The sequence below is a fragment of the Hemicordylus capensis genome, chromosome 3, assembly GCF_027244095.1.
Source record: "Hemicordylus capensis ecotype Gifberg chromosome 3, rHemCap1.1.pri, whole genome shotgun sequence".
NCBI classification, from domain to species: Eukaryota; Metazoa; Chordata; class Lepidosauria; order Squamata; family Cordylidae; genus Hemicordylus; species Hemicordylus capensis.
In genome coordinates, this window is record NC_069659.1 from 39,198,469 (window position 1) to 40,334,424 (window position 1,135,956).

A 1,135,956-nucleotide genomic window follows, 5' to 3' on the forward strand; every position below is an offset into this window, starting at 1 on the left:
TTAAAAAAAAATCTTGTCCTATCTTGGAGAAGCCAGGGAGGGAACTTGAAACCTTCTGCTCTTCCCAGAGTGGCTCCATCCCCTGAGGGGAATCTCTTCCAGTGCTTACACTTCTAGTCTCCCATTCATATGCAACCAGAGCAGACCCTGCTTAGCTAATGGGACAAGTCATGCTTGCTACCACAAGACCAGCTCTCCCTTTGGCCTTTGTGGCTGGGGATGATGGGAGTTGTAGTCTCCCATCATCTCGGGACTAAGGTTTGATGACCCCTGGAATAAGGTGATAATGTTAGCCAGTGTGGTGTAGTGGTTAGAGTGCTAGACTAGGACCAGGGAGACCTGAGTTCAAATCCTCATTCAGCCATGATACTTGCTGGGTGACTCTGGGCCAGTCACTTCCCTCTCAGCCTAACCTACTTCACAGGGTTGTTGTGAGGAGAAACTGAAGGATGTAGTACATCGCTCTGGGCTCCTTGGAGGAAAAGCGGGATATAAAATGTAAAAAATAAATACTATATAAAAATAAATAAAATGCTGAGATTTTAAAATGGACTGCACCACTTCTGACTATAGGCGGAAGATATCATTTTTGAATGTCCCACTACATTAAAAACAGCAGGAGTGGGAGCAGGCTGGAATCTTTCTTCCCAAGAAGCTAGTTTCCTATTTGCAAGGTGTTTGTTACATGGGGAGCATTAACAAATGCATTTCCACACCTGCAGTCTAAAGTGGTACAGGTTATTCTACCGCCACTTCATTCTGCTGCACATCTAGAACCAACCCCAATGGGTACCCAAGCAAAAAGAAGTGTGCGATAGAATTGCTTCTGAAGTCACACCATGTGGACTTTTATGATCAACAATTAAAAACACAAACACACAAAACCTGCGTATCTATAAACACATACACAAGACAAGTCACAACTCGACCCAAAGTTAAGGATGCTTAAATCTATGTATTTCAATGGGCTTAAACAACCCTGTGTTGGATTGCTTCCAAAAGGCATAGCAAGTGTCTGCTTTGCAGGCTGCTACATTTAGCAAAGTGGCCCTCACAGGTCCAAAGCGCGATTGTAAGTGCAGGATTGTACCCCTTTAATGTGTATAACATGTATAATTCCCTTCCACATAATTGGATTTCATTTTTTAAAAAATCATCATTAAAATTACACCCAATATTTTAATAAATTAATTTGTAAACAAAATACACAATTGCAACTGTTTAAGCGTTCCTTAGTTTCTATGTCAAGCAATCATAAGATTGCCATTGAAAAGGAATGGTACATAGCACATACTGCAGAACCTGAAATATATCCTATGTATGTACTTCGCTGTGTAGATAGGTCAATCTGATTGTAATGTCCTAATTGATTCAAGATAAATGGCATCAGTGCTTTTATACAAGGGCTGACATTTTGACTAATGTTTATGTGTAAAAAGAGGCTGTGGGGACACAACAGAGGCCCACATGTAACTTCCACAGTTATACATGGTGTTCTGTAGGGATAGGCACAAAACGGATTTTGCGCTCGAAACGTCAAAATGTTTCGAATCGAAACGTCAAAATGTTTCAAATCGAAACGTCAAAATGTTTCGAATCGAAACGTCAAAGTGTTTTGAATTGAAATGGGGGTTGTTTTGTTCTGAGCTTGAAACAGGACCTTTATTTAAAGGGTGTTTTGTTTCAAGTTTGAAATGGCTCATTTCAAGTCAAAATGTTTCAACGCGGAAAAGCTTTGCACAATCCTACTATTCTGTAACAGGGTGAAACATCTTGGCTCTGCCCATGCTCCAGAAGTGATCTGGTAAAAGAGGTAACAGGTCATTGACCCTCAGTGATGCATTTCTTCTCTTCTAGATCACTTCCAGAACGCAGGCAAAGTGGGGATATTTTGCCTGCTTGCTCAACAGCACGTGCAGAGAGAGACCGGAGGAGGTGTGCGAGGGTTCCATTGCATCCCCACAGTCCTATTCATTGGTCAAGATGTCAGCCAATGATTGTTGAGAATTAATCATATTAATACATTAATTTAAAAAGCACCTGGCCAGGACTGTTTACAGTCTGCCTACCCACCATGCAAAGTAGAATCGGGCATTTGTTGTATATCCTGAAATGTGTATGCTTCACTGAACACAATGGTGAACATTAGAATGTCTGAAGAATATGGTAGATAGTATAAAGTTTGGAAATAAATACAGATGGAAGAACGGGGACATTTCAAAATAAAGATGAATGTCCAAAATAATGAGATTGCAAAAATGTATCCAAGAAATACTTAATACCCAACTTGGTAAGTTTGCATGAAATATTGAAATGGCATTGGGAAGTTGGACTATGGGAGAAAATGCCCATGACAATTGGGTCAACTTCTTAAGCGAGGGTGTGTATGCTTTTTCAAGTATTAGCTCAAAGGCACTTCATTCACACAGGCTGAAATGATATCTTCCAGAGTGACCAGAAAAAGTGCGGACTCCCCTAAAAGAACTTAGGAGAACTCAGAAAAAGGTATTGTATGTGAGTGGCTTTTCTCTCCCCATACTTTTGTGTATTGTCTGAAGCTAGGGAAGTGCATATTCTTTCAGTGTGGGGACAGAGTGTGCATGAGTGCACAGGTGAAATGCATCTCTCCACATCTGGAAGCATGGAAGAAGCTGCTTCTGCTTTCATTGTGCTTCTTTTGAATGTTTAAAGTAGTCACAAGTTTCATCCATGAAATGGAACCTATGTCTCAAAGGAACAGAATTCTCTTAAGCTACAAGGGCAGAACTTTCTTCTTCTTCTCAGACACACTGAGATGATAAATCTCTGAAATACAATTCATGTTAAAATTGTCAAACACATAAACACAAGTGCAAATCAACATCAGGGTCCAAACACAGAGCACAGCCTCACAATTGCATCAACATGGTATTAAATCCGCACAAATTGCCTTTTCCAACTGATATGTGCAGGTTGTGAATGGCTCAACGTGTATCCAGATCACAGGTCTATAGATCCTGCAAAAATAAAACTTCCAAAGAGCAACCTGAAGCAGGATAAGTCAACTCATTGTTTCAGCCTACATCAAGCTGAGTCCAATTCAATGCCACTAGATATACTCAAAATTAAGTTGTGTGGACATCCACATGTAATAAGGATTGCAAGAATTCAGTCATATTCTAAAATGGCAATCCTTTCAAATGAATAAACAAAACTAAAATATTTTTACAAATCTCAATTTTACAAAAAGGCAAAACTTTCCTTTTTTTAAAAAAAGGAATCCATCATGACAACTAACGTGTATTGTTGCCCTACAGGATCCTACTATTCTAGGTTTAAGCAGGAAGACCACAGTTTTATGGAATGGAATCAAAAGGTTTCTCTCCCAATTTCTTCTGTCTTTGTTACTTTTTCTTTGTCCAGGCACTGATTTTTCCAACTGTATGAATATCACCAACCTGCAACATCCTATGTGCTGTGAGGTCTGGCTCAAGATCTTTGAGCATCTGATGTGGGGCAAATGCTGCCCTTTCTTACCAGGAGGCTGCAGACTGATGTGCCTAACCAGCAATGTGCAGAACTGCTCCACTCCTGTGCTGGTTTTGAAGAGGAGGAGGGGGATGCAGCAGAAGATGGAGGGGAAGGGAGGAGAATAGAGTAGAGGAGAGTGGTAGGCTAGACCAGGGATTCTCAGTGTTGGGTCCCCAGATGTTATTGGACTTCAAATCCCATAATTCCCAACCAAAGGACACTGGAGCTGGGGATTATGGGAGCTGAAGTCCAACAACATCTGGAGACCCAAAGTTGAGAATCCCTGGGCTAGAGCATCTCCCCTCCAGCCTCCTCCTCTCCACTTCCACTCTGTTCTCCTCCTTTTAAAATACAATCATCCCTTGCCAACTGTGAGTTTTCCAATCATGGATTTGAGTATCCGTGACCGGGAAATTTTGATTGGTCTCAGCAGCCGCAATCTGAGTATCCGCGGTTTGCTGAGATTTTTTTTAAAAAAAATATTTGAGGGTGGTTTTTTGTTTTGGCAATTTTTTTGGGGGGGGGGTCATTTTCAGGGGTACCCTTCACTCCTCTTACTCACTCCTGGTGATTTGAGTGGAATGGGGGGAGATTTCATTTCTAATTTTTACTGTATTTTGCGGTCCTTTCGTGACCATGATTCCCCTAACCCCCTGTTTGCCATTGGATTTCAATGGCCCGTCAACTGCAAATTCACCAACCGCACGATTTTCCAGGAACAGAACCCACACGGTTGGCGAGGGATGACTGTACAGTGTGGGAAGAGAAGGCCCTTCATGCCTGTGGGCTGGGCACATTAGATCATCACCAGTGTAAGGAGTGGGAGGTAGATGCTCTAGTCCAGGGCTTCCCAACCTTCCTGTGCCTAAGGTAGACCTAGACCAAAATATAAAAAATGGGGCACACATTTTTGCAGCAGCAAAGCCACTATACAATTTTTTTTGTTCATTTATTTGCACTGCAACGACTCCGCTGCAAGAGGCCAGAATTTAAACTCCAAGCTTTTGCAGCTGACTGGCTCCTTTATGGGAAGGGGGCACCTCAGCTCCAAAGTTGGGGGACTTAAACCCGCCACATTTGGCACTAAATCACTCTTTGTGCACCAGGGAGGAGGAGCCTCCTTCCCGATGCACAAAGGAGTGATTCAGCTTTACTGGTGCGGTAAGGAGCAATTCAGCTGCCAACACAGGGATTTAAATTCCCCACATGTGCAGCAGAATCACCCCATAATGCACAGGGAGGGAGGTGCCCCCTTCCCAGTGCAAAAAGAAGCGAGTCAGCTGCAAAAGCTAGGAGTTTGAACTCCAGGCTTTGGCATCTGACTCACTCCTTTAGGCATCAGAAAGGGGGCACTTCCAGCCCCATGCATTATGGGAATGGTCAGTGCGGCATACTGGCCAATGCCCTGTAGCACAGTAGTCTGCCACGGCCCACTGCCTGAGAAATGCTGCTTTAGCCCTGTCCACCACTTTCCTTGGTGGTCACAAGTCCACTAGCAGCAGACAGGGAGAGCAGATGGGGGTTGGGGCAGCCGCTACCATCCCTCTGCACCCCTTGATAATCCACCGCCTATTGTGGCCCCCTCAGTTTGCCTCTTGATGAGGCTGGCTCTGTCTGCTGCTGGCTCTGGGTAAGTGATCCCAACTCTGTCACCACTACTGTTCCGGCACTGATCACTGCCTGGTGTTAGCACAACCAAGACAGCCATATGACTCTCCCGTCTGCTCCTTTGCACACCAACCTATAGGCCTCCTCTACAGCAGACCTACGCTAGTCCATTCTTGTAGTGATCTAGGAACAGAGATCTCAGATCCCACTTTAAACGTAGCAATACAATCAATGGGGTGAGCCACTGCGACTAAAGCAAATCAGAGCGAAAGGGCAGGAGCAGCCATGAGACAGACGCTTCGTTCAGCTGTCAGCACTCTCCCCGGGGGTGTCTTCTTCACTCAGAAGTTGTACAAAGTCCTCTTCACGGGGAGTGGCACACACCAGGCAGCTGGGAGAAAGAGATAAGGGATATTTTTTTTCAGAGAGGGAAAGGAATAATAGCCAGTGCAGTAAGTGATCAGCACCAACTCAAACTCTACAGAAACCAGGAAGTCCCCATGCGCTGTGGTGGGAAAAGGTTTAGTTGACTCAATAAAGAGGCAACACCAGACCTTGTCAGCTTGAAAGGGATAGTCTTGTTACACTGCTCTCAGAAACAAAACTTATCAGGTCAGCTTCCGATTAAGAGCAAAGAGAGGCATTCTTAGAGCAATGGAGACCATCTGGAAACACCTTCACCATATCCAAGGCAAGGTTGGTTTATTTTGGGATTTATATCCCACCTTTCCACTCAGAGAGTGCCCAAGGCAGGTTACAATCAGAACAAAAATACAATTCAGTAATAAAAGCAATGATAAACCAGTGTCGCTCAGGGGTCACACAACTAGTTTACATGCCGGAGACCTTTTTGTGTCCCAGGACACGTTCTGAAAACCCAGTTCTGCAAGTTTTCAGCATGGTTCAGCTTGATCTGGTAGAAATCCAGTTGTCAAGGCTGCCTTCTACTTAAAACCCATGATGTTACCAATGCACTTCCTCCCGCTTGCTAATCTCCAGAGCAGTTTTGCAATAGTTTTTAATGAGATTTGTTACAAGTAAAAGTGTGTGTGCATACACACACTTTTTAAAGCTGCAAGCAGAACTCCATACAAGTACTATCTGGAACCTGGAAGGATGCAGTTATTCAAAAATAATAGTATTTATGTATCATATTTTTATACTGCCTGATATGTACATCTCAAGACTGTGTGCACATTTTATATTAAAAATCACAGCTTAAAATACATAAAACATAATAAAAACAATATAAAACAAATTATTAAAATTATTAAAATTAATTCTAATTAAAAGCTTACGAGAACAGGAGAGTCTTGTGGATCTTCCTGAAATCAAACAGAGAAGGAGATGCTCTAATATCAGCAGGGAGCATAATCCAAAGCCCTGGGGCAGCCACACAGAAAGCCCAGTCCTGAGTCACCACTAGACGAGCTGGTGGCAACCATATCCGGACCTCTCCAGACGACTGTAAAAGGTGGCAGGGTTCACGACAAAGGAGGCACTATCTTAAATAGCCTCAAATTAAATAGTAATAATTTATTGTTGATCAACTTGATATATAATGGGGAAGATGTTTCAGCTTCTGCCTTCTTTAGCTGCTGTGATGTTTTACACACAAACTATTTTATTTTATTTTATTTAAGAACAAAAAGGAAATAGGAGAAGGACAAGACTAACTACTGAACTAGCATTCAACTTGTTAATATGTAAGTGTGAAAGGCGAGTAGCAAAGCTGAGATCACATCACAGTTGGAGGACATGCTGTGACTGTTTCAATGTTTCATCTTTTTTTTAACATTGAATCTGTTCTTCTTTGCTCCATCTTCATGTTTTATCCAGTATACAATCAATTCATTTTCAGGGCTGTATATTCCAGATAAGATATTCATGAAGCAGATGGATTATTTTCAAAATCTCCACTAAGTACAATCCACAACCCACAGATGCAGAGAAATGGGAGCAGAAAGTTGCAATACACCAAAAAAAATATTTAAAAAATGCAGAATGAAGCAACATGGATAGCAATAACCATGTTATTGGTTATTGGATCCAATAGGATTCCAAGAAGGCTCGAGGGTTTAGAGTTGGCTCTGCTAGTGATTATGTTGATGCTCTGGTGCAAGCAACAACTCTTATAGGATTTGCTTGGATCACTTTCAGTTTGTTACTCCTGACAACATGGACAAACTGCCTTGGACTACATGCCTTACAACCTGTTCTCTTGACCCTTGCCCAGCCTGGCTTATTTCATCTGGTAATAGAATTATCAGAGAGAGTCTGGTACATATTATAAATGCTTCCCTGAGGATGGCAGGATGCCTCCTTACCTAAGGAGGTAATCATTAGACCTCTTCTGAAGAAGCCTGCTATGGATCCATATAGTTAAGCAACTATATGGATCCATAAGCCTGCTATGGATCCATATAGTTAAGCAACTATAGGCTTGTCTCCAACCTTCCATAGTTGGGCAAGGTAACTGAGAGGGTGGTGGCTTCCCAGCTCCAGGCACTATTGGATGATACAGATTATCTATTCTAGACCCATTTCAAACTGGCTTTCGAGTGGGCTATGGGGTTGAGGCTGCTTTGGTCAGCCTGATGGATGATCTCCAATTGCCTTTCGACAGAGGGAGTGTGATTCTGCTGATCCTTTTGGCTCTCTCTCTGGCTTTTGATACCATTGACTACGGTATCTGGGTGGTCTGGAGGAGGTGGGATTGGGTGGCACTGTTTTACAGTGGTACTGTTCCTACCTCTCTGGTAGATTCCAAGTGGTGTCACTTGGAGAATGCTGCTCTGCAAAACAAGAACTAAGTATGGAGTTTCACAAGGCTCCATATTGTCTCCAATGCTCTTTTACATGAAACTGCTGGGAGACATCATCATGAGGTTTTGTGCAGAGTGTTATCAATATGCTGATGACACCCAGATCTATTTATCCATATCAAACACATCAGGAAATGGCATAACTTCCCTAAATGCCTGCCTGGATGTGGTAATGGGCTGGATGAGGGATAACTGATAGAAGTTGAATCCAAATAAGACCGAAGTACTGACTGTGCAGGATCAGAACTCAAGAGATGGTTTAGAGCTACCTGTTCCAGAGGGGCTTACACTCCCCTGGAAGATCAGGTACATAGCTTTGGAGTGCTCCTGGATCCAAAAGACTATCTAGTTCCTCAGGTTGAGGCAGTGGCCAGGAGCACTTTTTATCAGCTTTGGCTGATATATCAGCTATGCCAATTTCTGGAGGCAAATGACCTTAAAACAGTGGTGCATATGCTGGTGACCTCCAGGCTTGACTACTGTAATGCACACTACATGGTGCTGCCTTTGCACGTAGTCCAGAAACTACAACTGGTACAGAATATGGCAGCCAGACTTGTCTCTGGGACAACTCAAAGGGACTATATAACACCTATTTTTAAAAGAACTGCAATGGCTGCCAATATGTTTCTGAGCAAAATTTAAAAGTGCTGTTTATTACCTATAGAGCCCTCAATGGCTTGGGTCCAGGGTACTTAAGAGAGTGCCTTCTTTGTCACGAACCCTGTCACCTACTGAGATCATCTGGAGAGGTCCGCTTACAGTTGCCAATGGCTCGTTTGGTGGCGACTTTGAACCAGGCCTTCTCTGTGGCTGCCGCAGAGCTTTGGGCTATGCTCCCAGTCAAATTAAGAGCACCTCCATCTCCATTTGCGTTTAGGAAGATCCAAGACACACCCATTTTCTCAGGCTCTTAACTGAAATTAATTCTGAACTGTTTTATTGTTTTTATCCCATGAAATGGTTATAATTTTTTTATTCTGTTAAATGATTGTATTTGTTTTTACAATTCTATATCTGTTGTTTTAAATTGTGCACACAGCCTAGAGATATACACATCAGGTGGTATATTCATATGCAAAATAAGAACATAACAGCCCTGCTGGATCAGGTCCAAGGTCTCCTGTTTCACACTAGGGGTGTGCACGGAACCAGTTCGGTCAGGCCAGTTTGGTCCAGGCCAGTTTGGTCCAGCTCCCCATCGAACCCGCCCCCCCGGTCCCGTCCAGTCTCGGACCGGTCCGTGAATTTTTTTTTAAATTTAAAGTCAATTAAGTACCTGTAGCCCCTTTGGGGGGCTTGCTGAAGCCTCGGGGGTGGGGGTGGGGGTTTCCGCATGGGTTCCCTCTCCCCCCGCCAGCCTTCATCATCACCACTACGGCCGGGTAAGTAATGCCTTTTCAGCCCTTTTGGGTATCTGTAAGATCAAGCGGCTGCCATTTTTGGCAGCTGCTGCGCATGTGCAAATGCCCTCTGCAAGACTACGGCCTATTTCACATCCCTATTTCACACAGTGACCCACCTGATGCCTCTAAGAAGCCCACAGGCAAGAGGCAAGGGCATGCCCTCTCTCCTACAGTTACTCCCCTGCAACTAGTATTTAGAGGCATCCTGCCTCTGAGGCTGGAGGTGGCCTCAGTCAATAAATAAATAACTCCCTCAGTGACCATGGTAACAATGCTAACACCTATCAGTCACAGAGCAGCATGCTTCCAATCCCACCCCCATGGGTTGGCCAAGGTATTGCGGCACCAGAGGTGAGGTGCCAAATGCTGCCTTGCCCTGTGCTTCTGCTGGGGGCCACTTCTCTTTCACAACTGATGCTTGAAAGCTTTGAAAGTGGGATGGGTGCCAGGGAGGAGGGAAGGTTGCCGGCAGCCTCCTCTTCTTTCCTCGTGCCTCTCGCAGCTTTGGCAAAGAAGCGTGAGAAGAGGCACTCCTCAGAAGCATCGGATCAGTCCCTAAGAGCTGTTCTGGTGGTGATGAAGGGAGCATCTTGCCACCCTGCTAAAGCTGTGCCGTCGAGTTGGTGACAACTCTGGGCGCCCTCAGAGCCCTGTGATTTTCTTTTGGTAGAATACAGGAGAGGTTTATCATTGCCTCCTCCTGCGCAGTGTGAGATGATGCCTTTCAGCACCTTCCTATATCGCTGCCTGATGTAGGAGTTTCCCATAGCCTGGGAAACATACCAGCGGGGATTCAAACCAGCAACCTCTTGCTCCCTTGGCAAGTTACTTCCCTGCTGCGCCATTGGGGGAATGGCACTGCCACCCTGTGAGTGCCCCAATAATCTGCCATCTGAAGAACCACCTTGCCCCTCCCCAAGCATGGAAGGAGCCAAGTTGCATACAGCAGTGCAAGCACCCCCTTGTCATTTCACCCTACTCCAGCAGTCACACAAAGCCTGATTCCCACAGACACCAGCGCTCTCTTGGCAGGAGGCATGCCCAAGGAACATGCAGGTCTGCCTGAAACAAGGTTTCTAGCTCCCAGGGGTAGAACAAAGGAAGCTGCCTTCTACTGAGTCAGACCATTGGTCCATCTAGCTCAGGATTGTCCACACTGACTGGCAGCAGCCTCTCCAAGGTTTCAGGCAGGAGTCTCTCCCAGCCTTACTTGGAGATGCCCAGGATTGAACCTGGGACCTTCTGCATGCAAAGCAGATGCTCTTCCACCGAGCGATGAAATCCATTGCCAGAAAGAGAAAGGTAAGTACAACATGCAACAAAGGATGATACAACTGCACTTTTAAAGGGGCCAACACCGGTCGCACAAAACACCAGGGAACAAGAAATGCAGACTTGAAGCCAGAGGAAAGAGGAGGGTGAAGGCCAACCATACCTCTTGCAAATCTGGCAAGGGCCATTCTTGTCAGATGCAAAAAAAGAAAAAAGAAAGGTGGGGCAGGGCAAGGCGGGGCGGGGGGGGGGGGAGCCGGCAGGGCTCAACCTTTCACACTCTACAGAGGAACTCTAGCCACTCAGCCACAGACAAGCAACAGATGCATCAGGACATTTGCCACCCCCCAGCCATATATGCTAGGACCAAGAGGCTTGCACGAGGAGCCCTAGCCCCATGGAACAGCACAGTCCTGGGAGCTGGTAAAGTCCCATCTGGATGTGATCTCCCACTAAGAAAGGACTGGGAGGAGTCCACAGACATCTTGCCTAGCCACCCCCCCCCCAATGCTGGTTTGCACAGTGCCTGGATCAGGGGCGTAGCAAGGTTGGAGGGGGCCCAGAGACAAGATTTTAAAATGGGCCCCTTGCTGATACACACACACAAACACACTTCACAATATATAGTGCACCCACACTCACATCCCCATTATGAATACGGTGAATATCTAGTTCACATTGAATCTAGTTTCTTTACGCTCTGCTCCTGCCGATCTCCAAGAGACTCAACATAATTCATAGGGGGTGCAACATGGGTGGGTGGGGAATCATATGATGTGCCTCTGGGGGGCCCCTTGAGGCAGTGGGGCCCCAAGACGACTGCCTCCCCTTGCCTAATGGTAGTTACGCCCCTGGCTTGGATCTGCTGGCCATTGCTCCTGCATCCACCCACCGCATGCTGCACTGCTCATTATGCCTACAGTAACTAGGAGGCTCATAAGATGTCAGGCTTCTGACCCCTTTTCTTATTTATTCGGGGTGGACCTATAACTGAGTGTCCGTGTTCCAAGAACACAGGCCGCCTGGGGCCGTATGGGGCAGAGAGGAAGCCACACCAGGCCCCATACGGCCTCACCTCCACAGCACGCACACCCCCACCAGGCCAACCCACCATTTGCCACCCACTCGCTCACCATCTCGGCCATGCTAGCCCCCCCTCCAGTTTCTTGCTGGCTGGCTGGCCAGCCACTTGAGTCTGCAGCCCCAGCTGGTTGTCTCCACGTCCTGCAAATGGCAATAGGTCGGCTGCAGTGCAATATATTGACAACAGGGACTGGTGTTGCGAGGCTGTGACATCACAATACTGTGCCATGGATGGGGCCACAGAGACCAGTGGCGGCAGTGGGTGAGCATAGGGGTGGCAGCCAACCTGGACACAGGCCGCCACCAGTGTCCTACACCACTGAATGTATCCTTTATTGCATTTCTATACTGTACAACCCAAACAGCTCTAGGCAGTTCACATTATCTTGCTGCAGATGAAGCAGCCAGAGAGTGCACAAGTTACAGGCAGTGAGCCCAGGTAGCAGAGAGGTCCCTGGGCCCTCCTGAGACCAGCTGAGATGAGAAAGGGATCCCTTCCTCCCACCTCGATCTATCTGCTAACCCCAGCAACAAAGAAACAGTAGCGGTAATGAAGAGAGAGCCTTTATTGAGGAGCAGCAGCTGTGGATTGGATTTTGGAAGCCGGACATACGATTAAGGGTTGCCAAGCTTCTTGCCATAACTGGGCTCTTGTGCCTTTGTAAGCTGCATGACAGACAGGTATCATTGACCCCACTGGGCCACCTCCACTCTGGAAATGGCTTCAACTGTCCCACAACTGCCTGTCGAGCAGCTTGCAAAGCTAAAAGAGCCTGGCTTGAACAAGAAGATAGGCAACCCCATTCAAACACAGTGGGAATCACACTAGTCGCGGCTGCCCATCTTGCTTGCTTTCTGCAACGGCGCTGGGAGCAGGTGATGTCATTTCCTCTAAACCTGTTGAAGGGCTGTCTGTGGAGAGCCAAGAGAAACACAGGAAAAGTCAAGAGAGTCGTGAGGAGAACAACAATCAGCACCTGCATCTCTGGAATCCAGACCTGGACACACAAGACGTATTGGTGGGCAAGTGATGGAGAGAGACAGTAGTGCCACCTGGGTGTTCTCCCACCTTCCTTGCCTCAGCCTACCTCCCACTGCTAAGGGAAGAGACCAAAGCGATTGACACAATACATACCCTTCCCCTGTAGGGAGTTGCACTGGACCTCTGTGTGCAGTGACTGTTCATTAACCATGTGGGCACCTGTGACCCTACAAAGGAAAAAGGGAGCATGACTGCTTGGCTAGCAATAGCAATGGTGGGAAGGGAGTGCCAGCAGCTGCACCATCCGTGCGTGCATGCGAGCGAGCGAGCGAGGGACAAGACAAGACAAGACACGACACAAGACAAGACAAGACCAGACAGACAGGCTGTGCTCCCCATGACCTTACCCTCATATTACCCACCCACCCATTTTATTAACGCTTGTGTCTCCTGTGCACTCTTACATGCTGCTGAGGAGGAAGGATGTGCTATCCAATGTAGTGTAGCCCAGGGATTGTCAAGCCTGGGTCCCAAGATGATGTTGGATTACAACTCCCATAATCTCCAGCTAGGGGTGATGGGAGTTGTAGTCCAATTGCATCTGGGGACCCAGGCTTGAGACCCTCTGGTGTAGCCAATACTCAAGCCCTATGCAAACATTCGGGCAGTTCACATGACTGTAAACTGGGCAGGAGACAAGTCCAACACAGTTTCGGGAGCTGCACATACCCCCATTTTGTGACTGCGTGAGATAAAAACAAGGCCGAAGTTGGGGAGCTTGATGATCTGCAAAGCCTCAGCTGGCAGAAGTAGTACCAGACGAGTTGTGCCCTACCCAGATTCTGTCCCCCACTTCTGGATGAGGAAGGCAGAAAAATCGTCCTACCCAGCTGAGGCTTGATAAACCATCAAGCTCCTCACTCCCAACCTTGTTTTTATCCAACACCCAATTGCAAAATGGGAGCTTGTGTCCCTTCCAAACCAGGACAGGACTTGTCTCCTACCTAGTTTATGGTCATGGGAACAGACCTGTTTTGGTGTGCCTGCATTCAGCTGTCCGCACACACGTACATGTTTGGGTGTGAACGACCACATCTGCATTCATTTGTGTTAATTGCTGTGTCTGTTTTTGTTGGAGGGACCTGTACCCAGCTCAGATGCATGGTATAGACAGGAATCATTCAATCTAACATGTGACCTGTGCACACAGGTATGAGGCATGCACATAACATGTGAAAAGGGATACAGTTAACCCAATTGCACAGTGGTGAGGGATGAGGCCAAGAGATATTTGCAGCAGTCATACTTGGAAGCTTTTTTAAAAAATAAATTATATCCCGCTCTTCCTCCAAGGAGCCCAGAGCAGTGTATGTGGTTATGTTTGTCCTCACAACAACCCTGTGAGGTAGGTTAGGCTGAGAGATACATGACTGGCCTAGAGTCACCTAGTGAGCTTCATGGCTGATATGAACTCACGGTCTTCCTGGTCCTAGTCCAACACTCTAACCCCTACACTATGCTTGGCACCTCCCCCACCCTTATTCACCTGCACAGGGTGCATTGTCCTTGCATCCCTGACTGAGATCATGGCAAGCAAGTTCCTATTGAGTGTGTGGAATCCTGAGGCAGAGGACCTGGGAAGGTTCTGAGAAGTGAAGTGATAGCAACATGCTCCGTCTGCTGCATTGTTCACTTTGGCTGTTCTTGGCAAGGGCCCTTTCTCCACAGTTTCCATCCCTCAAATCCCCCCTTCTGTGCTCTGTGATCAAAAGTGTCTCATGCCGAATACCCTATTGCTTAAGTTGTAGACTCCCCACCCCTCCTGCTTCAAATCTGGTGGTAAAGGGTCCCCAAATGGGGAGCACTATTGATGTGTCTATCAGCTTTCGGACACGGCTTCCAGCCCGTGCAACATTGTGCCAACAAGACATTTCTGCGGTACAGAAATGAGAAACAAAATACACTTCCCCCAACTGAAGTTGAGACAATGAGACATGTACTTTTACACTGCCCTTTTTACCAGGGCAGGTGTAATAGTTTTATCTTGCCCTTTTAAATGAAATTTCCAGGAAGGTCAATTGGGTATGTGTTTAATTCTTTCCTCCTTTGTGACCAGAATCCAGCCATTTCCTTTGATGTGGCTAAGTTCTGAGCAGCAGCCTGTAGTATCTGTCAACAGCTAATTAAAAAGTAACTAATGCTTTGATTTTTCTGTACAATGTATTTTTTAACTTATGTACTGTATTGTGTTTGATGTATTACTAACAAGCTGGTCACAATAAAGTTCATCCATTCATTCACTTCCCCCATATCACCCCTCACCCCATTCATGTAATGCTGGTTATTACCTATAAAGCCTTCTACGGCTTGGGTCCAAGGTACTTAAGAGAGTGCCTTCCTTGTCATACACCCTGACACCTATTAAGATCATCTGGAGAGGTCCAGGTTATGGTTGCCACTGGCTCATTTGATGCGATTCAGGACCAAGCCTTCTCTGTGGCTGCCCTGGGGCTTGGAATATGCTCCCTGTCAAAATAAAAGCATCTCCTATTGCTTTTAGAAAGACCCTCAAGACACCTGTTTTCTCAAACTAATTTTTAAAACTGTTTGTTTTTCACTCATGAAATTGTTTTAAACTGTTTTTATTCAATGAATTTGTTTTTACTCTGTTTATATTTGTTTTGTTTTAAACTGTGTACACTGCCTAGATACGCACACATCAGGTGGCAGATAAATATGATAAATAAAATAAAAGCCAGGGAGCACAGGAATCAGATTAATGTTGCGCTCAAATGTAGCACGTCCACACCAGTATTTGAGATTGTGAGCCTTTTGGGGATAGGGAACCTTTTTATTTATTCATTATTTTTCTATGTAAACTGTTTTTGGGAACTTTTGTTGAAAAGCAGAATAAAATATTGCTGGTAGTAGTAGAACAGGTAAAGTGTGTTGTCAAGTTGATTTCAACTCTTGGCGCCCACAGAGCCCTGTGGTTTTCTTTGGGATAATACAGGAGGGGTTTACCATTGCCTCCTCCCACGCTGCATGAGATGATGCCTTTCAGCATCTTCCTATATCACTGCTGCCCGATATAGGTGTTTCCCATAGTCTGGGAAACATACCAGCGGGGATTCGAACTGGCAACCTTCTGCTTGTTAGTCAAGCATTTCCCCGATAAATCTCAGGCAGGGAACTCAGAGGATAGGGTGTGTGTCATGGGGCTATAACTCTATCCTACTTAGAGCACACATGGAACACACATGCACCTACTTAGAGCACACATGGAAAAACCCTGCTGACGAAGTGTGTGATGAAACCACTGTTTTAATTGTAAACCGCCCTGAGCCATTTAGGAAGGGTGGTATACAAATCAAACCAAATCAAATCAATAAATAAGAGTTCTTGACACATAAAACAGAGTCAGAAGACATCCAGGAAAAGCAGGTTGCTAACACACCTCTTCTCAGAACTCTGGCAAGTACGTTGCCTTAGAACTCCGGACACAAATAGCTCTAGGAACTCCCATTTCACGGTCAGAACAATAAAAGCCACAGACATGTTTACACAGAAGAGAGAAACACAGGAAGCAGATTTACACCAAGTCAGACCATTGGTCCATTCTACCTCAGTACTGTCTGGCAGCAGCTCTCCAAGGTTTCAAGCTCTTTCTGGAGATGCCAGGCAAGGCATGAGGCCTTCTTCATGCAAAGCAGATGCTCTACAGTCCCTTAAGCAGAGAGGAGTGGATACCATGGCTCAGAGTATGATTGCTGCTAATGTCTTCTGTCTTCCCCTTGAATCCCTTCCGTTTCACAGCTGACGACAGTGTTTTGTCTGAACTGTATTGGTTACACAGTCCTTTCTTCCCCAGCGGGCAGCAGCACTGACCCCCAAGAAGATGACACATGGGTAAGTACATACTGTGCAGAAGTGGGGCTGTGGGGGAGGGGCATGGACCAGCCAAGATTTAGCCTGTCCTGGTAAAGGATATGAGCCCAACCCTCCCTCTAGGGCAGGGCTGCTCAACTATGGCCCTTCTGCAGATGTTGGCCTACAACTCCCATAATCCCTGGCTATTGGCCACTGTGGCTGGGGATTATGGGAGTTGTAGGCCAAAAACAGCTGGGGGGGGCCTAAGCTGAGCAGGCCTGCTCTAGGGTTAGGATTCTAACCCTCTAGGGCAGCCACAGGCCCTCTGCTCCCACCAGTGTCATGGATAGCCCACTGCTTCTTTTCCTTTTGTTCGACAAGATCACAGCTACACACATTGAGTTCAACCAACAGGCCTTGCATATTGTGGACCACCCCAATTCCCTATAGGGGGAAAGGTAAACACTGTCTGAACCATCATGGTTGAGTCAACATCCCCCCGCCCCCAATGGGGGAGAAAGACCAAGGCAAGGGTACTTGCAAAGCACCTAAGTAGCACCACTCTCTCACTCCTGCATTCACTTGCTCACCATTACCTTCTGTGCGCCCAGCTCCAGACGCCAGCTGTTCCAGCTGCTGACCATTGCCAATACTCTCCCTGCATCGCTCTGGGCTCTCCATGGGCAGCCCTCCAATGGGTGGAGAGGACAGGATGCTCCCCACTCCCAGTACCATGAAGACCACAAGGCCTCTAGCAGGCTCAGCAGCAGCAACCAGTGTGATTCCAGCTGTTCCTCTGTAGTGTTGCTAATCAGCTTGATCTAGCTGAGCTCCTGTAGCTTTACCAGCGGCTTGGCAGACAGGAATGTAACAGGGGGCAAACCTGGATTGGCTCAGAGATCAGCCAAGCTATTTTTCCTAGTTTGGGGGAAGCCAGGAGGGCTTCCCCATGTTGACTTACTACACTTACCGGAAGGACGGTGCATGTATGATCTATACTCACCTCAGCAAGCACAACGGGACTATACAGAGACCAGCTGATAAGAGAAAACTGAAGCCCGGGAACCAGGCTACAGTCACTGCATATATACTATCAAAAACAGTAAGTGCAATGGTACCAATCACAACTTCCAAGCAGGCAATGCAAGCAAATACAGCACCTGTCATTAAAAAAAAGAAGAAGAAGTGGATTACAAAGGATAGGAACATAGGGAGCTACCATCTACCAAGTCAGCCCTTTAGTTCATCTAGCTCACTACGGCCTACACTGACTAGCAGCAGCTTTCCAAGGTTTCAGGAATTTTTCTCAGCCCTAGCTGGTTTGGACCTGGGACCTTCTGCTTTGCTAAGCAGATGCTCAGTCACTGAGCTACAGCCCTATCCCCTACTAACACTGACAGATACTTAGACTTCAATCCTAAACATTTTATACCTTTGTATATTCAGTTTCAACTCTAGCCAATCTTAGATACGGTAGGAACATAGGAAGCTGCCTTATACCAAGTCAGACCACTGGTCCATCTAGCTCAATATTATCTACCCAGACTGGCAGTGGCTTCTCCAAGGTTACAGGCAGAATCCTTTCTCACCCCTATCTTGGAGATGCCAGGGAGGGAACACAGAACTTTCTGCATGCAAGCATGAAGATGCTCTTCCCAGAGTAGTCCCATCCCCTGAGGGGAATATCTTGCACTGCTCACACATGTATCTCGCATTCAAGTGAAAACCAGGGCAGACCCTGCTTAGCAAAGGGGACAATTCATGCTTGCTGCCACAGGACCAGGTCTCCTCATATATATCAAAAGATATAAAGATATCTTTTCAGTAGTTCTGTATATCCTATGAAATAATTATTTTTTTAGATTGAGCAACCTTCAGTTCCAAGTGAAAAGTGTTGCCTTGACACTATTCATGGTGAACCTAACGTCTGCACAATAATGTGTGATTGCTGCTTTCCATGGGAAATAAGATTGAAAAATCCACCTAATATCGTCTAGTTCCTTTTGAATTTTTTTCAGTCGGTTTATCACACAATTGATCAATTTTGACTTTAGCAAACTACAACTCACCTTGTTCTTGAGGAAGAACTACTTTGGATAACATAGCTCTGAGAACTGGAATAGGCATAAAACACAGAACAGACGGCACATTTGCTGCAAAAGACATAATTATTCATGAGTTAATGTTTTTTAAAAATGGAAAAGTTGTCATTATGCTATACATAATTAGACTGTAAGCCTTTTGGGGACAGGGAGCCATTATATATGTGTGTGTGTGTGTGTGTGTATGTATATGTATATATATATATATATATATATATATATATGTGTGTGTGTGTGTGTGTGTGTGTAAACTGCTTTGGGATCAGTATATAAATATTTATTGTCATATTTGTATATAGTACAGACCTGTCTATTTCAAAGGTCAAAAGGAGGGAAGGGCACTCCAAGGCAAGATGTTTAGGTAATAAATATACAGGATTACAACAATATGGGGCTGAAAAGGAAGAACAGTGCAATGATTTTACCCAAGTAGAGGTAAGTAGTATTATATTATTATTAATATTATTATTATTATTATTATTATTACTACACAGTCAGACAGGTGTTATTGACTGGTTTGTTTTATCTAGACATCGAGTCCTTCCCAAGGACCTGGGATGCCAGAATTTTATTGTCAATGTTGTTGCTGCTGTTATAGATATTGTCGCAGAATATAGGCTGTTCCCAGTAAAGCTGCTTTTTGTAATTGGCTGATGGTGATTTCTGTGGCCCCTATGGTGTTGAGGTGCTCTTCAAGGTCTTTTGGAACTGCACCCAGGGCGCCAATTACCACTGGGATTATTTTGGTCTTTTTCTGCCACAGCCTTTCAATTTCAATTTGTAGATCTTTGTATTTTGTGATTTTTTTCTATTTCTTTTTCTTCCATTCTGCTATCCCCTGGTATTGCTATGTTGATTATTTTAACTTGTTTTTCTTTCTTCTTGACTACAGTTATATCTGGTGTATTGTGTGGCAGATGTTTGTCTGTTTGTAGTTGGAAGTCCCATAATATTTTTACATCTTCATTTTCTTCAACTTTTTCAATTTTATGGTCCCACCCATTTTTGGCTACAGGTAGCTTGTATTTATTGCAGATGTTCCAGTGTATCATCCCTGCTATTATTATTATTATTATTATTATTATTATTGCATTTATATTTTGTACAATGTAGCAGCTAAAACAGAAATGGTTTAGGCCATCACTGGGAATGATGGGAGTTGTAGTCCAACAACATCTGGGGACTCAGGATTGGGAACCCTTGCTCTGGCGGAAGGAGCGTTATCTGGGGCAAGTCAACATTAGAATACAGTCCACTGTATTTTTTATGCCACCTCTTCCACACATTACAATACGAGTAACCTATAAGCATGTGTATGCAAGGTACTTCTTAATGCCAAGGTACTTAGCACAAAGCAAAATCAAAATACTTGGCAATATAATATTAATATATTTATAATATAAATACTTGGCAATTCCAATCACCAGCTTTGTGCTTGTATCTTATATGCAATATCGATTTCACATGGATTCCTTTCCTCTGTCTGAATTCAATGCTCAAAGCATAACGGCATTACCCCACAGGTAAATGCAGTAGGGGAGGCACTAAGGAAGAAACTTGACCTGGACACAAGTTGCATAAGAGCGTAAAATGGGCAGAGGCCATGTTTCATATTGACAGTTATTAAATTATCTTAAAGTATGTCATGTTCTCTTAGTAAGGAGTTAGTGAGAGAAGCAGGTCAGGCAGAAGATCACCTTCTCATGGGGTAGATCCCCAGGCTCAAACACAAAAGAGCACATTTACAAAGAACTGAACACTGCTGATGGTAAAGGAGAAAACAGGAATCATGTGATATTGGATGGCAGCAGCCAGTAGGGTTCTTATCAAGAGACTAGACAAATTCATAGAGGATATGGTTATCAGTGGCTACTAATAACCCAAATACCTGTACTGCATATTTCCATTGGGATCAGAGGGCCCCTGAACACCAGGTGCCAGAGAGTATCAATGGGAGGGAGTGGTTGCCTCCTTTCTCCGCTTGCGGGCTTCCCTGATGTACCTGGTTGGCCCTTCATGAAGCAGGATGCTGGAAAAGATGGGCCTTTGGCCTGATCCAACAGGGCTTTTCTTATGTTCTTGTCAAGGGTGTCTTTTGTTTGCTCCATTTACTCACAACAGCTTCTGAGCAGTGAGAACTTCTCAATGGTGACATCTAGCCTGTGCAACTCACCCCTAGGGAAGGGCTTGTTTGGCGGCCTTCCTATTGGCGCTCAGATGACAAATGAAACACTATTGTTTCAAGAGGGGATGCTACTAGTTATTTCCCTTGAGGACTCTGGTGCTTTACGGCAGCTTCTTTTGTGGATTAATGCATTTGCTTACATCTTTATTGTTTAAGTTTTAACGTGTTAATTTTATGTTGTTGTTAAACTGTGTTAATGAGTAGAGAGGTGGATGGGGAGAGAGAGAGAGAGAGAGAGAGAGAGAGATTTTTTAACAACACTTGGAATTTCAGCAACCACCCACAAGCATTCTTAACTTTCCCCAGTGCTTGTTCCCAAGCTGGGGTTGCCTAGGAAGAATGTAAGAAATGGGGGTCCTCCCCTAGGCTAAGAAATTACTCGTTAAGGCAGAGGGCACGACTTAAAATCTTCCACATCATCAATATTTTCACCATTATTTCTGAATCTGGTGCCAACTCACCTAAAAACATGAGCAAGGTCGTGGTGGCAAAGGCAGACATGACGCTTCCTCCAATGTAAGATAAAATCCCAATGACAACAAGATAAATATCTTTCAGGCACTGAGAAAGTACAGCTATTCCTAGAAAACTAGTCAAAGAGATTATAGTGGAAGTGGCTGAGCCATATCCTACGTAGATTTCATTCCAGCAGAGGGGGGCATTCAGTTCATAAAGTGTATATAGAGAAATCCCACCAATGATGGTGAAAAAATAAGTTACAAATGTACAGAGCAACAAGATGATTAAAGTCCGCTTCTTACAAGAAGCAGATTTAAAAAGTAAATAGACTCCAGAAAAGGTTTCTTTAAGGCCTTCTTTCAGAGACTGTGGCCGGAATTCAGATTGCTGCACGGTATCATCCAAGAAGCATGTACAATAAAAGATGTTAACCAGGTGAAACAGCGAAATCATTGCAAATGTCCACACGAAGCCTATTTGTTTTAAAATGTAGCCTGAAGACAGTCCCGCGAAACCAGACATGAGCCCAAAGATCATATCAACCACAGCTATTCGGATGGTCTTTTCTCTCTGAGTCTTACAAAGACTGACTATGAAGGAAAAGGCACCTCCAAAGAAGGTTGCAAGACTCCCAAATATCCCACAAATAAAGGTCACAGCAAACAGAAGAGGGAGGGGTAGAGAGTAATTGGCCATAACACTGAGGAAGATGCTGGAGACAAGACTCCCCACCAGAGGAAGGAGCAATGACAGTTTGTGTCCACAGCGATCCCCATTTCCTACAAGAATAATGGCAATCAAAATGCTGAGAACAGACCCGCTTAAGTTCATTTTCATGGCAAAAAGGGAGGCTGTTTCTTGGACTTCCTGAAAAAGGGAAAACAAACAGAATTAACAAAAATAAGAGGGGGAAATTCAATCAGATACATGTAGTTCTATGTAATATTTGCCTTCACCAGTTTATATATTATATATTATAGACAGCGTTTATTTTTAAAAGGTATCAGTTATAAAACGTATTTTGAGAAATATTAGAGGATTAACTAGTATTTATAAATAGAAAAAGTTCTTAATCTAATTAGGATTCAAGAGATTCTTATAAAATGTATTTATAACATAGACCTTGGGTATAATCAGGTCACCCAAGCACAAATAGAGCAGCTATTTATTAGGGCTGTGCGTTGAATAAGAACAATAATTGTTTCCAGTTAGATACAGCCCATATCAGATAGTGTTTATTTTGTATTGTTCCCGATGAACATTTCTTAATGTTCTTATTCGAGACAACATGAGATGGTATTTTCTGTATTGTATTGGGCTGTATCAGAGGATCGGATGGAGATTCAGCTGCCAGCATCTCCAAGTAGGGCTGGGAAAAGACCTATCTGAAACCTAAAGAGCTGCTGCTAATTAATGCCAAGAATATCGACTTAGATGGACCGATGGTCTCACTCTGTAGGAGACAGCCTCATATATTTCGGAAAGTGCAAGCCAAAAAAAAAAGGTAATGAGATTATTTTAAAAAGTGATCGAACAGTAAGGCTTGGAGGCTGGGTACTTTGGGCATATGAATAGAGACCAAAGATTATCAATAGTGTTTGCTGTTTACTGGTAGGAAACACACACACTACACTATGGCCTCTATTTTTTCTGGACAAGACCATAAACATGATCATATTCTATCTATGTTGACATGGAGGGATAGGGTGGGGGAGAAACAAAAGGCCCAACACCAAGAAAATGGACTAAAGAAGCCCAAATGACCTAAGTACTCAACTATGGGTGCAATTCAGAGGAAAACCAAGAGAGATTTTAACACACAGTTAATTATAGAAATAAATGGGACATAGGCATGGCTGACTTTGGATGGATCTCCCCAACCAAGTTTTCACATGCTGTATATGTTGCTCAAAGACAAGGCTTAAAAAGTAAGGGAAATGTGCTGAAACACACACTATATTTATAGTTCATCATAATAATCAATTGCTAATGCAGGCACTTAAGAACATAATGTGAAAAACAATGTAAAAACTGCATGCTGAATTCTTAGAGAGTTTAAAGCTACTTTATTTCACCAAAACCACTGAAGGTTTGCCAGTTTTACATCATCTGAAGATTTAGCTCGAGTTGTCTTAATCTGATAATGAACTGTATAAAAGGAGAAGAGAGCTGGTCTTGTGGTAGCAAGTATGACTTGTCCCCTTAGCTAAGCAGGATCCACCCTGGTTACATGTGAATGGGAGAATCCCCCACTCTCTTTGTTCAAGGCCTCCCCCACACCACTTCACCACAAAGAGCTGGTCTTGTGGTAGCAAGCATGACTTATCCCCTTAGCTAAGCAGGGGCTGCCCTGGTTGCATATGAATGGGAGACTACATGTGTGAGCACTATAAGATATTCCCCTTAGGGGATGGAGCCACTCTGGGAAGAGCAGAAGGTTTCAAGTTCCCTCCCTGGCTTCTCCAAGATTGGGCTGAGAAAGATTCCTGCCTGCAACCTTGGAGAAGCCACTGCCAGTCTGTGAAGACAATACTGAACTAGATAGACCAAAGGTCTGACTCCATATATGGCAGCTTCTTATGTTCCTATGAAATAAAGACTGGAATACAGAATTAAATTGATAGAAATAAAGAAGTTCTAGGATTAGGATTAAGAATTTATCCTAAGGATTAAGTCCTAGCATCTGATAGCAAGACAAGAGGCCAGAAAGAAGGCCAAGATAACAAATCCTATAATTAAAGAATGTAACCAGTTTAGTAGAGCATAAGGGCATACACACTGCACATTAAATAGCATTTCAGTGTAGCATTCCACAGATATTTCTTCAGGCCAGCAATCTAGAAGCACCAGCATTCACTCTAATGCATTCTGAGTTTATTTTTAATTAAACATGAATGATACAGCACAAGAAAGATCTGCATGCAGATGTAGAAAGGGCTGCATCAGATTTTTATGGTCTAACCCACCAAGGAGTTCTCTTGAATACGCCCCATTAAAGTACCTATGTAGACTCCTCCCTGAAAGGAGTAAGCGACCCCAACCACAGTCTGGTTCTAAAGGCCATTGCTGAGTCCAGCGCAGATCTTCAGCATCTGTAATCTTTTTTCCAAGGCTGGCTGTTTATATATTGCAGGCATTTCTGCTACACTGGGAGATTAAATCTCCTCTAACCATCTGCGGTGGTGGAATTCCTTTACGCTCCTTCATAAGCATTTGCATCATGCAACGAATTACCCAGCTAAATGGACACAAACTCCTAAACACATACACGCAGTAAATCAGGTTCCTGCACTGGCAGAACTTGCTGCAGAAAGCTTTGTGTGCATATGGCAATCTAGCAAATCAATATGTTTGATATAGTACAAAGGGAGCAGGGTTAGGAAATTTGTTGGCTCTGCCAGCAAACTCATAAAAGAGTCCTGTATGTATCCAGCTATCCACATACTTCCTTTCTAACAGTGGGCACAACCCAAAGTTAAGCATTTGTAACTCTCCATTTGAAGTCAGTGGGACTAAAGCATATTCTTAATTCTCTCCCAGTGGGATCTAATGTTGCAGGCCTCTACACAGTTACTTGGGAGTAGGCAATCTTGGTTCTCCAGCTGTTGATGAACTATAGCTCTCATCATCTCCAGCCAGTGTTCCCTCTAAGACGTGTGCACGTGCCCACAAGTTTTTTGACGTCCATTCAGTTAATTTTAGATCCCACTTCGGTTGAATCAGGGAGGCCCCACTCTGAATGCACATGTGCACACACAGCCTTGATTCTGCTGCCCAGTGTAAAACTCATTCCGCACGCAGATGAAAAAAAATTAGATGGACCACTGTCCACAGCTGCAGTTTATTGCAGCTAGGGATGATGGAGGTTGTAGTTCTGCCATAGTTGGAGAGACAAGGTTGCCTACCCTTAGAATGGGAACATCATCATCATTATCATTATCATTTTATTACATTTATATCCCGCTCTTCCTCCAAGGAGCCCAGAGCGGTGTACTACATCCTTAAGTTTCTCCTCACAACAACCCTGTGAAGTAGGTTAGGCTGAGAGAGAAGTGACTGGCCCAGAGTCACCCAGCTAGTTTCATGGCTGAATGGGGATTTGAACTCGGGTCTCCCTGGTCCTAGTCCAGCACACTAACCACTACACCACGCTGGCTCATCTTTAATACCGAGTCAGACCATTGGTCCATCTAGCTCAGTGTTGTCTGCCCAGACTGGCAGTGGCTCTCCGGGGTTTCAGGCAGAAGTCTCTCCCAGGCCTACCCAGAAATGCCAGGGAGCGGACCTGGAACCTTCTGAATGCAAAGCAGATGCTCCATCACTGAGCTATGGCTCCATCCCCTATGGGGGATATCTTACAGCAGACAGCACTCACATGTAGCAATAGCAATAGCACTTACATTTATATACCGCTCTATAGCCGGAGCTCTCTAAGCGGTTTACAATGATTTAGCATATTGCCCCCAACATTCTGGGTACTCATTTTACCGACCTCGGAAGGATGGAAGGCTGAGTCAACCTTGAGCCCCTGGTCAGGATCGAACTTGTAACCTTCTGGTTACAGGGCAGCAGTTTTACCACTGCGCCACCAGGGGCTCATTTATAGTCACCCATCCAAATGAAAACCAGGGCAGGCCCTGCTTAGCAAAGAACAATTCATGCCTGCTGCCTCAACACCGACTCTTCTCCCCAATAAGTAAGCAAGCCCCTTTCAACACAGGGGCTGGCATGATGGGGAAATTTACTCAAGGTAGTCCAGTTGAAATTAAAAGGGCAAATGAAGCAATGCATAACTTTATTTTGTTTTATTTATTGATGAATTTATATACCGCCTTTCATTAAAACAATCTCAAGGCAGTTTACAAAAGTTAAAAAACATACAATAAAATGACAATAAAAATATTAAGCTAAAAATATAAAAAACAAACCAAATTTAAAATCTATAAAATACCAGCATAAAAACTATACACAGGTCCTTTTAATGTCAATGGGACTACTTTGAGTAATTTTCCCCATCATGTCAGCCAGTGGCACTTTCTTTTAAGTCAATATGTGCACATAATTGCACTGGTCAAGACTTAAGTGTGCTCACCTTTTTCAGGATTGCACTCTACATGCCGTTTTACCTTACCTTTTGCTTCAAGTAAGTTGGATCACTTTGGTTTAGGGCACAGTGAGAAACATTGTGATTGTCTACGAAGCTGGAGTTGACCAATTCTGCCCAGAGCCTCCTGTACACATACTGCTGCACCAGAGGACTGGACAAGTTGTAGGCAAACATGTAAAGGGCAAGAACAGGCTCCACTACCAGATTTTTCTTACATCTGAAATTCATGCTTGAATTTGAGTTTTCGTTCTGTATTAGAAAAGGGAGAGAAGTGCATTGTTCTGGGTTTTCTTTTTTGGAAGAGAAAAATGATACCTGCATATTTCTGATTCCACAACAGACCAATACAGAAGCAATTAAAAATCATTGGTTGACATCCAGATGACGACTACTACTATTACTACGAATATTTATATACTGCTTTTCAACTTAAATTCTCAAAAGGTGTTTATAGGGAAAATAATAAATAAAATCATTCCCTGTCCCAGATGGGCTCATAATTTAAAAAGAAACATATAACAGCCACTGGAAACAGCCACTGGAGGGGTGCCGTGCTGGGGTTGGATAGGGCACTTGCTCTCCCCATGCTTAACAGAAGAGAATCACCACTTTTAAAAAGGTGCCTCTGCTCAGTTATCAGGGACTAGGTTACTCAATAGTACTACTCAGGAATTACCCAAAAGGATTGCTTAGTATCAATAGGATTACGGTAAAGTGTGCCATCAAGTCGATTTCGACTCTTGGCGCCCACAGAGCCCTGCGGTTTTCTTTGGTAGAATACAGGAGGGGTTTACCATTGCCTCCTCCCATGCAGTATGAAATTATGCCTTTCAGCATCTTCCTATATCGCTGCTACCCGACATAGTACCAGTGGGGATTCGAACCAGCAACCTTCTGCTTGTTAGTCAAGCATTTCCCCACTGTGCCACTTAAGGTGACATCACTAGGATTACTCTGGAGTAATTTAGTCGGGATGTCAGTTATTGCACCAAGGAGGGGCTTACCACCTGGCACTGCTTGCTAAATGATACAGGAGCCAAAGGTTTTGACCCACATTTGCTCTAACCTATATTGCTAACTTTGGATCGGAGGTGCACTCATCTGTGGCTGAGCCAGTGGACAAAGTATCATCCAAAGTGACCCAGTTAGGAATTTAAAATCTGGGAGTTTCACAGCCAGAAATAAACTTGGGGCAATCACTATTATATACCACCCCGCCTCCAATGGCGGGGAGACTATTCCTTATAAGCTGCTCTAATAAAGTGTTTGACCAAAAGCTCCATTTTCACTGTCCAACACGATGCCAACAATTGCTGATGTACCTATAAAGAACTGGGTGTTTGCACCCCCAAACAAGCTTTTGGCCACCCCAGTTCAACAACTCCCACCAACAGAAGACCAGGCACTACAAGATGCCCTAGCACCATATCTGGCCCAGTACTTTGGTTTTGTGCAATGTACTTTTATCATGTAATGCCCCCAGGCTAACAACAAGGAGCTGAGAGCTCCAAACCTGAAAGAAGCTTTGGGATTTATCATGTCAAACATTGTATATGGATAGTTCCTGGAGGTTTGTTTGTTTGTTAGTTAAAAAACTGTAATACAATGAATCAGTCTTAACTTCAAAGATGCCTCAAAGCTGAAAATGCTATTTTCCCCCCCAACAACAACATGGCAGGAAGAACTCAGAACACTAGCAATTATTATAGTTTCTGCTCACATAATTTATCCAGGTCTTCAATGGCTGCTAGCCACACTTGCTGATATTGATGCAACTGGTGGCCACATCTCAGCAGCTACACATTCAGTTTTCTTGAGAAGGAACCAACCTGGGTTCCCACTTGCAAGGAGTACTATAACCCAGAACCTGGAAAATCCCAGGTGCCAGAAAGTTATGGCACGTAGAAATTTAACCATTGCGGTTAAACTAGGATATTTAGACATAAAGTTATTAAATAAAATCCTTATTTGTCCCAGGCAGCCTCACTTCTACTCAAAGTATGTTCCTTGTAAAAGGGATAAAGAGAAGCCTATCTACCACAAACACCCCCAGTGTTCATCTCTAAGTCTTTTAATTTTGTCAAGTGTCCATTGCCTGGCTCCTACAGTTTGGGGCTGATTCTTTGATCCAAGGAAAATTTGACAAGGCCTGCTACAGCCTTTTGTGCAAGAATACAGGAGGCATATTCTGGAACTGCATCCGTCAGGGGGGAAGTGTCCAGTACATGTGTGTGTGTGTGTGGGAGAGGGGGTTGACATGAGAAGAGGGCTTTTTTGTGTTGTCACAATCTTGAATCGGTGGGATTTCTACAGAAGAATTAGGGAACTTCACAAGTGCAAGTGGAACTCCTACAGTGGAATAAGGGAACTACACAGTGTGGCAGCAATATTCAGACAAGGAAGCATGATAAAAATTAATTTAAAACCACAACTGTTTCCGGGTTGTTATATTGTGAACACGGGATGTGATAATGATGCAGTACTTATAGCTGTGCTTTTGAAGTAAGATTATAATCAAACAAGTTCTGGTAAGAACTAATTTGCCTACTTTCCTTTCACTACAATCTTAATTGATAATTACCACTCTCACAAGTTAGCCCACTTCAGCATTAAATACTCTCACATGTCTGCCATCTTGAATTGGGGTGGATGACATCATCACAAACTATACTGTTGAGGTGTCCCTACAACTGTACCCAATTTGGTTCATATTGGTCGAGGCATTGTGAAGTCGATAGGGACACACACAGCCGAGTTATCTCATAAGCTTGCTTTCCGTAAGGAAAGAAGGCTAAAAACAAAAATATATCATCATCACCCTACCTTCACCTACAACATATAATATGCATTATTTTAATTTTATTCTTTATCGGTTTGTTAAACATATGTAAGGAGTTTGGGTGAATTGAGAAGGAGGAGAAGAGTCGGAGTTTGCTTCTTTCAGAATGCACTTTTTATGATTCCCAACAGGATCCCATTCAATAGAGATGATGTAAGAACAGAGTCATGAAGAAGGGTCTTCTCATGTGGATGCACTGAGAACAATCCAATTCTTACTTACTGCTCAGAAGACATGAAGCCTAATTCTATTCATTCAGCAATGTCCCACTATATTCAATGGTACTTGGATTACATAAGGACATAAGAACAGCCCTACTGGATCAGGCCAAAGGGCTATCTATTCCAGCATCCTGTTTCACACCAGGATGCCACCAGATGCCTCTTGGAAGCCCACAAACTAAAGGTGAGGGCACACCCTCTCTCTTGTTGTTGCTCCCCTGCAATTGGTATTAAAGGCATCTTGCCTCTGAGGCTGGAGGTGGCCTACAGCCATCAAGACTAGGAGCCATGGATAGACCTGTCCTCCATGAATTTGTCTAAGCCCCTTTTAAAGCCATCCAAGCTAGTGGAAATCACCACATCCCGTGGCAGAGAATTCCATAGATTAATAATGCTCTGTTTGAAAAAGTACTTTCTTTTGTTGGCCCTACATTTCCTGAGACAGGGAGAAAAAATGTCTCTCTGTCCATGCATAATTTCATTTCCCTCCAGTGGCTGTTGCTGATGTCTCATGTCTCTTTTTTAGATTGTGAGCCCTTAATGGGACAGGAAGCCATTTGATTTATTTATATCTATGTAAACCACTTTGGGAATTTTTGTTGAAAAGCGGTATATAAATATCCATCATATTTGTAGTGTTATAAATACAGCTGTCAGCTTATTCAGGGGCTTTCATCCCATAAAACAGGGAGACAAAGTAAATATCAGCCCTTTCTTACAGACCCACGTCCTCACAAAACCACACCAATCTGCTTTTCAAGCCACAAAACAATCTGCTCGAAAACGAAAATGCAAACGCGTACGAAGTATAACCACCATATTTGGCTCTATAGGCCATAAGATCACCTGTTTTCCTGGGGAAACCTGGCAACCCTCCGTGTGCTACAGACCCAGAAGTGTCAACTCCACGTCCCGAGAGTTCCTATCAAGGAAATGAAGTCCGCTGATCCGAAATCCGCGGCAGGTTGTGTCAAACTAACCTCATGTCAACACCAGCTCAACTTTCCTCTGCAATAGAGCCAGACGGCTAGTAAGCATGGATCCATAATGCCACAAGCGGCTCAGCCCAAGAAGCTAGGATGTTTTGGAAGCAAAAGCGGGGTAAATAGCCCCAACCTGCTGCACTCTCCTGCATACGTTGTGAATTTATACGCATGCTTATCTCCGAGGAGGAGCATCTCCTTGAAACACCCGATGTCGCCTATAGTGAAACTAATGTGCGTGCACTCCTGCGGGTGCCTCCTCTCCTTGTCGCCCCCGCCGCCAGCAGCGGCGTCCTCTTCTTCACCCCTCGCCGCTCACCTCTAACATGCAGCCCCTCTGTCGATTCTCCAGCTCCTACGCCTCCATTTCCTCCCCTGTGGTAGAATGAGGTCTCCTACAGAGTGCAGCACCGGGAAAGAGACAATGTTATTGTCCTCACCTGACTGCACACATTTCTTGCACAGTTTCATCCAAGAGTCTGCTCATTGGGTCCCTGGCGCGGGGACTCTGACGGAGGCAGCGGCGATTGTTCAGCCCCGCTGTCACTCAACGAACGCGATCCTCAGCTCCCGGGGCTTTGTTGCGCAATGGGACAGCTGCTGGGGTTTGCGGGCCTCGTGCGCATGCCCGGCCCAGCCACGCTTTAAGCAGCAAGCGGCAGGAACGTTAGCAAACACCGGGGTGGTGCTTCTTTGGTTTGGCATCGCGACGGTGAAAAGCTGACCTTTTGAGCCAGCTGAAGGTCGCAAGAGATGGCGATTGCTTTGCTCTCATGCCGTTTGCAGCCCGATTATAGCTTGTTTCCGCGGCGAGCAAATCCTGTCGATTTCAGCTGCAATTTCAAGTAGTCAGCAAGATCCTGCTGTTTGCTTAGGATTTCAGGCATGCAGTCACTTGGCAGCATTTAGACTAAGTCATGTTTCCCTTTGACAAAATTTAGACTGTATGGTCTTTGGAACAGAGACCTTCCTTCCTTACTTGAAATTAATGTGGCCTGAGTCATGACTAACTTGCCTCTTGATTTCAGTAGTGGTGTCTAGTCATAACTAACTAGTCTGGATACAGCCCTTTAACCGCAACAGGCCCGGATTAAGCTAGTGCAGGGCCTGTAGCATATGTTATAAAAGGGCCCTAAATTTTTTAAAAAACGCACATACATATTAAAACATAAACCACACACATGCTCCAGATGAGAGCCCCGAGAGGATCCTGGAAAAGGGGGAGCCATCAGGCAAAGATCCTTGGTGCTACGTAGCCGCTTGAGGTGGGGGTGGGGGTGGGGGTATGCTCCATCCCTAGAGTCGCACATCCCTTGTCGCAGGCTCACCATGATGGCGCACCCTCCAGCAGTGTAACAGCACATGCTACAGCGGCTTAGGAACATGGGAGATAGCACAAAGGACACCCCACACCTGCACACAACACAGCAAGGAGCCAACCAACACATGCCTGCACACATGCAGAACCCACAACACGTACCATGCAGCATGCAGCTCCCCCAACATGTAAACAACAGCATTGCCAGATCATGCAAATATGGTGAGATGCTGATTTCACCAGACAGCTTGCAAACATTTAGTGCGGGGCCCTCAAAATGTGGGGCCCATAGCATATGCTACTTCTGCTACTAGGTTAATCCGGCACTGAACCGCAAACATGTTTCCTCAGATTTCTGCCAGGTTCAGTGGTTGCCAAGTAAAGCATGCCTGGGTTTGAAGCACTATTTTGTGCACAAAGAGCAATATTCTGCTCTGGTTCCTCTGGCTCTACTCCAGGCCCTCCTGCAGATATTGCCCTACAACTCCCATAACCCCTGGCTGGGGATTATGGGAGTTGTAGTCCAAAAATACCAGATGGTTAATAAGGATATTTTACTGTTTTAAATTTTTATTATCACTATGTTTTCAATTTTGTCAATTTTTTTTTACTAATTCTAATTTCAGCCTGTTTTAATTATATACAATCAATTTATTGTTATATAACTGTAATCTTTCTCTTCTGTTCTGGCTTGTGGCTGTAACATTAAAGAACTTGAACTTGCAGTCCAAAAATAGCTGTGGGGCGGGGGGAGAGTTGAGCAGGCCAGCTTCCCTTGGTACACTGTACAACCCCTACCAAAACTAGCACTTCCAAACATGCTATTTGTAGCCCCAGTTAGTTGTTGACTCAGTGGTAGAGCATCTGCAGAAGGTACCAGATTCAGTTCTGGACCCTGGCATCACCTGTTAGGGCTGAAGGAACTCCTGCCGGAAACCTTGGGAAGCCACTGCCAGTCAGTGTAGAACTAGATGGATGAATAGTCTGATTCAGAATAAGGCAGCTTCCTATGTTCCACTTGCAATACAGGTGTGTGCAGAACCGGTTCAGTTCAAACCGGTTCAGTTCAAACTGCCTCATTTGGAGGAAGGCGGGGCCGAGGAAGGGAGTCTTTCACCCGCCTTCTCTCCAACTCCATCCCTCCTGCAGTCAGTCAGTCTGGCCACAGCAGTGAGTGCTTGAGTGCCTTTATTTCAGCAGCAGCGCGCCTGTCGCCTGCGCACCCACCCCAGCCAGCCCTGCCCCAGAGAGCAGCCATTCCTTTCCCATAGTTTGGGAGGCGGGAGAGCTCTCGCCGTCGTCCTGCTCTGCCGCTGCTCAGAGGCGGCTTTAAAAGTTTTTATTTTAAAATTAAGGTCAAAAAGCAAGAGAAATTGCATCCCAAATGGGGTGAGCATTTCCCCGCTGAACATCGGGACATCCCGTACAGTGCGGGACAGTTGGCAACCCTACTTGCCGCCCCCATTCTTTTTTTTTAATGCAGGTAGGGTTACCCCCTTTGTTTGTAAAGGGGAATCATCACCAGATCCCCCTTTACAAGGATGCTCCCTCAAGCCTAATTGGACCATTTCCGAAGTGGTTCATCCTGGTTCAACCCTTGGACTGAACCAGGGGGCTGGTTCAATTCGAACCAGCTTCGAACCTGCTCATTCGATTCGAACCAGCTCACGGTCCAGCAGTCCGGTTTGAAATCGGCTCAAATTGGAACTGAACAGCTGGAATCAGTTCCATGCACACCTAACATGCAGAATTGCAGTGCTCTATCCACACACAGTGGCTATGCCATATTTTGGGGACATGTTCATAGACTGACCCCCCCCTTTACCCCTCCTGTTTCTGTTGCGGTCTGTTGTATCTGCACATGCCTCTCAAAAAAGACAGAGCAGCAGCACCAAGCACAGCCTGCACATGTGGGTATTGCACAGCTATAGAATCTCATACTTTTAGCATTGGAAGGGACCTTGGAAATCTTCTTGTCCAACCACAGTGAAGGAATCTGCTACAGCATTTGCGGTGGAGAGCCAGTCTTTTGGCTGAGAGCATGAAATGTCCCTTTGCTAAGTAGGGTTCACCTTGGGTTGTATTTGGATGGGTGACTACATGTGAACTCTATAAGATAGTCTCCTTAGTGAATGGGTCCATAGCTCTGTGGTAGAGCATCTGCCTGCATGCAGAGAGTCCCAGGTTCACTCCCTGGCATTTCCAGGAAGGGCTGGGAGAGACTCCTGTCTGGAGCTCTGAAGAGCTACTGCCAGTCAGTGCAGACAGTATTGAGCTAGATAGGCCAATGGTCTGTCTCAGTATACAGCAGCTTTCTATGTTCCTATGATCCCTGCAGATTTTTTTAAAAAAAAAACATTTTATATCCTGCTCTTCCTCCAAGGAGCCCAGAGCGGTGTACTATATACTTAAGTGTCTCCTCACAACAACCCTGTGAAGTAGGTTAGGCTGAGAGAGAAGTGACTGGCCCAAAGTCACCCAGCTAGTTTCATGGCTGAATGGGGATTTGAACTTGGGTTTCCCTGGCCTAGTCCAGCACTCTAACCACTACACTATGCTGGCGCAGACAGATGGCTGTGCAGCCTCCAAAAGAGGCTACCTCTAGAGAGGGAGAGCCCACGGCCGCACATGAAGACATACTGCTGAACCGAGTTAGGAAATTCTTCCTAATGTCTAGCCTAAATCTGCTGCCTGTTAATTTCAACCCACTGGCTTTAGATCTGCCTCCATGGCCCACAGAGAACAAATCTGTTCCTTCTGTGTGGAAATCCTATGGATATCTGAAAACAACTATCATTTCTCCCCTTAGCCTTCATTTTTCCATGGCGCTTTCCAGATTACACGTTGCAACGGGGTAAAATGCTTCTGCTTGTCAGGATCGTATTGAAAATGACCCCCACAATCTCAAACTCCTACAATGGGAAAATGCAGCAATTTTTCTGCAACAGACAGGCAACACTGTAGCACTATATCGCAAAGATAAAATCCGAAAGAAGGCACTGGAAATGTGAACAGTACCTTGCTGTCAGTGCAGGGACTGCGGTGTCACAACACAGGGAGTATGGAAGCACACTTAGGAGAGCCATAGTGACCCTGTTGTAGGGTTTAATCTGGAAAGCACCCTTTCTAAATTTAAAGATTTAAAGTAAATTTAGCACCCTGGCTAAATTTACCCAGCAACCTCAACAATTCCTCTTTTGCAGAGGCAGAAAAATTGCTATGGTTCTGAGAAAAGTAAGATTTTTTTTTTTTGCATTAATAAATGCAACAATATAAGTATGGGGGAAATACAGGTGGACATGGATAGAAGACAGTGTCATGGAAAACACACACACACACCCTTGAAGAGCAAGCAAACAAAGCAAACAAATCCCCAACTAAACACCCTCCCTGAAATCCAGACCATGAGGTCATTCACACAATCGAAAACTGTGTTCTACCCAGGTTTGGGAGCTGTGTGTACTCCCAATTTTTGATTGTGTGGAAACAAGGTTAGAGGAAAACCTGGGTAGAAGTGATTGTGTGGAAGCTCTAACCTTGCTTCCACACAATCACTTCTACTCAGGTTTTCCTCTAACCTTGCTTCCACACAATCAAAAATTGGGAGTACACACAGCTCCCAAACCTGGGTAGAACACAGTTTTCGATTGTGTGAATGACCTCCATGTTTTACATTTATAGCCTTTTCCTCCTCCAAGGAGAGTAGAGCAGTGTACATGGTTATTTTTATCTTCACAACAAGTCTGTATGGTAGGTTAGGCTGAGAGGTAGGTAAGCATGCCCAGGGCCACCCAGTGAGTCTTATGGCCAGATGAGGATTTGAACTCAGGTCTCCCTGGTCCTAGTTCAACACTTTAACTACTGTACCAAGCTGGCTCCTTGCTAAATTACTCCTGAGTAGACCTACTGAAAATAAGTCATCCTTTACAGTAACTCCTGAGTAGTCCATATTGCGGAACTTAGTCTGGATGTCCATCTCTATCTGGAAGTGTCCTAAACTAGAGGTGGTGGTAGCTAGGAGAAATTTTAATTGGGAAAGTTGTACAGAGGGTGGGGGGATAAGGGTTAAAGATGCTCTTCACCAAGTGCTGCTATCCTGATTTAAATTAACTTCCCCTATGGTTGCTGCTATTGGCTGCTCCCCATGGTTGCTCTCATGGAAAACAGGAGAGGCCCTACTTATGTTCTCTTGTGTCATGCCTAGTGGCTCAACTTGATCTGATTCAAGAGCTCTGTGACTGGAATCTAGTGCGGTGTTTGTTATAACTTCTAAGCAAGCAGTCACATGAAGCTGCTAATTTAACTCAGGAAGCAGCACTGGGGGAGGAATTGGTTATGCCTTTCCTCTTAAGCTCTTTCTCCCTCCTAGATCTGGTTTCTGTAACCTAAATACATGCAATTAACCTGAATGCAAATTCTTCCCCTTGTCTCATCTCCATTGCCTCTCTCTGTTGTCTTTGGCGAAGTTAAAGTTGTACCCTCTTTGGGGCAAGGACTTCTCTTCCTAGGCAGATGCAAAGGAGGACAGTGTTGCTGTAGGTAGTAGGGTTGCCATATTCAAGCTTCCCAAATCCAGGTGGCCTAATTTGCATATCATCCAGATTATGTTGCAGCTAATTTGCATTTTTATTATTTATTTAAAATAACCTTTAATTTGAACCCAATAATGATTGTGGTTTTCAATCTGACAACTTTTTTGTTTCTTTAATTTAGTTAATTTTATTACTTTTATTGTATCTTGTGTCTATCTTATTGTTGTGAGCCGCCCCGAGCAGTAGTGCACTGGAGGGGCGGGGTATTAATATTTTAAATAAATAAATAAATAAATAAATAAATAAATAAATAAATAAATAAATTGACAGATTTGTATACTCTCTCCCCCTTCTCTGCCCTCCCATGTGATCAGATCCAGAGTAAAATCCGGGCAATCCAGGCAGCACATTTGAAATCTGTGTAAATCTGGGTGGAATTTAGCTGCCGGGTGGAGGAGCCAAAATCCGGGGGCTACCCTAAAGTCCATTTGACATGGCAACCCTATGCTGTAGGGGGACAGGTAAAGTAAAGTTGTGCCGTGGAGTCAGTGTCGAGGTGACCGCAGAGCCATGTAGGGTTTTTTTGGTAGAATACAGTTAATGTAACCTAAATACACACCGCTAATCCAGATGCACATGCTTCCCCTCACCTCCATCTTTTCTGCTTCCCTGTGTTGTCTCCCTGTGGCAAAAATTAAATTGCAGGCTCTTTAGGACAGGGACTTATCTTCCACTTACACTACGTTTGGGCATAGCTAGGGTGATGCAAATGAGGGCAGTGTTTCTGTACCTTTAATAAGGGTGTGAAAGAATGAATTCCAAGATGAGCAGCCAAGGCCTATTTAAGACTCTGTGAGGCCCCGGGGGTGGGGTGGGGTGGCAGAATCATCACAACAGTATGTTAAGGTGTTATTATTGAAAGACAAAGATATGCTATGATTTCATTTGCCAAGTATAGGACTCCTGCCAATAAGGTCCTCGCTTTCATATGTAATGAACTAATATAAACAAATCTAAAGTTTAGACATAATGACAATGGATTCTTTACTGGCTTTCCATCACGTTAGCTGAAGTCAATGGCCCAGTAAATGAAGTGTGGTGGGGAATCCCAAAATACTGAAATAACTGTTGTGATCCTGGGGTTATATTTTGCCTGGTTCGTTCTACTGCCTTGAATGAAAAGGTTTGATCTGATCATCTCAAATACTGAACCATACCTTTGGATGGGGGCCTCTATGCGTTGCACCTGGGGCAATGCACCCCCTCCTTTAAAAAAGCCCTAGGTGCAGCTTTTCCCATGCACGTAAGAAGCACTGAACCTACCCAAACCCCTCTTCTATACCACTAGCACATGTGTCTCGCCATTCAGGAGTTAGACAGCAGCCTTCTCTGTACTAACTAAAGCTTGCAAATGATCTTCAAGGGGTAGCCCCATGTAGAGATCATCACAGCAGCCAGCTGGGAAGTCATCAGGTCATGGATGATAGTGGCTGGATGGGTCCCTTCTGTTGTTGAGGAAGTTTGCAGCTGGCTTACCTGATATAACTGGTACAAAGCAAGGCTTACTACCCACTGCATACACAACAGGGCACCTTCAGTGCTTTGCCCAGTGATGGGCCTTTAGCCATTTCTTGAATTACGGACTTGAGATTAAGCACAAATACATCTCACATGCTACCAAAACAAGGGCTACTTTGTGGCTGCTAATGCTAGAAGCAAGCATTATTGATTTAAATGGGGCTTGCTTCTAAGTAGATGAGTTTTGGATTGCAGTCAACATAAGAACAGCCCTGCTGGTTCAGGCCCAAGGCCCATCTAGTCCAGCATCATGTTTCATACAGTGGCCCACCAGATGCCGCTGGAAGCCTGCAGGCAGGAGTTGAGGGCATGCCCACTCTCCTGCTGTTACTCCCCTGCAACTGGTACTCAGAGGAATCCTGCCTTTGTGCCTGGAGGTGGCCAATAGCCCTCCTACTAGTAGCCATTGATAGACCTCTCCTCCATGAAGTTATCGAAACCCCTCTTAAAGCCATCCAGGTTTTTGTCTGTCACCACATCTTGTGGCAGAGAATTCCACAAGTTGATTGTGTGTTGTGTGAAAAAGTACTTCTGTTTGTTGGTCCTAGATTTTCTGGCAATCAGTTTCATGGGATGACCCCTGGTTCTAGCGTTATGTGAGAGGGAGAAGAATTTTTCTCTATCCACTTTCTCCACACCATGCATGATTCAAAGACCTCTATCATGTCTCCCTGCAGTCATCTTTTTTCTAAACTAAAAAGCCCCAAGTGTTGTAGCCTTTCCTCATAAGAAAGGTGCTCTAGGCCCCATATCATCTTGGTTGCCCTCTTCTGCACCTTTCCCAATTCTACAATGTCCTTTTTAAGATGTGGTGACCAGAATTGTACACAGTACTCCAGGTGTGGCCGCACCATCATTTTGTATATTACTCCCCTCCATTGTGAAAACTCTCCATTTATACCTACCCTCTGTTTCCTGTCTTTCAACCAGTTAGCAATCCACACATGTACTTGTCTCCTTATCCCATGACCGCTAAGTCTGTTGAGGAACCTTGTCAAAAGCTTTTTGGAAGTCCAGGTATACTATGTCAACTGGATCATCTTGATCCACACACTAGTTGACACTCTCAAAGAAAAGGGTTGTGAGGCAAGATTTACCTTTGCAGAAGCCATGCTGGTTCACTCACAGCAGGGTCTGTTCTTCTATGTGCTTTACAATTTTATCCTTGAGGATGCTTTCCATCAATTTGCCTGGAACAGACAGTAAGCTAACTGGCCTGTAATTTCCTGGATCACCCCTGGATTCCTTTTTGAAAATCGGTGCTACATTTGCTACTTTCCAGTCCTCTGGTACAGAGCCCAATTGCAGGAATAAGTTATATATTTTAGCAAGGAGGTTGGCAATTTCACATTTGAGTTCTTTGAGGACTCTTGGATGGATGCCATCCGGCCCTGATTTGTTAGTTTTCAGTTTTTCCAGACAGTTTAGAACAGGGTTTCTCAACGTGTGGGTCCCCAGATGTTATTGGACTTCAACTCCCATAATCCCCAGCCCCAGTGGCCTTTGGCTGGGAATTATGGGAGTTGAAGTCCAATTACATCTGGGGACCCACACGTTGAGAATCCCTGGTTTAGAACATCATCTCTTATCACTTATATCTGACTCTTTAGCCTCCATCCCTGAAAAGCCTGGTTCAGGAACAGGTATATGCTCAGTATTCTCTGCTGTGAAGACAGATGCAAAGAACTCATTTAGCTTCTCTGCAAACTCCATATCCTCCTTAATAATTCCTTTCACTCCCTCATTGTCTAATGGTCCAACCACCTCCCTGGCAGGTTTCCTGCATTTGATGTATTTAAAGAAGTTTTTGTTATTCCCCTTGATACTTTTGGCTAAATGTTCCTCAAACTCTCTTTTTGCCTCCCTTATTGTCACCTTGCATTTCTTTTGCCAGAGTTTGTGTTCCTTTCTGTTCTCTTCGTTTGGACAGGCCTTCCAATTTCAGAAGGAAGTCTTCTTCCCTTTTATGGCTTCCTTGACAGTACCCGTTAGCCATGCTGGCATCCTCCTGGAATTAGTGGTACCTTTCCTCCTTTTGAGTATACAATCTAACTGGGCTTCTAGTATTGTGCTTTTGTGTAAACTCCATGCACTCTGGAGCGAAGTGACTCTCCTGATTTCCCCTTTCAGCTTTCTTTTCACCATACTCCTCATTTTAGAGAAGTTTCCTCTTTTGAAATTCAAAACATCTGTGTTAGACTTCCTTGGTGATTCTCTCCCCGCCTGTATGCTGAATTTGATGGCACTATGGCACGGTTCCCTAAAGGGTCGATGACACTGACATCACGCACCAGGTACTGGGTGCCACTCAGAATTAAGTCCAAGGTCGTCTTCTCTCTGGTTGGTTCCAAGACCAGCTGTTCTAGGGCACAGTCATTCAGCGTATCTAGAAATTTGACCTCTTTGTCATTACCTGACTGTGAATTTCCCCAGTCTATGTGTGAGTAATTGAAGTCACCCGTTATTTCTGCCCTGCCTCTCCTTGATGCCTCCCTGATTTCCTCCTGCAACTCCCAGTCACTGTTGGTGTTTTGGTCCAGAGGGTGATAGCACTTCCCCAGTAGCACGTTCCCTTTCATGCCTTGTATTGTCACCCACAGGGTTTCTGTGGAGGACTCCAGTCCACCTCGGTTATCTATCTATCTATCTATCTATCTATCTATCTATCTATCTATCTATCTATCTATCTATCCCTTCTTTAACATACAGTGCTATTCCTCCTCCAAGGCGCCCCTCCCTGTCTTTTCTATAGAGTTTATATCCAGGGATAACAGTGTCCCACTGGTTCTCACTGTCCCACCATGTTTCTGTTATGCCCACTATATCTATTTCTGCATTAGCAACCAAGCACTCCAGCTGACTCATCTTGGCTCAGAGGCTTCTGGCATTGGCGTATAAGCACCTATACTCTGAATCTCTCACCTGATGTATGCTATCTTTCTTTTGACTCTTTGACCAGCTGGCACAGCCTTCTGTCTGCTCTTTATGAAGTTCTGCTCTGATCATGCGGTCAGATTAGATATTAAATAAGGTGATGTCTGGGAAGTTACACATTGGAGTGACATGTGAACCCCTTTGGGTTTTAGAAGAAAAATCCTCAGAAATGAGTAGTCCCACCACCACCTACTGCATGGATTTCTGATTTTGTCCTTTTGCATATCTTTTTAGCATTTTGAGGTTTTTAGATTTCATTATACATCAGGTTTCCATGCTGGTTTTGGTTCATGGAGAGGTTAGCGGGAGGGCGGGGGGACTCTGAACAGCTTTGGGTTTACATATATTTCAACTTTCTGGCTCAGACCACTGAACTTTCCCCATACACACAGGATGCATGATGTCCCTGAGCACCCAGAGCCAATGTAGTGAGTGTACTGGATGGAGTGTCATCGGACTTGGATGGGAGAAGCTTGCATTCAAATCCTTGCTCAGCCATGATGCTCACCTGGCAGCCTTGGACCAAGCCTTGGACCGCTCAGAGGTTATATAAAAAGCTGTCTTATACTGAGTCAGACCATTGGTCCATCTAGCTCAGTATTGTCTATGCTGACTGGCAGCATTTCTCAGGTTTTGGACAGTGACTAATCTCCTTGCATTAAGCTTTCTTTACTGGGCTGCTGTTGTGAGAATAAAACAGGATATCCCCATATACAGTGCCCTGAACCCCTTGGAGGAAAGACAGAATACAATATTTATTTATTTATTTATTTATTTGACTGACTGATTGATTGATTGATTTACCTACCGCCCTTCTAAAAATGGTTCAGGGCAGTTTATTTGGTAGCTGAGAACTTATGAAGATGGCACGGGGGCTGTTCAGACATTGCGTTGTACGAGTGTACAGATGTCCATTCACTTGTACATGTTTTTGTGTTAATGACTGTAGCTGCACTCATTTTACCATGAACCTGGGTACAGATCCCTCAATTGCATAGTACAGATAGGGGAGGAGAGCTGGTCTTTTGCTAAGCAGGGTCCATTCTGATTTGCATTTGGATGGGTGATTACATGTGAGCACAGTCTGTTGTAAGATCTTCCCCTTAGGGAATGGGGCCATTGCTCAGTGGTAGAGCAGCTGCTTGCATGCAGAAGGTCCCAAGTTCACTCCCTGGCATCTCCAGGTGGGACTGCGAGAGACTCCGGCCTGAAAAACCTTGGAGAGCCACTTCCACTCAGTAGATGCTACTGAGCTAGACGGACCAGTGGTCTGACGCTGTATAAGGCAACTTCTTATGCTTCTATTCAATATAACATGTGAATCATTGTACCTGTGTATAGATCTTAATAATAATAATAATAATAATAATAATAATAATAATAATAATATTATGGGACTTCCGACTACAAACAGACAAACATCTGCCACACAATACACCAGATATAACTGGAGTTGAGAAGAAAGAAAAACAAGTTAAAATAATTGACATACCTGTAGCAATACCAGGGGATAGCAGAATAGAAGAAAAAGAAATAGAAAAAAATCACAAAATACAAAGATCTACAAATTGAAATTGAAAGGCTGTGGCAGAAAAAGACCCAAATAATCCCAGTGGTAATTGGCGCCCTGGGTGCAGTTCCAAAAGACCTTGAAGAGCACCTCAACACCATAGGGGCCACAGAAATCACCATCAGCCAATTACAAAAAGCAGCTTTACTGGGAACAGCCTATATTCTGCGACGATATCTATAACAACTGACAATAAAATTCAGCCATCCCAGGTCCTTGGGAAGGACTCGATGTCTGGATAAAACAAACCAGTCGATAACACCTGTCTGACTGTGTAAACAAGAAATAATAATAATAATGATAATAATAACAACAACAACAACAACAATAATTCGATTTCTATACCGCCCTTCCAAAAATGGCTCAGGGCAGTTTACAAAGAGAAATAACAAATAAGATGGCTCCCTGTCCCCAAAGGGCTCACATTCTAAAAAGAAGCATAAGACACACACCAGCAACAGTCACTGGAAGTACCATCTGCGTTGTACAATGAGTGCACACTGTACACTCATTGTATGAGCGCTGAACATAATACTTAGGCTTTCAGACGAACTGACCTGAATTCAGAATGAAATGAAAGTACTACTTCTCTCTGCCCTTCAGATGAGCCAAGGACGAGTTTATTCCCCCTCCCCCTTTCTGGTTCTCATTAAAACATACTTCTCTAGAACCCATGGGTATTGTTTCCTCTTTTATGAGCATGTGTCTTCCTTTCTGGTTGCCTACTCCTACTGCATTTTCTGATCTTGTGACACAGGGCTGGAACCTCATAAAAATCAGCAAAAGCATTTTTCAGTGGCGTGTTTTCGATACCTTTATCTAACATGCCCTGTTTGGGGCAGGGAGGTTATTAGAGGGGAGCTGCATAACCTGATGTGCTCCATTGACTGAGTAAGCATCACATGGACATGACAGTGTTCCTAGGAGGGCAAGCTGGTTCAGGAAACCCTTCCCCCACTCAACCTTTGCTTCTACTGCAGATGTAAGCAAAGAAGCGCTTTTCCTCTTTCAGCTCCTTTCTGCAATAGGCCAGGATTATCCTCCAAGGAATGCCTTTAATCCCCTGCTGAAGAGCGATTTGTCTACAGCTTGAGACTGCAGTCAATTTCTTTTTGTATTAAACTATCCCCTGTACCCAGGAGAACAGGGTTTTCTAACCTTGGGTTCCCAGATGTTGTTGGACTACAATTCCCATTATCCCCAGCCACAAAGGCCATGGCTGAGGATGGTGGGAGTTGTAGTCCAACAACATCTGAGGAACCAAGGTTAAGAAACCCTGCAGTAGAGCATGTTTTTTCAGCTTCCAGTGCCGACCCCTTTGACAGAGGTGTCTCAAGTTGAAGTGCCCAAAGCAAGGGACGGATGCCACCTTGCCCCATACCCTATGCCAGCCCCACTTTCGAAACCAACTCTTGCAAGCATTGGAAGTGAATGTGGGGTAGGATGGAGGGAGGTCTCTAGCAGCAGATCCAAATTAACCTAGTAGCAAATGTAGCATTTGCTATGGGCCCCACATTTTTTAGGGCCCCACACTAAATGTTTGCAAGCTTTTCTCCTATTCCTATAACCTCCTCTCCTGTCTGGAGATCTCTCCTCCTCTCTGCTTCTGCAATCCACCCTAGGCAGGAAAAGAGCAGTTGCAGTCTTAGTGCTCAACGGTCACCCAGCCCTCACAGCTTCACTCATTCCTGTTGAAGGGAAAGTTCGCTTTTCTGCCCAGGCAGTGCTCCAAATGGCGAAAAGCCAGGGCTTGCAGCAGCCCGAAGGAAATAGCCTGTCCATTGGCTCTTGGAAATTTCTTGTCATGCTTCCTTTAGGGACCTTTATAACATATGCTACGGGCCCCGCACTAGCTTAATCCGGCCCTAGCAGCTGCTGCTTCTCCTCTCCTTGTGCTTGCAAATAGTGGGAAGAAAGGGACTCTCCTTGCAAAGTTTGCATTTAATGGTTGCAAAGGGCAGAGTGGTCCCAAAGAGCAGCTCCAATGAGAGCAGTGTTCCCTCTAAGAGGGATTCCCAGATGCTGTTGACTGCAGCTCACGTAATTCCCAAACAAAGGCTATTGCAGCTGGGGATGCTGGGAGTTGTAGCCAACCACATCCGGGAATCCCTGTTCAAGGGAACATTGAATGGTAGTAGGAGCAGTGTTCCTTCAAACAGGGATTCCCTTTGGGAGGGAGATTGATTGGCCCCACTACACTGGCAATGAGACCAGGAGCAGTTCTCCCTACCTTTAAGTCAGGGAGCGTCACTCTGGCTGCACTGCCAATGCAACACAGGCCAGTTTCAGTTCCCAACGGGGCCATGCAACAAACATTGCTACTCCACCTACAAGGCGCCCCTCCCTGTCCTTTCTATAGAGTTTGTATCCAGGGATAAGAGTGTCCCACTTTTCCAGATGGACTTGCAGGGCTGCATTTAGCATAAATCTGAAGATATCAATAAGCAATTAATCCATTCCTCTCTGTGTCAGTTATGCTTAATGTCTGCATAACATTGGCTAGGCTTAAAGTGATTTTGAATGATTATTTTTATAAACACTTTTTTGAAGGGCAACTGTTTATATTGATATATACAATATATACTCTTTTTTTTAAAAAGGACTCTGACATATTACAGGCTTCAGCAAAACTCAGGAATTTTTGACATAGGTATGTTCATCACTGAATGACTGGAACATCAAATGAAAACATGCATATGTAAAGCAGCTGCCACTGTTCAAACTTCACAGGGTTGCTAATCATCAAAATAAAAAGTTCTGTAATGGCCCATGTGTTTGTGGGCAGGGGCAGCCCTTCCATGAGGCGAGGTGAAATGGTTGCCTCAGGCAGCAGGCTACTTGGATTCAAGTGAGATGGCAAGATGCCCTTCTGCCCTTTGCTTTAAAAAAGTGGTGGGGAGAAGGAGAGAAGAATACACACAAGGGGGGGGGATTTGGCATCCTGTCTCAGGCACACAAAGGCTTTAAGCCGCGAGATTCCCAGATGCTGTTGACTACAAATCCCATCATCCCCAGGACCCCAGCCAAAAGGCACTGAGCTGGGGGTGATGGGAATTGTTGTCAACAAGATCTGGAAATCCCAGTTACAGGCAGCACTAGCCACCAATGTCTGTGAGACTGCCTGTCTGCCTCTTCGTATTGAGCCCCTAAGAGGGAGAAGTAATAAACTATGTTTGGATAATATGCAAGCTTTAACCTGAGCGTGGGCAGCAAAACGGCCCTCTTCTTGGAACAACACAGAAGAATATGTCTTTCCCCCCGATTTAAGAAGCCATCCATCTCTTTTTGTCTTAAGCAGCTATTGTATCGATACCCAGCCACTTCTCAGATCTATTTGCATGCCTAAAAACCATCATATCTCACACTAAGAAAAAGGGAGTCATGTCCTACTACAGTACCTGATCCAAACTCATGCTGCCCCTTGTGGCAGCCTGCTGCACTGCAGCAGGGCTTTTTTTTTTATTCTCTAGGATAAGATCCAGGACAGCCCGCCCTGTGGGATCACCCACTGGCTCTGCCTGTAGCAGGAAGTATAAAAGGCTTTGTGGCTGAGGCAGGCCTTGCTTCAGGATCGGCCTTCTTAGATTGGGCCTATTATGACAAGCTGTTTGTTCTGATTCTTGGCTTCTTTCTGGTTCCTGTTCTGACCCTTTGGCTCTTGACTGCTAATTGGCTTGACCTCCAGTGTATTACGGATTCTCAGCTCCTGTCTGGACCCTTCGGCTCCTGAGTGTTGACCTGGCTTGACCCTGGTGTCTTCCTGCCTCTTGGCTGCTCTCTGGATTCTCTGGCTCCTGAGTGTCAACCTGGCTTGACTCTCGTGTTTTCCTGGCTCTTGGCTCCTATCTGGATTCTCTGGCTCCTGATCGCCTACCCGGCTTAACCCCTGGTGTGCTCCTGGCTCTTTTTGTCCTGGCCTTGGACTCATGCTCCCTAGTGATTTCTGCCCATGGCTCAGCTTCTGACTACGGGATCAAGACAGCCATGTGCAAGAAGCCTAAAGAGAAAGGGTTAAGAATGGATGTAAGCATACAGAGGAGACCAACAACTTCATACACATTCTTAGCAGCTGGTGGGCATTCCACTAGTATTTAATATTTTATTTCTAAAGTGCTTAAGTAGGTTCTAAGTGCTGTACAAAATTGAAAAATAAAGAGGTACCAACTCATTAGCTCGCCATGGAACCATCTAGTTGTGATGCCTGTAAGCTTTGTGAATGGCAATCATCTGTGTGCATGAGGCTCAGAAATGTTGACAGAAGACAAAATAGCTGACTGATGCCAAATGAGGTGACTTAACTCACTCTCCCAACCCATTACACATTCCCTTACAGTAGCAGGCATGTCACCACTGTAGGAAAAGCATTTGGCTCCCAGCAGGGAGGCTGGGATGGCGGGAGAGGGAGAAGCTTCTTGTTTTAGCAAGGTGAAGACTAATGGATGCTTTCAAGTCCCCCGGGAGCACATCAAGTACCAATTAGGTAAAGCATGCAACTACAATATTGTCTCCATTTTAGTTTCAATTTACTTGTCAAATGTTCTCTTAACAGCTGGTGTCTGTTAGGGAGTTCCTCCTGTACAGTCAAGGGGGGGGGGGGGAAGCACAGTAACACACTGCTTGGTTAGAGGCTGTCAGCAGATTATTGCCAGTTGTGTCAGCAGCTTCAGTCCCACTCCAAACCATTGAAAACAGAGCAAACACTCAATTCCAGAAGAAACTCCTCATCCAACAAATTCTGATATGTGTATTACACACACACACACACACACACACACACACACACACACACACACACCTCAGCAGCAAAACTGATAACCTGACAATGTTTTTAAATTGCACTTTGCATTTTTCTTTAAAATTAATGTTTGTGTATTTATTACTAATTGCACAACTGTAAAATTCAGTGGACAAAAACATATGCCAGTCATAGTAAACATGCAAACATGGTGCCCCCTGCAATTCAGACTGGGGCTCCCAACCTGTGGTCCTCTAGATGTTGCTGAACTTCAACCCTCACTGTTCCCAGCTGCAGTTTATTGTGGCTGGGGATGATGGAGTTGTAGTTCAACAACATCTGGAGGAACCTCTGGTTTAGATTAACAGTTAACTCATAAGAACAGCCCTGCTGGATCAGGCCCATGGCTCATCTAGTCCAGCATTCTGTTTCACACAGTGGCCCACCAGATGCCGCTGGAAGCCTGCAGGCAGGAGTTGAGGGCATGCCCTCCCTCCTGCTGTTCCTCCCCTGCAACTGGTATTCAGAGTCATCCTGCCTTTGAGGCTGGAGGTGGCCTATAGCCCTCCGACTTGTAGCCATTGATAGACCTCTCCTCCATGAAGTTATCCACACCCCTCTTAAAGCCATCCAGGTTGCTGGCTGTCACCACATCTTGTGGCAGATAATTACACAAGTTGATTATGTATAGTGTGAAAAAGTACCTCAGTTTGCTGGTCCTAAATTTCCAGGCAATCAGTTTCATGAGATGACCCCCGGTTCTAGTCTTATGGGAGAGGGAGAAGAATTTCTCTCTATCCACTTTCTATCCACCATGCATGATTTTATAGACCTTTATCTAGGGGTGTGCACGGAACCGCCACACTGCGGTCCGGCACTGGGGTGGGGGGTCGCTTTAAGAGCGGCGGGAGGGTTTACTTACCCCTCCCGCCACTTTCCCGATCTGACGCCGTAATCTGTAGAGTAATCGGGGCGGCAGGATACCTCCCTGCCGCCCCTTCCCCGCTGCTGCTCTGCAAAAACTCCCAGTAATGCTTTGCGCGTGCGCATGTTGTGCGCGCGCTTCATGTCACTGATGTGCGCACGCGCAAAGCATTACTGGGAGTTTTTGCAGAGCAACAGTGGGGAAGGGGCGGCAGGGAGGTATCCTGCCGCCCCGATTACTCTACAGATTACGGCGCCAGATCGGGAAAGTGGCGGGAGGGGTAAGTAAACCCTCCCGCCGCTCTTAAAGCGACCCCCCCCAATCCGAACCACCCAGGTCCGGACCAGTCCGGACCGGTCCGGAGGCCTTTTCAATGGCCTCCGGACCGGTCCGGGCCCATCCTACCTTTGTCATGTCTCCTCGCACTCGTCTTTTTTTCTAAACTAAATAGCCCCAGGTGTTGTAGCCTTGCCTCATAAGAAAGGTGCTCTAGGCCCCTGATCATCTTGGTTGCCCTCTTCTGCACCTTTTCCAGTTCTACAATGTCCTTTTTTAGATGTGGTGACCAGAATTGTACACAGTACTCCAGGTGTGGCTGCACCATCGTTTTGTATAAGGGCATTATAATATTAGCAGTTTTATTTCCAAACCCCTTCCTAATGATCCCTAGCATGGAATTGGCCTTTTTCACAGCTGCCACACACTGAGTGGACAATTTCAACGAGCTGTCCACCACAACCCCAAGATCCCTCTCCTGGTCAGTCACCGACAGCTCAGATCCCATCAGTGTATACTTGAAGTTGGAGTTTTTCGTCCCAATATGCATCACTGTACACTTGCCAACATTGAACCGCATTTGCCACTTTGTCACCCACTCACCCAGTCTGGAGAGATCCTTTTGGAGCGCCTCCCAATCCGTTTTGGATTTTACTACCCCAAAGAGTTAGGTGTCATCTGCAAATCTGGCCACCTTGCGGCTTACCCCTACTTCTAGATCATGTATGAATAAATTTAAAAAGCACCGGTCCCAGTACAGATCCCTGGGGAACCCCACTTCTTACTTCCCTGCAACTCATCCACTGTGTAATTAAAAAAAGAAGTCTGCCATGTACTTTTAGATCTTGAAAGAGAATCTCTGCCCAGATATGCCATACATTTGCTAATGGCTAGCTTACACTTCTGACTAAACGAGTCAATTATCTTCTTTGACCCATGCCTATTTTTCACTAGCTAGTTATCCATTAATATGCAGCTATTCATTATGCATTTAGAATCCACAGTTTACAAAACCTCTATCTATTGGCCAAGAATACACAGTAGGCCAAAGGTTCTCAAATTTGGGTTCCGAGATGTAGTTGGTAGGGATGTGTATGGAACCAGGCAGGAGTGGCTCGAAGGGGTGGGGTGTGTGTGTCGCTTTAAGGGTGGGGGAGGCTGCACTTACCCCTCTCCCCGATTTCCCTCCGCTGGTGCTTGGTGTCCATAAAAGCCTTTGGGGCGGCAGTGTATATCCCTGCCGCCCCTTCCCCACTTCAGCCAGAAATGGCTGGAAGTACTGGACGCGCGCTTGTGAAGGGGAAGGGGCAGCAGGGAGGTACACTGCTGCCCCAAAGGCTTTTATGGACACCAAGCACCAGCAGGGGGAAAGCGGGGAGAGGGGTAAGTGTACCATCCCCTGCTCTTAAAGTGACACACCCCCAGCTTCGAATTTCGAACCCCCTTTGTTTTCGAACCTGTTTGGAGGCCCATAAAAGGGCCTCCGAACAGGTTCGTGCACTTCCCTAGTAGTTGACTTTGGATGATAGACTACAACACCCATCATACACCCTGGCCTTTGGGAGATGGGCGTTGTAGATTACCAACATCTAGGGACTCAAGGTGGAGAACCTCTGCGGTAGGCCAAGGATTCTGTCCAACTACCAAACTAATTTCTGATAGCTCTCCAAAACAGACAAAGCAATGAACTGCCCCACATCATGTGCACTACCTCCACATTAGAGTCATTGCACCTGCAGAACTTAGAACCTGATTCTATGCGCATTTCTCAGATGCAAGTCCCACCAAGTTCAATGCAATTTACCCTTCAGTAAGGACTGCGCCCTTAGGATCACCTCCTCTTGTTTATTTATTTTGACATTTCTATCCTGCTTTTCCTCCAAGGAGCCCAGAGCAGTGCAGATAGTTATGCTTAACCCCACAACAACCCTGTGAGGTAGGTTAGGCTCATAACCTGTGAGGTAAGTGGGTTATGATTTCCCTTAACGTCTTTAGGCTCTCACCCTTTCGCTCTAAGGAAGAACAGGGATGCACATGTTTCTGATTTGAATGTCATCTGTTTTCCTGCAGTGATCCGAGTATAACTGATGGAGCTGCTAGCATTTGAAGCGTGGCTAAGTGGGTGAATTAAATTTCTATTAAATGCACTCCTTTTTTCCTCGCCCTTCAAGCGTAGTGAGAATGTTGCTGTGTCACATCGCACGGCATGTGGAACTGTCAGTTAGGATGCATCAGTTATCCCTCAAGGCCAGACCAGCTGAGCATATTTGGGTGTGTGTGTGTGTGTGTGTGTGTGTGAAGAGATTGGGAATGCTTTATTTCCTTATCATAATGCCTTGCATCACCTTCTCCTTTCAAGGTTGTTCTAGCTTCCTTCCATAATCTGCAGGCAGCGTGGACAGGGAAAGAAATGAGGAAGTACAGTGCTGCAGAATACCTTGCCTGCTCTTGCTTTGAAGTTTGTGCTGCCGTTATCCCTGCTTTTATCCGAGCTCTCTCCTGGCACAGTTGTCAGCTATCATTTGCGCACTAGAGTTTGACAGGACGGTGGAGAGAGATTCACTGCCCTTCTCTTTTCAGTCAGAATTGTCTCAAAGCCTGCCCTTTTAGCAGTAGGCTCCTATTAGCATGTCATTATCATATCTACTTTTTTGCCTTCTCCTCCTTTCCCTGCTAGGAGAACAATAGCAGGGCTTCCCCACACTGTGGTTAGGTTGCATCTCAGTTCATCTCAACTGCTCTTGCTGTTCTGAAGAATTGAAGGCAGCTGAGAATAGAAGGGGGAGGAGTTACTCTCTTTCTTCCAGGGAGGGGCAAATCCTGTGTTCTGAGGGGCCACCATATTATTCAGACACCCAACTGAGGATTGAAACAAGCTGGCTCTGTCTTACAGCTGGTATCAACTTTCAGTCAGGGTTCACAGCTATGTGTCATGATCCCTAAGCCTGACCCTCTTCCAGCCAAGACAGATTCCAAGCTTGACCCTGAGATGGACTCAAAGGATGTAACAGAAGAAGTGGGATACAAGGGCCTCTGCTCCGGGGCTCTGGGACCCTGTAATCCCAAAACCTCCCCTTTGACCTGAGGATGCCCCCCACTTCCTTCTCCTCTAGTTCGGAGGAGAAAACTAAAGCCCACATCAGCTCCATCAACCATATCTCAGCTATGCTGCAGCCAGAGACTGAGGAATAAGGTGTGGGCACGTTAAGCTTTTGACATTCTAGACTAGGGGGCGTGGCCAGGATTCACTTCCTTTGAAAAGGGCTCAGTCTGCTGCAGGTCTTTGCTGCAGTAACATTATTGTCACTACTCCTGGCAGGGGTTCAAAGAACCCGGGCTGCCAATGGGAAAGGCTGCCGAAGCCTGCAGGGGGGCATGGCATGGGCTCCAGAGAGCCTGAGCGAGCTCTCTCCTGTCCATTTCAGGCAGCACTTGCTACCTGACAGCATTTATTTCTCTCTCTCTCTCTCTCGCTGGAGGGAGAGAAAGCGGGGGAGGGGAGGTTGTCAGGCAGCAAACACTGCCTGAAATGGATGGGGGATAGCTCGCTTGGGGTTCTTGGGAGCCTGGCCGTGGGCAGGGGAGAGCTTGCTTGGGGCTCTCCAGAGCCCAAGCCACTCCCCCTTGCGTGTGACATCACACACACTAGGGGCCGCTGGGTGGGGCTGGACACAGGCCGCCATTCAGCTGGTTCTGCGCCTGGCTCCTGGTTTGGCTTTTGTTACTCCAGTGTAGACTTTTCAAGGTAGACTTGACCTTGCTGTATTACCTGACCTCCCGGTTTAGACATGGGACTGTGACTCAACCGGACCTATGCTTACTCCCTTATACAACTGCCTTCCTAGCTTGTGACCTCCGCTTTGTGGCCCTGACCTGCACTTGGCTCCCTCATGAGCCCTTGCCTGAAGACTGGCATAGCTAGCCCTGTGAGGCATGATACTATGGAGCATGCACCTGCTAATGAGGCAAGATAAGGCAGTCACCTCAAGCAGCAGATTGCTGCTGCTTTTGCCTCTGCCCACCTCATCCCAGCTGGACCCATCACTGTTGGACCCATCACTGCTCCTCCCAAATATTTTTTTTCTTGCAACATGCCAGCCACTTGTTGCTCCATGTAACATGCCAGCCATATCTGGTACTCCTCCTCCCTCCCTTCCATGTCCCATCCTCCACCCATTTAAACACTTCCTGCTGCTCCAGCTTTTTTGACTAGGCAAAGGATGAGACCCAGTGGGCATGTGGAAAAGGAACTGGGGTCTCCTCCTCCTCCCTCCTCCTGAGACTGGCCATCATCAGGAAGACCCCAAGCAGCCAAGTGTGAGCTCCATCTCTGGAGGTAGAGCTTGGTCCAGGCCAGGGTTGGCCCTTCCATGAGGCATGATGAGGAAGTTGCCTCAGGCAGCAGATTATTGAGGCACCAGCGAAGTGACCAGATGCCCTCCTGTCCCTGGCTTTAAAAAGCGGGGGGGGGGGAGGAGAAGGGTGCATACTAGAGAGTCATTTGGCACCTTGCCTTAGGTGCCTCCAGTGGTCTGGGACCAGTGTTGCCTCTGTTCCTGGGGACACAGAGGCTGGAGCCACATCAGGGGCCACATAAACACACACACACATCTAGCATAAGACAATGGCTCTAAGGTGGTTGGTCCGCCTGTATAATGCGCCAGACAGTTACTACGTCATGGACAGTGTGGGAACTTAACATGGCAGCTGCCAGGGGCCCAGAACTAGAGAAGTTGCCTGAGGATGCCAAGTGCTGACACTGGGATTGGGCTCCGCCCCCAGGATGATGTTGCTGTCCCTCCAGGAGTTGGCCTGGAGTGTTCAAGAATCAGCATCACTCTCCAGGTGACAACCGATAACAATCCTAAAGATCGATATTGTGAAAAGTATTGGGGGAGGGGATTTCTCCGGGAATAGCTTGAGAGTTGGTAATTCTACCCACAAACCAATAATAATAATAATAATAATAATAATAATAATAATAATAATACAACTGGGGAAACACCTGGGAAAACTCATCTCATAATGAAAGACCCAGCAAAAGGTGCAGTTCCAAGTAATTGTAGACCAATAACCTGCCGGCCAACCATGTTCAAATTATTAACTGGAATAATAGCAGATGAAGTGATGCAACACTTATTAACTAACAAACAGCTTCCAGTTGAACAGAAAGGAAATTGCTCGAACACCAGAGGCACAAAAGACCAGCTGCTGGTTGACAAAATGATTTTAGAAAATTGCAAAAGAAGGAAAACAAATCTAAGTGTTGCAAGGATTGACTACAAGAAAGCCTTCGACTCATTGCCTCACACATAGATACTAAAATGTTTAGAAACAACTGGTGTCAGCAAAAACATTCAGATATTTATAAAAAAAGCAATGAGCATGTGGAGTACACAGTTAACAATCAATGGCGAGACACTTGGACAGGTTAGCATTAGAAGAGGTATTTTCCAAGGGGACTCACTATCCCCTCTGTTGTTTGTAATCGCCATGACCCCACTTTCACAAATACTAAACAAAACAGGCCTTGGATACCAAACATCTAAAACATCAAGTAAAATCAACCATCTGCTGTACATGGACAATCTGAAGTTGTATAGAAAGTCCCAGTCAGAAATCGAATCACTGCTAAACATTGTCCATATATTCAGTAGCGATATAGCAATGGAGTTTGGACTAGACAAAGCGTGCTGCATTAATAATGAACAGAGGGAAAATAAGAAAAACAGAAGGAACCGAACTGCCCAATGGAAGCAACATCAAGAACCCAGAAGAGAAAGAACATTACAAATACTTGGGCATTCTCCAGGCTGATAACATCACACACACTGAAGTTAAAAGAAAAATTGGAAGTGAATACATCAGGAGAGTTAGAAAAATCCTCAAGTCCAAACTCAGTGGCGGGAACACCATACAAGCCATAAACACCTGGGCTATAACTGTTATCAGATACACTGCAGAAATAATAGACTGGACCCAGGCTGAGCTAGAGACGCTAGATTGTAAGACCGGGGAAAAATGACCATCAATCATGCTTTGCACCTCCGCAGTGATGTAGATAAGCTATACCTCCCTTGTAGCTCAGGTGGAAGAGGAATGCTGCAAGTCCATCAAACAGTAGAGGAGGAGAAAAGAGGCCTTGAAGAATATATAAAGGACAGTGAAGAAGATGCACTCAAAATGGTCAATAACGAGAAACTATTCGACACCAATGAAACAAAGCAGGCCTACAAGAAAGAATAAGTCAAGAACCGAGCCGAAAAATGGAAAAATAAGCCACTGCCTGGTCAATATTTGCACAATATAAGTGGAAAATCAGACATCACCAAGACCTGGCAATGGCTTAAAAATGGCAACTTGAAGTAAGAAACAGAGGGTTTAATCCTGGCTTCACAAGAACAGGCACTAAGAACAAATGCAATAAGTCAACAACAAACAGCAAGTGCCGCCTTTGTAAAGAAGCAGATGAAACAGTGGACCACCTAATCAGCTGTTGTAAAAAGTTTGCACAGACTGACTACAAACAAAGGCATGACAAGGTAGCAGGGATGATACACTGGAACATCTGCAAAAAATACAAGCTACCTGTAGCCAAAAAATGGGTGGGACCATAAAATTGAAAAAGTTGAAGAAAATGAAGATGTAAAAATATTATGGGACTTCCGACTACAAACAGACAAACATCTGCCACACAATACACCAAATATCACTGTAGTCGAGAAGAAAGAAAAACAAGTTAAAATAATCGACATAGCAATACCAGGGGATAGCAGAATAGAAGAAAAAGAAATAGAAAAAAATCACAAAATACAAAGATCTACAAATTGAAATTGAAAGGCTGTGGCAGAAAAAGACCAAAATAATTCCCAGTGGTAATTGGCGCCCTGGGTGCAGTTCCAAAAGACCTTGAAGAGCACCTCAACACCATAGGGGCCACAGAAATCACCATCAGCCAATTACAAAAAGCAACTTTACTGGGAACAGTCTATATTCTGCGACGATATCTATAGCAACAACATTGAGGAAAAAATTCAGCCATCCCAGGTCCTTGGGAAGGACTCGATGTCTGGATAAAGCAAACCTGTTAATAACACCTGTCTGACTGTGTAAATAAATAATAATAATAATAATATTGCTGTTCCCAGTAAAGTTGCTTTTTGTAATTGGCTGATGGTGATTTCCATAGGGGCCACAGAAATCACCACCAGCCAATTACAAAAAGCAACATTACTGGGAACAGCCTATATTCTGCGACGATATCTAAAATAACCAACAGTAATGATGAGAAAATTCAGCCATCCCAGGTCCTTGGGAAGGACTCGATGTCTGGATAAAACAAACCAGTCAATAGCACCTGTCTGACTGTGTAAATAAATAATAACAATATGATTAATTAAATTAATTAGTTAGTTAGTTAGTTACTCAATAAACAAAACAGTAAGTTCCACATTTGGGCCTGCTTTGGCAAGAGGAGAGCTGGTCTTGTGCTACTGAGCATGAATTGTCCCCTTTGCTAAGTGGAGTCTGCCCTGGTTTGCATTTGGATGGATGCTACATGTGAGTGCTGTAAAGTACTCCCCTTAGGGGATGGGGCAGTAGCTCAGTTGAAGAGCATCTGCTTGCATGCAGAAGGTCCCAGGTTAAGTCCCTGCATCTCCAGGTAGAGCTGAGAGAGATTCTTGCCTGAAACCTTGGAGAGCCACTTCCCGTCAGTGTAGACACTACTATGCTAGATGGGCCAATGGTCTGACTTGGTATAGCGGTACAGTTGCAAAGCCAGAAGTGCAAGCATTCTCTCTGGCAGCCCCCATAGGCACACTCACCCCATGCCCTATAGCCATGCCCACCCCAATGGCCACAACCCCACTTAGAAAGATGCAATAATTTAGAGGGTTCTATTACAAGAAGTAAAGGATAGTTTCCTTTAACATCATGTAGCTATTCACCCAGAAGAGCAATCTGGCTAGTCAGCCACAAAGGGTGGAAGATACTCCTTGTAACTAGGGATGTGCACAAACCTGTTCAGAGGCCCTTTTACGGGCCTCCGAAGAGGTTTGGAAGACCGGCAATTCGACCGATTTGAAGGCAGGGGGATACCTTTGGGGAAGGTGCTCTTACACGCCCCCCCCCACATTTGCCCCACTGGCGCTGCAGTTTAAAAGGGTCCAGCGGGGCGGCAGCGTACCTCCCTGTCACCCTGTTTGCCTCCTTGGACCAGAAGTACCCGGCACGTGTGTGCACGTCGGGCACATGCGTGCACACGTCACGCTCGCTCACATGCATGTCAGGCACAAGTGAGCAAGTGCAACATGTGCGCACGTGCCTGATGTACGTGTGTGCTCTGGGTACTTCTGGTCACTTCTGGTCCGAGGAGGCAACGGGGTGGCAGGGAGGTACACTGAAGCCCCGCTGGACCCTCTTAAACTGCAACGCCAGTGGGGGAAATGCGGTGGGGGGAGAGGGTAAGTGCACCCTCCCCAGTCCTTAAAGGTACCCCCCCTCCACCCTCAAGCCACACCCTGCCAGTTCCATCCTACTTGTAACGGAAGGCTGGGGAAATGGTTATAAAATCAATTGTATTCAATTATGTAGCAAGCTGTTGGAATAGCAGCAGCAGCATACCCTCTTTACCTGAATCCAAGACTAGATTTTTTCCAAGTTCTTTAATGTTAGAAACTGGATTCTCACCTTAAATTCAGAGTCCTCTTCCTTTTGGGTAAATACAGGCAACCTGTATTTAACCTGTATTTTTTTAAGGGAGTCGCCTTAAATCCAGAGTCGTCTTCTATATGGGAAAATACAGTACTATTTCTATTTAGAAAGCAAAGGACTTTGCATCCCTGCTGAGACCAGAGAGGGTGGAAAAGGTCTGGACTGTGTCCCTGCCTCTCCCTGCAGCACTACACCACTGCTTATAAGGCAGCTTCCTATGTTCCTAAGAGGACTACAACTCCAGGTCCTGTTCGGATAAAAGAATTTCCTATTTCAAACTGGTAGCCCTGGCCTAGCTATAGAATTAAGTCAGGCTGCACTACTGTTTGCCTCTTGCTCCCTAACTCAATCAACTAGAGACGGAAACACACCACATCACAGTCCTAGAGAGATAACAGACTGCTGAAGTGCGCCCTCAAGTGACACCTCTCGTAATTTGTATGTGACTTGTGGTACACTTGCTCATAAACTTGGCCACCACTGAACCAGAGCATGCCCCAGAGAGCAATTCCCTGTTCTTTGGAAAAACTATGCCGTGCCATTTGTTAACTGTAAGTCATGTGTCTCTAGCCAGGCTGCAATGATTAACTTTCAGTAAGCAATTCAAAATGATTTGCTTACCATTATCTAGTTTGAGATACTGGTATATATTGCTTTTTTTAAAAAGAGAACAACAAACTTGCAGGATCATAAAGAAGAAACAAGATGTTGCCAAATATGGGCAATGATGTCATCATCTTAAAATTTGGGTTTTTTTTAAGAAAAGAAAAAGAAAAGAAAAAGAAAACCTTTAATTGGCCAAGAGCTTCACTCTTGTTAATGAATTATTTCTGTTAGTCCATGAGCCAGGCCCACAAATTTTGGCAATCGATATCAGCTCTGGGGATGAATGCTCATTGTGATTTTTGGCAACATTTACCTCCCTAGAGATGGGAAATAGGTAATAGCATATTGATAGCATTTACAGGTGTCAATTTTATCACTCCTTCTTTATCCCTACATTCAATTTTAGGGTAAAATTGCAGTCATTTCTGCACAATGGAAAGGGTTAGGGTCAGGGTTAGGGTAAGAATGAACAAATTGTACTTTTCCCATGAAGTAATATTTGGAGGACATTCCTGCCAATTTTCATTGTCATTCCTCTATTGATGAAATTTATAGCAGTTTTTGTGTTTTTAAAACTTTTAAAAGCTTTTAAAACACCATTGTACATTTGACTACTTCAGGCCTGATGGTCAGGACAATATACACATAGCAACACACTGAAAGCTGAAAGTATTGCAATGCTATCACCTATTTTCCATCTCTAGGGGTGGAGACCTTGTCAAAAAATCACAATGAGCATAGGGACATAGGAAGCTGCCATATACTGAGTCAGACCATAGGTCCATCTAGCTCTGTACTGTCTACACAGACTGGCAATCCAAGGTTGCAGGCGGGAATCTCTCTCAGCCCTATCTTGGAAAAGCAAGGGAGGGACCTTGAAACATTCTGATCTTCCCAGAGTGGCTCCATCCCCTGAGGGGAATCTTTTACAGTGCTCACACTTCTAGTCTCCCATTCATATGCAACCAGAGTGGACCCTGCTTAGCTAAGGGGACAAGTCATGCTTCCTACCACAAGACCAGCTGTTCATCCCCCCAGATGGTAACAACCACCCTAGCTGGCTCATGTACTATGTGGCTCAGCTGTTCAACTAGTTTGACTGAGCTGCATGGGTTGCCAGTTTCTTTCCAGGGCCCGGGCCCAGTTCAAAGTATTTCTATATGGTCCGGGCCTAAATAATTTTAGAGAACACCCTTCTTCAGCACTGCATTTCCTGTAAGAATATAAAACACGTATATTTATGCAGAGAGACCCTCAAGGCCATGTTGAAGAAAGATCATCCTGGAGAGAATCTATCTTTGTGCTTGCTAATTGTTGACACCGACTTGAAGGCACTCAATCAATCAATCAATCAGTCTTTATGCAAATATGCATTAGCCGGAACATTTCAACGCACAACTTAATATACACCCATTTCCCATATTTCTTTCCCCACTCCCCACTCTGTCTCTAAAGCAGAGGTCATACTGACCAGTGCAGGTCACAGTCATGCTCAGCCGTGCAGCACAGCACGGCAATCACCACCTGAGACAGACTAAAGAGGATTTGGGGGCCCCAGGGGGTAGAGGCCCTGCACTTTGGTCGGAGGTCTCGGGGTAAGAGCGCCTCTGGGATTGATACTTTGCTCTATGTGCCATTATGTTGCAGGCCAATCGTTTCTATGCATTTTTACTGAATTCAGTGGGATTTATTCCCAAGCAAGTTTTCATAGGATGGGCTTAGCAAGATAATACTGAGTACTGCATGGAATAGGGCAGGGGTCCTCAAACTTGGGTACCCAGATGCTGGTGGACTATGACTCCCATCATCCCTTCAGTCACTGCACCTGTGGATGATGGGAGTTGTGATCCAGTGGCATCTAGGGACACAAATCTGAGAACTCCTGGGGCTGGGTATTGTTAGTGGTGGCACCCACACTGTGAAACAACCTCCCTAGGGAGCTCTACCAGTCTCTACCATTCTCCTGCAGTTTCCCAGATTATTAAAACTTTTCTGTTTTAAAAGCACTTCTAGCTTGATAGGATAGATTCTTGTTTTCTTCTGCAGCTTTTATTAAATTGTTCACACACACAAACACCTGAATTGAGAATTTTAATTGCATTATTTTGATGTTTTCTCTTTGTATATCGTCTTGAGCATTTTACAGAAAGGCAAGAGCTAAATTCAGTGAATAAATAAATAATGATTATACAAGCTTTCAAGTTACACAGAATGCTTCATCAGGCAGAATTATTTAGCAGCCTCACTAATAACTTTTGCCCTGGAAAATCTGTGAATTATTCATAGACATTATTCCTCTGCTACTTCATAAACATTTTATAGCGCCACCTCAGGCCTTCGCATTTGCATAGATTCCACTGGAGCAAATTGGAACCCTGGGTCATAAAGCTATTAACAGCTGTATTGTAAAATATGTTCTCGCGGGGGCCTGGCTGGCCTTTCTGTTCTTTCTTGTAAGCTTTTAATATCCATGCTGGGGTGGAGAAAACTGTGCCAGGTGTTCTTGGGATGGAAATGAGCTAACGTATTATATGATGCAACTCCCATTTCTTCCAGAAATCAAGATTCTTGTGAAAAAAGGAACTCCTAGTCACATTTAGAACAGCCTTTTGTAAACATCCCCAGATTTAATGTAGAACACAAAAGGCATGAATCACATTGCAGAAGGCGCTATAGTCAGGGGAAGTGACCCTTAGGAAGATTGCTTCCGTAATTTGGGTTTTGCAATGAACGAGAAGGACTTTCAGAGGATCTGTAGGAAACTGATAGTGGCTTATTTAACTCTGGTCTCACTGAAACTTGCCCCCACCCCAAAAGGGGCTTGATGCAGGGCATTTCCTCAGATAAAAATTACATGATCTTTTTAGGGAGGTGTTTAATATTTTGTTTGCAGCATATATCTGGTGGGTTCTATGTTTTTTAAAAAACTTCTTAACTCGTAATTTTAAATTTGGTTTTATCTGCTGCTTGTTTTTCATTAATTTCTATTGATTTTATTAATTTTATGTTGTTTTATAGTGTATCTGCTTTTACTGATTTTATGAGCTGCCCTGAACAGAACTGTCCTGGAGGGGCAGGGAATAAACATTCTAAATAAATAAATAAATAAATAAATAAATGATTCTGCAGGCCATATTTTGATCCTGTCATTGTAATTGCCTCAAAGGCAAAGCACATCTCCCCAAGAGTGAGGTTTGCTTTAAAACATTGTATTCAGTGCTTGCATAAGAGCTGAAAAAGAACCAACCATGTGAGTGTTTGGGAATTTGGAGCAAACGATAAAGCATTGCAATGGAAGCAAAGTGATGCACTTTAGGGATCATACAGAGGATTTTTTCAGTTCAGAAAGTGCATGGAATTTCAGAAGTCCCACTTCAAATAGTAAACATGATGGCACAAGCTTAGGTAGAACAAGTAACACCTTTATCCGTCTTTCCTCAATTTCACAACACACAGGTGAGCTAGTTATGGTCAGATACATACCAACCTCCCCCTCCTACACAACAGCTGCACCTCAGATTCGAGATTAAGAATGGGAGAGGTTGTCACAGTAAGACAACAACCTGGGAGCAATGGGGGAGGTTGTCACTGCAATTTGTGTGCTGAGTAGGCTTGAGCCCGAAACATTTCGGCGGTGGGGGCGATTGGCGTTTCGGCGCCGGCGGGGGTAGGGCTTTAAGGGCGGGGGAGAGTGTACTCACCCCCCCGCCGCATTTCCCCCGCCGGCGCTCTCGGAATTAGAAGCCCCTCGGGACGGCAGCGTTCCTCCCTGCCGTCCCGTTGCCCCCATCGGCCGGAAGTGGCCGGAAGTCCCGTTTGCGCGCACGACGGGCGCACGCGCGAACGGGACTTCCGGCCACTTCCAGCCGACGGGGGCAATGGGACGGCAGGGAGGAACGCTGCTGTCCCGAGGGGCTTCTAATTCCGAGAGCGCCAGCGGGGGAAATGCGGCGGGGGTGTGTGTGAGTACACTCTCCCCCGCCCTTAAAGCCCTACCCCCGCCGTGCCGAACAACCTTTCGTGCACATCCCTAGTGCTGAGTTAGTTAATGTGTGTGTTCCTTTAAGAGACATGGCTGAGGAGCAATCTCTGTAGGTCTCCAGTTTGTTCAGTTTGTTGAAGCTGCACTAGAAAGTTAAAGTAGTTCTGTTTCCTCCTTTATGAAAAGGAATGCAGTCCCTGCTACACCTCCAGCTCCATTCCTCGCTGGATTCTATCACTTTAGTAGGGGTGTGCAATTTGGATTTTCTGTGTTTCGATTTGTAACCGAATCAAAACAACCCTGATTCGATTTGGATCCGAATCTGACCCATCCAAATCACCCCAAATTCGATTCGGATCTGAATCGCGGCTGATCCGAATTGAATCGATTCGGGTTTTGGATCTGTCCTGTTAATTTCCCTAGATTCCCAGCTTTCATTTTTTAAAAAAGCTAAGCTCTAGCCCTTATAGAAGTGGAGTTATGGAGCAAAATGTGTGGTCACTATTTTTTAAGTGTTCGGATAGATAGATAGATAGATAGATAGATAGATAGATAGATAGATAGATAAATCTTTATTGTCATTGTCCTGTGCAGAACAACGAGATTCAAAAGAATCTACAACCACTACTACAGGACCTAACAAGAATAATCTAAACATATACCCATACGCCCCCCTCCCATCAACCCACTAAAAACCCACTAAAAAACTCTAAAAACTAAATACAAAAAACCCCTCAGAAGCTGTGTTTTGCTGCGTTCAAAGCTGAGACCGCTTTTGGGTAGAAGCTACTTCTCAAGCGGCTGGTCCTAGTCTTTATGACCCTATACCTCCTTCTCGAAGGCAGAAGCTGAAAGAGATCGTTTCCAGGGTGCGTGGGATCCTGCGCTATCTCCACAGCTTTATTATAACATCTAGTGGCATAGATTTGATCTAAGGTAGGAAGAGTACATCCAATTATTTTCTCCGCAGTCTTAACAACCTTGGACAGCAGTGTTCTTTCTCTGGCTGTACAACTCCCAAACCACACACAGATCCCATAAGTCAACACACTCTCTATAGCATAGCGATAAAACACCAACAATAGATTACTTGAGAGATTAGTCCACCGGAGAACTCTCAAGAAGTATAATCTCTGCTGTGCTCTCTTCACCAGATCTTTGGTGTTTGCTCCCCATGTCAGGTCATCTCTCAGCTCCATTCCCAGAAATCTAAACACCGAAACCCGTTCCACACAAATCCCTTCAATAATGAGTGGCTGGAAATCCAATTTGCATTTCCTGAAATCCACAATGATCTCCTTTGTTTTCTTTAAATTGAGGAATAAGTTATTCTCCCTACACCACTCTGTCAGCCTCTCCACCTCCTTCCTATAGGCCGACTCCCCTTCTTCAGCAGTAATCAGACCAACCACAGTTGTGTCGTCTGCAAACTTAATAATCCTATTGCTGAGGTAATTGGGAACACAATCATATGTGTAAAGCGTGTACAAAAGTGGACTCAACACGCACCCCTGCGGCGTCCCTGTATTTATACTGAGATCCGTCGAGACATGAGAGCCCATCCTGACCCGTTGAGAACGATCTGATAGAAAATTCAGTATCCACCTGCATAAGCACGGTGGAAGCCCCAGGTCCAATAATTTTGGCACCAATCTATATGGGAGAATAGTATTAAATGCAGAGCTAAAGTCTACAAAAAGCAGTCTTGCATAATTCCCTTGTTTCTCCAAATGGGTCAGGACAGTGTGTAAGGCCATAGTCACAGCATCCTCCGTGGATCTCTTCTTCTTCTTATATGCAAATTAATAAGAATCAAATCCATCTGGCAAACAAGCCATAATACGATTCCGCACCAATTTCTCAAAGCATTTCATTATGATGGGTGTAAGCGCCACAGGTCGAAAGTCATTCAGGCTATCTATATTAGATTTTTTTGGCAGAGGTACGATAGAAGAGGATTTCAGACAAGATGGAACAGTGGCTTGGGCCAGAGATCGATTGAAAATCTTCGTAAAAATTTCTGCCAGTTGTTCCAAGCAGTCTCTCAACACCCTACCAGCCACTCCATCAGGGCCCATAGCCTTCCTCACATTTATTTCCTTTAGTACCCGCCTCACTTCCCCCTCTTCCACTTTAACAGCATTTTCCACTCTAACAACATTTTCCTCGGGGAGTAAGAACAGTGACTCCGGCAGCACTCCTGGAACCACTGCCGGTGTTGCCTCAAACCAGGCAAAAATGGTATTCAGCTCCCCCACCAGGGAGGCACTACTCTCTACAGTTGATGGATTGTTAGATTTATAGCCAATAAGTTGCTTAACCCCCTGCCACATTTGTCTAGTGTCATGGCTGCTCATATAATTCTCAATTTTCCCTTTATACTCAGCTTTTGCCTTCTTAATACCCCTCTTCAAATTCGCCCTTTCTATGCTATACAATGCTCGATCTCCAGTTCTAAAAGCAAAGTTTCTGGCCTTCAACAGCCTCCGAACTTCCCCCGTCATTCAGGGCTTCCTATTTGGATACATCTTCACATACTTTTCCCTGGTGACGTTGGCTGTACAAAATTTAATATAATCCAGGACCGTTGATGTGTGGATCTCCAGATCATGATGGTCAAACACATTCCAATCAGTCTCCTGAAAACAGTCCTGCAGCTGTTGAGAGGCTCCCTCAGGCCACACTATAACAGTACGTGTTGATATCGGGGCTTGCTTTCTGAGAGGTATGTACGCTGGTGTCAAAAGCAGGGACACATGATCTGACCTGCCAAGGTGAGCCAAGGGCTTAACCTCAAATGCCCGTTTAATGTTCGTATACACCTTGTCAAGCGTATTTCCCTCCCTCGTTGCACACTTGATGTACTGATGAAATTTCGGGAATACTGCCTTCAAGTCTGTGTGGTTGAAATCCCCCGCAATAATATGCACTGCCTCTGGGTATTTGCTCAGTTTACTATTAATGTTCTCATACAAAATACTCATGGCCTCGTGTGCGTTTGCAGTTGGTGCCACATACACCACCGTCAATACTACTGCTGTAAATTCCCGAGGGAGATAAAAAGGTCTACATTTAATCATTAAAAACTCCACATCCGGGGAGCAGTGGCTATCCAGCCTAACAGAGTTTGTGCACCATTCGTGATTTACATAGATACACACACCCCCACCTTGTTTGTTGTTGGAATTCTCTGTTCTATCGCACCGGTATACCGTGTAGCCATGTAATTCAATAGCTGTATTTGGAATATATGAGTGAAGCCATGTCTCTGTGAGCAGCAACAAACAGCAGTCTCGGATATCACCTTCAACTCTAACACGCAGCCTCCATTCGTCCAATTTGTTTACTAAGGACCTCACGTTAGAGTAAAAGATACTTGGGAGTGATAATTTATGTCGTTGTTTCCTTAACTTTGTCCTCACTCTCGTTGGACCCCGTCCTCTGCAGCCTCTTTTCTGCTTTCGCTCTCTCCGTCTCCTCCTCCTCCTCCTCCAACTCCAGTAATTTATGATTTCTGGAATCTTACAAGCCCGCAGACGCTCCCACACAACACAGCTTCCACAGTTCCTCCTTCTACTTCTAAAAAACAACAATTCCTGACGACTGTAAATCAATCTCCGTCTCCAAGTCAAGGAGCTCTCAGCCGCAGCGTCCGAACGCGCCGCCATCTTGATTGAAGAGGATTTTTTGGTGTATAACAACTTTCACTCAATGAATCCTTATGAAGATTCACTACACACTTTCATTTCTTCTATTCATTTTGACTGTCTTTTAGACAGTGCCAATTGTCAGCTGCCATGTGCCAACTACACCCCATTCCCACCCACAAGGCAGTGAGGTACTACTCAGTTTAAGTTAAGTGCCTAATAGGTAGAGGCTACCACCCAAATTGCAGAGGAATTGGACAAAGGGCTGATTTTTGGTGAATTGTTGAAGGTTTAGTGTCTTTGAGGCAGATTTGGGGCATAAAGTGGGATCTGGGGTGAAAGAGTGTGGTGAGATGGTAGTGCCTAATGGGTGGAGTAACCAAAGTACCCAATGGGTACCACCCAAATTAATTATTATTATTATTATTACATTTATATCCCGCTCTTCCTCCAAGGAGCCCAGAGCAGTATACTACATACTTGAGTTTCTCTTTCACAACAACCCTGTGAAGTAGGTTAGGCTGAGAGAGAAGTGACTGGCCCAGAGTCACCCAGCTAGTATCATGGCTGAATGGGGATTTGAACTCGGGTCTCCCCGGTTCTAGTCCAGCACTCTAACCACTACACCACGCTGGTTCTCTAATTGCAGAGGGATTGGGCAAAGGGCTAGTTTTTGGTGAATAGTTGAAGGTTTAGTGTCTTTGAGGAAGATTTGGGGCATAAAGTGGGATCTGGGGTGGAAGAGTGTGGTGAGGTGGTAGTGCCTAATGGGTGGAGGCTACCACCCAAATTGCAGAGGGATTGGGCAAAGGGCTAGTTTTTGGTGAATAGTTGAAGGTTTAGTGTCTTTGAGGAAGATTTGGGGCATAAAGTGGGACCTGGGGTGGAAGAGTGTGGTGAGGTGGTAGTGCCTAATGGGTGGAGGCTACCACCCAAATTGCAGAGGGATTGGGCAAAGGGCTGGTTTTTGGTGAATAGTTGAAGTTTACTCATCTTTAAGGTTTTTCCCTATAAGGTATAATGGAGGTTTCAGCAGTCCCATAAGTGCACTTGGAGGGTGCTGGGGTGACCCAGAGTGAGTGGTAGTGTAGTGCACATAAGGTGCCAGCCACTCCCATGGGGTTGCTAACCCATGGGGTACAGGGTTCTGTTGTTTCTGAGGTGGTCTGAGTGTAGATTCTATGGTAGCAAATGAGAGTGGATTCATGGTTTGTATTGAAAATCTCATTTGCTACCAGAGACTCTACTCTCAGAACAGCTCAGAAACAACAGAACTCTGAACCCCATGGGCTAGAAACCCATGGGGGTGGCTGGCACCCTCTGTTCACTACACCACCACTCACTCTGGGCCACCCCAGCACCCCCCAAGTACAGTTATGAGGCTGCTGAAACCTACATGATTCCCTATGGAAAACTTCAACAATTCACCAAAAACCAGCCCTTTGCCCAATCCCTCTGCAATTTTGGTGGTAGCCTCTACCCATTAGGCACTTAACTTAAACTGAGTAGTACCTCACTGCCTTGCGGGTGGGAGTGGGGTGTAGTTGGCACATGGCAGCTGACAATTGGCACTGTCTAAAAGACAGTCAAAATGAATAGAAGAAATGAAAGTGTGTAATGAATCTTCATAAGGATTCATTGAGTGAAAGTTATTATACACCAAAGAATCCAAACACTTGAAAAATAGTGACCACACATTTTGCTCCATAACTCCACTTCTATAAGGGCTAGAGCTTAGCTTTTTTTTTAAATGAAAGCTGGGAATCTGGGGGAATTAACAGGACAGATCCGAAACCCGAATCAATTTGAATCGAATCAGCCGCAATTCGATTTGTACCCGAATCTAGCCAATGGACCACAGGGGTGATTCGTTTTGTCTCCAAATCACCCGAATCAGCTAGATTCGAGTACAAATCAATTTGTATCCAAATCAATTCGCACATCTCTACACTTTAGCTTCCTCTTCTGGTCTGCTGTGTGGCAAAACTGAACTTCCCTTTCCTTCAGCAAATGGGGGAAACAACAGGAATGAGGTGCAGGGGTGCAGATCCCCCCCCACTAAATATTGGAGGAGTTCCCCCATCATTTTATTGAGCTCCCTACTGCCACACTGAATAACCGCACCCTGCCACACCAAATCACTCACATTTTCAATCTCCAAAACCTATTTTTCTCCCCCTGCCTCAAAGGAGTCTTTCCTCTCCCCACCAAAAGATTTAACTGAGGAATTGCCCCTCAAGCTTTCCCAGGGAACCAGGCCAGTGAATACCTTAAGTGGTTCAGCAGTCAAATTCTTGACTAACAAGCAGAAGGTTGCTGGTTTGAATCCCTGCTGGTACTATATTGGGCAGCAGCGATATAGGAAGATGCTGAAAGGCATCATCTCATACGGCAATGGTAAACCCCTCCTGTATTCTACCAAAGAAAAACCACGGGGCTCTGTTGGCGCCAGGAGTCGAAGTCGACTTAACGGCACACTTTACCTTTAAGAAAGAAGCAAAGCACTGAAAGCCATCTCTTTAACCACTGGAAGGTCTGCTCTCGTTTCTGAGATTGCGCATATCCTCATGTTGCTTGTTCAACAATCATAAGAGCTATGTCTGCAATAACCATTATAACTTTCAGGATGTGAGATTCTGTGAGGAAAACCAAACTCTGCACTTCTGTGTTGCAGTTCAGTGGATGAAAGGAATCTACAAAACAATGATGGCAGAGAAGCAGGGTAGTTGAAGGTGCGGGCTTCTGACTCAGGATAGTTAATAATTGTATTTATGAAACTATTTGCCCTAAGAATAGCAGTAATAAAGTACATGGGAAAGAGGAAGCAGTACTATTAGGGTAGATAAGATTGAGATAGATAAAATGCTTATGTTGGTATATTTGCTTCCAACAGGGTATATATCCACATATTTTGACATTTGATCTATTAATTGTTACTCACATGGCTGCACATAACCAGCAGAAAGCCATGGAGATATCTATCTATCTATCTATCTATCATCTCCATGGCTTTCTGGTGGTTTTGTGCAGCCATGTGAGTAACAATTAACAGATCAAAGGTTAAAATCTATGGACTGTACATTACTTCAATATTTGCGGTACAGGGATTTTGCAGAATACACTTTGCCTGGGCTGTTTGGTGTTCTCAGAGGACATGCACAGTCACACGATTGATGGTGGAGTTCTGAAAACACAGGACAAGTAGGACATCAGAGGTAGAGCTACCTGTGTTACAAGGTGTCCTTGGAACACAAGCTGCCCTGCCCCAGAGGGCTGCCTCACGGGCTTCCGGATCCCCCCTCTGGATAGCTGGCCGTTCCTGCTGCTGCCCACCTCCATTGCTGGCCGCCTCTGCTGCTGCCATTGCCTGCCCACCTCCTCCTCCTCCTCCTCTCCTCCTCTGCTGCCTGCCTGGCTCCTCCTCTGCCTCTGCTGCTCACTCCTCTGCTGCCTGCCTGTCAGCCCTTCTGGCTTCTGGTTCTCAGACTGGGAGCCAGAAGGGCTAGTATGGAGGTGATTGCAGGTGAGTGGGCAGCAAGAGCAACAGTGGCCATGGGAGGTCAGACCAGTGGGAAGGTGCTGCTGCAGGTGAGGAGGGGCCATGTTCACATCACCATAGGAGCCCTGGGAGACACGCTCACCACCACAGGGGGACACAGCCTCTCCCTTTCCCCTAATTCTGCCACTGGCTGTGCAATCCTATGCATATTTTCTTGGGACTAAGTCCTATTGTTTTCAATGGGCCTTACTCCCAGGGTGGAATCTTGTACACCCTTACTTGGGAGTAAACCCTACTGAACTCTGTGAGACTTATTTCTGCATAAACATGCACAGGATTGCATTCGGCATACACTGGCTGATATACTGCACAACCGTACATCAGCTTAGTAATGTTGCATGCATGCATACCCTAGCGGACTGAGGAAAGAGGCTCCTTTTAAAGTGGTGATTCCCTTCTGTGTAGCAGGGGGAGAGCAACTGTCCCAATCCAACCCCAGCACAGCATCCCTCCAGTGGCTGTTGGTGGTATCTACTTTGTGTTTCCCTTTAGATTGTGAGCCCTTTGGGGACAGGGAAGCATCTTTATATTCATTATTTATTTTTTCGATATATTAATTGTCGATGTAAACTGCTCTGAGAACTTTTGTTGAAAAGCGGTATATAGATATTTGCAGTAACAGTAATAGCAAGATATGCAAGGTGTGCAAATGCAAAATTTGTGCAAATGACAATACATGAGACCACTGAAAATAATGGACTTACTGTGGTGCCATTCCCTGAATGCGCGGGTGCCATTTGCGTGGTCAGCATGGTGTTGCTGACTACTGAAATGGTGCCTGTGCATGTGTGGATGCCATGTGTGTGCCAACGTCGTGTGTGCAGGCTGTAGGGAATAGCGCCACAGCCCTGTGGATAAGCAGGGCTAGAAAAGCAGCAGGGCGGCAACGGAGCAGGTAAGGACCTGTTTACTGGCTCCTTAAGAGAACCGTTCCCTGCCCCGCTGAACCGATTCGGCTGCGGCTGTCCAAGCCAGTTCGGTGCTTCCCAAAGGAGGTGCTGAACCAGCTCGTGCACATCCCTACTAGCTGTAAGCATTGTGGAGAGCAACAGTTTAAAAAGCAAGTTTCTTATAAAAGTTGTATATGCCTGAAGAGTATGGAAATATTATGTAATAGTCAAAGCAACAGATTTGTAGCCAAGCAAGCCAGCAACCCTACTTTTCAGTATAGAACCTTTTCAGTAGAGAATTAATAAAGTTCTGTTTTATTCATTTATTCTGTTTTATAGGAACCTAGTCTGTACCCCCAGGACTACAGCATTGCATTACCTCCGCAGAAGACCCTTACATACTCTGCCCCAGGATCTGACCCTTACATACTTAGATCCTGGGCAGAGTTGCCAGAACCTAAGGGGTATACTCATGGGTCAAATGGGCCGTAAGCCAGAATTTGGCTTTTTAAAAGACAAATCTGGCCACCTAGTCCTGGGGTCCTGTAGACAGGATTCATACCAAGGTTTTCAACGGTGGCAGAGAAATAAAGGAATGCTGAGAGGAATGAAAATCATTAAATTAAATTAAACCAGTGCAAGCTGGAAACCTCCCTCATGACAGTCACTCATTAACTTCCTGTAAACACTGAAAACTCTTTCCCTTTAAAATTAGTGGCTGACATGATGCACAGTGTAATGGAGATGCTGTGTGTTGCATCAGGGCTGCTGCAGACTTGTATGCAATCCTGATGTTATAGAGAACAGGCAGTTGCACAAGCAGCGCAGCTGCATTTCCTCCCATTGTTGTGAATGGGAGAAACTGCAGCAGCACTGCTTATGCATCTGCCTGTTCTCTACAGCATTGCGACTGATTTACAGGTCCGCAGCAGCTCCAATGCAGTGTGCAGCCTCTCCATAATGCTGTGCATCATAAGAACATAAGAATAACCCTGCTGGATCAGGCCAAAGGCCTATCTAGCCCAGCATCCTGTTTCACACAGTGGCCCACCAGATGCCTCTTGGAAGCCCACAAGCTAGAGGTGAGGGCACACCCTCTCTCCTGTTGTTGCTCCCCTGCAATTGGTATTTAGAGGCATCGTACCTGTGAGGTTGGAGAGGGCCTGTAGCCACCAGACTAGTAACCATTGATAGGCCTGTCCTTCTGCTGGCCAATGGCTGTAATAAAATTGATGATGATGATGATGATGATAGGCCTGTCCTTCATGAATTTGTCTAAGCCCTCTTTAAAGCCATCCAAACTAGTGGCCATCACCACATCCCATGGCAAAGAACTCCATAGATCAGTTACGCTGTGTGAAAAAGTACTTCCTTTTATCAGTCCTAAATTTTCCAGCCTTCTGTTTCATGGGGTGACCCCTGGTTCTAGTGTTGTGAGAGAGGAAGAAAAATGTATCTCCACTCTCACTATTCCATGCATAATTTTATACACCTCGATCATGTCTCCTCGTAGTCGCCTCTTTTCCAAACTAAAGAGCCCCACATGCTGTAGCCTTGCCTCATAAGGCACATCAGTCGGTATCTTCTGTTGTATACAAGAGTGCAAATGTTACTATGAATTTGGACCTGCACATGTAAGTATCACTTAAGCACTCATTGTATTTGATCTCTATAAACATTGTGGGCATAAGATACCTGGGTGCCCATCTCCCATATGCCAGTTGTTAAGCTGTTTGATCAATATGACATTATTCCTAGCCTGTTGTATAAATTACTTCCCCTGCCTCCTGAGTTCATGCTGCCTGAACAACTCCTTGTTTTCAAGAGTTTGATCTAGCCAGGAAAGCATTTTTTGGGCGGGGCGGGGGAAGTTCCTGTGTTCAGGGCTGCTGCTACTTCTCCTGAACTTCCTCTTTTGTTCAGCTGTGTTCTCTGCAGAACAGTTTCCATATCACGTTCTGCTGTAACACGTGGATGTAATGCTTTCAAACTTGTTTAACCAGGTCTTTTGGTAGTGTTTTATATAAAGGAGACCTACAGTCTGGGACATTGCGAGGTTCTTAAAAGATCCAGGCCCAGCCCATAGGCCACTTTTGATACTTAAACTTAAACATACCCTACACCCAGAAGAAGAATTACATGGGTTTTTTTTTAAATGTCTCTAATAATACAGCACCTATAAAGGGGGAAGCAGCAGAAAGCAAGGTGAGGCTAGGCACTCTCTCCCATGCTCTGCTCTGTGCAGGTGTCTTCACTGCTGCACATCCTTTCTGGAAGAGGTCATCATGGAGGAGGGAGGTGGCTGATGAGATCCAGGATTCTGAGCAATTCATTGGGGGCCTGGGTCCCATGGTCCACCCCCTAATGAAGCCCCTGCCTTCTGCTGCTGAAGTTTGCTGATGAACTTTAAATGTTGCTGTCCCCTTTCCCCATGCTAAACTTTCGCCCAATTAAAGATCACCCTTCCCCTAACAGCTATTTGCCAGGGGAGCAGGGGGATTGGGCAGGTACTATACAAATATCATATTTACCTAATTAGAAGCAGAGGTGCACCTAGGTAATTTTGGAGCCTGGATCTTTCGAGTCCACCCTCCCCGCTGCAAGTTACGGTAAGTATCATCCCCCTACATACACCTACAGAGAGAGAGAGAGAGAGAGAGAGAGAGAGAACATGACACATGAAGTATTTTTGACACATGCGTTTTTGAGGGCACAAACAGCAACTGAACTCACAAGACTGTAAGTATAAAACAGGTATATTTATACAAATATGTAATAAATATCTATATAATTATGCAATATGTATAAATATGTATATTTATGCAAATATTTCAACATGCAACTTAACATATTCCCATATTTCTTTCCCCACTCCCCTCCCATCTCTAAAGCACCTGGTGCAGGTCACAATTGCACTTGGCCACCCAGTGCAGGCCAGTGGTGCAGCAACCACACCACCCAGAACAGACTAACGAGGATTTGGGGGCCCCCATGAGGTGTAGAGGCCCTGAACTCTGGCCCTGAAGTCCAGGGGTAAGAGCACCTCTGATTAGAAGCCAACTCTGGATTTAAGACAACTCCAATTAAAAAGAGGTTAAGTAGAGATTACCTGAAAAGAAGAGGAATCTGAATTTAAGGCAACCCCCCAATTTCTAACAAATAATTTGGAAAAAAGACCTAGTCTTGGATTCATATAAATAGTATGTTTTCCCTCATGGGGCATAGATCAACTTCTGGGGCTACTTTAAATTGGAAAAACAGCAAAAGGGGAAGGAGTTAAGCTTCTCGCCAAATGATCCACCTCATTCTGAGTTATGGCCCCCTGCAACTCCTCTCAGTGGACAACATGATATGCACCATTATGGAGATGGAGAAAATGGGAGATCAGAAATTAGATCATGGATCTAGATTGCCCTAACCACAATGGAACTAGTTGACAGTAGGTTCAGGACAGAAAGCATTTTTTCATGATTGATTGATTGATTCATTGATTAAGTGCCATCAAGTCGCTATTGACTCTTAGCGACCACATAGATAGATTCTCTCCAGGATGATCTGTCTTCAACTTGGCCTTGAAGGTCTCTCAGTGGTGCATTTATTGCTGTTGTGATCGAATCCATTTGCCTTGCTGCTGGTCGTTCTCTTCTTCTCTTTCCTTCAACTTTTCCCAGCATTATGGACTCCTCAAGGGAGCTGGGTTTTCACATAAGGTGTCCAAAATATGATAGTTTGAGCCTAGTTGTTTGTGCTTCAGGTGAAAATTCTGGATTGATTTGTTCTATGATCCATTTGTTTGTTTTCCTGGCTGTCCATGCTATCCTCAAAAGTCTTCTCCAGCACCAAAGTTCAAAAGCGTCAATACTTTTTCTATCTTGCTTCTTCAAAGTCCAGCTTTTGCATCCATAGAGTGTCACGGGGAAAACCATTGTCTGAATGATTCTAATCTTTGTAGGTATAGACATGTCACAGCATCTAAATATCCTTTCCAAGACCTTCATTGCAACCCTACCAAGTGCTAGTCTGTGGCGTATTTCTTGACTGCTGGATCCTTTACCGTTGTTGTTCGATCGTAAAAGGCAGAAACTATCCACCACTTTGATATCTTCATTGTCAATTCTGAGGCTGGTTACTGTACCAATTGTCATTAGTTTAGTCTTCTTTACATTTAGTCGTACTCCCATTTTTTTCACTATGTCTTGTCTTGACTTTCATTACTAGAGCTTGCAGATCATCTGCATTCTCAGCTATCAGAGTAGTGTCATCAGCATAGCACTGATGACACGGAGCATTTCTTCATACAAGGTGCAAGTAATGTATGCAATCTGTTGCCACAGAATGTAGTATACGCCACTAGCTTAGTTGGCTCAAAAAGGGGAATAGATGAGTTGATGGGGGAGCAACCTTTTGATGGCTATTAGCCAGGAGAGCAGAGATCCTCAGGATATTTACTCAGAAGCCCCATTGCTTCCAAGGGGGCTTACCAGGGAGTAAGTATGCATAGGACTGAGTGCAACTTTAATGAGTGTGCAATTTCTTATGTTTGATCTCTCCCACCCCTTTTGCTAATAAGGCAAGATGTGTGTTAAAAGTGTGTGTGTGGGCAGGGTGTGTGTGTTGTGGCAATAGGACATGAACCCACCTCTGTAGTTATACTTCTAGCATTATATCTAGATATGTAGATATTAGCAGGTGAGTATGTTTATCTTCATGCTATGAAAAGCTTCACTTGCCAGGAGTGGCCCACATAGGCAAGAGAGGTGGGGTGGGGGTTAAACAAGCTGCAGGTGGGGCTTGTTTCTGCTCTCATCTCTCCACCCCAGCCACTTTGCTCTGCCTTGTCTTGCCTGCTACCATGTAAACCCATGAACCGCTTATTCCCCCAGTTGAGGAACACCTGTGACTTGTTTAGCACCACCCCCATCCCCCTCATACATGGTGATTCTCTTATATCTAGCAGGGGAGGTTCTCAACTGCTTTGAGAACTTTAGTTGAAGAGCGATATATAAATATCCTTAGTAGTACAGGCTACTCCTGTCACTTGCTGATTTCTATGCCAAAGACAGAAGAATAAGAATAGGGCTGCCTGGGTGTTTTTGGTGAGTTAGCAACCCCAGGCTTCCTGGTTGTCCATTTTGGAGGATGGGGGCTACCTGGACCACTGTCAGGGCGGAGCTGTGTGCTAGAAGCCGGGACCAGGAGAGCCAGGCAACCAGTTGGGGCTCAGGCATCAAAATGTCAGGAGACACCAGAGGTCAAGCCAAGCAGAGAGTCAGGAGTCAGGGGACAAGCTAGTAACGAAGGCATTGCTAGGCACTTAAAAGATCCAGAGCCTAGGCTCAGAGCCCCACTTTCAATAATTAAACCCAATCGTGCCTTCCCCCAGAATAATTACATCTGACTCCTCCCCAAATTGAAACTGGAGGAGACAAATGCAGAGGCACTCTTACCACTGGACTTTGGGGCTGAAGTCCAGGGCCTCTACAGCCCCTGCCCCCCCCCCTCCTCCTTAGTCTGTCCTGGGCAGTGTGGGCACTCGGCGGAGCATGATGATGCTTAATTTGTGGGGGTGGGGGTTTCCAAAGACATTTAGGTCCAGGCTTCAAAATTACCTAGGTGTACCCCAGGACAAGTGCTGTATTGGGGGCTAAAGCATCTGATTTGTCCCCAGTACAGCTACTGTATCCCACCAGTGCTGCTGGTGGTGTGTACTTTGTTTCTTTTTAGATTGGGAGCCCTTTGGGGACAGGGATCCGTCTTATTACTTTATTATTGTTTTCTCTGTGTAAACCGCTTTGGGAACTTTAGTCAAAAAGCAGTATATATATGTATGTATGTATGTTAGGGAGAAGACAGAGAGGAGAAACTATCGTTGCTGCTGGAACAGGAGCAGTGGTGGCGATGAATGCCCACCCCCTAATCGAGAAGGAAGTGGCTGATGAGATTCAGGGATCTGATTCATTAATTGGGGGCCGAAGCCCCATGAGCCACCCCCTAATGACACCATTGCCAGTAACCAAAGGTCGACTCAGGAGAGTCAATAACAGGCCTCACCGGACGATGCCAGCATGTGGCCTGGATTTAAGAGCTGCTGCAGTGCAGCAAGTCACCACAGGGGGCAGCAATAAAGAGGGTCTTGGCCTCGGGGAACTCTGACCCCCACCCTGTTCGGCCCCTCCTCAGAGCTGCCCTCTTGTAAAAGTAGATGCTGACCAAGATTGTACAAGTTTCCGGATCCTGTGCAATCCCCATGTAAAACAACACAGGAGGGAAGATCAAGCTTTACATCAGCATATTTCCTTCCCAGCCTTTGTGCCGGAGCTGTAGGAGTTCAACATTTTACATTGGCGGTCATCTTTGATGAGGTGTCTTCCATTTTCCTCTGAATTTCTGAGTGAACTTCCAGCAGCAGTCAAGCTTTAATCCCTTGTGCCGACACTTCCTTTCAAGATGCTATTTCTTTGATTCAGTGGGATGCATTGTTTTTCCTGGCAGTCAACAATGCAACACCCAGAACTTCATTTTGAAAAGGCTCCAAGTGAGTTTCTGAGAAGTTACTCAACAAACAAACTTTTCAACAAAAGAAAAGATAGGGCGGCTATTCCGCTTCCCTCTCCCAAACCCATCCCAGGAATCCCGACATCTTCCTCCACTCCCAGTGTTCCAGAAACGCCTTATCTCTAGTTTTTATCTATTGCAGAGTTGTTTGGACGATGTCTGTGCATTTTAATGTTGTGTAAGGTATGGTATGTACCAGCAGCTGGAAAGGACTACCTGCCGTTCTGCATGATACGTGCATGCTGTGCGGGAGGAAAGAGAGTATAGGAAGTCCTTCCTCCTGGCTCAGGGCAGCGGCACACTGTGCAGTATTCTTCTTGAGTTAGGCAGGGCTTGACGACTCTTGCCTGCTTGCACATACAGTCACACATCCAAGGTGGTGGACAGCACGTAATTCTCTGGAGTACAGGCACAGGATGCTTTGGCCTAGCCAAGACAATATTTATTTGGTAAACAGGATTTTTATAAAGGAGAAGGAAACAGCAGTGTTGGCTGTCTATATACGACTTCCAAAAGTGTTGACTGTGGGGATCCTTATAGACATATAACTGGAACAGTGCTGGGCAAATGGGAGGTATTGGCAGACTTGGGGTGGCCCATAGATATATTGGGCTTCACAAAATCTGATGGGGGGGGGGACATGAAGAAGGTGGGTTTTTGTTGTTGTTGGTTTTTTTAACCCACCATGTTAGGCATCAGGATGGAATGCTTCTGGGCTCAGACAGTTAAGAGTTAATGGACAAGCCATTGGGTGGAGGTACTGGAACTTTGTAGGAACAAAGGAACATAGGAAGCTGCCATATAATGAGTCAGACCATTGGTCCATCTAGCTCAGTATTGTCTACCACAAGGTTTCTTAACCTTGGGCCCCCAGATGTTGTTGGACTACAACTCCCATGGCCTTTGTGGCTGAGGATGATGGGAGTTGTAGTCCAAAACCACCCAAGGTTAAGAAACCCTGGTCTACCCATACTGGCAGCAGCTTCTCCAAGGTTGCAGGCGGGAATCTTTCTCAGCCCTATCTTGGAGATGCCAGGGAGGGAACCTAGATGCTCTTCCCAGAATGGCTCCATCCCCTAAGGGGAATATCTAACAGTGCTCACACATGTAGTCTCCCATTCATATGCAACCAGAGTAGCCCCTGCTTAGCTAAGGGGATAAGTCATGCTTGCTACCACAAGACCAGCTTTTGTGGTGAAGTGGTGTGGGGGAGGCCTTGAACAAAGAGAGTGGGGGATTTATTAGCATGAAGAATGTTCTCTCAAAATAGTCATAAGCCCTTCTGCTTCTGAGAGGGAAAGGTGTGTGACACGCTTTTGTTTTCTCATCAGCCATTTTACTGCTTTGTTTTTCTGAGGGAGAAAAGGTTTGGAAAAGAAGGAGGTTTTGCTGGAACTGAGTATCCCACCCCCCACAAATACCCAGAAAATTGGGCGGGGGTTGCATATGAAGTAAGACCCAAGTTAGAGTAGGCACTCCTGACCTTTGGCTAGCTTTTGTTTTCTCGCCATGCTCAGCCACAGACTCAATACCCAGCCTGTGCAACTCTAGCTGATGAATGGCCAGCCTGCAGGCAGTGTAGGTCTCATTAACATTGGGGCAGGGTGGGATGGGAGAGAAAGGAGTCAATGGAGCACCGGGAAGAAGAGCAGCTGTGCCTTCTTTGGCACCCACCCATCCCTTCCGGCTGGTTAGTATGAGCCGTTTCTGCTTTACATACATAGACTGCATTAGAACATTGTGCCCCTGTGTAAATATGTAAGGATGTCAGAGGCTGGGCAGATGCAGTGAGTGGGCAAGATTGCAGGCGTGCTCTCACCTATCTCCATATGATGGGCCAGATCAAGGGAGAAGTATTACCTAGTCTGGTCCATTGATGGACACCCTGAATACCACCCTTATTTTACCACTGCATTTGGCATTGATGATTCAGAGGAGAGGAGATGCATACTTGCATTGTTGTCTTTCCTTGAGCCAGCCAGGAGTCTCGGGGTTAATGAGACTGGATGGTCTTTCCATTCCATAGATTCTCTCACCTCAAGGATCTCATTAACAATATTTGCTCCTTAGGACTGAATGTGTGTATTTATTATTTATTTACTTACTTACTTACTTAATTCGATTTCTATACCACCTTTCCAAAAATGGCTCAGGGCGGTTTACACAGAGAAATAATAAATAAATAAGATGGATCCCTGTCCCCAAAGGGCTCACAATCTAAGAAGAAACACAAGATAGACACCAGCAACAGTCACTGGAGGTACTATGCTGGGGATGGACAGGGCCAGTTACTCTCCCCCTGCTCAGTAAAGAGAATCACCACGTTAAAAGGTGCCTCTTTGCCAAGTTAGCAGGGGTTAATAGGGGAAACAATTCAAACACTGTCTCTCCACTCAGTAATTGGCCATGACTTGGTGGAGCATGCAGAATCTAGATGGCAAGATGGTGTTCAGTTAGCATAGCTGTCCCTATGCAGGGCCAGCCCCAAGATTGCTGGCACCCCAGATGAAGCCTGGCTTTGGCGCCCCCTGCTCCCTTTACCGATGCAGGCGGACTAGTAAGCATTTTCAACCCTTAGCTAAGCAGGGTCCGCCCTGGTTGCATACGAATGGGAGACTTGATGTGTGAGCACTGTAAGATATTCCCCTCAGGGGACGGAGCTGCTCTGGAAAGAGCAAAAGGTTCCAAGTTCCTTCCCTGGCATTTCCAAGATAGGGCTGAGAGAGATTCCTGCCTGCAACCTTGGAGAAGCCGCTGCCAGTCTGTGTAGACAATTCTGAGCTAGATGGACCAATGGTTTGACTTGGTATATGGCAGCTTTCTATGTTCCTTTCACCTGGGTAGGTGGGTGGGTGTTCCCCACCGTCTGAGCAGGTGGTTCCCATTGCCCCCACCACCACCCTTGCTGTCCTCACCACTCTGCTGACTTTGCCCACCATTCCTGCCGCTGCTAGCTGCTTCTGGGCAGCCAGCCTGCTGATATGTGCTATAATGATGTTATAATGAGAGTATAAGATGCTGCAGAAGGCCGACTTGCCCAGAAGCAGCCAGCAGTAGAAGGACCGGGGGGCAAAGGTGGTGAGGAGAGCAAGAAGGCAGCTGGCTGGGTGGCAGGGATGGGGAGGGCCCACTTTGTCACCCGCTCACCCAGACAAGGGAGGTGTGTGTATGTACCCATGGGGGTGAAAGGGCGAGGGTACATCAGTGTACCCCACATGTTGCTGCTCCAGGCAGCCACCTAGGTCTGCCTAGTGGGTGGGCCGGCCCTGCTTTTGGCTCGCTGAGTGCCATGTAACCCAGGCCACCAGCACCCCTCCCTGCTTGGTTCCCTAGGCAACTGTCTGGTTCGCCTAACAAACAGGCCGGCCCTATCCCTATGCTAGATGTCGAGATGCTTTCAGGTTGCATGAACATTGCCATATGAATAATCAAGGCTTGTATAACATTTGGGGACCTCAAGGGATTGCCAGGAAGAAAACAAAGCGTCATGATGACTGAAACCTTTCTGAAGGATCAGGTACAAGAAATTTTGCTCAATTCCCTCAGTTTTGAAACAAGTCCTATATGGGGTGTTGTGTCATCATGGGGTTTCATAAGGGCAGATCCTGAACCACTTGCCAGACCATTCTTAGGAACATCATGATCAAAACAAGGTGGGAGGGGAACGAATAATAGTTTGATTAGGAGTTCTGAAATGATTTTGAAAATCAAGTCCAAACGTTACTCAGAAGTATGATCATACCACCAAGCTATTGACTGACTTATTCTATTTCTTAAACCAGAAAGTCAGTCAAAACACGGAATCTGATAAATCATTTCTCCTACATGTCATTTTAGGACAGCCAGTCCCCTTGTTCTTGTTCCGTGCTGAAGTCCAGAGAAGAGTCTGATAACATGGATCCCTGGCCTTTGAGATGCAAAGGTAATGATGGTTTATCTCTGAGATATTTTATCCCTTCTGTAGGCTATTACAACCTCTGAGTAAGGCCAAGTAGAACATCTTCAGATGTAATGCTTTCATGTAACATCACCATCCTAGCAGAGTACTTAGAGATTTAGAGGAGATAAAACACTACATAAGTTGCACAGATGCCCAACCAGTGGCTTATGGCAAGATATGGGCCCCAGAGCAACTACATTTGGCTCTTGATGCCCTTAAAGGTAAAGTGTGCCGTCAAGTCAATTTCTACTCCTGGCTCCCACAGAACCCTGTGGTTTTCTTTGGTAGACTACAGGAGGGGTTTACCGTGGCCTCCTCCCATGCAAAATGAGATGATGCCTTTCAGCATCTTCCTATATCGCTGCTGCCTGTTATAGTACCAGCACGGATTCGAACCGGCAACCTTCTGCTTGCTAGTTAAGCATTTGCCCACTGTGCCACTTAATGCCCTTACTCAGTTTTAATCAAGATGTTTTAAACAATTTTTGCTTGTCATACTTCATATATGTTTATTTATATATCATATTTATTTACATTTTATTTTTTTATTTTTTACATTTTTATATCCCACTCTTCCTCCAAGGAGCCCAGAGTGGTGTACTACATACTTAAGTTTCTCGTCACAACAACCCTGTGAAGTAGGTTAGGCTGAGAGAGAAGTGACTGGCCCAGAGTCACCCAGCAAGTCTCATGGCAGAATGGGGATTTGAACTCGAGTCTCCCTGGTCCTAGTCCAGCACTCTAACCACTACACCAACAAATATAAACAGAGGGGGGGAAATTACAAAAATTTCACAGAATAAAAACAGTTAAAACAATGTCACAAGAGGAAAACAAACAGTTTAAAATTAATTTCAGTTAACAGCCTGAGAAAATAGGTGTGTCTTGAGGGTCTTTTTAAAAGCAATCAGAGATGGAAATGCTCTTATTTAGACAGGGAGCAAATTAAAAAGCCCTGAAGCAGCCACAGAGAAGGTCAGGTCCCGTGTCTCCACCCAACGAGTGGCAGACCATAACCGGACCTCTTCAGATAATCTTAACAGGTGGCAGGGTTCATGAAGCCAGCGTGGTGTAGTGGTTAGAGTGCTGGACTAGGACCGGGGAGACCCGAGCTCAAATCTCCATTCAGCCATGATACTTGCTGGGTGACTCTGGGCCAGTCATTTCTCTCGCAGCCTAACCTACTTCACAAGGTTGTTGTGAGAAAAAACCTAAGCATGTAGTACACTGCTCTGTGCTTCTTGGAGGAAAAGCGGGATATAAAATGTAATAATAATAATGACAAAGAAGGTGCTTTCTTAAGTACCCTGGACCCAAGCTGTTAATTGCATCCCATGTGCATGCTGAACAGGCAAAGGACCACTGCCTGCCTGCATGCCCCTTGATGGGATCTTTCAAGGAGTACATTACTACTTCAAGCCAGCGCGTGGTGTAGGGGAGCTAGCGTGGTGTAGTGGTTAGAGTGCTGGACCAGGACCGGGGAGACCCGAGTTCAAATCCCCGTTCAGCCATGATACTTGCTGGGTAACTCTGGGCCAGTCACTTCTCTCTCAGCCTATCCTACTTCACAGGGTTGTTGTGAGGAGAAACTTAAGTATGTACACCACTCTGGGCTCCTTGGAGGAAGAGCAGGATATAAATGTAAATAAATAAACAACCAACCTTATATCACCCAAGTACATGTGTTCTCTACTGGTCTAGAAGGCCTTATTACTGCTAGGTGGTGCCAACTTTATTATAGTGCCTCAAAGGGTCAGATTGCATGTTACATTTGACTTCTAGTCTCAGAATAGTGGCTGACATCCAGACTAAGTGATTCAATAGTACTACTCAGGAGTTACTTAAGGACTACTTATTTTAAATAAGACTACGGTACTCAGGAGTCACTTAGTCTGGATGTCAGCCAGTGTCCAGAGACACTGGCTGACATCCAGCAAGGCAGGGGTTGGGCATCCTTGCCCTAGGAAAAGTTATGTTGATTATATCAAGTCTTAGGTTTGGAATATAGAATATGCATATGAACACTGTAATCTTTGGTCCAACTGTCTTCTATCTATGATAATTCCTTTTTATAAAAGATTTTTTTAAAAGTTTCATACCAAATAAAGAGGGGGCTATAGCAGTTCTTTTCTGGTAAGGACTATTCATACTCATAATTTGATTGATTTGTGCATTTTCTTGGTCCAGAATTCCTAGAGCTGGTTGTGAATTCCTGCACTTGCTCACACATGTAAATTATAGATTTCAAAAGGGTTATCCGTTACAGCAAAATCAAGAGAGTCCTATGGTACCTTAAAGACTAACAGATGTATTGTGGCATAACCTTCTGTAGACTAGAATCCATTTCATCAGAAGCATGAAGAGTTTCCCTTTGTTGATAAGTTCCCCCTTGGTGGGGAAATCAAAGCAATTGGGACAAAAGGCCATTAAATGCAAATGGTACAATCTGTGATATTTCTGTGTAAAGTCCAAATATGTATACGAGGTAAACACAGAGACCCTTCACTGTGAATGGTTGTCAATGGTCACTGTGCTTATCTTTTGTATATTTGAACTTTGTGTAGAAATATCACAGACTATGTTTGTCATGGCCTTTTGACTTCACAGCATATATGTTTTCTCTCTCCTTGCCCCGTGCCTCTGATAAAATCATCTCGAGTCTACAAGAGATTATGTTGCAAGAACCCTGTCCATCCTTAAGGTACCACAAGACTCTTTCCCCCCTATAGTTTCTTGCTGTTAAGCGCCATCTTTTGAAAACCAAATGTAAGTGCAACTTCATTCTCCAGAAATGCCTCCATGGCCTAATTTTTGTGATTGTATTCTGATGATAAAAAACAAATTCTGGAAACAGAATATTATGTTTTTTGCTTTTTCTTAACTTGCCTTTTTCACCTCAGCTTCTGAAATATTCTTCACATTAGCAAACAGTGCAGTACACTGTCAGGAAATCCCTTCCCAAACACACACACACACATGTTGTCTTGGAAGAAGTTAAGGTCACTAGTTTAAACTCAGCATTGAATACTGTAGTTAGCAAATCAAGGTTTTCATGGTGGTTAGTATTGCTATAGCATTTGTAAAATATTGTTGGCTTTAGAAAAAGGTACCGTCTCTCACCAGCCTGAAGTGGCCCAGGTACCTTGTGTAGGTTCTTGCTGGAGGTACCAGAATCCATGACACCTAACAATACTGTCTTGTTTACAGTAACATAAGAATAATGCTCTTGCATCAGAAAATGACATACTGAGGCAGGATAATCACAGAAGACCTCAGTATAAAACCAGTTAGTACCACTTGAATTGGTGGTTGCTTCCACACTAGGGCCTTTAGCACTGCTGAGGCATTTCTTTTCAGCTATAAGCTGGAAGTGACAGCAAAATAACAGTTCCACACAGCACTTGATACCACATATAACAGTCCCACAATCAGTGTCTGTTTCCAAAGGCAAGAGCCTAAAATGTTTATTCAAATAAGCTCATTAGAGGCTCAGGTGGGAGGGACACCTTAATCCCTGCTGCCTTGATTTCTGCAGGGCAAGAACTCGTGACTAATTGTTAGCGGATGCAGTGTGCTCCATCTCATTTATTATGGGGCAATGCCATATGCCTCCAGTGGCCCACAGTCTTAACAAGGTGCCTATAAACCCAACCTTCAGCAGGAGCTGTTACCCAGGGGGCTGAATAGAAAGAAGTTACACTGGGACTCTCCTGCTGAGCCGTCTCCTCCTTCTCTGAGGGTCTTTAGGGTAGGGACCTGCCTTCTCTCTCTCTGTGAAAAGTGACATGCAAATGGATGACACCCCAGTAGCAGGGGAGTGACAGCAGGAGGGAGGGCATCTGGTGGGCCACTCTGCAAAACAGGATGCTGGACTAGATGGGCCTTGGGCCTGATCCAGCAGGGCTGTTCTTATGTTCTTATGACACTATAATAATAATAATAATACTTGGGCATTCTCCAGGCTGATAACATCGCACACACTGAAGTTAAAAGAAAAATTGGAAGTGAATACATCAGGAGAGTCAGAAAAATCCTCAAGTCCAAACTCAATGGCGGGAACATCATACAAGCCATAAACACCTGGGCTATACCTGTTATTAGATACACTGCAGGAATAATAGACTGGACCCAGGCAGAGCTAGAGACGCTAGATCGTAAGACCAGGAAAATCATGACCATCAATCATGCTCTGCACCCCCGTAGTGATGTAGATAGGCTATAACTCCCTCACAGCTCAGGTGGAAGAGGAATGCTGCAAGTCCATCAAACAGTAGAGGAGGAGAAAAGAGGCCTTGAAGAATATATAAGGGACAGTGAAGAAGATGCACTTCGAATGGTCAAGAACGCGAAACTATTCAACACCAATGAAACAAAACAGGCCTGCAAGAAAGAACAAGTCAAGAACTGAGCAGAAAAATGGAGAAATAAGCCCCTGCATGGTCAATATTTACACAATATAAGTGGAAAATCAGACATCAGCAAGACCTGGCAATGGCTTAAGAATGGCAACTTGAAGAAAGAAACAGAGGGTTTAATACTGGCTACACAAGAACAGGCACTAAGAACAAATGCAATAAGAGCAAAAGTCGAAAAATCCACCACAAACAGCAAGTGCCGCCTTTGTAAAGAAGCAGATGAAACAGTGGACCACCTGATCAGCTGTTGTAAGAAGATCGCACAGACTGACTACAAACAAAGGCATGACAAGGTAGCAGGTATGATACATTGGAACATCTGCAAAAAATACAAGCTACCTGTAGCCAAGAATTGGTGGGACCATAAAATTGAAAAAGTTGAAGAAAATGAAGATGTAAAAATATTATGGGACTTCCGACTACAAACAGACAAACATCTGCCACACAATACACCAGATATCTTTGTAGTCGAGAAGAAAGAAAAACAAGTCAAAATAATCGACATAGCAATACCAGGGGATAGCAGAATAGAAGAAAAAGAAATAGAAAAAAATCACCAAATACAAAGATCTACAAACTGAAATTGAAAGGCTGTGGCAGAAGAAGGCCAAAATAATCCCAGTGGTAATTGGTGCCCTGGGTGCAGTTCCAAAAGACCTTGAAGAGCACCTCAACACCATAGGGGCCACAGAAATCACCATCAGCCAATTACAAAAAGCAGCTTTACTGGGAACAGCCTATATTCTGCGACGATATCTATAACAACAGCAACAACATTGACAATAAAATTCTGGCATCCCAGGTCCTTGGGAAGGACTCTATGTCTGGATAAAACAAACCAGTCAATAACACCTGTCTGACTGTGTAAACAAGAAATAATAATAATAATAATAAATGTCAGATGCAGGGGCATAGTCTCCCTTCCAAACGGGACTGCGCGGCCCCATTTGGAAAGGAGATTGGCTCTTGCTGCTTTGAGCAGAATGGGCCGGAACAACTCTCCTTGCCTTCAAGGATATGCTGGCCAATGCAGCGCAGGGCGGTCTCTCTCCTAAATAGGGCCATGCGGCCCTGTTTGGGAGGGAGATCGATCGGCCCCACTGTGTTAGCAGCGGGACCAGGAGTGGCTTTCCCTGCCTTTAAGGCAGGGAGAGTAGCTCCGGCCACACTGCCAATGCAGCACAGGCCGGTTTTGGCTCCAAAATAACACCCCCACCCCAATGGTGGCTTCACCCCTGGGATGGGCTATAGCTCAGTGATAGACTTCGGGGTAAACGTGCTGAATATGTGAATGCACCCACTCCATCCTAGAAGAGATGTGGGCTAAAACCTGGATGTGGAAAACCTCCAGGTAGGACTGGGAAAGATTCCTGCCTGAAAGCTTGGACAGGTTCCTGCCAGTCAGTAGAAAATACTGGGCTGGATGGACCAATGGTCTGACTCAGTATAAGGAAGTTTATTATGTTCCTAAGGTTTAATGTGGAAAGAATGTTTAGGTGGATGACTGAATGAAATTCTGTAAAGGATTCCTTCCTCTCTACAAAGGCTTTATCTTGTACTAGTTATTTTAGGCCCGTTAAATTAACGGGCGCTAGGAGAGTTGTGCGCTCCGGGCCCCCGGCCGCCATTTCCCCTCCCCCCGCCACCAGCCTCCATGCCGCGGCCGGTCTCCCCCAGCCCGCCGGCCTCCCCTTTCCGGCTTCCCCCGCCGCCTCCTCACCCCGTCCGTCGGCGGCGGCGGCTCTACCGCCGCCTAGCCTGGCTTCTTCCTCTGCCTCTTCCTTTGGTGGGGGGGTCCTCTTCCCCCCGCCTGGCTTCAGCGGCGCCGCCAGGCCTCGGCCGCGGCTTCGCCGCTGCCTCAGCCGGCTTCCCCCGCCGCCTTTTCCCTCTGCCCGGCTTCGGCGGCGCATCCAGGCCTCGGCCACGGCTCGGCCGCCACCTCGGCCAGCTTCCCCCACCGCCTCTTCCCCCTGCCTGGCTTTGTGGCGGTCGCTTCTCCTCGGCCGCCGCTTCTCCTCCTCCAACATGGCCGCCGTGTCTGTGCGGCCGTATCTTTCTGGGACGCTCCGCGCATGCCCAGAACGGCCGAGAAAGACACAGGCGCAGAGACACGGGATCACACCTAAGCCTTTTATTATAGAGGACTAGTATGTGTAAGCCCGTTGTAATAACGGGCTCTAGTGGGGGGGCGGTTCCCGCTGCCGCCTCACCTGCCTCCTTGGGCCGACACCTCCGCCGCCGCCTCGGGCGCTCTCTCCGCCCGCCGTTTCTTGTGGCGGCAGCCGCCGCCATCGGAGCCAGTCGCCCCGCCACGGCCACCGCCTCCTTGGCCCGCACTCCTTTGGCCGAGGCCGCGGCTCTGCCGCCGCCTCGGCCGCACTCTCCGCCCGCCGCTTCTGCTCCTTCTGGTCTCCCGTGGCGGCGGCCGCCGCCATCGGGGCCAGTCGCCCACCGGCGGCCGGGTCCAACATGGCCGCCCATCTCCGCGCATGCCCAGAACGGGCGAAAAAGACACGGGCGGCACGGACGCACGCCCAAGGCTTTTATGGGTAAGGATTCTATGCAGTATCTTTTATGTTTGGTTGTTTAGAAGTTTGTCCTAGTGGTGATCTTGTAGAGAGTGTTGGGGGGCAGGTGTGGAGTCAGAAAGGAAAAGGTAGGGAAAGGAGAAGGAGAAAATGGAGTTGCTTCTGAATAAACTGTTAGTTAAATCTTGATAAGATTACTGTGTGGGGGGGGGGGGGGATAGATATAAAACAGCCTTTCTACACATAGCTAGATGTCAGGGAGAAGAATTCTAGCCTGGTCTCCTTTTTAGGCACTAATGTTCTGTATGTAAAGATCCCCGCTCCCTTAGGTGAAAATTGAACCCTGCAACATCCTCTCCCATCTAAAGTGATTCAGCCTACATATTTTTGTGTAGAGTGGTCCGCCCGCCCGCCCCTCCACTGAATGTTCTGTTTCCAACTGTGGGTGGATGCTATGGAAACACTATAAAGACTCAAATATTTGCAGATTCATGCCCTTAAAATAGCCAGCCCATATCTTTACTGACAGCATCTACAATCAGATTTTATTATATTGCAATCTGCTGTATTAAGGTGAGGTGAGTTCTTAGATTGTGTACTGCATGCAGGGATGAATCATTTTCAGGAACACAAAGCCATTTTCATTTACAATTTCATTAAGAAAACCCAATTAGATATAATGTCTAGATATTCTTCTCCTGACAAAAATTAATATTCAGAATAGAGTAGCTCCTTGCCTGAATAAGACTAATGCTAATTAAATAGATGAAGTGGAGCAATCATATCGTTACATCTACACAACAAAGCCTCGTGGGCTGACGTATTATCCATGATCACTTTCCACGTATGGAGCAGGTGTCACTAATTGTGAACCACATATATAACTAATCTAATGCAGCAGGGGAGACTGTGATTTGCTGTCTGTTATTCAGAGACTTCTGAAAATCTCTTGAGCACATCTGATGTATCACTGTCTCCCAGATGCTTCTGGGACAGCAATCAGAGCTCCAGGCATTTTGGTGGGTGAGGTGGAAAATCCAGACAGTACATAGGAAGCTGCCTTATACTGAGTCAGATCATTGGTCCATCTTGCTCAGTATTGTCTGCACTGACTGGCAGCAGCTCTCCAAGGTTTCAAGTGGGAGTCGCACCCAGACCTACTTGGAGACGTCAGGTATTGAACCTGGGACCTTGTGCATGCAAAGCAGATGCTGCACCACTTAGCCTTACCCCCTAAGTTTGAAATACATACGCGTGTGTGTACCATGAACAAAGTTACTAACTGGGACTAGTTCACCCTTCTCGCACAATGAACAGAGCAGTAGTAAACACAGCTCACCCTTCTCACATTTTGATCAGGATGTCTAGATAAATTCACCAGAACTAATTTTTCCTTGTTCAGTCATAAACAAAATAAGGTTGCCAACTTTTTATCAGCCTTTGTTCCTGTGCCTTTAACAGCCATTGCCAGATATGTTTTTTTCATCCTGTGAAAAGTTTCACCTGGATATCCTTCACATGGGGCTTTTAAAGCCCTTTAACTTGCATCTCCCTCCGGAATGGAGGGGGTATGTTCACATATCAGCTGGATTTACCCCAAAGTCCCTATGAGTTATCGGGGAGCAGCTCACATACAATTTGGGTTTTTCATTGCGCATTAGAGTGTAGCCCGATTTATATCTGGGGTAAAAAAAATTCCACTATTAGTTTTGATTTTTTGGGACAACTTCGAGTTCGTTGTAAAGCCTCCCAGTAAACTCGCAGTAAAGCCTGCTGTGTGGAAAAGGTCCCTGCTGATTTCTGAAGTTCAACCTGCTGTTAAAGCTTTGATAATATACCAAGGGTTTTGCGTGTGTGTGTGTGGGGGGGGGTGTCTTGACAACCATGAAACAAAAATGGTTATTCCCTCAAATTTATACCCTTTTCCAAAAACATGGACATAAAGGGTTTTCCCCTTTACATTTATACAAGATTTTGTTTGTGATCTCTGCTTATAATGAGCTCTACATTTTATCCTTGGAAAAATCATTTGAACCACTCTTTGATAAAGAGTAACAAAACTGTAGTTGGGATTTCCAGGGGAAATGTTACAGAAGTAATCTGCAGGCAAGGTTAGTAATGTGCTTATGAGTGGGTGGGGGGCGGTGATCAGCGTCAGCACAGCAGGGTTCTCAGCTCTACTTCCATCACTAATTTCCCCTGTCTATCCCCAGCTGTTTTGTGTGCATTTGATAAGCTGCCACTCAGTCAGCTTGGCTACCTGCCATTTGAATGCTCCTTCCTTGGATCTCTACTGGCAGTTTGGCTGGTCCTCAGTGGTAATCTTTTGTTGATGTTGGCGTGCTTGTCCATTCCACAACCCCTGATGCCTGATACATTCTTCTGTATACTGCTTTGCTACAGAATCCGGTGATACGGGCAAAAGCTACCTTAAGGATACTCAGACAAATCAGTGGTGCTTGGAATGCTAATAGTACCTTCTGGGGTTGTTGTTTTTAGTATGCATTAGCCATAGATTATGGAGAAACCGGGCCTTTCTCAATAGCTTGTGTCTATAATAAACTTATTGTGGCATGAAGTTTATACCACAACAAATTTGATAGACTTCCAAGTAATTTTGCCAGGATCAATTCATGGGTAGGACCCTAAGTTTTTACAGGGTCCTACTCACAGATTTATTTTCAGCAAGGGTTCCTGGGGCAGGGGGAGGGGAGTGCCCCCTCAGAGAAGTAGTTTGTTCTTCTCACCTGCCTGCATTTCATTTTCAGAAACCTAATATGTAGGACACATCTCACCCACTCATAAATATACTTTGCACCCTCTTAATTTATTCTTGGGGTGGGGGGGGCACTGCCATTGATTTCCAGAAAGGCTAAATTGTATCCAGTCCTGACAAATAATTCCCATGCACATGTGACAAATCATTCCATGCACACAATTCAGCATATATGCAAGGAGATAATCGCCAAGGAAGTCTAACACAGATACTTTGAATTTCAGAAGAGGAAACTTCTCTAAAATGAGAAGCTTGGTGAAAATAAAAGGGAAAATCAAGAGAGACACTTTGCTCCAGAATGCGTGGAGTTTATTTAAAACCACAATAATAGAAGCCCAGTTAGAATGTATACCAAAAAGGAGGAAAGAAAACTACCGAGTTTGGGAGGATGCCAGCATGGTTAACAAAGTCAAGGGAGCTATGGAGATTGCAGAGAAGCTAAATGAGTTACTTGCATATGTCTTCACGGCAGAGAAAACTGAACATATCTCCGAGCCTGAACCAAGCTTCTCAGGGACAAAGAACTGAGTCAGATAGAGGTAATGAGAGATGATGTTCTGGAAAGACAAAAATTAACAAATCACAAGGGCCAGATGGCATCCACCTGAGAGTCTTTAAAGAACTCAAATGTGAAATTGCTGATCTCCTAGTAAAAATATGCTGATCTCCTAGTAAAAATATGTAACTTATCCCTACAATCAGATTCTGAATCAGAGGACTGGAAAGTAGCCAATGTAACACCAATTTTCGAAAAGGATCCAGAGATCCGGGAAATTATAAGCTGGTTAGCTTAATGTCTGTTCTGGGGAAATTGATGGGAAACATTATCAAGAATAAAATTGTTATATAGAACAGGCCCTACTGAAGGAGAACCAGCATGGCTTCTGCAAGAGCAAGTCTTGCCTCATTAAAACTTTGGAGTTGTTTGAGCATGTCAACAGCCATGTGGATAAAGCTTTCAACAAAGTTCCTTATCAAAGACTCTTGAGAAAACATAGAAGTCATGTGATAAGGAAACAGGTTCATGTGTGGATTGGTAACTGGTTGAAGTCAGGAAACAGACATGGACAGTTTTCACAATGGAGGAAAGTAAGAAGTGGGGTCCCCCAGTGATCTATTTTGGGACCAGTTCTCTTTAACATATTCATAATGATCTAGAAGTTGGGGTAAGAAGCAAAGTGGCCAAATTTTCAGATTATACCATACTACTTAGCCACCTAATGGGGCAGCAGGGAAGTAACTTGCTTAGGGAGCAAGAGGTTGCTGGTACTATCCCTGTTGGTGTGTTTCCCAGAATAATGGAAACTCTTATACAAGGCAGCAAAGATATAGGAAGATACTAAAAGGCATCCTCTCATACTGCACAGGAGATGGCAATGGTAAACCCCTCCTGTATTCTACCAAAAGGAAAACCACATGGCTGGCTCTGTGGTCACCAGGAATCGACACTGACTTGACGGCACAACTTTACTTACTTTACCATACTACTAAGGGTAGTGAAATCCAAAACAGATTGATCCATCCAAAAGGATCTCTCCAAACTGGGGAAGTGGGTGATAAAATAGCAAATGCGGTTCAGTGGTAGCAAGTGTAAAGTGATGCATATTGGGGCAAAAACCCCAACTTCACATATAAATTGATGGCTTCTCAGCTGTTGGTGACTGACCCAGGAGAGAGAATTTGGGATGGTGGTGGACAGCTCATTGAAAATGTTGGCTCAGTATATGACAGCTGTGAAAAAGGCCAATTCAATGCTTGGAATGATTAGGAAGGGGCCTAAAAATAAAAATGCTAATATCATAATGCCCTTATACAAAGCTATGGTGCAGCCACATTTGGAGTACTGTGTACAATGGTAACCCCATCTAAAGAAGGGCATTGTAGAACTGGAAAAGGTGCAGAAGAGGGCAACCAAGATAATCAGGGTCCTAGAGCACCTTGCTTATGAGGTAAGGCTACACCTGGGGCTCTATAGTTTAGAAAAAAGATGACTGTGGGGAAACATGACAGAGGTCTATAAAATTATACATAGAGTGGAAAGAGTGGACAGACAGAAATTTCTCCCCTCTCTCATAACACTAGAACCAGTGGTCATTCCATGAAACTGATTGCTAAGCCCGCTCTACCCGCACACAAGCAGGGCAGGAGCCCTGGGCGGCTGGATCGGCCGCCCACACAATTGCCAGCTCCATGATAGAACCAGCGGGGGCTGGGGCATTTGGGGGCTGCGTGCGCCCTGGAAGCTTCAGTATTTATTTATTTATTATTTATTATTAAAACTTTTATACCGCCCTTCCAAAAGGCTCAGGGCAGTTTACATTAAAACACCATTAAAATCAGTTAATAATTAAAACAAAAATTATAAAGCATAAAACAATGATTAACCATTAAAATCATCATAAAACAACAATTAAATAATCAGAACAATTTAAAAACAAGTATTAAAAAGCTGAGAAAGCCTGGTTGAAGAGATGTGTTTTCAGGTGTTTTCTGAAAATTGCCAGAGATGGGGAGGATCGTATCTCAGCAGGGAGCGCATTCCACAATCTCGGGGCAGCAGCCGAGAAGGCCCGTCTCTGTGTAGCCACCAAACGGGTTGGTGGCAACTGGAGACGGACCTCCTCAAGTGACCTCAATGGGTAGTGGGGCTAATAGCGAAGAAGACGCTCTCTTAAATACCCAGGGCCTAAGCCGTTTAGGGCTTTATAAGTTATAACTAGCACTTTGTATTTTACCCAGAAACCTATTGGCAGCCAGTGTAACTCCATCAACAAAGGAGTAATGTGGTCTCTCCGAGATGACCCAGAGACAAACCTGGCTGCCGTGTTCTGAACCAACTGAAGTTTCTGGACTACGTACAAAGGCAGCCCCACGTAGAGCACATTACAGAAGTCGAGTCTGGAGGTTACCAACAAATGTACCACTGTTTGAGGTCATTGATCTCGAAAAACAGACGCAGCTGGCTCCCAGACTGTGAACCTGTTCCTTTGGGGGAAGTGTGACCCCATCTAGAACAGGGAGATCAAAAACGTCTCTAGAGTTCCGACCCCGCACAATAAGTACCTCCATCTTATCTGGATTCAGCTTCAGTTTATTCTCCCTCATCCAGCCCATTACTGCTTCCAGGCAGGCATTTAGGGAGGATATGCCAACTCCTGAAGAAGTTGACATGGAGAAGTAGATCTGGGCGTCATCAGCATACTGGTAACACCCAGCTCCAAATCCCCTGATGATCTCTCCCAGAGGTTTCATGTAGATGTTAAAAAGCATTGGAGAGAGTATGGAGCCTTGAGGAACACCATACTTAAGCTCAGATTTTGAAGAGCAACAATCTCCAATCGACACCATCTGGGATCTGTCCGAGAGGTAGGAGCGGAACCACTGTAAAACAGTGCCTCCCACCCCCAACCCCCTCAGATGTTCCAGAAGGATACTATGGTCGATAGTGTCGAAAGCCGCCGAGAGGTCCAAAAGGACCAACAGAGTCACACTTCCTCTGTCAATTGCCAATTGGAAATCATCCATCTGGCCAACCAAGGCTGTCTCCACCCCATAGCCCGCCCAAAAACCAGTTTGAAATGGGTCTAGATAATCAGTTTCCTCCAAGACCGACTGGAGCTGAGAGGCCACAACCCTCTCAATTACCTTGCCCAGCCATGGGAGATTGGAAACTGGCCTATAATTGCTCAATTTTGAGGGATCTAACGCAAGCTTCTTTAGAAGAGGTCTAATAATTGCCTCCTTAAGACAAGGAGGCATCCTGCCCTCCCTCCGAGAAGCATTTATTATTTCTACCAGGCCGCCTACAACAGCCTCCCTGCTAGATAGAACAAGCCATGTTGGACAAGGATCAAGAGAACAAGTGGTAGGCCTCACCGCTCCAAGCAGCTTGTCCACATCATCAGGAGTCACAAACTGAAACTGATCCAGTCGAATCGTATAAGAGTTGTCGGACACCTCCAGTTCAGACATCAAATTAATTGTGGAGTCTCCATCTAGGTCGGCGCGCAGGGCATACTGGGGAAACCCCCAGAGCCGGGAGGGGGCTTTTCACCTCCCCTCCGGGGGTCTACTCATGAGTAGCCATGCCACAGAGCCACGCCGCAGCTACTCACAATGGGGAAGCCTGGGTTAGCACAGCGCTCGCTCCACTAACCCGGGCTTAGGGGAGGGCTACAAAAGCGGGTGACCCGCTTTGACTCAACCGGGCTCAGCTGCAAGCCCAGTGAGTCTCACAATCGGTGGAAAGCGGGCTAAGCACCGTTAGGCTGCTTTCCATTGATAGTCAGAATAGCTCCAATATCTGGAAAGCATGCACTCACATATATTTGGATGTCCGCTCAGTCAATTTTAGATCCTGCTCAGGTTTCATCAGGAAGGCGCCACTCTGACTGCATATGCACACATACTGTCGTGATACTGCCACCCAGAACAAAATTCATTCCGTACACAGATGAAAGAAATACGGGTGCTGACCTGGCAAAATATTTCCTGTTGCCCCATCGACCAGACTAGAACTTTACAGCAAAGTATCAGACAATATAGTCATAGATAATTATTTTCGAAGGCCTCTGTTGTTTGGAAGCCTCATTCATTCACTCCTCTACTCCAGAAAAAGCAGCAGAAACTAATGCAGCCAAATAGGTAGGAGTCTCCCAGGAGCCAAGCCAACCCATTAGCTTCCTCCCTGTCCAGAGACAGCTGGGCTAGATGAGACCATGTGTACAAGAGGGTGCAGAGTCATCTCTCCTGCGGATTTCAGCTGGCTTGGTACTATCCCCACCCCAGTCTTTCCTGCCGCCACCTGTCCTTGGACAGGAAGAGAAAACTAGGCTGGAAAGCAGAATGGAAGGTTTGGCCTAATCCAAAAAGGCAGCGAGCCCATTCTCAGGACTGGCGAATGAGCTCGAACTGGGTGAGGGGAAGAAGCCGCGAAAACTCCACACACACCCCCGCCCGCCACAGACAATCCCGTCCATGTTGCTGGGTGGCTGCCCAGATTGGCTGCCCAGGCGGTTGCTGGCTTCTGCTGATAGCAGGAAGGCAGTAGGGAGGTTTGGGGGCTGGGAGGCCCCTGGATCTTCCATAATGCACCGTGCAAGTGTGCAGTGCATTATGGGGAGCCTCCTGACACTGATCAGGAGGCTACTTGTGTGAAGCCACACAGCACAACACGTAAGCATTTAGCCCGTTTTTTAGGCACCTTCGCACTACACTAGCTGTTCTGGGTTCACCTCTGGGGTGCAACAAGTGAGACTCCTCTCTGTGTCACAACCAACCTACCTTTGGAAGGATGGGGTACTTGGAGAAAGGCCTTTGATGAAGATCATACTATTCAGACAGGCTCACATGGTGGGGGGAAGGTAATCCTGAGTCCCTGAGGGGAGGTAATACCTGGGTCCCATCCATTTTAAGGCTTTAAAGATGAATATCTTAAAATTGTGCTTGGAAACTGCAACCAATTTATTTGTTTAGGGATGGTTGTATTCTTCTCTGCGGGAGGACAGGATGCCTCTTTTCCTTAAGGAGGCAATTATTAGACCACTTCTGAAGAAAACTGTCTTGGATTCTTCAGAGTTGAGCAACTATAGGCCTGTCTCCAACCTTCCATGGTTGGGCAAGGTAATTGAGAGGGTGGTGGCCTCCCAACTCTAGGCAGTCTTGGATGAAACTGATTATCTGATTTTCTATTTAAGCCTGTTTCAGACCGGCTTTCAGGTCAGCTATGGGCTGGAGACTGCCTTGGTTGGCCTGATGGATGATCTCCAATTAGGAATTGCCAGAGGAAGTGTGACTGTGTTAGTCCTTTTGGACCTCTCAGCAGCTTTCGATACTATCGACCATAGTATCCTTCTGGAGCATCTGAGGGGGTTGGGGGTGGGAGGCACTGCTTTGCAGAGGTTCTACTCTTACCTCTTGGGCCGATTCCAGATGGTGTCTCTTGTGGAATGGTGTTCTTCAAAAACTGAACTTTGGTATGGTGTCCCTCAGGGCTCCGTATTGTCTCAGATGTTGTTTAAAATCTACATGAAACCGCCGGGAAAGATCATCAGGAGATTTGGTGCAGGGTGTTATCAGTATGCTGATGACACCCAAATCTTTTCTCCATGTCAACATCATCAGGAGAAGGCATAACCTCTCTAAATGCCTGCCTGGAGGCAGTGATGGGCTGGATGAGAGGTAACAAGCTGAGGCTGAATTCAGATAAGACAGGTACTTATTGTGCGGGGTCGGAAATTGGGAGATGATTTTGATCTGCCAGTTCTGAATGGGGTCACACTTCCCCAGAAGGAACAGGTACACAGTTTGGGGCTGCTTCTGGACAGAAACCTCTCTCTGGTGTCCCAGGTTGAGGCAGTGGCCAGAGGTGCCATTTATCAGCTCGGCTGATATGCCAGCTGCATCCATTTCTTGAGATAAATGACCTCAGAACAGTAGTACATTTGCTGGTCATCTCCAGACTTGATTACTGCAATGCACTCTATGTGGGGCTGCCTTTGTATGTTGTCCAGAAACTGCAGTTGGTCCAGTATGTGGCAGTCAGGATGGTCTCTGGGTCATCTCGGAGAGACCATATCAGTCCTATCTAAAAAGATCTGCACTGGTTGCTGATAAGTTTCAGGGCAAAATACAAGGTTTTGGTTATAACCTATAAAGCCCTAAACAGCTTGGGCCCTGGGTATTTAAGAGAACGCCTTCTTTACTATGAACCATACCACCCATTGAGATCATCTGGAGAGATTCAGTCTGCAGTTGCCACCGGCTCGCGGTTCATCTGGTGGTACTCAGAGACGGGCCTTCTCTGTTGCTGCCCCGAGGCTTTGGAACACACTTCCCCCTGAAATAAGAGCCTCCCCATCTCTTACAACTTTTAAAAAGGCAGTCAAGAGACATATTTGTTTACCCAGGCTTTTAATTAGATATTGTTTTAATTGTGTTTTAAATAGTTTTAACATTTTAAATTTTAATTGTTGTGACGTTTTAATCTTTTTATCTGTTTTTGTTGTTTTGTTGTGATCCGCCCAGAGACTTGCATTTTGTGTGCTATACAGGTGAAACTTGGAAAATTAGAATATCGTGCAAAAGTCCATTAATTTCAGTAATGCAAATTAAAAGGTGAAACTGATATATGAGACAGACGCATTACATGCAAAGCGAGATAAGTCAAGCCTTAATTTGTTATAATTGTGATGATCATGGCGTACAGCTCATGAAAACCCCAAATCCACAATCTCAGAAAATTAGAATATTACATGGAACCAAGAAGACAAGGATTGAAGAATAGAACAATATCAGACCTCTGAAAAGTATACAGTGTACTGTGTTTGATTGGCCAGCAAACTCGCCTGACCTGACCCCATAGAGAATCTATGGGGCATTGCCAAGAGAAGGATGAGAGACATGAGACCAAACAATGCAGAATTGCTGAAGGCCGCTAATGAAGCATCCTGGTCTTCCATAAAACCTCATCAGTGCCACAGGCTGATAGCATCCATGCCATGCCGCATTGAGGCAGTAATTGCTGCAAAAGGGGCCCAAACCAAGTACTGAATACATATGCATGCTTATACTTTTCAGAGGTCCGATATTGTTCTATTCTTCAATCCTTGTCTTATTGGTTCCATGTAATATTCTAATTTTCTCAGATTGTGGATTTGGGGTTTTCATGAGCTGTACACCATGATCATCACAATTATAACAAATTAAGGCTTGACTTATCTCGCTTTGCATGTAATGCATCTGTCTCATATATCAGTTTCACCTTTTAATTTGCATTACTGAAATTAATGGACTTTTGCACGATATTCTAATTTTCCGAGTTTCACCTGTATAAATGTTTTAAATAAATAAATAAATAAATATTCTGTGTTACACAATTTTTGTGGTGCAGGAGTATGCAATACAACTAACTGGTTTAAATCACCGAATGTCAATGTATTTTCACTTAATCCTGCAAAAAAATAATAATTTAGGTTTAGTTTTCTGATTTGAAAAAAATGCATATTTAGTCATGTTATATTCTCAAAACCCTCATTAACCTGGATCCATTCCTTGCTTAAGAGCATTTTCATTTCTCTCCTGGACTACAAGAATCAATTAATTTTTTAATACCGCATGTTAACTTTATGAGCCCTGCACATTTGCTCAGCGTTCTCAGCAACCTCTCTGTAAGTCTGGCAGCAACGTAGTGAGCTCTGTTTGTTGGTCAGCTGGGATTCATTTTCATGGGGTTCTCAAAGCATGGCCAATATAAATGGAGATGATGGCAAGATTAAATTAAGAAGTCTGTTCTTGCATTTTGCATTTTGACTTTTGCTTTTGGTGAAGATGCTCCTCTGGTAATATATGATGGGGTTTCTAAAGAGAAATCTCAATGCATATTTTAATACCTCCATCAGTGTTGATTTTAATCATTAGTTAACTATTGTAGAAGGAAGTGATTTTGCAATGTCCAGCTCCTAGTACTCACTCCATCTATTTCAGAGCTCAGGGTTTGCTGCACATGTTGAGCCAACATCGACCAAGAGATTTCCCAGACAGCAGGCTTTACTGTGGAGATTTACTGTGAGGCTTTACTTCGAGTTCAAAGTCCCCCCCCCACTCCCCCGCCACAAAATAATAATAATTTTTTTAAAAATCCCAATGCGAAAAGTGGATTTTTAAAACCCGGCTACACGCTAATGAGAATTGTGTGTGAAGTGCTCCCTGATAGCTCACAGGGACTTTGGGATAAATCTGGCCGATATGTGAATGCACACCTCCATTCTGGACCAGATGCAAACTAAAAGCCGGGTGTGAAAAACTTCCTGGAGAATGGTGTCGCTGGTTCCAGGCATCCAAGCGGAACTTGAGTTTGAGTTTTTTTGAACAGTCCCCCCCGCCCCCCGCCGCTGCAAAGACATAGGAACATAGGAAGCTGCCATATACTGAGTCAGACCATTGGTCCATCTTGCTCACTATTGTCTACACAGACTGGCAGCGGCTTCTCCAAGGCTGCAGGCAGGAATCTCTCTCAGCCCTATCTTGGAGATGCCAGGGAGGGAACTTGGAAACTTCTGCACACAAGCATACAGATGCTCTTCCCAGAGTGGCTCCATCCCCTAAAGCAGGCCTGCTCAACTTTGGCCCCCGGCTGTTTTTGGATAACAACTCCCATAAGAGCCCCTGGTGGCACAGTGGTAGAGCCCCTGGTGGCACAGTGGTAAAAAAACCTGCCGCCCTGTAACCAGAAGGTTACAAGTTCGATCCTGACCAGGGGCTCAAGGTTGACTCAGCCTTCCATCCTTCCGAGGTCAGTAAAAGGAGTACCCAGAATGTTGGGGGCAATATGCTAAAATAATTGTAAACCGCTTAGAGAGCTCCGGCTATAGAGCGGTATATAAATGTAAGTGCTATTGCTATTGCTATTGCTATAATCCCCAGACACAGTGGCCAATAGCCAAGGATTGTGAGAGTTGTAGGCCAACATCTGCAGAAGGGCTGAAGTTGAGCAGCCCTGCCCTAAAGGGGAATATCTCATGGTGCTCACGCATGTAGTCTCCCATTCAAATGCAAACCAGGGCAGATCCTGCTTAATGAAGGGGACAATTCATGCTTGCTGCTACAAGGCCAGATCTCCTCCTGATCATCCTGATGCCCTCCCTGCACATCCCTTTATCACATGGGAGAAGGCTGTTCATCCAAATGTCAACTCTACACACAACCAAATACTTGTTTAAGCAAGTTGCCATTTGGATGAACCTCATCCCCTGCCATACACATACATGATGCAGCAGGGCTCCACAACTTTGGCCCTCCAGCTGTTGAACTACAATTCCCAGCTGCAGTGGTCAATGGCCAGGGATGATGACAGCTGTAGTCCGATAACAGCTGGAGAGTTGCAATAAAGGAAGCCATCAGGAGGACTTTGGGATGTCCACTGTTGATGTCATGATGGGCATGCTCCTGGTACATCCTGTTTCGAATTGTATGGGCAGGGACTGCATCATCCGTACCACCCCTCTGCATTCTGCATCCATTTACTGATCTATATAAAAAAGCAAATCTTACCAGCTGCTCAACTTCTATATAAGCAACTTCTATATAAGCAAGTGAAAGGTGTTGTGTAAACTGGCAAGCTATATCCTGAACAGTACCTTAGTGTCCTGCGCATACATTTATCTACATGTACATTAGGGATGAGAGACTTTCCCCCACCCAGATTTAAGATTGAGAGATCCTGAGGAGAAAGCTGGACCCTGAAAAATGACCATTTTAGCAACCAAAAATTGCTACCAAAAATTTACCAAAATTTTTGGTTTAAATTTTTTTCTCTACCAAAAATTTAACAGGGCATCCTCAAAAAGTCCAAAATAAGGACAGCAATTCACCAGGGACCAGAAAATAGGAACAGCTGAATCATATGATCTACTGGCATACCTGCCTGAAATCCTAACATGATATTTCTGTAACATCAGTGTAATGTAATATAATGAGTTAATGACCCTGTGCTGATGTTTCTGTTGGTATACCTCCATTGTAAGCAAGTGCTTGCCAGCTCAGCAAGTCTTCGGGCTGGCTGAGTTTCCATTAAGTTCCCATTTGCAAGACACCCTGTGTTCTCCAGTTCAGTGATCTTCTGCATTCAGAGCAGAGTGATTAAAAGGAACAACAACCCCAAGTCCCCACACGTTCACCCGGAACGGTATCCAGTCCTCTCATTCTAATAGGAGAGAAAGGTATTAGCATTTTATCTTGGTTGCTTATGGGGCCTACTGCTGCATCTCTCACTCATTGCGCGTCGTAATTATTTAATTATCCACATGAATAGTTCTACTTAGGCTTCTGCAAAATTAGCAAGTATAACCAAATGCCAATCTTGTGACATTTGTACGTAACCACTCATGTAGCTATAGCAGCTACTTTATGAAGGTGAGAATGCTCCATTCCCTATGGAATGAGCATCTTTGGTGATGTTGGCACAGAGACATGCCCCAAAGACCTGGTTAGCTGTCAATACAAGCACTGCTTTGAAGAACACCAGCACAACTCCAGAAATACAACTCCAGAAAGCCGCTGCTGTGATCACAGATGATTCTGAATTTGAAGATTTTTTTTTTTAAGTTCCATCCCATCACTTTAACGAACAAAACTGTCTGCTACCACTGCCTACTTACAGCAGAGGTTGTAGCTCAGTGATAGAGCCCATGCTACACTTTGCTTTTCATGCCAAAGGTCCCAGGTTCAGTCCCTGACATCTCCAGATGGGAATAAGAAAGACCCCTGTCTGAAACTCTGGAAAGTTGCTGCCAGTCAGTATGGACGGTACCTTGGCAGATGGACCAATAGTCTGACTCAGTATTCAGCAGCATTATATGTTTGTAAAAGCACCAGATTCAAAGCAGCCAGGCACTTTTTAGGCTGTTCTGCTTAATAAAGTCATATGATTTAATGGGTTTGTCAGTCACAATCCCTTAAGTATATGAGAGATTTCTTATACGTAGCTTCGCTCCAACAGACAACTGCCTGATAGACGAAGCTCGTGTTCTTTAGCAAGTGCCTCCCAAAAGAACCTGCACTGATATGCATTTTACATTTGTTCTGGCTCGATTATTTCTGCTTCTCATTACACTAGCAATCATTGTATGTAGAGAAAAGGAACCAGGTGGCTTACCTGAGAGCTCTGTGGTACATTCTGATGCAAGCAGAGACATCTCAGCAACAAACACTACCTTTTTCTTGGTGTTCTTTTCATCTTCTTAACATTTTATTGAAGGCTTTTTAACATTTTAATATAGGCAGCTATCTAATCTTCCCTCCTCGTTCATCCATTCCCATCTTCCCTTGCTCAATCAAATCCAAAAGTCAGGTCCCCGCACAGATAGAAACAACAAAACACACTGCTCATCACAGGCAGTAACATGCACATCATGATGACATACTCTATTCTCAAGTAACCAAGAAGAATGATGGTGATTCACTATGCCTGAATACAATACATCTCCCCCTTTCCCGTTTACCGAGGAGATGTGTTGATGGGCACAGTGAAGTATCTGTTTATGGTCCCTTTCAGTACAATCAAGTTCTTCCATCCCCTCCTCCCTTGAACTAGAAGAAAGCCTGCTGCAGGCCTGTATTGAGAGCCCTGCTAGGCTCTGTGTACAACCTTGTTAAAAAATGAAGTTTCTGACACTGGAACCTCAATTCAATAGTCAAGGTTCAGACAACACAATTGACTCTCTCTACCAAGGGTGACCTTTTCATAAGGCAAGATGAGGCAGTTGCGTCAGGCAGCAGATTATTTGGGCTTCCGCAGGGCAACAGGATACCCCCTGCTGCTACCGTCAGAGAGTCTCTCTGGGATCAGTTTGCCCTTTTGTGCATTGAAAAGAAGGCCTTTTCTCACACTCCTTGCAAAGCTTGCAAAAAGCACAAGGAGAGGATATCTTGAGTCACCCTGCTCTCCATTATTATTTATTTATTTTATTTATTTATGCCCCAGTCTTTAAAACAGATTTTACCAAAGCAGTTTACAATATGCTAAAAAGAAATAACACAATGAAAAACAGAATATCAAAGCCACCATTAAAATAGTAGCATAAAAATAATACTATCAGTGATTAAAATACACATTTATTTATTTGATTATTTATTTATGTATTTATTTGATTACATTACAGGCCTGAAACTTAAGAGCAAAGGCATCAGATGAGTTCTCCAGGGGAGGGAATTGTGTAAGGTGTCAGACAAGTTTCTCCAGGGAGCAGGGGTGCAGACAGAGAGAAAACCTGAGGGGCAACTCCTCACTTAAATGTTTTTTTGGGGAGAGGAAAGACACTTTTGAGGAGGATAAAAATATGTTTTGGAGGATAGGTCAGTAAAACAAGGGGGGCTCCTTAAATACTTAGCGGGGGAGGATCTGAATTTGTGCTACTCTCTTCCCTTCTGGATTTCAAATGTCCTATGTCCTTTGCATATTTCCAAGCCTTCCTCACCTTTTTATCTCCCTTAAGCTATCCTGCATTGGTCCATTGAGTTCAAAATGAGCAAAAGCTTGGATTGGTGATGACACAAAACCTGTCACCAAAGCACTTTGGAAATCTGATTTCTGTATTGCCAATCTTTTTTCTCCCTGTCATAAGTATCAAGCCGTGTTACTGCCCAAGCATCTTTCTTTAAAGCAGTGTATTCATCAATCTTTACCCCCGCTAGGGAGGGCATTGCAGAAAGATCTTTCTTTTGCAGTTACCACCCACCTCATGATACATGAGAGCTGGTCTTGTGGTAGCAAGCATGACTTGTCCCCTTAGCTAAGCAGGGTCTGCCTTGGTTGCATATGAATGGGAGACTTGATGTATGGGCACTATAAGATACTCCCCTTAGGGGATGGAGCCACTCTGGAAAGAGCAGAAGGTTCTTCCAAGTTCCCTCCCTGGCATCTCCAAGATAGGGCTGAGAGAAATTCCTGCCTGCAACCTTGGAGAAGCCGCTGCCAGTCTGTGTAGACAATATTGAGCTAGATTGGCAAAGGGTCTGACTCAGTATATTATTTATTTATTTATTTATTTACACAGTCAGACAGGTGTTATTGACTGGTTTGTTTTATCCAGACATCGAGTCCTTCCCAAGGACCTGGGATGGCTGAATTTTATTGTCAGTGTTGTTGCTGTTGTTATAGATATCGTCGCAGAATATGGACTGATCCCATTACAGTTGATTTTTGTAATTGGCTGATGATGATTTCTGTGGCCCCTATGGTGTTGAGATGCTCCTCAAGGTCTTTTGGAACTGCACCCAGGGCGCCAATTACCACTGGGAATTATTTTGGTCTTTTTTTGCCACAGCCTTTCAATTTCAATTTGTAGATCTTTGTATTTGGTGATTTTTTCTATTTCTTTTTCTTCTATTCTGCTATATCCTGGTATTGCTATGTTGATTATTTTAACTTGTTTTTCTTTCTTCTCGACTACAGTGATATCTGGTGTATTGTGTGGCAGATGTTTGTCTGTTTGTAGTCGGAAGTTCCATAATATTTTTACATCTTCATTTTCTTCAACTTTTTCAATTTTATGGTCCCACCCATTTTTGGCTACAGGTAGCTTGTATTTTTTGCAGATGTTCCAGTGTATCATCCCTGCTACCTTGTCATGCCTTTGTTTGTAGTCAGTCTGTGCAAACTTTTTACAACAGCTGATTAGGTGGTCCACGGTTTCATCTGCTTCTTTACAAAGGCGGCACTTGCTGTTTGTTGTTGACTTTTCGACTTTTGCTCTTATTGCATTTGTCCTTAGTGCCTGTTCTTGTGCAACCAGTATTAAACCCTCTGTTTCTTTCTTCAGGTTGCCATTCTTAAGCCATTGCCAGGTCTTGCTGATGTCTGATTTTCCACTTATATTGTGCAAATACTGATCATGCAGTCGCTTATTTTTCCATTTTTCTGCTCGGTTCTTGACTTGTTCTTTCTTGTAGGCCTGCTTTGTTTCATTGGTGTTGAATAGTTTCTCGTTATTGACCATTCGAAGTGCATCTTCTTCACTGTCCTTTATATATTCTTCAAGGCCTCTTTTCTCCTCCTTTACTGTTTGATGGACTTGCAGCATTCCTCTTCCACCTGAGCTGCGAGAGAGGTATAGTCTATCTACATCACTGCGGAAGTGCAGAGCATGATTGATGGCCATGATTTTCCTGGTCTTACGATCTAGCGTCTCTAGCTCTGCCTGAGTCCAGTCTATTATTCCTGCAGTGTATCTGATAATAGGTATAGCCCAGATGTTTATGGCTTGTATGGTGTTCCCGCCATTGAGTTTGGACTTGAGGATTTTTCTGACTCTCCTGATGTATTCACTTCCAATTTTACTTTTAACTTCAGTGTGTGCGATGTTATCAGCCTGGAGAATGCCCAAGTATTTGTAATGTTCTTTCTCTTCCAGGTTCTTGATGTTGCTTCCATTGGGCAGTTCTGTTCCTTCTGTTTTTCTTATTTTTCCTCTGTTCATTATTAATGCAGCACACTTGTCTGGTCCAAACTCCATTGCTATATCACTACTGAATATATGGACAGTGTTTAGCAGTGATTTGATTTCTGACTGGGACTTTCCATACCACTTCAGATCGTCCATGTACAGCAGATGGTTGATTTTACTTGATGTTTTAGATGTTTGTTATCCGAGGCCTGTTTTGTTTAGTATTTGTGAAAGTGGGGTCATGGCGATTACAAACAACAGAGGGGATAGTGAGTCCCCTTGGAAAAGACCTCTTCTAATGCTAACCTGTTCAAGTGTCTCGCCATTGATTGTTAACTGTGTACTCCACATGCTCACTGATTTTTAAAATAAATATCTGAATGTTTTTGCTGACACCAGTTGTTTCTAAACATTTTAGTATCCATGTGTGAGGCAATGAGTCGAAGGCTTTCTTGTAGTCAATCCATGCAACACTTAGATTGGTTTGTCTTCTCTTGCAATTTTCTAAAATCATGTCCCTCTGGTGTTCGGGCAATTTCCTTTCTGTTCAACTGGAAGCTGTTTGTTAGTTAATAAGTGCTGCATCACTTCATCTGCTATTATTCCAGTTAATAATTTGAACATGGTTGGCAGGCAGGTTATTGGTCTACAATTACTTGGAACTGCACCTTTTGCTGGGTCTTTCATTATGAGATGAGTTTTCCCAGTTGTTAGCCATTGTTCAATATCACCTCCTTGCAAAATGTGATTGAACTTTCTTGATAGTTGTTTATGAAAGCTTGTTAGATATTTAAGCCAAAAGCCATGCAGTTCATCGTCGCCTGGTGCAGTCCAATTTTTAATTTTCTTTGCTCTTTCACTTAATTATTCTGGTGTTATTAGATCTTGCATTTGTTGGTTACATTTTTCGACCTCTTTCACCCAGCCTGGTTTTTTATTATAATCTATTGGATTGTCCCATAATTTCCCCCAGAATTGCACTGTTTCTTCTTTATTTGGTGTTTCTATGTTTCTTGCAGTTTCTCCTTCTATGCTTTGGTACAAACATCTCTGATTCGACTGAAATTGGAGATTCTGCCTGTGTTGTGTAATTCTGGCTTTGTATCTGCTAATCTTCTTTGACACTGCTGTTATTTGCTGCTTTATTATTTCCAGGACTTCTCTAATTTTCCTTGAATCTAGGTGGTATTTTTGGATCAGATTCTGTTTGGTGTTTTCATTCTTCAGCTTCCTGTCTTTCATATCTTTCAATTTACAAACATCTGATCTAAGCCTGGAGATTTTATTTTCTAATCTAATCTTCCATTTAGGTCCATCCAGAGCCCCTGGTGGCACAGTGGTAAAACTGCCGCCCTGTAACCAGAAGGTTACAAGTTCAATCCTGACCAAGGGCTCAAGGTTGACTCAGCCTTCCATCCTTCCAAGGTCGGTAAAATGAGTACCCAGAATGTTGGGGGGCAATATGCTAAATCATTGTAAACCGCTTAGAGAGCTTCCAGCTATAGAGCGGTATATAAATGTAAGTGCTATTGCTATTGCTATTGCTATTGCTAGGTGATGTACTATTTTCTTTTTTTTACAGGTCCACTGATCTTATATCTGAGCTCTTGCGTTATTATTGTTGCTGTACATAAGTTTGCACTGTACATTAGTTGGTTTGTTTCTTACAAATTATTGGTTGTTATTTCTGCAAGTGCAGCACTGACATCTTTTAATGCCTGAGCAAGTTGTTTTTTGGCAACTGTTTTTAGCGCTGGAAGTCGTACCCTGGTAGTTGTTTGGTTCATGTGCTCAGTTATTTTTTGCTTTAGTTCTTGTTGCTTTTCTGTTAAATGGCATTTGGATTTTTGAGGTGAAGTCAAAGGGGAGGTTGCCTGGTTTTGATTTTGAAACAGTTCAGCAACAGTGGCATCCTCTGGTGGGGAAAAATTATTATTATTATTATTATTATTATTATTATTATTATTATTAATTTGATTTCTATACCGCCCTTCCAAAAATGGCTCAGGGTGGTTTACACAGAGAAATACCAAACAAATAAGATGGCTCCCTGTCCCCAAAGGGCTCACATTCTAAAAAGAAACATAAGATAGACACCAGCAACAGTCAGTGGAAGTACTATGCTGGGGGTGGATAGGGCCAGTTACTCTCCCCCTGCTAAATAAAGAGAATCACCACATTAAAAGGTGCCTCCTTGCCCAGTTAGCAGGGGGCAGCTTCCTCCTGCTATGGCAGCTTCCTGTGTCCCTGTGTTCCATGGCAGAGCACTACATTGGTTATGAGTTTTAGAAAGGCTGTTGGTTTGAATGTGTTGCTTTCCTCATCCTTGCGTTACTCTATTCAGACTAATCTAAAACATTAGCATTTTGTATTTGGATTAAGTGGAGACCTTCTTAAATTCTTTGTGGTTGTGCCTGGACTTAAGAGGACCCTATTTAAGCAGGTTTTTAACCTACACATTTGATGAGAACTATTCTGCGTATATCTGCTGCTGAGCTTGTTTTGATTGCTCTCTTCTCTTTTTATTGTTTTATGTTTTGTTTTACTGTTTTATTGCTCTTTGTTGTTATAATGCTGCCTTAGGCATTATTTTAATAGTGGAAAGTTGTGATAACTTATAATTTCATTATGAATATTAAAATATTGACATAGTGATATTCAACAAGAGGAAAAAAGGTGGTACCTTATCCGATAGGGGCTCGTTGTCTAAACCATACACAAAGGAAACAACAGCAGCCACCACTGGAGGGATACTCTGCTGGGCTGCATAGGGAGAGTTGTTTCCCCTCTGCTAGATATAAGAGAACAATCGCATTAGGCTGTGCCGATGTGCTTCTCTGCCCAGTTAGCAGGATTCTTTGATATTATATTGGAAAATGCTCTTGCTTCTCTGTAGCTCAAGCCATTCAGTTGCCTAAGGTTCAACCAGGGTTTCCCCCTTTGCTAGAGCAGATTTGCTGAGGCAGTGATGGGGCTGAGCAAATGAATAAACGTAAGCCACAGAGCAAGGCATGTAATTTATCTTCTTTCTGCTTGTCTTCAGTAACACAAAGATGCTTCCCACTCTGAACTTGCATGCAATTTCCACAGTGAATATTTTTGACCCCGTTTTCCAGAAGCAGCAGCTTTCCTCTGAATTTTCGGTGCCGGTTATTTTGGGACTGCTGCTGCACACAATGCAGGATGATAAAACCGAGGAACAAAGCCTTCTTTCCTGCATTTACATAGTGTTTGATTAGGTGTGATGAGAGCGCTAATTGCCCTCTGGAGTGCAAAACTGAACTAGGTGATCAAAAGCGTTAATGTTGTAGATGATAATCGGCTGCTAAAGTGCTGTGTTGACAAAAAGGGCTCTCTAGTCAAGACAATATTCATGGCTGTCTTTCAGAGATTTCAGCTTTGGCTGGCTTCTTGGTATACTGGAATCACTTTGAGAGTAACCAGCCTCTCTCTGTTATGATTTGGCTAAGGAAGGGACTCTGACCAGGATCTTTTGTAAGAAGATAGTGATTGCTTTCCCTGTAAGGCTTCATCATTAAAAATTCAGTGATGCTTTTAGGGGTGGTTGGTGCTCCTGCCACCGGGCAAAGATTAATGACTTGCACGCAGGATGGCTTAAACAGATGCTTTTGTTACCTAGGCAATACCCCAGCTGAATGGAACATATCTACAAGACCTGCTAGGATGCATTTTGAGAACCAAGGCTGGCCCCAAGACAATGAATGGACCTTTCCATTCAATGTGAAATTTCAGGATTTCACATTGATGCATTAGCAGAGGCGAGACTGTTCCTGGCAAACTCAAGGCACCGATGGATAACGGTCCTTCCATAGTACGAACCTAGGAAATTATTCCTGTGACCAGTAGACACAAAGGAAGATGATTGAACATCCCCCCCCAAAAAAACCCAATGAAATTGCAAAGATTGGTTTTAGAAAATACTTCTAGAAAATTAAAAAGGTGTAAATCTAGTTATTCTACAAGGTTTCTGAAGACAAAGTGCAGAAAGGAGTAGGAGGTACAGAGTTTAGCTTCTTGCAAATCTCAGCTTTCATTTTAAAAAAACAATAGAGGTTCTAGTCCTTATGGCCTAGTCCTTATAGAAAGCTTGAAAGTGTGTAGTTAAACTACTGAAATCTCAAAAGCCAGAAGGGTAGCTGAATAAATTTCTAGTGGTTGAGGACAGTGGCCTCTGTGCCCTGCATTGCTCCTTGACAAGCCAGTATAAATTATGCATAGTAAGGCAAATTGCAGAATAAATTATGCAAAGATAAATTATGCAAATGTGCCTGTGTTTATACAAGTAACAGAAAAAATCAGGGTTTAAAAAAATTTTTTTTAATATGGATTGCCTTGTCACAAAACCCTTTCCCCCCTTTTTAGTGCAGGGTACACACAATCCAAGATAGAGTATATTTTCCTAGCACTTGGGCCACAGAGATTCGATTTCAAATGTAGTTTAATAAAAAACTGTTAAGAGTGCCCAACCACTGCACATTATGCAGATATGATGTGATACCTGCCCAATGAGCTTACAACTAGGCAAGCGTCCTTGGGAGCCAATTCAACAAAACCAAACATTTGTGCTGTTCTAGTTGTACTGTACAAACAGGGCCATATTTTTGCCCTTGTGCTGCTGAAAGTGTTCTGACTACAAGGTGTGACCAAGGGTTGTAAGGTCTAGCAGGTAGATCCAGGCTGGAGGTACATAATTTGGCTAACTCCAAGAAGATATTTTGGTCTGGTAAGGGCTCAGCTACGGCTGCCGTATAAAACAAGTGGACAGGTCTCCTGCACAGAAGAGGGAATTTCAGGAAGTACAGCTTGACCTGCAGGGTAAGGGAGAGCCACACCTGCTGGAATTCCCTCTTCTGTGCATCTTTCCATTTTTCCATATGTCAGTCCTAGGCTCACCTGAGCTCTAGACATGATGTACCACTGGGGCCACTATGTCCAGGAATGGCCTGGATAGGATGTAAGAAAAGTGTCATTCTGGATACAAAATGTCCAGGAATTGTAGGAAGATTGCTAAGTTCTCAAGTTCCGCTTTGGGAACTTTTTGTTGAAAGCGGTATATACATATCCATTGTGATCGTAATCATAATCATAATGAATTGTATCTATTTTTCAGTTCTTCTCTCCAGGCATTGTAGCTACATGGTATCAATGTTTAGAAGCCACATATTTTTACCCTTCCTCTGGAATCACTACTACTGACAAGGGATGTGCATGGAACCGGTTTGGAGGCCCTTTATGGACCTCTGAACCGGTTCGAACGGAGGGTGGTTCTGCCGGTTCGAAGGTGGGGGTGCTGCATTAAGGGTGGGGGAGGTTAAACTAACCCCTCCCGCAGCTCTTCTCCTGCCGGCGCTCTGGTTTTCCAAAGTCCATGGGGCGGCAGCGGACCTCCCTGACATGCCGTTTGCCCCTGTTGTCTAGAACTAAGCAGAAGTATCTGGCGCATCTGTGTGCGAGGGCATGTGCATGGCGGGGGCAGGCATGTGGCAGGCATGACGTGTGCACACCTGCACAGGCGTGCTAGATACTTTTGCTTAGTTCTGGACAATGGGGGCAAACAGGGTGGCTGCCGCCCCATAGACTTTAGAGAACCAGAGCACCAATGGGGAAGAGTGGCGGGAGGGGTATGTGCACCCTCCCCAACCTTAAAGCGGCACCCTCCCCCGCTTTTGAGCCTCCCCCACCCGGTTCCATGCACCTCTCTACTACTGACTGGCTATGTTGGCTCACTCTATATGGTTCAGTAAAGCCCTTCCCCTTATATCTGGATCATCTCTAGAGTAGTGAGCCTCGGAGTTTAGCTGTGAAGCATATGGACAAAGAGAGAGACCCCTTTTCTCTAGTGGCATTCTAACTCTAACCCTAACCACTGAGCTAAAGCTCCATCCCCTAACATGAATATCTCACAGTAGACAGTAAGAATACAAGAACAGCCCTGCTGGATCAGGCCCAAGCCCTATATAGTCCAGCTTCCTGTTTCACATAGTGGCCCACCAGATGCCTCTGGGAAGCCCACAGGCAAGAGCTGAGGGCATGTTCTCTCTCCTCCTGTTGCTCCCCTACAACTGGTATTTAGAGGCATCTTGCCTCTGAGATCTATAGCCACCAGACTAGTAGACACTGATAGACCTGTCCTCCATGAATTTGTCCAATCCGGTTTTAAAGCCATCCAAGATAGTGGTCATCACCACATCCTGTGGCAGAGAATCCCATAGATTAATTATATGTTGTGTGAAAAAGGTACTTCCTTTTGTTGGTCCTTAGTTTCCTGGGTTTCAGTTCCATGGGATGACCCCTGGTTCTAGTGTTGAGAAAGAGGGAGAAAAATTTCTCTCTGTCCAGTCTTTCTACTCAATGGATAATTTTATAGACTTCTATGATGTGTCCCTGTAGTCACCTCTTTTCCAAACCAAAAAGCCTCAGATGCTGTAGCTTTGCCTCATAAGGAAGGTGCTTCAGGCACCTGATCGGCACCTTTTCCAGTTCTACAATATCCTTCTCAAGATAAGGTGACCAGAACTGTATGCAGTACTCCAGATGTTGTTGCATCATAGATTTGTATAAGGGCATTATAATACTAGCATTCTTATTTTCAATCAGTGCCGAACTACTCTAGCAATAATTAGACTGTTTTCCCCACATCTAACCACTAGAGGGGTTGGCAGACGAGAAGCAAAGGTACACCTTGAATCCATCCAAGTATCTCTTTCAATACATGGAAATTCTGTTGGGATAAAATTTCCAAATTAACTGGACTCCAGTGGCTTTGACTAATACTGGTGCAGAACATCTGTGTAGGAACAACAACTTGGAGCCTTTCACCTGTATCTTTTCTGGCACTCCTTTTACTTGGTAAAAGGGGATTTCTGATGTCAGAAATCCCATCCCCCACCACCAGGAGCCATCAGAACATGAGGCAAGTGCCCCAAATAGTGCCGTGGTGGTGGCGGCCCTTTAACTGCCCACCCAGCACTGGTGTGGGGGCAGCTGGGTGGCGCAGTGAGTCTTGGGAGCAGCGAGTCTCTGGGTAGAGAGTTAAAGGGCCCCCACCATCACTGCACTACCCGGGTGTTAATGGAACTGGCCCAGGGGTGATTGGTTGGCACGCCCAGTGTTCAGGCTGCGTAGGGAATTAGCTGTTAAAGGGGTCAGCTCCACCAGTTTTAATTTGTGCACGTGTTTGGACTCAAGAAATGACTGGATTTGAGACAAAGATATTGCTTCAAAATTAAAAAGAAGAATTGATTTGAGAGAGCGGGGGTAAATTAAATTAAAGTGTGCCATCGAGTCAATGTCGACTCCTGGCGACCACAGAGCCCTGTGGTTGTCTTTGGTAAAATACAGAAGGGGTTTACCATTGCCTCCTCCTGTGCAGTATGAGATGATGCCTTTCAGCATCTTCCTATTTCGCTTCTGCGGGTGTTTCTAACTTAAAGAGAAATAAAGTACATTTCTAAATAAACCAACTGCAATGAGGCATTTTAGCTTAAGGTCTAATTGTGTAAGTCTCCCAGGCAGGCAAGAGAAAGAGACTTGAGAGAGAGATGGGGTTGGATTTAAGAAAGGGGAGCAGAGATAGTTTTGGGGCCCAAGGAGCAGACAAGACTCATATTCACCTGATCTGGACGACAAGATTTCTGGGCTGCAGAATCTTGCTCCTCAGCATGGTGGAAAGCAGGAGGGATGTAGAGATTAGTATAGGGAGGGATGCCCACAAGAATGGCTTTTCCGTGGGTCCAGCTTCCTATAGGTGCAAGGCAAGCTGGTTGGATTGGCACAAGGACTGATCCAGATAGTAATTTCAAGCTCTTTTCAGGGTGCAGGAGGACAGAAGCAGTGCCCAATTGAGTCCCAAGTATTGCATACAAGGGAGCATGAAGATGGTTTTCTGGGATTCTTGGAGTCTCCAGTGTACAGCATGGGAGAACACTTGTTGCAGCATTGGTTGGAGTCCCAAGTGAGAAGCACAGGGGAGGATGAAGATTGTAGAGAGCATCCGATGGAGTCCCAAGTGTAAAGCACAAGGGAGCACAATGGGTCATAGAACTGGGGATATATCCCCAAACGTGCCTTGGGGGCATATTCCTGATGTCATGCTTTGCTGTCTAGAATTTTCTGGGTGGACCTGCGTGGAATGCATTGTTTCTGATCGCTCTTTTCCTAGTGTAACAATGAGGGTGTGCCTTTTGCAGTAAGGCTGTTTGTGATGAAAATCAGAGTATGCAGGTGCATGGAAGAATATCTGTGTCGGGCTGGGCTCTTCAGTAATCCTATCAATAGTTTCAATGGGTATGCCTCTATGTCTACATCACTGACTCATCTCCTTTGTGATGGGGAGAACATTACTTATCCGCTTTCTCCCTGCTTGGCATAATCTGCTCGTTAAAGTGTTGTTATCTCCTGTGAAAGGATATGGGGAATTTAGAGTTCACTTCTGAGTTCAGAGTGACCTCGGGAGTTAACTCGCTATAGTTCTACTTAGCATGGACCCCCACATAGGGAGGGGTTGTAGCTCTGATCCCCATTCCAATTTGCTTTGTTTGTAGCCAAATCTAGGGGCGACTAACCCACTGCCACCTAAGCGAGCTGTCCCCATGTCAGAGCCCAGTTAAGCCCCAGTACCATCTTGGCAGGTGCACACGGAGTGCTCACAAGTGTAGTCCTTCCCAGTAGTTTCCCCATAGCGCTCCACGGGGAAAGTGCTGGGAAGAACCTCACAGTTGAAGCATTCTATGAACACCTTCCAAGATGGCGTCGGGGCTCGAGAGGGCTCCACTTCCCTTAAAGGAGTCCCACTGGCGCTGAGCAAAATGCAACACTGCATGGTGAGAATGGTCACCTCCATGCAGTGTCAGAGAGGCTGTGCGGAGTATTCCCTTTTGGCCAAAGCTTCTCACAGGCCTAATGAACAGTTAGTTAGGGAGCCAAAAGTAGGGTCAATGGGAGCTGCCAATGGCTTCTGGGCCTTGCAATAAAGAACACTGATATAGTGGATCCAGTATCAAAAGTCTGCTCAGGCTGCAGTTTGATTCACACTTATCAGATAGATAGACACCCTGGACACAGTGCGATTTACCATGCACAGGATTGCATTCTGTCACTGACCAAGCACTCTCCTGGAATGAGTATCCTGATTACCTCCTCCTTGTCAATTACAGCGCCATTTCAAATCTATGCAAAAGTCCACATTGTTTCTAAGGGCATTTCTGCCCAAAGACTAAAAATCAAGTTTTGCAATCCATCAGTTAATCAAATCACTCTGCCCCACAATTCACATATTCCTATTCAACATCTGATTTCAAACGACTCTAGGCTATGTGATTAATCAGCTCCTCTTTATCTTAGCACACATCTTCCCCTCTTCAGTATGATGTATGCTGGATCCATTAACAAAGGGTTCTGTACAGTTTTCACTTTCTCAACTTGTACAGCAAATGTATCAGTTGCTGTAATACATTAAAACTGCAACTATCATCCAGTGATAATTGTTCAGATAATGTCCACATATCTTTCATAGAATTTTTTTTTAAATCTTAAGGACATTCTTCTTGGTGAATTAATTCTCAATTTTAGGTGTCATCTGCAAGGTCTTAAATCACTGTTGAGAAACACTCAAGCTAGCTTAGAGTCTTACTATTTCCAAAATAACCAGAAATGTTACAATCTTTATGGATGGCAAACCGGAGTGCCTCCAGTCAAGGCGGTGGTACTGGCAGACATGAGGTGACCCATAGATTTGTTCATATCACAAAAATGTGAAGATTCCACAAAAATCCAAAGGAAAAAGAACTATGGGGGCCAGTAACCACCCAAACTGTCCTCCTGGTAGTCAATGGGATAAAATATTTATGAGCTCAGACAGCCAAGGAGGTGGTAGGGATGTGTAAACATGTCTCAAACCAAACCAGTTCGAAGTTGAACCAGTTCACATTGAAGGCTCAGGGTCAAGCCGAACCACCCCTGGTTCGGCTCCACCCTGAATCGAACCCCTGCCCGCCCATTCAGGGAGTTCAAGAATGAGTTTTTTAAAAACTTTTTTTTAAAATGGGAGGGCTTCAACAAAAAGAGCGGGCAACTTCCCAGCTGGAACAGCCCTTTCTGCTTCTGAGGGGGAAAGCTGTATAATAGTCTCCACAGAAGAAAGAGCTGAAACTCTGCAGCTGCCTCAGCAGTCAGGTAAGGCTGTTCTGTTTCTGAAGGGGAAGGAGTCTGACTCAGTTAATCCTCTTAGCATTGTGAAGTTCTGCTCTCCCAGGTGCTGGTGGGCAAGTTTTGAGGGAGTTTCCTCACAACTCCCCAACTTTATGGGAACACTCTGGAGATTTGTAAAACCACAATAATAGAAGAGAGGCACCTTTGCCCACTCTGTAGCAGTTACCAAAAATAGGGACAGCCCTGCTTCTTAATATTAGCTCTCAAAGCTTTAGGGCTGGATGAAAAGGAGGTGGGACTTAACAGCACTGCCCATGGCACAAAAAGCAAAAACAATAACAACCAAAAAAACAAAAACAAAAAACCCACCAGAAAACAGAAAATATAAAATTAGCATATGAAGTAAGACTCTGGGGTTAGATCAGGGACTCCTGTCTTTGTTGCTAACTTTCGTTGCATCATCACGGTCACACCACAGGCTCAGGTAACACATGCACACAAGGAATAAAATGCAACATTTTGTTGTGGGCCTATATGTATTCCTACTATACAGGACCAGACTGGGGGCACTGAGAGGGCGGTGGAATGTATGTGGGGAGGACGCTGGGTTTTGAGCAGAATGGGTACTTAAGGGTGGGAGTATTCACTGCTGCTGAGTGTGGCGGGGTGCAGGGGCACACCACGGGTGGGGCGCACCGGGAATATGCCCTGTGGGCCAGTCCAAGCCTGCCACTATACTTTGTTTGTTTGTTTGTTTGTTTGATTTCTATACCACCCTTCCAAAAATGGCTCAGGGCAGTTTACACAGAGAAATAATAAATAAAGATGGCTCCCTGTCCCCAAAGGGCTCACAATCTAAGAAGAAACATAAGATAGACACCAGCAACAGTCACTAGAGGTACTGTGTTGGGGGTCGATAGGACCAGATACCAGGGGCTTGGCTAGGGGAGAAGGGGCTTGCGTTCATCCCTCTCTCTGGCGGGCCCCCAGAATGAGGGAGATAATGAAGAAAATAGGCAGGGATGGAGCTGGAGGGCCCTCAGGAGGAGATGACTTGGGGACTGGGGGAAGGGCCCCATAATTGTGACACAAGAATTCTATAACTGCTATTGAGTGTTTAAAAATGAGTCTTCTGCTCAATTAACCCCCTTTGCTTGGAAGCATCAGATATGGGAAGGGTAATTGTTTGGACAGCTGGACTTAAGCTAAAGTGCATAGAACATTTTCTAGGAGAGAATTCCCCTTGTTGCTTTATAATTTATAACGCCTTTTCTAGGATAAGCTCCCTGATCCTAAGCACATTACTTGGGAGTAAGTTCAATTGGTTTTAAGGGAGACTTGATTGTTCAAGACGACAGTATGTATGGAGCTGCAGCTCAGTGACAGAGCATCTGCTTTGCATGCAGAAGGTGGTCACAGGTTCGATTTCTGGGCTGGGAAAGACTCCTGCCAGAAACCTTGGAGAACTGCTGCCAGTCAGTGTAGACTCTTCACTGACTGGCAGCAGCTCTGTAGACCGAACTGGAGAGGGATCAATGATCTGATTTGGTATAAGGCAGCTTCCTATGTATTTGGCTGGGGGTACAGTAAACGCCTGAGACGCACCCGTCCCTTTACCAGGCCAGAAATAGCAGTGCAGCCCCAACGCTTGCTACTATAGCAACAACATGCAGTATAGATCACTCTTGAACCATATTTTGGATCTCATCTGTCCTGCGTTTCTTGGGGCTCCCACTACAGCCCTGCTCTCCTTAGTTTCTGCTTCTCATTGGCTCGCTGGGCTGAGCCTTAAGAAAGCAAAGCGCACAAGGGCTCCTCCTGTACACCGCCAAGTTCGTGGGCACGATCTGCCTCCCAGTTCGAGGGACGGCGGCTGATGGGGCTTGTGCTGCTGCTGCTGCGATTTTCCTTTGGAACGGCAGAGGGCTCCGCGGCTCGCTCCTTGGCAGCCGCAGTGGGAACGTGGAGGCGCTTGGAGGTAGCGGGCGCCGCTGGGTGGCCGCTCCCTGCGCCGCGTATAAAGCTCTCCATCCCTTTGCGCGCAGCTCCCCTTCTCTCTAGTGCTGTCATCAGTCAGGGCGGGATATAAAGCAGTGAGAGAGCCGCGGCTCGGAGTGCCAGGACTGAGGAGGGAGGGGGGAGACCCTCTTTGTCCTGCCGAGAGAGGAACAGGAGGCTGCTCCCTCGCTGAACCAGGTAGGTACCTCCTTCTCAGCATCCTCTCCCCTCGCGCGCTCCTCACTTGGGTACCAACCCGCCAGGGATGTTTGCTGCTGCAGCATCCTCCGGAGGAGCTAATGCTCAGCAGCCGCGCCGGACTTGGAGGGAGGGCGCGGGGCTACTTCGGGGCTCCTGCGCCCACTTTGGAGAGGGATAGGTGAGAGGGGTGTGGTGGACCAGGTCCACTCGGAGCCGCTGGGCTGCCAGCTTTCCTAGGCGCACCCTCCCCGCTACGCCGCTTAAATCATTTCCTCCTGCGCAAGTTTTTAAGCCCGCTGGCGTGTGCTTCTCACCAGTCACCTGCTCCTTACACGAGGAGGTGGTCTAAGGAGCCTTCTTGGGGTATGACCTGGGAAATCTCTCTGCTCTCCCCCGCTCTCGGTGACAGACACTCCCGGGCAGCTAAAGACTAAATTAGCCGATCAGACATAACAACAGAAACAAAACAACCCCACGCCTGGCTTTTGCTGGCAGATTGCCGCTTGCAATAACCAACCTCCCCAGCTCCCACCACCCCACATCTCCCCCCGACAGCTGTTAGGATGGGAATGGGATAGGAAGGATGTGTCTGCTTTCTTTCACACGAGCCTGTTATCTTCTCCCCACTGCTCTCTGGGGGCAAAAGAGACCATACTAGAGCCCAACCCACCCCCCCTTCCAGGCCCCCAGATGTTGCCACATAATTGCCAATAATGACTGGCTATTGATAGGCTGCCTCTTTGGTGCTATCTTTCTGGCACAGAGACAAAAGTGAGGAGTATTGCTGTATCCTCGGGCTGCCGCTGAGTTTCTTTCTTAGGCTGGACTGCCTGTACACAATGGTCTGTCCGGATGTTGAGGAGGCGGAAGATAAATTATTCTAGACAGTGGCATAGTCTTTGTAAATGTATGAAATGTATATCTGTACTGGCTATTGCTTTCATGCTTTACTGCTACTGATTGTTTATGGACCATGTTTCACTCCAACTGGTCAGTAGGGTCGTCACCCACCCAACCAAAGAAATCTTTTTTCATTATATGAGTTCTAGTGGACTTTATTTATTATTAATCTACTGCTTTTTAGTGAAAAGTTTTCAAAGAGGCTTACTTAAAATAATATGTTTCTCTGTCCCCATAGGGCTCTCCCACCCACCCCACCCCCCACGTAACAGCATTGGAGAGACACTCTGCTGGGGTTGAATAGGGACAGTTGTGCTCCCCCTTTGAAACATAAAGATACTCTCCACTTTAAAAGGTGTCTCTTTGCCCAGTTAGCAAGGGTGAATTTGTTGATTGAATCTGCAGTTGGGTAAAAGTAAAAAGCTATTGTAAACCACCCTGGGGCATTGTCAGTTGGACGGTATACACATGACATGAATACAAGTAATATTTTCAAAGAAAGATGCTTACTTACTTTCTTTGTTTTTCACTGATGTGCTCAATGTGCTGCAGAAGGCATCCTCTTAGAAGGGAATGCCTCTTCTATTTGAGAAAGAAGTGGGCATGCCTCTCATCATGGTGCATCTGCACTTTTTATAAATACTTCTACTAAAAAGAATAGTGCTTGATTAATTGGGGGTGGTGGTGTCTTAATTGATCAGAAAGTTATGTAACTGACTAAAAATTTAGAATTGACTACATGTTGCAGTCCCACTGATTTGGTCTTTAATGCAGCCGACTGTTAATAATCAGTCACACTTATTCCCATTTTTACAGATGGAGCACTGATGTTGAAAGCATTAGTGACTTGCCCAAACCACACTACAAAAGCTGCTTCACATGTGGCAGCTTTTGCTATACAAAGACAATCTCTTGTGTTGGCAAATGTATGTCTCCTATCATGATGTAGAAAGGGGGCTAAGAGAGTGAGCTGGAATGTTTCCAGGTGAAATATTGCCTGGGCCTTGAACTCATCAGATTTCCGAGGCAAGCCACTACCTCTCAGTCTCAGCTTCATCTGCCATAGGCTATAATAATACATCCTGATCTACCTTACAGGGTTGTTGTTAAGTATTGCCAAGATGATGTATGTGAAGTATTTGAACACACTCTAAAATGCTATATAAATGATGCATATAAATATAAATATTATCAAAAATGCCTGGAAACTGCCAATAAGTGTTTTCCAGTTGTGAGTGCTACCTTAAGTGGCACAGAGGGGAAATGCTTGACTAGCAAGCAGAAGGCTGCCGGTTCGAATCCCCACTGGTACTCTATTGGGCAGCAGCGATATAGGAAGATGCTGGAAGGCATCATCTCATACTGCGCAGGAGGAGGCAATGGTAAACCTCTCCTGTATTCTATCAAAGACACACACACACACACACACACACACACACACTGTTGTGAGTATATTGACTGGATAGTTGCAGCATGTACCAGCTGTCCCATTCCTATATTGTGGCAAGAAAGATAGTTGTGCTACACTTCAGGCATTACTTGAAATACACACATTTTCTTATATATGGGAATTATCATGCAGGAAAAACCTAAAGAATGAAGCAATCCTCAGATGCTGATACCTCTATTGGTATCATATAAAGGCTGTTTCACACATGCATCAGCATAACATCCCTTTTATTACTACTGCATAATTTTTGAGTGGCAGCTGCACGTGTGAATTAACTCCATGAATATAATTGCGTTTGTGGTATGAAACTTCTGTCTGTAGTATTATGTCTGTGATGGCACATGCACGTCATCGGTGGATGTTGCAATCACTAAGTAATGGATATGCATGTGTGAACCTGCTCCTAAGATGTCAATGAATCCAAATACCCTTAGCATACTATCCATCCATCCATCCATCCATCCATCCATGTACTTCTACCCTACCTTTTGGTCCTAATTAGGGACCCCAAGGTGACTTACGGTAACTTTAAGTACAGCAAGACAAAACTGTATAATTCAAAACAATGACAACTAAACTAAGGAACCAGCTAAGATCCTTTACAATATTTGCACGTGGAATTGCTATAGTACATCAGCTCTGCATACTCTCGCATAAGTGTATAATGTTCCAGTTTTGTTTATATGTAGGAGAAGCTGTGATCCTTTCTAAAAAGCTTTAAAATATTTTCTTTACAAAGAAAATACATGCATGGTTAAAAGCACACTTTGCTGAAGAATAATGGTGGGTACATGTTTTAGCAAATCAACAACTAATCGACCTATTTATTTTCATAATTTATATTCTTGCTCATCTGTCAAAATATTTTAGGCAATGACTGTAGAACAGGAATAGAGCCTTCTTATGTTTATTGCAATTTTTTTATTCTCTTGGAAAGAGAACTAGTTTGGTATAGTGATTGATTATTAGACTTGGACCCGAGAAACTTCAGTTTAAATAGGTGATTAGCTAGAAAAGTTACTGGGCCAGTTGCTAATCCTAACACAATTGTAGTCATGAGCAAATAATGAAGCATAATAGCATCTTGTTCTCATCAAGAGACACAGCAAGACAATTCAGTGCAGCTTAGATAGGCATCATGATACATATGAAGTCCCAGTGTCTGGTCTGGGCATGTGAGTTAGCTGCCAAAGAGAAGCTAAACAAGACTGGATCTGGTCAGTACTTGGATAGGAGACCAGCTGGGAACCCTACATACATGGCCTTAGACTCCAGCATGGAAGAAAAAGTGACAGATAAATGATGATGATGTGAATCCAGACCTGCATCAGCAAGACATGTAGAAGGCTCTTTGACATCAAATGTGTGCTTGCATTTTTTCTGTCTCCACCCCCCCCCCGCTAAATTTGCTCATGCCCTGCTATCTGGATTTACTACTACTACTGTGAATATTTATATACCACTCATCAACCAAAGTTCTCAGAGGTTTAAATAGAAAAATAAATAAAATATAAATAAAATGGTCCCCTGTCCCCAAAGGGCTCACAGTCTAAAGAGAAACATAAGGCAGGCACCAGCAACAGTCACTGGGTTATAGCAGAGGAAGATGGGAGTCTAATCCTCTCCCCCTGCATTGTATTCCTGATGAAAATTACCCCCAAGTGGCCATCTGCAATAGCAGCTTCTCTCTTGGGGCAAATGGCAGCTTTGGGGAGGGATTTTCATTGGGGAAACAGCATGGGGGTGGGGAGGAAGGGTTAAATCCTCCCCTTTCTCCACAGTGGTCCTGATCATAATAGGGGGCACCCACAGCTGCTGTTTATGGGGGGGGGAGAGAAAGGATGCATTTAATGTAATGCACAGATTGACGTTTAACCAACATGGATCCCCTTTGCGAGATTGGAACAACTAACCTACCCCAGAGCCCAGGGATGCACAACCTTACATAGGACATAGGAAGCTGCCATATACTGTCAGACCATTGGTTTATCTAGCTTGGTATTGTCTTCACAGAGTGGCAGCAGCTTCTCCAAGGCTGCAGGCAGGAATTTCCCTCAGCCCTATCTTGGAGAAGCCAGGGAGGGAACTTGGAACCTAGATGGTCTTCTCAGAGCGTCTCCATCTCCTGAAGAGAATATCTTACAGTGCTCACACTTCTAGTCTCCCATTCATATGCAACCAGTTTGGACCCTGCTTAGCTAAGGGGATAAATCATGCTTGCCAACCTAGCCCAGCTCTCTTCTCCTGGCAGTGTTGGACTACAACATCCCATCATCACTGTGGGTTGGGATAATGGGAGTTGCAGCCCAAAAACTGGAGGGCCAAAATTGTGCAAGCCTGCCATAGCCTAACCCAGGGTAGGCAACCTTGGATCTCCAGCTGTGGTTGAAACACAACTCCCATCATCCCAGCCACAATAAAATGAAATTATATGTTGTTCCATTGAAACTTTCTCTCTATTTTATTTTATTTCTTTATTTTTAATTCAATTTATATACCGCCCTTCCTAAAGAGGTTCAGGGTGGTTTACACTAAAATAAAAAATACATAACAATTAAAACCAAAAACCAATTAAAAGCAGGTTAAAAAGACAATTTAAAAAACCAATTAAAAAAAGATTAAAATTAAATTAAAACTAACTATCATTATAAGCCAGACTAAAAAGATGGGTCTTTGCGGATAAAATGAGAAATCTCTGTATGTCCTAGGATCATTGAAGGAAGGATAAGATGCAAATGGCACAAAATGACCTAAGTAAGCAGTTACAAAGAACATTAGCAGCAGGGGCGTAGCTAGCTGAAAGGAGGCCCATGTTCACCCTCTCCCCGATGGCCCCTCGGAGTGAGGGAGATAATGAAGAAAACAGGGAGGGGTGGGGCTAGGGGGGCCCTAAGAAGTTGGGGGCTTGGGCTCTTTGAACCCATCTGCTCAGTTATAGCTACACCCCTGATTAGCAGCATTCAGTCAGGAGACCTGAGAGGTCTTCTCCCTCCTCCTCCCTCCTGTTCTGCAGCAGACAGTTTGCTAAGGATCAGTTTCAAGCTGGCAATCCTTAGATGGGGAAAAGATAGCACGGCTGCAGTGTGGGAGACAGGAGGGCTCTGAAAAACCCCTGGGAGCCCTTCAAGTACCCCTAGGAGTACGGTACCCCCTTGATGGAGACCCCTGTAATAGATCTACCTGAGGAAAAAAACCATGAATGAAATGACTCCTGGACGCTTTCCAGATTAGACCCTGCAACGGGGTCATGTGGTATCTTGGAAGTGTGCTTCCACACTTCCTGCGTTGTGACACCGCATGGACAGCAGGGTGCTGTTGACATTTCCAATGTCTTGTTTTGAATTTAATCACTGCAATATAGAGCTAGGACATCTATATCTGGCGTTAAAAAGTTGCTGGGTTTTTTTTCGGGTTGTTAGTTCCCGCAAGACTGCTCCCCCTGCTGTTTGCGTTTTGAATGCGACTTGTTTGAATGGAGGCATTTTGCTGCTGTCTAGCAGCTAGGCTGGAAAGAGCCCTGCTCTATCATTTCTGAATAGGCGATTCATTTGGAAATTGCGTCATTCCCCCCCCCCCCCACCGCCCCTTCTGGAAGCTGATTCATTTGCTAGAATCTAAAAGGACAAGAGAACTGGGTGGATGGAGAGCAAAAGCAAGCAGTGGAGGGCAAACCCGGGGAACCGAGAGGCTGAAGGCATAGGAGGTCGTGGGAAAGGAGGAGCTGAGATAAAAGGAGATTGAGCAAAAACTAGATGGCAGTAAAAGATGCTTTAAAAAGAGGCTGCAAATAAATACAAACTGAGCCAGAGAATCCAGACCCTCTCCCATAGATTGCTGCTGTCTTTTCTTTTGGAGTCTAATAGGGAGGTCACAATGGGAGAAGGTCCCCCAGAGTGATTTAAGGTGTGCACCCTGCTGGCCATCTTTTGCTTTGAGGTGGGCTACTCCAGTCACTGGCTTACATCCAGACAAAGTTACTCTTAAAGAGTTTTACTCTTTAAGTAATGCAATTTACTCTTGAAATTAATGGGACAAGTTAACTTACCCTATTAATTTCAGTGAGAGTACTCTGTGCTCATTTTCTGAAGCTTGTCAGTCTGAGGGGAAGGGTATGCTGAGCTTCAGCATGTAGCCAGCTGATCAGGAGCAGAGGAGAAGGGACTTCACCCTCCTCTTTTGTAGGGGACACATCGCTAAGGATTAGCCTCAAGCCTGCAACCCTCAGACCCACAGCACAGCGTGGAGAAGCAGGAGAGTTCTTCTGAGTACTGCCTAGGAGCCCTTCAAGTACCCATAGTACCCTCCGTTGGGAACCCCTATAATAGACCTACAAAACTATTCTTCTGGAATTTTTCCTTGAATAAGGTTTAGATTGAGCCTATAGTGCTCCCCTGGGAATTGAGCACTGGACCTATTCACACCTCCATTTCTGAAACATGTGACACAGGCCATCTGTAGGCGTGGGCGAGCTGGGTGGTCAGCCAGGGCGCCTACCTGAAAGGGTTCTGAGCTGAGCTTGGTGGTCCCTGTTTGTTGAGTTTACTTTCTGCAGTGAGCTGGGGACGAAAAACACAGCGGCTGACATCCAGACTAAGTTCCTCAATAGTGCCACTCAGAAATGACTAAAGACCTTTTAATTTCAATAGGACTTCTGTTGAGTAGTTTAGTCAGGATGTCAGCCAGTGGCCTGCAATGATAGGGGAAATTACTCAAAGTAGTCCCATTGAAATTACTTATTTCAATGAAATAGCCTTTAAATTTCAGTGGGACTACTTTGAGCAATTTCCCTCATCCTTCATCTTTATATTGCTCTTCGTCCGAAGACCCCAGCGGGGTTAACAACAAGATTAAAACAATACTGAAATGTCAATTAAAACATCCTAAAAATAAAGCAAAACACAGCTACAATTTAAAATAGAGCAGGCAGCAATTCATTGGCCAAGAGCTTGAATAAAAAGGGCGGCCTTCAATTTCCTCTTAAAGGTTGTGGGAGAGGAAGCCATTTGAATCTCAGCCACAAGTGAGTTCAACAGCCTGGGAGCAAACACTGAGAAGGCCCTGTCCAACATGTTAGACAAACGGACTTCGCCAGGTGCCCTCCTAGCTGTTCTAGTCAGGTGGGTAGATTCATTTGGGAAGAGGTGGTCCCTAAAGTACCCGCAGCCCAAGCTGTTGAAGGTTGGGCCTGTGGTGCCATCATGTCAGTCCAAGTGTCTTTAATCAGTTTGGGGGGTACTCACTTCAACAATTACCATGAGGGTGGGTGCCAAAGGCACTCTTCACCCACGGTACTTTTTATTCCAAGGCCAAGCATCCTGTCCCAGTTATGTGAAGAATGGCTTCCAGGTTGCAGAGTGCCCATGATTTCAAGGGGGTTACACCTCAGCACCTTTCATTCTGGAAACCCAATGCTATCTGACTTTTTCCACCGTTTTCATTATGGAGGCTGTAGCAGACCAATTAAGAAGCTGAAAAGATGTTTTATTTGCGTGTGTGTGTTCAACAAGATTGTTGCACAATATTATTGTAATTTTTTAATCTAACAGAAAATAATTAACAGGGGAAACATTGCAAGCTGAATTTTAGATCTTACACTGCCACTTTGATCAATGCATCAAATTGCAGCAGTACAAGCTCGCAGATTACTAATTACGTGGCAGCAAAGTTGAAGTCCTTGTGCCAGCAGTTCGCTTTGAAGTTGGGAGGGGGAGTGTGATCGTGGAAGCTGGAGGGTTCGCCCTCTGAAGTCTGCCTGAGCTGGATTCTCCGTGCAAAACCCAAAGGAGGACAAAGGTGCTCGATTACCTTCTTTATGAACTTCTAGCAAAGGAGGGTGGCTGAGGGCTGGGCCATCTCCAGTCTGAATTAGAGCTGGCTTAAGTTATGCTTTCCGCCTGGTCAAGTGGGGAGACACACAATCTTGACAAGCCCTGAAACAGCAAAGTCCAAACGCTCGGCTTTCATGCCCCTCTCCCCCATTAGCACTGCGGTGAATGCACATGCTTTTGTCTGGATCTGTTATGCAACCGCCCATCTCTTCAGGATTTTGAGCAAACTACTGTATGAGCCAAAACGTTTATTACATAACAAATCTCAACAGCCTCCTCCGACCCCAGGGGCTGTATTGGCAGCTAGAGACAGCATGATCCTAGAGAGAGTCCAGTCACAGGGCAAGATAGGGAGGGAGGTTCATTATGATTGCTGCATAAGCAGACTCGGCAGACAGTTTTCTCCTTCAAAGACAGACAGTTGGGTGCTGTTTGTACAGGTGGACTGAGGCATAGCAAAAAGCTGCTGGAAGTAGCCTCTCCGGTCTGATTCCTGAAGATTTTTAATACATGAACATTCATAAGCATGTTTCAATCATGGCCTATGGCTAGTAAATAAAATTTGGTCTGATCTGATCATAAGCATGTCCAGACATTATTGGGGCTATTCACAAACCTTATTCAGATATAATGACTGAATACATGCATACAGGTGTCTGTGCACACATACGTGGGTTTTTGTGAATGGTAAAGGTAATGTGTGCCTTCGAGTCGATGTCGACTCCTGGTGCCCACAGAGCCCGGTGGTGGTTGTTGTTATTAATTCGATTTCTATACCACCCTTCCAAAAATGGCTCAGGGTGGTTTACACCGAGAAATAGTAAATGAATAAGATGGATCCCTGTCCCCAAAGGGCTCACAGTCTAAAAGAAACACAAGATAGACACCAGCAACAGTCACTGGAGGTACTGTGCTGAGGGTGGATAGGGCCAGTTATTCTCCCCCTGCTAAATAAAGAGAATCACCACGTTAAAAGGTGCCTCTTTGCCAAGTTAGCAGGGGTTGTCTTTGGTAGAATACAGGAGGGGTTTACCATTGCCTCTTCCCGTGCAGTTGGGATGATGCCTTTCAGCATCTTCCTATATTGCTGCTGCCCAATATAGGTGTTTCCCATAGTCTGGGAAACATATCAGCGGGGATTCGAACCGGCAACCTCTGGCTTGCTAGTCAAATCATTTCCCCACTGCGTCATTAGGTGGCTTTTTTGTGACTGTCTGTATACAAATGACTGTATACAAATTTATTCTAAAAGTGAATCTGGTTACTCAAATCAGTTTACACAGACCCCCTCAAATGCTGGATTCAGATAGAAAGTGTGGTTCTGTGTGTTTAATATCATTTGTGGATAACTGTACAGCCATACATTGTACACAGGATGTATGTGCATTGGACATAAGGTGTGAATAGGGCTATATTCGGTTGTAAACCAGAGCCAGCGTGGTGTAGTGGTTAGAGTGCTGGACTAGGACCGGGGAGACCCGAGTTCAAATCCCCATTCAGCCATTAAAAAAACTAGCTGGGTGACTCTGGGCCAGTCACTTCTCTCTCTCAGCCTAACCTACTTCACAGGGTTGTTGTGAAACAGGAACTCAAGTATGTAGTACACCACTCTGGGCTCCTTGGAGGAAGAGCGGGATATAAATGTAAATAATAATAATTAATAAACATTTTCATGTGGTTTTTCTGGTGTTTATCTTATGTTTCCTTTTTAGATTGTGAGCCCTTTGGGTACAAGGAGTCATGTATTTATTTATGCATATCTATGTCAACCGCTTTGGGAACTTTTGTTGAGAAGCGGTATGTAAATATTTGTTGCAAATTGGATGCACACGCTCATGTTAAAAGTCAACAGGGAGCTCTTCAAAATGCAGAATACAGATTGCATGTACTACTCTCCATACAATGAATACCGGGGCATCCATAGGGTGGAAAGATGCCCCCATCCCCACTACCATTGTAGCAACTCTTCAGAACTGACCTGATCCTTGCACTCTTTGGAAGGAGTGCCTCTCTTCACACTCCTTCTGCAGAAATTGCAAGAAGCACAAGAGAGAAGCGGAGGCTGCTGGCATCCTTCCCATCCCATCCATTTTGAAAGGGGATCCCTCCCCACTCTAAGGCATGTGGCAAGGCAGCATTTGACACCTCAGATGCTGCAACTAGGCCATCCCTGGATAGCCTCCTTGTGAACAGTTGCAGAGGAGTAACAGCAGGAGAGAGGGCATGCCCTCAACTCCTGCCTGTGGCTTCCAGCAGCATCTGGTGGGCCACTGTGCGAAATGGGATGCTGGACTCAGAGGCATAACTAGGGAAAATAGTGCCTAGGGCAAGCACTGAAATTGCGCCCCTGTCCAGACAGGAATGATGGGACTTGTAGTCAACAATATCTGGAAATCCTTGTTAAAAGGAACACTGTACCATGGTTGTTGATCAAAACCTGAAAACATGAGCCATCTCTGTAAAAGACTTAGAACAACAGTCAGGAGTTATGCGAGGATTCCAAGTGTCATTTTCTCTGTCTCATCTCATTCTTTTTAAAAAACATGACTTTGTCCTAGAGGATCACTGCCTAAATAGCCACTAGCAAAATAGGGGAAGAAGAAGGTGGTGGTGGGGGTCTATAAACCAGTGAATGATTCCTGCCAGCCTTTGTCTTATGATGACTGTTGGCACATGATGGGGTATATGTGCATTCACCACATCAGTGCTTACTTTGATACCAAGAGGGAGGAGGATACATTAGTTTGCCACACTAGACAGAGGCATTTGCAACAGGAGCAGACAGCCAAGTTCTGCCAGGGCCAAAACCAGCCCCTGCCAGACTAAGAAATCATTGTAATTTGCCCCTTCCTGTCACAAGCAGTGTGCTGTTCTTTTATTATTGACTCTAACTCTCAAATATCCCAGTCATGGATGGAAAATTCAGGGTCAATTTACAAGAGACACATTTTTTACATGGAAGTTTCTTCTGTGCAGGTGTTGTGCAGAAACCCATGTGTAGTGACCACCAGGGGCATAGCAAGGTTGGAATGGGCCAAGATGAGATTTTAAAATGGGCCCCCAGCCCCTCAAAGTCCAGGGCCTCCACACATCCCAGGCCCCCAAGGATTTAAGTCTGATATTTCAAAATAAGTATGCTGCCTGGAAATACATTTCACTGAATACACACATGCACACTTCACAGTATATAGTGATATACATTGAGAACTATATATTTGTGCTACTTTTAATGCCTATAACACACTAGCAATACTAATTATTAAAATGGCCCCCTCGCTGCAGATTAGCAAAAGAGACTTTCAACCATGCAGGGTGAGCCTATGTTTGTTTTCTCAGAATTCTGAAAAAATTCAGTAAAGTTTGATTCCAGGAGGTTTTTCACAGGAGGCTTTTAAAGCCCTTTAACACACATCTCCTCTGGAATGGAGGTGCTGCATTCACATGTTGGCCAGATTTACCCTGAAGTCCCTGCAAGTTATTGGAGAGCAGTTCACACACAAGAAAAATAAAATAAAAGCACAACACATGCTTCACAGTTCTCACTCAGACCTTCTGGGTTGCAAAAACAACTTGAACATAAGTGCATTTATAAATGAATGAATGAAAGAATGAATAAATAAATATTTGTTCCAGAAGTTTTTGTAATTTTCTGACATGAAACAAGCCACTTATAGGCCTTAGATAGTTTTTGTTTTTAAAGCCAGCACATTTTTCAGTCTGTTTTAAATTAAATATTCAGAGACTTCTCAGTCTCGCCCCACCACCCATATCAAAGCCCTATGGCAAGCAGATCCCTATATATCGGGGGTAAACCACAAAAAGGAATTCACAGCCTACCTTGCAAAAGCTGTGCTGGATGGTCTGGTCTGCTGCAGGGAGCTCTGCCAGCCTCCTTCCTGGCTTGCTGGGGCCTGCCGAGTTCAGGCTTCAGGGAGGCCTACTCGGAGGCCTCTCTGGAAGTCCCACTCACCCACCGATCAGCTGAGAGGCGGGGAGAGAAGAGCTCTGCAGTTTGCAGGCTGCTCCGATCCTAGGCCGGAGCGGGAGGCAAGTGGCTGAGGGGCCCTGGGGCTGGGCAGGTGGGCAATGGGGTGGGGGTGGAAGGGACTGGCGTGGCACCCCCACCTCAGTGGCGCCTAGGGCATATGCCCTGCCTGCCCCCCCCCCCGTTCCGCCTATGGCTGGACTAGATGGGCCTTGGGCCTCATCCAGCAGGGCTGTTCTTATGTTCTTAATGTTTGGCTGGTACTTTTTGAACATCCTTTAGGCATCAGATGAAAATAGTTCTTTTTTTGGCCAAAGCCTTTGGTGATGATTTATCTGCTGTGACACTGCTGCTAGTCTGTTTTGTATTGAATTGATGGATGCATAACTTTGGTCTGTCTATGAGTTCTTTGTGTAAGCCACCTTGGGCATTGGAGTAATGGAAAAGTAGGATATACATTTTTAAATCATTCAGTCAGATATCAAGGCAAGACCTCTGTATTGTTAGTTAATAGGAAATCTGATGCAGTTATGGGTATTTGATCTCTTCTGGGTGGGATAGCACTCTCTCCTGAGTGTCAGTTTTGCAATTTGCGGGGTTCACCTGGACTTGGTTTTGCACCTAGAGTGCTTTTGCATAGGTTCAGCTAGTGCACCAGCTGCAGCACATCCTGGGGAAAGCAAATGTGACCACAGTAACACATGCTTTAATGTAACATGCCCTATGTGGAGCTGCCCTTGAAGAGTGTTTGGAAACAGCAGCTGGTGTAGAATGCTGAGTTTGTGAAACATTTCATTTTGATTTTCACTGATTTCCAATTTCTCTTCCAGGCCCTCTTCAAGGTCTTGGTGTTGACCATTCAAGCCCTAAGTGGCTTGAGGCTAGGGGTATCTGGAAAAGGCTCTGGCCCAGGATATTTGCCTTGCTACCCTGTATGAATCTGTCCATCCTAGACATCTGGAGGGTCTCTGCTCTGGGTTGCTTCATTGGCTGAGGTGAGGTTGGTGAGGATTTGGGACTGGGCCTTCTCTGTGACTGCACCCAGATTATGGAGTGTCTCCCTTATTGGGCCCACTTGGCCTCTCCATTATTGTCTTCCAGAACATTGTAAAAGAATCCCTTTTTCTGCAGACGTATGGTTTGACATAGAGCTCTTTGTGCTAGTCGTTTAGTAGTGTCATATGTTGTGCGGATGGTTGGTGTTTGGCTTTTAGGTACCCATTTTGGATTTTAAATTAATAATTATTTTGATTATTTAATGTTGTTCATCATGCTGAATACCACCACCCTTTTAAAGTGAAAAACATCCTTAAATCAATAAAATAGAAGAAAACCCTTACCAGGTCCTTTCTGTGTTAGAAATATTGATTGGATTACATGTACACCCTGTCTTTCTTCCATCAGGTGGTGTGTACTTGTATAACAATTTACCATTTAATGAGGAGAGGTATTTCTACAATAGCAGTATGATCTTGCCTTATGGTTATCCATTTTCTACAACAGTGATCACAAATGCTGCAACAATTAGACAATGAATATGTGCTTCAAAGTTTAGTTTTCAATTCTAACACATCCAAACAACAGAATCTGACAAACAATTTGAGAGGTTCGTTTACACTTGTATTCCAAACGGAGATGTTTGGGTTTTTTTCCTCACAAGTGTCTGACCAGAATCTGGTATCTCACAGTCCTTTGATTTCTGAGCCTTCCAGGATGGTGTTGAGAAACCATCTTCTGTTGCTCTCCCCTCTTCCTGTATAACTGCAGTCTGAAATGGCACAGACCTTTTACTTCAGGAATGAGTTGATGTAGAATCCTCTTCACTGAAGATTGAGTCTTTCCCTCCCACATCTGGTTCTCCCTACTGTACAAGCCTATAACTTACCATATTTTAACCCTTAAGGAGCAGGCATTACACCTGCATTATAGAGGAGACCTAAACCCCTTAGTTATAGTTCTTAGAAGGAAGTGGTGGAGCCATGATTTGGCTAATATCAAGGGTGCCTCGATATGGCTTGCCCCCCATATCTGCATATGGCTTGCCCCCCATATCTGTTCCAGAAATCTAATATGGTGGATACAACTCGGCCACCCACAAAATACACTTTGCCCCTTCTGTGCCCCCTCAGTTGTTGTTTTTAGGGGTGTTTTTTGTGTGTGCTGCCACTGGCTAATATGTGAGGGGGTTGGGAAAGTGAGCTTTCTGAAAGCCCCCCTGCTCCACCCCTTTCCCAGCACTGGTGGTCATATACATGGGATTTCCAGATGGTGGTCTTACCCAGGCATTGACCAGACCAAGACCTGCTTAGCTTCAGCTGGGTAGTTGCATTTTGTGTCTTCAGACCACGCCCTGGGATTTATAAGATTCAGCCACCGCCCTGTGTGTGAATGTTATGGGTCAATTGTATGGTATATGAAAATATATTTCATTTTATTTGCTTTCAACTTGCTTTGTATCTTAAGTTTATCCACTGCATTTTGGTTTCCAGAGTTATGTGAAAAAGTCTATTATTTATCCTAACCCATTCATAAATGAGCACAGGAAGGTACTTGAAAATAATTTAATCCCGCTTCCTGCACTAAAACATACCTTTTCATGGTCAAACAACAGGTTGGCTCATAAATAGAATACAGTTCATTTTGAAATGTCTTCTTCATATTTTACAATAACAATCTTTTGTTGTTTTTGTTTACCTGGAAAGTCCTACTCTTTTTAGTCTTTCCTCAAATTTCCAGAAAAGTGCCCCTTGTCTTTCATTGCATACCTCCTTATTTCAGCATTTTTGTGAAGCTGAAATGAGATGTGCTTAGTAATTTTACTACAGGAGAACTGCATAAATGAAAGCTGGTTTCCAACATTCTCTCACATTCTATTGTGACAGTATTGTATTGTATGTTCACAATGTGGCAGACATGAATCCCCTGCTAATTGTCAAAGGGGCACTTTTTGAAAGTGGCGATTCTCTTTATTTAGTAGGGGAAGAGCAACTGGCCCCATCCAGCCCCAGCACAGCATCCCTCCAACAGCTGTTGGTGGTGTCTTTCTTATGTTTCTTTTTAGATTGTGAGCCCTTTGGGGACAGGGAGCCATTTAATTTATTTATTAATTTTTTTCTGTATGTAAACTGCTTTGGGAACTTTGGTTGAAAAGCGGCATATAACTATTCCTTGTATTGTATATTGTATTGTATTCTAGTGTGACCAAGAAACAGAATCTGTTATAGGTCCATGCAGCTAGTCAACCTGATAAGGACATGGCCTAAATAAAGCTCGTAAATCCTCCAAGATCAGAATAAAAATATATGCAAAATTATGCTGTATTTACAAAATGTTTAATCAGTTCAATACTTAAACATGCAAATACCATCAAATTAAGACATCCCACACCCCAATCCATAGTAGTGAGTTTAATTTTTAATCAATCTTTATTAGGGTCTTAGACCAGCATAAAGTAAAAAGGAACATGTAACATGAATCATTAAAAACAATTAGAAGCAATTAAAATAATAGTCTATGCCTAAAAGCATAAAGACAGTGAAGTTATGATCAAATTGCTATATGTTTGCTGTAAGACTAAAGTCTATGAGTGGCTGTAGAAAGCGGTAGAAAAAACTGTAAAATTATTAAAACAGTAACATGAGGACTATAGAGTCACAGTTCGGGCTAAAATCTTCAAGATATTGTTAAGTTTTGTACTATAAAATTGCTGTAGTGCTAAAATCAGTAAGACAATGAAGCTCTTCTCACAATCGCGTGAGAAGGCTACCCTCTTTTGTGGGGAGGAAGCCCAAAAGCGCTTACCTCCCCACAGACGATCACAGCCAGGGCTCTGGGCGGGCGGATTGGTGGCACAGATGAGTGGCAACTCTCCTGCTGTCCGTCTGCGCATCGCCCGGCAGCTCCGGGGATCGAGTGAAGGGAAGCACCACCGTGTGCTGCCCCACCGCCTAGAGCCACAGTAATGCACCACATGAGTGCGCGGTGCATTTCTGTGATCCCGCTCCCCACTTCCTCAATGGGTTTGCTGTGGCTGCAAGTAGCCACAGCAGACATACAATCCGTTTACCTGTTTTTTGGGTGCTCTCACACCCAAAACCTGGGTTAAGTGGCGGGCTCCATAAGCGGGCTTGCTGCCGAGCCACCGGCAGAAGCCACACAGCTTTTGTTGGGCACACAAGCAGCAAAAACCGGGCTGGGCTGCCTTGGCCCAGTTTCTGCTGCTCACGAGAATAGCTTCAGTGTCTGTAAAATATTCTGGAAAGTTAAAAGATAAACTGAAACACGAAGAGCAATAGGGCTGAATAGTTAGAAGATTAGTTCTTGCTGGTGGTCAGAGCCCAGCAAATTCTGCACATTGCCACACAGAACTTGGCAATATTGTATGTTATAGAGGGACTTACAGTCTGAGAGTAATAGGGAGACAAAGGATTGGCCTGAGCATCCTGGCAACCTGTTCAGTAGTGGGAGAAAAAGGGCATTTCATATGTCTCTATAGACTAGTCAGTGAAGGAGGACATGCTCAATAGTTTCAACTAGTCACAGGGGCACAGACGTTCCAGGAAGGAGATCTTCCTTCTAGGACAGCCGAGGGAAGGGCATCACAGCGAGCCAGGGTAAAGGCCCTTTATTTTTATTGTTAAATGTGTATACCACCTTTCATTAGAACAATCCCAAGGCGGTTAGGTACTTCTAGCTGTGTAAGGTATCCAGGAGCTGCTGTTATATACCTTGAACCTTCAGGGAGAAGAAAGTTCAGGGATCTGCACCAATTCTTCACTGTTTGATGAGTGTTCTGGCCCACCCGTAACCCAAGGAAGGTAGGTGTGAAGAGTGCAAGTAAGGATAGTTTCGCTGATAGAGATTGCTTCCATCTGGACTGGAAACCATCCACCAATGTTGAGGGGGGTAGACCCATGGGGAGAAGGGATAGTCTCAGCCAATAATTGAGTATGGACAGCCAGGCCTGTCTCCAATCATAGACTGGTGTTAATTTTCAATAGTGGGGGTTCATCAAGGTCAGGGAGCCCCCCGTCTTGTGTTCCCAAGTGCACTCTTTCCCATCCCACAGGAAAATTGAATGGTGGCTATTCAGTCTAATAGCGAAAAATGAATACAAATACCTCAAATATTTATATACCATTTTTCAACCAAAGTGGTTTACATAGATATAAATAAATAAATAGGCTCCCTGTCCCCAAAGGGCTCACAATCTTAAAAAAGAAACATAAGATAGATACCAGCAACACCCACCAGAGGGATGCTGGGCTGGAGATGAATAGGACCCTGCATTTAGAGACACTAGTGGCAGTGAAGGCCACTCCTGACATTGATTAGTCTGGCTCTTGCTGACAAGATTCCTGCATGAGAGTGCACTGTATTTTCACTGCAATAACAAGGGTTATTGTGCTGTACAAGCTTTCCTTCCATGCACAAAATGGAATACAATGCCTTCCATTGTAATAGGCATCTTGCTAGCTCTTCATATAAAGAACAAAACATGTCACTACAGTGTTCTCATGCTTCAAATAGGCTGTTCTGTCCAGCAGTTCCTTCCCTTCACCCTCTATCCAAATATTTTGGGGCCAAAATAGATGTGAGGTTAAACCCATTCTACTGTGGGTTTCCATCTCCTTTAAAAAAAAAAGTAGCTGCAGAATACTAGATCCAAAACAATATTGTGATGCTGGATTAGAGGGTTTTAAATTCTTTAATTCTGCACCCTTTTATTGCTGAAAATTGCTCAGCTACTTGCCCTCAAAGGTGCTATTTGCTGTAAACTTGGGGGCCATTTTCAGTGGGGGGAAATGGCATGGAATCAAAAGGTTAAACACCCTCTACTCTTGTGCTATAGCCTGGTCCAGGTCATCGGCTCCAACATCTGCTATTTTAAAAGGAAACAAACAAACTAGGTAATGATGTGTCAACATTTCATCTACTTTTGGCCCTGGATCACAAAAATAATCTAGTTTTATAGCATCTGTTCTGAGGACTGAGTGAGGTCAAACTAGACAAGTTGTAAACTGCTGTGTTGGGGGATTTCCATCTCTTTTGACAACTTGAAAAATCATAGCCATGAGGACCAGGGACTCAGGGAAGAGGGGCTTTACCCTTTCTCTTTGCCATTTTCTCCTAAAGGTGCTATTTGTTCCAGGAGGAAAAATAATATAGATGGTACAAATTGTGACTTTCCACCTAGGGCATATAGCTTTGGGGAGGCTGGCTTTCATGATGGAAATGGTATGGGTGGGGAAGAGTTAACCCCTTCCCCAGTGTAGACAGAAGCCCTGCAGCAGTGATCTATAAAATGTTTAAAGAGACAAATGCAATGATGCATTTTAATTTGATTATTTATTTATTTTACATTTCTGTCTTGCTCTTCCTCCAAGGAGCCCAGTGCAGTGTACATGGTTATGTGATATAGATTAGGTGATATAGATATAGACCCTGTGATATAGATTAGGCTGAGGGATACGTGACTGGCCCAGAGTCACCCACTTTGTTTCATGGCTGAATGGGGATTTGACCTTTAGGCTGCAATGCTACCATGTGAGCCCTTTCTCATACATAGTGAGAAAGGGCTACCCGGTTCACGGGGAGGAAGCCCCAAAGTGCTTACCTCCCTGCAGATGATCATTCTGCCATCCCTGGATGGGCGAATTGCCCACCCAGACAAGCACTGGCTGTTGCCGGTGGCTCCAAGGGTCGGGGTGGCCCCCTGGAGCTCCAATAATACACAGTGCAAGTGCCTTGCAGTGCATTGTGAATGCATTGCGACTGCTTGCAGCCACAGCTGACACACAAGCAAAAAAAAAAAAAAAAATTTAGGAGAGACTGATTCTCCCTCCATCCAAGGAGACCTATTGGGAGGGAGCCCCTGAGCATCCAGGCATGTGCTCTGCCTTTGGAGCTGGCGTTCCGACTTGGCCCAGCATTGCTTCCACTCCTGGGGACCTGGAAGCGATGGAGGGGGCTCTAGGGAAGGAACCAGAACTCCATCAGGGGGCACCATGTTCTCAGTGCTTCAGGATAGGGATGTACAAATTGATTCGATTCAAATCTGGGTGATTCAAATGATTTGAATTTGAATTGAATCACCCTGAAAAGGGCAATTTGATTTGAATTCAAATCAAAATTTTGAAATTTGATTCAAATTCAATTTAAGAGCCTTCTGGAACCTTAAAAAAAACAATTCTGGCCCCCGATTGGTTAAAAAGGCACCCAAATTTTTTTTGGATAAGATTTGAATTTGGAATGAATTTTTGAAATTCAATTTGAATTCAAAATGAATTGAGAAATTCATTTCATGCACATCTCTACTCCAAGCCCCCTGGGGAAGTGGTTGATTCCAGCTGCTCTGGTTCTGATGGTTCCAGGGAGTTATCATTGGCGGCGGGGGGGGGGGGGGGGGTTGGCAGGCCAGGCCAGGGCGGACTTCCCATCTTCCTCAGAATTAGCCTCCATTGGTCAGTGTTTGGGTGACCCCCAACAAAAAGTGGATCAATAATCAGGCTACCAGTCTTTAACTACATGAGTAATGTTTTATTTTCCTGTGGTTTTACCCTGTTGCATACATTTTTGTTTCTGAAACCTCTTTAAAGTTTGAATATAAACAATTAAAAAATGTCTTTTTTTCTCAATTTAAATAGTTATTCTAGAATACATTTTACAGAGTTACATGGCAAGCCAATGAGTCTGGATCAGTTTCATACAGAATATTATCAAACTGGTCCAAAGTGCATAAACAAACTACAGAACCACTTTTTAAAGTTTTGTGTCTGAAGTGAAGAATCAAAAATGGCTGTTGAACCTGAATTGGAAATGAACCCAAATCTGTAACAATTCACCTCCTTGAGCAGGGCGTTAGGACCAGAGGTGCGACAGTTCTGATATAGTTGGAAAGTTAAATTTTAGAAGATTTAAAGTATATGTAAAGCAACCTCCTTGTGGGCTATTGTTTGGCTACTCCGATAGTGCCAACTGATTTGTGCTGCAGTTAGACAGGTGCTGCTGCCCATAATTAGAACAGAGAAATATGAGAGAATAATAATAGTGTCACTTTTTTCCTGCACTAGGTCACTGTACTCTCTGCATACAAGAATCTGGGTCAAGAGTTTAGTACTACTTCTGTATCTCTGTGTAATTAGCTGATAAAATGACTCAAAGATTAATGGCTTTTTGCAGCTGTTATAACTAAGGACAGATATGACAAAGAGGCATGTGATAACACTGTAACAGTCAATCCAGTTAATTATTGCTGGATTACAGTGGAAATCCTATCGACATGCTGATGACACTTGCATTAGGTCTAGCAAATTAATCATGATGAAAATTATGCAGGAAATGCCAAAATGAGATAATAAAAGTCTGGGTTGTGATTTCAAAGTATTTCTAATATTGGTAGTGGCTCAAAAAATAGGCATTGCTTGCTTCCCTGCTCCCCACATTTTTCTGAACCATGCATGCTTGCTCAGATGGTGGTGGTTGCAGTGCTGAAAACAAGACTGACACAGTTCAATAACATTCTATATCCTGATGGTGCTGGTGGCTGTGCAGAAAGTGTTGGCGTCCGCAGAGCATGTTCTGTATGACTTTTACAAGCATAAATGTAGAGGTGTTGAGTGATTTTCTTGTGGAGATTCTCATGCACACAGTTGCATGCAGCTCCTGGGGGCTTATTTGGTGTGCCACTTTAACACCATGGCATTAGATGAATAGGATGGGAATCCAACCCTCTTCCTCCAAACCACATCTGGGGAATGATTCCTTAGAATAAAGCAACTCTTCTTGAGCTGCTTCCTTCCCAAGTCAGTCTGCAATGATGGGCCCAGGGGTGTAACTATAATAGGGCAAGGGGAGACAGTTGTCTGGGGGCCCACTGCCTGGGGTGGGGGCAGAGGCAAGCCACATGACTGACTCCCCCAGCCACGCACCCACCCAGACTTCCTTCAGTTGTATTCATCCTCCGAAATTGATGTGGGTATTAAGACCTGGAGCTACCAGAACAGCATGTCTTTCTCTAGTACCATTCAATGACTTGCATTGTCCACAATTTACAAAACCTTTAAAAAAATAATTTAGGATGATGTTCTATTGTGGCTTAGGTGATAGGTGATAGACATAGGTGATAGATAGATAGATAGATAGAGAGATAGATTATTATTATTATTATTATTATTATTATTATTATTATTATTATTAATTTGATTTCTATACCGCCCTTCCAAAAATGGCTCAGGGCGGTTTACAAAGAGAAACAACAAAGAATAAGATGGCTCCCTGTCCCCAAAGGGCTCACATTCTAAATAGAAACATAAGATAGACACCAGCAACAGTCACTGGAAGTACTGTGCTGGGGGTGGATCGGGCCAGTTACTCTCCCCCTGCTAAATAAAGAGAATCACCACGGTAAAAGGTGCCTCTTTGCCCACTTAGCAGGGGATTAGATAGATAGGTGTGTGTGTGTGTGTGTGTGTGTGTGTGTGTGTGTGTGTGTGTGCATAAATTTTACTATGCTTTTTGTTACCACTATTCAGCCTCATTTAAGTTTTCTTTACTTCATGAGCTGAACTTCAGTGGGGTGGGAGGCATTTTAAAATCTTGTCTCTGGGCCCACTCCAGCCTTGCTATGCACCTGGATGGGCCATTAAGGTACTGTCATCCCTTCAGGGTGTTCCTCCCTCTGGATCCGGATCCTAATGAGGCCTCCTTGGGGAAGGAGAAGGAGCAAACCCCCGCTGGGCCTCTCTGTACTGAGTATGGCCCATCAGAAACCACAATCCCAATGTCTGGATGGCATAGGTTTTCCTGTCAACTGTATTGGGGATCCTGATGGTGGAGATGTGGGATTGTTTTTGAAGCCATGATAAAAGAGTGGCTTGGCCATCCATTTTTCTGCAAGCTTTTGGAATGGCACATGGAAGATTGAAATGCTAGGGCATCCAGGGCCAATCTTTCTTGTCTCCTACATCCAGTTGGTAAGGTGGTGAAAAAAGAGAGAGCCAATCATCTTAGAGTGAAGTAAACAAGAATGAGGATTGGGCCATAGCTCAGTGGTAGAGCATCTGCTTTGGGTGCAGAAGGTCCCAGGTTCAATCCCTGGCATCTCCAGGTAGGGCTGGGAGAGAGTCCTGCCTGAAACCTTTGAGAGCTGCCTCTAATCAATGTAGACAATACTGAGTTAGATGAACCAATGGCCTCCCTCTGTATAAAGCAGCTTCCTGTGTTTCTAAAAGGATTGCAAAGCACACTGCACTCTTCAAAGTGCCATGGAAGCAATTGGTTGTAAATCTGTGGACCAACTTTAAAAGCTTTATTTTAGGTTCCTGCGCTTCCCTGTAATAAAGCCAACTTTGCAGACTCTGCGTGGGATTTGTATTTGCAGACAAGATTTCAGTGATGTGATGTTGCTAACCAGAACAACTTGTAATACTTCCCTGGATTAGAAAGCAACATTTGACCTTAGCTGGGATTATTATGTATAATGCATGAAAGCATTTTGAGTCTATTTTTCACAATTAATCATGGATAAACCAATTCCATGGTGGAAAACAAAACCGAATACAAGACACTGGGATGCATTTGTTTGCAAATACATTGGCTTGAAGTTGTTAGCAAGATTTGCGGGTCAGCTTCTTGGAGAAAAAAACACGATATTTATCCCCTCTGCATTTTAAAATGAAATGTGTATATAGGAAAGTGAGCGCCTTTTAAAATATATTGATTAGTGTAATCTGTCTTTAACCTGGACTATGTAGATGTAATTTTCCATGCTTTCCCCTCTCTGTCTGATACTATTATTCATGCATCAATCAAGGTCTGTCTTTTTGTCCACATACAGCCTCAATCATACTTTCGTTGCCCTATCATTTTCCTTAATGTTGTTCAGTTATCACTCTCTTCCAGTATTGCAAAGAATCCAAAACATATTTCCAACGATGTTTCTGGTTACATCAACAAATAGTTCAGGAACCCTTTACTTCCTCAATTTCTAGGACAGGGGGAAAGCTGCAATTGACAATCAATTTTTATTCTTAGACCAGCACAAGGTAAAACACGACAACAATGGTGTTAAGAGCAGTCAAAGCCTATGAAGACAGTAACTGTAAAATTAATGCTACAGTCTTATTGTTGCCAGAATATAAAATGAGAACAGATCCAAAATCTATAAGAAGCCATAAAGTTTTGATTTTTTTAAAAAAATAGATGCATAGAGGTTAAAGAGTTAAAGTTAACGCTATAAAAACTACATGATCTGTAAAATCTATAAAATGTCAGTAGGAGCTATAGAATAGTTTAAAAGTGAGGGTTAAACATTAAATTAAAATATGTAAAAATGATTTAATTAAAATATAGTAAGATGAGAACTGTGTGTCTGAAGAGCAGGGCTGGCAGTGCTTCAAGTACGGGCTGTGTCAGGCCTGGTTAGTTCTTGCTAGGAGCCAGTGTGGTGTCGTGGTTAGAGTGCTGGACTAGGACCGGGGAGGCCCAAGTTTAAATCCCCATTCAGCCATTAAACTCACTGGGTGACTCTGGGTCAGTTTCAGCCTAACCTACTTCATAGGGTTGTTATGAGGAGAAACTCAAGTATGTAGTACACCGCTCTGGGCTCCTTGGAGAAAGAGTGGGATATAAATGTTTTTTTTAAAAATGTTGTAAACTGCTACACAGAACTTGGCTACATTATGTGTTATAAAAGGGTTGCTGTTGGAGAGTTGTAGGAAAATGTAGAATTGGCTTGTGTAGCCTGGCAAGCTTGTAAGTAGAGGGAGAATGAGGGAACTGCAGAATAGGCAGGGTAGGAGGATAGTAGAATAGGCAGGGTAGGAGGATGTGCTTGATGGTTTCAGCTTGTCCACTATCACAGGGGCACAGTCATTCCTGGAAGGGGATCTTTTTGTATCTCCCATCTAACACAGCCAATGTAAGGGCACTGCAGCCAGAGGTGCTCTTAACCCTGGACTGCCGGGCCGAAGTCCGGGGCCTCCACACCCTCTGCCCCCCCCGCCACAAATCCTCTCTAGTCTTTCCCGGGTAGTGTGGTTGCCACGCCAGCGGTCTGCACTGTGCCAGGCAGCCGAGAGAGGTTGTGACCTGTGCTGGGTGGCCAAACGTGACCTATGCATTAGAAACAGAGCAGGGAGAAAGGAAAGAAATATGTGAGATGGGAATATGTTAAGTTGCATGTTCAAATGTTTGTGCTAATGCATATTTGCATAAGTATACCTGTTTTATATTCTTACATTCTTGGGAATTCAATTGCTGTTTGTGCCCTCAAGAACCTACCGTATATACTCGAGTATAAGCTGAATTTTTCAGCACCCAAAATGTGCTGAAAAACTCAGCCTCGGCTTATACTCGAGTCATCTATCTGGCCGTGCTAAAATGTCCCCCTGTAATAAAGTACATACTGGTCACAATATACCCCACTGATGTCTCAATTAATGTAATTTTATTGGCATTTATTTTGATTATTGAAACTCACCAGTAGCTGCTGCATTTCCCACCCTAGGCTTATACTCAAGTCAATCAGTTTTTTGGTTTCTTAGGTAAAATTAGGTAACTCGGCTTATATTCAGATTGGCTTATACTTGAGTATATACGATATGTGTTAAAAATATTCCATATGTCACAGTGTGTGTGTGTGGTGGTGGTGGTGGTGGTGGTGGTGGTGGGGCCTCCAAAGGCCTTTAGGTCCATGTTCCAAAACTACCTAGGTGCACCTTTGACTTCAGCGAGCTAAGGTGAAGGCTCTTCTGTGGTTAGAGGCCTCTAGTTGTGTTAGGTATGGAGGGGGTGCCACTATTTACCACAGGCTTTCGGCAATAGGGGCCCTGCTTAGGTCAGTTTGCTGCTCTCTGTCCAATATGTGCTGTTTGAAAAGCATCCTGGCCTGTTAATGGACCAAGGAGAGTAGTTGGGCAGGGAGAGCCTGGGTGATGTTCATTTTGCCTGCATGGTTTGTTTGTTTGCTTATATTCGATTTCTACACTGCTTTTCATTAGAATAAACCCAAAGCAGTTTACAGTATAATTAAAACAATGCACAATTAAAATACAAAAAGTACGGATATTAAATATAAAAATAAAATATCTCTATTTAAAAGTTTAAAAACCTATATAAAACAGTAACACAAAAAAAGCTATGTAGCAACAATTAAAAACTGTATTCTCATATAAAAGTCTGGGTGTTGACTTTAAAACATGAGAGCCATGTTTTAACCTGCTTTCTAAAACTGTGCTGCAAGCCAGCCGGGAGAGCATTCCAAAGCCTGGGGGCAATAACTGAGAAGGCCCTGTCCTGCATGCTTGACAGCTGAGCCTCTCTCATTGTTGGCATGTGGAGCAGAGCCCCTTCTGATTATCTTGTTGAGTGCGTGGACACCCTTGGGAATGGGCACAGGCGGCCCTTCAGATATCCAGGGCCCAAACTGTTAAGGGCTTTAAAGTTCAAAACCAGCACCTTGAATTGGATCCAGAAACAACTGGGTAGCCAGTGCAGCTCTTTCAGAATGGGTGTAATATGATTCCAACAGGTAGGTCTGGATAAAATCCTAGCTGCCATATTCTGCATTAACTGCAGTCAAGAGCTCCTTGCCCGACCATGGAAGATTGGAGACTGGCCTATAACTATCCATCACTGAAGGATCTAGGGAAGGCTTCTTAAGAAGTGGACTGGACTGGACAAGCTCTAGAGGGCTGATGTTGGAGGAGGGGCCCAGTTGGGCTCCATAGAGAAGTTGCGCCAGCAAGTTGACTTCAAATAGTTTGAGAGCTGCAGGGATATAGTGGCCTCCTCCTGACTGGAAGAATTTTAGGATGGTGGCAGTGCTCCTCTGGGCGTTTTGGATGACATTGTCTGGACACATTTCAAATTGGCTGTCGGGCAGGCTATGGGGTTTAGATGGCCTTGGTTGGCCTGTTCGATGATCTCCAATTAGGAATTGACAGGGGGAGTGTGACTTTGTTGATCCTTTTGGATCTCTCAGAAGCTTTCGGTGTCATCGACCATGGTATCCTTCTTGGGTGCCTGAAGGGATTGGGCGTGGGAGGCATGGCTTTGCAGTGGTTCCGCTCCTACCTCTCAGGTAGGTTCCAGATTGCTTGGAGACTGTTGCTCTTCAGAACAAGAGCTCTGGTATGGACTCCTGCAAGGCTCCACACTGTCTCCAATGCTTTTTAACATCTACATGAAACTGCTGGGAGAGATCAAGAGGGGACTTGGTGCAGGGTGTTATCAGTATGCTGATGACACCCAAATCTATTTCCCCATGTCAACTTCATCAGGAAATGGCCTAACTTCCCTAAATGCCTGCCTGGAGGTGGTAATGGTTCTGGATGAGGGAGAACAAACTGAGGCTGAATCCAAGCAAGACAGAGATACTAATTGTGGGAGATTGAGACTTAGGAAGTAGTTTAGATCTGCCTGTTCTGGACAGGGTTGCATTCCCCCGGAAAGAGCAGGTAAGTAGTCTGGGAGTACTTCTGGACCCAAACCTCTCCCTAATTTCTCAGGATGAGGCAGTGGCCAGGAGTGCTTTCTATCAACTTTGGCTGATTTACCAGCTACGTCCATTTCTGGAAATAAACAACCTTAAAACAGTGGTGCATATGCTGGTAACATCCAGGCTTGACTACTGCAATGTGCTCTGTGTTGGGCTGTTTTTGTATGCAGTTCAGAAACTGCAGTTAGTACAGAACACAGCAGCCAGGTTGGTCTCCGGGTTTGCCCAAAGAGATCATATTACACCAATTTTAAAAGAACTACACTGGCTGCTAATAAGTTTCTGGGTGAAATACAAAGTGCTGGTTATTACCTATTAATCCCTAAATGGCTGGGGTCTGAGGTATTTAAGAGAGTACTTTCCTCTTCATCAACCCCACTGCCTGTTAAGATCATCTGGGGCAGTCTGGTTGCGGTTGCCACTGACTTGGTTGGTGGCAACTTGAAACTGGGCCTTTTCTAGAGTTGCTCTAGAACTCTGTTTCTCAGTTAGGTGCTAGAGCACTAAGCACTGGTCAGTGGTGGATCTTCCCTCCCTGAATCCGGCCCGCTCCTCCGAAAAAGCTGTAATTTACTACTTATCTTTAATAATTTTAATAATTTGTTCTTTATTCATTTTTATCGTGTTACCTATGATTTTTAATGTTGGGATTTTTATACCGCCTAGAGATTTACATATCAGGCAGTAAAAAACATGATAGATAAATTATCTGGGTTACCATGCTATTATCCAGTAAACTCAAGAATTATTTTAGAAGTTGTTTCAATATAAGGCTCCTTTAGTCATCGGCAACATGACTGTGCAGCCATAATCAGACCTATATTTTGTCTAAAAGCCAAGTATGCGTCTCATGCTCTGGATGTTAAACATCTCTTTGTTTAAGGAACCTGTGTTTAGGGTTCATGTATTTATTAGCAGCATACAAAAATTACATGACTATGATATATACTGATAATTAACTTCTTTAATGAAGCTAATACTTGGTAAATTAAGCTTCTGCCAGTTCCGTTATCATACATGCTTTTCTTTTAATTGGATTTTCTTTCGTCTGCCAAACTGCACTGAAGAATATTCTGAAAATTCCTTAAGAGCAGACTTTTGCACCTCTCTAGGCGGTCTTAGCCCTTTGAAACCGATATGGATGTATTGTGCTTTTATTCACACATAATCCTCAAAGTTAACCTGAATTTAGCTGTAGAAAAGAATGGGACCTGTATCTTCTGCTATCCCATTGTTCTTTTCTCCTAAGCTGTAAGGAATGTTCCTGAGATGCAAACCCCACTTATAGAATTTTAGTGGCTAGCAGTGAAGTTGCTGGAGTTTTGAACTGAAGATCTTTTAATAGAAACCTAAGAAAAATCTGTGTGTGCAGGGAACACTGTTACCTGGTATGCATTGGTCCGGTGGCCTTCAACCAGGGCTGATATCCTTGGGCAGTTGCCTAGTGGGACCAACTTCTGTTCCCTGACCATCTGTGCCCATAGCCTTCATGCGGTGATGGAATGACTCTCTGTGCTGAGAAAGTCAATATGACTGGGGGGGAAACTTCCATTCCCATGAGAGAGAAGAGAGGTAGCGGTGATGGAGCACAACTCATGCACCCAGTTCAGACATAGTGCGGAACCGCACATCCAATGGAACCTACTGTTCTGTGCCCCTGCTCTCCAGTTTGTGTTTTGATGACCGGGAGAGCTGCCTCTCTGTAGTTAGTGAGACTGCAGAGAGGTGGGGGAGCTGGCTGTGTGGGTTTCCTTCTTGACAAGAGGACAGCCTGCACAGCCAATTGGCCGGAGTGAGGGAGGAGTTTTCTCCCTCAACTCCAGCTCCGTGGGCCCCTAACTGAAGTGCCAGATTTTGTACATAATGCTGACACCACAAAACTCCACTCTGACCAAAGGTTCAGAGTGGAGTTTGGCAAGGGAAACCACAGGTCCCTTTTCGCCCTTAACTCTAGTTTTCTGAGTTCGGACAACCAGCTTGGGAAACCAGAGGTGAAGCAACCTCCTGTTTCCTATGTTGCCATGGAGTGGATGTAGAAGAAAGACAAATGGAGGAGGAGTTCTGCCATAGCTACTGCCTTGCTCCAGAGGCATGTTTCTCCAGCTGGAAACCAGCGAACCATTCAGTATTTATTTGATTGATTGATTGACTTACCGCCCCTCTAAAATGGCTCAGGGCAGATTACAACAGGATAAAAACAATTAAAACCAGTTAACAATTAAAATCAAAACTATAAAAGAAGAATAAAACCAATTTAAACATTCAAACAGCTAAAAACCCTGGAAAACCAGGGCAACCATTTAAAACAATTTAAAACAGTTTACAGTAGTTAAAAAACCCTGGAAGGCCAGGCCAAACAGATAGGTTTTAAGGACTCTCCTGAAAGATAGTAATGAACTCAAATTACAGATTTTTGCCAGGAGTGCATTCCACAACCCAGGAGCAGCTACAGAGAAAGCCTGCCTCTGAGTCACCACCCAACGAACCAATGGTAATTAGGCTCTCATTGGTGATTATTCAATACACACATAAATGGCAGCCTCTCTTACACATACATTTCTTTTAATTGCTGATGGTGGGAGATCTTCACATTCCTTAATGTTTATCTTTTATTTTAGGTTCATTAAACTAGACTGAGGTATTAAGAGATTATAATTACCATTTCTCCTATCTATTCCCAGCTTTTTACCACCTGTAGGATGTTGTTTGATAACAGTTCTACATTATGTGAGCTGGTGTCTGCCCCCAAAGTTGGGTTGGTCAGATTTCCAAATACAATTACAGTTGCAGACCAGCAGTTGGACAGCTGTCCACTCTTACCCCATAAGGGCCATGGCTCAGTGGCAGAGCCCGTGCTTAGCATGTAGAAGGTCCCAGGTTCAATCACTGGCATCTCCAGGTAGAATTTAGGAAGGCTTTCTTGTCTGAAACCCTGGAGAGCTCCAGTAGGTGTAGACAATACTGAGCTAAATTGTACACCACCCAGAGCTTTTTTCAGGGGTGTACCAAGGTTGGAGTGGGCCCAGAGACAAGGTTGGAGTGGGCCCAGAGACAAGATTTTAAAATGGGCCCCTCGCTGCCTTCCTCTCCTCCTGGACCCATGTCTCTGCTGCAGAAGAACATTAAAGACACATGTAATATAGTGCAGCAGATTAACAGACAACCCAAATTGTCATCTGAATCCACTCCAAGATATATGGACCAAATGATGGGGGGTTGTTCTCAAACCCAACAAAACAATTTGCAAAATATGGGAAAGGCAACTTTTAGAAATTACATGCTGCGTTTTAAGTATATGGATTTTCACAGTAGAGATTTTCCATGGTAAAATAACATGTCTTAAAGAGCAATGCAAATTTATTTATCATCCAAACAATCCTGCAAACCAGTGCTTGGATGTGGTTCTTTCAGAGTTTTTCCAATCTAGGGTTGTCACCAAGTGACTCAGTTTGAAAGCCTTGACCCTTATTTCAAAACACAACCACACCACCTAAGACTTTGTGCTGATACATATTTATAATAAAACTGCATTCCTGTGTACACTGACAGGGAAATCAAGCATCTTTCCCCCCTCCACACATATGCGCATGCACACACACAACATGGCACACTGGGTTCTTGAGGGCACAAACAGCAACTGAACTCACAAGAATGTAATAATATAAAACAAGTATATTCATGCAAATATGCATTAGCATAAACATTTCAACACACAACTTAACATATTCCCACATCCTGCATAATTCTTTATCCACTCCCCTCTCTGTCTCTAAAGGATCCAATATTTAAACAACTGAATTTCCAAGAATATAAAGATGTTAAAAAAACAAGGTAATGGGGTATTTTTAGGGAGGATGAGGGAGGCCTTGGAATTATTGTTGTTTTTTAATGCAGCTTTGGGGGCTGGGTAGGAAAGAGACCACCATTCAGAAAAGCAGGAGCTGCTTAGCTGCTCCCTCATGCCTCTCTTTCCTGGTTGCACTCTTTCCCTCATCATAGCTGAATGGAGTGTTTGGAAGTAAGGCATTGAGCCCCGCTCCCAGCTTCCCTCCTGCTCCTGCTGCTTTTGCTTTTGCCAGGACATTTGCAGAGTTCAGGAGTTTTGCAAGTACAGAGAGCAGACACTGATACAAAAAATGAAACATACACAAGACAGACCCGATCTCCACAAGGGTGCTCTATTCTCCACGCCCCCACACACATGAAACTCTTCCCCTTCCCTCTTTGAAGAGAGACAGTTTGCAAACTGAAGTCCAAGCTCCACAACTGGCAAAAAAAAGGGGTGGTGGGGTGGAGGCTTTTTTCCCCTTGACTATCTTGGAGAGGAGAGCTGGTCTTGTGGTAGCAAGCATGACTTGTCCCCAAAGTTAAGCAGGGTCTGCCCTGGTTGCATATGAATGGGAGACTTGATGTGTGAGCACTGCAAGATATTCCCCTCAGGGGATGAAGCCACTCTGGGAAGTGCAGAAGATCTCAAGTTCCCTCCCTGGCTTCTCCAAGATAGGGCTGAGAGAGATTCCTGCCTGCAACCTTGGAGAAGCCTCTGCCAGTTTGTGAAGACAATACTGAGCAAGATAGACCAATGGTCTGACTCAGTATATGGCAGTTTCCTATGTTCCTATGACTTCTTTGTAGTGTCTCCCACCCTCTTCCACCTCCAGGTACAGCCTGGGCAATAGAAGGCAGATATAACAGTCCCCTCCCCTAACAGCAGGACAGAGCTCAGCAGCGATCCAAACAACTATTCTCAGCTACCTCAGCCTGCCGGGGAGGAGGAAGCTTCACTGAGGGAAAGTTTGCTTCTCTCCCTCCCATCGCCTTGGGCTCCCAGAAGCTCCCTCTCGCTCTCACAAGCACGTTGCATGGGTGGGGAAGCAGGGAGAGATTTGGCAGGCAGGCAGCTGCCTTTGCTCTCCCTTGCAGGCATGCTGCATGGCAGAATTGAGAGGGCATGGACTGGCCTGGGCAGGGGGGCTCTCAGAGGCTGTGGGCCAGGAGACATTCGTCTCCCTTTGCCTCATTAACCGTGCACCTCTGGGCGGTTTATAAATGCAATAAATGAATAAATAAATAAATAAATGATGGAGCAATGGTGTGATTCAGTGTAAGGAAGCTTCATGTGTTCAAATAACCCTGTCCCTCATTTGCAAGGGGCGGGGGCAGCACCAATGTTACAGGAAACAGTGGACAGCACCATCTGGGTCTGTATCATGTGTTATGCATCATGTGTCATGATGCATGGGCCATGTTGACCTTGTGAGTGAGAGCTCTAGGACTGCAACCTCTGTTTGGTCCTGGAGCAGTGCTCAGCTACCGATCTGCAGTGCAGGGCTAACTGGTAGCTTACAGGCACTGAGTAAGAATTTTCTCAACATTCCAATTATTCTGCAGACTTTCCTCCCAAACTAGAAACCTTGTGTAGCTATTGTTGGTGTTATGTGCACAAAACCAGTGTGTATGCTTGAGTTTGCCTGTCCAACCCATTCTCAGAAACACTTGCACAAAACCTTGTGTCATTTATTTACCGTATTTATTTGCACTCACGGGCTTGATGTGTATGTGAGAGGGAAGGAAGGAAAACTAATAGGAAAACCAGGGCAACATCCAGACTAATTAGTCATAACTATCACCATTGAAACCAGTGAGACAAGTTAATCATGACTAACTTAAATCCCATTAATTTCAATGAATTTAGTCATGGCTAACTGAGTCTGGATATTGCCCCAGATATGTGCATGGCTTTGATTAATCTACACCATTGATTGATTTTGATTGATTAAGCGCCGTCAAGTCGGTGTCGACTCTTTGTGACCACATAGATAGATTCGCTCCAGGATGATCTGTCTTCAACTTGGCCTTGAAGGTCTCTCAGTGGTGCATTCATTGTTGTCGTAATCGAGTCCATCCACCTTGCTGCTGGTCATCCTCTTCTTCTCTTTCGTTCAACTTTTCCCAGCATTATGGACTTCTCAAGGGATCAGGGTTTTTGCATAATGTGTCTAAAGTATGCCATTAGATTCCTCCGAATCCTGATATCACTTTGGGCTGAAATGTGAGCAATTGGTGTCAATGTGGAAAACTTTCCAGGATGTCAAATGCCTGGAGAATCCAGTGCAGATTATTTGAGTACCACAGCTGGATGCTGTGAGAATGCAGATCTATTGCATGGTACCTACCTATGGCACATTCTCTTCGTGCCATTGTGGAATGTGCCATTTGTGGAATGCTGTGAATGATATTGCAGTGCATTAGGAAAACATACATAAGGTGCATCTCTAGCAAGTGATTGGGGAAACTGCATCTGTTGAATTTTTGTCTGGACACAGCCTTCTGTCGTGTCAAACTAGAAAATAAAGTAAAAGTATGGGTGCATGGAGCTTATTTTGTAAAATAAGCATAACATACAGAGTCAGCACTATTGACATGACGTGAAAGTTATGGTGACTACCTTAACTTGCATTTTCAATATTTTTTAGAACATGAGTGAAAATTATAAGCCCTTTACTCTCATATTTAAACTTTAGGGTTTCTGGGTTTGTTTGTTGTTGAAATTTTAATCTTTAAATGAGACACACAAACAACATGGTCTTTAGTTATTTTATTGTGAAATCTGTACGGGTCTGAAATAGACTTTGTTCAGCTAATTCCTTTGCAAGAACACTGCCAGTGTTTGCAGGGGGGGAGTCACCATTGCATGGATGGGTCCAAAGAGCCCGGGCTGCCCTGCCCCTGGAGCCACCCCTGGTACCCTAGCCACGCCCCCTGTGACTGATGTCAGATGCAGGGGTGTGGCTATGCTTCAGCGCTGGCTGAAGCGTCTTGCAAACGGGGCACACAGCCCTGTTTCTGCATAGGGCCACGCCCCCTGCATCTGATGTCAGGTGCTGGGTGTGTGGCTAGGGTGCCAGGGGCCACTGCGGCAGGTTGCACCCAGGCTGTTGGCAGCTTGCTACACACCTGAGTGTTTGGTGTTTTACATCATTTCATATAATGTGCACAGCAGAAAAGAAAGGTTAAGTCAGTTTGCATTTCACAGTTTTAAGCCCTCTAGCATTTCCAAAGGACTTCTGGCCCCTCCTGCTTGATGGCTTTTTAGAATGTCAACACAACACATCACCTTAGTTTCCCATCACTTGTGAACTTATCGTGGGAGTAAATATGGAGCTGGCCTGCTCTTAGATATGAAAGGCTAGGCTATTGATCATGCCTTTTTATACTTCCACAGAAAGCTCTGATCTTTGGGTAGATTTGTGTGAATAAATATAGAGTAGCGCCTTTTGACCCTCCAGTGGGGTCCATGATTAATGCCTTGACTTTTATTCTGTTCATAGTACCAAAATGGCTAACACCAGACTAATAGTCTCTAAACTGAGAAGTCATGGGAAAGTTGCATCTTTGTCCAGCACTAAATATTTACTTCTGATTGTGATTATTCATAGGATCCCAAATGGAAAATTTGAAAATAAGAGATGGTGTCTGAAATTAACTGCTCCCTTCTGCCAACATGAAAAGCTTTGCAGGCCTTTGGCATAAAATAATGAATGGAACCTGCTTTTGAAACTTAACAAAGCTAAAGTGAAGCTAAAGAATTGCAGAGCAATTTATAGCTCCTGGGGAGAATTGAATTTTTGTATTGGATTCTATTCAACTGTGTACTAGCAAAGTGTCATGATGGTGATAGCTGAATGTGGATGTAGGAGGGGGTATTTTACGCTCTACAGTGCTCATACGCTCCACATACTCTGCTCTCCCCTGAAGTATCCCTGTCAGTAGAGGCTGAGCCACCCAGCAGAGTGAAGGCAAAGCTTTGTCTTCCCCACAACAAGATCCCCAACTGCAGAATGTTGCCTCTGCTCATAGGAGTGAATGGCACTCACTCATTCCTTCTGTGAGAAAGTAAAGGTATTATCATGGATGCCATTGTGGGGAAGTTTAAAACCTACCCCCTGCCCTGGAACCTCCAGTGACTTGCGCTAATAAATGAATCCTGATTCATTCTTTCTGCATGGAACTTTCTTGGGTTTGGTTTCCTAGTCTGATTTGTTCTAAGTGTAGATTCTCTGATTGCAGATGAGAGTGGATTCATGGTATGTCATTGAAAATCTCATTTGCTACCAGAGAATCTACACTCAGAACACTTCAGAAACAACAAAACCCTGTACCCCATGGGTTACCAACCCATGGGGGTGGTTGGCACCCTCTGTGCACTACACCACCACTCTCTCTGGGCCACCCCAGCACCCACTAAGTGCAGTTATGGGGCTGCTGAAACCTCAATTCTTCCTTATGGAGAAAAACCTTAAAGATGCGTAAACTTCAAAAATCACTTAAAAATCAGCCCTTTGCCCAATTCCGTTCAAATAATTCTGGTAGCTTCCTTGACCTTCTTGGGAACTACCACCCACCACACTCTCCACTCTATGCCACCCCTTTCCACCTGACGTGAAAGCAATACATTTGCTGGAATCCTCATTATTCCCTATGTGTCATGCCCTTGAGCTCCGACAGCGAGGAGGAAGGGGAGGCTGGCAGCTTTCCGGCTGAGTCAGGAGTATCTGAGGGGCAGAACCCGGCTGTCAGTGTTCCTGAGACAGCTGTGATAGATCCAGCTGATGGTTTAGAACAGGCACAGCAGCCTGAGTCAGCAGAAAGTGTGAGAGACCAATTGGAGGGAGAACTGGGCATTGAAACACCGTTGACACCACAACAACGCAGGTGTTCTAAACGCAGGACGCAATTAGAAGCTGTTTGGAGGAGCAAACGCCTATCGCTGAGGGCTGACAAGCCGTAAATTCCTACCAGCTGGGAGCTCTCAGCTTGCTCCATAAATTAAAGCACCAGACTCCCACTCATTGCTGAGATTCAATGCACGTCATTCAGTTGACAACGTCCAGCCAAGCCGTGAACTTCCCTGGCCGTGGGCCAGACCTTGACAGTATGAGGAATTAAAAAATACTTTAAAAATTCACCAAAAATTTGAGGAGTGTCTGATTGCCTTGGGGTTTTGTGGATGGTAAGCACCCCTGGGTGCCTACTGCCCACCCCACTTTGGTGCCCCTAGGTGCTCCACAATAGGGGACAATGGGCTGGTTCCTATGAGAAAAATAATTAAAAATATTTCAAATATTCATAAAAAATCATAGGAGTGTCCGATTGCTTTGGGGTTTGGGTGGTAGTTGGCACCCATGGGTGCTCCACAATAGGGAATAATGGGCTGATTCGAGTCCCATTATACCCTATGAGAAAAAAATAAATTTCAAAAATTTATAAAAGATCGTACATGTCCGATTGCTTCAGGGATTGGGTGGTAGGTACCCATGGGTACCAGCTACCACCCCACCCACTTTTGGAGGTTAAAAGCAGTTTGAACCAGTTCAAATCAGTACAAATCAGACCCTCCCCAGTTTGGTACAAATTCGAACCTGCAGCTCGAACCTGATGGCTGGTTCAGTTCGAATTCGAACCATCGAACCAAACCGGTTTGAATTTGAACTGTTTGCACTTCCCTAAGGCCCTGTTCTAGCTCCTAAACATAAAGATACATCTGTCCACCGCATGTCACCCCCAGTCTGATGATCAAACTGAGAGAACCAATGCCACCCTTGAACAATATCTCCTTTTTTATGTCAACTACCAACAGACCAACTGGAGAGAACTCTTGTCCCTGGCCGAGTTCATTTATAATAACTCCATTCATGTGTCAGTCCGACAAACCCCGTTTCCCACGACCTACGGGTACCACCCGTGTCTGTTTCCGGGTTCTTGTGGCTCCTCGTCCCTTGTCCCAGCTGCAGACCAATTCCTTGAGGAACTCCAAGCAGTCCATGCTGTGCTGAGGGACCAGTTGACTCAGGCCAAGCTAGACCAGAAGCGATTTGCAGACCCCCAAAGAATGGCATGGTCTCTGTTGAAGGTGGGAGATCGGGTCTGGTTGTCTACCCAGCACCTTCCACTCTGTAGGCCTTGTCGGAAGTTGGATGACAAACACCTGGGACCCTTCACCATCGAAGCCCAACTTAACCCGGTTAACTTACTGACCTTACCGCTGTCCCTCTGGATCCATCCAGTATTCCACCGTTCGTTGCTAGAACCAGGTAGAACACCCTACCCTTGGCAGGGGCAGGAACCCCCACCGCTGCCGACATTGGTAGAAGGGGAAGAGGAATATGAAGTGGAGGAAATCCTAGACTCCCGAACCTGCCGCGGCCGTATCAAATACCTGATCAACTGGAAGGGATATGGTCCTGAAGATTGATCATGGAAGAACACAGAGGATGTCCATGCCCCTCAGCTAGTGAGCCAGTTCCATCACCCCATCCTAGTAAATCTCACCCCTCCAGTCCAGGGAGGGAGGACCCTGGGGAGGGGAGTAGTGTCATGGGCATGCTGGAAAACTCCGAGGAGGAGCTGGAGGAGGGGACGGAGGTCACAACAGAGGAGGGAGGGCAAAGACCAGAAGTTGCAAAGGAGAGTGAGTCCATCGCACGGGGAATTGAAAATGAGTTAGAGCTGGGTGAGGCAGCTCTTCTGGAGGAGATGCAATCGATCTTAGCTGTGGAGAGGCGTCACTCCAAGAGACAGCAAAAGTTAGGGAACTGCATGCGTAGAACAACAGGCAAAGCTGCTGACTCAGGAACTCTTGATTAACGGCATCGGGGGTCAGCCTATTTAAGACGACTGCACCACAGCTACCCTGCTGATAGCAATGTCAATTTCCTGTGAGCTAATCGGCTGTGTTCGTGTATTGCCTTGACCGTGTTTGGACCCTGGACTGTGTTGCCCTTGTCCGTGGACTTCGATTTGGACTCTGTTGGATTGATTGGATTTGACTCGGACTGAACCTGGTTTGGAGAATTTATTTCTGTACGACTTTTCTATTATACTTCTGCCTCTGCCTGTTTTACGCTCCATCTGGCTAGCCTGACAGATTTATGACAGTACTCTCTAAGAGGAAAGGAAGGATTGTGAGACTCAACAGGAAATGCCTGAAGAGTAATATCAGGGGTCATAGAGTAGAGACAGGTAGAACAGTTAGGGAGGCCCTTGCTATCTCTACTCCCAATGCCCCTAGTGCTCAATAGGATAGTTGGTGCAAAAGGTCTCTGCACTGGAACTTCATCTCCAACAGTAACTACCTTGTTGAAGCTAAGAAGGTTTAGGTCTGGTCAGTTCCTGCATGGGGGAAGGCTCTCTGGAAATCCTGGGTACATCACCTTGAGTTCCATGATTGGAGGAGGGGGGTGGGAGGGGGGATATTAATATAATCTTGTGCTGTAGTGATTATAGTTTTGGACTAGAACCAGGGAGTCCCAAGTTCAAAACCTAGTTCAGCCATGAAACTCACTGGGTGACTGTGGGTCAGTTGCTTATCCCTCAGCCAAACCTACTTCATAGGGTTGTTGTGAGGATAAACATAATCCTGCATATCTCTCTGGGCTCCTTGGAGGAAGAGTGGGATATAAACATGGTAAATAAATACAACAATAATGAGGTAAATATGAAATGGAGCAAACTGACTTTTCCCACAGAGTGAGGCTTTCCCCTGTGTTGCATTTGCTATAGCTCTCAAGCTATCTATGCTGATCAGGATTACTAGAATTCAGGAGGAAGCTGCTTCCTTTACTCCATGGAAATGATTGTCACTATACAGCCAGTATAGAAAAGACCCTCTCCCTAGTAGCCACCCACCAGCCTCACCTCATTTGGCAGGGGCCTCTGAAGGAGATCTTATGGTTGAGTTGAGACATATGGGGAAAGGTGCTCTTTCAGGTAACCTGCTCCCAATGAAATGATCTGTATATAAAAGCTAGTTTCCAACATGAAGTCTCACTAGTGTGACCAAGAAAGAAGTGGGACAGGGCTAAGTAGTTGTGATGACCACGGTTCTTAATGGCTTCCACTGAAAAATGTAAATGGGATGTAAGGTGGGACACCATCTGGAGGCCATGTTTGGTTTGGGAGATCAGAGAGGGGGCCAGATTTGGAAGAACAGGTCTGGCTCCATCCTTTCCTCTGCTGAGAGATGGTCTTTATGCTGGATAGAAGAGTGTGGAATGGGAGAAGAGATGTGCATAGGAACATAGGAAGCTGCCTTATACCAAGTCAAACATTGGCCGATCTAGCTCAGTATTGTCTACAAGGTCTGGCAGCGGCTTCTCCAAGACTGCAGGCAGGAACCTCTTTCAGCCCTTTGTGGAGATGCCAGGGAGGGAACTTGGAACCTTCTGCATGCAAGCTTGCAGATGCTTTTCGTAGAGCGCCCTCATCCCCTGAGGTGGAGGGGCTGGATCTCTTCCCCTACCCACATCACTTTCTTAAAAAGCCTGACAGGCCTTGAGTTTAAAACAAACATTCCAAAACAATTCTACACATGAGTTTTATATTTTAGTATGTAAGAATAATTTCCTGTTATGGTTGCCTACTACACCTTATTGTTATCTAAATTGTGCAAGTCTAGACTGTCTTTATAAAGACTGTTGACTTTGACAGAAGGGACATAAGCTTGGCTAGGAACTTTAAGCAGTGACAAACAAGGTGAAGAGAATATGTGAAACAAACCCATGTGACATGCTGAAGAGTATTTACTGAGTTTGCTTCAAAAAATATATATGTTCCAAGATAATAGCAGGTCCATTTTATATCTTGATTTTCCAATACTGTGCAAGATTACTAACAAAAGACGGAAAGGCTGCTATTTTATCCTTGGGGGGAGGGAGCCTGTATTTTGTAGGCCCTGAATGTTTTCAGGTAATAGTTGTTATTTTGCAAACAAAACACCCCCCTAAAAGTGCAATCATCTGTTAGAAATTGATTTCCAAAATGAAAAAGTCCTGTTATTGTGAAGCAAAACTAAGGAGACCCCCCCTTTAAAGATTAGAAAATAACCTAAATAAATAAATAAGATTAGAAAAGAAGATTTAAGATGTTGCTTTTTTGAGCCCCGCTGTTGAAGCTCCACAGCCTACAGCTGCTGGCTCCTCCAGTCTCAAACTCAGCACCAGCCTGTGCCCGTTGTTCAGAATGGTATCCCTCTTGGGCAAAACTCTATCTTATGCACCAGGGGTGTAGGGAAAATGGAGACAGGGAGTGGGGCTGTAATGGAGCAGCTGCTGCTCTGATACTACCTGGGGGCTGCCGGCTGCATCCCCTGCACTCCCCCTCACTGGGGAATGAGGCTCCACTAACAGTGCTCTAATGCCACCAGGTGTGTGGCGATTCCAGTGAGAACAGGTGGCCCCATAAGGGAGGTCTGTTCTCATTGGCATCTGGCATCATCAGGCCATGCTGGCATGGCTGCAGTGAAGGTGGCTGATCAGGCAGTGATAATCATGAAGGTTGCTGGTTGGATAGCTGGTGGTGAAGCACATAGACAGGCGGCAGTGGGTGGAGGGCATGGTGGTGACAAAGAGGAGGAGAGAAGTTTGTTGGGGGGCTACCACTGCCTCTCCCCTATCCTTAGATCTTGCCCCAGGGCCACTTCGAAACTTCTTACATCCTTGCTATGCACCATCCACTCTATGCCCAAAGTTTTCTGTCTGTTCTTCACCGCTTGGCTCTCTGCAAGGCAAAGTGCTTTCTTGGGGACAAAATATTGCTGCGCAGCCTTAGGGCAGTGCAACTAGGAATGTAGGAAGCTGCCTTCTACCACGTAGGACCATTGGTCTATCTAGCTCAGTATTGTCTTCACAGACTGGCAGCAGCTTCTCCAAGGTTGCAGGCAGGAATCTCTCTCAGCCCTATCTTGGAGATGCTGCCAAGGAGGGAACTTGGAACCCTCTGCATGCAAGCAGGCAGGTGCTCTTCCCAGAGCAGCCCCATCCCCTGAGGGGAATTTCTTACAGTGCTCACGTGTCTCCCATTGATATGCAACCAGGGCCAAAGGTGCATCTAGATAATTTTGGAGCCTGGACCTAAAGGCTTTTGGAGGGGCCCCCATCCACACAAACAGTATTTTAAACATATTTTTAATGTGACCACGCCCCTTGGGACAGACTAAAGAGGATTTGGAGGCCCCCAGGGTGTGTGGAGGCCCTGGACCTCAGCCCCTAAGTCCAGGGGTAAGAGTGCCTTTGGCCAGAGCAGACCCTGCTTAGCAAAGGGGACAGTTCATGCTTGCTATCCCAAGACAAGTTCTCCTCCCTTCAGATCAGCTCTCCACCCGGGATGGGAGCCTCTATGTGGGGCAGTGCATAGTGTGGTTGCCCCATCTGCTGTATCTGGTGCTGCCCTGAGAAGACGATCAAAGGATGTCCTCCTTTCCCTTCACCTGGCTTCTGCATATCCTTTCCAGCCCCTAAAAACTAACCAATGTTTGGAACAGCTTTGGCAACTCACCTGATGCACCTGATGATTGTGAGGCCTTAGCAGCCCCATCCACATAATTCTGGGACATCTGCTTTTGCAGCATCCTTATTTGTCTCCATGCAGCTCATTGGCCCACTTATTGTTCCTTCCTTGGTTTTCTTCCTAGCAGCCAGAGGCACTCTTACCCCAGGACTTTCGGGCTGAAGTCCAGGACCTCCACACACCCTGCCCCCCCCCCCAGTCCTCTTTAATCTGTCCCGGGTGGTATGGTAGCTGCGCCTTGTTGCCGGCCCGCACTGTGCTGAATGGCCAAGCGTGACTGTGACCTGTGCCGGGCGCTGAGCATGACCTCTGCTTTAGAGACAGAGGTGGCAGGAAATGTGGGATGGGAATATGTAAAAGCCTGGGCAAAATGTTTCTGCTAATGCATATTTGCATAAATATACCTGTTTTATATTTTTTACATTCTTGTGAGTTCAGTTGCTGTTTGTTCACTCAAAAACCCACATGTTAAAAATACTGTGTGTGTCATGGTGTGTGTTTGTGTGTGTGTGTGTGTGTATAGAGGGATGATACTTAACTTGTAGTGGGAGGGTGGATGGGCTCCAAAGGCCTTTAAGTCCACTCTCCAAAATTACCTAGGTGCACCTCTGCCAGCAACTTCCAAGAACAAGGCCTTCTGTGGCCAAAATATGTTGCTTACCTCTTACAGCTATAGTTGCCAGCTCTGACTGAAGCTATTCCAGGAGATCCACACACATACACACACCACCACCAATATTCTTTGCCATATCAAGCCACTAAAATCTTCAAGATGGTTTTCCTTAGTCAGGAGAGGAGAGCTGGTCTTGTGGTAGCAAGGATGACTTGTCCCCATAGCTAAGCAGGGTCTGCCCTGGTGTTATGGACGCCAGAAGTATGTGAAATATAGGCCTGTGTCTGATTTCATTTTATGTTAAGAAATGAAATGGTACCTGAACTTAAGGTGAACTGGCATACTAGATCTCCCTGCTCTGTGAAGGGAGGAGGTGATACAGCATTGTGTTGTTAAAATGGATATGCAAGAAACACAAAAGCCAGGCCTGAATGCTGAATGCCACTCATATGCTAAAAATGTGACTCAGACTGCTCTCCTGTTGCAAGAAACCTTTGTGAATCGTTGTCAGTAATGGCTTTGCTATGCCCAAGGGGGATATCTCAATTGCTCTCTATAGCGATTCACGTGAATACAGAGATCTGCCTGTAGACTTTAAATCTTACATCACTGATGCTACAATGTATTGAACGTCTCGCACACCTTTTTCATGTTACTTTAAATATAATCACACACTAGATAAGAGGTACACAAGAAATAATGTAATTGCTGTCTCACAACTAATTCTCTTACTAACTCCTCTGAATTTTAACACCTTGTGGGGGAAGATGCAATTTGCAGATCTGAGATGCAGACCCCCCCCCCCCTTCTCAGCACAGAGTTTACAGAAGATGAGATTCAGAGATCTCTCTGGACTGGCCAATATCCTGAATAATTAAGACTTTGTTCAGAAGGTAGCAGCAAGTTGTCACCTTTTTGGACACCCAGGAAAAGATGAGATCTATGAGAGATCAAGAGAAATACACTATAAGAATGAGGCTTTTAGACAGAGAGTTTAGCAATCTTTTGCCTACAGCAAAAGCTGCTCACGAGGATCCCAGAGTTTGCTGCTAAGCCGCGGGGCAAAGCAGGAATTCTGTCCATGAACAGAAACTACAGCAATGCCTGAGTTTTGCTGCCCAAGCTGCCTGATCTGAGCACTGCAACAACTCCTGTCTCCGCCTAAGACCTCAACTGAAAAGATCTCCGCTCAAGTCTCTGATCTTGGTAAATATGCTGCTCCTTTACAAGCCTTGGGTCCCTCCATCCTTTCCCCCTCCTTCTCCTCCCCCCCTCTTTTCCCCTACTAATTCCAAACCATGCCAGCCCTCAGCCTCTCTCAACCCCCCCCCCTTTTCCGTCTGTATCTGAACTGTATTAGGCTCTAGGAAGATTTAATTGCACACACATATGTTTGTTAGGCACACGGGTGAATATTGGTACTGGTTAGGATGTTCTGTTTAAATACTGTTAGCAGTATTGATAGAGTGCTCTGCTTTCTGGTTACTAGATTATGTTGTTAGTCTTTATACTCAATAAAGCCCATTAAACCTCTTTGAGGACTGGTTTGATCTCTTTCTTCCATGTGTCCAGATCATACATGGTCACTAATATAAAAGAACTTGAGCCAGACCTATTTTGTATACTAACCAATGAGCATATTTAGTATATAAATCAGGCCTGGTCTGTAACACTGGTTGCATCTGAATGGGAGACTTGATGTGTGAGCACTGCAAGATATTCCCCTCAGGGGTTGGAGCCGCTCTGGAAAGAGCAGAAGGTTTCAAGTTCCTTCCCTGGCAGCATCTCCAAGATAGGGCTGAGAGAGAGTCCTGCCTGCAACCTTGGAGACAATACTGAGCTAGATAGACCAATGGTCTGACTCAGTATATGGCAGCTTCCTATGTACCTGGAGATTGATGCAGATTCCTTGCAGCTGTGTTTCACAAACACTTTGGCTCTTGCTGTGTAGCCATCAGTCTGCTCTTCTCTGCACCTTGTATAGTCATTTAAACCTGTACAAAAGGGATGTAAAACACTTAAAAACAATCTCCTGCTTCATGTACTTGTACTGCACAAGTGTTGAGGCCCAGGAGAATCAAGCACGTTCTTTTTAAACTCATGTTGATGTCCCCTTGTTTCCCAGTCAAGACTGCAAAATAACCCAGATTGTAAACATCCAGAAGACATCCCAAAGGGGGAGAACAATTCAGAGATGCTCACAGCATAGTCTACTACAGTGTATGGATTAAGCATCATTCAGTGTAGAGCAGGATGGCCTAAGCTGCCTAAAATTGCCTGGGGGAAAAATCTTTAAATGTCAGGAGAAAGACTTTAATTTGCTGAGATTTCAGCTTCAAACACTTCTGGAGGAAAATCTTATTTCTCCCTCCTCTGAGGCTTCAATCCCATGTACACTCACCTGAGAGTAAGACCCACTGAACAAAGTGGGACGTATTTCACAGTAAACGTGCATAGAATTGCACTGGAAAACCAGGAACACATTGTACAGTTCACATGCACACACCACTGATAACATTTGAATTAGGCCAACCTGAGTCTTGGAATGGAAACCTCGAAGCATGTTCAAAATAAAGAATTTTGATTCCATGTTGCCAGCAATGCTTATTAAAAATGTCATCTCTCTAATCTCGTCTCTCCATTGCCCAGATTACTGTTTTTTTCATCTCCCCACAGTTTTTTTAATTTATTTATTTATTTAATATACCACCTAATATCGAAATCTTTAGGCAGTGGAAATATATTTGCACACATGCAAATATATTGCTGCCACAGATCTCTCCTTATCCCTGGGGGTGCCTGCTGGTGATGGGTAGTTTGGGTTCTCATTCAGGCTATTGTGCACTTGCAGCAAAATGGGGTGACTGCTGATGTGACAGAATTTTGGACTGTACCACTTCAGACTGCAGGGAAGGGATACACTTTTTCTGATTATTATATTTTTAAACCCTCACAAAACAAAAACTAGCATATATCCAAAGAGAGATGCAAACATGTTCTCCCTGATGTGCTAGTGTATTATATACGTGGAACTTTTTACATGGGGAGCATTGGAAAAAAGTGATCCTATTGTCTGAAGTGGTTCAGGCCACCTGCCACCTCAGAACTCTACCCCTTCATGCCCATCATTCTGTCACACAGGTCGGCCAGGCTGAAGTGATCGTGGTGTCCATGGGCCCTTTTGGCTGGATGTCACAGGGGTATGCTAGATCCCTTCCCTGAATGTTCAGCTTCTGTTTAATAAATAAATAAGTCTGTAGCCCTGTACTTGTGGGGATGCAAGGAAAAGTATGCAGGCAGTATTCTACCTGGTTATTCAGAATTAAACCTGACCCTGCCTTCTGAGAGCCACCTAATGGTGTAGCGGGGAAATGACTTGACTAGCAAGCCAGAGGTTGCTGGTTCGAATCCCCACTGGTATGTTTCCCAGACTATGGGAAACATAGATATATTTATTTATTTATATTTATTATTTATTCAATTTTTATACCGCCCTTCCTAAATGGCTCGGGGCGGCAGGCAGCAGCGATATAGGAAGATGCCGAAAGGCCATAATCTCATATTGCACGGGAGATGCCAATGGTAAACCCCTCCTGTATTCTGCCAAAGACAACCACAGGGCTCTGTGGTGGCCAGGAGTCGACAGCGTCTTGACAGCACACTTTACTTTACTGCCTTCTGACCAAATGAATACAAAAACACTGGGATAACTGGGCACATATTTTTACATTTTATAAAAAAGTAAATGTTTTGTTAAAACTCAATATGGTTAAGTAACTTTAAACATATCAGACTCTATGCATATTAGACTCTCTGACTGACATACTGCACAAGACTATGACAGCCTAGTAATAGTTGTGTCACACAAGAGTGAGCCCATTATTTGCAATGGGCTTACCCTTGTGTAACACCTTTTGTGAATGCAATATTATGAGGCTGACATACTCTTTTGAAGTATGTCGGCCCCTGTATCTAAGTTCTGCACCAATTTACCCTTTCTCTCTCATGTCCCTCTGTGCGTGCACTCTCTCTCGGGCTCTCTCACCTCAAAAGTTCTGGTTATAGGCCTGAGTGGAGGGAGTGAACAGTAAGGGGGCAGGACATTACCGTGTCTCTCCGGTTGTATTCCACTTCCCCTGCCTCCGCTGGTGATTTAACTCAAAGCGTACTATGCTGATGCTAGCATTTGCTCAGGAGATGGAGACAAATATGTCTTAAAATCTTCTAGAATTATTTATCCAGCACTTTTTATAAACACTTCTGTCATTTACCAAATGACATCTTGTATAGTCATAAATTTGCATCCTACCATGGACCCTTAAAATCTCATTATAGATAACGGGGTTTTCTTTTTCGCTTTATATCAGTGCATATTTGAAACTCTCATTTCCAAAGGTAAATTATGTATGAGGATGTCAAGCGAAAATGGGGTCTATTGCTGTTCCAGGGATTGCGCTTCAGAAGTTTAGTAATAAAATTACAATAAGTGAGTTGGTATTCTAATTCATTTTGACAGAAAACAGACCTTGCCTGTTTGTCTGGTTGAGAAATGTTCCTTTCCAGAGAAGATCCATGTTGCTTTCGCACCCACTGGGATAAAAACCATTTTCGAAGTTTTAGAGTTTATTTTGGAGACCAGCTGTATACTGTCTGATGATTCTTGCCATGTGACAAAAGCATTTCAAATTTCATTTTGGGCATTGTGTGTATATTTGTTCATTTGCAGATGGTTGGACACACATTGCTCCTGTTGTGTCTGATTGTCAACCCAGCTGTTTTCCCTCTAATGTGTTCCTTTGTGGTGTTTGGTTAAAACTGGTTTTCATACATTTCTCCTGTGTTGTTGCTGGCTCAACTCTTGGGGATTGTTTATATTTGTACTGCAGAAATGTCAGTTTTCCCCCCAAGGGGAAACTTTGTGCTGATTCAGAGTATCTTTGCAAGGTCTGGAATGCACATCAGGACATTTCCCCACCTGCTTCCCTTTGCATCAGTGTTGGGAAGGCAATTGTGTTTTAAAGCTCACAAAGAAATGTCCTAGATTAAGTGGCCAGCAACTGAAGGCCCTAAGCCATATCCAGCCCTCTTTGCTACCTGGACGCTGAGTTGTCAACCCAGAGGCAAAACAGATGTGTCAAAAGGACTTGTGAGTAATTATAAACAAAAATTAAAGTATGGTTTTTATTTACCTCAAAAAGAAACTGGTTTAGAAAACTGGTTTAGTAGTCATGACCCTTACCTGGAGCAGTGACTCTTAAGAGGTCAATCACTCCAAGAGCTCAGTCGAAGTCTGACCTGTTGAATCACCTTGTCCCATGGAGCTGCCTGTAGTGCTAAAACGTGCCTCACTGCCTTCCTGAGCTTGAGGGCTCTTGTTCACAGGACAACAATGTGGTGGCTAAGAGCCTGAGCTAAAAGTCAAAAAGTCTTTGCTTGGATCCTTGCCTCTGCTATGCATTTACCAGGTGGCCTTAGCTAAGCCTCTCAATCTCGTCATTCTGTCTGCAATATGGGGGCAATGGTACTCGCCTAATAGGTTTGTTGTTAGGATTTTAACAAGATCACACACATGATGTGTGTGGAACACTCAAAAGTGCTATACATGTTTATTATCCTAATTATCATGGCTGGTCAGAATAATTATGCATTGGTTAACTAATTAAATGGAACAAAATGTGGTTCAAATAATCATAAATGCCCCTTAAAAACAGATGAAGACAAGCCCTGTTCATGTACCAAAGCAGGTACTTTAACTTATTTATTTTTATTAATTTTTTTAATTTTATGTTATCTATTAATGTTGTGAGCCACCCCGAGCAGTAGTATAATGGAGGAACAGGGTAGAAATATTGTAAATAAATAAATAAACATGTAGACAAGGAAAGCAGAATCACAGCAAGAAGTCCTGTTTCCAATGTCTATGGCAGTGATCTTCACCATTTTTTTTAAAGCAGGGGTCACTTGGGTTAAAAACAAAAACAAAAAAACCCCTTCAGTATGAAATCCATTTTCTACTGGACTGACCTCTGCACTATACTGCACTTAGTGATGGGAAGGTCCTTTAAGCCCTCTCTTAAGAGCTCTAGGAGGAAAGCACTGGGAAAGGCTACACTTCCCAGAACTCTGTGCACATCTCCCAAAATGGTGCCAGAGTTTAAGAGGGCTCTGTTTCCCTTAAAGGAGCCCCCACCACCACCTAGCACTGGACAAAATGCTGCACTGCACAGTGAGAATGATTATCTCGGTATGTGTGGAGGATTCAGGTCTGGCCAAGGTTCACACAGGCCCAATCAACAATTAGTCAGGGAGCTGCACTTGGGGCTGATGAGGGCTGGCACTGATCCCCGGGCTTTACACTGAAGAAGACTGGTCTATGGCTTCACTGGCTGCTCTTACATAGGAAGCTGTCGTATACTGAGTCAGACCATTGGTCTATCTAGCTCAGTATTGTCTTCACAGACTGGTAGCAGCTTCTCCAAAGTTGCAGGCAGGAATCTCTCTCAGCCCTATCTTGGAGAAGTCAGGGAGGTAACTTGGAACCTACTGCTCTTCCCAGAGCTGCTCCATCCCCTGAGAGGAATATCTTACAGTGCTCACACTTCTAGTCTCCCATTCATATGCAAACAGGGTGGACCCTGCTTAGCTATGGGGGACAAGTCATGCTTGCTACCACAAGACCAGCTCTCCTCTCCTTCAGAACCTCCTTCTCCTCTTCAGAACCTACTTGCAGGCAACTTATTTATACACACACGCACGGTTGCTCGCTCTGCAATTGGTGCCTCCACTAAAGGGTTGATTTGGGTGATAGTCTGCCCAACCATCATGCCTCACGTGAGAAAGATGTGTAGGGGTTGGGGCCATAACTCAGTGGTAGGACATATGTTTTGCATGCAGAAGGTCCCAGGTTCAATCCCTGGTATATCCAGGTAGAACTGGAGAAGACTCCTGCCTGAAATCTTGGAGAGCCACTGCCAGTCAGTGCAGACACTATTGAGTTAGTTGGACCAAAGGACCAACTCTGATCGACCAACTTGGTATAAGGCAGCTTCCTATGTCCCTATGAGGAGTCTATGAGTGTGCATATCTGACCACAGTACACCATCCCTTCATCATGTGGGGTGTAGTTCATCATGTAGTGGAGCGGTTTGGACAAATACATGCAAGTAAGGATCAGTGCATGGGGGCAGATGTGTGTACTTACATATCTATCATGTGGGGCAGGCCAGTTAAGCAAAGTATTTAGACTTATCTGTATCCTGCTTTGCTTTGCCCTGTCTTTCTAATAGCCTCTACATAAGGTAGAGACTAATGTCAAGATGGTTAACTGCTGTATCAGCTCCACTTGGAACAATCAGAAAAAGAAAGGACACGTATAATTGGGTTTAAATTATAAGAAAGTGGGTTAAAATTTGCTATTTGGGGAAATAGCAAGAGAGATCTGGCCATGGTTACCCATGCCTTCGTGGGCGAATTACTGCAGTGTGCTTTACATTGGGCTGCCCTTGATGCATATTTGGAAACTTCAGTTGGTGCAGAATGCAACTGCCAGGGTTCTCTCTGGAGCTGCTCACTGAGAGCATATTGCACCTATTTTGAAAGAGCTGTACTGGCTGCCAGTTTGTTTCTGGATCCAATTCAAGGTGCTGGTTATTACCTTTAAAGCACTTAACAGTTTGGGCCCTGGATACCCGAAGGACCACCTGCTCCCAAGGGTTTCTGCCCGCCCAACAAGGTTGTCAGAGGGGCCTTTGCTCTGTGTGCCAACACTGGGAGAGGCTAGATTTGTCATGCACACAGGACAGAGCCTTCTGTGCTGTTGCCCCCAGGCTCTGGAATGCTCTCCCAGTGAATGTCCGCTCCCTGACATCTAAGGCTGCTTTTAAAAAACAACTAAAAACATGTTTATTTGTTCAGGCTTTTACCCCTTAGGGGCTGCTGGGGTCTCTCAGCTTTCTGGTTTCTGTTCGTCTTTTTTATGGTTGGTTGGTTGGTTGATGTTTTGTGGTTTTTACTGTTTAACTGATTTTAAGGTTTTAAATGTTATTTTTATGGAGTTTTATTGTATTTTAACTTTGGAATGTTTAATGAAAGGTGGTATAAATATTGAACATTAAATAAATGTCCAAGCTCAAAGGGCTGTAGTTAGGGGATAGGTCTATCTGTGGTTATTAGTTGTGATGGTTGTGTGTAAAGTCCAGACTCATAGACAGCACACCACTGAATATTATTTACTGGGAAGCAACAGCAATGTGTGTGGGGGGGGTGTTTGAATCCAGTAGTGTTCTTTTGTTTTCTTAGCAGTCTGGGAAGTTTGTGGATATATTTCCTTGAAGGGTTTAGAAGGCATCCTAGGGAGGATTCACAACTTTGTCTTTAAAAATGTTGACACCTGAGGGTGAGTTCCTCTGAGCATATGTGAAGACTATTTTCCCTTCCGAAGGGAAACATTTCTTTTAAAGGTAAGGCCACTGCAGAGTGTTGATCTCTGAAGATGACCATTCTTTTAAAAATGCATTCTTTAGAGCAAATTCAAAGATAACAAATACAGAATGAAACATGCCACTCCTTGTTTGAAGTGGTAGTTCCTTTGCTGATTTGATAGTTCAAACTGTAGTTGTAAATAACCTGAGATTAGGAGATGCCTCACCCACTACCAGTTAATGGTTTGGGCATCACACTTGCAGTGAAAAGTTTATGGGAAATTCAACTAGTTGAATCACAAATCTGAAAAAGTTGTACAATGTTCTCTATAGTGTCTCTTCAGTTCCCATGTGGCTAAAGGCATGCAGGCTTCAGCCTTGTGAATCATTTGCCTAAAATGAGCTGTGAGTTACTTGTGGTGCTGTGAGTTATTGAATCCTGGTATGACATTCTTTCTCACCCATGTACAGTCATAGCGCAAGCTCTGTTATGCTGTTTTAGTCTTGTTTATGTCTTGCCTATGCCAGCAGCCAGTAAAAGCATTAGCTAACTAATCTTATAATAGCTTTTCAGGCAGGGGCTCTCATTATAGCCAGCAGTGGAATTTGATTTTGCATTAACAAAACAGACAAATATCTAGAGACCAGTCCAGCAGAAACATATTCCAGAGTTTTTTATTCTCACTGAATATATTCCAGCAACTAAAGTTATCAAAGTGACTATGAGTGCTATAATGGACTCTGGATGAGAGGGTATTACTGATAAGTTCTTCGCTTTGTACATGCAGTACAATAAATCTTCTAAAACTCGATATATTTTAATATGCAATAATGTGATCCTTTAATCTTAGGAACAACTGCATATTAATTTCTGAACGTCTTCCTGATCACTGTCAATTAACTGAGATTCTTCCATTTGTTTTGTTCTGAACTTAGTAACAAGATGCAGGGATCTGAGCTCAATGCAGAACAAGCAAACTTGGTTCTTTGGCAGTGGGTTCTGGGCTGAAATAAGTAGGTCAATTCTCCAGAACCGAAATACAGAGAAATGTACACAAGCAAAGCCAAATGGACCAAGAAAGAATAGGTAGATGAGAGTAGCAGTTCAGCACTGGGATTTAATGGATAGCATCCAACAAGGGAGCTGGCCAGCAGGATTCATAAAGATTGCTAAACACAGAAACAGAAATATGCATCAATGGCCATGCTTACCACAATATATTCCCACTAATTCAGTGGAGCTCTTCTGGACAATGCAGCCAGTGAATCCCTCCTTACAGCTGCTAACATAAGATTTCTGTGTCTTTAACATGGATGACTGCAAAACCAAGCAATGTTGCTGAGCTTTGCAGTTGACTACATCTGTTTACTTTGGAACAGTGCCTCTGTAGATCTAACCCTTGCACCTTAATTGATGAGCTTTTGTATGTATTCAGAATTGAAAATGTTCATTTGTGAATGGATATGCACTATGTGTGTGTGGTAGAAATGTTTTAAACGTATTTGTGAGGCTTGCTCTAGAGACATTATTTTTCTTCACAACAAATTTCTAAAGTGAGATTCCCAACAAGAAATGTGTACCATGGTGGTGATAATAAAGAACTATAAAGTTCCCTATAAAAGCTGGAGGTGGTGAGGGAGCTACGTATGAACCTTCTAGTATATGACTACTGCAAAGCACTTTTTAAAAAATGTACTCTGCTAACTGTGGAATGAATGGGGGTAGGGAGAGGACCCTTCCAGTGGTGACAAAGATATAAAGAATGATTTTAACTATTAGGAAGTACAAAAAGGCCAATGATGACGATTATTCCTGAGTAACTAAAATCTGGCTCTTAGTAAAATAATTATGCGATCTCTCCAGGAATCTGTATAAATCAAATCACTACAAACCTGTTTGTCACTGAAAGATTTAGAACAAAAAATTAGCTGACAACTACAGGAGTATTTCTGGAATTTGCATTTCCCAGTGCTTCATGTTCTGACAGAACAAATTACTCTAAATGGCTTTGAGCACAAGTGTTGTAACACATGCAGAAGTTGCCATAAAAAGTAGTAAGTAAAAGATAATTAACAATAATCATATATCAAGATGGGGGGTATAAGAAGGGTATCAACCAGAAGTTAATGCTAAACCTGGCTGTAATAGATTTGTGAGGATGAAGAGAAGGTTAATTAAATTTGCAGATGGTACTAAATCAGGAGGCAGTGTGTGAACATAAGTAATTCAAAAACAATATGCTTTTTCAACAAATGTACTTGTGTGGAAGGAAGTGTGCCACACATGTAAATAAATAATTTTCTTTGCTGCTATCCAACAGTACACACTGTTCTGCCATGCAGAGGGAAAACCTAGCAGTGCAGGTGTAACATTATACTTGGCTTCTGCAATTGCTTTTCAATGCAAAAACAAAAAGTAAAAGGTGAAAAAATATCAGAGAGAACAGCTCTTTATTAAAGCTGTGATTTCTAGCACATTTATTTAACTGAGCTGCTCCACTTACAATGCAAGGAGACAATAAGGGAGGCAAAAAGAGAGTTTGAGGAACATTTAGCTATAATGTATCAAGGAATAACAAAAACTTCTTTAAATATATCAGAAACAGGAAACTGCCAGGGAGGTGGTTGGTCCTTTATGAGAGAGTGAAAGGGATCATTCAGTAGGATACGGAGACTGTGGAGAACCTAAACGGGTTCTTTGCATCTGTCTTCACAGCAGAGGATACTGAGCATATCCCTGTGCCTGAACTGAGCTTCTCAGGGACAGAGGCTAAAGAATTGAGTCAGATAGAGGTGATGAGAGATGACATTCTAAACTGTCTGGGGAAAAATAAAAATTAACAAATCACCAGGGCCAGATAGCATCCACCCAAGATTCCTTAAAGAACTCAAATGTGAAATTGCCGACTTCCTTGCAAAAAATATGTATCTTATACCTACAATCTGTACCAGAGGACTGGAAAGTAGCCAATGTAACACCGACTTTCAAAAAGGGATCCAGGGGAGATCCAGGAAATTACAAATCAGTAAGCTTAAAGTCTGCTATTGGAGAATGGAAAGCATTCTCAATGATAAAATTGTTAAGCATATAGAAGAACAGGTCTTGCTGATGGAGAACCAGCATGGCTTCTGCAAAGATAAATCTTGCCTCACCAATCTTCTGGAGTTCTTTGACAGTGTCAACAGCTGTGTGTGGATAAGGGTGATCCTGTTAAAACGATATATTTGGACTTTCAAAAACACTTTTGACAAAGTTCCTCATTACAGATTCTTGAAAAAAAATAGCAGATGTTGGATAAGGGGACAGGTTAATGTGTGGATTTGTAACTGGTTGAAGGACAGGAAACAGAGGTTAGGTATAAATGAGCAGTACTGTATATGGAGGGAAGTAAGAAGTGGGGTCCCCCATGGATCTCTACTGGGACTGGTGCTTTTTAATTTGTTCATAAATGATCTAGAAGTTGAGGTAAGCAGTGGTGGTCAAATTTGCAGATGACACCAAACTATTTAGGGTAGTAAAATCCAAAGCAGATCGCAAGGAGTTCCGAAAGGATCTCTCCAAACTGGAGGAGTGGGCGACAAAATGGCAGATGCAGTTCAATGTTAGCATGTGTAAAGTGATGCATATTGGGGCAAAAAACCCCAACTTCATATATACACTGATGGAGTCTGAGCTGTCAGTGACTGATCAGGAGAGAGAACATTTGGGGTCGTGGTGGACAGCTCATTGAAAGTGTTGACACAATGTGTGACAGCAGAGAAAAAGGCCAATTCCATGCTTGGAATCATTAGGAAGGGGATTGAAAATAAAACTGCTACTATTATAATGACCTTATACAAATCTATTGTGCAGCCACATTTGGAGTATTGCATACAGTTCTAGTCACCATATCTTAAGAAGGGTATTGTAGAACTAGAGAAGGTGAAGAAGAGCCCAACCAAGATGATCGGGGGCCTAGAGCACCTTCCTTATGAGGCAAGTCTACAACACCTGGGGTTTTTTAGTTTAGAAAAAAGATGACTGAGGGGCAACATGATAGAGGTCTATAAAATTATGCATGGTGTGTAGAGAGTGGATAGAGAGAAATGTTTATCCTTACACTAGAACAAGGGGCCATCCCATGAAACTGATTGCCAATAAATTTAGGACCTAAAAAGGAGTACTTCACACAATGCATAATTAACCTATGGAATTCTCTGCCACAAGATGTCGTGACAGCCAATAGCCTGGATGGCTTTAAGAAGGGGTTAGGTGAATTCATGGAGAACAAGTCTAACAATAGCTACTAGTCTACTAACCCCTGCTAACTTGGCAAAGAGGCACCTTTTAATGTGGTGATTCTCTTTATTGAGCAGGGGGAGAGTAACTGGCCCTACCCACCCCCAGCACAGTACCTCCAGTGACTGTTGCTGGTGTTTATCTGATGTTTCTTTTTAGATTGTGAGCCCTTTGGGGACAGGGATCCATCTTATTTATTTATTATTCCTCTGTGTAAACCACCCTGAGCTACTTTTGGAAGGGTGGTATAGAAATTGAATCAACAACAACAGTCTAAGGGTTATAGGCCACCTCCAGCCTCAGGTAAGATGCCTCTTAATACCAGTTGCAGAGGAACAACAGTAGGAGAGAGGGCATGCCCTCAGCTCTTGCCTGTGGGTTTCCCAGAGGCATCTGGTGGGCCACCGTGTGAATCAGGATGCTGGACTAGATAAGCCTTGGGCTTTATCCAGCAGGGCTGTTCTTATGTAGGGATGTGCACGGAACCATGGAGGTGTGGGGGGCATGTAGCTTTAAGGGGTGTGTGTGGTAGTACTCCCCCCCGCCGCTCTTCCCCCTCCGGCGCTGGTGCGTTTTAAAATCTTCCTGGGGCGGCAGAGTTCCCCTCTGCCGCCCCTGCCCCCATCGTTGTCTTTCAAAGCCTTCAAAGGAGTGCAGCGCACGTGCTGTGATGTATGCGGCGCGCGCGCCAGCGGCAAAGCCAAGCGCGCATGCCGCGCAGTGCACATGCGCTCCGCTAGCTGTACTCCTTTGAAGGCTTTGAAAGACAACGACGGGGGCAGGGGCGGAAGAGGGGAACTCTGCCGCCCCAGGAAGATTTTAAAAGGCACCAGCGCCGGAGGGAGAAGAGCGGTGCGGGGGGGGGGGGTAAGTACTACCAACCCCCCCTTAAAGCTACATGCCCCCGCCCTCCCGAACCTCCAGACCGCCGGACTTCCGAACCGGTCCGGAGGTCTTTTATATTGTGCCTGGACCGAACCGTCCACATTCCTATTCTTATGTTTTTATTTATCTAGAATTCTACACTTTCTTATACTCAGTGCCCAGGGGAGATAGCAATGGTTTAAAATGAATATAGAATAGATATATTTGAACCAGGTAAAATATGGTGGCTTAAACCTCCATTTCTGACCAGCTTAGTTCAGCCACCAGGAACAAGTCTGAATTAGTTCAAAGAATCTTACAACACTTCTGACAGAAAATCAGGTATTCTCAATTTTCCCGTGGGTTGGCTGCCTCACAGCTGTGGGTTATAGTTCCCGAGAGGGAGCCCCTTCCCTTCTCCCCCACTTCTGCTCCCTCTTCCCATTCATTTAAAATGTTTTGTTAATCATTGCGGATATTGTCAGCATAAAGAGAACACCTATCACTAAGAGCCTGGATGGTTTCATTTCAGAATTAATCTTGCTGATCAATACTTTACTCTAGGAGTACCTCGTCCAACATCTCTATGCCAATAGAGATTAACTTATATATTTACCTACTCTCTCCGCCTTTATAGGTCAGGAATGTGACTAGGGACACATAACAGTTTGTTTTATGAGTCTGGTGTTTTTAAAATGTATTTTGTGTGTTTCTCATACTTGACTATTGCCTCTTGTAAAAAGAATGTTACCTTGGATAAATGCTGGAGATCTGTACTTGTTCCATGCTTTCTTTAAAGGCACAAGTCCTATTCACACATTGTGTTCAACATTCAAACAATCCGTTTATGCAAGTACAGTTATTCACATGTTACATTGAACTCATGTACAGCAGTACTATTCCTAGCTGGAACCTGCATTTCAAGGGGCCTGTACCCAGCTTCAGTTTTAAAATGAGCACCGGTACAGCTATTCACACAAAAGCATAGACATAGGTACAAAATAATGTCTGGATGTTGTTTGTTCCATCTCTGTTAGAATTAGGGACAACTTGCACAACTTGTCATCCAGCAAGCTGTACAGAGTCCACCATTGACCCCTGTACCTATCTGGGTCTGCAAAAATGGGATTGTTAAATCCTCAGCAGGTCACAATATATTAGCTGTGTTTGCCTTCATGGCAACTGTGTATGTCTTCATCCAGACATAAATTAAAGTATTCCCATTCTCATTGAATCAGTCCTCTCATTACCCCTCAGAGTTCTCCGTCCTTAATGCCTGTCTGGCTCTTTTAAGTTTCCTATTTTGTCTCTTGGTTGATGTGTATATGAGGTTTGCCCCTGTACTAGGAACACCGTTCAGCTCTGTAGGACTTTCAGGTAAACATGTTTAGGATTAGATTGAATTATTCAACTGCTGTGAATTATGGGAGCAATTTCTGTTGCTTTGTTATTCACCTGTGTTAAATTGGAAATTCACAAACAGTATTTCTCATTAAACATTCGTACACATGAGTCACCCGTGACCATGCCAGCCAAACTGAGTTTGCTTTAACCTATGGAAATAGGCAGAGGCCAGGAATGCTTTTCCTGGCAGGTTAAATGAGGAAGCTCTATCTTCTCTCAAAGAAGGGCTTTCGTGATAACAGAATCAAAAAGATAAAACCAAATAGTTTTGCATCTATAAAAATTTGTTTATTTATCATATTTATATACCACCTGATACGTGTTTTTTGGGTAGTCTACACAACAGGGATGTCACAAATTGATTTTTTAAATTTGATCCAAATGTGAAAATTTTGAAAATTCATTTCAAATTCAGTAATTCATTTTGAATTTGAATATTATTTGAATAGATTTCAGCCTGTTTGGGCTCCTTTTTTAACCAATAAGGGGGCCTGAATGGTTTTTTAAAGGTGCCAAACGGCCCTTGAATCAAATCTGAATCATATTTTGAAAGTTTGATTTGAATTTGAATCTAATTGCCCTTTTGAGGGGTGATCTGATTCAAATTCAAATCACTTGAATCACCCAGATTCGCGTCAAATTGAGTCAAATTTGAATTGATTTGCACATCCCTAGTACACAATTTAAAACAACAATATAAAACAGAGAAAAAACAAAGCAATTACAGAGAATAAAAAGTTAAAACAATTTTGTAGGATAAAAACTAATTTGCTAAATTAATTAATTATTAATTATCCATACAATCTGTATACGCGGGTAGTTTTTTAGTTACTGGTAGTTGTTGGTAGTAGTTGTTTGTTTATTAATTGAAGAAAAGGAAAATGAGCATATTAGAGACCTGCGGAAGCACACTGAAAAGTTTTGGCTATCTGCCAGGAGGTGGGATCTAGAGCTGAGCAAAAAATAAATAAAAATGGAGGGGGGGCAATTTCATGAACTTGTTAATGCTCCCTGGGGAAAAAAAACCCCTTTAGTTATTTTTCTCCCAGGGGAATATGAAAGGGCACGACATTGTTCTGGGGGTGGGTGAGAGAAAGCATACATTGGCCCATGCCAAAGCAAGGCTGAACCTTCCTGTGTAGCACAGGAGTTCTCACCCCAACCTTAGGCCCCTAGTAGTGTTTCCTGTTAGTGGTGCATGAACCGGTTCGACATTGAACTGGTTCGGTTCAATGGCTTGATGTCGAGCTGAACTCACCCTGGTCATGCAGAGGCCCATTGGGTGTGTGTGGCAGCCTCCAAAATGGCCACTGCAATGGAGGGCAGGCCCAGAACAGGCTGAGGACTGCACAAATTGGGCAATTTCTGGCAATAATGGAGGCTGGCAGGGGAGAGGGGACCTCCAGGGAACCTCCTGTGACTGCAGCAGCACCCCCTGGAAGGGGTAAATTTATTTTTTTAAAAAAATAACTTTGAACCTCCCCCAAACAAACTGGGGGGGCGGGCGGTTCGAGGGAGTGCAAAACCGAACTGGCCCAGTCCATTTCAAGTCCAGTTTGGACTTGAACCAAACCAGGCCAACTGGTTTTGTGCACATCCCTATTCCCTCTAACAGGTATTCCCAGCATTTCCAGCTGCAATGGCCTTTGGCTGGGGATTATGGAAGTTGTAGTCATCAACATCTGGGAATCCCAGTTACAGAGATCACTCGTCTACAGGTAGTGTTGGACCAACTCCATCACCCCCAGCCACAATGGTCAAGGCCATGGGAGTCCAACAGCATCCCATGTAGGTGATGGGAGTCCAACAGCATCCAGGAACCCCTGGTGTAGCAGAACAGGCACTTGAGTCCAGCTAAGACTGCTTGGAGGGGTAATGATCCAGAGTGCTAGGAGGTCCAAAATTGGCCCCCTGTGCACCCCCTTTGTGCCCCTAAAGAGATGTGCAGTCTGGACTGGCTTGCCCATTGGAGGGGAGTCAAATGATGTTTACCCCTGTGGCTGGAGCAGCATAGGGAGACTAACCCAGAAAGGAGTGCAGCTGCAGCTTCCTGCTTTTAGAGATGAGCCTGGGTGGGGCGGGTCGTAGTTCCCTCAAAAAGTAGGTAAGCAAGTCCTTACCTGCTCCTGCATTGCCCCACTGCTCTTCTTAGTGCAACACTCACTCTACAAAAGGCGGCACACAGCTGTGGCACTGCTCCCTGCAGCCTGCGTGTGGTACCAGCATGCACATGGCTGCCGTGCGTGTGCAGTGGCCATGTGCATGATCAGCATGGTGTTGCTGACCATGCAAATGGTCACCGCATATGTGCAACAGCTATGTGCATGCCAATGCCATGCGCTAGCTGCAGGGAGCAGCACCCCAGCCACATGTGGACTGTTGTAGAGCGAGCACTGCACCTGGAAAAGTGGTGGGGACTACTTGCTTTTAAAGGGAACCGCTCTGGTTCCTGAACTGGTTCAGCTGTGGATGCCTGAGCTGGCTCAGTACTTCCCTAAGGAGGTGCCGAACCATTTTTTGCACACCCCTACCTGCTTTGACAAGCCAAAACCAGGCACTCTAATTCCCTAAAAAGGCCTTTCCCTCATGGAGACTCTAATGCTCCTGAGACCGCACCCCCCCACACCCGGCAAGCCAGCCATGTTTTCCCCTTCAATTATGCACATCATTGCGCTCCTGACCTTGACACTAATGCCACAAAGTCATGCCTTCTGGATCATCCAAATCCCCCAAACCAACAAACCAATATCTCTAGAGAACACTTTGCCTTCACCCAAAGGAAATCCCATCTTTATTGTGTGAGGTAAAGGTAAAGTGTGCCGTCAAGCACCAGGAGTCATCCTCAGTAACCATCAACCCAGAAGGGCATTCATTTAGCCCAAAGCTTTAACCACCCAGAACATCTTCCAACCTATAAAATGTAGCCAGCCAAAGGTCTCCCAAACTGCACAATCTCTGAGATCAATTTTGGAGATTGTGACGCTCTGCTCCCACATCACCTCTTCACCCATGTTGCTGAGGATCCAGACACTCCCTCTTTCCTGTTGCAAGCAGGTAGTGCAGGGAGCTTCCCCTCTTCCTCGGCCCTTGGAATTCCCTCTTCTCTTCCTTCCCCTTTTCCTGAAGTATGTGTGAGTGCTTGGGAGATTTTCTTAGGTCTGTCTTTTGCCACCCAAAGTGGGGAGGTTTGGTCAACTCTGCCTGCTCTATCACCATGCTCTTTCCCAGCTCTTTCACTACTTACCACCTCGAGCAGTGGTGTGCTGGAGGGACAGGGTATAAATATTTTAAATAAATAAAAATAAATACTTACTTCCCTGCTTTCCTGGCTTCTCTCCCTGTCCCCCAACTGGTCACCTTTCCGAACACCCACCACCACTTCCCTTTCCCATCTCTGTCAGCAATAAACATTCATTTACTAGACATAGCAGAAGTGAAGCATTAAGCCCGGACATGTGCACATCTTTCGTGTCTACATCATGTGGGAATCCCCTCACTAACATCATAGTTAAGCCTCTTATTCTGTATTCAAAAGCCATTTATGTTTGCTTTTTAAGCCTGTGGTTGTGACTTCCTTCGGAAACTGCCTGTTTGAGAACTGTGCTTAAAAGGTCCTGCAAGGGGACAAAAGGTTCCACACGTAGCAGGAGCAAATGACCACAAGAAGGAAATGATTTTGGGGATGGTTTTATGAACACCTTGGGGCCCCTGGGTCAGGGCCCTGCAGGGTCGGCCCTGCAAGAGGTTACCTGAAAGGGTCAGAGGCAAATACTAATCCAGGTCAGGCCAAACTCAAGGCTCAGAGCAGTGATCTGAGAGATGAGAGGCAGGTACACGATTGGCATCGGGCAAATGATCATGTTTCAGAAGGTGGTATTCCAAGGAAGGGAAAGGAGATGAGGCACAAGAGTCTGTGTGCTACTCCAACTGCAAGTTGCCCAGACTGAGAAATCAAGCCTGAAACAATAGGGATCAACTGGGCCCCTACTGGATCCTCAAATCACCTGGTCTGGTTGGCTCAATGAGCTGCAGTATTTTATTTATTTATTTAGTATTTTACATTTTTATATCCCGCTCTTCCTCCAAGGAGCCCAGAGTACTACATACTTAGGTTTCTCCTCACAACAACCCTGTGAAGTAGGTTAGGCTGAGAGAGAAGTGACTGGCCCAGAGTCACCCAGCAGGTATCATGGCTGAATGGGGATTTGAACTTGGCTCTCCCCGGTCCTAGTCCAGCACTCTAACCACTACACCACGCTGGCTCATATCAGTATCGGTTTCTGACCCTTATCTGGATGTTAGTCAGTGCAACAAAGATCAAGTCGATGAGACCTGCCTGGTCTCAGGAGAGGAGAGCTGGTCTTGTGGTAGCAAGCATGACTTGTCCCCTTAGCTAAGCAGGCTCTGCCTTGGTTGAATATGAATGGGAGACTAGAAGTGTGAGCACTCTAAGATATTCCCCTCAGGGGATGGAGCCATTCTGGGAAAAGCAGAAGGTTCCAAGTTCCCTCCCTGGCATCTCCAAGATAGGGCTGGGAGAGACTCCTGCCTGCAACCTTGGAGAAACTGCTGCCAGTCTGTGAAGACAATACTGAGCTAGATAGACCAATGGTCTGACTAAGTATATGGCAGTTTCCTATCTTCCTATGTTCCTGGTGGTGCCAGAGTAAAGCATCTAGACAGGCTGCTCTGGCACCTGCACGCCCCTTGTCTGAGCTGAAAGGTAGTTTTAAATGAAAAATAATGAATATTGAGAGTGTAGCTCTACCTGCCTCTAACATTCCACTCTGTTTGCTAAAAACATTTGAGACATGTTTTATCTTTTGCTTCTAAGAGTGGAATCTGTTTGATTTCTGTAGAAAAAATAGGTTTCACAGATGTGAATAAACATGTAGATCAGTTGAATCAGTGCTTTTAAAAAAAAATTAATGCCAATTGACATGATGCCGCACTCAATGCTGCTGTAGAAACCCAAGATAGAATTAAGACCGCACAATCCTCAGGAAGTATTAAGATTTAATAGCAAGATTGAAACCTGACATACCATTTCATGCCCCCTGGAGCTTTAGAGTATTGCATTATGATTCCAGTGGAAGTACATCTGAAAATGAATCTATATATGGTTATGCAAATTAACAGAGCATCAAAGCTTTACCACGTGCTCCAAAATGAAGACTAAGGGAATTAATTTTTTTTTTTTTAATAGTCAGAACCACCATGTAAAACATTATCTGCAGCTGCTGGCTTTTGTGAAGTAATGGCTCATTCGTGTAAAGATCTACATTTTTCTATCATATCATAATTATTATTCTCCCCAGAAATATCCAGCTGATTGAACCACAGTAGAAAGAGCAGTAATGTGGAGAGCAGATATCAGGTTTCCCCCTTTGTGACATTGTGCTGGAGAAGGGGACACTCCAGAGAGGCGGTCTGAAAAGCTCAGCTGCTGAAGGTCTTCATAATTGCTAGTCTCTCGGGGCTGCATTGCCGAATGAACCAAAGTGCTCCCAGTGCAACCAACAGATCAGAGAACAAAACACTTGATTTGCCACCAGTGTAAACCCCTGCTTTAGTAAAGTCACAGGAGCTAAATAGCTTGTTTTCATTGTTCCCTGTATGCAGTTGTTTGGATCTCCTGTCTAATTATATGAAACTGAGCTCAAAGCAGAGAATATTGCTTACTGAAACTGAAGCCATATTTAATTTCTCTATGATCAGTTGAGCTTTGTGCCTTCCCAAGTAGATAGGTGAGATTCTTAATAAGTAAGGAAATGCAATTCTGGCTTCTAATCCATATGGGCAGAGCTCGGACAAGGCATTTGTGCGACCTAGACAAAATTATGCCCCAATGCAAGTATGAAGTACACAGTTTCATGTCTCAAAACCAGTTCCCATGCTGGTTCCTGATTTCTGCCTGAGATTCTCTGCCCAGCTTGTCACCAACACTTGAAGTTCGGTGGCAGGGCTGTCCTTAGGGCTAACCCCCATTAACATTATCTGGAAAGGGACCCCGCACTGGCTGATTTGCCCTAGGCCCTGAACACCCACCACCCCCACCCCAGACAACCCTGTTAGGTGGAGAATCTCAAGAAAAAGTTGGGCAGAACTCAGGAACTGGCGCAGGAACCAGATGGTGGCAGGGTCAGATGGCATGCCCACTGGAAGAGTGCATGCCCTTGGAATATCTGGTCCCATCTTACTTTTGGGTGGTTGTGAGTCACCTTTGTGTATAACTGTGTCCTGCTATCCCTCCCTTCCATAAACGATATATTTATAGCTTTTTTGAGAAGCAGTCAGATCATACATGCACTATGAATAATAGTCTGTAGGATTAGTGATTTATTTGTTTGTTTTTACATTTATATCCCGCTTTTCCTCCGATGAGCTCAGTACATGGTTATTTTTATCCTCACAACAACCCTGTGAGGTGGGTTAAGCTGAGAGAGAAGTGACTGGCCCAGAGTCACCCAGTAAGTTTCATGGCTGAGTGGGGATTTGAATTTGGGTCTTCCTGGTCCTAGTCCAACACTGTAACCACTATGCTATGCTGGCTTGTTGAAGGGAGGGTGGACTTCTCTTTTTCATCATCATGTAGAATCACGCTGAGGTCTATTGGAGGCAGAATGGAATGGCAATTTGCCAGCACCCTGTTGAACTGAGCATTATTACCACAACATAGGCAGAAATGGCAAAGAGGATGTAAAAGGCAGTTCAGTTTTGCTGCATTTTCCATCACCCAAGTTCTCAAAAATCCAAACCAAAAGTTTTCATGGGAGAAACTTCAGCTCAGTTTGACTCCTTTTTATTTATTTTTAATTGAAAATTCAGGGAAGACATGAGGAATGAGTTCCATGATAGTGAATCCATGCAGATGAGTTCTTCATTTTGATAGCTAGATTTAATTTCCAAGTGGATTTATAATTCCTAAACTCCCGTGGATATGAAGACATGTAAGTAAACTGAGATGAATCCATTCACAGTTCTCTTGGGTGGGGGTGGGATTCTGGAGAATAGAATTCTGTAATGGATAACTTGGTGTCTTTGTAGAATATTGATGGTTGTTTTGATGGTCTGGGTCACTGTAATGGGTGAAAAAGAAAATTGGTTTACATACATTCACTCTTTGAATGCATCATTAAGCAAGAATTCTTTCTTGAAGAAGGCTTAATGGCATCTTTGCATGTCACATACTATTATATCTTATTTGGTGGGTATTTATGGTGTTTTGCTGCAACAAAAAAGGCATAGACGTGGAACGTTTTTGACTATCTCCTTGCCAAAAGACTTTTGAGAATAAAAACGTTCATGAACAGAACTAGGTCTCATGAGAAATATTACTTACGCACACACCCGTCTTACCTAGGACTCAGTTCCCCAAGCAACTCAAATAAATGAGCTCTACCAATATTGATATATTTTCCATGCAAGCCCCAGTGAGGCATTTTCACATGATCACTGGAGCTTTGCTCCAACTTCATTTTAGACATTGCATGTTCTTTCTGAGTGTGTAGGTCTCCTTCATTCATTTTCAGTCCTAAACAAGGGGGCTATAACTTGAAGGTACCTGATGCAGCAGCCTTGCTGATGCTAAGCAGGTCTTGGTTTACTCAGTGACTGGAGGGAAGACCACCTAGGCATCCTATGTATACCACCTTGAATTCCAACATGAAAAAAGGTGAGATGTACACTGGTGCTCGAATTATGGGGGAAAGGTTGTGAGCCCCTAGTGAAATCCACAAGCCTTACCACCAGACTCATCCCATTTTGAGCAAGATCATGCCTCCCATTGCTTTCTAAAAATAGCAACTAAGAGGGGACTGTTGCAAAAGCTGGGAGCCATTGGACCCCCCCCCCATTTAGTTGAAACTGGGTTATTCCCAACAAATACCTAAATTGTTCATGAAGAGCCATCCATTTTTCAGTCAAGGTGTGTAAAGGTTTTTTGCCTTGATTTATTCATAAGAAAAAGAAAATTGGGTTTAAAAGTGGTATGTAAGAGAAATTGCCATGGTTAGGGTTTTGCATGTAAGAATCCAGTTGATACATATTCAGACTATATTCCAAAACAAATGCACATCTATTATATATTTGTGTGGAATAAAGTCAAACTTCTTGATTACCCAATACCAAATTTTGCATTCACAATCCTGCCATTTAAATTAACTGAATGCACTACAGGGGGAAAGGTTTACATTTGGGAGGCTGGGGGGTATTTTTAAAGGATATAATCATAATATTTTAGCTCCTATTGTTATCAACAGATTTTTTTAACACTCAATCAGATCAGTAGTTGCAAAATGGTATGATGCCCAATAGAAACACAAGATCCTTCTCTCATTCAAATTTACTGTTATTTAAATTTACCATATGTGATAATTATTCAATAAAATGAATAATATTTGAAGTTGAAATCCTACAAATTTCAAACTGTACTTCCCTTTTGCAAGCACATTAACAAAAAATTCTATGACATATATTTTAATTTCTTGAACTTTCCTAGAAGTGTAATCTATGCAAAATGACTTTGCCCTGTCAACAATTGGCCTTACCTACTAGTTTACAAACCTTACACCAAATATAAATAAATAAATAAATACAAACCTTAAACCAGATTAGTCCCATACAGTGCATTTGTTTCGTAATGAATGAATGAATAAGGAAGAGAATCCCAAATGCAACAAATGGCATGCAATTTGTTTTATTTAGGACCCCCATTCTTTTTCACAACAGTGAGATTTACCTGTGACACAGCAGAATGGTAGGCTTAAAAAAAACACACAACCACCCACTTAAAGAGTGGCAGAACAACTTTTGGGTGACTGTAAATTTCCCTTCACAGTGCCCTAATCATAATGTGGTTGTAGGCCTTGTGGGAGAAAATGGCGCCTGCAGTGGGGACGACCATGTTTTTGTAGCTGCTAGATGTACAAACTGGAAGAGTGTCATGACCCCCACTTGCAGCAGCCACATGGACACAGACACAGGAGACAAAGAGCCAGTGATGCAGCCTGAGGAGATGGGGCTGTAGCTCAGTGGCAGAGCATCTGCTTTGCATGCAGAAGATCCCAGATTCGGTCCCTGGCATCTCCAGGTGGGGCTGGGAAAGACTCCTACCTGAAACTTTTAACTGGCAGTGGCTCTCCATGTAGACAATATTGAGCTAGATGGATCGATGGTCTTACTCTGTATAAGGCAGATTCCTATGTTCCTATGAGACACTGGAACTGAAACCTAGTCCAAGCCTGAAAACCAGGAAACCCCCAAGATCCTGAAGCCCAGACCCCCAGGAACCACAACCCTTGCACCAGATTCCATTGTTAATTGTGCCGATGTATAGTCAAGTTGTATACACCATCTCATAGTTTTGTAATCACCACGTTTCTGCTCTAAATACATCTTAAGACATGTATACTTGTTAACCACTAATCCTTGCTGTTTTAACTTTTGCTCCTATAGTACAGCATTTCTGGGGAATTGATTGGAACATCTACCTTCTCTGGCATTACTGTCATCCCCAGTTCTCCTTGATTGCTGATGCTTATTACTAGCACAAATGTGTACATATCAATATCTGACTGCCTGAAAACCCTTTTAAAGTGCATACATATTTTATAAAGGAGGGAAGGACCTCTCTTTGCAAATATATCCTATTGGGCAATGAGACATTAATAAAGGAAATGTCTATGCTGGTAACCTGCTAATAGACAACATTAAATCTTCTTATGTGCTTCTCAGTATAACATCTGGATTATAGGAGCACCTGAGTATTTGCAAAGTGCATTAAAACAAAATTAGTATTTCCTTGAAGTGCCGACTAAGAACACTCTAGCATCCCAGAGTTTGACTCCAAAGAGGCTGAGCTTTTGCCTGCATTCTAAGCAGCACCTGTAAAAGCTTGAGCCTTTGGTAGCTCTCTCTTAATGTAGTAGGTAATCAATAGGGCCATACAGGATGTCAAAAGATATTGCCAATACCCAGAGCTCTGCTTTCTGAAGGGTTTTTTTGAAAACTAAATGCTATTCAGTGCAAAATCTGCATACAGTCTCCACGCCTCACCCCACTCCACTTTGTGACCTTATTATAGAGTTCACTCAGTTTAATTCCAGTTTGGTCCCTATAACAATAAGGCTATCAATTTCTTACCATTTTCCTACCATGTTTCATTGCTCTCTTAAGCCTGAACAAAGGAACAGAAACCTTCAAAAATCCATTGCAATTTGCTCCTTGGTCAGTCCCAATTGTGAGCTCTATAGAACTGCAGCACTTTGCACATTATCCAATGCATTGGACAGTTAGGTACAGCAGCCTTCAAGTCAGGAGCCCTACATAGCAGGGGAGGGGGGGTCATACCCTAGTGTTGGAGCACATGCAAAAGGACCCAGTTTCAATCTTTGGCATCCTCAGTTAAAAAGAAGTTGGTTAGTAAGACAGGGTCTGCCCTGGTTTGCATTTGAATGGGAGATCACATGTGAGCACTGTAAGATATTCCCCTTAGGGGATGGGGCTGCTCTGGGAACAGCATCTGCATGCTTGCATACAGAAGGTTCCAAGTTCCCCCTCTGGCATCTCCAGATAGGGCTGAGAGATACTTCTACCTGTAACCTTGGGGAGGCTGCTGCCAGTCTGTGTAGACAATACTGAGCTAGATGGACCAATTGTCTGACTCAGTGGGAGGCAGCTTTCTATGTTTCTAAGGAGTTGTGCCTGAGATGTTGGACAGTTCCTGCTAGTCAGAGTATACGACATTGGGCTAGGTCAACCTGTGGTCTGTGTCAGCTGCAATATTCCAACATGAACCTTTGTGAGCAAAACATTTAATCCTGCTGGAAGAACTGTCTGTTTTTAGTCCTAAATCTGATGAAGGTGGTAAAATTCAAATGTTTTTACATCAATCACTTGGAATCTAATTGTCTTTGGCACTACACATTCTGGTTAGTACTGCCTTTAGCAAATAAATAAAAGGAAAGTGTAAGAACTAGCCTGAGGCGATGCTTGAGTTTCCCTTAGAGAATCAGAGGTTGTTCATTTTGCTTAAACCATTCATTTTGCTCAGATGAGTTCATGTGAGTAATCCATCAATTTTATACCAAGCAGATATCTATTGCTAACGGAAGAAACCTAACCACATGGTGTGTTTGTACTCTGAATGTATTTTTCAGACTGCTTACTTCTGAGCTCGCTCTGTATGCATCTCAACACGTGCATCGTAAATGAGCATATATTAAGATGGCAAGTGAGAGAATGGTGTGTAATACACCAAAACAGCTCCAATTATTAGCTCAGAGTTCTTTTTGTACATAATTTTATCATGAACTGGCCTTCAGGTCTGAAATTACCTTGCATGAATTATGAGAAGAATCCATTGGTTTTGGCGGTAGTTGGGGCCAGATTCAAGTTTCAGTAAAACTGCCTTCCATAGGCCCTTTTCTACCTGGGTGGCATGAGAATCACTCCACCACCTCCATACAAAGGCTAAGGGCACAGAAAAGGTCTCGAGGATCAACAGCAGACTCTTCCAAGCACTCTGGGCCCATGGCAGCTGTCCAGCAACACTGACACCAGCTTTGAAATAAAAGCTTTCCAATGTGTCTTCAAAAGAACCTGTGACTGACTCCCTTATGAGGCAAGGTGAGGTGATAGGTGGCAAGTATGCTGTGAGGTGACAAGTGCGTCCACCCCACCCATCCAAATACAAATCATAGCAGACCCTGCTTAACAAAGGGGGACAATTCATGCCCCCCCACCACAAGATCAGCTCTTCTCTCTGCTCCAGCCGCAACACACATGCTCCCCACTCCTCTGTCTCTCTGAGCCCTAATATATATATAACTGTACACCAAGCCACCCTACAGGTGGATACCATATCTGCCTGAATAGGTGACTCTGAATTTAAGACAGTGAAGCTATTCACAGGTGTGCAAAACCGGGCTAAAGGAACCTAGCCCAGTTTTGCACGCATGTGTCGGGGGGGGGAACCCCATAATGCACTTGCGTGGTGCATTATTGGAGCCCCGGGGTGTCAGGACGATGTGGGACAACACATCCTGGCACCCAACCCTTGGAGCTGCTGGCAGCAGCTGGTGCTCGTCTGGGCGGGCACCTTCCCAGGGAAGATAGTATGAGCGTCTGCAGGGAGGTAAGCTCTTTAGGGTTTCCTCCCCACAAACCCTGTCACATGCTCAATGTCTAAAAAGATAGAGGTTAAATACAGGTTATGTGTGTACGTGCCCACAAGAAACAGGACTCTGTATCTAAGATGCCCTCTCACCGATATTTAATAGGAAAGAAATGGGGGGGGGGAAGCCTCATCTTAGATTTGGGTAAATATGGAATATTCTGAAGTTGGTGGCAGTGTGGAAAGTCCTCAGGTGATGGGGGCAGTTCATGTGCAAGCTGGTCTACACATTAGTGCTACCATGTGGGGGGCACCTGCCCTGCGGAGGCTATTTCAAGAAGCTTTCATGTGGTCAATGAAACTTACATGTAGATAATGAGAGGGGAAGAAACCCTTAAAAGTTTTTTTAAAAAATGAAGATGTCTTGAAGAGATACTTGCACCAAGAATTTTATTACTCACTCTGCAGCAATTAAGGTTATTTCCATAGCAACATTATCAGTTCAGCAGCAGACTGTCGTGTGCACAATAGTTGGAGTGCCTTTCTAATTTTAGTACATTTCCTGTGCTCCTGTTCAGCGCAAGCTTAATATCTTCACACACTTGTTAGATGATGAAATAAAACTGTGTTTTGTTATAGGGGTTTCCCCACAAGACTGCAATAGTTAAAAAGCAAAACACTTGCCTTTCCCCAAGTACTTTCAATTATGATGTGGGAGAGATCTCAAGTGGACAAGGAACTTCTCATTTAGGCAGCACAGGAAATGGTACCAAACCTAAACCCTCATAACAGCTCAGACAGATTTTCCAGTGAACCAGAATTGTATCTGAACCTAAAATCTCTTGGTTGCCTTGAACCTGAACTGAACCCCTAAATGCAAAAAATTGTAACCAGTTCAAAGTAAGTGGTGCAATAATCGGGTACACAGCTTCAACTTTTCTCCGCTTTTTATCCTATTATATATTTTGTCTGAAAAATCCTTAAGATCTAATAATAATCCATTCTTTAAAAAAAATATTTTTCAAGTTAAATCGATTGATTGATTGATTAAGTGCCATCAAGTCAGTGTTGACTCTTAGCAACCACATAGATTCTCTCCAGGAAGATCTGTCTTCAACTTGGCTTTTAAGGTCTCTCAGTGGTGCATTCATTGCTGTCGTAATCGAATCTATCCACCTTGCTGCTGGTCGTCCTCTTTTTCTCTTTCCTTCAACTTTTCCCAGCATTATCGACTTCTCGAGGGAGCTGGGTCTTCACATAATGTGTCCTAAGTGTGATAGTTTGAGCCTGGTCATTTGTGCCTTGAGTGAAAATTCAGGATTGATTTGTTCTATAATCCATTTGTTTGTTTTCCTGGCTGTCCACAGTATCCTCAAAAGTCTTCTCCAGCACCAAAGTTCAAAAGTGTCAATGCTTTTTCTCTCTTGCTTCTTCAAAGTCCAGCTTTCACATCCATAGAGTGTCACAGGAAAAACCATTGTCCAAACAATTCAAATCTTTGCAGGTATAGACACGTCACAGCATCTAAATATCCTTTCCAAGGCCTTCATTGCAACCCTACCAAGTGCTAGTCTGTGGCGTATTTCTTGACTGCTGGATCCTTTACTGTTGATGGTTGATCCTAAAAGGCAGAAGCTATCCACCACTTCAATGTCTTCATTATTAAATCTGAGGCTGATCGCTGTACCCATTGTCATCAGTTTAGTCTTCTTGACATTTAGTTGTAGTCCCATTTTTTTCACTGTGCTCCTTGATGTTCATTACTAAAGCTTGCAGATCCCGCATTCTCAGCTATCAGAGTGGTGTCATCAGCGTAGCACAGGTTATTGATGTTTCTTCCTCCAACTTCAAAACCATGCTCATCTTCTTTCAATCCAGCTTCTCTCAATATATGTTCAGCATATAAATTGAATAGAGAAGGAGAAAGTATACAGCCTTGCCTTACTCCTTTGCTGATCTGGAACCAGTCAGTTTCACTATGTTCTGTCTGGACTGTGGCTTCCTGTCCTGTGTATAGGTTTCTCATGAGAACAATGAGATATTCTAGGACACCCATTTTCCTAAGGGTATTCCATAACTTGACATGGTTGACCCAATTGAAGGCTTTTCTGTAGTCAATAAAGCACATATTGACTTCTTTCTGGTATTCTTTGGCTTTCTCAATTATCTAGCGTGCATCAGCAATTATATTCATAAAAAATTATAGAATTACATTCTAAGCAATTTGATATCATTCTGCAGGAAAGGTATCTAAACTGGTTCAAAGTGTCTGAACCATTTACCAAACCACTTTTTAAAATGAGTGTGTGAACCACAGAATTAGTAGTAATTCTTGAAGAGGAAGAAGGATGACAAGGAAGTGGGGAGGAGGGATGATGAAGAGGAAAAGAAGAAAGACTGGCTGCTGTACCCAGGGGTGAGCATGAAAACGGTTTGTCCCAAACCGGTTGGCCTTGAACCAGGGCTGGTTCAGAGGCTCGATCATGGATTGAACTGAGGGCACTTTATGGCATATTACATGTAATATGTGTATTTACTGAACATATACATTTCCCGTTACAATTTTTTTTAAAGGCATAGGTGGCAACATGCTAAGCATTCATCAGTGGGCTTTCCATGGGACTCTGCAAGTGCAAAGTTTGTTCCGAAACTGTTCAATGCCCTTGGTTGCATAATGTGACAAATGGTGACAAAATACGCATCCATTCTCTGTGGGGGCTGACTTCCTCCGGAGCTCATGTACTTAGTGTAATTAACTTGTCTGACTAGTGAAGATTAATATATGTACCTGACAAGTCTCTCGTTCTGCATGGTAGAGAAAACCTGAGGAAGAAGGCTGAGAGCCAAATCAGCCTTTGAAATAAGCAGGTGTCTCTGAATGATTCATTTGGTGGTGTGCCCACTTGTGCTACGAGAGGACACAGACTTGGAGGAATGTTGGCACTCGGAGGCTTGGCTTCTCCTATGCACAGAGTTGCTTACCACATTAGCCAAAATTAATATGTTCTACTTGTTAATTTTTCTGTTGGAATGATCTTCTCAAACCTTTGTACGTGTCTCATATAATAATGGTCACCGTAATGCAGTTATGGTTACCGTAGTGCGAGCTTCCTTATGTAAGAAAGAAACATCAGAGGTAGGTAGGTATTCATTTATTATATTTATGAACTGCTTAATACATAAATCTTGAGGCAGTGTACAACTACTTAAAAACAATAAAATAAAACACAATAAAAAGAATTAAAACAGTTTTTAAATGGTTTTAACAAAAGGTCTGAGAAAACAAGTATCTTAAGTGATTTTTGAAGGCAGCTAGAGATGGAGAAGCTGTTATATTGTCAGGGAGCTAAGAGGCTGGCCTGACTCCTGGGAGGCTGGAGGAGTCTCTTTCCTATCTGACTGCACTGGCTTCTGCTGCTTGTTTATTTTAAATAAACAAAATAAATGCATGTATATCTACGTAAACCGCTTTGGGGATTTTTGTTGAAAAGCGGTATATAAATACTCATTGTCGTTGTTGGTTAGAGGAGTGAGTAAATGAGGTTTCTTTAAATAATGAAGGCCATTTAAAATAAACCAAGCTATAGAACCAAAATATACTATGACTGTCTTGTTTGCTGAAAAGTTCCAGTCTGGTGTATGGAGGAATGAAAGAGGGAGTGGGAAATATTGGTGGGGGGAAGCCACAAGACCTAGGTTGGGGTGCAAGAGTTCCGAGAGAGACTCTAGTTTCTAGTGATGAGTGTTTCTTTAACTTCCGGCTGAGAGTGGTGTGATTTAGACTTTGTATACTTGAACAAGCATTTCTTGTGTAGTCCAATGGCAGCTTTTTGTCGCAGGCTCCATTCCTGCCTTTGAGTGTCCCCATAATATCAAAGCATTAGTCTCCAGTCTAAAGATTCTGCTTTATTCCTAATGTTTTCATGAAAGTGGCAGTAGAACTTGCAGCCTCATTATTTCAGTTTCTATGACTTGATATTCCCAGTCAGGTTGAGAGAATTGGACCTGTTAATGCAAAGAAATATCTTTTGGCTTGTCTCCATGTGGGGATTCTTTTGCCCAGTGCATAAAGATGAAAACTATTGGAGGCATTTAAGGTTCATAGGGTTGTGCAGGATCTATTGCAGATTAAAGAGGACAGGGAAGCCAAATGAGTGCTGTGTTAACTCTTCCTTGATAAAGGGATTTGTATAGCCATCTGCTGGAAAAGATAAGACAAATAGGATAGTACTTGACCAGTTGATTGTGTGTGTGTGTGTGTGTGTGTGTGTGTGTGTGTGTGTAAAAAGTGATATTCATTGCCAAATGTAAGAATGGAAGCTACAGTCTTGCTTCTCTTTCATTCAGCTCTTTATAGTAAATGTAATTTATTTATTATCAATCTGAATAGAACCAGAAAATCATGGCCTGTGGCAAATAATCTCTCTTAAGCAATTTCCCTTGTGATATCACTATACATAAAAAGCTTTCTTAGGTCAACGATATGAGGCAGCTCTTCCATTTTAGACTCTTATTATCCCAATGATTTGTTACTGTAGGTCAGGTGAAAAGGAAATAACTCCAGGGGTGTAGTGGAGGAGGGACACACAGGGACAGAGTGCCGAGACCTCTCGGCTTCTCTGGCTATTGGGGTGGGCATAGCCATGGGGGGTGTCATAGAGAGCGCCTGCACTTCTGAATTTCCAACTACATCACTGAATAACTCCCTCCCAAAATGTAGCAACTTTCATTCCAAGTGATCACCTGGTGCTTCACAAATAAAAAGAGATCTCTTCATTATCCCTGGAGATGCAGCTAGGGTCACTAACTGTTCCTGGGGAATCCCCCCATCCACCCACAATATTTTTCATGATACTAAGCAATCAAAAACCCCAGGATTGCTTTCAGTAGCCACCTGAAGATGGATAACATCATGGAGGAGAGGTCTGTCATCGGCTACTAGTCAGAGGGCTATAGGCCACCTCCAGCCTGAAAGGCAGGATGCCTCTGAATACCAGTTGCAGGGGAGTAACAGCGGGAGAGAGGGATTGCCCTCAACTCCTGCCTGTAGGCTTCCAGCGGCATCTGATGGGCCACTATGTGAAACAGGATGCTGGACTAGATGGGCCTTGGGCCAGATCCAGGAGGGCTGTTCTTATGTTCTTTGTTCTTACAATTCCTAGACATTCAAGGCCAGTCCTGGAAGGTTGTCAGCCCTGGGTGCAACTACTGTTGGTGATGGAAACCTAGCAAATGAAAAGCAATGTGGTACAAAGAAACAGAGCTGTTTAAAGCAGAAAAGTATCAGTTTGATGTGAACTGGTTAGCAACCCTGTAGTTACAGCCTTGGGCTTACTCAGAGATAATTGTTCCTTAATTCTTTTGATTTCTTTGTTCTTTACCATCATGGGGTAAATCTAGAGGCAGCCCTTCCAAGAGGCAAAGTGAGGCAGCCCCCTCAGTCAGCAGATTATTGGGGGTGGAAATATGCCCTTCTGCCCTCCTAGTTTTATTTTAAAAGCTGGTGGGAAAGGGGAGGAAGGTCTCAGAAGGGAGAGGCATTTGACACCCTGCCTCAGGCGCACAGAGGACTTAAGCCACCACAGGGCAAGTTCTGAAATCCAAGACCTGAAATAAATAAGAAAAAGGATTTCCCAAATAAGCATTCTCTTCTTTCCTCTAGATTGCCACTTCCTGAAACAAAACCATTCTCAAAGCTGTTTACATAGAAAAAAGAATAAGTTGGTTTCCTATCCCAAAAGGGATCACAATCTTAAAAAGGACACAAAGGAGACACCAACAACCATTGGAGGGACACTGTGCTGGGGGGTTGGATGAGAACAGTTTCTCTATGCCAGTCCCCATGCTAGATAGTGAGATCCACCCAGGTGTGTACCTAGAGGAGAGTGGGCTCTATCACCCCTCTCCCCAGCAGCCCCACTCACTTGCCAGCCACATTCATACATGTGACGTCACATGCAGGGGCATGGCTAGCACCCAGGACATCGTTGTCCATTGGGTATTTTCTACATTCTCTCCTTCACTCTGAGTGAAGGAGAGAACAAAGACGACACCCAACAGATAATGAATCTAGCTGGGAAATGAGGTTTGGAGGGCCACATGGGTGCCCTTCAGGTGCTGGCCACACCCCCAGCATATAATGTAAAACACAGGGGGGCATGGCCAGCACCCAGAAGGACCAGTGTGGCCCTCTGGACCACATTCCCCAGGCTATTTCATTGTCTGCTATGTGTCATTTTCATTCTCTTGGAGAGAATAAAGAAAATAACCAGTGGACAACAAAGCCGGCTAGGAAATGAAGCCAGCCAGAGCTTGGGGGCGAGGAAAGCGTGAGCCAGGCAGCCCTCAGGAGCTGGGTCAACTTAGGTTCTTTGAACCTATCTGCTCAATTTTAGCTCTGCCCCTGAATCCAGCACTTTAAAAAGTAAGAACATAAGAATAGCCCTGCTGGATCCGGCCCAAGGCCTATCTAGTCCAGCATCCTATTTGACACAGTGGCCCACCAGATGTTTCTGGGAAGCCCACAGCCAAGAGGTGAGGGCATGCCCTCTCTCCTCCTGTTGTTCCCCTGCAACTGGTATTGAGAGGCATTGTGCCTTTGGTGCTGGAGGTGTGACCTCCATGAATTTGCCTAAGCCTCTTTTAAAGCCATCCACGCTAGTAGCCACCACCACATCCCATTGTAATAGAATTAAATAAAAGATACAGGTTCTTGTCACCCAAATTCCTGGTGGAAGGACTGGTTTACATGCTAGTGTAATTATTATGGTCCTTTTCTTCTATTGCCAGTCAGATGATACACTCTGTTGATACATCCTGCCCATGCAAGATCTTTCTCTGTTCTAGAGGGTGGTCTGGGTCAGCAGTTGATATTATAAATGTCACTTACTCTGTTATTGGGCTGCTTCTGATTGACCTTCAGCAAATCTCACAAGATCTGGAAAACCTACAGAGATAAAAAGATATGGGGAAATTTGATCTACTATTTAGTCTCAACTTTTCCAATATAATAGGCCTGCAGCTTAGCCCGGATCTCTAGATTTCTGGGTCAAGCCAAGTATCCCTTGCCCAATTTGGGGGGGGGGGCTGTCACCTCCAGTGGCAGCCAGTACCAATGAACTGGAGGTGGTGGTGGAAAATGAGCCTCACGTGCAACCTGTGATGCTCCCGTTCCGCCACATCCCAGCTACCTCTCTCTCTCTCTCTCATCTGCCCCACCACGAGCTCAGCAGGCTGGTAATTCATGTGGCTGGGGACTGAACTCCCCAACCACCCATCTGGGGCGTTTAATCCCCAACTAGGAGAAATACTAGCCCACTGAGCTCATGATGATGAGGTAGGTAGGGTAGGGCAGAATGGGAACATCACGGGCTGCACTTGAGGATCGCTTTCTAATAGGGGTGTGCATTTCATTTCGGATACAAAACGTTTTGTGCCCAAAACAGGCCATTTCGGCTGTTTTGTAGCTGAAACAAAACACCCAGTGCTCAAAACAGAAAATTTTGTAGCGGAAACAAAACGTCCCTGTTTCAGATACAAAACATTTTGTTGTTTGGGGTGTTTTGGAACTCTATTTTGCAATTGCAAAAAGTCTTTCTCCTTCAGTCTCCATTTTGAGTTTTGACCTCTGTTTGAATTCCCGGCCCTTCCAGCCTGAAGATTGGCCTGTGAAAGCATGGGTTTATCTGCTGGCAATTTCCTCCTTATCCCTTTTAAGGAAATTTGAGGGTAAAATTTACCCTCATTGGCCAGTGGGGCAGTGTGCATTTCATTGTTGTTGTTTCACACTGTTGTGTGTAGATCAATTGCATTTCGGAGGCGGGGGGATGTGCATGTGCATGTGCATGACCTTTGGAAATCTGCCTGGTTCTTTGCAAAGCTCAGCTGTTGGTGTTGATGTGTGATATTGATGTTATTTGGGGTGGATTTGAGGCAGAAAGGGGGCTTTGGGGGCAGAAGAGTGGGTCAGGTGTTAGTGCCACAATGGGTGCCTGCTGCCACCAGATTCCAAAAGAATTGGGAAAGGGGCTGATTTTTAAATAATTTCTGAAGTTTACAAGTGTTTGGGGAAGATTTGGAGCAGAAAGGGGGCCTGAAGGGCAAAGCAGTGGGTTTGGTGGCAGTGCCCCAAGGGGGTGCCTTCCACAACCCAGATTCCAAAGGAATGGGGCAAAGGGCTAATTTCTTAGGAATTGTTGAAGTTTACACTTTAAGGTTTACTCTTTAAGGTTTTTTCCCCTAGGGAATAATGAAGGTTTCAGCAGACCCATAACTCCACCGGGGGGACACTGGTGTGGCCGGGAGCGAGTGGTGGTGTGGTGCACATAGGGTGCCAACTGGGTTCTGTTGTTTCTGAGGTGTTCTGAGTGTAGATTCTCTGGTAGCATATGAGATTTTCAATGATAAACCATGAATCCACTCTCATATGCTTCCAGAGAATCTACATTCAAAACATTTCAGAAACAACAGAACCCAGTACCCCATGAGTTAGCCACCCATGGGGGCGGTTGGTACCCTATGTGCTCTACACCACCACTCTCTCTGGGCCACCCCGGTGCCCCCCAAGTGCAGTTAAGGGGCTGCTGAAACCTTCATCATTCCCCATGAGGAAGAATTTTAAAGATGCGTAAACTCCATTAAATCTTTAAAAATCAGCCCTCAATTCCTTTGAATTAATTCTGGCAGTTTCCTTGCCCCCACTGGGCACTACCACCCACCCTACTCTGCTCTGGGCCACCCCTTTCCCCCTGACATGAAGCTATACTTTTGCTGAAACCTCCATTCTTCCCTATGGGAAAAATCTTAAACTTCAAAAATTCACCAAAAATCAGCCCTTTGCCCAATTCCTCTGAGATTTGGGTGGTAGCTTCCACCCATTGGGCACTACCACCCCCACTCCCTAGTTTTGCCCCGGGGCCATTTTTTAAAATCCAAAATGTTTCAGATTCAGATTTTGCAGTTTTGAACAAAGAACAAAATGGGGGTGTTTTCGGATTGGCTGATTTTGAAGAAAGAACAAAATGGGGGTGTTTGGGATTCGGGCCAAAAACAAAACGGGGGGGGGGGGGGCGCACAACCCTGCTTTCTACAAACGCCCAGCTTGTTTGTATTGGCTGCCCCTGGTTACCTCCCACTACAATAATCTGACTGATTGACTGAAAAGAGTGCTGTGATTGATGCTCTTTCTAGCCAGCTGCTGTACTTCTCTTGATACCTGGCACAAATAGTTCCTGACTACCTGTTTAAAGCAATGGAAGAAGCAGCCCATACAACCATACCGGCAATATGATGGCTCTTTTTTTCAAGCACAAGAAAGACAGCTATGTTAACAATACAGCTCTTTGTTCCTGAAAGTATTTTAGGTTAGTGGGGTTGGTGTAACAAAGTCCTTGCACTCACTGCGTATAGAGTTCTGGTTCCTGTGTATGTTTTGCAGCTCCCTTCAGTTTGTGCCCAGTAAGGAAGTTGCAAACAAAGTTTTGGCTGCCTTGCACAGCTTTGCAATGATGGGTTGAGCCCTGCCTAGGAGTGCCTGCATCCCAGGGAAATCTAGCTGGAAGAAGGAGGAGGAGTCAGTCTGCCTGGAAGAACTCAAAGACTCAAGAAACAGTGATCTTCTGGTACTACAGGACTAGGCCACAAAGAACTTGGAAGTGCAGCATAGCTAGTGTTCTTTTTAACTTTTTGTGGTTGTTGTTTATGTGTGATGGTGTCAATCTCTCTTTTCCCCTCACTCTTCCTAAACCCAGGCCCTTATCCCTTTGTTCAAATAAACCACCCTTTGGTAATTGCTGGTCTGTGTCTAGTTTGCCTTATTCTAAACCTCCCCATGGCCTAGCTGCTCGAGGCATGTGGGTGTAAAGAAGAGGGTAGTTCTAGGGCTAACCTACCCTGTCGGGAGGGCCATTACAGTTGGGTAATTCCACTCATCTTCAGGGGGGGCTATTCTGACAATTAGCAAAATTCGGGCTAGCCTCCGCTAGCCCGATTTTTGCTGATCGTCAGAACCACTGGGCTTGCAGCCGAGCCCGGTGGTTCTGGAGCGGCTACCCCGCTCCTGTAGCCCTCCTCTTAGCCCGGGTTTGCGGAGCGAGCACTCCGCAAACCCGGGCTATCTGCTCGTGAGTAGCTGTGGTGCAGCTCCGTGCCGCAGCTACTGAAGAGTAGACCCCCCACCGGGAGGCGAAAAGCCGCCTCCCGGCTCGGGGGTCTCCCCAGTATGCCCTGCCTGCTCATGCAGGGCATACTGGGGCTTCCGGGGGGCATGCGGCCCCCGAGCTCCCCAGCCCCTGCTGGCTCCATCCTGGAGCCAGCAATCATGTGGGTGGCTGATACGGCTGCCCAGGGCTCCTTCCCCGCTCATGAGTGGGGAGAGCGGGCTTAGCCGGCACTTCTAACTCACAGCCCCAAGATGTTTCTTGGGGCTGTCCAAGATGTTTCTGTATACAAATACAAAGACTTCTGATGTTGGGGAGCATTATTTATGGCCTGCACAACACTGCAATTTATGGTAACCAGTCACCCGAAGCAGATAATCACCCAAGTTTTGCTGCTTGTCTCAGGCTGCAAAAACAGGAGGTTTCTCACTCAGCAGACAGACAGTAAAAGCATTCACACGCACAATCTAACCTAAGCTAGGGCACCCAGCTTGGATTAGGCTGTGCATGTGAAGAGCCAGGATCAATCCCTGACCCCGCTTTTTACCCTGGCTGGTAGCCAAGGTTAAGGATGGGAGTGCACCTTTAGCTCCAATGCCGGGGTTGTGTGTGTGCTCAGGCTGCTTGCAGCCCGCTCGGACACAGAGATGGGCACCTAGCACCTATCACACCAGGGGTATCCTCCACTGCACTGCACTCATTGTGCGGTGCATTGTGGGATACATGGAGGCTGGGACACATTGTCTTGGGGCTGGGACGCATTGTCAGCATGGTCTGTGCTTCCCACCACCGATGCTGAACTATCTGGGAGGAAAGGTAAGTTTTGTGCAAACCTCCCCCTATCTGCCTGTCCTCCACACCTTCCGGTCATGTGAATAGTGGTTTCTGGATTGCATTGAGTTTGGGAGGTCACCTATGAAGCTTTCTTGTATGGAGTCAGACCATTGGCTCATCTAGTTCAGTACTGTCTACTCTAGCCCTCTTCACACATTATGTTCATCACTAATGTGGTCTGTATACAGTGTACCCAGGTACAGTTATTCACATGGTCAGTGCAAGTACAGCAGTTCACTTCCTATCTGTACCATGCATTTAAGGGACATATACCCAGTTTCACTGTAAAAATGAACACAGGTAGTCACATAAAAACATGTACAGACATCTGAATTAAGGTACAACATAATGTCTGAATAGGGCTTCTGACTGGCATTGGCACTCCAGCGTCTCAGGTGGGTTCCCCCCCCCTCTTTTTTTTTTTGCCATTGCTTGTTGATCATTTTAGCAGAGATGCTGGAAACTGAACCTGGGACCTTTTGCATGCAAAGCACACACTCTGTCACTGAGCTGTGATCACAAGTTGTGCAGACCAGTTATGGAGGAACTGAAAATGTCACTCCTAAAAATGTATGCCACCTTTTAATAGATTTTTTACTCAAAAGGAGTTTCAAGGGTCACTCTTTTGTACAAAAACAAATCTACTAAGAATAATCAACCCCCCCCGCCCACCCCCCTGGCCCCAGTTCAAATTCATTTTCCAAACTGTATGCTGGTCAGTTTGAGTTAATATTGTTGTTCTGTCCTGTTTGGAAATCAGTTCTTACAAAAATCAATTAAAATAATTTAGGGAAATTAAAATGCTGACAAGTTAATAATGGCTCTTCCAGTTGTTAAATAGGATTGGCATGGATTAGCATTAGGAGGTAGATGAGAATTTTCCATATAAATGACCAGAATGACAGCTTCATGGATTGAACTACATCCAAGTGCTCGGAGATAGTCTCTTGCAACAACCAGTGAGAAAGTGGTGTTTAATCCCATAAGACATATTTTTGTTGAGAACTGTTACTTTCTTTATCATCATGTGAGCTCAGTCACAGATATTACAGATTGCGTTTTATCACTGCTTGTATGTTTTTGAGCCCTCAGCAGTTACCCAGATTATCCAAGTTTCATTTTTTCTGGTTTAATCCATTTAACTTCATAGATTTTGTACGATTATTATTTTAAGTTAATATCTATCCCAGTGTGAAGAAGAAAAACATGTTTGTAGGTGTATGACAGAGTCTGCTTGTTCAGATTTATTAGATTTCCTTCATAAAGTGATTAATGATATACAGACATTTGCAATTCATGTGGGCTCCTGTGATATGAAGTCGAAACTAATACTGTAAATGTAGGCAAATGCAAAGGTTGGTAGCAGCCTGCAGGAATCCATGACAGGGGAACCTTGGTGGAGGATTTTGCAGGAAAGTGGACAAAATCGGATTGGGCTGGTGTTGTGAGCCAAGCCTGATTCCCACTCTGCAAATGCTCCAGAGCTAGAGAATGAGGCTTGTTCACTCTAGCCAAATATTGGCTCAGTTCTTTGTTAATGCAGCCATGTATGATCTGGATTTGAAGGGAGAAAAAAGACACCATACTCTCTGAACGTTCAATGGGCTTTATTAAGGCAAATTGGTCACAAAGGCACGAATGCTAGTCAAATAAATTAAACAGTTCAATCATGTTTCCATTTGTAGTGTAGTGTACAAATTCCTAACTATCGTATGTGTTGCATGCAGGTGATCTCAGTAATTACGTCTAACTAGCAACAGATAGAGAAACTGTAAAGGAGAAGGGGAAGGGATTTGCTTGGAAGGGGGAATTGCAGAGTGCCAGGGTTTAGTGAGGGGGAGGGACGTTGGAGCCAAATGCTGGTTCTTTGAAGAGGCGTATTACCAGATCTCGTCGTGGCCAAATGGACGTGAGCGAGGCTAGTGTCCGTTGCTGGAGAGCATTGCAAACAAGGCTTCAGATGAAAAGCTGGTGTAGGAGTTCACAGAGACAGCCACCGATTCCTCGCCCAACGGCAAGAATCACCAAGCAGTCTCTTGTCTGCAAACCAAGGACCTCTGTTAGCTCTGGAGCTAGACAGCAGGCACTTGGGATACACACATGAGCAAGTCTTGCTAGATAGGCAAAGGTTGCTGAAGCTATGCCCAGAGAGCTAGGTTCTTATAGCCGTTCATCCTTTGATCTAAAGGTAGAGTTTTCTCAAGATATCAGCATCCTTCCTGAATCTTTAAATGTTAATTGCTCATGACAATGCCTATCTGTCTGTCAGAGGAAGGCTGAGGAGATGAGGTCCATCTCCTGCCTAGTGTCAGTCAGTGTTATCAGGAAACATTGTATACTTGTGTTCTTAAAACAATCTGTATTTCTGAGTTTTGCAGATGGGTGATATGTGTCTTTAGTCCACAGGCTTCTGGTGTCTTTGCCTCAAAGAGTGTTAAAAGTCAAAGGTGTTAAGAAGGAAGAGCCTAATCTATGTGTGTGAGACAGCAATTAAATCACTACTTGTGTAAATCTACCTAGTGTGTAATTCTAAAACATTCCAAAGTAACAACAAGAGGATATATGTGTGAGACTAGTAATCAATGCATCTGATTAAGGCAAAACATTGTAAACATTCTGCCAGAGGAAATGCAGGATTAGCTTCCAGGTTTCACAAAGCCATTACTTGAGAGCAAAGTCCAGACATTTTGGTTTGTTTCTTAGGAGTTAATCATTTCACTCAGAGTTCAGTGATTCCTTGCAACAGGGAATCTCTCAGTGGAGTTGCTGGCAGGGACACAGGCCTCAGCCTGGCCTGCTGGGCTATGAGTTCTGGTCCAATATGAGTGACTTGGGCCACAATACTGGGCCATCTTAAATTGGGAGTGGCTGGAGCTGCAATTAATTTCAGCGTGGAGTCAGACATTGAATTTTAGGTTTTTCCTTTCAGATCCATTTCATGTACACTCAAATAATCCTTATTTGCCGGCAGGGGGAGACAAATACACTCCCCCCCCCGCATTTTCAAGGAATTCATTTGTAATTTTATGCCATGAAGCAAGCCACTTATAGGACTTCTGGGATGGGTTTAAAGGAAAAAAATTAAAAACCAACCATTTGTCCAATCCACTTCAGTTTAAAGATACATATTCCTCCCACCCTGCCATACATCTCTGCTCAATACCAAAGCCCTATGGAAAGCCAATCCCTAAATATTCAAGGGGGGGGGGAATAACCAAATCTTAAAAAGAAGCATAAGAAAGATACCAGCAACAGCCACTGGAGGGATGCTGTGTTGGGGCTGGACAGGGCTAGTTGCTTTCCCACTGCTCAGTAAAGACAATCACCACTTTAAAAAGGCGCCTCTTTGCTCAGTTAGCAGGGAAGTAGTACAACACTGCCGATGAAGTGGTACAACCCAACACTGGATGCATGACATGAAACTATCAACCATGTACATCAGCTCTTTGGGCTTATGATATACATGGGGTTGCTTCTTCACAGACCTTAATCATAGCCTCAAACTGTTTGTAATGGGCTCGTTTGTGTCTTACTTAATGAGACTTACTTCCAAGTAAATGTGCATAGGATTGTAGCCTTGGTTTGTGCACTAAAAATACATATGTGCTCATCTTAACTAGGGCCACTATCTTGTGTTTACTCAAGTTTACAGAGCTGAAGATACCATACTTCAAATCTTTGCCATGAAAGCCTGCACAGTATTTGTAATAACTGCAAATCCTCTTGAAAAAGTAAAGCCATTTAATAAGATAACTTGAATTGAGCTGCCATTCAGGATCAATTTTCAGCATAGTGTTTGAAAAGCTATTATAGACTTCAAGAAAAATGTCTCAAATTATTTTTAGATATTACCCTAATGAATAATAATGTAATAAAAGCTACACGATGCCAGACATCAGAAACATCGCTGTCATGGTATCAAAATACTGCCCAGCGATCCTCACCATAACACCAGCTTGACTTAGAACATTGGTTTGAGATCCTTCTGTGTTAAATTCAAAAGTTTGAACTTTCAGACAAAAACAAAACAGTATCCTTGATCCAAAGAGCCTCATGTGCCAACAGCATGCTGTAAACCTAATGAGGATTTTCACCATTATGAAATGGTGAAAAATTGTATGAGGATTTTCACCATTAAATACAGATGATCAGGATTCTGCTCTGTTAGTACACTACTTACCACCTCATTAGGAGAAGGTCATGGTCAGGTGTCAGCCTCCTCCCAAAAAGGTAATTAGTTTTGTTATTGTTATTAGGATGAATAATACATTCAGCAGTGTGCAAGCAATGTAGGAACAACTCACATGGATCCCTAGGGGCTGGTTTCTATTTTGGCTGCACCCAATGGTAGCACCCTGTTACTTTGTGTGAATAACAGATTCAGAGTTCTTACATGGAAGCCTACTTCCAAATATACAGTAGGTTACCCAGGGCAGTTCTTAGGGTGGGGTGACCAGGGCAATTGCCCTGAGCCCCGTACTGGCACAGGCCCTGCTCTGGGCACACTGCAGTGCAGCCTGCCCTCCTCTCTCCCCCAGTCCCAGCCACTTATCTTTCCCTGCAACCCAGGTGGAGCCGATCGTTTGTGTCTGTATGCAGCTTGAAAAGCTCCCAGGCATGCTGCTAGAGCTCCGCCTCTTCTGCCTCTCAGCTGTTTAGTGGGTGGGGCTTCTAGAGAGGTCTCCATGCAGGCCTCCCTGAAGCTCAGGAAAGAGGCAGGCAGGCAGGCAGGCAGAGAGTGTCCAGCACCAGAGCTCTCTGCAGACCCTCTGCCCAGCCCAGCCCAGCCTTAGTAATGGAGGTATGATGTGATTTCCTTTTTGTGGTTATCTCCCGCCCTTGAATATTTAGGGATTGGCTTGCCATACGGCTTTGGTATTGATCAGAGATGTAGGGCAGAGTGGAGGAATGTGTATATTTATACTGAAGTGGATTGGAGAAATTGTTGGATAAAAAAACCCAAAACACACCCATCCAAAAAGTCTTATAAGTGGCTTGTTCCATGACAGAAAATTACAAAAACTTCTGGAACAAACTATATTTATTTATTTATTTATGCATGCATGCATGCATGCACTATGCTCAAGTTGATTTGCAACTCAGAAGGTCTGAGAACTGTGAAGCATGTGTTGTGCTTTCTATTTTTATTTCTTTAGAAATGCATTATATTTCCAAGCTGGTTGGACATGTCCAAAAACCTGACTCACACTATTTACACATATGTCATCAATCAGTATGATTCTGTAATGATATGAAATGTTAAGGAGGCCGCACCCCCCCGTAAGAATAGCCCTGGTCCCTGAGGGCTTGGACTTCAGAGGCATGTTTTCAGGGGATATTGGGGCAGCAATAGAAAGGGGGGTAGACAAAATTAACTCCCCTCCCTATCCCTTTGCACAATCGCAACATCACTGTGTGAGCCACTGTGATTGGAAGGGAATGGAGATGTTGCTCAGCCAATTCTTTTACAAGTTGCAAGCCAGAAAAACTATTCTCCCACTGGCCAGTTTTAATTCTGTCAATCCAAGAACTCCTCCTTACATCTGTGTTTTCCATATTTAGAAAATAATCCCATTCTCCGATAGCTGGGAAAGTTTTAAACTAAACAAAAATGGAGAAAATGTGATGTTCTCTAATGTGGCAGTTGAATCTGATTATATCAGACAATATTGCTTTGGATTGTCCCTGCTGCCACATCAGATCTCATCCAATGCAAAATTGTCCAATATACCTTTCATTGAATCAGTTTCAATGATCACTGTGATGCATCACATAGCCCTAATGGCCAATAAACAGAAACGTGCTGCAGCACAAGAGGGCATAAAATACCTTTGTAAGGATGTTCCACTTGTTATTTGTAAAACCTGATTCCTGAATGTATTTGTTTAATGGCTGGTCAATCCAGAATTTTCAGTCAAGGCACAAATGACCAGGCTCAAACTATCATACTTCGGACACATTATGCGAAGACCCAGCTCCCTTGAGAAGTCCATAATGCTGGGGAAAGTTAAAGGAAAGAGAAGAAGAGGATGACCAGCAGCAAGGTGGATGGACTCGATTACGACAGCGAGATCTTAAAGGCCAAGTTGAAGACAGATCATCCTGGAAAGAATCTATCTATGTGGTCACTAAGAGTCGACACCAACTTGACGGCACTTAATCAATCAATCAATCAATCAATCACAATGACTGGTATCTAGAATTTGCATTATCATCTTCTGGCTTGGGCAACTGCTAAAAGAAATAGGTTTGCATTTGTGCATGCTGAAAGGAAAAGGAAAGGCCTACATTTTGCAGTTGGCTGGTAAGAAACAGTCTTGGGAAGCTGCAAGAAAATGTTATTGCTTTGGAGGGACTGATCTTGTCTCAAGGACAGTGATGCAGGTTATCTGCCTGCTCTCTCCTCCCAATTTGTATATTTTTAAATAAATCTTACTAATACACCACAAGGATCCAGTAGTAGTTCTTCACAGGAAAAATGACCCTGGACAAGCTTGGACAATACTTTGTCTGCTGATTGTCCACATGCAATAATGATATATGAACATAGATGTCCTCCCCCAGTCCCAGCATTCAGAGACGCCTTTCTTAATGCTAGGAGGGCAGTTCATAGGAAACTGCCCTCTACTATGTCAGACCCTTGGTTCATCAAGGCCAGCATTGTCTACACTGACTGACAGTAGCTTAGTCAGTAGGTTTCAGGCAGGAGCCTTTCCCAGTCCTAACTGAAGATAGCAATAGCAATAGCACTTACGTTTATATACCGCTCTATAGCCGGAGCTCTCTAAGCGGTTTACAGTGATTTAGCATATCTTTAGCATATCATGAAGATGCCAGGGATCGAACCTTTGTATGCAAAACAGATGCTCTACCATAGAGCTATGGCCTCATTTTTCTGAACCACGCCTCTTCTACATAGTTTAAACCAGCAGTTGGACTGCATGTAGAGACACAATTTGGATTAAGGACCCACCCCATCATGAGGGAAAGCCTTGCACCCCTGCATGCCAGGGGTGTGCACATTCAGACAACACAAAGTATTGTCTGAACTGGCTTCCCGTAAAAGGCAGCTCCTGGAACTTCCTATTTCTTAAGAGAGCACTATATGCTGACTTAAACGTCATACGTAGTCCTATCCTGCACATGTTTACTTGGAAGCAATTCATGCTGAATTCAATGAGAATTCCTTCCAAGTAACTGTGCATAGGATTGTAGCCTTCATTTCTCTGAAGCCAATAAAGCTTCACCAATTTCCCACAAGCTGAAGATTTTGCCTCTTCAGTCTTAATGCATCCCATTCTTAAGAGCACATTTGTGCTGCAAAAATAAATCTTGGAATACAAAATGAAATGGATGGAAGTGAAGAAGTGCTTCATTTAAATATGGATTGAATTTAAGGAGCAGAGCATTGCACCTCCAGGCAAAAACAAGAGGTAGGAAAGAAAGCACTGATAGCAAATCCTGTAATTAAAGGATGTAACAGTCTGGCAGAGCATAAAGCATGCATTCCGCATTACACTACATTTCAGTGCAACATCCCCCAGATTAACTATACAGATATTTGTTCATATTTCTACTGCTTAGGGAAGGAAAAAGAATCACACACACATTGCTTTTCTTAACCCTCCACTAAACAGGATTTGCCCTTTCATCAAGGTTGTGCCTTTCCCCCCAGTATAAAGGACATAGTGCATTTATCTTCCTGTCCAAAATTAGGTAAACTGCAGTCACAATAGGAGGGAGCAGCAGAGAGAAATGGTTTGCTCCTTCCAAGACAGAAATGATTAGGTTATTTCCCTACCATTCTGTACTTCCTTGCTGCCAATGATGCTTTTTCTGTGGGACAAGCATCATTGCACCAAATACTATAGCAGAACAATATGTTTTGTGAACCCCGGTGTTACAACTGCAATAAATATTTATATACCACTTTTCAACAAAAAAGTTCTCAAAGCAGTTCACATAACTAAAAATAAAATAAAAAGATGGTTCCAACCTAAAAAGAAACATGAGAGACACTCCAGCAACAGCCACTGGAGACGCTGCGTAGGGGGTGAATAGGGACAATTGCCCTCTCCCCCTGCCCCCAACTGGACAAACTCGATTACTATGGAACTGGAAGGGGTCACAAATCATCTAGTGCAGTCTCTTGTCCAATGTCTGGGCAAAGCACCCACTAGCACCCCACAATTCCATCTCTACTATCCAGATGACAGTGGGCCAGTACAGACGGTACCATCCCAGCACATGTCATTAGGGAAGGGGTCATGGCAAGAGCTAGGGATGTGCGAGCCAGCTCAAAATCAAGCCAGTTCACACTTGAACTGGTTTGGTTTGAAGGCTTGACCTCGGACTGAACCTGGTCTGGTTTGATCCCAGGTAAAGTTGGATTGAGGGGGGCAGGTAGCTTCCCTAAGTGTTATATTAGTTAGTAAAATCGAAGTACTGACTCCCAGTGATGGCTGTGGCAGCTGCAGGTGGTGCTCTGGCAGCTCCCTCTACTCCCACCAGCCTCCCCCAGAATGGTCACGCAGATGGCCTGTGTGTCTGCATGGAGGCCAAAAACATGGCTGCTGTGAACATGCAGTGAGTTGAAATGGGCCCAGGAGACTCGGGGGAGGGGGAGAGCCAACAGAGGGACGGAGGCCTGCAGCTACTGCCGGGTAGAAGTAAGATTCAAGCCAAGTCGGGTCCCAGTTTGGAGGAGGGGAAAACAAACTGGTTCGGTTTGAATCTAGTTGAGATTCAAACCAAACCATAAAAACCAGTTTTGTGCACATCCCGAGCAAGAGCACACCATTGGGGATGATGTTCATTTGAAGTGTCGCTCTACCTGTATACCAAATACCTGTTTAAACAGGTATCTGGAGTGTGGGTAGAGGGGGTGATTTGGGTAAAGAGCCCCCCTCCACATGATAAAGGGATGCACCATGAGCGTTTCGGGACAATCTCTGCTGGCATCACATGCTCTCGGCATGACCCGTTGCCTAATTATGTGGTGAGATGATACATCTGCATCAGCTGAGTGTGTCACATGTCAATTATACTACTTGAACAAATAACTTTAGTTGATTCAAGCAACAGAGCCATGACACGCTACATTTTGAATGAGGCTCTGTTATACAAAGCTCATCACACACAAATAAAGTGACAAAAAGACATTAGGGATGAGTGCAGTATAAAAACTTGTAGACATTTTGAGGACCAATTCACACATTGAGGTCATTCACACAATCAAAAACTGTGTTCTGCCTGGATTTGGGAGCTCTGTTTGCTCCCAGTTTTCAGTTGTGTGGAAGCAAGGTAGGAGGAAAACCTGGGTAGCATTTCCTCCTACTTTGCTTCCCTACAATCACTTCTACCCAGGTTTTCGTCTTACTTTGTTTCTGAACAACCAAAAATTGGGAGAGCACACAGCTGCCAAATCCAGGTAGAACACAGTTTTTGATTGTGTGATTTTCCTCATTTTATTGTTTGTGTATAGGGGCGTAACTATAATAAGGCAAGGGGAGACAGTTGTCTGGGAGCCCACTGCCTTGGGCCCCCCCCCGAGGCAAGTCACATGACTGACTCCCCCAGCCGTGCACCCGCCTGGGATTCCTTCAGTTGTATTCATACTCCGAAACTGATGTGAGTGTTAAGACCTGGAGCTACCAGAACAGCATGTCTTTCTCTAGTACCATGAAATGACTGGCATCGTCCACAATTTACAAAACCTTTAAAAAAATAATTTAGGATGATGTTCTATTGTGGCACATAGGGGTGTGTGTGTGTGTGTGTGTGTGTGTGTGTGTGTGTGTGTATGTATATGATTATATATATATATATATATATATATATATATATATATATATATATATATAAACTATGCTCTTTGTTAACACTATTCAGCCTCATTTAAGATGTCTTTACTTCATGAGCTGAGCTTCAGTGAGTGGGGGCCCATTTTAAAATCTTGTCTCTGGGCCCACTCCAACCTTGCTACACCCCTGTGTATACGTTTTTTAAAAAGGGCTACATCTGAAGAGGCAAATCTGTCTTTGCAAGAACATATTTACTTATACTTTATTATGGTCATAGACGAGAATAACAAAGCAGTGATAAAATCATCAAAATATCAACATAAACAGAAAAATTGATCACAGCAGTAAGATACTAAAATAACAAATACAAAGATGGTAATTCTAAATTCCCATGACCAATTCAGTCAAAATCTTGGAGGTGCTACAAAAATATGGTGAGCCCTTGTAGCTAAGAAACAAAATTTTGCAACTTGATATGTGACATCATAGTCTTTATCAGCTAACAGGTGCTTAACATAAAAATCATTTAGGTGGCCTGAATTTATTTATTTTTTAAAATAAAGGCTGAATCATCCTTAACCGAGAATCAGAATAAAATGTGCATCGTAAAAGAACATGAGCAGTTGACTCACCCTCACCTGAACTGCATGGGCTTAACCACTGAGAGACTGGAATGCTTTGATATCTCCCCTTACCGAGCGGAGGGCATTGACAACAATAACTACCGAGCGGAGGGCATTGACAACAAGAACATATTGTAATAGAGATACACTCAGTAGCGGCTGGTGAGGGCGCTGGTGGAGGGGCGGCGAGAGGCACCTTTAAGAGTAAAAGAATTGGTGCTTACCTCCGCTCTCACTGCACCTGAACACTGCTCGGAGAAGCAGCGTGTCGCCCAGCACATTGCTTCCATCACTCACCTGGCCGCGGGTGGGGGATCGGCTCCGTGGAAGCCAGGTGAGTGGCGGAGGTGATCCCCCACTGCAGGGAGTGCGGGGTGGCACGCTGCTTTTCCAAGTAGCGTTCAGGTGCGGCAAGAGTGGAGTAAGCACCTATTCTTTTACTCTTAAAGGTGCCTTTTGCCACCCCTCCACCGGCGCCCTCACTGGCCGCTACTGGATACACGCATCAGGGAACCATGTTTGGCCATATTCAGTCCTCTCCACAAGTTATGTTCAGCACACATGTACAGTCTCTATGCAGTGTACACATTACAATGCATGTACAGCAGTAAACTTCTTATCTATGCTCAGCGCTGCATTTGATGGGGCCTGTATCCATGTTCACTTTTAAAATGAACACATGTACAGTCATTTACACAAAAATATGTATGTTTGTATGTTAGTACGTATGCAGCATAATGCCTGGATAGACTCTTGTAGAATATACTCATTGACAAATCTGAGTTTCCATTATGCAATATATGAAATTGTTCTCAAAAAAAGCTTCAATAGCTGAAATTTCAACTATTTCTATGGGGCCGAACTTTAATGTTATGAAGGAACAAGTTGCCGGAAGAACACATTCACAGATGTAGTTTCTGGATACCTTTTAGACATCAAAACAAAATGCCTTGTTCTGTCCACTCAGCATTTTTCTGCCTATGTTTGTTTGAAGTTGATTTTTCTCCTATAAGCATCATAGCAATAAATCATAAGTAGCTATTTAAAGGTATATTTAAGGCTAAGCCCAAGGTATAGTCCAGTACGTCTTTTATATGTTAAGAAAAAGAACCCCTTGTGTTTCTGCCTCTTGTAGAGATAAGACGGGAATATATTTATAGGCTAGCACAGAAAGCAGTGTAGTACCAAAGATATTTCTAAAAGAAGGATTTGACCTTTTCATGCGGGACCTTTCAACTGAGCTAGCAGCCCTTATTGCTGATTGTATCAAATCTGATCTGTTAAGATATCTTGGATGCTTAGTAGAATGTATGCTACTTACCTATAAAGAATTAGCATTTGTTCTGTGCTATATTGTAATCCAGGTGCCCTTTCTCATGAGCAGTGATAAAGGGCTACCCTGTCTGTGGGGAGGAAGCCCAAAAGCACTTACCTCATCTTTCCTTGGTTGTCCTTCCTTGGGTGGGTGGATCACTTGCCTAGATGAGCATCGGCTCCTGACAGTAGCTCTGAGGGTCGGGGTGCTGGGATGCGTCACCTCACCCTCCGGAGCTCCAATAATGTACTGCATGAGTGTGCGGTGCATTATGGGGATCCCTCCCCTCCCCAAGTCTGTCAGATGCAGCTGCTTGCAGCCATGGCTGAAACACGATCAAATAAACGGGGTTAGGAAGCACTCGATCTCCCAACCCCGTTTAGAAGGGTGGGTTTGCGGCCGTGGGGCTGCCGGGATCAGATGTGAACCCGGCGGTTCACATGCTCAAGCAAAATTGGGCTGAGCTCCCTTAGCCAGGTTTTGCACACATGTGTGAATAACCACCAGGGCTGGTAGTGCCGGTGGACTGCCTGAAACTGTTCCTGGAGAGGTTTTTTCCCCCATTTCCCTCCCAATATTTTTCACAACATCAAGCCTCTAATATCTCTAGGATTGATTTCAGACATCACCTGGAAATTGATGCCTTTTTCTGGGGACTCCAGGCTGATCCTAGAGGGTTGGCAACCTACCCATGCTCTGAATCTGATAGCAAGTATTGGACAGGAACTTCAAAATCTGTAAATATGCCTAGCAAGTATGATGTATAGTGTCTTAAATTCCTAATGGATCCTTCCATCTCCCAACCAATGTCTATGTGATTCTTACCACCATGCAACTTCTACTGACCCCTGGGGACATTAGGAGTGGAGTTAGAGTGTGTAGGGCTGCCCCACCCCCCACCCCCCACTTTGTTCTCTCTTGTATCTCTTCTGTGATTGGTAGACTGATATTCTTTGGACACCTTCCTCTCTGCTCTCGAGTCTGTTCCTTCTTTTTCTTTCAAGCATGAGGTAGCTAGGATGGGGGTGTAGACTTCCTGTCTAAGTTCGTTACTTTAAGTATATCTTTACATGTTTTGGTCTTTAAACCAAGGTGTCTTAACTTTGGGTCCCCAAATTTTGTTGGACCATGGCTGGGGATAATGGATGTGTAGTCCAACAGCATCTGGGGACCCAAAGTTAAGACACCCTGCTTTAAACATTTGTCTACTGATATCCTTTGTGAGCTCTGTTCTCATCAAACTGGGTTTCTCTAATTTAAATACTATCGATCGATCGATCGATCGATAGATAGGGGGTTGATTCAGATTCTCCCCTACACATCCTCTTGTATCCTTAATATTGTATCCTGAACTTACCAGGTCACTATTATTTGAACTTGCCCATGTTGTGCCATCTTGCCCATGATGTGCCATTTAATTAGTTTTTGTCATGTGAAAGATATGAACTGGGAAACTTATAAATCCTGAAATCCCAGATCACATAGTACATGGCCCTGTCATGCCCCATTCCCAATATCAGTTCAAGAATTTCTAATGTATATTATGGGGAATTCATGATGAGAGGAAAACAAAACCAGTGGCGAAATACAAAGCCGTGTGACCAAAAAGTTTATGGTAGTAATTAATTATTGTCTTTGTCTTGATATCTACATTAATGTAAAAGTAAAGTATGCCATCCAGTTGATTTCGACTCCTGACACCCATGGAGCCCTGTGGTTGTCTTTGGTAGAATACAGGAGGGGTTTGCAATTGCCTCCTCCCGTGCAGTATGAGATTATGCCTTTCAGCATCTTCCTGTATCACTGCTGCCCAATATAGTACCAGCGTGGATTTGAACTGGCCTTCTTCTGCTTGTTAGTCAAGCATTTCCCCAGTATGCCAAGTACTATAACTCAATTACAAGAAGGACAAGTGAGTGTCTTTAATGTAACTACTATTATATTCATTCATTCATTCATTATTCATATCCTGCCTTCCTTCCATGGTGGAGCTCAAGACTATGTAGACGGAATTTCCCCATCCAGACACTGACAAGAGCCAAACCTGCTTAGCTTCAGCAAGGTGGTTTTTATCATATGCCTTCATCATGCAACCAGACAAGGTGGCTAGATCATGAGGCTGTTCTCACGCTTGGCTAAAATTCGGCTAGTGAAGCCCGGCCTGATTCTAGCCGAGCATGAGAACAAACGGGAGTCGCACAGCTCCTGGCGGTGGCTTGGCAGCAAACCCTCTTGGGTAGCTCGCTTCTTAACCTGGGTGTGGGGTATGAGGGTGAAATGAGGGCACCTGAATAGCGGGTTGGATGATAGTGTGCCGGTGCAGCATGGCTTCGTGCTGCACCAACTCATGAGTAGCCCCCCGATGAGGAGCCTGCAACAAGCAGGCGTTGGAAGGCTCCCCAGAAGGCATCGCGCACTTGTGCAGTGCTTTCAGGGATTTCTGGGGGCCAGGAGGCCCCCAAACCCTGTTGCTCGCACCGACTCTATGATGGAGCTGGTAATCATCTGGGCGGCCGGTTCAGCTGCCCAGGGATGACTGAGCAATTGTCTGCGGGGAGAGCGGATCAAACCCGCTCCCTCCACAAACCTCCTTTAGGCTCTTCACACTGTTTGTGTGAAGAACCTCCATATGTCTTTACCCTGGGAACTTTAGATGGCATGCGTGTGTGTGTGTGTGTGTGTGTGTGTGTATGTGTATATATATATATATATATATATATATATATATATATATACACACACACACACACACACACACACATATACATATATATATACACACACACACATATATATATAATTCATATTTATATTTATATATATATGTTTAAAATACATCTATACCACCCAAAATGTGTGTCTCTGGGCGGTTTACAATTAAAATAATTTAAAACATTAAATCAATTAACAATTAAAATCATTTAAAAGATTACAAACATTTAAAACCCAGTATTAAAATTATTTATAACTATAAATCTAATTAAAGGCCTGGTGAATAAATGTGTCTTCAGTGCATTTTTAAAAGTTGCCAGAGATTGGGAGGCTTTTATTGAGGAACGTATTCCAAAGTCCAGGGGCTGCAATGGAGAAGGCCCGTTCCCAATAGAGTTGCCATGCCCCCTGAAATTCTGGGTTTCACCTGGATGTTAAGCATCTCACCCAGCTTGCTTAGCTTACCCAGATTCAACCAGATTACAGCTTTGATTATTTTATTTTTTTTTAAACGCTAAGCTCTAGCCCTTGTAGCAGCGGAGTTATGGAGCAAAACATGGAGTCACTATTCCGCTCAGAAATTATTTTCCAGCCAATTTACATAATATGCAAATTAGGCACCCAGATTTGGAAAGCCAGAATATGGCAATCCCGAGTAGCCGCCAGATGAGTTGGCGGCAGCCGCAGGCAGACCTCTCCAGATGATCTTAACAGGTGGTGGGGCTCATGGCGAAGAAGATGTTCTCTTAAATACCCGGGGCCTAAGCTGTTTAGGGCTTTATAGGTAATAACCAGCACCTTGTATTTTGCCTGGAAATGTATCGTTAGCCAGTGCTATTCCTTCAACACAGGAGTAATATGGTCCCTCCTAGATGACCCAGGGACCAACCTGGCTGCCGCATTCTGAACCAACTGCGGTTTCCAGACTACGTACAAAGGTAGCCCCACATAGAGCACATTGCAGTAATCCAGCCTAGAGGTTACCAGCATAGATGTACCACTGTTTTGAGGTCGTTCATCTCAAGAAACGGGCGCAGCTGGCGTATCAGCCAAAGCTGATAAAAAGTACCTCTGTCCACCGCCTCTACCTGGGACACCAGGGAGAGGTTCAGATCCAGAAGCACCCCCAGATTGTGTACTTGTTCATTCCAGGGGAGCGTAACCCCATCCACAACTGGCAGATCAAAATCATCTCCCAAGTTTTGCGCCCACACAATAAGTACCTCCATCTTATCTGTATTCAGCCTCAGTTTATTATCCCTCATCCAGCCCATTACTGCCTCCAGGTAGGCAGGCATTTAGGGAGCTTATGCCTTCCCCTGATGATGTTGAGATTGAGAAACAGATCTGGGTGTCGTCAGCATACTGATAACACCCTGCACCAAATCCCCTGATGATCTCTCCCAGCGGTTTCATGTGGATGTTAAACAACATCAGAGACAATATGGAGCCCTGAGGGACACCATACAAAAGTTCAGATTTTGAAGAACAACAGTCTCCAAGAGACACCATCTGGAATCTGCCTGTGAGGTAGGAGCAGAACCAGTGCAAAGCAGTGCATCCCACCTCCAATCTCCTCAGAAGTTCCAGAAGGATACTATGGTCAACAGTATTGAAAGCCACCAAGAGATCCAAAAGGACCAACAGAGTCACGTTCCGACTGTCAATTCCCAATTGGAGATCATCCATCAGGCCGACCAAGGCAGTCTCCACCTCATAGCCTGCCCGAAAGCCAGTTTGAAATTGATCCAGATGATCAGTTTCCTCCAAGACTTCCTGGAGCTGGGAGGCCACCACCCTCTCAATTACTTTGCCCAACCACAGAAGGTTGGAGACAGGCCTATAGTTACTCAATTCTGAGGGATCCAAGGTAGGCCTCTTCAGAAGTGGTCTAATGATTTCCTCCTTAAGGCAAGGAGGCATCCTGCCCTCCCTCAGATAAGCATTTATAATATCTACCAAGCCCTCTACAACAGCCTCCCTGCCAGATAGTATAAGCCATGTCGGGCAAGGATAAAGATGGCAGGTGGTAGGCTGCACCATTCCAAGTAACTTGTCCATATATGTATACCACTAGCATTTTTATAATGTTAAATTGTGTGCACACATAACAGTGTTTTGTTTTTTTCATGTGTGTTCAGTTTTTCAGGGTTTCTTGAGAAATTCTGCATTTTAAATAGGAAAATCTTAAACTGAGTCATTAGGAAACTTTGCAAGTCAATTGCTTCAATCTTTGGCTATGATTCAGCCCAAATTAAGCACTTTTTATAATTCATTTAATTTCAGTGGGAACATATGTGGTCTTCCATCCAATTGCAAGGGCATGGCCATTATTCCTTGATTCTGGGCTTCAGTTACAGGGGTAGTTTGCCAATAGTAGGGAGTTTTGTTAGCCATCTTTACCCTCATCTCTCTCTTAAGTCTGCCACTGACTCCTTCCTCTGTGTGCCCACCTTGTGAGTTCAGCTAGCTTTTGGATCTCTGACTCTTTGTTGCTTCCTCTGTCTCATTCTTGGCTCCTACCTTAAATACCTGGTCACAGTCTCCAGAAATCTTGCAAAGGGATGGGTCCCTGCCTAGCTGAATGTTTCCTCTCACAAAAGCACCTGCCCTGTCTGGATCCTCTTCTCCACTTCTCTGTTTGACTCAACTTATCTCATGTCCCAACTTCCCACTTTTGCCAACAAAATCATTTTAGCCTCCTTTCCTGCGGCTTCCCTTTCTGGGTCATGTGAACATGCCCATGCCCAACTGCTGACACACAATGGAGCTGTGAACACTCCACAACATAAATGCTTGTTCAGTGAAAATAATCTACAGAGCTGTTGTTGAATGCAGGAAGTTGTCAGTGCTGAGCCAACCAAGAACCAGGAGCCAGGCATAGTGGACGTCAATGCCATTGCCTGAGCAAAGTCCTAGCTTGACCTGGAAACGTTTATAGTCCCATTGGCACCAATGGCAAATAGCAATTACAGTGCACCTCCCCTTCATATCAGGACTCAGCGGGGGCAAATGTTTAAAATTGCTTCCCACCGCCTGCCATGGTCCTGATCACCCCACACAGCTACTATTTAACAACAAAAGAAAATAAAACCAAAACACAAAAGCATGGCAGAGCCAAACTGAACTGCATGTTTAATATAATAAGGCTATTCACTCGAGCATGCAAGACCGGGCTAAGGAGCCTTACCCGGTCTTGCATGCTTGTGTGAACCGCCAGGATCGGGCCCAATCCTGGAGGCTACAGGGCGGTAAACCCGCCTGTGAAGCCACCCTCTTAAGTGAGGTTAAGGGAGTGAGTGCTCCTGTAACCTCATTTTTGTAATCGTGTGAGAATTGTGGCTGCTTGCAGCCACGGCTGGCACACTTTGGGTTGCAAGTGGAGGATCTCCATAATTCACCGCGCACTTGCACAGTGTATTATCAGAGCTCTTGGGGGGTGGGGCAATTCCCGGCACCCCGGCCCCCGGAACTGCCAGGAGCACAGCTGGTCATCTGGGCAGGTGATTTGCCTGCCCAAGGAAGAGAGCTCGATCATCTGTGGGGAGGGTGAGTCAAACCCACTCTCCCTGCAGACCTCCACAGAGCTCTTCTCACTGATCGTGAGAAGAGCTCCAATGTGTCTTTGGTTCTCAAACCCACTCCGGTCTCTACAGCATGCCCTAGGTTCTGTTCTTTGAACACACTAGAGTGTGATGGAATGTTCTGCACCGATTTCTAAAGAGAGATGTAAGACAGTTAATAGATGGGCATGCCGTATTGGAATAGCTTACTGAGTTTCTACATATGTTAAAGAAGGAATGTTTCTGGCAAGAGTAAAGAACAGCAAAATGCAAGAAGAGTAATGGGGACCGGAATTTGCCAGGTATATTATTTGGCAATGCACAGGAAAGAAGCAGAGAAAAAGAATGGAAACATGCTGGGAGATGAAAACCTGCTGTCTTGATTTGTTTTGGACAGTTATGATTTCCTGCAGGGAGCATCTGTGCTGTGAGAATAGATTACTGCTTGAACTATCTTGTAGGAGAGCCAGAGTATGTCAGGATTGCCTTGTCTTAAGGGAGTAACTTGCATCTGAGCTGATCTGAAATGCCCCTCCTGAGGCCTTTCCAGACAGAGTTTTTACCTCATATCTCTGCCAGAAGGGAGTGTGTGCGTTCGCGCATCAGCCAGATTTACCCCAAAGTCCATGCAAGATCTTCGGGAGCATTTCACACAGAATTCGGGCTTTCCTTTTGAAGTTTCACCTCATCCTGATTTATGTGTGAGTTTTCAAAATCCTGTATTTTAGCGGAGTTTTCTGGATAAATTGGAGGGGCTGCAGCGAGCCGCTGATGGAAAGTCTTCACATAAACATGATCAGAGCGTGTCAAAGGCCGATATGTTGCTGCCTTGCCTTTGACCTAAAGGCAAAGAGTGGAAAAACTAGTTCTCAGGCAGCACAGCTACCTTTTTGCTCTTTGAAAGTTTTTGGAGGGGGCGCAAGATCCAGGGAGGAGAGAAGGTTTGAAGAGGGTTTTCCTTGCAGAAGATTACCATGCATTCCAAGCTGGGAGGGGGGCTGCAAAAGCAGAAGCAATGCTGTAGGAGGGCTGACACATGCTTGGGATGTGTGTGTGGGGTGTGTGTGTGTCATGGGGGTGTGTGTAATAGAAAGCCAAGGCTGATGCCTAACAGGCAGTGTGATCCACAAACCATTTAAGCAGAAGTGCGTGTGTGTATACTTCAACAGAGGGTGTTTCAATTACTAAACCCTGGCAGTGGGGAGGGAGGGAATGGTGTCCCGCCTCCTCTAGGAAGCCATTGGCCACAAGCAAAACATGGAAGCACGCTGTGTGAACTTCCATAAAATAAAACTCAGAGTGTGGGCCTATTTTGTTCCCAAATGGGACCGCGCAGCCCTGTTTGGGAGTGAAAACTAACTGCCCAGAGATGAAAGTTTGGGGCGGTGTACAAATTTGATTAATAAATAATAAATAAAATAAAAATAAAAATAACGCTTCCCCCCCACGTCTGATGTCAGAGGTGTGTGTGTGTGTGTTGGGGCCATGAGGCACGGCCCCTGATTGGCAGCAGCCCGGGTTCTTATAAACCGTTCACCCAATGGTGGCTCTGCCCATTGCAGAGCATCTGATTTGCATGCAGAAGATCCCAGGTTCAATCACTGGCATCTCCTAGTAGGGCTGGGAAAGATACCTGCCTGAAACCTTGGAGACCCACTGGTAGTCAATACTGGACTGGATGGACCAATTGTCTGGCTTGGTATGTGCTTATGCTTGCCCTTGGAATGGCCCTGTGGGTTGGTTCAGACCAATTGTCCAAGCAGCAGTTTATCCCTCAGAGAAGTGAGAGTGTGCTGCTCTGCCCCACTTCCCAGTATACCATGCCTGGCCCTGCATTATCACATGGAACTGGAACATCAAAACCAGCCTTTAATTGCATGGTTTAGACTGCAGTTTAAACTGTCTGAACCGGCCCCCTTTCATGCCTAGTGTTGATCTTAATGAATCCCAGCCTAAAGTGACAAAAATGAGACATGTGGACTATTCAGAGGGCACATATGCAGAATTATTAAGGTTTTGTGGGAAGCAACATCAAGCCTCCCATTCATATGCAACCAGGGCAGACCCTGCTTAACTAAGGGAACAAGTCATGCTTGCTACCACAAGACCACCTAAGGGGACAAGCCATTCTTGTGTGCTACCACAAGCCCAGCTCTCCTCTGGTCTTGTGGGGGGTGGGAACAGGATGAGGAGCATCTGTTAAAGCTTGATCAATAGAAAATAAGCAGGATTTTTAAAATAAAAAAACAGTGGCATCAAACTCTGGACATACATAGCAAGCTGTCTATCTATCTATCTATCTATCTATCTATCTATCTATCTATCTATCTATCTATCTATCTATCTATCTTTTCTACAGAGAATGAGAATATCTTAGATATGTTGTTGTTGTTTATTTACGATCTTAGATCAAATATCAATATACACAGAATATACACAATAAAAAGAGAAAACAATAATGGAAATAAAATCTAAAATGTCATCAAATATATAAAATCAGGAATCTTTGACATGCTTACCTGGGAGTAAGCTCCATTGAGCGCTCTCTAGGACTTCTTTCTGAGTAAACATGCAGAAGATTTAGTTGCAAATTATGTATGAGCTGTTTACAATTACAATAAGATGAAGGCATCCTAAATAATAAAACAAATTAAATTGTGAGGGTTTAAAAAAAAAACAACCACTTGATATTACTGTGAATAAACCTGAGATGAATCATTCAGGAAAAACAGAAAAACCTCCCTCCAGGTCAAATACCCCAAGATTAGTTTCTGCACTCAGACACTTGGGTGTAAATGTGGATCTTTGAAATCAGTTAAATTACTCTTGATATTTACTGTCATAAATGAGATCTCTGTCAGGCCCAACTGTTTCTAATCAAGTTTAATATTTCCCTGGTGAACCTTTATAATTTCTTAAATCCAACTATGCTGTAGGGAATCAATTGAATCCCCCAAATGCTAAAGTTCTTGGAGTGCACCAATACAGTTCTGCCAAATTGTCATTTATACTGACTAAAGAAAATACCATAAGATGGTGACTATTCCATTTAATTTAATGTGCATCCAACTGACATAGGTGGGGTAACATGTACACAAATTCTGATCTAGATATACATGTGCACAGGGGCATAGTGGCTTACCTGTGGTTGGAGGACGAAGTCCTGCCAGTGGCGTGGCTCCCCCATCCCCTTTTATTTGTGTGCGAAGTGCACACACGCCTCCTCAAGACACGGCCCCTGTGTCTGACATCTGATGCAGGGGAATGGCCAATACTGGGGATGGGGCAAATCAGCCCTTGCAGTGTTTCCCCAGTCAGCCATTCAACACAATGCTGACTGGGGAAACTCCACCAGGGCTGACTGGCTATGCCCCCTGAATCTGGCATCAGATGCAGACACTGCTCCCTCTAAAAGGGATCCCCAGACGTTGTTGACTACAACTCCCAGAATCCCCAAGCAAAAGCCATTGCAGCTGGGGATTCTGGGAAGTGTAGTCAACAACATCTGCGAGTCCCTGTTGGAGAGAACACTGGGCGCAGGGTGTGTTGCCACTGCCTGGGAGAGGGACTGTTCAGACACTTTCACATCTTTCACAGTCAGCGTTTCATTGAAATGCTGAGTGGCTGGGCTTTTACCCCCAGCCCAGCCAGCATTTCACTGAAACACTAGGGGTGTGCACGGAACCGGCTAGTCTGGTTTGGTTTGAGTCCAAACTGGACCTGAACCAGACCGGGCCAGTTTGGTCCGGCACCCCCTTGAACCTCCCTCAGTCCAGCGTGTGTGTGTGTTCCACAAATATTTAGAAGAAATTTTTAAAAATTCACACTTACCCCCTCTGGGGGTGTTGTCCAAGGTGGTGGTGTGTGTGTGTGTCTGAAAAGGTTTCCCCTCCCCCGCCGGCCCATTGGGTAGGCCTGGTGGCCTCCAAAATGGCTGCTGCACTGAAGGGGATTTATTAAATAAGGGAGGCTGATTGGGGGAGGGAGAACCTCTGTGGAGGAACCTCCCCCCTGCCACCTTGGACAACTCCCTCAGAGGGGGTAAGTGTAAAAAATAATAATTTAATTTTTTTTTAAAAGAAAACCACTGGGAGGGGCTTCGGTCTGCGTTTGGACCGAACAGGGGGTGGTTCGGTTCGACCCTGAACAGTCAAACCAAATCAGTTCGATGTCAAACATGTTTGAACCGGTTCAACGTCAAACCTGTTTGCACGTCCATATGAAACACTGGTTGGGGAGGAGAGGGGGCAAGGGGGTGCCCTGGCCGAGGGCAAGGAGCAGTGTTCCTTCTAAGGCATGTGCATGTGCTCTCACACACGTTCTATTCATTTATTTTATTTATTTAACACATTTGTATACCTCCCAAAACGCAAGTCTCTAGGCGGTTTACAACAAAACAATAAAAACCACTAATAAAAAGGTTAAAATGTTGCAACAATTTTAAATTTTAAAATTTAAAACTATTAAAAACACAATTAAAACAATGTCTAATTAAAAGCCTGGGTGAACAAATGCGTCTTGACTGCCTTTTAAAAAGTTGTAAGGGATGCGGGGGCTCTTATTTCAGCAGGAAGCGTGTTCCAAAGCTTTGGGGCAGCAATGGAGAAGGCCTGTCTCCAAGTTTTGTGTGTGTCTGCTCAGTAAATTGTAGATCCCACTCAAGAAGGCCCCATTCTGAATGCTTGTGCACACACACGGCCTTGATACTGCTGCCCAGAACAAAACTCATTCTGTGCAAAGATAAAATCAGAGGAAACACTGTCGAGGAGATGCCTTGGCGGGCCCCCCAGACCTTGGTGGCTGAGGGACGGCCGCCCCTCCTTGCCCCATTGTCCCCACACATACATGATTACAGTGAGGATAAAAGTGGAGGACTCGAACGCTGCCTTGAACCTTTTGAAGGAAGGATGGGTTGCTAATGAAATATTGTGGCACTAATATTTTTGGTACTGCTTTATTATTCAGAAACATTTAATGATATTGGTACTAATAAATAAGAAAAAGAATTGCTTTGTGAAATGTGACTCAAAAAGCAAATTCCAGTGTCTCATGTCCTATTGTCTCCTGAGAAAAACCTGAGTCTGGAAAAAACTTGGTATTAGGGCTGCTACTAAAAACCCTTTGAAGTTTCTGCCCCCGCCTCGCCCCTCCTTCATCTGTAAGATGGTATTGGAGATACTGGATTCATTTCCCCCTTGTTTATAGACTTTTTTTATATAGATAACTGAGCCAATTTTCATTGTTACAGAGAGAATGGTTTTCCTTTGGCGTTATAAATCTAAAGCTTCAATTTGGACAGTTCTACAGCAGAGTTTGCCTTTGATCCACATTTAAAAAGTATAAAGACTGAAGGAACGGCAATGGATGTGCTATTCCCTCAGTTGGCTTTTGACATTGCTTCACTGTTTTTACTGCTTCTGATTTACAATATAATCAGAAAACAGCAAAGAGGGGAAGCTTTAAAAGGGTATACATCTGCTGTGAAAATGCTCTGCTAAATTGTTTCAGCGTTTCTTTCCCCTCCCTCACGTAGTGTATCTTCCTGCCTTCAGATCCATGGGCTTCTTCTTTTCAACCTATTGCCTCCTCTTGAAGTCGGAGTGATAATTAGTTTCAGAGAGAAAATTAGACCATTATTTCTGGAGCAAGGAATTTAGTACACTGCACATAAGAAATGCACAAAAGAAAAACCAGATTCAGACATTATGCTGTACAAGTGTACATATGTCTGTACATGTGTTTGTATAATTACTCTATCTGTGTTCATTTTAAAAGTGAACCTGGATACAGGCCCTTCATGGTACAGAAAGTGTGTAGAAAGTGGTACAGAAAGTGTGCTTCTGTACCTGCATTCAACATAACATGTGAATGACTGTACAGATCTGTACCTGTGTACACTGTGTCTGTTATTTCTCTTTGTAAACCGCCCTGAGACATTTTTGGAAGGGCGGTATAGAAATTGAATTATTAATAATAATAATAATAATAATAATAATAATAATAATAAATACACTGTATACTGATTGTATGAGTCTTGAACATAACTTGTGAATGTGCCTAAAATGTCTCTAATATTCACCTTTTTCTTGTGGCTGGTGTGATAAAAGGGAAAAGATCTCCACTGCAATTTGGAGTCATCCCTAATTAAAAGGGTGTGCTACCTTCAAAGGACACAGAATAATTTTGTAGCTTCCTACTTTCCATCCTCAGTCCTGAAGGTCTGATTCGCTCTTAATACTACCACAGAAGAAACACTTACCCATGTGTTCCACATAGCTGGCAATACACTTAAAAAGATCTTATCTTGTGTGCCAGCCCATAGGCAGGCAGTATTTGCATGGCATCAGTCTATGGCTCCAGCACTGAATATACATTGGAGTGGAGATTACAGCCATGTATGGTTTCAGCACCTTAAGTGGCGCAGCGGGGATATGCTTGACTAACAAGCAGAAGGTTGCTGGTTCGAATCCCCGCTGGTACTATATTGGGCAGCAGCGATACAGGAAGATGCTGAAAGGCATCATCTCATACTGCGTGGGAGGAGGCAACGGTAAACACCTCCTGTATTCTACCAAAGACAACCACAGGGCTGTGTGGGCACCAGGAGTCGGAATCGACTTGACATGGCACACTTTACCTTTATGGTTTCAGCACTTTTAAACAGGTTGCCATATACATTCACCTCCATGGACTTGTTTTGTTCTTTGAGTCTGGGCCAGTGCTTTTTGAGTGGTGGCACCCACTTTGTGGAATTTGCAGTTTGCACAGCCTCTCTTGTACTTGTCAAGATTTTTTTTTTTTTAACGTTTCAAAAGGCATTTTCAATCTGCAGCACCCGCTTCCCAAGTGGCATGCCTTTAGCTATGACCTATCTGGACTGCCTCCTCAGCTTCCCCTCCCCTGGTGCCTCAGAACAGAGGGGAAAGGGTTGATATTTGCTCAGGTTTTCCTCTTCCCAGTGTCTACTCCTTCACCCTTGCTCCTCTCCAGGAGCCAAGACTACCACCCTGGCACCATCCTGCTCTGACCGAAATACCTCTGTGCATCCCAATAGTTTCATGAGCAAGCCAGTGGCTCTTGTGAGACTGAGATACATACTTCTCCGATATATCTCCTGGTCCAGCAGCCAGCCAGATGCCACTGTGCATTGCTGTGGCCCTCCTGAAAATACCAGGCACCACGCCATCTCCCAGTAGACACCCAGGCTATTGGGACTCTGCCTCTTGTGGGGTTTCTGTCTTTCATGGGTTATCTGCCTGCTGTTCCCCACAGGACTCCATCACATCAGTGGCGCTCTTATCCCTGGACTTCGGGGCTGAAGTTCAGGGCCTCCACACGCCCCGGGGGTCCCCAAATCCTCTTTAGTCTGTCCTCAGTGGGTCACCGCTGGCCCGCACTGCGCCGGGCAGCTGAGTGTGATTGTGACCTGTGCAGGGTGCGTTAGAGACTGAGGGAAGAGTGGAGAAAGAAATACATGGAATGGGAATATGTTAAAGGCCTTTGCAGTAGGAGGCAGGTGGGCGCCAAAGGCCTTCAGGTTATGATGCTTAACTTGCTGTGGGGAGGGGGGTTCCAGCTGGTGAGGGGGGGCTCCAAAGTCCTTTAGGTCCAGGCTCCAAAATTACCTAAGTGCATCTCTTTCATCACTGCTGCTGGGGGTTGTGGGTAGTTGGATTCAGAAAGCTTGGACCGCCCCCCCCCCACGGCCTAGTAATCATTATACTGGATTTGGTAGCTGCTTGTTTTTGTTACTGATTATGTGCTAGATGTTTGGACTTGTTGTAAGTCTCACATTGGGAAGCATCTACAGCAATGCTCACAGAGATGTTTTAGCAGTGGTGGTGCTCCTCAAAGGCTGCACATACCTCTCCAATATATCTCCAGTAGACAAGCATGTGAAAGAAAAAATGAAATGTGTTGTACAGCATCTTCTTCTAATGCAAGAACTACTCTGGAATAGAGTTTACTTTTAAAAAATATATAACTGCCTTGCCTAATGTCCTTCTGCTCATGCAAAAGCATCCACAGCTAGCAGTAGACACTTCTGGATGTGTCTCCTTAAGTATTTTAAACAAAGGCAGCAAACATGTTTATAGATAAATATACAGCTTAATGTTTTGGTGCAACACATTTAAATTTTAATGTAAACCAATTTTAATGTAAACCGCCCTGAGCCACCTTTGGAAGGGCAAAATAGATAGATAGATAGATAATTTTTTTTAAAAAAATTGAGCTATTATTTAAGCTAGCAGGCAGCATTTTCCAGCCTGATATCCCAAATACTATTTCGGTGTGTAGAATTAAAATGCAGTGCAACTTAAGGGATGCTACCAGCAACCACAAGATTAGGACATAAATAATCAGGGGCTGAAGGTGGGAGCCTCTATCCTACATTAATTCCAGTAAGCCACAGGATACCTATCAATAGAGCCAATTCGGGGAGGGGGCTTCAGAACTGCCCTTCTTGGGTCCACCTACCTGTGAGTAGGACTCAAAAGAGCCACTTTGCTACTGCTACCACACTAAGTGTATGAAAAGTAGCCTTAGGAATCAACAGCGGACACTTCTGAACACCCTTGGTTGCTGACCTCTGGCACTGACCCTGCCTGTAAAGTAGCACTATTTGGAAATTGACCTGCCACAGGCTCTGACTGACTTATCCCTTTGCTTACAGCATCATATAAGCATTTCAGGATCAGGTTGTACCCAGGTGCTGGGTGCTCTGACTTTTACCCAGCTGCTTCTGCAGAGAACACTATTAGAATCCTTTTCTAGAATCCTCCTCTGCTGCACTTGAAAGCATCTGTAGAACCTTCTTTGCTGCATTCCTTTTAATATTGGGTAAAGAGTTGGTGTTGACTCCTGGCGACCTCAGAGCCCTGTGGTTGTCTTTGGTAGAATACAGGAGGGGTTAACCATTGCCACCTCCTGTGCAGTGTGAGATGATGCGTTTCAGCATCTTCCTATATCGCTGCTGCCGTATATAGGTGTTTCCAGTAGTCTGGGAAACATATCAGCAGGGATTCGAACTGGCAACCTCTGACTTGCTAGTCAAGTCATTTCCCCACTACGCCATTATTTGGACTTCACTCTAAATATAAAACCAGCCTAGCTTGTAATTATAAAGAGGAGGCTAACCAGTTTCCTATAAGAGTAAAGAACTGCCCTCCTCTCTTCCCAAATTTATCTCACAATAGCGGATTGTTTATCTTAGCTTTATTCTCTAAATCTTCCATTTTTAACTTTCACTGAATTAATAGTATATCCTACTTAGCTGCTTTATCACCTAATTCTGTTTGTTGTTCTATTAGCTAGTTCCATCTGTTCTGAAAATTAGCAGTTTTATTTTTCAGAATCCAGTTTGTCTGTTCTGTCATCAGTTGCTTATCTGATATCATTTTGTTTTTACCAATATGATATTTCACTCTGCCATTTTCAAATACAGATCTTTTCTTTAATCCCTGCAATGTAATTGTAGCCATAGCAGCTTCACGTATATCTGCCTTTTAAACAAACTGATAATTTATCTGAACAGCCATTATACCAGAACAACAATTAGGGATTAAGCCTTCATTGTGTCATTAATGCTTTGCCTAGTTAAACAAAATCAAACAACCAAGCCTCTTTGAAATGAATAAGAGCGGCACGAGCAGTTTGTCTATTTTTTTCCTGCAAAAAAACAAATTTATCAAACTTTTCCCCCCATTAAAATGGGAAAACTTCAGCAAATGTCATCCAAACCTGGTAGAACAGCACTCAAGCACTGGAAGCTCCTTCAGCTAGCAGAAGGAAAGTTGCAGAAGGGCCCTTTGTGTGAGTGCAACTCTCTGTTGACAAAGAGAACTTCTGATGATGGTATGCCACTGCACCAAAGGTTTGGATGACACCCAGCATTTTAAAAAGAAATCTGCTGCTGCTTAGAAGCCTCTGAGTATTGCAAAGAACAACAGATTGAGATTATTCCCAGTCTATTATTATTTCATTCTATTATGGGTAGAATGAAAGTTCTCTGTGGGCCCTGATCCAGCAGCCATAAATGTGTATAATCAGCTCAATGGCTTCTTGAGAGGGCTACATATGTGGAGCCCCACTGGCTGGATCAGGCTGGGGAAATGTGCTTGCAGCATCTGCTGCTATGCAATTTCCCCATCTGGCTCGGGAGACGTGCTGAAGCCTGCTTCTGTAGGCATATGCCCCTCAGCTGGATTTCGGCACATGCGTCTGGGAGATCAATTCTGATTTTATTATCTACTTGTAGAAGCCATTTGTTTAAAAGTTTATTTCTTATAGCACAAGCCAGAAGGTAACCAAGATATAAACAAGTAAACAAAAAATAGCTGACCCCATTATGATTAGCCACTCCTGTTCATTTTCTGCTAATTATGTTTGCATTAATTTCCTGATAACTACTGATGCTGATATTTGAGTTTAAAAATATCTTTTTGTATTGAAAGAATATGTCTTAAAGAATACAATATCTGCATTGTTTTCATCAACTGAAATAAAAGAAAAGCATATTTTATTTTCAAGCTGTCATTCTCAATTCATATTCCCATTCTGCCAAATAAAAATACCCCTTGAGTTTATTTTGTTTAAAAAATGGTAATGAGAATGAAATGAGGTGCCATATGCATCTCATTCTGATAGTATGTATAATGATTACAATTTCTCTCCCAATAGTGAGAAACTGGATCAAGGAGCATGTCACTTTTCTTTTATTGTCTAGCCATCTTAGCAGAGGCTCTCTAGGACTTTTGGCAGCTCTCTCCTCCTAGAGCATGGTTGAAGGGTGCACAATACAGCTACTGTGCTGAAGCTAAGCAGGTCTTGGTGTGCTCACTGCCTGGATGGGAGACCCATTATGCTACCTTTGGGGATGTGGCTGTAGCACAGTGGTAGAGCATCTACTTTGCAGGCAGAAGGTCCTAGGTTCACTCTCTGGCATCTCCAGGTAGGGCTGGTAGAGACTCCTGCCTGAAGCTTTGGGGAAGCTGCTGCCAGTCAGTGTAGACCGTACTGAGATAGATAGACCGATGGTTTGATTCGGTGTAAGGCAGCTTCCTGTGTTCCACCTCTGCCAGAGATCCTTTGACTAGATCTCCAGCCAGTCAGTATTCATCAGCAATGTCAATTTTGCATGCTGATTGTGCATCTGACCCATAGCATGGTGCAGATCACTGGAGGCTGTGCTGCACATCAGTGCGCCTTAGGTGAGTAATTTGTGCTACTGTGGACTTTGCCTACCGGCAATGTGTAAATAGGTGAAAACTGCAGCCTCTGCAAGTTCATGTGGCCCTGAGACTGGAGCTTGAAATTCTGTGTATAATTACCAGAGAGCCCTTAGGATGAAACATGAGTGCTTCTCTGAGCTATTCATCTGTCTTTGTTTGGTCTTTTTGTTTGGGCTTGAATCCAGCAACAGAGCAATCAGAGTTACAGTCTCCAGTAATTGCAACTCATCCTTACAGGTCAACACAGACAATTGCTTATTGCTCTCAGTGCCTATTTTCAAGACGCAGTGTCCTTACTGCAAAACTGGCAAATGACACCAGCATGTTGGTCCTGCTTCATTGGACTGATTAAATGCTTTAAGTAGGTTGATGCCATTAATACACTCCCCAGGCTTTGTCAGTTGTAAAAAACAATTATTGCTGTAGGGAGTACAGAAATTGTATGGACGGAAATCATAATAACAGGAGGAAGAAAATGGGGTTGCAATTGATGCATTAATGTGTCTCTGTGTTTTTATGTTATACTGAAAGTTATTTTGAGAGAAGAGATATGTTTGCCTTTTAGGGACATGCAGGGAGTCTTTGCATAATACAGCAATACAGAGTACTGAAGGTATAGCACTGTGTTCTGCAGCAGAGCCGGGGCAGTATGTGTATCAGGAGCGACAGAAACCTACCTGGGACCTAAATATATTGTGCAAATTAAATATATTTGCAAAGGCAACAATTTAGGCAGAGTAATGTAAAAGAAAAGAAAGCCCTAATCTTATTGATTTCAATAGGAGAATTAAGAAAGTGTTTAACACTCCTATAGGACTCAATAGGGCTTAAAGCATAGAAATAATATACTTTACCAGTGCTTAACTTTGTCTAGATCCTGCCCAAATTGTTAATTCTGCTTCCAAGTTTGATTTGCACAACTAAATTGGCATGGTGAGGCTGCATGAAGGCATGCAGAGTTAGTATGGACCATGGGATTGCTTTATCACGTGCAAAACTCAAAACCATGTAGGTCTCACTATTACAGAGTTAACAAATATGAGTTGAACAAGTGTTGTGTAGGAAATGCAGATTGTGTTGTGGGCTGGGGTTAAAAAATTGCATAACTCCTTTGTGAGCTCAGCTCATGCTGCTTTATTAATCTGTTTGATAATATCATCCGCCCGGATTCAAGATGGCAGATGCATGAATGGTTGAGGCAGAAGTGGGCTAACTTGTGAACTGCCTAACCGATTGAACTAAATTTGATACAGCTATAGTGAGTGTGTGTCCGTCTGTCCCTATCAACATCACAGTGCCTGGACCAATATGAACCAAATTTGGTACAGTTGTAGGGACACATAGAGACACCTCAACGGTGTAGTTTGATGATGTCATCCACTCCAATTCAGGATGGCGGATGTGTGAATGTTTAAGGCTGAGGTGGGCTGTGACGATGGTAATCATGAATTAAGATTATTGTGAAGGAAAGTGGGCAGATTAGTTCTTACCAGAACAACTTGTTTGTGAAACACATTGGATAATATGGGAGAAACTCAGTATTGAAACTCTGACAAAAAATGTTCTTACAGATGTTTGCCCAGAACATAACTCAGATTTGCCTCAAAATTTTATTCTAGCTGGAATTCCATTAACAACTGAGAGATGTGTGGGTCACCTCTCTTTAAGAATGTTACCAACCTTATGTTAATTGATCTTTGATAAACTGAGCCTTCCAAATGTTCCAACTTTGATAATCTGAGCCTCAAAATTTAAAGAAATGGGTGGCATCCAAAGTTGTGTGATTATTATTTTTAAACATGATTTAGTTGATATTTTCTGAAACAAATACAATTCATAACCATAATAACAGAAAATAAAATTATATGTACACAATACATGGTTATCACACTTGGAGAATTCTCTTCCCTCTTGTTCTGTCAAAAACACACAAAAAAACCCCACCAGTAAATACCAGCTTATCTCTTCTTTACATATTTGTTTCCACTCTTCATATACTTCTTCCTTCTGCCTTTTGCCTTTTGTTTTTGCTTCAGATCCTCCCTTTCCTCTCCCACCCCCCATCAATCTCCTCAGGGATGAGGATTCACGTCCCTTTGTGGTTTATGACCACAGGGACAACCTTCAAATGCTGCACCAATTGTCGGGCAAAATTCCCTTCTCCAGACGGGCACCAACATGGCCTTTTCTGCCTTGGGGAAGCCCATATTGTGCAGTCTTGTGCACATTGCCCAAACCTGACTCAACAAGTGCGCTGAAGTAGACTTTCCAGACTGTGGGCTGTGCTTTGGGAGCACGCCCTACTTCACCCATCTTCTAGGGCCACCACTGAATTTGACAGCTCGCAGGACCACTGAGCCACTAAGGAGCCTACAGGAACCGATAATCGGGCCTTGTAATCTAAGCTAGCCTTGGCTGCTCCCTCTGCCCCTGTGGCTCCATCTTTGGCTCCACTGCCGAGCCCCTATGCCAGGCTTCCTTGGGACCGGCTGGTTCTTAGACTCTACGGGCAGCTGCCACCCTCGTCACAGCTCCTACTATGAATCCTACTCACCCAAGGCTAAAACAAAAAGAACTGTTCCCGGACTGGGATGGTCTGCAAAAGAGGAAAGAAAAAGAAGAAGGCAACTCCTTAACAGTCACCTCGTGCAGCTGTAGCCAGCTCTACAGCTCTGCCTCATCAGGATACTCAGCCTCCTGCACCGAGGAAAAAGATGCACAAATCCAAGCACCTCTCCTCAGTACTGAGCCCTTGTGCACCAGTACAGCTGCCTTCTACCTAGTCTACTGGCACTTGGGACTTTAAAGCTTCACTGAGCACTACTGCCCCACCTCCCAGCAATGATGCCTCAGCCATCTTGAGAGCTCCTTCAGTTGCCTTCTTTCTGTCAGTACCGAGGCCGCACTCTCTGTTGGCAAGGGAAGACCTATCTCCTCTATGCAGAATCATTCTACCCTCTCTCCCTCCAGGGGCCAGTACCATCACTACTCTTGTTCCTATAAGATTCTTATTCTTGGTCACCCTGCTTTCCTGACATATATTACTCCTTCTATCATCTCCATGACCTGCCTGATGTGGATTCCACAAGTTATGACCACCCACATCAGACCACATCTCGCTCTAGACCTTGCTCTTCCCCTTATTGGAAGTCTTTGGGTTCACCTTGTCACCACAGCTCAGTTCTTGGATGATGTTGCTCCCTTCTGCAAAGTAGGAATGGGGACAGATTTCAACCTCCTCCACTTGTCTGCCAGGATCTTGCAACCCCCTCTATTGTGGTACCAAGGGACTCTATTCTGTCTGCGGTTCCAAATCAAGTGGGGCCAATGCCGCCATCCCTGGCAGAGCTTCTCTTCCCCAATCAGTGGTTTGTGGAATTGCTAACTGGGAGCTCCTTTCCTCTGCCAGGGCTGATGGTCCCTACACTTTGCATTGGCCCTGCCCCCAGCTTCTGATGTCAGAAGCTGGGGTGGGGCCAGTGCCCAGGAGAGGGACCGTTTGGAACTTCTCTCATCCCTCCCCAGTCAGCATTTCATTGAAACACTGTCTGGCTGGGCTTCTTCTCCCAGCACAGCCAGTGTTTTAGTGAAACACTGGCTGGAGAAGAGAGGGCCGTGCTTTGCACTTCCAGCCAGCGACCCATGGGTTGCCTGTTTCAATGCAATGAACAGGAGCCCCTACTCCATTCATAAGTAGAACAGTGTGTGACCTTAATTGTTGTGAACTTTGAACTCAGAGTTCACAACAATTAAGGTCACACACTGTTCATTGCATTGAAACAGCCTAAAATTTTAAACAAATATATAAAAAATAAACCATGAACCGCACTGGCTTGGGGCTCCTGTGGCGAGTTATGGCCATACCTGCCTTGCATCCAAACCCACTTTGGTGCCCAGGCACCCCCCAGGGGGGTGGTTGGGGCATCCTCAAATCCCCATTATTCCCTATGGGGAAAATGCAAAAAAATGGAAAAATCTTCTCAAATCGCAGAAGTATCCAATTGCTTTGGGGTTTGGTGGGTGGTAGGCATCCCTGGGTGCCTACCGCCCACCCCGGTTTTGTGCCCATAGGTGCTCTGCATAGGAAATAATGGGCCAGTTCGACTCCCCACTATCCGCTATGTAGAACCTTTTAGAACTGGTTTGAGTTGGGTTCAAATTTGAACCAAACCAAGCAGGGTTTGAGTAAAACCAAAACCGAACCTACCCACCCTGGTTCAAATTGGGTTCGAATTCGAACCAAACAGCCAAACCGGTTTTGTGCACATCCCTATAGACAAGCTGCCCTGCCCCTTAGACTAGAGGCTATGATGATACCCCCTGCCCCCCTTGCTAGCCCCATCCCGTGCCCCTCATTAGTCAAGGTACTTCCCTTTTCTCCTTTGTTGCAAGATGGGCCCCTCTGCGACTTCTCGCATACTGCAAGGCAGCAGCAGTTGGCATGCATTCGAGCACTGTCAGGTTGTACACAGAGGGGCTGATCCAAAAGTAAGCAGGATTTCTCTTGCTCAATATAGGAATCCCTTGGTGCTGTATTGTGGTCTGCAACAATGGTGTTTTTCATTGGAAAGACATCTGCATTTTTCTATAGGGCATGTGGTTTCTCTTTGTAACGGTTGAGTGTCTGTAGCAGAATCATGCATGGTTTTGTACAGTTTTAGCCCTCTTATCCTAACATAATTCTACAATAACTGCAGGGGGGGAAATGGGCCTTGTTAAATGTGCAGTAATATCCAGCTAGTTGAAACCTGCAGTGCCAAATTATGGACCAAACGTAATGTTTGGAAGAAGAGTGTGGATTTGAAACAGAAAGTATGTCACAGCTTGAGGTTCAAACAGGGCTGTTTACCATTCTGTTCCTCTCGCACCAACAGAAGTAGACTCCCTGGTGGATTTACCACGTTGCTGTGCTAATGTTTCAGAATTCCCTGTGCTGCTTTTTACAGGATGGTTTGCCATGACAAACGCCATATGCTCAGCTGTGTTTTTCTTTGACTTTGCTTTGTTAGTTATACTTGCATACCGAATGTAAGAAAAGGGCAGAAGGTTATATTGGAGTGCAGTGATGAACAGTTTGGTGGGTGGGGAATGCTTGACTCTTTCTCAGAAAGCCCAGTTTATTCCATGGATAGAATTTAAAATGCTATCTTCTGTCAGGCCTGTGAGCCTGGGGCAGCAGCCTAAGAACTCAGTCATTTCAGACCCAAGGTGGCCACCTTCCAGCCTGAAAATTGTGCCTGTTTCTTTAAAAGCTATGGAACAGAAAAGCATTCCAGCGCATTGGAGTCTCTCAGACCATACGTGATGTATTCCCCAAAGTGATGTTTTTCAGATGCAAAAAGCACAGTACGAGCTTTAAAACATTATTAAAAACAAAACAAAAAAATGTATGATAAGCGATTTTGCTACCCAAGAGCCATACAGCACATTTAAAGCTCTGTGTTCCCCTGTCTTGCACAGGACAGCACAAATTGCAACTATTTGACATTTCCTTCAGTGCTGAACCAGCATGATTTTAGCTGACTGTCTTTCCCCGGCCATCTGGTAAAAAGGCATGGAAGGACTTTGCAGGGGCTAATTATTTCCTAGATTAATACCTTTGACAGGTTCTCTGTGGCATAGTGTATTTACGGGGTGTTGTGCCATTAGAGAAGCCATTAATTGTGATGCCTGTGATGGTGGTGATGCCATGTCTTGGCATTCTGCCATGACATCACCATCTGTGTGCATCATTTCTAGATCACAGGACACACTCTGTCACTTGATGCAAGTCTCTGAGGGTGTCTCCGCATATCTAGAGCTTAAAATCTATCATACTGTTTACATATTGTTAAAATGGTTGGCTCTTCTTCAGAATTCAGCAGCTTGTATGAATCTCCCCGTTCCCCGAGATCTGTTGACCAGATCAGTGTTGGATAGCATGCAGTTGCCTGCCCTTAGAATTCAGTGGTGGCACCAGGAAAAAACAACAACTGAAGGGAGGTACAGAAGGGGCAAATTGCATTAATGAGTGGGCAAGCTGTGTTCCCTAGAGGTGTGCACGAATCATTATTTGCAATTCGATTCGACCTCAAATCAAATAGCAAAAAAATGAATAAATTCATCGAACTAGCTGGTCAGTTTGACAAATCAAATTGGAAATTCATGAAAAATTCGCTAATTGCCCACAGGGAACAATAGGGAACTCGAATCACCCCACAGTTCCTCATGAGCAGGTCCTAGGGACACCAAAGTGGGTTGGGTGTTAGGGCATGACCCAACTTAGCTACTACCCAACCCACAAAACAATCGGGCAATCAGGTGATTTCAAATAAAGTTTTGAATTATTATCTGGGTCAGTAGGTCAATGACTTACTAACCCAGATAATAATTCAAAAATGTATTTTAAATTGCCTGATTGCCCAATTATTTTGTGGGTTGGGTGGTAGGTAGATTGGGTCATGCCCTAACACCCAACCCACTTTGGTGTCCCTAGGACTTGTCTATGGGGAATAGTGGGGTGATTCAAGTTCCTCATTATTCCCTGCAGGCAAAACAAGCAGAGTGCACACATTTTGCAACTGTGCCTTGCAACCCTCCCCCCACAAAAAACACACTGCAGAACAGAAACACACAAGTCCCTCCCAACATAGAACACTACATTTTTCCAAACACACATTCCAAAGATGGCCAAAAGAGAATCACTGACCCAGAATCTACTGCCTGCCACAGTGTCTGTACTAGGAATGTGTAAAAATGTCAACTGAATGGATTTGAATTTGAATAAATTCGACTCAAATCTGCTTGCACGGAATGGGACTTTTAAAAATCTTTTTGAATTTGCCTGAACTTACATAGAATTTGCTCGAATTCGATGTGAATTCAATTAGAATTCAACTGAATTCGAATTGATTTGAATGAATCTCATTCTGTGCAAGCAGATTTGATTTGATTAGATTCAAATCTATTCAGTAAAATTTTTTGCATATCCCTAGCCTGCACTGCAGTAACTTCATTGGCACAAGTTGCTCCCTCTCACACAATTATGACTCCATCCTCACTTGCAACAGCTGCCACAGCACAGCAGTGACCTTAGCAGCCAGCTACTATAGCCATGAGCTCAACTACAGCAAGGTCTTCAGCCACATTTTGACTGAGTGAGTACACTTTGTAATGCAGATTGCAGAGCAGAGCAGTGAGTGAAGCATAATTTAGGCCAAAGCCAGACATGGAGCTCAACACAGCAATCGCCAAGAAATGTTACAGACACAGACACACATACTGCTGCCACTGTCCATTTCCTGCCACAACCCCATCTCACAAACAGACCAAACAAAAACCACAACTCAAGGGAGGAAGGCAGCCCCCAAGTTCTGCCTTTGTCAATCTGAGGTCCAGCAAAACCAGGTAGTTATAGCAGCAATAGGTAGTACAGCATGATACTCAGTGCTGAGAAAATAAAACCACAGAATCAAACCTTACTTGATTTCTTCCTCCTCCCTGGATGTAAGGGCTCTTTCTGCCTCCCTGTCTCATTGAATATACATTTTGAAATTCCCTCCAAAAGTGTTCCCCACTCCCTCCTCCCAGGCAATGAGGGCACAGTTGCCTATGCCAGCACTTGATTTGTATGATGACAAGCCAACCAAGAAACAATGAGATCTCAAGCCAATTGAAAGCCAGTGCCAGAGAATGAATTAGCAAGGGGGGAAAGCCCACCAAAATGGCTGCTTGAATTGATTCACGCTGAATCAGGGTTGATTTTATTTGATCTCAGATCAGCCCCTTAATTCAAGGGGCAGTTCAATTCACGGTCGAATCCTCAATCACCACTGTTTTGGCACAAATTGATTGGTGTGTGAATTGAATTGCACATCCCTAGTGTCCCAGATATTATATTTTCCCTGAAGCCACTCATATTAGAATCATCTTTTCTATGCCTTGTCTGTTGGAATTTAGTCCTCAGGGCATTCTACCAGTGTTCATTCTTCCCTGTGTTTTGAGGTAAGGTTAAAATGGGGTTCTCAAACTTGGGTCCCCAGATTTTGTTGGATTGCAATTGCCATCATCCCTGGCACAATGGCCAAAGGCTGGGGATGATAGGAGTTGTAGTCCAACAACATCTGGGGACTCAAGTTTTGGAAGCCCTGGCTTAAGGCATTGTTGTTATACAAAAATATACACAATTAATTTAGTGTTGCTGCTTTTCTTAGTGTTATTGCTTTAGTATTAATTTTGTTTGTGGGATATTTTGGTTGTACTAGAGTTTTATTCTGTTCTGTATGAGTCACACAGAGGATTGTTCTTCAACAGAATGATAGCCTATAAAATGCAATAAGATACAAAAAATGTAAAAAGGTGCAGAAATGTTTATTATGTATAGATGTGTACAACATGTTGGTTCCATTACTTGAAAGGCAATAGTTAATCCTTCATACAGAGAAACAAAACTTTCATTAAACCTATAACTGAAATAATGCTGACATTCTGAGAAGATATCTAATGAAACTGCATACTGTGTTTCTTTATTTCTAGTTCAGCTTTTCTCCACCATGCAAACCTGGTAAAATATAGTAATTTCAATTAATTCTCCTGCATATATGTATCTGTGAAGTCTGAATTAAGTGAAAACTGACACAAAGCCTGAATCTAAACATTTGTTCACATAATGCAGTAGGACTTACTAGTAATATTGTTTAGGATTAAAACCTTACTCTTAAAATAGAGGCAATATAAGTTCTTTTGACCCCGGTTGCTTCTATTGCTTCAAGGTCTTTTGATACCTAAGGTGTATAAAAAGTAATTGAGTATAGCAAACCTCCTGCAGGTTCTTCAGTTGTCTAAAACAGATGCCCTGCTTTGTTTAGTATAAAATGGACCATTCACACAGAGGAGCAACACACATGGTCTACATGTAACTGAACTACATTAATTAGACAAAATAAAAATCTCCCCTGGTGACTGCGGAGATGAAATCATTTAGTTCTTTGAGAGAAAAGACACATGAACTGCCCATTGAGTCCCTGGTCTTGCAGCGACGTTCCCTCTAATTTTTATCATCCGTGAGTGGAAACAGTTTTGTTCTGGGTGGCAGTTTCAAGACAGTGTGCACACATAACTAACTAACTAACTAACTAACTAACTAACTAACTAACTCTCTCTCACACACATACGCACACACACACACACACGTTAAAAAGCACAAATAATGAAATGATGTGCAAAATAAATGTGCAAAACGTTATCTCCCCCGTCTCCACCTTTCTTCTTCCACAGCTTATTAATCAACACTGCAACTAGTTATTCATTACTAGGCACCATAAATATGGAAGGAAAAAGAAGAGTATTTTCCAATTCTACTCTATTTTATTACAAAATATAATAAGGCAATACTTCAATAAACAGTTACTGGAAGTGATCATACTTCAATATTCAAATTAGTATGGTGGAAATAGTATTATCACACTACAGACCTTATTACAAAGTATAATAAAAATAAGGCAACAAACATATTACTCCAACAAACAGTGATTGGGAGTGATAATACTTCAATATTCAAATTAGTATGGTAGAAATAGTATTATCACACTGCAGATTTTTGCTGCTCCTGCTGTTCAGAAACTTTCTCTCTTCTGTCTTTATCATTCTTCCAGTGTTTATATATTTTGTCAAGGTCTATTTTTCCACCACTGGAAATGTGACATTTAATCCTCAACAGCATGTCCAGGAGCTTTTCCTTCAGTCTGCTGTGTGAGGTGGTTTGGATGTTGTTCATAAGGCTGAAACCACACTCACAACCAGCACTTGACGCCTGAAAGGTTGCATAGATATCCATCAATTGAGGTATTACATTGTATTGTTCAGAATTTTGCAGAGTAAAAGTCGCCATGTCCTGAAAATTTCTCAACCACTTTGCTTCACATTTCTGTGCAACCAAGAATGTATTTGGATTGTATTGGTTTAGAATGAACTCCTTCTCCGCCATCATCATCATGGTGCTATCAGCAGAGAAATGTGCTTGGCTAAGATCTAAGATGTCTCTGTATCTGTCCACTAGCTTGCCAGTGTTCGCAGTGTCAAATCACAGCTGATTTGCTCTGGTGAAAGAGAGCAGAAGTCAAATGTTGCCCATTCTTTTAGTTCATTTTCAGGAAACCTTTTGAACAGATGGTCCATACAGTAGGGATATGAATTGCAGAATAGGCCAACGACTAAATTGTTATTCTTCTGTCTTTGATGCAATAAGATTTTTAACAGTCTCACTCCAAAACACTGTTTCCCCAAGATATTGAGCTCTCATCTTCTGGATTTTTGCTCTTGCTAGCTGTACTGTTTCCACTGTTGCTAGAGAGCTTTTCTGGAAACATTTAGATAGCTAATTCACCTAAGACATCATTCAGTGCAGCAAGAGAGATACAGTAATTGGGATCAGAGAGCTTTTTCAGGCAGTACTTTGCAAATGAGCCATTATTTTGTGAGACTTCATGTTCAGAGTATGTAAGAGAAGTCTCATAACTGTGCATCAAGGCATTTACAGCAAAATGTCTGGAAAGCAAAGAAACTTCATGCAGAGATTTTAACAATACACTCATTTTCAGCAACTTTGGCCAGTTCTTTAAGCTGTCTTTTTGAAATGAGGATCTGCATAAGAATGAATAAATGCCCCTTAATAGTGTTTCTATTTCCTCCATCATAGGTACTTTCTTCCATGAGTTAACCAATCCAAGATCTTCACAATGAGCCACACAGTGCTGTACTACTAAATGTGGAATGCACTGCATCAGTCTTTTGGCAACACCATTGTTTTCCCCTAGCATAACAGAAACGCCATCTGAAGTAAACATCACCATTTTCATCATGTCCAGCCTATTCAGAGTGTAAAAGTCTTTTACAGCAGCTGTAACAGCTTCCGCATTACAAGCAGTGAGGTCGACAATCCCACCAAATACTATCTGGTACATTGTAGCAGATGTTGCATCTCTGAACTTTAAGTACAGTATAAGCTTTTTAGTAACAGAAATATCTGTCCCAAACTCTCCCTGGTTCTCTGGTTGAGGCTGTGGCAGGAATGCTTTTTATTAGCTTTGGCTGATACAACAGGTTTGTCCATTTCTGGAGACAAATGACCTTAAAACGGTGGCCCATATGCTGGTAACCTCTAGGCTTGACTGCTGTAATGCATTCTACATGGGGCTGCCTTTGTATGTTGTTCAGAAACTACAATTGGTACAGAATGCGGCAGCCAGATTGGTCTCTGGGTTTCCTGAAGGGACCATATAACACCGATTCTAAAAGAACTGCATTGGTTGCCAATTATGTTTCTGAACAAAATAGAAAGTGCTGGTTATTACCTATAAAGCCCTTAACAGCTTAGGTCCAAGGTACTTAAGAGAGCTCCTTCTCTGCCATTAACCTGGTCGCCTATTAAGCTCATCTGGAGAGGTCTGGTTATAGTTGCCCCCAACTAGTTTGGTGGCAACTCGGGACTGGGCCTTCTCTGTGGCTGCCCCAGGGCTTTGGAATGCGCTCCTTGCTGAAACAAGAGCATCTCCTTCTCTGATCGTTTTTAGGAGGACCCTGAAGATGTACCTATTTTCCCAGGCTTTTAACTGTAATCTATTTTTTAAAATATTAATGTGTTTTTATCTATTGTGATTTTTATCTGTTTTATAAATTTTAAATGTTTTATATTTTATATTATGTTTTAATTCTGTACACTGACTAGAGATTTCAATATTAGGCAGTAAATAAATTCAATCAATCAATCAATCAATAATAAGTGTATGATAGGAAGACCCACGAATCTACATGAGCCCCTTGTGGCGCAGTGGTAAAACTGCCGCCCTGTAACCAGAAGGTTACAAGTTCGATCCTGACCAGGGGCTCAGGGTTGACTCAGCCTTCCATCCTTCCGAGGTCGGTAAAATGAGTACCCAGAATGTTGGGGGCAATATGCTAAATCATTGTAAACCACTTAGAGAGCTCTGGCTATAAAACGGTATATAAATGTAAGTGCTATTGCTATTGCTATTGCTACATGTACGACAGCATTGATTAACTCCAACAACTCAAAAGCATAATTTTTGCTGTGCCAGCTCGTTGGTATCTGCACATATTTTCCAGTGTGCTCATTTATAGTTTGCGCAGAGTTCATGGAGTTGTTCATCTGTACTGCAAGCAAGACATTGTCTGTAAGAAGTTTAATTTCTTCTGGTTTTGCATATTGCCTTTCTATCAGTTCCAGTGTCTTTTCTCTGTCAACCTTGGTTTGTGATAGCAGATTTTTCAAGCTAGATGTACCTGAGTTCCTGCTCCTATGGTTATGAACTGCAGATTCATGACTTTTGGTCAATAAGTAGTCCAGTTTCCACCCATCTTCCCATTTTTGCCAGTAGAGAAGTCACTGGATATTTTGGCTTCAGCACATGTCTTGCAAACCAAGCCTGTATCATCGTTGTGCTGGAATATTTCTCTCAGCTTTACATGAATCTTGCCTTTGGATTTGTGGAATTCTGTTTCTACTGTTTCATCCAGTAACAGTAGAGAGAAACAAGATTTCTTTGCTTTTGGCTCTTGATGTTGCCATTGGCTTGTGTTTAGGCATGGCAGGTAAAAAGATAAAGTTGTGTTAAGAATTATCATCTTCAATTCCCCCACAGGAAAAGAAGAGTCAATGTTAATATATTTGATTTTGTATTAGAAGCTGCTGCTGGCCAATTTCCTTTATCTGCCTTCTGTTTTAATAGTAATAGGTGGTTAAAAGGGGCCTATAACAAAATAGTATGTTTGTATTAAGTAATAAAATTAAATTATAATAATTATTAAATTATAATAAATAGATTTAAAGTTTGTTTTGTTAAATAAAATAAAAATAAATAATTAACTCCCTATTGTCTAAGTTTTATTTAAATTTTAATTCATCCTTGCTTTCTTGCTCTTATCCTATAAAGATAGTTGGCTTTGGGGACAAGGAATAAGCCACTTTCAAACTATTTTCGAACATAAGAAGAGCCCTGTTGGATCAGGCCCAAGGCCTGTCTAGTCAGCATCCTGTTTCACACAGTGGCCCACAAGTTGCTGCTGGGAAGCCCTCACAGGCCACTGAAAAGTGGTATACAATGATAATAAATAACAATGATGTCACACAACAAGCACGGAGCAAGAACTAAAAGTGTAAATACACTGACTGAAAACATGAAAATATTTAAAATATTAAATATTTTGCATGTAAGGTACATTAACCAAATATAGCAATTGATATTAACCAAAACAGTTAATATGCACAGGATGGTGCTAAAACCTCTAACACAATATGCAGCAGGATGGTGCTAAAACCAGAAGAAAGCAACACCAAATTCTCCATGATATGTGTATCAATCGAGTGCTATCTCATCAAGCAGTAGAACATTTTGTAACCTGTTCTAGAATCACTGTTGGAGGATCACACATAATTTAAAAAAAATTTAAAAAATTATGTGTAATTTAACTTAAAATATATAAAAAGTTCAAATTAAAATACCCATAAGACTACCAAATAGCTAAAAAGCTTGGCTGAAAAGTTGTCATTAGTTGATTTCTAAAAGCCAACAGGGATGGATACAAAAATATAAAATATAAAAATAAAACAATGTATTGCGGGGGGGGGGGGCTGGAGTGAGAATTAATGTCTGCATGGGTCCCCCCCTTTATGTGTTGTTAACATTTTTTTAAAGCACGTATTTTTAAAAAATGAACTAATTTAGCTAATATTCAACTAATAAGTCAACTTTCAAAAGTATATATTGATTTCTGTCTGGGGGAAAAAGGAAAATTCCTTTTCATTCCAGATTTGGCCTGCAAGCCTGCTCAGAGATTGTGTATCCTTTCCACAGCACCATAGCAGTGATTATTAATTAGCAATTATTAATTATAATATTAATTTATAAATATTATAAGTAATTTATTAGCAGAACTGTCTCCTACCTCAGCCTTTTGGAGTTCTTTGAGAGGGTTGGAAAAGTCAAGCAAGATTCAGAAAGATTCAGTTACAGCCACCACAAAGTCCTTCCTCCATTTGGAGCCCTGACCAGCTGTTTTGGCTTGGCTCACACACAGTCTCGTGAGGTCACTCACCAAGAAATGGCCTGTTTGTGCTTTGTGTGAACAACACAGTGACTCAGCCCCAAACGTGACTTGCAGCACTGAAGCCATGTTCCCGCTTCACACCTCTGTGACTGCAGCAGCAAGCAAGCGCAGACTGGCTGCCCCACCTTTGTTTATTTATTTATTTGCCATTCTCACCGTAAGGGCGTTAAAGGTTGAAGATTATTTTGATTTGTTCTTGTGATTGGGAATGAACTGGGGGGGGGGGTTGCTCTTTCTCTTCCAACTCCAAGGTGTTCTGTATTTCAGTGTTTGTTTCCAGACTTGGTATTCCATCTGATTGTCCGTCTCCCCCCCCCCCCCCGCCCCACCCATTCCCTGGTTGCCTGTGTTGGGAATTCTCTCTGGTAAGAGAATCCCTTTTTCATTATAGCAGAGTGCACAGAGGCACAACACAGCGGAATTGGGTTAGGCATGCGTATATGCTGGGAGTAAAGTAACTTGGAGCCAGTTCATAGTTTCAAATCAATATATATGGCATTTATTAGAGAACTCCATTCTGGATAGGAAAGTGAGGAGTTGGATTCTGCATCTTCTCTGCACACATGGTGCAGGGGAGAGGAGCTTGCATGTTGCAAGGTAGAAGGAACAGCAAGAGAAGAGGGAGAGAGGAAGGAAGTGGCTTGAAGGAAAGAACTCCCTGAGAGTAGCAATCTATATTCCAAAGGGATAGTGTCAGAGCAGTAGAGAAGGGATGACCAATGTCTTGACCCTCTAGCCCTCTGATTCACTAGTCTGTCCTCCACTGTCATTGAGACAAGAGACAGCGCAAAGTCCTTCACTTCCAGCAGCCTGACTCACACTCCAGTTTACATTCCTTTGGCTGTTGCTTCCCCCTCCCCCCACTGCCTCCCCCCATCGCCACCTCAGACTCTCCTTGCCTGGGTTGACTGAGCTCCCAGTTGCATCTTTCCCCACCAACCCCTCCGCCTCTCCCCACTTGATGCTTGGGCTCTTGCAATAGATTCTTTCCAGCCTTCAGCAAATGATAAATGTTCACATAGTTTTGGTAGGCATTTGGATTTGGATGTTTCTTTTTACTGGCTAAACACTTTGCTCCCCACGAAACTGGCCAATATAGCAAAACAGAAGGCTCAGTATAGTTTGTGTGCAAATTCCTACTGAATGTCGTCTATCCTAGCCAGAAATTTAAAAATATTACTGGGCAGGGGCGTAACTATAATAGGGCAAGAGGAGACAGTTGTCTGGGGGCCCACTGCCTTGGGGAGCCCCCCAGAGGCAAGTCACATGACTGACTCCCCCAGTCGCACACCCGCCTGGGCTTCCTTCAGTTGTATTCATCCTCCGAAACTGATGTGAGTGTTAAGACCTGGAGCTACCAGAACAGCATGTCTTTCTCTAGTACCATTAAATGACTGGCATCGTCCACAATTTACAAAACCTTTAAAAAAATAATTTAGGATGATGTGTTTTATATGCAGCCTCATTTAAGATTTCTTTACTTCATGCGCTGAGCTTCAGTGTGTGTGGGGGGGTGGCATTTTAAAATCTTGTCTCTGGGCCCACTCCAACCTTGCTACGCCCCTGAACTGGATTTTGTTGTTGTTTAGAAAGAGGTTCTAGCGGGAATGCTCACAGCCCCAATGAAAAGGTTCTATACATAGTGGTGGATTGCAAGAGCAATCTTCTCAAATCGCAGAAGTATCCAATTGCTTTGGGGTTTGGTGGGTGGTAGGCATCCCTGGGTGCCTACCGCCCACCCCGGTTTTGTGCCCCTAGGTGCTCTGCATAGGAAATAATGGGCCAGTTCGACTCCCCAAATTAAAAAATAATTTAGGATGATGTTTGTGTGTACACACACACACACACACACACACTCTTTTACTATGCTTTTTGTTACCACTATTGAGCCTCGTTTAAGATTTCTTTACTTCATGCGCTGAGCTTCAGTGGGGGGGGGCATTTTAAAATCTTGTCTCTGGGCCCACTCCAACCTTGCTACGCCCCTGTTACTGGGGCTGGGGAGAGGCGGAGCCCCGCTCGGGCTCTTGTGAAGGACGGAATCATCTCCCTCGGCAGCAGTGGACGGGACTCTTGGAGAGAGACGATTCCCTCCTTCACAAGAGCCCAAGCGGCAGGCGGGGAGAGGCGGAGGGCGTGAGACGGCGGTGGGGAAAGGTGGTGGCGGGGAGCAGCGGCAGCCGCAGAGGAAATGAGCGGCAGTTTGGGAAAGCTGCCCTGAGGGCTGGAGTGTGTGTGTGCACACGCAACCGCGCACCTTAAAAGGAACAGTGTCTCATAGGCATGTAGAACCAAGGTCTACATCTGGAACTACATGCTCAGCTTAGACATTCTGGAGAAGAAAGTATTCTCCCCTGGATCTACAAACATTTTCTGAACAATGCCAGGCTTTTAAAATGGTGATTATCTTATATTTAGCAACTACCCCTATCCAGGCCAAGCACAGCATCCCTCCAGTGGCTGTTGCTGGTATCTGCCTTATGTATCTTTTTAGATTATGAGCCCTTTGGGTCCAGGGGACCATCATCTTTATGTATTTTTTATTTTTCTATATAAACCGCTTTGATAACTTTGGTTGAAGAGCAGTATTTAAATATTCGCCATAGTAATAGTAGATGTGCAAGGGAGCCATTTCTGCCGCTATGCATGCATACCATGCTAGAGCAAAACAGCTCCAGGGATGCTTTCCAACAGTATAGAATTTCTGTGTGTTTTGCTGGAAGTGGCTGGAGTTGACTACTTCCTGCATCTGCCTGTATGTGTGGTGGGATGATCATGGCTGACATACTGTGTGATATTATTCATGAAATGGAATGTATTGTCTGTGCCATTATGCAAGAGTGCTGTTGCGCAAGAATAAAAATTATGTAAATAGAGTAGTGTGACAGTGCAATCTTTATATATAATGTCTGCTCTGTTGTAGGGATGTGCAAAAAATTTCGGGCACAGATCGATCTGTGCCTGAAATGAGCAATTTCGGGTGATTCAGGGCCGAACCGAATCACCCTCGATGTCCCCCGATATTTTTCGGGGCTGAGCCGAATCACCCGAATTTCGGGGCCGAAAAATTCGGGTGATTTGGCTCATGACCGATTTTGGGGGATTTTCTGAAGTTTTAGTGACTTTGGGGCAGTTTGGGGGCATAGAATGGGATCTGGGCAAAAAGAGTGGGGTGGGGTGGTAGTGCCTAATGGGTGCAGGCTACCACCCCAATTTCAAGGGGATAGGGCAAAGGGCTGATTTTTGGGAAATTTCTGAAGTTTTCGTGTCATTGGGGCAGATTGGGGCAGAATAGTGGGGTGGGGTGGTAGTGCCTAATGGGTGGAGGCTACCACCCCAATTTCAGGGGGATTGGACAAAGGGCTGATTTTTTGGGAATTTTTGAAGTTTTTGTGTCTTTGGGGCAGTTTGGGGGCAGAAAGTGTATCTGCCCCCAAAAGGGTGGGGTGGGCTGGTAGTGCCTAATGGGTGGAGGCTACCACCCCAATTTCAGGGGGATTGGGCAGAGGGCTGATTTTTCAGGAATTTTTGAAATTTTGGTGTCTTTGGGGCGGATTGGGGGCAGAAAGTGGATCTGCCCCAAAAGAGTGGGGTGGGCTGGTAGATAGTTCCTAATGGGTGGAGGCTACCAACCATACCCAATTTCAGAGTGATTGGGCAGAGGGCTGGATTTTGGTGAATTTCTGAGGTTTTTCTTCATAAGGTGCAGTGTGCTAGATTGATATTCATAGTAAATGAGAGTGTGAAAAAGTGAAAGTGGGGTCATGAGAGTTCTTTAATTGGAAAAAATCTCATTTGGTATCATTGAATGAGAATTCACACCTCAGAAAATAAGGGAATAACATCCCTTCAGAAAAACTTCTGAGGTGTGAATTCTCATTCAATGATACCAAATGAGATTTTTTCAATTAAAGAACTCTCATGACCCCACTTTCACTTTTTCACACTCTTATTTACTATGAATATCAATTCAAGCACACTGCACCCTATGAAGAAAAACCTCAGAAATTCACCAAAATCCAGCCTCTGCCCAATCCCCCTGAAATTGGGGTGGTAGCCTCCACCCATTAGGCACTACCAGCCCACCCCACCCTTTTGGGGCAGATACACTTTCTGCCCCCAAACTGCCCCAAAGACACAAAAACTTCAAAAATTCCCAAAAAATCAGCCCTTTGTCCAATCCCCCTGAAATTGGGGTGGTAGCCTCCACCCATTAGGCACTACCAGCCCACCCCACAATTCTGACCCAGGCCCCAATTTCTGCCCCAATCTGCCCCAAAGACATGAAAACTTCAGAAATTTCCCAAAAATCAGCCCTTTGCCCTATCCCCCTGAAATTTGGGTGGTAGCCTGCACCCATTAGGCACTACCACCCCACCCCACTCTTTTTGCCCAGATCCCATGCTATGCCCCTGAACTGCCCCAAAGTCACTAAAACTTCAAAAATTCCCAAAAAATCAGCCCTTTGCCCAATCCCTCTGAAATTGGGGTGGTAGCTTCCACCCATTGGGCACTACCACCCCACCCCAAAATTTTGCCCCTGGGCCCTTCCCCCCGAATCGATTCAGATTCAGATTCGGATTAAATCTGAATCCGACACGAATCAAGGCTGATTCGGGTGGCCCATATTCGGGCACAAAACAGAACAGGGGTGATTTGGTTCGGGTCCCGAACCGAATCACCGAAAATCTGAATTGCACACCCCTACTCTGTTGCACAACTGCACGAATGTTACACCCCACCATGTGCATAATGTCACATAGTATGTCAGTCATTATATTCTCACCATGCATATGGCAGATGTGGGAAATGGCCATCTTCAGCTACTTCCTGCAAAATACACAGATATCAATTACTGTTGGAAAGCATATCTGGGACTAGTTTGCATTGGCAGTGTATATATGCATATTGGCAGAAATGGCTCCCTAACACCCCAGCATGGTCAGCATATATTTGTAGATTCACTGGAGAACAGCTACTTCTTTGGAATGGCGTGTAGTAACTCAGCCACCATTAGTAATGCAGTCACCATGAGTGTTCCCTCTAACAGAGATTCCCAGATGTCGTTGACTATAACTCCCAGAATCCCCAAGCAAAAGCCATTGCAGCCGGGGATTCTGGGAGCTGTAGTCAACAACATCTAGGAATCCCTGTTAGAGGGAACACTGGTCATCATTAGTAAGGCAGTCACCACCATGCAATAATTCAATGCTCCAGAGCTGCCCTGTAGGCAATCATCAAGTGGGTGCTATGAATCCAGAAAAAGAGATGGGAGGTCAGAACCAGAGATCATGCCAAGAGCCAATAAAGGGTTATCATTGCCCACTGCAAAGATTAGGAGATCCAATGGCTAAAGAGAGCCAATGGCTGGCTTGGGTGGGTGGAATTCTTCTGGTATCTGGGATCTCTTTACTGTCTAGGCCAGGCTTAGGCTATTTTTGAACTACAACTCCCATAATCCCCAGCCACAATGGCCAATAGCCAGGGATTATGGGAATTGTATGCCAACATCTGCAGGAGGGCCGAAGTTGAGTAGCCCTGGTCTAGGCTATGGGGTCTCAAACCTGGATCACCAGATTTTGTTGGACTACAACTCCTATCATCCCCAGCCACAATGGCCAAAGGTATTTGTATGGCGACCCAAGTTTGAGAACCCCAGGCCTAGGAAGATGTTCCCTCTTTAGCTCTGGTGCCATGGAGTGACTGGGCACAGAGCCATGGATTTCCAGGCTAGCCTTAAACAGCTTCCCAACAGTCCCCACAAACAGAAACAGCCTTGTGAGCATCAACATTTTTCACTAATTCCACTGCTGAACTGGCATGATGTTATCTTGGATTTGTGTCCCATCACAAAATCAGATAAAAGGATTTTCAGAGCCATTGCTTGGGGAATGCATGAAATACTACTTTAGACCACAGCCATTCCACACGGACTGCTCTATTCATTTGCATTTGTCGACTTTGTTCTGGGGTGGGGTGGGGGGAGATTACCATATAATAATGAATTCAATTTGTAGAATAGTAAAGTGCCCCCCCCCCGCCGCAGGCAGTAGTTTCCAACATGAAGATAAAGCTGCTGCTTCTAAGAGATAAAACTGGCTGATTAGAGATGGCTTCCTTTGACCTTCCTGATTCATAAATTCCTGCTATGAAGATTTGAATGCTGTAATTGACAAGGCTGTGTTAGAATAGTGGAGACAGTAAGTTAAATGATTACACCATTAAATCTGTAAGAGTTGAACAGAATGTAAGAGTTATACATGTTACGTAAAAAAATATTTTTGGCACAGTAGAATTTGGCCCTTCTAGAAAGTTCTGATGCCAGTGAGGTCAGGTAGAGGACGTGCTGCTCTCGAGGCAGTGGTGCATGCAAACAGACATGTTTACCAGCACAACTTAACAAAAGTAACTTTGTTGGGTGAAGGGTTTAGAGACTGTTGTGACTGCGGTTTGGCTTGGTGGCAAAGCACTGGCAGACAGCAGCAGTTCTGAGTGGAATTAATTAATGAGGGGAAAGGAGGACTCGGAAAACATGGAAACAGTAGCTGGCGTAGAGTTGATGAAGTGTTGTGGCCAAGAGTATGACCTGGGAGGTCCCCAATTCAAATCTCACCTAAGCCCTGAACTCGTTAGGTGGCCTCAAGCAAGACATTCTTCTGTCAGCTTCACCTCCTTGCCCCCATATCTGCAACTGTAGGGAGAATAATTCTGGGGTCCTTTACAAAGGCATTGTAAGGATTGCTGAGCTAGTAGGCCTGTTCACATGATCATTTGTGGGGAGGGATGTTGGAGGGTTAGAATGCTCCTGTCCCAGTAGCAGCAGACGATCAAAACCTTTGTTTGGGTGAGCAAACCCAGAGAACACACAGTTAAGCCAGGTGTTGTGTGCATTGCTGAAATCAGGAGCTGCAAGCATGGAAAGTCCTCCAAAGGCCTAGCAGACGTTCCCAGCATACTTTGCACTGCCAGTAGGCTGGGAAGCCCCATGACATCAGCAGCTGCTTTCTGACTACAAAGGAACAGGAGGCAAACCCAGTCTTGCTGAAGTTGCTCCAGCCATAGGATCATAGATTGTGATTTGCAAAGTGGCACATCCATGGATTGCAGCCCCTGTAGCCATAGCTCTCTATTGTTTCTAGTCCTAATGGTTGGGTAAAGCGAGGTAGGAGAGCTCCACTCTCTTCTTACCTTGTTTCAGAGCTGTTTTGAGTAACCTGGGCTGGAGGGATATGCGTGAGTTCTCACAATCGTGCAAAACAGGATAACCCAGATTTTAATGGTTCTGTGAACAGGCCTAGTGCCTGGGAAGCATATTGAATACTGAAGTTATGCTATAATACTAAGTTTTATCATCTGAGGCTGATATCCTGAATGAGTGCATTGTTGCACTAGTGCAGGGCTGTTGCGCTAGGAAGTTGTGCTAAATTTGGAGTTTGTGCTCCAGAATAGTGTTGCACTTGCATAAACATGTTTGCACTTGTGAAACTGTGGCACGCCTCATATGTTTTAAAGGGAACTTCTGTGCAATTGCACAGTTCCAAAAATCTCCATGATTTTGCACAGCTGTGTAACCTTACATGAGCACAATTCTGTTGTGTAACCTTACGCTAGCACAACTTTTATCTTGCAAATGCACCATTGGGATGTCAGCCAGTGCTATTACCCATATAGAGCAATTTTACACATCCCTGATTGGACCATCATAAGGCTTCTGTTGTATCCTATGAAATTCTAGCTAGCTTGTCAAAAATGCTTGTAGGTGGGATGAGAAGGTAGGAATTTAAAGAACTGTCTCCTGGTGGGAATGCTGAAAATAGCTGCAACTTGGCAATGTTTTATTTTTCAAGTTTGCAGTCTAAATCTTGTTCAGAGCTGTGTTGTCTGAACCTTAGCTACTGAATTCAGGCTCTACATGGGTGCTGATAATTAATCAGGTTTCTATAGAGTTTTCTAGCCAGGCTTTCAATGCAAGCCTGCAGCAGAGTTTTGCCTGCTCTAATGGAGACGGGTAAGAGGGAATTTTGGAGGCTGGATTGTAAGGTGACAGTTCACATTTAGTTCACCTCCTAAATACTGCACAAAGGCATTCAATTTTATATGTAGGGTCTCCATTGTTTTGAATGGACCTGGATAACCCCCAAATTTGTTTGTTCGCTTTATTTATTTGCATTTCTATCCTGCTCTTCCTCCAAGGAACCCACAGTGTTCCTGTTATTGTTATTATCTTCACAACAACCCTGTGAGGTAGGTTAGGCTGAGAGATAAGTGACTGATCCAGAGTCACCCAGTATATATATGGCACTGGTTTCCCACTGGTGCCCCCCTTTCCTCCTCCCCCCTTTCCTCCTTCCCTGGCTTTTAAATCCCTGAACCTTGGATCTTGTGGATGGGGGTAATTTTGTCAGTTGTTCTGCTTCTCTAGGCCAGAATTAAAGTGTGTGGGATTTTTTGAAGTTTCATTTTTGCTTGAGTGAAGGCCAAATTAGATGCTACTTTAATCACATCAATGGCCTTAGTGTGTTTGCTTTTTCTTATGAAAATAGCATGCACCTGGACCAGATCCAGATTGGGACCATGGTAAGGATATAGACTTTAAGCCTACCTGCCCTGTATTTCTAACCTAGCTTGGCCCCACATGCATACTATTTCCCCTGGTGGGGGTGGGGGGAAGCTCTCATAGGAACCAACTAAACCTTTCTTTCCAGGGAAAAGAATATGCATGGGAAGAAAGGATTAGATAGGACTGTGACAGAATAGTAGGCATGAAGCCCTCCTATTCCCCTCCCCCCGCCATGGTCCCAAACTGGATTTCTCCCCTATACAGTGGTCCCTCGACTGACGAAGATAATCCGATCCGAACGCACGTTCGTAGGTCGGAATTTTCGTAAGTCGAAAAGCGCGTCCACGGAGGTCCGGAACACTCGTAAGTCGAGGAAACCGCATCTAAAAATTCGTAGGTTGAGGAAGCCGCATCTAAACCAGCAACGACTTCCGGTAATTTTTGTCGTTCGTATGTCGAAATCTTTGGATGTCGAGTGCTTCGTAAGTCGAGGGACCACTGTATACTGTATTTACATATGAGAAAGTGGGCCAATCAGGGCCAATGCTATGGTTAAAGTTACACCTAGTTAGGCCTTTAGGTAGGAACATTCCCCACCTCATCCTCTAGGTGATTCATCCCTTATAAGTCTCTTCTGTCCTTGTTTGTTGGGAATGATGCCAATGACATGGTTAAGGAAAAACATGCCATAATTGTTGCTGAGCATTCCTTTGTTCACCACAGCACTTAAAGCAATTTCCAACATTGCTGAATGAACTGTTATCAGACTGACAGGGTAACAAAAACACGAGCAAATACACACCATAGCATTCAATTATAAACTCAGATTTTATCAACAAATTAGATTATGTTCAGTTTGGACTTAATCAGAACTATGGGTTTCTTTCCTATTACAGCTAGAATGGCATAGTTCAAAAGCCAGTGTTATGACAGTAATTGCTGTTGTGGATTGCTTTTGCTTATTCTCTGCTTAACTCGTGTATACAAAAATATACTCTTACAGTATTCCCTGTAAGAGGGAATCCCAGACGTTGTTGACTACAGCTCCCAGAATCCCTAGCTGTAGTGGGCTTTGGTGGAGGATGCTGCGAGTTGTAGTCCACACTATCTGGGATTTTCTGCTAGAGGGAACACTGTACCCAGGTATGAGTGTGTGTTGTGTAATATAAATGAACTGCCAACTGAAAGCGAATCATGCATCTGATGAGGTGGGCTGTAGTACACAAAATTTTTGACCATAATTAATATGGTAACCTTTAAGGAACCAAAGAGCTCTGGTGTTTGCTGCAACAGATCGGCATGGCATCATTCTGAAATTTGACTGTGTAATACTGTCTGACTCCCAGAGGACGAGGTGGGCTCCTGGCCCTTCTTGAACTCAAGAATGGCTGAGCAGGAACAGAAAAGGTCAGCCTCAGGAACAGCCAGGGGAGGAGGTTAGTTTGTCATCCGAGTCCTCCTCCTGGCTTGCTGCATTCAGCCGGTTCCCTCTCCTGGGGAACTCCCAGCTCCCATACTCAGAAGCAGCCAATCATTATCGGCTGCCTTGTCTTTAAATGCCTCAGTGTAGAGCTGACAGGGCTTAAAGCCTACTTCCAACCTCATCCCCTTCCTGCCCTTGCTTCCTGTTTCCTGCCCTGCCCAACCTAGCTATCAGCATGGTGCCATTCTGAAATTTGATTGTGTCATACCTTAGTAAATAATCTGTACTGTATGATTTAGGGATCTTTTAAGACTCCTCTTTCTTGAGCTTTTTGGGAAAACTGAAAACTGAATAATGAAAAATGAAACCAAGCAAAACCCGGAGAGTAAAATACCCCGTAGAAATCAACCCCTGCCCTTTTACCCAGCCACTGACAGCTAGATAAAATAATAAGATCTACTGATCTTCCAGAAGATATTCTGACTTTGGCAAGTTTTCAGAGGAAAGGAGTTGGTTGATCTTATCTGTCCAAAGGAATAATAGAATCATAGATTAGATGCTAGAGTTGGAAGGGACCTTGGAGATCTTCTAGTCCAGCCTCCTGCTCTGGGGAGGAAACTGCTACAGCATCTTTGACAGAGATGCTATCTAGCTGAGAGCAAGTCAGAGGCTCTCTATCTCAAGGAGAGGAGAGCTGGTCTTGTGGTAGCAAGCATGACTTGTCCCTTTAGCTAAGCAGGGTTTGCCCTGGGTGCATTTGAATGGGAGACTAGAAGTGTGAGCACTGCAAGATATTCCCCTCAGGGGATGAAGCCGCTCTGGGAAGAGCTGAAGGTTTCAAGTTCCCTCCCTGGCTTCTAAAAGATAGGGCTGAGAGAGATTCCTGCCTGCAACCTTGGAGAAGCCACTGCCAGTCTGTGAAGACAATACTGAGCTAGATGGACCAATGGTCTGACTCAATATATGGCAGCTTCCTATGTTCCTATGCTATCTAGCCTCTGTCTGAAGATCTACAGAGAAAGAGCCCTATGGGAGGTAGATTGTTATACTGTGGAATACCTCTTTCAGTTTGGAAATCCTTTCTGTTGGTTGTATGTCAGGCAATATATCTCAGTGAGGAGGCAAAGAGTCAGTGTAGGGCCCAAGACATGGGTGGGCAAACTTGGCCCTCAAGTTGAATTACAACTTTCTTCTCCCCCAGCCACAATACATTGTGGCTGGGGATGATGGGGGTTGTAGTTCAACAATGGAGGGCCATGTTTGCCCACCCCTGACCCAAGGCCTAGTGGACAGTATGGTTGTCTGAGCAACATCTCTAGGGACCCACCCAGTAGATAGGGACTACAAGATGAGCAGCGTGTGGAAAGGGGCAAATTGGATCCCCTAGAGTGGTTGTAATTCTTTACCACATCTGTGGGGCTGGGATATGAAGGTCTTCTTGAAGCTCAGCAAATCAAAGATAATATAAGAGCAGCCTTGCTGGATGAGGACCAAGGTCTATCTGGTCCAGCATCCTGTTTCCCATAGTGGTCCACCAGATACCTCTGGGAAACCCATTGTCACCCATTGCATGGGTGAGATTCAAAGTCACCAGGACAGAACTTTCAGAAGCTGATGTGTGGGAAGTGGGGAAGAAAAAGGCTTAAGGCAACTAACACGAGCAACTTGAATTCTCTGAGAATGCAACAGTCTGCAATATGCCACATCTATATTATATAAGGAAACAATCATAATTGAGACAAGAAGAGAAATGGAACAGTCAAGGCAGGAGTGTCACTATTTCTATATTTGATTATCTGAAATATACCTTTAGAGTATCACATATCTTTCCTGTAAGCAATGCAACTGTATTGTATAATTCATGTTTATGCTTTCTGAGAAGCCTCTGAAAAATATTCTTTTGAACAAAAAGTGATTTACAAATAATGAAAACTCTTATGACAGAAAGAACTTGGCATTGTGAAAATTTGAATAGAACATGGCTTCCTCCCCCAGAAAGAACTTGAACAATAGAAGTCAATGGGATGTGTTGAAAACATTTCCATAAATTTCTGTACTTGCATTTGAAAGATGTAAGTGCTTTATTGTCCATTTAACACTGGGAACTGGAAAAAGATTAATTGTTAAATATTTAAGTGGTGGATAAAACAGTGTTCTCAGAATACATTCTGAATACAGATTGATCCAAAGAAGAAACTACATTGCACATTTGGCAGTTTCTGACATTCACATGATTCAATTGAGATTTTAAATGATGCTATGGCTCCTGTTTTGATTGATGGCATTTTAGTTGGGATAGTCTTCTGTTGTTTTAAATAGGTTGTAGCCTCAAGCTATGGTAGAGGTGGGGCAAAATGTTTTAAATAGACTATAAATGGATACAATCCAGACAAAATTTGGTAGAGAATTAGTTGTGGATAATATGTAATGGATTACCACAGGGATTGACATTGCCAATTCCTCTCCCCAACCATAAGATGAACAGACAGGGGCTGAGCCATCATTGGGCGAAAGGGTTCAAAGAACCCGGGCCGCCCACCAATCAGGGACCGCGAGTGCGGCCGCACACAGGCTGCTGCCAGTCTTGCTACTGCATGCACAAAGTAGCAGCAGTAGCAGCCACCACTGGCGGGGCTGCAAGCGGTCACCTCCTCACCTTTCACCTGCAGCTGCTGGGAGGCAGGAGGAGGGAGACAGACAGACAGATGGACAGCGGCCTTCGGCTTCTCCTTTCCTGCCTCCTGGGAGAATCCATTACCATTAGTCTACGCTCAGCCTCCCTGCTGTACTAGCAGGACGCAGCTCACCTTTATAAATGGCCAGTCCTGGTTTATTGCTGGTGGAGGGGCCCGCCCGGCCTCTGCAAGTCTCCCCCCCAGCCTGAACCAGCTTTTGCCGAAGCTCAGAAGTGGATTGAAGTAAGGGACCATTTTTGTTGCCTGCTGAAAATCATGGTGAAGCCCTCCCGTTTAAAATGATAACGCCCCCCTCAGCTTTCACCCCATCCCATTTCTGATCCCTGCAATGTCTTGATAGATCTGTAGTAGATTTCCAGTCGGATTGGGAAACCAGGCACAGTTTGCGTGCACAGTCTGTCTCCATGCCACCCCACCCCACCCCACCCCAATCCCTTGCAGTTTTTCCATATGGTGCAGAGTTGCAATTGGCAGCTCAGTGCAAAATTTAACAGGAGCTGTATACGAGATCTGAAATAGCTGCCCATAGCAGCAGGTTAAACTGGTGGCACACATTATTAGACGGCTGGAGCGATGCGTCTCTGCCTCTCTTCTCCAGCTCCGTCCTCTTCTCTTGGTCACCGCCCCCTGCCGTCAGACCCAAGTGCTGCTCATTGCATGTGGCGCATCTCTCTCTGCAGTTATCCCTCCTCCTCCCTCCTCCCCCACTCGGGCCAAGCGAGGCTGTTCCCACCCCCACAGAAGGAAAGCAGCAGACGGGTGGTGCTGGCATTGGAAATAAGCAAGCTTTGCTTTCTCCCCGTCCCTAAGGAAGGCAGGGCAGAGGAAAGGAGCCATGGGAGGGTGGCTTCCCCAGCGGGTCCCACTGCGGTTCTGACAGTGTTTCTGGGAGTGTGTGTGTCTCATGGTAGAGGGGAAGACGGGATGTGTGTCTGGGTTGGGCCGCCAACTCCACTTCTCCTGGCTGCCTGCCTCAGCGGAGGTGCCCCTCTCTCCCCTCTTGCCTGACATGCGCAGAGAACCTGGTGAGGGATTCCGTTGGGCTTGGAAGGGGGCTGGGCCAGGCTGCACCTCTGTGCAGCCTGCCTGTTGCGAAGAGGCGGGCGTGGGGCACTGCTACTGTGCGTGTGGAAGGAATGGCTTGTGCTTGGAAGCTGGTCTGGGTTGAACCAGAGGGCAGCAGGGGCTTAGCTGTGAGGGGGTCAGCCCAGACGTGGGGGTGGGGTCAGGGGCCACGGCGGCCACACACGGGGCCGCCACCAGCCTTGCTACACCACTGTGGACACATGTGTATCATGTTATGCAATATTGCACAGGGATGGGGCTGTAGCTCAGTGACAGAGCTTCTGTTCTGCATGCAGAAGGTCTCGGGTTCAGTCCCTGGTATCTCCCAGCAGGGCTGGGAAAGACTCCTGCCTGAAGCCTTGGAGAGTCTCTCTCTGCCTGTCAATGTAGACAACAGCGAACTAAATGGACTAATGGTCTGACTCGATATAAAGCAGCTTCCTATGCAAGTATCTCCCTTCCCACACAAGCAGAGGCACTCTTACCCCCGGACTTGGGGGCTGAAGTCCATGGCCTCCACACCCTCTAGCCCCCACCCCCCAATCCTCTTTAGTCTGTCCTGAGTGGTGTGGTTTGTGCCCTAAGAAGCTATGTGTTAAAAAATGATGCTTAACTTGCAGTGGTGGGGGTGCCCTCCAAAGACCTTTAAGTCCAGGCTCCAAAATTACCTAGGTGCACCTCTGCACACAAGTCAATGGCAGATGTTGTCAAGAGAGGGGATACTCGCATGTGACTAGCATTTAAAGATATTACAGCTGAGAGGCAGAGAACTTGCCACAGGGATACTAATCCCTACAGTCGCCCAGGGCTGGTTTGGATGATGACATTTGGGCAACAGAAGCTGGTGCATGAGGAGATCTGAAGGCTTTCTGCTCCATCTTCATACCTGTATGTTCAGATGAGGTGGTTATCTGCACACTAGGGGCCCATTCAGATGTTCTGACACCAGGTGATCATGTGGGGACAGCACAACAGCTGGTCGGGGACAGAGCAGTGAGCTCTCACTTCTCCTCATGTGATGAGTCCAAACTGCCCTTCTAACATATAGCTCAGCTACATGTTAGGCATTATGTTCTTTTACAAGAAAACACCTAGAGACAAACCAGATGATAATATGGTAGGTCTGAAATGAAATCTCCTATTGTCTGCTTAAATGTAGCTGGTGGATGGGGTGTGTGGAATTTGGGTCAGAACTGTGTTACAGGGCAAGTTATAAAAAAACAGCAACAACCTTCCCCACCTACATGCCATTTCTCCAATTTAAATGCCTATCTTGAAAATACTATTAGCCAGAGAGCGGGGAAAGGTATGCATTTTTTCTCTTTCTGTGGCTAACAGCAGCTTCAGGGTGTGGAGTGAAACTTCAGTCAGGGAAACAGTTGGGGGGAAATGGTTAAGCCCTCCCTTTCATCCTTTGGGCATTGTGGCTAGGGATGATGGGAGTTGTAGTCCAGCAACATCTGGGGACTCAAGGTTGAGAACCCCTTCCCTAAGGGGTTCATCCTACCACTGAAGAGCCTCTGAACATATGAATGTGTTTTGTACTGAGTCCTTCTATTGGAAGAAATGAACTTTTTGATCCAGTCCACTGGCAATAATCTAGCACAGAGTTCAGCAAGCTTAAACCTGTCAGTGAACTTTAAGATGCCTTCATTTATGCTGTGATTGCCTACTTGCAAAGCACTTGCCACTGAACTACAGCTTCTCAGGTACCCTGTTTGAACAAAGCCAGGACACACTAGTTCCGTAATCAAACAATGAACTTTTGGCTGCTAGCTAAATTTACCATGCTTATATATTAGAGGTGAGAACTAACTTTATGGCAGTGCAAAATGTACAAGGCAGGTTAGCTCTGTGATGTGAAACAATCAACTTCTTATGGTCTCCCTACCACCTTAATTTTTGTCCCACTGTTTGAAATCTAAACCAGGATGGTAGATTCCAATTAATAGAGGGAATACAGGCATGAGATCGATTTTATGTTTCCTCGAGTTAATGCTTTATACTTTCCCCAAGGGTACAATAAAAGACTTCTGCTTTACTTCTGCTGGGAACAGAACACCACCAAGTAAGGTAGGAAAGAGAGAAGATGAAAGCTCAAGCATGATTAGATATACATGTACTACAAAGGAAGCAATTAAAGCCCTAGATAGATTTTACAAGATTTCAGGAAAACATAAAATGCCCTCCACTGCTGCTAACATCCTGGCTATGCAGTTCATCCTGTTGTTGAAATGCATTATTATTTATATGTATTTATCTACAATATGTATATCCCACCTCATCCTATGCTCAAGGCAACTCTCTCTCTCTCTCTCTCTCTCTCTCTCTCTCTCTCTCTCTCTCTCTCTCTCCCTCTCCCTCTCCCTCTCCCTCTCCCCCCACCCTTGGCTTGTTGCATTCGCTAGAGAAGTGTATTGTAAAATAAGATATAGTTCCAAAATTCTCCTTATTCACATTTCATCTTGGCTGATCCTGATTCCATAACAGTTTTAGAAATCCCCCTTGCAAGCTGCATCTCCTGCAACCTCAGGAACCCCATTATGAGCAGTACCACTAATGAAGGATCTCTGTCAATGGACATCATAGGCATTGATGGGAAACATGTTATCTGCAAACTCAGCTCCCATGTAAAGCACAAATCAATCCTGAGTCAATTAGATAGCAGAATAGCAGTTGTGGCATGTCTTACCTAGAGCATACATGTTTGTACAGCAGATAATAGACTCCACATTTTCATAATTCCCTGAATACATATTTACTGGGAGACTTCAAAATTAGATAAAGCAAGATGGCTTGTGGTACCTAGTGCTAAGTAATGTTTAGTATTTGTTAGTAGGGATTAAATAGTTAAGACATCAAGACAAGGCCCTTTTACGACTTTGAGAAGCCCAGAGACAGAAGGTTCATTTTAGGGATGTGCAAGCCGGTTCAAATCTGAACCAGCTCGACATCAAACAGTCCCAATCTGAGGGCTCGACATTAACACAGTCTCTGGAGGTTCCCCCTCCTCCCACCGGCCTCCCCATGTATCATAATGGCCTGGTTCAGGTGGTTTTCGGCTCATTCTGGGCCTCTGTGTAGGTTGGTGACCATTTTGGAGGCCACCATGCATGCGCAATGGACATCTGTGTGACCATGCAGGTGTCCATTGCACATGTGCGGCTGCCCCGAAGGCAGTTTGTTTGTTTGTTTGTTTGTTTTTAAAAAATAACCCCCGAAGTGCCTCAAACTCAAACCTAATTGGGGGTGTTGGGGGGTGCACAAAACAGAACGTGCCTGGTCTGGTTCATGGCTACCTCCTGAAACAGGATGCTGGACTAGATGGACCTTGGGCCTGATCCAGCAGGGCTGTTCTTATGTTCTTATGAGTCCAGTTCAGTCTTGAACCAAACGGAGCAAACCAGTTTTGTGTACACCTCTAGTTTATTTGAGTGACCCTGCCCCCATTTTCTTCTCGGTAGCTGATACACTGCACAATTTTGCACACAGTAACATTGTGCAATGTTACAGGGATATTTCTTTGATTTCATTTTAATTTTTGTCTTCCCCATTGCAGAAGCACACAGTAAGTAAAAGAGAAAGTACTTTGAATGTTTCTGTTTTTGTGGTTAGAAAGAATTTCTTACTTTCCCTTCTAGCCATTAAGGAAGTAAAAGGTGTGAAGTCTTTTAAAAGGTGTTCCTGCAGTGGGGAAGGGAAAAAATTTAATATAAAATCAAAGGAATAGCCCTTTTCCTCCACATGTAGGTGGAATGATGGTCCAAGGAAGGGCTTCAGATCCAGGACATTCTGTAAAGTTCTGGCTTGAAACAAACTAGATTTCACAATTTTTAGTCATTTAAATTTTTTCACAAATTCACTGAAAATCAGAGGAGTGACTCATAGCTTTGAAAACAAATAACTCTGGATCCTGCCAGTGTGGACTTCATGTATGTCGGATTTCATAACTGTTTTCCCATCCTTTCTGGAAATATAAAAAGGGGGGACATGCTGTTGCCCCTTTTCATGAAGGCAAAGGCAGATTCCTTCACATACTGGTGGAATGATGGAAGGTCTTCAGTTTCAGAAGTTTCTGTAAAGCTCTGGCTTGAAACAAGCCAAGTTTTGCCATTGTTAGCCTCTTTTTACAAGAATTTCATTTTTTCACCCCAAATCAGGGAATTGGCCAGTTCTCTTAAAATGCACTACAGGGGGCCGTGACCTCCTTCTCCACATGTGTGGCAAGTTTCAAGTCTCTAGGAACAACAGGTGAGTTTTGGTGACACCCCCCTCCCGATTCTCCCCATATGGGGAAAAATCCAAATTTAAGTTGGAATTTGAATTTGAATTCTGATTCTGACCTGATATCCAACATCGCTAGAGCCCATAGAATCTGAATCTGACATTGTCAAAGTAAATCAGGTCAGATACAAATCCGAATCTTCTGAATGCACACTGGACTAGTAGACAGGTGTCTTCAAAGGGTATGTCTCCATAGCAATAGCCTATGCTCCTGTTTGGGAGCTACAACGCACACCAAACATCCAGGACCTATTTTTCTCTGCCTAGGCTCCTGCCAGAAATTCAGTCCGGAAGCAATTTCTGCCTTTATCAATTTCCCCCCGTTTCCACTGGGAGACAAAGCCAAAATGTTGCTAGTTAATGATGTACTACACATTTCCCAGTGTCTGTATGCTTTCAAGCACATGTACGTAGAAGACTCCTGGTTGATCCTGTCCTTCTGTTTGGGAATTGGGAACTATTTAACATTTCTAGCATTGCTGTCTCCAGTCAGTGTTAAATCCTTTCCACAATTTCTTAATACACTCTTGAATTTCCCATTCAAGGCACATTTCCATTGATAGTAGCTCTATTCAGATGTTCTGTTGTACGTGGGTTCAGATGTCTACCCACAGGTACATGATTTTTTGTGAATGACTATACCTGCATTCATTTTAAAAGCAAAAATAATGAGAAAACTAGCTTAACCCACGCAGAGCATCTGCACGCTAGTACTTGATTGCTTCCCTCACCCCCTGCCACAGCCACCTCACCTCAGAGATCTCTCCACCCTCACCTGAGCTGCACTCCTGCTCCTCCTCCTCCATCTGGTTGCTTCAATTCTCATCACCCCTCTTGGTCACTCCTCCATCCCTTTACTCCATTCCCCTCACCTCTCTTGCTTGCGGCTACAGCGTTGTGGTGCCTATTGGCTAAGCTGCAGCCCCCTATCTCCAGAGACCTCCCCACCCTCACCTGAGCTCTGCTCCTGCTCCTCCTCACAGGAGCAGCAGCAGCAGCGGTTGACTTCCTTGCTGCCACCACTGCCATGGTCACTCGTTCCCCTCAGGCCACTGACAGGCACGTGCCCGTCCCGTCCCGTGCCTGCCTGCCTCCCTCCTCCAATGGCCTCAGTAGCCCAAAACAGCAGAGTGGTTGATTGGGCCCTTCCTTGCTGCCAATAGGCACGCCACAGGCACTAGTTCCCCTCATGCCACTGACAGGTTTGAGCCCATCCCTTGCCCATCCTTCTTTCTCTCTTTCCCTCTCTTCTTTCCCCTCTTTCTTTCTCCTCCACTTGCTCTTCCCCTCTGTCTGTCTTCCCCTCCCTTCTTCTTTTCTTTCTTTCTCTTTCTTTCTCTCTTCCTTGCTTCCTGAGTTAACAGATCTTGTTTCCTCATCTAATTCACACAACAGCAGCCTCCTTCTCCTGAAGGGGCTCTTTCCTCCCTCATGACCCCTCTCTTCACAGACCCCTGCCCACTATCCTTTTATATATAGAGATTCTTCTCCTCTATAATCCTCTACAATGTAGAGTATTGCTCTCCTCTATAATCTTCCCTGCCCACTATCATTTATATATATATAGATCCCTCTCCTCTACAATCTACTGGATGGAACATCTTCAGACCAGTAACAGTTGCATTCCAAATGACCTTAACCATCACAGGCTCCTCCTCCCTATCTGCATATGGAATCCCCACTGCCCAATCACCACAGTGCCACAGGTTCCTCCCTATCTGCATATGGAATCCCCACTGCCCAATCACCATGGTGCTTTTGCTCTCACAGGCTCCTCCTCCTACCTGCATATAGAATCCCCACTGCCGAATCACCATGGTGCTTCTGCTCGCGAACTCTCACGAGAGCTGCTGAACACGGGATTAGCCATGGGTACGCCTTAGAGAATTATATATATAGAGAGATGGTTTCCTGTCCCAAAGGGCTCACAATATAAAGAGAAATACAAATGAGACACCAGCTACAGCCGCTGGAAAGAGCCACCGCTTTAAAAGGTGTGTCTGCGTCCAATCACTTCTTCCTGGCTCTCACTCCTAGCTTATTTTTATAGTGCACATTTGCTGGATTGATTGATTGGTTGATTGATTGATTGATTGATTGATTGATTGATTAAGTGCTGTCAAGTCGGTGTCAACTCTTAGTGACCACATAGATAGATTCTCTCCAGGGTGATCTCTCTTCAGCTTGGCCTTTAAGGTCTCTCAGTGGTGCATTCATTGCTGTTGTAATCGAGTCTATCCACCTTGCTGCTGGGTGTCCTCGTCTTCTCTTTCCTTCCACTTTCCCCAGCATTAAGGACTTCTCAAGGGAGCTGGGTTTTCGCATAATGTGTCCGAAGTATGATAGTTTGAGCCTGGTTGTTTGCGTCTCGAGTGAAAATTCTGGATTGATTTGTTCTATGATCCATTTGTTTGTTTTCCAGGCTGTCCATGGTATCCTCAAAAATCTTCTCCAGCACCAAAGTTCAAAAGCTCATACCTTATACCTTTCCAACTAGCAACACTCCTGGGGTGCGCATTTGTTTTTACTATCAACTGGAAAATGAACCATATGGGGCACTTTTAATTCATTTCAAAATTACCATGATGTACAACAAAGATGTATGATTGGGTTTATTTTTGGAACACCATTCATTACCCGTTCAGCATTCCAGGGTGCTTACCTTTATCAGGCAGGCAGTGGGGTGGGGGCAGAGTCCTTTGCATATCTACCTCTAGACACCCAGCCTTGTGGGAAAATAAGGTTTTCCCACAAGGACACATCTGTCCAGGGCGTTAGGGGGGGAAATTGTCCAGGGCATTAGGAGAACAATATGACCATCCATTTTATTTTCTCCCAAAGACCTGGAATGTGTGTTCTTCAAACCCTTGCCATGCAACCTATCAAAAGTTCAGAGGAAGTATGTTACTTGGTGCTAAGTGTTGTTGGGTAGGATGTTTTCAGGACTTCCTAAAAGCATCTCTTTGGCCACTTAGTGAAACTATATGGACTGTTGGTCTGATCCAGCAGGGTACTCCCTACTATTCCTGGCTTAGGGTGCATAGGGCTCTTATTCTGTGTAATGGCCAACATGATGCGGAGAGCACATGCTTCAAGGGCCAGCGGGAAGAGAGCTCTGCCAAACGCTGTGCCTATCCCTCTGTGTGTGCAGAGCTGTGCCTGCGTGGCCAAGAATCATGGCCATGTTAAGCACATTTAACAAAGGCTTCTTTCTGTCTCCGATTGAATACAGTGGGTCTTGAGACATTTTGACAGGGTTGTACCCGAAGTTATTTAAGATAACAATGATCTTGTTGGTATTCTAATGGAATGATGGTCTAATTAATTTGAGCTGCAAAAGATCAGAGAGACATGGGATTTTTGAGCCTGGTTAATAGGGTTGCTTATATTGCATTATATTCTATTTTATTGACAAGCTCTCCAACAGCAATAATTTTACACTCATTGAAAAATGCTTAATATGAGCTGGGGAAATGACAATTTCTTGAAAGTATTATTTCTCATTTTCTGGTGTACATCATTAGAAGATTTTGTCAGTTCTGATAATCAGAGTCTTTAATCACAAAGTGTGTATGTGTGTGAGAGAGACGGGAAACCGGATCATCTCTACATTATACACTTTGTGGGATATACTCTGGCAGGTAATAAATTATTAGCTTAGTTTTTCAGTTTTGAATCACTATCTACTAGCATTTGAAAAAAGCATTCATAAGTTATTGTTCGGAAGAAAAGATAAATTGCACCCGGACTCCCCAAATGAAGACAGGACACATGTGTACAGGATAAATAGGGCCACACTTATTAACTATCTATAGAGGATATGCAAGAAGCTTAGCAACAATTAACTAGAGTGTGGGCTTTTTCAACCCCTCTCAGGGACATTCAGCCTCTTAACAAGAACTGTCTACCCCCCATCACTGTTGGGCGAATCAACCGGGACTGAAAGATTCCAGCAGCTACCACTGCCAGTTTACTGTGCCCAGGAGGCAACCACCCAGATCATGCCCCCCGCCCTCGAGCCCCACAGCTCTGACTGGGCCACCTAAAAATGGTCCATTCCCAGTCTGCCTGGGCCCCAAAATCCTGAGGGGCTGTTCCATGGAGCCACCCTTCACCTAACAAAGGTGCCTCCCATTGAACATCAATGAAAACTCAACTTTACCTCTGCCCGCACTCACCTGCTCGTGTGACCAAATGCCTTAACAAAATGGTTCCCACCCCTAACCTCCCTAAAACAAGCCTCAGTGAGGAATAGGCAAAAATTTCTACACCCCAGGCCAATTTGGGTGAAGAAAAAAATTCTTACTGGGCCTGCAAGCGACCAGCTAGTCTCTCACTGAGTAATCGGGAAGATGGGTGGGAGCTGGCAGCCTGGTTAAAAGTGGGGAGTGTGTGCCCCAAATATGAACGTGGCTCTCGCTCCCTCAATGGGCCAGCACAACCACGTGGCCTCACTCCCTCACAAGTGAAAGGCAGACTCAGAGGCCCGTGGGCAAACCTTGCCCTGCCTGACAGCCGTTAGGTGCCAGTCAGAACGGCATTTCAGGAATCTCCCTGGAACTTTCTGATCCAAGATCCATTTTCATTTTAAACATATTTTGCCTGGAAATATAACTGCAGAAGTATATTACGAAAGAAGTAGGAAAAATTAAGCTATAATTGTTTTGATTTGAGTCAAATCATTGTTTTGATTTGAGTCAAATAATCTGACCTTATCATCTAATTCTTTTCTTTCGTTTTTCCTTAGAAGTACTTGAATTGTTCTTGGTGCTTCAGAAACTTGGTACATGAGAAAAATCATTGCAAGTAATGAATGGAAATAGTTGGTCTGAGTAGAAAACATTTCCCTCCATCCATTCTTATTTTGTTGTGTGGTATTTCTGCCCTGCTGCCTCTTCTCAATCTTTTAAACTGGGGATTGAACTGAACACCTTCTGCATGCAAAGTAACTGTTCTGGACTGAGTTATGACATTTTCCTTTATAAAGATTATATGAAGATATAGTATGTTATAACAAAACCTTAACACACATTTTAAAAATTAAGATTTTTTTTTTCCAACTTAGGGTGCCTTTGTAGCTCTCAAAAAGCTGTACTTTCTCCCCTTGCAGCCAAGGTCTTTTCCACTTGTATAAGTCTGCTCTTGAGGGCAGTTCAAACCTCAGAAATAGATTTCTGTAAGTAGAAAGGCCTTTTGCTGTGAGGGGAGAGGTGCAAAAATTGTTCCCCTTCTCCCTCTTCACCTGGTCAGCTGTGTAAGAAGCCTTCAGCACAGGGAAGATTTCCTGCAGAGCCATAGCAGATGGGACCAGTGGTAGAGCATAGCTCTACCATAGCTCAGTGGTAGAGCATCTGCTTTGCATACAGAAGGTCCCGGGTTCAATCTCTGGCATCTCTAGGTAGGGCTTGGATAGAACTTTCTCTGTTTATGATTACTGTCATTACTGTCTTTCAGGAGAGCCCTTATAACCTATCTGTTTGGCCTGGCCTTCCAGGGTTTTAAAACTATTGTAAATTGTTTTAAATGGTTGCCCTAGTTTTCCAGGGTTTTTAGGTGTTTTGAATGTTTAAATTGGTTTTATTCTGTTTTTAAAGTTTTGATTTTAATTGTTAACTGGTTTTAATTGTTTTTATCCTGTTGTAAATTGCCCTGAGCCATTTTGGAAGGGCGGTATATAAATCGAATGAATGAATGAATAAGATCTTTGGAAGCTGCTTCCAATCAGAGTAAACAATACTGAGCCAGATGGACCAATTGTCTGACTTGGTATAAGGCAGCTGCCTAAGGTCATACCAATGTAAACCTGTTCTGTTGTTACTGGATATAGAAAAGGTAGCTTATATTACAAGGATGTATTAGTATTTATTATTCATGGTCATTTTATTATCTATATACTGCTTTTCAAGAAAAAGTTCTGAAAGTGGTTTACATAGCAAAAGAAATAAGAAGGTGGTTCCCGGTCCCAAAGGGGTTTGCAATCTAAAAAGAAACGCCACTTGAGGGATGCTATGCTGGGCTGAATTGGGACAGTTGCTCTCTCCCGTTGAATATAAGACAGCCACCACTTGAAAAGATGCCTCTTGCCCAGTTATCAGGGTCAATAATCAGGAATACCTTTAGCACTTTTGCAAACCTCTGTGAAACTGAGTGACTTGCTTTTCATTGAACAAGAACACTACCAAGTCTAGGAAAAGACATTGCCACATCCTCCCAACCCCTCTCCATGTAACTTCTAGTATACAAGCAGAATGTGTCTTCAGTATTATCTGTCTTGTCTTCATTTTTCAGGGCTCTTTAAAACGTTTCTTTGCTGATCTAGAGTGAAATGTCATTCTCTTGTTCCCGCAGGCCATATGCTGTTTAGAGAAGCATATGAACTAAAGTTCAGTTATTGCAGTTGATGCTATGTGATATAAATCACTCAGCTTTTTTAAAAGACAGAAAAGCTGATAGCCTTACTATTCAGCAAAAAGTTATTTTCTCATGGCTGTGTCACATCTATCCTGAAAACATATGAAAAACATTTTAAAGGCCCATATTATGGAAATAAACCATGACACAAAAGACAGATCACATACTATTACGGAAAAGGTGATTTTATTATTTCTTTCAGTTTCATTCCCACTAAAAGGAACTGTGAGTTATTTTAAAGAATAAAGCCCATTTATACTGTTTTGGTTAATAAAAGGTGGTCAACCAACATTTAAAAGTCATTTAAATCAATGAGATGTTAGTCACGATTAACTTATGTCCCATTCTTTTCAATCAGAACTATGTTAACCATGTTTATTTTTAGCCTACTTTCCTTAAGGAAAGTAAGCTTATGAGATCACCTGGCATTCTCTGTGTGTGTCTGTGTCTCCGTGTGTGAGTGTTCCCCTATCAACTTCGCAATGCCTGGATCAATATGAACCGGGTATGGTTGTAGGGACACCTCAATGACGTAGTTTGTGATGATGTCATCCACCCCAATTCAAGATTGCGAACGTGTAAACATTTGAGGCTCAAGTGGGCTAACTGTGGACCTTCTAATGGATTTGAACCAAATTTGTTACAGTTATAGTCAGTGATATATAGGAATATCTCAGTGGAGTAGCTTGTGATGATATCATCCACCTTGATTCATGATGGACACATAAACATTTGAGGTGCAAGTGGGCTAAATTGTTTACTGTCTATCCAATTTGAACCAAATTTGCAACAGTTGTAGGGACACATAGGGCCAGCTCAAGGATGTAGTTTGTAATGATGTCATCCACCCCATTTCAAGATGGCAGATGTGTGAACATTTGAGGCACAAGCAGGCTAACTTGTGGACCGCCTAACTGATTTGGACCAAATTTGGTGCAGTTGTAGTGAGTGACTCAATTGCATAGTTTGTGATGATGTCACAATTCAAGATGGCAGATACATGAACGTTTGAGGCACAAGAGGGATAACTTGTGAACTGTCTAACTGATCTGAATCAAATTTGCTACAGCTGTAGGAAAACAGAGGGACACCTCAGCGTAGTTTGTGATGATGTCATCTACCCCATTTCAAAATGGCTGATGTGTGAACGTTTGAGGTGCGAGTGGCAACCGATTTGGAGCAAATTTGGTACAGTTGTAGGGACACACAGGGTTGTGATTATGTCATCCACCCCAATTCAAGGTGGCAGACGTATGCATGTTTGAGGTGCAAGTGGACTAATGTGAACTGCCTAACTGATTTGGACCAAATTTAGTCCAGTTGTAGGGATCGTGAAAGGAAAGTAGGCAGATTAGTTCTTACAGAACTTAGTGGTGTTGTTTTAAGAACCCACTATTTCATAGCAAGAAAAACTGATATATTTTATTTATTTCTTATATTCATGTCCCACCCTTCTTTCATGATGCTCAGATTGCTTAAAAGGCTCTCATTCCCCGCTTTTATGCTCACAACAATCCCGTGAGGCAGACTAAATTGAGAAATGGTGGTTGGCTCAAGGTTAGTGGGAGTTGGAGCCCAAGTCTGTGCTTTAGTTTAACCCTTTAACCACTAGGCCACATTGGTTATATGAACCCTTGTTAATGGACTGTCCATTTTGGGTAGTGGGGCTGTGCTGCACATAAGCCCCTTTCCTTTGTCCACTTGTTAAGAGTGAACTGTCCTTGGAATGCTCTCTGGGAAAGCCATGAGGAAAGTCAGGGTAGTTGTGTCTTGCACAGAACTGCCTTGCCTTCCTGTTCTTGGGCTCTTTGGTTTTACAGTGCTCTGAGCCTAGCAGGGCCAGGGAGAGAAAGCCAGCTGAAATAGCAAATGGGCTCCATGGGCTCTTATCATGCTTCACCCCATGCCAGCTTGAACATGACTGAGTTGGAGAACTGACTTCTTTATATAAGTCTACAATTTGGTAAATACGTGTTTTCACATGTGTAAGCTGACAATCCCAGATGACTTTTTAAATGAATGTCCACAGATACAGAGATATCCCAGGATTCACAGTCACACTGGTGAATCCTGATCATCTCATTTAGGTATGTCAGAGAATGTCACACCAGTGATTACTCATATTCACCAGTTTTTCATCAAATGATTTTCTTACACAAGATGATTGTTGAAAAGTGGTGGCAGAAAATATTCCATAGGATCTGAGTCATGCTCTGGGTCTTTTCTGTATATAACTGGATGCAGACTTGTATGTCTTTTATATTATATTATATTATATTATATTATATTATATTATATTATATTATATTATATTATATTATATTAACTGGTGTAATAATGTATTCCTTTTCTTTACAGGTTCAATGGACTATCTTTCATTTGGAGGGACCCTAATGGACATCTTTTGTACTGATTAAAGCTTATACTTTTTTTTTCTTTTTTCTTTTGGATTTATCACATTCAAAAGTTGTCCTAATAGTTGACTGAATCGGTGGAAGGATGCTGCCAGCAAGAAGCTTGAACCATTTGCAAAGGAATTTTCTCAGTGGTTGATATAGTTAAAAGTTGGTTGTTCAGTAGGACAGTAGGAGGGACGATCACTTGAAATTTGAAAATGAGTACTCCACTGGTTCCAAACAAGTCATGTTACAATTTACTGCAGGACAACAGAAACAAAATGAAAAATAACAATGAAAACATGATGACTGTAGGAGACACAAATGCCAACCAGATCACATCAGAAGTTAGAACCTCCAGAGATGAAGTAAGGACAAATGATTTGTCAGGGTGTTTGAACACAGGTGAGGCAGAAAATATCACACAACTAGATTCAGAGAGAAACAGACTTCAAGGTCCTATTGGCATACCAGACTTTAGGCTGCCTTCTGCCACCAGCAGGGAATTTAGGACTGATGGGGCTAAAGATACCTCAAAGGTAGCCTCCATCAGCCGGGGACATAGTCTGTCCAATCTGCGAATGAGCACCAATGATGCTTTTTCAGTGGTTCTTTCAAAAAGTGATGCTGACCTCATTCGCCATGTTTCAAAGGATAAAATACCAAGAATGATTGAGCCTGAAGGGATAAAACGCCTTTCCTTGGGGAGGTCAAGGAAACTGATGGCTAAAACAGAAGCCTTTGGGAAGGAATTTATTGGCCGTGTATCAGGTAAGCGCTTGCTTTCGGCGTCCCTGGATTCCATTGACACCTCACATCATTTGCTTGGGGACACTGAGAAATCTCAGAAAACATCAGCAGACCATTTTTTAGGCACAATGTTTCATCCAACTGAAAGCGCCTCAGAGGGAAACATTGTGCGTTTTTCTAACCCAACTTCTACCTCAGAAACTAAGAAAACAAATATCCCCACAACACACATGGGTGTGGACAATGTACCAAATTTCAACAAACAAAGCACATCGCATCCTGCTCATGTAGATCTGCATTTAACCGTTAAGTCCAATGAAATTTGGAGTAGATCAGAAGCACAATTAGATCATCATGGTGATAAGAGAGGAAAAGCAGAGCTGAAAAATCCTTTATCTTCACAGTCTAAGGGTACATGTCAGCAAAAAATTGGCAGAATTATGCTGGTTGAGTTTCTCGGATGTCAGAGGGAGGAAAATAACATTGTGGCACAAAATAAAAAGGATTATGGGTCTGAAGTACACAAAGGAAAATTGCTTCAGTTGCAAGAGCCTTGCAGTGCAGAAGAAGATCTCTTCTTAAATGAAGCAGTTGTCTCTGGCAGTGACAGGCTGGTAAGTGGAAATAACTACCCTGGTTTAGGAAGAGGAAGTAGCCAAAGTGACACTAGAGCAGCAAATCAAGCAAGTGAGGAATACCTAGCTGAAAAAGAGGTAGATTCTGTACTGCCACTTGCTGATGAGAGCAAACACAATGGTAAACTGACATCAACAAGAAATAAGAACATAGATGATGCTGACTCAAGTTGTATTCAAGCAGTTGGTGGGCATATGTCTTTTATGCATAACATGAATCTGCCTGACAGCAAACATTTGAACCATAATGAAAGTAAACTGATGCTAGTCAAAGGGAACGGAGAAAATGCCGCAATTCTCACCTCTGATCTCCTGGAACAGCCCAAAGCGCATAGTGCAGAAAATATTTCTGATGAACATTATTCTAACATCCAGGGCTGTGAATTAGAGTCCACTAGCTTTCCGAGCAAGGTGACCGTTATTACAAAGAAACATATTTCAAATGACACACTGGATGGCCATAAAATATCAGGAACAGACACCTTTCTATGTGCCCCAACTCCTTTGCGCCCCCTGGCAACTGTGAATGTTAGTAATCACTCTACAGTATCAAACAGCAATTTGAAGGATCTGTATGCACTTCATGTTGACAAGCTCTCATCCTCAGCAGTCCTACCTCCCACTGATGGTCCAGAGTTGCTAAGCCTATCCCCCAAAGTGCCTAACAAGACTGCCTGCAACAGTGGCATCCCCAAGCCTATTCTTGTATATTCCAAGGGCTCCCATCCAGGCAAGGGTGATGGGGAGAGTAATTGCATTGAGAAGCCTGAAGACAATTTGGAGATCAAACCAGACATCCCCAAGCCCAAACATGTGAGACCTAAAATAATCACTTACATCCGGAGAAATCCACAGGCCATTGGCCAGCTTGACCACCCTTTTGCCCCACCTGGATTACCCTATGTTTCCCCTGCCTGCAGTATGCCAATGGCAAAGGAGCAGAAGACTTCAAATGATGGAGATATCAAACCAGCCAATGTTCTTTATGACAAATTTAAACCTGACTTGCAGAAACCACGGATTTACAGTTCTGGACTTGTGGTGTCTGGCATTAAATCCTCAGGACATCATTTCGGTCAAATGGGTGAAAAGTTTCTCCAAGAGGTAAGGCACACGTGGTCTTTGTATGCATCAGCTGGCTGTTTCAGCATAGTACAAAGTGCATGAATGCATGGTGTGTGTATGGAGAAACTTCAAGAGATTTGGATAATGGAAGGTTGTTATATTAGCATGAGTTGGCAGGCCAGGGATGCGTAGTGAATTTGGAGAGCAAAATGCTTCTTTTATACTCTGCTTAAGTTTGGCTTCTCTGTTTCCTTTTAGTAAAATGACCTCAAAATGCTAGGTAGTGATCTATCAAATTTAGGAGTATTGCAATAGGTACCTTTGAAATGAAAAGTAAGCAACTCCCACCTTCCTTTTCTTACCACGCAAGGCTGCTGGGATGGGGAAGGCCACAGATCCTCATGCCCTCAACAGGGGGACCGGGTTGTTGGGTGGGTCACTCAAGAATTCATAGCGACCTTGATGACTGTGGGCCTATCCCAACTGGTCTCTGGTCTGACATATGATGCTGGTCACACACTCAATTTGGTCTTTTGCTCTGATCAAGGTGGTGTTCTGTGGGTGGGGACTCCTGTCATCTCCCCCATTGTCATGGACAGATCACCATCTGGTTAAGGTAGAACTGACAGCCATGACCCACCTCTGCTGGGGTGAAGGACCTATTAGATTTGTCTGCCCAAGGAGGTTATTGGATCTTAATAGGATTCCAAGAAGCCTTGGAAGGGTTTAGGGTTGGCTCTGCTAATGATTCTGTTGATGCTGTGGTACAAAGATGGAATAATGAGAACTTGGCATGAGTCTGATCGAGGACAACACAGAGCACATTTGAATACCTATGCTCTGGCAGTGCTGGCGGCAAACAATCAGTTCTTTTCTGCCCGCATTGCTTCTGCAAATTCCCATCCAGCTGAGTTGTCTAGGGTTGTGAGGGGGCTAGTATGTACTCCCTCCCCAATTCAAACTTGCAACCATTGGTCACTCGCTGTGACATTTTTAATGACTTTTTTTGCAGATAAAATCTCTCATCTTCAGGCCGAGCTGGATTCCACAGTTACTGCAGAGTCTACTATGGAGGTGTCCAGCAACTCCTCTTCTGGGATTAGATTGGATCATTTTCAGTTTGTGACTCTTGAGAAAGTGGACAAACTGCTTTGGACTGTGTGTCCTACAACCTTTTCTCTTGACCCTTGCCCAACTTGGCTCACCTCATCTGATAATCATACAGTATTATCAGAGAGGCTCTAGTAAATATTACAAATGCTTCTCTGAGGGAGGGCAGGATGCCTCCTTGTCTTAAGGAGGCTATTATTAGACCACTTTTGAAGAAAGCTACACTGGATCCCTCACGGTTAGCTAATTACAGACCTGTTTCTAATCTTCCATGGTTGGGCAAGGTGGTTGAGCAGTTGGTGGCCTCTCAGCTCCAGGCTGTTTTGGATAATGCAGATTATCTAGACCCATTCCAAACTGGCTTTTGAGTGGGCTTTGGGGTTGAGACTGCCTTGGTCAGCCTGATGGATGATCTCCAACTGGCTATCGACAGAGGGAGTGTGACTCTGCTGATCCTTTTGGATCTTTCTGTGGCTTTCAATACCATCGACCATGGTATCCTTCTGGACCGCCTGAGGGAGGTGGGATTGGGTGGCACTGTTTTACAGTGGTTCTGCTCCTACCTCTCTGGCAGATTCCAGATGGTGTTGCTTGGAGACTGTTGTTCCGCTAAACAAAAGCTGAAGTGTGGAGTCCCACAAGGCTCCATACTGTCTTCAATGCTTTTTAACATCTACATGAAACTGCAGGGAGAGATCATCAGGAAGTCTGGTGCTGGGTGTTGTCAATATGCTGACACTCAGATTTACTTTTCCATGCCAACCTCATCAGGAAATGGCATATCTTCCCTAAATGTCTGCCTTGAGGCAGTAATGGGCAGGTGGAAGTTGAATCCAAATAAGATGGAGGTACTGACTGTGGGGGGCAAGGACCCAAGAGATGGTTTAGATCTCCCTGTTCTGGATGGGGTTACACTCCCCCTAAAAGATCAGGTTTGTAGCTTGGGAGTGCTCTTGGACCCAAAGCTCTCCCTGGTTTCTTAGTTTGAGGCAGTGGCCAGGAGCGCTTTTTATCAGCTTCGGCTGATGCGTCAGCTACATCCATTTCTAGAGGTGAATGACCTTAAAACAGTGGTACATATGCTGTTAACCTCCAGGCTTGACTATTGTAATGCACTCTATGTGGGGCTGCTTTTGTGCATAGTTCAGAAACTACAATTGGTACAGAATGCGGCAGCCAGATTGGTCTCTGGGACAACAAAGGGACCACATAAAACCGGTTTTGAAAGAACTGCACTGACTGCCAATATGTTTCCAAGTGAAATACAAAGTGCTGCTTCTTACTTATAAGGCCCTTAAGAGAGTGCCTCCTTTGTCATAAACCCTGCTGCCTGTTACGATCTTCTGGAGAGGTCCGGTTACAGATGCCACTGGCTTGTTTGGTGGTGACCCATGACCGGGCTTTCTCTATGGCTGCCCTGGGGGTTTGGAATATGCTCCCTACTGAAATAAGAGCATCTCCTTCTCTGTCCCCCACCCCCTTAAATGAGAGGCAGAGAGCTTGCTCAGGCTCTCTGGAGCCCAGACCACAACCCCTTTGTGTGGAAGTCACATGCAAGGGGGGCATGGCCCAGGCCCAGAGAGCCAGAGCAAGCTCTCCGCCTCTCATTTTGGGCAGCCATTTGCTGCCTGAACAGCCTTTACTTCCCCTTATTTCCCTCCAGCAAGGGAGAGAAAGGGGAATAAATGCTGTCAGGCAGCATACTGCCTGAAATAAAGGGGAGAGGAGAGCTTGCTCAGCTTCGGAGGTGGAGCCCGAGTGGTGGTGTGAGCCAGATCAAGTGACATCATGCACCGCGGGATGTTACTGGAGGGTGGCGGGGCTGGAGACAGGTCACTGCTGCTCCTGAAACCTTAAAAAAATGGGGGCACTCTTCCCTCCTCATCTTTGCCCCCCGCTCCCTGCAGCCAGACATGACACCATGTTCTATCCCACGGCGGCAGCGACGATATTTAGAGGGGAAAGGGGGGATGGGCAGCAAGGAGGTTAATCCGCCCCTGTATAGGATTATGTTCCCACTTTTCTTGTCAAGGAGGATTGAATTAAATGTTGAGATATTCTGGACAGTTCTGCTCTCCAATTGCTAGGGCAGAAGTTTTTCTCAATGGTCAATGAAGGTAACCTAGGAAATGTGAAAGGAACCCTAGTCTGGTAACGTGCAAATTAACAAACAACATAAAAGTAATACTGTGGGCCCATATGCATGGTCCTTTGGATCTCAGTCACAATTTCTCTTTTTAAAAGGAATTTGTGATTAAGATTCAAAGGATCATGTACACACCAGGGACTTCACCCTCTTCATGCTGCATCTCTTGGAGGTAAGGAGAACCCTCTGCAGCAGCATTTGATGTGACAATATTTGGTATTTTGGCTTGGTGGCACTTTCCTGTATTGTTTCAGTAAGCAAGTTGAGAAGGCAACTCACTGTGTTCCAAAAATCTCCAAACTTGTCCTGACTTAAGTTGAACGTAAGCCAGGAGAAGTTGAGTTACCAGCCATAATAGAAGCCCAAGCATTCACAAGATCAGATCACCACCCACAAACACCCAAATAAATAAATAAATGTGCTAATTGACCGTTTTTTGTATATAAACAACAAGGCAGTTCATATAGAGCAAGTTGTTAGTGAATTTTAGATAACAGAACAGTACGATTGTTAGTCATGAGATAAATGTCTATAGTATGTCTAACATTTGCTCCAATATTTGATTGAGTTATATTCTAGATCTCTATGCCATATTAATGAGCAATTAGTAAATAAATACAGCATGAAGTCAACCTTAGGCTGTCTTCCTTATTGGGACAATCAGAATCTGATTTGGTTTAAATGGAGGTAGGAATAGTTTCTCTGTCTAACTTCTCCTTTGTATCTTTTTAAAACTTACAACAATGAACTGGGTCCCCTTTGCTGGACTGGTTCAAAGCTGAGCTCATGATAAAAGAACCTATTGTTAACGTTGCACCTTGTACACACTTACTTAGGAGCAAGCTGCATTGTATGCAGTGGGACTCACTTCCAAGTAATCATGCATAGGATTGGGCTGCATATATGATAAACAGGTTTATTTAAAAATACTTTCCCCGCATGTATATAAAGTAAATATTTAATTTTTATTTTCTGCCCACCTATATTTAGTTCCATTTAAGAAGAAGGGGGGGAAACCCAGTAAAAATTCAACCTGCACGTTAGATAAAACATTTTATTTTTATATGAAACACTTCGTTGTGCCACATATAAAAGATAAAAACAAGCAAGTTTTCTGCCTTGTATAGATAAACCAAGCTGATTAAAAATGCATTAGCTGGTTATTTGCAGAATTCCTCTCTCCTTTTAAAAAGAATTTATTGTTGCTGCATTCACATCCAATATATATAGCAGGATTATACAGGGTGCATAATAAAGCTGGATTAAAAAAAATAATTGGAGATAAATCTTAGCTGGGAACATTATTGGCTGTCCAGAAGGTATGTTTTTGAAGAAGATCGTCCAAAGTGAAAGAGACTAGAAAAGCACACAAATGCATTGTGATAGTTACAAACTAACATTTCAGATAGTTAATATAAATGGGGGGGGAGGAGAGTTGTCACCTTTATTTAGATGTAATTAACTTTTAAAAGGCTGGAACTAATTGGCAAAACATCTGAGTATGAAACAAAGATTACAATACAGATGGAAAACCTAGATAAAGAGCTTGATTATCTCTCTTGTATATTTTACACTAAGGTTATGGGGGCAGGAAAGCCCCCCAAATATTTTTCACTCATGGCAGCATAAAACCAGCTTTGAAACACTGTAGGTGTGAGATCATAAAGGTGTATCGCTGCCATTAAATTGTATTGTCGGAATGTATATAAATTATTTTAAAAATACAGTGACATGACACAACAATGTGTTGTAATTTAGCAGCAAAGTTAATTAACCAGCCTAGTTAATTTTGCATATGTAGCTCCTGGCAACTGTTTTGATTGATTTTTAAAATAAATTGCATTCTGGCTCCCAAGCTGTTTTTTAAAATCAAAATCGCAATAGTGAAATAATGGCTGGATGCTAATTTATAGCTTAAATAGGAATTGGACACCAACTGGACTGCTTTCCAGAATGCTCGCTCAGGGATAGTGATATAGTATTGTAGCAAATGGATGAAACCACTTTCAACCTGAATAACTGCAGCACTGTTTGTTTTCATATAAATCCTGTCCTGAAATGCATTCATTTGATTCTTTTTATCATATTTCTTCTCCCTTCTTTGCATAACAAGTGTTCAAGCTGCATTACAAAAGTGTGCAGGGTTTCTTGTCTTCCAATAGTTGTCTGCAGAACTACCTTGTAAGATGTATATGAAAGTCAGAGCTGTGCAGCAAAGCAAAGAGACCCGTCAGTTTTATTTCCTTCTCCTGCCATAGCCCTATTCAGACATTGCATTATACATGCACGTTTGTACAAGTGCAGAGGCGTAACTAGGGAAAACGGCGCCCGGGGCAAGCACTGAAATTGCACCCCCCCGCCGCATCCCCCCCCGCCGCCCCCCCAACATACATCTGACACACATGTTTCAGAAAACTTTTATTTAAAATTTTTTAAAAATTACAAAAATTACCAAAAATTTCAAAATGCACTACATACTTAGGTTTTTCCTCACAACAACCCTGTGAAGTTGGCTTGTATCTCAAACATCAGAATTATGATGCAATGATGATACATACTACATTATACTTAGGTTTTTCCTCACAACAACCCTGTGAAGTTGGCTTGTATCTCAAACATCAGAATTATGATGCAATGATGATTATTATGATTATGATGCCCCTCCATCACGCCCTGGTTCTGTTCCTGACTTTCCCTTGTGAGTGACTGTATTTTAACAAAACGAAAACCAAGGACTCCAAAGTAATTCGAGGGACTAGGGTGATAGTGCTAAAGACTCCTTATTCTCCCGCTGTTAAAGAAAGATTCCCCTTTTCCAAAACCACGCACTATTTACACCAGAAAAGGTTTCAAATGGAGGGGGAAGCATTTATGCATTTATGCTTTGTTTTATGTTACGATTTCAAAGTTAGAAAAACTATAAAAGGGCCATTTCCCCAGACCCCGGCCCAAGAAGACACTTAGACATTCTTTATGGGTAAAGGGCCACTCTTTATTAATTAATTAACAACCAGCAAAGGCGAACTGAACAGTGGGTGATGAATCACCAACGAAACAGTGCGGGCTCCTAGGCAAGGGCTAGGATTACCCTCATCCTGCCCATTGCCACTTTGGGCGACACACCCTGGCTCCGGAAAGGGGGAAGGCACGCCCTGCCCTATTCCATCAAAGCCAACCACCCCCTTAGAAGAGGGGACCTGGACAGCTCCCGGTATTCACCCCCCCGGACCGCGCAGCCCAAAGGATGGTGAAGACCTGGAGCAGGTTTCATGGCCATCAATTACTCCCCGCGCCGCACAGGCAACAAAGGAGCGATTAACCAATCCACCTTTAAATATCCAAGGGTGCTCACCGATACTATACCTTGCTTACCCCTCAGCCCGCACTGTTACCGCTAACGTGGCCAACCTAAAACCTAACTACTCACTGAATACAGAACGGAGTAGGCGAAAAAAACCCCAACCATGGCCAATCGGTTAAGGGCAAAAAATTCCTACTCGGCCCCAGAGGCGACCAATCTCTAGACCCGCTCTGCACCAGGGAAGGGAGGGAGGGGACAATCCAAAAGGACTGGTCGGCTCAGAGCATGGAACGGCCGTTTTCGGCCGAAACCACGCCCACCAAGCCCGGCCAGCCAATCAGGACCCTTCTTGGTCCTCGTGCTGAGCTGGGCTGGGGAAAAGGACCTCCCCGCAGCACGAGGCAGAGGGGAGGGGAACTTTCCCCAGACCCCGGCCCAAGAAGACACTTAGACATTCTTTATGGGTAAAGGGCCACTCTTTATTAATTAATTAACAACCAGCAAAGGCGAACTGAACAGTGGGTGATGAATCACCAACGAAACAGTGCGGGCTCCTAGGCAAGGGCTAGGATTACCCTCATCCTGCCCATTGCCACTTTGGGCGACACACCCTGGCTCCGGAAAGGGGGCAGGCACGCCCTGCCCTATTCCATCAAAGCCAACCACCCCCTTAGAAGAGGGGACCTGGACAGCTCCCGGTATTCACCCCCCCGGACCGCGCAGCCCAAAGGATGGTGAAGACCTGGAGCAGGTTGCATGGCCATCAATTACTCCCCGCGCCGCACAGGCAACAAAGGAGCGATTAACCAATCCACCTTTAAATATCCAAGGGTGCTCACCGATACTATACCTTGCTTACCCCTCAGCCCGCACTGTTACCGCCACCCAGGGAGGTTAGCCCACGCTTGACCTCCCTGCCCCACCACTGCCCAAAAATTCAGCAAGCCTCCTCTGTATGTTACCTAAATATAGATCACAACCAAGCTCCGAAAGGTGAACCCCATCGGCACGATATAACTCGGGAAGACGAGCCACCACATTAGGGTGGTGTATTACAGCACCACCGGCAGCTATCACAAGTTTCCCAATTGCGGCTGAAGCTTTGCGCCTAGCCTTTTCTAGACAAAGCCCCGAACGGGCATTCCGCCACACCCTACGCTGCAGCCAATTAACCCAGAGAATAAGCACCCCGGGCATCCATTCCTGCAATAAGGACAAATCAGAGGAGGCCTGCTGAACAATAGACAGGCCAGTCCGCTTGCCTAGGTCATTTTCCCCTAAATGCAAAACCAAGATGTCGGGCGGGGAAAAACTATCTAAGTGCCCCCTAAGTGCGGGCAGTAGCTGGTTCCAGAGCATCCCACGCATGCCCAACCAGTACACAGCAGCCCGTCTTCCAAACCCAAGCTGGGATCCCCAACGAGACGTGCTAGCCCGCTTGAAGGCCCAAAAGACCAGCGAGTGGCCGCACAACAGGATCCGTACTGGAGCCACCGATCCCCCAACACCTGCCAAGGGAAAAAACACAATCAATAGCAGCCGAAAAAAGCCCGCTGTCAGCGCACATAGCGTCTGACCGCCACGGACTTCCACCTCCCAATCCTCCGAACCTCCGCTTCCTGGAGGCCCAACCTCGTGGCAGTAGTAGCTGCCCCAATGCGGAAAGAGTGAAGCGTAATTCCCTCAAGGGGAATCAGGGCCGCGCTAAGGGCCTTTTTAATCACTGAAAGAAACTGATACTGGGTAAGAGGAGTCCGATCCGAATGCGCGAACAAACACCCCCCAGAGTCCGGTCCCAGAGCCACATAGGCTCTGAGGGCTGACACCGGGCAAATTTGCCTATCCCCAGCGGCCGCCAAGCGAACCGTCTGGCCCCTCCCCCGCTGATCCGTCTTAGAGCGGCGAAGAAAAAGCTGCGCCTCTTCTCCTGACAATGACAGGTTGGAGAACTGCAGACAACGGTCACGAGGGGAAACCCTGCTGCGCGGGAGCAGCTCCCCGGGGCGAAAGGCTCCGAAAAAAGCCACTAAAACCGCAGCCCGGAACAAAGACACCTCCCAAGAATCTGCACAGCACCCGGCTAACTGACTGAGTGTAGCGGTCACCATATCCAGGGTAAAGGGCCGCCTAGAGTCTCCAGGGCCAGGGTCAGCCCTGGCCCAGCCCTCCAGCATGCGCCGCACGCGAGGGTCGGAGGAAAAATCACCCACCCCCCTCACCTGCGCCTCAAATGCAAGGGCAGCTAAATAACCACCCAGGGTGGACACGGCCCGTCCTGCTCTGCGTAACGTGACTAGGAACTGTTGCAGCTGACCCACGGGGACCGGCCAAACCTCAGGCAAACCTTCAGCCCTTCGAAAAAGGGCAAAAGCCTCAAGCTTGGCTGCGTAGCTAACTCTGGTGCCAGGCGCCAGAGACGCCGCTATCGCCTGCTGCGCCTCCACCTGCCAAGCTGCCAAAGGAAAGCCGGCATGGGGTCCGGGTGCAGAGAAGCCTCGGGAGCTAACGCTCTGAATCTGTCCACCTGGAAACGAGACAGAGCGTCAGCGATGTCGTTCCGAATCCCCGGCACATGGCGGGAGCGGAACAAAATGTTGGCCCGCAGACACTGCAAAACTAAAGCTCTGACCAGAACCAGAACCCTAGGGGAGCGCGAAGACTGAGAGTTGACAACCTGCACCACTGCCTGGTTGTCGCACCAGAAACGAACTGAGGAGTCAGCAAACTCCTCAGCCCAGATGTGAACTGCCACCACTATTGGGAACAGTTCCAAAAAGGTCAAATCCCGCGTTACCCCGCGTTCAAACCAGTCCCGAGGCCAGGGAGCAGCACACCAGCGGCCCCTAAAGTAAAGCCCAAAACCTGCACCTCCAGCAGCGTCCGAATGGACCTGCAGATCAGCCTCTAAAAGCTGCTCCTGTCTCCAAAAAGTAACCCCATTGTAGCCGGCCAGAAAGGACTCCCAAAGGGACAAATCAGCCCTGACCCTTCAGTAACCCGGACCCTGTGATGGGGAGCGCGCAGGCCCATTGTCAAGTCACAGATCCTACGCAGAAAGGCCCGACCAGGGGCAACAACCCTGCAAGCAAAGTTAAGATGCCCCGTTACCACCTGAAGCTCCCTAAGGGAGGCTTTACGGGCCCGCCCTAAGGCCCTAAGCAGCTCCACCAGCACTAGTAGTTTAGCCTGCGGGAGTCTAGCACAACCAGCAAGCGTATCAATCTCAATACCCAAGAAGGAAAGCCGGGTAACTGGCCCTTCAGTTTTATCCTTAGCCAGCGGTACCCCAAGCTCCTCCGCCAGCCCCATAAAGGAGCGCAACAAGCGGTGGCATTCCCCTGAATTGCCCCTACCGACAAAAAGAAAATCGTCTAAATAATGAGCTGTAGATTGAAGGCCCGCCCTACGCCTGACCGCCCATTCCAAAAAAGAGCTGAAAGCCTCAAAGGCGGCACAAGAGATCGAGCAACCCATTGGCAAGGCCCGATCAAAATAGAACTGGCCAGCAAATGTGAAGCCCAGCAACTCAAAGTCGTCCGGATGAACGGGCAGCAGGCGAAAGGCGGATTCAATATCACATTTGGCCAAAAGGGCCCCTGGGCCCTGACCCCTAACTACTCTGACTGCCTCATCAAAGGAAGTGTAACGAACCGAACACAAACTGTCGGGGATGCCATCATTGACAGACAACCCTTTGGGATACGAAAGGTGGTGAATTAACCGGAATTCACCAGGAACCTTTTTTGGAACCACTCCAAGGGGCGAGGTTCGTAACCGGGGAAAAGGAGGGGCATCGAAGGGGCCTAACACCCTACCTGCCACCACCTCCTTAGTAATCTTCCGTAATACCACATCCTCCTTGCCCACCACAGATCTAAGATTACGAGGACTCCCTAGCCCCCGGCGTGCAGAGGAAGGAATCCGGAAGCCATCCCGAAAGCCCAAAAGTAGATAAGAGGCTGCCAACCGGTCAGGGTAGTCCATCAGCAAGCGCTCTAACACGTCAAGCCTGATGGGGCTGGGGCCCCTTACCCGAAGGGGGTGGGGGGGGACCACCCTTCCGATTGTTTCCAGGCCTAAACTTGGACCCGGGACCACCAGGTTTGGCTCGGGAGCACGATGTACTGGGGTGCTTTGCTCCGCAAAAACCGCATGCGTGCCTGAAGCGACAGGGGGAGTGAGAGCACTTGCCGCTGGTGTTATACTCCCAGCAGACCAGATGGGGTTGAACCCACTGCTGGCCCGCCCCCGCTGCGGCCGAAACCCCGGAAGGCCTGGACAACAAGTGTCCACTATCCGAGCGGTCACCTTCAACTGGGCGAGCTGGAGACATGATCACCAGCCATAGTTCCTGCAGAGGTGTATCCCACGGCAGAGTGGGATCCAAAGCTGCCCTCATACGGAAACTCTCATCATAACGGATCCATGAAGATCCAGCAAAATCTGAGACAGCACGGTGAATGATATCCATATACTTCAGGAGAGCCGGGCCCCGAGCCGGCTGCGCCTGAAGTATCACGCCCATGTAGATAGTAAAGCCAGACAGCCAGTTATTCCATGTTTTTTCCACTGGCTTTCTCTTGGTGGCCTCATGCTCCTTGCAAGACTCACCCTCCTTATGTTTAACTTCTGGTTCCCTAAACAGAAGACTAAAGATGTCTACATACTCCCCCTTGAGAATCTTTTCCCTGGTAGAAGGCAACAAGTGATCCCCTAGGGGAAGGCCCATGCCCCCGTAGGGGGCGTGCTGGGCCGAAGGCAGAATCCCCATTGGGTAATACCCAGGCCGATTAGCGGCATTCTGCTCTGAAGAAGGAAAACTGGGGGAGGGGAACGGGCCACTCGCAGGCCGCCCGCCCAACCATACCTGCTCTGCTGCACCCTGTGTACCAGCCGTGACCCCAGGAAACGCCAAAGGAAAACCCATACCCAAGTGTTGTGTATAGGGGGACCAGTAGGAAGCTGGCCCCCATCCACCCATGGCAGGAATCGGCCAGGGAACAGCAGGCCACTGGCCGGTGCCGCCGGGAGGTGTCGGTGCTGCTGGCTCACCCGGAACCAACGGCATAGCCGGATCTGCAGGCGGATGTCCAACCGAAGCGGCAGGCACAGGCAGCGATGACGCAGGAACATCAGGAGCCGGGTCCACGGGAGATGGCAGCACAGGAACAGGCGGAGCCAGGGCTGGTCCCTCAGGAGCAGAAGGCGCTTCCGGCCCCCCGGGGGGGGGTCAGGCCTGATGGGTTCAATCCTCTCTCCAGCGCCTCCAACCTGCTAGAAATAGACGTTAGTAGCTGACTCCTGGCAGACCCCCTGGTCCGCCGGGGAACCTTGGGAGGCGGAACCCCACCCCCGCCAGAAGGCCCGGCCCCCGGGTCAGAAGGAGCAGCCTTCGCCTTCTCTAGCGCCTCCATACGGGTGATTAAGCCACGAATAAGAGCCATTTCCTCATCTTCCTCCTCTGAGGAAGAAGGAGGGGGTGCAGGCCTCTTAGGCGGACGAACGGGACGCCCCCCTTTCTTTTCTTTCGCCTTACGGGGCATCACAGCACACAATACCAGATAGGAGTAAAAAATAAACACAGACAAAAAAACCCCCAAAGCAAGCCCCCAAAGCCCAGAGGAAGACTTGTAACCACAGGCCTGCAAAGGCCCCAGCAAAATCAGTAGCCCAAACTAGGAAAAGCCACCAGCACCTTCCCAAAACAGGAAAATGGGGGCCCCCGGAAGCCACCCGCCCCCGCACCGGACCCCACACCCTGGCTTGTCCACCCCCCAGTGGCTAAGGGACCCACAAACCCAACAGGCCGAAGCCCAGAAGCAAAGAAATACGCCGCGACGAGAAGGCTCCACCGGGCCGGAACAACCCCCGCAGCTGCAGCCGCGCCTCTCCGGGGCTACCCCCGACAAGCCCGGAAACCTGTTGCCGCCGCGACAGAACCACCGCCGAATGCCCCCACGCCCGCTTTCGGGCGAAACCCCCCCCCCCACTAGAGGAGAAAGGAGCTCGACTAAAGAGCTCCTCTCTCACCGACAATCCAAAAGGACTGGTCGGCTCAGAGCGTGGAACGGCCGTTTTCGGCCGAAACCACGCCCACCAAGCCCGGCCAGCCAATCAGGACCCTTCTTGGTCCTCGTGCTGAGCTGGGCTGGGGAAAAGGACCTCCCCGCAGCACGAGGCAGAGGGGAGGGGAACTTTTAGAGAAGATATGCACTGCCTTAGTTGCAAATCCTGCTTTTTTGAGATTACCTGCAATTGAATAAAGCGATAATATACACCTTTGCTATTTAAATTGGTTGGAGAGTATTTATGACAATAAAAAATGAAATGGCATTTCAGATGCAACATTGGTTGCCTAAGACCACTCAGATTTAACTAATCTTCATCACATTGACAAAAAGAGCAATTAAAATTAAAATCCATGACTAAAACCAAACCACTTTGGGGTTGTTTTTAATGAAAGGTGGTATATAAATTTAACAATAAATGTTTAGAAGTATATACTTTCACCCCCTGCCCAACCTACAATTAATTCCAGCTTATTTTCAAAGGGCTTCTAGTTTTATTTACAAATTGCTTGGCAGCACCAATGTTTAAGTAATCGCTAATTGCTCCTAATGATAGTTTTACTTATTGTTAAATTTATATACCACCTTTCATTAAAACATTCTCTGTTCATCTGATTTTCAGTCTGGTTAATTAAATCGGTGGAGGTTTAGACTTTCCTGATGGGCTGAAACAGCTAATCCATTTTGATGATGACATATAATTAAATTAGCTTGCATTACATAGTGAAAAAGTCGAGGAAGGGAGAGATGGGGGGATGTGGAACCCAAGGTTCCACATCCCCCCATCTCCCCCTCCCTGAACCTTTTCAGTTAAAACGTGGTTAGATTATAGGGGAGGAAGGACTTGAATTAGCAAAAAGGGGAACTGGTTTGGGCGTTCAGGAAGTTGTTCAGAAGAGGGAGTTGTTCAGGAAGTTTGCTCTGGTGCGTGTCCTCCTCTCGACGCATGCGCGACTGGTGGCGGGGCGGCGGGGCGCGCCGGGGAGTGAGAGTCAGAGACTTGGACTACGAAGACGCTGCAGCGCCCAGTGCTGGATGAGCAATGCCAATGGGGGGGGGGCGGGACCGGGGGAGGGGGACTGCTCTGCAAAATAAAGAAAAAATAAAAAAAAATTCTGGCAAATCGGCGGGGGCACTTTTTGGCGCCCCCTGCCAAGTGGCGCCCAGGGCACGTGCCCCCCGCCCCCCTATAGTTACGCCTATGTACAAGTGTACATGTTTTTGTGTGAATGGCTGTACCTGCATTCTTTTAAAATGTGAACCTGGGTACAGACCACCTCAAATGCAGAGTACAAATAGCAAATGTGAATAACTGTAAGTGGGTGCAGATCTGTATGTACAAATTGCACATGCATTGAACATAATGGGTAAATAACTGTATGGGCTTACAGTTCTGTACATGCATACACTGTACATAAATTACATGTGCCTTGAACTTTAACATGAGAATAGGGCTCATATGCTAGCAACATGATGGCATGCAGAGAGATCAAGTCTCTCTGTTCCAGCAATTTGCCACTTTGGAGGCAAATCATTGTTTCAGAGGGGTGATTTATGGCTGGAAAACAACACAAGGGAAAAGAGTTAAGCTCCCCTCTTCCCTGTGTGTGATCTTGTGCAGGGCATGGGGACTCCTGTGGCTTTTTTAAAAAAGAAAAGAAAGTAATAAGAGATGCTTCTATTTGGGAGCATGCCTCTATACCACACACTTTTTGTCTAATTTAATTCCTAGTACCTTGCTGCAATTAGTGTGGAACTCTTTCTGATACTGGGTAGTACAAATTATTTTATTCTATATTTCCCTTGCCATGGTATAAAGCTACAGAGGACTCCACTTTGCAGAGTGAGTGCTGTCCCATTCTTTTAACTGAGTGAGCATTCCCCATTGTGCTTCTTTATTACCCATTAATGAAAACATCTGTCTCTAAAAATATTCTCTAGATGCTTTGCACTAAATGCTTTACTACTGTATAGAGACAAAAAAGGAAACCCCATTAAGAAGACTTCCCTAGCTTATTGTCCAATAAAGAACAAAAGTGGTTGAATTCTGTGCTTCAGTTCCCTTTCTGGGCATTCTCCCTAACCACAGAATTCTCAAACAATCAAAATTAAATTCTGTGATTTGATCTTCTGTTGTGAATACCAGTGTGTTAACTTAATCTACCATATCTGTATAGTGACCATCACATTTTTTCAGCGCTTCACAGGCTGGGAAAAGGTTAACTCCAGTCCTTGTAGAAAATTTATTAATTTTTTTTGCATTTTTATCTATACAGGTTGGGGAAAGGCCTGTGAAAGAAGAATATTGCCCTCCACCATATACCCACTATGAGGTGCCTCCAAGTTTTTATCGCTCTGCCATGATACTTAAGCCCCAGTTAGGGCTGGGTGCAGTGTCTAGGTTACCGTCTGCAAAAAGCAGGATTTTGATTGCAAGTCAAAGGTCTTCAGGGAGTTGCATCCATCCACAAGGGCCAATAACCAGTTCTCCTACACTTTTCCATCCCGATGCCTCAGGTAAGTCTAATGCCTCAGACTTTCCCACCTCACTCTTAATTATAGCAATATATTTCCCTCCCTCAAAAGGAGTACCTCAAGATGAAGAGAATTTTGGCCTGTTACCATAACATTCTAATCACTGTGATTAAGTCTTAATAATAACAACACTAATTAAGTGATTTGTTCATCAATCTCTCGTTTGGATTACTGTAATGCGCTCTACCTGAGGTTGCCTTTGAAGACGACCTGGAAGCTTCAGTTGGTCCAGAATGTGGTGGCCCACCTGCTTATGGGCACTAGGAGATATGATAGTGTGACACCTCTCTTGTGGTGGCTACACTGGTTACCTGTCTGCTTCCAGGTCCAATTCAAAGTGCTGGTTCTCACCTTTAAAGCCATTCAGGGCTTAGCACCTGTTTACTTTTTGGACCACATCTCCTGGCCAATTGTGTCCCACCCTGTGTGATCTTCTCAGGTTGCCCTTCTTTGGGTCCCTGGTCTCAGAGGTCCATAGTACTAGGGCCCATGGAAGGGCTTTCTCTGTTGCTGCCCCCTACTCTGGACCCACCCACCCCAATTCGGTCTGCCTCTTCCCTTTCAGTCTTTAAATCCTTATTGAAGACATTTCTGTTCTGCCAGGTATTTGCCCTTTAACTTAAGGTTTTGTGTTGTTGTTTTGTCTCAGATGCTGTTCCTGCTTTGTACACTGCCTTAAGTCTGTGGATTGAATGGTATATTAAATCTTTTAATAAATAAATGTAATCATATAGTCAAACAATGGATGCGAAGAAATACAGTCCCTATTCCTGCAAAGCAGAATGCATAAGGAAAACAATGCTACTATTACTACTACAACAAATATTTATATATTGCTTTTCAAAAAAAGTTATCGAAACAGTTTACATAGAAAAATAAGTAATAAATAAGATGCTCCCTGGCCGCAAAGGACTCACAATCTAAAAAGAAGCATAAGTTAGTCAGCAGCAACAGCTGCTGGAGGGATGCTGTCCTGGGACTGAATTGCTCTCTCTCTGCTAAATGTAAGAGAATCACCACTTTAAAAAGGTGCCTCTTTGCCCAGTTAGCTGGGGTTAGGATTAGATTTCTTCTATATTGCATTTTAAAATATATGCCAAAAAGAACTATATTTTCAAACATACAAAATCTGGTGCATTGCTTGTGATAACACAATGAGACTAAATGACAGTGCTGTTGCTCTGAATTGAACCTGCTCACCATATGTTGAATTCACCATGAATGATCTAATCCACATTCTCAATATGCCAGTGTTGATGAGTCAATTGGGCTCAAAGACTGTGTCCAGACATCAAATTCCTCTACTGCTCATTTGGTACTGATGTGCAAAATTGGATGTGGAGGTGAAGAGAGTTCAAGTACCAGGGTGGGAGTGGAGTGGCAGTTTAAAAAAAAGAAAAAAGAGCATCCCACAGCTGCTGTACATGCAAAATATCCTTAAATGTCTACCCTAAGATGCACTTCTTCAGGTAATTCTTTTTTCTCTGAAGCAGTCAGAACATTTTAGACATAAAATTAGGAGAAATTAGCTTTCCTGGCAGCAAGACTAGACTGTCCTAAAAAGGTTTTTGAGGGTCTGAGATGCTTTTGATTGGGCTATACCCATATTAAGTCCCACTGAAATTGAAGGGACCTAAGTTAGTTATGACTAACTTGTCTCATGGATTTCAGTGGATTCAGTGGTGCCTGATCAACTGGTCTGGATAGTGCCCTGAATGCTTAAGAATATTTGGATTAAAAGCATTTTCAGCCTTTGAGAGGATTCCTTTTGTGCATGTTGTTTTGTTATGTGGTATCCTTCTGCAACCCTCTTACTAATGTTGAGGTTTACATAATAATCACTTATTTAACTTTCCCTGCCCCCATTCTCCCTCTGGAAGCAACTCCATCTGAAAGAAACTCTGGAAAGAACGTGTGTGTGTGTGTGTGTGCACGCGCGCACGCGCACACACACACACACGCTTCCATTAATATATTCAATATATAAGAGGAGTGTACTGTATTATAAATAATTATAAACATATTATATACAATAATTCCCTAATTTGTTTCAAGATCCCGAGGGTCAATCTCCCTGGCTTTTGGAGCTCTTGGTTTCATTGATTTTAAGTTACACAAGACTTTTCTTTATGGAGGGATTGCTAATGTCTTCCATTCTGCCCGTATTCTTGGAACAGACATTGTTTCCATTTCTGCTATCTCACTTCTGTTTTCTCTTGTGGCCACTGAGGCAAGTAGCCTTAAAAATAAAATGGTGCTAAATTTCATCTATTAAACCTTTCTTGCTTTTCTGTGAAGATTCATACAGTCTACTTTTGATTTGACCTGTGTACACAAAGGAACTATTGTATTGTTTTTTCTGATATTTCCTGATGAATAGTCTGAAGCCTAACGCCAGTATTTTCTGGTCCTTGGTTAAATACAGGCAACCAGTTGAGAGTTAGACCTTTTCGCATACTGGCTCATAGCTGGTAGAGGCTTAGTCATTAACTGGCTGGCAGGATTAATCCCTCTTTAGGGAGAAAAGGGGGCCTGATCCTCTGAGCAAAAATTATGTTTCCTCTTGTGGCCACTAGTAACCAACTGGACATAGAAAAACTGGTTCCTTTCTCTCCTTCCCCAGTGTCTCTTCCTCCTTCTCTTGAGCGCATTGAATGCAATTTTATTAGTTGTATTTTAATGCATGAACCAAGGGTGGTGGAGGGGGGAAAACTGATTTAGAATGATCATTCTGTTCCAAGAATCAAATGTGACATTAAGTGATATCAGTCTTTCCAGATCACTTTGATTCCCCCTGCCCCTTCTACTCATGATAATTTGACAAGATGTGATAAGACCATTACTTGTTCAGGAACTTGACTCACTTTATCTCAGACAGCATATTTCCCTTAATTGGACACACTGTTGTGTTTCATCTTATCTCCTTTCATCTGTTGTATTCATTGTATGTGATGTTAGAGCTGCAGAATCAAGTACAGCTCATAGGGCTGTCCTTAGAGAGTCCTGGCAGGATGCAGGGCCCGAGGCAAATCAGCCAGTGTGGGGCCCCCTTCCAGTTATTTCTAATGGGGGTTAAAAGAGTGGGGCCCAGGGTGGTCACCATGCTTGCCATACCCTAAGGGCAGCCCTGACAGCTCAGATGATTTTCAGCTTTTTTATTCACTACCTTTCAGAAGGCAGCAAGAGAAAGCATTTTGAAAGAGGTAGGGAACCCCACCAGATACAACTAAATAATACCAGGGCCAAGAAAGACTTTCTGAGGTCTTGGAAAGTCACTGCCATTAGTCAATGTGGGACTAAATAGATCAGTGTTCTGACTCAATATATAAAGTGGCTTGATGTACCAATATATTCAAGCCATAGCTCAATGAACATAGGACATAAGAAAAGCCCTGCTGGACCATGACCAAGGCCTATCTATGGTAGAGCATGTACTTTGCATGTAGAAGGTCCCAGGGTCAATCTCCAACATCTCATTATGGTAGATAATGGGGACAAAACATTGGAATGTAATGGTTTGGCAGCACCAGCATCTAGATTCTCAGTAATAATTCAGTGAGAAGAAAACAGCTAAGGAAGAAAACAGCAGACTTCATTCCTGCCTGGATTCCATTGTGAGTGGAGCAATACTTCTTTCCAAGTTGTATCAAAGAAACTGGTTGTAGAAGTCTGTCGTGGTGATGCTGCCACAGAGGAGAGCTGGTCTTGTGGTAACAACAGCACCGCAAGTGGGTCAGTTCAACACAATGAATGGCCACCTTTGCTAAGCAGGGTCCATCCTGGTTTGAATTTGAATAGGAGACTACATGTAATCACTGTAAGGGATGGGGCTACTCTGGGAAGAGCACCCGCATGCTTTAATGCAGAAAGTTTTAAGTTCCCTCCCTAGCATCTCCAGATAGGGTTGAGAGAGACTTCTGCCTTTAACCTTGCCTGTGTAGAAATACTGGGTTTGATGGACCAGTGGTTTGACTCTCTAGAAGGCAGATGTCCTTATGTCCCTATGCACTGAACCCATTAGAATCTGGTCTCTGAGTTCCATTGTAACTCGAGATCCTTTAAGTGGAGATACCATAGATTGAAACTACAGCCTCTTATAAAGGTAAAGCTGTCCCATTGAGTCGGTGTCAAATCCTGGCGACCACAGAGCCATGTGGTTTTCTTTGGTAGAATCCAGGAGGGGTTTACCATTGCCATCTCTCCCACAGTGTGAGATGGTGCCTTTCAGCATCTTCCTATATCACTGCTGCCTGATATAGGTGTTCCCCATTGTCTGGGAAACATATCAGCGGGAATTCAAACCAGCAACCTCTTGCTCCCTGGGCAAGTTACTTCCCCGCTGCACCATATAGTTCCTCTATGTATATCATTTCTAAAAGCCTTGATTCAGGAGCTACTTCACGAATATGTGTGGATGCCAAGATATATACACAATAGTGCGATTCAGAAGGCAGCAGCCCCACAAGCACCTCTCTGTAGCCTGAGCTTTTCTAGCTGGAAACATATTGGACAGACCTAGAAAAACTATTGAATAACACCACTACTTTCTTAGAAAGGTGCAGAAAAGGGCAACCAAGATGACCAGGGGTCTGGAGCGCCTTCCTTATGAGGAAGGGTATAGCATCTGGGGCTTTTTAGTTTGGAAAAGAGGTGACTACAGGAAGACATGATAGAGGTGTATAACATAATGCATGGAGTAGAGAGACTGGACAAAGCTAAATTTTTCTCCCACTTTCACAACACTTGAACCGAGGGGTCATCCCATGAAAGTGAAGGCTGGGAAATTTAGGACCAACAAAAGGAAGTAGTTTTTCATACAGCACATAATTAAACTGTGGAATTCTCTGCCACACGATGTGGTGATGGCCAGTAGCTTGGATAACTTTAAAGGGGGCTTAGACAAATTCATGGAGGGTAGGTCTATGGCTACTAGTCTGGTAAATATAGGCCACCTCCATTCTCAGAGGCAAGATGGGTCTAAATACCAGATAACAGCAAGAGAGAGGGCATGCTCTTACCTCTTGCCTGTGGGCTTCTCAGAGGCATCTGGTGAGCCTCTGTGTGAAACAGGATGCTGGACTGGATGGGCCTTGGGCTTGATCCAGCAGGGCTATTCTTATCTTCTTTGTAGCTCTGACAGTAAGAATTGGAATCATGCTGAGAAGGGAAATAAGAGCTGGGCACTGCAACATAGAAGGGCTATTGGCTCTTGTGGCAGCATGCTGGTTTTTATCGCTGCTCCCCAGGCAGAATAAATTGACCCCACCCATCCCTTCTCTAAGAAAGGCTGTTCTAAAAGGGGGGCTTAGCAAAGAGGGTAGTGACCTTCCAGTTTCAGTACAGAAGAGGGCAACCAAGATGATCAGGGGCCAAGAGCACCTTTCTTATGAGACAAGACTACAACACCTGGGGCTTTTTAGTTTAGAAAAAAGACGACTGTGGGGAGACATGATAGAGGTCTATAAAATCATGCATGGTGTGGAGAAACTGGAGAGAGAGAGATTCTTTTCCCTCTCACACAACACTAGAACCAGGGGTCACTCCATGAAGTTGATTGCCAGGGGTCTAGAACCAACAAATGGAAGTACTTTTTCACACAACGCGTGATCCACTTGTGGAACTCTCTGCCACAGGACGTGGTGACAGCCAACAACCTGGATGGCTTTAAGAGGGGTTTGGATGACTTCATGGAGGAGAGGTCTATCAATGGCTACTAGTCGGAGGGCTGTGGGCCACCTCCAGCATCAAGGGCAGGGTGCCTCTGAGTACCAGTTGCAGGGGAGTAATGGCAGGAGAGAGGGCATGTCCTCAACTCCTACTGTAGGCTTCCAGTGGCATCTGGTGGGCCACTGTGTGAAACAGGATGCTGGACTAGATGGGCCTTGGGCCTGATCCAGCAGGGCTGTTCTTATGTTCTTATGTTCAGTTAATGAAATGACCCAGTGTCACAGAGCCAGTGCTGAAGAAATCTGCCAAGACTGGTAGCTCCTCAGGGGAGTCTGAAGATGAAGGCAGGGCTGTGTTCTTAGGTCATGGTTTGGGGAGGGGGCTGGCTTCACTTCTCCTTGTGTGGTGGTTCTGTTGTGAACTTCACCTGGTTTTACACTCCGTACATGCTCAGAGGGAAAGAGGCAAAGTCACATCATACACAAACTGAATTGGTTCTTGGAGATGGTGACCATGTAGGATCTGGGTGCGCAAACAGAGATAGAGAGAGACACACTCAGAAAGTTCAATGGGCTTTATTATAAAAAGTTGCTCATCAGGATAAGATAAAAACATCTTTCCGATTCAAGTGTAGTGTAATGTGCCTAACTAACATATGTGTGTGCAATCAGTAATTACAGCTATCTAACAATCTAACAAATCCAAATAAAACATTTAGAGAGAAGCAGAGAAAGAACAAAGAAGGAAGGGAAGGCTTAGGAAGGGGGTGGCAGTAATTAGTAGGGAGGAGGGAAGAGGGATCCAAGGCTTGTGGCGCAGCATATTACCAGGGTCAGAGGCTTGAGAGTGGTGGGGCTTTCAGCTGAAAGGAGAGAGGCTGTAGCTGGAGACAGCAGCTTGGGAGCGATGGTCAAGCTTCTGGTGGTCAAGCAGGCTGGTCAAGCAGGCAGTTTGCTCAGAGCGAGGAGAGAGTGAGAGCACCATGGCTGGGGAAGCCTTGACTTCTCATTGCGTAGCAAAAGTCACAGACAGTTCCTGTCCATGGGCAGAGTTCCTGCTTGTTGCCCCTTGGCTTAGCAGCAAACTCTGGGATGGCTCTTGAGCAAGTATGCTTGTTAGGCAAGATTGCTGACTCTGTCCAGCAAGCCTCATTCTTTATAGTTATATCTTCCTTTGATATCCATAGGATCTATTCAAAGTATCCTTACCCTTCCTGGGTCCCCCAGAAGGTGACAATTTGCTGTTACCTTCTGGATATTGTCTTCAGGATATTAGCTCAGTCGAGGGTAAACAGGGTCTCAGTTCATCTCCTGTTAGCAGAGTATTGTTCTATTGTCATTTCCAAAGTAAATTTGCCTCTTGGTCCCAAGAATGTTAAAAGTCAGGAGTTAGTGAAAGACTTAGTTCTATTTGTGTGAGACAGAATTAAATTACTTCTTGTGTACCTCAATCTAGTGTGAAATTATAACAAAAGAATATTTAAAGTAACATCAAAAGGGGTACATGTGTGAGGCGAGTTAATCAATACATTTGACTAAGGCAGAAGCATCCTGTCAGTGAGGTAAGGGGATTACTGGAGAGCAAGTTAATTTCAGCAGTTTGAGACTGATAATCTCGCAAGACCCATTGTGTCTCTTGTGAGTTCCACAAACACTGATAAACAATGCTAGATTACCCCTGCCTTTACCAATCATTTATCAGGCAGTCATGAGATCTGGGTGTCATGTACTGGTTAGGTCATCTGAATTCAGGCATTAATCGATCCCTTAATAAAATGGAATCCGACACAGGCCTGAATTCCATATACTTCTGGGTTGGTACCTCTGGGTCTAATGTTGGGGTACAGGTGCCCAACAGTTCCCAGTGGCATGGGGTCTGGAACATAGTTTCTTTACAACCTGTCCCACGCTCTGAACTTTCCCCCTTGTCTACCAGTTGGAGGGCGTCCTGGTTCAAGAGTCATGATACAGAGCCTGTTAGAATTACTGAGGAAAGGGACTGTATCTCAGCGGTAGAGTACGAGGCTCTCCACACAAGCAGTGTGGAGAGCTGGATGGGGTTTGGCGTGGAGAGTGGGTCAAGCCCGCTCTCCCTGCACACAAATATCATGGCCTTCCTGGGCGGCCGGATCGGCCACACACACAATGACTGGCTCTGTCACAGAGCCAGTAGGGATGGCGGGGATGGGAGGCCGTCTGGCCCTTGGAAGTCCCAGCATGCCCCGCATGAGTGTGCAGGGCATTCTGGGGGGACCCCTGATGCCAGGAGGCTTGCTGCAGATGCCTGGTCGGGGGTCTACTCGCGAGTCGCCATGGCATGGAGCTGCTCCGCGGCCTCTCATGGTTAAAAAAAAAAGGGGGTTAGCAGGGCGCTCATTCTGCTAACCTCATTTTAGAGGAGGGTTACTTTGGCGGGCTAGCCGCCGTTGAACCACCAGGCTCGCTCGCGAGCCCGGTGGTTCTCACAATGGGGAAAAGCTGGACTAGGCTCCCTTAGCCCTGTTTCCCTACCATCGTGAGAATAGCCTCTGCATGTTTTGTACGTAGAAGGTCCCTGGTTCAATCCCTGGCATCTCTGCTGAATAGAATTCCAGGCCACCAGTGCTTGGAAAGCCTTTATTTGAGAACCCTGCTGTTGTCAGTCAGTGTAAACAATACTTGGTAGATGGGCCAATGGTCTGGCTTAATATAAGGCAGCATGAACAATCTTCATCTTCAGCCTGACTTGATTTTATTTTGTTTTTTAACTTCAGGCCCAAGAATTTAGATATTTACAATGTATGTCATTCCATTGTATGCTGAACCACTAAGGCAATTTTTGAAAATCTACCTTGCTGCAATACGTGGGGCAAACCTAATATGCTGTAATGAAGCTTTTATATTCCTTACTTTCATAAACTCCTAATTCCTGCACAGCATGAAATATAGTGCCTCTCAAGCAAAACTAACAGTATTCACCCCAAAGCCGCTGAAAGTGATATTTTTGAATGTATAGAAGCATCAGAAGCAGACATAAAAGGGGTTATTAGTTTCAAGCTGTTGTAGCCTTCACTGGATGACTGAATTTGTCTAATGTAGTGCTATGGCAAGGAAGTGGGGAATGGGTAATAGGATGTTTATTACTGGTCAACATTTAGATACTGTAGGAGGCTGCAAAAATGTGATTGAGCAAATCCCCAACTGGGATAGTCTTATTTTTGTAATTGTAAGTGAACTAAGATACATTTCAGTCTTAAAGGAAACTTGGAAGCTATTCACACATGTAGGCAAAACTGGGCTAAGGAAGCCCAACCCAGTTTTGCCTACACATGTGTACCACCAGGATCAGGCAGGCCCTTTGGCAGCAAACCTGCCCCAGGAGCCCCACTCTTAAACAGGGTTAGGAGAGCAAGCACTCTCCTAACCCCATTCTACTGATCGTCTGCCAGCCCCAACTGGGGCTGGTAGGCTGTGGGGCTCCCGGCTGGCTTCATGGAGTAGGGATCCCCATAATCGCCTGCAGTTGCCGCCAACACGTTTGGCAGCTACTCGGGAACGGGCCTTCTCTGTTGCTGCCCCTGGACTTTGGAATGCGCTCCGTGTCGAAATAAGACCCTCTCCACCTTTAGCAACATTTTAAAAGGCACTGAAGAAACACTTATTTACCCAGGCTTTTAATTAGATTTATGTTTTAAATTTTTAATGCTGGTTTTAAATGATATTAATGTTAATGTTTTTAATGTTTAAATGATTTTAATGGATTTAGTTTTGATTTTAACTGTTAATTGATTCTAATTGTTTTTATTTGTTGTAAACCACACCGAGCCATAAATAAATAAATAATGCACCGTGCACTTGCGTATTGAATAATGGGACTTCCGGGGGGTGGGGCGACACAGGTGCAATGCATCCCAGTACCCTGACCCTCAGCAATCGTCTGGGCGGCTGATCTCGCCGCCCACCAACATGAAGTGGATCGTCTGTGATCCAGGTAAGCATTTTGGGGTTTCCTCTCCCCGTCTGAGCCCTTTCTCTGATTGTGAGAAAGGGTTCTTGCGCTATCTTTCTTCTACAAAGATGTGTACATAAGTTGCATGCTGCACGTACTCCAGCAAGGACAAATCATGCGCAGAAAATATTTTGCATGGGCAGCCAATGTGGATGCACATTATTATTATTATTATTATTTAACACATTTTTATACAGCCTAAAACTCACGTCTCTGGGCGGTTTACAACAAAATAAAAACAAAGTAAAACATTAGTTAAAACAAAAACGAAAAGTTTAAAACATTACAACAATTTAAAAATTTTAAAAGAATATTTTAAAACAGCATTAAAACAATATTAATTAAAAGCCTGGGTGAACAGATGCATCTTTAAAGACTTTTAAAAAGCTGTCAGAGATGTGGAGGCTCTTATTTCACTAGGGAGCGCATTCCAAAGCCTCAGGGCAGCAGCGGAGAAGAGACATCCCTGAGCAGCCACCAGACGAGCCGGTGGCAACTGCAGATGGACCTCTCCAGCAGATCTCAGTGGGCGGTGGGGTTCGTGACAAAGAAGATGTTCTTTTAAATACCCAGGGCACAAGCTTTTTATGGCTTTATAGGTTATAACCAGCACCTTGTATTTTGCCCAGAAACATCTCGGCAGCCAGTGTGGCTCCTTCAATACGGGAGTAATATGGTCTCTCCGAGATGACCCAGAGACCTACCTGGCTGCCGCATTCTGGATCAACTGTAGTTTCCGGACTACATACAAGGGCAGCCCCACATAGAGTGCATTGCAGTAATCAAATCTGGAGGTTACCAGCAGATGTACCACTGTTTTGAGGTTGTTCACCTCAAGAAACGTACGCAGCTGGCATATCAGCCAAAGTCGATAGAAGGCACTTCTGGCCACTGCCTCAACCTGGGAGATACACATGTGCATCTGTATAACAAAAATCATCTAGATCCTTGAACTGGTGTCTTTTGATGTGGCTGTACATTTCCATCTATGGCCACTAGCTGCTGCATTCAAATACTAGTTAGACATGCCTTGAGTTAAACTAGACCCATTGGTGCATATGCAAATACATGTGCAGTGTATCATTAGAATCAATCTGACACATGTTCAGGTTTTGGCAATCTGCATAGATGCGAATGCAAGTTTGTGAATACTTGAAAACTCTGCGTTTTTGTTCTTGATGTCTTCTGGTAATGTAAAAAAGATAGTGGTCAGTACAAATCCTTTATAAATACTACAGCTTGAAACTTGCTTATCTTGTTAGGAACATAGAAATCTGCCTTATACCCATTGGCCCATCTAGCTCAGTATTGTTTATGCTCACTGGTTGAGACTGTCCAAGGTTTCAGACAGGAGATTTCCCCAGTTCTACCTGATATAGGAAGATGCTGAAAGGCATCATCTCATACTGCACGGGAGATGACAATGGTAAACCCCTCCTGTATTCTACCAAAGACAACCACAGGACTTTGTGGTCACTGGGAGTTGATGACGACTCAATGGCACAACTTTACTTTACTTTACCTGGAGGTGCCAGAGATTTAATCTGAAGGGAAAGCAAATGCTCTACCACTAAGCTATGGCTCCATCCCTTAGTAACTAACTAGTCCTGTGTCATGGCCCCAGGTCCAGGACCCCCTCCAATTGAGGGATGAATGGAAAGTTCAGAGGATGAGACAGGGTGGAAAGAACCTATGATCCAGATCCTGGTTGACCTACACCCCCATACTATTAGGAGCCCTACATCAGGGGAATCCAAGCCACGACCCCTACCACCACTTTAAAACACCATCCCCATCCCCATTTTGTCCCACCATGGTGTGGAGGCTTTCCCTTGGCAAATTCTGCTTGCAAAATAAATGCAGGTCTCCTTCAATGGAAGAGCATCTGATTTGCATGCAGAAGGCCGCAAGTTCAATCCCTGGCATCTCCAGGTAGGGCTGGAAAAGGGGTGCTGTGCAGGTGGGGGCGAGCTCCTTCCTCCTCCCCTCCTCCCAGGTGACTGCACGGGTGCCGGGCTCTGCTATCTGCAGCCCGTTTCTGGCTTTCCTTCCACATGGAAGGAAAGCCAGAAATGGCCTGCAGATAGATAGCAGAGCCTGACACCCATGCAGTCACCTGGGAGGAGGGGAGGAAGAAGGAGCTCGCCTCCACCTGCACAGCAGGCTTTCAGAGGTTAAACGGGGGGCATTGTGACTCTCCCCTCCTTGCCCCCAACCCTCCCTGCAGTCAGCCCGCTGCTGCGCCCCATCCCGCCGCTGACAGCAGTGATCTTTAGGGGGGCAAAGGGGAAACTTTCCCCTCACCCATTCACCCCTCTCCCTGCAGCTACTGCTGCTGCCACCATGCTAAAAAAACAAAGTAAAAATGGGGAACTTTCCTCTCACTCCCCTCCCCTCAGTTATTGCCACCACTTCTCAAATTTTGCTGCCATAGGCAGATGCCTTCTCTGCCTCTGCGTTAATCCACCATTGGGCCAACTTGCAGACTGGCTAACCAATTTGAACCAAATCTGATCAAGTGGGAGCCAATTTGGACCAAATTTGGTACAATTGTAGGGACATATAAGGACACCTCAAATGCATAGCTAATGATGATATCATCTACCGCAATTCAAGATGGTGAATGCATCAGTGTTTGAGGCACACATTTTTTTTAAATCCATATGTCAATCATGGGATTAGAGTTACATAGCACTAGTGTGACCTAGTTTCCTCTGAAGTGCATGGCTGTAGACAGAGTGTTTTGTTTTGTTTTTGTTTTTAATTACATATCTAATATTTGATTTTACTGAAATGCTTCCAGATTTGTAACTCAGGTCAATGATATTATTTAGGCTGAAGTCATATGTGATAGCATCGGATCTGAAAGCTTCAGCACAAATCTAACCTAATCACAGAAAATTAGAGGCAAACTGAGTTCTGTTTCGACTGTCAAAGGGGTAAATTGAGTATAGAACCCTCCTCCATCCACTGAATACCTTCCCACAGTCCCATTCCTAGGTCTTTTCTTCAAGCTCAGCACACCCGAGGAGACTGTGGGGACATTGGCAGTGAATTGCAATCCTCATCTGCACACCCCTTCAGCTATTTGAAACCCCCCCCCCCTTCTAAGTGTCCGGGGCATATTCGTGTTCAAACATACAGACCTGCCACTGTTGCATCTTGTTTAGCCCTCAGTCATATGCCTGCATAATGATATATTTGCTGTGCCATGGTGAATGCACACCCCATGATGGCTTGCAGGTTTCCTCTCAACTCTGTGATTCTGTCTGTTTTGTGTCATCCAGTCTGTACTTGAAAATGCTTTTAGCTTTTCTGACTTGGAATAGTGAATGTGTCAGATAGATTGATGCTTGCAGAGTATAGACAACAGTGTTTAATTCTGTAACTGGCTTTGGGCTACCAGACATCAGGAGTAAATTTTAGGTCATTTTTCTCCACTTATTTTGGCAGATCAGTTAAAATTAATGCTGGTGATTAAAATAACCATTTGTCTGGATCTCCGTTGATATGTAATATTGCTAAACTAAGAAAAAAAAGATGTTAGAAATGTATGGTGTTCCAGAGCCTTCAGGACTACACTGTTGTCACATTTTTGGGTGAAACCAAAAGAAGGCAGAGCTGTAAACATAAGATGAAAGCATACCCCAGTAGATATATAAAAAGCCCTTTCTCATGAGCAGTGAGAAGGGCTACCAGGTGTGCGGGGAGGAAGACTGCTGGAACTTACCTTCCTCACAGATGATTCCCCAATCTGCCCTGGGCACATGGACACTGGCTGCCCCCAGTGGCTGCAGAGATTTGGGAGCCAGGATGCATTGTCCCAAACCCCGGAACTTGTGGGGATCCCCCAGTGCTGGCTGGGATCATAAGCACTTAGCCTGGGTTAAGGGCACCATCATGCTTTTAACCCTGACTAAGTGGCGGACTCCCTAAGCGGGTTTGCTGTCATGCTGCTGCCAGGAGCTGCAGGTTCATTGAACCTGTGAATGAAGATTTTGAGTAACTACAGTCAAGCATTCTGCTGCTGTTCAGTTAACTCTAATGAACTTTAAACAAAACAACTGAAATTTCAGGCCCCAGAGGGCCTGACAATAGCTGTGGGGCAACATTTGTGCATAGGCACTGTAGTCAGTGTTCACTCTGACAGGGATTCCCAGATGTTGTGAACAACAACTCCCACAATTCCCAAGCAAAAGCCATTGCAGCTGGTGATTCTGGGAGTTGCAGTCATCAACATCTAGGCATCCCTGTTAGAGGGAACACTGACTGTAGTATGTAGCCATTCCCACCACACACCCTCCAGTAATGGACCAGGAAAAGGACACACCATCATGACATTTCTTCTTGCCCTGGTGCACTGTAGGGTGGTACAGTGGCGGGCAAGGTGGTGTTTTGAAATGTCACTGCTGCAATTGCCAGAAGGCAGCCACTCTTTTCACAGCAGGCAGTTCTTTGCTTCAGGTAAGCTCACTCCATCCACCCATATGCATCAAACCAATAATGACTATTGGCTTGATGCAATCTTGACCATCTTCTACATTGTATGATGCAAGAATGACTAGCATGGGGCTGATAACTTGGCCTGTGCACAGACCAAACTATCTGATCACGTGTGCCTTTTCAGTCTCATGAAACATAATTAATATAGGTTATAGTGTTCATTATTAATAATACATTAAAGCAGAGGTTGTCAACCTTGGATCTCCAGATGTTGTTGGACTACAACTCCCATATCCTCAGACACAATGGCCAAAGACCAAAAAACAAAAAATTGGAGTTGTAGTCCAGCGATAGCTGGGAATCTAAGGTTGGGAATCCCTACATGAAAGTGTCTGGGATTCCCCCTACCCTCAAAGGGTAACTCTTGGGATTCTCTGGGAACTTGTGACAGTGAAAACTGAAAGTCTTCAATACCAAGAAGAGGGGACATCATTACCTGGCTGCCCAGGCAGTGGGAAGAAAAGGTCCTCAGAGGAAGGCCCAGATTCTCCATGAGCGGCCTCAGGAAGCACGCACAGCATGCCTTACAGTGTTCCCTGTATCAGGTATTTCCAGATGTTGTTGGCTACATCTTCCATAATTCCCAGTCAAAGGCCGTTGCAGCTGGGAATGATGGGAGTTGTAGTCGACAACATCTGGGAATCCCTGTCTGGCAGAATTTCTTGGTAGGGTACAGACTGAATGGGACAGAAGGAGGAGAAGGATCAAGATGACTACCAAACCCTCTCTGCTCCACATCTGAATTCATAAGGCAGGGCTGGGCAAACTTGGCCCTCCAGAGGTTATTGTACTACAATTCCCATTATCACCAGCCACAAAATTGTGAGCCGCTCAAGCACCAGCATACTGATCTGAGAATCGATGCACAAGATTGTTAAACCATGCTTAATAATCACAAGTAACATAGGCTACTTGGATAAGTTAAACATTTTTGTAGAAATGTTTTCATTTTTCTGTAACTGGTAAAGAAATGATCTGTTCGACAGCCAATATCATGTGGAGCACATCAGTGTTTCTTTGTCATGCCAGTTACAGAAAAACTGAAATATTTCTACAGAATTGTTAGATTTGCTGAAATAGTATGGGCTTCTGGTTATTAAGCATAGTTAATAATAATGAGTACTGACATATCCTGAACTTGAGATTCTTGTCTTTCACATTCACACATCTTTGGAACCATGAGAATCAGAAACTAATCTATTTTTTTTTTTTTAAAGGAAGCTGATATTTCTCTAAATTTTAACACTGAAGTGAATTGACATTTAACTGGGCTCGGTAACCAGGATCTGATCCTGGTTAGTGATCCCAGTTAAATGCTAGTTAACATCAGTCCAGAAATTCCAGATTCTCACAAGCTGCTCCACAGGAGCGTGTGGGCTAACCAGGACCCAGTTCTGGTTAGTTATTCTGGTTAAATGTCAGTTAACTTCAGTCAGGAAATTCTAGGTTCTCACAATCCACTCCACAGGAGAACGTGGGCCTCGTCAATCACAGTTAACTATTATACTGCAAGTAGGCTCATCAGGTGAATGCAGCCTTAGATAGAACATGAGTATGCAAAACTTAAAAGCAATCACTTGTTCTATAAAATTAAGAGCATGTTTCTAGCAGTTTCTGAAATGTGTATGTCATTATGCTGAAAGAATGTTGATTCCTTTCTCACAGGTCATTGATGTGTTTCGTGGTTTCTTAAAACCGATTAGATGTTTTAAAAATGGAAACTGCCTTGGGAAAGGCTGAGAATGCTCCTTTCCAGTAAACACAATGTTTTAATTAAATTCTTGTTTTTCTGCTACCAACCCATGTTGTGTCCCAGTTTTAAAGTTTTTGAATCACTTGTTTCTTTTTCCCCTCAGTGGATCTTAAAAAAGGTCCAAATCCAAATGCTGCGAAGTCAAATCTTCCCAAGCCATGCCAGTCTGGACTTCGCCCTCCTGGCTACTCCCGGTTGCCAGCAGCGAAACTGGCAGCATTTGGTTTTGTCAGGAGCTCGAGTGTCTCCTCGATCTCAAGTAACCAGTCAAATGACAGCGTTCAGAGTGACCAAAGCAGGCCTGCCAACCGTAAGTCAGATAACATTATTGCAGTTCCCAATATGAATTTGATTCATTGCAGAGAGAAGGAAAAGCTGAAAAGTTTGCTTTTAATGGTGGTCTTAATATTCTTTCCCATGCCACATATCCGTTGGTATAGAATCCATGTTGTCTTAAAAAATATATGATGAATGAATATGTATCGATGACAAATTGTATGGAGAGGGTATTATCCTCCAGGTTGCTGTAAAATGCACCTTGCGCAGTTCTGCGTCCTTTTTTCCCTTCACCTTTTTGACGAATTATCCTCCTTACAAGCTGATGTAAGTAAATAAGCACAAGTAGATGTCCTGCGTCAGCACACAGCAGTCATATAATGTGGGTGAGGGAAGATTATGTGAAATAAGCAGTCTATTCTTTTCCATTTGCTCTTGTTCCAAATATCTCTTCTGTGTAGTGAGCCGAGCTTGGTCTAGGAAGCTAATAAAATCATGTGAGGGATTTAAAATAGGATCAGAATTTTGCTATCTTCTTCTACTACTACTACTTGCCGTGGACTCATTTTCATCGGTGAGAAAGAACCCATGGCTGAAATGTCACCTCAAATCCTATTTTCTGTAGCTAATGTTAATTTTATTAAGTACAAAATAACCACACAATGCAGAGCGTGCTCCTTATGGAATGGAAAAGTGCAATAGGCTGGAAGCGCAAACAGGGACTGGGGGATTTTCGAAGCCAGTGCCTCGCTTTGAAGACCAGCTTCTGCGTGAAGCGTGTCAATTTCAAAGCAACTGTTATCACTCTTGAAGGGGTTCAAATTGAAGGTGCCAGCTTGCATAAAATGCCAGAGGCTTTTGGATGCTGTAGAGTCCTAAATCTTTGAATGTTTATGTTAATTTTAAATGAATTACAATAAATAAAACAAAAATAGGCCAAAATCAATCCTAACGACTTCCTTACGCTAACATACAAATTTGGTAATCAGACGAGCCATGCGAATTCTGAGCTTAGCAGCTGTATTGAAAGAAAGATATATGTTAATGCTTTTATGGCATGATCATAGTGCTCTGTTGGATGTGGTGCTATGTGCGAGGAAGGGGGGAAACCTTCCTTTAGCAGCACAGAGACCACACAAATGAGAGATCTGAAATGTAGCATATAGGTGGAAGAATGAGCACTCTAGCCTGTAATTACTGAAAATGTTTTATCAGAGAGATGCAAAAATGGTGTGCAAGTGGGAAATACTGTGATTTAAGGTAGCTGCCATTCATAGAGGTCTGTGGAGAAATCTGGCTCTATGTTCTATCAAAGAGGAACATACATTTTTCTGTTGTGGCACCCACATTATAGAATTCAATCCTAAGGACAATCTACCCAGGCACTTTCCTTATTAGTTTTCACTGTCAGATGAGGACCTGCCTTTGACATACACAGACCTTTGTTAGGGATATTACTAGATCCCTCTTATGTCAAAATTCCCAACAGAAAGTATGGTTCTGGATGCCTCCTGCTTTCCAGCAGATCAGATTTTATAAGACAGAGACATGTCTATGGATTCGTCTATGCATTCAATGTTTGCAAGGGAAATACTGATTTAAATGTATACTTTGAATCAGCTGTTAGAACAGAAAAATACCTGAAGATACTTGATGATTTTTAAATAAAGGGGGTTTTTGGTGATGGGAAGAGAATACAGGGATATTTAGTGGAACAGTGTGGAAAGGAAATCAAAGGAAACTGTGCAAAGTTCCAGTGGGATAGAAAATGGAGAGAAATCTATCCCTTGCTGTTCTGGGCAGGGCAAAGGGTTATATCTGATGGTGGCCCTTTTTTACTGCCACTTTTTGTGAGGTTGTGATTTTTCACTGAGTTTATATTGTGCTTTTAAGTTGTTTGGGCTTTTATTGTATTTACTGAGCTCCTTATATATTGTATAGATTTGATTGCTGTGTTTTACATAATACATTGCTGTGGGTGCTTTTAAGAAGAAAAGTTGCCAGTACATAAATAATTGCTTTGGTAGGTTTTTCACATAACATTTGCTCTCAGATACCTAGGGCGGGTTGACACATAATGTGGCAAGTAAGGTTGCCACAAAGCACCATTTCTCCACAACCACGCACTCTCAGCACAAGCAGCTACTTCCATGCCAGTCATCTTGTTCAAATCTGGAAATGTCAGCTTGTGCACTTCCTTCCACCAACCAAACATCTGCAGCCTAGATTCGGAATTGGTTACAGATGTCGGATTTCTGTGGAAAATTCTGCAGGATAAGCTGGTATTTCTGGGTTTGGATGACACGACTGAAACGGGAGTAGTGTCTTGCGCCAGGAGCATGCACTTGCAGGAACCTTACTTGTGCCGTTATGGGCGAACCCGCCCCTAGTTTGTCTTCCATCCTTTGCATGCTACTGGAAGTTCATTGTTCTAGAAAACTACTACTGAACCTGTGTGAGGAACCAATAGCATCTATGCAAAAATCACATTTAGGCACTGGCAAGATCCAAGTGATAACTTTGTATAAGGAAATGTGAAGCTTCATAATTACTTGGCTTGGAATATGAGCCCTGGTGACTTACAATGCCCATCACGAGTACAAGGCAAGCATTACAACCCCCAAATCCTCTTCCAACAATGACCCACTTGTCTTGCTGTGGCTTCAGGGGCGGGAGGAAAGAAGAGTTTCCCCTTGGTCTCCTTTCCCCAATGTATGGCTCTGCTACCTCAGCAACAGGTACCAGAGCTGCTGGGAAATGTAGTTGGGTTAGAAGTGCTGAGAAATAAGTAAATAGCTTTTGCCAGTTTTCTCCTGATGCCTTTGCTCTACGGATACCTAGTCATGTTATATACCCTTTAACGTTTCACTGCTGAAAACAGGGGCATGCTTATGAATGTACAGAGAGCATAGCCAAGCAGCCTGGGGAGTGTGGTAGGAGGTGTGGCCAAGCAGTCCGGCGAGGCATGGTATACAGTTCTGGCTGCAAGCATGCCACAAATGGAAAGCAAGCCATAAGTGCATGTACTGTAGAGCACATTATTTCAGATTACCAAACCGATGAGCCAAGCCCATACCTTCCCAACATTTCACGATCAATTTTCATATAAAGAATTACTGCCTAAGCCCTGCACTCACTCTTACAAGTTTCCAAAGAGTGGATTCCACCCACTACGTGCAGTGTGTGACACTATGCCTTAGTACTGCACATGCATTAACATGCAGGTGCACAAGAGGCATAATGCATCCACCCACCCACTTGAATTTCTAAAGACTCTGGGATGGGAGCTGGATCCGGAAGACTGACAGCTCTAATAACTTGCAGGGTGTGGGGGATGGAACAAGGCATCCAAGAGGCTAAAATAGGGATAAAATAGGGACGGTGATTTATCAGGGACAGATTCCAGAAAATAGGGTCTGTCCCTGGTAAATTGTGACAGAAAGAGCCTATGGTTTTATAATCTTTATTTTAAAAAAACCCTTTCTGAAGCAGAAATAGAAACTATTTTTATTTACATGTATTTAGATGACATTTATATCCTGCTCTTCCTCCAAGGAGCCCAGAGAAGTGTATATGGTTATGTTTATCCTCAGAACAATCCTGTGAGGTAGGTTAGGTTGAGCAATAATAGGTGACTGCCCAGAGTCACCAAAGGCCAGTTCTGATGAACACAAGCCCCCAACATGTGGACAGGACACAGTTGTGCTTGGAGTGTATCTGCCCTGATGTCACTGAAGGACGTCCCTACAGTGCCGGGACATCCTTTAATCACGTAAAAGAAGTGAGAATCCGAATCATCTCTCTATATGTGCTCTAAAAAGCTTGTTTAAGCAAGGTTTTGAAGCATGTATAGAGGGGTGATTCAAATGAATGTCCCTCTCATACAATTAAAGGTTGTCCTGACAGCACATTGGGATAGGAACATAGGAAGCAGCCATATATTGAGTCAGACCATTGGTCTATCTAGTTCAGTATTGTCTACACCAGGCCTGCTCAACTTCGGCCCTCCTGCAGATGTTGGCCTACAACTCCCATAATCCCTGGCTATTGGCCCCTGTGGCTGGGGCTTATGGGAGTTGTAGTCCAAAAACAGCTGGGGGGGCCTAAGTTGAGCAGGCCTGGTCTACACAGACTGGCAGCGGCTTCTCCAAGGTTGCAGGCAGGAATCTCTCTCAGCCCTATCTTGGAGATGCCAGGGAAGGAACTTTTGAAATTTTCTGTTCTTCCCAGAGGGGCTCCATCCCCTGAGGGGAATATCTTAGAGTGCTCACACTTCTAGTCTCCCATTCATATGCAACCAGGGTAGATGCTGCTTAGCTAAGGGGGCAAGTCATGCTTGCTACCACAAGACCAGCTCGATGTCCTTCAGTGACATCAGATAGGCACTCTCCAGGCACAATTACGTCCCGTACATGCATTGGAGTTTGCATTAATTTGAACTGGCCCCAGCATTAATTTGAACTGGTGCAAAGAACTGAAAGGCTGTGTTGGGCATAAGACATTTCTAGCCTTGGTATTGCTTACATCAGGGGCATTCACATCTCCTCTCTTCAGATGAGACCACATGTGGGAAGAGAGCAGAAAGCACTTGTATTTTCTCCTTTTCTTAAACGTCTAGTGGCTCATAGGCTGAGTTGAGTGGCTCATAGGCTTCAGTGTTGTTATAAATAATGGTCATATTCCCTGGAGAGAAAAATGTACTAGGCTTGATTGAAATGCGATGGCAAGCAAGAAGAACATACCCAGCTGCATGCAATACTTGATGCAGCTGGACTCATGTTTAAACCATCTTTGAGCTGTTAAATATTCAGTATTGGCATGGCAGTGCACCACCCACCTGAGGCAAAGATCCCTGGCAACTGGACTCCACTTTAAATGAGACACCAGGCATATGGAGCACCATATAGAAAGTTTTTTTTTTAAATACCCAGGCATCCTGGGTAAAACATGCTTTACTGACTGCAATTCATAAATGAAGGCTCCTTCCTCACGATTCTAATACATGCAGGAGCTTTACCTCTCACATGCCAAATTTATGGCAGGACCAAAAATAGACCCTGGCAGTTCCCATGCCTCCAGAGACTGTGCTTTTAGCTCACCTCACTGCTAGACTGATTTTCTGAACATCAATATGTCAGAGATTTGTAGAAAACAGTTTTAGCACACCGAAAATACTTCCTGGCAGAAATACTATATTGCCTGATATTTTGATATGTTTGAGTACTAATCATTATGCATTTTGTATATTCATATGTAATATATGAGTACATGAAATAAATAATATTTGTTACATTTGTATATTAGGTAAACAGAAACTGAGCTGGGATATTTTTGTACACCATTGGTTTTCATCTGATAAGGCTGATGGAAACTGAAAAAATCTGAGGTGTAAGGCAGTGGCAGACATAATTTTGTTCTGAATAAATGTATGTGTTGTTTATTTGCTGCTCTTGAATAATTGCCTTTTTGAGAGGTTATTGCTCACATTGACTTGTGCTTTCTAGAAAATAGACCATGAATACTGTGTGTGCTAATTAAACAAATAAAAATGGCTAATATTATGCCTGACTTAATTTTTATTCTTCATGCGTCAATAATATCTGAAAAAATAACCAAAATAATCAGGTTATTGGTATATGCTGAATCCAAATATGTAGTCTGGATTATGTTTCACGTTACCCTTTTTAAAGGAATATATTTTATTTAGTGTTAGTATCATGGAATCATATAATTTTAAAGTTGGAAGGGACCTTGGGGGACTTCTAGCATAGTGTCAGGGCAGAAAACTGCTACAGCATCCCTGACAGATGACTGCCCAGCTTCTGCGTGAAAACCCCTAGAGAAGGGCATTTTCCAGTTAGCCACTCAATAGCGGCAAAATGCTTCTGTTCAGGCAAATCACATTCAAAATGTAAATAGCAAAGCGCCCAGCAGGGGAAGCAGTCTTGCAAAAACTAACAACCCCCCAAAACAGCAACCTTTTTACGCCGGACTTTCAATGTTTCATCAATAAATCGCAGCAATTAAATCCGAAACAAGGCATCGGAAATGTGAACGGCACCCTGCTGTCTTCATAGGGACTGCGGTGTCACAGCAGAGGAAGCGCGGAAGCACACTTCAGAGATACGCCGTGACCCGGTTGCAGGGTCTAATCTGGAAAGCGCCAAGGAGGGGCTGACTGTTCCGCTGTCCAGCAACCTTTACCGTTGAGAAGTTCTCCCTAATGTCTAGCCAAAACCTGCTTCCTTGTCACTTCAGCCAATGAATTCTAGTCCTGCCCTCAGAGCAACAGAGGACAAGTCTGCTCCTCCTCCCATATGACAGCCTTTCAGATTATTAATCAGCGGATTCTTGTTGACTGGCTAGTACATCAAATTATTTGGCCCAACCCAGATAGGGGGCATAAGTGCCCAGAAGCAGGCTTCTCCAGATGTTCCAAGTACAGTTGGACTTTCCCAGTCCTACCTGGAGATGTCGGGGGGACATCGCCTAGGATGCAAAGCATGTGCTCTTTCATTAAGCTATGCCCCTTCAGTTCCATCATACATCTGTCGGTGTGTGTGTGTGTGTGTGTGTGTGTAATCCTGAAATAGTCAGATATTTCAAATAGGTCAGATATTCAGGGGAGCCAGTGAGGGGGCTGGGGGCTGGATTCAGTCTGCTTCTGCTGCCTCTTCCCCACCTAACCCCCTTTCCCCACCAACCCACATCACTTCCAGCTTTCCTACAATAAGAGTCGTATCTTATGAAAATCATCTATACTAATCTGTCATAAGGTAGAATGCAATCTTTCTTCTCACGCAGAGACCACCCATACTAACTTGAGCGTAATTTGTCATCTGTAGATGGATTACCCACCTGCATCTGTCTGTAGCAGAAGATTAATCAGCATTGATGCTGGAACAATAAATGATTCCTCCTTAGTTATCCATACTTTATGTGTGAGTGTAAAATTACAGTATTTTTAAGTGAAAAAGGCAACCGACATGATAAAGGAGATGGACCACCTTCCCTGTGAGGAAAGGCTAGAAAGGCATTGGTGGCTTTTTAGTTTAGATGGCTAAAGTGGAACCTAATAGAGCTTTTGAAAAAGTTATAAACATTGTGGAGAGGATCCCTGTCTCATAATACTAAGGGGCTACCAAATGAAGCTGATTGGCAGTAAGTTCAAGGCTGAAAAAAGGAAGCACAACTGCATCAGGGGGCTGCACAACTTTGGCCCTCCAGCTGTTGTTTGGCTACAACTTCTGTCATTCACAGTCCACCGTGGCTTATAGGGAAGATGGGAATTGTAGTCCAACAACAGCTAGAGAGCTGGTCTTGTGGTAGCAAGTATGACTTGTCCCCATAGCTAAGCAGGGTCTGCCCTGGTTGCATCTGAATGGGAGACTTGATGTGTGAGCACTGCAAGATCTTCCGCTCAGGGGATGAAGCCGCTCTGGGAAGAGCAGAACGTTTCAAGTTCCCTCCCTGGCTTCTCCAAGATAGGGCTGAGAGAGAGATTCCTGCCTGCAACCATGGAGAAGCCACTGCCAGGTCTGTTAAGACAATACTGAGCTATTTAGACCAATGGTCTGACTCAGTATATGGCAGTTTCCTATGTTCCTATGATCCTAGATGGCTGAAATTGTGCAGCCCTAAATAACAATTTAAAAGGAAGGGGGACTTTATCTCAGTGACAGAGCATCTGCTTTGCATGCGAAATCCCAGGTCCTGCCATCTCCAAGTAGAATTGGAAAACATCCTCACCTCTAACCCTGGAGAGTTGCTGCCGGTTGGGGAGGTGCATGGAAATAGTTTTTGGTTTGGAACCTAATTCAATTTCAAGGTTGTAGTTGTCTTTTGTTTGGGGCTGATGCAGGCCCTGCACTATCCACTGGGGGACTAGTTGGGCAGGTTCTGATTCATTTTGGAACTTCCCATTCATTTTCACATTTTAGCACTTACATTTAGCTTATTTTGGAACTTCCCATTCTTATTTTGGAACTTCCCATTCATTTTCACATTTTAAATATTTTTCCTGCCAAAATCCATGCTTCTACTTTTGTTTTCATCCTGCTTGTGTTGGCAGTGACAGGAATTGCAGTGTGCAACCATGTTCTGCTGGATGCCATGTTAAATGCCTAAGTAGCTATTGCTATTTTTATGACATTGGATCATTATCCCCCCTGCCCCACCTCCAACAATCCTGCATCTCAGGGTATTATGGGTATTCAAGATTGCGCTCATTTCTCTTGCTGTTGGCTGAGGAAGTGATTAAAAAAGCCCAAACCAATGGCTAACAATTGTGATTCCGAAAATGACCCCATTTGTATCTGTTCATTCAGTGTCACATTCATTTCAGAAAAAATCTGAACGGAATTTACCAGTTTGGTTCTGTTTCCATCTGTTTTAAAAAGAAACACGCACCCCTCTGTCAGTGTAGATAATACTGAGCTAGGCTGACCAATGGTCTGACTTGATATGAAGCAGTTTCGCATGCTCATATGTGTGCAAACAGTGTACGTGGTGATGTCTACTAGGTTAAATTGCTTATTTTTTTTAAAGGATCATGGAGGATAGATCAATCAACAGGCATTTGTCATGACAGCTAAAGGACCCCCATGTGCAGAGGCAGTATATCCCTGAATATGAGATGGTCATGGGCATAAAGCAGGAGAGGGCAATCACTTTCATGCCCTCTTAGTGAGCACACAGAGGCATCTGACTGTTTGCTGTTGGATGAACTTTAGTCTGTTCTAGCAAGGTACTTGCGTCCCTTTTGATTTTGATTTTTGCTGTGCTGTGAACTCTGCCCCTTCTCCTTTTGTCCCTTGATAAAAATGTTGGCCAGAAACAATGAATAGATTGTGAGGTGCACAGTGACATTTTTAATGAAAATGCAACAAACAAACAAACCACCAAAAAAACAAAAAGGAAAAAATCCCTACAGTGCCAGCACTTGTATTTATTTAGGCAGTGTAGTTTTAAGAGTAGATATTGTCGAAGTTTTATATGTCCTCATTCAGATTTTTGATTGATCACATTGGTAGAAGATAATTTTAAGATCCTATATGATGGTTGAGCCTATCTGATGGATGACGGATTACCTTTACCGTGGAATCGACAGAGGGAGTATGACTCTGCTGGTTCTTTTGGATCTCTTGGCGGCATTCGTTACCATCGACCATGGTATCATTCTGGATCGCCTGGGGGAGTTGGAGATAGGGGGCAGTGCTTTGCTGTGGTTCCGCTCCTATCTCCCAGGTAGATTCCAGATGGTGGAGCTTGGTGAAAGTTGCTCCTCCAAACGGGAGCTGTTATATGGAGTCCCTCAGGGCTCCATTCTGTCACCAATGCTTTTTAATATCTACATGAAACTGCTGGGTAAGGTCATCTGGAGATTTGGTCCTGGTTGTTATCAGTAGATGACACCCAAATCTACTTCTCCTTTTCATCAGCATCATCAGGAAATGGTGTTCATTCCTTAAATGCCTGCCTACAGGCAGTAATGGGCTGGATGAGGGATAACAAATTGAAACTGAATCTAAGCAAGGTGGAGATGCTCATTGTAGGGGTTCAGAATCTGAGGGATGAGTTAGATCTTCCTGTGCTGGATAGAGTTACACTTCCCTGGAAGGAGCAGATACGGAGCTTGGGAGTACTCCTGGACCCAGGCCTCACTCTGGTATCTCAGGTGGAGGCTATAGCCAAGAGTGCTTTCTACCAGCTTTGGCTGATTTGACAGCTGCATCAATTCCTTGAAGAGGACGACCTCAAAACAGTAGTGCATCACCTGGTAACCTCCAGGCTTGACTTTTGCAGTGTGCTGTTCGTGGGGCTGCCTTTGTATGTAGTTTGTAAACTTCAGTTAGTTCAAAATGCGGCAGCCAGACTGGTCTCTGGGATAACCTGGAGAGATCATATTATGCCTGTGTTTTAAAATAGTTGCACAGACTGCCAATATGTTTCTGAGCAAATACAAAGTGCTGGTTATTACCTTTAAAGCCCTGAATGGCTTAGGTCCAGGTTACCTTAGGGAGCGCCTTCTTCTGCATGATCCCCACCACACATTAGGGTAATCTGAGGAGGTCCATCTCCAGTTACCACCAGTACGTCTGTTGGCGACTCAGAGGCAGGTCTTCTATGTAGCTGTTCCTGGTCTATGGAATGCACTCCCAGTAGAAATCCATAGTTGGAGTTCATTGTTGGTCTTCAGGAGAAGGCCTGGCTTTCCAGGGTTTTAAAACTGTTTTAAATGTTTTAATTGTTAATGGTTTTATTCTATTTTAAAATTGTTTTGTAATGACTATTTTTAAAGGACTGATTTTGGGGTTTTATTTTTGTTGCTCTGCACCGCCCAGAGCTGTTTGGATGGGGCAGTATATAAATGTAATAAATAAATAAGATCTGTAATCTGTGAGCTTAATTTCTCCTCTGTCGCACGTAAGCACAAGTGAAGTAACAGGCATTCGCTGAGGAAGAATGGTCGTCCCCTACATAGAATCCCTGTGCCACTTCTGTGCTCCCCAAAAGTGTTGAGTTAGACACAGCCAATATTGCATATCTAATTATGCAGTAGATTTTTTGCCTGCAGTAAATGTGTAAGTGCATTGTGGTGGAAGGAAACAAACTGTTAATAATATTGCTTTTTCATGCAAGAATGATTTTTCATAATTGGGAAAAATGTAAAGCAATTTCAGTTTGAAAAGGTAGGTAGTATTTCTGTGGATTAAGCATGCCTAATTGTGCAATTAATAAATCTCAGAACCTGATTTTTCATTGTTGCAGCATGTACTTGATACCGTATATTTTCAGCAGGCCTCTGCTTTGTAGATGGAGAGACATACCTGTCTTCCAGTAGCTGAAATATTTGCTTCCCCCATTGAGAGGTTACTGGAGAAAAGGCATGAATGTTGAGACTGGCTGATCAGTAGACAGTGGCCATCATCCTCAGAAGTCATGCAGAGATGCTTCATGCAAAGTGACAATGCAGAGTTTAATAATCTCAAGTCCCACTAGAGTGTGAGGAAGGGTGGGATTTTTTCGTGATCCCTAGAAACGCTCTTTAAGACCCCTAAATATGTCCCTGAGGGTTACATAGTCCCCAGAGATATGCTTTCATGTGTTAAAGAGTGCTTCTAGGGATGGGGCTGTAGTTCCAGGGACAGAAAATGTGCTTTGCGTGCAAAAGGTTCCAATTCAATCACTGGCATCTCCAAAGGGCTGAAAGAGACTCCTTCCTGTAACCTTGGAGAAGCCACTGCTAGTCTTTGTAGACAATACTGAGCTAGATGGACCAATGGTCTGACTCAGTATAAGGCAGATTCCCAGGTTCCTAATTTGGCACAGAATCCTGGGTTAGATGGATTTTGGTATGATCTGGCAAGGCAATTACTATATTTATCTAAAAACTAGCGCTGCCCCCCCCCCCAGGTTTTTCATGTTAGAAATCAGGGGGCCATCCTAAATTCAGAATTCTCTTTCTTTTGGATAAATAAGGATATAACCTGTATTTAATCAATCTCTCTCTCTCTCTCTCTCTCTCTCTCTCTCTCTCTCTCTCTCTCTCTCTCTTTAAATGGGCTTGTCTGAAATTATTTGGGTAAATAAAGTATTATGTTCTAATATATGCATACACAATGGTATTGTCTCTGTGTAGGAACATATAGAACATTGCTACATGTGGAAATCAAATAACTGCCTTCCCAGTAATAACCCAAATAAAAAGCCCAATTCATACGTATGTAAGTGTTACTGCTGAAGCCCTGTAATCTTGTAGTCACTAGTCACCGTGACTTGCGCTGTGCAGAATTGATTAGTTACACTTTATATTCTGACAGCATAAAGCAGGGAAGGGGAAAATAAATAAATGGAAGTTTGAAGAACATTCATACAGTGCCATGAGATTTTTAGAGTGCAAGAATGGCTGATTAGATTAAGAGAAGAGGGATAGGTATACATTATCCTATAGCTGAATAAGAGGAGGGAAGCAGAAAAAAGTTCAAAGCAGCACAAGTACCGTATTTATCCAAGTAGAAGATGGCTCTGAATTTGATCACCCCCTTCAAAAATAAAGGTTAAATACAGGTTCTACTGTATTTACCTGAAAGGAAGAGGACTCTGAATTTAAGATGGCCCCCAATTGCTAACCTCAAGGAACTTGGATTCAGGTAAATACACATTAAGGCTCTCCACACAAGCAGGTTGGAGAGCCTGCAGGGAGAGCGGGCTTAACCCACTTTCCCCGCACACAAGCAGTCAGATCACCCTGAACAGCTGGATCGGCCGCCCACACAATTGCCGGCTTCGTCACAGAGCCGGTTGGGGAGGCAGGGATCAAGGGCTTCCTGGCCCCCAGGAGTCCCAGAATGCCCTATGCAAGGGTGCAGGGCATTCTGGGGAGCCCCCCAACACCGGGAGGTTTGTTGTAGCCTCCCGGTCAGGGGTATCCTCATGAGTCGCCATGGCACGGAGTCGCACCACGGCAACACACTACCAGTTAAATGGGGTTAGCGGAGTGGGCACTCCACTAACCTCGTTTAAGGGGGAGAATTAAGCAGGCTTGCCTCCGGGAGCCACATGGCGGAAACCAGGTTGCACTCCCTTAGACCACCGCTCATGAGAATAACCTCATTATTTCAGTCCATTCTGACTTTGCATGCAGAAACAGCACAAAATACTATCGTTAAAAAGGAAGGAGCAAGCTGTCTTCCAAATTATGGGGTGAGCCGGGGTGAGCCAGGCTTTCACTTGTGACAGTTTTGCATTTTTAGCCCAGGCGTGTTCAAATTTAGGTCAGCCCTGTAAGCTCTCCAGGTGGTCTTGAGGCAACCAGCACTAAAAGGGAAACAAACTGCCACAAGTCAGTTAGCTGTGAATGGAAAATGGAAAGATGACCGCTTCAACAGTCACTCCTTCAGGCTTGCTCTTTGACGGTCTCTAGAGACCTATCCCAGACGGTGTGTTGCTGTAAACATCTAGCTGCTTGCAAGGTTTTAGCAGTGCATCACACACGAGAGGCACACACTTCTGATTTTTGGTTTCTACATTTAATTTTGGTCTTAATCTCAAAGTGATATGAAAATGACATATCTGAGCACAATGACAAGCCCAGAACTGAATAAAATGGTGGGAAACTGCCTATTATTTTCCTCCTGGGTGGCAGTTATCAGGAAATGTTGGGAACTGACACATGAGACACCCACAGCAGAGCAGCCTTCAGTTGCTAACAACCATTTACTTTGCTCCCTTGGAAACAATGATGAAAAAATGCAAACTTGCCTTCCACGTAGTTCGCCTTAAGGTATACCTGCGGTGTCAATATCATTAGAAAGAAATTTTGCAGCGGTTAGGCTTGTTTGCAAATCACAATCAAAACATGACCCTATTTTCTTTATATGCAAGAATGAGAAAATTAACCCAGACTGCATGGTGTGAACTGTCTTGGAGATTTTTAATTTGCACAGTGTGACTCTGTGCACATGACTTTATAGACATTTTCTCAAGTTGCAATTGGAACAAAAAGGGGGAAAGTATGCACAAGTCATATGTGAGATTCTAGTTTTATATCAATAAATCCCCCAGTGCATAAGTACAAGTTTAGATCTGTAGAAAAGCACTGGCAGCTCTCCTGTGCACAAATTATTAATTTAAGAGAGATTTTTGTATTTCTTTGTTATTTGGTATGTATTGAATATGAAGTTTTGTCTAAGTGGGAAAATTGAAAAGAGGGGGAACAGACTCATCAACTACAGTGCAGTGTCTGGTTGAGAGAGAGAACAAAAGTCTTCCCCTCCCTTTCTTGGAATTTAAAAGCAGAGTATTCCATAGAATACATCTCAGGAGTTAGGCTGTTTTCATTTTCTGAAAGCCAAAATTACAGAACCTTCTGTGAAAGGGAGATGCTGATCTTTCTAAAACATTTTTCGGGTGAGTTGCATCACAGCCATGGTATGGCCTTTGGAAATACCAGTTTATTTCTCACACTCCATCATGTTCCCTACTCGGGTGCGCATGGAACCTAATCAGTTCCCAGACCACTTGGGAACCCCATATCTGCTGCCTTGCGTTCCACCACGGAAGAAAGGTAGCAAATGAATGTAATTCTATCCTGAAATATAATTCCAGGTAGGAGAGCTCTCATTCCCTCCTGCCTTGCTAAAGAACAATTTGAGTGAGCTGGGTTGGAGGGATTTGCGTCAGTTCTAACGAGCATGCAAACTTGGGTTGCATCCCCCCTTCATTTTGATGATCATGTGACTAGCCCCCAAGAGTCACTAGGTAAATCTGAACTCTAGGAAAATCTTAACCTTGTGGTGTATTGGGATGTATTGGAGTAGATACTAACTACTCCTGGAATGCCCCTTAATGGGTCTGGAATGGCTTTTAATTGTTATGAGCAAAAGAACTGGAATTACTTCAAAAGGGGATTTCCTAGAACATTCTGGGATAGTGGATTCAAGCCAGACTCTTGATGGGAGAAATCCTTTTAGACTGGAGCCAGTAATTTTGCATATCTGATCAGGATCATACTTTGACATTACAGCTATTCCTTCCTGCTCCCTGAGGGATCTTTGGAATAATGTTTATTGAAGATGCTGGACATTTTAATTTACATTAAAGACTGGAAATGCTGAACTCACAATCCATTTGTCTGAGGTGTGAAGGGGATAAAGAAACTGCCATGCATCCTGTTGCTCAAACCAATCACTGTTTATTCTAGCCTACTTCTTTTAAATATGCCACGATCTGAACCCAAGGTTTGCAGTAAGCTACAGATTTCAGCATATTTGAAATAAGTAGGCTAGAATAAACCAAGATTGGTCAGTTCAGACAACATGAACAATCTCTGCTTATTTTAACCTAGATAGAAAGTGAATATTTGTGCAGGGGCCATGCTCGCCTGAGACTCAGAGACATTGCGTGAAGCCCAGCTCTAATTTAGGTTCTGTGTGATGTCTGAACTGTCCCATAGTTTCAGATCCTGGTTTCATGGACACTCACAAACCATTGGCATTATGTCAATTGCTATGTAATGACAAAATATATACTATTTCTATATTTGCAGTGGATCCAGAGAGGAATAAGTGGAGGCATGTAGCTACTACTACCAGTGTTCCCTCTAACAGGGATTCCCAGATGTTGTTGACTACAACACCTATAATCCCTAGCCAAAGGCCATTGCAGCTGGGGGTGCTGGGAGTTGGTGAACAACATCTGGGAATCCCTCTTAGAGGGAACACTGACTACTACTACTACGGATATTTTTATACTCATATAAGTATATTTATATACTATATAGCTGAGTCCTCCTTTCACAACCTAGTAAAGAAACATCTTTTATATGGGTTGTAGGCAACTTTGGTTCATATTAAAAATGCACACTCTCTGTATCCTTTATAATAGTGAGAGACCAACCTAAGATTAGCTGATAGGCTGTGCCTTCCGGTGATGGATTAATAACAAACGCCACAAGCATTAATTTGTACACTGCACCCTGCTGCAACAAAGTAGATGTGCAACAGCTTGGTTTTCTTCACAGCAAGGGCAAAGCCATCCTTCCTGAGCAAATGTAATTACTTCCCCGCCTTATTCTTCTTCAGAAAGTAATGAGATTCTTAATTTTTGGATGCTCTTTTGCAGTGAGTATATTTTATGTAAGCGGCTTATCTCTTACTTAAAGTCTTGTATTGTGCCAACAGTTCAGATCCCATCTCAGCATGAAACTGGACAATGGTCTTTGTAGTTTGGTTAAAGGTGTTCTCCCATATGAAAGCACAACTGTACTTTTAGTGAGACTGAACGTTATTTTTAGATGCTTGAAGTGCCTTGGGGTAAACTATTCTTACTCTTGACAGTTCCAATGTTGACTGAGTGCATTATGTATAAAGGCCAAGTATCGAAGGAATTTTAAGTGTCCCTATGGTATGCCACAGTTTGCAGAATGGTGTTCTTTGTCAGTTCTTTTCTACTTGTAGCCTTAAAAACAAAACAGATGTGCATACTCTAGTACTTTATGTGAAAGGAAGATGAATGGGAATCAGTCCTGTGGCTATTTTAAGTTCTCCTAAATGGTCCTTCCTCATAGTTAAACATGTTACAGCCACTCACCATGACTGGATTGCATTCAGACCTGCTCTCCAATGCACGGCACTTGCAAAATTGTAGTTTACAGCAGAAAAAAGTGAGACATGTGTATCCACCTTCAGTAACATGTTGATTCTTCTTGTGTGAGGTGGAAAGTGGACAAACAAAAGAATGGGGAAAAATACATTCCCGGATGAACTTATCATGAGCCAGCATTTCTGGATTATTGCGAACTAATTTTTTTCAGGTCTTTCAGATGCTACATTAAAACAAACACATTTTCATCTTATTCAGAAGTATTTTTGCAGAAATTGTTTTATATTTTCTTGACATAGCCTTGAGCAAACTGAACTCATGTAAGATTGCTCACTTGCTGTTACGCTACTTGCATCAGAATGTCCAGTCCTGCTGGGTCTGTAACACCCTCTCATCATTCAGTTTTATACATTTCTGGTGATGAGGGGGTAGCTCTTCTCTGGGAACTACAAGTGTATGAAGCCAGCTGGGAAGCCACATAAGAACAGTTGGGTCCTGTAGTTCCTCCCAGAGCTATCCCCCTTGAAGACATCTGTGGGATACATAACTTTTTCTGGCTGCACCCATTGCGGCTGGTTGGGAGTTGTAGTCCAACAAATCTGGGGACCCGTTGTTGGGAACACATGCTTTATAGGATGGATTTCCTTTTTGTTAAATTGTTTTCTATATGAGAATATTTTTACTGAAGATGTAGGGTGCAAATAGACTTAATAACAACCTTAGATTAATAGACTGTTTTCTGTGAGCAACATCTCCTGACCTCCAGACTTTCCCTTTCCCTTAACCTGCCAGCTTCTCTCTTTTGACCTATCAGGATCTTCTAGTGGGAGGAGGGGCTTGGCAGAATGATTTGGGAGTTGTAGCACCCCATTATTTAGAGGCAGCAGCTACTACTGCCATTGATCACAATCCTGCAGCAAGAGTTAAGCACAGTTGACTCATCACTGAATTCTAGTATATATACATCTTCAAAAACCACTGAAAAATTGAGCGGAACACCAACATGTTGTTTTGCGACTCAGACCCATGTTGAATCATTTAAGGCCTACAGTTCAAAGCATGTAAACCAGTCAGCTTGTGTTGATTTCTACAAAGAACATGGATTTTCATTTCATTTATTTTTGAATATGGGTAATACCAGCTTCTGTGCCAATGACTTTGGTCTCATCAGCATTTCAGCCAATGCATGATTTCCCTTTGGGGAGAAAATTGCACCATTCAATATGAATGATTTTAGAAGAAACTTTGTCCTCAGAAAAGTGCACTTCCTACTCCATAGAATCAAGTGAAAGAAGCTATCTTCCAAAATAATTTGACTTCTGATGTATTTGTTTCGGCCACCCATGCAAAAACTCCTTAGAATTTGAATTAGAAGAAAAGCTAGTCCTTAAATATGGTTACATTTTTTGGATTGACTTCAAACTGCTATCTACACACTGCATGAAATGATTTTAAAGGTCAGGCCTCAAGAGACATGCACTCTTTGAATTGGAAATTTATATTTGCAATATATCTGTGTACTATGAAAGGTTAAGACAATAATTACATAAAGCCAAATGTAAAGCATGGAGCACAAGCAGCTGTGCTTGTTTTGTATCAAACATTGCTCTCCCACCAGTCCTAAATATATGTATAGTACCCAGAAATAAGCCCCATTGATTTCAGTTAAATTTTATTTAAATTAAGCCTGCTTTAGTACTGTGACCTAAGACAACAATTGTCAAATAGATAATGCATTTTATAAATCATATCATTAGGAAGGGGATTGAAAATATAAATGTTAATATTATAATGCCCTTATACAAATATATGGCGTGGCCACATTTGGAGTATTGTGTACAGATCTAGACACTATATCTTAAGGAGGACTTTGTAGAACTGGAAAAGGTACAGAAGAGGGCAACCAAGATGATCGGGGGCCTGGAGCTCCTCCCTTATGCAGAAAGGCTATAGCATTTGGGGCTTTTTAGTTTGGAAAAGAGGCAACAAAGAGGATACATGGTGGAAGTTTATAAAATTATGTATGGAGTAAAAGAGTGGACAGAGAGAAATTTTGCTCCCTCTCTCCAGTCTCAACACTAGAACCAAGGGTCATCTCATGAAACTGAAGGTCAGGAAATTTAGGACCAACAAAAGGAAGTACCTTTTCACACAGTGCATAATTAATTTCCCACAGGATGTGGTGATGGCCACTAGCGTGTATGGCTTGAAAAAGGACAGACAAATTCAAGGGGGACAGGTCTATTAATAGCTACTAGTCTGATGGCTATAGGCCACCTCCAGCCACAGAGGCTAGATGCCTCTAAATACCAGTTGCAGGGAGGTAACAGCCAGGGAGAGAACATGCCCTCGCTTCTCAGAGGCATCTGGTGGGCCACTGTGTGAAACAGGATGCTTTACTCGATGTGCCTTGGGCCTGATCCAGCTGCATGGTTCTTATAGCTGAAAATATAGTTCTGCTTGTTTCTCCCCCACTTCCTGTTTAGGCTTTATTTGTAAAGGTATGACCACACATTTCTAGCAAGAAGTTTTTCTCCACCTCTTGTAATAATAGAACTCCAAAAAGCTGTCCCTTCCCCTGGCACCCAGTGCTCATGAGAGACAGGAGACATCTACCTGTCCAGCTCATGTGGGTTCTTGCGAACATAAGAACAGCCCTGCTGGATCAGGCCCAAGGCCCATCTAGTCCAGCATCCTGTTTCGCACAGTGGCCCACCAGATGCCTCTGGAAGCCACAGACAGGAGTTGAGGGCATGCCCTCTCACCTGCCATTACTCCCCTGCAACTGGTTCTCAGAGGCATCCTGCCTTTGAGGCTGGAGGTGGCCCACAGCCCTCCGACTAGTACCCATTGATAGACCTCTCCTCCATGAAGTCATCCAAACCCCTCTTAAAGCCATCCAGGTTGTTGGCTGTCACCACATCCTGTGGCAGAGAGTTCCACAAGTGGATCACACGTTGTGTGAAAAAGTACTTCCGTTTGTTGGTCCTAGACCTCCTGGCAATCAATTTCATGGAGTGACCCCTGGTTCTAGTGTTGTGTATAAGAACCAATCAGCTGGATCCAGGGTGGCTGCTGTATAAAGCCAGCCCCACCCCTGACTGCAGCCTCTCAGTGTTAGTGTTGACATGCTGAATACTCCCATTAGGGAGTTCCTGTCTTATGAGAACTCTTCCCAATGAGGACCCAGATAACTCCTCCCCCTTGACCACAAGGTCCCACCCCCTGAGAGCTGACCTGGCTCTTTGTCTTCAGTGGCCAGCACATCAGTCAGTAGCGGCACGTTAGCCAGTGCCACTTTTCAGAGAGCAACCACAAAGTGGGCAGGGCCAAGTGCAGCCAGTCCACCCATTGATTTCCCCTGCTCCCTGGCATTGGTCAATAGGAGGTAACCCTCCAATGTTTGGTCACAAAAATGCTAGCATAATTGACAAGATCTTAGCACTTAAAAAAAACAATATTAGAATTGCGTTGATTAAAATCATTTAGGATAAATTATTATACAATATGAACATTGGATTACTTTTATTTAGGTTGCTGGGGCTTCTTACACTGGCCAACAGTCTTTTCAGCAGTAAGAGGGTGGAGCAAGAGCTCTGCCTTTACAGGGAGCTTAGGAAATGGCTGCGCTGAAGGCTTGCCACATAACCCAGCATGTGAGGAGGCAGATGGGGAAAACTATGGTTGCTGCTCTTCCCTCCCTCCAAAATCCACTTTTCATTTCTATAAATATGTCCCTGAGGGAGAGGAGAGACACAAAAATTGCCTTCAATGCAGCTAGCCCCTTGGCTTTTTGTATGCAGAGCTCTCACTGCAGGGAATTTTGGCCACTGACTTTTTTTCTTACTGGGTCGTGTAGCTTCTTAAAAAATAAACCACATACAACATTTCTGGGTATGGACCTGCTCTAATTTAAAAGGTTGTGTTAATTTTGCACATTTTTAATGCCTGGAAAGAACTATTCAGAGGGGGGCGGCATTTTGGCACTAATCTCTGACCCTCGACCTACACCTATTCATTAGAACATCTGTAAGGGTCCCTGTGCAGAAGCTCTCTCTAGTCTAGTCAATCTAATGAAAGCACTTAGGTTGTTGTGGAGTCTGCTGCCACACCATGCATATTCATTATCCATATTTTTTGAGAAACAGAAAAATAGAGTGGGGCAAGATATTATTTATTATGGATATTATTTAATATCCATTACAATAAACAAATAAGCAAAAACTTTACGCATACATTTAGAATCCAACTTATTACCCAGGTTTACAACACGACATTACACTATCAACTTATAAATAAAATTAAATCAATCTTCTATCATGATTTAATTCCAATTGTGCCTAAAAACACAAATGGTTGTACATCATCCTAGTTTTCATCATTATATGAAATAAAAACACTCCACTTATGAATGAAATTATCTTCTGGTTGTGAACGCCATCTAACATAGTTGGTTAGGGTCAGTTCACACAGATTGAATGTGATGTCCAACAGCTTTGGCCAACAATCTGCATCCCAGAACCCATCCCAGAATCCCAGCAATGTGTAGTCATTGTGGCAGTAGTTGTCCTCAGCAAGGTGTAGTAGCTGAGTTCTCCATAGAGGTAATGTTTGAAAACCACTGCTCTAGTTCATCTCTTGAATATGTAAACAAGGGTTGATATGAGGACAATGGCTCCCCCCGCCTTGAATGACTGTTTGTCTAAACAGACCTGCCATGTGCTGCACATAACACTTCCCCCAACAACAGTTGCAAATATTATTTATTGCATTCCCTGCCTGAAGCCAGGAAGGTTTTCCGAATTTTCTAAACATGCATACCCACCCACCCCCACTTCATTTTCACAAGAGTAAGGATTATATGGAATAATGTAAAGTAACAATATACAGTGATGAAGTTTTCTGAAATGTGTAAGAATGCATTGCCTGGAAAACAGAAATGGTAAGACAGGTTGAGGAGCTGCATTGGTCTCATTTTGTACTATACAGAAATGCATTCCTGCTTACTAACTGGGTTCTTGTTTATGGCATTCAATTTCATCTTTTTTAACATGAGCCCTCTCTGCATACTTTGGAGGAAAATAAAAATTAACAATTTATTTGCCACAGGTGCTAAAAGGATAGGTTGCTTAGCAACCTTAAATATTGCATAGTGGATTTTTCAAACTAAATGTTCAGGCTTGGAAGCCTTCAAGCAAAAGTAGGGGGAAATCACCTGGGATCCATTTGTCTCTTTGATATGATTTGCTGTTTATTTTGTTTTTTAAAGGTTTGTTCAAGTATTTCAGTTTTTGGTGTAATAGTTTATAGCGTCTGAGGTTCAAAGTAGATGGGTAGATGCTTTGCACTGTTGCCCCAGACCCATGACCAGAGATCATCTTTGCTACATAGAGACATTGTCCAGTATGTGTTGCGAGGTGAGGCAAAAGCATGGCAAGGCAATGGCAAAGCAAGGAAGACATGTCTGCAGGACCTTGGAGAGATCCAAGGAACCAAGTTGCCTAAACACTGCTTGGAAGCAGATCAAGTCCTTAAGAACTCTCGAGCCAAGACTACCCTTCCTGGGCTCCACCTCCCTGCCTAGGGAGATGATGCCTTAATGAGGAGTCTGGCATACCTCCTCTGCTCTACCTGCTCCTGCTGAGCTTGTCTGTGCTGGCGTGAAGATACCAGGGAACAGTGTAGGAGATGCCAGCTCTGTTGTGGGCTTGGAATCTAGAGCTGCTGCACCAGGGAACCTCATCAGGAAATCCCAGCCGCAGAGCTTCCCCAAGCTGTAGTCTGGTGTCAAGCTCCAGGGCTGGAGACAGTGCTGGTCCCACCTCTTCAGCATCCAACTCAAAGTCCCTACTGTGAGCAGGGGTGTGCCAGGCCAGGCCATGACAGACATTGCAAGCTTCGCAGTTCCTTTTCACAGAATGCAAGCCTTACAATGCTCAGAATATGACTCATAATGTTCATGTATTACAACACCCTCCATTTTATCTGGCTTCTCAGATTTTAATCTGAGCTGGAGAAGAACTCAAGCCCTCATTGCCCCCATGCCACTGCCTGTCAGCAGTGCGCATTCCTGAAATAAATTAAATTGGCTGCTGAAGAACGGAGGAGTTAAGCCTTTGTTTAGCAGCAGCCAACATGCAATAAAGTACATGGGGGATGGGAACAAGGGAAATTACCCCCCCCCCAACTCACTAGTCCATCAGTCATATTCAGTGCCAAGTCCAAAGCAGGGTCATTGCCAGGAGAAGTGTCAAGTTGCTGGTTCCGAGGTCCAAGGGTTCCAGAGAAAATCACACGTCGACAGAGGTGTAGCTGGGGAAAACAGCGCCCAGGGCAAGCTCTGCCCCTGAAATTGTGCCCCCCCCCCACATACCTGCGCCCTGGCCGGAGTGAGCGCGGCGGTGGCGGGCGGTGGCAGATCGCGTGGCGGTGGCGGGCGGCGGGCGGCGGCGGATCATCATCGTGTGCCCCTGGGATCATGGCTTGTGGCGGCATGGGAGTGAGCGCGGCGGTGGCAGGCGGCGGCGGATCGCACGGCGGTGGCGGGTGGTAGCGGATCGTTATCGTGTGCCCCTGGGATCATGGCTTGTGGCGGTGAGCGTGGCGGCGGCGGGCGGCGGCAGATCGCTGAGTGTAGCAGAGCGACGCCGAGGCCTGCCGCCTGGCCCGGCGTCGCTTCCCAACTGCAAGGCGCGCCTGCGCAGTTCATTCTATGCCTGTGCAGTTGGGAAGCGACGCCGGGCCAGACGGCAGGCCTCGGCGTCTCTCTGCTACACTCGGCGGTCCACCGCCGCCCACCACTGTCGCGCTCACTCCCACCGCCGCTTCCCGCCAGCGCCGCGCGATCCGCCCACCGCCACCGCTGCACTCACCGCCACAAGCCATGATCCCAGGGGCACACGATGACGATCCGCCACCGCCTGCCACTGCCGTGTGATCCAGGGGGGGATCGGGGGGTTGTGGCACTTTTTGGCGCCCCCCCCCCCACGGCCCACCGAAGTGGTGCCCAGGGCACTTGCCCTGCCTGCCCCCCCTATCGTTATGCCCCTGCACGTCAATATCCAGGCTGAGGTCAGGGTCCAGGAGTAAACAGCACAAGGGTTCCGGGAGCTGGGGACTAGATCTGCATGCCAGAGCAATCTGTTGAAACCGGCGTGGTGTAGAGGGAGTGGTCTGGCTTTATAGTTCTTCAGTGTCCCACGCCAGGTGAAGTTAGTTAAGGTGCCCACTTGCCTTCGGGCTGCAAGTTCAGATGCCACTCCTGTCAGACTTTACAGCCAACTGGCTGCTTCTATTTTGCCCAACATGCTACTCCTTTCTGCATTCTCTTCGGCGTTCCACATGGCTCACCAGTCTGCTGCTTGGTGCCAGCTCCTCCCCATCTGATGAAAGCAACAGGTCCTTGGCAACCTCCTGCTGTACTACAGCAGGTGAGTGCTCCATCCAAGGGGCTTCTTCCTCAGCATACTGCAGCATGGTCCCCTCAGGAGGCTGTGAATCAGACAATTCTTCTTTGGAATCCTTTGTCAGACACCCCCCCCCTCCGTTCCACCACCCCACCCACCGCCATTCTTAGTCTATGCAGGGCCTGGGCTTCTCCCCTACTCCCTGGCCAATCCATAGGCCTCCCCATTCCCCAGCCAGCATGCCAGTTTTTCTCGCACCTGCACAGTTTGAGTAGGGAGAGCGTCGATGCGCAGGCGTGAGAGAAGCCAGAGTGCCGGCCAGGGAATGGGGAGGCCTATGCACTGTTGGAGAGAAGCCTGCTAAGAAGACCGCCAGCCCGCCCATCAGTCCACAAGAAGCCTGCCTGCCAGCTGCCACCATGGGTTAATAGAGGGGGAGGTGGGTGGGGCTAGGGGCCCTGCCAAAACAACTTTATCTCTGGGCCACCAGGAGCCTCCCTACACCACTACTTGCAGTACGAATAGCTTAGAATAAGCTTGCTAAATGTAGATTGGCTAAATTTAGGCTGGTAAACTCAGATTGACTTGGAATAAGCTGGCAAAATTTAGTTTTTAAAAGGTCAGGGCATCAGTTATGGATTGTAAGGCATAACCTGCCATTTGGATCTGAGTTAATATAGTTTGAAATTTAAAACTGGATTACAAATGACCTACCTGACAAAGGTTGCTTTGAGATAAAGAGTGAATGCGATAGAGTGAAAAAGGCTTTGTGCGCTAAATAGAGTGGCTGACATCCAAGTTAAGGAAGTACAGTGGTCCATCGACTTACAAACTACTTGACATAAGTATTTTTCGAGTTACAAACGGCAGTTTTAGATCCGGTTTTAGATGCGGTTTTTTCGACTTACAAATTTTTAGATGGGGTTTCCTCGACTTACAAATTTTTAGATGGGGTTTCCTCGACTTACAAATTTTTAGATGGGGTTTCCTTGACTTGCCTGCCTGTTTACTGCCTGTTTATTCTTGAAAAGAAATGTTCCTGTGCAGTTTGCAAGCCTTACTGGGGGTCTGGGTCTTTTTTCTAGGCTCCGGAACGCATTAATCCGTTCCCAATGCATTCCTATGGGAAACCGCTTTTCGACTTATGAATTTTTCGACTTACAAATGTGCATTCGGAACGGATTAATTTCGTAAGTAGAGGGACCACTGTACTTGCTCAGCGAATACACACCACACACTACATGGCAGGGATAATTTTTGTACTCTCCCCTTCCTGCTGAAGCCCACTGTGACTCCCAAAAATATGTCCCTGGAGGCTCTTTGGACCTGAAAATTTCATAGATTAAGACCTCCAATTTGTGGTGATCTCTCTTGTAGTCTCCATTTTGTGTCAGGAAATTAACTGGTCTATGACTGTAATAAACTTTATCTATCTATCTTGTGTCAGGAAATTTTTTGAAAATCTCACCCTCCCAAGCTTCAGATTGGTGACTTACAATGTGGAACCATTAGCTGATGATTCCTCTTGGTTCCAGATTGGCTTGTTTCCATTCAAATTTTGTGTTGACAGGGATGACTGACCCTGCATTGGCAAGAGGAAGGGTCAAAGAAGGGATGGGGAGGGGAGTTTGAAGGAGGGATTTTCAAATGTACTTAAGGAGGCAGGCAGCCACCATTCTGCCTTTCTGCCTTGTGGGAGAAGAGAGCCAGAGGAGCTTTGCTTTGCCTTGCCTGCCTGCTGCCTGGAGTGGATTCTCTGCTTTTCACTCCCACTTTCCTGATTGAGGAAAAGAGAAGATAATTTTTTCACCCCTTTCCTGCTGCTGAGAGAATCACAACCTGCTCCTGCTGTCTGTGCGAATCGATTTGGATACCAAACAATTTGTACCCAAATCTACCTGTTTCGGGAGATTTGTGGACAAATCAAATCACCCCTGTGCTAACTGGCCAGATTTGGACCCAAAACAAATCAAGGTGATTTGATTCGGGTACAAATTGAATTGAAAAAATTGATTCGTGCACATCTCTATCCAATGGAGCATACTTGGTGACAATATGGCAGCCCCCACTGGCAGCTGCTATATGTTCCTCAAGTTGCCCCTGAATACATGAAGTCTGGGAAATTCGGGGGGGGTTAATTATAGAGAGGCAGCCCCCCAAATGTGCTCTGCTGTCCACTGTCACAATAGTCTTCAGCAAAAGAGTAGTTAAAACAGAAGGAAAAAAGAATGAATAATAAAAAGATAGCAAAATAGATGTGATTTTTAAAATGAATGGATAAGTGAACAAACTAGTTTTTTAAAATAATAAAAACAAATGGAATAATAAAATGGGAATCATTGCCTTACACACCCCTAATGAAAAATTTTCCAATGATAGATTCAATTGCAAACTGTGCAAATAATTTAATTTTGCTCCGTGCTGGTGGGGAGGCAAGTGAAACAGATACAAAAAGGGCATTAGTCTGTGGTGCTTTCTCAGACGAGTGGGCATGCTTCCTATTCCTTGGAACATTGACCTCAAGCAAACACATCTGTTGATGAGGAAATAGATTTGTATAATGCTATAACTTTAAATGAATCAGTATATGTGCAAGAAAATGCCCGAAAAGCAGACATCTCTGCATTAAAGGGTTGGGTGTTTGTTTTTTTAAAAGACATTTACCAATGTGCCATTGTGAAGGAATGCCTCCTTCCCATTATGTTTGTGGTTTTGTGGTTTGTCTTTCTTCAGTTTGTTCTGTGTCCCCTCCAGACTCTTCAGGGGTTAAAAGGTAGCAACCTATTCATTCATTCATTCATTCTGTTTTTATAACACCCTTCCCAAAGTGGCTCAGGGTGGTTTACACTTAAAAACCCAACAACAATTAAAATAAAAAACAATTTAAAAGCAGATTAAAATTAACATTAAAACTAAATATCATAAAAAGCCAGGCTAAAAAGATGGGTCTTTAAGGCTCTCCTGAAGGCCTCCAAGGAAGATAATCCCCTCGTATCCACGGGAAGCACGTTCCGCAGCCTAGGGACAACAACAGAGGACGCCCTATCCCAGGTTGCCACCAGATGAACTGTTGCACCTGAAGATGGACCCCTTCTGATGATTTCAGTGAACACTGGGGATCTTGTAGAGAAACGCACTCTCTCAAGAAACCCAGACCTAAGGCACTCAGGGATTTAAAGGTAATAACCAGCACTTTGTACTTTGCCCGGAAACATATCAGCAGCCAGTTACAGCCAAGTCTGATGTAAATATGGTCTGCTGCAGAGTTTTGGAGGAAAAGTTAAATGTGTTGTGATTGGTTGTTTCCAGACAGAGACAGAAGGTTCATGCTGCCTGAGGGAAGAAACTCCCTGATTGGTTAATGTAGCCCTTTGGAACCGGATAAAAGGGAGGGTTGAACCGGCAAGAGGAGGGAGGCTGTGGGAGAAGAGTTAGTTCTGTGAGAGTGTGTGCGCTGCTGAGTATTGTTTGAGCCGGAAGGCTGGAATACCAACAAGGCAGGGTTGGGCTGATACTCCAGGGAAGGGAGCAGTGATGCAGCTGGTCCTACTAGAACTTGCTAGGCCTGGAAAGAGAAGGCTAGAAGCTTGTTTGTTTTGTATTTTGAACTCCGTACTTTTGCCGACTGAACTTTTCACTATTTGTTTTTGAATGTTTGCAACCTTTTATTATACTAAACCTGTCTCGTTTTTATACTATTTTCCTGGTGTCTCTCTCTTTTATTTTAGCCCCACCTCATGCCTACTTGCCCATTTTATTTACCACACTACTGAGTTTTGATAATTGTTTCTGAAAGAGAAAGGGTTAAGTGGTTGCGAGTGAAACCATTCACACAAGCCAAAGATCCTATTTTGATGGCGGTGGGATGGTTAGACTGAGGGCCAGCTTCGGCCAAGATCAGAGCTGCAGATTTCTGTGGCGGTTTTGCCCAGATTGGTCTTGCCCAGATCTCTGCTATCATAGAACTGGGAAACACTGATGGTTATGTACCATCCATGTTTCTTTTGCTAGACTAGGCGAAAGCCCTGGCAGCATTTTCAAAGCAGTTACTGAGCTTCTTGCTGCCTTTGCATTACATGGAAGGCAGGATTTTAATGAGTGAGGAGAGGCAGGTAGGAGCTGTTCCTTCTTGTCCACTCACACACTTGCTTACCACTCTCTAATGGCAACCTCATGGTACCACAACTCCTCTCCCTGATGAATCTGCCAACCCCTTCTCCTTGTGCAGGCTGTTACCCCAGAAGTCTGAAGGTGTGGTCTGAGCGTAGATGATGAAGCTACCCTCAGCTGAAGCTACTTTGCTGAAGCTAAGTAGGACAGAGTCTGGTCTGTGAATGGATGAAAGACCACCTGGGAAGCCCCTCTATACTTCCTTGAGTCCCATCATGAAAGAAAGATCTATGTATGCTAGGGCTGTAGCTCAGTGATAGAGCATCTGCTTTACATGCACAGGTCCCAGGGTTCAATCCCTGTTAGTTTCAGGTAAGACTGGGAGAGACTCCTGCCTGCAACCTTGGAGAGCTGCTGCCAGTCAATGAAGGCACCTCTGAACTAGTTGGACCAATTGTCTAACTCTGTATAAGGTAACTTCCTATGCTGTGTCTCTCTGCATGCAGTTCTGGTTTGCTGGCACTGTCACATAGGAACATAAGAAGCTCATGCTGACTCATATACTGAGTCAGCAGCTTCTCCAAGGTTGCAGGAAGGAATCTCTCTCAGCCCTATCTGGAGAAGCCAGGGAGGGAACTTGGAACCTTCTGCTTTTCCCAGAGTGGCTCCATCCCCTGAGAAGAAGATCTTAGAGTGCTCACACTTCTAGTCTCCCTTTCATATGCAACCAGGATAGATCCTGCTTAGCTAAGAGGACAAGTCATGCTTGCTGCTCACTTTTTCTCTTCATGCACTGTGCATGACAGCCAGCTTTGCCAATTTTCCACAGTATATCTTATTTGCATATTTGGCTTTATTTCTTCTTTATTATTATTTTTATATGCTGATGCCTGCTTACATGGATTATTTGGACTTTTCTCTTGGAACACATTTGACAGGGTTTGACATTTGGCTTCCTGAACTTTTGGTTGTTTTAAGCAAAGGTTTAAAATATTCATTTTGCATTTGGCAATCTTTGATCCCCTCCACCCCCTTAAGCTATAGTGAACATCAGCGTATGGATCTTAATTGGGGATGTATGAGCAGAAATAACCTGTGTTAACATGGTATATAGTCTGTTTTCTCAGGTTGCACTTGAATTCTACAGAAAGGCTGTACCCTTTAATTCTACAAAATATGCACATTCAAAGGATAGAAGGTTAAAGGAGAGGCTTTCCAGCATGAACTGCACAATCCACAGAAAAATATTTTTCCTTAATTACTGTGCAGCAAAGAGAATATTAGATTTTCTGCCCCTAGTTGGGGGGCCATTCACAGAGATCTGCGGTTTATTTCAGCTGTGATACGCCTGGTTTGTAATTACCTGGTTTTGAATATGGGTTGCATCCAACAAAAAATCGTCATGACTTTGTTCCATTGAAATTAATGGGATCTTCTCATGATCAACTTGTCTCATGGATTTCAGTGGTGGTTTGTCATGACTGATTTTGTTTAGATAGAACACTCTGCATTTGTCCAGCTTGTAATGCTTGGATGTATTGCAAATCAAGCATCATTTCCCCAAGAACATCCTCTACAGCACAGAATGTAAAATAAGGTTCTATGTATGTTTCATTGATGTTCAGGCTGCTTTGTAGGAATGTGTGTAAAAGTTATTTGATGTTAGAACCTTATTCTTAGTGAAATTCTCATCGATCATTCTAAAACTATAGTCCAATTCAGGCATTTGGTAATAATGTGCAATGTACATGGTTACAATACCAACTGCAAGCCCTGGTCTTCTTGCACAAGCATTCCTAATCACAGGGAGATCTCTTCCTTTTGTGTCTATGCACAAGTGCTGTAATTGCTGCCAATGGGGAGTGGTGGAATGGGGCTACATAGCCTGTTAGCATAGAGGGTGTGCATTGCAATGGCTAAGCATGTACTATACTCTATGATGGATCCCCTGAATAGGGCTACAATGAATTTTGAAGACATCTGCTTTGTAGGCACATGTGGTATTCAAGTGGTATTCTCAGTTACCCCCACTGCGTGATTGGACCACCCAGTAAAGCAAACTGTTTGAGACGCATTTTCTCTCTTTGTGTCAATCCTTATATTGTTCTCAAGTGTGTGTGCCTGTGCATGTGTATTTTGGTAGTAGAAGGTTCTGCGGAGGAGAAGTTGAATACTGCCATTCCCAGGGGCAATATAATAGCATGCACAGGTGCCGTACCACTCACATGCATGCACAGACACTGTGAACCAGAAGGGAAATGGTTTATGATGTCTTTCAAAACAGAAAATGTTTTCCTGAAAATGCTCTGAGAAAGGTCACGTTACCAAGTCAATTCGGAACTCAGCTGAAAGGAATGAACTCAACACACTGAATATTTATTATTTATATTTATATTTATAGTTATATTATATAAGCCTATTAATAGGCTTTTAAAAGTTCTAATTAGTGTTCAAGTTGACTAGGAGAACTTTGAAATGTATCAGAAATAGGTTTGCATATTTGTTTTTGGCTAAGCTGCTCCAACTTCTTTTCTTTCCAAATAAATAGCCAGAGAATTTTTATCAAATAATTTGGAAGTAATGGCTTTCACGGTGTAATTATAAAGGTCTCTCTGTGAGATGTTTAACCTGTCAGTTTCTTTAGCTTGTCTTGTGTAATACTGGGATTTGTGAACATGCATTCCTGATATATTAAAAAAAAAAAAAAAGGACTGCCTCTAGGTATATAGGAGGCAACTTGCAAAGATAACTTGTTCCCATTTCAGCACAGAAATTGATTTTTTTCCATTGGTATAAGGCAGCTTCCTATGTTCCTTGGGAAGGAGCTTTCCAAAAGATCCATGGAAGCCCTGCCCCATCCTAGGAGAGTGACAGATATTTTGACTTCCTGGCCTCTGGGAACTTCTCCAAGATCTGGGCACACAGGGAGTTTCCATCTCTACATTTTGTTTAGCATAATGGTGCATATCCACAATCAGTAGAGTTAACTCAGGCTTGTTAACAATGGTGTAGCCGGGTTGCAGGCAGCCCAGGAGCAAAATCTGCAGCATGCTCCCCCTCTTCTGCACTGCTCACTACCCCTTCACTCTCCCTCCACCCCATCCCCTCACTCCCCCCACCCCTTTGCTCACTGCTCCACTTGCCACTCACCCTCTAGTGTTTGCTGAGACAAGGGGCAATGAAGAGGCAGATCTCCCGCTGTCACCCAGCATCCCATGCGACTGCCACGTCACTCAGCTGGTCAATTTGAGGCATCAGCAAGCAAAAGCTTCCTGATGCCTTCAACAGGGTTTTGCCTGCAGACCTCTCAGATGGCTGCTTCATGTGCTCATTGGCCAACTGGCAAGGAGTTGGGGTGTGCTCTCACCTAGGCAGTGGTGGCAAAGTACTGCAAAGAGTGGCAAGTGAGGCGGTAAGCAGGGCAGCTCCCAGGAACTGATGGTTCCAGTTCACCCTTACACAATGGAAGTGATGCCCTTGTGTATAGCAATAGCACTTAGCAATAGCACTTACATTTATATACCGCTCTATAGCCAAAGCTCTCTAAGTGGTTTACAATGATTTTAGCATATTGCCCCCAACATTCTGGGTACTCATTTTACCGACCACTGCATTACCGACCACTGTATTGCTTCTAACCACTCTGCTGGTTGCATGTGATTACTGAATAGCTGCTGAGCATCCTGAAAGGAACCACCTCCGTCTCTGCACAGAAGTCACTGCCGCCACTATCTTTCTCCTCTCTCACTATGCAGTGGATTGGGCAGGTAGGCTAGTAAAACTTCTTTGTGGGCTAGCAACTTTTGTGAATGTGTTGCAAAGCTAAATTAAATGCCCTGATGGTGTTCTCTTGCCTGAAGGTAGCCATTACTGCTGATATACCAACAGCAATAACTGCTACAGTAAGTGTCTGTCCTACAGTCCTATAACACTAGAGGTGTTCAGTTACACTGGTATTATTAGGTCATGTATAATGGGCCTTAGAGATTTCCAGGCTGGCAGCTGCAGGGATATTATTAAAGTATCATGGCAGAGAAGCATCGCTGATATTGTCCCATGATCTGAATCCCAGGAAATACTTTTCAAATAACACAAAAGAAAACAAATAAAATGCACTTGAATTATGATCATAATCTTAAACTAAATTGAATCCCATCTCCAAGTAGCAGTAATCTCTTCACAATTTATTTTCTAAGGCTTACTAGTGAAGGATGGCCCCATTTTATTGACCCAGTTATATTCTTATTATTGAGTTATTTGTGGTTCTCACAACAGGGGAAGTAGGGGCTAAGAAAAGCTTATTGCTCTAAAAAGACGCTTGTTTTCTGTTTGTCTTTTATATGAGCGCACTTTGTGTTTGTTTCCAGTGGTCACAGAATTAAATGACTAATCATTCTCTAATATTGTAGGCACAAACTCTGTAAGATATGCATTGTGATTGAACAATTGATTTCTGTTTCCATCTCTTGTAAATATTTGTGGCAATATAAACAACATTAAGAAAGGAGACTATTATCATATTAACATATGTGTATATATATATATATATATATATATATATATATATATATATATATATAATCACATGTTAACTGCATTGCAATGAATATGTTGGATGATAAGTTGCTTTTACTGGTTTGGGTTGTTTTCCACATGCTTCTTGTTCTCCACAGCAATTTGGCAAATAAACTACATGGCCATAATTCTTGTTTTCTTTGCCTTTTCCCATTTTTTTCCCTTTTTACAAATTTCTCAAAAATGAAATCTGCACATTCTAAACAGTGCAGTAATATATTTGTTCCTAAATAGCATGTATGTACCTACTGCCAGTACACCTTGGACTTCCAAGGTGTACACCTTGGACTTCCATCATGAAGGATGCTCATCATTACAAGCTGTACACCTTGGACTTCCATCATGAAGGATGCTCAGAAGAAACTTGTGGACTAGGGGTTTCCAGGGTTTCTCAGCCTTGGGTCCTGACTCCTGAGATGTTGCTGAACTAGCACGGCATTCGGCCATTGTGGTTGGGGATGATGGGAGTTCTGTTGCTAAATGTAGAAGAATTGCCACTTTAAAAGGTGCCTCTTTGCTCAACAGGAATGAATACATGTTGGATGGGAGGAGGCTGGGAGAGGGGGCAGCAGTAGAAACCTCAGTTTCTACCACACCATGCATTAACTGAATGTCTGAGCAGGGCAAAACAGTTCTCCTTATCTACTCTCTTCTTGTAATAGAAACTTGGAGCATTTCAGTCTTCTCTTGCTGATCCTGAATAATTTCCTGCCAGGCTGAGCTTTTGAACTCAGCTCTGAACATTCTCTTTTTAGAGCACTTCCTTAAGAAGGAGGTTTTCACTATTCCTCATTTTTAAACACAATATTTATCTAACAGCCAATATTCTGTTTACACAGAAGAAGAGCCGTGAGCACAGAAACTATGAGCTGGGGAGGGTGGAGGAGTTATGGATGCAGGTATAGGGGAAGTTTTTGGAAGTGAGTTTGCAGTAAAGGGGGTTTCTTGATGAACAACAGACCTATTCAGACATTGGGGCCATTCACATGACTGGCTGGGTGGCAGGGGAGGCTGCTCCAACTCACCTTCCCCCCAGATGATCACAGGAAGTACACTGGGAGTGTGGTCCACTCTCCCAGTTGATATGTGCTGCGCTATTCAGCATGGAGCTCCAGAGGCTGGAATGATGCATCCTGGCCTCCGGAGATCCCACAATGCACTGTGCCATGAGTGTGGTGCAATGACAGGATCCCCCATCAGACAAGTGCTCTAGGCGCCTATCTATCTATCTATCTATCTGTCTATCTATCTATCTATCTATCTATCTATCTATCTATCTATCTATCTATCTATCTATCACATTTATAAATGGCCCCATCCAAAGGCTCTGGGCTGTCTACAACAAATTTAAAAAGACCTAAAAACACACACCATTTAAAACACAGTACTAAAAACAATATAAAATCAATTCAAAGACCATTTAAAACTAATTAAAATACTTAAAAAATGTTTTACAAACCTTGGAAGGCCAGGCCAAACAAGTAAGTGTTTAGGGCTCTCTTAAAGGCCAACAGTAAGCCTAAACTGAGGATATCTGCCGGGAGTGCATTCCATAGGCCAGGAGCAGCTACAGAAAAGGCTCTGTGGGGCCCAAGGAGACACATGAGCCCATTAGCAAGGTTAAGGAAGCACTTGTTCTCTTAACTTCATCTTAGATTCGGGCTTGGGAGCGGAGTTAGGCTGGACAGGAGTGCTGGGATCCGTGTGGATCCTGGCGCTCCACATGAGTAGCTTAACCCTGTCTAGGCTGCTTGTAAGAACAGCTTCATTATAATTTCATACCAACTTCATCAGGAAATTGCATCACACACACACACACACACACACACACACACACACACACACACACGTGCTGCCTGGAGGTGATATTGGGCTGGATGAGGGATAACAGGCTGAAGTTTAATCCAAACAAGACAGAGGTATAGTCTGTAGGGGGTTGGTATCTGAGAGATGGTTTAGATCTGTCTATTCTGGATGGGGTTACACTCCCCCTAAAAGATCAGGTTCATAGTCTAGGAGTGCTCCTGGATCCCCAACTCTTCCTGGTTTCTCAGGTTGAGGCAGTGGTCAGGAGTGCTTTTTATCAGCTTCAGCTGGTATGCAAGATGCATCCATTTCTGGAGACAAATGACCTTAAAACAGTGGTGCATATGCTGGTAACGTCTAGGTCTGACTACTGTAATACACTCTACATGGGGCTGCCTTTGTACGTAGTTTGGAAACTACATTTGGTACAGAATGCAGAAACCAGATTAGTCACTGGGTTTACCTGAAGGGACCATATAACACTGATTTTAAAAGAACTGCGCTGGCTGCTGATATGTTTCCAAATGAAATACAAAGTGCTGCTTATTACCTATAAAGCCCTTAATGGCTTAGGTTCAGGGTCCTTAAAAGAGCACCTTCTCTGTCGTGAACCCTGTCACCTATTAATATCATCTGGAGAAGTCCGGTTATGGTTGCTGCCAACTCATTTGGTGGCAACTCAGGATTGGGCCTTCTCTGTAGCTTGGGCCCTTGGTATTTAAGAGAACACCTTCTTTGTCATAAACCCCACCGTCCATTGAGATCATCAGGAGAGGTCTGCCTGCAGTTGCCACCGGCTCGTCGGGTGGCTACTCGGGGATGGGCCTTCTCCACTGCTGCCCCAAAGCTTTCGAACGCTCTCCCTGCTGAAATAAGAGCCTCGCCATCTCCGACAGTATTTAAAAGATCTTTAAAGACTCATCTGTTCACCCAGGCTTTTAATAAAATACTGTTTTAATCGTTTTAATGTTGTTTTAAAATATTGTTTTAAAAATTTAAATTGTTGTAATTTTTTAATTTTTTGCTGTTGTTTATTTTAACCAATGTTTTAATTTTTGTTCCTGTCATTTATTTGTTTTAACTTATGTTTTAACTTTTCTGTAATTTTTTTCTTGTAAACCGCCCAGAGATGCAAGTTTTGGGCAGTATAAAATATGTTAAATAAAATAATTAATTAACAAATAAACTTTGCCTCTGAGGCTGGAGGTGGCCTCAGAGGCATATTCAACATAATGTATGAATACATTGTACACATACTATATGTGTATTGAGCAAAACATGTGAATAGGACTAATATGAAAGTAAGAATGATGGTAAGGAAATAATGGAAGAAATGTAGAAATAATGAGAGAGTTAAATGAAAGTGAAGAGAAAGATGTGAATCAAATGCAGTATGGTATGTCTTCTTCAGTAGAATGTGAGAATGTATTTTGGGGGGAAACCCTATCAAATGCAAGTGTTCGCAAACGATGCTTTCAAATGTATCCTATTGCAGGGCTCAATAAACCCTGGTTCCAGGGCACCATAGTGCCTAGAAATTTAACCGTGGTGCCTAGACAAAACTGGCTCAATGATTGCTTTATACTTAAACCAATTCCATCCTCTGGGCCAGAGCCCACAGGCTGTCCTCCTCTCTGTTATTGCACTCCTCCTCTTTTCCCTCTCTGCACTCTCCTGGGCATGCCATCTTCCTCCTCTAGCTTCTCTGTATAGGCAAACAGGCCCCCTTCTCTTTTTGCATGGTGTAGTATTGTAATAAGCAGCTAGATTGTAAGAGTGGCAGTTGTTGCTCACTGTTGGCAAGGATGGATCTATGCTGCTGGGGAGGGAGGTGTGCAAGTGGTGGGCATGAGGAGGATGCTCATCAGCTTTGGAGTAGGAGGATGAAGCAGGGGCAAAGCAGCTGGCTGAGTGAGCATCTGGGCTTGCTGCTGTTATTTGGTGAGGCAGTTATGCACTGCACATTCCTTCCCCACCAGGGCATGGCCACTGCCTTCCCCTCCCTCCAGGACCAGACTGGGGGCACTGAGAGGGCGGTGGAATGTATGTGAGGAGGATGCCGGGTTTTGAGCAGAATGAGTACTTGTGTCGTAAATCTGTTGGCATAGCTGACCCGACAGGATTTACGATCCCTTCAGCTCTACTTCTGTGAGTCAAATAGAAATCCTGGAGATAAGAGTAGCAGCTTAGCTGCACGAACGAAAGCAAAGAATGACTTACAAAGATAAAGTAGTATAAACAAAATAAAGTCCCTTGAAACTAAACTAGGTACCTCACTCTACGATAACTGAGTAATAACTGGAATGAACAGAACAAGGACAGGCTGAAACAAGAAAGGTTGAATAATACAAGAACATGATACAAGTACAAGAAACACTGTCTGCGGAAGGCAACATTGCTGACAGTACTGTCCCAGGAACAATATAGGGCTCAAGATAACCGGCAGCCAATCAGGCTTTCCTGACTCTGCATTTCTATTGCCTCTCCTGTGAGATCTTGCACCTGCGTGTTTCCCACTGAGCCTTTCTCTTGAGATGTCTTCTTAACACAGGTGAAATTCCAGTTTCCTCCTGATCAGTCTCCTCGGCCCTCATCTCTGCCAGCTGTTCTGTAGGCTGCCGTTCCGGACCAGCTTCAGAGTCTGTTCCCACAGCCAAGTCCTCCTGCTGTGCTTCTGAGCCTGCTCTCCCAACCAAATCCTCCCACTCCTCCTCTGACTCTTCTGACTCAGATGTCTGGGCCATGACAACTTGAGGGTGGGAGTATCCACTGCTGCTGAGTGCAGCGGGACACAGGGGCACCCCACAGGTGGGGCGCACTGGGAATATGCCCTGTTGCCCTGTGGACCAATCCGAACCTGCCCCCCTCCACTTCCCCAGGCATCCTTTATCTGCCAATGCTGTTGTTCACACACTCCATGACCCATTGGTGCTGGCACACTACTATTGCTCAAGCAGGAGCAACTGGCACACTCACCTGCTGGCCCATGTACTGCTACTACTGTCTCTCCAGGACTATGCTTTCCTGCCCCCCTTCCGGAAAAGTACCAGTGAGTTTGTGAAGCTAGAATAGCAGCTGTGGTGATGGTGGCAGCAGCGGCAGGTGTTAGAGTGTACCTTGGGAGGGGAAGTCAGAAGGAAAGGGTTTTTAAAAACTAGATAATATTTTACTTGCACTTAAAACAAAAGTTCTTTTGTTGAAGCTGAGGCAGAAAATTGTGAACACTTTCACCATGGACAGATGCCTTTCTTCCACCTTTCCTATGCTGTATACCTTTTTTAGCTTTTTGAGGAGCATACTTACTAATGGCACAGCGGGGAAGTAATGCCTAGGAAGCAAGAAGTTACTGGTTTTAATCCCCGTGGTATGTTTTGCAGACTATGGGAAACACCTATATCAGGCAACAGCAATATAGGAAGATGCTGAAAGGCATCATCTCATACTGTGCAGGAGATATTATTATTATTATTGTTTACACAGTCAGACAGGTGTTATTGACTGGTTTGTTTTATCCAGACATCGGGTCCTTCCCAAGGACCTGGGATGGCTGAATTTTATTATCAATGTTGTTGCTGTTATTATAGATATTGTCACAAAATATAGGCTGTTCTCGTAAAGTTGCTTTTTGTAATAGGCTGATGGTGATTTCTGTGGCCCCTATGGTGTTGAGGTGCTCTTCAAGTTGTTTTGGAATTGCACCTAGGGTGCCAATTACTACTGGGATTATTTGGGTCTTCTTCTACCACAGCCTTTCAATTTCAATTTGTAGATCTTTGTATTTTGTGGGTTTTTTCCCTTTCCCCCCCTTCTATTCTGCTATCATCTGGTATTGCTATGTCGATTATTATAACTTGTTTTTCTTTCTTCTCAACTACAGTTATATCTGGTATATTGTGTGGCAGATGTTTGTCTGTTTGTAGTCGGAAGTCCCATAACATTTCTGCATCTTCATTTTCTACAACTTTTTCAATTTTATGGTCCCACCAATTTTACCTTTACTTAACTAATGTGCTTTCAAAATATGTTGTGTACACCACCAGTTTTATATATCAGGCTGTATAAAAATATGATAAATAAATGTGTATTTATAGAACTTGTTGCATGTAGTTGTTGCATGTATAGTTGCATGTAGTAATGGTGCCAACTGCAGATTTCCCTCAATTCCCAATTCTCAATCAAAACAAGACCCATTTCAGAAAAGAAATCTGCTGACCAGTCTTCTTCATTCTTCATCCTACATAAGCATTTGTTGGTAGGTTTCTTCTTGGCCTGCAACCAGGATTACATGCCTAGTAATAATTCTTGTTGTCTTGTGCAGTATGTTTACTCAGGTTGCTAGGAAGAAAATGCTTATGAAGTGCTATGAGTTGCCTTCTAGCAGCACGAGACTTTTGAGCTAGGAATAAGAGACTAAAATAATGATAGGAACTACTGCTTTGGATGGAATTTTTATGCATGAGATTCTTGGGATTCTCATATACACCCTGTTTTATGTCGTGCCTTTATTTTCATTAACATTTGAAAATGCTTCTACAGACAGCAAGGGAAAAAATCAGCTGAGGAAATGTAAGTGGTATGTATATAATCATTATGAAATAGATGTTTCAGAAAGCTTTAATCTTTTCCCCCCAATCTGTTCTCTTTAAAATTCTGCCTACAATTATGCAAACAAAATCAAAATTTACTTCAACATATGAAGCTGTCCTTATGTTCCAAACACCTTTAAGATGCATGGTAAATAGATGCTAAGCAGCACATTAGTTGACAGCTACACAGTGGAGATAACGATCAATGTATGCAAGATTTCTCTAAGGTTAAAACATTAAAAATTAACTCCATTTTATTTAGGCCACTGAGAATGGAAGAGTAGGTGTCTGAATTTTCCATTCCCAAACAAGTTATCTACTTAGATTTTGAAGTTTACAAGAGCATGGGTGGAACGGAGGGTGGGGGACATTGACATTTTAAATCAGGGAGCATTCTTATTCCTAAAAATGATCTTTTATCTTTTCTGGAGGAACCAGTTTCTACGGAAGACACAGTGATAAAACTCAGTAGCTGGGGGTAGTAATCTGGGCTGAAGCTGGGGTTGCCACATGTCCAAGATTGGCCTGGACAGTCCAGGAATCAGACATCTTTTCCTGGATGTAGGAAAAGTGTTGTCCTGGATACAAAATGTCCAGGAATTTGAGCATAAAGATTGCTTTAGCAAATTTTAACCCATTTTCCTGGTGCTTCTTTCCATACATTGTAGCTACATGGTATCAATGTTTAGAAGCCCCATATACTTACCCTTTTTCTGGCGTTAGTGCTGCTTACTGGCTAGGTTGGTTCTCTCTATATCTGGCTCAGTAACCCCCTTCCCCACCTTTCTGGATAATCTCTAGAGTTAGTGAGGGTGGTAGTGGGCCTCTGGTTTTAGTTGTGTATATGGACCGAGAGAGCCCCCCCCCCTTTTCTAATGGCATTGTTGGTGTCTCACTTCTCTCTACAACACTCATTGCCTGATCCAGCAAACTGCAGTCTTTTGAGGATCTTTCTTAGTCAACAGGTAGTATCTCCTGTTTGGTATAGCAGGAATTGTGCAAAGAATGCTGTTGGGAGGGAAAGTTGTGAGCGGCTGCCAAGCTCCACTGTCAAGCATTCTTCTCAAACACAGGAAAAAGTGTAGGGATTTTTGATAGGTGTGTCCAGGAATTATTTCCCAATGAATGTGGCAAGCCTAGCTGGAGCCCACAAGCGTAACAGTGGAAGACTAAGTGCCAAACTAGATGTGACAATGTCTTTAAATGTTTACAAGTATCTTTAAATTTGTACAAGTAGCAAGTGGTAGTGGGGCACTCAGGTTAAGGTATTGTGGGCGGAGGCTTCACCTGTCTCTCCTGTGTGTGGTTTTACTGGTGAAACCAACCTTCCAAAGGCTCCAGGCTGTGACATCATTATACTGCACTGCAGCTAGCAAACTTTTGCAAGCCAGGCTATTGTGGGCTTAATGGGGCTGCTGCAGAGGTGCAAGGTGAGAGGGGGTCTGAGTGGAAGAGGTGGCAGGCGAGGGGGTGGCAGGGGCGCCCAAAGAGAGACACATGAAATTTAGAAGTTATAATATAAACAAATACAATAGCTTTCTCTCCGACCAGTTTATAGTGTACAGTAAAAGTGTTTAATTCCTGTTGATCACTTGCATTTTCTAACATCCTAATGATCAGGGACCCACATAGCATGATAACATGTCCCCAAACTCAATTCTCTACCTATTTAACAGCTACTAACATTCCTATCATCTCTAGTATGTTTGTGAACCCACTTACACTATCATCAGATTTTTTTACATGTCAGTAGGGACATTGAAAACAAAAATTAAATAAACTTTGTGATGCATTTAATGAAATGTGGGAATTTGTGGGAATTCTGAGTACCCACTGCAGCTGAGGACAAATCAATACTGCTATTGCTGATAGCAACTCTTTGTTAATTAACCAGTGGAATTTTGCTTTGCAGAGAATAAAGAATGTTGATTGTTAGTTACTTATAAAAACTGGGCTACATATAAGCAATTAACCCATATTCTAAACACAAAATGTTAGAATGAGCTAAAATGTCTTTTCTTCAGTCCTCACATGTACAGGAAGAAAGCTAAATTATAAATAATGTAAAATGTATTTTTTCCCCTGTGTCTTTTTAAGGGGAAGAGGCACAGGCCTAATTCCTACAGAACCTGGTTCTAAATGGCTTGGCAGGATTGTGTCCAGGGCAAAAGATAAGAGCCAGGTAGGAGGAAAAGCAGGATGGACTCAGATCCAGGACAAATGTGATGAAGAGTTAGGATAGATGAGAACGGGAATAGAAATTCATCATTGTAAAAGCAGTACATGCAGGGAATATGCAAGATAAGCAAAAGCAAAGTTCAGTCCCTAGCATAGCCACTGAAAAAGATCTGAGATATTAGAGCCAGGAAATATTACTGCCTCAGATTGAGCAGGATGGAACTGTAGTCTTACTCAAGAGAAGGTAGCTTCATTTGTTTCAGGTTTAGAGCACTGGCTGGCATCCTCATTCTGCGTATTAGTAGACTCTGCAGGAATGCAGTGGGAGCTGGTGGGTTGTGCAACTCCCCTCCGCAGTCCTCTTGTGCATGCACTATTGTGCAACTGCGCTAATGTACACCAGTGCTGTCTGCACTCTGGAAGCACGCTTGCAGAGTGAGCAACAGGTGTAAGCAACACAATCAAAGTATTTTGGCTCTTACAAAGTGCTTTCGGAGGCCAGAAATAATGAACACAAAGCAAAGTAGCACTGTATTTTGCCTCTTTCCTGGTATTGTTGTGAACCAAGCCTGATTTGTATACTAGGTATGATCCGGAGCTAGCATATGAAATTAGGCTGGCTTCACCAGTGTCACAAAGTGACCAGTTCTTTTATACGGTGACCATGTATAGTCTGAGCGCAAAGGTAGAAAGAAGAAGAAGACCCAAAAATACTTCAAACAATTTAATGGGCTTTATTGATTATTGAAGAACAACAGCATCAATCTGAGAACAGAACAATCAATCTGAACTACTAATAATATTTCAATCATGGCTAGCAACTAGGGATGTGCGAACCGGTCCGGCAGCTGGTTATGTGAAGCATAAATGAGGGGGGAGGCTATAGGTACTTCTCATTGACTTTAATTTTTTTAAAAAATTGCGGACCGGACCGGGGGCAGGGTTTGATGGGGGGCCGGACCGAACTGGCCCGGTTCCGTTCAAGGCCAGTCTGGCCTTGAACCGAACTGTGACAGACGGTTTCATGCACACCCCTACTAGCAACAACATCAACCCAGTGTTCCTAACTATCATATGTGTGTGTGTATTAAATCTTCCTAGAGCCTAACATAACTCCAATATAGATGGAAGGCGTGGGGAGGTAAGGAAGGCATAGGAGTGGTATGGTTGGGGAAATCAAGAATTAGTAGAAGGACGAGGGAGGGGAATAAAGGGGAAGGAAAGAGAGATCTCAGACTGTAGAAGCAGCATATTACCAGGATCTTGAGGCTTGAGAGTGGTGAGGCTTCAGGAGAAATGCGGGTGCTGGAGAACAGGAGCCTGGGATGCAAGCTTCAAGCAGTCAAGCAGGCTGGGGTCAGATGCTCAGAGCAAAGTGGGGAGCGAGAGCAGATTGGTTGGGGGAAGTCTTGACTTCTCACTGCGCAGCAGAGATCACAGACATTCCCTGATCCCTAGAAAGAGTTCTTGCTTTAGCCCCGCGGCTTGGAGCAGCGAATCCTAGGATTGTTCTTGAGTAAAATCTGCTGGTTAGGCGAAGCTTGCTTGCTCTCTGTTCAGTATGCTCCATGCTTATAGTTGTTTCTACCTTTGATCTTCATAGAGCCTATTCAAAATATCCTCATCCTTACTGGATCCCCAAAAGGTGACAATTTACTGTTACCCTCTGGATATTGTCTTTTAATTATTAATATTAGTTCAGGATATTAGCTCAGTCCAGGGTGAGCTCCATCTCCTGTTAGCTGCTGTTTTGGGGAGGAGATTGTTCTATTGAGATTTGCCCCAAGCAATTCTGCATCTCTGAGCTTGCAAATGGGCATCATCTCTTGTCCCCAGATTTCTGGCACCTGGTCCCAGACAGTGTTAAAAGGTGTTAGCAAAGAAGAATCAAAGCTATAGGTGTTTTCTTTGTGTTCATCTACCTAGGGTGGAATTTCTAAATACAGCAATTGGGTGTGACAATACTTCTAATTCTACATAGCAAATGTCTCTCAGAGAGAGACAGGATTATCCCCTTTGGGCAAAGCAGAGCAATCGCCAATGGATGGTTGACATAGACTTTTTTGCAGGAGGAAATGCAAGCCCAGCTCCTAGCTTCCCACACAGACATTACCTGAAAGCAAGCTTAGGCAATTTTTAGGAGTGTAATCATTTTACTCCGTTTGAATTCTTGTTGCAAGGAGTTCAGTAGTACTGGAAAAGATCAGAACTCAATCTGGCCTGCTGGGCTATGAGATATGATTCAACATGAATGAGCTGGACACCAACATATCCAAATTGCTAGTGTGTGTAAATATTCCTGCCATGCATCTGTAAAGGCATTCCACAGTGATAGTACTTGATATGTGTGAGACACATGAAACCAAGCCTGGCCATTGTGTCTCTCTTGAGGACCCATTTCACAAACACTGAGAATACAATGCTGGATTGCCTCTGCCTTCACAGAGCAATTAACATCTGTCCAGAGGTAATTCATGAGGCCTGGATGTCATGGCCTGGCCAGTTCACCTTGAGTTTAGGCATTAATTGATTCCTTAATAAAATGGAATCAGACACAGGCCTGGATTCCATATAATTCTGGGTTGGTGACTCTGGGTTTAATGTTGGGGTCAGGGTGTCCCCAACAGTGTAGCAGAAAGGTTGGTGAGTTCTCATAGGCTATCTGTGAAATCAAGATTGCATGTTTAACATGAGAATGGTCAGTGGTCATTAAAACAAACTTGTAGTGCAGGGCTGGGAGGTAAATATATTTTTAAATTATTTTTTATCTTATTTCTTAAAGTTTGTGTAGCAACAGACATTTCCAGCTCTTCTGCTGCGATGTGCTGTCTAATCAGTCTCTTTGAACAGCTGAAACTGAAACTATTTCTCCTAGTAAGCATTTGCCTTGTGCCTTACCTTCATTAAAATTTATCTCTGCCATCTTATTGCACAACCACCCTGTTTGATGAGATCCTTCTGGAATTCCTCAGTCCTCAGTAGCTTTCTCTGACCTAAATTATTTTTGTGTCATCAGCATATTTCAGCCCATTCTTTCCCATTTTATATTTAAGATTATTGCTGAATTCATTGGCCAACACTCATATTCAGAGCACCCATATATTCATTTCTTTTCATCCTGGCAAAAGACCATTTAATCCCCCCTGGTATTTCTTTTCTCCGTTTTTAATCCACAAGAGGCCTCTCTGTTTCAGTGTAAAATTACTTGTTTTCATTAATACTCCCTTGCGTGTGACCCCTTCAATAGCTTTATGCAAATCCAAGTAAATTGCATACCTTCGTAACCCATTTTTTAGTTCTACTATTTGTGTTCTATCTGGCTCATGAAGTGGAGTTTGCTTGGCTGTTCTTCAGGGCCCATGTGCAAGTTTATTTAATCAAGTCATTTATTGAACTTTCTTAATTATCTTCCTAGACTGTAGCTGATTGTGTTGGTTATCTAGATCTTAGTACTGTTTTTTTTTAAAGTGTTTTTTAAACAAAACATTAGAGAACATTGCACTTTGGTTTATTTACCATTCAGGTTTTTTGATGTTACAATGCTCCTGGAGATCTTGAGGTATTTTTAATGAATTACAAAGGAAAGCTAGGGATACACCCCCACATACACCTTAATGTAAGAACCCTTGTTTATGAACAGGCATCCACAAATTCATTTGCCATTTTGTCAGTGGTGAGTGTCCCCCCGGCCTTCTGATGAGCAGAATGCTCAGCACCACAGAGACCTCTTCCCCAAATGTCTTGTTTCTTCTGCTATGTTTGAGAAGGTATGAAAAAGCCCCTTATGACCACCAAGAGAGGCTCCTACCGTTTCTTTCTGCCTCCATATCCCAGCACAAATGAGAGAAGACTTCCCTTTCCCCAAACTCTCTGCATGAGAGAAGAGAGGGGATTAGCAACCACAAATCTATGTTGCAAACTGCCCAGAGACCTAAGTTGGGGCAGTATAAAAATATGTTTAAAAATTATATATATATATATCTCCTATATAATAAAAGGCTAAGTGAGTGGCCGTGGCTTTGGAACGTTGGGGATCTGCGTCCCTGCCTCCCTGGGCTGTTCTGGGCCTGCGCAAAGTGCAGGCCCAGAAGAGCCCAAGGGACACAGGACCTCAGACACCAGTGTCCCACAGCCATGGGCGGCCATTGAGCCCAAGGGACACAGGACCGCAGACACCAGTGTCCCACAGCCATGGGCGGCCATTAGCCGGTGTGTGGCGGCGGGGGAAAGTGGCCGCCTCAGCCATGAGCTGCGGCACGGCGAGAGGAGGCCGAGGCAACCAGAAGTGACCGCCCTGAAAAAGGCGAGGGCAATGGCGGCGGGGGAAGACCGGGACGGGGGACAGGGAAGCTGGGCGAGGCGGCGGCGAAGCCGCCAACGAGGCCTCCGCCCGCTCACAGCCGTCACCCCCGCCTGCTCACCCGCCCGCCCAGCTGCCCAAAATGAAGCTGGGCGAGGTGGCGGCGAAGCCGCCAACGAGGCCCCCACCCGCTCACAGCCGCCGCCTGCTCACCCGCCCTCCCAGCTGCCCAAAATCACCTTCCCCGCTCCCCCCCCAAAAAGATTAAGGGCCAAAATGGCCTATGAGAAGGTCGCCGCCCCCGCCTATCGCCCTCCCAGCTGCCGAAGACCACCTTACCCGCTCCAGCCCGAGGGAAAAGAGAGGAGCTCACGAGCAGAGCTCCTCTCTGTGCTAAGTCACTGCTCAAACTGCCGCTATGGACGCAAAGGACGCCTATTGCGTCCATTGCGACAGTATGTGCAGCAGCTTAACACAGAAAGTAGCTCTGTTCCCGAGTTCCTCTCTTCTCCTTCGGGCTGGAGAGGGTAAGGTGGGCTCCGGCAGCTGGGTGCGCGGGAGGGCGATAGGCGGGGGCGGCCACCTTCTCATGGGCCATTTTGGCCGTTATTCATCCACCCCCCCCCCAAAAAGTAAAAGCAAAATAAGGAAGAACAAAAACAGAGACAACAACAACAAAAAAAATAAAGAGAGAGGGGACAAGGGGGAAAAAAAGAGACAGAAAGAGAGATAGAGAGACAGAAAAGACGGGATAGAAAGCTAGCGCCCGTTATCATAACGGGCTTAAAAATACTAGTATATATATAAAATATTAACAGCTGGCTAGTATGCCAAGCCACTATTTGAGGACCCCATTAATGGATGTTAGTTTGCTGTACTAGTCCTATGAATAGGGTTGCCAGGGCCAGATGGTGAAAAAAGTCGATATCCATCACCAAAAGAATGGAAATAGAGGACACTTTTCACACAAAAAATTATCCAAAAAGTCTCCCCTTTGCGTACAATTTGCATATGTTTATTGGTATTATATATGCTTGTTTTGATAAATATTGGATAATTTGAGAATAAAGACAGCTCACCGCTGTGAAGCTGATGACCAGGTGAGCTGTAGGTCTGCTCAGTCTGCTGCCTAGCTGCAGAGTTCTCAAGGCCCCTGCTTCCTAACCATAAATTCATCTCCTTCCTGGTTAGGTTTACCACACACACAGCCCTCTGTCCTCCCCACGTGTCACCCAGCCTGCTCTTCCCAGCCAGGTCAGGAACTTCTCCTCTTGGCTTGAGGCAGGGTAGCCAGCTAGCGACCAAGCCAGCCTCTTTGCATGCTGGCACAGCGGTGCATACACAGTCTCCCACTTGCTTGATCTTCTCTACGACTACAAACATTTTAGACTGCTTTTCAGCAGAAGGTTTCACAGTGGTTTTCAAAGAAAGAAAAAATAAGTTGCTCATCTTTTCCCAAAGAGCTCACAATCTAAAAAGAAACACAAGATAACACCAGCATCAGCCACTAAAGGGATGCTGTTCTGGGGTTGGATAGGGCCAGCTGCTCTCCCCATGATAAATAGAAGGGATTCACCACTTTAAAAGGGGCCTTTTTACTCAGCAGGGGTAGCTGCTAAATGAGTAAAGTTAGTTAGCTAACTGCTACCTTCACGCTGCCACCACATGAAGGAAGCAAGCTGTATCTGCCGGGTCCACCTGTCTGTGCTCCTGCATCACATGGCTGTGTAACCTGCCACTGAAGCAGAACCTCCCCTCTGGACGGTCAGTAGAAAAGGGAAAGAGGCAGAGGAAGAGAAGTTACTCATGAGAGCAAAGTGTTCTAAGTGAACAAAATATTCCAGCGGTTCCCCCAAACTTCAGACACTACAACATACAGGAGAACCTCATACGCAGATTCTATATCCGCAGTTTTGCATATTCATGAATGTCTAATTGACACCCGGATTCATTATCTGCGGATACAAAAGGATTAAAACCTACATATCTGCAGTTCCTAGAGGGCTAGAAGTGGGAGCCATTTTGAGGCTCATTTCAGCAAAGAAAAGGGGGGAATCTGTGATTTTTGGGACAATTTCGGTCATTGCTGGACACCAGGAGACCCACAGAGCACAGTAGGGTATTTTATTTTGGTTTTTGTGGGGGGTTTGTGCTTTTTGATTCTGGGAACCTAACCCCTACATTCCCATAGACTCAATGACTTATTATCCGTGGTTTTGTTATCTGTGGCAATCTGCAGGAACGGAACCCCCGCGGATAAAAAGAGCCAGCGCGGTATAGTGGTTAGAGTGCTGGACTAGGACCGGGGAGACCCGAGTTCAAATCCCCATTCAGCCATGAAACTAGCTGGGTGACTCTGGGCCAGTCACTGCTCTCTCAGCCTAACCTACTTCACAGGGTTGTTGCGACGAGAAACTCAAGTATGTAGTACCCGCTCTGGGCTCCTTGGAGGAAGAGTGGGATATAAATGTAAAATAATAATAACTAGCTGACAGACATCTGTGCAGTTGTGTACTGAGCCTGTGACATCCCCCGCAGCTCGCTCTCCCCCCGCCGCTCGCTCACTCTCCCCCGCCGCTCGCTTTCCCCCGCCGCTCGCTCGCTCGCTCTCCCCCCACCGCTCGCTCGCTCTCCCCCCGCCGCTCGCTCGCTCGCTCTCCCCCCGCCGCTCGCTCGCTCTCCCCCCGCCGCTCGCTCGCTCTGCCCCCTGCTCACTCTCTCCCCGCCACTCGCTTGCTCCCCCCCGCAGCTCTCCCCATTGGCCGGGCCAGGGCCAGGCCATCCCACCACCGCCTCCTACCTTCTCCTCTCGGCTGGTAGGGCTTTGCCTGCCGTCTGCCCACCTCCTCACCGCCGCCATCATTTCTCCCCGCCACCGTCTCCTCTTCCTGGCTGGCGGGGCTTCGCCTGCCGGCCCTGCACCTCTGCATCCTGACCGCTGCCATTATTTCTCTCTGCTTCAATGCTGGAACTCTTGCACGCTCTAGAGCATCTGCACGCTAGTACTTGATTGCTCCCCTCACCTCAGAGATCTCCCCACCCTCACCTGGTCTGCACTCCTGCTCCTCCTCCATCCCGTTGCTTCCATCCTCCTCACCCTTCTTGGTCATGGCTGCAGCCTTGCTGCTGCCTATTGGCCAAGCTGCAGCCCCCTATCCCCAGAGACCGCCCCACCCTCACCTGAGCCCTGCTCCTGCTCCTCCCTTCAGGAGCAGCAACAGTGGTTGACTGGGCCGTTCCTCACTGCTGCCACAACCATGGCCACTCGTTCCCCTCAGGCCGCTGAGAGGCCCAGGCCCATCTCTTGCTGCCAGTGCCGCCATGGCCGCTCATTCCCCTGTCAGGCTGCTGACAGGCTCATGCCCGTCCCTTGCCCTTCCTTCTGTCTCTCTTCCCCCTCCCTTCTTTTCTCTCTTTCTCTCTCCTCCACTCGCTCTTCTCCACTCTTTCTTCCCCCTCCCTTCATGTTTTTTCTCCCTCCCTCCCTGAGTTAACAGATTTTGTTCATTTACTCAACAGCATCCTCCTTCTCCTGAAGGGGCTCTTTCCTCCCTCACGACCTGTCTTTTTGCAAACCCCTGCCTGTTATCCTTTTATATCCAGAACATCTTCCGACCAGTAACAGCTGCATTCCAACTGACCTTATCCATCACAGGCCCCTCCTCCTTATCTGCATAGGGAATCTCCACTGCCCAATCACCATGGCGCTTCTGCTCTCACAGGCTCCTTCTCCCTATCTGCATATGGAATCCCCACTGCCCAGTCAGGTGCTTCTGCTTGCATACTCTGCATATGGAATCCCCACTGCCCAATCAGGTGCTTCTGCTTGCAAACTCAGCCAATCGCCTCCTTCCCACCATGTCGCCATGCATGGCCCGTCTTGGAGAACAGCCAATCGCCTCCTTCCTACCATGTCGCCACACATGGCCCGTCTTGGAGAAATAATAATATAGATAATAGTAGTAGTGATGAAGAGGTCCACCTGTAAGCAAAAAAAGTTGTTTGGTCCTCAAAATAGTCACATGTCCTCTATAAAAGTCTCAGGGTTTTTAAACTGCTGTAGACTGTTTTAAATGTTTCTCTGGTTTTACAGGGTTTTTAACTGTTTGAATGTTTAATTGGTTTTATTCTGATTTATAGTTTTAATTTTAATTGTTAACTGGTTTTAATTGTTTTTATTCTGTTGTAAATGGCCTTGAGCCATTTTGGAAGGGCAATATATAAATTGAATGAATGAATGAATGAATGAATAATTGGCATTGGCAACCCTACCTATAAGCAAATAAATAACACTTTTTGCTGCCGTTCAAGATAGTGGAAGATTTATTTATTTATTTATTTAGTACTTTTATATACTGCCCCATTAAAAAAAGTCCCTGGGTAGTTCACAATATAAACCATTAAAACATTAACATAATTAAAACAATTTAAAATACAATAAAAACTGTAAACCTGAAGCTTTAAAACTATAAATTAAAAGCCTGACTAAACAGGTATGCTTCTAGGTCCTTCTTAAATACGTTCAGAGAAGGGGGAGACTCTAATTTCATTAGGAAGTGCATTTCAGGGCAACTCTGGAAAAGGCCTGGTTTTGAGTAGCCACTAACCAAGCTGGTGGCAGCCGCAACCAGACCTCCCCAGATGATCTTAACAGGTGGTGGGGTTGATGACGAATAATTTATAGGTATGTTTTGAGGAAGAGGGGGTGGATAAAATAAAGGCAGAATAATGGCAACAATTGCTACCATTCCCGACTTTCATGGACTGTAGATTATGTGATTCTAGACACAAGGTTGGTGGCCAGCCTCTGGCTCATCTACCAGAACTCTCTCATTCATCTTGCAGAATTAACACTCCCTAACACTCCGTGCGTCTCCCCATACTGATTTCATTTGGAGCTCCCCAAATTATACTCAGCATTCTCTTTTTTGAATTTTGGTGTGTATTTAGTTATCATTTACTGGTTGACATAATGCACAACCTAACAATAGTGTTTCTCTTCTGCAGGGATGCTGCACATGTAAAATCTAGCCCTGGTGGAATTGTGCAGGAGTGCAGTAAGGATGTGCAGAACCGATTTGCTCACAAACTGGATCACCACAAAATGGACCAGTTGGAGCAGTTTGATTGCAAACCTCTTCAAACCAGTTCAAGCTGGTTCCCAGAACATTCCAACAGATGGAATTCCAACAACCCCGTCCTGACTCGGAACATTCCGAGTGCCATTTTGGACTCCAAAATGGCACTCTTCTGGCCTCTGTCTACGTGCAGCAGCCATTTGTGTGGTGGACTTTTTGAAGTCCAAAATGGCAGTTGGAACCTGGGATGTGCACAAACTTGTTTGGAGGCTCTTTTAAGGGTCTCTGAACAGGTTTGAATGATCGGTTGTTCAGCTGCTTTGAAGTTTGGGGGCCATACCTTTAAGGGTGGGGGAGGGTGCTCTTACCCCTCCTGCCGTGTTTCCCTCGCTGGCGCTCCATTTTGAAAGTGTCCGTCAGGGCGGCAGCGTACCTCCCTGCTGCCCCGTGTCCTCTTCAGCCGGAAGTAACAGGAAGTACCTGGCACGCACGTGCACGCTGGGCATGTGTGCATGCATGTTGTGCTCGCTCGCACGTCAGGTGGGTGCACGCGCCCGGTGTGCACACACATGCCGGGTACTTCCTGTTACTTCCGGCCGAAGAGGACACAGGACAGAAGGGAGGTACGCTGCCACCCTGATGGACACTTTTAAAATGGAGTGCCAGCAGGGGAAACGTGGTGGGAGGAGGAAAGGCACCCTCCACTACCCTTAAAGGTATGCCCCTCGCCTTCGACCCACCCCCACCCATGCACATCCCTGTACGGAACGGTCTGAGTGTTCCGAGTTGAAATACTTGAAGGGTGTTCTGTTCTGAGTTCAGAACACTCAAAACGGCCAGTTGTGGTCGGAACGTTCCAACCGCAAACCGTTCTGCACATCCCTAGTACAATATACATCAATACTATAAATAGTCAGAGAGAATGATCAAAATGCCCCCTATATAATTCCATTTCTGGAGTTAAGCACGTCTTGTCAGTATCTACACGGACGGTGCAGCACCTGGAAACCTCATATACTCTGCTCTGAGACAAACAGAAGGATACAAATACTAACTAATATAGATAGGTTTAATTTGTAACCTGTCCTCATTAGAGACAAGGGGAATGCTTCCACTGACTTACGTGGATTGTGGATTGCACCCATGATATTTGGTTGTTTCTTTTGTTGTTAAAGAGCAGGTTCTGTATTTGCAGATGAAAGGAAAATATTTTAAGATTCTGTCAAGGACTAAAAGTGAAAATGGAGTTACTGTTATTGATTAAACATATCCACATAAAGTTTGCTTGACAGCCTCTGCTTTGGAGTGAGCACTGGATGACAGAGGTCAAAACTTGCTTTCTATGGGAAGGCATTTTCTTTCTGATTCTCTGGTTTTCTTTAATTTCTTCAAAGAGAGAACTTTGAACTTCTGTGCCACTTTGCTGCAAAGAGAAAGTGTGACTACTTGGACTGCCAAGATACAGTCAGTTCAATCTTAACTCACCAGCCATGGCACATTCTGACTTGCTTGAAGATCACAGAGCCTATCTTTTGCTGCTGGGACTGTAATGAAAGTGTGGCCTTGATCTTGGGCTTACATGAACCCCGATTAAGAAACAGAGACCTAAACTCAAACAGGTCAAGGTCATTTCCTCCACACTTTTTCAAATGTATGTTTTTATGAAACCATGGCTAGTTGATTTTTGTTAGATGGTTTTTAAATTAGGGGGCAATAAAGATATTTTAGCAGTACTGTTTATTCTGCCTCTTTGTTTCCACTTAGCCACAAAACAATTTCTGGCTGCCAGCAACATTTAGGACTGAACCAGAATTGAACTCATTAGTGGGGCTCAGAAATGTCATGAAACAGCAACAGTCTTATGGCTGGCTGGCGACTTCCCTTAACCTTGAGAGCTGTCCTTTTCATGTGCTAGCCACAATTATGTTTATACCCCATTATAGCATGCCTCTTCGCTCATAAATTCTTTAGTGGAGAGCTTTGGCGAACGTTCTCTTTCCCTCTGTATCCTGAGGACAATCATGCTGATATCCCACCTAAGGACTTGTCACCTTGCATCTGTCTTCTAACTGGCTCAGGGAAGCCTGCGTAATTGATGTGCTTCTCTTATTCCATTCCCTGAGCTTCTCATTACTAGAAAAATGCCACCAAATTGGAAAGAATTCAGAGAAGAGCTTCAGAACTGATTAAGGAGCTGGAAGGATTAACTTGCAGTGTACAGAAAAGATGAAAAGAACTAAATATGTTTGGCTCGACTAAATAAAAACTATGGAGAGGAGGGGAGAGAACACAATGACAGCCTATAAATATCAATGAGGTGGGAATCATCTAGAGAGGTGCCATGTGGCATTAGCTATCTTTAGCGGTTCTATAGGATAAAATATAAAAGGAAGTGTAGATTGAATATCAGGTGAATAAAAACATCCTTTCAGTGAGCCACATTTCCTTGTACATTAGATTCCGAAAGGAGAGTACACAAAGTCCATTATGTTTTGGAATGTTACATGCCAGGTTTCACTGAGTAACAACCGCAGTTGTATTGGACTCTAGACATTCACAAGAAGGGGAAATAATCATTACACATTCTCAAGTTACCACTGCTACCTTGGCAAAGAGGCACCTTTTAACGTGGTGATTCTCTTTATTTAGCAGGGGGAGAGTAACTGACCCTATCCACCCCCAGCACAGTACCTCCAGTGACTGTTGCTGGTGTCTATCTTATGTTTCTTTTTAGATTATGAGCCCTTTGGGGACAGGGATCCATCTAATTTGTTTATTATTTAACTGTGTAAACCGCCCTGAGCCATTTTTGGAAGGGCGGTATAGAAATAGAATGAATGAATGAACGAATGAATGAAATACCTGTGCTGGTAGCTATCCTTTTAATGGTTTCCCCACCCCCACTTTTTATACAATTCAAAATATTGGCAATTGGAGGCCAATACAAGCTCCCCCCCCCTTTTTATGCAATTCAAAATATTAGCAATTGAAAAGTCCTGATTGAAGCAGCCTGACAGAATGCAGAAAGCATTTCACAGACATCTCAAGATGGGGGACATTTAAGTGGTATGCTGGATTGTGTTCTATGTCCTGTAGTGTGGACATTGCTGTAAGAATGCAGGCAGCCCCCCATGCAATTCTGTCAGCTTACCTTCAAAATGGTCACTAACACTAAGTAAATACTCATCAGAAGCACCTTTGGCACAGCCTATTAACACAGAGATCTTGCCTGTTTTTTAAAGGACAGAGCTTGAAGACTCACAGCTGTGCATCTTGAGTCATCGGCAGCAGCGCAGCCCAACTCTTGAGTTCCTCATGTCTGAGAGAGAAACACAATTAGATGCCTTGTCTCCACATGTCTCTTCCTTGCCTCTTCCCCTGCACACACACACACACACACACACACACCCCTCACCATGTCTGACAGATTTTGCTGCCCTGCCTTCAAAACGTTCTTACAGATGGGGGGGGGTGAGAAACCTGATGTTGCAACTTATTAGCTACAAGAGTAAAAAGAATTCATGGCACATTTAGGCTCCTTCAAATGCAAAGTTTTGTGTTCAGCTCTGAATCTCGTGATTATTATTTTTTACATCCCTGCTAAACATGCATCTAATTGCACAGCTGCCTCCTAAATAATAGTGTGCCTTGGATGAAAAACAAGCAAAACCAAAATCTTTTCCTGTAATCTTGCTGTCCCCTGTAGCAAATTAATGTAAAATGACTTTTCATGTAGCATCAGCACTGCCCTCAAGTTCTGTGTAACATGACACAAACGGTCTTACTGCATATTTTCAATAGCATTAGTGGCTTTCAAAGATGTTTCCAGACAAATCACAAATATTGTGGCAACTGTGCATGAGTGTGTGTGTGTGTGTGTGTGAGAGAGAGAGAGAGAGAGAGAGAGAGAGAGAGAACCTCCTATCCTTGCTTGTCCAGTGGCCTGGAGTACAATGGAACTTACTCTCATGTAAGTGTGTATAGCGCTGTAGCCTAACAGATGTTGAAACCCCAACTACCTTTTTGAACAACTGAAACTCAGGATTCATGCACATGAAATTATCTACTTTCTAACTCATTGTGGAATGATGGCGCTGGGTAGAGGGTGGACTTCAGAATGAAAGCAGTGCAACCCTGATCATGATAGGCGAGTATATATACAAATGTTAAGGAACCCCCATGCACTCTGATTTGCCCTGAGACTTGCAGCCCCCTGGGGACAGCCCTGCAGCAGGTTTATATATTTTTTTAACCTGAAATATATAGCACTGCCTTAAGATCATATTAACTACCTCTGATTATTTGCGTGCTAGCACAAGGGCATTGTTGTAACACACATTGGTTTTGTGTTAGCAGAACTTTTGAAATCCTAATTGCATGTGTGAAACAGGTAAAAAGACAGCTGTGTCATGGCGTGTATAATGTAAGTAATTTTTTAAATTAGATCTGTTTTTATATTTTAGCATAATATTTTCATTGTGTAATTTTTATAGTCTTCTTTTAATTTTTTCTATGTGAACCGCCTTGTGATTGTTTTAATGAAAGGCGGTATATAAATTTAACAATAAATAAAATAAAAATTAACAATAAATAAAATAAAATTTAACAATAAAATAAAAAATCATGCACTGCCTCCTTTTTCAGAGAAGGATTAACAATATGGCTTTTGGTGGGTGTGATTAGAACATAAAAAGCATATCAATCATACCTTGGAGTGCAAAAAGCAGGATGATGTATTGTTAGAGCCCTTCTCAACAAATTGCTGCTTTGGGTTGTTATCTCTTGGGCAGATGTGTTGCTGCTGTCAATTCAGATTCTTTAGCCCCATCTAGGAAGAGCCATTTGGATGGAAGATATAGATTTTGCATTATGAGCAGAAAACAAAGGAGAGCACCTCTTCCTCCTGCAGTTATCCTTTCCTGGAGATTTTGATAGTATAGCTGATAGCAGCTGCGAGCTGTTTTTATTGCTGCTCTTGCTCTGTAATGTCCTGGGAGAATTTTCCAATTTTTAAAAATTGCTTAGATTAAAATAGAAATAAAAACAAGTAAATAAAAACATTGTTTGTACCTTTTTTATTTTTTCAGAGCAGTGGGACATGGGCAGCTGTGGATTCTTCCACCTATTCTTCCTTTGGCCTGGCATCTGACCCTCTCACACCTGTCCCAATGAGCAGGATTCTGGGTATAGGGTGTGTGTGTGTGTAGATGGCAGTACCAGGAAAGACATAGCTGCTTCATGTCCCACATCATCATGGCATTTAAAGGTCCAGTGCATATACCGCGGTGGTGTTTTACAAGTCTGTATTAATTTTCTTGTGCAAATTTCATGTGGATCTTGTGTTATGAGGCAGCAACCCAGGTTTGCTCTTGAGTATACATTCAGCAGGGACATAAGAACATAAGAACAGCCCTGCTGGATAAGACCCAAGGCCCATCTAGTCCAGCATTCGGTTTCACACAGTGGCCCACCAGATGCCCCTGGAAGACTACAGGCAGGAGTTGAGGGCATGCCCTCTCTCCTGCTGTTATTCCCCTGCAACTGGTATTCAGAGCCATCCTGCCTCTGAGGCTGGAGGTGGCCTGTAGCCTGTGCTAGCTGCTGGCACGAGGCCTATGTTTGCAAGCACGTCTTTCCCACATTTGCACTTAACATTTTTAAAACATCTGTTTTTATGACATCTGTTTTAAAACTGTTTTACTCCCTTTGCAAACTGGCATACTTGGTTGTTAATACCTGGCTTTGAAAGTCATTCTTGTACCATTAATAGCTTTAATAGATGCATGGCAGACCGAAATTTGGCAAGTTCATATTTTCCCATCTTTGAATGGGACAGCGAGAAGCTGAATACAGCCATTTAAAGAGTTCCCATGGGGTGAGGATTAGAAATTGTAGGTGGATTCTAGTTAATAGTGTCAATCTATCTTTCATTTGTGTCTACACTAAAGAACATAGTTGGGCATACTGCTCCAAAATCAGTGAATGGGTTAAGAAATGGGTAGACCTTCTTGAAAAGTTAATTTCCTAGTATCCTCAGTTTATTTATTTAAAAAATATTTGCCCTGCCTTTTGGTCCAGTTACCTCTCTCCATCCTCTGCAAAGTGGTTTACATTGAATTGTGAGAACAGTACTCCAACTGAAGACTAATTAACTTAACTCTGGCATTTATTAACACAATAACAAGTCACTTCATCTGTCAGTCCAAAGCAACTATAAGAGAACGGGCTCTGGAAAGCCTTGTCTTCATACACACAGAGATAGATCCATTGTCCTCTTAGTTGCTCCCTCCCAATTGCATCTAACTTGGGACACGTCCCTTAAAGGAAAGATTACAAGAACTTGTGAGAAACCTCCTTAAGGGCACAGTACATAAAAGTTTACAAAATAAAATAAAACCAAACCATACTAGAAAACTATAATCTTGTTCTATTTACTGCATTTACACCGCACCTTTCTACCAAGACATGGAAGCAGTTTACAATTTAGAACTAAAATAAACAAAAGTTACAAAATAATAAATGCAGATGTGCCTCAGGCCACTGGTGGTGGTAAACAGCCCCTGGGAAGGTGAGGGAGGAGAACTTGTCCCAACAGTTTTCTCAGGCTGCTGCTGGTCTCTTTAGGAGCTGATGAGCTCTTGGCCAGAGCTGTGGAATTAAATAAAGAAAATGAACAAGACAGGCAGTCTAAAAAAGATTTCCAAGCTATCTAGAGCTATATGGCACAGAAATAAACTGGCATTTGCTGCTCACTGAAAGGCAAAGAGGGAGGAAGGCCTTAGGGACAGCTTTGGAAGGTATGCCATGCCACAATTGAAAAGACTACTTAAATCATTGCTGGAGTAAACTCTACTCTCTTTTTGCTGCCACTTTTGTGAATGTGATATAAATTTGGGAGGACTGAGGAAGCAGCTTATCAGTGGCAGTGTGGCAGCCACTACAAGGGCTAGAGCTTAGCTTTTTTTAAAAAAAAAGGAAGCTGAAATCTGGACGAATCTGGCTGGACTAAGCAATCTGGGTGAGATACTTTAAATCTGGGTGAAACCTGGAATTTCAGGGAACATGGCAACAGTATTCCCTCTAAGGTGTGCGTGTGTGCAGACGCTCACACATTTTTTGATGTCCACTCAGTTAATTTTAGCTCTCGCTCAGGCTGAATCAGGAAGGCCCCACTCTGAATTCAGATGCGCGCGCACTGCCTTGATACTGGCACCCAGAACAAAATTCATTCCTAAAACCAATGAAAAAAATTAGAGAGAACACTACATGGCAACTCTGCCGGTCCGGTGCCCCTGATGACCACAGATTCCTGGGTTAACCTTTCCTACCCAGGAATCCTTGGTCATGAGCAGTGTCCCCTCTCATTTTTTTCATCTGTGTGTGGAATGGATTTTTTTTTTCCTGGGTGGTAGTATGAAGGCAGTGTGTGAGCATATACATTCAGAAGGAGGCCTTCCTGATTCAATCTGCGTGGGATCTAAAATTAGTGTGGGATCTAAAATTAGAAATTTGTGTGTGTGTACACATGTGCACACCTTACAGGGAACGCCTGGGGATATACCTGGACTGATTCGATGCCTGCTTAGGAAAAGCTGAACTGGCTCAGGTGCCTGCATCCTAACCAGTTGAGCAGGGCGGGGATTGGTTCCTTTTAAAGGTAGGTCCTCACCTGCTCCTCCACCGCCCAACTGCTTTTTTTGCTCATTTTCAAAAGGCGAGCAACATTGACATGCACATGGCAGCTGCACATGCACAATGGCCATTTGTGTGGTCAGCAACATGATACTGACCACGCATATGGTGGTGTGCTGACTAGGAATGTGCATGGAACCATTCAGCACTCCATTCTAGGAGTGCTGAACCAGTTACGGCAACCAGCGTTTGAACCAGTTTGAAGGGGTTTTGCTTTAAATGGTTGCTTTTGTTGGAAATTCTCTGTGGTGAGAGAATCCCTTTCTCATTATAGCAGAGTGCACAGAGGCACAACACAGCGGAATTGGGTTAGGCATGCGTGTGTGCTGAGAGTAAAGTAACTGGGAGCCAATTCATAGTTTCAAATCAATATATAAGGCATTTATTAAGGAACTCCATTCTAGATAGGAAAGTGAGGAGTTAGGATCTCTAATCTATCTATCTAGCTGGATGCAGATGGATTCTGCATCTTCTCTGCACATATGGTGCAAGGAGAGAGGCTTGCCATGTTGAAGGTAGAAGGGCAGGTAGGGAAGAGAGAGAGAAAAGGAAGTTAGTCCCTGAGATTAGCAATCTACACATCAAAGGGATAGCTTCAGAGCAGTGGAGAAGTGATGACCAATGTCTTGACCCTCTCGCCCTCTGACTTACTAGTCTGTCCTCCACTGTCTGAGACAAAGAGACAGCGCAAAGTCCTTTAACTTCCAACAGCTTTATACATGCCCATCGGCCATTTCTGTGACGATGCTGGTCCGCGCACCAACTTTTTGGAAGAGCGCCGGTGGGGGGAAGTCGTGGGGCTGGTAAGTAGGCAGCACCTTCCCTGCCATTTAAAGCAAAGCACCCATCCTCTCAGGAGTGCACAAAACCAATTCTGTGCTCATCCCTAGTGCCAACGCTACACGTAGGCTGCTGGAACCAGCACTGCAGCCACATGCAGCCTTTTGAAAAGTGAGCAGCACCGTGCCCAGAAAAATGGTGAAGCGGTGGAACAGAAGGTAAGGACCGGCTTACCTGCTTTTAAAAGGAACCATTCCCTGCCCCACCCATGGCTGCCCAAGCCGGTTTGGGCACATCCCTAGAACAGCCTCTGTTCCTCTAAAAATAACAGGAATAGAATTGAGCCCTTACTGCCCCTCAAATAATCTCCTGAGTGCATGCTTATTATACTGGTTTTGAGCCAGTTACCACTATTTGTGTTTAGAAGTTTGGTTTTGGATATGTTTTAAGGCAACCAAGATATTTTGGGTTTGTGTTCAGTTCTGGTTCTCTGAACCAGTTTTGGGCTTCAGATTTGGTTCAGCTCTCCCTGCTCTTCATTGTTGGTGCATTTTTCTTTATTACTGCAGCATGTTCTTCCTTATTGCTGGACTGTGGGCAATGGGATTGACGTGTTCTAGTTGTCTCTAAACTATAATTTAATCTGCTTTTATATTAGTGTTGACTGCAAAGTGAGCATCCATCTTACTTTCTGCCTTTCCTTTTTTTTCTTAAATCAGCATACTTCTTTGCATTTTTAGACGATGTGCTTCACTGATTCCAGATGTTTCCGTGCATTCTGCAAATCACGTAATGATAGTCATGCATCATTTAGTTTGCATAACATGGCAGCTCTTCAGGGTGGATGTGTGCTTCTAATGTATACTCTTTACCTCTAGAGATTATCGGAAACCAATTTCCTGACAACAAAGAAGAAGGGAACTCATTCTGGTTTGCACACTCCTATTTACTGAGTTACCCTTGAGAAATCCTTCACAATCTTTAAACAGCAGTATGAAACAATCAGTGAGCTATCAAAAAGGGAAGAGTAGTAAACCTGTGCACTCTGTTCATTAGTGTGAACTATGGTTTTCCATCCTGAATTACGGATCTTTAAACATTTTTACATAGTGAGTCAAAAAATAAATGGAGTAAGTTGTAAGACCTGATATAGGACTTCCCCGACCTCCCCCACCCCCCACAAGAGTTACACTGAGTTGCATTGTGATGCATAAATGTAAGTGATTTGTTTTAAATGAGCCAATTTTCTTTGTATTAACTGATATAACGGTGATGTAATATGCATGATGGATCTGCGACAATACTTCTCTCCAGACCTTCTTTATTGTGTAAAACGTTTTGACGTAACACATCAGCCTCAGTATAAACCCTTCAGTGTAAACACATCAGCCTACATTGTTTATGTTGAAACATTTTTCTTTGTTGTAGTTCTACTTAGGTTTTAATTTTACGCAATTAAGAAGGTATTGTCTCAGACTCCCAATTTTCTTTGTTTAGGAGTTTACATATAACTAAACTGGACCTGGTGCTACTAGGAGCTCATGTAGCACAGTAGTTGAGAGAGTGAGCTGAGAACCAGGAAGTCAGATCTCACTGATACTGTGAATTCAATTGTGAACTTGATCTATGGAATTCTCTGCCACAGAATGTGATGATGGCCACCATCTTGGATGCATTTAAGCGGGGCTTAGACAAATTCATGGCAGACAAGTCTGTCAATGGCTGTTAGTCTATCTTGATGGCTATAGGCTACCTCGAAGTTCAGAGGCAGGTTGCAGAGGATCAGTGAAAGGAGCGCGGGGCATGCCTTCATCTCCTGGCCGTGTGGCTTCTCAAAGCATTTGGTGGGCCACGGTGCTGGACTAGATGGGCCTTGGGCCTGATCCAGCAGGGCTGTTCTGATGTTCAATAGGGTCATTACATGCATTACAGATGATGAGGAAATCTGCCACAAAATGGACACTCAAAAGCGAGCTGCATCCAATCAGCACTGTGTGAGGGGTGCATTGTATGTTGCACATAATTGTCATATCAATGCTTTACATTTTAAGTGTATTCCTAATATCTTAGGACGGAATTGCACATGACGTTAAATATATAATTCTGTCTTTATACTATTGAAGGAGAGCACACCAAGGTGCTTCTGTCAGCGATGACTAAAATAGGCAGGGTAGATCTTCCATACCATTCCTATGCTCTTAGCTCCCCTTCCTTATCGGGGATCCTTGCTTGATGCGGCGGCTTACACAGGGAGCCAGAAAAGCCAGCAAGGCTGGTCTTGACAGGGCTGGTGGCAGCTCTACCAGATTCCTCTGGTGCAAGGAAGAAACGTGGAACTCAAGCTGCAGGCGAGTCACCTGCTTCATCACAATGATTTCTTCTTTCCTCCTTAACAAAGTCCATAAAGCCTGATTGCACACCCAGGACTCCTAAATATGAACCCTTAAATGAGCTAGCCCATCAGAATAAGTTATCTGAATAACAGCATTTTAGGATCACTGCCAGCAATAGAACTCATGTGAATAAGTGCTTATCAGCATTTATAAGATTTTTATATAGTTTGATGTGGATAGAGACTCCAGCGTTGTAATTTATTGCATCCTCATCTGACAGCAAAGATTGTTTCGTGAATACTTCCATTCATATGGGCTTTGTCCGACGTAATGGAAACTGCTAATAACTACATGATTTGCTTTGCAAATTGCTATTGCGTCATTGTAATTGCATTTTCAGCTACTCTTTATTCTTGCTTGGATTAGAATTAGTAAAACATGCTATTATACTGGAGATTTTTTTTAAAAAAAATACTGGTAAATAAGGGCCACATTTGCATAGAACACATATGTTTAATCTAGCATTAATGCTAAGGGTGTAGTGCTGTGCACATTGACTTGGGAGTAAGCACCAGTGAACTCAGTGGGACTTGCTTACCAGTGAACATTCACATGATTGAACTGTACAGAGAAAATGTTCAGAAAGGAGGAAGAAAATACTTATGAAAATATTGGAAGAAAGGATCTATTAGTCTTTATTTTGGTGAAAGCTCATACAAAAGATGTTACTGAAAAACACAGTCCTTTGCTGTTAACTCAGGAATTAATCCCACTGAATACTATGGGGCTTACTCCCATGTAAATGTACGTAAAATTGAAGCCCTAATCCTTGTACATAAGATTCTTTGGTTTTTATACAAATTTAGCCCTGTTCAGTCAGTCATTTGGGTATACATGAATTCATGTGTGGGGTTTCTCCTAGGTCACATATCCACAGGCTCTGCCTAGCCTTCCTGCATTCAAGAGTCATATTTGAGTATGTGCATACACTCAAATGTACAGGATCTCAGGACACTCTCCATTTTCCAGGGACCTAGATGATGTACACAGGCGCCCCTGCATATTCATGTATAAGCTCTAAGGCTCTATGCAAATATAACCCTTGGATGTGTGGAGCAAGGGCATCGCTATTCTGGAGACAGGAGGCAGATGTCCTGAGGCCATACGTGTCCCCACCCTCCTCCACTGGGCCCTCCTCGGCCACCACGTGCTCTGGCCACTCTTCAGTCCTGCTCTCCAGCAGCCATGTCAGCTCAGTGAGGCAGGGCTGCCCCAATGCCAGTAAGAAGAGGCCTGCCCCAGTGGCAGAGGGAGCTGGGCTGTGGCCGGAGAACTGGTGGCTCCCCTGCCCACTGGGCTCCACAGTTGTGCATGCAAAGCACGAACCATTGACTGGGGAAGCTCTGCTGGGGCTGATGGGCCCCGTCCTCAGCATTGGCCCCACCCACTGCATCCACTGCCCGGGAGAGGGTCTCATCCTCCACTGTCAGCATTTCATTGAAACGCTGGTGGGCTGGCTGGGCATTTCCCCCAGCACAGCCAACATTTCAGTGGACCACTGGCTAGGGAGAAGAGGGGCGTGCCTCATGCTCCCAGCTGGTGAGCTTCATGGGTTGGGTGTGGCGGGGGGCAAGGAAGCACCCTGGCCGAGGGTGAGGGGGTGCCTTGGTGCCCCCCCAGACCCTGGAGGCTGGGGGTGGTCATCTCCCCTTTTTCCATGGTCCCTACACGCCTGGCCTACCTTAAAGGGGTCTCCTGTTCTCGCGGTGATCAAGGCAGCTCTGCCACAGTGAGGCACCATGGCCATGGTGGTTCGGTGAGGCAAAGCTGCCCCAATCCTAGCAAGAGCTGGCAACCCCTTTTAGGCAGGCCTCTTCTCACTGGCATCAAAGTAGTGATGTCATCAGCCCACATCAGCTCAGTTGGACAGTGGCCAAAGTAGAGTTGGGGCATCGCAACAGGTAGGCATTGTACGCTGCCACTGCCCAATTAAAATGGGGTGTGTGTGTGTGTGTGTGTGTGTGTGTGTGTGTGTGAAGGTGAAGGAGGACAGCAAGCATGACTTAACCCCTTAGCTAAGCAGGGTCCACGCTGGTTGCATTTGAATGAGAGACTTGATGGTGTCCATCAACTGTAAGATAATCGCCCCAGAGGATGGAGCTGCTCTGGAAAGAGCAAAAGGTCCCAAGTTCCCTCCCTGGCTTCTCCAAGATAGGGCTGAGAGAGATTCCTTCCTGCAACCTTGGAGAAGCCGCTGCCAGTCTGTGAAGACAATACTGAGCTAGATAGACCAATGGTCTGACTCAGTATATGGCAGCTTCCTATGTTCCTATGTTCTTGTCCCAAGGTCATCTCCAACTTTGCTATGCTCCTCGTATGGAGGTTCAGCCCCTTCCCCACTGGCACAACCCCAATCAACTCCTTCCATGCATTTATTTGCACCCAAATGAACTTGTGATCCTGCATTTTGGGGGATTTAAATAAAACAGCCTTTTGTTTTATCCAAGGCTTTTGATAACTAGCTCCCTTCAAGTTTGCATATTAGAACTTTTTCAGAATTCAAGCCACATTGTGTCATTGTCATAATACATCAAATACAGTGGTGTGGGGTAAACTTTGTACCCAGTGGGGCTTCTTTCCTCCCTCACTGCAGAGTACATGCAGAGTTTTGGAATTGGGTTAGGGCGTTCATACGAATGTTCTAGAAAGCAGTTATGTATAAACTGCTACAAAACCTAGAGTGCCATTCTGCCAGCCTCAGCCAGCAGTTAACTGAGTGTACCAGATTACCTGCCTGTTTTTGACAGCCCAGAGATTAATGCTGCAATCCTAACCACTCTTACTTGGAAATAAGCTTCACTGAAACCAATGAGACTTACTTTCAAATGATAGCACTCAAGTTATGCTTCTCCATTTCCTGTCCCCAACTTGAGTTATAGCACAAACCTATGCATATTTACTTGGAAGTAAGCCCCGGTTGTTGGATGGGGCTTACTCCCAGGAAGGTGTGTGTAGGACTGCAGTCTTAAGCTGTTAAATATTTGCTTATTTTGAGGATTGTGGTTTTCTTGGGGGTTTTTTAATGCAAGATTTATAAAGGCTGTTTTGAACTGAGGAGGGGGGGCAGTTTTGGATGCTTATCAAAAGCGTGGGCTAGGCATATGCAAATGATCATGGATCCTCTATTTGTGTTGCTTTTATAATGTGTGAAGGTCCATTGTTGTGAAACTTGTAAGTTCCTCATGTATCTGAAATGTGGATATCTCATTGCAGGAAAAGATACAAATGTCTCCTTTGCGTGTTGTACAGAGAAAGCAAATGGAACGTATGCATTTTTCTCACTGTTCCTCTTTTGGTGCTAGTATGCAATGTCTGTTTTTACTTAAATTGTGGGTGAGGCTCTCCCCGCTTCTCCAGAGGATCCAGATCATCAGATGTGTGGCCACATCTGCTTCTTTTCAGGAGATATGAAGAGAAGTGTGTTACTTTTTCTGAAGTTTAATTGTCTCTATACTTACATTTATCTTGAACCACATTGGTCCATGGTGGGGAGGGACACCCAAAAGCCAACTTCTAGTAATAACTTTATTAGAACCACCCAACATAAAAGAAAACAGAAGGAAAAGAGAAATGTGATGTTCATCTTATATTTACACAGGAGAGAGATTTTGAAAGTGTAAAAAATATTTTTTACGACTTTCAAGATGGGACTGCACTTTTTTGAGGGTGGGAAGGCTTACAACCAGCCTATCCCAAATTCTATTGATTTTCTGACAGTGAAACAACTAACTCAATCTCCCAGTTTGTTAATATAAAGAGATTGCTGTGTTTCTCTTTTTGTTTTGTTCTCTGCACTACAAGGGACGGTGTGCTTCAATTAGTGCTGGAGACTGAACAGAATAAACTGCTGTTTTCTAAAAATGTGGGAGTACAACTCTTGGTGACTGACATCCAGATGAAGATTTCATGTGCTGAATAATTTTTGTGTGTTCCATTATTGTTGGAATTTGTTCTCATTAACAATTATCAATATAGACTTAAAATTCTCATTTCAGAATCAGCATATTTCAGTCATTCACATCATTCCGTAAAATCTATTGCAAACTGTTCCTATTGCTTGTCTGATGCTGGAAAGCCAATTGTAAAAGATGAAAGAGGTTATGGCCCTCTATGCATTTAGCAGGATTCTGGTCAATCCATCCAGCAAAGAGTAAACATTGTAAGTCCCTCAACAGTATAATAGACAGGTAACAATCTATTTCGGCTTTAATTGTGATAGAACTGATTGCAAGAGCTAGATGGGCTTTTCAGTGCAAAATATTTATTTTAATACCCAAACACTGAATCATGGCTTAAGAATCCAGAGGTGCCTAGTTGTTGAACTGCAATTGTGTCTGTCAAATCCATGTGCAATTTCTGCTACTAAGATGATTGTCCTGGATTGCTTTTCTGACCTTGTCACCTAGAATCCCTTCAATTGGTTTCCCTTTTAAGTCACCCTCAGATGCAGCACTGCTGACCTAAGGTCTCTCTTACTTAAGCTACTATCAGATCATAGCTGTCAGCAGCCACATTAACTCCACTTCTAGTTCCAGCATTTACTGGCCATTAGTTTCCCTCCTAGTGGCTTTTTTATTACTCCAACATATACTTGCAATGAAATCCCTTAGAAAAGGCATTACAGAAACACACATCTGCCAAATCTTTCCCTGTGTGTTACCTTTTCATCTGAGATCTTATTCCAATCTTTATTTAAGTGTTGGAAAACATCATTTTTCTCAAATCCCTCTAAAACAGCTGGATTACAAAACAAAAATGCCAAGCGGTGGAGTTTCTGTTTTGCTATTGTTCCCTGTCTTGTGTTTACAAAAACCTTCACAGAGAATCTTCTTAGCTCTTCTTCCTTCTTTGTTTTTAAAATGACAGCTTCACAAGTTTGCTGCTAAGTTGATATGCCAGGAACTTGAGATTCTCGGTGAGCATATTCAGTAAAATTTGCTCCAAACTGTTCCTGTTGGTTGTCTCTGCTTCTGACAAATGTGTCATCTGAACCTGCCCAAGTCAGGTGTCTGTGCTGCTCTACCGAGATTCGCCCAACTTTGCCCAATTTCAAATCTTAGTAATGGAAGTTGGGAGAATTTTGGTAAAGCAGAGTGGAAGCTGGACTTGAGCAAATTTAGACGGCATGCCCATTGGGAGCACAAGCTCACAGCTTATTGGCGTGGTACAAATTGTGAGAAGCCATCCAAGTAATACACAGTTAACACATCCCTTCTCACCCCACCTCACCAACACGCATACTATATTCAAAATATTAGAGAGATCAGTAAGTTCTGATGGAGACATCTCCAGTATTTGGAGAATGAACCTGATGGTGCTGGGATTATTTTAGGACTATGGGTAGGAACATTTGTGTTAGGGATGTGCAAAAAATTTCGGTCACAGATCGATCTGTGCCTGAAATGAGCAATTTCGGGTGATTTGGGGCCGAACTGAATCACCCTCGATGTCCCCCGATATTTTTCGGGGCCGAGCCGAATCACCCGAATTTCGGGGCCAAAAAATTTGGGTGATTCGGCTCATGACCAATTTTGGGGGATTTTCTGAAATTTTAGTTACTTTGGGGCAGTTTGGGGGCATAGAATGGGATCTGGGCAAAAAGAGTGGGGTGGGGTGGTAGTGCCTAATGGGTGCAGGCTACCACCCCAATTTCAGGGGGATAGGGCAAAGGGCTGATTTTTGGGAAATTTCTGAAGTTTTCGTGTCTTTGGGGCAGATTGGGGCAGAAAGTGGGGCCTGGGGCAGAATAGTGGGTTGGGGTGGTAGTGCCTAATGGGTGGAGCAAAATGGCCTTCTGCCCCAGGCCCCAATTTCTGCCCCAATCTGCCCCAAAGACATGAAAACTTCAGAAATTCCCCAAAAATCAGCCCTTTGCCCAATCCCCCTGAAATTGGGGTGGTAGCCTGCACCCATTAGGCACTACCATCCCACCCCACTCTTTTTGCCCAGATCCCATGCTATGCCCCCGAACTGCCCCAAAGTCACTAAAACTTCAAAAATTCCCCAAAAATCATCCCTTTGCCCAATCCCCCTGAAATTGGGGTGGTAGCTTCCACCCATTGGGCACTACCACCCCACCCCAAAATTTTGCCCCTGGGCCCTTCCCCCCCATCGATTCGGATTCGGATTAAATCCGAATCCGAAACGAATCAAGGCTGATTCGGGTGGCCCATATTCGGGCACAAAACAGAACAGGGGTGATTCGGTTCGGGTCCCGAACCGAATCACCGAAAATCCGAATTGCACACCCCTAATTTGTGTTACTATTATTAATAATTGTAGTAGTTGTCATATTTATTAATGATGATAATGATTCAAGAGCAGAGGCGTATCTAGAGAAAATAGCAACTAGGGCAAGCACTGAAATTGTGCCCCCTGTCCAAACATCTGACACCCATCTTTTAGATAACTTTACCATAATATCAGCTCAAAAATACAAGTCAAGCTCGTTAATCTTTTAATATTCTATGATGGGGCTCATGAAATACCCAAATACTGTGTGGAGGTGTACTTGGAAAACTAAACAGAAGTGCCTGTCTAATTCTCTACTGTGCATTGTAGCATTACTATTACATGGGTTTTAAAAATAAATGGAGAATGTGACTTTTCCCAGATACTCTGAAAATAATTAATGGATATGCAGAGTAAACTGTGTCACTGCTTGGAATATATTCTAGTATTTCAGAAAGACAGTTAAAATGAGAGAAAGAGAGCAAGGAACTCCCAGTGGGCCTAAAATACTAAGGATTTCACACTGATTCAAAGACAAACTCACCATAAAATGGCCTCTGCAAGGCCTGACATGGCCTAGGGCCTCACATAGGCCATTTGAGCATGCACAGTGGCCATTTTGTTTTCAGTGGCCATTAAAAAAAAATTAATTTAAAAAAATGGTGCCTCCCTTCAAGTGGCGCCTGGGGCATGTGCCCTGCCTGCCCTACCCTAGGTACATCCCTGTTCAAGAGCACCTACAGTGATTAGACACAGTATGAAACAAAACAGAAATCTCAGGCATTACCAAGTGAGAAGTAGAAAGTGCCTGCCGGCAGACTAGTAACTTCCCCCTATTGTATGATCCATGCAGAATCATAAACTGGAAATTAAAGTAAGATAGACAAAAACATGTTTATTTGAACATTAGCTTCAACAAATAAAACTTATTTTGGGGGAAATATGTAGGATGTGAGCATTAATGCAAAATGTACTCTTACTTCTCTTTTGGAAAACTAAGATGTGGGACAAAACTTGCCCAAATGAACTTTGCTGCATTTGTGTCGCCCAGAATTTTTTTTCTGATGCCACCACTGTTGCCCTCAAATTTAGAATAAAAAAGCACACACACACAAAGGAATGGAAATCCACTTGTGATGGAGAAGAAGGATCAGTTGAAAATGCCAAAGACAAAGCGAGCTTTAAATAGATATTCAAACATATCAACAAAGAGAGCCAGGGGATTTAGGGAATAGCAAGAGAGGGCAGACATAGGGAATGGAGGGTATGATATTAAATGGTACCATTTTCCTGTCTGAACTGGTTCATATGTGATTATCCAGACAGAGGTATTTTTTGCATCAGTGTCTATACACACATGTGGCAAACATGGTAGGGCCATCTGGGTCACAGTCCTCAGCTTTTCCATATATTTACACACACACACACACACACACACACACACACACACACACACACACACACACGTACTGCAGACACACAAATATTGCAGGTGATACACTAATTGGGTGTAGTTACACAGTCATTTATTCCAACAAGCAGTAAAGACGACTGAATTTGCAAATAATTAAATACTAATTTATTAACAGAGTGGATGAGCTCAGAGCATAATGTTCTAGCTGAAGAGATGAATGTCAAAGCAAGAAGTAAATGAAAAGAAAGCATCGTGTTTTGAATTATTTCACTTAAATGGAGCCTTGTTCAAGTGACATACAACATTCCAGACTCATTATTTTAGAAAAACAGACATATGATGGAATTCAATGCCACAAATAAAGACCTAATAAGGATTAGTGAAAACCACTTAAGAGGAAAGATTAAGGTAATTTAACACATTCACATATTCTGGAGAGGAGAAGCAAGAGGATAATGTAGAAATCCCCTAATGTAATACCATAAAGCAGGGGTACCACATTAGGTGTGGTAATGCTGGCAAAAAGTCTAATAGTCTTGCTGAAAAGATCATTAGGAAAACGTATTGGACCAGAAGTGCCATTATCTGGACAGCTAAATAATGTGGCAAAGGAGGTGATGGTTAATAGATGTTCAAGAATAAACTATCTTACAGTGCTTGCACGAATGATATACATACCATTGCTCAGGGGATTATCTGACCCGAAAGGTGCACTCCGGTTTTAGTGATCATGATAAAGCACCCAAATAACAGGCTCACAAATGTGAATGTTCACTGCTTGTCGTAATACCTTTTTAATTACAAGCTGGCCACTCACCATGAAAATCTTCCTGCATTTGTAACAAATAATGAGACGTATCTTGTGCTGATGTCCCGCTTTTGTGCTGTGTGGTCAGCATTCATCAGATCAGACTGGTAGCTACACTTTGTGCCTGCATTCTTAGAACTTGATTACCTGAGCGCCTTACTCAGACATAAGCTAGACGATATGTTTTTGCACAACCACTTCTCTTGTGCTTGTGTTTTGGTTAGAAATAAGAACTGGGTGGGAAGCGTCCAGATCAGGACCACAGCACAGGGGAAGGTTGTTGGTTTTTTTTTTAACTCTTCTCCTTATGCCATTTTCCTCCAGTCTCCCCAATGTTACTGTTTGTCTCAGTGATAACTTCAGAGGGGAAACAGCAGCTTTATAGTGGGGGTATGATATTCAGAGGGGAAAACAACACCAGGGGAAGATTCACATCTCCTTTCCCTGCACCACAGACCTGATTTAGATCCCCTCGCTAGCAATTTGGTTGCTATTTCTGTGCTCGCTTTGGCAGCACATATACTAAAAATGGTTCCTATTTCTAACACACACACAAAGCACATAGAAGCATAGGAAGCTGCCTTATACTGAGTCAGACCATTGGTCCATCTAGCTCAGTATTGTCAGCACTGACTGGCAGCGGCTTCTCCAAGGTTGCAGGCAGGAGTCTTTCATGGCCCTATATCTTGGAGATGCCAGGGAGATGCCAGGGAACTTAGGATGTGTTTGCAGGGAGCTCTGGCATGACTCCAGAGTAAATTCCAGTGGTTTCAGGCTCACCAACATCTACATTTTCCTGAGAGTTGAAAGGGGCAGCCCTATGCACACATTCCTGAGAATGTCTCATTGAACATAGTAGGACTTCCTTTTGAGCACACCTACCTAGGATTCATCTGCATGTGTTTCTTTAAGTTTTGTCCAGTATGTTTGATGCTGGAAATTCAATATTATTCCCCCACAACTGAAAAATGAAACTGTGCAAAGGAAAACTAAATAATTTACACAGCTTGGCTATTGGAGTGGTAAGTTATTCCTTAAAGGCCTGCATTTCATAACTTCTTTTTCATGCCTGAATTACCTTCTTCTCATAAACCAGGAGGCTTCCGTGAAGCACGCAACCCATTTAACTTTGGCATGATTTTAAACAATTTAGAGTAGTGTGTCAACTATGTATGTACACTAAGACTGGGCTGAAAGTTCTCCAAGGAGAACATTCAGCCAAATTTTGAGCTTTTGAGGGCAAGAGGAGGAGGAGGAGGGCGAAATTAGGTGACCCTTTTCACTATTATCTTTCCCTTTTGTTGCTGCCTGGCTCATCGCGTAGCAGCAGCAGTTCACCCATTGATTGGTGGGTGCCATCCCCCCCCCACCCCTGAATTCCCTTCCACATTAGCAGCTGGAAATCATCAGGAGGAGCAGAGGAGCAGAGTGGTACATTTCACCTTCACCCCACAAAATAAATGCACCAACATTTCTCCCTCTTTTGATGTCCATGAATGGGGTGGGAAAATGGGACAGGGGGGCATTTTGGTTTAGTCCTAACATACACACACAACTAGTTTATACAATTAGCAGATCAAGTGACACACATGTTCCTTGGCCTCACTTCAGGCTATAGATGGAACTGGGAGTTGCAAGTCTGAATGCTCAGCTGCATGCACACACAGACCGCATTCAGTCATCACACGAAACCAGAATGACACATGGCTGGGGTTCGTGTAACCTGTCCAAATGCATGGAACTGCAGTTTGGACCCTAACTCAAACTGAGGGTTCACAGACCAAACTCCAACTTGAACCCTTGGTTTGAAGTGAGGTCTGCTGCTCAGGCCTCTGGTTTGCAACTGCCTCCATTACGTCCGAATTCAGAGTTCCTCACACTTAAGACTGGGTTTTCACAGTCTGGCAATTGCAGTTATGCCGCCAAATGACAGGCCGTGGAGGGAGACGCATGTGCTCCTGATTGCTGTTTGTCTGCACAGTAAAATGATCCAGGAAGTAATCAGGTGTGGCTCATGTCCCTCATGGTTGCTTGGTGTGAGTAACAGACTTTGGTGATCTTAGATTTGAAGCAGGATGGCTGATGTCAGTTGCCTGTGCCATGCAACCATGATGGACCCTTCCCACATGATCACTTCCTGGTCCTTATCACCACGTAGATGGCTGGAAATCAGGAGTGCACGCACCTCCTCCTCCCTCCACTGCCCAACATTCAGCAGCATAACTACGATTGCTGGATCATGAAAACTGACCCATAGCATAATAGCACATCAGGGGGAAGTCTAGGCTAAAACTCTTCTCCCTAGCAAACTATTTTTTAGATGTATGGATTTTTTAAAATGTGGGAGCATTTAAACATGCAGCTTTCTGCCTGTCATCTGAACAGGTGGTCCAGCCAATTTCATCGCATTCAACCCTTTTCTGGCAGACAGTGAGACCAACAGTGTCTCAGCAAGTAGATAAATAAATTACCTCTTAATTCCACTACTTTTACAAAGTGGTTCATAGGCCCACACCATATAATCATAGAATGTGGACAAAGATAGAATTCAAAATTGTGCCAGCCAAACAGAGGGCAAGCATAAGCTTTTCTTTTCTTTTAAATTCATCATTTAATTTCTTATAACTCTTGAAAGTACATTTATGTGACTGAGTTTTGAATGCAGAATCTCAGTAGATGCCCCTCCTCCCATGTGTTACTCTTTACAGAATGCAGCCTTTTGCTTTTTTCCTTAAATTTGTTAATTCCGACTGAATTTTCCCTGAAAGATTTACCCATTTTCCTGACAGCATTTGACCCATTTTTGGAAAGTAATGGGGTAGGGAACAGGGGAAAAGGAGCTTCAGAATGTTAAACCAGTCATTAGAGTTGATATACCATATAATTCTGTTTGGAGCAATAGTAACTATTAATACCCATGTTATTATAATCCCAGATCATCCTTTCTGTGTCAGTGTTTCCCCAAAGGATTAACTGGCAATCTCTTTGACAAATAAAGTCACTTCTAGGTTAAACTTTTCTCTTTCTCCCCCCCCCCACCTATAGTTGTCCCATTCATACGGAGAAGTCACCTCTTTAAACCGTCTTTCATCTGACTCTATTTTGTAGTTTCTACTGTTATGTGTACTTCCATAGACCTTCTGAGGTGGCCACATCTCCCACTTTCTTAAATGGCTTCTTTCTACTTCATTTGATGCGTCTTTGTGCAATGCATAAGAAGAAATCCAATATTCAGCAAAATGTTCTTTATCTTTCCTTTGCTTACATTTGGTGCAGTGATGAACTAACTTTTGGATATGGCTTCTTCAATGCAACATAGAGCAATAAACTATCCAGAGTAATTCTATCACTTGGATTGTTTTACTAACATAGATATTCTTATGTTTTCTTATTCTTATGCATAAATATTCTTATGCATAAATATTCTTATGTTAAAACATAGATAACTATGTTTTACTAACATAGATATTCTTACAACATCGTCCCCCCCACTCCACTAGAGCTATGGGTTCTAGAGATATTTGAACAGCCTCCCCCCGTATGATAAAGGGGCATTCCAGGGGGCATGGGCACATCCATGGAGGATATCACAGATGTAACGATATTGGTAGGGTGATCCAGATCCTGATATTGGTAGGATCATAGCATAGAGCAGGGCTGCTCGTCTTTGGCCCTCTTGCAGATGTTGGCCTACAACTCCCATCATCCCTGACTATTGGACATTGTTGCTGGGGATGCTGGGAGCTATAGTCCAAAAATAGCTAGAGGGCCACAGTTGAGTAGCCCTGGCATAGAGGTTGGGGACTTTAAACCTTTGCCCTTGCCACAGTCCTGTTCTGGAGCAGTCCCCTTGCTATTTCTATTTGCCCCGGGGGAAAGTGCTCATTTGTGGCAACAGGAGCTCCCAGGGCTAATAGCCGCTGACAAGGTCCTGATCCAAATGGGAATGTGGTGGAGGAAAGGGTTGAAGCTTCCCTTCTCCCTCACACTGTGGTCTCAAATTTGGATCAGGCTTCCTGGACTCCCTTTAAAAACAAAACAACCCCCCCCCCCGCAAAAATTCAGCCCTATGATACACTCAATTTAATGTGTAGTTTGGCCTTTACCTGGGCATTTGCTTCATTGAACACTATGGGCAGGGGCATAGTGATGCCGGTGGCGGCCTGTGCTCAGCTGCCACCTGCGGCCCCCTATGTCTGATGTCAGATGCAAAGTGGGTGTGCAAACAGGGCCATGTGCCCCGTTTGCGAGTAAATTAGAGCCAGCACCGCATTTGCAGCGGCAGCAGGGAGCACCTTTCCCTGCTTGAAAAGTCAGGGAGACGTGTTCCTGGCCAGGCTGGGAGCCCAGTGTTGGCAGAAGCTTTTCAAATATGGAGCTGCATGGTAGGGCAAAGCTCTCCCCTCTGCCAACACAGCGCTGGCTCTAATTTACTTGCGAAACCAACTACGCCCTCTTCACATCTGATGTCAGATGCAGGGGCGTGGCTGAGGCATGGCCCCTGGTCATGGCAGCCCGGGTTCTTTGACACCTCCCATGCAATAGTGGCTCCACCCCTGATTATGGGATTGATTTCGGAATTCCATGCAGAGGAACAGGGTATTAATTTGTGCAGTTTTCCTTGTTGTTCAGGACTCTCTTTTCACGGCAGTCTGTTATCAAATTGCAACACTGTTCCTTTGGCTGATGAAACATGAGTAGCTGTAGCAGCAGGGAACTTTTACAATAATTTTCAGAATGTTACACAATAACAAATCGCAATGTGTGTCTTTCTTCTCACATGCTAATAAGCAAGGACCATCAAACACATTTTGTAATTCTTTTCTGAATGTAATTTTGTAATTCCCTTTAAAGTCCCATTTCAAGCATTTGAACTGAGTTGTATTTCAGTTGTCATATTTTGGAATCAAATATTTTACTGATTCTTTTGAAAATGTAAATGATCTTTACCAAGAGAAACATTTTGTTCTGCATTTTACTTTTGTTGGAGAAAGTGCATGAAAATTCATCAGTCATTTTTTCTAGTGTCATTGGGATTTTCTTTTCAGAAACTAAAAAAAGTAATGGGGAACAAACAAATATATGTTTGATGTGAAGCGGATTGTAATCTGTTGGTTTTTTCCTGCTTTGCCTCCCGAGAGCTCAGATTGGTGTACATGGTCTCCCCTGCTGTTATCCTCACAACAGCTCTGCGAGGCAGGATAGGCTGAGAGATAGTAGTCCCATGGTCACCTGCTGAGCTTTATGGCTGAGCAGGGATTTGAACTCAAGTTCTCCTAGTCTAAGGACCAAACTGGACATGACAGAACAGCAGGAGTGTAGCTATAATTGAGCGGATGGGTTCAAAGAACCTGGGCTCACCAGCTCCTGATGGCCCCCCAGCTCCACCCCTCCCTATTTTCTTCATTATCTCCCTCACCCCAAGGGGCCACCAGGGAGAGGGGTGAACATGGTCCCCCTCTCCCCTAGTTGCGCCCCTGCAAAACAGGAAATGCGCATTTGCCCCTATTTGCATATAAAGTGGGGAGGGGAAGGTTTATTCTTTACATGAAAAAGAATGTGTGGAGGAGAGAAGTTTGCTGCCCTTCTGCCCAGATCACTTCCAAAACCAGAACCAGGCTGGAAGAAAATTGCAGAATGCCATGGAGTACAGTTTTTTTCTCCCTCCCCCATGTGCTCTTTTTCATGTACACAATAGACCTCCCCACTCTTGTTTGACATATGAATGGGATAGACATGTAGACAGCTGCCTTGTTGTGTCTCACTTAGCCCCACATGCAATACTCTTGAGATGCAATTCTCTTTACTGAACATCGGGGCTCTTGTCTACATTTTGGTCCTTAGTAGTATCAGTTAATTCCCTTCTTGTCCAGATTCATGCACAAAATGTACGTTTCCAGACCCCAGCGCTCCTTAGCGAATTGAGTTTTATAAAATACAGCAATATCTACAGATTCTGTGCATTCTGTACATTTACATAAAAATACAGGCCAACTTCCAGACTAACAAATTGCTGGTGCTGTGAAGATGGGGCAGGGCAATTTTCAATGATCTCGCCTCCACCCCCTGGGTCCACCAGCACCGATCTTGTTTGGATGAAGCAGGGGTGGTGGTGGTGGTGGTAGCATGCTCCATTCTGGAATATAAAATTCCAGCCCAGCAGATGCTCTCCATCACTCCCTCCTCTGTCTTCCCACTCCATATGATTGTAATGGAAAGGGAGAGCAATGGAGTCACATGCCTTCTCCCCATTTTATCTTCCACTGCACTTTGGGCAGGGTTGATTTAAAATATTTATTTATTTATTCATTCATTCATTCATTCATTTATTTATATGCTTAGATTCTTTAAAACTTAAACCAGAATTTCTTATTTAAATGGGATTTTAATTTTCTAACTCATAAAAAAGAACCTGGATCAAAGATATCATGAATGTCAATCATAGCTTCTAATTATACTGTATTCTAGGAACATGTTAATGGCAGAATATGGGAATGAGAGATGACAGACCTGATCAGTCCTGTTCTGCAGGTGGTGTACATGCAGCACACACACACACACAGTCAAGCCCTCCCCCCACCCTGAGTGCAAAGACATTAAGCACGTTATGTTCAACACATGTTACATTCAACACTTGTACAACGGGTGTACAATGTACACAAGTACAGATCTGTACACATTAATATGTTATCTGAATGCAGGTACAGAAGTACACTTCCAATCTGTACCATGCATTTGAAAGGCCTGTATCCAGGTTCACTTTTAAAATGAACGCAGGTATAGTCATTCACATAAACATGTGTACAAGTGTACAGACATCTGAACAAGCATAATGTCTGAATTGGGCTAAATAAGGCCAATGAATGAATAGAGGGTCTGTGGGGGTTCAAGTAGATCTGAGCAAGGAGGAAGAATCTGGTTATAAATGCAAGGGGTAGGGAAGGAGAATAGAAGGTAAGCCAAAAGTGAACAGAACATATTCATGCAGTCCTAAGGAAACGTTTTCAGAGTGAAACTTTTTCGGAGCCAGTGGGATGGCTCTTTTGGTGTATGAGGGCCTCCAACCCAACTGCTGGACTCAGTGGATGGGCCCTCATGCTGAGCAGCCACCCAGCTGCTGGACTTCATGCAGGGGGTGAGGGGCTAAGAGAAGGAGGTGGGTAGCATCCCCATTAAAAATACTGTTAACCCCCTCCCCCTCAACACCCCCCAAAGCAAAAGCAAAATAAAAATATTTTCTTCATCAGTCATCAATCTCCAATAAAGTAGTAATCAATCTCCATCAATCTCCAATAAAGTAGTGATCAGTTCTTCAGGGAATACAAGAGCTGGCCAGCAGGTAGCACTGAGAAAATTGCACTGAGACTACTGAGTATGAATTTGCTCTGGGAGGGACTAGGGCTGAGGAAGTAGGTAAAGAAAGTAAAATCCTGCTTGGAGCAATGCTGATTACTGCTGTCTGGAACAACTCAGAGACTGCCATCATCTGGAGGCTGTGCATTCTGAAACCAAGCTACATAAGAACAGCCCTGCTTATTTAGGGTAGTGAAATCCAAAACTGACAGTGAGGAGCTCCAAAAGGATCTCTCCAAACTGGGGGAGGGTAACAAAATGGCAAATGCGGTTCAGTGTTGGCAAGTGTAAAGTGATGCACATTGGGACGAAAAACTCCAACTTCACATATACACTGATGGAATCTGAGCTGTTGGTGACTGACCAGGAGAAGGATCTAGGGGTCGTGGTGGACAGCTTGTTGAAAGCATCGACTTAATGTGCGGCAGCTGTGAAAAAGGCCAATTCCATGCTAGGGATCATTAGGAAAGGGATCGTAAATAAAACTGCAAATATTATAATGCCCTTATACAAAACTATGGTGTGGCCACACTTGGAGTACTTGGAGTACTGCATACAATTCTGGTCACCACATCTAAAGAAGGACATTGTAGAACTGGAAAAGGTGCAGAAGAGGGCAACCAAGACGTAAGTTTTGGTATAAAAATATGTTAATAAATAAATAAAATGATCAGGGGCCTAGAGCACCTTCCTTATGAGGCAAGGTTACAACACCTGGGGCTATTTAGTTTAGAAAAAAGACTACTGCAGAGTGATATGATAGAGGTCTATAAAATCATGCATGGTGTGGAGAAAGTGGAGAGAGAGAGTTTTTTCTCCCTCTCACGTATCACTAGAATCAAAGGTAATCCCATGAAATTGATTGCCAGGCAATTTAGGACCAGCAAACGGAGGTACTTTTTCGCACAATGCATAATCAACTTGTGGAATTCTCTGCCGCATGATGTGGTGACAGCCAGCAACTTGGATGGCTTTAAAAGGGGTTTGGATAACTTCATGGAGGAGAGGTCTATCAATGGTTACTAGTCAGAGGGCTATAGGCCACCTCCAGCCTCAAAGGCAGGATGTCTCTGAGTACCAGTTGCAGGGGAGTAACAGCAGGAGAGAGGGCATGCTCTCAACTCCTGCCTGTAGTCTTCCAGCGGCATCTGGTGGGCCACTGTGTGAAACAGGATGCTGGACTAGATGGTGTTGTGAACTATACCTGGTTTCGCACTCTGTACATGCTCAGAGGAAAAAAGGCAAAGTCACATCATACACAAACTGAATTGGTTCTTGGAGATGGTGACCATGTAGGATCTGAGCACGCAAACAGAGATAGAGAGACACACACTCAGAAAGTTCAATGGGCTTTATTATAAAAAGTTGCTCATCAGGATAAAATAATCAACATTAAAAACATGTTTCCGATTCAAGTGTAGTGTAATGTGCCTAACTAACATGTGTGTGTGCAATCAGTAATTCCAGATATCTAATAATCTAACAAATCCTAAATAAAACATTTAGAGAGAAGCAGAGAAAGAAGGAGGGGGGGCTTAGGAAGGGGGGTAGCAGTGATTAGTAAGGAGGAGGAAAGTAGGGATCCAAGGCTTGTGAAGGCAGCATATTACCCAGATCAGAGGCTTTGAGAGCGGTGGGTCTTTTCAGCTGAAGGAGTGAGGCTTCAGGCTGGAGACAGGAGCTTCTGGATCAAGCATGCAGTTTGCTCAGAGCACGGCTGAGAGTCAGAGCACCATGGCTGGGGAAGTCTTGACTTCTCACTGCGCAGTGGAAGTCACAGACAGTTCCTGTCCATGGACAGAGTTCTTGCCTCTAGTCCCGCAGCTTGGGCAGCAAACTCTTGGATTACTCATGAGCAAGTCTTGCATGTAGGCACAAGATTGCTTGTAGGCACTAGACTGCTTGTAGGCAAGAGACTGCCCCTTCTTCGTCCAGTAAGCTATTCTTTATAGTTGTAGCTTCCTTTGATCTCCCATCATCTTTCCTGGGTCCCAAAAGGTGACAACTTGCTGCTACCTTCTGGATAATGTCTTTTAATTATTCAGGATATTAGCCCAGTCCACGGAGATCTTAATCCCATCTTCTGTTAGCTGCTATCTTGAGGAGGGGACATTGCCCAAAGCAAATCTGCATCTCTGAGTTGCAAATGGGCCCCTTCTCTTGTCCCAGATTTGGGCCTGGTCCCAGAAGGTGTTAGTAAAAGGACTAAATCCACAGGTGTTAGTAAAAGGACTAAGTTAGTAAAAGGTGTTAGTAAAAGGAAGGTGTTAGTAAAAGGACTAAGTTAGTAAAAGGTGTTAGTAAAAGGAAGGTGTTAGTAAAAGGACTAAATCCACAGGTGTTCTCCTAGGGTGGAATTTCTATAGACAGCAACTGAGTAATCCCCTTTGGGCATAGCAGAGCCATTATTGACAAAGATTAACATAGATTTCTTGCAACAGGAAAGGGGAGATCAGCCCCTGGCCTCTTCCACAGACATTATCTGATAGTGAGTTACATTTTAGCATATTGATTAGCTTAGGCCTAGCCCTTGTGTTTCTGTGAGTGCCCATTTCACAATACAATGCTGGATTGCCTCTTCCCTCACAGACCAGTTGAGATCTGGGATGTCAATTCACCCTGAGCCCAGGCATTAATTGAACTCTTAATATAAAATGAAATCAGACACAGGCCTGAATTCCATATACTTCTGGGTTGGTACCTCTGAGTCTAATATGTTGTGGTGCCCAACAATGGGCCTTGGGCCTGATCCAGCAGGGCTGTTCTTATGTTCTTTAATTACTAGATCCTGGAATCCTAAATGAAGTTTAATTTTTGAAAGGGGAAAGGCAGGCATTAAAAAAAGCCACCCACCAAATTTATTCTGCTAATGTTGTCTTGTAATTATCAGTGCTGATTGTCTCAGTTATTCCAAATTAAATGAACTCAGATAACTAAATTATAATGAATTTTATAATCTACAGGACTGGTTTGTAGACTGCTTTTGCACAATAATTGCTAAGCTGATTTATTTCTGGAGAGAACAAAGAAAACCCATATTCTGCTTTCAGTTTGGAGGCAGGATACATTTTTACCAGCAAATTCCAACAACCCTGTACAATCACTGTCACTGTGCCTATTTTAATTGATTAAATAATCTCCATTCATAATATTCAAAATGTATGGGTAACCACTGACTTATTTATTATGAATCATAGATATTTGCAGTCCTAACATTTTTGCCAGGAAATTTAGGACCAACGAATGGAGGTACTTTTTCACACAACGCGTGATCCACTTGTGGAATTCTCTGCCACAAGATGTGGTGACAGCCAACCACCTGGATGGCTTTAAGAGGGGTTTGGATAACTTCATGGAAGAGAGGTCTATCAACGGCTACTAGTTGGAGGGCTATAGGTCACCTCCAGCCTCAGAGGCAGGATGCCTCTGAGTACCAGTTGCAGGGGAGCGACAGCAGGAGAGAGGGTGTGCACATACCTCTTGCCTGTGTGCTCCCCAGCGGCATCTGGTGGGCCACAGTGCGAAACAGGATACTGGACTAGATGGGCCTTGGGCCTGATCCAGCAGGGCTGTTCTCATGTTCCTAACACAGAAAACTAACTTGCTTGTTCTAAAGTCATGTGTTATATATTTGTTGCACAGTAAATTTTGTTATTGGTATCTTAACAGGTAACTCAAAATACGCATTTATTTAATTCAAAAAAATTACCCTGCAAGGCTGCATAAATGAATCTTTGTGCTTGTTGAACTTAGCATCCATGCTTGTTAATCTCTACATCTAGTGTAATTAAAAATTATATGAGCCTGTTATTTCATACAACTGCATTTTAAATAGAAGGCAATAAAAATGCTAAATTAAACTTGATAACTTCCTGCACTGAGGCAACCTTGCATCTCTTAAAAAAATTAAAAAGCACATATTTTCCTTGAATTACATTTTAAAAATTTCTGCTAACCCTTGCTATGATACATAGAAGCAAATGGGAAATGGACCATGAAGAGTTAACAGTCCAGGACCAATCCAGCTACCACTAGTGCTTCAAAATTCCCTATATGATAGATTGGATTGCAGGAGCTCGTTAACTCTGTGGTTATTTTGTCATGTACTAGAATCTCGCTACACTCTAGCCAAGGGCTACTCAACTGCAGCCCTCCAGCTGTTGTTGAACTACACTCCCATGATCCCCAGCCACAGTAACCAACAGTCAGGGATGATGGGAGTTGTAGTCCAACATCTGTAGGAGGGCCAAAGTTGTAGAGCCCTGCTCTAGCCCTATTCACACATTAATGCACGTAAAAGCGGCATACCATGTACATATGTACAGTTATTCCCACATGTTCAGCCATATATGGTAGTACACTTTCTATCTGTACCCCACACTGAGGGGCCTGTACCCAGGTTCACTTTTTAAGTGAATGTGTAGGCAGTCGTTCACACAGAAACTGCACTTGTGTGTACAGTAGGCCTGTGTGTGATCAAGTGTTGGAAGCCCTACATGTCTGGACCCCTGTCCTGCCTTCTACTCTTCCTTCTCTGTTTCCTGTGACTGATAGGATGCCATTGGAGACAGGCTTCATGAGATAGTTTTTGCTCCAGAGGAAGCACTACAGCCGTCACCTTCCTTCCACTTGATGCGCTGCAGTTTAAAAGGCACTCTTCCCCACAAATTATTTCCTAGGTCCTTGAGCAGTAAGTGGGAGCATCTGGGATCCACACCTCTGCAGCCTTAGATAAAACTATGAATCCCAGGAGCCGCCCCCCCCCCCCGCCCTCCCATCACTGCTCAGGGAACTGGAAAATAATGTGGCTGCAGCAAGGCAAAGAGCGAAGAGTGGAAGGCAAACACTCCCCTCCTGCTCGCTCCTTTAAAATGAAATACCCAAACTCTTCTAGTTTTTTTCTATATTACTAAAGCAGATCCAGGTTCAAATACATGGATCTGCTAACATCATGTTCTGGCCTCAGACATTTAGGAAATAGTAACTAGAAAAGTGAGGTCTGCGCTCTCTCTCTCTCTCTCTCTCTCTCTCTCTCTCTGAGTCACCACATGAGCTGGTGATCTTAATAGGTGGCAGTGTTCTTGACAAAGAAGGTGGTCTCTTAAGTACCCTGGACCTAAGCTGTTCAGGGCTTATTAAGAAATACAGTTTTGTATTTTGACACAACAGGCTAAGTTGCTGCTTTTTTAGTGGACACTGAAATTAAAATGGTCCCTTTGGTGCAATAGGAGCAATCTTTAGTTGGCAATCTAAAAAAATATTAGGAGAACTAATATGGCCATGGCTTCTTTATTTAAAGTAATAAAACCATTAATCTTCTTAGAGGAAGAATGAATATTTTTCTGCAAAAATAAAAAAAGAAGTAAAAACATGCAAAGAACCAAGGAGAAGCAAATCTCCTTTCTTAAATTATTTAGCATTTCTAACTATTTGCAGTGAACCTTTTTATTCCTATAAAACCATATAGCATTTCAGAGGTAGCAATTACCTTGTTTTAAAAAGAAAAGATAAGCATTTTGCCAAACAGAATTTTTCCCTATAGGCTGTTGTTAGCAAATTTGCATACACTTTGTCAGTGTCTTCTATCAGATTTCCAAAACAAGGATTATTTTGCTTTTATTAGATCAATAATAAAAGAAATACCAACAGCCATCAAACCATACATGTGAGTATAGGCATAGCGTAAATGATATTACATCATTTTTCATACATTAAAAGATACATGCTGGACAATATGCATCACCATGTGATGGAAAGATTAGATATATACTGAGCCTTTTGGATCACTGCGTTAATATAGAACTTGTAAGTGAAGTCCGTCATTGACCAAGCAATGTCATTTTGCATAGATTACACTGCTAAGGAAAGTTCAAGAAATGAGATCCAGGAGGCGGAGTGAAATAATATCACAAGGGTGATGTTCACAGAAACTGCAACATTGGAATGCTTGACCTCAGGATCTGAGCTGTCGGTGACTGACCAGGAGAGGGATCTTGGGGTCGTGGTGGACAGCTCATTGAAAATGTCGACTCAATGTGCGGCAGCTGTGGGAAAGGCCAATTCCATTCTAGGGATCATTAGGAAGGGGGTTGAAAATAAAACTGCTAATATTATAATGCCCTTATACAAAACTATGGTGCGGCCACACCTAGAGTACTGCGTACAATACTGGTCACCACATCTAAAGAAAGACATTGTGGAACTGGAAAAGGTGCAAAAGAGGGCAACCAAGATGATCAGAGGTCTAGAGCACCTTTCTTATGAGGCAAGGCTACAACACCTGGGGCCATTTAGTTTAGAAAAAAGATGAATGTGGGGAGACATGATAGAGGTCTATAAAATCATGCATGGTGTGGAGAAAGTGGATAGAGAGAAATTCTTCTCCCTCTCCCATAACACTAGAACCAGGGGTCATCCCATGAAATTGATTGCCAGGAAATCTAGGACCAGCAAACGGAAGTACTTTTTCACACAATACATAATCAACTTGTGGAATTCTCTGCAACGAAATGTGGTGACAGCCAACATCCTGGATGGCTTTAAGAGGGGTTTGGATAACTTCATGGAGGAGAGGTCTATTGACGGCTACTAGTTGGAGGGCTGTAGGCCACCTCCAGCCTCAGGGGCGGGGTGACTCTGGGTACCAGTCGCGGTGGAGTAACAGCAGGAGAGAGGGCATGCCCTCAACTCCTGCCTGTGGCTTCCAGCAGCATCTGGTGGGCCACTGTGCGAAACGGGATGCTGGACTAGATGGGCCTTGGGCTTGATCCAGCAGGGCTGTTCTTATGTTCTGACCCCCCCAGTGGGGTTTTAGCTGTACTGAAATTGAATAAAGACACCTGCTCCTCCTCCTGCTAAATATAAAAGAGCCACTGCTTTAAAAGGTGCCCTTTTGCCAGGCTAGCACAGGGAACCAGTCTGCCCCCCACCCCCCGCTCACAATCTACACCATTCCAGATAGTGTCTAGAGCCACTTTCCCCTAGCCTTCTGGAGTGGCTTGGGATGGGCACAAGGGCTGGAATAATGTGGAGGAGGAGGCAGAGAAGCCCTGTTGTACAAGTGAAATTCAAGTTTCTCTGGATCCAATCCACTGTTTCTTGCTGTCCACTGCTATTATGGGAAATAAAATGAGTGTGTGCTGGAGGACCGGGATATACATATTTTAAATACAATACAATACCTGCTCCTATACACTGGGGAAGCAGGGAACTTGTTAGTGTATAGATTTTGTAAATGTGAATTTAAATTTTATTTAAGATTTAAAGCTTTTTCATATGTAACATTTATTTCGCTTACTTATTATATGATCCATGTATGTATTAGTTAATTACCTGCTCTTCAGCATCAAACTCCCAGGGTGACATAACGGTGTGATAAAATCCACCACAAAATCAATACAGCACTGTCAACATAACATTTTTGTAGTGGCTGTTTTTATAAGGTTTTTACTGTGAACCATTGTAAATATCTGTGTTCATAAATAAAATGAATGTGTTACTGAGCTCGGTTTAAGAGACTTAGGAGGCAGAAAGCTGCTGCAATCTTGTGATTGCCTTTTCTTTTTAAAAAAGATGCTCTTTTCCGACTTGTTAGAAAGGAACATCCCTTTCCACTATGCCAAGTGGAAAGGGACACGAATAAGAGAGTCATATTCAGACATTATGTTGTACCTGTATTCAGATACGTGTACACTTCTGTACAGTGAATGACTGCATTTATTTAAAAAATGAACCTGGGCATAGGCCCCGCAATTGCATAGTACAGATCGGAAGTGTATTGCTGTACTAGTGTTCAGCGTAATATATGCATAAGTGTATCTGTGTACACTGTAGACAGACCAGCTGAGGAGCTGTCCAGCAGGAGCTAGGATTGCCAGGAGCAGCAAGGGGGCTCTCCCCACAGCTGTTTCTCTAGCAGCTGGCTGCAAGAGACTGAAGGGGTTCCTAGGAGAAGGGCTTGCTCCACCTTTTCCTGGATCTCAGCCAGGCCCTGGTTGCAAAGCAAGCATTTGTACTTGTTCCCTTTTCCTGAACTGGGCTGATGGAGAGGCAGCCTTGGGCAGGAAAACGGGTGCTGCATTATGAAGTCTGAACTTCTGCACCATCTTGTAATTTTGTGAGGCCCGGAGTGCAATAAGGGAGGGTCCAGAGCTGGATTTGGGGATTCTCTTGCAAGCATTGTGTCTCTTGATACTGCAGCCTACTACCCCCTACTACTGAGGGGGTCATGTGATGGGGTGGCTGCGGGTGGTCCTTTGGGGTTGTTGTCTCCAGTGTTCTCTCTAATTTTTTTCATTCATTCATTCATTCATTCATTCACGGTCAATGACCAAATAAGCACTACAGCAAAAAAACAATACAATAACATAAGTAAAAATTTAAAAACCAGTTTGCAGACACCTTATTTTACATGCCTCCGAACAAAAACAAGCAGTCCTATGGGTGACTTCTTCATGCTTATCTTCTAAAAAATAAACAATAAAATGTTCCTCCGACCAATCCAAGTGTTTCTTTTGATAGGGGTCGATCTGAATAGAACGGGCGATATCATAAAAAGGGCAGTTGAAACAAAATATGTGTTAATGTTTCCACCTCAGCAGCTCCACATGGGCACAAACGTTCCTCCAAGAGGGTTCCTTGAAATCTGCCCTCCAAAACAGCTGAAGGGAGGACATTAAAATGGGCTTGAGAGAAGACCCTGCTCAGCCTGGGTCTAATTTTTTTCTTCTGTGTGTGGAATAAATTTTGTTCTGGGAGGCAGTATCAAGGCAGTGTGCACGCACATGCATTCAGAATGAGGCATTCCTTATTCAACCTGAGCAGGATTTAAAATTAACTGAGCGGACATGCGCACGTCTTAGAGTTGTCTCCCCAGGCTCCCAGCCTATCCCGAGAGCCACAGTAGGGTCCTGCCCCTCCTCTTCAGAAGTGGTCTCAGGTTCAGGGTTTGGGCATGGAACGGTCCTGACACCAAGTCAAGATGCTGCTTGAGCCACTGGAGCTTCTACACTGAGCAAGACTGGACTGCACAAAATGTTATATTACACAGGGAACATTGGAAGCTGCTTATACCGAGTCAGACCATTGGTCCATCTGGCTCAGTGTATTGCTCTACACAGATTGGCAGCACCTATCCAAGGTTTCAAGCAGGAACACTGTTCCCTCTAAGGCGTGCACATGTGCGCGCACCAACCAGTTTTTGGATGTCCATTCAGTTCATTTTAGAACCAGCTCAGGTTGAATCAGGAAGGGCCCATTCTGAATGCAGATGAGCACATGCTGCCTTGATACTGCCGCCCAGAACTCATTCCACACAGAGACGAAAATAATGAGAGGGACCACTGAGCAGGGGGTCTCTTCAAGCAGGAGCTGGTCTACCATAAGACCAGCTCTCCTTCCTAGAGTTTTAGCATACTAAAAATCTTGCAAGACATAGGCTGATGCATAATGGTTGGAAACGATCTAGTAATTCTCCAAAGCAGCCCTGACCTGTAGTTGTTGATCTGTTTGGTATACTTCTTTAACTTGTTCTCTGGGAGATCCCAGGCAGTTTACTGTGGAATTGTATCCGATGACAAGGGCAAGAATGATTGCTTTTCAGGAAATGAACTTGTTAAAGTAACTGGCTCCTAAATGATAAGACACTGCAATAAACTAACCGTTATCAGTACAGTATGAACAGTAAGCAGAGTTAAATGGACTTCACCTCCGAAATCAATGCGACTGCTTTCAACGTAATGCTTTTAGAACTGGGCTGTCTGTAACATTGTCTAGCTGATAACAATGGAATGCCTTATCACCATTACAGATGTTTTTGCTATGTAAATGTGTATAACACGCAAAATAATGGCAGTGGGATTGACAAGTATTAGTGATATTTTGGGCAATGTGGACCATTGTTCAAAGTACCACTTAGTTTTATTAGAATATGGTTCCAAATATGGGAACAAGGTCTACAAATATGCCCCCACAGCAAAATGTTATAGTATATCCCTTGTGCAGAGAGAGAGAGAGAGAGAGGTGAATGTTGTGAGCTCGTGTGACTGCACATGCACACATACAGTGGTCAGCAGATTAACAAATTTATTGGGCAACTTCCCCTGACATTCCTCAGGAGAGTTTATACAATTGTTTTTATTTTATTGGAGAGGGGGGTTAGCCCCCTCAACCAAATGCTAAAATGTGTCGAATTCCTTCCCCCTTAGAAACACAAAGGACTGAAATGGCTGGTTAGAAAATTAAAGAGTTAGATAGCTCACCCCCCTCAGAAGCAGAAGAGTTTGTGACTGTCTTGAGGGAGTATTATTGAAGCTGAGAAATTTCTCACTCTTTTTATTCAGGCTCTCCTTCCCCCTTCTCACCACTGAGTTCCATTAGCTCCACCTACCTGGCTGCCTGTTAAGTGTCCTCTGAGTCCATGAACATTCTGCTCCATTGAATTATGTTTGGCAGTTGTTGGGGAGTGGTTGCCTTCCTAGGTGTTTTTTCTTCAGAAAAAACAAGTTTCAGAGTTTTCTGAAACTGACATATCTGTGGGCTACCTGGTGTCTGCTGGTACCTCCTCCTCTCCCACAGGTGCTCCAGTTACGTGTCACTTCTCTGGAAGTTGATGAAGAGTCTCTCCTAACTATTTTAATGTCTGTAGGGATTAGAAGTTTGATGGTGAGGAGCTGATTAGCCATACTGCCAGTGCCGCTGCTGCCATGACTACTAATAGCTCTTTTCTGCCAGTTTTTGGGGGAAAGACAGCTGCACATATGTCCTTACACTCTATACTTTGTCGCTGATTCATCCAAATAGCTGTTTTGATTATGAATTTTATTGTTCTTTGTCCCTTGCATTTAAAAATTGAAATTCAAAACATAATTGTGCATTCCGTTTCTCTTATATTTGGAGAGATCAGATTGGCTACACAGAAGAGTTGAGAAACAGTAGCTGTATCCATAAGTACAGGAATTCTTAAGAATCTGAGAGGTCTACCAGTGTACTGAATTTGGAAGTTCCGCAGTACAATATCTGTACAAAAGCTTGAGCAAAGGAACACCTTTTAAAGTGGTGATTCTCTTATATTTTGCAGGGGGAAGCAACTGGCCCTATCCAACCCAAACACAGCATCCCTCCAGTGGCTGTTGCTGGTGTCTACTTTATGTTTCTTTTTAGATTGTAAGCCCTTTGGGGACGGGGGACCATCTTATTTATGTATTATTTATTTTTCTAGGTAAACCGCTTTGAGAGCTTTGGTTGAAGAGTGGTATATAAAATATTCATTGTAGTAGTAGTAGTAGTAGTAGTAGAAATAGGCAATCTTGCTTGTCAAGAATAAAGCTGAGAGCAGTGGCAGCCGGTGAGACTGTTTGCTGCATGGTGAACATAGGGCAACACATGGGCACTGAGTGAGGAGAGGGTCATTCTTCACTAATCCAGTGGTGACCACTGAGGCGGTTTGCTAGGCAATGACCACCAATGACCACTGCAAAGTGACTGAGGGGGAAGGGGAATTTCCATCCTTACCTTTAGAACCCAGGAGGAAGAAACAGATGCAGGGGTTGCTGCAGGCAGCACTCTGCATCATGCACACAATTTATGACTAGATCGTTACTTGATGCAACTATGCAATCAGAAACAGTGTGCATGCACCCTCTGTCTCCTCTGCTTGGGTCCTACATATAAGAACAGGAATTTCCTTCCTACTTCAATCACCATGTAGCCATTGCCAGTGGTTTGCTTGGCAAACAACCTCATTGACCACCTCTGGATTTGAGAAGAATGACCCTCATGCTTGACTGTTTCCCAGTCCTTTATGCCGTTGAAGCAGAAGTAAGCAGACTGAAAAATCAGTAACACCATTGTGGAAATTCACAGATTTATCCTGAATTAAAAAATAATGCAGGGACAGTGATGACAACAGTGGGAATTGTAACAAACAGTGCATTTTCTGGAACCTTAGTTATGTGTGGGATGTTTTTACATTAAGCACAGCAGAATAAACACTTTTACTATCTTCTGTTTAACAAAAATGCTTTGTGACAGTGCAATCTTTCAGACTTACCTTCTGGTCTGCCTTTGTGTGTTGGCAGAATTGCCAGTGACATTCAACCGATGAATCATATCATGAGGCACCAGCTGAAAGATTATTCCAGGAAAGATGATTAGGAATGAAGCAGCTCAGTAGTTTATCTGAACTGACCAATTTGGACATTAGTGATGGGATTTGTTTTCTGAATGGCAAAAATAAGTTGTTATTATTCTGATATTTTAGTAAATTATGCTTAATTATTGTGGGGCAGGGGGAGAGTTGCATTAAGTACACAGAGAATGTTTAAAGAAGAAAGTATGCCTGTATAATTAGGTCACCAAATTCTGTGCCTTTTGGAATACTAAAATGATGGTGAAATGGAAGTAAAATATAATTTTGCAAAACAGAGATGCCTGTTTAAATTTCTGAGAATTGTATTGTGTCTACTATTGACAGTTTTGCACATTGCAGTCCTAGTATTCAGTTCCAGTAGGATTTAAAATACTAAAGCAACAGCATGACGACAGTTCAAACCTATTCTTTTGTTTTAGGAACATAGGAACAAGGGAAGCTGCCACATACTGAGTCAGACCATTGGTCTATCTAGCTCAGTATTGTCTACACAGACTGGCAGCGGCTTCTCCAAGGTTGCAGGCAGGAATCTCTCTCAGCCCTATCTTGGAGAGCCCAGGGAGGGAACTTGAAACTTTCTGCTCTTCCCAGAGCGGCTTCGTCCCCTGAGGGGAATATCTTGCAGTGCTCACACATCAAGTCTCCCATTCATATGCAACCAGGATGGGCCCTGCTTAGCTAAGGGAACAAGTCAGGCTTGCTAGCACAAGACCAGTTCTCCTCTACTTTTCTTATGTAAAATGTTTATATCCCACCTCTCAATACAGATTTTCACAGCGATTGATCGATTGATTGATTGATTAAGTGCCATCAAGTCTGTGTTGACTCTTAGCGATCACATAGATAGATTCTCTCCAGGATAATCTGTCTTCAACTTGGCCTTTAAGGTCTCTCAGTGGTGCATTCATTGTTGTCGTAATCAAATCCATCCACCTTGCTGCTGGTCATCCTCTTCTTCTCTTTCCTTCAACTTTCCCCAGCATTATGGACTTCTCAAGGGTTTTTGCATAATGTGTCCAAAGTATGATAGTTTAAGCCTGGTCATTTGTGTGACTCGAGTGAAAATTCTGGATTGATTTATTCTATGATTCATTTGTTTGTTTTCCTGGCTGTCCCTGGTATTTTCAAAAGTCTTTTCCAGCACCAAAGTTCAAAAGCATCAATACTTTTTCAAGAGGTTGCTGGTTCGAATCACTTCTGGTATGTTTCCCAGACTATGGGAAACCCCTATATCAGGCAGCAGTGATATAGGAAGATGCTGAAAGGCACCATCCCATAATATGCGGGAGATGGCAATGGTAAACCCCTCCTGTATTCTACCAAAGAAAACCACCTGGCTCTGTGGGCACCAGGAGTCAACACTGACTCGATGGCACAACCTTACTTTACTCTTCTAAGTCCAGCTTTTGCATCCATAGAGTGCCACGGGGAAAACCATTGTCTGAACGATTCTAATCTTTGTAGGTATCGACACGTCACAGCATCTAAATATCATTTCCAAGGCCTTCATTGCAACCCTACCAAGTGATAGTCTGCAGCATATTTCTTGATTTCTGGATCCTTAACTGTTGATGGTCAATCCTAAAAGGCAGAAGCTATCCACCACTTCAGTGTTTTCATTATCAGTTCTGATGCTGGTTGTTGTACCCGTTGTCATTAGCTTAGTCATCTTTGCATTTAGTCGTAGTCCCATTTTTTCCCCACTGTGCTCCTTGACTTTCATTTCTAGAGCTTGCAGATCATCTGCATTCTCAGCTATCAGAGTGGTGTCATCAGCGTAGCGCAGGTTATAGATGTTTCTTCCTCCAACTTTAAAACCACGCTCCTCATCTTCCAATCCAGCTTCTCTCAGTATAGGTTCAGCATATAAACTGAATAAAGAAGGAGAAAGTATATTGCCTTGTCTTACTCCTTTACCAATCTGGAACTAGGGGTGTGCAATTTGGATTTTCGGTGATTCGGTTCGGGACCCGAACCGAATCACCCCTGTTCTGTTTTGTGCCCGAATATGGGCCACCCGAATCACCCTTGATTCGGTTCGGATTTGGATTTAATCCTAATCCGAATCGATTCAGGGGGAAAGGGCCCAGGGGCAAAAATTTTGGGGTGGGGTGGTAGTGCCCAATGAGTGGAAGCTACCACCCCAATTTCAGGGGGATTAGGCAAAGGGCTGATATTTGGGGAATATTTGAAGTTTTAGTGACTTTGGGGCAGTTCGGGGGCATAGAATGGGATCTGGGCAAAAAGAGTGGGGTGGGGTGCTAGTTCCTAATGGGTGCAGACTACCACCCCAATTTCAGGGGGATTGGGCAAAGGGGTGATTTTGGGGAAATTTCTGAAGTTTTTGTGTCTTTGGGGCAGATTGGGGCAGAAAGTGGGGCCTGGGGCAGAAGAGTGGGGTGGGGTGGTAGTGCCTAATGGGTGGAGGCTACCACCCCAATTTAAGGGGGATTGGACAAAGGGGTGATTTTTTCAGAATTTTTGAAGTTTTTTGTGTCTTTGGGGCAGTTTGGGGGCAGAAAGTGTATCTGCCCCAAAAGGGTGGGGTGGAGTGGTATTGCCTAATGGGTGGAGGCTAACACCCCAATTTCAGGGGGATTGGGCAGAGGGCTGATTTTTTGGGAATTTTTGAAGTTTTGGTGTCTTTGGGGTAGATTGGGGGCAGAAAGTGGATCTGCCCCAAAAGAGTGGGGTGGGCTGGTAGATAGTGCCTAATGGGTGGAGGCTACCACCCATCCCCAATTTCAGAGTGACTGGCCAGAGGGCTGGATTTTGGTGAATTTGTGAGGTGTTTCTTCATAAAGTGCTTTGATTCATTCATAATATTCATAGTAAATGTGAGCGTGAAAAAGTGAAAGTGGGGTAATGAGAGTTCTTTAATTAAAAAAAATTCATTTGCTATCATTGAATGAGAATTCACACCTCAGAAAATAAGGGAATAACATCCCTTCAGAAAAACTTCTGAGGTGTGAATTCTCTTCAAAGTGGTTCCTCATGTTCTCCTTGAAAATGGTGGGCACATTCTCAAGATCATATCATGGAAACTGGATAGCTTTAGTTTGACTTGGGACTTGCACATGAGCAGTTCATGATCTGTTCCACAATTGGCCTCGGGCATGTCTTTGCTCTTATAACTGAGCTCTTCCACCTCCTTGCACCAATAATGTAATCAGTTTTATTTCTGTGTACTCTATCTGGTGAAGTCCATGTGTATAGGCACCACTTTGGTTGTTGGAATAATGTGTTAGCAACGAAGAGATCATTGGCTTGGTAGAAACTAATACATTTCTCTCCTGCTTCATTTCTGTTTCCCAGGCCATACAGTCTGACTGTGTTTTCCTCCTTACCATTTCCAGCTGTGGCATTCCAGTCTCCAACCACCAGCAGCACATCTTGTGTGTTCTGCCCATTTCAGACTGAACTTGAGCATAAAACTCATCAACTTCCTCTTCTTCCAGTTGTTGGGGCATAGGCTTGAAGAACTATCATGTTAAAGGGTTGTCCACAAAATCTAACTGATATTGGTTGGTCACTGACCACATTGTACCCAAGTACTGTCATTGCTATACCCTTCCTGACTATGAAAGCAACACCATTCCTTCTTTGTTTTTTGTGTCCTGTGTAGTAAACGGTATGATTTTCTGACTGAATTTGTCCTATTCCATTTTAATTCACTGATGCCCAAGATGTCAATCTGTAGTCAATTCATTTCATCTTTCACTGTGTCGAGCTTTCCCATATTCATGCTTCTTATGCTCCACGTTCCCATTGTAATTCTGTCTTTGCAACTTCGGATTTTCTTTCCCCACATGGCAATATCAGCCGCTAGATGTCCAAAAGGCTTTAATTTAATCGTGTCATGAACACCATCAATACTCTGAGAGATCCTCAGCTCTTCCTAAGGAAGCATGATGAGTACCATCTGACCTGAGGGGCCCATCATCCAGCACTACATGGACAATCATTCTATTTTGTCTATCCATGTGGTTTTCTTGGTAAAATACAGCAGTGGTTTACCATTGCTTCTCCCACTCAGTATGAAATGATACCTTTATCGTTGTCACTTAAGTGATTGTCCCGCTCCAGCGCCTTCCCATATCACTGCTGCCCAATATAGGTGCCTGCTTGCTTTAGCTGGGCAGCTGGGATGACCTTCATGCTTTGGGTGACCCTACTGGGAGTATACCTCCTGGCATATTTCACTCATCCCTCCCAGGAACGTGCGCACACACACACACACACACACGCCACAATGAGGACTCCCCCATGTCCTGCTATGCTGCCTGAATACATGTATCAAGCTATCAAAGACCACTAAATGCAATATTTTTTCAGCTGGTACCTAAAGGCCATTAATGTAGGCACAGTCAAGTAGAAATGTGGAAGGAATTCCACAAATGAGGCATCACCATGAAGAAGGCACTGTTTCTGATAACCTGGATTCTAATGGTAATGACACTAGTAATGAACTCTCCCCATTCAGGCTCAGAAGTTGACTTGGAAAAACAAACTATTTTGTCAAACTTGGAAACTAACATTTCCCCCCTGAACCCAGTATCAAGCTTATTTCAGATCCTGTTGCATCTCTGGTTATATCATTGGGACGGCAACAGGATCTGATCCCCTTTCAATACTCACATGAGTATCTAACACCCCCTTGCCCTTGCTTTGCCTAAGCATTTTCCCCACACTTCCTTACTGTTCTAGTGGCAGAGGGGTCTTGCTCCATCTCCCTTCTCTGATGTGTGACACACACTACTATGACAGCTTGCCAGATGCAATGCATGCTGGGAAATGTAGTTTTCCTAGTGCTGCTGATAAGGGTATGAGAGAGAGAGAGAGAGGTCTTCCTGCTAGAGCAGAAAATAAAGGAAAGAGGTGGGAGAAGCATCATGGTAGGTGGATGGGTTGCAAGCAGAGAGGACAGAAGGCAGGGACATAAGGAGATATTTCTGGTTTGTTTCTGGCTTGGATTTTAGTTTGGGATACTTAAAAAATGTCTGGGTCACAATGCTTGCCTTGTATTGAGGTGAGTATTATAAGCCTGTTTGTTTTCATAATCAAACCTTCTACTTTGCTTGTAGAATTCTCACAATGGCCAATCGGGGGCACATGTGGCTCCCAAATTAAGGTGGGAAGCTTCTAATGCTGCTCATGAGAACATCCCTATTAAATACTTATGAAGGTATGGTAATTAATGTTTTAGTTTACTTATCTTATTAATGAAACTTGCTTGACATTTTTAAACATACTCAGAAAATGCGCTAGATTCCACTTAGAAATCCAGGTTGTTTGTTTTAATTAGGCCAAACCTTCCAGTCTGCTTTCTGGTTTTCCCTTACTGTTTAAAACCATGTGGCAAGAAAAACTGGGTCAGTACCAGACCAGCTGAAATCTGCAGGGGGGATAAACCTGAATCCCCCTGAACACGTGCGGCTGGTTCATATGATCTGAATTAGGGTAAGAGAAATTCCTATCCTAGGAGGAGCAGCAGGATCAAAGGGCCCCCTCCTACCCAGCGATACCCAGGTCTTTATTGAGGTAGGAGGGAAAGCCCTCTGACCAGCTGCTGCTTTGCACATGATCACCCCCAGCACCTTCGACCTCACTGTTTGTTTGGATATGCAGCAGCTACAGCCTAACTTACTGTGTAGAGGCTGCATGTAATCTGCAATGAAGCCAGAGGGGGCACTGTAGCTTCCTCAGTACTGGTTGGGCTAGCTAGGAGTTTCTATTCTCCTTCCTGCTCCCGATTGTTCCTGTGAGTCAGCAAGTTCTGTACTGGTCTGTAAGTGCCTGTTTTTGTTTGTCTCACTATTAAAGTTATCTTAAACCATGCACTGGTGTTTGTTCTGCAAACCACACGGACAGTTCACATTCTGCAACACTTTTTAAACTCGTGATCGGCAAATGAGAGGGCACACAACTCCCAAATTAGGAGAAGCTCCTACCCTAATTTGGGAGCTGTGCGCTCCCCCATTTACCTGTTGTGAGTTGGAAAAAAGGTTGGAAGTGCTGTCAGTGTTGGAGGGCTTTCCCTCCTACCTCATTAAAGACCTGGGTGCAGCTGCTGGGTAGGAGGGAGCCTCCTGATCCAGCTGCTGCTAAGCGCATGATCACTGGCTGCACCTCCAACCTTGTTTTTAACTCACAGATGGTCGACAAACAAGAATGTTGTACAGCTCCCAAACTAAGGTAGGAGGTTTCTCCTACCCTAATTCAGATTGTGTGACCCAACCTAGTGTCTCACCTAGCCAGGAAGGAAACTAAGGGGTTGGCCTGACTCCTTGGAGGCTGAAGGAGTCTCCTACCTACCTGGCTGCACTGGCCTCTGTTGCTTGGTCTGGAACAGAGGAATGAGTGGATGAGGCTTTTTAAATCAACGGAGGCCTTTTAAAATAATTAATTCAAGCTATAGAACCATCATGTACCATGCCTGTATAATCTGACACTTTGCTATAAAGTACCAGTCTGGTGGTGGTGGTGGGAGCAGGTAATATTTGGCGGCGGAGCACCTGCTACCCCTTGGAGTCAATCCTGAAGCAAAGGCAACCCTGTGGAAACATTACAGTGATCTAACCTAGAAGTAGGCTAGTGCCAGGTTTCAGAGGGACGTTTAGTAAGATGCCTTCAAGTGGTGCTGGACTCATCTTCTTATCTTGGGAGCACATATAGTGGAAGAGATGGGGTTCTATTTTTCTCCTGCATCTTCTACCACTAAGCTAAGGAGAGGGGAAGGGAAGAGGTGCTCACCCAGCTGTTGGCTAGAGGTTTCTGGCTGGGTCCAGTCTTCCCTGTAGGACCAGGACAGGGGAAGGAGATACTCCAGGTACCCTGACCGCTACCTAATGGTGCCATGTGCTGGTGCCAGCCCTGCCTGGGAATTAGCAGGATGTGGATAACTGTAGCCAGAACCCCCGCTAACTTGGCAGAGGCACCTTTTAACATGGCGATTCTCTTTATTTAGCAGGGGGAGAGTAACTGGCCCCATCCACCCCCAGCACAGTACCTCCAGTGACTGTTGCTGGTGTCTATCTTATGTTTCTTTTTAGATTGTGAGCCCTTTGAGGACAGTGAGCCATCTTATTTGTTTGTTATTTCTCTGTGTAAACTGCCCTCAGCCATTTTTGGAAGGGCAGTATAGAAATCAAATAAATAATAATAACAACATGTTTTTGAGTCCTTTGCGGTTTTATCCTTGCACAGCGTGCTTTTTAAAAAATCCCTGTTGTTTTCATAACTTGTTCTTATGTTTGAATATTTTTGTATTATTATTTGTGGTGAGCCACATCAAGAACCTGGTTTGGCAGGCTGTAATTTCAAAGTAGATAGACAGATGTGGTTGGATGAGCTTCCAAGGAACTGAGGAGTGTCTCTCACAGTGCCTTGCACAAAAGATCTTTAAGCTGCCTTTGGGGTGTAGGTTTTTTGCTTTCTTCCTAAAATGAATAAAAGTGAAAATGGTGATTACTGTAGGATGAAGAATATGATTTATTCTATATAAGGATTCCTTTCATAGAATGAGAAAGCTTAGCTAAAAAGACAGGCTTAGCTTGAACAGAACTCACTGAGGCTTAGCTATGAAAACTGATTTCAGTGTTCCTAAGAAATCTGAAAAAAAGAAATTAAAACACCATTGAGCATGTGCAGAGTGTCTTTCCACCCTCAGCAAGTCATCACAGTCCACTCACAAACATCCTGAGATTCGTGCACAAGACTTCCTGGACAGAAGGTGTAGTTTTCAGGCAGTATGAGCCCTGATGTCTCTCTTTTTAGAAATTAACTGCTACTAACTCACAGTATAGCGCTGTGTTTAAAAAGAATGAACTCTGAGCTGGAGGGCCTCCGGTCTGAATCTCCTCTCAGCCATGAATTTACTGGTCGGCAATGGGTAAGCTCTTCAGTCATTCCACCCCAAAATGGTCTACTCTGATTGGCAGCACAAATATGAAAATGATAAATATTGAAATACCACTTTTCAGCAAAAGTTCCCAAAGTGGTTTACATAGATATACATAAATAAATAAAGATGGCTACCCTGACCCCAAAGGGCTCACAGCCTAAAAAAGAAACCTAAGATAGACACTAGCAACAGACCCTGGAGGGATGCTGAGTTGGGGATGGGATGGGTAGGGCCAGTTGCTCCCCCCTGCTAAATGTAAGATAATCACCACTTTAAAAGGGGCCTCTTTGTTCAGTTAGCAGGGGACAGTTATCATATCTTCGAAGCTAGCTATCATTATCTCCCCTTAGTCTTTTCTGGGTTAAACACACCCAGCTTCTTCAAGAGGGCTTGGTTTCTAGCCCCCTCATCATTTTGACTGCCCTCTTCTGAACCCGGTTCTTCCCCGACCCTGTGACATAGGAAGTGTCAGAGATTCAATTTGCGGCCTCATGCAATACTGGCTTGTGGTCTTCCAGAAGCCTGGGCCCCCTTATCCTCTGCCTGTTTTCCTGGAAGGATTACTTGTGTGACAGATATGATTCTCTTTGAGCACTTATGAAAAGCAGCAGATGACTATTATACATTCTCACAGTGCAGTGGTATATTGCCAAACCACTTACCACTTGCATTTTCTCATGGCCTTTGATGGGATTACTTTGGAGTCAGTAATTTGAGGATTGTGTCTTACAGAGGGCAGCCTAGCTGGGTAGAAAGTCTTTGAGGGTATTTTGTGGCTTGTCAGAATTATGACTGCAACTCGAATGCTAGATTGGTGAGAGAATGTTCTGTGTCTTTATCTCTATGTTGTTAAAAAAAAAAAAAGAGGGGGGAGATTCTGTGTGCTCTACTGCTCTTTAAATGTTAGAGAATAAGTGCTGCAAATCTGCTGAGGCTGAACTGTAACAATCTCAGCTTTCTAAAGGGGCACTTAATTTTTCAAAACCAGTTCAGGCTACACACTATTGTACCAAGCCTGTGCATTAGTTACATGCTTCTTTTTAATTGTGTTTCTTCAATGAGCAGAGTGCTTAATTTATTTTTAAATATTTTGGATCCATTCCCAAGAGTCTGTCATCAAAAGAGACCTCCATTACTCAAACTGTATATGATAAAAAAGCAGGCCAAATGATTTGAATTCCTATAATTTATTCATGTTTCATTAATATAGCTTCACAAAATACTTTCCCCCACTCCCCCATAAAAATGTCTTCAGAAAGACTGGAGAGATTTGCTAACTGGAAGATGGAAACTGACATACTAGAGGGAATGTGTTAAGCTAGAAGCAAAAATTGAATTTCCGAAATTAAAAGGTCTTCTTGGGGAAAGTAGGTTATTTTGTGCACAAGCTGGAAAGATATAGAATGAATTACTAGCAGCAGCGTTCTATGCATATTGTCATTTTCATTCATGGAGTGTGTCTGCACACTTTTTGTATGTTACTGTACAAATAAGTAGCATGCAAACAACGTCATACGTTTGGACAGTGACCCATTGCTAAGGAAGCATGCAGCAGTAAATGTCTGGAGAGCACTTTCCCATTCATTATCCTCTTCCTACCTAAGATCCAGCAGGATCAAGTCACATCACTGATGGTTATAAAATTCTCCCCACCCAAATTCCACTCTGCATTTTGGCATTCCAAATTATCTGTTCTTGTTCGCAAAGCAACACAAAGACCTCAGGCATTCATAATTTTTCTGTTTGGATTTCTGAGTTTGTGGAGACTGCTGCAAATCAACAGTGTGCCACAACTTAAATTTGAATGTATGATGGACATCAGGCTTTTAATTATGCTCTTTATGTGCTTGTCTGATTGTCTGATCATTTGACTGTGTGCCTATATATGCTGTGTTCCATCAGGGACCATTTGTGGGCATTGGTAAGATGGGGTCGGGGGAGGAGAACAAATGAAATGAAATGAAAACTATGGCAAGCTCTGTGTGCACCGGTTCTGAAATTAACTGCAGACGATCTCTATGTTAAATCAGAAGGAAGGTTGACCGAGCACAGTGCTGGACCAAGCAAGCCATGGAACCTGGGAAATCTGCTCATCTGTACCAAGACATGAGCCCTATTCAGACATCAGGAAGGGAGTGCATCTAATGAGACTAGCTATTTATTGGGGGCTGGGGTGCAATGAGCAAAGAAGATGGTGCATTTTGGGATGTAGGATCTGCAGGTCCTTTGGGGAGCAGGGTGCAGTTGTACATATTGCATCCTCACACCACTGTGCTGTACTTCAGAGGTACCACACAAGAGGGAGAGAAAGAATAATTAGCAGTGTGATATTCTGGCACTGTTTCTGCAACTCTTGGTTTCATAATAAGTGGTGCCCTGAGCAGCCGCCTAGGTCTGCCTAGTGGACAGGCTGGACCTGATGTCATCAAGGTAGGAGCCTCATTCACACATTATGTTCAATACTTTTACAATCCATGTACGGTATGCACAGGTATCACGATTCACATGTTATGTTGAATACAGGTACACTTCCTATCGGTGTCCTGCATTTCAGGGGGCCTTTGAAAATGAACACAAGTACAGTCATTCACACCAAAGTTGTCTTCAGAAACCATAGCCCCATTTAAGGGCTCAGCGGGATTCCTGCTGTTCCTAGAATAATGTTTTGCTCCAACAACTTTCCCAAGCACTCCAGGATTGTTCCTTGCTGGGAGTGATCCATCCTGTATTTTGCATCCAGTACTGAAATGTTCTATGCTGCCCTGGTCTCTGTTTTTCCTGCCCTCCCCCCAAAAGGTGGGATTTGAATAGGGATTTGAAAGCAAAGAGAGAGGTGCCACTTCATGCATCTTTGGTCATTTTCTTAATGCTTGAATAACCTTAATCCACATATTTGTCAAATACAGAAGAATTGTCGGAAAACTGCTGTAGGTGTGTATCAGTCAGAACAGTTGGCACTAAGATACGACAAATATAAATGTGTTTTCTTTCAGCTAGTTTGGGAAGTTTTTGCATCTGAGTTTTTAGTAGTATCCTGGCAGCAATATCTTGAAGGCGATGGGGAGCTCGGAAATCTAAATGTTATTTAGAAGCCAGGCTGGCTTTAGTAGTGGCCGGGGAATCGAGGGAGGCCATGCAGAGATTAAATAGAGCAGCAGTCAATTCCCAGTAGAAATGATTGTTCAGCCATGTGACTCCTTGGTTCTTTCCTCTCCGAGCTTTAAAGGTTAAGTTTGTTTTTGAACCTGTCCTTACAGTGCATTCAGTTTAATCCTGGGAATAAATAGCCTTATCCTATTCTTGCAGTTTTGAAGGGGGTGTGTGTGTCTGTGTGTGTGTCTGTGTCTGTGTCTGTGTGTGTGTGCGAGATATGAAAACCAGACAACAGGTGAAATAAGTTCAAAAGCAATGTTTATGTCACTTTGGATTACTGCTTCTAACTCAGCCTTCAAGGTGATACAAGCAATTTTTTAAAACAGTTTAAAATATTTGGAGCTGAAATGTTTGTGACAGGGTTAAATCTGTGAACCAGATACAAGAAAGGGACTGTATTGTGGTGAAGCTTGGGCAGGAAGCGCTTTTCAAGCACACAGATATTCGTTTGGAGAAAAAAGTATGAATGGATAGGAGTTTCTGGTCTTAGAGAAGCAACTCAGTCTATAATATTGATGAAAAGGTGGGCATCTCCATGGCCATCACCAACTGCCGTGTATAACTTCAGGAGCAATGCTATGGACATTTCCTTGAGAATAAGAATGTCAGTGAATTCACTGGGGCTTAATTCTGAGTAAACAGATGCTCACAGGATTGGACTGCAGTAGTGAAGAATCGGTTGTATTTTTAAATTTTTATTTGTGTTTATATCCTGCTCTTCCTCCAAGGAGCCTAGAATTAGGCTGAGAGATTGGTGACTGGCCCACAATTACAAAGTGAACTTCATGGCTGAGTGGAGATTTGAACCTGGCTCTCCCTGGTCATGGTCCAATACCCTAACCACTGCACCATGCTGACTCTCATGTTTGTCATGTTTAATATTCCAGTGACTAAAGAGAAGGAAATGATCTAATAGGATTTATTTGTGTCCAGGCTCTTGGACCCCTTCTCTCTTACTAGGCAATGGGGCTGTTCTCACGAGTAGCCAGAACTGGGGTAGGGCAGCTAAGCCTAGACTTGGCTGCCTGTGATAACTGCCTGGAGACTCGGTGGCAAACCTGCCTAAGGATCCTGCTGGTTAGCCAAGGTTAAGGATGCAAGCTAGGGATGTGCGAACTGGTTTGACATTAAACTGGTTTGACATCACCCCCGGTTCAGCTCTACCGCAGACCAAATGCCTCTGGCCGTTCAGGGGGTTCATGAGCATTTTTACATTTTTTTTTTTACATTTTTTTTTAAAAATTGTACTTACCCCCTCCAGGTGGCTTCTCCGAGGTGTGTTCTGGGCCTTTCCCTCCTCGTGATCACCATTTTGGAGGCTGCTGTGCATGTGCAATGGCCTCCTATATGGCTGGATCATGACCCAGGCCACTCAAAGGCCCATTGCATTTGCACAGCAGCCTCCAAAATGGCCACCATGAGAGGGAAGTCCCAGTACGGGCTGAAGAATTCCTGAACTGGGTGATTTTTGACATAAGGAAGGTTGTCAGGGGGAGGGGGGACCTCCACGGGCTCCCTAATGCCTCCGAGGGCGTAAGTACTACCAAAAAAATTTAACATCATCATCAATTTTATTACGGCCGTTGGCCAGCAGAAATAGGAGTAACAAATATGCCCAATACAACAATCAATAAACAATGTTAAAACACAATAAAACAGAATACAATCACTCATAATAAATTACTTAAAAACAATAAACAGCTCTCGCAATTAAGCACTTAATAGGGACCTTAACCTGATGGCAATGTAGAAAAATCTAGCTACAATTGTTGTAATCCCGGGGCTTGAATCCGCGAGACAGTAATATGTATAAAAGAGCTCACACCTTCCGGGAAATTTGAGTAACAGAAAATTTAACATAAAAATGCTCGCGAACCCCCCTCCCCAACTGGGGGGGTTCAATAGGAGGCAAAACCAAACTTTCTTGGTCTGGTTTGGGTCTGGTTCAGACTCAAACTGAACCAGGCCAGCCAGTTTTGTGGACATCCCTAGTGCAATCTGGCGCTGATACTGGAGTGGGCTTCAAGCCATTCTCGAGGCGATCCCTATCATGCATTGCACACACGCATGGTGAGTTGTGAGATTTCCAGGGGCCAGGATAACACGTCCTGGCCCCCGAACCTCCGTGTAGCCTGGGGCAGTTCAGCTTGTCTGGGTGTGTGATCCTCATGCCCAGCAACTCTTCTAGATCGTCTGTGGAGAAGGTAAGCTGCTGCAGCCTTCCCCTCTGCCCGCCCTCAAGCCCGCTCATGGGATCATGAGAAAGGGCTCAAATGAGTGCACATTAGAATTCCATTAAAACCCATGACTCCACCTTTTGAACGCCCATCTCCCTCCCATTATTTGCAAAGGGCATTTCACAATTAAGCATTTTGAAGCCACATTCCCTTGAAGAAGAGAGGAGAGATTTAAGTACATTTTTAACACTCCCATTTAAATCAGTGGAATTTAGAATGCATGGCGGATATAAGGAATGGATAGGCTCTGCATGCAGAGACACACTTTGCAGAGCAATTTGTGTACACTCCAGGTCACATAGAGCATATCTGTAGCAGGGTAAGGACCAGGAGTGTCCAACATGAGGGCCACATGCAACCTGTAAGGTTAATTTTTTGGCCTGCAACTCAAGACCATTTGCCCACTTTAGGTGAACTGCAAAGTGCTGCCCTGCCCCCATTGACCCCACCTCACCAGCCCCACTCCCTGGGCTGGAGTCCACAGATGCCATCCCATTCTCTCCTCTTGACACACACACAATTTGCTCCTGTATGCATGCTTTGTAAAGCATGCATACTGGAGCAAATTGTGTACTAGCTTTACACTCTCTTTTTGTCTTTAAAAACATCTCACCATTTGTCTGCCCAAGTTCTGGGAGCCCTGCTTCACACAATGCTTAAAATACCTCCAGGAAACAATAAAGGACCTAACCCCGAGATCTCTAGCACAGGGTTTCTTAACCTTGGGCCCCCAGATGTTGTTGGACTACAACTCCCAGAATCCCCAGTCATGGCCTTTGTGGCTGGGGATTCTGGGAGTTGTAGTCCAGCAACATCTGGGGGCCCAAGGTTAAGAAACCCTGCTCTAGCAAGTACTGCAATCTCCACTTATTCTAATGTATGGAGCAGATATTGCATGTACAAAGGAATATGTATATGACTGCATGTCCTCTTTTACAATCAACAGAGAAGCCATTGTGGGCAAGGGGAATTCTGTGTTCACACTGGAATTTGCTTTCCAGAAGACATCACTATATCCAAAGTATTTTGCTCATATCACACATTTTGACAATGTTGCTTTTGGGAATGCTGTTCAGCATTGGAGAGCAAAGGAAGCCAATGTGATTAGTGATGGCAAATTAGGTTTGTGACAAATGTGAGTAATGTCCAGCTTGTTTGACCTTGACAAATGGTGAATTGCAGAATGATGATCTGTAAACTGCCTTTGCAAATGTTTTGGTTGTACCAGTGAGTCCCGAGTTCAGCTCATTTGGAGGCAAAGAATTTCATGGGAATTAAAAAATATATCTCCCACTGTAATGGAATATCTTTATTATCAGCATGAATAAACTGTGATTGGATCCTACCAAGCCCTGCACAACTTATTATTAGCACGAATAACCTGCAATTTCCCTACATAATATGTTTTAAATTTAATCTCCTTATCAACTATACTAAATATAACACCTAGCATTATTATTATTAGCATAAACAATGTGTCACTATTTTAATAAAATCTGTATTTTTCCCTGCTGCAAATCACTGGCAAGCAAATCACTGGCCAAATCCATACTTTTTTTTTTTAACCACAGATTGAATTCTGAACTGCAGTGTAAAATACTAAACAAGACAAGTCACATGAGAAAATACTTGCATGTACAATACATTGGTACCTTCACATATACATCTTCTACACAATGTGAATATAAAGGGCCAGGTGTTATCACCTGAATACGATGATTATCTATATACCGCTTTTTCTGAGCAAAGAACTGTATGTCCTGAATTGTACTATACCCTAAATAATTTCCCTGTTTGTTGTGCATTTACCTCTTTCATTTGTTGTAGTAGATGTAGTTTTACAGAGCAGTTAAAAGGTCTTCTGTGCAGTAAAACTCGGGATGTTTTGAAGCATGATTTTGCTCCTCAAATGACTAAAATGTCTTCAAGTGCTGTTCAGTTATGACTTGGGTCTGTCATAGGAACATAGAAAGCAGCCTTATACCAAATCAGACATTGATCCATCTCGCTCAATATTGTCTACACAGACTACACAACAGTTTCTCCAAGGTTGCAGTCAGGAGTCTCTCTCAGGCCTGTCGTGGCGATGTCAGGAAGGGAACTTGGAACCTCCTGCATGCAAGTATGCAGATGCTCTTCCCAGAGTGGCCTGTCCCCTAAGGGGAATATCTTACAGTGCTCACACATGTAGTCTCCCATTCAAATGCACACCAGGGCAGACCCTGCTTAGCAAAGGGGACAATGCCTGCTTGCTACCACAAGACCAGCTCTCCTCTGGCCCTTTGCATTGCAGTAATAGAGTTTCCTATTTTCGTCAATGAAATAAGCTCTATTCATCAGATATTTGTACAAATATAATAGCATATGTTTTTGTATGAATGACTGTACTGGTGTTCATTTAAAAGCGAGCCTTAGTATAAGCCCCTCAAATGCATGGTACATAAAGGAAATATACTGCTGTACCTGTGTTCAACATGATGTGCAAATAACTGTACCTATGTGCAGATATGTATCTGTACACACTGTACACTCATACGAGTGTTGAACTTAATGTGTGAATGGGGCTATAACCATGGAGATATCCAAACTATTTGCATAAGTGTCGCTAACTGGTGCTTAAATTATGGGTGTGGGGGGGGGGGGCGGGGGGAGGTGGCTTTATCAAATCCCCTAGGTCCAGCCTCTGCCTCTCCTCAATTTTGCCAAAGCATGTCCCCCTTGTTTGTGGTCCTTCTAAAAACTGTAGCCAAGAAGTGTCTGAGCCCTGTAATCTGAACACCATAGCCAACTGTAGCACATGGACTGACTCTAAAATAAAAAAGAGAGGATTACTGCAGTTCTTCCCCCATCTAAGAGAGAAGATCATCACATTCTCCTCTACACAACAGCCACAATGATGTGCAATTTAATCCTATTTAACTCAGCAGGGTTTGAGCATGCTTGACACTGTGCTACAGTGCTTTGCCATTCACCAAGTTCATGGCTAACATGGGATATGATACACAGATCTTGCAGAGCTAAAGCCAATAAGCTATCCATTAGGTCAAATTAGTAATCAAAAAGTTGTGTGTGCAATGTCATGTGCAGAGTAAAACTAGAGATGAGTCATCTTTGCCAGGCTCAAACTTCAGAGGAGGTTGGAAGGGTTTTGTTTTTCTTTTCAACACTCACAATTCAGAAATGTTTTTATTTAATTCTATCATAACTGGTAGCAGGGATGCTCTTCAGTTTAGGGGTAGCAGTGGTGCTCTTCAGTTTATTTAGGGTCCATGGATCTCAGATTTAGTTTTGCTATAGCTCACCCAGGAATTTTCCTCAAGGAGCCAAGATGAGTGACAGTGAGCTAGCTGATCTTTAGGCTTTCTTCCTAGGTGGCATAGCTCAGTGGTAGAGTATATGCTTGCATAGAAAAGGTTCTAGGTTCAGCCACTGGCATCTCTAGCTAGGGTTGGAAAAGACCCCATTCTAAAACCTAATAAAGCTGCCAGCAGTCAATACTGACTTAGATGGACCAGTGGTCTGACTTGGTAGAAGATAGCTTCATATGTTACTGTTCATCATTCCGAAGAAAGCCAAATAGGGATTGGTCAGTATCAAGAGGCTCATGTATCACTCCCCTCCCACACAAATATGGCTGCCTCCCAAGGGGGTCACAATTGTATGGGAAGTGACTGTATCATTGGGTGCCTCCCACATGATCAAACATGATTAGGAAGTGACTGTGGCAGGGAGACATTAACATTGTTGAGCTAATGTAAGACTCAGTCCTTACCTCCAAGTAAGTGTGAGTTGATTAATTGATTGATTGATTGATTAAGTGCCGTCAAGTTGGTGTAGTTTCTTAGCAACCACATAGATAGATTCTCTCTAGAATTATCTGTCTTCAACTTGGCCTTTAAGGTCTCTCAGCAGTGCATTCCTTGTTGTCATAATTGAGTCCATCCAGCTTGCTGCTGGTTGTCCTCTTCTCTTTCCTTCAACTTTCCCCAGCATTATGGACTTCTCAAAGGAACTGGGTCTTTGCATAATGTGTCTGAATTATGATAGTTTGAGCCTGGTCATTTGTGCCTTGAATGAAAATTCTGGATTCTGTTGAGCTAATGTAAGACTCAGTCCTTACCTCCAAGGAAGTTTGAGTTGAACCAAACTCTTTAGGTTGCAGCCATAGATACATGCGAATTGATCCTATTCATGTTTAGTCAGATTTAAGACTCACTGAATTCAGTGGGGTGTATTATTGTGCATAGGACTGCAGTTTTAGTTCTAGGAGGGAAAGGATGGTCATATCCAGTATTCTCTCTATTTTTTTCCCGTCTGTGTGCAGAATGAGTTTTGTTCTGGGCAGCAGTATCAAGGCAGTGTGCATGCACATGCATTCAGAGTGGGACATGCCTGGCTAAAACTGAGCGGGATCTAAAATTAACTGAGCAGACATCAAAAAGCGTGTGAGCATGCACACGCCTTAGGGGGAACACTGGTCATATCCAACTTTTAAGAATAATCTTTATAGCTCCCAGGTATAGCAATCCAGGTAGCTTCTATATCCAGCCTGTACCACATAAGGCTTGAGGGCCAGATCTGGCCCCAGGTACTTTTTTTTACTGGCCCCCCAGGTAAGACTATCCTGCAGCAACATGGCAGCTGCCTTACAATGCCATCCTATGTCTGCTTACTTGGAAATAGATCCCACAGTGTACCCAGTGAGGCTTCATCCCAAGTCAGCATGCCTAGAATTGCTGTCTGAAAGCAACAGTAATTTAAGGAGAGGAGAGGACTTGGCATTTGTTTGGGGCTGGCATGCACTCAAAAGTCCTCCCACAGACTCAGCAGGGATAAAGCCTCTTTTCTGGCCAATATCCTTGGTTAAAAATTGTGGGTCCCTTGACCCACAGGCTGGGGGGATTATCGACAAGTTACTGAGAACTGCTTTCATTAATATTCTTAATAACCGACTTTAATGTAATGATTAATGTGCTGAAAATGTATCTTGGCCCCCTGCACACCAAGTCATGGTTGGTTCTGGCCTACTAGGGCATTTGGGTTGTGCCCCCCTGTTCTATATAGAGAGTCTTGAAACCTGCATATCCTTTTCAATATTATTTTCTCAGTCCAAAGGGAAAGGTCACATCTGGTGCTTGTAGAATGTCTGAAACATTATGACTCCCAGTTCAGAAATGCAGGAGTGTGCTGTGTGTTTGTAAAATGGTTCACTCAGGGGTGAAAACCTGCCTCTGTCATCCAGGGCTGTGCATGTAGCAATCTCCGCTGGTCTGTTCCTCCGTGGGCAGCTCCTAGCACAGGCCTGGACAACTGGTGACCTATTAAACTGGACACTACTTGTCACGCATGTGCCCTGGCTTGCTGGATGAGGCATGTAAAGCATAATGCAAGCAAAGCTCTGCAAATATTTATTTGCTTCCTAATACATGCACTACACTCTTCATACTATTTCTACCTAGCGAACGTAAATGTTTTGGGTTACAGAATTTAGTCTGTTGCTGGAATGTTGCAGTATAATTCTAGCCATGTCTACTTGGAAGTTAAGTGCTACTGAGTTCCGTTGCACTTGCCCAGATCAGTGTGTGTGTAGGATTGTGCACTTCAGCACAATCATATGCATGTTTACTCAGAAACTGGGCCCACGGTGTTCAGTGGGTTTACTCTCCTGCAGGTGTCCAGTGTGCACAGGCTTGCAGCCCTTGTGTTCCTGGTGCACACTCTCTTCAGTTTGCATGCAGAAGAACATCCCATCTCCAATCCCTGGCACCTCCAGTAGGGCTAGGAAAGATTCCTGTCTGAAACCCTGGAGAGCTGCTGCCAGTCAGCACAGACAGTACTGAGCCAGATGGACCAAGGTTCTGATTTGGAATAAGGCAACTTTGTATTTTAGGGGGATAAGGCTGTAGCTCAGTGGCAGAGCATCCGCGATAGGGAAGACTTCTGCCTAAAACCCAGAAGAGCCCCTGCCAGTCAACGTAGAGAACAATACTGAGCTAGATGGACCAGTGGTCTGACTTGGTATAAGACAGCTTCCTCTGTTCCAATGTCTTAAGCCTTAACAAGTCCAAGCTGATCAGTGGCGGAGTGAGGACGCCAGCGGCCCCTGTCCAGCCCGCTGCTGGCAGCTCTCGCTGCCCAAGCCATGCCCCCTGCATCTGACGTCAGAGGTAACCATGTCTGATGTCAGATGCAGGGGTCTGTGCTCCCCATTTGCACGTAAACTTCGGCTGGTGCTGCCTTTAGCAGTGTGGACAGTAGCACTTCTCTAGGCTTGCACAAGCAGAGAGATGAGTTCCTGGCCAGACTGGGATACTCTGGCTCCGTTTTTGAAAAGCTTCAGCCAAGTATCCGCCAGCGTTGTGCTCCCATCCGGGCCAGGAACGTGTCTCTCTGCTTCTACAAGCAGGGAGAGGCACTACCGACCACACTGCAAACACGGTGCCAGCTGAAGTTTACTTGCAAATGGGCTGCATGACCCTGTTTAATAACGTAGCCACGCCCCCTGCATCTGATGTCAGATGCAGGGAGTGTGGCTGTGGTACCAGGCACGGCTTCTGAGCGGGTTCTTTGGAAACAACCCTCCCGCTGCGTAGTGATGCCTCTGTCCCGAAACTGATTCAGGGACCATGAAATAAAGGAGAGCCGTTTCCGAACTCTTTCCTAGGCTTCTAGTGCTTTTGTTTTCACACCAGACAGCCTGTTAAAAGAATAAATAAAAATAAAATCAGATCTTTGCTTCTCTCTCTCTTAAACAAATGTAGGTTGTAGGGTTGCTAATACTACTACATGAGAGACAATTTGCTGCCTTTCTTTCTGTGTCATAGTAACATTCTGCTTCACTTTAAAATGTGCTTGATCTGGGTGTTTGAAGTTTGTTGAACGCGGCTGCTGTTTATCCATTTCAAAGCTGGTACACTTCTGATTTTCAGGTTGCTCCAAGAATGTTCTGAGTTAGAAGAAGTGGAGCAACCACACAGAGATCAAAGAAGATCAAAGATCTAATGAGTCACTAGGCACAAAGGTGGTTGCGATCAAAGGAGGTGTTTCATCTTTCCTTGGTTGCAGCCTTACCTTAAGGTTCTACACTTGCATATCTGCTTAAATAGTCAACTGCATTTATTTATTTTTATTGTATTTGTACACTGCCCCAAACCTCTATCCCTAGGCAGTTTACAGAAACATAAAACAAATTAAAACAGAAATTAAAACTTTTAAACTTTTAAAAACCACAAGTCTTGTTAAAAATCTTGGGAGAATAAATTGTCTTTAGAGACTTTCTAAAATTTGTCAGATATGGGGAGGCTCTTATTTCAGTAGGGAGCTCATTCCAGAGTCTTGGGACCCGTCCCTGTGTAGCCATCAAATGAGCTGGTGGCAACTGCAGACGAACCTCTCCAGATGATCTCAATCACTCAATGGGTGATGGGGTTCATAGTGAAAAAGACATTATCTGAAATACCCAGGGCCTACATTGTTTGGGGTTTTATAGGTTATCACCAGCACCTTGTATTTTGCCCAGAAACCTATTGGGAGCCAGTGTAGTTCTTTTAATATAGGAGTAATATGGTCTCACCAAGATGACCCAGAGACCAATCTGGATGCTGCATTCTGTACCAACTGCAGTTTCCAAACTAGGCAGCCCCACATAGAGTGCATTGCAGTACCAGCATATTTACCACTGTTCTGAGGTCATTTATCTCAAGAAACTGATGCAGCTGGTGTATCAGCCAAAGCTGATAAAAAACACCTCTGGCCACTGCCTCAGCCTGAGACAACAGGGAGAGGTTTAGATCTAGACGCACTCCTAGACTGCGTATCTGTTCCTTCTGGGGAAGTGTGAACCCATTCAGAACAGGTAGATCAAAATCATCTCCCGAGTTCCACACAATAAGTACTTCCTCTTATTTGGACTCAGCTTCAGTTTGTTATCCCTCATCCAGCCCATCACTGCCTCCAGGGGGGTATTTAGGGAGTTATGCCTTCTCCTGATGATGTTGACATGGAGAAATAGATTTGGGTGTCATCAGCATACCGGTATCACCCTGAACCAAATCTCCTGATGATCTTTCCTAGTGGTTTCATGTAGATGTTAAAAAGCATTGGAGACAGTATGGAACCCTGGGGGACACCATATAAAAGTTCACATTTTGAAGAACAGCTTCCAGGTGACACCATCTGGAATCTGCCTGAGAGGTAGGAGCAGAACCACTACAAAGGAGTGCCTTCCACCCTCAAGCCCCTCAGATGGCCCAGAAAGATAGTATGGCTGATAGTATTGAAAGCTGCCAAGAGATCCAAAAGGACCAGAGTCTCACATTCCCTCTGTCAGTTTCCCGTTGGAGATCATCCATCAAGCTGAACAAGGCTGTCTCTACCCCATAGCCTGCCCCCAAACCAGTTTGAAATAATCTGATAATCAGTTTCCTCCAAGACTGTCTGGAGTGGAGCTGGGAGTCCACCACCCTCTCAACTACCTTGCCCAGCCATGTTTGGAGACAGGCCTATAGTTGCTTAACTCTGAAGAATCCAATGTAGGCTTCTTCTGAAGAGATCTAATTACTGCCTAATTACAGGAAAGCATCCTGCCCTACCTCAGAGAAGCATTTATATTATCTACCAGCCCCGCTGCCAGATAGTATAAGCCACGTTGGACAAGGGTCAAGAGAACGGTGTGGTTGGCCGCACCGTTCCAAGCAGCTTATGCATGCCTTTAAGAGTCACAGACTGCAACTGATCCAGCCTAACAACATAAGAGGAGTTGCTGGACACCTCCACATTAGGCTCTGCAATAATTGTGGGGTCTGAGTCTGTTGGACTGAATACGCAAGATTTTATCCGCAAAGAACTAATTAAAAACATCACAATGGGTAAACTGATGGTTCCAAATTCTGATTCAAGGGAGAAGGGGCATGCACTAGCCCTCTCACAATCCTAAACAACTCCACTGGAAGTGAACTTGGTGAGTTTGTTGTTCCAGTTATCCACAGGATCACTGGCAGACACTAAATCCTTCCAAGGCTTCTTGGAATCCTATTGGAATCACAATGCTTGGAATCCCAAGCATAACCTTCTCAAGACCAATCTAATAGGCCCCTCACTTCTGCAGAGGTAGGACATGATTGTGAGTCCAACCTTAACCAGATCGTGGTCTATCCATAAGTATGGGGAAATCACAGGAGTACCCACCCACGGAACACTACCCTAATAATAGCAAAGGACCAGTTCAAGCATGTAATCAGCAACATGGATTAGTCCCGAAACTGTTGGGATAGGCCCATAGTTGTCATAGCCACTATGAATTCCTGGGCCGCCCAGACAGATACGGAGCAGTTTTCTGACCACAGAGCTGTTTTCTTTTTCTGTTCCTTTCCACTCCCATAGATAATCATTCGACTGTTCTAAAGGATGTTTATTTCTGTCAAATGGACAATGTGAATGTGCAAGTCCAAACACTATTTTGCTTTGAAAAAAAGAGATCCAGATTTCAGTTATTGAATTGAAATATTGATTCATTTTAAGTAGCCCTTGTGGGCAAGCTGCAAGTGCAGTGGTGGGAAGTGTAAAGGACTCAGAAGTAATTGTGCTGGTGATTGCAGCAGGTAATGACTTGCAAAGCCTAAAGGAGGCGGAGGTGCCCTGGGCTGATCTCTGTGTGTCTGATTTCTAAGAGGCTCATACTGTCTCACTGGGACAGAGTCCTTGGCAATGAAAAGTTGGGAGAGATCAGAGAAGAAAGAATGACAGAAATAAGGCTATGGAAATTGATGTGGCAGTAGCTCATTCCTTGCATAAGAAATGCCTGCAGTACAGACAGCCTTTCCTCCTCTCTAGAAGTCAGCTAGGGGCGAGAGGTCAGCTGGGGGTGAGGAACATAGGAAGCCGCCTTATACTGAGTCAGACCATTGCTGCATCTAGCTCAGTATTGTTGACACGGACTGGCAGCAGCTCTCCAAGGTTTCAGGTAGGAGTCTTTCCCAGCCCTACCTGGAAATGCCAGGGACTGAACCTGGGACCTTCTGCATGCAAAGCAGATGCTCTGCCACTGAGCTACAGTCGCATCCCCATTCACATGAGGGCGCATGCCTGTGTAGAGATTGGCATGTACAGTAGTTCAGGCTCAACCCTCAGCTTTTTTTTTTTAATCCCAGTAAAAAGGGAACAGAGCTGGGGGAAACTGCTGCCTTGAAGAGCTGCTATGAGTTGGGGTATTTCTAACCTTGGGACCCCAAGTGTTCTTGGATTACACTTCCCATAACAGAGTTGTAGTTGTAGTCCAACAGCATCTTGGAGTCCAAGATTGGGAAACTCTGGAATAGATCATCCTGGGTTTAGTGGATTCAGCATAAGGACTCTTCAAATACAGGAGGCCCTCTTTATTCCCGGGGGGTTCCATTCTCGCCTATAGGCACAAATACGGAAACCGCAAATAAAGCAACCTTACCCCTATGGGAATCTACGGGTGTGGTGCCTCACACACACAAAAATGGGGCCAAGAAGGGTGGGATGTGGCCAGGAATAAGCTGAGAAAAACATTGTTCTTTCCTCTCCAGCAATTCCCCCAAACCCCCAAATCGGCTGAATTTTGAGAGAATTTTCACCAAATATATCAAATATGTACATATACATGTGTGTATATATACGTGTGTGTATGTGTATTTATACAAACACACACATTTTTAAAGAGCCACAAAATGGCTCCATGATGTAAAATGGTGGCCAGAAATGACAGTGGAAGTCATATCCGGGTCATTGCCGGGCACGCAGGGAACATGAATAGGCAAACTTCAACTATTTTTTATACCACCGATAAAGACACTAGGTCTCTAAGTAAGACCTGTCCACGGATACGTAAAACTGTGGCTGTTGAAACTGAGGATAACAAGGGCCTCCTATATATTGCCATGAAGTCTACAATTTATCAGTATAGGCTTTTCTTATCACTAATGGTATGTCTTGCATAATAATGTGAGTGTGGGGAAGAAGGTGTTTGCTGATATTGACAAAGCTAGGATCAGGTAGGTGATTCCAAAGAAGATGTGCTCACCCCTTCACAGCAACATAGAACAGACGCTGGAGGGGTGAAGTGAGAGCTACAAGTGGACAAAAGTGATGAGAATCATTGCCAATCATGCAAACATTTAACATTATCTGGAGGAAGGAGGGAAAGCAATCTAATGATTTGCCGTCAGTTTAACTCTGCACCACTGAAAGTTAAATTGAGTACTTAGCATAAATGCTAAAATGCATTTGAGAAGTGGAAAGTCAGAGGCGAGAACTCAATTTCCTTTTGAGACTTGAATCTCCTCTGTTTGCACAATGTGCATGGTTTTTGGCACAAGCCCAGCTCCTAAAGGGACAGTGCAATGCCAAAATAGTCATGGCTTGTGTCCCTCACATCACTTCAGCCCCAGCAGCAGCATTGATTGGAACTTCCCTTTATTGGTCTTTGTCATGAATGAGCTTGGCCTTCACCTGAAACAAAATTTTTTAAAAAATGTTCAGTGATCCTTCTTATTTTCTTTTTTAGCCCCCTCCCCTTCTGTCTCCTTCTATATACCTCTTCCTTCTGATTTTGCATTTTATTTTCCTTGATTTCCCTCCACCCTTGTCATTGCCTTGTCCCAGCCATAGCTGGCATTCTCTGGGTGGCTTCAGGCATAAGGCAACTAGTAGAATTGCCATGAAGTGCCAGTACCCAGAACGTGTGCAGCAGCCCAACCTCTGGTGTCAGGACCGCTATGCTGATACAGGCCATGTCATCTGAACCTGCCCAGTGTCCGCATATTCTACCCTAGTTGCAGTTCCAAACCTGACATCTGCAACCTAGATTTGAAGTGAGTTACGGGTGCTTGATTGGGAACTGCAAGTAGAGCAAAACATGATGCCATTGTTGGGTTCATACATGACCAACATCGGCATAGCTGTCCTGACACTGGAAGTTGGGTTCCCGCTCACGCTTTGGGAACTGGCAGTTTACGGCAGTCTTACTTGCTACATTAGATATGATGTGAAGCAGCCTTATAATTCTAACTATGTAATGTAGGTCAGTATTCCCTACACTAAAGACTGGGCAAGGAACATAGGAAGCTGCCATATACTGAGTAAGACCCTTGGTCCATCTAGCTCAGTATTGTCTACACAGACTGGCAGCAGCTTCTCCAAGGTTGCAAGCAGGAATCTCTCCCAGCCCTATCTTGGAGATGCCAGGGAAGGAACTTGGAACCTTCTGCTCTTCCCAGAGCAGCTCCATCCCCTAGGGAAATATCTTACAGTGCTCACACATCAAGTCTCCCATTCATATGCAACCAGGGCAGGCCCTGCTTAGCTAAGGGGACAAGTCATGCTTGCTACCACAAGACCAGCTCTCCTCCCGCAAGGGGTTGAGGCTGAAAGAGAGCCGTTTGCCTGAGGCTTCCTAGTGAGCTCATGGCGGTGGCAATAGTTGAACAGGGGCTTTCCATGTCTAACTACGCCACACCAACTCTTGAATGCAATTCTTACCTGTTTGATGAGTGCCAGGACAGAGTTATACTGAGCATCAGTCTGGGCTATGTCAGCCTGCAGTGGAGCCACTGACACCTGTCTAATTGACCATTGACAATCTCACAGCACAGGAGGAGAGGAGCAGAGGGAAGTAACGCTCAGATAGGGTTGCCAGCATTCCATGGTCTGAATACAGGACACAAGTGTTTGTATGTGTGTGTTTGTGTGTGTCTTGGGGGTGGGGTCATCTGTGTGTGGGGTCATCCTAGAAGCCTGAGCAGCAATGCATTTGTAACAACAACAACAAAACAAGCCCCATGATTTCACAAAGCTTCTTGTTCACACACACCATCCCACATAGATATAGAGCAAGTGTTAGGTGAAAAATTAAGAGAATCCCCAAGGTTTACACACACACTACATCCCCTGCACCTTCCCCATGGAAAGCCTCACCAAAAGGCTTTTTTATCTGCCAGAAGTGGTGAGTCCAGGCGGTCTGTAGGTCTATTTGATAAGTAAACAAGTAGCAACTTGCAAGATGTAAATAAAACCAGGCAATTAATTGCTCCTGCAAGTTTGCAGAGCAACTGGGGCTTCTTTTGTGAACTTTGTTGTTGTTTCTTTTACATTATAATATGGACTTCACCCAGACTTCAAAGGGCTCAATGCAAATACACTGAGGGATGAGAGAGAGCCCCAGGCTCTGCCAATAATAGGAGGAAAACAGCATCTCTGTTCGTCTGGGACAAGATATTTTTGCTTCAGATAGGGGATTTCCCAGATGTCCTAACACGGATGGCCTCCAACCCTAGATGGGCCACTTCATTTTTCTTCATCTTTCTGACATCTTGCTCTGGTTTTAATGCAGGATTGGAGGTGGCATTTCATTGTCTGCTTTCCTTACTCTTTGACCTTTTGGGGCAGAAAGACTTCGTGTCCTAACTTTATCAGCAATATTTCCCAAGTTACTTTTTTTTGGTCAAGATACACACACACACACACGACTGCCACTCCTCTATTTTAAGTCAATGGAGGTTCAGGACAATGCATCTCTGATAGCATGCAGAGAGAAAGACAGTCCCTTGCCTTAAATAACCTTTAAAGTTATCTCTCCTGTTTCTGATGTGTGTGTTTTTTCCTTCCTGGAGCTCACTGACTGGAGGGGGTCGGGGTATCAGACAAAGCTTTCATGCCATCTTCCTCAAATAGCGCTTCTGAGAAATGCAGGAAGATGTATGCAAATCAGAAGATAATGTTGAATTTGAAAATACTTCAAGTTCCATTTAACATCCCTGATTTTTATCTTCTCTGCTGCATATAATGTTCAACTTCCTTTATGGATGTATTCATTAATTAGTCTTCTGTGTGAAAGGAACTTGCTTTAAAAAAAAACACCCATATGTGTTTAAGCAGGACTTAGCCAAAAGGAAGGCATTTTTCATCAACTGCTTCCATGGGTTTACAAATATATCTTAAGGGGTTGAGGGGTGAACAAGGGCAAAATGTGTTTGCCAGTTCAGAGTGAGGTCAGGAAGCATTGCCACCCACTCTCAAATAGCAATGTGAGGACATCACATAACCAAATCTGATTGGTTATGTGATAGCAGCATGGCATTGTAACATCACCGCACTGCACTGACTATGATCCAATTGGTTTGGATCATGTAGTCTTCATGAAGATGTTTCTGTGACAACTGCTGATCAGGCAGTGGACAGCAATGAAAATCAAAGAAAGAAGTGGAGCCATGGGACTGTTAGCTATCATTTCCATTCCTCCCTAAAGCACTACATTCATGTAACATGTCTACATTTGGATGATACGGATTATCTGGACCCTTTTCAATCTGGCTTCCGCCCCCGGTATGGGACTGAGACTGCCTTGGTCGCTCTAGTTGGATGACCTACACCGGGAACTAGACAGGGGGAGTGCATCCCTGTTGGTTCTGCTGGACCTCTCAGTGGCTTTCGATGCCATCAACCATGATAGATAGATACTTTCTTTACAGCCAATGGCCAAAACAATCAACCATGATATCCTTCTGGGCTGCTTCTCGAGTATGGGAAACAGAGGTAATGTGTTGCAGTGGTTCCAGTCCTTTCTTGGAGGGAGGGTCCAGAAGGTGGTGCTGGTGGACTACTGCTTGGCTCCGTGGCCATTGGCCTGTGGGGTCCCGCAGGGTTCGGTCTTGTCCCCCCTGCTGTTTAACATCTACATGAAACCACTGGGAGAGGTCATCTGGGGACTTGGACTGAGTTGTCAGCAATATGCAGATGACACTCAGCTCTATCTCTCCTTGTCACCTGATCCTAGGGAGGTGGTGGATGTCCTGAATTGGGGGCTGGAGGCTGTGATGGGTTGGATGTGGGCTAATAAACTGAAGTTGAATCCAGACAAGATGGAGGTACTGTTGGTCAGTAGGAGAGCCAGTCGGGATGAGGAGATTTTACCGGTTCTGGATGGGGTTGCACTCCCCTTGAAGGAGCAAGTACGCAGCTTGAGGGTACTACTGGACCCAGCTCTGCTTTTAGAAGATCAGGAGGAAGTAGTGGCCAGGAGTGCCTTTGCATGGCTTTGGCTAGTGCGCCAGCTGCATCCATTTCTCAAGAAGGCAGATCTGGCCACAGTTACCCATGCCTTAGTCACGTCGTGGCTGGGTTACTGTAATATGCTCTACGTGGGGCTGCCCTTGAAGAATATCCAGAAACTACAGCTAGTGCAAAACGCGGCAGCTAGGGCTTTATCTGGAGCTTCCTGGTGGGAGCACATCACACCCATTCTGAAAGAGTTTTACTGGCTACCAGTTCGTTTCCGGGCCCAGTTCAAGGTGCTGGTTTTGACCTTTAAACCCCTTAATGGTTTGGGCCCGAGATACCTGAGGGACCGCCTGCTCCCAAGGGTTGCTGCTTGCTTGACGAGGTCATCTGAGGGGGCTCTGCTCCTGGTGCTGATTATGAGGGAGGCTAGGTTGTTGTGCACTCGGGACAGGGCCTTCTCTGTTGCTGCCCCCCGACTCTGGAATGCTCTCCTGATGGGTATCTGCTCCTCAGTCTCCATCACAGTTTTTAGAAAGCATGTCAAATCATGGCTTTTTACCCAGGCTTTTATGTGATTGTCTCCACTGCAGCTGCTTGTATTTTGTACTGTTTTTATGCTTGTTTTTTTTTTAAATCAGATTTGTTTATATATATATATTTAGCTCAATGTTTTAATGTGTCTTTTTAATAATCTTGTTTTTAAATTTTATTGTGAGCCGCCTTGGGATTTTCTTAATGAAAGGCGGGGTATAAATTTAACAATAAATAAATAAACAAACAAACATTATGCATGCAAACATTCAGCACAGTAAATATATCTGTTTCCAAGAAATATATGGAAACGAGTTTTTGGCAATAATATACATCCTGATCCAGCAAGGAGCCACACTTAAAAAGACGCAAAGTCTTCTGTGTGTATCTCTGTAACTGAATGAAAAATCCCTTGGTAGTTGCATATGTGATCTTCCAACCCAGTATGCGAGCTTGGGCTAATTATGTGTCGCCCTATTTACATGCTCTATATAGCACTGATGAGCTGGGGGATGCTGGGTTGGATTTAGTCCCTCCCACCACTACTCTCCCCTCCCTCCTGAACAGGTGATCAGAGCTATTCAGAATATCCAACTTTGTCTAGGTGAACCTAAGGCCATAATCTTTCAACATTTTCTTCATGTATATTTCCAGCACACCTAATGGTGCTGATCTGACATCTTGCTGGCTGATATACTGACAAACAGGGTGCAGAATATGAGCTGCATGCCTGCTGTGAAGGACTAAAACTGGTTGTGCTACAACCAGGGTACAGTTGGGAGGGTGAATTTTGGGGTTCCCTATCTACCCCTCAAAGCACCCTGTAGCTGGTAGAAAGATGTCCCTAAGGGTGGTGCACATGTGTGTTCGCGCACGCAAGCAATCGAGAGAAATCACGCTTCCCCTGGAAGTGCTCTGCACCACATGAAAGTATGTCCCTACTACTATGACTACAGCAACTACAAATATTTATATATCATTTTCAAGCAGTTCTCAAAGCGGTGTACATAGATTAAAAAATAATAATAAACATGATGGTTCCCTATCCAAAAAGGGCTCACAATCTAAAATGAAATAAGGTAGACACCAGCAACAGCCACTGGAAAGATGCTGTGCTGGGGTTGGAAAGGGCCAGTTGCTCTCCCCTTGCTTAAAATAAAGAGAATCACCACTTTGAAAGGTGATTTGCTCAGTTAGCCAGGGTCCTGAGGGCAACATGACCTCTGCTGATTCCAAAGATACCCAAGTCAAAGTCCTTTAAAAAAACAAAAAAATCACCTCCCTGCTAACTGGATTAAGGGACATCTTACTTTAAACTGGTGGTTTCTTACTTCTAGCAGTGGGGGAGCAACGATCTCTATTCATCCCAGCACTGTGTCTTTCCAATGGCTGTTGCTGGCGTGTTTTTCTTCTTTCTTTTAGATTGTGAGCCCTTTTGGACAAGGAACCAACTCCTGATACTTCTTGCTACATAATAGGGGTGTGCACAGAACAGGCCTGTCCGGTTCGGTTTGAGCCTGAACTGGACCCAAACCAGACCAGGCCAGTTCTGTCTGGTACCCCCTCGAACCCCTCCAGTTCAATTAGGTTGGGGGTGGTGGTGTTGCAGCCCTTTGACAAAAATCCCCCCCAAAAAACTTATCCCCTCTGGGGGGCTTCTCCAAGTTGGTGGGGGGGTCCATGGAGGTTCTCCCTCCTCCCGCCGACCTTCCTTCAAAAATTGCCCCGTTCGGCCTTTCTTTGGCCCCTTTGGACCTTTCCCCTGTCGCAGTGGCCATTTTGGAGGCCACTACGCTTGTGCAAGGGGCCTTTGTGTGGCCTGGGCATGAAGAGCTAAGCCCACTCTCCCTGCACACGAGCAGAGAAGGAGCCCTGGGTGGCCAGATCGGCCGCCCACACGATTGCTGGCTCAGTGATGGAGCCGGTGGGGGCTGGGGGGAGCAGGTGCCGATTGGCCCCTGGAAGCCTCAGCATGCCCTGCGCGAGTGCGCAGGGCATGCTGGCGAGATCCCCAGAGTCGGGAGGCAGCTTTTTGCCTCGCTTCCAGGGGTCTCCTCGTGAGTAGCCGTGCCGCAGAGCTTCACTGTGGCTACTCACGATCAGGAAGCCTGGGTTTGCGGAGCGCTCGCTCCGCACACCCGGGCTAAGGGGAGGGCTACAAAAGCGGGCTAGCCACTTGTAAGCCACCAGGCTCGCCTACGAGCCCAATGGTTTACACGATCAGTAAACATCGCGCTAGGCTCTCCTAGCCCGATTTTTGCTGATCGTGAGAATAGTTCCAGTATGTTCTAAACTGTCTTGAAAAACTAAAAATTAATAAATTTCCAGGCCCAGATGGCATCCACCTGAGAGTTTTGAAGGAACTCAGATGTAAAATTGCTGATCTCCTAGCAAAAAATATGTAACTTTTCCCTACAATCTGGCTCTGGCTCTACAGGACTAGAAACTAATGTAACTCCGATTTTCAAAAAGGGATCCAGGAGGGATCTGGGAAACTGCAGGCCAGTTAGCTTAATTTCTGTGCCAGGTAAATTGATGGAAAGCATACTTATCGACAAAATTGTGAAACAAATAGAAGAACAGGCCTTACTGAAGGAGAACCAGCATGGCTTCTGCAAGGGCAAGTCTTGCCTCACTAACCTTTTGGAGTTCTTTGAAAAGGTTAACAGGCATGTGGATAAAGGTGATCTGCTTCACATAGTATACTTGGACAGCCAAAAAGCTTTTGACAAAGTTCCTCACCAAAGCTCTTGAGTAAACTTAGCAGTCATGGGATAAAGGGACAGGTTCATGTGTGGAGTGGCAACTGGTTAGAGGACAAGAAACAGGGTATGAATAAATTCTCACAGTTTTCACAGTGGAGGGAAGTAAGAAGTAAGGGACCTCAAAGATCTGTCCTGGGACCAGTGCTTTTCAATTTGTTCATAAATGATCTAGAAGTTGGGGTAAGCAGCAAAGTGGACAAATTTGCAGATGACACTAAACTAGTGTCATGGATTATTCATGGAATAGAGAAAATGGACAGAGATAAATTTTTCTCCCTCTCTCACAACACTAGAACCAGGAGTTAGGGATGTGTGCAAAACCAGAAAAGCTGGTTCGGCTTGAATCTGAACCAGATTTGAGCCGTGTGCACACATTTCTGTGCACACTTGAACCAGACCCAGTTCAAATTTCAACCAAGCCAGTTAGAAAGGCTTGGAAGCTTACTGATAAAGGAGACTCCGATAAGATTTTGCCTTTACCAGTAAAGGGCAGGGGGGCTTCTGTAAAAGTAGACCAGGCAGGAGAGGAGTAGAAAGGTACAATAGAAGTGGTGCTGGTGGTGGCTATGGCACAGGTCACAAGGGGGCAGCTGCTCCCCCACAACCCTGCCAGCCTCCCCCTGAGTAGCCCAGGCTGGTTTGGGCCTGGTTCTGGCCAAGTTTGGTCCTCTGTGCAGGTGTGGAGGTCATTTTTAGTGATCTCCATGCCTCTGCAGAGGCCCAAACCAGGCTCGAACTGGCCCTGGTTACTCAGGGAGTAGCCGGCAGGGGTGAGGGGGAGCTGCTGCCATCCCCCATTGCTGTCGCTGGATCTGCCGGTGGCAGCACTTCTAAAGTACCTTTTAATTTCCCTCCCACCTGCTCTGTTTTTATGGAAGCCCCTGCCCTCCCTTTACTAGTAAAGAGAATCCTCACCAGCTTCCCCTTTATTAGTAGAGTTCCGAGCCAGCTCAGTTTGGTTTGAAATCAGACCAAGCCAGGCCCCTTTGATCTGAGCCAGCTCGAACTCAAGTCTGGCTCGATCCAAGCAGGCTCGCACACCCCTTCCAGGGGTCATCCCATGAAACTGAAGGCCAGGAAATTTAGGGCCATCTAAAGGAAATACTTTTCCACACTCTGCATAATTAACCTATGGAATTCTCTGCCATAGGATGTTGTGATGGCCACTAGCTTGGATGGTTTTAAAAGAGGCTTAGACAAATTCATGGAGGATAGGTCTATCAATGGCTACTAGTCCGAGGGCAATAGGCCACCTCCAGCCTCAGAAGCAAGATGCCTCTAAATACCAGTTGCAGGGGAGCAACAGCACTCTGCTCTTGCCTGTGGGCTTCTCAGGAGCATCTGGTGGGCCACTGTGTGAAACAGGATGCTGGCCTAGATAGGCCATTGGTCTGATCCAGCAGGGCTGTTTTTTTTATGTAAAACCCCTCTTCTGATTCAAGAGACCTGAACCTCCTGACTGCTTTCCAGCCCTATCAACTCCTTTGTACCTCTTTTCCCCTTTATTCCTTTTGCCCCCACCTCACTACAGTTCTCGTGTACTTCTCTCTTTGAAAATAAACATGTTTTGTTTTGGAAGTAAGAGAAATGGCAGTCCAAATGAGGGGTTCTGTAGGAAGGGTTTGAAAATCCTGGGAACTCTACACCCTGGATTACATATCCAGCCAATAAAATTACAAAGAACTGACATCACATATTTTTCCTTTTCTCATGACAACACACTCTTCCTTGTATTTTAATCATTTGTATCCAAGTATGCTGTCTGGCTTTCTTAAATGACTGGGGAATCAAATAGCAATTCTGAAGTATGGCACTCATGAGAACCATAATAAGTGTCAACCTATCTCCCTTCCTAAATGCTTTTTCATCATGTTCTTTGGATGTTGATCATCAGAGTTTTACCTGCTACCTATGATCCCAATCAAGCCATTCACTCGCAAGCAGCCTGTTCTTTGTGGCTCTCTGTTGCACAGACATCCATTGATTTTAACGATGTGACCTTTCCAGTGTAACTAACTTCAAGTTTTTGTTCATTTCAAAAATAGCTTTGTGGAATTAAAAAAAGAATATACATTTGCTACTTTGATCAGAGGACTCTACATGCTTTAAAAGGATTCGTCCATGAAATATCTAAGATTATAGGGTAAACGATCTCTCTGCAGGAGAAATCACAAATCATATTTGAAAATGAAAGCAACTTTGGTGGCATGCTAATTTGTTCTTCTAGAAAGCCATTATACACTCAGAAGAATTAAGTTGTATGGCAGTCTTGACAAAGCATGAATCCTTTTTACATGTTATGCTTGTTTGTTTATTTATTTATTATAAAAAAATTTATACCGCCCTTCCAAAAGGCTCAGGGCAGTTTACATTAAAACACTATTAAAATCAATTAACAATTAAAACAGAAATTATAAAACTGCATAAAATAATTAACAATTAAAACATCATAAAACACTTATTAAATAGCCAAAACAATTTAAAAACAAGTTTTAAAAAGCTGAGAAAGTTTGGTTGAAGAGGTGTGTTTTCAAAGTTTCTTAAAAATTGCCAGAGATGGGGAGGCTCGTATCTCAGCAGGGAGCGCATTCCACAATCTTGGGGCAGCAGCTGAGAAGGCCCGTCTCTGTGTAGCCACCAAACGAGTTGGCGGCAACTGGAGGCGGACCTCCTCAAGTGACCTCAATGGGTGGTGGGGCACATAAAGAAGAAGACATTCTCTTAAATACCAAGGGCTAAGCTGTTTAGGGCTTTGTAAGCTATAACTAGCACTTTGTATTTTGCCTGGAAACCTATTGGCAGCCAGTGTAGCTCCATCAACAGAGGAGTAACGTGGTCTCTCCAAGATGACCCAGAGACCAACCTGGCTGCTGCATTCTGAACCAACTGACATTTCCGGACTATGTACAAAGGCAGCCCCACGTAGAGTGCATTACAGAAGTCACGTCTGGAGGTTACCAACAAATGTACCACTGTTTTGAGGTCATTGATCTTGAGAAACGGGCGCAGCTGGTATATCAGCCGGAGCTGATAGAAAGCACCCCTGACCACTGCCTCAACCTGAGAAACCAGGGAGAGGTGTGGATCCAGAAGTACTCCCAGACTGCGAACCTGTTCCTTTTGGGGAAGTGTGACCCCATCTAGAACAGGGAGATCAAAAACGTCTCTAGAGTTCTAACCACGCACAATAAGTACCTCCGTCTTATCTGGATTCAGTTTCAGTTTATTCTCCCTCATCCAGCCCATTACTGCTTCCAGGCAGGCATTTAGGGAGGATATGCCAACTCCTGAAGAGGTTGACATGGAGAAGTAGATCTGGGTGTCATCAGCATACTGGTAACATCCAGCTCCAAATCCCCTGATGATCTCTCCCAACGGTTTCAGGTAGATGTTAAAAATCATTGGAGAAAGTATGGAGCCTTGAGGGACACCATACAAGCGCAGGTTATGAAGAGCAACAATCTCCAATCGACACCAACTGAAATCTGTCCGAGAGGTAGGAGCGGAACCACTGTAAAACAGTGCCTCCCACCCGCAACACTCTCAGACGTTCCAGAAGGATACTATGGTCGATAGTATCGAAAGCCGCTGAAAGATCCAAAAGGACCAACAGAGTCACATTTCCTCTGTCAACTACCAATTGGAGATCATCCATCAGGCTGAACAAGGCAGTCTCTACCCCATAGTCCGCCCGAAAACCAGTTTGAAATGGGTCTAGATAATCAGTTTCCTCCAAGACCGCCTGGAGCTGAGAGGCCACCACCCTCTCAATTACCTTGCCCAACCATGGGAGATTGGAAACAGGCCTATAATTGCTCAATTTTGAGGGATCTAACGCAAGCTTCTTTAGAAGAGGTCTAATAATTGCCTCCTTAAGACAAGGAGGCATCCTGCCCTCCCTCAGGGAAGCATTTATTATTTCTACTAGGCCGCCTACAACAGCCTCCCTGCTAGATTAAACAAGCCATGTTGGACAAGGGTCAAGAGAACAAGTGGTAGGCCTCATTGCCCCAAGCAGCTTGTCCACATCCTCAGGAGTCACAAACTGAAACCAATCCAGTCGAATCGCGTAAGAGGAATAGTTGGACACCTCCAGTTCAGACATCAAAGTAATTATGGAGTCTCCATCTAAGTCGCCCGAATCCAAGAGATTTTATCTGCGCAAAATTCTTTAAACACATCGCAGCGGATAACTGATGATTCCAAATTCTGGTTCAAGAAAGGGGGGGCATATACAAGTCCCCTCACAACCCTGAACAACTCTGCCGGACGTGAACTCACAGAGGCAATACAGGCAGAAAAGAACCGCTTCTTTGCCGCACGTATTGCCTGAGCATAGATCTATAGATGTGCTCCATGTCGTAATCTGTCAGATTCAAGTTGAGTCTTTCTCCACTTGCGCTCCAGTCGCCTACCTTGCCACTTCAGCCCCCGTAGGTCTTCCGTATACCAAGGGGCCTGTTTTGAAGCAGGTCGGAGGGGACGCTTAGGAGCAATTGTGTCTACTGCTCTGGTGAGCAAGTTGTTCCAATTCTTAACCAGGGCATCAACAGGATCACCAGAAGAGCCAACACTGAATTCCTCCAAGGCTTTTTGGAATCCTACCGGATCCAATAACCTCTTCTGGCGGACCATTCTAATAGGCCCCTCACCCCTGCGGAGGTGGGAGGTGGTTATAAGTCCAACCTTAACCAGATGGTGATCCGTCCATGACAATGGGGATATCACAGGAGTCCCCACCCACGGAACACCACCCTGATCAGAATAAAAGACCAAATCAAGTGTGTGACCTGCAATATGTGTCGATCCAGAGACCGCTTGGGATAGGCCCATAGTTGTCATAGTATGAGCTCCTGAGCTGCCCCAGACAAACTGGTCCTGAAACGAACATTGAGGTCCCCCAGTACCAGAAGTCTGTGAGACTCCAACGCAAGTTCTGCGACAAAGTCCGCGAGCTCAGTAAGGGATTCCATTGGGCAGTGGGGCAATCGGTACACCAACTGAAGTCCCAATCTATCCCTGGTCTCCAGACTTACGTATACACATTCAATATGGTCCGATACCCTAACAGGGACCCTGGTAAGGGAGATGTTATCCTTATAGACCACAGCCACCCCACCTCCCCGCCCATGTCCCCTCACCTGCTCCTCTACAGAATACCCTGGAGGAAGAAGCTGGGACCAGACTTGGCCACCAGCCTCCCCCAACCAAGTCTCGGTGATGCACATCAGGTCGGCCCCTTCATCCATAATCAAATCACGGATGACTTCAGATTTATTTTGGACCAACCTGGCATTGCAAAGGAGCAAGGTAAGGCTATGTGGGTTGTTGGCAGTGCTCTCCAAGGTCAAAGAGCTGACAGGGCAGCCGGAAGAGGAGATGGCTATTAAATTTCTGGCTCCCCTTCCCCTGAAACGGCCTGCTGACCTGCCAACGTTACTTCATCTATTCCCCACCACCACCGGAATAGCTGCCCCGCGTTCCATGGAGGCGCTCCCTGTCTCCCCATCTCCAGACAAACCCAAACACGTTACAACTACTTCAACCAAGTCTCAGTAACAAAGCTGGCAGACTTACTACAACAACTCTTCAAAAAGCCAAACTGAAAATAGTATAGTCCCACCCTCAGCCTGACACCGAAGGGTGGCACCAAAGGCTGGCCCCCTTTGGCGGCCACCTGCAGGCTGGCTGTGCCGCCAGTTGCGCCACCAGCTGTGCTGCCTGCGGCAGCCCCCTTCCTTAAAAAGCCTCTCAGGTCCTTCCTCTCACGAAGGACTCTGGGCAAGGCTGATGTAATCAATCAGTGCTTGCAGGTGGTATTAGTTCAGGCACTTGGAGGAAGAAAGGTTCCCAGTCAGGCAGCAGGGCTGTGCTGGTCTGAGTTGTCCTGGCCAGCAGACCAAGAGTGGGGGCGGGGGCAGCTAAGAGACTCCACGCCATCCAGCAAAGGAGGCTAGATGATAAAGAGCCTCCTCTGATCTTCTTCTTCTTGCACATGCAATTTCCAATGCACATACAATTTCCAGTGGCCATCACCAGTGTTTCCTGTAAGAGGAAATCCCAGATGTTGTTGACTACAGCTCCCAGAATCCCTAGCTGTAGTGGGCTTTGGCTGAGGATGCTGGGAGTTGTAGTCAACAACATCTCGGATTTTCTGTTAGAGGGAACACTGGCCATCACCCCTCCCAGTGTCTTTTCCCAAGTGCCTCAACTTGAAGGGGAGCTGGGGCGTAAGAGTAATTGTGCATATGTGTTCAAAGAACATGGAACATGAGGAGCTGTCCCACCTCCCCTGCTCACTTGCATTGGAATGTGGGGGCTGCTACTAGCCCTCTATCCCACCCCATGCCTTGCTGCTACCACTATCACCACCACCACCACCACCACTCCCTCCTCCTGCTGCTCCCACTACTCTGCCACCATTACCCAAGCAGCTCTTAGGGTGAGCAAGAGAGGAAACATCCCATCTCCCCACTCCCCACTTCAAGAGCCAGCCGGGTGGTGAGAGGAAGACGAAGGAAGTGGTAAGAGGAGGCACCGAGGTGGCTAGTGCCAGTCCCTACATATGAGTGGTGAGGGGAAAACGGTGGGGGAACACAGGCCAACCATGGGACTTGCTACGCTGCTGAAGGGGAGAATTGTTCTTCACCCAGCTCCTCCGCTTGGATGTTAGACTCAAAAACCTTGCCCCTCAGTAGGAATCAAGGCATATCTAATGCCTACATTCTTCACCACTCATCAGCAGGGATTTCTTCTGCTTTCCTAAAAAAACAACAACCCATGCCTGTTAATTATGGCTCTCATCGTGCTCTTGCCCTGTTTTCTTGAGAGGTCTCCCAGCCTCTCGTATCCTTTCTTTCTCTCAGCAGCCCTTCCCTTTCCTGCCTGCCTGCCTGCCTGCCTACAGGCGTGTCCTGATGCCTTTGCCCCCTTCATCAACCCCATGGTGCATGCTGGGCCCTACTTCTTGTGGCTGAGTGCTGTGTCTCCTTGTTGATTTGGCCCCTCGAAATCCAGACAAGTGTACACACATCCATAACTGTATGCACATCGTTATTCACACATTATGTTCAACACATGCACAGCAGTACACTTCCTATCTGAACCCTGCTGTTGGGGGTGCCTGAAACCACATCTAAAGTCATTCACACAAAAACACATTCATGTACGCCAGTACGCACACACAACATAATGTCTGATTGGGGCCTAGATGATGGAAAGTTGTTGGGTTTTGTTTTGTTTTTTTAACAAGCAATGAGTTTTCATAAGTTGTTGGCATCAAGACATGCTTCGCTTATACTTCCTTTCATGCACAATCGACAAATGAAAATGACCAAGATATTGTTTTATGACAAAGAACAAAAGCATGAATAAAAGTTAGCGATTTGTAGTCTACCAGTATTAAGCAATTATCCCCAAATAAATGCCTTTATGTCATGCCCTTGCACAATTGGCCATGCTCATTAGAGATTTCTGTCCTTTTTTCTGAAACATCAAAGACTGCTTGTTATTAGAGTCACGTACCCTGCTTTGAAGCCCCATTGATCTAGTCCCATATGGCAAACCTTATATACAGGCAATTTGAATGCAGATATTTGGGTCTGTAATCCCCTGTAGCAGTTATAAGCAAAGGCGTAGATTGGTTAGCTTTGATGCATCTATTCCTATGCTGGAAATTGCATGCCTGCTTAAGTACTTCACCAGGTCAAAGCCTCAAATGTATTGAATCTTAAAAACACATCTGACAGCTAGCCAAAGACAGGGTCTGTGTGTGCCCTTCTTCTATGTCATTTCCCTTCAGCATGAGCCTTTCATCTCCTGCCTTTTTGCCCCAAAAGGAAGCTGCTTGAAAACATGCCTAGGAATTACAATGTGTAGCCATTCTCTCCCCCACCTCAGAATCCTCAGATATCCTGAATTGGCCAGAAATGTCATTTGTAGAGGTTCCCCTGGCCACTTGCACATGTGCAGGTTGTGTTCCAGATTTATTCCTCAAGATTGTATATCATTTCTTCCTCAAGAGCAATTACATTTCTGGCTCTTGTGAGGTATATAAAGTGGCTGCAATAAATCCTCTAAAAATGCACTATTTTGTTGCAATTTAATCCAATCAATCAATCAACCAATCATTCAATCTGTGTTTGTTTTAAACTATATGGTGTAACAAGGGAACTTGGCATATAGAATTAAGCTTGAGTCGAAAACGAGGACTCTTGCTGTGGACAGTGGTAGCACCAGGGGGGGGAAATTGAGGGGCATTGAAGGGGAAAAGTGGGAGTGGTGAGCTGTGCCCTACATATCAGATTTCTGAAACAGAATTGGAGGGGCGGGGGGCAAGCTAGTTGTTAGACTAGGAGGCGTGCTTTCCCTTCTTGCCTCCCTCTGGAGCTGCCCACCCCCCACCATGCACATCCAATTTCTTTGCTTCCACTTTTTGATATCCAGGGCTGACCCTTGGATAAATAGCTCCTGGGCAACGAGTGGCTTTGGTGTTCCCTCTGGCTAAGTTCTCAGTGTTTCCAAAGTGTGTTGTTTGTGCAATTTGCAAAACCTAGGAGTCTAACAAGCCCTACTGCAGTTCTCAGGCGCTCCCAGCAATGCTTCTGAAAAGAGCCCAGAGTTGCCTGTCACTAATTTGCTGCTTAGCTGCTAATGCTCTCCTGCTTCAGTTCTGTGATCTTCCTGCAGTCTCACAGGCCTTCTGCAGCTTCATTGCAGTCAGGACACTCAACATACAGTGAGCCCCCAAGCTCAATCTGGCATTCCCTTCAGGTAGGTGCCCTGGAAGCTTTTCGCACGGGGCTTATGAAGCCCTTTAACTTACATCTCCTCCGGAATGGAGGGGGTGCGTTCACATAATGGCTAGATTTACCCCCAAATCCCTGCAAGTTATCGGGAAGCAGTTCACACACAATTCAGGTTTTTCACTGTGCATTAGATTGTGACCTGATTTATCTCCGAGGTTAAAAAAATCCACTGTTTGTGTCAGTTTTTTGGGAGTTTTCAGTAAAGCCTCCCTGTAAACTTGTGGTAAAACCTGCTGTGTGTAAAAGTCCCTGGAGACTTCCTGTCTGACCCCTACGGCTGGCCCTACTGATATCTGAAAGGGTAGCCCTGGAGTTAGTAGAATTCAAAGATGGCATTCCTAACATGTGTTCCGGCTGTTGTTGGTGGATGCTAGAGTTAGTCTCTCTCTTCACCTTCATTCATATATTTCTGCAACATTCAGGTGGTAGCAAGTTGGATTATACAGTCAGACAACACAATACTGAGGATTTGTGCCTTAGAGAGAGAGAGAAAGTATGTGTGCTTTGGAGAATGTTGCCAGGATAATGCCTGACCTCTAGTGGCAAGAGAAAAGAATTAATAACTACTTGGTCAGATCTCATGTATGTACCTGTATGTATGTATAGATAGATAGATATAGATATAGATATAGATATAGATATTGTGTGTGTGTGTGTGTGTGTGTGTGTGTATAAAATTCCTTTTTTAAAAAAACTGCAGGTCAATACATTTAATTAAATGCATTTAATGTTTTTCTCCCTGTCAGGTATGCTTAGAACTGGCCCAAATTGAATATGTGTACCAATCAATGCCTTAGAGAACTGAAATCAATCATGTGCATAGATTGGGGATTCCACGCTAATATGCAGGACGGTTGCCAATTCTTGACATAAACAATCACGATGCCTTGGCAGGGCTTGGTGGAGCTTTCTGGGGCAGCAGGAGGAAGTCTGGAAAAAGTCAGAGGATGGCATCAGGGTCAGATCCTAGTGTATTGGGTCATTCTGAGGGCAATGCCTGGTGTCATTTAACAGGTCTGGGGAGTAAACCCAGCACAAAGGCTGTCTAATCACCTAAGGTGTATAGCTAAAAACAAATGGCTATGAGGGAAAACTGTTCTTGCTCTTTTCTTTTCTAGTAACTGCCCCAAAAGCAGTTACACAAAAATTATCTTTAACAACAAAATCTAAACTGAGTGCCTTGCTGCAATTCTCCCGATTCAGAGTTCTTCAGGTGGCACTGAGTGGGCACTTGTTTGTGGATGTGCCCCCCCAAACAAGTAGTTCGTTGTTGGATTCGTATTGGAACTTGTAGGAAAAATACCTTTTCACATAGGCACATGCTTCAGAGCAAAGAAAAGTGCCTTTCTTTGCCCACTGAAATCCACTGGCTCCTTCCAAAATATTTTCCTGGTGCTGCCACTTTGCTTAAGCAGAGTTCCCTTCATGAGTCTGCCTACCAGTTATGATAATCATCTGAGCTCTTGTTCTGCCCCTCATTGGCATCGAAGTCTCAGATGTTTGAGCCCCAGGCAGGGGCGGATTAAACTTTTTGCTGCCCATAGGCAAAAAGGCTTCTGCCGCCCTTTTACCTTAAACAAAAAAAGGTTAGCCTTTTTTTAAAAAAAAGGTACAAGGGGGGACTTTCTTCTTGCCCACTGCACCCTTGCTGCAGCCACTGCTGCCCACAGAGAGGGATGGCAAAATTTGAGGAGGGTCAAAATTTGCTGCTTCTCAAAACTTTGCCGCCATGCTCTGCCTCTCCGTTAATCCACCACTGGCCCCAGGGAGGGCCTTTTCAATAGCAATGCCCAGGTTGGCAGTGTTCCCCAGGGAAACCCAGTTTGCCCTCCTTATATTGGGGTTTAGCTGTCAAGACTGTTCTCTTTCCCCATGCGTCTGCCTTTCTCTGTTCTGGCTCTGTTTTTGACTTCTTGGCTCTATCATCTGCTTTGTGGTTTTCAAGCTGATTTTGTAGTAGTTTTTTAAAATTTCACTGTAGGCTGTACTACGATCCTGTATAGGACTGAAAGGCAGGACAGAAACATTTTAAATTAAGTAAGGACATGAACAAACAGATCAGTAGTATGAGTGGGACCTGCCACATTCTTTCCTGCATCATGGGAATCTCCTCTTTCCTGATCTCCATTTTATACAAGGAGCTTCCCCAAATACCGAAGTAAATCAGACAATCCTGGCCTATGTACAGCCACATGCACATGCTTCTCACCTGCCCTGCCCTGTTCAGTTGGCCACTCTTCTCAGCAGCCAAAGTTTCCCCCTCAAGCAGCACCTTGCATTCATGATGTCTATCCAGCAGTACATATACATGGCAGCTTCACATACATAGCAATGTGAAGCCCAGGGCTGCCTGATTCACTGATGTTTGGGAGAGCACCCTCTGTACAATGGGGACAAGGAATGGGGCATTTCCCCTGACACTGAAGACAATAGGGAAGCTCTTGCTTCCATGGACCAGGTTCACAGTCTGGGGTTGCTCACTGATCCAGCACTGTCACTAGAGGCTAAAGTGGCCTCTGTGGCTCTGAGTGCCTTTCATCAGCTTCGGTGGAAATGCCAGCTGCGACCTTATCTGTAGGCAGCTAGCTTGACCACAACCTCCCTTTTATATTACTGCAATGTGTTGTATGTGCGGCTGCCTTTGAAAACTGTCCGGAAACTGCAGTTCGTCCAAAATAGGGCTGCAAATAGGGCCGTTTAGATGATTAACTGAGGCTGGGCATTTGGATCATATCATGCCAGTGCTTCATTAGCTCCCAGTCCATTTCTGAGTCCAGTTCAAAGTGCTAGTTTTTGTTGGAAGTAAAGGACTATGCACTGTCTCTTGTCTCAATGACATAGGAGGACAGACTAGTGAGTCAGAGGGCTAGAGGGTCAAGACATTGGTCATCCCTTCTCTACTGCTCTGACACTATCCCTTTGATATGTAGATTGCTAACCTTAGGGACTTCCTTCCTTCCAGCTACTTCCTTCCTCTCTCTCTTCTCTTCCCTTCCTTCTACCTTGCAACATGCAAGCTCCTCTCCCCTGCACTATGTGTGCAGAGATGCAGAATCCATCTTATTCCAGCTAGATAGATAGATTAGAGATCCTAACTCCTCACTTTCCTGTCTAGAATGGAGTTCTCTAATAAATACCATTTATATTGATTTGAAACTATGAACTGGCTCCAAGTTACTTTACTCTCAACATACACACATGCCTAACTAAATTCCACTGTGTTGTGCCTCTGTGCACTCTGCTATAATGAAAAAGCGTTTCTCTTACCAGAGAGAATTCCCAACAGTTTTAACCTTTAAAGCTTTAAACCACTTGAGAGCCAGGTACCTGAGAGCCGGGTACCTGAGAGTCTTGCCCCATATGTCCTGACCCAGACCTTGAGAGTTCTTCAGAAGCCCTGTTCTGAGTGCCCCTGCCAAGAGGTGAGGTGGGTGGCTACTAAGGAGGGGGCCTTTTTTGTGATGGCACCCCTTTTGTGGAACAGACTCCCCAGTGAGAAACACCTGGCATCATTACTTTGTTATTTTAGAAGTCAGGTGATGACCTTTCTGTTCATTCATGCCCTTTAAAATAGTTTTGTTAAAGGTTTTTAGAATTATTTGTATTGTATTTTGTAGGGTTTTTTTTACTTTGTGTTTTGATTGTATTATTTATTTATTTATTTATTTATTTATTTATTTATTTATTTAACATATTTTTATACTGCCCAAAATGTATGTCTCTGGGTGGTTTGCAACAAAATAAAAACAGAGAAAGTAAAACATTTGTTTTACAAAAAGTTTAAAACATTACAACAATTTAAAAATTTTTAAATAATATTTTAAAACAGCATTAAAACCATTAAAGCAATATTAATTAAAAGCCTGGGTGAACAGATGCATCTTTAAAGACTTTTAAAAAGCTGTCAGAGATGAGGAGGCTTTTATTTCACTGGGGAATGCATTCCAAAGCCTCAGGGCAGCAGCAGAGAAGGCCCATCCCTGAGTATCCACCAGATGAGCCGGTGGCAACTGCAGACGAACCTCTCCTGATCATCTCAATGGGCGGTGGGGTTCATGACAAAGAAGACGTTCTCTTAAATACCCAGGGCCCAAGCTGTTTAGGGCCTTATAGGTTATAACCAACACCTTGTATTTTGCCTGGAAACATATCGGCAGCCAGTGTGGCTCCTTCAATACGGAAGTAATATGTTCTCTCCTAGATGACCCAGAGACCAGCCTGGCTGCCGCATTCTAGACCAACTGTAGTTTCCGGCCTACATACAAGGGCAGCCCCACATAGAGCGCATTGCAGTAATCCAGTCTGGAGGCTACCAGCAGATGTACCACTGTTTTGATATCATTCATCTCAAGAAATGGATGCAGCTGGCATATCAACTGAAGCTGATATATTATGAGCCACCCAGAGAACAGTTTGATATGGGATGACTAACAGATAAAGTTGTTATTAACTGAGCTATATTTATGCATTAGAGCTCCTGCAGAATTTTTCATCAGGATAACTGAAGCACATTTTTTACTTTTTACTGGCTTCTTAAAGATGTGAAGCATTTATTATAGTGGCTCTACATAGTAGTTAAGTAGAGGATAAAGTTATTCTGTACTAACTGAAAGCACTACTGAAAAGAACAGCTGGAAAAGCAAAGACTGTGTACATCTGGTTAAGACTTCCTGGGCTTCAGCTAATAAGAACTAGAGAACATGAAATGTTCTTGATGAAGCCCCAATTGCTTTTTGCTAAAATTGGAAACTTTTCCAGATGTACCAGAAGCTGCTGCTACAGCCCAATCTTTTCCTTGCTATTTCTGTGTTCCCTGGGATACAAAAAGATTTGCTGAAAATGCAAAGTCTTTGGCTGGCACTTATAAGTATTTCACAACAATAGCTGCATAATTGGAGAGTAATAATGACACATTAGGAAGTAACAAGTTTCTTATCACGCAAATTCTCAGAGACAACAGCCTACTTCATTAGCTCCATGGCAGGGACTAAAAAAAAAGGATAGGTACAAATTCATATGGATTAGGTTATACAACATTAAAGGGGGCAAGAGCTAAAGATAATGGGAGAGCTTAAGAGATATTCTGATAGCTCAAGTGCTTAACAAAACAAAATCAAGAATGGACATTTGTTGGATCATCAGACATGAATACTAAATTGCTGAACATTAATGCAATACACAACTAAATAACTAAAGAAAAATTACTCTTTTTAGAATTCCCTCTCTGGAGGACAAAAACCCCCTATTCACACTATTTGCCCAAATCATTTTAGTTTGTCTCAAAACAAAACTTGAACTAAAAACATTGAGTGGGTCATGACTATATGCCAATCAATACTGAACCAAAGTTGAGTTCTAATGCTAGCAACCTGAGAGAGCATATAGGCAAGTGAGCAGGACTGGCCTTAGGGGTGGGCGAACTGAGCTGTTGCCCAGGGCTCCTACCTGAAGGGGATACCAAGCTGAGCTTGCACAAGACACACATCTTGGCAACTGTGATGAACTAACCATGGTTAGAAGCAGAACCTTCAATGCCACCTGGAAGCTCAAGGCAATCAAGTACTTGTATATGACTGTTCTGCCTATTTTCAGTTCATACTTTATCTCCTTGATGTAAAGCCCCATTGTGCAGGAGTCCTGCAATTATACTAGATCATGCCTGGAACAAGCAGGCTTTGTATAAAGGTACACAGAGTAGGTCCATGTGCAGCTGGTATGGTGTAGTGGTTGAAAGTATAGCTGTGAGCCAATTCAAATTTCACCCCAGCCATGAACTCACTGGATGGCCTTGGGCAAGCTGCTGTTCGATCAATCTTAGCTCCCCACCCCACCTCCACCATCTGTCAAATATAGGAATGATAACCTATCTTTCAAGGCTGTTGTAAGGATTACTGAGATAATAGGCTCACTCACACAACCCGAAACAGGGTCAGAGGAGTGGCCAGCCAGGGTAGGAGAGTTCTGTGCACTCCCAATCCGCAGCTGTGTGGACTCAAAAAGCAAGGCAGGAGGAAGGACGAGTGATTGTGCGGGAGACAGGTAGGATGGACGTGCTCTATCCACATTCTATCCCCAGCATTTTACCAAGGATGGACAACAAGCTGTCCTAGCCAGCTGTCTCTCCCACATGGTAACTCTCCCCTTCTTCCACCTTGCTTTTTGATTTCACACGGCTAAGGAGTGGGTGCCCACATCACACTCCTGCACTGGTTGGCCGCTCCTCTGACTCTGTTTCAAGTTGGGTGAATGACCCTATTGTGTGTGAAGTGCTGTGAGCTGTGATACAAATACTGGCATAATGTGTTATTTACTTATTTTTATTTCTAGACTGTCCAAAACCTGCATCTCTGGGCAGTTCACAATTAAAATCATTTAAATATTAAAACCATTAATGTTAATATCATTAAAAACCCAACATGAAAATATTAAAACTATAAATCTAATTAAAAGCCTGGGTGAATAAATGTATCTTCAGTGCCTTTTTAAAAGTTGCCAGAGATGGGGAGGCTCTTATTTCAACAGGGAGTGCATTCCAAACCCTCAGGGCCCGTTGCCAAGTAGCTTCCAGATGAGTTGGCAGAAATCACAGATTAACCTATCCAGATTATCTTAACAGGTGGTGGGGCTCATGGTGAAGAAGACATTATCTTAAATACCCAAGGCCTAAGCTGTTTAGGAATTTATAGGTAATAACCAGCACCTTGTATTTTGCCCAGAAACATATCAGCAGCCAGTGTAGTTCTTTGAACACAGGAGTAACATGGTCTCCTAGATGACCCAGAGATCAACCTGGCTTCAGCATTCTGGACAAATTGCAGTTTCTGCACTACGTACAAAGGCAGCCCCACATAGAGCACACAGCAGTAATCCAGCCTAGAGGTTACCAGCATATGTACCACCATTTTGAGGTTGAGCATCTTAAGAAATGGACGCAGCTGGTGTATCACCCTAAGCTGATAAAAAGCACCTCTGGCTACCAGGGAGAAGTTCAAATCCAGAAGATTCCCTAGATTGCATGCCTGTTACTTTCAGAGCGGCGTGACCCCATCCAGAATCAGCAGATCAAAATTGTCCACTCAGTTCCAAACCCACACAATAAGTACCTCCGTCTTATCTGGATTCAGCCTCAGTTTGTTATCCCTCATCCAGCCCATTACTGCCTCCAAGCAGGCATTTAGGGAGGTTATGCCTTCTCCTGATGAAATAGATTTGGGTGTCATCAGCATATTGATAACACCCTGCACCAAAGCTCCTGATGATTTCTCCCAGTGGTTTCATGTACAGTAGATGTTAAACAACATTGAAGACAATATGGAGCCCTGAGAGACACCATATAAAAGTTCAGGTTTTGAGGAACAAGAGTCTCCAACTGGAATCTGCCTGTGAGGTAGGAGCGGAACCACTGCAAAGCAGTGCCTCCCACCTACAACCCCCTCAGACCCAATTGGTGGTGAACCATCAGGCTGTCCAAGGCAGTCTCCACCCCATAGCCCACCCAAAAGCCAGTTTGAAATGGGTCTAGATAATCAGTTTCCTCCAAGACCTCCTGGAGCTGGGAGGCCACCACCTTCTCAATCACCTTGCCCAACCATGGAAGGTTGGAGACAGGCCTGTAGTTGTTTAACTCCGAGGGATCCAAGGCAGGCTTCTTCAGAAGCAGTCTAGACAAGACAAGGAGGCATCCTGCCCTCCCACAGAGAAGCATTTATGATTACTACCAAGCCTTCTACAACAGCCTTGCTGCCAGAAAGTATAAGCCATGTTGGGCAAGGATCAAGAGGGCAGGTGGTAGGCCACACCATTCTGAGCAACTTGTCCACATCCTCAGGAGGAGCTGCTGGATACCTCAGCATCAGACTCTTTAACAATTGTGGAGTTTGAATCCAAGTTGGCCCAGTAGAAGAGGTTTTGACCACACAAAAACTCATTAAAAACATCACAGCGAGTAATTGTTGGTTCCAAGTATGGATTCAAGGGGGAAGGGGTGCACATTAGCCCCTTAACAACCCTGAACAACTCCGCCAGACGTGAACTTTCAGATGCAATATGGGAGAAAAAGAATCGTTTCTTTGCCGCATGTATCAATTGAGCATAGATCTTCAAATGTGCTCTATGTAATAATTTGTCAGATTCGAGTCAAGTCTTTCTCCACTTGAGCTCTAGTCATCTCCCTCACCACTTCAGCCCCCGTAGTTCTTCCGTATACCAAGGGGCCAGTTTTGAAGCAGGTTGGAGAGGACGCTTAGGAGCGATCTTGTCCACTACCCTGATGAGTTAATTATTCCAGTTCTCCACCAGTGTGTTGACAGGGTCACCAGCAGAGCCAACACTAAATCCCTCCAAGCCTTCTTGGAATCCTATTGGATCCAATAACCTTCTTGGGTGGACCATCCTAATGGGCCCCCACCCCTGCGGAGGTGGGATATGGTCACGACTCCAACCTTAACCAGATGGTGGTCTGTTCATGCAAATGGGGAAACCACAAGAGTCCCCACCCACGGAACACCACCCTATTCAGAGTGAAAGCCAAGATCAAGCATGTGACTAGCAATATGTGTTGGTCCCGAGACCACTTGGGATAGGCCCATACTTGTTATGGCTGCTATGAACTCCTCAGCTGCCCTGGACAAATTGGTTCTAAAGTGAACATTGAAGTACTTCAGCACCACAAGCCTGGGAGACTCTAATGCCAGGCAGACCAAGTCCATCAGCTATGTTAGGGACTCCATTGGGCAGTGGGCCAAATGGTACACCATCACGACTCCCAGTCTATCCCTGGTCCCCAAATTAGGTACACAAATTCATTGTGGTCAGACACTTCAACAGGGATCCTGGCAAGGGAGATACTGTTGTTCTTATAGACCACAGCCCATGTCCCCTCCCCTCCCCCTGTCCTCAACAGAGTATCCTGGAGGGAGAAGCTGGGACCCGACTGGACCACCAGCCTCCCCTAACCAAGTCTCTGTAATACATATCAGATTGGCCTCTTCATCCAGAATCAGACCATGGATGATTTCAGGTTTATTCTGGACTGACCTGGCATTACAAAGGAGCAAGATGAGGCTCTGTGGGTGGTTGGCTTTCCAAGGTCAGTGTGCTGGCAGGACAGCCAGAAGGGGAAACAGCAATTAAGTGTCTGATTTCCCTTTCCAGCAATGGCCTGCTGACCTGTCAACATTACTTCTTCTATTCCCCACCAGTACTGGACTAGCTGCCCCATAATCAGTGGATATACCCGCTGTCTCCCCATCTCCAGACAGACCTAGGCACATTAAAACTCAACTCACCCAGGACATTCAAACAGAAGCCAAATAAAATCCCTGCCCACCTTTACACACCCATGAGGAATACTGAGTCAAACTGCCTGGCCCTTGTCCTCATTATCCCCCCAAAGGGCTCCCCTAAAGGGGTGACTTTGGTGTCATCCCTTCGTTGGTGACCCCGCTGCCACAGGCAGAGCTGGGCAGGTGGCAACAGGAACTGCTGAGTCACTCACCCCTGGCCCCAGTCCTCCACACACTCCCCATAGATGTTACACAGAGGCAGCAGTCTCACAGGGGAAGCAGGACCATGCAGGCAGCAGCAAAAGGAGTAAACAGCACACACTCAGTCTCTCACACCAGGCAGCACTGGATGGGAAGCAGATAGTCTCTTCTTCTCCTCTACTGGGCTTCTAGCCCAAAATAAACATGATATGTGATATAAATCCTAGTTATTACCCCAAAGGAGTACTTCTATGAGCCATCCAAAGTTTTACAAAGTGGTTTGTCTATAGGCCCTGCCTAAGGCTGCCATCTCCCCCGGACCGCCAGGTATTTACTGGATTTTAAGCATGTTAGCTGGTTAGCTGATTAGTTTGCCCGGATTCCCAGCTTCTTTTAAAAAAGAAAGAAAGAAAAAGCTCAGCTCTAGCCCTTGTAGAAGCAGAGTTAAGGAGCAAGACATGCAATTACTATTCTGTTCAGCTGCTAGACTTAGAGAAAGGTTGGTGAAGCACAGAAGGTTACCTGGGAGAGGTTCACTATTGTCCCATTCGCATGTAACATGAAACCGGAGTTGAAGAGGCCTGATGTATGTTGAAATTTTAGTATGTGCAAATGCGTGCAATTGAGGTTCAGACCCAAAAGCAACCTGAGGTTCCCCTTCCAGGACTCCAGTTTGAACCTTTGGTTTGTAATTGGTTTTGCTGCTCCTACCTTCAGTTTAACGGTGCCAGCGTTACGTCCGAATGCTGCACCTCAGTCCCACTGTGCTGAAACCCAAGTTGAGGGAGGGAGCTCCTCACTCCCTTCAGCTGCGATTTGTTACCGGGGCTGACCTTCAGTCTAGAAGGAAGAGCACGCAGCCAGTCCCCCCTCCTCTCTGCAGTTTCCCTGCCTGTGGAGAACCTCCTGTTCATTATGTCTGAATGTGGGCAGAAGTGGGGAGTGGAACCGTGTTACATGCCAATGTGGCCAATAAGTAACCCCCCTGCTGAATGTTACCTTTGTTTTTTGTCAGCAGGGGGTCTCTATAGGGCAGTTGAAAGGATAGCTTGGTTTTGGTGTTAATCACTGTCTACCTGCGTACTGTAATGTTTAAGGTTTTTAGCTTTAGAGTGCATTCCTTTCTGTGCAAGCCTGCTTAGAAGTAAGTACTATTGGTTTCAATCAGATATTTTCCCAAGTAAGTGTATATAGGATTGCAGCCTATATTTTTTGTTCTATCACAACTATTAATATCTCAAACTTAATTCGTATAGATATTATTTTGGTTTTGTGTTGTTTTTTTTAAACTATTGTTGATAGATATCCAGAGCAAAATACAAGTCAACTGGACAGTGCATCAGTTAATTTGCATAATATATAAATTATTTGCAAGCTAATTTGCAAATTAGGGTGCCTGGATGTGGAGAGCTTTAATATGGCAACCCTAGCCCTGCCAAATATAAATATATAGTGTCCAAATATAAATTTGTAGGTTTGTCCCCTTAAAAAAAAAAGACAGTTGCCTAGTAGCATTTGATAAATATTTTACAGAACAATTTATTCCTTTCCTATCTAAATTCATGAATTACTCATTGCGTAGCACGTCTTCTCCCCTCCAGGCAGACAGCAGTAGTTCCCACAGATTGTTTTAAAAATGAAAGCCGCTCAAGATAAAGGTGGGTTTCATTAATTAATTAGTACTGTAATGCTATACCTAAAGCAATAGCAGCATAGCTGGAGGTACTTTTACCTAAGATTGAACACATCGTCAAGTGTGGGGTAAACATATCTTCTTATCTAGACTACTTCAGATTATTATTGTTGTATTTACTCGCAATTTAAATTGTGGCTGTCAAATCATTGTACAGAGACTTCACAACACTTTCCGCAGCAGGGAGAATTAATTTCCTCAGTTTTAGTGATGGAAAAACCAGAACAGACAGAAACCAGGTTGACTCCCATCAAATTCCACTAATCTAAGGTTTAGTAGAAGAACCAGCATGAGAGTGATTTGTGTAAGAGGTGGAAAGATGTAATGAACGGAACTGAGAGATCTGGGTGCAGATCAATGGCCTTGGCCATTGTGGCTTGGAATGATGGGAGTAGTGTTCCCTGTAACAGAGTTTCCCAGATGTTGATGACCACAACTCCCATAATCCCCAGCCAAAGGCTATTGAAGCAAGGACTTTTACACACAGCAGGCTTCACTGTGGGTTTATAGCAATAGCAATAGCACTTACATTTATATACCGCTTTATAGCCGGAGCTCTCTAAGCGGTTTACAATGATTTAGCATATTGCCCCCCCAACATTCTGGGTACTCATTTTACCGACCTCGGAAGGATGGAAGGCTGAGTCAACCTTGAGCCCCTTGGTCAGGATCGATCTTGTAACCTTCTGGTTACAGGGCGGCAGTTTTACCACTGCGCCACCAGGGGCTTATTGGGAAGCTTTACTGCGAACTCAAATTTGCCAACCCAAAAACGACACAAATAGTGTATTTTTTTTACCCCATATATAAATCAGGCTACACTCTAACGTGCAGTGAAAACCCCGAATTGTGAGTGAACTGCTCCCTGATAAGTCGCATGGACTTTGGGGTAAATCTGGTCGATGTGTGAACACGCCCCCTCCATTCTGGAGGAGATATGAGTTAAAGGGTTGTAAAAGCCCTTTGTGGAAAACTTCCTGGGAATCATGGGAGTTGTAATCAACAAAATATGGGAACACTGCATGGGAATTGTGGTCCAACAATATCTGGGGACCCAAGTATGAGAACCTCTGGCCTAAGCTAAGCATTAGTTGTTGTAAGGATAAAATGGGATCACCCATGAGCTCCTTGGAAGAAGGGCATGATACAAATATTGCAAATGAATCGCCAGAGTGCTCACTTGTTCTGTTCTTTTTATTAAATACACTCACATCCCACTTCCTTTGGAAAGCTCAGAACTGTTTACATGGGTCTCCCACTAGTTTCACATCTAGGCACCAATCCAGTCCTGATTAGCTTTTGCAGTGCTGCTTGTGTTGGGCCCCAGAATATAGTTCCTCACAGAATGTCTCCATATCTATTCATTCAGATATGCTCTAGTAAGGAACTCTGGCTTGGCTTGACCCTTCACACCAAAGATATCTAGACACCGCCATTGTGCAGCAGGCAGAATTCTGTTTGATTATTTCAACATCCTTGTTCTTGGCATAGTTGATTAAAAACACATCTCTGATATGAAAAGCAAAGGCCTTTTAAAGGTTAAAAACCTAATGCATTGTACTTCTCTAACAGTTATTTATGCTTTATTAAAGCAATCTATTCCACCACCCTTGATTGCTCCCACAATTTCTTTTATTGTTGTGAAAAGCAGTGGTGAGATTGCACGAAATCAGAAACTTTTGTGCTTGAATAATCCCATGCATAAAATATATTACTACGTTTTCATTGATAATCTCCTCAAGGTTTTAAGAGCTTGGTAGTCAATAGTCTTCTCAAGGTCTTAACTACTCAGATTCCTATAGAGCTGAAATTAATAGGATATTTCTTCTTAATACCATACTACAATTTTTACATGCAATAAATGGGCAAATACATTTATCAGCCAATGTCCTAATTAAGAAAAATAGCTTGGGTAAGGAGCCATGTAATTATACAGACGCCTCTTCATAATGTTAGTACCTTGTTTTCCAAAGGCAATAGATTAAGAAACCAAATTACTTACTGGAGGAACTGAATTGCTTTTAAATTAATAAATGGAGGCAGATTGTTGGGGGGGGGACTTCCTAGAATCTCAGTCACAAAAGTACCCTTCACTCCCACTGGATCGGGCTGTAGCAAAATAACTGGATTGATGTATCCTAATTGTCTCATTGCATATTGTGTAATATTATCATGGAAGGGCAAAATCCAGGGGCTACAGTCCAAAACAGATTTAGGCATGCTTGAAGCAATTGTTTTCCATGGGCTTAACATGCCAGCTGATGGATTGAGGTGAGAATCTGTTCAAAGAAACGTATCCCTAAAATGTGGGGGTGTGCATTTTGGAATTTTCTCATTTCGATTTGTATCTGAATCGAAACACCCCCGTTTTGTTTTGTACCCAAATTTTCAGAATCCGAATCATCCCTGTTTTGTTCTGTAGCCGAATTTTCAGAATCCGAATCCAAATCGATTTGGATTGTTTAAAATGGGTCCCAGGGCAAAAAGAGTGGGTGGTGGTGGTAGTGTCCAAAGGGTGGAAGCTACCACCCAAATTTCAAAGGAATTGGGCGAAGGGCTGATTTTTTTTGTGAATTTTTAAAGTTTACGTGTCTTTAAGAATTTTCCATAGGGAATAATGGGAATTCTAGCAAATGTATTACTTCTCATTGAGGGGAAAGGGGTGGCCCAGAGGGGAGTGTTGTGGGTGGTAGTGCCCAGTGGGGGTAAGGAAATTACCAGAATTGTTTCAAAGGAACTGGGCAAAGGGCTGATTTTTTGTGTTGCTGAAGTTAATGTGCCTTTAATATTTCTCCCATGGGGAATAATGGAGATTTCAACAGCCCCATAATTCCACTTGGGGGGCACTGGGGTTGCCCAGAGTGAGGGGTTGTGTAGTGCACATAGGGTGCCAACCACCCCCATACCCACAAGCCTGTGGGGTACTGGGTTTTGTTGTTTCTGAGGTGTTCAGTGTAAATTCTCTGGTAGCATGTGCGATTTTCAGTAAAAAGCAAGAGTCTACTCTCATATGCTACCAGAGAATCTACACTCAGAACACCACAGAAACAACAGAACCCAGCACCCCATGGGTTAGCAACCCTTTCCCTGGCCAATGTGGGGTCAGTAAAGAGTGGCAAGAAGCAAAAGAGCCAATGGGGAACAAGGAGGGAATTGTCAACAGGTCACCCCATGCTTTCGGTCACCAATCAGAAGGCTGGAAGGGCGGGAAATTCAAAGAGGTGTCAAACACAAAATGGAGACTGACTCAGAGATCACCACAAAATGGAGGTCCGAAACAACAAAACGTTTTGTAGCCGAAACAGGGACGTTTTGTTTTGTATACAAAACTTTTGGATCTGGAAAAAGGATGTTTTGTTTTGTCTACAAAACACCCAAAACGGGCTGTTTTGGGTACAAAACGTTTTGTATCCGAAACGTTTCGAACATCCCTACTAAAATGCATGGTGGTTGCTGTTCTAAAGCTTATTGGCTGACATGCTGTGCAACATTCCATCTGCCTTGTAATGGACATACATACAGTTGTACATACAGTTGCACAAGAACGTTCTTGTGCAAATGTGGTAACCTGCACAAATATAGTTGTGCAATTGATAGCCTTGATTGATTGAATGTTACATTTATATACCATCTTTAATTAAAAATAATACCAAGGAGGTCCACAGCATATTAAAAAAATATAAAAATTAAAAGCAACCCACCAATAAAACAGTAAACCAATAAAACAGTAAAAATGTAATCCGCAGAAGGAGCACTAATAACAGAGAAGGAAAACAGCACCCCTTAACATATAGCAGTCCAGGTAAATCCGAGTTTTTACCTGCCTATTAAAAGCAGTGAAGGAGACTGAGGAATGGATGCCCTTTGGGAGAATATTTCAAAGCCTGGGGGCAATGACTAAGAAGGCCCTGTCCCATGTGCACAACAATTAAGCCTCCCCCAGTGTTGGCACTTGAAGCAGAGCCTCTGCTGATGATCTTGTCAAGTACTACAATCTTCTGGAATAGACGGCCCTTTAAATATCCAGTGCCCAAACTGTTAAAGGCTTTAAAGGTAGCTAGCTGACCCAGGCACTGAGCATCTGTGCCCCTAGTTCTCCCTTCCTCCCCCTCCATTTCAGGGCTCAGCCAGTTCTCCTCCCATCCCTTCAGCCAATCTCCCTCACCGTCCTTTCCACCAGCAGCTCTAGGAGCCTGGCGGTCTGTTTTTGTCAGCTGCTCAGTTACTCTCAGTGGCGGCAGTGCTGCTTTCTCCTTGACCTCCCCTCACCTCCCTCCCTACCACCAGCTCTCGTCCTCCTTGTAAGGAGCCCAGCGGCCCCGTTTTCGCTGCCTGCTCATCCATCCTCGGTGGATTGCAGTGGTGCTGACTCCTCCTCCTGGGTCTCCCTCCTTCCTCACTAGCTCTCTCAACTCCCGGCAGCTGCTCATGAACTCTCACGAGAGCTGCTACACACAGGATTAACCATGGTATGCCTTAGAGAATTAGATACAGGTGAAACTCGGAAAATTAGAATATCGTGCAAAAGTCCATTAATTTCAGTAATGCAAATTAAAAGGTAAAACTGATATATGAGATAGACGCATTACATGCAAAGCGAGATAAGTCAAGCCTTAATTTGTTATAATTGTGATGATCATGGCGTACAGCTCATGAAAACCCCAAATCCACAATCCCAGAAAATTAGAATATTACATGGAACCAAGAAGACAAGGATTGTAGAATAGAACAATATCGGACCTCTGAAAAGTATAAGCATGCATATGTATTCAGTACTTGGTTTGGGCCCCTTTTGCAGCAATTACTGCCTCAATGCGGCGTGGCATGGATGCTATCAGCCTGTGGCACTGATGAGGTGTTATGGAAGACCAGGATGCTTCATTAGCGGCCTTCAGCAATTCTGCATTGTTTGGTCTCATGTCTCTCATCCTTCTCTTGGCAATGCCCCATAGATTCTCTATGGGGTCAGGTCAGGCGAGTTTGCTGGCCAATCAAGGACAGTATACTGTATACTTTTCAGAGGTCCGATATTGTTCTATTCTTCAATCCTTTCCTTCTTGGTTCCATGTAATATTGTACTTTTCTGAGACTGTGGATTTGGGGTTTTCATGAGCTGTACGCCATGATCATCACAATTATAACAAATTAAGGCTTGACTTATCTCGCTTTGCATGTAATGCGTCTATCTCATATATCAGTTTTACCTTTTAATTTGCATTACTGAAATTAATGGACTTTTGCACGATATTCTAATTTTCCGAGTTTCACCTGTATATAGATGAACAGCACTTTGAATTGAATTGAATTATTTCCAGTGGCTGTCAGTTGTGCAACTATGTCTGCACAAGTTCCTGCATTTGTGGAAGAGCGCTTTTGTCATACCAGGTCATGCAGAAATCATGCCTGGTCACACAGAGGCCTATTGCACAGGCGCGGTGGCCTCCAAAATGGCCACCATGCCAAGGGGGGAAGGCTGATATCTGGCCAAAGAGCAGCCGTATGGCTGATTTCAGGAATAAGGGAGCTGGTGGGGGGAGGAGGATCCTCCCTGGACACCCCATCACACCCCCTTGGACAACTCCCCCAGAGGGGATAAGTGTAAAAAAAAAAAATTAAAAAACAACAACTTGTGAACCCCTTGGGGGGGGGTGTCCGAGGTTGGACCGAAAAGGGGGTGGTTCAGTTCGACCCTAAACAGTCAAATCTGTTTGCACATCCTTAACTGGGGGCCCGAGTCCCATGCTCCACCAGTGATGCTCCAGCTCATACAGCATTATTGGTGAGGAGAAGCCTTTCACGGACAAGGATTACATGAAGAGATGTATACTGAAAATCGGTCATGAATTATTTGATGAGTTTCACAACAAGGACAAAATATTACCGAAGAATCAGGACATGCCATTATCAGCACGCACACACACACAAAACAGTTCATGGCAGAGCTGTGAAAATGGCTCATCACATTTCAAGACAAGTAACAAACATTACATTTGAGTAAAGCTACTCATTTGCTTTGGATGTGACAACCAAATTCAATTGCATTACACATCAGAATTTCATTCCTTCTTGTGGAACGGAACTTGGAAATAAAATGGGACTGGTCCTTCACATTGTCAGTTGGATCCTCACCCAAGTCCTTAACCACAATCAGTTTCAGTCACTGCTTGAGGAAATAAAATCCTTATACCCCAATCTAGTAGTGTGCAGAGTCACCTTAAGTGGTGCAGCAGGGAAATGCTTAACTAACAAGCAGAAGGTTGCTGGTTCAAATCCCCGCTGGTACTATATCGGGCAGCAGCGATATAAGAAGATGCTGAAAGGCATCATCTCATACTGCACAGGAGGAGGCAATGGTAAACCCCTCCTGTGTTCTACCAAAGACAGCCACAGGGCTCTGTGGGCACCAGGATTCAAAATCAACTTGACAGCACACTTTACCTTAGTAGTGTGCAGCAATGTCACTGGCAGGGGCGTAACTATCATAGGGCAAGGGGAGACAGTTGTCTGGGGGCCCACTGCCTTGGGGGCCCCCCAGAGGCAAGTCACATGACTGACTCCCCCAGCCGTGCACCTGCCCAGGCTTCCTTCAGTTGTATTCATCCTCCGAAGTTGATTTGAGTGTTAAGACCTGGAGCTACCAGAAAGGGCATGTTTTCTCGATTACCATTAAATGACTTGCACCGTCCACAATTTACAAACCCTGGTAAAAAATAATTTAGGATGATGTTCTATTGTGGCACGTAGGAGATAGACAGGCAGACAGACAGGTAGGTAGATAGATTTCACTATGCTTTTTGTTACCACTACTCAGCCTCATTTAAGATTTCTTTACTTCGTGAGCTGAGCTTCAGTGAGGGGGGGAGCATTTTTAAATCTTGTCTCTGGGCCCACTCCAACCTTGCTACGCCCCTGGTCACTGGTTATCTCATGACAAAGTTTACTCCCGATTTATCATGGGCATAAACAGGTTTAAGTCAGGTTTGGATACAAAGGGTACTAAATATGCCACGCTTTCAGACTGTGACTGGTTGCTCAAGTTTTACTACCTCATCAGCACTTTTGGTAATTTGAATGAGTTGAACCTTAAGCTGCAAAAGCAAGGAAATACATTCATGGTTCTGCATCAGGCAGTATTTGGACTGGGATACTGCCATCATAAAAGATACTGAGACAGGCAGCACTGGCACATTACAAATGTATCATGCTTGCAGGGGTGTAGGAAGCTTGGCCACAGCCGGAGGACAAAGTTCTCTGTCAGCTCCCTTGCCTCATAAATTTTACAATCATGCAAGCAAGAAGATTCAGCAGCAGAACTCAGATTAAATAAAGTCATAAATGAAATACAATGTTTCATTTATGCTATTATTATTCATATCAATTATCAATAATTTGAAGTTGCATGTTTTCAGTCATGTAGATGGGCATTCTTATACTGACTCTTTGTTGACCACTTCTTCTGAATTTTGACGGTAGTTTGGCTTTTGGGTTTGAAAAGGTTTCCCCAGGCTAGAGGCTTGCATGTTACATTAGCCTCAAGGGAATGTGAAATCAGTCTAACCAAGCAGCCAAAGCATCCCAGTTTGGCTTCCATTCAGCTAAAACTTAAATGGCAGCCAGCTCACCATCTGTCTTTCTGATCCATTCTGCCATAGACATTCCAACAGCTCCATAGCTGCTCTGTTTTTTCTGGCTAGATAGCAGGCTGTAAAGGTCCACCGTATGTTGAGAGGAACCCCAAGTTGAGCCAGGCTGCAAATACAGCCTACAAGTGGAGCAAGTAGGTGGGTGGACAGATGTGATGCAAAACAAACTGTCTGCGTAGCCATTAAGGAGCTGCACTGCGATTCAAGCATGCAGGTGTTCACGAGAAACTAGGAACAAGGCAGGAGACATGGCTGGTAGCTGCATCATGGTCAGGCAGCTGGTGGGTGAGTGTCTGATCTGGGACAGATAAGGCAGCTGGAAGCAGAAGCTCTGAATGAGAGCCATTGAACCAGCATGATTTGATGCCTGCTGAGAAGTAGCTGTTGAGAGCACCGCTCCTTCCTGGATCCCTACTCCAGAGGAGGCACTGCACTGGCCTCCCCTCCTCCTCAGTAGACTGATCAGGAGGGAGCCTTAAGCATCAGCAGATGAGACTGCCTCTGGAGCTGAAGCTTTGCCCTGGCACAGTGTCACTCTGGATTGATGACGGGGAAGGGTCAGGAGCCTCACTGCAGGGGAACAGTGTTCCCCCTAACAGGGATTCCTGGATGTTGTTGACTACAACTCCCATAATCCCCAAGCAAAAGCCATTGCAGCTGGGGATTCTGGGAGCTGTAGTCAACATCTGGGAATCCCTGTTAGAAAGAACACTGCAGGGGAACCAGGTCTGCAGTGCTCCAAGGGTCTTCTGAGGGGACAACCGACTCTGGCTCCCTGAAGGATCTGGGTTAGGTGATTATTGGCTCGGGGACCAAGGCTGGGATGGTCCCCTCTTCTGCTGAAATCATTTCTGAGTCAGTGTCCGGGCAAACTCCCAACAGTGAGAAATCAATCCCTTCCCAATTTGGCACAGTAGCCTTTTCTGTAGAAAAAGCAGATACAAATTTCCACCTGTGTTCAAAACCCTGTACCAGACATGCAGACTGCCTAATCCATGTTAGACCTGCAGGGAGTTTTGTCAGCTCTGTAGGCCAGCAGGTGAGCTTGGGCTGAAGCATTGTCCCACTGTGTGAATTGGAAGTGCCTAAATGCACCATGCCCTAAATCAGAACTGTGCCTGTGTATCTTTAAGGAAACAGCATCCTGTAAAGGTAACAACAGGAAAGAGTATTTGTTGAGGGCTCAACATACATAAGTTTCTGTTTCAGCAGATGCCTTTCCTCGCAATAAGCATGTGGCTCTAATTGGATATTCTTTGCCAACAGGAAGAGCTCCTTAAGGAAGAGATGTGGCTTATAATTGGTGCATCTGTCCTTCTAAAATTAGAATAGGACCTTAGGAGTAGGCACCTTGCCATGCTAACAGATGGCTGCTGACATATAGCATGTTAGAGAACCAACATATGCAGGAATTTGGGTCCCACCCAGGAATGCTAAAATGGCAGCCAAAGCAGTTTCTGTACTCTGATTGTTTCTATATGCCATTTACACACTTGAATTTTAATTTGAAACAATATTTCTCTGAGTGTATTATAAATGACTTCCTTGCAAGGGGTTAGAGGTATTGTTTCAATGTGCCTGATTTACAGGTCAGGGTACAACAACTTGTGGTGAAATTATTGGTCCTCATCATCTCCACCCTGCACCAGGGTGAAATCCACTTTTTCTTGAGGCGCTCACAGCCTATGTGTCAAGAAATTTTATGCCAAAAATAGGAACATAGGAAGCTGCCTTATATCAAGCCAGACCATAGGTCCATCCAGCTTAGTATTGTCTACACTGACTGGTGGTGGCTCTCCAAAGTATAAGGCAGGAGTCTCTCCCAGCGCTACCTGGAGATGTCAGGGAGTGAACCTGGGATCTTTTGCATGCAAGCATGCAGATGCTCTTCTCCTGAGCTAGGGCTCCATCCCCTAAGAAATACAGGAAGGTTTATCACATCACTTGTTATTTTGTCCTAGGTGCAGTGGGGGGTCTCTGGAAGAGAGGTGTGGCTTTTTCTTTCCCTTAGCAATATTAACTATTGCAGCTGTTAAAGTGCTATTTACATCTTGTTAGCGCTTTCCAAATAATTACTGCTTGGGCACAACATGCACAATGACAGGATTTTTTTTCTTATTCAGGGGTCCACTTCTCAGTTCTGCTTCTACCTCCTGGAAGCTTGCATGATATCATCTTTTAGGGACCAGTCCAGTTATGGGACTGTTTTGATTTTAAAAAAAAATTAAAAATCAAGAGATTACCCAATCCACTTTATATTACATATACAGCACCCTGCCCTACATCTGTGCTCAATCTCAAAGTCCTATGGCAAGCCATTCCATAAATATACAAAGAGGAGGGAATAACCTCAAAAGGAAATGTACTTTCCATTAGGTCTGAGGAGAAGGTGTGGGTGGGGGGACAGGGCAGGCAGGGTTTGCACTTCTCTTTGTTCTCGGCTGCCTGCAGGAATGGAGTTGGAAGCTCAGTTCCCGGCAACTATTTGCTACCCCGCCCCCAGCTGAAGGTTGGCACAGAGATTGAAGAACATTGTTTGTATTGTTTACCTGATGCTTATTCCATTGCCATTGGAGTCTTCCTGCTCCTTCCCCAACTTAAAAAGAGTTTCTGGAGATCTAGTAGTAGCGACGGTTGTTGTTTGTTCCCCTTCTCCCAATCTCGGCCTTAGGGAGGGGTGGGTGGGTGGGAGCTGCTCTTTCCAGCCTGGGGCTTCCTTTCGGGACAGCAGCATGGAAGGGGAATCTCAGCAGGGCCCTTTAGTTGCTCTCCTTTGCTGCTCAAGACCCACGCAGCAACAGAGTCATCCTCCCCATGCGCCCCACCCCTGGGAGAGGCAGCGACCTGATCTGGACCTTACAACCATGTCTCGCAGTGTTGCTTCTTCTGGCAGCAGCTGCCCGGCTCTCTCTCATGCAGGGGCAGAGCATGACTCAGCAGAAGGGGTACTGAGCAAGTGCTCTGCTTCCAAGTCAGAGAGAGAGAGAGACTCAGCTAAGTAGCGCTCAGCCCCATCTGATCCCAGATGTGAGACAGCAGGGGCTGTAAGGCCATGGACCTGGACCCCAGCGTCCAGGGGAAAGAATGCCTCTACCTACAGGGGGTGTGTATGAACCATTTGATGTAGAACTGTTTCGCGTGAACCGGGGCCAGTTCGGTCCTCAATTGAAGTGAACTAATCCCTGGTTGAGCAGACCAGTTCAACACTGAAGGGCACTAGGGGAGCGGGTGGTAAGAAAAGTAATGTCAAGTCCTTGCCAGCTGGCACTGCTGCTGGCACCACCACTTGCCCCGCACCCCAGCACTGCCCAAACACATGGCAATCTGTATTTACCAAGCCGCCTGCATGGCAGTAGAAGGGTTGTGGCCTCTGTGCATGCCCAGAGGCCATTTGTGTTGTCTCCACACATATACAGAGGTAAAGCAAACGGCCTCCGGGCATGTGCAGAGGCTGCAACTGCACTGCTGCTCCATGGGCAGCTTGGTAAATATGGATCACCACACGCTTAGGCAGCACTGGGGGTGGGCAGCAGTGATGCGGGCAAGCAACCTGGCTTGTAAGGACTTGACATTACTTTTCTCACTGCCACCCTTCTGCCCATTGGTAGATTTCCCTACTCCTTTACTTGTAAAGGAGTATCCTCACTAGATTCCCCTTCACAAGTATAGCTGAACCGCCAAACCGGTTCAGTCAAACTGACAGAACTGGCTGGTTAGTTTGACTGAACCGGTTCAGCAGCACACAGTTTGGTTCAAATTCGAACCAAACCACCAGTTCTGGTTTGTGCACACCCCTAGAACCTACCAGCGAATACAGCATGTTTCTATCTCTTGTGGTTTGATCTGGGAGTTTCATGTATGTCAGTCAGTCACTGAGGCCCAAACAGTTTTATATTCTAGATATAAAACAGAATAAAAGCCACAGTAAATATGTTAAAACTAATTAGATTTGCTGAAAACCCGGGAAAATCTAAAACATTGTTCTTTGCTGGCTGCCAAAAAGTCATCAGCATTGGTACCAGATGAACCTCACAGTAGATTTTGTAAGCAGGGTTTCTGGCACTACAGTGTAGGTTCATTTCCAGTCACCTCACCTCCAACAGCCTGGACACCCAATGAATGAAGTGCATGCACCAGTTGATACGGAAGGAAAGAGTCCTTCATTTCCTGGGCCACGTAGGACTTTAAAAGTAAGGCAACACCAGTACTTTTCTTTGAAATGTGCTTGCAAACAGACTAGAATCTTACTTCAAGTAGCAGTGGTTTAAAACCAGCCTGTTTGAAAATTTATCTAGGAAAAAATATTTTTTAAAAAAATTAGATTTGGGGGGGGGGTTTGCACATTTCTCCCTTAGAAAAATAATTGTTTTGATGTACATATTTTACATATTTCTGTACTATAGTGGACTGAATGAACTTCACAAAATAGGTAATCTTGAAGATGTTACATTCTTTTGTAACATTCTACAAGCTCTCATTTGTATGCTTGCCAGGATGCCGCGCAGGTGTTTGCTTGCAAATGTACATCCGTTTGTGATAATCATAGAGTGTGAACTCTGACTCCAAGAAATCAGTCACTGATATCAGCTGCCTGGAGAATAAAATGATCACTCTGCGTTATCTCCCACTCCTGTTGGACCTCTGAGCTGAGGTCCCTAGAAAAGACAGAGACCTGGTCCCAATTTTTGCTGTTCCCTGGAAACTCTTTGCTGTCCTCTTCTCTTCTCTGCGATATCTAAATTTGTTAGGCAATTCAGCAAAATCTGGAGTGTTATTCGTTAAATCCTGTACCTAGTTATATTATAATATGATATTTTTAAAGATTGCCACTGATTACGACATTCTAGTTGAAACGCAGTTGGCAAGATTGATTAGACATTGGGAAAATCAAGATTTGACACTTTATCTTTCAACCACAATGCAGCATTGCAAGTACTTTGGAACATCTGTGAACACTTCTCCCATTTGTTGAGGACGTGATGTTTTAGACATGAACTATTGGATTCTATCTTTTCTGCTGGTTACATAGAGACTATTTTAAAAGAATTTTATTGATCATTTTTCATTTATTTTATTAGAGCGTATAGATGTATTGATTTGGATTTATCATATACAACCTAGTCTGGATAATTTCCAACCATCCAGTTTTATTACTATGTTATTTAAACACTAGCATATAGCATTTGGATTCTTTTTTGATGTCTTGAAACTCAAAATGCCCCATGGTTCCCCATGATTAGCTCCTAGGGACACCAAAGTGGGTTGTATGGTAGGTCATGATGGGATCCTATGATGGGGAAAGGTTAAACATTTGTTAAAAATTGTGCACCTGCCCATTTCTTTTGTGGGTTTGGGTGGTAGGTAGTACCCATCATGTCCTACTACACAACCCGCTTTGGTCTCCCTAGGAACTAGCCATGGGGAACCATGGGGTGTTTCAAGGAGCACTCACAGAGTGCATGCACACAAGCTTTGCACTACAATTTGCAATGCATTTTGCAACCCTGCCTTGAAAAAGAGCAGAAGCACACAGTAAAAGGGAATCTGTTCCTCCCAGCACACAACACAAATTTCAAACACAGTCCAAAAATGGCCCAAAAGAATTGCTGACCCAGAATCCACTGCCAGCCACAGTGCCTGCACTTCAGTAACATCTTTGGCACAAGTTGCTCTCTCTCACACAATTATGACTCCTTACTTCCTAGCATTGCAGCAGCTGTCACAGCAAGCATAGCCATAAGCTCAACTAGAGCAACTTCAGCCACATTTTGACTGAGTACATCTTGCAATGCAGATTGTAGAGCAGACCAGAGCAGTGAGTGAAATACAAGTTAGTCTCAAGGCCAGACATGGAGCTCATCAAAGAAATCAGCAAGAAATATTACACAGAGAGAGAGAGAGAGAGCTGCCACTGTCAATTTCTTGCCACAACAATATGTTACAAACAAAACAAACCACAATTCAAGGAAAGCAGGTAGGTTTTTGTCAATCTGAGATCCAGTAAAACCAGATAGTTATAGCAGTAATAGCACAGCATATTATGCTCAGTGCTGAGAAACCACAAAATCAAACCTTCCTTGATTCCTTCTGCCTTTCCTCCTGAAGTATCATCTTCAAGTGAGGTATACTATAAGGGCTCTCTCTGCCTTCCAGTCTCATTCATATATATATATATATATATATATATATATATATATATATAAACTCTCTCCTGTTGTGTTTTCCCCTCCAATGAGGGCACAGTTATTATTATTGTTTCTTGTTTACACAGTCAGACAGGTGTTATTGACTGGTTTGTTTTATCCAGACATCGAGTCCTTCCCAAGGACCTGGGATGGCTGAATTTTATTGTCAATTGTTATAGATATCGTCGCAGAATATAGGCTGTTCCCAGTAAAGCTGCTTTTTGTAATTGGCTGATGGTGATTTCTGTGGCCCCTATGGTGTTGACGTGCTCTTCAAGGTCTTTTGGAACTGCGCCCAGGGCGCCAATTACCACTGGGATTATTTTGGTCTTTTTCTGCCACAGCCTTTCAATTTCAATTTGTAGATATTTGTATTTGGTGATTTTTTTCTATTTCTTTTTCTTCTATTCTATGAGCCCCTGGTGGCGCAGTGGTAAAACTGCTGCCCTGTAACCAGAAGGTTACAAGTTCGATCCTGACCAGGGGCTCAAGGTTGACTCAGCCTTCCATCCTTCCGAGGTCGGTAAAATGAGTACCCAGAATGTTGGGGGCAATATGCTAAATCATTGTAAACCGCTTAGAGAGCTCCGGCTATAAAGCTGTATATAAATGTAAGTGCTATTCTGCTATCCCTTGGTATTGCTATGCCAATTATTTTAACTTGTTTTTCTTTCTTCTCGACTACAGTTGTGTCTGGTGTATTGTGTGGCAGATGTTTGTCTGTTTGTAGTCGGAAGTCCCAAAATATTTTTACATCTTCATTTTCTTCAACTTTTTCAATTTTATGGTCCCACCAATTTTTGGCTACAGGTAGCTTGTATTTTTTGCAGATGTTCCAGTGTATCATCCCTGCTACCTTGTCATGCCTTTGTTTGTAGTCAGTCTGTGCGATCTTTTTACAACAGCTGATTAGGTGGTCCACTGTTTCATCTACTTCTTCACAAAGGCGGCACTTGCTGTTTGTTGTGGATTTTTCTACTTTTGCTCTTATTGCATTTGTTCTAAGTGCCTGTTCTTGTGCAGCCAGTATTAAACCCTCTGTTTCTTTCTTCAAGTTGCCATTCTTAAGCCATTGCCAGGTCTTGGTGATGTCTGATTTTCCACTTATATTGTGCAAATATTGACCATGCAGGGTCTTCTTTTTCCATTTTTCTGCTCGGTTCTGACTTGTTCTTTCTTGTAGGCCTGCTTGGTTTCATTGGTGTTGAATAGTTTCTTGTTATTGACCATTTTAAGTGCATCTTCTTCACTGTCCTTGATATATTCTTCAAGGCCTCTTTTCTCCTCCTCTACTGTTTGACGGACTTGCAGCATTCCTCTTCCACCTGAGCTGCGATGGAGGTATAGCCTATCTACATCACTGCGGGGGTGCAGAGCATGATTGATGGTCATGATTTTCCTGGTCTTACGATCTAGCGTCTCTAGCTCTGCCTGGGTCCAGTCTATTATTTCTGCAGTGTATCTGATAACAGGTATGGCCCAGGTGTTTATGGCTTGTATGGTGTTTCCGCCATTGAGTTTGGACTTTAGGATTTTTCTAACTCTCCTGATGTATTCACTTACAATTTTTCTTTCAACTTCAGTGTGTGCAATGTTATCAGCCTGGAGAATGCCCAAGTATTTGTAATGTTCTTTCTCTTCCAGGTTCTTGATGTTGCTTCCATTGGGCAGTTCGGTTCCTTCTGTTTTTGTTATTTTTCCTCTGTTCATTATTAATGCAGCACACTTGTCTGGTCCAAACTCCATTGCTATATCGCTACTGAATATACAGACAGTGTTTAGCAGTGATTCAATTTCTGACTGGGACTTTCCATACAACTACAGATCGTCCATGTACAGCAGATGGTTGATTTTACTTGATGTTTTAGATGTTTTGTATCCGAGGCCTGTTTTGTTTAGTATTTGTGAAAGTGGGGTCATGGCGATTACAAACAACAGAGGGGATAGTGATTCCCCTTGGAAAATGCCTCTTCTAATGCCAACCTGTCCAAGTGTCTCGCCATTGATTGTTAACTGTGTACTCCACATGCTCATTGCTTTTTTAATAAATATCTGAATGTTTTTGCTGACACCAGTTGTTTCTAAACATTTTAGTATCCATGTGTGAGGCAATGAATCGAAGGCTTTCTTGTAGTCAATCCATGCAACACTTAGATTGGTTTTTCTTCTCTTGCAATTTTCTAAAATCATTTTGTCAATCATCAGCTGGTCTTTTGTGCCTCTGGTGTTTGGGCAATTTCCTTTCTGTTCAACTGGAAGCTGTTTGTTAGTTAATAAGTGTTGCATCACTTCATCTGCTATTATTCCAGTTAATAATTTGAACATGGTTGGCAGGCAGGTGATCTGTCTATAATTACTTGGAACTGCACCTTTTGCTGGGTCTTTCATGATGAGATGAGTTTTCCCAGTTGTTAGGCATTGTTCAATATCACCTCCTTGCAAAATGTGATTGAACTGTTTTGATAGTTGTTTATGAAAGCTTGTTAGGTGTTTAAGCCAAAAGCCATGCAGTTCATCGTCGCCTGGAGCAGTCCAATTTTTAATTTTCTTTGCTCTTTCACTTATTAATTCTGGTGTTATTATTAGATCTTGCATTTGTTGGTTACATTTTTCAACCTCTTTCATCCAGCCTGCTTTTTTATTATAATCTATTGGATTGTCCCATAATTTCCCCCAGAATTGCACTGTTTCTTCTTCATTTATGTTTCGACGTTTCTTGCAGTTTCTCCTTCTGTGCTTTGGTAGAAACGTCTCTGATTCGACTGGAATTGGAGATTCCACCTGTGTTGTGTGATTCTGGCTTCATATCTGCTAATCTTCTTTGACACTGCTGTTATTTGCTGCTGCTGCTGCTGCTGCTGCTGCTGCTGCTGCTGCTGCTGCTGCTGCTGTTGTTGTTGTTATTACATTTATATCCCACTCTTCCTCCAAGGAGCCCAGAGTAGTGTACTACATACTTGAGTTTCTCTTTCACAACAACCCTGTGAAGTAGGTGAGGCTGAGAGAGAAGTGACTGGCCCAGAGTCACCCAGCTAGTTTCATGGCTGAATGGGGATTTGAACTGGTGTCTCCCCGGTCCTAGTCCAGCACTCTAACCATTACACCACGCAATTTGTATGATACACCAACCAAGAAGCAAGGAGATTGGAAGCCAATAGAAAGCCAGTGCAAGAAAACCAATCAGAAAGGAAAAAGCAGGCCTCCAAAATGATGGCTAGAATGTTGAAATGTTTCAGTCGAAATGGGGGTTGTTCTGCTCTGAGCTCAAAACAGGCCCTTTATTCAAAGAGTGTTTTATTTTGAGCTCAAAACACTCAAAATAGCCCATTTTGCATCAAAACATTTTGCACATCCCTGATACATATGCCTCTTTTCTTCCCAACAGTTTTGTACCACTCAAAAGGACAATATATTTGTTTTTCCAAATGTTATATTTTTGTTTTAATTCTCTATCAATGTCTGTATTCTTTATTGTTATAGATAGGGGGGGGAACCTTATTCAGCATATCAGTTATGACATGATGATGTCTCTTAGTTGCTGTGTACTTGATGGATACATTCAAAGGCTAAGTAGCTGTGGTTATTCTATTGATTTTTTGTGTATAATTTGATAGCCTTGAGACCTCATTTCCAAAGAAGAATATTGTTGCTTCAGTCCAAAGATTCACCCTTACTCAAATACCAACATGGCTCTTGTGCACATATGCAAGCCCTTTCTACATATGCAAGCCAATTCTACATGCAGATGGATTTCTTTGACTGGAATGGGGAAAGTATTTCAGGCACCTGATTTCTGTATTCTCCTCAGAGCTCCCACATCTGAAACAATTCACTGGATGAGTATTTATGCCTGTATGTCTCCCTTACAGTAGCATGATTCAGCTTCAGAAAACATGTGGGTAATCTGCAAGATGTTAAGTTCTGTTGAGAAAGACTCAAGATCCATAAATAAACACTCCCTGTACAAGAGGGCAAATTCAGTCTCCCAGATTTCCTTATGTACTATATATAGGTCATATTTTCTTTCCAAAAGGCATAAATGGCTTTTCAAATGCTTCTGTTTCTAGGCCACTCTGGAATTTTCATGCTCCTTACCACACACTTGGGGTCAAAGATATCCATTCAAAGCTAATCACCTTTCAACCACAACAGCAGACTGTAATGTTTGACAAACCCTAGGATACCAATTTCACTTTGATCCCGTCACTCATGAAAAATTAACACTATGACTCAACCCAGAAATGAAATGGGGACCATACTGTTTTGTGGGGTGTGTGGGCTGAAAAACAAAATCTACTGTTAGATCTGTTGACAGATATTAAAAGTATTTTTGTCTAATTCTTTCTACTTCGAACAGCCTATGACCGACCACATACAGCTAATGGGCAATATATTCAACAGAAACATGTCCTCATAACTAAATTTGGTCTAGCTGCTCTTAGTGTCTGAAACACCTTCAGTATTTAGTCATTTGCATTGCCACACTGTTCATGCTCAAATTTTCTACACTGCTGATTGATCACTAGATTAAACCCGGAATTGCCCCTGTTCATGAGGAATGGAACAGGGAATTGAAGATTCAAATATAATTAACCCAATGGAAATCATCAGAACCTCTACACTAGATTTAAGATTAATCCAACAAAAAGTATTACTTCACTCTTATTGGCATTGTATCTAGTCAAAGAAAATATGGCAGTGAGGCTGTTCTCACGAGCAGCCAAGACCGGGCTAGTGCAACTAAGGCTGGGCTTGGCTGCCCATGGGAATGGCGGTGCCCTAGGCAGTGATAAACCCTAGGACACCTAGGGAGCCCACCTCTTAAGTGGGCTTAAAGGAGTGAGCGCTCCCTTAACCTTGTTTCCCTGAGCATGTGCAGCACTGGCTGCCTTTAGCCGGCACTGTAACACTGTGGGTGCCTGCCCATCGCTGTGGGGATCCCCAAAATGCACCATGCACTTGTGCTGTGCATTGTGGGATTTCAGGGGGCTGGGACAATGCACCCCAGCCCCTAAACCTCTGCGCTGCCTGGGGCAGCTGGTGACTGTCTGGGTGCATGATCAGCGCGCATGATCAGTCTTCCCTACTGCCCACCCACCCACCGCCCTAGCTGCCTGGTAATGAGACTGAGAATGACCTCAGTATCTCATTTTTGCTGGCACTGCAGTAGTTCAAAAGAATCTCTGCTACATGATGTGGCAGTGTCCAGACATTGCTCCATTTGGGTCAGAAGCATCTAGCTAGTATTGGAAACTAGGGATTTGCATGAACTGGCCTGGCAGCCATGGGCAGGGTGGGGATCGGTTCCTTTTAAAAGGAGGAATGCAGGTGCTTACCTATCCTCCACTGCTCCACCGCTTATCTGGGACAGGTGCTGGCATGCAAAAGACTGTGCATGGTGGCAGCCATGTGCATGTTGACGCTGCCCTCAGGCTGCTGGGAACAAGGAAACAGTTGTGCATGGTCTTTTGCACTCCTGTGTGGTGGGGCAGTGGAAGAGCAGTTAAGCACCTGCATTCCTCCTTATTAAAGGAACTAATGCCCACCCCACCAGACTGGTTAAAATCAGTTCGGCGTTTCCATCCTGAGGCACTGAACTGGTTTGGGCACATCCCTATTGGAAATTGATCTTAAATTTTACCTGTTGTATTGTTTTTATGCCTGTTTTTTATATGTTTTTATATTTTTTAGCTTGATGTTTTATTGCCTTTTTATTGTATGTTTTAACTTTTGTAAACCGCCTTGGGGTTGTCTTTTAACGAAAGGCGGTATATAAATGCAAAAATAAATAAATAGACCCACTCGCATAGATTACATTCCAGCACTATGGATCCTTCATCTTGACATGGGAAGTGTATATCTTGTACCCTGATGGTTGCCAAATGTATCATCTTGATACACTGCAAAAGTAAACACAACATTTCAGCACATCACAGGACTTTTCTCTGTTAGCCCTTCATTAACTCACTATATTTCAGACTTCAAAAATTGAACAGTTATTTGGAAATCTGGAAAACATGCATTGGCATGGTTGTCTAATCCAAACCACAGACTCCTTGCTTCAAGACTGATGGAAGCTTTCCCCTTTCCCCCTCTATTTCCCCCACCCTTTAACCTTGAACCAATGTTTACCCTTGTTTCTGTTATGAAGTTGTTATTTAAATGTTAAAACAAGTTCTAGTAAGAACTAATCTGCCTACTTTCTTTTTACTATCCTTGCAACTGGACTAAATTTGGTCCAAATCAATTAGGCAGTTCACAAGTTAGCCCACTTGTACCTCAAACATTCATGTGTCCACCATCTTGAATTGGGGTGGATGACATCCATCCAAATTATGTGTTTGAGATGTCATATGTATTCCTACAACTGTACCAGATTTGGTCCGAATTGGTTCTCACTTGCACCTCATATGTTCACATGTCTGCCATCTTGAATCAGGGTGGATGACATCATTACAAACTACGCCCTTGAGGTGTCTCTATGTGTCTCTATAACTGTACCAAATTTGGTTCAAATTGGTTAGATAGCCCACTTGCGTCTCAAATGTTTAGCATCTGTCATCTTGAATTGGGATGGATGACGTCATCACAATCTATTCCATTGAGGTTTCCCTATGTGTCCCTACAGCTGTAGTAAATTTGGTTCAGATCGGTTAGGCAGTTCACAACTTAGCCCACTTTCACCCAGGGGCGTAACAAGGCTGGAGTGGGCCCAGAGACAAAATTTTAAAATGGGCCCCTCGCTGATACACACACACACACACACACACACACTTCACAATATATAGTCATGTGACTTGCCTCTGGGGGGCCCCTCGAGGCGTGGGGCCCCCCAGGCAGCCGCTTCCCCTTGCCTAATAGTAGTTACGCCCCTGCTTTCACCTCAAACGTTTATGCATCTTGCCATCTTGAATCGAGGTGCTTGGCATCATTACAAACGATGCCCTTGAGGTGTCCCTATGTGTCACTAAAACTGTACCAAATTTGGTTCAAATCATTTAGACAGTCCACAAGTTAGCCCATTTACACCTCAAACATTCACGCATCCACCTTCTTGAATTGGGGTTGTTGGCATAATCACAAACTACGCCATTGAGATATCCTTATGGGTGCCTAAAACTGCAGTAAGGCTGCAGTTAGCCTTCTTGTGCCTCAAAAGCTTATGTTTCTGCCATCTTGAATTGGGATGGATGACATCATTGCAAACTACGCCGTTGAAGTGTCCCTACAACTGTACCCGATTTGGTTCATTTTGATCCAGGCATTGTGAAGTTGATGCAGAGAGGGGACATACACACACGGGCACACATGCACACGCAGAATGTCAGGTGATCTCATAAGCCTACTGGAAAGTAGGCTAAAAATATTTTTTTTTAAACCCAGTGCAATTCATTTTTTAAAAAGTTATTTTGCAAAAGTGTGTGTCGCTGGTCGACATTTGTGCTGTATTTCTTACTTGCTGTGTGTGGCTTTAATTGGTAGAGTCAATATTGAAAAGAAACATTATATAACTACAGTGCTTCACCATGTTTGAAATTCTAATTAGCAATGTACATAGATATTTTACTTGGTACTAATGAAGCTGTCCATGTGAATAGTTAAATTCATAACACTATAAATAACACAAGTGGCTTGTATTTTCTGTCCTACAGGCTGAATTTTGATTTTCTAAAACCATGTAATAATTCCCTAAAATACAGAACTGTCCGCAAGTTGTAATTCTCTAAGTGTGAGAGGGATATTAAGCAGAGGAAGCCGACTTTCTGGCTGATTCTTCCAGAATGCAGCCTGAGCTAGAAATTAAAGCTCTAACCCTTGATTGACTGTGCTGGAGATCGGTGGGGCACATAACTTAGCCGCATTCCTGGCAACATGTACTATGGAGAGCTTTAACAGCAGGAAGCATCCCATAGGTTGTGCAAGCACACCTGGTTACACCAGTGGAACACTAGTCTGGAACACAAGTTCCCAACTTAGTGGAATGTGCTAGCACAGCACACTAGTGCAACATATTTGCACTCATGCAAAGTTATTCTGAGTGTCAACCCATGTTTATAGACTGAAGAAAAGTTATTTCTGTGTAAGGGAATGTTGTTAGGAGATGAGGAAAATGTCTCATGAGAAAACCATCTCAATGCAGGCAGCAGCCTCTTTCACCAGCTGCAAGACAGTGGAGACATCTGTCCTATATCTACCCATTGTCGCCAAAATGCATTCTCAATGAAGCCCTCTCTCCAGTCTCAGTGCATTATGCTTCCCTTTTCCCACCCACAAATGCCCACAGTTTTGTATGAAACATTTTCCCCTACAGGAATGAAATGCAACGTATGTCTCCATCAGGATTAAGCCAAATCAAATTGTTATTCCAAAGTATAGAACTTAATGCTGTAGGTTTGTAGCGTCCCATCCCCATGCCAACCCCTGCTAACTGGGCAAAGAGGCACCTTTTACCATGGTGATTCTCTTTATTTAGCAGGGGGAGAGTAACTGGCCCTATCCACCCCCAGCACAGTACCTCCAGTGATTGTTGCTGGTGTGTGTCCTATGTTTCTTTTTAGAATGTGAGCCCTTTGGGGACAGGGAGCCATCTGGTCCTACTGCATTGGATTCTTTTCAGTTGGTGCAGCCTGAGGATGTGGACAACATAGGAAGCTGCCATATACTGAGTCAGACCATTGGTCTATCTAGCTCAGTATTGTCTTCACAAACTGGCAGCAGCTTCTCCAAGGCTGCGGGCAGGAATCTCTCTCAGCCCTATCTTGGAGAAGACAGGGAGGGAACTTGGAACCTTCTGCTCTTCCCAGAGTGGCTCCATCCCCTAAGGGGAATATCTTATAATACCCACACATGTAGTCTCCCATTCATATGCAACCAGGGCAGACCATGCTTAGCTAAGGAGACAGTCATGCTTGCTACCACAAGACCAGCACTTACTATGACAAATATATACTGCTTTTCAACAACAACAAAAGTTCAAAGATGTTTTGCCATATGGCTTGTAGTGGCTGTTCAAGAAACACAAGCCCAGGGGCTACTTGGGAAGCAGGACTAATTGCCCAGTTCTTTGGGATGCCTTCCTTAGTTGCAAGAGAGTATATTGTCATGAGCAGAGTGTTTTGTTTGGATAATTAGGTTCAAAACCCTGTTTCCCCATAAATCACAGTGATGCACCTAGACAAGTAATTCTCAGTCATTCCCAGTTTTCAAGATTGTTTTATGGATGCCAACTTACTGTAGCTCCTGCCACTGGTCAGGGGAGTAAGGGTGATTGGGTAATGACATCCCTGACCCCAAGAGGAATACCATGTCAAGGGAAAGACCAGTCTGGCCCTGACCATCACCCAGAGAGTTAGCAGCTACATTTTGCCTGCCAGAAAACAAAACCCTGCTCCATTTGCCAGTTGTCTTGGGACTGGATAAGTCCCATTCTGCTGCCATCCGGGGTGGTGGGGTGGGGTGGTGGCACGAAGTCATTTTTAGTCTACTTTCATAATTAATCTTATGAGATCAACCAGCTGTGTGTCTCCGTGTGTGTGTGACCCTGTCAACTTCCAAAATGCCTGGACCAATTTGAACCCAATTTGACACAGTTATAGGGACACAAAGGGATACCTTAACGGCGTAGTTTGTGATGATATCATCCACCCCAATTCAAGATGGCGAATGCATGAATACTTGAGGTGCTAATGGTCTAACTTTCGAACTGCCTAACCGATTTGAACCTACATTTGGAACAGCTGTAGGCACACATAAAAGTAAAGTGTGCTGTCAAGTCAATTTCAACTCCTGGCATCCACAGAGCCCTGTGGTTTTCTTTGGTAGAATACAGGAGGCCTAGAGTCACCCAGTGAGTTTCATGGCTGAATAGGGATTTGAACTCTGTTCTCCCCAGTTCTTCAGAATTCTGCAAGTTACAAAGAGCTGCCTTCTGCTGAATTGGTCTCTTGGTCCACTGAGCCTATTCCTCAGTACTCTGACTAGCAGCAGCTACAAATGGTTTCAAGCAGGGTCTCTCCAAACCCTTGTACCTGAGATCCTAACTAAATAAGAACATAAGAACAACCATGCTGGATCAGACCCAAGGCCCATCTAGTCCAGCATCCTGTTTCACACGGTGGGCCACGAGATGCCACTGGAAGCCTACAGGCAGGAGTTGAGGGCATGCCCTCTCCCCTGCTGTTACTCCCCCGCAACTGGTACTCAGAGGCATCCTAAACATGCTAGGGATTGCACCTGGACCTTCCTCAGGAATAGCACTGTCTCTACCACAGAGTTAAGTACTCACCTAACCAGCATCTGCCATCCTCATCATGCATCTGCTCATTGGTTTAACTGGAACTTAAAAGTACTTCCCATCCACTGGATGGTTCTGCACATTTTTCAAAAGAAGAAAGTTTTGTACTCTGAAAGCCAGTGTAACCGTTGGTGCTCATGGCATTACTGTTTGAAGTTATCCTCTGAGCTGCATACATTTCTTCTCCTGACACTTTTCTAGAGGCTATATCCAGGATTCCTTCCGCTCACAGGATCTCCTTTAAAAGCTACTTCATAAATGCCAAGCGAAGACGTATTTTGTTAGTATTTGCCTCTTGCATCCACAAGTCACTAAATTCAATTCAGCATTCACCTCAAGAGCTCAATCTCTCATGTTAAGTGTGTGAAATTGTACAATGAGATTTTCAATACTTTCTCTTTTCTGAGAATATTAGTTTGCCTTGGTTTTTTGTTATCTGTACAAAGGTCTGAAATGCATGCATTGACACACTTACATTTGTTTGCATGTAACAGGCTTTTTCTGATACCTTATTGCTTGGTACATTCGTAAGTAGGTTGTATCCCAGGTAGCTTTTCCTTTCATTCACCCTACAATAACACTTTAATTACGAAACACACTTGCTATATTTCATAGGGTAATAGTATTTATTGCAAACTGCATTTCATATTAAATAACTCAAAAATATTCTTCCCCCTCCCCCTTTGGTAATGCAAGAGCTTTCTCAGAAGAGATTATATAACTTCCCCTGACACCTCATACTTTAAACAGAAGAGTGACTGCAATGCTGGAAGCCAGCCAGATTTGTAAATTCAGATATTATCTGTATAATAATTTTCACATAAGAGAATAACAGCTAAGCATATAAAGTTTCAATAAAAAGACATTTCACATGCTCCACTTGGCAAATAATTTCCCTCTTGAAGGCTTTGAAGTTTTGGCAGTTCTAGCAGACATACCTCTGGTACCATCTGGTCCTACTGCATTGGATTCTTTTCAGTTGGTGCAGCCTGAGGATGTGGACAACATAGGAAGCTGCCATATACTGAGTCAGACCATTGGTCTATCTAGCTCAGTATTGTCTTCACAAACTGGCAGCGGCTTCTCCAAGGTTGCAGGCAGGAATCTCTCTCTGCCCTATCTTGGAGATGCCAGGGAGGGAACTTGGAATCTAGAGGCTCTTCCCAGAGCAGCTCCATCCCCTCAAGGGAATATCTTACAGTGCTTGAGTGCTCACATGTAGTCTCCCATTCATATTCAACCAGGACAGACCCTGCTTAGCTAAAGGGACAAGTCATGCTTGCTACCACAAGGCCAGATCTCCATAAGACAAGTTCCTGGGCAGTGTGCGGGTGACATTGTGTGCTCTTGACCTTTGCCCTTCATGGCTAATAAATGCTGCCAGGGAGAGTACAGGTAGATGGTTGGAGGTGATTATTAATGCTTCATTAAGGGAGGGAAAGATGCCATCGTGCCTCAAGGAGGCTATGGTAAGACCATTATTTTAAAAGCCCTCTCTTGATCCCTCCAACCTGGATAACTGTAGACCTGTCTCTAACCTTCCCATTTTGAGTAAGGTGATAGAGCATCTGGTGGCAGCCCAGCTGCAGAGGTTCCTGGATGATACAGATTATCTGGATCCTTTCCAATCTGGCTTCTGCCCCAGATATGGTACTGAAACTGCCTTGGTCACTTTAGTGGATGACCTACGCTGGGAACTAGACAGGGGGAGTGCGTCCCTGTTGGTTCTTGGCGGTGTTCGATACCATCAACCATTGTATCCTTCTGGACTGCCTCTTGAGAATGGGAGACAGAGGTACTGCTTTGGAGTGGCTCTGGTCCTTTATTGGGGGGAGGGTCCAGAAGGTGGTGCTGGGGGACTATTGCTTGGCTCTGTGGCCATTGGCCTGTGGGGTCCCGCAGGTTTCGGTCTTGTCCCCCATGCTGTTTAACATCTCCATGAAACCGCTGGGAGAGATCATCTGGGGACTTGGACTGAGTTGTCAGCAATACGCGGATGACACTCAGCTCTATCTCTCCTTGTCACCTGATCCTAGGGAGGCAGTGGATGTCCTGAATTGGGGGCTGGAGGCCGTGATGGGTTGGATGTGGGCTAATAAACTGAGACTGAATCCAGACAAGATGGAAGTAATGTTGGTCAGTAGGAGAGCCAATTGAGATAAGGAGATTTTACTGGTTCTGGATGGGGTTGCACTCCTCTTGAAGGAGCAACTACGCAGCTTGGGGGTATTACTGGACCCGGCTCTGCTTTTGGAAGCTCAGGTGGAGGCGGTGGCCAGGGGTACCTTTGCACAGCTTTGGCTAGTGCGCCAGCTATGTCCCTTTCTTGAGAAGGCAGATCTGGCCACAGTTACCCATGCCTTAGTCATGTCATGGCTGGATTACTATAACATGCTCTACATGGGGCTGCCCTTGAAAAATATTTGAAAACGGCACCTAGTGCAAAATGCGGTGGCTAGGGTTTTATCTGGAGCTGCTCAGTGGGAGCACATCACACCCATTTTGAAAGAGCTGCACTGGCTACCAGTTTGTTTCTGGGTCCAATTCAAGGTGCTGGTTTTGACCTTTAAAGCCCTTAACGGTTTGGGCCTGGGATACCTGAGGGACTGCCTGCTCCCAGGGTTGCTGCCCATTTGACGAAGTCATCTGAGGGGTGCCAACAATGATGGAGGCTCAACTGTTGTGCACGCGGAACAGGGCCTTCTCTGTTGCTGCCCCCAGACTCTGGAATGCTCTCCCGGTGGCTATTCGCTCCTCGGTCTCCATCACAGTTTTTAGAAAGTGTGTTAAATCTTGGCTTTTTACCCTGGTTTTTATATGATTGTCTCTACTGATGCTTCTTTGTATTTTGTACAGTTCTTATGCTTGTATTTTAAATCTTTTTAGTCTGATTTGTTTTATATTTTAGCATAATATTTTAATTGTGTCATTTTTATAGTCTTGTTTTTAATTTTTGTGTGAACCACCTTGGGATTGTTTTAACGAATGGCAGTATACAAATTTAACAATAAATAAAAACAAAATAAAGGCAACTTCTTCTATAATTTGAATTTTAATCTAAATTGGCCAGATAGACACAAAAGGAGAGAAATCTACATGCAGACTATCCAAATGAGCTTTTCAAACACACCTCCATGCATAATAAATACTATTAAAATTAAGTGGATAGTTTATTTCAAATGAGATAGTATTGTCTGGCATTTTTGCTGCAGCTGCAGAGGTCAGTACATAGACTGGACTCAGTTCTCTTTCTTTTGACTTTCTATAGACCAAGTCTGTGCACTGTGTAATATTCAGGCATAGTGAATTAACAGTGCACTATCCCCTTAAGTACAGTGCAGCTTCCAGACTCTTCCCTTGGCCTAGGAGAAATCCTACCATAGGCCTGTGTTAAAAGCCCTGCCAAGGAGCTGCATATAATCATGTTTAATAAACAGTTATTTTTCCAGCATCCATGTGTAGCCTGAAACAGTAGTCAAGATTCACATACAGTGGGCTGGTTCATTCATTCATACATTCATTCATTCAATTTCTATACCGCCCTTCCTGAAGTGGACTCAGGGTGGTTTACATTGAAATCAAAAACACACATATATAATGTGCAGTATAAAACAATAAGAAAATTAATAAAGCTAAAAAAGCTAAAAGACTGAGCTGAACCCACATTTAAGAGTTACAAATTTTGAAAGCTTCAGATTTAAAAAGCTGCAAGTCAAAAACTAAGCACCAAAAACTGTGGTCTAAAGAAATGATCCTCCTAGCTCATTCAGCCAGGAATGTGCCGCTCTACCCTTTCTGAGCTCTATGTCCAGATTAAGACAACCCAGCTCATGTGCTAATGCCGGGTACACAGTGAGAACAAGCTCATCCTGATGTCACTGAAGAAGTTACTGGAGCATTCCCATCCTCAGTGCATGAGCTCATCTGAAATAACTCATTATGTGACATCTTTAGTACCCTGGGCCATGAAACTGGAGCCTAATATCACATTCTGCATGCTGCAGTGCAGAGGCGCTCTTACCCCTGGACATCGGGGCCAAAGTCCAGGGCCTCCACACCCCCTAGGGGCCTCCAAATCCTCTTTAGTCTGTCCTGGGTGGTGTGATTGCTGTGCCATTCCACTGGCCCGCACTGTGCTGGATGGTCGACTGTGACTGTGACCTTCGCCAGGTGCTTTAGAGACAGACAGGGGAGTGGGGGGAAGAAATGTGTGGGATGGTAATCTTAAATTGCCTGTTGAAATGTTTCTGCTAATGCATATTTGCATACCTGTTTTATCTTTTTACACTCTTGCGAGTTCAGTTGCTTTTTGTGCCCTCAATAAGCCACGTGTTAAAAATACTGTGTGTGTCATCGTGTGTGTGTGTTGGTAGGGGGATGATGCTTAACATGCCGAAGGTGTGTGTGTGTCTCCAAAGGCCTTGCGGTCCAGGCTCCAAATTTACCTAGGTACACCTCTGGGTGTGTGTCATGTGTGGCTGATTTGGCGGGGGAGTGGAGTGCATGTAGTGTCGAATTGTCGAATTTCATCATGTCGAATTTCATTATGACATAATTTGAGACCCACAGGCTTGATTATGAATTACTGTTGGTGATAAATTGTGAAAATTCTGCAGAGGAACATCCCTGTCTACATGCAGGGATATTTATCTCTGCTCATGACTGCTGACTGCAGGAAGCCTGTGCTTCTCCTGTTCCCCTTTGAGTACTGCAGGTTGTTTTTGTTTGAACTTTTAATGTTCCTTATTATTTGAGTAAAGGTCAGATATGTTTGTAGGAATCTAGGTAGACTTTAGATGCACTACTTTCAATTAGGACCTGCATGCAAGAAGCCCACCTTAAAAGGGAGCAGCAAGCTTTATGCTCGTTTATATGATTGCTGCCAAGACTTGCGTGCTACCAGGAAATATGTTTTGTTTTGTTTTTAAAATGACTACTTTTGCAAGACAGAATTTAACATTTGCAGAGCTATGTGGATACAGTGCTTTCCCCACTCCATCCCCCCGTTTCATAAGCATGGATAAAGTGCTTGCCTCTTAAAAAGACAGAAGGCTTATATCTGTCTTTAGTTTAATAATGTTATCATTTCTCCACAGGAGGCGCGTAAATAGCATTTTATTCCTTTCTTTTTAATGTGATGAAAATGAACACTAAGGTCTTCCTGTGGAACACTGTGTATGGTTCACCAGTGCCCATGGTTCTTCATTCTGTTGCACACATGCAAGCCCAAACACAGTCTAATCTTTCAGGCCACTTAGGCATCCAGTTTACTAGATAAGAAGACACTCCAACAAATGGGCTTTTTTGAAAATGTTTTTAAGGGACTCGTTTCCATGTATACACAAGGAGAAAAGCAGAGATTATTTTCTGGGTTGAGAAATACTGAAAGCAAATGAGAACACACAGGGATTTTGAAAATGTCTGAGATTTTAAAAAATCTTGATAGTTTGGGATTAAGTATGAGAATAAAAACGAAAGGTATGTGAAGCAAATACTACTTTATTTTTTATCACGAATGCTGCATTATTGGACAATGATGATAAGGAAGGATTGTTGATTGAAAGCTGATTCCAAAGAGACTTTGCAGTCTGCACTTGTTCCCAGTTAGTGTAGTAGGAAACTGAAGATAGCAAGAGGCTTGCCTTCACTGTGGCAGACATATAATCGGCAACTCTAAGCAAAGCAAAAGTCCACGTGAGGCCCTGTCCCTGACATTCACCTAAAACGAGGGTGACCAACCAGAGGCTTTTCAGCTGTTGTTGGACTACAACTTCTATCATCCCCAGATGCATGCAGCTGGGGATAATTGGAGTAGTAGTCCAACGGCTGCTAGAGAGCCTCAGGTTGGCCACTCCTGACATAAAAGGACCCCTCTGGATGTATGATAGGGAAATGCTTGCACTTTCCCACTGAACCCTTTTCAGCCATTCAAAAGGACTAAAACTAAAGTATGGGGCGGGGGGGGAGCAGCATAGACTCTTCCCCCACCTATGCACTTGCATTCTGATATGTGTATGTCCTTGCATGTGCAGCTGTACACATGTTAAAATGGGGTGTGTCAAAATGAATGCATGCAAGCTGAAGAGAGGCCGCTGCTGCAATGCTGTCCCCTACCATGTACACACATTCATTTTTTAAAATCCCCTCTCATTTTTCTTTCAAGGAGAGCATGGCAGCCTACATGGTGTGCCCCCTCACTATAGCCTCAGGATTCTGTGAGATAAATTAGGTTGAGGGACGGTAACTGGCCCAGGATCATCTGAGAAGGGAATTGATCATGGGTCTCCACACTCAGTGTCCAGCACTCTGTTCACTGCTGCCTCACAGTGGCTCACCACCCAATCTATCTAAAGAGGGCTGATGTGGTGCAGTGAAATGCAGAAACAATTTGCACAATCTTTCCCCTCCCACTTTTGAAAGAAATATCACTCAGACTATCTATCTATCTATCTATCTATCTATCTATCTATCTATCTATCTATCTATCTATCTATCATCACACTTGGCTATTCTCACGACCACTGGAAAGCGGGCTAAGAGAGTCCAGCCCACTTTCCAGCGGTTGTGAGAACCGCAAGCCTGGCAGCTAGCCCACCTAAATGCCCCTCCCCTAAAATGAGGTTAGCGGAGCGCTGCTAGCGCTGCTGCGGCTTGCCTCCATGCCTGTGGCAACACACGGGTAGACCCCCAGCCGAGTGGCTACAACAAGCATCCCGGTGTCAGGGGTCCCTCCAGAATGCCCCATGCACTCATGTCCTGAAAGGGCTCATAATCTTTAAAAAAAACAATCCCCACCCCCAAAAGAAAACCATAAAAAGAAGGAAAAGTTGTCAGAGGAGATGGTCCTGAAGGTACTTGGTCCTTCTCATTTTAGAGCATTTCCCCAACTTTTCCCTCTCCCACAAGCCACTTTCAGCTTTGCTGGGAGAAAAATACAGGAACTTGTATGGTACTTGTACTTCCCCCCAGTAGAGCTTAAGAGTAGCTGGGGGTGATATTAGACTGGGGAGATGGCATAAGGTAAGCAGCCCTTCCTCACTGGCAGTGTTCTGATCAACGTTGGAGTGCCCCTCTGCCCCCGCCATAGCAGCTTTACAGTTAGAAGAAAACATGGAGAGATTTGTTCACCGATCTTCCCACTTTATACCTGTTTTGGCCGTCAGATGCCTAAATAGAACCTAAATGACAATGTTAGTGAGAAGGGGTTTTGTTTTTGTTTTTAACAAAATGTCAGGTGGGCCTTTTTAGTACGTAAAGCTCTACTTCTTTGTTCTCCAAGTATTTAAGTGAAACAGACTTTTTCTTAAGTATTATAATTGCAAATGCAGAGTTAGCAATTTGCATCTATTTTTTATGAAGTTCTAATTAGCGTGGTATTGGTCTCCCGCAGGTTCAAGCTTTGGAAATGAAGAGCAAACGGCTCCTAAGGCAGCGGAGCCTTCGAAAGAAGCACCAAAGGGGACCAGTAGAGTTGCACTGCAGGCATCAAACAGCACACCAGCCGCCCGGAGGAGCCTCCTTCCAGCACCGAAGACGGCGGCAGCACCTGCTGGTGAGTTTTTCAAGCACGCATATCCCAATTCATATTGTATGTGTGTTTTCCTAGGGAAGGCTTACTTCTGGTTTTCAGGTGTTTACATTCCCTTTAGCCACAACTTACCAGGATACGTTTGAGATAGAGTTGGGGTCTGAGTCCATTCTAATTTTGTAAGTGTATTAATTCTTTGTGTTGAATGCGTCCAGTCCTCCTGAATGCAGGGTGATTGGAGATGCATTAATTTCCCTCGATATCAAGCAGCTGAGAGGCATACATTTGTCATTCACACTAGTCTATTATTTATTTGGCATTTTGTTCTCTCCTCAAATAGAATTGCCAGGCTGCAACGTAGTGACCTGTCCTGTATTTTTAAAAAACCTGATATCTCAGAAGAGGAGGCAGCCACAGCTTCTCCTACTTGTTAGTTCTCTGGTCTTAATGCCCACCCTCTCCTGCTCTGACTGTAAGAAGCAAGACTGGGGTATGGGGTCATAGGTCAGTGGTAGAGCTTTGGCTTTGCATGCAGAAGGTCCTAGGTTCAATCCTTGGCATCACCTGGTAGGGCTGGGAATGACTCTTGAATGAAACCCTGGGGAGTCACTGCCAGACAGTTACAGTACTGAGCTTTGATGACGGATGGTTTGACTCAGAATAAGGCAGTTTCCTATGTACCTGTCTCCAGGTAGAGAAAGTGGGCAGGTTGCATCAATGCGAATGGGAGGGAGACATCCAGGCTACCTCATGCAGGGCAGCCTCCCTGCACTAAAAGAGACTTTTAGTGGATCTCCCAGCAGTGGATTGTGATGGCCAAAAAGAAGGTCCAGGCAGCAGCCTTTCACTAGAATCTACTTAGCAAAGCCATCTGCCTTTGCTCTGGGAATAACCAAACCATGTTAAGGCTGATTGATTCACATTTTCAGAACCAGGGCCCTTTCCAGATTAGCCACTCAACAGCAGCAAAATGCTTCCATTCAGGCAAATTGCTTTCAGTGTGTAAACAGCAGGGGGAGCAGTCTCGCAAAAACTAACAACCCGAAAAAACAGAAACTTTTAAACGCCAGATATACGACGTCATAGCAATGTATCACAGCGATTACATTCGAAATAAGGCATTGGAAATATGAATGGCACCCTGCTGTCAGCGTAGGGACTGTGGTGTCGTCACAACACAGGAAGTGTGGAAGCACACTTCAGAGATTCATCGTGACCCCATTGCAGGGTGTAATCTGGAAAGCACCCAGTAGTTGGTTTCAGAGGCTCCAGTTATGGATTGTCCCTTTTCTGATTTATAAGAGACTCAACAGTTTGCAAACAGTTACAGCACTGGGTCTGATCTCATCACCCTGTGCACTGGAGGATATAAATATACTAGGCAGATCTTCATGTCGCAACATGGCAACTCTGTCATGGCACCCAGGAAGCCGTCTTATACAGAGTCAGACCATTGGTCCATCAAACTCAGTATTGTCTATTCTGACTGGCAGCAGCTCTCCAAGGTTTCTTTTCCAGTCCTAATTGGAGATGCCAGAAATTTAATCTGGGACTTTCTGCATGGAAATCAGATATTTTACCACTGAGTTACAGTCACATCTTCTCAAAGGTTCAGGGAGATTAATTAATTAATTACATTTATATCCCGCTCTTCCTCCAAGGAGCCCAGAGCGGTGTACTACATACTTAAGTTTCTCCCCACAACAACCCTGTGAAGTAGGTTAGGCTGAGAGAGAAGTGACTGGACCAGAGTCACCCAGCAAGTATCATGGCTGAATGGGGATTTGAACTCGGGTCTCTCTAGTCCCAGTGCATATGTATCAGTCTCAAATGGACATGTCCACTCAAAAGGGAAAGGGCATCTATCTATAGATCTAACCATCCGTAAAAAAGAGCTAGGTTTGTAGAAAGGAAATATAAAGCTGTGGAAATCCACATTAGAAATCCATGTCTGGTAAGAAGTGAAGGGCCCAATCTTTGAGCAGATATCATTTCTTTTCACTGAAATGTTACAGTGAAACACATGATGCTTCTAGGTAGGACAATATGGCTCTTAATAGGGTCTGCTGCAAGGGGAAGTATGAGTTGTAGCCCCCAATGGCAATATTCAAGTATAGAGACATCTGGAGATTTATCCTCTAGACTGCCCATGAGAGTGATTTGTCCCTTTTCATGTGATTTAAAGGGCTATTGGTAATGAAAAATGACTCCACTGAGCTTTTAATTTCACATATTCCTTCTTTCAAAAGATGGTCTGAAGCTTGCCTGGATTGTAACTCAAATGAAATCACAGATTTAAAATAATAGGCCATTATAATATTTGGAATGTCTTTTTTAGCCTACTTTCCATAGGCTTATGAGATCATCCGGGATCTCATGCAATTGAAGTGTCACATAGAGACACCTCAACCCCAGTTCAAGATGGTGGACACATAAATGTTTGAGGTGCAAGTGGGCTAACTTGTGAACCACTTAACCAGTCTGAACCAAATTTCCTACAGCTGTAGGGACACATAGGGATGCCTCAATGGCATAGTTTGTGATGATGTCATCCACCCCAATTCAAGATGGCAGATGCATGAATGTTTGAGGCGTAAGTGGGCTAACTTGTAAACTGCTTAACCAAATTTAGTCCAGTTGTAGGGATAGTGAAAAGAAAGCAGGTAGATTAGTTCTTTCTAGAATAACTTGTATGGACATTCTATTTACTCAGCCATCTTAAACACATTGTATTAAATGGAGATGGTACTTATTCCGAAGTAATTGGTTAGGAACTGTGTTAGATCCAAAACATTAGTGGCTACCTTCTTCAATAATGTCCTTAAGGCTGCTACATATTTCAGAAGATGCAATTTCATCCTCTTTTCCTTAACCTACATAGACATAGGTTTGGGGCCTTCATAATTCGTGTCTTGAACGAAACTGATCTTTTGTAGACTGCTACTCATGTATAGCAAATGGGATCTCATCCCATATCTTGAGCAACCAGGCTCTCAGAGAGAAGGCAGTACTCTAAGACTGCTCACCTGGCCTTTCCTTTATTGATAAAAAAATAAAAGCCTAAATACTTAGAAGTAGAAACTGTCTAGATAAGCTCTTCTGAGCAGAGCTCATGGCTGGTACTGTGGGTTGCTGTTTCACTGCAAGTACAAAACATATATGAAATCAGAAGAATCGGTATGTAACTAACATAGCTGCCATTTTTATAGGGGTCTGGGTACACCAGATGCCACATCCATAATGTGCTCATGTAAAACATTTATGAGACCAGATTTATGATTGCCACATTGCTAAATATTTGATTGAGAGAAATGACAAAACACAAATACCAAATACAAGTATTGTCGTAGACCTGCTACAGTTCCCAGTTTGTGTATAGTTGCCATCGCTAGATCCCTTTTTATAATACTATTGATGGCCACATGGAAAGCAGTCGTGTCACTTTATGTTCTTTTGTCTTTTGCCTCTCATGCACCCTGTTTCACACGTCTTCCTGTCAGCTCTTCACATTACTTAATGTGATAAAGAACAAAGAGATGGTTCTGAAAGTATAGTCTTTATCAAACTGGGAGGGAAAGGACTAAGGATGAATGAGAGAAGGAAGGCAACACAGGCTTTATTTCACAGATGGTCCCTCTTTTCCCAGACAACAAATGTTAAATAACCATGGCTAGTTATGTTTGTAGCAAATCTGATCTTGTAATTGAGACAGTTATCTGAACGTTAGGAATGTACACGAAATGGATTTTGAATTTTGTTTCGAGCTTGAAAACAAAATGCATAATAGGTCAACTATTTTGCTGAAACAGCAGTTGAACCGGTTGTTTCGATGAAACAAAACTTGAAACATTTTGAGTGTTCCGGCTATAGGGGACAGTGGGGAAACTCAAAACACCCCATTGTCCTCCATGGGTAGAGACACCAAAGTGGGTTGGGTGGTAGGACATGATGAGTGCTACCTACCACCCAACTCACAAAAGAAAGGGGCAAGGGGGGTGATTTTAAACAATTTTTCAACCTTTCCCCAAAACCGGGGAAAAGGTTGAAAATTTGTTTAAAATCACTCTCTTGCCCAATTGTTTTGTGGGTTGGGTGGTAGGTAGTATCCATCATGCCCTACCATCCAACCCACTTTGGTGTCCCTAGGAGCTACCCATGGAGCACAATGGGGTGTTTTGAGTTTCCCCATTGTTTCCTATGACCGGAACAAGCTGCATTCACAGAGTGCATGCACACAAGCTTTGTGCTGCAATTTGCAATGCATTTTGCAACCCTGTCTTGAAAGGCACTGCAGAAGCACACAGTAAAGGGGAATCTGTCCCTCCCAACACAGAACACATATTTCAAATACAGTCCAAAAATGGCCAAAAGAGAATCCCTGACCCAGAATCCACTGCCAGCCACAATGCCTGTGCTGCAGTAACATCATTGGCACAAGGTGCTCTCTCACACACAATTGCTGGTCCATCCTAACTGCTCCAACACCCATCAGTTGGGCCAATCTGCCCTCGAGGGCTGAGAGATAGCTGACAGGGCTTTTCCCAACTCCTGTCCTGGACCCTTAAAAGAAGGAAGGCTGTGGTGGAGGCGCAGCCACCAGTGCAGGTCACCTGCAGTCAGCCTGCCTGCAGGTGGCTGCCAAAGCCAGCTGTCAAAGGAGGCTGGCCTTTGGGGATGGGACTGAGGCCTATTTATTTGCTCTCTTGGACTCCTCCTTTATAGTTCTAGGCTCTCTTTTATTGCCTGGCTACTTACAGCTATGTGTCAGGGCTATGGTATAGGTGGGGGAATAGAGGGTGTTTCTGGGAGTTCCGGAGCAGTTGTTACAGTAATGGTGGGGAATAGAAGATTTGGCGTTGGCAGGTCCGCAGGCCATTACAGGGGAAGTGGGACCTGAAATTTAATAGCCATTTCCCCTTCCGGCTGTCCTGCCAGCTCTCAGGCCTCAGTGAGCAGTTCCATCCACCTTCAAAACTGACCTTGCTCCTTTGCAATGCCAGGTCGGTTCAAAACAAGACTGAAATCATCCCTGATTTGATCATGGATAAGGGAGCTGACTTGGCTTGTATAACTGAGACCTGGTTGGGAGAGACCGGGATGGGTGATCTCTACCAAGGAATGAATGGAGGGAGTGTGACTCTGTTGGTTCTTTTGGACCTCTCTGCAGCTTTTAATACTACTGACCATGCTATCCTTCTGAATCACTTGGAGGATTTGGGAATATGTGGCACTGCTTTGTGGAGGTTCTGTTCCTATCTCTCAGGTAGACTTCAGATAATGTCGTTCAGAGATAATTGTTCTCTGAAATGAGAGCTATTGTGTGGTGTCTCTCAGGGCTCCATCCTATCTCCGATGCTTTTTAACATCTGGCTGAGATCATCAGGAGATTTGGAGCAGGGTGTTATCAATATGCTGATAACACCCAAATCTCCATGGTGATGTCTCCATGATATCATCATCAGGAAATGGCATAGCCCCCCTAAATGCCTGCCTACAGGCAGTAATGGACTGGATTGAAGCTAAATTGAAGTTGAACCCAAACAATATGGAAGTACTCATGCTAAGGGATCGTACTTCAAAGGATGTGATAGATCTTGTTCTGGATGGGATTGCACTCTCCCCAAAGGAACAAGTACGTAACTTGGGAATGCTTCTGGCCTCACTCTGGTTTCTTAGGTTGAGGCTATGGCCAGGAGAGCTTTCTATCAACTTCAGCTGATTCGACAGCTGCATCTGTTCCTTGAAGATCATTATCTCAGAACTGTGCTGCTTTCTCTGGTAACCTCTAGGCTTGACTACTGCAATGCACTCTACATGGGGCTGCCTTTGTATGCAGATTGGAAACTTCCATTGGTTCAAAATACAGCAGCTAGATTGGTCTCCGGAGTGTCTCGGAGAGACCATATCATACCGGCTTTAAGGCAATTGCATTGGCTGCCAATAGGATTCCGGACAAAATACAAAGTGCTGGTAATTACCTTTAAAGCCCTAAATGGCTTAGGACTGGGTTACCTGGGAGAGTGCCTCCTTCTGCATATTAAGATCATCGACAGAGCTTTGTTTCCATATACCGCCAGTTTGTCTGGCAGTGACTTGGGAGCGGGCCTTCTCTGTAGTTGCTCCTAGGCTGTAGAATGCGCTCCCTGTAGGCATTCATGGTTTAACATCTTTACCAGTCTCCCAGAGAGCCCTTAAGACACAATTTTTTAGCCAAGCTTTTAGTAATCTCTGAATTTTTTAAATTTCTAATTGCTGTTTAAGTTTTTTAATTGCTGTTATTTCTGAATGTTTTTGATTTTTCAAATTCCTGTTTTAATTGCTGGTTTTGTTTTCTTTGTTTTTGTGAACTGCCTGAAGCCTTTGGAGTCAGGCGGTATATAAATTAATTAAATAAATAAAATAAAAATAAATTATGACTCTTTACTTCTTAGCATTGCAACAGCTGCCACAGCAGCACCATTAGCAGCAAGAATATCCATAAGCTCAATTAGAGCAACTTCAGCCACATTTTTTAGTACACCTTGCAATGCAAATTGCAGAACAGACCCGAGCAGTGAGTAAAGCACAAGTTAGTCTCAAGGCCAGACATGGCACTCATCACAGCTATCACCAAGAAATATTACCGAGAGAGAGGGAGAGAGACCACTGTCCATTTCTCACCACAACGCTATCTCAAGCCATAACTCAAGGAAGGAAGTCACTCACGTTCTGCCTTTGTCAAACTCAGATCCAGCAAAACCAGATAGTTATAGTAGCAATAGCACAGTATATTATACTCAGTGCTGAAAAAACTGCAAAATCAAACCTTCCTTCCATCCATCCTGCCTGTGATAGACAGGAGGTTAGAACAGTCTTGGTTTGGGCAGCTCAGCTCTTAGCTCAGCTGTGTGAAGATTCTGAACAGGATGGAAGGAGCCAGAGGAACTATGAGCAACACTCAAGGTATTCCCCTTGGGGGATGGGGCTGCTCTGGGAAGAGCACCTGTATGCTTGTGTGTGTGCAGAAGGTTCCAAGTTGTCTCCCTGGCATCTCCAGATACAGGGCTGAGCGAAAGATTCCTGCCTTTAACCCGGGAGAAATCTGACTCTGTGTACCTTAGATAATACTGAGCTAGATGGACCAATGATGTGACAAGAAACAAAAAGCAAGTTTTAATTCTTATGGAAAGATGATGTAATACATTAGTTTAAAAAATGTGGGTGATAATTACTGGGAAGTTAGCTTTTGGGCAAGTCTGAATTGCCACTCCAGTGTTATCTCCTTCATCAATAGATTTCAGAGACCAGCAATGAAGGAGGCGAGAAATAAAACCCTCAGGTCATTAAAGAATGATCTGTCCTCAGTTGCCCCTCCAATTGTCAGCCGCTGACAATAGTACTGTCAGGAAAAAGTGATGAATATCACCTTCTAGGGGATTGTTAAATGAGGCTGGAAGCCTCATCTTTCCAACAGCAATACATATTAAGAAGAAACTTGCCAGCACTCCTCAAATGGAGATCAAGCCGCACCAAGCCGCTGCAAAGAAGAAGCAGGCGCACCCTGGAAATAAGTACTGTTGTGAGGAGCCACAACAGAATGTTGCAGTACGATATATCCCTGTGGCCGGATGAAGTCCTGCTGGTGGCTCCCCCACCCCTTTTGATGTTTCATCACAGGTGCAAAGCACTGGTGTGTGCCCTAAGCCATACCTCCAGCATCTGACGTCAGATGCAAGGGGCATAGCCAGTACCGGGGATGGGGCCAGTCTACCCCTTCAGAGTTTCCCCAGTCAGCAGTTTGTTGACTCACCCACTGGGAGCTCCTTTCCCTGCCTCTGCATGGAGGTAGGGAAAGGATCTCTCAATCAGCGGTTCAACAGACCGCTGACCGGGAAAACTCTACAGGGACTATCTGGCCCCATCCCCGGTATTGGCCATGCCCTCCATGTCTGACGTCAGATGCAGGATGTGTGGCTACTGCCCAGGAGAGGGTCCATTCAGACCTCTCCTATCCTCCCCTGTCAGTGTGTAATTGAAACACTGATTGACTGGGCTCCCCGCCCAGCCCAGCCAGCATTTCAATAAAACACTGGCTGGGAAGGAGAGGGGCGTGCCTCACATTCCCAGCCGGCTAGCACTTCGCTGGCTGGGTGCGGGAGTGGGCAAGGGGGTGCCCTGGCCGAGGGTGAGGATGTACCTTGCACCCCCCCCCCCACAGGCCCTGGAGGCCGAGGGATAATCTTCCCCCCTTGCTCCATTGTCCCCATGCCCCTGTTCCTGAGCATGGTGCAATTTTTTTTTGGTGGGGGGACATCCACCAGCGGTTCCTGCTCTAACTTGGATCTTCCTTCATAGGCACATTTTATTTTTTCTGTTTTCTGGAGTTTGACTCGGGTGGGAGGGGATGCTGGTGCTCAGTCCCAGCTCCTTTTCATCCAGCCCTAAAGTTTCCAGAGTTCATAGCTGGTGAGGGGTCACTTTAATGTTTTCATCAACATTTGCTGAGGTTCTATGGAGGAAAAGGGATTGTGGAATAGGCTGCATCTAATGAAGAATGTTGTTAGTTTAGTCTGTGACTCTGTGTGTGTGTCCATGTGCACGTGTGTTTGTGTGCACACATGCACATACAACAATCAGCAAATTAATTGATTCAGTGTGCAACTTTGCCTGTGTTCCTCAAGAGAGTTCACTCACATACAGTTTTAATGTTATTTGCGGGGTGGGGGGGGATTAAGCCCCTACAACAAGAGCTTAAATGTGTCAAACCCATCCCCCTCACACAAAGGTGTGAAATGGCTAGTGAGAAAACTAAAGAGTTTTAGACAGCTTTCCCCTCAGAAGGGGTTGTGTGACTGTCTTGAGGGAGTATCTTCAAGCTGATAAAATTCTGAATTTTTTTTTATTCAAGCCCTCCTCCTCCACACTCCTCATCATTCAGTTTCACCGACTCTGCTTACTTCGTTGAAGTGCCCTCTGAGTCCATGAACATTCCACTGCATCGAGTTAAATTGGGGCAGTTGTGGTGGGATTGGGCCCCCTTAGCTTCCCCCCCCCTCCAGATTTTTTTGAAACTGGTGCATTTGAGGATTACCCAAATTTGCCAATAACTCCCTCTCATCTGCAGGTGCTTCAGTTACACATACATAAGGATTAGGGATGTGCAAATCGATTCGGGTACAAAATGAGTTGTACTTGAATCTAGCTGTTTCGGGTGATTTGACAGAATCAAATCACTCCTGTGCTCAATTGCCCAGATTTGGGGCCAAAACAAATCGCCCAGATTCAGACCTGAAAAAAATCAGAGATTTGGACCTCCATTTTGTGGTGATCTTTTGTCCGGCTACACTTGGGCTTCTCCTTCACCCAGTTTGCCCAAGCACACAGAGTCCAGCCTCAGAGTAGGGGTGGGAGGAGTTAAACACCCCGAGTCTCTGCCATCCCAGGCTGCTTGCCCTTTGTGCCAGCCTCTCTCTGGAGGACCCAGTCGGCTCTTTTAATGAGGTGTTCTGAGTGGATTCTTTGGTGCAAAAAGAATAATGAATGACCACAGAATCCACTCAGAATCATTTTGCACCAAAGAATCCACTCAGAACACCTCAAAAATTGAAAATAAGAACAGAACTCAGTACCTCATGGGCTGGTGGTTTGGGGGATGCTTGGTACCCCATGTGCACTACGACGAAACCCACTTTGGGCCACCCTGCCACCACCCACATGGAATAATGGGGCCACTGAAATCCACATTATTCCCTATGGGGAAAAAATAAAAACGTGCAAACTTCAAAAATTTGTACAAAATCGCCCCTTTGGACAATTTCTTCAAAATTTGGGTGATAGCTGCCACCCATTGGGCATTACCACGCAACCTACTCTGCTGCACCCAAAACCCCTCCCCCCTGAATCAATTTGGATTCAAATTAATTCAGATCCAAATCAAATCATGGGTGATTCAGGGGGTCAGATTTGGGCTTGAAATGAATCTGGATGATTCAATTCAAGCTCAAATCAAAATGAAAAAAAAATTGATTTGTGCACTTCCTTAATAAGGATACATAGTCTTGTTGCCTTATGACACAAGGCTACAGCATCTGGGGCATTTTAGTTTGGAAAAGAGGTGAATATGGGGGTGGATATGACAGAGGTGTATAAAATTATGCATGGTGTAGAGAGAATGGTCAGTGAGACATTTTTCTCCCTTTCTCACAACACTAGAACCAAAGGTCATCCCATGAAACAGAAGGTCAGGAAATTAAGGCAGACAAAAGGAAGTACTTTTTCACACAGCACATAATTAATCTATGGAATTCTATGCCACAGGATGTGGTGATGGCTACTAGCTTGGATGGCTTTAAAAGGGGCTTATACACATTCATGGAGGACAGGTCTTTTAGTGCCTACTAGTCTTGTGGCTATAGGCCATCTCCAGCCTGAGAGGCAAGATGCCTCTAAATACCAGTTGCGAGGGAGCAACAGCTAGAGAGAGCACGTGCCCTCAGCTCTTTCCTGTAAGAGCTGTAAGCCCAGAGGCATCTTGTAGACCACTGTGTGAAATAGGATGCTGGAGAGGATGGGCCTTGGGCCTGATCCAGCAGAGCTTTTCTTATGTTCTTATCACAATATATCAACCACCTCTTTCAGAAATAGAGATGATGTGTGGACACTTCCCCAACCACCAGCATCACCAGTGAATTATATTTGGGCTATTGATTATGAACTTCTTTCCTCAACCCCAAGTGGGAGAAGGTCATTTTTTTCCTGGAGAACTCTAAATTGGCTTGAAAGCTTTGATTCATCCATATTCTTGCAGTGCCACTTTGGAACTGTAGTATGGGGTGGACAGAAAGCAGCACATGGCCTAAGGAACTGCCCAGTATCTTCTTCCTCACCAGTTGTCGCAATGTCCTGGCCTTTGACTGGCTGCTGGCAGAGGTGTCAGCAGCATCGGTGGCAAGAGTCTTGCTCACCAGAAAGCAGGTGATCGTCCAACCTACAGCAAGTGCCTCTTCCAGTAGCTCTTCCACTGGGTTAAAAGAAAAAAAGGAATGATGGCTGGCCGTCACTGAAATAAACACTGCAAAACATAGTTTTGGGATGAAGACACACAGAGAGGCTCTTTCCACAATTAGTGGGAAGAGCCGTAAGGGGGTTTGTGGGGAGAGCGGGCCCGCAGACGAACCAAAGGCAGCCCTGGGCAGCTGGATTGGCTGCTCATGCAACTGCCGGCTCCGTCACAGAGCTGGTGGGGGCTGCAGGGATTGGGGGCTGTGCAGCCCCCGGAAGTTCCAGGATGCCCCGCACAAGCAAGCGTGGCATCCTGGAGAGACCCCCCGAGCCCGGGAGGCTACTTGCAGCCTCCCAGTCAGGGGTCTACTCGTGTGTCGCCACGTGCCACGGCAACACACAAGCAAAAAGATGAGGTTAATGGAGTGCTCGCTCTGTTAGCCTCATCTAAGGGGAGGGGTATTTATGGCGGCTGGCTGTCAGGAGCCACACAGCTCCCATTGCAGCACACGATCTCCCCAAAGCAGGCTGGGATCCCTTAGCCTGCTTTTGGGCGATCGTGAGAATAGCCTTCTAATGTGAATCCAAAACCTAGAGCAGATTCCTCAGCTGCAGGGTGAGCATGGTTTCCTTCTTTCTTTAATCTTCATAATCATAATTTTTTAAAATCAGAAATATAAGTAAGATTATAGACTGAACAATAATAATCTGCAAAACCATGATTCTGCTACATGAAAAAATATGTCCTATGCAATCATAAATATATCCCAGATGCTCCATATAAAACCAGTTTGTAAGATCTGATCACAATTCTGGATGTCAAAGCCATACACTAAAATATATAAATGAATAAAAGTCCTTTTGTTGCAAAATTCAGGAAGAGTCCCAAAGGATGTTTCTCATGGAGTTTCGATGAAAACCATTGGCTCCAAGGGCTTCACAATCCTTTGCCATGAATAAGCAAATGGATGTTCCTCATGAAGCTTGACATATGATATAGTCCAAGGAGATTCTTTGTAATCCTTTAACATAACCCAGATGCATTTTGGCTATGGTGTAGTCTTCATCAGTGGCATTAATCAGAAATATTCAAACTCTTTGTAATCCAATACAATCAATTAAGTGTGTACAATGTTAAGATACCATCACATTGGAACTATAACTGCAAACATCCTTCCCCTCTTTTGACATTCGTCGCCATAATAACTTTTTTTTTAAAGAAAGAAATTGCAAAGTAGTGCTGTCCACAGTCAACTTTGGCTACAAATGTGTGAAAAAATGTTTTTTTCAGAGTTTAACCCAAGAAAGGAAAAGTTTTGTTTGGACTGAACACAGTGAGAGCCCTTCTAAATTGGGCTCACTTCTTTAAAAACATTATATCTGCCTTTGCCTATATCTCCCCCATTGTGTGTGTAATGAATAGCCCTGGGTGAAGAGTCCTACATGGAGTTTGGCTTCTCATGGAAAACATCTAAAAGAAAATGTGTCATGATAACATTTGAAAGGTATGCACCTTTGAGGCAAATGCTTCATTATAGCAAGGTATACATAGGAAATTCATTTGTAAAGGAATAGCTTCCAGTGTACTAATGAGAATATAACCCACAAAGTATCATATGAAACCTTTCATGTGTTGGATTTTCCAGAAGCAAGGCCATTTCTCCAATAAATTCCTGTTTGAAACAAATCATAAATTTTAGAGAGATAGTGCATCTGGCATCTTATGAGATCTGCTTGTCATTTAAATTGGGCAACAGGGTACACATCACCTATAATTAACATAACTAGTCACTTATCATTTTGCTTTACTACAGTAATTTTGTCCAAAAACCCCCCAAAAAACACAAACAGAGAAGTGCATGGGACAACAGCATTAGAAAACAAGTTGTTCTGGTAAGGATTAATCTGCCTACTTTCATTTCACTATCATCTTAATTGATAATTATCATCCTCACAAGTTAGCCCACTTCAGCCTTAAACAGCTACATGTCCACCGCCTTGAATTGGGATGGATGCCATTATCACAAACGATGCTGTTGAGTCATCCCTATGCTACACCTGTAGGAAATTTGGTTCAAATAAGTTAGGCAGTTCACAAGTTAGCCCGCTTGTGCCTCAAATGTTCATGCATCTGCCATCTTGAATCGGCGTGGATGGCATCATTACAGACTACGCCCTTGAACCATCCCTATGCTACACATGTAGCAAATTTGGTTCAAATCAATTAGTTCACAAGTTAGCCCACTTTATTTTATGTATTCATTGAACATATTTCTGTACTGCCCAAAACTTGCATCTCTGGGCGGTTTACAATTAAAATCATTTAAACATTAAAATCACTAACATTAAAATCAGTTAAAACCCAATTAAAAATATTAAACCTATAAGTCTAATTAAAAGCCTGGGTGAATAAATATGTCTTCAGTGACTTCTTAAAAGTTGCCAGAGATGAGGAGGCTCTTATTTCAACAGGGAGTACATTCCAAAGCCCAAAGGCAGTAACGGAGAAGGCCCGTTCCAGAGTAGATGCCAGACGAGCTGGTGGCAATCGCAGACGAACCTCTCCAGACGGTCTTAATGGGTGATGGGGCTCATGGTGAAGAAAACATTCTCTTAAATTCCCAGGGCCTAAGCTGTTTAGGACTTTATAAGAAATAACCAGAACCTTGTATTTTTCCTGGAAACATATCAGCAGCCAGTGTAGCTCTTTCAACACAGGAATAATATGGTCTCTCTTAGATGACCCAGAGACCAACCTGGCCACCACATTCTGTACCAACTGCAGTTTACGAACTATGTAGAAAGACAGTCCCAGAGCACATTGCAATAATCCAGCCTGGAGGTTACCAGCACCGTTCTTGCACCTCAGACATTCATGCATCCATTGTCTTGAATTAGGGTGGATGACATCATCACAAAATATGGCATTGAGGTGTCCCTATGTGTCACTCATTACAACTGTACCAAATTTGGTTCAAATAGGTTAGGCAGTTCACAAGTTAGCCCACTTGCGCCTCAAATCTGGGACTCTGAGGATGTGGACAAGCTGCTTGGGGCGGTGTGGCCTACCACTTGTTCTCTGGATCCTTGCCCAACTTGGCTGCTTCAGTCTAGCAGGGAGATTTTTGGAAGTGGCCTGGTTAATATCATAAATGCATCGCTGAGGGAGGGTAGGGTGCCTCCATGTTTGAAGGAGGCAATAGTTAGACCTCTTCTTAAGAAGCCTTCCCTGGATCCCTTAGCGACGGAAAGTTATAGGCCAATCTCCAATCTCCCTTGGTTGGGCAAGGTGATCGAGAGGGTGGTGGCCGACCAGATCCAGGAGGTTTTGAAGGAAACTGATTATCTAGACCCATTTCAAACTGGCTTTACAGCGGGCTATGGGGTTGAGACAGCCTTGGTCGTCCTGATGGATGGGCTCTACTGGGGAATTGACAGAGGGAGTGTGACTCTGTTGGTTCTTTTGGATCTCTTGGCGCCATTCAATACCATCAACCATGGTATCCTTCTGGGTTGCCTGGGGGAGCTGGGGATAGGGGGCACCCTATTCTCCCTGTTCTCCCTGTTCTGGGTGGGGTTACAGTCCCCCAGAAGGAACAGGTACTTTCCCAGAAGGAACAGGTACAGCAGCTTGGAAGTACTCCAGGACCCAGGACTCACCCTGATATCTCAGGTGGAGGCTATGGCCAGTAGAGTTTTCTATCAGCTTCAGCTGATTCGACAGCTGCATCCATTCCTTGAAGAGGACAACCTCAAAACACTGGTGCACCAGCTGGTAACCTCCAGGCTTGACTACTGCAATGCACTCTACGTGGGGCTGCCTTTGTACGTAGTTCGGAAACTTCAGTTAGTTCAAAATGCAGCAGCCAGATTGGTGTCTGAGGCAACTCAGAGAGACCATATAATGCCTGTTTTGAAACAGCTACACTGGCTGCCGATATGTTTCCGGGCAAAATACAAAGTGCTTGTTATTACCTTTAAAGCCCTAAACGGCTTAGGTCCAGGTTACCTTAGAGAGTGACTTCTTCTGCATGATCCCCACCACAAGGTCATCTGAGGTGGTCTGTCTCCAGTTACCACCGGTACGTCTGGTGGCAACTCAGAGGTGAGACTTCTCTGTAGCCACTCCTGGACTGTGGAATGCATTCCCGGCAGAAATCCTTAATTTGAACTCTTTATCGGCTTTTAGGAGAGCCCTTAAAATCTATCTGTTTGGTCTGGCCTTCCAGGGTTTTTAAACTGTTGTAAAGGGTTTTTAATGTTGTAACCTGGTTTTTCAGGGTTTTTTAATTGTTTTGTTTAATTGTTGTTTTATGGTGTTTTTATAATCTCTGTTTTAATTGTTAATTGATTTTAATTGTTTTGTTTTAATTGTAACCTGCCCTAAGCCATTTTGGAAGGGCAATATAGAAATTGAATGAATGAATGGGGCTATTCTCATGATCAGCAAAAATCGGGCTAGGAGAGCCTAGCCCAATTTTTGCTAATCGTGTAAACCAGGCAGGCGAGCCCGGTGGCTTACAAGCAGCTAGCCCACTGTTGTAGCCCTCCCCTTAGCCTGGGTTTGTGAGCACTCCGCAAACCCGGGCTTCCCGATCATGAGTAGCCGCGGTGCAGCTCCACACCGCAGCTACTCACAACGAGACCCCCGGAAGGGAGGCAAAAAGCTGCCAGGGGTCTCGCCAGCATGCCCTGCATGCTTGCACAGGGCATGCTGGAGCTTCTGGGGGCCAATCGGCCCCCGCTCCCCTCAGACCCTGCTGGCTCCGTCACGGAGCCAGCAATTGTGTGGGTGGCCAATCTGGCTGCCCAGGACTCCCACCCAGATCATGTGTGGGGAGAACGGGCTTAGCCCGCTCTCCCCACGCACTCACAAAACCCGGGTCTCACTGATCATGAGACCCAGCTCAATGAATGAATGAATAAATGAGTAAATGTTCACGCATCCAACATCTTGAATCGGGGTGGATGACATCATCACAAACTAGCCATTGAGGTGTGCCTATGTGTCCCTACAACTGTACCCAATTTGGTTCATACTGGTCCTGGCATTGTGAGGTTGATGGCGGGGACATGGACACACACACACAGAATGCCAAGTGATCTCATAAGCTTACTTTCCTTAAGGAAAGTAGGCAAATAATTGTCATGCAAATTGTTTTGATGACACGAGCTGATGGTTTTTTTCCACTCTATGCAGTGAGTAAATTTAATTAGATTTCACTGTAATACACCATCCTGTTATGCATATTTAGGATTTTCTCAATTTTGCATACTTTGGTGACATAGCAAAGATTAAACAGAAGCGGATTGGAGAGGATGAAAGAGAGGTGGGGGAAGGGAAGACAATGGAACTTCTCCTTTAATGCTAGTGAAATAAATCACACCAGGAGAGCCATTTCAGGGAAACACTGTGAGAAATTTTTTGTGTATTCAGTTGGTAATTTTAAAGAAAGAACAAAGATGGACCCAAACCAAAGTACATTGGCTCTACTTTAGTTCTGTTTCCTATGACTAAGGCCCTGGCTAGATGCTGCACTCGTCACATGATGAGTAGCCAGATATCAGTTGGCAGATCACTGCAAAAGTAGCCAGATAACTGCTACACATCCTGAAAGCTCCTCAGGAGAGGCGCAGAGAAAACTGGAGGAGATCACACGGGGGGGGGCTCCCCCATGAGACAAGGTGAAGAAACAGCCTCAGGTGGTGAGTGTGTGTGCATGGAAGGGGGCTTCCAGACTAGGCTTAAAGCTCCCATATTCTCCACCATGGTCCCAATTTGGATTGAAGACCCCCACATTAATGTTACTTACATTTAAAATTCTTCCTCCACTTTGCCTGTTCCTGCTGAGCTTGTTGTCTGCACTGGCATGAAGACAGGAGGGGGTGTGATGATAGTGTGGGAGAAACTAGCTCTGTAGAGGGCCTGAATTCCGGGGTGCTGCTCCAGTGAGCCTGAGCCCTGAGGGAACTTCTTCAGGGGACCCTAGCCCCAGCGCTTTCTCAGGTTCCAAGCTGGTGTCATGATCCAAGGTGAGGGCTAGTGCTGATGCTGCCTCCTCCAATTCTAGCCTGGCATCATGATCCAGGGCTGGAGCTAGTGCTGGTCCTGCCTCCTCAAGAGGAAGAGTCACTACTGTGAGCAGGGGCTGAGATAAGCTGGCCATGACAACCTCCTTGCACAATGCCTCAAATGGACTTGAATGTTGGGACATTGTGATCTAGTCATTCATACCTCTGCCCTTTCTCATGTTGTATAGAACCATAAAAAGCATTTTAACTGCTTGGTTTTGTGGTCTAGCAGAGGAAGCTGCTAAAGATGAAAGGTTAAGTGTGCTTCAGACGGTAGTCTTCCAGATACCACTGTATTTATCTAAGTGTGCTGTATTTATTCTGAAGAACTTTTGGTGGCATCTTCAGACTTTGGTTAGGGATTGCTCTGTGTGTGTGCGCACGTATGTCTGTGTGCGTGTCAGTCAGTCAGTAACTTCTGGCAGGAAAAGGACAAAGTAATGACTTAGAAAAAAAGTCAAGGAAGTCAAGAAACAGAAAACAAAGAAGAAATGTTTCTAGGCCAACAAACAGAGTCTTTCGTCTGTGTCTGCTTAGTTATTCACGTTCTGTCTATGTCTTGTAGCTTACAGGATGCAGAGAAATTCTCCAGTGAGAACTGGATTGTTCTTTCCCCAAAGAATCTTTCATTCTTCTAGCTTTTCTCATTTTGTCTCACAGAGTGTGTGCAGGGAGGGCTCATTACTCATGAAGGGCATGACTAGTTATGTTTATCATTGCGAAGGGAGGAAGACAACAACGAAATATGGCTGGTTTTGCCCACAGGAGGATAAACAATTTTCTTCCTTGCCATTTAGCTTGGGAATTGCATCGGTTAACTTTAAAAAAGAAAATTCTGACAGTTGCATCCAAGCTGATATCAAGTCATTGCAATGAAGTGTTGTGGATAAGCTTGTCATGCTAGGAGTTGCTTGTGGATGAATGTTCTATTGAATTATGAACCTTTTTTGCATGTTACTTCAAGCACTGAAACAGGATGCAATAATGAACTTTCTATGAGCTTCAAAAAAAGGGACACTTGGACACTGTATCACTAGCAGCCAGGCTGATGTGTGTGCTGTGGAGTATAGTGTTCACCACATGGGAGGTGGTGGTTTAAGCTTCCTTTTTAATAGAAGAAGTGCCAACGCAGGAAGTACAACACACTACCTGTTTCAACACTTAATGTAGCATGCAAAAAGCACCTTCAGGTGCTAAGTCTTTGGGGGCAAAGAATAAAAGCAAAATGGGGTGATTTAGGTTTGGTTAAGTCCTATTGTATGTGACTTGTATAGCTGGGCAAAAATATGAGTAACAAATGGGTGACCACAGGGTGAGAAGTACTTCTAACTATGTGGGTTTGTGAAGGGCTTCATGTCTTCTTCTCACAGAGGACCTAACTATAGATGATGCTAAGTTCTGACCAATAAATATTAAACTCTGTGTGTGATGCTGACACACACACAAGCAATGAACCACTCAAAAACATGCACTCACTCAATCCAAACACTCTAAGAACATAAGAACAGCCCTGCTGGATCAGGCCCAAGGCCCATCTAGTCCAGCATCCTGTTTCGCACAGTGGCCCACCAGATGCCGCTGGAAGCCACAGACAGGATTTAAGGCGTGCCCTCTCTCCTGCCATTACTCCCCTGCAACTGGTACTCAGAGGCATCCTGCCTTTGAGGTTGGAGGTGGCCCACAGCCCTCCGACTAGTAGCCATTGATAGATCTCTCCTTCATGAAGTCATCTAAACCCCTCTTAAAGCCATCCAGGTTGTTGGCTGTCACCACATCCTGTGGCAGAGAGTTCCACAAGTGGATCACGCATTGTGTGAAAAAGTACTTCCGTTTGTTGGTCCTAGACCTCCTGGCAATCAATTTCATGGAGTGACCCCTGGTTCTAGTGTTGTGTGAGAGGGAAAAGAATTTCTCTTCTCCACTTTCTCCACACCATGCATGATTTTATAGACCTCTATCATGTCTCCCCGCAGTCGTCTTTTTTCTAAACTAAAAAGCCCCAGGTGTTGTAGTCTTGCCTCATAAGAAAGGTGCTCTAGGCCCCTGATCATCTTGGTTGCCCTCTTCTGTACCGTCTCCAGTTCAACAATGTCCAACAATGCAACAACATTCTCACAGACTATAAACTTTAATGACTAAATAATATGCCAGAGATACAGACTCAAAGGCCAGATGAACTACATATTGGCTAATATTAAATATGACTCTCTAAACTTCAGCCTACAAATTATTAACTAAGTGCAAGGGAGTAGGAAAGGTAGGGAAACGTATCATGTGTAATGAATTGAAAGTGCTTAGAGAAACTGGGACTGGGAACTGGTTTTGCACAGAGAACAGACAGTTCATAAGAGGAACCTAGATGCAGTCTCCAAAGAGAAAGAGCAGACAGAGGGAAAAAAACAAGACTTTCTCTCTGTCCTTTATAGATATATTAGACTTCCCAATGGCTCATGGATCATATCAGTTTTATATTAGTAATGGATGCCATATTAGCTTTTTAACCATTCCTTCAGACATCGTGAAAGCTTTGAGAATCCAACAGCAGCTTTATTAAGAGATTCTAATCCTTCTTGTAAGATAGCACTGCAAGATTATAATTATTATCTTTTCCTAGTGCTTCATGCAAGTTGCTTTGGAGTGCCAAGCATCAGAACTGCAAGTGTTATCGTTGTTATTGTTTAAAGTTGCTGGTGCCACATCTTACCAAGATAGTGAGTTTTAACTTATCTTGACAGTAACTTAGCCTTCCAGGGTCAGGTACCCTGCAGGGTACGCAGAGTAATATGACTGGTCTATTTGTCATTTCCCCTGTGAGGCATGTTCATATGTGCACAAGAAGGATGTGAAAATGTATTATCCTTCACCTGAAAAAATTGCCACATTTGTGCTTGGTTTTTTATCTCATTTCTGCAAGATTTTACATAGTCTGGAAATAAATATTTTTAAGACACCAAAGGTAAATAACAAAACAGAAGTACTGTATCCTTTTTTGAACTGGATCTTGAAATCCCAGATGCCTTGCAACTCACTCCTAAATTTGTTATTTGGAAGTGGAGTCCACGGAGCTTGCTGGGACATTACTTGCCAGCAAGAAGTCAACCCTGGGCTCTACATACTTTGGAGAGCAGTTCCATCTCCCCTCTGTCTTGTTGCTAGGTTAGGTTCAGAAACACTTGAATCCAAATATCCTCCAGAGGTGCTGTGATATGTTTTTATTTTGTCAAGTATTTATTAGTGGCCATGCATAATTAAGAGTATATTTAGCAGTACTGGATTTTATAAACAATACCTCCTTATATTCGTGTTTTTGTTTCTGTAAGATGGTTACTTATATTATGACAGGGCATATTAGACGTTTAAAACCAGGTCTGCATGTGGCACAAGAAAAGGGCTGGTGGGATCACAGCCATACAAAAAACACGAGGGTCCCTTTATTTAGCTGTTTCATAAGTATTAGTCATGTGCAATTGCAAAACAAACACCAACTGTCTTTTAATGTTTTTAAGCAGGCTCGAAAAAAGAAGTACAGAAAGATCAAGAGGCGAACAGACCCACCATTTCATCGCCTAAGAGACTAGTAGTGACTGCTACCAAGCTCCACTCACCAGGTATTTATGAACAGGGTGCACTTGCTTTAAGGACACTTTAAACTTCTCAAATTTGCAGATTATGTTAAAGCACATAGAATCTGAGCACGGACAAAGCAATTCTGACGGAGCCTCATTAAACTGAATTCATTTCGGTGACCATCTCTTGCCAGAAGTAATTTACCGAGACGTAGCCACCTACATTAACTTACTTCTACAGTACTATAGTCTGGGTGCCCTTTTATACATGCTCCCTCACAGACCTTGCCTTGGGATTTGTTCCATCCGTTTTGGCATTTGCTGAATCCCTGGCTTGCAGATTTTGTTAACATGCCTAAAATCTTGGACTTGTGGATGGTACCCACCTGCTAGTTAAGTAACTAATGCTGATGATGTAGCAATTGATCAATAGAGATTGAGCAGTGAAACGCTTGAGGAGCTGAATGATCTTGCAGCATGTGAGAGGCACACAATCCCTATTCAGGTTATAAATCCAAGTACAGTAATGGGGGGAGGGGGAAGTGGCAGTGCACTTACTAGGCCCACCCCATGAGGTGGTGCACTCCTTGGGTGCAGGAATACATCCCAGATATCCCTGCATTCAACAGTACTTCTCTGCAGAGGCAAGCACTGAATGCATGGAGAGTTTCTTCCCATGTTCTAGAATCCTGGGCAGCCAGGGTTCTAAACTGCAAGAAGAAATTCTCTCCACATTCAGCAACCTGCCTCTGCACACAGCTGCTGAATGTGGGCTCAACAACAGATTTTTGGTTCTCCCAACCCCAGTACACTTTAACTGGATATATAATTCCTGAATAGGACTAAAGAGAAATATGCTGGTCCAATTTGAAGCTTTGTCCCACAGATACTGGTGCTGCTAGTCCATTTAACTCCTCAGTTCTTTCATCGACCGATCTCTCTGGTGGCCTTTAATTTTCCACAGCAGCAAGGTTAATTTTTTAGCTACCGAGTGCTAAAAAACATATGGAAACATATGGCTGATGAGGGTTTTCTTTCCCCCGCCCCTTTTCATTTGCTTTTTCTTTTGCTTTCTGTTACTTTTTGAAGAGGAAGGGAGAAGTTGTTGATGTGTCTACCTTGGTTCATTTCCTGCATGGACTTCCAGTTCAATAAGGAAATGTAAAATGGCTGCTAATTCACAATAATGCCCTTCAGCACCTCTGAGGCATTGCTTTTTTGCAATTAGCTGGAAGCAGAATTAAAATGGAGGCTCCACACAGCATTTCAATATAGCACTATATTATCCAGCAGTGCTCTCGCCTATGTCCAACATATTTCTATGATGTTTATGAATGTCTTTGGGGTTTGCTTCTCAATTCATGAAACCACATACATTACTATTGAGATGTTTCTCTGATGGAATGCAAAGGAAAGAATTAGCAGACAGGAGGGGAGAGCTATTTATTGTTGCATATGAACACAAAATCTATAAACTATAAATAATAAACCTCAAACTGGCAGCGTACACAGCAGGTAGGCTTCGTTATAGCAGTATATAAAGTGAATTACATTAGGTTATCTCTTAGAATGGAACAAAATCATGGGTTCTCCAAAATAAGAAACCATTATAGTTAAATGTTAGAATTGAGACAGGCTATTTTAAAAACATAGATTATTCTAATTCAATTTTTAAAAAATATGATAAACTATCATTACCACGAACAATGGCAAAATCTCCTTCTACTGTTAACCATAGTATTGGAGTACTTTGACTTTGTATATGAAGTTAAAATTATTTCTACCCATAATCTGAATAGAAATTAATCATGATCTATTAGTACTTGTGCATCAAATTCACATTAGTAGCCCAGGCATTTTGTTGCATCCAGTAAGGAAATGAATGTTGTTCTCCTTTTCCCTGCCTCATCCCATGTCCCTTTTCCTGATTGCTTGGCAGCAGCAATGCTGGCAGTGGAAAAGGAAATAGAGCCAGAAGAGGAGAGCTGGTCTTGTGGTAGCAAGCATGAATTGTCCCTTTTGCTACGCAGAGTCCACCCTGGTTTGCATCTGAATGAGAAAGGACATGCATAAGCACTGTAAGAAATTTCCCTCAGTGGATGGGGCCTCTCTGGGAAGAGCGTCTGCATGGTTGCATGCAGAAGGTTCCCTTCCTGGCATCTCCAAGATAGGGCTGCCAGTCTGTGCAGACAGTACTGAGCTAGATGGACCAGTGGTCTGACTTGGTATAAGGCAGCTTCCTATGTGCCTATAGGGCTAGAGTATTTATTTATTTGCATTTATATCCTGCTCTTCCTCTGATGTTTATCCTCACAACAACCCTGTGAAGTAGGTTGGGCTGAGAGATCAGTGACTGGCCCAGAGTCACCCAGCTAGTCTCATGGCTGAATGGGGATTTGAACTCGGGTCTCCCTGGTCCTAGTCCAGCACTCTAGCCACTACACCACACTGGCTCCTCTTTATCTCCTCTGTGATGCTGCCAGAAGTAGCAGAAGTGAACAGGCAAGTGAGTGAATGGGCGATCGGGATGGACACCCCCAAACTTGCCTTCTCCCAGATTTGCTGCCCCACACATTATGCTTCAGGTGGCTTCATGGAAGGGCCAGCCTTGCAGATATAAACCTTCACCTAGTTTTTTCTTTCTGCTGTACTTCAACAGAGGTAGTACCAAATTGCAGACATGCTTTCAGAATCCCTCCACATTAAAAATGTCATTTGGTGAGGTAACCTTGGTTGCTGCAGTGAGCATTGAAAAAAGAGAAGTGAATGTGCAATGTCTTGCACAAATAGGACTCCTCAGGCTGCAGGGTTTAGTCAGTTAATCTAGTTGGATCGAATAAAACACTTTTGATCGATTATAAAAATGTTGCCAATAAATCAAGCAGCATTTCTCCCCTTAAACGTTACCTTAATATAAGACCAAAACAAAAACAAAACCCCACCACAGGTGGCATGCAACATCATGGCAGAGGGAATTATGCATGGAGTGGAGAGGGTGGACAGAGAGAAATTTTTCTCCTTCTCTCGCAACACTTGAACCAGGGGTCACCCCATGAAACTGAAGGCCGGGAAATTTAGGACCCACAAAAGGAAGTACTTTTTCACACAGCATATAATTAATCTATGGAATTACAGTATCTGCCACAGGATGTGGTGATGGCCACTAGCTTGGATGGCTTTAAAAGGGCCTTTGACCGATTCACAGTGGACAGATCTATCAATGGCTGCTAGTTTTTTGAGACTGTGAGCCCTTTGGGGACAGGCAGCCATTTAATGTATGTATGTATGTATGTATGTAAATGGCTTTCAGAACTTTGGTTAAAAAACAGTATATAAATATTTGTCGTATTTGTAGTCTGGTGGCTATAGGCCACCTCCAGCCTCAGAGGCAGGATGCCTCTAAATACCAGTTGCAAGGGAACAACAGCAGGAGAGAGGGCATGTCTTCAGTTCTTGCTTGTGGGCTTCCCAGAGGCATCTGGTGGGCCACTGTGTGAAACAGGATGCTGGACTAGATAGGCCTTGGGCCTGATCCAGCAGGGCTGTTCTTATGTTCTTAGGGATATTCCCTTTTCTCACACTTACAAGGAAATCTCTCTTTGAAGATGATGTCTGTTGCAACATCCTCTATAATAAAGTGCCTGGGTGTGCGCCCGTGTCCTCCGGTGTCTACACCCCTGTCTCCCTCGGCCGCGAGGGAGACATGACCGCAGGCATCAGGCGGCCATGTTGGGCCGAGGAGAAGCGGCCGCTGCCGAAGCCGGGCAGGGAGAGGAGGCGGCGGGGGAAGCTGGCCAAGGCGGCAGCGGAGCCGCGGCCTCGGCCAGAGGACACGGTATGGCCGAGCGGCCGCGGCGGAGAGACTGGGCCTGCTAGCGGCTGTGGCTGCGGCGGGTCGACTGGGGCCGATGGCGGCGGTGGCCACAGCGAGAGGACTGGGCCCGGCCCGCTGGCGGCGGCGGCCGCTGCGGGCCGGGCCCCGCTGGCGGCGGATGCCGCACTTGGCCCCACCAGAGACAGAGGAGGCCGGCGACAAAGACAGCAGAGACACGGGAGGGGAAAGACAGGTCTGGCCCGGCTGCAGGAAGGATGGAGGTGGCGGCGGCCGGGCCGGCCCGGAAAGGGGAGGCCGGCGGGGGCGGGGAAAAGGCTACTAGCGCCCGTTATTTTAACGGGCTGAAGGATACTAGTTATTTATAATTGTTTATTTATTTAACACACTTCTATACTGCCCAAAACTCACATCTCTGGGTGGTTTACAACAAACAAACAAAAAACTATAATGTTAAAATAAATGACAACAAAAAACTTAAAGCAGTAGTTAAAATAAAATAAATGAAATAGTAAACGTTAAAACATTACAATTTAAATTTTTAAAGCAACATTTTAAAACGATGCTAAAACTGTTAAAACAATATTTAATTAAAAGCCTGGGTGAATAGGTATGTCTTTAAAGACCTTTTAAAAGTTGTCAGAGACATGTCTGTATAATCTAAAAGCAGGGGAAGAATTCCTTTTTCTTCTTAACTATATTTTCTTCTTAAATATGCAAATATGTAATCAATTAAATTTGAATTGATTGCTTCCAGTGCAGGATGTAATCAATTACAACCCAATTCGGATATCTTCAATTTGGTGACAGTCCTAGTTCCCTCCATCTATAGATCATGGCCATTGTATTTAATGATCCTCATATTAGTCAGTACCCTGAGGGTCACTGTCAACATTCCTATTGATAATTAAATGAAGTCAAAGATATTTTGAAGAGCTTTTGGTGATACATGAAAGTGGGATGGTGAATTTTGGTATTTACTCTGCTACTGCTGCTGCTGAAAAATGTATTTGCCTTGTTTTTAAATTGTGGACTGCTTTGGGTCCTTTTTGGGGACAAAAGCAGAATAGAAGCATTTGGAAATGAATGTATGTATTAAAAAATAATGCAGACATATTTTTTCTTAGTTTCCCAGTAATACTTAGTGGTCACAATTACATATGCTTCAGTATTCTTATTTTAATAGGACTTAAGTATGTAGAACCTTGCCTTGGACTGGGGATTGTTACTCAAAGTTAATAAGATTTTTTTTTGGAAAAAAAAAAGTTTTTGATAGGATCAGGCTAGGGGAAAAACCATCATTGAGCAAACGGGTTCAAAGAATCCAGTTTGGAGCCACGCATGATGCCCCAGCCATACCCACTGTGTCTGAAGTCAGATACAGAGGGCGTGGCTTCACTTACAAATGAGGCCGTGTGTTAAAGGCAAGGAGAGCGTTCCTGGCTGTGCTGTGAATGTGGTGCAACTTCACTTGCAAATGGGGCCACACACCCTGTTTGGGAGCAAATACCAGCCAGTGTCACATTCACAGCACGGCCAGGAACACTCTCGCTGCCTTTAAAGGCAAGGAGAGCAGCTCCCAGCCACACTGCAAAAGCAGCACTGTCTGGAATTTGCTCTCAAACGGGGAATGCAGCCCCGTCTTGCAAGCAAAGCTGCGCCCCCTGTGTCTTACAGATGCAGGGGGCGTGGTGGGGGTCTGCCGCAGCGTAAGGAACATGGGCCACCAGCTGCCTTCCTCCGCCACTGGATCAGGCCCTTTGTTTAGCTTTTCTCCAGTCTTTCAAAACCCTAAAAACAAATTAATTGATTAATTATAGTCCATTGCTATATCCAGTGTGAGTTAAAATGATTTCAAGAAGATATCAGATCAGTCTTCAAAGTGGTAGTGTCATTTTCATCATAACCATCCGTATCATATTTCCTCTGTGGGTTGTTGCAGCTAAATGGATTTACATCCATGTTGCAGTGCCTGGAAAATGTCTAAAGACTTTACCATGTTGAATGTGCAATAATCCTTTCAGGTGGGAACTCCCACCACCACCACCCATTTCAGTTTTCATGGGATCATGGGGAAAGAGTAAATCTATATAATTAATTCTCTTAGCTGGCATGTGTGTCCAGGATTTGGCGGCAGAACTCTCGCGATACGCTGCGAGAGTTCCAGCGAGAGGCCGGCGGAGTGAGGAGGAGAGGGGCAAGAGAAAGTGATGGTGGTGGCGGGCAGGTGGCCAGCGGTGGGCAAGGTGGAGGAGAGAAAAGCAGCGGCAGCAGGCGGGAGGGAGAGAAAAGTGGTGGTGGTGGTGGTGGTGGCGGCGGGGGCGGGTGAGCGGTGGGGAGAGAAAGGCAGTGGCGGCGGGCAAGTGAGAGAGAAGCAGTGGGCGGAGTGAGGGGAGATAAAAGTGGCAGTGGCGGGCAGGAGGGAGAGGGAGGGGGAAACAGCCGGCCCAGATGCTCTGTGTGGGGTCAGCTAGTATATATTAAAATACATAATCATTTCCAGTCTCTATAGGCCAAGGACACAATTCATTCTGCAATATACTATGTTTGCAAAGTTCTTGGTAGCAAACATCACCAACTTATTATAGGAAGAGAACTTAAACAGAACACAAGTGTTCCAGTCCAGCTAGGGGCCACATATATGGAACCAGTCTTCTGTATACATATATCTAGCTGGAGGAGGACTTGTGTGTGCAAATGAGTCCTGTGTAGAATGATTCTGGGCATTAGGCAGTCTTTGGGAAATCCAGCAAGTGGGTAAGCAGACAAAGAAGATGGACAGACAGTAGATCTTACAAGAGCCAAATGGAGCAGCCAGGCAAACAGAGTTAAGACCACCATCTGGTTAAGGTTGGGATTACAACCACTTCCCACCTCCGCAGGGGCGAGGGGCCTATTAGAATGGTCCGCCCGAAGAGGTTATTAGATCCAGCAGGATTCCAAGAAGCCATGGAAGGTGTCAGCAATCTGGCCACCCGGAAGGGAAGTCCAGGAAGATAGTTCACAATACAAACTGGGCTGCAGCAGCGAAACACGGCTCGGAAATAATACTCTCTATCTGGCTTGGGCTAAAAGCTGTCGACACGAGGCATGACAAACATTGTCTTCCAGCGGTTAACTGAAAGCTGTAGACGTGCTTTATAGTCCAAGCTGATAACTCTCAGCTGGCAGGGATTCAAGGCTTATCAGCCCTCTGCAAGAGGCATTTACTTCTCCTGATAGTTTCCAGCTGTGCCCTTCGTCTTGTGACGTGCCGCTGCTGTGGAGTCAGAGGGGGTTGCCTGCACAGCTCATCTTTCGGTTTGTCCGTCGCTGTCTCTGCTGCCTCAGACTGCTTTGCCTGCTCTGAAACATCAGCCGGACCTGCCTCAGCCGTCTCTTGGGAACTGACAGCCAGGCTCTGCCCCTCAGGCACTCCTGCATCGGCTGAAGGGCTGTCAGCTTCCTCTTCCTCCTCTCTATCTGAGTGTGAGGGCATGACAGAAAGATGTAATGTTGGTTTTGCCGGTGATCCTGTTGATGCTCTGGGTGAGAATTGGAACAACTTGCTCACCGGGACAGTAGACACGATTGCTCCTAAGCGACTCTCTTCAAAATTGTCCCCTTGGTATACGGAAGATCTACGGGGGCTGAAGCGGCAAGGTAGGCGACTGGAGCGCAAGTGGAGAAAGACTTGACTCGAATCTGACATATTACGACATAGAGCACACTTAAAGATCTATGCTCGGGCAATACATGCAGCAAAGAAGCAATTCTTTTCTGCCCGTATTGCTTCTGCGAGTTCACATCCGGCGGAGTTGTTCAGGGTTGTGAGGGGGATAGTATCTGCCCCCCTCCCTTGAACCAGAATTTGGAAGCATCAGTCACCCACTGTGAGGTGTTTAATGAATTTTTAGCAGACAAAATCTCTTGGATTCGGGCCGACCTAGATGGAGACTGCACAATTAATTTGATGTCTGAACTGGAGGTGTCCAACCATTCTTCTTATACGATTCGACTAGATCAATTTCAGTTTGTGACTCCTGAGGTTGTAGACAAGCTGCTTGGATTGGTGAGGCCTACCACTTGTTCTCTTGACCCTTGTCCAACATGGCTTATTCTAACTAGCAGGGAGGCTGTCGTAGGCGGCCTGGTAGAAATCATAAATGCTTCTCTGAGGGAGGGCAGGATGCCTCCTTGTCTTAAGGAGGCAATTATTAGACCTCTTCTAAAGAAGCCCTGAGATCCCTCAGAGTTGAGCAATTAGAGGCCTGTCTCCAACCTCTTGTGGCTGGGCAAGGTAATTGAGAGGGTGGTAGCCTCTCAGCTCCAGACAGTCTTGGAGGAAACTGATTATCTAGACCCATTTCAAACTGGTTTTCAGGTGGGCTATGGGGAGGAGACTGCCTTGCTCGGCCTGATGGATGACCTCCAATTGGGAATTGACAGAGGAAGTGTGACTCTGTTGGTCCTTTTGGACCTCTCGATGGCTTTCGATTCTATCGACCATAGTATCCTTCTGGAGCGTCTGAGGGGGTTGGGGTGGGAGGCACTGTTTTACAGTGGTTCTGCTCTTACCTCTTGGACAGGTTCCAGTTTGTTGCTCTTCAAAATCTGAGCTTAAGTATGGTGTCCCTCAAGGCTCCATACTCTCTCCAATGCTTTTTAACATCTACATGAAACCGCTGGGAGAGATCATCAGGGGATTTGGAGCTGGGTGTTATCGGTATGCTGATGACACCCAGATCTACTTCTCCATGTCAAATTCTTCATAGGCATATCCTCCCTAAATGCCTGTCTGGAAGCAGTAATGGGCTGGATGAGGGAGAATAAACTGAAGCTGAATCCAGATAAGACAGAGGTACTTATTGTGCGGGGTCAGAACTCTAGAGACGATTTTGATCTACCTACCTGTTCTAGATGGGGTCACACTTTCCCATAAGGAACAGGTCCACAGTCTGGGAGTACTCCTGGATCCACACCTCTCCTTAGTTTCTCAGGTTGAGGCGGTGGCCAGGGGTACTTTCTATCAGCTCCGGCTGATACGCCAGCTGCGTCTGTTTCTCGACATCAATGACCTCAAAACAGTAGTACATTTGTTGGTAACCTCCAGACTTGACTTCTGTAATGCGCTCTACGTGGGGCTGCCTTTGTACGTAGTCCGGAAATGTCAATTGGTTCAGATTGCGGCAACCAGGTTGGTCTCTGGGTCATCTCGGAGAGACCACATTACTCCTTTGTTGATGGAGTTACACTTGCTGCCGATAGGTTTCTGGGCAAAATACAAAGTGCTAGTTATAACTTATAAAGCCCTAAATGGCTTAGGTCCTGGGTATTTAAGAGAGCGTCTTCTTCGCTATGAACCCCACCACCCATTGAGGTCATCTGAGGAGGTCCGTTTCCAGTTACCGCCAACTCGTTTGGTGGTCACACAGAGACGGGCCTTCTAGGTCGCTGCCCCAAGATTGTGGAATGTGCTCCCTGCTGAGTTATGATCCTCCCCATCTCTGGCTATTTTTAAAAAATATTTGAAAACCCTTCGTTTTACCCAAGCCTTCTGAAGTTTTTAATTAAAAAATACTGTTAATTTTATGGTTTTAAACTTATTGTATTGTTTTAACTTTTATATGTGTTATACGTTATATGTGTTTTAATTGTTGTTAGATGCCCAGAGACATAAGTTTGGGCGGGGTATAAAATAAAATAAATAAATAAATAAATAAGACTGAATTCTTTCCAGGAGAAGACTAAGTCCAACCTAGAAAGCTCTATAGCCGGGATGTCCAGTTGCTGCTCTCCAGCTGTTTTTGGCTTACAACTTTCATCTCCAGTCACAGTGGTCAGTAGCCAGGGAGGATGGGAACTGTAGGCCAAAAACAGCTGGAAGGCTGCAGTTGGACACCCCTGATCTGTAGACTTGCCAGGTTAGAGGAGGGACCCAAAGGGCTGCCTGAGAAGACATCAAAGCCATGTTGCCTTTTGGCCGGCCTCCTTAAGGTGTTGACCTCATGAAGCAGTAGCAGACTTGGAGTTCCCTAGTTCCCTCCCAGTGCATGTGATGCCACAGTGCATATGATGCCATAGCCTGGTCCACCAGCCCTAGTTGGACATTTGCAGTAGTACTAATCAGCTGTTTGGGATGAGGAACAAGGAACTCAGTTTCCCGCCAAATTGCTGCTTGGTGCTGTCATGAACATCGGACTAGGGCTGTGCACATACAGTCCTGACAACTGCATGCATGTGCAATTGAATTGGGACCAGAGTGCCACTTGATTCATGAGTAGACTGATACCAATAAAGATTAGGGTTGCCAACATTATGTTGGCCGAATACGAGACACAAGTTGGGGGCAGGGAGTCTCAGGGGTGGGGCTTGTTTCCATGTGGGAACTCCCTATAGAGGAGTTCTGCCCGCTAGAGCACCCTCCTGGAGTAAGGAGGGTTTTAGGCTGGCCTGGGGAGGGGGTAAAGGGGGGAATGTAGTATTATCTGAATAAGGAGGAAGGAGCCAGTGGGGTGACGTTTTATTTATGAAGGGAGTTTTGGCATCACTAGTAAGAGTGGAAGCTCTTTCCACTCTCTACCATTGTGATTCTCTAGCATTTAGGAGCCTGACCCTCTTTCTACCCATTCTGCCAGTCTCCACTTGGATTTCTCAGTAGTTTGGAAGTAAGGGTTTCTAAGTCATTTAAAACATTTTTGCAAGCAGCCATGCCTGTGCCATTAATATGCATTATTCTTTAACACCGCCGGATTTCATAGCTGTTACAGGAGCAGGACAAAGGGAATTCAGGATCAGTCCCAGCATCATTAGTACATTTCCCATCTTCTGTGAAAACTGAAAAATGGAAACAGAATGTGCATACTGAGCTGTTTTTTTAGCCCCAGATGAGTCAAGGAGTCCACGCTTATCCCTTAGGACAAAAATCACAGTTTAAATTACAAGGACACTTCAGAGCATTCAGAAGGACAACTTGGAGACTCGCACTTCAAATACTGTAAGGCTGCGGGGAATTGGAGAAGGCATTGGACAACATTTTTCAAGGAATTTTCCTTAATTAAACCCCAACCAATTTAGCTATGGAATCCTCAAGGAAGCCACTCTGAAGCAATCCCACTGACCTCACTATTGAACAGATTTGATGTCAATTGGATTCTAAGCATTTTGGAGACAAAGCAAGTTTCTGTAAAAAAAATTGTCAAGGTCTGCTGTGGTTTCTTTTTGCCCCAATCATTGTGAAGACAGGCAGCTCAGTCCTAAGGGGCTGCTGTTCATCTATTTCAGAAGTCTGAAGGAGCTAACCAGCAAGAGCCACAGAGCCAACCTGCTCAATTACCAGTGTAGCCCACCCTTTTCTGACTTCCTGCTAAACTCTCCGAGTCCTGCAACACATTCTAAAATAGCAAAAATGCATGGAGGCAGACTTGGAACCAGCCATCCATACCCGCCGTGATGGGCTGCTAATCACACTGCCTCCCTGTCTGCCTATCTCCCCTTCTTACCTGGAAGCCTCTTGGGTGGTGCAGGTGGGGATGGGGCCCTAGCTCAGTGGGGCAGCATCTGCTTTGCATGCACAAGGTCCCTGGTATCTCCAGATAAGGCTGGGAAAGACTCCTGCCTGAAGCTCTGGAGAGCGGCTGCCAGTCAGTGTAGACAATACAGGTTGAGTATCCCTTATCCGAACTGCTTGGGACCAGAAGTGTTCTGGATTTTGGAATATTTGCATATTCGTAATGAGATATCTTGGGCATGGGATCCAAGTCTAACCACGAAAGGATACTGTATACTGTATTTTAATTTTTTTAGGTTTTATTTAAATCAGGGTTTCTTAACCTTGGGCCCCCAGATGTTGATGGACTACAACTCCCATCATCCCCAGCCATGTCCATTGTGGCTGGGGATGATGGGAGTTGTAGCCCATCAACTTCTGGGGGCCCATGGTTAAGAAACCCTGATTTAAAGTATAAGAATGAATAAGCATTGAATTTACGATAACTACAGGTAGCTGTAAATGTAATGAAAACTAAGCCACAACGCGTTGGTGCTGTGGACGCATACCGTAGTGGTTTCCGGATTTTGGAGCATTCCGGATTTCAGATGTCCGGGTTAGGGATACTCAACCTGTACTGAGCTAGATGGACCAGTGGTCCAGCTCAGTTTAAGGCAGCTTCCTACATAACCTAAGTGCTCAGGGCCAGCCCACGCTTCTCTGGTTTCTGAGGCAGGGAGGTGCTTTTATGCATTGCAGCTGCAGAAGAGAGCTGATTTTGTGATAGAAGGCATGAATTGTCCCCTTTGCTAAGCAGGGGCCACCTTGGTTTGCATTTAGAGGGGCACAAATATTGCTCCAGTTGTGTGTGTGTGTGTGTGTGTGTGTGTGTGTGTGTGTGTGTGTGTGTGTGCGTGTAACTATAGAACCCTATGGTCAAGCTAGACAATATGCAGAATGCATGGTTGTGACCACAGGGGTAAGGAGATTTAGCCCATGTCTCTGTGATGGTCCTGATCCAGATCCCCCTCCCTATTTGTCCTGGTAAGAAAGCTTCTATTGGTGCCAATGAGAGCTTTTCTGCAGATGTAAATCACAGCCTGGAGGAGGAGATTCAAACTAGGGCCATGGCAGGACAAGCTCCCCTCCCTCTGGCATGCCCCCATCCAAACTGAGGTCCCATGTTGCTGCTATTCACAAAGGAAGGAAGGAAGCAAGCAAGCAAGGAAGACCCAAATCACACAGTGTATCATGTAGTCTAGCCTTTAATCGCACATACATATTTTTAGACCCTTTTCTCGCCCATCCTTTCCAGATAAATTTATCTCAAGTGGTGTTTGACACCTGCAGTGCATGCAAGGTCTCCAACAAGTCACTGAGTCCCATGAGACTCTATCTGAACAGAGAGGTCAGCTACATAAAACATCTTTGTGTGCCACGAATTGTTGTTAGCGAGGGGAATAACTGCTGAAGCTGGGAAATCTGACTCAGAATGGTTGGTGACCTTTGTGCTGTTTCACAATAACTGCGTTTGGCCTGCCAGGCGGCTTTGTGCGACTTGTATGTATTAGCTGGCTGCCTTTTTAAAAGTTTTTTTTTTAAAAAAAAAACCTCAAGTGGTTTTATCTTGCTGTGTTAGAAATGAGGTCAGTGAATTCCTTGAGATTTGAAGCTTTGTGATAAAATTCTGTTTCTTCTTCTTGACAGTTGTGTGAAACACAAGCGCACTCATTTGCAGCATCAGTTGAAGCTTCTGTATCACTATGCTGGAGGGTTATTTGGCGCTTTCAGACCGGGCCACATTCTTATTTGCTGCATAAATGTCACTGCATATCTGGGCAATTTGCTTTGTGGCAACTGCTGCTCAGATTTCTCGGAAACATTGGACCAGTTCAGATGTAATGCAGAGTCAGGATTAAATCCTGCCTTTTCACACTGTCTCCTAGCTTTGGGAGTACCCCCACCTCCCAAACACAAGACTCAGAAGAATTCTACTTCTAATTCAGATTTAGAACAAGATGAGACTGCTCATTGTGCCCAAATTGAGCAATCCTGGCATATTCTAACTAGGGTTCCAAAATAAACCAGGGTCTGAAGTTAACCCTCATGTGCAAGGGGAAGGGGCACTGTTGAGCCTAGGAGACATCAGCCCACATATTGCACCATGCTGCAAGGGTGGAAGAAGACGTGTCCCGCAGACCAATGCTTCTGCTGGTTGCGCAGCCCTCAGGGACATATTCCTGGAAGCAAAAATAGGGCTTGCAGGGGAAAGGGAGAGGAAACAAAAATTGCTTCCCCCTCCACTCATGCTGGGCTGCGGGACAAGCCTTGAACTCAGTTATTCTTCAGCCACTCTGCCAAGGCAGAGACCTTCTTCCACCCTCATAGTACTGCACAACATTTGGGCCATCCTGCACTGCCAGTACTTAATCCTGGCTCTGTGTTGTATCGGAATTGACGGGTTTTTATGCTTTCAATTGGGTTTTTAGGCCCAATTCTGACTTTGCATTTTGTACTTGGATATACATGAACGAAAGAAAGAATCAGCCCTTCATAAAAAAAAATGTTCAGAGTGAGCCCCACAAGGAAGGAGTCCTATCATGAGGCAAGGTGAAGTACCTGCCTCAGGCATTGGCATTTGGCTGTCATAAAAGGTGTCAGAGTGAAACACCCTCCATTCTGACACATGGAACAAAATGAATTGGTTCTTGTTTCATTATTGGTTTATGCTCCTTTATCACTGTACTAAAGATACTTTACTTAAATGGAGCGATCCTTGTTTCAATTAAAACACTGTGTTGCATTCAGACTGCTCTCATGTTACTACTCCTACGAATATTTATATACCGCTCTTCAACAAAATTCTAAAAGCAGTTTACATAGAAGAATAAATAATACGTAAATAAGATGGTTCCCTTCCACACAATCTAAAAAGAAATTTATGACCAGCAACAGCCACTGGAGGAATGCTGTGCTGGGGATGGATAGGGCCACTTGCTCTCCTTCTGCTCAATATAAGAGAATGACCACTTTGAAAGGTGTCTCTTTGCTCAGTTAGCAGTAAGGTTGTGCACTTTGGTTTTTTTCTGTTTTGTTTTTTGCCCAAATCCGAAACACACACATTTTGTTCTTCATTCAAAATCAGCCAATCCGGAACACCCCAATTTTGTTCTTTGTTTGAAATTGTAAAATCCGAATCCAAAATGTCTTTGATTTTTTAAAAACGGCCCTGGGGCAAAATTAGTGGGTGGGGGTGGCAGTTCCCAATGGGTGGTAGCTACCACCCAAATTTCAGAGGAATTGGGCAAAGGGCTGATTTTTGGTGAATTTTTGGTTTTTCCCATAGGGAATAATGGAGGTTTCAGCAAAAGTATAGCTTCATGTCATGGGGGAAGGGATGGCCCAGAGCAGAGTAGGGTGGGCAGTAGTGCCCAGTGGGGACAAGGAAGCTGCCAGAATTATTTCAAAGGAATTGGGCAGAGGGCTGATTTTTAAAGATTTAATGGAGTTTACGCGTCTTTAAGGTTCTTCCCCGTAGGGAATGATGGAGGTTTCAGCAGCCCCATAACTGCAGTTGAGGGGCACCAGGGTGGCCTAGAGCGAGTGGTGGTGTAGAGTACATAGAGTGCCAACCAGCCCATGGGTTGCTAACCCATGGGGTACTGGGTTCTGTTGTTTCTGAGATGTTTTGAGTGTAGATTCTCTGGTAGCATATGAGAGTGGATTCATGGCTTGTCGGTGAAAATCTCATATGCTACCAGAGAATCTACAGGCTTGGCTCAGGCTGGCAACAAGGCAGGCACAGGCAATGGTATGGCATCTCTCAAGGGGGTGAAAAAAATTCTTCTGGAACAAAAAAGCAATGCAGCAGATAAATCCATTCCCAGGCTGGCATGCAGCAGCCATAGCAGGCTGGGCTCAGGCTGGCAACAAGGCAGGCAGGCATAGGCAATGGCAATGGCATCATCATGGCAACCTGAGGCATGCCATGCAATGCAAACTTGTTCTCTCTCTCTTCAATGAGGCAGAAAAGCAGAATGGTGAATGAGTAACTAACCAGTTGAATGAATTGAAAACCCCTCCTTGAACTCCCTTGCCCCTTCTTCGACCCTTCCCCTGGCCAATGTGGGGTCCGTATTTGTTTATTTATTTATTAGATTTATATACCGCCCTTCCAAAAATGGCTCAGGGCGGTAAAGAGTGGCAAGAGGCAAAAGAGCCTATGAGGAACAAGGAGGGAATTGTCAGCAGGTCAGCCCATGCTTTAGGTCACCGATCAGGAGGCTGAAAGGGCAGGAAATTCAAAGAGATGTCAAACACAGAATGGAGATTGACTCAGATCGCCACAAAATGGAGGTCTGAAACAAAACGTTTTGTAGCCGAAACAGGGACGTTTTGTTTTGTGTACAAAACTTTTGGATTTAGAAAATGGGTGTTTTGTTTTGTCTACAAAACACCCAAAACGTCCCGTTTCGAGTACAAAACGTTTTGTACCCGAAACGTTTCACACATCCCTAGTTAGCAGGGCTAACTGTTAGAACATGTTGAGGCTATTCTCACGACCAGCGAAAATTGGGCTAGAAGAACCTAGCCCGATTTTCACTCGTCGTGTACACCACCGGGCTCACAGGCAAGCCCGATGGTTTACAAGCGGGTAGCCCGCTGAATGCCCCTGCACCGTGGCAACTCATGAGTAGACCCCTGACCGGGAGGCTAAAAAGCAGCCTCCTGGCTCGGGGGTCTCTCCAGCATGCCCTGCGGACTCACACAGGGCATGCTGGAACTTCTGGGGGCTGCATGGCCCCTGAACTACCAAGCCCCCGCTGGCTCCATGGCAGAGCCGGCAGTCATGTGGGCAGCCGCCCAGGGAGGGCTTACCGATCATCTGCGGGGAGCATGGGCTGATCGTGAGAAGAGCCTCTGTATGTTAGAAGACTGTATGTGTGCAATGATTTTTGCCAATCCCGCCTTCCCTCCACTGCCCCCAATGCCTCACAGAATATGGGAATTGGGGAGACATCAGATGTAGATGTAGAGACTAAGGGATGAACATCAGGTGCAGTATCTTCCCCTAGGTAAGGCTGTTAGGCATACTCACAACCAGTCACTTTGTTTGCCTGTCCTTGGGCCTGAAGGAGCAAGAGACAATGTAGGTTTAGAAGCCTTCTTTATTCAGACAAGATTACAACTACCTTGAAGCCGCTATTATCATGTCATCTGCTATGATGTGTACCTATTAGAACATAAGAATATAAGAACAGCCCGGATAGATCAGGCCCAAGGCCCATCTAGTCCAGCATCCTGTTTCACACAGTGGCCCACCAGATGCCACTGGGAGCCTACAGGCAGAAGTTGAGGGCATGCCCTCTCTCCTGCTGTTACTCCCGTGCAACTAGTATTCAGAGGCATCCTGCCACTAAAGCTGGAGGTGGCCTATAGCCCCTCTGACTAGTAGCCATTGATAGACCTCTCTTCCATGGAATTATTCAAACCCTGTCACCACATCTTGTGGCCGAGAATTCCACAAGTTGATTATGCGTTGTGTGAGAAGGTACTTCCATTTGTTGGTCCTAAATTTCCCAGCAATCAATTTCATGGAATGATCCCTGGTTCTAGTGTTATGTGAGAGGGAGAAGAATTTCTCTCTATCCACTTTCTCCACACCATGCATGGTTTTATAGACATCATATCACCCTGCAGTAGTATTTTTTTCTAAACTAAAAAGCCCCAGGTGGTGTAGTTTTGTTTCATAAGGAGGGTGCTCCAAGCCCCTGTTTATCTTGGTTGCTCTCTTCTGCTCCTTTTCTAGATCTACAATGTCCTCCTTTAGATGTGGTGACCAGAATTGTATGCAGTACTCCAAGTGTGGCCGCACCATAATATATCACCAAAACTCTCATAGTTTTTCTGCTGGAAAACTTCATTTGCTGATTTAATTCCAAAGGGTAGCCTATTAAAATGGTAACAACCCCATGGAGTATTGAATGTACACAGTTCTGAAGACTCTTTATCTAGCTGGACCTGCCAATAACCACCTTTTTCATCTAAAGTTGTAAAAAAAAACCCTCTTTCCTGCCAAATTCCTCTGCACATCTTGTATAGTTGGGATAGAAAGATGTTGCCTTTTAATAGCCTTGTTAAAGTCTCTAGGATCAAGACAAAGGAGAAGTGAGCCATCCTTTAAAAAAAAAAATTATGACAAGACTACTGACCCATGCTGTTGGTTTAGGAATAACGTCCATCTTATCCAGATGATCTAAAATATATTTATGTTTGGGCAGTATAGTATATGGAATCTTCCAACACCCATGAATCACTGGCAGTACCTGAGGAGTTACATAAATGTGATAAGATCCTGGGAACTGACCAAGCCCCACAAAAACATTAGAGTATGTCTTCAACAAGTCATCCTTAGTGGCCACTCTGGGAGTCACTTCATGCACTTTCCTTACAAGATCAAGTGCAATGAAGGCTTGTCTGCCTAATAAAGGTGGTTCATCATCTCCTGTGATATAAAATGTTAAAGTAGTGTCATGAGAACCAGCCTTGCAACGTGCTGTAATTGCAGCCCTGGCTTACCCAAAGGCCACCACCAGGATCACATCCACTGGTACTCTTTGCACACTTGATTGTAAAGAGGAGAATATATTTTCAGGTATGGTATTTGTCTCAGCTCCAGGATCAAGTTTATATGACAGTCCCACCTGCTATGCCAGCAGCAGAGAACCATGGTGAATCCCCTGTAGTTTGTGGTGCTGCCAGCATCCCCACAAACCAGGAATTTAAACATTTTTCTTGTTGAGGTAGCCATGTACACGTCTTTGCAAAATGATTTCACCCATCACATTTGTAGCACGTAGCTCCAAAAGCTGGACAAGCCCTAGGCTTATGCATGCCTTCACACTGGTTGCAAGAATAATTCAGCATTGAAAACTTTTCTCTTAAAGCTCTTTGCTTTACCGAAAGCTTCCTTGTCTTCTGCAATAAAGGGGCTTGTATTTCCTTCTGGCTTACTACATGCATGGGCATCAGAGTCTCAGTGGCCATCACAAGTGCTTGTGCATGAGTAAGAGCTTGAGCTCTGCAAATATCTATAGCTTGAAAGAATGTAGGATCTGAATGCCCTAACAATTTTTCCTTCAGTTTGCAATCAGGAATACCGAAAACAATTTTCTCTCTTATCATCAGGTCTTTTGAGGCTCCAGACTCACAATCTTGTGCTTTACTTCTTAAATGGATAACAAAACTATCAATTCCCTCTGCTTCAACATATTTGATCTGCCAGAATTGATAACGTTCAAACACTGGTTTTTTCTTTGGCTCACAATAGATTCTAAAGGTTCTCAATGCTTCTTCCAAGGTCTTCCTGGAAGAATCTACATAAACATTCTGCATGTTATTTTATATTTCCAATGCCTTATCACCAATACAATGCAGAAGAAGTGCAATCTTACACTCTTCTGGTTTTTCCTCTGAATTAGTCACAGTCAGATACAGACAAAACTTTTGTTCCCATCTTCTCCAATTTCCTCCATGTTGCCAGACAAACATAACTAAGAAGGGGGGCTTCCATTATTATCGTGTTTCTCCAAATCTAGGCCTCCCGTGCAGAATACTTGCTTGCTACAGGTGCAGGCCCATTTCTGACACCATGTAGTATCATCCCCTAGGTAAGGTTGTGTTAGGCATACTCACAACCAGTCACTTTGTTGGCCTGACCTTGGGCCTGAAGGAGAAGGAGACAAAGTAGGTTTAGAAGCCTTCTTTATTCAGACAAGATTGCAACTACTCTGGGCATCTTGCACATAGAAAACAGAAAGCTAAGCCACACCCAACCAAACACAACCTAGTCTTAAAGAGAGAGGACATATATACTACATCAGGCTGAGCATATATGCTCAGGGAAATACATTGTGGGCAACAGAGGGAAAAGACAGAGCATCAAATACTGTTGCACACACAAAATAGTCTTACACATGGGGAGCATAAGTCTAGCTACTGCCCAGTTGTGGTTTTTGAATTGCATCCACCTGGGATGTTCTCCTCACCACCCCATTGAGGTGAACAGGAACTGTGCACTATCACGTTGGTATACTTCCTATCTGTATCCTACATTTGAGGTTACCTATATGCAGATTGACCTTTAAAATGAATGCATGTGCAGTCATTAAAGCAAACATAAGAACAGCCCTGCAGGATCAGGCACAAGGCTCATCTAGTCCGACATCCTGTTTCACACAGTGGCCCGCCAGACGCCTCTGTGGAGCCCACAGGCGAGAGCTGAGGGCATGCCCTCTCTCCTGTAGTTACTCCCCTGCAACTGGTATTTAGAGGCATCTTGCCTCTGAGGCTGGAGCTGGCCTATAGCCCTCAGACTAGTAGCCATTGATAGACTTGTCCTCCATGAATTTATTTAAACCCCTCTTAAAGCCATCCAGGCTGTTGGCTCTCCCCACATCTTGTGGTAGAGAATTCTATAGGTTAATTAACCATTGTGTGAAAAATGCGTGACTACTGTAATACACTCTACATGCGGCTGCCTTTGTACATATTCTGGAAACTACAATTGGTGCAGAATGTGGCTGCCAGTCTGGTCTCCAGAACAACTCTAAGGGACCATATAATAGGGATGTGCAAAACGTTTCGGGCACAGAACTATCTGTGCCCGAAACGACCAATTTCGGGTGATTCGTAGCCGAACCGAATCACCCATGATGAGACCCGATAATTTTCGGACCCGAAACGAATCACCCCTGTTTCAGGTCCAAATTTTTCGGTTGTTTCGGGTCTCCTTTTTGTGCCCTAGAAAAGTGCCAGCCTTGGCTTCTTCTTCCTCCTCCATTTTCAGTTTGACGTCTCTTTTAATTTCCCGCCTTTTTGCCTCCATTGATTTCAATGCAGAAATTGCTTTCCTTTTACTTTAATTGAAAAGGTCCTGGGGCCAAAAGAGTGGGGCGGGGTGGTAGTGCCTAATGGGTGGAGGTTACCACCCCAATTGCAGAGGGATTGGGCAAAGGGCTGATTTTTGGTGAATTTCTGAAATTTTAGTGTCTTTGGGGCAGATAGGGGGCATAACGTGGGATCTGGGCCAAAAGAGTGGTGTGGGGTGGTAGTGCCTAATGGGTGGAGGCTACCACCCCAATTGCAGAGTGATTGGGCAGAGGGCTGATTTTTGGTGAATTTCTGAATTTTATGCGTCTTTAAGGTTTTCCCCCATTAAGTATAATGGGGGGTGTATCGCTTCACGTCGGGGGGGGGAAGTGGTGGCCTAGAGCGGTGTGGGGTTGGTGGTAGTGCTGGGTAGGGGCAAGGAAGCTACCTGAATTTTTTCAAAGGATTTGGGCAGAGGGCTGATTTTTGGTTAATTGTTGAAGTTTACGCGTCTTTAAGGTTTTTCCTCATAAGTTATAATAGAATGGAGCTTTCAGCAGCCCCATAAGTGCACTTGCGGGGTGCTGGGGTGGCCCAGAGCGAGTGGTGGTGTAGTGCACATAGGGTGCCAACCACCCCCATGGGTTTCTAATCCATGGCGTACAGGGTTCTGTTGTTTCTGAGGTGTTCTGAGTGTGGATTCTATGATAGCAAATGAGATTTTCAATGACACACCATGAATCCACTCTAATTTGCTATCATAGAATCTAAACCTTAAAGACATGAACCCTACCCGGCACTACCAACAACCCCACACCGCTCTAGGCCACCACTCCCCCCCCCCCCCGACGTGAAGCGATACAACCCCCATTCTACCTAATGGGGGAAAACCTTAAAAACACGTAAACTTCAGAAATTCACCAAAAATCAGCCCTCTGCCCAATCACTCTGCAATTTGGGTGGTAGCCTCCACCCATTAGGCACTACCACCCCACCCCACTCTTCTGGCCCAGATCCCACTTTAAATACCGAATTACACACCCCTACCATATAATACCGATTTTAAAAGAATTGCAATGTCTGCCAATATCTGCCCCAAAGACACTAAAACTTCAAAAAATCACCAAAAATCAGCCCTTTGCCCAATCCCCCTGAAATTTGGATGGTAGCCTCCACCCATTGGGCACTACCACCCCACCCCACTCTTTTGGCCCCAGGACCCATTTTTCTTACCCGAATCGATTTGGATTCAGATTCGGGTAAATCCAAATCCGAACCGAATCGGGGGTGATTCGGGTGAGCAAAATTCAGGCACAGAACAGAACAGGAGTGTTTCGGTTTGGGTCCGAACCGAAACACCGAAAATACCAAATTGCACACCCCTACCATATAATACCGATTTTAAAAGAATTGCAATGTCTGCCAATATGTTTCTGAGAGAAATACAAAGTGCTGGTTATTACCTATAAAGCCCTCAACAACTTGGGTCCACGGTACTTTAGAGAGCACCTTCTTTGTCATGAACCCTGTTACCTATTACAGTCTTTTGGTGAGGTCCAGTTATGGTTTTCCCTGGATCATTTGGTGACTACTCAAGACCAGGCCTTCTCTGTGGCTGCCCTAGAATTTTGGAATATGTTCCCTGTTGAAATAAGAGCATCTCCTTCTCTGTTTGCCTTTAGGAAGACCCTTTAGACTCACCTGTTTTCACAGGTTTTTAAATGAAATTAATTTTAAACTATTTAATGTGTTTTTATCTCCTGAGATGGTCCCCCCCCTCCGGAATTTAACTGTTTTTATTCTGTTATACGTTTTTTCTGTTTTAACTTTGTACACCACCTAGAGATGTGTGGATAGATAGATAGATAGATAGATAGATAGATAGATAGATAGATAGATAGATAGTCATACAAGCTGTTGGCTGTCACCACATTTTGTGGCAGAGAATTCCATAGGTTAATTATGCTCTGTGTGAAAAAGTACTTCCTTTTGTCAGTCCTAAAGGCGGTGGCCAGGGGTGCTTTCTATCAGCTCCGGCTGATACGCCAGCTGCACCCATTGCTTGAGAACAATGACCTCAAAACAGTGGTACATCTGTTGGTGACCTCCAGACTTGACTTTTGTAATGCTCTCTACATGGGGCTGCCTTGTACGTAGTCCAGAGACTTCTGTTGGTTCAGAATGCGGCAGCCAGGTTGGTCTCTGGTCATCTTGGAGAGACCACATTACTCCTTTGCTGATGGAGTTACACTGGCTGCCAATAGGTTTCCAGACAAAATACAAAGTGCTAGTTATAACTTATAAAGCCCTAAACGGCTTAGGCCCTGGGTATCTAAGAGAGTGTCTTTTTCATTATGTGCCCCACCGCCCATTTAGGTCATCTGAGGAGGTCCGTCTCCAGTTACTGCCAACTCACCTTCTAGGTCGCTGCCCCGAGATTGTGGAATGCGCTCCCTGCTGAGATACGATCCTCCCCATCTCTGGCAATTTTCAAAAAACACCTGAAAAACCATCTTTTCTCCCAAGCTTTCTCAGCTTCCTAAATTTTTGGGGTTTTAATATCTGGTTTATTTTAAAATTAAAAACCTGATTTTGGGATTTTAATCACTGTAATTGTTTAATTGTTGTTTTAAAATGTTTTTAAACTGTTAATTGTTATATTGTTTTTTATTTATTTTTTCTCTTTACTGTTTTAGTGGTTTGTTTTAATTGTAAACCGCCCTGAGCCATTTTGGAAGGGCAGTATACAAATCAAATCAATCAATCAATCAATCAATAAAAAGCCCCAGGTGTTGTAGCCTTGCCTCGTAAGGAAGGTGCTGCAGGTCTCTGATCATCTTGGTTTACCTCTTCCACACCTTTTCCAGTTCTGCAATGCCCTCCTTAAGATATGGTGACCAGAATTGTACGCAGTACTACTAATGTGGCCCCACCATAGATTTGGCAAACTTTCATTCTAATATTGATAGTTGTATTTTCAAACCCCTTCCTAATGATTCAAAGCATAGAATTGGCCTATTTCACAGCTGCTGCACATTGAGTCGACACTTTCAAAGAGCTGTCCACCATGACCCCAAGATCCCTCTCCTGGTCAGTCACCAACAGCTCAGATCCCATCAGCGTATATGTGAAGTTATGGGGGTTTTGCCCCAATATGCATCACTTTATATTTGCTAACATTGAACCACATTTGACATTTTGTTGCCCATTCCCCCAGTTTGGAGGGATCCTTTTGCAGCTCCTCACAATCTGTTTTGGATTTCACTACCCGAAAGAGTTTGGTGTCATCTGCAAATTTGGCCTCCTCGCTGCTTACCCCAACTTCTAAATCATTTATGAGTAAATTAAAAAGCACTGGTTCCAGTATAGATCCATGGGGGACCCCACTTCTTACTTCCCTCCGTTGTGAAAGCTCTCCATTTATACCTACCCTCTGTTTCTTGCCCTTCAACCAATTACCAATCCACACATGAACCTGTCCCCTTATCCCATTACTGCTAAGTTTTCTCAAGAGTCTTTGATGAGAACTTTGTTGAAAGCTTTTTAAAGGCCTGGTATACTATGTCAACTGGATTACCTTTATCCACATACCTGTTGACACTCTCAATAACTCCAAAAGGTTGGTGAGGCAAGATTTACCTTTGCAGAAACCATGCTGATTCTCCTTCAGCAGGGCCTGTTCTTCTATATGCTTAACAATTTTATCCTTGAGAATGCTTTCCATCAATTTGCCCAGAACAGATGTTAAGATAACCGGCCAGTTATTTCCCAGATTCCCCCTGGATCCCGCTTTGAAAATCAGTGTTACATTGGCTGCTTTCCAGTAGCATGTGTAGCATTAGTCAGGATGTTGGCCCTTGTATATGTAAACTGCTTTTGAGAACTTTTGCTGAAGAATAGGATATAATATGCAACCTAGCAGCTATATCTTACTACCATGAAACAAAAGCTGAAAATTCAGAAAAGGACCTCAAATATTCCTGCAAGGGGCCAACTCCCCCGCTCCCTTCATGGCTAAAGGTTTGGCTTCCATCTCTAAGCGAGCTGCAGCTGGGACAGGGATGCTCATTGCTTGGCAGGCAGGGTGCCCATTGCCAAAGCAGCTATAGGTACCACTCATGCTCAGGGCCAAATACCACACAACTATTTTTGGGACAGGGTTATTAATTCTAAAGAATCCTGCATGCCTTTCAGGAAGAGCAGGATTGAAATGTAACAAACAAACAAAGTAAGTAAGTAAGTAAGTAGTTTTATGGTGAATTCGCCATGAAATTACTCCTAGGAAGTTCTGGCATAGTGAAATTGTCTTGTGAATAGTTACATGTAAAATCACGACTGACCACATCTTGCAAACCCAAAAAAGACCAAGAGGGCTGGGTCAGGGTGTGTTGAACCATGACCTTGACACATGTTGGAGCATTCTCAAGAACATTCAAGGTGCCATACATCACTTGAAAAAGCTAGATCTTGGTGACTATGGGCAGATTCAGATGCTCTAAAGCTCTCCGTGTGGTTTTACAGTCCTCGTGGTACAGTGAGCATGGCAAAGGGGCCATGCTCAGCGACTGAACACTTACTTTGCATGCAGAAGGCGCAATTTCTGGCACCCCTTGTTAAAAGAGTTCAGGTGTCAGAGCTGGGAAAGACCCTGTGAAACACCTGTCACTCCGAGTAGGAAATGCTGGCCGAGTTGGACCAATGGCCTGCCTTGTTTTAAAGCAGCTTCATAGGTTCAAATAAGGTCTGCCTCAACAAGGCTTTGATGGGTGTTGCTTCCTGGTTATTTTAAAAGAGGCACCTTTTAAAAGTGATGATTCTCTTCTATTTATTAGGGAGACAGCAACTATCCAACCCCAACACAACATCCCTCCAGTGGCTATTGCTGTTGTCCACCTTAAGCTTCTTTTTAGATTGTGAACACTTTGGGGAAAGGGAACCTTCTTTCCTTTTCCTTTTCCTTTTCCTTTTCCTTCTTTCTGTCTTTTTCATTTTTGTAATCTGCGGTGAGAACTTTTGTGGGAAAGCAGTATATAAATATTCATAGTAATAGTAGTATTCATTCTCATGCAAATCCCCACCACAAAGCACCACCTTTCATTGTGGGTGTGCTGAATCACCACCTGTCAATGTATGTAGGTGTGTTTTAGAAAGTCTGAAACAGTCCTATGGAAATATGGATCAGTGATGTAGCTTTTTCAGTGATGTGACTCAGGGGGCTAGCAGGAACCTTCCACTCTGGCAAGTCTTGGAAATAGCTCTATTTATTGGGAATTGATGTACAGGTTATTCCCTTCCTGAAAACAGTGAAAACCTGCATCTGATTCCATTACAAGATAGGCAAGCCGGTGGAGATTATCATCCACTTGCCCGTTTGTTATTGCTTTTGCTTATGGCTGTTGTCACTGCAGCTGTCTCTCTTGGCAATCTTCGTAGTGACAGCATCAGCAGCTGCCCCCACTATATAGGTAATAATAAGTACTTCCCATTTAAAAAAATAAGTGTGTTGCTGTGAAAGTTAGGCATTACATTTTCCCTCTGACACATTTCATGTTCAACGGAGGAGGAATTCTTGCGGGTGACTTAGCTGTCGCTTGTTAGAGAAAGGATTGTGGAGCATATGGGTTTGTCTATGGCACAGTTGATTTAAAATACGGATGCATAGATGTTTTAAGTTCTGCTCAAGGATAATAACCTGAGAAAAGCACATTGTGAGATTTCTTAACAAGTGTCTCGTGGGAATCCCAAAGCTGAGTTTCTGAAGCAGTCCTTCCAATGCCACTTTGATGAAATTACCTTTGGCATGTCAAGGCAGCTTAGATTCTTTTGTTCTTTTCCATCCTCAAATATATCAAACAGTTTCTTTAGCTCAAAGGAGGCCCTGCAAATCTAGGGTCATGGGCAGCAGCTTTGTATGAGAGATGGACTGACTCTGCTAACTAGGCAAAGAGGCGCCTTTCAAAGTAGGATTCTCTTTTATTAAACAGAAAGGGAGCAACTTGCCCTATTCAACCCCAACACAGCATCCCCCAGGTGGCTGTTGCTGATGTCTATCTTTTGGTTCTTTTTAGACTGTAGGGCACGGAACCATCTTCTCCACATTATTCTTTTTCTTTGTAAACCAGTTTCGGAAGGGTTTTTTTGTTGAAAATCAGAATAATGATAATGGTGATGATAATGATGATGATGAAGAATAGTGGTTGTGTGGTAACTGAGCAGCTCCCCTGCCAACTAAGCAAAGAGGCACCCTTTTGAAGTGGTGATACTATTTATTTAGCAGGGGGAGCACAACTGGCTCCATCCATCCCTGGCACAGCATCCCTCCAGTGTCTGTTGCTGGTGTCTATCTTATGTTTCTTTTGTAGATTGTGAGCCCTTTGGGGACAAGGTAGCCATTTTATATCTATCTGTCTATCTATCTATCTATCTATCTATCTAAACCACTTTGGGAAATTTGTTGAAAAGTGGTATGTAAATATTCATTGTATTTGTATGATAATGGAAGATGGATTGCTTGCAGGTTTACAGGAAGCCTTCAGTGTCACTGTGCTGAAGGTTTCTTGTACAGTGGACCAAGTGTGGAGGGGAAGGGGTGTGTGATATTCACATTTCCCCTCTCACTGCAAAAACAATACCTTTTCCACTTATTTTACCAGGGCTGTCTGCAGAGAGAAAAAATTGATTTAGAAGCTGCTTTGGAGATTTGATTTGCTACTTCGGCCTCTTCTAGTGCTTCGATTTTATCTGATTGGAGGATCATCGATTCAGTGATTAATCCCTGAATCGGTGGCCCGTTGATTGATCATTTTAATTCAGTGGCGATGCTTCAGATGACACTGAAAATCATTAAAGTGCATACACCCTTTTATTTCTTGGCAGAATGGGATGAAAACTGCAGGGATGGTAGCCCTTTCTGGGGTCATGAAGCCTGTCAAATTTCAGTGATGAAGGTTATGAAAGTGCAGAGACCCCCCCCCTTTTTTTTTTTTACATTTTATATTCCCCTCTTCCTCCAAGGAGCCCAGAGTGGTGTACTACATACTTAAGTTTCTCCTCACAACAACCCTGTGAAGTAGGTTAGGCTGAGAGGGAAGTGACTGGCCCAGAGTCACCCTCCCTTTTTGACACTCATTGGCTAAGAAACAAACAAACTTCTGAAAAGCTGAATTGGATCCATATTGAAGCAAGGTACTTCAGGCAGCTTTGCTTTGATTGGATCCAACTTAGATTGCAGCCAATTCAGGTCTGAATCAAAGGAAATGTGCCCAAAGTACTCCACTTCAATTTGGATCTGAACTGGCAACCAAATCGATGCACAGCCCTAATGTTTGTTGTCATTCTATGCAGGACCCCGACCCTTGAAGAAAATGTGCTGCTGCTTTTTCTACAAGGCAATTCCCTTAAGCAAAGTGTTGTTAAAAAAAGAGGCAAGCCCCAAAAGGCTTACAACTGTGAAAAGCTGTGTCCATACATATAAAGTAACTGATTACAGCCTTGGGTATTCTTTATTGCTTCTTGCAGGACATCCTAAACAAAGGTCCTTTGTCCCAAGGAATGGATTTTCCACAAAGCCTGATCTGCAGTCTCGAGAAGCTGAGAGGCAGTTTATCCAGCAAATGAAGGAGAAGTGTGAGGAACAAGCCAAGCAACTCAGCCGTATCCAGGAGGAACTTAAGAGAACAAGCTACGGCTTTGATGTCTTTGTTGTAACAACACAATATTTCTTTAGGAAGGTAAGACTTCATTTGCTATCCATGTTGTAAAAGTTCCTGGTGGTACCCAATCTATGTACCATTCTTTCCCCACATTGCCCAGTTCTCTCTGGAGAAGCCAGTCTTTTGGTTATTGATGGAGAGAGAGGAGGGGACATATTAATGTGGATGTGAAACTTGGACTGTATCTCAACTATGTGGTCATCAGAGCAAATGTATGGAGACAGATGTTTTTAGATTTAACAGGAACACCATTGAGGACAGTCCCAGACAATTCTCCTTGCCATCCATCTAGCAATATTGCCCCCAACCTTGTCTTCAATGCAGGGTGTGCATGGGTCGGTATGGACCATCCACATCCTGTTTGCATTGGTGCCAAACAGCTGCCCAGGAATATTAGTCAAAGAGGAAACAGTCCAATAAGCTCAGGTAAGAGCAGCATCTATTCTCTTCCATAAGAGCACAGGTACTACAAAGCACTGAGAGAAAATGGTATAGTGTATATAGACCATTAGCAAGATATAGTGCTGGGTGGGAATGGAGAGAAGCAGCTTCCAGGCCCATTTCCCAGGATCAATTTTTTGGTATGAAATTGGGACTTAAACACTTTCTCTAAAACATCAGCATGATTAATGCTAGTTTTGACTGTGCATAGTCTCACATAACAGACACATATACACTCACACTAGAATGGTATACTCTCAGTGATGCATTGTGCTAAAAACGAATAAGATCAGTCATGTAAATAAATGTTTCATAGCAACACACAAAGAAGCAGAATTATGATTGCACATGCAGGCTTAATTTGTCACCTCCTGTAGCATCCATTAATAGATAGTATGCCAACTTCATCTATTATATTATATCTATTATATCTACCATATTTATCTTTGTTTGGATTTCTATAGATTTATAGTAGTGGTAATGTATTACACAGACAATGTTTTGAAAGCATACTTTAGGAGAAGAAAACATTGGAAACGTTTGCAACACAGAATGAGAGTTAAAATAACAAGTGATCTATATGCACAAATTCCTGGCCAGCCAGATAACAAATGATACAAAAAGAAATTTTACTTTTTATCTATCTCACGCATAAAAATTCAGAGAGTGAAGGGAAATGAAAGCCATGTTTCTGGAACAGGCAGTTAGTCACTTATTAAGTGACTGATTATCACGCCATGGACAGCTGTCAGTTAATTAGTTGTTAATTAGCTGGCTAATTAGCAAGGGTCAAACTCTAACCTTGGGTATGCATATGTAGTTCCTATTGACATAAAGTAGGAAAGGAATATCAAACTTGTCAGAAACTGTTTTGTGCGCTGGCCTTGGTGCTGAAGCTGTTGGGTATGATGGCATATTATTTAGTGGTGTGAATGACTGTGTCACCAGATTCTGAAATCCATTGCTTATTTCATGTAGTAACACATCAAGAAGTCTCTAATATTGGTTACTGCCAACCAGGGCAAGATAGATTGTCCCTGATAATCAATGAAATAAATTTCTGGCACAATTTCAAGCAACAAAATTAAATCTACTGCTGCAAATCAGGGTATTTATATTTGTTTAGAAGTGGTAACACTGACATCTACTGGAAAGTAACATAAATGACATGTTATGTAAACAAGGGTTTTTTGTTGGTTGTGAAAAATACAGTGATAGTAATTTGTCCATTTTAACTTAAACACAGTTGAAAACAAACCTTCCAGCCTCACACAGCTTTTCCTCATAGATTCCAACATGAAAAGTAAAAGACTGAGTGAATTGTTAGTGTTATAGTACTGCAGAAAAATACGTGGAATGTGTTATAGCATTTTGAAGAACGTTGTAACTGCCATCACCTGTTCACTGCCATCACCAGTATATATTCAGGCCCAGGACTGGTGAAGGTGTCACTTATTTCTGGAATTATTGTGTGTGTTTATGTTACAGTGAATGGTGACAATCCCAGACAAGATCTGTGAGCATCCAAAGAATCAGAGATATATCAATGAATGCTTACACTTTTCAAAACTTGATTGCCAGCATTCACTGGTGTATAGCTGAAAAGTGCAGAAATGAATGTCTATTTTGGAGCATTCATGACATTCATCTTTGGACTGGTAACATTTACATATGCATGGGGCTGGGACCGCAGCTCAGTGGAAGAAAACCTGGTTGCATGCAGAAGGTCCAGGCTCAACCCTTTCCCGGTGGAACTGAAAAAGAGAACCTAGAGTCATTGCAGGTCACTATAGACAATACTGAGCAAGATAGACCAATGGTCTCACTCAGGATAAAATTACTGTTAATACTATACTATACTATACTATACTATACTATAAATAAGAAATTATAATTAATTAGACATTTACTGTAACTTTAAAAATCTTAAGATTACACCTGACTCAACACTCCTATTTACAACCCAACACTTGCCTTACCTCAGGAGCATAGGGAGGCTGGCAGTGACCCATGTGCGGCTGCCACAATGGCCCCCTGGCCCCGCCCCCCACCTCTGACATCAGACGCAGGGTCCCGGCTAGCCACACTCCCACGTCTAATGTCAGACGCAGGGAACATGGTCTCCCTCCCAAATGGGGCCGTGCAGCCCCGTTTGGAAGGGAGATCAGCCCACGCTGTGTTGGGCAGCATGGGCTGGAGTGACTCTCCTTGACTTAAAGGCAGAGAGAGCCATTCTGCCCACCCTGACAATGCAGCACGGGCTGATTTCTCCCCTAAATGGGGCCGTGCAGCCCTGTTTGGGAGAGAGATCAATCGGCCCCGCTGTGTTGGCAGCAAGACTAGGAGCAGCTCTCCCTGCCTTTAAGTCAGGAAGAGTTGCTCCGATCGTGCTGCCAACGCAATGCGGTCCCATTTGGGGCCAAAATAATGCCCCTGTGTCTGCTGTCAGGTGCGGGGGGCATGTCTGGGGCCACACGTGCGGCCCCTGATTGTTGGCGGCCCGGGTTCTTTGAACCCATTCGCCCAGTGGTGGCTCCATTGCTGCCTTACTTTCACTCATATTTTAAAGTCATTCATTATTGGTGATTAAGATAAATTGCCATGAGTAGCAGAGTTCCTAGAGACATAATTAATCCTCAGCCAGATACAATCCAGGTGCAATTTTTAAGCTGCATCAGAAAATAAACTGGCTAATCAGTTTTTAATGCTGACATTACACTCCTGAATAAAATGTTGGCATCATCCTAAAACATATTTAGGATAGCCAGGTAATATCCTCAGGTAGTCAGGAAATATCTTGAAACAACCAAATAGGAGTAATCGGACTGTTTTGAATTTTAAAAAACTACATCTACACAAGCTCCTTTCCTACATTTAAAATACAGGTTACATCTTTCAGGCGTTTCTCTAAAATGGAGGCTACATCTTCAAGAGAAGTACACATATTAATCAGATTGCAGCCTTAATTCTTTCCAATACACTGCCCAAGAACAGTTTTTGCCTCATCAACTCAAAGTGCTTGTAGAGGAAACTGGTTTTCCCAGTTCAGTTCAAGTCTGAACTGGACTCAAACTGGACCAGACAAGTTTGGTTTTGTCACCCTGGACGAGGGGCCCAGCTTGGCTTGAATTTGAGCCAGTTCAGGTGTTCTAGAGGATTTTTAAATTTACTTATGGTTCAGCAGATGTCTTGGGGGGTGCTTGCTGCAGCCACAGGGGGGTCTCTGGCAGTTCCTGCTCCCCCACCAGCCTTCCCCCAGTCTCCAAAGGGCCATTTTGGTCCATTTTCAGGCCATTTTGGCCATTTTTGAGGTGGTGGTGGCCATTTTGGAGGCCACTGTGCATGCGCCCTACCTGTTTGTGTGGCCAGGTCATGACTCTAGAACCGCCAAAATGGCCCTGAGCCAGCCAGGGGGGTTCGGCTCAACCTTGAGCCAAATCAGGCCCAGACCAGTTCGATGTCAAACCGGCTCGAGGTTGAGCTGATTCGCACATCCCTAAGTACTTGGACACATTTCAGCTATTTTGTAAAGTAATTTGCTTGTATGGGTGCAGATTACCTTGGAAAAGAGCTGATTTTGCCTGCAAGCTCAGCTGTAGGACAGCTTATTTTAATAACCCTGTGGTCCTAGACAAAACCAGAAATCTTTAAAAGATCTCAACTTCTTTGCAAAAACAAATATGTTCTTTCTAAATCGGAACTGTCATATAGCTTCAAATTTAAGATTTAAAGCTAACTTTGCAAGAGATGAAGAAGCTTAGAATGTGTGGATATGGTAGAATGGTAAACCATGGAATCCTACTACTCAGCCTGGCAGTATGAAGCAGGTTCTATTTTGGATGCTACCGATTCCAGGGTTCAGACAATTTTATCTCATTGGTGTAGATGGAGAGCTAAACTAGATGTTACTTTAAATGCATCTTGGAATTCTGTGCTTAAGATTCCTTAGGAACATTGAAAGATACTTTATACCAAGTCAGACCATTGGTCTATCTAACTCAGTATGGTCTCCATGGACTGGTGGTGGCTTCTCCAAGGTTTCAGGCAAGAGTCTTTCCCAGGTCTACCTGGAAATGTCAGAGAGTGAACCTACATGGAAAGCAGATACTCTACCACTGAGGTACAGCCACATCCCCAATGCATTTTTAAAACAAAGTAAACATGGAGGAAGATCTTGATCAGGACTGTGCTGCTGAAAATAGCCCCCTCAAAGCTGCTATTTGCAGCAAATAGCAGCTTAGGAGGAATTTTCAGTGGGAGAATGGCAGAGGGGAAAGGGTTAAGTCCCCTCTCCCCTGCCCCATTGTCCCAATTCACATGGAGGGGCACAGATGTTTTTGTGTTTTGTTTTTAAAAGGCATAGAGAATTCCAACCACCAAACTAAGTAATGTCTGGAACTTGGCTTGTAACCTAACTTGGTAAGCAACCTCATATGTTGATGCTCAAGGCTTGGGGGCCTCTTCAGGTGCGGAAAGGTAATGGAGTGTGCAGTACTGGTCCCTGCAATTGGCTTGGCAGGCCTTAAAATGCTCTAGGTTGGCCAGGCCAGGTAGAATTACTAGGCCTTCTGTCCTGTCTCATCAGCAGAGCAATATTTGCTGCACTTCAGACTCCTGCTTCTTGGTCCTCCTTCCGCTCCAGGCCTCGATTCCAGTATTGCTGCTTGCAGCCCAGGCACGGACACTGGCATGCTTTTAAACAGATGATCTGCATGGGTAGAAATGTCAGCTCTGCCTTTCTCGAACTGAATTGTGGACTGAGTCTTAGGATCAGGGTGCAGAGACTTCATTGAAAGATGACCCAGGGCAAGCGATTCTATCCTTGCACAGCTAGTGATGAGCAAGGCCTGTCTGGACTTACTTCCAAGTGAGCATGCATACCTTTGGGCTGTAAATCTCTCTTCTTTCGATTATCAGAAGCTGGCATGTTACAGATTTGGCCTGAGGTCTCCCCCTGCTGTGTACAAAGAGTTGTTGCTGGCACAGCAGGCAGTAAATAAGTGACATGGCTTCTCTTTAAAAAATGCAGAAATCAGAGAGCTAGGTTTGTGTAAACGTGTAAACTCAAGGCTTAGAAATAGACTGAGTCTGAAATCTTGTACCCCGAATGAAAAATAGGTCAAAGAGGAAGATAAAAGAAAACTGATTCACACTAAGCCATTTTAAGCCTCTGTGTTCAGCTTGCCTTTTTTTCTTAACCACCTCCGAACACCTGGTGGTCAGTTTCAAAATGGGGATAATTAGCCTTCAATTAGCACCGATTGAGGGTTTTTTTACTATTCTGTTTGCAAGCTCTCAGAACCGATAACTTGTCCAATTAAACTGAACAGAGGCATCCCCCTGCTGGCTCAGAGCAGACAGAGAGAGGCTCCTTGCTAAGCAATTAACTCACTGACTCATCCTGAAGCAGCAGAGCAGACATTGTGACCATTATTATATTTCTAATCAGGTCTTGCACAGCCTAGGCACTGAGGCAACCCAAAACACCTCCTTTAAATTCAGGGAACATGCTGTGCCATGTACTAGGTCACCTGATAGGCAGGTCCAGGTACTAGGTCACCGGTAGGCAGGTTTCTGGGAGCGTGTGTGTGTGTGCATGCGCGCACACACGCATGCGCATGTCAGAGCCTTGAGAGCTACCATCATGAAATAACAGCTTGGAAAGGAGGACCCAGTCCCAGTGATGGCTTGCCGAGGTGGAGCCAGTCAAAAAACTGCAGCTTGTGCTAAAATTTACATTGACAGAATAAGTGTGCTTGACATCAAAATCCTTGAATTCTAGGATAATTCTGCTGCAGGGCAGAAGCAGGGCAGGCAAAGTTGCTTTGTGGGGGAAGAAGTAGAGATAAATTAAAGGGAGAGAACCTGATGACTTGAAGAGAGGGAGATTAAGAATGGCGCAGCCATGCCTTCACTCAGCTGGCCAATCTGATTTGCGGTATTTTCTTGAAAAGGAAGTGAGGGAGAAGCAAGACCAAGTGCCTGGAAAGCTACTTCAGCTAAGACCGAGAGCTACAGTAGCACTCAAGCTACCTAATGCCTGTCCATGGCCTAAAACGCAGAGATTTGCATTTTGGGCAGTATACAAATATGTTAAATAATAAATAAATACAAATAATATGTACAGTACTTCCTCTATGTAAAGGAGTGGCTGTTAGGGGTGCACACAGAACTGGGAAGCCTGGTTCAGTTAGAATAGAATCGGACCCAAACCAAACTGGGCCCAGTTTGGTTCCATGCATATCGAGCCAGGCCCCAGTTCGGTTGAAGGCCAAACCAGTTCGGGCCTGGCTTGAAGTGGGGGTTATAGTTGTTTTTTTGTGGGTTTTTAAAAAACATTTTGAACCCCCGAGCTGAACCGGTCCCTGTTTGGCTCGAGGGCAAGCCACCCAACATGCCCAGGTCAATGGTGAACTGGCTCGACCTCGAGCCAGTTTGCACGCCACTAGTGGCTGTCCTATAAAGAAGAGCCATGTTAAATAGCTCTTCTGTGGCAAGTGATACAGAAAAGAAAATGGTCTAGGTTTTCTTCTATTGCTAAAATAAAAAATCAGAAGTGGCAGCATATTCACCCCAGCACAGAAAGAATAATAATGATTTTTTAAAATAGCTGGCAAAACCAGGCTGGGCTACCTAGCCTGGTTTTGCCTGTATGTGTGAATAGCCCCTATGTTTACCAATCACAATGACCTACAACAGTTGCAGGGAATTCTATATCACAGCATTTTTGCACTATAATGTTGTATTAGCACTATAGCTCCTAGCACTATGATATGCCTCATTGCCAGCCTGAGTACTCTCCCTACTTTTCTGTGCATATGTATCTTGACCCTTTCTTGAGCACTTCAGACTGGTTTTATTTGTCTGACAATGTCTGGAAACCTCCAAAGTAGCTGTGCCACTTACAAAATATGGTGAGTATTGTCTTGCAGAATCATGCATTGTTTACTAAGGAGTTTAAATATAATGGTAGACAATGCAGCATCACATGGGATTAAGGTTGTTTTGTTAATTCATTAAAAATGTCTTCCTTTGTGTCTTTCTTGACTTCCAGTTCCCCCTATTTTCCACATTGCTGCCCTGTGTGGATTACAGTAAAACAATAAAACCATACTAGATCAACAGTAAATAAATGAATAAACATACATACATAAAAACAAAACAGCAAAATAAAACTGAATTAAAACTGGAAAGCGAAATAAAACACATTTAAAAATGCTTCTTTAAAAAGGAGAGATTTCAAATTCTTTTTAAAACTAATCAAGGAAAGAGGCGGACGAAGCACCTCTGGGAGGACTTTCCAATGGCAGGGACCACTACTAAGAAGGCCCTGCCCCTGTTCCCCACCAACCGGGTCTGTCTATGTGACAGGGCCAAAAGCAGGGCCTGAGATGTCTTGCTCAGGACCTGGAAGGTATGCCTAACCCACATCTTCTCAAAATGAGGGAACCCAGGGACCATCAGGTGGAAGGAAGCAACTTTGCATGTCCTTTTGATAAGATGTAGCCAATGAGTTTCCTAGAAGGTAAGGTTGTGAACCAACTGAGATAATTGAAGGAGTGAGTGGAATTGGGAGTTCCTGGCTGTAGGGAGTCTTATTAGCTCAGACTGGAGAAGGAGTGCAAGGATGGGGGTTTAAAGAAACTGGAGTGGGTTTGGGGTATGAAGGGAGAAGTATAGGATCTAAGTCAGTGGTCCCAACTTGTGCTCCTCAGACCATTGGTGGTCTGCAAGGGTATTACAGGTGATCTGGGGAGGGAACTGTAATAAAAATATAATCATCTTTTCCCCACTGGTAGGCTTGCTACAGGTAAACGTACTACGATGAGTGAAATATGTTGTTGAGTGAGCATAATAAATAATTAGAAATAGCTGAGTTTGTAATACCCCTTGATATATAGGTTTGACTCCCGTCAGCCATAGCCTATGGTAAAAATGTTTTAAATGGCTTGCTTACGTGGTGGTCCACAAAAGCTTTCGATGGAAAAGGTGCAGGTGTGGAAACACTGCAAGGCAGTGCCTCCCACCTACAATCCTCTCAGACGTTCCAGAAGGATACTATGGTCAATAGTATTGAAGGCTGCCGAGAGAGCCAAAAGGAACAACAGAGTCACACTCTCTCTGTCAATTCCCAAATGGAGATCATTCATCAGTCCAACAAAGGAAGTCTCCACCCGATAGCCTGCCTGAAATCCAGTTTGAAATGGGTCTTGATAATCAGTTTCCTCCAAGACCGCCTGGAGGTAGGCCACCACACTCTCAGTCACCTTGCCCAGCCACGGAAGGTTGGAGACAGGCCTGTAGTTGCTTAACTCCAAGGGATCCAAGGCAGGCTTCTTCAGAAGCAGCCTAATGATTGCCTCCTTCAGACAAGGAGACATCCTGCCCTCCCTCAGAGAAGCATTTATAATCTCTGTCAGGCCCTCTACAACAGCTTTGCAACCTGATAGTATAAGCCATGTTGGAGAAGGATCAAGAGGGCCGGAGGTAGGCCGTACCATTCCAAGCAATTTGTCCACATCCTCAGGAGTCACAAACTGGAATTGATCCAGAGTCACCACATAAGAGGAGCTGCTGGACACCTCGGCATCAGACACTCTAACAATTGTTGAGTCTGAATCTAAGTTGGCCCGAATACGAGAGATTTTATCCACAAAAAAACCTCATTAAAAATGTTGCAGCAAGTAATTTCTGGTTCCAAATCCAAATACTGATTCAAGGGGGAAGGGGCATGAACTAGCCGCCTCACAACCCTATGCTCAGGTGATATGTGTGGCAAAAAGAAATTCTTTTCTTCAAATGCTCTCTATGTAATAATCTTCAAATGCTCGCTATGTAATAATTTGACAGATCTGAGACGAGTCTTTCTGCACTTGCCTCTAGTTGTGTTCCTTGCCTCTTCAGCCCCTGTAGGTCTTCCAAGGCACAGTTTCAAAGTGAGTCGGAGAAGACGCGTAGGAGCAATTGTGTCCACTGCCCTGGTGAGTTGGCTGTTCCAATTCTCCACCAGGGTGTGAACAGGGTCACCAGCAGAGCCAACACTAAATCCCTCCAAGGCTTCTCGGAATCCTATTGGATCCAATAACCTTCTCGGGCAGACCATCTTAATGGGCTCCTCACCCCTATGGAGGTTATACTTGAGTCCAACCTTAACCAGATGATGGTCCATCCATGACAGTGGGGAAATTCAGGAGTCCCCACCCACAGAATACCACCCTGATCAGAATGAAAGACCAGATCAAGCATGTGAACACCATTGGTCCCAAGACCACTTGGGATAGGCCCATAGATAGGAATAATTTCACTTTTTAAAAACATTGAAATAAGAACAAATGCATTGAGTGCACAGTCCATTTCAGGGTGCACAGTCTACTCCAGGGTGTAGAGCTGTGTGGAAGTATTCTAAGAAGCACCTTCCCCTCTGCCCCACCCCGCATGTCTCAGCCTCCTGTGCTGCTACTCGGCCTGCACCTAGTAGACACTTGCAATGCATCAGCCATTAGCAATGGAAATATCTTCTATACCTCACACAAGGTATATCAGCCCCACCAGCATGCACCTAGTGTGAGCATGGAGAGGGATGGAAGCAGGAGCATGGAGAGGGATGGAAGCAGGGGCAGCCTTTTCATGAGGCAAGGTGAAGCAGTTGCCTCCTGTGGCAGATTAATGGGGCACCATCAAGGCAGCAAGATGCCCACCACATCTGCAGAGTAGCAGCTTTACGGGACCTGTCAGACCCTTACAGGCTATGCAAGGAGCATCTCTCCTGACACTCAGTGCAAAGTTTTGCAAGAAGCACAAGGAGAGATGAGGAGGCTTCAGGCAACCTTCCTGCCTCCTGTCCCCTCCATCACTTTCAAAGCTGGCAAAAGCTTTGAAAGACCCCTCACAGATTGCCACAAATGAAATACAGAATGGCCTCCCTTTATCACCAAAGGCCAAGCACATTTATAATATCTAACACAATAGCAGTGTGCCAAATGAAGGAGTGGAAGGGGTGGACAGGAAGGCTAAACAATTTTAAAAAACCACCCAAAATCATTTTAAAAGGTTCACTAATGTGACATTTCTGGTCTAGACTATATTATCAGGAATTCGAGTAAATTATTTTGCATTGAAGTGACAACTCATAAGTCAAAACAACATGTAGGCTGACCTTTGAATGGGTGTGATGCAATATCTGCAGATATCAACAATATATATCATAAGGTGGAGAAACAGAGCCCCTTATTGTTTTGTCTGCCCCCCTTCCTTTATACTTTATAGAGGTGCAATTTCCCTTGATTAAAAACACCCACAAAACACACAGGGGAAGGCTCCATAGAATATCTGAGACTTGCCTCACAACTGCTTTGATTAGTTTCTTCACTGCAGAGAAAACTGTTTAATATTATTTGAAGCATCATTACTTTTAACCCTATTTCCTATTTCAATTTAAACCACATTTTGAGCTTGTGTGGGGAATTATCAAGCGTGAATGGAGCAGCCCACCTCAGAATAAATTTGTACAAAGCTTCGCTGACAAAGAGTGTGCAGTTCAAAAATAGAATCAGGTTTATTTTAGGTTTTAGGGGTACAGGAAATGAAATATGGTTAATAGGCAATGCAATACTTATCTAGCAAAACTAATAAGACTAACACACCAATAGGACTAAGTCACAGTTCACAAAGAGGCAATTTGGCTTGAGATTCTAATTAAGTCCACTCAAGGCTGACTGAGAAACGGTCTTAGAGAATAGGGGTGTGCATAAAACAGGCTTGCCTGGTTCGGTTAGAGTCCGAACTGGATCTGAACTGGAGCAGGCCAGTTCAGTCCAGCATCCCCTTGAACCCCACAGCTCAGCTCGGCTCAGTGGGGGGGGGGTGGTTTATGAGATTTTAATTTAAACTGTTTTAAAATAAATATTTAAATTTTGGACCCAGCCATGCAGAGGCCCATTGGGCATGTGTGGTGGCCTCCAAAATGGCCACCGCCATGGGGGTGAGGCCCAGAATGGGCTGAAGACTTCCCAAACAGGGCAATTTGAGGCATAATGGAGGCCCACAGGGAGGGGGAATCTCTGGAGACCCCCCACAGCCTCAGAGAAGCCCCCCCCCCGAAGTGAGTAAGTACAAAAGAATTTTGTAAAGAAAAAACTCATGAATTCCCCCTGGGCTGGGGGGGTGTCAGTCTGGTGCTGAACCAAACTGGGGGAGGGGGTTCAGTTCGACATCAGATCACCAAACCAAAGAGGTTCGATGTTGAACCTGTTCGACATTGAATCTGTTTGCGCATCCCTATTAGAGAACAGCTTTGGATTTTAAAGAGAGAGAGAAGAGGGGGCAAGAGGTTTTGGAGCAGAGATTAGTGATACCTATATCCATCCGGTGGGATGTGTGGACCCTTGTAGCTCAACCAATAAGCATGCATGTTCAGAGCATGCACAGTAGTGGCAAGGACTCTTTTTCTTTACCAGGAATGGGTGCAGCTGGCGTATCAGCCAAAGTGGATAGCATGTACTCCTAGTGACAACCTCCATCTGAAAACCCAGAAAGCCCAAATCCAGGACCAATCCCAAGCTGTAAAGCTGCTTTTTCAGGGAGAGTTCAAACCCATCCAAAACAGACCAAATTACCACTTCTGTTGTTTTAGAACCACCCACCATAAGCAACTCCATCTTTGTTTGGATTAAACTTCAATTTATTCACCCTTGTCCAGTCAAGTGCAGCAACTCATGTAGAGATTTGTATTGGTATAGGCAGGTTATGTTTAAGTATAAGTTCAGGGGACGCAACAGGTATTCGGCTCCCCCCACCCCAGCCATCATTTTGTGTCTGGCTTTGCCCTGCCATCGTTTGGCCCTTGTCTCTGGTTGGCAGACCCCAGGGTTCCAGTAAAAAGTAAAATTTGTCCTCTGTAAGCCTGAAGTCTGCACTATATGACACTGGCAAAAGTGTCTTTAAGAAGAAGCTCTAAAGCTCTAGCAAAATATCTTGATAAGCCACCTTCAGTTTTATCGTCATCATCACCATCATCATCACCATCAATTATTTTGTTTCTCTTTCTTCTTTATTCCCCACCCCACTTTAACCATGTTATGATTAGGTCATTTCCATCACGGTATTTTCAGATGCAAACGCTGATTAGGAATCCGGCATCCATTCTACATGGTATTGCAAGGGTTTCTGACATGCACTTATTTCTTGCACTGGACGACAGTGCATGTGATGGGCATGGATTTAAGCCAAGTTTATAATTTGATATGCTGAGCAACCACGCAGCTGGTGTGACAGATGATGCCATTGTTATTACAAAGGAAATTGAGGTCACCCGCAGTCTTCGAATAGATGACACTTTCAGAATGGCTTTTCACAAATGCCTTTTGCAATTGACTAGACACTTTTGTCATCTGAACATCTAAACTATGGTGCTTTCTCTCTCTCTTTCTCCCTCCCTCCCTCCCCTCCCCTCCTTTTTTTTTTAAACAATAATGGCATGTGAAGTGGCTGATCTATTTTCCTCCATAGCATATTAGCACAATTCTGCCATTAGATACCAATCTTGGCTGCACTGGCCTCATTAATTTTGTGCATGTGATATGGCTTAGCTTAATTCTTCGGGGTCACCATCATACTTTATCATTGCATAAAAAGAGCATATTTTTTTTGAAAAAAACTATAAAGAGAAAATCCTATTAATTCAGTTATTATTTAATTTGTAAGTTTTTGTGTTTCAAACATAGTTGCTTAAGTAACCATATTGAGACATAATCCACAAAGCATGGTGAAAATCAGGGCAGTTTGATGAGATGTGTTGCCAATTCTATGAGTCACATAATAACCTAAGTACTGCTTAATGTCCCAGCAGACTATGGGCCATTTCACCTACATAAGACTGAGACTGCTGGAGCTCGTCATCGTAAGCTTCTGTTTTAATCTTCAGTGGATGACATCCTAAGGCTATTCACACTTCGTGGCAGGCTGGCAGGAGGGTGCCTACCTTCTCCCCACCCCCAGACCTACCTTCCCCTCAGACGATCGTGGATTTCCCCCCTTGGCACGCCAACATGCACACACATTACCTGCACTGCACTGCGCAGCATGGATCTCTGGAGGCCAGGACTCCTTGTCCCAGCCTTCTGGAATTCCACATTGTACAATGTGAGTGCTGACAATGTGAGCAGGGTACATTGGGGGGTACCCCTGCGAAATGGGCACTCCATGCTAGGGATCATGTGAGTACGAACCAGTTCAGTCTGAGTGGCTCAGCAATGAACCGGGTCGGGTTTGATTTCGGTCCCAACTGATCTGTTCAGGCCCGGTTCGGAGCCCGATGGGCAAAGGAGAATCCTTGGGGAATCCAGCAAGGATTCCCTTTTACTGGTAAAGGAGCAGCAGGAGTGGGGTGGGAGGGTGGGGCTTCTAAAAGTGTTTTTAAAAGTAGGAAAAAATAACAGAAATAACTCATGATGGACCTCTGTTTTGGGCCTCTGTACATGTGTGGGGAGGCCATTTCCTTGACCTCTGCACATGCACACTGGCCATTTGCGTGACCTTGGATTCGAGCCAAGCCGGGAAAACAGCCTTGGATTTGAACCAAGCTGGGAGGAAATTGTGCACATCCCTACTCTGTGTGCCGATCTCTGTGTGTGTGCAGCCCAAGCATACACACAACCCCGTACCTGGGGTACAGGGTGCACTAGTGCCCTTTAACCCAGGTAAAAGCCCAGGTACAAAACTTGGATTTGCAGGGGAGGCAGCGCTGGGATTCGGATCGATCCTGGCACTGCACATGAGCAGCCCCACTGAGGTAGGGTTTCCCTAATCTGTGTAGGGCTGCTCCTGTGCATAGCCTCCCGGACTAACAAAGCACTAGTGAAGCAGAAGCAGAAGCAGCACTTCTGAAGAGTTCCAAACTAACACTACACTGATTATAGTGTGTGTGTGTGTGACAGGGGCAGAATTTCAACAACCTCTCCTGTCACATAAGCTTTTTTTTTTTTTTAACCAATCTTTCTTGCAAATTGCAGCCCAAAGTGGCTTACAATTGTAAGAACTCCAAAAATATATAAGGCCTGTCACCTGGGCACCTTAGGGACCACCTGCTCTCAGCTGAATCTACCCACTTGACTAGATCATGCTCCACATGCCAACACCTGCTGTTGCTCATTTGTTGAGCACCAGAAGCGTAACTAGGGAAAACGGCGCCCAGGGCAAGCACTGAAATTGCGCCCCCCCACTGCGCCCCCCCCCCAACATACATCTGACTGACACGTAATCTATTCTGTGAGCCAGCGTGGTGTAGTGGTTAGAGTGCTGGACTAGGACTGGGGCGACCCGAGTTCAAATCCCCATTCAGCCATGATACTAGCTAGGTGACTCTGGGCCAGTCACTTCTCTCTCAGCCTAACCTACTTCACAGGGTTGTTGTGAGGAGAAACCTAAGTATGTAGTACACCGCTCTGGGCTCTTTGGAGGAAGAGCGGGATATAAATGTAAATAATAATAATAAATAATAATAATACTCTTCCACCAGTGCCTGCCTATACTCACATTCTGCCTGGTACAGAAAGTGATCCTCTATAAACACAAACTCAGCTATCTGGCCTCAAACCACACCCCTGTGATTAGGGCTATTACAAAATATCTGTGTATTCAGGAGGCCATGCAATTTTGAAGGTACACCATAAATTCAAATATTAATTTATCTGAAAGTTATGCTTGTTAATCTGTTAGAGCAACAATTAGAAGCCACTGTTGCTAAAATGCATCTAGCAGCAATCAGTACACATCATATTAAAACCAAGATATACTGAGCAGCACCTTCATAATTTTTAGTGACACATTTTGGGTTATAGTGGATAGATTGCAGGTTTGTATGTGCATTAACTTGTGCCAGTTATGGCTAAAGAACAATCTTAAAGCCCCACAATAACTAAACCACAAAGAGACATTTGTTAATACAGGTCACATACCACTTTGTTTCCATATGTAGTTGCTTGAATACATCAATGACAAGGACACTGATATAGTAAAATAATATGAAGCCTTATAGTAAAATGATATATTTAGCTCTTATTAACTATAGTTAATGGTGGGCTATATGAACTGAAGCCCTCATAAACATTGCCGCCCGCCCCCCCCCCTTACTTCACAGTCTTACCACACTCAGCTAAGCCGGTGGAATAAACTTCTATCTTCTGCCCACAGAAAGCAAGACAAGTGTTATTTTTTAAATGCTTTCCAAGCATTTAAGTTCCAGAACATGCAAGCCAGTAAAGTTTGGAGAGAGCAAACGAGGAGCAGAGCGCGGCTGAGGAGGGGCCCGTGCCGCGAGAGGATGGGGGACTGGTGGGGAACGCCACAGCTGGAGGGCTCTCAGTGTTCCCGCCGCCTTGTCTTGTCTCCCGACACGCCCAGGCGACCCTCACTTCCGGCTTCCATGCGACTTCCCCCCACATACAGAGTGGCTGCATTCTGCCACTCTGTATGCAGGGGGGAAAGTCGCATGGAAGCCGGAAGTGATGCAACCCTCACTTCCGGCTTCCATGCGACTTTCCCCCACATACAGAGTGGCTGCATTCTGCCACTCTGTATGCAGGGGGAAGTCGCATGGAAGCCGGAAGTGAGGGTTGCCTGGGTGCCGCGGCGCATTTTTTTAATTAATTTAAAAAAAAAAATTGGGATCGGCAGGGGTCATGGCTGCGCCCCCCATGTGACGAGCAAAGATGGCGCCGGGGGCACGTGCCCCCCCCTGCCCCCCCATCGTTACGCCTTTGTTGAGCACGCAGGACACGGCCTTCTCAGTGATTGCTCTCAGGCTGTGGATCTCACTATCAGTTGACATCCGCACAGCTCCCTCTCTCTCAGCCTTTTGGAGGGAATTGAAGACTCCCCTTTTTACCCAGACTTTTGGCCAATGAGTGGCCTGTGACTCTCTTTTTACATAACTGTTTGTTTTAACCCTCCACCCCACCCCCAAGTTGTTTTAATTAAAGTGTTACCATTGTTCTTATTAACTGCCCTGGGGTCTTAGGACAAAGGGCAGTATAAAATTATATATAAATAATAAACAAAATTCAAAAACAGCATAGTAGCAATTAAAGCTACAGGTGCACAGAGCAAACCAAAATATGCAGTAGGTATCATTCAGATTAGTACTTACACTGGTGTAACTCTCCTGCTCTTGTTAGGGGGAAATCGGCAAAAATCACCCTTCCCCTCCTTGCACAAGTGGAACATCTGTAATTCGCACAGGTATTCGTTTGAAAGATGACTTCATAGTAGCGGCCACCCTTACCCCAAAACAAATGCCTTACAAAAGAGCCAGCTCTGTAGTATGAATGTGTGACTTTTGCAAGGTACTCCACTTGCAGATTTTCTGCACTATTTGATGGTGTTATGTTTTTATACAGCAACAGAGACACTTTAGTGAGATTTTAAATAATTGCTAGTTATCTGCTGAGTGTTGTGAGTTTAAACTGTAATTATGTAAACTTTGCATTTATATAAAAATGCATAATAATACTTGTATTGTTAAGAATACCACCACTTTCTTGTATTAGGTAGTGCGCTCAGCAATAGAGGAGCGGTCAGCTGCAGGTAAGGTAAGTTTAAGCAGCCTTCCCCACTGCCCACCTGGACACTTTCCAGACTAGCTGCTCAACAGCAGCAAATTGCCTCCATTGAGGCAAGTTGCATTTGAAACGTAAACAGCAGGGGGAGCAGTCTCACGGAAACTAACAACCCGAAAAAACAGCAACTATTTAACGCCGGATATAGAACACCCTAGCTCAGGGATGGGGAACCTTGGCACTCCAGCTGTTTTTGAACTACAACTCCCACCATCCCCAGCCACAATTATTGTGGCTGGGGATGGTGGGAGTTATAATTCAAAAACAGCTGGAGTGCCAAGGTTCCCCATCCCTGCCCTAGCTCTATATCACAGTGAAACAAGGCATTGGAAATGTGAACAGCACCCTGCTGTCTGTGTAGGGACTGCGGTGTCACGATGCAGGAAGTGTGGAAGCACACTTCATAGATCCGACAGGACCCCCGTTGCAGGGTCTAATCTGGTAAGTGCCCTGGTAGCCTTCACGCTCAGTCATTAAAACGGGCTCAATAACTGGCAGTTGCCAATGCAGGGTTTTAACCACTTTAAATATAGTCACACTTCTAAGAAGTGCAATTGGAATGTAAAATGCTTGTTTCCAGTGTATCATTCCACAAAAGTCATACCCACAATTTTAAGGAAGAAATGCAATAGGCTTGTTAAAGCCCTCATATCTCTCTGCTGGGCTTAGTCCTAATCCTGCTCAGCAAATGAGAATGTCAGACATCTTCAGAACCTTGATTTCGCCCAGAGGTTTCCATGAAGCTGTGCTTGCTTAAGGGCAAGAATGATGATTTAAGACATCTATAACTAACCCAGTAAATCTATAAGTGACCTTTAAAAATTACTTTTGCCAGTGACTAGATTTCACATTTGCAGGGTGAAAAGAGTGGTGTTTCTTTGGACTGTTAATTTTAAGAAAATGACATCTGCTTTGAGCATGTCAGTGTAGCCCAGGGGACTTGGGGAATGGACAGAGGGCAGGGAAGAAGTTCAAGCCAGCCATATATATTACTTTCGTTCATTACAACATGTGCCACGTCAGCCAGTGGAGCACAAATGCCTAGTCCAAGAAATCTATTTCACTGGAAATTCACAGCCAATACTTGCCATGCACAGTATGGAATGATGCACTAGCATCATTCCCTGGTGCTTTTTATTCAAGAACTGACAGAGCAGTGACATAAAAATGAAATTGATTGTTGTAATAAAAAGAATAACAAAGCTACAAACATGCTTTCCAATTACAAGCGCTAGCTTCTTTTCATGCATGCAAGCCTATAATTAATCAAATGATACCGACTGGCAGAAGCGTCCTTCTGATGAAAAGAAATATCCTTTGTTAAAACATCACGGATAAAATATTGTGACATGCTCCCCACTTCACAGCGTGGTGAGAAGTCCAGGGGCAGTGCTGAGGAGTCACTTCCTTTGGGTGAGAGAGAGCATTGGAGACGCACGGATTCTATGTAATATTATTTGCTTTATTTTCAAATATACCATCAGAGCCTATTGTAAGCAAGCATGTTGCCATACTTGCTCGAACCCCTATGTCACACATATCTGTGCTTTGAGGCTAAAATGTGGAAGTTACTCAGAACCAAATTTGCAAGCATGGATAGCGTTACAGATCACCGTCCAGACAGTGTTGAGACATGTTAAGACTACAAACAGATTCAGAGAAAGGCTTTTGAGAAGGAATTAATGAAGTTTATTTTTTACAGAGCAGAAGCACAATGCAAAAATATGGTATTTGGCCATGTTGGTCATATGGGTGCAGAAGCCAGAGAATTAAGGGCTACAATACACAAGGATCAGGCATTAAAGTAAAATTGCTGCATCAGGAATGTGATAAAGCAACTCTTTTTCTTTTCAAGCAGTAAACATCCCAGACTGCTCTCCTGTTCTCCTGTTTGTTCTCTGTCTGCTCTATCCTTTAGTCCAGGACTGGAATGGGCTGAAATGAATCTTAAGCATTCTTCAAAAGGTGGACTAGATCAAAGAATGGATTTCTTACAAACACCACAATGGGGAGTGAAGGCAGCTCTCTGGGGAAAAGAGAAAAGCAGTGGGGAGAGGAGCAAGGCAGGGTAGTGAAAGACCTGTGTGCCCTGAGAGGAGGACAAGAAAGGAGGCGCCCAGGCCAGGGGTAGGGTTGCCAACATTGTGTTGGCTGAAATCTGGAAACTGCGGGGGGGGCACCTATGAGCAGGGCTTGTCTTTACTCTTTGTGGCAGCCACCAGGTGCGCTTACCTGGTGGTGGTCACACCACCATGGTGGCTGGTGGATGTTGCTGTGTGGGAGAGGAGAGCTGGTCTTGTGGTAGCAAGCATGACTTGTCTCCTTAGCTAAGCAGGCTCCGCCTTGGTTGAATATGAATGGGAGACTAGAAGTGTGAGCACTGTAAGAGATTCCCCTCAGGGGATGGAGCCACTCTCGGAAGAGCAGAAGGTTCCCAGTTCCCTCGCTGGCTTCTCCAAGATAGGGCTGAGCGAGATTCCTGCCTGCAACCTTGGATAAGCTGCTGCCAGTCTGTGAAGACAATACTGAGCTAGATAGACCAATGGTCTGACTCAGTATATGGCAGGTTCCTATGGGACGGCAGCGAGAGCTCTCCCACCTTCCAAACTATGTGAAGTTGGTTGGCAGCTCATGGCACACGCGTGGGCAACAGGCTCACTGGATTGGAGTCGGGCAAGGAGAGAAGGCGGTGAAAGAATCCCTTACCTGACCCGCCTTCCTCCCAAATGAAGCCAATCAGGCCAATTTCAGGCCTTTGTGCACCCTCGTGCACAGAGGCCTGAAATTGGCTGGATCGGCTTCATTTGGGAGGAAGGTGGGTTGGGTAAAGGAGGGATTCGCCTCCTTCTCTCCTAGTCCAGCCCAGCCAGTCCAGCGCGGCTGTCGCCAGCACACGCACACCCCGGCCCCCTGACCAGCTTCACATAGCTTGGGAGGTGGGAGAGCTCTCACCGCTGTTCCACTTCTCCATGCAGTGGCAGCTTTAAAAGTTTTAGAAGTCAAAGTGTGTGTGTGTGTGTGTGTGTGTGTGTGTGTGTGTGTGTGTGTGTAAAAAGAACAGTCAAAAAGCAGGAGACATTGAGTCCCTAGCAAGATGAGCATTTCCCCACAGGAAGTCAGGAAATCCTGCACAGTGCAGGACCGTTGGCAACCCTAGACAGGGGAGTGCATAACATCGGCTCCCATAGAGACCAGCTCTGGCCTGTGAGGACTGTTGGGGTAGCCTCTCTCTCCCCCCTCTTCCTCCACCTTCTGGGGAGAGCATCTAGGTTCCAAGTTCCCTCCGTGGCTTCTCCAGGTAGGGCTGAGAGAGATTCCTGCCTGCAACCTTGGAGAAGCTGCTGCCAGTCTGTGTAGACAATAGGCATGTCTGCAAATCATTCTTTTTGATTCTGTTTGTGCCCAAAACAAATCACCCCTGATTTGTTTTGTATCCAAATCTACCCCCTCCAAATCACCCCAGATTTGATTTGTATTTGCTTTGATTCGATTTGGATTAAAACTGATTCAGACAACCTAGCAAGGTCCTAGGGGCACCAAATTTGGTTGGTGGGTAGGTCCCCATGGGTGCAACATACCACCCAAAGTGCAAGGCAGTGGGACACTTGGTTGATTTTTAATTTTATTTTTTTTTACATTTTTATTGATTTTGAATACTTCCACCATAGGAAAAAATGGTGATTCAAAGTTGTGACATCCTAACCCAAAAATGGATCTCCAGCTTTCATTTTTAAAAAAGCAAAAAAAAAAGCTAACCTCTAGCCCTTGTAGCTGTGGAGCAAAATGTGTTGTCATTATTTTTCAAGTGTTGGATTCTTTGGTGCATAATAACTTGTCCTCATAATGAATCCCTATGAAGATTCATTGCACACCTTCATTCCTTCTGTTCATTTTGACTGTCACTGGACACTGCCAACTGTCAACTGCCATGTGCCAACTACACACACACACACACACACACACACACACACACACACACACACCTGCAAGGCAGTAGGATACTCATTTTAATTTTTAGGAATATTGAAATGTTTAGACTCTTTGGTGTCTAATAACTTTCCCTCATAATGAATCCCTATGAGGATTTCTTCTGTTCATTTTGGCTATCACTGGACAGTGCCAACTGTCAACTGCCATGAGTCAACTACACCCCCGCCCACACACCCACACTGGGGTACTCAGTTGTTTTTTTAAGTATTTTGAAGTGTTTAGACTCTTTGGTGTCATCATTGCACACCTTCATTTCTTCTGTTCATTTTAACCCTATTGCTTTTCAGGTGGGGGTGGGGAATTAGTGGCATCCCATGTTCCAACTACCCCGCAACCCACAAGTCACTGGGTACTGAGTTTATATTTTAGGAATTTTTGAGGTGTTTAGACTCTTTGGTGTGTAATGAATCCTCATAAGGATTCATTATGAGGAAAGTTTATTAGACACCAAAGCTCCTAAACACTTGAGGGGGGGGGAACCCTAGATCATAAACTGAGTAGTACCTCACTGCCTTGCAGGTGGGAGTGGGGTGTAGTTGGCACATGGCAGTTGACAGTTGGCACTGTCGAAAAGACAGTCAGAATGAACAGAAGAAATGAAGTTGTGTAATGAATCCTCATAGGGATTCATTGAGGGGAAGTTATTATACACCAAAGAATCCAAACACTTGAAAAATACTGACCACACATTTTGCTCCATAACTCCACTTCTACAAGGGCTAGAGCTTAGATTTTTAAAAAATGAAAGCTGAGAATCTGGGGGAATTAACAGGAGGAATCCGAATCTCAAATTGATTCAAATCGAATCAGGCACGATTCGATTTGTACCCAAATCTAGCCAATGGACCGCAGGGGTGATTTTTGTCTCCAAATCACCCGAAACAACTAGATTGGGGTACAAATCGATTTGTACCCAAATCAATTTGCACATCCCTAGTAGACAATACTGAGCTAGACAGACCAATTGTCTGACTCAGTATACGGCAGCTTTTATGTTCCTATCTCTATTTTCCCAGGAGTACTGAACGACCAGCATGCCCTGAGAGGAATGCAAGACAGGTGGTGCTCAAGCGAGCAGGCTCCTGTCCTCAGCTTCTAAAAAGACTAACATCCTGAGACAATGTTTTATTAATCTTATGTAATTTCCTTGTTTTAATATTGTAAACTGCTTTGGGTGCCTTTGTCAAGGAAGGAAGGAAGGAAGGAAGGAAGGAAGGAAGGAAGGAAGGAAGGAAGGAAGGAATAGCAAGCAAGCAAGCAAGCGGTTCAAAACAGTTTATCACTGGGTTGCTGTCGTGTGTTATTCTGGCATATATTGTGGACTATAGTTCTTTTTTGGATTGGATGTTATTTAGTGTATCCCATGTTCAATTAGTTACTTTGCTTTGATTTATTGTTTATTTATTTGTTTGTTTACATTTATATCCTGCTCTTCCGCCGAGGAGCTCGGAGTACATGCTTATTTTTATCCTCACAACAACCCTGTGAGGTAGGTTAGGCTAAGAGATACGTGACTGGCCCAGAGTCACCCAGTGAGTTTCATGGTTGAATGGGGATTTGAACTCAGGTCTTCCCAGTCCTAGTCCAACACTCTAATCACTACGCTATGCTGGTTCATAAATCATAGAATCATTTCTATATGATTCTATGATTTATGATACAGTTCAGGTCCACACAATACCTGCCATTGATAGCTCCAGTTGGGGATTTGTATGTAACTGGAGCCTGCAGGAACACTAGGAAGGCATGAAGGGATGTCCGGGAACTGTAGTTCCTTCTAGTACTATCCTCATGGAACAGCACTGGGAGGAACTACAGAGCTTTTCCTGATGGTCGGAAATCTACCTCCAGCCATTGGGAAGCAACATTCTCCCAGAAGAGAAAGGAAGAAAGAAACAATCTGGTGCCAGCTCTGCAATTTGGACATAAGGAGTTCAGGAAGAGAATGGAGAGCTAGCCTGGGTTGGTTAAAAATTGGGGTGCAACCTTAGGGTTCTTCAACAGTGGCTCTCTGGAAATCTGATGCAGGATCAGCCAGATTTACTGGCTGTTTTCAAGTATCTGTTTGCTACCAGAAAGCCTCCCCTCCATATGCTGGACTTTTGTTGCAGACAGGCATTGAGTGCCTGGAGGGGAAGCAAGCCTCTGTGTGGGCCAAAACAGTTGGGTCATACAACCTGAACCAAAGAACTCACCAACTTTGAATTCCTCAATGAAGCTGAAATTCCAGATGGAGTCAAGTTCTAAGGCAATAGACAATCCTTAAGTAACTTTGTAACTGCGCCCTAAAAGGCAATCAAGGCCCATTCTAAGGAAGTGGATGAAACTCAGCATACTAGTGTCCTTTTGTCTTGGCAGTCTACCTGAATCCCGGCCTCCCCACCCTTGCATTTCCCCCTGCCCTTACAATAGAGATTAGGCCTGTGTATCATAAAATCCAATTCTGACAAATGTGTACCACTTCCCTGTGCCAAATGAAGACAGACGTTCAAGTGAGGCCAGGTGTGCACAGTGCCCTCCATTTCTGGCACTGGGGTATATTTTCTCTACAGAAACAGAGCCCACGGGGATGCCGGGAAGGCATGAAAGGGATGCCAAGAATGGACATCTTGGAACCACAGTCCCTAAAGAACATTAAAGGGTTTTTCATGTTAAATTCCCTAGCCATTCATTAGTTGCACGTTCACAGGCCCAGTCACAGATATCAGGACAACCAAACCCACAACAATATTGTTTTAATAATTCATCTCTATATTGGAAAAAATAAGTTTGTTTCATTATTGCCTGCACTGTGATTATAAATCTTTCATGGCTCTAAATTAGAACCTGAGGCCATATCACACAGCAAAGAAGATGGCCATTTTAGTAGTGTCAGTTATGACCTTCAACTTCTAGTAATTCTGTAGGAACTAATGTGCTTGTTCATATGGTCAGGATTTTTTTTAATCACTATCTTTCATTTACAGATTTTTAAAAAAACACATAAAAGTGGGTAGTAGAGATGACAAGACACATGTGGAAACAATGAGCTCATTCGGACATAACACAGAACAGAAGGTCCAATGAACCCTCGGTTCTGCTCCCCACCCCCCACATACTTACCTGTCCGAATTCAGGCTTAAGCATTGGCCTCCTCTCTGCAGTCTGCAAGACTGCAGAGAGAAAGGGGAAGTAGGGCTGTGCAAACAGGTTCAATGTTGAACCAGTTCAGATCGAAAGTTCGGGGTCGAACTGAACCACCCCTTTCGGCCTGACCCCGGACCGAATACCCCTGATTGTTCACAGACCATTTTAGTTTTTTGTTGTTGTTTTTTAAATTACCTTCACTCCCCTTGGGGGAGTTCCTGGAGGTGGCAGGGGGGTGTCTGCAGAGGTTTCCCCTCCCCCCACCAGCATTCCTTATGCCCCTCCTTGGCCGGTTCGGCCACTTTTTGGCTGGTTTGCGGCCTTCACCCAGTGGCCATTATGGAACCTGTGCGCCTGCGTACTTGGCCTTTGCGTGGCCCGGGCCATGCAGAGGCCAAGTGCACGGGCACGTGGGCACCATAATGGCTGCCGGGCCGCTGGGTGAAGGCCAAAAACCAGCTGAAGAGCAGCCGAACTGGCCGAGAGGGGCATGAGGAAGGCCAGCGAGGGGAGGGGGAACCTCCATGGACACACACACACCCCTGCCACCTCCGCCTAAACATAACCCCAACCCTAACCTGAGGGGAGTAAAGGTTTTTTTAAAAAAATTAACTAAAATGGTCCATGAACACCACCCCCCCGTACTGAACTGAACCGGGGGGGGAGGGAGTTCAAGGGGGTTCCAGACTGAACTGGCCGAGCTGGGTTCGAGGCCAGTCTGGCCTTGAACTGAATCAGGCCAGCCAGTTACATGCACATCCCTAAGAGGAAGTGGCTGCCCTAAAATGATGGACAGCCGTGATAGCCAATCAGGATGGAGAGAGGGAGGAACCTCCTTCCCTCAACTCTGGTCCCAGGGAAGCCTACCTCCATTACTAAATTCAGATGCAATGGAAGCAGCCGCAAACCCCTGCTAACCTGGCAAAGAGGCACCTTTTAATGTGGCGATCCTCTTTATTTAGCAGGTGGAGAGTAACTGGCCATATCCACCCCCAGCACAGTACCTCCAGTGACTGTTGCTGGTATCTTATGTTTCTTTTTAGATTGTGAGCCCTTTGGGGACAGGAATCCATCTTATTTATTTATTTATTTGTTTGTTTGTTTGTTTATTATTTCTCTGTGTAAACAGCCCTGAGCCATTTTTGGAAGAGCAGTATAGAAATCGAATAAATAAACAAATAAATAAAATAAATAAACTGGAGGTTTGCAACATCAAACCCACATCAAACTGAGGGTTCAAATTCGAGTTTGATGCATGAACCCTCAGTTTGAATTAGGGTCTGAAGTGCAGTTTACCACATTCGGACATTGAGATTTTCAAGGCAGTGGAACACTTGGTTGATTTATTATTATTATTATTATTATTATTATTATTATTATTATTATTATTATTATTATTAATTAACTGATTTTGAACATTTCCACCATAGAAAAAAATGGGGATTCGAAGTTGCAATATCCTAACCCTAAAATGGATCTACAGGTTTCATTTTTTAAAAAAAAGAAAAGAAGAAGAAGAAGCAGCAGCAGCAGCAGCTAAGCTCTAGCCCTTGTAGAAGTGGAGTCGTGGAGCAAAATGTGCAGTCATTATTTTTCAAGTGTTTGGATTCTTTGGTGTATAATAACTTTTCCTTATAATGAATCCCTATGTGTGAATCATTGCACACCTTCATTTCTTCTGTTTATTTTGACTGTCACTGGACACTGCCAACTGTCAACTGCCATGTGCCGACTACACCCCACCACACATACACACACCCCTGCAAGGCAGTGGGATACTCATTTTAATTTTTAGGAATATTGAAATGTTTTGACTCTTTGGTGTCTAATAACTTTTCCTCATAATACGCCTTCGTTTCTTCTCTTCATTTTGGCTATCACTGGACAGTGCCAACTGTCAACTGCCATCTGTCAACTACACCCCCCCACACACACACACACACTGGGGTACTCAGTTTAATAATTTTTTTTGGAATTTTTGAATTATTTAGATTCTTTGGTGTCATCATTGCACACTTTCATTTCTTCTGTTCATTTTAACCTCACTGCTTTTCAGGTGAGGGTGGGGGATTAGTGGTATCCCATGATCCAACCACCCCACAACCCACAAGCCACTGGGTACTCAGTTTATATTTTAGGAATTTTTGAGGTGTTTAGACTCTTTGGTATGTAATGAATCTTCATAGGGATTCATTATGAGGAAAAGTTATTAGACACCAAAGCTCCTAAACACTTGGGGGGAAAGTCCTAGAACATAAACTGAGTAGTGCCTCACTGCCTTGTGAGTGGAAGTGCGGTGTAGTTGGCACCTGGCAGTTGACAGTTGGCACTGTCGAAAAGACAGTCAGAATGAATAGAATAAATGAAGGTGTGTAATGAATCCTCATAGGGATTCATTGAGGGAAAGTTATTATACACCAAAGAATCCAAACACTTGAAAAATAGTGACCACACATTTTGCTCCATAACTCCACTTCTACGAGGGCTAGAGCTTAGATTTTTTAAAAATGAAAGCTGAGAATCTGAGGGAATTAACAGGAGGGATCCAAATCTCGAATTGATTTAAATTGGATCAGGCACGATTCTATTGTACCCGAATCTAGCCAATGGACCACAGGAGTGATTTTTGTCTCCAGATCACCCGAATCAACTAGATTGGGGTACAAATCGATTTGTACCCAAATCAATTTGCACATCCCTAGTAGACAATACTGAGCTAGACGGACCAATGGTCTGACTCAGTATATGGCATTGAGATTTTGGGACCTCTCGCTGCTCTGCCTCCAGTTCCCTGTTATGTCCAAATCCAGCCAATGTGTTAAACTTCTGATCTCCTAGCAGTACTTACGATAAAAGCTACTGTTGTGTTGGGTTGTATTGCATCAGGATTGTTAATTATCTGTTTCCAGAAACTTAAAGCAAACTTAGTGTTGTGTGTGTGTTGGTAAATTTCGTTTTATAGGTGTGCTGAACTCATTTTTCCTAACTATGAAGATAGAGGACTCTTCAGATGCTGCCTTAGCAACATGAAAGCCATGGTAGAAGTGTCTTTGCTATGCCATTCTCATTGGATGCCCCAGATCATGTGGGAGGAGCCAGTGACACTGCTTCTTCCGCCACCAGAGTGCCAATCATGAGAAAAAAATTGTGGTTGCTTAACACACATATCCTCTCTAGCCCCATGAGAAGGCACCACAAAGCATTCCCCCTTGTCATTTTGGATGCATGTGAAGGGTTCATTGTAAAGAGTTTATGAATCGTGTGACAGGCAGGATCTCCTTTATGAATATTATTCAGTGGCCACAGACTTTAGTGGATCCTGGCATAGTAGATGTGTAAGAAAAAACTTCTTAATGGTAAGGGCAGTTCAACAATGGAATGAAGGGTGGGTGGGCTGTCCCTTTCTTGAGGTCCAAGCAGAGGCTGGAGAGGCATCTGTTGTAGGTATGGTAACTCTGGATTTTCTGCATTGAGCAGCTGATTGAATCGGACAGTCCACAAGACCCCCTCTTATTCTATGAGTCTATGAAATGTGTGATTAGTAAATGGAAGTTGATTATGAATGTTTCTGCTGCTTAAGAAAAGATTGACCTGACCACAGCATTGCCAGAGCAGAGATTGAGAATTACCGCACACAACAATCTATGTGAATATGTTTTCCTCTCATTTGCACTCAGGTAAATATCATGTCCTATCTATACAGAGTTGAGTAATTAGTGGAAGGAGAAGGTACTCCGCCACAGTATATATCAAAGTTCTGATTCATAATTTTGTGACATGTGTATAATTTATTTCCATATAATTTGTGTAAACGAATAATGCAGATGATTGTGTTTTGAGCCAATTCAGCTTTATTGGCTATTTTTTAACACGATACTCCATCCAATTTGTACCTTAGGCTACAGTCCTGCAGCCAGTTATGCATGCTGAGCAGAATGACCTTGTGCATGGAAGTAAGTTCCACAAGGTCATTGGGACGTACTCTCAAGTAACTGTGCTCAGGATTGCAGTCTGGGACTCATTGATTTCAATGAAGCTTGTGTAATATGGATACAAATATGACGAATATTTATATACCGCTTTTCAACCAAAGTCCCCAAAGCGGTTTACATACAGAAATCAATGAAATAATCTATTAATTAAATGACTCCCTGTCCCCAAATGGCTCACAATCTAAAAAAGAAACATAAGAAAGACACCAGCAACAGCCACTGGAGGGGTGCTGTGCTGGGGTTGGATAGGGCCAGTTGCTCTCCTCATTTATGTGCTCTTTATTTAGCTGTGAGCCCTTATTTATGTGCTCTAAACCCTATGCTAACTCAGCTGCGAGCCCAGTGGTTCTTACGACCAACAAAAATCAGGTTAGGCTCTCCTAGCCCGATTTTTGTTGGTCGTGAGAATCGCCACAGAGTCATGGGAGAAACAGACTGAAGAAGGAAATGATGAGTATTGTCAATCATTTGGCAGTAAAATGGGAATGGAAAGGAGTTAAACATCAGAACATAAGAAGTTGCCATATACTGAGTCAGACCATTGGTCCAACTAGCTCAGTCTTGTCTATGCAGACTGGCAGCGGCTTCTCCAAGGTTGCAGGCAGGAATCTCCCTCAGCCCTATCTTGGAGATACTAGGGAGGGAATTTGGAACCTAGATGCTCTTCTCAGAGTGGCTGCATCCCCTAAGGGGAATATCTTACAGTGTTCACACATGTAGAGGCTCTCCACACTAGCAGTGTGGAGAGCCTGCAGGGCTTGTGTGTGGAAAGTGGGCTTAGCCCGCTCTTCCTGCACATGAGCAAACACCTAGCCCTGGGCAGCCAGATCAGCCACCCACATGACTACTGGCTCTATCACGGAGCCAGTAGGGGCTGCAGGGATTGGGGGCCGCTCGGCCCACAGAAGTCTCAGGATGCCTCACATGAGTGTGCAGGGCATCCTGGGGAGACCCAAGAGACTGAGGCTTGTTTTAGCCTCCCAGTGGGGGTCTCTTCACGCGTCGCCGTGGCACGGAGCTGTGCCATGGCGACTCACGATCGCCAAAATGAAGTTAGCAGAGCACTCGCTCCACTAACCTCATTTAAGGGGAGGGCTACTTTGACGGGCTAGCCGCCAGAGAACCACCGGGCTTACCTGAGAGCCCAGTGGTTCTCATGATGGGGGAAAACCGGGCTGGGCTCATTTAGCCCATTTCCTCCCTCCCATTGTGAGAAGAGCCTCATGGTCTCGCATTCATATGCAACCAGAGTGGACCCTGCTTAGCTAAGGGGACAAGTCATGCTTGCTACCACAAGACCAGCTCTCCTCCCCTAAAGCTAGAAGGAGCAAAGGAAAAGTAATTGGAAACAAGAGGTTGTACAAAAGAGGTGGGGGAAAGCAAATGTTTGTCTATGTGTGAATGACTAAGAGAAGCAAACCAAAGTCCCCAAGGAATGTGTAGGGTAATGATGCAATTAAAATGCAATCCTAACCATTTGCATTGCAAAGGCATATAATGTCATAATTGCATAACCAGCCTTTTAAAACCACTGCTCTGATGAGGCCTGCATGCTAAGTTAGGGTTTCATAACCCAGTCATAAGCAGCCATGGAGTCAATTGAGTATTTAACATAACCATAAAAATAAAACATGGCTAGCTTTTAAATCTGTATTTAAAAGAAAATCTAATATGTTGAAATGTGCACAGAAAAAATTAGTTGAGATCCAAACACACACACACACACCCAAATGCAGAGAGTTTTTGATGGGAGGTGGGGGAGGTGGCCTTAACAGCCCCCTTTTGATTCCTTAGGAGACAACCTTCCATAGGGATTTATTATTGTTGTTGTTGTTTACACAGTCAGAAGGTGTTATTGACTGGTTTGTTTTATCCAGACATCGAGTCCTTCCCAAGGACCTGGGATGCCAGAATTTTATTATCAGTGTTGTTGCTGTTATTATTATAGATATCGTCGCAGAATATAGGCTGTTCCCAGTAAAGTTGCTTTTTGTAATTGGCCGATGGTGATTTCTGTGGCCCCTATGGTGTTGAGGTGCTCTTCAAGGTCTTTTGGAACTGCACCCAGGGCGCCAATTACCACTGGGATTATTTTGGTCTTTTTCTGCCACAGCCTTTCAATTTCAATTTGTAGATCTTTGTATTTGGTGATTTTTTCTATTTCTTTTTCTTCTCTTCTGCTGTCCCCTGGTATTGCTATGTCGATTATTTTGACTTTTCCCCCCTTTCTTCTCGACTACAGTTATATCTGGTGTATTGTGTGGCAGATGTTTGTCTGTTCGTAGTCGGAAGTCCCATAATATTTTTGCATCTTCATTTTCTACCACTTTTTCAATTGTATGGTCCCACCCATTTTTGGCTACAGGTAGCTTGTATATTTTGCAGATGTTCCAGTGTATCATCCCTGCTACCTTGTCATGCCTTTGTTTGTAGTCAGTTTGTGCGATCTTTTTACAACAGCTGATTAGGTGGTCCACGGTTTCATCTGTTTCTTTACAAAGGTGGCACTTGCTGTTGATTTTTCTACTTTTGCTCTTATTGCATTTGTTCTTAGTGCTTGTTCTTGTGCAGCCAGTATTAAACCCTCTGTTTCTTTCTTCAGGTTGCCATTCTTAAGCCACTGCCAGGTCTTGGTGATGTCTGATTTTCCACTTATATTGTGCAAATATTGACCATGCAGTGGCTTATTTTTCCATTTTTCTGCTCGGTTCTTGACTTGTTCTTTCTTGTAAGCCTGCTTGGTTTCATTGGTGTTGAATAGTTTCTCATTGACCATTTTATGTGCATCTTCTTCACTGTCCTTGATATATTCTTCAACGCCTTTTTTCTCCTCCTCTACTGTTTGATGGACTTGCAGCATTCCTCTTCCACTTGAACTGTGAGGGAGGTATAGCCTATCGACATCACTGCGGGGGTGCAGAGCATGCTTAATGGCCATTATTTTCCTGGTCTTACAATCTAGCATCTCTAGCTCTGCCTGGGTCCAGTCTATTATTTCTGCAGTGTATCTGATAATAGGTATAGCCCAGGTGTTTATTGAATTTGGACTTTAGAATGTTTTTAACTATCCTGATGTATTCAGTTCCAATTTTTCTTTTAACCTCAGTGTGTGCAATGTTATCAGCCTGGAGAATGCCCAAGTATTTGTAATGTTCTTTCTCTTCCAGGTTCTTGATGTTGCTTCCATTGGACAGTTCTATTCCTTCTGTTTTTGTTATTTTTCCTCTGTTCATTATTAATGCAGCACTCTTGTCTAGTCCAAACTCCATTGCTATATCGCTACTGAATATACGGACAGTGTTCAGCAGTGATTCAATTTCTGACTGGGACTTTCCATACAACTTCAGATCGTCCATGTACAGCAGATGGTTGATTTTACTTGATGTTTTAGATGTTTGTTATCCGAGGCCTGTTTTGTTTAGTATTTGTGGAAGTGGGATCATGGTGATTACAAACAACAGAGGGGATAGTGAGTCCCCTTGGGAAATGCCTCTTCTAATGCTAACCTGTCCAAGTGTCTCGCCATTGATCGTTAACTGTGTACACATGCTCATTCCTTTTTTAAAATAAATATCTGAATGTTTTTGCTGACAGCAGTTGTTTCTAAACATTTTAGTATCCATGTGTGAGGCAATGAGTCGAAGGCTTTCTTGTAGTCAATCCATGCAACACTTAGATTTGTTTGTCTTCTTTTGCAATTTTCTAAAATCATTTTGTCAATCAGCAGCTGGTCTTTTGTGTCTCTGGTGTTCGGGTGTTCTATAATTACTTGGAACTGCACCTTTTGCTGGGTCTTTCATTATGAGATGAGTTTTCCCAGTTGTTAGCCATTGTTCAATATCTCCTCCTTGCAAAATGTGATTGAAGTATTTTGATAGTTATTTATGAAGGCTTGTTAGGTGTTTAAGCCAAAAGTCATGCAGTTCATTGTCGCCTGGTACAGTCCAATTTTTAATTTTCTTTCCTCTTTCACGCTGTTTCACTCATTAATTCTGGTGTTATTATTAGATCTTGCATTTGTTGGTTACATTTTTTGACCTCTTTCATCCAACCTGCTTTTTTATTATAATCTATTGGATTGTCCCATAATTTCCCCCAGAATTGCACTGTTTCTTCTTTATTTGGTGTTTCTATGTTTCTTGCAGTTTCTCCTTCTATGCTTTGGTAGAAACATCTCTGATTCGACTGGAATGGGAGATTCTGCCTGTGTTGTGTAATTCTGGCTTCGTATCTGCTAATCTTCTTTGACACTGCTGTTATTTGCTGCTTTATTATTTCCAGGACTTCTCTAATTTTCCTTGAATCTAGATGGTATTTTTGGATCAGATACTGTTTGGTGTTTTCATTCTTCAGCTTCTTGTCTTTCATATCTTTCAATTTACTAGCATCTGATCTAAGCCTGGAGATTTTACTTTCTAATCTAATCTTCCATTTAGGTGATGTACAACTTTCTTTTTTTTACAGGTCCACTGATCTTATGTCCGAGCTCTTGTGTTGTTATTGTTGCTTCACTGTATATTAGTTGGTTAGTTTCTTGCAAATTATTGGTTGTTATTTCTGCAAGTGCAGCATTTATATCTTTTAATGCCTGAGCAAGTTATTTTTTGGCAACTGTTTTTAGAGCTGGAAGTCGAACCCTGGTAGTTGTGCTCATGTGCTCAGTTATTTTTTGCTTTAGTTCTTGTTGCTTTTCTGTTAAACGGCATTCAGGTTTTTGAGGTGAAGGCAAAGGGGAGGTTGCTTGGTTTTGATTTTGAAGCAGTTCAGCAATAGTGGCATCCTCTATTTCCAACACCTCCTCCATCTGCGCCTGAGCAACTGCTTCAGTTGGTGGTAATTCTTCTTCCATATCTTGAGCCTGTGTTGCTCTTTGCAGTTCTTCCAGCTCAACTTCTGTGAATACTTTATTTCTTATTATGAATCTTCTCTGGTCTGCTAGCCTTTGTTATTTCTGTATCTGGATGCTTCTCTTTCCAAATTTGGTACATTCTTTTTAAATAACCTCGTCTAGTTGGACTAGACTTGTAATAGCAGATCATTATTTCCTTGTTGGCATTTTTTGTATATTTTTTCCGGTTAAGCGACGTTTCTTCCAGTAACTGCAGTCTCCAGCCCTGGTTGCTCAACTAAAGATCCTGAGTCCTGTAGCCCACTTGCCACCAGATGTCCAGGGACTCCAGCACCTGGCACAGTCCTTGTTGACTCGGGCGGTGACCGATCCAGTATAGATTTATTAAAGTTAAGTCTCACCATATTGTTGATGGGAGAGGCACTCTTTGTCTGGCTCCTCTGGTGAGACCTGTGCAGTATGGTTGGACCTCTGGCATAGCTCTCACCTTCCTCAGAGCACGCAAGCCCCACAACCACGCCAAGGTAGTGCCTCACTGGTAGTAATAATAATAATAATAATAATAATAATAATAATAATAATAAATCAATTTCTATACTGCCCTTCCAAAAATGGCTCAGGGCAGTTTACACAGAGAAATAATAAATAAATAAGATGCAACCCTGTCCCCAAAGGGCTCACAATCTAAAAAGAAATATAAGATAGACACCAGCAACAGTCACTGGAGGTACTGTGCTGGAGATGTATAGGGCCAGTTACTCTCCCACTGCTGATCAGCATAATCCCAATTAACATCCTCAGTCCCCTCCCCATCCTCATTCTGTTGGATGACCTGTATCATAACCTTGATGTGGGAAGTGCACCTCTCTTGGTTCTTCTTAATCTCTCAGCTGCCTTTGATACCATTGACCGTGCTATCCTTCTGGAGTGCTTAAGTGGGCTGGGCCTTGGGGGCACTGTTCTTCAGTGGTTCTGGTCCTACCTCACTGGGAGATTCCAGTTGGTATTGAATGAGGGTGAGTGTTCTGCACCCTGGCCCCTTTCTTGTGGGGTTCCACAGGGCTTGGTCCTTGCTCCCATTCTCTTTAACATCTACATGAATCTGCTGGACTTGGTCATCTGTCGATTGGGGGTAAGTTTTCATCAATTGATTCAGAAGCTTCAGCTAGACCAGAATGCATCAGCCCACCTCCTCATGCGTGGCCATAGATTTGATAGTGTCACATGTCTTTTATGGTCAATGAACTGGTTGCTTGTTCGCTTCCAGGTCCAATTCAAGGTGCTGGTTCTCACTTACAAAACCCTTATGGGCTTAGTACCTGTATATCTCTGGGATCGCCTCTCTTGGCCAGTTGTATCCTGTCCTGTGAGGTCTTCTCAGCTGGCCCTCCGTAGTGTCCTGGGCCCTGGTGTAGTGCGTGGTGCCTAGGCCCGTAGGAGGGCCTTCTCTGTGGCTGCCCCTCTTCCTTAGAACACTCTCCCCCCCCGATTCATTCAGCCCCCTCCCTAACTGCTTTTAAGGCTCTTCTTAAGACACACCTGTTTCACCAGGCATTTGCCCTTTAATACATGTTTTAAAAAATTATTATTGTTGGTATTTCTGTTGTTCACTGCCTAGAGTCTTTGGAGGACACGATATATAAGAAGTCTAAATAAATAAATAAATCTGATGGGAACAGGTCGATTTGGGGTCTTTTAAAAGGGCCAGCCAGGGATGACCCAGGATAATGCAGCACCTGAGGCAAGTCACCAAATGCTGCCATGTCCCACAACTCTTGTGAGAGTAAGCTCCCTTTCAGAACTGACACTGGCAGTTTTGAAAGTGGAGAGAGAGAGAGAAAGTTTCCAGCGGCTTCCTCTGCTCTCATTCTTCTTCCAAACTTTGCAAGGAATGTGAGGCAAGGCTTTCCTTGCACAGTTTGCAAGGGTCAAATTGGTCCCAAAGAGCTGCTCTGCTGGTGGCAGCAGCCATGGACATTTTGTTGCCAACCCAATAATCTGCCACACCCACACCCCCATGGTGATTGCCTCATCTTGCTTCATAAAGGGGCCACCCCTTTGGTGAGTGTATCTTGTCCACCAAATGACTGAGGTGTACAAATCCCTTTTTAAACTACTTGATTGTCTACTCCTTTTCATGCACTTTACTTCACCCAGCCAAGCAAGCATCGGGCACTTCTGCTCCTGGCTACTGAAGCCTGATTTGGCCTCTCTGAGTCCCTTGTTCCCTTGAGGAGATGGGCCAGAGGGCATGATGAGGCCACAGCGTAATGGCGGAGCATCTGCTTTGCATGCAGAAGGCCCAAGGTTCAGTTCCTGTTCTCTCCAGGCAGGGCTGAGAAAGACTAGAGCACTGGAAAGCTCTTATCAGTCAGAGTAGACAGTACTAAACTGGATGGACCAATGATCAGTGTGAGGCAACTACCTGTGATGGATCAGCTTCAGGAGGGCCTGATCAGGACTGTGACTGTTATAAGGTAGACACTGGCAATAGCCAGTGGAGGGATGCTTTCCTGGGGCTGGATAGGGATTATTTAACTTAATGTCACATGCATTAACTTAATGTCACACGCATCACCGCCCTGAGCCATATTTGGAGGGGCGGTATATAAATCAAATCAAACCCATAAATAAATTTTCTCACTAGATTGTAGCTAGGAACCACCTGCCTATCTCCTTGGTTCTCTCTCTTGTCCATCTAACATTCCAACTGCTCAGGTTGCACATCTCCCTCATCTCTGCTGCAAGCGTGCTCACACACAGTTTTTTCAACAAACCTAAACCCGAACTGTGGCAGCTTTGGGCCTTTCAATGGACTCTGGGGACAGCTTTTGCACAGCTCATAGGTTTTTGTGCATCAACAGTGTGGAATTTCATTTAAGCTCTCTTCATACAGGGGTCTTCCCTACCCTGGGGTGATAGCCTGGTAATGCCAAGGATCATGGAACTTGGGACCTTGTGTGTGTAACAACAACAACAAATTTAACACTTTTCAACAAAAGTTTACAAAGCAGTTTACATAGAGAAATAATTAATTAATAAATAAGCAAGCAAGCAAGCAAGCAAGCAAGATCTCTGTCTCCAAAGGGCTCACAATCTAAAAAGAAACATAAGATCGATTCCAGCCACAGCCACTGGACTGGAGGAATGCTGGAGTGTGGATAGGGCCAGTTACTCTCCCCCTGCTAAATAAAGAGAATCACCACATTTAAAAGGTGCCTCTTTGCCCAGTTGGCCCGGGTTAGCATGGGTTCTGTGTCCTCCCTCCACAGATAGCTTTAATTCCCCTTTAATTCTTTACTTTCTGCTTGTATAGCCTGCCTTTGTGTTGTATTTGCATCCTTCCAATCACGTAGCCAGTTACATCCAACAGACAGATGAATACAGTAAATTGTATGATGATGCAGGAGAGGGCTGGGCAGTGCAGAGGAGACCGGTGACCACTTAGGTTTGCAGGGAGGAGCATCTGTCAGTCCTCAGAGGGTGATGAATCTGATCTAATATTCTGTTGGTTTCTCTCTATCGATCTGCCTTGCTCCGAGGAAGCATCCAGTGGCAAAATGTCCCTCCCTCTCTCCCTTTTTCTCTGGCAGGATTTAGATGTGCTGTTGTTGGCTTTGCTCCGCCTCCTCTTCTTCCTCCCCCTGCATTCCTGAAGTTAGTAACAGGAGGGGTCGAAAACCCCAGGTAGCTGGGGAGGAATCACACACACAAGTTGTGTCAGTTTGCAGCAGTCCATCTCTTCCTTTGCTGCTGCTGCTACTTGTTTATTTATTTATTTTTTTAATTAAGTCCTTTCTCCTGCTGCTTAGGAATTAAAAACACTGACATTCTGAATGAAGCTGGCTGTTTTTTCAGCAAGCCTACAGGATGGGCCATTGCTGCTGCAAGCTTTATTACTGTCTCCAGTGCCTGGATAAGACGGTACTTTGCCTCTTCCTTTTTCTCCTTAATTCAAAGAGCTGACAGCTAGCCAGTTATCTCTGATTCTTCCTCTAGCTAAAGTAGGTAACGTTTCATTGCAAGCTGCAATTGACTGGCAGGGTGGGAGGGGGGAGGATGTTCATCTTCTTTCTAATGGGCTGACTTCTCCTTTGCTAGTACCAAACAAAACCTCAGATGTACCTAAACACTGCAGTGTCTTGCATCATTTCACCCTGCAGTCTAAAATGTAGCAGTTATCTTGCTGTAAAGTAAGAACGTACTGGTGGCAAATGGGACATAAAGCTGACTAGATTGGTTGCTTTCATTTTCTTATTATTCTGCTGAAACCTGTGGAATGCAAATGTAAGGGTAATCCTAGTTCTAAACTTAGTCTTTTAAAAAATATCTGCCTTCTCTTGGTGACTTGAGTGTTCATGTCTAATTGTCTGTGGTTGATTACTGTATAATTGCAGTCTTTCACAAAAGCTGCAGAGCTACACTCTTTTCCTGTGTCAGAGGAATGTGAGATTATATCAGATCTTTGCATGCTGAATTGAAATGTGTTCTACCTATCAATGCAGAGTTTGTATCAATAGCTACAGGTCGCTGGAGAAGAGTATGTGAGAGAAGAATTCCTTGTTATTTCTAACACCAAGCTTGTCATTCTGTCCCCATTTTTTTCTATCTTGAGCACTGTGAGTTCATTGATGGAACCAAGTAGAAAATGTGCATCAGCTTTTAATTTACTTGATAGAAAATACCTTGGCAGAAACACTTGGCCGTGCAGTAGATTTTATTAGAGACTGGCATTATCTTCATAATCTACTGAAAAACAAATTGAAGCCTTCTTCTAGTTGATGTTATTATTTGATAGTATAGCTTGAGGTGTGTTGCCATCTATGTGAAGGGAAATGTATGGCTTAATATAGAACTGAATGCTCTTGGGGGAATTCCGGTGATAAGTTGGGTTTGTAAACTTTAATCTGAAGAGAACTAAGGAGAGGAGAGAGTGTGCTTGCCTGGTATCCATTGAAGTGGCAGTTTTTATGGGAAAGACAGATGGCAGGTCATTTTGACTCTCAGATGCAATAAAAACTTGGCTATTGCCTTCCAGAGGAATTGGATGAAATATTTATTGAAGAAAGGACATTACAGAGGTATGTGCCTTCAGCCACTATGCTGATGACTTGCCCCAAGGCTTTCAGAGTAGTGCAGCAATGACTAAGCACTACATCCACACCCAAAGATGTTGTTCAGGCAAGAGGGGAAGTAATACTGAATTGGAGCCCAAACAGAGAATGTTATACTTGGGCCAAAGAGACTAAATCTGTGTGCTCTCTGGGAAGGCCTTATCATCGGTAACATGTGCATACTAATGACCATAGGGATGTTGTGGGTATGAAAGCAATAATTAAAGCAGTGCAGAGTGGAATGATTGATAGTAATTAATGCAGAGAGTTCAGGACCAATGCATGTTCAAAGACATGGTCCATGTACATTTATCGTTTGGAGCATGGCTCATCACAAGGTAATTTCAGGTGGATTCAGATCACCAGATACATGCTGAAATGTGCACTGCCTCTTTCTCATGCAATTACAACACCGCGTGGTAAGTTTTGAAGCGACTACCCCATTGCTCTTGGTCACCTGGATCTTACCCTTAGTAAAACTTTGATGGAGGGAAGGTCTTCTTTGTTCTAAGCTGATCCTGAACTTAGGGAGCATAAGCATGTTGTTTATCAGATCAGTGCATCCCGTTTCCACAATTTCAGGGGTTCCCAACCTTTGGTCCCTAGATGTTGTTGGATTACAACTCTCATACAAATTCAACAAATATTTATATACTGCTTTTCAACAAAAGTTCCCAAAGCAGTTTACATAGACAAAAATAAATAAATTAATTAAATGGCTCCCTGTCCCCAAAGGGCTCACAATCTAAAAAAGAAACATAAGGTAGACACCAGCAACAGTCACTGGAGGGATGCAGTGCTGGGGATGGATAGGGCCAGTTGCTCTTGTATGTGCAGCTAGAAGGCCATTGTGGCTGAGAATGATGGGAGTTGTAGTCTGGCTATCCACTGTTGGCTTGGACCTGGGTCACACCCTGGTGTGTAGGACTTGAAAATGTTTGTGAATTATGCCCCTCTATTTGCTCAATTTGCTTTGTTTTTTATTGTGATCAAAAGACATGTCATTACTGTGTCCAGTGCCACTGAATTCCACAAGTCAATTGACAAAATAAATAGATATGCTATGGAATCTCTTCCATTTGTAGATAAACTATTAACGTGGTTTTTCAGCAAGAAAGAAGATGTTAAGTGGTTGTGAGGTATCATCAAAGACTGGATCCAGCTCTTTGCGATTCTTCCAACTGCTGATACCACGCTTGGCTGAAGTATGAGCAATTGGTATCATCCTGGACAACTTTCCAGGGCCAAAAGTACCTCTACAATCCAGTTCTGGCTATAGCTGGATGCTGTGAGAATGCAGATCTCCTGCAAGGTACTGATGTCATGTTCTCCTAGCTCCCATTCAAGGTATGTTGTGGATAAAATCACAATGCATCAGGCAAAAATACCTCAGGTACATCTGTAGCAAGTGACTGTGGGTGGATTGTGGACCTGTTGAATTTCTTCCTGGACATTTGCTATAGTGATAGTTTGTTCTCATGATGACCCAGGCTGGCAGGAAAGCAGGAATCCTAGATCCAAGCAGTGCACATGTACCCCGCCCCCATAGGGTGTAATTCTTGGTACAGGCTGGTGGGTGTGGTCAAGTAAGCTGCTCTGCTGTGACTAGACCCAGAGGGAGGGAATAGATGGATGTCTATTTGATGCATGAGACAAAGGCTGAACCAGCCCTAACCAGCATTCCCTCTAACAGGGATTCCTAGATGTTGTTGACTACAGCTCCCATAATCCCGAAGCAAAAGCCATTGCAGCTGGAGATTCTGGGAGTTGTAGTCAACAACATCTGGGAATCCCTGTTAGAGGGAATACTGGCCCTACCCCCTTTCTTAGGTGAGCAGATGTGTATTTAATTATAAGGTGGGGGGAGGTATTTTGTTTGGCTGTTATTATGTAAAGTCAGTATTATGTTCATCCACCCCAATTCCAGATGGTGTACGCAAGAATGTTTGAGGTGCATGAGGGCTAACTTGTGAACTACCTAACCAATTTGAACCAAATTTGCTACAGGTGTAGGAATAGCCCAAGGGCAAGGTTTTTAATAATGTCATCCACCCTGATTCAAGATGGTGGATGCATGAACGGTTGAGGCACAAGTGGGCTAACTTGTAGACTGCCTAACTGATTTGAACCAAATTTGTTACAGAGTGACACATAGGAACACCTCAACGGTGTAGTTTGTGATGATGTCATCCACTCCAATTCAAGATGGCGGATGTTTGAACATTTAAGGCTGAAGTGTGCTAACTTGTGAGGATAGTAATTATCAATTAAGATTATAGTGAAAGGAAAGTAGGCAGATTAGTTCTTACTAGAACAACTTGCTTTACGTTTATTAATACTTTGCTCAAGTGAAAGAGAGAAAATGATGATCTGTGGAAAGGAAAAAAGTACACTATGCATATCTTTATCCAGACCCAGGGAAGTAATGAAATTACTCAGCACTGCTTCAAGTAGGGGTCTTTCCCAGCCCTACCGGATTAATTTTAGGACCTTCTACAGGCAAAGCATATTTTATCTACCACTGAGCTTCATGCCAACAATACAATAACCCTATTCACATGTTCAGCACACATACAATCTGTGTACAGTATACACGTGTACAGATCTGTACAAACATACAATTAGTCACATACTATGTTCAGTGTATGTACAGCAGTGCACTTCTGCTCTATACCCTGTATATGAGAGGTCCTGTACCCAGGTTCACTTTGAAAATTGATGTGTCTACAATCATTCATACAAAAACATGCACATAAATAGGGTAATAATGAAGGTCATTTCAGAAGCTAAGTATGGCCGCAATTAGCAATAACAGCCCTATGCAGACATTACATTGCATGTGCATACTAATAATTCATTTATGTACTCATAAATTCATTCATTCATTCATACAATTTATATACCGCGCTTCCTAAAGTGGCTCAGGGCACTTTATATTAAAGTAAAAAATATGTGCACTGGCCACTTCCAATATTACGCTGACTGGGGCAGCAAGAAGGTACTCAACCGCCCCGTGGCAGCTGTTTTGGCAACAGCGCCGGTGGGGGAAATGCAGCAGGGGAGGTAAGGACATCCTCCCCACACCTTAAAGCAACCATTCCCCCCGCCTCCATACCGGCTTGAACGCCAGCATTTTGAACCAGTTCGGCACATCCCTAGTCCAACCTGGAGGTTACCAGCTGGTGTACCACTGTTTTCAGGCCATTCTCCTCAAAGAATGGCAGAGTTGAATCAATCGCAGCTGGTAAAAAGCGCTCCTGGCCACAGCCTCAACCTGAGGCACCAGGGTGTGACCCAGGTCCAAGAGCACTCCCAAGCGATGAACCTGTTCCTTCTTGGGGAGCATAACCTCATCCAGAACAGGACGTTCTATCCCATCTTGCAGATAATGACCCCCAACAATGAACACCTCCATCTTGCTTGGATTCAGCTTCAGTTTATTATCCCTCATCCAGCCCATTACTGCCTGTAGGCAGGCATTTAAAAGGCTAATGCCATTTCCTGATATTGATGACAAGGAGAAATAGATTTGGGTGTCATCAACATATTGATAACACCCAGCACCAAATCCCCTGATGACCTTACCCAGTGGTTTCATGTAGATGTTAAAAAGCATTGGTGACAGAATGGAGCTCTGTCACCAAGCTCCAAAAGATAGGAGTGGAACCACTGCAAAGCAGTGCCTCCTTTCCCCAATTCCCCCAGAAAATCCAGAAGAATACCGTCGTCAATGGTATCATGCAGCCAAGAGATCCAAAAGAACCAACAGAGTCACACTCCCTCTGTCAGTTCCCTGGTAAAGGTCATCCATCAGGCCAACCAAGGCAGACTCAACCCCATAGCCCTCTCTAAAGCCAGTTTGAAATGGGTCTAGATAATCGGTTTCCTCCAAAACTGCCTGGAGCTGGTTAGCCACCACTCTCTCAATCACCTTGCCCAACCATGAGAGATTGGAGGCCTATAACTATCAATCACTGAGGGATCTAGGGTAGGCTTCTTAAGAAGTGGTCTAATAATTGCCTCCTTCAAACAAGGAGGCATCCAACCCTCCCTCAGCGATGAGTTAGTGATATTAACTAGGCTATCCCCAACAATTTCCTTGCTAGATAGAGGCAGACTAGTCGGGCAAAGATCCAAAGAACAGGTGGTAGGCTGCACTGCTCCAAGCAGCTTGTCCACATCATCAGGCATCACAGATTTGATTGTCATCAACATATTGATAACACCCAGCACCAAATCCCCAGATGACCTTACCCAGTTTTATGTAGATGTTCAAAAGCTTTGGAAACAGAATGGAGCCCTGAGGGACTCCATTTAGCAGCTCCTATTTAGAAGAGCAATTGTCAACAAGCGCCACCATCTGAAATCTACCTGAGACATAGGAATGGAGCCACTGTAAAACAGTGCCTCCTATTCCCAAATCCCTCAGGCAATCCAGAAGGATGCCATGGTCGAGCGTATCAAAAGCCACTGAGAGATCAAAAAAAAGCAGCAGAGTCAGGCTCCCTCTATCAATGCCCTGGGGAAAGTTACCTATAAGGCTGACCAAGGCCGTCTCAACTGCATAGTCCACCCTAAAGCAAGTTTGAAATGGGTCTAGATAATCAATTTCCTCCAAGACCACTTGGAGCTGGTCAGCCACCACCCTTTCAATCATCTTAACCCATGGGAGGTTGGAGACTGGCCTATAATTATACATCACCAGGGGATCCAGAGTGGGCTTCTTAAGAAGGGGTCTAACCACAGCCTCCTTCAAATATGGTGGTGTCTTGCTCTTCCTCAGTGAGGTATTAATAATATCAACTAGGCCAGCTCCAACAACCTCCCTGCAAGATGAAATCAGCCATGTTGGGCAAGGGTCCAAATAACAGGTGGTAGGCCATACCACTCCAAGCAGCATTCCATATCCTCAGGAGTCACAAACTTAAACCTATCCAATCTGACCTTACAAGAGTGATTGCTGGACAGCTCCCTAACTGGCTTTGCAGAAATATTGGAGTCCAGATCAGCCCAAATGCGAGAGATTTTACCTGCAAATATCTTATCGAATGTATCACAGTGAGACATTGAGGCAATTCTCACGACCAGGAGAAATCGGGCTAAGGGAACCTAGCCCGGTATCTCCCATCGTGTACTGCAATGGGAGCCCTGCAGCTCCTAGCAGCAAACCTCCGACAATACCCCTCCCCTTAAACAAGGTTAGTAGAGTGCACACTATGCTAACCCCATCTACCTGATTGTGAAACATCACAGCAACTCATGAGGAGAGGATAAAACAAGCCTCCCAGTCTCGGGGGTCTCCCCAGGATGCCCCATGCTCTCGCACGGGGCATCCTGGATCTTCCGGGGAGCAGGTGGCCCCTGATCCCCGCAGCCCCTACTGGCTCTGTGATGGAGCCGGTAGTTGTGTGGGCGGCTGATTAGGCCGCCCAGGGCTCTGCAGGTCATCATCTGTGGGGATAGCGGGCTCAGCCAAACCCCTTCCGGCACTTCATACAGATCGTGTGAAGTGCTTCCTTGTTTCTGAAACAGATTTGAAACAGAAGGGGCTTGAATTAAACCCCTAACAATCCAGAACAGCTCTGCTGGATGAGAACTTGCAGATGCAATACACACAGAATAAAATTGCTTGCTTGCTGCACAAATTGCCACAGCATAGGCCTTCAAATGGCTCTTCCATATACCATGGAGTTGATTTTGAAGCAGGTCAGAGAGAATGCTTAAGAGCAACTCTGTCTACTTCCCTGGTAAGTTCCCTGCTCCAGGTATCCACCAGGGCAGAACCAACTCCAAAACCCTCCAAGGCCCTTTGGAATCCTACAAAAACCAACAGCCTTCTCGGGCGGACGATTCTAATAGGTCCACCACAACTGGAGGGGTCAGACATGACTGTGAGACCAACCTTAACTAGGAAGAGGTCTGTCCATGTCTCCACCCATGGAACATCCCCCTGATCTGAGCAAAATACCAAATCCAGCGTGTGGCCAGTGATATGCATCCTAGGACTAAATGGGACAGGCCCATATTTGCCATGGCCGCTATGAACTCCTTCCACAGCTGCCTGCAGTTGATGCCCACAGCAGCGGCTATGCCAGCAGCTGAGCCTCTGGCTTGCCCCAGTCCTTTTAAGCCATTGCAGACATTTATGTGTACATAAAATAATTATAATAAACATTATTATTATTATTAGACACATACAATGTCCTGCATAGGACTATTGTGGTTGGTAATTGTAGTTCTTCATTATTATTGGCCTATTCTGCAACACACACACACACAAATGTTGGTTATCCAATTCTTATAAGGCTTATTTTTATTTTTATTTTTATTTTGACAAAGAGATGCTGATTAATAGGATTAGATGTTTGACCTTGGTCCTTTTCTCTGAAACTCAATAGTTATGGTGTCAGTTTATCTTCATATCAACCTCAGGATCGCTTGGAGCTAAAGCACCATTACAGATCTCTGACATGTTCCATTAACTTATAAGCATGGACTGTAGTTTGTTTGCTTTTTTTTAATAGGGTGAAGGTAAATGTTATACTGATATTAAATGAAAAAGCCTCTCGTGATCTTGAAGTTGCTGTTCCTGGATTTCTGTCTTGGTTAACAAAACCAATAAATTAGGGATTCAAATTCTAATTAAACAAAGTCAACTGACCTTGAATATTTATTCCATTCATCTTACACTGATATAGCTTTGGCTGTATGAATGACATTATAAACTCAAAAACCTCAAAGTAAAACAGGGCTGAGACTGCTAAACCCACTGTGTTAAAAATGTAATCTACATACAGGATAATAAAATATGAAAGAAAGAAAAATGACAGTTCAAGTACGTGCGATTGTTGCTCATACTCTAAAAAGCATGGCAATTGCAAGTTAATTCTTGCACGTCAGATTCTACATTTGGAGTGCACACTCAGTTCAGCTGGAGCACTTCTGCCTATCAAGCCTCAGTCTCATCACTACATGTGAACTTGGGAGACAACCTAGACCAGAGGTTCTTAAACATGGGCCCCCAGATGATGTTAGTCTGCAACTTGCATCATCATCAGCCACAAAATGACCATTGCTGGGGATGATGGGTGTTGGAATCTAATAACATCTGGGGACTCCGGTTTGAGAACCCTTGACCTAGACCACAGCCAACACTCACTCACCCACTCATTTGATTTCTATATCACCCCTCCAAAAATGGCTCAGGGCTGTTCAACAACACTCCCATGTTGCTGAAGAGAAATTTGATAGGGGTGAGCAAACTTGTCCACCATTAATGATCTTGCCACTGAGGGATCTCCAGTAAGCTTCTAGGAAGCCCCAGGGTTTTCCAGAACACCATTTGAAAACCAATGCCCTATGAGACTGAGAGATAGTTTGGTTAGTGGTGATGATGTCATACAATTATGTAAATTACTGCTTTCAGGCAAGTAAGCACAGATTCATCATCATCATCATCATCATCATCATCATCTTCATCATCATCATCATTATATGGGCACAGAGTGAGAAATATCTATTGCCTATTCTGTTGGCCTTGGTTCATGTTTTTCAGGGACTTAATGGGTGCAATTGTCACAACATCTGCATAGAGATTCTTTGTGTGCAATAGGAGTGGGGCTACTGCTGTGGTGTCCAAAAGTAAAGACCCACACAACACACAGACGTGGACTTGATGTTTAACACTTAGTGTTGAAATATCTAGGGAAGTAGGGTATTGCTGTGATCTTTTCATATAAATCCCAGCAATTTGTCAAAGTTAGTGGATTGATGGAATAGTCTGCATCCAAAGCCACCCTGGAAACTTTGAATGGTAAACTTTGCCTACTATGCAGAAATGTTGACGCAGCCCTGTTCAGTGGGAACACAAGTTGCCTAAAGGAAATATTGAACTCTGAATGGAACCAAAGCTACAGAGAGCCTTTTGAGTATGCATATAATTGTCCAAAGATGAAAATCCATTTACCATTATTCTGTTTCTCTGTTTGGTTTATCAGCATGAACCCAGGTTTCCTCCCTGGCAACTTTGGATAGGGCTGAGAGAGACTCCTGCATATAACTGTGGAGAAGCCACTTTCAGTCTGTGTAGACAATACTGAGCTAGATGGACCAATGGTCTGACTCCATATATTGCAGCTTCCTATGTCACCCAAAGTTTAAGCAAGCAAGCAAAAAAAAAAAAAGTGGGGAAAGAGTCCCCATATGATTAGAGAATGTTGACTCAACCATGTTTAGTTTATAACTGTTTTTAAAAGTGGTTGTTCCTGGGTTGCAGAAGTAAACAGAAATCAGAATTCACTGCATGATCAGTGAAAACCCTCAATCAGACAGTATTGCTGATTCAGGGTAGCATCATTGAGTCAGCAATCTCAGTAAAATAAGCTCTAGGTGAAGTCACTCATGAGGCTGAGCTAAGATAAAGTTTGATGGATAGGGTTTGAATATTCTCACAGCTTATCACATTGTATGTACAAACACTGCTTTGTGAATTCTAGTCTATCTGAAATGCACATCACTAATTGAATGAGCCTCAGACGACAGGGGTATCCACTTCCCCGTGTGATCACCAGAGTTGAATTAGTAGAACATAGCAGCAGCAACACGGGCACTTTGTGATTCAGGGTGTCAGTCACTGTGTTTATTATTTTGGTGTGTGAGGGTCCATCCAGGACTGTGCTCAGTAGTGATGTGTCCTAGGCTACCCAATGAGCTTCACTGAATACTAACTGTGCAGATGGGACTTTCTCAAATCTAAACTCAACACAATATCCTTTTAGCACATATGCAGCATTAATGTGAGCATTTTGAAACATGCTGCTCATCATTGAATTCTTTTGTGAATGGTAATCTACAATGCTAAATATTGGTTGACATCCTGACTAAGTAGTGTGAATCAATTTGGGTACAAATCTATTTCATTATGAGGAAACATTATTATACATCAAAGAATCCAAACACTTGAAAAATAGTGATCACACATTTTGCTCCATAACTCCACTTCTACAAGGGCTAGAGCTTAGCTTTAAAAAAGGGGGCCATGTTAGGGTAAGGATAGGGCGACTTAGAACCCCAATATTTTCCTATGGCAGAAATACACAAAATCAGTAAAATAAAAAAATACCATTACAAATCAACCAAGTGCCCCTCTGCCCTGAAATTTGGGTGGTAGGTAGCACTCATGGGGACCTACCCACTACCCAAATTTGGTTCCCCTAGGACCTTTATAAGTGGTCCAAATCGATCCAAACCCAAACCCAATCCAATCCAAATTGAATCTAGGGTGATTTGCGGGGACAGATTCAGACACAAAACAAATCAGGGGGGATTCAATTTGGACACAAATCGAATTAAAAAAATCAATTTGTGCACATCCCTACTAAGTAGCAGTTGTAGTGATGCAACAAGGATGCAGTGGGAGTGGCATCCTCACAGTGAAAGGCTGCTCTTACTTAACACAGTTGAAGGCTTCCCTGCCATTGCTATGCCCACACACATCAGAGAGGAGTGCTGTTCAGCAATCTCCTCTGCCTCCAGAAATGCTTTGTGCCTACTGAAAATTTATCTCTGAGGGCTGTGCAACCCTCAGGGACATATTTTTGGAAAGTTGGTGAAGTTGTCACGGAGAAGCTCTCTGCAGTGTGAGTGCATCTTTCTGGCATATCTACGCTGTCATAGTCAAGATGTCAACCATAGTATCTTGAAACAATGGACATTGTGGCTGCGTTTTCACAGGGAAAGAGCCAGGCTGTGTGAGCACAAAATCAGAAGCCTTTGGCGCACACTCTCACACACATGCCAAAATGTGTGAAGCCATGGCTTTAACTTGAGTTCCACAGTCTCCTCATTTGTGAAGTCAAATGACCAATCCACACAGATGAATGACTAGCCCACACTGGTTTGAGGATACAGTGGGAGAGAGTTCACAGTCATTATGGAGGCAAAACTTGAACACTTCAGAGATTAAAAGATGCTGCTGTTAATTTGGAAATCCAGTCGGAGAGTCCAGTGTTCCCTCTAACAGGGAATCCCAGATATTTTTTACTACAACTCCCATAATTCCCAGCCAAAGGCTAGGGTTGCTGGGAATTGTAGTCAACAACATCTGGAATTCCCTGTTAGAGGGAAGGTGCATGGGGCTATTCTCATGATCAGGAAAAATCGGGCTAGGAAAGCCTAGCCCGATTTTCCCCGATCGTAAGAACCACCGGGCTCGGCTGTGAGCCCGGTAGTTCTCCAGTGGGTAACCCACTTTGGTAGCCCTCCTCTTAGCCTGGGTTTGCGGAGCGAGCGCTCCACAAACCTGGGCTATCTGGTCATGAGTAGCCGCGGCTACTCATGAGGAGACCCCCAGAGGGGAGGCAAAAAGCCGCCTCCCGGCTCTGGGGGTCTCACTAGTATGCCCTGCGCTCTTACTCAGGGCATGCTGGAGCTTGCGGGGGCCGAGTGGCCCTCACTCCCCCCAGCCCCCACCGGCTCCTTCACGAAGCCGGCAATCATTTGGGCAGCCGATCCGGCTGCCCAGGGCTACTGACCCGATCGTCTGCGGGGAGAGTGGGCCTAGCCCGCTCTCCCCGCAGTATCATCAAAAGTGGGTTTCACTGATCGTGAGACCTGCCTCCATATCTTTTTGGAAATGATTGCTGAGACAATCAATTCATATTCAAGAGAAGGAGTGTAGCTTATGAGACTAGCTGTTTATTGGAGGTTGAGGGGCAATGAGTAAAGGAGACTGAGTATTTTGGGAGGCGAAATGTGCCAGGCCCTTTGGGGAGCAGAGTGCAGGATTACATATTACATTCTTACAGCACTGTGCTGTACTTCAGTGGTACAATGCAAGAGGTGCAATACTATTGACGGTGCTATATCCTGGCACTGTTTATGTGCTCCCCACAAGAACTGGTGCCCTAGGTTATTGCCTTGGTCTGCCTAGTGGACAGGCCAGCCCTGTAAGCTAGCTCTGTGTGTGAGGTGAGCTGGCAGCTAGAGGTGCGACCTAAAAGAGAGAATGCCGGTTTCAATTCACTTAATAGAATCTGTTCTATAAAGGAGTTTGTATGACATCCTCATGAACTAAACCATGTACTTGCTGTGATGCTGTTGTACCTTTGTTCTCCCTTAAGAATACAAATACAATGAATACTTATATACCGCTTTTCAACAAAAGTTCCCAAAGCGGTTTACATAGATATAAATAAATAAATAAATAAAAGTGGCTCCCCTGTCCCCCAAGGATTCACAGTCTAAAAAGAAACTTAAGGTAAACACCAGCAAGAGCCCCTGGAGGGATGCTGTGCTGGGGATGGATAGGGCCAGATGCTCTCCCCTGCTAAATAAAAAGTATCACCATTTTTAAATGGTGCCTCTTTGCTCAGTTAGCAGGGAACTCAGAACTTTGCCACTGAGTCATCCCTTTTTAGATTACAGATGACATCACAGCATGCATTATATTTCTAACTTCTTTCCAGGGCCAAAAGCTAAATTATAATTCCAGTTAGTGACTGGCACACAAGTGGCACTTCAATTGCCAGAGGTCCATGTAACCCTTTTTGACTGCTTCCCCCTTCACTGACTGTAGCTCCTTTTCACTGGCTAATATGATGAGGAAAACTATTCAAAGCAGTCCACTGAAATTAAAAGGTCAAGTTAGCCACCCATTCTTGTAGTGCCTCTTCTAGTAGTGTCTTGAAAAAAAAGATCCTGCTGCTTTATCCAGAGATGTATTTATAGCTTCCTTGTCTGGTTTTTCTAATCACTGGTGACCCTGCCGAGCATGGGATAGCTCTTTGTCTCATTCTTCAAAAGACCACGGATAACTCTGCAATAAGGCGCCTTATGGCACTTTCTGCTGCTTTCCCTGGCATGTATTACACTAAATCACACTCTGGTGGGTTTCCCTTCAGCATCTTCTGATGATTCATGCCTCTCCTGTGAAATATCTCCCATTAAAATCTTTATGTTCTAACAAGGATGTTTCAGTACTGTCAGGATAAAGAAGTTTTATGGTGTCATGTGTGTCCAATCATTTGAAGTTCTCTTTTCTGAGAAGTATTAGCCATTTTATCCCTCCTCCACTCCACACAAACACGCACAGGGAGTAATAAAATAGTGCCATAAATTAATTGTAAATTTCAGACATGTCGGTCAAAATGTTGTAAGCAGCCAGATGCATAATACTAGCAATCTTGCTTCTTCCTTTTGGAGATACTTTGAGATATATATGACTAATCAAAAATTTGATTGGTTGTTGATTCTTCTTTAATAGTATTGTGAGTCATGTGCAAATTTCTTACATGGCAATATGGCAACCTTATTTATTCATTTGTAAGCCTGCCTTTCTTTGAACTTTAATCAAGGCAGCCTACGTTAGGAAAGTAGATGATAGAAAATAGATGATATTAGAAGATGATAGCATAATGGTTGGAGTGTTGGACTGGGACCGGGAAGACCCGAGTTCGAATCCCCATCCAACCATGAAACTCACTGGGTGAGACTGGGCCTAGCAGCTACTGCACCTAGCAGCATCATAGGGAGACTGGCAGTGGCCAGTGTGCGGCTACCACTGCAGCCCACTGGCTCCACACACACACCTCGACATCTGATGTCAGACGCAGGTGTCCGGCTAGCCAGGCCTGTGCAACTGAAGTCAGACGCGGGGGCATGGTCTCCCTCCTAAACAGGGCCATGCAGCCCCATTTGGAAGGGAGATCAGCCCACACTACATTGGGCAGTGCAGCCCAGAGGAACTCTCCCTGCCTTAAAGGCAGGAAGAGCCGTTCCGGACGCACTGCCAATGCAGCACACACCAATCTCTCTCCTAAAAGGGGCCGCACGGCCACATTTGGGAGGGAGATCTATCAGCCCCGCTGCATTGGCAGCGAGATGGCAGCACTCCGGCCCTGCTGCCATCACAGCACAGGCTGATTTCAGCTCCAAACGGGGCCACGGGGCCCCGTTTGGGACCAAAATAACACCCCCTGCATCTGACATCAGATGCAGGGGGTGTGTCTGGGGCTGCGCTTGCAGCCCCTGATTGGTGGCAGCCTGGGTTCTTTGAACTCATTTGCCCAATGGTGGCTCTGTCCTTGATGCCTAGGCTTAGCGGGGTCGCCTATACCAATTACAGTGAATACCAGTTGCAATGAATACCAGTTGCAGGAAAGCAACAGCAGGAGAGGAGCATGCCTTCATCTCCTGCTTGTAGACTTCCCGGAAGCACTGATGGGCCACTGTGGGAAAGTATACGTTGGACTACATAGGCTTTGGGCCTGATCCAGCAGGTTGTTCTTATGTTCATAGGAGGCCAAGGCATCTGGGAAATAAAAACGACACCATGCACTGAAGAAAAAGAGTGCGTGTAGTGCTGCTGCTGCTGCCCACTGTTGCCTGATAAACCTATTAAAGGTCATGGCCCAATGGGGAAGCTTACCAAGTGGTAATGGGCAGCAGTGGTTGTTGTTGTTGTTGTTGTCCTCTTCCTCTAGGGGCCAGCCACGTGGACCCTTAAGTGGGCATTGACCTTTGGGCACATGCACACCTTGGCCAACCCCTGGTGTCATTCCTGTTCTCCACGTGTTCAGTCTACATGTGATATGAAGTCGAGGATCAGACTACTGTAGATGTGGCGACACTGTGGGTGTAGTAAACTGCTCAGAATTGTGGCTGTATATATGATCCTTTTAGATTAAATTGAACAATTTATAAGAGTGGAATAGAACCAAATAACCTATCTAATCGGATTTAGTAAATGAACATACAGAAGGTCTTAGCAGGAATAAACTGAGTGACTGCCTATGTTCTTTGTTTTAACAGAACGAAAGTGCCCTTGTGAAAGAAAAGGAGCTCTCAGCAGAACTTGCCAATATCAGAGATGAAGTTGGTAAGTAGGGCACTAAATAATCAGTGTTAAAAATGTCCTTTTCGCCTTATAGATGTTTGCTAAAAAAAAAGTTATTATTTCTTGCTCTGTGATGCTAGGCAATCTGTGTAGATCTAATAAGGCATAATCTTAAGCTCCATGGCAGGTTTTTATGGCCTGTTGGGGACTAATAATTCTATCTTTCTGTTGTTGCAGAGACAGGTTCATAACCATGCACACTGAAACTAATCATGCATTATCTTTACTGTTCGCAGATGTTGACCTGTAAATATATATTGTCTGCTTTTGAATAGCATATATACCTGTCGTAGAGGTTAGGTATGAAATCTGGGTTATGCTTAGATTGATAGGATGCAACATTTACAGATGATTATATTCACAGGTATAATTAACCAGGATTTTATCACATGTATAAAATCAAGCTTCCTGTATTTTCATCTGATTGGTATGAAAACTGGTATGATGGTAGCACAAGCAGAGTGCTATGCTCTGTCCTGTGATGCTTTTGGACATGTTCTTCTTTGAAAATAATTACCAGCCAACCTTTTTTAGTCTCACAAATAAATCCATCTTTGTGCGTTCACTAGTTTGTCCCAAGCTAACACACTGCATTATTATTTATCCCTTCCTTTTCTATTTTGTAACTGAGAGGAAACAGACTTGCCATAGGAACATATCTGCACAGATAGAAGAAAACAGACAGAACACATATAAAACAAATAAATAAGATACACAAATACGCAGTGTCATAATAATAGCAACAAATGCACATCCCCTTATTCCAGATGAATAATCTAGTACGACTATGTGAAGCTTCAGTAAATTAGGGCCAAATCAAAACGGCCTGATTTGGCCTGATTCAGCTCGAATTGAACTGCCATCTGATTCGAGGTTTACCCGTTTGAACTGGGGCCAGCTTTTGGCAGAACCTTTTTTTAACAATTCCTCTGCAGTCCTAGGAAACATGCAAGATTTCTTGGGAAAGGTTGTATTTTCTGAGGCAGCGGCCATTGAAAAACCTGCTCCCTTACCAGAGCTGAAGAGGAATACAAAAGAAGCCTGCTAGAAAACCTTTTACAAGTGAAGCCACAACTGCTGTCCCTAGCTGCCAAGCACAGGATTAAGTACATTCAGCTTGTCTCCTTCCCAATACCTGGTCCAGTTGTTCAGGGGCTGGGGTGTAGCAGGATGAGGCCAGAATTTCAGCCCTGATACAAAGCAAACTTCACATCAAAGCAAATCAGAACCCAGCCTGAAGCTCCAAATTGAACTCGCACCATTGTGCACAGCTCTGAAATCTTTAGTGGTTACTGTACTGTTGTAGATGGAGTTCCAGTGCATCAACCTTTGGCACCAACTATCCTAATGACCACTAGGGGCATTGGGAGTAGAGATAGTGAGTAAGGGTCTCCCTAGCTGTTCTACCTGTCTTCTTGACACTATGACCCCTGATTGGACTCCTCAACCCCAACAATTACTACCTCTGGCTCTGTATCCACAATCACAACACAAGAATGTACCATTTTCTCTGTGTCAGGGATTCTCAGCCTTGAGCCACCAGATATTGTTGGACGAGAGCTCTGTCATCCACAGTGGCCTTCTTCCACTGTGGCTAGAGATGATGGAAGTTTAAATCCAACAATATCTGGGGGCCCAAATTTGGGAACCTCTTCTCTATGTATTCTTTAAAAATGGAGACAACTGCTTGCTGGGATGTTGGGTCACTGGCTTTGTCGCCATGCCTCCTGGCCAGCTTCTTGGCTATGTAACTCTACCATGCATAATCCGCTTTGTATCATGGCAGTTAGTCCAACTGACCCTTGAACAGCTTGGCATTAAAGGACAGCAGCAGGTGAGCTGCTGCAAGGGCAGTGGGGGGTTAGGGTGCCTCTGTTTATCTGCAGGCTGCTTTTAGTTGTTGTTTTTTTAATTTGTTTTGTTTGTTTTGTATTTCAATATTTGATGTGTTTTATTGATTTAATTTGCAAAGCTGCAGTTAAAATACATATTAAATGAAATAAATCTTTTGCTACCCAGCTGGCATGGAGTTGTCTAGAAAGTTAACTTTCGTTGAGAGAGGAAGAGGAAATAGGCAGAGATTCCCTCCTGTCCCAAATTAAACCTTCCTCGCCTGGGCCCAAGTGGTCTATCTCCTGGGCCCAGGAAATCTGCTTCGAAGTTGCCTTCTCTGCCACAACTTCCACTTCGCTTGCTTCTGGTTATCTGTCAAATTGATCCCATTGTAGGATCCTACTGTGATGTCCTTGCCTGACCCTATTTACACAAGTGTTTCCTTAAAAGGTATGACCTAACCCACATGGCTATGGGGAAACCACCTTGAACCATTTTGGAAGGGCGCTATATAAATCAAATACATACATACATACATACATACATACATACATACATACATACAACCATCTTCTATTGGATGGAAGCTGAGACCTATCTCTAACTCTTAAGTTCTGGTTGGACAATCTATTCCTCCTAACCAATGTACAACTCCCATCATCCCAGATGCAATGGCCTTTGGCTGGGGATTATGGGAGTTATAGTCAACAACATCTGGGAATCCGTGTTACAGAGAGGACACTGCTACTAACCCCCTTCCCTCCTTTTCCTAAGTGACAGAATTTAAATTTCCCTATTCTGCCCCATGGAAGCTCTCAGCTACATAGCCTCAAAGAAATGGTGCCCCTAATGTTGGTGAGTATATGTTTAGGACCTGGGTAGATTGTTGAAATGCAAAGATGAGTTAGAGACTGTATTATTTGTTTTCTCTTTATGTTTTCTGTTTGATATTTGTTGCCTATTATACCCCCGTACCCTGTTCTTAAAGAAATTCCGTAATTTGAAGATAAGCTTTTGATTGGTAACTTTAGTATATGCAATTTGCTTTCCATGGCTGAGGACAGGAGAGACAGAGAGATGGAGCAAATGCCCCTGGCCAGCAGTGACTGGGCAGAAGGTGACATTCTCCCCAACCTTCCCTCCCTAAAAGCTTCTCCTGGCCATCGAAACATGGGTGCCAAAGAGTGGGGGGTGTCAGGGTGTAGCCAGGTTGGAGTGGGCCCTGGGACAAAAAGTGAGAAGGGGCCTCTGCTACTCCACCTCCCCATCTTCTTCTTCTTCAGAGAGGAAGAAGGGCCAAGAGCAGGCTGTTGTTCAGTTGGCAGCTGCCCTCTCCCTCAAGGGCCCAGAGACACTTGTTCCCCTTTTGTTCAAATGTAGCTACGCCCCTGGTGGCCCTGGCAGCATCTACCCATGATAAACTTCATTTCAGTCATGATACCCATTGCAGGCAAAAGACAAGGTCATCCTGGACTGAGACTTAGGTCAAAGCAGTCCAAGTTTGTCAAGGAGGTTCAGGCTGGTATTTGATCTCAAAACATAGGAGCCCTATTTAGACATTTATGTCGTATGAGGGTACAGATGTGTGTACGCTCATACCCAGTTTTGTGTGAGTGACTGTACCTGTATTTATTTTAAAAGTGAACCTAGGTACAGGCCCCTCAAATGTGCAGATACGAAGTATACTGCTATATTTGCATACAGCATAGCATGTGAATCACTGTGCCTGCAAGCACTATACACTCGTCATACAAGTGTTGAATGTAACGTGTGGATAGGGCTGGATTGGGCCTTAAATGTGTGTACAAAATTTCATTCTGTTGTGTTAAGTTTCAGTGGCATTATCACATGGCCAGCAAGCAAATTTACAAACTGAATGCCAAATGAAGGTGTTAAACCTAAGCCTTCCCTTCAGCTAATATCCTGTGCAAAGGTTCCCTGCGGCATCACGGTTGAGCTAGTGCTCTCTTGAAGCCGAAGGCTGTGAATGCAAAAATGCACATATCAATGGGCTTGACCATTGCCATGCACAGTCTATGACGGAGACAGAAGTACATTCCACTAGTAACATTTAGCTTTTTCCTTCCATTAGGAACGGAAATGCATTTTGATTGGCTTTTGCTCATAGGTCAGACAGAAAGGGAAATGGCATCAGCTTAGTGCTAGGAAAACATTGTGCCGGCAAGTGCTGTGATTTAACCTGGAGCCTGCTGTCAGTCCAGTAAATGTCATTTCATATGAAAGTCACGCCCGGCCTGCGAGCTAGAAGTGAAGCATCCAAAGGGAATTTAAAAAAATAAATAAATCCTGGCACTCTTTTCATAGGATGTTGATTGTGTTTTCTTACTGTAATAACTGTGTTAGTCACTGGTGGAGTTTCCTGTAGCTGCTGAGATTTTGATATGAGCTTAGAAGGCATGGGCTTATTCTTGGCTAGCTAGGAACTGAGTTTTCATTTTCTCAGCATCATTAAGCCTCTTGAGCAGTGTTATCTTATAATCATCTGGCATTGGCAACTAGCAAATTTGTAAACTGTAAAATGAACTGTTGGTGGTTATAGTTATCCTGTCATTACATACTGCAGGAATTGACATCTTGTTTAGTAATCAGTGGCCACTACAAAAGTGTATTGTGATCCAGAGGATTGTTTGCATATTTAATTCCATGTATATAGCAATTTGCATATTATTTTCTAAAATGTGGCAGATGTCAAACTGTGGATGGCAGACGTGCTGCATTTGCTTTGAAAGAGGTAGCCTTACATGTGAAAAAGATTGCCCAGCTCTTGGGTAATCATGATGCAGACATTTTAAATGGCAGGAGTTGAAAGGCCTTCACTCTTTTTTTACTTTAGTCCTTTTTAAATGTCCCTTTACCTATTTGGGCATCATTTATCTTTGCATTCATGAGGGCTAGAAACTTATTTTTTTAGATAGATAAATTTTTATTTCAGTCATTGACCAGTAAAAGAGTACAATTACATAGACTCAGAATGAATTTTACAAACAATATAACAAAACTTAGCCATCCTGCAAATAATCTCCGTATTGGTGTTTGCTAATAAAAAATTTAAATAAAAGGAGGTTTTCCAATAGAGGGGAAATTAAACTTAAGCAAATATCCTTATAGAAAACACAATATAGGAAAACATGTGAAGTGGTTTCTATGGCCTCAGTGCCACAAGGGCACAGTCGGGAGGAAAAAGGTATCCCTCCAAACCTGCTGTCAAGAACCGCCATAGGTAGTGCATTAAGATGTGCTAAAGTAAGAGCATGCCTAAATTTAGACAGAGATACCTCACTTAAATATTCCACTGGTTTAAAGTTGATAGTTTGGTTACACACACACACACACACACACACACACACACACACACACCATTCTTGAGGCCAGCCAATTCACCCTGTAGTTCTATATCTAAATTGCATTGTTTAACCACCTTTGTGGCCTGATCTAGTCCTAGGTCAATTAATTCAACTGGAGAAAGTCCATAATGAGTTGATTTATTTATGACTAGAGACTTCCATTTAAATTTGTGGCCATCCATCATTATTAAGGAGGCCAATCCCCCTTGAGCAAGAACCAATTTTAGCCAGAACAGAATCATACAACGCCAATAACATGACTCAAGCCTAGTAAGTCCCAGCTCACGTCTAATTCCTGCGTTTGGCACGCAGCGAGGGACTTGCAGTATGTGTCTAATAAACTGAGCTTGTATGGCTTCTAAAGGCGCAAAGTTGTTAATAGGCCCCAATTGAGCACCATATAAAAGTAAGGGATACACTTTGGCAGTAAAAAGCTGGATTCTGAGGATTCCCACCAAAGACCTGAGCTGCACAGACATGCCTCAGAAGCAGCTTGCAGGTTGCAGTCATATGCTGCTCCATCCCAGGCAAGCACATAGAAGTAGATGATGTATATTAGCAGGTTGCCTGCCAGTGGCATAGCACATTCACGCAGGCGTCCCCCCACGGCAACGCAGCCCCATACAGCAACATACCCACAGCGGCATGAGGCATTCCACCCTGGTACTGCACCACGCTCCCCATCCCTAGTGGTATCATGCCTCTGCTACCTACCACTGCACTCCACCACATCCCTGCCCATTTACCAGCGGGCTGAGACACAGGGTGCATGCGCACTCCATGCCTAGCTGGCTCACAGGGTCAGAAGCAGCTTCTGATCCTGCAAGTGGGCTGGTAAGCATGCAGGAGCATGATGGAATGTGGCAGGAGCCCGGCACCACCGGGGATGAGAAACGCAGTATGCTGGGGCCACGGGGGGCGGGGGGGAGCTTTGGCACAGTATGCAGACTAAGGGGTGCAGCAGAGGTGAATGGGGTGCCTGCAATGGGGTGCCTCCCCTGCTGGCCTGTGTACAAGTTGGAATACCGTTAGCTCAGCTCCTCTTGCCTACATTGGATGGCCATCAGGAGCTGGGCAGGTGGCGGGGAGTGGGTTCTTTGAACACATTTGCTCAATTATAACTAGCAGGGGCATAGCTATAATTGAGCAGATGGGTTCAAAGAACCTGGGGCCCCCAACTCCTGAGGGGGGGGCCCTCCCTATTTTCTTCATTACCTCCCTCACTCTCAGGGGCCACTGGGGAGAGGGGCGAACACGGGCCCCCTCTCCCCTAGCTACACTCCTGCCTGCACAATAAAAGGAGTCTACAAAAGTTGTCTGCTTGCCGTTCTCAGTCCTGTATGTGGGTGCCTGGTTGTGGAAAACTGCTTTTGTGTGCAAATCTCCCTTGCTTGATTAGGTTATTGTTCGCAATCTGGAAATGAATAGACGCCCGATCTTCACACACACCACAGTTCTTCAGTCAGTTTTCTGCTCAATAACTCCCCAGCAATTAAAATGAATGTCTTGGAGGCTGGACATGGGGAAAGCTGCAGCATCAAGAAACTAATATAAAAAACTCAGATTTATGCCTAGTATCTCATATATACATCTATCCAAATGTCATTGCACTTCTTGCAAAACTCCAACAAACATATATGACCAAAGGAAACTACTTTACTGAGTCAGACCGTTGGTCTATCTAACTCAGTATTGGCTACATAGGTAGCTGGCATATACTGAGTCAGGTCATTGGTTCATCTAGCTCAGGAATGTCTACACAGACTGGCAGCAGCTTCTCCAAGGTTGCAGGCAGGAATCTTTCTCAGCCCTATCTTGGATATGCCAGGGAGGGAACTTGGTACCTAGATGTTCTTCCCAGAGGGGCTCCATCCCCTGAGGGGAATATATTACAGTGCTCACACATCAAGTCTCCCATTCATATGCAACCAGGATGGACCTTCCTTAGCTAAGGGGACAAGTCATGCTCACTACCACAAGACCAGCTCTCCTCCCATAAGTAGTATAAGTAGTCTTATAGTAGCAAGCATGAATTCTCGCCTTTGCTAAGCAGGATGTGCCCTGGCTTGCATGTTGAAGGGTGACTACATGTGAGCACTGTCTGTTATAAGATATTCCCCTTAGGGGATGGAACCATAGCTCAGAGGAAGAGCATCTGCATGCTTGCATTAAGAAGGTCTCAAGGTCACTCCCTAGCATCTCCAAGACAGGGCTCAGAGAGACTCCTGCCTGCAGTCTCAGAGAAGTTGCTGCCAGTTAATGCATACAATACTGAGGGTGAACCTCTGAGGACACACACATACACATCCGTGGCCTCGGAGAAGCCCCCCGGAGGAGGTAAGTACGAAAAAAGATTTTTATAAAGAATGACTCAACCCCCACCCCACCCCACCCCGAAACTGAACTAGAGATGCATTTTCAATGGTGGGCAAAACTGAACTGGTCTGGTCCTGTTCGGGTCCGGTTCAGACTTGAACCAAACCGAGCCAGCTGGTTTTGTGCACACTCCTACTTCCCACAGTAATGGAGTGTCTTTTATTGCAGGGGATCTACATCTTATAAGATCCATGTGTCAACAGGTTTAGTTTTATAGTTTATACACTTCTGTGTTTCACAAAGTATCTTCATATTACAACCTATGCTGTGCCAGTTCCATTAGGAACATGGCTGAAAGACAGGTTTCATTCCAGGATCAATTTAAAGCTTGAGTGGGTTTCAATTATAATGAATCCCCAGCTGCAAGTTTGAGCTCATTTGTACTTGGATTCTGATCGTTTTACACCACAGTGGAAGTTGATACAGAATGTATCACTAAGCAACCATGCAGCAAAATTACAGAATTACTTAAAACCATTATGAGGGTCGTAGCTCAGTGGAAGAGCATCTGCTTGCATGCAGAAGGTTCCAGGTTCACTCCCCACCATTTCTAGGTAAGGCTGAGAGTGGGAATGTGCGTGCTGTGAGAGTAGGGAAGTGTGAAAATCGTTCATTTAGAATTCAGACCAGATTCAAACCGACTCGGTCCAAGTTTGGGCTCTGCCGAAACGGATCCGGTTCAGTTTGGCCATCGAACCAGGTCGAACCAGCTCGCGGGCCAGCTTGATGAGTATATTTGTCAAGGGGAATCTGGCAAAGGTTCCCCGTTACAAGTAAAGGGAATTCCCTAGTAATGCAGAGTGCTGGTGGGGGGAGGGGAGAAAGGCTACATTTAACCTTTAATTTTCAGTCGCCGAGGATGGCAGAGGCGGTGGCAGCGACATCGGCAGCAGGGGCTCCTCCAACCCCCTTGCGAGCCTCCCAAATGACATGTGGCCCAGTTCAGGCCTCTCTGCACACTCAGAAGCCATTAGAGTTACCTCTGTGCATGCGCAGAGGCCATTTGCATCACTACACTATTTGTTTGGTGACACAAATGGCCTCTGTGCATGTGTGGAGGTCACTCTAATGCCCTCCATGTGTGTGCAGAGACCCAAACTGGGGCTGTCAATGGGGAGGCCAGCAGGGGAGGCTGGAGGAGCCCCCGCTGCCGCTGATGTCACTGCCACCTCCACTGCCTCCTGTGAATGAAAATTTAAGGTAAGATGTAGCCTTTCTCTTGCCCCCCCCCATTACTAGGGAATTCCCTTTTCTTCTAAAGGGGAATCTTGCCGGATTCCCCTTTACAAGTATACCTGAGCCAGTTCTTAGAACCGGGTTGGTCCACTTCAAGCTCAGTCCACCCGAACAACTGGGCCCGGCTCGAAGTGAGCCGGCTCACACATCCCTAGCTGAGAGGAGAGCTGGTCTTGTGGTAGCAAGCATGACTTGTCCCCATAGCTAAGCAGGGTCTGCCCTGGTTGCATCTGAATGGGAGACTTGATGTGTGAGCACTGCAAGATATTCCCCTCAGGGGATGGAGCCGCTCTGGGAAGAGCAGAAGGTTTCAAGTTCCCTCCCTGGCTTCTCCAAGATAGGGCTGAGAGAGAGATTCCTGCCTGCAACCATGGAGAAGCCACTGCCAGGTCTGTGAAGACAATACTGAGCTATTTAGACCAATGGTCTGACTCAGTATATGGCAGTTTCCTATGTTCCTATGAGAGAGATGCCTGCCTGAAACCTTGGAGAGCCACTGCCAGTCAGTGTAGACTGTGCTGAGTTAGACGGATCAATGGTCTGACTTCGTATAAGACAGCTTCCTACGTTCTTATGTTCTACTTACTCTAAAGACAAGGACATGGTTAGTCAAGGAATTGGTTCTCGGTACCAAAACGGAGCTCATCGTCTTCTGACACAAAAATCCACTCCTCGTTGCCCCTGAGATCTAGTAAGAGATCCTGATCTCTCTTTTGTCTGCTTCCGGCTGAAGTTGATGGTCAGCTTCAGAGGCCCTCTGTTCTCCAGAAAGTGACCTGCGGTCCAGGAGTGTATTTTTATCTGCACACGTTGACTCCCTCAGGAGTGAGCAGGCTGCATAATACAAGTTGGCACCATTTTGCAGTAAGGATTTCACAGTGATGGAGTGCTTGCTCATTGTCCCCCCCGTGTGTGTTTTGCAGTTTACATGCACATATTACATATGCAACATCCAAAAGAGAGATGAAATGTAACGATTCCTTACCATTTTAATGCTTTTTGTTTGTTTGTTTTGCTTTTCCTTATAAGTGAAATTGCAGTCAAACAATTTCCCATGTACTGAATAAAATTGGATAGGGTTGCTGGAGGCAGGTCTGGCCCATAATCCACCAGTTGGCCACCTTACTGGCTAACTAGCTAGTTCATTGTCTGTTTGGTTGTTTATTTAAAAGATGTCTATCTCACCCTTTCAACAAGATCAGGACAGCTCAGAGCATTCCATAAGAAAACAATGGAGCTATTCACACAACCATGCATGGTCCAGCGGGTGGGGTGCGGAAGGCAGGGTTCAACTTACCTTCCCCCAGATGAGCACTCTGTCCCCTGTGGCATGCAAGCCACACACCCACATGATGAATGCTGCCAAGAGCAGCGTGGATGACTATCTGTGCTGCTCCCGGTAATGCAGCTAGACAGAGGCTGGGACTCGCGTCGTCCCAGCCTCTGAGAATCCCACGGTGCTCTAGGTGCCTGTCTTTGTGTCAGTGTGAGCTGCAAGCCGCTCACTCTGACGCACGATCTCAGGAGCTGGGTTAAGGGCATGTTTGCGCCCTTAGCCACCTCTAACAGCCGGGCTTCTCAAATAATGCAATACAATAGCTAGAAGATACAGTAAAGGAGCACACAAGAATTTTCAGAGGAGCCATTTTCAAGTGCAGAATTGGGTCTGAAGGGATGTGGGGGAATACAAGAGATTAAAAGCAGCTTGGAACAGATATGTCTTCAGACAATGATGGCAGCAGGCAACAGGGCTGGGGAGCCCGATGGATCTCATGAGTGAGGGCGTTGCATCCCACGAGGAGGCTGTCTCCCACATGTCCACCAACTCTCCCTCCAATCAAGGTGGGAGACACAAGAGAGCCTCCCCAGATAAGTGTAAAGAGCGAGCAGGTTGGTACAATGTGAGGTGCTCCTTCAGATATTTAGGACCCAAATATCAGAAACATGTGAGAGGACTTGAACTTGTGAAGTGCTTACATGACCACAATGCACCTCTGCAAAATGCTGCACTTGCAGAGAGCACACAATGTACTGGCCTTGGGCCTTCCATTGCACCCCACCCTAGTTTCCAGAGCTGGGTGAGAGGGATGCTTCTGCAGCAATGTGTCCTGACTGTATCCCCTACCACGCCTCTATCTGATGAGGCAGAGCAGCCCTTTGCTTCACCTTCCCTTTACAAGGTCAAGATAGACGGGGGCATTCCTAGTGCAACGGGACTACATCTGTTTCCTCTCTACTGAATTTTTCCTAATTTTTAATTTCCTGTTGACTTTAATCATTCTCAGACTGAGGGATCACTTCAAAAATATATATGAAGCATTCATTTTCCATGTGGTTTTTCCTAGCTCCATCCCACTTTTGTTCCAGATATGGGTTAATATATGCGCTGAAGTGGTATCCAGTCTCTACAGAAGCCAGGAGTGAGGGTTCAAAAGCTCTAAAAGTACCGTATTTTCATCACATGGTTCAGTAGCCAGTGCTAGCACATCTGAACAGGGTTTAGCATACGAGCTAAATTAGGGCTGCCAACATGTGATTTTAAAAAAATACCTAGTCAGTGGGTAGATGCAGAAGATGGTTTGGGGTTGGAATCATGGGTGGCTTGGCCCAGAATTTGGGAATGGCTGTTAGGAATGGTGGCTGGTAAGTTTTGGTGAAGCGGGGCAGAGCTGCGCGCTTGGTTTCTGGCAAGGAATGGGAGACCATCTAGTGGAATGGGATGTAGGGTCAATACAGTGGTGCCCCAAGGACATTTTGGAGCCTGGAACTGAAGGACTTTGGAGGCCCCTGCTACCACGAGGCCCCCCAGCCTGCTGCATCTTGTACCTCCCTCCCACCGCCAGCTGCCTGGGTGGGGCTGGTAGCCAGAGTCTCCTCCCAGCAGGCTGGCTGGCTTCGGACTTTGGCAACTATACCTGCTGCAATTGTCACATTCCGCTCATTTTGGGATGGGGAGAGATGGAGCCGGCGGGGGGGGGAGCACCTTCCATGTGCACAGCAACTGCATCACCACCACCTGCTTGGTTCGATGGCCAATAAGGCAAGGCACCACCCTGAACACCCTCCAATGCCTCCCCCTGACCAACCCCTTCTGTCAAAGGACGGGCGGTGGACTCCTCGGCAGCGGATTGCCTGCAAGGGAGAGTGGTGTGGTGCACATGCAGCACGCCTGCATTCTGAAGCCCCCGCTCTTCTCCTCACATGGCCCCAAGCTGATTCCGAAGGGCAATGCAATTCAATTCTTAACACAGATTAGGGGCACAACGCAGGCTGTGCAGTGAACTGCCCATGTATACCCGTGGGCCTGTTCTGAAGAGAAAAAGCGGAGAATGCCAACTTATGGGGTTGCACCCTGAGAAACCTGCTGCAGCTGCACAGCCAGCTGATCTGCTCAGCGGCTTCCCTATTCCAACCCTGCACGCAGCAAAGGCGGCCGGGCCCATGCAGCCCAGAAAGAGACAGGGGGCTGTGGGGGTCATAGATGTGTGTCTGAAGAGTGTCTGGGTTCCCCTTCTGGGAAGCCCAAGCACCGCAAGGACGTCAACAGAAGAGACGGGGATGGGCCGTTAGGCTAGCAGGAGCCAGAGGCACAGGCCGGCCTCTGAGGTGAGAGGGAGCCTCACACTGATCAGCGTGCTGCTCCTAGAGATGCGTAAAGGCTGCTGGGCAGCAGTGGGCTGGGCTCGGGGTGGCGGCAGGCCTTTGGGGGAGGCCCCCCAAATTTTTGGAGGCCCCCCTCCTGGAGACAGGAGGCCGCAGACCATATATCCCCAAGGTCCGAGGGAAAGATCGCCTCTGAGTCATTAGGAGAAAATACTCTAAATCTCATGTTCAAAATACCTGGTTTATCCAACAAAAAATCTGATCCCAAATCTGAGACAGAAATACCAAAAGAGCAGGTAATACATGATCGATAGCAACCCCCTCCATGACCTGCCACGGAGGACAGGTCTATCAATGGCTACTAGTCTGGTGTCTGTAGGCTGCCTCCAACCTCAGAGGCATGATGCCTCTGAGTACAAGTTGCAGGGGAGCAACAGCAAGAGAGAAGGCATGCTGTCACCAAGAGGTGAGAGCCTGTGAGCTTTCCAGAGGCATCTCGTGGGCCACTGTGTGAAACAGGATACTGGATTAGATAGGCCTTGGGCCTGATCCAGCAGGGTTGTTATGATGTTCTTTTGTTGTTATGAAAGTGTGAACAACTTTGGGAATGTCGTAACTCCTATCTGGTTTTGTATTTAGCATTATTGTTATTGCCTATTTTACAATTTCGGTGGTTTTTCAATGCACAAAGTACTTTTTGCACTTATAGGACCACCACTCCCACCCCCCAGATTCTCAGGTGTTACCCATGGGTCCCATCTCATTGCTAAAATATAAGGCTCCAATAAGAAATAGAGCGGAGTGGGGGAAGTACTCAGGATAGTTATTTTCAAGAACTGTATTCTGGCTCACCAGGATGGACATTGAATTTGGTGCAGTGCAAAGCTTTTCCACGGGCCACCTGGGCCTGGACCACATTAAGAACACCTGTGCTAGATCCTTTTAAAAATGCACTCTGTTGTTGTTGTTGTTGTTGTTGTTGCAGTCCTGGGCAGAAGGATTACCAAGAGCCTAGTAGGCCACTCTACATGGTTCATGGACTGCATTCAGTTGGGTGTGGCAGAAGTTATGCAAGCCTGTTCTAGTTAGACTAGACATTAAAATCCAGATATTGAAAAACCATCTTGTTCTGGTTTCTCATGTAGCCTTAATGATTAGAGGTTGTTCCCCCCGCCCCCTTCTCTTTCTACAGCCCTCAATGCAGCAAGATATGAGAAATTACAAAAAGAGAAGGAGGAGCTGGAAAGGAGGTTCGAGAGCAGGCTGAAGAAGCTCAGTTGGCAGCAGCAGGAAGAGCTCCAGGCCCTTGAGGAGCGGCTGCAGGTTCAGTACAGTGCTGAAATAGACCACCTGCAAGAGGAACATGGGACCCAGCTGGTCAGGATCAAGAGCCAGCACCAAGAGCAGGTTGGTCATAGACCTTCCATATTGGATGAATTGTGTGCCGCTAGGGATATATTGCAGGCCCAACAGTGCCAGAATTAGCCAGTTTTGAGCTCTCGGGATATCAGAGGGTGCTTGCACATGATTGGAATCTGATCCATGTAGGCAAAACATGAAGATTTGTTGTTGTGTGTAAAGCTATTTCCTTGTGGGGTTTTTTTGCTGGTCTGTGCCCACAATAAAGTTTACATTCGCCTAAAAATCTAGAGTGGTCAACTACACTTGTCCACCACATGACCACCATTGATGGTTAGTAAATACAGACCACAGTTCAGCAATTTGCAGTTGGGGGAGAGGCCAGAATCCAGTGGTAGAGCACATGCTTTGTGTGCAGAAGGTCCCAGGCAGGGCTGGGAAAGACCCATCTGAAGCCTTGGAAAGCTGCGGCCAGTCAGTGTAGACTGTAGTGATCCAGATGAAGCAATGGTCTGATTCATGTGTTTAGCAGACCTGGTCCATGCACTTAACTGTCCTATCATTAGCTACAAGAAAGGGAGGGAAGTTAATTTCATCCTGTCACTGGCAGTGGGAGCCTACCACATGTGCTTGGACGTAGGGTGGAACTAAGCATGAGATGATGTTGGGGGTTGTAATCTCTGATTGATTAAGAGTCGTCAAGTCGGTGTCGACTCTTAGCGACAACATATTTAGATTCTCTCCAGGATTATCTGTCTTCAACTTGGCCTTTAAGGTCTTTCAGATTAATTAGCAGAGCACTAAAGAAGCTACTCACTCCAGTTACAGAGTAGTTTGCAGAGTTTTGTTGTTGTTGCAGCTATTTAGAGAAGACACATGGAGATTCTTGTCTTGTAGAATAAAATGCTAAGTAGGTTTATTGGTGAAGTACACCTTTGGATAGAAAAGACCTAATCCTTAATCTAAAGAACTACATAATGAATGGGTAGGGAAAGAAAGAGATGTTTCCATCTGCTCTCTAAGAGGAAAGGAAGGGATTCTGACTCAGCACAGGAAATACCTGTAGAGTCATATCAGGCATCATAGATTATAGCTAGGGAGAGCCTTACTCACTATTTCTACTCCCAATGCCCCTAGTGGTCATTAGGATAGTTGGTGCAAAAGGTCAATGCACTGGAACTTTAACAGACGCGAGATGGAGTTCTGTGTCTTTCTGCCCACCTTGATGCTGGTCATTTGTGTCTCGAGTGAAAATTCTGGATTGATTTGTTCTATGATCCATTTTAGGCTCAACCATCAACAGTAAAGATCCAGCAGTCAATAAATACGCTGCAGCCTAGCATATGATAGGGTTGCAATGAAGGCCTTGGAAGATATTTAGATGCCGTGGTGTGTCTATACCTACAAAGATTAAAATCATTAGGACAATTTTTTCACTCTAAGGATGCGAAAGCTGGACTTTGAAGAAGTAAGAAAGAAAAAGTATTTATGCTTTTGAACTTTGGTGCTGGAGAAGACTTTAGAGGAGACCATGGACAGCCAGGAAAACAAACAAATGGATCATAGATCAAATCAATCCAGAATTTTCACTTGAGGCACAAATGACCAGACTCAAAATATCATACATCGGACACCTTATACGAAAACCCAGCTCCTTCGAGAAGTCCATAATGCTGAGGAAAGTTGAAGGAAAGAGAAGAAGAGGATGACCAGCAGCAAGGTGGATGGACTCGATTACAACAACAATGAATGCACCACTGAGCGACCTTAAAGGCCAAGTTGAAGACAGATCATCCTGGAAAGAATCTATCTATGTGGTCGCTAAGAGTCGACACCAACTTGACGGCACTTAATCAATCAATCAATCAGTAATCCATATGTTTGTTTTCTGGCTATCCTTGTATCTTCTGTAACTTTACTGTTTTGTTATTTGAACAGGTGGAAGACATTACAGCTACTCAGGAAGCGACCGTGTTAGAGATGGAAAATAGCCACACAGTTGCAGTTGCAATGCTTCAGGATGAATATGAGCACAGAGTTCAAGGTACTTCCGTAACACTAGCAAAGACGTGGTTATCTCGGAATGGGCAATGGGAACAGCCATGGGAGACCTAATTAAAAACTGTTTTGTGCCTAGGCAGTATATAGAATTTAAAACATAATTGCATGACCTATGTGAAGCTGCCATTGGTGTGGTCTACACATCCAGAGGGCTGAAGTGGAGGATTTCAAATAAATATAACAAATAAATAAACAAACGATTGATTTCTGAGCTGTAGAATGGACTCTTGTATTTGCAGATTCAGGTGGAGAACTGCAGTCCTGAATGCTCACTTACATCCAAAGCAAATAAACCCTTAACCTCCCTGTAAGTAGAAACTAGTGGGAGGAGCTAGAATCTGCGTCCCTGATGTGCTGATTTTCTATATTCAGGGGTGTTTATTTTTTTCTGAAATGTGGGGAAGTGTTCAGAATAGCATCCCCCCACCTGCAGTCTGAAATAGTATAGTCTACCATCTCAGCATTCTACCTCTCATTCTGTTGCATGGCCAGACCAGATCTTATCCAGAGTAGGAATGTGCAAATCGATTCGGTTACAAATCGATTTGTACCCGAATCTAGCTGATTCGGATGATTCAGAGACAAAACGAATCACCCCTGTGGTCCATTGGCTAGATTCGGGTACAAATCGAATCGCGGCTGATTCTATTTGAATTGATTTGGGTTTTGGATCTGTCCTATTAATCCCCCCAGATTCCCAGCTTTCTTTTTTTTAAAAAAGCTAAGCTCTAGCCCTTATAGAAGTGGAGTTATGGAGCAAAATGTGTGGTCACTATTTTTCAAGTGTTCGGATTCGTTGGTGTATAATTACTTTCACTCAATGAATCCTTATGAGGATTCATTACACACCTTCATTTCTTCTATTCATTTTGACTGTCTTTTCGACAGCGCCAATTGTCAATTGCCATGTGCCAACTACACCCTACTCCCACCCACAAGGCAGTGGGGAAAAACTCAGTTTAAGTTAAGTGCCTAATGGGTAAAGGCTACCACCCAAATTGCAGAGGAGTTGGGCAAAGGGCTGATTTTTGGTGAATTGTTGAAGGTTTAGTGTCTTTGGGGCAGATTTGGGGCATAAAGTGGGATCTGGGGTGGAAGAGTGGGGTGAAGTGGTAGTGCCTAATGGGTGGAGGCTACCACCCAAATTGCTGAGGGATTGGGCAAAGGGCTGATTTTTGGTGAATTGTTGAAGTTTACGCATCTTTAAGATTTTTCCCAATGAGGTATAATGGAGGTTTCAGCAGCCCCATAAGTGCACTTGGGGGGCGATGGAGTGCGCCAGAGTGAGTGGTGGTGTAGTGCACATAGGGTGCCAGACACTCCCATGGTTAGACACTCCTCTCATTTAGACACTCCCAGGCACTCCTCTCATTTTAGGGGAGAATTCCATCTGTAGCTCCTGGAGGTGCTGTGATTCAGAAATGCCTTGGCAGCAGTCTTTTTGAAGTTGGCTGACACAATGAGGGATAACACTCCCAAATAGTCCCATTGAAATTAAATTTTGTTTCCTTTTATTTTCAGTGGTACTACTTTGAGTAATTTTCCTTATGTCAACTATTGAAAGTTGTATTGACATTCCAGGACATATCTCTTTGTCTTATGGGTATGAGCAAATTGATTTGATCTCTATCTAACTTTCTGATGATTAATCCATAGAGCTATAATTTATCTTAACATTCTTAAATGATGTTTAGCATTGGCCACACTATATTATATGTACTTTGCAGTCAATTTCTATCATGAATTTTGCTTACTGCTACATTTTCACAAAGTTTTCCTCTGAACTAAGATATGTTGATATGTTAATTTTAGTTATATTATATGATTTCTTACCAGTCATTCGTTCCCAGACAATCTGAGGGTTCCATACTAGTCTAGAGCACCCTCTTGTGGATGAAGTTGGCAATGGAACAGCTGATCAGAGCACAGATTATATTTATGGGGTTACTGTTTGTAGCAATTAGCAGGGTTATTAAATTTTAACACACTCTGCTTAAAAATTCTGTGGGTTGTTAACCCAAAGATCACTTTAGGGTCAGTTAAAATTTCATATGAATGATTTAAAAATATTGAGGAACAGCCATATTTAATGTACACTACACCATACAGCCTTTGGGCTGAGCCTAGAATTCTCAGTTGAGAGGTGTGTGTTGAGGAGTGTGATGTGTTACTTTGATGTTTCTAACTGGAAAAACATCTTTAAAATATTCAGCGAAAATAATTATTTCCTTTAGAATAGGAAATGCATTTGCTCTTTTCCTTGGTTATTTAAACACATAAAAGCCAATTTGGTGTTGTGAACAGAATGTTAGAATGGAGATTTCTGAGTTGATTCCCTGTGCAGCCCTAAAATTCACAGAGTGACCTGGGACCAGTTGCAATCTCTTGGCCGAACCTAGCTCAAAAGGTTGTTATGTGGGTAAGAGCACAGTGGGGCAGTCTTACACTGTCTTGTGCTCCTTGGAGGAAGGGGCAGGTAAAAATGTAATAATCTATATATTTAATTCTCTAAGACATAGCCATGGCTAATCCCGAGTGTGGCAGCTCTCATGAGAGTTCACAAGCAAAAGCACCTGATTGGGCAATGGGGATTCCATATGTAGATAGGGAGACGGAGCCTGTGAGAGCAGAAGCACCATGGTGATTGGGCAGTGGGAATTCCATATGCAGATAAGGAGGAGGAGCCTGTGATGGTTATGGTCAGTTGGAATGCAACTGTTACTGGTCGGAAGATGTTCTTGATTGTAGAGGAGAGGAATCTGTATATATATAAATGGATAGTGGGTCTGGGTCTGCGAAGAGAGGGGTCGTGAGGGAGGAAAGAGCCCCTTCAGGAGAAGGAGGCTGCCATTGTGTGAATTAGATGAGGAAACAATATGAACAAGATCCATTAACTCAGGGAAAGAGGTGGGGAGAGAGGGGGGGAATGAAGAAAGAGTGGGGAAGAGCGAATGGAGGAGAGAGAAAGAGAGAAGAAGAAGGGAGGGGAAGAGACAGAAGGAAGCATGAGGGACGAGCCCAAGCCTGTTAGCAGCCTGAGGGGAATGAGTGGCCATGGTGGCACCGGCAGCAAGGAAGGGTCCAAACTGCTGCTGTTTGGGGCTACCAAGGCCATTGGGAGGCAGGCATGCAAGGGATGGGCCAGGGCCTGTCAGCAGCCTGAGGGGAATGAGCAGTCATGGCAGTGGCAGCAATGAGGAAGGGCTTGGTCAACCACTGCTACTGCTGCTGCTGCTCCTGTGGGGAGGAGCAGGAGTGGGGCTAGGGTGGGGAGGTCTGTGGGGATAGGAGGCTGCAGCTTGGCCAATAGGCACCAGCAACATTGTAGCCATGACCAAGAAAGGTGAGGGGGGTGGAGTAAAGGGTTGGAGGAGTGAACAAGAGGGGTGAGGGGGATGGAAGCAACCAGATGGAGGAAGAGGAGGAGGAGGAGGAGGAGGAGGGCAGCTCAGGTGAGGGTGGGGAGATCTCTGAGGTGAGTGGGGCTGTGGCAGGGGGGTGAGTGGAGCAATCAAGTACTAGCACACAGATGTTCTGCGTAGGTTAAGCTAGTACATAAATAAAATACTGACCTGGTGGAATTTGAGCTCATAAGGAGGACTTTGGCCTTAATTTGTGTCAGGGGCGTAACTATAATAGGGCAAAGGGAGACAGTTGTCTGGGGGCCCACTGCCTTGGGGGTCCCCCCAGAGGCAAGTCACATGACTGACTCCCCCAGTCGCGCACCCGCCCAGGCTTCCTTCAGTTATGTTCATCCTCCGAAATTGGTGTGAGTGTTAAGACCTGGAGCTACCAGAACAGCATGTCTTTCTCTAGTGCCATTAAATGACTTGCATCATCCACAATTTACAAAACCTTTAAAAAAATAATTTAGGATGATATTCTAAAGTGGCACATAGGTTATTTATATATATCTATAACTGTGCTTTTTGTTAGCACTATTCAGCCTCATTTAAGATTTCTTTACTTCATGAGCTGAGCTTCAGTGAGTGGGGGCCATTTTAAAATCTTGTCTCTAGGCCCACTCCAACCTTGCTACGCCCCTGATTTGTGTAAAGGCTATCTGATTTTTGGACATTAATAGCTCATTTCTGTATATGACTATAAATCATAGGATTGCAAATTATGTACATCGATGTTAATTGTTTTGATAATTTCTTGTTGAAAAGCAGCATACACTTTAGCCCTTTTCAAACATGATTTTATTATTTTAAGATAATGGTGTACATGATGACATAGTCAAAAGCAGGGCTGGAAGTTCCACCCGTTGTTCACATTCTCACTGGCACCACTCAGAGTTACATCAGCAATTGTCTGCAGAGGCAAACACCGAAATAATGATTATGGGCGCTTTCAGGATCAGCAGCCTGTCTGTCTTAGTGATGGGCAAACTCTCCCTGGCTTGGTTCATAACTGAGCTTGTCAAACTGAGTTATTTTTTTTTAAAAATGTAGAATCGCTCAGTTTATTGTGAATTAATTTGTACACTAGGAACATAAGAAGCTGAGTGAAACTTTTTCACACAACGCATAATCAACTTGTGGAATTCTCTGCCACAACATGTGGTGACAGCCAACAACCTGGATGGCTTTAAGAAGGGTTTTGGATAACTTCATGGAGGAGAGGTCTATCATTGGCTACTAGTTAGAGGGCTAAAGGCCACCTCCAGCCTCGAAGGCAGGATACCTCTGAGTATCAGTTGCAGGGGAGTAACAGTAAGAGAGAGGGGTTGCCCTCAACTCCTGCCTGTGGTTTCCAACGGCATCTGGTGGGCCACTGTGCGAAACAGGATGCTGGACTAGATGGGCCTTGGGCCTTACCCAGCAGGGCTGTTCTTATGTTCTTACGCATTATACTGAGTCAGACCATTGGTCCATCCAGCTCAGTATTGTCTACACAGATTGGCAGCAGCTTCTCCAAGGTTGCAGGCAGGAATCTCTCTCAGCCCTGTCTTGGAGATGCCAGGGAGGGAACTTAGAACCTTCTGCATGCAAGTATGCAGGTGGTCTTCCCAGAGCGGCCCCACCCCCTAAGGGGCCTATCTTACAGTGTTCACACACGTAAACTCCCATTCAAATGCAAACCAGGGCAGACCCTGCTTAGCAAAGGGGACAGTTCATGTTTGCTACCACAAGACCATCTCTCCTCCCAACTGTTACACCCCTGACGACATCTTCAGGAGTACAACAGATCCAAACATTTCCCCTAAGCTCCCCATAGTTCTTCAGCCCCTGCTCATGAATTGATGTAGCCTGCCCCACCACATCCCTTTCCACTTAACTTGTTTACTGTGTTTATTTAATATTTTATTTTTCTGTATTATCTTCTGGCTGCCTTGGTTAATCTTGGCAGATTATAAATGTTTTTATAACAAACCAGAATTAAACAGTACACAGAGCAGGTAATTGTCTCAATGCCACTGCAGACCATTTTTGGAAGTATGAAGTGATATGGAGAAAAGCCTCCTGATTCACATACTGAGCTTCTGTTGCTCAGGCACAGAAGAGGGCAACCAAAATGATTGGGGGCCTGGAGCACCTTCCTTACGAGGCTAGGCTACAGCATCTGTTACTCTTTACCTTGGAAAAGAGTTGACTAAGGGGAGACATGATTGAGGAGTATAAAATTATGCATGGAGAGAGTGGGCAGAGAAAATTTTTTCTTGCTCTCTCACAACACTAGAATCAGGGGTCAGCCAATGAAACTGAAGTTTGGGAAATTTAGGACTGACAAGAGGAAGTACTTTTTCACACAGTGCATAATTAATCTATGGAATTGTTTGCCATGGGATGTAGTGATGGCCACCAGCCTGGTTGGCTTTAAAGGGGACTTAGACAGATTCGTGGTGGACAGGTCTATCAATGGCTACTAGTCTGATGGCTGTGGGCCATCTCCAGCCTCAGAGGCATGATACCTCTCAATACCAGTTGCAGGGGAGCAACAGCAGCTTAGAGGGCATGCACATACCTCTTTCCTGTGGGCTTCCCAGAGGCATCTGGTAGGACGAATGTGTAGGATGCTGGACTAGACAGGCCATGGGCCTGATCCAACAGGATGTTCTTATGCTGAATGACTCACCACTATTGCTTAGTATCATTCACGCAATATTTGTGTTGTGGCTGTAATGAATGTACTAGTCCTTAACCTAAATTGATGGCTAAGTGGGTACAGGAAATGGTTGGCCAGCCTGAGTCATGGGTACCTCAAGCAGCCCATGTGCCCAATGAGGCATGCATCCTGTCTGGCTCTCCTTCCAGCTGCTACTGCCCACTCTATGGTTTAGTAGACTAGAATGTACACTGCCACTGGACATCATAAGTGACTGAGCAAGTCAAATGGCAATCAGGCTACCATGCTTTTTGTGCTCAGTAGACCCCTAAGAATTGTGGGTGATGAATGTGCCACGTACCCATTTTCAAGCCACCATACTGTGTGGTATTTATGGATGAGTTTCCCCCCCTTAGAATTGAAACTGGCCCATGAACTGGAAAAGAAAGAACTGGAAGAGAACTTTGAGAAGCTGCGTCTGTCACTCCAGGTTAGTACTTCCACTGCTTACAACACCTTAACAATGTGTCAGCACAATTCAGCTTGTTATGATGTATTTTTCAAGAACTGGAATTCTTCCAGCCATTCAACAGCAGAAACACTATACAGGCACCAATGGGCTCCTGGCAGAGCAGTTGTGTCTGTGTCATGGAGTGCCCCGCATGTTGTTGTGTTCATTTCCATGACCGGTGTTCTGTGTTTGCCTGCAAATATGCTTGTTTACAGGGCATTGAAGGTGTTTGAGGGTCTTGGATGGATAGGAAGCTGCCTTATACTGAGCTGGATTATTATTCCATCTTTGCTGGCATCTGACCCAGTACTGTCTATTCTGGTTGGTTGTGGTTCAGGTCCCAGGCAGAGATTTCCCCAGCACCTGCTGCCTGGAGTTTTCCCAAACAGCAGGCTTTACCATGGGTTTTGGGGTTTTTTTGCAAGGCTTTACTGCGAGTTCAAAGTTGTACCAAAAAAAACCCCCAACACAAAAAGTGAATATATTTTTTTACCCCGATATAAATCAGGCTACACTCTAACGTCTGATGAAAAACCCGAATTGTGTGTGAAGTGCTTCCCGCAGGGGCCACCACTGAACAAACGGGTTCAAAGAACCTCAGGGGCCACGCCTCGCGTCCCTGACATGTCCCCTGCGTCTGACATCAGATGCGGGGACTTGTTTTAGGTCCCAAACGGGGCTGCACGGTCCTGTTGGGAGCAAAACCAGCCAGCACTGCATTTGCAGCACGGCCGGAGCAGCTCTCCCTGTCTTTTAGGCAGGGAGAGACACTCCTGGCCACGCCACAAATGCGGCATTGGCTAGCCCCTTTTGCGAGCTAGATCCTCCAGCACCGTGTTTGGGACCTGAACCATGCCTCCGCATCTGACGCACGGAGTGTGGCTAACTGCTCCCAGAGTTGGATGTTGATGCAGGGGGTGGAGCTGAACCTGGGTCGCCGCTGGCCTCCCTCTGTACCTGCCTCCCTGATAGCTCTCAGGGACTTTGGGGTAAATTTGGAATGCACACCCTCCTTTCTGGAGGAGATGTGAATGAAAAGCCGGGTGTGAAAAACTGCCTGGTGTCTTTTTAACAGGAGAGACATAGTATTGAACCTAGGACCCTCTGCAGACAAAGCATGTGCCTACCACTGACCTACACTCTTCTTTCCCCCCACCCCCTGCATCCTGAGACATAGAGGCCGTTCACATGTGCAGTCAAGAGTGGGCTAAGGCAGCTAAACCTGCTCTTGCCTGTGTGTGTGAAGCTGTGGCAGCCTGCTGTCATACATTCTAGGCAGCAATAGACTCCTGTCGTACATTCTAATATTCATGTGCAAGCAGACATGTGTTATATAAAGTACAGAGGAATGCCCCTTGCATCTGTGCTTTGTTCTGACTGTGCAAATAATCTGGATCATTATAATGGAGATGCTGTGGTCCCCTTCACATATAGCTATAGCAGTGTGAGAGATGTTTACTCGTGGTGTTTTAGGTGTCTTGCTATATGTGAATGGCATCACATCTGGAATTGTCTCTAAATCCTTTCACACTTCTTTTCATGGACTAAGAACAATGACCTTGATCATGATAAACTTGTACAATTGATGGCACATAACTTTGGCTGCAGACAGATGGCTGCATTATGGTGCATGTAACCATAAGTTGCATTGGAAGTAGCATTATGGAAGCATTGTTGCCTATTGTGTGTTCTATACATTTCCCATAAGAATTTAACAAGAGCCTTGCTGGATCAGGCCCATAACCTACCAGTCCTGCTTCCCACACTGACCCAGCATCCCACTATCATGGAATAAGGATGGGGCCATAGCTCAGTGGTAGGACATCTGTTTTGCATGCAGAAGATCCCAGGTTCAATCCCTGGCATCTCCAGATAGGGCTGCAGAAGAGCTAGATAGACCAATGGTGCTTATTCTGTTTTTAGGCTGACATCAAGACTAATATCGCATGCACCAAATAATGTTTCATGTGTGCAATGAAAGAGAAAGTACAATTTTCAACCCCCACCCCCTTCTTCAGTTTTTTGTGTCCCCTGAAAATGTGTCCCTGAGGCTCTCACAACCTTCAGGGACTTATTTTTGGGAAGCGCAGAGGGCTGTAGAGGGAAGGGGAAATCAGCATAAATCACTCCCCTGTTGCATGCCAAAAACATTGCTAGGCATACAAAATCTTAGTCTGCATGTCAACCACAAGGTTTTGTAGCACTTAAAAAACCTGTTCGTCCAAATACAACAGTGGGCTAAAAGAAATGGTTGTGTATAGCATGGAGGAGGAAATCTTCTCATACTCTCTTGCACTCTCTTACAAATTATCTTAGTCATAATCAACTTGTCCTGTTGATTCAGCAAGCCTTAGGGCTGACTGACTTTCTCTGGATCAGACTTGCTGCCTATGAGGCAACTTGTGTTTGTGCTTGATGTTGATTACAGGATCAGGTAGATACCCTCACTTTTCAGAGCCATTCTCTAAAGGACAAGGCAAAACGATTTGAAGAGGCATTAAAGAAAAATACTGAAGAACAACTAGAGGTAACAGAGATAGACATATATGGTTTCATGCATGTAAGTTGTACAAACAAAAAGACCTGTTCCTCTTCCTTTTTTTAATCTATGACTTAACTTCACATTTGTAACTAAAGTCACAAATGTATGTAAAGGAGGATCATTGTAATCACTTGAATACTCCTTGGAAAAATAGTTGGAACCTGAGGCCTCCTTCCCAGTGCAGTCCACAAATTATTCAAAAAGCCACTGCTCAAAAGTAAAATACTTCCAGCAGAACTTTCCAGGGATTCTGGAAGTTCTGCTTCCTGAAGGGAATAGGGGGAGTCACCCACCAAAGGACACTCTTCTTTGTGAGCAGAAAGAACCATTCTGGATAGGTCTGCTCTTCCATCTTCTCATGGTCATTCTTCTTCATTGTAGGTTGCACTAGCTCCCTATCAGCACTTAGAGGAAGACATGATTAGCCTAAAGCAGGTTTTGGAGATGAAGAATCAACTAATTCATCAACAGGAAAAGAGGATCATGGAACTAGAAAAGTTGGTGAGTTGGTGGTCGAGATTTTGGTCTGTTTCAAAACGATATGGAAGGTCAGGAAAAGTTGCTGTTATTGGCAAGAGCTATGATGTGAAGAGCCCCATGATAAAGACGCGTGTGTGCACATGGAGGTTGTTCCAGGGTTGTAGGTTTGTTTCCCACCAGCAGCTCCTGAAGTTGTTCCAAGGTTTGGAGGCAGCTTATTGGGTAGAATAGGGGACTGCCTCTTGTCCCCTATTCCAGGGGCCTCAATCAGCAAAGACTTCCTTCTTCTTTCTGCACAAGTCCCATTGACTTGGCCTAAGGAAATGGCACATACCCTACAACATTTCATTGATGAAAATAAGGACATGCTTGTGAATGTGCAGAGGGCATGGCTGAGCAACCTGGGAGGTGTGGTGTACGATTCAGGCTGCAAGCATGCCACAAATGCAAAGTAGTACCATAGTACTTTGTTTCGGGCATTCCATTCAAACATTAAACTGATACACAATAAAACAACAATATGTACAAGTAACCCAATGTGACCAATTCTAAAACAAATAACCTAATACATAGTATACATTAGAGATGTGCAGAATGTTCTGAGAGTGGGATTTTTCAACTCAGAACAGGCCATTTGTGTTTCAAGCCCGGAACAGAATACCCTTTAAATAAAGGGCCTGTTCCAGACTCGGAACGGAACAGCCCCATTCTGACTTGGAATGTTCAGCAGTGGGGGCAAGAGAAGTAACGTTAGAAGTCATTATTACCAGTGATCATCCAAGAAGCAGCCACCTACGGCACACAAATGGCTGCTCCACTGCCTCCACTGCGTGAGATGCTGGCGTGGCACTGCTTCTCATCACTTCTTGGACAATCAATGATAGTAATAACTTAAGAACATAAGAATAGCCCTGCTGGATCAGGCCCAAGAAGGCCCATCTAGTCCAGCATCCTGTTTTGCACAGTGGCCCACCAGATGCCGCTGGAAGCCACAGGCAGGAGATGAGGGCGTGCCCTCTCTCCTGCTGTCACTCCCCTGCAACTGGTACTCAGAGGCATCCTGCCTTTGAGGCTGGAGGTGGCCCACAGCCCTCCGACTAGTAGCCGTTGATAGACCTCTCTGCCATGAAGTTATCCAAACCCCTCTTAAAGCCACCCAGCTTGTTGGCTGTCACCACAACTTGTGGCAGAGAATTCCACAAGTGGAACTTATAAAGGTGCCTCCCCCCCCCACACCCACATACACACACCACCCTCAGGCCCCCGGATTATTTACACAGCCACCCAGAATGGCGGAACATCCCAGGTCTAAACAGGGTTATTCTGTTGGAACAACCAGCTCGGCCAGTTGTTCCAATGGAACATTCTGGCACTTGGTGTTCTGTTCCAGGATGTGCATTCCGTGCACACCTCTAGTGTACTTAACAATCCAATGTAGTCTGCTCTTGTCTAATATTAGCAGCCAGCACACAAAATTTAGCTCCCGTACGAGCAATTTCTAAATTTGGAATGGAAAGCAAGTAATAAAGTGCATCCAAAGCAGTTGAGCCCAGCCTATAACTGGCAGCATTTCACAGATGGAAACAGGGATACCTTTGTAACAACCAATTCTCATACCAAGGATTACTGCCCAAGCCCCACATGGACTGACACATTGCTGGATTTCATTTGTTCTTTGCTGTGCACTGCAGCACGTCTTAGTGTTGTGCTCCCATTTACACACAGGTGAGCTATGGACATGATGTATTTACCCACTCATGGAGACTGAATCTTCAGAGTCTCTGGAGAGGGAGCTGAATCCTGAAGAAAGACAATTCAACAAACTCATGTTTTTTATTTATTTAAGAACTGAACAAGACATCTCCAAAAGGCAAAAACAGGGATAGTGATTTCCCAGGGACAGACTCCAGAAAACAGGCACTGTCTCTGGTAAACATAGTATTAACCAGGGACATTTGGAGCCCATGTATGGGCAGCCTGTACAGATCTGATTCCCTCACAGATAGTCTAGCCCTCTTCTCAGAATGTTCAGATGTCATGAGATTCTAGCCATTTTCCTTATGGAGATGTAAGAAATAATGTACAAGCAGTTTTATCTGGTTGTTCCATGTGCAGTAAATCTGCACCTATCTCCCTTCCACTGTTCTGGCCAGAGAGCGCAAAAGCACCAGGACGAGTGAGAAGCATTTGAACACTTGAGCATTTTTAATTTCTTTTAAATTAATAAGTTAGAATTTGGAGATTGATGACTGTGCCAGACTAGCCAGTTTGAGCTAATACAGAGATTGCCTAGAACCTGTGAGCTGATGAAATCTGATCTGCAGAGAGTAGGAGAGCGAAAGCTGGTGCAGCGTAGTAGTTAAGAGATTGAGCTAATCAGGACTTCCCCAGTTCAGTTCTTACCTCTGCCATGAACTGTATGAATCATACAAGAGAGGCATTCTGAGCATGCTCAAGAGTACTGGTGTGTGTTTATTATGTATTTATGTATTTATTTATATATTTATGTATTTATTTATTATTTTTATTTATTTATTCGATTTCTGTAACGCCCTTCCAAAAATGGCTCAGGGCGGTTTACACAGAGAAATAACAAATAAATAAGATGGATGGATCCCTGTCCCCAAAGGGCTCACAATCTAAAAAGAAACACAAGACAGACACCAGCAACAGCCATTGGAGGTACTGTGCTGGGGGTGGATAGGGCCAGTTACTCTCCCCCTGCTAATTAAAGAGAATCACCACGGTAAAAGGTGCCTCTTTGCCAAGTTAGCAGGGGTTACTACTTCACATGTTTCAGGACTGGGCCCCCAAATCCTTTCGCCCTCATCCCAACCTCAGTGATGAAGGAAGGCACTCTGCACATTCTCAAATTCCACATATTTTTATTATTTTGTATGCTCCAGGGTTGAGCCCCTCCTCCCACATGTGTGAATTCTGCAAATTTGAGGCAGGTCCCACTCTTTTAACTCAGGCCCCAATCCTTTAACGCCCACTAAAATTAACTGGAAGGGGCTCCCGTGCACTGAGTGATTGCCCCAGGCCCTACACCCCACCAGGACACTCTAAGGACAGCCCTGCCATTAACAATGGGATTAGGGACTCCAAAAGTGTTTCTCCATCATACAATTCATACACTAGGTGGCCTCAGACAATCACTGTTATCTCAGCCCCTCCTCCGCAATAGAAGATAAGAAGTCTGACTTACCTTACAGAACCACCTTAAGTGGCGCAGCAGGGAAATGCTTGACTGACAAGCAGAAGGTTGCCAGTTTGAATCCCCGCTGGTATGTTTCCCAGACTGTGGGAAACACCTATATCAAGCAGCAGCGATATAGGAAGATGCTGAAAGGCTTCATCTCAGACTGTACGGGAGATGACAATGGTAAACCCCTCCTGTATCCTACCAAAGACAACCACAGGGCTCTGTGGGCGCCAGGAGTCGACACCGACTCGAAGGCGCACTTTATTTACCATTACCTTACAGGGCTGTTGTACAAATTACAACAAAATAAGTGATATAAGTGGAGTGCTTTGGATGCTGAAAACACTGTACAAATATGAAGTATTAGGTCTCAGCTAGGCCCTTGTCAAGCCAGATACACCGGTGAAACCTCTTTCCACCTTGGTGCACTTAATTAGAAGAGGTTCTCCCTCTAATTTAGGACATGACAACCCTAACTTCCTCAGCTATCAGGCTAGAGAGTCTAGAGATGAGTTCCTGAGCATTCATACTAGGGCTGTGTGTAGAGATGTGCTTGAATGGTTCTTGTCCAGGCTGGTGGGGCAGGGAGTGGTTCCCTTAAGGAGCTGGTAAGCAAGTCCACTCGTTACCTGCTCCACGGCCACCCTGCTGCTTTTCCAGGTGCTGCGCTCACCCTAGCAATGGCTGCATTGGGCTGCGGTACTGTTCCCTGCGGACTGCATGCGCAACAGCGGCACACACATGGCGTCCACACATGTGTGGACACCATTTGCGTGGTCAGCAAATGGTACTTGCAACGCCATGTGTGTGTTGACGCCGCGTACACAGGCTGCAGGGAACAGCACTGCAGCCCCAGGCAGCGTGCCCAGAAAAGCAGCAGGGCGGCAGCCGAGCAGGTAAAGACCTGCTTACCGGCTCCTTAAGGGGACTGCTCCCTGCCCCGTCGAACCGGTTTGGCTGTGGCCGCCTGAGCTGGTTCAGCGCTTCCCAAAGGAGGTGCCGAACTGGCTCATGCACATCCCTAGCTGTGTGTCATGCCGGACACACAGCTGGAGATATCAGAGATGTTGGCGCTGATGTGCCCTCTGTTGGGCATTGTCAGAGGGAGTTCTGCAATGACCTCCAACAGTTGGAACTGTCAGGAGTCTCCCTGATGTCAGTCAATCAATCAGTGTTTATTTAGATCAAAGATCAAATACAGAGTTTAAAACAAACAAACAATACATACATAAAATTATTCCCTGATATCGTTGTGGAACTTTGTCAGGCATCTGACAGGTCTGGCGGACCCTTCCTCCTCCTCCTCCTCCTCCTCCTCCCCCCCTCCAGTAGTGGAGAGGGAGAGGACAGGCTACATGTTGTTTTACCTTCTCCCTGAAGGGAGCACACAGATGCCTTCTTTGGCTTGAGTTTGGAATTGGCCTTTTTTCCATTTGTTCAACTGAATGGCTCAGGGTGCTTCTGGAAAATGAAGTTTTTTCCTGAGGCTTCAGGCATGGCTGCATGTGTGTGCTCCCTTTGGGGCAAAGGTAAAACAAAATGTAACTTGTCCTCTACCCTGCCCCCACCCAGTTAAAAGTGAGTACAAAAGGGCCGCAAGAGCAGATTCCTGTCATCCCACTAATAGCTGACATGGCCCCACCCAACAATGTCCCTGTCATGTCTTCTCATGACGCACTTTGTCAGAAACTGGAATTTTTTACTGTGTGCTCATGCCTAGTTTATACCCAACACCATCAGGCTCCAGTGGCCACAGCTATCTATCTGTCTGTCTATATGTCTATCTATCTATTGTTTTTCTATACTGCCTAGTATAGAAATCTCTAGGCGGTGTACAAATTAACACATCATATAAAACAAAACATTTAAAATTCATAAAAATAGATAAATAGATAAAAACACACATTAAAATTTAAAATTAAAAAAATTAAAAATCTGCAGGGATGAATTGGTGGGGCCGTCATCTTGGGAAATTCTCCTTTACTGAACTCTGCCAATTTAAATATAACTAACCCTTCTATCACTGCAGGCTGAAAAGAATTTAATACTGGAAGAAAGAATCCAGGTGCTTCAACAGCAAAACGAAGACCTCAGAGTCAGGATTGATCAAAACACTGTGGTGACAAGGTCTGTCTAAATATTTGCTCCTGAACTTAACTTTTTAAAAGGCAGCTATCAGCTAGTTTTAATTTACACCTTTTTCATGTTAATATTAGAAGCAACTCTTTATAGAATCATAGAATTGAAAGGGGTCTGGAGTTCATTTCAGCTAATTGAGACAGAGTAGCAAAATGTCGAAGAAATTGAGCTGTAAATGAGGAATGAATGATTCAGATCTTGACTCAGACAAAAACTCATTAGCTGGCCTTATTTCTATCACTAGCTATTGGAATCAGCCCCTCATGGGTAATAATATTGGAGGATATCCAGAGCAAAAGTGCACCCGTTCAGCAAGAGAGCAGCCTAACCAAACTTCCTGAGCAGCCTCACCGAACATACTCTGGTTTATCTTCAGATCGTATAAATCTTTCGCCTTTTACGAACTTCCCAACTATAACTGCACCAGTGCAGTCCCCAGTGCCCCCCCCCCAGAATATGTTACTGAGGGTTTTGCAGCCCTTGGGGACATATTTTTGTCTAGCACAGAAGGCTTCCTGGGGAAGGGAAGGGCTGCATTGGTGGAATTAGCTGGGAAGTTCTGTTAGGCTGCTGTCTTACCACACTACAGCATCCTTGCTCTGGATGTCAGCCACTGATCTCACTTACTGAGTTGTCAGAAGGATTATTGAGACAATAGCCCTATTCACATGTTATGTTCAGCACTTGTGCAATCCCTGCACAGTGTACAGAGGTACAATTATTCACATGTTATGTTGAACACAAGTACAGCAGTACTCTTCCTATCTGTACCATGCATTTGAGGAACCTATATCTAGGTTCACTTTTAAAACAAATGCAGGTACAGTCATTCACACAAAAACATGTACATGTGTACAGACATCTGAATGCAGAAACAATGTGGTGTCTGAATAGAGTTAAGATCTGACTCTGAAGTAATTTGAATGCTTTAAAGTACAACTTATAATGATTAACCCACTCCTCCATACACAGAGTCCTCCATAAACAAAACTTTCCTCCATAGGAGTTGTCAACACTACTCATTTACAGCGGATCAGTGCTGACTTGAAGCTTATTTCGCAAGCACTTGACCTTCAACATCTGTGCTGAAAACATCTGGGTATTGGGGCAGACACTACTGAAACCCATAGTCGTATGTTTCAAATTATACCACTTTGCAGATGGGTGAATTTCCCTGCTAAGCATTAGCACAAGACATAGTATATGGGCACAGGAATGTCACAGAAATACTGCATTTAAAGACCACCACGGATGCCATATATGTATGGAAGCTGAGCGTGGCATATCTTGGTGTCGCTGCTTATCTTTCCCCGTTACACCAATTTTATAGGGGCTTTTGTCATTTTTTGTTTTGTTTTTGCTGCTTTTTGTTCATACCTGCAGCATGTGTTATTTTATTTCTTAAAATATCCATATCCTGTTCGTGGGGCTCAAAAAGACTATAATAATAATAATACCAATTAATAATAATAACAATAGCTCCTACTACTCCGACAATACAAGAAGGCAGTTAACAATAATTCAGTACTAAAACAAGAATTAAAACTTAATATATATAAAGAGAAGCCTAGACAAATTAAATGAAACAGCAGGATGTGAAACAGAAACAAAAAGCCAACAAAGGGAACGCAGCAAAATAGCCAAGAAGGAGAGCTGCAACAGCTCTCTGAAAGAACACAGCCAGAAAGGAGTAGAACAAGCTTCTCTGGCAGCAGGTTACAGAGTCTTGGTGCCACTGTTGAAAAGGCCCTGCCCTTGGTAAGCTTCCCCTGTGTATTTCAAATGGCGAGAGGACCAAAGCAGGACCTCCATAGAAGACCTTACAATTAGGTATGTGCACAAACCTGTTCGGCCTTCTATTTTTAGAACGATGAACAGGTTTTTGAACCCCTGTGTTTAAACCAGTTCAAACGTGGGGGCGGGGGAAAACACATCAAAACTGGAAGCTCCAGATGTCTGTTATAGGAAGAACAACAACAAAGAGTCTTGGGGTACCTTCAAAGAATAACACGTTTATTGCAGAATATGCTAAAGCCCATTGTGTTCGATGCAGCTGTAACTGGAAAGTAATTATTTAGGATGGGGGGAGGCAGATCAAAGCAACCGGCCCATCGATCCCCCAGGAATAGCACCATAACACAACCATGCAGTTGTGCAGTTCTGTACATCAGAAAGAACTGAATGCATGCCCCCAGAAACAATGATAGTAGCCTCAAATCCCTACAACAAGAAGCATCACTTCAGTTTGGTTGTCCTGTTGTGCTTCCTGCTGGCTCACCACGGTCACTGAGCTTAATGCTAAAACTCTGATTATCTGCATCCATCATCCAGTCTCCCACCTGTCTCAACCGGAACTATTCCCCGAGGATCCAGTCCCTTGGCTGAGTAAATGGAGTACCTGCTGGCTGCCTTTTAATAGGTGGGCGATGCTCCCTGTCCCGTCCTTGCCCTTGTACAGAAAAGCCATCTCTGCTGTAACCTGAACGTTCATTCCTCCTGTGATCTGCTGTTGTCAGCATTAGATGATGCAGCAAAAAGTCACTCCTGACACTGTATGTGGGAGAGAGGGAGATGATAAACTGAAGGGCTTTTATTTGGTTTCTGCTTGCCAAAGCAAGACAAGTCAGTGTTGAGCGCATGCTGGTGTTATCAAAACCGCACCTGTCAGCAGACAGCCACACTGTGTGTGTGTGCAGATTGTGCAAATGGCATTACACAAGAGTAAGCCCATTACTACTATTTTGAATATTTATACATTGCTTTTCAACAAAGTTCTCAAAGCAGTTTATATATTAAAAATGCTAAAGGTGGCTCCCTTTCCCATAAGGGCTGACAATCTAAAAAGAAACATAAGGTAAACACCAGCAACAGCCCCTGGAGAGATGCTATGCTGGGGTTGGATAGGAACCAATGTTGCTCTTCTCCTGCAAAATATGAGAGGGTCACCACATTAAAAGATGTCTCTTTTATGCCCAATGGGCTTATTCTCAGGGAATATTATGTGCACAGTTTTATCAGCGTTAATTGTACTGTGCTTTTCTTTTGTGCTGGTCTACGATGATATAGCCACCTAATGGCGCAGTGGGGAAATGACTTGATTACCAAGCCAGAGGTTGCTGGTTCGAATCCCTGCTATGGGAAACACCTATATCATGCAGCAGCAATATAGGAAGATGCTGAAAGGCATCATCTCATACTGTGCGGGAGATGGCAATGGTAAACTCCTCCTGCATTCTACTAAAGACAACCACAGGGCTCTGTGGTCTCCAAGAGTCGACACCGACTCGAAAGCACACTGTACTTTATGACGATAATAAACTAAACTAATAAAATAAACTTCCCAGGGACGTACCTTTGTGTGGTGTTTCAGCCACTATTTCTCAGTGCTTTCTACCAGAGATCCTTTTAGGTGGAGGTAAAGCACAGCGGGGGAATGCTTGACTAACAAGCAGAAGGTTGCCAGTACAAATCCCTGCTGGTACTACAGGTGAAACTCGGAAAATTAGAATATCGTGCAAAAGTCCATTAATTTCAGTAATGCAAATTAAAAGGTGAAACTGATATATGAGACAGATGCATTACATGCAAAGCGAGATAAGTCAAGCCTTAATTTGTTATAATTGTGATGATCATGGCATACAGCTCATGAAAACCCCAAATCCACAATCTCAGAAAATTAGAATATTACATGGAACCAAGAAGACAAGGATTGAAGAATAGAACAATATCGGACCTCTGAAAAGTATAAGCATGCATATGTATTCAGTACTTGGTTTGGGCCCCTTTTGCAGCAATTACTGCCTCAATGCGACGTGGCATGGATGCTATCAGCCTGTGGCACTGATGAGGTATTATGGAAGACCAGGATGCTTCATTAGCGGCCTTCAGCTCTTCTGCATTGTTTGGTCTCATGTCTCTCATCCTTCTCTTGGAAATGCCCCATAGATTCTCTATGGGGTCAGGTCAGGCGAGTTTGCTGGCCAATCAAGCACAGTACACTGTATACTTTTCAGAAGTCCGATATTGTTCTATTCTTCAATCCTTGTCTTCTTGGTTCCATGTAATATTCTAATTTCTGAGACTGTGGATTTGGGGTTTTCATGAGCTGTACGCCATGATCATCACAATTATAACAAATTAAGGCTTGACTTATCTCGCTTTGCATGTAATGCGTCTGTCTCATATATCAGTTTCACCTTTTAATTTGCATTACTGAAATTAATGGACTTTTGCACGATATTCTAATTTTCCGAGTTTCACCTGTATATCGGGCAGCAGTGATATAGGAAGATGCTGAAAGGCATCATCTCATACTGTGTGGGAGGAGGCAATGGTAAACCCCTCCTGCATTCTACCAAAGAAAACCACAGGGCTCTGTGGGCACCAGGAGTCAAAATCGACTTGACAGCACACTTTACCTTTTCTTTTACAAGGACTGAGCCTGCATGCAAAGCCAGTGCTCTGCCACTGAGGTATGGCTCAGCAAATATTAAATTATTCTGCACTTATGCTTCTAACCTTTTTTCTTCTTAACTTCTAAAATGGCTACGGTCGGGCTCACACATGCATGTACATTGCCTGGTTTGTGTCCCTTCACCCCCCACCCCACTGGGATGCCTGGCAGCTGAATGTGGATACCTTGAGAAAGATTGTGTTTGAGGTGACATTGATGCAAACATTGTCTGCAGTGTTATATTGGGAGATGACTCAGTCACACGTGTGGTTCACCACTTAATGCTGTTGTGATCAAGGGATGAACATGCATGCAAAAACCAGCCATAAGATTCATGGCATAGGACAAGGAAAATCTTCCCAGTTTCTAGACTCTTTTTAATATAATTACTGGCTGAGAGAGAGCAACCTAACAGAACTTCTCAACTAACTGCACCAGGGCAATGGGGAAGCAGCCATTTTTGACGCCCTTCCCTTCCCCAGGAAGATCTCTGTGCCCCTGAAAATATCACCCAAAGGGCTACACAACCATCAAGGACATATTTTCAGGTGGCACAGAGGGCTTCCTGGGGGAGGGGAGGGCATCAAAAATGGCTGCTTCCCTGCTGCATTGGTGCAGTTGGGAAGTTCTGGTAGGCTGCTCTTGCATCATGCTGGTGCATTCTTGCTCTGTATGTCAGTCACTGAAGAGAAACTGGTTTACTATGAAAGCAATATATTGGTGAAGTCACCTTAAGTGGTGCAGGAGCGAAATGCTTGACTAACAAGCAGAAGGTTGCCGGTTCGAATCCCTGCTGTTACTATATCAGGCAGCATCAATATAGGAAGATGCTGAAAGGCATCATTTCATACTGTGCAGAAGGCAGCAATGGTAAATCCCTCCTGTATTCTACCAAAAGAAAACCACAGGGCTCTATGGGTGCCAGGAGTCAAAATGGACTTGACGGCACACTTTACCTTTACCATTTCAGGGAGGAGAGGAGAAACTATTTTTGCCTGTGGGAGGCAGAGAGGATGAAATTTTTTTTAAAATGGAAGAAATCAATGTTCAGGAAGATGTGAGAATGGTTTATGGGAAAGATGCAATGATATGGTGCTCCAGAGGGGTTAGGCCATGATTTATGGAAGTCAAAGACAGCTGACACACCTGACAACACCTTGTTTCCCCCTCCAGACAGTTATCTGAAGAAAATGCAAATCTCCAGGAATATGTTGAAAAAGAGACGGAGGAAAAAAAGAGGCTGAGCAGGACGAACGAGGAGCTGCTGTGGAAGCTTCAGACTGCTGAGCCCATGAGCCCCGTGAAACTGTCTCCGACCTCGCCGACGCGTATTTATCGCTGCTCCTCAGGACCTCCTACCCCTGCTAAAGTCAGCACAGTGCCAAGATGACAGGCTCATGCAGCTGGTGGCACTGACTTGCCCTGACCATGTCCCAATCTACTGAATGTTATCGTCCGAGAAAGTATTAGCCACAGTATAAGTAGATATCCAGGGTCCGTTATTCTATCAGCATGCTCTCTAGCTGCATAGCTGCAGACGACTAGGCAGTATACTCTTGTGGTTCAAACATCAGAAACCCCTAGGATTGGCACATTGTTGCCCTCAAATAGCATGTCCAGTGTAAGCTGATGTGTGGAAATCACTACCAGGGTTAGAGCCAACAGCAAGAGACAACTCGATTATTACTTCTCGTTCACTCAGAATGAACTTTTCGCTGCAGTTTTTCAGGTTAGTTGCAAGTTCAAGTTCTGAACAGCTCTGTGTATGTGCGTGTGTGTCTGCAGCCAGGTATGGATCATCCTGGCATCCATGCACAGAGGCGCACAGAAGGCACGCCTATACACACCTAACTATGTAGCGGAAGCTGTTCTGAACTGCGTTTTTTTTAATATGTGAACAGATTCTACAAAAGTGCTGATATTTTTTCATGACCGTCAGCAATTTTCTAACTTGTGCCTAAGACTTATACTGAAATGAAATGCATTTTCTTTTCGTCAAAGCTTCCCAGGAATATTTCTATCCAAACTAAAAGCAAGTTACACAGAAGTAGAAGCACCTTCCAAATGGCCACCAAGTGGTACATTTTCTCAAGCAAAACACCAGCGTCTTTGAAATTCTGAAATAGTTACTGCCTTCAAACATGATTGCTTTTTGATCAATGACGGACATGGTTATTCATCTATCTCCCCAGTCAAAATTAGAATGCTTCCTGCTGTTGGAAGTATCAGATAAACAGGCCTCAAATTTTATAGCCCTCTGTTTTATTTGTCAGGTTGAGTCCATTTTAGCCAACTGTGATCATTTTAAAGTACATTTTTAAAGCTCTTTGATATGGTAGCAAGGCAATATACATATAAATGTAAATTTATACATTTGTTCCCTCAGATAGTTTCTTTTTTTAAAACCATGGTAAGATGGCCTGGAAAAGTTCTTCCACACAAGTTTGCCTGAGAATACAAGGTATTCTGGATGTGCTACACCAGGGACAGGCAACCTTGGCACTCCAGCAGCTACTGAACTACAACTCCAATCATCCCCTGCCACAATTTATTGGGAGTTGTAGTTCAGCAACAGCTGGAGAGGCACAGTTGCCTACCTCTGTTCTACATGCACATTTTGTCCTCCATCATGTATAACAAAGCCTAGTTCTGCTGATAACAGAGCCAGGCTGTTTCTCATACAGCGGGCTGGTCCAAGCAATCCATTGGTGCATCAGTAGTTTTAATGACAGCAATGAAGCAGCATGTAATCTAGGGATGCATGACTTGGGCCCTCCAACTGTTTTTGGACTACAACTCCCATAATCCCCAGTCACAGTGGCCAGTAGTTAAGTATGATAGGAGCTGTAGTTCAATGTTTGCAGGAGGGCCAAGTGTTCCGCTAATCTAAGGTAAGTGTCCCAGAACCCTCCTTGCAATGTTGACCAGGTTGCTGGACTTCTATTCTGTGTGCCATCAGTATCCTCTGCAACATTCCAAAGGATCCTGGGGTGCAGCTCTCAACTTCAATAAGTAAAATAGTCTTCAGTTGGCTGCGGGCACAGAAAAATAATCACCACCGCACCAAACCGCGGGATATAATATCTCTGTCTTTGTTACAGTCATAGGACCACAAAGGACATCGAGCTGGTAGAATGTAGGCTAGTTTCCCAGAGAGTAAAGTAGCAGTCTGTATAGTGTTAGGCCTTGAGAAGGTTCTTAAAAATGAGTTAGACAATGAGAATCCAACCCAAATCCCTTATTGTCTTTGATGTGATAGAGGTGGGGTTCCAGCAGTTGTGTCAGATTTGTTAGGCTTAGCCCGTGAAAACGTTGAACGTAGCATCGGACAGTTGTGGAGCATGAATCATCCAAGCAAATGAAATATTGTTTTCTTTATATCCATGTGATACTTTGGTTCTCAGTTGATGGACAGGCGTCAAAACATAGAGTACAATCCTTCATGTTCACTTTAGAGTCCCTTAAATCCAGGACAGCTCAACGTGCCAAAACACACTGAGTCAAAAAGCAGGAGTGTTGTCCTCAGTGAGCTGGGCACATTAGCGACTCCTAGTCTGAAGTCCACACAAGCACCTGGGGTCCAGCACAACTGCTTGATGTTTGTCTACAGGACTTGATAGTAATCTAGGCCCAAAACATAGGCTGCAGTTGGACAGCCAACACTGTTAGTGCGCCACAAGCCTGTGGCCCAATACCATGATGTACAAAGGTTAATTTCTTTTTTAAGAGAAATTTATTTTTATAGCGGCCTTGCATGATACTGTGATACAGAGTACATCCTAGATAAGCTCATGTCATTTTAGTTGAGTATCACAAACAGGTCTAGATTTGCATAATGGGCAACAGAGAGTAGGATAGTTGTGACCATGACTCACTGGTATAATTTTAGCCACGCTTTCATACTGCACTTGCTAAAGGCACAGATGACACCACAGTGCACCTGTTTCATTGTTACATTGCAGTCTTGTATAATGTTGGTTCATGCAAGATATGTTCCTAAGATGGTGATAAATTTGCATTTGCTTATGTTGCTCTGTAGACAGTGTATTCATCTCCACTTCTGGACTAGTGGAGCCAGGCTGTGGATAGGTGGGAGGGGATGGGGTAGGGGCTGCTTTGCCCATTGTCTTATCTGTTCATGCTGCTTTCCTCATCTGTTCATTTATCACCTTCATATACAATAAATGCTTCCAGATATGAATTAAGATTTTAGGCGTTAGTGGCAGGGAACTGCCTTCAAGTTTCCTTTTTTGCCATTTTCATGATAATGTCAAATCACCAGTTACATTGCTCCGATTTATTTGGTACAGATTGTAGATCCCTGCTTCTTCCAAACAGGTAAGGACTAGAATCCTAACTTCCTTTTCAGGTGTCTTTAAAACACAGAGATACTAGGTATGTCTTTGTAAGGTCAGCTGCAATTGTGAAACCCATGTTTTGCTGAAGCACAAGGACTTTCTCCAACTTTCACAAATATTCTACTCCAGTCTAGCCTTTTCTGACTTCTAAAATATAAAATTAGAACACAACTTTTTCTACATTGACTACATTAAAGGATTCCTTAAATCCATTAATATGCTGTAGAATCCATAGGAAAGTAAAGTGTGCCATCAAGTTGATTCTGACTCCTGGCACCCAGAGAGCTCTGTGGTTTTCTTTTGGTAGAATACAGGAGGGATTTACCATTACCTCCTCCCACACAGTGTGAGATGATGCCTTTCAGCATCTTCCTGTATTGCTGCTGCCTGATATAGTACCAGTGGGGATTTGAACTGGCAAGCTTCTGCTTGTTAGTCAAGCATTTCCCCACTTTGCCATACAGTAGCCTAAAAACAAACTTTTTATTTTTAAGCAATTATCTTCCATTGTCACCTTAAAAAAAAAAAAGGCTTATGAAAATGGCAGCCTAGGGACTGTTTTTCCTTCATGGAATGTTCCTTTCTTTTGAGCAGCACGCTATAGACAATTACCCATTTTTCAGCCCTTAAATATCCAAGTATTGGGGGAAGAGGAGGCACCTTATGTATGTTCTTAGGTCATACAAAATAAACCAGGTGACCATAGCTGAGATTCAAAGAAAAACTAGCTCTTGGACATCTGAGGAGACTTTGGTATTGTTTCTCAAGCAGCAGCCCCACCCCTGCCAATTGCACATAGCAAGCCAGTTTTGAAATAAAGGGGATTTTTAAAAAACAAGCAGTTCATAATAGGAGATGGGGGAAGGATTGACTGTAACAGTTCAAGAAACCGAAGTCAACAATCCCAGTGGCCAGGTCCAGATCCTTGAGATCTCAGCTGGAATCTCAGCCCATGCAATCTGCTCCACTGACAACAGTGAAGGAGGCACACACAGGTTATAAGAAGGGCACAACCAACCAAAAATGTTAAGCTGGCAGAGAACATGTGGGAAGTGGGGAATTTTTAGATCAAGTGTTGTGCAAAGCGAGAGTAACATCCCTCTCCTTCCAGTTTTCTGAGGCACTAGTCTGGGAAAGACTGCACTGTTTGTTGCAAGGAGGACTGTAGCACTGGCCAAGGTAGCCATCACTACCTTCTTGGGACTATTCTCCTTAAAGGCCTGCCTGTTTTCTCCAGGAAGCCACAGTTTGTCCCCACAAGAGCCTGGATGTGATGAAGTGTGGACAAATGATTCACTCAGTTCTTCTCACCATGATCTCATATCACATCCAAAGTCCATAGATGTTTATTCCTCTTTTCCACCCCCACCCCACAACCCATGCTTTGGGATGTGCAAGGGAGACCACGCACCACTGAGTTTCAGATAAGTGGAGGCACCATGAAGGGAACCATACTTTTGCTCTATGTCCTTCCCAAACTGGCTCAGGATTTCTCTTTCCCAGAAGTCCTCCAAGGCCTCCCACTCAACAAGAGTCTTCCTGAGAAATTAGATCGCAGGGCCCTGCTGCTTTAGGAACCTTGAAGGTCCTGCAAAAGTTCCCAATTGAAAAACTAATGCATGGAGGAGCAAAAAGGAAAATGTTTTCTTCTCTTGTGCTACATATGAAACATTATTCAGAACTTTGAAGAAATATTTGCATAAACTGCATTTCTCACCAATAAAATTAGCAGATACTGAATGGCAAAAATCACTTTTCAATTAACAATCAATAACCCGAATCAGGTATTTTGTGTCTCTCTGCACTGATTGCATTTGTGTCCCATGGACACCTTTCGGCTCCTTGTGTAAAGTTCTCCCCACTCCATGCAGTAGGAGGTTTGCGGTCTAACTTAATGTGACTATTTGAATTACAGGAAAAAGAGTTTGTATTATTTCCGTTACAGTGTACAGGTGTGTGTAATATATTAATGACAATAAATACATGCTCCAGCATTAGTGTCTGGTGTACATCACTTGCTCTTTTTATGGCACTCCGGGTAGTCAGAATCTAAAGAAGAGTCTTAAAAAAATAAAGTGGAGAAACCCAAAAAACCAACCCCCTAAATAACCAACCAAAAAGCGGGGGACAGAGAACCCAGCCCCCCGCCAAAACAACAACAACAAAAATTGCTTGGAGTGTAAAGTAACCATTGAGTATATTGGTTTCCCATAAACCTTGTGAATTCTCATCTTTTTAAGGCAATGATCCTGTCCGAGAGAGAGAGAGAGAGAGAGAGAGAGAGAGAGAGAGAGACCCAGCCACATAAGCTGCAAGTCCGTCAACCAATTCCTCCTCATGAACAGGAGCTTATTGCAGCAAATACTTCACAGAAGTGCAGCTGCCAGTAGCAGCCTGCTAGAACCAGCAGAAATACCTTCTTATTTCTTTTCTGTTTTTAAGGATGAAACTATTTGTTGAAATTTCAGGGAACCATTTTAATGCTGCATCACATATCAACAAACTGATTTCCAAAGTTGAAGACATATTTACAGTGTCATTTACAGAAAGATTTCTATGAACCAGAGGCTGTGGTCCAGTAATATATTTAACATTTACAAGAACACAAAACCAAGGCTGTCTTTTCAAAGGGGGAAGGGAACCAAGATATGAAGACCTAATAAAACAGAACTCCATTGAAATGGGAGAAGAAAAAAGCAACTTCTGCAACATCAGCATCAGAATAATTGTATCACAACAGTAAGAAACTCCAAGGAAATTAGAAAAATAGAAAAGAATGATCAACAAAAAGGTATATACATTTTACTAAAAAAAAAAACACATGCAGATTCTTTCATGGCTTCTGGGTTAAGAGATGTATTCCTGAAGAAACCCCCACATGTTCTGATAAGTATGTAGCATATAAACCAAGATGGTGCCCCATCCATTTTTTGTGCTCCTGAGACCAGATGGACATAGAAAGGCACAATGTAAAGATAGGAAGCCTTCCACTTCATCAGGCACCCACACCCCACAGCCCTGACTGCTTGCGATTTGGGTAAGACCAGCCCTCACTGTTTCGGAGTTCTGTCATCTTGGCATAGCCTTTTATCTTGCGGCACATGTCAAGAGCAAGGAGGAAATATACCCTGAGGAAACACAGGTTTGGATTTTCATCACAGGCATTGTTCTCACCACATTTGGCTTCTGCTTTCCAAGGACTAGAATATGAAAGTGTCTTATGGAGAGGTGTTCCTACATGGGCTCTGGGTAACAAATGCCCAATAACCTTTACATTGCAAAATGTGTCCGAGATGCAGTTATTAAACTATCAAAAGCAAAGTATTTGGACAAGCAGCTAAACAATGACATGAAAGTCCAACTGAAGTAAGGAAAAGCAACAGTATGTGCCCAATCCTCATACTTGATGCATCAGCAAATAAATGTTAATATGGAATCACACTGACTTCTATGTGAAAACCATGTCCCAAATCAGGATGTTTTATCAGCACTAAAGGTGCATACCAGCTAGCACAAAGAATCTTTCATGACGAGAGTGCTGGGTTGCAATCTACAACTCAGTTATTCCAAGTTTATTCCAGATATGGTTGACAAACTTTGGCTTTATTAAGAGACCCAGTTGCAAGATAGAATTACTTCTCATCCCTTCGCTGTCAGTACAGTTTCATTACAATTAAGCCAGCAAAAAAACCTCTGATCAATCAATAGAAGCTGATTTTAATCAATGAGGTTGGCAATTAAGGGCAGACAAATTAATTTATTTTAGAACCTTTGGGACAAGGTTTATTATTGCAATAGGGAACAAAAACAAAAACAAGAAGATTGCAGTGGTGCTTCCATTTCAGAAAGTGAGCTTTTAATTCAACTTGTAAGTTCTCACACTTCTTTCAGTATCTCAAAAGGCACCTATATGAGGCTTTGGTAACATGCAAATTTATGTGAAATTTAATTGCTTAAAAGGCAGATGATTATCAACTAAAATTTCTTTAATTGGTTCACTGCCACAATTACAAATAAAAAACATTCCAAAGGGCATGAAGCTGCCTCCAAGCTCTCACCTGCCTCCGAATTCCACTCTATAATAGCCAAACCTGCATACATCAAACACATGGGAGCACTTCGTACCCAATAGCACCCTTAACAGCAGGACTTTTGCCTTTTAGTTCATGCCGTGGAGGTCCAAAGCACATTTTGGGAACATAATTTGTACAGTCATCATAGGAACATTGCATTGCATTACCCTGTCAAGAAACAGTGTAATAATATTTAGAAAGATGTAGAAGAGGGGACAGAATCAGTTCAATCAGTTGGGAGTTATGTCATTAAATATATATAAGCACCCAGAATTTCATACACACAGAAATAGGCTTCTGCTCACATATCCTAGTGGGATACAGAATCTAGAGCAGGGTATCAAACTGTGGCCCTCCAACTGCTGTTGACCTACAACTCCACAGTGGCCAGTAGCCAAGGATGATGGGAGTTTTAGGCCCCCCCCCCGGCGGACCACAGTTTAACACCCCAATCTAGAAGGTATGCACAAATAGCAACTGCACAAATAGCCATGTTAGAAAATTGGCGAGACTGCTGATCAGCTGTTTGATAGGGAAGTAGAAACCTAGCTCTCCACCACACACTCACTCACAAGAGATACAGGCACATACATTTGAATTAGGTTTATATAGTACATCCACTCTACTCAAGTCTCCATTATGGCAAGACACCCTGTGATCCACAAAGGAACCAAAATGAAATCTAATCCTACTAAAGTCAATGGTAATAAATTAGGAATAAATGTAACTTCTTTATGGATTCGGCTGCCTGCTCAATGTTGAGTCAAGCCTATTTTGGAAAAGCCTATTTAAAAACAGCCTCCTATAATGCTTTGGTTTCAAAGCTTTCCCTAGCCACAATCACCCATCCACAAATGGCCCAGAGCTGAAGCAGCAGCCATGGGTCCCTGAACATAGACGTGGCTGCAAGGACAATGGATGAATTATAAATTTATTTATTTTTAAAGCTCTTAGTAGAAAATACACGTTTGGCTAAAGGGGGTAGGAATTAAAATTGCATGGGTTTCCCTGTAATTGAATGCTCCACACTCCAATGGTGTTGAACATGTAGCCACCTTTATGTTCAGGAAATAAAGCTGCTAAGGAATGTAACAGGCAATGAGTTGACAAGAAGAAAACGGAGGTCGCTTCCAACTCTGAAATTCAAGGATTCCAAGGTGGACTTCAAGTCCAACCCCCTGCGCAGTACAGGAATCTGCTACAGAATCCCTGCCAGATGGCAGTCCAGCCACTGCTTAGAGACCTCTTCTGAAGGTGAGCTCTCCTTTAGGGGAGGTTTTCAGAAACAGAGACTGGACAGTCATCAGTCAGGCATGGAGAGGAGGTGTCAGCAGAATCCTTGGCTGGACAAAAATCTCTCTTCTAAACAGTTCACAACTGGGTGCCAAAGGGCATTTGCATTGCATACCATTTTGGACCAGAATATTTTGATCCCAAAGTCTGAGGCAAGATTTCTTGCGGTGTTCTGAAACTGTAAATTGGAATGCTCGTGGATCTTCAAAAGAAAAATAGGAACAGATCATCTGAAATCCCTGTTTATGGTGTAGGATTTCCCCCCTACTGATCCGATTACATGTTAAGGAGATAGTTGCTAGCTGAGTACCAGCAGACACATTCAACACTGGAGGGAGGCAGGAGAGCATGAGAACCACCACCGATAAAGACAGAATGAAAGTGCTTAAAGATGCGAAGAGATGAGAAAACCAAAACTTTTGTTTTAACTAGTTACTTTCTGCCACAAGACTAGGTATCTTTTCTAACGATTCACATTACATTCCACAAACTGAATTCACCCTGCCACATGTTTTGCACTCATCGACATGACCCGCAGTGTCCCAGCACTCTGGGTGGGGGCTGCTGTGGTTGCACAGGCAACCCCGACGCTATTAAGGAGGAGCCATTGAGCCAGTAGCGCGATTGCAGTTATTGTATCACCACAATGGTGATACAGGCACTCCCTGAGTTACAAACATCCAGGCATACAAACAAAGCTTCATAACATATTACATTAAGAAGTCCCCAACTTACAAACACCAACCTGCCCAAACAAGTTGTCCCTCTTGGGAACTATGTGCATTCCAAGTTACAAACTCTTGGAAGATACAGGCTGGGGACTGGCTTGTGTAATCACTCATTCTTAACAGCATCAGGACTGCCTGCTAGAAATGTGAAGGCCTGAAAAGAACTGGGGGGTGGGGGAGAAACAGGGCTTTTCTCCCCCTAGGAAAAGATTGTCCCTACCCTCAATTTTCCCCCCAGGCTTTCCCATCTCTACTGCCTGCATGTACACAGTAGGAACATAGGAAGCTGCCTTATACTGAGTCAGGCCATTGGCCCATCTAGCTGAGTATTGTCTACCCAGACTGGCAGCAGCTTCTCCAAAGTTGCAGGCAGGAGTCTCTCTCAGCCCTACCTGGAGATGCCAGGGAGGGAACTTGGAACCTTCTGCAGGCAAGTGCTCTTTCCAGAACGACCTCATCCCCCAAGGGGAATATCTTACAGTGCTCACACATCTCCCATTCAAATGCAAACCAGGGCTGACCCTGCTTAGCAAAGGGGACAATTCATGCTTGCTACCACAAGGTCAGCTCTCCTCCCATAGGTCTCCTCCATGTTGTGTAGCCCCAGCATGGAGCATTGGCACCAGAATCCCACACACGATGTTGGCCAATGTAATTCATAACTCACTGGCCTGATAACTGGCAGCCAGTAGGTACAATCACCCAATGAACTGTGCATCTATGGTTGGAATTCAATTCAAAGTATGAGACAGTTTGAACCACAATTCAAAGTATGAGACAGTCCTCAGACAAGTTCCCTCACAGATTGAATAAACTTCATCCATAACTGTGCTCCTGTGTTAGTGGGGCTGATCCCACCCTAGAGCTTCAAATCTTATGTATCACTGGGAAGTCAGTCCCCTTGAACTCAGCTGGATCAAGTTACAAGTAAATATGCACAGGATCAGGCTGTACACAAGGCCTGTGCAAAGCTTCAGCCGAAACTGAATACTCCACACTGTCATTCTGATACCATACAGAGGCGATTGTTGGGATGGCTGCACCCATGCAGGAACCTCCATTGGTGCTGAGGAACACACAGCACTGCGCAGAGATGACTTGTGGAAATAGTCACCTCTGCACAACGGCAGGACTGTGCAGAGTATTTGGCTTTGGTTGAAGCTTCACACAGGTCTCCTATACATTATGTATATCCGACCTGGTTTTGTGTGTTCTCTCTCTCACTTTAGTGAGAGTTTACACATGCAGAAATATAAACCTAATAGAGTGAAAAGAATACAATCTTGAAGGAAGAGGCCACTTTCTAGACCCCCCTCTGTCCTGAGAGAGACCTGTCCAGTTATTTTTTTGTCTTGAACATTAATAAAGGTGGCAATACTTCAGCATAGAGTTTTATATGTAAAGTCCCCTAGCTACTATGCTAAACCAGCTTCTTATTTACAACAGTTATCTGCCTATTTACAAAGACACACTTTAAGAAATGCCAACTTATTCTTCACAATAGCAAAGCAGCATCTTTCAGGTTTTCATCAATGTACTCAAACTTTGTATGTTTATATTTAGGCTTTGGAAAGGGGTGGAGAGAAGGAATTGCACCTTTAATGCAAAGTCTGTCTGGTTTTCAATGCTTCCTGCTCTGCTAATTCAGACCAGGGGTGGGGAGGGAAGAGTCTGCACACCCACCACCTGTATCCCATGAGTGCAAGGGATGGATAGCTGCAATGGGACCAGTAGAAAGAGCCCTGGGATGCCGTGCTCTCTGTGGAGACAACAGCTGCTGGCACCAAGGAGACTCAATAACAGGGCAGAGTAAAATCCTTCTCCCTCCTGGCCCTTCCCAGACACTCTCCTCTCTGTGGGACACCTGGGGTTACAGAAGATAAGGCAACGTTTATTATTCACTAGGTGAACAGGAGCATTTATGCAGTTCTAGTATACCTGATCCTGATACCTGGTATCAGCACTACTCCCAAGGAACCTCTGCATCCTTAGTGAAGCAAGCAGACCATGAGGCTAAAGAGGTTCCTATCCTAACAGTTATTTTACTAGAACTTAAGTCTTTCACAGCAGAACAGTATTCCCACTCATGACAAAATTCCTACGTGGAGTCACTTCCATGGTGGAATGTGTGTGAAGCCCATGTTTCAATAGAACCTGTGTGAGCGTGCGTGTGTATATGCAGTGATTTACAGATATATAGGACCCTCACAAATATAAGAGATTTTTACCCTGTTTTCCCTCCTATGCTGAAAAATGAATACATAAAATCAGTTCTATAGCCACATCATAAAATAAATGCTAATCACCACCACAGCAACTACAGCCACACCAAGTTATAAAAATGTATTCCCAAAAAGCTTGCTAGAATGCGACTGTTATCTATATCTACACTTAGACACCTCTTGTAATGAAGTCACTGAGAGAAGGAGTCATTACAAAGAAAGCCAACTTCAGGCAGCTTTCAGTTTCCTCTCCTGACCAGGCAACATGCAGAACAAGGCCTCATCTACTTAATGGAAACAGATGTTTAGAAGGAAGAGGACACTTCTTAAGGTAAGGTGGGCACAGGCCCTTACTGGAAATGAACAGCGCCTTCTTAACAGAAGCAAGTCCAACAGGCAAGAGCAATGGCCATATATGATCTCCCTCAAACCTGTGCTAGTTAAGAGAGTGGCAGCCCTTTTGTACAAGTGGCAGCTCCTGGACGGTCTTCAATGGCAACTCCACAAGAACAATCATTTTCATAATCAGTCCAAGAGATTCTAAAAGCAGGGGCAACTTATTTTACACAAAGGAATCAAGGCAATGTATATATATATATATATTAACAGTAAGTGATTTCTGCATAGGAATTTTGTCATGTGTGGAACAGCCATCAGAGCTAGTGTAGCCAAATTGGGGAGCTGTGAGCTCAAAGTTCCACTTAGTCAAAGACTCTGTAAGATGGGAATTCTCTGTGTCCTACAGAGACAAGCTGGAAGCTCCAATCGGAACACTGTACAAGAATGCTGCATATACAAAGCCCAATGAGTTCTGAGCTACAACCAGTTCTTTTTATCGGGAGAAACTATTCACACTTGGTCAAAGTATCAACCTCCTTGGCTTGCTCATTATGGCCCTCTGACAAAAGGCCAGTTGTGGCTCAAAACAAATTGGGTTTTCATTTATTGACCAGTCAATTATTCTCTCTCTGCCCTTTTACTCCTCCTATTGGTCTGATCATGATTTCATGGAGCTGAAAGTATCTAAACAAACCAACAGGAGTTTGGACACCACAAAAGAACATTTTTCCCTCTGAATTTCCCCACACGAAATAAAACCCTACAAAATAAAAATTATCTTTCTTCCAAGTGCCACTGTTTCCCACACAATCCGCCTTGACTGCAATATATAAAGCATAAATACCCACAAATAATAACAATAACAATAATAATAGTAGTAACAACAATATTCAGGTCTTCAACATAAAAAAGACAATGAGGTGGGTCTCATGATCAGTGAGACCCGCTTTTGAGGATACTGCGGGGAGAGCGGGCTAAGCCCGCTCTCCCTGCAGATGATCGGGGCAGTAGCCCTGGGTTGCCTGATCGGCCGCCCACACGATTGCTGGCTCCGTGACGTGACCTCCCCTCCGGGGGTCTCCTTGTGAGTAGCCACGGCGCGGACCTGCGCCGCGGCTACTCACAACCAGATAGCCTGGGTTTGCGGAGCACTCGCTCCGCAAACCCGGGCTAAGAGGAGGGCTACCAAAGCGAGTTACCCGCTGGAGAACCACCGGGCTCGCAGCCGAGCCCGGTGGTTCTTGCGATCAGGAAAAATTGGGCTAGGCTTTCCTAGCCCGATTTTTCCCAATCATGAGAATAGCCCCAATGTATGAGAAAAATAATTAAAAAACATCAGAAAGCTGGTTTTTGTATTTACAGCAAGCATCTGCATGAAATAAATTGTTTCCTTTGGAAATATCTTTTTAAACAAAAAATACAAAGAGGCAGATCTCTGCCTCTGCATAGATTAACGGACACCTGATTCCCCGCCCCTGCCCCTGACCTGACCGGAAGATTCACAGGTGGCTTGAGTGTGACAAGAAGCTACTTCCCCAGCTTTTGCTGCTTACTGGGATACACCCCTTCTGTTAGAACAAGGGCTGGTAACCTTGGGTGTAGCTTGGGATAATGGAAGTTGTAGTCCAAGAGCATCTGGGGAACCAAGGCTGAGAAACCCTGTGTTAGAGAATGTACCAGGAGTGTCTGCAAACAGTATGGAAACCAGTTCCACATGGCTCACCTGGACTACAGCCATCTTCTTGGTGGTGTTTACCAAAAGAGAACATTGCTTTATTGAATTAATGAGACTAGACTATTATGTGTGGTCAGTGCTCACGTGCTTATGCCTCAAATGCGGATAGCAGATACAAGCTCCTTTTGCTTTTAGTATTGCATCCCCCACACCCCACTTATGAGGGTAGAATCAGCCCCTTCTAAACAGGGGTGAGTAGCCACAATAAATCTGCTTAACAGACCAGATAGTTGCCCCAAATCTTCCAGCTAAACAGAGACAGAAGTTGGTTCCTACTCTGTGCCAGAAGAGTAAAGCTCAACACAAGCCAAGTTCAGCACAGCTCCTGAAAAGCATGTGCTTTAAATAAATTATTTTAAAATGTAACAATAATAGACAGATATGTTTGGGGGCTGGGCCCAGAAGATCTAGCTTCAAACTCTATCTCTACCATGGAATTACTGGATGACTGTATTCAGTTGGTTTTCTTTGCTTCAAGGACTATCAAGGATTCATCTCATAAAGATATGGTGAAAATGAGGAATACAAAGATTGAAAAGCACTTACTCTGACCAGTGTTATCCCATACGTCCCAACACCCCAAACTATGCAGTCAACAGAGCTGCGCTCGATTTTCCACTTTCATACACCTGCCCAGGTAGAAGACTAATAAGGAACCACATATTCTACGCAGTTATACAATAAGCTAGAAGCTTTTCTCTTAAGGACCCACTATTTCCCAGAACAACGGTTTGTGTAACGACAAGAATTCAGCCTGCAAGCCACTACCTTAAAAGAGAGTCGCAACACTGCGGGTCAAAGCACAGGAATGACTTGCACAAAATAGGTCAAGTACAATGGATAAATAACACAACCCAGTGCTATCCTTAACCAGTTCAGCCCTGGGCAAAGGGGCATTTTCATACCGCACAAGAGGTTGACTGTGGTTTGTTGATGTGTTGTTGTAGGCAAGGCCCCTTTTTCCCCCCAATAGTCCTATGTGGATTATTTTGCAGACCGACAATGCAGCGTCCGCTCCTCTTAAATCTGAGTACAGTACCTAAGGAGTTAAATTCGCAGGCCCTCTGAAAGGCTTGATCTCATAGCAGCATTGGAAGTGAACTGGCACACAGAAAAGCGCTTTTCTTTCCATATGCTTAACACAGAGGGGGGTGGGAAGAGAGCTGCCAGCACTGGGTAACAGTGTTGTTGGGAGTATGCCAGAGGCCTGGCTTTCCCCTTGCAGTCTCTTATAGCTGCACCACCAAGGGGCAGTGACGGGGCATGGAAGTCCACCAGATGTTCCAGAGAATAAAATACTTCAGGGTCCCAGAGAAAAGAGCATCCTTCTCTGCACCGGATGCTCAGCTGTCCTTCCAGACAACACACCGTCAATCATTTACAACTGTCCACATTGTTGTCGGTACTTCTTTCTGCATTTGTTGGTGCCGCCGAATAAGAGGCCTCCACGCTGTGCCACATGCCATAGGCAAAATAAATAAGGAAGCCTGAAGGGATGAAGGAAAGGGAACGATTTAACGCCGAGCATAAAGTCCTCTGGTGTACAGGCTATTACCAGTTTTCTTAAGAACTAGAATCAGGAGCCACTGCTGGCACACAAAGATTCGGCCAAGAACACAGGCTGTGCTGGGCCTCACTACCAGCTCAGCATGTCTTTCCTTTACACCGGAGACTCAAGGCCATAAAGCTTGAGGGAGAACTCCTGATGTAAAGGAAGACTAAATACACTGTTAAGAGGCCTCTAGATGTTCTGGATCTTTCCAAGGCCAGGGGTTACAGTAAGAAGTCTCAGCCTAGCTACACAGAATCAGGCATCAATTCATATGTCGTTTTAAGATGAACTATTGTGTCCTCATATTTGCATGTCAATGAAATAGTGAAATTCCTTTTGCATTTTTACATAATGAAGCTCTTCTAAATGAGGGGGAAGAGTTTGTGTATTTACCATAACCCAGGAGCTCACTAGGGGTGTGCAAGGAACCGTCTGGCCTGGTTTGGTTCGAGGCTGCACTAGCCTCGAACGGAACCGAGCCAGTTCGGTTCGGCCCCCCCTTGAACCCACCCACCCCCGGTCGGGTCCCGGAACTTTTTTTTTTAAATTTAAATGTTAAAGGAACTACCTGTAGCCCATTTGGGGGGCATGCTGTAGCCACGGGAAGGTCCACACGGGTTCCCTCTCCCCCCGCCGGCCTTCCTCATCACCACCACGCCCGGGTAAACATAGCCTTTTTGGCCCTTTCGGACCTCCGTAAAAGCGGGCGGCCGCCACGCATGCGTAAATGCCCTCTGCGAGGCCATAGGGCATCTGTGCATAGGCAGCCGCCGCCTAAATGGTGGCCACTCGCTTTTACGGAGGCCCAAAAGGGCCAAAAAGGCTATGTTTATCCGGCCGCAGCGGTGATGAGGAAGGCCGGTGGGGGGAGAGGGAACCCGCGCGGACACCACCACCACCCCTGTGGCTACAGCAAGCCCCCTGAAGGGGCTACAGGTAGTTCCTTTAACATTTTTTTAAAAAAATTAAAGTTCATGGACCTGCTGGATCGGACCCGGTCTGGTTCTGGTCCGACGGTCTGGTCTGGTCCGACGGAACCGGGGTGGGTGGTGGGGTTCGGTGCAATCACAAACCCCTGAACCAAACCGTCAGACCGGTCTTGCACATCCCTAGAGCTCACTATAAATCAAAGGCCTCCAAGCAGGGCTTGACAAATCCTGAGTGCCAGGGAACACCGTAGGCACCATAGAGCCTAGAAATTTAACCACAGCACCTAGACAAGGCTATTTAGAGGCAGAGTTATTTAAGAAAGCCTTTAATTGTCCCTGTTCTAAGTATGCTACTTATAAAAGGGGATAAAGAGGAGCCCTCCCTCTTTACAATATCCATCACTGGTAATTTTGTCAGATATCTAACGTTCGGCTCCTAAATTTCTGGACTGGCTTCTGATCCAAAGGGAAATGGTCAAGGCCTGCCTTCAGGGCATGGTAAATACAAGCTCTCACCATACTGGTCCCTCAGTCAGAAAGAAAAGTGATAGGAAGTCACCCAACACAGCTTTACCGGGTAAAAAATGAACATAATAATCAGGCCATTAAAGACTGACTGCACCAGTCAAGCAGAAAGACACTTTGGCATGTCAGTGTTTAACCCTGCAATTTCAACATCTCCCGAAGAATGCCGAAGGAGTTTCCCTCAGTGTGTGTTCTTAGCCTTTCTGCACCTATGGATCCCTCAGATATTACCCATGCACCCCTACCTTGTTTGTATATATTTACTCTAGTAAAATTAGCAGAGGGGACAGGGAGGTACTCAGGATCATTATTTCCAAGCAATTTATTCCAGCTTGCCAGGAAGCAGATTAAATTCAGTGAAGCAAAGATTTCCCATGGTCGGTTTGGACTTGCCCCATGGATCCCAGGTTAAGAACCCCTGGGTTGAGAGAGCTAAAGCCTACACAGACAGGCGAAGGTAGAGAGAAGTGCTACCTTCTTTAGAAGTGGGCCAGGGGCATATTAAGGAACTTCCCACTTGCTATTTTTTTCCTGTTTTCCAAGGGATTTGGCCATCTATAATTACAGCATTCTACAACATGTATAACCTGGTGCCTAATGTTCCCAACTCACCAATAATGTGGCTCATAACTGTTGCTCTATTTGTTACATTTCACTTCCATATTTCAAATGGCCACACATTCATTCTTTCATTCGATTTGGTTTGTATACTGCCCTTCCAAAATGGCTCAGGGCGGTTACTACTTGCAAACTCACCTACTGCAAACTACTTGCAAACTCACCAAACATCTACTTGCAAACTCACCTATTGCCATCCAGATGGCAAACCGTATCCAGGTGCCAACATCCAACTGCATCATGAGGTAAACATTCACAAGGATGCTCATGATTGGAAGGAAAGGCAGAAGGGGGACCTAAAAAAACCCAAAACCAAAACACACAGTTGTACCTCTGGAACAGGTTTAGGGGCAGGCCTGGAGCAGTTCATCACAGCCAGGTTCTTAAATGATCATGCAAATATCAATGTATATTTTGACTGCATATCATCTATAAAAATAAAATTGAATGTCTGTTTATCTGTCTGTTTCCTATACATTCCTATGCCTTTTGAGCTATCAGGACCAAACTTTGCAAAGTGACTTCCCGTGACCCTATGAGTAGCACAGGATGCACAGGATACCCAGGAGCCCTGACAACCACCCCTCTTTCTATAAACTGTTATAATCCCAAGCAGTGCTGGGTACCTAAAGCTAGTTTATCATAAACGTAGACCTTCTCATGCTGACCAGTTAATGGAAGGAACACAGAGGCATTACAGCATCCCTACAATTGAGCCACAGCTTCATGTACTTTCCGAAAAATCATTTATATATGACACCATCCCCTTCCTCAGGAAGCCTTCTGAGGCACCCAAAAATATATCACGGAGGGTTGTGTGGCCCTTGGGGACATATTTCCTGGTGGCAACAAAGGTTTCCTGAGGAAGAAGAGGGTGTCAAAGATGGCTGCTTTCCCACTGCACTAGTGCAGCTAGTTGGGAAGTTCTGTTAAGGCTTCTCTCTTGCAGCACTGCTGCATCCTTGCTCTGTATGTCAGCTGGTGTGTCTTGTTTTTTTGGCTGCTCAGTGAGAAGGAAGAAAGACGCTCCTTTCTAGGGGCTGCACCACAATGTGATGAGTGTGCGCTTTTGGAAACTTCACTGCGATTGCCAAGAGAAACCGGCAATCTGCCATACCTCTGCTTGGCCCCTTCTAAACAGAACTAGTCAGATTACTAGATGAGAGGCAAGAGAAAGGAGTGCCAGGAGTGCTGAAGGTCAGGCTTGAGGTGCCTTGAGCCAATCTGTGTGGGAAAGTTTGCTCTGTGTTCCCCCACTAATTCCTGCCCTCCTGGCACAAAGCAGGCTGGCCTCCCAGTAATCTCTCTCCCAGCATGTGGAGCCAGCAAAGACTCAGACTGCTTCTTGCCCCAACCTCGTTCTTTACAAGCCACTTACCTTAAACGAGAGCTTAGTTTTGCTTTCCGGCTGTTTCCAAATAACCGCCCCGACGATGAAGCAAATGATAGTAACTATAATGAGCAGGCTAATAGCCCACGTGGCCCCACTTATCAGAGCGTTTTTCCCAAGGACAGTCAAGAGGCAGAAGAGGACGATAAGGAAACCTGAGGACAAGATAGGCAAGCTGTTTGTCAAAACAAAACAAAAAATGGAATTTCAAAGCCAAGTCAGGAACAGCCAAAGATGCAGAGCTCATAACAGGGTACTGTAGGAGTCTATACCTTTGAGTGCCCAAATGCTGTAGTTGCTGAAGGAGCAGTCATTTTGCCAAGAGGCAACAGATCTTGCAGAGCACAAGGTTCATGGGGATGTTCAGTGCAGAGCATCTGCTTTGCATGCAGGAAGTCCCAGGTTCAATCCCTGGTGGCATCTCCAGGTAAGGCTGGGAGAGACTCCTGCCTGAAACCTTGGAGAGCCATAGGAACATAGGAAACTGCCATATACTGAGTCAGACCATTGGTCTATCTAGCTCAGTATTGTCTTCACAGGCTGGCAGCGGCTTCTCCAAGGTTGCAGGCAGGAATCTCTCTGAGCCCTATCTTGGAGAAGCCTGGGAGGGAACTTGAAACCTTCTGCTCTTCCCAGAGCGGCTCCATTCCATGAGGGGAATATCTTGCAGTGCTCACACATCAAGTCTCCCATTCATATGCAACCAGGGCAGACCCTGCTTAGCTACAGGGACAAGTCATGCTTGCTACCACAAGACCAGCTCTTCTCTCCGCCACTGCCAGTCAATGTAGATAATGCTGAGCGAGATGGACCAACGGTCTGACTCAGCAAGAGGCAGCTTCCTAAGTCCATTCAGCTGCACTTGCTGAAGTTTTGCTGGGGCTCCAATGCCTTGAAACAGCTGTATAAAATAGGTGAACATTCAACAAGTGGCATTTCTCCTCATCACCAGCGTCCCTTGGTCTCTGTGTTGGAAGGAAGGTCAGCTGTGGAATTGCCACCATTTATGGGAGTGTTAAAGGCAGCTGTATAACCGGAAGCCATGTTCCTCTGAATACCAGTTGTCAAGGAGGCAGACAGTAGGGAGGATGTTGCCTTCATGCTCTGGGCTCTTCAGAAGCATCTGGCTGGCCACTGCTGGAAACAGTGGTCCAACTGCCTTGACACTGACATAAATGGTGACAACTGGCCTTCTGTCCAACATGGAGACCAAGTGATGCTGTCAATGAGAACAGCGTCACTTGTTTTATGCAGCTGTCTAAAGGCCCAGGAACCCTGCCAGGGGAAAAAATGCTGGCAAAAAGCCAACAAGTGAAGTGGAATGGATATTGAACTGCATGGCCCCTTGATCCAATCCAGCACAGATCTCCTTATGTTCCTAGGCAGCCTTAGGAAAGCCACAGCCCGAGGCTCAGAACCTTGTAGGTAGATAAAAGTACTGGGTTTTTAATTAATATTTTATATTTTATTTTGAAGGATTACCAAGAAGGTAGGTAGCTTGCCTAGGTCGCCATGCATCCTATACAGTCATGCTGTGACTCTCTCTTTCCAAACTCTCAGGAAACACACTGGCAGACATCCAAAGCAGCCTAATGCATGCAGGGCTAATCCTGGTGCCACTCTGTGCTTGCCCTGAAGTGTGGGCATTCTTGTGCAAGAGTGCAAATACTTTTTGGAGCTCACCTGCACTTCTCTGTTAGAGCAGAAATAGGTCATTTGACTGCCAATGGCAGGTTTCCTCACTAATAAAGCACTTCAGCAAGGAATCCAAAAGGCTGCTGTTCACAATATTAAGCAATTCATTACAATGCTTGGGTTGGGGTGGGTAGTGGGACCTTGTAGCCCCAGAATCTCTCAAAATGATGTAACATCTAAATGTTACCTGCCCCGAGATAAGTAGGATACAAGAATGAATACTCCTCTTTCCACATCTGTTGTCAAATGCACCAGGAAAGCTCATTTGAACTAACTCAGAAACATAGGAATGTGTCTTATACCAAGCCAGATCACTGGTCCATCTATATGTCTATACTGACTGGCAATGGCTCTCCAAGGTTTCAGGCAGGAGTCTCTTCAAGCTCTACCTGGAGAAGCCAGGTGAAGTGAACCTGGGACATTCTGCATGCAAGCAGGTGCTCTTCCAATGAGCTACAGTCCCATCCCCCTAATAGGAATCTCTTACAGCAGATGGTGCCCCATTGCAGTCACCCATCCAAATGCAACCCAGAACGGACTTTGCTTAGCAGAGGGCACAATTCATGCTCACTACCACAAGACCAGCTCTCCTCCCTACCAACTAGGTCTCCAACTCCCTGGAACATACTGGTCAGGCAGCAACTCTTACCCATGATGCAGGAGCAGCCTTTTGCTACAGAGCCAGAAAGTTTAGAAGGGTCCGTGTTTGAAGGGAACAGAATGGCTTTAAGGGAGCACTTTCCCTCTTCTCCAGGTAGAAACGCAGTCTGGGACTCACTGGTGCTCACAGACTCATTGTTGTCCACCTCATCAGTTGTGCTAGCCATTTGGTATGCCAAGTTAGGCTGCTCAGGTTGGTACCTAAGGGAAAGGAAGCGAAATTAAGTAGCTGCTCTCAGAGCACCTCTAACCACAAAGACCTTCCCCGCCCTCCACAAGTGGAAATCTTTGTCAAGGAGTCTCAAGAGGAGGAGCAATCAAACATTCCTCAAATATTCTACTACAGCTATGAAAATTTATAAATTGCTTTTCAACAAAAAGTTCTCAAAGTGTTTACATGGAAAAAGGAAAAGTAGTAAGATGGTCCCCTGACCCCAAAGGGCTCACAATCTAAAAGCAAACATAAGGCAAGAGCCACTGGAGGGATGCTGTGCTGAGGATGGACAGGGCCAGTTGCTCTCTCTCTGCTAAAGAGGAGGAAATCACCTGTTTAAAAAGGCACCTCTTTGCTTGAGTTAGTAGGAGGCCAGAATATTCAGCATTCTCAAAAACGGAGAGAAACTGCAATGCTACCATCACCACCCTCAAGTGAGACAAATGCAATTGGCTACATGCTCCCTTGCTAACTGGGGAGGGGATGATGGGAGTCCTAGTTCGGCAACATCTGGAAAGCCACACATTGCCCACCCCATAACTGGACAGTGACCAACTAGATGCCTCTGGGAATCCCACAACTAGGGCTTGAAGACAATAGTCCCTGTTCCACTGTCACTCCCCAGCAACTAGTATGTATTAGTATACGGCCTCCAAATCTGGAGATTCCATACTGCCATCATGACATCAATAGGCAGTGGTGCCTCTCTGTTAGAGTTCGTATCTACACCACGTTTAACTATTTTTGAGGACACTGAAAATCTTGTGTCTCCTAAGCTTAGTAAACTCAAACTATGTCAATCATCAGATTCCCCTGGCTCAGCACGATCTTATTTGTGGAGTTTTTGAGGTAGAATTTCTTCTACATTGCCACAGTACTTTTCCTAAGACACATGGGGAACTGGTTGCTTCTAATGGCAAGTTCTCTACATGGGACATAGCCCCCTTCGTTCTTTTGTCTTATACACATTATATAGAAGCAGCTGCATATACACAGAAGCCTTATCCCTCTAGTCTTGCAAATAAATCCATAAGAGTGACAAGACCTCAAATTGTAAACCTGTGGGATGAGGTTGTATGGCCACCTGATGGAAGCCATCGCATGGCAGATGTTATGCAAAGCAGTTTGTCAAAACAAATAAAGATAAGGGAGCTTGTTGGTGTAGGTGTGCTGCAGCAGTTATGCTTAAAAAAAGGGCAATGAAACATGCCATGGGCATCTGTGCAAGGAAAATCTCTTCACTACTTTCAGTCAAGACTGTATCGATGCACAGGCAGAAGGGACCTTGGGAACACAGGCAGTGATGCACGCCATACAGATTTTAACCCAAGGTAAAATCATCACCTTTTGGTTGCTAAGTTGCTACCAGCTTCTGAAAAGGCCTTTGATTCACCTTCTGCTCTTTGGTCCTATATCCAAATGGCCTACACAGCTCAATTCAGTTATTTAAAATAAAGCCCACCTACTCCTGTGTGCCACACAGGACAACTTGCCATTGCATATCAAGGACAGTACTGAGCAAAGCAGCACCAGAATAAGCTTGCAGGGTTAAAACCCGACCCACAAGATGTTCTTGCCCGCTCCAAAAACCAGTCTCTATGAGGTCTAGACACAAAAGACTCATTTTGCACATCAGGGCAATTCCAAGGGTGAAATGGAATCAGGCATGTTACCACTTTTTCAAATGACTGCAGCTATAAGCAAATTTTCAAGTTGATATCGTATCTCCACTGGCAGGAGAACATCAGTAATGGGATCAGAATCTTTGGACATCGTTTCAGATACCGTTACCTACATATTTTACACATTCCAGATACTAATATTTAAGGGGGTTGTAAAAATATGGCCTTATGGTAGGAGATGTTCTCTTGCAAGCAGATATAATACAGTATTAACTCGAAAATTTGCTAGTCATTGAAGAAGTAGCAACATACCTGATTCCGTTGCCGATCACACCCCTCCACTGAATCTACGTAATCTATATTATCTATATTATGAATTCTCTTAGCCGACCGTGGGGATGCGCGTCAAGCTCTTCACGGCGGAACTCTCGAAAGGTTGCACGAGAGTTCCAACCACGATAATGGAGGCGGCGGCCCGGCCTGCCCTACCCTGGGGAGGCGACTGGGCCGCCGGGAAGAGGAGGCGGCGGGCGGCAGTAGAGCCGCGCCACCGAGAGCAGCCCAGCTAGGCAGGCAATGGAGCTGCACCTGGCCGGGAAGGAAAGCACTGCCAGTGGCCAGGGACGAAAAGCTGAGAAGAATGGGCAGAAGGGGGGGGGAGGGCAGGACAGACTGAGGCAGAAGGCAGGAGAGTGGGAAACGCCAGCCCCAAAGAGCGGACAGATGCTCTGTGCGGGTTCAGCTAGTATGCACTTATTTCCCCTTTGTATGTTTAATTATTATATGACCAGCCTGTGTCTCATAGGGCAAAATTTCAGGGCACCTATGAAATGTGCACTACGTGCCAAGAACCATTGACTGTTTTTGCTGTGCCATCCTCAGTGAGGTTCTTCCATACCTTAGTACCAAAACGCAGGCAGCCACCAATGAGTAAGCCAGAAGTGTCCCAATGGACATAAGATCTACAAGATCTTTCAGGTCGAAGAGAAAAGCCATAATAGCTGGTGGGAGAAAGAAAGACACATTTCACATACTAGATAAATTTCAGCTGTGACTGCTCAGTACTTATTCACATTTTCCATTCCAAGCAACCACAAAGTAAGGCAAGGCTATCTTCCCTTGTGGGAGGAGATAAATGCAAGACCCAGGAGAAATTGTATGAAGACCAAGGCCAGGACTCAGAACACATTTTATACATTTGAGGATAAGGCTTAGTGATTCAGCATCTGCTTTGCATGAAGATCTCAGGTCCAATCCCTGGCATCTCCACGTAAGGTTGAGGAAGACCCCTGTTGTCTGAAAACCTGGAGAGCAGCTGCCAGTCAGCAAACATAATGCTGAGCTAGATGGAGCAATGTGATATATAAGGCAGCTGTGTATGTCCCTAGAGGAGACAACTGCCAAATTAAATATTTGCTGTTTAAAAGGTTGACTGTTTTAATTTTTTTACAGTTTATTAATAATAATAATAATAATAATAATAATAATAATAATAATAATAATAATAATAATAATTCAATTTCTATACCGCCCTTCCCAAAATGGCTTAGGATGGTTTACGAAGAGAGATAACAAATAAATAAGATGGCTCCCTGTCCCCAAAGGGCTCACATTCTAAAAAGAAACATAAGATAGACACCAGCAACAGTCACTGGAAGTACTGTGCTGGGGGTGGATAGGGCCATTTACTCTCCCCCTGCTAAATAAAGAGAATCACCACGGTAAGGTGGCTCTTTGCCCAGTTAGCAGGGTTTAATAGTTGATTTTACTGTGTTTATTTTTGTGAACCACCTAGAGCCTTTGGAGTCAGGCGGTATATAAATTCAATAAATAAATAATGAAGCTGCTGCTAAACAAGGCCATTCCATCCTGTGCCATTTTGTTTGCACTGTTCCTGTAGCTCTCATACTCAAGGATTTCGAGTCTTTCCCCCAGCCACAATTCAGATGATCCATGGCATGGGAGATGGTAACATAACATCTGAATCAGGCTACAGATCATAAATGAAATAGTTGGTTTCCACTGATCTCAAAATAATGGGCAGCTAGCAGACTGTAGGATGCCTAGGAGGACACAGAAGCATCCTTTGTGAGGCTCTAGGATTCCTCAGGAATGCTGCTGGGACCCTTTGCCAGCCAACACTCTCTAAGACCTGCTCCACACAGGCAGAGGGATTGCAAGAGCCTGTTATACTCCCTCCCTTCCGTCCTGCTCCTTAGCTGAAGAGGCATTTTGGGGACAGACAAAAAATGCACTGGAAGGGCAAGGGAAAGCATGTACTCCGGCAACTGAGGCAGAAACACTATAGTTCATTTTCAGTAAATAACACACTACAAAACTACTCCCCCTAGTGGCATGTTTATGCAAAAAGGCTCCCTCCCTGCCTCAAAAGAGCACAGAAACAGTAAACTATTTCTATGTGATCCTCTAAGCAAATCTGGGTTATGAACCACACTCAGATTCTACTTTTTAAAAAGTATATGCAGTAAGGACTCCATTGGAATTTGACAGCGTAGAAATGGAGAGTACAACAGATAACAAGAGACACACAATAATTTTAACTGTGTGTGACTTATACATAGTTTCCCGTTACCATAGGAACCAAAATGGTCTATTTAGAAAGCAAACTGTCAAGCAAAAATCCTGGCATTTGCTGTGCATGTATTGGCATAGAGTTGATGCAGGGAGACTCCAAGTGAGAAGGAATGAGACAGGGTATCAACAGGAAGACCACATAGCTTTCGGATTGAAGATGGGGCTTGTTCTGTGTATAGGAGATGAACATTTTGACTGCTGAATCTGCTATATTCAGGAATAAGCTCAAAGTCCTGTTACTGGTGCTGAATGGGGCCAACAAAGCATTAAAGACCAGGCTTTTCAAGTCCTGTTCTTACAATCATGTGACATGTCAAAGGCTTTTGATCATTTGGGAGGTCACATTACCTAACGAACAGGCAGAAAAAGATAGTTTGTTGGGACAGAAACAAAAGCTCAGATTTTAAATATATATTCTATTTGTTGCATGTTCTGTATAACCTGCCTTTCTTCCAACATGTAATTCAATACAGCATGCATGGGATTCCTGGGTGGTCACCCATCCAGGCACTGACCAGACCTGGACCTGCTTAGCTTCAGCAAGGTGGCTGTATCATGTTCCTTCAGGCAATGTCCTTTGGGTTAAAAGGGAAAGCCAGATTTCTCTCTTGGCAACAAGCCCAGAATCAAGTTTGTGAAGGAGCTCTGAAGTCAAGCACTCTTACTACTTTGCATACAGATCAGGTGCCACTCCCTAGCCCAGGGAAAGAGTTTAAGAGCTAGCTAAAATCAATGTGGCACCATGAGGTGTGATTTTGAAAAGGTACACAGAGCCTCAGAGTCTTACCTGCAACAGCTCCTGAAGTTATTGTAGCTATCATTGGTGTCTTTGTCCTCTCATTGACACGAGCCAAACACTTGAAGAGAAGCCCATCTTCTGCCATAGCATAAATAACTCGAGGCATCGGAAACATTGATCCAAGCAGACTAGGGAGAGATGAGAACATAACCTACTGTTAGTAAGTCATGCATACAAAAGGTTCAGGCATGAGGCAAACAGTGCAGAAACGTTATAGTAACAGTCCTCATCTGTGTTTTAAAGGAATAGGTTTTCCAATATGTGCTTATTTATTAAATTCACACACACGTTGATTTACAAAACAGAAATATAATGGGCAAGATGTTTTGGCTTCCACCTTTTTTAGTTGCTTTGATGTTATAGGAAAGATGCAGTAGCTCATATGTAGGGATATGCAAATCAATTCAAATTTGAATCTGGTCAATTCAAATCGAATTGAATCACCCCCTTAAAAGGGCAATTAGATTTGAATTTTAAAAAATTGATTCAAAAGTTGTTTGGCACCTTCTCAAAACCATTCAGGCCCCCTGGCTGGGTAAAAAAGGCACCAAAGACTCGAATCAATTCGATTCAAATTCAATTTGAATATTTGAATTCAATTTGAATTTTCGAAATCCAATTCATACACATCCCTACTCATATGTACCAGCTACTCCTATCACATCAGAACATCTGAAGATGGCAGTAGCAGAAACATCTTGCCCATTATGCAGTATTTCTGTTTTGTTAATCAACAGTAGGTTTATACTGTACTACTATTTTTGATTAACATCATCCTTCCGGATCCAGATAATACTTGTATGGAGTTCTGTTTGTAGCTCTGAAAATCATCCCTCCCAAGAGAGTTACACTAATAAAAAGGCTTGCATTTTGCAAGAATTTCTCCTGCACCAGAAAACGACTATGCACTCTAGCTTCACACCTTGCTAAGCTGATAAGCAGGTGCTTTGTTTTGAGGACATTAAGAACTGTTATAAATTTTCAGTTAAAATATGTTTTCTTTCAGAGGCATTTTTGTGTTAAAGCTTAAGTGCTGGAAATGTGAATATATTTTGGAAAAAATTCAGAGCAAGACAACATAATTTCTCACAAGTATGGATAAGACTACAACAATACATAGCAAAGAATAATGTGGCCTCAAATGTTGGCATTTTCAATGTTTCATAACAAAGTTTAATTACATTCATGCATTATCACAGTGAAAACATCATTGGCAGATTCAATGAGATAGATGAACTAAGATCTCTAGTAAAAAATTAAGCATGTTTTTCAATTTCTTAAGTGATTTTTGTGGAAATCTGACATGGACTGAAATGCAGTTTATCGGTGGCTACTACTCTTGATGGCTATATAGAAACATAGGAAGCTGCCTTATACCAAGTCAGACCATTGGTCCATCTAGTTCAGTATTGTCTACAGTACACACACAGACTGATAGTGGCTTCTCCAAGGTTGCAGGCAGGAATCTCTCTTAGCCCTGTCTTGGAGATGCCAGGGAGGGAACTTGGAACCTTCTGCATACAAGTACTCTTCCCAGAGGGCACCATCCTCTAAGGGGAGGATCTTGCAGTGCTCACACATGGAGTCTCCCATTCAAATGCAAAGCAGGGTGGATCCTGCTTAGCAAAGGGGACAATTCATGTTTGCCACCAAAAGGCCAGCTCTCCTCCTCCAGGTTCTGAGACAATCTATCTCTGAATATCCACTGCATGGAAGAGGGGGTTATGCCTTTCTCTCCTGCTTGTGAGTAGGGATGTGCACGCAACCTGTTTGGCGGTCTATAGACAGATTGCCAAACAGGTGAGGAACCCCCGCATTCAAACTGGTTCAAAAGTGGGGGCATGGGGTCTCTAAGGCATGGGGAGGGTGTTCTTACCTCCCCCGCTGGACGCTACATTAAAAATCACTGATGTGGGGCAGCTGTATTCCCTCTTGCTGCCCCAGTCAGCATAATACCAGAAGGGGCGTGTACATGCTACACATGTGCATGGAGAGCACATGCACGTGTGTGGCGTGTGCACGCACACCACTTCCGGCATTACGCTGACCGGGGCAGCAAGAGGGAATACAGCTGCCCCACAACAGCAATTTTTAATGTAGCACCAGAGGGAGACGTGTGGCGGGGGAGGTAAGAACACCCTCCCCACACCTTAAAAAGACCCCCCCCCCGTTATGAGAGCAGCAAGGGCAAAAGAAGCAACAATGTCTTACCTTGTTGAAAGGGCACAAAGTGAACCAACAGCTACTGCATAGTTTGCGCCATCCCACTCCACGTGCTTAAAAGCAACCGGCAAAGGGCTGCTCTTATCCAGCATGTAATAAGGCATCATAAGGGTGAGAGCGGCCGACACACCAAAGTATGCAACAAAGCAAATCAGAAGCGACGCCACAATTCCTATTGGAATGGCTTTCTGGGGATTTTTTACTTCCTCACCTGCAAAAAAACCCAAAAAACCCAACACCCCACAAGCAATTAATTAAACATGATTAGAACATTTAATAGTTTCTTCAACAAGGAAAACAGCCAGTTTCAAAGGGGTCCTACCCAGTGTCTTCTGGAACAGAAATTCCCAGATGTTGACTACAACTCCCATCGTCCCCAGCTGGAATGGTCTTTGGCCAGTGTTTATGGGAGTTGTAGACAACAACATCTGGAAATTCCTGTTACAGGGAACACTGGCTCCACCCCAAGCAATGCAATGGTGGGGGGAAGTTTAATTCTGTCCACTTTATCAAAATTGATGGATGCAGGCTGTAGCAAGTTTTAAAATTGATCATTTATTTGCAAAAGGGCATTAATATTTCACTGAATGTTTTCATGCAAGACATTTCCTCCCACCCCACCCTTTCTTTGGTTCTTTTCTTCTATCAAGATTTAGGACAGAAAACCGAAGGCAAAGACAGCATTCTGCAATATCAATCTTGGAATTAGAACAAGACCCCTCTGGGATGCCACATACATTCCTGGTAAATAAAACTGATCCTTTAATACCACTGCTTAATGGGAAGCAGGGGGAAACTGCTTAACAGGAAAGGTCACATAAAATAAGTTAATGTCTCTTGGTCATATCCATTCCTTGAGGAAGGGCTTCAGCATTGTAGGTACTGTGAATAAGGTGTGCACATCCTTTAAGGCTGTTAACCAATGTGTGTGTGCACGCACACGCTTAAAAGTATGGCTATAGAAACCTAGCAGATTGGAAGATTAGATCCGGGGCTCTGTTTGCTCCAATCACTTCCACAGATTTCATGAAAATAAGAGGGTGCTTTTCTTTCTGTACACAATAAGTGGTTGAGCAAGAAGCAGTTCTTTTAAATACAAGTGATCTCATGAGAGAAGGTGCTGTCATCTTCATTTGGGATCCTTTAGAAAAGCTCTCTTTTATTGAGCTCTTGCAGTGCAGAAATGTAGGTACATCGACTCAAGTTAAAGTGGAGTAAATTCAGGCCTTGACCAATTTTCCTTGGATCTAGGAGCCGGCCACCCAAAAATTTAGGATCCAGGCAATGGCTACTTGACAAACTTACCAGATTTAGCGATGAACATTGTGGAGCAGGGGTGGGTAAAGGGGCTTATTTTTTAATCCACTTTACAAGTAACATATCTTGAACAGAAACAGGGCTGCCTGGGAAATATACAGATTTTATTAAAATAACTCTACCTCTGAATATCCTAGTACAAGCACCACAGCAAAGTTTCTAAATGCCATAGCTTCCTAACACCCAGGAGTTGTCAAATCCTAGAGTCACTGGTTGAAAGCCAAGCTATCAACTAAGAGGCCCTTGGCTGTATAACCTTCAGTCAAATCATCCTAGTTATTATCTTGGTTCCCACCTGCAGGACGGCTGCAATTTACTCATGTTCTCACGCTGCATACTGATGGGTGAGGGAAGCAGAACTGCCCTTTGAACCCATTCCTCAATTGATTGTGTTTTATTGTCTTTTGCTCTGGACTTTATGCTTTTATTCTTTCACTGTAAGCTGCCCCAAGCAGCAGTGTGCTAGAGGGGTGGGATATAAATATTTTAAATAAATACATGCTATTCTGAATGGTAATGCGCAGGTCAGCCCAAACGATGACAGAATTGTTCGCTTACTGCAATGAAGAGTGTTTGCTTCCTGCAAGCTGATCACCTTACCTGTGGTGGCGATGCAGTCAAATCCTACAAATGCATAAAAACATGTAGCTGCCCCCGAAAGAACACCACTGAAGCCAAAGGGCATAAACCCACCATCACCGACTGTGTAGCTAGAACAGCAACAAGAGATCAGAGGGAGTGGTTTAGCAAGATTTGCCAGTTCACAGGAAACCTTTGCATCACAGTGACAAATTCAAGAGACAGCATTCGCTACAGCCAAGACACTTTAGCCCTATTGAGGCATTACTTTGAACACTTGTATGAGGGTACTGATCTGTACACAGGTACAGTTATTCACACATTATATTGAACACAGTTGGAGCTGTACATTTCTATCTACACCATGCACTTTTATCTATCTATCTATCTATTTTATTTTATTTATCAAATATGTATACCGCCCCAAACTTTCATCTCTGGGTGGTTCTTTTAAAATGAACACAGGTACAGCCATACACAGAAAAGCATGAACTCATACACAGACATCTGCACACTTGTACAGCATAATGCCTGACTAGTTAGTTAAGTTAGTCGATTTCTATACCGCCCTTCCAAAAATGTCTCAGGGCGGTTTACACAGAGAAATAATAAATAAAAATATGATAGAAAATAAGATAGAACCCTGTCCCCAAAGGGCTCACAATCTAAAAGAAACATAAGACAGACACCAGCAACAGTCACTGGAAGTGAGTGTTAGAATACAACAGAGGCTATACTTGACATAATAAGGACATATCTATTAGGGCTGGGCATCAGAATATCCAATGCTGATGAATCTGTAGGATATGACTTCCCCACCCACCCCCAGCCAGGTGCCACAGGCAGGCATCTCTTGGGCTGCAACACTCTCCATGCAATTCCACACATTTCCAGCACTTGGGGAGCGCTCTTTTACCAGAACGGAGCCATGCATGGGCAGCTGGGAGATGCAGCTCCAGAGATAGTTTATTTTATTTATTACTATTTATTATTATGTATTTATTTGATTTGTATATCGCCCTTCCAAAATGGCTCAGGGCGGTTTACAATTAAAACAAACCACTAAAACAGTAAAGAGCTAAAACAAGTTAAAAAACAATATAACGATTAACAATTTAAAAACATTTTAAAACAACGATTAAACAATTACAGTGATTAAAATCCTGAAATTGGGTTTTTAATTTTAAAATAAACCTGATATTAAAAACCCAAAAATTTAGGAAGCTGAGAAAGCTTGGGTGAAAAGATGGGTTTTCAGGTGTTTTTTGAAAATTGCCAGATGAGGATCGTATCTCAGCAGTAGTTCCAGTAGGAACTACATCACCCAGCTGCCCTTGCGTGGCTTCCAGGCAGCCTGTATGGCTCTGGTAAAAGAGCCCACCCACCCCCATGCTGGAACTGTGTGGAAAGGGTCACGGTGCCAGAAGACCTGGGAGTGACAAAGGTCCTACAGATTCATCAGATGTTCTGATGCACAGCCCTCACTTGTACACCAGACATGGGTATTCGTTTTATACCACTTTAATGGTCATGGCATCTCTCAAAGAATCTTGGGAATTTTAATTTGGGGAGGGTGCAGAGAATTCTGTTCAAGACTCCTAGTCACATTTGTAGAACTACAGTTCCCATGGTACCCTGGGTGAAGGAATGATGGATTCAAATGTTTTACATTGTTTAGAAGTGCCCAAAAGTTTGGGATTCACCACTATACTATTTACAAGGACCTACAAAGAACATCACAAACCACAGCATATCAAGGCTGTAAATACCCTCAGTGTTTTAATGGCCTTTGGCCAAAAGCAGCAACAATCTGACTTGATTACTCTCAGTGTGCATAGGAAGCCCCACTGTAATCCATGTACTTGCTTCTGAGTAAACATGGATCAGGTGGGTTTATGTGGAAATATGTGGTTTATTCTTTGCATCGTTTTCTGAATGTTTTAATTGCCTTCCAAATTATCAGATTTACTCAGGAAGGGGTTGAATGTTTGGGAAGTTTTTAAAGCTTTTCTGATCCTCCATTAAGTCCGGCTTGGCGTTGTAAATAATAGGAAGAATTCTAAGCCTCAGACTACTACCCGCATCTTCCAAATGTTTTAGTCAAAGGATGCAGTGTTAGAACAGTTTAACTCAAGATTTGTACAGAGCAGGACACAAACATCCAAAGGACGTCAGTTCATTTCAAAAGTCCTTAGGCTCAGAGTTTCTGCACTGAGTGAGCGATATCCTCAGGATTTTAGCCTGGCAACACCTGCACAACCAGACCCAAAATAATCATATGCAGTTGCCAATACATTTTGCTCCAAGTAGGCTCAAGGTTTTATTATTTTCATTGTGTATTCAATAGTGGCGTGCCTTGGCTCCAAGCTGCAAAAAGCAAGCGGGATACCAAGACCATGCTGAACTCATTCTCTCCCATTACTTCCCTGTCCTTTTATCAAAGATATAGTGTTAACTTAGGTCAGGAGAAATCAGGCTAGCCTTCCCTAACCCGATTTCTCCCAATTGTGAGAAGCCATGGGAGCTGTGCAGCTTCCCGCTACGGCTCAGCAGCAAGACCGCTTACGGAGCCCACCACTTAACCCAGGTTTTAGTTGCAAGAGTGCCCGAAAACTGGGTCAAAGGGTCAAAGCCACAGCAACTCATGAGCAGCCCGCCGATGGAGATGATACAACGACTTTGAAGGGCTGGGAGGCCCTCAAACCCCACCACCCCAACCAGCTCCATGACAGAGCCAGTATTCATCTGGGCGGCTGATCCAGCTGTCCAGGGAGGGCTCCCTGCTCGTCTGTGGGGAGAGTGGGTCAAGCCCGCTGGCCCCGCAAACCCTATTATGGCGCTTCATACTGCTCGTGTGAAGCACCTCAATATCTAGAAATCACTAACCACAAAGAGGAACAATGCGCCCACCGCCGCCGGCAAAAAGGTGGGCTGGAGATGAAACCAACTAGAGCTCCACTGGGCAGAACTAAGGGATGCCCTGGGCCAGCCGTATTCTTTGAAGTAGGATGTGTTTTATCTTCAGCCTCCGTCACTTCTGGTAAGCAATAAGCACGTTAGAGGGCTCCATCATTTGGTTGGCCATATACAGGAATGTTATCCCTGTGCATTTCTTTTCTTTAAAAAAGCAGATGATTTGCTGAATTTTAAAAGGCACGATTTTCTTCAAATGTCACAGACATGCTAAATTAAGAACTGAGACACATTATTGCACAAATCCAGCAGCACATTCAAGCTGCATTTATGCAACATTGGATCATGGTGTCCAATATATGGGGATGGGGTCGAAGCTCAGCGATAAGAGCATCCGCTTTGCATACCAAAGGTCCCCGGTTCAATCCCCAGCATCTCCAGGGAGGCCTGGAAAGGACTCCTGCCCAAAACCCCGGAGAGCTGCTGCCCATCCGTGTTGACAATACTAAGCTAGATGGACCAGTAGTCTGACTCAGTATAAGGCAGCTTCCTACAATTCCTATAGATGTCTGTGGAGGCAACATACTGTGCAGCCTGGGAGAAAGTTGCAGAGCAACTTCACCCTGTTATTACTGTTACTTCTTAAAGCAAAGACCTTTCCATGTACTGCCTAGAAGCTAAGGGCGGTGGGATCATGAAAGGAGCAGACAGGAAAGGGAGGCGTCCCATCACCCACCCCTTGCAGTCGCGGCCGGACTCCTGGCAGTCAAACTCCAGGGACGCTGTGCTCACAGAAAAGCAGGATAGCACAGCCAGTGTCCTGAGCCAGGACAGGGACAAAAGGCTCTCTGTGTGATCTAGCAGGGTTGTGAAGAACCCTCACAGTACTCTTTAGGAAGAGGTAAGGGAGGGTCCCCTTTGGCTGCAAATATCAGGCATTTAGCAACAACATTTCTGAAAGGTTTCTTCTTAGCACAGAAGGAGCTTTCCAGAAGGCAGGCGGCAGATTGGGTTAGCTCCAACAGAGTCTGATCTGCCATCTGCTATGGATGGAGTCTGCAAGTTCTGCATCGTGTTCAACCTCATTTCGCATATCTATGACTTAAAGTCATTTCTGTCTTTAGCCGCAGACTGAACAAGCACTGAATGAAGCCTGCAGAACATGGGCCTGATGTATGGCCAATGCACACTTTGGGGAGCTGCTGGTTTGTTTCTGTGTTTTTCAAAAAACCCATTTATATCCTGCTTTCCCTCTGAGGAGCTCAGAGCAGTACGAGGTTATGTTTATCCTCACAACAATCCTGTGAGGTAGGTTAGGCTGAGAGATACATGACTGGCCCAGAGTCACCCAGTGAGTTCCATGGTTGAATGGGGATTCGAACCCGGGTCTTCCCAGTCCTAGTCCAACACTCTGACCACTATGCTATGCTGGCTGAGCTGAAGCAGAGGAGGTACCTGTACGAAATGGCACCTTTGCACTTCTCACAGAGAGACAGACCGCTGCCACAATTCCCCTTGTAAGGGAGGTTAAGTCATGGGCGTACCAGGTAGGGCTATGTATCACACTGGGCCGACAATAAGGGAAACTAGTGTGATGCAAGTCTTACCAGATACGAGGCAAAGAAGAAATACAATTAAATACAATACAAAATCGAATCTGTATCAGTGGGGGACTTATTTGAAAATGAGCAAAAGTTTTCCTCTAACTGGAAGTTGGCTGCCTTTCAGGTAGCGGCACTTTAAAATGCCACTCCACTGCCCCGTGGCAACTGGCCCACAAGGTCAAAGGGAAGGAAGCAACCCTTCAAACTATAGGATTTCTTCTCCCAGTAATGCACCGAGAAAAGGACTCAATGTCCCAACATCATTTCCTTCCCTGAGGCATTTTGTGCAGCTAGTGGGGGAGAAAGTGCTGCCACTGTAGCTCCCAAAAGGCAGCTGCATTCTAGTTAGAAGATGCCAGCTGCTCGGATTAAGGTAAGCCCCCAGCTGATACACTGAACCGATTTAATTTACTGTATCCTCTCCTGTGTATTGTCAACACAATGCAAAAGTAATGGTATCTTATCAAAACCGAATCAGAATGTTTGCCCATACAGCCATTACCCATGCAAAGGTACCAGTACACATAAACCACACCTGCAAGCAACCCTGACATTAGCCAGCCCTAAATAAGTGGCATGGGGAGGGTATCTCAGACATGATCCAGTCCATATTCTAAGCATATTTTCCTAGATGGCGCCAAGTTAAGCAAATGTGGTTTTATAAGATGGACCCACACAAGTACAATGTGCACAACACAACCCACACATACAATCTTCAATGTGATGTACAACCTAGGACCAAGTTATCTGAAGGGCCTCCTTCATCCATATGAATCTACCTAGATGTTGAAGATCATCTCTGTCACAAATTTGTTTGGTGAATAGGGCTTTTCTGTGGTGGTGCCACAACTGCAGTGCAGAATTTATTCCTCAGGGATCCTCACTAGCTGCTTTAAAACACACACACACACACAAACACACACACTCTCTCTCTCTCTCTCTCTCTCTCTCTCTCTCTCTCTCTCTCTCCCCCAAAAGAGGTTCTTTTTTCACTCAGTGACTGATCCTTGATTTTTAAAGCTGGGTTTAACATTTAACGTTGCTAATTTCTTTGTTACATATTGGGTTTTTTTCTTTTCTCTGTTACACCTTGGAGCTCCTGTTTTTATAGATTTAATTTCTATGAACTGCTTTGTGATCAACTTTATCTTTAAAAGCAGTACTACATAAAAATTAAATAAAATTAAAATCTCAGGTAAAATAAAGCTGGTACATACTTAAAGCGGTCCGAGCTGTTTGCCGAGATCTGCCAGTTTTCAATTTTTCCTTTTACAAATCCAGACACCATCACAAAGCCGAGGACCAGAACATTGATGCAGGTGAACACTTTGTTGACCATTGCTGATTCTTTTACACCAACCGTGAGAAGTCCTAGGAAAATGTACGGTGGATAATGAGACATTTCAACTACCATTAACAAAAAGCAAGGTGCTTTATTTGTGCACAGAGGTGTATAAACACCATTCCACTGGTGCAATCCACTGCTGTGCTAGCTCATTATTTTTGTTTTCTTGTCAAGCCACCTAATGGCGCAGTGGGGGAGCAACCTGCCTAGAGAGCAGGAGGCTGCTGGTTTGAATCCCTGCTGATGTGCTTCCCAGAATATGAGGAACTCCTATATCAGGCAGCAGCAGTATAGGAAGGTGCTGAAAGGAGAAGGCAGTGCATTGCCTTCCTCCTGTATTCTACAAAAAAAACCCACATGGCTCTGTGGTCGCCAGGAGTCGACACCAACTCAAAACACAATCTTTCCTTTCTTCCTTTTTCTTGTCTAGCACAACAAGTTATCCAAAGGTCTAGTTCAAGTGTCAAAGCTGAACCACAGTTTGGGAGTTGTAAGTGTGCTTCAGGCTCATGAGCTCCCTTCTCTTATTCCCTCTCGCACTCCCTCTTCCTTTCGTAGTTCACAGTAACTACAGCCTGCCATGTCATCTGCATTGGGCAAAACAATGGCTTGTGGTAACAGTTTACCCAATCAGGGCATCGCAGCAGACCCTGGCCACTGCAAACCAGGAAATGAGGAAAAGAATAAGAGTGGGTAGGCATGAAGCACATTCACAACAGCCAAACCTTAGTTTGGCCTGCTGTCTGAATGAGGCCAAAGTGTCCTCATGCAGAAACTCTATGGTAAGGAAAAATCTCAAGTACAGGTCTGTAGTTGCATGAGACCTTTCTGTGAAATTATGAGGCCAGCTTTCGTAATCCTTTCCATTTTTACAGGTATGGAAAGTCCACAAAAGGGCCAATTAACTCTTTCTGCAATTAGTAGATCTCCTCCTTTTGGACTCAAGAGTTTAACAATCATTTCCTCCTAGTTCCAAACATGCTTCTTTGTGGTGAATCATCTAAAAGCTTGTTTGCTCTCATTCCTTTGCTGGCATCAGAGAACCTGTCCAGAAGTTATTGCAAAGAACAGCTAGCAATTGAGATTTCCAAATCTTGCACTGAGGTACCCTGAAGATGCTCTTAAAATTCATAGCCATTTCATGGACCACAAGGTAGTTTGGCTCATGACCTCTGGCAAGAGTTTGTAGACATTGAAGGGACCTTGCAAGGACTAAAGAGCTAGGAATTGGTGACTGGCATCCTGACTAATGAAGCACCACTGCAACAAGAGAAGTACTGGTGCTTCTGAAGAGACACAGACTAACACAGTACTGGTGCAAGAGTGAGTGAATTTTAATGACCTCTTCCCCCCTGGAAGCATTCCATGTCACCTGAAAATATGTCCCTGAGGGCTGCAGAGCTCTCAGGGATTTTTTTTTTTGGGGGGACTAACAAAATAAAGAGTATTTTCTGGTGAGGGGGGTTCATCAAAATTTGCCCCCACTGCTGAGCCAGAAGTGGAGCCGAATTAGTTAAATTTCTAGAAGCATCAATGCTTCTCCTCTTGCACCACTGCTTCATTAGGTGGGATATCAGCCACTGGCTTTTTATGCAACTGTTTAACAAAAAACCAGTGATTCATGTCATTTGAGTCTGTATTTGCATCTCTGTGTGCAAGACATACTGGGAGATCTCTTGTACTGGAAATCTCACAGTACAAAATAAGGAGCTGCTTGGGTGGAGGAAAAATGAGAAGCCTCAAACTCAGAGAGAGCCAGTGTGGTGTAGTGGTTAGAGTGCTGGAGTAGGACCGGGGAGACCCGAGTTCAAATCCCCATTCAGCCATGATACTAACTGAGTGACTCTGGGCCAGTCACTTCTCTCTCAGCCTAACCTACTTCACAGGATTGTTGTGAAAGAGAAACTCAAGTATGTAGTATACCACTCTGGGCTCCTTGGAGAAAGAGCAGGATATAAATGTAAAAATAATGATAATATAATAATACCTAAAGGGGTTATCTGGCTGTGAACTATGTGCTGGGAAAGTCTGCAAAAAGAGGCTTGATCTGGAAACTGGTTAACAGATTTTGAAGTGTCTTGGGACCACTCATGAGACCAGTTCAGCAAATGCCAACAAATGCTGAAAATTTGGTTTGTGTAGACTTCATATATTTTAAATGGCTTTTAGTTTCAACTGAACATACCACTGGTTTCAATTTCAGCATGTTTTACATGCAACTCCAGGGTGTGTGTGTGTATAATTTTTATATATATATATATATATATATATATATATATATATATATATATATATATATATATAAATAAAAATAAATAAATTCTGCACTCACTCCAGTCCCACATATTTTAATGTTTTGACTCTTCTAAACAACTGTCCATCATCAGGGTGATGGTGGTTCTGCCCTCATTCCCCGGATCTTTCTGGCTGGAGCATTATAGGAATTGGCAGATAAGGATAGTGAGAGAATTAAGAGTAACAAAACTGAACTTTGGCAGCATTCAGAGCCTTCCAGCCTGCATCCCCCTCAAACCTGTGGCACTGGGTCACTCTGCACTCTCTAAGCAGGACACAGAGCAGAACTGCACCTTGTTACCTGCTCTCACTTAAGCACCTGGAACAACTTCTTTAGCAATGCCATTTCGAGCAGGCGGTAGCCACAGCAATCCTTACTCTACAACCGCTCAATAGGTCAAACTGACACTTGCAGCAAAGAGGTTCTAAAGACAGGGCCAAAATAAATGAGGGTGTTTGCTCTTCCTGGAAAAGCAAACAATAAGATTGCAGAAGTGGAATGAATTATTAGACAAGTGGGAGGAGCTTCCAAACTAGTTTTTTTCCCCCTCCCTCCCGTTTCTTTTTACCTGTTAAGATAAGGATAATGAAAACTGAGAAGATGTCGGGGTATTTTGCTAGCACCCCAGGAGCGTTCATGGACATGTACTGCTGAAAAAACATCTCGATGTGCTTGCCTATGAGTTCGTCAAACGTTGCGCTCCATGCTCTGGCCACACTCGATGTTCCTGTCACAGAACAAAAATTGGAAAGCATGACTGTTTGCAGCAGGGAACCATGTTCTTTAATGTAATACTCCGGGATAAGAGAGAGGACAATCGAGGGTGTCTTACGTCCCAGTCTCATTTCCTGGGTTGTTCATTGACTCTGGCTAGAACAAGATCTCATGGAAAATCTTGCTTTGTTCTAAGCCAGGACCAGAAGTTTAAAACTTCTCCCTCAGCTTCCCTTCACATGTGAGGGGAGCAACAAGCAAGCCCAAGGCTCACACATGTCATGCAGAACCATAATAAAACCATGGCTCTTTAGTGACGTCTGAAGCAGACCTATGACATCCCTGCTTTGCAAGCATTACTTCACCGTACACTATTGATCCTGTTTGCATTGCACTGCACCTACAACGTTGACCTCAGGGGCCCTGTCCAAGATCTCCAGAAAAGTTAGTAACTAGAATTTCAGCACTGAGTGTTGAGGCCTATTCAATGCAGCAGGGCATCACTGCTAAGTGACAATGTTTAAGAACAGGAAAGTCACAGGAGACAGCTGCACGGCAATGACTCCTCAGGCCACTCCTGCAGGTCCCCAGGGTCATATGGGAGCAACAACTACTATGCAGTACGACTACGTAGTTCTACATTATTTTCAGATCGGTAAAACTGAAAGCAGCCTCAGGCTGCAGGACATATCTAATTGGTGATGGAGAGAGGGGACAAGCAAGACCAGCAGGTTGCACAAGAATGTGAAGGAAGACCAACCACTTTCTCCTCCACTGATTTGCATTGCACACCCCCTACTGCTGCCTGTTACTGGCTTCAAGCCACTGAGCAAGTGTCACTCCTTAATTCACTGAACTGTAATTAAGACTACACACACACACACACAATTTATATGCCACTTTTCAACAAAGCAGTTTACATAGATATCAATCAAATAAAATGGCTCCCTGTCCCGAAAGGGCTCACAGTCTAAAAAAGAAACATAAAATAGATGACCAGCAACAGCCACTGGAGGGATGCTGTGCTGGGGATGGAAAGGGCTACTTGCTCTCCCCCTGCTCAATAAAGAGAGTTGCCACTTTCAAAATGACTAACCTGAGTTGGCCACTAGACTACTACAACAAATATTTATATACTGCTTTGCGGCAAAAAAAAAGTTATCAAACTGGTTTGCACAAAAGCCATTTGTTTCTAGAAATCCATCGAGCCAGGTGGACCAACTCTTATTTTCAGTTTTAACATGCCAGTGGTTTTGAAACATGATATTGTTGCAAGCAGAGATTTAAATAGGGCAGTCACTGGTTTTCATACAGCTTTGACTTGGAAAATGAACACTTGGACTGGACCCAGTCATGGTCCAAATGACACTGGGGTGTGAAAGTATACAATTTGTCTTGTGGTTGGGCTCAGAATAAAACAATTTCCTGGTATTTTCAGAAATATCAGGTTTGCCAAGAGCTTCACAGATCAAGCTCAGGGGAAGGGGAGTTTTTCACTAGACTGACAAAGTCATCCATCTTCTTAGTTTCTATAGCTCAGAATAAAAATCAGTATGTGGACACAATGGATTAGGACTAGGACACTCTACGCCATAGCAACAATCATCATCTATACAGTACCGTCAGGTGCTCAGAGCACTTTAAGTGTGTTAGTAGTTGTAATTTTCACAGCAACCTTGTAAAGCAAGCATCATTATCCTCATATTGCAGATGGCGACTTGAATTGAGAGGAAGTGCCTTGCTTACGGCCATCTAGTTGAGACTAGATTCCAACAGGGACGGGGTGGTCCTTTCACGAGGCATGGTGAGGCAGTCACCTCAGGCAGAAATGCATTGGGGCACCAGCAGGGTGGCAAGATGCCCCCTAGAGCTGCCATCAAAGCAGCTCTTTGAGACTTATCAGACCCTTGTGAACTTTGCAAAGAGTGCCTTTCTCATTCCTTGCAAAGTTTGCAAGAAGCTCAAGGACTAAGAGAAGGCTGTTGGCAATCTTCCCTCCTCCCCACTACTATCAAGGTTTGCAAGGGTTAGTTTTGAAAGGGCGCTAGCCCCCACCAGGGGCATGGGGCAAGGCAGCACTTGGCGCTTCGCCTCAGGTGCTGCAATACATTAGGCCACCTCTTGTTTGCATCTATCTATCAAATTTGTAAAGGTAACAGGTAAAGTGTGCCATCAAGTTGATTTTGATTCCTGGCACGCAAAGAGCCCTGTGGTTTTCTTTGGTAGAATCCAGGAGGGGCTGACCATGGCCTCCTCCCACACAGTATGAGATGATGCCTTTCAGCATCTTCCTATATCGCTGCTGCCCGATACAGGCATTTCCCATAGTCTGGGAAACATACCAGCAGGGATTCGAACTGGTAACCTTCTGCTTGTTAGTCAAGCATTTCCCCACTGCGCCACTTAAGGTGGCCTTATCACGTTTGTACACTGCCCCAAAACTTTCGTCTCTGGGTGGTTAGCAGTGACACTGAGCTTGTAGCTCAAACTCTTTGTCATTATGCTACAAATACATATTCAAGAATGTAAATTAATCTCAGGCACATTTAGGAGGGTCACTATTTCAAATTCAACTCAACTGCCTAACCAGGAAAGCAAGGGAAGACCACTTGTGGAGGGTCATCCTCTGATCAACAAGAGCTGTGTTTTGCAACATAATAAATGCTAACAAAGCAAGGAAATTCCTAATTTGATGTGTATGAACACCAAGGAGATATAAATAAATAAGGAGCTTTTGAAGTTCAACATACATTTCTCACCACACCCTTCCAACAGCAACACTCCTATTTTTTATTTTTGTGAACCAATTCTCTCCCTAAATAAATTCAAGCTGTGCTCCACCAAATATTATTTTTAGGAAAATAACACCATTTACCTCTGTTCCACCCCTCCCCCACCCACCCACTTTCAACATGACCTAAATGACCTAAATTCACACTACATGAACTGCCCACTGGAAGACTGTTCTATGCATAATTTGGATACCAATGTAGACAAGGACAAATACTGTTCAGCTACATTCCAGTAACTGCAGAAGAAAAACCTGCTTTAAGCAGATGCTAACCACAGCGCAGTTAGGATGCAGAATTCCCTATAAGTGTTCTTGTAGATGATGCAATATTAAGCATGCCATGTTGAATCAAGCTTGTGGCCTGGCTGTCAACAAAACAGTTTTCCATTTATTGGCTCTTTAATGTACATTTCCCAAAAGGGGCATTAAATTACCTCCAAGAAAGCCAATTCCTCAATTTTAAACAAAATAAAATTAAACAATCACATAAAACAGTGCAGTTACAGGTTACAATCCTGCCAGAGGGTCCACACACAGGCTGGGGTAACTGTATTTACCTTTTAAATCTCATCTCCACAACCATGACAGAAACTTGGGCCACAATCTAGAATCAGGTACCCTTAAGCCTACTAATTTTAATAGGCTAAAGCATGCTTCTCTCTGGTTTGGACTGAAGTTTTGTTCTTTATTTCAGTCACAGCATTCCCTCACCCTCTTATCCCAGTTGGATAACCACTCCTTCTTATCCAAATATATTGTGGATTTCCTATGTCAACATAACTCTCACAATGGGCTTTGAACTCTCCAAAGGAAACTGCTGTAAAGAATAGGGTATTATACAAATGTTCATGGATACAAATGTGCATTTTGGATTGGGAGGGAGAAATGGCCCCAAATACTCACCAATGACATAAGAAAGAATTAGATTCCAGCCAGTGATGAATGCCCAGAGTTCACCAACAGTCACATAGCTATAGAGATATGCTGATCCAGTCTTTGGAACTCTAGCACCAAATTCCGCATAGCAGAGGCCAGCCAGCACAGAAGCCAGAGCAGCTATCAGGAAGGAGATCACAATGGCGGGTCCGGCATTTTCTCGAGCCACTGCCCCAGCAAGCACATAAACTCCTGCTCCAAGTGTGCTGCCTACACCAAGAGCAACTAAGTCAAATGTGTTGAGGCATCGTGAGAAACGGCTGTCTTCTCTTGTGCAGTCCACCACTTTCCGGCGGAACAGTTGCTGACCAACACCAACGAGTTTCTTGCAACCCATCTTCTCAGTGAAGTCTGGAAAAGAGAATGCAAATGGATCAATGCTAGAACACAGGGTGCTGCCTTATACCAAGTCAGACCATTGGTCCATTTAGCTCAGTGTTGTCCACACCTGGAGTGTATAATTTCAACTCCAGCTGCTGTTGGACTACAACTCCCATCATCTCTAGCCACATTGGCCAGTAGTCACAGATGACAAGAATTGTAGTCCTAAAGTTGTAGGGCCCACGTTATACAGTTGACTGTACATTGACTGGAAGCAGCATCTCCAGGCAGGTGTCTTTCCCAGCCCTACCTAGAGATGCCAGGGATTGAATCTGGGACCTTCTGCATGCAAAACAGATGCTCTACCACTGAGCTATGACCCTATTCATGTAGAACATTCAGGAGAATTTTGGAAATAGTTTTGTCTGGTTATGGAGCATCTTTTGAGGAGAAGGGGGTTATAATATTTGGTTAAAGCATAGGCTCCCAGATTGCCACAATGAAACTTCCAAACTAAGGAGAAAACAGCTGGATCAGGACCTCTACATGTGCTGCTTATACACACACAGTAAATTGGGGCCCATGCTTGACACTTGGTTTCAAGTGCAGAATTCAGAATCTCAGTTTTCAGGATTTTTATTTAGCATATTTGTATACTGCCCATTACTGAAGTCTCTAAGCGGTTTACAACATTAAAACCAATAAATTTTAAAACAATTGAAAACATAAAAGTTCAATTTTAAGTAACTAAAAACCACTAAGTAGCTAAAAAGCTTGGTTGAAGAGATGTGTCTTCAGTTGTTTCCTAAATGTCAGCAGGGATGGAGCAGATCTAATCTCAGCCGGAAGTGCATTCCACAGCTCTGAGGCAACTATAGAGCATCTACCTGTTTTAAGTAACTATTTGTGTTTTTAACCAGTTCTAGTAACAAGTAATCAGCCTCCTTTCCTTTCTCTGTCTCTACAACTGGACTAAATTTGGTGCAAATCGAGGTCCACAAGTTAGATCTCTTGCACCTCTAATGTTCATATGTCCACCATCTTGATCGGGGTGGATGTCATCATTACAAATTGGACCATTGAGGTGCCCTGGTGTCACTCACTACAGATGTTCCAAATGTGGTTCATATCAGTTAGACTGTCCACAAGTTAGTGCACTTGCTCCTCAAATGTTTACATGTCTGCCATCTTGAATTGGGGTGGATGACATCACAATCTTCGCCATTGAGGTATCCCTATGTGTCCCTACAGCTGTAGCAAATTTGGTTCAAATCTGTCAGGTGGTTCACAAGTTAGCCCACTTGCACTCAAAAGTGTCCGCATCTGCCATCTTGGATCAGGGTAGATGATAGCATCACAAACTACCCCACTGAGGTGTCCCTACAACTGTACCCGATTTGGTTCATATTGGTCCAGGCATTGCAAAGTCGATGGCGGGGGTGGGGGAGATGACACACGGACACACACACAAACACACTCTACCAGGTGATCTCATAAAAATACAGGTCTTTCCAGGCTGGACATTTGAAAATATGCCTAATAAAATCCCAAAAGCCCAAGGATGAGGGTGGAGAAAAAGACAAAGAGAGGCCAATCAGGTCTTCTAAGGAATGAGGGCAAATTTTCAGTGTCCTGTGTATTTTTTTTTACCTCCCCATGCAAAATAAGGAACTGTACACAGTTTAACTGAGGCTGTAATCCTACTCACTAGCAGTGGCGGCTCTTACCCAAGGGCAGAGTGGCAGCGCCCACCTGAAAATACCAGAAAGTATGTCAGCTATTTTATCTCCCCTGTCTTCTGTGGCCATTTCTCTGTCTGCCTCCCTGTCTGTGCCGCTTTTACTGCCTGCAGCCCGGTCCCAGTGTGTATGTAGGGTGGGCGACGATACCAGAAATGTGTAAACACCAAAAGGAACACACAGAGTGGTTCAAATTCAAATATTAATGAGTCAGGAGCAAATTACAAGGCTTGCCTTTATTTTCAGAAAGTGGACAGAGCTTAAAAAGCCCTGAGCACCAATCAGAAGGCATCATGCTGACTGACTCCTCAGGCAGCCAGAGTGCCCAGAAGATGGGGATGTCTTTTTATTTTAGCTACGTCTTGTATTCTATTCAGTGATCTTTAGCAGTTTGTTTGTTTGGACATTTGTCTCAAGGAGGATCCTATAGAGAGTGTGGGGGAGGAATCAAGAGGAAAAGGGAGGGAAGAGGAAGAAGAAAATAAGAGTTTTTGCTGAATAAACCTTAAGTTAAAGCTACATAAGATTTCCTTGTGTGTATATGAGGGAAGCAGCAATAAAACACTACTCAGAAGAATCCAGTCACCATTTTGGTTCGAGAGCAGGTAGACTGACCGGCTGGCTGTTGGCTGGTCTGATCTTTTGCTGGCTATTTATTTCTGTTTGTTTGAAAGGGAGGAATGCAACCTCTGTTTCCTCTCTGATCTGTATGCAAAGCATTATGGCCCATTCCCAAAATGGCATGCCATAAAATGTTGGAACGAACAGCAAACTGCAAGACTGGACTAGTTAGATTAGAAACTGGCATAAGAAGGCAGAAAGTTCTTTTAGGTCATATACATGGATTTCTGAGTCCAAACTGCTTTTCAAAATAATTGCCATAGTGGCTTTCCATATGGGTGTCGTGCATGCAGAGAAGGAATGGATTCTGTTGGAAGGAAAATACATTTTGAAATAACATTTGCCGTGCAGATAGTAACTAGGTTTTTCTCTGGACTCTGGCCATTATCTGAAATATTAATATGTCCACTGGGGGTTATGGTTCATTGGGCAACGATTAATGAAGTGATGAATTTTAAAAAGATATTGCATGCTAGGATGGACACCCAGGCTAAGTGGTGGGCACCCAAGATGGGCAGAGTGGCACCAAGCTGTTCAGCAGGGTGTCCTCATGCATCTTACCAAAACAGTGGTACATTTGTTGGTAACCTCCAGACTTTACTTCTATAATGCACTCTACATGGGGCTGCCTTTGTACATAGTCCAGAAACTTCAGCTGGTTCAGAATGCGGCAGCCAGGTTGGTCTCTGGGTCATCTCGGAGAGACCACGTTACTCCTTTGCTGATGGAGCTACACTGGCTGCCAATAGGTTACCGGACAAAATACGAAGTGCTAGTTATAACTTATAAAGCCCTAAACGGCTTAGGCCCTGGGTATTTAAGAGAGCATCTTCTTCACTACAAGCCCCACCGCCCACTGAGGTCATCTGAGGAGGTCCGTCTCCAGTTACCGCCAACTCGTTTGGTGGCTACACAGAGACGGGCCTTCTGGGTTGCTGCCCCGAGATTGTGGAATGCGCTGCCTGCTGAGATACAATCCTCCCCATCTCTGGCAATTTTCAAAAAACACTTGAAAACCCATCTTTTCGCCCAAGCTTTCTCAGCTTCCTAAATTTTTAGGTCTTAATTTCTGGTTTTATTTTTAAATTTTTAAATTGTTTTTAGTTTTTGTATATGTTTTAAACTTGTTTTATGCTATTGTTAACTGCCTAGAGACAAAAGTTTGGGGCGGTGTACAAATTTGATAGATAGATAGATAGATAGATAGATAGATAGATAGATAGATAGATAGATAATTTGCTTCCCATGGTGTCCTTTAAGTTACAGGAGATGGTTCATAGCTGCAGTAAGAATCACTGAAAAGCCTGTGATTTTTCTATTATTTATGTATGCATGTTTGAAATAAGCAGGCAGAGCTGCCCTTGTTAACATCAAAAGTGGAGAACAAATACATTCTGCAGCTGGTCTCTGCTTCAGCTATGGCTTACATTGATTTTACTTTTACATGTATGACTCTACATGCAAAAGTAAATAAATCTATATAAGCCACGGTAAGAAGCCCAGAGTAGTCCAAGAAGCCTAGAGTGGTGCACACAGTTACATTTCTCCTCCCAACAACCCTATGAGGAAGGTTATGCTGAGAGATAAGCAATTGTCCCACAGTCACCCAGTGAGTTTCAAGGCTGAATGGGGATTTCAGCTTGGATTTCTCCAGTACAGTTCAACACTAACCACTGTTAGGAGGAGAGCTGGTCTTGTGGAAGCAAGCATGACTTGTCCCCATAGCTAAGTAGGGTCTGCCCTGGTTGCATATGAATGGGAGACTTGATGTGTGAGCACTGCAAGATATTCCCCTCAGGGGATGAAGCCGCTCTGGGAAGAGCAGAAGGTTTCAAGTTCCCTCCCTGGCTTCTCCAAGATAGGGATGAGAGAGATTCCTGCCTGCAACCTTGAAGAAGACACTACCAGTCTGTGAAGACAATACTGAGCTAGATAGGCCAATGGTCTAACTCAGTATATGGCAGTTTCCTATGTTCCTATGTACCACTCTGCTCAATTCTTTCCTGTTCTTTTTCAGGCAGACTGAGCTACCCTGGTGACTTCAGAATGCATTTACTCTCCACAGAAGCAGCCTTCTGTAGCTGGCCTGTGCTTTACTTATGGCTGGTACAGTTATTTTCCTGTGTGCACACTCTTGTGTTTGATTATGCCACGTGAGATACAAATCCAAACACTACTGTAGTCCTGTCAAACACTATGAAGCAACATTTTCCATATCTCTCTGTATCTCTGCCGATGAGCAATTGAGATATGTGCATGTGTGTGTTTGTGTTTTGATCCCACTCATTAGCTATAAATCTGCACTTTGCCAGTTATTGCTAAGGCACCTGTCTAGTCCTGGCTTCACCACCATAGCGGCCCACAGCTGGCTCCACCTCTCACTACCTGTGGCTCCACTCATCACCTGCCCTGCCTAGTTCCCCCACCAGACCTAGGAACCACCAGCCAGCACTACTGACTAGGGAGTAACTCAATGGAACATACTTCTGAGTAAACATGCACAGGACAGTAAATCAGCATTTTTTTTGTTAAAAATATACAAAGTACAGAGATCAAAATCCCCACAGCGAGATGGGCACAGGCAAGGTCAGACTTGTTCTTCTGACTCTTGATGCCTCCTTAAGAAATACACTTGGGAGGGCTGTGGATTAAACTACACAATTTGGGGAAATATAAAACACACACCCAGCTTTTCAGCTTCTGTTCCAGCAAGTTTTCAGCTTCTGTTTTCCCGGAGTGAGATGTAGGAGGATAGAGCTCTCCAAAAAATACTTTCGGAGGAAATGGAAGCTTTGCAGCTCTGATGAAGAATGTTCAAAATGGGCTGGAGAATTTCCCGGGTTCGCCCATCAGCTCTGCTTTAGACAGACATTTGTAGCTCTGCTTTAGACAGACATTTGTGTACAGATTTGCTGACTAGCTACTAACATAAGAACATAAGAACAGCCCTGCTGGATCAGGCCCAAGGCCCATCTAGTCCAGCATCCTGTTTCGCACAGTGGCCCACCAGATGCCATTGGGAGCCTACAGTCAGGAGTTGAGGGCATGCCCTCTCACCTGCCATTACTCCCCTGCAACTGGTACTCAGAGGCACCCTGCCCTTGAGGCAGGAGGTGGCCTACAGCCCTCCGACTAGTAGCCATTGATAGACCTCTGCTCCATGAAGTGATCCAAACCCCTCTTAAAGCCATCCAGGTTGTTGGCTGTCACCACATCCTGTGGCAGAGAGTTCCACAAGTGGATCACGCGTTGTGTGAAAAAGTACTTCCGTTTGTTGGTCCTAGACCTTCTGGCAATCAATTTCATGGAGTGACCCCTGGTTCTAGTGTTGTGTGAGAGGGAAAAGAATCTCTCTCTCTCCACTTTCTCCCCACCATGCATGATTTTATAGACCTCTATCATGTCTCCCCGCAGTCGTCTTTTTTCTAAACTAAAAAGCCCCAGGTGTTGTAGTCTTGCCTCATAGGAAAGGTGCTCTAGTCCCCTGATCATCTTGGTTGCCCTTTTCTGTACCTTCTCCAGTTCAACAATGTCCTTTTTAAGATGTGGTGACCAGAACTGTACACAGTACTCCAAGTGTGGTCGCACCATAGTTTTGTATAAGGGCATTATAATGTTAGCCGTTTTATTTTCAATCCCCTTCCTAATAATCCCTAGCATGGAATTTGCCTTTTTCACAGCTGCCGCACATTGAGTCGACACTTTCAACGAGCTGTCCACCACAACCCCAAGATCCCTCTCCTGGTCCGTCACCGACAGCTCAGATCCCATCAGCATATACTTGAAGTTGGGGGTTTTCGTCCCAATGTGCATCACTTTACACTTGCTAACATTGAACTGCATTTGCCATTTTGTCGCCCACTCCCCCAGGTTGGAGAGATCCTTTTGGAGCTGCTCACAATCCGTTTGAGATTTCACTACCTGGAAGAGTTTGGTATCATCTGCAAATTTGGCCACAGTCGCTGCTTACCCCTGCATCTAGATCATTTATGAATACATTAAAAAGCACCGTCCCAGTACAGATCCCTGGGGGACCCCACTTCTTACTTCCCTCCATTGTGAAAACTCTCCATTTATACCTACCCTCTGTTTCCTGTCTTTCAACCAGTTACCAATCCACACATGTACTTGTCCCTTTATCCCATGACAGCTAAGTTTCCTCAGGAGCCTTTGATGGGGAACTTTGTCAAAAGCTTTTTGGAAGTCCAGGTAGACTATGTCAACTGGATCACCTTGATCCACACACTTGTTGACACTCTCAAAGAAGTCCAAAAGGTTGGTGAGGCAAGATTTACCTTTGCGGAAGCCATGCTGGCTCACTCCGAGCAGGGCCTGTTCTTCTAGGTGCTTTACAATTTTATCCTTGAGGATGCTTTCCATCAATTTGCCTGGAACGGATGTTAGGCTAACTGGCCTGTAATTTCCCGGATCTCCCCTGGATCCCTTTTTGAAAATCGGTGTTACATTTGCCACTCTCCAGTCCTCTGGTGCAGAGCCCGATTTCAGGGATAAGTTAAATATTTTAGCAAGAAGGTTGGGAATTTCACATTTGAGTTCTTTGAGGACTCTTGGATGGATGCCATCTGGCCCTGGTGATTTGTTAGCTTTCAGTTTTTCCAGACAGTTTAGAACATCATCCCTTGTCACTTTTATCTGACTCAGCTCTCTAGCCTCCATCCCTAAAAAGCCTGGTTCAGGAACAGGTATATGCTCAGTATCCTCTGCCGTGAAGACAGATGCAAAGAACTCATTCAGTTTCTCTGCAACCTCCATATCCTCCTTAATAATCCCTTTCACTCCCTCATTGTCTAATGGCCCAACCGCCTCCCTGGCAGGTTTCCTGCTTCTGATGTACTTAAAGAAGTTTTTGTTATTCCCCTTGATACTTTTGGCTAAATGTTCCTCAAACTCTCTTTTTGCCTCCCTTATTGTCACCTTGCATTTCTTTTGCCAGGGTTTGTGTTCCTTTTTGTTCTCTTCGTTTGGACAGGCCTTCCAATTTCGGAAGGAAGTCTTCTTCCCTTTTATGGCTTCCTTGACGGTACCCGTTAGCCATGCTGGCATCCTCCTGGACTTAGTGGTACCTTTCCTCCTTTTGGGTATACACTCTAACTGGGCTTCTAGTATTGTGGTTTTGAGTAAACTCCATGCACTCTGGAGCGAAGTGACTCTCCTGATTTCCCCCCTCAGCTTTCTTTTCACCATACTCCTCATTTTGGAGAAGTTTCCTCTTCTGAAATTCAAAATGTCCGTGTTAGACATCCTTGGTGATTCTCTCCCCACATGTATGCTGAATTTGATGGCACTGTGGTCACTGTTCCCTAAAGGGTCGATGACACTGACATCACGCACCAGGTCCTGGGTGTCACTCAGAATTAGATCCAAGGTCGCCTTCTCTCTGGTTGGTTCCATGACCAACTGTTCTAGGGCACAGTCATTTAGCGTATCTAGAAATTTGACCTCTTTGTCCTGACTTGAATGTGAATTTACCCAGGCTATGTGTGGGTAGTTGAAATCACCCATAATTACAGCCCTGCCTCTCCTTGATGCCGCCCTGATTTCCTCCTGCAACTCCCAGTCACTGTCATCATTTTGATCCGGAGGGCGATAGCACGTCCCCAGTAGCACGTTTCCTTTCCGACCTTGTATAGTCACCCACAGGGTTTCTGTGGAGGACTCCAGTCCACTTAGGTTTTCTAGCTTATTAGATTCTATCCCTTCTTTAACATACAGTGCTACCCCTCCTCCAAGGCGCCCCTCCCTGTCCTTTCTGTAGAGTTTATACCCAGGGATAACAGTGTCCCATTGGTTCTCACTGTTCCACCATGTTTCTGTTATGCCCACTATGTCTATTTCTGCATTAGCAACCAAGCACTCCAGCTCACCCATCTTGGTTCGGAGGCTTCTGGCATTGGCATACAAGCACCTATACGCTGAATCTCTCCCCTGATGTATGCTACTCTTTGACCTGCTGGCACAGGCTCCCATCTGCTCTTTATGCAGTTCTGCTCCGTCCCCATCTGTTTTATTTGCATTCTTTGCAGCCTCACACTTTAAAGGATGGCTTTTGCCAAACGGGATACTGCCCAGCTCCCATCGGCTGTTCTCCAGGTGTCATTTTAAAAGCTGCCCTGCAACCTTTTTGATTTTAAGCGCCAGCAGTCTGGTTCCATCTTGGTTCAAGTGCAGCCCGTCCCTTTTGTACAGGCCTTGCTTGTCCCAAAATGTGTCCCAGTGCCTAACAAATCTAAACCCCTCCTCCCGGCACCACCGTCTCATCCACGCATTGAAACCCCTCAGCTCTGCCTGTCTCACTGTACTTGCGCGTGGAACAGGTAGCATTTCTGAGAATGCTACCTTGGGGGTCCTGGACTTCAAAATGCTACCTATCAGCCTAAATTTGGCTTCCAGGACCTCCCGACTGCATTTTCCCACATTGTTGGTGCCAACATGCACCACGACAGCGGTCTCCTCCCCAGCACTGCCTAGGAGCCTGTCTAGACGCTGCGTAATGTCCGCAACCTTTGCACCAGGCAGGCAAGTCACCGTGCAGTCAACATGCGGGTCACAAACCCATCTCTCTATCCCCCTAATGATCGAATCACCAACTACAAGGAGGCCCCCACCCCCCAGAGGAGTATCCCCTGTGCGAGAGGATATGGGCTCATCATCCACGGAAGGGGTCCCTTCTAAAGGAGCATCTCCCTCTTCCTCAGACTGATGTCCTCCTTGCCCAAGACCTTCATTCTCCCTGACAGCAGAGGAGCTACCGGCCCTGGAGTGGGATGCCTCTATCACATCCCTGAAGGTCTCGTCCACATGCCTCTCTGTCTCTCTGAGCTTCTCCAGATCCGCCACCTTGGTCTCAAGGGAACGGATTTGTTCCCTGAGAGCCAGGAGCTCCTTGCACCGAGCACACACCCATGACTTCTGCCCATGGGGCAAATAGTCGTATATGTGGCACTCTGTGCAATACACTGGGAAGTGCCCCTTCCCCTGCTGACCATCTATCTTCATACTGTTTTAGTTAGCTCTTTACAGTATTTAGGGAGCTTCTTGTCTGTTTATTAGATATTTTGTTAGGATAGGTCTCAGCTGTAATGGTCAGCTATTTAACTATCCAAGCAGCCTTTCCCAAGGATATGAGGGAGGGATATGTACTTACGTTCTCTTCTCCACCAGGCTCCTTGTGATCGCGATTGCGATTTCAGGGGCTCGTTCCAGGCTCCCCCGCACACTTCCCGCTAAACTCCTACGTCCTGTTTGCTATCCCTGTTCGCTATGCTCTCGGGCCTTCATGTCATATGTAGAGTAGGCTTCCAACTGTCACACAGGATGAGAGCCAAAGGAAAGGAAATGTGGGGCCCCGCCCAGCCCTAGCTGACTCCACCCCCACCAATCAGCAAACAGTGCCTTTAGGGAACCCTAAGAACTCCTAGCCCTCTGATATCTTAACCTTAACAAGGAACCATAGCAAGGAACCCTAACGAGTAACACTCACAAAGATAGAGAGACTAAGACCTACCCCTTAAAGAGAAACAGCCCCTGCAAAACTCTCCTCTACTTGTTAGTTTGTTTGAGGGAGAAAGGGCTAGATGCTTAGAAAGACTTGCTCACCTTCTCCGCTGTGTCTGCTCTTCCCAGAGTAGCCTTCCAACTCTTGCACTTGCAACTTCTGCAATTGGAACTTTTGCAGGTTTTTTTTTCATGTAGAACAAGACAGCTCTGCTTCAGATAGACAATTGTGTACAGATTTGCTGACTAGCTATTGCACTTGCAACTTCTGCAATTGGAACTTTTGCAGTTTTTTTTCATGAAGAACAAGATTCTCCTGTACCAATTGATTATTTGGATGTTCAGGACCTACGCTCATTATGTACTATTCACACTCATTGTATTTATGCAGTTAAAGTTTAAGTGATTTGTATATAAAAAACCCTTTGAGGTCTTTTTTTTGTATATACTCAAAAAAATAATAATGGATATTTTCACAACATTGAAAGTGTTTGGATTTTGTCACAATAATGTATAGGTTGGATTCTTCTTATGAACAAGAGTTTTGATAGTGCTGTATGTTTTGGGAGTGTTATCAATTCCTATTGCTATTATTACCATTATTTTTGCACGGTCTCACCCATTTTGCTGCTGTTTTGTCGTGCAATCCCTCATATATTTTTTGCTCTGTTCCAGCAACAGCAGACAGGAGAAAATCTGACCTTCAACAAAGAAATATTTTTGTTCAATATAGATCTCTCCACCAAGGATAAAAGTAGAGGCCATTAACCTTTCTGCTAGTCAGTCCCATGTTCCCAATCATGCAGAGGGAGTGAGGAATAAGATGCTGATTGGTTCTCAAATAAATTGGTTCTTTTGGAAGGCTGCTTATTTACAGGCAAACCTCGCAACATGAGGCCTCGACATCCACGGTTCTGTGTATCTGTGGTCGGGCAATGGAGACCCAACCTTGGTATACACAGCGGGCGGGGGATAGCCAGAAATGACCTCCAAGGTCATTTTGTGGGTCTTTGGTGCGGGGACACATTTTACCATGATTTTTTTGGTGGGGAAATGGCAGAATTTCAGCTTCGGGGGGTGGGGGGCATTGCTGGACAACCGAAGACCTGCAGAACATGGTATGGCACTTTATTGCAATTATTTTAACTGTTTTCAACCTATTTGATGCCCCCCCTTGCAGGAACCTAACCCAATCGGTATAGATTTAATACTTATAATTATAATTTATAATTAAATATTTATAATTAAATTAATTAATTTATAATTAAATATAATTTAAAATATAATAATAAAATAATTTTAAATGATGCTTCATTATCCACGGTTTTGTGGGAAAGCATGAATCAAATAGTATTCTCGTATACATCTGCCCATACTTTCCTACCAGCAAATGAAGCGCTGCTTAGTGCTTGGTCACTTGCGACAGTTAAATCTGCAAGGCCATTTAGCAGGACTTGTTACTGGCAACTTAAGACCTATTCCGTTTCTTAAGTAATTGCTAGCTATTGTTGAATTGTGTTTTTAATAATGTTTCAGATGACCTGCATGGCTGTCACTTAAGTTATTTAGATTCTTCTTAAATTGCTTTTAAAAAAAATATTCTAACCTCTGCACATCACTGAGCATTCCAGCTTGAGTTAAAAAAACCTGACTCAATGAATTGCATAAATAGAAGCAAGCTCCATCTACAAATGTTCTTGCATATTCACTCCTGTTCCCCCTCCGTAGACCACACAGAGAGAGAGACAGAGAGAGAGAGAGAGAGATTTTCAACATCTCTGTCTCTAACATCTTGGATTACTTGCATAATGTTAGAAGACACTGTACAATCGATACTATTGTTCTATTCCAAACGTACAATTGCCTTTTGCCTCTGCCTCTCTCCAGTTAGAATGTCCAGTGTTCATTGTTCCCCCCCATCCTCTGGAATCAAGCGTCCATTTTTTCAGCTATTCCGACCAAATTCTTCTCCAAACACCTCCCATCTTTACAGAGCTTGAAACAAGTTACTCATATTGCATCACCGCATGAGCAGAATGCCTCCTTCCTGCAGTGCTGGCAGAGTAAAGGAGGGATCTCCCCCCCCCTTTTTAAGGTGCCTTGAATTTTAGCAGTATCCTAGTAAGGAAGAATATCAGGACTCAACAGCTTGTAATTAGAAAGCATTGCCATGGTAGCTTCACCCACTCAGTTATCCACCTGCAGTCACTAATAAATGTCAGCATTTCTCTTTCAGGATGGGAATTGAATTCCTCTCACTGCCACTCATTTTAACAAGAACTCTTGAGCTCCACATTTTCATTAGAGGGTGCAGGTTTATTGCAGTGTACTTTATTATAAGAACATAGGAAGCTGCCATATACTGAGTCAGACCATTCATCTATCTAGCTCAGTATTGTCTTCACAGACTGTCAGCGGCTTCTCCAAGGTTCCAGGCAAGAATCTCTCTCAGCCCTATCTTGGAGAAGCCAGGGAGGGAACATGAAACCTAGATGCTCTTCCCAGAGTGGCTTCTCCATCCCCTGAGGGGAATATCTTACAGTGCTCACACTTCTAGTCTCCCATTCAAATGCAACCAGGGCGGACCCCGCTTAGCTAAGGAGACAAGTCATGCTTGCTACCACAAGACCAGCTCTCTTATTATCAGTGTTTCCCATCCTGTGTGCCATGGAACACTGGCCAAGGTGCCATGCTGACAAACTCCAAGTCAGCTCCAAAGTAGGGAGTTTAAACTCCCCTCTTTTAGAGCTGACTCACTCTCATATGCACTGGGAGGGATGCATCCTTCCCAGAGCAGTATGGGGCAAGTAAACTACTACTACAGATATTTATATACTGCTTTTCAATAAAGTTCCCAAAGTGGATTAAATAAAGAAAAATTGAGATTGCTCCCTGTCCCTGAAGGGCTCACAATCTAAACAGAAACATGACACCAGCAACAACCACTGGAGGGATGCTGTGCTCAGGTTGGATAGGGCCAGTTGCTCTCTCCCTGCTCAATAAAGATAATCTCCACTTTAAAAAGGTGCCTCTTTGCTCAGTTAGCAGACTCAGGAGGAACAGCTACAAATATATAAAAATAAAAGAAGGAATGAAAATGAAAATGTGTCATTTGTGTAGTGGTGTCTGCGTTAGCGCCCCAATTTGTTTTATCCTAAGTTTTATCCCCACCCCCCAACGTGAGGTAGGTTACAATGTGTGACTAGCTCAGGGTCACCTGGTAGGCTTCAGGGCTGAGCAAGGGATCTGAACCTGGGTCATTCAACTCTCTAAACAATATTCCAGGCTGGCTCATCAAATAAAGACTTGAATTCCCTAAAGATACTGAGTATCCTAACTTCAGAGACGCTTGCAGATTATCAAACACTCACCAAGTAGATTCACATACCTGAGTTCCTATTTTTAAAAAGGGATCAAAAGCTTTAGTGTATGCTGGGTTCAGAAAGTAGTATTGTTCTCTTTCAAAAGTTAAAGTTGGCTAGAAAGGAGAACTAGTTTAATTCTCATAGAATAATGGAAAAAGTATTCTGGTAGCTATAAACGTTTTTGCAGAAAAACTTTCATCTTACTTACCAATTGTTCTGTTTCAGTTAACAGGGAAAAGCAGCCAATCAAACTTTGAGAGAGGTTGGCATGCATACTTTCAAATACATTTGTAGGTATAAAGAGGCACTATTTGTGAAGAGGTCCATAGAAAACTTGTACAGAACAAAATTATTCTTATGTAATTCTCTGCAAGCTCTAGCTATTTTAGACTGGACATAGGATTGTCCTGCAAGACTATGATCTTGATGGTAGTACTCGGAAGTTATCCTACTGAGATAACTTGCTTACTAACCTTAACCCGGATGTTATCCATATTGTGGCCAAATATTGCTATAAAATATGCCAAATGCATATTAATATAGTCTGATGATTATCTTATTCCTTTTATTTGTTTTATTATTGGTTGTACTGCTGGTCTACGACCAAAATAAAATTTTACTAAGTTTATTAAGACTGGACATAGGATTGTCCTGCAAGACTATGATCTCGATGGTAGTACTCTGAAGTTATCCTACTGAGATCATATGACTACTGTGGAATAGTATGGTCTGGGGCTGTTAACTTATAGAGGCAGAAATGTTACAAGAAGCAATATTAAGATGGAAGACCTAAGCAAAATTCCAGAGAAGATGGGCTGTCTTCTAATTCTTATGTCACCTTTTTATAGATCCTGGTCTTTAATTACACCACACAACAAACTGTACTTCAATAAGACTCCTGCTACACACAGTACACAGAACAGACTGTGCTTAGTTAAGCAAGATAATATTTTGCAGCTGAATAAGGCTGTTGTCTATAAAGCACAGGAGCTGGGTTCATTTTCCATGTGGGCTGCCTTAAACGAAAAGAAGGCTCAATCTGTGAGGTTGATTCACGAAGAGTGAAAATAATTTTCAGTCAAAACAGAATGTTCAGATATTCTAGCAACCAAGTATTTGACAGTCTGCTCTGGTGATACAATGTGCATGCATACATGCACGCACGCATACACCTGCCTCATTCTGACATATGCAAGCACCTATGGAATAATGCCCATACTTCCTCACTTTTTACTATACTGAGAGAAATTTGCCTTTAAATTACTCAGTAGTATGTAATCCCATATAGAATATGTACCTATAACCCCCTGTGGGTTTTTGTTACGTGTTTTCACCTCTGGTGGCCATGTACTGGACCAATATTAGAAATGTAACAGATAAAATAACAGGCATCTAATCATTATAGATGTAGATCCTAAGCTTACAAAAAGAGCTTGCTTAATATATTCTCATACAGCTTTCAGGTTGCATGAATTTTACATGCACAATACTGGAATTTAAGAAATATTCCAGGGGTAACAGAATCGGAAACTAGGCACCATAAAAATCACAATACTTGCCAAACTGACCCATTATATTAGAATTAGAGAGAGAAGACAATTTAGTAATTATAGGAGTAATTTTCCTATCTCTTGGTAACTCTGTCATCTATTGCAAATATAAACAGCCGTACGTTTTGTGTAAGCATTTGATATGTTTTTAAATTATTAATATTATGTGTTTGATAGGTTGCAATGCCATGGCTATATTTATGACAAATAAACAGGCCTTGACATATTTGGGGGGGGGGATCTCAGTCAGCCCAAAAATTTAGGAGCCAAACAGTGAACACTGACAAAGTTACCAGTCTTAGTGAAGGACACTGTACAGGAGAAAGTTAAATTGGCTTCTCTTTATCCCCTTTACAAACACACTTAAAAGATTAAATAACTCCACCTCTGAATAACCTAGTCTAAGCACCACAGTTAAACTTGTAGACACCATGGTTCCTTGGTGTCTGGGTTTTGCCAAGCCCTGGAATAAACAAATCCTGAATCAGTCATTAGAAGCCATGGATGCTGTACTGAGGTGCAGTACCCATGGGATCCATGGAATCGTGCCACCAAGCCCCAGCCCTGCACCCTTAAGCCACATACCTCCACTCTCCACACATACATCATTTGCCACTGCAGAGACTAAAGTGTATAAAAATCCTGAGCTAGATGGACTGATGGTCTGATTCAGTAAAAGGCAGCTTCCTATAGTCCTAAAGCTAAGCAAGGGTCAGGGTGTGTTAGGAGCATTCAGTCACAAGTCCCAGGAATGGGTTTACTACCTCAGTAAAAATTGGGCCGGAGTCCTGAGGGTTAGCAGAGGGCCATGCAACATGAAATATCAGGTCATACCTGTAGTATCACCATGGAAACAAAGAATGCAAGTTCCACCACCATCTTGTGCAAGCAGACTAAACTGACAGAGCTCTACTGCACGATGCAATTACAAAGAGAGGGAGACGAGTGCTACAGTTAAGGATAGAGGGCAGTGACATTGTTCTTAGAACAACTTGGCCTGGCTAATAATCCTCTAGAAGAGAGGTTAAATATGGGGGAGGGGGTGTTCAAAGGAGCTTACAAAACTCTCTTTGAAAGCTGGTGAGTAGGCAGGTCAGAGCCATGTTGCTACCAAACCAACAGAAGAGTCTTTATTTTCAAGCCATGGACAAGATTTGTGAGTTATGACTATATTTTTAGGTAGTTTCAGAAGAAGCCAGATTCCTAAATAACTACATGTTGCAAAACATCTGAGGTCTGTGAGATGAACATCGCATCATCTTCCAGATAATGCATGCGTGCATACACACACACACCCCTCTTGCTGTTCAATATTTATTGAATTTTTAGGCCACTTCTTAGCTCTGTTATTATATACTGAAAGGTAGTAAAAACCTGACAAAGCACAACATTGTGGGTACATAGGGGTAATGCAGCATTAATGTCTATCTTTGGACATTAAGTAAAAATAAATCAATATTTATTCAGTGCTTGAGTGTCTTGCAGCTACTTGCGGGTGGGGAACAAGACATACTGCATTCAGGTAATTAGAAAACTATAATAGCCGATTCAGATAACAGGGGTGGTCCTGTACTCTGCATATATCCTAGGCGTGTAGAACTTGTGTCCCATCAAGCCAGATACAGCCCATCAGGTCCCATTGTATTGTCTGTGGTGGCAAAAAGAAGAAAAAGCTAGTGGAGGATGGTTTTCAAGCACCTGGCAGGGTGCTGGTGCACAGGATTAATTCTAACCTTACATTTTGTTTTTATTTCTTACATTTGCATCCACCTTCCTTCCATCACAGAACTCAAGGCAGCATATATGGAGTTCCAAGGATATCTCCCATCCAGGCACCAAGACCTGCTTAGTTTCAGCAATGTGTCTATTGCGTACTCCAAGACTATGTCCCGGGACATCATGCAGGTCCCAAAGCACAACTGGCAGACTACGTCCAGCTTAGTGACACATAAGCTCCTCACGCCCAGATTGTGCATATGCAATTTATTGCACAGCTAAATGCAAAAGGTTTACAAAGGGTCCTTCCTAGCTTGACATGGAGAGGAAGAGAAGGTTGTAGTAGCCAAGGTGAGAGATGGCCAAAGCAGCAGCATTAATTGGGCTTCTCATGATGTGGAGGAAGATCCTAAAATGCAAGAGTGGCCAACCTGAGGCTCTCCAGCAGTTGTTGGACTACAACTCCCATCAACCCAAGCTGCAGTTGTGTTGCAGCCCAACAGCTGGAGAGCCTCCAGTTGACCACCCCGCAATAATGGCAATGCATTCCCTTTTCCTTTCCATACTGTGCCCCCTTTGGATACTGACAGCTATATAAACAAATAAGTCTTATTTCTGCATTAAAATCAACTGTATCTTAATAGGATTAAACTGACTAATGTATTTATAAAGTATTTACATAGCTAGTTTATCATACAATGAAGAATCTCTGATCGGGAGGAAAGACTTGCAAGATAATTAATCCAATGAGTTTCACTTTCTCTCCAGTTTATTATTCAATGTGACCAGTAGGGAAATCCTTACACACTGAAATAATCCTATGCTTAGTATAATATTTGTGATAACTGTATAATATTTGTGATAACTGTAGACATGTAGAGAAAATTCCAACTAGAATTAAAGAGTTCGGGGAGGAAAGCGGATATAGGGAGAAGGGAAGGCTGGACTAACTAGCCGAAAAAGTCCCGTCTGCTGGGAGTAACTCCAGAAACACAACCCATTGTCATAGATGACTTTGTGAGAGAATGTAAAACATTCTTTACAAAATGAAGATTGCATAAATAACCCTCTGAAAACATGCCCTATCTTCCATTCTGTTGCTAGCACTGTCATATTCCCTTCTTTAAAACTGCAGAAACCAAGATGTCAGTGACTCAAGTTGCATCCAAACCAGGTACTCCCATGTGAGTTTTACTAGGCAGAGCTATTGTTGGGATTCATTACATACTGCTGAATCACTGGCAATGAAAGCCCTCGGAACTCTCTCACTGCAGGACAAAATTAACAGAGAACATTACCATACTACGTTCACGGCTTGAATAAAGTTCTGTGCATTTCAGGATCAGGTAGCTAACTGAAACCCAGAACAGCCCTGCTGGATCAGACCCAAGGCCTATCTAGTCCAGCATTCTGTTTCACACATTGGCCCACCAGATGCCTCTGAAACAAGAACACGGGAGATCAGGGACATTGTTGGGAACTACAGTGCACAGAGTACTGGCTCACGTGTTACTTTGCTCATTAATGCAACTTCTCTTAAGTGAGCAAAGCAGTGTGAATGGGCCCTAAGAAAGTGACTACAGGCAAAGGGCCTGAAAAGGCAAGTGTAAACAAAGCTGGTAGCTTGTTCTCATATAATTACACCATAATTATAAAATAATAGTTATAAAAGGCCCATAATTGTGCAATAAAACAGAGTAATGGAGCCTGCAAAGGAAGATTCTTAACTTGAAACAATTCACACACTGTTCTACTGCTCATTTCCCACGTTTTCCACGCTCCAGGCTCAGTAAAGTGAGAATGTTGTAGGAGGGGGTGGCCAACCTGAAGCTCTCTAGCAGACACTGGGTCCAGTGTTCCCTCTAACATGGGACTCTGGATGTTGTTGACAACAACTCCCAGCATCCCAGCCAAAAGTCTTGGGATGCCGAGAGTTGTAGTCAACAGCATCTGGAAGAGCTGAGGACACGCCTTCTCCTGCTGTTGCTCCCCTGCAACTAATATTTAGCAGCATCTTGACTTTAAATACCAGTTTACAGCTATCAAACTAAGTAGCCATTGATAGACCTGTCCTCCATGAGTTTGACCAAGCCCCTTTTAAAGCCATCCAAGCTACTGGCCATCACCACATATCCTGGCAGAGAATTCCATAGGTTAATTATGCGCTGCATGAAAAAAGACTTCCTTTTGTTGGTCCTAAATTTTCCAGCCTTCAGTTTCATTGAATGACCCCTGGTTCTAGTGTCCTGAGAGAGGGAGAAGAATTTCTCTGCCCCCTTTCAATATTCCATGCATAATTTTATATACCTCTATTATGTCTCCCTGTTGTCACCTCTTTTCCAAAATAAAAAGCCCCAGATGCTATAGCCTTGCCTCAAAAGAAAGGTGCTCCAGGCCCCTGATCATCTTGGTTGCCTTCTTCTGCACCTTTTCCAGTTCTACAGTGTCCTTATTGAGATATGGTGACCAGAACTGTACACAGTACTCCAAATGTGACCACACCATAAATCTGTATAAGGGCACTATAATATTAGCATTTTTATTTTCAGTCCCCTTCCTAAAGCACACAAAGCTTCACATACCTATTTTCAGGAATCGAACAGCACACCTCTCACAATAACTTTGGAGGCAGTATGCTTTCCTATGATTGTCATTATCAGTTATTTGTAGTAATACCTAAGCATACTAGGGATACACATATAAAAATTACAGCAATCCCTTCCTTCAGGCTCTCAATCTAAATAAAAGACATGAGACAAAAAGCTAACTTGGGAGGAGGAAAACGTGCTGGGTGAGGCTTTTACATTTTCTTGCACCACAACTAAATCTGCATTTTGATTATAATCTATGAATAAGAAAACTTCTTTAGAATCCGAGGGAAAGAGTTGTGGAATGCAAGGACAAAGCAGTGGAATGGAATCATGAATATTAATGTTCAGAGCTCTTGCTGCTGGCTGTTTTGTTAGCCCTGCCTCTATTCTAGGACTGGAAGACAAGTAACTAAAGCCCCATTCAAGAGCTGGCCTGAATAAAGGAATGGATTAGCCAAACACACCACACTTCCCACAATCACAAGTCATGCTTCAAACTGTTATCTTCAAATGCAAGTCCTTGACAAAAAGATGACCTACAGAAAGTGTTCATGTCTTCTACCATTCTGGCTTTGATCAGAGCAGATTGTAAATCGGTTTGCTTAGATCCACAGTGGACAGTGGAAGGCAGAGACTAGGAAAGGAAAGTTCACCATGGAGCATATCATCCATGGTACTGCACTGTTTTGTAATTGCTTTGAAAACATGACATTGCATGGATGTGTTGCAACTGAAAATGCTCTGCACTCAGGACACCCTGTTTATCTGCCAATAATTATACAGTATCACTTATAGACTGTAAAGGTTTTCAAAACATCACACATTCTTCCTACAACATTCACAATGAATCTTATTTTAATAGATACCAATATAAAACTGTGAAGCTGGCTACAATGTATGACAACCAAGAGATTGGAAGCACTTTCCAGAAAATAAAACTCATTGGATTATCTTGCAAGTCTTTTCTCTCCATCAGAGATTCCTCATTATATGATAAACTGGCTATGTAAGTAGCATTACCAATCTTCCCATTTCTCCCTCCCACCCGCCCCCGTACTCCTCCCCCCATCCCTGGGGCACTAATCAAATGACAGGTCAACCATTGGGCAATTGACCAGTCAAGTATTCTATGAAGTGAAGAACACTATTGTGTTAAGTGGCATCCTTAACTTGTTTTTCTTTATTGTATCATGGCACTGTAACAACAACAAAAAGCCAAAAATTAGGGCCACTTGTTCACCAGACATGCGATAGTCAGTTACACATGCACACCCTGCCCTGCAACTCTCTCCAAAGACCTTCTGCCTGCTGCTAACATCATTTGACTTTTTGACTTGTTGGGCAACTGCAGGCAGCTCCGCCCAATACAGGGCTGAGACAGGAAGCATGATGCAAACACACCCATGCAGTCTTCAAAGACTTACAGGTCCAAAGGCTGGCAGCTAGCCAGAATTTCACACTCTTGGCCAGTTGCCAAGCTCAGAGGGGGCAAAGCCAGAAAGGGAAGTTCTAGCAAAGCATTTTCTGTTATGCAGAGGCATGTCTGCATGGTCCTAGCATGCCCAGATACACTAAGGCACAATGAAGCTCTTCACAAGATCTGTGTGAAGAACTTCGGGCGGGGAACTCTCTCTGCAGGGAGAGCGGGTTTTCCCGACCCTCCCCACAGATTATCTCTTACCTATCCCTGGGCAGGCGGATCACCCACCCGGACGAGTGACAGGCTCTCCTGTGGCTCGCCCAGCAGCTCCAGAGGTCAGGCACAGGGAAGCACCACTGCGGAGCGCCCTCGCCCCCAGAGCCCAAATAATGCACCACGTGAGTGCGCAGCACTTTACTGGGAGCCCCCTCCCAAGTGTGTCCGCCATGGCGACACGCAGCCATGGCAGACACACTATCAAACAACCCAGTATTTGGGTGCACTTGCACCCAAAACCTGGTTTAAGCGGCGGGCTGCCTAAGAGGGCACGGCTCCTGGCGGTTCTCACGAGCAGCAAAAACCGGGCTGGGCTTCCCTAGCCCGGTTTTTGCTGCTGGTGAGAATAGCTTCAATATGGAATGCACCATACTGTTTGTGTTGTGAAAGGTTTGTGATAGGATTGGAAAACATGCACAACGCAATGGTCCAAACCAGGCTTTCCCCCATTTAATAAGGCCAAGCCACAGAGACCATCAGCACTGATGTGTACTGGGGAAACACTGTGTGCCTGTGTTTGCTTCCCCAATGCAAAGAGACAAGCTAGCAAGCCTCAGATTAGAGCCAAGAAGCCTGACTCCAGTTTGCGATAAATACCTATTACATTTCTATACTGCCCCATCCAAAGGCTCTTTATGGTTTGCTGCTTTGGTTGCTACTATTCCAGATAATGCAATTAGTAAGATTTAGAAATAAATAAAATGTTCTCTCTCGCCTAACATAAAAAGCTAGCCTCTCAGCATCTCCAAAACAAGTACAGCATGACCACCAACTAGTAGTTTCTCTCAGCAGCTACAACAGTCAGAGCTCAAGAGCGAATTTGAAAAGCCACACCAAGTCTTATGTTCAAGACTTTAGGAAGCATGAAGGACCAGAAACCTCCAGTGTCTTTCTTCAGAACCAGGTTCACGTGGCCCAATACATGTGCAAATAAAACCACTGATGTGAATGCTGTAGTTGTATTTATTATTGAAATCTGAAGCTCCATGGGCTGGTTATGCATTTATTCACCTCACATGACTCCCTTGTACTAGAGAGAAATAGCAGTGAGACTTGAATGCAAGGGTGCCTAGAGAAAAGCAAGCCTAATCCAGATGTTTCAGTCATTGGCAAAATATATCTAGTGCTAGTCTACAGACTGTTTCCAAAAGGCCTATGGAGGCAAATGGAAAGCCTTCTAGTTTCGGTTCCTTAGCAGTTAATTGTTTCTTACAGTACTAAGCAATAAGCCTTTCTCTCACACACGTTGCGAGACCTGGCTAAACAGGGCTCTGATAGCTTTGCAGAAGAAATGTTTAAGAGCAACAGAACCCCTCCCATATATATATACAAAAACTGGTTGGAAGGCAATACAGAGAAAGCAGACTTATCTGTACAGCCAGATAAGGGTTGTTAGGAAGAGAAGGCTACTGCTGAGTGCTGTTAAGCAGACAAAGAGAGGATGGGAAGGGCACCACACCTTTCTTGATTAGTAGTCCATGGATATGGGAGGAGACATACGGAACCGCTACACTAATTACTAGGTATGGAAGATACAGACTGAAACAGCAATTGCTGAATAGTATGTGTATGCACACAGTCTGTATGGAAGCAAGAAACTCAATCCTTTACATGGCTTATTGTTTTGTTAAAGGTACAGTGTTCCTTCCAACATTATACTTATTCCTTCTCCTAACACAGTCACAATCTACTACAACAGTGCTACCAGAGAACAAAGCACTCAAGTAAAAGAACTGCCATCTTTTCCTGCTTTTAAAAAAAAAGGTTTTTAAAAATATAATTCAAACTAGTGGGTTGAAATGTTTCAATGACAAAATGCCACTTCTGTTATTTCCTGTTCTCTTCTCTTCCTGCACAGTCTTTCACTCACAACACATTTCTTTAGCATCTTAAAATAAGCACAGGAAGAGAAGTTAATCAAATCAGCACTCAACTGCCACTGGAATGAATCCAGCAAGATCCACAAGAGTAAAACTGGAGCAAGCCAGTGAATAAGTCCTACTCACTGGGAAACAGTGAAGTGAAAAATATTCATTTCTGATATCTAAAAAGCTAAAACGTCAACATCTAACAAAAAGCACCATGATTTAATGATAATGTCTCACTATTATTAAAAATCACGAGACACAAACTTTTTATGCCAAGCAACTACAAGGTTTTTTGTAATTCAGGAAGATTAGTGGCCAACATCCAGATCAGCAGGTAGCTGGAAAGGAAGGCACACACCAGCGCAAGGGAGAGCTTCTTCACTACTGCTCTGGTTGTGCAGCCTTGGGCATGCAAGAGAAGAGCAAATTTTAACTGTTCAGTTTGGTTCTAGAGTGCTTGGTGTCACCTGAAAATGTATCCCTGAGGGACACAACCCTTAGGGACATAATTCCGGTGACACAGGGCACTCCTGAAGGCAGAGGAATTGTCAAAGTTCATTCCTCCCTCTTGCACAGCCAAGGCTTTGCAGCTGGAAGAGTAGTGTGGAAGTTATCTGTCATGCCCTCCCTCTTCCTTTCCTTTTACCAGAAGACTGCCCTGGATGTCAGTCAGTGTCATTAACAAGAAATAAGAACTTCAATCACTTTTCTAATTTAGTATAGGGGAAAAAAACCATGAAACTAACAGATGGTTTCCCAGGGAACTTTATGGCTCCATAATCGAAAGGGCTGAAGATATCAAGGAACATTCCTTTTTCCCTAGTGAGATGAAAGAGTTACCTAAAGGTCAATAGTAGCGGAAAGCAAGTTCAGAGGGGTAAATCATTGGATTTATATCCAATATAAGGATATATAAGACCATATATTTGCAAAAGGGCAAGGCTGGAGGACACAAATGCAACATTTATACCAAGCTGTTCATCATGAAATGAAGTGCTTCTCAGTGCAGCCATACACTCAGACTGAGGAAGGCGGTTTTAAATCATACCCAGCACAAGCAAATGGACAGGACATGGGAGGGCTCTGTATGTATCAAGCTCGTAGGAATGGTCTACATATCAAGCCACCATGTGGAATCCACTCATAAGCCCTGTTGGAGTTTCTGTACATATGTATATGATTTTATGTGATCAATTGCTCATATGTTCATCTTAGAAGTGAGGCCTGAGTTACAGATCTGAGGTACAAATGCAGGGTACAGACAGGAAGTGTACTGCTGTACATGCGATGAACATGATGTGTGAATGCTTGCACATGCATAAAATAACTGCTTTGAGAACTTTGGTTGAAAAGCAGTATACAAGGATTCATAGTAGCAGCAGAAGTTACAGAGCAGAACAGACACAGTAGTAGATGCAAATCATACACATAGGAAATGTACTGCTGTACATTTGCTGAACATAATGTCTGAATGACTGTACAGATTTGTAACTGGTTTGAGAACTTTTGTTGAAAACTGGCATATAAATATTTGTAGTAGTAATAGCATCATGTGTACACTATACACAGATTGTACATGTGTTCAACGCAATATGAACAGGGCTTAAGCCACTTCAAACAGTAGTAAACAGTAAGCCAGCATATGAAGCAAAACAGTTAAGTGCATGACCAGGGCAGTTTTTTATACATAAGCACAAAAGTTCAAAATAAAACTGAGCTATTCCATATAACAGCTGCCACTTTCAGCAATTTAAACTAGGTTCAGCAGAGAGAGAGAGAGAGAGAGAGAGAGAGAGAGAGAGAGAGAGAGAGAGAATGAGCAACAGTGAGATGTAATCTCTTTGTTTTAAAGCTTTGCCCGCCATCCAGTTGGCATATCATACAAGGATTATGAGTTCCAAAGTGATTTCCGTCAACTGAAATGCTGTTGTGGATTGCGGGGGGGAGGGGGGGCAGGGTGGAGTCTCAAAACAAGGGCATGAAAAGAAATAAAAATCAAAGGCCAAATTGGAAACATTGACTCAGCAGGAGCTAATGAGACAGGAAAACTAACTATGGAGAGTTACCTTCACCAAAGAATGCCAAAGCAGCTAATTAGGAAGGCAAACACAACTGAGTCTACCTGCTCAAAGTTAATTCCATATAAGCAGGCAAAAATGGGTTTATGCTTTACTTTTAAGACTGGAAGAGCAACTCCATACCATTGCATTGTTACAGACTCATCTGCATTGACCTGCCTGAGTGCCTCATCCAGTTTTCTGGCTTATCATCTTATCTCCTTGTTTGTCTTCTCCCACACCCTCTCCCTTGAAGCTCTTTTTGAAGACACACACCAATATAATAGAAGCAGAACACACTGTTACTCCTGTGCACAGCTCATACAACCGACAGTATACAGAAGCTCCATTTGTTCAACTAACACGATGTATAAGTCACAGATCATAGTTTCAGCACCTTCAGCCACACTGTACACTCTGAAACAAGAACACGGGAGATCAGGGACATTGTTGGGAACTACAGTGCACAGAGTACTGGCTCACGTGTTACTTTGCTCATTAATGCAACTTCTCTTAAGTGAGCAAAGCAGTGTGAATGGGCCTTAAGAAAGTGACTACAGGCAAAGGGCCTGAAAAGGCAAGTGTAAACAAAGCTGGTAGCTTGTTCTCATATAATTACACCATAATTATAAAATAATAGTTATAAAAGGCCCATAATTATGCAATAAAACAGAGTAATGGAGCCTGCAAAGGAAGATTCTTAACTTGAAACAATTCACACACTGTTCTACTGCTCATTTCCCACGTTTTCCACGCTCCAGGCTCAGTAAAGTGAGAATGTTGTAGGAGGGGGTGGCCAGCCTGAAGCTCTCTAGCAGACACTGGGTCCAGTGTTCCCTCTAACATGGGACTCTGGATGTTGTTGACAACAACTCCCAGCATCCCAGCCAAAAGTCATTGCAGCTTGGGATGCCGAGAGTTGTAGTCAACAGCATCTGGAATTGTCTGTTACATGGAACACTGGTTGGGACGACAATTCTCACCACCCCCAACTACAATTCATTGCGGCAGAGGATGATGGGAGTTATAGTCAATGGCTGGCGAGCCTCAGGTTGGCCACTCCCATTCTAAGACTTCATCTTCTGTGAATGAGACCATGTGGCTAGACAGGAAGGGAGGCTGGGAATCACATCTGTGGAAAGTCTTGGTTACTTGTCACAATATCTCAAACAGGATACTGTAGAGCTGGAAAAGGAATGGAAGAGAGCAACCAAAATGAACAGGGGACGGGAACTTTTTCCTACAAGGAAAGGTGTATCTCTTTTGCATTGAGAGCTTTTCAGTTTAAAAAAATAACTAAAGGTGAGATAGACCGAGGCTTATAAAACTATATATGACTAGCTGAACCAGGCACAGATCTTCTGCGCCTCTAGTCCCCCAACCCCCGGCTTTCTCTCCCCCAAGCCCACCCACCAGTCGCTGCTTTCTCCCGCCCGCCCACCTGCCGTCCACCGTTTTCTTCCCCGCCCCCACCGCTGCTGGTTTTTTCTCTCCCCCACCCATCTGCCCGCCGCCGCTTTGTTCCCCTCTCCTCCTCACTCAGCCAGGCGGGGGGCCACCTCCATTATTAATGCCGGAACTCTCACAATGTCACGAGAGTTCCGCCACCAAATCCTGGGCATGCATGCCGGCCAAGATAATTATTAAATATATAGATAGATGATGTGGAAAGAGAGAAGCTTCTGACACTCACACAAGCACAAGAATCAAAGGTCATCCAAAGACGCTGACTGGCAGATTTCCAATGGACACAAGCAAGTACTTCTTCTAACAGCATATACTTAGTGAATGGAATAATGCATAATTATGGAATAGAGTACAAAATATGGTAAGGGCTGCTTTTAAATAGGAATAGACAAGTTTGTGGAGAACAAGCCTGTCAGTGGCTACCAGTCATGATAGCTACATGCTACTTTTCAAGTCCAGAAGGAATAGGCTCTGAATACCAGCTATGGGTTAAGACAGGAGCATATGCCTTTATAGACTTCCCAAAGGCATCTATTTGACTACTGTGGGAAGAGGGAGGGTGGATTGATAGGCCTTTGGTCTGATCCAACACGGGCTTTCTTATGTTATGTGAGTACCCACACTTTTTTCAAGAGTACCACTACTTTATTCCTCCTGTTCAGTGACTCTCGTTTTAAGAAAACTTCCATCCTTTAGCAGCAATCTAAGAAGAGAGGAACACCTTTAATATTGCTTGCAATATCATTTATGCAAAGCAAAATCAGGTCAAGCGAAGGTTTTTTCCAATAAAAAACTAGAGCACTGACAGTGAAAACAAGCCTAATCTTTTTTTTTTTAAACTGAACACAAACTAGGAACATAGGAAGCTGCCATATACTGAGTCAAACCATTGGTCTATCTAGCTCATTATTATTTACACCAGGCCTGCTCAACTTCGGCCGCCAGCTATTTTTGGCTACAACTCCCATATCTTAGTCACATCACGGCTGGATTACTATAATGAGCTCTACGTGGGGCAGCCCTTGAAGAATATCCGGAAACTGCAGCTAGTGCAAAATGCGGCAGCTAGGGTTTTATCTGGAGCTGCTCAGGGGGAGCACATCACACCCATTTTGAAAGAGCTGCACTGGCTACCAGTTTGTTTCCGGGTCCAATTCTAGATGCTGTTTTTGATCTTTAAAGCCCTTAACGCTTTGGGCCCGGGATACCTGAGGAACCGCCTGCTCCCAAGGGTTACTGCCCACTTGACAAGGTCATCTGAGGGGGCTCTGCTCCGGGTGCCGACAATGAGGGAGGCTCGTTTGTCATGCACGTGGACAGGGCCTTCTCTGTTGCTACTCCCAGACTCTGGAATGCTCTCCTGGTGGCTATTCGCTCTTCAGTCTCCATCAGGCTTTAGAAAGCATGTTAAATCTTGGCTTTTACATCATTGTTTCTGCTGCAGCTTCTTTGTATTTTGTACTGTTTTTATGTTATGTTCAGCACATGTACAGCAGTACATTTCCTATGTGTACGATTTGCATCTACTACAGGGAATATCATACAGTGCTCACATGTGGGCTCCCATTCAAATACAACCAGGGTGGACCCTGTTTAGCTAGGGGGAAATTCATGCTTGCACCACAAGACCATCACCTTAAGTGGCGCAGTGGGGAAATGCTTGACTAACAAGCAGAAGATTGCCGGTTTGAATCCCCACTGTACTATATCGGGCAGCAGCGATACAGGAAGATGCTGAAAGGCATCATCTCATACCGGGTGGGAAGAGGCAATGGTAAACCCCTCCTGAATTCTACCAAAGAAAACCACAGGGCTCTGTGGGCGCCAGGAGTCGAAATCGACTTGACAACACACTTTACCTTTACCACAAGACCAATTCTCCTCTCTAAACAAGTATGCTCACATATGAGCTATAACAGGGAAGGGGTACATATTTTAATGAAGGATGTTCCACTTTCATCATCTTCAGTTAAAGAACATAGCAGGACTAATCCTGCTGCTAATCCCAGTACACAATACCAAGCTAGATGGGCCAGTCTGACCTACTATAGAATGGCCATATAAACCTTATGACCCAGTTCCCTGAAGTGGAGAGTCATCCAGCAGCAACTAGCTTAGATGTCACAGTGAGGCAGACAGCTCTGGCTCTTCTGGCTGCCATTAGCCGGTGTTCTGATATCACAGAAGCCTTTGGCCTGGCAACTGAGCCTTTGGAATTCTAAAGACCATAAGCAACTCTGAGGCAATTCCAAGGGTAACAGAATCAGCCATGTTACACTTTCTCAATGACTGTAGCCATTCCCGTTGATATAATACATCAAGAGAACATTTCCTACTATAAGGTCATTTTAAAAAACAACAACTCTTAAATATTATAGATAATGTCTGGAATGTGCAAAGTAGTACAGCTTGCAATGGAACCAGAATTTTTAGACATCACTTCTGATTCTGATACTTATGTGTTATGCATGTTTCAGATACTATCTATAATATTTAAGGCTTTTGTAAAAATTTGGCCTTTAAGTAGGAGACATTCTCTGGTCAGTGGGTATATATTATATCAACTTGAAAATATGCTTATGTCTACAGTCATTGAAAAAATGGTAACATGCCTGATTCCGTTACCCCTGAAATTATCCTTTGTTAAATTAAACTGCACCAGTATTGCCTACCCAACACAGGCTTTCAAATGGCAACTTGTTAGTACAGATTGACTCAGCGGTTTTGGAGAAATTTGATGGAAATTTGGACAACACTTTCTGCTTATGATATGTGGCATCTTTCCAATATCAGTCAGTTAATATGATATATTTATTTTCATTGCAGCAATTGCAGTGGTTAGTACAACCACTATATTGGCTCTCCTAACACACAAGAGTAAGTTCCTCCTCAAGGCATATCAAAGATATCAAGTCTCGGGCTTACTGATATCATCTTCTCTGCTTTCTAGAGAACAGGTTGCTCTTCCTGCTTCACTGACCCAAAACCCCAAGAGGATGAAGGACATCCTGTGCTGGTCACCAAATGAGGTGTACACCTTTTAAAGTATTGGTTGTATTCTTTATCCCTCCTTATTTAACTCTTTCTTCCACCAAGAATAGAACAGAGCTTAACAAATTGTTAACAAATTTAACCATGGAGTCTAGATGGATAGAGACGGAACTATTTAATAAAATATTTCTTTGCCCCAGGCAGCCCTGTTTCTGTTCTAAGAATGTTACCTGCAAAGAGCCAGCGTGGCGTAGTGTTTAGAGTGCTGGACTAGGACCGGGGAGACTCGAGTTCAAATCCCCATTCAGCCATGATACTAACTAGGTGACTCTGGGCCAGTCACTTCTTTCTCAACCTAACCTACTTCACAGGGTTGTTGTGAGGAGAAACTTAAGTATGTAGTACACCGCTCTGGGCTCCTTGGGGGAAGAACAGGATATAAATGTTAAAAAAAATAAAAGGGGATAAAGAGAAGCCCATTTACCCTCCAAATATGGGCATCTGGAGGGAGCGCGGGGGGGGGTACTCCCACCAAACTCAGCCAGTCCCATTGAATTCAACAAGGCTTACTCCCAAGTAAGTGGGCATGGGTGTATATTTTGCCCCACCCTGGAAAAAATCCTGCGGACAGACACCCATGCCTCCACAATGTCTGTTACTCAATCTGGCAATGTTATCCAAGAGTCCACTGTCTGGCTCCTAGATCCAAAGAAAATTTGTCAAGTCCTGGAACAAAAGTTAAAAGAGTACTGTATCACAGATGTAATACTGAATGGATGTAAAAAAGAACAAGTATAAGTTGTCTTGCTGGATCAGAGCAAACCTCACGTAGTTTCTGCTTTTAGCAGCGACTAGAATTGCCAACTTTGTCACTATTCTGCTTGTACTGTAGCAATCAATAATGCCAACAACTAGTTAAAAAGCAATCAGGCAGGAGGGCCGATTAACAATCTCCACCCTCAATAATATCTTAATGAGCCTTCCTGTCCCCAATATGCACAATTTCCCTTACACACTTAAGCAAACAAGCTACTTCCATGCATTCCAACTTAAGACTCAAAATTTCCATTTTGGTTTCTTCAAAGCAAGGCAGGGGAAGTCACTGCTAGGCAGACACAAACTGCCTGCTTTGCCTTACCTGGGCTTCCTAGCAACTGCTTGTCTTCTGCTTTTTCCTTCTTATAAGAGGAAGACTGAGGGATGCCAAAACGGCTATCTGGTTACACAGAGAAAAAACACAGGGCGGGGTGGGGGGGGAGAGAGAGAATGATGAAAATAAACCGATATCTAAGAAAGAGACTAAGCACGTGAAACTGAGCAGCTGGCCTGGAACATGTCGGTCTCAGAAGGTTAGGTATGGACAAGCTTTACCATAAATAGCAGGCTCATCGCTCGCTTCTGATTTAATCTTCAGGTCAATTGCATCAGGCGACTACTCCGAGCCAAAGCAAGAGCAAAACGCATCAGCTGGGACAGGGAGAAACTAACGGTGGGGGGTCAGTTCCCCAGCTAAAGCACCGAAGACCAGCGATGTCAACGGAGCGGGGGGGGGGGGAGAGCCGCGATGCTTTAACGGAAGACAAGGGGGATAGAACCAGCCCTCGCGTGAACAAAAATAAAGCACCATGTAAGGCAGCGACAGGAGGACTTCTTTCCTCCCCAAGCCGATCAGTGCCTGTGTTCTGCAGTTCCGGAGGGAAAGGATCGCATGCCCAGTGGAGACCGTATTGGGAAAAGGTGGGTGGGGAGAGATGGAAGGGGAGACCCGACCCCGGAGCCGGCCCGCACGTCCCCTACTTCGCTCTACCTAGGCAGGGCGCACGCTTCCGTCTTTACCTCTCACTACTATAAATATTGCATCATGCACCACGCTGCAAGATGGACTCCTAGGCTGGCATGTGGCTGGGCGCCGAAGCACATGTCGACCGGTGCTGCTGTTCCTAGAAGCCCAGGCCAAGCCAAATCCCCTCCACCCCACCCGCCCTAACATCTGGAGAGAAAAGAAAGCAGCTGGCAGGAGGAGAACCAGCGTGGCGTGCCCGTGGCCTCCGCATCCTCCTATGCCCGCCTCCCCCGTGGGCGCACTCTTTAACTCTCCCGCCGCTCAGGGCATCCTAGGCAAGGTTACCGGAGGAGAAAGAAAGGGCAGAGCCGGGACACGCCGCTGCCAGAGAAAACCGGATTCCTGCTTACGCTGCTTGCTCACTCACTCACTCCTTCTCTTGTGCCCGAATCCGGTGAAGTTTCCAGGGAAGCGGTGAAGGAGACAGCAGCGGCGGCCGCCAGGAGGAACAAACGGATGGAGCAGGAGGAAAAGGGTGCCGAGAGCGGAAAAGTGGCGCGTGGTCCTCCGGCTGGTGCGATCTCAGGAGAAGGCAAAGAAGTAGCAGCTGCTGCCGGCGAAGATTGGCAAGAATGAATACAACGAGCGTTTCCGACTGCGTTACGTTCCCTCCGGGCTCTGGGGAAAGGGCTCCTCCTCCCTCCCGTAGTGAATGAAGAGAGCCCCGGGGGGTGGAAGGCGGGGCAAATGACGGCCGAGGGGAGCGGCTCAACCGTCACTCATGCCCAGCCCGCCTTCCTTCCTCCTCCTCCTTCTCCAGCTAGTACAGCGTGGTGGGGAGCAAAGCAGAAACAGAAGACGCGCCGCATAGGGGCAAGCCGGGCAGTGCTGCCTCCTGTTCTGGCTTTGAAGCTGCTGCTGCTGCTGCTGCTACTCGAGACTATTTCCTCCCTAGTGTTTTTCGAAGTATCAAATCATTCAAACCTCCCAGACTCTTTTCAGCAAGTCACCCGGAGGGAGATGGATGCCAGTTCCTGGACACTCCAAGGCCAGTACTGGCAACCTTCTGCTGCTTGCTGGTTATGGAGGGAGAAAGAGAAAGACCTCAGGGAGGAAAAGGGCTCGTTGCGCTACTGGTGTAGAAGAGACTAGGAGCTCCTCCTCCTGTCGTATGTGGACAGACTAGAAGGTCGGAAGCCCGCTTCCGACGCGCGCGCAGCGCAGTCTTCTAACTCGCGTCCACGTTCCCGCCTAAACGTGTGTCTGAGGGCAGGGCTGTGACCCGCCCAGCTGTGCCTTGCCCGCCGCCGCCGCCTCACTTACGCGCACACCCTGAGGCGGTGCGTGGGAGGAGGTAAAGAGCCCAGCTTCGTGGCTTTGTTGCTTTCCAGCGTCATCATAACGCTTTCGGGAGAGGCTCTAATAAGGGTAAAGAGAGAACGCAGCTACACTGCAGAGGCGGCCGCATCGCGCAGGAAAACGTTTCGAGTAACAACACCCTCGCTCTAAGGGGCGAGACGGGAGAGAGAGAGAAGTTCTTTGAAATGTGTGATGTGATTCTGGTGGCCTTTCTTGTCTTGGCTCAGTTGTTGAGAAACTTGAGTTTTGGATTTGTAGCTTGTCCCAGACGACCTCTATAAAGGATCAGGGTCAGGGACGATGAAGTTAAAATAATGTTAACACACGATCTAGCAAAAGCTAAGAGCAACTTTGTGAACTTGTTGTTGAAAGGGAATCTATAAATATTCTAAACTTCATTTTGAAGATTCGTTGAGTTCAATGGAATGCTTTAAGCACGTGCTTAACTATCCCATTGGCATTAAAGGAGATTTTTAAATGTGTAATATTCCCTGGATGTGTGCTTGCAGAGTTTTAAAAATATATTTTTATGATACTTCTATCCCACTCTTCTTATATAGGGCTATTGATAGATTACTATCCAGGTCAACATCCGCTTCAGTGTTGCTGCCTATGAACATTTTAAAATGCTTTTAAAATATTAATTGCAAGATAAAAGAATAAAAAGATATGCACTGTGGCGGTAGTGACACACCCCGATCCTAGGGCAACCTAACACCATTATGAATATAATAATAAATAAAAAAGATGGTTCCCTCCCCCAAAAGGACATGCAGACTAAAAAGAAACATTTGGTAAACCCCAGCAACAACCACTCTAGAGATGCTGTGCTGAGGTTGGATAAGGACAGCTGCTCTCCCCCTGCTAAAAGGGGGCATGCTATGGGGTGGGGACAGCCTTGGTCGGCCTGATGAATTATCTCTACCAGACAGCGGGAGTGTGACTCTGTTGGTTCTTTTGGACCTCTCTGCAACTTTCGATACTATTGACCATGGTATCCTTCTGAATTGCTTGGGAGATTTGGGAATAGGTGGCACTGCTTTGCAGTGGTTCTGTTCCTCTCTCAGGTAGATTTCAGATGGTGTCACTCGGAGATAGTTGTTCTTTGAAACAAGAGCTATTGTATGGTATCTCTCATGGTTCAATCCTATCTCAGGTGCTTTTTAACATCTACATAAAACCGCTGGGTGAGATCATCAGGCGATTCCAAGCAGGGTGTTATCAATATGCTGATGACACCCAAATCTATTTCTCCATGTCAGCTTCATCAGGAAATGGCATAGCCCCCCTAAATGCCTGCCACAGGCAGTAATGGACTGGATGTGGGATAATAAATTGAAGCTGAATCCAAACAAAACAGAAGTACTCATGGTAAGGGATCATACTTCAAGAGACGTGATAGATCTTCCCGTTCTGGATGGGGTTGCACTCTCCCCGAAGGAACAAGTACCTAGCTTGGGAGTGCTTCTGGACCCAGGCTTCACTCTGGTTTCTCAGGTTGAGGCTATGGGCAGGAGTGCTTTCTGTCAACTTTGGTTGATACAGCAGCTGTGTCTGTTCCTTGAAGATAATGATCTCAGAACTGTGGTGCATTCTCTGGTAACCTCTAGACTTGACTACAGCAATGCGCTCTATGTGGGGCTGCCTTTGTATGTAGTTTGGAAACTTCAGTTGGTTCAGAATCCATCAACTAGATTGGTCTTGGGTGTCTCTGAGAAACCAGATTATGCTTGTTTTAAAGCAATAGCATTGGCTGCCAATGGGTTTCTGGACAAAATACAAATACCTTTAAAGCCCTAAATAGCTTAGGACCAGGTTACCTTAGTGCCTCCTTCTGCATTATCCCCACCACACATTAAGATCTTCAACAGAGCTCCATCTCCAGCTTGTCTAGTGGTGACTCAGGAGCAGGCGTTCTCTGTAGTTACTCCTAGGCTGTGGAATGCACTCCCTATAAACATTCGTGGTTTAACATATTTAAAGTAAAGATAAAGTGTGTTGTCAAGTCGATTTCGACTCCTGGTGCCCACAGAGCCCTGGGGTTTTCTTTGGTAGAATCCAGGAGGGGTTTACCATTGCCTCCTCCCACCCAGTATGAGATGATGCCTTTCAGCATCTTCCTATATCTCTGCTTCCTGTTCCCGATATAGTAGCAGTGGGGATTCAAATCAGCAACCTTCTGCTTGTTAGTCAAGCATTTCCCCACTGCACCACTTAAGGTGACTCTTTTCCAGCCTTCAAAAGAACCCTTACACATTTTTTTAGCCAGGCTCTTTTAGTAATCTCTGAATGTTTTTAATTTTTAATTGCTGTTTATATTTTTTAGTTGCTGTAATTTTTGAATGTTTTTAATTTTTTAATTCCTGTTTTTAATAGCTGGTTTTGTTTGTCTTTGTTTTTGTGAACTGCCTGGAGCCTTTGGAGTCAAGAGGTATATAAATTAAATAAATAAATTGCTCAATCACTGGCTTGCTTAATACACAGAAGTTAATTCCTCCTCAAGGAATATCAAAGACATCAAGTCGCATATTGATAAAATCCTTTCTCCTTCCTGGAGAGGAAGTTTTCCTTTGTGGTTCACTGAACCAAGGACCAGCAGTAAAGGTGAAGGACATCCTGCACTGGTCACAGGGATAAACATGAGCTGCATTCCTGCTCCCTCTTTAGTTAACTTTTTCTCCCACTGAGAATAGAAGTTAAAGCGGATGAAGAATGAATGTATCAAAGAAAGATACATGTAAGAATGTATCTAAGAATGTAATGTAAGAATGAATGTATCAAAGAAAGAAGAGATATGAGTTGTCTTGTTTAGGTTTGCTCCAATGTTCCCTCTAACAAGAATCCCCAGATGTTGTTGACTACAAATCCCAGCATTCTCAGCTGCAATGACCTCATCTGGGGATTATGGGAGTTGTAGTCATCAACCTCTGGGAATCTCTGTTACAGGGAACAGTGGTTTGCTCTGATCCATGTAGGCCAACTAGGGGCAGCCCTTCCATCAGGCCAGGCGAGGCAGTCACCTCAGACAGCAGATTATTGGGATGCCAGTGAAGCAGCCATACACCTGTCTGCCCCACTTTTAAAAAGGGGAAAGGGGGAATACAGAGGGGACAGCATTGGTGCCTTCCCTTAGGCACACAGAGGTCTTGAGCTGCCACTGAGCACAGTATCTCACTTCCAACAGCGGCTAGAGCTGCCAACATTTTTTCCTGGTTCTGCTTGCAATTGCAGGGTTCAATAAGGAAGCGTTGCACAAGGTTATCCAAGTTAAGGAGACCACCCACTGCACCAGTGCACAACCATGGATGCTAACTCAGACATTTGTGTAGCAATTGCCAAGGCACATACTGTAGACCAGGCATCCCCAAACTGCGGCCCTCCAAATGTTGCTGAACTACAACTCCCAGCATGCCTAGACACAGTTTTTTGTGGCTGGGTATGCTGGAAGTTGTAGTTCAGCAACATCTGGAGGGCCGCAGTTTGGGGATGCCAGCTGTAGACCATGGAATGCTGACTGGTAATACATAGTATAGAATGGTATTAGCTAGCAGCAGTGCAAGTTTGGGCAGCAACAACCCTCTGTATCAGGGGCAGGCATTAGGTAGCTCCGGATAAGCCTGGGATTCTCTGAAATAGCTCTCCAGGCCTTTGGACCTCCTTCCCTTCTAGTCAATAATGCAAATCTTGTTGGTTGGCTGACAATTTTTAATCTCTCTTTCTGCAAGTGATCAGGACTGCTTTTACTTTCTCTCCCATTTCTTCTGCAAAGCAGCCTCTCTTGCTGTCCTGAGAAAAATTCTACAGAAATTCGAGGAAGATGGGGTTGATATTAAAATCCCAGGTGTAGGTGTAAATTTTTGTACACATTGCTGTTTTGTAACTGGCTCCTCCTAGTCTTCAAGCTGCCATTTTGTGACTGGCTCCACCTCCCCAAGCTGCCATTTTGTGCTTGTAGGTCCCAGCAAAAAAAATAAGTAGCTCCCACAAGCCTTAGGTCTGCCCATTTCTGCTCTACAGAAACCTATCAAATTAGGCTTCAAGATGTGAGTATGCCACATTATTCTGTTGAGGGATTTGCACCATGTTAGTCATTTCAACATCCGTACACTAAAGAACCCCTACCTGTTTGTTTATATATCATCTTCATCTGTTTTGAATTCAAACGTGAGAACAATATGCTTTTTCTGTACTGTCTCCAAGTGAATAAGCAACATAATTATAATAATTCAAGCGGAAATGTAATACAATAGTTCTTGCAGTCCAATGTTATGCATATTTACTAGGAAGAAAGTCCCATTAAGTTCAACAGTTCATGAGCTCAGGATTGCAGCTGAAAATTGCCTGTATACACATCCTAGGAAGAAAATCTCACTAAAAATTAATGAGACTTGCTTCCAAGTAAATATGTGTAGAATCAGGCCGTTAGTCTGAACATTTATAGTCGAATATTGTTCTTGCTCAGGCTATATCAGCCATGTTTCATTTTGTCTGATTTATCCCATTTGTTTTATTTCATTTTTTGCTTGATAAAAGTAAGCCACTTGCAATTTGGGTTTGCATAAAATTAAAGGGACAACTTTAGGGATGTGAACGAATTATTTTGTGCACATCCAGGGCAGCGGCAAGTGGGTGCTTTAAACAGAAGGAGGCAGGTCTTAGCTGCCCCTTCATCGCTCCTCCACTGCCCCCTGCTGCCTCAGTTCAGCCCTATCCATAACAAACAGCCCCACGGTCCATTCTTACAAGCAGTGCCTTACATGGGCTTCCTGTTTGGAAACTGGAAGTTCCTTGTTCCCAGCATCGTGCAGGTGTCATCATCACGTAAATGATGTCTGTGTGTGCACATCATCATCATTATCATTATCAATTCAATTTCTATACCGCCCTTCCAAAAATGGTTCAGGGCAGTTTACACAGATAGATAGATAGATAGATAGATAGATAGATAGATAGATAGATAGATAGATTAAATAAATAAATAAATAAATAAATAAATAAATAAATAAATAAATAAATAAGATGGATCCTTGTCCCCAAAGGGCTCACAATCTATTTTATAAATGTTGTGAGCCACTCCAAGCAGTAGTGTACTGGAGGGGCGAGGTAGCAATGTTTTAAATAAATAAAATAATTAAATAAAGGGTGCACATGAGAACAGCCTCACTGACTGACATCTTGATTAACCAAGTTTGTGTGCTTTGAGCTCCTGCAGGCATGCAGTACTAGCCTCCATGCCACTCCCTGGATCCGCTAGCATGCAACATTTTTCTGATCTTACACAGCCACTCCGGGGCATGGGGAGCACACTGCAGTCTAAGCTCTCTTCTGCAACAGCGTATGTGCTAGATGATCTGGGCCAAGGAGTAACAGATGCTACTTCTATATTCTACAAATGTTTCCTGCTCCCCCATCTACCAGAATGGAACTTTACACTCATCATATATTATGGCCCTATAGCTTGAATTAATTATTATTTTTAAAAAGCCTCATTCACTCACTCCTCTACACCAGAACAAGCAGCAGAAGCCCGGGGCACCAGGTAGATAGGACATTCCTCCAATCTCCCACAGGAACCAACCCAACTCCTTGGATTCCTTCCTGGGCAGGAACTGGGCTGAGTAAGGCCATGTGTGCAGGGGAGGGATGCAGGGTTGTCTCCCCTGTAGATTTCAGCAGGCCAGCTACTGAACTTTCTCTCTGCCCCAGTCTTTCCTGACAAATAAGCCTCATACAGACATTATTAGAAGGAGCCTGTATTAGAGTACAGCTTCTGAAAAAGATGCAGAAGTTCTGCCCAGTTGCCAAACACTGTTCCCTGCTGGGCAGGTGCTGCACCCATAGGAACATAGGAAACTGCCATATACTGAGTCAGACCATTGGTCTATCTAGCTCAGTATTGTCTTCACAGACTGGCAGCGGCTTCTCCAAGGTTGCAGACAGGAATCTCTCTGAGCCCTATCTTGGAGAAGCCAGGGAGGGAACTTGGAACCTAGATGCTCTTCCCAGAGCGGCTCCATCCCCCGAGGGGAATATCTTGCAGTGCTCACACATCAAGTCTCCCATTCATATGCAACCAGGGCAGACCCTGCTTAGCTATGGGGACAAGTCATGCTTGCTACCACAAGACCAGCTCTCCTCTCCCCAAACCTCCCACTCACAGAAGCACCCTCCATCATGCTTACAGCCTTCACCTCTTCAGATGATAGCTGTGTGACAGACCCGCCTGGCAGGGGAGAGCGAGTGATACACCAGGTGGGATTTCATCCTCTTTTCTGGCTTCCCCTAATAATGTCTAGATGAGGCTATGGTCTTGTACAAGAAGAGAAAACTAGCCTGGAAAGCAGACTAGAAGACTGTATTTTCTAAGAAGAATCTGGCCCATATTCTGAATATGTTTGAAAATGCCAAGCAAACAATCATTTATAAGGTAAATAAACCTAACCCTAAATACCTTGAGATTTCTTTAATGAAAGGCAGTATAAAAATTTAACGACAAATAAACACAAACTCACATTTATTACCTTACCTCTGCAATAACGTTTTATTTATTTATTTATTTATTTATTTGAAATATTTCTATACTGCTCAAAACTTGCATCTGTAATTTTTTTTACAGTTTTAAAAAATTGCTTTATAATTAATGTAAAGCAAAGTCCTCATTTTCCAAATAATGTCCTTTGCCACCCCTTTGCTACTCCAACCTAGACGTACCAGAGTTACCCCTGACCTGGGGAATAACCTGGAGGCTAATACAGTACTGGGTACCTGCCGGGACCCCAAGCACACATGCTTTGTTTGCCAGATGTCAGCCACTGCTTCCACTTAAGCAGGAATGTAGCCTGGCCAGCAACAGCCCATGTGCAGCCGCCACGGTGACCCCCTGGCCCCACCTCCTGCATCTGACATCAGACGCAGGGCCCCTTAAAGACAGGGAGAGCTGTTCCAGCCATGCTGCCAATGTAGTGTGGGCTGATCTCTCTCCTAAACAGAGCCACGTGGCCCCGTTTGGGAAGGAGATCAATCAGCTCCCCTTTTTTGGCAGAGAGACCAGGAGCGGCTCTCCCTGCCTTTAATGCAGGGAGAGTCACTCTGGCTGCGCTGCCAACACAGCGTGGGCCAATTTTGGCTCCAAACAGTGCCTCGCAGTCCGGTTTGGGACCGAAATAACATCCCCGCAGCTGATGTCAGACGCAGGGTGTGTGTCTGGGGCCACGCTCACAGCACCTGATTGGTGGTGTCCCGGGTTCTTTGAACCCGTTCGCCCAATGGTGGCTCCGCCCCTTCACTTAAGCACTGAATACGAGGGTTATACTCTTGCATTTTTTGCTGATGTGCTTAAAGACTCGTACCTGCTGTATTTCAATATTATTCTTAATCTAAAAGTGAATATATCATTAAATGCTCAAGGCAGACTAAAGCAGCAGTTGCATATATCCCTGTTGGTACTAATTGAGAACTCCAATTTCTTTTGAACATGCCATGTAGCAAACACACCCTTTTCTTAATCTGTAATCTTTTATGAGAACAGCTCAAAGCAAAAAGGAATGTCCTGATGCTATTTAGATTACTTTTAAGAACCATCAGCTGCCATTATTAGGTGCTTTCACATTTTCTGAGGCCCTCGCTTTGTTTTAATCTCCTTTCTTATTGTAGCTAAGATACATTTCCTCCACTTAGAATGTACTTAACTTGTTATTGCTGCCTGCCTGTTTTTATTTTGGCTATGGAAACTCATGGTTGTTTTGCTGCAACTTACCAGGAGAGTTTTTCGCATTGTAGAATGTTAAACATACTGCTAAAAACGAAAAGGGCTTTTTGAGGTTTTTTTTCGCTCCCCCACTAATAGCACAGTGGGGAAGTAACTTGCCTAGGGAGCAAGAGGTTGATGGTTCAAATCCTTGCCGCTATGTTTCCCAGACTATGGGAAACACCTATATCAAGCAGCAGCAATATAGGAAGATACTGAAAGGCATCATCTCATACTGTGCGGGAGATGGCAATGGTAAACCCCTCCTGTATTCTACCAAAGAAAACCACATGGCTCTGTGGCCGCCAGAAGTCGACACCGACTTGACGGCACAACTTTACTTTACTGAGAGATGGCTGTTTTTGCAAATCTTCATAGCAAATCTGTCAGCTGTGAAGTAAAGAGAGTTAGAAGTCTGAAATGCTTGAAACCTCATCTCCCTGATCCAGAGCCCCATGTATGCTCTAATGTACACATGGAGCTTTTCTACATAGCAGCTGTCCTATTAACTTCACTCAGGCAGTCATTTTAATGTGAAAATCAGGAATACATAATTAGAAGGATTTTATGTCCATTTGTTTGTGGTTTCCCCTTAGTTTCATTCATTACCTTTCCCCTGAAGTCCATGACTAGAGGAATTGTTGTTGGCTGGTAGAATGCTGCCTAAAGGAATTGTGTTTACATGGATGGCCTTGAACTCCTGGGTTATATGCAAAGGCAGTTCCAGGGGTCTTCAGCAAGTGGCCCTCCAGAGATCCCCTCCTACCTGGGCAAATGCCCTGTAAGATTCATGGTGCAGCTAATTTTTGGAGGTGACCATTGAGTTACCTCCGAATGGCACTCGGCCAAGAGTGCCTTTTTGCCATCTCTGCAAGCAGGCTATGGGCACAGAAGTGGTCTTAGCAGTTGGCACTGGGCCCTTAGCAGATTTCCAGTGACCTCTGACACCCATCTTAGTTATATGTTATGGGTACTGATAAAGTGCTCTTGGTGAAGAGCCAGTCTTGCAGTAACAGGCATGAATCTGTCCTCTTTGCCAAGCAGGGTTTGCCTTGGTTTGCATTTGGATGGGTGATTACTTGTGAGCACTGTCTGCTGTAACAGATTGTCCTTAGGGGATGGGGCCATAGCTCATCGGTAGACCACCTAATTTGCATACAGGGTGTCCCAGGTTCAATCCCTGGCATCTCCAGGTAGGGCTGAGAAAGACTCTCTCGTGAAACCTTGAAGAGCCACTGCCAGTCAGTGTAGATAATACTGAACTAGATGGACCAATGACTGACTCAGTCTAAGGCAGCTTCATATCTTTATTTAGCAGGGGGAGAGTAACTGGCCCTATCCACCCCAGCACAGTACCTACCTTCAGTGACTGTTGCCTATCTTATGTTTCTTTTTAGACTGTGAGCCGTTTGGGGACAGGGATCCATCTTATTTATTTATTATTTCTCTGTGTAAACCACCCTGAGCCATTTTTGGAAGGGTGGTATAGAAATATAATATAATATAATATAATATAATATAATATAATATAATATAATATAATATAATATAATATAATATAATATGTTCTATGTTAATCCAAATTATTTGTTATGCAAAGCTTAAAGGTTTGAAATGAAACTTGTGCCAGTTATTTCTGAGGGACTAGATTATACAAATTCAAACTAATCAGGTATGCAGCAAATTTATACGCAGCAAGGATATCAAAAAACAACACCCACTCTACTGCATCAAAAAATCGTATCACTCCACAAAAATAGACTCATCTCTCCATTAGAGTCATTATCTTTTTGAAGTGCAGCATTATAGAAAGGCAAGAACTGTAGAGCTTTCAACAGTTTTATAACTATGTCATCATTCTTCTTTGTTTCAAATGAAGTGGAACATTCCTATGGCACACTTATTTGACCATGTCCTTCATTAAAAGAACACTCCAATCCATAGAATTGAAGGAAACCCTGTAAACCATCTCAAATTTTCAGCTCAATACAGGAAATCCAATTAGGAGAACAACTTCTCTGTTATGAGCTTCACCACCTATTGAGATCATCTGGGGAGGTCCGTCTGTAGTTGCCACCAGCTCCTCTGGTGGCTACTCAGGGACAGACCTTCTCCATTGCTGCCTCAAGGTTTTGGAATGTGCTCCCTACTGAAATAAGAGCCTCCCCATCTCTGACAGCTTTTAAAAGGACTGTTAAGATGCATTTATTCACTCAGGCTTTTAATTAGACTTATAGAATCAATTATAGTTTTAAATCATTTTAATGTTTTGATTTTCTTTCAGTCTGTGTTGTTTTATTGTAAACCACCCAGAAACATGAGTTTTGGGTGGTATATAAATATCTTAAATTAATTAATTATATCCAGAGCTAGAGCACCCCCAACAGATGACTGTTCAGGCTCTTCTTGAAGATCTCCAGTGGCTCGGTGCCAGAGGACTGGAACTTCCTTCCTTCCTTCCTTTCGCATATTTCTATACTGCCCAAAATGCAAGTTCTCTGGGCAGTAAGGGATCGAGGGGCAATCAGCGAAATTACAGGCCATTTAGCTTAACGTCCGTTCCAGGCAAATTAATGGAAAGCATCCTTGAGGATAAAATTGTAAAGCACAAAGAAGAACAGGCCCTGCTTGGAGAGAACCAGCATGGCTTCTACAAAGGGAAATCTTGCCTCACAAACCTTTTGGACTTCTTTGAGAGTGTCAACAAGTGTGTGGATCAAGGTGATCCAGTTCACATAATATACCTGGACTTCCAAAAAGCTTTTGACAAAGTTCCTCATCAAAGACTCCTGAGAAAACTTAGCAGTCATGGGATAAGGGGACAAGTATATATGTAGATTGGTAACTGGTTGAAGGACAGGAAACAGAGGGTAGGTATAAATGGAGATTTTTCACAATGGAAGTAAGTAAGAAGTGGGGTCCCCCAGGGATCTGTACTGGGACTGGTGCTTTTTAATTTATTCATAAATGATCTAGAAGTAGTGGTAAGCAGCAAGGTGGCCAAATTTACAGATGATACCAAACTCTTTCAGGTAATGAAATCCAAAATGGATTGTGAGGAGCTCCAAAAGGATCTCTCCAAATTGGGTGAGTGGGCAACAAAATGGCAAATGCGTTTCAGTGTTGGCAAGTGTAAACTGATGCACATTGGGATGAAAACTCCCAACTTCAAGTATACGCTGATGGGATCTGAGCTGTCGGTGACTGACCAGGAGAGGGATCTTGGAGTCGTGGTGGATAGCTCGTTGAAAGTGTCGACTCATTGTGCGGCAGCTGTGAAAAAGGCTAATTCCATGCTAGGGATCATTAGGAAGGGGATTGGAAATAAAATGGCTAATATTATAATGCCCTTATACAAAACTATGGTGCAACCACACTTGGAGTACTGCGTACAATTCTGGTCACCACATCTAAAAAAGACATTGTAGAACTGGAAAAGGTGCAGAAGAGGGCAACCAAGATGATCAGGGGCCTAGAGCACCTTTCTTATCAGGCAAGGCTACAACACCTTGGACTTTTTTTTAGTTTAGAAAAAAGACGACTGTGGGGAGACATGATAGAGGTCTATAAAATCATGCATGGTGTGGAGAAAGTGGATAGAGAGAACTTCTTCTCCCTCTCCCATAACACTAGAATCAGGGGTCATCCCATGAAATTGATTGCCAGGAAATTTAGGGCCAACAAACGGAAGTACTTTTTCACACAACACATAATCAACTTGTAGAATTCTCTGCCACAAGATGTGGTGATAGCCAGCAACCTGGATGGCTTTAAGAGGGGTGTGGATAACTTCATGGAGGAGAGGTCTACCAACGGCTACTAGTCGGAGGGCTCTATGCCACCTCCAGCTTCAATGGCAGGATGCCTCTGAGTACCAGTTGCAGGAGAGTAACAGCAGGAGAGAGGGCACACCTGTAGGCTTCCAGCGGTATCTGATGGGCTACTGTGTGAAACAGAGCAAGTGTGGAGGTCACTAAAAATGGCCTGTAGCTGGTAACACCATGCATGTGTAGAGGCCATTTAAGTGACCTCTACGCCTGCACAGAGGCCCAAACTAGATCTGAACTGGGCCTGTACTGGCCCAGGCTACTCAGGGGGAAGCCGGTGGGAGTGGGCGGGTGGGGGGAGCTGCTGCTGCTCCCTCCCCATGGCTGATGCCACCACTGCAGCTGCTGGTGGGGCTCATACTTGTAAAGTTACCCCTGATAACTTGGCAAAAAGGCACCTTTTAATGTGGTGATTCTCTTTAGAATTCTCTTTAGCCGAGGGAGAGTAACTAGCCCTATCCACTGCCAGCACAGTACTTCCAGTGACAGTTGCTGGTGTCTATCTTATGTTTCTTTTTAGATTGTGAGCTCTTTGGGGACAGGGATCCATCTTATTTATTATTTCTCTGTGTGAACTGCCCTGAGCCATTTTTGGAAGGGCAGTATAGAAATAGAATAAAATAAAATAATAATAATAATAATAATAGATAGATAGATAGATAGATAGATAGATAGATAGATAGATAGATAGATAGATAGATAGATACTTTTAACTCCCCTCTCACCCCCTCTATACTTAGAAAAGCCTCCTGGCCCCTGTACTGGTAAAGAGGAATCCTCACTGGATTCCCCTTTACCAATATAGCTTCAAGCCGGTCGAGCCTGCTCACTTCAACCTTGAAACAGATCCTGCTCGACCAGGCCAGGTCAAACCGCGGTGGTTAGCCTGCATTTTACCAGGTTATCTGTCCTGTTTAAATGCAGATTAACCACAGTGGTTTGACCAGGATTGCTTGGAAATTTTCAGTTCCCACAATCAGCTCGGTGGAGCTCAGTGATTTTTGTTAGACTGAATCGCGATTATTGTGTGAAGGCAGCCTTAATCTGCAATCCTGACCTCTCACCATTTACAATGCTTTTATGAGACAGCACACACTGCCCCTTTTGGGAGAAGCTGTAAACAAAATAGGAATTGAGCAGTACTGCCTTCTCTTTTCATCTGTTAACTTTGCACCATCCTTACTGACCACCAGGCCAACCATCTCCTTCCTTCCGCAAACATACCTGAAAAAGCCCATTATGTTACTCTTAGCATCCTTCACCAGTCTAACCTTGTTTGGACCTTTAGCTTTCCTGATAGTGGCTGACATTCTGTGCAGGTTTAGGAGGGTGAAGCAATAGCTCCGCCCTTAATCTAACAGCGCACAAGATTTGCCTTCCAATTGCAGCACACGGGGTGGGGGAAGTGATTTTTGCTTCTCTCTCCTCCTCATAAAAGCCCTTTCCATGTCCAGGAATATGTCCATGAAGGCTGTGGTCTGAGGCAAATCTCATGTGCTGTTAATTAGGATGGAGCTCTTGCTCCACCTTCCTAAAGCTGTGCAGAATATCAGCCGCTGACCCTACATGTTTGGGCATCTGCATTCATCCCCAGGAAACAAGGAGCTCAGGCCCCAGTGAGCTTGCAGCATTCTCTGGCATCTTCAGTAGGGGCTGCTGGGAGAATATGCAGACATTTGCATGAGTAAATGTTTAATCCAGCCTCTTTATTGCTTTGATAGATCTAATATATTTCTATGTAGTAACTCTGCCTTCATCCAGATGCCTTCACTTTTATGTCTATAGAAAACAGAAGCAGATCCAAATAATTGCTCAAATGTCACATGATCTTTTCTTCTTCAGGGCTTGCTTACAGCTACGACAGCTGTCTCTCAACATGATAAGAACATTTTTCCAGTCTGTAATATTGTTTGTTTTACTTTCTCAACCCCTATATACGTCAGAAGTTACCTTGACCCTGGCCTTAGTGAGTAGGAATGTACAGACTGCCTGCCACTGTGCAAAGTGTTTGTCATGAGCAACCAATGGGAAAGTCTTGTGGTAGCGAACATTGTCCCCTGTCATAGCTCCTACCAGAGCCAGAAAACGGTGGGGGAGTTCAATGGGGTGAATCTTCGACTGTAAGGGATTCACAAAAGGCTGCCACCATCCACTTTATGTTGATGTGGGAAAACCCACTCTTCATCTAAGATTTTGGGGATGGGGGGAGTAAAGTGGCAAAACCCTCCCTAGAAGGGGCTGAGCATTCCTAGGCCTCCAGAGGCATGTGACTAGGGCAGAACCAAAATGAAGAGTAGCACACTTCACCAACAAGGGTTTATTATCAGATTAAAAGAAAAGCAAAACAAATAAGAACAATTGTCTCTTCATAAAGCAAATTGTAGGAGAGAGTTTTTCATTAACCAGGCAACTCATATTCAAGCAATACAATAAAGGAAAATAACTTCCCTCACACGTCTAACTGAAATGGTCCCTATTTTATTACTCACAGGGAGGGATCTTCTTGCTGTCTCCAGGCTGTGGCCTTACCATTTCCCCAGCAGCTTCTCAGCTAGCTGCTTCCTCAGGATACTCTTGGGACAGAACAAACAGAACAAAGCTTTCTCTTCTTCTGCTGGTGGCTGTGAGTGAAGTTCCTGCCCAGTCCTCTGGATTGGTCCTTCTATTTTGATTTTTCCCAGGCTTTCCCCCTTATTAGGAAAGGCCCACCCACCCAGCAATTGTTCTAAGTGAGGCCTCTTCTTCCGAGGAGCCCAGAGCGGTGTACTACATACTTGAGTTTCTCCTCACAACAACCCTGTGAAGTAGGTTAGGCTGAGAGAGAAGTGACTGGCCCAGAGTCACCCAGCTAGTATCATGGCTGAATGGGGATTTGAACTCGGGTCTCCCCGGTCCTAGTCCAGCACTCTAACCACTACACCACGCTGGCTCTGTTGTTGACTAGCTAGTAGCACTATTCACAAGCTCCTACCTTAAAACTGGACTTCTTTTCATTGGAGCTGAAATTCTCTAGCATAACTACAAAAACCTCAACCATGATGAATAAAAACAGGAAGAAAAAAATAGAAACAGCACTAACGACCTGTCAGCCAAGGCAAGGCAAGCAGATGAGGATCAACTCCTACCTTCCAACCAATGGAGCCATGAGTAAAACCTCCACACTCCCTACCAAGAACAGATTTACAGCCCTGGGCATGGAGAACCACCCCTCTGCCCCCAAAGAGTCTGCTACAAGCAAGGCTGAATTACATCAGGGATCTCCTTCACTGTCTAAGAACTCTGGCTCAGAAAACCTCCTAGGACAGAGAGACAGGGGACTTTGGCGAGCCAGACGTCCCTGCGGCCACTCTTACGGCCCCCTGCCAAAATATTTAGGAGATGTATATTTCCTTACAGCAGAAACAGTCATAGAAATTCTAAGGTATTTAAACACAACTTCAACAAAAGTAGATAAGCTCAGGCATGCCTTTGATGCATTTCTGCTACAAAAATTTACAACTAAACTTCCAAACACAGCCCCCAGCAATGTCCAGGCAGCTCTCTTCTCAGCTCCAGAAGGGACCTCTGCCAAAATCATGCACATGCTGAACTGCCAAAACCAACCCATTCATCTCTTGTATTTCAAGCCTCCCAGGTGCTCCTGCAAACAGAAATGAACCCCATCAACGCCAGGAGATGGACTCATCATAAAGTGCTCTCCCAGTGGCCATTCACTCCTCAGACTCCGTCACAGTTTTTAGAAAGCTGGTTAAATCTTGGCTTTTTATCCAGGCCTTTACATGATTGTTTTATTGCTGCTTCTGTGTGTTTTTATCCATGTATAGTTTTTCTGTGTTTGTATATTATGTATTTTAATATTATATTGTTTTTATATTTTAGCTAAATACTTTTAACTCATTTTTATTATGTGTTTTAACTTTTGTAAACCACCTTGGGATTGTTTTTAATTAAAGGCGGTATATAAATCTATCAATCAATCAATCAATAAAATAAAAGACCTGGACTCGATCCAATTTTTGTTAAGCTGCCAAGGTTTAAAGAGAATTCTGCTCACCTTTAGTCACCCCACCCTCCCACGGCAGCTCCTTCGGATGAGGGGGAACACCTTCTCCATAACCTTAACATTAGACCCAATAATGTTTATAGACACAGTCCTTCGGCCTCTAACTGCTGCAAAGACCAAGAGACAAGACATTCCTGCTGAAAGTAACCTTGACGATAAAGTTGCTAAGGAAATGAGCTCCCGTCTTAGTATGTATGCATTTATTTATTCACAATATTTATACCCCATTTATTTATTTGCAATATTTATAAATATAAAATATTTATAATTTTATAACTAATAAAATTAACAAAATTAAGTAAACAAGTTAAAAGTCCTGGCCAAAACCACAATCAGAATTGAGTTTCAAATTTTAAAAAAGCCTCAAATGCACCTCATTGACACAGAGACCTTAAAGGAAGCCCCAGCTCATAACATCACTATTCAAACCTACTACTGCTGCTGAAGAACTTCAGATCCCACATACAGACACTACGACCCCAGAGGAAAGGGACTCTACATCTAATTCATTACCCCAAAAGCAGGGTCATGCCAGGCCATGCAGAGGCCAATTGCTGTCATGGCTCAGACTTCAGAATCAGAAGAATCAGAGCAGGAGGACTCGCCTGCTCGTGAGCCACAGCAACAAGAATTGGCAGAGAAACCAGACTCTGGAGCTGAAGATTCTCAACAGCGGCCAGACTTGGTTTCTGATGAGGAAGAGCCTGGAATTTCCCCTGTATTGAGACGACATATCAAGAGATAAGGCTCAGTGGGACTCATGCAGGTGCAGGAGATCACAAGAAAGAAAGCCAAACTGCTGACTCAGGGAAGCCTGATTGGTTGTTGGTTCTGTGGAACCATATATATTCAACAGTCTCCCATGGCTGAGTTGCTGTTTGCAACTTTGCTGGCAGCTTATAGTGTGCTCTTGCATATTATATCTTTTCCGTGTTCCAGTTTGTCTTGTCTGTACTTCCCTGCATTGTTCTCTTTATTCCTTGTTCTGTGTCCTTCGCTTGTTTCATTCCTTGTTTTGTCTTTTCCTTCTACTTATTACTCAGTTATTGTTGCGGGGGGGGGGGGTTACCTAGTTTCAGTTCAGGGGACTTTATTCATTTACTGTTTTCTTTGCGAGCCTTTTATTTTCCCTCATCCAGTTTCATTGCTGCTTTCTGTTTACTTTCATGGGGTTGTAAATCCTGTAGGGTTAGCCGGGCTATCAGTTCATGGCAATTGCACAGGGGTGGAGGCCTCCAAAATGGCTGCAGTTCCAGAGTGGGGAGGCCTGAATGGGCCAAAAAGCCGGCTGAACAGCTGGTGGCGGCATAAAGGGAGGCCGGCAGGGGGAGAAAGAACTTCTGCAGGACCCCCCCACTGCCACCTCCAACAATTCCCCCAAAGGGGGTAAGTGCAGCTGCCACGCCTGCACAATTGTCCTCTGTGTGATCCAGGACACACAGAGGACAATTGTGCAGGCGCAGCGGCCTCCAAAATGGCCACCGCGCTGGAGGAGGAAGGCCCAAACGGGCCGAAGAGCCAGCTGCACAGCTGTTGGTGGCATAAATGGCTGTTGGCAGCATAAAGGGAGACCGGTAGGGGAAGAAAGAACCTCTGCGGACACCCCCCCGCCACCTCCAACAATTCCCCCAAAGGGGGTAAATAAAAATTTTCTAATTTTTTTAAAAAAATAATAATCCACGAACCCCCCAAACAGTCAGGTGTTGTTTGGTCTGGGGCCAGACCGAACAGGGATCATCGGTTCGACCCCAAATGGTCGAACCGAACAGGTTCAACATTGAACACATTTACACAACCCTAGTTCTGCGATTGTTTATCTCAAGAAATGGACACAACTGGTGTATCAACCAAAGCTGATAGAAGGCACCTCTGGCCACTGCCTCAACCTGGGACACCAGGGAGAGGTTTGGATCCAGAAGCACCCCCAGACTGTGTACCTATTCCTTCCAGGGAAGTGCGACCCCATCCAGAACCCCATATCCCGAGTTTCAACCCCACACAATGAGTACCTCCACACAATGAGTACCTCAGTCTCAGTTTGTTATCCCTCATCCAGCCCATCACCACCTCCAGGCAGGCATTTAGGGAGGTTATGCCCTCTCCTGATGATGTTGACATGGAGAAATAGATTTGGGTGTCATCAGCATACTGATATCACTCTGCATCAAATCTCCTGCTGATCTCTCCCAGCGGTTTCATGTAGATGTTTGGAAGCAGATTTGGCTTGCATCACTGAGACCTGGTTAGATCCGGATGGGGGTGTTCCTCTCACTGAGATGTGTCCACCTGGCTTCTCTGTGTTTCATCATCCCGAGGTCACGGTTGGGGTGGTGGTGTCGCAGTGATTTTAAAAGAAGATCTTATGTTGATCAGGGGCCCTATCCCACAGGTGACGGGGTGCGAATGTCTTTCTATAAGTCTGGGTCGACGTGACAAACTTGGGCTTCTCCTGATTTATCGACCTCCTCGTTGTCCATCTGCTGCCCTTTCCGACCTTCTTAATTTAGTATCAGGCCTGGTGATTACGACCCCTAGTCTTATGGTTCTGGGGGATTTCAATCTTCCAGCTCCTGATGGGGGTTCGATGGTTTGGGAGTTCATGAGCTCTATGGCTACCATGGGCTTGTCTCAGATCATTTCGGGCCCGACTCATGTGGGTGGACATACCTTGGACTTGGTTTATCTTTCGGGACAATGGCAAGCAGATCTGGTCATGGAAAATATTGTCATCTCTCCCCTGCCATGGTCTGATCATTTTCTGATTAATATGCAGATTACAGCGGCCCCATGTCTCTACCGGGACAGTACTACAACACGGATGGTCCGCCCCAGGCGCCTCATGGATCCTGTCGGATTCCAGGAGGCTCTTGGGGACATTCCTTGCAATCTGGTAGGCGTTTCTCCATCACAGCTCATGGAATCTTGGAACATCGAGGCCACAAGGGTGTTAGATGAAATTGCCCCCAAGTGTCCTCTTACGGTTCGTGGATCCCGGCTCACTTGGTTCTTTGTGGAGCTTAGGGAGATGAAACAGACCAAAAGACGCTTGGAACGTCATTGGAGGAAAACTGGTGCTGAAGATGACCGAATACAACCACTTGCTTATATTTGGGAATATTCTAGGACGATAAGAGTGGCAAAATCCCACTATTTCTCCGCTCTTATCGCATCAGCTGACTCTCGTCCAGCGGCCTTATTTCAGATTACCTGCTCCATTCTTAGGAGAGAGGAGCCAGCAGATGTTCAATCTGGCCGCTGTGATCAATCTGCTCAATTCTTTGCTGATAAAGTCACCCACCTTTGGCTAGAGTTGGACTCTACTTCTGTAGGATCTGATCAGATAGAGGAGATTCCGCCCTGTGATGTTATATGGGACACCTTTGAGTTGGTCGAGGATATGAACACAATTCTCTCGGGTATGGGTGTGGCAACATGTTGCTTGGACCCTTGTCCCTCCTGGCTGGTTAGAACAGCTGGTGGGAATGTTAATTCTTGGCTACGGGAGTTGGTGAACTCCTCGTGAGGGTTTCATACCAGCCCTTAAAGAGGCAATAGTTCGCCCTCACTTGAAGAAACCCTCTCTGGACCCTGAGGTCCTTGATAACTATAGGCCGATCTCCAACCTCCCTTTTGTAGCGAAGGTGTTAGAGAGGGCTGTATGTGCCCAGCTTGAGAGGGTCTTAGAGGAAACTGGCTATCTTAATTCTTATCAGTCAGGTTTCAGGCCTCGGTATAGCACAGAGACAGCATTGCTCGCTCTGGTAGATGACCTTCTTCGGGACCTTGATGAGGGTAGTGTCCCTCTCCTGGTCCTTCTAGATCTCTCAGCGGCTTTTGACACTATCAATCATGCTATCCTCCTTGACCACCTGCGTGGGTTGGGTATCTGTCTTACAGTGGTTCCGTTCTTACCTTAGCGGGCGTGTCCAGTCGGTATGCATTGAGGACAGATGCTCTGACTCATGGCCAATCCTTTATGAAGTTCCCCAGGGTTCAGTTCTTGCCCCTGTCTGCTTTAACATCTATATGGAGCCGCTGAGTCAGGTCATTTCCCTGTTTGGGGTGAGATTTCATCAATACACTGATGATACTCAGCTGTATATTGCCATCGCAGACCATTCTGGAGATGCTGTTTCTGTGCTTACTCAATGCCTGGAAGCTGTTAAGGTGTGGATGAATCAAAATAAGCTCAGGCTGAATCCCACCAAGACTGAACTATTCTTACTCAGCCCTCGTACCAGACAACAACTGGATGTGAACCTTGTTTTAGATGTGGCGGCGCTGCCCCCGAAGGAGCTTGTACGTGACTTGGGGGTCCTTTTGGATTCGCACCTCCTGCTTGAACAGCAGGTGGAGGCTGTGGCCAGAAGTGCCTTTGCGCAGCTCCATCTGATTCGTCAATTAAGCCCTTACCTTGATCGGCAAACATTAATGACAGTGACCCATGCCCTTGTTATCTCCCACCTAGATTATTGTAACGCCCTCTATCTAGGGTTACCTTTGAGGACGATTGGAAAGCTACAATGGGTCCAGAATGCAGCGGCTCATTTACTTATGGGTGCCAGAAAATATGACAGGGTAACACCTCTCCTGAAGTCATTGCACTGGTTGCCTATTCACTACCGAGTTCAATTTAAGGTCCTGGTTTTGACCTTCAAAGCCTTGCGGGGTTTGGCACCTGTTTACCTGCAGACCCGCCTCTCCTATCCAGTTACATCCCATCCGGTCAGATCTGGTCAGATGGCCCTTTTGTCGGTCCCCGATTTCCAAGAGGTTCAGGGAGCTAGAACCCGTGAAAGGACCTTCTCAGTTGCCGCCCCACTGCTCTGGAATTCTCTTCCCCTGCAGATTCATTTAGCTCCTTCTTTGTCGATTTTTAAATCTTTATTGAAGACTTTTCTTTTTCGCCAGGCTTTTACCCTGTAGTTTATCTATTCCCCACCCACCCCCGTTAGTTACCTTAGTTTTATTTAGACTCTACTTTTAATGCTGTTTTGTTTTGCATGTTTTTGCACACTGCCCAGAATCTTCGGAGTGGGCGGTATATCAAATGTTTCAAATAAATAAATAAATAAACAAACGTTAAACAACATTGGAGATAATACAGAGCCCCGAGGAACACCACACAAATTTCAGATTTTGAAGAACAGTCTCCAAGGAATCTCCCTGAGAGGTAGGAGTGGAACCACTGCAAAGCAGTGCCTCCCACTCCCAACCCCCTCAGACGCTCCAGAAGGATACTATGGTCAATAGTTTCAAAAGCCACTGAGAGGTCTAAAAGGACCAACAGAGTCGCACTTCCTCTGTCAATTCCCAAATGGAGATTATCTAGCAGGCTGACCTAGGCAGCTCGCCCAAAAGCCGGTTTGAAATGGGTCTAGATAATCAGTTTCCTCCAAGACTGGAGCTGAGAGACCACCACCCTTTCAATTACCTTGCCCAGCCATGGAAGCTTGGAGACAGGCCTGTAGTTGCTAAACTCTGAGGGATCCAAGGTAGGCTTCTTCAGAAGTGGTCTAATAATTGCCTCCTTAAAACAAGGTTTCTTTCCTTCCCTCAGAGAAGCATTTATAATCTCTACCAGGCCTTCTCCAGCAACCCCTCTGCTAGACAGTATATGCCATGTTGGGAAAGAGTCAAGAGGACAGGTGGTAGACCACACTGTTCCAATCAGCTCGTCCACATCCTCAGGAGTCTCAAACTGGAACTGATCCAAGCTAACCACACAAGAGGAGTCGCTGGGCACCTCCACATCAGACTCTGAAGTAATTGTGGAGACGGAGTCTAAGACAGCCCCAAAATGAGAAGTCTTTTTGACCAATAACTAATTAAACATGTCACAGCGAGTAATCGATGGTTCCAGATTCTGATTCAAAGGAGGAGGGGCACATACTAGCCCTCTCACAACCCTGAACAACTGACAGATGCAATACGTGCAGAAAAGAATCGCTTCTTTGCCACACGTATTGCCTGAGCATAGATCTTCAAATGCGCTCTATGTTGCAATCTGTCGGATTCGAGTCAGGTCTTTCTCCACTTGAGCTCCGGTCATATCCCTCACCTCTTCAGCCCCCATAGTTCTTACGTATACCAAGGGGCCAGTTTTGAAGTGGATTGGAGAGGATGCTTAGGAGCGGTCATGTCTACTGCCCCAGTGAGTTTGCTGTTCCAGTTCTCCACCAGGGCTTCAACAGAGCTTTGGCAGAGCCAACGCTAAATCCTTCCAAGGCTTCAAGGTGCTGGTTTTGACCTGTAAAGCCCTTAACGATTTGGGCCCAGGATACCTGAGGGTTGCTGCCCGCTTGACAAGATCATCTGAGGGGGCTCTGCTCCAGGTGCCGACAATGAGGGAAGCTTGGTTGTCGTGCACTCAGGACAGGGCCTTCTCTGTTGCTGCCCTCAGACTCTGAAATGCTCTCCCGGTGGGTATCCACTCCTCAGTCTCCATCACAGTTTTTAGAAAGCATGTCAAATCGTGACTTTTTACCCAGGCTTTTATATGATTGTCTCTGTTGCTGCTTCTTGTGTTTTGTACTGTTTTTATGCTAGTGTTTTAATTTAATTTTTTTTTAAATCAGATTTTATATTTTTTTAGCTCAATATTTTAATGTGTCTTTTTTTTATAATCTTGTTTTTAAATTTTACCAGCAATATGCGTCAGTCCCAAGACCACTTGGGATAGGTCCATACTCCTGAGCCACCCTGGACAAATTGGTCGCAAAATGAACATTGAAGTCTCCCACCATGACAAGCCTGGGGGACTCCAACACCAAGACCAAGACCAAGTCCGTCAGTTCAGTTAGGGACTTGGTTGAGCAGCGGGGCAATCAGTACACCAACAGAAGTCCCAGTCTGTCCCTGGTCCTCAAATTCAAGTACACAAATTCGATATGGTCTGACACTTCAACAGGGATCCTGGTAAGGGAAATGTTATTCTTATAGACCACAATCACTCCACATCCCTGCCCATGGTCCCTTACCTGCTCCTCAGCAGAGTACCCTGGAGGGAGCATGTTTCAGCTTCTACAGTATAGCACTGAAGCTGATGTGAAATCAAAACATTTGCTGTCTTTGAACATATGTTTTTATGTTTTATTTACACATTAAATATGTCTTTGAAAAAGATGATATTTTTACAGGTTTTAGCACTGCAGCAATTTATAGCTTATAGCATGTAACCTTCAACACCATCTCATTGATTTTAGCCCTACCGCGACTCCATAGTCACATGCTACTGTTTTAGCAATTTTATTTTTATATCAGGTTTGCATAAAATAAACCCGAGCTCATCCATGATTTGCTTATGGATGAAGGGGCTGACCTGGTGTGTATCTCCGAGACTTGGTTGGGGGAGGCTGGTGGCCTAGTCTGGTCCCAGCTTCTTCCTCCAGGGTATTCTGTAGAGGAGCAGGTGAGGGGACGTGGGCAGGGAGGTGGAGTGGCTGGGGTCTATAAGGATAACATCTCCCTTACCAGGGTCTCTGTTGAGGTATCTGACCATATTGAATGCGTGTACCTACGTTTGGGGACCAGGGATAGATTGGGACTTCTGTTGGTGTACCGATCGCCCCGCCGCCTGACGGAATCCCTTACTGAGCTCACGGACTTGGTCATGGAACTTGTGTTGGAGTCTCACAGATTTTTGGTGCTGGGGGACTTCAATGTTCACTTCAGGACCAATTTGTCCGGGGCAGCTCAGGAGTTCATAGCAGCCATGACAACTATGGGCCTATCCCAAGTGGTTTCCGGACCGACGCACATTGCAGGTCACATGCTTGATTTGGTCTTTTACTCTGATCAGGGTGGTGTTCCGTGGGTGGGGACTCCTGTGATTTCCCCATTGTCATGTACGGACCACCATCTGGTTAAGGTTAGGCTTACAACCACTTTCCATCTCTGCAGGGGCAAGGGGCCTATTAGAATGGTCCTCCCAAAGAGGTTATTGGATCCAATAGGATTCCAAGAAGCCTTGGAGGGATTTAATGTTGGCTCTGCCGGTGATCCTCTTGATACCCTGGTGCAAAACTGGAATAACATGCTCACCAGGGCAGTAGATACGATTGCTCCTAAGCGTCCTCTCTGATCCGCTTCAAAACTGGCCCCTTGGTATATGGAAGATCTACGGGGGCAGAAGCAGCAAGGTAGGCGACTGGAGCGCAAGTGGAGAAAGACTCGACTCGATTCCAACAGATTACGACATAGAGCACATTTAAAGATCTATGCTCAGGCAATACGTGCGGCAAAGAAGTGGTTCTTTTCTGCACGTATTGAATCTGCGAGTTCACATCCAGCAGAGTTGTTCAGGGTTTTGAGGGGGCTAGTAAGTGCCCCCCCTTCCTTGAATCAGAATTTGGAGCCATCAGTTACCCGCTGCGATGTGTTCAAAGAGTTTTTTGCAGATAAAATCTCTTGGATTCGGGCCAACTTAGACGGAGACTCCACAATTAATTTGATGTCTGAATTGGAGGTGTCCGACAACTCCTCTTATGTGGTTCGACTGGATCGGTTTCAGTCTGTGACTCCTGAGGACATGGACAAGCTGCTCGGAGCGGTGAGGCCTACCACTTGTTTTCTTGACCCTTGTCCAACATGGCTTGTTCTATCTAGCAGGGAGGCTGTTGTAGGAGGCCTGGTAGAAATCATAAATGCTTCTCTGAGGGAGGGCAGGATGCCGCCTTGTCTTAAGGAGGCAATTATTAGACCTCTTCTTAAGAAGCCTGCATTAGATCCCTCAGAGCTGAGCAACTATAGGCCTGTTTCCAACCTCCCATGGTTGGGCAAGGTAATTGAGAAGGTGGTGGCCTCTCAGCTCCAGGCGGTCTTGGAGGGAACTGATTATCTAGACCCATTTCAAACTGGCTTGCAGGTGGGCTGTGGGGTGGAGACTGCCTTGCTCGGCCTGATGGATGATCTCCAATTGGGAATTGACAGAGGAAGTGTGACTCTGTTGGTCCTTTTGGATCTCTCAGTGGCTTTCGATACTATAGACCATAGTATCCTTCTGGAACGCCTGAAGGTGCTGGAGGTGGGGGGCACTGTTTTACAGTGGTTCCGCTCCTACCTCTCGGACAGATTCCAGATGGTGTCGATTGGAGACTGTTGCTCTTCAAAATCTGAGCTTAAGTATGGTGTCCCTCAAGGCTCCATACTTTCTCCAATGCTCTTTAACATCTACATGAAATCGCTGGGAGAGATCATCAGGGGATTTGGAGCGGGGTGTTATCAGTATGCTGATGACACCCAAATCTACTTCTCCATGTCATCTTCTTCAGGAGATGACATAACTTCCCTAAATGCTTGCCTGGAAGCAGTAATGGGCTGGATGAGGGAGAATAAACTGAAACTGAATCCAGATAAGACAGAGGTACTTATTGTGTGAGGTCAGAACTCTAGAGACAATTTTGATCTCCCTGTTCTGGATGGGGTCACACTTCCCCAAAAGGAACAGGTTCGCAGTCTGGGAGTACTTCTGGATCCACACCTCTCCCTGGTTTCTCAGGTTGAGGCAGTGGCCAGGGGTGCTTTCTATCAGCTTCGGCTGATACGCCAGCTGCATCCATTTCTTGAGATGAATGACCTCAAAACAGTGGTACATATGTTGGTAACCTCCAGAATTGACTTCTGCAATGCGCTCTATGTGGGGCTGCCTTGTACGTAGTCCGGAAGCTTCAGTTGGTACAGAACGCGGCGGCCAGGTTGGTCTCTGGGTCATCTCAGAGAGACCACATCACTCCTTTGTTGATAGAGTTACACTGGCTGCCAATAGGTTTCCGGGCAAAATACAAAGTGCTAGTCATAACTTATAAAGCCGTAAATGGCTTAGGCCCTGGGTATCTAAGAGAACATCTTCTTCATTATGATCCCCACCGCCCATTGAGGTCATCCAGAGAGGTCCATCTCCAGCTGCCGCCAGCTCGGCTTGTGGCCACACGAGGACGGGCTTTCTCGGTTGCTGCCCCAAGACTATGGAATGCGCTCCCTGCTGAGATACAATCCTCCCCATCTCTGGCAATTTTTTAGCAAGCATTTGAAAACCCACCTCTTCACCTAAGCTTTTTCTGTTCTTAAATTTTAAGGTTTTAATTCATGGTTTTTAAATTGTTAAATTGTTTTAAGTTTTTGTATATATTTTAACTTGTTTTATACTATTGTTAACTGCCCAGAGATGAAAGTTTGGGGCGGTGTACAAATGTAATAAATCAAATAGCTCTTTTATAGCTCTGGACTGGACCAAACTGGGAGTGGGGGGAGGTTCGAGGGGGTGCCAGACCAAACTGGCCTGGTCAGGTTCAGGTCCAGTTCAGACTCGAACTGTAACATCCAGTTCTGTGCACACCCCTGCCACTCACAAAATGTCCCTCCAACATGCTTATAACATGCTTAAATGTTTTATATTTTATATTATGTTTTAATTCTGTACACCACCTAGAGATTTTGATATTAGGCAGTATATAAATTTAAATAAATTAAATTAAATTAAATTAAATTAAATTAAATATAGCCTTCACCAACACACTTAGAGCTTGTCTGGAAGAGGCTGGCTACAACAATATACATCCTATCCGTATCATGTATTTGAGGGGCCTGTACCCAGGCTCACTTTTTAAATGAATACAGGTACAGTCGTTCATACAAAAACAGACACCTGTACACCCGTACAACATAATGTATGAATAGGGCTACTGCTTTTAACAAAGAGAGTGACTGGAGATACATGCATGGTTGCGATGTCACTGCTAATTTGAACTTAAGTCCAGTGGCAGCTTGAGTGGGCACTGTCGGTGGGGGGGGGCAGGCGGTGGGAGGCACCTTTAACGCTAAATAACTAAGTGCTTACCTTTTCTCCCACCACACCAGAAAGTTGTTGTGAGCAGTAATGCACCGCCCAGCACCTGCCACTGCCGCGAAGGTTCGGCTCTGCCACGCAGCTGGCAGAGGCCATCTGCGTGGCCAGAAGATGGCCTCCACGCATGTGTGGAGGCCAGCTGAGTGGTGGAGCCAATCCTCGGCCGCAGCAGGTGCTGGGCGGCGCACCACTGCTCACAACAGCTTTCAGGTGAGGTGGGAGGCGAGGTAAGCACCTAGTCATTTAGAGTTAAAGGTGCCTCCCACTGCCACCGCCCCCGGCAGCACCCACACCAGCCCCCACTACTTGAGTCTGGATTAGTTCTTAGGGTCATCTGAATGAGTATTTGGTGAGGTGTCAAGGCTTATATGACAACATAGGTAGTACTCTTAGAAACATCTCACCTTCACCCCTTGTGGCAGAAATGCAGTCCTGGTGGCTACAGGAAGTACAGCCTCCAGAGCCTACCTGGAATTACCACACACACACACACACACCCCACACAACCTGACAGTAGGTTTCTGTGGGGTGTGTAAGCGACTGAACTTGAGCACCTGAGATTCATATGGGTACACATAAGCATTTCATGCGTGCCATAACATGGTGATGTAGAAAATCGTGTTTCTGGCTGTTAGTATCATAGGAATATATATGCCAGAGATCTGAGACTGACCATGGCTCTTCACCACAGGTTACACCCAGTGGTTTGCCTCCATCCAGCATGGGAAGTGGGCCAAGTCCTCATTTTTGTTATGCACACCCTAAAGACGTGCACTTGCTGTCTTCGGAGCTCTCTTTGATGCCAAAAGCCCTCTTTGCATCTAGATATCCTGCAGGAACTGAGCCTACAGTGAAATAATACATAAAGCAGATAATTCCAGTAAAAACATTCCAATATCTTGGCTCATCTGGCAGGCAATTAAGACACTGTGGAAATCAGACTGAGGGCCGGGTGCAGGAGTACAGATCCTACTGCTAACAGAAACAGCTTGGTTGGAGACAAAAATGCAGACCATGCATTACAAGGCAACAAAGAACAATTAGGTTGGATCTGGGGCTCGTTCCCTCTAATGTTAATAAATAAAGGCTCCATTATTATTCATACCTCACATCTCTTGTACACAGTGTGGCTCTCTTTTGTCCTTTGTGTTCTCTTTCCTTAATTGTTCTCTTCCTTCTGCAATTCTCAGCAGTTATTTTATTTGCCAATAGGAAAACTAAATCAGTGTGATTTTATTCATGTTAATATTTCCACCCATTACCCAAATGGATAGTGTTGCAGCGTATCTGTTTAACACTATTACTAAAGAGTAAAGAGTCGTGCACCCTTTTAAGAGGAAATGTATCTGTCTATTCCAGTGCTATAGTAACATATGAAATTGCATTATACTAAGCCAGACCACTGGTCTATCTAGCTCAGTACTGTCCATATGACAGGCACGGGCTCTCCATGGTTTCACACAGGGGGTTTTCCTACTAGCCCTGCTTGGCTGTTGCAAGGGATTGAATCTGGGGCCTTCTGCAGGAAAAGCATATGCTCTAGCACTGAGTAGAATCTCTCCTGTCAGGAACTGCCGGTATGTCAGACTGGGAATTGGAGAACCTGCTAACCAATGTCCCATGTGGCAGCCAGATGAATTACAGAAGCCTTGCCAGGCATGGAGTTCTCAGGTCCGGGACTGACTTTGCCCAGCCAGGCAATTTATTGGTTTCTTCCAAGACAGGACGGATATAAAGACTTCCTGCCTGGGCTCAGGCACTGCCTTCGTTTCAAAGTCTCCTTGGTCCTGGCTCAGGTTCCGGCCCTGGTCCTTTTGGCTGGTTTTGACCCCTTGGCTTCAGCTCTCACAGCTTGTCTCCTGAATCTGGTTCCTGGTTGTTCTGCTCAGCTTTGACCCTGGGCTTCCATGCTGTCTTCTGACTTGCTTCCTGACCCCAGTTCCTGGTCTGTTTGCTTGCTCCTGGTTCTCTTCTGGGCCTCGCCAGACCTGACCAACACATCCTGTGGTGGTTACCTGTGACCCAGCACTGAAAATTGGAAATCCTCTTTTGCTGTTGCTCATGTTACCACTTAATTGTGACTCTTTATTGGAATCTACCATATTGCCAAGAGCAAAACAAGTGTGTGTGTGTGTGTGTGTGTGTGTGTGTGTGTGTATACACACACACTGCAATCTGTCACCAAGCCATCATTTCAAGTTTCTCACATTTAAGCTCGAGGCATGTTACTCATGGCATTCCACCAGTTGTTCTGACCTGCTGCTTGACAGAGGTACAGTGGAAATGCTGCCGTTTTACGTCAGTAGCAGGGGGGAAACTGCTATACAGAATGTTGTGAATGCCATGCTTTGAGGAAAGCATGCAAAGGCCTGTTGGGAAGTTCAGGTCTTAAATCAGGACTCACTGGTTCTGAAAGTATGCATAGCCCAGTCCACAAGTTACCTGGGAACGTTGGCTGGCACTGTTCAGAATGTATTTTCACGTCCTGATCAGTGTTCCCTGTAAGAGGGATTACCAGGTGTTGTTGATTACAACTCCCATCATCCCCAGCTGCAATGGGTTTTTTTCACTTTTGGCTGAGGATGATGGGAGTTGTTGTCAGCAACAACTGGGAATCCCTCTTACAGGGAAAACTGGTCCTGATAACTGGCACAGTCAAGCTGTCTACCCTGTAGCAACCCTATAGCCACAAGGTCATGCTACAGCCATGCCTATACAACTTCAAGTTTCCTCTTGATTGTCACTTCCAAAGCACCTTCTGCTCATGTTTCTGGTCTTCCTGCTGTTGCTAGCACTGCTTTTCTGCAGGCTCCCAGAAGCCTCTCTGCTTATGTTTGAGACTGCAGGTATATGGGTCTCACTTTGGACATGCTCAGGAGCCTCACAGTATCGTGAGTTCTCCATTTGTTGACATATTGGGGATCAGTCACTTAGTAGGCAGTGGGATATTTACCACTAGATTTAGCAGCCACCAAAGCCAAATTGTAAGGGAACTAGCCTTGCGCCTTCCCCATGCTGGGATATCTAAGTAGACTCCTGAAGTTAACTTGCAAAAGTCAGTTCTCTGTTCAAGGTCTCTCTACAAGATTGACCCTCCTTTGGTTCACCTCCCCTCCAAGAATGCCTCAAATGAGCTAATCAAAAGAAGGCTAAAGGATGATATAAACTCAGAGATGTACCCATTAAACACTGATTAGTTTACTAGGTGTTTCCAACTTAGAAGAGTTACCGTGTTTGCATGTCCAATCACTCAATTTGCATTGACCTATTCGAGCATTGTGTTAAACATAAGAACACAAGAACAACCCTGCTGGATCAGGCCCAAGGCCCATCTAGTCTAGCATCCTGTTTTGCACAGTGGCCCACCAGATGCTGCTGGAAGCCACAGGCAGGAGATGAGGGCGTGCCCTCTCTCCCGCTGTTACTCCTCTGCAACTGGTACTCAGAGTCATCCTGCCTTTGAGGCTAGAGGTGGCCTATAGCCCTCTGACTAGTAGCCATTGATAGACCTCTCCTCCATGAAGTTATCCACACCTCTCTTAAAGCCATCCAGGTTGCTGGCTGTCTTGTGGCAGAGAATTCTACAAGTTGATTATGTGTTGTGTGAAAAAGTACTTCCATTTGTTGGCCCTAGATTTCCTGGCAATCAGTTTCATGGAGTGACCCCTGGTTCTAGTGTTATGGGAGAGGGAGAAGAATTTCTCTCTATCCACTTTCTCCACACCATGCATGATTTTATAGACCTCTATCATGTCTCCTCACAGTCATCTTTTTTCTAAACTAAAAAGCTCCAGGTGTTGTAGCCTTGCCTCATAAGGAAGGTGCTCTAGGCCCTTGATCAACTTGGTTGCCCTCTTCTGCACCTTTTCCAATTCTACAATGTCCTTTTTTAGATGTGGTGACCAGAATTGTACGCAGTACTCCAAGTGTGGTTGCACCATAGTTTTGTATAAGGGCATTATAATATTAGCCATTTTATTTCCAATCCCCTTCCTAATGATCCCTAGCATGGAATTGGCCTTTTTCACAGCTGCCGCACAATGAGTCCACACTTTCAACGAGCTGTCCACCATGACTCCAAGATCCCTCTCCTGGTCAGTCACCAACAGCTCAGATCCCATCAGCATATACTTGAAATTGGACTTTTTCATCCAATGTGCATCACCTTACGCTTGCCAACATTAAACCGCATTTGTCACTTTGTCACCCACTCACCCAGTTTGGAGAGATCCTTTTGGAGCTCCTCACAATCAGTGATTGTGTTGTAATGCAGCACAGCACACGTCAACAATGGGATCTTTTGAGATTCTCCGGAACTGCCCTATTCAAGAAAGAAAAACAACTGGAATGTTCCCTCAGGACAGGATTTGGGCTTTTACTGCTCCTGGTTTCTTGAGCCAGTGTGCTCCACTTGGTCTCCAGTGCCCCTCCCTTGGTTTTCCATACTTTGGAGTCCATTACTTGGATGCTACAGCTGACATTTGCCATACCTCCTGGCCATTTTTTGCTCTGAGGGCCACCCTTGCTTCCAGGACCTAGATTGGCTCTCTTGCCAGATCCGATCTGCACAGCCCTCCTCGCTACGACCTGGAGCTGGCTTCACAAGAACGGATGCCCTTTAGATCTATCCCTGCTACCTAACTCCCTTGATTCTTCGCTGCTGTTTGCTGCCTCCCAGTCCATCCCTGAGGAAAGAGCTTCTTCCGTTGCTCCCAAGCTACAAGGATCCCCTCACCAATAAAGGAAGGAGCAAGGTTGTATGATAACTGCTGTGCTGGGCTCCCTCTGTCCCTGTTTCTTCTTTCTTAAATCCAAGAGCCTGTGTCTCTGAGCCTCCTTTCTCTGGTCAGCCTATAAGCTACTTTAACTTAGTAGCTAAATTTCCTCTTAGCAATTGTATGGTTAATCTTGTAGCATGTTCTTAGTAATAATATTGCTCTAAGTGACTCTCTTACTCCATTGTATCCCGTATCCTCAAACAAAACCTTTGTTTTTGAAAATCTCTCTTTGAGTCAATTTCCTGATACCAATACTTTGCTCAAAATTTATTCTGAAGTGGAACTGATCCACTCTGAACTAATTTACCCACACAAAGCCCAAGAGTGTTCACCAATCACACCAGGACAGTTTGATTAACAGTGCCTCTCTGTTGGACCTTCTGATGGACCTCATGTGATTACCATACTCTTGGTGGTTTGACTGGCCTCATCTTTCTGCTGGTTTTTTTTTTTTTTAATTATTTCTACCAGAGCCCTATTCACACCATATGTTCAACAGGCCTGTGAGCATTCAGAAAATCCAGATTCATGTCTGACCTGATCCAAATTTTCAAATCCAAATTTGCATAGGCTTAATGTCCCATACACTAACAATCCATGCACAGTGTAGACAGGTACAGACTTGTACACATGAGCGCAGGTACAGCACTTCATTTCCTATCTTCACCATGAATTTGAAAGAGCTGTACCCAGTGATTTAAATGAACACTGGTACAATCATTCACACAACAAATGTGTACCTGTGTACAGATGTCTGAACGCAGGTACAACACAAAGTTTGAATAGGACTAGGCTGTAAATGTTTTGTGTGAGGAATTTGAGCCTTGGATCCCAGTCTGTCTCTCCCCATTTCTTAGCAGACTTTTTGGATTAGGACCTACCACTTTGATCTTGACTCTGCTACTGCTGCTCTTCTTTGACACTGTGTACTGGTGTGTGTGTGTGTGTGTGTGTGTGTGTCTGACAACTGCATACTCTGCAGTTCAGTTTTTCCAAGGATAAGCCTGGGTCTGATTCTGCCAAAACTGTTCATATTCAAACTAACTATGAGAATGAAAGAAAGACTCGCCACTGATTTCAAATTGCTGCAAAGTTTACTTTGAAACATGTTTCCTCTGAAAGGTGATGCAGGGGTGCAGCATAAATAGCATATATATATAATGGATGTATACAAGGCACCCACTGCTGCTTCCACCAAATGCCCCTTGAAATAATGCAATAAATTTTATGAATTTCCCTCCCTCCACTCTGCCTCAAAAATCATCCTACTTTGTCCAAAAACCATCCAGCACCTTTGATTTCCACTGACTGCTTGTACCCGCATTTTCAGTTGATACCCAGAGAGGGAGAGTTATCCCTGATTTTTTAAAAAAATCTCACATCTTTTCAGCTAGTAGGACTTGTGCTAATCCCATATGACTCCTTTTTATGTTCCAGCCCATTATTCCTTCTTTTGTTCCAGAATGTGCTCTTTCTGGTGAGAATCAGTGGTATAATAATAGAGTCCCTCAATATGTGCTTTATTCATTATGAAGCTTTTAGAACGCATCTTTTTATCAGTTATGTAACTCACAGTATTCTAAAGTGAGTCACCCAGTGACTCATGGGAGGGAAAATTCGAAACCAAACCACATTATCCGCTGAACTTCACCAATATAGAATCCACCCCCTCACATCAAGTGAATTTATGCAGCTAATCAATTTTCCTCCCCTACCCCGCCGCCAATTCGGTGATCGAACCGAACCAGGCCCAATTGGGTTCGAATTGGACAAACCATCTTGAACCATTCATGCACACCCCTAGCTGCACATTTTAAAAAGCAACATATGATTCATGTCTAATTCAATCTCTCTCTCTCTCTCTCTCCTCTGCAAATTTTGAAATTCCAATTAAGTGGGTCCTATCATCATTGCACAGTACAGCAGCAACTCCTTATTATGTTTTCCATCTGGGTACTCAAGTATGTTGTTTGTATATTATTCTCACAGATATCTGGCCCTTCCTCCAGGGTTTCAGGGCAGCATACCTAGGACACTCACTTCGGAGCATGGTATGGGGCAGCCGGGCAGGGGCGGCGAGAGAGGTGAAAAGGTGCTTCCCCGGTGCTGCCACTCGCTCTCCCTGGCACATCCCCAACCAGTGTGCTCCCCCCTCCCCTTTACTAAGCTGCTTGATTCTGGTGATCTGGCCTCTGCGCCAGGGAGGGTGAGCAGTGGCAAGTGGCAGCACCGGCATCCGGCATCCATGCTGGCTGGGTAAGCAGCTTTTTACCTCTCGTGCCACCCCTGCCTAGCTGCCCCTTACCGTTTGAAGGGCTCCCCACCCCTTGAACTTGTAAGTGGGAATTCTCAGCAGATTCCCCTTTACAAGTCCCCTGAGCCTGAGCCTTTTGGAAGGGCGGTATAAATTTTTAAATAATAAGTAAGTAAGTAAGTATATTGGCTACCCGAACCACCCCTATTTGCAACTGGACACAAAATGTGCAGGTTTTTGTTTTTTTAAGTGTAGTTCCAAAAGGATATTTGTGCTCTTCAAAAATTCAAAGCATACAAAAGTAATTCTGCTAGACAACGTCAAAAGTGACTGAGAAGAACAGTGAGAAAGATAGTAAGTAGCCCAGGCTCCTCTAGAACCCCCAGACCCATTTTTCCTCCCCTTGCCAAAGACACCACTGCTCCTACTCCCTGCAGAGTCTTCACCAATGGATGTTTTTGCATCAGTGCTGTCAAATTTCTGGTGCTGAGGATTTTCTCCCACTCTGTGTAGCCTTCTACATGTCCTGGAATGTGAATTTGGGCAACAAAATCTGTGTGCGCAGACAAGGGAAATGCACAGGCATACCTGAATTACACTCACATGCCATTGGGCAGTTCTGCATTTGTCTTAAGAAAGCTCTGAGACGTTGAATACTTGTGGCATGGTTTGTAAGGAAGCATGAAGAGACAGACTTTCTTTTTGCCTAATTCTAGAACTTCCCACAACACTCCCTGTTAATCACCATTCCCTCGGGAGACAGTCTATTTAGAGGGCGCTTTGAACTTTCTTTGAGATCATGAATTTTAATCAGAGAGGCACCCACCATGCTATTTCCTCCTCCAGTTCCGTTCAACAGCTGCTGTCCTTTTCTACAGCTCTCCTGTGGTACTGTGCTTATGTTGGCTCTGAGCATCTGTTTCAGCTAAGCAAAAGACACCCTGGCAGCAGATTTAGAAGCATGCCTGTTGTTATGCCTAAGCAGCATCTAATTTGTTTTTGCCACAAACATACATGGCTATAAAATTAGCACACGTGTTGCCTTTTCATTCATGCATTTTAAAAATATGTGTGTGTGCACCCACCAGTTGCTGAATCCATTTTATGCATCTTTTGAACTAGGCTATTGTCTATAAAAGAGCCAGTATGGTGTGGCTTTTGAGGATACCATGGACAACCAGGAAAACAAACAAATGGATCATAGAACAAATCAATCCAGAATTTTCACTCCAGGCACAAATGACCAGGCTCAAACTATCATATTTCAGATACATTATGCGAAGACCCAGCTCCCTTGAGAAGTCTATAATGCTGGGGAAAGTTGAAGGAAAGAGAAGAAGAAGATGACCAGCAGCAAGGTGGATGGACTCAATTACGACAGCAATGAATGCACCGAGAGACCTTAAAGGCCAAGCTGAAGACAGATCATCCTGGAGAGAATCTATCTATGTGGTCGCTAATAGTTGACACTGACTTGACGGCACTTAAACAATCAATCAATCAATCAATCAATCAATCAATCAAACGGTGTGAGAGCCTGTGTGGTATAGAAGTTACAGTGTTCTATTAGGACTGGGAAGACCCAAGTTCAAATCCCCATTCAGCCATGAAACTCACTGGGTGAATCTGGGCCAGTCACTCAACTCTCAGCCTACCCTACCTAACAGGGTTGTTGTGAGGATAAACATACCAATGTATACCACTCTGGGCTCCTTGGAAGAAGAGCAGGAAATAGATGTGTACAAACAGACAAACACAAATAAAAAATATAAAATGACCAAGTAAGCCAATGTGTTGAGAACAAAAACCTTTTCAAGAGAATGGATATGGGTGGCAGAGATTTCAGAAATGAATCACAGTGATGTTGCAGGGAACTTCCAAGAATGCCTTTGACAGTATCAGTATCACAACCCAAATAGCATTCATGAGTACAATTGCCAATATTTATTATCCAAGGGACAAAACTATTTTGCCAACAACTCATCTGAATTACTAGTAAAATGGAGAGCAGTGTAGGGATGGAACTCATCTCCTCTGAGGACCAGTTTGGGCAATGCCTTATCAGCCCATTAAATCAGAAAGGGGAACATAGGAACATAGGAAACTGCCATATATTGAGTCAGACCATTGGTCCATCTAGCTCAGTATTGTCTTCACAGACTGGCAGCGGCTTCTCCAAGGTTGCAGGCAGGAATCTCTCTGAGCCCTATCTTGGAGAAGCCAGGGAGGGAAATTGCAACCTCCTGCTCTTGGAGGGAACTTGAAACCTTCGTTCTTCCCAGAGCGGCTCCATCCCCTGAGGGGAATATCTTGCAGTGCTCACACATCAAGTCTCCCATTCATATGCAACCAGGGCAGACCATGCTTAGCTATGGGGACAAGTCATGCTTGCTACCACAAGACCAGCTCTCCTCTCTCATGAGAAATATGGTGAATAAGGAAGATACAGTCTGCAGCATATAAACTCCAATGGGGCATAAACAGTGTTGGAAAAGAGCTTGTGCAAAGCCTCGTACAAGAGTTTGCACAAACTGACAAGAGGGCATGCCAAGGGCATGACTAGCCTGATGCCTTCTGCTAACATCCCAATACCCTCTTGGCCTATCCCTTTATTAGGTGTGGGAGGCTGTTAATTTGCATGGCTGCTCTTTATGCAACTATTCAGATGAACAGCTCCCCTATACAACAAAAGTAAATCTGCTCTCCTGTAACTTCAGCCCATGAGATCTAGTCCTGTCCTCCAGGGCAGCAGAGAACAAATCCTTACCCTCTTTTGTATGACAGCCTTCAGGGATTTGAAGAGTGCCAGCATAACAGATTGCAGAACACAGTGACACTGGGTTTCCAACATCAACTGAGAATTTGTTTCAGGCAACATAATTTGCAAGTGCAATGTCGACATACATTTTGCATGGACATTAGGTCAGGTCAGGATTGACTGTGTGAGCAACTATTGGAAAAGTTGCAGAGAGACGTCATAAGCAGAGTCAACAGAAAGCCATTGAAAAATCTTACTAGACTTTTCCACCATCTCCCAGAAAACTGTTTTGGAGCATTCACAGTTGGTAGGTTTAATTTAGCAGGCAAAAATAAATGCAGTGTCTCTCTAGCAAGCTGGACAGTTGGCAAATTTCAACCTTTCCTCCTCCTCCTCCTCTCCTCCTCCTCCTCCTCCACCACCACCACCACCACCACCACCACCACCCCTGAGCTCATCTGCAGTGGCCACCCCTGCCTCAAGGATCATCTTGTCACCCATACTTTTTAACATCTTCATGAAGCATGTACTTTATTCAGGGCTCCATTAGGAAGCCCAGATAGAGACAGTGATGAGTAGCACCTTTCACCAGTTTTAGATGGTGCGCCAGCTGTGCTCATTCCTGGAAAAGGTGATCTGGCCACAGTTACCCATGCTGTAGATCAGACCTGCTCAACTTTGGCCCTCCTACAGATGTTGGCCTACAACTCCCATAATCTGTGGCTATTAGCCACTGTGACTGGGGATTATGGTAGTCCAAAAATATCTGGGGGTGGGGAGCTAGGTTGAGCAGGCCTGCTGTAGATGTAGCTGCTCTTGAAAAGTATTTTGTAGCTTCAGCTGGTGCAAAATGTGGCTGCCTGGCTGTCGACCAGGAGAGCCTGCTGGGAGCATTCTACCCCAGCTTTGCTCCATTTGCAGCTGCTGCTATGTTACCATGCATGTTACACATGTGAGTCTATGCTCCTAGACCATCTTGGGGAACTTTTGCTCAAAAGTGAATTTGCAAGCATGAATAACACAGACCTCACTCTAGAGAGAGACTTTTATAGGGTTTTGCCCATTGCTTACTTGCCAATGTGGGGAATTTTGAAAATACAAAGGGGACAAAAGAGGAATTCCAGGTACCAGGCCTGGAGGAGGTGTGGGTATGGATGTTCCTATTCAGATGGAGCACAGAACACAAGAACTCTACTGAGCCTAATCTACACAACTGATTTGGAACTTGATCTTGCTTGCATTTGGAGGAATGTGTTTTCCTTCTTCCTCCAGGGTAATCTTTAACAGCTTTTAAGAACTTTGACAGTATCACTATCACACCCCAAATAGCATGCACAAGTACAATTGCCAATATTTATGACACAGCAACTTTGTGCTGTGTCAGGGACTTTGGCCTTCATTAAGAATGCACAGAAGTCAAAGGCAGGGTGGTGGTGGTCAACTTTGCTAGGTAGCTTTTGCAGTGGCTCAGGATATGCAAGACATAGCCACTTGATTCAATCAGAGGCCAACTTCCCTCCTGGCACCAAGTGCTTCTCGTTATTTTGCTTAAGCCTTGTTTCATACATAGTTAAGCCTTGAAGTCATAAGATTGTCTGCTAATAACTATATACTCCAGACCCAATTCAAAGTGCTGGCTTTAAAACTCTAAATGGATCTGAAATGAGTAGTAGATGAAACCACCATCTACTGTATGTTTCTCCCCTTATACTGCAATCATCATCATCATTGCATCATCATGATTGCCGGGCCTGTCTATACACTCAGTAGGTATCCACTAGATGCAGGGCTTTCTTAATGGCGGCAACAATTCTCTGGATCATCCTCCCTGTGGATTATTTATATACATTTACTTTTTTTAAAAAAGTTGCTTTAATAGTTAATAGTTGAATAGTTGTTTTAATGTGTTTGTTATGAGTCACTTTGGGTCTTATAAAATACAAGGAAAAAAGCTTTGTGAATTAAAAATATAAATGATCATCCTGGCTCAAAGAAGGCCTGTGTGTGGGAGGAAGTTAGAGGGGGTGTGTGTTTCCAGGAACCACTTTGCTGTTTGATCTTGTAGCCTTTTCCAGCGTTGTTGTTACTAATTGCAGTAATTATGCAAGAAGCAACAGGAGTCAGTTACATCACATGAGTAATTATCTTCATGTTACTAATGTAAACATGCACATGCAGAACGCTGTAATGTGGCCTTGCTAGGGTGTGATATTGCCCTAAGGGGGGGGGGCAAGGGACTCCCCCTCTCTGCACCATGATCCCTGCCGTGAAGCCTGTGAGCAGGGAGAGGTGACAACTTTCTTTGCTCTACAGTTTTCAGTCTGCACATAAGGCATCATGCTAGAGTGAGCATGTAATACTGCCTCTCTCTACTCTCCTCCTCGCTTTCTTTATGGACCCAGCATATCAAGATTAGCAATGTACCCTGCCTCTGCCCTCCAGCATTTCACCAATGGGGGTCCGTGTTCGCCTTCTCCCCGGGGGCCCCTTGGAGTGAGGGAGATAATGAAGAAAACAGGGAGGGGGTAGAGCTAGGGGGAAGCTCATGAGCTGGGAGGCCCAGGTTCTTCGAACCCATCAATTATAGCTACACCCCTGCCTGTGAATGTGTAAGGGCATAGCCAAGCAACTGGGGAGGCATGGTATAAAATTCTGGCCCCGTGCATGCTGCCACAAACGGGAAGCAGGTGCATAAAGAGCACATTATTCTAGATGACTACAGCAGATGAGCCAAGTCCTCGGACATTTTGCAGGGATTTTGAAAATAGGGATATGCTTGTCTCACCAATTCTCATACCTAGGATTAATGTCCAAGCTTCCACCCCACTCCTGCAAATTGCTGAAGACAATATTCCACTTGCTAGATGCTGTGCACTACATAGTGCCTGTGTTTTGTGCCTCTCTGTACATATAAGTGCACCATGCATCCACTCACCTATTTGGAGAGTGACCTGAATGCAGGAACATAATAGCTCTAACAACTCACATGAAAAGCACGGAGTGCAAATAGGCTTATTGCAAGATTACTGTTTTTGTTAGATTATTTGTTTTTCACTGCATCTTTGCCAAGTAAAAAACTTTATGATTGCTTTTTAAAAGTCCTTTTTGTTAGAAGTGTGTGTGTGTGTGTGTGTGTGTGTGTGTGTGTGTGTGTGTGTGTGTGTGTGTTTAATGTTATGGGGCCTTTTAAGTCTGACATAGCTTCAGGCTCAGCATGTCCTAATCCGGCCCTGGGTAGGCTACTGTGGGAAACAGGATGCTGGACTAGATGGGCTTTGGGCCTGATCCAGCAGGGCTCTTCTTATGCTCTTCTATACTTTGATCTGCTCCCTTGTGGCTCTAATCAAATTTTATTCAAGGTATGGAGAAACATTTGCTCATAATTTCATTTTGTAAGGAGAAGAAAAATACCTTCACATGGTAAGACATGGAGGCATTCCACATGTCAATGTTACGTGACTCTCTTATTTTGTATGTAGCAGGTCTCAAATATGTAATTATACATCTTTGTAATGCCATGCCTGAGTGCATGTGCTTCTGAATCAGAATCTTTATTACAGTCATTGACCACAATATGAGCATATGTGCTTCTCAAGCAAGCCATCACTGATAGATGGTGCCTTTATTGTTTTTAGAGTGTCCATCCTTTGGGGCCAGGAGAAAATTTTCTTATTGCTTTTGCTGTGTAAACTGCTTTGAGAATGTCTTTGTTGAAAGTCGTATATAACTAGTCTTAGCAACAACAAGAGGCACTGAGTATTGATAAAGGGATCTGGGCTGTGTGGTAAAATACACTTCTGACCTCAGGGCCATAATAGCAGCCCCTGATAACATCCTTGTAATGAATGGATGGATGGATGGATGGATGTTATTTATTTAAATTTATATACCACACTTCCAAAAATGGCTCAGCCATTGTATATTATATTTCATTTTATATAGCACTTGCTATAATATACATACTTTATGGGGTTTTGGAGTGCATAGAAAAAAACAAACTTTGTACAACTTGGCTGTTGCTCTGGTTTCTTTTTCTTACATGGTGTCACCCAGAACTGCTTCTCTCTAAGCAACAGCCTCACTAACAGCTGGATTCCTATTTTAAATCACTTTAACAAAAATGGAAGTACTTGAGGAAGAATGTACTTACTATGCATACTTCCTGGGAGTAAGCCATATGAAACACAGTGGGGTTCAGGGGTGGAGCCACCATTGGGTGAACGGGTTCAAAGAACCCAGGCCGCCACCCCCAGAGGCCACGCCTATCTTTTAAAGGCAGGGCGAGCCGCTCCTGGCCTCACTGCCAATGCAGCGAGGCCGATCTCCCTCCGTGCAGCCCCATTTGGGAGGGAGGCCACATCCCACATCTAATGTCAGACAGGGGTGTGGCTAGCTGTTTCCCTGCGTCTGATGGCCAGGGGGCCATGGCAGCAGCTGAACATGGGCCACCGCCAGCCTCCCTCCACCTCTGGTGGGATTTACTTCTAAGTAACTATGCACAGGATTAAAATGTAAGTGTATTTAATGTATATAAACACCCCTGACAGATTTAAGATACTCTGGCTGTATTCTTATGTAACATGGAACCACAGCTCTGTTTCGTCTCACTCCCTGCTCTCCTGTATGAATTCAGAAGAAACAGAGAGCAGGGACCCTGCAGTCAGGGAGCCCGCAGGGGGAGAGGCAACTGGCCATACAGGCTTCCTTCTTACATGAAGGAGAGCCCACACAGCCAATCACAGCCACAGAGAGGGAGGAGCTTCCTCCCTCAACTCCGGCCACGGGGAGCGCAACCTGCGGTTCCGAATTTGGACACAATGCAGGCTGCATTTAATCTTGGGTTGTGTTGGTGAAACTCACTACAACCCGAGAGTTCAGATTGGAGTTCCAAAATGGAAACCTCAGGGAGGTCATCTCGTGGAACTGGAGCTGCATGCATTCAGGAGTGCAGGTTTGGCAACCTCTGTCCCCTTTAACTCCGGTTCCGCATTACATGTGAATGCAGCATCTTTATCTCACAGAAGCACATTATATACATGCATAGTCTGAATGAATGAATGATTTATTTCACAGTCACACATCTTCAATAATGAGAACAAAATTACAAACCTAGCATAGAACATATTCAAATTCCTTCAGAAATCCTTACGTACAAAATCATGACACATTCTAACCATCCATTCAGGAACATTATCAATCCCTACTTGCATGCATAGTTATGTTGACATCACATGCACACAATGAAACCAATAAGAAACTGCTTTATATTGATTCACGTCCACCTAGCTCAGTATTGTTTATACTGATTATCAATGACTCTCCAGTGTTGCAGACAAGGGCTCTTTCCCAGTCATACTTGAAGATGTCAGAAACTGAAACTTGGATCTTCTGCATCCAAGGTAGATGCTTTATTACTGAACTATGGCCCGCTCTAGCGCAGCATTGACTTCACTGGGATCTTCCATATGCTGATATATTCCAAACACAGCACAAATTACCTTGGAAAATAAAGCAGGAAATCCACACTGCAAAGGATGTTACATAATATTCTTAGCGCCATCTTCTGGCAATCAAACAATTTTGTACTCCTTTTACTCTAACTTGAAAAAAGATGATTATTTCCTTTTTTCTGTGGTACTTTGTGCAGATATTGGGATATATCTGTATCTGGAAGAGCTCATTATCAGTAACAGCTCTCCAGGGTTTAAGACAGGGGTCTTTTCCAGTCCTACCTAGAGATACCAGGGATTGAAACTGGGGCCTTCTATATGCAACAATATTTATCAATACCTGTTAAAATCTATTCATGCTTGCCTGGACTAGCCATTGCTCACATTCTCACAATACTGGAGAATCTGCAAGGATTTTTCATTGAACATTCCTGTAAGAATGCTCGGATTTATTTTTTTTAAAAGAACTTTTAAGCTCAGTGAGGAAATCCATTGCGATATTTTTAAAATATAGATGATCAAAAGAAGATCGGGGGAAATGGATCAAAGTGGCAAAAGCAATAGCTTTCAGGATATAAAATGGCAAGTCTAAAGTGCTGTTTTTCCACTCCATTCCATTAATCAGCTGCCCTTTCTCAGTAATCATGTATAGCTAGAATGTGCATCCATCTTTAATTCATTTTGCTATACAAACTGAATTTTTTAAAAATCCAGGAGCTCTTAGCTGAGTCCTTTCATCAGGAAGAAGGGACAAAAGGTCTTCAAAACAGCTACTGAAAAGGGACTACAATTCCTATAGGAAAAGGGAAGGGCCCAAGGTCTGACGCATATAAAAAGAGGTTAAATAATAGAAAACATTAACAAATGTAAGCCAGTGCACACCTGCTACAATAATGGCTAGGCATGTGCGACCATCTGCTTTGGTTTTCACTGATCTTCTAAACTTTTCTCCCTCACTGTTGCCTCTTTATCTTCCTAAAAGAAGGATCATGTATCCTTTGGAAAATGTCACAGCTTATACTTAGTATGATGCACCTGGAAGTTATTCACACGAGCGTACAAAAACGGGCTTGGGGAGTCCAGCCCAGTTTTGCATGCCTGTGTTAACCACAGGGATCGTGTCTGATCCTGGTGGTTAGATGACAGCAAGCCTGCCAAAGTAGCTTTCTGCTAAAATGAAGGTGCTCCATTTTTTAAATCATGCGTCAGTCACAGCTGCTTGGCACTCCTTGGCGGGTTGGGTGATCCCAGTAATGCACTGTGCACTCACATGGTGCATTATGGGATGCGGGAGCATGTCCTGGCACCCTGACCCCTGGGGCTGTTGGGCGAGCCACTGCTCATCTGGGCAGGCGATCCTCCCACCCAGAGAAGAACAGGAGATCATCTGCGAGGAAGGTACCACCCAGGGACTTTTTTGTATGGGGCGGTATATAAATGTACAAAGTAAATAAATAACATAGGCTAAACTTGCCTTCCCCACAGACCACCCCAGAGCTCTTCTTACTGATCGTGAGAAGAGCTCCCTTGCCTGGGACGGAGAGATATAGGTTGAAATCTGCTCAGCCATGAAGCTCATGGGCTGATGTTTTGCCTTCGAACAGGGCATGCCTGTACCTTGTACATAGTTATTGGAAGTGGCTTTAGCTAGAACTCTTCTTGGAGAAAAAGTCAAAACCGACTGTCGCAGAAGCACTTACAGGAATAGATTACAGATATTATCAGACAACCTGATTAGACGATAACCAGTTTCAGTAAACAACTAAGCAGTTCCCCCCCTGAAAAAAATAAGCTCCAGCTTTTGCAAAGATTTTCCATCTCATAATTTATCTTGAATTTCTTCAAACCTTGCCTTCTTCTACAAACTTACTTCACCAATTGGTTGCAGATTTTTGATGCCAGTTTATGAGCTTGCAATTTTCATAATTTAGATAAGTATTAATTTATTGTGTTAATATACCAACTCAGTTCCTTTAAATAAAAAACTTTCTTCATTAGAATTCAAGAGAGTTGACGTTATCTGGGAAAAGTACTAGCACCTAGAGATTGCTGGAGCCAAAATAGTTGGTGCTGGGTAATCCGTCTCTTTCAATCTAACCTACCTCATAGGGTTGTTGTGAGGATAAAGTGAGGTCTCCATCACATATGCTGCCTTCAGTTCCTCAAAGAAACAAGATACAAATGTGACACACAATATAAACTGTTTGTTGTTTGTACCATTTGTACATGTTCAGGGGCAATATGCTACCAAATACCAGTTGCTGGAAAGCAACAGTGAGAGGGGGCCATAGTCTTCATGTCCTCCTATGGGCTTCCCATACGCACTCTCATTGGCCACCGCTGGAAGCAATGGATGGACCGACCTTCATTCTGATCCTAGAAGACTCTTCTGTTCTCATGAGCAACAGAAGATCAAGGCTCCATTGTTTCTCCATGAGCTTCTTCACATTTTAGAGCTACACCGGCATATGTAAAGGGATGGGGTGGAGAACAGATACTCATGTTCTTCCAATAGCAACTTTCTATTCACTTAGAGAATACTGTGCTGGGATAATACAGCCCAATTGTATAGTCCACTGCACAAGTGAAAAGTAGATACAGTCAGGTGCAACTGGTCTTGTGGTAGCAAGCATGAGCTGTCCCCTTTGCTGAGCAGGATCTGCCATGGTTTGCATTCCTAGTTCCCTCCCTGACATCCCCAGATAGGGCTGAGAGAGACAGAAGTTGCCTGTAACCTCGGAGAAGCCGCTGTCAGTCTGTGTAGACAATATTGAGCTAGATGGACCAATGCATATAGCTGCATTGTAGCTGTACTTTGCAAGCCAATGCATACTAGTGGAACAGGGATGGGCATAATAATAGTGGGTTAGAAGGGTGATGATAGTACACGCCTATCCATGTCAACAGCATCAGGATTTCCTGCAGGGATGCTACACATCACCACTGATCTTGGTCTTAATTTAAAAAGCATCAAATGCCAAGATCCTGTGAGGGCACAAGTAACCTTAGGCCTGATTCACTAGACCTGCTCTCTAATGAACTGCACCACCGCCACTGCCAATGGTCAGAGAGTGGTACTGCAGATAACACTGCAGCAGGGCATTTGAGGAATACACGAGGGGCCAATAGGTTTCCCTTCAGTCCTGTAAAGCTGCTGATTCAGGCCTGATTTCTCAGACTGAGCAACTTGCTGCTTAGCTGCCAACTGGTCTTGGACTATCTGCCTTTGCTTGCTTTCTGGACCACTGGTCTTGACAAATTGGGCCCTAAGGAAGTACAATTAAAGGGACTCCTTCCTCCCTGAACTAGGTAAATTCCCCCATGAAGATCTTTCCTGTGCACACAAGGAATGGAATTTAAGTAATGACAGTTACATTCAGTGCCAGCAGGCAAATTCATTGAGAGATTTATTGGCGTGCCCGAAAACAGGTAAAGCTACTTTTGTGTATATGGAAGGAATAAATGCCCTTTTCCTGCTATAGAATGAGAAGCCGGGAAGCTGGAGAACATTTCAAATCTGCAAGAAGTCCCCAAGTCATTAGAATTTGTGAATTTTCTGCATCAGTACATTTATGTGAATTCTTCAGATCCCTAGATCAGGATGATACTCTGACCAGCCCAGTTCAATATGTGGGGAATGGGGATGGGCACACAATCCCCACCTTGTGCAGTGTAGAGATGTGAAGTATTTTTCCAGTATTTATCTGGAAAAAACACCCCAGATAAAAATCAGAAAGAAAGAAAAGCCCATTTTCCAAAGGACTTCCTCATCCTCCACCCCAAAAATGAAAGTTGGGGGACAAATGGATTATCAAATATTTTCTTTTGAAAATTATGAATAAAATGTTTAAGGTATATCAGATATATTCATATAAGGGAAGTTGTTCTGGACTTTACTCTCCCAAGCTTCTTGCTTACTTCAGATGCCTACAGCATGTGAAAGAAACTGGTCTATGTTTGTAAATACACCAGATAAAGAAATAAAGGAGCATGTGAAAAGGTAGAGGGGTTTGTCTCAACACAGGCAATTCAGTTTTCATATGTCATTAAGAAGAAACAAATGAAGGCTTAGAAGAAACAGAAATTGTTGATAGTGATGCAGTACTTCTAAATGTAATATAGCAAACATGATCTTATAAGCAAAGCAGGTTATACATAAAACTTCAGAGTTTTAGACCCATAAAGAGTGCTATTAAAAAAAGTATTGCATATACATTTGGCAGGAGACCATGCATGGTGTAGTGGTTAGAGTGTTGAACTAGGACTGAGGAGACCTGAGTTCCAATCCCCATTCAGCCATGAAACTCACTGGGAGACACTGAGCTAGCCACTTTTCTCTCAGCCTAACCTACCTCACAGAGTTGTTGTGAAGATAAACAACCATGTATACCTCTCTGGGATTCTTGGAGGAAGAAAGGGATATAAATGTAAAAAACACCATTTCAATTCCCCCCCAAATTTCCATCCCTCCTCTCAACCCCCCCCCCCCGAAAAACACAGGTGTTGGATTCCCCCCACGACTTCAAAGTTTCTGGAAATTTTATACCTCTAAATGTAGAGTGTAGTGTCATCTAATCGTATGATGCTGCTGGATAAAATTTCCCCTGACACACCAGAGGAAAGGTGGAAGAAAGCAAAGGGAGTGTGACACGTTTATGGGAGAATTCTTCCCTAAGCCTTGAAAGTCAATACCTCTGGTTTTGGCAGCCATGCCAGGTCACAGTTACAGTGGTCTGCACAGCTTACCAAGATGAATGCAGACTATCAGCCATTAAAATCAGCCTCTGGCAACAACCATCTTGAAAGGTCTGTCTGAGTTTCAAGGGTGGTCCTTTCGTGAGGCGAGGCAGTCACCTTAGGCAGTGGATTACTGGAGGCCAGCAGGGCAGTACCGTGCCCCATGCCATGCCATTGGAGCAGCTCTTTGGGACCAATCTGATGCTTGCAGGCTTTGTAACGAACACAGGGAGAGGAGAGATGGCTGACTTCTCTCCACTTCTCACACACATTCCTTGCAAAGCTTTCAAGATGCATGGAAGAGGCTGCCTTCAACCTCCCCTCCTTACCCCCTGCAAAGCTTGCAAGAGTGTTTTGAAAGGGGGCCAGCCCCCACTAGGGGCGTGGGGCAAGGCAGCATTGGCACCTCACCACAGTACCTTGGGCAATACCTTTGCTTTGGACAATACCTCTGACAAAAATATATGACCTCCAGAAAAGGAAACAAACATGGACCTCAACTGGCAGACCTCAACAGGAAGAGCATTCAGAACCCTGAAGCCATTGCTGGAGAAGCTCTACTCTAACATCTGCTATAGAGAGGAGTTCCAAACCAGAGTGCTTCGTGGTTAATTAAAAAACAGTTATGAGGGTCTCCAAGTCATAAATGAGACCATGGCATGGGAGGATGGGGATGTTAACTTTTTTCTACCAAGCCATTTTACCACATTCCAAAGCTGTATTTGCCCTCCAAAATGGTAATCTGCCTGACAAATAGTAATTCTGGATGGTAAAACTGTGAGAAGAAAGAGTTAACCCTTCCCTACACTTAGTCATACTTGGGTACAGTTAAGAGAGGGCAGTCTCACTTAGCTCTGTGAGCCCAATGCTTGAATTTTGGGGGAAAGGCAGAGGAGCCCTTAATGAAACCCATAAAGCTTCTCCAGTGCCAATTCAGCCTTCCTGTAGCCTTCAAACACAGTTGCTAAGATGACCAGGCTCCAAGTCCCCAGTAATTCAAGCCCTGCTAAGGCATAACATATGAACTCCATATGAAACTGCCTTCTGCTGATTCACTCCTGATCCATCCAGCTCAGTACTATCTACTCTGGCTGGCAGAGGCTCTCCAGATAAGTTTCCCCCAGTTCAACCTAAAGATACCAAGGATTGAAGGCTGGGACTTCTTGCATGCTCTTTCCACTGAGCTTTGGCTTCATGATGAACCCTTGGCTTGGATGTTTGTCCTCCAAGTATAACATAATAGAGTTTGCTTTCACTTTAGTAATGCAGTTAAGTCATCTGCATCTTAACTTGGGCCTAAAAGGAAGTGAACGCGTGCAGTTGCCTCCAAATAGATTAGACACTTTTCATCATTTCTACTCCCGCTGGGATGTAGGCTATGTTCTGTTCCAGCTGAAATGCCAAAATCATATTCAAGATAAGGCCCTGCATAGGCTGTGTGACAGCAACCAGTCCTTGAGAGTTCAAAGGTGTGACTGAGGGCAACCAGATCTTGTTTCCCAGAAAACTATTTCAACTAGAATTTTCCACCAAGAATGGCTTGACAAAATGGAATTTTACCTAATTGCGGTTTGCAGAGAAACAAATCCTTACTCTAGATTTGCATTTTGTATAGAGTTAACAAGAAGATCACAAAGATTCACAGATTTCCAGGACTCAATTCCCTCCCTCTCATTCCTTTCAAAATATGTTGAAGGTTCATGTTGTTTGTCCTCCAAGTATAACATAATACAGTTTGCTTTCACTTTAGTAATGCATATATTTGGCTTCATGCTGAATGATACATAACTGTGGGTTCTCTATTTCTGTAATATGGCAACAATTGTGTAACCTGATCGAATTAAGCCACCCATCTTAGAATAACCTCATTAGGCACACATTACTGACACATTCCCTGAGCACTATTGATTCTGTGCTGTAGAACATCAGGTGACCCATGGGAGCATAGTCAGTGGTCTCATTGATGTAGTTTTTAAATGTATCATAATGCAGAAAGGAGAAGCAGTAACAGAGCTGAATCATGCTTGATTAACTAGCCATTCTTTCAAAAACTGGCTTGTAAGTATGCAAGTCATTTTAAAAATAGCACCCACGAAGTTACCATGTAAAACTATCATTCTTCCACATCAGTAGGACTGGACTTCCTATGCTTAAGATATCTGCAGCTGGAAATCTTGGAGCTGGTAAGTTGAAAGCACCGAAGTTGCCAAAAGTAACATTACAGCCTCAAGAGTTGCTTTCCAGTTCAGATTTTAACTGAGCTGAGGAACAACTTAAGTCCTCCCTCACTGCTTTCTTTTCACCCACTTGACAGCTTCCAAATCCTCCCCTTCGCATCAGTGGTGATATGGAGCAAGGCCTCTCCTCCATGTGGCATGCTGCTAAGGGTAGCCACGAAGCACTGGGAAATAGTGGGAGGAAAGCCGTTTGGAGACTTACTGGGGGAGTCACGATTGGATTTCTCATAACACAGGAAGATATCTTATACCAAGTCAGACCATTGGTCTATCTAGCTCAGTCTTATCTACACCAACTGGCAGAGGCTAGCCAAGGTTTCAGGCAGGAGTCTCTCCCTACCTGGAGATGCCAGAGATTGAACCTGGGACCTTCTAAATGCAAAGCAGATGCTCTGCTGCTGAGCTACAGTAGCACAATAGTGCCATTCCCCACAATAGTCATTGGCAAAACAGAGCCCAATTCCAACAGCTTGGGGGAAAACAAACTATTTTGCAGATTTATGGGATAAGAGTTTGGTTTCCCAAGCCCAGTTCCAAAATCAGAAATGTTGCAGAAATAATTTGAAAGAGGTTCTCAAAAGGTCCATTTGGCTCCCTTGTTACAGTTAGTTGGTGATATTGGATAGCATTATGAATATTGTTCCTTCAGAACAAAAATGCACATGCCCATCTTTAATTGCTTTATGTTGGCTTCCATCTCTGCTTTGCCTCAATCCCATTTCTTGATAGTCAGCCAAACAGTACAGATGGAGAGTGGGTACACCCCTAATTTACACTTAATGGTGCATTCCAGCCTACTGATCCAGATAGCCAAGGGAATTACTGCCCATCCCTCCCCCTGGCTCCAGCTTGACTAGGAATACAGTAGTAGCTCCTGTTACATGAGGCTTGAGGTACTTAAGCCATCAACAGTTTCAACCATTTCCCCACCCAACACATACTCTGTTGATCCTATTCTTTACCCCATGGCAAAGGTTACTTGGGGTGCAAGCAGATAATGCACATACAGAATTGCACCCAATTCATATGCCAGATACAGCCAGGGGAAAGTCACAGAGGCAAGTTAATGCTTGCTACTCTAGTTGATTCTAGTTTTCAAGAAACGGTTGGTTGATGAAAACAAGCAACTTCTCTTTCCTTTAAGCCACTGAGGATATGGCCCAATAGTCCATTCAATCACAGCTGCCATGTGAAACACATACAACACAGGCCCACCCTCAAGTCTCAACTTTGGGCTTATGTTTTCTAAATGACAGTCTCAGAACTGGGTGTTTTTTTCAAGTGAACAGAGCTTCAAAAATAGGTTTTCAATATGGTGTACTGTTCAGAAAATGCCAAAAATCCCACTGGGAGTTTCAAGGGCTTGACCAGGTTCAAACTACACCTTTGTATACCCACCTGAGATTTCATTTAAAAAGAGATCAGGGAAGGAACAGGGAAGACTTTTCTATTGTACCTGTTTTTCCATGACAAAGTACTGAAGCCAGATACAGCCCAGATCATAGCCCTCAAATCACAACCAAGTGCACTACAATATCCTTCTTTTATTTAGTTTACAGAAGAATCTATCAGTACAGGTTGCAGAAAGAAAATGTTTAGTGCTATTTACAATTCATTTTAAAACTCTGCTCTATACAAATTTAATTTTGATCATTATGAACAATATTTTTGTAGGCCTACTGCATATAAAGCATTTTGTCAAAGCAATAACATTGAATAAAATAACCTGATTACATTTAATGAAGTTGATCATTCAGAAAACACAGAACATTTGTAAGGGCCATGGACTCAAGTACAGAACACAATGGTCAACCTGTAATTTTTTTTTAAAGCCTAGAGCTATTTATATGGATTATTGTTGTATTATTCTACACGCCAATCTATATTTAAGTTCTATAGTTATGTTTTTATAAGATTTTTATTAAATATATTCTACACATTTGTAATTTCAACTAGGAAGAATTTCTCCCCAGTGGAAAAAAATATAAAACTTTTTATATTTTTTTACAGGTTTAGGTGAAACTAACTCATGCTTTAGTGCTGTGCAAAATGTTTTTTTTAGCATTTCAATTTTTAAATTATATGAAGTATAAGAATGGTATCCTTTGTAACTATGTATGCTTTTAAAAACCAGTTTCTGATTCCCAATACAACTGCAAGCACTAATACCAAATGCAGATAACAAACAAAAACTTGTTATATGGCAAAGGTTTTTTTTCTTTTTTCTTTTCTTTTTAATTATTCTTTTGAAGTCACTAATGAGTAAGCATGACACTGGACACTAAAGTACAGATGAATAAGAATGATTGAAAAACATCAATTGTTGATATTCAAAGACATAAAATTGATTAGTAAATGAGGTCTTCTAATATTTATGCACATTAATAAAAGCCTATGAACTACAGGAAATTACCCCTCCCATATTAAGGCTAGGAAATGCACTCTCTGCACTTATTTGTGCTGTCTGAACAAGCACTCATCTAATGTACGAGAAGAGTGCACATCAATGAAAAAAATCCGTTTCAACAGCCCTCTACAGAGTGCTTTAAAATTACAGGCACATCGTTTGTTGCAGTGAAAATATATACGTCTATATAATCAGACTCAAATTTTAGTTAGTATTTTGTGCCAGTTTGGCCATCAAAGTTGACTTAGGTAGAATTTACTTAGTTATTTCCCCCCCACCCTTTCAGTTGGCCATTACTGAATTTAAGAAAAAAAGACTGCTGATAGTATTTTCCAGTACTGAATCATTTCTCTGTGTTTGAAATACTTAAGAGCTTTTGTTGATGAGGTCTATATTTTGTCAGCAATTTTTAGTGCAAGTTGCATCTAGAAATCTTGATTAGTTAAAGTTCAGGTTAAGGATGATTTTATGGTAGCAAAATGATTCCTGTTGGAGAACAGTTAACCTTTTCCTGGAGATAGACTGCATTGGAGAAATGATGTATTAATAAGCTTGTTCGACAACCTAAAAAGTAGAAATAAAAGAGCGTTTATTGTTCTAGGGTAGGGGGGGAACCATGATAGTGTTCATGTAATAATTGTTCAATGGATTCACAGATAGGTTCTTCCTAAGGGTGTCTGAAGTAATGTTGGTCTCCTCTAGTCCAGCGGCATGAAAGACGAAAACTATTTTACATCACAAGTAGCAGATACAGCAGAGCTTTTACAGGATCACACAGCAATTGCTCTCTCCAGTTTTTTCACGATTCCTCTGACCTGTGGAACAATGGAAAAGATTTTTTGCAAGACAAAGGCCACAAAATATTATTCTCTCAAGGTGTGCGACACACAGGAATGGAATAATTCCAAGCAGTACTAAAAGTTTTATGTACAAATCTTTAGCACACCAAATGGCAAGTTGGCTATCTAATGCTGTAATCCTAAATACATTTACCCAGGAGTACTACTGAGATCAGGAGGACTCACTTCTGAACACACACACACACACACACACACACACACACACGATTGTGCCACAAGCATTTATTCACATTCAACTACTCTTAAAAATATTTTAAACACGCATCTCGGTTTCTCCTCAACATAACACATCCATAATCCAAGGAGATTTGCTTGGTTTCTAAGCAGATGCAGGGAAACCACAGATACTTTGAATGTGTGCCCATCAAGTCTAAGTTAGAAATTCGTTGTATGGCCTACCTTGAGAGTTTGGCTCTGGCAATGTCTCTCTAGCCACCAAATGCATCACTGTTGTCTTGCCAAAAGGAAGTTTTAATGCTGTGTGAAAAGGAGAGGATGGTTTGTTATAGTTTCTCTTTATTCTTATATAAACAAAGCTAAATGATCATTTTCACTGTATTACTGTCCTTTCAGAGCCTGCCGATATAATATCCAAACTTTTAATTTACCCAAAGCACAAAGGTTGGTGTTCTGACTAAATTTCTCAATAGCACTATTCAAGAATTACTCTGAAGGACTATTAAATTTCAATAGGACTCCCTCTAGTAAATTCAGTCAGGATGTCAACCAAGGTTCAGAAAGGAGAAGTAAAATATTGTCACTACTCCACTTCTGGCAATATATTTGACAAAATCAACACAAAGCCTTTAAGCTCTTTGGCCCAATGAAAGGAACTGATACTTAAGGGAGACATCATCTTTGCCTATCATTTTCCTTTCATTTTAAACAACTGAATATTACATATTCACAATTTCCCATGTGCTAAAAATGCATGTTGCATCCATAATGAGGAGTCTGTGCATCTTCATATATTAACATGTATACAAATATAAATATTAGTAAAAATTCAGAGAAAGCATGAAATGCTTGAGTGAAATCTAGGAAGTGTTACATGCACAAGTCTTACTGATTTCAGGGGCACTAACTTGTGCCTGGTAAGTTACACAGGTTTCAATGAGACTTGAGTACTCATAACTGTCTCCCTCCTATTCCTCACCTCCAGTGCCCTTCTCATTGTTCAGCACAAGAACTGTACTCTCAACTCCTCCCTTACCTAAGCAGAATATCTGTTGTGCTCACTCTCTCCCCTCATTTCTATTATTAATATTTATTCATTCAACTTCTTCATTGCCCTTCATCATAAATATTCTCAGGGCAATTCACATTAAGAAAAACACAATTAAAACGGCAAAACAAAATTGATTATAAAAGTTACATAGCCGGTAGAACTGGTAGCAGCAAAGTCACATATTTTTATTATTCTAAACAACATAGGAGGGGCATATAATTTCATTAGCTCTGTATGGTTTCCCGTTTATGAGGAGATCATTAGTTCAAGTAGTATAATATTCTAAATAGTTTTAGAATTAACATGTTCCATCCATCCTTAGCTCTTCAGTGTCTCCCAAGTGCTGAATATTCATCAGGCAAGGCCAATGCACTTGCCATTTGAGGACACGAGGGTAACTCATTTGAAATGAACTGAGGATGAAAACTGGCACATTGTCAGGATGGGTAGATGGGAGTAGAGAAAAGCACTGAAAAGCAGGCAGTCCACTCACTTTGCTATGCTAAGGTACCTCGCCTCAGCAAGTCAAAAGTGATTGCAGGTCTGTGTGTGTGCACACACACCCACACACACACACCTCAAGCATGCACTCACAAATATGACCATTTATATTCTAAGATTTTATTATCTAACATTAGTGATTAGCTTAAAACAACAACCTTAGAATGAATATGTGTGTGTGTGTGGGGGGGGGGAATCAGAACCAAAAATAATCTTCATGCCACAAGGGGGCACAATTGAACTGTTTTTCCCACTCCAAGTAGGGCCATGCACTTCCCCTTGTATAAGTAATCATTTGCATCCTCAAGCATCTGCTAGAGGCAGCAATAATGCTCCTCTTCATTCCAGTTCTCAGCCTACCCACTTATAGTACTATGATTTAGGGCACTGCTACACAATTCCCATAACTTTTATTTCGAATATAGATTCAGGAAGAAATTGTTTACAATATATAAGTGACAGACACAAGTTACTTCTCCAAGTGAGAAAATGACTAATTATGATTAATTAGTACTTTAGTTAATATTAATATTAATATTTAGTTAATATTAATATTTAGTTAATATTAATACTTTAATATGACACAGCATAATATCACAGCATGTAGAATGAGTGTGAAAGAGCGTGAGTGTGTACATACACAGGACTTTTCTACGACCCCGAGTCTCCAGAACCCAAATTATTTTATTACCTCCTAATGTCACATTGCCATGCAGAAATCGTCCTTGATAAATAAGCCGCAGAATGTGTGGACTACTCACTTGCTCTTCTTCCCAGTCTGAAAAAATGGAGGAAGAGATTATCAAAAGATTTTTAAAAAATTTATATATCACCTAATATAGAAATCTCTAGGTAGTGTACAGAATTAAAACATAATATAAAATATAAAACATTTAAAATGCATAAAAAGATAGAAGTCATAATAGAGAGAAACACATTAAAATGTAAAAAAAAAAATTAGATTTCAGTTAAAAGCTTGGGAAAATAGTTACATCTTCAGTATCCTCCTAAAAGCAAACAGAGAAGGAGATGCGCTTATTTCAGCAGGGAGCACGTTCCAAAGCCCTGGAGCAGCTGCAGAGAAGGCCCGGTCCCAAGTCACTACCAAACAAGTTGGCAGCATCCATAACTGGACATCTCCAGATGATCTTAATAGGCGACAGGGTTTGTGACAGAGAAGGCACTCTCTTAAGTACCCTGGACTTAAGCTGTTAAGGGCTTTATAGGTAATAACCAGTACTTTGTATTTTGTTTGGAAACATTTCAGCAGCCAGTGCAGTTCTTTTCGAGTTGGTGTTATATGGTCCCTTCAAGTAAACCCAGTGACCAATCTGGCTGCCACATTCTGAACCAATTGGAGTTTCCAAACTATGTACAAAGGCAGCCCCATGAAGAGTTCATTACAGTAGTCAAGTCTAGAGATTACCAGCATATGTACCACCATTTTAAGGTCATTTGTCTTCAGAAATGGATGTATCTGGCGTATCAGCCGAAGCTGATAAAAAGCACTCCTGGCCACTGCATCAACCTGAGAAACCAGGGAGAGTTTAGGATCCAGGAGCACTTGCAGACTACGAACATGATCTTTTAGGGGGAGTGTAACCCCATCCAGAACAGTCAGATCTAAACCATATCTCGGATCCTGACCCCCTACAGACAGTACCTCCGTCTTGTTTGGATTCAGCTTCAGCCTGTTATCCCTCACCCATCCCAATATCACCTCCAGGCAGGCACTTGGGGGGTGGGGGTCATGCCATTTCCTGATGCAGTTGGTATGGAGAAATAGATCTGTGTGTCATCAGCACATTGATAGCATCCCAGACCAAACTTCCTGATGATCTCTCACAGAGGTTTCATGTAGATGTTAAAAAGCACTGGAGACAGTATGGAGCCCTGTGGAACACCACACTTTAGCTCTCATTTTTCAGAGCAACGGTCTCCAGACTCCAAGTGACACCATCTGGAATCTGCCAGAGAGGTAGGAACAGTATCACTGTAAAACAGTGCTACCCAATCTCACCTCCTTCAAGCAACCCAGCAGGATACCATGGTCAATGGTATCAAAAGCCACTGAGAGATCCAAAAGGATCAGCAGAGTCACACTCCCTCTGTCGATCACTAATTGGAGATCATCTATCAGGCTGACCAATGCAGTCTCAACCCCATAGCCCAACTGAAAGCCACTCTGGAAAGGATCTATTTAATCTGTGTCATCCAAAACTGATTATCAAGTGCAAGTCAAAAAGTTGATGTCGGCTCTGGAGAAAGCAACTTTTGCTAGGCTAAGCCAACTGAACATACTATGTAATTCATGGGAAACCAAACCAGCCTTTCCAAAAAGATGTTAATTTTTATGAGGACTGTATAGTAAATGCAAATAGGTTAAAAGCTTATAGTAGATGAAAATAGAAAATGTATGAAGTGATTAAATATATACAGGAGAACCTCAATATACGCGGATTCTATACCCGCGGTTTCACGTATTCATGGATGTCTAAATGACATCTGATTTCAGTATCCACGGCTACTAAAGGCTTAAAACCCATGCATCCGTGGTTCCTAGCTGTTCCTAGCTCTAACAGGGATTCCCAGATGTTACTGACTACAACTCCCAGAATGCCCAGCTGCAATGGGTTTTGCTTGGGTATTATAGGAGTTGTAGTCAACAACATCTGGGAATCCCTGTTAGAGGGAACACTAGTTCCTAGAGGGCCAGAAGTGACATCTTATTTATTTATTTATTATTTCTCTATGTAAACAGTTTTGGAAACTTCTGTTTAAAAGCAGAATATAAATATTTTTTGTTGTTGACAACTGCTGAGGTCACTCCTGGCCTCCATTTTGTGGCTCGTTTCTTTGAGAAAAAACAATTTTCTGCGGTTTTCCACAGTTTGGGGGCGGGGGCATTGCTGGACACAATAAGATCCCATGGAGCAAGGCAGAGTGCTTTTTTGTTTGTTTTTGGCCATTTTCCTGCCAATTTCACCTCTTTACTTTAAAAAACAAGCATTTTCAAGATTTTTTCAGTTTAGGGGCATTTTGTGGTCTGGGGTGCATTGTTGGGCACAAGGAGACCCTGCAGAGCACACTACAGTAGGGTTGAGGGTTTTTTGCCTTTTTTGGAATTTTTACAACTTTTTTGTGCATTCTGGAAACTAAACCCTCTTTCCTCAAAGGAATAATGCCTCGTTATTTGAGGTTTCATTATTCGTGGTGGTAGGCAAGGTATGGAACCCCCATGAGTAATGAGGTTCTCCTGTATATATTTTTAAGTTGTTCACTTTACCTTTCCTATACTTGAAAAATTCATTAACTGATCAGACAGTGAGGTCAGATAAACCAAATTAAACTCACATTACACACACACACTTTATATATTATTATTACTATATAGTAAATTCAAATATGTTAAAAGCTTACTTATAGTGGATGAAAATATAAAACCGTATGAAGTGATTAAATATATACAGGAGAACCTCATTATACATGGATTTATATCAGCGGTTTCATGTAGGCATCCCTAAATACCTGCCTGGAGGCCATGATGGGCTGGATGAGGGATAACAAACAGACTGAATCCAGATAAGATGGAGGTATTTATTGTGCCGTTTCTTGAGGTAAATGACCTCAGAACAGTGGTACATCTGCTGATCACCTCCAGACTTCACTACCACAATGCACTCTATGTGGGGCTGCCTTTTTATGTAGTCTGGAAACTGTAATTGGTCCAGAATGCGGCAGCCAGGTTGGTCTCTGGGTCATCCCGGAGAGACCACATCACTCCTGTCTTGAAGGAGCTACACTGGCTGCTGATACGTTTCCGGGCAAAATAGAAGATGCTGGTTATAACCTATAAAGCCCTAAACAGCTTAGGTCCTGGATATTTGAGAGAACATCTTCTTTGCTATGACACCCACCGAGATCATGAGGAGAGGTTTGTCTGCAGTTGCCTCTGGCTACTCAGGGACGGGCCGTCTCTGTTGCTGCCCTGAAGCTTTGGAATGCACTCCCTGCTGAAATAAGAGCCTCCCCATCTCTTACAACTTTTAAAAAGGCAGTCAAGGTACATTTGTTCATCCAGGCTTTTAGTTAGATACTGTTTTAATAGTTTTAACATTGTTTTAGATTTTAAATTATTGTAATGTTTTAACCTTTTTATTTGTTATTTTTATTGTTTTGTGGTAAACTGCCTAGAGACTTGTGTTTGGGGTGGTATACAAATGTTAAATAAATAAAACAATTTCATTAGGCATTATTGTTCATAGTGCAAGTGCACTTATACAGAGATGATATCTGGAGGATCTGTAATTATTCTGATCCTAAACCACATTGATTCCAGAGCATTTATGTACACTTTCCCTTCTCTCCCCAAATAAAAACCTGAACAAAAACCCCAAATCAATGCTGTCAATGCCTCATTATTTTAACTTGTGTATTAACACAATAGTTACTGTGATTTATATCATGTCTGAAGTTATGTAAAAATCTTGGGCATGAAGCACTGAGTAAGTAAGTTTATTGTTGTAACCACAGGTCATAACACATATTAAAGCATAATAAAACATAATACATAATAGCTACTACATCCTGCTTAAAGACAGACGGATGACATAAGACAGTAAAAAACATATCTAAATAACATGCATGGAAATAAAAAGATATAATTCTAAATACCTAACTGTATTTACAGCTCTGGGTACAACTTGAATAAGACAGCTAGTCCTAGAACTACAATTTAGCCAGTTGTAGCTAGCAGATACAGTTCTCGTCCTAATTTTAAAAGACAATAGAGCAAAAATGGCCACTTGATAAATAACATAAGGGAACACATCTGCCAGCAAGTAATTAACACATTCTGTTTCAGAACCTATGAATTTATCAATAATCGGACCCAGAGTTTTTTGGGTTATTGTTCATAAAAGGAACAGTGTAGGACGTAATGTTTAATGTCCTTCACATTCCCCTGGCCACAGGAGCAGACAACCCACTGTTCCACAGGAACTTTGTGAAATCTACCCTTTGTGAAATCAAGATATGCCGAGGGCATGGTTTGGAAACGTAAACTAGTAGATGCCTTCATTAGTGGTGCTTTGGTGATGTTTAGTAGGTACTACAAAGTGGACCTGTTTTTCTTGAAGTGAGGATAACACAGGGAGAACTTTGAATACTGGACTAAACCAGCATCTCGGCTGGCATCCTGTTCAAGGAGCCAATCACAGACCTTTTCCCTACCCCAGTCTTAAAGTTCCTATTGTGAAGGCAAAGAGTATATTTGTAGAATATGGGATAGCATATCTGCCCACTGATTCCCCTTATGGTAGTGCCAATAGAATGATTTAACTAGATGGACTTCTGGAAGGTTAAGTTTCTTAAAATATTTTAGCAGTACCAGATGGACTCTAACGTAGATGCATAAAGATATTGGACACCCCCTAAGAATTGTTCTCTGGACGGCTCACAAACAAAAAAATAGAATAAGACATACAATTAAAAGTACATTAAAAGCAAAAGTACATTATTGTAGCAAAATGCTACAATAAGATACAAAAACATTTCAAATAAACATTTTTTAAAAGCCTGGGTGAACAAGAAGGTGTTCACCTGGCGTCTTAAAAAATAGTGATATGCCAGGCAAGCCTCACTGGGGAGGATATTCCACAAATAGGATATTCCACAAATTCCACAGCTGAAAAGGCCCCCTCCCTAGTAGTCACAGCCACCTCACTTTGGTAAGGGCACTTGGAGCAGGGCCTCCAAAGATCTTACAGTCCAGGTAGGGGCATATGGGCAAGGTGCTCTTTCAGGTAACTTGGTCCCAAACAATTTAGGGCTTTAAAGATTAAAACCAGCACTTTGAATTGGGCCCAGAAATGGAGTGGAAGCCAGTGCAGCTGAACAAGCATTGGTGTGATGTGATCAGAACACCCAGTCCTATTAATAACCTTGCAGCCCTATTTTGGACCAACTGCAGTTTCTGAACCATTTTCAAAGGCAGACCCACATATAATGTATTGCAGTAATCTACATGGAAGGTTACCAGAGCATGGTTAACTGGGGCCAAGCTGTCCCTAATTTAGGTAAGGCTGCAATCAGCATATCAATCAAAGCTAATAAAAGATGCTCCAAGCCACATAGGCCACTCGAGCCTCTAGTGATAATGCTGGATCAATGAGCACCCCAAACTGTGAACCTGGTCCTTTAGTGGGAGTGCAACCCCATCTAGGACTCCCAAATTCTCTCTCTCTCTCTCGTGCACATGCACAAAGGGCTTAACACAGAATAGAGTCTTACAGCAAGGAAAATCATGGAGATATGGTTGGGGTACAATCTATAACAAGTCCTATGGAACTTCTATAAAGCTATAATTCTGCTCTTTAATATAAGCAATTAATCTAGTATCAAGAGCTTAATCTAACTCCATTCTGCTTATTTTACTACATTGTTGTGAAATTTAAAACATGAAGATATAAGGGTTATAATCAGAAAATAGCAAGCTCCCTGTATCCAGTAAGATGTTTTGGGTATATGAAGTCCCCCACTTACAAACAGATTGTGTTCCAAACATTCGTGTGTAAGTCGGGTGTTCATAACTTGGAAAGCATATGGTTCCCAAGAGGAATGACTTGTTTGTATGTGTGAGTTGGCATTTGTAAGTTGTGGGCTTCCTTAATATCATACGTTATGGACCGTGGTGTTGCTAAGCGAGTGGGGGCCCATGTTCGCCTCAGTCCCTGGAGGCCCTGATGGGTTTTGGGGGGTGCACGTACAGCATGCCGATCAGTAACACCCCTGTGTGTGAAGGGCCACATGAGATCTCCGGAGCTCCTTCCCAGCTGGCGTTTGCTTGCAGGGCATGTGTATTTTCCTTTCTCTCCTTCAGTTAAGCCCCTCTGTCAATTCCCAAATGGAGATCATCCATCAGGCCAACCAAGGCAGTCTCCACCTCATAGCCTGCCCAAAAGCCAACTTGAAGTGGGTCTAGATCAGGGCTTCTCAACGTGTGGGTCCCCAGATGTTATTGGACTTCAGCTCCCATAATCCCCAGCCCCAGTGGCCTTTGGTTGGGAATTATGGGAGTTGAAGTCTAATTACATCTGGGGACCCACAGGTTGAGAAGCCCTGGTCTAGATAATCAGTTTCCTTCAAGTCTGCCTGGAGCCGGGAGGCCACAAACTTCTCAATCACCTTGCCCAGCCATGGAAGATTGGAGACAGGCCTGTAGTTGCTTAACTCAGAGGGATCCAAGGCAGGCTTCTTCAGAAGTGGTCTAATGATTGCCTCCTTAAGATAAGGATGCATCCTGCCCTCCCTCAAAGAAGCATTTATTAATCTCTACCGAGCCCTCTACAACAGCCTCCCTGCCTGACAGTATAAGCCATGACAGGCAAGGATCAAGAAGGCAGGTGGTAGGCCACACCATTCCAAGCAACTTGTCCACATCCTTAGGAATCACAAACTGGAATTGATTCAGGGTCATCACATAAGAGGAGCTTCTGGGCACCTCGGCAGCAGACTCTGTAACAATTGTGGAGTTTGAATCTAAGTCGGCCCGAATAAGAGAGATTTTGTCCACAAGAAACTCATTAAAAAGGTCACAGCGAGTAAGTGTTGGTTCCAAGTACTGATTACAGGGGAAGGGGCACACATTAGCCCCTCCCCAACCCTGAAGAACTCTGCTGGATGTGAACTTGCAGATGTGATATGGGAGGAAAAGAATTGCTTATTTGCTGCACTTATCGCCTGAGCATAGATCTCCTAATGCGCTCTACAGTGAGGGAAATAAGTATTTGATCCCCTGCTGATTTTGTCCGTTTGCCCTCTGACACAGAAATGACCAGGCTATAATTGGAATGGTAGGTTTATTGTAGCTGTGAGAGACAGAATAACAACAAACCAACCCTCAAAAGCCCAGTGCCCAAAAGTCAGCGATGGATTTGCATTGTAGTGAGGGAAATAAGTATTCGATCCCCTATCAACCAGCAAGATTTCAGGCTCCCAGGTGTCTTTTCACTATATGCAGGTAACGAGCTGAGATGAGGAACACCCTCTGTAAGGGAGTGCTCCTAATCCCAGCTTGTTACAGTACCTGTATAAAAGACACCTGTCCATAGAAGCAAGCAATCACTCAGCTTCCAAACTCACCACCATGCCCAAGACCAAAGAGCTGTTGAAGGATGTCAGGGACAAGGTTGTAGACCTGCACAAGGCTGGACTGGGCTACAAGACTATCGCCAAGCAGCTTGCTGAGAAGGTGACTACAGTTGGCACGATAACTCGCAAATGGAAGAAACACAAAATAACTGTCAATCTCCCTCGGTCTGGGGCTCCATGCAAGATCTCACCTCATGGAGTTGCAATGATCATGAGAACGGTGACAAAGCAGCCCAGAACTACACGGGGGGAACTTGTCAATGATCTCAGGGCAGCTGGAACCATAGTCACCAAGAAAACAATTGGTAACACACTACGCCGTGAAGGACTGAAATCTTGCAGTGCCCGCAAGGTCCCCCTGCTCAAGGCAGCACATGTACAGGCCCGTCTGCAGTTTGCCAATGCACATCTGAATGATCCAGAGGAGAACTGGGCGAAAGTGTTGTGGTCAGATGAGACCAAAATCGAGCTCTTTGGCATCAACTCAACTCGCCGTGTGTGGAGGAGGAATGCTGCCCATGAGCCCAAGAACACCATCCCCACCGTCAAACATGGAGGTGGACACATTATGCTTTGGGGGTGTTTTTCTGCTAAGGGGACAGGACACCTTCACCGCATCGAAGGGACGATGGACGGGACCATGTACCGTCAGATCTTGGGTGAGCACCTCCTTCCCTCAGCCAGGGCATTGAGAATGGGTCGTGGATGGGTATTCCAGCATGACAATGACCCAAAACACACAGCCAAGGCAACAAAGGAGTGGCTCAAGAAGAAGCACATGAAGGTCCTGGAGTGGCCCAGCCAGTCTCCAGACCTTAATCCCATAGAAAATCTGTGGAGGGAGCTGAAGGTTCGGGTTGCCAAACATCAGCCTCGAAACCTTTCTGACTTGGAGAGGATCTGCAAAGAGGAGTGGGACAACATCCCTCCTGGGTTGTGTGCAAACCTGGTGGCCAACTACAAGAAACGTCTGACCTCTGTGATTGCCAACAAGGGTTTTGCCACCAAGTACTAAGACATCTTTTGTGAAGGGATCGAATACTTATTTCCCCCACTACAATGCAAATCCATCGCTGATTTTTGGGCACTGGGCTTTTGAGGGTTTGTTTGTTGTTATTCTGTCTCTCACAGCTACAATAAACCTACCATTCCAATTATAGCCTGGTCATTTCTGTGTCAGAGGGCAAACTGACAAAATCAGCAGGGGATCAAATACTTATTTCCCTCACTGTATGTAGTAATCTGTCAGATTCGAGTCACGTCTTTCTCCACTTGTGCTCCAGTTGTCTCCCTCGCCACTTCAGCCCCTGTAGTTCTTCCCTATACCAAGGGGACAGTTTTGAAGCGGGTCGGAGAGGACACTTAAGAGCGATCATGTCCACTGCTCTGTTGAGTTGATTATTCCAATTCTTCACCAGTGTTGACAGGGTCGCCAGCAGAGCCAACACTAAATCCCTCCAAGGCTTCTTGGAATCCTATTGGATTCTCGGGTGGACCATCCTAAAGGGCCCCCTGCCCCTGCGGAGGTGGGACGTGGTCATGAGTCCAACCTTAACCAGATGGTGTTCCATCCATGACAATGGGGAAATCACAGGAGTCCCCACTCATGGAAAACTACCCTGTTCAGAGTGAAAGACCAGATCAAGCGTGTGACCAGCAATACCACTTCAAAATGAACAGAAGCTTCAAAATGATGTTTTATCCTATATGCCTTATTTGATAACTGCTTAAAGCTCTTACACATTAAATCACAATTATTATTAACACATAATAATAATAACACCACACTTCTAGCTCATAAAAGTTTACCTAGTTCAGGCCAAGCTGCAGAATAATGCAACTGACAGAATGAAGGGATTCAGTGGCCATTTTAGTACAGCTAAGTCATGCTGGTTGAACAGTTTATATATTTTTAAAAATTATAGTTTGAAAGGAAAATCATTTGAGATCTCTTTCCTGGCTTGATTTTTAACAATTATGGAGTGATGCTTGTGTGTGTGCTCTTGTTTATTAGCAGGAAGTACTACAAAAGCACACTAATTTGTTTAGGAAGTGTATTCACAAATAGGATTGTCTAAAAAAAACAAACAAACCCACTAGCCTAGCTAGTATTCAGCTTCAGGACTAGTTGCCAGAATCCTGCTTCATTGACCTTGGGGTGCCTGCAAATCTCCACCTGGCTGATAAGTGCTTCCTTCCAGCTTTGAAAGAGGCAAAAATTCAGTTTTCAGATATTCTGGTTGGTGGTGGTGGTGGACTGCCTCCAAAGACTTTGGAAGCAATTAGTGCAAATCTGATGCAAGGAGGAAGGGGAATCAAGGCTACCAAATACCTCATGTATGAACTGATGCTGGGCATATCAGGGCATAAGCAGATGTGTTATTGCCTTTGGTATCCTGTATTAACAGTACATTATCTTTGTGTATGCTTGTGAATCAAGACCAAGATTTACATAAGCTGTGATATAAAACAATTCTCATATGTCCTTCAAGGTCATATTTATTGCAGTCTTGCAGAAAGACCTGCAGGTGCTTCCTAAACTGCAAGTACATACCAATATTTTGCAGTATGAGAGCATTAACATGTCTCCCGTATTTTAAAAAAATCAAATGCAATAACAAAGCTATAAATACAAATATATTTGCACATGCGCAGTAGCCTTCAAAGGCCGCCGTGCTAGGGGAAAGGCCCGAAGACCACCCAAACCAGGTGATGGCTGTAAGAAGGCTGGAGGCTGGCAGGGGAACCTCCACAGTTCCCCCTGCCGCCTTGGAGAAGCCCCCTGAATGGGATAAGTTGAAAAAAATTAAAAAATATTTTTACACTATTCGGTCTGCAAACTTCCCTGGACCAAAACAAATTGGGGAGGCCTTCAAGGGGGTGCTGGACTGGATGGCATGGTCTACTACAGGTCCAGTTTGAATCTGAACTGGGCCAGTCGGTTTCATGCACACCCCTAATCCAGAAATACCTGCAATCTGAGACATAAGCTTTTTCAAAGTCCTAAATCAGTTCTCAGCTTGTTATAAGTCACACAGTAAGGCAGCTGCATGTGTGCAGAGTATCCTCAGTGCTGGCTACACAGGATGAAGCAGCTCCCATATGTTCATCATTTTCTGCCTGCAATAGTAGGAGCAGCTTTGGATCCCAGCCACTGAGAGTTTTCTCCAAATGACATGGAAAGGGATGCCTGTACTCTATAATCAATTATACTGCAAAAATGCAGAAGTGGGTATTAAGTGCAGAAATTTGGGAATATCTGCTTTCACAGATGGGCAAGTGAAAGCAGATATTAGTCTAGTATATTAATGCCATGTACACAAGAGCACATTCCTTGCATTTTACTTCCATACACAAGGAATTACCACTGATACAGACAGATGCAGGACATACAACGATACATCCTTATCAGGAACAGGCTATGGGTTTGTGCACTTGCTTCCCTTCAAATGTGAATTTTGCTCACTGACCTTAAACCATAACTATATTTAAGGTGGCATAGCTATTAAAAATATGGTTAACACAAATCAGGCTTTGAGACCAGTTTAAAATGGAAACCTGGTCAGCATTAAGAAGTCTAGTGTCTGACTCAGATTCAGCACTGAAGCAGTCTTTGTTGCCCCATTTAAATCACTTTTATTCCACCCTCCAAAGTGCTCAAGGTGACATCACCTGTAGTGGTCAGCAGGAAAGTATACCTAGGAGTATTCAGCCTGTTATGCATGGTATAAAACTGAAAATAAGGAGTACTGTAATCACGCCTTTATTTTCACAACCACTCTGCGAGATAGGTTAGGCTATTGGATGAGCTACACTGGGAGGACAGGGGAATGCGGCTCAGGTAGTTTTACAGGACTTCTCAGCAGCTTTCAGTACATTGGCCATGGTATCCTTCTTGACCAGATGTCTGGGATGGGAACTGGGACATTGTAAGAGCAATGGAAACTGCCCTTTACAGATTCAGTCCACTGGTCCATCTAGTTCAGTATTGTCTACACTAACTGGTAGCGGCTTCCCAGGGTTTCAGACAGAGGTGCCTTATCTGGAGGTACCATGATTTTAACATAGGCTCTCCTGCATGCGAAGCAGATACTCTTCCACAGAGCTAAGGCCCCTTGATTGTGCTCTAGAGATTCTGTTCCTGCCTGGTACAATGATTCAGGGTGGTGGTGCTGGGAGCTACTGCTCTGCCCTGTTGAATTCGCACGAGAAGTTCTGAAGGACTCAGTTTTATCCCCCATGTTGTTTAACATCTACAAGAAGCCACTGAAAGAGATTATCTGAGGATTTGGGGCAGGATGTCATCAGTATGCCAATGACAGTCAGCTCTATTTTTCCTTTTCATCAAATTCAGCTGAGATGGCAGACACAATTAACATGTGCCTGAGGTCAGTAATAGACTGGATGAAGGTGAATACATGGATGCCAGTTGAGATGAAAACCAAGATGATGTTGATAGGTGGGTCATCTAGCTGAGGAAACTTGTTTTGGATAGGGCTGTACTCCTCCTATAGGATCATGTTTGCAGCTTGGAGTTGCTATTAAACACACCCTATACTCTAGATGCCCAAGCAATATCTGTGGCACAAAGCAACTTTCACTAGCCAAGACTAGTGTGTTGCTCCTCCTCCTGGACAAATAGCTTAGGTACGGTTATCTGGCAAGCAAGCAAGAGCCAGCATGGTGTAGTGGTTAGAGTGCTGGACTAGGACCAGGGAGACCCGGGTTCAAATCCCTATTCAGCCATCATACTTGCTGGGTGACTCTGGGCCAGTCACTCTCTCTCAGCCTAACCTACTTCACAGGGTTGTTGTGAAGAGAAACTTAAGTATGTAGTAGCTCTGGGCTCCTTGGAGGAAGAGCGGGATATTTTAAAAATGGGGTTTTAAAAATAAATAAATATCTATATCCTGATAACATCCATGTTAAGACTACTGGAAGGTGTTACTGCCTTTCAAGGTGACTTGGAAATTGCCATTCTTTCAAAATGTGGCAGCTATTTTTCTCTCCAATTAATTTTTAAGTGCAGAATATCACTGGGCTGCAAACACTGGTCAAAGCAGGGTGAGAGAACTGACTACAAGACATCTTCATTGGATCACATTCTGCCAGTCTGAAGATGAGCAAAAAACCAGTGAAGCTATTTCTAAGTGCCATTTAAAGCGCTGGTTTCAAACTTTAAAGCTCTTATACAGCTTGAAATCTGGTATCTAAAAGATTTTCTCCCAGGTGAACCTGCCCAAGTCACCATTCAAGACCCTTTTCTAGATGACCCCTGCCTTCAAAGATTTGGCAGGTAACTACTAGGGAAGGGCTTTGCAATGGTCTCCTTAGAGTTGCTCACCTGGCTCCCAATTTGATGAGCTTCAGACACCAGGCAAAGGCCCTTTTTATTTGCCAAGTTTATTAAAAAGCAGTTATTTAATTATGTTGCTGTTTTTAGGTTTATTTCATTATTTGAGCCTTTTGGTTTTATGGAAAAGTGAAACAGGAATATTTTAAGTACATTAAACAAACCACTATGACAGCACCTTTATATGCCCAGCAGGGGCAATTCACTAGAGAGCAGAATCACTGCAAATGCCTCTTCAAGGACCTCATTCACTGCACTCAAGTCTCATCAATCTCAGGCACTTGTGCCCTGGTAAAACAGAGGAAGGCAGCCCAAAGTTTAAGTCAAACACTACTACTAAATGTGAAGACCAGATTTGCATTTGGAAACCTGCTGCAAAGTAGTATTGGGAGATAGGGGTGTGCACGAACCAAAAATCACAGTTCAGCTTGAATTCAAATTGTGTTCAAGACAAACCATGTGCTGGCACACTGGTCAGCCAGTCCAGTCCATTTGACCAAACCGGTTTGGTGAGGATTCCCAAATGGGGGTGGGGGACCCTGGCTCCTGTGGAGTTACTCCATGGAGGTTTGGTAAAGGAGAGAGGAACACGCATGCTTTAGCTATGGGTTGTGCTGGGGAGGGAGGGCAGTGTGCTTGCCGGGTAAGCAGACCCTTTAAGTACCGTACCCCCTCTTGCCCCTGCCCCCCAGGCCACCTGTTTGGTGCCAAACCGGGCTTGGTTCAGTTCAATCGTGGACTGAACCGCCCTGATTCAGTCCACGATCGAACCTCTGAACCTGTCTGGTTTGAAGTGAACCGTTTTTGCACCGAACCATTCGTGCACACCCATGGGGGGCAAACAGTGGCCATGTGGAGATGTACTTAACCCTTTCCCCACCACTGATTTAGCTTAAACATTTGCTAACAGAGCCTTTTTGGACCATATGCAACTGCTGCCTCAGAAATCCCATCCTTCTTAGATTTGGAACATTCAATCGATGTACCTAAACCAGTAACTTTTCTTTATCAAAAATGTAGAGAGAGAGATAAGATTGATATTAATTACATAAGAGAACTCTGGAATAGGGAGCTCGAGTGTCCTGTTCTTTTAGATCAATGGTAAGTGGCCCTGAAAGCAGTAAAATATGTTTCTTTAGACCTCAGAATGAGATTGATACAGCAGAAGCTCCTGTTTCATATTTATTGGACACCACAAAGACTGTTTAGAAAAGGTTGGTTGCAGATTCCCAAATGCTGGCAATGCAGTTTAGAGGATGCAACACTCACACACATGGTTTGGGCTTGTCCAGCTGTTGCACTGTTTTGGCTGGAAGTTCATAAAAATGCTAATATGATGTTTGCAGTGATGTTTGGTTGTTAAAGATGTTCATGTCCTTTTGAGGTATGCCCCCAAAGTATGGAACTTATCTATATATCAAGAACAATGGATTCTTCAAGCATGAGGAATTGCCAAAAGGATTGTGAAACAACATTGGAAGGACAACTTTACTCCTGATAAACAGTTGTGGATTGAATTATATGGATTTTGGAGATTATTTTGTTAAAAAAAATACTTTGTTCCCTCCATTTCCTTCTCATTGTACCGAGATAAATATATTTTTAGTATGAAGATCAGGAGAGAGGGATAATATATATCTTTGTGTTTTTATTCTGTAAATTTGAATATATGAATTTCAGTTGTATTACTTATTCAAAATAAAGAAAAGATTTAAAAAACCCTTTCCCTACAAACTTTCCTCCTGCAACTTACTCTAAGCCACTTTCCCCAATGTAAGCTGGAGAACAAACATGTATCGCTTATCGGCCTTTTGGCTAAGATCAAGTTTGTAACAAACATGTATTTATTTATTTATTTTATTATTTATTTTTACATTTTATATCCTGCTCTTCCTCCAAGGAGCCCAGAGCAGTGTACTACATACTTAGGTTTCTCCTCACAACAACCCTGTGAAGTAGGTTAGGCTGAGAGAGAAATGGCTGGCCCAGAGTCACCCAGCTAGTATCATGGCTGAATGGGGATTTGAACTCGGGGCTGCCCCATCCTAGTCCAGCACTCTAGCCACTACACCATGCTGGCTCCAATTAGTGGAATTAATATACAGTGGAATTAGTATACAGTGGATATCAACTAATATCAACTATATTGTTACTTGGAATATCAACTAATTAGTGGAATTAGTATACAGTGGAATATCAACGTCAAGGCTACTAATGTATAATTCTTATACACACACACATACACACACACACAGCACAGTGACATTTTGAAGTAAAAAAATTTAGACTAAGAGAAAAATAGGAACATATGGATGAAACAGAGATAAAGCACACAGAAGGTTGATACAGAACAGATCACATTTCAACATGTCAAGGTTTTCTGCATTTAAGAAGATATATTCTCACTAAAGAACTAACAGCAGAGTTAAAACTTAAAATATAGCTTACCCATTGGCCAGTTATCATATACATGTTTTGCGATGTCTGCTGCCGAATCATTTGGCGAGAACAAGAACTCTTTTGTTTTTCCACTTACCAAGATGAGGCGCAAATTTATCTGCAAAAGAAAGGAACTAGTTAGGATGTTTTTATTAAGGAACAGTTAAAATCTTCATTATTTAGAACACTTGCCCAATGAGGTAAAGGTTTTTAAAAGTCACATTTGACAGTAATATTAAAAAATTAATCCAGAACTACTTGGACTAGACACAGACTGGCAATCAATATAATCTTACAGGATGGAATATAACATACCTTGGAAATTACTTTAATTAAATCTTTGGAAATTAAGACAACAGCTAGTTCTGCAGAACTATACATTAATCATGCCCAGTATTTTAGAAAATTAAATCTGAACAAAAATGTTGCCAAAATCTGGACAAAGATTGCTGTTGCTGGGTAAGGCTGCAGTTACTAAACTTGGGTATTATTCCCAAGCTATTTTTCTTTTCTGTTTCCGAGATATATATGTAAAAGGAGTACCCGGTATGCAGTGTGGTGATAGGGCACCTACAGCGATGTTCACTGTTGCCCATCCACTATTCTTCTTGCTGCTGCTCTCTCCTCTCCTTGTGCTGCCACTCTGAAGGTGCTGCCTCTGTTGACCTCTGTCTGATTATAACCTCCAAGGTCCAGTGTGAGCCAGAAGACTGTGTGAAAGCACACATGTTCTTCAACTTCCACACTGTCATTTCTTGCACAGCCTGGCACCTTTCTGGATGCTACAGCAGGTAAGAGATTTTCCCCTACTCCATCTCAGACATTTGACTTTGCTCTTGGAGTTCTCAGTTCCATCATCTTTGCCAATCATGTTTGTTTTTTGGTCCTGTGGCTCTTTGCCTAGGTTCAACTTGTCTGCAGCAGCCTTCAGGTTAGGTAGCAGAGTTTATTTTTAAACTTACAGGAGGACTGTACGCTTACAGGAGGACTGACTTGCAATCATGTGAGCAAATTTATTTTGCATGGAACCACAGACCAAAGGCTAACCAAATGCTTCTGGAAAGGTCCATACATGCAAGGCAAAAAGGCAACAGGCCCTCCCCCCGCCCCCGGTTGCTGCCCCCAAACAACTGGTGTGCCGTCGAGTCAGTGTCGACTCCTAGAGACCAGAGAGCTCTGTGGTTGTCTTTGGTAGAATACAGGGTTTTTTTTACCATTGCCTCCTCCCATGAAGTATGAGATGATGGAACATAGGAAATTGCCATATACTGAGTCAGACCATTGGTCTATCTAGCTCAGTTTTGTCTACACAGACTGGCAGCAGCTTCTCCAAGGCTGCAGGCAGGAATCTCTCTCAGCCCTATCTTGGAGAAGCCAGGGAGGGAACTTGGAATCTTCTGCTCTTCCCAGAGCGGCTTCATCCCCTGAGGGGAATATCTTGCAGTGCTCACACATCAAGGTCTCCCATTCAGATGCAACCAGGGCAGACCCTGCTTAGCTATGGGGACAAGTCATGCTTGCTACCACAAGACCAGCTCTTCTCTCCTTTCAGCATCTTCCTATATCGCTGCTGTCCAATATAGATGTTTCCCATAGTCTGGGAAACATACCAGTGGGGTACCGGCATTCCAGAAAACCATAATGACTAGTCACTAGTGATAGCACTCTCCACCTCCATGAATTTAGTGAATTCTCTTTTAAAGCCAGCTAAGCCAATTGTATGTTTTTCCTCTTTGGATTAACCTTTTGGCAAGGTAATTGTTACATTGTTTGTCAGGAAGATGTAGCTGATAGACAGAGATTTCTTACAATTACAAATGGTATTTAGGAGCTTTATTGCTTCTAAACATTCCACAGCCATCAAAATAAATCACACACAATTTGTGACTGTTTCCCTGGCAGTCATTGTGTTACTGGCTCCACGCCCTTAGGAATTTATTTTGTGGTGGTGCCCAGTGTTCCCTCTAACAGGGATTCCCAGATGTTGTTGACTACAACTCCCAGCATCTCCAGCTGCAATGGCCTTTGGGGATTATGGGAGTTGGCATCAACAGCATCTGGAAATCCCTGTTAGAGCCAACACTGGTGGTGCCCACCATCCCTTCTCAGAATTCCAAAATTCTGAGAAGGCTCCACAAAGTTAAGGACTACCAACTTAAGATAACGGATAGATGAAATAGTGCAATTGGTTCCAAGAGGTATGGAATGCTCTAAGGCTGATATGGAAGTGCCTTCTTTTATATTAATATTTCTTTTAGAGAATCATAGATTCATAGCTGGGAGATACTGTTTAAGATATTGGTATTTCAGAAATCCTGGCAGGACAGATTGGATCCAAGACACCATCGAATGCTACCTTATGATACCAAAAGTGCTAAATACAAGCTAGCAGTGAATAATTCAATAGCTCTCCACTTTTAAAATGTGAGATAATTTAAAATATTGATGCCCAAGCTTGCTCTGATTAGGTGCTATTACTTGTGTTTAATTATCTAACTTGTTTCAACCCCAACTCTCAACTGCATGATATCAATATGCATTAATATGAATTAGCCAAATGTATATCCAACAGAAAGTAACACAGTGTGAGCAGATAAACACATTCAGATGTATATCCAACGTATGCCTACTGTTCTTGATTGGAATAAAATATACATGAATGGATGCATGTGGATCCCCTTATCTGCATCAGAACATGAATTCACAACATTTAATTCCTTTTGACAATAATGAATTGTTCTATAGAGACCAGGGAGAGGGGGAGAATAGCTGTACCCTGTAATTATAGGCTGCAACCACCCCCATCCCCACCCCAATAATACACCAGGGAAAGGATGCAAAGTAATAATGTTTAGGACAGTAGAGTGATGGGAAAGGATACAATCTGAACAGTTGCCACTGCACTACCTTTTGAACAACTTTCTTTGTGGAACACCAGATCTTCTCTAAAGATAACCCCCTCCAATAGGTTTGATGCAATGCCTCATTGTATTATTGCCGATATCAGAGACGTTTTGATACTATTGCCGATATCAGAGACGTTTTTCATTGGAAGAGCTTGTTATAAAAATGCAGATATGGCTGACATCGCATCAGAAACAATTATTGTTCCAATATGATGCACAGTCCTAGTATTTTGAGGAAAGCACAAAATTCCATACATCTATGACTGGACATATAAGCAGTAAAATAAATGTCTTAAGAGATTATGCAAAACTGGTCAATTAAGACACCTTCCCATCCCAAACTAAAAATCTGCAATTTCACATAACCCAAATATATTAGAAAACATGATACAGAAAGGAAATGAAAGCACATCTGAGGCACTGGTCAGTTGTCAAGATAAAAAGGTTTAATATCAACTTATTTGTGTACTCTCCCCATCTCACTGGCTAAAACATTTTTATTTTAAGAAAGAAAATTGTATCTAGGAAACATGTTGAGAACTGCGGTAGCATATTTTGTAAAAATGCAGTTACAAACATTCTGCAGAGTAAGCAACAAAAGGACAAAATGCCATTAAAGGTTCCCCATGCTGCAAGGACTTAAAAAGGGGGCTTTGGAAATTAAACCTCCTGGGACAGTCACATATTGCAGTAAACATATTTCTTCAAAGGATTTTTAAAAGGAGAGTTTATTTTTAAACAATAAATGTGTCTATTATATAAATAACGTATTTAACCCTTTATTAGGAGCAGCTGCTTTTCTGCACCAGGATATCTGTTTAAACATGACAAGAATGTTGTATCATGATTCTGGACATATTTTAAAACTAAAATAAGAGCTCAGTTATTTATTCTACCTCCTAGTTACATATATTTCACCATGTTATCATTAGTTAACAGTTCTCAAGTAGACACACAAGCCTTTCAAACATTAGGGCAATTCCCAAAGTCTGCTATACTTTATGTATTTATTTATTAAGTCTGAAATACTTGACTAGAAGTTATTGGGAATCTCGAGGGTTTTTTAAATTACTGTTCATCTTATCTTGCAATTTGTTTGAAGTTCTCTCTGTGCATAAGTGTCAATAACTGGTTATTCATTGTATCAATTTTATTTTAATTATTTTTTTAAATCGTCTCTACCACTGAAGGCTGTTTTTCTGGAAGCTTCTGCACCAGAAGCACTCTTACATTTTAATTTCTCATACTAAGTGTTCAGTGTTTTCTTAAAGTCAAATTGTAGACTTTGCATTATAAGTGAGGTTTGCAAACAACCCCACAAAACTAATTTATTCTTCTGAATCCCCTCCTGTAATCTATGCAAATTATCAAACATCTAATAATTGACATACATAATCTCACTGGATACTAGGTGTACACCATGGGGAGGGGGGCAGTGTTCCCTCTAACAGGGATTCCCAGATGCTGTTGACTACAACTCTCATAATGCCCAAGCAAAAGCCATTGCAGCTGGGGATTCTGGGAGTTGTAATCAACAACATCTGGTAATCCCTGTTAGAAGAAACACTGGTGGCACTTCAAATAATGGTCAGAGAGAAGCAGATTTCCTATTGACCTGCCCCTTGAGAGGAATGAGATATGGAAAGCAAAGTGGTTGCAAGCAGTGTTCCCTATGGCCTTTTTCTTGGCCTGCAGGGCAGCTCTTTCCATTTCTTTCTCTCTCTCTCCCCCCAAACCTACCCATCCTCTTTCCATCTCTTTCTTTCTCTCCCCCTCAAGCCTGCCCCACCCCCTTTTCCTATCTCTCTCCCTCTCAAGCCAAGCCTGCCCCACTCTCTCTCTCTCTCTCTCTCTCTCTCTCTCTCTCTCTCAAACCAAGCCTGCCCCATCCTTTCCCTCTTTCTTTTCCCATCTCCCTTCTCTTTCTCTCTCATAAAAGCCTGTATTGATTGATGTTAAATGTTACTTTAATAATCAGCACCCTAAAAATTGACCTCAGCCCCCATGAGCCAAGTAACAGCTGGTTTCAGTCCAGCAGATCATTCTGAGTTGTGCACCCCTGCTCTAAGGTGTGCACATATGCACACACTCACAAGTTTTTTGATGTCTACACAGTTAATTTTAGATCCCGCTCAGGTTGAATCAGGAGGGCCCTACTCTGAACACATGTGTGCACACACTGCCTTGATAATACTGCCCAAAACAAAACTCATTCTGCACACAGATGAAAAAAATTAGAGATCACTAGTTGTAAGAGGATGACTCTCCTTTTTCCCACAGTTGCAGGTTCATACTCATTTTAAGTATTTTCTGTTCTAAAAAAAGAATACACTAGTCACCAAAGGTCCTCTACACTTGCTGTTTTTTCCACTGGGTGTAATTGCTGCGATGTCCCGAAGAGCAGTTAACATTTCTTTAGTAGGTTCTTTAGTTTTTATATTTCTCACTTTTTAGCTTTTAAAATAACTTTTAATGAAACTTTTTATTTAAAAAATGTAATTTTAATTTTGGTTTTCTCCTGGTCTTTTAACTTGTTTAACTTAATTTGTTTAACACAATTAGTCTTATTTTACATTGTATCTATTTTATTAATAGATACAATTAAATTTATACAATTAATACAACTAATTAATAGAGAGCCAGCCAGCGTGGTGTAGTGGTTAGAGAGCTGGACTAGGACTGGGGAGACACGAGTTCAAATCCCTATTCAGCCAAATACTTGCTGGGTGACTCTGGGCCAGTCATTTCTCTCTCAGCCTAACCTACTTCACAGGGTTGTTGTGAAGTACACCACTTTGGGCTCCTTGGAGGAAGAGTGGGATATAAAATGTAAAATAAATAAATAAAATAATTTTGTGAGCCTCCCTGAGCAGTAGTGTGCTGGAGGGGCAGGGTATAAATATTTAAAATAAATAAATTTCTGGCCCATTCCAATTCTATGGTTCTTGTGCAACAGCAGCCAGTTTTAATTTTAAAGTTATGCTATAAATCTGAGATGCAATTTGCAATGCATATACAATCCAAGTCAAGTATGCTGTATATATCTGCACCATACATTAAAGGGAGGAAACAAAAAACGAGCTGTCAAGTACTTTTGATTGCACTCCCTGGCTTAAAAACACAACAATGAGTCTTGATTTTCATAGTAGCTACAAAGAGAAGAAGTGGTAGTGCTATACTGTCAGCAAGTAGATTCAAGGTATTTGCTCTGAGTTACAAAAAGGTCAGTGCCTTTGTAGGACATTAAATGGAATGCTCGTAGAGAGCCACCAGTCTCCATGTCATTCTATTCGGACTAGTTATACTAGTATTAATTAAATTCACTGTAATTATTTCAGGCAAACAACGGCCAAAAGCATGTTCACTATCCCCACAGTAACAGTTTCTTAGGTATAATGAGATATACACGTGCAAAGGAAAGCTCTTCAGGGAACTGAAAGATGAAGCACCTCCCCACTTTGCACAACAGATTATGCTGCCAAAATGAAGAATATGGGGGTGGGGAGAAGAGAAGTTTTCTATATGTAACATTGCACGGAGTTTTAGAAAACAGAAAGCACACTCCCGCCCCACTCCACCTGGTTCAAGAGTTTGCTCTGCTAGAAAACTGGTTAAGTCATGAACGTTTAGGGGCTGCAATAAAAATTGCACTTCACATATAGAAGATGGTCCAGTTAACTCCACAAAGTGTGAAGTAACCGTCTGCATTCAGAAGGGAAAACAACGTTTTCTAAGTTAGAATGTTGTACTAAGAGACCCTGAAGCCACCTAATGGCTCAGCAGGGAAATGGCTTGACTACCAAGCCAGAGGTTGCCGGTTTGAATCCCTGCTGGTAAGACAGTATAAGGGCGATCATCTCATACTGCAGGGGAGGAGGCAATGGTAAACCCCTCCTGTATTCTACCAAAGACAACCACAGGGCTCTGTGGCCACCAGGAGTCGACACCAATTCCATGGCACACTTTACCTTTAACTAAGAGACCCAGGTTCAGATCCCCACTCAACCATAAAACACGCTGACACCCCTTGGGCTAGTCACTCTCTCTTAGCCTAACCTACCTTCCTGAGTTCCTTGGGGAAAGTGCAATTATTTTTTAAAAGGAGTTCATAATATAATTTCTAGCAAGGTTTTAGTGTAGTGGGATAAATCCAATAGGGCTTACAGTCTTCTACCCCTGAAAAAGGAAATATCTGCATTTGTGTTGACTGTTACTGTCAATGTAAGTGGAATCTGTGTGTCTCAGTCATTTGAATATATGATGCTGTCTCATACAGAATCAGGCCATTGGCTCATTTAGTTCACAACTATCTACACCAGCAGGCCTGCTCAATTTAGGCCCCTCAGCTGTTTCTGGACTACAACTCCCATTATCCCCAGCCACAGTGGCCAATAGCTAGGGATTATGGGAGTTGTAGGCCAACATCTGCAGGAGGGCCGAATTTGAGCAGCTCTGGTCTACACTCACCAGCAGTAACTCTCCAGGGTTTCAGAGAGGGGACTTTCATAGCCATGCCTTGAGAGGACAGGGGCCTTCTGTATGTGAAGCATGTATTCTTCTACAGAGTTGCAGTCTATTTACACGCCTATTTCATAGTATGTAACACCACAAATTAACACTATGCTATGGAACACTTCAGCTAGCTACCTAATGGCGCAGCCGGGAAATGCTTGACTGACAAGCAGAAGGCTGCCGGTTCGAATCCCCGCTGGTACTATCGGACTGAAAGGCATAATCTCATACTGTACGGGAGGAGGCAATGGTAAACCCCTCCTGGATTCTACCAAAAGAAAACCACAGGGCTATGTAGGAGCCAGGAGTCAAAATCGACTTAATGGCACACTTTACCTTACCATGGGCCACTTTATGACTTTTCTGCTTCTCACCTTATTTGTTTGTTTGTTTATTTAACACATTTTTATACCACCCAAAACGCAAGTTCACCATCCTCTCTAATAAAACGCTTGGTGTCCGTCCGTGGACGGACACCAAGCGTGTGTCCGTGCCTCCCTGGCCTGATCTGCGCATGCACGGAGCGCATGCGCAGGACCGCCGAGGCAGAACGGAGACAGACAAAAGCCAGCCATGTTTTTGACTCTGTCCGGCGGCGGCGGGACCAGATCACCCGCAGGCAGCGAGGACAGATGCGGCTTTGGCAGCCACTTCAAGACAAAGGCGGCGGCGGGACCCAAACACCCGTTGGCGGCATTCCCAAAATGAACAGCGGAGCAGCCAAGCAGCCGCCACAAAGCCAGAGAAGAGACGGCAGGGGGAAATGGCCGAGGCGGCGGCAGAGCCACCGCCTCAGCAAGAGGAGCCGCAGACCGGCCGGGGAGACGGAGGCCGGGACTGGGGGCCGAGCGGAGACCGTAAAAAGCACTTTTAAAAAAACAACAACCGCTGCCGCCATTGCCGCCAAACTCCCACCCTCCCTCCCAACTTCCAAACCCACCTTACCCCAGCCCGTGACAGTTGGGCGAGAAAACTCCATAACTAAAGAGGAAGAGAGGAGCTCGCAAACAGAGCTCCTCTCTGAGCAAAGGCTCTGCCCGAACTGACACTATGGACGCGAAGGACCCAATAGGCGTCCTTCGCGCCCAAAGCACCAGTTCAGGAAGAGGCTTTGCAGAGACAGGAGCTCTGCTTGCGAGCTCCTCTCTCCCTCTTCAATTAAGGACTTTTCTTCGCCCAACTGACACGGGCCGGGGTAAGGTGATCTCGGAAGTTGGGAAGGAGGGTGGGAGTTCGGCAACAACGGCGGCGGAAGCTTTTTCTTTTTAAGATTCCTATGGCCTCCACTCAGCTCCCGGTCAGCCGCAGGAAAGCAGAAGCAGCGGGGCCACCAAAGCGCATAGAGACACAGGGACAAGGGAGAGGGGAGGAAAAACCTCGGAGGACAACAAAGACAAAGAGCAAGTGAGAAACAAACAGAGAGAGAGACACAGACAGAGAGATTAAAAAAAAAAAAACCACACACACACACAAAGGGGTGGGGGGAAGGCTAGCACCCGTTATTATAACGGGCTTAAAAATACTAGTAGCCTTATCATTAGCATAAGAAAATACAAGTTGTCCATAAATACGGCTTAAACACTTTCCTCACCAAAAGGGTATAAACAAGTACTAAAGTATGAAGCAGCCCACAACAAATGTCTTATGCTTTATGAAGATCAGAACCACAGACCACTGTGCTATTATTCATTTTTTTGTTGTTGTTGCTTGAAATTCCCAAGACCATAAACAATATTTTCATGAGATAACTCTGGGGCTTTAAAAGTGTATCTTATAGTACAACTGTGGTAAGCTGGGAAACAGCAGGTAGCTAATGAAGCTAGTGGGAATACTCTTGAAGGGAAATGACCAACAATAAGGCACAAAAGGTTCAATTATCACTTATTGAGGTGTATTGAGGTGGTGGTGGTGGGGAGGGTAAGTCTCATTTAATCTATATAGCAAGTTCTCTAAAGAAAGAAAGAAAGAAAGAAAGAAAGAAAGAAAGAAAGAAAGAAGAAGGAAGGAAGGAAGGAAGACAAAGCTGGTTAGTGGACTATACTTAATAATTTGCATATTTTCTCCTTTTTCTGTTCCTGTCTTTTTCCACCCCACATACAAATTCTAATTGTGAGTTATGATCCCTTGAACAGCAAGGGTTCACCACACCGCCACAGTACTAGTATTGGCATAACTATGCTGAAAGTGTCACATAACATGGTGAGGGTTTTGGGAGAGTAACCTCCAATTCTCTCAAAATTACTTTTTGGAATATGCATTCACAAGTTGACCAATTGGCATATTTGGAGTTGATCAGAAAGTAATGTTTTCTTGAACCATTCAGAGTGGTAAAACTATCATTGCTATCATCAGATTCTTTATTTTCAAGCATTCTGGAAACCTAGTACACACATACTGGTTTACTAGCTTCTTACTGGTCAAGAGTATGAATATTTTCTTATATATTATCTATTTTAACCAGTTAGCTTTATTAGAGGCACACTGAAAAATAGATAGGGAACATGTAACAGAGCCACAGAAACCAAGTTTACTAGAAACACCACATCATATACAGAAGAGATTTAAACATTGTTTATAGTTAATCCTAGCTTAGATTAGGATTAACTACAGGAAGATCTGTTACTGGATCTACCTGGTTTTGACAAGCTGAAAATGCAGTTGGGGAAACTGGATCAGAACTGCTGCACTGGAGGTAACTCTTTGCCCTCACAACATTTTCCCAGTTGAAACAACGTGTGTGTGCGCGCACACTCACTCTCTCATTCCTATTTGCCCCATGAGGCAATGTTCCCTGAGGACCGATACAAGATCAAACCATGGTTGTAATTCTAGTTTGGAGGACAAGTGCAATACTATGCTTTAATGTTTCTGATGCAACATCAAACTATCATTAGCATCAACCAGAAAGCCATGAAGAGAAACTGTGAGGAGGAGGAGGGAGTGTGCAAGGTAAACTCATGCAATGCCACATGTGAACCAAGCCTATATGTTGTCAGCTCCTTTACCTTCTTCATAAATAGTTTTAGTCTTGCAACATTAAAGCCATTGTGTGTATTATATTTGCCAATTCTGGCCTAAAGAAAGTCTCAATTGGAGGAAAAAGCAAGTTACTAGGAATTATCCATTAGTTAGAATATGATGAAAATATATCCCAGCTAAACACATTTATTTCTATACCACCTGATATGTACATCTCTAGGCAGTGCTCTACACTGTTGAGCTCAAACAGAAAAATATTCCAAAATATGCTATCATATTTTTAGTAAAAGAGGAGAAAAGGGCAAGCTGACGCTCCAATAGAGAATGTATTTTAAAGCCTACTTTCCAGTAGGCTGATGAGATCACCCAGCATTCCATGTGTGTCCATCCGTGTGTCCGTACCCCCTGATCAAATTCGCAATGCCTGGACCAATATGAACCAAATTGGGTACAGTTGTGTAGGCACACATAGGGACACCTCAATGGTGTAGTTTATGAAGCCACCCACCCCGAAACAAGATGAATGTTTAATGTTTGAGGTGCAAGTGGACTAACTTGTTAATTGACTAACCTATTTGGACCAAATTTAGTCCAGTTGTAAGGACAGTGAAAGGAAAGTAGGCAGATTAGTTCTTACTAGAACTTTTTTTCATAGTGAATGCTTCAGATTGCTAGTGTGCTTTTTCAAAGGTTGTGTGTCTAGAACCTCACAAGCTGTCTGAAAGAGAGAGTAACCTGAATGACACTAGCTACAGACTGAAAGTAACAAGAAAAAAGTGGAGGAACTGGCCAATAAGACATTTAAGTCACAGAAGAAGAAGAGACAAGAAAGGTCTATAAAATCAAGCATAGTGTGGAGAAAGTGGATAGAGAGAAATTTTTCTTTCTTTCCCATAACACTAGAACCAGGGGTCATCCCATGAAATTGATTGCCAGGAAATCTAGGACCAACAAACGTAAGTACTTTTTCATACAACGCATAATCAATTTGTGGAATTCTCTGCCATGAGATGTGGTGACAGCCAACAACCTGCATGGCTTTAAGAGGGGTTTGGATAACTTCATGGAGGAGAAGTCTATCATCGGCTACTAGTCAGAGGGCTACAGGCCACCTCCAGCCTCAGAGGCAGGAAGCCTCTGAGTGCCAGTTGTGGGGGACTAACAGCAGGAGAGAGGGCATGCCCTCAACTCCTGCCTGTGGCTTCCGGCTGCATCTGTTGGGCAACTGTGCGAAACGGGATGCTGGACTAGATGGGCCTTGGGCCTGATCCAGCAGGGCTGTTCTTATGTTCTTAAGAAGTTTGCATAAGATTAAAAGGATATTTTGCATCCCGAATTGATGTGTATTGAAAATGTCTGTGCTGGTTTACTCTAGCACAAATAAGTAACCCAGACATGAATTAAACTACATAAAACCAAGAGGCCCCTTCTCTGAATTAGTTTGTCAGTTAAATTTAGCTCTTAGTAAACATTCAGGCATATGCAGCCAAGAGGATCAAGGGTACTGATGCTGCCCATTTCCCTGGACCAAAACTCTATATTAACAAACTTTGACATGAACAGCTGTGCAAACACAAACTTCAGCTATCTCTGGCTGCTGGTTCAAATTCCCGCTGGTATGTTTCCAAGACTATGGGAAACACCTATATCAGGCAGCAGCGATATAGGAAGATGCTGAAAGGCATCATCTCATACTGCGTGGGAGATGGCAATGGTAAAGGCTTCCTGTATTCTACCAAAGAAGACCACATGGCTCTGTGGTCACCAGGAGTCGACACAAACTTGACAGCACAACTTTACCTTTACTCCTTTTCTGTTGTGCAGAAGCATTAACAACTAGGAAGAGGAAGCTCAATTTCACTCCTGCAGCAAAGAAGTGTCTTAAGCAGCAGTCTAGGTCTGATTACTACTAAGGCTGGCCATGCTCTCTCATTTTAACAACTCTTATGTCAAGTTTTCCCATTAATTTTCTAAACATCTGAAGCATTTCAAAGAAAATATCCTTCAGACATTTTTGTAAATTTTTTGCCTCCAAATCAGCCACATATAGATAGACCTTTAAAGAAAAATCCATTTGAGCTGTGGATAATTTTACATTGCAAACATACTCAATTTAAATGTCTAAATATACATTTTTAAAACCAGGTGCAGTTTTTTTTCATAAAAAGCTCAATATCTGCACAACTGAATAGTTGGTGCACATCTGTTCTGAGTCACTTAGGATGTAACTTTTTTTTAAAAAAATTAAGAACTGCTAGTAACCCAACAGATCTTGCAAAACAGCTTTTAAAAAAATACTATTTGACTCTTAATTGAAGCATAATTAATCCATTGAATTCTCTGCCACAGGATGTGGTGATGGCCACTAGCTTGGATGGCTTTAAAAGGAGCTTGGACAGATTCATGGAGGGCAGGTCCATTAAAGGCTACAGGCCACCTCCAGCCTCAGAGGCAAGATGACTCTAAATACCAGATGCAGGGGAACAGCAGGAGAGAGGGTATGTCTTCAGCCCTTGCCTATGGGCCTTTCAGAGGCACTCATGGGCCACTGGGTGAAACAGGAGGCCTTGGGCCTGATCCAGCTGGGCTGTTCTTAATATGAAGGGGGTGGGGCTCTAGCTTTGAGGTAGAGAACATGCTCTCCAGCACACCCCTCCACCAGCCTTTTCACCTGCAGTACCTTAACTTTGGAAAACTCTCTACAGAAAGGTTTGCTCAGCACCTGGCTTCTTTGCAGCACTTTTATTTGTCCAGGTCTTTTAGATGCTGAATTTTATGTATTGTTTTACCTGGCTCATGTTTTCTGCTGCTACTATTCTTTTCATTTTTAATACTACCTTAGCTACCCTGGAGGTTTTTACCTGATGAGCAGGATATACATTTCAAGTAAAACGTTCCAGATTAAACTCCCTGAATTTCTACTTCAAAAGATCTAGATATGGGGCAGAAGAGACCTCTATCTGATTCTTTGGAGAGGATTCTAGTAAGAATTGACAAATCTGGGTTAGAGGGACCAATGGTCTGACTTAGTAAAAGGCAGCTTCAACATTTCCACTAAATTGACTTTATTAGAAGTGCAGCAAAGTTTTATGGAATAATGATGTGCTCTTGAAGCTCAGACTTGTAATGTTTATAAGAAATCTACTATTTGCTTGAAGAGGATAACACTCAAGCTTAACTCCATCTAATGGAGCTATTTGTTCCATTTTTTTAGAACACTGAGCTAATTGTTCCATTTTTTAAACCAGTGCTAGCTACTGGGTAAGGCAGCTACAGACCCCCAGATGTAAAACTTTAATGACAGATCTCCCAAACTCTGCCTGTCCCCACTCCAGCTGGAGTATATCTTCTCCAGCATTTCCTACCTGCAGTCAAATTTGCAGCTCCCAAGTTTTATCAAATAAATAGTCCAGGTTTTCCAGCTGTTCACCACCTGGAATAAATCAGCTGCAGCATTCTGTAGACACTATGGTATTGAAGAAATTTGATGCTGCTGGCACTATCATGACATAGCTCAAAATGAAAGAACACAGCTGCTGCAAAAGCCTACACTAAGACCAAGATGGCCTAGAATAGTGCTATGCTGTTCAACTTCCCCAAATGCTAACTTTTAAAAGAGACTCTCAGAATTTGATTAGCAATACAGTGGATACTATATCCCCAAAGACCCCTTTGCAGAAAGCTAATTTCAGATTTAGAGAAGATAATATACAATGAAGACTAAAACTGCACTATTAACAATCACTACAGCTTCTTCCACAGCTAAACCTATGAAAGTTTCCAATATCTGCCTCAGCAGTAACATGCACAGTTTAATTAGTTCTTGATGCATGTGCTCAATCAGTCAAGAGTCTTCACCTTTCTCCCTAAGTGCGTCAGTAAAATCACACAGGGGCTATTTACACTGCAGCGGAAGAGAGTATTATGATGATTATCTACTGCAATCTCTTTCAAGACCACAACAGTTTCAGTGTAATGCAAGAGACATATTAGCATCATCATATAAAATACTCACTGTAATTGAAGCTAAGTCCCAGTCCACCCCCACCCCATAGAAATAATATATCGCCAAGTTTGGCTAACAGGTGGCGGGGTTGGATTAAAAGGCAAAACAGGACAATATCTTTACTGGAACTAAAAAGTCACAGAATAGTAAGCAGCAAACTTCTGAGTTCTCCAGGCTGGATGTAACAGTTTAGCTGGTCCTAATGAAGATGATATCCCACTTTGGCTTTTAGATCAGAAAAGAATATATTTCTAAATCCAATCCCCCTATTGTAGAAATCCCTATGCTTTTAAAGGGATTTTATAGGGGAATTTTATAGAACTTTGGGATATTAGGCAATTATTAAAAAGAGATACCCAAAATAAAGTAAGCATTAAGTAAAACAGAACAACTACTCGAAGGTAAAACAGAATAACTATTCTTGGAGCAGAATGTCATTATAGCAACTAATCTTGTCCCTTAGTAGAATTAAGTTCAAAACAATTCTGTCTCTTTGGAGAAAGCAAAGGTTATCAGAAAGCCTACAAACAAATAGACAATGAAATATGCCAGTAATTTAAATGATGGTGTAATGGTAATGAAATACACATTCTATATGGATGTATTTTTTTTTTAATTAAAAGGCAAATTGAACCAAATGATCTACACAAAAGCTCAGATTCTCTCCTAAGTATTTCATAACTGAGTTATCAACACAGAGCAGCGATCTTCCCCTATTATTCAAGTGGGAACCACTTTGACCAAAAAACAAAAAATAAAAAAATGCTTCAATGTGAGAACCTCATACTGGAAATATTGCTATAGCTTCTTTATGGGAAACAGAGTCTTCTTGAGCCCCAGAACCATCTAGGAAGATGCATACAGAGCACTGGGAAGTGTAGTTCTCCTAAATGTAGAGCCCCATAGAGCTCTATGGGGAAAATCCCGGAAAAGACTACACTTTCCAGTACTCTGTGCACACCATCCAAGATGGTTCTGGGGCTCAAGAGGACTCTGCTTCCTTAAAACAAAACAAACAAAAAAACCCCACCAGCGCTAGGGAAAGTGCAGCACTGCACAGTGGAAACGGTTGCCTCCATGTAGGGCTAGGAAGGCTGTGCAGAATATTCTGCTTAGTCAAAAAGCTGCATTTACTACTACTACAAATATTTATATACCGCTCTTCAACCAAAATTCTCAAAGCGGTTTACATAGAAAAATATATAAATAAGATGGTCCCTTGTCCCCAAAGGGCTCACAATCTAAAAAGAAACACAAGGTAGACACCAGCAACAGCCACTAGAGGGATGCGGTGCTGGTGTTGGATAGGGCCAGTTCTCCTCCTGCTAAATATAAGATAATCACCAATTTTAAAAGATGTCTCTTTGCTCAGTTAGCAGGGGTATTGTCCGGTCCATTTAGGGTTGATGAGAGCCACTACAAGCAGGAGCATAGCTATAATTAAATAACTGAACGGGGGAGTGGCGCTGGCTAGGTGATAGCTCGCTCTTTGCTGTTGATGTATGATTATACGAAGTGATAGTAGGTATATTTGTTTTTAAATATGTTTCTGAGCCAGGGGAACATGCACACGTGCACACGCGGATGGAGAGTGTGAAATGATATGCATGTGAGTGAGGTCATGTTGATAATGTTTTGTTTCTGTCCCTACAGCGTGAATGCAGCAAAGACACGGGGTGGGGGGCAAGGAGAGGGCGGTGGAGGTAGTGCACTTAAATCTTGCTGCACTCCTGCTCATGGGCCATGCAATGAACACCACCAATAAAGAACATACTGAAATATTAGGACAAAAAGCAATGCTGAACCCCACAACATGACAGCAGGAAAATATAACTATTCTAAATGATCAGGGTGTAATTCTGCTCTGTTTGCAGAATGCAAGACACACAGGCATGGAGAACGGAGTACACACTTGCCTTCCTGTCCTCTGCCCTAGCTTATAATAGCAGCCATCATAATGGCAGGCTGGGAGGCAGGAACAGAGATCCAGCAGCCAACTAAGCTCCTTACCTTCATCACTTTTCACCCCAAGGCAGAATGGCCCCAGCTCCAATTGTATGCTATGCTTACTACTCAGACATAGTGTGTGGTTGTGGGACAACACATATGCCAGAGGAGCACAGAGTCCCAGACAGACTGCAGTGCCATGGCCTGGCACATAGATGCAATCCCAGAACAGCAGATCTTCCACAGCCCCACTCTCCTCCAATACATGGAGAGCAAGATTCCATATAGATTTTGGCAGTTTTCTGCAAAAACATACTGCTAGCATGTTTTTAGAACTGCTTAAGTACTTTGATGTCTGTAGAAGCCTTTAAAGAAAGCAGGCAAGTCATTACACTTTTGGTAAAAGATCTCTGAACACATCAATCAAGCATTTCGTAGAGTTGTAGAACTTATAGTTGAAGTTGACAAAAACATCACACAAACAAAGGCCTTTCTGCCCTTCCATAAATAGAGCTTTGTACCAAAGGAACACTACAGAACTTGTGTGCCATCAAGGAAACTGAATGGGGTTAGCAACTATGCTCTGGCTCACTTTCTTTTTAAAAAAAATCCTACCTCTGGTAAACAAACATTGTCATTTATTCCAAGACCAAATGAAGTCATAAGACCCTGAATAAATAAAGGGCATTCTCCATTTTAACACACTTCAGCCTCTGAACCTCTCTTTCAACATAAATATGTCAGAAGGCGGTCTTGAATTTTGTGTTACATATTTTTAAAAAATCAGTTTAAGATTAGGCAATTCCAATCTTACTCACAGTGTAAGATTAACTCCTGCTTTATCCAATCACATCTCTGTAATGAGTACCAATTTCACTTTTTCATCCAGAATCAGATCTTGGATGGCAGATGCCTTTCTGTTTACTAGCTTTGGATGGAAGGAACTGCTGCTGAATCCAAAGAGGTTGCTACCATAAACCCACTGGCTGGAAGGAGGACCAGAAAGGACAATAACTCTCAAATGACTACTTTCCTCTTTCTTTTAATAATAGCATTTCCTCCTGCCGCCATACCTTACTCTGCCCTCCATTCTCTCAACAGTGGTGCCCAGACCACCCCATTCCTCCCTGTACTATATAAACACATCCCCATGTCCGCTGCTCACATCACAAACATATGAGTTTAAAAGACGCCTCTTCAAATATACGAGCAACAATACAGAAAGTCAAAAATAATCCTCACCCGATCTAGTGATCCACATCCACTGTGTGGATTTAAAATTTCAGAGCATGTTCACTATAAATGTGTCAGTGAGATTTGTAGCTATTAATATTCAAACAGGCATAAGAGAATGTTTAAGGGTTGAAAAATGGTTTGGTCTTCTCAGCTTACTCACTTGAAGTCAGTTTCCTCAATACCCTAGGCATAAGAAATCTGAGTCAGAAAGCACATGCTGTACAGATATTCTAACAGAACAAACAGCTGCCAGCAAAAAAAGTTGTTAAAAGGTCTTTAATAGTCACAGGCAGTGTTCTCTCTCATTTTTTTTTCATCTGTGCACAGAATAGGTTTGGTTCTGGGAGGTAGAGAGGGGCCTTCCCGATTCAACCTGAGTGGGATCTAAAATTAACTAAGCGGACATCAAAAAACCTGTGTGCACGCACAAGCAAACACCTTAGAGGGAACACTGGTCACAGAGTCTGTTAGCACAGGCTTCCCCAAACTGCGGCCCTCCAGATGTTGCTGAATTACAATTCCCATCACCCCCAGCTACAATTTATTGTAGCTGGAATTATGGGAATTGTAGTTCAGCAACATCTGGAGGGCCGCAGTTTGGGGAAGTCTGGTCTAGCATGTAAAAATCCCTGATGGTTCAGTTATATGCTCTTCAGTCATTCACACAAGTGGAACAAGTGCTTCTGGAATTTTTGTTGTCATTAGATACCTTCTTCTTTGTACCCATCATTACTTATTACATCCATCTGACTCACACTTAGTGTAGTGGGAGATCTATTCCCCTGTCAAAATGATGTTACTGCTAGTTTGAAGAGCTAGAAGTCTGAAAATCGCCTGATACAGCCATCCTGAAACTAAGGTCTGTGTATATATGATCTTCTTATTCCCTTCCCATACGTTATTACCAGCCACCATGTTCTTGAAATAGATGAAGGTACTGGGGTTGGAGGGTGGGGAAGCAAACTAACATATCAACCCTCTCTGCTACTGCATGTTCAAGTCACTTGACTTGCCCCCTTCCTCGTGATCTGAGCAAACAACAGCTCTACAGCAGAATGTCAAAAAGATGCACTTGTCTTTTCGTAAAATCTTAATTTTCCTCAATAAGCACTCAGAATGACATACATATGCTTCCTAGGAGATCTATCTAGGCAGTTTATACACACAGACCTGCTTAGTTTCAGGTGGTGGATGACTATATTAGCTTTCAGAATGGAGTAAGGATACTACTGGGTGCCAGCCATGATGCATGATTTTGAAGTTTCACTAACAAATGTGCAACAGTGGTAAGCTTCCTAGGAAACTATGCAGAAGGGCCAGACGAAAAAGATACAAGAGGGTTCTCTTTCCTAAATATTTCCACACTCTAGACTAATGGATTTCAAACTGTGTTCTGGGGAACTCAAGAGTTACTTGGAAGAGAATTACAGGTTCCTCAACAAGGAAATCAGTAACATCCCTAAAAGACAGCTTTCTCACCACCACCCCTGTGAAGATGAAAGGAATGAGAGCATTCTAGGATGTGTTTTCAAGTTTGCATTGATCAATGAGATCCAACAGGGCTGACCAGTGCCCATATGAACCAAGTATGCACCCGACAATGTGTCCAACAATCATCAGCAATGCACTGAGATGTGAGATACTGCAGCAAATGCTCATTCAGAATAATGTAGCAAAGTGAAGGTAAAAAGCTTCAACACGTAGCCTTAGGTTCTGATAAATAACCTTTTCATTACCGTTGGATCTGCAACTGGTTCTCTGTTAGATGTTTGCTGTTTTTGTTATTAAGAAGGACACTAGAATGTTTGGGAGGCATATATGTATATAATTGTTTTTAAGAGTCCCTTATTTCTACCCAAGTAAGTAATCCCTCAAACAAAATATGCAAAATAAAGGATATCTGTCTCAATTTACAGCACTGAACTTTTAAACACTTATAGAAGTAATAATATTGTGTTCTTCTGGAGACATTAACTTTCTACTACAGAGGGAAAGGAAGCACTATGGTGGCCGTGGTGAGAACCAGAATCGGGAGGGTCCTGTTTCCACTGCCTGATTAGAAAGAAAGCTTTGCCTTGCACAAACCATGTTTATAGGAACAAGTTCAGAAACACAACCCATAGTACAGGATGACTTCCTACACTGTGTGAGGGGGGGAAAGGAGCTTAGGGAAAGTAAGTTGATATGGAAGAGGAAAAACCATATATTAAGAAGTATTAATAAAGAGCATTATTTCAGCCCCATACTTTGCGACAAACATACAGTATCAGTAAAAACAACCCACTACTCTGCTACATAATATTGTTCATCTACTTCTACATATTGATATTAGGCAGAATCGATGCACTAATTCATTTCTCTCTCTTTATCTATTTGAAATCTTACCAACAGCCTTTCACTACAGTTCAATTCATCCAAGATATGGTATCTGGCCTCTTGAGGAGTTCCCATGTTTCAATCTCCTTTAGCCAGTCACAAACCAAGCACTTCTGTGGTTGTGGTTTTCAATACTATGTACTCACTATCACACAACAAGTAGTAAAAAGACCCTGCATTTTCCAGTCTATTACTGGACTATCACTTCAAGTCTGCTTCCTCTTCCTGTTCTAGATTCATCTTCAAACTGCAAGATTCTAAACAACAATCTATCTGGAATGAGTACTGCTGGGCTACATGATAAACAATAATAATTCTAATTTTCAGCCAGGTTATTCTTATATCATTCTTTACAAGTCAAGTAACTCAGTCCTAAAGATGAAAAGTCTACTGTGGTCACAGTTCTCAGTTATTCTTTTACAACAAGCTTTAAATTATTCTCAACTTCTATGTACTAAAAGGTTCAGCTCAGCTGACATCCAGATTAACACTGCCCTGGTGCTATGGGGAAAGGACAATTTTTCATAAAATTCTCTCCTTTTCTCTGAAGCCCGCTGTACTTTCCTGAAAATATGTCCCGAGGGTCAAGCAACCCTGCACACCTCCTCACTTCCACACCTGAGCGTACCTTTGTTTCAGTTATTGTGTCATACAGTCCTCTCCCCCCACACAGAGGCCAGTTTTGTAAATACTATGAACTTTTAACATTTTTTCATTTTTATTCATAATTCTTTCATAATTTTACCCTTACTAAAGTGTTAGCATTTCATGCACCTGCCACAATGTGTTGTTTATTTAAAATATTTGCGTTTTCTGTGTTGTGGAAAATATTGAACACACATGAACTGGAGGGTCAAATTGCAAAAGTGCAAAAACAGTTTAAACTAAAAATAGTAAATTTCTGTGTTCAAGTTTTATTTTTTGTTTCTGCTGTAGAAAATATTGCCAACCTATTATAAACATCCATGCTCTTTAACTGATAGGTAGAGTAATAAATATTTTTAATTAGGGTACTGACACTTAAACCAATTTCAGAAATCAGATAGTTACATGACATAAAAATGGAGTTAAAAGGTAATATAAATGGCTCAGTGCTGATTTGTCATCTGTAGCGCAGGTGACTTGTACTTTATTAGACACCTTGCACACTTTCATATCAATTGCCTTATAAGTCAAGTTCTCTTAAATTTCATGAGCGTGACCTAGACAAGCTTAGAAATGCTGAACTCATGGTTTTAGTTGCAGATTTCTATAGAAAAGAGTTAAGACAAGCTTAATTCTTAAATCAATGGGGATTATAAATGCTCTTTGGCTGAATCACACCTCATGTTTTATTTCTGATTAAAGAAGAAGTTGTAATTAATAGTGATATTCATTTAGAAGAATTGTGAATATCAACTTGCTTTAAAATTATTCTGTTCTCTAACTAAATTTACTTGCAAGGCAAATCTTTAAGTAAATGCTTTTACACCTCCGGAAAAACCAACCTCTGGAACAAGCAAGCAGTCACAGCATTTTGTTTTGATCCCAAAGTTTGTCCGCCACTGTTATGGAGCATTCGCTACAGAATTAGCCAGTGTCATTTCCCTACCCCCAAGACCTCAATTGCTTGTTACATTAGTCTGAGCACAAGATTTTGTAAGCCAACTCATATATACATACAAATGAATGAACAGCTAGCTGCTGAGCAACAATAAATTTGCGCTTTCAGTAAGATTCGTATTCTCCATATATTTAAGAGTACAGTAATGTATGTCTTCAAGAAAGGCATGATTAAAAGTAGCTATTTAAGAAAAGTATCAATAGAATGGCATTCCTTTTAATCAAGATTAATTCTGAAGATGTAGGTTGCTTCAGAAGCAACATTAAAAATTTAAACTGTGGTCTTTAATAGTTTTATTTTGGGGTTTTTCGGTTTTGTTTTGTGAAACTAAACTAAACACCAACTAGAGTCCTTGGAGTCAGGCGGTATATAAATTTAATTAAATAAGTAAATAAAATTAAAATAAATATGGAATCCTACAAAAACAACCACCTCCAAACACCAACTGAGCAGACTGTGCACTCTCAGGGTCAAGCACAAAGGAATTGACTCTCTTTTTCCACCGTAATCGGAGACCATCCTTTAGTAAGGGACATACCCAAGCTAGGTGAAGACTGCCTGCTAGCCTGGGCGGGTTGCAGAAGTGTACTACACCACCTGTTGGAGCACTGTGCGGCCTAGGGCTGCCTGCTCCTCGTGAAACATGGAGATTTTGGAGTGTTTTATGAATGGAGTGATAGAGGCCCAGGTGGCAGCTTGACAGATAGTGTGAAGTGATGACCTGGCTGAGAATGCCGCTGAGGTCGCTGTGCTCCTTGTGGAGTGTACAGTGATGCCACGTGGGACTGGAATCTCGAGAGACTTGTAGGCCAGTACGATCGTCTCCCTGATCCATCTTGCCAGGGTGGTCTTAGACACCTTATTTCCCTTAGTTTTGGAGTTATAGGAGACTAAAAGGGCCTCAGTCTTGTGGAACGGTTCTGTTCTCCGTATGTATATGCGCAGAGCCCTCCTGACATCTAGCGAATGCCAAGCACGCTCCCTGGGATGTGACGGTTTTGGACAGAAGGAAGGCAGTACGACTTGCTGTGACTGGTGGAAAACTAAATTTATCTTGGGCATGAAAGTGGGATCTAGGTATAGGATCACCGCCTTGTCCTGGAAAACGCACAGTTCCTTGCGCACTGAAAGGGCGCTAATTTCAGAAACCCTGCGAGCGGAGGTGATTGCCACCAGGAACAGGACCTTACCTGTAAGTACCCTGAGGGAAGCCTCCTTCAGTAGTTCAAACAGACCTCGTGAGTGCATTGAGGACCTTGTTCAGGTCCCATGACGGAAATCTATGTATCGGAGGTGGTGCCAAGTTAGTGGCTCCCCTCAGGAAGCATTTTATGTGAGTGTGGAGCAGAAGCGAGTCTTTAGATTTCAGCTCAAGAACAGAGGCCAGAGCCGAGGTTTGTCTTCTTAGGGTGCTTGGTCCTAGCCCTTTATCCAAACCCTCTTGCAAGAATAGCAGCACGTCTTGAACCTCTGCTGCTGTGGGCCGAATCCTTCTTCCTCTTGCCCATACAGAAAAAGCCCTCAAGGTTGTCTGGTAAATTCTGTTCGTGGAGGCTCTTCTTGAGGCCAAGATTGTGTTCTGAACTCTGTGGTCGTACCCCAGTGCTGCTAGACTCTCCCGCTCAATGTCCAGGTGTTGAGTTGCAGCCAGTCTGGGTGAAACACTGGCCCCTGACATAGCAGGTCCTTTCGTCTTGGAAGCGGCCAAGGTGGTCGTATTGACATGGACACTAGGTCGGCGAACCACAGGCGCCGCGGCCACTGGGGGGCAACCAGAATGATGTGGGCTCCTCGAGACGTGTCTTCTGAATTACTCTGGTGATTATCGCTGTGGGAGGGAACGCATAGAGTAGGCCCGCTGGCCATCGGGTGGACAGCGCGTTCGTCCCCTCTGCCTGTGGGTGACGGAAACGAGACATGAAGCGTTGCACTTTTCTGTTCTGGAGGGTGGCAAAGAGGTCTATCACTGGCTGACCTAGACTCCTGGACATCAGCTCAAAGACCTTCTGGTTCAGTGACCATTCCGCTGAGTCGATCCTTCTTCTGCTGAGCCAGTCTGCCCTGTGGTTTGATACGCCGCTCAGGTGTTCTACTGTTATGGACAGGAGGTTTCTCCCTGCCCAAGTGAAGAGCATGGCTGCCTCCCGAATCAGTGGCCTGGACTTCGTTCTGCCCTGGTTGTTGATGTGGGACTTTGCCGTGGTGTTGTCTGTGCGAATGTGAACGTGTCGGTGTTTGACATGTGGAATGAAGTGTATTAGGGCCAGACGTATGGCCCTGAGTTCTAACAGGTTGATCGAGAGTTTGCCTTCGTGAGGGTGCCATCTTCCCTGTACAAAGAGATGTCCCAGATGTGCTCCCCAGCCTTCCAGGCTCGCATCCATTGTTACTGTGACTCTGCTTGGGATGGTGAAGGGAAGTTCCCTGAATACTGCTTTGGACCTCCACCACTGAAGCGAGACCCGTACATCGAGTGGGATCCAGGTTCGAATTTGAGAACGTGCCATGATCTCGTCTTGGTAAGGGAGGGGAAACCACTGTAGACAGCGAGAGTGCCACCTGGCCCATGGGGTGCACTCTATGCATGCTGTCATGGAACCCAGCAGCGTGGCTAGTGTCATGATCCAAATGGAGCTCCCTTCCAGGATACCCGAGATGAGGTGGGATATTTTCTCCCTTCTTTCCGGGTATAAGGAAATGATCCCCCTGGCGGTGTCAAAAAGCGCCCCCAGGTGAAGGAGTCTCTGTGTAGGTAGGAGGTGGCTCTTCTGATGATTTACCACGAACCCGTGGGCCTTCAGCAGCTTCAGGGTCTTCTGGACATCCCCCTTGGCCTTTGACAGAGATGGCGATCGTAAAAGAAGATCATCCAGATACGGGTGAATACAGACCCCCCTTGTCCTGATGTGCGCTATCAGCACTACCATGATCTTTGTAAACACCCTGGGTGCTGATGAGAGGCCGAAGGGCATCGCCCGATACTGGTATTCCTGATTGTTGAAGGAGAACCTGAGGAAACCTCTGTGAGCTCGGTGGATCAGGATGTGGAGGTAGGCTTCTGACAAGTCTACTGATGCTAGGAACTCCCGGTTTCTTACCACCTCCCTTGATGGTTCTGAGGGACTCCATTCTGAATGTGCGTCTCGTGATGTAGCGGTTCAGTGGTCTTAGGTTTAGGACTGCCCTCCAAGATCCATCCTTCTTGGGAACCAAAAACAGCATTGAGAATACGCCACGCCCAGACTTGGTCCTTGGGACTCGCTCTATTGCTTTGATCTGGAGCAGGTGCTCTATGGCCTGTATCATCTGGTCTCTCTTTTCCAAGTTTCTGGGCACTGGCGTGGGGCAAAATCTTTCGGGTGGGGGTGATGCGAACTCCAGGGAGAGGCCTTTTGATACCGCCCGGAGCACCCACTGGTCGGAGGTGGCTGTCGCCCAGGCTTCCTGAAATAGTTGAAGCCTGCCCCCGACCGGTGCAGCATCATTGCCTGCGCCACTGGAAAGCGGGGGACTTGAATTGCTTGTTGAAGGGTAGTCAAGCCCCGCCCCGGGTCGTTGTTGCCAATGTGGGCGGCTGGATGGACGCTGGTAGTACTGGCGATAGTCGCAAAAGGAGCTGCCTGAGAAATAGCTGGACTGTCTGAATGAGGGACGAAAACTGCGGTGGTGGTTTCCTGCTCTGAGTGGCCTATGGGCATCTGCCCTGGCCGACGGCATTGCCTTCTTCTTGTCACCGGTTTCCACTAGGACTGGTTCCAATGAGTCTCCAAACAGTCTCACCCCTTTAAAGGGGGTTGATGCCAAATTTAACTTGGACTTGGAGTCCACTTTCCAGTGTTTAAGCCATAGGCAGCGCCGGACTGCTACCGCCGATGCTATGGCTCTTGAAGCCTGCTGAATGCAGTCCAGACTAGAATCGGCCATGAAAGCTGCAGCTTTGGCCATCTTGTTGATGCCCTGCCTCAGCTTGGTGTTCTCGGGTGGGACCAGTTGGACCAGTTCCTTGGCCCAGAGGACCGATACCCTGGCGAAGACAGAGTTGGCCACTGCTGTCCTGACTACGTTGGCTGAAGCTTCATGAGCCTTCTTTAGGAGGGACTCGCATTTTTTGTCCTCGGGAGTCTTGAGCTGCTCTTCCCCTTCCTTACTGAGTATGGCACCCGACACCAATTGTGTGATCGGGCTGTCCACCACGGGGGGTGGGGGGGGGCTAGTAAGGTGGCCACCTCCTGTGGAACCGCGTAGCATTTGTTATAGAATTGTGATGAAGACCTGTGATAGAAGGGGGTATTCCATTCCGCCAGTAATGTGGATAGGAACAGCTGGGGGAAGGGGACTATGGAGGTGGCAGTAGAAGTGGACGGGAAAACCTCCTGGTCCAGCTCTTGAGTGGTATTAGGCATATCCACTAGGTACACCGCGTTAATGGCCCATCGGGCCTTTGCCAGGAGTACATCAAAGTCTGCTTGAGCAAACAGTCTGGTGGTGCTAGCTGCTTGTTGTGCTAGCTCCTCCTCCTCTGATATTTCCCCTTCCTCCATCCCAGAGTCAGACAGTCCAGGTCGCTCTGGAATAGCAGGGTTATCTGGTGTGCCCCTTGACTCCTTAGGCCCCTGGGGGTTTGGTACTGGGGGGGTAGGTTTGGGGGGGTACTGCGTGGTGGCAATGCCGGTGGAGCGCCTCCCCTCTCTGAGGAAGAGGATGAGGATGAATGGGAGCGGCGGCGCCTCCTCTTTCTGCTTGCCGGGGCCCGTGGAACGAAACAGCCCCGCTCTCCCCCTGGAATAACCCCCATAAAGGCTCCCGAGTATGGGGATGAGGAGCAATCGCTCCTGCGCCTTGATCTGCTTGCAGGAAGGAGGGAACCCACCTCCGGCACCAGAGGAGAGAAAAAAGACCTGAGCTCCCTTGCTATGAACCTCTTCAGCCACGTTGCGCCCTCCTCCGAAATGTGGGGATCCACGCCCTGCCCCAACGGGGGGTTACTCACATGAGAGGCTGGGATCATCTCTGGAGCGTCTCCTGGTCTCGCTTCTGTGGCGGCTGTCGAACTGAGTCTGACCAGAGCCCCAGCGCCCCCGCTTTCCTCCGGAACTGCCGATTCCGTGCTCGGGGGAAGTAAAATGGCGCTCGTTGCGGCGTCCGCCGCATTTTCGGCTTGAGTTCCCCCTTGGTGCGCTAGCAGCCTAGGGGAGGGAATCCGGAATGGCTGCCGCTGTTGGCAGATGGCCTGCAGCAGCCGGCGTTCGCTGAGCCGAGCGACTGGGGGTCTGATAGTTTTCCGGCGGATCCCAGCCGCCCACAGCTGTTCCGCTGTCCCTTTCTCTTTCCTTTTTGCCTTCTTAGCCTTTTTTCTTGGAGCGGTATCCGCCCCCTTGGAAAGAGTGGCGCTCGGCATCTCCCTTCTCGAGTGCCCCGTTCTCTGCCCCCGTTGTAAGGGTGGCGACTGAAGCCCCAGCGTGGGGAAGACTATCACCCCGTTGCTCTCCTTCCGACAACGAGGCCAAAATGGCGTCAGCGGCATGGGCGCGCTCCATCGGAGGTAAAGTAGAGAAAGGGTAGGAAGGTGAAGGGGGGAAGTGAAAAGTGAAAAGTCCAAAAGAAGCCTGAGCTTGTGGCCAAAGAAGGTTAGAAAAACGGGGGAGTAGAGAAGGAGGAAAACAGGATCAGCAAAAAACTGTAAGAGCTTTCTCTCTTTGCTGCTGTCCTGAGGCAACAGGAAAACGAACTGGGGATTAGGGATCAACCTAGCCCTCCAGGAAATCTTTGCTGTGTTAACTTCCTGTCGTTCCTGATGGCATAGAGGAAATACCCTTACTAAAGGATGGTCTCCGATTACGGTGGAAAAAACTTTGCTGAAACGTCAAGCACCGGAGGGGGAAAAGCAGCGGGAGGGGTAAATACTACCCCACCCCACCCTTAAAGCTACATGCCCCCCAGTGCCGGACCGCGCCTCCGTGGTACCGTGCACATCCCTATTACTATTGCCTCCTCCCGTACAGTATGAGATGATGCCTTTCTGTATCTTCCTATATTGCTGCATCCAATAAAGTACCAGTGGGGATTCGAACCAGCAACCTCCTGCTTGTCAGTTAAGCATTACCCTGCTGCGCCACTTAAGAGTCATCCAGTTGAGTTTCATGGCTGGATCGACATTTGAACTCAGGTCTCCCTGGTCCTGGTCCTAGTCCAACACCTTAACCACTACACCACACTGGCTCTACACTCTAACCACTATACCACATATTGCTGTTTCCCAGCAATCCTGAGACATTCCCAATTCCATCTCCATTGTCCCCCACGGGTGCACAAATCAAATGCACTGGTGAGCCAAAACCAAACATGACTTAGCATGTGGGTGCCAATGTCAATATTAAAATTATTTAATTAACAATGAATTAACATTAAATTAAATTTTATACTATCTTAATTTAAAAATTAATTTTTGAAATTTAATTTCAATTTAATAGCTTGGGGAGGGTGGATCTGTGATCACACCCCCGCCACCCTGGCAGCCCCCAATCCCTTACCAGTGGTGGCCCTGCTGCCCCTCAGCCTCAACCAGGAGTGAGAAGGCAGTGAGTGAGGCTTGCCCACTGTTTTCTGAGCACCTCAGCTGAGAGCTAGTGGAGAGCAAGTGAGATATACCCTTATTGCAACAGCCGCCGCCCATGTGGCAGTGGAATAGCCGCTTAGATGTGGAGCGGCACAGGGGCAGAAGAGAGGGGAGGCTGCATGGCAGCTTTGTCCTTCTGCCCAGCCAGAACCGGCTACAAATGAAGGATATGCATACTTCATTTGTAGTTAGTTCCAGTCTGGTCAGAAGAAGGAAGCTCCCATTCGGGCTTCCCTCTTTTGCTTCATGCCACTCCATATCCAAGTGGCTCTTTGGAAGAGGGGAGGCCCAAATGGGAGCTTCTTCCTTCCTGCTTGTCTAGGAGCCCAATGGATGTGGAACAGCAAGGTGAGGGGCAGAAAGACAAGAGGTGCTGTGCACCTCTGGTGGCAGGGGTAGAGAGGGAGGAACATGGAAACAGCTGGGCAGGCTGTGAAAAATGTGCCCGCGGACCAAATATTGTGCAGGACTATCCTAAAGCGTCCAGAGCATGTTTACTACATTCAGTGCATACCAGAATGTTTGCACGGAATAGGCCAAATGGCTAGGTCCTTTCAGATCCATATGAAAGCCACAGGGTTCCCCAAATCTCCAGAATCCCCTTCAGGAGATTCCTGGCTTGTCCATAGAATCCTCATCTCACACATGAATCATGTCTAGCACCTTTTGAAACTCCTTTATTCTTTCATGTTTCCCCATCACTTTCCTATTGGAAGTGTCAATGGACCACCATTAGTATGGGAAGCCAAAGCGGGGCTCTTTTCAACAAGTTTAAGTATTATTCCAACCCCAAAAATCTTTACTTAAGAATCTCATGTAGCAGGGATCTCAAATTCTGTGAAGAGACTGCTAGTCAGTGGATAACAGCGGGTAGGTGGACCAATGATCTGACTTGATATAATTCAGTACTATTTTGAATTTATTTATTTTATTTTATTTATTTATTTCTTATCACGTTTTTATACCACCCAAAACGTGAGTTCTCTGGGTGGTTTACAAGACAATAAAATCCAATAAAAAGATTAACACATTAAAATTTAAAATGTTAAAACTATTAAAACACAATTTTTACTATTTTGATTTTTGTTTAGGTTAGCAACATTGAGTGGTGGTGGGTTTTGTTTTGCTTTTTCAACTAGACAGTCAAGATATTTTATAAATATAAAGGCACCTTCATGTGTTCAAATCTGAATGCAGAGCAGTCAGCCACTTCTGCCCACATATCCTGCTTTTCATCCCACCATTCAGGATCCTGGAACAGCATTAAAAGCTAATGCTATATCCTAAAGATTTGAGAGGATCTTTACCTGGCATTAACTGTTAGCAGCTACACATGGGATAACAGCCTTTATTCATAAAAAGAGTGTGAGAATAAGACCAGTGGAACCAGTCATTCAGCCTTGCAATAAGCCTTCTTCCCAAGTGAATAGCTAGCTTAATGTACTAACTCACCAACAAGAAGTACCTCACATTGAAGGCACACTTCCTGTTGGGGAGGTTTCCTGTTTTGGTACAACAGGAACACTGCCTTGTGTGTTGGCTCCTTGATCGATTAGCAATGACTAAAGTGAAGATCAGCTGGCATGCAAATTGCAGAGTAGATAAAAACTTCTTAATGTACATTTCTTCATTTAAAATAGCCTTGTTCAAATTAAATATGAATCTATTACAATTGAATCAATGGCCCTCTACCAAATATACTGACTTAAAGGCTACTTCTTGATGTAAATGAACAGTGGGGGAGAAGATACCCAAGAACAAGCATTATAAATATGGCATGGTCATATTCTATATTGTTATTATAGCTTGATCCTAGAGGCCAGGGACTGGCAAGTTATCATGAACAATGGGATCCAGCCCTTGCTTCAAGGATGTCATCCTATATATCATTATGAGGATCATCCATTGTGCCCACTAGGGTGATTTCATATACCTTTATCTAGGCTTTGCGATTTAAGTTTAAATCTGAATATTTATTCTTTACAATGACATTTCTTTCAACATTATGAAAATGAACTGCTCTGCCCAGTAACTACCAGCCTTGTTTCTGTAAAATTATGTTCTTGTAGTTTTATCTAAAATAGGGAACTTTGTATTTCTGTTCAATCTAGAAATAAGTAAACATAAGAAGAGGGGGTAGTATTCACGATAGAACTAAGAAAAAGAAGTCAGAATACTAACATATGAAGAATGTCAAAAATATAGTCATGAAATATATAACATAACCATCATGAGAATACAATACTAATATACAGCTTTCATGAAAAAATAAAGTATATAATATTAAATGGGAACCATACAAGTAAAAGGCAAGCGAGTTTGCTACATCAAGGATTGAGAGTTGTGTTTCATATTCACTAAACTTTGCAGGAATTATTAGAGCCATCTTTGTGTAAGATTTGTTTCAGTCTCTAGAAGTACATTTACTGCTTCAAATGAAGGTGATTGCTCTTAATTTGTCTTGAAACTGGTTGATAACCATAATAAAAGGAATCTTATCTATCCATCTATCTAGAGACTCATCCGCTTTGAGTTCCTCTTTAGTTGAAGTACAATGTATAATGCTACTCATTCTTTGAAGAATTCAAAAACATGTTTAGCACTACATGTTCTGGTTCTTATTCAACATTATATAACATTATATAATTCATTTTTCCCTTAAAAGTTGTGTGGTTCCTATTTAATATATAATTTATTTTTTCATGAAAGCTGTATATTAGTATTCTCATGGTTGCTACATTTATTATATGTTTAATGAACATATTTTTGACATTCTTCATACATTATTAGTACTCATACATTATTAGTACTCCTTTTCTCACTCTAAGAATAAGGCAAAGCAGTGATCAGAGCTACTAGGTTTTAAGGACAACCTAGGAACTTAAGTGACTTCTTTGAGTCCTCTGGGAACAAGGAACCATTTTATGACTTCTTATACTATATAAATAGTGTTGAAAAACAGTAGTAGTAGAATAGAATAAGAATAAGGCAACATTCAAGAGTGTGTGTAAGTAAGTAAATAAAACACATTTACTTCTACTTCAATAAAACATTCCAGACCCAATGCAACTTGACATACAATGAGCAAACATATCCATCAAGCAAGCAGTGTACCATTTAACACTTTCTAGAGTTTAGTTATATTTTACAAACACATAGTATAGGCTCCTAGATGGTATAAGTGCTCTAGTCATAAATTAATGTTTTAACAGCCATACTATAAAATTATGTTCGAATTACTATGCACCATGTTCAGGAAATATATAAAGCACCAATGGGAAATTTGATTTAACTTAGTCTGTTTCCATGACAACTAATATTCATGTCACAGGCTGACATCCAGACCAACCCTCCCTCAATGAATCAGGTTTTTCATTGCATAAGGTGTGTTGGGGGCGGGGGTCATTTTCAACTATCTCCCTTTCTCTCCACAGCCACCTGTGCCTCCTGAAACTCTCTCTCCAAGGGGTCGAGAGAGAGTTTGGGGGTACAGGCAAATGCAGAGGGAAGGGAATAATGCTGACAACCCTTGCATATCAGGGAGGATCAATATGGATGCCTACCACTAATTTTAAAACACCTTGATTTGATTTGTCAATCCACACCAACTGCAGAAGACCAATGATCCAATTCACAGCCAGTACAGAAGAGGAAACTTCTTTAAAATGAGGGGACTGGTAAAAAGGAAGCAGAAAGGGAGGATCAAATCACTCCAGAAAGCATGGAACTTATTTAAAGCCACAATAATAGAAGCTCGGTTGGAATGTATACCAAGATGGAAAGATACCACCACGTGCAGGATGCCACCAGCACGGCTAATAAGTAGAGTCAGGGAAGCTATAAGAGGGAAGAAGACATTCTTCAGAAAATGGAAGTCCTGCCCAAATGGAGAACAGAATGGAACAAGCTATGGCAAAAGAAATGCAAAGGGAGAATAAGTGGTGCAAAAAGAGTTTGAGGAGCATATTGCTAGAAGTGTCAAGGGGAACAACAAAAACTTCTTTTTAAGTATATCAGAAGCAGAAAACCTGCCAGGGAGATGGTTGGGCCCTTAAGATGATGAGGGTGTGAAAGGGATAAAGAGATTGCAGAGAAGCTGAATGACTTCTTCGCATCTGTCCTTACAGAAAAGATACTGACGATATACCCGCTCCAGAATGGAGCTTCTCAGGCTTGGAGGCTGAGAGGAGAGGATGTTCTAAACTGTCTTGAAAAATTATAAATTAACAAATCGCCAGGGCCAGATGGCATCCACCCAAGAGTTCTAAAGAAACCCAAATCTGAAATTGCTGATCTCCTAGCAAAAATATGTAACTTATAGCTACAGTCAGGCTTTGTACCAAAGGACTGGAAAGTACCTAATGTAACTCCAATCTTCAAAAAGGGATCCAGGGGGCATCCATAAAACTACAAGCCTGTTAGCTTAACTTCTGTGCCAGGTAAATTAATGGAAAGCATGCTCAAGGACAAAATGGTTAAACATATATAAGAACAGGATTTGCTGAAAGAGAACAAGCATTGCTTCGCAAGGTCAAGTCTTGCCTCACTATTCTTTTGGAGTTATTTGAGAGTGTCAGCAGGCATGTGGATCAAGGTGATCTGGTTGACTATAGTATCTCTCTTCAAAGTGGGTGAGCGGGCGACAAAATGGCAAATGCAGTTCAATGTAAGCAAGAGTAAAGTGATGCATATTGCAGCAAAAAAACAAACAAACAAAAAAAACAGAACAACAACTTCACATATACACTGATGGGGTCTGAGCTGTTGGTAACTGCCCAGGAGAGATATCTTGGGGTTGTGGTGGACAGTTCATTGAAGTGTCATCTCAGTCTGTGGCAGCTGTGAAAAAGGCTAATTCCATGCTAGATATCATTAGGAAGGGGAATGAAAATAAAAATGCTAATATTATAATGCCCTTATACAAATCTATGGTGCGGCCACATCTGGAATACTGTGTACAGCTTTGGTCACTGAAGGAGGATATTGTAGAACTGGAAAAGGTGCAGAAGAGGGAAACCTAAGTGATCAGGGGCCGGGATCACCTTCCTTATGAGGCTAGGCTACAGCATCTGGGGGTCTTTACCTTGGAAAAGAGGTGACTAAGGAGAGACATGATCGAGGTGCATAAAATTATGCATGGAGTGGAGAGGGTGGACAGAGAGAAGTTTTTCTCCCTCTCTCACAACACTAGAACCAGGGATCATCCTATGAAACTGATGGCCAGGAAATTTAGGACCAACAAAAGGAAGTACTTTTTATACAACATATAATCAAACTATGGAATTTTCTGCAACAAGATGTGGTGGCAGACAACAGTCTGGAAGGCTCTAAGAAGGGCTTGGACAAATTCATGGAGGACAGGTCTATCAATGACTACTAGTTGGTGGCTATAGGCCACCTCCAGCCTCAAAGGCCAGATGCCTCTAAAATACTAGTTGTAGGGGAGCAACAGCCGGAGAGGGGGATGCCCTCACCTCTTGTCTGTGACCTTCTCAGAGGCACCAGGTGGGCCACTATGGTAAACAGAATGCTAGACTAGATAGGCCTTGGGCCTGATCCAGTAGGGCTGTGCTTATGTTCAGTCATCCAGAAATCAATTAATATGTAAGCATCCAAGCAGATTCATAACCAGCAGATAGCATGGTATCTTACAAAATGACAGAACTTAGCTGAAGGCCAGAGTTCACGCTCCATAGGCTTAAACGGTCCTAGAAGAAGTGAAAAGTTTCATTTTAAGTCATCAATATGCTTCTTAATTGTATTGGAGTCACTCAGTGTTCTCCAATTGTTTTCATCTGTGTACGGAATGACTTTTGTTCTGAGCGGCAGTATCAACGCAGTGTGTGTGCATGTGCATTCAGAGTGGGACCTTCCTGATTCCACCTGAGCGGGGTCTATAACGGAGCAGACATCAAAAAATGTGTGAGTGCGTGCAAACACACACGCCTTAGAGGGATTACTGGAGTCACACTCAGACTCTTTGAAATTTACCCTTTCATCTATAAGATAAATATTGTTAAAATGACTTAACAGCCGATATAAGAACTTCAAAGCCCTTAGAAAGAGAAATGAAACCAAAATTGGGGGGAAATGCTTCAGCCAGCTGTGAATTAAGCAATGTCCTACCCGCAGTATTTTCTACTACCCACATCTAAATCACAATATATCATGAATAAATTTATGTCTACCAGGCTAAAATAACCTATTCAGAAATTATTTCTGAGATTTCAAGCATTTGCTCTGAGGTGAAGCATAATCTTTTTTACAACTATTTACTGAAGCAACCACAGAAGGAAGTAACATTTTATAAATTACTATACTTTAGTGATGAAGATAGTTAAAAGAGAACACATGAACACCAAATGGCCAGATTTACACAAAGGTTCCCCACTCACATATGTAATTCAGTTTAGCAGAACTGAAGGTGAAGTGCTTCACTCTAGAATTCTGAGCTGCCAAATTTTTTATATTCCACTGATATTACTTGTCTCAAGGACTATACTTGAGGATTTATGGCATGCTTCTTCTAACATCCAGCTGGTATATTAAATCTCTGCCCACACAGCTTGCCAGCTTCATTTGGATCTAAATGAAAATCCAAAGCAGTTTCTAAAACTAGCCTTCTATTGGCAAGAAATGTTGAATTAGAACTACATGCTTAATCATACAGGTTTACAGCTGTTTATTGTTAAATTTATATGCCACCTTTCATTAAAATAATCCCAAGGCAGTTAACACAAGTGACTTCTCAGAATCTTCCCTCATACTGAAAACTGAGCATCTAGAAAAGCAGCATATCTGCCTCAACAATGAAAAGCTAAACATTCTCCTATTGATTCAGGAATTGACAGAAGGCTTGTTGGACCTATAAGTTAAAAGGAAAGTCTGATTCACTTTTGTTCATACAAGAGAAACCAATGAACATATATAATCTGGCCCCTTGAACCTTTATATCACCATAGTTCAGCGTAAACAACACTCTTCTGCTCTCCAGCTGACCTTCACAATCTTCATCCCACTTTGGCTCGTAATACTTTAATGCCTTTTGCTTGTATTTTGAATATTAATTTTAATCTTAAGTGAATGTAGATAGACATAAGATGTAAGGAGAGTGTCTTTCAACTTGAGGTTCTTAGCTACACTCCATTTTCCTCTGCAGGTACAGCAGCCTGAGTGCCATTCATAGAGGGCATAACCAAAGGCTGCAATATCAGTCTGCCTGAACATCTGGTAAGCTGATCACCAATGGCTAGTCTGCAAACACTAGGCCCTAATAAAGCCTTGGTCTTAAGAGATTTTCTTATATCGGAGCAACTCATTGCCTCTGGAACTCAACCTCGCCCATTTTAGACCACTGTCTTGTTACCAGCCTCCTGGACTCAAGACCCAGAACCTTAATGGCCTAGAGCTGATCCCACTTTATGATATGGGGCAAGTGATAGAAGGGGTTTTATATAATCATCTCAAAAAGTATCAAAAATGGACCACGAGCACACGAGCATCCCCATTCTCTAAAGTCACTGGGGAGACCCTGTATGTCCTGACTTTGACTGAAGGATAGTTGAGAAGCATATGCAAGAGGGCCTTCTCCTTTGTTGTGTTCTGACTTTGAAGCTTCTTGCCCCAGGGAGAGATTAGTCTAACCTACTGTCTCATTTGCATTGCCAGTTGAAAACCTACCTGTCAAAAATGGCTTTTGACTTACTCTGAATTAACTCTTTTATATTGTACACTACCACTTCATTTTCCTTTTTGTTGCTCTAGATTATGTGTTAGGCTTTTATAGCTTTAATGTTCAATTGTATGATTGCAAGCCACCTAGCATGTTTGTCAACAGGCAGGATATATACTTTTAAATACTGTACATACAAAATATTAGACTTCTGAAACTTAACTCTCTCATGCACACACATTCTTCTACCACTCAGCGTCTTGTAAGACCTTACATTTTACATAAAACTAATGTCTGGACCTCTCTGACAGTATCAAAATTGTCTGGGTACTTTCCAATGAGCTAGAGCCTCAAAATCTGGTACATAAACGGGTAGCCCAAGTCACCCTGATTACTAGAAAATATTGAAAGCTGGGCATATGCACAATTCCCTTAAGATGAAGGATTCAAAATGTACCCCTAGATGGTTAGAGTACTTTCAGTCCACCTAGAAAGTTGAAGTTTGACATACACATAACCCAAGCATGATTAAAATGATCTATAATGACAGGGTTTATAAAGTTTGGCCAACTTAATCTGTCCAGCTCCAGGCCTCCTCCACACCAACACGTATTCTCAAGCAACCTGTTTATGGAAGCAAGTTTCCCTGTGTACTCTTGTCTGTCACAGCCAGGTGGGAGGTCAGTCAAATCTTTTTCCTTAATCAGGCCTTTTCTAGCAGGGGGCAGAATCTGCAACCAGACTTCTTTCTTGAAATCTCCTCCTTTACACCATCAGAAGTATCTGTTACTTGGCAGTGCTGTTACTGGGCAGAGCTTCCTTCCTGCAAACATGACCTCATTCATGTTTTAGCCTAGCTTTTTGACTAGCCTTTTGCAAGCCCTTCCTTGTATATTCTCTTTCAGGACCTTATTCACCCAACTGCAAGTAGGCAGGCACGCTTTGCCAAGAGTGACAATTTCTCCACAAAAGGGACACCACTCTCCAAGAAAGTTAAATTTTATCTCTACCTATGGAGCGCGTCTTCTAGATGCCTAGGTGAAGAGCATGGTTGCCAGGAACTGCCATGCCTCAGGTAACAAGCAGTGCTCTCCAACACCCAAATCCCATCAATGGTCCAGAAGAATACCATGGTCAATCATATTGAAAGCAATCATAAGATCAAGGGGAATCAGCAGCATCACATTCTTCACTTCTAGCAGGGAAATCAAAGCAATTTCCTTCCCACGCCCGGTCCAGACTTAAGTGGATCTGGATAATCCACTGTAACCAAAAGCACTTGGAGCTGGAACAGCAAAGATCAACTACTTCAGCTAAAAATGATAAACTTGACATAGGCCTGCAATTCTCCAACAGCATGGGACAGAAAAGGCTTCTTTAAATAAAGGTCTTGCAGCTGTCTTGCTAACGCCATTCACCCTTCACATACTTCAGAGTAATTGTCTACATCCTTGAATTTCAATATCAAGAACTGAAAATCATCCATTCAAACTTGGGTAAGAGGAGCAGGGAGTCAAACTGAACACAAAAAACAATTCAGAAGTTTTTCCAGTGAACCAGATCCAGTGCTTATTGGCTACTAGTCTGAGGGCCCTAGGTCATCTCCAGCCTCAAACGCAAGATGCCTCTAAATACCAGTTGCAGGGGAGTAGCAGTAGGAGAGTGTGCATCCCCTCAGCTCTTGCCTGTGGGCTTCCCAGAGGCATCTGGTGGGTCACTGTGTGAAACAGGATGCTGGACTAGATAGCCCTTGGGCCTGATAAAGCAGGGCTCTTCTTATGTTCAAAACTGAAATCCTAAACAAAAAAGCAGCTACTGATTCAAAATAAATGGCTCGAGAACTGGGCACTCATGAGAATTTTTCAAAGAGTGGAGAGGGTTTCTCCTGTATACAAAGGAAATTATATTTCCCAGAGAGCCATGTGAAAAGAGGAAGAACAGAAGGAGTAGTAGTAGTAGTAGTAAATTTCTTACAGAGACCAGCTTAACATTTAAAATAACACATTTATGATTTACAAAATATTCAAATTGCTAATACAAGCTCTAGGAAGTGCTGAAGAGCCTGGTAGGCAGGGCCTGGGACTGGCAGTTTGATGCTCAAGTAGAAACTTCCCACCCACAGACAGTTGCTGCCTAGCAGCAAGGAGGCTGCATTAGACTCAGGCTGTAACTGCAGGGATGCATAGAAGGCATCAAACTCCAAACATGCTAACTCGAAATGGGCCTTTTTGAGATTGAAACAGAACGCCCTTAAAATTCAACAATGAGCATCCTAAAAATATTTTTCCCCTCAGGTTAATATTTATTACTGAATTCATTTTGTAGATTTACATTACAAGCAAAAGAGTTAAATATTCTACATTAAATGTATCCTAAGTCAGTTCAAATTATCTGAACCAGTTACCAAGCCTTTTCAAAGTTAGTGAAAAGTTAGTTTATTCTAACTTTTCAAAGTTAGAATTTTTTTAAAAAATTGTTGAAACTGAACCAGACACAAATTGTAAATGGTCTGACTCCAAGGAGAATGAGTGCTTTTGCTGTGTAGACTATTGCTGAAATAAGGCCAGTTGGATTGAACCTGAGCTACTTTATGACAAAATATTCTGTGAAACTATCAATCCACCATCCCAGATGGGTAAACAGTACAGATGGAACAATGAGATGGGGGAGGAAAAACCTTCACCACCACAGAATACATTTTCTTCCCTTTGTATTCTAGCCATCACCTCTGCAGCCTCATTGCTCACTGGTCTCAATAAATCCAGAACACTAGGAACTATTGTGCCAACTGCCCAAGTTCCCTATTTCCCTTGAGCTCCCTCAGAACTGCTAGTCAAGTCAGCCAACTGTGCCCTAGTAGGCACATATGAAAACCATCCAGCTCCATTAGTTAGGAGGGCAGACTATCCTGATATTTTCACTGAAAATATGCAAGTTTACCCATAAGGGCTTGCCACCGTAACTTGTGTGTTAGGGGGAAAAAAGACAGGGCAAGCTCAGCAATTCCAAACTACAGTTTGATTGCAATGTGATTGCACATTTGAGGACGGCAACAGAGGTGGGATGTGGAACCAATTAATTTATGTTGCTTGCAAGTGAATGTTTAAGAATTCCTCTCTCTTCTCTAAAATGGCTTCGAGATGAACACTATGACAATAGTTTTCTCCATCTTTAACTGGTCAAATAAGAAGTTGGAGTACCTTCCTACAAGGCAAGGGGGCTTTCTGTTTAGAAGGTGGGGGTGCATGATAGGGGATTATAGCACTATGTATAGTGTGGAGAAAGTGGACAGCCCAGTTCATGGATAACTGACTCTTAAGCATTATGGCTAATAGAAACTTCTTCATTAGGGGCAGTATGTCAAGTATACTGCTGCTAGGCAATGGAAGGAAAGGGCTGTTGCCTTTATATTCCAATTGTGGATTTCCCTGAAGCATCCAGGTGGAAAACAGAATGCTGGACTAGATGGACCTGTCATCTTCATAGAGCCATAGAAAGGTTCTTTTATGTTTAGATAAGTATTCAACACTTTCAGTTACACATTTACTTGCTATAAAACAACACATATTGAACAAGATTTGTTCAACTTCCTCTATGACACACTTTTAAGGAGTTCCTCTTAACATGACTATAAAGCTGCAGTTTAAAAAGTCACTTACAGCTGTAACTACATTCAACTTTCAATCTGGGCGATGTATTTAACAAAGCTGAACATACTTTTACAACAATTCTTCATCTAATCCCAGCTTCCATAAAATCAAAGGTCTAACACCACCTGAGATAGTTTTATCTTCTTAGGCAAAATTCAGAAGGTCTCAAAGAAAAACAGTGGCATAGATCCTTTTGATTCTTAAAGCACTTTTCAAGATCATCCCTAGCTGACGCAGCCTCCATGACATTATTTCCTTTCAGTTTAACTTTTAATGATTACTTTCCAGTAGTGAACCTGTGGAAAGATTTATCTAGAAAATGCACCATTGTAAAACATTTTAGTACTACACAGAACTAGCAGCTGAAATTTATACACAAAAGATGCAGTTTTGGCTTGCATTTTCAAACTTTTTATTTACATCAAATCCTCTTAATTCTCATACAGGTATTTGAGCATTCATTAAAATACATTTTTTAAAAACCTTGAAATGAGAGTCATGTAGTTATCCATTCTATCTGTACTAATTTTTTTTCAGATAGCTCAGGCATGAAGGATCCCACTTTCTCACAAAAGGTACTCCAAGGGTATAAACTCCCTCCTTCTCTTCCCACTCCCAGATACACGACATATGAACTTCCACATAAGATCAGACCAAACACCGATCCAATTCAGAATTCAGCCAAGGCTGGATGATAAGTTCTTCTCAACAGCTTACTTAAGACTGCATTAGTCTTAATAAAGATTTGACTAGAATTGTGGGCTTTGGAAACATTTTCCTTAGTAGCCAACCAGATGCCTCTGGAGAGCTCACAAGTAGGAAACAAAGGCAATAATAGTTGTTCCCCAGCAACTGGTATTCAGAGGTGTAAAGGTAAAGTGTCCATCAAGTTGATTTCGACTCCTGGTGCCCACAGAGTCCTGTGGTTTTCTTTGGTAGAATACAGGAGGGGTTTACCATTGCCTCCTCCCGTGCAGTCTGAGATGATGTCTTTCAGCATCTTCCTAAATCGCTGCTGCCCAATATAGTACCAGCAAGGATTCAAACCGGCAACCTTCTGCTTATTAGTCAAGCATTTCCCTGCTGTGCCACTTAAGGGGGAGGTTAACTGCCTCTAAAAAGCTGGAAGTAACATGCAGCCATCACAACTAGCAGCCACACCATTGGGAGTGATGGTGAACAGCACTAACTTAGCAACTGACTATTTTTTGTCACTTGCTTGGTTCAGCTGTAGAGGGGATAGTAGCTCTTGTAGAATACTAAACTTTGCAGCAACGGAGAAGCTAAAATTTCACAGGTGAGTAGGAGGATGTGCCCACCAATGCCAGTTTGAGGAGAATGAATATATTTAACACAAGAATACCGCCTACAAATCTCTGAATGATAGCTTTTAAGATCACAATCAAAATTGGTTATTGAAATGGAAAGATAACTCAAATTGGTCCTTTTGTTTTGAGGATCCCTAGCCACCTAATGGTGCAGCAGGGAAATGCTTCACTAACAAGCAGAAGGTTGCCGGTTCGAATCCCCACTGGTATATTTCCCAGACTATGGGAAACACCTATATCAGGCAGTAGCAATATAGGAAGATGCTGAAAGGCATCATCTCAGACTGCACGGGAGGAGGCAATGGTAAAGCCCTCCTGTATTCTACCAAAGAAAACCACAGGGCGCCAGGAGTCAAGATCAACTTGACAGCACACTTTACCTTTACACATATTTTAAGCATCTTGTGGATTGTTCTAAATAACATTTGTATCTTTCAGTTGTTTGACATACATTTCTCTCATACTATTCATCTTTCCATCTTTGAATAATACTGACTTAAAGGCAAAACAGAACAGATAAAGCCATATATCCTACGGTACTTGGGTAAATAGGCTGACAGCACTGGCTGCTGGCAGAGATAAATGGGGAAAAGGTAGTTGTCTCCCATTTAGTATACACATGTACAGACACCATAATGACGATCATGGGACTTTAAACTGTGCAAAAGATCATCTTTCAAATATTTATTAAGTCTTGATATTGTGCAATATCCTTTGCTACATCAACAGTGCACCACATACTTGGTATGTCAAGAATTTAATTTGCAGCAATCCATGACATACTAATGGAATGCAAATGATACAGGATGATTATGTTAATAACTTCAGAACCAATGTTTTGAAATACTCATCTGGATAAATGACTAGTTGAAGGAAGAAGTCAAACATGATTGAAAAGAAAGAACAAAGCTTAACACACTGAAGAAGTGTCCTCCTTGTTTTTAGATAAAATTATGAAGAGAAAACATTGCAGTTTCATATTAAATTAGGAGCTGGTTTAGTAGAAGTATGTAGGATTAACTACCAGAATTTGCTTGGCTGGACATACTCTGTGCTCTACAAGAATCTCTGACATAATGTCATATTGGTCCCTCTTCCTCTGTGTGGCGAACTACAATCTGGCTGACCAAAGACTGCTTTTCTCCTATTATATGGATAAACTGTTGAGAATAATTGGGCACAGATTGTTTGCTTTTTCTTCAGAGAACTGAACTAAGTTGGTTTCATTATTTTATCCTAGCCTGAAAACCTGAAAATTTAACAATAGCTTTAAATCCTGCTTTGCAAAGATATTCTCTCAGCACACTTCCTAAATATGATAAAAAGTTTGTTGTTATAAGAGTAGCTCCTTCCAAATGTGATGTAACCGTAGGACTCAACATTTCATTCCATTGCTTCTAAGAAGGGAATAGGACCAAATGTATTTCAACCATTCATAGGACGAAGTTGAAACTACTGTTCAAAAATACCAACTACAAAGAAACAGGTTAACAATGTTGCTCTTAAAGGCAATCAATCTAAGCACGAGTTGTGAATTTGATCTTCTACTTTCAATATGAGCTTCTGCAGTAAAGAGGATCTGATAATTTTAATTAAAAGGGAGTTTGAAGGGTCTTTCCAAGTCCCTTCTAAAACAATTCTCCTGTACTTCATATTCTAACTTTGCAGATGAATATTCCTGTGGCTTCCTTTAAATATGTGCAAAAGTATAACTAAAGTTATAGAAACCCAACCTCAGGGCAAAAAATAGGGGAAATGTTTATGTCAGAACCTGGCTATGCAACACATTCAAAAAGATAACTTATAGCTATCATTTCAATTGTTAAAATTGGCCACAATATACTTAATATGTAAATATAAAGCCCATCCTAAAGGTTCAGAGCAAGTCAAAAGTTGATTAAATAAGATTTCATTTATTATTTTAGTGTAAGTAGTTTATTAACAACCATAGGACATTATCCAGCCAAGTTAAGAACTTCTGAGTCTCAGTTATTTTAATGGCAAGTTACATTTAAACATGAGCTTAACTTTCCTTTGAAATCAATGAGACTCATACCACAATCCTATGCACACTTACTTGGGAATAAACCCTACTGAATACAATGTGACTTACTCTAGAGTAGGAACTCGTAGGAATGTGTTAAAGATAATTTACTTTGTCTGGATCATATCCACAGCTTTTAGTGACATACATTACTGAAATTATTCCCAAAAAAAGGAATCTCACTGTTTCCAGACTGAACAGATGTTAAAAGGGAAGTGTTAAACAACACTGCAACCAGAGATGAGAAGTTCCCACAGCTGCCCCCATCAAAACAGTTGTCAAATTGGAGCCAGCATGGTGTAGTGGTTAGAGTGCTGGACTAGGACCGGGGAGACTCGAGTTCAAATCCCCATTCAGCCATACTACTTGCTGGGTGACTCTGGGCCAGTCACCTCTCTCTCAGCCTAACCTACTTCACAGGGTTGTTGTGAGGAGAAACCTAAGTATGTAGTACACCGCTCTGGGCTCCTTGGAGGAAGAGCGGGATATAAAATGTAATAAATAAATAATAATAATAATAATAATAATGATGGAGCTGAACCTGGAATCAACATAATGTTTTCTATTAGTCATTTTTTTCTCCAATTCTTGTCAACGTGACTTTGAGTAAAAGGCTTTAAGCCCCATACAATCATTATTACAGTATTGCCTTTGTCACAAATTGCAGTTTTCCTGTTGTGCTGAGCCAAAGGAAAAACATCTTTATTTTTATAGCCAAACACGGACTACAGCCTTGAAAGCCTAGTTAGACGCACACACAAACATGGCACATCAGTACTCAGAAGCCACAAGCATTTGTCTTTAAATGGTGTGGCATAATAGTAAGAACATACCACTAAGTTTATTCTTACATCTGACCACCACAAACATTTTTTTTAACATACAAAAAGGAATCAGCTTCCTAGTTTTGAGAGTTTAGAAATAATCCATGGATACAAACTTGTTTGTTCATAAACATACCTGTAGGTGGTACCCTCTCAAACCTACACTTCCACCTCCTATTGAATGGCTTTCAAAGTCAGTCCAGCTAGATGTGACACACTACTCTTATGGAGTGTCCAACACTGGCTCAAACAGAGCCTGCCATAGGAAGTGCCGATTATGGGGGAGGGGTGTCAAAAACTGTGGTTGTCCCCAAGATACACTGTTGTGTAAAGCAACTGGTCTTGGAGAACTATATGAGGATATTAACTCTTCCACTCTAGCAAAAGAGTAAAAAGGATGAAGGGAAAGGAAGGTGTTCAGATTTATAATTGGTTTAAAGGAATTAAGATTCTTTTTTAAACTAAAGATTTGGAAACACACTGTTAGCCCATATTAGAATTTAAAACATATTAAACGGTTTAAGAGGTAGAAGATGGTTAATTCCAACATAGCTAAGGAGAAAGAGGGTTTGCTCTCTCTGAGCTACTCCGCTCTAAGGCCATCTCAGCTCCACATTATATTCCTTAAAATAAAGCCAAATGTTAAACTTACCATATCAGATGGGACGCTGCCGGACATCTTGATACTACCCTGACGGTTTCAAAACACACAACAGGAGAAATTCTTAAGAGCCAGCCAAGAGTATACAGCAAAATGATCTTCCAGCCAACCAATCTTTGGTGTGCGTCTGCTAAGTTCTGGGCTTTCCCTAAACCCAATAAAGTGTTAGACCCGCAGCAAGAAAACCGTGGGATCGAGAGAGGGGGAAAATCCAAGAGAAACTGGTGTTAAAAAAGGCTCGATCAGAGAGAACACACCAGGGAAACTAGAGATGGCAGCAGATCCTTGTCAGCAGCAACAGCACCAGTGGTGCCAGGTGGACCAGGCAGAAATATACAAGGACATGAATTGTGTACCAGCTTTTTTCCCTTCTCGCGCTTCCTCTTCAGACCAATAATGAATGACGAGGATGATTCAGAGGATAGTTCTGCGTCCCAGTCACCTCCTCCTTAAAAGAGAGCGACAGGCACACTCAGGCCGAGAAGTGAAGCGACCTCCCTTCCTCCCTTCTGTGGACCCGAAGTTGTTGCGCGGTTGTTTCCTCCCAAGTGAAGCCGGGCGAGGAGCTGCCGCTGGGAGAGGCAACAATTGCGGCTTCCCTTCCTGGTTCAGGCCCTTCCTGGAGGTGCTGCTGTCACATTCAGCCCAGAAAACGGGGGGCAGCGGGGAGGAAACGGGGCACACAATAGAAATAAAACCCTCCCCCCTCAAACTGCAGCAGCAGCGGCAGCTCAAGGGGGGGATTTAAACCGCAGTCGCCTCTAGCGGCAGCAGCGCCTGCCGCCCCCTCCGCCTCTCCTGCCTCAGGTCTCGGCTCTCATCGCCGCCGCCGGCTCTTCTCTCGCCAGTCCTCTCGCCGCCGCCGCTTTTCCTCCCCCTCCTCCAGGGGCTCCCTCAGCAGACGGTTAGCGGAAACCCCCCACAGCTGACGCGGCGGGGCTGCGAGTTGCCCTCTTCCTCGTCGTCTCCCTGAGAGCCGGGGCGCAGGAGGAGGGGGGGTGAGCGAGCCCGGGGGAGCGGAGACACCGCCTTCCTTCAACGCGAGCCGCTCTCGGATACCCCTCGCCGCCCACCGTCACCCCTGCAGCCGCCTCTTGTCATCTTCCTTTCAAACCAACATGGCGTCTGCGCCGAGCCGAGAAAAGGGGACACGGCAGGGGAAAGGACGGACCTAACACCCCCGCTTCCAGCCCCCTCTGGCTCCGCCCTCTGCTCTTTCGTAAGGGCGCGTCACGGAGCGGCTCCTCCCACACGCCGGCCGCGCGGCATCTTGGGGATGGTAGTCCTGACCTGCACTGCAGGCAAACGCTGTGATGCGGCGGGTTTTACTTGCGGTTGCTGCTGGGTGCGTGTTGTGGGGTGGCGGGGCCCCTGGCTACATGCCTTTGGTAGGGTCCGCATCGTGCCAAATCCTATCCTGAGCGGCCCAAAAAAGGGGTACAAGTGAATAAGCAGAGGCAGCAGGAGCGGCTGCTTCTTGCAAGACTGTTGCTACACCCACCTAAGCCAGCAGCAGAAACAGAAGTGGCTGCAAAGAACAGCGACTGGCTCAGCTGTCTTTCTAAGTGGTGCAGTCAGTGGCTGAGAGTGCGGCCTTTAGACCCCGCTGCAGCTTCTCCGTGTACCAACCACAGAGAGGGGATATGGAACCACAGAGAATATGGAAGCGGCCCCAGTGCAGCCACTTGCACAGCAGCTCTCGCCTGGCTTGTCTGCTCGTCTGTGTTCTCTTTTGGTGGTGCCTTGGTTGGAAATGGGCTCGACAGGCCCCTTCTTCACTTCTGCTCCACCCGGAAAGAGACCACAGACAAGAAAGCGAACGCAGCTCTAAGGAGCCTGTGGCGCTTTGAGAGAAGTAGAACTAGGTTTGCTGAGAAAGACTGTACTACAGTACTAGTATCGACAGGAAGTAGGGTACAGGAAGAGGGTGGGAGTATTCAAAGTGGGTTGAGTTTGTACTTCCTTTTCATTCCGATTGGAATGTGAATAAAGTGGTTTGGGGTTGTACAACATGCTTGCCTGCTGTTCAAGGAGAGCTGGTCTTGTGATAGCAAGCATGACTTGTCCCCATAGCTAAGCAGGGTCTGCCCTGGTTGCATCTGAATGGGAGACTTGATGTGTGAGCACTGCAAGATATTCCCCTCAGGGGATGAAGCTGCTCTGGGAAGAGCAGAAGGTTTCAAGTTCCCTCCCTGGCTTCTCCAAGATAGGGCTGAGAGAGATTCCTGCCTGCAACCTTGGAGAAGCCGCTGCCAGTCTGTGAAGACAATACTGAGCTAGATAGACCAAATGTCTGACTCAGTATATGGCAGTTTCCTGTGTTCCATTGTGGAAACAGAGCCGTCTCCTTTGCTCGCTCATGTTCTCTCTCTATCTCTCTTGATAGCATGGTGCTTGGTTGGCTCTGGACAGTGCAGTGGTCCTGGCTACCACAGGCTTTTGCATTTGACACCTGCACATTTGGATGGCACAGATGTTAAGATTTGGATCGCTGTGCCACTCAGTGAGAGAGAAAACATATGAGAGATTGGAGGCTGCAGGTCATAGGAACATAGGAAACTGCCATATACTGAGTCAGACGATCTAGCTCAGTATTGTGTACACAGACTGGCAGTGGCTTCTCCAACGTTGCAGGCAAGAATCACTCTCAGCCCTATTGTCCTTGCTGTTGCCACTGCTACTTCCACCCAGCTGCTCTCCTGCCCTTTCCTTCTAGTTGGGGTGCCAGATGTCATGATGCCACCCTGAGGGGAGAGGGCAGGCAAGCGAGAGGATGGAGCACCTAAAAGTTGCAACCTCTTGTGTCAGTTCACTGACCTGTGCTTGTTTGCTCTGGAAGCAGCAGCAACGAGAAAGGGGGCCCTCTGGGTCCAGGAACAACCCAACCCAGAGGGTCTAGTGAGCAAGAAGATGAACTACCTTGCCCTGTGGATGGCACAGCATGAAACTGCTGCAACACCCAGACAGAGCACTTGCAACCCTTGCTCTGCCCAGAAGGAGAGAGCAGGCAGACTTCCATTAACTTGCCTGCCCTTTGACAATGGGCAGAAGAGCCAGCGTGATGTGGTGGTTAGAGTGCTGGACTAGGACCGGGGAGACCCAAGTTCAAATCCCCATTCAGCCATGATACTTGCTGGGTGACTCTGGGCCAGTCACTTCTCTCTCAGCCTAACCTACTTCACAGGGTTGTTGTGAGGAGAAAATTAAGTATGTAGTACACCGCTCTGGGCTCCTTGGAGGAAGAGCAGGATATAAATGTAAAATAAAATAATAATAATAATATAAATAATAAATTAATATAATATTGGCAGGAGAGGGCAGGTGAAGCATTGAAGGCATACAGTGGCAGCAATTACCTGAATTCTTTCTCTGTGCACTACTGTAGAGCTGGGATTGAGCCCAGCAAGGCTACTTTCACGTGGTGGTGTGGCTGAGAGGATTTATCAAGGGTCCTGTCCCAACCACTGTGCTGACCACGCAAATGGCTGGCGTGCATGGGTGTGCCGATGCCAGTTGGTGCCGTAGGAAGGAACTCTGCAGCCCCCGTGGCTGTTTCTAAAACGAGCACCGGCAAGGAGGGGGGAGCAAGTAAGGAGCTCCCCACCTGGTTTTTAAAGGCACTCCTCCCTGCCCCACAAAAGAGTGCATGGACAGCTCGTACACGCCCCTATTCTCCTCCTATGTTGCTTCCACACAACTGAAAATTGGGAGCACACACAGCTCCCAAAGCCAAGTAGAATACAGTTTTTGATTGTGTGAAGGACCTCAATATGTTACTCTTTTCCTGGCTGTGGAACAGGGCCATCATCGGGAGAGATACATATATCAGGTGGTATATAAATAAGATAAGTAAGTAAGTAAATAAATAAATAAATAGTCCATCAAAAATATATGCCTTTAATAGATTTGTAGCACACAAAGTTTTCATTTTTGCTTGACTTACAAAAACCAGCTGGTGCTTGTGGGATTCACAAAACACTTAAATCAGGTAACCTTTATTTACAGGGAGAATATTCACTGTAATGAGATAGATTAATGGGACTTGAAAGGGTCTCATGTTCAAGCTGAGAAATAGGGTCAAGGGAGATCATCCCCACTTGACTTAGGAACATAGGAAGCTGCCATATACTGAGTCAGACCATTGGTCTATCTAGCTCAGTATTGTCTTCACAGACTGGCAGTGGCTTCTCCAAGGTTGCAGGCAGGAATTTCTCTCAGTCCTATCTTGGAGAAGCCAGGGAGGGAACTTGAAGCCTTCTGCTCTTCCCAGAGTGGCTCCATCCCCTGAGGGGAATATCTTACAGTGCTCACACTTCTAGTCTCCCTTTCATATGCAACCAGGGTAGACCCTGCTTAGCTAAGGGGACAAGTCATTCTTGCTACACTAGACCAGCTCTCCTCCTCCTTGCAAGACTTAATAGGAACATAGGAAGCTGCCTTATACTGAATCAAACTATTGGTCCTTCTAACTCACTACTGTCTGTACTGGCTGGCAGCGGCTTCTCCAAGGTTGCAGGCAGGGGTCTTTCCTACCTGGAGATGCCAAGGAATGAACCGCTCTGCATGCAAAGCAAATGCTGTACCAGAGAGCTACAGCCCCCTCCCCCCATACTAGTACTTTCCATGTTTATAGTGCTTTTGAGTGTTCAAAGTGCTTCATGGACTTTGGTCTGGTTCAGAATGCAAACCCAAACACGATGAAAGTCCATACACTCCCTTCTCCCATCCCTTTTCATCCTCACCTTTGCAAGCCCAGGAGTCCTTATTTGATTGCCACTCCAGGAGTTTGTATGGTAACAGTTTACACCAGTTTCACTCTGGTTTGTATGGTTTACATAAAAATAAGGGCATTACCCTTTCAGTTCCCCTTCTTAGTGATGGAAAGTTCAGAACACCTTTAGTCAGTTTTCTTTTGGAGGAGAGTACACTGAAGAGTTGCATGTTTCTAAATATCTTTCTTAAGGACTGGAGCTAACATGATCAAGAAATCCGCATTACCAGCCAGTTAGGAGCCCATTACAGCCTGCAAAATTGCCAAAGGAAAGAACAGTTATCTTGCAATACCACGTGCACAGTGGCAGATACTGGTGCCTCTGTAGGCCTTGGTTTCATGTTTTGTTTCATGTTTTTATCAATCAGGGATTGAAACCTTACCGTTCTATTGATGCACATTGTGATTGTCACATGCTAAAAACCAAACTACACATTAAGTTGCAACTGGAGCCATGCTTGCCATATTTCTTCACACTACCCCAATCCTGACTGAATGAATTGCATTTATAAATTCTGCCATTTAATTGGCCAAAGAGGTCATATGACTCATGGGTACCATTTTCTGTTGTTCAGAAAACTGTTTGCAATAGTTAGGCCGTGGCCTACAAGCAATAGCACAATAGTTTAGTGTTTTCTAGGATATGGGAACACCACAGTTTTCATTCCTTTACATTTTTTACTATAGATACCAAATACAATTGACAAAGACCTTCCAAAGATGAATGTTGTTACTATATGAAACACTGAATACACCCTTTTTCCTTTACTGAATACTCTGCTTTCTTCAAGACTGTTTTTTTAAAAGGAGAAGAAATCCTGAAAAGAAAACGATTAGCATGGGATGCGAAGAGAAGCAGAATTTTCATTAAAGAAAATGTAATTATACAATTGTAGCTAGCATGTTCTTACTATTCTGGCAAATTTATATTTAAAATCTCAGTACTGCTGCAACACGAGAACTCCATCAATCAGATTTAATTCTATGTCTCGTGCTGATGTATACAGTAGCTTTGCGTGCAGTACATAAGCATGTCCCTTAAGCCGCACAGGAAGCATTAAAAAAGAAAGAAAGAAAGAAAAGCATCTGACTGCTGTAAAATCAACAGGCGGTTGACAGAGGTCTCTAAAATATCTACTTGGCTGGGTTTCTTTAATAACAATATTTGAGCTAGCTAGGACTTATAACAGCCCTAAGCATCAGCCCATCTCTATAATTTATTCTTATAGCTTAATTATGAGCTATGTTGATTAAAAATTAAACAAAAAATTAATTCTATGCACCTCACCTATATCAGCATTCTTTTCTCATTGATAATATATCTGAATGTTGCAGCAGGTACTCCCACACAAACCATTTAATGAGAAACAGTGGCATAAATATTTGCCTTATACCAAACGCCTGGGTTGGATTCTCTTTTATTAGCCTGCACATGTTTTCTTAAATGATAACGGGAAGCCTGCATTTGTAAGGTTGCAGCATCTGTATGGTTCCTCTGTTTGGCAACCTATTGTTAACTGTTGTGTTACATAACGTGGAATTGTTATATTATACAACAAAATGATAAATTCCTATTAAAAATGCAACAGCCATAAGTTGCCAGAGTTTAAGGGATTGTAAAAGTTAAAGAGCAAGCATAAACCAACAATTTTGTGTATTATGGCTTCTCTCTATCCAACATGAATTAGACTTCACTGACCATCTAGCCTTGTTTTACACCCTTACCAGAGACAAAGAAGGCTCAGATAATCCCAGGAGTAGTGTTCAGTGTAGGCAAGCTACTAGACTTGGATGCTCCTACATATGTGCAGTTGTCAAAATCTGTGTCACCTGTGTCCCAACCCTGAGTTTGATGAGATCTCCTCTGAATAAGTTGATGAGACCTTCTCTGAGTAGTGTGCCACCACTGCTGGCCCCAGAACACATGAGGACCAACATTTCCTGAAAGCAAGCCACACTGAAAGATGCCCCACCGAAGAGGCTGCGGAATCACCCTCAGCAGGACACACACCCTCCAGAGTCTCCACCATCACCCCAAGCCCCCAGGAACAGAGGAGGCAACTGGCTCATTTCAAAGTCCAATCTCAGAGATCAGCACAGCACCCATTTGGCAAACCGAGTTCTCCAAGCTTTCAAGCTTATTCAGGAGGAGGTGGCACAGATTAATGCATGCTCAAGATGCTCAGGGTACCTAAAGTGTGCATGTGCAACAGCCTAAAAAGTCCGCCATGCTCTCTCAAACGGCATTAAATGGGCTGAACCGGCCCTTCGGAGACCGGGGGGGAGGAAGGGGAGCTGCTGGAGAAACACACATCTCCGTGGCCACAGCAGCAACCGGCGGGGGGGCACTGAATCAGGCGCGTAACAATGATAGGGCAAGGGGAGACAGTTGTCTGGGGGCCCCACTGCCTGGAGGGGCACCCCAGAGGCACCTCATGTGACTCCCCATTGCCCCCTGCCCAGCCCCATAGCCTCTCAGCCACTTGCCCTCTTCGCCGTCTCTCCTGCTTGTTCTGCTGGCCCGCAATCGAAGCAGCAGGCAAGCTGCAAAGAGCTCCTTTTCTCCCGCCTCTCAGCTGATCGGCGGGTGGGCGGGGCTTCCACGGAGGCCTCCGTGTAGGCCGCAGTGAAGCCTGAACTCGAGTAGGGCCCAAGCAAGCCCGGAAGGAGGAGGCAGCCAGAGTGTTCTCTGCAGCAGAAGACTCCTTGCTGCCCTGCTCAACCCAGACCAGCATTTGCCAGGTAGAGTGTGAACTCCTTTTTGTGGTTACCTTTCCCGCCCCCCCCCCCCCCCATATATAGGGATCTGCTTGCCATAGGGCTTGGATAGGGGGGAGGAGGGACCGAGAAGTCTCTGAATATTTATTTTGAAACAGCTTGGAAAATTTGCTAACTTAAAAAAAACTATCTAAAAAGCCCTATAAGTGGCTTGTTTCATGGCAGAAAATTGCAAAAACTTCTGGAACAGTATTTTGTTAATTTTATTTATTCATTCATTCATTTATAAATGCACTTATGTTCAAGTTGTTTTGCAACCCAGAAGGTCTGAGTGAGAACTGTGAAGCATGTGTGGTGCTTTTATTTTATTTTTCTTGTGTGTGAACTGCTCCCCAATAACTTGCAGGGACTTCAGGGTAAATCTGGCCAACATGTGAATGCAGCACCTCCATTCCAGAGGAGATGTGTGTTAAAGGGCTTTAAAAGCCTCCTGTGAAAAACCTCCTGCAATCAAACTTGACTGAATTTGTTCAGAATTCTGAGAAAACAAACATAGGCTCACCCTGCATGGTTGAAAGTCTCCTTTGCTAATCTGCAGCGAGGGGCCCATTTTAATCATTCATCTTTCTATTGTGTTCTAGGCATTAAAAGTAAAACAAATGTATAGTACTCAATGTATATCACTATATATTGTGACGTGTGTGTGTGTATTCAGTGAAATGTATTTCCAGGCAGCATACTTATTTTGGAATATCAGACTTAAATCCTTGGGGGCCTGGGGTGTGCGGAGGCCCTGGACTTTGAGTTGGGGGGCCCCATTTTAAAATCTTGTCTCTGGGCCCACTCCAACCTTGCTACGCCCCTGGGTGAGAGAGATTCCTGCCTACAACCTAGGAGAGCCGCTATCAGTCAGTGTAGACAATACTGAACTAGATGGACTAATGGTCTGATTTGGTATAAGTCAGCTTCCTATGTTCCTACCTTCCTCTCAACCAATGCTATCTTCACAAAGACCTGGGTTTTTCAAACTAGTTCTATTGATGTCTCCAAATCCACCTTCTGTGAGCAGGGAAACACCAAGGAAAGACCAGTATGTCTGTCAGACCTTCCCCCCCCCCCCCCTCTACATTTCAGCAGCAAAGACATTCTATAGAGATTTCTACGAGGGATGTGCAAACTGGCTCGACCTTGAGATGGTTCGCCATTGAGCCAGCCCAGTTGGAGGCCCTGGCCTCGAGATGGACCAGGCCTGATTCTACTCAAGGTTGAGCTGGTCTGGGGTCAGTTTGGATTTTTGCTTGCTTGTTTGTTTAAACGGTGGACTTACCACCTCCAAAGCCTAGGGGGATGCTGCTGAGACCATGCGTGCACATGGCCCATTTGCCGTGCGTGCACATGAGCCATTAAAAAAAAACAATACAAAAAAAATGTCCCTGACACCCCCCGAACAGGGCCTGAACCGGCTCGAATTTGAGCCAAGCTGGGCCCCTTGTTTGCGTGACAAAATCGAATATGCCCGGTTCAGTTCAAACCCAGTTTGGACTCAAACTGAACCAGGCAAACCGGTTTTGTACACATCTCTAATTTCTACCTTTGGTTCCAACAGTGAGCCTACTGTCCGTAGCTTGAAGGCATCCTAATGTTATATGCTCTTCACTTCTCCCAAGTAGTGGGAACTTCCATGGGCAGTGCTACCAGGCCTCCTTTGAAGGAGAGATGACTGAAGGCTTAGCGAGTCTTTGTAAAATATTTGGTTTATTTATAAATATACAAATAAGCATCAGGTGGATGTGAATACCATGCACTCCTGCCAGGCAGCAAGTCTGCTACCTCGTTTTAGATCCCCAGAGAGAGTCCTTGCACCTCATAAGACACTTCAAAGCTTTCAACTCCCCCTCTCAACTTCTCATTCAGTCTCTCTCCATATCCTACAAGCTGCAAACTGCAGTCTTTCCTCTTGCACTCCACCTCCAGGGCAAGGGTGGGCGCTGGGTGGGGTGGACTGGAGGGGAGGGAAAGAGAGGAGAGGATGTGTCACTTTACAAGTTGTGAAGCTTTCACACTGAAGCTTCCAGACCGAAAGACATTCTCCCAGCCATTATGAAACATTAACATGGACAATTTGGACTATTATTATTTTTATTTATTTATTTGATTTGTATACCGCCCTTCCAAAATGTTTCAGGACGGTTTACAATTAAAACACACCACTAAAACAGTAAAGAGCTAAAACAAATTAAAAAACAATATAACGATTAACAATTTTAAAACATTTTAAAACAACAATTAAACAATGACAGTGATTAAAAACCCCAAAATCGGGTTTTGAATTTTAAAATAAACCAGAAATTAAAACCCCCACAATTGAGGAAGCTGAGAAAGCTTGGGTGAAAAGATGGGTTTTCAGGTGTTTTTTGAAAATTGCCAGAGATGGGGAGGATCGTATCTCAGCAGGGAGCGCATTCCACAATCTCGGGGCAGCAACCAAGAAGGCCCGTCTCTGTGTAGCCACCAAACGAGTTGGCGGTAACTGGAGACGGACCTCCTCAGATGACCTCAATGGGTGGTTGGGCTCATAATGAAGAAGACGCTCTCTTAGGTACCCAAGGCCTAAGCCATTTAGGGCTTTGTAAGTTATAACTAGCATTTTGTATTTTGTCTGGAAACCTATTGGCAGCCAGTGTAACTCCATCAGTAAAGGAGTAACGTGGACTCTCCGAGATGTCCCAGAGACCAACCTGGCTGCTACCAATTATTACCAGTAATCGGCCCATCAAAAGACTTGGCCAGCAGCCATTACACCAATACTGTATTTAACTTAGGTTTCAGTGCCCAGCAATGGTTGATTTGCAAAGGAACTAGGAGGACCCTGGCCCTCCAGCTTGTGTGATGCCCCCTTTGTTTTAGAAGGCTACTGTAGGAGGCCTTGTCTGGCTTACTTCACCTGGATATACCCAGCATTTATTCCTGTGGATATGCCTGGCTGAGCAGGACATATCCTGGCTGAGCAGGACAGTCTGGTCTTCAGTTCTGCATCGCTTGGTTTACTCAGACAGTCTATCCAGATCCACCCATTGTATGTTTCTCCCAGAAAGACTCTCTCTTTAACTAGCTGGCTGCCTGCCTTTCTCCCCTCATGCACTTGGTTTGGTCAGATAGTCCCTCCTGTGAATCAGAGTCTCGTGCCACACCCCAAAGATCCCAGCTGCCTCAGGGCACTTCCCGATGGTGATTTTTTCCATCACGAAGAGATTGTTGGCGCAGCGGGTGGGTGGGAGTGGGCGGGCAGTACATCTACATGACATCATCAACACCCATAGGTCTTTTGCACTGTCCCCATAAAACACCTGTTTAGCATCCCTCCCATGCTCTGTGCAGGTTCCTCCCTGGCTGCACTTCCCTTCTGGAGGAGGTCGTGGAGGAGGCTGATGAGATTCGGGGTGCTGAGAAATTCATTGGGAACCTGTTCCCCCGTGGGCCACCCAGTTCTTGATTTTAAACCATATATTGTGTTTTCTCCTCACCTTCAGGCTTTGTCTTGAGTTTGACAACATCATTCTTAAATTTATGGTGATAACAACAAAATAATTTATAGGCAGAGGCCTTTTTCACAGGCCTGGATTTTATTGGTAGCAGTCTCCAAGTACAGTATTATTAATGACCCTTACCTTTCCTCTTAAAAATCCATTAGCAGATGTTTACTTCTTCATCTGGGGTTTTAAGAGACCATCTGAACAGGGCTCTGCATTCCAGCTTGAGTTTCCTCCTCTTCTCAAGAAGATTAATGCTCTCACAGTTCATATTAAGCAGTAGAACTCCAGCTAGCTTCATAATGCATGTATAGGTTTGTGTGTGTGTGTTTTAAAGCTGCTTTTCCACTTCCAGAACTCTCAGCAAGTAATGCTTTGGCATCAGGTAATATTTTATTTGCTGACATAGTTATGTTAGTAAGCTAATAAGGTGCAGTACTGACACCCATTCATTTGATAAAGAAAAAGGAGGGCTGAACAAAATCCCATTTATTTTATTTGGTTTCTGGCAATGGGTATTTCTTCAAGAGCTAATTACTCGCACAATTAATTGCTAATTGCTTATGCAGTTATATTACATACAATCACATTGTTAAACCCTTTGGTGTTTATGTTGCTGATCATTTGAGATGTTAATCTCTCTGATAGCTTCTCTCTCCACTCCCAAAATTCAGCGTACTCTCATCCATCAGTAAAGAAGCATCCAGTGCCACTTAGCAATTTTTTTAATTAATATGAAATGTTTTTAAACACACACTTACTAGGAGGGCTTTACAAATCAAAGCTTGCTGTTTCAGGGCCATAGTCCACACACAAAGACACTGGCTGACATCCAGGCTAAGTTACTCGATATTACTGTTCAGGAGTGACACCAAGGGCTACCCAATTTCAAAAGGACTACTCAGGAATAATTTAGTCTGGATGTCAGCCACTTTCATTGCCTTATTAAGAAAAGCAATGCAGACTCCTATCACTATTTGAGGGTATCTGGTGGGCCACTGTGAGAAACAGGATGCTGGACTAGATGGGTCTTGGGCCTGATCCATCAGGGCTGTTCTTATGTTCTTATGAGGGGTTTGCTGAATAAAACCTGCTGCTGTAACAAACAATTTGGTGGTTTTTGAGCTTTATTTGTTTGCTTTAAATGGATTTCTGTATCACCTTTCCCAGAAATGGGGCACAAAACAGCGAGCAATAACAAAATCATTACAAACATTTTTTTTAAAGCCCACATAAAATGAACAAAAAATAAAGTTTGTGAACACATTAAACACAGCAGAAAAGGCTAAACACACTGCTGCCAACTGGTTCAGTGTTAGCAGACTTCGTAGAACAAAAATGTTTTCAATTTCCATTTAAAAACAGAGAGGGAGCCAGCTGAATCTTAGCAAAGAAGGCATTCCAAAGCCAAGGTGTCGCCACCGCGAAGGCCCTGTCTCTGGTAAATGCATTTCACTCAATGGTGGACTAGAGAGAAGGGTCTCTGATGCTGATAATCAGTGGTGTAGATATCATTGAGTATTGTGTGTGTGTGGGGGGGGTGTTCCTGGGGCCTCAGGTCTCCAGGGACTGCCATCTATTCACCCCTCCCCCTCCCCCTCCCCCCACGCTGGGCACTCCAGACTAAGAACGTAAGAATAGCCCTGCTGGATCAGGCCCAAGGCCCATCTAGTCCAGCATCCTGTTTCACACAGTGGCCCACCAGATGCTGCTGGAAGACTACAGGCAGGAGTTGTTGAGGGCATGCTGTCTCTTCTGCTGTTACTCCCATGCAACTGATGCTGAGTGGCCCCAATCCCATTAAGACAGGCCTGTTCTTGATGGAATGGAGCAACATGGCCATGCTGGCTTGGTGATGTCATCAGGCCACTTCAGCATGGCCTGTGCAGAGTTGGGGCCAAGCACCAACAGGTAGGTGCTGCCCAGCAAAGGCAGGTAGGTGATAGTGGCAGATGGGCAGGTAACCTAGCAGGTGATTGGTGGGTGGCCACAAAGTCAGGTGGTGGCAAAGTCGGGGTCATCCTCAAATCTTGACCTAGGGCCGCCTCCAACTTTGCTGCACTATAGATGATTTGTCAGTTGATATGTAACTCTTGGTTTTATAAGTTGTGCATGACCCTGGTGTCTTATGATGGAGTGTTATATAAAGGTAAAAATGAATAAATAAAGGCACTGGCAGGTTCACACAGGAGAAGGCAGTCAGCTACAATGGCCCTTGGGATGATGGAATTGACTGGGGCTTCTTGCCTATAAATCATTTTCTACTGAGCTGTTCTCTTCTACGTGTTCTCTTCCCATCCTGAGAACCAAACATGACAGTGCTGCAGAAGTCCATTCAGTTCAGGAGCATTAATAAAATCAAGCTTGCCTTTACAGTGCTAGTCCAGCAGTGATAGTTCTCCATTCAAATCAAAACTGCAAGTCAAAAATGCAAATCAAATCAAAACTACAAAAACTGCAATAAAAACCTTTATTTCTGATCTTCTAATAGATTTTAACTCTGTAAGTCACAGACAGCTAAAGAGAAGTGCATATGGGAATAATGTCCATTAGCAAGGTATGAATTGTCAGGTCAAGGCAAGCAGCATGTGAAAAGAAATGAAAAAGCACAAAGGATCACCAAGGAAACTGATGACATCGTTCATTGAACCTCCCTCAGGCTTTTGCCTAGTATACACATACCATATTATTCATACACAGTGAATCTCCCATTTTCCCAAACTCCCCAGTTACCCAAATGATTTGTGTCTCCATTGATATAGCTTTATGTCAAGCTGTATGTACTCCCATTTAATGATATGCTATCGTATAAAAATATATGAAGTTGCCTTCGTTGCATCATTGGTCCATTTAGGTCAGTATTCTCTACAGTGATTGGAATGGCACTGCAGGGTTTCAGACAAGGTTCTTTCCCAGCCCTACCTGGAGATGCCAGGGATTGAATGTAGGGACTTCTGCATACACAGTATTACTACATGATCCAGCTGGGGTGGCTGATGTAATCTGGGGGGATGAATGCTCATTATGATTGTTGACGAGTTCTACACCCTTAGACATGAGGTATAGATAGTATTGCAATACTTTCAGCTTTCAATGTGTTATCATACTTTTATTAACCTGATCATTGGGCCTGCAGCGACCCCATTTGCAATGGTGTTTTAAAAGGGTTTTTAAAAAAGCTTTTAAAGTTTTAAATATTCAACAACTACTATAAAATTTTATCGATGTTGTCAGAGGAACAGAAATGACATTTGGCAGGAATGTCCTCCAAAGATTAATCCATTCTGAGAATACAACAATTTGTACTCTAAATCACCCTTGTAGTGGGTGATTCAATCATTAGGGGGATAGAGAGATGGGTTTGTGACCCACGTGTTGACCGCACGGTGACTTGCCTGCCTGGTGCGAAGGTTGCGGACATTATGCAGCGTCTAGACAGGCTCCTAGGCAGTGCTGGGGAGGAGACAGCTGTCGTGGTGCACGTCGGCACCAACAATGTGGGGAAATGCAGTCGGGAGGTCCTAGAAGCCAAATTTAGGCTGATAGGTAGCATTTTGAAGTCCAGGACCCCCAAGGTAGCATTCTCAGAAATGCTACCTGTTCCACGCGCAAGTACAGTGAGACAGGCAGAGCTGAGGAGTTTCAATGCGTGGATGAGACGTTGGTGCCAGGAGGAGGGGTTTAGATTTGTTAGGCACTGGGACACACTTTGGGGAAAGCAAGGCCTGTACAAAAGGGACGGGCTGCACTTGAACCAAGATGGAACCAGACTGCTGGCACTTAAAATCAAAAAGGTTGCAGAGCAGCTTTTAAAATGACACCTGGGGAACAGCCGATGGGAGCTGGGCAGTATCCCGTTTGGCAAAAGCCATCCTTTAAAGTGTGAGGCTGCAAAGAATTCAAATAAAACAGATGGGGACGGAGCAGAACTGCATAAAGAGCAGATGGGAGGCTGTGCCAGCAGGTCAAAGAGTCAAAAGAATAGCATACATCAGGGGAAAGATTCAGTGTATAGGTGCTTGTATGCCAATGCCAGAAGCCTCCGAGCCAAGATGGGTGAGCTGGAGTGCTTGGTTGCTAATGCAGAAATAGACATAGTGGGCATAACAGAGACATGGTGGAACAGTGAGAACCGGTGGGACACTGTTATCCCTGGCTATAAACTCTATAGGAAGGACAGGGAGGGGCGCCTTGGAGGAGGGGTAGCACTGTATGTTAAAGAAGGGATAGAATCTAACAAGCTAGAAAACCTAAGTGGACTGGAGTCCACAGAAACCCTGTGGGTGACTATACAAGGCCGGAAAGGAATCGTGCTACTGGGGACATGCTATCGCCCTCCGGATCAAAATGCCAACAGTGACTGGGAGATGCAGGAGGAAATCAGGGAGGCATCAAGGAGAGGCAGGGCTGTAATTATGGGTGATTTCAACTACCCACACATAGAATGGGTAAATTCACATTCAAGTCAGGACAAAGAGGTCAAATTTCTAGATACGCAAAATGACTGTGCCCTAGAACAGTTGGTCATGGAACCGACCAGAGAGAAGGCGACCTTGGATCTAATTCTGAGTGACACCCAGGACCTGGTGCGTGATGTCAGTGTCATCGACCCTTTAGGGAACAGTGACCACAGTGCCATCAAATTCAACATACATGCGGGGAGAGAATCACCAAGGATGTCAAACACAGATATTTTAAATTTCAAAAGAGGAAACTTCTCCAAAATGAGGAGTATGGTGAAAAGAAAGCTGAGCGGGGAAATCAGGAGAGTCACTTCGCTCCAGAGTGCATGGCGTTTACTCAAAACCACAATACTAGAAGCCCAGTTAGATTGTATACCCAAAAGGAGGAAAGGTACCACTAAGTCCAGGAGGATGCCAGCATGGCTAACGGGTACTGTCAAGGAAGCCATAAAAGGGAAGAAGACTTCCTTCCGAAATTGGAAGTCCTGTCCAAACAAAGAAAACAGAAAGGAACACAAACTCTGGCAAAAGATATGCAAGGTGACAATAAGGGAGGCAAAAAGAGAGTTTGAGGAACATTTAGCCAAAAGTATCAAGGGGAATAACAAAAACTTCTTTAAGTACATCAGAAGCAGGAAACCTGCCAGGGAGGCGGTTGGGCCATTAGACAATGAGGGAGTGAAAGGGATTATTAAGAAGGATATGGAGGTTGCAGAGAAACTGAATGAGTTCTTTGTGTCTGTCTTCACGGCAGAGGATACTGAGCATATACCTGTTCCTGAACCAGGCTTTTTAGGGATGGAGGCTAGAGAGCTGAGTCTGATAGAAGTGACAAGGGATGATGTTCTAAACTGTCTGGAAAAACTGAAAGCTAACAAATCACCAGAGCCGGATGGCATCCATCCAAGAGTCCTCAAAGAACTCAAATGTGAAATTGCCGACCTCCTTGCTAAAATATTTAACTCATCCCTGAAATCGGGCTCTGTACCAGAGGACTGGAGAGTAGCAAATGTAACACTGATTTTCAAAAAGGGATCCAGGGGCGATCCGGGAAATTACAGGCCGGTTAGCCTAACGTCCATTCCAGGCAAATTGATGGAAATCATCCTCAAGGATAAAATTGTAAAGCACCTAGAAGAACAGGCCCTGCTGGGAGTGAGCCAGCATGGCTTCCGCAAAGGTAAATCTTGCCTCACCAACCTTTTGGACTTCTTTGAGAGTGTCAACAAGTATGTGGATAAAGGTGATCCAGTTGACATAGTCTACCTGGACTTCCAAAAAGCTTTTGACAAAGTTCCTCATCAAAGACTCCTGAGGAAACTTAGCTGTCATGGGATAAAGGGACAAGTACATGTGTGGATTGCTAACTGGTTGAAAGACAGGAACCAGAGGGTAGGTATAAATGGAGAGTTTTCACAATGGAGGGAAGTAAGAAGTGGGGTCCCCCAGGGATCTGTACTGGGACCGGTGCTTTTTAATTTATTCATAAATGATCTAGAAGTAGGGGTAAGCAGTGATGCGGCCAAATTTGCAGATGATACCAAACTCTTCCGGGTAGTGAAATCCAAAACGGATTGTGAGCAGCTCCAAAAGGATCTCTCCAAACTGGGGGAGAGGGCGACAAAATGGCAAATGCGGTTCAATGTTAGCAAGTGTAAAGTGATGCACATTGGGACGAAAAACCCCAACTTCAAGTATATGCTGATGGGATCTGAGCTGTCAGTGACGGACCAGGAGAGGGATCTTGGGGTTGTAGTGGACAGCTTGTTGAAAGTGTCGACTCAATGTGCGGCAGTTGTGAAAAAGGCAAATTCCATGCTAGGGATCATTAGGAAGGGGATTGAAAATAAAGCGGCTAACATTATAATGCCCTTATACAAAACTATGGTGCGACCACACTTGGAGTACTGCGTACAATTCTGGTCACCACATCTTAAAAAGGACATTGTTGAACTGGAGAAGGTACAGAAGAGGGCAACCAAGATGATCAGGGGCCTAGAGCACCTTTCTTATGAGGCAAGACTACAACACCTGGGCTTTTTAGTTTAGAAAAAAGACGACTGCAGGGAGACATGATAGAGGTCTATAAAATCATGCATGGCGTGGAGAAAGTGGAGAGAGAGAGATTCTTTTCCCTCTCACACAACACTAGAACCAGGGGTCACTCCATGAAATTGATTGCCAGGAGGTCTAGGACCAACAAACGGAAGTACTTTTTCACACAACGCGCGATCCACTTGTGGAACTCTCTGCCACAGGATGTGGTGAAGGCCAACAACCTGGATGGCTTTAAGAGGGGTTTGGATGACTTCATGGAGGAGAGGTCTATCAATGGCTACTAGTCAGAGGGCTGTGGGCCACCTCCAGCCTCAAGGGCAGGGTGCCTCTGAGTACCAGTTGCAGGGGAGTAATGGCAGGAGAGAGGGCACGCCCTCAACTCCTGCCTGTGGCTTCCAGCGGCATCTGGTTGGCCACTGTGCGAAACAGGATGCTGGACTAGATGGGCCTTGAGCCTGATCCAGCAGGGCTGTTCTTATGTTCTTAACCCTGACCCTAACCCTTTCCTCTGTGCAAAAATGAATGCAATTTTACCCAATTGATTTGGGGTAGGGATAAAGAAGTGGTGATAACACATGAAAAGATGAAAGTGCAACAATACTATCACCTACTTTCTTTCTTTAACGGGGTAGGTGTTGCCAAAAATCACTATGAGATTTGGCCAAAATTTGTGAGCCTGGTTCATGGCCTAAATGTGCTCTACCACTGAGCTAAACCTCAATCTCTCTATTTGTTCCTCCATTTGCTTTGTTCCCCAAAGTAGTTTTTACATCAAAGAGTGGGATATAAGCTAATTTAAAAAAATTAAAATGAACAAAAATTCACCTAAATTACAATAATCAATTTAGAGCTTGCTTGGAGGTTCTAGCAGGGGAGCACAGCTATCATATACCCTTGATCAAAGAATGGTACACTTCTATCTGGGATGGTCGTCCTCTTCCACTGAGCATCCAGCTTTGGAAGGAACGCACATGGAGTGGTGAGGGAGGAAGAGGACACCCACCTAGCCAGCCAGATCAGCCGAATCAACCCTGGCAATCAATGGGGTGACAGATGTCACAGCCAGAACGCCCTCATATCCAATCAATTTAGAGAAGGAAAAAGAATCTCAAATGAATGTTCCTATCTGAATGTGTTTGCAAAAATTCAAATATGTATTCTCCCAATTAATTATGTCTCAACACTGTCAGTTATGGAAGGTATTACTGGATTTAAAAACCAAAGATGTAAAAGTGCTGAACTGAGCAAGCTGATACATTAGCACTATAACTTTAACACTAATCCACAAGTTGTTCTGGTAAGAACTAATCTGCCTATTTTCCTTTCACTATAATCTTAATTGATAATTACCATGTTCAAAAGTTAGCCCACTTCAGTGTTAAACGTTCACATGTCTGCCGTCTTGAATAGAGGTGGATGACATCACCACAAACTATGCCATTGAGGTGTCCTAATGTGTCCCTACGCCTGTAGCAAATTATGTTCAAATTGTTAGGCAGTCTACAAGTTAGCCCACTTGTGCCTCAAACGTTAATGCGTCTACCATCTTGAATTGGGGTGGATGACAACATCACAAACTATGCTGTCCCTGTGTGTCACTCACTACAACTGTAGAAAATTTGGTTCAAAGCGGTCCACAGGTTAGATGGTCCAAAAGTTAGATGATCAAAGATGGTCCACAGGTTAGCCCACTTGCGTCTAAAACGTTCATGGACCCGCTATCTTGAATCAAGGTGGAAGACATAATTACAAACTACACCATTGAGGTATCCCTATGTATCACTCACTACAACTGTAGCAAATTTGGTTCAAATCGTTTAGATGGTCCACAAGTTAGCCCACTTGTACTTCAAATGTTTATGCATTCGCCATCTTGAATCAGGGTGGATGACATCATCACAAACTACACAGTTGAGGTGTCCTTATGCATCCCTACAACTGTACCCTATTTGGTTCATATTGGTCCAGGCATTGCCAAGTTGATAGTGGGAGCGACACACACACATGGCGGGTGATCTTATAAGCTTACTTTCCTTTAGGGATGTGCACAGAATCACGGCGGGGCAGTTCGAAGGTGGTGGAGGTGCCTCTTTAAGAGCTGGGGAGGGTGCACTCACTCCTCCCACTGCCCCCCCCCCGCCGGCATCCTTTGTTAAGAAAGCTGATCGAGGCGATCAGCTTTCTTAACAAAGGACGTCGGCAGTGTAAAAAGCGGCAGGAGGGGTAAGTGCACCCTCCCCTGCTCTTAAAGGGGCACCCCTGCTGCCTTCGAACCTGCAGAACCGCCAGTTCCGTGCACATCTCTACTTTCCTTAAGGAAAGAAGGCTAAAAACTGTGAAGATGTAAGGGTATGGGCCATATAAAAGCATATGGACCGTGACTGTTAGAAGCATTTCTCAAGCTCAAAAGTGAGTTTTAATAGGGTTTGGAATGCTAAGTGTCAAATCTTCATTCTGAAATTTGCCTGCTTGGCTCAGCCCCCACCCTCCGGCCGCATAGGTGGTGGATAAAATTACAGAAAAGCGGCGGTTCAGCGCAGCAGGGCCTTGCAGTGGGGCGGATGTGAAGTGGTGACAGGAAGCCCCCCACCAGGCATGTGGAGGCCCCACCTGGACATTGGAGGCCACAGACTGGGGCCCCAAGCTCTGGAGGTTAGAGGCATCCTACCCATGCCTCTCCTACCCTAATGAGAATCATGTGTAGCATCTGAGTAGGGCTTATCTGTTGGTAATAGAACTGGCATGGAGAACAAAACGTTTTTAGCTGAGTAGGGCTTATCTGTTGGTGACAGAACTGGCATGGAGAACAAAACTTTTAGCTCCATCAAAAATAAAAGATCTTACTTCACATAAAACATGTTTAGGATAGGTATGTTAATGCAAAATATATCACTGTTTTCCCTTCATAAATCCAGCATGTAGACAAAGGTTCGCGTAATGCACTTTGACCTTTTTGTACCACCACCACTGATAATATATTTTTCTGGTATCTCAACTGGCTGTCTTATTGTTGGTTTACTGCTGTCTTGTATTTCATGTCATTTTTAAAAACTTTGTTTTATTTATAAGCCACCCTGAAAGTTTGCAGACAGAAGGGTGGAGTATTAAGTTCCTTGGACAAGGAAACAAACAAGCAAGCAAGCAAGCAAACAAACAAGCAAACAAACAAACAGAGAACTCCTTTTATGCCAGATGCACTGATGCAAATTCACATCATCCTATACAACAGCTTAATAGTGTTACATTGGTCTGATGCATTGTCTCTCATGCGACAGTTGTTTCGCATTCAATTGTAACCTTCAAGGTGATTCACATGGCTGAGATGTGGAATCAGGATCTTCTGCCTTCTTACATGTTGATGTCTCCAGCAATCTGCCTTCTCAATAACAACCTTCTTTACTGAGATGTTCCCTCTGGGCAGCTTACCTTAGGTTTTGTTTTCCTTTTAAGTCAGGATCCACCAAGGGAATTCTGATGACTGCCACGGGCAACACACCATAACCCAACCTGATAGTGCTATAGACAAACATCAGTGTCACCTTTTCCATACGAACATACATGTTTGTGTGCATCTTGAAAATGTGTTGTATTCTATCTAGTAGTCTCCTATGTTTTGTGATTTTAGAAGTTTGTCCTAGTGGGGATCCTTTCCTGTAGAGAGTGTGGGGGTGGAGTCAAAAAGAAAAGGGAGGGAAAGGAGAAGGAGAAAAATTGAGTTGTTTCTAAATAAAGTCTTTGTTAAACCAAGCCAAGACTACTTCGTGTTTATGAGGGGAGCAGCTATAAAACATCTGGTGATGAGATTTTGAACCAGCTATGTGTGTGAGCCTGCAAAGCTTGTGAAAGTTCCTGCACCTTTATTTCATTGCATTACTGGGCCTACATTCCTGAACTGCAACATTCTGCTTTTACTGCTGCTGATTGTTTATCCAGCATGGCTCAGATTCAACCACCACTTTTTTTCTTGTCTACCCCAGGATAACGCACTCTTCCCTGGAAACAATGGAAGACTTATTTCTACGATCACCCCCTCACTATTCAGACCCCTGATTTTACTCATCATCAGGGATCAGATTGTTATGAAAACAAACTGCTACAAACTGCATGAAAAACTGCTACTGGAGTGGAGACTTACCTTGGATAATGTTATAGAGATGGCTAGGAGGGAGGAAAATGCTCTTCTCTATGCCAAATCACTCTCTTTGGTACCCTAAAACCCACCTCCTGAAATCTACACTAAACCCTTCCAAACTTCATCTTCTCACATGGCACTGCCCTAGAAAGCGGCAGCACAAGAAAGGAAGAGCTATCAGTGCTACACATTTGTAGACTCTCCTACAAAGCCGATTTTACTTACTGTCCTGCATGGAAGGTCACTTGCAACAGATGCAAGAAAAGGGGACACTTTGCTAACATTTGTAAGTCTGCTGTCCACTCCATTCCTGATTCAGTATATGATAAGGAGGAGGTAGATGAACCACTTACTGACAGCATTTTAAGTGTGACAAACTCAGAGCCAGCTTCTCCACATTTTCAACTAAATTTAATGACCCTGAAATGCAGATGCTGGCTGATTCTGGTTCTCCATACACTATCATTTCCCATATACTTTACAAGAAACTCTTTACAACATCAGATCTGCACCCATGGGGATATGGAGGTTCCCCTATTACCATAAATGCTGTCACTGCTGTCCTGGAATACAAAGGATGTACTGCAGAAGGGAAAGTGTATGTGCCACATAAAGGTATCTCAATATTGGGCTGGAAACATCAGAAAGATCAACGGATAGTATTAGACCAATTTAGCACAGAACCCATTTTACAGAAGATGGAGAATCCATATGCTGATACGATTGCTGATTGCTCGGATGTTTTTGCTGATACTCCTGGCATTGTCATACATTTCAAACACAAAATTCAGATGAAGGCAAAAGCAATAACCAGAAAACATAACGTGAGGAACCATAGCATTGCACCCACCACTTAAAGAGGAGCTTTGAAGACTATAGTATGCTGACATCATAGAATCTGTTTATTCATCAGAATGGGTCTCTCCCATTGTTCTTGTATGGAAATCAAATGATACACTTTGAATGTGTGTAGATTTAAGAGGTGTGAACTCCAAAATGGCCGTGGATTGTCATCCTTTACCCAATATCAATGAAATGCTGCTTACTGTGGAAGAAGTCTCAGTGTTCACAACTTTGGACTTGTCTTGGCCTATCATCAAATTCCTCTATTCACATTCTTGCAAATATACAGCCTCCATTACCCCAGAGGGTCTTTTTCAATTCAAAAGACTGCCCTTTGTGTTAGCCTCTGCAGCTTCATTATTTCAATTAATGATGCATGCAATTTTGGGGACTACAGATGGCATCACTTAAGAACATAACAACAGCCCTGCTGGATCAGGCCCAAAGCCCATCTAGTCCAGCATCCCGTTTCACACAGTGGCCCACCAGGTGCAGCTGGGAAGCCCACAGCAGGTGCTCAGTGAAAGCTATTCAGGAAGCACCAGAGCCCCACAACAAGGATGCACTTTGGCCATTTTTAGGACTCTGTGAATATTACTCTAAATTTGTTAGACATTTGCCTCAAAAGTTGCTCCATTGCTTCTTCTTTTAAAAACAAATGTAGCATTTAACTGTGATGCATCCTGCAAGGCTAGTTTTCAGACTATCAAATCGCCCATTGCTGAAAGCCCTGCTCTCACTTCTTTTGACACCAACAGGCACACTATTGTATGTTACCACTGATGCTTCTGAATATGGTGTGGGTGCTGTCTTTACCCAGCAAAAAAGGGACAGGGAAGTTATAATTGCCTTTGCTTCCAGAGTGCTTATGGCATCAGAAAAGATATATTCTGTCATTGAAAAAGAAGCTCTAGCCTGTTTCTGGGCAGTGAGGCACTTCAGGACTTACGTGTGGGGCAGAACATTAACTGTGGTCAGGCCATAAACCCTTATCTGCCTAATTTACTATGCAGGGATCAAATCGAGCAACCCCAAGTATAACCAAATGGATCACCAGACTTATAAAACTTGGATTCTCAGGAGGAATATCTTCCAGGTCTTCGGAATACAACTGCAGTTTGTTTATCTCAACTTCCACTTCCAGGCCATGAGGAGATCCAAGAGGAAGAAGAGGATGAAGGAGTAGTAATTATGAAATAGCTTCATCCACTCATGGAGTGATCCTGTCTTCTGAGTGGAAAGTGACCCTCAGTGCTGATCAAGGGCTTACTAAACTTAAACCTTACATAACTAATGGATGGCTGTGCTAAATCAAAGTACCTTGACATCTTCAACCATACATGCATATAGCAAGTGAACTGTCCCTTCTCAATGAGCTGGTGCTGAGGACTGATCTTTAGGTGGTGCCAACCTCCAGACAATCAAAAGTGATCAAAATTGCCCACGGAGATCACATTTACATTTGACTAAAAGGCAAATCAGAGAAAGTTTTTTGTGGCTATGTATAAAAAAACAGATTGAAAAATGTAACCAGACACTGTAGAGCTTGTGCTGTATGTGACTAATTGCAGAAGACCTTTACCACCCCCTTGACTTCAGTAGAGTATCCCAATGGTCCATGGGGAAAATGTGCTCTGGATATAATGGGGCCTTTTGATAACCATCCTACAAAATGAAGATTTGTTATAGTGATGGTGGATTACTATTCCAGGTGGCCAGAAGTTTCATTTGCTGACAATATTACTACAAACAAGGTGATTCGGTTCATGGCTGTAGTTTTGGCAAGGGAAAGTCTTCCTAAAGATCCTAGTGACTGACAATGGGTCACAGCCTATCTCATTTGAAAAGGAGCAATACTTGCATAACCACAGGATAAAACACAAGACAATTTCATTGTACCATCCTCAAGGGAATGCCTTAGTGGGGAAAATGAACCGGTTAGTGAAGGAATGTTTACAACTGGCTACTATACAACAACAACCATGGAAAGAGACAATCTGTGAAACTCTATTTGCTTATCAAACTACTACTCATTCTACTACAGGAAAATCACCAATTGAACTGCTGAGACGATGCAAAGCTACCAACAAAATTACCCAATGGCAACAACTGATAGGACTTGCCATGCCATCTCAACCTGAGAATGTAGAGATTTGTGATAGAGTAATGGAAAAGCAACAAAAATATGTGGATTGGAAATGGGGTGCAAAACAGCGAACATTTCAGATGGGAAACTTTGTCTGAGTACAGTTGCATTATAAAGTGAAAAGGGGATGTTCCTGATATTCTGGACCAAAACAAAAAATCAAAATCCAATACGTTTCTGTCATATTGAATGATGCGGGGCGGGGGGGGGGGATGGAACAGTTTGTGACTCTCCAGCGTGCATACTCAGAGACAAGAGGGAAGGGAGTCTTTGATCTTGACTCCAGTTTTGACCTCACCATGGAGGCTGAGGAAAGGGATGGACAATCCTCTGTACCAGAAAACAAATCACTAACAGCTCCTGTGCCAGAGACCCCGCAAATTAGGAGAAATGTGATGGGAGACCACCTAAAAGACTTCAAGACTTTGTAACTGAATTTTAAATAAATTCAATTCAGGTTGTTATAAAGGGGAAGGATGTTTTGTATTCTATGTTTTGTGATTATAGAAGTTTGTTCCAGTGGGGATTCTGGAGAGAGAGAGAGAGAGAGAGAGAGAGCAGCAAGAAAAGGGAGGGAAAGGAGAAAAAGAAAAATGAAGTTGTTTCTGTGTAAAGTCTTAGTTAAACCAAGTTAAGAATACTTCGTGTTTATGAGGGAAGCAGCTGTAAAACAAAATGCAATCAAAGTCATGGAGCAGAATGAATAATAATAATGAGTGACCTAGAAGTGTGGATGAAGCTATGCAAGAGATGCAGGGTAGAAACTAATTAGCCCTTGAACTGCCAGACCTGATTACTTCCAGCTGGCTCTGACATTTCTAAGATTAATTAGGGAGTTAGCTGTCACATTCCACAAAGGGACCACCATTATACAAGCAACTTCTACCTGCCTTCTGCACACAATATCTCAAAATTAGTTCTGGAAGATAACTGTGGATTCTGTGAAGGAAGCCTTCTGGTGTCGAAATGCTTCCTGGAGAAAGCTCCACTTTTATGCTCTGAAACTTGATCTGCAATTGAAACAAGTGGCCTGTCACACTGAAGCATCCAAAATGGTGCCTGAGCTTCCTTTAAGTCATTTATAATAGCACCGATTAACTCTGGCTGGCACACTGTTATATAAAGCTGGTGTGAATGAAGTAATTCAGCACAGACTCATTTAGTAAAATTGGTGTGATCAATGGGAGATCAGAGGAAAGCATCTGGAGAAAATAAGTGTATGTTGTACAGCATCACTGGGCACAGTAGCAGCAGAGCTAAACTGAAGATGGAGGAAATGGGACAAAGAGGGCATCCCAAAAGAGCAGTACCTCTTTGTAGATCCGAACAGAGCCTCCTATTGATGAGGAGAGCTGGTCTTATGGTAGCAAGCATGACTTGTCCCCTTAGCTAAGCAGGGTTCACCCTGGTTGCATATGAAAGAGAGACTAGAAGTGTGAGCACTGAAAGATATTCCCTTCAGGGGATGGAGCCACTCTGGGAAGGGCAGAAGGTTTCAAGTTCCCTCCCTGGCTTCTCCAAGATAGGGCTGAGAAAGACTCCTGCCTGCAACCTTGGCGAAGCCGCTGACAGTCTGTGAAGACAATACTGAGCTAGATAAAGAGCCAGCGTGGTGTAGCGGTTAGAGTGCTGGACTGGGACCAGGAACTTAAGACCCGAGTTCAAATCCCCATTCAGCCATGAAACTAGCTGGGTAACTCTGGGCCAGTCACTTCTCTCTCAGCCTAACCTACTTCACAGGGTTGTTGTGAAAGAGAAACTCAAGTATGTACTACACCGCTCTGGGCTTCTTGGAGGAAGAGTGGGATATAAATGTAAAATTAATAATAATAATAATAATAATAATAATAGACCAATGGTCTGACTCAGTATATGGCAGCTTCCTATGTTCCTATCATACAAACTATGCTTGTGCAGTAATTGCAACCAATAGTGGCAAGGGCAGTTGGTGGGTTTGTATAGGATAAGGCCAAGGCTGCATTTGGACCTGAAGGATGATGGTTTTGCTGTGATTAAAATATATGTATACCTTTCAATTAAAAAACATTATCAAAATAATGTACATAGCAAAAGCCTTGAGAACCTGGTTCCCTGTCCCAAAGGATCTCGTAATCTAAGAAGAAGCACAGAGCAGACAGCAGCAAGAACCACTGGAGTGACACTGCTGGGCTGAATAGGGACAGTTGCTTGCCCGCCCCCTCCTAAACAGCAGTGAGTTACCACTTTGTTTGTTTGTTTGTTTATTATATTTTTATACAGCCCCAAACTTGCATCTTGTGGCAGTGTACAATAAAACAATACAAATGATAACAGAAAAAGTTGAAACATTACAACAATTTAAAATTTTAAAACAATGTTAAAAACTATTAAAAGAGTATTTAATTTAAAGTCTGGGTGAACAGATGTGTCTTTAAGGACTTTTACAAAGGTGTCAGAGATGGGGAGGCTCTTATTTAAGCAGGGAGTGCATTTCAAAGCTTTGGGACAGCAGCGGAGAAGGCCCGTCCCCAAGTGGCCAATAGATGAGCCAATGGCAACTGCAGATGGACCTCTCCTAATGATCTCAATGGGCGGTGGGTTTCATAACGAAGGTGGGGTTCATAACAAAGAGGATGTTCTCTTAAATACCCAGGGACTAAGCCATTTAGGGCTTTATAGATTATAACCCGCACCTTGTATTTTGCCTGGGAACTTAGCAGCAGCCAGTGTAGCTCTTTCAATATGGGTGTAAGATGGTCCGAGATGACCCAGAGACCAATCTGGCCGCTGCATTCTGGACCAAATGCAGTTTCTGGACTACATACAAAGGCAGCACCACATCGGAGGTTACCAGCATATGTACCACTGTTCTGAAGTTGTTTATCTCAAGAAACCGACACAGCTGACGTATCAGCCGAAGCTGATAGAAGGCACTTCTGGCCACCACCTCAACCTGGGAAACCAGGGAGAAGATCGGATTCAAAAGCATGCCCAGACTGCGTACCTGTTCCTTCTGGGTAAGTGTGACCCCATCCAGAACAGGCAGATCAAACCCATCTCCTGAGTCCTGACCCCACACAGTGAGTACCTCTGTCTTATCTGGATTCAGTTCCAGTTTGTTATTCCTCATCCAGCCCATCACCACTTCCAGGCAGGCATTTAGGGAGGTTTAGGTGGGGTGAAAATCCAAGGTAATCGTACCCTGGAAGCAATATCAATCAATCAATCAATCAATCTGTTAATAAATATTAAGACCAGCAGATAACTCAGTACTGGTTAGGGGGAAAAGAAAGCCATGTGTGAAAAGTTTCCTGGTAGCCTATGACTGTGTTAAATATTTTTTGCCTCAGAACTGGATGTGATCTCTGTTAATTTATCTTGAGCCATTGTTTTCTTCTATTTTTATTTTACCGTGTTGGAAATATCGATTTTAAAAGTTTTGTTTTTTTAAAGGTACAATGCTTTTAAGCTGGTGTGACTCATCCCAAACCCCAGGGATTGCGTAGAATTTAAAATAAAATGAAGTAACAGTTGAATGGCCTGCTACATATTTCTTTGTTTCTTGTTTGTTTAGAATTCAGTACACTTTGTTTCTAAAAAATATTTCTGCAATATAAAAATTGTATACAAAGATACACAAAAATATGGCAGTATACAACAATGAAGGGTTCTCAATTAAAACAACAAAAACATCTATAGATACACTAGTAGATGAAGCCCACCATTGACTGGGCAAAGTCATTTTGCATAGATTGCAAGCTTAGGAAAGTTCAAAAAATATGTAATAGAATGTTTTATTAATATGCTGGGGAAAGGGAAGTAAAATAACAATTTGAAATTTGTAGGATTTCAACTTCAAACATTAATTGTATTTACTAATTACCATATATGCTAAATTTGAACCATAGTAAATTTGAATCTGAGAAAGATCTTCTGCTTCTCTTGAGCATGATGTTGTTTTTGAATTACTGATCTGCTTAATGAGTGTGAGAAATCTGTCCAGAGCACTAACAGTTAAAATCTGAGGATTTATTCAGAGTTTCTGCTACAAAATACAATTTAAAAAAAAACAAAAAACCACACATCTTCCCCAGCATGTTGCAATATAAGAAGTAGTCCATTCAACTAATTTCAGTGGCAGGACTGTATATGCAGAATTTGGTATCTGTAGGTAATTGGGAAGTATGACTTTCTTTCACAATATAGAACAGAGATTATTCTATAATTAATAAATAAAATCAATTCATCAACAAGTGGATTTAATGTGTTGTCTTCAATTTTTCTGTAACATGTGGTCAACATCTTAAGGTCGTTCTCATGACCAGCATTCAGTAACACTGGAGTTGAAGGAGGAAGCTCCTCCCTCTCTGTGTGTGTGATTGGCTGTGCAGTCTGTCCTTCATGCAAGAAGGAAGCCTGCATGGCCAGTTCCCCCTCCTCTCTGCAGTCTTCCTGCTGCTCTCCATTTCATCCAAATGTGGATGGAGAGTGGAGGTGGGGGAACGGAACTGTGGGTCCATTAGACCCATGGCCCCACATTATGTGCAAATGCAGCCTGATTTTCACACATTATACAAGAGGGTTGTGCTTTTGACTCTTGTAAAAGGGAGGTGCCTGACCTTGAATCTTCTCCCCACCACTCTCATTGTGCCAGTTTCAGAAAACTCCTAGGAGGCTGAGTCAGAACTGATATGCCTATCAACCTATATCAGTTTTCAGCCTCCTTATACCACTGACCATACCTTCCAGCTTCTGTTATGCTGAGATGGTCTTTCCTGATCCATTTTGACCCTCCTATGTTATATCAAAGACACCAGGAATGCCAAATCAGTGTCACTGATTGCATTCCCACATCTGGGAGCCTGATCATGGGCACAATGGGGATGTCATGAGGAGAGAAAAAGCAAGTGTGCACAGGAATGTAGCCAGGACCATTAAATTTTTACATGGAAGTAAGCCAGATATTGCAGCAAACACTAGTTCCTGCATAGCAAACTCAGATAACGAAGGGGGCTCAAATTTACTCTCTATATAGGGGTCAGCATTGGATACAATAAACCGTGCTATTGTATTATGTTTAATTACTTATTTTTCCCCTCTAACCTTCACAGAGTTATCTGCTGGTCTTGATCTTTATTAAAAGATTGGTTGGTTAGTTGGTTGGTTGGTATTGCTTCCCCAGGGTACAATTACATTGGATTTCAGCTTTAGGCTTACCCAGGAGCAAGCCCCATTGAACACAACGGAACACACTTATGGGTGAATATGCATAGGAACAACAACCTTCCATTTTCATGATTGGATGTCATACATGTTAGGAGGGTGGAACAGAACTTGAGTGAATGGCAAGCTTGCATCATCCTCTTTGCACAGCTTCCCCTGAGCAAATGATGTTCATTGCCAACATCGACTTATGCAATGTGCTTGTCTGCACCCAGGATTACAGTGGCTGTGACATTTCAAAGGAGCTGTGCTGTGCTTCTGTGTGAGTAGCCAGGAGATTCCTGGCAACACACACCTGACGTTAACCTCCTAGGCAGTCATCAGAAGCTTGAGACAGCCCATAAAGATGTAAGCTGCACTTCCCTTTTCTCCCCAAAGAATTAATCGGAAAGCATCCTGATTCTGTCTCCCTTTTAAATGATCTTTCAGCTGCTGTGGGGAGAAAATAAGCTTTCAGCGGATAAAATGTCTGCCAACTGTATCTCTGGAAATTACATATATAGCTCATCTTTGTAAGCCTCTTAAATAGACAAAAGGCTTCCTGATTAATGAACACTAGACATTGTTTAGTTCACTGCATGGTAGTATCAGTCTAAATGTAAACAATAAATTAAGTGCAGCAATACCCTTCACCTCCCTCAGCCTTATTTTCTAATGCACTTTATTTTCTTTGCAAACGTGAGTTTTGCTCCTGGTTATCTTACTTTTTATTTCTCATTAGCCAACTGCTTTAAATGCCTTTTCCTTATGAAGAGGTTATTTTATGCAACCTTGACTCAAAGAAGCATTTTAACACTAGATTTTGTCTCGTAGATTGCATTCATTGGGTTTTGTCTCATTCCATGGGTGGAAGGTTGTTTCATTTGCACAAGGAGTTCCCCTCTTCCCTCAGGCTTCTGTGCTCCCTGGCAATCTAATTCTGAAAGTTGGGGACCTCCAGAGTCCAGACCAGGGTGGTGTGTGACAAAAGGGCTTGTGGAGAGGGGGTTGGTTAAAAAATCCAGATCAAATTGCTCAATAGTACTACTCACAAGTAACGAGTTACTCAACTAAATTAATTTCAATAGGACTTAGAAACATAGAAATCAAGTAAGCTGCCTTATACTAAGTCAGACCATTGGTCCATCTAGCTCAGTATTGCTTTCACTGATTGGAAGCAATTCTCCAAGTTTTGAGGTAGGAGTCTCTCCCAGCTCTACCTGGAGATGCCAGGGACTGAACCTGGGACAGATGTTCTACCACTGAGCTATGGCCCTATCCCCTAAGGGGAATATCTTACAATGCTTACATGTCGTGATGTAGTGATGGGCTCACTTACACTGAGTGTGTGTGTGTGAATCGGCTCAAATCTGAACCAGTTTGACATTGAACTGGTTCAGTTTGAAGGTTCCAGGTTGAGCCAAACTACCTCCGGTTCACCTGGACCCCGAATTGAATGCCACCCCCCCCCCCAATTTGGGGGTTTGGCAGACTATTTTTTTTTTAAAAAAATATTTTTTCTTTTAACTTACCCCCTCCAGAGTGCTTCTCCAGTGTGGTGGTGGTGGGGGTCCGTGGAAGTTCCCTCTCCCCCTGCCGGCTTCCCTTCTATTAGAAATTGCCCAGTTTGCAATTCAGCCCTTTCCAGGCCTATTCCCTGGCACAGCGGCCATTTTGGAGGCTGCCACGCCAGCGCAGTGGGACCCTGCATGGCTGAGTCATCGGGAAATGGGCCTGGAAAGGGCTGAAGATGCCCCAACTGGGTGATTTCTAATAGAAGGAAGGCCAGCGGAGGGTGGGGGAGGGCAAAGCTCTGTGGACCCTACCACCACCACCACCTTGGAGAAGCCCCCCAGAGGGCGTTAGTTAAAAAAAAAATTAAAAAAAATGTTCATCAACCCACCCCCTTAACTGAACTGGGGGGATGTTGAAGGGGGCCAAAACCAAACTGGCCCAGTGCAGTTTGAGTTTAGTTTGAACTCGCGGGCCAAGTGGTTTTGTGCTCATCTCTAACTTACAGTGTAATATCCTCAAGTATAATATCTACACTGGGATATCATACAGTGCTCACCCGTCCAAATGCAAACTAAGGAGGACCTTGCTTAGCAGAGGGAACTATTCATGCTCACTATCACAAGACCAGCTCTCCTCCCCATCAAATAATTTAGTCAAGGTGTCAACCATTAGCATTAGGCTATTTTATTTTATTTATTCCTTGCCACAGAGAGAGGGAGAGAGAGAGGGACAGACAGACAGACAGACCGAGACCGCTTGGCCATTGCCAAACCAGTTCATCCCAACCAGGCCTGGTTTGGCGTGATCACGGATCAAGCTGCCACCGGTTCGGTCCATGATTGAACCTCCAAACTGACCTGGTTTGAGGCAAACCGGTTTGGCAACCAACTGTTCATGCACACCCCTAATGTTATCCAACAAAGCCTTATTTCCGAACATTTTTCCATCAATGCTCTTAAAACCTTATAGCAATACTCGGCATTCTACATTCAGCAGAGCTACTCCAAATAGCAAATAAATAAATTCTCTGTCTGTCCCTTCAAGATAGCAACTGAGAACCATTCAAGGTGTGCTGTGACTTGTTTTTCAAGGCATTTCACTGATAAGTAGCTGCAAACTCCATGTTTGCAGGACAAATAAAGGATGTTTCCAGGGACTGGTCCAGTTATCAGTGCTTCAATGTATGTCAGTTGTTGTAGCCTGAAGATGTTGACAGGGTGCTTGGCAGATGACCATTGCATGCACAACCCTTACCCCCTTACTGGATTCTTATATTTAGCCAGAGGGAATAAGTGGCTGGATTCTGGACTGTTTCACTAAGGGCAGCCATTAACCTGGCCACCTTGAATTCAGTGGCCATAAGGAACACTCCTGGGATCTGGCAAACTTGGCCAATCACGACTGTTCCCTTTATCAGCAGTTTGCTCAAGTGGGTGTTGGCCGTTCAACAACAGGCTTTTCTGGCTGTTGTTTGTCAGGGGCAACAGCTGCCCCTGCGAGCCCCAAACACCCCAGTGCCCACTACAAGCATAGGAACATAGGAAGCTGCCATATACTGAGTCAGAGCATTGGTCTATCTAGCTCAGTATTGTCTTCACAGACTGGCAGCGGCTTCTCCAAGGCTGCAAGCAGGAATCTCTCTCAGACCTATCTTGGAGAAGCCAGGGAGGGAACTTGGAACCTTCAGCTCTTCCCAAAGCGGCTCCATCCCCTGAGGGGAATATCTTGCAGTGCTCACACATCAAGTCTCCCATTCAAATGCAACCAGGGTGGACCCTGCTTAGCTAAGGGGACAAGTCATGCTTGCTACCTCAAGATCAGCTCTCCTTTCCTACATCCTTTGCTCGGCTCAGTGCCTTGCTTTCTCTTCCATGGTGCTGAGGGCCATCTCCACCGTGTTGTGGACTGTGATGCTGGGTGCTGTGGATTATGTCCGCCATCATGGCAGGACTATTACTCTCTTGCTGGTAGGGAGGTCGGGTGATGGTGCACACCCACATGGGAGCTTTAATTGCATATGCTGCCTGCTTGGGGCATCCAAGGGGTTGGTAGTGGGCAGGAGTGCCTGCCCACCTAACTCGCAAAGCAGGCAGGTCAAGGGAGTGGTGTTCCAGAGAGGGAGGGGACTTCCATCTTTGTGCCCTTTTGGGCAGCTGTTTGTGGTCCAGCCCTCCCTCCCACTGCATGCCCACAAGGCACATGGGCATGGCCTGTTTATGGCCCTCTTCCTGCACACTTGCCTTAGTTCTTGGACAACTGGATCCCTGTTATGTCAGCGTGTATGTGGGCCCCCTCTCTCCCACACAGCCTAAGTTCCCAGCCCATGAATTTCCTCCTTGGCAGGGGAGTGTGTGCAACCTGGACAGGTAGCAAGTCTGTCTGCTTTATTTATTCCCCTCTTCCAACTCCCTTTTGGACAAAGTAGGACCGTCCAGGCTTTTTTATTTTAAACCACCAAGGGGCCTCTCCCAGAACTTTGACGCTGCCATGTGCATGCTGCCCCTGGATGTGTCATCAGCACTACCCCCCACCCCACACCCACAGCATGGACAGGATCCCCCTTGTCCTTGGTGTGCTGGCAATGGATGTGTGGACTGCAAGAAAGAAGTGTGCAAAACTTTTCAATGCAAAGGGAAATGCTTTATTTCAAGGAACAAACAACATCCTCCTTGCAAACTTCAAAGAGGAAAACAACCAACAGGGATGATTTGCAAAAAGTGGGTGTTAACATAGAACTTGAACCTGTGTGGGGGCTTGAAAGTTTGTTTTGGGGTTTACAAACCTGGCTGGGGAGTTCTAACGCTATTATAAAGGGACTTCTAAACATACAGCAGCCACATTAAGTGACGCAGTGGGGAAATGCTTGACTAAGAAGCAGAAGGTTGCCGGTTCGAATCCTCCCAGTACTAAATTGGGCAGCAGCGATATAGGAAGATGCTGAAAGACATCATCTCATACTGTGCAAGAGGAGGCAATGGTAAACCCCTCCTGTATTCTGCCAAAGAAAGCCATAGGGCTCTGTGGACACCAGGAGTTGAAATCGATTTGACGGCACACTTTACTTACTAAACATACAGCAAAGCAAGGTGGGGTGCAGCTATGCCCACTAGGGGCATCCATCTGTTCAGGAGCAGGTAGACTATGGTAGAGACTATGGTAGATCACAAGCCTACGTGGCTGAGAAGGATTGGGTGGGGGTTTCCTCAGAGTCCCCTGCTCTGCAATTGGGGAACGGTGGCTTGTGCATGGCCATCTCCTACAGTCTCCAACATCTCCAGTCTTTCCCTTCACCTCATGCCCAAGCATGAGTGTGACTGTGCATTACTTCCTTACATGGTGGACTTCTTTTTGCAATGGGAGGAGGGGGTGTGGGCACAGCCAGACCTGCTTTGCAACCAGGCCCCTGGTTTGGGGTGGCGTGTGGTGAAAGAACCTTGTCTTGCTGGGGGCCTTTTATGGTAGCTGCTGTGGGGTTGCACCAGAGGGCCCTTCTCCCCCTTGCCCGGGATCCAGGGGTGTCGGCTGTTGAGGGGCATGCACATGGACCATGGGCTCTGCATGCACAGGGTGCTAGCTTGCTGCCCATACATGCCTGCAGGGCTAACTCCCGATGGCCCTGCTTGTGGACCAGTGTTCCCTCTAATTTTGTTCCTCTGTTTGCAAAATGAGTTTTGTTCTGGGCAGCAGTATCAAGGCAGTGCGCACACATGCATTCAGGGTGGGACCTTCCTGATTTAAACCTGAGCAGGATCTAAGATTAACTGGGTGGGCATCAAAAAAACTTGTGAGCGCACGCACAAGTACAAGCCTTAGAGGCAACTCTGATGTGGACCCTCAGGGGGAGGTCCTAAGGGTGTCTCAGGCATGGAGGGCACCATGCGGAACCCTGAAGGTCCCTTGCGGTGGGGCCTGTGGGTGCTCCTGCAGGGGTGTGAAGAACTGCCCCTGTGCTCCTTGAGAGGTTGGAGTGACTTGGGAATGACCTGGCCTCAGCAGCTGAGGGTAGTAGAGTGGCTGTTGTTGAGCGGCAAAAGGAAACATAGGAAACTGCCATATACTGAGTCAGACCATTGGTCCATCTAGCTCAGTATTGTCTTTACAGACGGGCAGCGGCTTCTCCAAGGTGGCAGGCAGGAATCTCTCTCAGCCCTATCTTGGAGAAGCCAGGGAGGGAACTTGAAAGCTTCTGCTCTTCCCAGAGCGGCTTCATCCCCGAGGGGAATATCTTGCAGTGCTCACACATCAAGTCTCCCATTCAGATGCAACCAGGGCAGACCTTGCTTAGCTATGGGGACAAGTCATGCTTGCTACCACAAGACCAGCTCTCCTCAGGTGGGGGTTGGTTGGCGATACTAGAAATAGAGTCGGCCATGCGTTCAAGGTAGGCAGTGTACCATTCAAACCTCCGCTCAGCTGCTACGTCAGACCACTCCATGGCACCCACCACTTCCCTCACAGAGTGATCAGAGACCTCTTCATAGGCCCGCAGGGGAAGAGCTGTGAGCTCCCACAAGACCCGCCTGATTTCCTCCCCCTTCCCCCCTCTCTTTGGTCCATTTCATCCAGCAGCTCACAGGCGGTCTGTGTGCTCTCAGTATGCTGTGTGTTAAGGTCATTTGCAAGCTGGAGGTGGTCCACATGCCTCCTGTTGTGTAGCTGGGCCACACGCTCCACGTTGGTGGTTGGCCTGTGCCATGGGAAGCAGCCAAGCTGCAGATGCCTCTAAAACAATCCATACCAAGCTTTAGACAGACAGGCTTCCAACTCTCCCAGCAACACTTGCCTGCACATCCTATAGTGTGTGACCCTAAGGTCCCATAGCCGTTTGTCCACGCCAGCCTGGACAGTGGCATGCCCCCTCCCATCCTAACATCTCATGTGCAGTGCCAGGGCCACCAGTTGATGGAATAGCAGCAGAAGAGGGCTGGGACTGCAGGGCTGTTTGGAGGACCTAAGTGTCTGCATGAAGCAAGAGGTCATGTGGCACCAAACTCCAGTGGTCACGTGACTGGCAATGTGGGTGGCTGTATAGAATGGGCTGTCTGTCACGTGCAGCATGGGATGCGTGTGGTGTGGCCAGGCAACTACCTTGCACACAGTGGGAGAGGGGCAGATGCAGGGCAAGGACCTTATTCCTTCTCATGTCCTCAAGGCCTCATAAAAAGTCTCTACTGCAGACAGGCCCCGATTGTGCAGTAGAGTGCATCAAACAGGGGCAGCCGCAGGGCAACAGATACCACCAAGGGCAACTAGAGTGGGAACTGATGACAAATTTCTCGAATGCCCAGAGGGAGAAACAAAGCAGGGGGGAGAGCATGCCAAAGGGTGCCGATGGAGACCCCTGTCGCTACATCTGTGCCCTATTCTTGGAGCAGGACAAGGTTCCACTCACGTACCAAGCCCCTCGTCCCACCATCCCCACTGATGCTGAAGTTAATAAGCAACCTTCCCCACATTGTAAGGCACATGCATAGGGAGGACAACGGGAGGTATGGTGGCTGTGTGATGGAGGCCTCCTCCCCCATCACGGTCTTAAAACCCACACCCAGATACACTCAAATGTAGGATGGACCCACGGTGGGGTCTTGAAAATTAATTATACACCCCCATGGTGGCAGCCAATAGGAATTCAGCCATCTCACGTCTCAGGAGGCAATTTGACAGCATAGAATATTTTTTTTAAAATGTTGCAGGGAAAGCACAGCAATCACAGCAGCAAAATATTCCATTAGGCATCAGAAGAAGAGTGCCCTTGCTATGGGTGCATTGACACCCCATAGCCACCACCGTCCATCTGCCCAAGACACTGACAGTATGAATTGCTGTTGATGCACACCTTCTGTACAGGTACCACCTCTCCTATGGAAAGCTGCCTATGTTTGGGGTGTGCAGGATAAAAGCACAAGTTGTCCGGCGAGGGGCATCACTGTGTAAGGGGCGCAACCACTGCTGATCTTTATTGGGGGTGCAGAAATCCCAAAGAGGGGGCCCTCTCAGGATTCAGTGTTCCTGTGCAATGCTGTGTTGTGCACACAAGTGTTTCTGCACAGACAGCTGCCAGTATGGCTTTAATGGTCTGACATGTGCAATGGTGGGTAGGACCACCTCCCCACTTGTCACCATCCCCACCTTTCTCTCCTATATTTCTGCAAGGCATACCCAGTTCCTCTTGAAAGCGGCAGAAACCTGGAAAGACACAAAAGGGTTGTGTCTCTTTAAAAACTTCAAATGTATCATTCTTGCCAGGCAGAATAGGGAAGAGAAAGGAGGATGGCGAGGGCGTGGAGCTTTCGATGAGAGGTGGCCAGTGAGAGCCGTGGCATGCATAGAGCTACTGCATCCTGGGCGTGTCTGGGCCACCCTCTCTATTATTACAGTTCGAAAAACAGCATGAAACCTGCTTTTGGCAGGACCATGTTTGTACATGATGCTGCCCCCACTAAACCTGAGGTTAGGGCAGTGAAACTTATTAGAAACTGAAGGTTCAAATTGGAGTTTGGTGAGGCAAATCGTAGGTTGCTTTCACCTTAAAACTGTGAATACAGATGTAATGGATTTTGGACATAATGAATTTCCAACCTCTGCCCCTTTTAACTCCAGTTTCGTGTTACACCCAGATGCGGCCATAGCCACTGAATGAAAGCTCCTAATTGTGCTTCTGTTGCTTCATCAGAGTGATTTTTGGGAGGAAACTACCAAAATGTGAACATATGTAGGTCTTGGACTGTTTTCAAAAGAACCGCTGACTCAAAGAAATTTGAGAATGCATATATTGATTTAAAGTACATATCAAAAACCCTTCTGCAAATATTCACTCTAAGAACTCACACAGAGAAAAAGCCCAAGACCAATATGCTGTTTCTGATTTGGAGCACTTTGGATGGACCCCACTTTGTTTGGGGACTTTGAAGCAAAATGATTAGCTTCTGAGTGTGATTCATTCTGAAGTGAACGAACACCCCTGTTGTCAATGGATGTATTGTAACAAATGTAGTCGGAAGTAGCCTATACTTTATTTTCAGCCTAACTATGTACTTTGTGTTATGATGCTGAGTCACTGACTTCCCTTGTCAATTTACCATACACACAACATGCTTATGAGTTTTGGGAATGTACTGATGAGTTCATAGGAACAACATTTAAATCAGAGCAGGAAGAATAACATAGCCAAGTAATTCATTACCTGCAACACACATAAAACTATATATACTGTACCTAAACCAATAATGCAAAAATGTTGTGATTTTGGACTCTGGGTTGCCAAACTGTCATGCCAGAGTGAATATTGTGTGTTATACAAGTCAAAGGGCTCATGGGAAGTCCATCCTCAGGCCACAAGTTGCATCCACTTTTTTAGACATGCCATTTACTTTGGCACCTCTAGCTGTGTCCATGGTTTGAGGTGTGTTCATAACAGGTAAACGGACAAATATAACTTTCAGAGGGATAGCCATGTTAGCTGTTGTAGCAAACTGCTGATTAGTATTTATCAACAAGTTTGATTGCCTTTGTTTATGACTCAGCAGGAACAAAGTGCAGTTTTGTCCCATGACAGCTAGTAAATTAGCAGTGCTAGGAGATTTTGCTCTTACCAGTAATTGCTGTTGTGAGGTCACTATGCTTATCTTGCATATATCCTCAGTTATGCATAGAAATGTCACAATGGTATATTTTACATTTCATAGCCTTTTCGTTCCACTATATACAACTTTTTTTCTATATGTGTGTGTATCTACTATATATTTATTTAGCTTATTTTTATATTCTACCTTTCTTCCATGCTAGAACTCAAGGCACCCTGTATGGCATTCCCAAGTGGTCTCCCATCCAAACACTGGCCAGATCCTAATCTGCTTAGCTTCAGCAGGGTTGTTGCCCCATGTGTGTGGGCCACTAAACCGTGGGACCTCACATGCCTTCAGACCAGACCCTTATGTATGATCTCCCAACTGAAGATATACTTCATAATACATCTGATGAAGTGGGCCCTAGTCCACAAAAGCTGATTAGACGACAACTCTGTTCTTTTTTATGGTACCATAAGGCATCAAAATCATTTATAATAATTTTCAACATCATATTGTAAACCGCCCAGAGAACTTGCATTTTGGGAGATATACAAATGTGTTACATAAATAAATAAATAAATAAATAAATAATTTAAAGTATCCTCAGATGTCAGTGATATTTAGGAGAATGCACAGAATTCAAAATGTGATGTGAGAAGTGGTTCTCCTACATAAGAACAGCCCTGCTGGATCGGGTCCGAGACCCAACTAGTCCAGCATCTTGTTTCACACAGTGGCCCACCAGATGCCACTGGAAGCCTACAGCAGGAGTTGAGGGCATGCCCTCTCTCCTGTTGTTACTTCCCTGCAACTGGTACTCAGAGGCATCCTGCCTTTGAGGCTGGAGGTGGCCTATAGCCCTCTGACTAGTAGCCATTGATAGACCTCTCCATGAAGTTATCCGAGCCCCTCTTAAAGCCATCCAGGTTGTTGGCTGTCACCACATCTCGTGGCAGAGAATTCCACAAGTTGATTATGTGTTGTGTGAAAAAAATACTTCCGTTTGCTGGTCCTAAATTTCCCAGCAATCAATTTCATGGGATGACCCCTGGTTCTAGTGTTATGAGAGAGGGAGAAGAATGTCTCTCTGTCCACTTTCTCCACTCCATGCATGATTTTATAGACCTCTATCATGTCTCCCCACAGTCGTCTTTTTTCGAAACTAAAAATTCCCTGGTGTTGTAGCCTTGCCTCATAAGAAAGGTGTTCGAGGCCACTGATCATCTTGGTTGCCCTCTTCTGCACCTTTTCCAGTTCTACAATGTCCTTTTTGAGATGTGATGACCAGAATTGTACACAGTACTCCACACCATAGTTTTGTATATGGGCATTATAATATTAGCAGTTTTATTTTCAGTCCCCTTCCTAATGATCCTTAACATGGAATTGGCCTTTTTCACTGCTACCACACATTGAGGCGGGTCTCACGATCACAGAGACCCACCTGGGGAGGGTGTGCGGGGAGAGTGGGCTTAGCCCGCTCTTCCCGCACACAAGCAGACAGTCTGCTCTGGGTGGCCGAAGCGGCTGCCCACATGACTGCCGGCTCCGTTACGGAGCTGGTGGGTGCAGGGGGGAGCGGGGGCCGATTGGCCCCCGGAAGCTCCAGCATACCTTGCCTGAGCGTGCAGGGCATGCTGGAGAGACCCCTGGAAGAGGGAGGCAGCTTTTTGCCCCCCTCCAGGGGTCTACTCGTGAGTAGCCGCAGCGTGGCAACTCACGATTGCTAAAACCGGGTTTAAGCACCAGGCTACAGAAGCGGGTGACCCACTTAGGAACCATCGGGCTTGCAGCCGAGCCTGGTGGTTCTCACGGGCTGCAAAAATTGGGCTAGGCTCCCTTAGCCCGATTTTTCAGACCATGTGAATAGCCTCATTGAATCAACACTTTCAATGAGCTGTCCACCACGACCCCAAGATCCCTCTTTTGATCAGTCACCGACAGCTCAGATTCCATCAGCGTATACTTGAAGTTGGGGTTTTTCATCCCAATATGCATCACTTTACACTTGCCAACACTGCAGTGCATCTGCCATTTTGTCGCCTGTTCACCCAGTCCTGTCTTTTAACCAGTTAGCAATCCACACGTGTTCTTGTCCCCTTATCCCATAACTGCTAAGTTTTCTCAGGAGTCTTTGAGTTTGAGTTTGAAGCCTACCGTAGAGAGAGCAGGAGCAACTTCAGGGGGTGAGCAAGCTTTTCTAATCAACAACATCTAGCCTTTCCCCGCTTTAAACTAACTAACAGGAGGAGGGGAGATTTTGAAAGGCTGGTTTCCTGAGTCACAGACATTAGCTTCCTACAGTGGGGATGACACATTCACAAATCCTTCCTCCCCTTCCAGGCCTTCCCAGGCCTCTGCTTTGCAAGATACAATTGTGCTAATGCCACCTGCTGGCAAGAACCAAGGAGTGGGAGGCCAAACGCTCATTTTCAGCTGTTATACAGTAGTATCATTTTAAAACATTGCTTAATTCTAAATACATCTCCTTATTGCAATTCTGGGAGCAGTAAGCCTTCAGTTATTCTTCTACATGGTAACTGTTTGGTGAACTACACCCTCCTCTTTGTATACTCATGTATTCCTCCTCCCCTCCAAATTAGCATAGAAGCACTTATGTCAGAGCAGTGGAAAAATGCAAGTGCTGATCTCGAGAAGCAATACTGCTTGATTGGTTAGGCTTTGGAGTGCCATAAGCCTTCGCCACATGATGTGAGCTGGGCTCTTATTGTAAAGGCACTTCCAATCATATGTCACGTCTTAATGAGCACAATAGGAATCATTTCACTAGTATCATTTCTTTCCCATTCATTATTACATTGCTGGAAAACCTAGTAAGCAGTGATCCCCCACCCAACAGCCTGGAACGCCATCTCTCAGGAATGCTGTAGCAGGTTCTTGCTCCAAGCAGGAGGTTGAATATCATAAGAACATAAGAACAGCCCTGCTGGATCAGGCCCAAGACCCATCTAGTCCAGCATCCTGTTTCGCACAGTGGCCCACCAGATGCCGCTGGAAGTCACAAGCAGGAGTTGAGGGCATGCCCTCCCTCCTGCTTACTGCTCTACAACTGGTACTCAGAGGCATCCTGCCTTTGAGGCTGGAGGTGGCCTATAGCCCTCCAGCTAGTAGCTCTCCTCCATGAAGTTGACCTCTCCTCCATGAAGTTATCCAATTGACCTCTCCTCCATGAAGTTATCCAATCAGAGCATCAAGAACTCCAAGGTCCTGTCCAGCTCTTAAATTCTATGATTTGCTCATTTATTCCACAGTTAATTAGTCTGGTGTGGAAAGGAAAGGAAAGGTTGCGCTGTTGAGTTGGTGTCGATTCCTGGCGACCACAGAGCCATGTAGTTTTCTTGGTAGAATACGGGAGTGGTTTACCATTGCCTTCTCCTGCACAGTATGAGATGATGCCTTTCAGCATCTTCCTATATCACTGCTGCCTGACATAGGAGTTTCCCAAATTCTGGGAAACACACCAGCGGGGATTCAATCCAACATCCTCCTGCTCTATAGGCAGGTTGCTTCCCTGCTGTGGGGCTCCTGGCTACTAGAAGCGTCGCTGATTTCAATGGGTTACATACCATGCAGTCTCCCATCTTTCTAAGCAAGAGGCAAACATTCTGCAGTGTTTTGCTCAAAAGCAGGCAGGTTCTGGCTGTGGAGGTGTAGCACCTTTGTGTCTACTAAGCAGAAACTCATCACTTTATTGGGAATAATGGAAGCAGCATCGGAACAGCAATGACACTGTGCTTAGGAGTCACGGAGGTGCTCCATCTCCACAACCAGTGCCCACCTGCTTTTGAGCAGGATACACCAGCATGTTTGCACCTTGCTTGGAACATTGGGGGACTGTGGCATGTAAGTCACTGATATTTCTTTCCAAAAAAAGATTGCCTAGGATTTCAGCTGACCATTCTGATTCTATGCATATTTCCTTGGAAGTGTGTCCCACTGAATTCAATGGGGTTCACTCCCAAGTAAGCATGTTGTAGGTGGCAACCCTTTTAACACATTTATTTGAGAGTGCATCCCATTGAACTCAGCAGTACTTTCTAGGAAACATGATTAGGATTGGTCTGTATGTGTCATGTAATAAAGCCACTGTCCCATGTGCTCTTATTGTGTACTCATGGGATTCATTGGAATTTACTTCTGAGTCAGCGTGCATAGAATAAGGCTCAGGTCATCCCTGATTAATGTTTACTGTGAATTAGATCATATGCATGGTAAGCTAGCGGGCCTTTCTGCCATTGCAGCTCCTGGAATCTATGGGGAAGTTCAGCAATGTGAACTGAGACCGATACCTAACCTCTTTAAAATGTGCTGAAAAGTATGTTTTTAATTTTGTCCCAGACTTTATTCCACATGTGTAATGTAAACCTGTCAAGATCCACTCATGTTCATCTGAGTCAGACTCAGAAGAGGAGCCTGTGACTGAGAAACCCTCTGTGCGGCCCCACCCCCCATGAAGGAGTCCCTGAAGAGAGACCCAATAGGGAGACACCAATGGATATGCAGGAGAGGGAGTGGCCATTGGCAGATCCTGCATCACCAGAACCCGGGCGGGAGGATCATCAGCTCTCAATTAGGGATGTGCATGAATCAATTTTTTCAATTCAATTTGTACCCAAATCGAAACACCCCTGATTTATTTTGAGTCCAAATCTGGTCAGCTGGCAGAAGGGCGATTTGTTTTGACCACAAATCGCCCAAAACAGGTAGATTCAGGTGCAAATTGTTTTGTACCCAAATTGATTGGCACAGACAGCAGGCGCAGGCAGTGATTCTCTCAACAGCAGGAAGGGGGTGAAAAAAAATCTCTTCGCTTTTCCTCAATCAGGAAAGCAGGAACAAAAAGCAGAGAATCCACTCCAGGCAGCAGGCAAGGCAAGGCAAAGCAAAACAAAGCAAAGCTCCCCCCCGCCTCCCATGAGGTCCTCCCATGAGGCAGGAAGGCAGAATGGTGGCTGGCTGCCTCCTTAAGTACATCTGATAATACCTCCTTTGAACTCCCCCCACCCTTGTCCCTTCTTTGATCCTTCCCTAGCGAATGCTGGGTCAGTCATGCCTGGCAACACAAGATTTGAATGGAAACGAGCCAATCTGGAACCAGAGAGAACTCGCCAGCCAATCGTTGCATACTGTAAGTCGCCAATCTGAAGGTTGGGAGGGCGAGATTTTCCCCAAAAAATTCCTGACACAGAATGGATACAGCAAGAGAGATTACCACAAAATGGAGGTCCAAATCTATGAATTTTTCGCGTCCAAAATCTGGGTGATTTGTTTTGGACCCGAATCTGGCCAGCTAGCACAGGGGCAATTTGTTTTGTCCATAAATTGTCCCAAACAGGTAGATTTGGGTACAAATCATTTTGTACCCAAATCGATTCGCACATCCTTCATGAAGAACCCTGAGATGAGAACCCCGAGATTTGCACATCCCCCATGAAGAACCCTGAGATGAGAGCAGGGACTCCGGAGGGGGACCCCCCCACACACACACATTACCAGTGACAAACCCTGAGGGTCTGACCCAAAAGTAGGGCCCAGCAGCCACACCTGCTGTCTCTGAAAAGCTTGGGCAGCGCTGGAAAACAGGCGGAGGAGCACTCGCCTTGCAACCAGGCCTGGGGGCTCTCACAAAAGGGTCTTCTCAGGGTTAAAGAAGCACCTCAGAATCTAGGGAGAGACCAAGCACAGCTGTCTGGACTAACAAAGGAACTCATAGCTTGAGTGCAGCAACCTATAAAAGCTTCCTCCTGACACTGTCACTCTGCTGGAGCAACAGCTCATTTCAGCTGCTGACGCTGGCCCTAGAGCGATCACGCTGTTCTGAGTGTCCCTGAAACTGCAGGGGCTTTCAAGGACTTTCCTCCCTGCAGTCCCCTGACTTGGCTCTTGCTCCCAACCATTTGGTGCAGTACTGGCTTTGGCTTCTGAGAACCTCGCCCATGCCTCTGGAGAAGCTGTGACAAAACCATAGCTTCTTTTCTTCTCTGGTGTGCTTTTTTTTTTTTTTTTTTGGCAACGGAAGGAAAACATATAGAATGAGGCCCATCTGGCTTGTTTTCCATTTGTTCTGGAATGCATGTGATGTGTAGTAAATGGGTACTTTTTACAATGGGAATATCTTGGTGAAAGTTTACATAATTCATTGTTGAATTTTTAGAAGAAATTCTGAATATTGTACCTCCTGGTTACAGATACCAAATTTTGCATGAACAATCCCTCCATTTAAATTAGCTGAATGCATTACTTTTTGCACTGGCATATGCTCAGGGAGAGGATTATATTGGTGGGGAGGTATCAGAAGAAATTCTGAATGTAATTATATTTTAACTGTTATTGTTCCCAACAGATGTTTAACACTCAAACAGATTAATAATTCCAAAATGACATCATGCCCAAGAGAAGCAGAAGATCTCTTTCCGATTCACATTTCCCATACATGGTAATTATTCAGTAAAATGAATAATGTTTGAAGTTGAAATCCTATGAATTTCAAACTGTTCTTTTACTTTCCTTTTGCATGCAGATTTTAAAAAAAAATCTATTCTGTATATTTAATGTCTTGAATTTTCCTATAAGTGTAATCCATGCAAAATGACTTTGCTCAGTCAGCAATGAGTCTTACCTACCAAATAGTTTTTAAATAAAACAAAAACCCCTAAGTCACCAGAGCTCTCTCTCTCCTCCAAAGGAAACCAGGAACCAAGTAGCACTAGCCACTGCTCAGGGAAGTGGAGCAAAAGCAGTGGTGGCCAGTGAGGGCGGCAAAGGCGGGGGCAGTGAGAGGTACCTTTAAAAAATGATCACCAGTGGTACTGCCGGCACCTTCAACCTGCCATGAGCAGCAGTGCCCTGCCCAGTATCCTGTGAGACTGCTGCTGCACATGTGCAGAGGCCAAGTGAGTGATGGAGCTGCCGCAGCTGTTGCATGGGATGCCGGGTGGAGCAGAGCTGCTTGCGGCTGCTTGCAAGTGCGAGCAGTACCACCTCTCTCTCTCTCTATCCGTTCAGTTGTGTCCGACTCTTGGTCACTCTATGGATCACTGCACACCATGCCGTCCTATCTCGGACAGCTTCCTTTAAGTCCCCTATGGTCATTCCAGTGTCATTTTTTATAATATCCAGCCACTGAGTACAAGGCCATCCTCGTCTCCTTCTCCCGCTGATCATTCCCAGCATAATTGTCTTTTCGAGTGAGACAGCTCGCATGACGTGACCAAAATATGTCAGTCTGTGTTTGGTAATCTTCGCTTCTAGAGATATTATTGGTTTAACTCGATCTAAAACTTCCTTATTTGGAATTCTCGCTGTCCATGGGATACGCAACAATCGCCTCCAACACCACATCTCAAAAGCCTCCATCCTTCTCCTGTCTGCCTTCTTCAAAGTCCAAGTTTCACAGCCATAAGTGGCTATTGGAAATATTATTGCATTAACCAATCTGCATTTGGTTAGGAAACTAATATCTTTGCTCTTCCAAATTTTACTCATGCTGATCATTGTGGTTCTTCCAATACCACCAGTCTTCCAGTACCACCAGTGATCATTATTGATTTGATTTGATTTGATTTGATTTGATTTGATTTGATTTGATTTCTATACCACCCCTTCAAAAATGGCTCAGGGCCCTTTACGACAAATAAAAACAATTAAAATCAATTAACAGTTAAAATCAATACTAAATAAATCAAACAATTAAAATCATTTAAACATTAAAAACATTAACATTAAAATCATTTAAAAATAATTTTAAAGGTACTTCTCACTGCACCCCACCACGCCACCCTCACTGGCTGCCATTGGGCAAAAGGAGAAGAGACGGGCAGAGGCTCCATCAAGGAGACAAAATAATAAACAGTTTTACACAATTGAATACAGCAATAAAATCATATACAAGGGCCAAAACACACATGATAAATCACACACACACATCAGAGTCTGTATTTGGAATAAGTATTGAATTATATGTTGAAATTATTTTTATAAGTTTTTGCATATGAGTGAATGCATTTTTTTTGTGTGTGCTAGTGCCCTTGACAAAGGATTTTTAGCAAAAAGTTGGGCAGCCCATTAAAGGCAACAGTGAGGCTTCTGAGGGTCAACGCCCCCCCCGCCCTCTCTCTCTTTTTATTTTTGTCTCCAGGGAAGTGGGGAGCATTCAACACTACCCAAAATCATTTGGGGTTGCCTGGATGGTACATTGTCCTGAGGAATATACTTTCATCCAAGCTGCGTGGTTGGAGAACATGAATACTGAAAAAAAGATTAAAGAACTTTTACTTCCCTCTGAAGCAAATGTTGTTGATTCAGATAATCCATAAGTGGCTTGATAGATTTTACTGGACTAAAACAGGCGGAATGCTTCCTGGAAGTGGCTCTCTTTATACTGTCAATGTCTGTACTTCAGGCTATGATGATGTCCTTTCTAAAGCACCTTGCTTTGATTTCCTTGTTGGTTTCACATCAATCTGTTTGGGAGAGATAAGTGGAAAGCAAAGCATCCACCCCTAAATCGACTTTCACAAAAGACTCCTTTTAAAAAATAAATTGAAGCTTCTGTGTGTAAATCATGCTGATGCATTGGTGCATGGTCAAATGTATCATTTTTGCATGCTCATTTTTGCATAAACTTAACATTTTCATCAGAGGGGGTCCTGCTCTGTGTGCCAACAATGAGGGAGGCTCGCCTGTCAGGTATGTGGGACAGGGCCTTCTCAGTCATTGCCCCCAGACTTTGGAATGCTCTCCCGGTGGGCCTCCACTCCCCAGTCTTCACACAGTTTTTAGAAAGCAAGTAAAATCTTGGCTTTTAAATGAGTGTTTTGTTTGCTGCTGCTTTGTATGTATTTATTTATATATTTATTTATTTGATTTATATACTGCCCTTACAATACGGCTCAGGGCAGTTCACAACATGATAAAAACAATTAAAAACAAATTAACAATTAAAAACAAACTATTAAAACACAATAAAACCAATAAAACAGCTAAAAGCCCTGAAAATCAGGGCAACAATTTAAAATAGTTTAAAACAATTAATCATTTAAAACTCTGGAAGTCCAGGCCAAATAAGTACGTTTTAAGGGCTCTCTTGAAGGACAGCAATGATCTCAGATTATGAATTTCTGCCGGGAGTGCATTCCATAGCCCAGGAGCAGCTACAGAGAAGGCCCTCCTCTGCGTCGCCACCAGACGAACTGGTGGCAACTGGAGACGGACCTCCTCAGATGACCTTAACGTGCAGTGGGGATCATGTAGAAGAAGGCGCTCTCTTAGATAACTCGGACGCTATATATCTTATGGTCATATAACTCAGTATATCTTATGGTTATATTGTACATGGTTCTTAAACTTTTAATTAGATTTGTATTTTTATAATCCATGTTGGTTCTTATTGTGTAGTTTTTTGGTTTTATATTGTTTAAAATGCTTTGTAAACCGCCTTGAGATTGTTTTAAGGAAAAGTATAAACATTTTACAATAAATAAATATAATAAACTTCTATGTAAATTTTTGCTCTGGCCCCAGTCCACCTTTAGTCACTGTTTTATATGACAAGCAGCCCTGCATGGACATTTATTTAATTAATCTATTTATAACATACCTTTTGGACTAAACCAATCCCCTAAGAACATAAAAGAACCACACAATTATAACATGTATAAAAACAAACAAAATAAATGTAACAATTAAATAATCAACTCAACAGTATAATCATCAGCCAAAGAAGCACTGCCATCATATTTAAACTTCCCAAGACCTTTTAAAGAACAAATAAATTTTTACCACACACACTGAAGGTATCAATGTGTATGTGTGTACACATACATATTCATACAGACACACACACACACATACAGACACACACTCCAATACATTAGATACACCATATAAAAAAGTGTGTCAGGTGAAAAAAAGCAGGGGGACCTGGAAACAAACTGGGAACTTGCTGGATTTTGGAACTGTGGAAGACCTGAGCCCTACTCACACGTTATATTCAAAGCACATACAATCTGCATACAGTATACAGATCTGTACATACATGCAGTTGTTCACAAATTATGCTGAATAAACATACAGTAGTTAAAGTAGTACTTGTCATCTGTATGCTGCGTTTAAGAGGTTCTGTTCCCAGGTTCACTTTTAAAGTGAATGCATGTACAGTCACTCACACAAAAATATGTACCTGTGTACAGGTATCTGTATGCCTGTATAACATAATGCCTGAATAGGACTGGTTAAAAGAAATTTGCAGAAGAAATGAGCAAGGTGTCTGTGGTAAACAGGTGTATGGGTGCAATGGAGCAATATAACTAAAACAAGGTGGGAAAGGATGGAGGAGATTAGAAGACACCTCTCAAGACCAATCACAGGAACTAGGTGACCTGGCGCAGAGCATCTGTGTCTCTAGTTCTCCCCCCTCCTTCCCTCCTCCCTCTTGGCTCTCCCCCCACTTCTCAGTCCTCCCAGCCTCTGCTTTCTCTCCCCCCACTGCCCTTTTCTCCCCACCCCCACCATTTTCTCCTCCTCCCCGGCATCCGCCATTTTCTTTTCCCCACCGCCACCATTTTCTCTCTCTGCCACCACTTTCCCTTCCCCCTCCTGGCAGCTCACTTGCAAACTCTTGCAAGAGCTGCCATGCATGGGATTAACAATGGGTACTTATTAGAGAATTATATAGAGAGATAGGTGCATCTCTTTAGACAGGTGTACCTCTTTAGTGGAGCCACCTAATGGCGCAGCAGGGAACTGACTTGACTAGCAAGCCAGAGGTTGCCGGTTCGATTCCCTGCTGGTATGTTTCCCAGACTATGGGAAAGACCTATATTGAGCAGCAGCGATATAGGAAGATGCTGAAAGGCATCATTTCATCCTCTCTTGTATTCTACTAAAGACAACCACGGGGCTTTGTGATCACCAGGAGTAGACACTGACTCGATGGCACACTTTACTTTACTTTACCTCTTTAATACTCTTCAAAGGGCCTTAATTAGGGGTGGCATTTGCTCCATCCATACATTCCTGACCACATGTGATTATTCCTCAGGATTATCTGTATTATTATGGTTATTATGAGATATAAAAAGTAACCACAACAAATACACTTGAAATAAACATCCCCCAACCCCATCAATTTAACTCTGAATATATGCAAGAGCACTCATTTGAATTTTTCTATGAATCTTACAGGGCCATGTCAGCACGCGTAGGTGTGTTGGAGACTTCCTGTCATACCCGGAAAACAGGGGCAACAGGGCGGCAGGAAGGAATGCTGCTGCCCCGATGGGCTTTTTAAAAAATGGACGCTGGCGGGGGGAAAGCAGCGGGAGGGGTAAGTGCACCCTCTTAAAGCAGCACACCCGCCTCCTTGGAGCCTCCCCACCATGGTTCCGTGCACATCCCTAATCAGTAGTGGGCAGAGAGAAAGGAGCACTTGCTGCTGTACATGCTGCTGAGGTTTGGGAACATCATGCGGATCCAGGTTTTAACTGTGGTTCCAAGTGAGGTCTGACTCCTGCTAACTGGGCAAAGAGGCACCTTTTTAACATGGTGATTCTTTTTATTTAGCAGGGGGAGAGTAACTGGCCTGATCCACCCCCAGCACAGCATCGCGCCAGTAGCTGTTGCTGGTGTCTATATTATGGTTTCTTTTTAGACTGTGAGCCCTTTGGGGACAGGGATCCATCTTATCTATATATTTAATTCTCTTACGGCCTACTGAGAAGAGATGTCGGCGTGGGGATGTCGGGATGTGTGTGGATGTTTGGCAAGCCCTGCCCCCGCTGCAGCCATGACTAATGAAAAGGCGGGGACGGAGCTGCTGCTCAGCGCTGAGGCAGACAACGGGCTTAGAAGGCGACGCAGCGGCAGCCCAGAAGGTGACACAGCGGCAGCCCAGAAATGACTGCCAGCTGGCAGGGAGGGAGGGAGGGAACCGGGTGGCGGGCAAAGCCCTGCTGCCCAGAGGAGGCCGCTGGCGGGCTTAGGAGGAGGTGCAGTGGCGGCGGGGGGAGAAGCAGCCTGGCGGGGAGTGGGGGAAGAAGCCCCAGCAGCCTCAGGAGGGAGGAGGAGGGCGGAGACAGCAGCAGGCCCGAGTTGAGGAGGCAGTTGTTGCCGGGCCAGTCAGTGGCCTGAGAAGAGGGCACGGGTTGACAAGGCGGCTGTTGCTGGGCTGGCTGGCGGGCCAAAGAGAGAGCGGGCACCGGCGGGCTGAAGGGAGAGCGGGCGCTGGCGGGCCGAGGAGGAGGACTGAGTTGTGGGGGGGGGAAGCGGGTGCTGGTGGGACAGTGGCCACCAGTGCGCCAAAGATGAGGTCGGAGTTGTGGGGGGGAGTGAGCGAGTGGCAAGAGGGTTGTGGGGGGCAGAGCACGAGCGAGAGGGTTGCGGGGGCAGAGTGCGAGCGAGAGGGTTGTGGGGCAGATCACGAGTGAGAGGGTCGTGGGGGCAGAGCACAAGCAAGAGAGTTGGAGGCAGAGCGTGAGCGAGAGGGTTGTGGGGGGCAGAGCACGAGTGAGAGGGTTGTGGGGGAGAGAGTTGTGGGGGGAGACAGACAGAGAGAGCAAGTTGTGGGGGGGAGAAAGTGAGTTGTGGGAGGAGGTGGGGATGCCACAGGCTCAGTGTACTACCGCATGGATGCTCTGTGTGGGTTCAGCTAGTTTATTTATTATTTCTCTATGTAAACAGCTTTGGAACCTTCTGTTGAAAAGTGGTATATAAATATTTGTTGTTGTTGACTCAGCCCAGGTTTTGTACCTGGAGACAGCATGTAGCCATCATGACTAAGAACAACTGATAGAACTCTCGTCTATGAATTTGTCTAATCCCATTTCCTCAGATTTTCAGTCATGCTGCTGTGTTCTAAGCACATTCCCTCACTGAAACAGAGGGTGCCCAGCCTGTCACAGCCCGCATTCACAGTGGTGACGCTGAGTCCCATGCTGAGGAGACTAATCTGGTGGATTGTGGCACCAGGCCAGAGTCTGATGAGGCAGGACCTGCACTGGCTCCAGTCTTGGATTGTGCCATAGTGGATTGGAGCCAGAGAAGTACTGGGCTAGGGTCCCCTGCAGAGGTTCTCTTGAGGCCCGTGTTCCCTGGGGCAGCACCTCCAGAATAATAGCCCACCAAAAAGTGGGCTATTTGTCAAAAGTTTTTGACAAAAAAGGGGTGAAATCAAATCTCCCAAATTACTGTCCAAATTACTGTCCAATAAGTCTGCTAAGTGTGGTTGGGAAACTCTACGCCCATCATTTATGTGGTAAAATCATGAGTGTCGACTGCACTATATATTGTTTTATTGTAAACAGTGTTTTGTAAGAAAGTACTGGCAGAACCATGATTGCTGGGGGTTACTACTTATCTATTGTGTTGTATTTTTGTCTGTTCAGTGACCGAAATAAAGATTCCATTCCATTCCACTAGAGAGCTAGCCATTCCCATACCATCATACTCCCCTATGTCTGCACACTGGCCCCGATAAAAGATCTGCAGGAGAAGGTATAGCAGAGGACGACTGCCAGACCCCAGAAGGCTGCTCCTTTGAAGGCTTTCTCTCTCCAGGCATGGAGGTGGAGCCCAGGAGTGGGCATAGTGGGAACTTAAGGGCTCAGTCTGTCTCCAAGGAGTGTTGTTGCATCAATTTGTTCCCTTGGACTTTTCCAAGGTCCTGCAGACTTGTATTGTCTTATCCTGTCTTTGCCTTAGCCACCTAATGGCACAGCGGGGAAATGACTTGTCTAGCAAGCAAGAGGTTGCCGGTTTGAATCCCCACTGGTATGTTTCCCAGAATATATTGGGCAGCAGTGATATAGGAAGGTGCTGAAAGGCATCATCTCACACTGTGCAGGCGGAGGCAATTGTAAACCCCTCCTGTATTCTGCCAAAGAAAACCACATGGCTCTGTGGTCACCGGCTCAAGGGCACAACTTTACCTTTACTTTTATCTTTGCCTTGTCCTAGCCTTGTTAGCAGTCAGGACAAGACAAGATAGGAGCCTAAATATAGTATCCTCCCTCCATCACCACTGAAGATGGACAGTATGTGCAAAAGCAGAACAATGGCAGATGTTGTATGCTTTACATGATGGCATTGCTGTACCAGTGTTAGTTCTATGTAATAGATTGCTATGTGTGCTATTAGATGTGATGAATTATCACGAATCACTCCATATACACAGTTGCATGTGCATGTGTGCCTTAAAAAATTAGCAACAAACTGTGCATAATTTCTTTTAATGCCCAGTTAATGCACTTGACAGGGCTTAAAGAGAATGCCTGACTTTGCTCCTGTTGCCAGAAGGAGGAGAAACTCTGGGAGTTGCAAATCTTTCCCCTGGCACATCTACTGACCACCAGCCAGAAGCAGATTGAAATTAGAGGCCAAGAGCAACAAGTACATATGGCTAAATTACAGCCAACTGACCCGCCATCATTAGTCACAAGGAGGAAATGACTCAACCAAGAACTTGCCAGTGGGCAAAAGCTGTTGGCCTGAATCGTTTTGTGGCTGTATGTTTAAGCAATTGAATAGAGAATCTCTGTGCCGTCCATTGTGACAGGGGTTCCTGCTCTGTAGGAATGTAGATTTCTCAGTATTGGTTCAAACACTATCATTTTGTGCTCGCTGCTCCACTAAGTGTTGGCAAGCTCCAAGGCAGCTTTACAGGGTCAGTCTCCTTTGAAACAGAACTCACTGGAGATGGATGGTGTTTTGTAATCTAATTGTATCTATTTCCGAAAGAGCAGAACATGTTATGATCCTTATGGACACATAACTGGAGCACCATCAGGAGAAAGAGAGGCACTGGAAGCCTTGAGGTAACCTGCAGATATGTAGGTTTCACAAAGATCTGAAGGAAAAAATGTGTAGGTTCCCACCACAAGGGTCACCCCCCATTACTCCAATGTAACTCAATGGAATGGTATGTTTGCTGGCTCAAACATTTTGATTGCAAAGATTTATTGCAATGTTTTGGAAACAAAGCAGCTCTAGTCTGTCCAGTGTAGACATATAAAGCACTTTATTTCAGGGTTCCTGTGTTTAAGGAACATAGGTATCTGCCTTATACAGCGCCAGACCATTGGTCCATCTAGCTCAGTATTGCTTATACAGGCTGGGAGAATCTTCTCCAAGGTTGCAAGCAGGAGTCAACTCTCAACCCTATCTTGGAGATACCAGAGAGGGAACTTGGAATCTTCTGCGTGCAAGCATGCACATGCTCTTCCCAGAGCTGCCCTATCCCCTAATGAGTGGGGCCACTCTGTGAGAGCATCTTATAATGCTCACATATGTGGTTTCCCATTCAAATGGAAACCAGGGCAGACCCTGCTTAGCAAAGAGGACAATTCATGCTCGCTGCCACAAGACCAGCTCTCCTTCTCTATTGTTAAACGCTTCTCCCTTTATTCTCCTCCCCTATAAATTAAGCACTTCCTCTTTGTAGGTTCAGCTGGTTTGCTTACTTCCTTTGAGGCTGGCTGGAGGCATGGGATCTAAAAAAAAATCTTTAGTTGCTGTTATTTGCATGATTTTGGACAGGAAGCTAAAACTGAGAGTTATAGTTATTATAGTTTAGGAAGCTAAAACTGAGAGTTATTCAGTGGTTCAAAGACACCACTGAATTTGAACACAGGGCTCATTTAATATTTTATCCCTTGGATCATACTGATTTACTGAATACAAGAAGTAACTGAAAAAATCATTTCTTTTACTGCCTCAGTAGGCTTTTCGTATGATCAAACCCCAAGCTCAATGACCACACCTTCTAAAGCTTAAAAGTTTTATTCAAAGACTTAAGGCATACAAAATGATAAATGTGCAGCAAAAGATACATCAAAATATAAGCATAAGCAAACTATAACATTCTAAGTGTTTGAAGCTATTATTAAGAGTGATGTTGTGAATAATAAAACCCACCTCACTGTTTCCTAATCTTTTTCTTTACTAAATGAATCTAAACCCCTTGACCATACCCCTAAACTAAAAGTTATATTTACCCTTCTGGCAGTAAGGTGTATTCAGGTGTATTCAGGCTTCTCCAAAAGGAATCAGAGCAAACTAAACAAAGAATTAGCTATTCAGTGGATAGGTGGGTATAATCAAAATATAAGTTGCATAGATGAAGGATTGTTGCAGGGGCGGAGCCACCATTGGGCCAATGGGTTCAAAGAACCCAGGCTGCGCCCAATCAGGGGTCGCGCCTCATGGCCCCTACATGCCTCCCGCGTCTGATGTCAGGCACGTGGGTGCTGGTTTAGCTCCCAAGCGGGGGCCGTGTGGCCCCTTCGGGAGTTGAACTCCAACTTTCAAACGGAGCCTCAAGGCTCCGTTCGGGAGCCAGACCACACACACCCTGTGTCTGACGTCAGATGCAGGGCCATGGCTAGCTCCCGCATCTGACGTCAGACACCGGGGGCAGAATCAGCGAGGCCACTGCCACAGCTGCACACGGACCACTCGCAGTCAGGCTCCGTGCCTGTATTGTTGTGAAGGAGAGAAAGGAAGAAAAAGAAAATAATTTCTGAGAGCGAAAACATCTTGGAAAGAGAGAAGGAAGGTTCAAGAGGAGAGAAAAACAAAGGGGAAATGTGCAAGAAGGGAAAGGTAAAATAATAGAAGGGAACAAAAGGAGAAAGAACCCCTATTTTCCTACTGACTTGACATGTTATACCCCCAAAAGTCAAACTTATTTCCTCTGTCTGTCTTCTCAGACCCTTGATTGCTTTCCACCTGTTGCACCCAGGATTCTCATTGGCTCTTTGGGTTCACCATTTCCGTAGTTATTAGAAATCTAATATTCTATGTTGATCATGGCAACCTGGATCCCATCAAAAATCCAATTCCCTACTTTTGACTTTTGCTAATGTTTACTCCCTCAATTAACTGCTATCATCAGGCCTTGTATTCTTCTTCATTACTCAATATACCAAAACCATACACCAACTTGACAAGGTGCGGGTGGAATGGATCTTCCAGTCTCCTCCTCACAAGCATTCCGAGACCTGTGACCACCCACCAGTTGTATGTATGTATGTATGTATGTATGTATGAATGATATTTGTATGCCACCCCAAACATCTGTCTCTGGGCAGCTCACGACAAGATAAAAAGTTAAAACACAAAAATAAAAACTTTACTACAGTTTAAAACCACAATTAAATTAAAAAGCTTAGGTGAAAAGGTAGGTCTGTAAAGATTTTTTTTTTAAAGTAGTTTTGAGATGGAGAGGCTCTCATCTTGACAGGGAGTGCATTCCAGAGTATCGGGGCAGCAACAGAGAAGGCGGGCCTCCACCATCCCTCTGGGAATTCCCTGACTAACCACTCCTTCCATGATATCACTGGCCTGGCGCTTTTTACTTTTCCCCCCAGTGGGCTTTCTGAACTGCTGGCTCTTTCCAGCTCTCCCTTTTTATGGAACCAAGATAGGATTGTGCCATGGTGAACTGCCTTCCCAGAATCCTCCACTCAGCATGCCCTGATTACAGTGTGTTCCTGATAATGCTCAAATTACTGCCTTATCTTCAAGACGTCTTTGACTATACCAAGCTGTGCCTCTCTCTTGCTCAGAGGCTCTTCCCTCTTTCAAGCAAAGTTAGCCTGAGTATGGCTTCTCTGCGTTGAGTCTTTCATAGTAAATAGCAAAATGTTAGATTCTTCCCTTTATTTGTCTCCATTTGGTTCCAATTCTGGCCCATCGTTCCTTTTCAGTACAAGCTTCCATAGTTCAGCATAGTCCAAAAACAGGCCTTCATCAGCAGTAACTTCTTACTGCTTGAACAAAACTTATGTATCTGATGGATCAAGATAAAGAAGTAATAAAAGCAAAGCTTGAATTGACATGGTTCAAAAGCCTGCCGGTGAATAACTATGCTGAATTGCCAGACAGACAATATACAAGGAAGTACAATAAATGCTCTAAAAAATTGCAAAAATGGGGCCAGCAGATAAACAGATAAGGACCTGAGCACTTGTAAATGCCACAGTCTAAGAAATGTCACTCTGCAGATAATTAAAACTGGAAACAGGAAGAAGTGTTTCCCAGCAGTACATTTTAATGGAGATACATGTTACATGACTCTTTGATTTCAGTTTGGTTCAATTCCTTGGTCAACTCAAAAGGTTTTAACTGCTTTAGGCTTTTATCTGAGAATATACAAAATTGCCAAAGAGGCTATTCCCACGACCAGCCGAAACCGGGCTAAGGGAACCCAGCCCGGTTTTGGCTGGTTGTGTGCTACCACAGGAGTTGTGTGGCTCCCGGAGGCAAGCCTGCTGAAATGGCCCCCCTTAAATGAGGTTAGTGGAGCGCGCTTTTCTGATCGTGTGTTGCCACAGCACAGCTCTATGCTGCAGCAACTCACGAGTAGCCCCCTGACTGGGAGGCGACAACAAGCTTTGTGGTGTTGGGGGTTCCCCAGGATGCCCTGCGTACTTGCACGGGGCATGATGGGACTTCTGGGGGCTGGGAGGCTCCCAAACCCGGCCACCCCAACTGGCTCCATGATGGAGCTGGTAATCATGTGGGCGGCCACTCAGGGTGGGCTCTCTGCTTGTCTGTGAGCCTGCTCTCCCCGCAAAACTCTTGTAGGTGTGGAGAGCCTTAGAGAAATTGAGATAAACGGAAGCTTTATTAACAAAAAGCTAGAATTGGTGGTAAACTTTATTTTGTTTTTATATTCATAATTTAAAGCCCATCCTTCCTGAAAATTTCAGTCTCAAAATGCCTCATAAATGCTAACTTGGCAAAGAGGCACCTTTTACCGTGGTGATTCTCTTTATTTGGCAGGGGGAGAGTAACTGGCCCTATCCACCCTCAGCACAGTACCTCCAGTGACTGTTGCTGGTGTCTATCTTGTGTTTCTTTTTAGACTGTGAGCCCTTTGGGGACAGGGATCTAATTTATTTATTTATTATTTCTCTGTGTTTACCGCCCTGAGCCATATTTGGAAGGGCGGTATATCAATCAATCAATCAATCAATCAATCAATCAATCAATCATAAGAGGCATTTAAATAATATTTCAATAACAAAAGAAATATATAACCCAAATAGAATGCTAGTAAAAAGAACAATTTTAAAAAAAATTAGCAAACAGATTTTTTTTTAAAATCAGGTGTTTCTAGTCTTTTAAAAACAAATGTACCCCGCCTTCCATCACAAACCATGAGCTCAGGTACTCCATAAAGAGAACCCATAAAGATAAATGGTCACACACACACACACACACACACACACACACACACACATTTAAATGTTACAGTTATGAGACAAGTTACTCCCATTACTGACTTACATCCAGACTAAGTTGCTCATGAGTACTCCTATTGAAATTAATGGGACTAGCCCGTCTCATAACTGTGACATTAAATTCATTTGTGGGTATACACAGATATACATAAAAACACAAATTTGAGTGTTACAGTTAGGAAGACAGGCTACTGTAGTCACTGGCGCACATCCACATTAAATCATTCATAAGCAGTCTTAGAGGGCATGCACACAAGGAGCCCTACGAGTTGCTTGCCCAGCCCTACCCGGGTAGGGCTGCTCGTGTGGAGCCAGGGTAGCCCAAGTTTTATACACATGCTTATGCTGAGGTAGAAGGGTGTGAGTGCACCCCAGTCCTCAGTCATATGAGCACTCAGGCGGCAGCCCAAGCATTCTTAGAGCCGGGTAGCCAGAGCACCCAGCAGCAGGAAAATCCTCCAATGCACTGCGCTCCTTGCACAGTGCATTGTGGAATGTGGAAGGCTAGAGCATGCTTTCCTTCTGCTCCCTTGCCACTGCCGGAGCCATCGCACGCCAGTAATGTGGGTGAACAGCGAGGGGAAGCCCAGGAGCAGCGATAGTCACATGGGGGGAGGTAGGGGGGCTCCTGCCTTCTCCCCAGCCCGGGTAAGTTCTGGTCATGAGAACAACCTTTTAGTTGACTTGTTCTATTAATTTTAGTGAGAGTACTCAATGCTAACTTTCTGAAGCTTTATTACAGTCAGGCTAAAAGGCCAGTCAATCAGGAGTCATTTAGCCAGCTGAGCACAGGAGGATGGTCTGAACCCCGCCACCTTCTTTTCTGCAGTCACACGTTGCCAGAACCTAAGGGGTATACTCGTGGGTCAAATGGGCCGTAACCCAAAATTTGGCTTAAAATAAGCCAAATCTGGCAACAGCCCACTCCGACACATCAGCTTCAAACCAGCAATCCTCAGATGGGGACCAAATAGCACCGCTGCAGTATGGGAAGGCAGGAGGGTTCTGAGTACTCCCTGAGAGCCCTTCAAATACCGCTACAGGTACTAGTACCCCAAGCGGAACTCCTGCCGTAGCTGATCCTCCTGCCTACGTTCAGGTGGACATATAAAAACCAAAAGAAGAGAGAATAAAGCCTGAAAGAGCAAATCCCATTCTTTTCAACAGTACACTAGATTCCATGCTCAACAGGATAACTAGTTACATGGCATGTGGGGAGAAAGACACAACAGAACATTTGGTATTACTTTCCTTGCCTGCCATACAGAACATAAGAACATAAGAATAGCCCTGCTGGATCAGGCCCAAGGCCCATCTAGTCCAGCATCCTGTTTCGCACAGTGGCCCACCAGATGCCGCTGGAAGCCACAGACAGGAGTTGAGGGCATGCCCTCTCACCTGCCATTACTCCCCTGCAACTGGTACTCAGAGGCACCCTGCCTTTGAGGCTGGAGGTGGCCCACAGCCCTCCGACTAGTAGCCATTGATAGACCTCTCCTCCATGAAGTCATCCAAACATGTGTTTAAAACATGTGTTTAAATATCTGTTTTATTGGTACTTAACTCATCAGCAGACCAGACACATTCATCAAGCTGGCTCTAGAAGAGGGCATATATGTCAACAAACTGGGATGCATGTACACATTGGGCTAGAATGTCCAGAATGTCTGATCTGGAATCTTAACAGAAATATGAGAAGTTATAGGTTGCAGTTGCGATTTATTTCCTAAATTGCTTCAAATGTTCAAAGACCTTCCAAGACATTATCTTGTTCTAACTCACAACCCTGTACTGACAGTGTTATTATCCTCATATCCCCGATAAGGGACTGAGGGGCTAGGAGGGAGTGTCTTGGCTGAAGCCACCTGAAGAGTTTGTGGCAGAGGAGAGATTCAAACCAGGGTCTTCCTGATTTGTAGCTCAGGCTCCCAGACATGGCGTTATTCCAGCTCTCACCATCATAGATCCAGCAACATCAATGCACATGGCTGCTTACCAAATCACATGGTAATGGGGGGGGCAGATAGGTCCCTGCTCCCAAGGAGCTTATAATAAGCAGGTTCACACAACCCACTGAAAGTCATTAAACTGGGAACTGAAGGTTCCCAGCTTGTTGCAGCATGGCTGGTTCTGGTCCATGACTTGGCTGGGCATGTTCTTCCTGCCACGTGACCCTCTCTCCATTGCAGGGAATCCCAGATGACATCATCAGGCAGCCGATGCTATTGGCCATAAGGAATCCCAGGCCACCTGCCAGCAGGGATTCCTCTTTAAGCCAGGGATGTCCTCAGCATCTTTCCCAAGGTAGTGGATCCTCTTGAGACAGGGGACCTGGCCATTGGGAAGGAAGCCTCAGATGTTAACCTTTATTTAAATCTGAACTGGCCGATGATAAGGGGTCAGCAGAGGACAAGGGCTTATTTTTGCTAGCAAGCCCTGTGATTCCACCAGGGGCGTAGCAATGTTGGAGTGCCTAAATTATTTTTAAAAAGAGTTTGTAAACTGTGGACGATGCAAGTCATTTAATGGTACTAGAGAAAGACATGCTGTTCAGGTAGCTCCAGGTCTTAACACTCACATCAATTTCAGAGGAGTAATACAACCGAAGGAAGCCCGGACGAGTGAGCGGCTGGGGGAGTCAGTCATGTGACTTGCCTCTGGGGGTCCCCCATGGCAGTTGGCCCCCAGACAACTGTCTCCCCTTGCCTTATTATAGTTACGCCCCTGGATTCTACACTTTGGACAGCGGCTGTGACAACGAGGCATGGAAGGGGGTGCAGGTAATGGGAACCTCCTCTCCTGCTTCAAGACTGTGAGGCCAAACATAGAATTTTTCCCCTCTTCCTTGAGAGCCAGGACTTGACACAAGGAGTGCATATTCCTGTCGGGCATGATGTGTGAACCCACTAACCTCTGGTTCACAGGTAGTTACTAACTTCTTATTAACTCAAGACCTACCAAAAGCTGAATTTTGGCTTGACAAAGCCAATAAGATGTTGGTAACACTGGAGAGTTTGGTGGGAAGGAGTAACAAGTATAGTAAGGTATGTTTACCCATGAATGTAGACAAAATGCACTTATAGGTTGGCTCTTTAAAAGCTTCCTTGCAGTTGGGAATGGCAATTAAGGGGGATAAGCAAAAGGTTAGATGGGAAAGGTGGGTTTTGAAGAAGGATTTGAAGGAAGGGAGAAAGGTACCTTAAAAAGGTAGCACTTATTTTTTACAGAAAAATAAAAAAAAATATTTTCTTAAAAGTATTTTAAGCCTGCTTTTCTGTTTTAAAGGATATGTAAAGCGGCATAAAATAGAAACAATAAAAGTAAGGAACATGTTTGTCAAAATAACATAATTAGTTATTTCTAGGCATAATTAGTAACAGCAGATTAAAACAGCAGTAAAACAGCTGTTAAAACTCCCCTAAAAGTTATTTGGCTGATATTCTCCCTAATGGTGTGGAACCGTGCAAAGTGCCTCCACAACACTTAGTAATCCAGAGTTGGGCTGTGCGACCCTCACGGACCTACTTCTGGGTCACACAAAACACTTCCAGGGAAAGGGGAATTGGCAGAAATCACACATGCCCCCAGGGTAGCACAACACCTGAATACTTGGAGGCACTTTGCAAGCTGAGCCTGCTTACTTGAGCCTGCAAGCTGAGCCTGCTTCAAGGGCTTACCATCTTTATGATAACGAGGTGCTTCACACAATCTGTGTGAAATGCCAGGCAGATTTGTGCGGGGAGAGCAGGCTTTCTCCGCTTTCCCTGAAGAGAGCAGCCTCCAAGCCCTGGGTGGCTGCCCACACAACTGCCCGCTCCGTTACAGAGCTGGTGGGGGCTGTGGGGATCGGGGGCCACCTGGCCCCCGGAAATTCTAGGATACCCCGCACGAGCGGGAGAGACCCCCAAGGCCAGGAGGCTGGCTGCAGCCTCCCAGTTGTGGGGTCTACTCATGTGTCACTGCGTGCCGCAGCGGTAGATGATCAAGGAAACAAGGTTAACCGAGCGCTTGCTCAGTTAACCCTGTTTAAGGGGAGGGGCAATTAGGCAGGCTAGCTGCCCTGGAACCACCAGGCTCACCCACGAGCCCAGTAGTTCCCTCGATCAGTAGAAAGTGGGGTAGGCTCCCTTAGCCCGCTTTTTACTGATCGTGGGGATAGCTTCATTGTCTTAAATTGAATTTTATGTGTGTTTTAATGCTTGTTTTAAATTTCTGACTGTTTTATTTGTGAACTGCCTTGATACTTTTGTAGTTGGCAGTATATAAATGTATTAAATGAATAAAATAATTAATAAATAAGCAAATCAGACACCTTTCAGAAGTTTCAAAGTGATCTCCAAAGTGAAGCAGCCCTTCTTCTCACAAGCCTAATATTTTCTACCAGCATGCAAAGAGAATTTCAGAGGGTAAATTGATTTCAGCTCTATGTCAATGTACAGATGGTGTGTTAATTGTAAAGGCTTTTTAGCAAGTCTTGGATAAGCACAATGTGGAAGTCAGAATTTCTAGTGCATTGTTTATTAATCAAGACTATCACTGCACCATTGTTCAGATATATCATTATCCTGCTATTCCGTGCTGCTGAAGAGCTGGTGTGTACAAGCCTTGGTGCATGTCTTTGCTCAGAGTGAGCTGGATATCATGTGAGACATGAAGTCAAAGGATAAGCAACTACCCATGGAGATGCATCCAAGCAACCCAAGCAAGACAAACCTGTAGTGCTTAATTGCAGTTAAACTATTTTACAGAGAGGATGTTCATAGAAACGTAATTAGCTCGTGAGTGATTACGCTGATGGCTCACATGTTTTTGTTCTTTTGACACCTGCTGGTTTGCATACATCATACAGCTTGGCTAAGATACATCACAGCTGAAAGCAACGGCCTTGCAAGAAGCTATTTTTGAAGTCTGCAGTGATCATGGGAGAAAACAGAGCCAAAAGAAACTATACTGGTGGGAAAGAGCCAGCTAGCGTGCATCACTGAGTGGTATTAGCAGCTAATGAAACACAGAGGCTCACAACATGCTGAGATGAAGCTAGAAATTAGATGGCTTTCAATGGTTAGCCCATTCTGTGCAAAGTAGGGATCTTAAGAAGAGCCAGGCTGGATCAGAACTTTTGGCAAGGGACCAAGGACAGACATCCCAGAGTGGCCCTTTCATAAGATACCACTGTTTCAGGCGGCAGATTTGGGGGGCACCAGCTGGACAACAAGATAGCTGCCTGGTGCTACTGCCATCAGAGCAGCTCTTTGTGACTGATCTGTAAGGAGAGCCTCCCCTTTCAAAGCTTGCATGAAGTGCAAGAAACATGAGGAGAAAAGAAGAAGCTGCTGGCAACCATCCCTCCTTCCTGCCTCGGGAGCCACTTTCAAAGCTTGCAAAGGTCAGTTTTGAAAGTGGGGCTGGTCCACACCAGAATTCGGCACCTCACCTCAGGGGGCTCAATATCTTGGGTCGCCCCTCTCCCAGGAGCCTAAATGGTCTATACACCGACACCTCATTTTACAACTAATATAAGAACTAGGAGTGATATTTTAAATAAAGTATGCTGTCTAGTCGGTGTCAGCTCCTGGTGATCAGAGAGCCCTGTGGTTGTCTTTGGTAGAATACAGGAGGGGTTTACCATTGCCTTCTTCTGCGCAGTATGAGATGGTGCCTTTCAGCACCTTCCTATATCGCTGCTGCCTGATATACGTCTTTCCCAAAGTCTGGGGAATGTACCAGCGGGGATTCGAACTGGGAACCTCTGGCTTGCTAGTCAACTCATTTCCCCACTGCGCTATTAGGTGGCTGATATATTAAACAACTTATGGACTAGTCCTGGATGTGCAAGCTGAAATTAGTGGTCTGTGGATTCTAACCCTTTTCCTACACAACTACATGGCAAGGGGTCATAGCTCAAAAGTAGAGCCCCTACTTTGTATGCTGAAGGCCCTGGACTCGTCCCTGACATTCCCAACTCTGTTGCCAGATTTGGCTTTTTAAAAGCCAAATTTTGGGTTACGGCCCATTTGACTCACGAGTATACCCCTTAGGTTCTGGCCATGCCCGGCCACTAGCAAAGCAGATGCCTCAGGATCTGCTAGGGATGTGCACAGAACCAGTTTGGAGGCCATTTATGGGCCTCTGAACCAGTTCGAACGGCAGCCGATTCCACCGGTTCGACAGTGGGGAGTGCAGCTTTAAGGGTGAGGGAGGATGCGCCTCCCCCTCACCACATTTCCCCCGCTGGCGCTCAGTTCCTTAAACATTCCCCAGGGCGGCAGTGTACCTCCTTGCCATCCCCTTCGCTATGTTTACCAGAAGTACCCGGAAGTAGTGGATGCATGTGTGCGCTTGCGACACGACATGCATGCGCTTGTGCATGCTGCTCACAGGTGCATCTGCGCACAGGTGCATCTGGAGGTACGCTGCCGCCCCAGGGGATGTTTAAGGAACTGAGCGCTGGCAGGGGAAATGCAGCGGGAGGGTGTAAGTGCATCTTCCGCCGCCCTTAAAGCTGCACCCCTTCCGCCGTCAAACCAGCCCCTGCCGGAACCCCTGCCAGTTCTGTGCACAGCCCACAAGCAGATCTTGAAGACTATAACCAGCAACTGCTAGACTGCCTCTGAATCTGCAGATTTGGTTTGGCCATTGCAACTGATTCATAGTCATAGTTCATTGGTACAGAATATCCCCTCAAGGTAGTAACAAACAGTCCCAAGGCCATGTAGAGGATACATTCCAAGGCTGCAATGCACACATCTGGCCCTTCTCTGAGATTATGCCTACAGTACAGTTAAGGTGTAGGTGAAATGGAGAAATATGTGTGTGTGTGACCCTTGCAGATAAAACCAGCAGAAACACAAAGTACATTTCGGGAACTAAGGTTAGCTAAATATAAAAGAGCAATCAAGACAAGCAAAGATCAGAATGTTGGTTTTCCCCAGAGCTTCCTCAGAGCTTAAGAATCAGTTAAACTATCATGACTAATAGCCACTAATAAACCTTTCTTCCTCCATGAATCCTATTAGTCATATGACAGTAATACTTGCAAATTTCAGCAGGCATGGCTTTTTACCACGGTAACTTTATGATGAAAGAAGCTGTACCTATCAAGATTCTCTCTTTGGGAGCTATTATTAAAGATACAAGAACTGTGTCCCACATAGAGAATCTGGAAACCCTTAATCCACAGAAAGTGTTCATCTTAGAAAGGGGAAGGTGGCCAGTAGGGCTGCCAATATATAAAAAACAATGGTGCCCTACTTTTGACAGCCACCAAGGGTTAAACTCTTTCCTGGCACAGAAATAAGGGGGAAGGTTTCATCTGTTGATATTCTCAGCTTCAGACAGTGTCATCTGTTTGAAATTCAGCATGCAGAAGCTAAAGGCATAGGAGCTCTTCCAGAATAAGTTGGCAACTCATTGGCCTGTAGCAAACTCTCCAAAATGGCCAGGTTTTGTTTGATAGAGCTTCTTTAAGGGCTGCATGAAAGGCAGAAATTAAGCAGATGCTGCTTTCTCCATCAAGCATCTCTAGTCTGCACTTGTTGGATTTCTGCCCACCATATTGCTTTGTCTTCAGTCTGGAGAAATATAGTAGAACACAGTATTGGCGTGAAGTATACCCTGTTGTTGTTGTTTAGAATATTTATATATAACTTAGCAACAAAAAGTTCTCCAAGAGGTTTACACAGCAAAAGGAATATGGCTCCCTGTCCTGAAAGAACTCACAATCTAAAATGAAAAACAAGGGAGACACCAGCAGCACCCCCTGTCTGAAAGGGGTGTTATGCTGGCTGAAGAGGAACAATTGTTCTCCCCTTGCTAAACATAACAGAGCCCCCACTTTCTCCCATGATTATACTGGCATGATTGTGCCAGTATAGCTAAGCTGAAGAGTGTTTTCAACGTTCCACCATTATAAGCCCTAAACATTATATTACTTATAAAATCATAAAACCACCCTCAGCCATTTTTGGAAGGGATGTATTTAATTCAAATATATAAAAATAAATAAAAACCATTTGGCCAATCTGCCTGGCCATCAGCACGCAATCACTAGGTGACAGGAGACGCCTCCCCTGCAAATTTGATGAAGATCCATTGGAAAATGGCTTAGAGCATTATAATGTTTTTCTCTTTTGAACAGGGGTATAAAGGGTTGGCGACATTTTTTCAGATTGAGGAAGTGCTAGTTAAATGATTTTGTAGTCCATTTGCACAATTTCATCCTTTAGACTGCATGCCAGAAAAGTGCCTTTTGTATTTCCCCCGGGACCCAATTAATTGTTATTTTAAAATTGATCCCCAAAGTTGAGTTTTAAGAGGCAAAAAAATGCATTTTAATGCTGACAGAGTCTGCACAGTACAAGTTTGTGGTTACAGTGCCAGCAGCGTTGCCCACAATAAACATGGCAGCCTTACAGACCTGTGTAAACCCTCAAATTAAAAGGGAGGTGCCAGCGATCCAGACAACTGAATCGCGTTTCAGCACATCCCTAGCTGTAAAGACTTTGCACAGTCTGGTATATGATGATGGCTTTAGAAGTGAGGCTCCATGCTCCCACACTTTGCCTTGGTCTTTCAGTTGGACATTGGGCTGGGGAGGGATGCATCCAGACAGACATTCAACAGATGCAGTTTCCCTAATGACTTCCTAGAGATGCCCCTAATGAATTTCTGCCTGATGCATCTCTGATGTGTGGGGGCATAGATGGAGTCTCATTTCTAAAACCATCATCATCATATTATTATTTCTTGTTTACACAGTCAGACAGGTGTTATTGACTGGTTTGTTTTATCCAGACATCGAGTCCTTCCCAAGGACCTGGGATGGCTGAATTTTATTGTCAGCGTTGTTGCTGTTGTTATAGATATCGTCACAGAATATAGGCTGTTCCCAGTAAAGCTGCTTTTTGTAACTGGCTGATGGTGATTTCTGTGGCCCCTATGGTGTTGAGGTGCTCTTCAAGGTCTTTTGGAACTGCACCCAGGGCGCCAATTACCACTGGGATTATTTTGGTCTTTTTTCTGCCACAGCCTTTCAATTTCAATTTGTAGATCTTTGTATTTGGTGATTTTTTCTATTTCTTTTTCTTCTATTCTGCTATCCCCTGGTATTGCTATGTCGATTATTTTGACTTGTTTTTCTTTCTTCTTAACTACAGTGTTATCTGGTGTATTGTGTGGCAGATGTTTGTCTGTTTCTAGTCGGAAGTCCCATAATATTTTTACATCTTCATTTTCTTCACCCTTTTCAATTTTATGGTCCCACCAATTCTTGGCTACAGGTAGCTTGTATTTTTTGCAGATGTTCCAGTGTATCATCCCTGCTACCTTGTCATGCCTTTGTTTGTAGTCAGTCTGTGCGATCTTCTTACAACAGCTGATCAGGTGGTCCACTGTTTCATCTGCTTCTTTACAAAGGCGGCACTTGCTGTTTGTTGTGGATTTTTCTACTTTTGCTCTTATTGCATTTGTTCTTAGTGCCTGTTCTTGTGCAGCCAGTATTAAACCCCTGTTTCTTTCTTCAAGTTGCCATTCTTAAGCCATTGCCAGGTCTTGGTGATGTCTGATTGTGTAAATATTGACCATGCAGGGGCTTATTTCTCAATTTTTCTGCTCGGTTCTTGACTTGCTCTTTCTTGTAGGCCTGCTTTGTTTCATTGGTGTTGAATAGTTTCACGTTCTTGACCATTTGAAGTGCATCTTCTTCACTGTCCCTTATATATTCTTCAAGGCCTCTTTTCTCCTCCTCTACTGTTTGATGGACTTGCAGCATTCCTCTTCCACCTGAGCTGCGAGGGAGGTAGAGCCTATCTACATCACTGCGGGAGTGCAGAGCATGATTGCTGGTCATGATCTTCCTGGTCTTACGATCTAGCGTCTTTAGCTCTGCCTGGGTCCAGTCTATTATTCCTGCAGTGTATCTAATAACAGGTATAGCCCAGGTGTTTATGGCTTGTATGATGTTCCCGCCATTGAGTTTGGACTTGAGGATTTTTCTGACTCTCCTAATGTATTCACTTCCCATTTTTCTTTTAACTTCAGTGTGTGCAATGATGTTGATGTTGTTGTTGTTGTTGTTGTTATTTTTACATTTTATATCCCGCTCTTCCTCCAAGGAGCCCAGAGCGGTGTACTACATACTTAAGTTTCTCCTCACAACAACCCTGTGAGGTAGGTTAGGCTGAGAGAGAAGTGACAGGCCCAGAGTCACCCAGCTAGTATCATGGCTGAGTGGGAATTTGAACTCGGGTCTCCCCAGTCCTAGTACAGCACTCTAACCACTCCACCACGCTGGCTCTCCACACCACGCTGACTCAGCTTATTTGGCGTGGAAATTATCATGGGCACCTTAAACTGCATTATGGATGGGAATATAAATAACCCCAGCTCTGCCAACCCCTGCTAACTGAGCAAAGAGGCACCTTTTTACTTTAGTTTGGTGATTCTCTTTATTTAGCAGGGGGAGAGCAACTGGCCCTATCCACCCCCAGCACAGTACCCCTTCAATGACTGTTGCTGGTGTCTGTCTTATGTTTCTTTTTAGATTGTGAGCCCTTTGGGGACAGGGATCAATTCATCTTATTTATTAATTCTCTATGTAAAGCGCTTTGGAAACTTTTGTTCTTGTTGTTGCCATGATATATGCAACAAGCAGCTTATTTCTTTGTTTACATTTTGAAAACAATCCTACCAAGCCATCATATCTTACAGCACTTCCTCCTGTGCTAAAGCTTGCCGTCCGGCAAGTATCCTGTACTGCAGCTGCGGAATGCAAATGAAGCTTACCCAGGTTAGCAACTAGAAACCCTAATTCAGGGCTGTACCACTTACCTCCAACTGTTGTTAGATTACAACTGAGCTCTCCTGCTTCTGTCTTTTAAATGTTTTTTGTGTGTGGTGTCTTATGGTTTTGATTGTTTAACTGATTTTAAGGTTTTAAATGTTATTTTATGGAGAGGAGAGCTGGTCTTGTGGTAACATGACTTGTCCCCTTAGCTAACCAGGGTCCACCCTGGTTGCATTTGAATGGGAGACTACATGTGAGCACTATAAGATATTCCCCTTAGGGGATGGAGCCGCTCTGGGAAGAGCATTGGGGTTCCAAGTTCCAAGATGCTCTCTGGCTTCTCCAAGATAGGACTGAGAGAGATGCCTGCCTGTAACCTTGGAGAAGCTGCTGCTAGTCTGTGAAGACAATACTGAGCTAGATAGACCAATGGTCTGACTCAGTATATGGCAGCTTCCTATGTTCCTATTTCCCACCCACCCCTTTAATGCAGTATTGCATTGTTTCAATAGCACCATTTAAGACCATGATTTTATGGGAAGAGAGCTGGTCTTGTAGTAGCAGGCATGACTTGTCCCCTTAAGCTAAGCAGGATCCGCCCAGGTTGCATACAAAAGGGAGACTAGAAGTGTGAGCACTGTAAGATATTCCCCTTAGGGGATGGAGCTGCTCTGGGAAGGGCATCTAGGCTCCAAGTTCCTTCGCTGGCATCTCCAAGATAGGGCTGAGAGAGATTCCTGCCTGCAACCTTGGAGAAGCCGCTGCCAGTCTGTGTAGACAATACTGAGCTAGATAGACCAATGGTCTGACTTGGTATATGGCAGCTTCCTATGATCCTATGTTTTATTGTATATTAAATTTCATAAACCACCTTGGATGCTTTATGAAAGGCAGAATAAAAATCGAACAATCAATAAATACAATAAAGTCCCATCATCCTCAGTCACACCGGCCAGTTTTATTTAATTTGTTTGTTTGTTTATTTATTTATTAGCATATTTCTATACCGCCCAAAACACAAGTTCTCTGGGCGGTTTACAAAACAATAAAAACAGCCAATAAAAAGATTAACGTATTTCAACAATTTAAATTTAAAAAGCTAAAACTATTATTAAAACACAATTAAAACACAATTATCATTAAAACACAATTAAACACATTGTCATGAATGATGGGAGTTGTAGTCCAACAGCTTGAGGAGCCAAGTTGTGTAGCCCTGCCCTAGGCCCCCGGCACAATTCAGGAGAGTGTCACAACAACAGCAAATCTATTGCATGTAAACAGTCATTCAGTACTGAAGGGGCTTAAGAGCCTTAGATCCTTCACTGAATACTCGGTGATATCACATGTATGTAACACGTGTCTGAAATCTCAGAAGCACCCTGTGTAATTACAAAGCTGTTTACTTGCAGCTGACTCTCTAATCATTAAGAGTTAGCTTGTGCTAACAAATACGGAGTTAGTGTAATCTCAATAGGTAATGTTATATGCACGATGAGTCAAAGTTTCAGGATCCAAATAATCCAGCATTGTTTGGGTGTGGTTCAGATCTACAAATGACTTGTTAAATCATCTTCATCTCAATCTGAAGCTGTAACTTCAGATTGATTAGCTTCAGTGGGGAGAAGGGAAAAGCACTGCTACACACACACACACACACACACACACACACACACTTACTTTTTTTTTAAAGCAAGGAAGTTTGGAGGGGCCTCGCATGGCGGGGGGGCACTCACGGCTGGGCGGTCCAGGTGCCCAAATTACTTTGGTGAGCCCCTGGCAGTGCTCTTTGGACCAGTCTTCTGGGACAAAGTCTGGTCCTCAGCAAGGGGAGGGGGCCTCCAAATGTCCTGGGGCCTCCCTGCAGCCTCTTGCCACGCCTGCCCCCACCGTGCCAATCTCTTTTTTGTGTGCCATGTGCATGCAGTGTAGCCAGGGATGGGGGGTGGTGGCAGCTAAGCCAATTGCCCTGGCCAACCAAGGCCTAAGCAAGTGAGCCACTTCCATGTCACGTGCTTCTGACAGTCACAACTCACACTGCGCAGGCGCATGGAAGTGGCTCACCTGCTCAGACCTCTGGCCAGGCCCAGGGTGGGACCATTGGCATAACTGCCACCACAGAGGCCCGTTCGGCTGCGACTTTCAGCTCCCAATCTCCAGCCATGCACACGGCCCATTAAAAAAGAGAGATTGGTGCAGCAGGGTGGGCACTTTGGAGGGCTGCAGGGAGCCCCTCAGGATATTTGGAGGGCCCCCAAAGATAAGAGAGAGGTGGGCATGCCACACAAAGTGCAGGTCAGTGGGTAGCTGCCTTCAGAATCCCCCCCCTCAAAAGTTTCCCACTTTCCCTAAAGGGTGGGGGTGGGGCTCCAAAGCCCTTTAGGTCTGGGCTCCTAAAACACCTGGGTGCACCACTGAGCACAGCAAATCAAGGCAAGGTTGGCTTTGCTCGCTTGCTCTCTCTTCCCCCACCATGCAAGTCAGGTGTGTCAGTGGTTGCTTGGAGAGGGAAAAGGAGACAGGAAGCGCCCCTCAAGAATTGGTGCCCTAGGTGATTGCCTAGGTTGGCCTAGTGGATGGGCCTGCCCTGTATATGCAGTTTGATAGAGGGGTGTGTGTGTATCTATAGATATAGATATAAATATAGATACAGATACAGATATACACACACACATACAGGGAGGGAGGGAGGGAGGGAGAGACAGACAGACAGATATATGGTTGAAAACTTCTGAGGTTGCTCTTTTTGTTTGTATGCTTACTTGATTGAAAATATTCACATCTTGCCCCTTAATCACATGAATTCACAAGATGGTTAATAAATCTAAAATACAAAGTTTCACAGAAATGTGAAAACATTTACAGAAATGTAACTGAGTAAGGGAGGAATACAGGTGAAGGAAGAGGATATGGTTATTCAACAAGGGACAGAAGGAATGTGCTGTGCAAATGACTTCTTTTTAAAAAATATATATGAGCAAGTTGCCAGGTTGCAACCTGGAGACACTGAATTTCCCTGGTGATGCAGTGCTGCTGTGGCTTCTCCTGCCCCATTCCTGCATGGATTATCTGCCCACATCTTACTCCTACTATGAGGGTGGCCACTGAACTAGGGGAAGGACAGGGCAGGAGAAGCCACAGCAGCATTGTCTCCCAGAGCGTCATAACATTTAAAGTGAAATGCAGTGTCTCCAAAATGCAATTGGCAGTTCTATGTATGAATGCCAATAGAAACCTGTGTGGAACAAGATTAGGGGAAAGTGGAAAGAGCAGGGAGGGAAACTGAAGGCCAGAGGTGGCAATTACAAAATGGTATTGTTGGCTGGGCACTGAAAAACTCTAAAGCTAAAGGCTTGAAAATTCTCTAAAGCTAAAGGCTTGAAAATTACATGTGGGGAAATGAAGGAGCTAGTCCTCACCATAAGAGGCACCTGAAGTGTTCTCAGTCTAATGACATTGCTAAAGAAAAGAAAGCTGGAAATAACCTAAGGAAGGATATACATGATAAAGTGTACACTGATGATTTACTGTATGTATTGTTAATGATAGCAGCATCATTAACAGTATAAATACATGGGGAGGAATAATACATATTGTATAAGCAAACTTGCAGGAATTCCACTGTTAGAAAATTATATTGCTCACTGCTGGAATATGAGCTGGTCCATCAATCCATTAAATATGAGCATTGCTAGGGCAAACTCCACTGTTGCTTTTAATACTGAGTTGGTTTTTCAAGTAGCAACAGCACAGGAAGGAGTTACTGAAGTCTGTGAAAGCTTATCCACGCACAAGAATATATCCTCCCAGTAATGACATTTTTCAAACCCATGCAGAAAGTCACCTTTAAAAATAGTTCTCAAAAAACTGTCAGAAGATGCAGCTATCTGTGAAATATATTCCTTATTCCTCTTCCAAAAATGAATTTGAACGGTTCTTTGACTGCTGGCCACCAGGATCCCATGCTGATCTAACCTCATCAACACTGAGTGAACAGGTAGGTTATATGATAGGGCGGGGGGAATCATTTATGGTCCAGCACCTAATATGATTCTTTAAAAACATAAGGACTCAGTTACATTTCATCACAGTGAAGCTGTTGATTAGTTTCAATTGATTTGGGAAGTCTAGCCCAAATGACAGGCATTAATCAGACACAGAAGGAGATATTTCTGGAGGTGTAGCTATGTTAATCTGCAGCAGCAGCAAAAGCAACAAAGAGGAGTCTCGCGGTCTTCTTCAGGGTAGGAAAAGTGGCCAGGCTAGGTTCAGGAGCCATGCGTGCTCCAGAATGATGATTATGAGAATTCTACAGTTAAGGTAGGAGGAGGGGAAAATGCTCTTCTGTGTGCTAGGTATGGAGGTGTGAAGAGTGCCTCCACCCTCACTCTGGAGCTGGTTACAAGTTCTGGGCTCACTGCAGCCGCTTGCAGACTAGCATTTCCCCTTCCTCCTATCTTGAAGAATTATCATGATCTATGTGCCTGTAGAATTCTCATGATCGCTAATCAGGAGCATGCATGGCTCCCATACCCAGCCTTGCTGCCCCTCCTACTTGGGTAGGGATTGTGAGAATAGCTTCCGAGTCTTGCATCTACTTGTCAGGATTTGCCCAGGTCCCCCCATGGAGGAATCCATGGGGGAAATGGACCCAAACAAGCTCTCAGAGGTGGACCAGGGTGAGGACCCTGAGGTTAGCCCTGAAAGGCCTCCAGAAGGGGGGGAGTCTCAAAAGAGCAAAGAGGGGCATCCAACATACTACTACAACAAATATTTATATACCGCTCTTCAAGCAAAGTTCTCAAAGAGGTTTACACAGAAAAAGAAATAATACATAAATACGATGCCCCCCTGGCCCCCAAGGGCTCACGATCTAAAAAGAAACATAAGGCAGATACCAGCAAAAGCTACTGGAGGTGTGCTAAGGAGCACCTGGCCCTGGAAGAGCCTGAAACAAAAGAGGGTGCCATCGAGACCTCCAAGGGGGGTGTCAGTGTAGCTGACCCCCAAGACCACAACCCTAGAAGACTCCACTGAGACTTCAGGCCAGAGCTCCCAAGACACAGACAGTATGGACACTGGACCATCAGGAACTGGTCACCCCAGCCACATGGAACCCCCTGAGAAGTTTAACAGGGAGTAGCCGTAGAGCCGCCATGAGCACCGGTGCCAAAGAACCTGAGTTGAGCTCCAGAAGTGGTGGAGGAGTGCCCATTTGGCAGTTTGACAGGGCAATGTAATGGCTGAACAGGATTATCATCTGTGGCAATTCTATATGTGTAAGATAACCACAGTGGCCATTCACAACAATAGTCATTGCTGTGATTACAAAATATTCATAATTTTACTAGGAAGCGGAGTTAAAGTCCTGAATAGCAGGGTTTTAACCTTGCTAACTGGGCAAAGAGACACCTTTCAAAGTGGTGATGTATATTAAGCAGGGGGAAAGGAATTGACGTTATGCTACCCCAGCAGAGCATCCCTACATGATTGTTGTTGGGGTCTACCTTGTGTTTCTTTTTAGACTGTGAGCCCTTTTGGCCATATTAGATTTTTTCAGTGTAAGCCACTTTGTGAACTTTTTGTTGAAAAGTAGTTTATAAATAAGAGTAGTAGTAGTTGTTGTTGTACCTCTTCTGAGGTGGTGCCAACTCTAATACATGTACACATCATCTAAAAACAAAGGAAGTATGCTTTTTAAAAATTATTTATTTATTTATTTATTTAACTTCTATACCGCCCAAATTTTCATCTCTGGACAGTTAACATAAAAACAATTAAAACACATATAAAAGTTAAAACAAAGCAACAATTTAAAAACAGCCATAAAATTAAAAACAGACAATTTTTAAAAAGCTGGGAAAGCTTGGGTGAAAAGATGGGTTTTCAGGTGTTTTTAAAAAATTGCCAGAGATGGGGGATGATCATATCTCAGCAGGGAGCGCATTCCACAATCTTGGGGCAGCGACCAAGAAGACCTGTCTCTGTGCAGCCACCAGACGAGTTGGTGGTAACTGGAGACGGACCTCCTCAGATGAACTCAATGGGCGGTGTGGCGCTCTCTTAAATATCCAGGGCCTAAGCTGTTTAGGGCTTTATAAGTTATAACTAGCACTTTGTATTTTGCCCAGGAAACCTATTGGCAGCTAGTGAAGTTTCTTGCTTCAGAACCATTGTTCTTACTCATAATGCATGCAAATTTAATGGATTAAATTAAATTAATTGATCAGCTAAAGCTGCTAGGATGAATATCTTAATCGTGTTCAATATATTTTTGCTGCTTTTATTTCACGGTTTTAATGTGTGCTTTTATTGGGGTTTTAAAATAATTTATTGATATGCTATATTATTGTAATTGTTGTTAACTGCCCTGATAATTGGTACTGAAGGGTGGTACTCAAATAAAATAAACTGACTAAGAGTCTTTAATTGGATGACAGCCTTACTTGTTACATGAGATATGTTCATTCTCTGGCTGGTTCTTATTTACTCCTGGTGGTAATGTGATGGGCTGCAGAGTTAGTGGAAATCCTATGCTCCTTTCTGCCTGTGACGGCAGAAGGGGAGGATGAGGGGGAAGATAATCATTTTGTGCTTTCCAGTGGGAGGGGTTTAGGTTGTTCTATCTCTATCACAGGCATAAACATTATGCTGTCTTTGGGGATGGAAATGATTTTATAAATAAGTATAGGACTGCAACAAATGCCTGGCCTACACATGCAAGGGAATGAAAGTTAGCAGGGCCAGTGTCATAAGGCGGCAGCCAACGACTGATCCCTGAAGAAACACAGCATGGCGTAGTGGTTAGTGAGTTGGATGATGATGATTATTATTTTATTATTATTTATTCAATTTCTATACCACCCTTCCAAAAATGGCTCTGGGTGGTTTACACAGAGAAATAACTGGGTTTGACTAGATTTGAACCCAAGTTCAAATCCCCATTCAGTTATGAAACTCACTGGGTGACACTGGGCCAATCATTTACCTCTCAGCCAAACCTCGCTCACAGGGCTATTGTGAGGATAAACATAACCGTGTACACGGCTTTGGGCTCCTCGGAGGAAGAGCAAATTATTGTAACAGGCCCTGGGTTCCAAGAAATTAAGGCGATCCAACAAGCAGGGTAAGCAACAAAATATATGGGCAAAAGTAAGAAGTAGATTTAAAACAATGATCACAAAAATACATCAACAAAACAAACAGTGATAGTTACACATATACTCTTTTGTATATTATACAGTATACTATACTGTGCCAGTATAGTTAAGATGAGGAGTGTTTTCAACATTCTACCATTATAAGCCCTGAACAGTCTATTGCTTATAAAATCAAAAGTATTCATCAATCCCCATGGAATTATGCACACATCAATTAGGGAACGAGAGACACCACTCCACCAAATATGGTACAAAATGGATGAGATAAAGCAGTTTTTAAAGAGGATTCAAAGTGTTGGTGACATTTTTTCACCACAGATAAGGTATATTTTTAATTTTTAAAATATTTTTTAGTATTCCCCCCCAAATTCAGATCCATACTGAACTGGTGCCTTTTGATGGTTTGAAAAACATCTGTCTAGTGATTTTTGAGTAATTATTGTTTGAGATCCCCATAATAATAGAGAAAATAAACTTAGGGAAAGTTAGCTAAGAGCTAGGGGTGTGCATAGAACTGGTTTGGAGGCCCTTTTGGACCCTAACCCTTTTGGCCTCCAAACAGGTTTGAAAGACTGGTGGTTGGGCCGGTTTGAAGGTGGGGGAAGGATCTCTTTAAGGATGGGGGAGGGTGCTCTTACCCCTCCCGCCACATTTCCCCCCACTGGTGCTGCCTTTTAAAATAGTCCGGTGGGGCAGCAGCGTACCTCCTTGCCACACCAGTGCCTCCTTGGACCGGAAGTGACCAGAAGTTGCCACTGCGCATGTGCACATCGCACTACGTCCTAGACAGAATGAAAAGAGACAGACACTAATAAGTATCATTAAAACATGCCACAACTTTATTAAAAGAGGAAGAAAAAGAGCCAAGGCCAGAAGAGCTCATATCAGTACCTCAGAGCTCAACTGCAGCCAGAGAACAGGCCCTGGAAAGGTGGGGGAAGGGTTGCTACTCAAGACCTGTGTGTCCTGAGGGGGGAAAAGAAGATATAAGGTCTCCCATAGGTTTCCCTCCCTTAAAAGAGTTCGGGTTTCAATAATTGGGGAGCTTTTGTTCTCTGAGGGGCTCATAAAGCAGAGTATAAGTCACTATATCAAAAGGTGCAATTCAGACGGTTAGGCCTATTTCTCTCAGATTGACTTAAAGTCAACCATTATTTTGCTGACAACACCATCCAGAAGGAAATTAAATCAAGCAGGAGAACTGTGAAGTTTATGGGAAATTTCTGGGAAGAGAATCTGTAGGTTTGGACATATTTGTTACGGTTAATGATCATTGTGTGTGGGGCGGGGGGGAGAAATACTTGCTTCTTGCTGTTAGAGGTATGCACGGAACAAGTTCTGGTGGTTCAGTTTGAATTACAACCTAATTTGAACCAGACCACTGAACCTCAAGCTGGTCTGAGGGTTGGGGTCAAGCTGGGCTGAACCGGTTTGGAACCATTTTGATTAGGCTCAAGGGGCTTGCTTGTAAAGGGGAATCCAGTGAGGACGGATTATAGTACGGGAGCATGCGCACAATGCTGTGGGATTTTTGTGATGAAAGCAAACCACCTACACAGTTCTCTTCAAAATACCTCAGAGAATAAGAAAAAAAACATGTTGGCAGTCTAAGAAACTGCTCTGGCTGTCGTGCTTATCTGTGAAAGTTGTTAATGAATAATTAAGCGATAGATAATAAACATTTTGCATAAGTGACTTTTTGTCACGAGCTCACTCAACGGAAGACGCTGGCCAGAAATATATGACAAAATAGACGGTAGCTCAAGTTTCAGTTTTACTGCTAACTAGTCAGGTTAAACAGTCTCACCAGGAATACAGAAGTGAGGAGTGAGAAGCCCATATTCCAAAGTCACAATCTCTCTGGCAAAAGCTCCAAGCCGATTTGACGTGTTGTTTCCAGCAGTCTGTTAAAGCACAGGCTGCCCGATTTATAGTCAGCAGCCATGTACACTCAATCAACACTCCACCCCCGCCAGCTGCCATAGATTCAATCCAGCTTCTGTCTTCTCACCAGCCGACTACTCCTCTGTAATTCCCTCACCTGCTGCTGACGTTTTTCCTGTCTGCGTCCTCGAGGAGATAGCGGCTGTTCAAACTCTGGCTCAGATCCTGAGCCTTCTCTCCAAAGATCACCTGGCCCTGCTGGCCCCTCCTGCGCCAAACACTCGCCCTGGCCTGTCTCAATTACCTTCCCATTCACATCATCGGCCTGCTCCTCCTCAGGCACCTTCCCCACTTTCTAGTAAGTTGCCTGCCCCCCACTCCTTCCCATTGTCCTCGGGTGGGGGCATGACACTTTTACTACAAGTTTTGCATAAGTTTTCTTGACAAAAATGAACTACCTTACACCTAATTAATATTACAGCATATGAAAAATGTTCATTAAAAAAAGGGGTTTTTGCACCTTGGTGCATCATACCAAGTGTATTAATTTGCTTCTTCCTAGAGATCCTAACCATATTCTTCCTCTAGCTCAGGGTTGCTCAGATTTGGGCCCCAGCTGGTTTTGGACTACAACTCCCATAATCCCCAGCCACAGCGGCTAATTGCCAGTTGTAGGCCAACAACTGGGAGGGCTGAAGTTGAGCAGCCCTGCTCTAGTGCCTCATCCTCTGGATCTTCATTCTCCATCATGTTGTCACAAGCATCCTTTTGGTCCTGGGACAGAAACAAAGACACTGTAGTCTGAGCTAAACTCATGGCATGCTGGTTGACTTCACAGTCTTTTTTTCCTGTGGATAGGCTTGTGTTTGGTCCCTTGAGAACCCAACAGAAGAAGCTATACAATTCACTAGGAACATACAAATCTTTAACTTCTGTTAGTGAACCAGAAAATACCCATCTCTCTGCTTTGGTAATACGTTTTCATAGAATCTTAGCAGCTTCATTGAGTATTTTCATGTCGTCATTTCCGTCAGTGTTGTTCTCTTCTGCTAACTGAATTGAAGCATCACTTAAAATTTTGATAGAAACATGTTCTGATTCTTTCACTCGTTTTGGTTTGTGGAATTCTACACTTGGTATATCATGCTGTATAAGTAGCTTTAATTATTTTGCGGCTGGGATAGCTGTCCACATTATTTGCCATAAGGATTCCTGTGTATGCCTCTTGAAGATGAGCCATGGTGACTATATTTCCATCCAACAATGGAATTTCCATCCAATGGAATTTCCATCCAACAATTTCCATCTAGCTAACTTGGCAAAGAGGCACCTTTTAATGTGGTGATTCTGTTTTATTTAGCAGGGGTAGAATAACTGGCCCTATCCACCCCCAGCACAGTACCTCCAGTGACTGTTGCTGGTGTCTATCTTATGCTTCTTTTTAGATTGTGAGCCCTTTGGGGACAGGGAGCCATCTTATTTGTTTATTATTTCTCATTGTAAACTGCCCTGAGACATTTTTGGAAGGGCGGTATAGAAATCGAATAAATGAATGAATGAATGAACAATGTATTCTCAAACAGACCAAGGAATTCAGTTTTGGCTGCCACCTCATTCACCTTGCTTGGTTTTTGTGGGTTGAGTGCTGAGCAATTGACATTTGTTACATGTATTGCCAAGCACCATTTGTGGTATTTAATGTCAATAGCATGTGCATCTTGAGGATCAATGGATGTACAAAGCTTGGCGAGCGGTTTCTCATTCCCACTTCTTTCAACTGCATCTTTAAGTGACTGACCAGCATTTTCTGTAGCAACTAAATGCAAAGGGTTCTTGTAACCTGGTCCATTCTCACAAAAGAGGCACAACTCTCTTTTGTAAGGTGATGATCGAGATCAAGTGAAGGCACCGTTTGACGGTATCGGGTCTTCCTCAGTATTCAGTTTTACTGTGTCTTTTTTCATATCATTCTTTGGCACATTTGAGTATTTTGGTATGAACAGTCTCTTGATAACATTTACTATGCCACAAACACACTTTTGCTTGAAGATCTTGCCATGTGACATCACCAAGGTACCTACTAATATCAGGAAAACCTTTGTCTCTATACTGAGCATGCTCCCTGATAAAACACAGTAATTTTTCATAGGATATAGCAAAAGGCTTCTCCACCAATGCCTCATTTGTCCCTCTCTGACAGGTGATACAAAGCGAGTAGTTATTGTCATATCTTGCTACTTTTAATTTCACAAACTTCAGGGTGGGAAGCGCCTTCCATTGTTAATGAATGCACAATAATTTCAACCATATTTAAGTGACCCTGAGAACTTGAAATACAAACAAAAAAAGCACAAATTGAAAACTATACTAAAACAAACTTGTACATGTCAAAAACAACCTCAAATCCTTAACTAGGGAAATGTCTAGGGTTCAGCTTGGGTTCAGCTGGTTTCCGCAACATGCAACTCCCCCCCCCCAAACTTCTGATAATGTTGAATTACATTTTTATGTTATAAAGGGAGTTAAATCACTGCCTAACTGTGGTTAATTACCTTGTCTGTTGGTTTAACAGATTATTTTAAAAAAAAAAACAGAACAGTTTCTCAGACTGCCAACATGTTTTTTCTTGTTTTTTGAGGTATTCTGAAGATACGTAAGTGGTTTGCTTTCGTCACAAAAATCCCATGGGTTTCCAAATAATTGTATATGCTCCCGCACAATTACAAGCAAAGGGGGAAACCCTGCCCACTTTAAAAAAAAACTCCTAACAGGGGCGGCGAGAAGGCACCTCATCATCGGAGTCAGCAGCAGTGGTGGCAAAGCAGCTCCTCTGAACTCCAGACCAGGTCCTGCGCTCCAGCGTGGCCCGGTTCTGGCCTCCACACATGAAAGGCAGAGGATTTAAAGGCATGCAGGGCCCTCTCCTTTGCTTGTAAAGAGGAATCCTCACCTTTACAAGCTTTCCCCACAAACTGCCAAACTGCTTCCAAACTGGTCCCATTAGATCCGGGGCCAGTTCAAACCTGGACCGGTCTGGTCTGGTTCACATCTGAATTGGTTGAACCAGCCCAGTTTTATTCAAACCAGGTACCGCACACCCCTACTTTGAATAGAAGCAGTCCCACACACCCCTACTTGTTGTGTCCTTATTCAGTGCTAAATCATCATGAGGTGGTATTCCACTGCCGCTATTACTGAATCCACTGTAAGTGTGTGCCATCAAGTGTGCCATCAACTCCTGGCGACCACAGAGCCCTGTGGTTGTCTTTGGTAGAATACAGGAGGGGTTTACCATTGCCATCTCCTGCACAGTATGAGACTATGCCTTTCAGCATCTTCCTCTATCGCTGCTGCCCGATATAGGTGTTTCCCATAGTCTGGGAAACATACCAGTGGGGATTCAAACTGGCAACCTTGGACTTGCTAGTCAAGTCATTTCCCCACTGCACCATTAGGTCCACTAATTTCATTTAATTGTGTGTTTTCAGGAGTGGGGAATGTGACTTTGTCTTAGTTGAAGGTATTACAAAAATTTTGGTATTCAACATCAGGAAGTTCTGCCTTGTGGTTTGAGCTCACATGATTATATTATTTGGTAGGTAATTTATAGAACTTCAGACAAAACAGAACTTTGAAAATTTTACAAGTTGGATCCTGATTGCTCTGTTGGGCTGAGTGGAGTGTTGCCAGATGTGCAGACTTAAAATATCCCTTAATAACTATTTGTTGTCAAAAAATGAAAAAGAGACGGGTGCTACTAAAGTCGGGTTGGTATTCTGTGAGTCTGAAGATCAATCCTGTGCCCAACTCAGTTATTGAGGCATATAATGCTATTAGTCTGGAAAGGCATGGGTAGTAAGTAATTTCTGTCAAACAAGGCTTAAGATACTACTAGTGGACCCGGGCGCAGAGCATCTGTGCCTCTAGTTGGGCCCAGCTGTGTCCCCCCCCCCCATGCTGCTGCCACCATCTCACCCTGGGGGGCCAGGGCCAGGCCGTCCCGCTGCTGCCGCCTCCCTCTGCCTTGCCGTCCTCCTCCTCGGGGCAGGGGGCTTCACCCGCCACCTGTCCTCCTCCCTTCGCCCGTCATCCTCTCACCCTGCTCCTCAGAGCGACACCGCTGCCTCCCTCCACCTCACCTTCCTCCTCCTCGGAGCGGCAGGGCTTTGCCCACCACCCCAACCACCTCCTGGTACACACTGCCCCAACCAGCTCCTGGCATATGCTCCTCCCTCCTGCCCTTGCACTCTGGGCCCGCCATTGGTCACGGCTGCAGTGGGGGTGGAGCTTGCCACATCCCCACGTATCCCCTCTACAGGAATTAATTATATAGATAATACCTTCCAAAGACTACAGAACAAAATCATCAGTTTTTCAATAGAAAATAAAATTTATCCTCCATTTACAGAGAGAGCTTCTATGGTGAAGAAAACTCCTACCAAAGAACCTTTCATGTCACAGTTCTGCTAATATAATTATATTATAGTAACAGAATTATAATTATATAATTATAATTAAGATGGTGGAGTTGTTTCATCATTTTAGCACTATAAGCCCTGAATATTCTCTTGATGATAAAATCTAAATTGTCTTCTCCATCTGCCTTCAAGTTTGCAGGCATCAATTAGGGGACACCACCAGTATTCCCTCTAATTTTTATCATAATTGAGCAGAAAGAGTTTTGTTCTGGGCAGCAGTTTCAAGGCAGTGTGCGCACATAACTCTCTCTCTCTCTCTCTCTCTCTCTCTCTCTCTCTCTCTCTCTCTCTCTCACACACACACACACACACACACACACACACACACACACACATAAATAAATAAACACACAAAGAAATAATGAGCAAAGCGTGGCGCACAATTTTTTTTAACTCCCCCGCTTTCCTCTTCTTCTCTTCTTCTGCAACTTATTAATCAACACTGAAACTAGTTATTCATTACTAAGCACCATAAATATGCACCATAAATATGGAAGGAAAAAGAAGTGTAGTTTACAATTCTACTCTATTTTATTACAAAGTATAATAAAAAAAAAAACCCAAGACAATACTTCAACAAACAGTTACTGGAAGTGATCATATTTCAATATTCAAATTAGTATGGTGGAAATAGTATTATCACACTGCAGACTTTATTACAAAGTATAATAAAAAGAATAAGGCAACAAACATATACTTTAACAGTTATTGGAAGTGATAATACTTCAGTATTCAAATTAGTATGGTAGAAATAGTATTATCACACGGCAGATTTTTGCTGCCCCTGCAGTTCAAAAACTTTCTCTCTTCTGTCTTTATCATTCTTCCAGTGTTTATATATTTTGTTAAGGTCTATTTTTCCACCACGGGAAATGTGAAATTTAATCTTCAGCAGCATGTCCAATTGCTTTTCCTTCAGTCTGTTGTGTGAGGTGGTTTGGATGTGGTTCATAAGGCTGAAACCACACTCACAATCAGCACTTGACGCCTGAAAGGTTGCACAGATATCCATCAACTGAGATATTACATTGTATTGTTCAGAATTTTGCAGAGTAGAAGTCACCATGTCCTGAAAATTTCTCAGCCACTTTGCTTCACATTTCTGTGTAACTAAGAATTTATATTCATTGTATTGGTTTAGAATGAACTCCTTCTCCGCCATCATCACCATGGTGCTATCAACAGAAGAATGTGGGGTGTAACTACCATTAGGCAAAGGGAGACAGTTGTCTCGGGGCCCCACTGCCTCAAGCCCCCCTCCAAGGCATGTCACATGACTCCCCACCCACCTGTGTTGCACCCACATGAATTAATATTGGATCTCTTGGAGATCAGCAGTAGCAGAGAATAAACAAAGGGTTAACTTTTCTTCCAGCCCTATTTGATGTGAGTGTGAGTGCACTATATATTGTGAAGTGTGTTTGTGTGTGTATATCAGCGAGGGTCTCATTTTAAAATCTTGTCTCTGGGCCCACCCCAACCTTGCTGCACCCCTGTATATTTGTCCACTAGCTTGCCCGTGTTCTCGGTGCCCATTGCTGATTTGCTGTGGTGAAAGAGAGAGAAAGTCAAATGCTGCCCATTTATGGTCCCACCAATTTTTGGCTAAAGGTAGCTTGTATTTTTTGCAGATGTTCCAGTGTATTATCCCTGCTACCTTGTCATGCCTTTCTTTGTAGTCAGTTTGTGCCAGGGGCGTAATAAGGTTGGAGTGGGCCCAGAGACAAGATTTTAAAATGCCCCCCCTTCACTGAAGCTCAGCTCATGAAGTAAAGAAATCTTAAATGAGGCTGAATAGTGGTAGCAAAAAGCCTATGTGCCACAATAGAACATCATCCTAAATTATTTTTTAAAAGGTTTTGTAAATTGTGGATGATGCAAATCATTTAATGGTACTACAGAAAGCCATGCTATTCTGGTAGCTCCAGGTCTTAACACTCACATCAATTTCGGAGGATGAATACAACTGAAGAAAGCCCAGGCGGGTGCGCGGATGGGGGAGTCAGTCTTGTGACTTGCCTCTGTTCCCCTCCCCCGAGGCAGTGGGTCCCCAGACAACTGTCTCCCCTTGCCCTATTATAGTTACACCCCTGGTCTGTGCAATCTTTTTACAACAGCTGATTAGGTGGTCCACTGTTTCATCGGCTTCTTTACAAAGGCGGCCTGTTCTTGTGCAGCCAGTATTAAACCCTCTGTTTCTTTCTTCAAGTTGCCATTCTTAAGCCATTGCCACGTCTTGGTGATGTCTGATTTTCCACTTATATTGTGCAAATATTGACCATGCAGGGGCTTATTTTTCCATGTTTCTGCTCGGTTCTTGACTTGTTCTTTCTTGTAGGCTTGCTTTGTTTCATTGGTGTTGAATAGTTTCTCATTTGAAGTGCATCTTCTTCACTGTCCCTTATATATTCTTCAAGGCCTCTTTTCTCCTCCTCTACTGTTTGATGGATTTGCAGCATTCTTCTTCCACCTGAACTGTGAGGGAGGTAGAGCCTATCTATATCACTGCGGGGGTGGAGAGCATGATTGATGGTCATGATTTTCCTGGTCTTACGATCCAGCGTCTCTAGCTCTGCCTGGGTCCAGTCTATTATCCCTGCAGTATATCTGATAATAGGTATAGCCCAGGTGTTTATGGCTTGTATGGCGTTCCCGCCATTGAGTTTGGACTTGAGGATTTTTCTAACTCTCCCGATGTATTCACTTCCCATTTTTCTTTTAACTTCAGCGTGCGCGATGTTATCAGCCTGGAGAATGCCCAAGCATTTGTAATGTTCTTTCTCTTCCAGGTTCTTGATCTTGCTTCCATTGGGCAGTTCTATTCCTTCTGTTTTTCTTATTTCCCCTCTGTTCATTATTAATGCAGCACACTTGTCTAGTCCAGACTCCATTGCTATATCACTACTGAATATACAGACAGTGTTTAGCAGTGATTCGATTTCTGACTGGGACTTCCCATACAACTTCAGATCGTCCATGTACAGCGGATGGTTTATTTTACTTGATGTTTTAGATGTTTGGTATCCAAGGCCAGTTTTGTTTAGTATTTGTGAAAGTGGGGTCATGGCGATTACAAACAACAGAGGGGATAGTGAGTCCCCGTGGAAAATGCCTCTTCTAATGTTAACCTGTCCAAGTGTATCACCATTGATTGTTAACTGTTTACTCCTCATGCTCATTGCTTTTTAAAATAAATATTTGAATGTTCTTGCTGACACCAGTTGTTGTTGTTGTTGTTGTTGTTGTTGTTACATTTATATCCCGCTCTTCCTCCAAGGAGCCCAGAGCGGTGTACTACATACTTGAGTTTCTCTTTCACAACAACCCTGTGAAGTAGGTTAGGCTGAGAGAGAAGTGACTGGCCCAGAGTCACCCAGCTAGTTTCATGGCTGAATGGGGATTTGAACTCGGGTCTCCCTGGTCCTAGTCTAGCACTCTAACCACTATACCACGCTGGATGCTTCAGGAAACCTTTTGGACCGATGGTCATACAGTAGGGATGTGAACTGCAGAATAGGTCCACGACTAAATTATTGTTGTTCTGTCTTTGACACAATAGGATTTGTAACAGTCTCGCTCCAAAATACTGTTTCTCCAAGATATTAAGCTCTCATCTTCTGGATTTTTGCTCTTGCTAGCTGTACTACTTCCACTGTTGCTAGAGAGCTTTTCTGGAAACGTTTAGACATTTCAGCTAATTCACCTAAGACATCATTCAGTGCAGCAAGAGAGATATGGTAATTGGAATCAGAGAGCTTTTTCAGGCAGTACTTTGCAAATGTGTCATTATTTTCTGAGACCATGTTCAAAGTATGTAAGAGAAGTCTCATTATTGCGCATCAAGGCATTTACAGCGAAATGTCTGGAAAGCCACCTTACCTCATGCAGATATTTAAATGATACACTCTCATTGTCAGCAACTTTGGCCAGTTCTTTAAAGTGTCATTTTGAAATTAGGATCTACAGAAGAATGAATAAATGCCCCTTAACAGTGTTTCTATACCACCTTAAGTGGCACAGTGGGGAAATGCATGACTGACAAGCAGAAGGTTGCCGGTTCGAATCCCCACTGGTATGTTTCCCAACACCTATATCGGGCAGCAGCGATATAGGAAGGAAGATGCTGAAAGGCATCATCTCATACTGCATGGGAGGAGGCAATGGTAAATCCCTCCTGTATTCTACCAAAGAAAGCCAGAGGGCTCTGAGGCCACCAGGAGTCGAAATCGACTTGATGAAACACTTTACCTTAACAGTGCTTCTATTTCCTTCATCATAGGTACTTTCTTTCATGCGTCAACCAATCCAAGATCTTCATGATGAGCTACACAGTGCTGTTCTACTAAATGTGGAATGCATTGCTTCAGCCTTGTGGCAACACCATTGTTTTCCCCTAGCATAACAGAAGCGCCGTCAGAAGTAAACATCACCATTTTCATCACGTCTAGCCTATTCAGAGTGTAAAAGTCTTTTACAGAAGCTGTAATAGCTTCTGCATTATAAGCAGTGAGGTTGACAATCCCACCAAATACTGTCTGGTGCACTGTAGCAGATGTCGCATCTCTGAACTTGAAGCATAGCTTTTAGTAACAGAAATATCTGTGTTTTCATCAAAAAAAACATATGATAGGAAGACGCGCGAATCCCTGACATGACCTCTGCAGTCATACGACAGCATTGATTGACTCCAAAAACTCAAAAGCATAATTTTTGCTGCACCAGCTTGCTGGTATCTGCACATATTTTCCAATGTGCTCATTTATAGTTTGCACAGAGTTCATGGAGTTGTTCATCTGTACTGCAAGCAAGAAAACTGTCTATGAGAAATGTAATTTCTTCTGGCTTTACGCATTGTCTTACCATCAGTTTCAGTTTCTTTTTTCTGTAAGCCTTGTTTTGTGATAGCAGGTTTTTCAACTTCAAGCTAGATATATCAAAGTTCCTGCTCCTACAGTTATGAACAGCAGATTCATGACTTTTGGTCGATAAGTGCCTCTTCAGGTAGTCGAGTTTCCACCCATCTTCCCATTTTTTGCCAATAGAAAAGTCACTGGATATTTTGGCTCCAGCACATGTCTTGCAACCCAAGCCTGTATCATCATTGTGCTGGAATATTTCTCTCCACTTCACATGAACCTTGCCTTTGGATTTGTGGAATTCTGTTTCTACTGTTTCATCCAGCCAGTCTGCTTTGAACGAGAAACAGGATTTCTTTGCTTTAGGCCCTTTGCTCAATGATGCCATTGGCTTGTGATTAGGCATGGCTGGTAAAAAGATAAAGTTGTGTTAAGAATTATCATCTTCAATTCCCACACAGGAAAAGAAGAGTCAATGTTAATATACTTGATTTTGTATTAGAAGCTGCTGCTGGCCAATTACCTTCATCTGCTTTCAGTTTTAATAATTGGTGGTTAAAAGGGGCCTGTAACAAAATAATATTTTGTATTAAGTAATGACTTGATTATCAAGCCAGAGGTTGCCAGTTCAAATCCCTACTGGTATGTTTCCCAGACTATAGGAAACTCCTATATCAGGCAGCAGCGATATAGGAAGATGCTGAAAAGTCTGAAGTCGTGGGAGAGGGCGATGGTAAACCCCTCCTGTATTCTGCCAAAGACAACCACAGGGCTCTGTGGTCGCCAAGAGTCGACATACTTTACTTTTATAAAATTAAATTATAATAATTATTAAATTATAATAAATTTAAGTTTTATTTTATAAAATAAAATAATTAACTCCCTGTTGTCTAAGTTTTATTTAAATTTGAATTCACCCTTGCTTTCTTGCTCTTATCCTATGAAGACAGTAGGTTTTTGGGGATAGGGAATTTTTTTTTTTAACCTGTCCAATGTAAACCACTTTCAGAATGTTTTAGAACATAAGAACAGCCCTGCTGGATCAAGCATCCTGTTTCATACTGTGGCCCATCAGATGCCAGTGGGAAGCCCACAGGCCATTGGAAAGTGGTATATAATGATAATAATTAATAATGATGTTACACAACAAGCGCAGAGCAAGAACTATTAGTGCACATACACTGAATGAAAACATGAAAGTATTTAAAATACTTTGCATGAAAGGCACAGCATGGAAAGGTGCAAAATATTTTGCATGAAAGGTTTACAGCAATAAAACAAACCAAGCAGTTTAAAACAGTTAAACCATTAAAAGGTTCACATTAAAATAATACCCATAAAGCTTCCAAATAGCTAAAAGGCTTGGCTGAAAAGATGTGTCTTTAATTGTTTCCTAAAAGCCAACAGGGATGGATATAAAAATAAAACATGTAAAAATAAAATAAAGTATTGCAGGAGAGGGGAAGGGAAGTTAAAATGGGGGCTGTGTGGGGGGTTTTCCCTTATGTGTTAAGATTTGTTTAAAGCACGTCTTTTAAACAAATGTACTAGTTCAGCTAATATTCAACTAATAAGTAAACTTTCAAAAGTATATATTGATTTATATATTAATTTCAGTTGAGGGGGAGAGGGGAAGGAAAACTCCCTTTCATTCCAGATTTGGCATGCAGGTCCCCAGAGATTGTGTATTCTTTCCACAGCACCATAGCAGCAATTTTTACTTAATTTATAAATATTATATTACCAGAACTTCTACCTCAGCCTTTTGGGGTTATTTGAGAGGGTTGAAAAGGTCAAGAAAGATTTAGTTGCAGGCAGCAATGTATGAGTTGCTCTGTCTGATGCTACCACGAGGTCTTCCTTCATCAGTTTGGAGCCCTCTGACTAGTTGTTTTGTCTTGCCCCACACAGTCTCATGCGAGGTCACCACAGAAATTGCCTGTTTGTGTTAAGAGTACAGTGACTCAACCATCAGCCCCAATCGTGACTTGCAGCACTGAAGCTGCGTTCCTGCTCCACAGAATTTTAGAAATTCTGTTTCACTGAGGGACATCAAGCTGGGCTGGGCTTGACACAGAGGGTCCCCTCGTGCGAATGGAGTGGGAGTCGCATGAAGCAGCCTGGCCGTGCACACACAAGGATTTCAAGTAGGCGACAGTGGACACAGTAGAAGTGCACAAAGTGCGAGTGGCAGCCGCCTGCATTTCCTATTTGCATGAGTGGTACCCCTCCCCCTGCTGTGCTCTGTCTTTCTCTTGCACGTTTGTTCACAGACAAAAGCTGGGCAGGCACATGGCCAACATTAGCCCCCTCCACTAGCCCCCTCCAGTGGACAACACTTCCCCCTGAAATACAGCCCCCTCCTCCCCATTCCTGTGTCTCTTCTCTTTTATTGTGTCTCTTCTCTCTCTCTCTTTTGTTGTTGTTGTTGTTGTTGTTATTTCTCTGTGTAAACCGCCCTGAGCCATTTTTGGAAGGGCAGTATAGAAATCGAATTACTACTACTACAACTATGATTATTATTATTATTATTATTATTATTACCACCACATCTCTCCTCCCTCACTCCCATCCCTGCACACAAACCATGCTCTTCACTGCCCGTGGAACCCTCGTTCTTGCAACGACAGCCTTCGCAGTTCTAGGTCCTCTTGCATGCCAGGGGAGCCGAAGCGGCACTTTCTCAGAGGGCCAGGGGAGCAGAAGCGGCACTTTTTTGGAGGGCTGGGGGCCAGGAGAACAGCAGCCAGCGGCGAGTGCACAGCTCTGAAGGATCGCTGTGCCGGGGCCTTGCGGGGAGTGTGCGCACACACAGCTACACACCTTAGAGGGAACAGTGAAGATCACCCTTTCAGAGTGGCTAAGATGCAGCAGTTAAAAATTGACCCTTAAACTCAAGAGAATAAGTGTTGGGTACTTGGGCTGTTCATTGGGTGCTGCAATCCCAGTGAATCCGATGCATCCCCCTGGTGCTGCTTCCACTGTGGCCATCTCTGATGCAGTTCATTACATTCCCAGTGCTAGGAGGGCCTCTCCTGCAGGAAGCAGAGGCATAGGCCGGACTGAGAATTCACACAGGGACATTGGGAAAGTGCATGGGGACATCTGGGGAGTGTACTTCCTCCTAGAACTATTTCCATGGCTGCGGTGGAGTGGTGTATGAACTTGTGAGGGAATGCAAAGAGGTGGCAACAGGTGGTGGAAGAGAACTCAAGCTAAGGTGCACTGGCGGAGACAGTCTGCCAGCAGCCTGTGTCCGGCCGCGGCGACCCTGCTCACCCCACCCCCTGCGTCTGACGTCAGATGCGGGGGCTAGCCACGACCCCGCATCAGACGCCAGACGCGGAGGTGTGTGGTCTGGCTCCCGAACGGAGCCGTGCGGGCCAGGCCAGCGCTGCGTTTCCAGCACGGCCAGGAGCGGCTCTTCCCTGTCTTAAAGGCAGGGGAGAGCTGCTTCTGGCCACACTGCGACTGCGCCGTTGGCCGTCCAACTCCCAAACGGAGCCACGTGGCTCCGTTCGGGAGCCAGACCACACAAACACACACACACACCCGCGTCTGATGTGGGGGGGTGGGGTGAGCGGGGCTGCTGCTGCGGCCGTGCAGATACGTCCAGGAGTTAGAGCCAGGCCAGCACCGCATTCGTGGCACGGCCAGGAGCGGCTCTTACCTGCCTTAAAGGTACTCCTGGCCGCGCCGCAAACACCTCACCGGCCATTTAACTCCTGAAGGGGGCCACGCGGCCTGCTTGGGAGCTAAACCAGACCCCCCCGCCCATGTCTGACGTCAGACGCGGGGTGTGTGTCTGGGGCCCCTGACTGGCGGCGCCTCGGGTTCTTTGACCCCATTTCCCCAATGGTGGCTCCACCCCGGCTAGGGTGAATGCTTATGAGGAAGTACAAGCTGGTGGCAAGCTTACAGAGGGTTCCTTACAAGCAATATATGAGGCAGTGAGGGAAGGGTGGTGAATGGACTTGTGAAGGCACATATGGCAGCAATGAGGTGGCAATTGTACTTAGCAGGGTTGCAAGGCGGAGGTGAGATGACCAGGAGCTTGCGGTGGCAAATAAGGTGGCAGTGGCAGACTGCCTTTGAGCACAGAAGTTTTGCATCAGAGGGTATACTGCTTAAGAATGGGAAGACTCCACTTAACCAGCATGAGTAAGCAATTCCCCATAGTGTCTAATCATATTTCCCTCTTTAAAACTCCTGGAAATTCAGTAATCCTAAAACCTTCAGTTTATAATGAGAGTTAAGATGCTTTACATTTCCACTCCTGCTCTAAAAAGAATGGAAATTGCAAGTTAAGGTGCCCATCTTAACTTTCATGCCATATAAGCTGTAAAGACTTTGTACAGTCTGGTATATTATGGTGGCTTTATTAATTATTATTTACTTAACATATTTTTATACTGACCAAACTTACGTCTCTGGGCAGTTCACAACAACAAAAAATGACAGAAAAATTAAAACATCAGTTAAAACAAATAAATGACGACGACAAAAATTAAAAACATGGGTTAAAATAAATGACAGCAAAGAGTTAAAACATTACAACAATTCAAAAATTTAAAACAATATTTTAAAACAATGTTAAAACTATTAAAACAGCATTTAATTAAAAGCCTGGGTGAACTGATGTCTCTTTAAAGTTTTTTTAAAAATTGTCAGAGATGGGGAGGGTCTTGTTTCGGCAGGGAGCGCGTTCCAAAGCTTTAGAAATGAGGCTTCATGCACCTATACGTTGTCTTGCTCAGAGCAGTTGCAGCTGGTGTGGGCACTGCCAGAGCGAGGTGGGGGGCATGGAGAGGCACCCTTAAGTGTACGTTTTTAGGCGCTTAGCTCTGCCACCACCACACCTGAAAGCTGCCCCATGCAGGGGTGCGCCGCCAAGCACCTTCTGTGGTGCTGGACTGGCTCTGCCACTCACCTGGCGGAGGCCACTTGCATGGCCCGCAAATGGCCTCCACACATGTGTGGAGGCCAGGAAAGTGGTGGAGCCGATTCCCCACCACAGGTAGTGCTGGGCAGTGTGCCGCTGCTCAGAGCAACGTTCAGGTGTGCTGCCAGGTAGAGGAAGTAAGCACCTACTAATTATGCTTAAAGGTGCCTCTCGCCGCCGCCGCCGCCACCACCCCGGCTGCACCCGAACTGGCCACTACTGGATCAGAGATGCATCAGACAGAAATTCATCAGGGGCATCTCTAGGAAGTGATTAGGGAAACTGCACCTGTTAAACGTCTATCTGGATGCATCCTTCCCCAGCCCAATAACCCACTGGAAGACCAAGGCAAAGTGTGGGTGCATGGAGCCTCATTTCTAAAGTCATCATCAAATACCAGACTGTACAAAATCTTTACAGCTTATATGGCACGGAAGTGAAGACAGGCAACTTAACTTGCAATTTCCATTCTTTAGAGCACGAGTGGAAATGTAGAGCATCTTAACTCTCATCTTAAGCTGAAAGTTTTTAGATTACCGAATAATACTAGGCTTCCTCCAACTCCTGAAGTGCCCTTCCTACAGTCCCATCAAACTCCCTCATAGCTTCAGTCTGGCCTGACACTTTAAATGCTGATCTCTGCTCTGGATCTTTCACAGGAACTGAATCATCAAGTACCTCCCCCACTTCTCGGTTTTGCTTCTCCTCCTCAGCTTCTTCCGTAGCCAAGCCTTCTTCTAGTCATCTCCTTAGTAGCTCTTTTCTATCTTCCATCATCTAACTACTGTCTCTCACCAACAACTCCAGTAGCAATTCAACTGCTCCACCTGGTTACCTAGTTAACCTGCCCCCTAGTGCCTTCTTGTAGGCATTGCATGCTAGGCTACAATATAAATATAAATAAAATCAAAAGTGCCCACCTTCGTGAGGTGAAGGAATGAGTCTCTCAGTCAAGAGCAAGTCATTCAGTCATAATCTCCTCTCGTCCATCCCATTCACAAAAGCTGAATGGGGGGCAATCAAAAAGACGGTCCCCATCTGCAATCTGGAGTGGTAGAGTCCATTATATTAGGGGTGTGTGCACAGAACCGATTCTGGCAGTTGGGTTCGAATTCACGCCAGATTTGAACTGGACTGCCAGACCGTGAGCCAGTTTGGGTTGAACTGGTTCGGAACCAGATAGATTTGAGGGACATGCTTGTAATGGATAATTTACTTTCAAGCAAGTGAGGATTACCATTTACAACCAAAGGGCAGAACCCTGCCTGCTTTTTTTTTTTAAGTCCTAATGGGGAGTGGCAAGAGGACACCTTGTCAGTGGCAGCAGTAGAGGTGCGACTCCGACGAATTCCGGACTGGATCCGGTGCTCCAGCATGGCCAGGATCCAGCCTCCACACATATGCAGAGGCCATTTGTGTGACCTCCATGCATTCATGGAGGCCATTTGCGTGACAATGCAAATTACATGATGGTGGTACGGCTCCTCCGGACCAGGTCTGGTGCTCCAGGTGACGAGGGGAATCCTCACCAGATTCCCATTTACAAGCATGCCCCTCAAACACCAAACTAGTCCCATTAGAACCAGGGCCGGTTCAGCTTGAACTCAGACCAGCAACCCTTTTGGGGGGTCTATTCCAGTTTGAATCCAAACCAGTTGAATCAGCCTGGTTCTATTAGAATCGGGTTTTAATAGAACCAGTCCCACACTCCCCTACATTATACTCCTGAGGACGTTACCACGTTATTTGCACCTCATTCTGTGGCATATGTAGACCAAGCACATGCAAGAAATGAAATGGCAGATGTGGGAATCCAGTTTTGAATACTCTTCCCCATAATTCCTGCAAAATAGAAAACTAGCACAGCAAGGAGTTCTGTTTCCAGGATGTTGACTGATGTGCTGCTATTCTATCTTCAGGGAGTTTAATGTAGCAGAGCATTTTAAAACATGTTCACCCACTTGCAGACTGAAGTGATACAGTCCATCTATTGTCTCACTTATCACCTCATTCTGTTTATGGTTGCCAATTCTTCGGGAATGGTTGGAATGCCCAGGAATCAGCACCAGCTCAGGGGTGGTCCTTCCATGAGGCAAGGTGAGGCAGAGACCTCAAATAGTGGACTACTGGGCATTAGGTGGGGCAGCAAGATAACCCCACCACCTCACCTGCCTCCCTCTACTACCCCCACCATCAGAACAGCTCTTCACTGAGCAGTGGCACAACCACTGTTCAGCAGAGAGCTGCTCTGCTTCTGCTACTACTACTCCTTTATGCCTGCCTGCCCATTGGGCTAGTTATGAAAAGGGGAGGAAATGGGGAAAGAGTGGCAGAGTATTCTATAGTACTGCAGTACTCTACGGTCCTTCAGTGGTGGCTGCTGCTTGCTGCGGCAGGAGGGGTGGTGTAGAAGGCAGAGTATGACTTTAAAAATCTCCATATCCTCTTCTGCAACTGCCTGGCATCCTGCATGCCCAGCCTGGCATCACATGTGCCTTTTACCTGCCCCACCACATCCCCTGTTCCTGCTTCTCAGCTAGCTGAACGGGAACTATTTGAGGGATCAGCATGACAAAACCTGCAGTGATGACCCCACAAATGGCTGCCACTCATGTGGATCAGCCAGTTGAGCAGAGGGAGCAGGGCATGTGGTAGGGCAGGGTGGGCATACTCTGCCTTCCTTGCCACCCCTTGCCACTGCAGCAAGCACTGGCTGCCACTGCTGCCCTTTCCTCATTTCCTCTTCCTCCACCTTTTCATAACTCCAGTAGCACATAAGGGAGGATGCGGAGGAGGGTTCATGAATTGTTATGAACGGTCCACATCAACATATCAGAACCAGAGGTACCAACTCAGAAGTATGTGAAATATAGGCCTGTGTCTGATTTCATTTTATATTAAGAAATGAAATAATACCTGAACTCGAGGTGAACTGGCATACTAGATCTCAAACTGCTCTGTGAAGCAGGAGACAATCCAACACTGTGAAATGGCTGCTCAAAGGAATACAAAAGCCAGGCCTGAATGCTGAATACTATATCCAAATGCTAAAATGTGACTCACTACCAAGATAATGTCTGTGGAAAAGTCTGCCAGGGGCTGGTCTCCCCTCTCCTGTTGCAAGAAATCCATGCTAATCCTTGCCAATGATTAACTCAATTGCTCTCTATAGAGATTCAACATAGGTAGATGCATACAAAGACCTCACTGACAGGATGCTTCTGCCCTAGCCAAATGTATTGAACTCATCTCACACAAGAAATAATGTAATTGCTGTCTCACACAAATAGAACTAATTCACTCACTAACTCCTGACTTTTAACACCTTTTGGGGTCAAACTGGCAATTGGGGGAAGATGCAATTTGTTGCTCTGAGATGCAGAATTGCTTTGGGCAATGTTCCCCCTCCCTTCTAAGCGCACAGTTTACAGAAGATGAGATTCAGATCTCTCTGGACAGGCCAATATCCTGAATAATTAAAAAGACATTGTCCAGAAGGTAGCAGCAAGTTGTCACCTTTTTGAGGACCCAGGAAAAGATGAGATTTGAATAGACTCTATGAGAGAGAGAGATCAAAGAAAAATTACACTATAAAGAAGCAGGCTACTGGACAGAGAGTTTAGCATCTTGTGCCTACAGCAAGATCTGCCCACAACAATGCCAGAGTTTGCTGCTAAGCTGCGGGGCGACAGCAGGAACTCTGTCCATGGACAGGAGCTGTCTGTGAATTCTACTGCGCAGTGAGAAGTCAAGACTTCCCCAGCCATGGTACTCTGGCTCTCAGCCGTGATCTGAGCAACTGCAAGCACTCCTGTCTCCCACCAAGCGCCTCGCTCCTTCAAGCTGAAGAGATTCACCGCTCTCAAGTCTCTCTGATCCGGGTAATATGCTGCTCCTTACAAGCCTTGAGCCCCTCCATCTTTCCCCCTCCTTCTCCTTCCCCCACCCTTTTCCTCTACTAATTCCTGAACCATGCCAGCCCTCAGCTTTCCTTACACCCCCCCCCACCTTTTCCGTCTATATCTGAATTGTATTAGGCTCTAGGAAGATTTAATACACACACATATGGTAGTTAGGAACACTGGTTGTGGCTAGGATGTTCTGTTTAAAATACTGTTAGTAATATTGATAGAGTATTCTGCTTTCTGCTAGATTATGTTGTTACTCTTTTATACTCAATAAAGCCCATTGAATCTTTGAGGATTGGTTTGATCTCCTTTCTTCCATGCACCCAGATCCTACATGGTCACCATATAAAAGAACTTGGTCACTTGGTGACACTATGAGCCAGACCTAATTTTGTATACTAGCTAATGAGCATATTTAGTATATAAATCAGGCCTGGACAGTAACAGCATTGTGCAGCACCTATTGCCACCACAAAGGGAAAGGCAACAGAAATGTATGTACGTGCACATATATTAAATCAAGTGTTGGCATGTATTGCTGCTGCCACTCGAGAAATATAGGGAACAAAGGGGAGGAGAGTGTAGGTGGCATTTGGCATTCTGCCTCAGGTGCACAGAGGCCTTGGGACCCCATTGGTCTGGGTGAGTACTGAAAGCATTCCTGGAGACATTGATTGATTGACTGACTGACTGACTGATTGATTCAATATATATCCCGCCTTTCCCAAAGTGGCTCTGGGCAGTTTATATTAAAATCAAAAACACATAACAAAACAATTAAAATCAGAAAACATTTAAAACCAGATTAAAATTAAAGCTAGATATCATCTGTACACTGCCTAGAGATTTCTATAATAGGCAGTATAGAAATGCAATCAATCAATCAATCAATGCCAGGCTAAAAAGATGGTCTTTATGGCTCTCCTGAAGGCCTCCAAGGAAGATAAGGGCCTTCTCTGGGACCACATTATTCCTGTTAATAAACAGTTGCAAGGGCTGCTGATATGTTTCCAAGCAAAGTACAAAGTGCTGGTTATTACCTTTAAAGCCCTGAATGGCTTTGGTCTGAGTTACCTAAGAGACAGAGAGCACATAATGTGGTCTCTGGGACAGGGCCTTCTGTGTTGCTGCCCCCAGACTCTGCAATGCTCTCCTGGTGGCTATTCGCTCCTCGGTCTCCATCACAGCTTTTAGAAAGCATGTTAAATTGTGGCTTTTTACCCAGGCTTTTATCTGATTGACTCTGCTGCTGCTCTTTGTACTCTGTATTGCTTTTATGCTTTGGTTTTAAAATTTTAATCAGATTTGTTTTATATTTTTAGCTTAATATTTTAATTGTGTCTTTTTTACAATCTTGTTTTTAAATTTTGCTGTAAACTGTCTTGGGATTGTTTTAATGAAAGGCGGTATGTAAATCTAACAATAAATAAAGAAAGAAAGAATGTTCTTACATCCACAGGGAACGCATTCCACAACCTAGGAGTGACAACTGAGAAGGCCTGATCCAGGTCGCTACCAGATGAACTGGTGGCACCTGAAGATGGACACCTCCTGATGTTCTTAATGAGCTGTGGGGCATGGGGGATCTTGTCGAGAAAGGCACTCTGTCTCTTAGGTAACTCAGACCGAAGCCATTCAGGGCTTTAAAGATAATAACCAGCACTTGGTACTTTGCTTGGAAACATATCGGCAGCCCTTGCAACTGTTTAGGAACAGGCATAATGTGGTCTCTCAGGATACCCCAGAGACCAATCTGGCTGCTGCATTTTGCACTGAAGTTTCTGAACTACTTACAGAAGCAGTCCTACATAGAACACATTGCAGTGGTCCAACCTGGAGGTTCCCAGCTGGTTTAAAGGCTTGATATTGTGAAAAATACTGGGGAAGAGAGGAGGAATCTCTACATATAGTTGCAGATGGCAACCCTAATTCTGCTGCATCTGTGTACAGTATACCAGGCCTAATATCGGCTCCTCCCCTCCACTCTCCTCCAAACGCCACTCTCGTGCTGATGGTGTTGCTGCAGTGGAGATGTCTTACACAGCTGCATCTTTGTCACTTGTTTGGGTGCTTAACATGATCCTGTCCCCACCCAGCAAGCATAAATCATGGATAGGACTGCTCTGTAAGTTAGCTTTTTTTTCTGAGTGTATTTGTAATTCATTTCTTTTGTGTCACAAACATTTTGGCTCGGGGACAGGTAGGAGAGTGTCTGACAAATACAATTGCCTATTATAAAAATTGGAGGGCAGTGAAGGAGACGGGCGGAGAGGGGGACCCAGTCATATCTTGTTAGCAACATTGGCTTTATTAGCCAAGGCAGGTTGTGAATGAGGCCCTCTGTTCTCTCAGTCTGGAATCTGGAGGATGAACAAAGTTTATATACTTTGTGATGAAATCATCGCTAGCAACAGCCCATGAGCAGAACAGTTCAAAGGCTCGGCTTCAAGGAGCCAGGCCAACATATGGAAAAGCTTTGCAGATGGAGAAAAGTGATTGCTGACAAGGGACAAATGCTTCTTTCATTGAGAGATAATTCACTTTGAAATGGGAAATGTGCAGCTAGTAGCCAGCCAGTCCCCTTGAATTCAGTGTAAAGTAGAGACCAGGTCTCACTAGACTTTGCTCCACACATCTAAATCCAAATAATATGATTTAACTAGTTTTCAGCAAGCAGCTTTGGGTATGACTCCACAAACCACCAGACTCAGCTTGGACATTCAGGACCACTCCAGAGTATGTATTATAAAGTGTAGTTTAAGGTGTGAAGATATAGTTTCTTATATTACTTGTAAAGTGAGATGTCTGCATACAGACATCTAAGGGGCCTAAACAGGGCAAGAGAGGGTTCACAAATGGTAGATAGTTTGCAGGAGAAACAATACAGGTCAGAACAACCCCTTCTTCCCCACAAACTCCAAATTCACATTTGTTTCTTCCTGTGGGGAATATCCCACCCAGGCAGCAACAGGCAGCTGCACTCAGGCACTGGCCCTGGGCCCAGGGGATCTGGAAAATTGTGTTGACTGAGCCAAAAAAAAAGCCTGTTTCCTGCTCTGTCAGTGCAAGGAGGATCCACCCAGATCTCCCTCCTCCCCCATGGTTACTTAGGAGTCAGAGACCCTCTGCCTCTCCCCTTTACCTCCAAAGTGACTGAAGAGGAGGAACCAATTGGGCCCAGAAGTGACTGCCGAGATAGGAACGGAATGGAGGGGGATTTTAGTTTCCTTTGGAGACTTTTCTCTTTTAACATAATGGAGCCGGTGTGGCTGCATTTTGAAAAACCCACACAGGGAGAGGGAGTCTTTAACCCTTCTCCTTGTGGTACGTGTTTTCTTTTTTAAAGCCAGTGTCCTCAGTGGTTAACTGGGGGAAAGATACAGATACTAATTTCTTTTCTCATGCAGGTGTAACCCCCACCATTACTACCAGTACTATTGGTAGGTTCTCTGCCTTGGCAACTAAAGAGTGTATGATCTCCCTTCCCCATTCTTAATAGATTGTGGGAGGATGCTCAGAAGGTCCTTAGAATCTTCTAGAGTTTTCAAGCCCAGCAGGAAGCTCCTGAGCAGAGAAGGAAAGATTTAATTGTTTTAATTGTAAACTGCCCTGATTTTAATTTTTAACCACCCTTAGCCATTTTGGAAAGGCGGTATAAAAATTGAATAAATAAATAAATAAATAAATAAATAAATAATTTGATTTCTATACAGCCCTTCCAAAAATGGCTCAGGGCGGTTTACACAAAGAAATAACAAATAAATAAGATAGATCCCTGTCCCCAAAGGGCTCACAATCCAAAAAGAAACACAAGATAGACACCAGCAACAGTCACTGGAGGTACTGGCCCCGGATAGGGCCAGTTACTCTCCCCTTACTAAATAAAGAGAATCACCACTTTTAAAAGGTGCCTCTCTGCCCAGTTAGCAGGGGACTGTTAGTTAGCAAATGATGTAATTAGATTTAATCAGGGGCATATCTAGGGTAGGGCAGGCAGGGCATGTGCCCCGGGCGCCACTTGAAGGGGGTGCCATTTTTAAAAATTAATTTTTTTTAATGGCCACCGAAAACAAAATGGCCACCGTGCATGCTCAAATGGCCTCTGTGAGGCCCTAGGCCATGCCAGGCCTCGCAGAGGCCATTTGAGCATGTGTGGTGGCCATTTTGTTTTTAGCGGCCATTTTTAAAAAAAAAATTTTTTTTTAATGGCCACCGCACATGCTCAGATGGTCCCTGCAAGGCCCTAGAGACCAGCGGGCAGAGGGAGAACCTTTGTAGACTCCTCCATGGCCTTTAGGAAGCTCCTCGAAGGGGCTACAGGTTAAAAAAATTAAATTTAATATAATATAAGTCACTGTACATATATTCAGTTTGGCACTATGTACAGAGAATCAGGGCTTGTGAATACTGAGCTGAAGCTTATGAGCTAGGATTGTATTCATTTGCTCTTACTTTGCTTCTTGTGATAAGTGAGTTAAATGTGATGTCTTAATAATATGGCTATTAATGGTGAGTTTGTCTTTGAATCAGTGTGAAATCCTTAGTATTAAGGCCCACTGGGAGTTTCTTGCTCTCTTTCTCTCATTTTAACTATCTTTCTGAAATACTAGAATATATTCCAAGCAGTGACACAGTTTACTCTGCATATCCTTTAATTATTTTCAGAGTATCTGGGAAAAGTAAAATTCTCCATTTATTTTTGAAACTTATGTTAATAGTGATGCTACAATGCATAGTTTAGTTTTCCAAGTGCACCTCCACATAGTATTTGGGTATTTCATGAGCCCCAGCATACTGAAATTTGTAGTTTCCCTGCATTTTTGGTCTGGCTACGTCCACTGCTAAATAGTTTTTGAAATATTAAAACATTAATGAGCTTGACCTGTATTTTTCAGCTGATAGTATGGTAAAGTAATCTGAAAGATGCGTGTCAGATGTTTGGACAGGGGACACAATTTCAGTGCTTGCCCTAGGCGCTATTTTCCCTAGATATGCCCCTGGATTTTATTATGTTAAATGTATATTGCAATTGTTATATGCATTTTTGTAGTAAATGTAAAAGTGTAAGCAGAAGGTCCTTAGAATCTTCTAGAGTTTTCAAGCTCAAAAGAAAGCTCCTGAGCAGAGGAGGAAAGAGAGATTTGGAGATCTGAGCAGAGGAGGAAAGAGAGATTTGGAGATCTTCTATTCTTTCATGAACTTGTTTATATATTGCAGTTCTTCTCTGGGCAAGATTTGCACACTGGTTTGAGATTCTAGATGGGCTGACCTGCCCTTGTTGCACCAGGTCCTCATCATTTCGGCTGATCATCCACGGGACTTTCAGTATGGACTAGGGATATGCACGAATGGTCTTTGGCACCGGCGGGGGTAGTACTTTAAGGGCGGGGGAGGGTGTACTCACACACCCCTGCCACATTTCCCCTGCCGGCGCTCTGTAAATTTCAAGCCCCTCGGAGTGGCCGTCGCCACTTCCAGCCGCTTCCGGCCGACAGGGGGAACGGGGTGGCAGGGAGGAACGCTGCCGCCCCAAGGGGCTTGAAATTTACAGAGTGCCGGTGGAAAAATGCGGCGGGGGGGTGAGTACACCCTCCTCCACCCTTAAAGTACTACCCCCGCCGGTGCCGAAGCACTGAATACCTCCCCAGCGCCGAAACGTTTTGGAGGCCTTTACAATGGCCTCCGAAACGTTTCGGACACATTCCTAGTATGGACTATGCAGGAGTACTGTTGGGATAGTTCCATTAGAAGAAAGAGACTGGGGTTTGGTTTGGGTTTTATTTACTGGCCCTATGATGATATAGTATATATGTTCTATGATTTTCTATTAATTTGTAATTGGGTATTTTAAGTTTACCTCTATGCATACTTGGCAAATTCGGTTCTAAAAAGAAAAATAATGTACATGTTTATAAACCCTTAAGTTTGGCATAAGAAATGATTTATTTATTTTTTTGTTCTCTTTCTTGCAACCACTGGGAAATACACTGTCACAAAATATACAGAGATATATAGAGAGAGACTTGAACCCAAAAACCCAATTTCCTGAGTAAAAGGGGTTAGACAAGGATACAAGCAGCAGCTGAAAGAAGACTAGTTTCAGTGGGAAAACAGCTCCAAGGGAAATGGTTAAGAAGCCACTCTCTGCCTTCCTCTGAAGCACTCCCCCTTCCTCTTCAAACTGCAGCCTCAGCAGCTACATTTTCTAAAGAAACATCTCAAAAAAGAATTACAAAATTTACACATACCATGTTGTTACCATCCTTACTCAGATTTTCAGATTTCAAAACTGAAGATGGGAATTCACATCTCTATATCCAGATTTTCAGAACTCACTCACTGGATATCAAATGAATTTTGGTTTCTGATGCTAACCAAAAGTAAGCCTATTTCTATTGGCACATGACAAGTGTTTTCAAGGGTGGAAATATAAAAAATAGCAGGTTAATCTGACCAATAGTGTCTATTTGACTGGCATGGGGTGCAATTCAGCCTTCACACGCATTGTTCTAGTTCTGCTTTGCACCATGTGAGAACAAGCTCCAAGTCCCGCATCCACATGGCTGAAAGTGTCTCCCACCCAATTCTGAAGCGGTAAGAATTGCTTTAGCACTGCAGTCTCTGCCGTGGTGCATGCATTAAAAGACTGACAACTACCAGATCTGCATGTCACAGATTTCCATGGCAACTCTACACAGTTAAAGAAAGACGTTTGCAAATACGCATCCCCACAGCCTTTTCGTCAGCACTGAGTTCAAACTAACAAAATACCAGCAGCTCCCATATTGCAGACTTGGCTCTAGAAAGAGAGAGAGAGAACCATATTTCAGAACACAAGGAACAATTTTTCTGTCCCCCCCCCGCTTTTCTTCTTTTGGCAACATCACGCTGGCAATCCATAAATACACATTGGCATCATGTTTTCTTACTACAGGCCATGCAAATGTGAATTGCTGTATAATACACACCACATGGAAGTCCACAGAGCCATAGACGCTAATGAACGAACTGACCAAACTGTGTCAAAATGAGTTAGAAGTGATTAGCAAGCAGCACTGCGCAAAATAGACACCCATTTCTTTGTAAGACTTCTGCTGGGATGAGAATCAAATTTCAGGAATGGCCCATAGGAGCTTTTCTTCCTTGGCAAATAGCAGCATAGCAACCATGAGAGGTTCGGGGGCAGGCCTGTAACCAGCCTCAAAACGGGGAGGGGTGGCAGAAGTCAGGGGTGGCAGGTTATAAAATGTTCAGAGAAAACAGTCAGTGAGGCTGGGAAGGAAGAAGAATTTTTTGGTGTGGCACGTACAAACCATTCCACCAGCTGGCTATGGGCCGGTTCAGTGGCTGATCTGGATTGGGACCATCACAGGGGATAGTGTTACAGCCACCCCACTGCCACAGTCTTGATATTTGGAGGACCCCCCAATCCGACTGCTGTTTAACATTAAAACACATACACACAAGCAAGTGCTTAAAGCAGGGCTGTCATTCAGGAGTTGGGATCAGAACATAAGAACAGCCCTGCTGGATCAGGCCCAAGGCCCATCTAGTCCAGCATCCTGTTTCACACAGTGGCCCACCTGGCACTACTTTTATTTATTTATTTTTTAAATCAGAGCTTCAAGAGCTACCACCATGAAATAGAGTGACATAAAATGTAGCTTGGGGAGGCAGAACCAGTTGCAAAATGGCAGCTTGCACAAAAATGTATATCAACAGCATAAAGTAAAGGTAAAGTTGTGCTGTTGAGTCGGTGTCGACTCTTGGCGCCCACAGAGCCCTGTGGTTGTCTTTGGTAGGAGGGGTTTACTATTGCCATCTCCTGCGTAGTATGAGATGATGCCTGCCAGCATCTTCCTAGATTGCTGCTGCCCGACATAGGAGTCTCACCAGCGGGGATTTGAACCAGCAACCTCTTGCTCCCTAGGCAAATTACACCATTAAGTGGAGAATAATGAGTTTTAATATCAAACCCCCTGAATCCCATGATAATTTTCCCAAAGGACAGGAGGGGAATTAGAAAGGCTGTTTTGTGGGGGAAGAAACGGAAGAGAAATAAGTTCCTGAGCTACCGAATGCCCATCCTTGTTCTAACATCCAAGACCTTCAGAATATCCATGGAAGATTCATCATCTCCACTCCTGATTCAGCAACAATTGAACAATCAGCCCTTTAATGGGGCCCAGCTTCCATTTGATAATAGCCTTCATTCTTGAGCTCCTGTTTCACATCCTCTCGACTCTAGAGTCATAATTTTTTAATCAACTTCTCTGCTTCCTGTTGACTTGCTTGTTATTGCTCAAGGATCGATTCAGGAAGCTTATTATGACAGGTATAACAAGTTCCTGGGCTTAGAGCTACCTGCAGCTAACAGCAGAGCTTCCGTGGCTGATTATTATAATGAATGCTACCTGTGGGAGGCTTTGACTGTGGCAGAACAATTTCAAGACAGAATTGCAGTGGGTAAAGCAAAGGAACCAGAAATGAACAATGGCTTCTAGACCTCTGAATCCACATGTTAACAGGTAGCCTCACTGCACTTAAATAAAGTATTACAGACATAATGATACAGCCCTAATACCTGTAGATGTGCCTACACAAGAGTTCTTCTCTCCTTTTTTCATACATGTTGCATTTGTAAGCATCGTTACAATCTCCTCATCAGGCATACAGAAACGTGCAGTCATAATGAAGTATCTTACTAATGTGTGAGGTCTCACTACAGGATATAACCCTTGTAATGAAAAATGCATATCATAATCACACTGCTGCTCTGGTGGAGAATAACCAGGATCATATGAAGCACAGAGACTTCTTTTTCGAGCAAATACTATCAAGACAAATTATAACAGGACCAGACTGTCCTTAATGACTTTGCTAAAGCTGTGATGGAAGAGAAAGGAGATCGTTTGACTTAGTATTGCCATGGATGCTGTTACATCATACAAATTGTGCTCAGTTTCATCATGCTGCATATTCCCATTGCTATGGAGGCTGTGATGCATCTTTAAGCCTGCACCATCAGTATGTAAACAAGGGAACATGCACAGTGTGAGCTCTGGCAAGAGATACAAATCCCAAATACGCATGAAGAAAAAGACAGCCTTGTTCAGAGCAAATTACTTTGGGCTGAGATTTCTAATGCTGCATTTGTTTATTTTGTGGCAGAAATGTTAACTAGCCCCATCTCCTAGTTGTTTCTGCATGGTGGTGGGGCTGGGCTGAGCTCTCAGCACTGGCATGGGGGCGTGGTGATGCAAATGGCCTCTGTGCATGTGTGGAGGCCCAAACCGGGCCACAGTCAGCTGGGCTGTCATTCAGGAGGCCAGCGGGAGGCTTGGAGGAACTCCTGCCACCACTGCCCCACCATCTCCAATGTCTCCGCCACTGCCTTGCCACCTCCACTAAAGGTACGGAGGCCCCTTTCTCTTGCCACCCCCTCGGCGCCTTTAGGATGGAGATTAGGTTTTGCTGGCCAATGGCCGTAATAAAACTGATGATGATAGAGATTAGGGATGCCTCTTTTACTTGTAAAGGGGAATCCTCAGGGATTCCCCTTTACAAGTATCCCCGAACCAGCCCGCGGATCAGTTCTTAGAACTGGGACCGGCTGAACCCAGCCAGCTCGATTCAAACTGCGGTTCAAATCATGCCAGCTCGCACATCTCTAAACAGGAGCTGTCACCACTGGCCAACCATTGCAAAATAGATGCATGGTGTGACATGGTTTCACAGTTTCCCTGTGAAAAGAAAGAACTGGAGTCTTGTCTTTTTGTAATATCTGCCTATTTATAAATGTAAGTGCTGCTCATGGGAAGCAGGCAGGTACATAGATAGACTGCTAGTCTTTCAAGCTGCATCAGATCCTTGGATCCCTCCAAAGGTTATTTCTTAAGCTACAGCACAACTGTCTAAATAGTTTCCTTCAACCTCTAGAAGAGGAGATGGGTGTGTGTCTGGCATCTAGTAGCCACCAGCTCTCAAAGACCATTCAGCAAGCACCTTCAGTCACAAGCTGTACGGCCTTGAGAAAATCTCTCTCTCTCTCTCTCTCTCTCTCTCTCTCTCTCTCTCTTGCATGAAGGGCCTAAAAAGGATGCCTACTTATAGGCTTGCCAGCCTTTTGCTTTGAAAATTCCATATTTCTTTAACCAACTTCTCTCCTTCTTGTTGACTTGTGGTGCCCTGATCTGTTAGATGGAAAGAGCACTTGGATTGCTTCTTGCCCTACCAGGAGCATAACTCTAATTGGCCAGACCTGTTCTGAGAACACGGATCACCCTGGGTTGCCCCAAGAAAATGGCTACAGAGGATCCCTCACTAGTCACTCTCTTGCCTCCCTCCCCTTCCCTTCTCCCTCCTGCCTCTTCCAAGCTGGCTTGTATGCTGGTAAGAAGCTGGATAGTCTCTTTCCTCTCTCATTTGCTTGAGAGAGGATTCAAAATAAGACCGAACACAGGAGCCCTGCTGGGTCAGACCAGGAGGGCCCATCCAGTTCAGCATCCTGTTCCCCATAGTGGTCAGTGACATGCCTCTGAGAAGAAGACCAGCAGAAGGTGAAGGTATATCCTTGGTATTCTAGCAACTGGTATTCAGAGCATGGAGGCAGCTCAGGGAAAGGCCCGGCTTGGAGCAATTGACTGACATGCTCCGTGTTGCTTCAGGAGCCCCCTCCTGCACCTCACCACAGCGCCACCTCTTGGGCTGGAGTGTACTGACGCTGCCCCTCTTCCTCCTTACTTGATGTGTGAGCACTCTAAGATTTTCTCCTTAGGGGATGGAGCCCCTCTGAGAACTGCATCTAGGTTCCAAGTTCCCTCCCTGGCATCTCCAAGATAGACCTGAGAGAGATTCCTGCCTGCAACCTTGGAGAAGCCGCTGCCAGTCTGTGAAGACAATACTGAGCTAGATAGACCAATGGTCTGACTCAGTATATGGCAGCTTCCTGCATTCCTATGTACTGCTGCCTGCCAGGCACACTCTGCCTACCCACCAGCTGGTCTCTCACTCCTGGAACATGCATCCAGCTTTGTCCCCACCCCTGGGGTCCTTCACCATCACTCTGTTGCTGCTCCAGCAGACAGCACCATCACCTTGCTCGCTCACCCTCCCACCCACTGCTGCTTGGCTGCTGTTTTCTCCCCAGTAGCACGGCATTTGTTCACTTTGCCTCCATGCTGGGAAGGGAGCGGCAGCCACAGAGCAGTGGACACTGGCCAGCTACCCAGTAGCGCTCAAGTCTGGTGCTTCTGGGGAGCCAGCAACAGCCAGTTAATGACGAGGGAAGCAGGAGCAGCGGCATAGTGGCTAATGGAGGCTGGGGCAGGGAGGTGGAGCATACCTTTAACTCCCAGTAAAAGCTCTCACATCAGCCGACATCCCACTCGCCCAATGAGCCACATGCCTTGCCGCTGCCACTCACCTGGCCAGTGTGCACCTGTGGTGGCCATTTGAGGGGTCAGCATGGCAAAAACTTGCCAGTCCGACTCCTAGAATGGCCACCACACAGGCATGTTGGCCAGCAGAATGGTGCAGGTCGTGCGGCTCTTCAGCTGTGTAGGATGCTGGCAGCAGCGGAGGGAGCTTTTCCCAGGAGTTAAAGGTATACTCCACTCCCACCCTCCACCAGCTGTCACTGGGCAGCAAGAGAACACAGTGGGGTGAATCTAGATATATGCTGCTGCTAGAGTGACAGTGATCAACCAACTGACAGGGAGGTGGAGCATGTCTGGTGGGGAGGAGGGGCGGAGAGATGAAAGGTGGTGCTAGCGTGCTCCAGCCCAGTGGGGCACAGCTGTGGCGAGGGCAGGTGGAGCATGCCCTGGGCAGGCAAGAAGAGAGGGAAAGGGGGCAGCAGCAGAAAGGGGGAGAAGCAATGGCATAGACCAGTTACAGCCTGGTAGGGTGATGCCCATGGTGGAAAGGAAGGGGTGCCCACACGGTCCTAAAACACACTCTCTTCTGAGGCCATCACCTTAGTCTGCCTCATGAAAGAGACACTCCTGTCAGAAAAGGGCCATGACTCAGTAGCAGAGTATCTATTTTGCATTCAAAAGGTCCCAGGTTCCATTTCTGGTATCTCTTGGTAGGACCAGGACAAGACCCCTGTCTGAAACCATGGAGATCCACTGCCAGTGAGTGGCCAGCCCTGTAGGCCAGGGCTGCTCAACTTCGGCCCTCCTGCAGATATTGGTCTGCAACTCCCATGATCCCTGGCTATTGGCCACTATGGCTGGGGATTATGGGGGTTGTAGTCCAAAAACAGCTGGGGGTTGAGCAGGCTTGGTGTAGACCATATTGAGCTAGATGGAGATGATCTTGTGGGAGCAAGCATGACTTGTCCCCTTAGCTAAGCAAGGTCCACCCTGGTTGTATATAAATGGACTAGAAGTGTGAGCACTGTAAGATATTCCCCTCAGGGGGCGGAGCCTCTCTGGGAAGAGCAGAAGGTTTCAAGTTCCCTACCTGGCACCTGCAAGATAGGGCTGAGAGAGATTCCTGTCTGCATATACTCAGTATGTGGCAGCTTCCTATGTTCCTATGCGATGTACCAAGGGTCTGGCTCAGTATATGGCAGCTACTTATGTAAGAGACATACTGCCTCTGAACCTAGAAGTAGCATATAGCCATTAAGACTACAAGCCAGTAATAGACTTGTCCTCCAAAAATTTGTCTAATCCCCTTTTAAGCCAGCTAAGCTAGTGGCCATCACCATATCTTGAGGCAGTGAATTCCATAGATTCATTATGTGCTCTGTGAAAAAGTACGTCTTCTTGTCCTTCCGAAATCTCCTGCCAATCATTTGATGACCTCTGGTTATAGTGGTGTGAGAGAAGGAGAAAAACCACTCTATCTACTTCCTTCAAACCATGCAGAATAAAATTATGCCTCAACTATGTCCTCCTTTAGTTGTCTTTTTTCTAAGCTAAAAAGTCCCTAACATTCCTTTTAGGAGGAATAGCCTTTCCTCATAAAAACAGATTCACACATCCAGTTCTTCCAATTTATATGGAGAAACTGTCTTTCCTTCCCTCAGTGATTTATGTGGAAAGCACAACTGCCTACCCTCCAAAGTTCCCCTATAAAGTACAAAACAAAAAGAGACTTCTAAAGTAGAGCATTGTTTCAAAGGGCAATTTTTGTTTTAAATGTTTATAAGGTTAAATATGAAGCAAAGCTGATCTCTTTCGGGGTTTGTTTGCCATAAATATATTTTCTGTGGATAGCTACGAGTCCTTTTGAATAGGGAAACGTCCTTACACAGAGTCAGACCATTGGTCCAACTAACTCAGTATTGTCTGCACTGACTGGCAGTCTCTAGAGTCTCAGAAAGACTTTCCCAGCTGTACCTGGAGATTGAACCTGAGGCCTTCTGCCTGAAAAACACGTGGCCTTCTTCCCACTGAGCTATGACCCTTTCCCTAATTTCTCAACAGCACTCTGGTTTGGTGGTCTCACTCAACTTTGTTCCCAGTTCCTGCAATAAAGAAAGAAGGACCTTCAGACCTTGCTCCCAAAAAGCAGAGTCTCCAATCCTAATTGAGTAGAAGTGGGGGGCCAAGTTGGGTTATAAATTTTAAAAAGGGCTTCTAGGAGGACTGGCTGACACCCAGAGCAATGCAACACAGACATGCCAGGAAGACGTGTCCGTGTTGTGGAGAGTTTCCCCGTGTGGAAACTCTCTTAGTTTGTATCCACACGTGGGGAGGACCGCTTTGGGGCAATCTTTGCTCCCTCAAAAAGTGCTCTGTGCTTGTTGAAAATATGTCCCCGAGGGTTGTGCAGCACTCAAGGACATATTTTTGAAAGGTGACAGAGCACTTCCCGAGGTAGCAAAGATAACTCAAAATTGTTCCCCGCACAGGTGTAGCAGCTGTAGTGGGGAAGCTCTCTGGCTGAGTTACAAACCTCCTTCAGCTCCAAGGACGCAGCTCTCATTGTGGCCTTGCTAGGTTGCTCTAGATGTAAGGCTAAGTAGAGTTTATTCTATGTGTCAATTTCTCCATGGTGGTTGTATATTATCAATAGAAGAACATTCAGACAGCTGTGATTCAGTGAACATCAAGGGCCTGGGGCCTTATTTTAACAACAGAAAGGCAAGGGACAGGGATTTGTTATAAATAATATAAGTGCAAAAGCACCAGCATACACACTGCTCCTGTAGGCAGCCATCCTTGGAGCTTCACAAATTAAGAACAGTGTGTTCCACTAGAGCCAGAACTGCACAGACGTGGCTGAACGGCTGCAGTGCTTTACCTTCATTGCAGAGATCTCATCACCCTCCTAGCAAAAATATTAGCACTGGAAGAACTCATGCCCATGTCTATCCATGAATCACTCACTAGGTATTCAGAGAATAAAAAATGCTGGCTTAGACATCCTTGTGTCTGACTTATGACATTATGACCATCTGACATTATGTCACAGGAATTACTTGTGATCGCTGGTGAAATTCTGTCTTTGTGGCAGAGGGTTAGACTCATGATCCATAGAATATTTTACAACTCTTCTCATTTAGTGATCTTTGTGAATGCTAAACATCTGTTAGCACCATCTTTCAAACAAGCTGGCTGGCTGGCTTTTGTGTCTCCTTTCTGCAGCGAGAAGTGCTGACAGTCGAGACATCCTTCCACTTTGCAATGTGTTCTTTTTACAGAGGATGCCATATGCGTGTGAGCTGTGCAAGTCAGTCTTTTGTAGATTTAGCAAGAAAATGGGCAGCACTTGGAGACTAACTGTACACGGTGATGATGGTGGTGATGATGATGATGATGATGATGATGATTACAGATAAGCATTAGCTTTCATGGTCAACAACCCACTTTATCAGATGCTAAGATGAAACACATATGCCCTAATAACACATTCTGTGTGTATGTCTGAACACATGTACATGTTTTTGTGTGAATGACTTTAAAAGTGAGCCCAGGTGCAGGTCCCCTCAAATGCACAGTACAGATAGGAAGTACTCCCACTGTACATTAATTCCATAAGGCGTGAATAACTGTCCATGTGTACAGATCTGCACATGCAGACGCTGAATTCAGACCATAAGTGGTGTTGAATAGAATGGGCCAGTTCAAATAAACAGTGGGCCCTACATTTGATAACACAGGGGCCACAGCACACCCAGAGCTTCAACAGGGTGGACAGGTCTGAAGAACCTACACTGCCCTGCCTCCCAGAGCTGCCTAGCCCTGAAAAGGGCCACCTCGCTCGCCTCCCCTCCCCTCTCCCACAGGCCAGCATGTGGCGGCAGCTCTGCCCATGGGGTTCCAGCCACCCGCTTCCACTTGCCAGGCCCAGCCACTAAGGAGGGTGGCACATGGGGGCTAGAGCTGGCTGGAGTGCTGGCATGCTTCCGCCATCTCTGGGGAGGGGGCCGTGGCAGCGGCGGAGCAAAGCGGCCAGCGAAGGGGTCGTGCATGGCAGCGGCAGCGGCAGTGCCCAGCTCATGTGTGGTGCGCAACACTGCTGCCACCCACTGCCTGTTTCCCAGTCCCAGCTGCTGACCCGGCTGGACCCCGCTGCCCTCCCCAGTGATGATGGAGGAGGCATGTCAGTGCTCCAGCCGGCTCCAGCCAGGTCAGAGGCTGGGAAGTCGAGTGAGCAAAGTGGTGCATCATGAAGGGGGAACAAGACCTACTTCTGGTTTGATAACTTAAAACAGACAACAACATGCAACCAGTTAACGACTGAACGGGTTAGCAAAGAACCTACCTAAATTGACCCAATCACAAGGTGACTCTGAATTTAAGATGAGCTCCTTTTGAGAAACAGAGGTTAAATAGAGGGTGGCAGGGTGCTCCAGTGTTTGCACCGGGGCCACTTTCAACCTCGCTACACCACTGGGCCATGGCAAGAATGTGCACACTCCGACGGGAGGAGAGCTGGTCTTGTGGTTGCAAGCATGACTTGTCCCCTTAGCTAAGCAGGGTCTGCCCTGGTTGCATATGAAAGGGAGACTAGAAGTGTGAGCACTGTAAGATATTCCCTTCAGGGGATGGTGCCGCTCTGGGAAGAGCAGAAGGTTTCAAGTTCCCTCCCTGGCTTCTCCAAGATAGGGCTGAGAGAGATTCCTGCCTGCAACCTTGGAGAAGTCGCTGCCAGTCTGTGAAGACAATACTGGGCTAGATAGACCAGTGGTCTGACTCAGTATATGGCAGCTTCTTATGTCCCTGTGTTCCTATGTCACTGAAGGACATGCTGACGCTATCTCAGCATGTCCTTTAATCATAGGTGAGGGGTGTTCATCAGAATAGCCCCTCTACACATGCTACCAACCAATTTATACAAGGTTTTAGAACACATGTAGAGGGGCAATCCTGATGAACACCCATCGCACATGATTAAAGAAAGTTCTGAAATCACTTTGACATGACCTTTAGTGCTGTTGGGGTGAGTGTGTTCTCCATGCGGCCTTGTAATGTAGCATTCACACTGTTGCACAAGAGCACCCTTGTACAAGAGTTGCACAATGGTACAGCTACTGGAAACAGTGGCTTACCTATCGCACAGCCAGCTGAGCATCCAAATCAGATGTGAATTCACTGGCGGCACATAACTCACCACTCCATGAGTGCTTCTAGCGAAGGGGTGGGAGGCTTTGTGCAAAGGACACTGCGTCATTGCTGCTGTTCCCAGCTCTTATTGGGAATGATAGGAGTAAGGTGCACCAGCAATGAAGCCGAGCTTTGTTGACACTGAGTCTCCCCCACCTTCTCTAGAATCACGCACTGAATCACTCACTGAGAACCATCATACGCATGTATTGGCACAATTTCTGCACTGGAACAAGTGTGCTCTGGTACAACTTTGAGAATGCTACATTTCAAGTCACAGTAACTTTGCGCAGTATGTCAGCCAGTGTTTTTAAAAGCAGAGTAGCACCAAGGGTAGATAAGAGACAGAGGTTTGAAAGAATCAAAGTATTTCTCAAAATAACCCATGCATTGAACATAGGAACATAGGAAGCTGCCATATACTGAGTCAGACCCTTGGTCTATCTAGCTCAGTATTGTCTTCACAGACTGTCAGGGGCTTCTCCAAGGTTGCAGGCAGGAATCTCTCTCAGCCCTATCTTGGCAACGTACTGTATGCTTTGGTAGTTTGTTGGTTCGATAAAAAAATCTTGTCCTAAAAAAAAATAAATAAATCTTGTCCTATCTTGGAGAAGCCAGGGAGGGAACTTGAAACCTTCTTCTGCTCTTCCCAGTGCGGCTTTACCCCCTGAGGGAAAGATCTTGCAGTGCTCACACATCAAGTCTCCCATTCATATGCAACCAGGGTGGGCCCTGCTTAGCTATGGGGATAAGTCATGCTTGCTATCACAAGACCAGCTCTCCTCCTCAAGTGGAGGAGAGTTGAAGTGTGTACTGCATAGGGAGAAGGAGAAGTGTGTACTGAACAGGGACACACCATACAAAGTACTGTATATACCTGAATCCAAGATTAGGGGTCCCCCCCCCAAGTTCTTTGATGTTAGAAATCAGGGGTTATCTTCACTTCAGAGTCCTCTTCCTTTTGGGTAAATATAGGTATGTAATCTCTACCTTTATTTATTTATTTATTTATTTATTTATTTATTAAAATTATTTTTATTGTTTTATCAGAGATAGAAACAAACAAACAAGAAAAAATGAGAAAGAAAGAAAACGTTTTTTTAAAAGTCCTTAAATAGACTATTTCATCTCTGTTTTTAAAAGGAGCTCATCTTAAATTCAGAGTTGCCTTGTGTATGGGTAAATTTGGGTAGGTTCTTTGCTTATCAAAGATTACATTGAAGGATTGTATCAAACCAGTTCACTCTTAACTGGTTGCATGCTGCTGTTTGTTCTAAGTTATAAAATCAAAAGTAGGTTTTGTTCCCCCTTCATAGTTCAGGGAGGGGCTGTATGTGGTGTGGATGTGCAAGAGAAAGTGTAAGTAGGCACAGGTGGGGGGCAGGGGTCAAGCAAGAGACAGACAGACAGAAAGAGGCTGTCTGCTTCAGATATCTCAGCAAGCACAAATAGGCTTCTCAGAGAGGAATTAATCCACTATACCAGGGAAGCCAGGATGAGTCACTCCTGTTCAGCCAAAGGCATCCTCTCACCTCCATCACCATTTGAATATATATTTGGCTCAATGGGTGGGGGAGATACCATCTTCTGCAGCTAATCAGCCTGAGGCCTTTGCGTTTTTGCAGGCACAGATAAAAAGAGCACTTTATCACTTTACTAGCTGGCTGGCTCTGAAGTCCTGTGTTCTCTTCATACAGAACCAGAAGGCAAGACTCGATCTAAAGCAGAAAGAGGCTGGTGTAGAGTCCCTCCTCCTATAGTAATGGAAATGTGTGATGTAATCCCTCTTGTTATGCATTTCCCTCCTGCCCCAGTGTGTGTGGGTCTGGGCGCTTAGAGGGTGCCCACAGAAGAATTAAAGTTGTGCCCTCGAGTCGGTGTCAACTTCTGGCACCCCCAGATCCCTCTGGTTTTCTTTGGTAGAATACAGGAGGGGTTTACCATTTCCTCCTCCCATGCAGTATGAGATGATGATGATGATGATGATTACATTTATATCCCACTCTTCATGCAAGGAGCCCAGAGTGGTGTACTACATAAGTTTCTCCTCACAACAAGCTTGTGAAGTAGGTTAGGCTGAGAGAGAAGTGACTGGCCCAGAGTCACCCAGCAAGTCTCATGGCTGAACGGGGATTTGAACTCAGGTCTCCCTGGTCCTAGTCCAGCACTCTAACCACTACACCACGCTGGCTCCTTTCATGATGTCTTTCAGCATCTTCCTATATTGCTGCTGCCCGATATAGGTGTTTCTCATAGTCTGGGAAATATATCAGCGGGGATTTGAACTACAGCCCCACAAATCTCTCTGAGTGGGGCGTAGTAGTAGTAGTAGTAGTAGTAGTAGTAGTAGTAGTACACATCTGGGACTGGGAGGTGTGCTCTCCATTCCCTGATTAGGATTGCAACTTCTGAGCCACAGTAGGACTCCTTCCTACTTCTTTCCTAGCCTTCTCCTCCTTCTCTTACACTCCTGTGTTTTTAATATAGAGCAGCCAATAATTGTGATCCCTCTCCCCAAGACATACAGACAAGAACATCTTTTCTTTCTTTTTCTCTTTCTTTCTCTTTTTTCTTTTTCCCCTTTCCCTTTCTCTTTTTTCTCTTTCTTTCTCTTTTTCTCCCTCTTTTCTCTCTCTTTTTTCTTTTTGCCCTTTCTCTTTTTCTCTTCTATCTCTTTCTCTTTCTCTTTTTTCTCTTTCTCTTTTTCTCTCTTTTTCTCTTTCTCTTTCTTTCTTTCATACATACATACATACATACATACATACATACATACATACATATGTACATACCTTCATACTTATATATGTACAAGGAACCCAGAGCAGTGTACATGGTTACGTTTATCCTCACAACAACCCTGTGATGTAAGTTAGGCAGAGAGATAAGTGACTGGCCCAGAGTCACCCAATGAGTTCCATGGTTGAAAAGTGATTTGAACTCAGGTCTCCCCAGTCGTAGTCCAACCAACACTCTAACCACTAAACTCCATGTTGGTGGCAAGAAAAGACAAGTCGAGTGAATCTTACCTGAGCCAGGCAAAAAATCCCACAACCATATCTTATGGACACCTCCTGTCTTAGGCTTAGTGGGGGTGGGTCAAGACTGAGCATCTAGCCAGCCAGTCATGAGGAGCAGAGGAGAGAGAGAGAGAGAGAGAGAGAGAGAGAGAGAGATGCTGCCTAGCACTCCTCCCCCCCCCCACTCCTAGTGAGAACTCTGTTGGCTTGAAGCCAAGACCAGGCCTGGATTCAGAAGCCAGCATGTCAGGGCAGGAGGGGGAGAACAAAGAATGGCCTGTCACAAAGAAGCCTGTGGCCCCCTCCCTCAATGGCCCTAAGATAAATGTCTCACTTTATTCCGTTGTAACTAGACCCCTGATGCCAATTCATTGGAACCCAAACACTTATGGTCCAGTGTCATTTTTGACTCAATTATGTTTACATCTGGCCAGGCTGATTATGCCACAAAGCTACCACAGAGTCACTCCCAAATTCACCCCTGACACAGGTCTTTTCCTAGGTTTGAACAACTTGGTGGCAGCAGCCTGTGTTTGAATTTTTGGTGGCAGCTACCTCTGCAACCACTTTAGCACCCACATCTGTCAGCCCCCCCCTTCTCACCCCACTACTCAGCTGCCACCTCCACTGGCCTCCCCACTGTGGTGTTAGAAAGCCCACAGTTCCCACACATAGCCTGGCTTGCTAAGCTGTTCCCGGCCATGGTGAGGTATAATGATCTCACGAACTAGCACCTGTTACTGGGCTGTGATGTCATTATATTGCGCCATGGCCAGCAACAGCTTAGCAAACTGGGCCACACATGGGGACTGCGGGCTTTTTGGGGTCACCACAGAGGCAGCCGGTGAGTGGGGGTGCAGGTGAGGGGCCCGCGACAGCCCCTCTTCTCATGGGGTCCAGGGTGGCCCATGTTCTAGGAACACGGCTGGTCAATTACACTTACACCCTGGACAAGTGGAGTTGTAATATGCAAAGTGATACCAACATATTACAAAACTTCACTAGAGACATCTGGAGAGGTCCGTCAGCATTTGCCACCAGCTCCTCTGGTGGCCACTCGGGGGTGGGCCTTCTCTGCTGCTGCCCCGAGGCTTTGGAATGCATTCCCTAGTGAAATAAGAGCCTCCCCATCTCTGACAGCTTTAAAAAAGTCTTTAAGGACGCATCTGTTCACCCAGGCTTTTAATTAATATTGTTTTAGTGGTTTTAATGCTGTTTTAAAATATTGTTTAAAAAATTTTAAATTGTTGTAATGTTTTAAACTTTTTGTTTTTGTTTTAACTCATGTTGTATTTTCTGTTTTTATTTTGTTGTCAACTGCCCAGAGACATAGGTTTTGGGCAGAATAATAATAATAATAATAATAATAATAATAATAATAATAATCCATCTGCTGTACATGGACGATCTGAAGTTGTATGGGAAGTCCCAGTCAGAAATTGAATCACTGCTAAACACTGTCCATATATTCAGTAGCGATATAGCAATGGAGTTTGGACTAGACAAGTGTGCTGCATTAATAATGAACAGAGGGGAAATAAGAAAAACAGAAGGAATAGAACTGCCCAATGGAAGCAAGATCAAGAACCTGGAAGAGAAAGAACCTTACAAATACTTGGGCATTCTCCAGGCTGATAACATCGCACACGCTGAAGTTAAAAGAAAAATGGGAAGTGAATACATCGGGAGAGTTAGAAAAATCCTCAAGTCCAAACTCAATGGCGGGAACACCATACAAGCCATAAACACCTGGGCTATACCTGTTATCAGATACACTGCAGGAATAATAGACTGGACCCAGGCAGAGCTAGGGACGCTAGATCGTAAGACCAGGAAAATAATGACCATCAATCATGCTCTGCACCCCCACAGTGATGTAGATAGGCTCTACCTCCTTCGCAGCTCAGGTGGAAGAGGAATGCTGCAAGTCCATCAAACAGTAGAGGAGGAGAAAAGAGGCCTTGAAGAATATATCAAGGACAGTGAAGAAGATGCACTTCAAATGGTCAATAACACGAAACTATTCAACACCAATGAAAGAAAGCAGGCCTACAAGAAAGAACAAGTCAAGAACCAAGCAGAAAAATGGAAAAAGAAGCCCCTGCATGGTCAATATTTGCACAATATAAGTGGAAAATCAGACATCACCAAGACCTGGCAATGGCTTAAGAATGGCAACTTGAAGAAAGAAACAGAGGGTTTAATACTGGCTGCGCAAGAACAGGCACTAAGAACAAATGCAATAAGAGCAAAAGTCAAAAAATCCACAACAAACAGCAAGTGCCGCCTTTGAAAAGAAGGAGATGAAACAGTGGACCACCTAATCAGCTGTTGTAAAAAGATCGCACAGACTGACTGATTATGCCACAAAGCTACCACATATACAAACAAACATATGTACAAATATGTTTGTACATATACAAACAAAGGCATGACAAGGTAGCAGGGATGATACGTTGGAACATCTGCAAAAAATACAAGCTACCTGTAGCCAAAAATTGGTGGGACCATAAAATTGAAAAAGTGGTAGAAAATGAAGATGTAAAAATATTATGCGACTTCCGACTACAAACAGACAAACATCTGTCACACAATACACCAGATATAACTGTAATCGAGAAGAAAGAAAAACAAGTTAAAATAATCAGCATAGCAATACCAGGGGATAGCAGAATAGAAGAAAAAGAAATAGAAAAAATCACCAAATACAAAGATCTACAAATTGAAATTGAAAGGCTGTCGCAGAAAAAGACCAAAATAATCCCAGTGGTAATTGGCGCCCTGGGTGCAGTTCCAAAAGACCTTGAAGAGCACCTCAACACCATAGGGGCCACAGAAATCACCATCAGCCAATTACAAAAAGCAGCTTTAATGGGAACAGCCTATATTCTGCGACGATATCTATAACAATTGACAATAAAATTCAGCCATCCCAGGTCCTTGGGAAGGACTCAATGTCTGGATAAAACAAACCAGTCAATAACACCTGTCTGACTGTGTAAACAAGAAATAATAATAATAATAGTGCATCTTTTTAGAATGTGAGCCCTTTGGGGACAGGGAGCCATCTTATTTGTTTTATTTCTCTTTGTAAACCGCCCTGAGCCATTTTTGGAAGGGCGGTATAGAAATCGAATTCATCATCATCATCATCATCATCATCATCATCATCATCTCAGAGCTCAGCAAGGAGAGATTGCCTCTGTGGTTGTCTGGTCCCTTCACATATATAATGGCCAGGGTATACTGAGTGCCCATGGGACGCAACCCTTGAATAATGCTCTAACTTTTATTTACCATATCAGTTTGACGCATTCTCTGCCCATGGGAACCCAACCTAAAGAGAAACAAAATGCCACTTCATCACATGCATAAGGGATGGCAGCCCGAGAGAGATTTCACAGGCGTCACAGTTATATGTAACTTGTACAGGTTTTCCAGGAAGCCACCTTGACAGAAAGGACTATGGTACATGAGGATTCAAGTCCCCTTTCAAGCCACCGAGCATCCTCCATGGTGTTAATAGAGGATTAATTAACAGTGCAAATGCTCTGGTATATCAGTTCCGATACAATAGGGGATTCTCTTGATTTGCACAAGTACAGTCTACCCAAAGGGCCAAACACAAATGCATTGTTGGTAGCAATTCTGTGCACATGAGTTGGATTTTAGACTATTAAGGGGCCCAGATGGCAGCTAGCTCACCCAAAACCTCTAGGGTAAGGAATAGGTCCTGAACCATCTGTTTACGAAGCAGATTTCAACATGATGTAGGGCAAGATTTTCCAGATCTCTTCCCACATTCTTAGCGAGGCTTCTTAATTCACAAAATCAACAGCCTGAATTTCCCAAAGGAATAACTAAGAACTGTTTCTGCTGTCATGTTTTTCACACATGTATCCTAAGACTCTTATGCTGAGATCTTCGTTAACATCATTCAAGAAGGGCTATGTTGGTTAAGAAGTGTTACAAAATTAGCAGGTGAAATTTGTCCTGACCATTCAGTGATGCGGGGGGCGGGGGGAGTGTTACCTGATTGTTATTGCCTCTAATGCAACTGTTAAAGACACAGTAGTCCTGCCAGGAGAAACTTTGGCAACCCTAGTGGAATATTTGTGTGAAAAAGAACTTGGATTGCCACTCGATGCCTTTACTCAAAGTAGTAAAACCAGTTGCCAACCAAGGGCTGTATCTTGCACATCCTGGCAGTTTAACAGATGCATGTAAAGTGCTTTTTAACTTACCTAACTCTTAAGGGACATGAATAAAAATAACGGCAATGGAAACCCCCTAAAGGTGAAGAGCCAGTTTGGGTTCTTTGTGAATGTGGGACTAGTGCGTTCATGTTGTGTTTGGCACATAATGAAGCAATCAGTACAAAGCCAATTCATTTCCCACCCTCACCATTCACCCTTTCTTTAATCGTCTTCCTCCTTTATACCAGTGTTTCTCAACCTTTTTCATCCCAGGGCACACTTTTAAAAAGGGGGAGCACACTATCCCCCCAAAACAGACATTATTGGAAGGGGTAGTGGCAAAATTGCCATGCAGTTTTTAAAAACCACCATGTTTCCTTCCTCCTCTTTACAGGGAGTCCTCAACTTACAAACAGGTTGTGTTCCAAATGTTCATTTGTTTGATGTTCATAACTCGGAATGCATATCGTTCCTAAGAGTGACAACTTGTTTCTATGTGAGGGTTGGCGTTTGTAAGTTGGGAACTTGATTAATTTAATATGTAATAGAGCTTTGTTTGTAAATATGGGTCGTTTGTAAGTTGGGAGTTCATAAATTGGGGAGTGCCTGATTCCTTATATAATGGCTTCCCTGGGGTGTAGCTATAATTGAGCGAATCGGTTCAAAGAACCCAGGCCCCCCAGCTCCTGAGAGCCCCTCAGCTCCACCCCTTCCTATTTTCTTTATTTTCTCCCTCATTCCGAGGGGCCACCAGGGAGAGGGGTGAACATGGGCCCCCTCTTCCCTAGCTATGCCCCTGGGTTTCCCAGAGGCATCTGGTGGGCCACTGTGTGAAACAGGATGCTGGACTAGATAGGCCTTGGGCCTGATCCAGCAGGGCTGTTCTTATGTTCTAATCTTTATTCTTATTTGTGGTCAGCTTTCACATCTCTCCTGGAGCTGATTCGCTCCATAATGCACCAGGAAAGATACATCCTTTCCAGTGCATAAGGGAATGAGTCAGCTCCAAAAGTGGGGAGTTTAAACTCCTAGGTTTTGGAGCCAACTCAAAGCAAGTCAGTCTGGCACATCAGCCAGTGTCTCATAACACTCTAGTGCGCTGCAGCACACCACTTGGGAAACACTGCTTTATACGACATGCCAAAAGCAGAGATGCCAATGTGATGCTTGCATATCTGGCATGTACAGCTTTTGACCCACCAAGCTGAACATAGCCCAAAAGCCATGTGTTGGGGCCTGCCACGTTACGCTGACACACTTCTTAGTATAAGTAGCAGAGGAGGCTTATCCTGTCCCTGGTGAATCACAATCTGTAACTGATAGGTTGCATTTGGTTGCTGGGTCACAAGCTGTGCAGGCTAGAAGAACATGCATGCATGTGGTCTATTATCAAAAACAACAGGAGGACTCACATCAATGACATTTGCCAGGAGTGTCGCTATAACTGAAGGGGGGGTGTCCCTGGGCCCCTGGTGGGTGGCATGGACTGGGCAACAGTTTACTCTTCACTCACCCTTTCTTGACTCTCCCAGGAATAAGGTGAGAAGGCAGGGGGCCATCTTCACATCTTGTCCCATGGCTCACTCCAACCTTACTATGCCCCAGAAACTTGCTAATGAGGTCATTAACACAATCAAAAACTGTGTTCCACCTGGGTTTGGGAGCTATGTGTGCTCCCAAAATTCGGTTGTTTGGAAGCAAGATAAGGGGAAAACTTGGGTAAAAGTGACTGTGTGGAAGTCAGCCTCCTTTGCTCCCAAACAACCTATTGGGAGCACACACAGAGCTCCCAAACCTGAGTAGGACACAGTTTTTTGATTGTGTGAATGTCCTCAATATGTCATTTCAATATACAAAATAAAAACTGTTTTAAAGTTAAGTTAGTTACTTTCAGACAAGAGACTTTTTGAAAGAAAGAAAGAAAGAAAGAAAGAAAGAAAGAAAGAAAGAAAGAAAGAAAGAAAGAAAGAAAGCTTGGCATGTGTTTTCATCTGAAAAACATAAAATAGATTTACAAGTATGATTCATGCATGTCTGATAAACAAGTAAAGTATGCATTTCCGTCTCCCAGACAACAGTTTCAAGAGATGAGTTACTTCATGCTCGTTTCTAATGAGATCCAAGAAGTTAGGGGATGCACATTGGTAAGTATCAGGCTGGCCTTAATTACCTCCTGGATAGTAAGATTAATATCTGTCAGTGCCTTCTCCTTGGCACATGCCCCTGTGCAGACTGTGTGCAGAACCAGCACAGCACACACAAATATGTCAACAGCTTCTGATATACATTTAAATTCAATGGAGATAGGAGCAAGCCTTTGCCCTTGTGGAATTGCTTGCTCCTTCGCTAAAGAACTGCCAACATTTAGACAGTTGTGGCCAACTTTCAGAACTACCAGATGTGGCAACGGCTACCAGATGTGGCAACGGCTGGCTTAACAGAAAGCAGATAGAGTGCAGGATGGTCAGGACACTAAATAATGTGATGGTTGGGAAATTAGTTTTAGGCCATGCATCATGAAATGCTGGGGTCATCCCAAGGTATTTGGGAGTGAATTCCATGGATGGCTGTTTCCTCTACCCTTGGCGAATCAGCCCAGATCAAGTCATTCCTGAAAAGAAGCTTTCCCTTTTGGCTTTTAAAGCCCACAATGATGTATGATGGGGCTCAGAAACAGAGCAAGGCTGGCTGGTTCCTTGGGTGTCCATGGCCAAGAGATCATGAGTGGGGCCTCCAACCTTATCCTTGCAATCGCTCCCAGCCTTTCCCAAAATCTGTTCCCCACCCCCTGCTTTGGGAGGGGTGCCTCATAGATGAGATGTGCATGTCGTGGGACCGAGAGGGGAATAAGGGCACTGAACACCAAATGCTGGCTGTCATCCAGACTAACCTACTGGATAGTACTACTCAGGAGTTACTAGAGTAAAGTTGTGAGGAGAAACTTAAGCATGTAGTACACCGCTCTGGGCTCCTTGGAGGAAGAGCGGGATATAAAATGTAAATGTAAATTAAGGATTACTTAATTTCAATAGGATGACTCAGTGGTAATATAGTTGGGCTGTCAGGCACCATTCCTAGACTTAAACATGATTCTCCCCTGTGAAATAAGCAGGCCTCTCCTGGGACAGGAATCATTCCTGGGTTGCAGCCCAATTGGCCATTCCCAACATCAACAATACTAGGATCAGTGGTGAACCTCAGCTGCTAGCAGCTCAGTGCTGTGAGATACTTGCCCAAGGCCATGCAATTAGCCCATGGTTGAAACTGGGACTTGACGCCATGTCCATGTCCAAAAGGACTATCTCCTGAACTAGGGGTGGCCCACTCAGTTGGGAGGGTGGGGGTTTTGAAATCTTCTCCCCTGCCCTGGACACCTTGCGCTCCCTTGCCTCACCCCTCTGCCACATTAATCCCAGGTGTGCAGGCTGGTTGGGGAACCGGGTGAATGACCAGCCCACCGGGTGAATGACCAGCCTCTGAGGTTAACGTGGCAGCAGAGCAATATAACCGAGGTGGGGTGAGAAGAGTGGGAACGAGCAGCACCTGCAGCTCATCTTCTGTGCCCACCCCACTGGATGGGTCAGGGGCGTATCTAGGGTAGGGCAGGCAGGACACGTGCCCTGGGCGCCACATGAAGGGGGCGCCATTTTTAAAATTACAAAAAAAATTTAAATGGCCACAGAAAACAACATGGCCACCATGCATGCTCAAATGGCTTCTACAAGTCCCTAGGCCATGCCAGGCCTCACAGAGGTCATTTGAGCATGCGTGGCAGCCTCCAAAATGGCCACCATGCCGATCTTTTTGGGCCTGAACAAGCCTGAAAATCAGCCCAGGATGGGATGCAGAAGTGAATTAAGAGGCTGGCGGGGGGAGGGGGAACCTTTTCAGGACCCCCCATGGCCTTTATGAAGCCCCCCAAAGGGGCTACAGGGTTTTTTTGTTTTTTTTAAAAATATAATATAAGTAACTGTACACATATTTAGTTTGGAACTATGTACAGAGAATCAGGGCTTGTGAAAACTGAGCTGAAGCTTATGAGCTAGGATTGTATTCATTTGCTCTTACTTTGCTTCTTGTGATTAGTGAATTAAATGTGATGTCTTAATAATATGGTTATTAATGGTGAGTTTGTCTTTGAATCAGTGTGAAATCCTTAGTATTAAGGCCCACTGGGAGTTTCTTGCTCTCTTTCTCTCATTTTAACTGTCTTTCTGATATACTAGAATATATTCCAAGCAGTGACACAGTTTACTCTGCATATCCTTTAATTATTTTCAAAGTATCTGGGAAAAGTCAAATTCTCCATTCATTTTTAAAACTTATGTAATAGTGATGCTACAATGCATAGTAGAGAATTAGACAGACACTCCTGTTTAGTTTTCCAAGTGCACCTCCACATAGTATTTGGGTATTTCATGAGCCCCAGCATACTGAAATTTGTAGTTTCCCTGCATTTTTTGGTCTGGGTACATCCACTGCTAAATAGTTTTTGAAATATTAAAAGATTAATGAGCTTGACTTGTATTTTTCAGCTGATATTATGGTAAAGTAATCTGAAATGTGGGTGTCAGATGTTTGGACAGGGGGCACAATTTCAGGGCTTGCCCTAGGCGCTATTTTCCCTAAATATGCCTTTGGGATGGGTTGCCACTGCTCTGAACTTCACTGGGCCTCACACACAGGCATATTGGGCAGCAGGTACAGGGAGACCCCCTGAAGCTTCACTCTGAATGGGTGTGATACATGTGCAAAATTTGAAATGGGATGTGCCAAATGAAGAGGAAAGGGAGTGGGAGTGGTGAGGTGGCTGCCTCCTATTCTGGTCCAGTCCGGATTCAGAGGAAATTTGAGGGGAGTTGGCGGAGAATGTGTGTGGGTGAGATAAAGGAAGTGAGTGAAAGAGTAAGTGCTTGCTTGTGTGCGTGTATGCATGTGTGTGTGAGAGAGATGTTGCTTGCTTCCTGGAGTTTTTTTGCCTTGCATGGGTTTTGAATTTTCTGTCACGAATTCACTTGATCTACCCTCTGCGACTTGGCGAATTTTGTCGAGTGGTCTGCTTTGAATGGGCTTTTGAGTTCTCTGCCTAGATTCCCTGATAGTTTTATGGCTGTGCTCAGATGTTTCAGCAATGCACTCTTAGTTCTGGCTTTGTGCTTGTGGCATAACTGAAGTCCAGATTGTGTTATATTGATCTGCATATGCCTTGATATAATGTATGGCAGAAGTCTTATGATATGTCAAGGTCCTATGATATGCAGTATCAAGAGGTCTGATTAGTGGCAGAAGTCCTGTGAGATGCAGTAGCTGTACACACTGGATGAAGAGTGTGTTTCCCATTGTGCACCAGTTCACCTGCTCTGCAGTAGGCTCCAGCCCCTGACCCTGTGCTGGGTTCTGCTCTTAACCCAGGCTTGTCAAACTGCAGCCCTCCAGCTCTCGTTGGCCTACAACTCCCCAGTCACAGTGGCCAGTAGCCAGAGATGATGGGAATTGTAGGCTGATAGCTTTATCTACTTTAACCTCTCTGGCTCTCTCTCCCAGGTCTCAGATTTTTATCATTCAAGATCTGCCAGTCCCAAAGAAGGCTGGGCTTCTAGTACTTATACCTGGCCTGGTGAATCCAGAGGTCTCATACTGCTTGCCAGTCATAAGGCTTGTTCACACAATCTCCAGCAGGGCAGGAGATGTGCCCACCTGAGTAGAAGAGCCAGGTGTGCCCCCAGTTGTTGGCCATGTGCTTGCAAACCTTAAGGTGGTGGGCGTGAAGAATGATCATGTGCAAGGTGACACGTCTTCCTCCTATGCTGGTAAAATGCTGGGGATGGGATCTGAGTATATTTATATCCTGCTTTTCTTCTGAGGAGCCCAGAGCAGTGTACATGTTTATGTTTATCCTCACAACCACCCTATGAGGTAAGTTAGGCTGAGATAAGTGATGGGTCCAGAGTCACCCGCTGACTGAGTTTCATGGCTGAATGGGGATTTGAACTTGGGTCTTCCCAGTCCTAGTCCAACACGATAAGCACGAGACCACACTGGCTCTTCCACATACACCTGAAACAGGCCTTGGAACAAGAGCACAAGGTTCATGATTTAGGTCCTGGATGCACATTGACAGTAAATGTAACCAGACCAGGCTTCAATAAAACAAGGCTTACCTTTTGAATCCAAAGAATACCCAGCTGACTATCCTTTCATCATGCTCTCCAGCCTAGCAGGATTGTATAGTTCGCCTGCTTTTCAATCACAAGAGACCTTCAAGTGTGCTGAGTGTAGCTTTACACGGCTTTTATCAGCTGTCATAATAACATGGTTCTTTTTGATACCCCAGTGAGGCTGGATGCTGTTCCTGTGTTCTTGGCGCACGGCATTGTACAGTTGTTGTCCCTAGCAACAAAGCTGCAGTGGAGTGTTTTGTTTGGTAACTACATATGAGTCTGAAAATTAAGGTAATTAATTCCATCAGGAAGAACAGAGTCTAGTTTGCACAGGGCACAAATGGTTTCCCTATAAACTTTCACAGACATCTCATGCAGAAATTGTTATATGATCCACAACTCCTCTTCATAACAGGGACTAAGCATTGGTCACGATAATCGGGTTTTATGAAATCATAAGGGTGCTCCTGGGCATCCAGGGAAGTAGGCTGAGAGTCAAGAAGTCTCCAAGACCTAGCAGAAAGAACATATTCAACAGGATCTTTAATCCTAAAAAGTTCATACATTCATTTGATCACATTCCCAGTAAGATGAAATTATATTGCCAGCCAGCATTCAACCCAGTTCACTTTCCTAAGCTATTCAAACCCTTCCTGCAAATTTGTGGCTAGGAATGTAGGGGAGCCGTCAAATGGATCTCCAGGGGCTTTCCCAGATGGCGAGTTTAATTGCAGGATTACGCGACAAATAATTAGTCGCATAGAAGCTGCAGCCTGAAGCTGAAATAATAACAATTCTGAGGGCGTTTGCATAGGGTTGCTTTCTAAAAACTTTAATTTCAATGAATAAAAAACATGTATTTAAATTTATTATTATTGTTGTTGTTGTTGTTGTTAATAATACTAATACTACTACTACTACTAATAATAATAATAATAATAATAATAATAATAATAATAATAATAATAATAAACAACTTGTTTTTAGGGGGTCTTCCATAATATCACCCAGCTGGCGGCCTCCGTCTATTGCTCCCCTCCTCGCCTGCCTTCCTAGCTGGAAAGCAGCTGCAGAGGAGGCAGAGAGAGCAAGCCAAGCCATACAGGCAGGCGGTTGGATAACACGGAGGTGGGCACGCAGATCCTTTTTTCTTTCTCTCTGCCCCCCCCCCGCCCCCCATGGTTGGTGGTCTTGTGGAAGAACACCACCAACTCAGCAAAGATGGTAGTCTTGCTGATGTTTCACAAGATCACCCAGGGAAATTAATAATAATAATAGTACACTGCAGGAATAATAGACTGGACCCAGGCAGAGCTAGAGATGCTAGATCGTAAGACCAAGGAAATAACGACCAGCAATCATGCTCTGCACCCCCGAAGTGATGTAGATAGGCTATACCTCCCGCGCAGCTCAGGTGGAAGAGGAATGCTGCAAGTCCATCGAACAGTAGAGGAGGAGAAAAGAGGCCTTGAAGAATATATCAAGAACAGTGAAGAAGATGCTCTTAAAAATGGTCAATAACGAGAAACTATTCAACACCAATGAAACAAAGCAGGCCTACAAGAAAGAACAAGTCAAGAACCAAGCAGAAAAATTGAAAAATAAGCCACTGCATGGTCAATATTTGCACAATATAAGTGGAAAATCAGACATCACCAAGACCTGGCTTAAGAATGGCAACCTGAAGAAAGAAAGAGAGGGTTTAATACTGGCTGCACAAGAACAAGCACTAAGAACAAATGCAATAAGAGCAAAAGTAGAAAAATCAACAACAAACAGCAAGTGCTGCCTTTGTAAAGAAGCAGATGAAACAGTGGACCACCTAATCAGCTGTTTTGAAAAGATTGCACAGACTGACTACAAACAAAGGCATGACAAGGTAGCAGGGATGATACACTGGAACATCTGCAAAAAATACAAGCTACCTGTAGCCAAAGATTGGTGGGACCATAAAATTGAAAAAGTTGAAGAAAATGAAGATGCAAAAATATAATGGGACTCCCAACTACAAACAAACATCTGTCACACAATACACCAGATATAACTGTAGTCGAGAAGAAAGAAAAACAAGTTAAAATAATCGACATAGCAATACCAGGGGATAGCAGAATAGAGGAAAAAGAAATCGAAAAAATCACCAAATACAAAGATCTACAAATTGAAATTGAAAGGCTGTGGCAGAAGACCAAAATAATCCCATTGGTAATTGGCACTCTAGGTGCAATTCCAAAACAACCTGAAGAGCACCTCTACGCCATAGGGGCCACAGAAATCACCACCAGCCAATTACAAAAAGCAACTTTACTGGAACAGCCTATATTCTGCGATGATATCTATAATAATAACAGCAACAACACTGATAATAAAATTCACCCATCCCAGGTCTTTGGGAAGGACTCGATGTCTGGATAAAACAAACCAGTCAATAACACGTGTCTGACTGTGTAAACAACAACAATAATAATAATGCAAAGGAAAAAGTTGCCTCACTATCAGTATGGCCCCTCCACACATCTCAGAAGAAACTACAGGGTACTTTAAAATATCCCAAAAAGCCATCGTAGAAAGTGGAACCTTTTAGCATGGAGATAATTCAGGCTAAGCTCCAATGCGCAGGGAAAACCCCAAATCATGTATGGTGTGCTACCCAATACCTCACAGGGATTTTGAAGTAACCCCTCCCCCCCCCCCCCGATGTATGAACGCACACCCACCACTCCCAGGGAACTTTGAAGAAAATCTGCTGCCTGGCAAATGTTCTAGCATTCTTCCAACAAATCCCTTTATTATAGGAACATACAGTAGGAAACTGCCATGTACTGAGTCAGACCATTGGTCCATCTAGCTCAGTATTGTCTACATAGATTGGCAGCAGCTTCTCCAAGGTTAGAGGCAGGAGTCTCTCCCAGCCCTATCTGGGAGATGTCAGGGAGGGAACTTGGAACCTTCTGTATGCAAACATGCAGATGCTCTTCCCAGAGCAGCCCCATCCCCTAAGGGAATATCTTACAGTGCTCACATGCAATCTCCCATTCAAATGCAAACCAGGGTAGACTCTGCTAAGCAAATGGGACAATCCATGCTTGCTTCCATAAGACCAGCTCTCCTCCCATCCCTTGGCAGAGGCTGTTCATCTGAATGGCCTGTCTAAATATGCCTGACCAGTGCAGGAAAAAGTGGAAGTATTACTTCTCTTGACTTAGAAACTAAAGTTCTGTTAATAATGCAGCCTGAAATTACATGAGCCTCATTATTTATTTATTTAACTATTTATTACGTTTATATACTGCCCTATCCAAATGGCTCTGAGCGGTGTACAAAAACAAAACCCACAAATCAATCCCCTTAAAAACAATTATTATAAAACAATATAAATACAGCATAAAATCTATTTTAAAACTATCATTATAGAACAATTTAAAAACAGCACAAAACCATTAACAATTAAAACAGTTAAAACATTTTAAAAACCCTGGAAGGCCAGGCCAAATGGATAGGTTTTAAGGGCTCTCCTGGAAGATAGTAATGAACTCAAATTACAGGTTTCTGCCGGGAGTGCATTCCACAGCCCAGGAGCAGCTACAGAGAAGGTCCGCCTCTGAGTTGCCACCAAACGGACCGGTGGTAACTGGAGATGGACCTCCTCAGAAGGCGCTCTCTAAGATAACTCGGACCTAAGCCATTCAGGGCTTTAAAGGTAATAACCAGCACTTTGTATTTTGCCCAGAAACAATTTGGCAGCTAGTGTAACTGTTTCAGGACAGGCATAATATGGTCTCTTCAGTTTGCCCCAGAGACCAATCTGGCTGCCGCATTTTGAACTAACGGAAGTTTCCGAACTAAGTACGAAAGCAGCCCCATGAAGAGTGCATTGCAATAGTCAAGCCTGTAGTTTACCCTTGTTGAAGATTTGCAACTGCAACACTCATATTCAAATGGAATCCCAGGATCCTTTTCAGAGATACTACTGGCAAATCGGATACAGTATCCCCCATCTAATACTTGTGCATTTGATTGATTGATTGATTGATTGATTGATTGATTTGCCTAAGTGCCAAACTTTGCATTTATTTCTGTCAAGTTTCATTTTGTTAGTTTCAGCCCATTTTTTCAGTTTATCAAGGCAGTTTTGAATTTTATTTCTATCCTTCTGCGGTGTTAGCTATCCCTTCCAATTTTGTATCATCTGCGATTCTGATGAGGATTTTCTCCACCCTTTCATCAAAACCCTTGAGAGTGCCAGGCCCGGGACAGAGGCCTGCAGTTGCAGGGGAGTAACAGCAGGAGAGAGGGCATGCCCTCAACTCCTGCCTGTGGCTTCCAGCGGCATCTGGTGGGCCACTGTGCGAAACAGGATGCAGGACAAGATGGGCCTTGGGCCTGATCCAGCAGGGCTGTTCGTATGTTCTTCTGTTCTTATTTTCTTATGCAGCATTATTCTACCACTACTATTGCTGCTGCTACTACTATTGCTGCTACTACTACTACCATGATAATGATGATGATGACAACAACAAATATTTATTTACCATTTTTCAATAAAAGTTATCAAATTGGTTTACATAGTAAAATGGATAATAAATAAATAAGAGGGTTCCCTGTCCCAAAAGGGCTCACACTCTCCTTGAATCACCTCTTCTGTTGATGAGGCACCCTTGGCGAACTCTCTTTCCGTACAATATTCCAACCCATTGTGAATCCATCTGACCGTATTATCTAGTTCACATATTTTGCTAATCAAAATATCTTGGGAAACTCTTGTCAGTTGCTTAAAATTATGTCCATAATATTCCCATAATCCATTAAGACAAGTAACCTGATCAAAAATAGAGATAAGATTAGTCTGGCAGTATTCGTAATAAAACATTATAATACTTCTTCTGATAAGTTGGGATGGTTTCTGTAAGACTTGTGTAGATTATGTGCAGGTGGGGGTGGGGAAGACAAATATCAGGAACCAAAACTGTTATGCATGTAATCTTCCATTGCTTTGGGTAAATAAATATACATGAATCGTGAATTCAAAATGTTCTTAGAGAGTTTGAGAAGGAGCCCGATTTGTATTTAAAGCTTTGTATGTCATAATGGGGAATGCTTGACTAACAAGCAGAAGGTTGCCAGTTCGAATCCCCGCTGGTACTATATCAGGCAGCAGAGATATAAATAGGAAGATGCTGAAAGGCATCATCTCATACTGTGCGGGAGGAGGCAATGGTAAACCCCTCCTGCATTCTACCAAAGAAAACCACAGGGCTCTGGGTGCCAGGAATCAAAATGGACTTGACAGCACACTTTACTTTATATCATAATAGTATATTTTCTTTGACATAAAGTGGTTTGTAGCATAATGCATCAGACCATTGGTCCATTTAGCTCAGGTTTGCTCAACTCCGGCCCTCCTGCAGATGTTGGCCTACAACTCCCATAATCCTTGGCTATTGGCCACTGTGGCTGGGGATTATGGGAGTTGTAGTCCAAAAACAGCTGGGGGGCCTAAATTAAGAAGGCCTGAATTCTAACTCAATATTATTGACACTGACTAGCACTGCAGTGGCTCTCTAAGCTTTCAGACAAAAGTCTTTCCCAGCCCTGCCTAGGAATGCCAGGGAGTGAACCTGGGACATTCTGCGTGCAAGAATGCAGATACTCTTCCACTGAACTATGGCCCTGTCCCCCAAAGAAGAATATCTTAGAGTGCGCACATGTAGTCATAAGAACATAGGAACATAGGAAGCTGCCATATACTGAGTCAGATCATTGGTCCATCTAGCTCAGTACTGTCTACCCAGACTGACAGCAGCTTCTCCAAGGCTGCGGGCAGGAGTCTTTCTCAGCCTTTCTGGAGATGCCAGGGAGGGAACTTGGGACCTTGTGCATGCAAGCATGCAGATGCTCTTCCCAGAGCAGCCTCATCTCCGACAGGGAATATCTTACAGTGCTTACGCATGTAGTCTCCCATTGAAATACAAATCAGGGCAAGCCTGCTTAGCAAAGGGGACAATTCATGTTTGCTACCACAAGACCAGCATCCTGTCCAGCATCCCATTTCCCCCAGTGGCCTGCCAGATGCCTCTGAGAAGCCCATAGACAAGAGATGAGGGCATGCCCTCTCTCCTGCTGTTGTTCCCCTGCTACTGATAGTTAGTTAGTCATTTTATTATTTTATTGTTCAATTTTTATACCTCCTTTCATACGGCATCCCAAGGTGGTTTTCAAAAGTTAAAATACAATAAAACTCCATAAAACCACATTTTAAAACCTTAATATCAGTTCAATTTAAGACCCATCCAAATGCAAGCCAAGGCAGATCCTGCTTGGCAAATGGAACAATTCATGCTCACTGCCACAAGACCAGGTTTCCTCCCCTATACAGTCACCTTGCTGAAGCTAAGCAAGTCTTGATGTGGTCAGTGCCTGGATAGGAGACCCATGTATGTCACCTTTGGGGGTGGGGGCATAGCTCAGTGGCAGAGCATCTGCTTTTCATGTGGAAGGTGCAGGGTTCAATCCCTGGCATCTCTGGATAGCACTGGGAAAGACTCCTGGAGCTATTCGGCATGGGGCTTTTACAGCACTTTTGCATGCTGAGTCTTGGGCTCCATTCATATGAGGGTGGGATTTAGCCAGAATTCAGTACGGAAAGGTACTGTTCATATAGCAACGAATTAACTTTGCAAATGGAACTTAACTTGGAGTAGCTGTGTCCCAAAATAATTGTACTATCTAAAGCATTTTCCTGGGATACTCCATCATTCTGCGGACTATGATTCTGATGTGTGGAGAGACTCCATGGATAAAGCAGATCAAGATGAGATGGAGGTGTGGCTTTGCCAGTGTCTGCTGACATGATAGCACTCTGGGCAGGCATGATTCCTGTGCCCTGGAGTCAACTTCCGCTCATTCATTTCTTCCTCTTTTTTAATTTTTTAAATTCTTCCTTCCTGAAAAGCCCAACTGATTTTATGAAGAAGAAGAAGAAGAAGAAGAAGATGAAGAAGAAGAAGAAGCAGCAGCAGCAGCACCCTGGGTGCAGTTCCAAAAGACCTTGAAGAGCACCTTAACACCATAGGGGCCACAGAAATCACCACCAGCCAATTACAAAAAGCAGCTTTACTGGGAACAGCCTATATTCTGCGACGATATCTATAATAACCAACAGTATTGATGATAAAATCCAGCCATCCCAGGTCCTTGGGAAGGACTCGATGTCTGGATAAAACAAACCAGTCAATAATACCTGTCTAAATAAATAAATAAATAAATAAATAATAAATAAATAAATAAATAATAAATAAATAAATAAATAAATAAATTTGCTGTGGGTTTTGCACAAGGCTGCCACATGTCTCCATAGCCAGCTACAAGGGTTTTTTTGTTTCCTTGTTCTTACATAGAGAGCAATGGAAAATTAGAAAAAAATCATAAGTTGGGAAGGACTGGCCATGGCCATGGACTCTGTGTATTAAATTTGAAACCCATGGGTCAACTGATTAAGTTATATATATATATATATATATATATATATAACAAGGAGGGTGTTTCACTTTTTTTGTTTTTTGTTTCCCCTGATGATCTTGCACTGTGCACAAGCTTGCCACCTGGTGGCTGATTGCAGTCTTGTGCAAGATCAATGGGGAAACAATTTTTTTTAAAGTGACATACTCTCCCTGTTTTAAAAAAAAAATCATCAAAAATAAATCAATTGACCAACTAGCTTCAAATTTAGTACACAGAGCCCCGCTATCTGTCCTGGTTTCAGAGCTCCATGGCCAGCCTTTCCAATTTATGAGTTTTTTTTCCTAATTTTCCATTGATGTCTATATGAAAAAAAAAAAAAAACCTGTAGTTGGGTATAGATACATGTGACAGCCTTGCACAATACTCATGGCAATTTAAAAAAAATTAGTCAAATGTTTATGATATTTTCAAATAGTAAAGCTTTAAAAGAATGCAGGGTCTCCACCACACACGTGCACATACATGCTCCTTCTCTACCTGCCCGCTTGAATAGGAAGGAGAAGGCAGAGTCTGGAAAGGCTCCTGCCTGGAACCTTGGAGAAGCCGCTGTCAGTCAGTGTAGACAATACTGAGCTAGGTGGACCAATGGTCTGACTTGGTATAGGGCAACTTCCTACAGTCCTATTTCAGCTCCTATCATCCCTGGTTACTGGCCATTGTGACTGGGGGTGCAGGGATGCATCCTGCCCTGCTCCTCCACTGGTCAAACCCTTGCCAAACCCTTGCCCTGGTCCTCCACTTGCCAAACCCTTGACTACTGTGGATTCCAGCCCCGTTCACAACCAGCCTGCACGTGGCCGATCACTTCTCGCTTCTCGCTTCTTCCTGGCTGACTGTCCTTCCCCCAGCCCGGCAGGAGCGAACAGTGATCGCTCCTCTTCATTGCCCGGCAGCAGAGAGACTGTCCATGAGGCGGCTGCCAGGCTAACTCATTCCACCGGCCCCCTCTCCTGATTGGCCAGGCCCTGGTCATGTGGAGGGAGCCAAGATGGCACTGCCGTGCCTGCCTCTTCAGGCCGGGCGCACAACCCCGCACCCTGCCCCACTGCTCAGGTGCGGAGGCGGGAAGCGGCATTCCAGTTAAACTGGAGTCCTACTTGGTTGGAAAGAAGGATGGGTGAAGGAACTACTGGAGGAAGAGGCTTGGAGGCACAGCAGCTGTTTGTCTTGAGACTTCAAGTGGCATATGCCAGTTCTCAAAGTGGAAATTCAACATACTAACAAACAAATCTGAAGGGCAGGAGGTGGTGTTTGCATGAAGGCAAATATTTAGCTATCAGCTGCCACAGTTGTACCTATTGCTATGAATATGACAAGCTCAGTTATTTTGGTTTTGTTTTTGTTTTTTGCCTTAATTCCTCAAATGTGAATAAAGTATGCTTTTGTCAGTACTAATAGAAGACATTAAATGACATTTGGAATTTGACAGCTATTGTTGGAACGGTGGCAGTATTTGATAGGTGACAGCTTATGGCTGTTGTTATTTGAAACCTGGTATTTGGTATCTGACAGTATTTGATATCTGATAAGCAGCAGTACGTAATATTTGACTTTGCATATCTGACTTTCAATAGGTGGTTTGATATTTGACAGTATGCAAGCATTTGTCAATCTATGAATTATGTTTTCTTCAATTTGATCAATTTTATATTGAATTGTTTTATATGCAGTCTTTGATATAGTGGCTGTAGCTCAATAGCAAAATATAGGCTTTGCATACAGAAGGTCCCAGGTTCCATTCCTGACATCCCCCCAAAGGGCTGGGAAAGATCCATCTGGAACCGTAGAGAGTTGCTGCCGATCAGTGTTGGCAATACTGACTAGAGAGACTGATGGTCAGTATAAGGTACATAGGAACACAGGACATAGAGACCTGCCTTATACTGAGTCAGACCACTGGTCCCTCCAGCTCAGCATTGTTTACACTGACTGGCAGCAGCTCTCCAAAGTTTCAGGCAGGAGTCTTTCCCAGTGCTACTCAGAGGCTTCAGCAATTGAGCGTGGGATCGCTTGCATGCAGAGCAGATGATCTGCCACTGGGCTACAGCCTGTGCTACAGGATTTTAAGCCTGCCTAGAAAACATAGCTTATGAATAGGAAGCCCCTAATGCCTGACTAACAAGCAGAAGGTTGCCGGTTTGAATCCTTGCTGTATGTTTTCCAGACTATGGGAAAGACCTATATCGGGCAGCAGCGATATAGGAAGATGCTGAAAGGCCATCGTCTCATACTGCGTGGGAGGAGGCAATGGTAAACACCTCCTGTATTCTACTGAAGACAACCACAGGACTCTGTGGGTGCCAGGAGTCGAAACCGACTTGACAGCACACTTTACGTTTAACCACAGACATGTGGTTGCTCAGTATGATAGAAAGCCATTTTGTGCAAGCTCAAGGAGACCCTTTTCTTTAATATTAATTCATAGAGGACTGGACTGAACTTTTCAGAACAGGTTTGGCGATGTTGTCTACTGTGACCCATATTGGAGTAAGTTTGGGTAGTGTTTTTAGTCTGAGCAAGTGTGGACAGCAAAAGACTTTTGCCATTTGTGGGTTTTGTTCCATCCCACCCTCAAAGAAGACTCGGAGCTGGCAAAAAGGCCATTGTTCTGTCTTTTGTCCTCCTTCTCCATATAGCCCCTTGCAACTTCCTTGCTCAGATCAAATGAAGGAGATCTGCACATGGAAAGAGCTTTCTGCTGCTCATCCCTTCCTGTCTTAGGAACTGCTGGCCTGAACTGTGAGCGGGCATTCTCCCTTTCCAGAATTTTTTTTAAAAAATTAATCTTAACATTTCTATCCCACTCTTGCTCTAAGGAGCCCATGTTTATCCTCAGAACAACCCTGTGAAGTAGGTTAGGTTGAGAGATTCATGCCTGGCTCAGAATCACCCAGTGAGTTTCATGGCTGAATGGGGATTTGAACTCACATCTCCCCCATTCCAGTCCAGCATTCTAACCACTACAGTTAGGGATTTTTAATAAAATTAGACATGTTTTGGGGAAGTATGTGTGGTGAAAAGCAGCAGGCATTAAAAACAAAGTCTGAGATACAGAAGTTCACACACCAGGAGGAAACGTCTGCTTCCCTTCAGCCTGGGAAGCAGTAGCTATGCATTCCTCCCAATAAGTAAACCAAATCCAAACCCATTGACTTGCTCTGAGAAGTTTTTTTTCAATGAACCAGAATTGAATCAGAACCTAAAATCTCTTGGTTGTCTTGAACCTGAACTGAACCCCATAAAAACATAAAAGGTTCAGAGTGGTTCTGTAATTAAGCACACCACTTTCAGTTTGGATGATCGCGGTTTTATTTTACTGTTTTTTTTATCCTGATGCATGTATAATGTTTGTAAACATGTTTATAAAAATTAAATAAAATAAATAAACAGTTGATATATTACTCATGTTAGATGGTTGTTTTGTTCATTGTACAGAGCTGTGCTGCAAGCAAGAGAGTTCTCTATTATTCTCCATGAAATGTAAATCTAAACCAGCTGAAAACTGGTTCAAAGTGTCAAACCACATTTTCATTTATCCCCAGGCTGCCAATCACAGGAGCAATTGCTGCCATCATGGTTACCGCACTTCCCTCTTCACACAAACACTGCCATTTCCTTGCGTAGTGCCAGGAGGGAGGGAAGGGGTGTGCTGGGGTGGAACTTCTGTTCTGACCTGCTTTCAGCACTTGAAAGCAGGTATGGCATTCCTTCTTGAAACACCTGAACCTATTATGCTGGACACTCATACAACCAGCGTGTTGGAAGTGAAGGACTCTGCAATGTCTCATGCCTCAATGACAGAAGGGGACGGATTAGTGAATCAGAGGGCTAGAGGGGTCAAGACATTGGTCATTCATCCTCTCTACTGCTCTGACACTATCCCTTTGATATGTAGATTGCTACTCTCAGGGACTTCCTGCCTTCCTGCCTGCCTGCCTCCCTTCCTTGCTTCCTCTCTTCTCCCTAACACCCATGCTTACCTCTCTCTGCACCATATGTGCACAGAGATGCAGAAAGCACCTGTCTGCATCCAGATAGATAGATAGATTAGAGATACTATCTCTCCACTTTCCTATCTAGAATGGAGTTCTCCAGTAAAGACTCCTTATATTGATTTGAAACTATGAACTGGTTCCAAGTTTCTTTTGGCTCTTAGCATACACGCGTGCCCTGGGCAGACTCCGCTGTGTTTTGCCTCTGTGCACTCTGCTGTAACAGAAGGGTATCTCTTACCAGAGAGAATTCCCAACACAGTGTACAGTGTACAGAGGTACACACAACTGAACCGGTACAGTTATTCACATGTCCTGTTGAACACTGGCACAGCAATACACCTCCTATCCTTATCATGGATTTGAGGGTTCTGTACCAAGGTTCACTTTTTAAATGAACGTAAGTACAGTCATTCACACAAACACATGTATGAGTGTACAAACATCTGTACACTTGTACAACATAAGGGGCCGGTTCAGACTAAGGCAGCCCCCACCAGCCCCCTAAACACATTAATGACGGGAATGCACTAAGAATTCTCCCACTCCTACCTTACTCAAACATGTGCAGATGCGTTCTCAGCAGATCCTTTACTTGCATGTAAATTGGATCATGCAAATCGGGTTGGGATTTTGCCATAGACATTGTCTCAGTTCTTTGTATGGGACATGCTTCTCTATGTGAATGCCTCTATTTCCTGGCTTAGAGGTGGAATCATAGTTTCTTGGCCGGCTCCTCACTTGTTGCCTTGAATTCAAACTGAAAGGCTCTGCATAAGAGATTGTTAGTCTGTTTACTGTTTTCTTAGCCTAGTAATATATATCCAACTCTTGTTTCTCAGTTAAAGTTGCTTCCTGTACAATTACTTGTAGAGGTTAAGTAATTTTTCTGTAAGAAATTGCAGCTCTATATACCTTGCAAATCCTGTTTCAAATCATATCTAAACAGGGTTTCACAGCATGTGTAGAAGGGCAATTCACGTGATCACCCCTTACACCCAAGTAAAGGATGTGCCGAGAATGTGTTGACACATATTTGAGTGATGTCGGAGCCAGGGCGTAGCCACCATTGGGTGACCAGGTTCAAAAAACCCGGGCCACTGCCCCTCAGGGGTCACACCTCGCGGCCCCGACACACACCCCGCATCTGATGTCAGATATGGGCGGGGCTGGTTTAGCTACCGAGTGGGGCTGTGCAGCCCTGTTCGGGAGTTAAATGGCCAGCACTGCATTCGCAGTGCAGTCATGGGGCCCCATTCTGGAGCCAGACCATACACCCTCATGTCTGACGTCAGATGTGGAGGCGTGGCTAACCGCTGCATCTGATGTCAGACATAGGGGGCAGGGCGAGCGGACACAGGCCACTGCTGGCCTGGCTCCGCTACTAGTTGTGGCAGGCCGATTCTCAGTGTAGCCCCAACATTAACACATATAGGTGGTCAGTGGGGGCCGTGTTTATCTGAACCAGCCTAGTGTCTGAATAGGGCTTGTGAGAGGGGCATCCCCTTGCAGTCTGAAAGATCCAGGAGGTCAGAAGAGGTGAACTCCTCCAGTGTCAATCACTCTTGCTAAAATCCTTCAGACTTGGAAGGGCAGCCTTCACAGGCAGTTTAGAAGGTCCTTGGTGGGGTGGAATTGGGCTTGTGGCCTGCGCACCGAAGGATGCACATTTTTGAAGCCCATCTACAAAGCCCTAAAGAACTTAGGCTCTGGGCATTTAAAAGAACATCTTCTTCATCAAGAGCCCCACCGCCTGCTAAGATCATCTGGAGGGTTTCGTCTGCAGTTGCCGCCAATTGGTCTGGTGGCTACTCGGGAATGGGCCTTCTCCGTTGCTGCCACTGGACTTTGGAATGCGCTTCCTGTTGAAATAAGAGCCTCTCCATATCTGGCAACTTTTTTAAAAGGTACTGAAGACACATTTATTCACCCAGACTTTTAATTAGATTTATAGTTTTAAAAAATTTAATACTGGGTTTTAAATGTTTTTATATTTTAAATGATTTTAATTGTTAACTGATTTGATGTTTTAAATGATTTTAATTGTAAACTGCCTGGAAGACACAAGTTTTGGGCGGTACAGAAACATTTTAAATAAATAAAAAGTATATGTTTTTAAATAAAATAAAATCTCCTACTTTAGGCCTCTGGCTGAAGGAAAACAGACATTTCCTTCTGTTGAACATTTGTGGGTTGTAATGCTTGTCACTTCTCACCCCACATGCTTCCTCAAGAAATGTCTAATCTAATTGAATTCATTAGCACAATCATTCGTGCAGGTCTGCTGTTGTCACAACATTGCTGGCCCTCCAATTAACATGTTTATGGATGTTTATCACTCAACATGTGAAGGAATGCAGGCTTCTGGATCTCCTTCATTTGCAGTATGTTAAAACAAAAGGATTCCCTCTAAGTCAGTTCTGCTTGGGCTTGTCTTTGCACTGAGGAGAGCTGGTCTTGTGGTAGCCAGCATGACTTGTCCCCTTAGCTAAGCAGGGTCCGCCCTGGTTGCATATGAATGGGAGACTTGATGTGTGAGCACTGTAAGAGATTCCCCTCAGGGGATGGAGCCGCTCTGGGAAGAGCAGAAGGTTTCAAGTTCCCTCCCTGGCAGCATCTCCAAGATAGGGCTGAGAGAGATTCCTGCCTGCAGCCTTGGAGAAGCTGCTGCCAGTCTGTGAAGACAATACTGAGTTAGATAGACCAATGGTCAGACTCAGTAGATGGCAGCTTCCTATCTTCCTATGTTCAAGTCTCATGGGGTTTCCTGCCTAAAGAATCGGCTTATCTCATCTACACTCACTGACCCCTGTGTTCCTCAGAAAGTGGCAGACTGACTACAAGTCCTCTGGCAAGAAAGCCCCGGCAGTGTTTCGAGCAGGGGCGTAGCAAGGTTGGAGTGCGCCCAGAGACAAGATTTTAAACAAGTCATTTAATGGTACTAGAGAAAGACATGCTGTTCTGGTAGATCCAGGTCTTAACACTCACATCAATTTTGGAGGATAAATACAACTGAAGGAAGCTTGGGCGGGTGTGCGGCTGGGGGAGCCAGTCATGTGACTTACCTCTAGGGCCCCCCCCAAGGCAGTGGGCCCCCAGACAACTGTCTCCCCTTGCCCTATTATAGCTATGCCCCTGGTTTCGAGTACATGAAAAGAATGCTGTCGCTAGAGGCAGACCACTGTTCAGCAGAATTGAAGGTGGCATGAGAGAGCCATTGTTGCCCGTAATGTACACCACTGCTGCACAATGTCAGCTCTCTAGATGTTGTTGGTCTACCACCCAGCATCCAGTATTGGCCACTGTGGCTGGGGATGTTGGGAGTTGGAGCCTAGCAACAGCTGGAGGGACGTTGTTGTACAGCCTTGAGGTACACATTCACTCATTTTATCCTGAGATTGAGACTATTCTCATGCTATTGAGGCTATTCCCATCTCTCTCTGGAGCCCAACCTGGTTTCCACTGTACGTGAGAACCGCTGGGAGCCACGTGGCTTCTGGCGGCGGTGTGGCAGCAAACCTTCTTGGGTAGCAGGCCACTTAACCTGGGTTTTGGGTGCAAGAGTGCTTGAAAAGCAGGTTAGAGGATTGTGTGTCACCACAGCATGGCTCCGCACCACAGTGACTCATGAGTAACCCCCCAGAATGACTTGCGCACTCACGTGGGTCATTCTGGACTTCCAGGGGCTGGGAGGCCCCCAAACCCCACCACCCCAACTGGCGCCATGACAGAGCCAGTAATCATATGGGCAGCCAATCCAGCCACCCAGAAAGGGCCCCTGCTCGTCTGTGGCGAGAGCGGGTCAAGTCCGCTCTCCGCACAAACCCCCTTTAGGCTCTCCACACTGCTTGTCAGGAGAGCCTTATTGTCTCTGGTCCAACAGGTGCTGCAGGTTTTTGAAGCACCGTTTTTAAAAAAAATTAGAAAACCTGTTTGATCATTAGTGATTATGGCCAAAAGCAACAGGACACATTTTTTGCCTCTGGCTTATTCATTTTTATTAAGCACTACCTCTTTAAGAGACAAACCCTGAGGATGAGTAAGCCATGTGAGAGAACTCCAGGGAACAGTTTCAGATTTTGCAGCAGAAAACTGGGTGGTTGGTTGGAGAAATTTTGGAGAGCTGCTGCCCGTCAGTCTAGACAATAGTGAGCTAGATGGACCAATAGTCTGACTCAGTGGTCTGGTTCACATAATAGTTCAAATCTAAGTTTAATGTGGGTTACCGATATTAGCATAAGTGTGTGAACCCATTCTGGGTATTACCGGATTTTAAGCATATTTCCCAGTGCCCAGATTCCCAGCTTTCATTTAAGAAGAAGAAGAAGAAGAAGAAGAAGAAGAAGAAGAAGAAGAAGAAGAAGAAGAAGAAGAAGAAGAAGAAGAAGAAGAAGAAGAAGAAGAAGAAGAAGAAGCAGCTGCTAAGCTCTAGCCTTTGTAGAAGCGGTGTTAAGGAGCAAAACATGTGATCACTATTCTGTTCAACCACTGGACTTCAAGAAAGGCAGCTGAAGCACAAGAAGCTGGCTGGGAGGGGTTCAGAATGGCCACATTCGCACGTAACACAAAACTGGAGGTCCCTTCACCTCCGGTTTTGCAAAGCATACTTCTGAATATGGGCAACCACAAGTAAAGCTAAAAATAGACCTTCCCAAACTCTATTGTGTTCTCTTTATGTTTCACCACCATTAATTCCATTTCTGTGGCGCCAGTATTATGTCCGAACACTGGTACCGCAGATTCCCTCTTAAGCAACCAAAATTGAGGGAGGAAGCTCCTCAAGCTATTGGCTGCCTGGGCTGTCCTTCATCAAAGAAGGAAAACCCAGTTAGATCACTCTCCATTTTGTCTGAATGTGGATGGGAGAGCAGGGGGGATGGGCGGAGCCTTCAGCGTTACATCCAAAGGCGACCAATAAGTAACCCCCCTAAGAAATGTCACCTTTGTTTTTTGTCAGCAGGGGATCTCTATAGGGCAGTTAAGAGGATAGCTTGATTTTGATGTAAATCATTGCCGACCTGTGTATTATAATGTTTAAGATTTTTGGCTTTATAATGCAATCCATTCTATGCATGCCTACTTAGAAGTAAGTACCACTGGTTTCAATCAGATTTTATCCCAAGTAAGTGTATATAGGATTGCAGGCTAACCTGAAATGCTCAGTGTATTTTTTTTTTTTGTTCTATTGCTACAATTAATATCTCAAATCTTCATTTATTTTCTATAGATTTTAATTTTAGGTTTTTTGTGTTTTTTAACTTTGCTTTAAGCCACCCAGAATTCTCCCTGCCCCGTGCTCTTGTCCAGCCTATACTAGTATTCTAAATTGAAAGGAATCATTTTGGTGTTACATTTTATGTTATTATCTCAGGACGTAAATGGTGACCCTAACAAGGCTCAAGCATAAAAGCCTTAATCCCTACTGCCAGTTCTGTAGGGTCAATTGAATTTAGTGGTGAATGAAAATGAACTCAGCACTGCTCCTCAGCATGAGCTTTGATTTGGTATCTTCACCAATCTAATCTGGTATCTTCATAAGAACATAAGAACAGCCCTGCTGGAGCAGGCCCATAGCCCATCTAGTCCAGCATCCTGTTTCACACAGTGGCCCACCAGATGCCTCTGGTGATCCCACAGGCAAGAGGTGAGGGCATGGCCTCTCTCCTGCTGTTACTCCCCTGCAACTGGTACTCAGAGGCATCCTACCTCTGAGGCTGGAGGTGGCCTATAACACTCAGAATAGTAGCCATTGATAGACCTCTCCTCCATTAAATTATTCAAAACCCTCTTAAAACCTTTCAGGTTGTTGGCTGTCAACACATCTTGTGGCAGAGAATTTCACAAGTTGATTATGCGTTGTATGAAAAAGTACTTCCGTTTGTTGGTCCTAAATTTCCTGGCACTCAATGTCATGGGATGACCCCTGGTTATCGTGTTATGTGAGAGGGAGAAAGATTTCTCTCTATCCACTTTCTCCACACCATGCATGATTTTATAGACCTCTATCATGTCTCCCCGCAGTCGTCTTTTTTCAGCTTTACCAATTAACAGCATATTTAAATTAGCATATTTAAACCAATAAATAGCATACCTATTCACTAATAAACAGCATATTCAGGTACTGGAAAATGGAGTTGGGGTGGTAGTCTACAGTTGGTGAGGAATCCATGACAACACTACACACAGCTAATTAGACAAGGATAAAACCTGAACTTGTATATTAGAAAATGTTGGGATATAAAATCTCAAACTATTGTTGGTAGATATCCAGAGCAAATACAACTCAACTGGACAATGCATCAGTTAATTTGCATAATATGTCGATTATTTACAAGCAAAATTGCATAACATGCAAATTAGGATGCCCAGATTTGAAGAGCTTGAATATGACAACCCTGTTTATGGCCCAAGATGAATCTGAGATTCTCACCTTGCGTTAGGTTTACATAATCACTCTAATGTCAGTAACCTGCATTGAACCTAGAGTTGAATGACTGTGTGGACCAGGTCAGTAGAGGGGTGTGAACAAAACTGAATTGCTCAGTTTGGTTTGAGTCTGAAACAGACTTGAACTGAACCAGGCATGTTTGGTTTTGCCCCACAAACAGGGCTTGGCTCGAATTTGAGCCAGTACGGGGGTTCCACAGTTAAAAATTAAAACTCACCACCTCCGGGTGGGTGGTGCTGCCGCAGCTGCAAAAGGGGAGAGTCTGGTCTCCGGTAGTTCCCCCTCCCTCCCCCATCAGCCTCCCTCTGGTCTCAAATGGACTGGTTTGGGCCATTTTCCACTTGTTCCAGGCCTCTCTGTGCTGGCCATTTTGGAGGCTGCCGCACATGCAGGGGCATACCTATAATAGGGCAAGGGGAGACAGTTGTCGGGGGGCACACTGCCTTGGGGGGCCCCCAGAGGCAAGTCACATGACTGACTCCCGCAGCCGCGCACCCGCCCAGGATTCCTTCAGTTGTATCCATCCTCCGAAATTGATGTGATTGTTAAGACCTGGAGCTACCAGAACAGCATGTCTTTCCCTAGTACCATTAAATGACTTGTATCGTCCACAATTTACAAAACCTTTTAAAAAATAATTTAGGATGATGTTCTATTGTGGCACATAGGAGAGATATAGATATAGATATAGATATAGATATACACTATGCTTTTTGTTACCACTATTCAGCCTCATTTAAGATTTCTTTACTTCATGAGCTGAGCTTCAGTGGGGGGGGCATTTTAAAATCTTGTCTCTGGGCCCACTCCTACCTTGCTACGCTCCTGCGCACATGTGCACTGGCCATCTGCGTGACTGGGTTGTGACCCTCCAAAATGGCCACCACCAACGCAGAGAGATCCAACATATACCCCCCTGGAAGCGGTGGGTTGTTAATTAATTAATTTATTTTAACTGTAGAATCCCCAAACTGGCCCCAAGCCAGCCTAGAGTTTGGGCCAGTTCACACATCCCTAGCCAGTGTAAAGCAGGTTCATATGTTCCATTGCACTGGGAAGCTTGTGATCTTGCTTTTGTCACTGGGTTCCAGGGGTTTTGCTAGATCCAAGGCCTGGGCACCAGCCCCACTTCATTAAACTCAATGATGCTCCCCCCTCCCCCCGCCAATAATTATGTATATCTGCTTCCCAAAGAAGAACTGAAGGAAGAAATGCTGTATTGGGGGATGAAGAATCTCTTTTGTCCCCAGCACAGCACCTTTTTTGGCGTAGACAGAGATGTGAACTGATTCTTGTTGCTGGAGCATCAGCCATGGTAGGTGGCTGATGCCACTGACATTCCCCTGACATTCCCACTGACATTCCCTGACATTCCCCTGACATTCCCACCCCTGACATTCGGGGTTCTGACCCATTCATGCACCACCCACAAATGACACCCATGTCGGGTTCTAAATCCACCTCTATTCCAACAGCCTTTTTGGTGCAACACCCCTGCCCTAAGCACTCTTACTTGCAAGTAAGCCTCCTGATCTTAGTGGAACTTGCTTCCAAGTAAGTCTTCTTAAGATCAGAGCCTAAGAAATGCTGACAATGTATGCTTGTTCTGATTCCAGATGAGCTTGAAATTTGTGTTATAAACACTGCTTTGTGTTTGGTCTTCTGGCAGGCAAAATTTTCCACTTTATATCTGCCAGAATCCATCTATAGCTTGCATTAGAAAGCTGTTGCTACAGCTGTAAGAAAAAGTGGACTGCTGGAATGAAAACTCTAGATGTTCCTGCAGCTGTTGTACATGCAGCAAAGCTTCCCTTTGTGATGCCATCTGATAAGAAAAAGGTTTTCAATTCAACGCCACCAATGCATGTTTGTTTCTGACCATTGCAGGAATTGTATATAGCTATTTGTAGCCCCAATTAAACAAGATAGACATTTCATAGGAATAATTAGATGCTCTTGCCTTTTGAGGCATGGTTTATAAAATAAATGAAAGGTTCAGTGGATGAAAGCACATGGCTAGTGGAGACATCTACAGGTTAGTCTTTAGCCCTATTCAGACACTGTGTTGTACAAGTGTACAGAAATTGTACACTTGATACCTGTTCTTGTGTGGATAACTGTACCTGTGTTCATTTTAAAAGTAAACCTGGGTAAAGTAAAGTATGCCTTCGAGTCGGTGTCGACTCCTGGCGCCCACAGAGCCCTGTGGTTGTCTTTGGTAGAAAAAAGGAGGGGTTTACATTGCCACCTCCCGTGCAGTATGAGATTATGCCTTTCAGCATCTTCCTGTATTGCTGCTGCCTAATATAGGTGTTTCAGGAGATTCGAACTGGCAACCTCTGGCTTGCTAGTCAAGTCATTTCCCCACTGCGCCATTACAAGATTCTCAACTGCATGGTACAGATGGGAAGTGTCCTGTTGTACCTATGTTCAACATAACATGTGAATAGCTGTATTTGCATATAGATCTGTACCCGCATACACTGCACACTCATAGTACAAGTGTTCAATATAATGTCTGAACAGGGCTTTTTTGTCCAGATGCTAGGTGGCAGTCCACTTCTGCACTAGAACCACATTCTCAAGTCCAAACTTTAATCACATCTTGCATTGTCTTACATAAATAGCACATAAGGAGGGCCCAACTTGGATTGGGACGATAGTAGGGGATGAGGTTGTTTAAGCCCACCCCTCCCATAGTTCTTATTCAGCTTCCATTGGCTCCAATGAAAAGGTCTCCTATGAGACTTTCCACCCCGAGTAAATAGCACATACACATGTGGGTAGGGGACATGATCTGTCCTTGTTCTTCAGCACAGAGTCCATGTTGTCTGGCAGCTGAAGAGGCAAGGTAGTGTTGTCAGGATAGCACCATAGACAGATGTTTGTTGACAAACAATAGTCAGACTGAGCTCTTAAATACCTCTGAGCCAGGGTCTTTGGGGAAGAGGGGGCAATTGTTTCAGGGCCCCATATATAGAGGGGGCCCCATCCAAGTTATAGATCAAGATTTGAAATGCTCAGATCAATCCTTTTTCATTTAAGGCTGTAAAATGAATCAGTTAAAACATAAGCCCGTCTGAGGTTATATTTTTGGTCCTTTGGATTGAGATTTTTGGTCCTTTGGACTCCAAAGACTTATTTGGACTCACAGGTCCCTTGTGACAGCCTCAAGGCTCAGGAGTATACATTCTCCCCCGCCCCGCCACTCCTATGCCCGTGATAGAATCCACTTCCAATTTAGGTCTGAATAAACCAAGATTGGTTGTGAGTGACATCTGTGTGATGCTTTGCCTTGAGGTTTTGAGACATTTATAGCTGGATAATCAACCACTATCCCCACTTGAGGAAACTTTCAGCCCTCACCCTGAATCGCCAAGCATCTCAGGGTAGCTGTGTTGTCTTGGCACAACAGTCCTCGTTTCTTCACATGGGAACTGACAGCAGACAATGCCAAGATAAACAAAAACCAAGGATTTATTCTTGCTTGAAATAAAAGGAACACTTTCCTCCTTTACACAGAACTACAGTAAAACGCCTCTTCCAGCCAGTAACAGAGCAACTTTTGCCCCAATCTGCATATGGAATCCCCACTGCCCAATCACCACAGTACCTCTATTACATTCTGTACAAAATCTCCAGCACCTTACCCACAAACATACACACAAATGTTTTGCTAATTGTAATTATAAAATGAAACAAACCCCCATTCCATCAGTCTGAACCAGCCAGTTTCAGTTTATTCTAATCTACTTACTTGAAATAAACTGCAAACCTTGGGTACAACAGATGGCAGTTTATTTCAAGTAAGTAGGTTTATACCAACCTACTTACTCAGTATAAACTGAAACTGGTCACATCTGATGTCATGATCAATCTTAGTTCATTTCAATCTAAATCAGAAGTAGATCCTTATTATGTGGGCATGAATAATCCAACACAGTCAGCGAGGGGAAGAAGCTGAAATATACTTATTTGACTGGATGAGGTATTGTCTCAGGCCAGTCTCACTGGATAACAAGCACACACTCCCAAGCCTTGAGGACATCATGTGGAACCAGACTTAACCATGATTCTGCATCACGTCTGAACTAGCTCGTTGACATGGCCCAATTGTGCTGTCAGAGAGTGGTTGAGGATACAGAGAATAATACAGAGATTTTCACTACAAGATGCCAACAGTTTTGACTGGTTATCAGAACAGCAAACATGTAATTTGCTTAGGTGATTGAAAAGAAAATAGCACTAAAAGGCACATCCATTGCCTGGGAATGACAACCACCAAACCTCTTATTAATTTATATGCTTACAAATCAGAACTTGAAAAAGAAGCAAAAGAAGCTCTTGAGCAAATGAAGCTGCCATTTGCTACTGAACCAAAATACTGCCAAATCAAGCCCAGTACTGTCACCTCTGACTGCCACTCCAAATCTAGGTTGAGGTCTCTCTGGGTTTGAAATGAAATTTCTCCCAAGTGGAATTTGAGATATCTCCTATTTGGAGATTACATAGGTAGCTGTCTTACAGAGTCAGACCATTGGTTCCTCCAGCTCTGTATTGTCTGCAGTGACAGACACACTGCACAATGCTAATGTGCACATTGCAACATAATATCTACACAGTTGTGCAAGAGCACCGTTGCACTAAATGCAAGAATGGCTATTAACTGCGCAACTGTGTTTGTACACCGCATGCATTTAGCACAATAGCACAACTGCACAAACATTATATTGCAACACACATGTAATTTTGTGCAGTATATCAGCCAATGACTGGCAGCAGCCCTCCAGAGTTTCAGACCAATTTTTCCAAGCCCTACCTGGAGTCGATACCAGGGATTGAACCTTGGACCATACAAAGCAGTTGCTCTTCCACTAAGCTACACCTTTCCCCCAAGATTAAACTGGGGGCCTTATTCATGCAAAGTGTGAACTCCACCATTCCTTCATTAGGGTTTCTTGACTCACCTCTCTTTCATCTTGAGATAAGGGATCATGGTTGGTTTTTTCCTATGGAGATGAGTTCACAGTTTGATGGAGAAACCCAGCAACCTTTGAATAACCCAACATAGTCACCAGGGGGAAATGCCTGAAACACACTTATTTAAATTGACAGGGTGTTATCTCAGGTCAGTCATATTGGGATAACAGACAAGCTCTGACCACCTCTGTGTCCTTAAGAGTGTGGTTTTTAAAAACCAGATCTAAAGAAATATGGCCTTTCAAAAACATTGAAAACCCTCAGAAAGGACATGTCTACAAGATGATTGTGGAGTTTCTGTTTCTGAGAAATGTACAGCCACTCAGGTTTTAATCTTCCTGTCTTTCAGCTGTTAAAAGCAGAAGAAAACTCTTCCAGGCTATTTATTTTCATCATCTTTTTATCAGGTACCATACTGAGAAACTTGAGTGGCCCTGAAATGTGGCTTCAGCCTTCCTTAACTATATCCCACTCAGTCTATTGTGATGATTAAAAGCTTTTAAGGGTGTATAAATCTCTCTCCGCCTACTCTGTGCAGGGTGACTCACGACAGAGTGCCTCTGAATTGGCGTGTCACAGATAACACCGTGTCTGAAGCCCAGGTGTGCAGCATCGAACAAGTGGAGTCAAAACCTCTCAGGGCCTGGCTGTCACCAAGCTGAGGATGAGGCAGAAGGAAACCTCTTCCCTCTGCTTTTTCTGTTTCTCTGGGCTGCTTTGCAGCAGTGGCAAGGGCTATTTATAAATTATGAAGGCTCACCACTAGAGTTGGCCTCTCTCTCTCCAGAGTTAATCTAAAATAAATCACCACTCCTTCCTTCTTTCCTTTGATAGCATAGACCCTCTGCAGCACATTATGTGGAGAGATGAGGTTGAGGCTGCAGCTGAGCTGACAAATAGAAAGGAGCCCCCGGGGAATATCTATCTGCCAGCACCAAATGCACTACAGCAACATCCCCATCATCTGATCTCCTCTTTGCTGTGATTGTTCTTCTGAAACCTGCCTCCCATACTGTGCTTTTGCTGAAGCACCAGCGTTTCAGGCAGGTGCTTATCTCAAAAGCCTGCTGGCTCATTCAGTCTTATAGCTCCCTATGGCAAAAAGGGATTTCCTTGCAGGGGACATTCAATTTGTTATGAAGTTTTCAAGGAGCTGCTGGTGGTTTGCTAGGATGGGGGTAAGGTGAAGCCTTTCCAGCTGTTACTAATAGAAATGAGAGAGCAGTACAGGTACATGTCGTCTCAAAAAAAGATGGACTGTTAAGGTTTCTCTGTATCTCCATGTTCTTTCAGTATCATGCACCAGACAGTTATGATGGCACCAGGAAGAGGAGCAATGAACAGACAGAAGGCAAGGAGAGAGGTAGAATTATATAGCAGGCACAGCAGGTTCTTCACCTGTGGTGTCAGGCTTTATAACTTTCTTTATTAAGCAAACCGAGCACCAAATCAGCCCTCAGTCTTACACCTCCCTTTATGCATTAAGATGAGTATCTGTTTCTTATTGCTTTTTATTTCAATGTCTGCTTTTTATTTTTAAGAGGCACATCCATTATGCAGATGTGTGTGTTCTTTCTTCACCTGACAAAAAATCAGCATTATTATTTTAAAAACTGAAAAAATGACTTTAGAGGAGTTGTGTTGGCAATGTCACAGGTAGTAGGCAATAGGCATCATCACAGTCACATTTATCCCTGGTTCAACATGAACCCCTAGACTCTTAAGAATCATTTTTGGGGTGGTTGTTTTTTTGGCAGAACTTGCCTCAGGGCAGAAAAATGCATATCCGTGATTGGTTTGTAGGTCACAGTGGCAGTTTCAAAAAGTTAGAGTTCTAATGGGAGAGCTCCATATATGGACTCTACACTATGCTGCAGCTTCTACATTTTGGAGACTGTGACATTCCAGCTTCCGTGCTAAGAATTAGATTATCTATGTCAGGCATGGGCAGACTTCAAGCTATCAAGATCTACTTTGTTTTTCACTAAAACCTCAAAGTCCACCAACCAGAGCCAGGGCTTGGAGGCCCAGCGGGTGCAAAATAGTGGCTCAAGAATGGAGCCAATTACCTACTGAATTCTGTGAGCCATGAACTAGAAAGCCTTTGATTGATTGATTGATTGATTGATTGATTGAGGTGCCTTCAAGTCAACAATCACATAGATAGATTCTTTCCAGGATGATCTATCTTCAACTTGGCCTTTAAGGCCTCTCAGTGATGCATTCATTGCTGTCGTAATTGAGTCCATCCACCTTGCTGCTGGTCATCCTACATTTACAAATATACAAATCAACTTCTGTGTTACTATGAATCAGGGACAGTAAGAGCCTGAGTTAGATGCAGGAGTCTTGTTGTTGTTGTTGTTGTTGCTGCTGCTAATCCATCAGACATCAGAACTCTTTGCTGATCTATGGCAAATCTTCCATCATTTCACCAGTAGATTCCTGATCTACCTTCTGTCAATCCCTTGATCTAGCTAATGAGTTTCAAAGAGTCAGCGACCAACATCCAGTCAAATGCTGAGCTGGTACAAACAGACTTTCCTTAGCATAAGGGGGCACAGTTTTCAGTGATCCTCCCCTTCCTTCTGCAGATGCCTGTGCTTCCCAAAAATATGTCCCCAAAGGTCCTGAAAATTGTCTCCCTTGCACAGTGGAAAACCTTGTTGTGTCCATGCAGTGTTAGTCTGGATGGCTATCACTGCAACAAAATCTGTATTATTATTTTTAAGTGACTGACATGATGCACAGTTTAACGGAGCCAGAACTCTCTGTGTTGGGGCTGCAGTGGAGCTGGAAGACAGCCCCAACACCAGACAAAACCAGTGGGCGTGCAATCAGCATTACTGCTGTTTCTCCTACTCAGGACAATGGGGAAAACAGCAGCAATGCTGATTGCATAGCCACTGGTTTTGTCTGATATTGGGGCTGCCTTCTAGCTCCACGGTAGCCCTGACATAAAAGGTAGTCCCAACACAGAGTGCCTTCTCCTGGCTCCACTAGGTTGTGCATAATGTCAGCCAGTCTCATGCTGAAAGTGACAGGACCTCCATCCCTAAATAAAACATACTGCTCATGTCAGTATGTGTGCATAGATAGGAGTCTTAAGCAGAAGGATATTGGCCTCTGTTGCATATATTACAACTGGAGAAACACAAACAGGTTTGTTGTTGTTGTTGGGAGGCTGACATAGTTTAAGACATGTTGCTTTAACATTTAGCTTTCATCATTCACAAAGCTATACATCCCAACCTTCTTCGCTGTTTTTGTGCTGTCTTCATTACGGGTAAGTTGTTTGTGCGCAGAGATACCCATATTACTGGAACATGAAGTATCATTACACAGTATATAATTTTCTGCCTTAATTGGCTGTTTACTAAAATGTGTAATGCAATCACAGCTAAATAAGAGGTGGACACAGGGGCTGGAAGCAGATATGCACACACCATCATTTGACTGATATCTTCATCCTTTTTCACAACTTGGAAGTGATTTGTCTGGATCCTGTTGACCACACTGCCAAGGTTTGTCCCTCCCTCAAAGACATAACCAGAGCATGAAGCAGAGATTAAGTCTTAGGCTCCCAGTTGAAAGGAGCTATTCATGATGTAAGGTCTGAGGTAAGAATGGGCTGAGATGGTGCTGTAAACACGATACCTACATCAGTAAGAAATCAATGTTCTACACTTATATTGAGATCATGGCCATGCTACTAGTAAATATTACTGAACGGTGCATGCTTTGTCTGCATGTGGTGAAATTGTGCTGATTTACATAAAAACTAACAGTCTGTACAAGGGGCGAGTGAGAGAAAGGTTACAAAAATTTTGTTGTCTATCAGCTTTTTATCTTCATCATCATCAAAACCACAATAAATGTTTGAACACTTTTGAGGCACCTTTTAAAGTTTTGATTCTCATATATTTTTCGAGAGGAGAGCAATTATCCCTATCCACATCCAGCATAGCAGCTCTCCAGTGGTTGCTGCCAATGTCTACTTTATGTTCCTTTTCAGATTATGAATCCTTCAATTAGCTCACACTAATGTCAGTCAACCACATTTAACCAGGATTGACAGGGTTATGCAAATGTGGCCAGAGTACCAGGCAAATCAACTGAGGACAACCCAGAATTCCTTGCACTGGGGTGCAGTCTTGCCTCATACTGGGCTAAGCAAGTAGGGATGTGCGGACCAGTCCGGAGGTCCGGTCTGGCGGTCCGGGGGAAGAACTGAACCACCACCCTGGGTTCCGTCAGACCGGAACTGGACTGCCAGGTCTGGTCCAGCAGGTCCGTGAACTTTTTTTTAAAGTAAGTAAAGCCTTTTCGACCCTTTCAGGCCTCCGTAAAAGCGAGCGGCAGGTCCGCAAACTTTTTTTAAAAGTAAGTAAAGCCTTTTCGGCCCTTTCAGGCCTCCGTAACAGCGAGTGGCCGCCATTTTGGTGGCCACTGTGCATGCGCAAATGCCCTCTGCGAGGCCGTAGCCATGGCCGTAGCCTCGCAGAGGGCATTTGTGCATGTGTGGCAGCTACCAAAATGGCGGCCGCTCGCTCTTACGGAGGCCTGAAAGGGCCGAAAATGCTTTACTTACCTGGCCGCAGTGTTGATGAGGAAGGCCGGCAGGGGGAGAGGGAACCCTCGCAGACACACACACACACCCGCTGCTTCAGCAAGCCCCTCTGAAGGGGCTACAGGTACTTCATTGACTTTTTAAAAAAAAATTATTTATTTTTAAGTTTGTGAACCGGTCTGGGACTAGACCGGGGGGGTTCGATGGGGGGCCGGACTGAACTGGCCCAGTTCCGTTCAAGGCTGCTCCAGGTTCGAACCGAACTGGGCCAGACGGTTCTGTGCACACCCCTATAAGCAAGTATGCTTTTCATGTTGAAAGATGATCATTAGTTGAAACCACAGATTTTTTCACCTGACTGTGAAGACTTGCTCTGGAGAGCATCCTTTCCAGAGCAGCAGGCCTGGGAATCTGAACTGAAGGTGAGCAGAGCCCCTTTCACTGAACTGTTGGCCAAAGACCAAGGAACATCCAGTCAATCTTTGAAACATGCATTGTCATTCAGACCTGACTAGAAGATCTCTGCTTATACATTCAGGCATTCTTGTTGAATATCACTGCAACATGGGCTCCCAAAAAGCTAATACATAATAACATAACTCTCTGGTTTGCATGCATTCTTAACTCATGATGGCCTTGTGGCAACACAAAGCAAGTAGATACTTCTTTTGGCAAGCTGTCACAATGAGGGAGGGCATGAGATGATTAGATCCCTGCTAACTAAGCAGAGGCACCCTTTAAAGTGGTGGGTCTCTTATATTAAGCGGGGGAGAACAACTGTACCTGTCACCCAGCACAGTATCCTTCCAGTGGCTGTTGCTGGTTTCTACCTTATTGGGTTTTTTTGATTGTGAGCCCTTTTGGGACAGGCAGGAATCTTATTTATTTATTCTTCTTCTATGTAAACCATTTTGAGAACTTTTGTTGAAAAGTGGTATACAAGTAGTCAAGCTGATACAGTTCTTGGTTAAAAGTCTTGGTGCTTTAGCACACTTGCTCACCAACACTGTTTAATGCTCACCTGCTAACCCAGTCATAGGAACACAGAAAGCTGCCATATACTGAGTCAGACCATTGGTCCATCTAGTTCAGTAGACAGACTAGCAGCAGCTTCTCAAATTTATCGGCAGGAGTCTCTCTCAGCCCTATCTTGGAGATGCCACTGAGGAACTTGGGACCTTCTGCATGCAAAACATGCAGGTGCTCTTCCGAGAGTGACCACATCACCTGAGGGGAATATCTTACTATACTCAAATGTAATCTCCCATTCAAATGCAAACTGTGGTGGATCCTGCTTAGCAAATGGGACAAGTCAGGCTTGCTACCACAAAACCAGCTCTCTTACCATTGTAATTGAGCAGTCATTGGCCTGGTTCACACAATCCTTTGAATCAAGGTTTCATGTGAGTAACCAATATCTATATATTTTAAAAAACATATGACGCATATCCTGTGGTACGTGGCATATCTTGCAAGAGTTGTCTAGAGAAGGCACGGAGTAGGGCTGAGCAGTGGATGGAGGGGCAGCTGAGGAGGAGGAGGAGGAGGAGGAGGAGGAGGAGGAGGAGGGAGGGCTGAGGAGGAAGAAGAGACACAGCCAAGTCTTCTCGTGATGAGGATGGCCAGGGTGGAAGAGTGCACCGAGGGCCCTCTGTATAGGCCGGAAGGGAAGCCCCAGCTTGGCCATCCTCCTCACGAGGAGACTCAGCAGGGTAACACGATGGAGGTGGTGGTAGAAGCCAACCTAGGCCATAATGATGCCACTCTCCCTAAGAAAGGGAGGGGAGGGGAAGGGTGAGGAATGCGGGAGAGAGAGAGGTGGAGGGAGAGAGTGGGGGGGAGAGAGAGAGGTGGGGGAGAGCTAGCATGCGAGAGAGAGTGTAGCAGGAGGAGAGTGGTGGAGGAGAGAGAGTGATGGTAGGAGAGCAAGAGAGAGAGAAAGGTGGGGGGAGAGGGAGAGCAAGTTGTCCGGGGGAAATGGGGAAGGTTTTGACTCCTCCGCTGCCATCCCGGATGGTAGGGGGCAGCATAAGGAGGGGGAGGGTTGCAGGGCAGGGAGCTAGATTGTCCGTGGAGGGGTGAGAGATGGAGAACAAGAGCGCAGATGTTCTGCACAGGGCCAGCTAGTTAGAATAATTGTGTGAACCTATGCCAAGGCAGGAATCTCAAGTTATAAACCACCTTGGCGTGGGTTCACGCAACCATGCTAATGTTGGTAACCCAAATTAAAACCTTGATTCAAAGGATTGTGTGAACCAGGCCATTAATTTACTAGAGTATTGAAACAAGCTTCCCCTCACCCTCATGAATGTCTCTGCTGCTCAGATTGCAGAAGGATCTGTTGGTAAGCCTCCAGTGCTTGAACACAGCTGATATCTAAGAACATTCTCATGAAAAGTTAATTAAAATGGATTAAAAGTGTCAAAGACAAAGAGTGAACAATGTATAAGAAAAACATACAGTTGTTGAGCCAAGGGGTTTTAGTCACTCCAGCCAGACAGGCTTGTTTTTGTTTGAATAACCAGAGGGCAATCCTACATTTAATATACTCAATGAATACTACAGAGACACCATGAAAGGGAAACAATCCAGCCCCCTAAGGGCCCATGGAAAAATTCCTCCTGGCAAGTGTGTCAAAATACCTTAGCAATGTGGTCTCGATAATAGAGAATGTGATTAAAAATGCATGGATATTTTCAAGTGAAGTAAATGTTTCATAGGGAGATGGATGCCTGGAAGATAATATGGTAGTAAAATAAAGTATGTGCAATATTCTCATTTAGATTTCTTGCTTCAAAAAATAACAACTGCCAAACTTAAGGCCCTACCCAGCACACACCTTTCTGCAGCAGCAGTGGCACAAATATTTTGCTAGGGAACACCAACAGGAAGGCACAGCTGCCTCCTTTTCCCCACTTGCAGCTTCCTAGATGCACCTTGCTGGCCACTGCATGAGGCAGAATGTTGTATTGGATGGGCCTTTGGCCTGACCCAGAAGGGATTTTCTTATGTTCATGTCACTAGGCTAGTGCCTCCTCCCTCTCTTTCCACCTGCAAATAGGAGCATCTTCAAATGCCTGTGTCATCATAAGGGCCTCTAGTGGACCCTTCCATTCGAGTATGGAAGAGTATGGAGGAGGCAGACGAGGAGTTCCATTGTTGTCTTCTCCTGCATGTCCCATCTGCAAATGACAGCATCTCCTAGAGAGGCCTCTATGACATCACAGGGACCTTGACGCAATGCTGACATTTGCAGAAGAGTGGCACCTGGAGGTTTCAGATATTCTGCATAGACCAGGTGCGGCTCGTGAACTCTTCTCCGGGGGGGGGGCAGCTTCTTTAAGGTAAACGGAACCGGTGCTCCATGCCACCCAGCAGCCCCCGCGGCGGGGAATCGCCTCCGCCACTCACCTGGCTGCCTGCAGGGGCTCGCCTCTACGGGAGCCAGGTGAGTGGCGGAGGTGATTCCCCGCCGCAGGGGCTGCTGGGTGGCATGGAGCACCAGCTCCATTTACCTTAAAGAAGCCACCCGCCATCCCCCCGGACTCGGAGGCGCGTTCACGAGCCGCGCCTGGCATAGACAAACCTCTTTTTACCATGGAGTGTTCACTCAACAGGAAGTTACAGATAATATCAGCCTCCCTGATGAGTGTCCCTATAGGATATATGTGTCTGCTGCTGTAGGGTTTAGAAATCCAGTTCATGTTTTTGTTGCTGTTCTAACTAGTTTATGTATGAGGCTAATCTGGGCCAGGTTTTGCAGGAGATCCAGAAAAGAAAACTCGACCTCGGCAGCCTGGCTTTGTGAGAGTCTGAATAAAGCTATTTCTTCAGGTACAAAGCTTGATATCTCACAACTTGTAAAGGATCTCTGACTCAGCCAGGTAGATGATTACCTGGTTGGCCAGCTCAGACTAGCCTTCTCTGTCAGCTAGCTCATGAGAAGAACTCTTATCAGCCGAGTCACGAATGCTCTGAAAAGCTGCCTGATTGTTTAAAACCTTTAACTTTCCAAGAAGCCCCAGAAAGAAAAGATTCTGGTAAACAGAGATTCTGGTAGTTTACTGCTGCCACCAAGTCACTCTTCTTTAAAAGTTTCTCCTATGGGGTTTGAGTGACTAAGAATCCCCACTTCAGTTTGCCTCCCCATTGCTAACAGGCAAGCATATAAAATAGCTGCCCTCCCATGCAGATGCCTGCACGTGGTGAGAGCTGAGGGTAGCTAGGCTGCACAGCCCAGTGGAAAGCATTTTGCACTATTGGGATTCTCCTCCTTCAGCCCCCCTCCCTTCTCTTAATAACCAACTCTGGGAGGCTTGTAGAAAGAGAAGGAACAAAAACAGTTTATTCAATAGAACAGACTGGTTCTTCTGATGCTTAAGATTTTTAGATGCACTTAAAAAGGCTTAGGTTGGTTACAAGAATGTTTCAATACGCCCAGAATTTACTTAGGCGGCACACATTGAAATCTTAGTTATGCGTTACAAAGAACAGATATTTAGGAATGCAAAGCACACAGAAAAATATAATTCCTAATGCAAAGTCTGACTAAACATACTTTCCCCTACACTAGAGTCCGAATCCCCCCTGGGCTTCATTCCCTCTTGAAAATGCACCAAAAATCCTGATGAGGTCAAGCCTCCTGCAATCCTGCCTTTCAACGATCTTCAGAGTAACCATGCAAGGTCAGTGGTGGATTAATAGAGAGGTAGAGTAGGCATTTGCAAATTTTGCCCTTCTCAAATTTTGCTGGCCCTCTCTGTGGGCAAAGGCTGCTGTAGCAAGGGTAGAGTGGGTGAGGAGAAATTCCCCCCCTTTACCTTATTTTTTAGAAAGGCAAACCTTTTTTTGTTTAAGGTAAAGGGCGGCAAAAAGCTTAATCCGCCCCTGTGCGAGATCAAACTCCATGCTGGATTCCCTGCCCCTCCGCACTCTCCTGTTTCACTTCCCCCTTCTTCTTCCCAGCATTCTCAGCAGCAGCCCTCATGTCCCGCCCACCTGGTAGATTGATTGGTCAAGACCTGGGGTCATCAGCCTGTCAGTCAAAGCCAGAGGATCACTTCCTGTTAAGCTGGGAGGCTGGCCACTACACAACCATATTCACATTTTATATTTTTAGGTGCACACTTAACACACATATTTTTAGGTGCATACTTTAAAATATGTGATGTGTAAAGTGGCCTTAAATGCTAGGGCTCCCAAGGTTCTTAGAGCAGAAGAAAAAACATTGTTTTAAAAACATAGGCTGACATCCTGACTTACGAAGCACCTGTGCAGACAGAGACACACCAATGTTGTACCAGTGCAGAAGAGTTCCAGACTATCACTGCACTGGTGATAGAGTATGTGTGTGTGAGGGAGGTCCCAACCCCTTCCCCCTGAAGCTCTCCATATCACCCAAAAATATGTCCCTGAGGGCTGTGCAACCCTCAAGAATATTTTTTTTGTTGGCACAGACAACCTCCTAGGGAAGGGGGGTCATCAAGATTTGTCCCACCACTGAGCCAGCAGTGGAGCTGAGTTGCACTGGTGTTTCATTAGGACATCAGCCATGATTTTAAAACGTTCTAGCAGTATTCATTTTGTGATAGAGCAATCCATAGCACTATATTCTCTATATTTCCTCCCATCCACCCAAAATTTTACGAGCTTTCCATTTTTAGGCACTGGTGGTGAAAATAGATTGTTATTTTTTCCTGCCTCCCAAACCATCACATCTACATTCATATCCTCTTGAGAATAGACTAAACTATTACAAAATATGACTGGGTGATGGGGAAAAACTATTTGCCAAGAAAAGGCAGAGCTTGAAGGAGAGGTCTCATTTGCTGCTCAAGGTCTTCAGCATCCACAGGATATGAAAAGCCCTGGGGCCAGCCCACAGGTAAAAATGCCAGAAAGCAGACTGATGTAGATGGAACTAATTGCTCCAGTTCAACAAAACTAAAAAACAAAACCTAGGGGAAATACCTCAGCACGCTCTACAGCTCAAGAGAATGCTGATTCAGTCCCCCCAAAAGGGCAAAATCAGATAAATGAGAAAGCAAAGCCAATTTGCTTGGTTATTCTTAAGAGCCATCTTTAATTTATAGCCTCTGGGGTTTAAATTGAGATGATTAAAACTGAGTTAACAAAAACATAGATGGGTAGTGGGGAAAACTCCCCAACAGAACAATCTTCTGAAGAACCTCCTACTAAAAGAAAAAGAAGTGATATTGGTTGGGACACTGAGCTCGTTTAAAAAACCCCCCACCAAAACATCCCCCCCCCCCCGCATTTTATCATACCATTTCTCCAAGATGCTGAGAGTAACATTTTAGCTCACAAGAATTAGGACGGTGGAAGAAATAAAAATAAAAATGGTTCTATATGCCATTCATTTGTTGTTTGAAACCCCTATTGTTTCACCACCGAGTCATTAAATTCATGTTTATTTCACAAAAAATTTCTCAGTTTTCATTTCCCCACTTGTTTTCAAAATTAAGGAGAATGGGAAACTTACCTTGTGGCAGAGCAGAGTAGCTGCCCCCCCGCCCCCCGCACACACACTTTTCTTTAAACTGTTTTCAAATTGTAAAAAGAATGTCAGAGTTCCTCTCAGTGGTTACCCCCAGACAGCCACCATGCCTCCCTCACAGTGCCTGAACATTGGGTCCCCCTGAGCCTCAACTGCCCACAGTTACATGTAGCATGTAAAATTCAATCTCTTCTACATTCTATTGAAAACAGTGGCTGACATACTGTGCAGCAAATCATGCACCAAAGGAGGATGCAGGCCCGCTGCTTGCATAGTACGTACCAGCCTGTCACCACCCTTAGTACAGGTGGAAGAAGCTGTGCTAACGACACTATGCGTCAGAGCAGCTGCACCTGACTCCCAATGAATAAGACTGCTCCTTTAATTAAAGAAATGGGCAAAAGGTTAAAAAAAAATACACAGCCCATGTTTTTAAAGAGTACAAAAAGGTTTCATTGTTAATGAAGTGGTTGATTTAAATCTCTGATTACTCTGAGCCAACAACCTGGATGGCTTTAAGAAGGGTTTGGATAACTTCATGGAGGAGAGTTCTATCAACAGCTACTAGTCGGAGGGCTATACGCCACCTCCAGCCTCAAAGGCAGGATGCCTCTGAGTACCAGTTTCAGGGGAGTAACAGCAGGAGAGAGGGCATGCCCTCAACTCCTACCTGTGGCTTCCAGCGGCATCTGGTGGGCCACTGTGCAAAACAGGATGCTGGACTAGATGGGCCTTGGGCTGTTCTTACATTGTTATGTTCTTATGAGCCTCTTCATACAATGTCAAGTCAAGTCAAGTTTTATTTACGGTCCTAGACCAAACAATTCATACAATGTATTTCTTAGGTACCTATAACATAAATTGTAGGTGGACATCTATAAGGAACGGGGCCTTCTTCATAGTGGCTCCAATCCTCTGGAATACACTCCTGGTGGCAACTAGGCATGCTCTCTCTATATATGCGGAAAGTTAGAATAAAATAAAATTCTGTAAAAGTTACATTTTAAACCTTAAAATCAATTAAACAATGACACCAAGAAACAATTCAAAAGAAACAGACGCAAGAGAGCTGAGAAACCTGGCAGCCTTTAGGAGGTAAAAGCCTGAGTAAATAAAAAGGTCTTTAGTTGATTTTTAAAAACAGCCACATCTTTAATAGAGCAAATGTTCACTGTGAGAGCATTCCAGAGCCTGGGGGCAAGAACAGAAAAGGCCTTGTCCCATGCGCACGACAAATCTAGCCTCTCTCAACATCGGCACATGGAGCAAAAGCCCCGCTGACTAGGGATGTGCAAAACATTACGGGCACAGATCGATCTGTGCCCGAAATGAGCAATTTCGGATGATTCGGGGCCGAACCGAATCTCCCCCGATGTCTCCCGATATTTTTTGGGGCCAAGCCAAATCACCCAAATTTCGGGGCCAAAAAATTCGGGTGATTTGGCTCATGGCCGATTTTGGGGGATTTTTTGAAGTTTTAGTGACTTTGGGGCAGTTTGGGGGCATAGAATGGGATCTGAGTAAAAAGAGTGGGGTGGGGTGGTAGTGCCTAATGGGTGCAGGCTACCACCCCAATTTCAGAGGGATTGGGCAAAGGGGTGATTTTGGGGGAATTTCTGAAGTTTTTGTGACTTTGGGGCAGTTTGAGGCAGATTGGGGCAGAAAGTGGGGCCTGGGGAAGAAGAGTAGGGTGGGGTGGTAGTGCCTAATGGGTGGAGGCTACCACCCCAAGTTAAGGGGGATTGGACAAAGGGGTGATTTTTTGGGAATTTTTGAAGTTTTTGTGTCTTTGGGGCAGTTTGGGGGCAGAAAGTGTATCTGCCCCAAAAGGGTGGGGTGGAGTGGTAGTGCCTAATGGGTGGCAGCTAACACCCCAATTTCAGGGGGATTGGGCAGAGGGCTGATTTTTTGGGAATTTTTGAAGTTTTGGTGTCTTTGGGGCAGATTGGGGGCAGAAAGTGGATCTGCCCCAAAAGAGTCATCATATTCATAGTAAATGCGAGTGTGAAAAAGTGAAAGTGGGGTCATGAGAGTTCTTTAACTGAAAAAAATCTCATTTGCTATCATTGAATGAAAATTCACACCTCAGAAAATAAGGGAATAACATCCCTTCACAAAAACTTCTGAGGTGTGAATTCTCATTCAATGATAGCAAATGAGATTTTTTTCAATTAAAGAACGCTCATGACCCCACTTTCACTTTTTTCACACTATCACTTACTATGAATATTGAATGAATCAATCTACCACACTGCACTTTATGAAGAAAAACCTCAGAAAATCAACAAAATCCAGTCCTCTGGCCAATCACTCTGAAATTCAGGACAGGTGGTAGCCTCCACCCATTAGGAACTATCTACCAGCCCACCCCACTCTTTTGGGGCAGATCCACTTTCTGCCCCCAATCTGCCCCAAAGACACCAAAACTTCAAAAATTCCCAAAAAATCACCCCTTTGTCCAATCCCCCTTAAATTGGGGTGGTAGCCTCCACCCATTAGGCGATACCACCCCACCCCACTCTTCTGCCCCAGGCCCCACTTTCTGCCCCAATCTGCCCCAAAGACACAAAAACTTCAGAAATTTCCCAAAAATCACCCCTTTGCCCAATCCCCCTGAAATTGGGGTGGTAGTCTGCACCCATTAGGCACTACCACCGCACCCCACTCTTTTTGCCCAGATCCCATGCTATGCCCCCGAACTGCCCCAAAGTCACTAAAACTTCAAATATTCCCAAAAAATCAGCCCTTTGCCCAATCCCCCTGAAATTGGGGTGGTAGCTTCCACCCATTGGGCACTACCACCCCACCACAAAAGTTTGCCCCTGGGCCCTTTCCCCCAAATTGATTCGGATTTGCATTCGGGTTAAACCCGAATCCGAACCGAATCAAGGGTGATTCGGGTGGCCCATATTCAGGCACAAAACAGAACAGGGGTGATTCGGTTCATGTCCCGAACCGAATCACCGAAAATGCGAATTGCACACCCCTACCGCTGACAATCTTGTTGGGCAGGCAGAAACCCTTGGAAGCAGGCGGTCCTTCAGGTATCCAGGGCCCAAACCATTAAGGGCTTTAAAGGTAATAACCGGCACCTTGAATTGGATCTGGAAACAAATTGGCAACCACTGCAGCTCTTTCAGAATAGGTGTAATATGCTCTGAGTGAGCAGTTCCAGAAAGAACCCTGGCAGCTGCATTCTGCACCAACTGAAGTTTCAGAATGTTCTTCAAAGACAGCCCCACGTAGAGCACATTGCAGTAATCTAGCCACGATGTGACTAAGGCATGGGTAACCATGCCCAGATCTGCCTTTACAAGAAAGGGCACACACTAGCCGAAGCTGTGAAAAGGCATCCCTGGCCACTGCCTCCACCTGAGCATCCAAAAGCAGAGCATTTTTTTTAACATCCTGGAGCTTTTCCAGAGGGTGACTATACTTCAGGAGGATGGGTGGGTGTTCACATATTAGCCAGATTCACCCTGAAATCTGTGCGATATTTCAGAGAGCACTTCACACAATTCGGGTGTTTCCCTGCGTATTGGAACCTAGCTCAATTTATGTCAGAAGTTTAAAAAAATCCTCTTTTTGTGTTGGAGTATCTGTCGTGACTGGAACTTGCAGTAATGCATCGAGGTAAACCCATGGTAAAGCCAGCTGTCTGAAAGGGCTCCTGGTAATAGCTGGGGATAAGTGGCACTGCATTTATTACTCTGTTATGCTGCCGATTGATTTGCTGATCCCAGTTTGACCGATTGTTTTGATATATGTTATTCTGTCTTATGTTACTTTAGTTATTTTAATTTTGAAAGCTGCTGTGATTCTTTTTGGAGAAAGACTAGAAGAAAAATTAAAAAATAAAATATTTGAAGTATATACATGAAAACGTTGGTGAATGAAACAAGCATGTTTGCAGATGTGTATCAAAGGGTTAAATTACTGACAGGAGTTGTGATCAGATATCCCACAGGTGTTGTATTTATTTATTTATTAGTTAAAAGTAGCCACCACAGGAGGGAGGAGAACTGGATCAGGGCTGCAGCCCTGAGAGAAGAGGTTTTAAATTTCTTCTTGTGCAATTTCCCCAAATATCTCTCTCTCTCTCTCTCACACACACACACACACACACCAGAGGTGTAACTATAGGGGGGCAGGGGGGGCATGTGCCCTGGGCGCCATCTTTTCTGGTCACGTGGGGGGCGCCACCATGACAATTTTTTTTTAAAAAAATTTGTTAATACAAATGTTTCCTGCTCAGTGCAGCAGCGCTGCAGCAGTCAAGGGAGCGCGTCGGCGCCCCCTCCCCCACGAGCGGTCCCTTCCGCGCCGCCTGCAGCCCCCACCCCCATTGCTTTGCTGGCGCCTGGCGGCCAGTCAGTGGCCTGGCTTGGCGGCGGCGGGCGCTTGTGAGGAAAAACCTAAGTATAATGTCGTATGTTGGGGGGGGCGGGGGGGCCATTTCAGTGCTTGCCCCGGGCGCCGTTTTCCCTAGTTACGCCTCTGACACACACACACACACACACACACACACGGCTAATTGCACCATGAGCACCATACATGTTTTGTCTAGTGGTACAGATACACTTTTCTAGGATCTGGACTTGTCTTTTAGGTGGTTTCCTGTCACACACACTCCATTTCTCCCCATTTCTGATCAACATACAATTTATATTTTTGTTGCTTCTCCCTTACTTGATTACAAATCTCTGCATCCTCAGGGTGAGACGGCATGGAAAACCCTATCAGTTGCTACAATTGAGTAAGTTTGGTGGTAGCTTTGCATCATCTGATCAGTTCAAATGGTGATTTTCCTGTAGTGGAATGAGGAGTAGATCAATAATCAAATAGTGTTAAACAGATTGCCTCTTTCCAGGGTTGTTGTTGTATAGTAAAAAGGTAAAGGTATGCCATCAAGTCGGTGTCTACTCCTTGAGACCACAGAGCCATGTGGTTTTCTTTTGGTTGAATACAGGAGGGGTTTACCATTGCCTCCTCCTGCACAGTATGAGATGATGCCTTTCAGCTAGTAGCCAGTTGTAAACTAACCTTCATTAACCTGCTTTCCACTAAGACATTCCCTTGAGGATGGTACAAGGAAATAGTATTGTGTTTTATCCCATGGTAATGCAAGTTTTGTTCCATTTCAAATGAGGTAAGCTGTGTCCCATTGTCAGTCACTAGTTCTTTAGGAAGACCTTCTCTCGCAAAAGCTTCAGCCATGAACGGAATCATCTTGTCTGTAGCAATGTTGTCAGCACATGAAAATTCTGGCCACCTGGAATAATAATCCACCATCATTATAACAAATCTGTATTTTGTGGATTGGTTATTAAAAGGCCCCATTATATCCAGATCAGGTTTCCCCCAGGGATACTCTACAGGAGTCAAAGGGGTGGCAAAAGTCTTCTGCACATACAGCATAAGCCATACAGTGCCTGATTCCATATCCAGAATTTTCCATATCTGACCACCAAATTTTTTATCTGATTTGCCTTTTAGTAAAGCTCATGCCCTGCTGTTCTTCGTGGGCAATATTGATCACTTTTGCTTGTAAGGAGGTTGGCACCAAACTATCAGTCCTCAGCACCAGCACATTGAGAAGGGACAGCTCACTCACTATGTGCATGTGTGGTTGAAGATGTTCATGTACCTTGTTTTTGCATGAGAATCCATTAGTTATGTGAGGTTTAAGTTCAGTAAGCACTTGATCAGCACTGAGGGCCACTTTCCACATAGAAGATGTGATCACTCCATGTATGGATGGAGCTCTTAGTGCAATTACAATTTCTTCATCCTCTTCTTCTGGGATCTCCTCTTGGCCTGGAAGTGGAAGTCAAGATAAACAATGTGCAGTTGTATTCCGAAGACATGGAAGATATTCCACCTGGAAATCAAAGTCCATAAGTCTGGTGATCCATTTGGCTATTCTTGGGGTTGCTTGAATTGATCCCCAAGTAGTAAATAAAGCAGATGGGGGTTTATGGTCTGACAGTAAAGTGAATTTTCTGCCCCACAAGTAAATCCTGAAGTGTCTCACTGCCCAGAAACAGGCTATAAAGCGTATTTTCCAATGACAGATTAGATCTTCTCTGATGCAGGAAGCACTTTGGAAGCAAAGGCAACTGTAAATTCCCTGTCCCCTTTTTACTGTGTCAAGACAGCATCCATACCATATTCAGAAGCATCATTGGCTACAATAGTGTGCCTCTTGGTGTCAAAAGAAGTGACAGCAGGACTTTCAACAATGGCCAGTTTGATAGTCTGTAGCCTTGCAGGGGGCATCCCAGTTAAATCCTACGTTCTTTTTAAAAAGAAGATGCAATGGAGCAACTTTTGAGGAAATTGCCTAACAAATTTAGAGTAATGCAGGGTCCTAAAAATGATCAAAATGCATCCTTGTTGTATGGCTCTGGTGTTCCTGAATAGCTTTCACCAAGTTTGTTTTGGGATGCATGCCATACTGAGATATTGTGTGTCCCAAGTCACCGAATGTGTACAATACTGGCATTTCTATGCTGAGACAGTAAGTAAGTCCGTGTTGTCTGAGCTTTCCTAAGACTTCTGTCAGTTTAGGATCATGATCCTCAATGGTTTTGTCATGCACTAAAATGTCATCCTGAAAGTAAGTGATGTCATCTGTAGTCCCAAGAATTGCATGCATAACTCATTGAAATACCAAAGCTGCAGAGGCTAATCCAAAGGACAGTCTTTTGAACTGAAAAAGACTCTCTGTGGTATTGGAGAACCTTTCAAGAACCTTTGCAAAAATGTATTTGTGAGAACCTTTGAGCAGAGGAACTTGACTGATTTTTAAAAATGTTTTTTAAAATGTGTTCAAACAATGGCTGAGTTTCATTTCTCAGAAGATAAAGAAATTTGAGTATACTGATTTATGTCAACTCACAAGATTCATGTCCATCAGCACTTGATAAAAGACATTTTGAAACAGAGGTTGTCGGGTCACCGTAGTGTGTGGATGTCTTTACCAGCAATTTCATCATAGACTCTATCGCTCTGTTTTGAAATATAGTCTGTGGACTCTGTTGTTCATATGGTCATTTCTACCATGGATTCTATTGTTTGTTGTTGTATATATCATTGTTCTATTTACATCCAATTGATCCATATTTATTCATTCATTCATTCATTCATTCATTCGATTTCTATACTGCCCTTCCAGAAATGGCTCAGGGTGGTTTACACAAAGAAATAACAAACAAATAAGATGGAACCCTGTCCCCGAAGGGCTCACAATCTAAAAAGAAACATAAGATAGACACCAGCAACAGTCACTGGAGGTACTGTGCTGGGGGTGGACAGGGCCACCAGTATATATTGAATATACTATATAGTAATTCTCCATCATATTGCAGTTATTTTTTTCTTTCTATTGGCTAGTTTCATGGGGGATCTTTTTGGTTCTTTTTGTGGTACGTGTAGTCTTAAAAGCTCCTCTTTTAAGTTGGTTGGCGCAATCCTGGACGCAATGCTATAGGTACATTCTTCACTTTGTGTTGTACAGGTATTGCATTTGCCATCATCCAAATCTTATGTTTGAAATGTATGGCAGTGCCAGGAGTATCAGCAAAAATGTCCAAGAAATCAGCAATCATATCAGAGTATGGATTCTCCATCACCTGTAATGCAGGTTCTGTACTACTTGGATCTAATACTATCCGTATATCTTTTGTATGTTCCAGCCCAATATTGAGACTGCTTTTTGTGACACATGCACTTTCCCTTCTGCAGTACCTCCTTCGTATTCCAGGACAGCATTTAATAGGGGAACCTCCATATCCCCATGGGTGGATGTCTGAAGGCTACAGGTGCAGATCTGATGTAGTATAGAGTTTCTTGTAAAGCATATGGGAGAAATAGCAGTGTCTGGAGAACCAGAATCAGCCATCATCTACACTTCATGACCAATAAGTTTTACTTGACAGTGTGGATTTGGCACAGTGAAGAGCATTTTCCACACTCCCAGCCATCTCTATAACATTATCCAAGGTGAGTTTCCCTTCCAAAAACTGTTTTTCACACCGTTTGGAGCAGTTTGCTTTCATCACAATCTGATCCCTTATCATTTCATCAGTAAAGTTGGCAAACTCATAGGTTACACTTAATGCACACAATGCTGTGACATATTGATCAATAGATTCAGTACTGGGATCTAGAACAGAACTTGTAATGTTCAGCAATCATATTCAACGTATGGTGGAAATTATCATCTAAGGCTTGAATAGCATACGGGTTGGCATCCCCTTCCAAGTTGTCAGGAAAGGGCAAATGATTTTATATTCTCTGGCTTTCAGGGCCCAGGCAATGAAGCAATATAGCCTTCTGCGTTCTGCTTTGCTGGAGCAAAATCAGGGGTCTGTGTAACAAGGAGATAATTGATGAAATAGGACCCCCATTGTTTCCAGGGAAGAGTAGGTTGTCCCAGGGTGGATAAGAAAAAAGGTGGTGGTGGGATTTGAGCCATGTTGCAATGGCATCCAGTTAACAACAGAGTCCAGTATTGACAAAGAAAAGGTACCTTCAGGGGTTGTGCAGGACAAGAATCTGGAGAAACAATTAGCAGCAGCAATAGTAGAATGCAGCAGTCCAGGAATCTAGGTCCAGTAATGCAATGAAATGAAGATGCAGGAACATTCACAGTCTTTGCAGACTCACATGCATAGCTGGTTAAAAATCTCATTGCAAATGTTTTCTAACTGCTTCCCTCATAAACACAAAGTAATCTTTAGTAAATTTAACTAGGGTTTTTTTTTTCAGAACTCCAGTTTCTCCTCCTTCCCCTCCCTTTTCTTTCTGATTCCCCACCCCCAACACAGACATTCTAGGGATGTACAAACCGGTTTGAGCTGGACCGGGCCTGGTTCGGCTTGACCTCAAGACAACCCCACCTCCCCAAGCTGGCTCAGAGCTTTTTTTTAAAAAAAGACTCACCACCAGGTCCAGATTGGTGGCAGCAGCCATGGAGGGTGTGGGGGAGGGGTGTCTCTGCCATCTCCCCTCCCCCCGCTGGACTACTCCCACTCTAAAAAGGGCGGTTCAGACAAATTCCTCTGGTGGTGGCAACCATTTTGGAGGTTGCCGTGCATGCCGAATGAACATAAGAACATAAGAACAGCCCTGCTGGATCAGGCCCAAGGCCCATCTAGTCCAGCATCCTGTTTCGCACAGTGGCCCACCAGATGCTGCTGGAAGCCACAGACAGGAGTTGAGGGCGTGCCCTCTCTCCTGCCATTACTCCCCTGCAACTGGTACTCAGAGGCATCCTGCCCTTGAGGCTGGAGGTGGCCTGTTGCCCTCCGACTAGATAGACCTCTTCTCCATGAAGTTATCCAGGGAAGAGTATGGGCCTCTGTGTGGCCAGGTCATGAGCCAGGCCATGCAGAGGCCCATTGGGCATGCATAGCAACCTCCAAAATGGCCACTGCCACCAGAAGGAGGGACGGAAAAGGGCTGAACCAGCCCATTAAGAGAGGGAGGGGGCCAGCAGGGAGAGGGGAAATGGGTTTTGTTTTTTTTAAAAATTAACTTAGAACCCCGAACTGGCTCGAATTCAAATTTGGAGCACAAAACTGAGCATGCCTGGTTCAACTCTGGTCTGGACACAAACTGAACCAGGCAAACTGGTTTTGTGCACACCCCTAACACACTCTCTACAGGATCCCTACTGCGACAAACTTCTCAATGACAAAACATAAAAGATTACTAGGTAGAATACAAGTTTTTTGTTTTGTTTTTTTAAAATCAGCCTTTCAATGGGAAACTGATTTAGTTAAATGCATAAAACGTAATATATATCTCCAGTACATCATTAATAATATATTTTAATAACTGATGTTCATCAAAGCAACATGCTGTGAATTTTTTTAAATTAAACTTACGATAACTATGATTAAATAGAACTATCTAGCTGGGTTCATAGAAAATGTTTTCCCATTCAATTATTTCAATTTTACCAATTCCACAAACTAAACACAATAGCTATCTTTGGGAATATAACTGAGAAGTAGCCCTAGAATTGTTTATCTGTTTGTTCATACTTTTCAATAACTGTAATTCAGTGGACTGCTGCACTAGAACATTCCTACATTTCCCTGAAATTATAGTAAGCCATTTGCTTAAATTGCAGTTGGTCCCATGCAATTATCATCAATCAGAGGAAAATTAAAAGGGAGTGAAATAAAGCAAAAAACCCCAATACCACCCTGATGGCTACATCGTCCTTGCTTTAAATGATTTCCATTTCAAACCAAGAAGCAAAAAGGTACCTTTTTGAAAAAAGGTATCTTTCCACTCTGGCTCACCCAGATAGTGTCCAGACCATCTCTGATTGATGGCAGACGCTTCAAAGTGCTAGGTCCTCCTCTGCCAAACCCAGGACAGTGATAATGACCTACAAGGTGGCATATATGTGCACTGAGCTTTTAATAAGAATTAATCTCATCATTTTTTGCAGGCCGCAGACATAATCCTGTAATTGGGTCTGAGCAGGTGACGTGAGCGGACGTTCAGTAGTAGTAAACAGAAAGAGACAAAAAGGGCATCTGGATCCAATCCAACACCAAGATGCATTCCATGTAAACACAAACATAAAGCAGGTTGCAGTACAAAGGGAATACTTTACCTTCTCCGGCCTTACTGAGTAGCCACCAAGGGGCTAAAGCAGGCTTGTAAATAGCTACAGGGCTTGGTGATTGCTGAGCAAAAGTTGCCTCTAAGGTATCCTGGCAAGGAAGCTTGTATAAATTGGACAAGAACAAATTCTCTTCTATCTTCTTAGCCATCAGTGTGCTACAAATTACCAACGTTTGCTGTTTGCCCACTCACATTCATGACAGAATACAAATGCAGCTCTCTCCAGGTTTACCAGTGCTCCCCTAGTTGGTCACCTGAAGGCAATTCTGGAGACATATGAGAAGGACTAGATTTAGAAAAAAGTCTCTCTACGAATGGATGTGATCTAATGACACAGCAGGGAAGTAACTTGCTTAGAGAGCAAGAGGTTGCTGGTTCGAATCCCTGCTGGTATGCTGGTATGACTATGGGAAACATCTATGGGATGTTGTTTCCAACATGGGAAACAAGCAGCGATATAGGAAGATGCTGAAAGGCATCATCTCATACACCAACTCGACAGCACAACATTTACAAATGGATGTGCAATTTACCACCAAGGATAGAGTTCTAGATGGCTGGAGGAGTTGAGAAGTTAAAGGTTAGTTGCTTTCAGTAGCTGGTAGTAGCAGAAACTGCCAATGAAGGACAGTGGGGGAAAGAGGTAGTTACACTCTTCATAGAAAGTTGGGTCCCTCTTAAGGACTGAAATGCTGAGTAACTGGTTGCCTTCCATAGGCAGACACTCCAAGCACCCAGGAATTGTGTGATATGAGTGAGTTAGGGGTGCCAAAGTTGAGCTCTAGATCCTTGAGCTCTTGCTGCTCCTCTCTGGGGATGCCTCATGCTGCCTGTGCTGAACTCACCTGGATACTCAGAAACCTAGCCTGCCAGAAACCACACCCCTCTTTGTGCACCATTGCTGGGCCCATGCTATAGCCCAATGCTTCTACAACTGAGTGAGGCTCCCTGTTTCCTGGGCCCTCTTGAGGAAGGCAGGACAAAGGAGCTCATGTTTCTTGCACCACCCTCATTTTATTCTCACAACAACCCTAGGCTAGTGAGCTAGCTTAGCTGAGAAAAAGTGACTGGTCACCCAGTAAGCTTCATAAAGGAGTGAAAATCTGAACCTAGGTGTCCCCCTGCCACACCGCGCACCCCCCACCCCCCAGCAGTCTTCGTCTAACACTCTAATCAACCACCATCATTTGTTCCTCCTTAATTATCTGAGATTTTCCCAGTTCTGTAAATCCCAATCAGTTTTTGTCTTGCATGCTAAAGCTTTTTCTAAAAATGAAAATTTTGAGGACTGTGCAATCGTGTCAGTCCAATAGGCATGTCGGGCATAGTATGTTGGAGGGGGCCCTGCCATGACAGCAGGGAGCCCTGAGAGTGAGATTGCCTCCTGAGTTTCCTGCTGTCGTGACTGAATGCCATTGGACTTCTGACATACATGACCTGGACTGTCCTCCTCTAACTTCGACTGGAGGGGCCCAGGACACAGGCTGCAAGACATCTTCTTCAATCCATATGGAGCACGCCAGCCAGCCCCCTCACCAGGGGCGGATTAAGCTTTTTGCCGCCCATAGGCAAAAAGACTTTTGCCACCCTTTTACCTTTAACAAAAAAGGTTTGCCTTCTTTTTAATAAGGTGAAAGGGGTTACTTTTCCTCACCCACTCCACCCTTGCTGCAGCTGCTGCCGCCCACAGAGAAGGGCAGCAAAATTTGAGGACGGGCAAAACTTGCTGCTCCTCAAATTTTGCCGCTGTAGGCAAATGCCTTCTCTGCCTCTCCGTTAATCCACCACCCTCTCACCTTCAGCAACTTCTGCTTAAAAGGCAAGATTTTTTTTCTGTTTAAATTCCTTTTAGGTCCCCAAGAGACATGGGGGGTTGTGGGATTCGTAGTTTAAAAAAAAAAAACCACTACAAATTTCACAGTCTTCCACGCCACCTGGGAATCTAAAAGAGGATTTAAAGGAAAAGGTTCTACCTTTTCAACAAAAGCTGTGGAGAGTGAGGCAGTTGGCTTAGTGCTCCAAATGGAGCAAAGAGTATGCTCTGCAACCTGTCTCTTGACCACCACCTGGTCCCAGGCAAAGGAAGGGGAGGGAGGGAAGAGAGGGCAGGGTGAGGCAGAGGGAAGTGGTGTCAGTAGGCTCAAGTTTGGGGGCAGGGGACATCTGGTCTCAAGTGGCCAACTGCATTGAGCTGCTGCCACTCATCAGTGAGACAGGCCAAGGACTCTTCATGGCTTCTGCTGTTGCTGCAGGATATTCCTACCCAGGGGGGCAACAAAAAAGCCCCTGTGGGCCACATCTGGCCCCCGGGCCTTATGCTGTGCAGGCCTAGAGACAAATGCTTACACCTGTTTGCCATGATTGGGAACAACCCAATCTCTTGATCACAGAATCAGGCACAATCACACTTACAGCCAGAGTTCAGTGAACTGCTGAACAGGGGTAAGGATACAACCTATTGTGAAAAAATGGGTTGTTAAACTATTACACTGTGGCTGCTTTCGGACATAACAGCAAACTGGAGGCAAACATGCCAGAGGTTCAAGACTGTGGCAGCCTAGATGTGTAAAACTGATGATTCATCACCAAATCGTGGATTGGTTTTAACCCTCAAACCTTAATTTATACCTTAGGTTTGTTTTGAGTTTCACCACCAAGAGCTCAGGTTTGAAGGCAGCATTGTGTCATCAAGATGCTGCTGCCATGACCTCCGATTTGTGCAGGCTTCACAAACCTGAGTTAAGTTAGGAGAGGAGAGCTGGTCTTGTGGTAGCAAGCATGACTTGCCCCCTTAGCTAAGCAGGGTCCACCCTGGCTGCATATGAATGGGAGACTTGATGTGTGAGCACTGTAAGATATTCCCCTTAGAGGATGGAGCTGCTCTGGGAAGAGTCCAGGACCACCTTGTTCGATATGTCCCTCGCCGGGTCCTGAGATCGGCCACAAGTAATACCTTGGTGATCCCAGGCCCTAGGGATGTTAAACTGCAATCAATGAGAGCCAGGGCCTTCTCAGTGGTGGCCCCAGCTCTATGGAATGGTCTCCCGGATAATATCAGAGCTCTCCATGATTTGTTGGCTTTCCGTAAGGCATGCAAAAGCATTCCCCGTCCTTAAGATAGGTGAGACTGGCTATCTTAAGGACGCGGAATGCTTTTGTCCAGAATGCTTTTATCAGCCCTGCTAACTTGGCAAAGAGGGACCTTTTAACATGGTGATTCTCTTTATTTAGCAGGGGGAGAGTAACTGGCCCTATCCAACCCCAGCACAGTACCTCCAATGACTGTTGCTGCTGTCTATCTTGTTTTTCTTTTTAGATTGTGAGCCCTCTGGGGACAGGGAGCCATCTTATTTATTTATTATTTCTCTGTGTAAACTGCCCTGAGCCATTTTTAGAAGGGCAGTATAGAAGTCGAATGAATGAATGAATGAATGAATGAATGAATGAAATTATCCTTTGCTCATATATTTTTATAACAATAAAATATTCAGAAAACAATTACTAAGAATATAAATTGGATTGTTTTGTTCTTCTTTCTAAATAAAGACATAACTATGTTCAAATCTCATGTGGTATCTAGGTTTTGTTCCTCACCCCCATGCTTACTTGCCATCATACTTTACCTGAGTTGTTGCTGACTGAGAGATACTTTAGACAGTTTGATGGTGAAAGCCAGGGAATAAAGACTTCCACATGGTGGCAGCCGTAAAGTCCAAAAGGTGGGAGAAACAAGAGGTTAGTTTGCTTGCCTCCCTCCGCACCTTATTCACAGGACTGGTTACTAATAGAAGGATATTGTAGAACTGGGAAAGGTGCAGAAGAGGGCAACCAAGATGATCAGGGGCCTGGAGCACCTTCCTTATGAGACTAGGCTACAGCATCTGGGATTCTTTACCTTGGAAAAGAGGTGACTAAGGGGAGACATGATCGAGGTGTATAAAATTATGCATGGATTGGAGAGGGTGGACTGAGAGAAATTTTTCTCCCTCTCTCACAACACTAGAACCAGGGGTCACCCATGAAATGGAAGGTTGGGAAATTTAGGACCAAGAAGAGGAAGTACTTTTTCACACAGCACATAATTAATCTATGGAATTCCTTCCCATGGGATGTGGTGATGGCCACCAGCTTAGATGGCTTTAAAAGTGGCTTAGACAGATTCATGGAGGACAGGTCTATCAATGGCTACTAGTCTGATGGCTGTGGGCCATCTCCAGCCTCAGAGGCATGATGCCTCTCAATACCAGTTGCAGGGGACCAACAGCAGGAGAGAGGGCATGCACATACCTCTTGCCTTTGGGCTCCCCAGAGGCATCTGATGGTCCACTGTGTGAAACAGGATGCTGGACTAGATGGACCTTGTGCCTGATCCAGCAGTTTTTATGTTCTTACTAGACTGTGACACTTACCTATGTGGAGTGCATTGTCCTTGTTCTCCCAATTGCAGCAACTAGAGACGGTTCTTGTCCACCTGCTGTCTGTTGTTCTTCTTGGCTGTTGAGTGCATGGTATTTGTACAGAACTTTCCCCTCTGCCAAGTACTTCCTTTCACCAAAGCTCCAACTTACACTACTCAGAATTCTACATACATGGGAGCTGGGTGAAATAGACCCATCCCATGCATCTTATATAAATACACAGGAAGTTGCCTTATACTAAGCCAAACCATAGGTTCATCTACCTCAGTGGTGTCTACTCTCACTGGTAGCGGGTCTCCATGGTTTCATACAGGAGCCTTTCCCAGCCCTATCTGGAGGTACCACAAGGTTTGAACCTGAGGCATTCTGTATACAAAACAAGGTGCTCTAACTCTGAGCCCTTGCAAACTTTGCAGGGAGTGCCTGCCCTCACATTTCTTCCAAGAAGCTATTAACAGAACAGCCTTTTGGGGGGTTACAAGAAGAACCCCACTTTGTACTGTACTTCGGATCTGCAGGCTTGCAGACTCCATCTTTGTTGGGGCTTATGAGAGCGTAACTTCCTTTCAACCACCCGTTATGGAAAACTCTCAAGTCAGTCGCTTTGGGGGAGCAATACCCAGGTCAAAAGTGCAAACACGTGGCTGGATGGTGCTCCCCATAGCTCCTCTTTGTGCAAAAATACACAGAAGTGGTTGCTTGGCACATGTGAGTCAAAATAACTATTTCCTAAGGAATAGTTAAGACTTCCTTTCCTGGCATTAGCAGTGCTAATTGCCTCTGCAGAAACACAGATGAGGCTATCTCACCCCCACCCCACAATCATCAGGGCTAATGGGCTGACATAACTTGGCAGGAACAGATTGTTAGCCTCTAAAGAAATTCTTATCTTGCACCTAGAGAATCCTCACGGTTGATAGATGAAATGAATTTTATGTCTGGTCATTCACCCTTAGCCCATACAGTTTGCTCAAACCATTAACAGCCATTGTGCCCTAGAGCACACCCACCCAGGATTGAATAAAAGAACATGTATTCTTATGTCCCCCATGGATGTCACCCTCATCACCAAAGAGGTGTGGTCCACATATGGCCCAAGGGCAAGCTTCTGCCTATGTGTGTCACAAACCCCATCAAGCCGTGTGTGTTTCTCTTAGAACCACCACCCATGTGTACTTGTGTCTTGGCACTGGCCCTTGCACCCATTCCAGTCTCCAATTTGGACCCGTATCCAGGTCCAATCTTTGCACCATGCTTGGTTGCTTCAGGGAATGGTGTTTTGAGATCAGACCACATTGAGACTTTTTCTGGCTTCCTGGATCACGAGTGGCATGCTTGCCTCTGCACCCCACATCCCTGCCTGGTCTTTCGGAAGAGGTCCATCAGCACCTGCTGAGCATCAAAGGTGATTGGACCCCACCAGAAGGGTTCAGGTATACTAGCCAGCCTATGCTCCCAACCTTCTTGCTCCTTGCTCTCTTTGAAGTCTAAAGCTGATCTCTTAGACCTTTTTCTCTGGCCAGCCTTGAGTTGATTTTAATTTGGAATTCAAGCTAAAATGCCTCTCCGTGAGATTTAAATTAGTCTTATTAATTAATATTGTATTGCTTATTTTGATTAATCAACCTTTCTGCATTCCTGTACCCCTAATAAATCTGATTGCATTGTATCCCAATCTCTATCATTATTTCCAGACCAAAGCTTTGCACAAATTCAACACTGTAATGAACTGCTCCCTCTAGATCTGCTGATTCCCCACATTAGCCCAAAATGTTAGCCAGGAGTGTGCAACCAACACTCCGGAGCAGTTTCATTAACAAAGCATAAGGAGAAAAGAGAAAGCTGCTGGCAAACTTCCCTCCTCCTCTGTGCTCCCCACACCACTTTCAAAGCTCGCAGTTGTCAGTTTTGAAAGAGTGTCGGCCCCATTGGGATATGGGACAAGGCAACGTTTAGCACCTCTTTCCAGGCACCACAATACCTTGGGCTGTCCCAGTCAGAGGGCTCTCTCCCCCTTAGTCACTTCCAGGAGGAAAATGCCTTATACTTTAGTGAAGAAGTTATAGCGCAATGAAAGAGCAGACACTTAGCTTACCTGAGGCTTTATACCTGGCATCTCCCATATTTAATGAACTCAGACATTTGGGGTGGGAAAGAGAACTGGATGTGATTCTGCAAGGCTGACAGAACTGTGTCAGATGGACCATGGGTCTGATTCAGTATAAGGTGAGTATGGCCACTTCTTCAAATTACACAGGTTGTTTCCTAAACAACAAACAATTAGATAATCTTACATAATCAGAACAGTAGAGGGCAGCTTCACCTTGCTTAAACCCAGAGAATAATTGCTTATAGAACAGCAGCTGTTTACTCACAGCCTGATCCAGAAACTTGTTCAGCCCACAGACTTCAGTTCAAGACTCTTGAACTCTAATAGAGTTCAAGTGAATGGAAAAATAAAGTGAATCGAACAAAGTAGATGCAGCACAACTACCATCCAACAGACAGTTGTTTCACATGCATATTTTGCATCCATTAAATGTAACATTGGCATACCATAGAGATCACTTTAAAAAAAACAAACCATATTTTTCAGTGCTGCTGTGCAGGTAGTTTGCCCTCTAATGATTCTTGTGCAATAACTGAAATTAGAAGAAATTTCCAAGAAGTCTTTATTATGTATAAGTAGTGGTGCAATTTCTGAATAGCCTCATTCAAAGAAAGTACTTAATGTTCACCTGCTATCATTGCACACATTATAGTCATTGGGGAAGGATGCAGACAATGCCAAGTTCAATTCCTAGCATCTCCAAGTAGGGCTGGGAAAGACTCCTGCTTGAAACTTTGGAGAACTGCTGCCAGTCAGTGTAAACAATATTGAATTAGATGGATCAATAGCAGGGGCGTAGCAAGGTTGGAGTGGGCCCAGAGACGAGATTTTAAAATGCCCCCCCCCCCACACTCAAAGTCCAGGGCCTCCGCACACCCCAGGCCCCCAAGGATTTAAGTCTGATATTCCAAAATAAGTATGCTGCCTGGAAATACATTTCACTGAATACACACACGCACACTTCACAATATATCATGATATACATTGAGTACTATACATTTGTTTTACTTTTAATGCCTAGAACACACTAGAAAGATGAATTATTAAAATGGGCCCCTCGCTGCAGATTAGCAAAGGAGACTTTCAACCATGCAGGGTGAGCCTATGTTTGTTTTCTCAGAATTCTGAACAAATTCAGTCAAGTCTGATTGCAGGAGGTTTTTCACACGAGGCTTTTAAAGCCCTTTAACACACATCTCCTCTGGAATGGAGGTGCTGCATTCACATGTTGGCCAGATTTACCCTGAAGTCCCTGCAAGTTATTGGGGAGCAGTTCACACACAAGAAAAATAAAATAAAATAAAAGCACAAGACATGCTTCACAGTTCTCACTCAGACCTTCTGGGTTGCAAAACAACTTGAACATAAGTGCATTTATAAATGAATGAATGAATAAAATAAATATAATACTGTTTCTTCCAGAAGTTTTTGTAATTTTCTGCCATGAAACAAGCCACTTATAGGACTTTTTAGATAGTTTTTTTTTAAGCCAGCAAATTTTCCAAGCTGTTTAAAAATAAATATTCAGAGACTTCTCAGTCCCTCCCCCCCCATATCCAAGCCCTATGGCAAGCAGATGCCTATATATGGGGGGGGGGGAAGGTAACCACAAAAAGGAGTTCACACTCTACCTGGCAGCAAGGGGTCTTCTGCTGCAGAGAACAGTGGAGGCCTCTCTGGCTACCTCCTCCTTCCTGGCTGGCTTGGGCCCTACTGGAGTTCAGGCTTCACAGAGGCCTACAGGAGGCCTCCGTGGAAGCCCCGCCCACCCGCCGATCAGCTGAGAGGCGGGAGAAAAGGAGCTCTTTGCAGCTTGCCTGCTGCTTCGATTGCGGGCCAGCAGAACAAGCTGGAGAGACGGCGAAGAGGGCAAGTGGCTGAGAGGCCATGGGGCTGGGCAGGGGGCAATGGGGAGTCACGTGAGGTGCCTCTGGGGGGCCCCTCCAGGCAGTGGGGCCCCCAGACAACTGTCTCCCCTTGCCCGATCCTTGTTACGGGCCTGATCAATAGTCTGACTCAGTATAAGGCTGTGTTATACGTTCCTACACACACACACACACACCCCTGACAGTATAGCAGTTCCCAGCAGGAGTGGATCTTCCAAATGTTTCCCCTTCATTTCATCTCCTTATGCCTGCAAGTACCAGAAGTGTCTGAAATTTTAAATTATGAATTATTAGTTGTCTAGCCCCTGAACTTCACTACACAACCATCACACACACTACATACACTGCGGAACAATCAGTCAAATACATTGCCATAGATTCAACACACACCACTTGTGCAGCAATAATCTCATCACTCAAAAAGGCATGCAAAGCAAGAACTCTCTCTCTCTCTCTCTCTCTCTCTCTCACACACACACACACACACACACCTCTGTAATGCCATGACACAGCCAAGCTCCCTTTTGATTCTCCACTCTGTGCTGGATTAGAGGCAATGCAAATAGCAGAATTTCTCCAATCAGCTGCCAACAATGAACACAAATGGTCTGTACATCTTTTCACTGAGTCACATAGGAGGGGTCCGTCTTTGGGTGTCGCCAGTTCATCTGGTGGCGACCTGGGATCGGGCCTTCTCAGTTGCTGCCCCTGGGTTGTGGAATGCGCTCCCCATGGATATGAGAGGATTATCTTCCTTGGAGGCCTTCAGGAAAGCCTTAAAGATTCGTCTTTTTGGCCTGTCTCTTAATGATGTCTAGTTTTAATTTTAATTCTGGTTTAAATGGTTTGTTTTTTAAAAAAATTAATTGTTTTATTATGTGTTTTTGTTTATAATGTAAACCACCATGAGCCACTTTGGGAAGGACAATGTATAAATCAAATGAATGAATGAATGAATGAATGGAAATATCTGGTATTAGTGTAATGGCCTACATCTAATGTTGTATGCCAACTCACATGCCTTTGGGCAGAGAAGCAACTCATGCATTTTATACATAAGTAAATGGGGGAGGGAGAGTGCCAGGAACTCAACATACCAAGAATGGTGTCGAGGCAGCCATCATCGGACAACTGCTGAGGCCCACCATGCCTAGTGCACTTGACAGGAACTCCTTGTGTTGGGTTGGAGAAGGCTGGGAATCCGATAACCTGCATACTACTGCCCCATGTGGCAGCCAGCTAAACTACCACAGCCTTGCCTGACAGAGTTCTCAGGCCCAAAGTTGCTTTGGTCCTGGTGTGTTCCCTCATCCTGGTTCCTAATCTGTCTTCTTGGCTTGACGTCAGCTCTCGTGGCTGGTTTCCTGATCTTGGGTTGTCTGCTTGACTTTGAGTGTTGGCTTCTCTCTGGCTTGCAGCTTGTCTCCCGATCCTGGTCCCTGATTTGTCTGCTGCTTGCCTTTGACTTTTGGCTTTAATACTGATTCTGAGCTTGCTTCCAAAACCCAGTTCCTGGTCTATTCCCTCACTCTTAGTTCTCTTTTGAGTCCTCCCTGCCTTGGCTTCAGGCTCTGACACATCCTACTGTGGCGACCAATGACCCAGTGCTGACAGGTGCTCACTGTCAACCACTGGTCTTGCTGCTTCCCCTCCTTGTTTTTGATGCCTGTTCACTCACTCTCTCTGAGTGAGCAGTGAAGACAGGAGCAAAGAGAAGGATCAGCTGCTTCCATTTGCCTCTTCCTCTGGACAACATGTGGACTGGATCTAGACGAACAGGACAAGCTAATAAACAAGCAAGCAAGGAAGGAAGAGGTGGGCCCTCTCAGGGAGGCGCAATTCACTGAGGGCATCTTGCCCAAAGTCAGCTCCCTGTCTCTAGAGTCCCATTTCTGTTCCCCTATGGCCCTTGTTTGGACCATGCAATGCTAGGTCCCTAGGCCCTCTGTTTCCCATATGGCTCCTACCTGGACTGAGAGGCAACTGTGTCACACTAGCATTGTGCAGCCTTCCAGAACTGGCCTGAATTCTCCAGAAATCAGCATCAATCTCCAGGTGACTACCCAAGATATTACAAAAGACATGGATTGTTACTTTATGAAAGTCACAGGCTGCCATAGAAAAGGCCCCCTCCAAGGGCAGAGCTAGGGGAGAAGGGCCCGTGTTCTCCCCTCTCCCCAGCGGCCCCTCGGAGTGAGGGAGATAATGAAGGAAATAGGAAGAGATGGACCGGGGGGGGGGGGCCTCTGGAGCTGGAGCTCTCTGAACCCACCTGCTCAGTTGTAGCTACACCCCTGGCCTCCTCTCTTCCTACAAACGACTTACTTGCCTTGTGTTCTGTGGGAGACACTAGCCCTCTTCAGGCATTCATTGAACTCCCATTGTACACACTTACACCAGGGCAAGAGGGTCAGAAGTCCCGCCCTCAGCTTGTCATGCAGCCTCCTGACCCTGCTCTTCACTCTTACAGCAGCGTTTGTCTGAAAGCAGTCCTGGAAATTATTTGCACATGGCTTCATGCTGTGGGTCAAATGTTGAGTGAAGCCACTTTGAATTACACTTGCGACATTGAGGGAAGCAGCCCCTCCCCTCTGCTCTCGGGTTGGCTTTTGATGCAAGTTCACATAGTGTTTTCCTTCTAGCCAATTGGGCATGGGGGGGGGAGATTACTAAAGAGCAACATCTGCATTTCTAAAGAGAGTATCCCTCTTATCATGCTAATGATTCTACATCAGTGCCTCTCCCTATTTGCTCAGAAAAAGTAGCTTAAAACCAGCATTTTAAAAACCTGGAAATACCTCAAGATAAGCTAGAATTCACAAGACAAAGCCCAACATGTGTGTGGAGTGGGTCCAAGAATTTTGAAGGGACTTCTGGGTACATTTGGCTGGTGTGTGAACACACACACTCTCTCCTGAAGGAGTCGAAGCCCTATCTTTAAAGCCTCCTGGAGATTTTAATGGGGGTGAGTTAGCTATTCCTGAATGATTTTCAGACAGAGTTGTCAACTCTATGTCCTCCATTGACCCTGAATCTCTGCTACATATATCTGACTCAAATGCTTTTATCCAATCCAGCTCTAGAACAAGATATTCAAAAATGACTGAATGGCTAAGAGGCAAAGCAATTGCAAGCCCATCTTAAAATTAAGGGTGTGAGGAAAATCAGCAATGCTGAAGAGACAGCTGCGTGAGGATTTGCTGGGTTTGGAGTTTTTCTTCTTAAAGAAAAGACCCTGAATTTGAAATGTGTTGCTTCAGGTTCCAAAACCACTCTCGTGCACATAATTCAAAATTATTTAGTTGGTCTGAGCAGCCTATAGGTAAATTGACAGCTTGAATAGAGGGGTATCTGACAAGTGTGGATTCTCAGTGCAATCCACTCATGCAGAACCCTGGGTTTTCCTAATGCTGTCTCCTTTACACAGTGAAATATCTTGCATTGTCATGACAACCCAGGAGGGAAAGCAATACAGTGGAAACTAGAATACCAACAGGGAGAAGGAAAACTGTATGGAGGAAGGAAAGGAAGCTATTCTGATGACTTTGATAATCTAATCTACCCTTTATCTGAAGCTACCTTTTTATTGGACAGGGCTTTTAGGTCTTGGCTCCTTGCATGGCAGAAGTTCAGCAGGTTCAGTTTGCCCCCAGCATCCAATTGGTGGGGACTAGAAATAGGGCCTTTTCGGTTGTGGCCCCTCAGCTTTGGAATGCCCTCCCTGAAGAACTTCGCCATGCTCCCTCTCTCAGTTTTTTTTTTAAAAACAACTAAAAACACATCTTTTTAAAGAGGCTTTTAAATGTTTCACCTGTTGTGTATATCTGGTAGGTTCTTAAGTTTTTAAAATTCTTCATTTTTAGCACTATTTAATTTGGAATTTTAAAAGCTAATTTTGATTGTGGTTTTAGCTTGGATTTTTAAGTGGTTTAATTTGGTTAATTTTATTAGTCTGATTTTATACTGTAACTGTGTTATAAATGTTGTGAGCAGTAATGTACTAGAGGGGCGGGGTAGAAATCTTTTAAATAAAATAATAATAAATAATAAAAATTTATTTGCCATGCAGCAGGGGTGTAACAAGGTTCAAGTGGGCCCTGGGACAAAAGTGAAGATGGGCCCTGGCCTCCTACCTTGTTCTTGGGAGAGGCAGGGGCAGGAGAGTGAAGAACAAGCTGTTGCCTAGCCAGCAGACAACCACCACCCCACTCCATTTGCCCCCCTCTTTATTCATAGCTTATATATATGCTTCTTCTATCTTGGGTGCCTGGAGCTTTTGCTCTCTCCCTCTCTTTTTGCTCTTTTGCTCTTATTGCATTTATTCTTAGTGCCTGTTCTTGTGCAGCCAGTTTTAAACCCTCTGTTTCTTTCTTCAAGTTGCCATTCTTAAGCCATTACCAGGTCTTGGTGATGTCTGATTTTCCACTTATATTGTGCAAATATTGACCATGCAGTGGTGGCTTATTCTTCCATTTTTCTGCTCGGTTCTTGACTTGTTCTTTCTTGTAGGCCTGCTTTGTTTCATTGGTGTTGAATAGTTTCACATTATTGACCATTTGAAGTGCATCTTCTTCACTGTCCTTGATATATTCTTCAAGGCCTCTTTTCTCCTCCTCTACTGTTTGATGGACTTGCAGCATTCCTCTTCCACCTAAGCTGCGAGGGAGGTAGAGCCTATCCACATCACTGCAGGGGTGCAGAGCATGATTGATGGGCATTCTTTTCCTGGTCTTACAATCTAGCGTCTCTAGCTCTATTATTCAGTCTATTATTCCTGCAGTGTATCTGATAACAGGTATAGCCCAGGTGTTTATGGCTTGTATGGTATTCCCGCCATTCAGTACGGACTTTAGGATTTTTCTAACTCTCCTGATGTATTCACTTCCCATTTTTCTTTTAACTTCAGTGTGTGCAATGTTATCAGCCTGGAGAATGCCCAAGTATTTGTAATGTTCTTTCTCTTCCAGGTTCTTGATCTTGCTTCCATTGGGCAGTTCTATTCCTTCTGTTTTTGTTATTTTCCCTCTGTTCATTATTAATGAAGCACACTTGTCTAGTCCAAACTCCATTGCTATATCACTACTGAATATATGGACAGTGTTTAGCAGTGATTCGATTTCTGACTGGGACTTTCCATACAACTTCAGATCGTCCATGTACAGCAGATGGTTGATTTTACTTGATGTTTTAGATGTTTGGTATCCGAGGCCTGTTTTGTTTAGTATTTGTGAAAGTGGGGTCATGGCGATTACAAACAACAGAAGGGATAGTGAGTCCCCTTGGAAAATGCCTCTTCTAATGCTAACCTGTCCAAGTGTCTCGCCATTGATTGTTAACTGTGTACTCCACATGCTCATTGCTTTTTAAAAAATAAATATCTGAATGTTTTTGCTGACACCAGTTGTTTCTAAACATTTTAGTATCCATGTGTGAGGCAATGAATCGAAGGCTTTCTTGTAGTCAATCCATGCAACACTTAGATTGGTTTTTCTTCTCTTGCAATTTTCTAAAATCATTTTGTCAATCAGCAGCTGGTCTTTTGTGCCTCTGGTGTTCGGGCAATTTCCTTTCTGTTCAACTGGAAGCTGTTTGTTAGTTAATAAGTGTTGCATCACTTCATCTGCTACTATTCCAGTTAATAATTTGAACATGGTTGGCAGACAGGTTATTGGTCTATAATTACTTGGAACTGCACCTTTTGCTGGGTCTTTCATTATGAGATGAGTTTTCCCAGTTGTTAGCCATTGTTCAATATCACCACCTTGCAAAATGTGATTGAACTGTTTTGATAGTTGTTTATGAAGGCTTGTTAGGTGTTTAAGCCAAAAGCCATGCAGTTCATCGTCGCCTGGAGCAGTACAATTTTTAATTTTCTTTGCTCTTTCACTTATTAATTCTGGTGTTGTTATTAGATCTTGCATTTGTTGGTTACATTTTTCGACCTCTTTCATCCAGCCTGCTTTTTAATTATAATCTATTGGATTGTCCCATAATTTTCCCCAAAATTGCACTGTTTCTTCTTTATTTGGTGTTTCTAGGTTTCTTTCAGTTTCTCCTTCTGTGCTTTGGTAGAAACGTCTCTGATTCGACTGGAATGGGAGATTCTGCCTGTGCTGTGTAATTCTAGCTTCGTATCTGCTAATCTTCTTTGACACTGCTGTTATTTGCTGCTTTATGATTTCCATGACTTCTCTAATTTTCCTTGAATCTAGGTGGTATTTTTGGAGCAGATACTGTTTGGTGTTTTCATTCTTCAGCTTCTTGTCTTTCAGAGCCCCTGGTGGCGCAGTGGTAAAACTGGCTCCCTGTAACCAGAAGGTTACAAGTTCGATCCTGACCAGGGGCTCAAGGTTGACTCAGACTTCCATCCTTCCGAGGTCGGTAAAATGAGTACCCAGAATCTTGGGGGCAATATGCTAAATCATTGTAAACTGCTTAGAGAGCTCCGGCTATAAAGTGGTATATAAATGTAAGTGCTATTGCTATTGCTATATCTCTCAATTTACTAGCATCTGATCTAAGCCTGTAGATTTTATTTTCTAATCTAATTTTCCATTTAGGTGATGTACTACTTTCTTTTTTTATAGGTCCACTGATCTTATATCCGAGCTCTTGTGTTGTTATTGTTGCTGCACTGAACATTAGTTGGTTTGTTTATTGCAAATTATTGCTTGTTATTTCTGCAAGTGCAGCATTGACATCTTTTAATGCCTGAGCAAGTTGTTTTTTGGCAACTGTTTTTAGAGCTGGAAGTCAAACCCTGGTGGTTGTTTGGTTCATGTGCTCAGTTATCTTTTGCTTTAGTTCTTGTTGCTTTTCTGTTAAACGGCATTCAAATTTTTGAGGTGAAGGCAAAGGGGAGGTTGCCTGGTTTTGATTTTGAAACAGTTCAGCAACAGTGGCATCCTCGATTTCCAACACCTCCTCCACCTGCGCCTGAGCAACTTCTTCAGTTGGTGGTAATTCTTCTTCCATATCTTGAGCCCGTGTTGCTCTTTGCAGTTCTTCCAGCTCAACTCCTGTGAATACTTTATTTCTTATTATGAATCTTCTCTGGTCTGCTAGCCTTTGTTCTGTTATTTCTGTATCTGGATGCTTCTCTTTCCAAATTTGGTACATTCTTTTTAAATAACCTCTTGTAGTTGGACTAGACTAGTAATAGCAAATCATTATTTCCTTGTGGGCATTTTTCGTATATTTTTTTCAGTTAAGCGACGTTTCTTCCAGCAACTTTGCAGTCTCCAGCCCTGGTTGCTCAACTGAAGATCCTGAGTCCTGTTGCCCACTTGCCACCAGATGTCCAGGGACTCCAGCACCTGGCGCGGTCCTTGTTGACCCAGGCGATGACCGATCTGGTATAGATTTCTTAAAGTTATGTCTCACCATATTGTTGATGGGAGAGGCACTTGTCTGGCTCTGGTGAGACCTGTCCAGTATGGTTGGACCTCTGGCATAGCTCTCACCTTCCTCAGAGCACGCAAGCCCCACAACCACGTCAAGGTAGTACCTCACTGGGGGTTGTTGTTGTTGTTGACTGATTAATTAATTATAGTTGCCTGTCCCCAAAGGGCTCACAATCTATACAAAGCTTAAGGGAATCAACCAGCTACAGCCACTGGAGGGATGCTGTACTCTTTCTTGAGGGAAAGTGACTGATGTGCTTAATAGGGATGGATGAGATCAGAGACTACTCTATTGGGGACCAGAACAGAAACCCTTGGGGGATGGATTTGGCTGCGAGACTTCCAGTTGCTACTTCCTCTCTTCTTATACATGGAATATTATTTTCAGACATTTTAATTGGCAGATGCTGGGTTTAGCACTTCTCAGAGGCAAGCACTGAACACAAGACTCAATCCATGTTCAGGCATTATATTGCATATGCATACAGGTGTCCATGTTTTGCAGTACCTTTCCTCCCTCTGTAGGCTTCCCTTAACATCCATACCTTTCATCCTCCTGCTAAATTTTTAGCCAAATCACATTCCCCACAGCACACCTTTCCTCTTTCCTTCAAATACACCTACAGGGGAGGGGGCTCTGGTCAGAACTGGTATGCCTAAAATTTCTGCTTCAGGATGGAGCACCATGAAAATGGTGCACAAGGAAAGCGTGAACCTCCCTCTGCTCTCATGATGATCATGTGGCCCCATTATCACAAGAACATTGAGGCTGTTCACATGTGCACCAAGCCCACTCTTACCTGTGCATGTGAAGCCGCAGCAACCCACCTGCACAGCCACCCTCTTAAATGAGGTTAAGGGAGAGTTTGCTCCCTTAATCCCATTTCCCTGCTTGTGTACTGCTGCAGCAGCAGTAACACTCACCCGCCCGTTGCTGCTGGGATACCCATAATGCACTGCACACTTGCATGGTGCTTTATAGGAGTTCCTAGGGCCAGGAGGATGCTTCCCGCCCTCTGACCTTCGGCACTGCTGGGGGCTGCCGGTGATCATCTGGGTGGGTGATCCACCCTCCCAGGGAGCAAAAGGGATTGTCTGCGAGGAAGGTAAGTTTGAGCAGCTTTCCCCACCTCCCTCCACCAAGCCCTTCTCAATGATCGTGAGAAGGCACTCATTAACTATCGAGTTGTTTTCAAACCCAATGCAAAGTGTTGTTTTTTGACCTTTAAAACCAAAACAGCAAAACAGCTTGAGACTGGGATTCCAAAAGAACCATCTTCTTCCATATCTTTGAACATCAAACGATTTCAGATAGAATCATCTGGCGAAACATCCAACAAAGTTTTAAATTGATTTTATTCTCTTTGAACATGCAAATGACACACATCTGAAACATGGTTTCATGGAGTTTTTAGAAAGGCTTGTAAGATTGGTGATGAGTTCTTTCAGACTGGTGAATGTTGGAGTCTAACCTGCTAGGTAAAAAGGCTAAAGCTTCAGCTGGGTTCAAAATCTAGATTCAAGTTTCTCTCTCTTTGAGATATTCCATTTCTGCTACTCATGGGCAGGAAGAAATAAATTGAAAACAAAGGAAGTTCCTGCAGAGGATTGCTTGACTGACAGGGGATTGGTTGACTGGTACAATGAGCTCCTATACAATGGCTGCATTCGCACATAGCACGGAACCAGAGTTTAAGTGGGCAGAAGTTATCTTACCGTGACATCCAAATGTGTGCAACTCCGGGTCAGTGAGGCGACTCACCTGAGGTTTGGATTTTTAAACGGCATTGTGAACCCTTGGGTTGTAGTGAGTTTCATCACCCCAACCCAAGTTTCCACACAGCCTGCATATCATCCAAATTCTGAACCGCAGACTGTGTTCTCTGTGCCCAGAGTTGAGGGAGGAAGCTTCTCCCTCCCTCCAGCCGTGACTGGCTGTGAGGGCTGTCCTTCATGCCAGAAGGAAGCCTGCAAAGACAATTCTCCCTCCTCTTTGCAGTCTCGCTGACTGCAGAGAGAGTGCTCTCCATGACATCTGAATTCAGACAGGAGGGGAGTGTAAAGTGGGGAGCAGAACCTCGGGTCCATTGGACCCGCATTACATGTGAATGTGGCCAATGATTGCTAGATAGACTCTGTTTGCAGATCTCTGTTTACCTCACAGGAAGACTATGGCAATGATAACAGGGCTTACTACTTTGCATCCATTCTAAACTCATTTTTTGTTTCAGCAGGTTTTTTACCTGCCTGGTAACTGAGCAAAATTACTGCTGGTTTAAGTGTACTCAATGCTTTATTTTTGTTCTATTTTGCTTTAAATGTTTAATGCTTTATTGTTATGGTTTTAAATTGTGTTTCTGTGAGCCACCTTGGGCATTATTTTTATGATGGGGAGGATATCTCTCTCCATAATAATAATATAATAAAGTAACAGATAGAAGCAGCAGATAGAAGCCAGCAAGTGAAGCTTTCCCCCTTCATTATGGATCTGTTTCAGGAAAAACTTCACAAGCTTACTTTATGTTTCCAAGGATATTATGTTAATATTAGTTGACATTTGTTGTGTATTAAGTTATGGAACCAGTTTGAACAGTATTACTTTTTTTTTGCTACCGATGTTTGTTCAGGTTACTATGACAGGGATTGCCGCTATTGGCCGCAATCTCTGCTATCTACCCCTGCTAACTGAGCAAAGAGACACCCTTTAAAGTGGTGGTTCTTTTCTATTTAGCAGGGGAAGAGCAACTGGCCCTATCCAACCCCAGCACAGCATCCCCCCTGCTGGTGGGGGCTCGGCTCCGTGGAAGCCAGGTGAGTGGTGGAGGCGCTTCCCCGCCATAGGAGCTGCTGGGCGTTCAGGTGCCGCCGTTGCAGAGGTGAGCACCAAATTAATTTACTCTTAAAGGTGCCTCCCGCCTGCCCCCCTGCCAGAGGTGCGTTAATGGGCCGCCACTGCTGCTAGGGATAATTAAGACTGACTCTATACAATGCCTTTAATAAGCTTGTGAGTTATAAAGAAATTATAAAGTTATAGGGTTGGACCCAAAGATGTCTTGGATGTGTAGAGTGTAACTTCTGCTTGTGCAGGGCGGTCTCACAGAATTATCTCAATTCCTCCCTATCCCATTCCATTTCTGGAGGGTCCTCTAACTCCAGAATGAATTTTCAGGGGACATGCTGGGGGCTGCAGTGAGGCGGAGAGGTGAGAAAGTCCCTTTGGTGAAGAGAACTCTGCTTGCACTTTTCTGGGGTTCAGCCCATAATATACAAGGACCAGGGCAGCCAACTTTTTTTCAACCAGTTTCTGTCCTGTGTCTAAAAGAAAAGACTAATTAAAGATAAGAAGCTTGTGGCATTTTAAAGACTAACCCTTATTGACACAAACCTTCATGGACCAGAACCTACTTCATTAGATGCATAGTGGGTCTATTCCACAAAAAGTTATGCATCAATACATTTGTTCCTCTGAAGTGCTACAACAAGGCTCTTTTGCTGGTTTTGCTGCAGTAGACTAACATAGCTGTCTCTCAGGATCATTAGGTCCCTGCTAACTGAGCAGAGGCACCCTTTAAAGTGGAGAATCTCTTACATTAAGCGGGGGGAGAACAACTGTACCTATCACCCAGCACAGTATCCTTCCAGTGGCTGTTGCTGGTGTTTACCTTATGTTTATTTTTAGACTGTAAACCCATTGGGGTCAGGGAACCATATTAAGTTATTTATCTTTCTATCTAAACTGCTTTGAGAACATCTGTTGAAAAGTGGTAGATAAATAGTGGTGGTAGTAAAGATGACAGATTAAAGATGGCAGACAAATTAGCTGGTTATAATCAGTATTCCCTCTAACAGGGATTCCCCGATGTTGCTCACTACAACTCTCATAATCGCCAAGCAAAAGCCATTGCAACTGGGGATTGTAGTCAACAATATCTGGGAATCCCTGTTAGAGGGAACACTGGTTATAACGCTTATCTCTGTGCTGTGAAAAGCTCCATACATGGATTTCTGTAGACAGGGCTGCTGTTAAAGGCATAGGAGCAGACCTGGCAGTGTGTTTTTGTTTGTTTGTCCCCTCCCCATTGACTTAATAAGGATAGGCTATGGCAGACTAACCATTAGGGATGTGCAGGAATCTATTTGAGTTTCAGCCTGATTTGATTCCAGCTCAGATCTGCTGCCCTCAAATCTGGGTCAATTTTCTTTGAATTTGATTTTGAATTGATTCAGCTTAGTATTTAAGCACTAGCTGGTGGCACCAAAGTGGGTTGGGTGGCAGGCCCCCATGGGAGCCAATTGCCGCCCAACCCCCAAAGGAATCTGGTGAAGGGGTGAATTCTAGGAATGCTTGTGTTGTGGATTCTCGGTTGTGAAAAGACTTCATAGTCATTTCACAACCATGAATCCACACATAAAAAATACTAAACATTCACCCCAGTAGTGATGGGAGAAACTCAGAGGAGACAAGAGGGAGATCGCTGGGACAAAACAGAAGCTCAAATTGCTGAATTAATTCAAGCAATAGAGTGTGATTTGATTTGACCTCCAATCTGGTAAGCATCCTCAAGGGTGATTCAATTCGAGTTCGTATCATTTGAATCCCCCAGCCTCAAGTTGAATCAATTCAGCTACAAATCAATTTTCACATCCCTACTAACTATTTCATCACGATCCTGAATTGCATGACGTATGGTTTGGGTGAAATACAGAGAGGACTGGTTTTCCCCTTGAACTACTACTTCTATGAATATTTACTGTATATACCCCTCTTCAACCAAAGTTTTCATAGCGGTTTACATAGAAAAATAAATAATACATAAATAAGAGAAATAGGGAAAAATATTTTTATTGGTGGCTACCAGTTTTTGTTTTTTTTAAATAACAGGGGTCCCCAAATTGGTGGCTGAGGATGATGGGAGTTGTCTGACATCTGGTGATCCAAGATTGAGGACCCCTGCTTTCTAACATACAAGGGGGTAGTGGGAGGTCACTTTTCAGTGGCTTAATCCCTAACAAGCTTGTGTGCTTCATTCTTACTGAGTTTTTACCCCACTTCCTGGCCTCTCATGGTCCCTGACACCAGCAGCGTTTCAAAAGCCATATATAATACACATTTAAACAATGCTAAGCAAAGGAGTAGCATGAAGTGCAAAAGACTATCTGGGCAACTAAAATAATTTAAACAGCAAAGGCCTTAAAAAGGGTTTTACAGTGCAATCCCACTAGTGTTTATCGGAAGCAACTTCCACAATGTCCAGTTGAGCTTACTCCTTTAGTAAGTGTGTGTAGGATTGCAGCCTTATTCTTCTAAATGTGGATGGGAAGGAGCCACTCATACCTCTCTAGGCAAGGTTATTTATTTATTTGTTTGTTTGTTTGTTTGTTTGTTTGTTTATTTATAGCATTTAATATACTATCCACTCCAAAGACTCAGGACAGTGTACAATGACATGTAAATAAGGTAACATTAAAAATTACAATCAATATTACATTAAAAATAGCAAACTAAAATAGATAATGGAAAGGAAATTAAGTAAACTACAGGGCAAATGCCTGGCAGAAAAGAAAGGTCTTCAGTAAGGATTTAAAGACTGGTAAAGAAGGGACTAGACAAATCTGAAGGGGAAGAGAATTCCAAAGGAGTGGGGCAGCAACCGAAAAAGCCCTTTTGCAGGACCTAGAACTCCGAAACTCTCGAAAATCAGGGGCCGACAAAAGGGCCATCTGAAATGATCCAACAGGATGGGATGTAACAGGATGGGATAGACGGTTCTGAAGGTAAACAGGTGCCAAGCCCCGCAAGGCTTTGAAGGTAAGAACCAAGGCTTTGAATTGAATTCAGAAGTGGATGGATAACCAGTGCAGCGACTGCAGGAGAGGTGTTACCCTATCATATCTTTTGGCCCCCATAAGTAGGCGAGCCACTGCATTCCAATGAGCAGGTGTCATTGTGGAGAAAGACCCGTCTAATTAGTACCCACAGCAATTCAGAAAACAGTGGTGGTGGTGGAGAATCAGAGCATAGAGCATGGTGACAGTAGAAAATGGCACCTGGCAAGTTAGGAGAAGAGGCCACTGAAGCAGGTGCCTAAAGATGGAGCTTAACAGACATGGAGGATGGTGGGATGTGTCAAAGGCAACCCAATTAAAAACAATGGTCTGCCCCTTGATTCTGGCTCTTCACCCTGAGAAGAAGACAAAAACTCCCAACACTTCAGGCTAAACCTCAACACCTGACAACCTGTTTTAATTTCTACTGTTCATGGAGTGGAAATTAGGATTGCCAACCTTCCAGGAATCAGCCTCAATCTCCATGACCATTAAAGGCAATCCTAGATATTTTACTGGCTTGAATTTTTTTTTTGGGGGGGGGGGTAAAAATGGGGGGGGGGATATCCAGGAACAGTTTCCAGTCAGAGTTGGCAACTCTAATTTTTGAAATTGATAATTGATCCACTTAAGGGCATCAAGGAACAGAAATGCTGTGCAGAATTGGCCACTAAAGTGAGGTGCCCGAGACTAGGTCTACACATGCAAGGGACTGAGGTGGCAGAACAGATTGTACCATTTGGGGCATACTGATTTTGACTGCTCCTCCATGAAAAAATGGGGGTTAAGGATAAAAGTTCTAAATTTTTGCTTGCTGTGCTGGTTTGCCATTTGATGGCTGAGGGGTTGTTTTTATTTCAGTAGGGCAGAATTCAAGACTGTATTTACCTATCTGAAGTTTGAAGTGGTTCGGTCCATTCTACCAGGTGTCCACCTCATTCTGCTAGCTATTTAAACCAGGTCTCTGAGCCAGTGGTGTGGTGGTGGTTTCATACAGCAAAATGAGTTTGCAATTCCTAGTGATACTGATGAAGCAGCTGCAACATCCTCCACAAAATGATGTAGGCTCTGAACTGCTGCCACAACCCAGCATGTTAAATGAATCAGCTCTGGAAAATGAAGAACAGAAGAGATATGGCAAGGACTGAGCCTCCTCTTAGAAGAGTCAAGATAATTAGAGCAAATAGATATTCATACATGGCCCTTTAAAAGCATAACATCAGAAAAAGCCAAGTGGTAGTGCCATATGCTGATAAAATGTTAATCTTCATAGTACTTCAGCTTCACACACCGGAAATATATTCCTCAAAGGACCCTCTAGAGGGCTACATGTGTCAAATTGAATCAAACAAGCCTGTAACCAATGAAATTTAAACAGGCAGAGAACTTGTTTTGTTTTAAGGAACACAGCCCAATCCAAAGCATGTTTACTTGGAATTAAATCTCACTGAACAGGATGAGCTTTAACTAAATATGCTTAGGTCTGCAGCCACCAAGGGATTTTCCATTAGATGACAAATGGAGTGAAAGGATATGGCTTAGATCTGAATAAATTATTTGCATCTGGTCTTCACTTTGGAAAATATAGGGTAGATCTACCTGTGCCTGAACTGACTTTATCAGGGAGAGAGAGTCTGAAGAACTGAGTCAAATAGAAGTAACAAGAGATAAAGTCATATCAACCAATTAAAAATTAACAAATCACAAAATCTGACAGGCATCCACCTCAGAGTTCCTAAAAAAATCTCAAGTGTCAAATTGCTGATCTTCTAACAGTTTGTAACTTGTCCCTAAAGTTAATCTCCATGTCAGAGATCTGGCAAATAGGGAATGTAACAGCTGTTCTTAAGACTAAAACTACTAGCCCTGCTAACTGAGCAAAGAGGCACCTTTTAAAGTGGTGATTCTGTTTAGCAGGGGGAGAGCAACTGGCCCTGCCCATCCTCAACACAGCATCCCTCCAGTGGCTATCGCTGGTGTCTATGTTTCATTTTTAGATTGTGAGTCCTATGAAGACAGGGAGCCATTTTATTTATATGAATCCATCCATCCCGCTTTAGGAACTTTTATTGGAAAGCGGTATATAAATATTTGTAGTAGAAGAGATACAATGAATATGGCAAATATTTATATACTGCTTTCAACAAAAGTTCCCAAAGCAGTTTACATAGATATAAATAAAATGGCTCCCTGGCCCCAAAGGGCTCACGATCTAAAAAAGAAACATCAGCTAGACACAAGCAACAGCCACTGGAAGGATGCTGTGCTGGGGATGGATAGGGCCAGTTGTTCTTCCCCTGCTAAATAAAGAGAATCACCATGGTAAAAAGGTGCCTCTTTGCTCAGGTAGCAGATCTAGAGGGGATTCCAGAAATTACAGGCCAGTTAGTTTAATGTCTGTTCTGGGTCACTTGTTGGAAAGCATAATTAAAACTATTTAATTTATTATTATTATTATTATTATTATTATTATTATTATTATTATTAATTTGATTTCTATACCGCCCTTCCAAAAATGGCTCAGGGCGGTTTACAAAGAGAAATAACAAACAAATAAGATGGCTCCCTGTCCCCAAAGGGCTCACATTCTAAAAAGAAACATAGGACACACACCAGCAACAGTCACTGGAGGTACTGTGCTGGGGGTGGATAGGGCCAATTACTCTCCCCCTGCTAAATAAAGAGAATCACCACGGTAAAAGGTGCCTCTTTGCCCAGTTAGCAGGGGTTCTAACCTACTGACAGCACCCTGCAGGATCTATGAGAAGAATAATGCAGTGTACATATGGGTGCTAGCAAAGAGAACATAATGTTGTAAAATAATATCTTTAAAGAGTAAGACCCACAGTTGTTATCTCTAAGGCCCCTGATTGATTCTGTTTTGCCAGCTTCAAATATAGGATAATTGAAGACATTGGCTGCCAGTCAAACTAATGGAGTGCTGCTTACACAACAAATAACAGTGCACTAGTGCAAGAATAACTAAAATTATTACGTATAAAGAAGACCAAGCCTTGATGAAGGAAGAATCAGCATGGCTTCTGAAAAGATAAGTCCTGCTTCCGTAACATTTTAAGTCATAGTGGCACAAAGACCAACATAAGCTGTGACTCTGCATGCAATTTTCTCATGTGAATATAATTTATTTTTCTTCCAACTTTAGTTGGAAATTGATTCATAAGGATATATCATGGATTAACAAATACATGTTTTCAGTGGTTGACATCGAGATTAGCAAAGCCCTTGCACAAACATGGTGCAATAGCAAGTTGGCGCTAAGTCTGGCGCTAGTGTTCCAGACCAGCATTGCACTAGCACAGACCTGTTTGTCTCAGCACAAGGTCCACAACCTGTGGCACACCTCATATGTTTGGCAGGGAACTTTTGCACAAGAGTGCAGTTCGGAGCATCCCTGTCATTTTGTGCAGCTAAGCTACCTTCTTGCACTAGTGCACTGTTATTTGTTGTGTAAGCAGCACTTCATTAGTTTGACTGGCAGCCAATGTCTTCAATTATCCTACATTTGAAGCTGGCAAAACAGAATCAATCAGGGGCCTTAGAGATAACAACTGTGGGTCTTACTCTTTAAAGATATTATTTTGCAACATTACGTTCTCTTTGCTAGCACCCATATGTACACTGCATTATTCTTCTCATAGATCCTGCAGGGTGCTGTCAGTAGGTTAGTCACTTAGCTTGTGTGCGATGTATTTATAAACCTTCCTTGGAGTTGCTATGGTTTCTATAGCACAGAGCTGACTTGGTGTTCATCTCATTTCCTCTTACCTTCACCATCACAATCACTGCCCCCAACACTAGCCCGGCATAACTATGATCATATATGCAATCATATCTTCCATGATAAGCTATGCCACTGGTGACACCAGCACACTCGCAGCTAAGCAAAACAATAGATCCCTGCCGGGCCAGTAGGTATGAGGGGGAAAACCTGCGATAAAATACGTAAACTAGTCTTTTCAGACAAGCTGCTTTTATGAAGGGCAATGCATCAGTTTACTTACATAAGCCAGAAGTGGGAAATGGCAGATTTGCACTTCTTCTCATGAAAAGATATTATGAATACTTACGATTCATGCTTGAGAGCTGAAACAAGACATGACATGGGAGATCTGTAATCAGACCTCCTGGCTTTTTCTTTTTAAAGCCTTTAAAGCAGCTGTGGAGGTCAGGTGCTCAGATTCTGATCTGAGTAGTGGTGTTGGCAAAAGAGATTGATTCTTTTCCCTGTCTAGATTGCCACAGCGGGAGAAAAATACAGGATATAGATACCTGTACTTTTCCCACTGCAGGACTGATTATGGCACTATTTAGATGGGGAAACCTGCATGGGGGAGAAGGGGTTAACTCTCCGACCCCCTACCCCCCGCCTGCTGCACTGTTGTTCCAGTTCAAATCAAAGCTGCCTGCCTGCCACAGACACACACAACAGCTTCAAAGCATGCTTTTTTTTAAAAAAAGCATTACTTTTACTTACATTCAAATTTTTATTTTGCAGTTCCTCCAAGGAACTGGGGACAGCATACATGGTCCTCCCCTCCCATTTTAACCTCACAAAAGCCTGTGAAATAGGTTAGGCTGAGCATAGATAACCAGGCCTAGGTGACCCAGTGAACTCCATGGCTCAATGGATATTGTAGAGTCATGGTGGTCAGCTCAATGCAAGTCTCCAGCCACTTTGAAGCAGTGGCGAAAAAGGCTAATTCCATGCCAGATATTAGGAAAGGGGCTAAAATCCCAGCACGGGATGGACTCCTTGAAGAGAACAGAACCCTACCAAGCTCCACTGCTATCTGGAAAAGTTCACAGGGAGCGCTGGGAAGTGGAGTCCTTTCCAGCACTTTCCCCAATGAATGTTTACCTATTAATATACAAGATCTACTAATCTCAGGGCCCCAAAATATTCAATGTGTTCTGCAGTATTTGTGAGCTAAAATCCACATGAGAATGATCAATGTTTTAAGTAGTGTGTCTGTGATTTTTTCACTTTTTGAAATATTAAAAAAAATGTTACTGTCATGAATCACACCATATTTTCTTGATATAAAAACAGCACGGGGCACAAAGATAGTTTTCCTGTGAGAGTCCTTGCCTCTCCCCTAGTGCTCATAGCTCATATTCTTCAGGAGGAGGAGTTCAGAGGAGAGCAATGAAGATGGTGGGGGATCTGGAAACAAAGGCCTGTGAGGGACAGTTTAAAAAAGCTGGGAATGTGTAGAAAAGAAAAGACTAAAGGAAGAGTTTGTTATTTTTATACCACCTTTCCAAAAAACGTTGTCAACGTGGTTTGCACAGAAAAATAAGAAGAAGAAGAGGAGGATGGTTCCCTGTCTCCAAAGGACTTGATATATAAAAGGTAACACCAAGTAGACACTGTAGTGATTGTATTACTCATGTGTAAGTTTGAGGACTACCCATGTGAAAAGTCACTGTAACACTGAGTAGTCCTTAAACTTGCACATGAATAATACCGAGGCAGAGCTACTATTATGCGAACAGGTTCAAAGAACCCAGGCCGTCAATGAAAAAGGCCGTCGAAGCCCACAGTGAGGCATGGCTCGGGCTCCGGAAGAGCCTTGAGCAAACTCTCCTCCGCCGTCACCCGGGCTCCAGCGCTTGTTGCCTGACAACCTTTATTTCCCTTTCTCTCCCTCCAGTGAGGGAGAGAAAGAGAAATAAAGGCGGTCAGGCAGCAAGCGCTGCCAGAAATGGACAGGGGAGAGCTCGCTTGGGGCTCTCTGGAGCCTGGGCGGAGGAGACTTTGCTCAGAGCTCTTCTGGAGTACAAGCCATGCCCCACTGTGGGCTTCGATGGCCTTTTTCATTGGCGACCTGGGTTCTTCAAACCTGTTCATACAATGGTGGCTCTGCCCTGGTACTACTCGTGTGCAAGTTTAAGGACTACTCAGTGTTACAGTGACTTATACACACAGAAGTGTATAAAATTATGCATTTTTGCAAGAGTTTTTTTTTCTCTCTCTCTCTCACTACACTAGAACCAGGGGTCACCCCATGAAACTGAAGGCCGGGAAATTTAGTAACCAACAAAAGGAAGTACTTTCCCCCCACAGAACATAATTAATCAATGGAATTATATGCTATGGGATGTGGTGATGGCCACTAGCTTGGATGGCTTTAAAAGGGGCTTGGGCAAATACATGGGTGACAGGTCTATCAATGGCTACTAGTTGGTGGCTATAGGCCACCTCCAGCCTCAGGGACAAAATGCCTCTAAATACTAGTTGCAGGGGAGCAACAGCAAAAGAGAGGGCATGCCCTCATCCACCTCTTGCCTGTGGGCTTCTCAGGGGCATCTGGTGGGCCACTGTGTGAAACAGGTTGCTGGACTAGATAGGCCTTGGGCCTGATCCAGCAAGACTGTTCTTATGAGCCCCATTGAGATCATCTAGAGAGGTTTATCTGCATTTGCCACCAGCTGGAGCGATGCTAGGATGGGGGCGGAGCTGCTACCAAAATGTAGCATAGGAAAAGAGCTTTGGAAGGTTCCGACTGAGCTTCCACACAGGCGCAAAAGTGTGAACAAACAAACAACAGAGACCACCTCAAAGAACTGAAACACTCCATGAGAGGCTGTGTTCCTCCTATGCTTTGAGAGCATCACAGCCAACCCAGGAGCACAATAGAATCTCAGGCCACAGCAGGAGCACAATAGAATCTCAAGTAGAATCTCATAAAATACACCATATAAAAGAAGTGTGAGTCATCATTAGGACATTTATTGTGATTCCTTCCATTCAGGGTAGAGCTGCCTTCTGTGAGAAATGAACACAATGTACTATTCACAGTCTTGACCAAAGATGCCACCTTCTATGTTAAACAAAAAACAACAAAAAGTAAAAGAATCCAAGGCAAACTATTACAAACACAACCTGTGTAGACAGTTACATATTTGTAGGACTTTGCCATGTAAACACTGATATTTCCCTATTTAAATGAATCACATCTAAAGCTCCGGAAATGTACAGCAAATACTATGCTAAGGAGTTGATCTTCACAATGAATAGGTTATGAGACATGAAGCTCTTGTAGGGCAACCGTCAATAAGCTGTTCTGATGTCAGAAGCTTGATGATCTAGGTAGAGAGTACGACCATGCCTAGAAGAAAGCTTTCCCCACAGCTGATTTAGCACTGCAGTACTGAATTGGGGCAGTGGGCAGGATGCTACAAGAAAAAGGTACCAACTAGCATGATGTTTTGTTCAAGTTATTTGGGGGGACTGTGTCACACAGGAAGTTCGTGTGTGTGCTTGGTCTATTTTTCTTACTAGCAGAGATCAGTTTGGGAATCAGCACAATCTCTACATGGCTAATGAGTGTCAGGAATGCTGAGTCAGCAAGCTTAACAACTGAAAACCATTCCATCTTCACATCCTGAAGAACATCTTTTCCCCAGGCACTAGTTGTTTTAGGTAGCTAACTCTAGAATGAAAGGGTGGTTTGGAAAATGCCTATTAGTCAATGAAATAATTCACTGACACTATAGCCATGAGGTCTGACTCAGATATAGCACCTGGCACTCATGGGATTAGATCATTTTTTTTCAAGAAGAAAAGTCACCTTCACATAACTTTTCTAGAACCAAATCCAAAAGCAGGACTTGACAGGAACTGATAATGTGGATAACCAGTTCCAGACGTATACATACAAGGAGGATTACTTCGAGAAGTTAATTATATAGAGGCCTTTTATAACTGCAGCACTTTTCTTGTTTGAAAGATTCTGCAGAAATGATATTGGAAAGATTCTACAGAAATGAGCACCAATTTGTCACATCTGAAGAATATTGTCATATTCTGCTGAAATATGCTAGAACAAGCAAAAATACCAGAACATGCCAAAGATATAAAAGGAAAGAGGAAGTATTCCTGGATGGCAAAGATGACAGCTCTATACCACTTCAGTATCCTATACTGCAACAAAGTTGCAACTAGTATTTATAAAACATAAATTAAAAATGGTTATTCTAAAAGCAAACACAGTTGGACAAAACCCTGCAAAATGTATACAGGTTTGACTGAGTACTGGCAGGTTAAACCACCGTAACCCCCAGAGTACAATAAGCCTCAGCCTGGCCAAGAGATCTCAAGAAACTAATCTTTCCTCTTGCTTACACTGGTGGGGAAAGTGAGAAATCAAAGATGGTACCAAACCCACTGAAATCAATGGATTTTATACCAGTGCACAACAGAGGCAGGAGGAAAAACGGACTTGAGATTTCAAACATTGAAGTTGTGGTGCAACAAGGTCGTTGTATACTAGGTGCTTCACATTTTATGCAGCAATTGTGTTGCACAGTAAACTCGTAATGTGTAAAAGGAGAATGTGCATCTCTAAACACTTGGGGATGTAAGATGGACCCATGTCAAAGAGCTGCAACTTGCCACAGCACACTGACATGTACTTTGCATGTTTAAAAATGTATTTTCCTCTTTAACTCTTTACAAGTTTATTGGAACTGGAAGCAAATACCCAAATAACCATGGGAACGTGACTGTAGTGTAAAATGATCCTCCGTATATTTAACTTTGATCATACCAGAAAGCTCTTTAATGGAGGGAGGGAGGGAGGGAGGAGCACAGGATAACTTCAGTCTTGCAGTCAAAGAAGGTAGAATCAGATTCTAACTAGACATACAATGTGGCCTAATACCAAGGGCATAATGCAATAAGCCTTTGTTTGCCTTTTTCCCTACAATCCCATATCTGACTGGCAGATCAAAGCCATGAAGGACTAGCATGTGAAAATCAGGACACAGGCATTTGCTGTTAAAGTGCAGACATCCACAACTGCACTGGGTTTCCCTTGCTACATTTACAGTTTTTAGTATTAATTCATGAAATACCATGATCTCCTTACGTAACATTTTATTTCGTTCCCTTTAAAGTGCAAAAAGAGAGAGAGAGGTTAAAAGGGGGAATCTTGTCCATGGGGGCGGGGGGGGGCAGACTCAAGTGTTAAAAGATTTCTTGCAACATTTTGTAACAGTAGAACTAAAAATCCCTTGTGAAGAGATGTCACCAAGGTTAAGCGGATCCAAATTCAGACATCCACTTTTCATATTTCTCCAGATCTGCAGCTGAAACGGACTTGGAGATTTTCTTCAGAGCCAGGTCAAAGTCTCCCTTGGTAACAGGCATCAGAAGCTCTTCTTTAGACAGCGCACGGATTTCTTCTGGGGTTAAGCCATTAATGCGCCGCCTCATGGCCATCAAAGAAGCGTCCCTGAAAACAAAGGGGAAAGCACACAAGCCAATTACTAGCAGCAGGGACTGGCTACTATATTCTGTATGTTACAGGCCTCTTGCAGGAATGTATAAAGTATTCACTCTTCATTATCTCCCCAGCCCCTTGGTGAGGCCAGCTTCTACATCTCCAATATCCCCAACATTAACATAGTGTACACACTGGAATGGAAATCCACTAAGGAGCCTGGTGTATGTGCAGAGATAATTAAACCTATAAAACAAACAGAAGACAGTGGTTAATGGAGCTGTTGAGGAGATTGCTCCGCTTGTGAGCTGAAATGCTGCACAACTGCTAGCACTATGTGAAACGTATGGGGGGGTCATCGTCCTCCATGCTGAGCACAACTGGATTCAAGAGGCATTCTTCTGCACCTTCCCCCAGTTATTGTATCTTCCCTTGCAGCTCTTTTAGGTACAGACCCACGGCAGACATGTTACAAAATAGATTAAAGAAGATGAGGAATGCAGGACCCACCCCCAGCCCTACTGAACACGTTATTGCAGCAAAACAGCTTAAGAGACAAATCTGCCCATAAACGGTTATCACAGGTTAACTTTTTCAGATGGGTTTATGACTGTTGCTCTGTCCTGGACAACATACTGAATCTACACCTGCTACTAGTCCCCCATGCCACTGACCAGTGTGCACTTTCTTCCTCCTCCCAAACATAGCAACCCCCAAGGCCAGTAGTTGCTGGGATATAGAGTCATAGCCGGGGGGGAGGGGCTGCCCCCCCCCCAATTTAACAAAGAAATAATTTTATACAACTGCAGGGTGCTTGCACTTAGGACTGATAGGGGCCAGAAAAGCTGCCTGCCCCCCATCTTTTTTGCACCCCTCCCCAACTATTAGGCCGCCTACATGCCTGGTGGGCTGTTTTAGCAGTGCTGAATATGGACATGTTGTGGTTGCCAGCAACATCCTGACCAGCTCCATAACCATACCCCAGCAGATGGAACAAAACTGCAGGACTATATACTCGGGTCATCTTTGGATGCCCTGGTCCATGTAACCTCTCTTTCAGAGGTGCAGTGGGTATCTATGAGAGTAAGGCCTTTTCCGTAGCGGTGCCCAAACTTTAGAACTCCCTTCCAAGGCAGACTCATCCATCGTCTCTTGGACGTTTTACAGAGCAGGTCAGGACATTTTTTTCCTGTAGAGCTTTTAAGGGGACAGATGGATAGCAGTTTTGATTCCTGCCACTTATTGCTTAAGTTTATAGTTTATCATCTGTTCGTTCTGCTCCTGTTACTATAAAACTATTCTAAATGCACCCTTTTATCTCATGTCAGGAGATCATTTATGACAGAAAGGCAGCATATGAATGCTTTGCATAAATACACTTGCTGGCGTGGTTTTATCCAGTGGCGATCAAATAATTAGCCTTCATTCAGCCTTGATCTTAAGCAAAAGGCTGAGAAGAATCAGTCCTCATTTAAAGTATTAATCTCTTCCATCAATTGTCTTCTATTATTACAACTGTTCCATTATTTATTAATATGGAATCTTTAGTCTCCCCAGTGCTGAGTAAGTTACAATAAATTACATGAAATTCTTCATTTTTTTAATTTCACAGAGATAAATTACATAAAAATGACAATGTCTATAAAAGAAAAGAAAAAGGATGTTCATTTATCCCCCACATTCATTGAAACAAATATGCCTTTCTTCCAATGCACTGTATCTATCAAAATGGCCATCTTAATTTCTAAGACACTAAAAAGCCATTCTATAATTTTAGGAACAGAAACAACTTTCCAGTACTGAGCCCAATAATTTTTGCTACAACCCTGTTTTAGATAACACTAATTAATGTTCTGTTAATTTAACACTAAAGTAAATTAAGAGCATTTTAATCTTTGTTCTGTTGAAAATATATTTATTTTGAAATAAATATCAATACAATTTGATACCTATATTTATTTAGTAAATCATTACATATATTGCTGCAGAGGATTAAAATGTTTTAGCTTCATTTTCAGCTGCAATAATCTAAGGTACTAGCTTACAGACTCTGTTCTTGTTACCCTTGGAGTTCCTCAGACACTAATCAAGCATCCATCAATGAAAAGATCAATAATGGCAGAAAACATCCCTGACGGAGAGTGTGCCCACCTCTACTAGTTTTCCCCTGCACTGCCCAGCCACAGAGGGTGTTGAAGAGTGCTTTAAGGTACACCCTCAATTCAGGAGGAGAAACAGTAAAGCCTAACAGGCCTGGTCAGCACTTTCCAGAATCCTCTAGGGTTCTGTGGCAGACATGCAGAAGTTGTTCAGCAGACTAATTGATGTGGGTTCTTTGAAGGTGGAAAGTTTAAATTCTACTGACATCAGGCGGAAGACTCAGACTTCAGTAACATTCTCTAATAAGTGTTCAGTAAATGCAGGTTGTCTAGTAATTCAACTCTTCTTTAGCTTGCAAACCCAGGAAACAGGATACCTGCAAACATTAGTGATATCAGCACCAGAGTAGCCTTCAATCTTCTCAGCAATTTCTTCCAGGCTGATGTCAGGATCCAGCTCAACTTCCCGAAGATTAATCTTAAGCAGCTCTGCTCTGCCTTTTGCTGCAATAATATAAAGTATGATTAATCCAGGCTTGCAAACATATACATATAATCTATAACATATGACACTGCAATTTGGTTTTATAGAAAAACAAGTTACTATAACAAGTTGTTCTAGTAAGAACTAATCAGCCTACTTTCCTTTCACTGTCTCTACAACTGGACTAAATTTGGTTCCAATCGAGGTTCACAAGTCAGATCTCTTACACCTCAAATGTTCATGCATCTGCCAGCTTGGATTGGGGTGAATGACATCATTACAAACTACACCATTGAGGTGTCCCTGTGTGTCACTCACTACAACTGAACCAAATTTGGTTCAAATCAGTTAGACAGTCCTCAGGTTAGTGCACTTGCACTTCAAAAGTTCACACATCCACCATCTTGGATCAGGGTGGATGACATCATCAAAAACTATACCATTGGGACATCCCTATGTGTCCATACAGCTGTACCAAATTGGGTTCAAATCAGTTAAGCAGTTCACAAGTTAGCCCACCTGTACCTCAAAGGTTTACTTGTCTGTCATCTTGAATCAATGAGGATGACACCATCAAACACCATGCCACTGAGGTGTCCCTGTGTGTCCCTACAGTTGTACCAAATTTGGTTTAAATTTGTTAGACAGTCTGCAAATTAGCCCGCTTGTGCCTCACACATTCACATGACCACCACCTTGGATTGGGGTGGATGACATCATCACAGACTACGCCCTTGAGGTGTCCCTATGTGTCCCTATAGCTGTAGCAAATTTGGTTCAGATCGGTTAAGTGGCTCACAAGTTAGCCCACTTGCGCTTCAAAGGTTTGCACGTCCGCCATCTTAGATCGGGGTGGATCAAAAACTGAGTTGTTGAGGTGAACCTGTGTGTCACTCACTGCAACTGTACCTAATTTGATTTAAATTGGTTAGACAATCCACAAATTAGCCCGCTTGTGCCTCAGATGTTCACACGACTGCCATCTTGAATTGGAGTGGATGACATCATCACACACCATGCCATTTGGACATCCCTATATGTCCCTACAGCTGTAGCAAATATGGTTCAAATCGGTTAGGTGGTTCACAAATTAGCCCACTTGTGCCTCAAAAATTCACGCAGACACCATCTTGGATGGGGTGGATGACAATCACAAACTATGCCGTTGAGGTGTCCCTATGAGTCTCTACAACTGTACCAGATTTGGTTCACATTGGTCCAGGCGTTGCGAATTTGCTGGTGGGCGGGGGGGGGCACACACATGCACAGGTACACACACAGAATGCTGGGTGACAAGCAATTTTGCTAATGATACCCCTTTGTTAGTTAATGGATTTAGATCCCACGTATCCAAAAAATATCTGAGTTGGCTTACACAGAAATAAAAACATAAAATGCACATTAAAATAGATCACACAAAAAGACCTATAACAAGGAGAACTGGTCTTGTGGTAGCAAGCATGACTTGTCCCCTTAACTAAGCAGGATATGCCCTGGTTGCATATGAATGGGAGACTTGATGTGTGAGCACTGTAAGATATTCCCCTTAGGGGATAGAGCCGCTCTGGGAAGAGCAGAAGGTTCCAAGTTCCCTCACTGGCTTCTCCAAGATAGGGCTGAGAGAGATTCCTGCCTGCAGCCTTGGAGAAGCTGCTGCCAGTCTGTGTAGACAATACTAAGCTAGATGGACCAATGGTTTGACTCAGTATATGGCAGCTTCCTATGTTCCTATGACCTCTACAGTGGTAGACAGAAAAAAATGAATAAAATTCAAATAAAAAAATAGCTGCAATAACACACCAGTAAATTAACACACAAATAAAAGCCTTGAAAAATAAAAGTGTTTTTATTTGGCTCCAAAAGAACATAAATGTCAGCACCAAGTGTACAGAAGGTGCATACACAAGTGCACCACAGAGAAGGAAAATCAACATCTATAATTGTGGTGAAAACTGTGTTAAGGAAAGACATGCACACATTGGCCAATATCCTGACTAAGGCTGTGTGTACGCAAGCAAGCAAGCAAGCGCAGTGCTAGCACTGGTGCTTCTGAAGTGTGGATGGGATTTTTGTTAACCAATCCTCTCTCCCCAAAAGTGTTCTACAGGTGAAACTCGGAAAATTAGAATATCGTGCAAAAGTCCATTAATTTCAGTAATGCAAATTAAAAGGTGAAACTGATATATGAGACAGACGCATTACATGCAAAGCGAGATAAGCCTTAATTTGTTATAATTGTGATGATCATGGCGTACAGCTTATGAAAACCCCAAATCCACAATCCCAGAAAATTAGAATATTACATGGAACCAAGAAGACAAGGATTGAAGAATAGAACAATATCGGACCTCTGAAAAGTATACAGTGTACTGTGCTTGATTGGCCAGCAAACTCGCCTGACCTGACCCCATTGAGAATCTATGGGGCATTGCCAAGAGAAGGATGAGAGACATGAGACCAAACAATGCAGAATTGCTGAAGGCTGCTAATGACGCATCCTGGTCTTCCATAATACCTCATCAGTGCCACAGGCTGATAGCATCCATGCCACGCCGCATTGAGGCAGTAATTGCTGCAAAAGGGGCCCAAACCAAGTACTGAATACATATGCATGCTTATACTTTTCAGAGGTCCGATATTGTTCTATTCTTCAATCCTTGTCTTCTTGGTTCCATGTAATATTCTAATTTTCTGAGATTGTGGATTTGGGGTTTTCATGAGCTGTACGCCATGATCATCACAATTATAACAAATTAAGGCTTGACTTATCTCGCTTTGCATGTAATGCGTCTGTCTCATATATCAGTTTCACCTTTTAATTTGCATTACTGAAATTAATGGACTTTTGCACGATATTCTAATTTTCCGAGTTTCACCTGTACATGACCCAAAAGTGGATCCCTGAGGGCTGCACAACCCTCAGGGATCCACTTCTGGGTCACACAGAGTACTTCTGTGGGAAAGAAGAAACCAGCAAAAATCTGCCCCGCACAGGAGCACCCACACTTCAGAAGTGCTAGTGCTAAAGTTGCATGTATGCTTTCTTGCTGCACATGTGCAGGCTTAAGTCAAGATGTCAGCCATTATCCAGAAAGGAACAGCAATTTCTGACTTACAGAAAGGCCACCAATTTTGCCATTACTTTCCAACTCATACATGCACTCATTATTTTCCAACCCAAGAGCACTTCAGCAAGCATTCTGTCAAACGAGTACACTGTCTCTACACAAAACCCACCTGTTCCACAAGGTCTTTGGCTTATCCTCTTAATCTTTATTCACAAGTGTAACCAAGCTTCAAGTAGAAATGTAACTGCATTTGCCACATTCCCACCTCCCTACATTTGTGTCTCTCTCCCTTCCCTGCCCCATTCTGTTGTTTCCCCATTATCTATTTTAGATTTAAGCTCCTTGGGAATAGAGGCACGTCATAAGATGCCTTGTACACTGATAGCACAGTATGAGCAAGAGAGGGAGGGAGGGAGGGAGTCCCCATCCATCTGTCACAAGGGCCTTCATCAAACAATACTGGTATAGCAACATTTCATGCACATGTCATGGTTTGTGGCCTGCGCTATGTTGACATTTACAGAGCATTTGTCTCAAGAAACAAAGGCTAGTTACTTTTCAAAGCATCTGTGTAAGGCCTCATTCTAGGTGGCTTTGGACATGATCCAAAGTGGCAACAGAGGAAGCATGAGTGACTCTCGTTTTCCCCCATCGCTGCTTCTGGATCTCAAATAAAAGGGGAAGAGAAGAGATGTCTATCCCCCTTCCCTCAGCAAGACACACATTCTGAATTGTGTGCACATAAAGTGCATCTTGGCTTAGGGGAAATTCACATTCCTCACCACACGAGCCACCATACCACCTGGAGCTTTGCCAGCACCTCTTGGAGTCAACCAGAAGATAGTCACCTTCCAGGCCTAATGTAGGGACACTGGCGCTTGAAGGCAGCACCCTTAGGATAAGCATCCAACCCCTAGATAAAGAAGAAAGACGGAAGGGGGGCTGGAAGAAAGTCAACTGCTGCACTGGGACTTCCAAACAGCAGAAGTGCCACTCTCTCCTCCCAAGGACTCTTTAGAAGTTGTGCACTCACTGGGCCAAATGAGATCTGCATCAGCTTGCACTAATAGGAGACGCTATTCCCAAAGTGACTCTTCTCTCCAAAAAAAATAAAAAAAAATGGGGGGCAATTCTCATCAGGACCATAGCACACCATGCATATTGCACTGCCATTGTATCAACTAACGTGTTCTATGTTGTAATCTATCGGATTTGAGTCGAATCTTTCTCCACTTGCTCTCCAGTCATCTACCTTGCCACTTCAGCTCCTGTAGTTCCTCCATATACCAAGTGGCCAGTTTTGAAGCGGGTTGGAAAGGATGCTTAGGAGCTATCTTGTCTACTGCCCTGGTGAGTTTGCTGTTCCAGTTCTCCACCATGGCATCAAAAAAATCACAGGCAGAGCCAGCACTAAATTCTTCCAAAGCTTTTTGGAATCCTATTAGATCTAATAACCTTCTCAGGCAGACCATCCTAATAGATCCCTCACCCCTGCAGAGGTGGGGTGTGATTGTGAGTCTAACCAGATGGTGGTCCATCCATGACAGTGGGGAAATCACAGGAGTCTCCACCCATGGAACACCACCTTGATCAGAGTAAAAGACTAGATCATGCGTGTGACCAGCAACATGCATCAGTCCTGAGAATGCTTGAGATAGGCCCATAGTTGTCATGGCCACTATGAACTCCTGAGCTGCCCCGCACAAATTGGTCTCAAAGTGAACACTGAAGTCTCCCACCACCATAAGCCTGGGAGACTCCAACACCAAGCCTGAGACCAAGTCTGTCAGCTCAGTTAGGGACTCTGCTGGGCAGTGGCATGATTGGTACACCAACAAAGATCCCAGTCTACCTGTGGTCCCCAAACTTAAGTACACACATTCAATATGGTCAGACACTTCGACAGAGATCCTGGTAAGGGAGATGTTATTCTTATAAACCACACCCACTCCACGTCCCACATCCTCTCTCCGCCCATGTCCTCTCGCCTGCTCTTCAACAGAGTACCCTGGAGGGAGAAGCTGGGACCAGACTGGGCCCCCAACCAAGCCTCTGTGATACATACCAAGTCAGCCCTTTCATCCAAAATCAGATCATGGATGATTTCTGATTTATTCTGGACCAACGTGGCATTACAAGGGAGCAAGGTGAGGCTCTGTGGGTAGTTGGCACTGCTCCCTGAGGTCAAAGAGCTGGCTGGACAGCCGGAAGAGGAAAGAGCTATTACATTTCTGATTTGCTTTCCTTTGAAATGGCCTGCTAACCTGCCCCACCACCACGGAATAGCCACCCCACAGTTAATGGACACCCCCCCATCTCCTCATCTCCAGACAAGCCTAGACACATTGTAGACTAACTTCACCCAAGATTCAATAGAAGCCTTCTCAACAACAGCTCCATCTGCTTATAGAACCATAAAATAACATACTCTGCCCCAGCCCTCAGCCCCACACCAAAGGCCCAGCACCAAAGGCTGGCCCCTTTGGCAGCCACCTAGTGCACTGCTGGAAACCCAGAGACTCGCCTCTCACTAGAGATGCCGATACAGGGCTGATGTAATTAATGCCCCCAGGTGTAGATTATCAGGCAATCAGGAAAGGAAGGCCACAACACTAATGAGGCAGCAAAGCAAGAGCTGGTCTTCTGGCCGTCCAGGTCAGGCAAAAGGGATGGGAGGCTGCAATAAATCTCCCAGTCTAGGCCGGGGAGATGATCGGGGAAAGTCCAGACCTCTTATCTTACCCCCTCCAGTCTTCTCTGTCGCCTCCAGTGCACCCTCCTTCCTTATAAACCCCAGAAACCCAGAGTATCTCCTCTCACAAGAGACTCCAAGACCCTAAAGTGTTTATTTACAGCAAAGAGCTGCTTTGAGGGCATATAGCAGCATCAGGGGCCAATTTTCAGCAGAAAATAGCATTTAAGGAAAAGGCTAGTCTCCCCCTCCCTGTGCGTTGTGGTCCCAGTGAGCATTTCCTCCAGGGGGTGTGTGTGTCTGCAGATGGCAAACAACAGTAAGACCATGATGAAAGCTGTCTTTTTTGCCACCACAAGAAAAAAGACATCATCAGAAAGCAGTCTTAAACTCAACCCACATGACAGTAGTTTGCAAACTTTTGTTTAATCGCTTGAAAAAGATTTTTTTTTGCATCGATTTGCAGGGCTATATATTTTCTGATTAAGTAAAAACAGGTTGCTCACCTGTAACTGATGATCTGGTAGAGATCCGTCAATGTCCATAAGAATGGGTTCTGTGCCTGCACAGGAGTCACGCGGTAGCCATGCCTGAGCTTGTCGAAGTGCCTAGGCCACACACTCACACTGGAGCGTGCTATATAAGGTGTGTCCTTGGTGCGAAGTCCCTCAGTTCTTGGAAGATTGCCATGGTGGACAACCATCCAGGTGAAGCAAGGTGAGTTCATCCATGGCAAACAGGAAAAGTGAATGCAAGGGGCTGCACATCTGTATACTCATAGAGGTAGTACTACTGCAGAGGGGAGGCCGGGAGGGTCTTATGGACACCGACGGATCTCTACCAGATCATCAGTTACAGGTGAGCAACCTGTTTATCTGGAGCAAGATCCGTCGATGCCCATAAGAATGGGTGTTTAGCAAGCTCCATCAGGAGGAGGGAAGCAGTAGTAGTTATTTTAACACCTTTTTTAAAACGCTTGTCTTTTTCGAGAAAGATAGGCAAATCTTGCAAGTGGAGACATTGTGCTCTTCACTGAGGCACAACAGACAAAGGTCGTGAAGGTCTTTTGAGGGGAGTTTTGCCCTGCAGCCCTCACACCACTTAAATGACTTTTTCTCCTCAGCCATTTCCAGTCTCAATAGTCAAGTCTGTTCCAAGTCTAAGTCTGAGGATCGCCGATAGCCATTCCGCGTCAAGAGCCCGAGAGTACCAAATGCCGTTCCGAGTCAAAAACCAATCAAAACCATTCGCCAGTCCGTAGTCCAATTCTGGGAAATCAGTCAAAATTATGGATGAACTTTTTAAGAAGAGAGGAACTTTCTGACAACAGAGGCGGCAGACCGAGGTTCAAACACAAAGGCGGTCGGAAAAGAACTGAGGGACTTCGCACCAAGGACACGCCTTATATAGCATGCTTCGGCGTGGGGGCGTGGCCTAGGCGCTTCGACAAGCTCAGGCATGGCTACCGTGTGACTCCTGCACAGGTGCAAAACCCATTCTTATGGGCATCGACAGATCTCGCTCCAGATCTATCCATTTGTTGAAAGGAATTTAAATATTGAAATTTTATTTATTTGTCCATTTATATCCTGCCCTTCCTCCAAGGATCCCAGAGCAGTGTATATGGTTATGCTTATTACTTCTAAGATGACTATTATTTATTTATTTATTTATTTAAAGCATTTAATATACCTCCCACTCCAAAGACTCAGGGCAGTGTACAATGCCATGTAAATAAGGTAACATTAAAAATTACAATCAAAAATTACATTAAAAATTGCAAATTAAATAGATAATGGAAAGGAAATAAAGTAAACTACAGGGCAAATGCCCAGCGGAAAAGAAAGGTATTCAGTAAGGATTTAAAGACTGGTAAAGTGGGGGCTAGACAACTCTGAAGGGGAAGAGAATTCCAAGGAAGTGGGGGAGCAACCGAAAAAGCCCTTTCGCAGGTCCTAGAACTTCGAACCTCTCGAAAATCAGGGACCAACAAAAGGGCCATCTGAAATTATCTAACAGGAGGGGATGTAACTGGATGGGAGAGGCGATTCTGTAGGTAAACAGGCACCAAGTCTTTTGCCATTTTGAAGGTAAGAACCAGGCTTTTGAATTGAATTTGGAAGTGCAGCAACTGCAGGAGAGGTGTTACCCTATCATATCTTTTGGCACCCATAAGTAGGCGAGCCGCTGGATTCTGGACCCGCTGAAGCTTCCAGGTTGTCTTCAAAGGTAGCCCTAGGTAAAGCATGTTACAGTAATCTAAGCGAGAGATGACAAGGGCATGAGTCACTGTCGTTAGTGCCTGCAGATCAAGATAAGGGTGTAATTGGCAAACCAGATGAAGCTGGGCAAATGCACTTCTAGCCACAGCCTCCACCTGTTGTTCAAGCAGGAGGTGTGAGTCTAAAAGAACCCCCAAGTCACAGACAAGCTCCTTTGGGGGCAGCACCACCCCATCCAAAAAAAGGTTTGGATCCAACTGTTGGCCAGTACAAGGGCTGAATAAGAGCAATTCAGTCTTAGTGGGGTTAAGTCTGAGCTTATTTTGAGTCATCCAGATCTTAACAGCTTCCAGACATAAAGCAAGCACAGAAAGAGCATCCCCAGCATGGTCTGGGATGGCATTATACATCTGAGTATCATCAGCGTATTGATGGAATCTCACCCCAAACTGGCAAATGACCTGACCCAGTGGCTTCATATCAATGTTAAAAAGGATAGGAGCAAGAACTGAACCTTGGGGAACTCCATAAAGAAGTGGCCATGGGTCAGAACACCTGTCCTCAATGCCCATTAAGGTACGAACGGAACCACTGTAAAATAGTGCCCCCGATACCCAACCCACACAGGCGGTCAAGAAGGATTGCATGATCAATAGTGTCAAAAGCCACTGAGAGATCTAAAAGGACCAAGAGAGGGACACTACCCTCATCAAGGTCCCGAAGAAGGTCATCTACCAGAGCGACTAGTGCTGTCTCTGTGCTATGCCGAGGCCTGAAACCTGACTGATAAGAACGAAGGTAATTGGTTTCCTCCAAAACCCTCTCGAGCTGGACACATACAACCCTCTCCAACACTTTCGCTAAAAAAGGGAGGTTGGAAATCAGCCTATAGTTGTCAAAGAACTCAGGGTCCAGGGAGGGTTTCTTCAAGTGAGGACGAACTACCGCCTCTTTAAGGGCTGCTGGCACGAAATCTTCACGTAACGAGGAGTTAACCAACTCCCACTGCCAAGAATTTACATTCCCACCCGCTGTTCTAACCATCCAAGAAAGGCAAGGGTCCAAGCAACATGTTGCAGCACCCATACCCAAAATAATTGTATCCTTATCTTTGACAAACTCAAAGGTGTCCCATGTAATGCCTTTATTTATATACCATTTTTCAACAAAAGTTCCCAAAGCAGTTTGGGAATAGAGAACATAGAGAAACAAGTTATTCTAGTAATAACTAAACTGCCTACTTTCCTTTTACTATTCCTACAACTGTACCAAATTTGGTGCAAATCTGTCCCCACTTGCAACTCAAAAGTTCACCTGCCCGCCATCTTGAATCAGGGTGAATGACATCATCACAAGCTACGCTCTTGAGCCAACCCTATGTGTCCTTATACCTGTAGCAAATTTCGTTCAAATTGGTTAAGTGGTTCACAAGTTAGCCCAATTGCACCTCAAATCTTCACGAGTCTGCCATCTTGGATCAATGTGGATGACATTACAAACTACACCACTGAGGTGTCCCTATGTGTCACTCACTACTACTGTACCAAATTTAACAATCAATCAATCAATGTTCATGCGTCTGCCATCTTGAACCGGAGTGTTCAGCACAAACTACACTGTTGAGGTGTCGCTACAGTGAGGGAAATAAGTATTTGATCCCCTGCTGATTTTGTCCGTTTGCCCTCTGACACAGAAATGACCAGGCTATAATTGGAATGGTAGGTTTATTGTAGCTGTGAGAGACAGAATAACAACAAACAAACCCTCAAAAGCCCAGTGCCCAAAAGTCAGCGATGGATTTGCATTGTAGTGAGGGAAATAAGTATTCGATCCCTTCACAAAAGATGTCTTAGTACTTGGTGGCAAAACCCTTGTTGGCAATCACAGAGGTCAGACGTTTCTTGTAGTTGGCCACCAGGTTTGCACACAACCCAGGAGGGATGTTGTCCCACTCCTCTTTGCAGATCCTCTCCAAGTCAGAAAGGTTTCGAGGCTGATGTTTGGCAACCCGAACCTTCAGCTCCCTCCACAGATTTTCTATGGGATTAAGGTCTGGAGACTGGCTGGGCCACTCCAGGACCTTCATGTGCTTCTTCTTGAGCCACTCCTTTGTTGCCTTGGCTGTGTGTTTTGGGTCATTGTCATGCTGGAATACCCATCCACGACCCATTCTCAATGCCCTGGCTGAGGGAAGGAGGTGCTCACCCAAGATCTGACGGTACATGGTCCCGTCCATCGTCCCTTCGATGTGGTGAAGGTGTCCTGTCCCCTTAGCAGAAAAACACCCCCAAAGCATAATGTGTCCACCTCCACGTTTGACGGTGGGGATGGTGTTCTTGGGCTCATAGGCAGCATTCCTCCTCCTCCACACACGGCGAGTTGAGTTGATGCCAAAGAGCTCGATTTTGGTCTCATCTGACCACAACACTTTCGCCCAGTTCTCCTCTGGATCATTCAGATGTGCATTGGCAAACTGCAGATGGGCCTGTACATTGTACTTGAGCAGGGGGACCTTGCGGGCACTGCAAGATTTCAGTCCTTCACGGCATAGTGTGTTACCAACTGTTTTCTTGGTGACTATGGTTCCAGCTGCCCTGAGATCATTGACAAGTTCCCCCCGTGTAGTTCTGGGCTGCTTTGTCACCATTCTCATGATCATTGCAACTCCACGAGGTGAGATCTTGCATGGAGCCCCAGACCGAGGGAGATTGACAGTTATTTTGTGTTTCTTCCATTTGCGAGTTATCGTGCCAACTGTAGTCACCTTCTCACCAAGCTGCTTGGCAATAGTCTTGTAGCCCAGTCCAGCCTTGTGCAGGTCTACAACCTTGTCCCTGACATCCTTCGACAGCTCTTTGGTCTTGGGCATGGTGGTGAGTTTGGAAGCTGAGTGATTGCTTGCTTCTATGGACAGGTGTCTTTTATACAGGTACTGTAACAAGCTGGGATTAGGAGCACTCCCTTACAGAGGGTGTTCCTCATCTCAGCTCATTACCTGCATATAGTGAAAAGACACTTGGGAGCCTGAAATCTTGCTGGTTGATAGGGGATCGAATACTTATTTCCCTCACTACAATGCAAATCCATCGCTGACTTTTGGGCACTGGGCTTTTGAGGGTTTGTTTGTTGTTATTCTGTCTCTCACAGCTACAATAAACCTACCATTCCAATTATAGCCTGGTCATTTCTGTGTCAGAGGGCAAACGGACAAAATCAGCAGGGGATCAAATACTTATTTCCCTCACTGTATGTGACCCTACAATTGTACCAGATTTGGTTCATATTAGTCCAGGCATTGTGAAGTTGATAGTGGGGGAGTGGGGGATGACACATACACAGAATGATGGGTGATCTCATAAGCCTACTGGAAGGTAGGCTAATAAAAACAAATATGTTATATTTATCCTCACGACAACCCTGTGAAGTAGGCTAGGTGAAGAGATAAGTGACTGGCCCAGAGTCACGCAGTGACTGTAAAGGCTGAATGGAGATTTGAATTCAGGTCTTCCCAGTCCTAGTCCAACACCCTTTACCATGCACAAGCTAAGAATTATGGGAGAAGTTATAAGTCAGTGTAGATCACATGCGGAAGGTCCAGTCCTTGTCATTTCAGGTTAAAGGGATCAGGTAGCACATGAGGAGAAAGACCTTTACCTGAGACCTTGAAAAGCCACTACCAGTCAGAGTAGACAGTACAAAGTAGACAACACCTGCTAGTTGGCCCAGGTGTCTGGATCAGTGTGAGGCAGCTGCATATGTTCAGTTAGCTACTTGCCTTTTTGCCTGAGTTCTGACCAATATGGAAGTTACCACATGCTTGTTCCATCAGGAAGACAGCCAAGTAAAAGTTACTATCTTGATTTTATTGCATCTATGATGCTCTTATACTAAATGCAGCAACAAGCAGTTCTTTCACAGATCAGTCTAGTTTGAGTCAAAAGTGTCAGACTGAGGCAGCCGCCACATCTGAGCCTTAAAACAGTTCTTGCTTCAATCAATTTGTAATGAAACTAACAAACCTACATTAGCCAGAATGCACTGGCATTACATATGCCTGTCTGCCACTTTCTCCTTTGCTTCAACGATGAGCAGATGTTCAGATAAAGTGCTTAAAGGGACTTTAAACTTCACATACAAAAGCACACCTACTAGCCATAAAGTCAGGCCTCCCATCCTAGGCTGAAAACACAATACATAACACAGAGCTGCCATTCAAAATGGGATTGATGCATCGAGCACTTCCTCCCTTCCCTCAAATATTTAGCATCACTTACTCCCTGTCATGAAGATGACACGTGGCTAATTTCCCCACTCCAAACTAGTAGCCACCAATGATGTGGAGTAGGGGAAAGGGAACTCATATTAATGTCATCATGGAGCTGGTCTAGCATAATGGCAAAAACTGAGCTATGATTAGTATCTCCCTGGTTCCAATCTTGCCTCTGGCCATGAACTCACTAGGGGATGAACTCACTAGGGGCCGAGTATAGCTGCGTGCCCTGCCTCTGCCATTCAGTTGGCCGATGCACATGTACAGTGACCAAAAACTTGTCATGCTGATTCCTCAAATGGCCACCGTGCAGGTGCATTGGCCAGCTGTGCAGTGGTGGAAGGGCACACAGCTGGTTGGCCGCATGGGATGCCGAGTAGCGGGGCCTTCTGCTCTACCCTCTCTCCAGCCAGCCTCCCCTGCTCAACACGAGGACGCCATTCTCACCAGCACAGAGCCACATGTGTGTCTCTCCCTCTAACCTTGAGATTTTGCAAGCTGCAAGAGTCAGTCTATACAGTTATGAAAAAACGTCTTCCTCCACTATACTCAATCTCAACTGTCACACTATATATTTTGTTATCCTGTCGGCTTGAGTAGGGAAGTAACTGCATCAAAAAAAGATACAACTGTACAAACCTAAAAATAATAAAGAATCTTGGAATTAATAGCATATATGACCAACAGTCAAGGATGGCAATATGCAATGAGGCATCCTCAGGCAAGCTAACGATCAGCAGGCTACAATCTGAAGGCCTGGAAGTCTAGCCATAAAGGCCCGGCAGGAGTTGATTTATAACATGGCAAGCCTTGGGAGTGAAAATTCACGGATCCACTTTTCTGCATGCTTCAGCAAGGGCACAGAAGTGCATTGGCAATATTTCTCCCAGGTGTCTAAAGGCTGCCTTGGATGTTCACTCAAGGATTGCCTCTTAAACTTTCAAAATAATTCCAGCTCATTAAAATGAATGTGCTTAAAAAAAAAAAAGATTCACTGGGTCTGCAGTAAAATACTGCATCTCTTCCATTCCGTCACTCAAGCTTTTTTTTTTTTTTTTTTTAAGAGAACACACTTTATTAACCCCTGAAAAGGCAACATTTGTAACAGAAATGTCAACAGAAGCCTTAACAGTCCCATAGGGAAGCTTTAAATAACAAGGGCAAGAAAAGTGCATGTAGAAGGAAGCAGTTACAGGAGCCCCACCTGTTGGCAATGGTATATAAATTCTTTTCTCCAGTCTCCTTCTCAAAGCTTCGTCAATGTCCCAAGGAAAATTTGTAGCAGCCAGCACCATCACCATTCTGGAAGGGTCATCATTCTCAAGAGCTCCACCTACTCCTGCATGAACAAAGGGCTACAGCTGTACAGTGACGCATGTCCATTCTGTTCGCTTAAAATTATATATTTTACATAGAATTAAAGACATTGGTTGCCATGACGTGCAACTCTTAGGGACCGGGAGTGACCTGAGAAGCCACTGCTGTGGAGACAGAAGCAGCAGCGCCACTGTAGAGAATGGGCAGCAGCACTACCCGTGTTACCACACTTTCCCCATGCACAGCAACGGGAAGAAATGTGATAATGCTAGTAGTGCCACTGCCCGCTCTCTACAGCAGTGTCACTGCTTCCATCTCTGCAGCAATGGCTCTGCAAGTCACTCCATGTGCCTATGCATTATGCCCGCCATTGTCATCTGTCCCTCTTGGGTGAAAGGGAAGTTCTGGTCACCGTTTCTCAGAAAGAATATTACAGAACTGGGGGAAAGTGAAGAAGAGGGCAACCAAAATGATCAGAGCAGCTTCCTTATGAAATAAGGCTAAAACATTTATTTATTTTATTATATTTTTATACTGCCAAATTATAAAATCTCATGGTGGCTTACAGCAGTGGCAATTTACAGCATTTGGGGCTTTTTAGTTTAAAAAGACTGTGACTAAGGCAAGGCATGATAGAGATAAAATTGTGCATGGTGTAGAGAAAGTGGATAAAGAAAGCTTTTCTCCTTCTCTCAGCACTAGAACCAGGGGTCATCCCATAAAACTGAGGCTAAATAATTTACGACAGACAAAAGGAAGTACTTTTTCACACAGCACATAATTAAGCTATGGAATTCTCAGCTTTAGATGTGGTGATTGCCATCAACTTGGAGAGTTTTAGAAGGGACTTAGACAAATCCATGGACAACAGGTCTATCAATGGGTACTAGTCTTAATGGCCATAGGCTACCCCCAAGTTCAGAAGTATAACAGTTGCAAGGGAGCAAAAGCAGGTGAGAGAGAGCATGTCAGTATCTCCTGCCTATGGACTTCCCAGAGGCAACAGGTGGGCCACTCTAGGAAAGAGGATTCTGGACTGGACTGGCCTTGGGCCCAATTCAGCAAGGCTCATCTTAGTTCTTATGAAACATAACCCTAGCTTCCAGCAGCAAAAGAGTTTGTTAGAGAAGGGGAAGCAGGGGAGAATAATGAAATATGAAAGACCAACCCCAGGTACATATTTGCTAGATATCCAACAAGGAGAGAGAATCAGTTGTAGAGTTGTCAGTTGTGGAGTTATTGGTTTCTATCTGAAGTCCCACATACCTATCTCAGAACAAGGAATGCTGCTTCGACTTTCTGTGGTTAACTGGAAAGGCAGGATCTAAGCAAGAAGGAATTCACCTCTCTCATCACAGGTGAAGAAGGAAACTGCCTGGTTGGTGGGGGAATACTAATCTCTTTTCTCCTGTCAAAGCTCATGAACCTTTCTTGCTATGCTTTCTACTGTATGTGTATGATTCCTCAGAAACACACAGGAGGGCTTCATAGCTTTTCTGTAACTTCCAATGTTAAAACTTTCCTGCCCAAGGCAGGGGAAGGGGACTTGAAGAACAAGAAGCAAAAAAAGGGTTTTACCTGTCATTATAACCATTTTGTAGATAGAAAGGCACAGAATGTTAGAATGAGTGAATGTTGCAAGGTGGTAGTTAATCTTCATGAACTACCCAAGCAGGAATCAAAAGGTCAAGATACAAGTAAATGTCAAGGCTTGCTGCGAAAATATTCTGGAGTTTTAACAGATGTTTTATAATAAGGATGGAACTAGACATGATGACAGGAGACCCATGATGGAATCTCCTGCAGTAAAAAAAATGGTGAAAGAAAAGGGAGGGAAAGACTGAATAGCAGACACAGGGGAAGGAGGAATTAACCCTTAATCACCTTCTCCACTCTATTTCCCCTACAGGGAAAAGCTTACAGATACTCATACAGTACCTACAGTGCTAACAGCAGGATGGAGAGAGGTCTCCTATTTATATCCTGCACCTTATCAGAGAAATTGTGTGTGGCAGGGATTCTCAAACTTGGGTTCTCAGATATTTCTAGACTATAATTTGCATCATTTGTTGCAGCCATGATTAAATGCCATCGTGATAATGAGGGGATGAGAGGAGTTATAGCCCAGCAAAATCTGGGGACTCAAGTTTGAGAACCCCTCGTGTTGTGGGGGGATGGTTAGCCCTCCACCAGGATCTTCAAAGCAGCTGTGTGGGACTGCTAGGTACTTTAAGAAAAAGAAGATTCTGAATCTCCCACATGTTGTTTACTTTGGCCTCCCACCTGCCCATTTGAAGAGGGTTTTTTTTTTAAAAAAAAGAAAAATGAGCACACCATTTCAGTGAAAAAGTTGTGTACATCATTTCCTTGTTTTTAACTAAAAGAACATTCTAAACATTAAAAATACATATCAACAAGTCAGACAGATTACGGTATGAACATTTGGGTACATTTTCTCAAAGATGTTACTTTTCAGATGAGTGAACTCATACTCCGAAAGAAGTCTCAAATTTACAAAACTGAAAGGGAAACTCCAATGCAGATATCAAACAGCACTCATTACCATCCATCTGAACAAGCAGCTCAGACTTGACTCGGCGACTTGCCTCATGTTCATCAGAGGTGCCTCTGCGACTACAGATAGAGTCTATTTCATCAATGAAAATGGTTGTAGGTGCATAAAATCTGGCCTTCAAACAAAGACAACAATTACTTACACAGAAGAAGCCAAAACTCCACCACATGCAAGAGCCCATATTCTTACAGCCATGTCAGCCAAAGATGTATGTGATGTCAAAGTTGCCAAAGTGATGTCAAAGTTGCCTTATAACAATCTTTTTAGAAGCACTAGCTATATAGTTAATACTACATCAAAGTCAGGTTTCAATAATCTTTTAGGGAACTTATTATGATTGCAGAGAGACAAATGACACCTCAAATTAAAGTATAACACATACACACTTGTAGAAAAATAGTGTGTTGATTTACCCCCAAAATCAAGCAAAAATCAACAAAAGGAGGAGGAAATAAAGCAAACATAGGGAGACATTTCTGAAACTTTCATAGCGGGAAGCTCTCTAGGAGAGCTCTGCTTTCAATAGTATGAAATGAGTTCTCCCTAGCCATTGGTTCAGCTGCTAGAGAGGACAGCTGAGAGGATGGCTCACTGTTACTGTTCTAAGAAAAGCAGGCAGAAGCAACAGGGTCAAATAGACATATCACATATCATTATGGAGTCCACAGTCACATACATCACTAGATCTTTAATCAGTCCCTCTGCAATATGGGTACTAAAGTTCACAGGACTGTTATGATGAGTTTTTAAGATGAGTTTATGATGAGTTGTAATGAAAGCTTGTAAGATTTATAAGCTTCACAAAGGAAGTACTCTGTACACTGGAAGTGCTACAGAAAATGAGAGGGGGAAATTCCAAAATATAAAATGAATTAAAATCAGAAGACAGGAGCAGCAAGAAATATGAAGGCCTTGGTTCTGAGAAAAGCAAACATTTAACAAAGCACTAAGAAAGTTTAGATCATCTGAAAATCCCATCTTCTTCTATGTAAAGAACAAAAGTAGAAAACTGGGATTTTCTGTGATTGGATGCCATGTCAAATTAGAGAACAGATGCAGGAAACTTCCTCCTGCTGCTGTGTGAAAGGGGCACAGAGCACATGAACCCAAATGAATGCATGGGACCTGGATCAAACCATGGTTGCAGATGACATGAAAACAGGTTCAATTAATGTTGCATAGCAACCAATATGTTGGAAGGACTTAGGTATCTACCATATAAAGAGTCTGTGATACTTGAGCATTCGTGACACTTACCATTTCAAATAACAAGCGAACTAGTTTTTCAGACTCGCCTCGGTATTTTGACGTCAGGGTAGATGATGAAATGTTGAAGAAGGTTGTGCCACATTCGGTAGCAACAGCCTTTGCTAGCATCGTTTTGCCAGTTCCAGGAGGGCCAACCATCAGTACTCCCTAAAATATATGCAGACAACTGAATAAACACAAACAGCCCAGTGCATACTCGTAATGGCGCAATAACATTAAATCAATCAGGTCTAGGCATAGCCCAGAATTTTAGCTGCTCAAAACCCAGCCATGCCATATGTCAGAGTCTGAGCACTTTTGGTTTTGTGAAGGCATTCTTTCATTTCATTAAGGTAAGGCTAACTATTGCTAGACACCTAAAAGGCAAGATAAAGCAAGAGGGCAATTACCTCCTTTAGGTCAGCACTCCTATACTAACCGTTGCAGAAATATTTAGTCTGAATAGCCTTTTTGTGTATGTTATCCCACCTCCCACCACAGAGTTAATAGGTTACTTTATGAAGAAACTGCTTGCATTAAAATAAATAGATGATCGCACGCTGTTATGTTTGTAGCAGGTCAATCAACTCTGATTTAAGTTACTTTTCTCCAATACAAAGGTCCCCTCTACTTTATGAATTAGGGCAAAACAACTTTGCAATGTGAATTGGTTTCAGCTCTTGGACTGTGGCTTGTAGCTTATATTCACTGGCCACTATGCACAGAATTAGATATTGGAAAATTCCAGGAAAACCGTGTTTGTTCTGTGAATCCTATGCACAGAAGCAAGTGCCAGCAAATGATTTTCAAGCACTTTCCCCTACAGTTACAACTAATGACCAGTCCAATGATCACTTAGGATGCAATAAAAGAACAAGTGAACATTTCAGTATGTCACAAAGGAATAAAAAATATTTCAAATTTATTTGGGATTTTTTTAAAAAAAAGATCATCTGTTCTAACAGGATAGTTAGTTTCTGAGATGTACAACTCTTCTTCAGGCAAAGAAAAATCTGCAATAGTTCTTTGCCTGCCAATAAAATAATGAGGAGGAGGATGAAGATAAATCAGCTGAAATTATAAGGATACTTCCTCTTTAGGACCACAAAGCAATCATGTGTTCAAAGAATCTCTGAGATTTCAGGGATCAATATAAGAGACAGGTATAATGGTGCAGCAGGAAGCAACCTGCCTAGAGAGCAGGAGGCTGTTGGTTAGAATCCCCGCTGATGTGTTTCCCAGAGTATGGGAAACTCCTATATCGGGCAGCAGCAATATAGGAAGGTGCTGAAAGGCATCATCATCTCATACTGCGCAGGAGATGGCAATGGTAAGCCCCACCTGGATTCTACCAAAGACAACCACAGGGCTCTGTGGTCGCCAGGAGTCAACACTGACTCGACGGCACAATTTTTCCTTTCCTTTATTATAACATTTACCTTCCTGGAGGTAAGGACAAGGAATTATCAACACCTAAAAGTTAAACAGAAAAAGAACTTCATATCAGCAAGTGCTATCCAAGACAAATATGACCTTGATCACCACTTGCTCTTCCATTCTAAGACCCAGGCGCAGAGGGAGGATGGTGGTGGCCATGGCCTGAACACTGGCCGCACAAGACACAGGGGTGTGGTCTCCCTCCGAAGCAGGATCGTGCGGCCCCCTTTGGAATGGAGATCGGCCCGCGCTGCGTTGGGCAGCATGGCCCGGAGCAACTCTCCCTGCCTTTAAAGCTTTAAATGGAGCCATGATTTTAAAAGCAGGGAGAGTCACTCCGGCCACGCTGTCAACACAGCACAGGTCAATTTGGGTCGTGCAGCCCCATTTGAGAGTAAAATAATGCCCCCCACGTCTGACGTCAGATGCGGAGGGCATGTCTGGGGCCGCGAGGCGCAGCGGCCCGGGTTCTTTGAACCAGTTCACCCAACGGTGGCTCCACCCCTGCTAAGACCTACATCCAGCTTCACGACTTCTGCTCCCCTCTCAATCCGGCATCACCAGAAGCCAGAACTCTGCCCCTACCAAGCTTACCCCATGGTCCTCAACCCTTACAGATGACAAGCTAATGTCTATCCCTACTAACTGGGCAAAGAAGAATCTCTTAAAGTGGTGGCCCTCTTATAGTTAACAGAAGGATAACTATCCAACCCATCATTGTGTCCCTCTGGCGACTGCTGCTGGTGTCTCCCCTGAATTTCATGATTTTAAGTAGGGCACCCTTTGGGACAGGGAGCCTTGTTCTCTTTCATTTTGCTATGTAAACTGTTTTGTGGACTTTTTTAGAAAAATGAAAAGCAGTCTGTAGACATTCAGAAGCAGAAGACGAATGCTTCCACCTTCATCTGTTTCTGCCCTCTTCTTCCCAACACCTGTTTAGGATGCTGGGAAGATGGCAAAGAGCTGGGGAAAAGGACAACAGAATCCATATGTTTCTTTTCATTCTCTTATTCACATAGCTCAGTTGCTGACAACAGATATTTGGACCTTTTCAAGAGTCACACGGAGCACATAAACCAGAGTTTGGGCATTCCTGAGTGGAGGAGTGTGTGTCTTTCTTACTGCCTGGCTCGTATTCTCCTAGAAAAGCATAGCAATAATCTAAGATCTTCCCTGCAAGGACAGCGCTTGACATCATATTCTCCCATCAAGCATTTAGCTGTTTTTGCATATCTTGCATTCCACTGCAAACATAAGATCAGATTACAAGCTAACACAAGACATTTCCGAGGCCACATTGTATTTTCTGGGTAATCAAATTAGCCAAAATTAGAACTATACATCATAATGGACTTTATGCAATTAATATCTTATATAAAGCACCATCACAATAAAATAACCAGTTAAAAGCTATCCACACTGCAAATTAAAATTTGTTTATTCCTTAGGGGGGGAAATTGCTTTGAAGGAGTGATGTGGGGAAGACTTATAAAAACAAATCAACCGAAAATGCAATTATTCAAAAATTGGTTTCTACCCCAATTCTTTGGGCATAATGGGATCACTGTGTCTATGTTTTCCATTAACTCTTACTACCTCTATAGCTATTTAAAGACATTTCCAATGCAGACTCCAATGTACATTTATGGGTAATTAAATCACAACTGTTCATATTCTCTCTACATAGAATTTAAATGGCACTTATGTTGCTGAAATTATGCTGCAATCAAATGTTTAAAAAACCCACTAGAGAGATAGAAGGACTTGTATTATTATTAACATGCACATTTATACTCTGACTTTACACATATCCGCACAAAGTGACTAACAAAAATTAAAGTCATAATACACTAAAATACATAAAAGCATGACATAACAAAGTGAAAGCTATGGTAAAAGCAGAACAACAAAATAATAATCATGTTTAAAGCTTTTCGGTTCAAACAAGAAAGGCTTTAAGGCCCATTTAAAAGCAGGTGCAAGACAAATGACAAATATTCACGGGAAACAAATTCCAAAGCTGCAACACCACCACCAAAAAGGCCATCTCTGATACCTGCCAACTGAATCCAAGGCAGCACTGGATCAGAGAGCAAGGCCTACAAGGCTCACTTCAGGATTGGGTGGCCTCAAGAGTCTAACTAGCCTGTCCATATCTTCAGGCTGAATAGCAAGCATAACCACTGGATTTAATTATCCACAAGGTCATGAAATGCCTGACAAATGGGTTCTGGCTCACAGAACTTTATGCTACAGCAGTGGTTCCAATCTGGGTTCCTCCAGATGTTGTTGAACTACAACTCCCATCACCCCCAACTACAATAAATTGTAGCTGGAAATGTTGGGAGTTGTAGTTCAGCAACATCTGGAGGAACCCAGGTTGTGCTACAGTATACTTGTTAGCCTATAAAGTGCCACAACCCACATTGCTACTCCGCTACAACCTTGCTGCTTTCAATGGCTGATTGATTGATTAAGTGCCCTCAAGTCGACGTTGACTCTTAGCAATCACATACATAGATTCTCTCCAGGATTATCTGTCTTCAACTTGGCCTTTAATGTCTCTCAGTGGTGCATTTATTGCTGTCGTAATAGAGTCCATCCACCTTGCTGCTGGTCGCCCTCGTCTTCTATTTCCTTCAACTTTCCCCAGCATTATGGACTTCTCAAGGGAGCTGGATCTTCCCATAAGGTGTCCAAAGTATGATAGTTTGAGCCTGGTCATTCAAGTGAAAATTCTGGATTGATTTCTTCTATGATCCATTTGTTTGTTTTCCTGGCTGTCCCTGGTATCTTCAAAAGTGTTCTCCAGCACCAAAGTTCAAAAGGGTCAGTGCTTTTTCTGTCTTGCTTGTTCAAAGTCCAGCTTTCGCATCCATAGAGTGTCCATTGCATGGCTACTTCTCTGATATGCCAGAGAAGATAAACCCAGACTGCAGGGTCAAGGCAGACAAGATGCAGGAGATCAATACTCTGATCTCTTGACCTTTATATTTTTACTTAAAGAGCTGCTGCGAGGGATCCCAAATTGGATTAGGGCAATGGCACTGGGCACGTTTAACCCCTCCTCCCCTTCATGTAAATGCACCCTCTAGAAGTCTAGATGCTATTTGCTCAGTGAAGAAAATATGTATGTTTTCTTATAGCAGCTTGGGGCATGGTTTAGACCGAGGAAATGGCATGAAGAAAAGGAGTTTAAATTCTGCTCCCCCAATGCCGCTGCCCCAATCCAATTCAGGGAGTCAATGGCTGCTTTTAAGTTATTAAAATAATGGGCGACCTGATCACACATCTCTTGTATCCTAGATCTTTTGGTCCTAAAAGGCATAGATATACAGGAACACAAATCCTAACCTCTATGTTACACTGCTCCACCCTAAGCGGCCTAATTTTTCAGAGCTAAACAGATTAGAAAGGTGGGTATGTAACACCTGACTCCTTCTCTCTATGAGAATTATCAGTCCCATGATGAATGGCTAGTTAAAATGCTTTGCACAAAATTGTCCTGTCTTTGGCTCTGTCAAATCTAGAGTTTTCCACTCGGAAGCTCAAGCGCACTGCAGGGGGCAGACGTTTTGATGGAATCACAGCAGGATTATTTCTTGCTGATGTAACAATAGCTAGTTGAACAGTGGGAAGCACAACGAGAGTCTGGCCTTTCTTGACTCAAAGAACACTTCAAAGGCAGCAAAAGAAGCAACTCTCTGATGTCCAGAAAATGATAACTCAAAAAATATCCACCCATGCTTGTGCTCAACTGGAAGAGAGCTGTCTTTTTCACACTGCCTATTTTGAAAATAAAAGCAGCTGCCCTGAGAATTTTTCTCAAGGAAGTCTGAACATACAACAGTGAAGCTGGCAGGCCATCCTCTGAATCATTGTCCTCAACCACCAAAACTAAAAACCTGTTAATTTCTGCTGTCTGAGCAATGATGAAACATAATCCTTTCACCCCTGTAGCACAATTAGAGGTCAAGAGAAGGGGAAATGCATATTCCACATTCTTCTTGGTTCTGGGGTTTATTGTTTAAGAATTCTGCACTTAGTTTCACAATTCCCCAAATATATGCCAGGTCCTATCACTGTGCTAGTAAACTCTCTTGGCTAATCATATAACAGGTAGCAGAAATGTCTACCACACATACCCTTTCCTGCTCACCCCTCTCACTTTCCTGGGACTGCAAGGGAGGCAGGAGAGGACAGACAAGATGTAATTTTCATTCCCAGAGCACAAGAACTAGCTGGCAAGTAAGGCTCTACACAAGCTGTTTGTGCACTCCCTGGCTGGGAGGGTTACCTTAAAAATGTAGGTAAGGAGCTCATTACCTGCTTGCCCCCACCCTGCTGCTGTACACACACACACCCCACCCAGCACTCATTTTAAGAACAGCTGCGTGGACTGCAGTGCTGCTTCCTGCAGCTCTGAGTGGCATCGGCATCTGGAGAGATTCATCCAGACAGTCTAAGAACTGATACAAAATAGCATGAAAAGATTTTGGGTTTGCTGTGCCTTTGGCTCATCTTATTTACTGAATTGTTTTATCTGGAATATCGTGGCCCTAGAGTCTGTTGTATCAAGTCTTTACCTGTAACTGATGATCTGGTAGTGATCCATTGACATCCATTAGAATGGGGTTCTGCGCCTGCGCGGAAGCCTCTCGGTGTCGAGTTCCACAGCTCCTTTAAGGCTCCTGCACCCCGCCCCACATGACCACGTGGCTATTTAAGGTGGGAGGAAGCGCAGGCACCTCGGTTCCTTGGAGACAGCCGAGGCAGTCGTAACATCTGATGTAGCAGGTAGGTTCTACTGTAGAAATAGTACTACTGCAGAGGGGAGGTTCGGGAGGGTCAAATGGATGTCAACAGATCACTACCAGATCATCAGTTACAGGTGAGCAACCTGTTTATCTGGGGCGTGATCCATTGAATCCATTAGAATGGGTGTTTAGTTAGCTCCATAAAGGAGGAGGGAGCAGTAGAATTATTGCAACGCCCTTATGAGAACACCTCTCTCAAAATTTGCCTCCGATGCAGAACGCAAGTCAATAGCATAATGCCTCACAAAGGGCTGTTCAGAAGACCAAGTAGCGGCCTTACAAATGTCATGGAAAGATATGCCAGATAGGTGTGCCGCCGAGCTCCCATAGGCCCTAGTCGAATGTGCTTTAATGGACCTAGGGGGATCAACTTTTTGCAACGTGTAGGCCATTAAGATGGTTTCCACTAGCCAATGAGAGAGCCTTTGATGGGACAAGGCCTGTCCCATTGACTTTCCCTTGTAAGAAATAAAGAGTTTCTTTGTTTTCCTCATCGGTTTGGTTTTTGAGAGGTAATATAACAGAGTCCTGCGGACATCCAAAGAGTGTAAGGCATTTTCTAAAGCAGAAGTAGGGGACTTAAAGAAAGCTGGCAGTACAATGTTCTGGTTGATATGGAAATCTGACACTACCTTTGGTAAGAAGGAGATGTCAGGGCGTAAGAACACTTTGTCTTGGTAAAAACGGGCATATGGCACATCCATGTGTAGAGCTGTAAGTTCGCTCACTCTACAGGCCGTAGTAATAGCTACCAAGAACGCAGTCTTTAGGGGCGTTAACTTTATATTAGCCATCCTAAGAGGTTCGAAAGGAGGCTCTGTTTAAGCTGAAAGGACTAAGGATATGCTGCATGGTTCTATCGGTTGTCGAACAGGAGGATATAGATTAGAGGGACCCTTCAGGAAGCTTTTGCAGGAAGGGTGAGAAAAAACCATTTTGCCATCCCATCCTGGATGTTTAGTGGACAGTGCAGCCAGGTGTACCTTTATAGAGACGTGAGAAAGGTTTGTGGTTTTAAGTGTAGTAAGCTAGAGAAGGATCTGACGTATTGATGCTCTTAATGGACTGAAGCCATGTTTCGCAGCATAGGTGGCGAATCGCTTCCAACTGCCTGCATAATTCTTCCTAGTGTAGGGTTTCCATTCATTTACTCAAGAGCCGATCCTCCACGCAGTGAGTTGTAGGGTTAGGACCCCTGGGTGCAGCACCAGGCCGTCTTTCTGTAGTAACAGGTCTGGATAGGCAGGAAGTCTCTTGTAGGTGTGAGAAGAGAGTTTGAGTAGATGTGGAAACCATACTTGGCGGGGCCACCACGGTGTAATCAGAATGCATTGTGGAGGTTCTTCTAGAATCTTTGCCACTACCCTGCTCACGAAGGGCAATGGCGGGAACATGTAACTCAGGTACAGTGACCAGTCTATCTGGAACACATCCTCAATGGAGGAGGGGTCGCAGACCGCTCTTGAGCAGTAGTGTCTGCACTTTACATTTTGTGCTGTAGCAAATAAGTCTATCTCCGGAGACTCCCAGAGGTTGAATATCGGCCACAAGTAGAGGTTGTTTAGTTCCCACTCATGACGGGTGTCCATCGAGAACATACGGCTTAGGTCATCCGCCAGAACGTTGTCCGTTCCCTTGATGTGTAGGCCTATAGAGGTGATGCTGTTCTTGATGCACTAATGACAAATCTGAATGCTGAGCCCACAAAGAGATCTAGACACTGTCCCCACTTGACGGTTGATGTAGGCAATTGCAGTGGTGTTGTCCAACTGCAATTGTACTACCCAACCTCTGAGCATCGGGAGGAAGGCCTTCATGGCTTGGAAAACTGCAAGAAGTTCCAGGAAGTTTATGTGAAGCAGCCGCTGGGTCCTTGTCCACAGACCTTGCGCTACTCTTGAATTGCAACTACTTCCCCAACCTCTGAGTGAAGCATCGGTCGTTAACCACACTGATGGGGGCTGTAATCGAAATGGGATCCCCCTTAGTACATTGGTACTCCGAGTCCACCAAGAGAGGCACCTTAGAATTGACAGAGGTATCAACAAGTTGTTTGTGGGATCGTCTCTGTGCGAATGGGAGGAGGACAGGAACCAAAGTTGAAGCTTCCTCATCTTCAGCCGTGTGTAACGAACTGTAGAGTTCCATGAGGCCATCAGACCCAGTAAGCGTTGGATTTGTTGTGCTGGCTGTAGTGGGGAAGTTTGAAATTGATGAACCAGACTTGTAATAGTCTGATAGCAGTCCTCCGGCAAGAAGCCCCATCCCGCATCTGTGTCCAACACTGCCCCATGTAAGATATGGTGGACATTGGGGTCAGATGAGATTTTTTCCAGTTTATCTGGATCCCCAAGTCCTTGAGGAGGTATAACATATACTTTATCTGCGAAAGTAACTCTTCTTTGTCTCGCGATGTCAGGAGCCAGTCATCGAGAAACAGGTATATCTTCAGGCCTTTCGTTCTGAGATGGGCCACTACCACCGCCATGCATTTGGTAAATACACGAAGGGCCATGCAGAGTCCAAAGGGCAGGACTTGGTATTGGTAGATTGAGGTGCCTACGGTGAATCTTAGGTACTTCTGGTAGGAAGGGTGGATTCCTATATGAAAATAAGCATCTTTTAGATCTAACGTCACAAGCCAGCGCTCCTGAAACAGAAGTGGTAGGATGTCTTGTAACGTTGTCATCCGATACTTTTTCACTTGTACGAACTTGTTGAGACATCTCAGGTCCATTATTGGCCGGAGTCCGCCATGCTTCTTCGGGACTTGGAAGTAACGGGAGTAGAACCCCTCCTGCTGGTGGGCCCATTGCACCCATGCTATTGCTTTCTTTTGTAGGAGTTCTTGTGCTTCTTGCAGCAAGGCAGGAGTTGCCTTTGTGAAACGTCGGCCCCGAAATTGTGGTCAAGTCTTGAACTCTATCGCATAGCCTGACGTGACAATCTTCAAGACCCAGCAATCTGATGTTATGTGGCGCCATGCTTACGCATGACTTGCCAATCTGGTGTTGGTGTTGGTTATTGGAGTTAGCACATGGATGTTGTAGGCTGACAATGTCTCCTCCCAGTTGATGTGTGGGGTCAGAAGAAGCAGTTGAACAGATGTTTGGGTGTGAGATGGGCTGTCCTGAATCTCAAAGACGCTGTTTGTTGCCCTCTCCCTGTTTGTTGCGTTGGGCAGAGGGGTATTTGTCCTTTTGTTGTGTGGTCCGTTTTGAAAAGGGTTGATAGGTTTTATGGTAGTCCCTTCTTTCCTGTGGTCTATAGCTCGTACGGGGATGAAATAAATTTATCTGTTTCATCGTATATGATGTGGAGGCAGAGGAAGTTGAGGTGAAAGTTTCCGTGGTGAACTTGGATTTTTTCATCTTTTCCATAGTTGCATCAGTCTCTTCAGAGAATAAGCCTTTGCCATCAAAAGGCAGACCTTCAATCATATCCTTCATATCTTGTTGTAAAGCGGCTTCATATCTTGTTGTAAAGCGGCTGAGTGTAGCCAAGCATGACGTCTTAAAGTAATTGCTGCTGTAATTGATTGAGATTCTGACTCAGCCAAGTGTTTAGCTGTGCTTAGCTGTTGACAGGTCAGATCCCCTACCTTTGCAGAGTCTTCCTGAACTGGGCTTTTAGTTGTTCGAGTGAGAGCGTGTCCAGGTCCTTTTCTAGGTTTTCCCAAAGGCAGTAACTATATTTCGCCATACAGGCCAAATAATTGGCCACTTTAACCGTGAGACAAGAAGTTGAATACAATTTTCTGCCTAATACGTCCAGTTTCCTGCCTTCTTTGTCAGCGGGTGTAGTATGACATCTTCCAGAACGCGAAGTGGTAGCACAGTCAATAACTAAAGAATTGGGTATTGGGTGCTTTAAAAGGTATGTGTTGTCCTGCTCTTGTACTCGGTAGAGACCTTCTAGTCTTTTAGATGTCAGAATGGAAGTGTGAGGAACTACCCATGCACATTGAGCAGCGTTTGAAATAATTGGCAGAAGAGGCAGGGCGACTGGTTGGGCCGATTGAGACCGGGCCATGAAATTATATACTGAGTCATCAATTGTTTTAACTTGAGAGGCCAAGTCCAGGCCTAAGGCTGCAGCCATGTTCTTGACATGGAGATGATAAGCTTTCAGCTCTTCCGTTGGGGAGACATGTGAAGGTGTAGCCACATCCGGCGAGGGATCCGCCTGTATGGTTTCGACGTCAGATTCAAAATCTGAGGACCCATGGTGACTGTCCTCTGTCTCATGCAGCGATGGAGAGTGTGGCTCTGGAGGTATGGGTGTTACCGGCTGATGCAGTGGGCTAGATGGGGTGTATTCCTCCGTTTGTACGGCTTTGGAAGATAGCTGTAGCATGGAAGTTTGTGTATGTGTTGTAGACAATGGCACCCAAGTCTGCGTCGTGATGGAAGAATGCTGTAATGCCACTCCAGTCTGCGTAGCTATGGAAGAATGTTGTTTCAGATTCGGGGCAGAAGGTGCATCACCTGCTGAGAGATTACGAATTGGTAATACATTCATGCGCCAAACCCTGCTTTCATCAAAATCATAGTCCAAGCAGGGAGATGATGTGCGAGGCAAAGCCCTTTCATTTGATGGAGAAACCGCATGGCTAAATCCACAGGTGTGCCATGGTGTAGGAGCAGTAAGCTGGGTTGCAGTTAGTACTTGTGATGCGGAACCCACAAGTTCGGGAGGAGCTTCCTCTTCCGAGCGTGGAAAACCTTTAAAGGTAGATGGTGTGGTAGTATTGGATTCCAGCATGTTCAGAAGAGACTGAGCTGTGCTCGGATCCAATGATTCTCCCTCATTATTGGATAGATTCTTATGTTCAAAGGTGAATGTCATAGGAGCCCTAAAGCGAGGGGTGACCCTAGACATAAGTAGACCGCATTGTATTGGAAGGTTCTCTTGATGCTGTCCCGCTCGATATCGAAGTCAACATCTTTGGTCTCGATTCCGTGTCAGTCGGTGTCGAAGGCTGCGCCATGGAGGTTGATTGTATAGATCAGTGTTTCTCAACCTTTTTGGAGTCAAGGACTGCTAAATTCTTTGTGCAGAGTTTCAAGGACCGCTATATTCTTCATGCGCAGTTTCCCGGACCAGCAGCTAGTAAAGAGGTTTCAAGTTTGTTTATCTATCTATCTATCTATCTATCTATCTATCTATCTGACTTCTATACTGCCCAAAACTTGCATCTCTGGGCAGTTTACAATTAAAATAATATAAGCATTAAAATCATTAAATTTGGAATCTTTTGCAAACATGGAATATTAGGGGTTCTCAACCTTGGGTCCCTCAGTTAAACTCCCATAACCCCCAACCACAATGGCATTTGGCCATTATGGCTGTGGATTATGGGAGCTGAAGTCCACCAACATCTGCGGACCCAGGGTTGGGAACCCCTGAATCTAAAAGACTGGGTGAACAAATTTGTCTCCAGTATGTGCGGGGTGGGGATGGAGGTGCTTGTGATTACTCAATGGAGAGGGGATGTTGGGCCATTAGAAAAATTCAAAAGCTGCATGGGGCCAATGAAAGCAACACACAAGCAAGCTTTTGAATTCCCCAAAATGCTTCATCAGGCTGGCTGTCAAGCAAAGCAAAAAGGAGGTGAGGAGAGGAGAGCTGGGCAAGTTCAGTAGAGCTGGAAGTCTACAGTTTAACCTTCTCATGATGGAGGTGGAGTTTTAGCAGGAGTTGTGTAGTCGCAGAGCCGGATCCAGACGACGTTAGTCAGGACCACCCACTGAAATTAATTTAGTCATCTCTCATTTGTGTCAATGCTGCTTGGTCATGATCACCTGGCTTGATCTGGATCCTGCTCTTAGATGTGCAGTTTGTGAGGCGGACCTAATGAAATCCGCGCAGCTCCTCCAAAACTCCTTAAAAATGGTTACATGGCAGGTGCTGGGAATGGGTTTGGGTTTTTTTAACGGTGAAAGAAAATGTGAAGAAGAGCGATGGAGACCTGGCATTAAAGGGAAGGGGGTGATTCTGAGATGGCGGAGGGCATGGGGCATTGTAGTGGTGGATGCCTCATCTTCCTTGCTGGGGAGACGAGGCACTGTTCAGGGTGGGTGAGGCAATGGTGCACCAGACCGCGCTCAGAAGGTCACCTCGGTCCAAGAGCTGCCGCCACTGTCCTTGTGTACCAGAGTGTAGCAGGTGTTCCCCCATCCTCTCTTACAACGCGTGCTTCTGTGCCCCCCTCCCAACTCCCCTATGTGCGCCAATCACACCAGCATGCCTTTGGGGCCACGCAGCTCACGTGGTCCCACATGCTGCCCGCGCGTACCTGCAAGGTGAGCCAAGGCAGTCCTCCTCCCTCCTCTGCTTAGCCCTCACCGTGGCATGATCCTGGCCAGAGGTTGTCCCCCGCACCCGACGAGTTCATAAAGGGGACCGCCGTCTTCCACTGGCGGTGCAGACCAGGGGGTTATAGGGGTCTGAGGGACCACAACACCCCACCAATGCAAGAGGGAAACAGCGTTTCCTCTCAAGGTGCCTTGGCCGCAACAGGCAGCTGGTTTTAAATCGGTTTGGATCGGACACGAACTGTGCTGGGCATCAAATCCCCAGGATCACTTCATTCCAGTGCCATTTATCCAATGACCCTTTTGCATGAATGCACACAAAATGGTATCTTGCCTCTTCCCCGTACCACGCCGCCTCCCTTCTCCACTTAGCCCTCCTTGGTACGCGTGCTTGCTCCCCCTCCCCCGAGGAAAGTCCACTTGCACTCTCTTTCTGCAAAGCCCAAGCTAAGTCAGCCCTCCTCTCTCTCTCCGCCACTTAGCCCTCACTGCGGCATGATCCCAGCCAGAGGTTCCACCCCCTGGCGAGGTCACAAAGGGGACCTTTTCCTTGATGCCCCCACGCTGCATACAGTTTGAAGCTGTAAAGACAGGGAATAAGATAGCTGTAGGAAGATCTCAGCAGCACGTGGAGGCAAGGCACAAGAAGGGTCCCACGCCTCCGTGATACTCCTCCTCTCCCTCTTCCGTGCCATGTGCAAAATTGAGGAAGTGAGTGCCTTGATTGCAGTTGGGGGGGGGGTTGACTCCCAGTCAGGGACTGGCACTCAACCCTTCGGGGACTGGTAGAGGTCCAGGGACCAGTGGTTGAGAAACTGTGGTGTAGATGCCGACTGTGTCGCTGTCGAAGGTTTCGATACAGAAGCTCTCTTCTTCTTCGACACTGGGCGCGTCGGTGTCGACAGCTTCGATCCAGAGGACGATTGTTTTGACGTCGGACGTGTCGGCGTCGATGGCTTCAAATCAGAGACAAACAGTACATCCTGGGCTGAGCTGGGTGAGGGAGTAGAGCCCAATGTCAATAGCTTTTTGGCCCTTTTGATGGGATCAGTCGCGGCAGCCATTATATCCCACTGCCTTTTCAAGGCATGTGGGGGTCTTTCAGTGGGCTTTGAGGTTTTAGACTGGGTAGCAACCAGGTCCCTCGAGCCATGAGAATGATGGGGTGACTTAGAAGTTGAAGGAGCAGTCAAAACATTATCGTACAGTGAAGCCCTCAAACGTAGTTCCCGATTTCTCCGTGTTTGCTTGGAGAAGGTCTGGCAAATTTTACACGACGTAGTGTTGTGAGCCTCGCCCAAACAGAACAAACAGAGATTATGGGCATCTTGAGAGGGCAATTTTGCTTTACATTTTTCGCAGCGTTTAAAGGTCTTTTTAGACTTTGGGGTATCCTTTTTTTTTTTTAGTCACAAAAATAAGCAGTCCAGTACTCACAAACGTGGTCAGTAAAACAGTCCAATGTTGAAAAGCCGAATATCAGTCAAATCCGTCGTCAGTTAAAAGGCAAGTCCAAAAGCGTAGTCAAAATGCAGTCCGTAGTCAGATATACGTAGAAAAACAGTAGAATTTGAATAGAATAGCTAAGGAACCAGAACGAGGAGCTGCAGAAATCGGTGTACCGATCTCCATGGCGGTCACAAAGGAACTGAGGTGCCTGCGCTTCCTCCCGCCTTATATAGTCATGTGGTAACGTGGGGCGGAGCGCAGGCGCCTTAAAGGAGCTGTGGAACTCGACACCGAGAGGCTTCCGTGCAGGCGCAGAACCCCATTCTAATGGATTCAATGGATCACGCCCCAAATCTGAAGTAGTTTTCTCATTCTTCTCACACATACCCACAAGCACTCTTGCTATTACTAAGATGTTGTGCATAAGCTTCTTATGAGATATACATCCCTGGTCATTTCAAAAAAATCCCAAGCATGTAACACAGGAATTGAGGGGAATGCTTATTTAAAGATTACACTGATTTGACCAAATACTAAGTCTCAGAAATCTGAAATAAAAGGGACAGTTCCACCATAAGTGAGTCATTATCTTTGTAGTTTCTCCAACTTTTAGATTGTAACATAGACTTGTTTGCAATATGAATGGGTATTCAGTTTGTAAGACATTATCTATGCTGTATCTGTTCCACCTCCCTTTTATCTCAGGCTCTCTGTAAACCATGGAGCCATGTGCCAACAAAGCAATAGGAGACAACAGCTCACAACCAGCATATAGATGGCCAAGGTCAACATGCTATTCCTCAGAATAACCAAGCCAATCAACAGTAGCTATAAAGACTAGAAGGCTGGGATCCAGGTGACTTTGTGAGTCTATAGGAGAGAGCCAGCCTAAGCAGAAAATGCTACCCTGATGGGGACAAAGACTGGTGGAAAGAATCCGGCAACAATCCAACCGAATCATCTCAATAAACAGATCATCTGTGTTTAAACCAATGCAAAATGTCAAGTTTAAACCAATGCAAAATGTCAAGTTTAATTGTGTCCCTTAACTTGTGCAGCACTCATTATAGGAAAAAATCGAGCTCTTCACACAATCAGTGAGAAGAGCTCCGGCGCGGCCTGTGGGGAGAGCAGGCTACATTTCCCCTCCCCGCAGATGACCATGCTTGCTTCCCTGGGTGGGCGGATCACCCATCCAGACAACTGGCAGCTGCTCCCTGCAGCTCCAAGGGTCCGGATGCTGGGACGCACTGTCGCATATCACCCCACCCCTAGGTGGGGTGCATTATTGTGATCCCCCTCCCCCCCCGAGTGGACCAGCCACAGCTGCAACCTCAAATGAAGTTAAGGGAGCGCTCACTCCCTTAACCTCAATTTAAAAGGGAGACTACTCAGGCAGATTTGCCGCCCTGTAGTCGCTGGGATTGGTCCCAATCCCAGAAGTTCACACACGTGTGCAAAAACAGGATGGGCTCCCTTAGTCCAGTTTTGCACATATGTGTGAATAGCCTCGATGTATAAATATGCCCTACAATTTTAAACACAGGCAGATCTCTGTACCCACAATTACACACATACAAATAGCAGACAGAGAGTAGCTCTAAACTCACCTTCCAAGGTCGGCGGATCCCTTTGAAAAAATCTGGCATCCACATTGGAAGAACTACTGCTTCCCTTAATAATTTCTTGGCTTCTTCCAGATCTGCTATATCATCCCTGTGAAATCAACTCAGATTTAGAAGGCTAATGCTCATTTTTAAAATGCGAGTACAATATTTTATTTTCCTTGTATTATCATCAAGCTGGAATGTCTTTATTGAGTATTCTGGTGAAAGCTAGAAGCCTGATAATTAATGACCTTCTTTATGAAAAGTATGGGGGGGTGGGGGGACTACTTTCAGCTGTCTATTTCTCTACACCATGCACTATTTTATAAACCTCTATCATGTCCCCTTTAAGTAGACTTTTTTTTTTCTGAATTAAGAAGTCCCAAGCTTTCCCTATCAGGAAACGTGCTTCACATATTTTCCAACTCTACAATATCCTTTTTTGAAATGCGGCAACCACAACTTTATACCAACATCTGGATAGCTGACATCCTGGGAAAGGAACCATATGCATAACAAGCATTGTTATGCTAGCTCAAGAGAATGGTTTAGTCACAGTAAAAACGTGATTGCGCAAGAGTCCTCTTGCCCAAATATCCCCATAAATGAGGCATCCTGTAGTTGCACAAGAATGCTTACAGTATTTTCAAGCCCTTTCTTTAGTGATCCCTAGCATGGAGTTTGCCTTTTTCACAGCTGCTTCACACTAGGTCAATCACTGAACTATTCACTAGGTTTTCATTGAACTATTCACCACAACCCCAAGATCTCTCTTCTGGTTAGTCACTGCCAGCGATGCATTTTCACATGGTCACTATAAGAGTTCATGAAGGCTTACCCTTAAAACTTACTTTGAATATCAGAGATCATATGTATGAAATCAATATATATTGAGCATATCCAGTGTTCAGAGTAATCACTTTCCAGATGCATTTTCAGTACTACTAAATAACCACAGCCAAACATTCATCACACATTTAGGATTAAGGGACAAGTCTCCCAGACAGATATGAACTCCAGCATCAATCATTCCACAAAGTTGGCACCGTACCAATGAATACTTAGATTCCTTGACACAATATCTCTTTCAAGAGCTTCAACCAGATCTTTGTCGTATCCTGCTCCATCAAATTTCTGAATTTCTCCATCACCAGCACCATCCTGAGAAATCTTCTTTCCCTAGACCATTTCAAAAGTGTTGAAAACAAACAAATCAAAAGTAATATAAATTAATTGAAAGTTTAGAACAATTGTACATCTACATTTCTTCTTCTTCCCTTGAACACCTGCATGGCTCTTATTCCCTCTGCCATCATACTCTAACTCAGGCCTGCTCAGCTTTGGCCGCCCAGCTGGTTTTAGACTACAACTCCCATAATCCCCAGCCATAGTGGCCAATAGCCAGGGATTATGGGAGTTGTAGGCCAACATCTACAGGAGGGCCGAAGTTGAGCAGCCCTGCTCTAATTTAAGAATTAAATGCTAACTTTAGCCCCAGCCCATCTAAATGGACTCAAAAAAGCAAAGAAGAGACGAGGTACATATAACAAAGACAAGGGTCACTGATGCAAAAACATTAAGATGAAAAATCAAACACAGTTACATCAACTCAAAATAAATGAACACACATTTTACTAAAACCCTGGGAACAGTAGCTGACATTCCACTCGGTGCACACTGATCCAAGAGCGGACACACACGCTGGTTCCATGTGACTCAATAGCTCATCCTTGCTATTGGCGCAGGTGGAGAGGCTCCATGGCTACTAAGGATTGTGTCATTACTATAGTGAGGATTCTCCTCCTCTCACTCCCAATGGAAAAACCGTCACTACAGCAAGGACCCAATCCTTACAGCCTTTCCACCTTTGCTAGCAGTGAGGATAGGCTGTTGAGTTGCTCTGAACCAGCACATGCCCCCTGCTCTTGGATAGGTGAGACACTGCACAGAATGTAAGCTACCACTGGGGTTGCTAACTGAAAATTCTCAACATCCTTAACACATTACAATAGCAACATGGGGATACATGCATATCATTCAAAGAAAAATATATTTAAAGTCTTGGAGTTAGCATTAGTGCTGCAAGTTGGAGTGGATTGTATGGATACTGCTATTTTCAGGGAGAGCTGGGATGCAGAGCTAGAACCCAACCACTTTTGTTTTGTTTTTAAGAAAAGGCTACATAATATCATTATTATGATAGGGAAGGTAAGTGCCCATCCTTTACCAAATATATGATAAAGGGAGAGCTTTATGGGACTATATATGGAACTATATATGGAATATATGGGAGGAGATCTGGTCTTGTGGTAGCAAGCATTAATTGTCCCCTTTGCTAAACAGGGTCCACCTTGGTTTGCATTTGAATGGGAGACCACATGTGAGCACTGTAAGATATTTCCCTTAGGGCATGGGGGCACACTTTGGGAACAGCATCTGTACACTTGCATGCAGAAGGTTCCATGTTCCCTCCTTGATGGCATCTCCAAGATAGGGCTAAGAGGGACTCCTGCCTGCAACCTTGGAGAAGCCACTGCCAGTCTGTGTAGACAATACTGAGCTAGATGGACCAAGGGTCTGACTTGGTATAGGGCAGCTTCCTATGTGTCTATGTATATATTTAAAACAGCTTCAAGACTACTTAGCTATTTGGTGATAGAGTGAGGAGATTACATCAGTGATGAAACAGGCACTACCCAATAATTCTAATGACAACAGCACAAAATGTGCAACCTTCATTGCATTACCACTAGCACTGAGGGAAGAATTTTAGATTTTACAAAATGCTTCCTAAGATGAAGCAACCCCCTTGAAAAACTGGTTTGCTAATGGCAGAGTTACAACAGCAAAAACATGCCCCCGGATATAAAGGGAGGACTGAAGAGCTTCCATGACTCTGAATACGAGGCCTCTGCACAAGCCCCAACCCATGCCAGTAAGAATGCTGGCAGATATAGGAACTGCGGAACAGATTCCTCCCAGTCCCCAGTGGCAGGCAGCTGTGACCAGGAGACCTCAGTGAATGGTCTGGGAGCACCGGCTCCTATAGCACTAATGAAGCTCAGGAGTTCTGGACCTAGTCAGTGCTTGGATGAGAGACCATTGGGAGCCACATGTAAGCTGCTCTGAGCTTTCTGAAGGAAACAAGGATTATAAGTGTCAATGATATCAACAACTCCGTGAGTACCCTAAAGCAACAAAACCTATTTCTGAGAGTGCTCCATTGCAATGCAGCATGGTATATAGTGGTTTGGAGTGCAAAACTACGACTGAGAAGGCCTGGGTTCAAATCCCTACTCTGTCATTAAGTTCACTGGTGAGCTTGGACCAGTCACTATCTCTCTGCCTAACCTACCCCACAGGGTTGTTTTGAGGTTAACATGGGCAGTTGAAGGAATCATGTACACTGCCCTGTTCTCCTTGGAGGAAGGGCAGGATAAAAAACATGATAAAGATACTAAGTGATGCATACAGCCCCCGACCCAAATTGATTGCACAGGGCTCAATCATCACCATATCAGTGGTCTCTTCATTTTGCTTTCTAACCAGCACAGTACACACTGTTCCTACAAATATTTTAGAAAGGGCCTTCTAGTTTGCCGATGCTGCTCAGTGGTGCTGAAAAGCAGCTGCGTGGGTTGTTTTGGGGTGTTTTTTTTTTAAGCCCAGCTATGCAAAATGAGGAGGCAATTTGCTGCCTATGTATTCCAGCTGCTTGAGAGAAGCAATTAATGAAAAAGAGTACACATACAGCTGGGGACTGAGAGGCCTAGCCAAATGAGAGAACAAGGACAGGGGAACAGGAAGATGCGTATGTGGTAATTGAAGGTGCTTCTCGTGTACCTATTTGTTCCCTTCGGGAGCAGAGTGTGCCTTTTCTGGTTTCTTTCCAATTCCACCTTTTAAAAATGTGACTAAAAGCAAACCTATTCAGAAGTCTCCCATCCATTTTTCTTTTGCATTGGAAAGTCAAGATGATAACATCATTTAGACGTTCCAGGAAACCATATTAAAATGATGCTGAACCTTCACAGGTCCAAGAAAACGGGAGGAGACTGTTCAATCCGCCCAGGGTGGCATACAGTCTTCTCATCTGGACTGTCTCTTCATCATCTTTGTCCCGGAGCAGTTCAATGGGCAGAACACAGTCCACTGATGCACCTCCCCATGGTGTCTGTGCAGCTGCCCAGGCCATGCAAGCTCACAGAAGGATTGCAAAATTCAGTTTTGCAATCTCAAGCATAAGCTATTTTCTTTCTGCCACCTAGTGACCAAACGGTTTGAATAAAATACCCAACTGAAAGGTAAGCAGAAATTCTTCATACGGCGGCTCTTGTTTTAGCATTACAAGTAGCATTATATTCCCAGAGAAAACAACTCTTCCACAAGGCATTGCAGCACAGGCTTAAACCACGCTCAAGTCCTATAATGCATCCCACCAGAAACCTCAGAAAGCATAAATGGACACTTCTATAAATACTTGTCGTATTGGTATTACAAATAAGGCTTTGTGGGCTATAGACCCCTAGTCATTACACTTCACTTTAGCACTACCCTAGAAGTTTCAGCAGCCCCTACTGTATACCTCCCCAGGGAGAATCACTGTGATGTCACAGAAGTTGTTTTGACGAGAGTGGGTGGGCCCAGAGGCCAGCCAACGGTCAAAACCACATACCCACCTAGAAGTGGCTGCAAGTGCTGATGATTCTGTACCCCTCTCTCCCCCCGCTCCTAGCTGAAAGCTCAAAATATGACTCCAGCTGTCAGTAAGCAGCTAGACATACAAGGGAGTGGCAAATTCCAGTATCCGCATTTGAATGAGTAGAATAACACCCCTGGGAAATAACACCTGTGGCAGGTGGATAGCAGGTTTGCTTTACATGTGAAATGTAGCCCCAAGTTTAAGCAAAGGTATCTTCTACAGTCAAATTTAGTTTGCCGCTTAGTAACTCAGTGTCAGGAACACCAATGGGTCCTGATATATACAAATGGGGGTGGGGGGTTGAAGGGCGAAGATCTGCAGAGTAGGAAAGACACACAACCCCTGCAGAAAAAGATAGGTAGGGGGGATAGGCAGGGAGATAATCACTCCCTACCTCCTCCAGAACCACCTTGGCTGAAGGTATGTACATGTGTGCTTCTCTCATGCTGCTGGGGAATATCCCTTGTTGCACACATGCTGGCTGTGGGCCTCTAGGGAGCAGCAATTGTCTTCTCCAAATAGAAGCATGAACACCTGTGTGGGACAGTTATGGGACAGCCATCTCTATCTCTCAGGTGCTCTCAGGATGGCAATCAGCATCCTCAATGTCTCTCTCTCTCTCCCTCCAGAGTTCAATGGAGCCGCTAGGCAAAGGAGCCTTGCCACCTTGTACCGAGAGAACTTAGGATGAGGTGACGGAACTCCCCAGAGTCCAGTAAATCTGGGGGTGAGGTGGGAAGAGAGCAGTTGGCAGCAGATGAGCAGGGCACCAGGTGGAGGAAAAGGAGTGGGGAGCACAAGAGTGAGGAAGGGAAATCACCTGTATGCGTGTGCAGGTGTGAGAGAAAGAACACTCATCTCTGCACATGAGCAAGAAGGAACATGTTCATGTGAGTACGTGTGTGTGTGTGAGCACAAATGCACACTGATGTGCAATATCTTGTGTTCATGAATATCTGGTGACCGATGGAGAGGGATCAAAAAAGGAAATCCCCCTCCTCTCTCTGCCTGAATTTTCCCCTACCACAAAGTCAAGGTGTTAAGACAACCACTGTTTCCAAACAAGCAGTTGGTGAGTATGCATCTAGTTTTCAAAGTACATTTTCTTCTAGCTAGATTTTATTCATACTCATGGTCACATTCCTTGCTTTCACCTTGGCGCTGCTGATTTATTCAGCACAAGATTCTACAACATTTTTACTAAGAGCTGCTGCTTCTATAAACTTCTTACACACAGATATCACTTCTACATAGGTGAATTCACATGCATGTCATGTGTGATGGAAGTGTCTATTTTGCCATGTATACACACCACAAACTAGTTTATTAATCCATTTTATCTGTATATCACTTGAGGTGCTTAGGGTGGTAAACATGGGACTCTCATTGTATCTTCACAACCACCCTGTGAAGCAGGTTAGGCTGTGAGGTCATGACTAGCTTAAGGTCCCCTGGTGAGCTTCAGGGCTGAAGCCAGAATGAGCATTTGAACCAAGGCCCTCCTAGTCCAAACCGACGCATTATTCACTATTTCACACTGGAAATTGTATGCAATTTTGTTTTAACTGTTAAACACACACACAATATTTTATGACAATACTGATTACCTAGGAACACAGATCACTGATACAAAAACAGGAGCAGAAATGAGTAAATATCCTTTTACAAGTTTCCCATAAAGAAGTCTACCATATCTACAGTCTTTGCACAGAGACCATTAGAAACATGCTTGTACACATTAAACTCTGTCACCACTTTTCAGATACAAACAACACTGTGAAAAGAACAAAGAAAAGCTCAGCTGATTAATATGGATAACTGATGTTCCCAAGTAAAAAACAAAGCTTTGTATCAAAAGATTATTTGGTATTTAATGGCTTTAGGTAGACTGGAAGAATTTGCCTCACTGAAATTCATAAGAGGTAAGCACATTTCAAGAAAGTAATTTTTTCTTTTTCCTTCCTTTCACCTTATCTGTAGGTTTTTTCATTTCAAGAATATCCCAGAATTCCACTTGCCACAGTTGCTATAATGAACGATTTCTAAAATTTGTGCAACTGCACTTTAAGAAGTCTGGCAGATAAGAGATCGTCTGCTTGTGCCAGCTAGTTTAAAAGAGTTCTGGCCTCATCAGTATGTATTACTCTACTCAAAATTAGTTAAATGGACTTACATCCTAAATTTAGGATATAAACCACCTAGAGGCTTAGGATCACCCCTGCTAACTAAGCAAAGAAGCATCTTTCAAAGTGGTGATTCTCTTATATCTAGCAGGGGGAGAGCAACTGGCCCTATCCTACCCCAGCACAGCATCCCTTCAGTGGCTGTTGCTGGTATGTGCCTTATGTTTCTTTTTAGCTTGTGAGCCCTTTGAGGACAAGGGACCATCTTCTTTATGTATTATTTATTTTTCTGTGTAAACCACTTTTAGAACTTTGGTTGACGAGTGGTATATAAATATTGTTGTAGTAGTAGTGGCATGAGTTGAGGCAGTATAGAAATGCATTAAATAAATAAACAAACAATGTTATTGTTTCCAGCAATCTTGAATGCGATAAGGAGCAAATGTTCAGGTAAATGCCTTTCCGAGCACAACCTTGCCAGCACTCTCCATTCCGCACAATATACAGCGAGCATGTGCAATCCTATGCATGTTTCCTGTGCCAGCTGCATCTCTCACAACCTGTTTCTTTAACATTCAGATGCTCAGTAGTTGAGGCAGTTGCAAATATTAATAGAGGGGATATTTTTACATGTGTGCATTCATTTCATACAGTAAACAATATCATCTTATGTAAAGCTGACCCCAGAGAGAACTATTTCACGTACTATGCACAACATAGGCAGATATACCAGTGAAGATATTTAAGATCAAGGTGGAGTTCTTTTCTGGGAGAGAAAAGACATCTCTCTGCTTCCACCTGGTTCCTTTTCTTACCTTTTCGTCTTTTCCTTTCGCTTTAGATTCCCTCTCGCGGCTGCTAGCAGGTTTCTCATTTTTTGATATTGGCTGAGCTCTGCCCACAGGTCCCCGTTGCAATCCTGGGGATTCTCTTCTAAGGGGTTTCACTTCTCGATTGGGACGTTTTATCTGAGGTGGGGCTCTGTCAAGCAAAGAAAACATGCACACAGCCATTAAGAGAAGCAAAAGGCTTTACTATTGCGCTTTCCCCACTCAAATCCATTTAAAGTTCAGATGTTGTAGGGAAGGCAGTGAATAGACAGTCATGGTTTGGGGCAACAGGCTGGACTATGTTGCTTGGTTTCTTCGAATGGTATGCAAGAATTGGTCATTCTATTTCTGTGAAGTGTGCTAAGGCATTAAAAAAAATAAAACAAATTACTGCAGATTTCTAGAATCTGGGAATGTTGGGCCTTTGGCTCACCCCTGCAGGTCCTTATCAAATTAAAATCTAATAAGGTATGGAAACCAGAGGATTCTGGTAACCATGGAAAGAAACGAAGCAGCTATATTAAAGAAGAGCATGGTGGCAGATATGTGAGTTTTCTGGGAAATTTTCCAGAAAAATTAACCATGCAATTTTTCCCCTTGTCTGCATAAAATTCATATTAATTTGCCCCCCCTTAAAAAAAAAACTTCAAATTTTCCTGATGCCCTAAATAGATTGGAATTACATTCGGCATGTTATTTGATCTATTTATAGAGTTTTTAAAAAATAAAAAAGCCCAACAAGGCCACCACATTAATTTCCAATACTGTATTTTGAATCTTTTCAAGTAGTTGAACTGACATATTTGATGGGAAAGTGGAGGGTGGAACTAATTAAATCACTACTTCATGTGCTTTAATTGTCTTACTGAAGCAAATTCAAAGCTTTATGTGAAAAGAATTTTTATTGGCATATTCAATAAATCAATAAAACATATATACACTCTTGCATCAATGCAATCGTCACTAAATAATTTTCTGAAACAATGCTAGACATCTGGACTTGTACTGCACATGTGCAGCAGTACAAGTCCAGACTACTGTTGTGCCACTGCTTGCGTGGAGGAAGGGGTGATTATAACCAATCTTCCCTTCCCTCTGAAGCCCACTGTGCGTCACCAAAATATGCCCCTGAGCGTCATGCAACCTTCACAGACCTATTTTTGTAATGCACTATGGGCGTCAGAGGGGAAGGAAGATTCGCAAAAATTGAACCTTCCCCCACCAAAACAACAGTGCAGAGGTAGTGGAATTCACATTGCTGCACATGTGCAATGCTAGTCTGGATGTCAGCCAATCAAATTTTAGAATGGAATTTTTTTTCCCATGGAAAAAGGAAGTATGGGAATTTATTCCAGAAAACTTTCAATTTTGGAACAATTTCCACAGAAACTTCTGGCTGGTGGAAAGCCAAAGTGAAAAGCCAGGAAGACTGCCTGATCACAGGCGCAATTCAGAGTCAGATATCACACCAAGCCATAATAAAGGAAGCTTAGCTATGATGCAACGTCCAAATCGACAAACTAGGGCTTGTGGGGAGCCCAGAAGCCAGAATCAGAAAACTTAGTTTGGTGTGTATTTATAAACCATTGTTTCGCATTATGTTTGGACCTGCAAGCCCTAGTTATAATTGTAACTCTGCCTCCAGAGGCAACTGCACTGTAGCAACACGAGTGCTGAACAAGTGGGAAATGAAAGCAGACAAGCAGCCCTACACCATATCGTTGCCTGTGCATTTGGAAACTCAAACTACGGTTTAGAATCTAACCTATAGTTAGTAAAAGTTATGGTTTTGCATGAAGCCTGAATTGAGCCAAGGTAAAGGAAAGCTGAGGCCACAGCCAGAAACGATGTTCAAAGAAGCCAGGATAGAGGAGAATGCTGGAAATACAAGGCTTGCATCCAAGGATGGAAATAGGTTCAGTCTCTTAGGTAACCACTATACTCAGGGTTCAGGAAATCCTCTAGTCTACTAGTCTGTGATGAGTGAAAAATGATGCCCAATGAGTGAAAAAAATCTTGACAAGTAATGTACCAACATAGGTCAAGGAACCTTTAAGCAAGTAAAATATTCTATCTGGCTGGTGAACTGAGCCAACTTTTCTTAACCCCTGGATATACTACACGGAGGCTATTCCCACGACCAGGAGAAAGTGGGCTAAGGGAGCCTAGCCCGGTTTCTTCTGGTCATGTGTTGCAATGGGAGCCGCACAGCTCCCAGCAGCAAACCTCCCTAAGTGCCCCTCCCCTTAAACGAGGTTAGTGGACCGTGCACTCTGCTAACCCCATTTTCAGGACTGTGTGCCGCTGTGGTGCGGCGATTCATGAGAAGACCCTCGGCCAGCGGGGGGGGGGGCTCCAACAAGCCTCCCAGCCTCAGGGGTATCCCTGGAATGCCCTGCGCACTTGCGGGGGGCATGCTGGGACTTCCAGGGGCCGGGTGGCCCCCGATCCCCACCGCCCCAACTGGCTCCATGATGGAGCCAGTAATCGTGTAGGCTGCCAATTGGGCCACCCAGGGTTTGCCAACAGACCATCTGCGGGGAGAGCTGGTCAAGCCCGCTCTCCCTGCAGGCTCTCCACACTGCTCATGTGGAGAACCTCACGGTAGTCATGTGCACAGACCGGTTCGGAGGCCATTCTAAAGGCCTCCAGACCGGTCCGGACACGGGGTGGTTTTGGTTCGGGAGGATGGGGTGGGGGGTTCCAACAAGAAATGGGGGGGCGTTACTCACCCCGGAGACAACCACACCGTAATTCACTGAGCAATCGGGCGGCAGGATATCTCCCTGCCGCCCGCTTCATTCCCCGCTCGGCGGCTCCGTCCTCATGTACTGTAAAGAATCGTCCTCCTTAAGCATTTAAACCCTTCAAAGCCCCGCTGGCGCTCGGCTGGCGGGCGCTCGGCTGGCGGCCGCCCCAAGAGGACCCCTGCTGCCCCCAAGAGGACCCCTGCCACCCCCATCCTTAAGAAATAACCTCCCATTGAAAGGGGACGGCAAGAGAGCTGCCTGCCGTCCCCTTCCGCTTTGCCGGTCTGGCTGCAAAGGGCTTCTAAGAAGCCTTTCGCGCACGCGCGCAAAGGGCTTCTTAGAAGCCATTTGCAGCCAGACCGGCAAAGCGGACGGTAGGGAGTTCTTCTCCCGCCGCCCGACTTAAAAATCGGGCGGCGGGAGAAGAACTCCCTACCGTCCGCTTTGCCGGTCTGGCTGCAAATGGCTTCTAAGAAGCCCTTTGCGCGCGTGCGTGAAAGGCTTCTTAGAAGCCCTTTGCAGCCAGACCGGCAAAGCGGAATGGGACGGCAGGCAGCTCTCCTGCCGTCCCCTTTCAATGGGAGGTTATTTCTTAAGGATGGGGGTGGCAGGGGTCCTCTTGGGGGCAGCAGGGGTCCTCTTGGGGCGGCCGCCAGCCGAGCGCCCGCCAGCCGAGCGCCAGCGGGGCTTTGAAGGGTTTAAATGCTTAAGGAGGACGATTCTTTACAGTACATGAGGACGGAGCCGCCGAGCGGGGAATGAAGCGGGCGGCAGGGAGATATCCTGCCGCCCGATTGCTCAGTGAATTACGGTGTGGTTGTCTCCGGGGTGAGTAACGCCCCCCCATTTCTTGTTGGAACCCCCCACCCCAGTGCCGGACCGCAGCTCCACAGTTCCGTGCACACCCCTACCTCACGGTCTCTCAGACTTTAGATGATTCATCCAACAACTAAAGAGACTCAATGTGAAGTCCCACTTTGAACCTAGTTACCTGTGCTCAGCTGGAACAGGTGGTGGCCAAACTGTTGGATCCCTAAATGGTTCGTCTTGATAAGGCACAGGGATATCTGTAGGTCTGTCTATTTTAAAACTCTCTAAAGTGTTGACAATGCTTTTTACTTGCTCAAATTCTTCCAATAATTCTTGCCGAACCTTGAAAATAAACAAATAATTTTATTCTATAGAATAAATATCAGTATTTACAAACATACATTAATCACAATGCACCAGAACAGAGGAGTTGTCATTATCAGCAAATCACTTAAAGCAGGAATGGTCAGAAGATCACATTTCAGCAGTGGACTTCTGTACAGTGTTGGTAGACTATCTAGTGACTGCTGGTTTCTGGAATGATGGTCTAGGAAGATCTTGGTCTAGTTCAGGAAGGCATGAAAGTGCATACTCAGAACTACTTAGTACAGATTGGTATCTTAACTGTAAATATCCTAAGTATACAATTTTGCTCTGTAATTTTAAAATATATTAGTGAGAAACTGGCATTATATTTTAAGTGGGAATTAGAATTAATAGGAATTAATACCAAAAAAAGAAAGAAAAGGACAAACCCCAATCCATGAATTTCTTTGTGTGTGCATACACTATATCCTGCTCAGATATTGTAGGTATCTTGTGCTTTAGGAGATAAAGTACTGATCAATATTTTCCTTGCATTGAATGTGTACCTCCAAGCTGGTTCATTTGCTCAATGGTGCTGGGTCTTTCCCTGCCCCCAACCCCAATTTTGGTTCTACTTGGTCCTTTCATTAGTAAATATACATCCATTTTAAAAACTCTGAATTAAGCTTAGGTTTCCAAAATTTTCACTGCACACCTAACCTATGACTGTGAAAAGAAAAAGTGAGAAATGATTTCCCATTAGTCAATCATTTCAATAATTGATGTGACATTCACTTAGAGATAAATGAAAAAGATCCTTCGGCATACATAAGTATCCCAGATAGAACTGTGTTACTTTATATTACTTACTCTAAGCATTTCTCTTTATATTCTGAAGGTAGGAAATGTTCTACAAACTGAAACTTCACCTTCTTCTGCAAAACCTTTGCTTTAAACACTTGGTCATTATCCGCTGCTGAAGTGAAGCTTCAGTACATGTGACTTCACCTGCTCACACTCATCTTGTTACTCTTGTCTCTCTGCACCCTCCTATCACTCTGTTGAAAATGTAAATTGTAAGGTTCTCAGGACAGGTGATGCCTTGTTGCTTATAGTTCATGACAAAAAGCCATGTTCAGTGCTGGCACTATATAAATAAGTGTTTAAGAAGTTAACTGTTCACACTGAAAATTGGCCCAGTGCTGCTGAAGAAGATGCAAAGGGTGTCCCGTAGGCCTGTATGGCATCTGTCATACAACGCAAATTATACTATAAGTTATATGTGGATTTTTTAAAAAGTATAAATGTGCTGCATCTCTCACCAATTCTAGAGCCTCTGTTGTGTTTATTGTTAAAGAATATGCTAAGCAGCATCATTAACAGCTATAAAGACTGTTTGTTGCAATGCATCCTTTGGTCATGTTACCTGCACATGTACAGTCTGTTCCTGTTGTGATCAAAGACTGCCTGAACTTTAAAATACTCATTTCCCCCCCAGCAGAATCAAGCCATTATAAACAGAAAATCAATAGGATGGCTTCATAAACTTAATGAATTCAGGGTCTTCACAGGGTCATACCACAAAAATCTTTAAACAGGTATAATGTTACTTAGACTAAACATTCATTTCTAGCAGGGTTTTTTATGGAGAAGGGGGAAAGTAATTTGTTTGATCTTTCTTTCCCCCACAACTGATCTCATCAGCAACAGCTCACATAAGATGTTTTCTTCAATGTGCAAGCTGTCCTGATCACCGCCTCTCAAGTGCACACTTATGGGGACAAAGTAACATGTGAATTGGGTATTGGCACAGCTGGCAGAAACTCCCATGTTTATAGCATCTGGGAAAGTGTCACCTCAATCATAGGTATTGTTGCTGGTTGAATTAATCATCACCAGGTTTGCATGTCATATTTGTTCAAAAAAACTGCGCGAACAAGGATGATTCAGACTGCTTGCATTTAAAGCAAGCTTACCTTTGCAAACAAACTCTTAAATGAAGGGTCCAAATCTGCACAGCAGTCATAGAGGGGGATTATGACTTACAGTATCTAAGTTAAGAGAAATCTATGCAGTATATATAACACTAGAAGCAACTTCTGTCTCTGTAGGCTGCACAGACAGACCCAACAACAAATAAGCAGAGGGCTGAATACCTAAATGCTTAAACACAACAATTAAACAAATACAAAATATAAAAGGGAATCAAATCCCATTAAGGTGAATATTCCTCTAATGAAATTGAAGAGGATGTTCATATGGATTATTCAGTGAAAACTAAGGCTTACAAAAGCATGTCCATTTTTAAACCTTGAGCAATTATTAGTAAATATAGTGAATAGGTAGAAAAAGAGACAACAGTGGAATAGTTTTATTTCTTGTTTAATGAGTCAAAGTAATGGTGCTGCAAACCAGGAAAATAGAAATATTCTGCAGTAGAATTACGGCTGGAAAAGAGAATTAGTTGCAGCCTGATCTGAAATCTGTTTATTCAAGAGAGTCCTACAGCTCAATGGGACTTACTTCCTAGTCAGTCTTAAGGGCGCAGCCTTAGAAACCAAGGCCAGAATGTGATACGTGCTCTTTGTTCCAGCACAGTAGCCACAATTAGAAAGCAACACAGCAGCACTGTGTAACTGACATCAATCAGAGTTGCATTTAAGAAAATTTATAAAACATATGCCACAAAGTTTTGACCACATAACATAACAAGATACCCAAGCAGAACTGGACTTGTCCTTCCCTACCAGAGGTGAATAAAATTTACCAACTGCCCTGTGAGCTGGAAGAAGATGGAGAACAAGAATAAGAAAGTGAGGCAATCAAAGAAATATCCCCAAACCCCATACTTACTTATTGTTCTTAATAATTTACTATTGTTTACCACTGATTTTTATGCAAGCTACTCTGGGAGCTTTGTCTACTGAAGAGCGGGGGAAGGATGCTTTAAATTAATAAAAATAAAGAATAATGTGTATTCCAAGCCAGTGCTTTGAATGAATTAAGCTCGTATGTTGTATCTTCCTGCCCATTAGATGAGATCAAGATGAGACAGGAAAGCAGAATAGCTTGCAAATTGATTGATTAAGTGCCGTCAAGGTGCCGACTCTTAGGGACCACATAGATAGATTCTCTCCAGGATGATCTGTCTTCAACTTAGCCTTTAAGGTCTCTCAGTGGTGCATCATTCATTGCTGTTATAATCGAGTCCATCCACCATGCTGCTGGTCATCATCTTCTCTTTCCTTCAACTTTCCCCAGCATTATGGACTTCTCTAGGGAGCTGGGTTTTCACATAATATGTCCGAAGTATGATAGTTTGAGCCTGGTCATTTGTGCCTCAAGTGAAAATTCTGGATTGCTTTGTTCTTTATTTTATTTATTTATTTATTTATTTATTGTTAAATTTATATACCGCCTTTCATTAAAACAATCCCAAGGCGGTTTACAGCAAAAATTTAATCACAGGATGGTAAAAAAGACATAATGAAAATATTAAGTGAAAAATATTAAACAAATCTAATTAAAAATTTAAAACAAAAGCATAAAAGCAATACAGAGTATAAAGAGCAGCAGCAGAGAATCAAATAAATGCCTGTGCAAAAAGCCAAGATTTTACACTCTTTCTAAAAGCTGTGATGGAGACCGAGGAGCGAATAGCTGCCAGGAGAGCATTCCAGAGTCTGGGGGCAGCAACAGAGAAGGCCCTGTCCCACGTGCACAACAACCGAGCCTCCCTCATTGTTGGCTCCCGGAGCAGAGCCCCCTTAGATGACCTCGTCAAGCGGGCAGTAACCCTTGTTCTATGACCCATTTGTTTGTTTTCCTGGTTGTCTATGGTATCCTCAAAAGTCTTTGATTTCGATTTTTTCAGCACCAAACTTCAAAAAGCATCAATACTTTTTCTAGCTTGCTTCTTCGAAGTCCAGCTTTTGCATCCATAGAGTGTCATCGGAAAAACCATGGTCCGAACTATTCTAATCTTTGTAGGTATAGACACATCATGGCATCTAAATATCCTTTCCAAGGTCTTCATTGCAGCCTTACCAAGTGCTAATCTAGGGCATACTTCTTGACTGCTGAATCCTTTACTGTTGATGGTCGATCCTAAAAGGCAGAAGCTATCCACCACTTCATTATCAATTCTGAGGCTGGTTGCTGTACCCATTGTTATTACTTTAATCTTCTTTACATTTAGCCATAGTCCCATTTTTTCACTGTGCTCCTTGACTTCCATTACTAGAGCTTGCAGATCATCCGCATTCTCAGCTATCAGAGTGGTGTCATCAGCGTAGCACAAGTTATTGATGTTTCTTCCTCCAACTTTAAAACCATGCTTATCTTCTTCTAATCCAGCTTCTCTCAGGATATCAGCATATAAATTGAATAAATAAGGAGAAAGTATACAGCCTTGCTTTACCCTTTTGCCAATCTGGAACCAGTCTCTTTCACCATGTTCTGTCTGGACTGTAGCATATAAAATGGTTGGAGATGGAGATGGGGCCGTAGCTCAGTGGTAGAGTATCTGCTTTGCATGCAGAAGGTCCCAGGGTCAATCCCTGGCATTTCCAAGCAGGGCTGGGGAAAGACTCCTGCCTGAAACCTTGAAGAGCCACTGTGAGTCAGTGCAGACAGTACTGAGTGAGATGGACCAAGGGTCTGACTCAGCAGAAGGCAACGTCCTATGTTTCTAAGCAGAGTTAGCCCACTGATTTGCCAATACAGTCACTACTTTTGCTAAGAGGTCAAAACAGTACACAGGAAAGAGGGCTGGGAAGAGAAGCAAACAGGGAGTGCAGAGGGGAAAGAATAGGGAGAGTTGACTGTACAGCTGCTGCTTCTAGTTAATACCAATGCTTTCTCTAGATAGGGATGTGCCCAAACCGTGGTTTAAAGTGCAGTTTGAGCACTTTTTACGAAACAGGATCGGGAACTTTAAGAAAAAGGAGAGCAGGTCCTTACCTGCTCTCTGCTGCCCCATGCAGCTTCCTGCTGGGGCAGTGCGAGTCCCAGTAAGCCCCCCCCGCCCCGTGTGGCACCAGCACACACATGGCGTCCGCACATGTGTGGGCACCATTTGCATGGTCAGCAATATCATGTTATATTATGATCTTCAGCTAAGCAGAATCCATAGATAGTTGGCATGTTAAGAAGCTCCTGAAAGGAAATCTTGCATTCTAATTGGAGGCCAAAGGTTGCTGAAGGAGCATCTTCTCTCAAATGCACCTGATTATGGGAATTTCAGGGGAGACCAGGCCAGGGTTTACTAAGGCAATGATGGTAGAGCACTCTCTGTAGTGGCACCTTTACATGAGAGGCTAATCTGGCCAGATCACAAAAGGATTTTTGGGGGAAAGAGTAAAACCCTTTCTGTTTATGAGAGTTTTAATCTATGGGTAGCTAAGGACATTGCGTGGATACTGTGGCCTGCTCCCAGTGTATTAATACTGCAATTTTATTTATTTATTTAGGCCAGGAAGTTACTTTTTTAATGAAAGCTGAAATATTGCAATATTTTATATTGTTTATTTTATATTTTACATTTTAAGATTCTATTTGCTAATAGGGATGTGCCAGAACATGGTTCGGCTGTCTGAACTGCCTGCACCTCTCTTTAAATTCAAGAGCTTACACAGGCCCTTTAAAGCAGAGGAGAGAAGGTCTGCACCTGCTCCTCCTGTGCTCCCCGCCATTGCTGCCATCCCGGTGCTCCGCCAGCTGGGCACAGCTGGGAGGAGTGTTAGGATGATGGCAAGCGGAGGAGCAGGTATGGACCTGCTCCCTCTGCTTTAATGGGGCTGTGTAAGCCCTAAGGTTTAAAGGGTGGTGCCGGCAATTCGGATAGCTGAATCACGTTTCGGCACAAACCGACTTGCTAATTGCTACAAGAGCTGTTACTGACAGAATATAATTTTAGATAACATAAAATTATTTTGCCACAAGTTTCATTTTATCATACCTGTTGCCATTTGCCTTTCAGCGCTGGGTCTCTGACTGACTGACAGTGTCTCTGAATTTGCTGGATGACACCCTGGTAATAAACCATAGAAGAGTCGTAGTTGCCAAGAAGTGCGTATTCCCTTCCTTTTTTAGCATTATCACAAATCTCAGCCAAATTCATCTTCTTTGGGAAACCTACAGTACAACATGAAATCACAAAGAACAAAACAATTACATGCTATCAAACAACTCATTCAGTAGTAACTTAGGTCTCTAACTCATATTTAAAGACTTCTCATACTTCCAGCTTTCTGCATCAAAATTCACATTCCCCAAACTATACAGATTGGAAGCCTGGAATGTTCGGGAAGGGAGGGGCGGTGGCTACAGTAGCAGTTAACCTTTTAGACAAGGCTATGTTCCTTTGTCCTATCATTTTTGGGGCCCCAGTCTATGCAGTGGACCACTTTAATTGTGAAGTTACTACTGCATAGCAAATTCAAAGTTCAAAGAACTATCAACAGCAGTTAGCTAGAGGGAACCACCCAAACTATTACTTCTGAGATGTTTTTCAATACTAAACTTCCTAGCAAAGATATTTTTTCTCGCTGAGGGAAGTGATGTACATACTCTGTACTAAAGCTAAATTAAAATTTGCACCAATCTTAATTCTGTATGGTGTGCTAAGAAAAGCTCATTCGGGTATTTGGGATGTGGTGCTATTAGTATGTTAATAACTCTTCTCTCTCCTTTTGATCAGATTCCAGTGGAGCTCCTGAACCAGTGTCAATGATGGACTGGATGTGGGCGAGCAAATAGCAACATCGTCCAGACAGAGACACTTTGGCTTTCCCACTGAATAAATCTGGGATTGGTTATACAGCCTTTTTTGGATGAATTATGCCTTTGCATAATTTATACAGATCAGAAAATCCAGCTTTTCTTGGTACACAATTTGGATTGCAAGGTCCACATTTTTAATTTTATCTTTAGCAGAGTACACTACCAGGGAATCTAATTGCAGCATTCATGCAGTTGAGGATGCATAATGGTAAGGACACAACTTTTCTGACATAAAATATCTCATTAGTTAAAACAGACCCTTTTATGTCTGCCCATCTACCCAAGTTCTAGTTTTACAGATCTTTCCAATAACCCACCCACACAATCATAAGCCAACTAGCTGCTATATCTATTTTTATGCATTCTAGTCCTCATGAAAGATGCTTTGCTGAAATGATATAAAGCAGTCCAACATGGGTTATGCAGGGCTGCAAGCTCTGGCCTAGCAATGCTCTTTCGCTTTAATATAAAGAGCTGTTAATTACTTCTAGCTGGCCTCATTCCAGGACAATCATCCAAACAAATGAATGCACTTGAGATCCAGCAAAGCCTCCCGGATTCTCCAGAGAACATGGTAGGATAGAGGATGAGGTCATCAAGATATTTTTGGCACAAGTAAGACACAATTCAATATTGCAACATGTATGACATCCTAGTAATCACAAACACAGGCAACTGTTCTTCAAGGACAGACATCAGCGGTTCAAGGCATCCGTATCAGAAGAACAATTCTCAAAAGTATTTTGAACATATGAAGCTGATTTATACTGGGCGGGCTTAGACACAATACAAAACCATGGTCTGTTCAGCTGAACCATAGTTTTGTGTCATGTCTAACCTAAGCCTGCCCTCAAATCATGATTTCTTTGGAGCTCACAAACCATCTGAAACAATAGTTTGAAGCTGTTTTGCAAAACCAGTTGTGTTAACCGCAGTTTCCCATTATGTCTGCATTCACAGACCACTGACACACCATAGTTATGGTGATCAGTCTGCTTCGAGAGGCTGATGCATCATGGAGGCAGGACTGAATTTATGACCTTATGAAGATGAATCCTGAACAAACTGGAAACCATAGCAGACAAGAAGCTATAAACGAGGGGTTGCCTGTTGCATGTCTGGAAGCTTGAACCACTGTGTAGGTTTTTAACTTGGTTTAGCAGAAATGATCGTTTCATGTTACATCTGAATCCAGCCACCAAGTCTGATCCATCTAGCTCAGTATTTACACGAACTGGCAGCAGCTCCCTAGAATCTTAGACAGGAGGGTTTTTTTCCCCTCCAAACCTACCTGGAGATGCCAGGGACCTACTACGCACAACCAAAAACCCTAGATTTTTTTTCTAGGAAGGAATGATGCTAAGTTGTCAAGGAACACTCTATAAATCTTCTTCCATTTGAAATGAACACAAAACAACTTCTGCTTTGTGAACAAAGGGTCCATCTCAATATCTTCCTCACATGAGCCACCTGAGGTTAACTCAACACAATTGTTTGCCAATGCTTTCCCCTTTTTTGTTTTGCTTCTAAATAAGCATACTTGTATCTTTTCAAACTGGAACAACATGGCACAAGAGAAACCAACGCTCACACTGATCCTTCTGGTGTTCAAATTGCATGCACCTATCATGTTGGTCCCACAACAGACAATTGCAGTGACCAGCTGCATGGACCAACACGGGCTAGAAATCTGATAAGGTGCGGACTACACATCACAATTTGTTCTAAAAAAGCAACCAGTGCCGATGCATCATAATGCAGTGCACATCTTGCTCCATTCCCCATCACCAGATCCCATCTGGAAGTTTAATGTTTGAAATGTCTATTAGCATCCATCTTTTCATTTAGAACTACACAGCATTATTTGTCAGCAAAGTAGGGATATGCCCAAATAGTTTTGGGCAGCTGCGGGGGTGGGAGAGCAATAGCTTTAAGAATGAGGCACACAGCCGCATCCAAATGTTTTGGTGGCGGGCAAGCAGTCACTTTAAGAATGAGGCATGCAGGTCCTTACCTGCCCCTCCGCCGCCGTTCCGGTCGTGGTGCTGTCCTTCCCCAAAGGCCACATGCGGTAGCCATTTGCATATCGGCAACACCATACTGACTATGCAAATTATTGTGCCACTGCCGCAACACAGGTGTGGGTGGCCTTTTAGGAAGACCAGAATAGCGCGGGGCAGCAGAGAAGCAGGTAAGGACCTGCATGCGTCATTCTTAAAGCTACCGCTCAACCCCCACCAAAACATTTTGTATGTGGCTGCCCAAATGGTTTCAGTGCATCTCTAATGAGGCACCAAAATGATTCAGGCACATCCCTATAACCTAGTGAGCTGCTATGTATGCTCAAGCTTCAGAGCCATCTTCAGGCACAGAAGGGAACAAGAATATGCAACATCAGTCCTTGTGACTGGCAGCAAATTTGAAGCCTCTGAATTGGCCAGGTTTAGAACAAACACTAGCAGCCTGGCCTTCTGCTTTTGTCTAGTCAAGAAGAGCAGAAATCAGGGGCGTATCTAGGGTAGGGCAGGCAGGGCATGTGCCCTGGGCGCCACTTGAAGGGGGGGGCGCCATTTTGTGAATTTTTTTAAAAAAATTAAAAATGGCTGCCAAAAACAAAATGGCCATCGTGCATGCTCAAATGGCCTCTGTGAGGCCCTAGGTCATGCCAGGCCTTGCAGAGGCCATTTGAGCATGCGCGGTGCCCATTTTGTTTTCAGTGGCTTTTAAAAAAAAAGATTATTTTTTAAAATGGCCACTGCACATGCTCAAATGGTACCTGCGAGGCCCTAGAGGCCAGCTGGGTCAGGGGGAACCTTTGCAAAAAAAAACAAACCCTAGCCTTTAGGAAGCCCCCCAAAGGGGCTACAGGTAAAAATAAAATAAAAAATAATAATATAAGACACTGTACACATATTCAGATTGGCACTATGTACAGAGAATCAGGGCTTGTGAATACTGAGCTGACGCTTATGAGCTAGGATTGTATTCATTTGCTCTTAATTTGCTTCTTGTGATAAGTGAGTAAAATGTGATGTCTTAATAATATGGCTATTAATGGTGAGTTTGTCTTTGAATCAGTGTGAAATCCTTAATATTAAGGCCCACTGGGAGTTTCTTGCTCTCTTTCTCTCATTTTAACTGTCTTTCTGAAAGAATAGAATAGAAGTGACACAGTTTACTCTGCATATCCTTTAATTATTTTCAGAGTACCTGGGGAAAGTCAAATTTTAAAACTTATGAAATAGTGATGCTACAATGCATAGTAGAGAATTAGACAGACACTTCTGTTTAGTTTTCCAAGTATACCTCCACATAGTATTTGGGTATTTCATGAGCCCCACCGTACTGAAATTTGTAGTTTTCCAGCATTTTTTGGTCTGGCTAAGTCCACTGCTAAATATTTTTTGAAATATTAAAAGATTAACGAGCCTGACTTGTATTTTTCAGCTGATATTATGGTAAAGTTATCTGAAAGATGGGTGTCAGATGCTTGGACAGGGGGGCGCAATTTCAGTGTTTGCCCTAGGCGCTATTTTCCCTAGATACTCCTCTGGCAGAAATACTAGCCTTGCTACAGCTCTGGCATCAGTGCCTCCTAAGAAGTGGGGATGGGGCTATAAGAAGGTCCCACGTTCAGTCCCTAACATGATATGCAGGTAGGGCTGTGAAAGACTCCTGCCTGAAACCTTGGAGAGAAGCTGACAGTCCACAATACGAAGCTAGATGGACCAAATGATCTGACTTGGTATAAGGCAGCTTCCTATGTTCCTAAGTGCCTCCTAGGTCCAGATTCCAAAGTAATCAGCCTAGATATTCTTAAAAGAACAACTGGGGGGAAACAGCCAGCAAACTTTCATTTAATGCAATAGGATGATGTCAACCTGGAGCATCTTCTCCTTGATACAGAATGAACTGTTGGATTTACATGAACTAAGAGGGTGCAACTACACCTACAAAAAAACCCTTTGTCTAATTGTCAGCAAGTCCCACCCACACAGTATGGCATCCTTGGCTCTCATTTTATCCAACATCCTCGCTGCAGTCACTGCGAACTTATGCACCCAATTCTCATTCACAAAGACCACAAATGTTCTTCACTTCACATGCTCTTCCCAAATTTTATTCTGCTTGCAGAACCTGGCTTTCCAGTTTGCATGATTTTGCAGCTGACTCATAGTAAGCTCCACATTCCTATTTTTTAACAGTTTTCATATGATCCCTGTATCATCACTTGATTCTTGCACCAGTGACAGCTCCTAAGATAGCTTCTGAGGCTCCTTCATGCTTGGATTCTAGATAAGAGAGTTTACAGATATGCATGTCTAAGAGCTGCTGTTCCAAGTCCATAGTTTAAAAATCTTGCACGAGATAAGCTAAAGAGGTCATAAAATATATTAACCTTCGTTCTTCACAATGTAAGCTGAGCTGATCCCAACTGAGGATAAAAAGAACCTCTCCACTATAAACAAGATACACTGTACTGTTGATCAAATACAGTCTGAAGAGCTTTTCCTTCTTTGAACAAACAACAGACATATTTCTTCCACACCTATATACTCAAAGACAGACTCCTATATTTCAGATAAAGATAATCCCAAAATCTTTGCAGAATTTCTCTTCAGATATGCAGACCACTGACAGAGCCAGTACTCCATTACTGCTTTTTGTTTCTTAATACATGGTGAAGGGGACGGGTCACTTTACACTCTCGTATCAATTCTTCCCATCAGGTAGAAGTGAGCACATGCCATTTCACCTGGGTTTTATGGCTTCACCCATTCAAGACACTTCAGAGCAATTATCATACCACTCAGAAACATCAACTGGCATTCTGGACTATTTGGCATTTGGCAGAATATTGGCTAAACAGGCATTATCTAATCTGCAACCGTAGATTCTACCAGTTGAGTTTCATACTTCTCCTTTATATTTTCCAGCACCAACCAGACAAATACTCTAAAAGGGACATTATCAGTCTTCTTTCCAATAGTAACAAAACAATGCCTGAAATCTTTTACAGCCTTTGCTCAACAGCCACAAGCACAACTTTCTTTTGAAAAAGAAAAAACTGTGATTCCAGGCCTGACCCTAATATCCCCTATGATATGCTGGTCCTGCATGCCCATCCTAAAGGCAGTGCCACATCAAATATTCTGATTCTGCATGTGGCTCACAACCCTCATCTTGCCCAGTCCCCTTGTTTCAGCTTACTTTTGGCAAAGTATGCTGACATCACCCTGTTGGCATGGATACAAGGATGAGCAACTCAGGGTTGTCTCAGTACTTCATCATTGGCTGGCCTGGAGCTGAATGTGGAAAATGCCTCCACTGAAAAGTACTGTGTTTGAGGAGATAGGAAAGCTTACCAATGGTGTACAATTGACAGTGATCATTTCACACATTCAGATCGTCATTTGCATTGCAGTGCAGCCATGTGAGAACTCAACCTCACTTATGTAACTGTGAATTACACCAAAGAATTTTGAAAGGATACAGCCCAAAAGCTGAATGAGATTACACTCCACCTTCCATCTATTTGATGGTTCAAAGGCACACCTGGAGCAGACCAGATGAGATTTTCTTTAAAACGCTATCAGCAGAGTTCTCTCTAATTTTTTCCATCTGTGTGCTGAATGAGCTTTTTCTGGGTGGCAGTATCAAGGCAGTGTGTGTGGCATGTGTATTCAGAATGGGGCCTTCCTGATTCAACCTGAGTGGGATCTAAAATTATCTGAATGGTCATTAAAAAAATGTGTAAGTGCATGCACATATGCATGCCTTAAAGGGAACACAGATTATCAGTGACAACATTTCGCTGTTACAGTTGAATATATAATGAATCTTTTCCTATATTACTAATAGCAACAAACCCACTTTTTAAAAACAGTTATTGATTAAGTGCCATCAAGTCAGTGTCAACGCTTAGCAACCACATAGATAGATTCTCTCCAGGTTAAAAACAGTACTTGATTAATTTTATATTACTTGGTGGGGGTCAGTGTTAACTAGGGAGCTGAGGGAAAGGAAACCATATAGAATGTTATTGTCCTTATAACATCTCAGCCAGTCCCGCAGAAATCTGTACAATAAACATTCCAGCTTCTGCGTGATCCTTTCTCATGTTGATTTTGAAGCCATAGCCTTCAAAATCAACATGAGATTTTGGAAAGGAGAGCTGGTCTTGTGGTAGCAAGCATGACTTGCCCCCTTAGGTAAGCAGGGTCCACCCTGGTTGCATATGAAAGGGAGACTAGAACTGTGAGCACTAGAAGATATTCCCCTGAGGGGATGGAGCCACTCTGGGAAGAGCAGAAGGTTCCAAGTTTGCTCTCTGGCATCTCCAAGATAGGGCTGAAAGGGACTCCTACCGGCAACCTTTGAGAAGCCGCTGCCAGTCTGTGTAGACAATACAGAGCTAGATGGACCAATGGTCTGACTCAGTATATGGCAGCTTCCTATGTTCCTATGCACCCTCACTAATTTTCCAATTTCTTGCTATCATTTAGACCTGCAACATCAGCTATCTGACAGATCCCATCTTAAAGGGAGGGGGCGGAGATCCGACCCCTAGCCTGACAGCGCCCCACGGATAAGACTAAGGATTAAGGGAGAGAAGGGGCCTCTCTGCTCCGTTGTATGGGCTCAGCCCCAGACTACAGCCTCCCTTTCCCCCACCCCCTGCCGAGGGTGGCTAGCTGCCTTTTCCCCTCAGGCCCTCCCCCTGGCCAGCCCTCCCCTGCCAGAGAGGAGCACTCAAGGGCAGCACAAATCTGTTACCCGACGAGCGCCCAGAGCTCGCTGGGATTTGCAGTTCTTTCAGGCCCGCGCTTCCTTGGGCAACCAGACGAAGCGATGGCTAGCCAAACTACGACTCCCGTCATGCTTCGCGAGGAAGGGAGAGAAAGAGAGAAAAGCCCGTTCTCTCGGGTCCTCTGGTTTATTACCTACCCGCGGACTGACCGTCGGTTACGAAGCACGGCGGCGGCTACTCGCGATTCCTGGCTGGAGGGATGAGCGTCGCATCTTCCTCACCCTACACAGCCGAGGTGGACTGATCCGGCAGGGAGGAAATAAAGCGATGGAACCGGCGGCCTGACCTGGCGAGGCCGCGTCCTTCGGCTGCGCGCGCGAGGGGGGACGGAGGGGAGGGGGCGCAGCCCTCTGGCTCCTTCAGCCCGTTGGTGCGCGCGCGGCGGCGGCGGCGACTTGTTGCCATGGAGGCAGAGCAGGGAGAGCGCGTCGCGAGTAACAGTCGCTGCTCCCCCTGCTGGTGGGAGACCTGAATCTCCCTCACGTCGAGACGCGTCTTGGTGCTCGCTGGGGCTTGTCTCTCTTCTGCCCCTGTTCAGCGAGCATACAATACATATTCTGGCTGAGGAAAGCAGCTGCAGGACTCTGCTCATGCAGGGGTAACTCGTAAGGTCTCTGTAGGGGGATGATGGTGTTAAGTGCCCGCCCTGTTGCTACTCTGACTTGTTTCCAAAATAACCAATCAAATCTCGCTTCAAAATTGAGGGGGGTCTCACCAGGGTCCCGAGCTGTGGGCCCCTTGTTATCATTATTAAACTTACATATTTATGTATTTACTGTTCAGTGTATATACTGTGGTTTACAATACAGTGGTCCCTCGACTTACAAACTACTCGACATAAGTATTTTTCGAGTTACAAACGGCAGTTTTAGATCCGGTTTTAGATGCGGTTTTTTCGACTTACAAATTTTTAGATGGGGTTTCCTCGACTTACGAATTTTACATGCGGTTTCCTTGACTTGCCTGCCTGTTTACTGCCTGTTTATTCTTGAAAAGAAATGTTCCTGTGCAGTTTGCAAGCCTTACTGGGGGTCTGGGTCTTTTTTCTAGGCTCCGGAACGCATTAATCCGTTCCCAATGCATTCCTATGGGAAACCGCTTTTCGACTTACGAATTTTTTGACTTACAAATGTGCATTCGGAACGGATTAATTTCGTAAGTAGAGGGACCACTGTATAATTAAAACAATACATAATTAAAATCCAAAGGTACAGATCTCAAAAATTAAAGTCCAGTATACAAAAAAACATATAATATAAATATAAATATAATCTCTATATAAAAATTTAATAACCCATAAAATAATAATAATAATAATAATTTATAATAATAATACATAAAACAAAGCAGCAACATTAAAAAACAATACTCTCATTCATAAGCCTGGGTTTACAAGCCACGTCTTTACTTTCCCCCTAAAAACTGTCAAGGAGACTGAGGAGCGGATTTCAGCCAAGAGAGCATTCTAAAGCCAGGGGGCAATGACTGAGAAGGCCCTGCCCCACGTGCTCGACAACAAAGCCTCTCTCACCACCTGCACGCGGAGCAGCGCCCCTTCTGATGATCTGGTCAAGTGGGCAGAAACCCTTGGGAGCAGGCGGTCCGTCAGACATCCTGGGCCCAAACCGTTAAGAGCTTTAAAGGTCAAAACCAGCAGCTTGAATTGGACCTGGAAACAAAGTTTTGGCTTGCTGTCGGCCTGTAAAAGAGCCCTAAAAACCTTTTTTTTTTTTTTGGCCTGGCCTTCCAAAGCTTATAAAGTGGCGGTGTTTTTTAAAAGTATTTTAATTGGTTTAAAATGGTCTTAATCATTTTTGAACGGTTTTTACATTGTTTTTAGCATTGTGTTTGAATTGTGGGTTTTATGTCTTTTTAAAAAGTTGTTGTACACCGCCCAGAGCCTCTGGATGGGGCGGTTTATAAATGTAATAAATAAATAAATAGGTAGCCAGTGCAGCTCTTTCAGAGTGGGTGTAATATGATCCCAACAGACAGCTCCAGATACAATCCTAGCTGCTGCAGTTTCCTAGTTTCCCACTAGCTGCAGTTTCCGAATATTCTTCAAGAGCAGCCCCACGTGGAGTGTGTTACTGTAATCCAGCCGCAACGCAGCTAGGGCGTGAGTAACTGTGCAAAAGCACCTCTGGCCACCACCTCCACCTGAGCTTTCAAAAGCAGAACTGGATCCAGCAGTACTCCCAAGCTGCACACTTGCAACCCCATCCAAAGTGCAACCCCATCCAAGTGCAACCCCATCCAAAACTGGTCAGATCCCTTCATCCCGATTGGTACATATGTACTGCTTTTCAATTTTAAAAAAGTTTGCAAAGCAGTTTGCAACACATCAAAACAAAAGATAGTTCTCTGTTCGCAAAGGCTCGCAGTCTAAAAAGAAACTGGGGAGGCAGCAGCAGCAGCCACTGGAGGACGCTGAATAGGAACATCTGCTCTCTCCTGCTAAGAGCCACTTTGAAATGTGCCTTTTTGCCCAGATAGCAGGTTTATTGGCAGTAGATATGATGGTGGGCACTGTTTCAGTTTTTCTCCTATGTCCACCACTATATTTGCTGCCAAGGTAAGGAGATCGGGGCACACTCAACACGTGGCTGATGGCAGGAGTGGTGTCGGGTACTGGCCAGGAGCCCAGAACCATCAAAAGGTTCACAGCCCAGTCCCGAGGTACTGCCCGGTTCCCAATTTGGTTTAGAGCCTGGGCAGTAGCAGCAATCCAGAACACTTCATAGCAGCTGTGCTGGCAGCTGCCTTATATATGTGATATTGAGATAGATAGATAGATAGATAGATAGATAGATAGATAGATAGATAGATAGATATCACACACTGAGTGCTTCTCGGCAACCCACATGACTACTCCCAAACACTGCAGACTGCTGCTCTGCCACTAAGCATGCCATCAGGGAGCGGCATAAGACCTTGCCCCCACCCCCAACCTAGCAGCAACCCTGGCTGCCAATTTGGGCTCGGTCCTCTGACTGGGCTCAATCCTCCCCCAGAAGCTGAGGAAGGAGTCAGTATTCCACCACCACCCCAAGATTTGGTTCTCAGCAGCTATTAGCCAGCTAGCCCTGGGCCATGTACTGACACTGGTCCGTATGCACAGAATTGTGCTAAAACTTTTAAATAATTATACCTGTCCTTTGAGACCAGAGTTAAAACATGCCAATAAATTAACAAAGCTGGCTCAGATCCCATTAAAGTTAGTCATACTTAAATCCCATTGAAAAAAATGGAACAAATTCATCACTACTGGCGTAACATAAGCCCTATTGATTTCAATGGGACTACTACGCAGTTAACTTGCTGAGTTGAGAAATGTTCACATTCCTTTTCAGGAGAAAACAAATCGGGCATTCCTGTCATCATTCATAGTATCAATTGCTTGCAAATCCTGATGTCTGGTCAGCCTTGCATTGTGAGTGAAGAATAATTGGAGATGTTTTTGGGTTACTTGCTAGTGAACTAATTTTACACAGCTCAGATTTCAATAATAAAAAGCCTTAGCTCAAGCGAGAGAAGGGTTTATTGTCCACAATGATCGTCTAAAGACAAATACTGTCACCCCCGGGACTCTGCAAAGGCAGCAATTAGGCAGCATTTTATTGAGCTGCTTGGAACACACAGAAGATGCAGTCAAACTAATCTCGAGAGTTTAGAAGCAAAATTGGCTTCCTGGAGAGAGAACTCCAAGAAATCTGGCAAACTGAAGATATTTAAGGAGCTTAAGGCTCTCTAGAGAGAAGTTCAGGTTATTGAGTTGAAGAGGATTGAACATTTGCAAACCATGAAAAAGTAAGGGTTTCAATGAACAGTGGTAAAGTGCACTATAATTTTGGTGTGGCATCTAAAACAGCAATGAAAACTTCACGCATAATTTGTAACAAATAACTTGCAGCTACAGATTCAATCCTCCCAGCCTAAAATTGCAGTTTTCCAACCAAGTATCAGATGAGCATTATTAGGGCCTGGTAGTGGCTAAATAACAATGTAATAGCCATTATTTATTACTCTGGGGACTTCCCTAGAGTTCTTTTAGGTGTGTAGCCTTCCAATGAAAGGCCTGTAACTTTAGGGCAAACTGCAATGGAAGCATGAGTCTGACTGGATCTACTCTTGCCCTCTGTTTTAAAACTTTAAAGTAGCAGTAGAGAATGGCCCAAAATAGTCTGGGGTGCTTAGCCCTTTCTCACCATACCATTTCCTGATAAAAACTGCCCTGGCCAGCTACTATTAGCCCCATTGGGAGTGGGGGGAAGATAAGCACACGTATTGTGGTGGTGTTTTTTCCTCAGCAAGTGTATTCACCTCAGCTTGTAGGGGATAATTTCTAGAAAATTTGCATGGGGGGGGAGGTAAAATACCCCCTCTACAAGGGTCACTGTCTCGAGCCAGCCAGTTTCCCCTCCTCTACCACCCAGCTTTTAAGCTTTAAAAAAAAAAAAAAACCCTCAGCATCCAACCATGAATTTGTACATTTCATGCACTTTGTCAGTTATCAACAACTCAGATCCCATCAGCATATATGTGAAGTAGGGGTTTTTTTGCCCCAATGTGCATCACCCTAGACTTGCTTTCACTGTACAAGTTAAAGAGGAGATCCCTTGGGGACCTCACATCTTACTTCCCTCCATTGAGCAAACTGTCCATTTATTTCCTGTCCTTCAACCAGTTACCACTCCACACATGAACCTGTCCCCTTATCACATGACTGCTAAGTTTACTCAAGAGCCTTTGGTGGGAAACCTTGTCAAAAGCTTTTTGGAAGTCCAAGTATACTATGTCAATCGGATCACCTTATCCGCATGCCTGTTGACACTCTCAAAGAACGCCAAATGGTCAGTGAGACAAGATTTGCCCCTGAAGAAGCGATGCTGGTTCTCCTTCAGCAAACCCTATTCTATATGTTTAACAATGTTGTCCTTAAGTATGCTTTCCATCAATTTTCCTGGCATCGAAGTTAAGCTGACCGGCCTGTAATTTCCCGGACACCACCCCCCTCGATTCCTTTTTGAAAACTGGAGTCACATTGGCTACTTTCCAGTCCTCTGGTACAGAGCCTGATTGTAGGGACAAGTTACAATTTTTTTTGCTAGGAGATGGGCAATTTCACATTTGAGTTCCTTGAGAACTCTTGGATTATGATTTGTTAATTTTTAGTTTTTTAAAACAGTTTAGGACATTTTCCCCTGTCCCCTCAAATTGGCCCAGTTCTTCAGCCGCTAAACCTGAAAAGCTCAATTCCAGATAAGGTATATGTTCAGTATCCTCCGCCATGAAGACAGATGCAAAGAACTCATTCAGCTTCTCTGCAATCTCCTTATCCTCCTTAATAATCCCTTGCACACACTCATCATCTAAGGGGCCAACCGCCTCCCTGGCAGGTTTTCTACTTCTCATATTTTTAAAGAAGTTTTTGTTATTCCCCTTGACACTTGTAGCTATTATTATTATTTTACACAGTCAGACAGGTGTTATTGACTGGTTTGTTTTATCCAGACATTGAGTCCTTCCCAAGGACCTGGGATGCCAGAATTTGTCAATGTTGTTGCTGTTGTTATAGATATCATCGCAGAATATAGGCTGTTCCCAGTAAAGCTGCTTTTTGTAATTGGCTGATGGTGATTTCTGTGGCCCCTATGGTGTTGAGGTGCTCTTCAAGGTCTTTTGGAACTGCACCCAGGGCGCCAATTACCACTGGGATTATTTTGGTCTTTTTCTGCCACAGCCTTTCAATTTCAATTTGTAGATCTTTGTAACTGGTGATTTTTTCTATTTCTTTTTCTTCTATTCTGCTATCCCCTGGTATTGCTATGTCGATTATTTTCACTTGTTTTTCTTTCTTCTCGACTACAGTTATATCTGGTGTATTGTGTGGCAGATGTTTGTCTGTTTGTAGTTGGAAGTCCCATAATATTTTTACATCTTCATTTTCTTCAACTTTTTCAATTTTGTGGTCCCACCAATTTTTGGCTACAGGTAGCTTGTATTTTTTGCAGATGTTCCAGTGTATCATTCCTGCTACTTTGTCATGCCTTTGTTTGTAGTCAGTCTGTGCAATCTTTTTACAACAGCTGATTAGGTGGTCCACTGTTTCATCTGCTTCTTTACTTGCTGTTTGTGGTGGATTTTTCGACTTTTGCTCTTATTACATTAGTGCCTGTTCTTGTGCAGCCAGTATTAAACCCTCTGTTTCTTTCTTCAAGTTGCCATTCTTAAGCCATTGCCAGGTCTTGGTGATGTCTGATTTTCCACTTATATTGTGCAAATATTGACCATGCAGTGGCTTATTTTTTCCAATTTTCTGCTCGGTTCTTGACTTGTTCTTTCTTGTAGGCCTGCTTTCTTTCATTGGTGTTGAAGAGTTTCGCATTATTGACCATTTGAAGTGCATCTTCTTCACTGTCCTTGATATATTCTTCAAGGCCTCTTTTCTCCTCCTCTACTGTTTGAAGGACTTGCAGCATTCCTCTTCCACCTGAGCTGCGAGGGAGGTATAGCCTATCGACATCACTGCGGGGGTGCAGAGCATGATTGATGGTCATGATTTTCCTGGTCTTACGATCTAGCGTCTCTAGCTCTGTCTGGGTCCAGTCTATTATTCCTGCAGTGTATCTGATAACAGGTATAGCCCAGGTGTTTATGGCTCAGGGCGGTCTACAAAGAGAAACAATAAATAAATAAGATGGCTCCCTGTCCCCAAAGGGCTCACATTCTAAAACGAAACATAAAATAGACACCAGCAACAGTCACTGGAAGTACTGTGCTGTGGGTGGATAGGGCCAGTTACTCTCCCCCTGCTAAATAAAGAGAATCACCACGGTAAAAGGTGCCTCTTTGCCCAGTTAGCAGGGGTTCTATGTATGCTCCTCAAACTCTCTTTTTGCATCCATTCTTGTCTCCTTGCATTTCTTTTGCCAGAGTTTATGTTCCTTCCTGTTCTCTTCATTTGGGCAGGACTTCCATTTCTGAAGGAAGTCTTCTTCCCTTTTATAGCTTCCTTGACTCTGCTTGTTAGTCATGCTGGTGTCTTCCTGAACTTGGTGGTACCTTTCCTCCTTCTTAGTATACATGCCAACTGTGCTTCTAGTATTGTGGTTTTAAATAATTTCCATGCTTTCTGGAGTGATTTGACCCTCCTGACTTTCCCTTTCAACTTCCTTTTTACCAGTCCCCTCATTTTTTGAGAAGTTTCCTCTTCTGGAAGAAACAATTCCTTGACAATTCTCCACTTTGCATATATGCTGAATTGGATCATACTATGGTCACTGCTACCCAATGGTTCTGCAACTCTGACATCTCGCACCAGGTCCTGGGCACCACTCAGTATTAAGTCCAAGGTTGCCATCTCTGGTTGATTCCGCGACTAACTGTTCTAAGGCACATTTAGCACATCTAGAAATTTGGCCTCTCTTTCTTTACTTGAATGTGAATTTAGGACGTCCCTAGTAACACATTTCCTTTCAGTCCTCATAATGTTACCCATAATGATTCTGTGGAGGACTCTGGTCCACCTAGGTTTTCTAGCTTATTGGAATCTATCCCTTCTTTGATATACATTACCACTCCTCCCCTCCCTGTCTCTTCTATAGAGCTTATATCCAGGAATAATAGTGTCCCAATGGTTTTCACCATTCCACTAGGTTTCCGTTACACCCACTATATCTATGTTTTCATTAGTAACCAAGTATTGCAGCTCACTCATCTTGCCTCAGAGCAGGGTTGTGCATTTTGTTTTTTCCCCTGTTTTGTTTTTGGCCCGAATCCAAAACACCCCCGTTTTGTTCTTTGTTGGAAATCAGCAAATCCGAAACACCCCAATTTTGTTCTTTGTTTGAAATTGCAAAATCCCAATCCGAAATGTTTTGGATTTTGAAAAATGGGAAAAACTAGTGGGTGGGGGTGGTAGTTCCCAATGGGTGGAGACTTCCACCCAAATTTCAGAGGAATTGGGCAAAGGGCTGGTTTTTGGTGAATTTTTGAAGTATAGGATTTTTCCCATAGGGAAGAATGGAGGTTTCAGCAAACGTATAGCTTCATGTTGGGGGGAAAGGGGTGGCCCAGAGCAGAGTAGGGTGGGTGGTAGTGCCCAGTGGGGGCAAGGAAGCTGCCAGAATTATTTCAAAGGAATTGGGCAGAGGGCTGATTTTTAAAGATGTAATAGAGTTTGCGCTTCTAAAGTTCTTCCCCATAGGGAATGATGAACCTCCATAATTCCTGCCCCATAACTGCACTTGGGGGGCACCAGGGTGGCCCAGAGCAAGTGGTGGTGTAGAGCACATAGGGTGCCAATCACCCCCATGGGTTGCTAACCCATGGGGTACTGGGTTCTGTTGTTTCTGAGATGTTTGAGTGTAGATTCAGATTCTCTGGTAGCATGTGAGAGTGGATTCCTGGTTTGTCATTGAAAATCTCATATGCTACCAGAGAATCTATACTCAGAACACCTCAGAAACAACAGAACCCAGCACCCCATGGGTCAGCAACCCATGGGGGTGGTTGGCACCCTGTGTGCACTACACCAGCACTCGCTCCCGGCTACCCCAGTGCCCCCAAGGTGGAGTTATGAGTCTTCTGAAACCTCCTTTATTCCCTGGGGGGGGGGACCTTAAAGAAGCATTAACTTCAACAATTCCTAAGAAATCAGCCCTTTGCCCTATTCCTTTGGAATAGGGCAAGTGGCAGGCACCCCTTGAGGCACTGCCACCCAACCCACTGTTTTGCCCCTCAGGCCCCCTTTCTGCCCCAAATCTGCCCCAAAGATTCCCCTGCCCCCGTCGTTGCCCGGAAGTCGCAGTAATACGAGCACGCATGCACGCGTCATGGCACGCGTGCGCCTTTCGCCGCCGTGCGCCAGCAACAGGCACGCACGCGCTGCACCGCGCGCATACATGCTCATATTACTGTGACTTCCGGGCAACGACGGGGGCAGGGGTGGCAGGGAGGAACGCTGCCGCCCCAAAAACTTCAATCTAAAACGCAGCGCCAGAGGGGGAAGAGCGGCGAGAGGGGTAAGTTCTACCCCCCGCCCTTAAATGTAGACCCCCCCCTCAGTGCCAGACCGCACCGTGTGGTTCCGTGCACACCCCATTGGGTAGTACTCACCATTGTGTTTATCCTCTGTGATGAAGGGGAACCACTTGTGTGTGTCCCCACAGGGTTCCCTGCCAATCTCCTGCTAAACTCCTTCAGTATTTGTTTGCAAACTCCTGTTTGCAAGATCCTGGGAGCAAACTTCCACTGGTCTGAGCCTTGTATTCAAGACCAGCAGGCAAACTGACTCTCCTCAGGAATGTGACCCCTCCCACAAGCTGAGGCACTCACCTGGAATGAATCCCCCACTCAGGCTACTCCTCTGTCAAAGACACAAACACTTCCACTCAGCCAGAAATCAAACCCTAGAAAAGTACCAGTCCTAACACACTTAGTTTCTCCTTCCCCTCTTGTCTTCTTGGTGATTTATTTATTTATTTATTTAGTTAGTTAGTTAGTTAGTTGCTTGCTTGCTTGCTTTATTTCCTTGCTATGTTCTCTTGCTTGATATCTTCTTTAGGAGAGAAATACAAGCGTGTTGCTTCCTCTCTCTTCAAGACTTGTGAAGTTCAGTTACCGTATTTTCCGGCGTATAAGACGACTGGGTGTATAAGACGACCCCCTGACTTTTCCAGTTAAAATATAGATTTTGTTATATACTCGCCGTATAAGACTACCCCCCTTCCGCACACCAAATAAAACTTATAAGAACATCAGATTTGATTTCAACATGGTAATTTTAATTCAAAGCAGCAAAACTGTCACTTATAAACATAAGGCTGAATGTCATCAAACATGTACCGTAAACATACCGTAAGTGCAGGTGGATTAAACTCAGAAGCTGAATGAAAGGATAACACAATAAACGCATGGGAGCTGCCATACTGTTTGTTTTCTAAGCTATAAACTAAACTGGAACTGACAATGATAGGAGGAAGTTAACAAACAATAGAGAGAGAGCAAGTGCTGGGCAAGTCACTGGCGAGTAGCATGCATCATAACTGCAAGCTATGGTATTTTTTGCTAGCGTGACAGTTTCCCTTTTAAAAGCCTTCAAAATCCTCCTGTTCGTCATCTGATATCATAAGTTCATCAATGACATCTTGTGATACATTTGCAAGGCAGTCGTCATATGGATCGAATTCCGTATCAGATGGTGTGCTCTCAGCTTCGGCTTCCTCTTCATCTTGCCACAAGTAGTCGTCCTCCATACCATCTAATGAATTTGATATTCCACACTTCTTGAAAGACTTGACTACTGTCTCTGCGTCAATATCATTCCAGGCTGTTATGACAAATTGGCACAAAACATCCAACTGTGGAGCACGCATATTTCCTCCTTTTGTGTACGACTTTTTGCCGCTAACCATCCATTCATTCCACTGTTCTCGAATGCGATCTTTAAACGGCTTGTTTAGGCACACATCCAATGGCTGTACTAATGATGTCAATCCTGCAGGAATAACTGCTGCATCCGTGTTTAGTCTTGCAAGCCTTTGCTTGGTGGTGGGAGTTAAATGAGCCCTGAACATATCCCACACCAGTAGACTACGTTTTTGAATAAGACCGCCTGGTCGTCTGCTCCATACATTATCAAGCCATAGTTTCACACCCTCTTCATCCATCCAGCCTTTTTCATTCACATGTACAAAACAACCAGCAGGGAACTTGAGTTTTGGCATTGTTTTCCTTTTAAAAATAATCATTGGTTTCAGTTTGTTGCCATCAGCTGTGCATGCTAGTACCACTGTAAAACTCGACTTCTCATGTCCTGTTGTTTTAATCAGAATTGTTTTTTCACCTTTTTGATGGACAGTTTTATTTCCAATCATATCAAAATTCATTGAAGTTTCATCCATGTTTCCAATATTACTTAACGCATAGCCATGTTTAGTGCGCTGTTGTATTACGTAGCGATGGAAACTATTTACTTTGCTATCCAGATCTGCAGGTAATTTTTGGGCAATTTTTGTCTTTTGCCTTAGTACCATATTATGCCTTGTCATGAATCTACTACACCAGGATACAGTGGCCTTAAAATTGTTGCTGTGATCTGGGTTAGATTTGGCCCACTGAAGTGCAAACAAGCGTATTTTATTTCGTGTTACTACATAACCGTTTTGGCGATGCTCATTCACCATGTCTGCTACATGTTTTTCGAGTTCTGGCCAATGTGGGGTGCCTCTTCTTAATGCACACTTACCCCTTGGCATAGTCTTTAATGCTTTTTCATTTGCTTTCCAGTCCCGAACCATCTTTTCTGTTACTCCATATTGTCTTGCAGCAGCACAATTATTATGTTCCATGGCAAAGTTTACAACTTTAAGTTTGAAACTAGCTTCATATTTCTTTCTTCTTGCTGGTGCCATGATGGGGTTTGATGATGGCATGATAGGATTTTGACTGTTGGACATTTTCTATACTGTACTGTATGCTGTGTGTGCAGGAGGAGGAGGTAAGGGGCACAACAGGAGCTCGGGACTACAATGGGCGGTAGTGGATGCAGGGGCGGGCTCCGCTTTCCCTCCGCCCACTGTTACACTGCACCGGAAAGCTGTGTGTGTGCAGGAGGAGGTAAGGGGCTTTCCCTCCCTCCGCTTTCCCTCCGCCCGCTGTTACAAAGCACCAGAAAGCTGTGTGTGTGCAGGAGGAAGTAAGGGGCTTTCCCTCCCTCTGCTTTCCCTCCGCCCGCTGTTACAAAGCACCGGAAAGCTGTGTGTGTGCAGGAGGAGGTAAGGGGCACAACAGGAGCTCGGGACTACAATGGGCGGTTAGTGGATGCAGGGGCGGGCTCCGCTTTCCCTCCGCCCGCTGTTACAAAGCACCAGAAAGCTGTGTGTGTGCAGGAGGAAGTAAGGGGCTTTCCCTCCCTCTGCTTTCCCTCCGCCCGCTGTTACAAAGCACCAGAAAGCTGTGTGTGTGCAGGAGGAGGTAAGGGGCTTTCCCTCCCTCCGCTTTCCCTCCGCCCGCTGTTACACTGCACCGGAAAGCTGTGTGTGTGCAGGAGGAGGTAAGGGGCTTTCCCTCCCTCCGCTTTCCCTCCGCCCGCTGTTACAAAGCACCGGAAAGCTGTGTGTGTGCAGGAGGAGGTAAGGGGCACAACAGGAGCTTGGAACCATAGGATAATTAGCGATCCCTAAACTACACTCGGCGTATAAGACCACCCCCCCATTTACGAGCAGAAATTTATGGTGTGAAAAGTCGTCTTATACGCCGGAAAATACGGTACTAGTTCATTCTTGTGAGTTCAGTTACTATTTGTGCCCTCAAGAACCCACATGTTAAAATTACTGTGGTGTCATGGGGGCGGGGGGCTCCAAAGGCCTTTAGGTCTAGGCTCCAAAATTACTTAGGTACACCTCTGGTGATGCTTGCTGCTTAGAACAGCTGGCAGGTGAGGTATGCCGATTCAGAAGTAAATGTTCTGGGTAGTTTGTCCTGATATTATGAAGGAAATTACAAGAAAATTCATACCTCTTTAATGAGTACTAACCTCACAACAACAGGACCTTGATGTGGAGTTCTAGTAAGGATCACCCCACAGAATGAGGTACAGACTGTATCCAACCTTTATATTGTGCCCTGGGTCATAATACACTAAAAACAGCTGGTAAAGACATATCCTCAAGATGTACAGTCAGAAGTTTCCATGCAGAAGAGCATAAAAGCCCTTTTATGGTGACATTTGGGCTTAGACTGGAAGCTGCTACAAGCTGTACAGTGATATTTACAGGTTATTTAGAAAAGTAATCTCATCTGATATAATTTAAAACATATATTTTAAAAATCCTCAAAGGTGCTTCTAAATGTAGGAACAGTTGTTTATCAAAGATATTTGCTGCTTTAAGAGTAGCTTTGGGCATTAAATAATTAATTATATGTAATGCAAAATTGCCTTTCTTTTTCTGCATCTTTGTGATATCTGAAGTTCAGAGCTTTCACATCTTCCCACCACCCCACAAGTCCATGGCCAAGTGCACCAGCTTAACATGTTCCCATACAAGCTTGCACATTTGCCATGGAGTTAGAACATAGGATGCTGCCTTATACCGAGTCAGACCATTGGTCCATCTAACCCAGTAGTGTCAAACTGTGGCCCTCCTAGGCTACTAACTTGGCACTGTGACTGGGGATTATGGGAGTTGTAGACCAACAATTGCTGGAAGGTTGCAGCTCAACACCCCTGGTCTACACTGACTGGCAGCAGCTCTCCAAAGTTTCCAGCAGGAGTGTCTCTCAGCCCTACCTGGAGCTGCCAGTGGGGGAACCTGGGACATTCTGCATGCTAATGAATATCTTATAGCACTCACATGTAGCTGCCCATCCAGATGCAAACCAGGGCAGACCCTGATTAGCAATTCATGCTTGCTACCACAATATCAGTTGTGGGGTTGGCGGGGAAGATGTGCACATTGAACTTCAGATATTATGAAGATGTGAGGGGAAAGGAAGCCAAATTATTGTCCAATAACTATGCATGACATTGTGAAGCAGCACAAAGAACAAGAAGCACGAACCCGTTGTGCTTTCTTCCCTCACCTCTCCCCATTATGGAATTGTGAAACATTTGTGAAACATCTATTATTGGTGTCCCAAACCCCCTACCCAGGTAATAATTAGCTAGCATGACCAAATGCTAAATGAGGATTGCAGAACCTCAGTGTAATGGGGCAGGGGGTAAATAAATAAGACAGTTCACACGATCGGAAACTAGATAGGACAAGTGTTCTATCCACCTTCAGGAGCTATGCATGCTTCAAATTTTCAATTTAGAAAGGAGGAGGGGAGTGATCATGTGTGAGAGAGGAGCTGAGTAGGGGACAGCACCATCCGACCCACTCTCATACCCAGCAGGTTAACCAAGTAGGAGGAACAGTCATCCTACCCAACTCCTCTCACACACACAATCACACCTTCCTCTTCCTATCTAGTTGTTTGCTCACACACGATCGAAAATTGGGAGGGTGCACAGCACCTGAAGCTGGGTAGGATACATGTCCTACCCAGTTTCTGATTATGTGAACTGCTTATGTGAACTGATTATGTTGAGTGTCATTAGCATGGAACACCTAGTACCTAATCGTGGCACCTAACACAATGCTAGCAAATGAATTCCTGCCAACAACTTCATATAAATGCTGAATGGGAAAGGGTACAGGATAGATTCTTATTACTACTACTATTAATATTTATATTCTGCTTTTCAACAAAAGATCCAAAAGTGGTTTACATATAGGAATAATTAATAAATAAACAAAATGGCTCCCGCAAAGGGCTCACAATCTAAAAAAGAAACATAAGATAGACACAACAGCCACTGGAGGGATCGTAGGGGAAGAATGGCAATTCAGTCACCAAATAGCAAAGCAAAACCAGTTTGATGAAAAGCAGCAAAGCAAGAGGTCTTGAGACAGTTCTTTAGTATTGAAGAATTACAAGGATTTATTTAAAGAAAAGGTTACAAACAAATGTGAAAAAGCCTGCAGCTTTATTTCTGCTGTAGCTCATGGCTGAAGAGAGAGACCAAAAACAAACAGCCATTTCTGGCAAGACAAAATGAAGACTAACACTGGAAGAACAAAGAGGGGAGGATTCCAGCACTTTTATCCATGACCTTAAAACCCCCCAGTGGTTATAAAACCCTATAAGACATTGCAGCTGAGAGCTGATGCTGCCAGGGTCCTAGCTCCAACTCTCCTCATCGGCTCGTGCTGCTATCCATAAGTCCCAACTTCTCTTTTTTTTTTTCTTTTTAAAATTGTATTGGTTTTTACAGTATCTTAACAATCCCGTTACATCTAATTAAGTAAATATTGACTTCCCGCTCACCAATCTGCACGATTCATTAACTATACAAGTCAACCATTGCTATAGTAATTCAAAACATATATCCTACACATTGCAAACTCGATTTTACTCTACCCAACCTGCTGTTATTACTAAATTTCAAACCCTGCTGAAAAATCGATATTAGAAAAATAGTTCTTTAAGTAATAGTTCTTTAATAATAGTAATAGTAATAGTTCTTTAACCCCTGCTAACTGGGCAAAGAGGCACCTTTTACCGTGGTGATTCTCTTTATTTAGCAGGGGGAGAGTAACTGGCCCTATCCACCCCCAGCACAGTACTTCCAGTGACTGTTGCTGGTGTGTGTCTTATGTTTCTTTTTAGAATGTGAGCCCTTTGGGGACAGGGAGCCATCTTATTTATTTGTTATTTCTCTTTGTAAACCACCCTGAGCCATTTTTGAAAGGGCGGTATAGAAATCGAATTATTTTTATTATTATTATTATTAGTAGTAGTAGTAGTAAGAATGTTTTCCAATCTTCTTTAAAACATTCCAAGTTTTCATCCCTTATCAGTACTGTAAGTTTTGCCATCTCAGCATATTCCAAAATTTTTATCAACCAATCTTCTTTTGAGGACATTTCCTTGTCCTTCCATTTCTGCGCATATACTATTCTGGCCACCATGGTTGCATACATAAAAAATGTTAAGTTTCTTCTGGAAAACTCTCCTTGCGTTATTCCCAGCAGGAAGGATTCTGACCTCTTAGGAAATGTCATTTTAAAAATTTTCTTCAACTCATTATATATCATATCCCAAAAGGCCTTTGCCTTCTCGCAAGACCACCACATATGAAAAAAAGTTCCTTCACAATGTCCACATTTCCAACATTTGTTTAGAACATTTTTACACATTAATGCTAATTTTTTGGGTGTCAAATACCACCTGTACATAATCTTATAATAATTTTCTTTTAAAGTATAACATGCAGTGAACTTTAAATCCATTTTCCATCATTTCCCCCAAGCTGCCTTATCTATATTATGACCCACATCTTGAGCCCATTTTATCATAGTCATTTTAACCACTTCATCTCTTCTCTCCTCCAAAAGCAACAGCTTATACATCTTAGAAACTAATTTTTCGTTGTTTTCACACAGCTCCTTCTCAAATCTCGACATTTGATCTTCAAATCCAACTTTAAGATCCTTCTTATAGATTTCATTTAACTAATGGTACTGAAACCAGTTACTAACCAAATTTTGTACTTCGATTAGGTTTTTTAATTTACAGCCCTTCTCTTGGAAACATAACAAATCCCTATAGGTACCCAATTCAGGTTGCATATTGATCTCTTTACGTGCTAAAGCTTCAATCAGGGATAGCCATAATGGAGTTTTAGATTCAAACCATTTTTTATATTTTACCCACACTCTCATTAGGCTCCTTCTTACATAGTGATTAAGAAAATCTTTATGCACATTACTTTTATCATACCACAGATATGAATGCCATCCAAACCTTCTATCAAATCCTTCCAAATAAGTCCCAACTTCTCTCAAGGTTTTGAAACCATCCCTGGGCAATGGCTTAGTTAGCACATCTGCTACCATTTGTTCACTTGGACAATACATCAGTGTTACAAGTCCCTTTTCTTGTGCATCCCACACATAATGGTAGTTTGTTTCAGTGTATTGTGTTCTAAATTTAATTTTCTCAGTTTGTGAGATCTGGATGCAGCTTTGATTATCCTCGAATATCTCAATGGGTTTGGGTTCATCTATGTTGAAATCCGGCATTCGCTTGGGCACCTCTTGGCATGCTTGAGTGGCAGATATATATTCTGCCTCAGGAGATGAGAGAGCAACTATTGCTTGATAGCAGCTACGCCAACTGACTGCTCCACCACCATAAAATAATACATAACAACTGGTTGACATGTCTGTTCGATCCTCAGCCCAGTCTGCATCCATATAACCTACTAATTTGGGTCCACTAATAGCAGGCAACTTTAATTTTAGATTCATTGTCCCTTTTAGGTACCTGCCTAGTCTCTTTACCACAGTCCAGTCATCTTTGCTGGCAGGTGCATAGCTATAATTGAGCAAAAGGGTTCAATGAACACGGTCCCCCAACTCCTGAGGGCCCTCCAGCAACATCCCTCCCTATTTGCTTCATTATGTCCCTCACTCTGGGGGGCCGCCAGAGAGTGGGATGAACATGGGCCCCCTCTTCCCTAGCTACGCGCCTGTTTGCTGGGTGTGTTTACTTTTGTACTCAAGATTTCCCACAGATGCAGCTATATCCAGTCTTGTTATCATAGCTACATATAAAAGTTTTCCAATCGCTGTCCTGTACTCACTATTGTCTGGCGGAAATTCACTCTCCTCCTTCTGTTTTAGGTAACCTGTTCCATAGGTGTACTAATTTCTTTGGCCTCTGTAAGTCCCAAATACTCTAGTAAATCATTTATTTTCTGTTTTCGGTTATGCAAATACCTTCCATCCTCTATGTGTATCCCAAGATAGTGTAAAACAGGCCCAAATTCTTTTACTTCTATCTCACTATTCAGGAGCTTTATTATTTCAAAGCTGTTCTTTCTATTTTCATAACAAATTATCAGATCATCAAATAAGTATATAGGTCCATCTGTTGTCTTTGAACCTCGAGAACAGGCAAGTGCCAGCCTTTCCTTGGGTAAATCCCTCATTGACTAGCAACTGGTTTAATTTGACATTCCAGGTTCTGGCGGCCTGCTTCAGTCCATAAATATTTTTCTGCAGGTTACATACAAGTTTTTCATTATCAGGTTTCACAAATCCTGGAGGCTGCTCCATATAAATGTCTTATTTGATGTATCCATGAAGAAATGCAGTTTTCATGTCTATGAGATCCACTTGCATTTTCTTTGCTTCTGCAATGAGGAGAGGAGATCTGGTCTTGTGGTAGCAAGCATGACTTGTCCCCTTAGCTAAGCAGGGTCCGCTCTGGTTGCATATGAATAAAGACTTGATGTATGAGCACTGTAAGATATTCTCCTTAGGGGATGGAGCCACTCTGGGAAGAGCAGAAATTCCAAGTTCCCTCCCCTGGCATCTCCAAGATAGGGCTGAGAGAGATTCCTGCCTGCACCCTTGGATAAGCTGCTGCCAGTCTGTGTAGACCAGGGATTCTCAACGTTGGGTCCCCAGATGTTATTGGACTTCAACTCCCATAATCCCCAACCAAAGGCCACTGGGGCTGGGGATTATGGGAGTTGAAGTCCAATAACATCTGGGGATCCAACGTTGAGAATCCCTGGTGTAGACAGTACTGAACTAGATGGACCTATGGTCTGATGCATTATATGACAGCTTCCTAATGCTTAGGAGGGTCCTTATGGAGGTGTGTTTTACAATGGGAGCAAATGTCTCATCATAATCTTCCCCATATATTAGCAGAATCGCTTTGCCACCAGTCTTGCTTTGTAACACCGGACATTTCCTTCTGCATTTTGCTTAATTTTAAAAATCCACTTGCACCCCACAGTCTTTCTTCCCTCAGGTAGCTCTGTGTGTGCCCATGTGTTATTTTTGTGTAATGATTCAATTTCTTCTTTCGCAGCTTCCTTCCAGTTTTGTGCGTCAGTTGCAAGTAAGTTATGAATTTCTTTCCATGCGCTTGGTTCTTGAAACCTTTCTCCCTTTGCAACGTAGGAAGGTTTCTTAGGCAGAAATCCTTTATTTTGTCATGTTGAATGCCGCACCATTTGTTTGTCATCAGCATCCTCTTCTGCTGAATTGCTGCCAGGTGTAAAACTTACAGTGGATCCTTCCTGTTGGTCATAGTGCCTTGATTCTTTCTCCTACTGAAAATTGGGCTCTAAGTTTGGCAGACCACTAGTGGTTGGTTTTTCATTTTCACTGAAGTATGCTACACTGCATATTTTAATTGTTTATGTGGCAAGATCTAAAATCCTATATACTTTACATCCTATGGAATAGCCAACAAGTATTCCTTCCTTAGATCTACAGTTGATTTTGGTTCTTTTAGCTTTTGGTACATAGGTGTATGCTTTAGATCCAAACACTCTTATATGACTCAAAGTGGGCTCGTTGCCATGCCATAACTCATGTGGTGTTGTTCTTGTGGCCTTTGTTGGCAATCTGTTTTGCAGGTTAGTAGCAGTCATCACTGCCTCTCCCCAAAATTTAGTATCCAAACCAGCATCTACAAAAATGCATTTCATCGTTTTCATAAGAGAATGGTTCTTTCACCACTCCATTTTGCTCTGGAGTATAAAGAACAGTCTTTTGGTGTTCTATGCCCTCCTCCTTTAGGAAGCTTATGACATATTCCCAGTGTATTTGCCACCATTGTCCATGTGGAGGATCTATGGCTTTCTCCCAAGCTTGTTGCTCACTATTGCAATATATTCTTTTAGTCTTTCTAGTACTTGTCCCTTTCACTTAAAAGGTATGTATATGTGTATCTAGAATAGTCATCAATGAAAGTAAGAACATATTTATTCCCTCCTGATTTATTAACTTGCATAGGTCCACAAACATCACTATGAATCAGATCCAAAGGATGCTTTGTTTCTCTTTCTTTGCATGGAAGAAAAATGAACCATTTTGCCTTTGCTCTTATACAGCATTCACACTTTGATTCAGTGCTGCAGGGGGCTATATTTAGACCCTTTATCAAATCCAACTTTTCATCCTGACATATTATTTTGGCATCTCTATGGCCTAATCTTCTGTGCCACAAATTCAGACATCCTTTGCGTGTGCATTCCTTCACAGTTTTGGCCTTTTCAGTCACACATTCTACTTCAAACAATCCATTCTCCTGTAAAACTGCTTTCATAAGCAATTCCTGTTTATGAGTAATGAAACAGTGCCTGCCTTTAAATTTTACTTCATAGTCCCTTTCTGTAGCATATTTTACAGACATCAGACTTGTTTCCATAGTAGGCACATACAAAGCTTCTTCAATTGTTAATCCAATGGTTTCTCCTTTCTCCAGTTTGCAGAGCAACTGTGCAGATCCTTTCCTTTCTGCATACATCAGTTTTCCATCTGCAAAATATACAAGGATTTTACAACTTGTATCTAGGTTTATAAATCTCTCCCTTTCTCTAATCAGGTTCCTTGTAGCACCTGAGTCAATACAAATGCCACTGTTGCATTTCTCAGACTTAGCTTCCAAAACTTTATCTGTTCTTGCAAGGTATATCCTTTGCTTATTAGCTTTAGTCCCTGATTGCTTGTAAGTTCTGTACTCTGTGTTCCCAGATGACTCACTCTCTTTGCAACTTTGTTTTGCTTGCCTTTTGTCTGCAAACTCTTTATTCTTGGGACACTAATTCTGCAAGTGTTTGGGGCTTCCACAAATAAAGCATTTCTTATTTCTTTGCAAGGTTATAAATGCATTTTCTTCGCTTTCTTTTGGTTGCCTATCATCACTGCTGCACAAATCAAAGTCCTCTAGATCGGTATTTCTCAACCACCAGTCCATGGACTAGTGCTGGTCCATGAGGAGTTGAGTGTCTGTGCCAGTCCTTGGGGAATTAACCCCCACAAACAATTTCGAGCCAGTGGGGGCTGCCACCACTGGGAGCTCTCTGGAGCTCATTTCTAAGCAGGCAACCCTTGCTGCAGGGATAATGTTCATTTTGCTGCCTCACAATGAATGTAATCCCTTCAGTGAGGGCTGCCTGCTTAGAAATGAGCTATGGAGAGCTCGCCCGAGCTCCAAGGATCCTGGAGCCTGCCCCTTTTGCATCCCTGGGCAAATCCTCCCTCCTCCTCCCCCCACTCCCCACTGAAAACACAGAGATCCTGAGCGGAACCTCCCATCAACCACCTCCCTTCCTCTGATTTTGTTCATAGGCTGCGGAAGTGGCCTCAAAAGTGCTGGGGAGGTGGTTAATTTTCACCCTATTCCTCCATCAGCTGTCAGGGAGAGGGGTGAGACTGCTCCTCACCAGGAGTCTCTAGGTCCAAATCACTCCCATCTCTCCAGACCTCCTCATCCCTGGCCATCCAAGCCTGAAATAAAGCCCTGCAATCAGGGCAATCCCAACCACTCACTCCTGACTCCGCCCTCTCCACTGTAGCTGCCTGCATCCTCCCTCCTTCTGCTATTTCCTGTCTTGCCATCTGTTGAGGCCCTGCCTTCTCCTCTTTGCCACCAGGAGGCAACATGTTGGGCTATGTTGGCCCGTCCATGGTCTGTGGGTTCCTGGGTGTCTTGGCTCTGCTTGACAACTGTGTAAGGTCCCAGCTGGCTTTGCCTGTACCCAGGAGCTGCATTACCTCCATCTTCTCGGTCCCCCAACCGGGTGCATTCTCGGGCCTCCCCACAGGCAGCGAAAAGGCCCGACACTATTCATATTTCATACTGGCGCCAATCTGCCACTAGCCAGCTGGCATTGTTTATGCATATCACGTGCTTTGCAGTTATTCGTTATGTTTAATTTGTGCCAAGTGTTTTTGTTTTGTCAATATTATAATGAGTTCCAAATGGAATAAGCAAACCAGTTAGTTCAAGTTATTGAATAAAAGATCAAGGCCATCAAACCAAGATTTGTCTGCAGAAAATGAAGAGTAGTAGTAGAAGTTTATTACAGTCATTGTCCAGTCATTACAGTTTGCATAATACATCAACATTTTACAAAGTTTTAGAGTTAATAGTACAAGCTTTACACAATTTGCAAGCAATAAAACAAAACTTGGCCAAATTAATAGAAAGCACTGGTTTAAAATTTGACAACAGATATTCCAGATAAAAAAGATCTGTGTGGCCAGGATATTTCTTTATAAGGGGTAAAATAAGGTTAGAACGACTATCCCTGTAGAATTGGCAGTAGAGAATTACATGAGCAGTTGTCTCTATGTCCCCTGAGCCGCAGGGGCAGCAGCGCATTGAATAAGGTATTCAATTGTATTTTCCCTCCAAGACCGCAGTAGGGAGAACATTTAATCTGGCAAGGGTCAGGGCTCTCCTAAATTTGGATAGGAGAATGTGAGCTAAGTAATCAGCCGGTTTGAAATTAAAACTCTGACCACCTATATACATTCCCCTTGACAAACATGCACATTCCACTTGGAAGTCTGTGTCTAGGAGCTGTTGTTTGATAAAATGGATAGCCTGATCAAAACCCCGGCCAATGAGTTCTCCCTGGGACATGCCAAGATGCTGGAGCTTCATTTTTAAAGCTGTTGTCCAGGTAGATGTGAAGCTACCAGTTAGTTCTAAAGGAGCAAGTCCAGTGGGGAAGAAGACCAATTTCAACCAGAATTTAATTATACAAAGCCAAATTTTCATCTTTAAAGTGGTAACTCCAGCCTCTCTTCGGAGAGCAGCATTAGTAACACCACCAGGCACTTGGAAGATGGTCCTTAGAAATTTCGTCTGGACTACTTCCAATGACGTGGAGTTATCATAAGGGCCAATTTGTGTGCCATAAAGAATCTGGGGATAAACCTTAGCCATGAAAAGTTTCATGGCTGCTGCGATGAAGAGGGCAGGAAAGTTCAGTTTTTGAAGAACAACAGTCCCCGAGGGACACCATCGGGAATCTGCCTGAGAGGTAAGAGTGGAACAGCTGCAAAGCAGTGCCAAGGATAATATGGTTAATTGTATCAAAAGCCGCCAAGTGACCCAAAAGGACCAACAGAGTCACTCTTTCTCGTCAATTCCCAATTGGATATCATTCATCAGGCTGACCTAGGCAGTCTGCACCCCATAGCCTACCCAAAAGCCAGTCTGAAATGGGTGCAGTGTGTTATCAGTTTGCTGATGACACCCAAATCTTTTTCTCCATATCAGAAGAAGGCATAACCTCCCTAAATGCCTGCCTGGAGGCGGTGATGGGCTGGATGAGAGATAACAAACTGAGGCTGAATCCAGTTAAGACGGAGGTATTTATTGTGCTGGGTCGTACCTTGGGAGATGATTTTGATTTGCCAGTTCTGGATAGGGTCAGACTTCTCCAGAAGGAACAGGTACACAGTCTGGGGGTGCTTCAGGATCCAAACTTCTCCCTGGTGTCCCAGGTTGAGGCAGTGGCCAGAGATGCCTTTTATCAGCTTTGGCTAATTACACCAGCTGCATCCATTTCTTGAGATAATGACCTCAGAAAAGTAGCACATCTGCTAGTCACCTCCAGACTTGACTACTGCAATGAGCTGTATGTGAGGCTACCTTTGTACGTAGTCCAGAAACTACAGTTGGTCCAGAATGCGGCAGCCAGGTTAGTCTCTGGGTCATCTCGGAGAGACCATATCATTCCTATCTTAAAAGATCTACACTGGTTGCCAATAAGTTTCTGGGCAAAATACAAGGTCTTGGTTATAACCTATAAGGCCCTAAACAACTTGGGCCCTGGGTATTTAAGAGAACACCTTCTTTGCTATGGACCATACTGCCCATTGAGATCATCAGGAGAAGTTCATCTGCAGTTGCTACCAGTTTGTCTGGTGGTTACTCAGGGACGGGCCTTCTCCGTTGCTGCCCCGAGGCTTTGGAACACACTTCCTGCTGAAATAAGAGCCTCCCCATCTCTTACAACTTTCTAAAAGCCAGTCAAGATACATTTGTTCACCCAGGCCTTTAATTAGATACTGTTTTAATTGTTTGATTTTAAATATTTTTATCCTTTTACACTTTAATTTTTTGTAATGTTTTAACCTTTTTGTTGTTGTTTTTATTGTTTTGTTGTAAACCACCCAGAGACTTGCAATTGGGGAGGTATACAAATATGTTAAATACATACATACATACATACAAACATACAAACATACAACAATTACATCACATGCTTGCGAAATGCAGAATGGATTGCAAAAGTTGGGTACTTATCCAATATTTTTAATTCAATAAATTCTCTTAATTTTTTACAAGGCCCACTGACAACAATTTTTACTATGAGTAATAAAATTAGTGCATTTTTTTAAAAATTAGAATTGTGGATAGATTTGGTCTGAAAGAGGAAAATATGACATGTTTGAGACATTTTCCTCTCTTTCTTCTGATGAAGGTCTTGACTATGATCATAATAGCATCAAGATTTTGATACAATATCATCTCAGATCATTAAAGCAAAAGTTAGAGGTCTACTATCCAGCAGTTGAAGATCAATGAAAGAGAAATCTATGGGTGTAAGATCCATTTCTGATGCATAGCCAAAATAATTTGACCATTCAAGAAGAAGAAATGTTGCTGGAGCTGTCATCAGATACTGGTCTCCAATCTGCCTTTCAATCTATGCCCGTAGCACAGTTTTGGATAAAACTCAAAGATGAGTATGTGATTCTCCACAAAAAGGCAACAAAAATACTCCTCCCATTTTCCTCAGTGTATTTATGTGATGCAGGATTTTCAGTTATGAGTCTTATTAAAACTAAAACACACAACTGAATTGACGTTAATCATTGTTTACACTTGGCCCTGATGACCACTGCACCACGAATAGAGAGGCTGGTAAAAACTAAACAAGAACAACATTCACATTAATTTGATGTCTTGTATGTATTTTTTATGAGTAAGTAAATGAAATACAGTTTTTTGTTAACAATTTTAATTTTATTTATTAACTGAAGACATATGAAGACATACTGAAGACATATTTGTTCACTCAGGCTTTTAATTAGATGTATAGTTTTAATACTTAATGTTTGCTTTTAAATTATTTTAATGTTAATTATTTTGATGCTTATAATATGATTTTAATTGTAAACCACCTAGAGATGCAAGTTTGGGGTGGTATAGAAATCTGTTAAATAAACAAACAAACTGTTAAATATACAAACAAACTTAAACTTGAAACCCCTTTACTAACTGCTGGGAAACTGTGCACGAAAAATGTACCGGTCCTTGACTCTGAAAATGTTGAGAAAAACTGCTCTAGACTGTTCTGGATGGGGTTACACTCCCCCTAAAAGCAGGAGCAGATTCAAAATTGGGCCAACGGGTTCAAAGAACCAGGGCCGCCAGTGGAAAAGGCTGCCAATGCCCCATGGCCACAGCCTCAACCTGAGAAAGCAGGGAGAGTTTGGGATCAAGGAGCACTCCCAGACAACGAACCTTATCTTTTAGGCAGGCACAGAGCCAGCCGAGCAGCGGCCAAGGTCCAGCCCCACTCGGAGGCCCCCTCTAAATGCACCCATGCATGTGAGGTCACGTGCATGGAGGCGTGGCTCAGGCTTCAGAGGAGCCAGAGCAAACTCCCCCTCCCACTCCCGGGCCGCTGAGAGCCTGGGCGAACTCTGCTACCAGTTATTTCAGTCAGCGCCACTGCGCGATAGAACGTTTCCCCCTTCCTCTCCCTATCTGGAGGGAGAGGAAGGGGGAAACATCCTATCAGGCAGCCGACGCTGCCTGAAATGATGAGCTGAGAGCTCGTTTGGGCTCTTTGCAGCTGAGAGCTCGTTTGGGTTCTCTGAAGGCCACGCCCCCCTTTGCGTGTGATGTCCAGAGAGGGAGAGGAAAACGTTCGATTGGACAGTGGCGCTGCCAGAAATAACTGGCAGCGGAGTTTGCCCGGGCTCTAGGCGGCCCAGGCATGAGAGGGAGGAGTTTGCTCTGGGCTCCTCTGGAGCCTGAACCACGCCCCTTTGTGTGTGACATCATGTGCACGGGTGCATTTGGAGGGGGCCGCCGAGTGGGGCTGGACCTAGGCCACTGCTCGACTGGCTCCGTGCCTGCCTAAAAGATCAGGTTTGTAGTCTGGAAGTGCTCCTGGATCCCAAACTCTCCCTGGTTTCTCAGGTTGAGACTGTGGCCAGGAGTGCTTTTTATCAGCTTTGGCTGATACGCCAGATACATCTATTCTTGGAGACTAGTGACCTTAAAACGCTGGTACATATGTTGGTAACCTCTAGGCTTGACTACTGTAATGCACTCTACGTGGAGCTGCCTTTGTACGTAGTTCGGAAACTACAATTGGTACAGAATGCGGCAGCCAGACTGGGTTTACCAGAAGGGACCATATAACACCGATTCTAAAAGAACTGCACTGGTTACCGATAGGTTTCCAAACGAGATACAAAGTGCTAGTTATTACCTATAAGGCCCTTAATGGCTTAGGTCCAGGGTATTTAAGAGAGCGCCTTCTCTGTCGTGAACCCTGTCGCCTATTAAGATCATCTGGAGAGGTCCGACTACAGCTGCTGCAAACTCGTTCGGTGGCAACTCAGGATTGGGCCTTTTCTGTGGCTGCCCCAGAGCTTTGGAACACACTCCCTGCTGAAATAAGAGCATCTCCTTCTCTTTTTGCTTTTAGGAGGACCCTGAAGATGTACTTGTTTTCCCAGGCCTTCAACTGACTTTTGATTTTTAAATTTTAAATTTTAATATGTTTTTAACATGTTTTTTTATCTATAATTTTTATCTTTTCATGAATCTTTAATGTGTTGGATTGTATGTTTTAATTCTGTACACTGCCTAGAGATTTTTATACTAGGCGGTATATAAATTCAATAATACATACATACATACATACATACATACATACATATTGTAAGTCTGCATCCTCTTTGACTTCGAAGGCACTAGTCACACTATCAAAGTAATGTAGCAAACTATTCAACAGCCATCCTATCAAAACTGCATCTGGCATGATTACTTCTTGAGCTTGCAGTTGCCGTGATATTTATAACATTTCTTTTATGTGCTTGCACAGACTTTCTCCTTGTCTAACTCTTTTATTGCTCAGTTTTCTTATTAGATGCACTTTGGAAACCACAGACTTCTTTTTTATATAATCCCTTCAGAGTTTCCCACATATTCTTTGCATTTTCTTTGTCTCTTAGATGCACCAAGACTGGGTCACTCGCTGCCAAGCAATTCATTCCTGATGCCTTTTCATCTGCTTTGTCCCATTCTTTCTGCTCCTTTCCTGCATCTGCAGGATGCTGAGTGTGCAGAATACTGCCAAGTGCATGACTCTTGAGGAGCATCTCCATCTTGAAAGACCAGAGCTCGTATTCAGGGCCTTGCAACTTTTCAATCATCTGGAATCCTTGAGCTGTCTCCATTTTCAAATCTTTTCTCTTTGCTTTTCTTTCTATTTAACTCTCTAGACTTTTCTCTTTGATTTCTATAATTTATTTTTTATGAGGCTTCTGGGCCTCATGACCCTTTGTAGGGGAAGAATGGCAGTTCAGTCCCCAAATAGCAAAGCAAAACCAGTTTGGTGAGAAAGCAGCAAAGCAAGAGGTCTTGAGACGGTTCTTTAGTACTGAAGAACTACAAGGATTTGTTTAAAGAAAAGGTTACAAACAAATGTGGAAAAGCCTGCAGCTTAATTTCAGTTGTAGCTCATGGCTGAAAAGAGAGACCAAAAACAAACATCGATCTCTGAAGAGACAAAATGGAGACTAACACTGGAAGAACAAAGAGAGGAGGAGTCCAGCAAAGAGGCACCTTTTAATGTGGTGATTCTCTTTATTTAGCAGGGGGGGGGGAGTAACTGGCCATATTCACCCCCAGCACAGTACCTCCAGTGACTGTTGCTGGTGTACAGTATATCTTATGTTTCTTTTAGATTGTGAGCCCTTTGAGGACAGGGATCCATCTTATTTATTTATTATTTCTCTGTGTAAACCGCCCAGAGCCATTTTTGGAAGGGCAGTATAGAAACTGAATTAATAATAATAATAATAATAATAATAATAATAATAATAAATAAATAAATAAATAAATAAATAAAAATAGAACCCCAGTGGTCATAAAATCCTATAAGACATTGCAGCTGAGAGCTGATGCTGCCAGGGTCCTAGCTCCAACAGAGATGCTGTGTTGGGGCTGGATAGGGCCAGTTGCTCTCCCCCTGCTAAATAAAGAGAATCAGCACTTCAAAAAGGTGCCTCTCTGTTCAGCTATCAGGGGATTTCTCTGCAACTCCGCAAAGAAGATCCAGACAAGAGGGGTGCTGAGCACCTTTAGAACCTCCCAGCCAGCAATGTATGCAGCCAATGGGGGCTAAGAACTCTGTGCACCTGAGGCAAGGCACCACATGTCAACCTATGCACGCAAGCACCCTTCTTCTCCTCCTTTAAAAAAAGTTTTTCTTAAGTGGGAGGCAACTTAAGAAACTTAAGTGCAAACACCCTAATAATCTGCTGCCTGAGGCAATTGCCTCACCTCACCTCAGGGAAGAGTTGCCCCCGCATGCAGCCATTCCAGAGCCATCCCTGCAAACAGCTAACCTGTGCAGTTATTTCACCAACTCTCCATGAGGATCAAGCAGACAGGATTCTCAATGTTGGGTCCAGTGTTGGACTTCAACTCCCATAATCCCCAACCAAAGGCCACTGGGGCTGGGGATTATGGAAGCTGAAGTCCAATAACATCTGGGGACCCAACATGGAGAATCCCTGAACCAGATCAAAGAGCGAGGTAAGTGGCCACCTTCTCCATTGCCTGGCTGGAACTGCTATTTGGCTCCCCCCTTCCCAAATCTGTCTTATGAAGTAGCTGAAGTAGCTGATTTTCCTCTTCCCTCCCTGTTCCTTTCCCCCTTTCTATCATGTCTATTAAACTGTAGGTGTTTATTATAAACTGTGAACTGCCTTGAGTGCATGGGCAGAAAGTAAACCAATGAAGGACAGGGAACAGGATCGGGAGGGTACAGTTGGTCTTCATGTCTCTCTTTTCAATGTGTCCGTCCTGGGCCCAGAGAAATGAGGCTTGAGCACGGCATCCATCGAGCTGCCTGAAAGGAATACTGCATTTCCGCAGCCAGTTTTACTGCGCCTCACCACATTGCACTTGTACCCCAACCCTTTCAAACAAGGTGAAAGCCTTTACAAAGGCCTTCTCCCTTCCAGTGCTGTTTATCATCCGTTGGGTGACTGACTGCACATGCAGTAGCCAGAGCCTCACTGTTGTGCAGCAAAGGAACAGCTGCAATAAACAGTTACTGGCCTAACAGGAAGGGATCCTCACCCTTAGTAACCCTCCTGTACAAATATGACGGTGCAAGGTCTGAATGTGCAGCTCAAGTGGAAGGCCTGGCTGGATGCATCTCTCTTCTGCAAGCGTCTCCAAGTCTGCAAAACGGTCAAAAAGGGGAAGGGAAGGGAGGCGAGGCAAGCCTTCTGCTTTCATACACTGGCCCAGAGCTACCACTTAAACAGATGTCTGCCTGAAAAGCCTTTGCACCTGCCAAGCCACCAGCCTCAAGCTTCCTTTCTTGTTGTTTTCTTCTTCTTTTTATGGCCTCAAAGGAAACCCCAAAAAAGAGCATTTGAGCAGTGTGCAAGGCGCTCTGTGGTTGTTGTTTTATTTCCCTCAAGACACTCTAATCTCCTCAGAGCAAGAAATCAGACAGCAAGCCTTCAGAGACAGGAGAGAGATGAACTGTGAAGCAACAGTCATGTTTCTCAGAGGCTTTTATTTCATAACAGAGAAGAGCTTAGAAAAGAGAAAAGTGCCAGTCAGTGAGTATATAAGCTTTACAAAGACAGAAGAGCTCATTCTACAATCTAAGCAAGCTGTTCCTTGACATTTTTCAGACGGGTCATGTTGATGCCTGTTAGTGGATCACAGTTTTTGTTTGTGCAAGCTTTTGAATTATACAGAATTCTTCAGTAGGGTAAAAGCGAACTAATCCTCAGTGATATATAGCAAGGATAGTTCTAAACTGGTTGTTTTTAGAAACTTCAACCCTTCAAGCAGGTAATGCCCCAATTATGAAGTGTGTGTGCGTGCAGTGGTGCAGATGCCTCCTAAGCATATGTGGAGTCTCCTCATTTTACTGAACTCCTACACCAAACCTAATAATAACCCATATCTCTCCCAAAAAGTGTTTTTCCTCTCTCCCCCCCAAAAGTTAAGTGAGGAATTGCTCCTTAAGCTTTTCCTCTGTCTGTACATGTGTGTTTGCTCCTTAAGCTTTTCATGTGTGTGTGTGTGTGTGTAGGTGTAGAGGGAGGGGGAGAGGGAATATGTGTACACACTACATACGTGTTCACATTAACTAGCTCACTAGAGGTTCTAAAGCTCACCTTCCCTTTCTCCATTCTCTATGTTACCCAGAAAGCTTCTGCCAAAAGGTGAGATCTTCTGCAGAAGGCCTCACCTTCTTGTGTGGTATGGGCTAGGAACCCTAACCACACAAGGAGCTAGAAGGATCATGTGCAATATTACATCGCTTCTGGATTCTGGCCAATATCCTTTGCATTAAGCAATGCTGTATATTTTGATTCCTTGGGTAGTCTTTTGAAGAGTATTGTCAATATTTCTCCCTAGACCAAGGATGGAGAAGTTTTAAAAGTTATCATATTGGGTTTTTTGGGGGGTTTTTAACCCAACTCATGACCATGTGAAAAGCTGTATTGCGTTGTATCCAAAGAAAATCATGAAATCAATCAAAATCAATAGGACAAGTTAGTTTTGACTAACTTAAATCCTCTGAATTTCAATGGGACTGATGATTAACTTAGAATCATGAGCTGAAAGAGACCTTGACGGTCTTCTAGTCGAACTGCCCTACTCAGTGCAGGAATCTGCTACAGGCAGCATCCCTGACAGATGTCATTCAGTCTCTGTTTGAAAATTTCTAGAGCAGTGTCTTTGACATTTTCTGTGCCTGAGGCACACCTAGACACGCCCCCTCCCAAAAGGTTGGTGTGCACAGCAGTGGCAAAGTTGCCACCCAATTCATTCATTCATTCACTCACTCCTTTATGCATCAGCAAGAAGGGAGCCTCTCCCTGGCCCATAAAGGAGCATTCCACCCCAAACTAGGGTGTTTTTCACACAGGCTTTTAGCTTGCATCTCACCCAGAATGGAGGGTGTGCATTCACCCCTGGTGGAGGAAACCAACTGGCGGCCCGACTTCTTCTCGCTGGCAGCCCCCCTGCCACGCCCCCTGCGTCTGACGTCAGACACTACTGCATCTGTACGGCCCCATTTGAGAGCAAATACCAGCCAGTGGTTGGGAGCTGCTCTCCCTGCCTTTAGACCCTGATCTCCCTGCCTAACCCTAACCCTTTAAAGGCAGGGCGAGCAGCTCCCAGCCACCCTGAGAACACAGCGCTGGCCGTTATTTGCTCTCAAATGGGGCTGGGCGGCCCCGTATGGGAGCGAAGCCATGCCCCCTGCATCTGGCATCAGATGCAGTCGTGTCTGATGTCAGACACAGGGGGTGTGGCAGGGGGGCCGTCGGCGGGAGGAACACGGGCTGCCGGTTGGCTTCCTGTACCAGTGGTGATGAACGTACACCCTCCATTCCGGAGGAGATGCGAGCTAAAAGCCCTGTGTGAAAAAACACTTTGGTTTGGGGTGGAATGCTCCTTTATGGGCCAGGGAGAGGTTTCCTTCTTCCTGGTGCATAAAGGAGTGAATGGATGAATGAATGGATGAGATCATAGAGATCAAGTCTGCTCCTTCTCTTAGCCCTTCAGATATCTGAAGACAGCTATCACATCTCCCTATAGTCTTCTCTTCTCCAGGAAGCTTTCACACAGGGCTTTTGAAGCCATTTAACTCGCATCTTCTCTGGAATGGAGTGTGTGTGTTCCGGGGCGTAACTACCATTAGGCAAGGGGAGGTGGCTGCCTGGGGGCCCGCACGCCTCGAGGGGCCCCCCAGAGGCAAGTCACATGGCTATATATTGTGAAGTGTGTGTATCAGCGAGGGGCCCATTTTAAAATTTTATCTCTGGGCCCACTCAAGCCTTGTTATGTGGTGTGTTCACATATAAGCTAGATTTACCCTGAAGTCCCTGCGAGTTATTGGGGAGCAGTTCACACACAATTCAGGTTTTTCACTGTGCTTTAGAGTGTCACCCTTACCCTATTTATATCTGGGGTTAAAAAAATCCACTATTTGTGTCGGTTTTTTGGGACAACTTCGAGTTCGCAGTAAAGCCTCCCCGTAAACTCATGGTAAAACCTGCTGTCTGTAAAAGCCCCAGGCTACATGTACTCAACTCCTTCCTCTGTTCCTCATGGTTTCCAGGTCTATCACCATCTTCGTTGCCCTCCTCTGAATTTTGGATACAATGCATCAGTTCTTCTGTGTGAGTTCTTTTGAGATCTTGAAAACCCTGTTGTTTTCTTCAATGCTTGTGCATAGCATTAATTTGAAACTATTCATGGACTAGCAAGATTTTATTTGGTTCTGTTTTTCATCAGTAGAGTGACTTTCAGCCAATCACTGTTTTGCTTTTATTTCTATTTCCTTACTAAGCCTGGGAAACAAGAGACTTTGAGACATTAGGTAATGTATAATGTATGCTAAATGTGCAGCCCATCACACAAAGAAAGGAACACTATGAGTACTGCCTTGCTTTACAAAATGGTTCTGGCTGTAAAACCACTTGAAGAAACATAATTAAAAAGTGAATTCATGGCAGAATTAATTCAGAAAATGAAGAAAATTTTAAAAAATAAGATTACATGGCTTAAAGAGTGAAATTAAATCAATATCGATCATAGATTAAATAGATGGATCTTTAATCACAGCAATTCTTGGTAAAGAGCATTTAGGGGTTGATGGCAATACTCTACAAATAACATGTTAATGCAGAATGAACACTACAGAAGATCATGATTTATAGATGTATCATTATATTAGAAAAAAAATGTTGATGCCTTTGCATTATAGTTCTGAAATACTGGATAATCAATTTTTTAAATCCCCAAGAATTTTCCCCAGCCTTACCTGCAGACGTCAGAGTTTGAAACTGGGACCTTCTCTGTGCAAAGCAAATGCTCTTCCACTGAGCTATGGCCCCATCCCAAAAACAATGTCCAGTCTTCAAGCCATCCCCAAACCTTCTGCTGCTCAATGTGCAGATGTAAAATGAAGTAGTAATGGTGGCACCGCAAACCTCAGGAGCAGTATCAAAAGGCCCTGTGCTAACATTAAAGGATGGCTGATGTCTCCCAGCCTGGAGTGGTTCTTTCAAGAAGTGAGATGAGGTTGTCATGTCAACAGATTTTTAATGTGCCAGCTGGGTGGCAGGATACCCCTGTTTCAACCGCTGACATCTGCAGGTAGGGCTAGGAAAAATTCTTCCATTTTTAAAAATTGATTATCCAGTGTTTCAGAACTGTAATGCAAAGGCGTCAACAATTCTTTCTAATATAATGATACATCTATAAATAATGATCTTCTGTAGCGTTCATTCTACATTAACATGTAACTTGTAGAGTATTTTTTGTTTTAACCCCCTGCCACCTCATCAGCCTCCCTCTACCTGCCATCCATTGTGTTCAGAGCAGATCTCTGTGGTGGGGGGAGGCACAGCCATCACTCCACCCCATATGATCCTCTGCACCCCCTCCTCCTAGCCCAGCACTCCTACCTTCCTTACACCACCAGGCTGTTAATGAAAAGAGGAAGGAAGCAAATGCATCTCCTCTACTCTGTTGCCTTTTCCACATTTCCTCTTCCGCTTCCTTCCCCTTTTAATTATTAGTGAGCATTAGTGAGGTAGGAGGATGCATGCTAGTTCAAGAGAAGGCAGTGGAAGTGGGTGTCCACACAAATGTCCATGCGCATTGCTAGTGAAGTGGCAGTGGTGGCTGTTGGTACTGCTGCAGACAAAAAAGGAAGTACTCAAGGAGAAAGGCAGCATTTCTCACCCTGCCTCAGGTATGCTGAGATCTTGAGCCACCACTGGTGACTCATAGATATGAGGGAGCTCAAAGCTCCACCCATTGCCCTCCAACTGTCCCACATGCCCACTAACTCCCACACATACCACAAGATAAACATCCTAGTTGCCAGAGCAACCGCTTTCAGAAGCTTGCTTTTATCAGGCCCCTGAAGCCCCTGTGGAGTATGGAGAAACAGCACAGAGCAGCAGGGTAATCAGGGAGGCCTATGGGAACAGGCTTAACAATATAACCTCCCTCCTGTTGCTTCAGCTGGCACCAGAAGGAGGAGCAGCAGCCCAGAGAGAACCATCCTGCCTGGTGAAAAGGGGCTCCACTTCTGGAGAAACTCAAGATCAAATAATATGTTATTTTAAGATGATGCTGTTAGTAGGGATGTGCACAAACTGAGGTTCGTGCACTGGTTCAGCACCACAGGGAGGGGAGCAGCGAGCAAAATCTTTTTAAAAGAGGAGATCAGGTCCTTACCTGTTCACCACCACTGCATGCAGCTTCCTGCTGCAGCGGTGCTTGTCCCAAAAACCCATGCACGGGTCTTGTGGCTGAAAGCATCAATTGTCCCCTTTGCTAAGCAGGGACTTCCCTGGTTGCATATGAATGAGAGATTAAATGTGAGCACTATAAAATATTTCCCTTAGGGGATGGAGCCACTCTGGGAATTGCATCTGCATGCTTTTAATCAGAAGATTCCAAGTTCCCTCCCTGGCATCTCCAAGATAGGGCTAAGAGAGAGACCTGCCTGAAACCTTGGAGAAGCCGCTGCCAGTCTGTGTAGACAATACTGAGCTAGATGGACCAATGATCTGACTTGGTATATGGCAACTTCCTACATTCCTATTCTCCTCTTTTTAAAAGATCCTGCTCGCCACTTTCCTCCTCAAGGGCGGGGGGTGTAGAGCATGTTGCAGCAGAGGCTGGAAGCTCCTCTAACCCTCAATGCTTGGGGGAACACCAGGGGTTAGAGGAGACACCTGCGCCAGTAAGATGCCCTCTCGCCCCTGCCGGCTGCACTTAAAAACCTTTTAGAGGCAGGATTCCCCTTCGCTTGTAAAGGGGGATCCTCATCAGATTCCCCTTAAGCATAGCCTGTCAGACTGGGTCAGACCGGTCCATAAGAGAACGGGCCTGCTTCAGATCAAATGCAGACCGGCCACCTTTTTTGAGGCCAGTTTGCTTTGAGGTTGAATCGGGCTGATTTGAATCAAACCCAGTTTGATTCAAACCAGTTCTGCATACTGTTGGGAAGTTAAAGGACTTTGCGCTGTCTCTTGCCTCAGACAGTGGAGGACAGACTAGTAAGTCAGAGGGCTAGAGGGTCAAGACATTTGTCATCACTTCTCCACTGCTCTGATGCTATCCCTTTGAAATGTAGATTGCTAATCTCAGGGGATTCAACTTCCTTCCTCCTTCTCTCTCTTGCTACCTGCCCGCCTACCTTGCAACATGGCAAGTTCCTCTCCCTGCACCAAATGTGCAGAGAGGATGCAGAATCCAACTGCATCTAGTTAGATAGATAGATTAGAGATCCTAAATCCTCACTTTCCTATCTAGAATGGAGTTCCTTAATAAATGCCTTTTATATTGATTTGAAACTATGAATTGGCTCCAAGTTACTTTACTCTCAGCACACACGCATGCCTAACTAATCTACCGCTGTGTTGTGCCTCTGTGCACTCTGCTATATTGAGAAAGGGATTCTCTCACCACAGAGAATTTCCAACACATACTACTACTCTGTACTAGAGGACTGGAAAGTAGCCAAAGTAACACTGATTTTCAAAAAGGGATCCAGGGCAAGATCCAGGAAATTACAGGCCAGTTAGCTTAATATCTGTCCTGGGTAAGATGATGGAAAATATATTTAAGGATAAAATTGTAAAACGTATAGAACAGGGCTTGCTGAAGGAGAACCAGCATGGCTTCTGCAAAGGTAAATCTTGCCTCAGCAAACTTTTGGAGTTATTTGAGAGTGTCAATAGGCATGTGGATTAAGGTGATCCAGTTGCAGGGCTGTCAGAGAGCCCTGGTGGGGGGGCGGGGGGGGCAGGGCAAATCAGCCAGTGTGGGGCCCCCTTCCAGTTAATTCTAATGGGGGTTAAAAGAGCAGTCGCCTTGCTTGCCATGCCCTAAGGACAGTCCTGTCCAGTTGACATAATATACCTGGCCCTTCAAAAAAAAGCTTTTGATAAAGTTCCTCATCAAAGGCTCTTGAGCAAATTTAGCAGTCATAGGATAAAGGGACAGGTTCAATTGTGGATTGATAACTGGTTGAAGGACAGGAAACAGAGGGTAGGAATAAATTGACAGTTTCCACAATGGAGGGAGTAAGAAGTGGGGTCCCCCAGGGATCTATACTGGGACCGGTGCTTTTAATTTTTTTCATAAATGATCTAGAAGTTGGGGTAAGCAGCAAGGTGGCCAAATTTGCAGATGGCATTAAATATTCAGGGTAGTTAAATCCAAGACATGAGCAGCAAAAAGATATCTCCAAATTGGGTGAGTGGGTGACAAAATGGCAAATGCAGTCAGTGTAAGAAAGTATAAAGTGATGCACATTGGGGCAAAAAGCCCCAACTTCGCCTATACACTGATGGGGACTGAGCTTTCGGTGACTGACCAAGAGGGATTTTGGGCTTGTGGTGGACAACTCATTGAAAGTGTTAATTCAGTGTGTGACAGCTCTGAAAAAGGCAAAATCCATGCTCAGGATCATTAGGAAGGGGACTGAAAATAAAATTGCTAATATTATAATACCCTTATACAAATCTATGGAACGGCCACATTTGGAGTACTGTAAACAGTTCTGGTCACTATATCTCAAAAGGGATATTATAGATCTATAAAAGGTACAGAAGAGGGCAACCATGATTATCAGAGGCCTGGAGCACCTTCCTTATGAGACAAGGTTACAACATTTGGGGGGTTTTAGTTTAGAAACGAAGGCAACTGAGGAGAGACATGATAGCAGTCCCTTGACGGGTGTGTGGGGTGGGGGGAGATCCACGTAACTAATAATTGCTTTCATTAATATTGTTAATTAATTTTAATGTAATAATCTGATGAAAATTGAGCTCAGCCCCTGCATACCAAGTCATGGTTGGTTCCAGCCCACAGGTCATTTTAATTGCGCACCCCTGGAGCTTTTTCACATGGGGCTTTAAGCTCTTGGTGTATCCAATGAATGAAGCCACTTCAAATAAGAATCGTGGCATTACGGAAGCAGCTCCTCTCAGTCTTGGAAATCCAGGATTCCCCCCCCCCCCAACATAAATCAGGCTAAGCTTCAATTCGGAAGGAATAACCCAAATTATGTGTGAAGTGCTCCCAAAGATCTCACACAGGCTTTGGTGAGAATCTTTTGGAGATGGAGTTCCAGTGCATCGACCTTTTGCACCAACTAGGGTCAGTGGGTGTAGGGTAGTTAGTGGGGGCCTCCTTACCTGTCCCTGATTTATCTCTACTCTATGACCTCTGCCTAGACTCCTCAAGTACAGTATTTCCTGTGGGGAGTCAGTCCACTTCCTTTCCTCTTGGAGAGTAGATGGAAACATATCTCTCTCTCTCTCTCTCTCTCTCTCTCTCTCTCTCCACCTATCAATTATGTAGCCTTCAGACAGGGCTAGGTCTTTCCTATCCAAAATGTACTTCACCAATAAACCTATTTAACTTAGATTGTACAACAATCTCCATGCGTGTTCTTTGGATAACTGCAGCAACAACTACTCTGTAACTGGAGTGGGCAGCTTCCTTTGTAGGCACTTTGAATAATTAATTACAAATTCCAATGTGTGAATGCACACACTCCCTTCCAGCAGAGATTCGAGGTAAAAGCCCCAAGTAAAAAGCTCCTGGTGTACACACAAAACATGTGCTTTATAACTGAGTTGTGGAACCTCTCTGGTCTGCATTTTCCAAAAAAATGTGGATACTGCATTGCTGAAACAGGAATGTGGGAAGCTGTGGTCTCAACATGCCCGTGGTGTGTGCCAAACAGCTTCTCTCTCTCTCCCTCTCCCCCTTCCCCCTCTCTCTCTCCCTCTCTCCCCCACCCTCTCTCTCTCTCTCCCTCCCTCCCTCCCTCTTTGCTACCTAGGTATAAATATAAAAAGAGAAATCTGGATCTCTCCTGAAATAGCACATCACAGCCAATGTAAAAATTAGAAACGCACATTCCAAAATAAACATAACCTTCCTCCCCAGCATTTGGCCTCTAAAAACACTTTCAGTAACAGAAGGCTTGATGGAAATAACTGTTCCAAGATAATTAAGCTTCAGGAAACGTTACTGGCCAATGTTTTGGACAAGACAAAATAATTTCTCTCTTTCTTAGGTTGTGAAGTAGCCTTTTAAAAAGCAATTTATTTGTTTGCTAGCTACTTCGAAGTTCAGGTTTCAGTTCACGTCACTCTTTGCGTCAGATTCAGGCGCATTTGAATAAAATGTTCTGTTTGTTATAACTAGTCGTGATTAATATATTTAGTAGACATGGTTCTGATGCCCTCCTATATGTCCCATTATTACCTGGGGGTGGGGGGCTGTTCATCCGAATGTCCTCTACACGCTCCAAGTATTTGGTACTTGGAGTACATGTATAGGGGCTGTTTGGATGAACAGTCCACCCCATGCAAAAAGGGTGCTGGAATGTCTGCAGAGGAGGTCCCAATGGGCACACTCTCATCATGTCCTTTTTCTAATTGCATGTGCTGGAACCATGGGAGCTGTATCATCCAAAATAGCCCATGGATTGTCTTGAAATTATAGTTTGAAGTGGATATGATTGTGAGCGCTTTTGGAATAAGGAACAATTTTCTCATTCCTTTTGCTATGCAAACTGCTTTCAGAAAGTATCTCTTGACTATAAATGTTAACAAAATCATCATCATCGAGAACAACAACAGCAATAGCAATGTGCAAACCATGATTTTGAGGCAGTTCTATTTAGCTCTAACTATTCTCTCCCGGTGTGGACATAATAGCAAACAGGGGCAGAGCCACCATTGTGTGAACGGGTTCAAAGAACCTGTGCCGCCAATGAAAAGGTCCGCCAAAGCCCGCAGGGGGGCATGGCTTGGGCTCTGGAAGAGCCCCGAGCAAACTCCCCTCACCCACGCCCAGGCTCCAGAGAGCCCCTAGCAAGGGAGAGAAAGGGAAATAGATGCTGCCAGGCAGCAAGTACTTCCTGAAATAACAGGGGGAAAGCTTGCTCAGGGCTCTCCGCAGCCCAAGCATGGGCAGTTTGGAGTTTGCTCAGGGCCCTTCAAGCCACACCCCATGTGTGTGACATCATGCTCATGGGACCTTGCTAGAGGGGCTGCTGGGCAAGGCCGAACCCAGGCCACTGTTCGGCTGGCTCCATGTCTGATAGCAAACTATGGTTACAGCAAACCAGCATGGTTTAGTCATCAGAGTGTTGGACTAGGACCAAGGAGTTCAAATTCCCATTCAGCCATGAAATTCACTGTGTGACCCTGGGCCAGTCACTTGTCTCTCAGCCTAACCTACCTAGAAGGAAAGGAGGAGGTAGCAATCAAGGAGGGAATGGCACAGGGGCATAACTATAATGAAATGCAGGTGTGGGAGGTCAATTTACTAGGACTCCTGAGGTAGGAGAACCTGCCAGCTGGATGACAGCTTGTGTTTTGCCCTCATGGGGTAGTGAGGGCGGGAGGTCCCACTCCAACCTTGATTCACTCCAAGGATGCAACCCCGTAGCACAGTCCGTATCTCTAAGCCATGGCAGAGATCAAGGGCATTCCATCTGAATCAGGCCTCTATGTGCATGGATTTGGAAGCTATTAGTAGGGCCTCAAGCCCTGCAAATCATCAGTGGGTCATCTTTACACACCTACCTCTTGCTCATTGGGTCAAGTGATCCTGGAAGGACGAAAAGGCCACACCTAGGTTCAATGATGCCTGGGTTCAATGCATCTTTCAGGTAGATTGGGGGGAAACTCCCTAGTTCCTTGCCCAGGGTTCAAGCATCTGGGATTATGGTTTATTTTATTTATTTATTTATTTATTTATTACATTTTATATCCCGCTCTTCCTCCAAGGAGCCCAGAGCAGTGTATTACATACTTAGGTTTCTCCTCACAACAACCCTGTGAAGTAAGTTAGGCTGAGAGAGAAGTGACTGGCCATGCTTATACTAATAAGCATGGCAGGGGGGTTGTTGTAGAAGGCCTGGTAGAGATTATAAATGCATTGGCGCATGCACGGCGGCCACCAAAATGGCGACCGCGCGCTCGTACAGAGGCCCGAAAGGGCCGAAAATGTTCAGTTACCCGGCCGTGGCGGGCCACGGCAGTGATGAGGAAGGCTGGCAATGGTAGAGGGAACCCGTTCAAAAAAATCCCACGGCCTCAGCAAGCCCCCCAGAAGGGGCTAAAGGTATTTAAAATCTACTATAATTTTAAAAACAAAAAATTCGTGGACCGGCCGGACTGAACCCGGCAGTCCAGTTCCAGTCCGACGGAACCGGGGGGTGGTTCAGTTCGACCATGAACCCCTGAACCCCCGGACGGGACCGCCAAACCAGTCCACACATCCCTACCTTCCAGCCTTCCTGGGCAAGATAATTGAAAGGTTGGTGGCCTCCCAACTCCAGACAGTCTTGGGGGAAACTGATTATCTAGACCCATTTCAAACTGGCTTTTGAGCAGGCTATGGGTTGAAGACAGGCTTGGTTGGCTTGATGGATGATCTCCAATGGGGGATTGACAGAGGGAGTGTGACTCTGTTAGTCCTTTTAGATCTCTTGGCAGCTTTCAATACTATCAACCATAGTATCCTTCTGGATCATCTGAGAGCATTGGGAGTGGGAGGCAGTGCTTTGCAGTATCTCCGCTCCTACCTCTTGGGCAGATTCCAGATGGTGTCTGTAGTGGATGACAAGCCTTTGTCTCAGAGCAAGCCCACCTGAGGGGAAGAAAATTGCTGAATCTTCCCCTCAATGCTTTCCGAGTACAGGCTTCTCCCAAAACTTTCCTGTCATCTTGGTAGGGTCTAGGGCTGCCACTACCACCCACTTATTGACAGAGCTTAAATCCTGCCCCCCTGGGCTTGGGTGGAAATGCCAGGGAAAACTCTCCTTCTTTTGCTAATGGAAGAGTATACAAAAACCATCCACGTGCAAGCTTACACGAGGTGAGAAAACTGGTAGTTACTAAACCTCTGAGGCATGTTGCACCTGAGAAACCCCCTTCCTTCCAGCCCCACTTTTCCTGAGTTAAAACTCCACTCCAAGAGGCTTGTCAAATGCAAAGAACAAAAAGAAAAAAACCTTTATTCAAATACTACAGACTGCTTCAGTCTGAGGTTCCCTCAGCTTTTAGTTACAGGTAAAAATACTTAGTAGGTCACAAGAATAATTTAAAAATTGTGGTTGCCCAGTTGCAAGGAACAAGTATGTAGGAAAATACAAAGGCTCAATTAAAACTTACAGTCTTTTACAATGCCCTGGCTGGATAGGCCTAGGTTAGTGTTACTTAGCTTAATTACATTGCAGATGAACAATAATAGATCGGTATCAGGAATACGCAAAACACACACAGAAGAAATTGAAAATGTGATGCAAAGTCTGACTAAACCAACTCTCCCTAGACTAAACCTCTTGAAGCCAAAATCCCTGGCTTCATTGCCTTGAACTCATCCAAAATCCAGGAGAGGATTCAAGTTTCCTGCCCTCCTGGCTTCCCAGGAACCTGCAGAGATCATTCCATGAGAGAAATCTCCAGGCTAGCTTTTGACTATGAGGGAGCAAAACTCCATTGCTCCTCACTAAGCCTTTCCACTCCTGCTTCGCTCACCTCCAGCCTGCTTCTTCTAACAAAGGAACCCTTTTCCTCCTCTTCATGGCTCTCTAGGTCCCACCCACCTGGTGTGCTGATAGGCTGAGCCCTGGAGTTTACCAGCCTGTCAGTCAGGACAGGGTTCACTTCTGGTTTACTTTTTAGTGGGAGGGCTGGCTGGTCACTACAGTGTCGCTTGTAGTTCTTTAAAATCTGAACTTTTATATGGCACCCCCCATATTATCCTTCTGGAGCGTCTGTGGGGGTTGGGAGTTGGAGGCACTGCTTTGCGGTGGTTCCGCTCCTACCTCTCGGGCAGGTTTCAAATAGTGGAGGCTGCTGTTCTTCAAAATCTGAACTTTTGTATGGTGTGCCTCAGGGCTCCATATTGTCTCCGATGTTGTTTAACATCTACATGAAACAGCTGGGAGAGATCATTGGAAGATTTGGGGCAGGGTGCTATTAGTATGCTGATGACACCCAAATCTATTTCTCCATGTCAGAATCATCGGGAGAGGGCATAACCTCCCTAAATGCCTGCCTGGAGTCGGTGATGGGCTGGATGAGGGATACAAAACTGATGCTGAATCCAAATAAGACAGAGGTACTTATTGTGCAGGGTCAGAACTCAGGAGACAATTTTGATCTGCCAGTTCTGGATGGGGTCATACTTCCTCAGAAGGAACAAATATGCAGTCAGGCAGTGCTTCTGGATCCAAACCTCTCCCTGATGTCTCAAGCTGAGGTGGTGACCAGAGGTGCTTTCTATCAGCTTCGGTGGATACGTCAGCTGCATCCATTTCTTGAGATAAATGAACTCAAAATAGTAGTACATCTGCTGGTAACCTCCAGACTTGACTACTGCAACAAGCTCTATGTGGGGCTGCCTTTGTATGTAGTCTAGAAACTGCAGTTGGTACACTGCGGCAGCCAGGTTGGTCTCTGGGTCATCTCAGAGAGACCATATTACTCCTGTGTTGAAAGAACTGCACTGGCTGCCGATAAGTTTCCAGGCAAAATGCAAGGTGCTGGTTATTACCTATAAAGCCCTAAACAGCTTAGGTCCTGGGTATTTAAGAGAACATGCATCTTCTTCATTATGAGCCCCATCGCCCATTGAGATCATCTGGAGAGATTCGTCTGCAGTTGCCACCAGCTCATCTGGTGGCTACACAGGGATGGGCCTTCTCTGTTGCCACCCCGAGACTCTGGAATGCACTCCCTGCTGAAAAGAGCCTTCCTGTCTCTGACAACAAAGTCTCTAAAGACACATTTTTTCACCCAAGCTTTTGAACTAGACTTGTGGTTTTAAATCACTTTAAGCTTTTAATTTTTGTTTTAATTTGTTTTATGTTGTAAACCGCCCAGAGACAAAAGTTTGGGGTGGTGTACAAATATAATAAGTATGTAAGTAAATATTTTGTCACAGTCTCTAACAGAGCATTCCTCTCGCTAGAGGGGGTGAACTCTCACTGGGCTTCAGGCCTGGGAAGCTATTTAAACCATCAGGTTCTTGGAAACACTAGGTTCTGGTACAAGCCTTCCCCACGCCACACTAGCCAATGCAGATTGGTGTGGTTGGAAGATAAACAGCTAAAGCATTCAGGTATAACGTCCTACTTTTCTTTCAGTATAGACTCAAATGAAAGTAATCTTTAAGTCCACTGTTCCTTCAGCTCAGATCTCAAATAGAGAGGAAATAGAGCTACTGTCTTCTATAAGCCGGGAATACACAGCCAGGGAGAACATGTCTGGCCTGCAAGATTTTCCGGGCTGTTGTCTTTGGGTTGTTTTTTTTTTTTTTTTCCCTTTCTCTTCTTCTTCTTCTTAAACTTGTTGCACTGCTTAACAGCATTTTTTTAGCTTCACTTTTGCCTTGAAGCTACAGGCAAGTATGTGCTGCTCTGTGCTAAATACTTGTGCAATAAGTACAAGCAGATGTCTGAAGATATGCTTTGAAGCAAAACTTTACCCTGTTGATCCTTTCCCAGCAAACAGGGACTGGGGAGGGCAGGGGGGAGTGTTGGTGGAAACCACCCGGCCATTATATAGTAATACAGTAAAAGTATTACTCATCTAGAATGAGAACAGGGAGAGGCAGTGTGTGCTAAGCGTTACTGTTGGAGGCAGGAATCCACAGTATAGATCTGTGACACAGCTGTGTAATTACACACAATTTTCATACATTTTACAGTCACATTTCTGCTTAAATAATTCACCTACTGGACCGCAGCTCAGTGGTCATGTCTGCAATCAAGCAGGAGTAAGAGGAAATCTTCCCCTTTCAGGCAGGAATAATGCCAAGGAAGACCAGACAGGCTTCCATTAAGCAAAGTGAGGCAGCTGTGGCCTCAGGCTACAGGTTTTGAGCATCATTAAAGGGTGGGAAATTGTGTTACTTATTATTAGATTGTGTGTGTGTGTGTGTGTGTGTGTGTGTGTGTGTGTGTGTGTGTGTGTGATTATTAGATTAACATAAATGTCTCCTCCGTCACCCTCATGTTAATCTAATAATAATTTGAATGTCCAACTTCAGGTAGCACAATGTCTTTTGCCTGTCCTGAATTATCTCGCATAGTTGACCCCCCCACCCCACCCTGGCCGCTACACATACACACACACACACACACACACACACGTACACATGGCTTTCCTGCCAACAGTGCAAGATATGCATGAGACACTCAGGCTAGGATCACAAACACCACCTCTGATCTAAAAGTGCACATGGCATGCCTATGAAAGTTCTTTAAAAACAAAAATGAAATCCTGCCAATCATCTATTTGATGGGGAGAGGAGACTGGGTACTGAATTTAATCCCCTCCCAATCTCAAGCAGATGTAGGGTTGCCAGGTCCAGAGGGTTTTTTAAAAAGTCAATATCCATCACCAAAGAAGTAGAAATGGGGGATGCTTTTCACACACACACACACACACACACACACACACACACACACACACTCTCCAAAATGTCTCCATTTGCGGGGGGGGGAATTGCAGGTGTTTATTGGTATAATATATTCATATTTTGATTAAAAATGGATAATATAAGAATAAATACAAGTCACCACTGTGAAGCTGATGACCAGGGAGATATTCAGACATGGCTTCATGTTTTGGGGTATCCAAAGAGCGAATCTGCTTTGGAGTAGACTCACAGCTGTTTAATTTGGGTGATTAACCGGGCTGTTCACATAGCATCGGTTCTTGTCAGCATCCCCTGTGGATCTTTTTCCTGTGTGTGTTGCCACAGTTTGCTCCAGGTTTTTTCTCCAACCAATCACGGGCCAGAGGATGAGGCAATAGACCTTTTTGTTGTTGTTAGTTTGACAGCTAGTTGCAGAAGACCAGCGAGACAAGTTGCCAAGCAACCGGATCAATCAACAGAACGCTTAACCCGAACCTGCCGAATCGGACCCAAATTTTTGCTGATTTTTATAAGGAACTTGATTTTGTGACGGCCTTCATCACCTCATGTTCCCCACCCCAGACCACTTAAGAGGCCATGGAAGTTTAAAGTAGAAATCAAATCATTGCTTTCTCTTTGTGATGAAGAAAAATGCAGCCTCATGGAATCAGCTCAGACACAAAGGGCTCAGGTTACATCAAAACTGTAGTCTCCATTGTTAAGTTTGAGGCATCCTTCAACAATGCCTGCATATGTAAAGCCTATGTTCCTATGGTGACCAGGCTTCAATAAGATGAAGCCAGGGACTCATATATGAATTAAAAGTATCAGACTGGAGTAGCAACACTAGCAAGGCTTGTGTTTAACTCAGGAATTTCTCCCCCCCCCCTCCCCTTCTGGACTCCCTCCACAGAATTTCACCAATCTGCCACAACCCCTCCCTGCCAGCGCCAGTGAATTGCAAATCACTCAGAGCAGACCATACCCAACCCAGCTGTCAAACTCCCCTTTATTTAGCCTTGCAAAAGTGCGAGTTTTGAAAAAAGCCAAATTACTGGAAATGGCCCCTCCACACATCGCGGAAGAAGCGGTGGGGCATACCAGAAAGCTCAGGGTTTTTTACCCCAGATATAATTCAGGACAAGCTAGAATGTGCAGCAGTAATTCAGGAGCAAGTAGAATCAGGTGTGTATTGGTCCCTCGTCGCTCTCAGGGACTTTGGGGCAAATCTAGCTGGTATGTGAACTCGCTCCCTCCATTCCAGAGGGGATGTGAGCTAAAAGCCATGTGTCTAAAAGTCCCGGGTGAGCTAAATGTCTGCTCTGTCTACTGTCTAGGTGCAGAATCTCAAGGCTCATGTTTCTTAACTGTAAATTCATCTCCTGAGCATTTTCCACACAGCAGGCTTTACCATGAGTTTACTGCGAGTTTAAAATTACCCCCCCAAAAGTGGCACAAAAAGTGGATTTTTTAAAAACCCTGGATATAAATCAGGCTGCACTCTAACACTCATTGAAAAACGTGAATCGCGTGTGAAGTGCTCCCCAATAGCACGCAGGGATTGGGGGGGGGGTAAATATGTGAATACACACCCTCCAGTAATGTCACTTCTTCTGTCCTAGTGAGGCAGGACAACTATCAAGCCAAGCTATCAAGCCAACCTCTTGGCGTGCTGGCGCGCTGGTGCATGCATAGTTTACCACTCCTTGCTGTTCTCTATGACTACAAACATTTATATACCACTTTTCAACAGAAGGTTTCACAGTGGTTGTCAAAGAAAAATAAATAAGACGCTCCCCAAAGGGCGCACAATCTAAAAAGAAATGCAAGGTGACACCAGTACCAGCCACTGAAGGAATGCTGTGCTGGGGATGGATAGGGCCAGTTGCTCTCCCCATGATAAATAGAAGGGATTCACCGCTTTAAAAGGTGCCTTTGGGTTACCCCAGCAGGGGTAACTGCTAACTGAGTAAAGTTAGTTAGATAATTGCTAACTTCTCACTGCCGCCACCACATGAAGGAAGCAAGCTGCACCTGCTGGGCCCACCGATCTGTGCTCCTGCATCACATGGCTCTGCGACCTGCCACTGAAGCCGAACTTCCCCTCTGGCTTTCCCGTTGAATGGATGGTCAGTAGGAAGGGGAAGGAGACAGAGGAAGAGAAGCTGCTCATGAGAGCAAAGTGTTCTGAGCCAACAGAATGTTCCAGCTGCTCCCCAGAACTTTGGACACCACAATGCATTCAAAAGAAGTGGTCTGGTCCCCAAAATAGTCTCTATTCATCCTAATGCTCCCCCCAAGGGCATTTTGTCCCCCAAATAGTCGCACGCCCTCTAAAAGTCCCTAGCTGGCAGCGCTGATTCAGACCTGCTGTCACCATGTGTCATCCTCATAGAGCTTCTAGGCTCTCCGCGTCCTGGCAAGGCCTCCTGCTAATGCCTGCTCTCAGGCTCCCTAAGTAGGAAAGGGCACAGCTGCCCTTTCCCCCCACAATGCCCCGGATGTAGTTTCATTCCGGAGCACTGTGGGGAGGGAAAGTGGCCTAGGATGATGTTTGCTTTGAGGGCATTGTGGGAAGAATTTGGGCAGCAGCTGTGAAACAAAGCAACTGCCACTGCCACCTAGTAAAGCCCTCCCACAACCCTTAAGAGGCCCACCCACAGAGGAAGGGGCCCACCAGAGGACACCTTGCTGAGGGCCTCCTCAAATCTGGGGCAAGTCCTGAGCTGACTGGTAGGATTTCAGCTTTGTTTTTCGTTTTTTAATGTTACGTATGTGCAGCCCTGGCAGCTTGGGAAATGTGTGCATACCACCAATTTCCACACAAGCATCTGCATGCAGCTAGGCATAAGTGCGCCTGTCTTAGCTTGCCCCATTTTGAAAGAGGTTCCTTTGGTAAGAATAGAAGCAGATAGATTAAATGAAATTAGGCACAAGTGAAAGCCAGACATACAGTATTCTACAGTACCAAAGAATCCATGATGACTAGCTAAGAACTTGTAAAAAACAAAAAACAAAAACTTGTATTCTGCTATATTACTTTTGTGTTAAAATCAGTGCACAGTCTGGGTCCCTGCTGCTGCGGTGGTGATTGGGCAGGAAAAGGGATAAAGAAGCACTAGAAGTGCTCTCAGGCCAGTTTCCTGTTAAGGCCACTAGCAGAGGGGGAACTCCTTCATTTGATCCAGAGGCGCATACTAACAGTGATGGGTTCTAGACATGTGGTGACCAGTGTTCCTTGTAACAAGGATTGCCAGATGTTGTTGACTACAACTCCCATAATCCCCAAGCAAAAGCCATTGCAGCTGGGGATGCTGGGAGTTGTAGTTGACAACATCTGGGAATCTCTGTTAGAGGGAACACTGGTGGTGCCCACCCGATAGGGTTGCCAATCCTCTGGGGTTGACCTAGAATGCCTAGGAATTGGTATCAATCTCCAGGTGATTACTGAAAGCAATTCTGGAGATTTTAATGACTTTGTGTTATGACTTGGACTTGCATCTTCAATGAGAGGCCCACCTCCTGAGGTCAACTGATGAAGCACATGCTCCTATCCTCAAAAGTACAATTGGTGGTAAGTCCTTTTCTGTGCAGGCGCCTCATCACCTGTGGTTGTTAACAGTGTTCTTCAAAAATTGAATGGAATTTACATGTCCCACCACCCCACCCTATGACTGCCCCTAATGTTAGCCAACTTGTGCCCCTCCCGAAGCCTTTTAGAAGCAGTAGCTAAGGGAGCAGCCCCCAGTCTGTAATTTGAGCTGTGCTCTGGCATCTCCGCTTAAAAACATCTCTGGTAGCAGGCCTGGGAAAGACCTCTGCCTAAGACCTTGGAGAGCTGCGCTACTAGGCAGATAGATCAGTGGTCTGACTCACTTAAGGCACACAAACATTTATGGCAGCTTGTCTAGATTTTTTAGATTCTCCTTTGGAAGGGAAAGCCTGCTGGTTCAAACTGCAGAAGATTGATCTTTTACTGGTTCCTCATCATAAGGCAGCTTAGTGGCGGCGTGTTTTGCCTGGGCTTCTGCCAAGAGTCAAGCCAATATTTTGCTAATCATTGCTTTTGAGCATAATTATTTAGTAAAGGGGGCATTTACATGCAGAATTTGTTTTGTCTGTTTCGTGAATATTCATTTTAGAGATGTTTTAATGAATGTTTGCTTTTCTGTAGCCAATATCCTAACACTGTACTTGCATAAGAATGTTGTGCTATTGCTAGGTGGCCGCATTAGCTAGTTATGCTTAGGGATGTGCAAAAACCGAGGTTTGTGCACTGGTTCGGTGCCGAACCAGTTCGGATGAGGTCCGAACTGGTTTGGTGCCGCAGAGAGGGAAGCAGCGAACGGGATCTTTTAGAAAGATCCAGACCTGCTCCAGACTTAGTAGGTAAGCCAAGCCACTTGCCGCCCCCCTCTCTGCTCCCCTCCATGCGTTGCCGAACCGGTTCTACACTGAACCAGTGCACAAACCTTGGTTCATGCATATCCCTAGTTGTGCTAAGTCTGGAGCTTGTGTTCCAGACTTGTGATGTACTCGCACAATCTGTGGCATGCCTCTTATGTTTTGCAGGGAACTTCTGTGCAATTGCACAAGAGTGCGATTTCGAGCAGCTACGCAATCTTCTTATTTATTTTATTTATTTATTTATTTATTTAACATGTTTCTATACCGCCCAAAACTTGTAGTATAAAATTTGGTAAAAACAGCTATCTGTGAGTTAGATCTTCCTGTGCTGGATGGGGTTACACTCTCCCAGAGGGAACAGGTACACAGCTTGGGAGTGCTCTTGGATCCAGGCCTCACCCTGGTATCTCAGGTGGAGGCTATGACCAGGAGCTCTTTCTATCAGCTTCAGCTGATTCAACAGCTGTGTCCATTCCTTGAAAAGAACCATCTCAAAACAGTGGTGCATCAGCTGGTAACCTCCAGGCCTGACTACTGCAATGCACTCTACGTGAGGCTGCCTTTGTATGTAGTTTGGAAATTTCAGTTAGTTCAAAATGCAGCAGCCAGATTGGTCTCTGGGGTAACCCGGAGAGACCATATTATGCCTGTTTTGGAACAGTTACACTGGCTGCTGATATGTTTCCGGGCAAAATACAAAGTACTGGTTATTACCTTTAAAGCCCTGAACGGCTTGGGTCTGGGTTACCTTAGAGAGTGCCTTCTTCAGTATGATCCCCATCACTCATTGAAGTCATCTGGAGAGATCCGTCTCCAGTTACCAACGGTGCGTCTGGTGGCGACTTGGAACCGGGCCTTTTCTGTTGCTGCTCCTGGCCTATGGAATGCACTCCCAGCAGATATCCACAGTTTAGGCTCGCTGTCGGCCTTTAAGAGAGCCCTAAAAACTTATTTGTTTGGCCTGGTCTTCCAAGGCTTGTAAAGTGCTGTTGTTTTTTAAAAAGTATTTTAATTGGTTTTAAATGGTTTTAATTGTTTTTGAATTGTTTTTATATTGTTTTTAGCACTATGTTTTGAATTGTGTGTTTTTATGTCTTTTTAAAAGTTGTTGTACACCACCCAGAGCCTCTGGATGGGGCGGTTTATAAATGTAAATAATAATAATAATAATAATAATAATTATTATTATTATTAGTATTATTTATAATAATAATAATGATGATGATGATGATGTTTGTCTGTTTGTAGTCGGAAGCCTCATAATATTTTTGCATCTTCATTTTCGACAACTTTTTCAATTTTATGGTCCCACAATTTTTGGCTACAGGTTTTAATAATAATAATAATAATTATTATTATTATTAAAACCTGTAGCCAAAAATTGTGGGACCATAAAATTGAAAAAGTTGTCGAAAATGAAGATGCAAAAATATTATGAGGCTTCCGACTACAAACAGACAAACATCTGCCACACAATACACCAGATATAACTGTAGTCGAGAAGAAAGAAAAACAAGTCAAAATAATCGACATAGCAATACCAGGGGACTGCAGAATAGAAGAAAAAGAAATAGAAAAAATAACAAAATACAAAGATCTACAAACTGAAATTGAAAGGCTGTGGCAGAAAAAGACCAAAATAATCCCAGTGGTAATTGGCACCCTAGGTGCAATTCCAAAATGACTTAAGGAGCACCTCAACACCATAAGGGTCACAGAAATCACCATCAGCCAATTACAAAAAGCAGCTTTACTGGGAACAGCCTATATTTTGTGACGATATCTATAATAACCAACAGTATTGATGATAAAATTCAGCCATCCCAGGTCCTTGGGAAGGACTCAACGTCTGGATAAAACAAACCAGTCAATAACACCTGTCTAACTGTGTAAACAAGAAATAATAATATCATCTCATTTGAGGCATGCTTTTTAAAAAACACACATTTCTTGAGACTTCATGCAGCTATATGTTTTAAAGAAGAAGCCACATTTTTAATAGGATTTTATTCTTTAACCAATTGGAACCCTTTGTGAAAGTAAAATTCTATGTTTGTGCTTGGACTTTATAGTATATGAAATGCTATGGTACAGACTTACACAGTGATTGCAGTTTCTTTGCTTTCAGGTATTGCTTTTTCACAGCAACGCTTTCACAAGTCATTCCTGTGACTAAACTGTCTAACTTGGGAAGGATTGCTGGTGTCTATTGCACATCACAAATGGATATGCCAAGAATCTAAAAGCAGCTGGACATATCTACAACTGGCTCACAAGAGACACGAACATACATCCCCAAATTGTTACATTAGTCTTGTGAGAGGCTTAAAAGAACATCCCCATGGATTAATGAACACAATAAAAAGAATAGTGTCCCTCAATCTTATCTCCCATAATTGCTGTCTTTGGCAGTAGGTTTAAACAAAAAGGAGCACTATTTCATACAATGCATTGTTGTCTTATAGAATCCACAGAAGTATATGAACAACTTTAATGTTTGGGTTTTTTTTACAGGCTTAGTCAGTGTTATGTAGGAGGGACCTATGTGAGCAAGCCCCAGGCACCTCAGGATGTGGCAAGGGGGAATTCAGCAGTCAAAATTGTGATGGTGGCCCCAGCTAGGGCAAGCAATAGAACCAGGACTGCCTAGCTGCCACCAACCCACATCTGCCAATTGTGCAGAGAGATGGGGCTACACCTTGAGGGTGGAGTCTAGCTTTCCTTTCTAGGCTGCAGCTGCATAGGATCCCCGCAAGGACCAGTGCAAGAAGTCCACTGGGAGATTGCAAGGTAGCTAGAGGGCATCTCCCAGATGAGTTATGGCCAGAACAAAGGGCAGACAGCTTCCCTGCCAACAAAGGTACAGGCAGAGCAAGCACCAACCATAAAGCAATGAGCCAGCCTGTGGCTGCTGAATACCACGAGCTGGGTGGTGCTCCAACCTGGCTTACCTGGCTCAAGTAAGCTGTTTCTGGACAGTCTATCTGGCCTCTGTGTGCTCCATGACTAAGAAGTAAGAACCTAGTACTGATTAAATAGGTTTTCCCTTGTGGGGACCCAAATCTGACAGTTTATTCAGGGTGTTAAGTCATATTAGCAAAATGGAACCTCCATGTTCAAAAGCAGTACAGTATACCGTTGAATACCAGATCCTGGGGACAGGCAACAGGAGAAGACTATTTATTTGGTGTCCTCTTGGAGGTTAGGGGTGTGCGGAACCGGGTTGATAGCAACTGGGTTCGACTTGAACTGGGCCGATTCGACCGGTTCAAACATGAACTGGAGCAGCCCAAAAAGCGGGAGGGCAGTCTGAGTTCAAACCAAATCAAACCAGTTTGATTGTTGGAATGGTATGACCACCATTTTGTCTGGTGTGATTACAAGTTTCCTCCCTTGCTGATTGGTTTTCTGCCACTGCCTAAGTTCTGAATGGCCAGCAATCTCCTTTCTCCCAGTTGGCTTGTTATCATTCAGATCAGAGTGTTGTCAGGGCAACTCTGCCCCCATTAGCTGGTGGGGGTGGGGGGGTGAGAGAGAGAGAGAGAGGAGCAAAAAGGAGGGAGTTCAAAGTGAATTTAAAGCCAGGCAGTGCCAGCCAGGCTTTACTCTGCCTCTGGATTCCAGAGGAAGAGAGAGCGATGCCTTGCCTTGCTGCATTGCTGCTGCCTGCCTTGCCTTGCCTTGCCTTGCCTTGCCTTGCTCTGCTGCTGCCTTGCTTTTTCTGGACCCCCATTCTGCTGTACTCCAGCTCTTCTGGACCCCCTGCCCACTCTGCTGGACTTTCTTGCTGCTGGACCCTGGCTGTTGAGTGCCAGTGCATGCTGCTCAGCCTGATGGCCTGAGCTCCCACCTGGTCAGACTCCAGCTGAAGATGACGGAGTTTGGTCTTAGGTTTTGTACTTTGGGTTTGGTTTTAGATTTAGAGTTTGGTTTTAGGTTAAAGTACTTTCTTTTAAATAGGGCCTAGTTTGGGAGAAAGAGCCACCTAATGGCACAGTGGGAGGTTACTTGTCTAGGGAACAAGATTTGCTGGTTCGAATCCCCACTGGTATGTTTCCCAGACTATGGGAAACACCTATATCGGGCAGCAGCAATATAGGAAGATGCTGAAAGAGCCCCTGGTGGCGCAAGAGCCCCTGGTGGCGCAGTGGTAAAACTGCCGCCCTGTAACCAGAAGGTTACAAGTTCGATCCTGACCAGGGGCTCAAGGTTGACTCAGCCTTCCATCCTTCCGAGGTCGGTAAAATGAGTACCCAGAATGTTGGGGGCAATATGCTAAATCATTGTAAACCGCTTAGAGAGCTCCGGCTATAGAGCGGTATATAAATGTAAGTGCTATTGCTATTGCTATTGCTATCTCACACTGCATGAGAGGAGGCAATGGTCAACCCTTCCTGTATTCTACCAAAGGCTACCACAGGGCTCAGTGGTCACCAGGAGTCGACACCGATTCAACGGCACAGTTTGGGGGAAAGGATGTCCTTACTTTAGTTTGGGGGAAAGGATGTCCTCCTGGAGGGTGCAGGGCAGAGCTAAATGCAGAGTCAGAGAGAGGGATGATGCTGGTGGGGGTGAGGGGGCCCCCCAGTGAGAGGGGCCTGCTCCCCAAGTCAAGTAGGGACCCAGCCAATATTCTGAGGCCAACTTATTATCCAGACACAAAGAAAGAAAACTTCTTGTCAGGGGGAAGTATGTAGTTTTCTTTTCCCGACACTGTTTACAATATGCTTGCTGACTCTCTGGTTTTGCTGGATCTCAGCTGGAGAAAGGCAGAACTCTGGGTGCCTGGAGTTGTGGGGGTTGGGTTTGTTTGTGAGATGCGATGGTGAGAAATGGACAGTGGCAGAAGCTCTTGGTATGTGTGATGTCTTGATGGCTGCTGCGAGTTCCATGCCTGGCCTTGTACTTCACTCACTGCTCTGGTGACTCTGTCTGCTCTGCAATCTGACTCTGCACTGGCATTGGTGCACTGCTCTTATGTGGCTGGGAGTTGCTCCCTGGTGGTCTGCTCTGTCTGCAATCTGCATTCCGCATTGCAAGGTCAGGTGTACTCAGTCAAAATGTGGCTGGCCCTGGCAGTGAAGAGGTTGTTCTAGTTGAGCGCAGTTTATGGCTATGCTTGCAAATGGAGTGATAACTCTACATGTGTCAGTGTGTGAGAGAGCACCTTGTGTCAATGATACAGCGTGGGCACCAGGCACTGTGGCTGGCAGAGTCTGGGTCAATGCTTCTTTTTTGGACTGTGTTTTGCATGCTGTGTGTTGTGTTGTGTGTTGGGAGATTCCCTTTTTGTACTGTCTTGTTTTGTCCATAGGGAATAATGGGGAAGATAGGATCATAGGGGCTGCTTTATACTGGTCAGACCATTGATCCATATAGTTCAGTATTGTCTGTACGATAGTGTAAGGATACACTAGTGTAACCCTAAATTAGGGTTGACCTACTGGCCCGGGGGAGGGGGGAATCAAAAATTCATTAAAAATAACCCAATTGACCGATTGTTTTGTGGGTTGGGTGCTAGATAGCACCCATCATGTCCTACCACCCAACCCACTTTGCTGTCCCTAGGCGCTACCTCTGAGGTATAATGGGGAGGTTCGAATCTCCCATTATGCCCTATGGTCAAACTGGTTCAAATTCTGTCCAAATTCAAACCAGAACAATGGTCGGTTTGATCAAACTGGTTCTTGAACCCATGGCCTGATACGAACCAAATTTGAGCTGAACCACAGAAACCAGTTCCGTGCACACCCCTATTGGAGGTTTCCCAGAGGCATCTTGCTAGCCACTGTTGGAAACAGGATATTAAGCTAGGCAGATGCTTGCCCTGACACAGCAGGGCCCCTTTGTTCTTTTACAGGGCCAGTCCAGACCAAGCAGCTACGCCATGTGATCTGAGAGGTCTCCCCAGGATCTCTTTCAAGGTTAGATCAGGGCCTCTCGCCTTGGGTCCCCAGATCTGGGGATGATATGAAATAGTCCAACAACATCTGGGGACCCAATGGCCTTTTGTGGCTGGGGATGATGGGATTTGTAATCCAACAACATCCGAGCACCGAAGGCTGAGCACCTCTGTTGTAGAGGATGCGGGAGTATAATTCTCCAGTTGCAGATTACTTCTCTGAAGCCCTTAAAAACCTTGCTTCCTCGAGTGACTGCTCAGGCTAATCCTGGTCAAATTGCAAGCTAGTTGCATTATTTTTACAGAGTACACACTGAAAATTTAAGAACACGCTTCAAGCAAATATAGCACTTTTTAGTCCTATGGACTGATTTGGCAAGTTAAGTATGTGCTTCAATTCCTCCTGTTGCTGTACCTGGGACTTTGAACAAGTGCTTTGGCAGGATCATGCTCATAGATACTGCAATCAAAGCTTTTACCTGAGGCTTTCTTTACATATTCTAGATGAGGTAATTTTTTTTAATCTGTTGTCTATGGCTGTTTTGAATTGATTGATTGATTGATTGATTGATTAATCTATGCTAATTAATACATAGACTGATATTTATTGTCATTGTTGATATTACTAATTTAGACCCTGCTAGGGCCTTTGGGATTAAGAGCTGGGTTGTGAATTGAAAAAACAAAAGATGTGTCAAATACAAAGCATTAATTATACTTTTTTAAAAAAATCAAACATTTCATTTCATTTTTTAGATTTATATCCCGCTTTTCCTCTGAGGAGCTCAGATTAAATAATACATGCTTATTTTTATCCTAAATAATACATGTTTATTTTTATCCTCACAACAACCCTGTGAGGTAGGTTAAACTGAGAGATACATGACTGGCCCAGTCACCCAGTGAGTTTCATGGTTGAATGGGGATTCAAACTCGGGTGTTCCCAGTCCTAATCCAACACTCTAACCACTACACTATGCTGGCAGGAACTTAACATACTATGAAGAGGCCTAGAGGGAAAATCAAAGGCACATGCAAAGGACAGGGGACAGGTAGCCAAATTCATATGTATATAGTTTGAATTTCTGGATTAGTTTGCATACTGATATTGCTCAGTCCCCAAGTTCTCAAACACGGACAAAATGTGAACATCGCCATGGTGGCTGGGGATGATGGGAGTTGTAGTCCAGCAACATCTGGGGACCCACAATTGAGAACCGCTGATTTAGTACATTTAATTTGTATGCCATTGTTATACTATGGTGAAGCTTTCCATATAAACATTTTATTTTATCTCTTTAAAAAAAATATTATTGAGGTGGAGTGGGGATATGGGAGAACCTTTTGTGGGTGGTACATGGTTTTTAGAAATTGTGCACTAATATTTGCTGTTATATATTAAAAAATCTTAGCAAATAATTTTTTTAAAGGAAGAGAAAGAAAAATTAGCAACTGCTTTGTCCAGCTTGTTAGGGAGAGAGTTTGGGCCAAAGCAGAGTCCTCTAACTATCAACAAATCATTCTGGTCTATATTCTTGAACCTTTGCCTGGCAGTCTTATAGCAACTGTTCCCACAGATTCCAGGATGACTGCAAGAACAGAATTTGCTCCCTGACAGTCATTCCGGGCCGAACATATGGCAAAAGGAACAGGTTAAATTATTTGGAAAATGTCTTTTACAAACCACAGAAGCAAAACAAAATGACTCAAAGTGACTCAGAGCAGCAGCGCCTTATGAAAACGGAGCTTTCATGCTCCGTTAAGCTGTGCAGCTTCCACAAAATAGGTCACCTCTGACACACTGAGTGAGAGCCAAGTTTATTATTTTCCCCCTCCCTGTGTTTAACTGAGCAATGGCTTGGTTGTAACCCAAAGTAACCTCTCCTTTTCGACCTGCCAACACTGGGTGGCACTAAGTTGCTCTTCACGACATCTGCAAATCAACTCCGAATGCGTAGAACACAAGAGAAACTTGGCTAGGGCCTGCCCTGAGAGCAAATGCTTTTGTCTGAGAGACAGCTTGCTCATATGGCTGTTGCAGGAGAAACATCTGACTCTAATGACACATTTTGTAATACCCGTGTTTGTTGACAGCTGTGCGGCTACAGGAAAAGAACTCTTGTTTTTCAGCTCTATGCCACTCTAACCGCTTTGCTGTGCTGCTGTGACCCGAGTTTTAATGTGGCCTGCCCAATCCTGGGACTGAATGCACTGCAATCTTTGACATTCTTTTTCATTTTACATAGATCTATCTTTTAATAATTACAATAATAAAAATCTCTTCTGTACAACTTTAGGACCAGAGTTAGCAATGCCTGTTCCTGGAATAGCACACAACAGCCAGCTCACCAGAACAAGGCCCTGTTTGTTTCTGAAGTATACATTTATGGGATTTTTAAAAAGTGCTTTTAAAAAATGTGTTAATTCTTTGGAGGCTACACTCTGCTAGCACATTAACACACACACACACACATACAGCAACACGGCTGTCTTTGCATGGTGTTTTCCTGGTATTCTACAAGGGGTGCAGCTATAATGGAGTGGGCAGGTTCAATGAACCTGAGGCCTGCAGCTCCTGAGGTCCCTCCAGCTCCATCCCTCCCTATCATTATTTCCTTCACTCCAAGGGGCCACCGGGGAGAGGGGCAAATATGGGCCCTCCTCCCCTAGCTACACCCCTGTTTTCTACCTCGCCTATGTTGGGATGTGTCTCTGGTAAGAGATACCCTTCTATTACAGCAGAGTGCACTGAGGCAAAACACAGCGGATTCTGCCCAGGCATGCGTGTTTGCTGAGAGCAAAAGAAACTTGGAGCCAGTTCATAGTTTCAAATCGATATAAGGAGTCTTTATTGGAGAACTCCATTCTAGATACGAAAGTGGAGAGATAGGATCCCTAATCTAGCTAGCTAGCTGAATGCAGAGAGATGCTGTCTGCATCTCTGCACACATGGTGCAGAGAGAGAGAGGCGAGCATGTGTGTGATAGAAGGAAGGAAGGAAGGAAAGGAAGGAAGGAAGTGAGAGAGAGGCAGGAAGGAAGGAAGTCCCTGAGAGTAGCAATCTATATATCAAAGCGATAGTGTCAGAGCAGTAGAGAGAAGGGATGACCAATGTCTTGACCCCTCTAGCCCTCTGACTCACTAATCTGTCCCCCTTTGCCATGGAGGCATGAGGCAGCGCAGAGTCCTTCACTTCCAACAACCAATGCATGCAGACAGGTGCATGGCCACCACTAAGCAGAGCAGGAGAGCTGCCAGAGCCCCAAACATTTCCAGGGGATCCCAAAGGCTTGCCCCGCTGCACTGGGTTTTGTTAGCACAACATTGGAGTTCAGCCCGAAGTGGCACGTGAACAAGGTGCCAAGTGCTGCAAGCAGATGAGCATCTCACCCATCTGGTGCTGGTGACGACACCTCCTTACGTATGACATAATATGCAGAGGATGTGGCTGGTACATGCTAATGTACACACACATTAACACAGGCAAGGGGGCCACTGGTTGAGTTCATCCCACGGCCGCCAGCGAGCTCCCTACGCCCTTGCATGTAGGCAAGGGTTTAGACCCAAATATGCTCTTCCGCACATGATGCCTCCACAGAAGAGCTGCTTTACACGACACGCTGGAGAGATGCCGTGGAGTCGGTGTTGACTCCTGGTGACCACAGAGCCATGTGGTTTTCTTTGGTTGAATACAAGACATAAATGCAATATGCCATGCTAATCAATTAATAGAATAAGGCAGCACCTTTTTGACTGGTGTTTTAATGCATGAGGTATTGTGGGTTGTAACCCACTTCCTCGGATCCAGAGTGAAATCAAGGACGGTCAGCTACAGCAGGTGGAGACAAACATTCCATATACATTTAGAGTAGGCCTGCTCAACTTTGGGTCCCCAGCTGTTTTTGGACTACAACTCCTATGATCCCCAACCACAGTGGCCAATAACCAGGGATTATGGGAGTTGTAGGCCAACATCTGCAGGAGGGCTGAAGTTGAGCAGGCCTGATTTAGAAAGACATTTACAATATGTCAGTGGTTTTACATATAATCAGGTAGCTAGTAATCTGCAACCTGGTAATGTGTAAAACCACTGACATATTTGTGAACCGCCTAGAGCCTTTGGAGTCAGGCGCTATATCCATTAAATGAATAAATAAAAATTAATAAAAAATAATCAATAAATATTATAAATGTCTCCCTAAATGTATATGAAATCTTTGTCACTACCTGTTGTAGCTGACCATCCTTGCTTTCACCCTGTATCCGAGGATGTGGGTTAAAACCCATGAAAGCTCATGCATTAGTTCATCTAAAAGGTGTTGCTTTATTCCTTAATCTACACAGAACAGAACATGTTAACCACAGCAGGTCATAATTTACATACATTGGGTGAATGTATATAATTTCCAGTAGCCGTTAGAATGACCAAGTTTCGTGCATAAGGAAGCTTTTGAAGTCAACATCCATTAAAGCCGAATGAGGAAGTTTCTACTTCAGCTGCGGCTGTTGATTCAGACCTTTCCGGTTGCTAGCAAAACAGAAGAGCAGCATGTTACATTAGCCCAGCCTATTCTACAGGCTAACATCTTCAGCTGCTTTATCATTCCCTGAGAAAAAGAAAGGACAGGCACAGTTGCTGCATATTCAATGCAATTTTACTGTACAAGAGCAAAATCTAGTTCCTAGCATAGTGTTTGAAATCCTGAATGCCCCTGCATGCATTTGTCTTGTTTGTTTTAAAAGAATGTGCCTAGTCCTCATGGTATCAGAGAAAAGCTTGGAAATATGTAGTGTTTGGATGAGCTGGCCAATGATCACTGGGTGAGTTTCAAGGGAGACCTAGCAAAGTCTCTTGGGCTGCACACAAGCTGTTTTGGGGATTGTTTTCAGGCCTATAGACTGTATTTTCATGAATATACCCTGCACATTAGTATAACCCACAGCTGATCATCAGTCCTATGTAAAAAAAAAAAGCCTTTATTGCCAATGCCTGAGTAGTACTCATGAGTTTATATGCAGAAATAAGGTATCCCCACCCTGCTAGGGCCTTCCTTCCCAGCTTCCTGGGAAGGATCCAATCTGGCTGCAGGCTGACTTGCAGAGCAGGAGGTAAAGGAGTGAACAGACACCAAGTACTGAGGCTCAGGAGTTGGGGCAGCATGCAGGAAAGTGAGATGGGGCACCAGGACAGCACAGGACAGAACTGGTGGTTCCCAGCAGACTTGCAGGGGTGGAAAGAGCACCTGGGTGGCTGTTACTCTTGGGACAGGAAAGTTGCTGGGGCAGGGGCGTAACTACCATTAGGCAAGGGGAGGCAGTCGTCTGGGGGGCCCCCAGAGGCACATCAAATGACTCCCCACCCGCCCATGTTGCACCCCCTATGAATTATGTTGAGTCTCTTGGAGATCGGCAGGAGCAGAGAGTAAAAAAACTAGATTCAATGTGAACTGGATATTCACCATATTCATAATGGGGATGTGAGTGTGAGTGCAATATATATTGTGAAGTGTGTTTGTGTGTGTATATCAGCAAGGGGCCCATTTTAAAATCTTGTCTCTGGGCTCCCTCAAACCTTGCTATGCCCCTGTGCTGGGGAGTGGTGAGTTGGGAGAGTCATGGCACCATTCTCTGGGAGGGAAGGCTGTGGCTTCTGGGATGGCTAATCAGACATATTCTCTCTCACTCACACACACTCTTCTGCTTAACTTGTACCCACTTAGTTTCCTTCATCCCATCTCATGGGGGGGGATTATAACCCGTGGGTTATGTACACACAAAAATACAATATTCATTCCTGTCAAGCAATCAGTTTGCCAACAATTACACGGGATGGCGGTTAAACAGATACAGTAATCCCTCGACCTACGAACTACTCAACTTACGTTTTTTTCGAGTTACGAGCGACAAAAAAGACCAGAAGTAGTTGCCGGTTTAGAATCAGCTTACTCGACCTACGAATGTTTAGATGCGGCTTCCTCGAATTACGAGTGTTTTGAGACTTCCGTGGTGCGCTCCTCGACTTACAAAAATTTCGACCTCCGAACGTGCGTTCGGAATGGATTATTTACGTAAGTCGAGGGACCACTGTACTGTATAAACCTGCAAACTTCTTACATGGTGCTTTGTGCAAGCAAAAAGAACAAATCCATGGTGTACATTATTTCCCAACTTCTTCCTGTATCTCCAAAAAGGACCTATCCTTGAGGTTTTGGTAGTATGCAAACTTTTTTTAATTGAATCAAGATCACTTTGATCAATCAATTGGTAGATTAACTAATGTTCTTTTGTTGGTTACAGTTCCATTTTATAGCTGTGTAAATGAAAACAAGACCTACTTTTTGAGTTTCAGAGATTGGATTTGCTACCTTTAAACTTTCCTAAGATATTGTGGCAAGAATATGTGAACTCGGATTTTCAGCCTTCTAAATACTGCAGTTAAGTTTGCAGCTATTTTTTCTCACAGGTAATTAGAATAAGCAACTCAAGCATATGCAGAAATTAATGACAATTTCCTTTTTCAGAACCCATAGAAAGTCCAAGTTAATAATAATATCCCTTTCGCATGCTGAGCTTATAACTATAAGCTTGGGAGGAAATGAATTTGATAAATGAGTCTGTTTTATTCTCTCACTTATTCAGACAGTTACTGAGAAGGTTAAACCTCAATATATAACATTCACAATATTTATCCTAGTGTTTTGATATGTAGATTCTTCCATCAGTGTCTACAGAATAACAAAAGCAGCAGGTAATTTTTTTTTTCATTCTAAGAAACAAAGAATAATGCAGATGCAGGTAACCTTGGCTCTCCAGCTGTTGTTGAACTACAACTCCCATCATCCCCAGCTGATGTCAGATGCAGGGGGTGTGGCTGGGGTGCCAGGGTCGGCCCCTGATTGGCAGCAGCCCGGGTTCTTTGAACCCGTCTGCTCAGTGGTGACTCCGCCCCTGTGCCTTATATTCAGAAAGATCACCCTGCAAGTTGCTTCACATATTATAATGCAAGTGAGCATTATAAGCTTCTTTAGCTTTTTATAATTTTCAGTTTTAATTTGAACCTAATAATTGTGGGTTTTAATCTGACTTTTTAAAATTTAGTTAATTTTATTATTTTTATTGTATCTGTGTCTATCTTATTGTTGTGAGCCGCCCCGAGCAGTAGTGCACTGGAGGGGCGGGGTATAAATATTTTAAATAAATAATAATAATAAATAATTGGAGTTTGCCACTGATGGTATACTTAACAGGGAGCCAAGCTCACTTCAGCTCTGATCATTGTACCTGTATGATGCACATTTTTAAACACTGAAGTAAGTTCAGTGGATGGGTTAAACAAGCAGGAGACAACATCACATTTGGTTTCCTGCCAAACTAGTTTTCACTTAGGTAATAAACTGGTGCACGGGCTGTATCACTTCAGACTGCAGGTGAGATCTTACTTGACTGAATCTATTCTTACATTAAAAACAAAACAAAACAATGTCCACACAGATAAAACTAGCATGTCAGGAAGACGACGACAGAGCAGGAACCCTTCTCCCTGACATCTAGTTTTCTCTCTGCAGCGATGTTGTGTTTTATATGGAGGAGCATTCAGTCAGGTGAGCCCTCACTTTGCAATCTGAAGTGTTACAGCTCCAAACACAGGTTTACCACCTCAGTAAGAACTAGGCCTCAGAGTAAGAACATAATAAAGAATATGTTATTTCTGTACCGCTTATCTCTGTGCTGGAGGTTAGATCCAATTAAAGAGAACATTTATGACAGCGGGGCAGATGTGGAAGTCCAACTGTGACAAGATTTGTTATTTTATGGTGTGGGAGCTTTTCATTCAGGATTTTATTTATGCTTAGATAATTGGCATACCTTGCTTTGGGCAGAACTGGAGCAATACAAGTAATAGATAGGGATGTGGAGAATGTTTTGCTGGTGAAACATTTTGACTTGAAATAGAACATCCTTTAAATAAAGGGCCTGTTTCAAGCTCAGAGCAGAACAACCCCCATTTCAATTGAAACGTTTGGATGTTCTGACCACCATTTTGGAGATCTGTTTTCCCCTTGCTGATTGGTTTTCTGGCACTTGTTTCTGATTGGCTTGCAATCTTATTGCTTCTTGGTTAGCTTGATATCATACAAATCAAGTGTTGTCATGGGCAACTGTGCCCCCATTGGCTGGAGGGAGGGGAACACAGAACTGCCCGCTTGTCCATTTCTTTTGTGGATTGGGTGGTAGGTAGCACCCATCATGCCCTGCCACCGAACCCATAGAGAACAATGTGGTGTTTCAAGTTTCCATCAAAACAGCCGGCTCGACTCCTGTTTCAATGGAATGTTTCGGTTGTTTTGCGTTTCATTTCGACCTTCAAAGAGAACACAAAATCCATTTCATGGACATCCCTAATAATGGGTTGTAACCTAACAAGCAAGGGTAGAAGGCAATTCCCATAAGTGACTTTCCCTGTGCCACCCCCTCCTCAAAGCAGCCACCTCAGAAACAGCTTTTGGGGATCTCAGGGGAGGGGTGCTGTGAGGAGGAGTGGATGGAAAACTTTGCTTATGTCAGCTTCTTTTGTTACCAGAACTGCCCTGAGGTGCTAGCTATACACCTCAACTATGCTTTTGGCTTGAAGTAGGGAAATTAGCTTGATTTGGGGACGCAGTTTGGCTTCAGTATCAATTTGAGCAAGTTTGGGTGTCTTGGAAAAGATGAGACAAATACAGTTCAACAAGTTTTATTGAGGGTATATAGGGTAAGGCAAAAATTCAGTTAGACAAGGCAAGAAACCTTAGCTGATAGGCAAGAGTATGGCTAGAAATAATTTAGCTTGAGGTTCTAATTAAAGAGCAATCAGCTTGGCTAAGGTGCTTAGACCAGAGCCTGGCCTTAGGTTTGTAAACTGTTGCCAGAACCTGAGAGGTATACTCATGTGAAATAGGGGCCGTAACCCAGAATTTGGCTTTTAAAAAGCTAAATCAAATCCTTAAGAGCGAGGGGGGGAGTCTTTGAAGGGCAAGAAGTCAGTTTTCCTATCCTTACTGGTTTAAGTTGGTGTGTTTGTTGCACTTTGGCAAGGAGGCTTCCTCTCAGGGGATTAGGCAGGAAAAGTGAAGAAGGGGAGTGAGGAGTGGAGGGGCTACAATGTATGAGAGTCCATAGGATAGTGATCCAAACAGATTCTGAGACCATGTACTATGGCTAGAGATACATATACCTTGAAATGTGTTCTGGGGCAGTTTTCAAACCATTCGGCTTACCCAGAGAGTGGCAGATTCCATGCAAGACAAAGCAATCTATTGCCACTTAAACTTAATCATTCGGAAGGTAGCTTGCCCAACATAGGTGTGGGTAAAGTTATGTAAATGTGTTGGACTTGTCACATGGAACTACTGGGCTATCTCAAGAACAGGATGCCTCCCTTCAGGTGTCTAGATTACACATCTCCAATTCTGATGTGCTCATTTCCCTGAGACCTTGCCAGCCGACTGTTGATTTAGAATGGGTTGGGAAATGCACTGATTATCTGTGTGCCTCTCGAGGAATACTTCACCATTCTCTCCTGTGAAAGAGAGGATTCCTTTCTTGATTAATTCACTGTTTGAAATGGGGTCTGCTTGCCGGCTATTACCTTCTCTCTGAAAGAGTGAGGTGGGAGCATCCCATCCAGTCTTTGCTATTCTGACCTTAGGGTATATTGCCCCAAGCTTTGCTCATGCTGAATGACTAGTGTGAGTTTTGCCAAACATAAGCAGGTGAAAGGTTCACTGTAGAAACTACGATCCCACAGTCTCAGGCTGTATAGCCTTCCCACGTAGTATAGATGGAACTATTCTAAAACTGGGCTGTCTGGCAACACTTTCCACCCACAGTTATTAAGATACAGCCCATGTTCTGAACTATATCAGGTAGCTGGAGGTTACTTTATTTCCTGTACCTTTACCTTTCTTCTCAGATAGTGTAATGACATTATCAACTGAGCCATTTTCATGCTCTTTATTTCCCACATTGGAGGCCATTAGCTTGTTTGAATAATCACTTAGCCCAAAGCAACCAACTCATAATTTGATTTAGGGTTAAATTTGAATTCAAATTATGCGTTACAGGTTGCTTTGAATTCAAAGTAAAGGACAGAGACCCCGGATGATCAGGAGCTCAGGCTAACTGACCACACAAGTGATGATGTAATCAAAGCCGTGGCAAAGCTGAGCAGAGAACACTGATACGCAACAAGCACACAGAAAGTGTTATGACCGGAACTAGTAGCCAACAAATATCACACCCCTTAGAATTTCCTGGTTATGTTAGCAAACCTAGATAGACTATACTGATTCAGAATCTCTCAGAATTAAAAACTTCTGGCAGAGGGGGGCTTCATATTTCCACTGGAATATGTAAAGCTGCATAAAATTAGGTTACTTGAAGTTTCTATAGGAATACATATGTTCAGTGTAGATATTATCATGAGACTGGTCTGAGGACAAGTCTCTCTTGGGGTGGAGAGCAGTGTTCCCTCCAACAGGGATTCCCAGATGTTGTTGACTGCAACTCCCAGAATCCCAGTCGTCATGACTTTGGCTTTGGGATTATGGGAGTTGTAGTCAGCAACGTCTGGGAATCCCTGTTAGAGGGGACACTGGTGGAGAGTCAGTCTTGTGGTAGCAAGCATTAATTGTCTCCTTTGCTTAGTAGAGTTTGCCTTGGTTTGCATTTGGATGGGTAACTACATGTGAACACTCTTCTGTAAGATATTCTCCTTAGGGGACGGAGCCAAAGCAGTGTTAGAGCATCTGCTTGCATGCAGGTTCCAGGTTCAATCTCTGGCATCACCAGAAAGGGCTGGGAACTATTCCTGCTTGAAACCTTGGAAAGCTGCTGTCAGTTAGTGTAGACAATACTGAAGTAGATGGACCAATGGTCTAACTCTGTATAAAGGCAGCTTCCTAAGTTTCCTAAGTTCCTGTGACACAACTCTGCTGCTAAAGCTAAGCATATCTATCTATCTATCTATCTATCTAATACATTTCTATACTGCCCCATACAAAAATGTCCCTGGGCAGTTCACAATCTAGCCCTGTAATGTATCTAGATGGGTGACCAAATCCATCCTGACCTCTTCAGAGGAAGAATGGGATATATATAAATGCTTCTTCCCACTGTTCAGCAGTAATCTTGCAATGCAAAGCCCTTTCAATCAACTCAGAGATTATTATATTGGTGCAAATATCAGATGAAGAATCAGTCATGCCCCTGTAAAACTCCAAATAACATAACATGGCTAGCACTAGTACATGCCTCTCACCTGTGGTCAGATCATTGGGTTCCTAAGTTCACATTAGAACATTTATACTATTGGTAAACAAATATATGATGGCTGGTTAAGGCTCACCCTAAAAAATATAATGTCCAGATGCAATGTGTGACTTAAATTTTACAGGTGAGGAACAAGAAGTGTCTCTAAGAAGGAAACAACCATTTTTTCACCACTACTTATTTCTATTTCCCCCTTTATTCTTGTTCACTGAATGTTTTCTTTGACACTCAAACTGTTTTGTTTGGGTTTTGTAGAGCAAGTGACAGAAAGTTCAGTCATGACTAGGAGAACATGCTTTCAAGTGCTTTACTTGGGGCAGGTTCAGACGTAACACGAAACTGGAGTTAAGCAGGGTAGAGGTTGGCACTCCACTATGTCTGAATTTGTGAAACCGTAGTTTCACAGAAAAAGCAACCTCTAGTTTGCCTCTCCAAAATCCAATGTGAACCTTTGGTTTGCACGAAGGTTCGCCACTGAGACCTCAGGATTGGCCGCCAGAGGGTTACGTCTGAACCCAGACACCACCATAACTGCAGTTTTGTGCTGATTTTCAAACTGCAATCATAGAGGAGGAGGAGGTGCAGACGTGCCCGGGATTGTGCCCACTCCATGCCTGTCGTGCTTATCACTGGCTGCTTCTCTGAGCACCAGCCCTGCCCCTCCTGTCTCCAATCCAGCAGTGCAGTTACCCAGCAACAGGGACGCTGTCACGCTGAAACCCAGGCTTGTCAGCCTGTCAAGAAGCACAGCCACACAATAGCACTTAGCAATAGCAATAGCACTTACATTTATATACCGCTCTATAGCCAGAGCTCTCTAAGCGGTTTACAATGATTTAGCATATTGCCCCCAACATTCTGGGTACTCATTTTACCGACCTCGGAAGGATGGAAGGCTGAGTCAACCTTGAGCCCCTGGTCAGGATCGAACTTGTAACCTTCTGGTTACAGGGCGGCAGTTTTACCACTGCGCCACCAGGGGCTCGCTGGTGGCGCAGCGAGGGAATGCCCACACAAGGGCATTCCCTCTTCCCACTCTGTCCTTTACTCCCCCGACCCAGCAAGTAGGAGGGGAAGGGGACAGGATGAGCAAGGAAGGAAGTGGCAAGGATGTATGTTCACAAGCACAAACACTCCAGGTGGCAACATGAGCAGAACACCCCATCATAGCAACGGGAGGGACCCAAGCAGGGATTCTCAAGCAACTAAGTTCTTTTTTTTCCTTTTCACAAAAAGGTGGGGGAAGAGGGGCCCAGCCCCTTCCCCTTTGGGAGTTCACAGTACCTAGGCCTACTCATGAGCAGAACTAGTCAGCAGGGGCAGAGAAGGAACATGCCAACCCAGGTTCGAGAGAGTGCCAGGCCATGAGGACACCCCTTTACAATTCATGAGAAGGACCATCAGAAGGGTGGGGAGAGAATTGCCAAGCAAAATCTCAAGTGATCCCTGATGGCAAAACAGCCCCTTCTCCCACAGACCACTCTCTCATGAGAGAGCCAGGCCATTGGGGCTCTATATTGAGCTAGTGTTTCTCTATGCAGGAAATCTTCAGGGACAGGTACCCCAGCAACTGCTCTCCCTCTCTTAGGAACATAAGAAATTGCCATATACTGAGTCAGACCATTGGTCTATCTAGCTCAGTATTGTCTTCACAGACTGGCAGCAGCTTCTCCAAGGTTGCAGGCAGGAATCTCTCTCAGCCCTATCTTGGAGAAGCCAGGGAGGGAACTTGAAGCCTTCTGCTCTTCCCAGAGCGGCTCCATCACCTGAGGGGAATATCTTACAGTGCTCACACTTCTAGTCTCCCATTCATATGCAACCAGGGTGGACCCTGCTTTACTAAAGGGACAAGTCATGCTTGCTACCACAAGACCAGTCACATCTTGGTGACTGCCACCAAGTAGCTGTCAAAGCATGCCTTCTTACAGCCTCTCCACCCATGTGGACATGTGCAGCCTTGCTTGTACCCTAAAATGGTGACCCCATTCTCCTGGGGTAGCTTGAAAGTGGGGTTCCCATCTTCTGCTATTCCCCACACCAGCAGATCTGCATAAATGGGGTTTAAAGCTCCATCATGCACCCAGTGTTCCCCCTGGCCGTGCACGTGGCCCGGCTCTGACATATGGAGCATCAAAATCTCCTTTGGGCTTCACAGGGAAGAGGGGGTTTCAAAGGGAAGTGGGGGTTTCAGCAATTCTTCTTTTTACCATGGAGAGTTGGGGGCCACAGACAAGCAGGGGCCCCTTTGGTGGTTATTTCAACTTGTGAGCATGCTGCCCGAAGGGAGACCTAGGGGTCACAACAGCCTCATGGTACACCCCAGCAGACTGGGCCTCTTGTGAGAGAGCAAGCCAGCAAGAGTGTAGTTTGGTCTGCATGGACTGCTTTGATGGAGTGAACCCTCACAACAGCATCCTAGGTCACAGTGGGACAGACGACACTCCCCCCCCCCAGCATCTTCATATACATATCTCCTCCTTGAAGTCTCCATGTTCCCCTCCCTTTCCAGAGTCACAAGGAAATTGTGCCGCAACCAGCCCACCAGCTCCCACCAAATTGTGCTTGTAAGGGACTATTTGGTTTTAGGGCTCTTTGTGTGGGGCGGCAGTGCCATCACTGTCAGAAGCAGCGCTGGCATGGCATGGCATTTAAAGGGATTTGAATGCCCTTTCCATGCCACGGGTGGGCGGGTGGACAGCTCCAAAAATGCACGATCACACCCAGTACACCCCCTTCAAAATCATGGCCAATTGTGGCCACTCCGCTGATGTGATGATGCTTTGTTCACAGTCTGGCCATGGAGCTTGCTGGGATTGGCCTCAGTGACTGAGCAGCGTGGGGCTCCCCTCTCCTGGAACTGGAGGTTGGTGGTGTGATTTACAGTTTAGAAATGAAACCACAGGTTCACCAATCTCTGGTTTCCTGTTACGTCAGAATCCAGCCTTGCGTTCAAGTGGCACAATGTCATTGTTTTGCTGCTGTTTCCTTCTGCACTTGTCCTGAACAGTTTCCTGCAATTTATATATGCATCCTTTTATTTAGTGTTTGCTAAAGCATTTTCTAATATGGGACACTTCTTTTCATTGTGGTTTGGTAGTCAACCACATAATCAGTCAGAGGCTCCTATTCTGAAAATGGGTCCCTCCAGGACATCAGCAAAACAACTGCTTAGGTGTGGGTTTTAGCCACAGGAAAGGTAATTACAACAGGAAGAATTTCTGCTTACCTGTTGGAGTACTTAGTCATCAGGATCATCTGATCATAGGCCTACAAATGAAACATACTTTAGAAATATAGGTAAAAGACTTTAAAATTCATTCTGAGATGAAGACTAAATCTAAAATAATGATGCAAGTTAGTACAAGATTTCATGCCTGGTTGAGGTATAGGAACTGATTGTGGGGTGCTGTCCTACATTTTAGCAAATGGACATTTTCTGCAACTTTTTCTTTTCCTGGATATAGGCCTCATTCTTGCATAGTATTTTACTTCATTGGATGATTCAGCATTGATTCCTGAGGAGGAATTACATTGAAACTGAGAGTTGGTATAACTGCAGCTATTCTTAAATTGGAGCAAACAGAAATCCTGACAAAATCCTTCTCAGTTCTTTCCTGAAAAATCAGTATGGTTTTTTAATGCAAGTTGCCCCCTGGCATTTCTTCACACCAAAAAATGTTACATTAGAATTAGCCCAAGACACCCTGAAAAGGGAAACCTGCACATTCAAATGAAACATGGAATCGTGATTTAAATTCTAAGCAAAGTTTTTCTCTCTCATTCCATCCTCAAATAATCCTGCTAGGTAGGCCTTTACTTTCCCCCCTACTGATTGATTGATTGATTGATTGATTAAGTGCCATCGATGTTGAGTCTTAGCAACCACATAGATAGATTCTCTCCAGGATGATCTGTCGTCAACTTGGCCTTTGAAGTCTCTCAGTGGTGCATTCATTGCTGTCATAATCGAGTCCATCCACCTTGCTGTTGGTCATCCTCTTCTTCTCTTTCCTTCAGGCCAAAATATTGTGCTTACACTACACTGAATCAATACCTTGCCTTTCCTGTTTTCCACCTGCTCCACACTTTAGATTCCAAGCTTATGTAAGCTCTCATACCCCATGAGCAAGAAGCAAAAGTGGGGGGAAGAGGATGTGGCGCTGTAGCAAATTGTGGGTAGTGGGAAATTTTTCCTTTCCTGACTCAGGGATAATCTCACTGACCGGTCTAAACCAGTTCTGCAGCATGAGGGAGACTTTGGTGCTGAGTCATCCCTTTTCTGTGCTCTGAGAAGCAGACTGGACAGGTTTAAAAATCTTTATCTTTCCAAAACCCAGAAAGAAAAAAGAAAATACTCTGGTAGTGTAAATCTCACTGCCACCAAGCCACTCTATAGAAAGTCTTTCCCAACAGGGTCTGGGGTGACTAGCAATCCCTGTTTCACTTTGCTTTCCCTTGCCAGTAGGCAAGAATAAAACCTCTCTCTCCCGTGTGTCTGCCTGCACGTGGAGTGAACTCTTAATTGTTAATTTGGCCAATTATCTTTGAGATGCATACTGCACCAGAGAAATCCCCCTTATCGCCTCCCCGCTGCTGGATTAATAACCAACATGCTGAGGCTTGTAAAAAGAACAGAGAAAAAAAGTTTTATTCAGTTACTAGTGACTGGTTCTGTCTGAGGCTTTTAGCCTTATAGATACACTTAAAAATATTTAGTTGTTTACAAGAATACTTTAAAAGCACCCCAAATGATGCTAGGGCAGCATACTTTAAAATCTTTGTTACTCAGTTGCAAAGAACAGATATTTAGGAAATGAAAAGCACACACACAAAAGCAAAATAAATTCCTGACGCACAGTCTGACTAAACAAACTGTTTCCTATGCTGGGTTCCCAAAGTCAACAAAGTCCTGGCTTCCCCTTTCCTTGACTCACCAAACTCCTGATGAGAATCAAGCCTCCTGCAGATCTCTCACCCTTAGATATTATCCTACAGCTCCGCCATGAGGCATTGAACCTCATGCTAGTCTGCACTATCCACTCACTTCCCCCTTGTTCCCAGCAGCCCTAGCAACAGCTCTCCTGTCCCACCCACCTGGTCGACTGATTGGTCGAGCCCTAGAGGTCACCAACCTGTCAGTCAGGACAGGGGGTCACTTTCTGTTAACTCTTTAGAGAGAGGGGATACTGGTCACTACAGCAACCGTTTGAATGCTTCAATGACTGAATCCATTGACTGATGACTGAAGCCAGTGAGTTCATAAACAAGCCTCAGTTTGTAGTCTTCATATTAAGTCTGAAGCAGTATCTTTGCAACCAGAGAGTTCAAGAGAGCTGGTATTGTGATAGCAAGCATGACTTGTCCCCGTAGCTAAGCAGGGTCTACCCTAGTTGCATATGAATGGGAGACTTGATGTGTGAGCACTGCAAGATATTCCCCTCAGGGGATGGAGCCACTCTGGGAAGAGCAGAAGATTTCAAGTTCCCTCCCTGGCATCGCCAAGACTGTGCTGAGAGAGACTCCTGCCTGCAACTTTGGAGAAAGCCGCTGACAGTCTGTGTAGACAATACTGAGCTAGATGGACCTATGGTCTGACTCAGTAGATGGCAGCTTCTTATGTTCCCATGTTCATCCTGTGGACAATTATTTCTCCCTCCATGGTGATTGCTTCACTGGCTTTTCTGCCTTATCCTAACAGTTTGGATGTGAGCCATTAAAAAATGTCTAGTCTTTTATGTAAACCTGCATTGGGGGTGGGTGGGATTGCCTTTGTATGTGGTTTGGAAACTTGAGTTGGTCCAAAATGTAGTGGCTGGTTTGATCTCTGGGGTTTCTTGGAGAGAGACCATATTATGCCTGTTCTAAAACAATTGCATTGGCTGCCAATAGTTTTCCGGGCAAAATTCAAAGTGCTGATAATTACCACTCCCCTTCTTGTTCCTAAATGGTTACCTGGGAGAGTGCCTTCTTCTGTGTGATTGCCACTGCACATTAAGGTCATCAAGAGAGGTCCATCTCTGGATGCCACCAGTTTGTCTGGAGGCAATTCTGGAGTGGGCTTTCTCTGTAGTGGCTCCTGGGCTGTGAAATGTGCTCCCTATAGATATCCGTGACCTAACATCATTGTCAGCCTTTTAAAAAGTCCTTGACACATTTTTTTAAGCTTGGTTTTAAATAGTTTTAACTCATTGTTTAATAGTTTGTTTTATTGGTTTTTTATTGTATTTATGGTTGTGCACTACCTAGAGCGTTTGTAGTCAGGAGGTATGTGAATTAAATAAACAATAAATATAGGAGGAATCTATTCCCACTTTCCTTATTCTTTTCTCTCTATCCTTTCCCATTTGTTTTTCTTATAAAATAATTTTTATTTCATTTGTTTCAAGGTATACTCAGTTTGCTGAAAATATCAACATGTAAAAAAAAAAATTAAAAATAATTTTGAGGAAAAGATGCTTGATTGATTATTGATTAAGTGCTGTCAAATCGGCGTCGACTCTTAGTGACCGCATAGGTAGATTCTCTCCAGGATGATCTGTCTTCAACTTGGCCTTTAAAGTCTCTCAATGGTGCATTCATTGCTGTTGAAATTGAGTCCATCCACCTTGCTGCTGGTCGTCCTCTTCTTCTCTTTTCTTCAACTTTCCCCAGTATTATGGACTTCTCGAGGGAGCTGGATCTTCACATAATGTGTCCGAAGTATGATAGTTAGAGCCTGGTCATTTGTGCCTGGAGTGGAAATTCTGGATTGATTTGTTCTATGATCCATTTGTTTGTTTTCCTGGCTGTCCATGGTATCCTCAAAGGTCTTCTCCAGCACCAAAGTTCAAAAGCGTCGGTGTTTTTTCTATCTTGCTTCTTCAAAGCCCATATTTCGAATCCATAGAGTGTCATGGGGAAAACAATTGTCTGAACTATTCTAATCTTTGTAGGTGCAGACACGTCATGGCAACTAAATATCCTTTCCAAGGTCTTCATTGCAACCCTACTAAGTGCTAGTCTGCAGCGTATTTCTTGATTTCTGGATCCTTTTCTATTGTGGTCGACCCTAAAAGGCAGAAGCTATCCACCACTTCAAGGTCTTCATTGTCAGTTCTGAGGCTGGTTGCTGTACCCATTGTCATTAGTTTAGTCTTCTTTACATTTAGCCGTAGTCCCATTTTTTCACTGTGCTCCTTGACTTCCATTACTAGAACTTGCAGATCATCTGCATTCTCAGCTATCAGTGTAGTGTCATCAGCGTAGTGCAAGTTATTGATGTTTCTTCCTCCAACTTTAAAACCATGCTTATCTTCTTTCAATCCAGCTTCTCTCAGGATATGTTCAGCATATAAGTTGAATAAATAAGGAGAAAGTATACAGCCTTGCTTTACTCTTTTGCCAATCTGGAACCAGTCTCTTTCACCACGTTCTGTCTGGACTGTAGCATCTAAAGGTCCGAGGGTCAATCCCTGGCATTTCCAAGCAGGGCTGGGGAAAGACTCCTGCCTGAAACCTTGAAGAGCCACTGTGAGTCAGTGCAGACAGTACTGAGTGAGATGGACCAAGGGTCTGACTCAGCAGAAGGCAACATCCTATGTTTCTAAGCAGAGTTAGCCCACTGATTTGCCAATACAGTCGCTACTTTTGCTAAGAGGTCAAAACAGTACACAGGAAAGAGGGCTGGGGAGAGAAGCAAACAGGGAGTGCAGAGGGGAAAGAATAGAGAGAGTTGACTGTACAGCTGCTGCTTCTGGTTATTTCTCTAGATAGGGATGTGCCTGAACCGTGGTTTAAAGTGCAGTTTGAGCACTTTTTAGGAAACAGGATCGGGAACTTTAAGAAAAAGGAGAGCAGGTCCTTACCTGCTGTCTGTGGCCTCATGCAGCTTCCTGCTGGGGCAGTGCGAGTCCCAGAAAACCCACCCCCACCCCCCCGTGTGGCATCAGCACACACATGGCATCCGCACATGTGTGGGTGCCATATTGCATGGTCAGCAACATCATGTTATATTATGATCTTCAGCTAAGCAGACTCCATAGATGGTTGGCATGTTAAGAAGCTGCCGAAATGAAATCCTGCGTTCTAAGAGATTCAGCGTATAGGTGCTTATATGCCAATGCCAGAAGCCTCTGAGCCAAGATGGGTGAGCTGGAGTGCTTGGTTGCTAATGCAGAAATAGATATAGTGGGTGGCCGACTTTGGGCAAAGTTGAGGGATTTATCTATAGATAAC

General features: G+C 44.2%; 6 protein-coding genes, 1 long non-coding RNA gene and 1 other non-coding gene across 22 annotated transcripts; 2 read left to right on the forward strand and 6 right to left on the reverse strand.

Moving 5' to 3' along the window:
* Window positions 1-820: 820 nt before the first annotated feature.
* Window positions 821-31,025, reverse strand: SLC46A3 (solute carrier family 46 member 3). Of its 3 annotated transcripts, none has more exons than XM_053312079.1 (8): window positions 30,893-31,025; window positions 26,434-26,658; window positions 21,305-22,169; window positions 18,626-18,709; window positions 17,560-17,716; window positions 12,840-12,913; window positions 11,755-12,616; window positions 821-5,509 (listed from the first exon to the last, which is right to left on the reverse strand). In XM_053312079.1, exons 2-7 carry the CDS (start codon window positions 26,635-26,637, stop codon window positions 12,525-12,527), a joined length of 1,476 nt encoding a protein of 491 aa, XP_053168054.1. In that variant the 5' UTR covers window positions 26,638-26,658; window positions 30,893-31,025; the 3' UTR covers window positions 821-5,509; window positions 11,755-12,524. The 3 variants fall into 3 exon arrangements, with proteins under 3 accessions (XP_053168054.1, XP_053168053.1, XP_053168055.1); XM_053312078.1 differs by lacking the exon at window positions 30,893-31,025 and adding an exon at window positions 30,772-30,888; XM_053312080.1 differs by lacking the exons at window positions 11,755-12,616; window positions 12,840-12,913; window positions 30,893-31,025 and adding an exon at window positions 30,772-30,888.
* An 85,988-nt stretch (window positions 31,026-117,013) lies between these two features.
* Window positions 117,014-615,207, forward strand: MTUS2 (microtubule associated scaffold protein 2). Of its 3 annotated transcripts, XM_053312196.1 has the most exons (16): window positions 117,014-117,241; window positions 267,087-269,613; window positions 284,476-284,716; window positions 300,748-300,954; window positions 472,987-473,148; window positions 493,686-493,784; window positions 521,432-521,643; window positions 573,560-573,626; window positions 587,250-587,464; window positions 589,355-589,460; window positions 595,942-596,015; window positions 598,465-598,563; window positions 598,960-599,079; window positions 604,293-604,390; window positions 608,836-608,874; window positions 610,029-615,207. In XM_053312196.1, exons 2-16 carry the CDS (start codon window positions 267,343-267,345, stop codon window positions 610,243-610,245), a joined length of 4,227 nt encoding a protein of 1,408 aa, XP_053168171.1. In that variant the 5' UTR covers window positions 117,014-117,241; window positions 267,087-267,342; the 3' UTR covers window positions 610,246-615,207. The 3 variants fall into 3 exon arrangements, with proteins under 3 accessions (XP_053168171.1, XP_053168172.1, XP_053168173.1); XM_053312197.1 differs by lacking the exon at window positions 608,836-608,874 and having other exon boundaries at window positions 493,683-493,784; XM_053312198.1 differs by lacking the exon at window positions 608,836-608,874.
* TRNAP-UGG (transfer RNA proline (anticodon UGG)) lies at window positions 139,444-139,514 on the forward strand. The gene has a single exon. It is a non-coding gene; the product is annotated as a tRNA-Pro (tRNA).
* LOC128352039 (uncharacterized) lies at window positions 276,898-282,058 on the reverse strand. Its single transcript, XM_053312208.1, has 2 exons — window positions 281,184-282,058; window positions 276,898-277,639 (listed from the first exon to the last, which is right to left on the reverse strand). Exons 1-2 carry the CDS (start codon window positions 281,197-281,199, stop codon window positions 277,026-277,028), a joined length of 630 nt encoding a protein of 209 aa, XP_053168183.1. The 5' UTR covers window positions 281,200-282,058; the 3' UTR covers window positions 276,898-277,025.
* A 458-nt stretch (window positions 615,208-615,665) lies between the features above and the next one.
* SLC7A1 (solute carrier family 7 member 1) lies at window positions 615,666-685,454 on the reverse strand. 8 transcript variants are annotated; one of them, XM_053312200.1, is made up of 13 exons: window positions 684,632-685,454; window positions 683,556-683,633; window positions 652,888-653,271; window positions 649,048-649,206; window positions 646,056-646,209; window positions 640,343-640,452; window positions 638,414-638,636; window positions 636,191-636,330; window positions 633,707-633,809; window positions 630,962-631,173; window positions 628,606-628,772; window positions 627,415-627,523; window positions 615,666-625,090 (listed from the first exon to the last, which is right to left on the reverse strand). In XM_053312200.1, exons 3-13 carry the CDS (start codon window positions 653,255-653,257, stop codon window positions 624,978-624,980), a joined length of 1,860 nt encoding a protein of 619 aa, XP_053168175.1. In that variant the 5' UTR covers window positions 653,258-653,271; window positions 683,556-683,633; window positions 684,632-685,454; the 3' UTR covers window positions 615,666-624,977. The 8 variants fall into 8 exon arrangements, with proteins under 8 accessions (XP_053168175.1, XP_053168178.1, XP_053168177.1 ...); XM_053312203.1 differs by having other exon boundaries at window positions 684,628-685,454; XM_053312202.1 differs by having other exon boundaries at window positions 684,611-685,454.
* A 50,326-nt stretch (window positions 685,455-735,780) lies between these two features.
* UBL3 (ubiquitin like 3) lies at window positions 735,781-800,768 on the reverse strand. 2 transcript variants are annotated; one of them, XM_053310444.1, is made up of 5 exons: window positions 799,547-800,768; window positions 755,205-755,313; window positions 739,944-740,030; window positions 737,923-738,000; window positions 735,781-737,478 (listed from the first exon to the last, which is right to left on the reverse strand). In XM_053310444.1, exons 1-5 carry the CDS (start codon window positions 799,571-799,573, stop codon window positions 737,426-737,428), a joined length of 354 nt encoding a protein of 117 aa, XP_053166419.1. In that variant the 5' UTR covers window positions 799,574-800,768; the 3' UTR covers window positions 735,781-737,425. The 2 variants fall into 2 exon arrangements, with proteins under 2 accessions (XP_053166419.1, XP_053166418.1); XM_053310443.1 differs by lacking the exon at window positions 799,547-800,768 and adding an exon at window positions 775,167-775,307.
* A 100,904-nt stretch (window positions 800,769-901,672) lies between these two features.
* Window positions 901,673-978,606, reverse strand: LOC128352549 (uncharacterized). Of its 2 annotated transcripts, none has more exons than XR_008320484.1 (4): window positions 978,524-978,606; window positions 976,878-977,047; window positions 925,693-926,205; window positions 901,673-902,552 (listed from the first exon to the last, which is right to left on the reverse strand). It is a non-coding gene; the product is annotated as an uncharacterized LOC128352549 (long non-coding RNA). The 2 variants fall into 2 exon arrangements; XR_008320483.1 differs by lacking the exons at window positions 901,673-902,552; window positions 925,693-926,205 and adding exons at window positions 930,241-930,508; window positions 974,774-974,858.
* Window positions 978,607-998,739: 20,133 nt separating this feature from the next.
* KATNAL1 (katanin catalytic subunit A1 like 1) lies at window positions 998,740-1,062,369 on the reverse strand. 2 transcript variants are annotated; one of them, XM_053310131.1, is made up of 11 exons: window positions 1,062,122-1,062,369; window positions 1,054,338-1,054,513; window positions 1,048,254-1,048,414; window positions 1,044,498-1,044,663; window positions 1,037,909-1,038,036; window positions 1,036,861-1,036,966; window positions 1,021,240-1,021,398; window positions 1,019,971-1,020,097; window positions 1,017,295-1,017,429; window positions 1,003,732-1,003,858; window positions 998,740-1,001,267 (listed from the first exon to the last, which is right to left on the reverse strand). In XM_053310131.1, the coding sequence occupies exons 2-11, from the start codon at window positions 1,054,497-1,054,499 to the stop codon at window positions 1,001,069-1,001,071; spliced, it is 1,470 nt and encodes a 489-aa protein (XP_053166106.1). In that variant the 5' UTR covers window positions 1,054,500-1,054,513; window positions 1,062,122-1,062,369; the 3' UTR covers window positions 998,740-1,001,068. The 2 variants fall into 2 exon arrangements, with proteins under 2 accessions (XP_053166106.1, XP_053166105.1); XM_053310130.1 differs by having other exon boundaries at window positions 1,062,110-1,062,368.
* Window positions 1,062,370-1,135,956: the final 73,587 nt, after the last annotated feature.

Excerpts from the sequence above, each read along its gene's own strand:
- SLC46A3 (XM_053312078.1), bottom strand. Across the intron at positions 22,170-26,433 it reads CAACTTACTTGAAGCAAAAG|GAAGTCCAAGAAACAGCCTC; the intron begins GTAAGGTAAAAC and ends TCCCTTTTTCAG. Across the intron at positions 17,717-18,625 it reads AGTTCTTCCTCAAGAACAAG|GTGCTGTATTTGCTTGCATT; the intron begins GTGAGTTGTAGT and ends TTTTAATGACAG.
- MTUS2 (XM_053312196.1), top strand. The coding sequence starts at position 267,343 with ATGAGTACTCCACTGGTTCCAAACAAGTCATGTTACAATTTACTGCAG. Across the intron at positions 473,149-493,685 it reads GACGGCGGCAGCACCTGCTG|GCTCGAAAAAAGAAGTACAG; the intron begins GTGAGTTTTTCA and ends GTTTTTAAGCAG. Across the intron at positions 493,785-521,431 it reads TACCAAGCTCCACTCACCAG|GACATCCTAAACAAAGGTCC; the intron begins GTATTTATGAAC and ends TGCTTCTTGCAG.
- SLC7A1 (XM_053312204.1), bottom strand. The coding sequence starts at position 653,257 with ATGGGTTGCAAGAAACTCGTTGGTGTTGGTCAGCAACTGTTCCGCCGG. Across the intron at positions 636,331-638,413 it reads CTTTGTGCCCTTTCAACAAG|TCTGCTTGGATCAATGTTTC; the intron begins GTAAGACATTGT and ends ATCTCTCCCTAG. Across the intron at positions 625,091-627,414 it reads TGCCATCTGGATGGCAATAG|GCTTCCTTATTTATTTTGCC; the intron begins GTGAGTTTGCAA and ends TCATCCCTTCAG.
- UBL3 (XM_053310443.1), bottom strand. The coding sequence starts at position 775,232 with ATGGGAACTCCTCAAGAGGCCAGATACCATATCTTGGATGAATTGAAC. Across the intron at positions 740,031-755,204 it reads ATATGATAACTGGCCAATGG|ACTGGGAAGAAGAGCAAGTG; the intron begins GTAAGCTATATT and ends CCATTTTTTCAG. Across the intron at positions 738,001-739,943 it reads TGGCAATGTGACATTAGGAG|CATTAAAACTTCCTTTTGGC; the intron begins GTAATAAAATAA and ends CTTTTCACACAG.
- KATNAL1 (XM_053310131.1), bottom strand. The coding sequence starts at position 1,054,499 with ATGAATTTGGCTGAGATTTGTGATAATGCTAAAAAAGGAAGGGAATAC. Across the intron at positions 1,036,967-1,037,908 it reads AGGAATCTAAGTATTCATTG|GGATGATATAGCAGATCTGG; the intron begins GTACGGTGCCAA and ends TTGATTTCACAG. Across the intron at positions 1,017,430-1,019,970 it reads GCTGCTTGTTCAGATGGATG|GAGTAGGTGGAGCTCTTGAG; the intron begins GTAATGAGTGCT and ends TTGTTCATGCAG.